This window comes from Felis catus, chromosome E2, assembly GCF_018350175.1.
Source record: "Felis catus isolate Fca126 chromosome E2, F.catus_Fca126_mat1.0, whole genome shotgun sequence".
Taxonomy (NCBI): domain Eukaryota; kingdom Metazoa; phylum Chordata; class Mammalia; order Carnivora; family Felidae; genus Felis; species Felis catus.
Genome location: NC_058382.1, coordinates 25,140,630 through 26,294,062, shown reverse-complemented (window position 1 = coordinate 26,294,062; position 1,153,433 = coordinate 25,140,630). Strand labels below are relative to the sequence as shown.

General features: G+C 38.2%; 7 protein-coding genes, 3 long non-coding RNA genes, 1 other non-coding gene and 1 pseudogene across 22 annotated transcripts in view; 6 read left to right on the top strand and 6 right to left on the bottom strand.

Annotated features, from left to right (window-relative positions):
- Positions 1-14,399, top strand: part of LOC123382325 — a 14,817-nt gene extending 418 nt beyond the window's left edge. Inside the window, exons 2-3 of one of the 2 annotated variants that reach the window (XR_006590544.1) lie at positions 3,709-3,846; positions 14,089-14,399. This is a non-coding gene — a long non-coding RNA (uncharacterized LOC123382325). Of the gene's footprint in view, positions 1-3,708; positions 3,847-13,990 lie in introns of both variants that reach the window. The other variant, XR_006590543.1, reaches the window with a different exon arrangement.
- Positions 14,400-61,605: 47,206 nt separating this feature from the next.
- Positions 61,606-62,867, top strand: LOC101089160 (dnaJ homolog subfamily A member 1-like). The gene is made up of 2 exons (XM_045046661.1): positions 61,606-61,985; positions 62,548-62,867. Exons 1-2 carry the CDS (start codon positions 61,679-61,681, stop codon positions 62,865-62,867), a joined length of 627 nt encoding a protein of 208 aa, XP_044902596.1. The 5' UTR covers positions 61,606-61,678.
- A 58,908-nt stretch (positions 62,868-121,775) lies between these two features.
- LOC101088896 lies at positions 121,776-122,950 on the bottom strand (annotated as a pseudogene).
- Positions 122,951-224,417: 101,467 nt separating this feature from the next.
- LOC109494837 lies at positions 224,418-227,882 on the bottom strand. Its single transcript, XR_002149927.3, has 2 exons — positions 227,709-227,882; positions 224,418-225,844 (listed from the first exon to the last, which is right to left on the bottom strand). It is a non-coding gene; the product is annotated as an uncharacterized LOC109494837 (long non-coding RNA).
- An 84,696-nt stretch (positions 227,883-312,578) lies between these two features.
- On the bottom strand, positions 312,579-582,037 carry PHKB (phosphorylase kinase regulatory subunit beta). Of its 7 annotated transcripts, none has more exons than XM_019819691.3 (32): positions 581,904-582,037; positions 579,618-579,707; positions 536,840-536,929; positions 534,927-535,065; positions 518,839-518,938; positions 514,060-514,167; positions 510,353-510,433; positions 468,021-468,136; positions 430,112-430,175; positions 421,205-421,300; positions 419,730-419,927; positions 416,042-416,099; positions 415,419-415,496; positions 413,248-413,406; positions 402,759-402,853; positions 362,484-362,539; positions 361,872-361,965; positions 354,934-355,017; positions 354,331-354,435; positions 352,808-352,890; positions 352,514-352,604; positions 346,927-346,988; positions 346,678-346,840; positions 345,419-345,500; positions 343,465-343,522; positions 341,018-341,108; positions 337,993-338,195; positions 325,715-325,849; positions 320,222-320,351; positions 316,821-316,928; positions 314,114-314,254; positions 312,579-313,468 (listed from the first exon to the last, which is right to left on the bottom strand). In XM_019819691.3, the coding sequence occupies exons 2-32, from the start codon at positions 579,670-579,672 to the stop codon at positions 313,331-313,333; spliced, it is 3,261 nt and encodes a 1,086-aa protein (XP_019675250.1). In that variant the 5' UTR covers positions 579,673-579,707; positions 581,904-582,037; the 3' UTR covers positions 312,579-313,330. The 7 variants fall into 7 exon arrangements, with proteins under 7 accessions (XP_019675250.1, XP_019675247.1, XP_019675248.1 ...); XM_019819688.2 differs by having other exon boundaries at positions 579,618-579,730; positions 581,904-582,033; XM_019819689.2 differs by having other exon boundaries at positions 579,618-579,712; positions 581,904-582,028.
- A 97-nt stretch (positions 582,038-582,134) lies between these two features.
- ITFG1 (integrin alpha FG-GAP repeat containing 1) lies at positions 582,135-930,120 on the top strand. 2 transcript variants are annotated; one of them, XM_023245671.2, is made up of 18 exons: positions 582,135-582,497; positions 584,202-584,274; positions 590,445-590,590; positions 592,654-592,711; positions 594,379-594,453; positions 618,826-618,920; positions 666,165-666,226; positions 681,702-681,783; positions 733,440-733,534; positions 736,003-736,175; positions 793,148-793,298; positions 796,067-796,175; positions 835,028-835,071; positions 864,505-864,583; positions 915,333-915,457; positions 921,994-922,076; positions 925,318-925,435; positions 928,702-930,120. In XM_023245671.2, the coding sequence occupies exons 1-18, from the start codon at positions 582,290-582,292 to the stop codon at positions 928,759-928,761; spliced, it is 1,836 nt and encodes a 611-aa protein (XP_023101439.2). In that variant the 5' UTR covers positions 582,135-582,289; the 3' UTR covers positions 928,762-930,120. The 2 variants fall into 2 exon arrangements, with proteins under 2 accessions (XP_023101439.2, XP_044903115.1); XM_045047180.1 differs by lacking the exon at positions 584,202-584,274 and having other exon boundaries at positions 582,365-582,497.
- LOC111558184 lies at positions 841,373-841,476 on the top strand. Its single transcript, XR_002738770.1, has one exon. It is a non-coding gene; the product is annotated as a U6 spliceosomal RNA (small nuclear RNA).
- LOC123382440 lies at positions 843,146-851,665 on the bottom strand. Of its 2 annotated transcripts, XR_006590812.1 has the most exons (3): positions 850,452-851,665; positions 849,785-849,913; positions 843,146-849,634 (listed from the first exon to the last, which is right to left on the bottom strand). It is a non-coding gene; the product is annotated as an uncharacterized LOC123382440 (long non-coding RNA). The 2 variants fall into 2 exon arrangements; XR_006590811.1 differs by having other exon boundaries at positions 849,785-851,665.
- A 10,456-nt stretch (positions 930,121-940,576) lies between the features above and the next one.
- On the top strand, positions 940,577-999,330 carry NETO2 (neuropilin and tolloid like 2). Of its 3 annotated transcripts, none has more exons than XM_023245021.2 (9): positions 940,577-940,734; positions 952,974-953,030; positions 955,777-955,917; positions 956,808-957,056; positions 960,890-960,913; positions 961,017-961,144; positions 977,691-977,919; positions 992,854-992,967; positions 994,763-999,330. In XM_023245021.2, the coding sequence occupies exons 1-9, from the start codon at positions 940,701-940,703 to the stop codon at positions 995,341-995,343; spliced, it is 1,557 nt and encodes a 518-aa protein (XP_023100789.1). In that variant the 5' UTR covers positions 940,577-940,700; the 3' UTR covers positions 995,344-999,330. The 3 variants fall into 3 exon arrangements, with proteins under 3 accessions (XP_023100789.1, XP_023100788.1, XP_023100790.1); XM_023245020.2 differs by having other exon boundaries at positions 960,890-960,934; XM_023245022.2 differs by lacking the exon at positions 952,974-953,030 and having other exon boundaries at positions 940,581-940,734; positions 960,890-960,934.
- Positions 999,331-1,066,318: 66,988 nt separating this feature from the next.
- On the top strand, positions 1,066,319-1,085,296 carry DNAJA2 (DnaJ heat shock protein family (Hsp40) member A2). The gene is made up of 9 exons (XM_023245082.2): positions 1,066,319-1,066,509; positions 1,068,229-1,068,288; positions 1,068,573-1,068,796; positions 1,071,764-1,071,844; positions 1,072,096-1,072,229; positions 1,073,945-1,074,141; positions 1,082,471-1,082,615; positions 1,082,746-1,082,873; positions 1,083,468-1,085,296. Exons 1-9 carry the CDS (start codon positions 1,066,432-1,066,434, stop codon positions 1,083,657-1,083,659), a joined length of 1,239 nt encoding a protein of 412 aa, XP_023100850.1. The 5' UTR covers positions 1,066,319-1,066,431; the 3' UTR covers positions 1,083,660-1,085,296.
- A 21,336-nt stretch (positions 1,085,297-1,106,632) lies between these two features.
- On the bottom strand, positions 1,106,633-1,140,300 carry GPT2 (glutamic--pyruvic transaminase 2). The gene is made up of 12 exons (XM_003998006.5): positions 1,140,154-1,140,300; positions 1,139,673-1,139,936; positions 1,132,100-1,132,189; positions 1,129,898-1,130,006; positions 1,125,400-1,125,533; positions 1,123,050-1,123,293; positions 1,119,140-1,119,219; positions 1,116,891-1,117,027; positions 1,113,503-1,113,677; positions 1,111,874-1,112,029; positions 1,110,673-1,110,785; positions 1,106,633-1,109,171 (listed from the first exon to the last, which is right to left on the bottom strand). Exons 2-12 carry the CDS (start codon positions 1,139,913-1,139,915, stop codon positions 1,109,081-1,109,083), a joined length of 1,572 nt encoding a protein of 523 aa, XP_003998055.1. The 5' UTR covers positions 1,139,916-1,139,936; positions 1,140,154-1,140,300; the 3' UTR covers positions 1,106,633-1,109,080.
- A 4,776-nt stretch (positions 1,140,301-1,145,076) lies between these two features.
- On the bottom strand, positions 1,145,077-1,150,362 carry LOC109494660 (60S ribosomal protein L30-like). Its single transcript, XM_019818943.1, has 2 exons — positions 1,150,355-1,150,362; positions 1,145,077-1,145,428 (listed from the first exon to the last, which is right to left on the bottom strand). Exons 1-2 carry the CDS (start codon positions 1,150,360-1,150,362, stop codon positions 1,145,077-1,145,079), a joined length of 360 nt encoding a protein of 119 aa, XP_019674502.1.
- Positions 1,150,363-1,153,433: the final 3,071 nt, after the last annotated feature.

Here is a 1,153,433-nt window from a genome sequence, read left to right as displayed (position 1 = left end):
TGCATAGCCCTTCTCTCTGTTTCACTAACATTCCAGCTCCTGGAATTACAAAACAGCATTTTGTAATACACCACCATCTTGTCTTCTTCTCCAGTGTGTTGGAACCTTGATGTCAGGTTCTGTCACTGTATTCCCAGAGCCCAACAGAGAGCTTACTCATCATACTCAAAAAAGGTTTTCTTTTTTTTTTTTGAAAAGTAAATAAAAACCGGAAAAGTGAACAATCCAATTAGAAACAACTCAAGGTTTCATCACAGGCCTAAGGAAATCTGGCTTCTCTCTGGCTACAAGCTCTAGGTATAATGAGGAGAAGGAGATTGGAAGGGAGGGGCTGCACAAGACAGGAGTCTAGGGACCCAGAGAAAGTATGGTCCAGCTGGGAAAAATCATCTGGGCCAGGAAAGGACTGACCTGGGAAAAATAATCTGGGCCAGGAAAGGGCCAACCTTTAAAAGCAAAGGGTGGGGGCAGCAATTCAGTGAGGTGAGGTCATGGAGGTGTCATGAGCTATTGACTTTGTTCAGTCATTAGTATGCATTGACTGTTGACCAAACAATAGCATCTCTGTTTCCTACGATTTCTAATTTCTACAGGAGCCTCTCTGGCTTTCTGGAGTTTCTGTTAGCACATGTAAGCATCTCAATGGTAAATTCCAAGTGTCACAGATGTTATTGGCAGGCTGAGGTCTAAAGATAATCCTGCATCTGGGAATCAACAGATATTTGATAAGCCCTTGCTCTGGATGAGGTGCAGGGATAGGAGTGGGGAAGACACCATGACACACTGGACCTGAGTTCTGGAGTAGTTACAGTCTTCTGGGGAAAGAGACATGTTCTACCCTGTCAATTGACTCCTCAGGGTGAGGGTGGGGTGCAGAACACCCCCAGCTAACATCAGACATCATAGTGGTCCAGGGACTAGAGCCAGGCTGGGCTGGTGCTCATGCTGGAGGCTTAGGATAGGAGAGAGCCAGAAGGGGGAAAAAGCTGTTTCCTATGGATAGCAATAATCAATACCAGGGAAGTCAACTTCTGTGCTCAAGTTCAAGAAAGAAAGACGGGACCAAAAATGGAAGAATTATTGAAAGTCAGAAGTCAAGAAAAGATTAAACAGTAAAAGACTAGAGGAACAGGATGAGAGGAGAAAGAAGATCCAAGACACTTAGCTGTGAACTAGGCTGAAGATCCCAATGTCCATTTTTATTGGTCTTTAGCCATAACTTTTGTGGGTGGATGGATTTATTTGTAGACTCAGTGTCTGGATGTACATCTATGTAGTGCTTTAAGCCAGGACCCACAAAACCCAGTCCCAGGGTGAGTTAGAGGTCAAGAGAAACCACAATTAAGAGTAATTTTCAGGAACACCTGCATGGCTCAGTTGGTTGGGCATCTGAGTCTTGATTTCAGCTCAGGTCATGGTCACAGGGTCATAGGATTGAGCCCCGCATCAAGCTCTGCTCTGAGCTTGGAGCCTGCTGAAGATTTTTTCTCTCTCTCTCTGTCCTTCACCTCCTGTTCAGACTCTCTCTCTCTCTCTCTCTCTCTCTCTCTGTCTCTTTCTCACTCTTTCTCTCTCCCCCCAAAATTAAAATAAAAATAAAAAAGAGTAATTTCAAAGCAAGTACTCCCATCTTTGATTTATAATTTTTCAGATGCAAAGGAGGGCATTGTTGACCTTTAACACATTTCTGGTTTTTTTCTCTCATCCACTTTGCTCGTGTGCTATAGCACTCCAAAATTATTATTTTCCAAACCACCCTGAAAATTTTCAGCCTCAGTCCTGCCTCCCCAAGACCTCTTGTATTTCCCTTCTTCTCCCTTTCTACAAATTCTGCACTACTGAGTCTAAAGACCTGGCCTGCTGAGAGGTGCCCTTCTCAGATAATAGAGAGTGGGCTCAGCCAGAATGCTCATTAGTAGGTAGAGGGTCAGGGAAGACTGGGAACATTCATCTTTTAAATGTTATATCCCATCGTATATGTAACAGACCACCAAATGCCAAATGTGAAGCAATGCTTGGCGGAGGCCTAAGGATCTATGTGCAGGCTCAGACAGCATTCCTAAGTCTTCTGTGGAACATCGTGGAGATTTCCTGGGAGAGTACTGTGAAGTGTCCCAGGGAGAACATTCCAGTCCTTCTAGGGAAAAATTAGATCTCCCAGTTCATGCTAAAATTTAGAGGAAGTCTCCCTGTGCCTCTGTGATGGTCCAGATTCTAGATGTAGGTTTGACGCAGCATTTCATGCTTGATTTCCCCCCTCATTGCTTCCACATTCTCAACCAACATTATTAAATGCTTGTGCTTTGATGGTAGGGCACACCTTAGATTTTCCAACTATAAAATGATCCTATTTTATAACACTGCAGGCACCGCATTGCTTGAATGCTTCTCAGTCCTGGAATCAATCCTGCTCAAGCCAAGTTGTTGAAAAAAAAAAACTCCCCAGCCATTTTCCATTCATCTCAAACGTTGAATTTCCTGACATAATTGCCCAATCCTGGGGTGTCTCTGCCTCTTCGTCTCACAGCTGGAGGAGATTGGTACCATTTCCTTGCAGATAGAAGCAGAGCAGGAGGGTTAGTTCCCTCACAGACAGTGAAAATATAATTTTTTCATGAATAGTGAATTTTCTAAGAATTAGCCTAATCCACAAAATGCACTTAAAGTATGAGAACAGGAATTCAAAGCAAGTCCTGTAACAACAGATGAACTTGTTTAACGACCACATCAGCCACTTTCCAGCAGACTGGGCCTTTGAGAGGGCTCTGTCCCTGAGGAGTCCTAATCTCAGATATTTCTAGGTAGCCAAATACTATTTCTTAGCCAGCATCTTTCCTCCCTCATGCTTGCATATCAACTTCTCTCCTTGCAACAACACTGTGACAGTTGTGTGTGCTGCGAGGAATTAGAACAGGGCTTTCCAAAGAGTATTCTCTGGAACCCTGGTCTCTAAGATGAACTGTGCAGACAGGTTCCTCAATTCAATACATTTGGGAAAGACCTCAGGCTATGGAGATTTACAGTGCAGATTGACTGTGTCTTAGTTTGAGCTCACCAAGAGCATTTACTAAGATAAAGATTCCCGATTCCTGGAAGATGCAGAACAGAATAGGAAAAGCAGTAAGGGTGAGTTAGAGAGCCAGCTACCACTGTGAACTGAAGTTAATCCCACTGGGGACCTTTGCAGCCAGACAGAACTCGGATCTGTCATCTCACCTGAGGGTGGTGCGGGAGAGCTGGGGTGGCTCCACACCACCTCCATCCCTCTTTATTTGAGGGCTCTTCCTCAGGAGTGTTCATTCCTTGGCATTTCTTACTTGCTTTGGCTGAGGAAAGTGGACTCCAAGGATTAAACAAGGGCTTCAGGAACAGAAATGTGTGCACTGACCATGGAAGTAGGGCTGGTAAGCACTGAAGGAGGGAGAGGGAAGGATATGGGTGGATGCTGATGGCGTCTGCCGAAGATTGTCAATTCATACACTGTGACAAATTTTTGACAAACCTAGCTCAAACACTTAGCAGGTAGACATATAAAACTGGAGCTGAATGTGGTGCTTCTGTTATGAGAATAGCAGAGTTTTCAACCAGGGGGAAAGAAGATACTGGAGGGGTGGGGGTAGGTCTATTTTTTTTCCTGACAAGTGCCTCAGCTCTTTTTTGTTATTAATCTTGGATTTTTCTTTCATGTTCTCCACACATCTTTGGAAGCCCTTCTTTTCTGGAAGCCAGTGGACAGATTTGGCTCAGTGAAAGGAAGAAGTGTAGCGGTTGGACCAGCCACCCAAAGGATGGATGAACAGTGAACTTCCCAGTCCTGGACATAGTCTAACAGTTTAAGGATTCCCTGTGTGTGTGATGGGGAGGAGGGGATATTAAGTGTGGGGATGTTTGTTAGAAGGCCAGACATTCAGACTCTTGAGTTTGTGTTGTTTTAAAGTCTTCATTTTGATTCTTCCTCGAGGATTGAAGGGCAGGGAGAGAGAGAGAGAGAAAGAGAGAGAGAGAGAGAGAGAGAGAGAGAGAGAGAGAGAGAAACCAGGACATTTACCCCCTATATCTTTGCTTACTTGGAATCTCTAGCATTAGCTGTGTCTCTCAGTGTCCCTTAGGCAGCCTCAGCCGTTATTTGGTTTTTACTGGAAGGCTCTAACTTCTGAACTTCAGACAAAAGATGGAAGACTCAATTCTGCTCCCCATTACACATTTACCTGCTCCCCATTACACATTGTCTGTGGGGAAATCTTCCCTTTTTACAGAACTAGGGTAGGAGGTGGGTCAGGGAGGGTAATGTCCTGAAGTCCTAAAGTCATGGCCTGCTGTGGCAAAGGCCATTATCTCTCTTCCCTTACCACCATGTTAGAAGTACCACAAGAAACTCAGCCTGTGCTGAGATTCTTAACCACGTCTCAAGCTTCCAGATTGCTGAGGAGGTGGGGAACTTTTTGCATTCTTAATTCAGAAAGTTGTGCTTGTCTATTGATAAGAAATAATAGTTGTCTTTTGTTCAAAGAGTCAGAAAAATGGATTAGCCCCTTGGGAATATACAGATTTGGTTTAAATTAATCTTCCAAAGATGTATGGAGAACATGAAAGAAAAATCCCAGATTAATAATAAAAAAGAGCTGAGGCACTTGTCAGAAAAAAAAAAAATTAAAGAAAACAAGGAAACCTAATTCCCCAAATCCCAGGAGCGATTGCCTTTCTGCTCTCTGTAGTATTCTGTATTCTAACAGAGCAGTCCTGGGTATACAGTGTGTTTCCAGGACCCTTCTAATTCAGTTTACCCAGTGCCTTCTGATACCTCCCAGGTAAGAGATGCCCTTTTGTATTTTAATTTACCCAATGAAACAAAGTTCTGTGCTGGCCCCAGGGGAAACAAGTGCATTAGGAACTGGGGAAGGAGGTTATGCTTGTCAACTATCTGTTTGCTCCCAGATCCACTTCCTGCATTCTCTATCCCATTTGCTGTCATTGGAAACTACATTTCCCAGACTCCCTTGCTCCCTATGTGGGGTGAGAGAAAAAGAAAAGCCAGGGTATTTCTTCCCATCTCCCTCTGCTTATTTTGGTGTCTCTGGTAGTGGCTGTGTCACCTCCACTGTTTCAGCTTCCACCAGGCAGTCCCTCCCAGATACTTCCCAGCAGCCCCTGTCAAGGTTTTAATTCCTGCCAGGAGGCCTGGCTTCTGGACTCTGTAGACCCATCTCTTCCCATTGTCCTTCCAGCCCTTAGGTGATGGTGACTTGCCACTGTTGCTAATTTTGGCTCACCATACTGTCCTCTGCTTGGCATCTTGGTTCTGGCATTATCTGTGCCACAGTTTCCCCAAATCAAATTGCCTCTGGTTTGGAAGACCTGGACTGACTTTTGCTTTTCTGACTAGACCATCATTATTATAGTGGTCTGTGCTGTGGGTGGGGGACAAAAATTCCCTATTACCCTCCATTGGCCAATGATATGAGAAGATGATTCTCCTAATTGAGGAGTGTGCTAAACAGAAGCTAGGTTACAGAGAACAAGGATGTGGGTCAACATTACTATCACATAATAGTCATAGAGGCCTCTCAATGCTGTAGTTCCCACAATTAGTTCCCTCTGCCCTGACCCAGAACATTCTGAGATTGTTACTATTACTTATTATTATTATCCTATTTTACGAGTATGTAAATTGAAGGCTAACATGAAAGGTCAGCATGGGGTTTGAACACAGGCAGTCTGACTCCGGAGCTTGTACTCCTGATCCCTACTTTGATGCCCTGATGTATTCTCCACATGGTCCCCAAAATAAGCACTGCCCAAGGCCCTCTGTTTCTGATCTTCTCAGACCTGTCTTGGTTTCTTTTGGCTTTAAATGGAAGTTGGGCTGAAGAAGAAATAAAAACATGTCCGATTTTTGCACCTTAGCTTTCATTTGACTTCTAACCAAGACAAGTCTTTAATCAACTCTGCCATAAAATGGTAGAAACAGCCCCTAGGTCCTGATGCTAAGGCTGTAACTATGGGAACCACTTCATAGATACCCACACTCTTTCCAATACAGCAGTAACAAGCCATCCTCCACACTCTCTTACCATCTATAGGAACATCTGAGGGCATTTTCAAGATGCTGAGTGAAGTTAGGGGTAGGCTCCACTCACAGAATGGACAAAGCTCATTACTCTATGAGGGGGCGGAACGATGACACCAGCCTCAGTAGCAAATTTCTCTAAACTGGTGACAACCATTGATGTAAACTTCTTTTTCTTCCAAGAGTGTTTCAGGCCATACACTAAAAGGCTGTGCACCTACCCATTCCCTGGGAGCCAGGCCTCATTAAGAAACGAACTTAGTTGTGTCCAAAAGTTCTTCAGAAAGACAAATTAACTAAGCTTTTTATAAACCGTGGCCTTGGGGATGAGGAGGAACTGGGTTATTCCCAGAGAGTCTGCTCCACTGATGCAGGAAGCCTGTTGTCTTGCAAAGAGCCCTTGAATGGAGTGACTGTGAAGGAACAAGGCACCTATTAGGGGAGAAAAGAATTTTCAGAGACTGAACCGGGGCTGACCTGGTTTCTTGTTGGGGAGCTGTTTGCCTGGTGCTGCAAGTAGAATGCAAGAGGGAATATGTTTCAGGTTTGTGTCATCATCACTATCATCATTGTCCCCATCAATGACATTATCATCCTCAACCCCAAACATTACTTATTGAGTCAGTTATTACTGCAGCCAAATAAACTTGGGATAATTATGAAATTTGGGTCCACATCTAGTCTCAAGCCACTCAGTCAAATATCTGTCAACCATTTTCCTACTATTTGTGTTGTGCTGAACCACTTGTTCCCCAGCCTGTCTGCACATTAGAATCATCTGAGCCTGGGCCTCCCAATAGACCAATAAAATCTAAATCTCTGGTTGTGGGACCTAGCATTTGTATTTTTTTTAACATTTACTTATTTATTTTGAGAGAGAGAGAGAGGGAGAGAAAGAGAGAATCCCAAACTAAAAGTGCAGAGCCTGATGTGGAGCTTGAACTCATGAACCATGAGATCATGACCTGAGCCAAAATTGAGTTGGACGCTTAACCAACTGAGCCACCCAGGCACCCCTGGATTTTTTAAAAAGTGCCCCTGGAGACTCTAACGTGCAACTAAAGTTGAGAAGAATTGTGCTAGGAACTATGAAAAGATAAAACAAAACAAAGAAACAAAACAAAACACCTGACCTCTGGGTACTTACTGCCCAGTTAGGGAAATGTATGCAGCTAAATAACAATGTATGTGTTAACTAATGAAATAAGACAACAACTCAAAGGGACAAACAAGTTAGGAAGATGTGGAGGGAAGAGTGGTTTTGAGAATTTGTGAGAGCTTTGTGGAAGAATTGGAAATTGAGAAGGGACGTAAGGACAGTCAGATAGCGGTTGGGTTATTCCAAGCTGAAGTGGCCCAATAGTCCTAGAAAAGGAGATTAAATGTGTTATATTCTGGAAGCAGTGGCTAGATCAAGAATACATTAAATGGTGGGTTACTACGAGAGAAGATTAAAAAGGTAGGTCACCAGCTGGATTGGAGTCAGCCTTGACTAAGCTGCACAGCAGATTTCTAGAACTTCTTCATCATGCATAACTGACATTTTGTATGAATTGAACATAGTACCTACAGTTAACAATACAGTTTGTGCACTTAAAAATGTTTAGAAGATAGATCTCATGCTAAACATTTTTACCACACACACAAAAAGAACACAAGGAAACAATTAGAAGTGATGGGTACATCTATTACCTTGATTGTGGTGATGGTTTCTTGTGTGTATGCATATGTTCAAACTCATCAAATTGTACACATCATATATATGCATTTTTTATATATCAATTATATCACAATAAAGCTGTTTTTTAAAAAGTTTATTTTTGAGAGAGAGAGAGCATGCAGAAGGAGCAGAGAGAGAGAGAGAGAGAGAGAGAATTCCAAGCAGGCTCTGCATTGTCAGCATAGAGCCTGACACAGGGCTTGAACTCATGAACTGTGAGATCATGACCTGAGCCAAAACCAAGAGTCAGATGTTCAACTGACTGAGCCACCCAGAAGTCCCGATAAAGTTGTTTTTAAAAAGAGAAAGGAAAGAAAATGGCCTTGACTTTAAGCTAAGGTGCTTGGGTAATGGAGGAATTATTGACTTCTGTGTAAGGGAGTTCAAGACACAGAGATTTTAAATTTCTGTTCATTGGGGGTTTGCGTTAATAATGTAATGAAATGTAATATGGACTGGAGTGGAACAGAACGACCTGCAAAGCTATTGCATTATCTCAGGAATGAGAAATTTGACCAAGACAAAGGCTATATATAGAGAGAAAGCTAGAGAAGAATCTCTGGAAGAAGAGTCACTGGGTCCTAGTGACCAATGGGATATTAGAGTTCCTGGCTTGGGTGACTGATTGTGTGGTGGTGATATTAACCAAACAGGAAGGCAGCCAGTCTGGTGTAGTAGAGGCTCAAACTTTGGGACAGCTGGCCTGAAGTTCAGCTGCAGCTCAGTCACTCACTGAACAAATGAGCTTAGACTCTGAGATTTACTTTCCTCGTCCATATAGAGGGTTTACAATATCTGCCTTTATGTTAGCTGGGAAGGTTAAAAATAGTGTATATGTAATGCCTACCATAAGGCCTTGCACAGAGTAGCAATGCAGTTGGTGTTATTATTTTTAGTATCATTTCAAAACATAGGGGAAGATGTTAGGATAAGTGGACATTCTATTGAGTTAAGCTTTAGACATGTTATACTTGCAGGATATCTCAGGAGAAAAGTCCAATAGGCAATAGGTAATATGGGCCTTGTGCTAAAGGGAGGGTCATCTACTTAGAGGTGACAGCAGAAATTCATGGAGGTGGATGAGATTTCCCAAGGAAAGTATATACAGAAAGGGGGGTAAAGAGTGGGTTTGGGTTTTATATCAGTCAGGACTCATTACAAGTGATAGAACCCTAACTCAAGTGGCTCAAGGAAAAGAATGGAGAAAGGAGGCAATTTATCGACTCTAGTTACTGAAGTTACAGGAGAAGTTTCACACATGGTTGCATGTCGAATGCAGGTGCTTGGAAGATGTCATGGATGTCGTGAGGATTCTTTTTTCTACTCTCCTGGATGGAATCATTCTCAAATTTGTTTTTGCTGTCTTAGGGCAAAAATGGCCCCAAGGCTTTATTCTATATCTTAGAAATACCAACAGAAAAAAGGCATGTCTTTCTCAGCAGTTCCAGGAAAGGAGCCAAGACTGATTCTCTTTAGCTCATTGCTCTTGTGCCCATTCCTGAGACAATCCCCCTGACTTTATCTGACTTTACCTGAGTCTGGGTTACATGACCCCTTCGAGCGGAGGAATGGGCTCAGGACCACCAAAACAACACGAACTGGGAGTAGAGAAGGTGTGTCTGCACAAAGGAAAACTGGAGGTGCTGTTAATCCACTAGAACAGGAGTCCACAAGTCAAATCCTCCTTCTTACAGTCCTTTTTTATAAATAAAGTTTATTTGGAACAGAGCCACATCCACATGTTTATGCATTATCTACAGTGGATTTTGAGCTCTAGCAACAGAGCTGTGTCATTACTACTGAGACCATCTGTCCTGCAAAGCCTAGAATATATACTATCCTACTGTCCTTATAGACTAACTCACATTTTCCTCCACTATCTAGAGCTCTGAGCTTCTCTCTGTGGGTATAACCTCTTCCGAGTCTTTGTAATAATCCCTGGGGGGAATTGTCTTGATTATGCTATTAAAATTTAAAGGATATCCTGGCCCTTTACAGAAAAGTTTACCAACCCCTGCACTAGAACCTAAGTCCATAAGAACCAGAACATTGTCTGTTAAATGTACTGCTGTATACCCAGTGCTGGCAGAATGCCTGATAGACGGTAGGTACTTAATGAGTATTTGTGGAATGAAAAGGGAAGTGGATGCTGGGTTCAAATAAAGATTGTATATCTACTACCAAACAATAGAGAGAATCAACACTTAATGAGGGTCAGCCTAAGGGACAGGAGGGAGAACAGAAGAGAGGGCATTGTAGCAGGAGCCATGTCTCTGGAGCTACATGAGGAGAATAGCTCAGAGAATCAGGCCAACTGCAGGAATGGGAGAGGAGGCTCGTGGGTCTGAATGGTAAGAGGGCTCTCAACATGCTGAGTTTCCCCAAAGCTGGGTCAGTGGATGTAGCATGTTGAAGGGTGGGTTGAAGAGGTGGAAACGGTTCAGGTTTGGGGACTTGAACAGATGCTGAGCAATGAAGGGTCATGTGGGAAGGGGACAATCTTTCACATTTAGGTTGATAGGAGGGGAGGCCAGCATTCTTAAAATGCCTGGGTCCTTCAGGAAGGTCTTTCTCTCCTGATCATGGCTTGGAAGTGAACTTCTGAGAACCCATCCTGTCTGCTCTGATATCCATCCTTCAAACAGCTAGGAAGCATGCCACACAAGTCCAATATCATACATGGTTAAAAGGATCTGCTGTCCCTTTACTGACTAAGGGACATTTTCCTCCAAGATCTAAAGCTCTAGGCTTTTCCCTGTTGGTTTAACATCTTCTGAGTCTTTGTAATAAGCCCTGGGGGAATTGCCCTGTATACAGTGTTAAAATGTAAAGCAGGAAGTATAAAGGCTGGGCTTTCTTCTTTTTTTCTTGACTTTAATTCAAAGACCCCTTCTACTAACTTTATTGGAGTCTATTAATCCATGTCAAAATCACCCATCTCACAGGTACAAACTTCCAGTTACGAAATAAATAAGTCACAGAGATGAAAAGTACAGCAGAGGGAATATAGTCAATAATATTGTAATAATGTTGCATGGTGACAGATGGTGACCACACTTAACATGGTGAGCAATGACTAATGTATAGAATTATTGAATCACTATGTTGCACACTTGAAACCAATACAACACTGTATGTCAACTATACTTCAATAACAAATTTTAAAAAATCATCTATCTCAGTTTCAGTTGTATTTAAATCAATTCAAACATTTGCAGAGTCGACTGAAGGCAGGATTCCCTCCCGAGGAATTCTTCATATGCTGGTTTCCTCTGTGTGAGTCTGAAGTGAAATAAGGCTGGTGAAAGAAGCATCCAGCAGGGTTTCAGGACTCAGTAGGCATTCACAAATCCATTTCCCCCTTCCAAAGTGGGCCTGGGATGAGGCTGGTGCTTCCCACTGGCCTTTGATCCTAGGAAGGGGAATTTCAGAGGGCTTTGACTATTTAGCCTCCCTTCAGGGAAAGTAGTCTTCACATTAATTCATTACCCAGGGTTAGACATCCAAGGATGCCCTTGGTATGCTGCTTCAAATAAGCTTTTGCATTTAGGTTTTCCTTGAGAAAAGTTGCTTAAGATGTCACCCAAGCTAGGTGAAACTCATTAAGTCATTCCCTGGGAAGAGAAGACATTCTGCTGCTAAGGCAGGGCCCTCTCTCAAGAGTGCCATTATGCCCTTCTTACCCTGGCTGGTGGTGGCCTCTCGTGTGGTTGTGAGGATAAAAACACAGATTGTGAGCCCCTGGGTGAGGCCTGGCCTGCCTACCCCTCATTCTTTGACAGCTGATTCTTCTGGACACAAATCAAGTCAGATGGGCCCCGGCTTCACAAGACACACTGGGCCAGTGAACATGGGGATTTGCTGAGAGTCACTCCCCGTCCTCACCAATGTCCAGCTCTGCACCCCCACTCCCCGGGCTTGTTGATCTGGATGCCTCCCGGCCTCCTCCCCCGGGACCTCACACAGTGTCAGTGTGAACCTAGGACCAACCTAGGCCCCAGGAAATAAAATTAATGAGGGTGAGCAGGGAGGGTGGGGTGAGGATATTTCAGGCTCCTACTAACGTCTGGAGACGTATTTAGAATTTCTTTTGGGGATCCTTTTGCAATCCTGTGTGTTCCAGCTTGCTGCCACTAGGGGCTGCTGTTGTCAGGGAGTAGAAACAAACCGAGAACTGTTTACAAAGGGAAAAAGAAAAAAGACAAAGCAATGATTATTTCAGTTCGTGAATATTTTTGTGGCTGGGGTGGTGTGCTTGCCCTCTGCCCCCATTTTGCAAGTATGTGACTCCTTTCTTACCGAGTGGCCCTGCCAGGACGGCCCCATTAGAAGGTCCCTTCCATTTGATCTGTAGGCTTTGTGTTGACAGGTGCAGGCTGCTATGGCTGATGCAGGGCCAGGCTGGACTCCGTGCTTCATCCAACAGAGTACCTAGACAGGAAAAGCTCTTCTGAAGACATGGAGTGGAGTTGGGTTTTCCATTATAAGTTGGGTAATGAATATGGAAGAGAGCAAACTAGATTGGGAGGCAGGCTGTGATCAGCCTATCTCCACAGATTCTGTAGTTCTCCACAGGGCTAACACCAAGATAAGGAACAGTCAATGCTTCAATTTAATCCTGCATGACTTTAATGGGCACCTACTATGTGCAGGATACCTTACTCTAGTTCAACAGCATTTATTTAAGCCCTCGGAAGAGCCAGGTTAGAAATTTGTAAGGTGGGGTAGGGGAAGAGTTGAGAGGCTTTTGAAGACAGCTCACAGGAGCAAGGAAAGTAAGGAAAACCTGTAAATTGTATTTATTTAATTCACCAGGAAACATAAACTAGAAGAGGCAAACAGTGAATTAAAGGGTAGGGTGTATGCTTTCTTTATTTCTTATGGCTAAAAAGCATGAAAGCTGGAAAAATGAATCCCTGCTGAGGAATGATTTCCTCCATATTGCTAAAAGGTCATGGTGGAATTGTTTTATTATTATTATTGTTATTGTTGTTGTTGTTATTCTTATCTTGGACATTTTTTGCCAGTGTAAGCAATTGTCTGCAAAGGACATGCATTGTTACTTGTCAATTTAGCCTCAAAAGAAAACAAAACAAATAAAAATCCATTCCTCCCTTATTGGAAATAGACCTGAAATTGACAGCATTAATAATGGGATCTTCCTGCTGCAGAATTTTGGTCTGGGCTTGAGCACTCTTATGGTTTGGCACTTTAGGCCCCAGGAAAGGATTTTTTATGAGGGCAGAATCCAGGCAGGACTTCTGCATTTGCTCTCTGCAGCCCTTAGCCGGGAGCAGACAGCACTGGAGGGAAACAATGACAGCCTACAGCCATCTGTACTAGATTTTCCTCATGCAGCCAGGCAGCCACAATCCAGGCATGCTTTGGTGTCTGCCCTGGCCCTCCAGACACAGTGGGAGATTTCTGGACATAGAGTCAGGACCTGTGTGTAGAGGGACAGGGGAGCAGTCAGGGAAATGTGTGCCTACTCCTGAAACCCATGAATATATGGAAACTTCTTTACCCTCTATTACCTTATAACAGTGTACAATGAGTATGTGGGAAAATGTGTGGAATGAGTCTGGTCCATTGTCTTGCATGTAGTAGGTGCTCACAAATGTCATTCCCTCTTCTTCTCCCTTCCCTATGGACTTGCTCCCCTGCATCAACCATTCCAAGGATTCTGTTGAGATTTCTGTTGGTGTTTCAGGAATGTCCAGTGTGGTCAGCTCAAGGGGGGAGGGCAATTTCCCCAGACTCTCCAGGGCCAAATAGGAGAACAGCATCCAGGTGGAGATCTGGATGGAAAACTAGTAAGTCAAAAACACACCTAATGGAGAGGCTGTTGGAGGGCGAAAGACCTCATTTTGCTGAGAGTAACAGCAAGGGGCTTTAAGTGTCTATGGATTCTGCGTGAGTTGTGTATTTTCTGCTTGTAAAGCATTTGACAGGTTTTTAAATGCATCAAACTGAGCAGATTTGTTGTGAAATGCAGCACACATGTGCTGAGCATTTTAGTAGAATCATAGCCACCAGGAATGCTTTTCTTCTGGTGTGAAAATACAAAGACAAATGCCTCCTCCTTCCTTTGATCACAGTTCCCAGCGCAGAGATCTCTGGATTTACATAAATAGAAAGATTAATTTGTATGTCTGAAAATCACACTCTACCAGATTTCTCAACTTTGTCTTTTTTTGTTGAAGGCTCAGCACTCAGGGACTCTTAGAGATGGAAGTGACCTACAGTCATTATTGACACTAACCTGTCTGAGAAGTTTCATCTATATCCTCTCTGTCTAAAGGGTGGTCCAGGAACAGCAAGCATCAGCATCACCTGGAAGCTCACTGACAATGGAGAATCTCAGCTGCACCTCGGACCTAAAGAACCAGAATCTGCATTTTAACAAGACTTCCACGTGATTCACCAACAACTGGAGTTTGTGAAGCGTTGTTCTCCTTCAGCTCTGACAGTTGCCACCCACTTCCCTGGAGGAGAGCCAGCTCTTCAAAATTTTTATACTCATTAGCCATCATGAGCTTTCTGAAGCATGAGCTATCTGAAGCAGCATGTAGTATGTCAGCCCCCTCTTCTCCACACAAAACACTTAATTGACTCACCCAACAAATATTTATGGTCTGCCGACTCTGTGCTAAGTGTTCGTGGGGGAGGAAAGAAATGTATGTGAAGAGAGTGGCTCTGCACCCCATTGCCCTTCCTTCTCCAGACTCCTGATGTATTCAGGTGGTTCTCAGATGATATGGCTCTCTGACCTCGTTGTTATTCTTCTTCAGTTCATCCCAGGTGTCAAAGTAATTCTTTTAGCATCAATTCATCAAAAAATATTTATTGAATCCCTCTTAAAATCAGACACATAAACAAGATCATGTATTTCTTTTTTTTTTCTTCTTTTGTCTAACCATATGATCCAGCAGTCCCACTTCTGGGTATTTATCTAAAATAACTGAAATCAGGATCTTGAAGAGATACGAGCACTCCCAAGTTCATTTCAGCATTATTCACAGTAGCCAAGATGTGGATACAACCACAATAGCTATCAGTGGATGCATGGATAAAGAAAATGAGGAAACGTTAGAAAATGGAACCTTAGAAAAGAGAGAAGTTCTACAATACGCAATGACAGAGATAAACCTCGAGGACATTATGCTGGGAGGAATAAGACAATCACAGAAGGACAAATACTGAATGATTTCACTTACATGAAGCATCTCAAATATTTAAATCCAAAGATTCAGAGTGGTATGGTGGTTTCCCAGGGTTGGGGGAAAAAAGAAATAGGGAGTTACTAATCCATAAGTACAAAGTTTCAGTTAAGAAAGATAAAGAAGTTCTAGAGATCTGCTGTACAAGATTGTACTTGTCATTAACAATACTGTATTTATACTTAAAAATTTGTTAGGGGTGTAGATCTCATGTTGAGTGTTATTCACCATAAAATTAAACTTAAAAATCACATATTTCCAATATAACAAATTAATAATTTAGGGGGACTTCTGTAGTCTGTACAGAGTTGTCTGGAGTCTCTAGTGTGAGTTCCATATCTACTACTAATTAGCTGTGTGACTCGGGGGCAAATTCTTTTATTTCTCTGGGCATCTTCATCCTCAAGTGTGGTTACTGGAATACATCACTAAGGTCCCTTCACATTCTACATTTTTTCAAGATACTATGAAAAAGAAGAAAAAGAGACACTCTATCACATCGCATTGCTTGGTGAGCACCACTTCCTATCCGCCATATTTGTTGAGCTCATCCCTCCCTCAGTGCCAGCACATTCCTAGGCCCTGGAGAGGTAGCAATGACTAGAGCAAACAGTCTCAGCCCTCATGAATCTTCCATCCTAGGAGGGAGAGACCAATGAGAGAGGGCCCATGAATGAGCCTCTTGTCTAGCAGCTCTAGCCCACGTACTGCAGCTCAGGCAGAGTGCTGCTGGAAAGGCAACAGGAGGAGAGTCAGGAGAGGATTTGCTTCTTCTATCACTATAGCCCTCTCAGTTTTTCATCTGTTTTGCAAGCAGACTTCTTAAGACAGAGGGAATGAATAAAGTAAAATAGAAACCCTTTGTTTTTTTGCCAAACTGACTCTTTCATTTAACACTGACTCCCACCACAAGAACTATGTTGCCTTTCCTGTGCAGCAAGAAGAGGGAAAGAGGAAAGAAGCAGAAACCTATAGCATTAGAGAAGCAGTAATCTTTCACTTCTCCGGCCGCATTTTTCACTTCTTGGGCCGCAGGAAAGAGCCCATGAAGTGGGCTCTGAGGTGTGATTTACAGAGGCTTGCTTGCCAGGCCACTCCACTGGGCGCTCTGGAAGCAAAGATCTGTTATAAAATGGAAAATGCATGTTTACAGGCTGCCCTGGTGCAGATCCGGGGGTGAGTGCTTAAGAGCTGACTCACTGACATTTCCCGGGAAGGTTCTTTCAAGCATCTCTGCTGCAAACAGTGAGAAACAGAGGATGGCCTTTCTATAGGATGCCTGCCATTCTGCTGGTGCAGGCAATCATTTGCAGGAGGAAATGATGCCTTGAACAAGCTTGGTGATGGAGAGGCATTTCCAGAATGTTCCCATACAAAGCCTGTGTCCTTTCCCTCAGGCAACTCCAGCTGAATGCAGACTTCAGTCCTAAAGTCTCCCAGAAGCTCCTCTGTTTGGCCATGAACCCACCATTCTGGAGGCTCCAGGAGCTTCTCACTGATTAGACAAAGACTGTTGGGTATCTGCCATACTCAGGATCTGCTCATCCTTAGCTGCATGGCCCAAAAAAGACCTAGTCCTCTTTGCTCCCTTCCCAATTCCTTGACTGGCCGTCCAGGGTCTCAGTGACCAAGTAGGGTACTGGAGCTTTGAAAAGATTATGAGCCCTGCTAACCCCTTTGCATCAGTTAGGGTTCTGGGATGCATATAACAGAAAGCAAATGGGAAAGATATAACAGGTCAGAGTTGTTCTGTCTCAAGTATGGACGCCAGGGCCACTACTACTTCCACTATTGCCATGATAAATGGCTTCATCGTGGGTCGTTTACTTTTAAATGGTTTTACTTTTCCTTTCAGCACTTTTTGAAGACTCAAGTTTTGAAGAGAGAGCATCTGCTCTAGCTATCCTGAGGTGGATCTGGCTCCTTTAGTTTTATAATGAAAAGTGATCATCTGGAATTGTTTTTCACCAAGACTATCCCCAATGGGGAGGAAAGGAAATAATTTCCCAATGGAAAAGCAGTGGGCCATTAGGGAAAAGAATGGATGGCAGGTAACCAAAGCTGATGGATATCCATGACACAGCTGGTCCAGTGTCCATTTTGCAAAAGACAACGAAAAGAAAATCCAGAGGAAGATGTCTAAACCTCTTCCAGTCTTATTCTCTTTGTCTTTTGAATATATCAGAGGTATCACATATGAACCCCCATCTGGATTGGCATGTAGGGACCTGGTCCCAGCCCCACGATGTCCCAGCTTGATGTCTTTGTCTGTAAAATGGGGCTAGTCTTGTCAGCTCTGCAGTGTTGCAGTGAACTGAATGAGGAAACGAGTGTAAATGTTTTTGAAGAGCAGAGCTCATCCTGTAATTGAGAGATATTAAGCTTGCTCTGAATAGGCCAGCTGTGCCTGATCACCAGCTTTTCATTTCCTCCTGTCCTCACTGCCCCTTTTAATTTGCGTTTGCTCTGATTTATTTAGTTGGTTAGTTTTACTCTGCTTTATTCCTCAGAGGGTTTGGCTTTCAGGTAGCAGAATTTCCTCCTTCATTCCCTGGCAGGCTGGTTTTTGCTCACATCTCTGCTTCTGTGATTTCATGAGGGTGTTTTTTCTCCTCCTTTGGGTATCACCTGCAGCCTAGGAAGAGCTGGAACAAGTGTGGAGCTTACCCTTCGATGGACAGCCTCTCCTCGGCACCCAAAAAGGACCAGGGTACATTTTTCTCATGCAGGCTCCCACAGAATTATTCCCAATCTCCTGCCCCAACACATTTTCCTATTCCTCCTCTTCTTCCTCCTTTACTTTTTTCTTCTGTTACTGCATTGGGACCACTTGGACCCAACAGGTTGAGTAAGATACTGTCAGGATCTGTCAGGTTTTTGGGGTCTTGGTGTAACACACCTTCCTAATCTGCTCTACTCCAACAGGATGTAATTTGGCTATAAATGCTGTAGACTGAAATTCTCACTGGAAAGAACCACAGAAAAACAACACTCCTGAGTCTTCTTGAAAAGAACACCCAACAAAATACAGCCAATTAAGAGAGAAGTCAAAATAAAGAAGCAGGGGTGGAGAAGTCATGGAAAGGGGCAGGTGCTGAACAATAGAGTCACTTAAATATCAACCAGAACTAAGTAAATTGTGAATCATAATTATAGAATAGACTAAAAATGTCATAAACCTTTAAAATTAAGAAAAAATAACTGACAAAAATAAGGGGTAGGCAGTGCTGATGTCCATATATTCCATAGAATGGAGTAAGTAAATATTATTTGAAATCGATATATATAAACAACACCTAAAAATTGATATACATAGCTAAAAAAAAGCTTACACATTTTTCAAATTTTAATTATCACTTTATTGTAATCCAAGGGGCTCTTTTAGGAATGAATACCTCTGATGGTACATTAACTTTTACTTGAAATTTATAAATTCTTTTAGTTTAATGCCATTTTTTTCCTCTAAATTCGAGTACAAGGAGGACACTCATTGGAATGAGCAATGGATGTTATATGTAAGTGATGAATCACTAAATTCTACTCCTGAAACAACCATTGCACTATGTTAACTAACTTGGATTTAAGTAAAATTAAAGAAAAAGAAATAGTACATGTAAGGTAAAATATCTGTATGCTGAAAATATAGAAACCATATGAAATAAATTAAAGAAGACACAAAGAAATGGAAAAACATTCCATGCTCATGATTGGTAGAACAAATATTGTTAAAATGTCTATACTACCCAATGTAATCTACACATTCAATGCAATCCCTATCAAAATAACATCAACATTATTCACAGACCTAGAACAAACAATTCTGAAATTTTTATGAAACCAGAAATGATCCCAAATAGCTAAAGTAATGTTGAAAAAGAAAACCAAAGTTGGAGGCATCATAATTCCAGACATCAAGCTGTATTACAAAGATGTAATCATCAAGACAGTATGGTACCAGCACAAAAACAGACACATAGATCAATGGAACAGAATAGAGAATCCAGAAATTGACCCACAAACATATGGCCAACTAATCTTTGAATATCCAAGGGAATAAAGACAGTGTCTTCAACAAATGGTGTTGGGAAAACTGGACAATGACATGAAGAATGAAACTGGACCACCTTCTTACACCATATACAAAAATAAACTCAAAATGGATGAAAGACCTAAATGTAACACAGAAAACCATCAAAATCCTAGAGGAGAAAACAAGCAACAACTTCTTTGAACTTGGCTGCAGCAACTCCTTCCTAGACATGTCTCTGGAGGCAAGGGAAACAAAAGCAAAAATGAACTATTGGGACCTCATCAAGATAAAAAGCTTCTGCACAGCAAAGGAAACAATTAACAAAACTAAAAGGCAACTGATAAAATGGGAGAAAATATTTGTAAATTACATATTGGATAAATGGTTGGTATCCAAAATCTATAAAAAACTTACCAAACTCAACACCCCAAAAACAAATAATCCAGTGAAGGAATGGGAAAAAGACATAAACAAACACTTTTCCAAAAAAGACATCCAGATGACTAACAGACACGTGAAAAGATGCGCAACATCACTCATCATCAAAGAAATACAAATCAAGACCACACTGAGATACCACCTCACACCTGTCAGAATGGCTAACATTAACAACTCAGGCAACAACAGATATTGGCAAGGACATGGAAAAAGGGGAACCCTTTGCCCTGTTGGTGGGAATGCAAACTCGTGCAGCTACTATGGAGAACAGTATGGAGGTTCCTCAGAAATTTAAAAATAGAACTGCCTTACAATCCAGCAATTGCACTACCAGGTATTTATCCAAAGGATACAAAAATGCTAATTCAAAGGGGCACATGCATCCCAAAGTTTACAGAAGGACTGTCAACAATAGCCAAATTATGGAAAGAGACCAAATGTCCATCAACACTGAATGGATAAAGAATATGTGGTGTGTATATATGTTCATACAATGGACTATTACTCGGTGATCAAAAAGAATGAAATTTTGCCATTTGCAACAACATGGGTGGAACTAGAATGTATTATGCTAAGTGAAATAAGTCAGTCAGAAAAAGACAAATGCCATATGATTTCACTAATATGTGAATTTAAGAAACAAGATGAACATAAGGGAAGGGAAGGAAAAATAATATAAAAACAGAGGGGGAGGCAAGCCATAAGAGACTCTTAAATACAGAGAACAAACTGAGGGTTGCCGGAGGGGTGTTGGGTGGGGGATGGGCTAGATGGGTGATGAGCATTAAGGAGGGTACTTGTTGGGATGAGAACTGGGTGTTATATGTAAGTAATGAATCACTAAATTCTACTCCTGAAATCATTATTACACTATATGTTAACTAACTTGGATTTAAGTAATATAAGATAAATTAAAAAAAAAGGAAATAGCATGTATTGGATCATTCACTTCGTAGAAATGTATTTTACTTGATTTATCTGTCTTCCCATCAGCATACATGCAAAAGAAAAAGAGGTATTTGGAATGATAATGCTATAATTTCAAAAATATTCACATTATTTTAATAATATCTATTTCTAGGGGTTAGATTTGGTATAATTTTTTATACCAAAAATTTTTATACCAAATTTCTTCTTTGTAGATTCGGCATTGCTTAAAATTTTAGAATAAACACAAACTATTTTTTTTAGCCAAATGCAATCATTACCCTCAAAAAAAAAAGCATCTTAAAGGAAAGGACTCTGTGTTCACTGAAAAATCTGCTGTATAGATGAATAATTTAAGATTAGATTCTTAGGATAGCATACATGGTTACTTATGTTTACATAAACTTAGTATATCTTTAAATCCCCCTAATTTATAGCTCAGATACATATTTATTAAGCTTAAAGTCTTCCCATTTAGACATTTTTCTGTATGTTAATATATGGCCATGACATTGTTGAAGTGTGACGCACCTTGCTGCGCATGTTGGGGTGCACAGCTGGAGATAAACCTGGGGCAGAGGGTGAAGAACTAGCTCCTGTTCTAAAGGCAAATGAATTTATTATGATAAGTACTACCAGAGCAAAGAAAAAGTGAATATACGATGAATTAATGGTGTGAGGGAAGAGCTGAAAGGAAAGACTCCTGTCAGAGTGACAGCAAGCTTAACATTGTGACTTAAGGCCCTCTTTTTATGCCTCCAGTTTGGGCTTGATATAGAGACAGTCCCATGCTTTAAGATTCTCTCTTGTTCAAGTTATTTTTCCCTGGGTGGCAATTTTTCTGCTCTCAATTCAGGGTGAGTGAGCTAAGAGCAAGTGTGTTGCTAGGAGAAGCCTAGCCTGTGGAAATCGGTGAGGATAGGCTGTTTTTCCTAATCTCTAGCCCCTACTAAGGAAAAGCCCTGGGGAGAGTGGATCATAGTGCCCTCTGTAAAAGTGGGTGGCTTTAAATTTGAACTGGTCTGGGAAAATTACATTTCTCCAAATTTATGCCAACATTTGGACCCAAGCTCAGATATTGCTGCCACCCAAAGCATTGATGTTTATCTAGGACCGTCCAAATTTTACCAAAAAGCAAGGAATAAATGATCCAAGTACTACTGAAACTGTGGGAAATTGTTGAAATTGCTTGCTATAAAAAGAAGAAATCAGACAATACATGCATATATTTTTACTCATGGAAAAATATGTGGCTTTCTTTCATATGTATTTTAATATACACTGCATCATATTGAATATTTATATAAATTCATCTAAAAAAGTCTGAAAATCTCATCTCAACAATGGTGGCCTTTAAGGGGAAGGGAGGAGGCCAAGTTTGGGCATGGGGAGCAGAGACCTTAGCCATGGGACACCTGTGATATTCTCACATCCCTCTTCTCTCTTCCTCTCTTTCTTTTCCTTCCTTTTGTTTATCTTTTTGAGAAATAGAGTTGTACTTTACTTTCACAACTAAAAATTACTTTTAAAGATTTGGGAATATTATTTTCCAGAAAAGTCTAGTTGTACATTTAATAATTTTCTAGTCAAATTGTTTTGTTGTTTTAAAAACCAATTTCTGCATAATAGCTATGTTTTGTGATGCAGCTGATTCCATATGGTCACTGGGATGAATAAATATATCAAAGATATGTTTTTGTCTTGTTTTTTATCTGAATAAAAATTCTTGTTGGATGGATGGATGATTGGATGGATGGATGAATTGGGAGTTGGATGGATGGGTAGATAGGTAGATGGTTGGATAAATGGTTGGTTGGATGAGTGGGTGGATGGAAAGATGGATAGATGAATGATAAATCTGGTATGAGAGATAATTACTTGTTAGATTAGGGATGACCTTGTGCACAGGTTATAAATTTGAAAAAAAAATGAGTTAAAATACATTCCTATTTACTTCTGGCCATAACTAAATTTGATAAAGGCAGTATTTCTTGTCTTTAAAAAACTCAGCAAAATAAGGGATTGGATGATGATGTAAGTCTAATACTAAGCTGAAGCTGAGACTTTGTAGAGATGCAGTAGGGAGTAATAAACTGTTTCTTCTCTCTCAGTGAAATGAGAAGAAAACATACAAATGAACACTGAAATCGTTTAAGAACATAGCAGGGTGATTACAGAAGTTATAGGGAGGACAGTAGTGCCCAGAGGTGTAGCAAAGCAGTCAGGAAAACTGAATCTGCCACACAAAGATGGGTTTTATTCCAAAAGAGAGAACAGAAGGAGACAGTCCCTGGCAGCCAAGTTTGCTCTCCACCCCAAATATGATACTGGCACTAATAATCTCATAGAAGGAAGCAAGAGACTCATCCTCTCATGGACCTTCAGTGAGAGGAGACTAGAAAAGTCCATTTTTGTTTGACCAGAGTGAGAACTATGCTTTTTTCTAAATGATCACCACCTATTCACTTTTCACTTCCCAGCTCAGGGTCACTGTCCACTCCCCCCACCCCCCAGCAGGGTCTCTATATTTTTGCAGATATGGATATGGAGAATAATGAAGACTGAATGTGAAGCATAAAACTTTATCCTGTTTCCATTACTAGCCTATTCTGCCCCAGCCTATCAGGGAAAACGAAATCTTTTCTCGAAGCTCTAGAAGGCTTTCAGCAGACATCTAGCCAGAAAATGCCTCCTGGCTCACACAGCAAAGAATATCCAGGGCCACAGCTTGAAAAGCTCAGTGTTGTACAATGGCCTGAGGCTGGTGGGTTTTCCTGGAGCTGCAGGCATTTTCAAAAAGGGAATGCCAAGGCAGAGAAACTGACCTGGAAATTAGAGGGAACAAGAAAGAAATGTTTGCCTATTTCATACAACCATCTAAAGAGGGCAGACTGAGGCTCTGGGTGCAAAGAAGAAGAAAAGAGAGAGAGAAAAAGTCCTCCTCCCTCCCTACTCCCACCCCACACAAAGGCTGGCAATGATTGACTTTGAAAGTGCCATATACACATCTCTGCTTAAAACACATGCTGTCAAACTTGTTTTTCTGCGCCTTGAAAAATTCTGTCAAATGCCATAAGCCATTCTGTCAAGAAATCTCTTGTTTTTAACTGCCAGATCCTTTGCCTTGCCTCTTTCTTCTTCAAAGCGTTAACCTTCTTCTTGGGCTTTTGGCCAAATATCATGGAAGAAATGGATGCTCTAGTTGGTCGTCCCAATGATGGAATGTACTATTTCACAATACACTAAGCCACAGACCTCAAACTCAAATACCTACAGGAGCTGGCCAGGTAACATAAATGAACAAAGCAAGCCTGATGGTAAAGTAGACTGTCTTCATCCTACCAAAAAGGGGAACCTTGTCCTGAGCTCTAGCTAACAGTTGACCTGCAAGTCTGATGTTGCCAGATCTGCAGATCCATTTCATCTGTTTTAGGAGCAATTATCTTACCTTTTCTATTTCTCTGATTTTTATGTTTCTTTGGGGGCTGCTCTTCAGCTTGTAGTAATGCTCCAGTGGCAAAGCTGTGCTACCTTCTTCCCACACCCCATCTTTTAAGGAATTGTTTTGTTTTCCTCTTATTCCATGACTCTAAAATGTGATTTACCAGAAGTTACTTCTGGTAGCTGCACAATAGCTGCACAATAACTACACAGTTATCTTCTCCAAAACTTTTCCAGGAATGGGCACCTAGCCCAAGCTAAAATGATTCTAGTTCCTCACCCTTCTGGCCACAGTGATTGGCCCAGGAGGCCTGGTCATGTGACCCAAGTTGGCCAGTTAGTATTTTTTCTCTCTTTCTCCCTATCCCCATTTCTTTCTTTCTTTTGTTGGATCTTGGGTGAAAGAGTATTCTTTTCATCGTGAATCTGGGAGGGTATTAGCTAGGAAATCTTTGGTGGCCCTCACTTCAACCTTGTGGAAGAATCTAGCCTTAGGCAATTATGCAAATACCAGAAATCAGAGAGAAAATCCTGAGGGCAGCCAGGTTCCCAGCCTCTGTTGTCTCAGAGAACAGCTCCCTTCCTATTATTTTCCAGGATTGATTCATAGAAGTAAATAAACTCTTTTTGCCTAGCCAATTTGAGTTGAGCTTCTGTCACTGGTAAGTCAAAAAACCCTGACAGTTATGTGGACTCTGTGGCTGGACTGCTTGGGTTCAATCTGCATCTGAGACTTGCTCTGTGATCTTGAGGAAGTTTGTTAAACTCTTCATCTCAGTTTCCACAGCTGTAAAATGGTATCAAAAATAGAACTTACATTGTAATGTTACTGTAAAGATTAAGAGAATCAATACATATAAAGCATCCAGAACATAAATGTTGTCATCAAAGTGTGATCAAATGGCAAAAAATTATTTTGAGAAAGAGAGGGACTCAATCAGTCTGTTTGCAACTGTACCCAAACTGTCTGCACTTCTGCTCAAAGAAAAATTTGAAACCTAAAAAGGTGATTCCTCTTCTATCAGGTTCTCACCCTTCAAAGAAATGGCCAAAGAAAGATGTTTCTCTTTTCCCTTCCCAAAGAGAAGGAAAAAAAAAAAGAGCTTTATAAAATCACATTTATGTTATATCAAGAAATTAGAAAACAAAGTAGACAAGAACTCTAGAACAAGGTGGAACTCATTAATATTCTGAGAGGGACAGAAAGTTGAAGAGAGAGTAGAGTCATTATAACACATTTAAACACCCACTACAAAGAGAAGTTACTAATGGGTGAGTGTAGGTATAATTTAATGCTTGCATTTATGAGAAAATCCAGGAAATGACAGGCCTGTAATTTTGACTTCAGAGAAGAGGTAATGGAAATGCTGCTCAGACTTAGAGCAGCAGAGTGCTGTGCAAGTTATTATTTAATTAGAAATTGTAAGCACAGATTCAAACAAGGGAAGTACTCTCATTTTGCATGCAGTAGGTTGCTTGGCACCCTGAAGAAATGAAGAGGCAGCAGAGAAGGGAGCTACTAACTTCTTCAAGAGGACCTATCTGAAATGCAGTCGAGGGTGAGAATCTGAGGTCATGAGTCCAAGAATACCTTGCAACCTGCCTTTACCCTCAAGGCCCTTGGTGTTTGTCTCAAAAGAAACAATGTCATCTTCAAGAACAGGAAAAAGAAAAATAAAGTTGGGTAGCAATTTCCATGTTTTAGGAGCTGAACTGAGACATGAAGGGATTAAAGGGCAAAGGAATTTCAGTTTTGATAGGAGAATCAGCTTTCTGAAGTCTAATGATAAAACATTAGGTTGAGGCTATGGAGTCAGAGTGTGGCGTCTCCCCTTTTAGAGATGGTCAGAAAGGGATGTCATAGCCATCTGAAGACAAGAAAAGTGAGTGAGACAGGTCCATTTAGGGTGACTTTATGGCTATTTTACTCACTTCCACTGTCTGCTCAACACAACATATCACCATGAGTTATACTGACATTAACAGATTGTCATGGAAAGTTTCAGCACTAAATCTTTTTTAAATATAAACAAAGATTTCATGAAAATTTCATGTTACCTGGGAAGCCCTCACTGTTAAAATGGTGGGAGAAGGCAGTTAGAGCACTGAAGAAACTCATGGCTCTGTTTGACATCACTGTTTTTTTCAAGGTTGAAGAGCAGCCTTTAAAAAAATTGGTTATTTCCCCCTAAATGGCCATCAGTGGACAAAAGGATAGAAAAGATGTGGTCCATATACACTGGAAAATGATTCAGCCATAAGAAAGAGTATATCCTGCCATTTGTGACAACAACATGGATGACCCTTGAGCACCTTAAACTAAGTGAGATAAGTGAGACAGAGAAAGGCAAGTACTGTATGATATCACTTATATGTGGCACTCAAAAAGTCATGAAGAAAAACGGAGAGTAAAATGGTAGCTACCAAGGGATGGAGAGGAGGATAAGAGTGATATTACTTAAGGGCACAAACTTGCAATGAGTAGTAAACAGGTACAGTATAATAAATACAGATAGTACTGTATTATAATTATGTAAGGTGATTGATATTGCTACAATGGCAATCCCATCACAATATATAAATGTATCGAAGTAACACACAATGTTATATGTCAAAATTATCCAATAATTTCACCCACTATGTCAAATTTTTCCAATAAAAATGATTATTTGTAGGTCAGACATTTCCTTCTAGAGGATCAGAAAAAGGGTGGATCATCATCCCCAACATTTATTTCATTCAGTCTTATTTAAAAAGGTTGAAAAAAGAAAGTAAATGAGAGATTGACCTGGAGAATCCATGGAGAATGCATTTTATGGGTCAGTTTAATTGGTCCTAAAACAACTTAGCCTGGTCACAAAGCCAAGGGCCCCATTACTAAAAGTATTTTTAAATTGTCTCAGAGGACACCACTCTTAATTCAGAGAATAGTTTTGTGTCTCTTAGGGTCTGAAGGCTCATCCCATCGCATAGTTGTCAGTTTAATCTCCAGGCTATACCCACAGGAGGCAGCCAAGTGCAGAGAAGCAATATTATTTCAACCAGATGACACACATTCTTTTCTCAACTCTGGTTCTGATTCTGGGGACCTTAGGCAAGTCACTTTTCCTATTTAAGACATTTTTCTTTACTATAAACTTGAAGAAATAAAGAGTGGTTGACTTCTAATTTCCCTTTCAGCATTAAAGATCTATAGAATAAGTCCTTTCTTTTTTTTTCTTTTTTTTTTTTAACGTTTATTTATTTTTGAGACAGAGAGAGGCAGAGCATGAACAGGGGAGGGGCAGAGAGAGAGGGAGACACAGAATTTGAAACAGGCTCCAGGCTCTGAGCTGTCAGCACAGAGCCTGACACAAGGCTTGAACCCACGGACCGTGAGATCATGACCTGAGCCTAAGTCAGATGCTTAACGGATGGAGCCACCCAGGCGCCCCTAGAATAAGTCCTTTCTAGAAAGAGAAACTGTAGTGTGAATTCTATGAAAATGTATTTTGGGAGAAGCAAATTTAATAATGAATAAAATGCTGACTGAGAAGGCTGGACAGAGCAAAGCCAGCACCAGGATTGCTTCAGACCAGGAAAGAAGAGTAGAGCATGTTATGGGGGAACACGATGGCAGGGAAAGGACATTACAAGCCTGGAAAGGCAAAGGCAAGAAAGAATTAAGGAAAACAGGGAGCAGAGTCAATGCAAATGGCATTGGGTTCTACCCCAATCTCTGCTCTGAGGTTCATCCTTCAGGCAAGTTTTAGATTTATCTCCTTGAAGCCTTCCCAGGCCAGTTTCATTTATAGTACTCTGTACAGGTCAGGTTTCTCTCAGAAACCATCAAGTAGCTCCTCATGGCCTGGAAAATAAAGTCTCCATATCCTGTCTCTAAAATTTGTCTTCTACCTATCTTTCTAGACCTCTCTTTAACCTGCCCCTGGCAAATGCTAAATACTTTATCCTTTCTGGACTGTTCCTGAATGTCCTTTCATTGTTTCCACTTTCTGGAAGGCCCTTCAGCTCCATCACTACTGGTGGAAATACACTCATATCTCAAGATTTACGGTACCATTCCTGACTTCAGGAGTATTTTATCCATCAGGCCCTCAGAGTTTTCAGGAGCCTGTTACAATGTTTGAGACCTGCAGTGGAGGTGAAAAAAATAATGAACCTCAAAATATGAAAAACAAAAAATTAAAATAATATTTTAAAAACAAATGTTGACAACAAAATATTGTATTTAATCTGAGAACTGGGTGCATTTTAATATGATTACCATGTCTTGGAGTGGAGTTTTCAAAGGAAAAAGTACTTGGGGCTTACAGATGCTTCACAAGAGAAGATTCCTGTTTAAACTAACACCTAGAGGGCTGTCCCCCACTCCTTCCTGCTTCTATAGTGCTTTGGAGATGTATTCATCACACCACTAATTCACTCTGCTGTATGTCCATGTGACCTGTGTTCAGCCAATGCTTCTTGAAGGCAGAAATCTCCACCTGGGGTCCCATGGGCCTATAGGTCAATAGATAAGTTTTTCAGATCAGGAGATTTCACCAAATGCCTGGGTTTTTTTTTTTTTTTTTGGCTTCTTTAAAAAATTTAGATGCCGAAGCCACACCAGTCTCACCTTTGTGCCAAGTTATAGGTGACCAGAGCAGAGTAGGCAGGGCATGCTATCTCTTGTTTGCCAAGCTCTCCTGTGCCCACTTCAGCAACTTACATCAGAACCTGGCAACTGTAGGCACTGAATCTGGGACCCCTTGTTTTATTCCTTTCTGGGTAACTCCTCTTAGCCCTCATCATACCAGCACAATGTCTTGCATAGTTCAGGGGGTTAATATGTATTTGTTGAACGAATAAGTGATTACAGGGTTTGGGGCTTGATGTCCTCAGATTTCACTGTCAGAATCAGACTTTGAGATGCACAAAGCAAACTTTAGCCATATACTAATAACATGAAACTATTTTCCCTTTTCCAGCTGGTTGAGGAGGGAAACTAATAACAAGCTATGTGGAGTATAATTGGATCATTTTACTGAAAATGATCACAGCAGTAGCAAATTATATCTGTATGATGGATCTCCAGCATTACTGATTTTTTTTGTCAAATTTTCAGGCAAATTATTGTCTTAATTCCAAAATGATGTATCCAAAGATTTGTTAATGCAAGAGTGTCAGATGCAATGGAAATTTATAATGAAATATCAACCGAAAGCAAGATAAATGTGTGCCATCTAGTGCTTCTATTTTTCTTTTATTAAACAAAATTAGCCTTCTCCCCTAAATTGAAAAATACCCTTTACAAGATGAGAAATTCAGCTGAAAAGAATGCTAGAGAAGCTTAAGCATTTAAAGAGATTTAAAGCCATCATTTCAGAAAACTGAATTTTTTTTTTCAAAATTTCAAGTTTGCTTCTGAGATCCAAACTACAGATGTCAGGCTTGAGAAACATGTTTAAAAACAGGCTATTCCATAGTCTCAGCTGGGGAATTTAAGGTGGTATTTTCAGTGGCAGTTTGACCTGACCCATACGTACACTCTAGTACTGACACAACTGGTCTATGTCAATATGAAAGAGCATCTCAAATTTCCAAACAGACACTAAGCTCCTTGAGTGTACGGACTGTCTCTCACCACTCTGCCTGTCTTCACTTCCCTGCTGCAATGCTCTGTGCATAACTAGTGCCTAAATATTTATGATTACTTGGCTAATAAACACGGCCAACCCATTTGCCATAAAATGCAACAAACCTTTATTCAATTCTCTTGGAAAAGTAGCAAGTTCTAAAACATGGGAGAGCTATAGAAAGTGAGTGGATCTATAAGGAGAGCTTTTGTATTAATAACTCATGCAGGGAGAAAACTGCAATTGAAGAACAGAACACTGCCAGGGCTCTGGGTAAGGTTCTATAGCACTGTAGTGGAAATGTTACCACCTTGGTAATAAGAAATGAGATTTATATGTTGGCCAGTTGCACCAAATCAGATGTAGTAGTTCAGTTTCAGATAGAATGTGACCTACAAAACACTGCAGTCAAGGAAGCAATGAGCTATTCAAATAGTAGAAATCTATTGTAACATTAATTCACATATCAAGAATATACCTGGTATTATCCTTTAAACATGATATGTGTTTCCATTCCTTGACCAAATGGTCATCGAAACCAATAGTAATTGAGGCTCAGATAGATAAAAGGAGATGGTAGATTCTATTATTCTTAAAAGAGATATTTTATCCCATCCACCTCGTCCAATCTCCACAGGGGGAGTAAACTCTTCAGCTTCTTTTCTTTTTTAAAGTTTATTTATTTTTGAGAGAGAGAGCATGCACATAAGAGGGGGAGAGGTGCTGGGAGAGAATCCCAAGCAGACTCCAAGCTGTCAGCATCAACTCAACATGGGGCTTGAACTCACAAACCATGAGATCATGCCCTGAGCTGAAATCAGGAGTCAGATGCTTAGCCAACTGAGCCACCCAGGCACCTCCTTCTTCCTGACTTTGAGCTAGGCCATGTGACTTGTTTCGGCCAATGAGATGTTAGTAGATGGGACTGCAAGCAGAGGCTTGAGGTATGCTTGAGTGCTTGGTATACCTGCTTGTGCTTCTGCTATTGACTGGAGAAGATCATGCCTGTTTGGCTAATGCCTCCTTAGTCTATGCCCTGAACTGAGATCTGTGAAGCAGCAGCACCCCATATGTCTGTGAACATTTAAGTGAGTGGCCATTTGGGTGAAGCAATAACTGTGCTGTGGTGCAGCAAAAACTAATCGATACAGGTGTAATCGATACAGGTCAAACAATTAGTGGGTGGTATTTTATGTAATTGTACCAGGAAACTTGAAGATACACGCATCTCACTTTTCCATCTTACAGAAAAAGAGAAAGAGCATACACTGCTGGGAAATATCATCTTGGGGACTCAGAAAGCCAGTGGTAGGACAGAGAGATAGAGGCAGGTATGGATGTCGATTCTAGATCTAGGCACCTTTCACACAGATGTGCTCTGAAGGAGAGTCTACATACACTGCTTTGAAAAATTCTATCATTGAAGGGTTACATGAGGAAAACAATGAATTACAGACCCCAAAACTCTGTCTCCCCCACTCTACCTCTTTCTCTCTCTTTCTCTCTTACCCTTTCTTTTCTCCTACTCTTTCTCTTTCTCTTTCTTTCAACTTGGGGATGGAGAGAATGTGGTACAGGTAACAGTACACTGGATAAAGAGTCAATAAAATTACCTTCTGAGGCTGTCTCTGCCACTGTATCTTTGAGACTTTGGCTAAGTTACTTCACCTCTTGGAGCTTTGTTTTCCTCATCAGTAAAGCACAGTTGGTAATACTACCTGCTTCTCAGAGGCATGGATGGGATTTATGAAATAACAATTCTAAAGTGCTCACGACAGTGTTTGGCTCAAGTTCTGCCTCTAGAGAGAGGCAGATATCTTTTCCTTTTATAACTTCCTGCAGCAAAAAAGGTTACATACTTCCCCCTTCTGTCAGGTAAAAATGTGCAGAGCCAGCAGATGCTAGCATCTTCCTGTCAAGAAAATTGGCACAGAACAACTTCCCTGGGTGAGCTAAACAGGTCAGCAGGGTCCTGTGCTTCTTCTTCTATAAGAATCCTGTGTTCTAAAACCCTCAAGTGAGTTATTCTTCATAGAAAAGTGATGCCACTCATTCTCTAATCTGGTCTTTTGACATTACTTCCTGATACACACATCGGGCCCCACTGTTTCATTCCTACAGCCTCAGTTATATTTGGACCTCCCTAATCACCTTTATTCAGCAAACATGTGTCAGAGGCAACTCTCACCTGTAAGGCAGACAGAAAAATCATTTCCTTGTCCTCGAGTAGCTCATGATTCTTCTGGGGAAAGGACTTCAAGTAGGAAGTGTTCATTTATTCAGCAGGTGTTTACTGAGCCCGTACTACATACCAGGCTCTGGGCCAGGCCCTGGGAATGCCGTAGTGAATAAAACAATGTTCCTGGAGACATGTAGTATGGGGCAGCTTTGTCCAACAGAAATGGAATGTGAGCCATATATATAATTTTAAGTTTTCGAGTTGCTATATTAAAAAAGTGAAAACAAATAGGTGAAGTTAATTTTAATAATATATTTTATTTAACCTAGTACACCCAAAATGTTACAATTTTGACACATAATCAAGATTTTTACTTTCTTACTGGATTATATGGTAATTCTGTTTTTAATTTTGTGAGAAACTCCCATACTGTTTTCCACCCAAAGAAAATGAAAACTCTAATTTGAAAAGATATATGCACCCCTGTGTTTATTGTAGCATTATTTACAATAGCAAAGATATAGAAATAATGCAAGTACCCATCCATAGATGAATGGCTAAAGAAGATGTGGCATACACACACACATACACACACACACATGCACACACACACACACACAGGAATATTACTCAACTATAAAAATAATGAAAACTTGCCATTTGCATCTACACGGATGGATCTAGAGGGTATTATGCTAAGTGGAATAAGTCAGTTAGAGAAAGACAAATACTGTATGATTTCACTCATATGTGGAATTTAAGAAACAAAAAAAGTAAACAAATGATGAAAAAAAGAGACAAAATCCACTGTTAAATACAGAGAACAAACTGATGGTTATCAGAAGGGAGGTTGGATGGATGGGTGAGATAGATAAAGGGGATCAAGAGCACACTTATCTTGATGAGCACTGAGTAATATACAGAAATGTTGAATCATTATATTGTTACCTGAAACTAATATAGCACTGGATGTTTATGACACTTCAATAAAAAAATAAAGAAGTTAAAAAAAGATTTTTACCTTCTTTATTCATACTCACTGTTTGAAGTCTGGTGTATGCTTTATACTTACAGCACATCTGGATTTGAACTGCCACATTTCAAGTGCTGGGTGGCCTTATGTGGCTGTTGGCTACTATATGTAGGACAGTGAGGGTATAAAGAAATAGGTGAGCAATGGGAGGCCATGGGCACTGGACTGGGAAGAGGAGTGAGGAGGGCAGGAAGGACTCAGAGAGCAAAGGTGCTTTCTGAGGAGGCAGGTGGAGTCAGGCTGCAGAGGTGGGAAGTAGAGAGAGAGATGTCCAAAGCAACAGCAGATGAGACATCACTGCTGTGCCAGGAGTCAGCTCAGCCAGGCTGATGGGGGAATATTGGAGAAGAGAGTGAATGAAAAGTGCTGGAGGAATTCCAACTCTGGAGTGGCAGAAATCATCCCAATCACAAGAAGCATTCTGAAGAGAGAAAAACTAGCTGGGAGTACAAAGAGCCTAAACATGTGTTTGGTCTCTGAACATTGACTCATTCTTTTCATTCATGAACAAATATTTATTGAATACCTACTATGTGCCAGCGACTATGAATTAGTGTTGAATAAGATGGTCCCTTCCCCATGGAAATCACATTTTGCTAGAGAGGTAGACAATAAACAATAAACAAGTGATAAATACATAATACAGTTTCAGATAATGGTAAATTCATGATGGGGTGGGGAAGAAACACATGAAATACCCACTGATAATGGACACAGTGCTATTTGGTGGTGAGCTGGATAGTCTCCATTTGCCCTGCAGATCCATTTTCCACCTTCTCTGCCTATCCCTGTGTCCTAGGAGGCTGACCTCTGTGGAGTGCAGCAGCAGACTTGTCCTCTGGTTCACTGTTGGGTCTGGCCAATAAGAAACATTGACAGGAGCTACAAGAAGGGGAGGGAAAGGTTAATGTCTCCCAGGATCCACCTCTGTTGCAGCTGGGACCACAGTTTGGGTAGTGGCTGAGTGCCTTTATCTATGACTCCAACTCTTGCCGGAACTGTTTACACCACTTTCTCCTCTCACCCATCCAAGCAAGGGATTGGTAATGGCTCTTGTCTGGCTCATTCTTGGGTGCTTCACTCTTCCATCTTGATTCCCATAACCCATCTGCACCTCTGCAAAACACACCTGAGTTAAAAAGTCTCTTCAATACCCACTCTGAGTGCTGCCACTTCATTCTTGACCAGGGAGGTTTAAGCTTTGGCTTGAAGGACAAAGGTCAGCCAAGGTGATATCTATGCAAGAGTGCTCCAGGCATAGTGGGTGCAGGAGCAAAGGGTGTGCAGAGAACAAACTAGGTGTGTCATAGGAACAGGAAGAAAGCCAGAGGGACTGACTCAGCAAGAGGCAAGAGAGGTAGGAGTGGGGATGGAGAGTGAGGTCAGAGGTACACAGGGTCTCTTGTGCAGGGCAGGGGATAAGGGAGGAACTCTGGGACTTACTCAAAGTACAGCGGAAATGTGAGGGAGGGTTGTGGACAGTAACATAATCTAATTGAGGCTTTTAAAAGACACAGCCTGTGCCAAGAAAAAGCAAACAAAACCAAAATTAAACCTCAAAAAGGCTGGGGACACATCAAAAAGTTACAGAAGCCAATCTGAAAAATCTCCCAATGGCCAATTGGAACAAAATAAATAATAATAGTGTTGGATTATCACCCAAAGATGAAAATATATATACATAAGTCTACACTGACACAAATAAATGATTGAATAAATAAATGGAGAAAATCTGACTCTTCCTTCCAGAAGAATTTTAATTAATAAGTGGAAAGGAGTGAGGGAAATAGAAAATCACCATTAGAGCATCACAGCAATCACTGCTGCAGGCAAGATCTACCAATAAATGCTAAAATTAATGAGGGAAAGTTTAAGGAGAAACAGGATATTTGCATAGCCTCAAAGTATCTCCCGTCAGATACATATTAATTACTGTGGTGGCTTTAATATATATCTACATGTTCTTTGACACTCCTTCCTCCAGCAGGCAGAGCTTAATTCCCTTCCCATTGAATGTGAGTTGATTCTCTGACTCACTTCTAATGTGGAGAGTACAGAAAGGGAAAATAGTAACTTTACAATGGACACCACTCTGTGTGTGCTAGTGATGCAAGTTAGCATCACCAGCAAAAAGACACGTTGCTCTCCCCTAGCCCCTGATGTCTCTGTGGTATACTTTCCCAAATCTACAACATCAAAGTCTAATCATGAGAAATCATCAGCCAAGTTCAAATTGAGGGACAGTCTGCAAACCACCTGACCAACTTTTGATAAGTTCCAAGGTCATACAGGACAAGACTGAGGAACTAATCACAGATCAGAGATTAAGGAAACATAATGACTAAGTGCCAAGTGGTGTCCCAGATTAGATCCAGGAACAGTAAAGGAAGTCTGAATAAAGTCTGCAGTTTAGTCACTATTATTGCATCAATATTAATTTCTTAGTTTTGATAATTGTACTATGTTCATGGAAGATATTAACATTTGGGGGAGGCTGGATGAAAGATATATGGAAACTTTATTCTCCTTGCAACTTTTCTATAGAAAAAAGTCTAAGCTTATTTCCAAATAAGCAGTTAAAAAAAATACATGGTTGTATTAGTTGTGGTTCTCCAGAGAAACAGAACCACTAGGATATATAGCTTTATGATCTATAACTATATCTATAGCTATTTCACCTCTATCACCTACATCCATATCATCTAAATTTATATCTGGCATTTATATCTTCTGTATCTATGTCTATATAGACAAGGTATTATGAGGCACTGGCTCACAGAAGAATGGAGACTAAGCAGTCCCACGATCTGCTGTCTGTATGCTGGAAAACCAAGAAAAGCTATTGGTATAATTCAGTCTGAGTCTGGAGGTCCCAGAGTCAGGCAAGCTGATGATATAGTTCTTAGTCCAAAGGCAGAAGACTGCTGTCTCAGCTCAAGCAGCCAGGCAGAGATGGACAAATTCTCCTTTCCTTCTCCTTTTGTTGTGTTCAGGCCCAGGACATCAGAGAATGCCCACCCACATTGTGGAGGGCAATCTACTTTACTGAATCCACTGATTCAAATGCTAATCTCATCTGGAAACTGCTCTCACAGACACACCCAGAAATAACAGTTAGCCAAATAGCTAGATACTCTGTAATCCACTCAAATTGGCACATAAAATTAACTGTGACAATGGTCCAAGATGAAAATTCATGTATCAGCAAGGAATTTATATTTAGTCATATCCACCAGAGGATCACCTGAGAAATGTTAGTAGCATCATTTTTACCCTGCAGACCCAACTTCCCTAGCACGTCTGCTTCAATTAAGAGATCATCCTCAGAGCTCTTTAACACGGGGACAGAGGGATGAATCCATCCCCACGCACCTTCCTCACTCTCCATAATCCCATTGAATTCAGGAGCTCAGGTTGTGCCCCTTTGGGCCTTGGTGGTTCCATCTATACAGTTTGGGCTGTAGGATCTCTAAGGCCTTCTGGGTTTAGGGGTTCAACTCTGAGAGCAGATTTGCTGTGTGGTAATCACATCTCAAGTCACTGCAGCCAGGTAAAAAGAATCAGAAAACATGTTCTCCTTCTTGAATAGTGGGTTTACCATGGTAGGAGGCAGTTGTAACAACTCTAAAAATAACTAACACTTGGGGTGCCTGGGTGCCTCAGCTGGTTTGGCTCAGGTCATGATCTCACAGTTCATGAGTTCAAGCCCTGCATCGGGTCCGAGGTGACAGTGAGGAGCCTGCTTGGAATTCTTTCTCTCCTTATCTCTCTGCCTCTCTCTTTCTCAAAATAAATGAAAACGTTTAAAAATAACTAACACTAGCTAAACTCTTACTGTGTGCTGGGTACTATTCTAAGTACTTTGCATGCATTTACATACTAAATCCTCAGCACAGCCACCACCACCATCATCATCATCATCATCTCCACTTTATAAGTAAGAAAGCGGAGGCACAGGGAGGCAAAGGCATAGCTAGACTTGAACTCTATAAGGGCATGAGCTGTTCTGTGTTGCACAGAGCAGGGATGGGGGCCCTAGGGGAAATGATGAAGTCCTGGTGAATGCAGGGACAGAGCCTGTCTCCTATCCCAAAATGGGGACGGCACCTGCCAGCTGGTGTCCACCTCCACTCTTTACCCAGGACTCTGAGGAGCTATGTTTACAGGCCTGGCCTGGATCCTAGCACAGAAACACAAGGGAAGAACACTTCAGCAACTTGCTGTCTCTAGAAGCAGCTTCCTTTCAGCTGTCTCCCCAGGCACCTGGGAAATATCTGTCTCTCACATGCACTACCCCTGCCTCCTCCTTATCTCCTCCCAGCCTGGCTTTTTATGGATGGTGTGTACTCATGCATGCACACAGTTCATTTATTTTCTTTCCTCTGTTGGTTTTATAAAAATTACAACTTGATAAATACTAATTGTGAAATATTCAAATAGCACAGACATACATAATGGAAGAAGTTAAAATGCTGTCCTCCTTCCCCCATGCCTCTGTGCCCATTTCCAAATCCCACTCTCTGGGGGTAGCCATGTAGTTGCTATGAGCAGGCATTTCTTAGGCACATTTTTTTTTTTTTTTTTTTTTTGCCAAAAATAGGGCCCATGAGAACCGGACTGTTTGTCTTGTTCACTGTTGCAATCCCAGGACAGGGTCCAGGTAGGTGGCCAATCATGTTTGTTGAATTCTGGGTGAATGAATGATTTATTCGTCAACTTACTTGTTTTTCTCTCCAAGAAACATAGCTATCTCCCTACGTCACTTTTCAGGGACTGTTGAGAATTCCACAATCCAGATGTACCTTAATGTATTTAGCCATGTCCTTTTGATAAACAGTTGGGTATTTTGCAGGGTTTCTACTACAAACATGGTGCAGTGAGCCCCTTTTTACAGGTTTCTTAGTATGCGTGAATGAATGCTTCAGTAAGGGAGAATCTCTGTAATGTAACTGCTTGGTCAAAGGGTATGTAGGGTTCAAATTATGCCCCAGAGATGTGGCAGGGGTGCAGAAGGTCCACAAGGGCTGCAGGCGCTGTGAGGCCACTGCTGCTTCCTGACAATGGGTTAAATCAACATCTCTCTGCTCAGGAGTGGGTTGCAGCTTAGGAGGAGAGCAAATTCCTCTTTCAGAGCCCTAGCCAAGGAAACTGGCAATCTGCAGGTGGCTGTGGGGCAGACAGGAGTCTCTCTACCTGGGCATTTAGGATTCTTTCTTATAACTCACAAGGTTTTATAAGTGCTTGCTGTTTTCAAAATACCCTCACTTGATTAGCTTCTTTGGAACTTATAATCCCCATGATGCATGCTGGATAGCCAACATCATCCTCATTTTATAGAAGAGGTGAATGATAGCCCAAGGTCACACACAGGTCAGCAGGAGTAAAAACAACTGCGTGCAGGGACCAGTAGGGCATTTGGAGCATATTATCTTCCTAAAGCAACTTTTTAAAGATGAAAATGTCCTCAGGTTATTTGATAATCACCTTGTCTTGGGAGGAATAGAAAGCGAAGCCTATATGATATCAAATCTGCAATAAACCCTGTTGGCCCATGAATGAGGGTCTACAAACAGCTCCACTGAAGGGACTCCACAGTTAGAGAAAAGTCTTCACAAAATAGAAATAAGGTCACAGAGACATCAATAAGAAATGAATGTCCTTTGGATTTTCTCAGTTTGAGTCTTAGGGAAGTTGAAGTATTGCTTCATATAAAGATACTTAAAAGGCTTAAAAATTATTTGATTTTGTCAGGGTTGACTCTCAATTCAATTCAATCAATTTATTTAATTTCCTTATCAGAGGGTTTAAGAACAAGATCAACAGCAACCACAAGAAAACATGGCCTAAAATGGACACCATTTTTGACTGAAATCTGAGGCATCCTCCCTCGTTCTTCATCCAAGAGAAACCCCAGAGTCAACCCCAGGGCTTCTGTAGGAGTAATTAGCCAAAAGGCCAGCCCCTTATGCTCAGGGTCTCCGTATTGGTAGTTGATAAGTGTGGAGCTGCTGAAGCCCTCTCAGGGATAGGCTCCCTGAGAATGAAGTTGGTGTGGTAGGCAGGAGGCTGAGAGAAGAAGAGACATAGCCCCTGAATCTAGCTGTTCCTGAAGTCAAACTGCTCCTAAACTTTCCAGCCAAGACAGTCAATAAATGCCATTTTTGTTTAATCTAGTTTTGTCCCCATCACTAAAAGACTCCTCATTAATATTTACAAAATGTTAAGCACAAGTAGAATAATAATTGTGATTTTTACCAGTAACTTTTTAATGAGGGTATAATTTATACACAGTTAAATCCAGATCTTAAGTATTCAGTTCAGTGAGTCTTGACAAATGCATGTATACTCCTATCAGACATGGAACAATGTCATCACCCCTGGAAAATAAATCCCTTGTGGTCCTTCCCTCTGTCCCCAACTCTCACCTTAGGGGAAACTACTCAGTAAAATCATACAGCATGTGCTCTTTTGTCTGTCTTCTTTCATGCAACAAAACAATTTAAGGTTCATCTACACTCTTGCAAATAACATCCAACATTTTCAAACCCTTCTGGTTCATCAGGCACTGTGTATGGCACTTCATATTCTTACAATCCTTGTAATAATCCCACGGTGTGTTATTATTTCCATTTTACAGCTGAGGAAACTAAGCTTAGAGAGGTTAAGTAACATGCTCAGAGCACATTGCTCTTCAGTGGGGCCATCAGAATTTAAGCTGCTGTGTCTGACTCCAGAGCTTGAGGCCTGAAGCACATGGCACTCTTTCCCCCGTGCTGGGGAGGTCAAATGCCAGGGCTCTGTCCCCCATGCTGTGCAGGTCAGAGGCCTGGACTCTGCCCCCAGTGCTGGGCAGGTCAAAGACAAGGGCTCTGTTTCCCACATTGGGCAAGTCAAAGGCCCAGGCTCTGTTCCCCCATGCTGAGCAGGTCATCACAGGTCATTAACCACCTTACACATGCCCCTTTAGGCCTCTGGACTGCTGCTTCATCCTGTTTTCAATCTCCTTGCTGCTGGCCTGGAATCTCAGCTCTCTTCCACTCCAGAGGGGGTCACCTTCACCAACCCTCCATGGGAGTGAACTTCAGGAAGAGAGAACCAGGTGAGTGAAGGTGGCACGGCTGTTCCAGTGAGTTACTGCTCCATCTCCGTCCTCTGAGTGATGATTGTGTGCAAAGCCTGACCCATAAATACAGTTACATTTCTGGGCCTGTCTACAAAAAGAAAGATTATCTATAGCTATAAAAAGGGTAAGGTGCAGTTAAAAAAAAAAAACAAGTGCCACCCAGATAACCCAAATTAAACAAAAGCCTTTTCTGTCTAAGGTGACACCTGATCAAAATGGAATTTGGGGCAGGTGGGGAGCGATTAGTCCTGACTCACAGATAAATTCTAGTGTGAGCCCATCAGACCCAGGGGGCACACCCCAGCCCAGGGGCTGGGAGCTGATTGGGTGACTAGACATTCAGCGTGATGAGGAAGGGGAGCAGCCAGGCTGCTGGGGAAGCTCTCTGTTCAGAAGAGCAAAGCCCCTGCTCTAGGTCCCATAGACTTCCTTCCCCACCTTTTCTAGACTCTTCAGCCTAACTTCCTTGAGATCAAGGCCAGGAAAAGATCATTTGGGTTTTCAGGGAAGGGTGGGGTAGAGAGAAGAGCAAGCAGCTGTGGGCACATGAAATTGGGAGGAAATCAGGCCAATTAAATTGAGAAAATGAAACAAAATGGGCAATGACCCTTTTTCCAGATCTTAAAGTACAGAGTATTTCCTTGCTGTGTGATCTTGAGCAAGTTGCTTAACCTCTCTGTGTCACTGTTTCCTTAGCTGTGGCTTGTGGATAATAGTAGTACATACCTTATCAGGTTGTTGTGAGGCACAACTGAGTTAATACATATAACATACAGAACATGGTTTTTGATGGAATAGTAGGCACTCGATATATGTGCATGGTATTGCTATTACTTCTGTTACTTGGACTGTGAAAAGAACATTCTGGACTGGGAGTCCATCAATGCAGATTCTCTCATAACTTGCTATGTGGCATTGAGCAAGTCACTTCACGTTTCTGGGTCTCAATTTCACCATCTGTAAAGCCAAAGGCCCATTCCAGCTCACATATTTTAGAGTTTACACTCCTTGGAAAGACAGCTTTCAAGCAAAGCCCTCCAGTTCTCCTTCCTGTCCCCCAAACCCCTATTCATCCCCAATATCTGAACCTGTCTGGAGATGTCAGCAGACCCCCTGTATCTCAAGATGGAAAGCCGGGACAGCTACAAACCTAGTATGGAACACTACCTTTTCCCAGAGGGCAAATGCATCTGTTGGCTGCTTCCCTAAGGATGATGCTTTAAGTCAAACTGCCCAAGTCCTTGCTTGGCCACTGACCAGCTGCTTGACATTCTTGATCCCCAGATTCCTCTTCTGTAAAGTGGGGGTAATAGTAACAGCAGTCTCACACACCTATTTTGAAGAGTAAATGTAACTTTACAATTGAAGAGCTTAGTACCATACCTATTGCAAAGTAAGTATTCAACAAATATCAGCCACTTTTCTAATACCGTGCTCATCACCGACTCCTCCTTTCCTATCCCGGTTCTCAGGTGCAGGGATCAAATAATCTGGGAACATAGCTTCCTCCTTCACTGCTCTTGGGAGCTGTCTGTTTTGGTACCCTCCATGTAGACACATGCCCACATACGTTCACACAAGCACACTCACATGTACACCCACCCACCCATCCCTCCCTTGGTCACCTGGCTCTAGGGGCACCTGGATTTGGCTGTCCTATAGGTGAGGGCAAAGGCAAGGAGCTGGCATGCAGCTTCTGGCCTGAGCACAATGACTTGTAGGCTAAACTGGGGTATTTCTGCAGGTTCACCAGCAGTTTAGACTGCTTAATAAACACAGCCTGCAAATCTGGAGTTGGGTAAACTGTGTGCTCAGACCCATATTTAAGATCATCCTTGGACGGCAGTTGGCAGTCAGAAAGCCAAGTGTATAATTTTCATTAGCGCACTGCAAGCTTCCAGGTTTGCCCAGGCTACAGCCTTCTGGAATGTGTTTTGTGACTGTTCATGGCCTAAAAACAAATGAGCCTTGGACTTTTGCAAGGAAGGAAAAATATTTCATATGTGAGGATCTCTGAGCACCCCACTCTGTGTTCTCAACATACATGGCCTCGTTGTGGGAATAATACCCTGGTCCAATCCACACTGGGGATTACTCACCCTGTTTCTCTCTGACTAGGGTGCCCCCTCTTGCTTCACTAGGGCACACCCTCATATTCCTTCAGACCTGGTTTTATTTACAACTCTATTTTGTCTTGCTTTGAACTCCCAAATGACCATCCTTTTGTACACATACTGATTTCTACATTCTTTAAAAGCAACAAACGCCACAATGGCAACAGCAATAATGATGATCCTTATCAGTAAGAGGCCACTTTCCACACACCAAGCACTGTGCTAGATGCCTTATGAGCATTTAATTCATGAGCAGTCCTTGGGGGCCAGGTACTACAAACAGTCCCACCGTGTTACTGAGGAAATGAGGATTAGAGAAATGAACTAACTTGGCTGAAATCTCCCCAGCAGTGACTGGTAATCTTGAACTTGAACCATGTGAGTCTGATGCCAGAATCCAAGTTCTTAACTTCCATGCATCACTGCCTTAAAGAGTAATGGGTGGTCTTCAGCAGTAATCTTCAAATCTTGGCTCATGACCCATGAAGTCGTTTTAGTGAATCACGCACCCTTTAAAACAGACTACACTAGGCTACACCAAGGAATATCAAAGTGTATCATCCACATTATAGACAAGTATTATTTCACAACATTTTTATTTTAATTTGATGTGCACAGGTGTACTTGTACCTGTTTGCCATGTGAAGTGTGTGTCCTAAGTTAAGTCACAACCAAAACCAGTTTGGAAGTCTCTGGTCTGTGGAGTTCCTCCGGGAAAATGCTGGATGTTTTGAGTTGAGGTCCTGCCCTCTCTCCTCCCTACCTTTCCTGATTATAATAATATTAACAACAATGATTTCTTGTGGCTCTGATGGATGTGAAATTGCTCAGCAAATCATAAAATCATAGGAAAGTTCCAGGTTGATTTTTACTGTTGCGGAGTGGTTTTGTTCACATCTCTGGCGGTGGATGGAGATGGATAGGTGTTCCGGGACCATCTTCATGGGCTCCAGGGAATCTCCCATTTCACTGCCCTGTGGCTGCTGCAGCCTGCCGGCCCTCCAGGTACCATTCCTTCCAATTAGAAGCTCAATGCCCGGAGGTTAGCTGCGTAGGCGGCAGGGATGGAAAAGCTTCCAGTCCTTTGGGAAGTGTTTCTACGAGGATTTAGTTTTTCAACCTTTTCCCAGACATTGGAGGGCTAGCCAGGGCCTAAGCTCACCCACCCAAAGCTGGCTGTCAGCTTCCCAGGGAGAGCTGGGCCAGGAATCTGCTAGTCCCACCCCCAAGGCCTTTGCTGGCTGTCCTTTCACAGGTTGATTGATTCCTAAGCAATCTCAGACTTCACCATCAGCGCCAAGAATCACACCAGTCCTATGGGTTTACACAGGGCCTTTCTTCTAACAAGTTCAAAGTAATTTCTTGGATGTTGGGCTCATTTTTTCCAAGGTCACTGTGGAAGGTGTGGTTTCACTGAGAGTTCTTAATACTGGGGTGGGGAAAAAGGCCTTGATTACCTGTGCAGACTGTGGGCTGGGGTTGGATTTGCCTGCAGCATAGCTTCCCAAATCTTCCCATCTGACTTTTGCTTTCTTAAACCCTGTTTTTATTAGCACATCCCTAAAGAGCCTTTTTAGACATTTTTCCCTACTTGTCTTCCACTCTCCCCAACACATACCATAGATACACTAAGCATCTATTTACACGTGCTGTGTGGATCTCTGTGTCCCTTGAGGGTAATTTTGCCCTGTTGGGAATGAATGCTGTAGAGAAATAGTGTTGGTAGTACCTAGCCTCTTTAGATCTCAGCTCCTTGTCTGTATACTAATACAGGATAACAAGAATACCTCCTTGTGGGGTTACTGTAAGGGTTGAAGGCCACTCTGCAAATAAAGTGCTTAGCACTATGCTTGGCACCAAGTAAGCACTCATAAGTGCTATCTCCTAATTATTAGTAATAATCCTAACAGTTAAGGTGTATTGGGGAATTACTGTCTGATAGGCTTTAGAGCTTTTCATAAATTCAGTGACTTAGTTCTCATAGCAACCCTGTGAAGTAGGGACTATTATTGTCATTTTGCAGATAAGAAAATTGAGGTCCAGACAAGTTGATTTACCCAAGGTCACAGAGCCAGTAAGTGACAAAGACAGCATTCGATTCCAGGGAGTCTGGCCCCTAAATTTACACTTTTAATCATGATGCTGTATATATTAGTAAGGTAAGCATAATGTTGGTAGAAACATCAGGATTGATCCTTTAACTTTTTCAACAGTGGCAAGTGGCCTCATTGGTACTATGGCTTCAAATAGGTTCTGGCCCATGTGGTCATCTTAGAATTTTGAAGTAAATTTTTCTGATTCTTCCATTCCAGGCAGAGCTGCCTGAATTACTGATAAGGATCAGTTACTTCAGTTGCCACTTCCCAGCCTAGGAAAACTACCCAGGTATCCCATACGATGATTACTCTCTCTTTGGAATCAAGATGGCACCAAGTGTGGGCTGCTGCTGTGGAGATGTGTGTTGCTATGGCAGCAGCTCATGCCTCCTTCCTACCCTCTCAGAGGTGCTCTGACACAGGCAGCAGTTTCTATGGTAACAAGCCAAACGGAGGGTCCATGAAGAAAGGACTGTGTGTGCTCTGACATGTAGGGAATTGAAAATGAATCCTGGGCACTTGGAGGGCTACCCTGCCACGTGTCAAAGGCAAACAGCATCAACACTGCAGAAATGGTCCCAACAAGTGGAGTATTAGAGATATCAGGGTTTCTTAGTTTATTCTCTTTACAATTTCACCTTTTGCCTTTCTATATAAGGACAATTTAAGACTTCAGAAAATAAGATGAAGAGGAGGAAATTGTGGCTGAGAGTGAATTCTCAGGGGTGCATAATTCAAGTACTATGCAGGCAACAGACCCACAAATAAACTTTTAAACATGGTTCTAAGCCTGTCAGTGAAGTTTCAAAGGATGAAGGGATCACTGCTCTGTCCTATTTGAAGCTGTTCAATGCCCTGCTGCAGAAAGCACTTCCCACTGATTGACAGCCCCCACCCTGCAGGCTGCCGAGCCCCTTTAGAGCCCACACCTTTCCTGCTGCCAATAAGGCAGGGCTACTCCACTCCCTTCCTGGGCCATGGCTACCTGCACCCTGAGATCAGGCCACATATCAACACTCTGTCCTTTGCATGCTTTCAAGGTAACAGGAGGTGTGGGAGGAAAGCCAAATTTGTGTCAGCCCAGTATTCTAAGAGCACGCTCAGCAAGGAGAGACCATTTGGCAATGGCAACTGTTTTGCATTTCTTCTTGGATCAGCTTATGAGATATGTGATGGGACAAGCTCCCTGATACTTATTAAGACCTTGCTATGTGTTAGGTATTGTTCGAAGCAATCGATGTCTACTGACTCATTTAATTTTCCCAACAACCTGATGAGATAAATAGTATTGTTATCCCCATTTTACAGATGAGGAAATAAGCACAGAGAGTGTGAGGAACTTACTCAAGTTCTCACACTTAGTAAATAGCAGATCTAGGATTCAAACCACTCATTAGGACCCAGAATTTAGGTGGTAGCCATGGGAAGAAGCCAAGTTAGTATACTCATAGAAAGCTGGGCAGAAAGTGAGCCTGCTGCCAGAAAAGGTGGGAACCAAAGTTGGGCCCTTTCGGTGACAGAAATCCATCTCAGGCAGTCTTAAGGAACAAAATAATTTTAGATGCTCAAAATACAAAGATGCCTGAGGATGCACAAACTGCAAGCACAATGAATCCAGCAGGTGCTCAGTCCCTCAGCCCAGCCCACCCTCTTCTCCATTGGCTCATTCTCAGACTCTCCCCAGGTGGTGGCAAGGATGGCTGTTGGCAGTTTCAGACTGATGTCCTGCCAGCTTAGTAGTCTTTGGATAAAAAGGTGACCTATCCCCCACCATTTCGACCAAGTGTTAGAATTGACATTGTTAATGTGATTGGTCACATGTCAACCCCAAACCAATCATTTGGTTGATACTGTGCTCACATTGATCAAACCTGGGTTATATGTCCAACTCTGTCACAATGTAAAGGTGGAAAGAAATGACATGTTCATAAGGAGAGATCCCAGTTGAAAACCAGGCTGCTGTGAGCAGGAGCAGAAGGGATGGATGCAAGACTGGCAAAAATAGCATCTGTCCTTAACCCTTGCTCTCTGGTATATACATAGACATGGTGAACAGACACCCAGCAACCAAATCCTGCATCCACTGCTTTATAAGGTGCTGATATGAACCAATCCCTCCCCAAGAAGACTGGCCAGACAGGAGCAGCTGTGCCTAGCTGGTCTCTGCCAGGCATTCCCTTTTTGCACCGAGAGGACACCCTGCTCTTCTGATACTCTCCCTCACCTGCACTTGTACTGCCTTATTACCTTTGCTTTCTGGGTCTCTCATCTCCCTCTTTGTACATTCACCTCACTGAGCTCTTTCATCAGAAATGCTTCAAATCTTTCAGCCTCCCCTCTCTTCCCATCCTTCTCCTGGCACTTTCCCACTGTCATTAGAAACCAAAGTCTCAGCTTCTCTACCACCTTCTGAGTTCTCCTTGTGGCCCCAACCCATGCACATAAGATCCAAGAACTTTTCTGGGTGGCTATCTGAAAATTTGGAACATGAGCTTCAAGGAACTGAGATTCTGTCAAATAGAGCATCTCTTGCCGGGGTTTCTGTTCCTGAGGGAGGGCAGTTGCTGTGAAGCCAAGTTTTTCCTCTTACACACAGGCACTTCCTTTAGGTTCAGCCCAAGCCATCCTCCAGTGTATATTTACTTCATCCTACGTTGATCCTTTGTTTCTCCAGATTCTCCCACAACCTCATGGTTACCTTGGCTCCTAAGACCTATCTCTTGCTGTGGCTCCTAGGGTCCCAAGGTAATGGAAATTAAGACACATTTGTTTGCCTGCAGAATCTTTGGTGATTTTATTGTCCTTCATTTTAGGGGAATGAGTGTACAGAAATAAAGCTGGCTTTGAAAGACCACATGACAGGAGAGAACTATGATGGACTAAATGTTTGGAACACCCTGACCCCTGACATGATGGGTATTTAGAGGTGGGTCCTTCAGAAGGTCACTAGGTTTAGATGAGGTCATGAGGTGGTGCTGTCATGATGTGATTAGTGCCTTTTGCAAGAAGACTGAGACACAAGAGCTCTTTCTCTCTCCATAAGTGTGCACTGAGGAAAGGCCATGTGAGTCACAGAGAGAAGGCAGCCATCAGAATCTTGAACTTACCAGCCTCTAGACTGGGAGAGATAAGTTTCTGTTGTTTAACCCATCTAGGATATTATATTTATGGCAGCCCGTGTAAACTAAGACAAGAGTGTTAGCAACAGAAGCTAGCCTTGCTCCTTTGTTCAGAGAGCTCACTTAGACTATGACCAAACTTCTTGCAACTCAGTAACAAACTTCCACAGCTTAAATTTTTGAGTTCATGTACCAGATAAGGAAGAAATATAAATTCATTACCTTTCCCATATAAGGTAGTCATTAGTGCTATTTACTAGACATTTCTCATTCTCCTGATACAATGTTGGATTCTACTGCATTATCCCCTTCGAGTTAGGTGTGCACATGTGACACCACTTGTTCAATAAAATGTGTATGGTCTCCTCCAGGTAAACACTGTAAGAGCCAGTGTGGGGTTGATCATGCTCTCTCTTTCTCTCTTTCTACCACAAGAACCAGCATTAAGATACAGGCTGCTCCTTCAGCTTGGGTCCCGGGATGAGGACCCATGAAGCAGAATGCCCTCCCCTCCAATCTGCCATGGACATGTGCCATGACTGTCAGTAAGCCTGTATCAATATACATCACTGAGATTGGAAGTTGCTTACTATTGTAACATAACCCGGTGTGCCCTGACTGATAGTTATGTCCTATTACAAGGGGCTATAAGTGGATCAAGGCCTGAAGGCACAGTTGTTTAGTGGGTATTTCCCAACTCTAAAATATCCTCTCTCTACCCATCAACTCTTCATATGGCTCTGTTTTTATCTTTTGAGTCTTAGTTCAAATGTCACCTTTTAAGGGCAACTTCCCTGACTAGAACATGTTAAGAGACTCTTCCCAGTAACTTAATACCTTCATCCTTCATGGGACTTGTCAAAAACTGATATAATCTTGCTTATTTGCCTCCTCACCAGAATAAAAGATCCTTAAAGTCAGGAACTTTATCTTGTGCACCACTGCATCCTCAGTCCTTAGAATCATGTCAGGCACCTGGGAATTCCATAAAGTTTGTTAAATGAATGAATAAATAAATGGGAAAGAAAGTGACCAAGAAAAATCTGTATGTATGTAGGTATGTACGTATGTATATGTCCTTAAGAGTTATTTTGGTTTGGGGCGCCTGCGTGGTTCAGTTGGTTAAGCATCTGACTTCAGCTCAGGTCATGATCTTATGGTTCATGAGTTTGAGCCCTGCGTTGGGCTCTTGCTGAAAGCTCAGAGCCTGGAGGCTGCTTCAGATTCTGTGTCTCCCTCTCTCTCTCTGCCCCTCCCCCACTCATGCTCTGTCTCCGTGTCTCTCTCTCTCAAAAATAAATAAACATTAAAAAACTTTTTAAAAAAGTTATTTTGGCTTAAGATGCATCTTAACAAATGGAGGCTTGACAAAGTTTGAAACTCTTCTCTTTCCTTCAACCTCACTGTTAGTAGTATTTTTATATCAGACCTCAACAGAATTGGAGTATCTCATGGTGTTTTTTTTTTTTTTTTTTTTTTTTTGCTTTTCCCATTGCATGCAGTAACAGGTGTTCACAGAAGGGAATGGTAAGCTTCCTGTATACCCCATGAACAGGGTTTCTGGGCTTCTTAGAGGAAAGATTAAGATTGGGGAAGGGAGATAGCTACCACAGATGTATAATACAGTGACTTTATTTACAAAATTTCTAAATCCCACATTACAACACTGAATAAAAATTTTTGTGTCGTGTTTAGGTGCATGAGATAATTTTAGAGTTAAAGTTCAGATGCCAGATAAACATTAACCAAATGAGTAAATGAACAAATGGCAAATCCTAAGATGGCATGCAAAATTAAAACCTTCTGTCTCATACACAAATGACATCAAGAAAATCAATTATACCTAGAAAGGAATATCTTAATTTTCTAAAACTCTTCTGTAACATCAAAATATTCTTCAAACAAAATCTGAAACAAATTGATTATATCCTTTAGTTTGAGATTTTGTTTGAAGTCCTTAGAAGTTCTTATAAGATGCTAGAATGATCCTGGTCACTTCTGTCATGATATTATAGTCAATCACTCAGTGCACACAAATGGTGCCCCACAGATGGTGCCTCAGTCAGTAACCATCCAGTGTTAGTGTTTTCTTCACAGATGAATACCTCTATGCTCTTCACATTGCATCACTTGTCTGATATAATCCCTGCTCTAACTGAGCCAGTGGGAAAGAAAAACATGCAAATGAATACTGATAACCAAAACATCAAGCTTCTGCCCATTTCTTCACTGGATTATTTGTTTTTCAGGTGTTGAGTTTGGTAAGTTCTTCATAGATTTTGGATACTAACCATTTATCTGATATGTCATTTGCAAATATCTTCTATTCTGTCAGTCGCCTTTTAGTTTTGTTGATGGTTTCCTTTGCAGTGCAGAAGGTTTTTTTTGTTTTGTTTTGTTTTGTTTTGTTTTGTTTTGTTATCTAGATGAGGTCCCAATAGTTCATTTTTGCTTTTATTTCCCTTGCCTTTGGAGATGTGTCAAGTAAGAAGTTGCTGTGGCTGAGGTCAAAGAGGTCATTCCCTGTTTTCTCCTCTAGGGTTTTGATGGTTTTCTGTCTCACATTTAGGTCTTTCATCCATTTTAAGTTTATTATTGTGTATGGTGTAGGAGAGTGGTCCAGTTTCATTCTTCCACATGTTGCTATCCAGTTCTCCCAGCACGTTTGCTAAATAGACTGTCTTTTTTTCCACTGGATACTCTTTCCTGCTTTGTCAAAAATTAGTTGGCCGTACATTTGTGGGTCCAATTTTGGGTTCTCTATTCTATTCCATTGGCCTATGTGTCTGTTTTGTGCCAGTACTATTTTGATGATTACAGCTTTGTAGTAGAGGCTAAAGTCTGGGATTGTGACACCTCCCACTTTGTTTTTTTTTTTTTTCAACATAATTTGGCTATTTGGGGTCTTTTGTGGTTCCACACAAATTTTAGGATTATTTGTTCTAGCTTTGAGAAGAAGGCCAGTGCAATTTTTATTGGGATTGCATTGAATGTGTAGACTGCTTTGGGTAGTATTGACATTTTAACAATATTTATTCTTCTAATCCATGAGCTTGGAATGTTTTTCCATTTCTTTGTGCCTTCTTCAATTTCCTTCATCAGTTTTCTATAGTTTTCAGCATACAGATCTTTTACATCTTTGGTTAGGTTTATCCCTAGGTATTTTATGGTTCTTGGTTCAATTGTAAATGAGATTGATTTCTTGATTTTTCTTTCTGTTGCTTCATTATTGGCTTATAGAAATGCAACCGATTTCTGTACATTGATTTTGTATCCTGTGACTTTGCTGAATTCATGTGTCAGTTCTAGCAGCTTTTTGGTATAGTTTTTTCAGCAGAAGACATGAATAGACACTTTTCCAAAGAAGGCATCCAGACGTCTAACAGACACATGAAAAGATGCTAAACATCACTCATCATCAGGTAAATACAAATCAAAACCAGACTGAGATACCACCTCACAGTGGTCAGAGTGGCTAAAATTAACAACTCAGGAAACAACAGATGTTGGCAAGGATGTGGAGAAATAGGAATCCTCTTGCACTATTGGTGGGAATACAAACTTGTGCAGCCGCTCTGGAAAACAGTGTGGAGGTTCCTCAAAAAGTTAAAAATAGAACTACTCTACAACCCAGCAATAGCACTACTAAGAATTTATCCAAAGGATACAGGAGTGCTGATTCGTAGGGGCATATGTACTCCAATGTTTATAGCAGCACCTTCAACATAGCTAAATTATGGAAAGAGCCCAAATGTCCATCAGCTGATGAATGGATAAAGAAGATGTGGTTTATATATACAATAGAATACTACTTGGCAATGAGGAAGAATGAAATCCTGCCATTTGCAAGAACATGGATGGAACTGGAGGGTATTATGCTCAGTGAAATAAGTCAGGCAGAGTAAGACACATACCATATGTTTTCACTTATATGTGGAACTTGAGAAACTTAACAGAAGACCATGGGGGAAGGGAAGGGGAAAAATAGTTTCAAACAGAGAGGGATGCATACCATAAGAGACTCTTAAATACAGAGAACAAACTGAGGATTGATGGTGGGGGGGCATGGGAGAGGGGAAGATGGGTGATGGGCATTGAGGGCACTGGTTGAGATGAGCTCTTGGTGTCGTATGTAAGTGATGAATCACAGTAATCTATTCCAGAAGCCAAGAACACACTGTACACACTGTATGTTAGCTAACTTGACAATAAATTATATTAAAAAAAACCAATAACATCAAGCTTGATGTTCTCCTCCAATCAGAGGAGGCTACAAGGTTCAGTGGGCACCAATGAAAAAATGGTTAATTGCCTTCTTATAGTCCAGGAAGGTTTTGAGAGATGATTAAGCTGAACCTTGAAAGACCAATAGGAGAGGACATTCTAGCTCATGAAGATGATTGCAAAAACAGAAGTATATGGAACAGCATGATGCCTTGGAGCCTTTCTGGGAACAGCAGAATGTTCAGGATTCCTGGGGAACAGAGCATTTCCATGCTGCCTTCAATCTGCTTTCTTCAAGTTTTTATAGTCTTGCCAGCATATAGCATCAAGAACACACACTCACATATGTGCACACACACACACCATCATGCACATACAAACACGCTTGATGACATTGACCTAAAATACACGTTGTGTGCTTCTTGTGGTCATGAAGTCTGTTTCAAAGGCTTAAGATAAATATAGCAGTCATAGAATTCCTTGAATAATCTTTTTGGTTTGGTTGTTGTTGTTGTTAAATTAACACTCTGCCCTCCTCCACATCTTTTTGTTTAATCAAGTAATGTAGCAATGTCAGTTGCTAGTATCAGAACTTCCCAGCTGCCTGAAGTCCAGACAAGAGCTAACTCCATCACCCTCTTCTTGGAAATAATGATTGCAAGAGCCATCGTAGCACACACTTCACCTGACCGATGATCAGGGGTCATTTTGAATGACAGTTTTATGTTTCTTCATATAAACTCATACGCTTTAAAAAGATAACAACTGTCAGGACCAGTGATACAGCTATGTCATCTCAGCATCCAAACAACAAGTTCTTAACTCCTTTTTCTCAGCTTTGTACTGGTAGGCTAGTGCCACAGAAGTCTAGAGATGTAAAATGGGAATATGGCAGTGAAACCCCACATGTTGAAAGCCATCTCTTGATGGGCATAATGTCCCTGCTACAGTACTATCATTTTGGTCATAGGTAATAATTCTTGCCTTGTTTATTTTTTTTTTAAATTTTTTTAACGTTTATTTATTTTTGAGACAGAGAGAGACAGAGCATGAGCGGGGGAGGGGCAGAGAGAGAGGGAGACACAGAATCCAAAGCAGGCTCCAGGCTCTGAGCTGTCAGCCCAGAGCCCATTGGGGGGCTCCAACTCACGGACTGTGAGATCGTGACCTGAGCTGAAGTCGGATGCTTAACCGACTGAGCCACCCAAGCGCCCCTTCTTGCCTTGTTTAAATACCAGGCACTTAATTTTGTTTTCAGCAAACCCATGAGCAGAAAGTGAACTGGCATGGTCGGGAGAAAAGGAAATTTGTCAAATACCAAGATTTAAAGCTTGTTGCAGGCAAAGGTCAAAAAGAATACCTTGACACAAACAGCCTCCCAATATCTCCATCTCACTGGATGCCTGTTGTGTTTTAAAGACCCTCCAATATGACCAACTGAACTACAAGGACTTCTTAAAAATATATACTCTAACTTCAGGCTCCTGGGTGGCTCAGTCGTTTGAGCATCCTACTTCAGCTCAGGTCATTATCTTGCTGTTTGTGGGTTCAAGCCCAGCATCGGGCTCTGTGCTGACAGCTCAGAGCCTGGAGCCTGCTTAGGGTTCTCTGTCTCCCTCTCTCTCTGCCCCTACCCCACTCACACTCTGTCCCTCCCTCTTTCTCTCTCAAAAGTAAATAAATATTAAAAAATGTATACTGTCATTAAATTACAGATTTATTCCCTTGAAAGTTAACTGAGTAGGGTTCATAGTCTGGTGACTAAACCATGGCATCAGTTATTCCCTAGAAAAGACAAGGATCTGAGGAATGGAATGCATGTTTGGGGGAACACCTAAAAGTCAAAGGGTGCCAGAATGGGCTTTGGGAAAACACACCAAGGTGGTTGTAGGAGGGTAATGCCAAAGGAAGTTATGGGCTCATGAATGAGACATACCTCATCTATTTTATAACTGTCCAAGTCCATTTCTAAGAATTTTGTGAAAAGCAGAATATATATTTCTATCATTTTTTCCCAAGCCTTAAAAAACTTCTTCCAGAGCAATTGGCCTTCTTGAAAAGGTGAATCACATTTTTTCTAGAAGTGCTTACAGATGAAATCCAGTGTACATACATGTCCTTTGAAATAGAAAAAAAAAATAAAAAAGAAAAAGAAAGGAACACAAGGCCAGAATAAGAGTTTGTCCAGACCTGTACAGCCCTGAGAAGAATGCTCAGCAAGTTGACATCAGCAGGGCAGTTCCTTCCAGCAGAGAGAGCTGGCGGTTTTACTATAGCACCCAGTCAGAACACTTTAATTGTTTTTCATGCTGTACAGTCTCACGAATCTTGCCTTCCCTCAAAGTCCAGCAGCCAGCATCCACACGATAGTGATTTATTTCAATTCTGCTTTTATTAATAACTTCTCATATTTGGTAAAATCAAGTAATTTTGCTGCCATCCAGAATGTTAATGCACTGCATGGGCAGCACAGCTAGCTTGTCAGGACGTTCTCATGGATACACACATGCACTTATTTAAAGCCAAAGGATTTTATAAAATTTCACTTTGCACTCTTAAAACACCTTCAACATTTAGCTCTGAAAAATAAATGTGTTTCCATATGCAGGTCTATTACTCCCCTGCCTTTGTTTCTGTTGCATCTTTCAAAGCTCAAATCACCTTCTCCACAGTATTTTACATATTCTTTTTTTCTATTTTCACCTCTTTGGGGGGGATTTTCATTTCAACAAGTCAATTCCCTTTAAATGGGTTTTGATGATTTTTATATTTTAATAGCATATTTTGAAAAGAAAGGGATTTCTCAGCTTGTGGATAAGAATATTAGACACACAAATACAAAATATTTGGGGATCTGAAGGACAAAGCTATCATTTGTGCTTGATAGGTTTTTTCTACATGGCAAAGAGAAATAGGCTCTTGAGTTTTCGTTATTGAAATCCTGTCTTTGTTGATTACTTTGTCTCTGCCTGAGCCCTTGATGAAAAGCTCCCCAAAGTGGGAAAATGTGCAGCCCTATCTCCATTATCATCCTCCTTCAGCTGACTTGCTCAGGAGCCTGAAGCTAGGAGAGAGTGTGTTGCATGGATTGGGGACCACACTGTGTCCATTAGAAGCCACTTCCCCCAATTTCAGCCACACAAAGGGATTTTAAGATACACCTGTGATCAAAGCCTTTTTCTCTTGTTCTTCATGAGACCTACATCTAGACAAAAGACCTCCCTCTCATACTTGTGCATCTGCTCAGGTTTCTCTGAGTTATCTGTGCTGATGGAGGGTGGCAGCAAGGCTGAGGGTCCCACATCATTTCTACAAGGCTTTGGAAGAAATTGAAGGAACTTGGTTCAGAGGATGCCAATGTATTTTCTGGATTACTTGGCCTAATAGACTCCATGTTATTAAATTAAGGTCACACAAAGCAGGAGTGGTCAGTGATGGGATCTGGAAGGGGCAGGGAAGAGTCAGCCTGGGGTTAAAAGAGTTTCAAGCTCAGTTGCAAAGCTGATATCCAGAAAATAATTGGTAGTCTGAATCCACAGCAGCGTTGACCTTTCACTCTGAGATTTTGCGGAGTTGTTTTTGTTTTGTACTTCTCAAGACCATTTTTAAAATTGTGGTAAGATATACATAACAAAATTTGCCTTTCTAAAGTTTTTTAAGTGTAGAGTTCAGTCGTGTTAAGTACATTCATAATGTTGTGCAACCAATCTCCAGAATTCTTTTATTCTTGCAAAATTGAAACTGTGCACACTGAACTACTACCCATTCTGCCTTCCCCAAACCCTGGCAACCACACTTCTACCTTCTGTCTTCTTGGGACCATTTTAAGTGCCTATGCTGTTAGAGCTCTTTTAGCCATAAGTAACAGAAGCCACTGGAAACTGCTAAAGCAATAAAAGAAATTTATAAGCTCAAGAGAGTCCAAGAAAGTGTTGGGCAGTCAGTCACAGAAAGTTAGGCATAGCCCTCAGGAGCAGATGGAGTGCAGCCCTCAAATGCCACCAAACTTCTGCATCCCTGCTTCCTTCTACACATCAGCTCCGTCACCCCCTCTCTGCAGAAGGGCTTTCTCTACATGTCAGAGAACATGGTTCCATGTTAACTACAACTACTAGAGATGCATTGGATTGACAACCTCTGTGTTTCCAATATAAATTCCCAGAAAAGAGGATTATTGAATCAAGTGGATCAGAGGCCCAATCTTGGACTGATCAGCCATGGCCAGGATGATTAGTCCAGATTAGGTCAGGTGCCCACCTTTTACCAATCAACTATCACTAAGGGAGGAGCACATAAGATCATGACAGAACCCATGGGTAAAAGGAGGCATTGAAGGAGTTCCCAGCAGAAAGTGCCAGTGGTGCTGGGCAGATAAAGCAGAAAGTATCCACTAGCATGCCCTTCACTTCTTTCTCCACCAAATGTCCATGTATGTCAAAGCCATTTATGCAATGTTTTCTCTGTCCCACTATGACAAGCCTTTCCTAGGATGTACCCCCTTCTCTACATCTTACTTCTTACTAGCAATAAGAGATAATGAGGTTATCATCTGCATCTCTGGCACATATGCAGAAATATTCTGTCTCTCTTTCCAACAAAAGATTACATGTTAGGGTCTTAAAATGTGATCCTTCTCAATGTATTCTTGTACTTTAAAAAGAATCTAAAGATCAAAATCTTCTAAAGACCCATTGCTCCAAATTCACACCTCATGGTGGAATCAAGGCATCTGGTCACCTAATCTCCCTTCCCTAAGCCCACCCAGTACTACTCCCTAGTTGGAACAGCCTCAAAGCTGTTGGCAAGAAGACAGAGAGGCTTTCTCCTCATTCTTGTTATTATCCTAATTCCTTTGTTTTGTGACATTTAACCAAGCAGTCTCCATCTGTGTTTTATGTTGGTCAGAATATCCTTGCTTGTAAAGAATTGTCTCTGCATTTGTTTTGAGCAGATTTACAGGCAGGCAAACATTTCCTCTTCATAGCATATTAGCTGAAAAGCAAAACCTACTGTGTCCTGGGAAACCTTCTTCCCAGCTGAGCAGGGCCATAAATCTGACACAGCAGTGTCCCCACAGGGATCCCCAGAGAAACTGCTCACTGTCCTCTCAGGGAGATCACAGACCCTGCACAGCGTCCACATTAAGGACTATTTAAAGTAACACTACTGAGCGTGGTCAGTGTATTTAAAAGACCATTAGTGGGGCATCTGGGTGGTTCAGTCAGTTAAGCATCCGACTTCGGATCAGGTCATGATCTCGCAGGTTTTTGAGTTCGAGCCCCACGTCAGGCTTTGTGCTGACAGCTCGGAGCCTGGAGCCTGCTTAGAATTCTGTGTCTCCTTCTCTCTCTGCCCCTCCCCCCCGCTTGTGCTCTCTCTCTCTCTATCAAAAAATAAATAAATGTAAAAAAATTTTTTTAAAAACCATTAGCCCCACCTGAGAGTCTTCAGAGACACTTTTGAGGTCTACTGCTCAGTCCGAGGCTGTTGAACACCATTCACAAATTTGAACAAAATCAGAGAAATGTTTTAAAAGTGTTTATTCTATATTTCTGGCCACAAGTATTGCCCCAGGCTTTTCTGCCTAAAAAAGCAAGATGGAATCATAGCATTAAGAGTCCAGGAGTTTTCAATAGAAATCATACTTGATGATAGCCAGGGTAAAGGGGAAATTATTTATTGATCACATGCAATGTACTCGCAGGGCCTGAGATTGTGCTCAGAAAGGCATAAGTTGTGATCTCTGCCCTCAGAAGGCTTGCAGTCCATTTCCCTTTATGCCACCCAAAGAAATCTGATTTTCTTTGAGGAACCATCCCTATTCCACTCTCAGATTGTGTGACTTTTTAGTACCTTTCTTCTCAAATTCATAGATAGTCACATGACTCAGGATTAACCATAAGGCTTTTCCATCCCTCTGATTGGAACATAATGGGACATATCACCCAAGGCTGGCTCATCAGACTCATTTTTGAGAATTTTACTGGAATTATTGGGAAAAAGATTTGGACTTTCTGTTTTTTCTTAGGATGATAAGATGGTGGTCTGGAGTGTCTGCTGGTTATATCCTTCCTCATTTTATGGATGAGATAACTACAACACAGAAAAAGTAAGTAATTTGTCTAAGGTTGTAGATTCAGCTTGAGGAAAAGCTGGGATTCAAATCCAGATAGAATGGTTCTAGAATCCATACTCTAATAGAGTGCCTTTCATGCAATCCACGTACCTGTCATTACCAGCCAGCAAGGAACTCTTCACACTCTCCATAGCTCTTTCTTCCAGGAAGATATCCTTTAAGGAAAATTTTCCCAGGTCTGCCAGAAGCGATGATCTCTGGCTTTGGAGCACACCATGGGATAGTAAGGCTGATATCTGGATGAAGAAATCAAGGACTATGAATGTAGTATACAGAAGACAAATATTTCACTAGAAAGCCTAGAATAAAGATTCTTGATCTTCTATGGGTCCTTGATCTCTTTGAGACTTTGATTTCCCAAAAAAAACTTGTAAGCACTTGAAAGGTTGATTATGACAAGGTTCTTCCTATTGCAAGTGACAGAAACCCAGTTTGAATCAACTTGGTTAAAAAGGCTCACATGACTGTGATAAGAGCAAAGATGCAACCAGGCTCAAGGGACAACTAGAACCAGGCTCAAGGCTTGTAACTTTTTCCCCCCACTGCTTCTATGTGTCGGTTTTATTCTCTCTGACCCATAGTAAACAACACGGTTGAAATTGAGTCTCATTTCACGTTGACAAGCCACATCTTTGCCCCAGCTTTAGTTCAAAAATATCCTAGTAAACTATTCTAATTGGCCACGGGTTATGGAAGCAAAGAACTGGGATCAGCAGCAGTTATCATCCAAAGAAAAAGGGTAGTATCTTCAGAAGAAGAGAGGATGTGGGCAGACAAAGCAAAGATAACCTCAGGAAAGAACCCAGTGGGACATTGAAACTAGAGCCCAAAACTGTGTCTAAAAAATAAAGTGGAAAACTGAGAATATATATGAATAATTCAGGGAAACACTCATCTCAGGCTGTTATCTTAATGGTGCAAGAGAAATGTTTTGACCAAGATTAATCAGTATGTGGTCTCCAAATTTCCTTTTTTTGGTAAAGAATTCATAGCATAACCCATATTACTGTGCCTCATCAAAGGGAAAATTAATTTAGAAAAAAAATATAGTTTCTTAGTGCTCTGTTAGCATGAAGTTTCTTCTGTTTCCACATTTTATTTATTTTTTTTTAAGTTTATATTGAGACAGAGAGAGAGAGAGAGCATATGCAAAGCTGGGGGAGGGGCAGAGGGAGAGAGAGAATCCCAAGCAAGTTCCATCAGTGCAGAGCTGATGTGAGGCTGATTCCCACAAACCATGAGATCATGATCTGAGTTGAAATCAGGAGTCGGATGCTTAATTGATGGAGCCACCCAGGAACCCATGTTTCCACATTTTAAAAGAGAAATAAGAGATGTTAAATCAGATTGGTCTTGTCCAGGCTGTCTATACCCAATATTAATTGTGCAAAATATTTAGGAAATGCTCAAGTAGGCTTTTAAACTCCAGTCTAAGCCCCTTTCAGTCTGTCCTCTGCACAGATGGGCAATGTTTTAGTGTTTAGTGTCTTAAAACACGAGTTTGTCATGATTCTCCATAAATTCCTAGTGCTCAAAACTACATACAGTGGGGATCCAATCTCCTAAACCAATCTCATCTCCAAGTACTGTATCTGGGGTTGTTTCCTCAGTCCTCTAAATCTTCATGGTTATTTTTACCTCTGACATCCATATCCTTCTTTCAACTTATCCCAAATCTCATCCATTGTTTAAAGCTTGGTTTGATTCCCACATTTGTGGAGAACTACCAAGTGTCACTTACCTTTCATTCTTCAATTCATTGCCACATTTTGCCTGTTCTGCTCTGTATGTAGGGAACTAATCCATGGAAACTCTGCTTCCTAGGCTCCCTTGCTAACTGTGCTAACTGGTTTCCAGGTACATTCATCCAATAGGAGGTAAGAAGCCAGAGGACATCTTTGAGGAGTGGCATTTCTGATAGTGACTCAGCTCCTCCATGGTCAACTCTAGCCTCTGCAGTTGCTAATCTCTGGGCTGCCTCACTAACCCTGTTTGTCTTCTCATATCTTCCAAGCAACTTTATATCCTGGTAATGAGTCCTCCATATTAAATTCTCTTTATTTGGATACCTGGAATAGATTCATTTTTCTTGGCTAGAAATTTTTTTTTCAAACAGAAAACCACCTCATAATCTCTCTCTTCTCTGCTTACCCATAATAAGCACTGCCATATCAATTGTTCAATAATGTTACTTAACTTTTAAATAGTAGTATAGCTTGAATTATTTAAAATAGTACAAAATAATAGACCATAAAGACCTCATCCTAGATGCCCAGTCTTCTGTTTAAGTATACACTAGTTAGAGCATGTTGCCAGACTAGGAAAATCCTGGTCCTCTGTCTTCCACAGAAACAATAAATTAACAACAATATATGGACCATGATACCCCTGTGAAAACTCTGGATACAGTTGAAGAGCTATGGCACTCAAGCCAATGTAAATTCAAGAAAGAATTCCAGAGTAAGAGGTAGAAAAATTTATGAGATTTTGCAAAACTATAACCTCTCTCTACCCAGCATAGCAAGTCACAACATTCATCCATACCAATACCAGAGATCTTTCCTAGGGTCTGAAACAAAATGGTGGACTGTGCATCCAACTTTCTGGGTTGTCTGGGGGATGACTGAGGTATTGGTTTCTGTATTGTCTGACTTACAACATTGATGGTACTGGTGCCAGAGTTTGGAAGCTGCTGAAAACAAAGGCAATCTTTTCAGGACATTACAGCTACAGTTCTGCATGCATACATAAAGGGTTACAAGACATCAGAAAAGGTTTGAATGGTCTTAGAACTTCTACTCAGGTTAATTATGAAATTCTTCCTCTGCACAAAGCCAGTACTTAAAGATTTGGAGAGGTAGCTGCTTGTTCAAATGCACAAATCTCAAAAAAAAAAAAAAAATCACAAGGCATACAAAGACACAGGGAAACAGGAACCAAAGGAACAAAATAAAACTTCAGACCTTAAATGAATGTAGATCTCTAAGCTGCTTGACAAAGAACTTAACTGTCATAAAGATGCTCATTGAGCTAAAAGAGAACACTGATAGAAAACTAAATGAAATTAGGAAAACATTGCACTAACAAAATGAGAATATCAACAAATAGAAACTATCAAGAAGACCCAAACAAATTATGGAGCTGAAAATTACAATAACCAAACTAAAAAAATTTTCTAGTGAGGCTCAATATCAAACTTGATCATGCAAAAGAAGGAACTAGTGAACTTGAAGATATGTCACTGGAGATCAGCTAGAGAAGCAAAAAGAAAAAAAGAATGGAGAAAAGTGAAGAAAGCCTAAAGGACTTATAGGATGCTAGAGAGTAGATCAATAGCTGTATGATGGGAATCTCAGAAGAAGAAAAAAAAGAGAGAAAGGGACAGGACAGAAAGTTTATTTGAAAAGATAATGGCTGAAAACTCCCAAATGTTGGGAAAGAAATTTTCATTCATATTCATGAGCTCATACATATTCAAGAAGCTCAAAAATTCCAAATAAGATAAACCCAAAGAAACAAAGAGAGAATCTTGAAAGCAGCAAGACAAAATTGACTCGTCATGTACAAGGGAGCCTCTGTAAGATTATCAGCAGACAACTTACAGGCAAGAAGGGATAATATATTCAGAGTGCTGAAAGGAAAAAAAAATGTCAATCAAGGATGCTGTATCTGACAAAACTGTCTTTCAAAATGGAGAAATTAAGATTTTCCCAGAAAAGCAAAAGCTGAGAGAGTTCTTTACCACTAGACCTGACCTGTCCTATAAGAAATGCTAAAGGGAGTCCTTCAAGTTAAAAAAAAAAAGATGGTAGAAAGCAGCTTGAAGCTGTATGAAAATATAAGGTTCTCCAATAAAGGTAAATATATGGACAATTATAGTAAACTGTACTGTTGTGATTTTTGGTGCATAAAATTAGAGGTGAAAATCCAGCAAAAAAGATATAAATCGATGTTAATAGGTATACAACAAATAAGACATAATTTTTGACATTAATGACATGAAGTGGGGGGATGGAGCTGTAGAGGATAGAATTTTTGTACATGATTGAAATTATCAGTTTAAAATAGAATGTTACGGGAACTTTCTAGAACGTTCAGTGAAAAACAGAGAAGCGGTGGCTGCCTGAGCTGCGCCCAGCAATGTGCTTCTTCCCGCTCCCCCACACTGACCTCAGCCCCCTCACCGGCTGTAGAAAATGGTGAAAGAAACTACTTACTACATTTTGGGGGTCAAACCCAATGCCACCCAGGAAGAATTGAAAAAGGCTTACAGGAAATTGTCTTTGAAGTACCACCCTGACAAGAATCCAAATGAAGGAGAGAAGTTTAAACAGATTTCTCAAGCTTATGAAGTGCTCTCTGATGCGAAGAAAAGGAAATTATATGACAAAGGAGGAGAACAGGCAATTAAAGAAGGTGGAGAAGGTGGTGGTTTTGGCTCCCCCATGGATATCTTTGATATGTTTTTTGGAGGAGGAGGAAGGATTCAGAGAGAAAGGAGAGGTAAAAATGCTGTACACCAGCTCTTTGTAACTTTAGCAGATTTGTATAATGGTACAACAAAAAAACTAGCTCTGCAAAAGAATGTGATTTGCGATGAATATGAAGGCCAGGGTGGTAAGAAAGGAGTGGTAGAATGTTGTTCCAATTGGTGAGGTACTGGAATGAAAATAAGAATTCATCAGATAGGACCTGGAATGGTTCAGCAAATTCAATCTGTGTGCATGGAGTGCCAGGGCCATGGGGAATGGATCAGTCCTAAAGGTAGATGTAAAAGCTGCAATGGAAGGAAAATAGTTCGAGAAAAGAAAATTCTAGAAGTTCATATTGACAAAGTCATGAAAGATGGCCAGAAGATAACATTCCATGGTGAAGGAGACCAAGAACCTGGATTGGAACCAGGAGATATTATCATTGTTTTAGATCAGAAGGACCATGCTGTTTTTACTAGGCGAGGAGAGGATCTTTTCATGTGTATCGACATACAGCTGGTTGAAGCACTGTGCAGCTTTCAAAACCAATGTCTACTTTTGACAGCAGAACAATTGCATTACCTCTCATCCAGGTCAGATTGTCAAACATGGAGATATCAAGTGTGTGCTGAATGAAGGCATACCAATTAATTGTAGACCATATGAAAAGGGTTGCCTAATCATCAAATTTAAGGTAAACTTTCCTGAGAATGGCTTTCTCTCTCCTGATAAACTCTCTTTGCTGGAAAAACTCCTACCTGAGAGGAAGGAAGTAGAAAAGACTGATGAAATGGACCAGGTAGAACTGGTGGACTTTGATCCAAATCAGGAAAGATGGCGCCATTACAATGGAGAAGTGTACGAGGATGATGAACATCACCCTAGGGGATGTGTTCAGTGTCAAACCTCTTAATGGGGCCAGTGAATAACACTGCTGGCATTTTATATGCAGTGATAAATGAGTGAAGGACTATAATCATAGCTCACTACTTGCTGTTGTTGTTGTTTTAATATTCAACTATAGAAGTGTTTTAAAAGTTAAATGAAGAGTAAAAAATATAAAAGCTCTGACTTTGCCCTGTATGTATGATGACTTCAGTGTGCAAGATACGTTTAATACTTGTAAAAACTACTTAAAAAAATCTTCCCATGAGGTCCCAATAGTTCATTTTTGCTTTTAATTCCCTTGCTTTTGGGGATGTGTCAAATAAGAAATTTCTGCGGCTGAGGTCAGAGAGGTATTTTCCTGCTTTCTCCTCTAGAGTTTTGATGGTTTCCTGTCTCCCATTCAGGTCCTTTATCCATTTTGAGTTTGCTTTTGTGAATGGTGTAAGAAAGTGGTCTAGTTTCATCCTTCTGCATGTTGCTGTCCAGTTCTCCCAGCACCATTTGTTAAAGAGACTGTCTTTTTTCCATTGGATATTCTTTCCTGCTTTGTCAAAAATTAGTTGGCCACACTTTTGTGGTCTAATTCTGGGGTTTCTATTCTATTTCATTGGTCTATGTGTCTGTTTTTGTGCCAATATCATGCTGTTTTGATGATACAGCTTCGTAGTAGAGGCTAAAGTCTGGGATTGTGATGCTTCCTGCTTTGGTCTTCTTCAAAATTACCTTGGCTATTCGGGGTCTTTTGTGGTTCCATACAACTTTTAGGATTGCTTGTTCTAGCCTCAAGAAGAATACTGGTGCAATTTTGATTGGGATTGCATTGAATGTGTAGATAGCTTTGGGTAGTATTGACATTTTAACAATATTTATTCTTCCAATCCATGAGCATGGAATTTTTTCCATTTCTTTATATCCTCTTCAATTTCCTTCATAAGCTTTCTATAGTTCTCAGCATACAGATGTTTTACATCTTTGGTTAGCTTTATTCCTAGGTATTTTATGATCCTTGGTGCAATTGTGAATGGGATCAGTTTCTTTATGTGTCTTTCTGTTGCTTCATTATGAGTGTATAAGAATGCAACTGATTTCTGTACATTGATTTTGTATCCTGCAACTTTGCTGAATTCATCAGTTCTAGCAGACTTCTGGTGGAATCTATCGGGTTTTCCATGTATAATATCATGTCATCTGCAAAAAAGTGAAAGCTTGACTTCATCTTTGCCAATTTTGATGCCTTTGATTTCCTTTTTGTTGTCTGATTGCTGATGCTAGCTAGCACTTCCAACACTATGTTAAACAACAGCAGTGAGAGTGGACATCCCTGTCCTGTTCCTGGTCTCAGGGGGAAAGCTCTCAGTTTTTCCCCATTGAGAATGATATTAGCTGTGGGCTTTTCATAAATGGCTTTGATGATGTTTAAGTATGTTCCTTCTATCCCTACTTTCTCGAGGGTTTTTATTAAGAAAGGATGCTGAATTTTGTCGAATGCTTTTTCTCCATCGATTGACAGGATCATATGGTTCTTATCTTTTCTTTTATTAATGTGATGTATCACATTGATTTGCGAATGTTGAGCCAGCCCTGCAGCCCAGGAATGAATCCAACTGAATGGGAAAAGATATTTGCAAATGACATATTGGACAAAAGGCTAGTATCCAAAATCTATAAAGAGCTTACCAAACTCCACACCCGAAAAACAAATAATCCAGTGAAGAAATGGGCAGAAGACATGACTAGACACTTCTCTAAAGAAGACATCCAGATGGCCAACAGGCACATGAAAAGATGCTCAACGTCGCTCCTCATCAGAGAAATACAAATCAAAACCACACTCAGATACCACCTCATGCCAGTCAGGGTGGCCAAAATGAACAAATCAGGAGAATATAGATGCTGGCGAGGATGTGAAGAAACAGGAACCCTCTTGAACTGTTGGTGAGAATGCAAACTGGTGCAGCTGCTCTGGAAAATAGTGTGGAGGTTCCTCAAAAAATTAAAAATAGATCTACCCTATGATCCAGCAATAGCACTGCTAGGAATTTACCCAAGGGATACAGGAGTGCTGATGAACAGGGGCACTTGTACCCCAATGTTTATAGTAGCACTTCAACAATAGCCAAACTATGGAAAGAGCCTAAATGTCCATTAACTGATGAATGGATAAAGAAAGTGTGGTTTATATACACAATAGAATACTACATGGCAATGAGAAAGAATGAAATATGGCTTTTTGTAGAAATGTGGATGGAACTGGAGAGTGTTATGCTAAGTGAAATAAGTCGTACTCAGAAAGACAGATACCATATGGTTTCACTCTTATGTGGATCCTGAGAAACTTAACAGAAGACCATTGGGGAGAGGAAGAAAAAAAAGAGGTTAGAGAGGGAGGGAGCCAAAACATAAGAGACTCTTAAAAACTGAGAACAAACTGAGGGTTGATGGGGGGTGGGTAGGAGGGAGAGAAGGGTGGGTGATGGGTATTGAGGAGGGCACCTGTTGGGATGAGCACTGGGTGTTGTATGGAAACCAGTTTGACAATAAATTTCATATTTAAAAAAATTTAAAAAAATAAAAATAAAAAACTCTCCCCTGGCATTTCTTAGAGGGCCTACCTTGTAATTGAATTCAGCTCTATGTACATGAAATAGTTTAGACTGAAAATGCTAGGTATATGTATTGACTTCAGTGTATGATCCTTAATTGTTAAGCTATGAAGTTAAAACTTGTGTTTAATTGGCAACCAGAAAAAGAAATTTTAGAGAAGTGTTGGCCTGTAGTTCTACTGAGATTCATTGTGATGCTTCTGCATTTATTCTATTGCCTCAACTGTTACTTGAAGATGGCATGCTGTGTAATTTGGCCTGTGGTATCAATGGTGGAAAGGCTAACTTTCTAAAGAAGGGGTTTATCATAATCTGCTGTTTGAGGGCTTGTACTTGTAGAATTGCATTCCCTTCTGCTGTGCCAATTTTTTTTTTAGTATATATATATCCTGGTTACACTTTTATTCCTTCTCTTTGGACCATGATAAGCTTCAGAGTAGTGACTTCGGGAGCAGGGTAACTTAGAGTAAAGAGATATTTACACGGAAAAGTGAATTTGCATGTATGAGCTAAGAAGGTGTTTTTTAGGTATGTTACAGGCTTACTTTAAACCATTTAACTTACACTCCAAAGTAACTGTAATTCAATGTTGGTAGTATAGCAAATTATGATGTATAGCTTTAATTGTATGTTTAAAAGTCATGCTCATAATCTTAAATCTGGATATCAGAATGAAGCAATTCTTAAAATGTATGAATGTCTCCTTAATATACTGATTACAAAGCAAAAAAAGAGTAGAATGTTACAACTTTAAGATGTTTTATGTGATTGCAATAATCACAATGAAAATATCTACAGAATATTTCTACAGAAATAGCTACAGAACATATCTGCAGAATATAAACAAAAGGAAATGAGAAGGAAATCAAATCATGTCACTACAAAAAATAAATAAAACACAAAGGCAAGGAATAAGAGAGGAGAGGAGGGACAAAAAAGTTAAAAGATATACAAAAAAAACCTAACAAAGTGGCAATAGTAAGTCCTTCCCTATCAGTACTTTAAATATAAATGGATAAACTTACCAATGAAAAGATATAGATTGGCTGAATGAATTAAAAAACAATATCCAAAAATATGATGCCTACAGGAGATTCATTTTAGATCTAAGTACCCATAGGTTGAAAATCAAAGAATGAAAAAAGATATTCCAGGCAAATACTAACCAAAAGAGAGTAGACAGACAAAATACACTTTAAGTAAAAAATTGTTATATGAGACAAAGAAGGATATTATATAATAATAAAGTGGTCAATTCACCAAGAAGGTATAGCAATTATAAATATATATGCCCTAAACCTCAGAGCTCTTGTAATAGAAAGCAAACTTTGAGAGAATTGAAGGGAGAACTAGACAGTGACACAATAAAAGTATGAGACTTCAATACCACACTTTCAATAATAGATAGAAAAAAAGACAGAAATATCAATAAGGAAAAGAGGATGTGTACAACACTATAGGCCAATTGGATATAAGAGACATGCAGAACACTCAACCAAACAATAGCAGAATATACATTCTTGCCAATGCACATGGAATATCCTCTAAGATAGATCACCTGTTAGAACACACAATCATTCAAGAAGTTTAAAATCATACAAAGTATCTTTTCTGATCCCAGTGGAATAGATTAGAAATCAGTGGCAAAAAGAAAGCTTAAAAATCCACAAATATGCAGGGGCACCTAGGTGGCTCAGTCAGTTAAGCATCTGACTTCAGCTTAGGTCATGACCTCATGGTTCATGGGTTAGAGCCCCACGTAGGGCTCTGTGCTGACAGCTCAGAGCCTGGAGCCTGCTTCGGATTCTGTGTCTCCCTCTCTCTCTGCCCCTACTCCTCTCTCTCTCTCTCTCTCTCTCTCTCTCTCTCTCTCTAAAAAATAAACAGTAAAAAAATTTTTTAAATTAAAAAATCTACAAATATGTGGAAAATACAACACATTCTTAAATAATCAAGGAGTCAAAAAAAAGTAACAAGGGAAGTTAAAAAATATTTTGAGACAAATAATAACAAAACAACATACTAAAACTTATGGAATAAGGTGAAAACATAAATAAATTTCATATTGTTTACACCCTTTTTGTGTTTTGTTTAATTAATCTGTCAAATTTCAAAAGATCTTGATCAAAGACTCCCAATACTAATATGGTTTTATCAAATTCTTTGTTACATTTCTAAATATATACATTATACTTATTTCCCTGTTCATTTGTTTGTTGTATAAAATACACATCTCTTACTTTCTTCTTTGTGTAATATAATTTTTATTAACAAAAATTATTATCCCTTTTAATACTTTTGGCCCTCTGAATTCTCTGTAATGACTATATAGCATAGGCTACTATATTTGTTTAATGAATATTCTATAGATAGACATTTGAATTGTTTCCAATAGTTTCTGTCTTCAATAATGCTCTTCATCCTCAACCTGTTTAGTCATACTACTTCCAACTATGTTCTGGGGAAGGAGATTAAGAAAAATATACATCAATGCATTTTAAAACATTATGAGATGTTTTTATTAGTCAGTATCTTAGGGATGTGTGTGATGCTTTTTAAGATCAAGCTTTCTCCCCAGTTGATCTACCTCTATAGTTCTAGACACTTGGGAATCAATTTTACTACAATATTATTAAAACTAGAGGCAGCAAAATAAATTATGTTGAAAATCTTCCTTTAAGTTAGAAATTTAATACTAGTGATAAATGTACAGAATGGCTCACCAGATAATTGAGAGCAAACTAAGAGTATTCAAAACAGAAGAAATCTTGCAGATGGTACAAAGACAACTTTGACATTTAATTCAATAGCATAAAACTGAATGAGATCAGAGGGACTTTGAAATTACAGTTCCATATGGCTGCTGTTATAGAAAATCACCAGGGAATGTTACTGAGTTTGTTGAACACTACTATAATAAAAAATTATTATCATCCCAGGAAAGAGGAAAAATCATTGGTTACAAAGGTAGACACTCCATTGCTGTAATTCAGATGAAATCACTGGCATATTTGTCACACTGCAGAGAACATCACCTCTAGCCTTTTCCCATCGAATTATTAATGGAGGATTGAAAATTATTTGATAAAAGGCTGAAAGGGAGCTACACTGAGCAAAACAAGTGCCAGTGACACTCAGAGAAGCAGGTGTTGATGAATAAAACATCGAGGTCATGGAATACGAGGTGTGTAGATGATTTGGACATACAGCTTGTGTGGACTGATTTGAGTGACACAGAGCATTCTGTGTAAATGCAAAGTAAAATAAACATAGGCTTCACAAAGGATATTTCCTGCCAGGGAATCTATAAATGATTTTTAAAAATATGACATTTCTTTTATAGTGATTCCTGTCTTTGAGGTGCAACTTGGGTCAATAAAGGATTCAAAATGTGAATAGAAATAATCCTGGAGGAAGTGTCTTCCATTCTTATATTCTAGAATAAAATTCAATTAGATCCTCCCCTTGAATCAGAGACCCCCCATGGGTCTCTATACTGAAAAGCTATCATGCCTGTAGCACATCTATCAGGTGGGAGGAACAGTCTTAAAGAGCTATTAGGACAACATGCTAAAACTCTCCTGCCAACCAAATTATTCAATGTTCAATGCCTTTGGTGGAAAGACATCTCTGATCTAGTGAAATCCATGTCATTTTCTCTTTAATGTCTCTTTTTCTTGGACGGTTGTGTTAGCAGTAGTTTATTTGCAAGGCTTGTGTGGTTGTGGTACCCCTTTAAATTGTGGACTATCATTGTGTAGGTACCAGCTCAATGCTAAGGCAGTCCCACCATCCCCTGAGGCCAAAGTCCCCCAAGTGCAAAGAATGGGTGAACTGGATGGACTGTAAGGGCTCTTGTGGCTTTTACAGTCAACATAAATAAGAGGCTCCACCCTGTATAAACATCCAATTCTTATTAAACTGAACATGTGAATAACAAGCTTTCTCCTGTATCCATTATCAATGTTGAAAACTCTTGAGATGCTTTGGTCAAAGGCTTTAGATTTAGTACAAATGTCCAGGTAACTAGTTCTTTTCAGCAATGTTAGCACTGCTGCATTTCTGAGCAAAAATAAAAACAGCATGGACAGTAGTTGACCATTCACTTTCCTGTGTGTAGTATCTCATTTAATTCCTACCAACTGCTATTACTCCCAATTTTTTGGTATTGACAACTTAAAGAACTTATTGATCGATTGAATCATTGTGATAAAAGAACTTAACATGAGATCTACTCTTTTAGCATATTTTAAGGGTATAATATAGTATTGTTACTTATGGGCACAAGGTCATGCAGTAGAGATTTAGAACTTATATATCTTGTATAACTGAAATTTTTTACCCATTGATTAGCAATTTTCCTTCTCTCCCTGCCCACAGTCCCTGAAAACCACCAATTCAATCCTTTGCTTCCATGAGTTTACCCCCATTTTATATATGAAGAAACCAAGGTTCTAAGTTGTAAGTAATTGTCCAGATCATATATAACCAACAGGTGGAGAAGCCACATTGACTCCAAAGACCAATATTTCCATGATGTCTCACTACTTATGAAAGGAGGTGGACTGTTTCTATGTGTCAGAAACTGTACTAATGGCTGTAATGCATCACTTCCTTACCAAAAACTTGTTAAGAAAGTAGTGTCATTGGCTACAGTTTACAGAGAACAAAGCACACTTGGAGAGCCAGAAACTCAGAGCTGGGGATCAAATCAAGGCAAGCTTTTCAATCATGAAATCACTGAGCATTCTGCCTCTTTCCCAAGGTGAAGAGAAAGGAGACAGTGCTACCTGTTCCCAAAGCCCCTGCAGGCATAGTATTTACATAACATTATCTCCCAAAGAAAATTGGTGTTGTTCTCTCTGACAGTGTCCTAAAGCAATGCTACTTTGGTACCCACCCTGAGGACACAAGGCTCCACTGAGGCTGAAATGCCTACCTTAAAAATTTTTTTTTATCTTTATTTTTTAGAGAGAGAGAGACAGACAGAGTGCAAGTGGTAGAGAAGCAGAAAGAGAGGGAGACACAGAATCCAAAGCAGACAACAGGCTCTCAGCTGTCAGCACAGAGACCGACACAAGGCTCGAACTCAGGAACTGTGAGATTATGACCTGAGCCAAAGTTGGACGCTTAACTGACTAAACCACCCAGGTGCCCTGAAATGCCCACCTTATAGCACTATGCCTATAGCTTTCCCTTCTGAATATAACAAATAGTCTATTATACCTCAAGGGGAAAAAACACAACAGAGTTTGAGAACTTGTAGGGAACAATAGAAATGGAAACACAAATGATCAAAGCTTATTGAAGAAGCCTGGTGTGTAAGAGGACTGTTCAGTCAGGAACAATGAAGACTGAGCTGGATGGTGGAGGTTGCCTTGGTAACCAAATCCTGCTACAAGATTTAGGGGGCTCCCCAAAGCCTTGAAAGAAAGCCTCATTGTACAGTCTCTTTACTTTTGAGGAGTGTGCCTTCCAGTTGCAACACTCTCCGTATCAGTTTGCTACACTCTATTTTTCAGTCATTTCCAGCCTCATTCATTGATGACTCTCGTATTTGGCTCAAATCAGCTATCATTTTGCCATAATCCACGCTGTCAAGATCCAAGGTCCAAATAGATCTTTCCATCTATGAAATTTTAAAATTTAAGTAGGGTCACTGAATAACCCCCCACCAGAACTGTTTTCCAACCTCATGGAAACCTCCAACCATTGACTCTTACTTTCTTTCTCCCTCTCCAGTCTCCTCCTCCTCTCCTTATGCCAGCTAGAATCTAAGGACCATAACTGGTACCTAAATTTCCCTTATCTTTTGTCCTTTCAAAGCACCTACTTGACTCTAGCCCTCAGTGAATTTGACCACAACTTTCTCCATGGCTGCCTCTGCCCATGGCATTTTCTCTATGGTTAACTACTGCTGGACACTAATGGAGAAAATTATACAAGTGGGCTCATGGTACCACTGAAAATTCATAGTCACAAATCTCAACTGTCCAGAAAGTCTACTACTATGTTTTCCTGTCAGTTCACACTCTTATTATTTTCAATATTGTTATTTATTTAATTTATTTTTTAAATTTACATCCAAGTTAGTTAGCATATAGGGAAACAATGATTTCAGGAGTAGATTCCTTAGTGCCCCTTACCTATTTAGCCTATCCCTCCTCCCCCACAACCCCTCCAGTAACCCTCTGTTCTCCATATTTAAGAGTCTCTTATGTTTTGTCCCTTCCCTATTTCTACATTATTTTTGCTTCCGTTCTCTTATGTTCATCTGTTTTGTATCTTAAAGTCCTCATATGAGTGAAGTCATATGATATTTGTCTTTCTCTGACTAATTTCACTTAGCATAATACCCTCTGGTTCCATCCACGCAGTTGCAAATGGCAAGATTTCATTCTTTTTGATTGCCAAATTCAACCTTTTTTTCATTTTCTTAAATCTGAGTCCTTTGCTTCCTCACTTACTGTATATCCTCAAAACCAAATATGCAAATGTTCCTGCACTAGCACTATAGCACCTGTCCTTGGGGTCCTACTGAGATCTTCTTTACAGGTAGGCACACCCATTCCCCAACTGCTGTGGAAGTTGGCAAACTAATGGCTTATGCCTGCACCCTTCTCTGGAAGATTGCCCTTGGACTGTGGAAGCTGCCTCACCCAGAGATACCTGGGAGGTTATGCACTCCATTCCACTTCCAAGATGGTAACCAAGGCTAATGACTGACTGATGCAGCCCTCAAAGACAAACTCGGTGGAAACAGTTCACATGCCAGAACTTCCTGAGGGGATCAGACTGAGGCTGGATTTCTGAATCCATACCTCTGTCTAGCTTTGGCCTTGCAAAATGCTGCTTCCCATACTCCCTTACACATTTTTCTTGAGAAAACTCCTTCAGTAAATCACTTGCACAGAAACCCCCATCTTGGGATCTGCTTCTAAGGAACTTGACCTAAGATACCCATCAACTTTTTTTCTCCTTTCCTCCTACTGGAACTGAGTGATCCCTGCTCTTGTTCAAGGCCAATGCTTCCTCCTGTGTTCTGGACCCCATGCTGTTCTGTCTTAGCAGGAAATTTCAGCAATCAATAATCCTTTTTCTTTTTCTTGGCTCCTTTCTATTAGGACAAAAACAAACTCAAGCCTCTCCCATCTTAAAAAATAAATTTTCCCTCAACCCCATCTCCTTTCCAGCTACTGCATCCCTCTCTTTTCTCTTTCATAGCCAAACTACAGCATTAAGTTGTTGGAGTTTTTAAATATTTTTTTCATAGTTACATTTCTTCCTCAAGTGTAGAAGATAAAGGGTCCACATTATGGAAAGATTAGAGATTTTGAAGGACTCAAGATATGGCCAGAAGGAAGCCCTTTAAGGATGCGCCTGCCATTCTACTTGTTATTTTGAGATTTTCTGGCATATGAGCTGGTGAATGCCCCATGGTGTTGTGTTTACATGTATCTCCTCCATTCCCTTACCTCCTACTCTTTTTGCAACCCACTCCAATCTGGTTTCTTCCCCCTGCCACTTTCCTTCTGACCTCCTTGTTGCTAAATCTAATGGACACCTTTCAGTTTCCATCTTACTTGATTTCTGTCCCTCATTCTTTTTCTCTCTCTTTGTATTGCTCCTGCCTGTCTGGCTGCTCCTTTGGTTCCTTTTTCAGGTCCTCTTTCCCTCAACACCCATTCAGTGATGGTATCTCTCAGAAATCTGTCTGGATCTTTTTATTTTTTCACTCTCCATGAGACCTAGGCAACGCTATGCAGTCCCAAAGTTTTAATCACCATCTCCATGCAATGCATATCCAAATATCCAGCCCAGGTCGTTCCTCTGAACTCCAGACATATATATTCAACAGACCTTCCACATCTCCGTGTGGATACTTGAAATATGCCTTAAACAGAATATGTCCAGAATTAAATGCACAGTTTTTCTACCCAAACTTGTCCATTGCAAGCTTGATAGCCTTAAGAAATGGCACCACCACCCACATAATTTCTCTAGTCAATAATTTATGAGTCAGTTGTTAGTCCTCTCCAACCTCATTTAAATCAATGAAATGAGTCCTATTAATTCACTATATTCAACCTTTCTCAAATGTATCCCCTTCTATGCATTCTCCCATGACAGTGTGTTACTTTAGCTATCATTTCTTGTCTGAAGTATTGCAATAATCTCTGTATCAATATCTATAATCTCTATATCAATTGGAGGTTAGTTGCAGGAAGTAGAAATCACTTTAGCTTTTAAGTATAAAAGGATTTAATGTAGAAAACAAGGAGCTTTCACAATCTTCAATGGACTGGAAGACTCTGGGTTAGGCTTCCAGAAATAACATCCATAACAACACAACAGAATGAACCCATCAGGGGAACTACTTCCCTACCAGTCAGGAAGGTGGAGAACTAGGGAACCATCACTGGCACTGTTGACCTTAGACGTGACCTAGGAATCACAAACCCAGTGAAGCTGCCTCTTGTCACCACTTTGCTAGTTTTTGACACTGGACTGCTGCTTCAGAGAAAGTCAATGTCCACAACTAATCTTGCCAGATGAGAGCACTTTCTGATGTATGTACATATAAGATGTATGTAATTGATGGAATCTTATTTGCTCCAGAACCTGAGCTATAACCTGGTCTTCTGCAGCCTCTGCAGTACAGGAAAGCATGTTTCATGAAACTGAATTGTCTGGCTTAAGAGAACTCCCGTATAGCTGTCACAATCTTCCCATTGCACCCCTCATATCTTATCTTCCCCTCCAGCCCCTTTTTCTCTCTGCTGCTATAACAGTGCTTTAAAGGCAAAAGACAGATCATGAAATACTTTTGAAAACTCACTGATGAAGGGGGAGGGCACCTGGGTGGCTCAGTCGGTTAAGTATCTGACTCTTGATTTAAGCTCAGGTCATGATCTCACTGTTCGTGAGATCGAGCCTCACATCAGGCTCTGCACTGTCAGTACAGATTCTCTCCCTCTTTCTATGCTCCACCCCTGCTCTCTCCCTTTCTCTCTCTCTCTCAAAATAAATAAATAAACTTAAAAAAAAACCTCATTAATGGTTTCCCATTGCTTGCAAAATATAATCCAAATTCCTCATTGTGGCCTACAAGCCATATATAGTTTTTATCCTGTTTATGTGCCAGGCTTAGCACTTATGAGCTAAGTGATTTTTGTGGATTATCTCATTTAATACTCAAAATAAGTCTATGACTCAGATGCATTAACCTTAGAGAGGTTAAGTAAATCCTCAAGGCCACACATTTGGGAATCAGACTTTCTGTGTAGTATTGTCTCCATCAACATAGGCTCTGGCAAAGTCTATAGCCTCATTATTGTTTACCACTTGTGGGAAATCAAATAGTTATGTCCTGAATTAGGAGATTATAGGGAATGCATTGCAAAGCAGAACACTGCTTTCTGGCCTTGCAGGGAAGGCTGAGAAAAACCACCATTTTTAGCCCATGGAAAACACTGGAAAAGTCTTACAAGGGGGAATTACCCAATTTTTTAATTTAGGTAGTTGGTAGAGGACATTGATAGAAAACAGTAGAGACAGAAATCTATCATGATCTAAGTAACATTCCAACACATATAGTCTTTACAGCCAACTTCTTAGGAAATCATCCCCAGGTGGGTTTTAATTCAATTGGGTACTGGTTTCTGCTGGCTCCCAGTGGAGATCCTGTGGCCAGAAATGGCTAGACCAGGGATTTGGAGGGCATCACATTAGACCAATGAGGAGGAAACCTCACACAGAAGCCTTAAGATTGGCAGCCGTGCTAGTCACTTAGGTGGCTGTCCCATGCCCAAGATAGACAGCTTTGTTTAAGGACAGGAATAAAGAGAGAGCATCAAGTTTCTGCATCCTATTGCCATTCTGGCCAGCATATTAACTTCCAGCCAAAAGGCAGGCTTTCTCTTCCCCATAGAGTAGCCACAGGCTAGAGGATTGCAGCCTGAGCAATCAACATGAAAGTGTTCCAATAAGACCATACTTCTCAAAAAGCCCCTGAAATGAGAGTAAAGGAAGAAAAGAGAAAGTATTTACCAAGTTTGCACTGGGCCAGAGTCCAGATGGAAAAGACTTGAAACCTCGTGGCAGTTTTACTCTTATTGGAATACCCCAAAATAGATTACAAATTGTCTGTGTAGTGCAACCCTCTTGATTTCTGAAGTCCACACAACATGATGAGTGGGGGAAAGTATTGTTTTTTTTTAATGGCTTCCAATCCCAAGGGGTCATTTCATATCCATTTCCTATTGCTTCCATTATCCCTTAGTAAAGGAGCTTTGGATACCATTCTCAGCAACACTTCATTTCGATTCCTTAAAGACAGTAAAAGGGAGGGACTCATGCCTAGGTTGATGTCCAGCAGTGGTAACGACAGGGATGTATGAAACTCCCCAGTAGCATATCCCTCTTGTAAACATTGCTGCATAATCAATGGTTTATGTCCCTCCCATATAGGTATTGGCTTTAAGCAATCGGAAGGAATAGGGACAAGAGGAGGCGGTGGAGGGAAGTCATCCATTGTAGGAGGTGCTGTAGGAGAGGTGGGTGTTAAGCTTTCTTTTTTAATTTGTTCCTTCTCTGGAGATATATGTAACTGACATAATACCATACAGACTAAACTCCAGGTCACTAAGATGGAAGCGGGAATTTTCTCTCCTTTTCATGTTTTCTTTTAAGATGTCTTCCTATTTGTTCCCATAGATCTAAATCAACTGTACCATGGTCAGGAAACCAGGGGCCGATGTCTTGCATTGTTTGTAACAATTTACTTAATTGCTCTTTTGTAACAGTACAACAGTACAACAGCCTTTAAAAGCTGCTGTAAGGTTTTTAAATATAATAGCTGTTCCTTTGTCATTTGTTGGCCCATAGTAAAGAAAGAGAAAAGAAATACTCTCACTGAATACTAGACACATTGGCAGCTATCCCAAGTAGGTACTGATGTCCCTTACTGGGATGTGTTCTGTTTGAAGTCCCAATGGTTTCATTTTCTTTTCCTGAATGTGGTAATTCTGCCACCTGAAAATCTTCATATGGAAGCGATCACTATCACGTCGGGGTCACCATTTGTGGGTTTGGCTTTTGGCTTTGTCCAGCAAAGCGGAGGGTGGCAGAAAGGATTACTCAAGACTTTATGCAAGTCAAGAGAGGTGAGAGGGAGGCTAAGGGAAGTCTCCCTAAGCTGCTCTCAAGCTCGCATATTTATTAAGTATACATTTAGGAAAACAATGCACAGTTCGTCAGAGGCCTATGTATCAGTAAGAACGTATTGAAAGCTTGCCAAAAAACAAGTTAAGGTATTCCCAAGACTACAAAAGAGCAGATATAGAAAACGGGGTGGAAAACAAGATACGATAACATGGTCTAAGGAATTTATGAGCACAGGCAGGACCCAACCCCTAGATATACATTAACTAGATAAGCGAAGTGAAGCCTGCTGTTTTCAGCAAGGCCAGAAAGCAGTGTTCTGCTTTGCAATGCATTTCCTATAATCTCCTAACCCAGGAGATAGCTATTTGATTTCCCATAACCACTGCCTTCCTCACTTCCTAAGATCAGCCCAGGCTGGCCATTTCCAGTCCTAGATGTTGCCTCCAAAATTTTGAACTTATTGGTCCTCTTTCTGGAACATTCTAGGTCTTCTTTTTCTCTAATTCATGTCTGCTCATCCTTCAGGACACAACTCAACCAAATGCCCTTTCCTCTGATGAGCTGCTCCCAAAACCTTGGAGGATACTGAGTCTGATGAGAGGTACCCCTTCACATTTCCTCTGTTGTAGCACTTCACACACATGGAATTATCCACTAAATTATCTAATATTCCTTTATTTAATGTTTGTCTTCCTCACAAAACTGCATGGTGTGCCATATGCCTGTTATTATAACTCTTTCCTGGGTACCTAGAACTTTGCCTCCTATAAAGTGGGTACTCAATAAATATTTACAAACTGACTGACTTATTAGTAAAGGGAAATGATATTTTTAATGATTATTTATTTTCAGAGAGAGAGGAAGAGAGCATGAATGGGGGAGAGAGAGAGAGGGAGGGAGGGAGAATCCAAAGCAGGCTCTGCACTGACATGGGGCTTGAGCTCACAAACTATGATATCATGACCTGAGCTGAAATCAAGAGTTAGACATTCAACCGACTAAGCTGCAACCCATGGGAAAGAATTGTTTAATTTTTTTCAACCCAAAACTTTCTTTCTTTCTTTCTTTCTTTCTTTCTTTCTTTCTTTCTTTCTTCTTTCTTTCTTTTTCTTCTTTCTTTTTATTTATTGTTTCAAGTTTTTATTTACATTCCAGTTAGTTAACATATAATGAAATGTTAATTTTAGGAGAATTTAGTGATTCATCACTTACATACAACACCCAGTGCTCATCACAAGTGCCCTCCTTAATACCTATCACTCATTTAACCCATCCCCCACCCAAATCCCCTCAGCAACTGTCAGTTTATTCTTTATGGTTAAGAGTCTGTTTTATGGTTTACCTCTCTCTCTATCTTTTTTTTTACCCCTATATTCATCTGTCTAGTTTCTTAAATTCCACATATGGGTGAAGTCATATGGTATTTGTCTTTCTCTGACTTATTTTGCTTAGCATAATACACTCTAGTTCCATTCATGTTATTGCAAATGGCAAGATATATAGATATATAGTTGTAGATATAGACACACACACACACACACACACACACACACACACCACATCTTCTTTATCCATTGATTAATCAATGGACATTTGGGCTATTTCCATAATTTGGTTATTGTTGATAATGTTACTATAAACATTAGGGTGCATGTATCCCTTTGAATCAGTATTTTTGTATACTTTGGGTAAATACCTAGTAGTGCAATTGCTGAATCATAGGGCAGCTCTATTTTTAACTTTTTAAGAAACACCCATATTATTTACCAGAGTGGCTGCACCACTCTGGAATTTGCATTCCAGAAATTTTTAAAATTTTAAAACTCATTATCTGAAATAAGGGTGACAAAAATAAAAACAAACAGCTCAACAAAAAGTATGGACAAACTCCCCTGTAAAAAATGAAGAGTGACTAAGGGAATTAAGAGATATCTGCAGACACCATTGATTTCCTGAGTCCATGTAGGTGCAGAATGCAGGAGAGATAGAAATGGGGCTACAATGTGATTGGGTCCTTGTATGCAGCCCTGGTTCTCACTCCATGCCTACCTTGAAACAGGGCTCTGCTGTCACACATTCCAGAATTAGATCTCAATGAAGGAGTATTATATTTCCAAGAGGTTGGGATGAGGAAAAGGGAGGTTAGATTTCACACCATGTGGCCAAACTTCATGAATATTTCTTTTAAACATTTCTTATCCGTCCCCAAAGTCCTCTCCAGCTACTAGCCTACTGATATACTCTTTTTTCTCCAGAATGGTCCTTCCCACAGCTTTCTCAACAATGCTAGTCCCTTTCTATCAGAGACTACCCACATTTTGTGTGTCATTGTCGTCCCTTCTTTGGGCAGGGCAGTAAGATTCACTCTCTCAGCTTCTCCTGGGAGCATCCTTACACTCAACCCCTGCTCAATAAGAAAGCCTACTCCTTGGGATCCACTTTCTCTAGAAAGCAGGGTGGATTGTAAATACAGTGAGGACATTTGGAGGAACAATAAAATAGTATAACTTTGTCCCCAATAATTCTTTGTTCCTAGTCATCGTGAGCACACACATCAAGAACCATGCCTGATAGGTTCAGATCATAGTTTCTTTTGTGGTGTAGCAAGAATGCTCCCTCTTCTGCTATTAAGTCTGAGCCATGAGACTCAATACCCTGGAGAATAGGGTAAGTTCTTTCCAAAGAGAAAGTGTGAAATAAAACACCCTTTTCACCATAGTGAAGTATGGGAAGAAGTAGGGAGAAGATGTTAGACACATGCCCCCACTACTCTCCTCATTGGGTAGAAGTTTTGCTGGAGTTATATGAATAACCTGATAGGCAAGGGAGAGCCAATATTATCATGAAGCTGTGGTTGGAAGGTAGCATACTTCAGTGGGCATTACCTGGAGGAAAACTACACATACATGGCCACACCCAATGTGGCACAGGAGGATACAGCATCTCAGTTTGAGAGGGTCAGATAGAACAGGTTCTCTCAAGCTTGTCTATGGGCTGCAGGGGACCCAGAGTTCCTACATATTCTTGTGAAGGAGACAAAGTTACAGAGAAGACTATTGGTATAGCAAAAGCTTGGGTCAGGAAAAGGAAGCTGTCAAGGGAGGGATTTCAGTGAGGCACAGTGATACCCAAGCAAACACCAGTTCAGCCATCAGACCAGCTCAGCCATCCTACAGCAAAGATCAGAGAAAGAGGACAGCATTGGACCAGGTGTCACAACCTTCATGCCAGGAGTTCTCAACACTTTCTCCATACCCAGAAGTAAGGAAGGAGAGAGAAAGAAGAAATGGCCCTGAATTAACCAAATATTTACCCAATAGAGACTGTTCTAAACTAAAAGAGATTCTTTAAATAACTCAAGTTGGAGAAACCATTATTTGGCAAGTTTAAAGTTTGTTATCTGCTTCCTACTCTTTCCCCACCTACCCTCAGTAAGGAAGTCTGGAGACCTAGGGGTTAGGCAGCACCAAGGGCAGCTGACAATACTTAGAGGGACCTCATCCTTCAGGACTGAGACATAAGTCATTGGGATAAATCCCAGAATCCACATGGTCTCCATAGGGATTGTAGGGGAAGCTATTACAGAGCACACCTCCTGACTTTACCTGAATAGTCTGGTTATTAATGAAATAGCATGGTCAGATTTCTTAGTGTAGTTGCTGTAGTAGCTGAAAGGTTGTAAAAAACAAAAACAAAAACAAAAAAAGTCCAATTACATTTTGAAACCCACTTTATTTCTAGAAGTGAGCCCCTGTCTCAGGAGAGGATGAGGGAGGTAGCTGGATACTATTTCACATGGAGAACACAGTCTGCCAAAGACACCCAACAGAAAAGGACAAACAGGTTGGAAAACCATCAGGCTACAGCCTGTCTGCACAGCAATGAGCGAAGACAAGTAAAGCAAGAATGACGATCCCAGATATGGGCTCAATTTGAATGCTATTGCTGTGGTCTTTTGTTGTGGTCTTTAAAAAATGGTGAGTGATGGGGCACCTGGGTGGCTCATTCAGTTGAGCATCAGTCCCTTGATTTTGGCTCATGTCATGATCTCACAGTTGTGAGATGGAGTCCCACATTGAGACTGTCAGCACAGAGCCTGCTTGGGATTCTTTCTCTCTCTCCTTCTCTCTGCTGCTCTCCTGCTGGTGTGCGCTTTCTCTCTCCCTCTCTCAAAATAAATAAATAAATATTGAAAAAAATTTTAAGTGGTGAGTGATGGTCAGGAAGGGAGAGAGGGTACAGTTATGAAGGGCTGAGCTGTTGGAAGGACAAAAGTGCCAGGAGCGGCAGCTTTGGAAGTGCCACTTCAGCTGTTTAAATGCTATGGTTGGTTGTACAGAATGATTGTTATCTTGAGGCCTAAATTCTGCTGATTCAATTGCTCTTATTTGGATTTTCGAATTATTCCTGACAAGATAATAAGTCTCTTTCAAAACATTAAATCGGATAAATCTCCCGGCTGGAGATCTCTAGTTCGATTTAATTTTCTGCAGATATTCTAAGGGTCTAATGAGAAATCAAAACGAAAGGGCTTAATTAGAATTCCTCTAATTCCCCAACACGAGGTTCTGAGTTAAAGAACTTGGAAGCAACGGCCACAGCCATGTGTTTCCTTTCTCTTGCTCTCTCTCTCTCTCTCTCTCTCTCTCTCTCTGGGTCTAGCTGAGTAAGTCCCATTCTTGACCTTTAGACCATCTTGTTAAACTTCACAGTCTATGGATGGCTGAACATTAATTACAGAGCTTGATTTTTGCTTGTTTTTGTGGCCAATTTTAATATACTCCCAGTTTTCTCTAGATCTATTTAAGGCTGCATGTTATGTCTTTTGCTGAGCTGCATGGACATAGCAAATCAGATGTGAATTTTCAGAGCTGTTATTCTGCAGAACTTGGAGATCTGTGAACTGAGCCTTAAAAGTCTTTTGAAAAATAGTTTGCCAACGTTTATTTCTTTGATTCTCAGGAGCTTCCCTGGATAAGTGTCTTTGGATGTTGCTACCCTCTATACTAAGTAGTGACCACCCCCTTTATTGAGCACTTGCTGTGTGCCAGGCACTTTGCTAGGCATGTCCATGTGTGTTTCACTTAATACATCTCCACACAACATCCCCATGAGGTAGATGCTATGATTATCTTCATTTTATATATGAGCAAGTAGGCTTTGTGAGAAGTCATTTATCCTAGGCCACACACTTAGTAAGGAGAATGTATGTGGAGACTGGGACACAGATAGGAATCTAGATCTGTGTGTTTCCCAAATTTATGCTCTCATTACCCCAAGAATAGACCAGCCAAGTTATAAAAAAAATCATTTTTAATGAAGTTTCAGGAGACCATGGTATGGCTTTAGATAACAGAGCACAATCCTTGTCCGCCATCCATGCATAGAGAATAATTCTTCAATTGCTTTTAGGGCCCTTTACATAGACAGACAATGAGGCAGGAGGAAGGAAAATGGGGTATAATTTCCTTACCAAAAAGTTGCTGTCACCCAGACTGGGAGAGAGATTGATGTGACAGTACCTATTTTCATGTTCCTAGGATTGCGAGAAAAGACAGAGAAGTCACATTAGTTGCTCTTGGCAACGTTCTTACTTCATTAAAGATGATATTGGCCATTTTAATAGTCCTGGGACAAATATATAGAGAGAGTGCTTCATAGAAAATCAAGTCAACAGACAAAAGAACACCTTTCCACTGGCTTTATTTTCTCCCCTGCTGCTACCTGGGCTGACAACTCCACCTCCCCAGATGGCAGATACTTCTGTAGCCTGATATTAATGGCCATCCCAGATTAATAGAACCAGGAAGGTAAAGACCATCCAGCAACTGCTTTGACTGGTAATTTGAAGTGTGGAGCTTGCTCTCGCCCTATTACTTCTTGACTTTTATCACCAGCCATGGTGATACTGCAAAAAAAGAATGCTCTGGTCTGGACACTCTTTCAGACTGGGCTTGCTCACAAGACTTCACTATAAATATAAAATGGCCTGTGCCCCTTGCTCTTAAATCCACAGGCAGGGAGCACATTGTGAATGGGTGGAAGGAGCTTACTTTGACTTAATCAGCACAAACATTTTCAAAATAAAGAAATCTGTCAGGAAATTTCATTTTAGGGGACAGTGGCTTTCTCATAAATGGGTGGCTAAGACCTTGAAGGACTCAGCACGAGTGTCCGGAGCTGTAAGAGCAGACTTTTCCCAGTACCTCTATTCATCTATGCTCCTTCCCCTCCACCATCTACCTTACAACCCAGTTTTCATCCTTAACTTGCTTTGAAGGCATTTGAGATGCAGTGAGTAAGTTAAGGAAAGTCACCTTTGAAAAGTTTGACCAAAAGGCCTAGAATTCAAGCTCTTTGGTGGAAAGAATAGCTTCCCCTTGTCTCCTGTATCTATCCAAGGAGCAGAGAATGAATACCTCAAATAGTAACATCACAGCAAGCAAGCAAGGACCTCTGAGGGAAGGCACTGTCATTTATGCAGGTGCCATGATGCTGTGAGTTGTGGTGTGATATTGTTGGCATTCAGATCATGGCTGGGTTAAACTCCTTATGAGCCATTTATTATTTATACTCCTGACTACTTTCCAAAAGATGTGAGGTAGCTTACAGCAAAAGACACATATCCTGTAAAAACAAGACTCAAATGATAAGACACTGATAAATATTAAAAGAGACAAAACAGAAAATATTATTATATAAGCCTAGAACCGTGACACTGTAACCTGTACCTAGAACTGTACACTGTACCTAGAACTGCAACACTGAAAGCTTCACTTTCACATCTGTACCATGAGAGGGTTGAAATAGTTCAGAGGTTCTCAACTCCGGCTGCACAGTAGCATCACCTGAGGGAGCTTTAAAACATGCATATGCATAGCTCCCTCTATATGTAAATTAATAACTTTTAATTTCCTAGTGGTAGATCCCAGGCACAAGTTGTTAAAAACACCTCAGGAGATTCCCACGTGCAGCCAGGACTGAGATCCCTAGATGAGATGATCTCTAAAAGACCTCTTCAGAGCCATGCTTCTGTAAAGACTTTCTTATTTTGAGGGATACCTCACTTAATGATTCCCTAGAGCATGAAGCTCTTTCTTGCAGTCAGCTAGGTTAAAAAGAACAAGCCAGAAAGGTCCTTATAAATCATGCAAAATGAGCTGCCTGCTTATGCAGCTGCACGACAAAAATACCTCAGTGCACAACGTCTATTTCTCCCATCTTGATGATAAACAGCACCCCTCTAATGCAGAGCATGAGCTGCATCATCTATGACCTCAGTCTACCTTTCTGGCTTCTTCCTCTTTCTACTGGTCCCTCTTACCTCACTTACACTCCAGATCCTTCCCTCAGTATATACTGAGAAGGAGCTGACAGCAGGTCTTAACCCATAAGTGTTGGCTGACTGAACATAGATAAAACACCAAATTGTTACTTCAGCTTGCATTTTGAGTAAACATTAGTGGAGCATGTATGTGGCAAAGGGTGGGTTAGGCATGTCCACTTCCTCATTTTAAATATTTTACCGGCATTTGTAGAAAAGAGAGGATATTACCGTTAAAAGAATGGCAAACATCAGCCCAGCAATAGGTTTGGGAGTAGACTAGGTATGATACCCCAGGGGGCCCACTCAACTAGCCTCTTCCAAGTGGCTTGGGGGAGGGGGTTGAAGATGAAGTCTAACAGATTGTCTTGTCCAGAGAATTTGCAGCCAATGGCTTCTCCCAGGACGTGGAGCCCAACTTCTCACAAGCTGTGGTTGACCAGTAGGCTTGTGCTCCAGCCCTTTGCCTACATTCCTCAAATAATTTGGTCAGATTACATCTTACCCTTCTGTCCATTGGCCCACAGATTTGTGTCAACATTTTGCATCTCTTGGACTACTTTAAAATAACATTATAATATCTATATCCTGACACTTCCATCCCAAACTGACTTCCAGTGAAATGGGATAAGTGCTATAAAATACTTCTGGTAAGGATAGAATAAACATTAAGTGATAGGGGATTGTGGTTTCAGTATGGAATGTAAGCATATAATGCCTGATAAACTAAAAATAATATAACCAACAAAAATTGTGTTGTGAAGAGAGGAAGGAGACAAAAATATAAGCAGGTTAATCAGTTCATCTACCACAGTAAAGACCAAAAGTCACTTCAAACAGTAGAATTAACAACAGAGTGAACTCTTAAAGTTTTTATATTTTCTTGACCATAGAGAATCTTTTGGGAATAAATGGTGCTTGTAATAAAAAAGTGTTTAATAGAAGTTGGGAAATTCTTTTAATTTGCATCAGTTTCTTTGCCTTGTATTAAATTCATACAAAATAAAATGCAAATGTTTTTATTTTTTTTAAAAAGCATGTATCTTCACAGATTTCTCTCTCTTGCTCCATATGTACATTCATACAGGGATTTCTGGAAACATGTTCACCAAGTGTTAATATTAGTCATTTCTAGGCAGTAGGAGTTTAGTTAATTTGTTGCTTCAATATTTGTTCTTTTCTGTCTTGTTTGCATTTTTTTTCTTTTTACCTTTTGACCCCCTTCATCCATTTGTCCCATCTCCTACACTTCACTTCTGACACCATCAATCTGTTCCTTTTATCTATGAGCTTGGGTGGGCTTGTTTTGTTTTGTTTTGTTTTGTTTAGATTCCACATATAAAAGAGATCATAGGGAATTTGTCTTTATTTCATTTAGCATGATGTTTACATTTTTGCCATGATCATGTACTATGTTTAAAAACAAAATCATGACTAGGGGATCCTGGGTGGATCTGTAGGTTAAGTGTTGGACTCTTGATTTTGGCTCAGGTCATGATCTCATAGTTTGTGAGTTCGAGCCTTGTGTCAGGCTCTGCACTGGCAGTGTGGAGCCTGCTTGGGATTCTCTCTTTGCCCCTCCCTTGCTTGTGCTCACTCTCTCTCTCTCTCTCTCTCTCTCTCTCTCCCTCTCTCAAAATAAATAAATAAACTTTTTAAAAAGTTAAAAAATCATGATTCAAAAAAAGGTCAATCACTATGCGTCCATGATGACTTCAAGATAATTCTGCAATTATATGCAATACTTTATGTATAATATGTATTTGAATTTTTTTTCTGAAAAGTGTGGTTATCAGAAGTGCTTATGACTCTAGAATGTAATTCTGTGCCTTCTAAATTCTTATACCTTCAGTTTTTAAACTTCTGGCCGATAATACAGTTGCCTTCGACTATCAACTAAATGCCGGGTACTGTACCAAATACTTTATATATACTGTCTAACTTTATATAGTGGGCATTATCAATTCCATGTTGATAAATGAGGATCAGGGATGCTCAGTAATTCACCCAAGGTCACACAACAATCAGAGATAGGACTTATTAATCTGAACTGAGTTCTATCTCGGTCTAAAGTCTATGCTTGCTTTACAGCATTCATCTACTTCATCAGATAAGTTACCAGAAGTCATTCATCTGCCATTATTTGAGAGTCTACAATGAGCTGGCAATGCCTCAGGTGCTGGGGACACAGCAGTGAACACTGGACAAAAATTTTCACTTTCTTGGAGCTGATATTTTAGCTCAACATAGTTTTAAAAATATGTTTTTATTGTTTCATTTGGTCATTAGAAGAATCCTGTAATTCAGGCAAAGGATTTCCAATTTTATAGACAAACTAACAAAATCTTAGAGAAATTAAAGAGTTAACCAAGTTAGGTAGCTATTGGGTGATGGACTCAAAATATCAAATCTGACAAGATACAAAGTTTCATCTTTAAGTTTAAAATATACATATATTTTATAATTTGACCATATCTTAATAGCAAATAGTGGTAGTGATAGAATACAAAAATTAGAGGTAAAGTTTGTCCTCATTAGTGGCCAGTCTCACCTGATAAAGGTTATTGGAATTGCAAAACAGATTTTTTTCTTATTTCACTCCCACTTTCCCTTTCAGGGTCCTTCTCTTGACTCCCATGTTCCTAATTTGTCACCCATGGTCCTCAGCTTATTCTCAATTGTTTAAATCCAACTATCTGTCCTAAGTGCTCTGCTCCAACCCCTAAAGTTAGGAGTCAGCTGATAATACTTAGCATGTCTTTTATATGCAGTCACTGAATACTAGGGGATGCTGAGCATGAGCAAGGATGGGAAAGTATGTATGTAAAGATATGAGACAGGTTCTCTCCCAACAGGGAGCGATGCCTGTACATGCATTTTAAACTGGGATTTGTTAAGCCTAAAGGACTTTAAGACCTAAAAAATAGATCTCAAAGGGTGAATTTTTAGCTTTAGTTAGTTAAACTATAACTGACATACAAATAGTTTCAGGTGTATGCTATAGTGATTTGACATGTTTACACATTACAAAATGATCCCCACAATAGTATAGTCACCATCTGTCACCATTTAAAGTTATTACAATATTGTTGACTATATTCTCTATGCTGTACATTACATCCTCATGACTTACTGTTTTTTTATAACTGGCAGTTTGTATCACTTTATCCCCTTCACCTATTTCACCTGCCCCCAACTCCTCCCACTCTGAGAATCAATACTTTTTTTCTGTATTTACAAGTTTATTTCTGTTTTGTTTGTTTGTTTTTTAGATTCCACATGAAAGGGAAATTATACAGATTTTTTCTTTCTCTGTAGGATTTACTTCACTTACCATAATACCTACTAGGTCCATCCATGTTGTCACAAATGGCAAGATTTCATTCTTTTTTATGGCTGAGTGATACTCCATTATATATATATATATATATATATATATATATATATATATATACCACGTCTTCTTTATCCATTCATGTATCGATGGATGCTTGGATTGCTTCCGTATCTTGGCTATTGTAAATGATGCTGCAATAAACATAGGGGTACATACATCTCTTTGAATTGGTGTTTTCATTTTCTTCATATATACTCCCAGAAGTGGAATTGCTGGAGTATATGGTAGTTCAGTTTTTAATTTCTTGAGGACCCTTTATAATGTTTTCCACAGTGGTTACACCAATTTACATTCCCACCAACAGTGAATGAAGTTTCCCTTTTTCCACATACTCACCAAATCTTTTTCTCTTTTATCTTTTTGATAATAGCCAATCTGACCATGTGAGGTGATACCTCACTGTAGTTTTGATTTGCATTCCATGATGATTAGTAATATTGAGGATCTTTTCATGTGCCTGTTGGCCATTTGTATGTATTTCTTGAGAAAAAGTCTATTCAAGTCTTCTGCTCATTGTTTAATTGATTTGTTGTTTGTTTGATATTAAGTCATATAAGGTCTTTACGTATCTTGGGTATTAACTCCTTATTAGATGTACGATTTGCAAATATCTCCTCCTATTTAGTAGGTTGCCTTTTCATTTTCCCGATGGTTTTGGCAGAAGCTTTCTGATTTCATGTAGTCCCATTTGTTTATGCTTGCTTTTGTTGCCTTTGCCTGAGGAGACTGGCCCAAAAAAATATTGTTAAGACAAATGTAATAGAGCTTACTGCCTATCTTTTCTTATAGGATTTTTATGGTTGTAGGTAGTATATCCATGTCTTTAATTATTTTTAATTTAGTTTTGTATTTGGTATAATATAGTGGTCCCATTTCATTCTTTTGCAATGTAGCTGTCCAGTTTTCCTAACACCAATTATTGAAAAGACTGTCTTTTTCTCATTACATATTCTTACCCCCTTTGCCATAGATTAATTGACCATATGCGGTGGGTTTATTTCTGAGCTCTCTATTCTATTCCATTGATCTATGTGTCTTTTCATGACAATACCATACTGTTTTGATTACTATAGATTTGTAGTACAGGTTGAAATCTGGGCAGTTTTGTTATTCTTTCTCAAGATTGCTTTGGCTATTCAGGGTATTTCTTATGATTCTTTGTTCTGTTTCTTTGAAAAAATTCCATTGGTATTTTGATGAGAATTGCATTGAATCTGTAGGTTGCTTTGAGTAGTATGGATAATTTAACACTATTAATTCTCCCAATCTATGAACCATGGTATATCTTTGTATTTATTTGTGTCATATTCAATTTCTTTCATCAGTGTCTTATAGTTTTCAGAGTACAAGTTGTTCACCTCCTTAGTTCAGTTTATTCCTAGGTATTTTATTCTGTTTGATGCCATTACATTTGGGATTGTTTTCTCAGTTTTTCTTTCTGAGAGTTTGTTATTAGTGTATAGAAATGCAACTGACTTCTGTATGTTAATTTTGTATCCTATTTTCAGATAGTTTAAATGCTATATTCCACTGAATCACTTATAAATTATCTGGGACCTTGCTATAAATTGTATATTCCCAGGTTCTACCTTTGATAACTCCACAGTTCTGGGGTTGTGGCTGGGAATCTACACATTCTCCAAGCTTCCCAGAGTTCATGCACCACATTTTTAAAAATCGTTGGTAATGGGAAGAGAGTGCCTTAAGCACCCACTCCAGAAATCTCTGCATCATAGCTTACCTATCATATTTCTGTCAAAGCACCTATCACATTCTATTGTGATTGTCTATGTCTGCCACCAGAGCATGGAGCTCATCCCTATTCATTTTTGCATCCCAAGTTCTTGGCTCATAGTACCCTACCTAGAGATACTCAGTAAATATTTACCAAAATGTGGCAATGGGCCCAATTCCACATTAGTCATGCACACACACACACACACACACACACACACACCCACTGTATTCCCATGTAAAAAGCTCGTCCTAACTCTGCACCACTACAGGGTGTCTGGGATGAGCACCTGCTTTTGCAATATGCTAAGAAGGAAGATTTAAAAAAAAAAAAGAAGGAAGATTTCATAAACCCATAGTTGACCTGGCAGCTGAAGAAAAGCAACAAGGCACATTACAAGAAGGAAGCTAAACTTGTGACACATTCCCATGCCTAACTATCAAATAAAGGCACAAAACCTCTAATAAATCAAGTATCTTGGTGAAGATCACATAGAAAGTTGCTTAGATTCAGGACTAAAACCATTACTGTTTTTCATTCCATATCAAGTCCTTACTGCTCTGATCAAACCAAGAAATCCAAACACCTTTTATCTTTTACCACTATCAGTAAACACATAATGATATATTAGTAAAACCCAATTTATCATATTGTAGATACAATAAATAGAACTAGAATTTCCACTTCTGCATAACAAAGGATCCTCTTGCAATTAATCCAGAACTTCTAGACTGTATCAGCACTCTTAATTAAAACAGAAAAATCTAGGGGCGCCTGGGTGGCTCAGTCGGTTAAGCGGCAGACTTTGGCTCAGGTCATGATCTTGCGGTCCGTGAGTTCGAGCCCCGCGTCGGGCTCTGTGCTGACAGCTCAGAGCCTGGAGCCTGTTTCAGATTCTGTGTCTCCCTCTCTCTGACCCTCCCCCATTCATGCTCCGTTTCTCTCTGTCTCAAAAATAAATACACGTAAAAAAAACACCCCAAAAAATCTAGCTAGGAGGATAAAGGTGAAGGAAGCCAAGAATAATATGCAGAAAGAAAAAAAGAAAGAGAGGAAAGAGAGAGGAATGGGGGGAGGGAGAAGGAGAGGACAGAGGTAAGGGAAGATGTATGGATGAAGGGAGGGAAACAAGGAAGAAAGAAAAGAAGGAGAGGAGGAGAGTGAAAGGGAGAGAATTCTAAAGCCACACAGATTTTTTTTTTTTTTTTTTTGGAAACCAACTGCATTATACACAGGATTATTTTATGATATTGTTATTTTAACTTGCAAGCAACAAGCTTGGCTTAGTCAAGGGAACATCAAGCTATTTCCCACATTTTCCTCATTCCAATTTACAATTTATTGACTTTGGTAAGACAGAGAGTAACAGCATCCCTCATTCATGGCTTCCCTGATTCTTGTGAGAGCCTATGAATGTTTTTATGGTCAATACCTCTCCATTCTGGAAAGCAGTCTAGCAGCACTGTTTATTTGTTTTTCACCATTCAGTTTCCAGGCTTTTGACTGAGATTCCGGCACAATGCAGCCCTGATAATAGAACAGTTAAGGTACTTATTATGTCTCAACTGAGACAATCCATTTGTGAACATGCCAGAATTTGTTTTAATAGAACTAAATAAGGTCAATGCTATTGTGAGTCCAGAGAATCCCTACAAGTGCTGAAACTCTCTAAAATACTTTGCTCTGTATTTCACATATTTGGAAAGAATTTTAAAGGTCATCTAGTCCAATCTCCAAACTATGAATTAAGTACTAAAAAACAAAATTATTTTATCTTTTAGGGGACCTTGGTTTCTTCATCTGTGAAATGAGAGGACAGGACAAGTTGAAGTCTAAGATTCATTCTGGTTCTAACATCTTGTAAATCAACAAGAATATCTAGCAGCAGTAAGCAGTCACAGACATCCTCAAACACGGAATATGGCAGATGATAGAGCATCATCAAACAAATTGAATAAGAAAGGAGAACTATGGCTCTCTTCTTAGCTTCCAAATATCAACTTATAAGTGCTAACTTTGAAGTGTTTAAAGGAAAAATTCTAGATCCTGAATTAGTACCACAATGAAATTTATGCTTGAATGTTTTTTTGGGTGCCTGGTTGGCTCAGTCAGTAGAGCATGCAACTCTTGATCTCAGGGTTGTGAGTCCAAGCCTCATATTGGACATAGAGCTTACTTTTTAAAAAAATCTAAAAATTTTAAAGGAAGTGTGGTCTAGCCTGGAAGATACATCTAGATACCTCTAGAAAAGTAAACCTTTTCACTTCTTTCAGTATGGTGAAGAGTTAATTATAGGCATTGAAGGATAACCTTTTATTCCCATGATTTTATCTAACCCCTTACCAAATGAGCAACCTCAATAGAAGTGTCAAAAGGGTAGTAAAGTTTCAAAAGCTAAGGAAAAAAAAGGGCATGTCTTCTGAGACTTCCACAAATGCTAATTACTCATAATGACAAGTCATTACCCAAATCCATTTCTGGAAAGTCACAAGGACTCTACAGGTCAAAACAAAAGTGTCATTTCAGGCTCCAGCAAGATACTCTGCCAAATTAACCCTCAGTATACTTATATGTGCTACCCTCTTTTTCCAAGGAGGGAGAAACAAATATAAAGGGAGGTTCAGTACCTTGGAGAGAGGAAACCAATTCGAGGTATACACATGGGAAAGCAAAGGCAGCTACTGTGTGCCAGGGGGATAGGAGCTTATATCAAGGATGTCCTGCAGCACAACTATAACTACAGGCACAACTGTGGGGTTCTATAGGGGACAGGACTCACACAACAGACAGAAACATAGCTATGTGGAATTCAGAGGTAAGGATCTGGGAAGGTCCGAGCTCTTTGGAAAAGGACAGGGAGGGGCTAAGAGACTTCGCTACCTATAGCAATGGATATTGTAAACAAGTGCTGGTTCCATCCAGATTCCTATTAATAAATTTATTAATTATCTAATTTATGTATTCAAGCATGTATTTGATCAACAGATATTTCCTGAGGATCTATTTCTTGTCAATCATTGTTCCAGGTTCTAGGGATACAGTGGTGAATAAGATGGATAGTGCTTGACCTCCTTGAGTTTCCAGAAATAAGATCAACAGTAACTAAATAAACACACAAATAAGTATATATAGTTGAGGCTCACACTTTATTGAGTATAAGGAAGAGAACAAATAGGGCAGGATGAGAGATTTGAACAGGATTACTTAATCTAGTCAGCAGAAGGTTATGGATAAGAAGGCAGGGTCATCCTAGCAAATAGGAGCTAACAAGATCAAGAATATGGAATAGTAGCATTCCAAATGGAAGGTACATTTTGTTCAAAGCCTTGATGATAATATAGAAAATAGAAAGAAGTGACAGTGTGGTTGGAACCCAAGACAAGTGTGAGAGTGGGGAGAGCAGAGCCTGGAGAGGTGGGCTGGGGGAGCCTCTGAATTATAGGCTAGTTATGGACAGGAGAGGGGGAGCAGAAGAAGATAGGAGATAGCATGTTTCAAAATTCACAGGCAACAATATTCAGCCATTCAAGACTCGCTGTACTCTCTTGCTAGAAATTCCCTAAAGTCTAAACCCTGACACCTGACACACAGTAGTTGATAAATAAATTTTCCTCTGCATTCCGGGACAGCAATTTCCAATTCATCTGATGTTAAGACACCTGATTTCTTCCTACAAGGGCCCTCAATCCCTTTCATAATCTTGTTAATTGTAAATCAGGATACAGTGTATCATCAAGAATATCAGAAATTTATGGCCAAGCAAGGGTGCAACTAAAATTCAGGATCTAGTTCTGATTCCAGAAGCAGAACCACAGAAATTATAATGCAGAAGGTTGCAGTGGGTGTATGTAAGGATTAAGCAGGGTCAGAAGCTTGACACATCAAGCCGAATTACCAAATCCATGTACAAGTCTGGAAGAAAAGCTGCCAGAAGAGTTGGGAAATGCCACATTACAAAGTTCACATGCTGAAACCAGCTAAGACTTAAGAAAGAAGCCAGTCCTTAAGGAAAAGGAATCTTTCTGACAACCTTGAACACCTACTGGGTTCCTTTTTGCAAGAATAAAAATGGTAATCTCTGCCAAGCATCATGTGCCTTGTACCACTGTAAACTCTGTGTGTACAGTCTCATTTAACCTGTACAAAAAATGATTTAACTTTATTTCCCCCTTTTGCAGATGAGGAAACTGAGGCTTAAGAAGATGAAGTGACTTGCCCAATATCACATAGCTTTTAGGAGAGAAAAGAACTAGGAGAGGAGAGACAGGAAGAAACAGAGAGAGGTTGGGCTGGATCAAATCTAGTCAGTGTTGCTCACGAGCCACCATCTTAGCAATCAATACTACTCTCAGATGAGTCTTTGCCTTCAAGTCCTTCTAAGATTTCCTGACAACATACATATACATTATAAAAATTAAAAGCAAGTTTATATTCATTTGGCTTTAAACTGAGTTGAGTATTTTTGATGCCCTTTGAGATGACTTGAGAGAACTCAGGATCGAGAACCAGAGCTAGGGGCTTAAAAGACCCCACAGATGGGGATGTCAGGATGCTTCACCCTTGAGCTCTCCTTGGAGAATTCAGTGTCTCCATTATAGCTCTGCATGGGGTCTTCAGCCTGCTGTCATGCCTTGGAGTGACAAAGGGAGGAGAGCAGGGCAAATTAGAATATACACAAGGACAAGTCTGACTTTTAATTCTGATAAAAAATCAAGACACCATAAAAATTCTATTTCTGAAGATTTATACTCCACTTAATGCTGTGAAGACTTGAGGTGGCTAAAAAAAATCTACTTGGAAAGCAAATAGAATTATTGGATTGTGAAATTGAGAGCTATAAAATTTAAAACAATTTTATATGAAACTTTAATATTTTTTGAATTTCAAAGTAAAAGAGTCAGATAGTATCAAGTGAATTTGAATCTCATAGGTTTACGGACACAAGGAAGAAGAGGAGCACAAGGTTTACCTTTGCTGGGTAGCAGAAAGCCTGCCATTAGCAAGAGGTGACTGAGGTTAAACACCTGCTCTGGGCTGGGGCCTACACTTGACCCTGATTTTTGCTGTATAAGATTTGTCCCCTGGAACTCTCCTAGTGTCTAGAGGATCCTCCCGTTTCTTTTTCCCTATGGAAAGTCTGTTATGAGTTCTGTGCCTACTTCAGCTTCTTGGTGAACACAGTACCTGAACTTCACATTTAATCACACCCTGTGAGGTATTATCTTCTCATATTTTTGCTTTGTGTTAAGTTTCTTTTCCCATTTGAAGAGTAAGCTCTTTTAGTTCAAGAACACTCTCTGATGCTTCTCATGTTTTTCCCCAATCTCAAGTGAGTGACAGCTTAGTTCAGTGACTAAGATTTGAGTTTAAATTCTGAATCTGTGTGATACTGAATAGGTTACTTACTCTTTTCTTCTTCCGTAAAATAGGGATTAAGTGGGCATAAATTGCTCGACCCAGCACCTAGCACATATTCATTACCCAGTAAGCTTTATTTATGATCATTATTCTTTATTGATTGGGAGGAATGGCTTCAGGCCCTGACACACAGCTGAGGCCCTCTTGCGAATGATCTCTGACTTCTTAGATACCATTCCTTCACTTTTCAAGATTAGGAGCTGAGCCCTCCTTTCACCATAATAAGGAACCGCCACCACCCCCACCACTACAGCTCCTCTTCCTCTGATTTGAGTGTCTATTATCATTTCATTGAGATGCCACTTAGACAAAGCCTTAAAATGTGGAGCTGTAGAGGGGGTCTGGGTGTAGTCTGGGGTAGAGTCCTGCTCCATTAACATTCAATCCACAATAGAGGCCATTATCTTGGCAGCAAAATACCCCAGCAGTAGTGATGTGAGGAAATGGGGGTGGGTTACCAAAGCAACAGAGAGACTTGCGCTGCTCTGTTTCTATGGCAACAGAGAGCAGGCATGAGCACTTTCCTAGTTGGAATGATGGTTAGTTAGACTCTCACCAACAGCATGGGTGACTTATCAGATGAATTGCATTGCAAAGGGTGGGTTAGTAAAATGTTTCTCTTAGAATTTGGGCCACAATGAAGCCCACAGCAGAAATCTTACCCTTCAAGTGGAACCCAGACATCTCTCTCATCAGACTCAGTGTTCTCTCCTTGGCTACTGACCAATTAATTACCTCCCAATATCATCAATTCTTATTTATGGCCTGCAATCTCCATGAGTGGCTTTCTTGAATAAAATCTATTTATGGAAATCCAACTCATCAGGCACATAAATTAAATAGTAGACATCTAAGTGCCCAAGCAATTTTCCCTTTTTCCCCTCAATTTTAATTTATCAAGAAATACACTTACATCATTAAAAAGTAATTAGTACTTAAAAGCTTATGAGAAAAAATAGCAGTCCCCACACGTATAATATCTCCTCTCTCACCCCAGTTTATAGAGGCAAGCACTTTTAACAATTTTAGCTGTATGCTCTTTATTTACCTTAATATTTGCAAATATTTTCATATTGAATACAATTTCCTATTAAAGTAAATAGATATAGCTCTCTAACATCCTACCTCTCTTAAATTCAACCTCCAATATGATTATCATAACTTTTGAATAAATCCATATGAAGTGTTTTCAACATCAAGGACACATTGGCTCCCTGCTGAGTCAGTCAGGTGACCACACAGCACCTGGGTAAGGGGCTAGAGGCCTCCGTATTTGAGGTGCAGACCTCCACCCAATCCCCTGGGTCTGGTCTGGCCCATCTGCCCTCCACTGTGCCTGTAGCTGGAGGCTTTCTATTTAATTTCTCTAGGGAATTACCTCCTGCTTCTTGGCAACATGAGTGGAGATCTGGGGGCTCTGCCTGTCCCTTATAGATTTTTACATAGCTCCCAGTTTGCAGCTGCTTTTTGCTCACCTTTTGCAGTAAGCTGGTGCCTTAGATTCCTGAGCTTTCCTTCTTTCTTTTCTTAAATTTATTTTTGAGAGGGAGAGAGGGAGTGGGGGAAGGACAGAAGAGAGGAGACAGAGGATCTGAAGCGGGCTCTGTGCTAACAACAGAGAGCCCAATGAGGATTTTGAACTCATGAACCTTGAGATCATGACCTGAGCCAAAGTCAGATGCTTAACCAAATGAACCATTCAGGCACCCTTCGTGAGCCTTTCTTTAGGCACTTAGGTTTCACCTTCCTCCCACACCTACTTACACAATGGGAGTTCTGAATTACAGATGTCTTCTGCAATTGTCCCAGATGCAGTTGTTTCTAGTTCTTATTTCCTTGTTGTTTAGTGGTGACTGTAATAGAAGAGGGCAGAAACACCTTTTTGCCATCAGAAATCTGGGAGTTTTGTCAAAGCACTTGGGTGCTTGGGAGGTAGCACTCGGAGTGATTTGGGGATGAGGCTGGATGGGGATGAGGGGGATGAGAAATACCTTCTAAATCTTACAGTACCATTATTTTAAATGTATGACCATCTAAACCCATCCAGAGAATGATTTGGTTTGAAAATATTTTGGTTAAAAAAAAAAACATTTTCTGTTCTGGTACATTGTAACCAAAGCCAGGCAATTTTACTTTTTGACCAATTGAGTCTCTATCCTAAGAAAATAATTTAAGATGAGCACTAAATGAAATCGATTATTGCTGTCTTAACTATAATGGTAAAAGATGGAAATTACCTAAATGTCCAATGAGAAAAAACTGATATGTGACTGCAATGGAATAATACATACAGCATAGAAAATATGTCATTGTATCAAGAAGCTGATTTTATGCTCTGGATACAAGTGTGTAAAATACCCATTATAATTTCTTTGTGTCACAAATTTCCCATCTGTAAAATGGGATAGTAAGGTGGCTACTTCATAGGGGTTTCATGGGGTTAGAAGGAAAGAATGCCCATCAAGTGTGAGTTCACACCTTAGAAATAATACACTTGTAATAGATGCTATCTCTGACAGCTGCTGCTGTTGTTTCACAATACAGTGGTCTGTGTGTAAAGGTTCTGGGATCTTGTGGGTTCCATTTCCATTTTTTTTCTAATATTACTCATTAAATCAAAAATCAAGACACCCAAAATTACCTCCATAATAATAAAGAAACACTTATATCATAATGAAATTGTTGCAAGCATTGAGATTCTCTGACTAAAGAAGTGTGGTCATGGGACCAGCAACATCAGTGTCACCTACAAAGTTGTTAGAAATGCAAATTATCAGACCCCACCCTACACCTTCTGGATAAATAACTGGGGTGGGGCTCAGCAATCTATGTTTTAACAAGCCCTGCAGGGGATTTGTATGTATTTTAAGTGGTTCTAAACATTGGCTGCACGCTAGAATCATTTTAGAAGCTTTAAAAATGAATGACTGGCCCCATCCAGATCAGTTAAATTAGATGCTTTACGCATGGTGCTCAGGCATTGGTAATTTTTAAAACCTACCAGGTGATTCTGATGTGCAGCCAAGACTAAGAACCACAGCTGTAGAGAGGTTACTATACAGGCTGGCCAAGATAGATGGAAGGGGCAAGTAGCCTTACTCAAAACATTTTAAAATTATTCCACTATTCTTTGTTTCCACAAGACCCTACCTATTCTTAATGGATTCTAAGTCCAGAGAGACTGGGGTGATTAAGAAGGCTCTTCCAAGCCTTCCAGACATATTGATAGATCTTGGAGATGAAATAGACATAGAATTGAGAAAGGTTTGATGTGGTAATGTGAACCAGTAGAACATAAGTCTCTTTACCTCTGAGAAAACTACCTCTTTATAAAGTCAGGTCTGGATGCACTGGTCTCAAGGTAAAACTGATATTTTCTTAGGAGCCATACCAGAGACAGCCCCACATTTCCTGAATTTGCCCACCCAAACTCCCCCTTTGAGATTCAAGTTGTGTCCCAACAGAATCCAAGCAAACACCCTCCAGGAATAAATTCCAATTCTTGGTTAAGTTTCTGGGTTTAATCTTGGAGATATACTGAAAAATTTCTATCAAGAAATGACAAAGAAATAAACATCCTTGATTATGTTTTCTTTTCCCTTTACCCCAATTTTCTCACTTGTTTGTTTTTATCCTGTTGAATCTTTCATATTTTTATAATTCTCCTCAAATTCTTTTTTAGAATTTGGTGGGGTATAATAAATAGAAGCTATAAAAGCCAATCAATCATATTTTGCATTTTATTTTTACTGAATACTTCATTTATTCAACCAGTAAGCATTTATTCTGCACATTTTAAGAAATTTGTACTGAGAACCTCTAGATACACCATGAAAGCTGCCAAAGAACCACAAGTTTTAATACCTTTCCTTTAAGAAATTTACTTACTATTGTTATTGGATGAAAAGAAAAACACCTGAACTAAATAAGAAATAGTATTGATAAATTACTGAACTAAATACAATCAAATGTGAGAGAACTAACTTGTATTGAGTGTTTAATACAAACCAGGCAGTGGGCTACATGTTTTCCATGTTCCAAATGCAACCCTATGAAGTGGTAATTAGGATGGTCCAGCCTCAGGGGTCAGAGAGCTCTGGAGTCTGCCAAAGCAATTTACTTAACCATTCTGTGCCTCCCAGGTAGAATGGGGATAGTAATAATCCTACCTCAATGGGTTGTCATGAGTTTCAAATTATGTAAAGCATGCAGAGCAGTGTTCAATGAATGTGTCTTAATTACTTAACAAATTTCAAAGCCTGACACATAGAAGCTATTTACCATTGTTAGATGGCATTTTAAATCCATTTAAAAGATGAGAAAACTGAGGTTGAGAGAGGTTAATGACATCATGTTATTGTTATATAGCTGGATATGAAAACCTGTGTGTATTCTTCTTTTTGCTTGTAAAATCAAGTGCCAAAATATTTACCCTAGATCCCAAGTGATTTACTATTCTGTTTGCATTATAAAAATACTTAACAAAGCCAAAACCAAACTCTATATGGTCAGCTTTATTTATTTATTCTTGATTTTTAATAAAGGGATATGTTGTAAGAAAGAGTAAGTGCTTCCTCTGGTAACAGAGCTGCCCAGGCTCACCACAGCATGACATCTAACCCTCTGTGGGTATGTTCACCTCCCACCCAAGGCAAGCTCACTTCCTTACTTCACTTTTCTCTCACTGAAACCTGCTTCTCTCTTCTCCCTCCTTTTCCTCTTCTTTCCTATCCTACATCTCCACATATTTCAAGGCCCTGCCCAGGTCCCTTCCTCTGTGACCCCATCTCCCCTCTGTTCCCTCCTTCCCCATTCTCAGAACCCATGTAGTCATGATCAGTTCTTATAACTATAGCAAGACTTTGCTCACAGCACAGAGCACCCCACCCATATTATCTCAATGAATTTTCAACCCCACCTTGATTTGGTGACCCTCACTCTACAGATGAAGAAACTGGGCTTAGAGGGATGGGTAAGAAACATGTTGGAGGTCTCACATCTAGAAAATGGAAGAGGTAACTCTAAACCCAATTCTCTCACCTTATGCTGCAATACTCACATTTCATGTTCATTTACCCTGGCCCTTCCACCAGACTGTGAGCTCTTTGAATTCAGTGAGCACAACAATGGGACACAGTAGAATTAAGCATTAGCAACTAACTGAGAAGTCAGATGGAACACTATGCTCTGATAGAGCATTCCTTCCCATCACACTCCCAGCTTGTGCCAGTGAAGAAGCCCCAGTGGACACTTACTGACACCAAGGACACTAAAAAAACCTTCATGATAAAGGGCTGAAGCCACAGAATCCCCCAGCCACAAACTATACTTTGAGTAACTCTTCCCTTTCCTCTCCATTTTTATCCAGAATCTGGACTTCTATTAGTCATTTATTAATTTGAAAATATTTATTTACTGAGCAGTTAGTATGTGTATGGCCACTGTGCTGGGAACTGCAACATAATGAGCAAAAAGAAATACAGTCCTTATTATAGTCCTTAAAGGAATAGAGCCAAGTAATCACAAAGAATCCCACAAATCCATTTGGTAAGTACTGTGACTGCTCTGAGAGCACTCCCTAGGGAGACCTGACCTGTCTGTGAGGTAAGGGGAAGCCTTTCTTGAGGGAATAATAATTGAACAGAGATATGAACAAGAGTAAGAGTAAGTGATCTAAAATAAGGGAAGGGGTGCAGAATGCAGGACAAACAGCATATACAAAGCCTAGATATGGTGACCTCATAAACAGGCAAAGGGAAGACAAAGCAGGAGGTGTGGGGAGAGGGGTCAGACCAAGAATGACCTTATGGATGTACTAAGGTTTTAAGTTCTTATCTTAATATCAACTGGAAAACCCTGAAGCTTTTTAAGCAGAGGGTTAACATGATTTAATTTATGTTTTGGAAAGCTTACAACATGGAAGTCCCTTTGGGGCCAGGCACAATGTAGAGCAGTAGGCCAGAAAGATGGTGTAGGACAGAGTGATGGTGGTTTGGTGCAAACAAATGGACTGATGTGCGATATTAAAATGATAGAATTGCAGTGATTAATGATAGAGTGGATAGGAGAGAGTGGTAAAAGACATGTCAAGGAAGATACTTTCATTTTGTGTTGAAGATTGGTGGATGGAGCTGCCATTCATGAAGATGGGAATCGTGGAAAAAGACAAACTTCTAAGGGGAATTACTGACTTTAGGTTTTAACAGGCCGAGTTTGAGAGGCCCTTGACACATCTATGTGAAGATGTCAGGAAGGTGGTAAGGCATGTGGGTCTGAGATTCACAGGACATGTTTAAGCTCTTCAAACTAGAGTTTGTGAGTCATCAGCCCATTGGAGATAATTGAAGTCGTGTGCAAAGACAACATTTATAAGAAGAGATTCAAGAATAAGGGAGCTTCCTCAATATTTCATGAGCCAAAATAAACTTGTAAAAAGACAGACATAAGGCTCAGAGTGATAGGAATAAAATCAGGATAAGGAAGGGAGCATTTTAAGCATAATTTCACAATGTAGAGGTCATTGGAGCCTTAACCTGAACTTTGCAGTGGAGTGATACCAAGAGCAATAGAAATGGAATCTGTTGTCATCAGTGATTTTCATGGATGTGAATGCCAGAAACCCCATGTTGCAGTCCCTGCCAAACACTAATAACCTTGGTCTTGGTATTTGAGTCCAAGCCAAGGTGTATGAAAGAAGGCTGGTTTCATCCAACCTATTTCTAGCATTCCAATCCAGCAGAAAAGAAAAAGACAGGAGAATTTGAATTTGCTGATAATCTTTGAACTAAAGGTCAGGACAAGAAAGGAAGTAATTATCTGCAGCTGAAATCAAATCTCTCAACTAAAGGTGGTGAATTCCCAGGTGAATGCAATGTGCACACCTAATGAAGAGTCCATCTGTTACAAGATGAATTGTGGCAAAGCTCTGGGAGCATCGCAGCATCCTATGACAAGACCACTTTGTCCCTTCAAGCATGTTATAAAGATTTGGGAAAAGCTTCATTTTGCACCTGACATTAAAGCACCATTAAAGGATTGTGAATACAATCTCAAAGACAGGCAATTCTGAGGATGTCAGGAGTCATGAACTCATCCTATTACTTTTAGAGGGACAGGAAACATAAAAAAAAAAAAAGAACAAAGCTCTGTTTAAAGAACAGAGAAGCCTAGGAATAAAAGAGGGGAAATTTAAGTGCATGTGGAATCACAGCTTAAAAATAGCACATAGTGTGTCTGGTGTCCTGTGAAGGAGCAAAAACCATGAGAGCATCTGTGCTCAAACATGCTGGCACATGATGTGAGAGTTGAGCCCTCTTTCCAAAATTCTGGGTGCTGGCAACTGCCACTATACTGAAGTGGGCAGAGGGCTCTCTGGCAGCCATGCTCCCTTCCTAGTGTGTTCTGAAGCTCCACACTTCACACCCAATTCATACAATGATTAGGCCTAAGAGTGCCTCTCCCCTTTAGATACCTGGTGAGTTCATCACCCAACATGGAGGAAGAACAGATGTCCCATGGTGGTGGTGGGAGGGAGACAAGGTTCGTTGCTGCTTCACAATGAAGAATGACACAATGGCTGCCATTTATTTTTTACTATTACTGTGGGCCAGAGGCTGTGAAAAGTACTTTGTGTAGGTTATCTCTAATCCTCACACGAACCCTGAAAATTAGGCACTATTCACCTCCATGTTACAGATAAGAAAACTGAGTCCAGGAAAGATTAAGTGATTGTCCATGCCTGGCTCCAAGGTCTATCCACCTTGGACTTTACCTCATATTTCTATCTGATTGTGGATACAGTGTGTAACATCTGTGTATCCATCCAGGAGGAGGCATTAGAAAGTAAACCCAGTGAAGGAGATAGCCATTACTGTCTGTTAATCCAGTATCCATGGTCCCTTTTGGGATATTGTCTTTCCCCTACTTGGATAGAGATCCAGACACCTGTCTTCCACCATAGAATCTGTAGGACTACACTACAGATAGGTCCTTCTGCCAGATCTCTCTTCCATTCCTCACAGACAAGGGTTTGGCTCATGACCTAAGCTTGTCCAACCAGTGTCTCTCTCCTGGGATAGTGACTCCTGAGCTGAGGAGCAAGGACAGACTCAGTCATAGAATTCTTTCATTCCAGCAACAGAACTCAAGAGAGACTGCTAAGCACTTCCTTCTTGTTCCAAGCTGATTCCTTAACCACTTCTTATTCAATAAATTCTCTACTCCTTGCAACCAATTTTTGTTTCTTACAGTCAAAGAACCCTAACTGAAAAAACTTAGCATATAAAAGAGTTCTAATATTTTATAAACAAGAAGGATAAATAATTTGGGAAAACATTTCAAAGAACGTATTAAGAGAGCATGGGGCACATGGGCCTTTGGTAGGAGGTTAGACTCAGTCAGTGTCTGCTATGACCAATAAAATATGGCAGAAGTGATGCTGTGCCAATTCTAGACATTGCCCTTAACTGGCCTGGAATCTTCCATTATTTACTTTTTGGAAAACTTACTGATAAGATAAGCCACCATGCTATGAAAGTCCAATTCACATGGAGAAGCCCTGTGAAATAATCCAGTCAATAGCCCCATTGGAGCTCTCATCTGCCAGCCAGAACCAACTGCCATCTTGGATGTCTAGTGCAGTTAAGCCTTCAGATGACCACAGCCCCAGTCTCCATCTGGTTGCAACCATGTAAGAGATCCTAAGTGAGATTCACCTGGTCAACCTGAAGAAGTGTGAGCAATAATAATAAATTGTTGTTTTAAGCTACTAAGTTTTGGGTTAGTTTGTTATGCAACAATAGATAACCAGAAAAGAATGCTTAGAATTAGGATTGCTGGATGGAAGGAAAGGTGCTCTTATGATTTTGAGAGATACTGTCAAATCTCCTCCTTGAAGGCAGTACCAGTTAACATATCCAACAGGGGTAGATGATAATAAAGATGGGATTCTGTAGCCAAGCTCCTTATGCTTTTCTTTTCATAGCTATAAGAAATCAAGAGCACTCATGTATCACCTACTAGCACTCATTATTTCAAAATTCTTGTCAAGAAAAATGAATGGAAGAAAAGATATTTGAAAAGAAGGGCAGGCTGTTCCAAATTCCTTTTAACACCTTGCAATATATTTTTGGTCCATCACTCAATTTACCTTGGGTCCTGACAGTAAATCATACTATCATTTGTGAGTAGGGTAACTAAGCAGTGGCTTTTAATTAAATTTTATTTGATATGACAAATGCTTACTGAAGCACTCCTCTGTGTAATGCACTGAGGGGCTGTAGAGATGGCTGCAATAGGAATGGAGCAGAGTTTGCGGCATCTCACATAAATAAATCAGGTCTCCTTCCTCTTTGCTGCAAAACTATAAGCCCAACATTGATTCTGCACCTTGATCCAAAAGCTGGGTGGTTCCTACATGTGGTTTTCCTTATTTACCAGCCTTTGTCTACTCCAGGAGACCACCTCCAGTCCTTTCTCCTTTCCTGTTAGCTTCAATTCTTACTCCTTTATGACTGCAGGAAGTAGGGTTTTTCCTCTTCCTTTTTTGCATCTCAATACATGTCCAAGATGGTTCCATTATCATAGTGTGTGTGTGTGTGTGTGTGTGTGTGTGTGTGTGTGTGTGTATGTGCATGTGTGTATGAGAGAGAGAGAGAGAGAGAGAGAGAGAGAGAGAGAGACAGAGACAGAGAGGAGTTTTCAGATGCTCAGATTCCTGGATCTCTAAAAGGAAACTGGAAATTGAAATAGTTGAGACAAGGAAGAAGATGAAGTCAGTGGGAGGAATGAAGAGAAGAGAGCTGGTCCCTGTATCAGAGAGCAGATGGTTCCTTCACCCTACACCAATGACTGGGACAGTGAAGGAGAGAAGTCTGTTTTACACATAATAATTAAACAATGTTGCAGGACCTGGATTATAACAGGCTCTCTCCTTGACCAAATATTTGGCAGACTCCTCTGATTCCACTTTTCCATGAGAATTCCACCTTGGCGTCTGTCCTATCTTTGGCCTGCTCGACCTGGCTGAACAAAAAATCCTGCTCTGTCATTCTTGACCTTTGATATCTGATCAAGTTCTTCATCTTCCACTTTTGATGCCTGCTTTTAGCAAGAATCCTAGGAAGTCAGTTTAGCAAGATCCACCCATCCCTTAATGTCTCCTCTTATTAATTTTCCATCCATTGACCCTCTCACCTTGATCCTTGGCCATAAATGCCCACTTGTCCTTGCAGTATTTGGAGCTGAGCCCAATCTCTCATCTCTATTGCAATACTCTTATTGCAAAAGTCTTGAACAGTCTTCCTTACCATTTTAATAAGTGTCAGAATAACCTTTTCTTTAACTATACATTAAGACTGTGGAAGGTCTTATGCCCCCTAATGTACCTGGCAAAGTTTCATTTATCCTTGAATTCCAGTGTCACCTTGTTTTCCATTTTTCTCTGAGGACCCCATACCTCCTCCAACAGAATGAAAGGTTCCTGCAGTTTTAACATGTGTCACATGGCATTATGGTTGATTTTTTTTTACATTTCTGTCTCCACTGCTATGAGCACCTAGAGAGAATACTGTATCTCTATGTTTTTGTGTCCCCAGAGTCCATCACAAGCTTCACCCAGAGAGGAACATCACTTCAAGATTGTTAACTGAATTGCTTCACTGTAGAGTCAAATCCTTAAGATTTGCTGTTGGCTGAATGTTTGCATCCACATAAATTTATATATTGAAACCTAATCCCCAGTGTGATGGCATTTGCAGGTGGGGTCCTTGGGAGATAGGTCACGAGGATGGAGCCCTTTTGAATGGGATTAGTGCCCTTATAAAAAGAGATACTAACTAGAGAAATTACCTCTTTCTCTGCCTTGTGAAGTCAGAGCAAGAAGGAAGCCATCTTGCAAACCAGAAAGAGAGCTCATCAAAAACAAAATTGGCCAGCACCTTAATCTTGGACTTCCCAACCTTCAGAACTACATGGATTTCTGTTGTTTAAGCCATGTAGTCTATGGTATTTCTGCTATAGTAGCCTGAACTAAAATAGGCTCACAGTACTAGGAGACTTTTCTGGGCTTAGAGAGGAATAAGTGCAGTTCAAGGAGGATGGAAAATATTCACTTAAGCACAGAGCAGTGAGAGGACACCACTGAAGCAGAGGCAGCATAAACAAATGCAGGACAGTGAAACAGTCATCATGTGGGGTAAATGGCATAATGTGGCATCTAGAAACAACAACTCACTCAAGATTTGAACAGTTTACTGTATATAAATTATAACTCAATCGAAAAGAGTATTTATTATAAGTTTATTTCCTGATAACAAGTTGAAGAAACATGGCCAGTTGTCAAGATGGACAGCAACAAGGACGTGGAATGCTGGCAAGATCACAGATCAAAGACATCTTACCTCTCCACACCTCACTTCCCTTGGATCAGCTTTATTCATTCCATCTGTACATGGTCCAGACTGGTCATCCCAACTCACCACCACAAATCCCTCTCCATGTCCATAAGATCTTCCAATCTAGCTCTACATCTAAGTAGAGTCTCCATGAGAGTCCCCAGACCCCCTCCAGGTCCAGTCAGGTGTGGTATGGGAAGGGGGACATCTAGGGCTGCAGGAATCTGCTCCCATGGTGGTGGAAGGGCAATTTTCAGAGAAGGGAGTCTAGGCAAAACAGGAACTCCACAAGTGTATCAACTATAGGGCAGCTGGACCAGAATAGAGGGTTTGTGTTGAAAAGAATTTGGGATGGGGTTGGATTACAGAAGTTGAGCAGCGAAGAGGCCATAGGGTTATGTACAGTATCTTTTAGGCAACGGCAAGCCTGTACTGTAGAAATACTTTAGTATTGGGCTCCAGTCTCCCTGGGGAGGGGCTGGGGTGGTGTATCCTACAACCCCTCCTAGAAATGCCTTCCCAGGGAAGACGACCAGAGAGAGGAAGCCTATGAGATCCAGGGCTCAGTTGCGGAACTCCATTCTATGCAAAGAAGAGCTATTGTGAGCAGTTTAATAACCTGCCTCCTCTCATTATAGAGGCTGCTCTTCCTCACCTGCCAGAGAAGTGGAGACCTCCACATTCCTGACTGCAGTGGCAGCTGCACATCAAGATTTTGGACCTCCAGATTGACCTGTACCAACTAGTCCTAATTGTCATTTTGAGAAGTGGAACAGACCTGTCTCATATTGAAGGTCCCATGCTGGGAGGTGGGGTGTATACCCCAGCTACCTCTCTTGGCAGAAGGGTATTAAAGCAATACCCAGAGGAGGGCACAAAGCTGGTGTAGGGAGCTGACAAAGACTACTGAGTACCTCTGTACAGGTTACAACTCTTCTGGTTACAATTACTGATCCTTCCTGGAGCTGGCATTGGCCAAGAGGAGAAAAAACAAGAATACAGAAGTGTCTTATGGAACCCACTGGGTTTTAGGGACTCAGTCAGTAATTGGATCCCTGTAGGGAGCTCAGGGTGTCCTATCTATTTTTTCAGCATGCCCACTTTATTCTTTTTCACCCTACTGAATAGCTAACTCCCCTTTCCTATCCACAAGGCAGAACAGCAGTCACCAACAGTCCCAAATTCACATGGCCTACTTTCAACAGAGCAATCAACTGAACCTGCCGTCTCTTAATTTCAGTCTGTGTTTATTGGGGAGGACCTGACCGGCCAGATAGAACTGGCCACTGTAGATCAACCACCAATGGTAGCCTTCAGTGTGTGGCCATGCTATATGAACATGATTTCTCTCACTGGAAAAAAACTGGGGTGCAGAGCAGACAGTTATCAGAGAAAGGGTAATTGCATGGCAAACTAGGAGGCACCCCAAGTTTGTTCCCTATGCCCTCACTGTGTTGGGACCTAGTACACAAAATCCTATTCTTTAATGTCACCTGATGATTATTCTGTGTTTCCCAAGCTTCAATCACTCACAAACCATCTTGATAACTCTTGCCATCTATTTAGTACCACCGCTCCTATTATCTACATAATTATTTATTTATTTATTAAAGTTCATTTATTTTTCAGAGAGAGAGAGAGGAAGAAAGCATGGGTGCACATATATGTGTATGAGTGGGGAAGTGGAAGGGACAGGGAGAGAGGGAGAGAGAGATTCCCAAGCAGGTTCTGCACTGTCAGCACAGCCTGATTCGTAGCTCAAACTTACACCATGAGATCATGATCACAGCTGAAGTTGGATTTTTTTAAAGTCAACTCACTTGTTTTATTTACTTAAGTAAATTTTGGCCTTGGCCTGAGAAATAATAGGCATAAAACTGGGTTTGGTGTGTTTCTAAAATATTTTTTCCTGCACATATCATAGTAAGTGCATACCATTAAAATCAAAAAGGTTTGCCCATAAAATTCTTGAAGTGATTTCACAACCCCCCAGTGATAAATGAACCTTACTTTGGGACTCTTGACCCAGAAGGTCCTAGAAAAGGGAATAGCAAAGGACGGTGGTTCTTGGAGCCAGACAGACCTGAGTTCAATTCCCTTTCTAGGTTATTCAATCTTTGGCAAGTCACAAAAACTCCGTAAGACTCAGCTTTTGCATTTAAATTTTTTCAGCTGATTTATAATTGACATATGACGTTGTGTAAGTCTAAGGTGTATAACATGTTGATTTGTTAGCTACCACCTCTATCACATTACATGATTATCTCATATGTCATGAAAAAATTTAAGTTCTAGTCTCTTAGCAACTTTGAAGCATAACAGATGGATGGATAAAGAAGATGTTGTGGGGGATGCCTGGGTGGCTCAGTCAGTTGATACCCGACTCTTGGTTTCAGCTTAGGTCATCATTGAACCCCCGAGTTGGGCTCTGTGCTGACAGTGTGGAGCCTGCTTGGGATTCTCTCTCTTCTTCTCTCTCTGCCCCTCCCTCACACATGCTCTCTCTCTCTCTCAAAAATAAATAAATATTTTTTTAAAGATGTTGTATACATATGCAATGGAATATTATTCAGCCATGAATAACCTTGCCATTTGTGACAACATGAATGGACCTTGAGGGCCTTATTCTAAGTGAGATAAGTCAGATAGAGAAAGATAAGTACTTTCACTTATATGTTGAACTTAAAAGAGCTAAACTCATAGAATCAGAGAAAAGAGTGGTGGTTACCAGGGGCAGGGATTGGGGAGGTGAGATTTGAGGTTACAAACTTGCAACCAGAAGATGAACAAATTCTAGAGATCTAATTCACATTCTGGAATCTCTATGCTGGAGATACTCAACATAGTGAGTATACATTTTTGCATTTGTAAAGCGGGGATAAACAATACCCACCTCAACGAAGTGCTAGAAGGCTTAACGGTAGTGAGGTTTAGGAAGTGCTCCAGTGCTCCCTGCATGCTGCAGGAGCTCAAATCCACTAACGCTTTCAGGGGTATGCATGGCTCCTGAAAGACCACCATGGCTAGTTCTTCTTGGCGCCATCTTGTACCCATACACCTCAGAAATCATCTCTCATCCCGCAAAGTAAACCAGGCTCCTGGATGAAATCCCCCCAAGAGAACACAGGAATGGTAGCCCGGTGTAGTGGTTAAAGTGCTGGAAGTCTGCAATGCCAGATTTCAATACCAGTTCTGCCATTTATTAGCTGGGTGACCTTGGAAAAGTGACTTAACTTCTCTGAGCTCCTGTTTCTTTGTCTATAAAAATGATGATAATAATACCTCCTCTGAAAAGATTTTTGTGAGGATCAAGGGAGAGAGAGCAGGCCTTTCATCTCCCTTTATTCTGTGTAACCACAGCAATCACCTGCCATTAGCCACCATGACTGTGACATTCCTATACATGCCTTGACAAGAGCTACTATTTCAGGGACGTGACAAGCTGAGCTGTCTGCCGGAGAGGGACTCCGTGGGAAAACAGGCCTGACCATCAGCTTCATGAGTTCTGACAGTAATGTGTCTAGCAATGAAAACAGTCATCATTTTCTACAGCAAAAAAAAAGAGAAAAAAAAGCATCTCCCAAACCTTTGTAAATGAGAAATAATTCATGCATGAAGAAAGTCATTCCAGGGAGATATTATTAAAATTCTACCCTTTCTTGCTATTAGAAGAACAAAATAGGCAGAAATAACTAGGGGAAAGGTGTGGGGGGGATTATTTTCCCATATCTGCAACTTCAAAATAAATATAAAATGGCTTCTCTTTCAATTTTGAAGTGATGTCCCTTCCACTTGGGACCAGATAGAAAGGGAAAGGAATGGGAAGACTCTGATGTACTCATGGGGGCCCTTTCAAAAATGTTATTCTTTATAAAGCCACAGGGGAGGTGGGATTCTTTTTCTGTTCACATGCAAAGCTGACCCTCAGGGGGTTGCCTGGGCCAGGTTGGGGGTAGAAAATGCAACAGGAAGGGGTCATGGTGGGGGGGAACCTTTAAAGAATTTGGGACTGGGACCCTACATTTAAATCAGGACTGCAAACATGCCAGCAGGGCTAGGCAGGTAATTTAGATAAATAAGTGAAGAACATAACCAACTGGAGAGTCCATTCTCTATCTAAAAGGGGACAGCTGTTGCTCAACTCAGCCAACTCCTTATGCTAGAAAATGGGCCCAGAATTGCCAGATCTTCTGTTTCCAGAAAAGCCAAAATTCTGGGTTTTTATTTTCAATTTCTTTTTAGTTCACAATTTAAATATTTTAGCCTGGGTGGCGCAGTCGGTTAAGCGTCCGACTTCAGCCAGGTCACGATCTCGTGATCCGTGAGTTCGAGCCCCGCGTCGGGCTCTGGGCTGATGGCTCAGAGCCTGGAGCCTGTTTCCGATTCTGTGTCTCCCTCTCTCTCTGCCCCTCCCCCGTTCATGCTCTGTCTCTCTCTGTCCCAAAAATAAATAAACGTTGAAAAAAAATATTTTGTTTAAATGCTAAATTGGCCCAATAAAAACTTCACCCCACACATTTGTGGGCCACATTTGATCTAGGGGGAAATGGGTTATGACCTCTGATTTAAATATGTTTTCCTTAGCCTACTCTCTCGATCACAAGGGTGTTTCTAGACTGTTTTGCTAGTGAACAGTCACAGGTGTCTTTTGAGAAGCTCTGTCTTGTGACCAACATGCACAGTTTTGAAGATGTCTGCCCCATGTCATTAATGGAGGAAAATTTACATCCACACCTGCCTACCAATCTTCTCCAGAACATTTGTTCCTCAAACTACTCCATCTTTTGAGTAGGATGTGTTTTCAGCCAGGATGTTCTCTTTGACACCAGCATAATCTACTGTGACATCGCCTGCTTGCTTGACAAACGACAAGACAGGGATTTGACTATTGGGATGGATTCCCAGCCACAGGCCAGGCCTATTGCTACCTGCACATCCTCTGGGGACCCCGGAGGGTGCTGGCCACCCCTCATGCCCCTCCCAGGTTGCCTGATACACGGCTCTGCCAGGATGTCATAAATACAAGAGCTATATTTTTCTGTTTTAGTCATTTAAACATGCAGTCTTGAGATGGCTGCAGCCTCCTCAGAGGGTGATATGTTTTGACATCCATATTTGGGGCTGACATTAAAAAGCTCCTGGAGGAATAGCCCCGATGTGAAAACCCTTCTGAATGGAAGGTACATGGTGTGCAAACTGCTTCCTGGCTCAGCTTTTCATAAAGACTATCTCACTGAGTGTGAGACACAGGCATCATACAGAATACAAGCTATTTGAGGGCCCCATGTGCATCCACAACCGTAACAGTAAAGGGGGTGGGGGGTAGGAATGCTTATTCTTAGGGTCCTTACTAGTGTTAACTGAGAAAATCTATGTAATACATATGGTTTTACAAAAGTAGATCAAACATCAGCTCCATTCAGTTTCTTATTTAGGAAACTAGATCCCCAAATCATTAGACAAATGGGGAGGGAAGAATTATATTGATTATATTTTAAATATCTTAAACATTTAAATATGAACACTTCAAAATGTATTATTAGATTTCACATAAGTATCTTTTCATAAAATCAGAATATCTTGGACTTGTCTAGCCTTATTCATTAGGAAGTTATCATGGTGTTATTTCAGTTGTTCTCATACAGTAACAGCTAAGCATACACCCTTGGGGGTGTCACTCACCTTGTCCAGGTTTCAGTTTGCTTATCTCTGAAGTGGGATAACTTAATGCTCCAATACGTGGGATCGGCCTAGAAAAAAATCTCTGGTAAACTATGTGAAAGCACTTTAGAGAATATGGAAGGCAATATATACAGTCAAGGTACCAGAGTGTGATCCCCCTAGTCCATCTGAGAGCCCCCCAGTACCCTGTTCTCTTACACCACTGGTGTGATTCCAGCCCTGCTCCTCACAAGCTAAGGTTGAATCCTTCCTGCTAACAAAGCAGATGGTGAGGCAGAGGGTGTGAGCCCTGCACCTCAGGGCTATAACAGGCCTGGCAAGGTGAGCACTCAGTGCCCCTCCGTTCCCTAACCCCCCTGGGTCCCTCTCTGTCTGTCACATCCCCATCCAGCCTCTCAGTGAACCTTCTCGGCTTCCCCTTCCAAATGAGTCCCACCATGGCCTTCTCACTAGTGTGAGTGAGAAAGCCATCCTTCACAAGTGTCTCCTCAGTGGTCCTGATTCCACCTTTGTCCCTACAGTCTACTCCCCACACAACAGTAAGACACATTTAAAAAAATTTAGTGGCATAAAGCAACCATTTTATTTTTTATTTATTTAATTTTTAAAGTTTATTTATTTTGGAAGAGACAGAGACAGCATAAGTGGGGGAGGGGCAGACAAATAGGGAGAGAATCTCAAGCAAGCTCTATGCTGACAGAGGCTTGAACCCATGAAACCATAAGATCATGACCTGAGCTGAAACCAAGAGTCAGATGCTTAACAACTGAGCCACCCATGCATCCCAGACACATCTTTTACAATGTAAGTCAGACCAAGGCCCCCTCTGTGTTCTACTGGCAATCTTCCAGTGGTCCCTTTCCTCCCTGAAGACAAAGCAGGTCTTACTTGGACCTCATGGGTTTGCCTGAGCTGACCTCTGCTCACACCAGGTGCATAGACCACCCAGCACCTTACATTTCACCTTCACACCAGCTGCACGAGGAGCAGACTCTGACATCATTTTACAGAGGAGGAAACTGAGGCTCAGAAAAGCAAAGTCATGGAGTACCTGGATGGCCCAGTCAGTTGAGTATCAGACTCTTGATTTCAGCTCAGGTCATGACCCCACAGTCTTGAGATGGAGCCCTTGCATCAGGTTCCACACTGGGTGTGGAGCCTGCTTAAGATTCTGTCTCTCCTTCCTTCCCTCTTCCCCTCACCAGCTATGCACTCTCTCTCTATCTCTCTCTCTCTTTCTGTCTCTCAAAAATAAAAAATAAAAATAAAAAAAAGAAAAGAAAAGTCACTTGTCTAAGGTCACACAATGAAGAAGTGATGGGGTCAGAATTTGAATTCAAACATCCCTTTATGCTGATCTTACTTATTTTTACCCTATTGTGTATGTTTTATAAATCACTTCAAATCCATATTGGAATAATCAGGGAAGGAAGGAAGGAAGGAAGGAAGGAAGGAAGGAAGGAAGGAAGGAAAAATTTGAGGCCTAGGACCAGCCATGTCTCTAAAGCAAGATCCTTTGGAGGCTTGGAGGCTAAAAAAACTATTAACTTGGTAAAAATCATTCCAAATATTATAACTTGGGTTTTTCCTCTGCTTCAGGAATTTCTGTAGACATACAGAAAGAGGGCATATTTCAACCAGCAGAAAAGTCCTGACTAACCAGGCTAGCATTTGAGTTAACTGCACAGAAAATGTAGTTGAGCCATCAGAAAATTGTTTTAATGTCTGGAGTTTCTTCTATTGTGCTGCCGTTAACATGATGCTAATGAAATGTAATAAAATGTGGCTTGAAAAGGAAACCCATCTGCTTTGAAACTTCAATTAATATGATTAAGATACAGCTTTTACGCAATAAACTTGCATCTGATGCACATTCTGCTCTTTATGGATTATTACAGCAGCACTATTGCAGTCATATAAAGTTAAGCTGTGCCCAATTAACATTTGCAGCCAGCTCTATAGCCCAGAGCCTTGCAGCAGGTTGGGGGAGGGGGAGAGGCAGTGCCTTGGACTTGACCACTTCCCAGAATGGTACACCACCTCTATTCTCAGTTCCTCTGGACAGAGCAGCACCTGCTCTTCTCTGTCTCCTGCTACTCTCCCTTCATGGTATCTGACAACATGGGTTGGGCAGGGAAAGTGGCCATGACAATAGTCTTGTCCTAGAACTCAGAGAGGTGACTACCCTGTTCCAACTACAAGGGGCTGGAAGTTGCTTGGTAGGGACTGCCCCCTTTGCTTTCTTCTCTCAATATTCTACCATCAAAGTCAACAAGTTTTTCTACTTTTCTACACATCTTTTCTAGTTTTTCTACACATCTATTATGTGTAAGTCACAGGGGGCAAAGAGAAGAGATACAAAAAAAAAAAAAAGGACAGACCTGATCCTCAGAACACATGGAGAGGTTTCTGGAGTGAAAAATGAGCCATTGCGCGCAATGACATGGGTGGGGCTAGAGTATAATGCTAAGTGAAATAAGTCAGTTAAAGAAAGACAGATACTGCATGACTTCACCCATATAGGGAATTTAAGAAACCAAGCAAGCAAACAAAGAAAAAAAAAGACAAACAAAAACCCCTCAGACTCTTAAATATGGAGAGCAAACTGATGATTACCAGAAGGGAGGTGGGGGTAGTTTAAATAGGTGATGGGAATTAAGGAGGACACTTCTTGTGATGAGCACCTGGTGTTGTTAGGAAGTGTTGAATCACTATATTGTACACTCGGAACTAATATTACACTGTATGTTAACTAAAATTAAAATTTAAAAAGATATTTCTGAGGAAATAAAGCCTCTGCACAGAGGAGAAAATTCCTCAGAGAAGAGAGAGAATAACACATCCATAAAACAAGAATAGTATGTCATTAATAAACAAATTAATAAAGGAGTATTTAGAGGGGGGAAAAACCACTTGGGGGGTGGAAGGGATCAAAAGGTACAAACTTACAGATGGAAAATAAATAAGTCATAAAGATATAATGTACAGCATGGTGACTATGGTTAATAATACTGTATTGCATATTTGAAAGTTGCTAAGAGAATAAATCTTAGAAGTTCTCATTACACACACACAAATTCCACAACTATGTATGGTGATGGATGTTAACTAGATTTATTGTGATCATTTTGCAATGTTTACAATATTGAATCATTATGTTGTATCTCTGAAACTAATATAATGTTTTATGTCAATTATAACTCAACTTAAAAAACAAGAAAAAAAATGGGCCACTGTGTAAAATCTTATATGGATCCTCTGCTCACCTCTGTCCCTCCAAATTCCAGCAGACTTCAGATAGAGGAAGTGGAGAGAAGCCCAGTCCTCTTTTTCCTTCAGTGGCAGAAAGGTACTGCTAGAAATAGTAATGAACATCTACCTCAGGTGGAGTTCCCACAGTCTGGGCAGGACTGACCCCATCCTGCTCCTCTTTTTCCCAGGAATGGACAACCAGGGCAGTCCATGCCACTTACCACAGTAGTCAGCTGCACTTGATCAAATCAGACTTGTAAGAATCAAGCCCAGGACTTTCTTTGGTGATGATAGGAAAAGTACTTTCCTTCACTGTGACTGCTAAGCTGGAGAAAGTGGGCCAGAAGCTGCTGGGGGCTATGTTTGCCATTAAGGGGAGTTGAGGGGAAAGAAGGCCCTCAGAGGAAGGCAAAGCCAAACTATAGGGAAAAGCAGTCTCGATGACACAACTTGAGCATTTACATCCAGTTGTGACTAATGGCAGCTGATCTCTTGTCCTGCCTAGTTGTCGGGAGCGTGAATTCATCTTTTATAATGTAGTTTTTAAAAGATTTTCTTAATGTTTATTATTTTTTAGAGAGAGCAAGTCAGGGAGGGGCAGAGAGAGAGGGAGACAGAGAATCCTAAGCAGGTTCCACACTGTCAGCACAAAGCCTGATGTAGAGCTCAAACTCACGAACCATGAGATCATGACCTGACTTAAAATCAAGAGTCGGATACTTAACCTCCTGAGCCAACCAGGCACCACTTAAAAGGTAGTTTTAAGTTGTCTGTTGCAGCTGAAGGAGTTCTAGCCAGTACAAAGGCAGATACCACAAAAGTACTAGAATTTCCAGGGCCCTGGTACTGCTGGAGGGATCCTAGGGATGTTGGAGAACTGAGCTGGGATATCTCAGAGGCCAGCTGACTTCTGTGGTTAGTGAGGTCTGCAGAGGCTGCAGACTCACAGAGCCCACCCTCTTCTTTATTCCCTCCCTTCCCCACTCCTTCCTCTTCCCCAGCTCTCTCCCATGGAAATGTCCCATCAACCTTCAAAACTGTTGCAGGGAACTTGCTCCAGTTGATCTACACTTTGTGAATCACTGTGACCTGTGTGCTCTCACCTGAGTTACATTTTCAAGAAGTTCATAACCTGTGAACCCAAAGTAGAATTGGCTGCCTTCCTGGGCTGAGTTTTGCCCCAGGATATATTTCAAGGAAGGACAATGAGGAAAGCACTATTCAGTGTATCAGAGGTGTTACTCTCCAAATTAATAGAGGTGGTGCCTGTGGGACCTTACGCTGAGGGCTGTGTCCTGGATTCATGGTTCCTACAACTACCTTAGATTTTACTTCCAAGCACACATTGATAGGCCTCAAAGCTGCGTTGGACAGGAGGATGTAGAAATGAGGAAGGAGAGTGGATACACATTTCTAATACTAGATAGACCTGGAAACAAATCCCAGTTTTGCATCTTATAACAGGGTGGCCTTAAAAAGTTACCTAACTTTCTCATGTCTCAGTTTCCACCTTGGCAAAACAGTAGTGTCTTCATGGGTTTGTTTTGAGGATGCTATGAGCTATATTGCTTCTCTCAGGGCTTAATAATACTAAGCTTTTTGTAAACTTAGCTTTTATATTCCAGGCACCAAGCTAGGAGTGTTGGCATACTTCCTCATTTAATCATCACAAAACCCTTGTTAGGTAGATATTATTTTTCTTGTTTTTCAGGCAGAGGCTGTGCCAATTGGACAGTTAGTTGCAAAAAAAAAAAAAAGATTGGCTTTCTTAGACAAAAATGGAACTTAATGAAAACATATTGGGGATTCAAAGAATCACTGGGAAGTCACAGAACCAGGCTTGGGGGTGACTGGGAACCAAGGTCATGCAGGGCCTGTCTGGCCCACACTCCTAATTGCATGGGCAAGGATAACACCTCCAGATGGTCCCTCTAGTTTTTACCAATTGGCAAGGTCATATAGAAAGGAGCAGCTGACTGAGCTTACATCAGTAAGCTGCCTGTCCCCTGGCTAGGATTGGAGGTAGAGGGAAATTAGAGAAAGGACTGGACACCTCTCTTTCCATGGCAGGAGGTGGGCAGAGGAACTATACTTCATCAAAAGTACACAATGGGATATTAGCCAAATAAGGCTATTAACAGGTTAAAGAGTGTTTGTTTCAGGACAACCTACAATTCTAGAGGATCACTGGAGAATATAGTTTTGGGACTATTAATGTCTTGGTCAAGTATTCTCTCTGTCTTTCTCTATTTCTCCCTCCCTCACCCCCCGCCCCCGCACACACACATGTACACACACACAGACACACACATTTTTAGTAGAGACTGAGGATTTGCACCCATGTCTTTTGACTCATGGTCCTCTTTTTCTACTCTTCTAGAACAGAATCTCGTAAGTGTGAGGGGAGATATGGTGGGCAGAAGCACCAAAAAGAAGTGGATATTGAATATGGAACTTAGATAAACCTCACAATTGTAGAGGGAGAACCAAGGTTCGTCATACTGGACTAGCTAAGAGGAGGTAGGGAAGCTGTGTGAGATGGGCTGGGAGGGGATGGTGTCTTCTCCAAAGAAGGGAGGAAAAAAGAGGAAATGCTGGGGATGAAGTAGGCAAGCATGAGAAGAAGATCACTCTTGGGGTTCCAGGTCTGGACAGTAATATACCCTCACGTGCTCCCCAGGAAGGGCTAGGATGCCAGGACAGGTTGCCCTTGGGGTGCTGAGTCAGCACGGCCTGGCTGAGCAGCTCCTCCAAACACAGGAGCTCATAAATCACAGCTGACAAGGCGGGGGCTCTCTGCTGTGCACACATTTTGTTTCAGGGACAGATGGTCACTGGAGCATGCATGTATATTTTTTGTAGTTGGGGAAGTGCATGTGTATCCTGGAGTGGTTATTAGTCTAGAGAGCTAAAGTAAACAAGGAGATTGTTTCTGCCCCCACCCACCATGGACCACAAAGCGTTTCCCAAACTAAAGCTATTAGAATATTAATTGTACTATTATTTAATAATGTCATTTTACTTGAAGTCGATTTTTTTAATCCTAAAAATATATTTTTAAAAGAACTTTTAGACTTTCATTTCTGGTCTAGTATGTAGACAGCTTGAAAACTGTTACTATGCTCCAGTAACAAGTAAAAAGCTAAACAGATTTAAAAAGCACTAGCTCCTTAGATCTGTCAGAAAAGTGAGGTCACATGGCAAACTGAAGTCCCTAAAGTTAGAGAGACGGACAGCGAATACAGAAAATCATAGTTTACTAGAGCAGAAACTTCCTTGGGAACCAGGACCCAGTCAGGAAAACCTGAACTATAACTGACATGTTGCTGGGAGCTCAGTGTGAAAAGTTCTTAAAAACTCCAGGAAGACCCAGTCATGGGGGCCTCAACACTTTTGTGAGTTTTACCTCTAATAGCTCAACCAAGTTCTCACAGTAAATATTGGGAAAAAAATGTCCTCATGCTCCCAGAAGAGGGAGACGGAAAAGAACCATTTTGAAATATGCCGGAGCACTTTGTTTTGTTTTGTTTTGTTTTGTTTTTAACAAGGTCTACCCTAAAAACAAAAACAAAAAAACAATAACAAAATTTTAACAAAGCCTAAACTATTGGGGTTTTATCAGAGCCCAATCAACCTGGGGGAAAGGAAATACTCAACTCCAGCCCGCTCTAGCCATCTTGTCCCACCTAAGGAGGAAGAAGGGACTGAGAAGCATTTGTAAAGTTTCAAGTTCAAAGGCACAAGCTCATCAAAAGACTGAAACCAAATCAGAAGAGTACAGAACACTTACTTTCTCTCCCCCTCACAATATTAAAGACCTATTTACAACTGCTCTTTTACAATGGACAGAGATTGTCAGAATGAACCAAAAAACAATACCCAATTATATGTTGTCTATAAGAATCCCACTTCAAATATAAAGACACATATAAATGAAAAGTCAATGGAAAAAGATATACCATGCTAACACTAATCGAAAGAAGGCTGGAATATCTATATTAATTTTAGACACAGCAGACCTCACAATAAAGAAAGTTATCAAGCATAAAGAGGGGAATTGCACAATAATAAAGGATCAATTCTCCAAGATTACATAACAATTTTTAATGTGCATGCATCTAACAACAGAGCATCAAAATGCATGAGGCAAAAACTGATAGAACTGAAAAAATAAGATGAATCCATAATTAGAGGTGGAGACTTTAACACCCCTCTATCAGAAACAGACAGATCCAGCAAGTAGAAAATCAGTAAGGGGATAGTGGGACTCAACAACACCATCAATCAACCAGATATAATTGACATCTATAGACTACTTCATTCCACAAGAGCAGAATACATATTCTTCTCCAGTTCAAATGGAACATTAACCAAACTACACCACATTCTGGGCATAAAGAACAGCTTAACAAATTTAAAAGAAGATAAATCATACCATGTCTGCTCTCAGTCCTCAACAGAATTAAACTAGAAACCAATAACAAAGAGATATCTGGAAAAATGAAAAGTACTTGGAGGTTAAGCAATACAATTCTAAATAACACATAAGAAATTAACACATAATAAATAACACAACAAATTAAACATATTTTGAACTACATGAAAATGAAAATATAACTTATTAAAATTTGTGAGATGCAGCAAAAGCAGCACCTGGAGGGAAATTATAGCATTGAATGTATAAAAAGAAAAGAAGAAAGATAAAAAATCAATAATCTAAGTTTCTTCTGTAGAAAATTAGAAAAAGGAGAGCAAATTAAGGCTCTTAACCAAGAAGAATAAAAGAAATAATAAAAATTAGAACAGAAATCAAAGACATTGAAAACAAGAAGTCAATAGAAAATAATCGACAAAACTAAAGCTGGTTTTTGGAAATATTAATAAAATCAATCTAACTAAAAATAAGAAAAAGAAGATACAAATTATGTATACCAGAAATTAAAGAGGAGGCATCAGTACAGATCTCATGGACATTAAAAGAATAATAAAAGAATATTATGAACAATTCTATGCCCACACATTCAATACCCTAGATGAAATGGACCACTTCCTTGAAAGACACAATCTTCCAAAACTGATATGAGAATAAATATACAATCTGAATAGCCTATATCTATTAAAGAAGTGGAAACAATGATTATTAATATTCCAACACAAAATACACCAGGCCCAGAAGAGTTCATTGGTGAATTCTACCAAAGATTTAAGGAAGAAATTATAGCAATTCTCTACAATCTCTTCCAGAAGATAGAAACAGAGGAAAGACTTCCTAATTTATTTGGTAATACCAAAACCAGACAAAGATATTACAAAAAAGAAAACTAGAGACCAATATCTCTCATGAACATAGATGCAAAAATCCTAGACAAAATATTACCAAGTGGATTCAACAATGTTAAAAAGAATTATATACCACAACCAAGTGGAATTTATCCTGGATATGCAAGCCTCGTTCAACATTGGAAATCAATTAATGTAACCCATCACATCAACAGCATAAAGAAGAAATAGCACATTATATTATGTATAAAAAGCATGACAAGGGGCGCCTGGGTGGCTCAGTCGGTTGAGCAGCTGACTTCAGCTCAGGTCATGATCTTGCAGTCAGTGAGTTCGAGCCCCGCGTCGGGCTCTGTGCTGACAGCTCAGAGCCTGGAGCCTGTTTCAGATTCTGTGTCTCCCTCTCTCTGACCCTCCCCTGTTCATGCTCTGTCTCTCCCTGTCTCAAAAATAAATAAAATGTTAAAAAAATATATTTAAAAAAAGGCATGACAAAATTCAGCACCTATTCATCATTTGAAAAATAACTCTTGGTAAATTAGGAATAGAGAGAAACTTCCTCAACTTGATAAAGGTCATCTACAAAACCTATAGCTAACATTATATTTAATGATGAGAAATAGAAGCTTTCCCACTAAAATCAAGAATAAGGCAAGGATGTCCCATCTTGCCGCATGTTTTCAAGATCATATTGGAAGTCCTAACACAGTAAAACAAGAAAACAAGATAAAAGTTATGCTGATTAGGAAGAGAGAAATAAAATTCTTTGCTCACAGATGACATGATCAGAAAATCCAAACTAATTGACAAAAAAGAAACTCTCCCAGAAGTAATAAGTAATTATAGCAAGGTTGCAAAATAGAAAGTTAATATTGATAAATATATTTAAAGATTGAAAAATGTTGAAAGTCAATTACTTTTCTATGTACTATTAATGAACAAGAGAAATTTACACATTACCATTTATATTAACACTCCCTCAAATAACTTATTTATTTATTTATTTTAGAAAAATGAAAGCTGATTTTTATTTTATCATCAGTAGCTATTCTTTAAATATGAACATACATATCTAGTATTCTACACATCACAGTTTTTAACATTAGTTAATGAAGGTTAAACATACAACATATATCCTTACAAAAAAAGTCAAATGCAAACTTAAAAATTTAAACAAAAGTCTTACTAATTTAAAAAAATTTTGTGTTGGGTACCATTTGTACAACACAATTAATTTAAACATTTTCATTTTGGCTGCACATGAAAAAAGTGGCAGTAGAAAATAAAATGACTGAGGATTTTCAAATAGCAGAATAAGCAATTTTGCCTTGAAGGAGAAGCAATATTAAATACCAGTTTTCAAAAAAAAATCCACATTTAAAAATATGTAGTTCAAGTCACAATATTTTTCTCAGTAGAGACCCCTGAGATGCATAATTAACTGCCTTAGATGGCCCATTTGAAAGGACAATGTCCCTTCAGAGTATAACGTTACTAATTTGGGCACAGAAAAGAAGTCTTGAGAATGAGAACATGATTAAAAAAGAGGGAAGAGGAATAGAAGAAAGAAATAAAAAGCAGGAGTAAAGTACATGAGATCAAAATTGCAATCACTAAAAACTGCATTCTCAGCCACTGCAGAATACTGTCTTCTATCCACAGCAGGCGCCTGCCCCAGAGCTGCTATTGCAGCATGGATCCGATTTGCTTGGAGATAGCCTCGTCATTCAAATGTTTTGTTGTTTACCTGAGAGCAATAGAAGACTTTCTACACTATTGGGATATTGGTCCTTAAGAACTTTGATACAACCTTTCATATCAATTTTTGAAGTTTTGGCAAATGCTCCCACTAAATTGTATGTGTCATAAAGTATTATGACACCCAACATTACCCTCAAGCAGAATGACACCGTCTCTTCGTTTGTAAATCTGCTTCTGTATTCCGGTGTTTCGAGCGTGACTCTGCATACACTAGCCGTGGTGCTTAGACAATCTGTGGTATTTTCTTTGGTAAATTTTTATTTTCTGATACAAATTTTGTTGTGGCATCACTTCAGGTTTTCAGCATTGAGACTGCCCCAGCATAAAACAAAGACAGTCGATTTGCCAATTTATTATTTACTTCATTTTCTCCTTTTGCTGCAACATTATTAATTCTCATAAGAGTCAATGTTCTTCTATAATACAGAAATCATTCTGTATGGAGGGATTTGTCATCTTGAGTTTGTCCAACTGGAGTGTGAAGAGTCTCCACAAACTGTTTAGGAAGAGCCTGCTCTCGCTCTAGATGCTGGGTGGAAGAGTATGGGGTACTTGTCAAGGCTCCCAGAAGATCTCTTAGTGCTTCTTCTAACCTCTAAGAAAATTCGTAAAATTTCTTTAAAAAAATTTTTTAATGTTTATTTTTGACAGAGAGAGACACAGAGCATGAGCAGCAGAGGGGCAAGAGAGAGCAGGAGACACAGAATCTGAAACAGGCTCCAGGCTCTGAACTGTCAGCACAGAGCCCGATGCAGGGCTCGAACTCACAGACCACGAGATCATGACCTGAGCCGAAGTTGGATGCTCAACCGACTGAGCCACCCAGGGGCCCCCAAATTTCTTTAATTTGCGTACTAGTGGAACAACTGCACCTCAAGCCTTCTCATCTGCTGGATGCTGGATTGCATCTCGTATTTCATGGCCACCTCCTCTATGTTATTGCAAATCTTCCAAGATACTTCTGCATCTTTTAATACTACATTCACCTGATTACAAATTTCCTTCTCAAACTCTTTAGGCTGGGCATTTTAAAACTCAAGGAAAAAATTTGACCCCTGCTCAACATCTGTGCATGTCAAAACTTTAAGATTCCTCATGTTAAGGTACCTCTTCTACTGAAAGAAATCTTCAGCCAGTGCTGGTGATTCTGTTTTTGTCAATCAACTTGGTAACCTTGAATGAATTATTCAAACTCCAGGCCTCAGTTTCTTGCCCAGCCACCAGCACTCGCATAAAAGGAGGACACTTGCCCACACCACCTCCCGCTGTGTCCCATCCCCCTCAAATAACATATTTAAAGATAAATCTAACAAAATATGTGCAAGATATATACAAAGAAACTACAAACTCTGATAGAAGAACTCAAAGAACTAAATAAATGGAGAGATATTCCATGTTCATGGATAAGAAGATATTGCCAAGGTGTCAGTTCTTCCCAACTTGAACCATAGAGTCAATACAATCCCGATAAAAACCCCACCAGTTTTTGGATATCAACAAACTGATTCTTTCTATATGGAAAGACAAAAACAAAATAAAAGAAAAATATCCAACCCAATATTCAAGGAGAAGAACAAAGTCAGAAAACTGATACTACTTGACCTCAAGACTTAGTATAAGGCTACATAATCAAGACAGTGTGGTATTAGTGAAAAAATAGACAAATAGATCAATGGAACAGAATGGAGAGTCCAGAAATAGACTCATATACATATTGTTAACTAATCTTTGACAAAAGTATAAAGGCATTGGAGAAAAGATGGTCTTTTCAACAAATGGTGCTGGAACAACTGGACCTTCACATACAAGGAACTGAATCTAAACACAGACCTTACATCCTTCACAAAAATTAATTCGAAATGGATCATATACCTAAATGCAAGATTCAAAACTATAAGACTTCTAGAGGATAGCATAGTTTTCTCCTAATCTAGATGACTTTGGCTTTGGCAATGACTTTTTAGTATAACACCAATGCACAATCTGTGAAAGAAACAAATAATAAGCTGGATTTCATTATAACTAAAAACTTCTGCTCTGCAAAAGACAATGTCAAGGAGAATGAGAATATAAGCCACAGAATGGAAGAAAATATTTGCAAAAGGATTATAAATACCTGTTAGTCAAATATAAAGAATTCTTCAAAACTCAATGATAAGAAAATGTGCTCAATTAAATAATGGGAAACAGACCCAAAGAAATACCTCACCAAAGAAAATACACAGATGCAGGTAAGCATAGGAAAAAATGCCCCACATCATATGTCATTAGGGAAATTCAAATTAAAACAATGAAATTCCACTATACACCTGTCAGAATAGCCAAATCTAGAACACTGATGACAACAAATACTGGTGAAGATGTGGATCAACAGGAACTCTCATTCTTTGTTGGTAGGAAAGCAAAATGGTACAGCCACTTTGGAAGACATTTTGGAAGTCTCCTATACTACTAAACATACACTTTCCATAAGATCCAGCAATCAAGTTCTTTGGTATTTACACAAATTACTTGAAAATGTATGTTTACATAACAACCTGCACATGGATGTTTATAGCAGATTGATTCATGATTGCCTATATTTGCAAGCAAGAAAGATGTCCTTTAGTAGGTGAATGAATAAACTGGTACATTCAAAAAATTGAATATTATTCAGTGCTAAAAAGAAATGATCTTATGAAGCCATGAAAAGATATTGAGGAAACTTCAATTCATATTATTAAGTGAAAGAAACCAATCTGGAAAGCTACATAGTGTATCATTCCAACTATATGGTACCCTGAAAAAGGCAAAACTATAGAGACACTAAAAAGATCAGTGGTTGCCAGGGGTTGGGGGAAAGGGAGGGATGAGCAAGTGGAACACAGAGGATTTCTAGGGAAGCAAAATTATTCTGGATGATACTATAGTGGTGAATACATGTCATTTTACTTTTGTCAAAGCCCAAGGAATGTACAACACCAATAAAAAGCTCTCACATAAACTATGAACTTTGGGTGATAATGCGCTAATGTAGGTTCATTGATTATAACAAATATACTATTACATCAAAGGATTTTAATATTAGGGGTGGTTATGTGTAGTGGGGCAGGGTATATATGGGAAATCTGTGTACCTTCCACTTAATTTTGCTGTGAGTCTAAAACTGCTCTTAATAAAGTCATTTAAAAAGAGAAAATTTATTATATATATTCTGTAAATGAAAAATAATTATTAGCCATGAACAGAAAATAACTCTAGCTTCCTTTATTCTTTGCTTCCTTTCCTGAAAAATTCAGTCCAAAAGTCAGCAGGTGGTTCCAAGCAGAGTAAGTCTGTGTGGATTGTGGAGCAGCCCACTGTGAAGTGTCACAAATATCAAGAGGATAACATCCCTGCAACATGGGATGGGATACCAGAGTCTATGCATGGAGGCAGTGGTGGTGATGACCCAATGCAATGTGTCAAAGCCTGGGAAGAGTGAAGAATTTATCCATACATGGTAAAGAGGTGCATGTAAGGTAAGATGGATAGGGTGTAGGGCAGCAAGTGGGATGAAGAAGACAACTGTGTAAGACAGTATGGAGTTTTAGAACTCTAGCTGGGTAAAGATGGCAACCATGGGGTAGGGTGTCAGGTCCAGGAAAGATGAAGAAGAAAACTGTGTATTGAGGGGTGATGGTAGCAGCAGCCAATGCAGGATGTTGGAGCCTGAGCAGGGTCAGAAGGATACATGTAATGGAGATACAAGAGGTATTAGTCAGTGTAAGATGCCAAAGCCCAAGTAGGGTGAAAGGGCATCTGTGCATGGGACAGTCATGATGATTGGAGACTGGCTATATATAAGAGGGTTGCTCCAAGAATTAAATAGATTGAAATAGATGGATGGTAATGGGAGCCAGTTTTCTCATTGTTGGAGAAGGGAGTTATAAATATAAAAGGGAAGAAAGTGGAATGAAACCTGAGGTGTTGGATTGAATTTAGTATGAACTTATGATAGTAGTGAGATAGAGAGATAGAAGAGTTAAAAATAAAGTAAACAAAAACAAACAGAGAGGGCTTGGGAACAATGACATCCCAATACCAATGAGCACACGTAATACCCAGACCTTGGTTTCTAAATACCATTCTCCACTAAAAGTAACCAGAACTCCTTAGGGAAATGGCTGATTCTAGGGCTATGGCTGAAGATCCTAGAGAACCTTGTGGAGGGAAGCAAGGAAGTGCTCAGAGAATGATTGGACATGTCAAAAGGAGAAAGGACATACCGGAGAGCTTCTTACTGACCAAACCTGAGACAATTTGAATACCAAAATAAATAATGATCTATAAGAGATTAGAGCCAATAGAATAAGATAGGATTTTATGAGTATACACAGACATAAATAATTTCATGGATAGAAAAAAAGTTTTTTTTTTCTCTCAGCAGAATGTTCATAGAATAACAGAATGAGAAATTCACTGTTTGATAACCATCAGAGTAATGATTAATTCATCCAAGAAACATCAATGGATGCTAAAATTAGTCCTTAAAATGTAACAAGGAACAGGATATTTACATAATATCAATGTATCTCCCTACAAAATACATTTATACAAAGTGTATAAATTACAAAAGATAAAAGAGTAGCTTTCTTTACAGTGGAAAAACTGGCAGACATCACCTTAATTAAGTAATCAGAGTTAACATTAGCAGTAATGGGACAAATCAACACATGTGCTCTCTGAGAGGATGCAGAGAGGAACGATATATCACCTCTGTGATATTTTGCCAAAGATGCATAATCTGGATCTAATCATGAAGAAATGTCAGACAAATGCAAATTGAAGGACACTTTACAAAATAACTCACCTGGGATCTTTGAAAGTGTTGAGATCATGAAAGTCAAGGAAAGACTGACAAACTGTTTCAGACTGAAAAAAAAAAACTAAAGAGATATGACAACTAAATACAGTGAACTTAAACTGGATTATTTTGCTAGAAAAGATGTCTATTTTTGGTGCAATTGGTGAAATCTAATTGAGGGCTGTGACTTATAGGATAATTGCATCTCGGCATTAGCTTCCCAATTTTAAGGGTTATATTTGTGGTCATGAAGAGAATGTGCTTGTTTGTAGGAATTATAGTCAAATATTCAGGGGTGATGAGCTTCATGTCAACAACTTACTCTTCAATAGGGAAAAAATATTATGTAAATTTCTTAAACTTATCTGTACATTTGAGGTTGGTTCATATTAAAGATTATTTTAGTTTAAAAAGAAAGTGACTATAAAATAAGTACAGTGAAAACAAAATGTTAAATACTACATTGGGTTGCCTGCTAAGGGCTGGGAGCCTGAAGTCTCCACTCTCTTTTTTAAATGGAGATTAACAAGTGTTTGGTATTAAGGACATGCTCATTAGGGGTGCCTTGGTGGCTCAATAAGAGCATAGGACTCTTCATTCCAGCTGAGGTGAGATCTCATGTGAGATCGAGCAGCCTGCTTGGGTTCTCTCCCTCTCTCTCTGCCCCTCCCCTGCTCACTCATGCATGTGTGCACTGTCTCTCAAAATAAATATTTTAAAAAGGACATAATCATAAACAGATACTTTATTCTGCCATAAAAGAGTGAAAGAAATTAGAAAGGAAAATAACTTTCTCTTGATAGGTTTGAATGTTATATAACCTTCTGTGTTTACTTAAAATCATTTCCTATGTCACTGTAAGTGTTTGGTCTATTCTTTAGGAAACACTGGAATGCAGTGACCCAAATATATACTTAATGCTGAGTAGATGTATAAGGGTAACCTGCTTCTTCTTTTTTTTTTAAAGAAACACTATTTCTTTAAAATAGAGGAATGTGGGCAAAAGAATATTGTTAAGAGAAAGCCCCAAATTATCTCTAGACTTCACCCTATTTGTCTCATATTCTTTCACACCCAACCAAGGTAATGTTTAGTCTCCTTTTGTTAATACTCAATCTCTGAAACCCAGAGTGTCCATAGAATGTTTTACAGAGCCCCAGTCCCCAGTATTCAGCAGCCTATTGACATGTTCACTTATATATCCTACCCATATCACAATGCTTAAATATTCAAAACTAAGCATTTCTTTTTCCTATCTCTATCCCAAGTCTCAAATATGTCCCCCTTCCCCTCATGTCTGCCTTAGTGAGTAACACTCTCATACAACAGTTTTTCAAACTAGGACACAGGGCATCGTTCTTGACACCTCTTTACTTCTTTTCACTACCCAGTAGACACTCTCCATAACTGAGTCCTATGAGCCTACCCTAGAATATATCATAGATGCACCCATGTTTCCCCAGAGTCACTGCCTCCATTCCAACCCAAACTCCTGACTGGCCATTCGACTTCCATTCCTGCCCTCTCCAATTTATTCTCCAGACTGCAGCCAGAGCTAATCTTTTTAAAAGATAAAACTGATCTTGTAACTCTCTTCCATAAAATCTTTCAAAGCTGCTCTAATGTAATAGCCAGCAGCCACATGTGATTATTAAATTTAAATTAATTAAAATTAAATAAAAGTAAACATTCAGTTCTGTGTTGCACCAACCACATTTTGTGTGTTCAATAGTCACCTGTGGCAAATGACTGCCATATTGAACAGCATAGACTATAGAACATAGGAACATTCAATTGGATAGTGCTGCTTCAAAGGTTTCCCACTGCTTTTGGACAAAGTTCAAACTTTTGTGAATATCTACAAGGCCCCTCTTGACTGGATTTTAGCTCCTTTTCCAACTTTTTAAAATGCTTCTCCCCCAACCAGCCACCATACTCCAGTCATGTGGGATTTCTTCTCATTTCCTCAAATGGACAAATGGCTTGAGAGGGAGAGATGAGCAGGAGAGAGGTGGAGAGAGAGGGAGAGAGAGAATCCCAAGCAGGCTCTGCACTGTCAGCACAAAGCCTAACGTGGGGCTCGAACTCATGAACCGTGAGATTATGACCTCAGCCGAAACCGAGAGACAGACACTTACCTGACTGAACCACCCAGGTGCCCCCCCACACATCAAGAAACATTTTTAAAGCAGTTTTAGGTTTACAACAAAATTTAAGAAGAAGGAACAGAGATTTCCCATATACCCATGCCTCCATATATGCATAGCCTCTCCCATTCTTAACATCACATGGTACAATTTTTTTACCAAGGATAAAGCTACAGTGACATGTCATAATCACCTAAAGTCCATAGTTTACCTTGGGATTCACTTTTGGTGATGCACATTCTATTGGTTTAAACAAATGTAAAATGTATAACGACATATCCACCATGATAATATCATACAGAGTATATTCACTGCCCTAAAACTCCTCTGTGCTCTATCTATTCATCTAACTCCCACTCCCTGGCACTGATCTTTTTACTGTCTCCATAGTTTTGCCTTTTCCAGAATGTCATATAATTGAAATCATACAGCATGTAGCCATTTCAGTTTGTCTTCTTCCACTTACTAAGATGCACTGAAGTTTCCTCCATGTCTATTCATAGCTTGATAGCTCAGTTCTTTTCAGTGCTGAATAAGATTCACTGTCTGGATGTGCCACAGTTTATGTATCCATTCACCTACTGAAGGACATCTTGGTTGCTTCCAAGTTTTGGCAAATACAAATAAAGCTGCTGTAAAAACATCCATATGCAGGTTTTTGTGTGGACATAAGTTTTCAACTCCTTTGCGTAAATACCAAGAAGCATGATTGTGGAATGTATGGCAAGAGTATATTTACTTTTGTGAGAAACTGCCAAACAGTCCTCTAATGTGACTGTATACCTGCTTTTCTTTCTCTATGTCATTACCATATTCACAATGGTGATACATTTAACTCTGTGTTTATGTAATGTCTACTTCCCTAATTCTGTAAAGAAAGACACCCTAATTTTTGCTTACCACTCTATTTCCATTGCACAACAGTGCCTGGCACATAAAATTTACTCATTATTTTCTGAACAAGAAGAAAGTAATTTTATAGCAATGTAATGCTATAATCTACAGGTCTCTTTGGGGAATTAGGCTAGGTATAGAGTAGGTAGTAGAAATCAGGAAAACAATTTTCCACACATTTTCCTACCTTACTACTTCTTAACCATGAGTTCTTGTTTCCAAGACTAGTTTTTTCTACTGAGGCAGTCCAAGAAAAGACTTTCTCTATTCTCGTGTCTTCATAATTCAGCATTAGTTCCTCATCTGTGAAATGGGGATACATTTTCTCTGCCTGATATCTGGGGCCACACTAGTAGATCTCTTTAGAGACATTTCTGCCCCAGCCTATAATTGTGTAATCTCTGTCTAGAAGGCTGGTTTCCCCCATAGGCAAATTTGTGACTAAGTATCTTACTGCAGAGGTTAATTGCACAGAAAATGTGGTTTGCGGACCATCAACTTTTTTCCCTCCCATGTTTCTGCTATTAGGCTGCAATAAATGCTTGACTTAAATAAACCCTAAAAATATCAAGAAGGAAAAGAAAACAAGGAGAAATCTAATACCTGAAACACCCATAATCTGGACCATTTGCTGTGTAAAAGGGAGAGTTGATATTGCCCTAGAGAGAGAGCATGCGCTAATTGGAGGCATTCCTACACAGCATGATGAGTGAAACAAACCATCTCTCTTATAGAAGTACCCACCCCCTGGCAGGAGAGAGATGGGAGATAGGTCTCCTTAACATCACAAAACAGCAGAGCTTGAGGGAATTTAGCAGACCTCAGGTTAAAGCACAAATGTTCACATTTGCAGAAGCAAGCCCTGAGGACTTGAACTCAGGTGTTTACACTTGCAATCCAGAGTCACTAAAAGGCAGCATTGCCACAGCACCAGATAATAGGGGGTTAAAGCTGATTGTGCATAAAGTCTCTTCACTGGCTCCTACACCAAGTTTTCTGCATTAGGAGTGACAGGAAAGGTATCATGATGCTGTCATCAGGATGTCAGGGGAAAGGTTCAATCCACACCCGCCCCGAGGCCTAACATCTGAATCTTGCTTTGGATGAAATCAGTGTCAGACGTGCTCCATTTTTAAACTATACACCTACACCATGTCCTGAGTCAGCAAGACCTTTCTCTTATTCCTTTCCAAATGAGTGAGGGACTTAGGATCCTCATTTGGTCACAAATTCCTTCCTCATTACATATTTAATGCAAGGACCAGTTCTTTCCCTCTATGCCTTGAGGACTCTTAATTTGATGCCGGGGCCCAGGGCAGGAAAGTGACTCTTTCCTATCACCATATCCATCCAACAGAATGATTGCAATTTACCTGATCTCCTACTTAGAAGCAGAGGATAGCCAAAGAAAAAACATTTCCTTCTCTTCCCTTCTCCCCTGGAATAATCAAGTTAGGCACTGGGGCTGGGGAAAGAAGGGGCTTGGGCATGGAGAAATAAATATCAAAATAACTTTTTTTCTTTTTAAAAAACATTCATCTATTTTTGAAAGAGAGAGGGAATGCATGCATGAGAGGGAGAGGGGCAGAGAGAGAGGGGGACAGAGGATCCAAAATGGGCTCTGTGGTGACAGCAGAGAGCCTGATGCGGGGCTCAAACTCACGAACCGTGAGATCATGACCTGAGTCCAAGTCAGATGCTTAACTGACTGAGATGCTCAGGCACCCCTCAAAATAACTTTTTTTTTTACTGAGATCTCATTCAGTCTGCAAATAATTCTGATACAAAGTGGAAAATTGTCACAGTTTCAAAAATATGGTTTGGGAATCATGGTCAAAAAAGTCCCTGATAAAAGGACCACACATGAAAAATCACTAATTAAACATCCTCTCTCTCTCTCTCTCTCTCTCTCTCTCTCTCTCTCACACACACACACACACACACACACACACACAGAGTTATTCTTACAATACATTGCAACCTAGGAAATGGCTTCTCCATTGAAGAAATCTAATGATTTTTCTCAAAAGAAATATACTAGAATACATGGGCCATGCTGAAGGAATAAAGATATCCTAAATTAAGCACATTGTGGTCATGAATTCAATTCTACCTGCCAGGGTCACTGGCTATAAACAGACAACTAGTATTCTTTATTTTGCTACATAAACAGTGGCTTTTCATTGGATTTCCTGCTGCTAGTCTCTGAAAACCATTGCCTAGGCCACCAGCAGGGCTGCTAATTGAAGAGCTGAGCAGGTTTTTCCCCAAAAGTCAGGATGACATGGTGAAACTGGGCACATTGCCTCTGCTCCCCAAGCATCCTTTTGGAAAGCATGCTCTTCTAAACAGAAATGAAACTTGCAAGGCGCAGCAGACAGAAGGCTGAAGGTCAAGTGATAAATTCCAAGTGTTAAGACATGCTTTACTAACTAATCTTCTGTTCCACCATGTCTCTGTGTATGTGAGGCAAAGCTGCCGGAGTGAAGAACAGAGATTCACAGGCTCAGGAAGAGCTAAAGAATTTGGGCCAGAACTGGAGGAAGGATGCTCTCTGACTAGGACCTACTTACTACTTGTTGAACACTTGCAATGTGCCAAGTAGATAGATAAATGATAGATAGATGGTACCAGATAGACATGTAATATTTAATTTCACAAAGTAATATATATTTATATATATATGCATATATGTACATATTGTGTGTGTGTGTGTGTGTATACTTATAAGAAAATCAGACTTCAGAAAAGTTGACTAAGTATATTGGTTTGTCCCCACATCAGAACTTGAGAAAAGATTTGAGTGTAGTTACTTTATTTTAAGGTGATCCCAGTAAACAGGAGTAAGGGAGTGTAATATGAGGAAGGGAGAAAGAGCCAACAGTGTTATTGAGCTAGTTCCTGCTGTGCAATGGGGCTCAATCCCACTACAGAGTCTTTGAAGAACTGTGTAGGAATGTGCCTCAGAATTGTGCCTTCAAAGAATAAGAGGCTGGGCATTAATCTCCTGGAATCTTCTGGCATTAAACTTCTGGAATGTTCCACATTTGAGCTGAAAGAGGTCCCCTAGCTTTGGAGGAGACCTTTGAGTCAGGAAAGCTGATAGGCTGATTCAGCTGGCCTTTGAGAGAAATGTGTTCTGTATGTGTGTGGATCTGTGTGTATGGCCATAATTACAGCTGAAATAAAAGCTGAGTGGAAATGATGCCAGTCACAAAAACCTGTTAGAGTTTCCAACCTGCCTGACTTCAAGACCCATGATCTTCGCACTCTATCATGGTATTTTTCTAGGACTGGGCATCAGCAGTGTCAGGACACCTTGTCTGTTCTAGGTATTCATCCTGTAGCCCATTCCTACAGTTCTTACTCTTAGGTAGAAGTCAAGCCTTAGTTGAAGACAATACATTTTCCCCATGCCAGGAGTTCTTAAGGTTTGAGAGAGGATGCTAGAACAGCTCTTTTGAGGTATGCTAAATACACAGGTAATGAACTCTCCATCAATAAGATGTTCCATAAGCCCAGGTGAATGACAGAAAGTCATAATGTGAATGTCTGCACCAGATGGTGAATTAGATGTTAAAGGAAATTTCAGGATTAAATTCCAGTTCCAGGATTCTACTCCACTTTTTCATGGGGAGATTCATATCTATGCTTATATATGTGCACATATGAATTATGTAAAATCATACTTATAAGGGAGCAAATTACAGTGTTTCACTTTTTTTTTTTTTTTATCCAACAATATACCTTATGGATTGTTTTAGTCAGTTTGGGCTTCTATAACAAAATGACATGGACTGGCAAGCTTAAAAAACAAACATTTATTTCTCACAGTTCTGGAGTTTGGGAAGTCCAAGAGCAAAGTGCCAGCAGATTTGGTGTCTAGTGAGAACCCACTTCCTGGTTTGAATATGGCTGTCTTCTCATTGTATCTTCACATGGCAGAGTGCAGAGAGAGAGGAAGCAAACTCTCTTCTGTCTTTTCTTATCAGGGCATTAATCTCATCATGTGGGCTCCATCCTCATGACCTAATTACCTCCCAAAGGCTCCACTTCCAAATACTATCACATTGGGGATTAGGCTCAATATATGAATTCAAGGTGGGGGAGGGGGGGTGGGCACATTCAGTCCATAACACAGCTTAATCACTCTATATCAGCTTGTATCTATCTTAATATTTGGATATTGGCTCACTGTATAAGTAGTGGATGACTTATTTAACCAGGTCCTTCTTACATTTACATGGTTTCCAGTGTTTTGCTTCAGTGAACATCTTTACACATATATCTTTTGTGAGGTATATCTTAGGATAAATTCCTAGTAATTTCTGGGAAAATTGGTATATGCATTTAAATTGATAGATATTGCCAAAATTATCCTCCAAAGGGTGTCATACCAATTGATAATGATGTAAATATATGGCAGTGTGATATGAGGAAGGAAATATGTCACCAAAAATATGTCTCATCAATCTTTTGAACTCTAGGGAGACTTCTTTTTATTCTGATTATTTTTTACTAAGTGAAAGATGTTAGGAATTGGCATGAAATCATTGCTAGTCTTGGCACTGAAAATCACACATATGACCTTCATTTAGTGTCTGAACACTATTTCAGTTGTCTCTATATCCACCATCTTACCAGTTCTCTTTCAGTGTGTAACAAACCACTCCTTAGTGGCTGGAAACAATAACTATTTATTTAACCCACAGTTCTGCAGGCTGACCATTTAAATATGGGCTCAACTGTTTGTTTCTTTTTTCCTGGATGAGCTCACTCATGTAGGTCATGCTAGGTCAGCTCATCTCTGCTCCACATTGTCTCTCATCTTCCTGGAGCCTAGTTCGAGCTTGTTCGCATGGAAGCTAGCAGGATTTTTAAAGTGAGAGTGGAAACATGCAAGATGTCTTGAGGCTTAGCCTTAGAACTGGAACAATGTCTCTTCCATCACATTCTCTTGGTAAAAGCAAATCCCAAGGCCAGCCCAGACTTTTCCCATTGACCTTTTTTGATGGAAGAAGCTACAAATTCTTAACTCTAGAATGAAGCCATGCATGATTATCTTGGGAACTTCTTTTGTTTTATAAATGAAGACATAAGATTCACAGTGGATAAGTGACTTTTTCAAGGTCACACAGCTTTTAGAGGATATACCCCATTACCTGTACTGGGTGAATACAAGTAGACAACACAGTAAAGGAATAAAATCAGTGAGTCAATCCAATGAGGGGGGCAAGATGAGTTATTGGTGCTGAGAATAATGAAAATTTCTGTTTCATTTCCTTGCCCAGGGAAAGTCATGAAAAACTGCCCAGTCCATACTTCAAGCCACATTACTGCAGCTTTCCCTCAATGAGCCTATTCTTTATTAAGAATTAAATGATTTATAGCACAAAACCTGTAATTATAGGCATATTTTAAAGACCTCTTCAAGACAAATGGGGCAGGTATTGAAATTCTCTGCTATGAGCCAATTTGGGTTTTTCAAAACAGAAAAAGGACACAAGGGATAGCAATTTTCAGTAAAGTTGTCATTTTTCATTAATATACCAAGAAGAATGTGGCAGTTCACTGCATGTAATTCGTCTTTGTTCTTTTGTATACATTTTGATGAGCTTTCTTAAATTCCCTTGGTAAATAGCAGATATTATGGGATCTTTATTAAAACTTGGGAGCAGCTAAGCATAAAATGAAATATGACTAGTTTCCAACAAGCCCAACATTACCATTAATAGAAATGTTTCACCAACTCAGGTTGCACTTGTAGATTTTGCTGTTATATTTTTATACTTTACAGTTCTGATTTGAGATTAAGAAAAACAAGCTACCCCCATTAGACAGAGTACATAATTCATAACAAGAAACAACAAAGATCTTTTATATTAACTATTATGCAGGAACTACAGCCTTCAGCCACTTTTGCATCTAACCTCAGTGTTGAAAAGGTGTGCGTGCCCAGTGTAGGCATGTTTTGCCTTTTTCTTTTAATTTAAAATTGTATCTGACACCTGAATTCTCATGGTAAAACTTAATATAACGTACAAGTAAGAATAATATTCAAAGTGACCTTCACCCCTACATTTCCAGCCCCATGCACTTCAAATACAACTCACCTCCTAAAAAGTAACCATGATTTGCAATTTATTTTTTTATTTTACTTTTTTATTTTATTTTATTTGTTTTTTTTTATTTGCAATTTAGTATATAACTTTCTAGATATTTTTCTATCTATGCCTTCACATTTGTAACATAAACATGCTTTTTTGTTTTACATAACAACACTCTTCTTGAAACTTTTGCACTTAAATTCACTTTTTCACATTTAATCATATGACATAGAGATCTTTTCATGCTATTATATATAATTGTACATTTCTTTTACTGCTACATAGTATTTCATAGCATGACAGGATCATAATTTGACCATCCTGCTATTGAGGACCCTATAGATAATTTCTGATCATTTTTTTACTACTATAAGTAGTGCTACAGTGAAAATTCATGTGCGTGTATACACATGCACCAACGCTTGAGTGTTTCTGTAGTATAACTCCTTGAAATGGGATTGCCTGGTAGAGGCATTAGGCATGTTAACGTCAATAGGTTTTTGTCAAATTGCATTCTGAAAAGGCTGTACAAATTCTGTTCTGAGTTCAGTGCAGACAAGATTGGGCTCAGAAAGCCCTGGAGTCAGATAGGCAGATTCACATCTAGCCACCACCACTTTCTAGGTGGATTCTTTGTGCCTCAGGTTCTTCGTGCCTCCATTTACCCACTGCAAACATAAGACTCATGCACATCTTTAAAGGGTATTTGGGAGTTTTAAATCATAACGAATTGAAATGGAAGTTGTGGTCTAGGATGGGTACTCAGCTTTCCAAAAAACTAGTAATGTAGTTTTGAATAAAATATGCTCCAGAAAGCCAAACTTTATAGTAAGCCTGCCAGGGGATTTTGATGTAGTCTTTGGACCGCATTTTAAGAATCAACTCATTACTAGGTACGTCCCAATTACGCTGATGAACCATTCCTGCTGAAAAGAATCTACTTCATATATTTAAATAGACAATTTCCCCTCCTTATTCCCAGCTGTTTGTCTTTATGCTTTATAGTAAGAGAGAGTGAGTAAGTCAGAAGCAGGGATTGGCATATCTGTATGTGTAATTTCTTAACCAGGCCTAGGAACCCCATAGACTTTGAGATATTTTTTGTTTTGAGACAGAGAAAATTTTATACCATAAGTTTATAATAATGATAATTGGTCTTGGAGAGAAATAGCCCTGCATTAAGCTGCTGAAAATGCCATATTTAATCAAATCTAAGATGCTAAGAAAGAAAAATGTTGTCATTTGTAATTGTAAGATGTCTTCTATTGTAAATAGCATCCTAATTTCAGAGATGTTAAAATATGAGAAAATCTTGGTCTTAGAATTGATGAAATATAGAGATTTGTATGGGCTATTTTACATGCAAGGAGAGAAACACCAAATTATGCACAAGTATAAAAGATGATCACCAAACCGTCTTCTGAAGGAAGGAGTCCAGTGGAGGCCCCTTGTTTGCCCAGCACCCAGGTAAGTCTGGGTATACACACTGGGGAGTAGGCAGAAATGCTTGATGGAAGATAGAGAAGTATAAAATTCTTGGAGGAATACCAGGAGATGGAGGAAAGGTGAGGATTCCGGGCACTGCATGAGGAAGAACAAGAAGCTTTAAACACACAGACACATGCACATGGGTACATACACACACATGCCAGCACACGCATATTCATACACACACTCAGATATATACAGAGTCCCTTTGTAATATTCCTTAGGTGTGGGAAGTTCAATAAAAATCCCTCTCTCATTCCCCTTTCCAGATCTTCAATAAAGTTAGTTTTGCTCATTTATACTCTTCAGGTGAGTGGGTTCTTTCAGGATATTTAGATTTTGTTTCCATCTTGGTGATAAGCAAAGACAAAGAAATTGCTGTCGGCTAGTTACCAGCATTGGGTTTTAACTTAATTCATAGGTGAGGAAACTTCATCAGAAGAGCTAAGCGGCTTGTCTGACATCATTTAATGTATCTGAATCCCTGTTAGACAGAGTATGGCACCCCTTGAATCTCCTCTGCTTTCAGATGTTGTCCTCCTTCCAAAGTTAGGAAGTTGACCCTTCTGTAGGCTATATCTAATGTTTTTTTCATTAAAATGACTGTTCATTAAAAGTGGGGCAGAAACTTCTGGACTCCAAGAGACCCAGGACATTCAGTAAGTTATTCTGCTGCTCTTTTTTTTTTTTTTGTGCTCATACAATATTACATAATTTTTAGTCAGTCACAGTGGCTGCAGTCCTCTGAGATTTCTCTCTCTTTTCTCCCTATTGTCCATACAGGTATGTCCCCCCTGACCCTGGATTAAAGGTATGGGTAGTGATGGAAACAGAGTTTTGCTCACAACTGACTATTGTGTGTGAAGAAGGAGCAGCATTTTGAGCACTCTTCTGAGCCTCCCTATGCTAGAGGACAAATGACTAGCCCTAGTGAGAGTCAAGTATCAGTACAGGCATGACTTCTCTGTGAATGGACATGGCACAGTAACTTAGATAGGCTGAAACTCCTGGTGCTTGGGTGCCCTCAGTTTAAGACTCCAACTGTCTTAATAGAGACCAGATCCATTGGTACTGATAGTGTGGTTCTCAGCATTCATCCCAAAGGAGCCAAGCCATCAAGAAAACCTGTTCTACCTTTGCAAATTAGAAGGAATATTTAATAGTTCACATGAGGCAAATACAAAATCTGTAAACAGCTCTCTCAGGTTTAACAAGCTGAAGACTTAGCTGAATGTTTTCTGCAACTTGACTATTAGAAGTGCCATCCACACAATAGAGTGTCACTCTTCTTAGCAGATCCTTTGTTTTCTCTGCTAATAAATGCAAGTGTCACATGGAATCCACTTTTTGTTTCATTTTCTGCAGCATAATGTAGAACTAAATCACCAGCACCCCAGTAGACTGCTAACATGCTCTCACAGGATGAATAGGGTCTCTGCAAAAGGACGCATTCCTCTGCGTACTGAATCCATTTTCTCACTGGGAAAATGGTGGAAGGAACGAGAAGAGTCATCTATAGACAGTCACACTAGTAGGTCTGTGCTGTTTGTTTTGATCAACATTATTGAGGTATAATGTACATTCAAAGGATTAGATCCATTTTAAGTGTTCAGGTTGGTAACTGACAAATATATGCACCCACATAACCATGCAATCAAAACATAGGGCATTAGCATAACCCTAGAAATTTCCCTTCTATCTCTTTGCAGCTAATCCTCACAAGACAGCCCCAGAAAATCACTGATCTGTTTCTCTTGCTGTAAATTAGATTTCCCTTTTTTTATAGTTTCATGTAAATGAAACCATGTCACACATATTCTTTTGTGTTTGTCTTTTTCCCTCAGCATAATGTCTGTAAAGTTTGTTCCTTTTTTTGCTAGCATTGCATGAATGTATCACAATTTGTTTATCTGTTCATTAGGTAATGGACATTTGGATTCTTTCCAGCTTGGATTATTATTATTAAAGCTGTTATGAGCTTTTGTGTACTACTGTTTGTGAGAAGTACGTTTTCATTTCTCTTGGGTAGTTATCTGAGTGGAATTGTTGGGTCACATTGTAAGAGCATGTTTAGCTTCACAAAATATTACCCACCTCATTTCCAAGATGCTTGCACTACTTTGTGGTTCTATATCAGTACTAACCCTTGGGATTTTCATTCTTTTTAACACCTCCTAGTGGGTGTGAAGAGGTATATCACTGTAGTTTTAATTTGCATTTCCTTGGAGACTAATGATATTGAACACATTTTCATGTGCTTTTTGGTCATTCTATATAGTATTAATTCAAATATTTTCTTTTTTTTTTTTTTGAGTTGTATCTCATTATTGAATTGTAAGAGTTCCTTATATATTCTGGATGCAGCTACTTTGCCAAATACATTTTACATATATTTTAGCCCAATCTGTGACTTGCCTTTTAAAATTCCTAAGGCTTTTTTTTTTGAAAAGCACAGATTTTTAATTTTGATTAAATAAATCCAAAGGTTTTTTAAAAAAAAATGTGTAAAAGCATAGCATGCCTAAGAAATCTTACCCCAGGGTTGTGAAAACTTTCTCCTATGTTTTCTTATAGAATTTTCATAGTCGTAGCTCTCATGTGTAAGTCTGTGATCCATTTGGAAAACACTTTGGAGTTTCTTATAAATTCAAACATATATTTTCCACATAACCCAGCAATTCCACTCCTATTATTCAAGAGCAATAAAAATATACACCACAGAAAGACTTGAATACAAATATTCACAGTAGCTTTATTCATCAGAACCAAAAGCTATCAACATGCCAAATGTCCAGCAGTAAGTGAATTGATAAATAAATTATTTGTTATATCCTCATGTATATATTCAGCAACAGAAAGGAACAAATTACTTGTAAATACAATACTGAAGAATCTCATAGTTGGACTTAGTGAAAGAAGCCAGACACAAAAGATTAAATACTATACTATTTCATTTATGTGAAATTCTAGAGAAGGTAAAAATAACCTATAGTGATAGAAATCAGATCTGTGGTGGTAGATAGGCAGTTAGGATTTTGGCAGAAGGAGATTAGGAAGAGGTATGAGGAAACTTTTGGGAAGATGGAAATGTTCCAAGTTTTATTTGGCATGATGGCTATATTTGTCAAATCATTGACTTGTATATTTAAAATATGTGAATTTTATTACATAAAATTTTATCTCAATAACACTGACTTAAATTTGACACTTACTAAATTTTGTAATTGTATTAGTCAGGGTTCTCCAGAGAAACAGAACCAATAGGATATATACAGAGAGATGTATATATGAGATTTAATACAGGAATTGTCTCATTTGGTTATGGAGACTGACAAGTTCCATTATCTGCCATCTGCAAACTGGAGAACCAGGAAAGCTCAAATCTGAAGTCTCGAGAATTGGGGAGCAGTTGGTATAAGTCCCAGTTTGAGTCTGAAAGCATAAGAACCACGTGCCCTGAAGTCCAAGGACAGGAGAAGATGAGTATCTCTGCTCAGGCAGAGAGAGCAAACTCACCCTTCCTCTACCTTTTTGTTCAATTCAGGCCATCAGTGGATAAGATAATGCCAACCCACATTGGGAAGGGCCTTCTGCTTTACTAAGTTCACCAATTCAAAAGCTAATGTCTTCTGGAAACACCTTCAGAGAGGTACCCAAAAATAGTGTTTCACCAGCTACATGGACAACTCTTAGACCAGCCAAGTTAACACATAAAATTAACCATCATACCTGTTTATTTGGAAGAATGCTATTTAACACATCTTCCTTTTTAGCCCTCAAGCTCTATTAAAGCCAAGAATCATGTGTATTTTGCTTACCACTGAAACTCCAATACAGTGACTAGCAAATGGAAGGTATTCAACAAAGATTTGTTAAAAGGAGGAAAGAGGAGGACCTTATCATCTTATTCAGGAGAAACAATACAAGTAGTTAAATAACTGAGTGCAGAGTTGAATTCAAGTAAAAGGGAATAGGAGATCTGGGACAAGAGAATAAATCTGTGTGTTCTAATGCAGTTGGAGAAGACACTTTGAAATAGGCGAGTTTGAAAAATTAATAGAATTTGGAAAATAGGAGTATAGGAGACATGGAATTCCTGGTGGAGAAAACATCATGAATAAAGACGTGGTGGTAAATGAGTGATAAATAAGAAGGGAGCAGAGCTTCATGAATTTTCATCTCTCTCCCAGAATTTGCAGAAGAGACTCATCCTGCTACCCTAGACCCACACCGCAAATCCAGACCACTATCCTTCTCTGTCAACCTGTGCTGTGCGACCCCCCAGGTTGCTGCTGTAACAGAACATCCCACCCATGCTGAGAGTAGGATGACTTTGAACCTTTGTGCTGATAGTATGTGAGGCATTGGTGCTTAATGGAAGTCCCAGGCCTGGGGCATGCAGTAAATGGGCTTCAGAGGGAGCATCTCGGGTCTTCTCCTCACTACACACACCGGAGACAGCAAATTACAAGCTGAAAATTCATTACATTTGTGAAAAACCTGAATTTATTTAGACAAAAGCAGATGGAGAGGATGGATAATCTCGTTACATTTCAGCACACTACACTTTATTCAGAAGAAATGAAACATAACGCATTATGCGTTCCTTTCTTTCCATCTGCTTTCCCTTCCCTAAGTTCAGGTTTATTATTAATATAATGAATTCATCTTGCCTCCCTCTCAATTCCATTAGCCCGTACTCCTAATTAAGTTTTGTTCACATTGTCCTTTTCAACAGCTCAGAAACTCTCTTTCAATGTAGCTATTTTCCCCAGACCTCAAATCATTTCTACAGATGAACTGCTGCTACCAGACATATGAAATGTCTTAATCAAATTATAATTTCTCTCAAATGTTAAGAAATTATCTAGGGCTTCTGTTTCCCAAAACAGATCTGACTGACTTGAAGGACAGATTCTTCAAAAGACTGGGACCAACTCTTGACTTGGGTTGACTACACTTGACCCAGGGAAGGGGAGAGGGGAGTCATCTTCCTTGGATTTCCAGGGTTTTGACCTTGGTCAGCTCACTATTAGCCAGAGCACTACTTTTCCCACTCTCCCCCAACCAATGCACTTTTTCCTCCAAATTTAATGGGTGCAGAAATTCTCTCAAGGAAAGTTCAAGCTTCAGGGACAGTAATGACAGATGAAAAGATTGTAAACCAGTGCTTAGAGGGACGTAGTGACTCAAAGACAAATCCCAGTTCTGCCACACCTACTAGGGTGAACCTAGTCAAGTTGGTTTGTGGCTCCATTTTCTCAAGTGTCCAACAGGACTAATGATTCAAACCTACTTTCTAGAATTACTGGGAAGAGTAGATGTAAGAAAGTATGAAAAGCACTTATCACAGTGTCTGGTACATGAGTGCTAAATAAATATTAGTTGTCACAACTATGGCAGTCATTAAGACCAGGTTACTATACAGGGAAAAGTTCAGGTCTCTGGCATTTGACCCCAGCTTGTGCCTGCACACTCACTTCTGCACCCAAAGATTTAGAAAGTCAACCTATAACTAAAGTCACAGCCACTTACACCAAACATTAAAGAGACCAGCATTTCTCTCTTGGGTCAGTGCCACAGTCCATCCAACTGAGGAGGTCCCTCTGATAGGTTTACTGAGGGAGATTCAAGTATTATGATGATCCTCCTCCCACAAGCCAAATCCCAGAGGAAGTTACTCTCTTCTACCTTATTTCAACCTCCCTCCAAAACTTTATGGTTTTGCTCAGAATCTCTATCTTGGGGCATTGTATTTCTCAGACTGATAACACTAGGTTAGGCTGGTCTTTCATTTCTTTTTGTATCAAAGCTTCAAACACAGGTCCAGGAAGTCTGCTACTGGCATTGTGAAAATAGGCAAATAAGATCTGTTCACCTCTCTTTATGGAACTAGTATATGGATCACAGAGAAGCCATCCCTGCCTCTGGTCTTTCATTCCAATTGACTCCGGGAGCTCCATCACTGACCTCTGAAGTTGCAACAGCCCCAACATTGCAGCCTTGATTAATGAGCTTTCTTGGAACTCTTTAGTCACTACCTGTCTTGTGCCTCAAGCAAGACACCTCTCTGACCAGGTGCTGTTCTTCCTCAAAGCAGGGGCAGAGCAAGCTGCCCACTGACCTGTGAGGCCAGTCGTCCCTGAAGTCAGGGAACAGGAGAGTCACTCTCAACTTTATTACACCATTGAAAGGTTCCAGAATGAACCCACACAAACCACTGCTTGCTGGACTGGCAAGTGAGTTTTTTATGACTCTGTTCTTGGGCTCCTAGGAGACAGCACATTTTCCCAAACTTAAATCTTCTAAATTGGAGTTGCCACCTTTAAAGGGTGAGCTGACCCAATGTCCTTGGTGGTCAAGGAAACTTCTAAGTGCAGAGGAAAAATTAACACCTTCCTTTTCACTCACTGGATGAAAAAGGCCATGTGTAGGTCAGAACATTGGCTCAAATCAAATTGTTGAAGTTGTTTGAGTTTATTTTTAGAGATAGAAAAATTGCAAAATGTCAGTCCCTTCTACTTCCTCCTGCTGCTGAGGTCTCTCACTCATCCATCAAGTAGCTGTGTGTTGGCCTCAGAAACCTCCAGGATGAGCCTGACTTCACCCCCACCCCCACCCCACCCCCACAGGAATTGTCTGGCCACATTGGTCCAGAAAAGCCATATGCCTGCAAAAACTTTAGCTCCAGAAGGCAGAGAGCATGGACTGACTAAGGCAGGACAAAACATCACAGTCACTTCCCACCAGCACCTGTTCCTCTCTGCCCCAGGATGTGCCCTCAGGCAGGCCAGCCCATTGCTCAGCAATAGCAGGCAAGAGCAGCACTGGGTGCTGTGGGAAGTAGAAAAAAGATGTAAGAATGTCTCTGACCTGGAAGAGGTGCTGTCAGGTGAGGATCCAGGGCACAGTCCTATGGAAATGACTTGAAGCTGCATAAAATGATACAGCATGAGATCTGGGTCTCTGGAGCCAGACTCCCTGGGTTTGGATCCTGTATGTGCATGAAAATTGTGTTACCTTGGGAAGTTGCTTCCCATCTAAAACCTCATGAGGTTCTTATAAGGACTAAAAATTAGAATATGTATAATGTTTGTTACACACTTGGCTAAAAGCTCTTATTGGAAAGCTTAATCATCTCACATCCTTCCTCCACCAGCTTCCTACCACAGAGGGAACAAGATCCAGTCATGCCTTACAAGTGCAGGCCCTGCACAGTCTCACTCCGCTATCTCTGTAGCCTCATGTCCCCCACTCTCCTACTGTTCACTCAGCCCCAGGCACACTGACCTTCTTGTTGTTCCAATACAGAGACTTCCTCCCACCTCAGGGCCCTTGCTTGGCTGTTCTTCATCCAGATTGCTCTCACCACCCCACCCATCCCCCGTGTTCTCTTGGCTTATTCCTTAACTTCATTCAGCTAAGCCACCTCTTCCATGATCACTTTATCTAAAATTAAAACATGCTGTCCCTGATGCTCTATCCCTTTACCCTCCTTTTACTTTTTTCATAGTACATCCCAACCTGAAATTATACTGTTTATTTATTTTGTACTATTCACTATAGTATCCTTAGAGTTGAGTCTAGAAGAGTATTTGACAAAAAGACTCTTGATGAGTGTTTGTTAATGAATGAGAAATAAATGATATGTAAGTACTCGATAAATGTTAGTTTCTTTTATTACTCCTGCAGCAGGTGCCTTGGCTATCCTGCTTCCCATTGCCCACTACATCTGGTTTCAGCCACAGGTGGTGGATGGTCTTATGGCAGCCCTGACTTGTCTCTTGCCGGCTCTCACCTCAAGCACTCACAGATTTTCATTCTCTCCCAGGGTCTTCTCCCATACTCTGGGATTTCACTAGATCAGAACACAAGTGTCGACCCTGGTAGGAGATTAGTGCCCCAGGGGCAAAATACAACTAACAGAGGCAGTAGCCTTCACTGCGCCCTTCACCCCACATGTCAGGCAGACATCCCTGGAAGGTGTTCTGCAGGTTATTTGGGAGGTTCTGGTGGAATCCACCCCACTGCACATAACAATGATCTCAGTCATACATTGTCATACTGTCTTTTCCTTATCTCCTGTCTTGCTCTCCCTAGTGCCTTACATGTGATCCCTGGGATCACCTCCCAAATGAAGCACCCACTCCCAAGTACTTGCCTCAGGCTCTGCTTTGGGGAGAATACCTGACATGGAGTCTAAAAGTGGCTTCAAGTGGGACACACAGAACATGACCAGGCTGTGGTAGATAAGCGGAGAGGGCTTCCTGGAGGAAGTGAGCTCTCAATTTAATTTCAGAGAAGAGGAATATGAATTGTCAAATCAAAACAACAACAACACAACAAGTGAACAAACAAACAAAAGAACCCTTTTGGGCTGTAGAGATTGAACTCCCAAAGACTTAATACCAAAGAGCAGACCACGGACCACGAGGATTTTTCCTCTGGGAAGATAGTAACCATGGCTGCCAGTTTTCATGCTTTTCCATCTTCAGCCCTTCTTCATAGAGACAGAATTTATAAGAATGCTTTTGCCTTCCTAATGAAAATTTAGCCTTTCAAGTCTTATTAACTATAATGGGGAAAAAATACCTCAATCTCTTTTTTTCTGGAGGTAAGAGCAATGATATTAAATGATCCAATTTACCCATTTCTAATACCACTCTGGTCACTAATGAAGATGCATCTGCAGCATAATGTGTGGTTCACACACAGGGCATCACTGCTCAGACAGAGAGCATATTCTATGGAATAAGGAAACCGTGGATGCAAATTAAATTTTTGTGAATCAAATATTGCTTTTCTCTTGATTCACAGGATTGTTTAAGAATCATAGTTTCTAACAAGCAGGGCCTACGTGGAGGGCTTCCCCCCCTACTCCACCTCTCCTCACTGCCAGGTGGCTGACGGCCCATAAAGGAAATGCGTGCACAAGGGGAGAGCACCTTTGTCAAGTTTGATACAGTAATCAAAGCAGTATGGTATTGGCATAAAAACAGACACACTGGCCAATGGAAAAGAAGAGAGAGACCATAAATAAACCTACACATATATAGTCAATTCATTTATGACAAAGGAGGCAAGAATATACAGTGGGAAAAGAACAGTGTCTTCAATAATTGTTCTTGGGAAACTGGGACTGCTAGCTACATGCAAAACAACAAATAGTGGTTCACTATCTTACACCATATATAAAAATTAACTCAAATGTATCAAAGATTTGTATATAAGACCTAAACCCATAAAACACATACAAAAAAAGTACAGGCAGTAAGCTCCTTGACATTGGTCTTAGTGGCATTTTTTTTCTTTTTGGATCTGACTCCAAAAGATAAGAGAAACAAAAGCAAAAATAAATAAGTGGGACTACGTCAAGCTTAAAAGCTCCTGCACAGTGAAGGAAATCATCAATAAAACAAAAAGGCAGCCTACTAAGTGGGAGAAGATATTGTCAAATCATATATCTGACAAGGGGTTAATATCCAAAATATATTTTAAAAACTCATGCAATTCAATGACAAAAACCCCCAGTAATCCTAGTTAAAAAATAGGCAGAGGGTCTGAATGAACATTTCTCCAAAGAAGACCTACAAATGGCCAACAGACACATGGAAAAATGCTCAACATTGCTAATCTTCAGGGAAATGTAAATCAAAAGCACAATAAGATATCACATTATGCCCATAATAATGGATATTATCAAAAATACAAGAAATAAGAAATGTTGGTGATAATGTGGAGAAAAAGGAACTTTTGTGCACTGTGGTAGAAATGCAAACTTGTGTAGCTACTCTGAAAACAGTATGGAGGTTGCTCAAAAAGTTAAAAATAGAACTACCCTATCATCCAGCAAGTTCACTACTGGATATCTATCTGAAGAAAATAAAAACACTAGTTCAAAAAGATATATGCACCTTTATGTTCATTGCAGCATTATTTATAATAGTCAAGATACAGAAAGAACCTCAGTGTCCATCTTTGGATGAATAAATATTTCTCGAACAACTATGCAATGCCAGGTACTGGTATATAATTGTCACCTTTGACTAGCATTCTGCAGTTGCCTCTTAATGTTACATGCCTTATTAATGTAATCGTCATAACAACCTTATTCCTATCCCCACTTTACAGATGAGGAAACAGATATAAAGAGGTTAAGTTCACAGGCAAAGTCACATAGCTACTAGCTGAGGAGATGAGATTCAGCCACGTAGACCCCAGAGCCACCTTTTTTGCCTAAACTCTATACTCCCTCCCAAGGAGAGCAACTAAAATTCAAACCTGAGTATTATGATTCCAAAACCTATGGTTTTGTTACTATGTCACCCGGTGACATAAGATTCACAAATGATATTATATACTTAGATCTGTTTATACTAAATATAGAGCTGTGGCTGCATTAGTAGATGCTCGGAACATAACTAAAATGGTAACCGTCATTTTCACAATTGAAGTCATCTGCCTGGTCTAAGGCCCATCACAAGTGAGAATTCTGACACCATGGTGTTTATGCCTCCTTGTTCCACTCACCCTAGAGGCATGCTGGATAAAAATTAAGACAAAATTCTGGGAGAAAAGCCCAATACATATGAGTCAAGAGTATATACCAAAACTTTGACCTGCTGGGAGACACTGGCTTGCCAGAGGGAGTCCAGTATCATAAGAGCAAGGCATGAGATATGAGGCAGCTTCTCAAACTCAGGCTGTATGCATTTGTCCCTGCCTCAGATGAATCTTGCTCTCATGAGACGTCCAGCTGCCTTTGTGGTTCTGGCTTTAGTGGGAGCTCTGCATATACTCCTCTTAAAATTAGCATCTATATAACAAACCCCAAATGAGTATCATTTCAAATGCTAATATGTGAGGTGAACAAAATAAAGGAGATGAAAAAATTCATCTGTATATATTTATTTGTAATGATACATGATGTCTGGTGTTTCAGGGAAGCCATTTTCTAAAAGGAAAGCTACCCATTATAACGTGAGTTGTCGGACAGCTGACTCAAAAGCTGAAGAGCATGGGATTTTTCTGCATATTAAATGCACAATCAAAGAGCCATCTGCCCCAGATGATAGTGATGGAAATTGACAGACAATTCCATTAAGTATAATCTTCAAATTGAGACTTTCAGGAACAGCATGCAAGAAAAGGGTATGTTAAAGATTTATTATGCTTATAAACTATTTTTGTATAATTCTTCAAAACAGACTGAGAGTAAATTATTTCATGAAATGTACTTGAAATGAGTGTGTACATTTAGGCCTTTAAAGTGTATGCATTTATTAAAGAGCTCTTAACATCCTGCTATTTTATTTGGCATGCAGTTTTTGTTTTTAAACATCAGTTAAGTATGTCTTTGTTTAGAGATATTTTTCAAACATTTTTATAGGAAATGGAAAACAAAATATGGCTGCTAATTTGGTAAAATTACATCTGGAAGGACAATGAACTCTGGGTGTGTGCTCTACCTATTTTATAAATGGTGCTATATCAAACAGTGGAGGCAGTCCGTATATTTTAAATATGATGGGAAATAAGTAAGACAGGAACTAGTATCTTTATATATTATTTATAATGCCCTAATCTCATGCTTTCAGGAACTTCTAGTCACATTCCTGTGCCATAATTCAAGCTACACTTCATTCACTTTCATATCTTCTTCTCCAGTGATCTTTCTCATCCCTTTGTGTCTCCAGGCAGATTCTGACACTTCTCATTACCTCATCCATTCCATCACTTTGATCTTGTAGGACTTGAGGGTACTGGAGCCTATTTCTCCTTCCTCTGAAGAGCCAGCTCTGAAATATTTGGATTTGATATATACAATTATACTCTTGAATCTGGTCCATTGTGTGCCTTCTGAGAGCACGTCCCTTTTCATGGAGGGAAGACCAGTGCCAAGGAAAGAGAAGTGCTGTGTGCTGTTCCTGTTCTATGGCCAAGCAATCCTTAAGAGTCTCTTATACCCTTCCTGTCTCCAGCTCTTGCATTCTCGAGGAAAGGAGACACAGTTCTCATGAATCTATCTTCTGGCAAACCTTTTGGAGGCTTACCACTAGCTATTAAAATAAATTCTCTTAGAATCAAATATCAGCTTAACTAAGAGAGAATGAAGAGGAAATGCGAATTAGGAGTTGTTGTACCACCAGAGTCAGCCACGAAGAGTGAGCCAGATTATTAATATTTTTTGTTTAATATTTAACAAACCAAGGTTCTCCACTTGCCAAAACTACTCCCTGGGTATAAATCTGGCCCAGATGGAATGAGAGGTTTCTTTTCCCTACTGCAGAATCTGATTTTTATTGTTCTCTTTGCAGTCCTATAAATTGTCCTATGCTCTAAATTTACTCTCTTCTCCATCCCAGTATACCAAACTCAACCTGTCCTTCACTTTGTCCTTGAGTTAAATAAATACCCAGTCATTTAAATAGTTAGGAGCATTTCCTACAGAGCCAGCAAGTCCTTTGCTGTTTTTTCCTCCTCTGTCTCATGGTGACTTCAGGCACAGGGAAAGAATAGGAGCTTGTGACCAAATCAGAAGGTTAGAGCTGATAGAATCTTTGTAGATATCAGCTGGGAAAACTGAAGCCCAGAGGGGAAGTGACTGAGCCAAGGTCACACGGCCAGCATGACCTGGGGCATATCTGCCAATATGGATGCATTAACTCTGGGATCTGGCTACCAGAGATCTAAGCTTGGTACTACCACTTGCTAGTTTAGTGTCTTCTTGGAGTCTCAGTTTCCCTACCCATAATTTAGGGATAATAACTGATACGTACCTGCTATGAGAGTTCTGTGGTATAATATAGGAATATAGGAAGAATCCAATCACAGTCCATGATTATTATTAAATGTAGAGTGACTATCCATTTCATTTAAAAAAAAAACTCTTTACCCAAATGTTGAACTCAATTTTCCTTTTTACCACCATGGGATTTAGCATACCCACTTACTATTCTGCCTATAAAATTTGAGAATAATTGCTAAAGCAGCAATCTGCCATTCCTTCTGCCCCAGGTATTCCCAAATACATTAAATAATGTTCTCTCTTGCCCTTGGCAACTTGACAAACATGCAAAAAATATGGGATACAGTCAAGGAAGAAAGGAAAAGGGAAATGAACTTCAAAGGGCAGTAGACAGAATGGGGAGGGAAGGAAAAAGAGAGCTCTACAGGAGCAGACAGAATTCCTTTCTGCCTAGAACTTAAGAAATCATCTAATCCATCCACTCACAATACACTTGGGGAAACTGAGTCACAGAAAGGGGATGCATCTCCCTGGGGCAAAGCTAGAATACAAACTCAGGATACAGTTTTCCAAATGCTCTTCCCTCTGCCTACAATGCTTCTCATTCTGCACCACTGTCCCCATACCACCCTCTTGCCTAGTCAATGCCTATAAATTTTAAAATCTCAGCTCAAACATCCCTTCTTCTGGCAAGTGTTCTCTGACTTTCCCCCACCGCTTGATCCAGGCCCCGCTATACACTCTCATAGCACCTGTCAACATGTTTCTTCCCCACCTCCCTATTCTCAACCCACCACACAGGACTGGTAATCTGCACTCCATAAACACATGAGTCAATTAGGGAGCAGGAAACACAGAGCATGTGCTCCACGTAGGATGCTTTTTACTACATCAGAGAAACATCTCCATATAATTCATTCATAAAGCAACAGACAGAAATAGTTTCCATTGATGCATCTTTCAATAGCAAAGTTCACATAGGATTCATTAAAGGAGAGTGTTAATTGTGATGTTCCCTCATGAGAGTCAATGTGACTCTTTTTCTCTACGCAGTTCCTTCTTTCAAGGCAAGCAGTGCTAAAGAGAACAAGAACTAATAAGCAAATCCATCAATTGTTCTAGAGCTTTATTTTTTTTTTCTAACACTTGCTCTTATCACCCCAGACATACTTTATGTGGAACAAATTGATTAAAACATAAAAAGAGGATTCACTTTCTGTTAGGCTCTGTGGTATGTAGTTATTGGGATGTAGAAAGATCCAAGTGGCTTAACTAAATCCAAAAAAATCCATCTCCTACTGTCTTATCTTCAGCTGTAAAGTTTAAGCTCTTTGCTGAGAAGAGCAGAGGAAGAGAACTGACATTTATTGAGTTTCTACTACATGCTAAGCACTGGGTAAGACCATGTTCATCATGATTATTCAGCTTGAATATTGCTCAACAAATATTTCAATATAGGCACTGTCATAGGGACTGGGGAGTCAGCAATGAAAAAACTAAAGTCCCTGCCATCGCTGAGTTTCCAGTCCAGTAAGGGGAGACAGTAAGCCAAGGAAAACATGATATCATGTCAGATAGGAATGATTTCTATGTAGAGAATTGAAGCAGGTTGAAGACACAAGAGTGATGGGAGATATTTTGAGTTGAGGGTGTCAGGAAGGGCTTTCTGAGGAGGAAGCCCTGAAACAGTGGCCTGAATAATGTGAGCAGCAAGTCTCATGACTATTGGGAGGAAGAGCATTCTAGTCAGAGGAAGCAGCCAACACAGAGAGGTCCTGAAGTGAGACTATGTTTGAGTGCTGGAGAAACAGGGAGCAGGGCAATGTATGCCCAAGAAGCAAGACAATAAAGATTTAGAGACGTGGATAAGGGCCAAATCACGTTGCCATGTTAAGGACTCTGGACTCTATTCCAAACTTCACAACAGTCTTTGGAAGGTTTTGAGTGAGGGCATGCCATGATCTGATTTACTTTTTACATGGTTGTGTGTCATTTAATCTTTGAAATAACCTTAAGAGAGAAGTAGCATTAACATCACTTTATAGAGGTAGGATTGCGGGATGGGGAGATTAAATATCTTACCCAAATTGGTACTGTTTGTTAATGGTAGATTTTTGACTCCACCTCACAGTCCTCAACTCAAGGTTTTTCACACCTTCCCATATAATCTGAGGACAGGACCTGTGTCCTGAAGGATTTCGAAACATGGTCACAGCACCCAGCACAAAGCCACTGCCTGGTGGGTATTTCCTAAATGAATGCAGAAGACTCAAACTACCAAATTCCTGAGAAAGCTGGGTGTTTGGGTCATTGAAGAGGTAGATAGGGAGAATAAAGGGATTTTTACGATCAAAAAAGAGAATGAAAAACATTAAGATGTGCTTATCTGTTCCCTATTTCAGGCAATACCGTTCCATGGAAGAACATGATTTTTTTTCAGGGCTTCAGTGTTTACTTCATTTGACATTTAAACTTCTGTCTTCTACATACAGTTCTGTGTATACACACACACACACACACACACACACACACCAGCTTTAAACAGACAATTGCTTGCTGTTCAATCCAAAGGTCTACTGGAAATGACATCATTAAGATTTGAGTTTGCTCCTGATGGCTATTCACACACATCTATCACGTCTAAATGAATAAACCATGACTGGATGGTGTGCCCTCCTTTTTCCATCTAACCCACCATAGAGTGACTCCTTTTCCATCCTTTTCCCAGGGTAACTGAAAGAGAAAAGACCATTTTCAGGTGAGTACACATTATACATCCCACCTCTGACTCAAACCCACCCTGAATACCCCAAGGCTAGTCCCTCATAGTTGTCCCTGCAATAAAGATGAAGAAAAATAACTCCTGGGGTTAGGAACTGTCCTTGGTGCAATGCTAGTAAGCTAGGCTGGCTGCCCTTGCTCCCAGGAGACCATGGGCTTGTCTGGGGCAGGAGGCCAAACACATTCTCACACAAACATTAAATGGAAATGTGGAAAGGCACCGAAGGAAACAAACGAGAAATTCTAAGAGCTTCCAGCAGGGCCCTCACCCAATCTGGAGTGAAGGCATGGAGTGTTCTCTGATGAATGGCTTACAGAGCACGGGAGGGCATTAAGAAGATGAAGAGAAGAAAGGGGGAACAGTTCAGGCTGGGGGCTTTCTTGGAGCTCTGAAAAGGGCAGCATCAAGGGATGCGGGAGGAAGTGAAGAGGTCTATTGTGACTGGGTACAGAGACAGCACAGGAAGACTTCCAAAAGGAGGCAGGGACTTTCAGGGTTTGATCTCAGCATTACCTTTGCCCAGACTGAGTGTTGACACAGCCTCCAGGTGAGACAGCACAATAAACAAGCAAAAACAGGTTAGGGGGGAAATCCCAAAAGCTCCTGGGGCATCTAGACACATTGGTTCTCCAATCCCGTAAGGAGACAGGGGTGGAGAGGAATTTGCAAAGAAAGCCATTAATAGCACCTCTCCAGGGAGAGGATCTCCAGGTGAGGCTCCCAGGGAACCTGGCCATGAATAGTCGTTTACATCCCAGGGCTCCTGGATGAAATGAGAAGCAGTCATTAGCACAGCAAGCAACCCTCATCCTTCCTTCTCCATAATAACACTGTCACCAGAGGATGGAAAATTACCCTGACGTCTCTATATCTCTAAATTGCACTTTGGAGACAGACTGCGTAAGGCAAACAGACCCCGAGTGAAAACCTCCTGGCTAGACTTCCAAGCCAAAGACTAATAAATAACCCTGAAATATACAATCTGACTGCAGCTTTGCTCTGTAGCTCGTGGCTTCTGCCCTAGGGAGCACCATGAATTGTGGGGCCTGACAGAAGAGTCAGAAATGTGGTGTCTGCCTGGTGGGTGGAGGACCTGCAAATTAACCCCAAGGTGGTGCTTTCAGAACAAATTGGCCCGTTTAGGCCAAGACTAACCTCTACTAGAGGAGCAGGCATGGAGGCAAGGCCCCCCGGGCATGAAAGGATCAACTCCAGCCCACAAAGTGCAGGATGAGACATCCTGCCTGAATGAGGGAGCTCTGTGAATCACAGAAGGGAAGATTTTTAGCAGTGATTGAAAATGCTCATTAGGGGAGAGCCTGTGCAGCATTAAGTGAGCCCAATTGAAAGGTGTGAAATTTTCATAGTCTGTGTTTTTCTTTCTCAGTCAAAAACACTCTCAATTTGCCAAAGCACTTTTGCAATCATTTGTAAATTGGTCTGCCAGGGTCTCCGTGAGAATGTTAAATGACAAGAAAAGAATCAATATCTCATCGCTGACTTGAGAGTAGGCATCCGTGTGAAAAACAAGATGCAAAGCACCATAGAAGGATACAAAGATGTCAGTCTTCTGGGATGAAAAATAGTTAAGCAAAAGGTGCCAAATGCCAGGCAAGAGAGAAGGATCTAAATAACTAATGCAAGTAAATCCAGCATAAGGCACCTATAAATGTTGAGGCTTTTTTTTTTAATTTGATTTTGTCAGGCACTACTGAGAAGAATTACATCAAATAAGGATATCAAGAATAAATTGACTCACTGCAAAAAATTGTGATGTAAATTATAGAGAAAACACATGAACAACTTTGGAAACAGGAAATTTACAGAGAGTTAGGACAAAATCTGTTTCCTGGAAGAGGCACTGCTTTTGGGGTGGGGGCTGCTATTTGGGAGTCAACAATTGTTAACATTTGTTGGGTGTTAAGTACATACCCTTGTGGGTTTTTTGTGAACATTCAACAAACCCTATGAAATATGCAGATTATTATCCCTGTTCTGTCAATGAAGAAACTGTGGCACAGACAGGCTAACTATCTTATCCAAGGTCACACAGCAAATCAGGCCTGGGATTCTAGTCTCAGTCCTAGACTTGTTGCTATTCAAATCTACTTTTCATAATTTCCTAACCATTTGGCTCAGAAGAAAGGGAATATTGGAGGGACTAGCCAATATTCCCACAAGAACAAGAAAGGAATAGTTAGATAGCTTTACCCAAGCAAACTGTTTTCTGAGGGGAAAAATGAAATGCCATTGTGAAGAGAAAAGACTGGCATTGTTTCAGGCACGGACATCACTGAGGCTTTTTCCTTCCCCTCCAGGCCAGTGTAGAGGCTTCAAGATTCTGGCTGGAACTTCAAAGATAATCCTTTGTTTTCTCTAAATGCAGTTATATTTAGCAAAATAAATATAAATTGGAAAGCAAGAGAGAGAAGTATTACTTATACATGTTCTTCTCAAGCTCCTTTAGGAAAAGGAAATTCAGCATAGTAATCATTTGAAATATTTTTAAATAATTGCACAATAACAAGGCAAGAAGCCAGAACATCCTCTTCTTTTTCAAGATACTATGACTCCTTCTGCATTTCTACTTCTTGGGATAACAAACCATTGTCTCTTTTTATTTCTTTTCTATTTTAGAAAAGCTGTACAAATGCCTCTCAAGTTCATGTCATACTCTTCTAGCAAATTATCAGTGTCTCCTGAAATATTTCCTCAAACACTGTGAAGGCTGGTAATCATATTCTTCAAAAATAAACAGAACTTTTTTTCTTTCTTTTTGGTTTATGGTTTTATAGCACTAGTGTCTTCTTTTTCCTCCAAACAAATTATGAATAAACTTCTCCATGACCATTTTCACGTTTTATATTAGAGGGAAGGTCTGGAGTGATTATTGACACAATTCAAGCCAACAGCCTCTACCAGTAGATGCCAATGATTCTGTTTTTCTATGTAGTTAGCAGCCACATTGCTTTTTTTAATGGCTCTTTTGTTATGCAGACCTGCTTGGCAGTAAAGAAGGGCATTAAGTCAATTAATTGTGTTTGGATGCTGTGGGTCTTGTATTCAGTGAGCCAGCAGAGGATTATAAACTTGGCTGGGAGAAAAGGGTCTTAGAGAGGGGGAAAGAGGATTAGGTGGTTTTCTGGGGAAGGTACTGAAAGACAGCCCACTGCCCAAGTGACCCAGGTGTGAATTGAATGGTGATGGGGAGAAGATAGGCCTGCCAGAAAGAGCAGCCCTGGCTCCATGGGGATTTTCCTTCCAGCCAGCAACTCACTCAGTGCCTCCTTCAGGAGATCATGGGACACTCTCTTTTCTGGGTCTATCTTTCTCTTTTGTTTCCTTAGCCATTCGGAAAACCTTCTCCTTCACTCCCTCCTCTCCTTTCCTCCCCTCCTCACCTCCTCTGTCTCTGTCTTCTTCTCTCTTACCTTTCTTTTATCACTAATGTTTTATAGGATATACTCCAATTGCCTGGCATTCCCTCCCTCCCCTAGGAGTTAATGTGCAATCTTTTGTTCTTCCAAACTGTTTTTGTTTCCAAGAGACAAAATACCTACCTTGTGTCATGTTCTCTTGTGTGTGACTAATGATAACAGAACAGTTATGAGCTGTATATATTTGTATTCTTGGAAAGCTTAAATTAGTACCATTTTTAATATAACAATTATATTAGCATAAATTGCTTCTAAAACAAAACATTTGAAAGCAAGTTAAATGGCTTAAATTATAGATGTCCAATGACTACTAAACCATTATAAAATAAAGTCTCAGTCCAAACTGTGGCACTATTTCTATTACTTAAATGTTTACAAGATGACTTCTTCTGCCTTCTAAGAACTAAAGAATATCTGAGTGGGAAGAAATAACAAATGTCATCAAGGCCAATCCGTGCACCTGTTCTCATTTCTAATATTTATTTTCTGTGTTTTCTCTCTTGATATTTTTGATACAGCAATTAATATTAGTCATAAGATAAAAGGCTTTTTTAAAGCTATAGATTATTGACATAATTGAACTAACTTTTAATAAACATTTACCTGGTGAATGAATGAATGGACGAAGTAGTTGGGTAGATGAATGGTGGCGGACAGATGGATGTATGGTGAGTAGATGGCTGGCTGGCTGGCTAGTAGATAGATAAAGGAGGATGGATGGGGGATGGATAGATGGATGATGGATATAAGCAGACTCTTCTAGTCAAATCAGATCAATTGACGAACACTACCATTGGGTTTGTTCGTTGTTCATCAAATGAGTCCCTGCTTTATGCAAGACAAAAAGATGGTGGGTGTTTTGACACAATATGTAGGAGATATCGTCTAAGCCCTTAAAAAAGCTGCACTCGAATTCAGAAATTAGACAATATATAAGTTACAATACAATTTTAATTAAATGCAAAATTAGGTGGTATAAATTGTTCAGAGAAAACTTAGGTGGAAAAAGCAAAAAAGAATTCCAAGTAAAGAATGAAGTATTCAGGGGAAGCCTTATAGAAGAGACCTAATCTGAGCAAGAGTTTAAAGGACAGATTAGGTTTGGACAAGTGGGGAGGAAAGGGTATTTCTAGGAAGTAACAAATGAAATTTGGTGGCACCAAGTCATTTCTCTTCTACCGATAGTTTTCCTGTTTATAGGCTTTATAACCTCCCTTTATAGGCTTTATACGAGGCTTTATAACCTCGTATTATAAGGAGGCATTATAACCTTGTATTTTCTTTAATTGTACACTCAGTCCCTAGCACAGTATCTTGCACACATTAGGATCTCAGCTGATATGGAGTGAATGAATGATGAAGAGATGAATGAAGAGCTATACCCAAAGTCCCCATCCAGGATATGATCCCTTGTTGGGATTCTTGACATAAAACAAAGTTCAGCTATACCCTAGCTAGCATGGATTATATTTGATTAGACTCTTCCTGCAAAGAAGAGCCCTGAAAGCAAGTTTACAATATGGATTGACAATAGATAGATTAAATAAAATTTGTTCTCAGTAATAATGGAAACAAATATTTTGTTTTACATTTTTCCAAGAGGAAACCTTTCATATTTTAGATGAATAGAAAAAGGCCAAAGGGAAAAATAGAGCCATGCTTTGACACAATCTTAATTAAATAGCCTCACTCCCAGCTTCTTAGAAAAATCAAATCTAGTAATATTTTGCTCACGGATTGTTCTTCAAGAGGATAATAACAAATCACTCCACTGGCTTTAGCCTTGCAACTGGCAATGTGCAGTAATTTAATTAGCTGATGTGCTGTATCAGCAATTTAGAGACTGCAATTGACTACTCAGACCTAAACAGGAAGCTTGACAGGGAAGTGGTAGGAAGTAATGTGGGGAATTTGTTAAAGACTTCAAGTGTTCTTAAGTAGTTGAACCTTGGATTCCCTAAAGTTTATCTCTTCTTGAAGTCCCTTTGAGAACCTTTAACTCCAAGACTGGAGAGAAAATTGAAAAAAGGAAAGAATATTATAGTCTCCAAGAAGATCCTGGCTGCCTCAGGTTCTTGGCATTGACCATACCTTCTGTTTAGAAGGTTCTTCCCACAGCAGCCGGACTTCCCTCACTTCTTCACTTCCCTCTGGCCCCTGCTCAAATGTCACACCAATAGAGAGATTTTACTAGGTCATCCTATTTATTTTAACATTCCCTCTCCTTTCTCTCCTTCCTGACCTCCTTTATTCTGCATACTCCTATACTGCCTTATGTTTTTTTCTACAGCACTTATTACCACATGATATAAAAATTTGTTTGTTGTGAGTTACTTCACATGAGAATAGATGGAGTAAAGACCTTGTCAGTTGATGGTTGTATTCAATACTTAACCTTCACTCAAGGCTAGAAGGCGCACAGAAAACACTAATAACTGTTTCAGGACTAAAACGAATAGGTGCCTCATTAGCGCAGTAGGTAGCGCTTCAGTCTCATAAGGACTAAAGGAGTGAATTCATTGCATTTTTGCCTTGCATAGTTAATCTCTTTACAGTGCTAAGTTGAAAGCAATGGCTCTAATAGGACTTGAAGTTAACATTTCTTGAATACCTACTGTAAGTGAGGCCCTGGGTTAGTCACCTCACATTCATTAGCTCATCCAATCTTCACAACAAATTTATACCCTTTTATAGGTGAGTTCACTCCTGCCACACAAGGGGAATTATATTTATGATCATCCTCTTAGTAGCCCATGTATGCTGAAAGTAAAGAAACTACTTGGACTGAGTGATGATGATAAGCTGACATATAAAGTACTCACTGTGTCTGGGCACTTTTCTGAGCACACTACATTATACTGTACATCGTTAATTCATTTAATGTTCACCAAAGCCATATGAAGTAGCTCCTGATATTATCTCCATTTTACAGATCAGGAAAATGAGCCAGACAGAAATAACTTGTTCAAGGTCACAAATTCAAACACAATGTCAGACTCCAGTACTGGAATCTGACTCAGCTCCACAGATTCACAAGGACTTAGCAGGTGCTGTCAGAAGGGGTTTACAAAGGATCCAGAGACCAGAGCATTACTTTTCCCTGAATAAGCTTATATGATATTTACAGAAAAGTGTTCATTGAAGAGACCAGTAAAGGTGGAATCTTTTACCAAAGGGGATTTTTATACCTAATAATCACTAGATAAGTGAAAAATTCATGCTCCATGGAGCTAAAAATTCTCTCCCAAGGGGAATGGAAAAAGCAGTCCCTAAAATAAATAAATAAAAACAAACATGTAAGATAATCTTTATGCTAAATAATGTACATGACATAAAACACAAGATCTCCCAGTCCCTTGCATTTAGCTCAACACTTTTTTTTAAATGAGCTTCTTTTACTTGCATCTAAGAAATTTCTTTTTCCACTTGAACTGCTGCAAAAAGCGCTAGTCAAAAAGAAAAGTTAGTGGGAATGAATTCAATAATATTTAGGGAGAAGTGAAATTAAATATTATTTGATGTCTCAATTCCTGGTTGGCCATACTAAGTAAGTTCCTGGCAGGGAGCTTACTTAGCTAAGCCTCAGGAAGCATGTTCAATGGGTTGTGATTTCACACACACACACACACACACACACACACACACACGATGAGGGAGGAGAGATAGAAGGGAAAAAATAAAAAGTCTGAGTTCTCTAGTAGCATCAAGCATGTGGCTCAGAGACTATAGCTCAGACTTTGTGTCTATATTCATGTCACTCAGCCTACTAGAATCTTAATAACTTAAATATTAATAGTTATTTGTTGAGCACTTTAAATGAGCCCAGAACTATGCTAGGTGCTTTCTGATTATTATATCATTTAAATTCTCACAAGCCCGTGAAAGAGATGAAAAAATTGGGGTCTAGAAAGGTGAACAAGATTAACCCCACCTTACAGCTGGTAACAGGTGCAGCTGAGATGTGCACTGTGGCAGATCTCACTCAAGAATCTAAGTTATCAGCAATGCCACAGTAGTGGTTAAGAATCCTTTTGGGGTAGCTTTAGCTCTCTTTAAATCCTACTCCCAAACCTCACAGAATGAGGTCAGATGAGAAACAGCTTTTCAAAATGAAGAAGTGGGCTCTTGTACCAGAATAGGTAATACTGGGAGAAGTGACAGATCCTTTCCAGCAGCTGTCAATTATGCAAGTCATAGATTTGTTTAGCAGGTCACTGGCCCTGAAATGATTGAAGAATAGTCAAGGGACACCATCCAGTTGTGATGACCTCCTGATAGTCCTAGGCATGGGTGTTCCATCTCAAGGTGCAACAACCCTAAAGACAAGCCTCATGCTGCTCAGTGATGCTCAAGGCCACTTCTGCAGTGAAAGGAATGGCTTGTCACTTGACTTCTTGAGCGTCACCAGAGATGTGATCTTGGAGGACACTGGAATAAGAAATACCTGCTACAGAGTCTGTCATTTCACTTTTGGGATAATTCAAGCATATTGTCTCAGGTTGAGCTTCTCCAGAAACAAATCCTGAGATGATTAATTTTTCTAAAGTTCATTTATTTATTTTGAGAGAGAGAGAGAGAGAGAGAGAGAGATTGAGAGAGAAGGAGAGGGACAGAGATAGAGGAAGAGAGAATCCTAAGCAGGCTCTGCACTGTCAGCATGGAGCCCGACATGGGGCTCAATCTCACAAACCACGAGATCATGACCTGAGCTGGAATCAAGAGTCAGATGCTTAATTCACCGAGCCACCCAGGTGCCTTGTGAGATGATTATTTAGTACAGTCACTTATTTGGGAGGTGATCCCAAGAAAACCAGGAGGAAAGCAAAGGGAAGGGAGCCAATGTGGAGTGTTTATGATCAGGTACCACTGGGGTCAGCTGGGATTCAATCCTGCTGAGGGCCTCAGGCATCGCTTAGATTGTGCCTCAGATTCAGGGTATTTATCCACCAATTTCTGTCCATCATATTTTGAGAGCTGCTCCCAGGGGAAGCCCCCTGACATTTCTGGCCCACCCTGTAGGTATGTGGAGAATGTTCAGGTGGCCAAAGAAACTCCAAGGAAAAGAAGGACAGGTCAGAACAGTCCCAAGTTGTCTGGCTGGGGTGTGTGAACACAGAACAGGCCCAGAGGAAGCAGGCCAGGTGCCAATGATGCCTGCCATAGATACGGAATACTAGTTCTCTGCTATGCAAAAGGCAACAGACCGCATGTCAGCGAGAAACTGTAAGAGCTACTTAGCTCCAACCAATTGTTGGCCATGCAAGAATATGGACCTAGTGTTTAAGAGAAACTACAAATCTAAGTTTTATTTGAAATCTTTTCATTTTCAAATATATCGCTAATTAAAAAATTTAAAAAACACTATGCAGGCTAAACAAAGCTCATCTGCTGGTCCCAGTTTATAGCTTCTGATACAATAGGTATCTGTCACCTTACAAGGTCTTTATCACATCCCAGGAAAAAGCCCATCTTGAGGGAGGTTCCTGTATAGAGCACATCTCAGAGTTGTCTGATCTATTGATACAAAGTTTTGTCTTTTTCCCCAAGCCAACTAATTGTTTTGTGACACTACCACCTCCTGCAGGTGAGCCCCCTCATCAGAGGGGTGGCAGCCTTAGATCAGGAGCTTCTGAAAGAATGAAGTTTTCCTATTCATTTTTCACCCACCACACAAAGATGGGAATTCTCAAGGGCAGTGACACCATCAATTGGTTTCTTCTAGCTCACATGCCAGGACATCTGCTTTCATAGCCTTTCAACACTGTTATTTTATTTAAGTAGGTGCCACTCCCAGTGTGGAGCCCAGTGCAGGGCTCAAACTCATGACCCTGAGATCTGATCTAAGCTGAGATCAAGAGTCAGACACTTGACTGACTGAGCCACCCAGACTTCCCAACACCATTCCAAAAAGAAGGGTTCAACAATCATCATGTGAATAATAAACATGACAGTGGTAATAAAAATTATTTTCCAGGCACCTACATACCACCATGCACCTCTTTAAATTTTCAGAGAGGGGCGCCTGGGTGGCGCAGTCGGTTAAGCGTCCGACTTCAGCCAGGTCACGATCTCGCGGTCCGTGAGTTCGAGCCCCGCGTCAGGCTCTGGGCTGATGGCTCAGAGCCTGGAGCCTGTTTCCGATTCTGTGTCTCCCTCTCTCTCTGCCCCTTCCCCGTTCAAGCTCTGTCTCTCTCTGTCCCAAAAATAAATAAAACGTTGAAAAAAAATTAAAAAAAAAATTTTTCAGAGAGGCCATGGTCAGGGAATGAAGGCCAGACTTATTCACTCATTCAACAGATAATTATTAGTGCCCACTGTGTTTCAACACTGTTCCGGGTGCAAGGCTGAACAAGACGGTTGAGCTCTCTTCTCTCATGACACTTACATCTTATTCAGAGGAACACACACCTACATTGGAGAAGTTGAGAAAGCATCCCTATTAACTACCTATGGGACCTCCTTGATCAGGAGAGAGTAACATCCCCTGACCTGTTCGCCCTACATATCTGTGTCTAGTTCAGGTGAGGTCATGGGTGTGGAAGGAGTTGGGAAACTGAGGACAATGGAAGTATGTTCATCACTTGCCTGGTCTATCTCCTCAGCCTCTCCCAGGTATACCTTCTGATCACACAGGAGGAAGCCTCTCCCAGGTATACCTTCCGATCACACACATTGGGTAATGTCTCCAGGGTTTACCCAGAAGTTACACCTGGGTTAGACAGCTGCTGTATCAGTGTTTAACATTCACAAGACAACTGACTCCCCTCCATAAAGATTCACTGTTTGACAGCAAATTAAGGTATTTTACCCTAAAAATTAGTTTTGGGGAAACTTCAGGCTTGGGTTTAGATTCTTATAAAAGTGAGTTTAGGAAATTTTAAAGGTATTCAAAGATGAGAGTCTGGAAGTGTCATCTTGGCCAATCCCCATTTTACACCTGGGAACATTGAGGTCTGGAGAGAGGACCTGACTTGTCAGAGGTTGCCCAGCTGGTGAGAGCAGAGAAGAATAGGACCAGGACTTAGTCCAAAGCACTCTCCCCCGCAAATGGAAAAAATGACCTTCTATGTGAATCATCTCACTCATTTAGTACATTCCTACTGAGCACCTTTTGATACACAGTCCTTAGGTAAGCACTCAGGACAAGAGATTTCTTAAAATAAGTTTCTCTGGTGCTTTTGCAGGGATTCTGATTCAGGAGCTCCAAAATGGGGCATGAGAACCTGTATTTATAAAAAAAATGCCCCTGAATTATTCTGGGAGCCAGGCAAGCTGCAATACCAGCCTATCTTAGGATGTGGTTCTTATCCAAGCTAAACATGACCATCTTAAAGCACACATCCCTGGGACCCTCTCAAGTGACACTTCATAATAATTTCATTTTATCTCGATTTTCTGGGTGAGCCTGATGCACACCATGTGCCCAGGAACTCCTGACATCATAGGTAAGACCACTGCTACAGAGGCCATACATCTGGATTCAAATCCCAGCTTCCCAATTACTGGCTGTGTCACCTGGGGTAAATGCACTCTTCTGCTGCAAACCACAAGGAGAAAGGCAATGGAACCTGTCTCTGAATGCTCTTGTGAGGATTAAATGAAATGATTCACGTTGAGCCCTTAGAGCAGCGTCTAGCACGTGGCACACAATGAATATTAGCTATTATTTTATTTTATGTAGTCTGACAAACCTACACTTAACCAATAGCTAAAAACTCCATGTGAAGCTACAGTTCCATGGCCAAATGAAGACAAGTGAGGTTGGAAGAGAGCATGTAACCAAATGTTTAGTACTAAGCCAGAAAACAAAAGAGCTCTATACATATGGACTTTCAATATTGAACAAAGAGAACCTATTCTGCATTGCGAAGACTTCCCTTCTCCACATCTAATTGCCAGTCTTTCTGTGTGTCCCCGCAACTTAGGGATGTGATCTACTACAAGCATTCCAGTAAAGGAAATGTTTGGAGTAACCTTTGCACTCAAGGCAAGGCACACATTATGGACTTCTCAGAAAATCCTCAAATCTTTCAAGGTTACCCACGAACACTGTTGAAGTGACAGGGATGCTCTGAATCAGGCCATTTTTTTTTTTTTAGCAACTGTCCTGATCAGGGGTTACTGAGAACCATCCATTTGGTATTCTGCAAAGAGACTATTCCATTTCAGGGAATAAAATTATTTCAAAGGAGCTAAGAAAATAAACACACTTTTCCTGTGTTAAAGCCTCTGCCTTCTTTGAACTTCTCATTTTTAGAATATCTCCACTGATAAGGACAAATGCAATTTTCACCATCAGTGGATCTGAACAGACAATTACATTAAGGCAAATAAGACAGGGTGAGGCCAATGATGTAAATCACATTGTGTGCATCTAATGTGCAAACAAACCCTCAGATAAAAATGAACCCTCAAAAAGCAGTCAACAATTATTATTCTTTTCTTCATCTAATCAGGATGCAATTTGCATAAACATTCCTCTACCTACCACCTCCAGAAAATCATTTGCTGGCATTGGAGGTCTGGGGAGAAGGTAGAATTCAGCCAATTTGCAAAAGATTTTTTTCTAAGGAAACTGCTCAACCCCCTGGGAAGGTCTTACACACAGCTAACAAAGAGAATGTCCTCGCTATTACAGCATTTCAGGCCCACAAGTCTTCCCCTTCGGTCCACCCCACAACCCAGTGAGCTTTATAAGAAAGATCTCTTATCTTTATAATGGAAATAAAGCCAAGGTCAGGAGTGGTCTCACAGTAAGTGGCAGGACCAGAATTAGAGTCTTACTTTCCACTGGACCAGGCTAGGGCTGTCTCTAAGTCCATGCCCAGGGGATGAGCATTAGCTCATCTAGTAGATTCTCCCAGGCCTGATGCTGCTCTGACCCCTCAGCACAGAACCAAACAATGCTATAGAGTTAAGCAAGGAACTTGGAAAGGGGCAGCAAAAACTGCACTCAGCGTTGCTAAGATTTACATTTTTGCAAGTGGCGTTTGAGCGAGCCAAGCGGGGGAAGCAAAAGGTCAAGCTCACAGAATAAACTCGTGTTGAGCTTTTGTGTGGCCAGAGAAATGGAAAGAAATGATATTCAGGAAAAAGAGTGTCAGGGAAACCACGGGGAGGATAAGATGGAGCAAAGCATGAATTCACAGGCAGAGAAAGGCAACTGCCTGCTCTTTAAAACTCCCCAGTGCCTGGCATGAGAGAACAGAGACCCAGGCTGATATGCTTCTGAAAGGAAGCTGGAAGCCCATGGGGTATTTTTTGCAGGGCTTGCAGGCATGGAAGTCAGTGTTTGATGAAGTTCTGAGGTTCCTAGCAAATGCTGGGGTGCACCAGTGTCACACAGAGTGTAGGCTCTCAGCCCATCCCACTGCTTGGCCTCCAACATGCTTCTGCATCTGCTTGGCTGCTGAGGACACTTTTGCTGCTTGTCTGTGGAAGGGCCAAACATGAGGGTGCGCATGGGACAGAGGGAGGAAGGAATTGGCTTTCCCAGAGAATCCATGAAAGGGGTCAGCCAGAGCAACCATGCTTTCTGCGGCTTTATGTATCATCCCCAGCTTTAAAGAAGAAGAAGAAGAAGAAGAAGAAGAAGAAGAAGAAGAAGAAGAAGAAGAAGAAGGAGGAGGAGGAGGAGGAGGAGGAGGAGGAGGAGGAGGATAAGGGGATGACAAAATGGTATCTATCATTTGTGGGGGAAAACAATAGCTTACAAACAACTGCCTATATTCTTACTAATGCCCTTTCCAGCTGTAAGATTCTCCCCTTTCCAGCAAAAATAGGTCTGCTTCATTCTTCAGGAGAAGTGGGAATTAACATATTATCTGGGATTTTACATGATACTTGGAAAACATTGTTTAAAAATTATGCATTTATTTTAAAGTGCTATCTCATGTTTATAGCAACTGATGCTGGTTCTGCATTTATGATAGTGATATGAAATGCCATTTAAAAGTGAGTCACTTTCATTATTCAGTAATTATTAAGTAACAGTATGCATTGGACATGGAGTTGGCAAAAAAGCATGCAGTCTGATTCCCAGCAGCTGGGGACTTGCTGTGCTCACCCTATCCATGGAGTGAGCTCAGCACTGGCATGGAAGCTAGCAGAGTGTCAGGCAGTCCACCCAGACCCACTGAGAGTCCTAGACCAAGTCACTGTGAAACAGTGGCTACCATGTGAGAATTCACAACTGGCCACTGCACAACTCCCATCCCAAGGACAGGGACAGGTTAAGACATGAGTCACAGGATGAGATAGCAAAGTCAAAGATCCTGCCCAGAAAGGGTGGAGTAGGGGACATTGTGAGAGAAAAGAACAGATACCAACCTTTTGTGAGCTTACGTCTAACATATATTCTGCCTTCTAGCCAGGCTGGTCTAGCACTGTCCCATAACCATGCTGTTTATTTGCATCCCCATACTTTCATTTACTGCCAGAAATGACCTCTGCTCTCCACTCTGTCTTTCAGAACTCACATTCTACATTCTCCCTGAAACCTTCCATGACCATTCTAATACTACAAATATTCTGGTGCCTCCCTTTGGCATTTTCCATGCACTTATGTGTATTGCTCAACCTGCTTTCCCCCAGCAAGAAATGCACACTATTAATGATATGTTAGATGACTTAAGGGTAAACTGACTGAACCTCAAATAACATTAAATCACAGAGTAAGAAAGTTGATTCCTTTTTGCTTCTATGTCAGTGCATCTGATTAAGTCAAAAAGAAAGTCTTGGTGATACTAATATGCTTTTAACAACACTTGCTAATCTTCCTTTTTAACAGAGAGGGAGCTCTGGATGAAAACCTTCATCTTGCATTAATATCCATCTAGAACTTAATAGCATTATTTTGTTTTTATTGTATCTGTTTTGTTTTTTACATTATGTCTGTGTTTAATTAAAGCAAAGTTATTCTGCTTTTTTTGCTTGGAATCATGATTTCTAAATCAATGTATTTAAATAAAATCTAATCAATTTGAAGAAAATATTGTGGTAGCACATAACAATGCATTTATACATAAGGTGCCATGTGGACATGGCAAATATTTGGGAGTGCTATATCAAAGACTGAAATTTGGAAAACACTGTCAAATTTTTCCTGTGAACATCTATTAATCTTCACATGGCAGGGGTCAACCAGAATGAGCATAAGTTAGAACTTGGCACCAGCCTGTCCTGGCCTCTTGATCCATTCCTTCATCACCTAGACACCATGGTCCACAGAATGTTCTCTTTCCAGTTCCAAAAACACCTCACTCATTCTTCTGTTAGGAATAATTAGGGTGCAGGTGACAGAAACAACCACCAACAACAAAACACAAACTGAGAGACAACAAATATACTGGAAGGAGAATAGGGACTTATAGAAACAAGAGATAGTTTCTAATTAAGGCAGCCCCTGAAGACCAAAAAGAGGAAGCACAAGAATTTCTGGAAGAATGAAGCCATCACTACCATGAAAGAGTCTTAATGGACCACACATCAGTGTGTCCCTCCCTCAAGATTCATAGCCTGGTGGTGGGTTCTAACTGGCTGAGCACAAGTCACAAGCAAGCCAGTGCACCATCTGCCAGAGGGAGGAAAGAAGAAAAACATTTCCCTCAGCTTCCACAGCCAGAGGCAGGGCACTGCCTCCTCCAAGACCATACTCAGTGGGGGAATTTCTCCAGCACAGGAGGATGGCTAGAGGCTGAACACCCCAAACATGGCAAATGTTCATTAAGACACACACCCTTGCCTGCACCCTTGAGATGCTCTGCATCTCATCCCTGTCCCACTTTGTAAAGTTCCTCTCTCTCTCAACCACCCTTTCTCTTGCAGGTATATTTAATTTCTCCCTCTGGTGGCCCTTTTCCTTTAGCCTATAAACATGTTTGAATCTCTCCCATCATTAAAAAAAACTCCTTTACCAATTAACTGCCTATAATCTATTATCACCTAATCTTTCCCTACCAAGAGTTGAAAAGCCATTCACTCAACACCTACACTTCCTCACTACCCACTCACTGCTCATGCCCTTGTAGTCTGACTTCTGCCTCTTTCACCCTGGAACTTCCCTGAAACTACTTTCCAGAGTCCATGATGAACTTCTAATTATTCAATCTAAAGAGCCATTTCCAGTCTTGATGTCTCCCAGGCATTGATCACTCTCTGCTTTCCTGAAACACTCTCCCACCTTGGCTCAGGGGCACCTTCATCCATTTCTGCATGGAGTAACTGTGCATTAGTCATCACTACACACCAGAACAGGCACCGAGGTCAGAACTGGGGACTCACTAATAAGCAGGATACCCAGAGTCCAGCCCTGAAGCCACTAAGAATTCAGTGGGAAGACCAGTAAACAGGCCAATGTCATAACACTTGACATTGAGGCGGCGGATTGGGTTGTTGTCCCCAACTTTTCACTCTCTTCCTATAATGGAATTGTATGTATGCCCATGTGCTCTGCCTTGTGAATATGTGCTGTGGGTATTCCCTGCCCTCTGACTTTGGGCTTGACCATGTGGTTTGGTTTGGCCAATGGAATATGAGCAGACATGAGGAGGTAGAGTCTTTAAATGTGCTCACACTGCTTGGCTTCTTGTACTTCTGCCACCTGCAGTGATAAAGAGGGTGTCTTCGAATGAGAGATATGAAGAACACATCTTGCCAACTTCAGCCTGTAGCAAAACTGCCCTAGATAACACCTCTACCCATGAGTAAGGAAATTAAATATTTCTGTGACTTGTTGAGGTTTGTCAGTTTGTTACACAACCTTATAGTAGAAACCTGGCCCTCTGTGTGAAATCACTGACCCAATGGGAGCACAGAGGTGGAACCCAACCTTCTTGTGGTTGATCAGGGAAGGAAGTGTTGATAACTATGATGAACATGTAAAAGCTGGTCAAGGGAAAGTTGAATGGGGGATGAAGGCAGCAAATGCACTGAGATGAGGGAATTCAGCAGGCTTGCAACATACCCATTGTTTGCTTTGGCTAGAGCACGGACTGCAGTCTTGTCATTTACTTCTCTGGGCAATCTTAGCTAGTCCTGTGGCTTCCTTTATCATTTTTGTGGTGACTTTTAAAATATATCTCCAACTCAGACTTCTCCAACTGCCACTTCAAATGGGGCTCTCAACAGACAAATGAAAGGTTGCTCAACATCACTCATCATCAGGGAAATACAAATCAAAGCTACACTGAGATACCACCTCATACCAGTTAGAGTGGCTATAAATAGACAAATCAGGAAACTACAGATGCTGGCAAGGATGTGGAGAAATGGGAACCCTCTTGCACTGTTGGTAGGAATGCAAACTGGTGCAGCCATTCTGGAAAACAGTGTGGAGGTTCCTCACAAAATAAAAATAGAACTACCCTTCGACCCAGCAATAGCACTACTAGGAATTTACCCCAGGGACACAGGAGTGCTGATGAATAAGGGGCACATGTACCCCAATGTTTATAGCAGCACTTTCAACAATAATCAAATTATGGAAAGAGCCTGAATGTCCATCAACTGATGAATGGATAAACAAGATGTGGTTTATATATTCAATGGAATACTACTTGGCAATGAGAAAGAATGAAATCATGCCATTTGCAGCAACATGGATAGAACTTGAAGGTATTACACTGAGTGAAATAAGTCAGTCAGAGGACAGATATAATATGTTTTCACTCATATGTAGATCTTGAGAAACTTAACAGACCATGGGAGAAGGGGAAGGGGGAAAATAGTTACAAACAGAGAGAAAGGGAGGCAAACCACAGGAATTCTTAAATACAAAGAACAAACTGAGCTTGGATGGTGGGCTGGGGGAGAGGGGAAAGTGGGTGATGGGCATTGAGGAAGGCACTTGTTGGGATGAGCACTGGGTGTTGTAAATAAGTCAATTTGACAATAAATTAAATAAACTAATAAATAAGTTTTTTAAAATGGGGCTTTCATAGATACCATGTCCTAAACTTTCTTTCTCAGCCCCCTTAGGCCTGCTATTACTATGCTCCTAATCTCATCAATAACCATCCCAGCCAGGGCCCCGGCCAGAAAGCGTAATCTCATCTCACAGTTACTTACCTCTCACCCAAGCCACATCCAATAGAGGATGAGGTTCTATTAAACATGGGTCTTTATCACCCACATTTGCTCCTCACTTTCCACACGTCTTTCCACTGCCAATATTCATAGCATTGGTGGACACTTTTACCTTGTTTCTGATTGTTAGAGGTGGCAAAACTATCAAATTGAGGGTTTTCCTTCTATTCTTAGCTTACTATGATTTTTTTTTATATAAAACACATAGGTGTTGGTTTTATAAATTGTTTTTTTCCCCCTGAATTGATTGAAATGATCACATAGTGTTTATTCTTTAATCAGTTACTGAAGTAGATGTCTTGGGGCATTCATCAACCATACTTGGTCATGATGTAGTATACCTTTAACTCAATGCTTAATTTCATGGAGGGGTGGGTTTTGTTATCATTCCTGCATTGATTTCTCCCAGCCAACAACTCCAGCTCAGACTTTTTACATGCATGTTCATGGCCCATATAGACTTATGTCATTCATTCTTTGTAAGATTGTATATCACATGAAATATTTTAATAATACTATGATAAATTCAGACAATAGGTTAGAACCTTTTATACCATTTTCTATAATCCTGAAAGTGTGTGTATATGGTTAATAGCCACTGCATATGAATAAAAATAATGACAGAAATTACCCATTCTGTAATGACTTAGTAGAACTCACTTATTACATTATACTAGTATACTTTTAGGGATATATCTCTCATTGCCTTCCCAATTTCTTGCATGATTATTTGTATTCTCAGGTATTTTTTTAAATCTCTACTCAATTTGATCTTATTAATCAAGTTTAGTTATTTTCTATCTCATTAATAGAAATTAATTTTTACTAATTTTATTTAGCCTTTTAACTTTATTGGTTTATTTATTGTTTTTTCTAACTTCCTATGTTAAATATGAGTTCATTAATTTTCAATATTTCTCAGTTTCTAGTGTATGCTCTTAAAGCTACACATTATCCTCTGAGTACCATACTGGCCATCTCCCATTGTTTTTTATTTGTAGTGCTTTCATTGTCATTCATTAGAAATGGCTTGTAAACAATTTGGCAAACCATTTCTCATTGTTTTTGGCTACTTTTGGGTATTGACATTATGCAACAGGTAAAACTTTTTAAGTTTCCTATTGTAATTTTAATTGAGATTTTATAATTGAGAGTTTTTAGTTTAATTGGGAAGAATTCATATTAGATTTCCTAACAGTATGGTATGTATTGGGGCTCCTGGGTGGCTCAGTCGGTTAAGCATCTGACTTCAGCTCAAGTCATGATCTCACAGTCCATGAGTTCAAGCCTCGTGCTGGGCTGTGTGCTGATGGCTGGGAGCCTGGAGCCTGCTTCAGATTCTGTGTCTCCCTCTCTCTCTGCCCGTCCCCTGCTCATGCTTTGTCTCTGTCTCAAAAATAAATAAAAATATTTAAAAAAATTTTAAACAGTATGGTATGTATCTCCATTTATCTAGGTCTTCTTTCATGTCCTCAGTAAATTTTAGTGTTTCTCTTATGTAGAAACACTAAATATTCGGTTTGTTCTTGCTTTTGTGAATGAGACCCTTTCCCCTTTATGTTTTTGAATTGGTTATTAATGATATAAGGATAACAATTTTTGTGGTGTTTGTATTTGACCATATTACCAAACACTTTTGAGAATTAATAGTTATTTGGCTTATTATCTTGCATTTTCTTCCAGGGAAAAGGAAATCAAACTATCTGCAAACTATTGTTCAAAGCAAGTGCTCAATAAATATTTGTGAAATTAACATTTGTTGACTTTCTGGGTTTGTCTTCCAGGCAGTATAGACAGTATAGACCATCTTACGCAATTTGGATGTCCTTTAAGAAACTTGCCCTACAGTAATCTTTCAACTTTTCTGAATACACTCTGAATTTTCTCCACAAATTCTTTGTACCTCTGTGATTTATTTTACCACATTACACAAACTATTCTCTGACTTTAAATAATTTAGAAGAATCAGAATGTAAGGAATTCATGGAGCATTCTCACAAACATTGAAGCCTCAATGATGAATACTCTCATATTTCTGAAAGACCTTCTATATCATATCTAAGCATCAAAAGTGGAAGTGTCTCTATTCTTCCTCATTGCAAAAGGGAATTGTGGGAAAATGCTGCATCTTCTCTCAGAAAGCACAGAATGACCTTTTGGCTCTACATGCTCTTTCACACACGGACTCTTTCCATAGAGAAGGAGCAGAAAAAAGAAATACTGAAATTTACTTTAGTGGGCAGCACCAGTCCAGGAAGACTTGAAAGAGTTGAGAAACACAAACTGTCCTCCAAGAGACAAATTTGCTTTTTCTATATTTGATTTAAGCAATCCAAACTTTAAAAAAAATCAATGAGGGCTAGGGAGGAGAAAGGAGGCAGGAAAATGAGTCCTTTGAAAATTCCTCTAGAGAGCCAGCTGAAGCCTATTAATATTAACAGGAGGCACCTCTACCCTTGGATGCATTTGGAGATTCATGGGCCGGCTCTAGGGAACCCTGCTGTGCATGGTTCTTTTTGAATGTTAGGAATGAAACCCAGAGCCTCTGAGTGAGACAGAAAAATGTCCATTTTCCTTTGTGTACACACGTTCTTAGGAAGCTGCCTGAGGCATAGAAAAGAAGAAGGAAAACAATGAGAATTTTTAACCACAGGTTGTTCCGTGGCAAGGAAAATCCTTATTTAAGAATCTTACAAGGTGAAGAATGAACAGGAGACAATTAAATAAAGTGCAAATTCATCTCAAAAAGTTATTTCTTTCTGAGATGGTCTCAATCACTGCTACTGTTTGGTGACTTGCAACCATTTGTACCCAAAGCAGTACAGTGAAAGCAGAATGGAACCTCGGGCTCTAGACAGAAAATGAGTGGAGGGAAGGAAGACTTTAAAAAATTGAAAGAAAGGAAAAATAAATGGTTCAGCCATTCTCTTAGATACCTAAGGTTGCTTAGTAAGAATTCAGACTTGACCTTGAACACAAACAGATTCCCACCACTAAGTGTCCAAACTCTTGGTCACACTGCTCTACTTTGAGTTCTCTGAAAAAGCCTGCTTGTTTGCATGTCTCTGTCTGCCATGATCTCCCATTGCCTCTTAGCCTGCTAACTCCTACCAGTCTTTTTTTTTTTTTAGAAAGAGAGAGAGCACGAGTAGGGGAGAGGAACAGAGGGAGAGAGAGAGAGAGAGAGAGAGAGAATCTTAAGCAGAGCTCCATTCTCAGCACGGAGCTACATGCAGGGATCTGGCTGGGATCATGACCTGAGCCAAAACCCTGGGGTCATGACCTAAGCCAAAGTCAAGAGTCAGATGCTTAACCTATGAGCCACCCAGGCACAGTCTTTAAGATCAGCTGAGATGTCACTTGCTCCAAAAATTCTCCTCTAATATTCAAGACCTCATGACTCCTTCTATTGTAGCATCTATCACACATGGTTATAATTGTCCACTTAGTTACCTGTCTTTTCTCCATAGACTCTGTGTCCATGGCACTGAATACTGCTCACCTGAAACAGTGCCTGGTACATGCTAAGAACTCAATAAATATTTCTTGAACGGAGTATAGACCAGCACAGCATTTCTGGAGGCAATAAGTCACCCTCTCACCCTGGGGCTGCATTTCTGTTTGAAATGAAAGCATTTTCAAGGTTAAATATATCCTGGACTCACATTTAATTGGCCAGCATCCCAAACACTAAATCATTTAGTTCCAGGAGGAAGATTTTTTTTCTCCCTCAGCAAACATTTCCTAAAGAAAAGTAGACGAGGTGACTGTTGGAAGAAAATGAAACATTACCATGGAGTGTGCAAAAACGTCCAAACACTGCCAAAGATGTCCCACGAGTTTGCCCACTCAGGGAATATCTATAAATATTTTCCTTGGTTAGGCTATTAAAACAAAATTATCTTGAAAACATCTTCTAAACATTAAGTCACAAATGTTTTCTAATAATTCGTTGCCCTTCTTAAAACTCCTTTTAACACTACTCGGTGTATCTCATTTCAGGACTGCATTGGAAATCTTTGGCCTTCCTTACCATCTCTCATAAGAAAACGCAAACTTGAACAGTTAAACTTTAGGGTTTGGTCAAAACAGCCTTTAACCCTTAAATGAGGTATATTACTTTGCTAAGGCTGCCATAACAAAGGGCCACAAAAAAGGGGGGGGCACAGACTAGGTGACAACAACAGAAATGTACTTCCTCACAATTGTGGATGCTCAAAGTCTGAGACCAAGGTGTCAGTAGGCTGGTTTCTTCTGAAGCCTCTCTCTTAGCTTGCAAGTGACCACCATTCCCCTGTGTCATCACATGGTCTTCCCTCTGCACATGTCTGCATCCAAATTTTCTCTTCTTATAAGGATATCAGTCCTATTGGAATATAAACCACCCTAATAATGTCATTTTAACTTAAATACCTTTTCAAGGTCTCTATGTTCAAATACAGTCACTTTTGGAGGTACTGGGGTTTAGAATCTCAACATAGGGATGGGGCTGAGGAGACACAATTCAGCTTCTACCTTCAGGATAGAGTTTATTTCTTCAGATATTTGTGGGCAGAAATGGAAGATACAGGAGCATAGATTCATTGGCTACATTTCTTCAAGAGTAAAAAAGGTAATGATCTCTGGTGGGAAGTCCCAAGAAGGGAAAAGCAGTGAGCTGATTCTTCCGTGATTTATCAAGAATAAGAATAACTCAGACATTGTTGACTTTTATTTCAGATTCCCCTTTTTTTCCCATTTCCAAAGTATTAAGACTCTGAGAACAAAGGGTAAGGTTGTCAGGGACAAATGAGGGATGACCTCTTCCGGTCTGTTCCCCGTGACTGAGATGCCCATTATTAGCCCATCACTTTCCTCCAGGATTCAGGGTGAGGGTGAGGGGCTGGCCCTCCCTAAGGAAGAGAATACAGAATGAAAAGTGACTTTTGGAAGTTGCAAATCACATCTGCCTTGACTTTGATTAAACACACTGCTGACTGTTTTTAGGAGATAAACAGTGTTTAATAAGATAGCCTAAACATGCCATCACTCTTCACCCAGACATGGAGATTTTTCTGAGCAGATGAGAAAGCAGGCTATCATGAACATCACTTAGCCTCATTTGACAATAACAGGAAGACTTGGCAAGAAATGTCATGATGCCCAGAATGTGGCCCTGCAGTGGACATCTCTGAGTGCTCCTTGTGCTCTGTCTACATGTTCAGAACACTGATTTTCCTTAGGGGAAAATCCCTGGTGTTCTTGCTCCTGAGAAATTGCCATAGATCCCGTCTTTTCTTTTTTTAAAAAAAATTTTTTTTAACATTTATTTTATTTTTGAGACAGAGAGAGACAGACAGAGCATGAACGGGGGAGGGTCAGAGAGAGGGAGACACAGAATCTGAAACAGGCTCCAGGCTCTGAGCTGTCAGCACAGAGCCCGACGCGGGGCTCGAACCCACAGACCGTGAGATCATGACCTGAGCCGAAGTCGGCCGCTTAACCGACTGAGCCACCCAGGTGCCCCAGATCCCGTCTTTTCAAAGTTTTTTCATAATTACTTAGATTTTTGTGAACTATTTACATCTCCCACCCAGACCTCTCTCAAACTCCACTCATATATCCAACATAAGCATTTAGATAATTAGCAGACACCCAAAACTCCAATCTAGCTCCTAATCTTCCCCCTAAACGTATTCTGGCCACAGCCTTCCCTATCTCATTGGTTAGCAATTTGATTCTTCCAGTCACTCAAGTCAATGACCTTGGAGCCATTTGTGTCTCCTGTCTTTCTCTCACCCTCCACATGCAACATATGAGGCCATCCTGAAGTATATTCAAAGCCTATTCAGAATCTAGCCCCTCACCACCTCCTGGCCACCATTATCTCTTGCAGGACTTATTGCAACTGCCTCATAATCGGCCTTCTTGCTTCTACAGCCTACTCTCCCAAAGTGTATCTTCCAAAGTGAAATTCAGAGCACATCACTCCTCTGTGCACACCTTCCAGGTTCACCATTTAACTCAGAGTGAAACCCAAAGTCCCTGCCATGGCTGGTAGGGGCCCAAATAGTTTGGGGACTCCTTTATCTCTCCAGCCTTCTCTATTGCCACCCTCCCCTCTCTCTGCTCCAGCACATGGCTCCGTTTGCTGCTCCTGGAACACACCAGGTATGTGTCTGCCTTCAAGAGCTCTGACTGGCATGGCTGATGCCTCACCAACTTCAAGCACCCCTTCTCAGTGTGGTCTGCCCTGGTCACCCTGCTAAAAGTGCAACCCCTGACACTTGCTTTGCTCTACTTTTGTTTGTTTTATTTAACATCACTTCTCGTATATCCTGTAACTTATTTTTCCTCATTGTTTACTGTCTGCCCAACAGCCCTTTCCCTTCCCCAGCAAGAGACTAAGCTATGTCTCAGCTATGTTCTATGAGCTCAGAGATCTTTGTCTGTTTTTTTTTCTTCTCTGAAGTACCCCAACACCTAGAATAATGCCTGCCATATATTAGGTGCTCAATAGTTTTTCAGTGAATAATAATAAAGCACATACCCTTCCAATGAATCCTTTTTAATTCAATCTAGCCCAAGTCTGTTACTGTTGCTTGCAGTTCAGCTAAGAGAGTACCCTGCTCTGAGCAACCTGGTCCAAAAAGAAAACCTGTTATATATGTCCATGTCTAAGAAAAATGATCAAAAACAGAAAGAAACAGAACAAATACATACTCTCTGCTTGTTTCTATATTGAATTCAGGTCTAACCTGAACAAGTGATCCTTTCTGCCTTCCATGTTGGTAAAAATCAGTGGAAAAATCACTGGACCTGGAAGCAGGAAGCTCAGCAGGGTGCCTTGACCCTGCTGTTTATAAATGGTGTGATCTTGGGCATCACCCAGCCTCCTTAGACCTTAGTTTTTTCTTCTGTAGGGCAGAGCTAATAATGTCTATGCCTCAGGGTTGTTGCAAAGATTAAATGAGATAATGCATGTAACTCACAGCACAGGTCCTGGGTCTGAGGAGGGACCCCTACTCTTTGCAGTCAAGCGTCCCAACATTGTAAGAGCATGAGCTCTGGGCCAGACAAGCCAGTTTAAATCCCACTTCCACCACTTATTGTGATGAACCCTGGACACATCACCTGGTCCTTCTGAGCCTCCATTGCTTCATCCATCAAATGGGATAATAGAGTAACCTGCCTCAGAGGATGAGCAGAAGGGTCACTGATTCATGCCCATCAAGGATTGAGCACAATTCCCAACACATGCTCAATAAATATTTGCTGTTGCTATGGCTGGGGCTCAGGAAAGGTTCCTTTTCCCTCCTGTGATGACAGCTTCAGCACGTGAGCCAGACCATTTATTTCTTTTCTATCCTTTGATGCCAACAATGACACAAAACTTGCCCCAAGAACTTGGCTCCCCTGGAATATTTTGATGGGATAACAAAAAAATGTGTTTCTTATGCTTTCTAAAGCTACAGTCCTATGACTCCTGGCCTGGAACTGTCAAAATAAAATCGAAACACAGGTTTCATGCCAAGTCATCTTTGAGAGGGAGAGAGTTAGCATGCAATCCTTTCTTTCCCCCTGCCCTGTCCCCCACCTCCACCCAACTCAGTTCTTTTGCCACAGCACACTGTGTCAGCCGTGCCTCAGAAGGCTGGTAAAACAATGGTTTATTTTAGCTCCCTTGTCAGAGCACAAAGTAGTGTGTGGAGAAGCCCCATGGATAGAGACACATGAGAACAGTTCAGAAATGCCTATGAGCTGCCATTTGGCCACATCAGGGCACTAGAGACAAAGGTTATGGATGCTGTGCCCTCGTGACTGACTTGGAGTCACAGCTTATGAAAGCCTGCATGTTAATGAGGAATCAGAGCAGCTAAGGACAGACAAGGATTCCTGTCCACCTTGGAGAAGGTCTTGCAGGGCGATAAGAGTTGCCAGGGGCAGCATTTGGCTGCCAAACCATGTTGCCACATCATCATAGCTCCTTTGTCACTTCTGATTATGACATGAGTCCTGTAAAACAGACACCTTCTTGCTTCCTAAGACCCCAGAGTCAGGAATTTGTAAAACCAATTTCACCTCAAGCTCATACAAACACACCATTCCCAAGGCCTTTGCCTACCCTGTTTTGACCAGGAAGCCTGGACAATCATAGATTAACCCTCCACATGAATAAACCGGACCCCTCTGAAAGCCACTGTGTTCTATCCATAAATTATCAGCTACACAAATGCAGACTTGTGGTTGACACAGAAACCACTCATTCAAATCTCCAGCAAGCATGTATATTTAGAAATAACTCACTGTCTTCCTGAGGTCCTCATTCTCACTTAGACAGATTTATACTGATCAGGACTCCTTGACTGCAGATGACAGAAACCCAGCTGGAATTGGGTTAATCAAGGAAGGGGACATAGTGTCCCTGTGATGGAGAAGCTTAGTGGTAGTCAGGCATCACTGAATCAAAATGTCCCAAAACTACTGCCAGACAGGCATGGGTTTCTCTGATTTATTCCATGCTACAAAGATGGATCCCAGCAGCTCCCCTTCCCAAGCTTGCATCATGCTGGTAGAGCCACCCTGAGACAGAGGTTTTCTTCGCTAATTTGTCAGCAAAAATCCCAGCAAAGAATGGCCATTTTTCTGATTGGCCCTACTTGGATGACATGCTAACCCATGAACCAAGCACTGTGGCTAGAGGCACATAATGTTCTCACACAAAGCCAAATCCCATTTTGAGAGCTACTATTAATTGTCTATGATGTGCCAGGACTTTAAGCACTTTATCTCTTTATCAGTCCAGTTTCAGATGATGAAACAGAATTAAGGAGGTTAAATAACTTACCCAATGTCTTATGCTGAAAATAGAGAAACCAAAATTTAGCCCTGTTCTTCTGAACTCCTTATCAGAGCACCAGTCTCCTTGCTGCTCTAGAGCAAGTGAACGTGCTCACAGAATATGCATCCACTCCACAATTATTAGGCACATACTGTGTGCTAGACACTGAGCCACGACATCAGTTACTACTGGAAGACCGTGGGGGCACTTTACACTCCAGGCACCAACACTAGCTTCCTTGAGCCTCACATGGGCCCTTTCTGGGAAGTAAGCTGGTAGTACTAGGGTGAGACTAGGCTTATCAGGTACTCCTGGGTAGTAGGAATTCCCCAAAGAGGACTAAGTCGCAGTTTGCCACTTCTGCTCTTCCTGTTTGATTCGCCCTTGAGAGGCTCACCATCTTAGGTGAGACAGAAGTGAAAAAAGGGTCACAAACTGTTTGTCCATATTTTCCTCATCCTATGTGGTTTTTTTTTTCTAAATTGATTTATTGCCAATATTAAAAAGACAGGATGTTTTACATTCAATGCCACATTTTTAGCTTCTAAACCTATGAGATGCGGCAATAACTGGCCATATTCACACATGGTGACATTCAGTGAGAACTGGCCACAGCACTGGCTGCTGCTTTGGGGTAGGGCATGTGCTCCCTAGTTTGCTCTGGTCCCCTCCATTCCCTGCTTCCCTCCACCCAGCCTGCTTTACTCATTTACCTGTTAAGTGAGCAGAATGAATTAAATGCCAAAGAGCACAAACAAGAGTCTGTGGGCATGCAGAGAATGAAGCAATGGGTTCTGCGTAGAGAAGAAATCAAAAAGAGGTTCCAGGAAGAGGTCAAGTTCAGGCCAGGCCTTAAAGGACCAGTAGGATTTTAAACACAAAAATCCTTGCCATATGTAAGGTAGGTTGTTATTATTAGCATGGAATGATGTGATGGTGTGGGGGAGGGGCATGGAGAAAGACACAGGCAGAATGCCCAGCTGAGATTTTGGGGAGTCCTGCCTACAGAAACAGTATTTTAGGAAATCAAACTATAGCATGCAAGCAAAGTGGAGACCAGCGGGACTGAATTCTGCAGCATGTCTACCCAAGCCTCGAAGGAGCATCAGAATAGTTGCGGGAGCTCATGGGTCCAGAGATGCAGTTGAGTCCAGCTGTCCAGCCCATCCTATGGGCCAGGTTAGGGAGCCATGCTCCAAACTCAGCACCACCCCATTAATCTGTATAAATGTGACTGTATCCTCAGCAGGCTTGACAAGTGTCTTGACCCACATTCTGTTAGGATCAGGATCTCTTGCCTCTCCTTCCAACTTCTTTTCTGGCCACCCTGGATGCTTCTAAACCCCTAAGGTTCAGACACCTCAGCCCCACCACAGTGTCTCTCAGAAGAGAGAGAAGTAACCTAGCTGAATGTGGATTCCCAGGGTTTTGCATGGCCAGGGCCCTGTGAGGTGGATGAAGGCAGGGAAACAGGTGATCCTGTGCCCAGAACAGCTGGGTGATTTCTTCCAGTGCCCTTAGAGGGTTGGTAGGATTATCCCAAGTTTACAAAAGAGGATACTAGAGCTTGGAATGGTTAATGACCGTGACCCTGGGCACAGCCTCTCAGCTTCCATTTCATCCTCCAGATAATGAGGATAATTTACAAACCTTCCAGGTGGTTTTTGTGTGTGTGTGAAATTTAGAAATAGCATGTAAAGTTCTATCTTGATGCATTCATTTGTTTCAAATAATTAGGAAATGTCTTATACCCCAGGCATAGTGCTGGGCACAGAGTTACAACACTCAACAAGATAGACACAGTTCCTGCCTGTAGGGAGTTACAGTCAGTGTGTGTGTGTGTGTGTGTGTGTGTGTGCTGGGGTGAGGAGAGTGAAGAAAATGAGTGACAACCTCTAATACAGTACTTAAGTGACCATTGAGGAGTATTCAGGGATGATAATCCTGAATTTGGGAGTTCAGGAAGAATGTGCCATTTCAACATGGGGTTTACAAAACATTGAAAATCAATATGACTGGAGCAAAGTTGTGCCTGGGAGAGAGGTAAGATGGGAGAATGGGAAGAAGCATGGGCCTGGGGGAGGTCAGGTGAGGCAGGACTTTGTAGATTGTGTTCAGGAGTTGTACTTTATCCTAGGAGAACTAGGCTGTTGTTTTAAGTGTGCTGGGGAAGGGAATGAGGAGAAATGGGTGTTCCATGTAATAATTTTCCAACTGGTCCTTTGCACCACTGTGGTTCGTTTCAATTTCACAGGCAAAACAATCCCATTAAAACGTCAGTAGGATCATGTCATGCTTCTGCTCAGTACTGTCCAAAAGCTCCCCCATTTTCCCCTGTGTAAAAGCCGAAGTCCTCACAAGGCCCCCTGTGGCCTGGCCTGGTACCTCCCCACTCACTTCAGAAGACCTTCCCTGTAGCACTTTGCCTCTGGAGGCTGACTACACCTGGGATGCCCTCTCCACTTCCCCTCATGACCCTTACTTTCTCTGCACAAATCTCACCTTCCAGGTGAAGCTCACCATGAACGCCTATTTAGTACTGCAATCTGCTCCCAGGGTACATCTAATGCCCCTCTTTATACCTTGCTTTGCTTTCTCTATAGCACTTCCCTCCTAATTGTCTATGCCTTTGAGCGAAAGACCAGAAGGCTGAAGTGGGACATGCTCAGCTTGTCACTGGTGCAATGACAGACATGATATACCAGGGGAGCCATGGGAATCTCCTTTGGTGCATAGCAATAAATCCAATGTGCCCAACTACACCTGTGTTCCCAGTGCCCTCTGCCTGTGGGACGCTGACAATATTACAGGAATTACTGGTTTGTTGTGTTTATTTTGTCTCTTCTAGTTTCACAAAGGTAAGGCTGTTCTGACTGTTCTGTTAACTGATATATCCAAGGGCCTAGAACAATGTCTAATACACAGTAGAAGCCGAATTTGTATTTGTTGAAGGAATTAACTAAGTAATCCAAGAACTGACATGAGTTGGTGATTGGTTGGGAAAGGAGGCAAAGAGAGGAGTTACAGATGGCACCAGACTACTGGCTATGGTAATGGGTTGGCAGGGGGGTGGGGGTAGGGGAGAGTGTCACTTGCTAAGATGGAGAAGACTGTAAGATGGGCAGGTTTTGTGGGTGGGTGTGGAGGCGGGGAGAAACTGACAAGCTTGAGCTATTTTCAGTCACGGAATCGTTAGCTCATCTTCCTGTGTCAGCCTCACCCACCTGCTTGCTGGGCTGCAATCGCACCCTTGTTCCTCCCAGGCATGCCTCAGTCCCCAGTGAGCTTCCCCAGCAGCACACATAATAACACAGTTGTAACATATGCCAGGCACCACTCTAAATGCTGGACACAGGGTATTTCATCTAGTTAACATACTTATGATTTTTAAAGATGAGGAAACCAAGGCACAAGGAGGATAAGGAAACTGTGAGTGGCCAAGTTAGGATTTGAACATGGATGCAGCAACTTGAGGCTAAAACACTGTGGGACATCCAGCAGCCATGAATTCAGATGCCAGGAAACAAGGCAGGATTGAGGAGATGACATGGCACCAAGGCAAACTTGATTTTGGGGTGCAGCAAAGGAGGCTATTCTTTGTCTGTTAGGAGGGGGCAGTTTGCAACAAACACTACTCTGTGTCCCACAGGGAACCCCAAAGGCTGCCCAAAGCCCTCACAGCTGCTGGGTCTCATTCAGGCCTATCCCGCCCCACTGAATGAGTGAGCCCTGCTGGTTATGTAATAGAAAGGGACCAGTGCCTCTGACCCCATGCACCAACTGGGAAATTCATAAAAATTTAAAAATGAACCAAGCCCAGTCCTCTCCCCACCAGAGGAGAGCAGCTGAGATCTGAAAAACAAGGCTATTAACTCCATCAGGCACCCGAGTTGCCATGGATACCACCAACCCAGAATGACGCTTCTGCCCCTTGGTCCTGAAACTGCTTTGTGCTTCAGCCCTGACTCATGCTGGCAGAGAGGATTTTTCTCCCTTCCTCCCCAAAACTGGTCCCAAAAGTGCAAAAAGGAATTGAAGACTCAGAGCTAGAAGAGCTTGTTCTATTCCATGTGATCTTTTAAATCACTGACTTCTTTCAAAGTCTGTTGTGCATGATGCTAGTTGCATTCACATTAACCCAAACTTGTGTGTGTGTGTACAACTCTGCTCTTACAAAGTATGCATCTATCTATATCTACTAGAGTTGAAGATTAAATGCCTTGGAGGTCTGAAGAGAGGGAACGAAGAAGCAAATTAACTAGTTCAAATGTCAGTGTGTTTGCCTATTACAAAGATGGTCATTGGTGATCCTGAGGCTAAATTAAAATCACAGATATCGACACAGGAAAATGAAGCCAAACTTTGTCCTGGTGGTGAAGACTCTAAGTTCCTCCAATGCAGAGACAGTGATTCATCTTTGTGCCCCCCAGGATCTCACACAAAACTATGCCTATCACTGACATTCTCAATAAATATTTATCAGACAAGCGTATTTGTTTTTTGTTTTTGTTTTTTCCTTAATTTGAGAGATAGAGAGAAAAACAACATGTGCAGGCATCAGTGGGGGAGGGGCAGAAAGAGAGAGGGAGAGAATCTTAGGCAGGCTCCATACTCAGTGCAGAGCCTGACGTGGAGCTCAATCCCACATCCCTGAGATCATGACCTAAGCCAAAATCAAGAGTCCTCCAACTCAACCGACTGAGCCACCCAGGTGCCCCCAGCTAAGCATATTTGAATGCTCTGTTAACTTATCAAAAATTCCTCATTTCAGTTGAACTTCACAACTACATGAACTCAACATGAAGTACTAGTGTCCGACCCCAGCCAAAATCAGTAATATAAATGATAATCATCTAAAAGTGTCAGAGTGGAACTTTACATGAAATGTGCCAGTCCTAAGTGGCTTGATGGATGCACAGAGGAATGATAGATTGAGAGACATCCGAACAAGCAAATATAGCAGAATATCAATGATAAAATGCCCGGATTGGACAAATCTCAAAGGTCCTTTCCTTCCCCTAAATTCTGGTTTTATATTGATTTCCTCAGCACCCATCAGATATTTACTATAAAATGAAGATAAGTTGACATTGGTCAGATAAGATCCATTTAAGATTGAGCTTTGCAGCTAATCAGAAAAAAGCCGAAGTGTATCAATCAGAGGCTAGCTTATGCTGTGCTAGTGAATAGCACTAAAATCTCAGGGCTTAAAACTACAAAGGTTTATCTCCCTCTCAGGCTCTGTGTTCCCTCCAGGTGAGCTGGGGGCTTTGCTTAGGCATCACCATCGACATTGTCATCTTTGTTGTTCTCACTCAGGGGTCAGTTGAGAGAGAACTTCTGTACTGGCCTGAGGGAAAGAAGGAAGTCCAGCAAAGCACAGATGCCTCTTAGGCTCCTTCACATTTCATCAGCTAAAGCAAGTCGTGTGGGGTTATGTGACCCAGGAGGGGTGCACATCTGCTGCACAGTCCCACAGTCCTTTTGGCAGAGTAATGAACATGTTTTTTGCCCTTTCTCTCCTTATAGATTGTAAGCTCCTTGAAGTCAGTCTCCATTTTTCCTCCTAATTATGCAAACTGTGTCTAAAGAATTCCCACCTCTTCGGACACCCACTAATTGGCCATCGACAGAGACTGAATTTCTAATAGCTTTACTCTCTGAGGAAAGAGGCACTTCTTTCTGTGAGATACCCTTATTTTGCCAGCTCCAGGATGAAATCCTGTGGACAGTGTTCCAGGTGGGTCTTAGAACCTGTGGAACAAAGGCATGGTCTGGCTTTCTTCACCTGGTTAATATTAGAGGCAGCTGTGGGACTGTCTCTCCTGGAAGCTCTCAACCTGACACTCTGCTATTGTGCCATTGCAGCAGGGAGCCGGGAAAGAGGGAACCATTTAAGGACCCCAGTGGCTCATGTGGAATTTCCACAAGACAAAGGTGATAATAAAAACTCAATGGAGTGGGACAACTGCAAGGAAGAATAGGATTAGCAGTCTGGAGGGGGGGGGTGGATAGGGATTAAAAGAAACCCTGAGGTTTGTTTCCAAGGCCAAGATGTCATCTCCCAACTTGTGCGGCCCTCTCACCCCCAGTGACCTTTCTCTGGGCAGATGTCTTTGAGTCTATCTCATTGCAGTGCTGTCCAAGGCCAGGCCCCTCCCCAGAGGCCACTGAGCCAGATGATTCATGCTGTACAACCTGGTACATTCTGACACAGGCTTCTGTGAAAGCCAGCTTGGCTCTAAAGCAGCAAAGTACAAAGCCCTTTACAGCAAAAAGCCAAACAGGTACATAAATGAATCAATACTCAACCACTCAGCACATTCACACATATTTACTACAGAAACACACTGGCCAAGGCCCAGTACCTAGGCCCCTAACTGTGCTAGTCAATATCACTCGTCAATTAAGAACTAAAGGAGTTTTATCCTTCCCCCCCAACACCCCAGACTCCTGGCTCATAAAATGGATTTCAAGTCAGTGTAAATAGCTTGCTTGCCCAGCAGCTGTGTTCCTGAAAAGTTTCTTGTAAATCAAATCCTCTTTTAAAATGCATGGAACTTTCTGTTTAAAAGGAACCCTGTGATTAATCCTTTTGTAAGGCAAAGAATCTTTCTGTAATATAAAAACAGCACTACCACCTGCCCCCATCTCACTCTTCCTCTCCCTGCCACTCCGCCCCTCCTGGTGGTCACCTGCCCCTACCCACTCTATTCTGTAAGGTCAGCTCTAGGCATAAAGAACATTTTTAAAAGAGGGCTTATGTCTTTGTGACTTGGAAGCAAACCAAAGAACCATCTTTTTAACATGTATCTTACAAACATCCTGATAGAGAAGCCTGCAGAATATATATCACTTGTTTGCAGATACCACAATGTACAATCACCAGAAATGCTAATGAGCTCGGCTATGAAAGGAACGAGCTGATGTTCTCTGCAAGAATGCCTCATCATTCCTCACTCAGGATAAAACCGAAGACAGCATCTAGGAGGACAGGTGGAGACATGGTGAAGTCGCCTTCATTTCCCCTCCCCAGCTCACCCCATACCTGCTCTTGAAGACTGAAAAACAGAATAAATCATGCAAAATATTGTGATCCAAATGTCGTTGGGGACATCAGTCTATAATTTTGCCCAAGGCTGGGGCCAAAGGGTTTGGCCCAGGGTTTCTCAATCTTTAGCTATTTGGGATTTTTACCATGGCCGTGTACCACCAGTCGCATGATTTACTAGATAATTTTAATTAAATTGACTCACTGCTTTTTACTTGGCCCCATGAGAAGCAATGAGATTCATGAATGCACAGGTTTAAGATGTAGGTATATTTTTTGGACACATTAAAATACATGTATAACTATTAAAAAAAAGCGTTCATCCTAGGTGCCACCTAAAAGTCACCCTGTGGGTCACTATTGATAAACACACCACACTTAGCCACTTTGCCAAGACTGGTCTAAGTCTGGTTGAGTCATGAGAGTCTCAATTCCCTTACCTCTGTTTACATGCCTACGCCTACATGTGTTCAACAGGCATTACTGAGTATCTACTATACGTGGGCTCTCTGCTAGGTGTAGGTGACAAGAGGAAGAGCCTTGTGCCTTTGGGAGTTTATAAGTAGTGGAGGGAACAGGCTGAAAAAAGAGAGTCAAAACACAGTGTGTTATACAAAGAACTGTTATAACTGTGTTATACAAAGAACAGACAAGGCGAAATGAACTCCCTGAGGATCAGGAGCCTTGAAGACAATATTTTGGGTGGGCATTGAAGAATGGATGAGACTCCCTCTAATGGGAGGAGTGAAGTAAAGGTATTCCAGGAGACAGAACAGACATGTGCAAAGGCCAAGGGGCATGTGACCGACAGTATATGGTTAGAAGGGATGAGTGTTCTGGGAGCAGGAGAGGGGGCAGGTTCTAAAATAAAATCATAGAGGTCTTTCATATAGGACATTAGGTGATAATGTCCTCAAGGTTCACCACATGGTAGCTTGTACCAGGATTTCCTCTCTTTTTAAGGCTGCATAGTATTTCCTTGTGGGCTGTTATGGACTGAATTGTGTCTCCCCAAAATTCTTATGTTGAAGCTCTAACTTCCATGTGACTACATTTGGATATTGGGCCTTAAAAGAGGTAGTTAGGGTTAAATGAGATCATGAGGGTGGAGTTCTGATTCACCCTTAGGTAAAGGGAAGAGACACCAGGGAGGCATGGGCACAGGGAAAAGGCATTGTGAGGACACAGCAAGCTGGCAGCCTTCTGCAAACTAGAGAAGCCTCAGTAGAAACCAACCTTGCTTGCACCTTCTTCTTAGACTTCCAGCCTCCAGAACTGTGAGACAATAAATTTCTGGGGGCACCTGGGGTGGCTCAGTCGGTTGAGCATTTGACTTCGGCTCAGGTCATGATCTCATGGTTGGCGAGTTTGAGCCTCGCATTGGGCTCTTTGCTGTCAGCACAGAGCCTGCTTCAGATCCTCTGTCTCCCTCTCTCTCTCTCTCAAAAGTAAATACTAAAAGAATCTTTAAAAAAAAGAAAATAAATTTCTGTTGTTTAAGCCACTCAGTTTGTGCTATTTTGTTATGGCAGCCCTAGAAAATTAATACATATGTATATACTACATTTTGTTTATTCAATCATTTGTCAGTGGACATTTGGGCTGTTTTCATCTCATGGCTATAGGAAATAATGTTGCTATGAACATAGGGTTACAAGTATCTCTTCAAGACCCTGCTTTCAATGCTATTGGATTTGTAGCTAAAAGTGGAATTATTGGATCGTGTGATAATTCTATTTTTAATTTTTTGAGAAAACTCCATACTGTTTTCCAAAGTGACTGCACCAAGAGTTCTAATTTCTCCACATCCTCACCAATATTTGTTATTTTGTGTTTTGTTTTGTTTTGTTTTGTTTTGTTCTTCTAATGTAGCCATACTAATGAGGGTGAGGAGATCACTCATTGTACTTTTGATTTGCATTTCACTAGTGATTAGTGATATTAAAAATCAGGGAACACCTGGGTGGCTCAGTCGCTTAAGTGGTGACTCTTAATCGGTTCTTGATCTCAGCTCAAGAACTGTGATCTCACGGTTCGTGGGATCGAGCCCTGCATCAGGCTCCATGCTGACAGCAAGTAGCCTGCTTGGGATTCTCTCTCTCTCTCAATCTCTCTCTCTCTCTCATTCTGCTCCTCCCCTGGTCACATGCTTTCTCTCAAAATAAATAAACATTTAAAAAAAATTCATGTTTTCATGTTAGACCATTTGTATATCAACTTTGGAGAAATGTCTACTCAAATCCTTTGCCAATTTTTAATCATGTTACTTGCTTTATGTTGTTGTTAAGTTGTAGCAATTCTTTATATATTCTGGATATTAGCCTCTTACCAGATACATGATTTGCAAATATTTTCTTCCATTCTGTATGTTGTCATTTCTGTTGATTGAGTCTTTTGATAAAGATAAGTTTGATGTAGTTCCATTTGTCCATTTTCGCTTTTGTTGCCTATGCTTTTGGTGTCATATCAAAAAAATCATTGCCAAATCCAATGTTATGAAAAATTTCCCCTGTGTTTTCTTCTGGGAATGTTATAGTTTTGGATCTATATTTAGGTCTTTAATCCATTTGAATTATTTTATTTTAATATGGTGTAAGGTAAGAATCCAATTTCATTCCATTGTATGTGCATATCAGGTTTTTCTAAAACTATTTTTCCTTTCCCTATTAAGTGGTCTTGGCACTCTTGTCCAAAAATCATTTGACTGTATGCACAGAGGTGTACTTCTGGGCTCTATTCTATTCAGTCATTCTATATGTCTGTCTTTCAGCTTTGTAGTATGTTTAGAAATCAGGAACCATGAGGCCTCCAACTTTATTCTTCTTTTTCAAGATTGTCTTGGCTTTTTGGGGTCCCTGGACATTCCACATGAATTTTAGCATGGATTTTTCTATTTCCATAAAAAGTGCCATTGAGATTTTGAGAGGGACTGCACTGAATCTACAGATTGCTTTGGGAAGTATTGACATCTTAAAAAATATGGAGTCTCTCAGTCCATAAGCAAAAGATATCTTTCCATTAATTTCTGTTTTCTTGCATCACTTTCAGTAATGTTTTGTAGTTTTTAGTGTATACATCTTTTATCTCCTTGGTTAGCTTTGAGTGTTTTATTCCTTTTCCATGCTATTGTAAATGGAACTGATTTCTTATTTTCCTTTTCTGATTGTTCATTGTTGATGTGTAGAAACATAGTTGACTTTTATGGGTTGATTTTGTATCCTATTATTTTGTTTAATTTATTATTAGTTCTAATACATGTTTTTGTAGAATCTTGAAGGTTTTCTACATATAATATCATGTCATCTTCAAACAGAGATAATTTTATGTCTTCCTTTCCAATTTGGATGACTTTATTTATTTTTCATGGAGAATTGCTCTGGCTAGTAATTCTAGTACTTTGTTGAATGAAAGTGATGAGAGTAGGCATTCTTATCTTATTCCTGATCTTAGAGGAAAAGTTTTGGGTCATTCACCATTGAGTATGATGTTAGTTGACATCTTTTCATACATATCCTTTATTATGTTGAAGTTATTTCACTTTATTCCTAATTTGTTGAGTGTTTTTATCATGAAGGGGTGTAGAATTTTATCACTGATTTTTTTGGATCAATTGAAATGGTCATGTGGGGTTTTCCCCTTCATTCTGGTAATGTGGTATATTAAATTGATTGTTTTTTTTATTTTGTTCAACCATTCTTGAATTTCAGGAATAAATCCAACTTGGTCACAGTGTATAATCATTTTAATATGGTGTTGATTTAAGCTTGCTAGTATTCTATTGGGGATTTTTGCAGCAGTAGTCATCAAAGACATTTTTATAAGCTTTTTGGATGTTCGGGGAAGTTTTATTTTTGTTTTTGCTTTTTGTTTGTTTTGTCTTATAGTATCTTTCTCTGGCCTTGATATCAGGGTAATCCTAGCCCCATGTGATGAATTTGGAAACTGCCTTCTTCTTCAGTTTTGTTTTGTTTTGTTTTGTTTTGTTTTGTTTTTGCAAGAGTTTGAGGAGAACTGGTATTAATTCCTCTTTAAATATTTGACAGAATTCTCCAGTGATGTCATGATTCTGGGTTTCTTTGTTGGGAGGTTTTTGATTACTGCCTCAGTCTCACTAGTTTTATGTCTATGTTGATTTTCTATTTCTACCTGATTCAATCTTGGTAGGTTATGTTTTTCTAGAAATTTATTCATTTCATTTAGATTATATAATTTGTTGCATTTAATTTTTCATGTTACTCTCATAATTATTTTTGTTTCTGTGGCATTGTTTGTAATGTCCTCTCATTAATTTTGATTTTATTCATTTGAGTCTTCTCTCTCTTGTATTAAACTAGCTAAAGATTTGTCATTTTTGTTGATATTTTTAAAAAACTCTAAGGGCACCTAGGTGGCTCAGTAAGTTGAGCACCTGACTTTGGCTCCAGTCATGATCTCACAGTTTGTGGGTTCGAGTCTCGCATTGGGCTCTGTGCTGACAGCTCAGAGCCAGGAGCCTGCTTCGAATTCTGTATCTCCCTCTCTCTCTGTCCCTCCCCTGCTTGCTCTCTGTCTCTCTGTCAAAATAAATAAACATTAAATAATTAAAAAGAAAACCTCTTAGCTTCATTGATTTTTTTGTCCTATTCTCTATTTATCCTTGCTCTAATCTTTCATATTTTCTCTCTTCCACTAGATCTGGGTTTAGTTTGTTCTTCTTTTTCTAATTCTTTGAGGTGTAAGGTTAGGCTGTTGATTTGAGAGCCATTTCTCTTTTTTAATGTAAGCATTTATAGCTACAAACTTCCCTTTCAACTTTGATTTCACTGAATCCATAAATCTATGTTGTGCTTTCATTTTCATTTGTCCTGAGATTTTATAATTTCCCCTGTCATTTCTTCTTTAACCCATTGGTTGTTTTAAAAGTGTGGTGTTTATTTTACACATATTTGTGAATTTTCTAGCTTTTCTTCTGCTACTGATTTCTAATTTCACTCCACTGTGGTTGGAAAAGATACTCCCCATGGTTTCAGTTGTTTTAAAAATTTTAAGATACTGCAACGTCAATTAAAATTTTAGGAGTTGTTTTGTGGCTTAACAGGTGCTTGATCTGGAGAATGTTCCATACACACTTGAGAAGAATGTGTATTTTGCTGATTTGGGGTAGAGTGTTCTGTATGTCCCTTAGGTCTAATTGGCTCATAATGTTATTCAAGTCCTCTGTTTCCTAACTGATCTTCTATCAGGTTATTCTATCTGTTATTGAAAGTTTTCTATTATTACTCTAGCACTGTGTATTTCTCACTTCAGTTGTGCCAAGTTTGCTTCATATCTGTAGGACCTCTGATATTTGGTGCATATAGATTTATAATTTTTATATATTCCTGGCAAATTGACCATTTTTGTTATTATATAATGCCCAACTTGTCTCTTATAACAATTTTTTTAATTTTTTTAACATTTATTTATCTTTTTTTAAATATATGAAATTTATTGTCAAATTGATTTCCATACAACACCCAGTGCTCATCCCAAAGGATGCCCTCTTCAATACCCATCACCTCCCCTCCCCTCCCTCCCACCCCCCATCAACCCTCAGTTTGTCCTCAGTTTTTAAGAGTCTCTTATGCTTTGTCTCTCTCCCACTCTAACCTTTTATAACAATTTTTTACTTAAATTCTGATATTAGGATAGATGCTCCTGCTCTCTTTTGGTTAATATTTGCAGGGAATATTTTTCTATCTTTTCACTTTCTGCTTATGTGTGTCTTTAGATCTAAAGTGAATCTCATATAAATGGCATTTAGTTGGAACTTGTTTAACTATCAGTTCAGCCTGTCATGTCTTTTGATTAGGAAGTTTAATCTATATATGTTTAAGGTAATCGCTGATAAGGAAGGACTTCTATTGCCATTTTAATTGTTTTCTGTGTATCTTCCAGCTTTCATGTCCCTTCTTTCCTTTCTTCCTTCCTTTGTATTTCATTGATCTTTTTGTGGTGACTCCCTTCTCATTTCCTCTTGTGTATATTTCATAGATATTTTCTTTGTGGTTACTATTGTAATTACATAAAACATCTTAAAATTATAGCAATCTACTTTAAGCTAACAACAACTTAACTTTAATGACATACAAAGACTGCTCTTCTACAACTCTACCCTCACCCCATTTCAAGTTACTGATGTCACAAATTACATCTTTATCTATTGTGTGCCCATTAATATAAATTTATAATTGTTTTTATGCTTTTTAAAACATATATAATAATTAGAAGCAGATTTATGCACCCAATTCAAATGCTACAGGCTGTCTATTTTTTCGAATATTTACCTTTACCAGGGAACTTTACAGTCTCATGTAGCTTCATGTTAATGTCTAGCATCTTTTCATTTCAGCTTGAAGGATTTCTTGTAGCATTTATTGTGGGACAAGCCTAGTGGCAATGAACTTCCTCACCTTTTGCTCATCTGGAAAAGTCTTAATTTCTCTTTCATTTTTGAAGGACAGTTTCTGGATATAGTATTCTTGGTTGACATATTTTTTTTCTTTCTTTCAGTACTCTGAATATATCATCCTACTGCCTTCTGGTTTATAAAATTTCTGCTGAGAAATCCACTAATAATCTTGTGGAGACTCTCTTGTATATGATAATTCACTTTTCTCTTGCCAATCTCGATTGTCTCTTTGTTGTTGAAATTGACAGTTTGATTGTAATATGTCTTGGTGTGGGAAATTTTGGATTTATCCTACTTGAAATTATTTCACCTCTTGAATTTATGTCCATTTATTTTCCTCAAATTTGGAGAGCTTTCAGACATTATATCTTCAAGTAAATTTTCTAGCCCTTTCTCTCTTCTCCTGCTGGGACCCGCATATTTATCTGTTTGATAGTGTTCCCTAAGTCCTTTAGACTCTCTTACTTTTTCCTGATTCTTTTCTTTTTTTGCTTCTCTGACTTGATAATTTCAAATGACTTGTCTTCAAGTTTATTGATTTTTTCTTTTTCCTGATCAAGTTTACTATTGAGCCCCTCTAGTAATTTTTTTAATTCAATTACTGTACCTTTGGGCTCCAGAAATTCTATTTGGTTCTCTTTTACAGTTTCTTTTTGTTAATATTCTCATTCTGCTCATGCACCTTTGTTCAGATTCATTTAGTTACCCATGTGTGTTCTCTTTTATCTCATGCAGCATTTTCAAGATAGTTGTTTTAAATTCTTTGTCAAGCAATTCAGAGATCTGTGTATCTCTAGGGCCAGTATCTGGTGATTTGTTTTATTCTTTTCATTTGTCTGAGTATCCCCAATTCTGTTTCCGTGTATCCTTTGTGATTTTTTGTTGAGGTTTGAGCATTTGACTAAACAGCCTCTTTATAGACTGATTTTGTACAAGGGAAGACCTTTACTAATCAGCCTACCTTGAGATCCTGGGAGCTCTCAAAACTTTTTGTGATATTCATAGTCTCTGTGCTTGTGTGTGTGCCTTTGTTTCTGTACATATGACTGCTTTTAACTATCTTAATTTCTCTAAGAGTTTCACTCTGGCTTCTTCTCAGGAGTTTTTGTTTCTGCTTCTATTGTATTCCTTTGCCTGTAATCTCTTGTTCCCCTGATGTCTGCCTGTGGAACTTGAGATTCCCTCCTGCTCTAACATGCTGCAGTGCTTGCCTTTGTTTTTCAGCATGATCTCCAACCTGGTATCTAAACAATGCTGCTATTGCCATCAGTGCTCCAAAGTATACAATAGAAATCAGTTCCTCAGGCAACCACCAGCCACGCCAGAATATTGGACACAAATTCAGCTCTTTCATTTCTGTTCCCAGGGAGGAGGTAAGACTTCAGAGGTTTCTTCCCAAATGGGATGCACTGCATTGGGTGGGGAAAGGGCTAGAGTACTCAAAGTGGCACAAACTTTCCTCACATTTTCAGTCATTTTTTTCTTGGCTACATGTTCTCCTGGGTTCTTCAGCTTCAAAGCTGATTTCTAGAATATCCATAATAGTATTTTGTCCAATATATTGCTATATTTGTCTCAGGAGGGGTGGGAAATGATGTCCTGAAGCTTCTTACGCCACCGTCTTGCTCACATGACCCTCATCTATTGTTTTTTACACAAAGGTGAAAAGGCAATTCAATGGAGAAATCATAGTCTTTTCATTAAATTGTCTGTACTAATTGGGTATACATATGCAACAAAATGAATCTTTACCCATCCTTCATACCATGTACACAAATGTACAAATTGAATTATAAGCAAAATCATAAAACATACAACGATAAAATTTCTAGAAGAAAGGAGGAAAATCTCTGTGACCATGGGTTAGACAAAGGTTTTTTGGTATGATACAAAAACGTGATCCATAAAGAAAAATCTGATAAATTGGACTTCATCAAAATTTAAAACTTCTACTCTTCAAAAGAAAAGACATTTAATATAGTAGATTTTATGTAAATTAGAATGAATAGACGATATTGGTGTGAACTTAAGGTTTTTAAATATATATAAATTAATATGGAAATAAATATAGATGCAAACGTGTAAATATAAATTCCCTAACTCATCACTGTGAAGGCCTAGGATAGTGACACCCTAGTATCAATAGTCACACCAGATCTTGGTTTCTAAATACCATTCTTCTATAAAAGGACCAGGGGTCCTTGAAGAAATGATTTATTTTAGGGCAGGATGAGGACAAGTACAAAATAAATCTAGGTGTTCAAATATTGATGGGGTCATGCCAAAGGGTCATGGAAGACATCTCAAAGGGGCTTCCACTCTTCAAATCTAAGATAATTAGTGCATCAAAATGAGCAATAGTAACAGGTTATAACTAATTTGCTAAATAAGAGATCAACTAACCCATATCAATGGACACAATAAATGAAAGTTTGAGGAGAAATAAAATATCAACCTAGTCTCAAAGTATCCACCAACCAAGAAAAATTTGTAAGTTACACAGGGAAAAAGAATAACTTTATAAATCCTAATAGGCAGCCCTTTATTAAACGATCAAAGCTGACATCACCAGTAATGAGACAAGTCATCATGTGCCACCTTAAGGTACAATAAGACACACATTATATCCCTTCTGTCATACATAACCTGTCTAATCATGAGGAAATCAAAGATACATAACCTGTCTAATCATGAGGAAACGTCAAACAAACCCAGATCAAGGGACGTTTTACAAAATAAGGGGTCTATAATCTTCAAAAGTGTCCAAATCTTAAAAATCAAGAAAGGACAGGCACTATTACAGTGTGAAGAAGACTAAATAGACATAACAACTAAACACATCATGCAATCCTGAGCTTCATCCTTTCACTAAAAAGGATGCTGAAACAAACTGGGAAAACTTGAAGTCTGAGGATTAAATTATAGTGATGTACCAATTTTAATTTCCTAAATTAGATGGTTGTATTATAGTTTTTGCAGTAACCAAAATATTAAAGGGTAATGGAGCATCATATTAACGACGTATTCTCAAATAATTTATATTGTTTTTACAACTTTATGAAAGTTTGAGGTTGTTTCAAAAAATGAAGGTTGACTGAATGTTAACAGTTGTTCAGTTAAGGCTCAATGAAAATATAAGCATGGAGTTATCAGAGCCTTTACCAGAAAGAGGACAGGTTGGGGAAGGTGAAAACTGGCAAGACTCAGAAACTGTTGAGATAAAGGGGCAGCAATAGAGGTTGAGACTAAGATGACTGTCAGTTTTCGGGCCTGGAAGATTGAGAAGATATTGGTGCCTTGTTAGAAAAGAGAAAAGTGGAAATGCTTAAGTCAGACAGAAGATTAGGGTTGAGTGAGGACAAGAATGAGTTTGCTTTTTGGATATTTTGGATATGTTGAGTTGAAAGAGTAGTTCACAGCCTGTTCAGACTCCAGGTTCCTCTGAGGATTTGGATAAGAACAGATGCTAAACACAATATGTGTGTATTGGAGGGGGTTAGATCAATGCTGGGCTTGGCTTGTTCTGGGTCCACCTCCAATAACTGTCTGAATGTGCTGCATTCCCACTTGAGTTATCCTCTTTCCCAGCACCCTGATTGTCCACACCTGTGGGGAATGAGCCTAAATATATAACTGATTATTCTTGGAAGGTTGCCAAGAGTAAAAGCTAAAGCCAGAAACTCCCCAAGCTGTCTCCAGAGCATAATGTATTTTCAGCTCACACAAATCCCCTGTTGCCAAATGATCCATCAATGGCCTGGATAGTTAAAGAGATGGAATGCATTTTGGTTACACAAATGTGTCCTTTGATAACCTTGCTGTTTAGTTTCCTGTATAAAGGCAACTTGTGGCCCCAATACCTTATCTTGGCATTTGAGAGTCTCTCTACAATTTTGTAGCCCCATTTCCTTTCCTTTTCTAAGTCCCTATTGCAACCAGCCTGTCTCCTTTTCATTGTCAAACTTGTCTTGCATTTTCCCACTTTTGAGAGTTTACTCATCTTGTGGGTTGAAATTCAACTCATCATGTCCATTGAAAACATTGTGCTAGGCACTCCAGAGGCACTGAGTCAATGAAACCATGACCTGTGTCCTCAAGGAATTTGTAGTTACAATAGAAATAGAAGATACTATATGAGGGAGAGGAAAATCTTCATGAAGGCAGATATGCCAGAGGACAGAAATATGGAATCAAGGATGGACAGATGCTTACTTTTACAATTTTATATGAAGACATCAAACCAACCTGTTCTGAAATCTCCCATTTACAACTGGCTGTTCCCACCGCCTGGAGAGTACACATCATGTGCACCATCCTCACCACCCCTCATTCTTCATGCCTCAACTAAAAATAAACACTTTCCTCAGGGTAGCCATTCCTGGTCCACTCCTACCACCAACTACACTATGATACACAAGATCTACATTCACGCTTCCTTTCTTTCTCATCAGGGAAAATGCCAGGTGCATTGTAAAGAATTGGAAGCAAGGGATTAAAAAAGTCTCAGAATCTCAGAGCCAGAATGGAGCTTAATCTTCCCAGCCCCTTGTGTGCAGATGAAGAAACTGAGGTTCAGATTGGGAAAGTAACTTACCATATTTGGCTTACCACATGGCAGTTCAAATGCTTTTGGTTGCAAGAAATATAAATCTCAACCCAAATTGGCTTACACAAAAAGAGAACCTATTGAATCATGTAGCCGAACCATCCAGGGGTATGTCTATCTTTAGATAAGACTTGATCTGGGACCCCAATGATGAGATTGATATCGGGATTAGTGTCTCTCTCTCTCTCTCTCTCTCTCTCTCTCTCTCACACACACACACACACACACACACACACACACACACATTCTCTCTCTCCCTCCCTCTCTCATTCTCCGGCTCTCCTATTGTGGTACCAAAATGGACCCTAAGACACCCCAGAACTACAACTACATATTTCCCCACTGGATTCCATTTCCCCAATAATTCAACCAATGCTCCAGAAGTTGGTTTTATTGGCCACAGCTTGGCCATCACCTGGCTTGGCATGTAGTATACCTCTGAAACCATCGCTGTGGCCACTGCAATGGGATATGCGGACTTGTTTGAGGAAAACAGGGCCTAGCCCAAGAGCTGGAGGTAGAATCAGTTCACCCAAACCTCATGGCTGAGAAATGTTGGATGCTATTGTGAAGAGGAGAGAAAATCAATACAATCACAGTTGTCCATGACAGAAAGTTACTGGCAGAGTTAGGCCTATGAGCCTGATTCCCCAGATCTGTTTAATGATGTCATCACATTCTGGAAAAGCCAGCTAAGTTTCTGTGGCACCAAGACATCGCTACATAGCCAATGGAGCTTTGCATTCAAACAATTCTATACTGACTCTGGAGTAGCAATGCTGAATTCACCATTCTTCAGGCAAAGAGAGTAACCCCAGGACCTGAGTCCAGACAGAGATGAGGTACAAGAAGAAAAGTGATTAAAATAAGCTACAGACCTAAATCAGGAATGAAAAGTAGAGAACCTGGTAATAATTGTCCCACATGTGCTGCCAATGGAATTGAATCAGCATAATTGATTTGATCTACACAAAGTGAGACAGGTCTTCTGGAAAACTGCCCATGAGTAGATCAGCAAGACCTGTATTTGGCATATTAAATGAAAATAAAGTGAGACTAAAGGTGGAGTTCTTCCAACCTGAAATACCCGGAGCAGAGACTGGCTTGTTGGAAGAGAGCAGGAAGGATGGCAGGTGTGATTTATTCCATGGAAGGAAGAGAGCAGGAAGGATGGCAGGGGCCATGGTTCCCAGCTGGCTCCTTTGCGAATCTTTGTATATTGTATTAATAGTGAAGTTCACACAGAATACATTTTATTAATAGTAACATGCAATTTAAGATGTGCTTATTTCTTGTTTTAATCACAAAAATATTGCATCTGCTAATCCTCTTGGGGATTTCCAAGTCCCATAATGATAACCGCTTTTGGCACAAATACTATCACCAGATAAGCAGGAATGGCCCAAGTCTTTTGATAATTTTCATTTTCGTCATTCTTCAGTGTTCCCCTGGAGAGGAGGGCTATAGAGTTACAGGATAATTTTACCTTATGAGGACCCTTTTTTCTGGCATATACTCAATAAGAAGGAAAATTCCAATTATTTGGCAGATTAGATTCCCTAATCTAGTCCTGGCCTACTTTTAAATTCAATCTCTTATTTCTTCTGTTCAGTCTCTATTGCAACAAATCCAGAGAAGAGTTTTATACAATTTTCATGTTTGTCTGATATGCTGTCTCATGCAGGCTGTATCCTTTACTGTTCCCACATCTATGGACTACATTCAGATGTTGGCCTCCAGTTTGTAATCTCTGGATTAAAATTCTACCTTTTTAGTAAAGACTCCTTTGGTTCCCAAGGAGAGGAGATGACCACTCTCTCCTTTGGAAACCTCATCATTTTGCCTCTCTCTCTCTCTCTCTCTCTCACCACTTGTTACATGTCCTGCCTGTGATTCACACATTCATCTTATTTTTTATGTTGATCTCTTGATTTCTAAGGCAGATATGACAGGTGATTCATGTCTGTAGTCCCATGATGCCTGGATGGATTTCTTGAAGATAATTCACAGGGCAGAAACTGTGTATATTTTATTAACTGCAGCATCTTGAACAAGTACAGTCAGATACCACATGAAGGATTTGAGGGTGAATAAATGGAGAGAGACCCTGGGTTCATTCTCTGATGGGACTCCATAAAACCTTCTTTTCATTGCCCCACCCCTGAGCCTTTCACTGTGAAGGCTATTTGTCATCTAAAACCCAGAAGAACCTTCACTTACTAAATTACCATGACCCTGGACAGTTACTAATCTGTGAGGCAATTTCAAGCCAACATTCTTGGTGGCACTAATCATCTAGAAAAGTTATTGTGCAGTGACATCCAGCTGGTAACATGCCCTGGAGTGGGATATTCCCAAGAAAGTTGTCTAGATTTAAAAAAAAGACTCTGAAGGCATCAGTTACAGAGTTAGATTCTGGTACTAGGGACCATTTGGGGGGTTTCATTTTGTTTCTTTCTCCTGTGCTCCTGCTACCAACTCACACCAGGACTCCAGCTACCCAAACTGTCCTACCCCTGTCCAAGGTGATAGTGCATCTCTCCAAAGCAAATGGCATACAGGAAGATCTGAAGACAAAAGACTCTTAGCTTCAGGCAAAACAAACCAGCAACCCATACGTGTCATTAAAATTAAAGTGGAAGAGCACCTGGGTGGTTCATTTGGTTAAGTGTCCAACTCTTGATTTTGGCTCAGGTCATGATTTCACGGTTTGTGGATTTGAGCCCCATATCGGGCTCTGTGATGACTGTATACCCTGCTCAGGATTCTTGCTCTCCCCCTCCCTCTGCCTCCCCCCCATTTCTCAAACTAAATAAATAAACATTAAAAAAATTAAATTAAATTAAAGTGGAGTTTAGTGTTGTGTTAACAACTAAAAATATGTATTCTAGAGTTAAGGTTTAAGGTTTAGAACTAGCTACCTTAATTGAAGGACCTTGAGAAAGTTATCTGACCTCTCTGAAGCTTCAGTGAACCTATCTGTAAGGTGATGACAGTGATAGTGTCTACCATATAGAATTGTTTTCAAAATTCAGTGACATCATGCAAGGAAAGCTTCTAGCACAGTGCCTGGCACATAATGGCATCAAAAATGTTAGCTGTTATTTTATCTGCTTTTATTCATCATTAGTAGTAAATTTCCTTGTGCTAAAATTCCTGACTGATAGCTAAGAAGAACCATGAGACAGGTTCTTAACCACCATCTTTCCTGAAACTGAAACACTCATAGGACATCAGGACCCCTCTTCTGCCTGCAGGAAGGTCTGTTCTCACACATCTTTGATAGAATGTCCCTTATCTTTTTGTCAGGCCCCCCTGATCTTTCATTCATAGATTCCAAGGATCAGAGCTAGAAATATCAGTTGGAAAATTGTGCCTCTGCATATTTTCAGGTATCATATACAGGATTGAACAAGAAGACCTTGAGAACTTTACTAACCCTAGGATTCAATGCTATCTCTTTTTTTTCACTCTTAATACTTTCTTACAGAAAAATTATTTGACAACATTGAAAAGCATCTAAAACACATTTCAGCTGGTGACTGCTTTGTGAAGCAGAGCATTCTGCAAAGCAAAAATCCCCAAAACTGTTATCTTTGGCTAATAGAAAAGGATTTCTAGTAAACACATTATCAACACCTATAAAACTCACACTTGAGAAGTCAAAGAAAATTCTATGTAGTAACTCTCATTTTAAAAAGGCTTTCATTGAATTGCTTAGCTATATGCACCTTGACCTGGATTAAGTTCGGAAGCAAAATATATTTTTTAAAAAAATACTTGCCTTCTGTCTTTTACTATAGCATGCCTTCTGGCTTTGGAATGTGTCTTTTATCTCCTGGGGAGGATAGAATCTCTCATCCTAATCAAAGAGTACTTATTAGATGCGGTGGTATAATAATTTGTGTGCTCCATGTCACAGTTTCCTGGAGAGAGCTTTCAAACCCTTAGGATTTCTTTTTTTTTTAACTTTATTTAAATCCAAGTTAGTTAACATATAGTGTAATAATGGTTTCGAGAGTAGAATTTAGTGATTCGTCACTTACATATAACACCCAGTGCTTATCACAAGTTCCCTCCTTAGTACCCATCACCCATCTAGCCCATACCCCACCCAACTCCCCTCCAGAAACCTGTGGTTTGTTCTCTGCATTCTTTTATGGTTTGCCTCTCTCTCTGTTTTTTTATCTTATTTTTCGTTCCCTTTCCCTATGTTCATCTGTTTTATTAAATTCCACATACGAGTGAAATCACATGGTATTTGTCTTTCTCTGACTTATTTCGCTTAGTATGATACATTATAGTTCCATCTACCCTTGGGATTTCTTAAGTGATAAGAGTGTCTTTGTTATGCTAATAAGGTGACTCCTGGTGGTTGCTTAAATAGCTTTAGGATGGAACTTGGTCACCATAAAAACCAGGAAGGTGATTAAAGGATAGTAACCTTGGGCCAGATCAATCTCTGGAGAAAAATATGGGCCTGGAGATTGAGTTCAATGACATGGGCCAAGAATTTAATCAATCCTTCCTATGTAATGAAACCAAATAAAAAGTCTGGATACCAAAAACAGCGTGGAGTTTCCTCAAAAAATTAAAAATAGAACTACTCTTCAACCCAGCAATAGAACTACTAGGAATTTACCCAAGGGATACAGGAGTGCTGATGCATAGGGGCATAAGTACCCCAATGTTTATAGCAGTGCTTTCAACAATAGCCAAATTATGGAAAGAGTTTAAAGGTCCATCAACTGATGAATGGATAAAGAAGATGTGGTATATATATATATATATATATAATGGAATACTACTTGGCAATGAGAAAGAATGAAATCCTGCCATTTGCAGCAACATGGATGGAACTGGAGGGTAGTATGCTAAGTGAAATAAGTCAGTCAGAGAAAGACAGATATCATATGTTTTCACTCATATGTGGATCTTGAGAAACTTAACAGAAGACCATGGGGGAAGGGAAAGGGGAAAAAATACTTACAAACAAAGAGGGAGGGAGGCAAACCACAAGAGACTCAAATACAGAGAACAAACTAAGGGTTGATGGGAGTGGGGGAGAGGGGAAAGTGGGTGATGGACATTGAAGAGGGCACTTGTTGGGATGAGCACTAGGTGTTGTATGGAAGCCAATTTGACAATAAATTATACTTAAAAAAAAAAAAAACTTCTGGATACCAAAGCTCAGTGGAGCTTCCTGGTTGGTGAACACATTGATGTGCCAGGAAAGTGACATGGCCTAACTCCAGAAGAGGGCATAGAAGCTCTGTGTTCAGGACCCCACCAGATCTCGCCCTGTATAATGAAGTTGTAATTGTAAGTATAACACTTTCCTGAGTTCTAGGAGTCATTCTAGTGAATTATCAAACCTGAGAGTGTTGTGAGCACCCTCAAACTTATAGCCAGTTGGTCATAAGTACAGCCTGAGGACTCCTGAAGTGTGGCTGGGACCTCAAGCTCTGCTTTTCAAGTATTGTAGTGTTAATCAGATGTATTCTGAATGTGTTACCCAGGGGCCAGCTAAGGACCTGGATGGTGATCCACCACCAAAGTTCATTTCTCAAAGTAGTCAGTACACTATTTAAAACCAAATCCACCCATATACATCTTGGAGGTTGGGCCCAGGAGCTCACCCACAACAACTTTGTGGGATCTCTTTCTCAAGCTTCCTGCTCTTTACAACTCCACACTCTCTCCCAGGAGCACATTTCTATCCTCTGACTAGAAATCTAGTGTTTTTGTCTCCCTAGAGTGCTGTGCACTTTTCACCATTGGGTTTGCTTCCAAGGACAAATGGTGGAAGGACATATATATAGAGAGAAGCAATGGATCCTCTCTTACTCTTCAGACACCAGTAGGGTTTGAGAGGAGGATTCATCTTCTTTAGAAGTTTAGATGCCTGCCTGGTCACTGATGCCACCATTGCCTCCACCAAATTTCACTTTCAGGATGGGAGAGAAAAGGAAAAAATACAGGAAGTTTCCCCCATTCTCTGTCTAATACGAACTCCTCTTCCTATGCCTCTGACAAGAAAGGACAGCTTCTCTTAGAGTGCTTTCTATCCATTCAATGAGCTGCTCCAGGATTCTGATGTGTTGGAACCAATACCAGAATATACGGAGGAGGGAAAAGGCAGGAAAATCACCAACATATCAATCTTACTTCAAGTTCATGTTTTCTTCCTCAGTCAGCCTGATATCATTTACTTTTTGGAGTCCTCAGATAGACATGCCATGAATTCTGTCCAGGGCTTTTACTTAACACTCAGTGGGAGAAACAGGATGGAGTGTGTTTACCCCATTGTAACTAGAAATACTGTGTGTATTTCTAAATTTTTGTGTAAATTGTACCAGACTGTATCATTCACTTAACTTAATATTTTATTTAATTGTATATTACCATATTATCTCATATACACACATGTGTTACTGCATTTCCTACCAATGAATGTTTGTTTCTAACTTTTTACTATTGCAGCATTGGAATGAACACTCTTGTACATATTTTCTTGTGTCCATTGTAAGAATTTTTCTAGAACATGTGCCTAGAAGTGTCATTGCTGAGTAAAGAGATATATTCTATGTATTATAAAATACTCTCTAAAGTAGTTGTATCTGTAAGCACTCCTATTGGCAATGGATAGTCATTCTCTATTCTTCCCCCACATCCTTGCAAACAAATGTTATTAGATTTTTAAAATGTTTTTCAGTCTGATGGGTGTGAAATGGTATCTTACGATTATTTTATTTTGTATTTCTCTTTTAAATCATTTTATGATTGCAAAAGTATATACATACATTATAAAAGTAATACAGTTAATGAAGAAATACAGAAAACTTGAGAGAAAATAAACAAGTATGAAGAAGGTTTTTTAAAAATCCGATACACCAAACTAATACAAGTGAAAATCTCAGAGGGGGAGGGCCAGTGCTTAGAACTGAGCACAGTGGTCAAAGGGGATTTAGCTCTTTTTTTTTTTTTAATAAAAAGTGGTGTCTCCTGGGTATCTCAGTCAGTTGAGTGTTGGACTCTTGATTTCAGCTCAGGTCATGATCCTAGGGTCATGGGATCAAGCTCTGTGTCAGGCTCCATGTTTAATGTGAAGCCTGCTTAGGACTCTCTCTCTCTTTCTCCCCCTCTGTCCATCCCCCACTTAAGCTCTCTCTAATTTTTTTTTTAAAATGTATTCATGTATTTCTTATAATCAAAAATGAATTTACTATGTGTGGTGACAGATGTTAACTAGATTTAGTGGTGATCATTTAGCAACATATACAAATATCAAATCATTATGTTGTACACCTGAAACTAACATAACTTTATATGTCAAATAGATCTCAATTTTTAAAATTAATTGAAAAATAAATTGTGATTATTTTGTTTGGCTATCTTTCCATTTTATATGTTATTATATGTTATGTTATTACATAGATATGAATAGACTATATTTGTAAACTGAAATCTTGAGTTTTAGTAATCATGCCATAATAATTTATTTTTTTAAACTTTATAAATGTTTTTAAAAGTCTGCTAACAGAAGCTTTAGTTTTTAAGTTGAGACATAATTGACATTTAATAGTGTGTAAGTTTAAGGTATACAATGTGTTGATTCGCTACATTTATATGTAACTTTATGAATTTATATGTAACTTTACGCTGCATTTATGCAACTTTAAAGAATATGCAACTTTAAAGAATATAATATACTGTGGTTGACTATAATCATAGTGCTAGGCATTAGATCTCCAGAACTTAGTCATCTTCTAACACTGTGACCAACATCTCCCCAATTTCACCATCTCCCATTCCTTCAGTTTCTATGATTCCCATGTAAATGAAATCATACAGCATTTGTCTTTCTCTCTAACTTATCTCACTGAGCGTAATGTCCTCAAGATCCATCTATGTTGTCCCAAATGGCAAAATTTCCTTCTTTCTCATGGCTGAATAATATTCCAGTGTGTGTGTGTGTGTGTGTGTGTGTGACATCTCCTTTATCTGTTTATCCATTGACAGACACTTAGATTGTTTCCATATCTTGTCAACTATGAAGAATGCTACAAAAAAAAAAAAACATGGGAGTTCAGATATCTCTTTGAGATACTGATTTCATTTCCTTGGGGTGTATACTCAGAAGTGCGATTGATGGATCATATGGCAGTTTTATTTTACATTTTTTGAGGAACCTCCATACTCAAAAGGTTTTAAGGAACCTTTCCTTAATGGCTATAACAATTCACATTCCTACCAACAGTTCACAAAAGTTTCTTTTCCTCCATGTCCTCACCAACACGTATTGCCTCTTGTCTTTTTGGTGATAACTATCCTCACAGGTATGAGGTGACATCTCATTGTGGTTTTGATTGACATTTTTCCTGATGATTAATGATGTTCAACATCTTTTCATGTATCTGTTGGCCATTTGTATGTCTTCTTTGGAAATGTGTGTATTCACTTTCTCTGCTCACTTTTAAATTGGATTTTTGGGGTTTGTTGTTACTGAGTTGTACAAATTCCTTATATATTTTGGTATTAACCTCTTATCCAATATAAGGTTTACAAGTATTTTCTCCTATTCCATAGGTTATCTTTTCATATTGTTGATAATTTCTTTTGCTATGCAAAACCTTTTTAATTTGATGTAGTCCCACTTCTTTATTTTTTCTTTGTGTGTACGTGTGTGTGTGTGTGTGTGTGTGTGTGTGTATGTGTGTGCTTTTGCTTCCTAACCCAAAAATTGTTGCCAAGACCTTACGTTTTCTTCTAGGAGTTTCATGGTTTCAGATCTTATGTTTAAATCTTTAATCCATTTTGTGTTAACTTTTGTGAGTGGTAGATAAGATTGGGGTCCAATTTCATTCTTCTGCATGTGATTGTCCAGTTTTCCCAACACCATTTATTTAAGAGACTATCATTTCTCCACTGAGTATACTTTGCTTCCTTGTTAAATATTAGTTGACCACTTATGCAAGAGTTTAATTCTGGGCTCTCTATTACATTCCACTAGTCTATGTGTCTATTTTTATGCCAGTACCATACTGTTTTAATTATTTTAGCTTTGAAGTATAGTTTGAAATCAAGGAAGTGTGATACTTCTGGCTTTGTTCTTCTTTCTCAGGATTGCCTTGACTATCAGTCTTTTATGGATCCATACAAATTTAGAATTTTTTTCTATATCTGTGAAAAATGCCATTGGAATTTTGATAGGGATTGCAATGGAGATAGCTTTGGATAGTACAAACATTTTAACAATATTAATTCTTCTGACCCATGAACATAGGATATTTTTCCATTTGTGTGTGTCTTCTTCAATTTCTTTCACCAAAGTCTTGTAGTTTTCATTGTATAGATCTTTTGCTTCCTTGGTTAAGTTTAAGTACTTTATTGTTTTTGTAAACATCTTTAATGATTGCACAAAGGCCCATCTGTGTATGTAAGTTATAATTTACTAACCATTCACTCCTAAAGAGCATTGGAATTAGTTTCAGTTTTACCTCCTTGACAGGGGAAATACCACTTCAAAGAACATCTTTGTCAACATTCTGGATAGTTTTCTTGAGTTAAATTCCCAGGACAGGAATTAACTTACTGAAGGCTAAGGCCTTTGATATATTCTGCCTTGTTGTTTTCAGAAAGATTGGGTCGCTTTAACCAGCAGTACATGAGAGCAGCTTATCAGGATTGGGAGGTTTTACTTTTTAACAATTCTCTAATTTCTTTTTTTAGGTTTCTCAGAAAGGAATTCTATAAAATAGTTCTTTAATTTGTCTAAGATATAGCTTCATTATAGAAAGAAGAAAGGTGTGTGTGTGTGTGTGTGTGTGTGTGTGTGTGTGACAGAGACAGAGAGAGACAAAGAGAGAGATAGACACAAGAGAAACAGCACTCTTCTCCCAGCTAAAATAATGGCAGTGGGCAAACATTGAGTGAATCATCTCCCAGGAAGGGCAGATAGAATAAAATCACTTCCTGGCAGAAAGCTTTGTTTTTCAACTACATATTATTTCAATTGTCATGTTACTCTCTTAATCTGAGACCACCCTCCAAGCCCCAGCCACGTGTAGGCACAGAAACAAATGTTGTTGGTGTTGGCATCTGAGCTAAGTCCACTTGCTCCATCCTGCAGGAGAGTGGAAGAACCCAGAACTCCGTCCTGTATGGGGAACTAACCTTTGCCCCAAACAACACAGAACGCTCATTTTATTTTACAAGACATTTTAAATACCTTGAGAAGTGCTTTTATCAAATGGTTGAATTAAAAACATTGTTTTATATTGTATAAACAAAAAACAGCTTTTTCCCCCCAGGAAACACACTCACAATTGGTTTTTGTGGTGGTTGTCATTGCTGGCACCTTGCCTTTTTCACATAATAATGCATGCTAGCGATTATTCCATGACAGTACAGAGATGGAGACCTCATTGCTTTATTTAGAAGCACATTTTTATATCGAGGTAAAGCACACAGAACATAAAACTAACCATCTAACCATTTTAACTGTATAGTACAGTAGTGTTAACTATCTACACATGGTTGTTCAACAGATCTCTAGGACTTATTTATCCTGCAAAACTGAAATTCTGTATCCATTGAACAACAGCTTCCCTCCCCCTCCCCCAGGCCCTAGTAACCACCATTCTACTTCACTACAGGTTATTTTTGAAACATTCAGATCATATGAAAATCAAGCATACCTAAAATGTAGTCACACAAAGCAATTCATCATTCTAGAAGCTAGTATAAACCACTGAACATAGACCCACTTTGCAAAGATGAAAATAATTTGTGAGTTTACTACTGAGAATCCTGTTCACAATAATACTTCCAGTTTTTCACTATGCATATTTTTAAGTTATTGAGATAATAACATTTAGATAATTTCTATCTTGCTTTTTTGCTTAACTTTTTAATGGAAGCATCTTACCTGCCTATCATCACTCATCATAGTGCTATTTTTAATAGCTGCACTATATATTTTAATTTATTCTTTGTCTTTTGTTATCTGGAGCGTTCCTATGAGGCAGGTACTTTGCTCATGTCCATTTTACAGATGAGACTGTTGCACAAAGTTTGGTATCCTATGTCAGGGATGAAAAAATTCATGATCTAAATAGTGATCCTTGACTGCAAACTGTGATTTCCATAGAAACTGAAGAGTCCAAATAATCATTGTTTTAAAACCTCAGTTACCTTGTTTTAGTGGAGCCCGTGTCCATTTCCATGGAAACAGAAGTGATAGCAGCAGAGGAGTGAGAATTGGCTTTAGTGAGCGTCAGAAACAATTGCTGCCTGAGAGCAAGACTGTCGCTTCCTAAATTGCACCTGCCCAGCCCGCGGCATAAGCCACACAGCTGGAGTTTATAGATTATTGACTTTGGAAAGTAAAAAGACTTCTGCCGTATTTGACACCCAACTCCCCAGCTGAGCCTCACCAGTCAGTCTAAATAATTTAGACAAAATTACATTTGTTTTTATCCCAAAGTTTGCAGAGAGACTATGTAGCTGTCACCAACATATTTAAGACAATTGATGACATTCTACTTCATTCATATGAAAAAAGCTTACTTTTAGCAAAATGTGCTTACTATTAGGTGACCTGTGTTCTGCATACAGCAACAGAGGGTAAGAATTTTGTTAACTATGGTTTCACTTTAAGAAATGATCACCTCTAACTTCAGGCACAAATATTTTCACGTTTTACCACAGAAGATTTAAAACGTCTACTAAGCTAGATGGAATAAAGCATGGATTGGCAAATTTTGTCTCACAGGCCAAATCTGGCCTGCCACCTGCTTTGGTAAAGTTTTATTGGAATGCAGCCACATTTACACACTGTCCATGATTGCTTCCCTGCTACAAGAGCAGTGCTGGGTAGTTGCAACCAAGACTGGAGTCCTGAAAGCCTGAAATATTTACTATCTGGCTTTTTAACAGGAAGTGTACAGGCCGCTGATCTAATGAACCCCATCTATCCATCACGCAGCTGGAGCAACTCTCAACACATGAGAGGTGCACATGAGCAGGCAAGCTCTTCTAAGTCTCCCATTGTGCCACTTAAAAGGCACTCATTGATTTATACAACATAAATACCAAGAGTTAAAAATAGTTGCAGCTACAAGGCATGATAATTAAATCAAGCAAATGTTGGGATAGCAACGTGGTCTTGCTGTCATCTCTCCCACCCTCTTGCCTCATATCCCTCTAGACTTGGCCTGAGGACAAAAGAGGGGATCAGAACCCAGGTCTGAGAGGATGTAAAGGTACTTCAGAGAGGTGCATTCAGCTCAGAAGGGCAGGAAGAACTGAAAGCGAACAAGGACATCTCCAGAATCCTCTTTGCCTCACTGTAAGCTCTAGGAACCTGCCCAGCACACACTGCCAGCTCTGATTTCAAAATTTCTTTATGCCAAAACTTAGTATAGGCACAATGAGCCTGGTGGTGTGTGAATAGAACACCCAGGCAGCAGAGGAGGGTTCCGCTCTGTCCCCAGCGCTGTGCAATGTTGGGCATATCATTCACCAGCTCTGGGCAAATCAGTCCATGGGAAACTTGCTTTATCAGAAATAAAGTGGCATCATCCCCGCTCTCAAAATTTGGAGGATCAGATGGGAAGGATGTGCATAAATGTGCTTTTTAGAACATTGCAGTTTGCCTCCATGGTAGATAGGAGGGACAGCTTGTTGAGACCATCCAAAAGATACTCAAGACTCTGGAAGGAAATAAACTAACAACAACAAGACAAAGGGAGAAAACCCTTCCTTTGTTTTCCCCATGTCTTTTAACTTTTTTCAATGTGCCTTTAGATTTATCCATTTATTTTACCCTCAGATCCTCCCTTTAAGGCATGTAGGCAATTTATCTAAACCCACATTTTATAGATGAGAAATATGAGACACTGAGAAGTAAGCGCCATTTCTCAAGGCCACTTGAAGGCATGATAATGTTCACAGCACAGACGGCAAGAGCTCACCAATCAGACCTAGATTTCTGGCTCTAATACATGCCATTTCTGTCTTCTGGAACAAATTTCTTAACCCCTTTTTACCTCTTTTGTCTATTCTGAAAAATGTGGATAATAGCTAACAGGTACTTAACAAATATTTTTTCCCAAAATGTGTATCTTGAGGGGAAAAAGCTTAACATGGTTTTTGTTTATGTGTTTGAGGCTTTTTATAGGAGAGGTATGTGGGGGAGACATGAAAGCAGAGTCCTGTCCTATCTCTGGGTGAGTTGTAAACATAGACTACTGTTTTGAATGGCAAAGAAATATTCAGCATTTAAGAAAATCCTCTGTTCTGTTCTTGTCAAAATAGCAGCTCTAAATTATTAGACTACTTAGCCTGAGCTACTAAATGGACTTGACTTTTGGAAACTTAATCTTCACCCAAAACTTGAGCCTGACTTTTGGATTGGCTGAGTAAGGTGATATTCCCATCCAAAAGTTACTGAGGCATCAGGAATTCAGGGATATTCCTGCTCACAGGCTATAGGCCTCCCCAGCCATGATACCCTCCTTTTGCGATGCAGAGATTCTACAAGTTCCATGACAAAGATACCCAATACAAACAGAGGCTAAGGTAGACCCACGACTGCTGTGGCACAAAACTAGCAGGACTGCAGGCTAGCACATAAATGGCCAAGCACACAAACCATCAAAATCTTTCTCATCAGCCTTCTGAGTCACATCTCTGCATTTTGTTTGCAACAGTGAGATTTTCTCCTCTTCAGCCTATTATCCTAGCATTCATTTGTCCTGTCAACACATCATAAATTGTTTATAATGCATCGCGCCAGAACAGCACTGAAGTAATGAGAATAAATAGATCCTGATAGACATATTGCTACCCACCAAAATTGAACTGTTAAATAGCTCATGAATATTTAGAAAGTGTTGACTTGCTTCTCACCTCACAAGGCATTTGGGAAATTTTGCCACAAATGGGGAGCTGCTGTTAGAAAGCCATGGAGAAGCGAGGAATAGAAAGAGTTGGGTGTGGGGCAGGTTCTAGGCTCTGTCACTAACTGGAACAACTGGTTGTGAGTTTATTTAGCAAGTCCCTTAAACTCTGTCTTTTAATTTCCTAATGGGAAAAGTACCTCTAAGGTTTATTCTAGTTTTGAAATTCTAATTCTGGGTGAAATAGAGTCTTCTCCTCTGGGCCTCATGTGCCACAGCGCCTTGGGCCACTTGTTCTAGGCCAAGCCAACCAACACTGTGATGACCAACTGAGCCAAACTCAGCCTCAGCCTCACATGGACAGTGCCTTGCCTCAGGACTACACTGCCTACCATCAGCCTCTTGTCCTGGGACTTCTCCACTTAGCACTGAGGTAAGAACACCCACACTGAAAGTACAAGGGCATTCAAGCCCTATTGGTCAAACATTGGACTGATGGGAGATGGGATCTGGCAGAAATTCTCCCTTACTCAGCCAGGTGGATTATTTTAAGAAGCATCTTTTTGTTTAGCATTGTAGAAGATGGCCCCATGAGATAGAGAAACCAGTTACACTTAGTAAGTGGTGGCCAGTTTTATCAAGACACCCTAATACTGGCTTTCTCTCCTCTGCCTCATTACCTTTGTCCCTCACTCCTGCTTCTTGGGATTTTATTCTCTAATAAAGAGTTAGTCCTTGAGCTTTGTCACAAGCTTTGCTCAGGGGAAACTGAGCTAAGATACTGAGAATATTCATGGATCAAATTAAGCAATGTGAAGTTTGGTACAATGGAAATACCCAATGTTCTCTACTTGATTTGTGACAGTGTTAGAACAGAGCATCATTGGGCAATTTTGTCTATCTACCTAGAGAAAGAGATAAAGTTCCTTTCAGAAATTATCTTTAAATGAGGCAAGAAAAAGACATGGACTTTGTCATCACTGAGATTTCTATCTGAGTGGGGGGAAATAGCCAATATTCTTTCTTTCACTGCTGCCTTGGTTGGCTTGAACCCAATAAAACAATGATTCTTACCACTAGTTACCTGAGGCTTTGCCTGTCCTTACCATCACCATTCACTGCTAGCAGATCTAAGGTTTTGATGTTGTCTATCTTTTGAAAATAATTCTGCCTGAAATTCTTATACATTTCTTTGTGGCCTCACTAGGTTCCAGATCATGAGAGAAAGTACAAGTTCCATTAGAAAACTGAATTCTAAGATCATACATAAAATGACCTCACTTCAGTGTACTTTGGGTTATGGCCTTGGGTCCTGAAGATGCTCCCTGAGTTTGCACAAATGCATATTTTGATGCTTTGGTGCTACTATTGTCCTCTCTCCCGTATGATTTCTCCTGTCTCAGACCCCACCTTCTTCTGGTTATAAACCTTGTTCCCTGCACAGGTTTGGGTATATGACTCAGGCCAGGCCAGTCTTAATGCTTTAACCTACTCCTTAAGCCAGAAATTGGTCCAGGGAAAGGTACTTGACCCAATCTAGGTCAATCAGAGTACTTCACTATTGTTTTTTTCTTTTTTAATTTTTTAAATGTTTATTTATTTTTGATAGAGAGAGAGAGAGAGGAAGGGGCAGAGAGAGAGGGAGACAGAGGATCCAAAGCAGGTTCTACACTGACAGTGGAGAGCCAAATGCGGGGCTTGATCTCACCAACTGCAAGATCATGACCTGAGCTGAAGTCAGACACTTAACCAACCACCACCCAGGTGCCCTTGTTTTTTCTTAATAGAACTGACATGAAAGACTCCCTTTTTCACTTTTATATAAGTTTCAGAGTTGTGATCCCAGAGTTTCCAGTAGTAGCATGATCACTGCCAAACTTTTCTGATAATGCAAGAGAATAAAGCCAAGACAGAGAGAAAAACAAAGAGATGAATAGAAGAAGGCAAAGTCTTGGTATCAAGTCTTCAGTTCCAGTCTGAGTTTTGTGTATTCCTGCAATGTTTTATTCCAGTATCATGTTACTAAATCCCTTGTTTGCAGCTGGCTGGAATTGGGTTTCTGTCACTTGCAATCAAAAGAATCTTGGTTAATACAGATGTGTACAAAAAGCAAAGCCCTTTCTCTACTTTAATACACCTTGCTATTTTTTTCTTCTTTGTGCAAAAGAATGAATTTGATGTAGAGATAGCAGGACCTTTCAGCTACCCTGTGAATTAGTTAAGCTGGATTTATGGGTCATCTTTGGAGTCTGATCTGTCACTCCTTTTTTCATGCCATGTACAAGTTTTATTTAGATGTCTACAAAAACCAGAATAGGAAGCCATAGCTTAAGATGACGAAGAAAAGTCAACCAAGCCAGTTTGTTCTGCTTTCTAATGCAAAATTTTGTCTGTGAGTATAGCAGATGGAGGAAAAACCGAAAATGTTCAAGTTTTATTTTTTTCTGATTCAGACACATTGTCAGGTAGATAGCCCATTCTTATTCTTTGGATGGAGGCTCTTCACTATGGACTTTCATGATCATTTATTCTCGTATCTTTCAGAGGCACAGATAACTGAGTAATTACGCAGCATGGAATATCTAATTGTATTCAATAATTACATGGGAAGCTGCAGTGTGGAAAATAAAGAGTTACCAAAATAACACTTTGTTTCTGACAAAATGAGAGGAAAGTATAGTTCTGGCTCCAGCAGGAACAGCTGCCTGCCATGAGGCTAGTGCCCTTTCTGCTCATGTGGGCAGCTCTGCCGCCCATGTGCACAGATGTGAAATCGCCCAAGACACTCTGAGAGCTGACTCTCGTGGCTGGGACATGTATTTCTCTGAAACAAATTATGTAGGCTCCTTTCATACTGAAAAAGGTTGTGTATCAAAAAATTGATTCTCAGACATCTGTCATTCAACTTCTGAAAAGTTTTCTTCAAAGATGTAAGCACTTCAGAATGGGGCCTTGCAGCTACCCTTCCTGATGTCTTAGTTATCCAGCTCTCGTGGACCTGCCGACCATATGCTCTGGATCCCTATGTGAGCCCTTTGCTCCAATAAACAGCAGGAAATCAAAATCCTTTACATTTGTATAGCACTGTCTTCTTGTCAAATTCCTTCCATTTTACTGTTGATTTCCACCCTATTTGGTTTATAAAGCAAGGATTATTATCACCATTTGATGGAGAAGAAACCTGTGGACCATGAAAAGGTCCAGGATGAGTTAAGATGGATCCTAACCCATACAGAGAGCATGATATCCCTATTGCTACACACACACACACACACACACACACACACACACGCACGCACATCAGTGGGAGGTATCAATTAGTAGTGATTATCTCCTGCCTGATTATTTCCCCCTGGAGATATGAGATTGTTCTCAGATCTTTCTTATCTTGACCATGGTTAATCTACCACTGAATAAAAAATTTAACTGTATTAAAGAGTGAATCTATCTGTGATCTTCTTCCTTCCTGTAATCACCAGCCAATTTATAGTTGACTATAAATTATGTCAAACTTCACATCTTCATAAGAAGAAAAAATTCATAATGCTAGGCTATACCAGTCTACTTTGAGCCTCAGGATTCCTAGCATTGGTGTGTTAATTGCACAAAACTTAAGTACCAAAAAGACCTTTAGAATATTCTTCTAAAGATGGTATAGAGTTAAGTAAGAAAATATAGATAAGGCACTAGATGGCCACTGAAAAAAGCAATTCTCTTCAATTATTATTAAATGAATACCAGCAAAATATTACCAAATATTTTGCAAAAAATACTGCCCCCAAATATTGCAAAGCCTCCTCTCATAAAATGTTTAAAGTCATTATGGTGAAACCTATCAAGGAGAAAACAAAGGCAGAGATGGCAATTGAAGGCCGACATCCAAAATGAGGGAGGACTAGACCCCTGAGGGGTCTTGATATATCTTTGTGGTTTTGCACAATGAGAAATGTCACCACACAATAATAGTACTAGAGGGGTGGTGTTCAGAGATATCCCCACCTGCTCTGATGAAGCTTGGTGTCCACTAAGGGCCTAAGGTGGGTCTACCACTTAATGTCTGTGGTCCAGGCAAGCTGTGAGAAACTAAAACCTGAATTCATCAGACAGTGGGTCAGCAGAGAGATGCTGTCCCTGCTGCTCAGTGTTCCATGACTTTCTAGCTAACTGGTTATTGTTCTTCTGGGTGCTTAGAGACCATTTCTGAGAGACACTTAGTAACTCACTAGCTTCAAAAGAAAAGGAAAAGAGGTGCTGAGTAAGGTTGTAAAGAAAATGGAAAGACAGTTTTCTGCTCAAAAAAGACAGTTTTAAAATGAGGGAACAGAGAGAGAGGGGTGAGAAAGAGAGAGAAACAGCCTTTATTTTCTTCATGTTTGGGGCATTATATTGTATATATTCAGATTGTCATTGTTGGTGTCTCAAGTCAACCCACATTGAGACAGAAGTGCCAGGACCATGCATAGATGCAGTAGGTGGATATCTACATAGTGTGATTTAAGGAGTGGGCAGGCTCCAGACCCTAAAATAGTTCTTCCTCTGGCTTCACAGGGCACATTAGTGATTGCTTCATGTTCCTCTCTGTTTAATGCAAATAACCCTGGGAAAGATAATATATTGTTAGTCATTAAGCATTCATGTGATTTGCTTATTTCACCTCCCCACTAGATTCCTAAGAGATCCTGGTTCAAGATTACCTTGATTGGGGCACCTTGGTGGCTCAGTCAGTTAAGTGTCCGACTTCGGCTCAGGTCATGATCTCGTGGTTCGTGAGTTCCAGCCCCGCGTCGGGCTTTGTGCTGACAGCTCAGAGCCTGGGGCCTGTTTCAGATTCTGTGTTTCCTTCTGTCTCTGCCCCTCCCCCACTCGCTCTCTCTCTCTCTCAAAAATAAAGATTAAAAAAAATTTTTTTTAATTAAAAAAAAGATTTACCTTGATTTAGGTACCTGTTTGTGATCTTGGGTAAGTCCATTAGCCTCAACGTGCCTCAGTTTCACCTGTTATACAGACACCATTGTTTGCCCCATCTGCCTCTTAGGACACTTGTAAGAATTGAAGGAAGTAATATATAAGTAATAAAGCAACATAGGTACTAGTGAGTCATCATAGCTGGAATTGGAACAGCACTGGAAGCCTGAAAGAGAAGAACCTAAAAGGCAAGAACCACTTTTACAACCGAAGGACGCTTCCTGGACACATACATATTGTCTTAATAGCTATACTTTGTAATTCGAAGAAAGAGCATTGAATTTAGAAACAGAAGGCCTAGATTTCAAAACTCTCAAACAGGAAAGTAATAAAAGATCATGAGAAGGAAGTAAAGAAAAGAAAGATTCAAATGGCCTCAAATACTTTAAACATATCCAATCTCACCAATAATGTAAGAAAGGCAATAAGAATGGCAAGATGTTATTTCCAACCATAAATTTTATTTATTTTATTTTATTATTATTTTTAAAATTTAAATCCAAGTTAGTTAACATATAGTGTAAGAATGATTTCAGGAATAGAATTTAGTGATTCATCACTTACATAAAACACCCAGTGCTCATTCCAACAAGTGTCTTCCTTAATGCCTATTGCCCATTTAGTTCATCCCCCACCCCAAAATCCTGCCAGCCACCCTCAGTTTGTTCTCTGTATTTAAGAGCCTTTTATGGTTTGTCTCCCTTTCTGTTTTTATATTATTTTTTCTTCCCTTCTCTTATCTTCATCTGTTGTGTTTCTTAAATTCCATATATGAGTGAAATCATGATGTTTGCCTTTCTCTGACTGACTTATTTTGCTTAGCATAATGCACTCTAGTTCCATCCACATCATTGCAAATGACAAGATTTCATTCTTTTCGACTGTCGAGTAATATTCCATTGTATATATATACCACATCTTATTAATCCATTTTTCACTCGATAGACATTTGGGCTCTTTCCATAATTTGGCTATTGTGGATAGTGCTGCTGTAAACATGGGGGTGCATGTGCCCCTTCGAATCAACATTTTTGTACCCTTTAATACCTAGTAGTGCAATTGATGGGTTGTATGGTAGTTCTATTTTTAAATTTTTGAGGAAACTCCATACTGTTTTCCAGAGTGACTGCACCAGTGCAAAAGTATTCCACTTTCTCCACATCCTTGCCAACATCTGATGTTGGCTGTGTTGTTAATGTTAGCCATTCTGACAGGTGTAAGGTGGTATTTCATTGTGGTTTTGATTTGTATTTCCCTGATGATGAGTGATGTGGAGCATTTTTTCATGTGTCAGTTGGCCATCTGGATGTCTTCTTTGGAGAAGTGTCTATTCATGTCTTTTGCCCATTTCTTCACTGGATTATTTGTTTTTTTGGGGTGTTGAGTTTGGCAAGTTCTTTATAGATTTTGGATACTAACCCTTTATCTGATATGTCATTTGCAAATATCTTCTCCCATTCTGTCAGTTGCCTTTTAGTTTTGCTGATTGTTTCCTTCCCTGTGGAAGCTTTTTATTTTGATGAGGTCCCAATAGTTCATTTTTGCTTTTGTTTCCCTCGCCTCCAGAGATGTGTTAAGAAGTTGCTGCAGCCAAGATCAAAGAGGTTTTAGCCTGCTTTCTCCTCGAGAATTTTGATGGCTTCCTGTCTTACATTTAGGTCTTTCATCCATTTTGAGTTCATTTTTGTGTACCCATAAATTAAAAAAATTTTTTTTGAATAGTAATACAGTGTATGAGTATTGAGGAAAATGAGGTGCCAATAGCTATACAAAGTGGACTATTGGATCAAAAGAACTTAAATTGTGTGACCCAGAAATTTTTCTTTCAGAAGTTTTCTTGAGGAAATAAATAGGAATATGTATAAACATTTAGCTATGAGAGTTCTTATTAAAATATTGCTTATAATCACAAAGACAAAAGAAATCATCTAAATGTGCAACAAAAATTGGTTATATAAAGTATGGTATAAACCCACAATCATATAGTATTCACCTCTTTTGAAAAGCTGTGAAAATATATTTACTAACATAGAAAAAGTATCTAATAATTTTCTAGGTGAAAAATATGGTTGTAAAACAGTGTACACAATATTAGATCATGTATCTTCTTTCCATCTATCTATGTATCTATATCAAGGAATATTAATCAAAATGCTAACAGTAGTTCTTTCTGGGTGTGGGAACTGTTTATCTGTCTTTTTGAAATTTCCACAATTAACTTTGTTTACATATGTAAAAAATAGTTGTTTTAAGGGACATCTGTCAAGATGAAAGAAATTCCAAAGTACAGGTTTGTAGATTCCAGCAAAGGATTCCAAGCGTATAAAATGTGGGGATAGCCACCTTCTTTACAAAGTTTACAAAACTCTCAGGAAGAAAACTAAGATATGTGTGAAAAGAGTTTTGAAACCCATAAATCTCTCTGTAGCATCAAAATGGATGATGGCAGAAATGTTATTTCCTATCAGTTGCCTGTTGAAAGAAAAATTGTTTCAGAACCACGAGCAGTGAAGCTACTCAGTTACATTGAAAAACTCGGCCATACCAAAGCAAGTGAAGGAAGTTTTAACCAGGTTTTAAGTGCAGGTGTGTGTCATTTAATGCAGGAACTTATTTCATTAAAGTGGCTGCCCAGAGTGATTTGTCAATCCACTCAGTCACTAAAATAACCCCTCTCGTCATAAGCATCTGCTACTCCTACCTCTGGTGTGAATAGGTAATGGCTGGCAAGAAATCCTATTATGCAGGGCTCTCTGGGAGCCTCATAATAGAGAGGACAGGATGCTCACAAGGAATTTGCTCAACAGCAACAACTACCTTTACCTCTTCAATAAAATGTAGTTCATTGCTTCATGTGAACACAATGAGTTCCATAGTACAATGTTGCCACTGGTGTTGTACAACACCACCCATGGAGGGGCCTCCAAGCACCTTGAAGGGAACAGCGACACACATTTGTCAGTTCTCAGACTGCAACTACAGCTCCAGATCAGCAACGTGTCTGGTACCAGAGCTAAGAAAGGGTCTGCACATCTAAAGATGAGGGAGAGGTGATGGACTCCCTTCAGAGATATTCTCTGACTTCCAAACTTCTCCTCCCTTTTCCTGCTTCTACAAAGATCTGGACTTCACTTTTGAAAATGTTCATTCATTTCAAAGATGTTTAATGAGCACCTACTATGTGCCAGGCAGTGTTCTGGGCATGAGAGATACCAGCAGTGAAGAAGAAAGATAAGGTCCCTGCAATCAGAGAGTCTTACATCCTAGTGGGAGTTGACAGGTAGCAAACAAATAACAAGATAATGATAAATGTTATAAATAAATGAAAAGAAGATCAGCAAATAGAGAATGGCTTGGAATGGAAGAGAGTTTGGAGTTAGGTGATAAAAGAAGACTTCTCAAAGTAGACCTGAAAAAAATGGGAAGGAGGCAGCCATGGAAAATATCCAAGGGAAAAGCATTCCAAGCAGTAGGAATGGTGGATGTGAGGCTCTGAGTTGTGAATGAGTCCACTGTGTTCAGGGAATCAGGTTAGCAACCTCACAGTAAGGAGACAGTGGGATGAGTTGGAACCAGGGAGGCTGGCAGAAGCCAGATCATGTAGACCCTTGTAGGCCATGGTGTAGAGTTGAAGTGTATTCCATATGCAATGGGAGGCCAGTTGGGAGGTTTTAAGATGGGGAATGACACTTGTGCTGTTGAGTGAACATATTTCAGTGACTTAAATCACACAAACATCCTTGATGGGTGTTAGCATCTTGATTGGAATCTATTGATCATATTCCTTTTCCCATTCCCATTGCAGTCCAGGAGGGGTGAAAGCACTGGATGTCTGAGGTTCTGAATGTAGGGAGAAGTCTTTCAAAAGGCAAAAACACATGTGCACCTGAGACCAAACAAAATTGCCAAGGACAGACCTTGAAAACAGATCCTCCAGCATGGTGAGAGAGAGAGAGACAGTAAGCCTTGGAATCAAACAGTACTGAATTCCAAATCTGATCCCTCAGCCCTCCTACCTACTAACCTTGGGCAAACTCCGTCCTTAAAAGTTGGTTACAAAAGCACACAATATAGGTATCACTAAAGTGTTAGAAACTGAGTGTGTTCCCTCAAAATTTATATGTTGAAAGCCCCACCCCCAATGAGATAGTATAAGAATGGGACCTTTGGGAGGTAATCAGAATTAGATGATGTCATGGGTTGGAGCCCTCATAATGGGATTAGTGCCCTTAGAAGGGTCACCAGAGAGCTTGCTTTCTTCCCCTCTCTGTTGTCCACCATGTGAGAATACAGTGAGAAGTTAGCAGCCTGCAATCCAGAAGAGTGCTCTCACAAGAACCTGATGGTGCTGGCACCTGGATCTGGGACTCTCAGCCTCCATAACTATAAGAAATACATTCTCATTGTTTATAAGCCACCCAGTCTATGGTATTCTGTTATAGCAGCCTAAAGTGGTGAACACTTGGAGTTGTACTGGAATTTATCTTGATTATCCTTGTGAATTCCTGAATTGGCTACTGCACTAGAGGAGTGCTCTATGATTTAATTCAATATAATAACAACTGAGTGTTTACAATATGCCCAGAACTGTGTTAGGTGAGGGGGTTTCAAAATGAATGAGGCAGCAATAACAGCCACATGCTTCCATACACACTATTTTTCTCAGAAAGTGATGAAATTTTGGAAGCAGGCTTTGGCAAAGAAATCTTAAGCTAAAAATAACAGAGTGGATATTCCAAGCATTTTTAAATGTCTGTGTCACTCTCCACCAGTATGAAAGAGTATTGCTTTTTGGGATATCTTCTTGTTCTGAATTAATTAGCAAGGTGAGTTGGAATCCACATTTAATTCTTAGGGCATTTGGCAAGATGGCAGGAGTTCTGCAGTGTAAATTGTTTACAACTGATGCTAATGCCTGCTCATTTGATTTAATGTGTGGTGTGCTATTCAATTGCTCCTGGGGAGGTGGGAAGGGGGAGGATTTCTCCTAATAGTCAATCTTGTCCATAATTGCAATGTCTGCCTGCCAAATGAATTCACAAATATTAAAAAACAATTCTATGAAACAATGAATTGAGGAACCTGGAGAAAATTTGTCACAACATGAACAGGAATGTGGATGAAGAGGCAGAAGCTATATAGACTGCTAGAGAGAAGAGGCCCTGCTGGAGTTGAGGGTCAAAAGTGAGGACCGAGTACCAGGAAGGATTAGAGACAAAGGAAGTTATGTTAATTATAAAGAAAAAAATTGAAGGGAAGGAAGGTGGAGAGAGACTGTCCTTCTAACAAGAACTCTCCCACAGCTTCTACCGGCCTTCCAGTGCCCCACCATAGCCATCCACATACTCAAAGCAAGGGAAATGCATTGTTGGGATGGAACATTCAGGGGCAAACACCACAATGATTGGATGTCTGACCAACTCCACATTTGCTACCTCAAGTAAACAATTGGCACCTAGGTCCATGAATTAAAAATCCCGAACATACTTTGGCCCCCACTCCCAACCACAGCCTTGTCCTCAGTGACTTCCACTGATCTAGAGTAAACAGACTCCCATCCTTCTAACTCAGCTAACTAGGACAAAAAATATGTCTGGCCATAGCCATCTTTCCTCCAAAAGTTGGAATTTTTCTTTAAAGTTTTTTAGTTATCCTTTAAAAGTTAGCTAATCATGCCATATGCATCAACATGGATGGAACTGGAAGGCATCATGCTAAGTGAAATAAGTCAGTTAGAGAAAGACAGATATATATTTTCACTCATATGTGGATCCTGAGACACTTAACAGCAAACCATGGGGGAAGGGAAGGGGAAAAAATAGACACCAACAGAGAGGGGAGGAAGGCAAACCATAAGAGACTCTTAAATACAGAGAACAAACTCAGGGTTGATGGAGCGGTGGGGGAGAGGGGAAAATGGGTGATGGGCATTGAGGCGGGCACTTGTTGGGATCAGCACTGGGTGTTGTATGTAAGTGATGAGTCGCGAGAATCTACCCCAAAACAAGGAGCACACTGTACACACTGTATGTTGGCCAATTTGACAATAAATTATATTAAATCAATCAGTAAATCAATAAAAAATTTAAAAGTAATAAAAATTTAAAAAATAAAAGTTAGCTAATAGAGGAGACCAAATGTTAATGTTTTCTGTCTGCTCCTAGTTTACCACTAACTATTTTAATTTCAGACTTCTGTCTGACAAAACAAATATGACTTTAAATAAGTGACACCTTAACAATCATTACAAAAATATCAATCAGGACATGGGTGAGGAGTTGTGACTATTTGGCAGTGGTCTTGGGGCTACTAACAAAATTCCAAAAATGACAAAAGAATCTTCAAGAATCTGTGGAGGTGATCTTGGCATCTGTGTCCAAGGAAGTATCTTCCGATCTAGTGAAAATATTGGGATGGAACTCTAAGCCCAAGAACATTTGTCTTAGATCATTTCTCTGGAAAATTGACTCTGGAGATGGAGATTTACATGCTGAAAATGTATTTATTAGACAGTGTCTTAGGAATGAATACCTGTTAGGAGTGAAGGAAGGAGGAATGAGCAAGGAGAGAAGCTGAACTTTGTTGTGGATACCAAAAAAAGGCCTCGGCTGGCTCCATGTGGAGCTCTGGTGCTGGGAGGGCCCTTTAGCATTGTTCAGTCTCGAGGTAAGTGGGCTGGACCTCATTAACTAGTCAGTGGATGAGGAATACCTTCAGGAAGGGGCATGAACTTGGAGGAGGGCTTTCTTCGGCTGGGGACAATTCTCAGAGAGTGACTCAACTTAGAGCCAATGGCTGCCACACTTTCAACAGCTGGGGGAATGGCTTAGTCCTAAAGTGCAGATCTGGGCTGCAAGCCAGGGCATTTGTTATATCACTGAGGGCCAGTAGCATGCCTGGTTAGTCTGGACTAGGAGTCTGTCCTCACAGATTGCCTTCAAACATTTGAAATTTCCATCCTGCCTTCTTTCCTTGGATGAGATTCTTTTCCAGACAGTAGTCTGATTACTGATCCAAACTATATCTCTTACACACATTTCTATCCTCACTTTCTCAAGTTTCTCTTGTGGAGAGAAAGGTTTCATGATCTAGTGCATGTTGGCTCTCTCCTTATCCTCATTCCTCCATTCTAACAGCACTCGAAGGGTTTCTGAAGTTCTTGGCATTACACTCAGTCTGGGGCTTGCAAAGATAAAGAGGACACCAGCCGTCTCCATGAAGAGCCCACAGTGTGTTGAAGAAACAGTGAAAAAAAAGATTTCAGAACAATGTGGTAAGAGCAGTGATAAATGCCATGAACAAATTTTTTTAGAAGGAATGACCAACTTCTGCTCAGAGAAAGCTTTCCTCTGGAACAGATGTTGAATCTTGGTTTTGAAAAGTGAGTTGAGGTCTTCCAGATGGGGAGATGGAGGTGGACATGTGAAGCAGGGCATGTACAGAGGTATGAGTAGGGTCTAGAGTCATTTAGGTTAGGGTTTGGGACCTATAAAATTTAGCATGGCTTGGGCATAGGGTGTCGAGTGTCTGTTGTGTCAAGCTAATAAATGCAGATTTTATTCTGTAAGAAATATGAAACTAATGTAATGGAGGTTTTCAAGTAGAGAATGACAAAATTTGATTTTTTATTCTTAAAATATTTAGTGGAATTGTGAAGTAGGGATATGAATGAAGGGGAACTTGCAAAAGGAGATCAGAAAAGAGACTTGTCACATTTTTATTACTAAATACTCAAAATAAAAAAAAATAGAGAATGTAATGAACATCTTATCCATACCAGATTCAACAAACCTCAACTTTTTAAGATATTTGCTTCAGGTCTTCTAAAAAGAAAAAAGAAAAAACTCAGAGACCCTGTTGGAGCCTCACTTGTAGCTCTTCCCTCAATATGGCCCTCCTCTCTTACTCAGCAGCCTCCAGGTGAATGGCCTGTGATAGGAGACTTGGAACAATTCAGGGTAAAAATATAAGGGGTAGCTTAAGACAATGGCAACTATATAGAAGATGAGAGAACGGATTCAAAAAGTGTCTATATTATATACCTGAAACTAATATAACACTGTATGTTAGCTATACTGGGAAGAAAATAAAATAACATATAAAAAATAAAATAAGGTAAAATAAAATAATAAAATAAAATAAAATAGAAAAAAAACAAAACAAAACACAAGCCTCCTGAAGTGGAACTGACAAAATTTGAGGTGAATAGAATAAATGAAGAAGAGGGTTTTCTGGGTCCTTTCAGGCTCCTATAACAGAATACCACAGACTACATGGCTTATAAACAACAGAATTTATTTCTCACAGTCTGGAGGCTGGAAGCCCAAGATGGTTGTGCCACCAGATTTGGTGTTTGGTAACCGCCCACTTTCTGGTTCATAAACAAAGCGGTCTCAACCTTATCCTTGTCCTTGTCCTCACATGGTGGAAGGGACTAGGGATTTCTATGGGGTCTCTTTCATAAGGCCCTAATCCCATTCATGAGGGCTCTACGCTATATTTAAACACTTCCAAAGGCCCCATCTCCTAATACTGTCATCTGTGGGAGTTAGGGTTTTTAACATATGAATTTGTGGTGTGGGGGTGGTAAAGGACACAAATATCTAGACCATAGCAAGGAAGAAAGGATAATTTCTAAGGTTTGGCTTGGATTACAATATAGCCTGTGATACCATTAATGAAACATGAAAATGAATGTGGCAAACCAGATTTGGAGAAAACAATAAAGAGTTCAGCTTGGGGTAGTTCTGGAACTCAAAAAAAGAAGTCAGGGCTAGAAAAATGTTTCTGGTGTCCACACGGAAGTGATGTTCTAAACTTTGGTCACCTGTACCTTCTGTCTCCTTGTTTCCAATTTTTTCTTTATTGCAAACAGTATATAAATGTAGCCTCAGAGAGAATTGATTACCAGAACTGGAATTACAGAATTATAGGGAAAGGAACATTTGGCATCCGGGATTCGAACATACTTATGTGCAGGGATTCCTTTTGCAGCTCATTCTTGCCAGAATCAGCTATTACCATTTTGACTAACATTTACTAATCTGATAGGCAAAGAATGGTTCTCTTACTGTTGTTTAAATTTGCATGTCTTTGATTATACAGGAAGTTGCACATTTTTCCATATGTTTGTTTACTGCTTTGCATTTCTTATTTTGTGAATCATCTGTTCATGTCCTTTGCCCATTTATCTAGTTCAGTTTAAATGTTTTCATAATCAGTTTTAGGAGTTCTTTATATAACAAAGCTATTAACCCAATGTCATATGGCTTGCAAATATTTTTTCTCAGTGTGTTTGCCTTTTCATTTGACTTGTGGGTTTCATTTTTGCTTTACATACATATATTTTTTCATACTTATTCTTTTAAGATCTTTATGCACTCAACTTCTGAGCATGGTATGTAAGACCCTTTAGGGTTTGGTCCTTCCGCTTCTTCCCTGGAAATTCATCCCACAAAAAAATGCATGCTGTAGATGTCCTCAACTGCCTCCCGCTGTGTAAATGCAAAAAGTTTTCTCATACTTCTAGTGCATAACACATATGCCCAGAACACATTTCCTGCCCCGTCAACCAAGATAACTTCTGGTCCTTCAGAATCCAGCTCTATCATCACCTTTAAGGCAGCGTCATGAAGTGGTTGGTGCATGAATTCTGGAGTGAGAGGTTCTTAGTGGGATTCCCAGCTCTACAATTTCTTTACCTGTTAAGTGAGAATAATAGTGGTTACTCAAAACATTAAACATGGAGTTACTGTATAATCCAGAAATTCCACTCCTAGGCATAAATCCAAGAGAATTAAAAATATGCCTTCAAACAAAAACTTGTATACGAATGGTCATAGCAGCATTATTTACAATAGCTAAAATATGGAAACAACTCAGATGTCCATCAATTGATGAATGGGTAAACCAAAATGTGGTATATCAACAAGATGGAATATTATTCAGGCACAGAAAAGGCTAAAATTACAGACATGCTACAACATGGGTGACTCAAAACATTAAACATGGAGTTACTGTATAACCCAGAAATTCCACTCCTAGGCATAAATCCAAGAGAATTAAAAATATGCCTTCAAACAAAAACTTGTATACGAATGGTCATAGCAGCATTATTTACAATAGCCAAAATATGGAAACAACTCAGATGTCCATCAATTGATGAATGGGTAAACCAAAATGTGGTATATCAACAAGATGGAATATTATTCAGGCACAGAAAGGGCTAAAATTACAGACATGCTACAACATGGGTGACCCTGGAAAACTTTATGTTAAGTGAAAGAAGTCAGACATTGAGAGCCACATATTGTATGATTGCACTTATATGAAATGTCCAGAATAGGCAAATTCATAGAGAAAGAAAGCAGAGATTACTGGTTTTTAGGAGGAATGGAGAGTGACAGGATTTCTTTTGGGGTGGTAAGAACATTTCGAATTAGATAGGGTGATGGTTGCACAACATTGTGAATGTACTAGAAGCTACTATATACCTTACTTAAAAATGCTTAAAATAGTGAATTTCTTGTTATATAAAATTTACCTCCATGAAAAGAGAGTGCCTATTCCATAGTGAGATCATGTGACTGAAGGAAATTGAGTATGTATGGAGCACACGGTATGGTTGGTCTGCTGTGCCAAGCTAATAGGGCACTTGGCATAGGAAATGGCACAGAGTGAGTGCCATCTCACTAAAAAGGGGACACACCTCTTGAAGCACTATTTACTCTCCTATAACCCAGCACCTATATGCATAGTAGCCTTTGCTTTATTTGTCTGGGGACTCCTTATGAGAAGGACTGGGTTGTGGTCAGCTATATGTCCCTGGTGCCCAACATGGGGTCTGGAGTATACATTTATTATTAGATAAGCTTAGAGAGTAACTGGGAATGAATCTGGATCTAAACCCCAAGAATATAGATGTCTGGTGACTATGAGTCTGAAGGGCCATCTGGAATCCCAGAATTGAGACAGATCAAAGATATCACTTTGTAATTCCAACTTTTATTACAGAAAGAAACCAAGACCTGAAAGGTTGTATAATATACTCACTCAGGTCACATGGGGGATGGAAAGGGAGGACTCCTTTCTGAGCACCACCCCCTCACACACACATACACTCAGCCCCTATAGGACTATGATTACTATAGTGGATTGAATTGTGTCTCTGAAAAATTCATATGTTGAAGCCCTAATCCCTAATGGGACTATATTTGGAGAGAAAGCCTTTAAAGAGGTCATTAAAGTTAAATGGGATCATAGGTGAAGCCCTAATTCAATATAATTTGTGTCTTTATAAGAAAAGGAAGAGATACAAGAATGTGTGTTCACAGAGAAAAGGCCAAGTAAGGACACAGTGAGAAGGTGCCATTTGCAAGCCACGGAGAGAGGCCTCAGGAGACATCCACCTGCTAACACTCAGGTCTTGGGCCTACAGCATCCAGGATTGTGAGAAATAAATGTTTGTTGGATAAGTCACCCAGTCTGTGGCATTTGTTATGGCAGCACAAGCAGATGAATATGGTCACCGAGAGGCTGTTGGATGCCTGCTCAGAAGTGTCTTACCCCAAGAAGAAGCCCCAAATGATGAATCAAGGTGAAGGCAAATGCAAAGGGAGTGGAGTCTCCAGATGTTCCCATTCTCTTCCTTTCCTCTCACCTCCTGTCTTAGCACACATCTGTGGCCTCTCCGACTGCAGGAACATTTCTCTGGCATTGCTTAATGAAAGGAGAGCTGGCTCTGTGAAAAGCCAGGAAGGAGTAAGGTGGGACATATCTGAAGGCCATAACCAACGTCCTGGCTTGTAATTCAGAGCAGCTTCCTCCTCCCACCCCTAGGGTGACCTTCTCCCTGTGAGTGGTTAATTAATCCCATGAATGGTTTAAGATACAGGCACTAAATTAAACAGATCATTTTCTATTGCAAATTCTCCTACTGTCTTAGTTACTTTTTATGCCTGAAATTAGTTTATTTTTAGTTAACACATTTAAAAAAAAAACAGAATTAAATGCAAATCCTTAACAGAGCTTGTCCGACTCCTGTAATGCTTAACTACATAAAATTTTCAATGTATTATTTATACCAGATACGCTGCAGCTGAATTTTACATGTAAATGTTCAGAATTCCAAGTTCCTTAACTGGAAAAAAAAAAGAAGAAGAAGAAGAACATTTTCACTGCCACTTGCTTTCTCTCATCTTTTATTAAAGAGTCTGTTAACACTTTAAAATGTGGCCCTTATACACACCAGAGACTCCAAACCAAGTTAACATCTTGCTTTAATTCACAAAAGAATGAAAATTCAACATCTGAAAAATGTTCAACCTGTATGTAAATGCTCTAAGTGGAGAAAAATCAGCAAGTAATGTCCTGGGTCCTGAATAAGTACTCTCCTTACATTTAGGAAGACAAGAAAAGCTTGGCTTCTTCTAATAGCATCTATAATCTGTGAATTTGTACACTTAAAGTCAATTATTTAAGTCCTAAGTATGTGGTGAGACTCAATGAGAAATCAAACAGACTGAGGCTCAAAATCTTCAGGCCAATTATAATCGTGGAAGCAGTGATGCCAGTGAGAGGCTAACCTGCCTCATAAAGAAGAACCAGGATGCGGGGAACAGCACCCACCATGCTGCAAGGAGAGGCAGAGCCAAGTTTCAGCAGTCAGTGAGCAGGGCTGGGTTGTGGGGGAGGAAGTCAAGAAATACCTCCCATCCCTATCCCCCACACCGAGAGAGAGAGAGAGAGAGAGAGAGAATGAAAGCCACACAGTTTCTGGAGAATGGGCTTGCTTGGGGTAGAGAATGGCTCTCCTAGCAATTCTTCTGATCAGGAGAAGGAAGACTCAATTCTAGGTCACCTTTTTGCTCCAGCCATGTGATCCTGTTGTGTCCACATGATCTCAACAACCATATGAGTTTGTCTTTAGTGAAAGTAGGTGATTGTTTGATGTTCCTTGAAATTCTGAGTTCTAGGAGTCTATGAGTTTGCATTAGGACCCTACAGCACTACAATAGGAGGATGCCAGGGAGCTTCCTCTCTCTCCCTCTGACAGGTGATGGTATCCCCGCAGGCCCCAGGAGTGACAGTCCTCAGAGGCAGTTTCTTCCCCAGCATGTGAAGACAAGAAGGACTTCTGAGTAGGCTGCATCCCTGGAGAAAATCGTCACTGTGCTGTCAGCTACTCAGACAGCATTTCCTGGAGGAGGTGGGTTGCAGGAGCAGGCAGCTAAAGAACTTTCAGTAAGAGTGAATGAAAAAGTCAAGAAGTCACAGAGAAGCCTGAAGCAAAAGGGATGGGACTTTCTCCATAGAGGTAGAGAGGCTAAGAGATCAGACACATGCTGTAGGGAGCAGCTCCTGAGGTCAGCATGCTCTACCAGTGCAAGGCTCAGAGGCACACAGATTCACATGGGGAGGTGTGTGTGCATGTGTGTGTGTGTGTGTGTGTGTGTGTGTGTGTGGCCAGGCTGAGTGCACTCAATGCAAAAGTGGTCAATTGTTCCCAAAGGGCGAAGACTTGAACATTTTACTCCCAAGAGTCACAGGAAGGAAGCCCAAAGGGCTAGAAAGGGACCTTCCTGAATCATCAAAGTTCATGAGCCTGGAGAAATGAAAAAACCCTATAATTACAAATACTAATCTAATAATAATAACAATCATTTAAAGCTCATGTTGAAGCACTTATATATGAAGAAATATACAAAGCACATTAGGTTTGTTTTGTCATTTGACCATCACAAAATTACTAAGATATAGATAATATTATACCATGTTTTAGATGACAACCTGGGGACATGGATGATTCAGTAATATGCCCATGACAACACAGTCAGGAAATTCCCAGACTGGGGTTTTATACCACAGAATCAAAGAGAATTTGAGTTTTAATCCTTATAAAAATTCTTTAAGCTTATTGTCGTTGTTACCTCCTGCTGAGTTCCTCCTATACTTGCATAATAATACAAGTATGTGGGTGTCTGTCTTAAGAAACAAGAAGGTGGGAGCTAGGGAGGTGTTGCCTTCAGGCAGCCAATTTTGGGTAAAGAAGTATTCCCTTCGTGGGGGGTAAGGAAAGCACTGGGCAGAGACTCAGGGGCAGGATAAATGGTTACACTATCCATAAGCTGTGTTCACAGCCTCCTTTCCTCAGATTAAGACTTCATTAAAATGGTAGAAACTGTTTACTACTGGGCTGCTATAGCATACGAAGTCCAGAAATTTGGGGGTTGGATCAGTCCTGGTCTGTTTGGAGCTGAATGTTTGTGTCTTCCCAAAATTCATATGGTAAAGCCCTAACTACCCCCGCACCATGGGGTGGTATTAGGAGGTGAGGTCTTTGGAGATAATTAGGTTTAGATTAGGTCACAAGAATGGAGCCCTCAGGATGGGATTGGCGCCCTTAGAAGAAGAGAAAAAGACAAGAGACCTCTCTCTCCACGTGCTTACAGAGAAGAGATCATGTGAACACACAGCAAGTACACAGTCATCTGCAAACCAGGAGAAGAGCTCTCACCAAGAATTGAATCATCCAGCGCCTTGACCTTGGACTTCCCAGCCTCCAGAACTGTGAGAAATAAATGTGTGTTGTTTAAACCACCCTGTCTGTGGTATTTTGTTATGGCAGCCCAAGCTGACTAAGACAGGGTTCTTGGCTGTGAGCAACAAAAACAGAGAATCTGTTGAGGATTCCAGGACAGTTGTAGAATCCGTGCAACAGTGAACTTGGTAAAGCAGGAAACGAGAGCGTGTCACAATGCCAGGAGATGGGCTTCAGGAAGCACAGCACCTTCTCACATCTGAAGAACCTACACAGGACAACAGTCACCCTCTCTGTGTGTTCTCTGCTCTGAGTCTGACTCCCAAGAAGTCATGTTCCATTGGCCAGTCCCCAGAAAACTAGGGTAGGGAGAGAAAGGCTCTGTCCTCAGTTTCTGCAATGGACACAGGACCTGAAACAGGCCTATCCCTAAGGCAGGAAATCCTGGGAAAGAGGAAACTTCCCGAGGAACCTGGGTGCTACTGGACAGGGAGATGAATTCTGGGAGGGCAGAAGTAAGAACACACAACTCAGATGTGAGATGTGAATGAACCTGAGCTGGGAGAGTCTGCTGCAAAGGCGAGCACCATCCTCCCTTGTCCACCCATCAGGGATGTAACCCCACCCACTTCCAGATGCTGGAGCCTCTGAGTCCACAGGAAATCCCACCATCCAGGGGTATGGTTGTCTGTCCAGGGGGCAGAAGCCTGGAAGTGATGGAAGTGAAAACCAGGGAGATTCTAATCCAAAGGAAGCAGTAGGCAGGTCAGAAGGAACCCCAAGGAAGGTTCACCAAGATGGAGTGAATAAACCTACTCCAGGGAAACGAGGTAAAAAGAAATCACTAAACTACACATTAAAATAAGACTTTTTAGCAGCATCTGGCAGGGTGCCAGGAACCCAAAGGCATCACCAGAGAGAAGCAAGCAGCACTCACCTGCCTCCTGAGGAGCCTCAGGAAGAGACAATCCCATCTTTCTCTATCTGTGTACCTTTCTATCCCTGCCTGTAGAAGCCACTAATGCTTTTCTAAAGCCCATTACATTTCTGTTTTCACTTCCACTTGCCCTCTCTTTGCATTATTTTTTTCTCTTTCTCTCCCCAAGGCTATTGAATTTAGAAAACAGGGTGGGAAGGTTGTAGGCAGAGACTGAAAATAACTGAAGGTGGATAGGGACAGAGGGAGTGGACAATGGGTATGATAAGTCAGCTTGCTGCAAGAGTTTGGAGACCTGGCCTCTCTTCCCAGTGATGGCCCTGACCCACCTCCCACCCTAGGCACTAGGCTGCATAAAGACTTCTGTTTCCTGCAAAACAGAAAAAGGTGTCCCTTCTCCCAGGTAGATGCAGCCTATGGACAGCCTGACTATCTAGTATAGATGATATTTCAGCTCTATTTACCTCTCTGCTATGTTCCTTATACAGTGAAAAATCTGCAAAACTGGATGCGGCAACTCTGTTTAGTCAAGTTATTAACTTATGTGCCTCTATTTCCCCATCTATAAAAAGGGAATAATACCAGCCACCCTACTTGAATTGTAGATATGCATTCTTTTACCTTTTTTATGTTTGAAATATAATATACAAACAGAAAAGCAAATGAAATAAATGTACAATGCCTGAGGGTTATTTCAGGGGAAAATGAAATAATGCCAGGGAAGAGATCTGGAGAGTTAAAAGTGCTAATTTAACTTTTATTGAGTCAGAGCCAGGGATTTTCACACTTTCAGAGTGAGAGTCTAGATTGAGTGTCTGCTTCCCATTCTTACTCAGTCCCTTCTGGGCTCTCCTAGGGGACTCCTGTCTCTCCTGAGTTAGGCCACAGTGGGGGCTCAGGGCTGAGGCAGTCAAGAGGGGTTGTCAAGGAGAATGATTAGCAGTAGTGGGGGACTCACCCCTTCCTCCTCCCAGCCTCAGTTGCTATTCTGTGGTGCTGGGTTTGTGGGCAGATGTTGCAGGAGTTGGCTGGCATAGCCTCCCTCCTCCTTTTCCTCCTCCCTACACAACCAAGTATGACTCACCATGGGGTGGGGAGCCTGAGTCACTCACCCACTCACACACCCAGCAACTCTCAACATCCCAGATAAGAACGTACAGGGCAGAGTCAGATTGGCCTAACCCACTGCCTCTGAGCTGTGTGACCTGGGGCAAGTCACCTTACCTCTCTGAAGCCTCCATGTCCACATCCACATGTCCTCCATGTCCACAGGAATAATAAGTCCTATTTCATAAGCTTATGACTGTTTTACATGAGATAAGCAGTAGTCAGAAGCCAGCTATCATTATGATTGTGCAGAATTAGAATTCAGATTTCTTGGCAAACAGGCTTGCTGCTCTTCGTGACTCCATGTTGCTCATTATCCACCCTCAGTGGAAGGTGTGGGGTACTTCCAATAAAAGCTAGCTATCCACCTTGCCCCTGGGAAGGAGCCACCAACAGAACTTCTTCTAGTCACCATGGCAATTTTTAATGAAAATAATCAACAGCTTGTAGGGGTAAGCAGCCATATGCTGATTCTGGCCTCTTTGAAAAACTCTCTTCTCCTTCTGACACTGAATGTGGTTGGAAAGAGGCTTTGCCCTTAGGAAATGTCTTTTTTCTTTACAGGAACAGGAAACAGCTCAATAGCAATATGTTCAGTGTTCATCCAGTATCTAGCAGAAGTCAATCCTTTCCTGGGTCTCTGGGAAGGAGTACCAGGACCTTCAACCCAACTCCCCTCATGCTTGCTCCGCATGGGCTGTGACAGCACAACAGCCACATTGGGTAGTTATCTGTGAACTATAGTTGAGTGCATTCCACCTCAGAGAAGCAGAAGATTATCAAGAATCTCCCATCTCTAGGCCATCAAGTGGCCTTCAAGATCATTTAAATGAAGGGCTTCATGCACTTCTGGGAGGACTCATCCATGGATGGATCCAGAGTGTTTGCTAAGTACCCTGAAATTATATGCAATATTTTATCTACGTGTGATATGTGAGTCATTTTAGGAAGAGAGTAGAAAGCTTTCACTGATTCTCAAGAGGCTCCGCATCCCCCAAAATCTCAAGAATAAATGACCAAGAATCAGGAGTCAAGAGCACATACCAATAAAGACCACAAAGACAGTCTAAATGTATCAAACAGGTTAGGTGGAGATATGAAAGGGATACAGTGATCTGGAAGGCACATTCACATTTCAAAACATACATAGTAAAAGCAATTTTTTCTTCTTAAATTTTGTTTAAATTCTAGTTAGTTAACAAACAGTGCAATACTGGTTTCAGAAATAGAATTCAGTGATTCATCACTTACACACAACACCCAGTGCTCATCACAATAAGTTCCCTCCTTAATGCCCATCACCCATCTAGCCCTTCCCCCACCTACCTTCCTTCATCAACCCTGTTTATTCTCCATCATTATGGTTTGTTTCTCTCCCTGTTCCACACCCTTCCCATATGTTCATCTGTTTTGTTTCTTAAATTCCACATATGAGTGAAATCATGTGATATTTGTCTTTCTCTGACTGACTTACTTTGTTTAGCATCATACATTCTAGCTCCATCCATATCATTGCAAATGGCAAGATTTCATTTTTTTTTTCATTTTTTTCAACATTTTTAATTTATTTTTGGGACAGAGAGAGACAGAGCATGAACGGGGGAGGGGCAGAGAGAGAGGGAGACACAGAATCGGAAACAGGGTCCAGGCTCCGAGCCATCAGCCCAGAGCCTGATGCGGGGCTCGAACTCACGGACCGTGAGATCGTGACCTGGCTGAAGTCGGACGCTTAACCGACTGCGCCACCCAGGCGCCCCAAGATTTCATTTTTTGATGGCTGAGTAATATTCCATTGTGTTTATATACCACATCTTATTTATCCATTCATCAGTCAATGGACATTTGGGCTCTTTCTATAGTTTGGTTATTGTTGGTAATGTCTCTATAAACATTGGGGTGCATGTATCTCTTCAAATCTATATTTTTGTATCCTTTGAATAATACTTAATAGTGCAATTGCTGGATCATAGAGTAGTTCTATTTTTAACGTTTGAGGAAAATCCATATTGTTTTCCAGAGTGGCTGGCCAGTTTGCACTCCCACCAAGAGTGCAAAAGTGTTCCCCTTTCTTTGCATCCTCACCAACATTGATTGTTTCCTGAGTTGTTAATTTTAACCATTCTGACAGGTGTGAGGCAGCAACTCATCATGGTTTTGATTTGTATTTCCCTAATAATGAGTGATGTTGAGCATCTTTTCCTGTGTTCATCAGCCATCTGGATCTCTTCTTTGGAAAAATACCTGTTCATCTCTTCTGCACATTTCTTTACTGCATTATTTGTTTTTTTGGTGTTGAGTTTGACATGTTCTTTATAGATTTTGGATACTAACCCTTTATCAGATATGTCATTTGAAAATATCTTTTCCCATTCCATAGGCTGCCTTTTAGTTTTGTTGATTGTTTCCTTTGCTATGCAGAAGTTTTTTTATCTTGATGAGGCCCCAATAGTTCATTTTTGCTTTTGTTTCCCTTGCCTCCTGAGACATGTCTAGTAAGAAGTTGCGGCAGCCATGGTCAAAGAGGTTTGTGCCTGTTTTCTCCTCTAGGATTTTGATGGTTTCCCATCTCACATTTAGGTCTTTCATCCATTTTGAATTTATTTTTGTGGATGGTGTAAGAAAGTGGTCCAGTTTCATTCTTTTTCACGTCACTGTCCAGTTTTCCCAACACCATTTGTTGAAGAGACTGTCTTTTTTTTTTCTATTGGACATTTTTATCTGCTTTGTCAAATATCAGCTGACCATAGAGTTGTAGGTCCACTTCTGGTTTTTCTATTCTGTTCCATCATTCAATGTGTCTGTTTTTGTGCCAGTACCATACTGTCTTGATGACTACAGCTTTGTAATATAACTTGAAGTCTGAAATCATGAGGCCTCCTGCTTTGTTTTGTTTTTTCAGGATTTCTTTGGCTGTTTGGGGTCTTTTGTGGTTCCATACAAATTTTAGGATTGTTTGTTCTAGCTCTGTGAAAAATGCTGTTGGTATTTTGATAAGGATTGCATTAAATGTGTAGATTGTTTTGGATAGTATAGATATTTTACAATGTTTAGCAGCACTTTTTAGGACAAACAGAATATCTGAAACCAGATCTGGTCCATTGGCCCAGTGTGCAGACCCCACCAATCAATAAGAGAAAAGATTTATCTAAAGTCTCAGAGCCATCTGGGGCCACACCACACCTGGACCCTCCCACACCCAGGTGGGGGTCTTTCTACAACACTTTTTGTCCACAACACTGCTCTTGTGTACTTAGAAGTGGAACAACAAAAGATTGGGCTTCAATATACCCTATCACCAAATTATGTTTGACCAAGAAAATATAACTGAAACAGAGACCTGCAAGGCATTAAGAGTAAAAGTAAAAAGGGCCATCCAAAGCTTTTACTGAAACCTGTTATTGCCTAATTAACACAGAATGTTTTTAAGGGGACAGAGGCTTTTCAGGACAATAGTGCTCTCATGGGCATTGGATAGAAAGTTTTGAGGCAAATTTGTTTTTGAAATGGTTCCACCCAAAGATGCCAATGCCTGACTCACACCCTGTGCCAGACAGCAGCCCAGCCAGAGTGTTAGTCTCTATGGTCTGAGTCAGGAAAATAAAGGTGGATTTTATCCATCTCACCAGCTGTTTACATCCTGCAGAGAATGAGAAGCCAGTTAAATCCTTCCACAGGAAATATGGCTTTTCCAGGACCTTCCAGGTGACTGAATTGGCTTGGGACAGAGGGAGGGGTGGCCAAGGAGCATGGAGTGGACAGCTGAGGGGTGTCATTGAAAAGATAACATTCATCTTAGCCCAGCCTTCAGGCAAAGGCAGGGATAGTGTACCTGATTCATGACTGCAAGGAGTAGATCACAGAACACTACAAGTATGGGGAAGCCCCACCCTCCCCTGCAGAAGTGGTAGTACAGGGGAATAACATGAAGATATTAATGCAGCTGCCCCATCAAACTACCCTGACCAAGCAGGAGTAAGTGATTGTGGGATCTATGCCATTTGTGACTACTCCTTACACAACGCTCACAAGTAATGTTCTCCTCTCCTGTCTTCTGTCTTTCTAGACTGAATTTTCTCCTTTGTCCCTCCAGGTCTCCTCTCCACACTGTGCTCTGTGCTGGGAGGCTGACCTGTGTCAGCCACATCAAGAGGCTTCCCTCTCAGCTGATGGGAGGCCCCAACAAATCAGTGACAGTGGGAAGGGAGGTCAAGGTGTTTACTCTCCCTCTCTGCAGGTCACCATACCTGGTTGCCAATTTAGTAGCATAATATTTATGAAAAAAGCTAGATATACACATATGTACAAATGCATAGGAAATTATTTGGAAGGGTTAAAAACACTGGTTAACTATGAAGAGGTTGGTAAGATTTGGTTGAAATAGGAAGCGAAGATAAACTTTTCTTCCTTAAGTATTCATGTTTGAAAATTTTTGATTAGCAGATATTTGACATTTTTTTTTTGTAACTCAAGCATTAAGTAATTTAATTGAACATTTGTTGCATTTTGTAATACCAAGGATCAACTCTCTTTCCAACAGCCCACAACTGCCTTTGGGGGCACTGTGGTTTGGCTCAAGCATTCCAACTGCATAAGACATACCTTTCTATACTGCAGAAGTTGGAGAGATCAAATCTACTCCTCACAGTCTGGGGTTCTAGACATGGCTTAGGTTCCATCAGTTAGATGCATTCATTTGAGACCCATTCAGAACAGTGTTTATGTGGACATGGAGTTTAAAGGAACAGGGTGTTCATTTTTTTTGGCATGGATTACTGCTGAGGAAGCTATAGCTTTGGTGGTAGCTTCCTGATTGGGCAGGGGCAGCAATTCCTTGGTTGGTCAGTGCTACAGTTTAGTTTTCTGATTTATTGCTGGAATATCAGCCTAGGCTTTTGTATTATTGTCTTAGTTAGGGCTCTTCAGAGAGGAGATCTCTTGAGAGATAGAGAGAGACAGACAGAGAGACAAAGAGAAACAGAAAGAGGAAAGGAGAGAGAGAGAGAGAAAGAAAGAGAGATTTTTAATAAAGAATTGGTTACGTGATTATAAAGACTGGCAATTTCCAAGATTTGCAGGCTAAGTTGTAAACTGGAAACCTAGGAGAGATGATAGTTTAGTTCAGTCCAAATCAAGAAGCTTGAGAACAAGGAGAGTTGATCATGTGGTTCTTAAGGCAAGCAGAATTAAGACCCAAGAATAGCCAATGTTTTACTTTGAGCCCAAACCCAGGAAAAAGCCAATATTCCAGCTTGAAAGCAATCAGGCAGGGAGCACTCTCTTTTACTTGGGGTCGGGGGTGCTGGCTTTTTGTTCTATTTGGGCTTTCAACTGATTGGATGAGGCCTACTCAGATTAGGGAGGGCAACCTGCTTTACTCAGTCTACCAGTTTAGATGTTAATCTCATCCAGAAGCACCCTCATGGCCCAGTCAAGTTAACACATAAAGTTAACAATCACAGTTCTGCTCATTAAGCCCTATAAATTATTCTGTGATATACCTATAGCTCTTAATCAATGTCTTTTCCTTAAACTAGCTTTGTGAGACTAAGAATTCCAACCATTAGAGTAAACCACAAGAGTGATTGCTTCAAGATCAAAAAAGTCCTCAAGGGGATGAAAATATGGAAGTATCTAAGTGATGTGATTGGGTTTGAAGACAGAAAATATCTAGTGACCTAGTGGCCCTTGGCTCCAAAGGTAAAAGTTATGAAGCCACTTGAAATCAAGAGTCTATTGACATCAGAACTTAGGTGGACAGAATGGCTGATGGGATATATCATCATGTACTCACAAAGAATGTAAGATATCTCTCACTGTATTAAAAACTTAAAGGGAAAAATTATAGGCTCCGAGCTATACACTTTTGGCTCAAAGCATGATAAGAGAGTTTTTATAACTACTACAAAAAAAATCCTTTTGTTATATATCCATAGGGTAGATATAAGCAAAAATGAAAAGCAAAGTCTGACCCTATGGGCTGCCAAATTCATACACTTTTCTAACCCTTATGTGAGTGCTAAGACATTGAATGGGGGGAAATGGCACCTTGAGAACTGGATTGGTAATATTTGGGAGGAGTTAGTTGTCTTTGAATATTATCACCCCGAAACCCCACTGATATCCCTTTTTCAGTAGATTCCATCTGAAGGTTGTGTTGCTTCAATTGAAGAGCCCATAATGACCTCACCTGAGGTGGTTACATTAGAAGGAGATCTTAATTCTCTTTAAATCCCACACCCAGAACTTCCCATTGTGTTTAGGCTGAACCCTAGACCTATTGGATCAAACTCAAAGTCAAACCCAGGTAAAGGCCAAAACACTAAAAATGAAGGCAGGATTTGCAAATTTATGAGCAAAAACTTGGGGGAAATGTAGGAAATAGATTCTGAAGGTGCTAAGCACAGAAGGCAGAAGTTTTAGTTCAGGCTATATCTATCAATGTGAATGTTCTTACCAGAGACTCTGGATTCAGTGTGTTAGCTAGAGCTAATTGTGGTTGTTAAGTGTTTGCTTGGTTGGGTAAAATTGGACTAATTGGTGACTGCACTGAATGTAGTATAAATGCCAGAAATTTCTTGGTATAATATAGCAGAAGAAATCCACAGACATAAGGATGGGAGTGTTGCTAAAGATTTATCATGTGTGACCAGCTCACACAATATTTTAGAATATTTTTTGAGGAGGCCCAGAGGAACCATCCTTCACTAAGGCATTGAGAAATACATTACAGCTCCACACACCCAGACTTTGAATCAAGCTCATCTCCTCTTTCTCTATCGCACACCTAATCCATCAGGAAACCATGTTGCCTTTGCCTTCAAAATACATCCATAATCCAAATATGTCTCATCATGGCCACTTTCTGTGTCTTTCCTGGATTATGATACTAGGTTCCTGATTGGTCTTCCTGCTTTTTCCACTGTTGGTACCCTTCATATTGTCCTCCAACAGCTAACGTCAAACCATTCTGAATCTTTTCCCCACAATAACCAACTCTCCAATTTTCCAACACCATTCAGTGTCCTACAATTCTATTCAACTCTGACACTAACCACCCAGAGTTATCACAGACCCCACAAGTTAAGCGCTCAGTCCGACCAGACTGCCTGCACTTCAGAAGCCATCTACAAACAGGATCCCTAGCCTACCCACATTTCTGCCCAGCAAACTACAAATTCAAGGGCTCCCATAACCTAGCCACCCTTCTCAAGTTTGACAATTGGAATTAGAATCAGAATTATACATAAAACTTAGGAAAGCACGGTACTTACTATTATAATTTTATTGTAAAGGATACAACTCAGGAGCAGCCACACAGAAGAGATGCACAGAGCAAGGTATGAGGGTGGGGGTACAGCACAGACCTTCCATGCTCTCTCCAGGCACTCTATCTTCTTAGCATATCAGAGTGATCACCAACCTGGATGCTCCTCTAGCTTAGAATTTTTAATGTAGGCCTCATTATGTAAGCATTATTGATTAAGTCATTGGCCATTGGTGAATGAACTTAATCTCCAGTCCCATTCCTTCCCCAGAGGTGGGGGACAGTGGTGAAGTGAGATTGGAAGTTTTTATCCACTCTCATAGTCTCTGTCTTTTAATTGTATATTTAGACTTTCACATTTAGAGTAATTGTTTATATCATTTATTTCCACTATATTTACAACTTTTCTATTTGTTACCCTTGCTCTTTTTTTTTCTTTTTCTGTCTTCCACTTATTTTTTCCTTTTGTGGTTTTAACTGAACATTTTATATGACTCCACTTTATCTCCTGTACTAGCATATTGGTTATACTTCTTTTTACATATTTTTAGTGGTTGCTCTAGAGGTTGCAGTATACACTTTTGTCTAATCTAAGTCCACTTTCAAATAAAACTATACTGCTTCATGGGTAGTGCAAATAACTTGTAACAGAGTATTTCCAAATTCTCTCTCTCATCCCTTGTAACACCATAGTTATTTATTTCACTTATCTATAACCATAATCACCAAATTCATTATTGTTATTATTATTTTGAATAAACTCTTATCAGATCAGTTAAGAATTATAAAAATAAAAGATTTTATTTTACCTTTATTTATTCCTTTTCTATTGCTTATCCTCTCTTTATGTAGATTTATATCATTCCTTCTCTCTAAAGAACCTCTTTTAACATTTTTTTATGCAAGGCAGGTCTATTGGCAACAAATTCCCTCAATTCCCTCAGTTTCTATTGTCCAAGATAATGTTTATTTCTCCTCAATTTTTTTTTTTAATTTTTTTTTTCAACGTTTATTTATTTTTGGGACAGAGAGAGACAGAGCATGAACGGGGGAGGGGCAGAGAGAGAGGGAGACACAGAATCGGAAACAGGCTCCAGGCTCCGAGCCATCAGCCCAGAGCCTGACGCGGGGCTCGAACTCACGGACCGCGAGATCGTGACCTGGCTGAAGTCGGACGCTTAACCGACTGCGCCACCCAGGCGCCCCTCTCCTCAATTTTTAAAGGGTAATTTTGCTTGTACAAAACTCTATATTGGTGGCTTTTTTTTTCTTTCAACACATTAAATATCTCACCCCACTCCTTATTTGCACAGCTTCTGAATCGAAGTTCAATGCAATTCTTATTCCTGTTTCTCTATAAGTTAAGTATTTTTGTCCCCTAGCCTTTTTCAAGATTTTCTCTTTATCTTTATTTTTCTGTAGTTTGTATATGATATGCCTGGGTAGATATATATAGATATATATAGATATATAGTATTTATCCTGCCTGAGTTTCCTGGATCTGTGGTTTGACATCTGTCATTAATTTTGGAAAATTCTCAAATATTATTGTTTCAAATATTTATCTCTTTCCCTACTAGTATTTACAATATGTATATGTTACACTGTTTGTAAATATTGCACAGTTCTTGGATAGTCTCCTGCATTTTATTTCTTCTTTCTTCTCTTTGCATCTCAGTTTTTGGAATTTCTATTGACATATCTTTAATTTGTCCTCCCTTCTTCTTGATTTGAGCTGATTTTTCTTTTTTTTTTTTTGAATCTTAAAGTGGGAGCTTAGATTATTGGTTTGAGATTTTTTCTGCTTTTCTAATGTATACATACAGTGCTAAATTTCCATTTCTTCACTTCTTTAGCTGTGTTACACAAATTTTGATATGTTATATTTTCATTTTCATTCAGTTCAATGTATTTTTTGATCTGCTTAAGAACTTCCAATTTAGCAAATGGATTGTTTAGAAATACATTGTTTAGTTGCCAAATGTCTGGAGATTTTCCTGTTATCTTTCTCTTATTGATTTCTAGTTTGATTCTTTTCTGGTTGTACTCATACTCTGTATGATTTCAATTAAAAAATTTTTTTGGGGATTTGTTTTATGGCTCAAATTTGATCTTTCTTGGCATATGTTACAGGCACTTGAAAAGAATGTGAATTCTTCTGTTGTGGGTAGAACCTTCTATAAATATCTATTTATTCCTGGTGGTTGATGATGCTGTTCAGTTCTTCTGTATGCTGACGTATTTTCTATCTAGTTGTTCTAGCACTTCTTGAGAGAGGTGTATTAAATCTCCAGTTATAACTGTGGATTTCTCTTTTAGTTCTATCAGTTTTTGTTTCACATATTTTGAAACTCTGCTGTTTGGATCATATACAGTAAATAGACACTTTTATCATTATATAGCATCCCTCTCTGTCTCTGGTAATTTTCTTTGCCCTCAAGTCTACTTTATCTCATATTCATATAGCTATTTCAGCTTTCTTTTTATTAATTTTTATGTAATATATCTTAATATTTTTTTCTTTCAACCTATCTATATCATTATATTAAAAGTGAGTTTCTAAAAGGAATCCTCATGCTTTGCTGGTGACAATGTAAATTGGTGAAGCCACTATGGAAAACAGTACAGAAGTTCCTCAAAAAATTAAAAATAGAACTATCACATGATCCAGCAATTCCTCTTCAAGTATATATCAGAAGGAAACAAAAACACTAACTCATAAAGTTATCTGCAACCCCTAAACATTATTTACATTAGCCAAGATATAGAAGCATCCTAAATGGCCACTGATAAATAAAGAAAATGTGGTCTATATCCATAAGGATATATATTATTCAGCCATAAAAAAGAAGGGAAGTCTGCCATTTGCAACAACATAGGTGGATCTTGAGGGTCCTATGCTAAATGGAGGAAGTCAAACAAAGACAAATGCCATATGATTTTACTTATATTTGGCATCTAAAAAATCCCCTTGAATGCATAGACACACAGAGAACAGATTAGTGGTTAACAGAAGGGATGAGGGGTGGAGAGAAGGAGCTGATGAAAGTGGTCAAAACGTACAAATATCCAGCTATAAAATAAAAAAGTCCTGAGAATTAATGTATAGCATGGTGACTATAGTTTACAATGCTGTATAGTATATTTGAAAGTTGCAAAGAAAATAAATCCTAAAATTATTCATCACAAGGAAAAGCATTTTTTTGTAACTATATGAAGTAAAGGATATTAACTTATTGTGGTGATCGTTTTGCAGACTACTTGCCTGTCAAGTCACTATGCTGCACCCCTTAAACTTAGTGTTGTATGTCAATCTCAATAAAACTGGAAAAGATGATTCAAAAAGAAGTGCTTTTCTAGTAAGCCTGCCAATCTCTTTTAATTGGATAATTAAGAACACCCTCCGGACGATGGCAGCATAGGAGGACGCTGGGGTCACCGTGTCCTGCTGACAACTTAGATTCCACCTACACCTGCCTAAATAACCCAGAAAACTGCCAGGAGACTAGCAGAACGGATTCTCTGGAGCCAAGCGCAGACGAGAGGCCCACGGAAGAGGGTAGGAAGGGCGGAGAGGCGGTGCGCGCTGCACGGACTGGCGGGAGGGAGCCGGGGCAGAGGGGCAGCCCACCGGCCAAGCAGAGGCCTAGAGTCTGGCTTGCAAAAGCGGAGGGGCCAGACAGAGTGTGTTCCGATGGCAAGCGGGACTCCACATCTGGGAGGTTATAAGTTAGCAGCTCTGCTCAGAGAGCAGGAAGGCTGGAGGACAACGGGAGGGAGAGTTGTTGAGCCCCAGACGACAGAGCTCAGCTTGGCGGGGAACAAAGGTTCTTGGCAGCACCATCTCCCTCACCCATCCCCCAGCCAAAATCCCAAAGGGAACCAGTTCCTGTCAGGGAACTTGCTTGCACCGAGCAAACACCCAACACTGCTTCTGCAGATCCATCCCTCCAGCGGCCGGGGGGTCTGACTCCCTCCAGGTGCCTCAGGGCCCCTCCCAAAGCGGATCACTGAAGCATAAGCAAGCTGAGCCTACCCCTCCCGCCCCTGTGCACCTTGCTGATCCACCCCAGCTAATACGCCAGATCCCCAGCACCACAAGTCTGGCAGTGTGCAAATAGCCCAGGTGGGCCACGCCACCCCACAGTGAATCCTGCCCCTATGAGAGGGGAAGAGAAGGTACACACCAGTCTGACTGTGGCCCTGCCCACCAATGCAAGGTATTCAAGACAGCACAGGGGAAGTGCCCTGCAGTTCTGCACCACTCCAGGGACTATCCAAAATGATGAAACAGAAGAATTCACCTCAAAAGAATCTCCAGGAAATAATGACAGCTAATGAACTGATCAAAAACTATTTAAACAATATAACAGAAAGTGAATTTAGCATAATAGTCATAAAATTAATCGCTGGGCTTGAAAACAGTATAGAGGACAGCAGAGAATCTATTGCTACAGAGATCAAGGGACTAAGGAACAGCCAGGAGGAGCTAAAAAATGCTATCCATGAGCTGCAAAATAAAATGGAGACAACCACGGCTCAGATTGAAGAGGCAGAGGAGAGAATAGGGGAACTAGAAGATAAAATTATGGAAAAAGAGGAAGCTGAGAAAAAGAGAGATAAAAAAAATCCAGGAATATGAGGGGAAAATTAGAGAACTAAGTGATGCACTAAAGAGAAATAATCTGAGTATAATTGGTATTCCAGAGGAGGAAAAGAGAGGAAAAGGTGCTGAAGGTGTACTTGAAGAAATAATAGCTGAGAACTTCCCGCATCTGGGGAAGGAAAAAGGCATTGGAATCCAGGAAGCACAGAGAACTCCCTTCAGACGTAACTTGAATCGATCTTCTCCATGACATATCATAGTGAAACTGGCAAAATACAAGGATAAAGAGAAAATTCTGAAAGCAGCTAGGGATAAACGTGCTCTAACATAAAAAGGGAGACTGATAAGACTCATGACCGATCTCTCTACTGAAACTTGGCAGGCCAGAAAGGAATGGCAGGAGAGCTTCAATGTGATGAACAGAAAAAATATGCAGCCGAGACTCCTTTATCCAGCAAGTCTGTCGTTTAGAATAGAAGGAGAGATAAAGGTAACAAACAAACAAACAAAAGAACAAACAAAAGATAAACAAACAAAAACTGAAGGAATTTGTCACCACTAAACCAGCCCTACAAGAGATCCTAAGGGGGATCCTGTGAGACAAAGTACCAGAGACATCGCTACAAGCATGAAACCTACAGACATCACAATGACTCTAAACCCATATCTTTCTATAATAACACTGAATGTAAATGGACTAAATGCACCAACCAAAAGACATAGGGTAGGAGAATGGATAAAAAACAAGACCCATCTATTTGCTGTCTACAGGAGACTCATTAAAATGAGGACACCTCCTGATTGACACCTGAGGACACCTTCAGATTGAAAATGAAGGGATGGAGAACTATTTATCATGCTACTGGAAGCCAAAAGAAAGCTGGAGTAGCCATACTTATATCAGGCAAGCCAGACTTTCAATCAAAGGCTGTAACAAGAGATGAAGACGAGCATTATATAATAATTACAGGGTCTATCCATCAGGAAGAGCTAAAAATTAGAAATGTCTATGCGCCGAATATGGGAGCCCCCAAATATATTAAACAATTACTCACAAACATAAGCAACCTTATTGATAACAATGTGGTAATTGCAAGGGACTTTAACACTCCACTTACAGAAATGGATAGATCATCTAGACACATGGTCAATAAAGAAACAAGGGCCCTGAAGATACATTGGATCAGATGGACTTGACAGATATATTTAGAACTCTACATCCCAAAGCAACAGAATATACTTTCTTCTCGAGTGCACATGGAACATTCTCCAAGATAGATCACATACTGGGTCACAAAACAGCCCTTCATAAGTATACAAGAATTGAGATCCTACCATGCACACTTTCAGACCACAATGCTAGGAAGCTTGAAATCAACCACAGGAAAAAGTATGGAAAACCTCCAAAAGCATGGAGGTTAAAGAACACCCTACTAAAGAATGAATGGGTCAACCAGGCAATTAGAGAAGAAATTAAAAGACATATGGAAACAAACGAAAATGAAAATACAACAATGCAAACGCTTTGGGATGCAGCGAAAGCAGTCTTGAGAGGAAAATACATTGCAATCCAGGCCTATCTCAAGAAACGAGAAAAATCCCCAATACAAAATCTAACAGCACACCTAAAGGAAATAGAAGCAGAACAGCAAAGACAGCCTAAACCCAGCAGAAGAAGAGAAATAATAAAGATCAGAGCACAAATAAACAATATAGAATCTAAAAAAAAACTATAGAGCAGATCAATGAAACCAAGAGTTAGTTTTTTGAAAAAATAAAGTTGATAAACCTCTAGCAGGCTTCTCAAAAAGAAAAGGGAGATGACCCAAATAGATAAAAACATGAATGAAAATGGAATTATTACAACCAATCCCTCAGAAATAAAAGCAATCATCAGGGAATACTATGAAATATTATATGCCAACAAACTGGACAACCTGGAAGAAATGGACAAATTCCTAAACACACACACACTTCCAAAACTCAATCAGGAGGAAATAGAAAGCTTGAACACACCCATAACCACCAAGGAAATTGAATCAGTTATCAAAAATCTCCCAACAAATAAGAGTCCAGGACCAGATGGCTTCCCTGGGGAGTTCTACCAGACATTTAAAGCAGAGATAATACCTATCCTTCTCAAGCTATTCCAAAAAATAGAAAGGGAAGGAAAACTTCCAGACTCATTCTATGAAGCCAATATTACTTTGATTCCTAAACCAGACAGAGACCCAGTAAAAAAAGCGAACTACAGGCCAATATCCCTGATGAATATGGATGCAAAAATTCTCAATAAGATACTAGCAAATCGAATTCAACAACATATAAAAAGAATTATTCACCATGATCAAGTGGGATTCATTCCTGGGATGCAGGGCTGGTTCAACATTTGCAAATCAATCAACATGATACATCACATTGATAAAAGAAAATATAAGAACCATATGATCCTGTCAATCGATGCAGAAAACGCCTTTGACAAAATCCAGCAACCTTTCTTAATAAAAACCCTCGAGAAAGTTGGGATAGAAGGAACATACTTAAACATCATAAAAGCCATTTCTAAAAAGCCCACAGCTAACATCATCCTCAATGGGGAAAAACAGAGCCTTTTCGCTGAGATCAGGAACACGACAGGGATGCCCACTCTCACCGCTGTTGTTTAACATAGTGTTGGAAGTTCTAGCATCAGCAATCAGACAACAAAAGGAAATTAAAGGCACCAAAATTGGCAAAGATGAAGTTAAGCTTTCACTTTTTGCAGATGACATGTATTATACATGGAAAATCCGATAGACTCCACCAAAAGTCTGCTAGAACTGATACATGAATTTACCAAAGTTGCAGGATACAAATTCAATGTACAGAAATCAGTTGCATTCTTATACACTTATAATGAAGTAACAGAAAGACAAACTGATCCCATTCACAATTGCACCAAGAAGCATAAAATACCTAGGAATAAATCTAACCAAAGATGTAAAAGATCTGTATGCTAAAAACTATAGCAAGCTTATGAAGGAAATTGAAGAAGACATAAAGAAATGGAAAAACATTCCAAGCTCATGGATTGGAAGAATAAATATTGTCAAAATGTCAATACTACCCAAAGCTATCTACACATTCAATGCAATCCCAATCAAAATTGCACCAGCATTCTTCTCGAAACTAGAACAAGCAATCCTAAAATCTGTATGGAACCACAAAAGGCCCTGAATAGCCAAAGTAATTTTGAAGAAGAAGACCAAAGCAGGAGGCATCACAATCCCAGACTTTAGCCTCTACTACAAAGCTGTCATCATCAAGACAGCATGGTATTGGCACAAAAGCAGGCACATAGACCAATGGAATAGAATAGAAACCCCACAACTAGACCCACAAATGTATGGCCAACTAATCTTTGACAAAGCAGGAAAGAACATCCAATGGAAAAAAGACAGTCTCTTTAACAAATGGTGCTGGGAGAACTGGACAGCAACATGCAGAAGGATGAAACTAGACCACTTTCTTACACCATTAACAAAAGCAAACTCAAAATGGATAAAGGACCCAAATGTGAGACAGGAAACCATCAAAACCCTATGGGAGAAAGCAGGAAAAGACCTCTCTGACCTCAGCCACAGCAATTTCTTACTTGACACATCCCCAAAGGCAAGGAAATTAAAAGAAAAATGAACTACTGGGACCTCATGAAGATAAAAAGCTTCCGCACAGCAAAGGAAACATTCAACAAAACTAAAAGGCAACAAACGGAATGGGAAAAGATATTTGCAAATGACATATCAGACAAAGGGCTAGTGTCCAAAATCTATAAAGAGCTCACCAAACTCCACACCCGAAAAACAAATAACCCAGTGAAGAAATGGGCAGAAAACATGAATAGACACTTCTCTAAAGAAGACATCTGGATGGCCAACAGGCACATGAAAAGATGCTCAACGTCGCTCCTTATCAGGGAAATACAAATCAAAACCACACTCAGATATCACTTCACGCCAGTCAGAGTGGCCAAAATGAACAAATCAGGAGACTATAGATGCTGGAGAGGATGTGGAGAAACCAGAACCCTCTTGCACTGTTGGTGGGAATGCAAATTGGTGCAGCCACTCTGGAAAACAGTGTGGAGGTTCCTCAGAAAATCAAAAATAGACCTACCCTATGACCCAGCAATAGCACTGCTAGGAATTTACCCAAGGGATACAGGAGTACTGATGTATAGGGGCACTTTACCCCAATGTTTATAGCAGCACTCTCAACAATAGCCAAATTCTGGAAAGAGCCTAAATGTCCATCTACTGATGAATGGATAAAGAAATTGTGGTTTATATACACAATGGAATACTACATGGCAATGAGAAAGAATGAAATATGGCCTTTTGTAGCAACGTGGATGGAACTGGAGAGCGTTATGCTAAGTGAAATAAGCCATACAGAGAAAGATACCATATGTTTTCACTCTTATGTGGATCCTGAGAAACTTAACAGAAGACCATGGGGGAGGGACAGAAAAAAAAAAGAGGTTAGAGAGAGAGGGAGCCAAAACATAAGAGACTTAAAAACTGAGAACAAACTGAGGGTTAATGGGGGGTGGGAGGGAGAGGAGGGTGGGTGATGGGTATTGAGGAGGGCACCTTTTGGGATGAGCACTGGGTGTTGTATGGAAACCAATTTAACAATAAATTTCATATATTGAAAAAAAATAAAGAAATAAATAAATTAAAAATAAAACTCAACACCCAAAAAACAAATAATCAAATTTAAAAATGGTCAGAGGACAGGAACAGACATTTTTCCAAAGAAGACATCCAGATGACACATGAAGATGCTTAACATTACTCATACTCATTGAAATGTATATCAAAACTACAATGAGATATCACCTCACACCTGTCAGAATGGCTGAAATCAACAACACAAGAAACAACAGATGCTGGTAAGGACATGGAGAAAAAGGAATTCTTGTGTACTCTTGTTAGAAATGCAAACTGGTGCAGCTGCTGTGGAAAACAGTGTGGAGATTCCTCAAACAGTAAAAATAACACCACCCTACAATCCAGCAATTGCACTATTGGGTATTTGCCCAAAGAATACAAAACTACTATTTCAAAGGGATACATGCAACTCAATGTTTATAGGAGCATTATTTACAATAGCCAATTATGGAAGGAGCTCAGCCCCATCAACTGAAGAATGGATAAAGAAGATAGATAGATGATAGATAGATAGATAGATAGATAGATAGATGTAATGAAATATTATTCAGCCATAAAAAAGAATGAAAGCTTGGCATTGCAACAACATGAATGGATCCAGAGAGTATAATACTAAGTGAAATAAGTCAGCTAAAGAAAGACAAATACAATATGATTTCACACATATGTGGATCTTAAGAAACAAAACAGTGAGCAAGGGGAAAAAAAGAGAGAGAAAAAAACAAATCAAGAAACACTTTTAATTATAGAGAACAAACTGATGGTTACCAGAGAAGAGGTATGTGGGGGCATGGGTGAAATAGGTGAGGGGGATTAAGGAGTACACTGGTCATAATAAGCACCAGATGATGTATGGTATTGTAGAATCACTATGTTGTACACCTGAAACTATTATAATATTGTATATTACCTAGAATTAAAATGAAAGTTTTTAAATTAAAAAATAAAAATTCAAAAAAATTGGATAATTAAAATTTAATTTGGATTATTCAGAACATTTATATTTAATGTAATTATTGATGTGTTAAGGTTTAAGTTGCTTTTTGTTTGTTTGTTTTCTGTTTGTTCTTTCCATTTTTTATTTCTCTAGTTTCTTTTCTCTGCCTTCCTGTGGGTTACTTCAACATTGTTTTAGAATTCCACTTTGATCTATAGTGATTTTAAATTTATAAGTGTATTAAGTTCTTAGTATGGCTTCTTTAGTGGTTGCCCTAGGTGTAACATTTTATATACATAATTTGTCATAGTCTACTGGTATCATCATTTTACCAGTTTGAAGAACATATGGAAATTTCACCTCCTTTTACTTACTTTAAGCCCCCCAATTTGTAATATAGTTATCTTAAATGTTTGTCTTATATACATTTAGATCCACACCAGATAGTGTTATAATTTTGCTTCAAAACTCAAGAGGAGAGGAAATTTTATTTTTTTCTACTCATATTTTTCCTTCCTGATGTGCCTAGATTTTTGCTTTTATTATTTTCTTTATATTTAAAGAATTTCCTTTGGTCATTCTTTTAGGGTAAGTCTCCAGGCAACAAATTCTTTTACGTACTTTATCTGAGAATCTATTGATTTCCCCTTCATTCCGGAAAAATATCTTCATGGGATATAGGAATCTGCATTGATAATTTCACCTCTTGGAAAATGTGCCACTTTTTTCTGACCTTCATTATATCCTTTTTTTTTTTAATTTTTTTAATGTTTACTTTTAAGAGAGAGAGAAGCAGAGCAGAGCATGAGCTGGGGAGGAACAGAGAGAGAGAGAAAAACAGAATCTGAAGCAGGCTCCAGGCTTTGAGGTGTCAGCATAGAGCCTGATGTGGGGTTCAAACCCATGAACCATGAGGTCATGACCTGAGCTGAAGTCGGACGCTTAACTGACTGAGCCAACCAGGTGCCCCAGACCTTCATTATTTCTTTTAGAAATCTGCTGTCATTCTAATTTTTTTTTTACATTTATTATCTTTGAGAGACAGAGAGAAATGGAGCATGAGTGGGGAAGGGGCAGAGAGAGGGAGACACAGAATCTGAAGCAGGCTCCAGGCTCTGAGCTGTCAGCACAGAGCCAGACGCTGGGCTCAACTGTGATCTCAACTGTGAGATCATGACCTGAGCTAAAGTCAGACGCTCAACTGACTGAGCCACCCAGGCGCCCCCTAATTTTTTTTTTTTATTCATGGTTAAGGCGTGATATTTTTCTGACTTTCAAGACTTTGTCTTTTTCAGTTTAATTGTGGTGTATCTTGACATTGATTTTTTTGAGATTATCCCATTTGGAGTTTGTTCAGCTTGTTGAATCTGTAGGTTTACCTCTCTTGTCAAATTTGGGGAGTTTCCAGTCATTATTTCTTTAGGCACTTTTTTTAGTCATGCTCTCTTTCTCCCTCCTTCAGAGACTCTGATGACACAAATGTTAGATCTTTTGTTATAGTCCCATAGATCCCTGAAGCTCTGTTCAATTGTTTTCACTCTATTTTCTCTCAAAATAGAGAGGTCTAAATCTGTTGTTTAGATTGGGTGTTTGTATTTTTCTGCTTTCACTTACTCTTTCTTCTGCTCTCTCCATTCCGCTGTTGATCTTATCAACTGATTTTTTTTTCTAATTATTGCATTTTTCAGTTCTAAAATTTGCATTTAATTGTTTTTTATAGTTCTATTTATTTACTGTTGCTTTTTATTTTTTCCCCTGTTACAAACATGTTCATAATTGCTCATTGAAGCATCCATATCATGGCTGCTTTCAAATCTTTGTCAGTTAATTCTAAAATTTCTGTCATTTTGGTGTTGACATGTATTGATGACATTTTCATTCAATTTGGAATCTTTCTGTTCTTCCTGGTATGACGAGTGACTTTTTAATTGAAAAATGGACATCTCCACATTTGTTATGAAACAGGATATTATTTACAATGTTTTTTGGTGGGATTTTTTTGACACTGCTCTGGCAGGGGAATGGGGGCACTGCTTTGTTAGTACCAGATGGGAGTAGCAGTCTAGGTTCCCCACTCAGTGTCTACTGACACCTGTGCATTGAGGGCTCCTCATTACTGCTGAGCAGCAGTGGGACTTCCACCGTCCTATGTGATCTCCACTGAAACTCTGGTGGGGGTAGCATCATTACCATTGGGCTACAGTGAAAGTCCTTACTCTCCACTAGTCCTGTTTTGACACCAATGAGTGTCTTTTAACTGCTGTGTGGAGTGGATATACAGGTGGTCCACTGATACCATAGGGGTTAAGCATCGTTAGCTGCCAGCAAGCCACATTCCTACTTGGCCTTCCCTGACAACACCTTATTGGGTGTTGGGGTGCCTCTTTACAGCCTCATGAGGGTGGAAGCCTAGGCTCCCCACTATCTGTCTTTAGGTTAGTACACACCATTTTGATTCCTGAAGCTTTATAATAAGTCTAGAAAACAGGTAATAATGTCCTCTCTTTTTGTTCTTTTTCTTCAAAATAATTTTGGTTATTTCAGTTTCTTTGCATTTTTCCATAAACTTGTAAGTAAGTTTGTTCATTTCTACAAATAATGCCTGTAGGTTTTTATTGGGATTTAATTGAATCTATAGATCAATTTGGGAAGAACTGATGATACCTAATATTGAGTCTTCCAATGTCTAAAATGATATATCATTCCATTAATTTCTGTCAGCAATGTTTTGCAGCTTTTGGTGCACAGGTCTTGCACATACTTTGTCAATTTTGTCCCTAATATTTTTCATATGTTTTGATATTATAAGTGGTATCATTTTTTTAAATTTCTAATTAGATTTTTTATTCTAAGTATGTAGAAATACAGTTGATTTTTCTATACTGGTCTTGTACCCTGCAATTTGACTGAACTCACTTATTTGTTCAAATAGTTTTTGGGTAGATTCCATAGGATTATTTTCATAAATGATCATGCCATCTGCCAATAAAAACAGTTAACCTCTTCTTTCTCAATATGGTTGCCTTTCATTTCTTTTTCTTGCCTTCTTGTGCTGGCTAAGACCTCCAACAAAATATTCAATAAAATTGGGGAGATTTTAGGAAGAAAGTACTCAGTTTTTCACTGTTAAATATGACATTTATATAAGGGTTTTTTGTAGGTGTCCTCTATCAGGTTAAGAAAATTCCCTTTATTACAAGTTTGCTTTATTTTTTATCATAACTAGATGATAGATTCTGTCAATTGATTTTTATGCATCTATTAAAATGTGGGGCTTTTTGTTTTCTGGTCTGTTCATAAATCATACATTGTTTATTTTCAAATGTCCAATGAGCTTTGCATTTCTGGCATAGGAATATATTTGTAAAGATACAGAAGCTATCTTTTGCAGGCAAGAGACTAAGATAGGAAAGCCCACCCTTCAAAGGAGATCTTCCTTTTTCCAGGAGGATGATGCTATCCAGGAGTGACAGAACAGAGTTGGCAGCAGTTAAATATTGCTGCTACCTGAGACTAGTAATAGACAGTGGAGTCCAAGTAGTAATTAGAAATATTTGAAATATTTGATGGAAGTCAATTGATCACTGGCGTCTCTAGGACCAAAACAGATGAACAGCTCTACAGTCCTTCTTGTTCAGTATGATTGAACATGCTATGTGTCTGGCAAAGAAGACTTACTTGAGTCAATATGAAGATAATCACAGCCCATTACTTAGTTCCAAGGATTGAATAAATTTATAGACCTAGAATCCCTGGAATAAAGGGGAAGCCAGGAAACATTGAATATGAATGTTGATATAGCACAACTATGTACAAGAAATCTCCCTCCTTGTCATGGCAAATGGGTTTAGTGGCCAGGGTAACTGATCATTAAAGAAATGAAAATACTGAGATCATTCAGAAATTACTGGATTCCAGCTGTGAGTCAGTTCTAATTCCTGAAGATGTGGAGAAATGGGAACCCTCTTGCACTGTTGGTGGGAAGGCAAACTGGTGCACTCACTCTGGAAAGCAGTATGGAGTTTCCTCAAAAAATTAACAATAGAACTACTCTATGACCCAGCAATTGCACTACTAGGTATTTACGCAAAGGATACAGGAGTGCTGATTCGAAGGGGCACATGCACCCCAATGTTTATAGCAGTGCTATTAACAGCCAAATTATGGAAAGAGCCCAAACATCTATCGACCAATGAATGGATGAAGAAGATGTGATACGCGCGCACGCACACACACACACACACACACACACACACACACACATATACATACATTGGACTACTACTTGGCAATCAAAAAGAATGACATCTTGCCATTTGCAACAATGTGGATGGAACTAGAGTATATTATGCTAAATGCAATAAGTCAGGCAGAGAAAGACAAATATCATATGATTTCCCTCATATGTGGAATTTAAGACACAACAGATGAACATAGGGGATGGGAAGAAAAAATAAGATAAAAACAGGGAGGCAAACCATAAGGTACTCTTAAATACAGTCAACAATCCAACTGGGGGTTGTTGGAAGGAAGCTGGTGGGGGTATGGGCTAAATGGGTGATGGGCATTAAGGAGGGAACTTGTTGGGATGAGCATTGAGTGTCATATATAAGAGATGAATCACTGAGTTCTACTCCTGAAGCCAAGACTACACTGTATGTTAACTAACTTGAATTTACATAAATAAATTCAAAATTTTTAAAAATTCTCTCTCTCATTTTTAAGTGAAAAGATACTTGGATGAAAGAAAGAAATTCCTGGAGCTCAGTCATTCCAGCTGTAGCACCCTATAAAGGAAACCACTAGTTGTCCATTAATATCTATGCAACCATCTTCCATAGTAATGGAGTTGAATATGGGATGCAGCAACCCAGCTTTCATGATGCCAAATGACTAAGCTCTCAGAAACAGAATGAGAAGAACAATTCCTGCCTCACACATAAAAAAAAACAAAAACAAAGAGACCCAACCCTGAACTGTTCTTCCTCCCCTCCTGAGACAGGATTGGCAATGAGCAGAGGGACCTTAGAAGCCATATGTTGAAAACGTAAGCACTATCGTAAACCTGAATCCTTGAATAGAGCACAGAACAAAGCTTCACCAACATTGGATCACACATCTTGGACTGTTGGGTGAAAAAGATATTTATTTGTTTTTACAGCTACTTAATTACAGGGTCTCTGTTGTAATCCTAATACATTTCTAATAGTCAATTAATTTGCCTTGATCTCAGGTCTGATGTCCAGTCTTTATCAATTTTGTGACCTCTATAAATAATATAGTAATTACTGTTTTAAATATCTTCAGGGAAATAAATACCATAATCAGTATCCAGCCATTACATTAAGTAAAAAGAAATTACTTGATAGCCCTCTGAAAACAACTCTGTTAGAGGAAACGCAAGTTCTGGCAGACACTACTAGTCATTGCCAGTATGTGTTCTCCTCTTTTCCCATAATAATTCACCCTCATTTAGCTGATCACATGGTTATAGAACTATAGGTACAGCTATAAGGCTAAATTATTGTCAATGAGATGTTAATAGAAGTGATATATGCAGCTTTCAGATTGTGCTCTTAAAATGTGGGGGGAATGTTCTCTCTTATTCTGACTGGAATGCAGTTCTGGTGTGTGACATGCTGTGCTAGTAGATGAGGTCAACTACTAGAGAGAGCAGAAAAATGACAGAAACAGCCTGGGTCCTTGACCACATGGTCCCTAACACCTGGGACTGGTCCCAAACACCTGCTTGGAAAGAGAGAAAAAAACTTCTACCTTGTTTAAAACACTTTGATTTGAGAGGGAATCTCATTAGAATGGCCAAAACAATGATGTAACTCATGTATAAATTATGCTCTCGAGTAAAACTGAGACATTAAAAAGGAAGTAAACTGTGTGGATTGGAAGTCAGGAGAAGGGCTCTGGCTTCAACAGATCTGCTAACAAAGAGGTCAGTTCCCTTCTCTGAGCCTCAACTTCTCCATCTGAGAATGCAACACCTGCCAAGATGAACAGCTAATGAATACGCTGAGAACATAATGTGCTAAGCACAACAATGAAAAAGAATAGGCAAAATCAAGTCCTGCCAGCGGTGAACAAATCCTTGGAAAACATTAAAAACAAACAAAAAAAGCCATGCATATTATAGGGACAACTCCACCCCCCCCCTTTCTGCTTTGATGTCATTCTCTAAGACATTTGTGTTTTTAAATAAATCTTACAGATTCAGTGCCAAAATTCCATCTGCCTCCTCCTGCTGAGAAGTCATAATGCCATGTTTATGACACCAGGCTCTGTTTCCATGGGGATGATTGTGTCAGTGTAATTCTAGCATTATGACTTCTGGGTATGTTTGAGAAGATGGTTGAAGGCAATGAAAAATCTTCGAATATACACATTTGTTGTTATTCTGATAACTCACAGCCACATGAATGATGATGCTGAAAATAGAGAGTAGGAACCAGACAGATGCTCACTGAAGACTGAGATCATTTTTCTGACTGCTGAAAAGGTCATTTAACCCCTCAGCCCTTTCTTCTTGAAGTTTTCGTTCTGCTAATTTTTAATTTTTTTGTTAAGTTTTTAATAAAACATAATTTGCATGAAGCAACTGTCAAGCTTTATGTGTTCCATTTCACTGCCTAAATCGTTTAGCTGGGTGGGAACTGCATTAAGCTCAACCTGAATAATGGCTTCTATTATTTAAATCTATTATTTAAATTCAATTTTGCCAAGAAGCTATCACTCCTACTCTATCTGCAAATATGGAAACTTAAATGTAGAAGTTCCTCCTGAAATTTTCCATAGGGAAAAAAAGTCATCTTTTTAAATGCATGCCTTGAGCACTGCAAAATCTGTGAGCAAACAACTTTAAACAACCTATTTCTTTTTCATATCAAAATTGGGATTTTTAAAAATTTTGCTGATTGTAAAAGTAATTTGTGCTTACTATAAAAAACACTGAAGAATCTAATATAGAAAGCAAAGTGTACTCAAAATTGCTATACCTCAGAGAAACATTGTTTTGTCTTCATATTTTTCTAGATTTTTAAATATAAAGAAAAATCAATATTTATATATATCGAATCACATGATATTGTGGCAGACTTTGTTTTCCAAAGACAGCCACAGCAATATACCCATCCTGCATGTTTTTCTGCAAGTATCCTTATCACTCTCTCATTAAGAAACACTATTTCTCAGGGCGCTTGGGTGGCTCAGTCGGTTGAGTGTCTGACTTCAGCTCAGGTCATGATCTCACTGTAGGAGAGTTCGAGCCCCACATGGGGCTCTGTGCTGACAGCTCAGAGCCTGGAGCCTGCTTCAGATTCTGTGTCTCTCTCTCTTTCTGCCCCTCCCCTACTGTGTTCTCAATCACTCTCTCTCTCTCTCTCTTTCTGTCTCTCTCTCAAAAATAAATAAACTTTTTAAAAACTGCTATTTTTCTACCCCCTGGAATCTGAGCAAGTCTTTGGACTACTTTGATCAATTGAATAAGGCTACTGTGTTATACTAGTTCTGTGCATAGCCCTTAACTGGACTGGCAACTTCCACTCTCTTCTTCTTGGAAGCTGGACATCTTGTAAAAACTAAGACTATCCTAAGACTGCCATGCTGTGAGGAAGCCCAAGGAGGCCTGGAGGATGAGATTCCTTGTTGAGAGATAAAGAAACCAAAGTTCACCAAGGCAGCAGTAAATTAAGTCATCTTGGAAGTCGAAACTTTCATCCCAGCTGACCCAGCTGAATACATGTAACAAACCTTCCAGCTGAGCCTTTTTTCATTCCATGTACAGAATCATTGCAGAGTAAAATCATTTTTTTAAACTCAGAAGTTTCAGGGTTGAGTGTAACAAAGCAATTAGATAACCAAAGCATATTCTTTGAATATTTTTTATGTTAAAACAAATTAAATCCACCTTGTCTCTTTTAGTGGCTCTTATGGTATTCTATTATATGCATTTACCATATGTTAACTCATTCCTAATAATTATACTTTTAGACTGTTTTCCCTTTTATTTTTAATTTTTTAATGTTTATTACTTTTTGAGAGATAGAAAAACAGCATGAGCAGGGGATGGGGCAGAGAGAGAGGGAGACACAGAATCTGAAACATGTTCCAGGCTCTGAGCTATCAGCACAGAGCCTGATATGAGGCTCAAACTCATGAGCCCCGAGATCATGACATGAGCTGAAGTTGGACCCTTAACCAACTGAGTCACGCAGGTACCCCTTCCCTTTTGTTAATCATAAATAATACTGCAGGGAACATTTCTTTACCTATGCACATGTCTGATCATTTTCAAGAGTCCATCCCCCCCCTTTTTTTTGAGAAAGAGAAAGAGTGGAGAAGGGGCAAAGTGGGGAGAGAGAGAATCTTGAGCAGACTCCACGCCTAGCACAGAGCCTGATGTGGGGATCAATCTCAGGACTATGAGATCATGACCTGAGCTGAGATTGAGAGCTCAATTGACGGAGCCACCCAGGTACCCCAAGGGTGAATTCTTTTAAGTCATATTACTGGGCCAAAAGATAATTCAAAACTTACACTTGATATCTAGCCTGATTATATTTCAGTACTGTACAAATTTATTCTCACACAAGGAACATATGAGAATTTCTCTTTTTCCCACACTTTCATCATCACTGGTCCCTATCAACATTTATAATCTTAATTAATTTGCATAAATTTATTTTTTGATAATTTTCTTATAGCTTATAAATTTCTTGTTCATAAAGTCATTTCAAAGACATCTTAAAACTTAGTTACTTACTAAAAATAGAACTACCTTACTATCAAGCAATTGCACTACTAGGTATTTACCCAAAGGGTACAAAAATACAGATTTGAAGGTGTACATGCATCTCAATGTTTATAGCACCATTATCAAAAAAATCATCATGATGGAGATAGCCCAAATGCCCATCAACTGACGAGTGGATAAAGAAGATGTGGTATGTACACACACACACACACACACACACACACACAATGGACTATTAATCAGCCATCAAAAATGAAATCTTTCCGTTTACATGACATGGATGGTGCTAGAATGTATTATGCTAATCAAAATAAGTCAATCAGAATAAAAAATTATATGATTTCACTTATATGTGGAATTTAAGAAAAAACAGATAAACACATGGGAGGTGGGGAGAGAAGAGAGGGAAACAAACCACAAGGGGCTCTTAACAATAGAAAACAAACAAAATTGATGGAGGAAGGTGAATGGGAGATGAGCTAGATGGGTGAGGAGTATTAAAAAGGGCACTTGTTGTGATGAGCACTGGGTGTTGTATGTAAGTGATAAATCACTGCATTCTACTCCTGAAACCAATATTGCACTGTATGTTAAATTAAAAAAAATTAGTTTCTTTATCCTGTATAAACAATTTCATAAATGTATATATAGTTAGACATTATTTCTTCTCACTAATATTTCCACTTCTTCTCCCCTTCCAGAGGAGCACAGGAGAAATAGATTTCCATAATTCCATGAATTTATATATGGCTATGTGCCCTGATTTGGAAAAAAAAAAAAAAGGAAATGACATGCATCAAATCCAGGCAAATTTTAATTGCTGGTACACAATTCTCCATTTTCTTTCTTCCTGAGCTGTAGCAATAATAAAAACACAAAGTTGATAGGAAGATTCCATAAAATCTAAATGGCCTGGAGGTTTAAGCTAACCTGTCGAGAAAATTGCTCTGGAAAGTCTCCCAGACCCTCAGACTTTGTGTGAGCAAGAAGTAAATATTTTTTTATATTAATGCACTGAGATGTTGGACCATTTACTACTGGAGAATAAACTAATCTATCCTAATACAATACACATCTGATTATATAGATGCTTTCCAAATGCAGACTTTGTTGTTTGGCTTGCTTGTTGCTTGGCTCTACCCCTACCTTCATATATATCCACACAAATGACTTGGGTCACCTTGGTAGAAGGATTTAAAAATCTAGTGTGTATCCTTTCATATTTTTCCTTCATGCTCATAATACTATACAAATACATGTGGGATTTTAGTGTTTGCTTTACACAAAAAGAAAGAGGTATATATCTTGCATTTCTTACTCAACAAAAAGTGGTGAAATAAAGTCACCTACTATAGCTCTAATTCACTCATTTTACTGACTGTTGAATAAAATGTAGTACACACGCAACAGAATTTATTCAACCAGTCCCTTCTTGACCAAGCATCCACTTTAATCTAGTTTTGTGCCATTAGGAACAATGCTTCAATAAACACTTTAGTGCCCATGCCCCTTAATACATCTGCTTTTATTTTTATTGGCATTCTTGGGAGAAGCCTAGTAAGGTTAAATGATGTATGTGTTTTTATTTTTAATAAACGTTGCTATTTACTTCTGCCAAAGGCTATAACACTGCACATTTCCACCAGGAATATGAGAGTATTATTTTCTTTAAATTGCCAGGAGTATTAAGTGTGTAGCTCTTTCTAATGAATGTAAACTGCTATCTCATTGCTCTTTAAATTTGCATTCTCCTGGTTACCAGGGAATTTAAGCATCTTTTCATATATCTGTGACCATTTACATTTGCTCTTCTATGACTTTTCCTTAGTCAATTATTTAACAGTGTTGTATTTTTCTTCTCAGTTTGGAGAAACACTTTGAATAATATGGACAGCTTACATCTTGTTTGCATTTGTATTACACTATTTTACCCCAATCAATTTTTCCATTGATTTTAATTGCTCTTTTAGCCACACAAGGTTATTACCATTTTTTATAGCACCCAAGTTTCTGCTCTTAAGTTCTCTTTGATCCCTACATTACAAGGTGTTCTTGCAAGAGTTGTTTTTTTTTTTTGGTTTTGATTTTTTATACTTGAGCATTTAAATCATGAGGAACCTATTTTTCCTTTTTTTGATTTTTAAAAGTTAAAGTATAATTTATATAAAATAAAATGCATTTAAGTGTACAATTTGATGAATTGTGGTTAATTGTATATGATAAAGTAATTGCTTTATAGATGTAAAATAGTTTCATCACTATAAAATGTTTTCTTATGTCTCTTTATACCCCCTACCCTAGTCCCAGGCAACCACTGATCTATTTTCTGTTTTGCTTTTTTCTAAAATTTAGTATCAATGGAAATCATCCAGTATAGATTTCTGTGTTTGACTTCTTTCACTCACCATAATGTTTTTGAGATTCAACGATGGTGCTGAATGCATTAATCTTTGGTTACTTTTTATTGTAGTGTAGAATTTCATAGTATAGATAAATCAAAATTTATTTATCCATTCACCAGTTTTTGTCTCTTATAGATTGTCCTGCTATAAACATTGCATACATGTCTCTGTGGATATAAATTTTTCTTTCTCTTGGGTAAATATCTAGAAGTGGAACTTCTGGGTCAAAAGATAAGTGTATGTCATACAGTTAGGGATATTACCAGACTGTTTTTCAAGTGACTAGAACATTTAGTATTTCAACCAGCAATTAATGAGACTTAACAATTATTCTATATCTTCACTAACATTTGTTATTGTCAATTTTTAATTCAGCCATTCTAGTATGCATGTCATTGTGGTTTTTAATTGACATTTCTGTAATAACTAATGATGTAGAGAATCTTTTCATATGCTTATGACTATTCATATATCTTCATTTGTAAAATATCTATTGACAATTTTGGTCCTTTCCTTTTGCTGGGATATTTGACTTGTTATTTTTGAGTTATAAGAGCTCTTTATGTATTCTAGATACAAGTCTTTTGTGTGATGTGTATTTTGCAAAAAAATGTTCCCAGTCTTTGGCTTGAACTTTTATTTTCTTAACTGTGTCTCTTAAAACCCAAAAGCTTTCATCTGATGAATTCTATGTTATCACTTTTTAAATTTAAATTTTATGCTTTTTGTGTACTATTTAAGAAACCTTAGTATAACCGAAGGTCACAAAGATTTCTCCTATGCTTCCTTCCAGAGCTTTATAGGGTTGTTTTTGTTTTTGTTTTTGCTTTTGATAAAGAGAGAGAAAGAGATAGAGGGAGAGTAGGCAGAGGTATAAAGAGAGAGATAAAGAATCCCAAACAGGTTCTGCACCATCAGTGCAGAACCTGATATGAGGCTCAAACTCACAAACTGTGAGATCATGACCTGAGCTGAAATCACGAGTCAGACACTTAACTGACTGAGCCACCCAGGTGCCCCAGAAGTTCTATACTTTTAATTCTTACACTTAGGTCTGTAATCCACTGGGAATAATTTTTGTATAATTTTAGGTAAGGGTTGAGTTCTTTTTTTATTTTTGCACATGAATATACAAGTATTCCAGGACATTTTTTAAAAGTTTATTTATTTTGAGAAAGAGAGACAGAGAGAGGGAGGGGCAGAGACAGAGGGGGAGAGAGAATCCCAAGCAGACTCCACACTGTCAGCACAGAGCCCAATGAAGGGCTCAATCCCACAACTATGAGATCAAGACCTGAGCCAAAATTAAGAGTTGGACACCACCCAGGTGCCCCTCCAGCACATTTGTTAAAAAGCCTATCCTATCTCCACTGACTTGCCTTAACACTCATATAGCCATTTAAATGTGGTTCTCATGTTGGCCTTTGTTCTGTTCCACTGGTCTATATGACTATCCTTATGCCAATCTTATTGCTATTGTTTTATAGTAAATTTTGAAATCAGGTAGTGTAAGTTTTCCAAATGGATTCTTCTTTTTCAAAATTATTTTAGCTTTTTATGTCTATTGCCTTTCTATATAAACTTTTAAATCTGTCACTTTCTTTAAAAAGTCTGTTGGTTTTTATCTTCTCAGATACTGGAGCATCCCAGATATAAAGCCCAGAACTGGGAAAGGTGGCTATTGATGGGGCCCAGAGTAGATGGAATAACAAGAAATTGATTTCTTTTTCTGCCTGAAACACTAACAAATTGGACAAAATATATGAAAGAAGGTTTTTCAAGACATTGTACATCAAGTAAAGAAGGACACTGATCCCTTAAAGATGAGAAACAAATGAAATAACTCTTACAGTTGCTCTAGCTATGGACTGGAGAGAATTTCTAGGTAGAAGCACAGGGAGGGGCAATTCACATGGAGCACAACTTCTTCCTAAGTTGAAAAGGATGGGGATCTAGGGATTCTAAGGCAGCTGGAATTAGCAGGGCAGGGTGTTGAAGAGGCAACAGCTACAAGGAAAAAAACTCTGAAGATCTTAGGAGAGTCCCAGTCTTCTTCACACATGCATGTGAGAAAAGAACTAAAAGGATTAGGGGAGCAAGTCCTTGAAAACTACCAAGGGCCAGAATAGTGCCTGTTCAGACCGTCCAGAGTGGAAAATCCTTATACTTTAGTACCAGTAGAATGCTGAAGAGTTTTGCTCAGTAGCAGGGAAAATTTTGTCCTTGGCTAAACACTGCTCTGTGCCCTCCTAACAAAGCTGAAAGCCAGACTCAAAAGTATCAAATTATTTCCAAGTAACTTAACTGCATCCCAAAATAAAGCTCAAGTATATTCATAGGAATACAATAATGTACATCATTCAACAAGGAAAAGTTCACAAAGCTATGGTATACATTCAAAACTTATGAAGCAAAGAGAGGGTCAAGAAGTTGGAGACAAAGGAGGGGAGCCTGATTGTCAGACCATGAGAGTACAGAGTTCTGAAACTACAGAATGGGTAGCTGGGTGATGCCATTTTCACCTCTCTGGTGCATGTGCATACATGCCTACACGCACCACAACAATCCACCCCAGTAAGCTAAGCAGTGCCATCTACTGGAGAATGGAAACATTACATGAAGCTCCACCCAAATGGGCCAACAGTGCTCTTGAGGAATACCACAAGTCTCTCCACCTGCTTAGTTTACAGATTATAAAGTGCTTCGTAATTTGACTTCTAGGGGAAACTGGATGTAATTTGAATTTATTTCATTCTGTTCACTGGTTCATCTATTTGATTTTTTCTTTTTTCTTTCTTTTTCTTGAATACGGAAAGAGAAAAAAATCATTTTTATTTTCCATTTAAAAAAATTTTTTAATGTTTTTATTTATTTTTGAGACAGAGAGAGACAGAGCATGAGCAGGGGAGGGGCAGAGAGAGAGGGAGACACAGAATCTGAAGCAGGCTCCAGGCTCTAAGCTGTCAGCACAGAGCCCAATGCGGGGCTTGAACTCACAGACTATGAGATCATGACCTGAACTGAAGTTGGACGCTTCACCAACTAAGCCACCCAGGCGCCCCTATTTTCCATTTTTTATATAAGAAAAATTTTTCTTTAATTGTTTCTACTATAATTTTCACTTCTTTGTAAATTTTTTATCTATATTACTTTCATCATCTCACTTTATTCTATTTTATAGTGTTCATTTTCAAAATTTCAAATGTTTTTCTCTTTTTTCTTTCCCTTTTTTCTCTACTCTATCAAGCTTCTTTCAATAACCAGAACAAAATAAACATAAGATATAGCATCCTTTATTTGATTACTTTGGTGCTGTTTTTAATTTTTAATTGTTAGTTTTGTTTTTTACTTTATTAATTCCTTCCTTCAAAATGATGAAATGAAGAAAAAGAAAAGAAAGAACAGGAGGAAATGACAGCCAGGGACTTAACACAGATGTTTGAACCAGAATTTAAAATCACGATAATAAGAACACTAGCTGGGGTTGAAAATAGATTAGAATCACTTTCTGCAGAGATAAAAGTAAAACTAGTCAGGACGAAATAAAAAATGTTGTAACTGAGCTGTAATCTTGAATGGATGTCACAGCAGCACGGATGGATGAAGCAGAGCAGCGAGTCAGTGATATAGAGGACAAACTTTTGGAGAATAATGAAGCAGAAAAAAAGAAGGAGACTAAGGCAAAAGAACACAATATCAGAATTGAAGAATTCAGTGACTCACTAAAAGCAATAACATCAGAATTATAGGGGTCCCAGAATATGAAAAGAGAGAGAAAAGGGGGTAGAAGTTTTATGTGAGCAAATCATAGCAGAAAACTTTCCTAACATGGGTAAAGACACAAACATCAAAATCCAGGCAGTACAGAGAACTCCCATTAAAATCAACAAAAACCAGCCATCGACAAGGCTTATCACAGTCAAATTCACAAAATACTCAGGCAAGGAAATAATCATGAAAGCAGCAAGGGGGAAAAAAGCCCTTAACCTACAAGCAAAGATAGATCAGGTTTGCAGCAGACCTATCCACAGAAACTTGGCAGGCCAGAAAGGAGTAGCAGGATATATTCAATGTGCTGAACTGGAAAAATATGCAACCAAGAATTCTTTATCCAGAAAGACTGTCATTCAAAATAGAAGAATAGAGAAATAATTTCCCAGACAAAAAAAAACTAGAGGAGTTTGTGACCACTAAACCAGCCCTGCAAAAAGTTTTAAGGGGGACTCTCCGAGGGGAGATAAGATTAAAAAAACAAAAACACAAACAAAAATACCAGCAGCAACAAAGACAAGCAAGGACCAAAGAACACCACCAGAAACTCCAGCTCTACAGGTAACATAATGGCAATAAATTCATATCTTTCAGCACTCACTCTAAACATCAATGGACTAAATGCTCCAATCAAAAGACATGAGGTAACAGAATAGATAAGAAAATAAGATACATTTATAGGCTGTTTACAAGAGACCCACTTTAGACCTAAAGACACCTTCAGATTGAAAGTAAGGAGATGGAGAACCATCTATCATGCTAATGGTCAACAAAAGAAAGCCGGAGTAGCCATACTTATATCAGACAATCTAGATTTTAAAATAGAGACTGTAACAAAAGATGAAGAAGGGCATCATATCATAATTAAGGGATCTATCTACCAAGAAAACCTAACAATTTTAAACATTTATGCTTCAAACATGGAAACACCCAAGTATATAAGTCAATCACAAGCATAAAGAACCTCATTGATAATAATACCATAAGAGTAGGGGGCTTCAACACCTCACTTACAGCATGGACAGATCATCTAAACAGAAAATCAAAAAGGAAACAATGGCTTTGAATGACACACTGCACCAGATGGACTTAACAGATATATTCAGAACATTTCATCCTAAAGCAGCAAAATATACATTCTTCTCAAGTGCACATGGAATGTTCTCCAGAATAGATCACATCCTGGGACATAAATCAGCCCTCAAAAACTACAAAAAGATTGAGATCATACTGTGCATATATTCTGACCACAACACTATGAAATTCGAAATCAACCACACGAAAAAATTTGGAAAGATAACAAATACTTGGAGAATAAAGAACATCCTACTAAAGAATGAATGGGCTAACCAAGAAGTTAAACAGGAAATTAAAAAGTACAAGAAAGCCAATGAAAATGATAACACCACAACCCCAAACCACTGGGACGCAGCAAAGGCAGTCATAAGAGGGAAGTATATAACAATCCAGGCGTTCCTAAAGAAGGAAGAAAGGTGTCAGATATACAACCTAACCTTACAACTTAAAGAGCTGGAAAAAGAACAGCAAATAAAACCCCAAACCAGCAGAATATGGGAAATAATAAAGATTAGAGCAGAAATCAGTGCTTTCAAAACCAAAAAAACCCAAAAAACAAAAACCAGTAGAACAGATTAATGAAACCAGGATCTGGTTCTTTGAAAGAATTAACAAAATTGATAAACCCCTAGCCAGTTTGATCAAAAAGAAAAAAGACCCAAATAAATAAAATCAAGAATGAAAGAAGAGAGAGCACAACCAACATAGCAGAAATACAAACAATAATAAGAGAATATTATGAGCAATTATATGCCAATAAAATGGGTAATATGGAAGAAATGGACAAATCACTAGAAACATATACACTACCGAAGCTGAAACAGGAAGAAATAGAAAATTTGAACAGACCCATAACAAGTAAAGAAAGGGAATTAGTAATCAAAACTCTCCCCAAAAAACAAGAGTCCAGGGCCACATGCCTTTCCAGGGGAATTCTACCAAACATTTAAAGAAGAGTTAACATCTATTCTTTTGAAGCTGTTCCAAAAAGTAGAAATAGAAGGAAAACTTCCAAACTCTTTCTATGAAGCCAGCATTACCTTGATTTCAAAACCAGACAAAGACCCCACTAAAAAGGAGAACAACAGACTAATTTTCCTGATGAACATGGATGCAAAATCCTCAACAAGATACTAACCAGATCCAACAATATATTAGAAGAATTATTCACCATGACCAAGTGGAATTTATACCTGAAATGCAAGGCTGGCTCAGTATCTGCAAAACAATCAATGTGATACATCACATCAATAAAGAAAGGACAAGAACCACATGATCCTCTGAATAGATGCAGAGAAAGCATTTGACAAAATACAGCATGCTTTCTGGATAAAAACCCTCAAGAAAGTAGGGATAAAAAGATCATACAAGATCCTAAAGCCATATATGAAAGGCCCACCACTAATATCATCCTCACTGGGGAAAAACTGAAAGCTTTCCCCCTAAGGTCAGGAACACAACAGGGATGCCCACTCTTACCACTGTTATTCAACATAGTATTGGAAGTGAGTCTCAGCAATCAGACAAAACAAAGGAATAAAAGACATCCAAATCATCTAGGAGGGGGTCAAACTTTCACTCTTAGCAGATGACATGATATTCTATATGTAGAACCCAAAAAATTCCAAGAAACGGCTAAAACTGATCCATGTATTCAGCAAAGTCACAGGATATAAAATCAATGAACAGAAATCAGTTGCATTCCTATACACACATAATGAAGTAACAGAAAGAGAAATCAAGGACTTGATCCCATTTACAATTGCACCAAAAAAACATAGAATACCTAGGAATAAATCTAACCAAAGAGATAAAAAATCTATACACTGAAAACTATAGAAAGCTTATGAAAGAAATTGAAGACACAGAAAAAAATGGAAAAATATTCCATGCTCCTGGATAGGAAGAAGAAATACTGTTAAAATGTCGATACTATCCAAAGCAATCTGCATATTCAATACAATTCCTATCAAAATAACAGCAGCATTCTTCACCAGCTAGAACAAAAAAAAATCTTAAAATTTATATGGAACCAGAAAAGATTCTGAATAGCCAAAGCAATCTTGAGAAAGAAAACCAAAGCTGGAGGCATCACAATTCCGGACTTCAAGCTATACTACAAAGCTGTAATCATCAAGACAGTATGATACTGGCACAAGAACAGACACTCAGATCAATGGAACGGAACAGAGAACCCAGAAATGGACCCACAAACGTATGGCCAACTAATCTTTGACAAAGCAGGAAAGAATATCCAATGGAATAAAGACAGTCTTTTCAGCAAGTGGTCCTGGGAAAACTGGAAAGCAATATGTAGAAGAATGAACCTGGACCACTTTTCTTACACCATACACAAAAATAAACTAAAAATGGATGGAAGACCTAAACCTAAGACAGGAAGCCATCAAAATACTAAAGGAGAAAGTGGCAAAAACTTCTTTCACCTTGGCTGCAGCAATTTCTTACTCAACACATCTCCAGAGGCAAGGGAAACAAAAGCAAAAATGAACCACTGGAACCTCATCAAAATAAAAGACTTCTGCACAGTGAGGAAACAGTGAAACTATAAGGCACCAACGGAATGGGGGAAGATATTTGCAGATGACATATCAGATAAAGGGTTAGTATCTGAAATCTATAAAGGCCTTATCATGCTCAACACCCAAAAAACAAATAATCCAGTGAAAAACTGGGAAAAAGACATGAATAGACACTTCTCTAAAGAAGACATCCAGATGACTAACAGATACATGAAAAAATCTCAATATCACTCATCATCAGAGAAATACAAATTAAAACCACAATGAGATATCACCTCACATTTAGTCAGAATGGCTAAAATTAACAATGCAGGCAACAATAGACGTTGGCGAGGATATGGAGAAAGAATCTCTTTTGCACTGTTGGTGGGAAAGCAAACGGGTGCAACCACTCTGGAAAATAGTATGAATATTCCTCAAAAAATTAAAAATAGAACTACCCTATGACCTAGCAATTGCGCTACTAGGTATTTATCCAAGGGATACAGGTGTGCTGTTTTGAAGGGGCGCATGCACCCCAATGTTTACAGTAGTGCTATTGGCAATAGCCAAAGTATGGAAAGAGCCCAAATGTCCATTGACAGATGAATGGATAAATAAGATGTGGTATATATGTATATACATATATATATGGATATGTATATATATATACATATATATATGGATATCCCTCAGCAATCAAAAAGAATGAAATCTTGCCATTTGCGCCTACATGAATGGAACTAGAGGGTATTATGCTAAGTGAAATTAGTCAGTCAGAGAAGTCAAATATCATATGACTTCACTCATATGAGGACTTTAAGATACAAAACAGATGGGGGGTGCCTGGGTGGCTCAGTCAGTTAAGCGGCCGACTTTGGCTCAGGTCATGATCTCGTGGTCCGTGAGTTCGAGCCCCGTGTCGGGCTATGTGCTGACAGCTCAGAACCTGGAGCCTGTTTCAGATTCTGTGTCTCCCTCTCTCTGACCCTACCCCATTCATGCTCTGTCTCTCTCTGTCTCAAAAATAAATAAACGTTTAAAAAAATTTAAAGATACAACACAGATGAACATAAGGGAAAGGAAGCAAAAATAACATAAAAACAGGGAGGGGGACAAAACATAAGAGACTCTTAAATATATAGAACAAACAGAGGGTTGCTGTAGGGGTTGTGTGTGTGGGGTGAGCTAAATGGGTAAGGGGCATGAAGGAAGACACTTGTTGGGATGAGCACTGGGTGTTATATAGGGGATCAATCACTGGAATCTACTCCTGAAATCATTGGTGCAATATATGCTAATTAAATTGGATGTAAATTAAAATACATACATACATACATAATTACAAAGCATGTGAAAAAGTAGAAAAAATATAACCCATTGTAAGGACAAAAGTCGATCAAATTTACCAGAAATGACACATATGATAGAGTTAGGAGATGAGGACATTAAAATAGTCATTATACCTGCATCCCATATGTTCAAAAAGCTAGAGGAAGATTGAACATGATAAGTAGAGAAATGAGAAGTATTTCAAAATAACAACATATCAAACTGTTTGTTTTTCAATCCTCTTTCTGTCCTTCTCCTTGGATAATTTTTTCAGTCTAACTTCAAATTCATCACATTTCCTTCTGTCATATCCATTTGGATTTTAAGGCCATCCAGTAAATTTTTAACTTCAGAAGGTGTATTTTTCATTTCTAGAATGTCTATTTGTTTCCTTTTACTGTGTCTATTTCCTCTCCTGAGATTTCCTTTTCCATGCTAAAGTTTTCACTAATTGAAAATGTTTTACTTTATCAAGGACAGTTATAATAGTCATTTAAATTACGTTGTCTGTTACAGCATCTGGTTCATCTTGAATATCATGCTTGTATGATTTTTCTTCTCTTGAGAATATGTTCCATTTTTTAAATTATTTTAGATAATTTGGGATTATATCCTGAACATTATGAATGTTAAATCGTGAAAATTCTGGATCCTGTTATTTTCCTCTTATGAGTGTTTTTAGCAGATAATGTTCTTGCCTAGTTATTAAACTTCAAATCTGTCCCTTGAGCAGTGACAGTAGTCTTGGTTCAGATCTTTTGTCTTTAGCTGAGCCGCTCTCAGTCTTCTGCATATGTGTAGTTTGAGAGCCAGAGATGTGGGTACATCACCACCCCCAACTCTCTTCAGTGTTCACAGGATTCCAGCTTCAACCTTCTGGTTCCTGAAAGAAGGCAAGTTTGTCCACGTGTACCCCCACAGCTGCTGTGTGCACCAGTGTGTGGAGCCACAGATAAGAATGTAGGAAGCATTTCATTTTCCCCACCCCAAGAAAATGTGCACTTCCCATTAGAATCTGTCAGCTTCTCTTCACTCACCCACACTTTCAGGTAATTGCTTTTTTTTTTTTTTAATGTTTATTTATTTTTGAGACAATGTGAGAGACAGAGTGCAAGCAGCAGAGGGGCAGACAGAGGGAGACACAATCCGAAGCAGGCTCCAGGTTCCAAGCTGTCAGCACAGAGCCCCATGTGGGGCTGTAGTGGAATGTGGACAGGTTACTTGGTATGGACTTAGTCCATAACAAACTTTTTTTTTTAACCTGTGACAAATTTATCATTGGATATGGTATCAGATAAGATAACCCACCTTTTCCCATAGAAGTTACCATTTTTGTCATATGTTAAATTCTCAAGCATTGGTATTTATTTTAGAGTCTGTTTTTAATTTCCCTGATCCGTTCATTCTCATACAAGTACCACATTGGTGTAAATACAGTGACTTTGTGGCATATTAAAAAGCAAATCCTCTTCATGGTTATTCTTTGGGGCTTTCTAGGATGATCCTAGGTATTTATTCTTTCATGTATTTTCTAGAATTTCTTACCCATATTTTTAAAAGTATCTATATTACTAATTGAAATTGCATGGAGTTTCTATATTCAATTGGAATGAACCAACACTAACAAGAAGTCTTTATATTCAAGAATAAGTTTCTTGGAGAGACCTTTCCATTATCAGTAAGATTTTATAATTATCTTCAAATGGGTCAGTTCCTTTCTTTTAAATATATTCCAAACACTGTATCATCTGTCACTTATTTGATGCAAAAAAAAGGTTTAAAAATAGCAAATAGAGTCTAGCAATGGTTCTACAACTCATAAGCAAAATTGGCTGTTGACATTTTATATGAGAATTATCATTATTAGGTGTTAAAATTATGCTGTTTTCATAAAAAAGGTTCACATTTTTCCAATGATAGAACTTGAACAAAAGTTTAGTTTTTCCTATGATCATTAGTTTATTCAAGTTTTCCAATTTCTGAGTCAAATTTAGTGATATCTATTTTGCTAGGAATGATCTATTTCCTTTAGGTCTTAAATTTGGATGTCATAGAGTTGCAGGCAAAATTCTTCTGTAAATTCTATTTTTATTTTGAGAGAGAAATCACATGCCAGTGGGGAAAGGGACAGAGAGAAAGAGAATTCCAAGCAGGCTCCACACTGTCAGCACAGAAGCTGATGCAGGGCTCAATCCCACAAACCATGAGATTATGTATGACCTGAGCTGAAGTCAGGAGTTAGACGCTTAACTGACAGCCACCCAGACATGTCTCTTCTGTAAATTTTAAATGGTGATAGCCCCTTTACTCTTTCCAGATCTTGCCTGTTTTTGCTCTCTGTCTCATCTTATTTATGCTTGCAAATGTTTCTGTTTTACATTTCCCCCCAGCCCCCAAGGAACCACTTTCTGGATTTATTTATCTTTTCTTTTTTCTGTTTCATTGTTTCAGACTTTATCTCTATTAATTCCTTATTCTTAATTACTAAGCTTATTTCCTTTCATAACTTTATATGATGAGTATTTTGTTACTTTATTTATTTTTATATGAAATTTATTGTCAAATTGGTTTCCATACAACACCCAGTACTTATCCCAACAGGGGCCCTCCTCAATGCCCATCACCTACTTCAATAGACTTGTCTTTCTTCTTTAAAAATTAAGACACTTAAAGCTCTAGAGAATTCTGTTGTATTGGGTCATTTTATTTTACTAGTAATTTAAAAAATTTTCTCTCTAATTCAGGTTTTCTAAAAGTATGTTTCTTAATTTCCAAGTAATTAAGATTTTTAAATCACTCTTTCATTATTATTTCCACATTTATTGGGTTATAATCAGAGAGTAAGGTAAAAAATTTTTAAGGTTTTCTTCATGGCCAAGTCCATTTTTTAAATACATACATGAACATAGAAAAACTCCATTTTGCATTTGAAAGATACAAAGTTCTATCTATAGTTATCAAATCAAGTTTGAGTGTGATCAATTTCCACTATATGATTTCTTTAAAAAAATCTTTCTCACAGACAGACTAGAGCCTACTGAAAGAATATCCAATTCCCAAAACTAGAACAAATTTGAGCAACAAAACAAATAGTAAGAAGTTATAACCTAAAATATAAAATAAAGCTTCATGAGTCCATACTAATATAAATAAATGATTGAATAAATAGGTAATTGGGGAAAGAATAGACAAATCTCCTGTGCAGAATTCCAAATAATTTATGTAACAACTTTACTCTCAAGGACATGGAGAATAACACCCACTTCTTAAGTGTGGGCTGTGCATGATGACTTTCTTCCCCAGAGTACAGTATGGAAGAAAGAGGGGGGAAATAACCTTACAGTGGAGAAACATGACAAACACTACTTTATCCAGGTAGCCAAAGTTGACATCTACATGCTAAGTCACTCTGATAGTATATCCACCTTTATTTTTTAATGTTTATTTATTTTGAGAGACAGAGAGAGACAGAGCATGAGTGGGGGAAGGGAAGAGAGAAAAGGAGACACAGAATCTGAAGTAGGCTCTAGGCTCTGAGCTGTCAGCACACAGCCCGACACAGGGCTTGGATCCACAAACCATGAGATCACGACCTGAGTTGAATTCGGATGCTTAATTGAGTCACCCAAGTGCCCTTATAGTATGTCCCCTTGACCTGATCTAATAGGACATCACACTTTACCACTGTGATATTTCTCTCCAAGAACCATAACTCCAGTCTAATCATGAGAAAAAAAATCAGGCAAATTCCACTTAAAGGACCCTTTACAAAATATCTGACTAGTACTCAAAACTGTCAAGATTGAGATATCAATAAAGAAGGCAGAATAAGGACTTACTACACCAAAGTTCTCCCTCCATAAAAGCCATGGGGAAAAACTGGCAAAAATGGTCTGAATCAACTTTCTTAAAACTCTGGAAACTAAAGGAACACTTGCTATAAATTTGAGAGCATTTAGCCAAAAAACAAAACAAAAAATGAAACAGAATCTCAGCAAAAGCAGCAAGTTTTGTCACATTTTAACTTCCCATTTCCCACTCTTCAGCACTGTGGAGGCCGTGAAAAATAGTAGCCTGTATTCCTAGTATAAGAGGGAGCAAAATGGAGCTGGAGCTCTATCTCAAAGCCTTGTGACCAAAAAGGAATCATTATTTGATCAATTTGGTGGCTCCCTGGAAGACCTCACTCCAAAGGCTTGCCTTTATTTGATGTCACTTAAATCTAAAATCAAGCGTTTTTAGCACTCAAGTGCTAAAATATTCTCCTTGGAAGACATTTGTCAAACATCTTTAAATGTTGGCTGCCTGAGGCAATGAATACTAGTTGGGGCAAACTATAGACTAATCAAAAAGTTTGAAAGAAAAAGCTGAGAAATAAGATGTCCATAAGGGCTAAAAGGTCATGTATATGTTTAGGGATATACACATGTTCAGGAAACACCAAACACTTGAGGAAAGTACTAAATTCTCACCACCGCTTGACTTTGAGGCAAGTGTAAGCAGCAAGTGAAGACCGAGACAAAGTTGGAACTCACTTTGGCTGAGTGTTGAAGACATTCCCAAACATGTACACAGACCCCCTTGGCAAATACCCATAGATTACAGGTTCTAGGCATTTAAGGAATCAGGAGAACAACTAGAAAATATCAATAAAAAGAAACTTTAGAAAGGAACCAAATAGAAAATCTGGATTAAAGCATACTATCTGAAATTAAAAATTCACTAGATGGGCTCAGTATAAGATAAAAGGCAGATATAAAGAAGAAAAAGAATCAGAACATGAACATAGATCAATTGAGTTTATTCTGTATGAAATTTTTTTTTAAAATGAAGCAAAATAAACAGAATCTCAAGGATATGTAAGGGTCTTTGATGGCACCATCAAGCATACCATCACAAGAATAATACAAATCCCAGAAAGAAAGAAGAGAAAGTAAGAGAAAAGGACAGAAAGAATATTCAAAGAAATAATGGGTGGAAACTTATCAAATATTGGTGAAAGAAATTAATATACACATAAAGAAGCTCAATAAACTCCAAGTAAAATATATATAAAGAGATCCACATCTAGACATCATAATCAACAGTTGAAAGCCAAAGACAAAAAGAGAATATGTAAAACAGCAAGTCGTTATTCATAAAAAGTGGTTGTCGATAAGATTAATGGTTGATTTCTCATCAGAAACCTTGGAGGCTAGAAGGCAATGGCATAACATGTTGAAAGTGCTAAAACAAAAAAAACTCATAAACCAAGAATTCTATATTCAGCAAAATTATTCTTCAAAAAATAAAAGGGAATTTTAGACATTCCCAGGAAAGCAAAAACTGTGAGTTTATTGCTTGCAGAATTAGAATTGTGCTACAAGAAGTATTGAAGAGAGTCCTTCAGGTTAAAATAAATGGACACAAGGCAGTACTTGAGTCCATATAAAGAAATAAAAAGCACTAGTAAAGTTAACTACATAGTTAAATATAAATCACATTACAAATGTATTTTTTATTTGTGACCCTTTTTTCTTGTCTTATTTAAAAAAAAAACTACATACAGCAAGAATTATAAACCTAGGTTGATGGGCACACTTTGTACAAAGATGTAATTTGTTACAATAACAGCATAAAGGAGTGAAGAAACAGAGCTTATATAGGAGGAAAATTTTACATAAATTTAAATTAAGTTGATGTCCAAGTTAGATTATTATCAATTAAGACTGTTCATGGTAATTTTCAGGTAAGTTACTATGAAAATAATTCAAGAATATATATCTTTTTAGATAAGTTTCAAATGATTAAAGTTGGGAATGAAAGAGAGCACATTACTACCAACCTTACAGAAATAAAAGGGTGATAATGGAATGCTATGAACAATTTATACCAACATATCATATAACTTAGGTGAAGTGGACACACTTCTAGAAAGAGGCAATTTAAAAACTGACTCAAGAAGAAATAGAAATTCTGAATGATAAGTTAAAGACTAAGTTACTAATCAAAATAATTCCCACAAAAAATTCTCAGAATCAGATCACTTCACTGGTTAATTCTACTAAACATTTAAAGAATATTTAATACTAATCCTTCTCAAACTCCTTTAAAAAGGAAAGGAAGAAATATTGATTACTTTGATACCAAAACCAGACAGATACCATTATAAAAGAAAACTACATGAAAATAAATGCAAAATCCTCAACAAAGTACTAGAAAACAGAATTCAGCAGCATATAGAAAGAATTATACATCATGAACAAATAGATTTTTATCCCAGGAATCTAAGATTGGCTTAACATCTGAACATAACATAATCAATATAACACACCATAACAATAGGATAATTTTTTAAAAACCACACAATCATCCTAATGGATGCAGAAAAACATTGAGAAAATTCAACATTCCTTCATGATTAACTAGGAAGAGACCTTCCTCAACCTTTCAAAGAGCATCTATGAAAAACACATAGCCAACATAATACTTAATGGTGAAAAAGTGAATGCTTTCCCAAAGATCAGGAGCAAAACATGGATGCCTGCTCTGATCACTTCTATTCAACATTGTACTAGAGGTTCTAGCCAGAGCAACTAGTCCAGAAAAAGAAATAAAAGGCATTCAGACAGGAAAAGAAGAAGTAAAACTATGTCTACACACAGATAATACGATCTTATAGAAAACTCTAAAAAATACATGCACACAAAAACTAGTAGACTAATAAATGTGTTCAGCAGGGTTGCAAGATAGAAGATCAATATGCAAAAACAATTGTATTTCTGTATACAGTTGACTCTTGAACAACACAGGTTTAAACTGTATGAGTCCACTTATATGTGGGTTTCATTTTTTATAAATACAGTATAGTACTGTAAGTGTGTTTTCTCTTCCTTATGATTTTCTTAATAATATTTTATTTTCTCAAGCTTACTTTATTATAAGAATATGGTATATAATACATATGCAAAATATGTGCTAATTGACTGTTTATGTCATTGGTAGGGCTTCCAGTCAACAGTAGGCTATTAGTAGTTAAATTTTGGGGGAGTCAAAATATATACATAGATTTTTGACTGTGTATGGCAGGGTTAGCATACCTAACTCCTATATGATTCAAAAGTCAACTGTACTTTCAATGAAAAATTAAAAATGACATCAAGAAAAACAATTCTATTTATAATAGTATAAAAACAAATAAGATGCTTAGAAATAATTTAACAAAAATATGCAAAACTTGTACACTGAAAACTATGCAATGTTGAAGGAAATTAGTAGCAGTATTCATAATACTCATGAAATAGAAACCACCCCAATGTCCATCAATTGATGTTTGGATAAACAAAATGTGGTAAATACATACAGTGGATTGTTACTTGGTCATAAAAAGGAATGAAGTGCTGATATACAACATATGTGAATCTTTGCTAAGTAAGGCCATATATTATATATTCCATCTTTGTGAAATGTCCAGATTAGACAAATCCATAGAGACAGAAAGTAAATTAGTGATTGCATGGGGCTGAAGGGATAATAAGTTTGCTCAGGGAGGGTTGGGAGGACTAAAAAAAGAACAATGTTTATTTTTAGGGTTATTTAAATGTGATGATTGATTGCAGTAATAGTTATACAACTCTATAGATATACTTAAAAATATCGAATTTTATACTTCAAATGGTATGTAAATTGTATAATATATAAATTTTTTTAACTTTAATTTTAATTTTAATTTTTAATTTTATTTTTTTAATTTACATCCAAATTAGTATTTAGTGCAACAATGATTTCAGGAGTAGATTCCTTAATGTCCCTTACCCATTTAGCCCATCCCCCTTCCCACAACCCCTACAGCAACCCTCTGTTCTCCATATTTAAAAGTCTCTTATGTTTTGTCTCCCCTCCCCTGTTTTTATATTATTTTTGATTCCCTTGCCTTGTGTTAATCTGTTCTGTGTCTTAAAGTCCTCTATGAGTGAAGTCATATGAGTTTTGTCTTTCTCTGACTGACTAATGTCACTTAGCATAATACCCTCTAGCTCCATCCACATAGTTGCAAATGGCAAGATTTCATTCTTTTTGATTGCTGAGTAATACTCCATTGTGTACCTATATACAACATCTTCTTTATCCATTCATTCATTGATGGACATTTGGGCTCTTTCCATACTTTGGCTATTGTTGATAGTGCTGCTATAAACACTGAGGTGCATGTGCCCCTTCGAAACAGCACATCTGTATCCCTTGGATAAATACCTAGTAGTGCAATTGATGGGTCGTAGAGTAGTTCTATTTTTAAGGTTCCTCTTTTTGAGGAACCTTCATACTGTTTTCCAGAGTGGCTGCACCAGCTTGCATTCCCACCAGCAATGCAAAAGACATCCTCTTTCTCCACATCCTCATCAACATCTATTGTTGCCTGAGTTGTTAATGTTAGCCATTCTGACAGGTGTGAGGTGGTAGCTCATTGTGGTTTTGATTTGTATTTCCCTAATGATGAGTGATGTGGGGCATTTTTTCATGTGTTGGTTGGCGATCTGGATGTCTTCTTTGGAGAAGTGTCTATTCATGTCTTTTGCCCATTTCTTCACTGGATTATTTGGTTTTTGGGTGTTGAGTTTGGTAAGTTCTTTACAGATTTTGGATACTAACCCTTTATCTGATATGTCATTTGCAAATATCTTCTCCCATTCTGTTGGTTGCCTTTTAGTTTTGCTGATTGTTTCCTTCACTGTGCAGAAGCTTTTTATTTTGATGAGGTCCCAATAGTTCATTTTTGCTTTTGTCTCCCTTGCCTCCAGAGACGTGATGAGTAAGACGTTGCTGCAGCCAAGATCAAAGAGGTTTTAGCCTGCTTTCTCCTCCAGGATTTTGATGGCTTCCTGTCTTACGTTTAGGTCTTTCATCCATTTTGAGTTTATTTTTGTGTATGGTGTAAGAAAGTGGTCCAGGTTCATTCTTCTGCATGTCGCTGTCCAGTTTTCCCAGGACCACTTACTGAAGAGACTGTCTTTATTCCATTGGATATTCTTTCCTGCTTTGTGAAAGATTAGTTGGCCATATGTTTGTGGGTCCATTTCTGAGTTCTCTATTCTGTTCCATTGATCTGAGTGTCTGTTTTATGCCATGTATGGTATATAAATTATATCTCAGTAAAGCTGTTACGAAAACAAAACAAGTAAGTAAACAATGGTCTAAGTCATCAAAAACAAAGAAATTCTGAGAAACTGTCATAGCTAAGAGGAGCCTGAAAACACATGATGAATAAATATAATCTGGTGTTCTGGATGGGATCCAGGTATAACTATACTCATATCAGATAAAATAGACTTTAAAGCAAAGACTGTGATAAAAGACAAAGAAGGGCATTCCATAATAATAAACGGATCAATCCACCAAGAAGACATAACATTTGTAAATATGTAAGCACCCAAGATAAGAGCACCAAAATATATAAAGCAGATTAACAGACCTAAAAGGAGAAATTGACAGTGATACAATAATAGTAGAGGACTTTAATACCCACTTACATCAATGGATAGATCATCCAGACAGAAAGTCAATAAGGAAATATCCACCTCAAATGACACATTAAGCCAGATGGACATAATTGAATTATACTGAACATTCCATCCAAAACAGCAGAATACACATTCTTCTCAAGTGCACATGCAGCATTCTCCAGGATAGATCATATATAAGGCCATAAAACAAGTCTCAGTAAATTCAAGAAGATAGAAATTTTATTTAAAAATGTTCTGTCTACAATGATATAAAACTAGAGATCAATTACAAGAAATAAACTAAAAAAAAAGTGGAGATTTAACAACATACTACTGAACATGTTCAATAGGTCATTGAAGAAATCAAAGAAGCAATCAGAAAATACCTACAGACAAATGAAAACAGAAATACGACAAACCAAAATCTATGGGATACAGCACAGGCAGTTTTTTTTAAATTTCTTTATTTTGAGAGAGAGAGAGAATATGCAGAAGGGGCAGAGAGAGAGAGGAAGAGAAAGAGAATCCCAAGCAGGCTCTACACTATCAGCGCAGAGCTGGGTGCAGGGTTTGAACTCACAAACCTCAAGATCATGACCCAAGCCAAAATCAAGATCAGATGTCTAATTGACAAAGTCACACAGGCACCACAGCAAAGGCAGTTCTAAGAGGGAATTTCATAATTATACAGGCCTACATGAATAAACAAGACAAATATCAAATAAACAATCTAACTTTACACCTAAACAAACTAGAAAAAGAAAAACAAATTAAACCCAAAATTAGTAGAAAGAAAGAAATAATAAAAATCAGAATGGAAATAAATGTAATAGAGACTTAAAAGACAATAGAAAAAAATCAATGAATCTGAGAGCTGGTTCTTTGAAAAGATAAATAAAACTGATAAGCCTTAAGCTAGACTCATCAAGAAAAAAAAGAGAGAAGGCACAAATAAAATTAGAAGTGAAAGAGAAGTTACAACTGATATCAAATAAATACAAAGGATTAAAATTGACTACTATGGGCAATAATGTGCCAGTAAATTGTACAACCTAGGAGAAACAGAAAAATTTCTAGAAACACAATCTTCCAAGACTGAATCATGAATAGAAAATTTGAATAAACTGATTGCTAACAAGGAGATTGAAACAGTTTAAAAAAAAAAAAACCTTCAACAAACAAAAGTCCAGGGCCAGATGGCTTTAGTGGTGAATTCTACCAAACATGCAAGATTGAATACCTATTCTTCTCAAGCATTTCCAAAAAACTGAAGTGAGGGAATGCTTCTAAACTCATTTTACAAGGCCAGCATTCCCCTGATACCAAAAACATCGCACACACACACAAAAAGAAAATTATTAGCCAGTATGCCTGATGAATACAGATGCAAAAATCCTAGCAACATATTAGCAAACCAAATTGTTAAAATTTCCTTCATACCCCAAGCAATATATAAATTCAGTGCAATTCCTATCAGAATTCCAATAGCATTGTTTCATAGAACTAGAGCAAATAATCCTAATATCTGTATGGAAACACAAAAGACCTGATGAGGCCAAAGTAATCTTGAGAAAGAAGAACAAAGCTGGAGGTATCATGCTCCCTGATTACAAACTATACCACAAAGCTATAGCAATCAAAACAGTATGATATTGCATAAAAACAGACATAGATCAGTAGAACAGAATAGAGAGCCCAGAAATAAACCAATGCATATATGGTTAGTTTACAGCAAAGGAGTCAAATATATAATGGGGGAAGGCCAGTTTCTTTGGTGGATGATGCTGGGAAAACTGGACAACTACATGCAAAAGAATGAAATTGGACACCTTTGTACACCACACACACACAAAAAAATAAGCCCAAAATGGATTAAAGACTGAAATGTAACTCCTGAAACCATGAAATTCCTAAAAGAATAGGCAGTAAACTCTTGGACATCAACCTCAGAAATATTTTTCTGTATCTGTCTCCCCAGGCAAGGGAAACAAAAGGAAAAATAAGCAATTGTGACTCATCAAACTAAAAAGATTTTGCATAGCGAAGGAAACCATCATCAAAAATGAAAAGGCAATGAATGGGAGAAGAGAGTTGCAAACGATTATATCCAAGAAAGGGTTAATATCCAAAATACATAAAGAATTCATAAAATTTAGCCTCAAAAATCATCGCCATCATCATCTGACTAAAAATGGGTAGAGAACTGAAGATACGTTTTTCCAAAGAAGATACTCAGATGGCCAACAGACATAAAAAGGTGTTCAACATCACTAATCATTAGGGAAATGCAAACCAAAAACACAATGAGATATTACCTCATACCTGTCACAATGGCTAGCATCAAAAAAATAAGAAATACCAAGTATTGGTGGGGATTAGGAGGAAGATGGACCCTTGTGCACTGTTGATAGGAATATAAATTGGTGCAGCCACTGTGGAAAACAGTATGGAGGTTCCTCAAAAGACTGAAAATAGAGATTCTACTTCTCAGTATTTATCTGAAGAAAGTAGGGGTGCCTGGGCGGCTCAGTTGGTTAAGTGTCCGACTTCGGCTCAGGTCATGATCTTGCAGTCCATGAGTTCAAGCCCTGCGTTGGGCTCTGTGCTGACAGCTCGGAGCCTGGAGTCTATTTCAGATTCTGAGTCTCCCTCTCTCTCTGACCCTCCCCCGTTCATGCTCTGCCTCTCTCTGTCTCAAAAATAAATAACCGTTAAAAAAAAATTAAAAAAAAAGAAAAGAAAAACCTTAATTGGAAAAGATATATGCATCCCTGTGTTTATTGCAGCATTATTTATAATAGCTAAGATATGAAAGCAACCCAAATATCCACTGATGGATGAATGGATAAAAAAGAAGTGGTATATATGTACAATGGAATATTACTTAGCCATAAAAAGGAATGAAATCTTGACATTTGCAACAATATGGATAAACTTAGATTGCATTATGCTAAGTAAAATAAGACAAAGACAAATATGTACAATTTCACCTATATGTAGAATCTAAAAAAAAATGAACAAACAAAAGAAAAACAGATTCATAAATACAAAGAGCAAATTGATAGTTGCCAGAGGGGAAGAAGAGGGGGATAAGAGGAATAGATGAAGGGTATTAGAGGTACAAAATTCCAGTTATAAAATAAATACATCACAGGGATAAGAAATACAGCATAAGGAATATAGACAATAATGTTGTAATAGCTTTGAATGGTGACAGAAGGTAACTGCACTTATTTTCTTGAGTATTTTTTAATGTATTTAATTGTCAAATCACTATATTGTACACCTGAAACTAATACAATATTGTATGTCAAGTTTACTTTTATTAAAACTAAATATAAAGGAGCACCTGGGTGGCTCAGTTGGTTAAACATCCAGCTTCGGCTCAGGTCATGATCTCCCAGTTCATGAATTCGAGCTCTGTGTTGGGCTCTGTGCTGACAGCTCAGAGTCTGGAGCCTGCTCCAGATTCTGTGTCTCCCTTTCTCTCTGCCCCTACCCCACTTGCTCTCTCTCTCTCTCTCTCTCTCTCTCTCTCTCTCTCTCTCAAAAACAAATAAACATTTAAACAATTTTTATAAAATTAAATATAAAAATTAAATTAAAAAAAGATGGAAATAATAAGTGTGGAAGAAAGAGCAGAAAAGAGAAGTCTTCTGTATTGTTTGTGGGAATGTAAATTGGTACAATCACTATGGAAAACATTATGGAGGTCTCTCAAAAAATTAAAACTAGAACTATCATATGCTTCAGCAATTCCATTTCTGGATATCTACCCAAAGGAACTCAAAATATTACTTTAAAAAGATATATGCACCCTGATGTTCATTGCAGCATTATTTACACAAGCCAAGATATGAAAACAACCTGAGTGTTCATCAATAGGTGAATGGATAAAAGAAGATGTGATATATATATATATATATATATATATATATATATATATATATGGAATACTACCCAGGGGATGCCAGGGAGAGGCAAAATGAATGAAGGAGACCAAGAGGTACAAACTTCACGTTATGAAATAAATCAGGTCATGGGGATGTAATGTAAGGCATAGGGAATACAGGCAATAATGTGGTGTTAATTTTGTGTGGTGACAGATGGTAACTAGACTTATTGTGGTGATTAGCTTGCAGCAGGCACAAATGTTGGGTCACTTTGTTGTACACATGAAATTAATGGAATATTATATGTCGATTATACTTCAGTTAAAAATGATTAAATATATTGGTTAATTAATAGTGACAAATGTACCATAATACTGTTAAGATGTTAATAATAGGAGAAACTGAATGTGGGGTATAGGGGAACTCTCTATACTACATGCACAGTGCTTCTTTTATCTAAAACTATGCTAAAACTATAATTTACTTTTAAAACTATCATTACCAGGCACCTCGGTGGCTCTGTCAGTTAAGTGGCCAACTCTTGGTTTTGTGAGGTCATGATCTCACAGTTTGTGAGTTTGAGCCCCCCAAGTCAGTCTCTGTGCTGACAATGCAGAGCCTGTTTGGGATTCTCTCTACCTCTCCCCTGCTCCTGCTCTCTCTCTCACTCTGTCTCAGAATAAATAAATAAACTTTAAAAAATAAAATAAAACTATCGTTAAGATTTTGAGAGAGATGGTTGAGTGCCCACTTTAAATTCTTTTCAGTTCTTCCTGACTATCTGTATTTAGTTACTATTATTTTTGGTACAAGCATATCTGATTTTATCATTGCATAATATTCCTGTTGTATCCTGTTTAGTGTTTTAACCCTTAAATTCCTCTTTGATTTTAACTGAGCTATTGTAGGGGACCCATGGCACACACGGTTTCTACATGACCATGGTGACGTGGGATCTTTGCTCTGCTTTTCCTTCATACCCTCACTCCCTCTTCTTCATAGTCTATTTCATACTCACCTCATTTAAGATTTCTGGAACTTTTCACTTCACCTGCATCTCTGCCTCCCAGCTCATCAATTTACTGAGCATTTATCAGAATCCCCACCACCACCACCATACACTTACTGTTTTCTCTTATTGCACAGCATCAATCCATCCATATATATTTATAGATATTCTGTCACTCACCTCATTTTCCTGGTTTTCCTCTATTCTTTTTTTGCATGTGTGTGGTTAGTCATTTCCTTATTCTTTTTCTTTAGATGAAGCATACAAAGCACAAAAAGAATATTTTTAGATCCGTTTTTGAAAGCATTCACTACTTCAGAAGTCACAAGTATCCTGAGTTTAAGGACAATTTAAGAAGTCACTAATGAAGAGAGTGATTCAAACTGTTGATTTCTTCAGAAGAGTGCAAAGACCTATTTCCTGTCAAGAAAAGGTAGATGTTTCGTCTTCCATGAAAGACTCTTAAAAATCACCATGTGTGAAGGCAGAAACTGGAGGTTGCTGGAATTTGCCTGCTTGGAGTAGCCAGAAAGTGTTTAGAGCAAATGTTAATGTAATCAGCATAAGTGAAAGGGCAGTTTGGCTTTTCTGAAAGGGAGTGTTTACGCACAATAGAGCAGAGTCCCACTCACTGGCTAAGGGAAGAGAGCCAGCTGTGCCAGCACAGGTAATAAGAGGCAGTTAGTCCTGCTCTCATTTCAGAGACCTCACCAAGCAGGATTTAGTTGTCTGCAGAGCCTTCCTTGTGGAAAGAAGCCATGCCTCAATGAAAATGTATTCTTATTCTGGTACCACTCGGATTTATTTGAATGCATTGTTAACGAGGGCCTGATTCTAAGTAAAGAAGGGAAGGAAGGGGAGGAGGAAAAAGGAGCCAGGGAGACATTTCCATGTCTGTCTCCATATGAATCCACTCGGCCTTTGTAGGAATCAAACCTAACCTGAGACTATTTGGGAGAAGGTACCACTTTTACTTTTCCAGAAAGAATGGCCAGTACCTATAGATTTAATACAAAGACAAATAGATAAGCTTTAGGACCCCTGACAAACTTAACTGAAGATTGTACCCCAGAACAAATGGGATTTCAATATTTCCTCACTACATGTGGATGTGCATTGTCTCAGGCTTGTAAGTCACTGGTCTGGGCCCAATGACTCATTATAATTATTAGTACAATCACATTTTTTCAGATCTCAAGAAAGAGCCTTGGGGTATATTTAAACTTATAAGGTAGACTCATCATTTGGCCCTGTGCATTATAAAACATCTTGATCAAAGTCAGACAGGTGAGTCCTAGGACCAGGTGGGAGTATTCATATAGTCTTGTATGAGGCACTTTAGTTCCTTCTATCCTCAAATCTGCTCTCACCACGTCATTTGAATATACAACATCTGTGCCTTTGTTCTCAATTGCACTCTCTGATGGGAAGCTATACGACTTGATCTCTTACATATTATAGGTGTTTCATTAGGATTATCATTTGAAATAAGGAAAAATGGCACACTCTAGGGTGACACATATTCAACATTTTATCTCTTCTCTTTAAAACAATCAGAGCTAAATGTTTTTACAGATAATCCCAGATCTCATTATAGGGGAGTAAACGCACACTCTTGTGAACCACTTTTCAGATTTCTCAATAACCTGGCTTATTAACATTTTCCTCTTCTCTTTTCCCATTTTCACATTTCACCTAGTTGCCTCACCTTTTGAAATTCAGCAGCAGCATCTCTGCCTTGTGTACTTTTGGCTGAGTTCCCTTGAATTCATTTCCAGAGATGATTTCTGTGGGTTATTTACTTAATGCTACCCACACAGTCACACTCATAACCAAAAGTTTGCCTGTAGTGGGTTGTCAGGAAATGACATCTTTATGTCATTTTCATGCTTTGCATTGTGTTTTGGAGAGGAGAGAAATCAATGAAGCTAGTACCTGCTCCCCTTGCTTCATCCTCAGGTATTATTGTTATTATTACAGTTAACTCTGCAATTGGACCTTCCTCCTGTAAAGGGCAAAGATGCCTCATGAGTGAAGGAGTCCATAGACCTTCATGTCTGTCCCCTGCCTCTAGGTTGGGCTGGGGTCACTCTAGACTTCCGGATCATTAGTTCTGCCTCTCTGGTGGGAGGGTTCAACTTCCTGCTCAACTGCAGTAAGTTTTCTGAGAGTAACAGAAGCCTCTCAGGTCATCCTCCATGCTGAGCCATTCATAATCCCTTCCTCAGGAATATGGAGTGGGACTCGTAGCAAGATCCTCAGCATGTAAACCCAGTTATTGCTGGTGGCCATATCTTACACCAGATGAACTATAGAACAGAGGAAGCAAGGACATGGAATAAAGGAAGATGTGCCGAGGGCAGCCAGGATGAAGTCAAAAAGAAGGTCTGCCTTGATGACATCCATGTCCTTGAGTTTATTCTTTTCTGAAACCCAGCTACATCGTGGATCCATGAGCTACCCATATATACTAAATTCCCCCTCAATTGTTTTCTCCCCTTAAAGAGATCCAGTAGGTTTCTGATGCAACCAATTAGGGCCCTTACTAATAAACATATCTAAGTTTTAAGGAATTATTCTTCTTTTCCTCTCCTTTCACCTTTTCCCACTTCATTGCTTGGCTTTTGCCTTTATGGTTTTTGCTGAGCATGCACGTGTGCACTCCTGTGTTGGTGCCAGTCCATATGGAAAAAGATACATTTATACTATTCATAAACAAACACAGGGAAAAGCACTTCAAAGCCTCCCTTGGTGAATCACTTGCACCCTCTTATCAGGGGCAGTCGCTCTTCAGCGCTAATCTATGTGGAAATGCAGAGCTGGTATCATGAGATCATTTGCTTTTTTCATGAGAAATCAGAAATATGAATTTTTATGAGAAATCTCTCAATTTTGAAATGTTGACTCAATTTGTGTTTAAATATGCAATAGACCAACCAAAAAAAAAAGCCCACAAAACTCTCTGTGGGCTGCTTGAGATCTTTAGATTCTTGTTTTTTGTAGTATGGTCTGAAAACCAACAGCATTGGCATCACTCAGGAACTCACTAAAAATGCAGAATCTCAGTCCCACCTTAAACCTGATGTATCTACATCTGAATCTCCAGGTCATTTGTCTGCACATCAAAGACTGAGACATCCTGGCTTAATCTATTTGTTCATAAATCGGGCTGTACGTTGAGATTACCCAAGGAGCTTTAAAAATATACTGATATCTGTTTTTTATTTCCAGGGATTCTGTTTTAATGAGTCTGGAACACAGCCTGGGCACTTTTTTAAAACTCCTCAGGTGATTTTAACATGTATCAAATGTCAGGAATTGCTAGTTTACCGCCGGATTCCCCCACTCTCTATTGCCTCTGAGATAACACACCCAGCAGTTCACTCAGACCTTACCTGCCTTGGTCAGTGAGTTGGCCACCTCTGGCCTGGAGTCTCAAGACACAACAACATGGATGGAGCTATAGAGTATATTGCTAAGTGAAATAAGTCAGTCAGAGAAAGACAAATACTATATGACTTCACTCATATATAGAATTTAAGAAAAAAATAAAGGAACAAAGGGAAAGAGAGAGAGAAACCAAGAAATAGACTCTTAACTTGGAGAACAGATGGTTACCAGAAGGAAGGTGGGTGGGGGGATGGGTGAATTAGGTGATAGGGATTAAGTGTACTTGTCATGATGAGAACAGGGTGATGTAAGGAAGTGTTGAATCACTATATTATACACCTGAAATTAATATTACACTGTATCTTAACTATCCTGGAATAAAAATATAAAATAAAATAAAATAAAATAAAATAAAATAAAATAAAATAAAATAAAATAAAATAAAAGACTTTCATGGTAGTTGCAAATTGAAGGTTCATGAATATTGCCAGATCTTTTTTTTTCACTCAGAACACTGTTTCAAAAACATTTTTAATTTAATGGCTAAATTAGAAGACAGGACTTTCTTAAACGTTGCAAAGAAACATTGAGTATAAACATCATAGAAAAACTAAACTATTATAGCCAAAGAAATCAATTACACAGAACAAAGATTCCAAACACACATTTAAGACCTGCATCTTAAATGATCTCAGGCATCTGAAAATCCTATTTTTTTGAAAATGTAGCCAAATGAGAAGAGAGAGCAACAATAGAAAAATAACTAAGGTCAACCCCTAAGAAAATGGACACCTAAAATTAGAATACAGGATAAACATTTTCTTTTAAATTATGACACCTAATTTTGCACTCTGATCATTGCTCCCACATTTCAGTAGCTAAAATATGATTTTTTGTTTGTATCTGTGTAAGATTTTCCCAGTGTGATAAACTGTAAACAAAAACCAAACCCATAATTCTTTACCTTCCTTGTATCCATGCTCTTTTCAATGTGACTTGCAGCCCCTCCCCTCCAGAGATAGAGTCTAATACTCCATCCTTTGAATCTGGGCTGGTGTGGTGAGTTCTTTTGCCCAACAGAGTAGGCAGAAGTGACACTGTGCATGTTCTGAACCTAAGCATCAAGAGACCCTGTTCACTGCTTCTCTGTCTTTGGACCCCTACTACTGCAGTGTGAGCAAGCTGGATTATCTGAACTTGGAGAAGACTCAAGGTCTTCCTAAACCAGCTGGCAGCCAGTTGACTCCCAACATTTAAGGAAGTCCAGCCAATATCTGCAGGTACCTATCTGACCCAGAGCTGACCAAAGGTGCATGAGCAAGCCCAGAGGAGAACAGAGAAATTACCCAACCAGTCCACAGAATCATGAGTTACATAAATGCTTGATTTTTTTTTTGGAGTGATTTGTTACATGGTAATATCTAAATGATATACTTAGCTCAGGGAATTGCCACTTAGATATTAAATTTCTAAAGAGGGGCACTGGATAGCTCAGACAGGGAATTTCCACTTAGATATTAAATTTCTTAGGAGGGGCGCTGAATAGCTCAGTCAGTTAAGCGATTGACTCCTGACTTGGGCTCAGGTCATGATCTCATGGCTCCTGAGCTTGAGCCCTGCATCAAGCTCTGTGCTGACAGCATGGAGCCTGCTTGGGATTCTCACTCCCTCTCTCTCTATCCCTCCCCCACTTGCTCTCTACCTCTCTCTCAAAATAAATAAACTTTAAAAATAAATTTCTAAAGAAATAGAGTCTATAGAAATAATTTTAAAAAATGGTTAAGCTAAACTAGAAAGACCAAGAAAAGAATGACAAGGCTTTATCATCAACTTTGTCCCTCCATTGGGCCATGTTGGTAATGCTGAATTACTTACCTAGGTCAAGGAGCTGAGCAAAAATGGAGCCAGCTCTTTGGAGGTGGTGCATATTCAGAGGATATCCCTAGTGACCAGCATCTGATAGTGATTTCTCTCTACTTCCTAATTCTACCATCACTACTACTTCTTTTATATTTCCAACCCCATGTTATTGAGCATCTTAATTTGGAGACTAAATTTAAATGTGAACAATGGCTCATATTCTGAATAACACTAAGTATATGGATTCATACTTAGATAATTTCTATGACTTAGTAAGAATTACCATCTGAACCATACCTCTTTGCAGTACTGATCTATGCATCATTGTTCTCAGGTATGTCCATCTTGTAAAATTGGTATGATTTCCCAAACAATGGTAGCATTACATATCTTAAGGTTTTCTATAAACTTCCTAAGAAAACTGAACTGTTTCAGAAAAAAACTACTTTCAATATTCTCACTAGCTCTGAAAATCAGTTTAAAATTGAGCTCAAATAGCAAAAGAATAGAAAAAAAAGTCAGCATTTAAAAGATGCCACATGCACAACAGACTTGATGCTCCCCTCGTCTAACAAATTATGAGTGGTGTTCAATCATTTAACAGTAGACAGCTTTGTGGAAAAGAACATTATTCTGCATGTAGCTTCCTGTCATACAGGATGAAAGCCAGATTTCTGAAAACTCTTAGCCTTCATAGCTAACTTGAGTTTGTTAAGAAAAGAACAAAACCAGCCACATAATCCCAATTTCAGGCCGTCCGTGGCTTTTGAGGCTTTTAAGAAGCAGCCCAAAGATTAGCAAGATTCATAGTGAAAAGCCAGGTCTACATCAGTCTTAATTCCAGGTAAATAGAAAGCTTTCTTGTCAACTTTGCTTGCCTTTTCCCTCCTAATAGCAAGGCTAGTAAGCTAAGTACATGACCATGTGTATAGGTATTATGAGGAGCAGAGAAGCCATTTCCTATATAGTTACTGCTGTGAAGGAGCTAATAGGCTGACTAAGGAGACAAGAAGGACATACCTGAGATCAGTAGTGTATAGATCAATTCTGCTAGGAGGTGTGGTTCAGAAGGAGAATGGTACCAGAGTTACCAGAGCTAGGGGACAGCAGAGCCACTGTGAACTGGGCAGGTCAAGGAAGGCCATAGGAGAAATCAAGTAGTCCTCAAAGGACCCTGCCTGTTTGTTTATAACAGCATGGTTGAGATATCATTAACAAATAAAAATGTATATATTTAAGGTGTATAACTTGATGCTTTGACATATAGTGTGAATACTGTGAAATGATCACCACAAACAATCAAAATTAACATGTCACCTCACATAGTCACCATTTTCTTTTGTGTATGTGGGAAGAACACTGAAGTCTTCCCTCACTGCAAATGTCAAATATACACTTCAGTATTGTTAATGATAGTCACCATGCTATACATTAGCTCTGCAGATTTTTTTTTCAACGTTTATTTATTTTTGGGGGGACAGAGAGAGACAGAGCATGAACGGGGGAGGGGCAGAGAGAGAGAGGGAGACACAGAATAGGAAACAGGCTCCAGGCTCTGAGCCATCAGCCCAGAGCCTGACGCGGGGCTCGAACTCACGGACCGCGAGATCGTGACCTGGCTGAAGTCGGACGCTTAACCGACTGCGCCACCCAGGCGCCCCAGCTCTGCGGATCTTATTCATCTCACATAACTGAAACTCTGCACTCCTTGAAAAGCCTCTCCCAATTTCCCCCTCCCCAAAAATTCCTGGCAATCACCATTCTTCTCTCAGCCTCTATGAGTCTCACTATTTTAGATTTCAAATATATGTGAGATCAAGAGGATTCTGTCCTTCTGTGTCTGGCTTATTTACTTAGCATAATGTCCTCCAGGTTTATCCACATGTTGTCACAAATGGGCAGATTTCCTTCTTTTTTAAGGCTAAGTAATATGCCAGTGTGCGTGTGTGTGTACACATATGCACACATATTTTCTTTATCCATTCATCTGTTGATGGATATTTAAGTCATTTCCATATCTTGGCTATTGTGAATAATGCTACACTGAACATGGAAGTGCAGATATCTCCTCAAGATACTGATTTCATTTCCTTCGGATATATACTCAGAAGTGGGATTACTGTATCACATGACAGTTCTAGTTTTAATTTTTTTAAGTATAATTAATGCACTATGGTTATAGCAGCATTATTATCTATAATAGCCAAGATACAGAGGCAACTTAAATGTCCATTGACAGATGAATGGATAAAGAAGATACTATATATATTATACATACACAACGGAATATTACTCAGACATTAAAAATGAGATGTTGCCATTTGTAACAACATGGATGGATCTAGAGGGTATAATGCTAAGTGAAATAAGTCAGAGAAACACAAATACCATATGAATTCACTGGTACGTGGAATGTAAAAAGAAAAAAAACAAATGAACGACAACAAAGAGACCAAAAAAATAGACTCTTAATTATAGAGAACAAACTCATGGTTTCCAAAGGGGAGGTGGGTGGAGGGATAGGTAAAAGAGGTGAAGGCGATTAAGAGTACAGTTATCACAATGAGTACTGAGTAATGTGTAGAATTACTGAATCATTATATTGTACACCTGAAACTAATATAACACTGTATGTTAATTATACTTGAATTTAAAAAACAAAGCAAACAAACAAAAAAAAACAGACTCTTAAATACAAAAAATATCTGGTTGTTGCCAGAGGGGAGGTGGAGGGGGATGGGCAAAACATATTAAGGGGATTAAGAGGTACTAACTTGTAATTATAAATAAGTCACAGAGATGAAAAGTACAGCATAGGGAATATAGTCAATAATATTATAATAACATTGTGTGGTGACTACACTTACCATGGTGAACATTGAGGTAATCTATAGAATTGTTGAATCATTATGTTGATAATTCTAGTTTTAATTTTTTTCAGAGCCTCCATATTGTTTTCTATATGCCTCTACCAATATATATTCCCACTGACAGTGTTCAAGTGTTCCCATTTCTCCATATCCTCCCTGACACTTGTTATCTTTTGTCTTTTTGATAAGAGGCATCCTAACACGTGTGAGGTGGTATCTTATTTTGTTGAACATCTTTTCATGTATCTGTTGGCCACTTGTATGCAGGATCCTTTTTATTAAATACATATCTTTAGAGGTATGTCCTGGATATCTGTTTATTTATCCTCTCTCACACACACATGCACACACACACAGTGACAATGCTATATTTGTCTCATTGAATCATCCCTATCTCCTGAGAGGTAGGTCACTGTTGTCATTTCTTCACATTATCTTGAGCTGACATAATCTGGGATAGGTGAGCCCCCAGAGAAAGAAATGGTCCCAAGTATAACCAATGAGACAAGAGCAACCCAGACATGTGAATCAGGATACACAACAAAAGCATTTTTTTATAAGTTCCTGTCAATACCAATTCTTAGAAAGCTTTCTATGGGATGCCATCTGGATGCATAAGTATCACCATGATAAAATAGTACTTACTTCCACCCTAGCCATGTACATATCTTATAATTATCTATACTCCCAAGTTTTCTGAGCATTTATTTTTAAAATTAAGGGAAACTTTATCTTTGCACATTTGGTTTTCAATACAATTGTAGCACATTTTCCAAAATACCAAGTAATCTAAAAGTAATTTACATCTGAGCTACGAATATGTTGAATTTTAAGGATACTTTCCTTCTTAACTTCCCAAATTGTGCTCTAATCTAGTAGTAAAATTAGTTAAATATTCAACTAGGCACAAACTGCATGATTAGAGAGGATAGCTGTGAGGGCTGGAAGGAAACCAGACTGATTTAAAATTTATCAAGAGATCATTTAATTCCATGCAATGACAATTTCCTGACTACCAGGGAACTGGTCATCATAATTCATTAAGACAGGACCCACATGGGGCTAGATTAAGGGGTGATCATTCAGAAGCCTCACTAGTTTTTACATACAAATGTAACCCCATAGTCTTAACAGCACAGACCAAACTACAGATGGCAATTTCACCTTGCAGTTTATTAAAATAAGCCTCTCTGAGCTTTATATAGCAGACAACTGCCTAGCCTTACTACAATCAACCTGAAATGTGCTGCACATTGCATTTTGCTGCCTTAATTAAAGGACACCAATCATCCAATTACACTGCATGATTTCTCAAGCCTCTCCTGAAACAAACCCCTAGAAAACCAGGAGGAAAAATCAAATTAAAGAAGGAAGCCCCAGGACTTCAATAGGCTTTAATCACAAAGGGTTCAATTTGTTCCTAGGTGTATGAGGGGTAGAAGTGAAACAAGGTTCTTCTTCTCCTGCATGGTCTTCAGCAAGCAGAGGATGCGGTTCAGCCAAAGAAGGTAAATGTGAAGCTGCCCATGAATGCCTCATTGTGAAATCACACCTGGCCTCTCATTGTTTCTTACCCTCTAGGCTGACCAAGCTGGGTGGACTCACCTTGGCTACTAGAACATAAATCTTCGAGAGGAAACAGCTTACTTCACTGACATCATTCATTAGCAAGACTAGTCTTTATATTGGATAAAGTGACTTGGAAAAGAAATCTTTCACAGAATGTGTACATCCAAATGTCTCTAAACCAAGAGACATTTTAACATCCAAATGTTTTAAATGTTTTGGTTTAAAAACGAAGTTTCCATGTAGAGGTTCCTCTTGAGAAATGTAAGTAGCATTTTCTGAATCTCTGCTCTGGCTGATACAACATTGACAAAGCACTCAGGGCATGTGATACCTTTACTTTTAACCACTCTATATGGGGACCTTGAAGTTCAGAATGGGTCAATAATTTGGGACAGACAGGCAAGAGCTAAGATGCAGAATAAGAAAATGCTGTTGGACAATTCGAGAAAACAAGTCTGGGGTTCAGTTCTTCCCAGAAAACTGAGACATGATCAAGAGCATGGACTCTGGAAGCAGACCAACTTGGGTTTGAATTCTAATTTTACCATTTATAGCTCTATGACCTTGACAAAGCTGCGGAACCTGTGGAACCCCTCAGCTGTAGAACTGAGATTTGGTTTCTTCATCACTAAGATGGAGATACTCCCCTCTACCTTACAAAGTTGCAAGGGGGATTCAATTAAGTAATAATTCATGCAAAGTACTTAGCACATTACCTGACACACAAAATATTCAGTCAATGCTGGCTATTATTATTTATTACATTATCTTCCTTGGTTTAATCTCCTTTCAATTCCTTACTGGAGTAGCTTGAGAGCTTTAGCTAAAGCAACTTCCAACAGATGGATGTGAAAAGCAACTGGAGATCATTTGCCATGTTGGTGATAAAGCAGTAATTAAATGGGAATTACCACCCAAACTCAACCAGGCAGGAGGGATCGGGTAGGAAGTCTGGTCTATTGGTTTTTTGTTTTGTTTTGTTTTGTTTGTTATTGTTTTTTATCAGAGGCAGAGCTGTGCTCTTGGTAATGCTGGAGCTGGAGGCAGAGGAATGTGGAGCTGGAGGAAGTGGAAGCCTTATCACCTATGGCTTTCACTTTGATTGAGACTCCGTTCTTTGCACTGTACCCTTGAACAAGATGAACCTTGAACACAGGGTGTGCTGTAAGAGACTCAATTTAGATCTGCTGGCTCCCTGGGCCAGCCATCTGCCACATCTGATTGGGGAGCAGAGATGAAATTAAATTGCTATGGCATTACTCCCCACTCCCTAAGAAACCCACTGAAGGATGGCAGCCTGGCCACTGCGGCCATTCATAGGGTAGACCATTCTGTGTTAATGGATCAGAAATAAGCAGGACAGCAAAACTTGGAGAGATGCATTTTTTGGTTTTTCGTGGAGAGGCCTTGAGGAAAGACATCCCATAGCAAAGTGAGTAAAAGACATCAGAATTGGGGCACCTGGGTGGCTCAGTCAGTTAAGCATCTCTTGATTTCAGCTCAGGTCATGATCTCCTGGTTCATGAGTTCAGTGTGGAACCTGCTTGGGATTCTCTCTCAGCTCTTCCCCCATCACGCTGTCTCTCACAGAGTACTAAGCTACTAATATGTGAGGCACCCTTCTAGGCACTGCAGAGCTTACAGAGTTGTAAGAGGGGGTGTGGAGGGGAATAAAATGAAGTGTTGGGACCAGATATGACAGAGTGTCACTTTCATGTACAAGCCACTGAACTAAGTGTTGTTTTTCCTATTTCACAGAGAGGAGCCTCAAACAGGGATAGAGAAAGAGTTGGTGTAATGTGTTTGTACATGCTCTCCCTTTGCCTCTTCAGAATTTATCTGGAAATGGGTAAATACATAGAGAAACCCAGATGTGTTCATGAAGTTGACATTTCAACAAATCTAAAGACTGCAACATAGAAAAGGAGATAAATATTTCCTATCATCTGTACCCATAGGCAAAGGGACGGGTGTGGTCTTGACAGTCCCTTCACTCTGCTTCTGGACCAAATGGGTTGCAGGACTCTCCCCTTAGCAGAGAGCTAGTCAGTTGCAGAGTACAGCTTTGCGACTTTTCCAACACACAATTTAGTAAGTCTGAACCCTATTCTGTAAACAGTGGGGATTCAAGAAATGTTTCTGAGCAGGAGGGGAACTGGTTGGATATGCTTGTAGGCAAGTTGGGCCTAAAAGATAAAACTCAGGTTTGCAAAGCTGGTGGGAAGAGGTAATTGGGAGGAGTGGAAATGAGAGGTTTTGAAGATGAAAATGCAAAGTGCAAATGGGTGGAAATTGCCTCTTGGCTCTGCCCTTAGGCAGCCTGCATGATGAATCCATGTCAATGAGGTTATATGGGTGAGAATGTCTGGAAAGGGGGCACTGAAGTTTCCCAAGCCCTGCTACAGCATGTCTTGCTTTCCTTGGCTGGAAGAGGCCATACCCAGAGAACACCTTCTCCACTCACATCGACCAAAGACTCCTAAGAAAGGCAGAGACAGATGTCTTTTGCTGTTCCATCATCTGAGTTCCTGTCCTTCCCTCTTGTGCCATCTTCTGACCCAGTGGTGGAGTTTAGCTACCAAAGCCTCCTTGCTGGTTCTTTGAAAATTTGGCAGAATCATGTCTTGCTTCTGAGGGACTATTATGAAAGCAATTTGATGATTAACTTTTTTTTAATGTGCAGAATAGATTTTAAAATTGTCAGACCTATTACCGGACCCTGTCCCTGGGCTTCACTCAAAGCTAACCACGTGCTCTACTTTCTCCATCTATCATAGACCATAAAAGCTGGTTAAAGATCCATTTCCTCCTCCTGCCTCCCATTATTATTACCTTAGTTCTAACTGTCAAGAGACCTTGCTAAAGAAAAGAATGCTGTAATTCAGTATTAGGTTACTGGAAAACACTAGTGGGAGTTGAAAATCACAAGTAGGCAGAGAATAAAGTGGAACCAAAATTCATCATGAAGCCATTTTCACCTCCCACACTCCACTCTGACCCAGACAGTACCTTTATTTGTGAAGAACATAAGGATTTGCTCCTTTACATCATAGGAAAAACATGATGGTTGGTTGCTGCAATTTTTAAGTGTAAAGATTTTTATTCCTCCCCTAGAAAAGAGCAATATGTTTTAAAATGCTTGGATCTCTTATCTGTAATCGGCAGAAAAAAATTATAATTTAGTGTATTTGAGGATATGATGTTTGAACTAGATTCTAAAAGCAGACTACATGGCTAATTGAGAATTCTCTGCTTCTAAGAACCATGACAAATGTCACAGAAGAGCCTTGTCCAGCACTTTAATAAGAGGTCCCCAGAAGCCCTTAGGTGTCTACTCATCTCCTGACAGGGAGGCATAGAGAAAAGCAGCTTTTGGAGGTGGCTGGCTGGCTTCAGGCACCCAGCAATTTGGTGACAGCGGTTTTAAAGGTAGAATGTTAACTCTGCAAATGTGGCCAAGTCATCTTAATTAAGGCCAGAGCCTCTTCATTAAAAGGAAATAGCACCTGAGTTTGGGAATCCAATATAAGTTTCCACAACAAATTGGAAAGGATGAAGGGCACTGATGAAATACACAGCTAAAGACACAAGATTTTTAGTTGGGTTTTCTTAAAGTTAGTCTCAACTTAAAGGCCCACTGGTTAACCAGTGCCAAAGGAGATGGTTTAGTGAGAGCTAGTATTTCTGGCCCTTGGCTTAGATGCTGGACAAACATCAACTGGCCTTGGCCTTACCAGGGGCTGTGCCTGTGTTTCCAACGCTGCAATGAGTCCTCCAAGTTCTTCTTCACTCCAAGGCATTCACATCATCCCCTACACTCACTGCTTAAAACTGTCCAATGTCTTCCCACAGCACTTAGACTAAACACAAAACCCCTAGCCGAGGGCTGCAGGGTCCCCACTTGATTTAGTTCCAACCCTGCTCAAAACTCACATCTACCCATTCCCCTTTGTTCACGCTGGTCCAGCCACTCTGGACTTCTTTCTGTTCTATGTACACAACTAACATGTTCCAGCCCCAACACCTTGGCATTTGAAGTTCCCTCCTCCTGAATTGCTCTTCTGTCTAATCAGGATGGCTGATGCCTTCCCATCATTTAGTTCAAATTCTACTTGCTCATAGAAGCCTTTCTGATGTTCCCTAAAATATTGTTTCTCCCTTCATAACTCTCTAATCACTGTCCTGGTTTTGTTTCATTTTATCCTTAATCTCTGACATTATTGTATTTCTTGCCTTATTGTTCTGTCTCTCCACACTAGAATGTAAGCTCCTTGAGGACAGAGACCTCCCTTGTCCTGCTTGCCCCCAGATCCCTAGTGCCTATAATGTGCTTAATCAATATTTTTGAATGAATGAATGACTGTGTTAGGAGACTCACAACAATTAAAAATCTAGAAATAAATCTTTAAAGATCTCAGCAATTGGGCAAGTGCATGTGGAAATATGCCAGTCTGGCAGTATTGTATGGAGACTCCTGCATGTGTCTTGACCAGAGTCATTAGTCCAGTTCCCCCAACCCTTGTGCTCCTGGATGGCATTTGATAGAAGACAGAAGTAGTTTGTAGGAAATTGTTGTATAGTAAAAAACCAGAAGTTCTAGCTTTCCCGCCCCAGAACTATTACATTCATTGGTGGGTATTTTTACCCAGAGATGCATCCTGCAATTAGCCCCATTAATATCCTACATAAACAAGCCACAAGGGGCTTCAGTTGGAAAGTCTTTTAGGTCTCAGGCAGTCTGCACAGGCAGTAATTTCAAAGTCAGAGTGATGCACTGCTTGGGAAAGGGATTTGTGATGAAAAGAAAAATTGCAATTGGAATCTCCTTCTGAAGTACACTTACCTACCTACTCTTCTTACACATCTATTTTGGTGTTGTCCCAGGCTGCCACATGCTCACCCAGGGAACACAAATAAGGCAGCTTTCCCAGCTATGATGCAAACCATGAGCATGCTCACTGGAGCATATTTTGTCTCATCTGGAGTCAGTGATAGAGAAAGGAGAGTAAAAAGAGATGGAAGCAAATGGGGTCAGACTCATTGTGTTTGGTTCCCTTTAGAATAATTCTAAAATAAATAAAGGTTAATGCTTTGTAGAAAGAAGGGTCTTTGATCAGTCGGAATTCTCTCTGATGGCTCCCTCTGTGATTGATTTATTGGTTATGGAATTTCCTCAGTGTTGACATGAATGTGTGTGGCACCTCTGTGGAGCCATACCAAACAACAAAGAAACCAGTCAGGAGATGTAAAACAGTAATGATAATGACAGTAATCAGCTGTGTTTCCCTAGGAACTGTAGGTAAGAACACTGTGTGGAGGACTGAGACACCTGACACCATTTCACTATATCTGCAGGTATATAGGGTTGGCCTGGTGCTACCAAGCGCAGACTTTCAGAGGGGAAATGCAAAAACTCCAGGTTCTGATGGGCTTGGAACCTCTAAACTCAGGGTCACGGCTTCCCCTTGCTGCATGACAGAGGTCTAAAGGCATTTACGTAAAAAGTACTAAAATAATTAGGGTGGAATAGATCAAAGCCAACCTTTCTTTCCCAAATTAAAGAAAACACAAAACATTTAGAAAGCCAGACCCATTCAGAAGAACAGCCCTGGTATCCACTCACACTATACACCACCATTCAACCAATATTTAGGCACACGCTATGTGCAAGGCACCCTGTTGTGTGCCAGGTTCTCAATGATAAACAAGATAGACGAGTTTCCTGCCTCCTCTAGAGCTTTCATTCTCATGTAAGGCTTTTTTTAAAGACTGCTTATTGAAATATAATTCACATACTGTACAATTCTCACATTTCAGGTGTACAATTTAATGGCTTTTCATATGTTCATGGAATTGTTCAACCATCACCACAATAGGTTTTTTTTAGGATAGTGTAAGGTTTTTAAGGAGCTAATCCCTTCATCAATTATTGAATTACAATTGTGATCATTGTTTCTACGTCCTTGAGAGAATGAAGCATGAAACATCAGGAGCTTTCTGGTCTTGGGGCTCCAAGAAGGCTTCCTGCACAGAATGACAATTGAATTGAGGGCTGATGGCTGAATAGGAGAAAGCCTGACAAAAGGAGTGAAGTGAGGAGGCAGCAGAGAAAACAGGAGAAAGGCTTTGTGGTGAATCTGAGAAACACAAAAAAGAATTTTGAATTTTATCTTAGAACAATTGGTTTTCTACTTTTTAAGAGTCTCAAGTCTCCCTGCTCTCCCCTCAATACCCAAGCCCCTTTTAAGATTTTCATTCCCAAAAGTACATCCCCTGCTGATGGCTAGAAAATAGACTGAGGAAGGCAAGAGAGAAAACAGGAAGACTCGTTAGGAGTGTATCACATTAGTTCAGCTACAAGATGATGGTGGCCTAACTCAAAGGAAACAAGAGCAGTGAGTTAATATAAGGTCTATTGAGACCTGAACTGCAAGACCTTAGTAACTGACTATGGGTGTGATGAGTTCCAAATATGATGCCTCCGTGGCTGGGTATATGGATTATGGAAGGAAAACTGGAAGAAATCAGGATTTTAGGAGTTGGGAGAGAGATCATTATAGGTTTGATATTGGATATACTGATGATGAAGTGTCCATAGACTGAGCTGTCAAGTAGGTAGTTGAATATGGGTCTGGTGTCAGAGGTGAGATCTGGGTTAAAGATATAAACACAGGAGTCATTGTCGTATAGTAGGTTCTGGACCATTGATGTCCTACAAGCAAGACCACCCAGGAGGAGACAACAGAGTAGAATAGGGGGTCTTGGGTGAAGCCAAAGGGGAATGCCAACATTCCCCTGGTGGATAGAAGAGGATGAGCTGGTTAAAGCAGCTGAGAAGGAGCTTCCAGGGAGGAGGAGGTAAACCAGGAGATGTAGTGACCTGGAAACCAAAGGAAGATAGTGCTTTCAGGCAGGAGAGGTTGTTTAAACACTGCTGAAGGGATGAAGCCTAAAAAAAATGTCCTTTAGACTTGGTCACATGAAAATTATTGGAGACCTTAGTAAGAGTCATTTCTGAGACAGGAGTGTGAAAAAATAGAATATGTGCAGATTGTCTTGAGAAATTTGTTTGTGGATGGGAAGTGAAGAGAAGAAAGGTTATGTGGATGAAGGGCCATGTGGGGTGACGGAGGAAGGTTTTTGTAAGCTGGGAGAATGTAAGCAAATGTTAATGTTAATAAGGATTCAGTAAAGAGTAGAACAGAAAGGAGATGACTGATGGGTAAAGTGCCTAAAAAGACCAGAGGGGTGAGATCGCAGCATAGCTGCAGGGGTTGGCTGGGGTTGAAAGAGAAACCTGCTTATGTCCTGAGAAGCCTGAGGCAAACCCTGCTTTCAGCTATAGCCAGAGATGGAGCCATGCTGCGCTGGCAGCAAAAACGACATTCTAAAAAAGCCTCATTGGGTATCAATTGCTCTTCACCATGCACTGGTTGTGGGATGAGATTTCTTCTTGCCTGTCACCCCCCTCCCTGCTGACACACATACACACACACACACACACACACACACACGCATGCATGAATGTGCACTCATTAATCATGTGTTTTGGAAACAGAAACCTCATAGGAGACCCTACTTCTGCTTCCTGCCCAAAGGCTTTCTCTTGCACAGCTGAGACCTCAGTATACACTTCACACGTCAAAGCACCTTTTTACCATTCTTTCTGCTCTCAGAGTTCAGATTGTCCATCCTTCACCTTCTCAGGATGATAACAAATGGCCAGGTCCCACGGGCAGACCAATTGACACGTAATAAGTGGTAAAAGGAGAGTTAGGAGCATAATATCACTCCAGAGAGGTGGTGTTTGTGTCAGTGTTGCCCGAAGGCAACAAGATAGGCACTAAATGGAACAGCGGCAACAGAGAAGAATAGCGGCTGCCCCTCAGATCTACAAAATTCATAAAACCTCAGGCCTAAACTATGATAGAGGCAGCTGCCCCCTTTCTCTAATCACAGAATTCAGGTGGAATGGCCTTTGGGGCAACTCCAGTGTGGTTGCGTGGTGGTGAGACCTGGGCTCCATGTTGGGCCACCACTTTAGGAGGAGGGGAACCACCCCAGAGCAGAGGCCAAGTGATTATGAGGGTAAAAGGAGATGGTGGCTGGGAAAGGTCCTTGAACATGTGGCTAATATTGTCATGAATCATTATGTTGGAAGCATCTGGCAAAGATTCATATGGACCTCCGGCCTGCATGGGAGTTTTGGGCCAAAGGCCTATGTAGTCACTATTCTAGTACCAAATGGGCATATTCAAGTCAGTCTCCCATGTGTGCAACAAAACAGTCTCCCTGTACATAGTTGAAACTTCATTTTATAAGTTGTGTAATGGAATAACTACTATGCAGACCTGTTGTTTTATATCCAGAAACTTCAATGACAATATGCTATATATTACAGTGTTATTTTTCAGTGCACTTTCTCATTTATCACCCCACTTTTTCCTCACAGTGGCCCTCTGAGGTTTCCCTCATGCATCTGATGAGGAGAGAGGAGCCAAGACCTATGGATGAACATGTGTTCCCTCCACTTCATAGTAAAGCAAGTGACAAAGGCAAGGGTTTGCTCCAGCTAATACTATGTGCTGCTGCCTTGGGTCTCTTTTTAGTTAAAGAATCTAAGGAAAAATTCACTGGCATAATGTATTTTAACCAAACGTTGCCAACTAAACTCTTGTCAAGGATACGGGGCACCGGGCCAAAAGTAGAAGGAATTGTGTTGAGATCATCCTCCACCTCCACAACAGAGAAAATTAATGGCCCTGCACTTGATGCATTTGGGAGAACCACTTAACTAACTGCTGACTCTGCTAGTTCTAGTTATTTACTTCCCTGCTCAATAGAAGTTGAAAAATCACTTGTATTATTAATTTGCGTAAAATCTTCCAGTTTCAGAATGTGAGTCTAAAGCTATTTTTACAAAGTTGGAATTCTCAGCTTTTTGCTTTCAGATGACTATAGTTATTCATCAGTAATTCTCATAAACACTGAGATTACATTTTTTTACTTTTAATTTTCTAGATGAGATAAACATGTACAGGTAAACTGAATTTCTCTCTTGCTGAACAGTCATATATAAAACTACAAAAACAGCCCTTAGTCCCTATTTTCAGACAGCCAGACAGTAACATTTCCCTTTGGAAAAAATCCCATTCATAATAAATTTATTATTACTTGGTAGTGGGTGGAGACACCCAATTTATTCAGCCTTTACTGAATGCTAGGATGCAGAAGGCTTATATTCCATCTAAAGAAAGCATTGGCTTCATGAAATAATAAATGCACCAGTGGAGAGTCTATATTCTATAACTGTGTGGAATCTGTGGCATCCTTGGGCATGCCGAGACAGAGACTATTAGGAGGAGGAGGGGTCATGAGGATGGAAGAAAGAAATAAGAGAGAAGGACGAGAAGTATATATCAGGCAAGGAGACCACATCTGTGTCTGTTTTGAAGACTGTAAGTAGCCTGGACAGACTCAAAAAGTCAGAAAATAGAGAGTCATTGAAGATTTATTTACAAGATGAACAAAGTGTGTACATTCAGTTTTGCAATGGCTAGAAGGGAATGGTAATTAGACTTGAGACCTCAAACTGCGTGAGTGGAGGATACAGTCCAAGTATTTGGCAGTGGTATAGTTCTAGGGTAAGAAAGTGATTCCCACATCCCCTGCCGGGGAGGAGCCCAGGAAGAACAAAAAAACCCAAAAGGACATATGGGAGTATGAGAACATTTAGCAGGAGTCTCAGCTCCAGGTCGGGCCTCACCAGGATCAGGGAAAGGGCACAGGTAGAAGCCAAAACATAAGAGATTCTTAAAAACTGAGAACAAACTGAGAGTTGATGGGGGGGGGTGGGAGGGAGGGTGGGTGATGTGTATTGAGGAGGGCACCTTTTGGAATGAGCACTGGGTGTTGTATGGAAACCAATTTGACAATAAATTTCATATTAAAAAAAAAAAAAGACTTCCATCTCATCACCTCCTGCTCATACCATATAAAAGCCATAGTTTAAATCAAAGCCATGTTTGGTTATGAGACCATGGATCTTAAAAGGTTTTAAGTTTTAGATAGGAAGAGATGTCAATCTCTGCTGTCCCTGTCAATCAAATGTACCAGTCCGTGGGAATTCTGGACTAGGGAAGTACGCCCCCCCAAGAGATAAGCTCCAGTCTCCTGGGTTCTAAAGAGAGCTAGTTACCCCTAATTGGCCTGGGGGCTCCATTAATGTGAGGAGGAGGGATGTAATGGAGCAGAAGCCAAATCAACAGAGGACACTGTTTCAACTTGCTTTTTCTTAGCCATTATTGTAAAAAAGATAGACAGATGGCTTAAAAAATAAAATAAACCAGCTGTATAAGAAAGTGAGGCAAATAAATGTAGTGAGATAAGAGCCCAGATCTGAAATTATGAAGTCTCCTCATCTGTAAAATAGGGGTAATAACAGTACCTTAGTTTGGGTTAAATGAGACAAATCATGCAACTCATATATATATATATATATATATATATATATATATATATATATATATATGAGAGAGACTTATGAGACTTATGAGGACTGAGGTGATATTTAAGGCAAGAGAATGGAGATGCTCTTTGAAAAACAGCACCTAGCAACACAGGGAGTGAAGATATAAAGGAAAGGGGATGCATACAGTTACACAAATATAAGATGATTTGATAAAATGGTAAAGTTGAAGGGGCCTTTGCAGAAATCTAGCCCAACTCAGTCACTTTAAAGAGAAGGAAACCGAAGTTCAGAGAGCATCAGTGATAAGTCAAGTGGTCCACAACATCCAGAAAATGAGACACCGGTGGCAGAAGACCAAGTTCTCAGATTCCCAGTTTTTGTCCTTTCTCACAGTGCTAAGCTGGAGACCAGGAAATGGCTGTGTGCAAGGTGAATGTTAATTAATATTGACCATGGGGATGAAATTGGCAATCGTGAACTTCTAAATTGGGGAAAAATAAACATGAGTCAAGGAATTTTGACTACTACTACTATACTTTGTCCTCTAACATAGGTCAATAAGAAACACCGACTAAAGCAAAACCAGAAAAATGTCTTTTAAATGAAACAGAGTCTCTTTAATTGAGGGTAGATTAATGATTTCAAAGGTTGGAAAGTCATTCTCCTATTTTTTTTTCAGGATAAGGAAGTAGTAGAAAAAATCAGATTCAAACATTTCTTTTCTGGTGGAATCATCTGCTTCTTTTCAGCCCAGACTTGTGCATGAAGTTGACCAGAAGGAAAACTTCATTGTGCTGCCAAATTTCTAAGGCGTGATCTGTGCTTTCATAATTTGCAGTATCTCCATCAAAAAACAATTGAATCTGAAGAGCTGGGAACGCGTGCCGCATGAAAGATTTCTGATTACAGCACCCACTCTCAGACTCAGAAAACATACACTTCTCTAAATGTTCCAAACCCCTTATGAACTTGTCATCTTTACTGGTGGCTCAGCCAGTATTTGAACCAAAATTGCCACTTAAACCTGCCCCTGTAGTTCACTGTACTGAGTGCACAAGTTGGGAGAATTAATTACCCACCTCATGTTGTATTTCTCTACCAAACACAGGAACATGGCAGGGTGGGCACTTGATGGTGAGTGACTGATGTTATTGAATTTCTTTGTTCTCATTTTATTGTGGGCTCAAAAAGAAAGTGAAATACGCTCATGCTGTGAACTTTTGTACTTATTTAGCACCCTTCAATGATTTCAGCAAGCTGTAACTAGGACCTGCCTTTTCTGTCACATGGATATGTCTCAGATGATCTTTTTGCAAGGAAGGAGGATTAAGCCAGATTCCAGTGTAAATGTACTTCTCTCAGAGCTGCAGGGTTTCCAGCAGTTTAGAAAAACTGCTCCCTTGTGTTCCCACTGTGTTGTTCAGTCGACACCTTACACATCACAGAGGAAGCAATGCTGTTGTAAAGTGGGCAGAGGCTAGGGGAAAAAAGTAGATGAGCTTGTTTCTTTATAAAGCATCTTTGAACCAGTCACATTACAAATTTGAGAATTTTCTAACGTTAATACGTATCATTAAAAAATTTTTAATTTCCTACACATTTGTGAAATAATTATTTCAATTTTCTAAATTCTAATTTTGTGATCTGGACTCTGACTGTTCAGTCACTTACAATTTGTGGGACCTTGGAAAAGATGCTTAATCTCTGTTCCTCAGTTTCCTCATATGTAAAATGAGGGTACTAATAGCTGCTACTTCATAATATACATATAGCACTACATGCTTATATGTTATATATGCATATTACATTTTAATATAAAGAACTAAGCCCAATGCATGGTAGATTACGTGCTCAGGAAATGTAAGCTATTATTAGCCCCTATTATTACTTGATTAGGCTAACTGGTGGTATAGTTATCTAAAGTTTTTTGTTTTTAAACCAGCTATTGCATTTATTCTTTTTTTCTGTTCTTGAATTAATTTCACTTGATCATTTTCTTTCTGTGCTTTCCTTATTTTGCTTTAATTTTAAGATTTCTTGTAGTATTTAACCCCCATTCAATCTTATTTAGTACTATGTTTAGAACCATGAATTTTTGTCTGAATATGGTCATAGCCATCTTATATGTAGTAATTTGATATTCTGAAATTTCAATTTGGTTTCAATTTAGAATTTCAAAATTTACAAGAGGTTGGCTTTATTCTTTTCTATTTTGGTTATTAAACTGTGGCTTTTTTTTTTCTTTTGTCAGACATAAGAATGCAGTCTTCACTATTTCTAATTTTGAAATGCATGGAGATTTTCTTTAGCACCTGGAATAAGGTCAGCTTCAAAATGTTTGAGGGAAACTAGAAGGTATAATCACAGTGGTTTGGATACAGATTAAGTATATATTAGTGATTATATTATTCCTATGCTATCATTATTTGTTTTCAGATTTCATTGGTCATAGGTAAGTTACTGATTATGTTTTTGTTTCTCCTTGCATTTTCAGACACTTTATGTATCTTGCCGTTGGTTAGAGTGAACTGCTAGAATAAATATAATGGCTCATACACATACCTGGTTTCATCATTTATATTTGGTTAAACAATTCTTTACATTACATTCTTTCTGTCTAAATAACTGGGATAGTAATGGCTACCACATTAACCTTGTTCAAAGTCATCCCAGCCCACAGGAATGGGCAAGGAGCACAGGGCCAGGGGGTGGAGGGTAGAGGGAGACTTATGGACCAGGCTTAGAAGTGGCACTACTTCTGCTCATATCTCATTAAAGAACATTCCACTAAAGTCACAAGGACATACCCTGTGGGGTAATAGAATGTGTGGTATATCTGAGCAGCCATATATGCACAGCTGTAATTCTGTTACTATGGAACTGGAGAATAGATTTTGATGGACAGCCAGAAATTTCTGCCATGATGTTGTTTAGTTTTGTATACAGATTTAGGTCATTTGAATTCTAGTACAAATGTAATGCTTTTTTACTTTTAATTAAAAGTGGTCTGACATTAAAGTGGAGAGCTGCAATGATAAGGGATCTGGACAGTGTCATTTTTGTTTTCTATCTTTTGCTAGATGGTTAATTTTCTTTTTTTTTTTTTAATTTTTTTTTTCAACGTTTATTTATTTTTGGGACAGAGAGAGACAGAGCATGAACGGGGGAGGGGCAGAGAGAGAGGGAGACACAGAATCAGAAACAGGCTCCAGGCTCTGAGCCATCAGCCCAGAGCCTGACGCGGGGCTCGAACTCACGGACCTCGAGATGGTGACCTGGCTGAAGTCGGACGCTCAACCGACTGCGCCACCCAGGCGCCCCAAGATGGTTAATTTTCTGAATGCTACCCACCCCTCCTACCAGGCACCTTCTGGTAATTTAAAACTGCTTGTATTTCAAATGGTAAACTTTAAAAAACTTTATTTCTTGATTATTAACTTTAAAAAATGAAGTGAATAATATGTCTTTCTGTGAAAAACAAGGAAATTGACTCACTTATACTTCCTTCTCAGCCCTTACCGAGTTTTGTTAGCCTTCTGTATGATTTTCATCCCAGTCCATTAATTACATCATTTTAAATTGCAAAGTTTTTCTTTCAGGTGACTCTTTTCTATAACTGTAAATTGCCTTGTTATTACTGTTAATTTTATATTTTAATGGATTAGCAATTTATGAGTACTTCTTATGTATTATGTTTTCTCCATTACTGCACTATTCACATTGATTCTCTTGGTTTATTGGATTTTGTCAAGTGTTATTTTCAAGAAAGATTCTCAGTGTTATGATTCCTGAGTTACTGTATATTTAAGAATTCTTTGCCTTTACAACTAGGTGGGAAAAAAAATCTTAGACCACCCTTATTGTGTGATGTTGAACTGGTGTGAAATTGAGCCCTAGAAGATGATTTTTTTTTTTATTTTAACTTCTCCAAGATGTGTCAGTGTTGTTCATTTTGCATCAAATTTTTCCAGAACAATGAAAGTTCTTCCTTATTTAGGAAAAACTTTTTGTCTTTGAATTTTTTTTTCCTTCTGTGTCAATCGTAGCTTTCTGTACCCATGGATACTAATTTTCTTTATGTTGGATCAACCTTCTCCACCCCGTGTAGATCCTTTTCCATCAGCAGTGACTGATTCTTTTTTTTTTTTTTAACGTTTATTTTTGAGAGACAGAGTGAGTGGGGGAGGGGTAGAGAGAGAAGGAGACACAGAATCTAAAACAGGCTCCAGGCTGAGCTGTCAGCACAGACCCCCGACGCGGGGCTCTAACCCCTGAACCGCGAGATCATGACCTGAACCAAAGTCAGTCACTTAACCAACTGAGCCCCCCAGGTACCCCTACTCTGATTATTTCTTATGAAGTAAGACCTTTCCACAGCCACAGGAAAACTAATAATGTCTGTCACTCTTTCTCTTCCCCTCCTGTCTTATTTTTCTTCATAGCATTTATTACTATGTGTTACTATGTCCCCAACACCAACTAGAACATAAACGCCACCAGGAGAGGAAATTTGTCCTTTTTTTCATTACCATGCCAGAACAGTGTCCAGCATACAGGTGATGCTCAATAAGTATTTGACTGAATTATCTCAAGCTCTCCCTGTATGTCAGCAATTCAGTTTTCAGTTATGTATATTTTGTTCTTTGCTGTTTCTAATTTATGGAACTTGTTTTGTCAGCTCTATTTTTCTATCTTATTGGTTGTCTTATTTTGTCTGTGTTTCTTCTTTCAATTCCTTTTCTCTTTAATTTCTTTGAGAGCATTGAGCATAGAGAATGAGTTCCGTATCTGTTCTTTTTTTTTTTTTTTCTATAGTATTTTTACATAGTTTATAGGTAGCTTCTTTCCATCTTTCTCATGATTGGCACAAGCAACTTTGTGGGCACCTGGATACAGTGTGGGCAGTATTCTGAACCTTTTCCCAATCTGAGCTCTTTTGTTCTCTCCTAGCTATTTCCAGCTGAGTCCCTCCTTCTCAGGCAGTAAGTGCCTAAGTTTACCCAGTTTAGAGGAAAAATTGCATACTATAAGGCACCATCTTTGGAAACGGGATATGCCCTTGATTAGGCAGAGTGAATTCAGGTCTCATAGTATTAAAACAAAATTTCAGGGGTGCCTGTGTGGCTCAGTCGGTTAAGCATCTGACTCAATTTCAGCTCAGGTCATGATCTCACACTCGTGAGATTGAGCCCCGTGTGGGACTCTGCACTGAGCATGGAGCCTGTTTGGGATTCTCTCTTTCTCCCTTTCTCTTTCTTCCCCTCCCCCACTCACTCTCTCTCAAAAGAAACATGTAAAAAAATAAAATACAATTTCAGAAAAAAAAAAGGGTAGTCATAAATCTAATCACCACTGCCCATAAGCTCCCTCTCAGGCAACAAAACATGGGTCTGTGGTACTAGTTCTCAACTATGTATTCTTATAGATAATTGGTTCTGGGGATTGTGGTCACCCTTGCTCTTCATCTACCACCCTCCCAGATGAAAAATCAAAATGGTCACTCCCAATAGCAATTTACTTCCTTGGGGAGCACAACTATGGCAGTCATGCAGTTCGTGCACTGCACAAAGGTGCTCAGTTGAGAGGGCAACAGGGGGACTGAAATCCAGTTTACACTTGGCTCTCTGACACACATGTCCTGGGATGGAGTTATATCTGTTAAGAGAAAGGACTTTTTCCTTTGCACAAAGGTGTTTAGCCCTGTGCCCACAGGGTTGAGTATGCCCCAAAAGGGTGCCTTTTTCTAACTCACACAGATACCACGTGGGTTGGCAGCAGCACTGTGGGAGATTAATGCCAGACGGTGATATGTGTAGTAGGGGAAGGACTTCCCCTGGAAGGACATTTTCTGTCTTTTTCCCATAGACACTGACTCCCTTATCTGATTCCCTCCAAATGCATTAGGTTTTTCATAATTTATCTACTTGCCTTATCCTCACCTTGTACAGCTTCTGCCAAGAGTATAGGAGCCAAATACAAATTCCAAGGAGTCTTTTGTCTTCCTGCTGCTTTTCAGAGTTTATGGTATGAGGTTGTATTGCTTCCTCTGTTTGAATGCTGCTGGTGTTGTTTTGTTGATTCTTCCTCCCTCATTTCTCATTCATGTTTTTAGTTTCTAAAATAGAGTAGTTTTATGATCTGGCTGCATACTAACATGCTACTTCCAGTCTCTCCTTGATTTAGATGTGGTCTCTCTGTGCTGCCATAACTGTGCTCTTTTATATGCCATCTATTTAATATGCATGTTCAAGAAGGGCTACAAGCATGTCTGAACCTACTCTTTAGAGTTCTGGTGAAAAGTTAAATTTATTCAGGTGTTCTAGAAATGTTATTTGGTGTCCATAAGGCACTGCAAGTTTATCACATATTGAGGATGACATCAAGATGATCCCACACTCTGATTTTTAAAATTGAAATACGACTTCTTCAGACTTAAATAAAATGGAAGGAAATCTGGAAAACACTATGTTTCTTAAAATGATAGCTCTGGAAATGTAGTTGAATTTGATATTCAGTCAGGAGTTTCCAACAGACGTTGCTAGTACAATAAACTTACACAGTGAATCTGCCATTGTGATAGAGGAAGCTTTAAATCAGATTTAAATCTTGTCATGCCTGGATAAATGTGCTAATATTTTCAGTCAGTCTCTCGTACAGCTGTTAAAACATTTTAGCTCTGTAGGTCAAATGGGACTTCTAAAATTCATAGGAGTTCTGTGTTCTAATTCTCACTATATTTTGCTTCTCTAGTTAGAAAACAGACATTGCACCTGTTGGGATGAGCACTGGGTGTTGTATGGAAACCAATTTGACAATAAATTTCATATATTAAAAAAAAAAAAGAAAACAGACATTGGCTTCTGTAGAGGTGTACATCAAGGATTACTGATCCCATCATATCTTTCAGTACAATAAATTTTGAGTTTCATCTAAATACAAAGTTGGTACATATGTCACAGATTCTGAATGCCTTCAGCAACATGGGAAAACTAGAATTCTGCATATGTAACATATAAGCAGGAAACTAAAACTCATTCAGGAAATATACATTTGCATTCGATGTTTGATTTCAATAAAGACAGTGACAGGTTTATGGCAACTTTGCTCAGCTTATCAGACTTTTTAAAAATTCTTAAAAATACAACACTTTCCTTCCATTAGGTTTCAGCAAATATTAAATATTCCAGGGTTTTTTTTTTTCTTATTTCCAGTTTCTCCAGCTATGAAGTGTCAGTCCTCAATTCTCCATGGGTTTCCAGTTTAAGGTTTTTTGTATGCTTGTTTTTATAAACAAGGTTCATTATTATCTTTTCATAAACTCTCTTAATTTATGAAGTAATTATCTTCTTTGTCATATCGCTCTCCTTAAGATGTTCTATAAGGTTAGATTTTACCTCATTCTTCTCAATTTTGCCAACCAGTGCATATATGATTTTTTATGCGAGATCCAGGCAGTACACTTCAAAGTTATGAGAAACGTGCCTGACTCTGCAATTTTTCCCATGTGCTGAAACATCCATTTATTTGATATCAATTTGACTTGTTGCTGAAGCTACTTGTCCTATCTTTCTTAGGCCCTTTCAAGACTCTAAAAATGGGCTGCATTCTTTGTGTAACAAGTTTTACTTCTCAGGTGATAGTTCCATAATAAGAATGGTCAGAAAAATGATTTTCCTTGGGTCCATGGCTCAAACTAATGGGCTGTACTATAACATTCAGTAAGGAAATAAATTGATAAAACTTAAATGTTTAATCTATTTTCTAGTTTTACTGAAGTTTGCTTAAGTAAATTTCATAGCAAAATATGTGTAATGGTAGGTACCATATATTCTCTTCCATTCTATCTCCAGATTAATTAAATGGAAATATTCAGGAGTAATAAACTTAATATCATGAACATGAGAACAAAAAGATATATCCAGATATATCCATTAATTCAGAAGTAAAATTTAATGATTTTCAATTTTTTTACTAGTACAAACTAGGTTAACAGTCCATACTTCTGAAAAATATTACATATGCCATATTTTTAGTAAGAGCTCAAAGAAAAATATCTAATCAGGTATAGATTACACTGTATTTTAGTCCAACCCCTAAAGTCAGCACAAATACACAACTATAGTCATGTTTATAAGGTAAAAGTTGTACAATAGTTCTGTATACTAAAATTTCATCAAGAATGCAGTTTTTGAGAATCAAAACATTAGCTGGCAGATTTGCTTTTATGATTTTTAATATCTTTTTTAGTATAACAATGATACTAAGTTAAGTTCATCATTCTTTCAATATCCAGTATGCATCACTAGCTGACAAATTCATTTTAATGGCAGTAAGGTGGGAATTTAGTCCAAAGAGCAAAGATTCATTTTGATGAGTTATTTGATCATAAAACATGCAGTAGTGAACTTTCAATTCATAAACTATTTCTATCATTCAGTAAAGATTATTATTGTAGTTGGCATAATAATCATCAGAACTTTTTTCCACCTAGTTACAGCATTTCTTACCATTAGATTGGCTATGGAGTGCAAGAGGTCCAGTGGCTCTGCCAAGGACGTGGCAACCACCTCACCAACATACTCAGTCCATACATTAATGGTGGCCTGAACTAAGCTTCAACACAAAACTTAACACACTACTAGACAACATGTCTCAACAGAGCCTTTTACACCTTTCTCACTAGCTAACCAGACATGGGTCATCATTGCTTGGTTTGACTTCTCCTTCTAGCAGCAAATTCATCACAACCTTTGTCAAATAGCTGCATGTTCCTCTTTTTCCCAGTGGGGGAGTGTTGTAAAAGGAAGTCATGTCATCCTACAAAGGAAAACAGTAAGCAAGTCGTTTGATTTTTTGTTTGTAAAGAGTTGACAGGTAGAATCAGTGTCAGCCTAGGGGGGAAAATAAATTCACAGAAAGATTTCCTTGTGGAAAACAGAATCTTGAGCTTTTCTTTCATTTTCCTAAGGCATCTTTTCAGCATATAAAACAAAGACAGATGTTTTCAGTATTCTCTTTGCTGATAATTTTTATTTACTTAAAGAACCTTTTTACAGATGAGCATAAAATATTAAACAGAGAGCCTGGAAGGGACTATATTAGTAGTATACACAGCACCAAGGTAGCCTGTTACGCATTCCCATCCTCCCCAGAATTTAATTTTATAGCCTTCTGGAATCTATGGCTCCTTTCTGGTAAAACAATTTTAACTGCTAACTATATAAAGGAAATTTATGTCTTCCTAGTTTTCTTTTTAGTCAAAGCTTCATAGCTGAACTGACTAGTAATTAACTAAAATGTACCACTAATTCCTCAAATAAGCCAGACTTCCTCCCTGCCCCTCGAGTACTACATTTTGCACTCTATAAATCTGTTTTGTAAGTTAAATGATAAGAGATTAGGGATATTTTGAAGAGTTGAGACAATGAAAAAACTCTATAAAAGGCTGTTTTATCCACTTACTTGTTTTTCAACTTCCTTTAGTCGACTCTCGTCTTTTTGAAATTCATGAAATGCTTCTTTCACCAGTTTGTCTAGATCTACTTTGTCTTGAAATTCTAGCTCAGGGTTTCTTTCCAGTACAATGGATACAACCATTAGTAACTAGAAGAGACAGACGTTGAAAGCCAATTATATGAACCATAAAAACAACACAGCCTAGACATGTTTTCATTCTTTAGTCAGACTAATGGATGATCCTCATATTCCATAATGTGTTCTGCACGATGACAGGTTTTTGGATCATTGTGAATGGAATCTTTCTAATCTTTAAAAAAAAATTTTTAATGTTTATTTATTTTTGAGAGAGAGAGAGAGTGACAGAGCTCGAGAGGGGAAGGGCCAGAGAGAGAGGGAGACACAGAACCTGAAGCAGGCTCCAGGCTCTGAGCTGTCAGCAGAGAGCCCAATGTGGGGCTCAAACTCAGGGACTGAGAGATCATGACCTGAGCTGAAGTGAGACGCTTAACCAAATGAGACACCCAGGAGCTCCTGGAATCTTTCTAATCTTAAAAACTAGTAGCATAAGTTCTGTTTGGAAACTGCACATTTTTTTTCATTGTATATATCTTTATAGCTGAGCAGAAATGTTTTTGAGTTACTTAAATGAAACTAAGAACTTTGAAAAATGATTTTCCTAATCTTGTCTGTAGTACATAGTGCCCTCTTCACCTAAAGTGCCTGAACATTCTTGCCTTTGGGCATTAATCCTTGTTGGCAAAACACTAAAACCAGTGTCCAGTGGAGCGGAGGCTGCCCTAGAAGAGGTGGTAGGCAGCAAAGCCAAAGAAGGCAGGTGAGAGTTCAGTGGAGCCTCTAATCAAATGACTTGGAGCCCAGCACCCTAAAATGAGTATAATACTGTGACATCACAGTAGTTTCTCAGGGTATGGTTATGTTTTAAAAAATACACCTAACTCTGACCTCTTTGATATGAATACTATTTGGTCTACATGTCTTAGTTTAATGCATCATCCTATTGTTTGTCTATCTCATACATTCATCCTAAGTACTAACATTCATTTTAATTTTTTTTTCTTTTTTAGGGTACCTGGGTGGCTCAGTCGGTTAAGCATCCAACTTCAGATCAGGTCATGATATATGGTTTGTAGATTCAAGCCCCACATCGGGTTCTGTGCTGACAGCTGAGAGCCTGGAGCCTGCTTCGGATTCTGTGTCTCCCTCTCTCTCTGCCCCTCTCCAACTTCCACTGTCTCTTTCTCTCAAACTCTCCCTGTCTCTCTTACTTACAGAGTGTAAGTGGGAGAGGGGCAGAGAGAGGGGGAGATGCAGAATTTGAAGTAGGCTCCAGGCTCTAAGCTGTCAGCACAGAGCCTGATGCAGGGCTGAAACTCACCGATCATGAGATCATGACCTGAGCCAAAATCAGACGCTTAACTGACTGAGCCACTCAGGTGCCCCACTGACATTTTTTTTAGATGACAAACCATTATACACAAAGACTGTGTCTGAGTACACAATGCTTGGTAAAGACTTTCTGATCTTTATTATGCCTCTACTTTGCATATGGAACAGGAAAAAAGACCTCATAATTCCAAATTTGGGATTCTTCCTGACTGTACTTCAACTAAATGCTTCCAAAAAAGAACCTGAAAGAACCAAAGGCAACACTTTCAGAAAAATTCAGGTGTCAAAATGTGGAAAATCTTGGGGCAGGGATTTAGCCAGGAGAATATGAAGTGTTGCTCTAGTTCTGAAGAAAAATTTCTTCTGCAAAGGGACCCTCATTTTGGTCAACAAGAAGGACCTCCATGTCCATTGTAGGTCCCAGATGCTGGGCACTAAACACTGAAACGCTAACAGCACAGGGAAGGCATTCACCTTTTCAATAACTCCATCTCTTTCTGACCCCAGTCTGCCTGACTTCCCACATGCTGCTGATACTGTTTCTGAATCCTGGCACATCTGAGATAGGATTGAATCTCACTCCACTCCGGCTGTAGGTCCAGACACGCTGCATTTCAGGTGCCACAACCAGTTTGGCATTTACTGAGATCTTCTGTATCACTAAGACATGTTACCTACCCACAAGAGACACAAAGTCTACCCAGAAAAAGACACAAAGTGAAGATGGACTATGTATTAAATCCATTCATTATGGGAATTCTCTATGTATTCAGCATAATGTTTTCAAATGGCAAAAGAGCACATGTATACACGTGCATGGATGTGTGTGTGTATTTGAGCATTTAACTTTATATAAAATAATGATACAGTACAAAATTACATGTATTCTCTGTTCACAGAGGATGTTTGGAAAGATGTCCCTCAAAATATCAACATCAGTGATCTATTGCTACTGGGTGTGGGGAATTTTTTTCTTTTCTGTAATTTTCTGAATTAAAACTTTATATAATAGTCATGTGCCATTTCTCTAAACAGAAAAAAAAACCCTGAAATTAAAGCAAACAGGATAAGGTTGCTTCCTCTGTTTTTTAGTGGCATTCATGCACTTGCCATTGAAGGGCACTGAATTGTTCACGTACTTTGACTTGAGTCAAGGATGGCTATATCCTCCAGGACTCAACTAGAGGAGATCGGGATAGGTAAGGAGTGGAATTCCTAGTCTCTTGGGCAGTTTCTTTTATGCTAGTTTTCAGGGAACAGATAGAAAGCATTTCTTCAGCAATCTACATTTCTAAATACAAACCTCCACAACAATCTGTCTGTACTTTGGCTGGTCAATATTCCCCAACATATCTTCAACAAGGAGAGAGAAATTCATCTCATACATGGTCATATCTGACAGGGTTGGTTGCTGAAAAACAATAACTCAATATTAACATGCATTCTTATACTGGTTTCCAGCTAACAGAGGAATTTCATTTTCCTTTTTTTAAATTTTTGTTAATGTTTTATTTATTTTTGAGACAGAGAGAGACAGAACATGAGCAGGGGAGGGGCAGAGAGAGAGGGAGACACAGAATCTGAAGCAGGCTCCAGGCTCTGAGCTGTTAGCACAGAGCCCGATGCGGGGCTCGAACTCACAGACTGTGAGATCATGACCGGAGCTGAAGTCAGATGCTTAACTGACTGAGCCACCCAGGCGCCCCTTTTTAAAAAAAATTTTTTTAATGGTTTTATTTATTTTTGACACAGAGAGAAACAGAGCATGAGCAGGGGAGGGGCAGAGAGAGAGGGAGACACAGAATCTGAAGCAAGGAATTTCATTTTCTAATCAACAATCTTTTTGAGTTTCTATAAAACCTTAGCATTTTCAGCTATATGACTGGATTTTATATATGTCAAACTACTGAAGCCAATCAGCTGACTATTGTGATAAATTAAACCTCCTGTTTTTAGTGGTTATCTTCACTATACAAGTGCTAAGAGAGAGGGGCTATCTTGGAAATCCACTTCAATACACAAAAGGAACAGCCAAAAATTGAGACAACAAATAGAGTACATATTGCTTTCAGAATTAACACAAGAAGTTATGCTTGCTGTCACACTTTACCATGTAAGTCACTTGCTACTGATTTACATCATTTCTGTGGCAGATCCTTTCTGAGCTGGCAGCATAGAAATGCATACAAATAAGCAAAAACAACATTACATGTAGAAATGGCAAGAAAACACAGAAAAAAAGCAAAACTAAAAGAATTTACTCTCTATATTTCATTTAAAATGAGAGTATTGCATAGTCTTCCACTCATTTTTTACAAACCAAATGAAAGCAGCAAATAAACTCAAATCCAAATCCAAATTTGGGCATGGTGGATAACTCTCAAAGGATTGAAGAGAAGGCTCTGAATGTTAGGTTTGTATGTTGGAAAGCAGATGTAGTCACCAGACTTATTACGAGAGATGCAGAAATGATGAGTCATACTTATTTGCTTCTACCTTGATGATTTACAGTGAACTTAATGGTAGCCTCAGAACAATGTGTATCTACTTACTACTCCAAATGGGACCTAGCAGGAAAGTTCCCTTGAAATCAAGTAACAGCAAAGTTGTTTGGTCTGGTATAATAATGCACCCGTCCTGTAATTCATTATGGTCCATCTACTGTATTCTGTATTCAATATAATCTAACATATTATTAATGTTTACAGGTAGTACCTAATTTGGGGAAAGTGAAGCCCATTTGTTGAACACAGTATTTATAATTGTTTATATATCTAGCAATGGGATTAGTAGGGCTACAGAAGTTGAGGAAAATCCTGTCATGGTTTTATATCAATTTCCTTTTAATATATCTCATTTGAAAAGTCGCCTAGCTATTGTGCAACTATGATAAATCTAGAGAAGAAACATCAAACTTGCTTTATTTCCCACTCTCTGGAAGAACTTAGGGTAGGCAGTATAGCAGAAAAGTTAAGACAAAAGGCTTAGAAGTCAGGGGATAGGGCAGGGGATAGGTGTCACACTCTGGGTCAGCTACTTCCTAGATGTATGACCTTGGGAAAATCACTTTGCTGGGCCTCATTTTCCTCATCTGTCAAGTGGGAATAATAAAGTACCTACACCAAAAGATTGTTGTGAGGATTTTAAAGGAGCACCTAAGAAAGTGTGTGTGCGTGTATATATATATATGTGTATATATATATATATATATATATATATATATATATATATATATAAAATATAAAAATACTTGACATGCACCTGCTGTTATTGATGTTAGGAAAGAGAGGAGACAAAATATAAGTGGCCTGGGCAATCAGACAATTAAATGAAAATCTAGTAGGTATTGGTGGGGGCTGGGAAAGCAGCTAACAAAAAGGTTGCCATAGTCCACTGTATGTAGACACAAAGCCTAACAGAAGAAGCAGAGCATGAATAATGGAAGCCTGTTCCCTGCTCATAGGAGATAGTACTGCTCCACCCAATGATCACAGAGCATCTGGGAAAGGAACAGGGCACCTATACTGGCAACCAAATACAACCACTCAGTAGTTTGTTAATAGTATAAAGAATACTTTTTAACAGGTTTCATTCATGAAAAAAAAAATAAGTCATAGATTCATAGTTCAAAATTTGAACAGTTAAAAAAGGTTTTCAGTGAAAAGCCCACCCTGTGTCCTGTAACCACAGTTCCCTTTCCCTAAGGCAAAGAAAAGAATGTTGCCAATTTCTTGTGGGTCCTTCCAGAAACACTCTGTGTATGTATGTATGTGTGTGTGTTTGTGTGTGTATAAATAAAATGAGTGTGGGTATGTGTATTTAAGAATACTATATTTGTATAAAGACCTTCATCAAAAATAATTTGATGTTTCAACACAAAGAACAAATACAGTACTCCATTTCCAAAAAGCCTAATTATTCGTGTTTGTGTATAAGCAGAATGAGTTAGATGTCAGTATTCAACAAAATAACTAAATCAAAGAAGCAGGCCAGTTCATATAACTTGGGAAACCATTTGAAGGAGGGGGCACTAATTCATTTGGACCAAAGGTAAATTATATCTTGAGTATATTAAATGATTATCTCCTGACCTAATGAGTTATTACACTTTTCACATTCACTGAAATTCACAGTCCTTTCCTTATCCATAGCATTACTAAGTCACCTTGCTTCTTAGTTCTGATTTGGTTCTGTATTCTGAATGTATGTTTTACCAATTGTGAGGTGCCCCTAGGCACTAGCCCACTATCACCTGGTGGTAAAGAAGTACCACCATTCATAGCAATGCCAACATAAGAAACCCTAAGTTCACTAATAAATAAGGGAAAGACAGTTGCTTGGCAAAAGGTTTGGGCACATGGTTCCTTTCAACACAGAGCTTCCCTGAAACATCTGAAATATAATAACACAAAATTGTTTTTGATTAAATACAAACTTTAAGCAAAATATCCATTTGGTAAAGCAAGGCTTTTGTATAGAGGGGCACTAAAATTAAAGTAACTCAGACTGGGAAAATATATTTCCAATTCAATTGATTAGGTATCTTACTTTCTAGTATTTCCTCCCTTCAGGTATCTGGATACCCTTCCTTTAAACACTCTTAAAAACCGGGATAAGCAGAAAGGTTATTTGCAATGCAGAGGGGGAAAGAATTCCCTATGCCCTTAGGTCCCTTTAAATGATACAAATATAATGGGGCTGTACCTGTGGCAAATGCTTCCCAGCTACAATGATACCATTGGGAGTTCGCTCCAGGATCTGCCATACTCGGTCATAGAACCCAGCAGGAGTTCTATTCAAAGACCCATCAATCTGACGCCTGTTCAGCCAACATCTGTAGACCAAAAGAAAATGCCTCAGAGTTGAAAAACAAGCTAGTTCTGGTAGAGAGCAGGGTTTTCAATATGGATTAATTGTTCCAATAGGGTAAGCAATAAAAGCCAAAATCCATCAATGATGCATATCTACCATGTGTTACAGAGGTTACTAAATATTTCATAGTGAAAACAGAGCTTGCAGGATAGGAGAAAATCCCCAAGATTTTAAAAAATTTAATAGGCAAAATGATATTCTCTAGTAAGTTATAAGGTTGCTCACTATGTGATCAAATAACTTCCTAATATGCGAAGAAGCTCCATTTAAAAACACAGAAGCAGCCAATTTTGAAATAACTTCATGTGGTCCTTATATGCAATAAAATATAAACTTCATGAAAGCATGGACATTATATGGCTTGATCACTCCTATATACCCCTCCCAGAAAGATGATTAATAAACATTTGATAAGTAATGAAGACTCAAAAAAGCATTATGTATCTAACGAAATATATCTTGTTTTAAACTTTAAACTTTACATTCATTTTCTATTTAAATATGGCCAAAGTACCAGTGCTGAAAAATCAGCTACAAAATCATATATGTCACAGTAATCACACCATAGTGATAAGCCAAAATTCTAGATCTCTTATTTCCATGGATTAAGTATTAAATCTTAAAGATATAATATTCACAAATTGCTAAAGATGCAGAACTTGCATAATTTGAAAAGAACATACAAATGACACAGTAGCATATTGTTCCAAAAGGTGAAGCTAGGAACAGATATATACTTTTTATACTTGGTATTAAAACAAGCATCAAATGAAATATACCATTAGCCACAAGGTAAGTATGTGACCAACAATATTTCTAGGTAGGAAAATGACTATGCAGGAGACAGTATACTGAAAAAGATTATTTTGGTTCTGATGGAAGAGGACCAATAAAAATTTAAAACTGCATAAATGAGTGAGGCATCTTTTCTGGATGCACAGATTTTTTTTTGGCAGGCCCAGACTTGTGTGGCTCGGTTCAGTGCTATGCCAAAGAGAAAAAGCCCAGAGGTGTAGGGGTTCCTTGGTGATGTTTTACTTTGGATAATGGGTGTGCAAACTGAATACCCAGTACTCTGCATTTGATTTTTTTTCCCTATCTCCTTTGTATGGCAACCAGAAAAAATGGTATTTTCAGAGTTCTATACAGTCACGATTAATATTATAAAAAGGAGATGTTTGCTTAGAACAACAAAATAGAAGTGTGTGAATACTCATAATGGAGATGAAGAATTATTTTTGAGGACCTCTCTTTTGTTTTTATTTTTTGGCTTTTTACTTTGAAAAAAGACTTACAGAAAAGTCAAAAAGTAATTCACAAAGTTCCTGTATACTCAGCTTCCCCTAGTCTGTTATAGTACATAACAACTATCAGAACCAGGAAATGAACATTGACACAATACTATTAGTTACGGATCTTATTCAAATTATGCCATTTTACCACTAAAGTCCTTGTTTTGGTCATGGGTCCAATCCAGGACCCCACACTGCATTTGATTTCCAAGTCCCCTTAGGTTCTTCCAATCTGTGACAGTTCCTCAATTTTCTTTCATCTTTCATGAATTTAACATTTTAGAAATGTCAGTTACTTTGTTGAATATTCCTCACTTTGGGTTTATCTGATGTTTTCTCATGATTAGAATTAGATTATGCATTTTTGGCAAGAATACCTGGAAGTAGTTGTGCCTTTTCAGTACATCATTGTCAGGGAATACATGATACTGATGTGTCTTATTCCTGGGATGCTATCCTTGATCATTTGACTAAGGTAGAGTCAACTGGGTTTCTTCATTTTAAAGTTAATATTTTTCTTTTGCAATTAAAAAGTATCTTGAGTGGAAATACTTTTAAATTATACAAATTTTTCATTTCTCATCCTACTTCCACCCACTAAATTTGAGCATCCATTGATGGTTCTTGCTTGCAACAATTATTACTATTGTATTTGTCTAATGATGAGTTTCTATTTTCATCATTCCATCTACACTTATTAATTGGAATTCTACTATCAAGAAGAATCCCTTCTATCCCATTTATCTATTTATATCAGCATGGACTCTTGGACATTTATCCTATGGGTTCTTATTCAATACTATTATTATTTCTTTTCTTGCTCAAATTATCCTAGCTTTGGCCATTGAGCCTCCTCCAGTATGTCTCCAGTATCCTTCTAACACATTTCTATAATTTTTTGGAGCATTATCTTACTTCTGGTACCATAAGATGCTCTAGGCTCATCCTGTATTTTTCTTAACCCAGCCCTGGAATCAAACATTTTTTCCATGGAATGTTGGTTCCTCTTAAAAAATATTATTTGGAAATCAGTATCTGGGCACTAGGTTTGCTCACTGTTGTGGGAGTTTCACTGCTTCTGGGTCCTCTCAGTGGACAGAGCCAAAAAAGATACGGACGTATACTCACATATACACACATATCCACGTTTATTTCTGTAGCTGTCCATCTGTGTGAAAACCATGAATTCATACTGACATTTTCAATTTCAATCCACCACTACAGGGTATATTCTAATCCTTCCCCTTCACTCATTTCTTTTTTTTAATTTTTTTTTTCAACGTTTATTTATTTTTCGGACAGAGAGAGACACAGCATGAACGGGGGAGGGGCAGAGAGAGAGAGGGAGACACAGAATCGGAAACAGGCTCCAGGCTCTGAGCCATCAGCCCAGAGCCTGACGCGGGGCTCGAACTCACGGACCGCGAGATCGTGACCTGGCTGAAGTCGGACGCTTAACCGACTGCGCCACCCAGGCGCCCCGCTTCACTCATTTCTAACTACATTCTCTGACAGAGAGAAATCCGGCTCTCATTACCCAAAATATATTTACACAATATATACAGCAATTTCAAAATTACCAATCCCTACCTCTGTGAGGAAAAAAAAAAAACCTTATTAACTAATAAGTCCAGTATTTGTGTATAGCTCTTTTTTTTTTCCTTTAGCTTTATAGTATCTAGAAATGTTTTCCAAAGGTACTTGGGTTAATTCTTTTCTTCTCCCCTAGCTTCAGGGTGGGAATATTATTCATTTGTAATACAGTTAGGTTCATTTGTTACTATTCGTATTGTTTTATTTTTTTTCCACATTTGGATTAATTTTAATTATTTACATTTTAGGCATATAAAATATACTAAAGTTTAAGAATCAGAGCTATTTAAAAAAGGCATATTCAGGGAATTACTACTCTCTCATTCAGCCCTATTACCCTGTACCCAGCTGTCCTTTCTTTCCACCCTGTTCCCACACACTCCCTGAAGGTAACCAGGGAGGTAACCAATCTCCTTAGTATCTGATTTAACCTTTCTGTATTTCTTCCATACAAATGAGGAGATAATCTCCTTCTTTCTTACATGAAGAGTAGCATACTACAGATGATCTTTGCATTTTGTTGTTTTCATATAACAATATAGCCTAGAAATGATTCTGTATCAGTTCAGAGACAACTCTCCTTGTTTTCACAGCTGCCTCATACCCTACTGTGTGCATGCGCCACAGCTTATTCAAATAATCTCCCATGTATGGGCATTTCGGTAACGGGTGTTCCAAAATTTATAATTATAAACAATGATGCAATGAATAACATTGCATACACATGTATTTTCATATGGTTGGAAGCATTTTCCGAATAGATTCCTGAAAGTCAAAGGGTAAATATACATGTAGACTTGTTTTAGATGTTGCCAAATTCCATACAGAAGGGCTGTACCCACCAGCTATGTATGAGAGTGTCTCTTTTCCTACAGCCTCAGCAAATGTCTGTCATGCTGTTTAACTTTTGCCAGTCTGATAGATGAGAAATGGTATCCAATAGATGTTTTAATTTACATTTCTCCAATTATGACTTAGTTCAAACATCTTTTCACATATCTAAGGTCCATTTTTTTTTTTTTATGTTTTAAAGGAATTGATTAATTGTATTTTTTTCCTGTTTATCTCTTGGGTTATTGGTTCTTTGTCCCACAGTTTTTAAGAATTCTTGGACATTAGCTCTTTATAGTCTATGTTTTGTTCCAGTTTCTCAGCTGTCTTCTGAAACTGTCTATTTTCTACCATGCAAAATGATGTTTTAAATTTTTATATAGTCTTATTAATCTTTTAATGCCCCTAGATTTGAGCCAGAGCTAGAAAGCCTTTCCCATATTGAGGTTAAAGCAGAATTTACCCATGTCTTCTTTTAGAACTGGTATGGTTTCATTTTTTACATTCAGATATCAGATCTATTTAGAGTTTATTCTTGTGTATAGTATAAAGTACGGATTTGATTTTATCTTTTCCTAAATGGCTATCCAGTTGTCCCATCACTATTTATTTAAAAAGTCCATCCTTGACCCAGTAATATGAGACATCACCTTTATCACCTGTTAAATTTCCATATGTGTTTAGGTCTATTTCTGGACTTTCCATTCTGTTCAGCTGGCCTCTTTATGCGTTCATGTGCCAGCTTCACACTGTTTTTATCACAGAGGCTCTATGGTATGTTTCCCTGTTAGGGCAAGTCCTCTGGTTATTCTTGCATGTTTGTTTCTCCATATGAAGTTTAGTATTAACTAGTCTAACTCCATAAACAGTTTGTTGGAATTTTTTTTGGAATTGCATTACATTTATAACTGGTATCTTTTTAATGTTGAGTGTGCCTCTCTAAGAACAAAGATGTCTGTCCATTTGCTCAAATCTACTTTTATGGAAGACTTGTTTTCTAGGCATATAACTATACCACCTTAGAAGATATCAGGCACACAAATAGTGCTAATAAATGCTTGCCTAAATAATTATATTAAACTTCTTTCTGTAATAAAATGTTCTTCAATTCAATACATTGCATAAGTACTTGTTTTGCTCTTATTCTAAGCTTAGTACAAGTTAAGTCTATCAAATGGTTTAGCCCATTTGAAGAAGTTTATAGTCTATTTAGAGAGACAGAGTCCCAGGCAACTTATTTAAATAATGTTACCAAACGCAAATCTTCATGCCAAAATGTTGGGAGGAGATGGTGAGTGCTACAAAGGTTCAGAAAGGGAACTGAGCAAAGTGGTATGGAGCATTACAGTTTGCACAAAATAATAATAATTAAGAAACACTGATAAACTATACCTGAAAAAAATACAAAATTAAAATCAACAGAAAATCACAACTGAAGATAGACATTTTAATTAGCATCTCTATGTACACTGTCTACCTAGTAAGGTGACCTCTGATACTCTGTTGCATTTTATTTCTTATTGCTATCTTATTAATTTTGTGTATATATCCAAGTATGATGTTACTGTAAATCCAGAATGTTCTATGGGTAATAAAAGGTTCTCATTACCCTCCATTCTGTTGAGGCTGAAGAATATCCAACAGAAGCTGTTTAACTTCACTAGGTGACAGCTGATACAAGTCTCTGGCTGGCTTGTCTCCACCACGGATCTGTAGTTCATACTCCATAGCATGGATGATCCACCTGAACAAAAGAGGAGAAGCATGAATCAATAACTCTTGAAATAAAATCATCTCATGCTTCTCATGGCAATGCTCCTGTTAACAGCACTGACCCATTCAAAGGGGAATGAAGAAAAGGCCATCTGAATTTTCTAAACTGCTGATATAATTACTTCCATCAAGATTATGTGACATGATCAGATTCCTAAAAAAGAGGCCTGCTCTTGCAGGTTAGGTAGTAAACATGAAAATAGGTAAGTACTTAAAGCATACTGTATACAATAGCTGCTACACTATTATTTTCATTATACTAGATCTATGCAAAAAACAAACAGGATAAAAACAATTGATTTTAAGAAATGGGCTGAGATATGCTATTATAGAAATGTTTCTTTCCCAGGAAGGACACTTTCACCTATTTCCTTTATTTTGCAGTCAATCCCTTGTGATTGGAGGGCACAGAGAAGAACCTGACTTTGAAATACATGGACGCAGTTAGTTATAACTCAATCATACTAATATATTAGAGAACACACTTTATTTAACAAATACATTTCAGAAAGTCTTCTTTATAGATATTTAAATATAGATATTTAAATGCTGTTCATGTACCTATTCTTAAAGAATGTATCCTTTAATAGATATTTAAATGTTGTTCATAAAATATATATATATATTTTTTTTATTGCAGAAGCTTTAATGTAATTACTTAGACAAGCATTTATGGAGTACTATTTGTGTGCCTTGTATTTTCCAAGGTCTAATATTTAATTATTTTATATGTAAGTTATTTTACTTTTTAATTCCAGAAGCTTTTAATAAGTACTTATACAGTTTCATCTCATTTCTTTCATTTACTGTATTGTGAGAAAAGAACTCAGATAAACTAGTTATGCAAACCAAAGAAAATCATGGAATAATACTGTGCCTTAGGGAACCAGAACTCTACACACCATTAGGAAGAGCTAGGGAATTAGTTTTACACAGCACATTCCTATGCTTTATCCTTAAATCCTTCGGCGAACACTTAATAACAAACAGAGACAGTGCAACTCAGCAGCTAGAAAGAATGTGCCTTCATTCGCCCATGCTACTTTGTCTCCCAAAGGGGGACTGTGTAGCCAACCCACTGGGAGAAACGTCTAGTTACAGCAGTAAAGATTTAAAGTGGCTAACTTATTGCACTCAAATATGTCATTATCTTTCCCCTGATACACTTCTCTGAAAGACAACCCACAAGGCTATTGCAGGTACAGAGATGAAAAAGTTGGGTGGAAATAATCAAAAGATAAAAGTCCTTCTTTCTGCCAAGGCTGCTTTGCAAAACAACAGTGATGCATCCTCATGGGATACCTTTAATGTCTCTCAGAAGGAAAAAACAGGAAAAACGTGAAGCCCTCCCAGTTGAGTCCAGGTGATATCAGCCAGGCATATATCCCTGCCTGCTGGGCCAGGCCACAAGGATCCCTGCTCTGTGACTGCTCCAATCTCACTGCCTTCTGCTGAAGCAACTCTCAGCTCTTTTCTCTACCCTCTCCCATATTCTTTGTTGGTGCCATTTTTGGAAGTTAGGAATTTAACTAGACTACCAGTTAATTGCATAGTATGTGTTGAAGACCACTGAGATGCATAAGAGATACACAAGGATGGAACATAATAATTTAAAATATATATTATTATTACTATTACTATTGATAGTACATAATAAATATTTAGTAGTTGCTCATTGGTAAGAACAATAAAGATGACAAAGCATTTGCAAACAATAAACAAAACAACAGAATGTGTGACAGAATTAAGATGTATGATTTATATTTCTCTAATCAGTTGAAAAGAAAAGCTGGACTAAAGCTATGTTATTGCGAAAGACTAGAATGTCTTCGACTGTTCATTATTATGAACTGTATTAGTAAAAATGTTATATCAGGATAAAAGCCACAAGGATATAGTTACTTTGGATGCTTTGATGTTAAAGTTGTTTATGAAATTACCCATTAAAGCAACATTTCAGTGATAATAACTGCTCCATGGACCTCTCTTTAAATAAAAATTATGTTTTTAATTTTATAGGTTATAATTATCCTCTATCATTTTGTTTATTTAACATTTACATTTGAGGCAACTTAGTATAAAAGAAAGAAAATCAAATTAAAAATCTAAAGACCTGACTTTTAGTCAATGGCATGAAAAGAAAGTGGGGTTTGGACATCTTGTTCTAGATTAAAAGTGATTTAAGAGACAACTAATGCCATGTGTGTGCCTTGTTTGGGATCCTGATTTTTTTTTTTTTTGAAGTTATTATGGGGACAACTAGAGAAATCTGAATAAGAACTGGATATTAGGTGATATTAAGGAATTACTGCTAATTTTGTTAGGTGTGATAATGGTATTGTGATTACTGAGAAAATGTTCTTTTTAAGAGACATATACTTATTAAAATATTAAGGAGTAAAAACAAAAATGTCTGGGATTTGCTTTATAAACTACAGCCCCCGCCTCCCCCAAAAAAGATGAAGCAAATACAGCAAATGTAAATTGCTAACAACTGCCTATATCCATTTTAAATAAAGGGCATATGGGACTATACCAAATTATTCTATTATTAAACATTTAAAAATTTTTATAATGAAAAGCAAAAACAATAAAGACAGGATTAAATACCAGTTCTGTCACTTACCAACTGTGCCCCACTAACAAATTATTTTTCAAATGGGAACATTATTATTACTTGTTCAGCTAATTTTATGGAATTATTTTGAGAAAAAAATGAGATAATGTATGTTAAAAACCTTTTGAAATTAGAGTCATAAAAAATGTTAGCAAACTCCTTTTATCTGACTCCTGAGAGGCTCAGGTTGGAGAAAGGTAATAAAACTTTTAAATATAAGTCTTAGAATTACTTAAGCAAGAGCCATATCCACTTAACTTCAGGAGGTGTCCTCTTCTCCTGAATATGAGACAGGAAACCATCAAAACCCTAGAGGAGAAAGCAGGAAAAAACCTCTCTGACCTCAGCCGCAGCAATTTCTTACTTGACACATCCCCAAAGGCAAGGAAATTAAAAGCAAAAATGAACTACTGGGACCTCATGAAGATAAAAAGCTTCTGCACTCCAAAGGAAACAATCAACAAAACTAAAAGCAACCAACGGAATGGGAAAAGATATTTGCAAATGACATATCGGACAAAGAGCTAGTATCCAAAATCTATAAAGAGCTCACCAAACTCCACACCCGAAAAACAAATAACCCAGTGAAGAAATGGGCAGAAGACATGAACAGACACTTCTCTAAAGAAGTGGCCAACAGGCACGTGAAAAGACCCTCAACGTCGTTCCTCATCAGGGAAATACAAATCAAAATCACACTCAGATACCACCTCACACCAGTCAGAGTGGCTAAAATGAACAAATCAGGAGACTATAGGTGCTGGCGAGGATGTGGAGAAACGGGAACCCTCTTGCACTGTTGGTGGGAATGCAAACTGGTGCAGCCACTCTGGAAAACAGTGTGGTGGTTCCTCAAAACATTAAAACTAGATCTACCCTATGACCCAGCAATAGCACTGCTAGGAATTTACCCAAGGGATACAGGAGTGCTGATGCATAGGGGCACTTGTACCCCAGTGTTTATAGCAGCATTTTCAACAATTGCCAAATTCTGGAAAGAGCCTAAATGTCCATCAACTGATGAATGGATAAAGAAATTATGGTTTATATACACAATGGAGTACTACATGGCAATGAGAAAGAACGAAATATGGCCTTTTGTAGCAACATGGATGGAACTGGAGAGTGTGATGCTAAGTGAAATAAGTCATACAGAGAAACACAGATACCATATGTTTTCACTCTTATGTGGATCCTGAGAAACTTAACAGAAGACTATGGGGAGGGAAAGGAAAAAGAAAAAGTTGAGAGAGGGAGGGAGCCAAAACATAAGAGACTCTTACAAACTGAGAACAAACTGAGGGTTGATGGGGGGTGGAAGGGAGGGGGGGATAGGTGATGTGTATTGAGGAGGGCACCTGTTGGGATGAGCACTGGGTGTTGTATGGAAACCAGTTTGACAATAAATTTCATATTAAAAAAATAAATAAATAAAAAATAAATACAATTGTTAAAAAAAAAAAGAAACCAAAAAAAGGAGGTGTCCTCTTCTAAAATAAGTAACTTAATTTTTAAATGCTACCATTCTAAAGTCCTCCAAAACTTGAGTTACTAAAACTGAGCATTACTTATCACATTTACCTTTTAAAATATTTAGTACCAGAAACAAAGCTAGTTGAGATATAAAAATTTCCCTCAGGCTTCTTCCTTCTGTTTACAAAATCTCAGCAGTTCTGTGAGCCAAATTATAGAAAACATTGCACTCAACAGTCACCAAAGAAACAAAGTGACTGTCTTTCATTCATTCCAGCACAAATGAATATAATTTATCTGTCAGATTATTAAAATACATTTATTCATTCAAAAATATTGTCCAAACTAATCTTCTTAGCTTGGAATTATTCAAAGGACCAAAACATAGCAAAAGTCTTAGACATAAACTACTATACAGCAGTCAGAGACAGAGAAAGTAAATTACCAAGTGAGTAACACAGTGCAAAAATTCAAAGACATTTAATCCATTTTTAGAACTACTAATACAAAAGGGCATCAATTCCTTTGCATGAGAATGTCTCACTTCTTACCCTCATTCCCACTAACAAAGTCATCAAATCTGATGTGACAATTCCAATGTAAAATCACTTAACGCAAGATGGGGAAAGCAAGCAAGCAAGCAAATGTGGAAGTTCAAATAAATGAAGGTTGTCCTTGGACCACATCCGTATAAATTCAGTCTGTCTAAAGAACAAGGGACATGCTTTACTTGCCAATAAGCAAATGAGAAAGTGGCAGATACACACGACTGACCAGATCAACCTTCATATGTATCAAGGTTTGATTTGAGAATAATGAATTCTTCAGCACTGCAGGAAAACTATGAAAAGGTGGAATAGTATTCCTATATAGTCCTAGGGATAACCTTATCCTTCTAAAAACTCTCTTGTTGTGAGGTTAGTAAGCATATTGTATATGTGTTTGTATTTTTCTTTCCAACATGCCCCAATCAAGGAGTGAAATATACAATGAAGTATATGGAAATCTGACATCATTGGTAAACCAGGACAGCTGACATTTTTTGAAAACATGCCATAAAGAATATAACTAATTCATAGCCAGAAACAATTTTAAAAATAATCATTTTAAGCCTATTTGAAGATACTCAGTGTTTGCCAAGTTTGCTGTTAAACAAGTGAATGAATAACTCTCTGCAAGCATTTACTAAGCCATATAAGAGGAGATGGGAAAATTGCAGGAAGGGACTTTTCTGCTTGATTCATATTAATACAGAGAGAGTGATGATTTCATAAGGCAAACTGAGCTTCCTATATAGAAGCTGGAGAACAATGACTCACTCACTCTACCCCTGAAATAATCAGAATAGAGGTAGGGGAGCTCCATCATCTCACTTCCTCACCTCATATCAAATGTCAAAAACAAAGACCAATGAATGAGTATCAAGCCATGCTAATGAACTCAGAGCTCTAATTACCTCCTCTTTCCTTTACTGCACAAGCAATGTTACAGTCTAGTACCTACGACATCAACGGCCTTCTCTAAGCACCACATGTATGATCTACAAACTCAGTTGTGGGCATCAGAAGACAAGACATGCCTAAATCATAATTACTTACAGAGGATGTCCTGGCAGTATGAAAAGCAGAGATGAAAAAGGCTTGATAACATATATCCTCAGGGGTTATCTCCCACTAAAGCCTGACTGACAGACCTAGAGCAGAAAGCAGTTGATTGGAGGTCTTTACAGTAATGGGCCTGTCAGGAACTTGATCTATTTCAACATGAAAGCTGGAGCACAAATCAATAATGAGACAGCAAATCAAATCATTATCAGACTAGAATACCGTTCCTGTGAGCAGGTTAATTTTGTTCACAGGAGTGCCTATCGCAGTAATGTTGAGAAATCGCACTGGCAGGATTAACCTTGGAAAAAAGAGAAAAGAAATACTGGTTTAAAGCAACTGAGGCAGTGGTGATGTAAATAAATAAATTAAAAAAAACAACAACCCAAAACCTCAGAGAGAAAGGTTAAAACAGAGAGATAAAAGTATACATAGGGCTGAGGAGTTCCAGGTATGTGTGCTGTGACTAACACAAATGTCCTTATATCTTATGTCCATTCAGCCTACTGAGTGTTGGCATCTTGGGAAGAATATGGTGTTAAAAGCTAACTGAACTATCAATCTCTTTATTCATAATCAATAAGAGAAACAATAGTAAAATTTTTTATGTGAATGAGTCTGAAACACTTTAATTAACTAAGGAAGTAAAACAAAGAATGTTTTCTATAACACTACCCCCTTTTTTTAAAAATCATGCTGCAATCACGATAATACACAAACGGGTGACTTAGAGGAGCAACAAGTTCAACAATTTATAAGAAACTTGACATTCAAGGACCCTAAACATAAATAATTTGCTCATCATTAAGCAAACTAAAACCTTCCAGGAACTAATTCAAGGTAAATTCTTGTAAAGAAACATGTGTTTGCTGCTGGTAGTAAACTAACACGCAAGGAAGCCATTCACTTAAGGGAGCTGAGGTCTGAGTAAAACTGATTAGGATAAAATGCAATAAAAAGATATTAAAAAGATACAAAAAGATCTTTCAGAGGGACACTATCAAAAGCTCCACAGACAGGATAACTGTGCTGCTCTAATGTTGTCTACATCCCTAGAATACAAACAAGGTTCCAAGGCCTTTCTCTCAATGTGGTAGAAGAGCACTATGGGCACAGGTGTTTGCCAAGTATTTCATGAGGGAAGATCAAGTGATGGAGGGGTAAGACCATGTCAGATGGCAGCAGAGAATCCAAAAGGGATTTTGACTTAAGGTTTCTGTGTGAAATGCTTGGGGATCATTTGCACTGGGTTCTCAAGGAGAAACAACCATGGCAGAAAGAGATACCTTGAGAGTGAATGTATCTTGTGGGATCAGAGGGTCTTTGCAAGCCTAGGACTGGAAGATATGAGAGGGAGGGAGGGAGGGAGGGAGAGAGAGAGAGAGAGAGAGAGAATATGAATGTGTGTTGGATGTGAGAGGTTCCTTCTTCTTGGGATTTATGGCATGTATAAAGATATCCCTAGAGTTACCTGTTCTCCAAAAGCCACATGATAGGGGACCTCAAATTACTCAATGTCACAGAAATAATGTTGAAGCTTTGCAAAACATTTTCACATTGCTTACCCAAAATCCCCACAATCCACTGAGGAAGCCAAAGCAGGGATAGCTTCCTTATTTTATAGACAAGAAAGCTGGAATAGGGGATGGGGAAACATGAACACCGGAGACATTCACTCTAGGTTCAATTCCTGGTTCATGGTCTTGTGACCTTGGGCAAGTTACTTTGCTAAATTTTCATTGCATCTTAATGCATTTCTTACAGTGTACAAAAGGCTAATTTAATCAATTCCAAATCATCCCCATTTGTTTGGTCTCATGATGAATAAAGGGGCAAAATCTCATTTCTCATATTAACTTCTAACTATTCAGGCTTTTTGGTGTGCCTCGCATTGTACAATGCTAAACTGTACTGATGCCAAATTAGAGGAGTGATAAACAAAAGACAAATACCATCCGGAGCCAAAGTACATCATAATTGCTACATGAATACTTGAACACAAAATGGGTCATAAGTGGAAATCATGTGGAAGACACCATAAAGACCATAAGGTTTTAGAAAAACATCAACGCCTGTTTCCTGAGAAAACAGCAACAGTATACATAAGTGAAAGCACACACGAAGTACTTAAGATCAAAGAACAAGAACTTTGGAGTCAGGCAGATCTGGGTATAAATCTCACTTTGACATACTGGTTTGACTAAGACAGGTTATCTAAGCTCTGAATCCCGGTTTGTTGATTTTAAAATGGTACTAGTGCCTGCCTCAAACTTGTTGAATGGATTAATCAGATAATATATGTGAGTATTTTAGCATATTGTGTAGTATATAATAGGCATTCAATAAATAATTTCTGTGGTTATGTTGGAAGAAGAGGAGGAAATAGTTTATCACAGTGAACTTCTGAGTGCACTAACCACATGTTTGTTATTTATATGGGTATCCCCTTAGATCCTTATTGGGAATTCTGTTTAGAGAGGTACCATTATAAGGCAACTCATACCATACTCTGATGTGATTAACTGTACCACTCAACTAATAAATGATGGTGAAAAGTGCTATATCCTTCTACCTTCTACATGTATGACTGCATTTTCATTTAACAAAGCCCTATTTAACTTGGTAATATCCTGAAGGACACAACTTGTACAAATCAAGGGTATTTATCAAAAGTAAAAGAGTCCTAGGGGCGCCTGGGTGGCGCAGTCGGTTAAGCGTCCGACTTCAGCCAGGTCACGATCTCGCGGTCCGTGAGTTCGAGCCCCACGTCAGGCTCTGGGCTGAGGGCTCAGAGCCTGGAGCCTGTTTCTGATTCTGTGTCTCCCTCTCTCTCTGCCCCTCCCCCGTTCATGCTCTGTCTCTCTCTGTCCCAAAAATAAATAAAAAAACGTTGAAAAAAAATTTAAAAAGTAAAAGAGTCCTTTATTTCTTTTTTTATTTTTATTTTTTATTTTTTTTATTATTTATCTAATAAGCACAGAGATATGCTATCTTTTATTTTTCCTAAAATCCCCATCACTGTCTATCTGAATCTGCTATCTGAATCTGCTTATAACCTATATATTAAACAATGCTCAAATTTTATTGAGCTAGACCTCTGAGCTAGACCTGATACATACAGGAAGATAAGATGTGGTCCAAATCCTCAGCAGAAGTAAATTTCTCAAATAAATTACACGTTTTTGAAAAAACAGACTTCTCTCCAACTGAAAATGTACCAGTATTTAGGGCTGACCCTGTGAGTCCCACGTGAGAGGGAAATACACATTAATGAGTTAGGCAGGGACACTATTAATACTCAAAATGGAAATATAATGCCATAATTAATTCCAGGATGAGTTTCAGGACAATGAATAATTAAAGTTTCATGGCAAATCTTCATTAGGAGGTTTTCTGCTATCATTAAATACTAAGTCACATGCTGCTGTCCTGACATTTTTATTTTGGGTGACACAGTTTAAGGAAAAAAGAGTATGTTATTTCTCATGGAAGGCACTAAACATATAGAGTAGCAGATACCAAAAAAACCCAAAAACAAACAAAAACAAAAACAAAACCAGGAAGAAAACTATTTTTAGAATAAATTAAACATATTTAATTTCCATGAAGAGAAAGAAGCTTCAGGTCAGATTTGAATTCAAGAAAGGAAATTCCAGTGGGTTTTTGGAAGAAAATAAATTAGCCTAAAATGCTGAATAAGCAGTAAAGGAAAAGCACTAAAGGCTGAAAAACACAGCACTGGAAGTAAAATCTTGGAAAACTGTTAACTTTTACTCCAAGGCTTTGTTTAGACCTCTGCCAGGATGACTATCACTTAAAGAGGCTTTCCTGAACAGAACATTTATTACAAAGAATGTGCTTTGGAAGAGTTATAACCTTTGCTTCTCAGCTTCAGAGCAATGCCTGAGTCTGGGACAATAGAGTACTTTTAATACCTTGTATGGATACAGAAAATCACATTTCCTTTCATTTACCGACAACACACAGACAACATACATGAAAGACTCATTTCTGTATCCTTATATGTAGTCAAGAGGTGGGAGTTAAAAATACTAGAGCAAACACACCGAACAAATCAGGGTATGACTCAAAGTCTTTATAATTTATTTGTAATACCTCTAAATCTTTGAAAAGAACAATTTTAAGAGATAAAAATTAAGGTCAAGTTCTATGCTGAGTAAACTCACTTCTTGATATCAAAAGAAAGGGGACCAAAGATTGGGAAATTCACCTGAAATATGTTATAACTGAAATCAGGCAAAAAGTTTAAAAATAATAATCTCAAATAAAAAACTTGAAATAAAACTGAAAAATATAACTTAAAAGTAGAAATCTAGAGAATATAACAGACACTAATTTTATTTCCATTTTTCAGATATTTCCCCATATATACATATATGTGCAGTATTATTATTTCTCTTTTATTAAAAAATGGAACAATACATTTGCAACTTACTGTTTCACTTAATTTATCTTGGACATTTATAAATGTCAGTATAGGCTTTCTCTTGTTACTTGTAATGGCTGCACAGCATTTTACTACATGCTATCACAATTTATTTAAACAATTTGCTAGTGATGGATATGCAGCTTGTTCCCAATGTTTCACTCTTTCAAACACTGTTGAATGAAGAGTCCTGTAAAACAGGTCTAAATTCCTAGAATGAGAATTGTTGAAACAAGAGGTAGGCAGATCCTGCCAAATAAGCAACTAGTTTTTTTATATGTAATTTTTTGAAGGAAAAACTAGGTAATCATTTCTCATAAAGTGCTTCATACTCATGTGCAAAACTAAAACCTTAGTTGTAATGGTAAACAGAAAAAAAAAAGGTAGGAATGAGTAAGTCAAAATAGAGAAGAAATGGCACAAATGAAATGAAATGAAAGGCACAAATGAAAAGATAATCTAAGATTGAATTAGAAATAAATACAGCATAAATCCTGAATATAAAAGATATATCTATACTAAATGAAAAAAGAACATTAAAGGTAAAAAGATAGAAGACAGTATACTAAGCTAATAATGACAGAAAAAGAAAGCAGGTATGGCAGTAATATCAGTCAAAAAATAATTTGTTATGCACACTCAAGTATTTACAGATTGAATGATATGATGGATTTGTTTTAACCTAGAGGGGGTGTTGGTAGGGTGGATCACAGGTAGGGCATAGGATGATATTGTTGAAACTGAGTGAAAGTATGGGCACATAAGATTTTATTACTAGTCTCTATACTTTTGTAGATGTTTGAAATTAAAATATTTTAAAAGAATTCAAGTAGAAAATAAATGGCACAAGGGAAGATATATTTTTAAAATTATAAAGTCCCACAAACAAACAAAAAAAAACCCTTTAAAATATACAAAACAAAACTGATAAAAATGCAAGGAGGAGATAAATCCATAACTAAAATGAGAAATTAATATGTTTCACCAAAAATCAAGTAGGATAGAAATAGTAAAGATACTAACGATACATTTATATAATTAGGAAGTGATACACTTATTCATACTCACACTCACATATATTTGTGTCTGACAGACTATATATTCTTTTTAAACACTTAAAGAACATCCCTCAATTGGCCATATATGAGATTACTCTATATGTGCAGTATTGTTTGATTCTTACAATTACAATATATTCATGTATGTTACAATAAAAATAAGTGAAATAAAAGCATTTATAATTTATTTGGTTGTGGTAGTGTTTTAAAACATATTCTCTCATTTCATCTCACATAAAACAATGAGCCTGGTATGAAAGTAAGGCTAGAGAGGCTCAGCATCATTTATCTCAGGTCACTAAAGTGGTAAGTGGTGGCCAGGACCCACACTCAATTCTGAATGCTGAAGCCTCGTCAACTGGCCCTACCACACTGCCTCATAAAATTCTTGATTAAGAGGATTCAAGGTCGTCAGATCCTTACTTTTAATTTCTCCTCCAAACAGAACATTTATGATTTTAATAATTAAAAATTAGATTCTGGTAGAAAATGGATGCAGCAGAATATTGTTAAAAGAACAAAAATTTTACCTGAGTGTATATCTTCCTCACACCCAATTTTACTGAAAATCATTCTTCTCTTAAGCCTTATCCATTTTATTTATAGAAAGTTTTACAAGTATTATGCTTATGTTTTGTTGTTGTTTTCTTTTTAAAACATGATGTAGCTGTTTAAATCCCTGGAGCTTGATTTTCCAGAGAACAGTTACGTCGTTATGTCTAACACGGGAGTTAAAAAAACAGGAAGATTCTTTCAGTTCATATGTATTTATTTCTTCAAACCACCAGATGTTGCCTCTATTACTTCAGAGAAAGATGTGCTTTCCTAGATACGCACCAGGCCTGGGGTAGGCCAAGTCTGTTGGAGGACACCTTGAACAATTCTGTTTACGCAAACACAAAGCACTTTACTCACCCAATTCGTATTTTCAGCATGCCACTGAATAACTCAGGGTTATTGGAGATGATCCAGCCAATATGGATGACCAGTTCTTGCTGAATGACCGCCTCCCTCTCATCATGGGTATTACACTTGTAATAGATGATGTTCTTAATCACTCTTGGAGACAAAGGATTAGAGATAACCTCTTCTTCATGCCCAAAGGCACCCAGAGTTACCTATAAGTGGCAGAATTTTATTGCAAAAACTTCCTAGCTACTAAAAGATAAAAGAAAAAAAAATCAAGGCTCAGGATGACTGGCAGGCTGAAATTACTCTATGCGAGCTAGGGAATTAGGTAGAATAACTGTTCCTGCTATTTATTAAAATGGCTTTCAAAGCGTGACTCCCACTGGAGTTCATGATGGTTCACAGTCTGGTCTAAAATATGAGGGCAGGTAAGGGTCCCAGTTAGGGGAGTGAAGGTGAGTGGATAAAAGCAGGGAAGGAATATAAATAACTATTAAGAGAAAATTATTCTGAATGACTTTAGTACTAGAAACTCCCCAGAGAAACCAAAATACATTGGATAGTTTTACTTTACTGCACAGTCTATACAATTTAGTACTTGAGAGTATATTTTTCACTTCTTTTATCGTTTCTCATGTGGAACTTTTGCTCTTTAACGCCACTATAACCTTTTCAAAGGCAGATGCAAGGTCATATGGTTCTAGTGTAGCCCCCACTTTTCTTGGCATAGTGTTAGGCACCTAGTGAGTATTAAAATACTTGTTGATGTATCTCTCACCTGTGGAGAGGGATAAATGAGGCTGCCCACAGGCCTAGGAAATGAGAAAGCACAGAGGGAAATGACAACAAATACTCAAAGCAGAGAGTGCTGCTGAAGCTGGCAAGAGGAATACTGGGTTTCTCTCTCTCCTTCTCCTTGGCATATTGTCTCCCAGAAGAGTCTGCCTTCCCCCTCATTACCCTTCTCCTTCTCTCTTCCATGGACAGTGCACGATTATAAGAGGCAGGAAAATGAAGAGCTTATCAAAGGGCCCTTGTATTTTCAGAGATGAGGGGAGAGAGCAGAACATGGGGTCTTTTGCCTCAACTCTGTGATGGAGTGAAAACTGAGAACTGCTGGTTTATTATATCACAAGTGGTACCAACCAGTTAGTCCAAGTGTGATTACTTTTATTAAAATGTCAGTGTGTAAAGAAGAAAACGAATAGAAGGCACATTACTGCCTCTGGCAGCATTGATGACTAAACCACTATTTCATTCTGGAGAGCTTGAGGTGATCTGAAAGTGCTTTGTTTAAACAGTATTAACTTTCAGCATTTCATGAATCAGCGAATGCAAACTTTGAATGCTCCATTCTCATTTCTTTTTTGTAAAGGGGTAAGATGCAGTCAGTGAATGGACTTCATGCACCTGAACTATCAGCCTCCCAGGCTTACTCAGCTCTTAAGTGACTATTTCCCTGGGACATGTGATGGTCTGATGGGCAATGGTCCAGCCACAGCCTCAGGACAGGTTCCAAGGCTTCCGGGATATGGGGAGCAGAGTCTCAGGATCACAAGCTGCAAGCCCCTCTATATAATGCAAAGAATGGACATGACTAACCTACCCTTCTCCAAATGTCAGGTGCCATTTGGAGACGACAAAGACCTCCAAAACCCTCTCATCTATTCATAGACAGTAGAATTAACTGTATTTTCAAATATACTACAGGGACCTAAAATCCAAGGAAAAGTAGCTTCCCAAAGCCCATTTACTTTCTTTCAGAGGTGGTTCAGTCCAGGGCAACAGTATGAGACTATGGCTGGAGGTGAGGACCGTGGTGAGGAAGGGCACTGGATAAGGTACTTCCTGTACCTTGGTCTATGTAGCTGACAAATGAGGATGAAAATTCTACCCCTTAATAATTTGGAGAAAATGGAGATAATAATATACATGAAAATGATTTAACTTTTTCTTAAGGGTTTTAATTAGTATTATTGCTTTGTCATTGTTATTAAATGCTACAGGATAAAATAACTTACTATTCTAACATTTCAAGCTGGATGTCAAGATGATATAATTTCAATGAATTAAGAGCCCTGAAATGTAAGCAATGGGCTGATTCTATTAAAGAAGGTTACAAGTATTTCATATTATTAAAGCTTATTATACCCCTAGGTTAACTGTCAGGAAAACACAATAAAGCACACAAATTCCCAAAGAAGAGAAAAAAAGCAAACAGGTTTTCATTCCAACCAAATGGTGGTTCAGCCAGGTAATTAGAGCTTATAGAAAACAAAACAAGAAATGAGCAGCCACATTCCACACTGCATACCCACATGCACAGGCTCAATTCAAGCCACATTCATCAAGTGCCTACTCCAAGCCAGACCCCATGCTGGGACAGGACCAGACCTGGGCCCTGACTTCCAGGGGTTCACAGCCTACCCTGGGGTAGAGAGACACACATTGAAATGAACTGGAATCCAGGGCAGATTGTGAGAAGTGTCATAGGCCTGTTTTGAGAACCCAGTGGAGAGAAGGGCTGCTGGTTCTGCGATGGTTCTGTGAGAAGGAGCTGCTGAGAGCTGTCCCTTGTGGGAGTGGAGGAGCTACAGGGAGACGTGGCTCAAAAGGTTAAGGATCTGGGGAGTCAGTGCATTTCTAAGGGTGAGAAGACTCTCATGTGGAGTAGAAGGAAAAACGTGCCCTTCACTATTCACCTGTCTTTGCCCTGCCTATTCTAAACCTGTCTGGAGTACCTCAGTAGGGATTAATCCATTTTCTGGGTCAGCATCTTCACTGATCTAAACACAGGAACTGAAAATCACAGCTCTAAGGTACAGCAGGAAAAAGGAGTGGTCTACTTAGTAACTGTGCATTTTTAAGACCAGGTTTTGCTTGGGGAAGGAGCCTTCTGTAGAAATGCCCGAGCCATTGTTAATATGGTTGAGAGGTCTAGGACACTGAGGCTTGCTAGATTTAAAAGCAAGAGTCCTATCCAGAAACTTGTGATTGTGACCAAGTGACAGTCTGAAAATCAGATACTTACCTGTTTTCCCTGCACTAAAACATTAGTAATGGATGGGGCCAGGCTGTCCACTACTTTACTTAAAAGACTTGCTGCACAGCGCACAACCGACCTGGGGGCAAAGAAGAGAGCACGCCAGAGGTTGACAAATCTAAAAGATGATGAATGAATGGGGTCCCTGATGGAAGAGACTGAAAAATGTGCAGTTAGGTCCTCACATAATAATTTGGAGGAAATACTTAGCCGACCCTGGACCTAAGAGCTGAAGTCTCCCAGACTGCAGACCATCCAGAATTAGGGAGGGATTCCTCATCCTCACCTCTGTTACCAGCACTGTTCATGCCATTATCAATTTAAAAAAAAGAAAAAGGGGGCCTAACCATGCCTTTGATGAGGAGTAGGAGGAGGAATTAAGTGAGTATTCTGACTTTGCATTAAAAAATTCATTGTTAAGTATGTCACTGGTAAATGTCATCTATTCCTATAACCACTTTAAATCATGTTTCTTTTGGTGCCTAGATAACCAAACCCCTGGATTGGGGACTCTCTTAGTACTCAATTTTAGGAAGTGACACAATGAAATACCAGCATTTTTTTCCTGATAAAGCCAGAATGTTGGAGGACGGAATTCACACTGCTATTTTTACATTTCTGGAAAAGTCTCAGACTGTAGAGAGAACAGATTTTTTTAATGCATGGCACATGCAATATATAAGACATTTTTTCCCTCAAAAGTAAAATTCATGTGGAACTTCTAGATGAAAAAAATAAAATGAAAATATAGGTTTAAAACTGTTTTCCTGTATTTCAGGATATCCATGGATGCTGTCCTATAAAAAGCATTTATATTCTTTAATCTCAACATAGATGGATGAGTAGAAAATTAAGTCAATAACTGATAAAGTTAGTGAAACAAACACTTCCTACTTTTAGAGAAGCTTTCGCCCACACACTTGAAGACCAAAAGACATACTTAACCCTCAGAATGCAAATAAGCCCACACGTTTCAAGCAGCTTGAGTTTTTCCACATTCTGTGTGTGTTACCTGTTTCCCATGTACCAGAAAAGTAGTAATGTGTGGGGCTATAGAGGAAGAAAATTTCTGGGTAAAGGCAGCCCCATAGCGTACCGCCAACCTGGATGTGTCAGTGGAAAGCCATAAAAGGGAAAATACAGTAAATAAACTTACAGGCATTTGTTCTTTTAAACATAACAGCACTCTAAATATGTGCTAGTTAATGCTTTATCTACAATCCAAGTATAATAACATAAAGCAAAAACAAGTCTGCTTAGCAAAAAATAAGACTATAGACCACATTTGAAACTTACTGGCTTAAAGAAACATCTATTGGCTTATATGCCTTACTGTGCTGAGAATTTACAGTGAAAATTTGAGATTTAGTGAGAGGATTATTATCTTATTTCTTCTGGGTTGGAATAATATATTTACTATAAATCATAGAGTTGAAATACTGCTAAGAAATTGTTTCGTCAAATCCCCTTAGTGATTAGAAATCTGAGGCTTATTGAGGTTATGAGAGTTTCTTATCACATTGCTTGAGATCTTTTTTTTTTCAAAATGAGATAATAATGGGTTGTTTAAAAAAATACATGTACTCTTACTTTCAAAATGTTAGATTCTTCTAGTAAAATGGCTACAATTGCTTCCAAATACAGAGGGCTATGCATTTAGGCATACCTACCCCCACTGTGAATTGAAACAATTTTATCTCAACTTACCTAATTTTTTTTTTTCAGTCCCTGGGAGACTACTTTTGCAGAACATATTAGTTATTTTACATGAAGCAACTGTAATCACTGGGATTCATTCTAACTTAAGTGGTAAGAGAACAGCCTTCTATTATTTTTGCTTATGATTAAATGAACCATTGGTCTCTTTTCATGGCCTTCTATGATCACAGAATAGATTTCCTGAATACAAAGTAGAACCTAAAGCACATTGCTGGGACAGAGCAGGTGTGGTGTAGGAAAGACTCATTAGCATATCACTCCAGTGAATATGCTCTCTAGTTTCTATTCCTATGGAGGTCTTTATTCTCAGACATTATTTTTAATATCTTGGGAGAGCCATGATACAATGGAATGTAAGCAGGTCCTTAGAAAGTAGAAAGAATCATGGCCATAACCTTGGAGTTTAAAAGTAAAAATTTGGGGCGCCTGGGTGGCTCAGTCAATTGAATGTCTGACTCTTGATTTCGGCTCAGGTGATGATCTCAGGGTCGTGGGATCAAGCCCCACGTTGGGCTCTGCACTCAGCGTGAACCTGCTTAGGTTTCTCTCTCTCTCCCTGTGCCCCTCTCCCTCGCTCACACTCTTTTTCTCTCTAAAATTAAAAAAGGGTAAAAATTTGGATAAATAACCATCTTTAGGATTGGTCTATTACCTTTATGCCTTTAAACATGACAACACAAAAAATAAAACATAATGACAAGGACACTAATACGAACCAAAGCTTTTTGCTGCCAGCTCTTCTATAGACTCTCTCAATGTGATCAGAAACGGTTCCTAGACATTAGATAATAAAGTCTTTGTTGAAAAAAAACCTTTTAATTAAATGCATAACATTTATTCTCCTTAAAAATATTACTCTTGAATTTCATTTTTATTCCACTAGAGTTAATACATGCACATCCATTAGTATTCTGAACTACTTGACATATTTAAATATGTAACCCAAATATATAGTGTGAATGTCCCAGCACTTGTTACTATTTACTTTGAGTATATGATTTTTGTGAGTACTTTATTTCTTGAAATTTATTGTCTTCTTAATTAATATGCAATCTAAATTTTTAACAATTAAAAATAAGTTATTTTAATTTACTAAAGAAAATAAACAGAATGCAGCAAATTGCACAAAATACTATAGACTCTGAATATATATGATTCTTCATTTATGTGTTTCAGAAAACTTTAATAGAGACTCTGTTATGTGTATGATCCTTCCAATATATACTAGTCCAAAAGACACCACTGGACTTCATTCTTTGGCAATTTACATGTGGTCTGGCCTCATGACTGGCTTGTCAACAATAAATTAATCATGGTGACAGGAGAGAGTAGCAAAAAGAAAACAAGGATAGAGAACAAGATCTTTATCATTTTACCATGAATATATTTTTTATAGCTTTATAACAAATTGGATAAAATTATATTCAGATTCTGTAGATGCTTATGATTTTCAATGTAAAAGATTTTATAGATTTAAAACTCAATCTTTCAAATATCTAAGCAAAATATGAGTATTATTCCTGCTTATAAAAATAGTTTAAAAAATAATTCTCTCAGCATTTTCATTATAAACAATTTTATATAAACTTTGTTTTATTTTAAAGCACTACTAAAATAGCCATTCTGAATTCTAGGTTCCTAATAAAATGTTTGCCTTTTAAAAATCCTATTGTTTTAGTTAAAGTATGAATTTCAATCAATGTCCTCAATATAACTGGGATTCTGCTTATAGTTTCAAGACTAATTAAAAACATGAAGTCTTCTGTCTGAAATTTGTTGAAAGTTTTTCTGCCTTTACTCAGTTAAGAAAATTAGGACTATTCAGTTGACATATATAATATTCAAGAAGTTTATCTCTTAGCTACAATAATGTAAAAACTAAGTAGACCTTATCTGAATACACAATTATGTTTGTTTACTACCAAAACTATAAGTCTTATTAATTACATTGTTGTTCAGAACACTGACTCAGTTTCTAATCCTAACCAAATCAACATGCCCCTTTAACAGAGGATTTTCAGATGAGCCAAAAACTTTGAGTATCTTGGAATGTATTCTATATTATTCTATATAATAAAATGACAGAAGCAGATCATGATATAGAATTCAAGACTCCCTTAGAGTGACTCAACATACAAGTGTGGGTTTCAGGGATAATTGGGTTACATCCTTAATGCAGAATGGACATGATTAGAAATGATTTATTTTTGTTAACAATGTTTAGAGCACAATTCTATTAAATATCATGTTCCATTTCAAATGGTTGCTGCAGACCATGAAGGAGCTAATTTTTATAGCTTTAATGATTCAATATTATTCTTAAAAACAAACAGAAAATAAAACTGGAAACAGAAACTGTCAATAAACAACTATGAAAGAAGTCATCAAAGGTTAACAGTCACAGGCAGAATGAGGCTCTAACACCATTCAGACAATCAGAGAAACAATCAAGCATCACTGCATGAAAGCAATTTAGGAGTTCATACATCAGTCTATTCTACTCTAGGGGGTATGAATAAACATTTTCCATTTAAAGGTTAAAAAAAAGCATTTAATGGAGGATAAAATAACATAACATTTTAGTATCTATTCATAAGGTATATTTGATATATACCCAAGAATAGAGAGATCTCATTATTTAAAAATTTTCTGTTAGGCATGTATATTTACCTTCCTTGGTGATGAAGTTGGGGCCTTCTCTTTTGAGCAGTATACCCAGCAGGATGACTTGGCTAGCCAGACAACTGCAGTCCTAAAAATACAAATCACTGTGAGTAACTGGAATAAAATGGGTACAAAATTTACCACAGAAATGTAACCACATGATGCAGAGAGGAAATCTGCCATGGAATTGTTACTGATCTGCCAGATCTGCCAGATCAATTGTTACTGATATATTACCAAGCATCAGATGACATTACACAACTATTTATCTAAGGTGTCTTGGAGACAGAGAGTAGACAAGTTGGCTTCCTCATGTGGTAGTATTTAATAATCAAATTTTCCAGTAAATAAGATAATCAAGGGATAGAAAATGTCTACAAGCACTAATACTTGATTAATACTTGATTCTGTCACTCTCTGAGAAATTTGGCCATGCCATTCAACCATTCCCTTTTGTACATTGCTTATTCATAAGTGAGAGACCATGTTGCTATCAACCTATTATGAGGAGAGGGATAAAAGAAGATGACATATATAGAGTGCTTTATATGTATTATGACACCATGCTATGTGTTTTATGCCTACCGTATCACACTCATGGTAATGGAGATCTATAGATAATGTCAATCAATAACAAGGACTAATAATGTCTGGAAAGATATATATTTAACCTACATGCTCAAATTTGTGGTATAGCCCAAAAAGATGTCATAGTATTTTAGTTCTATCATTAGAATTTCATTTCCTCGAATAACTACTATACTCCACTCTCGCACTACCTCTTTTAAAATGCAAATAATCTTAGGGAAGGTAAAAATTAAGTTGGTAACATAATATTCACATGGATGTGGTCATAGGATTGCTTTCCACAGTGACTGGAGAGACTTACAGCAAAAATTAAGACCTAAACACTAGGGCAGGAGAGGAGATCTAAGTTGGGAAAAAGAAGGGAAGTGTACTAAAAGAGAAGTCTGGAGATCCCAAAGGGAATTATTCCTGACATAACTTCTTTAATGGCTCATACAATACCTTCATACCCAAGGCAACCCAATTTATCCCTACTCCTTAAGCATGTTTAAGACATCCATGCTAATGTCTTAACAATGAGAACAATCTCTCTCATTACTGCCCCTAATATAGAGAGGCCATCTACCCAGGCACATTTATCTACCTTCTCTGAGAGGACAAAAGAAAGATGGCTTGCCCCTGAGAATTCCTGCCTGCCAACCTCACTCAGAGCCATGTGGGAAATACATCTTCCTCACATTCATTTTTTGAAGAATTTCATGGGTGGGCTTGTTCTTCCATTCGGTAATGGCGACATCTGGTTGCTGTTCTAGTTCAGGAGTACTCGGGGTACTGCTTTGTCGTTTGACTTTTGAATGTTTGGGAAGTTCTAGTTCCTCAAAACTCTTAAATTCTGGAAGCCTAGAAATTAAAAGAAAAAGTTTCAGGTTTCCTGTATTTCTAATTCTAATTTCCTGCTTTTCTAATAAAAACCCAAAAGGACTTACTCTTCTGTGTCACTGATTCGTAGGAAGTCAAGTTGTTCTACTACAGCTCCAGATATTAGTGTCTGAAATGTAGTTGAGAAAAATCACAACTCTTAAATTCATGAAGCCATACACTTATGATCTGTAGTATGTAATACTTCAAAAAAGTTTACTTAAAAAACTACACACAACTCTTTTAAGTAATTTCTTAAATGAGCACTCTAAAATCAGATGAGTTTTCATATACAACAAAACCCTCTTAAAAAGAGATCACATAGGGGCACCTGGGTGGCTCAGTCAGTTAAGTGTCCAATTTTGGCTTAGGTCATGATCTCATGGTTTGTGAGTTTGAGCCCTGCATCAGGCTATGTACTGGCAGTGCGGAGCCTGCTTGGGATTCTCTCTCTCTGCCCCCCCCCACCCCCTCAAAATAAATAAATAAACTTAAAAAAGAAAAGAACATACAAATCAAGCTACAAGTTCATGGGTCATAATAAATAGGAAAGTCAACATGAAAGGAACTGTATTTTTTCTCTATTCTTAGAAGTGTGGGCATTTACTTTTAAGCTAGAATTAAAATTCAGTACCTATTAAAATGTTTAAAAATAGTGTGAAATAAAAAAAAACAACTAGAAATGCTATAATTGTTTTTGGACAAATGATGTGAAATTGCACTATGAATTCTGTTACCATAATATTTCAGGGACATCCAATGATGGGATACTGCCAATCTCCATTTTCAGGAACATGAAGGTGTTGATTATAGAGGCCAGTGCTTCTCTACATTCTGGCAACCCATATTCAGATTTTATTTTTCATTAGTTCCTGATTATAGGTTAGCAAACTAAATAAGCCCAAACTCAAACACAGTTTTTGTTGGTCCATGGTTCATGGGTAAAGAACATAAATGAATGATAACCCACAATGGTGTTTTTAGCAATATGTGTCGTTTTTAATTATCTGATGAACTGTCAGATAAAATTGAGAAATGTACTGCATTAAAAAAAAGCCATAAGATTATTATTTTAAAAATAAGGTTATTCTTTAATCAAAACTGTCTTATATATACTACTTTTTTTGTTTTCACACTGTTCTTTTCAAATATGAAGCAACATGACACAGGAAATGTTTCACTTGTTGGCTAACCACCCAGAGTTGTGCTGCCTTCTCCTCTACTGGAAACTCATAAACAAAAGTAGATCATCAATCAACAAATACCCACTACAAATGTCAGGATGGACATATTACCAGCAATCATACTAAAGTCTCCTTGCAGAGTTTGAGTGAAGAAGGCCAAACATGCAACCGATCTGCACATTTTCATGTGGCCCAGCAATACTCAGGGTCTGAGAACAGTCTGTACCTGGGCAGATAGCAATGTTGAGCATAACAGAAGTCTGTTGAGTGATTATTTCCTAATATTCAGGCTTACATCTCCACATCTTACTCTCTGGTTTGTTAGACAAATATTTATTGAACACCTACCATGTTCCAGGCACTCAACTAGGTATTAAGAATATAGCAAGAATAAAATACACAAAATCCTTGCTTTCTTGAAATTGACCTTAGGTATGTGTAGGAAGTAGACAATATAAACAAAAAACTAAATATGTTCTATCTGATGATGTTAAGGGCAAAGTAGAAATAAGAAAAGTAGAGGATGGGAAGTGGGGTGGGGGAGTAGGAGGAGGAAGGTTTGTCATTTTATACAGGTGATCAGAAAAGGCTTCTCTAGTAGGGTGACATGTAAACGGAGACTGAAGGAAAGATGGTAGTCAACAATATCGATCTTAAGGAAGGATGTGTTGGGCTGAGGGAATAGCAAGTGCAAAGGTCCTGAGGTAGAAGCATGCTTGATGTGCTTTAGGAGCAGTAAAGAGGAGAGTGTGGATAAAGTACAGTAGACAGGGAAGATCATTAGGAGATGAGGTCAGAAAAAAAGGTCCAGATCATGGACAGCACAAAGACCACTGGAAGGACTTTGGTTTTCATTTTAAGTGAGAGAAAGTCATTGGAGGCTTAGGATATGTGACATAATCTAACTGTCTTATGACCAGGCAGAGTATGAAGATGCTAACTGTCTTATGGCCAGTAGGAATTTAGGAAACTGCTGTAAAAATATAGGTGAGGTATGATGGTAACTTGGGCCATGATATTAGTGTTAGAGGGATGGAAAGTGGTTAGATTCTGGATATAATCTGAGGGTAGAGAAAACCAGATTTGATAATGGATTGTAAAAGTGTAAAGTATGAAAAAAAGAGAAGAATCAAGAATTATTTGATGCTCAAAGCTAATAGTTAATTCTGAAAACATAAGAAAAATCATTTTAATATTTTCTATTTTTAATCTATCCACCCTATGTACTGATTAAGCCCATAAGGTAAATGTTAATAGGCAAATGTTAAATTCCATTAAGAGTCTCTAGAGCTTTACATTTTTTTAACATTTATTTATTATTGAGGGATGGAGAGACACAGAGTGTGAGCAGGAGAGGGGTAGAGAGAGGGGGGAGACACAGAATCTGAAGTAGGCTCCAGGCTCTGAGCTGTCAGCACAGAGCCCGAAGTGGGGCTCGAACTCATGATCCGTGAGATCATGACCTGAATTGAAGTCAGTTGCCTAACCAACTGAGCCACCCAGGCACCCCTCTAGAGCTTTAGATAAAAAAAAAAAAAATCAGTTTGTTAACAGAGGCTTCTAAATTAGTTTTATAAAAAAGCTTTACTAGGCATTAATACTTTAGTTCTGATGGTAATTAAATAACCTAATATTATTATATATATGTCAAATGAAATATAATATTCAAAAAGGTATCCTGCTCTGCAATACCTAATTCTATCCTATGAAGATCCTTTCTAGCTGAACATTCTACCAAAGACTGTACTCCATCCTGTCATCCTGCATCCCTACCTGGCTTTTTTCTTTTTCTTTTTTTTTTTTTTCCACTATTTTATCCCCAGTGCCTAGAGAGGGAGCTCAATCAATATCTGTTGAATCAGTGAACCAATATTTACACATTTCCTACAGAGAGAACAGTAGTGAGCAGATCACTCTGGGAATTCAGAGATGAATCAAACTTGGCCTGAAAGAGTTTTCAATCCGCAGAGAGAAGCAGACACAGGAAACTAGCTACACCTAAATTAAGAGCTATAGCAAAGGTTCAAGCAAAATGCCACAGAAACACACTGGAATGAGAAATTAATTCAACCTTGGAGACTTCACTAAAGAGGTGACATTGACCTAAATTATAAAATTAAAGTATTTAGAAGGAAAAGAAAAAAGAAAAAAAAACAACTCTAGAATAGAATAACAGCATGAGCAGGAAAAAATTCCAATTACATTTAGGGATTTTGAAAGTACCCAGTATACTTGGGCAGTGGAAAGCAGGGCAAGGAATGAGCTAGATGGAAAGATCCTGGGTGATGAAGCTATGAAGGGAGGCTGAGGCCCAGTGACAAGAGAACCCATGGATCACAGACTAAGGAAATTTGAAAGGACTTGATATGAAATCCAAGAGAAGCATATAGATGCTATTTTCATTTACTATATTAAAGAGAAGATGAAGGCTAGGGTGGGGGGTATGAGGGTTATTGTTTAATAAGTATAAAGTTTCCATTCTACAAAATGAAAAGAAGCCTATTCTTTGGTGAAAGACTCTGTTCTCAAGGGTATAAGGCACAACAGAGATCAGTGGACACAAATATTCAACAGTAGACTAAGGTGAAAGACTACACAGTACTGTGGGACCCCCTGGCTTCTTCCCTAACCCTGTTCTCAGCACATGAAAGCAAAATGCATGCCATTCAGACAAAAAGTTAGATGATTATTTTGGAAACTGAAGAGCCTAAGAGAAAAAAATCTCCAGATACTGGCAGCTGGGGTTTCCCCCAACAAAAAGAGCCCTTGCCACCAGACTACCTGATAAATGACTTCATCATGACAAGAATCTTTGTTCCTAAACACAGAGCTCCCAATAAACTTCTTATTCTTTCACTCTTAAAAATGAATGGATAGCTAAAGATTACCACATATCTGACAAATGCCTCCAACATGAAAATATTGAGTGCACACGTGTGCGCATACACACACACACACACACACACACACACACACACACAAAACAGAAAAAAGAAACCTGAAAGATATAAGGCAGAGAATAAAATTTCAAAAACTGTCTAGTTGATAATCTCAGGAAGATAAATTATAATATCTAGAAAATAAAAACATGATATTATGAAAATGGAAAATTAAAACCATGATAGTCAAAATACAAAACTTAACAGAGAAGCTGCATGATAAATATGAAAGAAATTTTTCCAGGAACCATGACAAAAAGACAATAGAATAGCAACAGAAAGTGACAGAAAATAACGAGGAAAGATATTTAAAAAACTAGATAAAAATCAATCAAATATGCAAAACACAAGCACTGGTGAATAAGTATGTAAACATGCCATTTGTAATATTACCTATATAGGTCCCTCTATAAATTTTCCTTTTTTCTTACTCAATATTGAGAACCTACTACATGAAAGACTCTACAAGATAATCACAATTCTTCACAGGAAATAAGTAAGGCACTTAAGTCCATGATGGACTACAATCCAAGTAGTTCATGTCAAAGGTCATAAAAGGATGTTCAAGAAGAGTACTGTTACTTTTGGCATAGGTGATTTTGCAGAACTGGCCCTAAAGTTTGGTAAGATTTTACTTTTATTTTATTTTTTTTACTTTATTTTATTTTATTTTATTTTTTAAGTTTATTTGAGAGAGAGAGAGTGAGAAAGAGAAATCACATGTGTGAGTGTGAGCAGGGAAGAGGGGCAGAGAGAGAGGTGAGAGAGAATCCCAACCAGGGTCTGTGTGCTGTCAACACAGAGCTCGATGTGGGGCTTGAAGCATGAACAGTGAGATCATGACCTGACCTGAAATCAAGAGTTGGACACTTAACCAACTGAGCCACCCAGGCGCTCCTAACATTTGTTAAGATTTTAAAGAGCAGACACCTTGAAAGAAGGAACTTTATTCCAGGCAGAGGAAATGGCATGAGCAGAGGGGCAGAACCTCACAAAGTCAGAACACAGTAATTCATCTGTATTGGCTGAAACACAAAGTGTTTAGTAGGAGATAACTGGGCAGGGAGGCTGTTCTGGCTAATAGGGAACCACAAGGGGCTTTGTTATTTAGGAGTTGAGAAACGGTGCTGTGAGGTCCTGAAATGAATGGAGATTATCTCCAGGTTGGATATTAGTGTGGAGCAGGGAAAAGAACACTGGACCAGGGAGTTAGGCAACTGGTACCTGTGCCTAAAGGCACAAGATTATATAGCAGGTCACTTCACTACTCTGGACACCAGCTTCCTCAACTGCAAAACAGAGGTTGGAGATGAGTTATTAAAGTCTAAAATTCAGGTTGGGAAACCACTCCAATTGTTCAAGCATCAGATTGGAGGAATAAGATAAACAGATGGTTACAACACGAATAGGAAGGTAGGCACAAAATAAAAGCTTAAGCAAAAGCCTTAAACAGAACATATATGAAGAAATACAGCTGCATCTGTGCCTTACTTGTCATGAAAACAGAAACACACTGAAATTCAGAAGACTACCTGTAGACGATCAACATGAACTTTGACTCCTCCAACCATTCCTTTTTTAAAGGCTGCCAACATATCTAATATGGGGTTGAATCGGCTACCTCTAAAAAATATAAACAGACAAACAAAAGGTGCATTATTAACAACAGAATGAGAAAAAAATCTAATACTAAGTATCCTTTACATATGCAAGTCTCTCTGACACATGCTGACAAAGATATAAAAATAGGAGGAAGCCCTGCTGCCAAAGGATTCACAGTCTTAAAGATGGAAGATGGGCATACCTCATTTCTTTCATCAACCTACCGTATATTGTCTTCCCGGATGAGAACAAGGAAAAGTGGGCGTCCATGCATTTTCCAGTATTGCTTAATGAACTGTAGTGCATTCTATCAAAACATAAGAGTGAGGTAGAATGTAATGGCACCATATCTAAGCTGATCAGGATGTTTAACCAGTTGTGGCAAAGAGCCAAAAAAACTCTCATATATCAAGACAATTCAGAGTCAAACTCTGGGTAGGATAGACTACATAGGTGTAGAAATGTTCTGATACATACATGTTACAAGTATGAATATATACAAGTTAAATTTGAAACTTTTTTGACTTTAAACTTTATTCTTAGAAGTAATCAGATTGCACATATTTTAAGGCTGCTTCTTTTTTGGTGGCCTAAAAAACACAATTCAAGAATGGTCCCAGAGGAAGAAAAAAAAAGGGAGAGACAAATCAAGAAATTTACTCTTAACTGTAGAGAACAAACTGGTGGTTACCAGAGGGGAGGTGGGTGGGAGGATGAAATGCGTGATGGAGATTAAGGAGTGCACTTGTTGTGATGAGCATCAGGTGATGTATGGAATTGCTGAATCACTATATTGTATACCTGAAACTAATATAACACTGTATGTTAACTATACTGGAATTACAATAAATACTTAAAAAAGAAAAAAACAAAGAATGGTCCCAGGGAGGAAAAATCAACCCAGGGGTTGTCTCTTAAAAGATTAATCCTCACTCCACATTACTGTGCATTTATTACAGCAGGTAGAAGAACCTAGACAGAATCTATACAGACCATCAGAAATGTGGAAAGAGTTCTTTTTTTGACTCAATTTCTACTGTCGTCGTCATCATAATATCAAAGACTTACATTATACTTCACTATATGTCAGGCACTATTCTGAGTGTTTTACATACTTATTTAATTCTCAGAATATCCTTATTATTATTCAGTTATACAGATGAGAAAAGAGACTTCTCTGTGTCTTGCCCAAGTAACTTGCCCAAGTAACTTGCCCAAGATCACACAGCTGGTAAATAAACAGTAGAGCCAATATCTTAACAAATGGAATCTGGGTCTAGACTTCATGCTCTGAACCATGACTCTAAGCTTCTCTACTCTGCAAATGGAAAAGGGAGTGGAGGAAACTTTTAACTGACTGTGTGTTATGAGTCAGTTGAGGTTTTACTTGACATTCTTCATAAATAAAATTATCTTGCTAACTCAACTTTTGTTCAAAAAGAGATAAACTACTGCTGTCGTATGAACATGGCTCCCCTTCTGCTTTATAAACTATATATTTTCATTCCATTTGTAGAATGGTCTATCAAGCAAAGTCATACAACTTAATATAAAACACACTCCATCTATTACTCTAATGCTGCAAGCAATTTAACTCTTTCTCCAAAGCCACGCAGACATTGTTTTACTTTCGTATTTTACACTGTGTTAACCCAGTGTCACAGACTCCAGGAGCACTCAATTTCATATGATAAAATCAGTAGAAACAAAGCCATTCAATTTCAATAAAAAGGGGCTCTGAAACTACCTTTATGTCATCTATCAGCAGTAAAACATCTTGAGACATGTAGAAATCACTTAAGTCGAAGATGATAGGGTAACAAACCACAGTCTTTCCTAGAATGCGATAAATCTGTAAGAGATAATTTAAAAAAAATATATATATATACACACACACACACACACATATATATATACATGTATATATATATGTTATATGTATATATATAACAGAACCAAAGACACAGGTACAGTAGCATAAGCCGTAATAAAAAATTAAAACTGATAATGAAATTTTAAAGTTTCTTGATTAGATCAGTAAGATCAGTATACTAATAGAGTAATCCATCTCTACTGTGATGGAAAAAGCCTGTTTGAATAAAAACTGTTATAATCAGGTATCCTACAATGTTCAGAAACAATATAGCAGTTAGATGCTTATTCATTCCTAGAAGCCCTCTGTGATATCATACAAAATAAACAGTAAGATTTACTCGTAGAAAATAATAATTCAGATAAGCAGCCTAAGTATGTAATGAAATGTGAGAATGGATGCATAGCAGATTAAACATCATTTCATTCTGTGGTTTTATAATCTGAACACTGCTCCACAAGGAAATTTCATAACCACCTTTGATGTACCGAGGCAGCCAATGGGTCTATCCGGTCTTCCGGAGAGCCCTAATTTTTCATTGATACCCAGGTGGAAATAAGCCTGTAAGACATAAGTTTATAAATTAGGCAAGAAGAATCCATGCTTTTCCTTTTTTGCCCCCTTTGTCCCCCTAATGCCCTAACTTCTGATCTTTCCAGAGGAAAAATGGCCAGGGAAACCTTATTCAATACATTTGTAGGAAAATAAGCCAGCCAATGATGTCAACTTAGATTTGGGGGCACTGAGAGATTTGAGAGCATATCTTTGCAGATCTGCAAAGCAACATTCTAAAAGTTGACATTTTTCTTGTGCTATCATAAACGTACAACTTGCAGGGTTCTGTCCAATTCATAAAAGAACACAAAGAGGCAAATGTTTCCTGTGTAATAAAAAATCTGATGAAAGTTTTAAAATTCAGGGACTCACATCTCCTACTAGATTCCAATTTTCAAGTATTTCCCACAAAAATGGAAATGTCTTTATTGATTTTTTTGATAATATGAATTTTATGAAAAATGTAAGCCATGTGCTCCAAGTGAATGCTGCTGTTTACTTTCACAACCCTGTAGGTGATAACTCTTGCACTTTGATGTATGTTGAAGGAAGTGTAATTCATTGTGTGAGCCCTAAAAAACATGTGAAGTATAGGCAGGGTTACAGATTTTTAAAAATACACAGATAAATATATATCCATATTACACACATAAATCAATATGTATATATGTTTACAGAAATGGGTTCATATACTATATATATCTCTTTGGTGTCCTACTTGTTAAAATTTAGTACTGTGGTGTTCCAGTTTCAAGATGGTAAACTGAGTATATGCATTTACTGTACATTTCAATATTGAAATAATGGAAGAAATATAAAGACCCAAAAAAATATCTGTAGCCCTCACTACTGGAAAACAGAAAAGGGTGCCACAGTGTAGAAGAAACTTCTAGAATTTCTACAAAGTAAAAACAGATGGACTTGGAATAATTCAGTTGTTAATCAGTGCCAGAGCTGAGCATTTAATCCAATTAGAAGCCTCCTTACCCAATCCTATTTAACACCCATCCCTTGATGAAGGTAGTTCCCAACTTTTTGTTATTTCAAACCAATTCAATAAACATCTCTGGATGGTGTACTATTGTTTCTATAGGATAATCTCCTAGACTTGCTGGATCAAAGAGAATATATGTTTTCTTTGCAATATAATGCCAGGTTGGTCACCGTGTAGAAATAATGGACCAATTTACATTGGCATTAACAGTGCATGGGCCTTTTTCTTGGGTCAAAATGATATTTCATCTTAAACTACTCAATTCAAATAATTTATGGTTGACCATTTTCCCATATATTTAATGGCTACTTGTATGTTCTATAAAGTTTTCCATTTGTTCCCTTTTCTATTGGGCACTTTTCATTCTTTTTTGATTTGTAAGAGGTCTCGGTATATTAAGAATATTACCTTTTGTATAAATATTTTACCCAATTCACTCATCTTCCATGTTGTGATGAAATGTGAGAATGATTGCATAGTAGGTCAAACATCATTTCAGCATGTGGTATTTTAATCTAAACATTTTTCTACTAGGAAATTTCACAAAGCACCTTTGATATGCCAGGTTCATCTTCAGCTATATTTAGTCAAATTTGTCAATCATTTCCTTAATGACTTTTTTAGCACTTGTATTATTCTAAGAATGGATTTTCACTCCAAACAGCTGTAAACTGCTCTTCAATTTTTTTCCTAGTGATTTTATCCTTAAATCATTTTTTAAAAAATAAGTAAAACTTTGGTTTGCAAGACTAATTCATTCCAGAAACATGCTTGTAATCCCAAGCACTTGTATATCAAAGCAAATTTCAAGAACCATTGGCTCAGTTGTGATCATGTGACATTCAGCATCATGTAATACTTGTACTACAAGATACTGCTCATTTATCAGTTAAAATTTATTAGAAATACTTGCTTGTCTTGCTGAGCACATGTAGAACAAGTTATTTGCAAGTCAAGGTTTTAAATACATTAAATCTTTAATCTGTCTGGAATTTATTTTTCTGTTTGATGAGGGGTAGAAATCTAACCTGTTTTCCTAAGTGGAAAATCAAACCAACTGTTTCTACATAATCTACTGATTATGATTTGAACTGACTTCAAATATCTACCTCACTATACACAAAATTAATGTCTCTTTGATTCTGCTATGGTGTACACTTCCGTGTCAGAGTTACGTCTGTGTCTCTTTCTCTTTCTGCATTGTTATCTCCCTACAGAATAGCATATCCTGGGTTGGCTGGCACTCTGCCCAGCATATAGCTGGTGCTCAGCAAACACCTGATGGATGAATGAGGGAGCATGTCCTCCAGAGCTACATGTGCTGTGGAATCTGATTCTTGAATAGCACTGGTTTTACTGCCAGGAAAAGTACTATATAAGCATTAGGATATATAGCTGTACTGAAACTATCACACATTATGCTAGATGGAAACTCCTTTCCCACAAATACTTTCAAATTTTCTGAAATAAATGTTCTAAACTATTTTAGATTTCTTCTTTTGGACAAGTGACTAATCAACCATTTACAAGTTAAAATTGACCAATCTAGATTTCCTTTAAATACTACTCTATCACAGTAAAAGAGTTTTCCTTAACTTTCTGAACCACAGTACAGCAAGTCTATGACAGGTAAGTAGACAGACCTGGAATGCTTTCTGCATTCCCCTGTGCATATTATACTGTCCCCACATTGTACATATTCACACCATTTAATCCACTGAAATAGGATATAGTAATGGCTAAATGACCCAGAAGTACAGAAGTACTTCATCCTAGGTCTGCACTATATTCATATCCCCCATAAAGCAAAAACCACACCAATCACCGCATCATGAAACGTTAACCACACACGGTAAAAGCCCTGTCCTCATATATTCTTAAGTTGGTTGAAGGAGGGTGCAGCTCCTCAGAACAGAAAGATTAGCCATTGGCATAAGAATATGTGTATTAACTAAGATTTGCGGGAACATTTTTACTTTTAAAAGGTGGAATTATTATTGAGTAATACATAGAACTGTGAAATCACTACAGTGTGCACTTGAAACTAATATAACACTGTATGTTAACTACACAGGAATTAAATTTTTTTAATTAATTTTTTTAAAATTTACATCCAAATTAGCATATAGTGCAACAATGATTTCAGGAGTAGATTCCTTAATGCCTGTTACACATTTAGCCCATTCCCCCTCCCACAACCCTTCCAGTAACCCTCTGTTTGTTCTCCATATTTAAGAGTCTCTTATGTTTTGTCCCCCTCCCTGTTTTTATATTATTTTTGTTTCCCTTCCCTTATGTTCATTTGTTCTGTCTCTTAAAGTCCTCATATGAGTGAAGTCATATGATATTTGTCCTCTAATTTCACTTACCATAATACTCTCTAGTTCTGTGCACATAGTTGCAAATGGCAAGATTTCATTCTTTCTGATCGCCAAGTAATATTCCATTGTGTACATATATACCACATATTCTTTTTCCATTCATCCATCGATGGACATTTGGGTTCTTTCCATACTTTGGCTATTGTTGATAGTGCTGCTATAAACATTGGGGTGCATGTGCCCCTTCGAAACAGCATACCTGTATCCCTTGGATAAATACCTAGTAGTGCAATTGTTGGGTCATAGGGTAGTTCTATTTTTAACTTTTTGAGGAACCTCCATACTGTTTTCCAGAGTGGCTGCACCAGCTTGCATTCCCACCAGCAATGCAAAAGATATCCTCTTTCTCCACATCCTCATCAACATCTGTTGTTGCCTGAGTTGTTAATGTTAGCCATTCTGACAGGTATAAGGTGGTATCTCATTGTGGTTTTGATATGTATTTCCCTGATGATGAATGATGTGGAGCATTTTTTCACGTGTCAATTGGCCATCTGGATGTCTTCTTTGGAGAAGTGTCTATTCATGTCTTTTGCCGATTTCTTCACTGGATTATGTTTTTGGGTGTTGAGTTTGATAAGTTATTTATAGATTTTAGATACTATCCCTTTATCTGATATGTTGTTTGCAAGTATCTTCTCCCATTCCATCAGTTGCCTTTTAGTTTTGCTGATTGTTTCCTTTGCTATGCAGAGACTTTTTATTTTGGTGAGGTTCCAGTAGTTCATTTTTGCTTTTGTTTCCCTTGCCTCTGGAGATGTGTTGAGTAAGACGTTGCTGCGGCCAAGATCAAAGAGGTTTTAGCCTGCTTTCTCCTTGAGGATTTTGATGGCTTCCTGTCTTCTGTTTAGGTCTTTCATCCATTTTGAGTTTATTTTTGTGTATGGTGTAAGAAAGTGGTCCAGGTTCATTCCTCTGCATGTCGCTGTCCAGTTTTCCCAGCACCACTTGCTGAAGAGACTGTCTTTATTCCACTGGATATTCTTTCCTGCTTTGTCAGAGATTAGTTGGCCATATGTTTGTGGGTCCATTTCTGGGTTCTCTATTCTGTTCCATTGATTTGAGTGTCTGTTCTTGTGCCAGTACCATACTGTCTTGATGATTACAGTTTTGTTGTATAGCTTAAAGTCCGGGATTGTGATGCCTCCTGTTTCAGTTTTCTTTTTTAAGCTTGCTTTGGCTATTTGGGGTCTTTTCTGGTTCCATACAAATTTTAGGATTATTTGTTCTAACTCTGTGAAGAAGGCTGGTATTATTTTGATAGGGATTGCATTGAATATGTAGATTGCCTTGGATAGTATCAACATTTTAACAATATTTGTTCTTCCTATCCAGGAGCATGGAATCTTTTTCTATTTTTTTGTGTTTTCTTCAATTTCTTTCATAAGCTTTCTATAGTTTTCAGTACATAGATTTTTCACTCTTTGGTTAGATTTATTCCTAGGTATTTTATGGTTTTTGATGCAACTGTAAATGGGATCGATTCTTTGATTACTCTTTCTGTTGCTTCATTGTTAGTGAATAGGAATGCAACTGATTTCTGTGCATTGATTTTATATCCTGCAACTTTGCTGAGGAATTAAAACTTTTTTAAAGTTGGGCTTATAAGAAGCAATATATTAGGCAGTATATCTTAGAGGACAAATCCCAAAGAGCAGCTAGCTTGGAACATAGAGGCTGTAGCCACAGAAAATCTTCCATCTTGATACATGCTTAGGGAAGTTAGGCCCTTGGTTCCAAATCTTGTTTTAACCATATCACATATCCAAACTCTAAACCATTTGATCATATCATCTTTAAAACAAAATATAAAATAAGTAAGGACCAGTTGTAAGTCTTCATCTTACCCTTAATGGAATGCTTTGTATCATCTCCACAGCACCCTGTATAAACTTATCAAAGTGGATTATAATTAGCTATTTTTCCTGTCATACTAATAGATTCAGAGTTCACTGAGAACAGGAACAGAGCATAGAGCCATTTTATCTGAGTGCCCAACACAAAACTCTGCACATAGCAGGTGTTCATTAATGAATGAATAAAATGCCACATTTAAGTCATTTGGAGCCATGCTGGCCTTTTAAATCCTGACTGCATGTTGTCTGGTAGAGTACAGACTCACCTAGCATAAAAAAGTTGCAATATAAATTAGGCCTGAAAAAAACAGATTCAGGTTAATTTGCTTTGAGCTCATGTTTATCAAAGAATAATAATCTTTGTAACTATTCTCTGGAGCTTTCAGTGAAGAACCATAAAAAGTTTATCAGCAAACATAGCCTATAACTGAATGATAAATGCAGTGTTACAGCCTTAGATTTTCTCCACTTCCATGCTGCCTCCTCTGCTTGTCTTGTGGATCCTCAGTTCCTCTCCTTTTCCACTCCAAACCCATTTACATCTTTGTGTGATTTTAAAGTGTTACCTACTCCAGGGATCCTTGCATTTCAGCGTTAGCTCTTTAATCAGGGTGGGAAGAGTTCTAAATTTGTTAAAGGAGGTTTAAGAGCTCTCAAAGATCTGGTGCTCTGGGTAATCTGACACCCAGATTCTGGTTTTGTTGCCAATGGATAGGGTCCTGTCTGATTAGCAGTGATGCTCTGAGGCCCTGCCTTCTCCCATGCAATGTGCACCTCACTTCTCTAAGTTTTCCTTCTTTGCTATAGCATCAAGGCTTTGACCACACACATGTATATCAATCTAAATGAGCTGACCTTGATCATTTGAGAGAGCTAATTCTAAATACTTACCCCAAACACTTCAGAGTTTGTTCCTGTAATGTTTTTAATAATTACTAAGTAAAAGTGATAGTTTATAAATAACTAGTGGAAGTCAACAATTTCCTGTCCCTAATAGGCAGGAATATTCCTAAACAGGCATTTCTGAATATATCGGCAGAGCAGTGCATGCAAAAGACCTCAAAAGTCACCTTTTAATCCAATTCAGATACGTATTTAACTGCATACAAGATAAACTCAGATGTTACTTTATAATTACTTTGAAACCCAGCAAACCAAAAGTGTAGAATTACTTCAGACCTCAAATGATAAGGCAAGAGAAAAAGGGAAGTAATTATTACCAATAAATATTTACAAGGTTTCTTTAATAGTTAATGTAAGGGAAAATTATCAAATCCAACGTAAAGATTAATTTTACACACAAGTACTAAAATTAAGGCTAATTCATTATTCAAGTGCTCAGTCTAGGTCAGTAATAGACTTTAGAAGGGAGTAAGAATCAACAAGACTTATGAATATAATGTATATACATACAATTTAGGTTTTTTGTTTGTGTGTGTGTGTGTGTGTGTGTGTGTGTTTAGTTAATAATGTCTGATAAAGTAGGTTTTTCAACTTAATTAGAAAGGCTTTTAGATTAATGACCCTATTTCAGAATCGGGCTTTAACTATGCCACCTGACTGTAAACTAAGTCTAATAATCATGCTCTAGCACCTCCACAAAGTCAACAAAGAAGCAGAATCACTTACTTTAACCAGCTCCTGCTGAGCCCAAATCTGAATGGGCTCTACCTGTTGAGGTGTTTGAGTCTGAATACCATACGTGTTGAGGAAAACTTGAAGGCTAAAGAAAATAGGGAAAAAAATGAGAGACATTTTTAGGCAATGCATGTAAAGTGTGGAGAATGGTGGAGGAGAAAGAGGAGGAGAGAGATGAGACTACACTAGCTTGGAGAACGTTTTCATTTATTAACATGAGCAATATGCCATCTGCCCTGGGTTCCAGAGGCCCTCTTGGGTTCTTCACAAGGTATTAGATGGGAGCTCTGAGGGCTGGAAGAAAGAGTAAGCACTGATTTTGGGAATCTCCATTATTTGTTGCACTAACTTCTCAAAACTACACCCTAGACAACACTGGCACAGGTCACAGTCTTTAATATTCACATCAACTAAAACAAAGTTATTTTTAAAAGATTGTCGTTCTGGCACTTAAAGTAACATTAATGACAGACATCCTTGAAACCCTGTCAAGGGGTTTGTGAAATTAATCTCTCCCAAGAGACTCAATATTGCAACATAAAGCAATAAGCCCCCCAACCTCCCACTTCCCAAAGGAACACACCACCCATCTGGGTTTCATACCGTTGACTTTCTGCTATGAGTGCTACGTGAACTACCAAATCATTTTCCAGTGGGCCCTGTAATACAGAATAAGGGGTGGGGGGGGGGACATTTTAAAAGATCCAGTCATCATCAGATACAATGAGAATCAAGGACAATATTAACCATCTCTAAGCAGTTCATTAAAATGATGAACACCTACTGGCTCCATGCAGTCACCTCTCTTTCCTTGCTCTCCACTACCTACTAATCAATTTGATGGTATAGACAGAGTAATGGAACACCAAGGAATGGAAAGCCATAAATCTCACCGCTACCAGAGGGGCTAACCTGTCAGGACTATTTTGAATGATGCATAAGGGTAGTCTGGGGACTGAGAGTCATTTTCCATCATTTAACTCTGGAGGAAAAGGGAGGAACTAAAAATAAAAACCCAGCTTACGTATTCTCTATTAAAAATGATCGTGAGTTAAAACTGTTCATTTGGTATCTTAATCACATATAAAGCTATTCTCTTTCTTGTTAGCCAATTTTCCTTTGGCACCTATAATCAAAATAGCTTTATTCTAATATATAATTCCTATACTAGAGAATGAAGTACCCAGTTGACTATGTAATTAACACTTTGTTCAATAAATACAAGCTGTTGGGCTTAATAGTTCTAATCAAAGATAGTGTTGGATATTTGCTACTCCTTCTTGTGTGTGTATGGAAAAGATTCACTATAGCATATATTATACACGGCTAAAATGAACCCAATTTTGAGCATGTATTAATTAACAGAGAACATTAAGAAGCATCAATAAATTACAGTATTAGGAAGCTCTGAAAATACTGATCAAATATAATTCCTTTATAGTAATGAATCCAACATTCCCAATAGTATGCTGTAAAATGTTTGATTTACCATCAGTCAGTTACCCTCTATAGTATTCAATATGTCACTAGAATTTATGTATGATGGAAAGCAAGAAATACCAGAATACATATATCAGCAGTAAATATCCTACAATCAAAAGGATGGTTCCCAGAATCATCGTGAAAATGCATTTCAGGCAGACTTCCATATGATTTAAAAGAATATATAGGAGAAAATGAGATATAACAACCCAACAAAAATAAATATACATTAAAAATGCCATAAGTTCTATTTTTATTTGATAAAGACCTTAAAAGTTAATGTTACTCAGAAGAATGAGAAAAAATTAATTATTCAGAATCTCATCAAGATTTCTAACACATTAAGTCTTATTTCTCTCAGATGAAATCTAGTATTTACTTCATCAAAAGGAGTAACCTTAGAGTGGGCAATTATCTACAATCTTCAAGACAATTAGAGATTCTTAAATAAAAAACAAATGAATACATATACAAGAATGCGGATGATATTTCAGTAACAATAAATATGGCAGCTTACAGATCCTAATTGGCAAATTGGTATCTTCTTTTTGAATCACAGACCTGTTTAGGATAATGTTGTTTCCATTCGTATGACAGAGTACTTAGATCTAAAATTCTCCCTACACACGTTGAATCATAATGAGTATTTGGTTAGGGGACTATATTTGGTTGAAGAATTTTTTCATTGTAAAAACTCAGCATTTCAGAAATTTCTAATTCACAAACCTTCTATGCTGATCTTAGGCCTTCAACCACAGCCCATGTGGGACCTTTCACCTCATTTCTACCCACAGACAGAATTCCGCATGTACAATCCCAACCCAGTAATTCTCTTCCTTTCATTGCCAAAGTTGGAACCATCTTTTCTGTTTTCACCATTTTCTTCAAAGCACCAGCATTGTTGTCTAAACTAATGAAGTCTCTCTGAAAACATCCTAATAGGAGTTGTTAAATTCTATTTCTGAATGGTATTTCCCTTAATATTACTATAATATTTTCTGCTTTTAGGTTTGTGAAGTGTACACATATACATATGCATACAGATACTGAAGGCCTGTATGGTACTGGTATTCAACATTTTACCTGTATTTATGTACTCATCAAAGCATTCTAATATACAAGGCCTCATGTTAGGGCCTGATGTTGCAAGAGGAAAACAACCCAGTGTCCCTCCATGAGGAGTTTAGAGTATACTGGGACATATGAACAGCAGGTATTTATTATCACATAAAAGTATTTCACTGATAGCTTCCTTTGGTAATATAGATCTACCTTATTTTTGAAAAAATGGCTGTAGGGCATTACGTTATATGGACATACCATTATTTATTTAAGGAATGTTTATTTTGGTGGACATTTAGGTGGTTTCCAATATTTCACTTCTGCAGAGAATAATACAATAATTGTCCTTATCTGGGAGAATTGCTAAGGATTTAGGGAGACAACAAACTGCTAAGCACAGTATTTGGCACATAACAAAAATAAAGGGCACTAATACTTGCTGCAGTTGTACTTATTATTTTCACAGCTATCCTAGGACAGCTGCTCCTCTCCTCCTTGTTGAGATTTGCTGTAATACCTGTGTCAACTTAAATCTCATTGGCTTCCATCATTCTAACACATTAGGACCATCCATTATCCCATTTTTGTACGGCTAGTTCTTCTCCAAAGAATTCCAAACATCTTTTAAAAGAAATCCTCAGGTGACTTACCACTTTCCAATTTTTTCTTTTATTTCTCAAACATAGACTACAGCTATTTTCTTACCTTTCTTCCCTCTATAATTCTGCACTTTGCCTTCCAACATACTTTGCCTTTAGAGACGGAAATCCTTACACTTAAGTCCTTGGTTTTCTACTCATTGCACTTCTCTTTCCTTGTCTCTCTCACCAAACTCAATCACTCTAGTTGCTTTAGTTACCACCTCTAAGCAGATGATTTCATATTTATATTTCTAGTCTTAAACTTTCTCTGAGTTCCAGTGCCCATATTTTTAAGTGCTTTCTGGACATTTTCTCTTGGCTATTTCCAAAGGTAAAAATTCTAAAATTCAACTCCTCACTAACCCTATCTCCACCCGAAACAAGCTCACTTCCAGCTCAGAATGTCAGAATCATCTTTGACTCCTGATTATTACCCTCCATATCCAATTTGTCACCAAAATCCTGTTAAATCTTTTCTTCATAAAGTGTCTTGAACATTCTTTTCTTTTCCTTTCTATAGCGATATTCAGGATTGGAAAGTACCAACAATAGCAACAAACACTTTATGTAACATTTGACATTCTATGTGCAGGGTATGATACTAACAAACCATTATTTTATAATAACAAACCATTATTTCCATTTTCCAGGTAATAAAACCGACACAAAGAAAGCTTAAGTAACCTATCCAGCAAAGAGCAAACAACAGGGCTAGAATTTAGATCCAAGATCTTATGGAGAAGATGGCGCCATAGGAGGACGTTAGGCTCACTGCGTCCTACTGATCACTTAAGATTCTACCCACATCTGCCTAAATAACCCAGAAAACTGCCAGAAGACTAGCAGAATGGACTTTCTGGAGCCAAGCGTAGACAAGAGGCCGATGGAAGAAGGTAGGAAGGGTGGAGAGGTGGTGCACACTAGATGGACTGGCAGGAGGGAGCCAGGGTGGTGGAGGGGCAGCCCCCGCCCGCAAAGCAGAGCCCCTGAGTCTGACTTGCAAAAGTGGACGGGCCGGATGGAGTGAGTTCTGACAGCCAGCGGGACTTAACATCTGGAATGTTATAAGTCAACAGTTCTGCTTGGACAGCAGGAGGGCAAGAGGACATCCGGAGGGAGAGGTGTTGAGCCCTGGAAGACAGAGCTCAGCTCGGCAGGGAACAAAGGGGCTGGCCAGGGCCATCTCCCTCTCCCATCCCATAGACGAAATCCCAGAAGGAACCAGCTCCCATCACCAAACTTACTTGCATAGCGCAAACACCCAATGCTGTGCTTCTCTGGACCCATCCCTCCGATGGGTCTGCCTGTCTGCCTCCCTCACGGTGCTGCAGGGCCTCTCCCGCAGGGGACTACTGATGGCAAAGCCAGCTAAACCTGCCCCTCCCACCCCTGTGCACCTTGCAGATCCACCCTGGCTAACATGCCAGATCCCATCAAAGCAGCACCATAAGCCTGGGAGTGTGCAAGTAGCCCAGACAGGGGCCACACCACTCCACAGTGAGTCCTGCCCCTGGGAGAGGGTAAGATAAGGTAAACACCAGTCTGACTGTGGCCTCAGTGGTGGGCAGGGGAGAGACATCAGGTCTGACTACAGCCCCGCCCACCAAAACAAGTTACTCCAGACAGCACAGGAAGTGCCCTGCAGTTCCATGCCACTCCAGGGACTATTCTAAATGATGAAATGGAAGAATTCTGCTGAAAAGAAACTCCAGGAAGTAGCGAGACCTAACGAATTGATCAAAACAATTTAAGCAATATAACAGAACAAGAATTGAGAGTAATAGTCATAAAATTAATCACTGGGCTTGAAAAAAGTATAGAGGACAACAGAGAATCTATTGCTACAGAGATCAGGGGAGTAAGAAACACTCATGAAGAGCTAAAAAATAAAAATGAGGTGCTATAAATGAGGTGCAAAATAAAATGGAGGCGACCACAACTCGGATTGAAGAGGCAGAGGAGAGAATAGGTGAATTAGAACATAAAATTATGGAAAAAAGAGGAAGCTGAGAAAAAGAGACATAAAAAAATCCAGAGTATGAGGGGAGAATTAGAGAACTAAGTGATGCAATCAAAAGGAAAAATATCCGTATAATAGGAATTCCAGAAGAGGAAGAGAGACAGAAAGGGGCTGAAGGTGTATTTGAACAAATCATGGCTGAAAACTTCCCTGATATGGGGAATGAAACAGGCATTGAAATCCAAGAGGCACAGAGAACTCCCTCAGACAGAACTTGAATCGATCTTCTGAACAACATATCATAGTGAAACTGGCAAAATACAAGGATAAAGAGAAAACTCTGAAAGCAGCTAGGGATAAACACGCTCTAACGTATAAAGGGAGAATGATAAGACTAGTGGCAGATCTATCTACTGAAACTTGGCAGGCCAGAAAGGAATGGCAGGAAATCTTCAATGTGATGAACAGAAAAAATGTGCACCCGAGAATCCTTTATCCAGCATGTCTGTCATTCAGAATAGAAGAAGAGATAAAGGTCTTCCCAAACAAACAAACACTGAAGGAATTCATCACTACTAAACCAGACCTACAAGAGATCCTAAGGGGGGTTCCGTGAGTGAAATGTTGCAAGGACCACAAAGGACCAGAGACATCACTACAAGCATGAAACCTACAGACATCACAATGACTCTAAACCCATATCTTTCTATAATAACATTGAATGTAAATGGACTAAATGCTCCAACCAAAAGACATAGGGTATCAGAATGGATAAAAAAACAAGACCCATCTATTTGCTGTCTGTCTAAAAAGAGACTCCTTTTAGACCTGAGGACACCTTCAGATTGAAAGTGAGGGGATGGAAAACTATCTATCATGCTACTGGAGGTCAAAAGAAAGCTGGAGTAGCCATACTTATATCAGACAAACTAGACTTTAAATTAAAGGCTGTAACAAGAGATGAAGAAGAGCATTATATAATAATTAGAGGGTCTATCCATCAGGAAGAGCTAACAATCATAAATGTCTATGCGCCGAATACAGGAGCCCCCAAATATATAAAACAATTAATCACAAACATAAGCAACCTTATTGATAAGAATGTGGTAATTGCAGGGGACTTTAATACACCACTTACAACAATGGATAGATCATCTAGACACAGGATCAATAAAGAAACAAGGGCCCTGAATGATACATTGGACCAGAAGGATTTGACAGACATATTTAGAACTCTGCATCCCAAAGCAACAGAATATACTTACATCTCGAGTGCATATGCAACATTCTCCAAGATAGATTACATACTGGGTCACAAAACAGCCCTTCATAAGTATACAAGAATTGAGATCCTACCATGCACACTTTCAGACCACAATGCTCAACCACAGGAAAAAGTCTGGAAAACCTCCAAAAACATAGAGGTTAAAGAACAACCTATTAAAGAATGAGTGGATCAACCAGGCAATTAGAGAAGAAATTAAAAAATATATGGAAACAAATGAAAATGAAAATACAACAATCCAAACTCTTTGGGATGCAGCGAAGACAGTCCTGAAAGGAAAATAATTGCAGTCCAGGCCTATCTTAAGAAACAAGAAAAATCCCAAACACAAAATCTAACAGCACACCTAAAGGAAATAGAAGCAGATCAACAAAGACACCCCAAACCCAGCAGAAGAAGAGAAATAATAAAGATCAGAGCAGAATTAAACAATATAGAATCTAAAAAAAAACTGTAGAGCAGATCAATGAAACCAAGAGTTGGCTTTTTGAAAAAATAAACAAAATTGATAAACCTCTAGCCAGGCTTCTCAAAAAGAAAAGGGAGATGACTCAAATTGATAAAATTGTGAATGAAAATGGAATTATTACAACCAATCCCTCAGAAACACAAGCAGTTATCAGGGAATACTATGAAAAATTATATACCAATAAACTGGACAACCTGGAAGAAATGGACAAATTCCTAAGCATCCACGCACTTCCAAAACTCAAACAGAAAGAAATAGAAAACTTGAACACACCCATAACCAGCAAAGAAATTAAATCAGTTATCAAAAATCTCCCAACAAATGAGTCCAGGACCAGAAGGCTTCCCGGGGGAATTCTACCAGACATTTAAAGCAGAGATAATACCTATCCTTCTCAAGCTCTTCCAAAAAATAGGAAGGGAAGGAAAACTTCCAGACTCATTCTATGAAGCCAGCATTACTTTGATTCCTAAACCAGACACAGACCCAGCAAAAAAAGAGAACTACAGGCCAATATCCCTGATGAATATAGATGCAAAAATTCTCAATAAGATACTAGCAAATTGAATTCAACAGCATATAAAAAGAATTATTCACCATGATCAAGTGGGATTCATTCCTGGGCTGCAGGGCTGGTTCAACATTCACAAATCAATGTGATACATCACATTAATAAAAGAAAAGATAAGAACCATATGACCCTGTCAATCGATGCAGAAAAAGCATTTGACAAAATTCAGCATCCTTTCTTAATAAAAACCCTTAAGAAAGTCGGGCTAGAAGGAACATACTTAAACATCATAAAAGCCATTTATGAAAAGCCCACAGCTAATATCATCCTCAATGGGGAAAAACTGAGAGCTTTTTCCCTGAGATCAGGAACACGACAGGGATGTCCACTCTCACCACTGTTGTTTAACATAGTGTTGGAAGTGCTAGCATCAGCAATCAGGCAACAAAAGGAAATCAAAGGCATCAAAATTGGCAATGCTGGAAGTCAAGCTTTCACTTTATGCAGATGACATGATATGATACATGGAAAACCCAACAGACTCCACTAAAAGTCTCCTAGAACTGATACATGAATTCAGCAAAGTCGCAGGATACAAAATAATGTAGAGAAATCAGTTGCATTCTTATACACTCATAATGAAGCAACAGAAAGACAAATAAACTGATCCCACTCACAACTGCACCAAGAAGCATAAAATACCTAGGAATAAACCTAACCAAAGATGTAAAGATCTGTATGCTGAAAACTATAGAAAGCTTATGAAGGAAATTGAAGAAGATATAAAGAAATGGAAAACATTTCGTGCTGATGGATTGGAAGAATAAATATTGTCAAAATGTCAATACTACCCAAAGCTATCTACACATTCAATGCAATCCCAATCAAAATTGCACCAGCATTCTTCTCGAAACTAGAACAAGCAATCCTAAAATCTGTATGGAACCACAAAAGGCCCTGAATAGCCAAAGTAATTTTGAAGAAGAAGACCAAAGCAGGAGGCATCACAATCCCAGACTTTAGCCTCTACTACAAAGCTGTCATCATCAAGACAGCATGGTATTGGCACAAAAGCAGGCACATAGACCAATGGAATAGAATAGAAACCCCACAACTAGACCCACACATGTATGGCCAACTAATCTTTGACAAAGCGGAAAGAATATCCAATGGAAAAAAGACAGTCTCTTTAACAAATGGTGCTGGGAGAACTGGACAGCAACATGCAGAAGGTTGAAACTAGACCACTTTCTTACACCATTCACAAAAACAAACTCAAAATGGATAAAGGACCTGAATGTGAGACAGGAAACCATCAAAACCCTAGAGGAGAAAGCAGGAAAAAATCTCTCTGATCTCAGCTGCAGCAATTTCTTACTTGACACATCCCCAAAGGCAAGGAAATTAAAAGCAAAAATGAACTATTGGGACCTCATGAAGATAAAAAGCTTCTGCGCAGCAAAGGAAACAACCAACAAAACTAAACGGCAACCAACGGAATGGGAAAAGATATTTGCAAATGACATATCAGACAAAGGGCTAGTATCCAAAATCTGTAAAGAGCTCACCAAACTCCACACCAGAAAAACAAATAATCCAGTGAAGAAATGGGCAGAAAACATGAATAGACACTTCTCTAAAGAAGATTTCCGGATGGCCAACAGGCACATGAAAAGATGTCAACATCGCTCCTCATCAGGGAAATACATATCAAAACCACACTCTGATACCACCTCATGCCAGTCAGAGTGGCAAAAATGAACAAATCAGGAGACTATAGATGCTGGCAAGGATGTGGAGAAACGGGAACCCTCTTGCACTGTTGGGTGGAATGCAAACTGATGCAGCTGTTCTGGAAAACAGTGTGGAGGTTCCTCAAAACATTAAAATTAGATCTACCCTATGACCCAGCAATAGCACTGCTAGGAATTTACCCAAGGGATACAGGAGTGCTGATGCATAGGGGCACTTGTACCCCAATGTTTACAGCGGCACTCTCAACAATTGCCATATTCTGGAAAGAGCCTAAATGTCCATCAACTGATGAATGGATAAAGAAATTGTGGTTCACATACACAATGGAATACAACGTGGCAATGAGAAAGAATGAAATCTGGCCTTTTGTAGCAACGTGGATGGAACTGGAGAGTGTTATGCTAAGTGAAATAAGTCATACAGAGAAAGATAGATACCATATGTTTTCACTCTTATGTGGATCCTGAGAAAGTTAATAGAAGACCATTGGGGAGGGGAAGGAAAAAAAAAAAAAGAGGTTAGAGAGGGAGGGAGCCAAACCATAAGAGACTCTTAAAAACTGAGAACAAACTGAGGGTTGATGGGGGGTGGAAGAGAGGGGGGGTGGGTGATGGGTATTGAGGAGGGCACCTGTTGGGATGAGCACTGGGTGTTTTATGGAAACCAATTTGACAATAAATTTCATATTTAAAAAAAATTTTTAAAAACAGATCCAACAAGTTTGCAGAATCTGTGCTCATATTCACTCACTTATTTTGTCTCTCAGAGAGTGGAAAAGGGTGGGTGTTAAGACTGGAAAGATCCACATACAAATCCTATTTTATTACTTTATCTTGGCACGATCTGGGTCATCTAATAGATGCCTTAAATTTGTTATGGACAAGACTGAGCCACTGAATTCCATCTTTAGAACGACTCATCCGCAAAGTATTTCTTGTGTCTTTAAGGCCCCACACTATGTACTCATTTGATCTGGCAAATAATATGTAAGTCATTCTCAATTCCTTTTTCCTTCAAACCTTCTAAACAACAACAACAACAACAACACAACAACAACAACATAACACTTATTGAGGACTATGTAACCATAGTAAATTACTCATTAAAACACCCATACTAGGTAGGTTCCTATTATTATTCTCATTTACTGATGAGACAACTGAAGCATGGAGTAGTTAAAAACTTAGCCAATATCACACAGATAATAAATGGAAAAGGGGGAATTCATATCTGGGCAATTTTATCTATCTCTTAAACATTACAGTGTCTGCCTATCTAATGTGTGAATTCACCAATCAGTTATATGGTTCCACTTGTAAAGCATGTCTCAAACACATCACTTCTGTCACAATCACCTCTGCTACCAACCTCTACTCAAAGTCACCATGATCTTTCAGTTGATCAATTAACTGTGTAACTACCTCAGTCTTATCTCACCATGCACAGTCCCCCATCCTGCAAACAGCAATGAGGAGATTTTTTTCAGGAAGTGGCATCTGATGGGATGGGCACTGGGTGTTATATGTAAGTGATGAATCTCTGGGTTCTACTCCTAAAACCAATACTACACTGTATGTTAACTAACAAAAATTTAACTAAATAATTTTTTTTAAGTGTAAATCATACCATCTCACCACCACCTCACCCCACCCCACCTCCAGGCATACATACATGGACACTCTGTTTATAACTCTCCAGTGGTTTCCTATTGCCCACAGAATAAGAACCAAACTGCTTACCATGACCTACCATGGCTTGTATGACCTAGCTCCAAGCATACCTCTTCTTACTCATTCTTCCTCCCTTCCTTCACCATGTTTAAGCCACAAGATGTTGTGTCTGTCGCTTGAACATGCCAGCTGTGTTCGTATCACTGGGCCTCTGCACTTGTTGAACTTCTGTTTGGAATGTTTTTCCTTCCAATTGTTTCGAGAATGCCTTTTTGTTATGCAGTCTCAGCCATTATCCCTTCCACAGAAAGGCCTTCTCTCTAAGACAGCCAGCCCCTCTATCATTTTACCTTACTTATTTTGTCTACATCATAGTACTTGCCAGCTCCAAAAATTATTACATTATTTACATAAATGCTCAGTGTTATTCATTCCCACCAGAAAGTAACTTCCTAAAGACAGGAACCTTGATCTATCTTATCCATTGTTATGCCCCAATTGCCTAGAAGAAAACCTGAGCATATAGTTGGTGCTTACTATTTGTTAAATGACTGCCCAAACAAGTACCTCAATTCTGTTTATCTCTAAAACAGGAATAATGATATGTAATATGCCTACTACACAGGGGGAGAATCAATAAAAAAATATTACTGATCTCCTAAACACATGATATTTACACTATTTGTTCTGTGATAATCTGTGTCAACTAACCTCGCTAAACCTGTTTCTTCACTGGTACACTGGAATAAAAGTATCTATTTCATAGGATTATGAAGATAATAGAGAGCACATATAAGCATTTAACACAGTATCTCACATATCCTCTTAAGTGTTCAAAAAACATTAGCCTTCTCATCAACTCCAGAAGTATAACCACAATCCTTGACTTTCTGTTTCATACTTGCCTCTGCCCATCTTCCGTACTTTATGGTCAGGCTAATTTTCTTATATCAGTGATTTGCACAAAGGAAGTGGTCAAAAAATATTTGTTGAATGAATGAAGAAAAGGGAGGAAATATGGGTGAGTAAACATATATCTACGTAATGTTTACGATATCACTTCCATACTCTAAAACCAGTGCTTCCGAAATAAAGCCCCAACTTCCAGAAGACCTTTTACAATGTCACTGCTACCTATGGTTCCCTTATTTCTCTCCCATCTGTTTGCCTGAGAGCACTCCACTAAAAACAGTTCATTCTTGTCCGTCTCAAGTTTCTGTCTACTGTTCTTCTGTTATTCTACATTTGAACTTCTCTTTTCTTCCTGTCTATACAGATCCTGACCCACTTTTTCAGTAGTGTTCTCTAAAAACTCCCCAAACATCAAGGTGCCCAGAAATCTTCTGTTCCTGTCAGCAAGAGCAGGTATTGTCTGTATGAGTCACTTGACAATATTCATACCATCTCATTGGAAGGCTTTTTGCATGGTTTTAAGTGGTCTATATAACTACAGAGTGAACCCCGTAAGGGGCCCATGTGTTCACTTTTCTTACCTAGCATGTATACACCACCTTATATTAAAAGAAAGACAGTGCTCACTTGGTGGTCTGAAAGAAGAATCTTGTTTTTTAAAGTATTGCTGTTTACATTTATTAATAATACACAAATCACTCCTTGAATACACACAAATATTTACAAATATTGCTATTTTTAACAAAGGGAAATAATCATAACATAGTGTACACATTTATATAAGCCATCAAGGAATGTACACAGGTCATTTTAATCACATGATCGAGGACCAACAACCTGTAGTTGGAAATATTCTGATTTAAAACTTTCACCTTTACAAATAAATCAAGTTAGGTTTAAAAGTTTTATTGTGATAAAAACCACATAACACAAAATTTACCATCTTAACCAGGTTTAAGTGTACAGTAGAAATTTTTATAGCACAACTTCCCCATAAGATAGGCACTACCTATATTAACACTAACTGATCTTGCTAAAAATTTAAACTATGATAATTAAAGCACTGCATGTACATCTGTCTAGATTCTAGTTTTTAAATTACCCAAATCAGGTCAAAGCAGCAAAGCTAGGAGATTTGCAGCTGGGAACTATAAATAAAACAGTGTAATACAACTTTCAAAGGGTATACAGAGAAACTTTAATGTGAATGTGCCCTAATGGTTTCCTTCCCCTTGTTCTGGTTTTAATTTAATTTTTCAACAGATAATTAATTTATATGGTTCAAAATTTCAAAATTATTTAAGTTTTCAGTGAAGTGTCTCTCCTTCCTACTTGTGGCCCCTGCAGATAATTAAGTTTTTTACAAATTGAAGTATTGTAACCCTATATAAAGCAAGGCTATCGGCACCATTTTTCCAACAGCATTTCCCCACTTTGTGTCTGTGTGTCACGCTTTGGTAATTCTCACAATATTTCAAATTTTCTCATTATTATTATAGTTGTTATGGTTATCTGTGATCAGTGATCTTTGATGTTATGATTGTAATTGTTTTGGGGTGCCACAAATTGTGTCCATAAAAGGCAGCAAATTTAACTGATAAATGTTGTGTGTGTTCTGACTGTTCCACTGACTGGCCTGTCTCTTTCCCTCTCCTCAGGCTTCCCTATTCCTTAAGATACAGCAATGTTGAAAGTAAGCCAATTAATAACCCTACAATTGCCTTTAAGTATGCAAGTAAAAGGAAGAGTCATATGTCTCTCATTTTAGACCAAAAGCTAGAAATGATTAAGTTCTGTGAGGAAGGCATATAAGACAGACTGAGAGCTGGGCCTCTTGTGCCAGTTAGTCAGGTTGTAAAAAAAAAAAAAAAGAAGGGAAAGTTATTGAAGGAAATGAAAAGTGCTATGCCACAAATGATCTGAAAGTGAAATAGCCTAATTGCTGATATGGAGAAAGTTTTAGTAGTCCTGATAGATCCAACCAGTCACAGCATTCTCTAAGCCAAAACCTAGTTCAGAACAAGGCCCTCAACTCTCTTCAATTCTAAGAAGGCAGAGAGAGATGAGGAAGCTGCAGAAAAGTTTGAAGCTAGCAGAGGTTATTTCACAAGGTTTAAGGAAAGAAGCCATCTTCATTACATCAAAGTGCAAAGTGAAGCAGCAAGTGCTGATGTAGAAACTGCAGTGAGTTTTCTGGAGGATCTAACTAACATAATTAATAAAGGTGGCTACAATAAACAAAAGGTTTTCAGTGTAGATAAAACCACCTTCTATGTTATCTAAAACTTTGAAAGTTACTTAGAAGAAGTCAATGCCTGTCTTTAAAGCTCCAAAGGACAGGCTGATTCTCTTATTAGAAGCTAATGCAGCTGGTGACTTTAAATTGAAGCCAATGTGCATTTACCATTCTGAAAATCTTAGGGCCCTTAAGAATTATGCTAAATCTACTCTGCCTGTGCACTATAAATGGAACAACAAAAGCTGGATGACAGCCCATATGTTTACAACATGGGTTACTGAATATTTCAAGCCCACTGTTGAGATCTACTGCACAGAGAAAAAAGATTCCTTTCAAAATATAACTGCTCATTGGCCATGCACCTGGTCATCCAAGAGCTCTGATGATGTACAATGAGATTAATGTTTTCATGTATGTTAACACAACATCCATGGATCAAAGAGTAATTTTGATTTTCAAGTCTTCTTATTTAAGAAATACATTTCTTAAGGCTATAGATGCCATAGATAGTAATTCCTCTGGTGGGCCTGGGCAAAGTAAATGGAAAACCCTCTGGAAAGATTCACCATTCTAGATGCCATCAAGAACATTCGTGATTCATGGGAAGGGGTCAAAATACAAACATGAAAAGGAGCTTGGGAGAAGTTTATTCCCACCCTCACAGATAACTTGGAGGGGTTCAAGACTTCAGTGGAGAAATATCTGCAGATGTGGTAGAAACAGCAAGAGAACTGAATGAGAAGTGGAGCCTGGAGATGGGACTGAATCTCTGCAATCTCATGATCAAACGTTAACAGATGACGAGTTGCTACTTATGATGATCAAAAAAGTGGTTTCTTGAGATGGAATCTATTCCTGGCAAAGATACTATAAAGATTGTTGAAATGACAACAAAGGATTTAGAATATTACATATACTAGTTGATAAAACAACAGCAGGGTTTGAGAGGATTGTTCCCAATTCTGAAAGAAGTCTTATGGTGGGTAAAATGCTACCAAACAGCATCACATGTTACAGAGAAATCATTATGAAAGAATCAATCAATGTGGCAAGCTTCATTATTGTCTTAGTTTAAGAAATAGCCACAGTCACCCCAACCTTCAGCAACCACCGCCCTGATCAGGCAGCAGCCATCATGATCAAGGCAAGACTCTTCATCAGCAAAAAGATTACGATTTGCTAAAAGCTCAGATGCTAATTATCATTTTTCAGCAATAAAGTATTTTTTAATTCAGGTATATTCAGTGTTGTTTTAGACATAATGCTATTGCACACTAAACAGACTACAGTATAGGTAAACATAACTTTTTATATGCACTGGGAAACCAAAATTTCATTTGACTTGCTTGCTGAGATATTTGGTTTATTGCAGTAGTCTGAAGCCAAACCCACAATATCTCTGAGGTATGCCTGCACAACTCATTCATGGAAATAACATGATTTATTAAAATTATTAATAATATTTATATTATTATTTTATTGGTTACATTTGTTTTGAAGTCCAGTTTAGAATGTCAAAAAACTAGTATACTTGATAGCCTGCTATGTATTATTTAAGAACTATGTTATATAGTGTCACAAGAATTCCCATATTTAAAGATCAGGAAATTGATATGGAGAAAGATGAAATAATTTGTCAAAGGTCATATGTCTAGCCAGTGGTAGAGCTTAAACCTGACTGCAGGTATGTCTATGTCCAAAGTCAATATGGTACATGTCATAGTATATATTTCATAGATTATATGCTAACTGCTATTGTGGTTTGCAGTAGTCTGGGTTCTCCAGAAAGCAGAAATGATAGAGTGTGTGTCTGTGTAAAGAGCAGAAAAAGATTCACTATTAAGAACTGGTTCAGGGGATGCCTGGGTGTATCCGACTTCGGCTCAGGCAATGATCTCACGGTTCGTGGGTTCGAGCCCTATGTCAGGCTCTGCGCTGACAGCTAAGAGCCTGGAGCCTGCTTCGGATTCTCTTTCTCCCTCTCTCTCTGTTCCTCCCCCACTTGCACGTGCTCTCTCTCTCTCAAAAAATAAAATAAATAAACACTTAAAAAATTCAAATAAAAAATTTTAAAAGAAAGTGTTGGGGGGCGCCTGGGTGGCTCAGTCGGTTAAGCCTCCGACTTCAGCTCAGGTCACGATCTTACGGTCCGTGAGTTCGAGCCCCGCGTCGGCTCTGGGCTGATGGCTCAGAGCCTGGAGCCTGCTTCTGATTCTGTGTCTCCCTCTCTCTCTGCCCCTCCCCCATTCATGCTCTGTCTTTCTCTGTCTCAAAAATAAATAAACGTTAAAAAAAAAAAAAGAAAGTGTTGGTTCAGGTAATTATGATGTCTGGTAAGTTCCCAGATTTGCAGTGCAAGTCCCAGGAGAATTGATAGTATAGTTCATCTGAAGGTCAGGAGGCTCAATACTGAGTTCAAATCCAGAGGTAGGAAAAAAGCTGATGTCCCAGTTTCAAGGCCATCAGGCAGGGAAATTCCTCTCTTACTCATGGAAGGGTCAGCCTCTGTGTTCTATTCAGGCTTACATGGATGAAGTCTGCCCACATTAGGGAAAGCAATCTGACTTTCTTAGTCTGAGTTAAATGTTAATCTTGTCCCCAAATACTCTGACCCTCATCCAGAATGTCTGACCAGATATTTGGCACAGTGTGTGTCAGTCAAGCTGACACATAAAATTAACCATCACGTGGTTGCAGGAATGTGTTACAATCATGGGGGGCAGAGTGGCAAGCAAAAGCCATTGTGACCCAACAGTCCACTCTTCATCCATTTGAGATCAGGTTTTAAGAAAACTCAATTCCAACTGTTGTTTAAAAAATACCTATTTTTAATTTGCTTTTTGATAGCATATAATTCTTTTTTTTAATATATGAAATTTATTGTCAAATTGGTTTCCATACAACACCCAGTGCTCATCCCAAAAGGTGCCCTCCTCAATACCCATCACCCACCCTCGCCTCTCTCCCACCCCCCATCAACCCTCAGTTTGTTCTCAGTTTTTAAGAGTCTCTTAAGATAGCATATAATTCTTACATTCTTGGCAATTAAATTTAAAAATTATCTTTTCTATTAAATAATGTATAACAGTATGTAGAATTCATAATTCTTACTTTTGGAACATTGTATTGAACCCTAGTCTAAGCTTTATTTTTTAAATGCCTTATGCTGCATAAAATCATCTATTGTGGTTGGCTTGAATGGGTCTTTTATTGAGAGAAGAGCAAGGGAGGAGGGAGAGAAGGAAAGAAAAAAGAAGCCAACAAATAAACGGGTCACACCTCATCCAAGGCTGGTCTTGCCTCCAGGGTAGTGCACTTGAAACATTCTATGCCTCTGCTTTTGGGGCCTTACAGAAACTCATTTATGCTCATTAGCCTTCCTCAGTAGGTCCTGCCAATAGCCAGCATTTTTTCATTACATTCATTTTTCAGCAAAACCTCATTAGCTGAAGAAACCAAGCAGATGCTTTATACATCTCAATTCCAACTGGAGACACTGCAACCGCAGTATTTTTCCTGTAGGAGCCAAGTAACAGGATACAGCAGTTTGAACACAGGCACATCCTGACTGGAACACATTGGCATCTTGTTCTGACATTTCCAACCAAGCCAAAGCAGCAACATGGAGAAAACTAATAGGGAAGCAGAGAAAAGATAAGTAGAAATACCTGAGGAATAACAACATCAAGCATGGTTAAAAAGCTAACCTCAGCTTAAGAGTAGAGCTGGCCAGGGGAAAAAAATGGCCCTGTAGGATCCTTGTATTTATATGCTGCATTACTGATAATATAAGCTTCCTATTTAAGAGGAAAACAAATGAATTTTAAAAAGTATTCCCAGACCTCAGACACATAGGTTCAAATGCTGGAATGAATAAATTAGACAATGTCTTTTGACAGCAGGACATTCAATGAGTGCAATTATCTTGGAAGAGAATACTGATCATCACTTTGTCACAATGAATTGATTTGTAAAACTGTTTTCACTCCTCTGTAAGCACTTGCTATAACAGGATGTTTCTATATTTTTATCTTAAAGAAATGACAGTGTGAAAGATCTTGCTACTTCTTGGAAACAACGCTAAAATGACTACTCGACCCAGGTGGAGAAAGGCTGACTCATGGTGTTCATACAGCTTTAATCACAACCAGAGGGAAGAACATATTATGAGAACTTCTAGAAACACAACATCAGGAAAGACTGGTAAGATGAAGTGAGACAGGGGAGGCAGAGGCAAAAGGGAGAAGCATAGTCTTCAAAACGCTACTCATTTTCCTCTCAGGGTTTCTGTTGTTTCAAAGGGCCTCAGGTCCCCAGTTGCCACCAATGAAAGGCCTCTATATGGTTGACAAAAGGAAACCCCCTATTTGGATTCATGGAGGGAAAGGAAGCAAGTATATAGCAAATGAACTTGCTTTGGTTTTTCCCTTTGGGTATACTGAGTAGATTAGTTACCTGTTGTGTGAGCTGAAAATGTCAGATTTTTATCACCTGGGACTTGGGAAGTGGGTAATGAAAAAGGTATGAGGATGTCTATGAGGAAGACTAGGTGTCAGGACTCCACTTCAGACAGAGCAGTACTATTTTTTTTGTTGCTGTTGTTTTTTGTTTTTTTAATTTTAATTCCAGTATAATTAACATAGAGCAGCATAACTTTGAACTACTGTATATGCTGAGATTCTGCCTAAGATTTTGTGTGAAAACAGGTTTCCTTGATAAAAATCAGTAATCCACTTGATGGATAGGCGCACTAGGGCCCAGACAGAGGAAATGGCAGACCCAGCAGCAGAATCCAGGTCTCTGGACTGATTTGGTCCAAAGTTCTCTCTACTATGTCAGACTGCTTCATCTTACCGTCTGTACAGTCAACATGTCAGTATGCTAGGGAAATGTCAAACACGCGATTCCACATAGGAGTGGAAATGAATGGACATATGCAGTTACTGCAATGTGAAAGCCACCTAAGAAGGGTGGTTTAAAGGGAGAGGAATATAAAAACCTGTGCTACTTTGTCTTTCGGCATTATATACTCATCCCAAGGACAAGAAGTTTGGGCTGGTAAGACAGTGCAAGGGAGAAAGTGTGGCAAGATTAATAGCCACTGCATTAGAGATCAAACAGCGACAGAGGAATCCAGCAAGCCTTTAACTATATACAGCTGCCTTCACTGGTTGAGGCCAAAATGTTTCTTGTGTGGATTCTCAGTAAGTACCTGACTATGGAGGAGACACTCAACGATCACTCTTAGCAGAGTAAACCTAAATGTCTTCCATTGCTATTTAGCACAATTCAGCAGTGTTGTGTACTAGAAATGCTCCTGCCTTAAAGGGTTTTCTCATTCGTTCATTCATCCAGACATCATGGCAGGCACCAGGGATGGCAGAAAGACGGATGAAGAAACACTAACCTTCATGAAGTTCCCATATAACAGAAAAGACAAACTATACATGGGGTTCAGTAGGATACTAAATACAGTGTGCTCTTAAAGGTTGCTCTGAGGGCAAAAGAGGGAGCATCTAATTTAGCCTTAGAGAAATGAGAAGAAATTTATAGTAAAGGTATCTGAGGTGTTTGTTCTTAAAAGATAAAAACTTACCATTGATGAATTTATTTAGTAAGTATTTATCTTCTATTATGTATCAGACAAATAAGACAAAGTCCTTCTCTCATGAAACTTACATTTCAGTGGTGGAGAAAAAATTAAAAAATAAATAAATGTATAAATTATTAAATAATAAAAAACGATGATAAATGCCAGGATAAATGTAAAGGGTAATATAATAGAGTGACTGAAGATAGGAGCTACTTTATTTTTTTTTTATACGAAATTTATTGACAAATTGGTTTCCATACAACACCCAGTGCTCATCCCAAAAGGTGCCCTCCTCAATACCCATCACCCACCCTCTCCTCCCTCCCACCCCCCATCAACCCTCAGTTTGTTCTCAGTTTTTAACAGTCTCTTATGCTTTGGCTCTCTCCCACTCTAACCTGTTTTTTTTTTTTTCCTTCCCCTCCCCCATGGGTTCCTGTTAAGTTTCTCAGGGTCCACATAAGAGTGAAACCATATGGTATCTGTCTTTCTCTGTATGGCTTATTTCACTTAGCATCACACTCTCCAGTTCCATCCACGTTGCTACAAAAGGCCATATTTCATTTTTTCTCATTGCCACGCAATATTCCATTGTGTATATAAACCACAATTTCTTTATCCATTCATCAGTTGATGGACATTTAGGCTCTTTCCATAATTTGGCTATTGTTGAGAGTGCTGCTATGAACATTGGGGTACAAGTGGCCCTATGCATCAGTACTCCTGTATCCCTTGGATAAATTCCTAGCAGTGCTATTGCTGGGTCATAGGGTAGGTCTATTTTTAATTTTCTAGGAGCTACTTTAGATTGATGATCAGAAAATAATCCTCTTAGGGGGTGTCATTAAATTTGAGACTGAATTCAGTAACAAAAAAGGAACAAGATGTGGTAATGAGCACTTCAGGCAGAAGGAATAGCATGTGCAAAGGCCTTGAGATGGAAACACTTGAAAGATTTGAGGAACTGCGAGGAGAATGGTTGGAACAAAGCAGGCAAGCAAAAGAATGATAAGAGATTAAGGTGGAAGTCAGGCCTAGCAGGGCTTACTGAGTCAACAACGTATTCAGTTTCCAACCAAGTGGAATGAAAAACTAGTGAAAGGGTTTCAAACAAAAAAAAAGGCAATGGAATTTACATTTTTAGGATAATAGTATTAAATACATATATTGAACATACTATATAGGCCAGATCCTGCCCAAGTATTTTATCTATATTAACTTATATTAGGATGGCTACCATATAGACATAGTTTGAAGATGGCAGGGTAGACACAAGGAGGTTAGCTGCAGGCTGTAGTTGAGAGATGATGGTGACATGGCTATAGCAATGGGAATGAAGGAGCAAATGGAAAGATTTCAAGAACATTTAGGAAATAGAATTGGCAGGACTGGATTTGGAAGGGGAGAAGTAGTCACATAAGCAGAGAGAAATCAAAAGCACTTCTATACTTTTATAGAGTTTAAAAGAAAGAGGGAGTATTCAATGGTGTTGAATGTCTTGGGGGCAAACACAGTTAAATCTGAAAAGAGATCATTGGATATATCAATTAGAAGGTAATTAGTAACCTTTTGCATGTGGTTTTAGTGTAGTGGTGGTATAAGCAGCCTGATCCTGTACAATGAGTGACTGGGAGTTGAGAAAACAGGAGATGGTGGCAAGTACTTTCCCACAATGCCTGAATGGAAGGAGACAAGGGAAGTCAGAGGCACAGTTCTCTCTCTGCCCCTCCCCTGCTCATACTCTGTCTCTTTCTCTCTCAAAAATAAATTAAAAACATAAAAAAGTGGGGGGGGGGGCGCCTGGCTGGCTCAGTTAACCATCTGGCTTTGGCTCAGGTCATGATATTGTGGTACATGAGTTTGAACCCTGCGTCGGGCTCTGTGCTGACAGCTTAGAGCCTGGAGCCTGCTTCATGGATTCTGAGTCTTCCTCTCTCTCTGCCCCACCCCCACTCACACTCTGTCTCTTTCTCTCTCAAAAACAAATAAAAAACATTAAAAAAAAAAGAGACATAGTTGAGGAAATATTTTTTTTAGGTCAAGAGACAATAAAACATGCTTATAGATTCAGAAGAAGAAATAAGTAGAAAAAGGTTGAAATATAGAAGAATGGATATCAACACAGAACAGGTTAAAGGTTGAGGGGGGAAAAGTTGGGTGACTTAATGCCTGGAATGGGGTTTTTTTCTTAGACTTCTGGGATTCAGAAGAATAGTTCACTTCAGAATTAGCAGCAAGGATCTCAGCATATACTAGAATCCATTAGTCTAGTTTTAATCTTTATGTTTATAAACGCTTCTTAGAACTTAAAACTCTTATCTCCCACTGTTAACAATTTTGACCTAGGGCAACAGGAAAGGATCATGCTCTACTATATAGGATTATTCACTCTTCATTCCCATATTTAACTCATATCTTGGGCTGACTTTATTAGTTTCTTTAGTCTCTAATTAATAATATGATTAGAAGAGTCATAATCAGTGTCAATTATCTGACCATGCTACAGTGTCCCTTAAAATTCATCTTCATAAAGCATCTGGCTCTCCTGACTGTAGGCTCTCACTATGGAAGATGTTTTAAATAAGACTGATGAAAATAATAAGATGGTCACAAAAATAAATAAGGAGAAAAATAAAATATAAAGACTTTCCCATTAAAGTTCATGACATTTATGAAAATTATTAAATTATATGAAAATTTTTATTTATACGAATATTGCCTTCTCCTAGCTTCTGAAAGTGATTTTCAAAATATACATTTCTGGGACGCCTGGGTGGCTCAGTCAGTTCAGTGTCAACTCTTGGTTTCAGCTCAGATTATGGTCTCATGGTTTTGTGTGTGCGAACCCTGCATCAGGCACTGTGCTGACAGTACAAAGCTTGCTTGGGATTTTGTCTCTCCTCTTTCTGCCCCTCCCCAACTTGTGCTGTCTCCATCTCTCTCAAAATAAATAAATAAATAAATAAATTTAAACTAAAAAAAGATACATTTCTTGGGCCTTATATTCTGACATTTCTAATTCAATTATTTTCTTAAAAAGTATGGTATGCAACAGGATAGTGCAATCTGAAACAGGCAATGGACAATTAAGTTGTATCTACACCAAATCAAAACTATCAATATATGGGGGTGCTTGGGTGTAGCTGTGAGATCAAGCCCCATGTCAGGCTCCATGCTGGGTGTGGAGCCTGCTTAAGATTCTCTCTGCCCCTCCCCTGCTCACTTACTAGCTTCTTCTCTTTCAAAAAAACCAAAAAACCCTACCTATATATGATTAATTTTTAAAATGGAACTATATTCCAAATTTAAAAAAGAACCGGTCCAAATTAAAACACTGGCTTGAATGTGTATAGGGATACTCTTAACTAGAGACATGCACAGAGATAAAAGGAATTTAACAGGTCAAATACTCAAATTTTAAGTTTTTCTAAGTTGAATATAATCTAAAAAATATATTCAAATTGTTCCTTACTTAATGAGGCCAATGCTTCCTTTATATCCTTTCTAATTCTTCACAAATTCGAATCGTATCTTCTGAAAAGTAGCCCAACTATAGTGTTTAATTAAGAGAAATTGTAAAAATTTATACAAGAAGTATTTTACTATATGATGATAGTAGTAAGGTCAAACTCTCTCTGACTACTCAAAAAACAAAAAAAATGAAAAATGTTCCAAATTAGGAGAAAGCAAAAGAATGGCAGAAACTACATTCTGATTTCACATTACTACTGCTAAGTAATTGGCTGATAAATGAATATTTGTTAGCCTAGCTATACGCTACTTGTTGGCATGGAAGATGCAATACTGTAAGAGATACTGCTTCCAACTAATCTAGCTAAGTCATAATTAAGGAATGATGAGAACACAAAAAATGTCATTAATAATAAATGATTAACAGTTAACAAACAATTAACAAATAGTACATGAATAACAATGATTCTCTGCTTAACCAAACTTTAGTCAGGCCCCTGAAACTTTTCCTAGGCTCATCCATGTGCTTCTTTGTAAAATAGTTTTTACAAGAAGCCTGCTAATGATATCTGATAATCCTTGATATCTGATCAGGCTCCTCATCTTCCACCATCCCTCAGGTGATGATGTCTGATAACACTGGCCTGTCTTCAGCAAGAACCCTGTTTGGTTGGTTTAGCCAGAATCTTTCTTATCTGTGATGTTTCCTCTTAGTAACTTCCATCCACTGACCCCCACACTGCTCCTTAGCTATAAATTCCCACTTGCTCAAGCTGTATTTAGAATTGAGCGCACTCTCTCTCTCCCAAAACACCATTGCAATGGTCCCCATACATACTGTGATGGTCTGGAATAAAGTTTGCCATATCTTTAATAAGCATCACCAAATAGTTTTATTTTTTAATACCATGCAGTAATGTATATTTTTTACCACACTGTATCCACCATGTTCACCACCATACAACCATGTACGCCATAATGTAAACATGGTGTACATGGCTCACCTGGCCACACTTCAATAACCCTGGGTTCCAGGTTTGGATCTGTAACTTTGTGACCTTAGACATGTCATTTCTCTTTGAATCCTTTCCTGTTCTATAAAATGAGGGAATTAAATAAGATACTCTTGATAATCTTAATATTCTCCTAATTCTCTTAATATTCTACCATGTATGTGAGGCACAGGCAATAAATATAAATATAAAACATAAAATCACAGATTTTGAGCTTTATCAGTGAAACAAGAAGAAATCAACTCCTCTTTGCTACAGAGTTATAGGTAGCTTCATGGCTTATCCAGACACATTTGATTAATAAATAAAACATTCTCAAACCTGAGCAAAGGTCTAAAACAATATGTTTGGATCATGTATGTCTTAGGGAAGGAACATTTTTGGAAAGTGATTTTTTATTTTATGATCTTTATTTACACTTGTAAACTTAAATTGCTTTACCTTATAGTCTGTTGTCTTATTTTCATTAGCTAATGAATACTACGGAACATAAAATATTTCATATAGCAACAGAAAAGTAGTAAGTAGAGACCTTTTAATGAATAGCAAGTTAGCCACACCACTAGTTTTAAAAATGCTATAATGCTGCACTAAACATTGAATCTTAATCAGCTTTTATTAGGATAAACATCTAGAATAGAAATTATTAGGTGTTAGGTAAAGGAAACCTTGGTATAGCCAAATGGACAAAAAAAAAAAAGCCCACCATAAAGGGATTTAAGATAATATTTTATAGAAATAGTATGAAAAGTAACATAGGATAAATGTTCGTGACTGCAAAACTGAATATCCAGTAAGGCTGTAAACACATAATAAAGAAAGCCTATGCACAGTTATAGCCAAAGTGTTGGAAATATAATGTTTTCCTCCAGACTTTTCAGGATTCATTTCAGGATTTTATTTTCATTAAAGATAAAGTAATATTGTTTACAAAATAAATTATTTGGAGTAAAATAAAAATAGCATAATATTCATTTAGTTCTTATAATATGTCAGGCATTTTGTTAAGAGCTCTATATACATTATTATTTTATCATATATGACCACCGTAAGTTAGAAATGGTTATCACTACTTAATACATGAGGAAAGTGAGGCTTAGAGAGATTAATTAAATTGTCCAAGGTCACACAGTTAATCAGTAGAAGAGACTGGTTTTATAGCTGGGCCTATATAATGCAAAGTCACTATACTATGTCACCTTCTTAAAAATTTATCATGTATATATGTGGTATTCTTTAATCTTCAGGAAGATAATTTGTGCAAAATTTTATGCACCTGCATTTTCAGAAAACAAAATATGAGTCCCCTCTTTTCTTCATTAATTTGAAAAATGAGAGACCACCAAGTGTACATGTTTGTAACTGAGATCTGTATAAATATATACATGATTTAGTAAGTAAGTACTGACTTCCACTCTAAATTTAGAACTTCTGCACCTTGGAAAATAAGCTCTTATTATGACTAAAAATCATTCCTTTCATATTGGCCTTTTCTCCAAAGACTGTCAAAGTAGATCAATCCATTTTAATTGGAATATTAAATGTGCCAGTCTACTTCTCAGATTCAAAGCTTGGGTGTCACTGAAAATGATAAATGTGAAACTGAGTTCTCTTAAGGGTGCTTCAACACACGATCTGCTTTCTCATGATAATTATGCCATAAATGTAAAATACTGCTTCAAGTACCTGACAAAAAATACTCCTATTTTATTCACCAGTATGATGGCAAAAATACCTGGAACTCTCCCAGGACCTCATGAGTGAACATCACTCCTTGGGAAAGTAGGGGCTCCTGAAGCCCAGTCCTCTGGCTTAGAATAGGGTGGCTTCTCAAAATATGGGTCATTATATAAGAGGTGGTTAGAATGGGACTAAAGGGTTAAGTTTTTATTCAAAAATCAATAGATGTTTAAAATTTTAATAGACTCAAAATAAGAAAAAAGGGGAGTAGGAAAGTCACAGGTAAGTTCATAAATTTATTTATATTTTTGAAAAAATAAGATTTTTTTTCTTAGAATAAAATACTAAGAATATTGCTAGGCTCAGCAGGTTGGACTAGAGCAGGGGCATAAATTGAGACCAGCAGTAGGCTCACTAAAACAATACTAGATCATAATATTCCTGTACATCTTTATTTTTGATCAAAAGCCTTGCTTTTTTACTTGGATCTGTTTTTCCTCTTTTACATTTCAGCCATAACATAAAGAAGTCTTCATCTTGTTGATGAAATATTTCATTATATCTCATGTCTATTATTGGAACTTTTAATTTTATTAAGTTCAGTGGGTTAATTAGAATGATGCTATTAAAAGTGTTTGAGCTTTTTTTTTTTTTTCCAATTTAACATTTTTCAGTTCTGGATATTTTTGATCAAGTCATTTGATTTTCATTGCCTCTGGTATAAATACCAGTTGATAGGAAACTCATTTACCTTAAAGACTACAGACAGTATTACCTGAAGAGAACCTTTGTGTAGCTGTGGCATATGCAAGCTAGGCTTTCATAAGCATTTTTGATGTCTTGACTATTTTATTCTGTTTTATTATGATAATCAAAGAACTTCTGTTCAGTACTCAAATTTATTCCCATGCTTGTAGATAAATTTGGCTTTTTGGTTCCACACAAATACTTTCTTTCTTTGCCAAGCTAATGAAGTAGAGTTTTGTTTCTTTTTTTTTTTTTTTAATCCTTTAAGTAGAAATTATGTCTAAATCTGGTTAAACTATTTGTGAGCATTAGAATGAACTGAACCAAATAAAACTGAGCCTCATGCAAAATTTCTTTAAATCACCTAAGATTAATAAATAAACCTCTAAAAACTGTGAACAGACATGAAACAAGAATAAAAAAGAGAAGCAGGTATAAGTCCATATTGTAGGAGTGCTGTACAATGAGTCTACTAAATTAAGAGAGGCTTATAACCTTTTGTGGATTGGAGCAAACTCAGTTCCTGAACAGATGGTCTTCTACCATTTAGTCACTCTTTAACTCCCTACAATCTGGCTTCTGGGCACACTATCCACTAAAATCACTCAACGGTTACCAACAACCTAGGATCATGGAAGCCAGCAACAGAAGTGCTAGAAGTAGATTTACGAATCAAACCCAGACAAATAATTCTATAGATTAGAGAACTATACCCCAGATATGTTAGTAGACCTTCCCCAGATCACACTGCTGGTGAAACATGCAAGGTCTGAAGACTCTCACCTGAATTTCTGCCAGTGTTGTGCCATACTTCTCAGCCAACTAGGTAGACTGCCTTCTTGAATCGTTGTCTCAGAGTCAAAATCCTCCACATTTTCTCATCCACTGACACTGTTTTACCTTCTTGCTGGATTCCTTTGTTCTGCCCTTTCTTTGAACATCCCTTTATTCCAATATCTGTACTCCCTATACCCTGGCAAAAAACTAAGCCTCACGTCTGGCTCTCCAAGAATTGTCTGCTCTCATAGTTTCACTTTCCACCATGAACCATGTTAATAGTAACATAACCTTGTACCTTTTCTTTTAATTAACTGCTGGGTACCTCAATTAACTACCATGTCTACATTGGTACTACCAAAATGCAAATAAAATAGCTAACATTTGTTGAGTTCTTAACTATAAACCAGGAACTGTTCTAAGCTCTTTATCTGTATTAACTCATCTAATCCTTACCATAACTCTATGAGGTACTATTCTGATTTTACATGTAATGAAACTAAGGTACACAGAGGTTAATCAGCTTGCCCAAGCTTGGATTCAAACTCACACATTGTGTTTCCAGAAGCTGTGCTCTTCATTGTTTTGCTAGGCAGAATGTCCAGCAATAAGAAATCTCCTATTTAGGGGTGGCTGGGTGACTCCACCAGTTAAGCGTCCGACTCTTGATTTCAGCTTAGGTTATGATCTCACAGTTTGTGAGTTTGAGCCCCGCGTTGGGCTCTGTGCTGACAGTGCAGAGCCTGCTTGGGATTCTCTCTCTGCCCCCCCTCTCTTTTTCTCTCTGTCCCTCCCCAGCTTGTGCGTACTTTCTCTCAAAATAAATAAACTTTTTTTTAAAAAGAAATCTATTTATATTCTTGAATATTAAAATAACATTTTCATATCAGAGTGCTGTTTTCTGTGACTCTTCCTTTGATATTAGAATGGCTTGCTTATATAAAAATTCTGTTTAATTCCACATCTATTTCAAGAAACAATTTTTCTCAAATTGGCTTAAAAAAAAAAGAATCTCTGCCCCCTCCAACTCCTGGCTAGTCTTATGCTATTACCTGTTACATATGTTAGTTTCAGATAGAATCCTGCAAATCCTGCCAAAAGGAATTAAGTGATTTTTCCTATTTAACCAGAAATATTTTGTATTCTGATTAGTATTAACACACATTTCAAAGTAAAATCCATTTGCTATACAACTCCAGAAACCTACCCCCCAGTTGCTATAAATGGATGTCCTCTAGTTACCTTATTCCCAGTGGACAACTATAATGCAGAATATATTGAATCAGTGAAATGTACATAGTCAGCTGCTTAGTTTCTGCAGTAATCAGACCTCTTCCAAATATGAAGGAGCAGCAAAGGCTGGAACCAAATGGTCATTATCTCACATTAATAGGGTAGAGGCACTGCAGTGTGAACAATGAAAGCTTGCTAGCCTCCTGAAAGTACTTTCCTTTAGATAAGGAAGAGGGAAATCCCTAGGAAAATTACTAATGGTTAGACTTGTGCACTTGGTCTCGTCCTAATGCTAGCAGGGAAGAAAAAAGTAACACTTAGGTCCCCTTAATAATTATAAACGTTAAATATAATGTATTCGAGCCCACATTTTGTACTTAATTTTCAGATCATTTCCACAGGCCTAGAGGGCCTAGAGGGGCAGATGCAACTATTTTTCTGTGATGTGATACTGAGGTAGGCTGCTGAGGAAACAAGCTATTTCCTCTATTAATTCCTTTACACCATTACCAAAATCATTGCTTCCAAATGCCTGACACCTCTTCCTCCTTTCCTTCTTCAGTTAACACCTTCATTTTGGTTCTGCTACTTGACAAAAGTGTGACCTCAGAAAAACACTAACCCTCTCTAAGACTCACATTATCTATCTATAAAACTGGTATGATAATATTTATTTCAAAACTATTGAAATAACACATAATACATATAAAATTATTTGAACAGTGCTTATAAACAGTAGGAGCACAAAGAATAGTGGTGATTTTCATTTCTCTCACTTCCTTTCTCTTGCCCTGTCAAAACCAAACTACAGTGATAGAAGACCAAGAAGAATATGATGTATCCTCTGTTCTGAGGACCACTGCCGACAGGAAGGCATGTAAATCAACAACTATAATAGTGTGGCAAGTGTTGTAACATGGAGTATGAAAAGCACCATAGGAAAGCAGGCTTAATGGCATAGTTTCCAAACCCATAAGACCTGTTTCCAGGGAGTAATTTATGGGATGACTGGATAATATGGTCTTTTGTATAATTTATCTTTTCCAAATCAAATGTGGCAGAGGAAAGCAAGGTAAGTGAAGTAGACAAGGTCACTCTATTTATAAGAATAAAGGACAGACTAACAGTTTGGTGTAAATTATTTTCTTTCAAATGTTTCTTTATCAGACAATTTGAATAATTTTCACATTTAATTTACTTGGTTTGCATCTACTTGGGGCATCACAACTGCTTAATGAACATCTACTCTACTCAAATCCCAGTGTTAGACTCATCAACCAAGATGGGAAGCAGCAATAGAATGTAGATGGAGAAAAACATATTTAACAAAAATGAGATAAGACTGAAGCATAGGAGGTGAAGTCTAGGCTTCTGGTTCTAGACAGCAAAAGTGAGAATTCTCATTCCTCCTCACCTCACAGAAATGACCATATAGATATTTAAAATGAACATAAAAGACTTAAATTACAGCAATGAAAAGAAAAAAGAAAGAGGGCCATCAAATAAGATACTTCACATTTCTAGTACAAAAGATGGCCAGTGGAAGTGTATTAATGAATAAAGCAGAGCAGAGAAAGTGTATATAACCTATATATACCACCATACCACCAGCTACCAGTATCACCAAATGCTACCACAGCTGTGGGAGCTGACCCACAAATAGAGGGGCTGCAGAGGGGCAGGTACAATGGAGGGCAGATAGGAGAAGTGGGACATGACACAGAACTAATACAAGGCCACAGGAACCAGCTCCACGTCCCTCACAGGAAACCACAGTCAGTAAAAAATCAGGGTTCTCTCTTAATAAACTAAATAAACTGGCTATGGTAAGGTAATGCTTCTAGTGTAAGCAATACCTTCCTTAAAGTAAAGTCCTTTACATTCTTGCATTTAGCAAAGGTGGTGAGGGTCTAGTTTGCTCCCCACCGGATTCTTGAGAAACAAAGCTCCCAATCCCATCTTCCTCACCTCTTGTTGAGGTGGTGGGGGGAGGAGACTACTTAATATACTGAGAATAACCAGACTATCATACAATATGTAATTAGATAAATGAAGATCATCAGGTTTGTGACAAAATAAATAGCAGGAAAAAAGAGAAACACCACATTAATGAAACACAAAAATAACCTTGGACATTATGCTTAGTGAAATAAACCAGACACAGGCAAATATTGTGATATTCCTCATATCTTATATGAAGTGCCAAGAATAGGTAAATTCATAGAGACAGAAAGTAGGATAGAGATTACCAGGGACTAGAGGGAGGGGAGAAGGGGGAATCATCATTTAAAGGTCACAGAGTTTTGTTAGGGATGATGAGAAAGTTTTGAATACAGATAGCAGTGATGGTTACACAACACTGAAATGTACTCAATGCCACTAAACTGTATACTTATTAATGGTTAAAATGAGAAATATTAGGTAATGTATATTGCACCACAGTAATAAAAGAGACTTTAAAAGTCAGTTTGGAAATTGAACAAATGGCACTATGACGACTGAATATCCACATGCAAAGAATGAAACTGGATGCCTACCTCACATGGTATACAAAAATTAACTCAAAATGTATCAGAGACCTAAATGTAAGAGCTAAACCAATAAAATTCTTAGAAGAAAACAGACATAAATCTTTTTTTTTAACGTTTATTTATTTTTGAGAGAGAGAGTTGAGAGCAAGGGAGGAGCAGCAAGAGAGATGGGAAAAGAGGATCTGCTCAGACAGCAGTGAGCCTGATGGGAGGCTTTTTTTTTTTGTGAACATAGGCATAAATCTTGATGACCCTGGATTAGGTGATGGTTTCTTAGATATGATACCAATAGCAAAACAAAACAAAACAAAACAAAACAAAAAAACAAAAACCAGATATATGAAATGAAAAACTTCTGTGCTTCAAATGACACAATCAAGAAATTAGACTGCTAGTCTATGGAATGGGAGAAAATATTTGCAAATCATATAAGGGACTCATATCTAGAATAAAGAACATTTACAACAGAATAATAAAAAGACAAATAACCTAAGTTAAAAATGACCATGGTATCTTAAGAGCCATTTCTCCAAAGAAGATATATATACAAATTGCCAAAAAACACATGAATAGATGCTCAACAACATTAATAACTAGATGAATTCACCAGATGAATAGGTAAATAAAATGCGGTACACCCATATAATGGAATATTATTCAACCATAAAAAGGAATGAAGTACAGACACATGCTACAAAATTGAAGAACTTTGGAAACATAATATGAAGTGAAAAAAGCCAGGCACAAAATACCACATATTATATGAAGCCACTTATATATCTCCAGAATAGGAAAATCCATACAGACAGAAAGTAGATTAGTAGTTGCCTAAGGTTGGTGTAGAGAGAGACAGAGACAGAGAGAGAGAGAGAGAGGAAAGTTGAGGAAAGTGGAGAATGACTATTAAAGGCTACAGAGTTTCCTTTGGGGATAATGAAAATGTGTAAAATTAATCATGGTGAATATACTAAGGTCCACTGAAGTATGCACTTTAAATTGGTGAATTGGATAGTATTAATTATATGTCAATAAAGCTTTAACTAAAAAAATAAATGCTCAATAAATTATAGTCATTATTGTTTTAAAAAATTACTCTGGAGGAAAAAAAGATGATTCAAGGAATAGAAGAAATCTTAACTCTGATTCCTACTCCTAGATAGACTTATGAAGACAGATTATCTACTAAAAGAAAGGGAGGTGGGAACATGATGGCTTAGACTCAATTTTCCCTCCTGCTCTTAATACAACTATTTACCCTACAAATAATTCGATAGATAACGATTAAAGGACTCTGGGAGCTGGGAAGAAGATAGACTGAACTGGCTAAGAACTTCAGAACTTGAGGCAATGCAGTCAGACTCCTGAGATCCCACATATGCTGGGCTAAGCACCACAGAGGCCTGAGGCCTAAAACAACCAACAGGTATAAACAAAAATAAATAAATAAATAAACACAAGAACAATAAAAGTCTAATTGTTCTGGCTACAGGACTCAGAAATAGGAAGCACAACAGAGACTGAGTTGGGAGATCCAACCCTAGCTCCTCAACTGAGCTCCCAACCAGTTAGTTGGCCAATTCACCTTTTTCAGCAGGAGATTCAAAGCTGTAGTGGACCCACCCAACCTCTGCTTCACACTGGGTCACTGGTGGGCCGGTATGACTGTACCATCAACAAAGAAGCCCCAGTGAACTGTCCTGATGTCTGCTCTGTAAATTGGGCTTCCATGGGCAGTCCAATTCACCTGCAGTAGCAGTAACAAAGCTCTGAGAGCCATCTCAAAACCCACTGCACAACCAGAGCACCAGCAGACAGTCTGATCTGCCTGCAGCAGCAGCTTCACAGCAGTGACAAGCCTACTCAACCCCTGTTCCACATCTGGGGAACCAGTAAGTAGGCTGATCCATCCACATCAGCTGAGCTTGGTGTCTCCTAGTCTTCAACTCAATGGCCAGGGAGAAATGGCATATTACCTATAAAACACAAATCTAAAGGATGTATCAACTGTAACTAGGAGGCCAAAGAAAGCACAATAATTCTCAGTGCTAAAAGAAAACAACTGTCAAACAAAAATTCTGGGTCTATCCTTTAGGAATGAGGGGGAAATAAAGACATTGTCAGACAAAAGAAAACTAAGAATTATGTTGCTAGCAGACCTACTCATAAATAATGTCTAACAAACAGCTATTAGGGGCACCTGTGTGGCTTAGTTGGTTGAGCATCTGACTTCAGTTTAGGTCATGATCTCACAGTTTTTGAGTTCAAGCCCCACATTGGACTCATTGCTATGAGCGTAGAGCCCACTTCAGATCCTCTTTCCCCCTCTCTCTGCCCCTCCCCTGCTTGCGCTCTCTCACAAAGAAATAAAATATTAAAAAAAATAAAATAAAAAATTAAAATAAAAAATTTTAAAAAGCTATTAAACAGAAAGAAAATAATAACAGAAAAAGGCTAAGACATTCAGAAAGGAAACAACAGTTGAATGGTAAAAGTTGAGATAAGCACAATAGACTTTTACCTCAGGAATATCTTCAATCAAATTTTATGGTTGAAGCAAAACTTTTGACACAATCTGATATGCTGCTCAATAAACACAGAGGAAATACTTTAAAAAGTAGAAAAAAAAGGAAAGAAAACTAAATGGATGTAAAGTTTCTACACTCAAACAAAAATATTGATATTAGTAGGACTTTCGATAACTATGTATATGGTAATTCCTGGAAGAACCACTAAGAAAATTTAAGAAATCAATATACTAAAAGTAATTATAAATAAATCAAAATGGAATTCTAAAAAAAGTTCAACTACCCACAAGATGTCCTTCAATGAGTGAATGGTTGAACAGTGGTATGGTCACACTGTGACATACTACTCAGCAATACACAGGACCAACTTGATATATTGCAACAGCTTGGACTTATCTCTTTGGAGTGAAGAAAGCCAATCTAAAAGGTTATATACCATACAGTTACATTTATATAACATTATGAAATGACAAAACTATAAAATGGAGAACGGATTAGTGATTGCCTAGGGTTAAGGAGGGCAGTGAGGGAGTGGGTGTGGTTATAAAAGGGTAACACAAGGAAGTCTTAGGATGATAAGGTAATGGTACATTTTAGTACCATTGATTCTGGTGGTGGTTACACAAAGTTACATATGTAATGAAAATGGATATAGCTATATACACACAGATACGAATGAGTGTACATATATAACAAAATGTGAATAAGCTCTATGAATTGTATTAATGTTAATTTCTGGTTTTCATGTTGCACTACAGTTACATAAGATGTTAACATTGTGGAACAGTAATGAAGGGTTCACAGGCCCTCTCTGGACATTTCTTTGCAATTTCTTGTGGATCTACACTTACTTCAAAATTAAAAGTTAAAAACATTTATTAAATTAACACCTCAAAATTTTTTGATTCTCTAAATTTTGAATAATTGTGGCAATAATTTTAAACAAAAAACAAGGAATCTATGAAATAATAATCAGAGAACAAAGATGAGCTATTAGAAATTTTAAAAAGACTTTGAAAAAAATTCAACAGAACAGCTGGAACAAAAAGTTGAGGAAGAGTCTCTGAAAAAAAAAAAAATCCAAAAACCAAACCAAACAAAAACCCAAAGAAATAGAAACCATTTGGATAAAAGGGAAGAGATTCAGGGGACCACTCCTATAGGACTAGGATCTGACTAATAAAAGAGCCCTAACAGAAAAAAAATAGAAAAAGTAAAGAAATAATTTAAGAAAATCTCCCACAGCTGAATAAAGTCACAAATTGAAAGGGCCCAAGTGCGAAGCAGAATAAATCCCCATATAACACACAGAAAAACAGGTTCTCATGAAACACCAAAAATAAAGACAAGTTTCCAAAAGGATATGATGCCAAAAATGTAGTTTTATTACAATGTTTAGGGTAACAAAGGTGATACATAAAATAACTAAAAATAACTAGTAAATATTAGGAGAGTAAGATGGAAAGGAGGTTGAGGTATGCAAATGACCTTTCAAAACAAAGAAACAACAGACACTGTGCAATGGTAAAATATCAAGCAAAAAGAGTTACAAATACATTATTCAGAAGTTTTGAGACAGAGGTGAAAATAGATATGGTTCTTAAATAAATGTTTTTCTGGAGATAAAGAAGTGGCAGAATGCCTGATATTCCCAATACAATGTTATGCAATTGCACTGTAATCTCAACTGCATTATTTCACTTTTCAAAGTATGCATTTATACAATTTTTATACATATTCAAAAAAAAGGCACTGTCTGGGTCTTGGATTTTAAGGATTCTGACTGAAAAGAGGCCATTTTCAGTTGGGATGAAGGTTGCACTGAGTGTAGAGACCTGGAAGTGGGTGAACCCCGAGTGTTATATTAGATCAGCAAGTCTGCTGAGACTGTAGAACAGGAAGGTTGGGAGAAATTTGGAGAAACTTCAAGATACAGGTGAAAAACAAGGTATTGAGTGCTGTGTAGGGCCTCAAATGTCAAGATATGGAGTTTACACTATATCCTGAGGAGAGTAGGGAGTCATGGAAGGTTTTATGCAGGAATCCACTAATAGACACAGGTGTTACAAGATCATGTGTTCTCAAGCACAGAGAATAAACAGAGAGACTGGAGACAGAGAGAGATTATAAAAACCATGCCACTGAGTAGTAATGAAGTCTAAGCAATACATGGCAGTGGGGATGAATAAGAAGAGACCAATATGAATGATACTGTGAAGGCAGAGACAATGTAAGAACCATCTGGACAGAAGAGCTACTGGCATGAGAAGGGACTACTGAAGGCAATGTCCTTATCCAAGACAATGACCATGGAAAGAATGGCAGATTTGAAGAGAGAAGGTAACACATTTGGCATTAGAAATATTGTGTTTTTGCTCATCATCACTTACCAGGGAAATGCAAATCAAAACTACAATGAGATACCACCTCATACCTGTCAGAATGGCTAAAATCAAAAACACAAGAAACAAGAGGTGTTGGGAAGGATGTGGAGAAAAAGGAACACTCATGTTCTATTGGTGGGATTGAAACTGGTATAGCCACAGTTTGGAGGTTCCTCAAAAAGTTAATAGTAGAACTACCTTATGATCCGGCAATCACACTACTGGGTAGTTACCCCAAAATACAAAAACACTAATTCAAAGGGATACATACATCCCTATAAAGCAGCATTATTTACAATAGCCAAATTATGGAAGCAGCCCAAGTGTCCATTGACTGATGAATGGATAAAGAAGATGTGTTATATATACACACAATGGAATATTATCTAGCAATAAAAAAGACATGGATGGAGCTAGAGAGTATAATGCTAAGCGAAATAAGTTAGACAAACACAAATACCATATTATTTCACTCATATGTGGAATATAAGAAACAAAAAACAAGCAAAGGAAAAAAAATGAGAGCAAGAGAGAGAGTAAAAGCAAGAAAGAGACTTGTAACTGTAGAGAACAATCTGATGGTTACCAGAGTGGAGGGTGGGCGGATGGGTTAAATTGGTGATGGATATTAATGAGGGCACTTGTGATAATACTGGGTGTTGTATGGAAGTGTTGAATCACTATATTGTACACCTGAAACTAATATAACATTGTATGTTAACTAACTAGAATTAAAACCTTAAAAAAGTTAATTCATAAAAAAAGAAATGTGTTTCATTAAAAAAAATTTTTTTTAATGTTTATTTATTTTTGACAGAGAGAGAGACAGAGCATGAGCAGGGGAGGGGCAGAGAGAGAGGGAGGCCCAGAATCTGAAGCAGGCTCCAGGCTCTGAGCTGTCAGCACTGAGCCCGACACGGGGCTCGAACTCACAGACCACGAGACCATGACCTGAGCCAAAGTCAGACGCTCAACTGACTGAGCCACCCAGGCGCCCCTAAAAGTGTTTCATTTTTAAACGACCTCATTGATATACGATTGACATCCAAAAAGATGTATATATTTAATGTATACAACTGGATGAGAAGAAACAAGTATACATCCAGAAATACTGGGTTTTAAATACTAGCTCTGTGTGGAGAGATGATCATTAAGTAGTTGGAAATTCAAGGTTACATATTAGGAATCTAAATTAGATTCTAATTAGATCTAATTAGAGATCTAAAATTAGAGACATCTGCATGAGAAGTCCACTATTTCCCATGACACACCTTCCTCCCACACATACCTGCAAGCACATTCAGTCAAGTTAAACATTGACTACCTTCTATATAACAGGTGTTATGATATTATGACGATACTGAAGCTACAAAAATAAATTAAACGTGGTCTCTGACCTGTGGGAACTTACATACTAAGATCTCCAAAAGGTGGGGTTTTGGGGGAGGGGCTGCCAAAAGCTCACAATACTATCAAGCATATATGCTATTGTTTACAATGCTTTTCTTTCTACTCCTCTAAACTTGCTTATAAAAGGGGATTTGTTTTATTCTCTAAGTAACAGCAAAAGAAAACAGCAATTTCTGACTAGTAAGCAAGTAGTGGGGAGGGTCATCCCAGATGATACCATGTTTTTCCAACCCAAGTTTTTGTTTTTGTTTTGAAGTTTATTTGTTTATTTTGAGAGAAAGAGTGAGAGCAGAGAAGGGGCAGAGAGACAGGGAGAGAGAGAGATTCCGAACCAGGCTCTGCACTGACAGTGCAGAGTCCGACACAGGGCTTGAACCCACAGACCATGAAATCATGACCTGAGCCAAAATCAAGACTAAGATGCTTAACCAATGGAGTCATCCAGGTGCCTTTCCAACCCCAGTCTTAAACACAGGTAGAAAAGTACTTCCCTTTTATGAAATTAGTTTGCTATTATGGTATTTCTACAAAAATCAACAGCTCTCAATTTAGTCCTCAATGTTTCAGGTTTGTAATTTGCCAATAGCCCTATGTATACTTGAAGGAGTAGACAATTCTACAGTTCTGGCACACTCCCTGCTTACTGGATTCTGGAAACTTCCTTCTGCCATAAACTTTCTGTGAAGGAATGAGTTGATTCAGTAGTCCTGAGCTGTTCAAACTCTGAACATTCCCAAGAAAGCTATATTTGAAAGCTGGCTTCTTGGAATGTCCTGTCAGAGAAGAGTGTTTTTGCATGCTTAATTATGGCACTGGGCCATCCTGTTCCAGTTTGTCCAGATGGTTTATGCTAACAATGTGATTTATGGTGAACACCTGTTTTTTTTCTCTGGGGAGCTAGAGCTTGAATAGCCAAGGTCAAACCTGCAGGTTCTACATGCCTACATGACTGACCCTCAATAAAAACTGGACAGTCAAGCTTAAGCAGTTGGTTGGCAACACTTTGCAACTTTTACACATTGTTGCTGGGTAACTGTGTCTCACATAACTCCACTGGGAATGAACACTGGGAAGCTTATGACTGGTTTCCTCAAGACTTGCCCTGTGTGCCTCTGCTGATTTTACCCTGCATCCTTTCACTGTAATAAACCATAAGTGTAAGTATCACAGCTTCTGAGTCCTGTGAGTTCATCTAGTGAATCACTGAGGCAAAGGATAAATGGGGACCCCTGATATATCTTCCTTCAAAGTCAGGGATTTCTCTCATTTTCAGAAATTGTCTGAACTCTACTACTCTCTAATTTTTTTCATCATTTGGCAGGGTTTGAAGCACCTGGTCAAAGTCCGACCTGGTCAATAATGACCAAGAGGTCTCTAACATCAACCTTCAAAGCAGAGGGCTATGTCTGACCTCTTTATTTCATCAGTCCATGCCATCCAGTCCCAGCAATGGACAAGGTCATGCCTGGTCTTGGCTACTGCTTAAATTGCTGAGAAAGTGGCAACGGCCCCTCACCATTTTATTTTATTAAAAAAAATTTTTTTAATGTTTATTTTTGAGAGAGAAAGAGAAAGCAGGAGAGGGAAAGGTCCAGAAAGAGGGAGACAGAGGATCTGAAGTAGGCTCTGTACAGTGAGCACAGAGTTCGATGCAGAGCTCAAACTCACAAACCATGAGATCATGACCTGAGCTGAAATCAAAAGTTGGTTGGTCACTTAACCAACTGAGCCACCCAGGTGCCCTGACACCTCACCATTTTATATATCACCAAGCTGCAACCAGGGTGGGGCATTATGGTTCCCAGCAATTTTCTGCTGTTAATCCTTGAATCATCTCCTTCTCAGGGACTGTACCCAACTCTGCACAGATGTGATCCCCATGAAGCTGCAGGAGAGAAGCCCTTGTCCTTACCCCATAGCAAGTCTAGTATGTAGGAATGTGCCTCCACCTGGGAGGCATGGCACAGATTATTTAGTAGCAACATTAGAAAATGTTTTCAGTATAAGAAATAGAGTGAATTCTCCATAAAATCCACTCTCACTCACTTGTACTCTGATAAGCTTCCTTGAGTAAGAAAGAGTTGGAGGTATACTGTATGTCAAAAATTACACATAACCCACAGCCTTCATTATATGTATCAAGCATGAAATAGCTGTTCAAATTGTTGATTTTGTTAGCTATGTGATTTTATGCTCTCTAGCTCCTGTCCCCACAACTCAAATCTGTGACCTATTACTTTATTTTCTAAGAAAAGTCTTTGAGATTTCATTACCCTAGAGAAGTGGGTCACACATGTGAAATGCTATGTAAATGATAAATACTAGTCTTCAAATGGCTCAGTCACAGCACTGTGTAATATGAAGTTAAATGTATTCTCTATTTTACCATTTCTTCAAGTGAAATTGTGTATCTCAAATCTGTACAGAATGTATACTTGTAGTGTACTGACATGAGTGGTAATGAGGCCAAATCCTCACCTTACACAGGAGTCAACAGGGCAGTGAAAAATTTCTAACACGTATTAACAGAAGGATTTTATGTTCTTGAGAAAATCTTAACATTTATTTATAAGTCTCCCAAATAGCTTCTCACCTATAAACCATTCAGAGTAATTACATATTTTGTTGAAGAGCAGCAAAAGAATTAGAGAAATAGTGTGATAGAATCTAACGGACCTGGCTGGCTTTCTCATTCTGTCATTAAAACAAGCATTTATGTGTGTGTGTGTGTGTGTGTGTGTGTGTGTGTGTGTGTGTGTGTGTTATATGCATATGCATGTTTTTTTTTAAATAAAAGGAGCATTTTTGATTTCATAAGCATATATTCCGGAAGTGCTGATGCTATTCTTGTTAAATAAATGTTAACTGCTTGGAATCCCAGGCACACACTCAGGTTCATTCCCTCTCTCCTCAGGCAGTTTCCATAATCTACAACATTTTCATTTTAACAGTCCTCATTACTGGTATCATTTAATACTTGAGGGTTTGCTCAAATCAACATCAATCTTGCTGATCCTGCAAACACTTATTTTGTTGACACAACACAGTCTGAATCCATAGCTACTAAATGTAAAAAAAAAATTTAAATTATTCCTTCACCAAACATGTCACCAAGTACTAAGAACAACTCTGTCAGTTACTCAGTGCTGTCATAGAGACACAGCAATGGAGAGACATTAAGCACAGGGCCTTTCATGGGACCCCACTTCCTTCAATAATAATGTCATCGCATCTGTCCCCTTGCCTACCCATACATACTGCATCCTCCCAAAGACATTTATCACCTTAAACTCAACCACTGTGAAGATGAAAGTGTTTGCCTGGAAGACATCTTGTTGGACACATTTGACTCATATTTCTTCATTAACAAATAATCCTTTGCCACAAGTAAATCTTAAATAACCAGAAAAGGGAAAAGCCTTGCCTTCAAAAAAAGCAGTAAAAACCCATTCAGAATAAAATTTCTTTTAAAATTAACTTTTAAATGTCTTTAGATGAGTCTAAATTAAGGAAAAAAAATATCTTTACTTGATTGGAAAACCTCATGCTCACGTTGCGTTGATCCTGTAGTGGGATAAAGCGCTGGACAGGATCAATGTCTTTAGGACTGATTAATTCATCAGCTGAAAAAAACAGAAGAGAAATGACATTATCAAAAATGCATCTACACACTTTATAAGCCAATTAGACCTAATGACCTAATAGACACTTCATCCAACAAGACCAGAATATATATACTCCTCGATGCACATAGAACATCTTCCATATATGAGGCCATATAGAACAATCCTCAATAAATTTAAAGAATTAAAATTCTATAAAGTATGATTCTGACCACAAAATAATGAAATTAGAATTCAATAAACAGGAGAAGTTTTAGAAATTCACAAATATGTGGAAACTAAATAATACACCATAACTAATGTGTCAAAGAAGAAAACAAATGGGAAATAAGAAGATACTTTCTAATACATGTTCTGATAAGATGATTGAAAATGAAGACAAAATATGCCAAAATTTATGGACGTAACTAAAGCAATGCTAGGAAGGAAATCTGGAGCTGTAAATGCCCATATTAAACAAGGGAGAAAAATTTCAAATCCACAACCTATCTTTCCATCTTCAGACAGTGGATAAAACTAAGAAAACTAAATCAAAAGCAAGCAGAAGGAAGGAAATATAAAGATTAGAGTGGAAATTAATGAAATAGAATGTGGAAAAACAAAAGAGAATAAATAAAACTAAAAGTAGATTCCTGAAAAACTCAAAAGCTGACAAACCTTTAGCTAGACTGACAAAGAAAAAAAGAAAAAAGACTCAAATTACTAAATCAGGAATGGAAACTAAGAATATCCTTAAGGATTACAAGAGAATACTATGAACAAATGTATGCCAATAATTTAGATAACCCAGATGGATAGGAACAAATTCCTAGAAATACACACATTACAAAAAGACTAACTCAAAAAAGAATAGGAAATATGAACAGATTTACAACAAGCAACTGAAACCTTCTGGGGCAAGGGGCGGGGGGGAAAGGGGGTGGGGGTGGGGGGTGGTGAAAAGCAAAAGACCAGGACCTGATGGCTTCATTGGTGAATTCTACCAAACAGTTAAAGAAGAAGTAAAACCAATCTTTTGGGGCGCCTGGGTGGCGCAGTCGGTTAAGCGTCCGACTTCAGCCAGGTCACGATCTCGCGGTCCGTGAGTTCGAGCCCCGCGTCGGGCTCTGGGCTGATGGCTCGGAGCTTGGAGCCTGTTTCCGATTCTGTGTCTCCCTCTCTCTCTGCCCCTCCCCCGTTCATGCTCTGTCTCTCTCTGTCCCAAAAATAAATAAACGTTGGAAAAAAAAAATTAAAAAAAAAAAAAAAAAGAAAAAAGAAGAAGTAAAACCAATCTTTCACAAACGTTTCCAAAACAGTAGGGGTAATACTTCCCAACTCATTCTAAGAGGCCAGTATTACCCTAATAAAAAAATTATATTCACCACAAGAAAATTACAAATCCAAATCTCTTCTGAATATAGATAGAAAAATCCTCAACAAAAAAATAGTAGCAAACTAAATCCATTAACATATAAAAAAGATTACACACAATGACCAAGTGGGATTTATCCCACAAGTGCAAGGATAACTTAACTTCCCCAAATCAATTATTGTAGTAATACAATATCAACAGAATAAAGGACAAAAAAAAAAAAAACCTACAAAATCATCTCAGTAGACACAGAAAATACATTTGACAAAATTCAACATTCTTTCATGATAAAAAGCATTCAACAAACTAGGATAGAATGAAACTTCCTTGACCTGATAAAGGGAATCTATGAAAACCCATAGCTAACATCATATTCAAAGGTAAGACTGAATGCTTTGCCCCAAAGATCAGGAGTAAGACAATGATGTCAACTCCTGTCACTTTTATTCAACAGTGTATTGGAGGTTACGGCCAGAAAAGTCAAGAAAGGCAAGAAAAAAATAACAAAAGTCATCCAGATTGAAAGGAAGAATCTAAAGTAACTAAGATAATGTGCTACTAGGGGCACCTGGGTGGCTCAGTTGGCTAAGTGACCTGACTCTTGATTTCAGCTCAGGTCATGATCTTGTGGCTGGTGAGACTGTGTTGGGCTCTGCATTGAGAGCACAGTGCCTACTTGGGATTCTCTCTCTTTCAATATAAATAAATAAACATTTAAATTATTATTATTTTGATTTGAGAGAGAGCATGAGTGGGGGAGAGGGGCAAAGGGAGGAAGCAAGGGAGCGAGGGCGAGAGAGAGAGAGAGAGAGAGAGAGAGAGAGAGAGAGAGAGAGAGAGAGAGAATCTTAAGCAGGTTCCACACTCAGTACATAGCCCAACGTGGGGTTCAATCTCACAACCCTGGGTTCATGACCTGAGCTGAAATCAGGAGTCATACGTTTAACTGACTGAGTCATCTAGATGCCCCATAAACAAATAAACATTTTTTTAAATTTTACAGAAAGGATAATGTGGTACTAGTATAAAGATAGATTAATGGAGTAGAAGTGAAAGTGTAGAAATAAATCCTTACATTTATGTTCCACTGAGTTTTGACAGCATGCCAAAACAATTCAATAGGGGAAAAGAATAGGTTTTTTTCACAAATAGTGCTGGGACAACTCGATATTTATAGACAAAAAAATAAAGTTGGACTCCTTCATCAAATCATCTATAAAACTCAAAATAGATCAAAAGTTAAATATAAGACCTAAAATTATAAAACTGTTAGAAGAAAATAAAAGAGTAAACTTTTGTGACTTTGGATTAGGCAAAACTAAAAATCAAAACATAAGTGACAAAAGAAAAAATGAGATAAACTGAATTTTGTCAAATTATAACCTTTTGGACCTCAAAAGACACCATCAAAAAAAGTGAAATGACAACTCACAGAATGGGAGAAAATATTTACAAACTGCGTATCTTGTAAGGGATTTCTGTCTTGAATATATATATTAAAAAAACTCTTATGATTCAATAATAAAAAGACAACACAATTTAAAAATGGCCACAGTATCTGAATAGACATTTCTCCAAAGGTATATAAATTACCAGTAAGCACGTAAAAAGATGCTCAACATTAGTCATTTGGGAAATGCTTATCAAAATCACAATGAGATACCACTTCATACCCATTAGGATGGCTATTGTCAAAAAAAGAAACAAGAACAAGGGTTGGAAAGGATGTAGGGAAATTGGAACCCTCACACATTGCTGGATGGAATGTATATTGGTACAGTTACTTTGGAAATCAGTCTGGAATTGCTCAAAATGTTAAACACAGAGTTACCATATGACTCAGCAATTCTACCCCTAGGTATATACCTAAGAGAAAGAAAAACATGTCAAACAATAACTTGTACATGAAAGTTCACAGCAGCATGATTATAAAAGCAAAAAAAAAAAAAAAAAAGTGGAAATAATCCAAATGTCCACCACCGGATGAACAGATAAATCAAATGTGGTATATACATACAGTGGAAGATTATTTGGCCAGAAAAAAGAATTAAGCTGTTGATACATGAATGAACCTTGAAAACAACACATTATACGATTCAAGGTATATGAAATGTCCAGAATAGGCAAATACACAAGGATAAAATGTACATTAGTGAGTGTCCGGTGTTGGGGGAAAGGGTGAAATGATTAGGGTTAAGTGGAGAGTGGGTAAGACATTTTTTGAGGGGTGATGTAAATATTCCAAAATTGATTGTGGTGATAGTTGTACAACTCTGAATGTATCAAAAAACCACTGAATTGTAAACCTTGAATAGGTTAAGATATAGTATGTAAGTTATACCTAAATAAAGCTGTTCTAAAAAGAATGTATTCGCATTCTCTCAAGAAAGGAAACCAGTTCACGAAGGGGAGACAAAGTGCTTCCTGATACTAAATTCTAACATTTCTGAGACAGGGCATTTTTCAAAGGGCACTAACCAGCATGAAAACAATGTCTCTACTGCTATTGTTCTATAAACACGGAAGCCCTTTTCATGTGGTAGTTCCTTGTGGCAACTTTTGATAAAGTCCAAGGACATAATAAGGAAGGCAATTTAGAGAGTTTGGAAGGGGAGGGTGTGGAGAAGGTACTCTGAGTCAGTGGTTCTCTGCTATCTTCTGTTGTAATGCACCTCAGAGAGATTCAGCACCAGAGGCTCAGTGTAGCAGGGATTCTCCACGGATGTGAAAAGGACTATGCTGATAAGGGGTGGTGGGAACAAAACCTTGAAATGAAATTCTGCCTAACCTCATTGGAGTATAAGTTGACAGTATCTATGCAAATTTATAGCAGGCATACTCTGTCCCAGCAATTGCAAATCTGTAAGGTTATCTTAGTTACATTCAGACATGTAAAAGTTAATTGAATAATAACATAAAAAAAAGAATTTAACTTCTCCCAAAGTGAATCAGAACATTTTATTTTTGCTGCACTCAAGTTATGAAAATGTGCTACTTCATATTCGATCTTCAGTTCTATACTGACTACATAAAAATGACACCATGTTGAGTTTTGTTTAAATTCACCCATGTTTAATATTTAATTCAAAAAGTACACCTCATTTTCCATAGCTTTTTAGATACTTCTTTTAGTCAGTGAATAATTCTGAAAAACAGAGCAGAGAGTCAACCACAAAAATGCTTGTAAATTTCTTTGCAGCTGTGGTAATGTTTCTCATTATACAGGTTTTTCTATTCTAGGGTAACTTTAGGGCACATATTCAATGTTATCACCAAAGGTGTTTTTAGTAACTCCTGAAAGATGCTTTTAATAATATTAAAAGTGATATTACTAGTAGCATGACAAGAAAAAGAAGGAGGAACAGCAATTGCAGCAGCCACAGAAGCCACCACAGCCACTGCCGCTTCTGCAACAGCAACCACAGCAACGTTTACACAGGGCTTCCTATGTTCCTGGCCCTGTTGGATTAATTAATTAATCAATTAATCATTAACCATCACAACATCCTTATCATTTTACACATGACAAAATGGAGGCGTTGAGCAGCTAAGCAACTTGCACATGGCAGGTAAGTGACAGAGCTTAGATTCAAACACAGGTGTCTCTCTCTGGGGTCTACGTTCTTAGCCCATACTAATCCTGCCCTGTAAGAACACTGACACTGTATACAACACAGATGGAGAAGATACCAGGAGGAGAAAACATTAAACAAATAATTTAGATCTTGATATGTTATATTTTTCCTATTCAAATCAGGGAGCATATCACAGAACATTCCTCTCTCTCTGAAAAAAAAATATACTTGTGCAAAATTTAAAACAAACCAATATAGGCTTAATTATGGCAAATATCGACATATAATTTCTATTTATTAATATCAGTGGAGCTCATGATGCAGGGTTGATTAGTACAGTGATATTCTAAATAGCACCAAATTATTTCCCTATCTCATTTGTCTGATCATTGAGATGTGAAAAAATCTCCACTACCAACAAGCATTTTACATAATTGTTTCACTGTTTCTACAAAAATGAAATTCTATCTTTATTATTTTGTTATTTATAAATGATGACAGAAAAATGAAGAAATCTTATATCCTTAGAAAGCATAAATGCTAATCTATTAAAATTGATATGAATCAAATAGTTAACAACATCTCTTGAAAAAGCTTATTTCTTGGCATTCCTTTCTCATTTCTCTATTTGTACTGTACCCGTGTATCTAGCTTAATGTTCCAATTTACACTATGTGCTCATCTATAACCCCACAGGTTGTATGCTTCTTATTCATGGATATACCCCACTTTCCAGCACAGCACCTTCCATATAGTAGGCACTTAAGAGACTTATTAAACAAAATAATAAATTGGTGGATTAACAAATTCAGAAACATAATTGCTGTAATCATTATTTTAATTTCCATAATGGTAAAAGTGACTAATGCCTTACAAAGGTCAGGTTAATAGACGTATTTTTTTTTACTGCATTGCTTTTTATCATTCAGGAGGCAAAACAAGAGTTCCTCACCGTGCTGATTCTATGGCACTGGCTTTTTGGTGAAAAAGGACAAGCCTGAAAGCACTTGTGCCTGACCAACTACAGAATATTTAAAATGAAAATAAGAGAACAAGGATAAAAGAGCAATGGCTTTCTACATTTCATTACAGTACGAAACCTCACAGATAACCAAGCATTTCTATAAATAGGGACAGCCATCTTTAAATCTTTATAAGACAGATTAGCTTCATTAATATTTGTATTTTTTATGCACAGAAATTTTATGAAATACACCTTGGGTTTACTTCAAACAATCATTATTAAGGACAAAAAGAGAATATCAAGAAGAATTTTTGTTTCTTTAATAAAATGACAATTCAAAGGAAATTTAACAGAGCAAGTAATTTTTTTTATCATGACACAAAAATTACATAGGACACACTAAAATAGGCTCAGCAGATAATTTATGGGGTAAAATTATGTGCTTCAAAGACTGATTCTCAGCTGCAGTGACACATATTAGTAACACATGTATTAAGAAATAAGCTAGAGAGAAAAAGAAAATGTAGATCCTCAACCTCATATGTTATACCAAAAAAATTCCAAAAATTACCAATGTTTTTAACTCAATTAACTAACAGGGATAGACTTCCTAAAATTAAATGTTAAATTCCATGGTCAGAATTAAATTGAAAAACAATGATAGATCTAATTATATAAAGATTTCAAATTTCGTTCATCAAGAAACAGTGCAAAGTTAATTGGCAAACAACCTAGGAAAATACCAGAGAGGATTAGTATACCTAATACGTAAAACATTCATGCAGACTGTGAAGACCATAAAATTAAGGTTAAACGGGCAAAGCAAACTGGACAATTCACAGAGGACAAGAAATGACTAAGAAATATGTCTTTAACAATAAGCATGTAAATGAAAACAGTATACAAATTAATATCTTATTAAGTTAGCAAGGTTTTTATTTTTAATGATCATATTTAGTGCCATAAAGGTTACAGGTGACACAATCATCCTGCAAGTAAATCAGTAAAGTCCCAGTTGTGGGCTATGTGACCTTGGGTGAGTTGCTAAACTCTTCTAAACCTCAGTTATGACATACAGTATCCATCTCATAGAGAAGCTAGGAATAATACTTGTAATAATAGTCAGGATAATACTTGTAAAGGGCAGAGCACAGAATCAGACACATTTTAAGGCAAGTATTATTAGTATTTCTGGGAAACAGCCTGACAGTATATATGTAGTCTTCTCAGACTCTAGGCATCACTGCTTTTACATTCAATTTTACTAATATATATTAGTATATATATTTACTAATATATTTTACATTCAATTTACTAATATATTTACATTCAATTTTACTAATATATACTAATTTACTAATATATTTAAGGGTGGGATCATAAATTTTTATACAAGTTTTCTAGCTCTAGTAGCAATTAAACTAAAAATTTTAGTTTTAAGAAAACTAGAGATTTATACAATAAGCTACAGGAAGAAAATTTCCTTGGGTGAAGCTATTAAAGTAATACTGTATTACACGTACTCTGAAGATGTTTTTAATGCATGCTGCACAGAAATCCCACATTAGGGCACTAGCAATCACACAGATAGCATGAAAAAGATAACAAAAGTGCTCAGAAATCCATGTCTTACTGCTTAAAGTTTCCTGAAGTGTAACAGCTGGGAAATCTCTTAGCAACCACAATGTAGAAATATATCTGTATACTCTTATCTGTTCGTTTTATCTTTAACTGATCAGTAACAAAACCATGTGCTATATTGAGTAAGGAGCCAACTGCATTTGAAGTCAAGAGACCAATGAAAATCAAGACCTCCTTTTCTTATGTCCTCATGCACACTAGGGGGCACTTGATCACTAACTTTAACTTTAAAAAAGCATTAGATTTCCAGACTTAATCAGTGGCTTTTACATCTGATGTCAATTGGACAAAAAAAATACCATGAATGAAATCAAATGCAAGTGTACTTACCTTAGTTACAAACACTGTAATTAGGTAATAGTATATCAGAGTAATTAGGCTGCCCTCAGAGAGACAGAAATATTTCCTAGGTTGTCACATTTGATTCTTGCTATAGAGCTACTGGATATCAGTGACTAACATACAGTAGTCCTCTACAAATACCAGCTAAATCATGGAAAAGATCAATGATGAAGTAGCAACTAGCATCACATTTTCTTCATATATATATATATATATATATATATATATATATGTACATGTGTATATATATATTCATTATATACACACACACATATATATTCATTATATATATATTCATTCATTCATTCTTCATATATATATATTCATTATACACACTATATATATATATACATTATATATATGTATATTCATTATACAATATATTCTATTATTTTCAAGTAACTCCAATTAACTGCCCACAAAATGCTGTCAAGCAGATATCTAACCAAACCTCATTTAATGAATACATAAGACTTTGTAAGTAAATGTGGTGACTGGAATCTTAATAACATCCATAGAAGTTTGATGTTCTTGAGGCAAGGATATAATAGTTAAGAGCAACTACATGACTGAATCTTCTGAGATATTATTCTTCTTAACCGGTGAGTTTGTTAACCAGATGACACACAGCTAGGTCAGAGTGATAATGAACACGAAGCATCTCCTTTTTTAAGTGGGAGAGAAAGTATGTGATCTCAGGGTTTGCAACACACCTTCTGTATGTTCTCTGCTGCCTTTTTAGTAGCTCAGCAGGGAAAAGAGAAATTGACTATTTCTTTGAAGTTTTTCTTCCTTTTGGTCATGAAACAGAGATGAGAAGGCATGGCCTAAACTATTTCTGTTCACACTGGTCTTAACATAAGAAAATGCTATCTACACTCAAAATCTGTCTACATTCAATACATTTATTTCAGAGTAAGGAAGATCTAATGCTTTTTTACTGATTGATACTACTTTCAACCTTTTCCTTTTTAAAAGCCCAATTTGCTTATGTAGAATATAGTCAATTCTGCACTCCCAATTCATCAGCCTTCTCAATTTTATCTACAGGCTTTTCTCAAATAGCATTCTTTCTAGCACTCAATCCCAGACCAGATATAGAGCAAAAATCAGGACGATAAACATTTAGATCTCAAATCCAATACCCCAAGTTCCAGTTTTCAACCTCAGAATCTGAAAAATTTCATCATGCTCATCTGCAATTTCCAAGCTGTAGTATATAGAAATTTATGATTCTAATATTAAAATTCTTTATCTTAGATAGGTTAACTACTTCTCTACTATAACATGTTTTATTTAGCTGTGAGTATCACCAGAAGGCTTCTTTGTATTCATGCTAGTGAGATGGAAATAACATTGTAACCAGAGATAACCTTGCCAACTTGGCTTGATTTTAAGAAATCTATTTCATGTATATATATTTTTTCTTTTGAAAAAATCGAAAAGCAAGACCTGTATAAATAATATCAACTCCTTATCAAAAAGTTGTCCCCTTAAAGAAGTAAATTTTTCTACAGGTTCTTAAATTAGCATTAAGTATATATGGAGACCCAGAATATATAGTTAGGAAACAAGCAAATTGAAAACAGCATTAACTTGATTTTCTCTTCTTTGGTTAGCTTCTGTCTGCTCCTTATATATCATTTGTGTAAAGTTTGAATTGGAAATCTGAAATATTCTTCCCTAATGGAATGTATAAAAAGAAACCAAAGATGATTACTCTTACGACAGAAACAAATTTACATTTATAGAATAATACTAGGAACAATAAAGACAATAACACTACTTCACACACTAAGCAGTTCTTTTAGTGCAGGTATATATACTATTTACAATCAGCCTGTTTCATAATTTATTTGCCATAAAGGAATTCTGACTCTAACATGATAGCCTTTTTGATGGGAATGCTAATAATATTCGAAATGTTAGCAAGCAATGATGCAGGAAGATGCATAATAATGCTTTTTTGTGTGTGTTCTTTAAATTAGCCTTCATCTCAATGTGTCCAAAGAGTACTCATATTTAGCAGAAGTTTTAGGATAAGCTGGAAAATAATTCTTAAAAAACTATGAGTAATGGTCTAAGCTAACTGAGTAAATTGTCAATGTGTATTTATGAGAAGGAAGAGAACTTTGAGATAACCAATTCCTTTTGGCAAGTGGTTTACTAAAGCTATGACCAAGCATAAAATCAGATTTTTTTTTACATTATATAAAAGTAACTCAAAGTTCCCATAAATGGGAAATAAAACATAAAAACATTAAAAAAACATAAAAATAAATGTTTATTTATTTATTTTGAGGGGGGAAGGACAGAGAGAGAGGGAGAAAAAAATCTCAATCCGGCACTATTATGTAGCCCAACATGGAGGTCGATCTCACAAACTATGAGATCATGACCTGAGCCAAAATCAAGAGTTGGATGCTTAACCAACTGAACCACCCAGGTGCCCTGAAACATACTTATTTCTAATAGCTTGATTACAAGGGAAAAAATCTTCCCAACCTTCTCCACTTACCCAGAAGTTTTGCAATGATATAAAGGGCTTGTCCCCAAAGAAAGAGTTTTCCGTCACGGCCACAGTTGCTAGGAAATCGCTTTTGACTACCAGGGTTTCTTTTCTCATATTCTACAAAATCTGCTGGCACATAATAGTACTTTGGTATGACAGGATAACCTGTGGAGTTTTAAAATAAATATTTGAAATATAAAAATCAGTGTCCTCCTCAAATTTTCCCTTCAAGAAATTGCAATGTTAGAAAGCAGAGAAATAGGTTGTAAAGGAGGTAACAGATTTGATAAGCTATACAAAATTGGTTATTTTGGCTTTCAGAAATTGCCAGTGAAAAATGTGGATAAAGCTCCTTGATTTTAAAACACTAATTTGACAGCATATGTTATGCTTTAGCCAATAATGTGTACATAATCTCCTTTAACAACATTTAATTTTAACACCTTTAAATGAATTGATAAAAATACAGTAGGCAAACATTTAGAGCCATAGAAGCTATCTTTAATAGGATTAGTATGTAGAAGCATTACAAATGAGATACTGTGTAATCCCAAATGAAGAATTATAACCCTGAGCCATTGCTTAAAGCAAAGGAATCCCCATTTTAAACATTAAGTCCATTATCTACCATTCAATATCATTGAAGGGAAAAAAAAAATCCATTCTCTCTTTGACCGACCCATTTAAAAACATTCCTTGATAGAAACTAAAATTTATTATTCAAAGACTAAAATCTTTGTGGATGACATAAAAGGAAAAAAAAATAACAATAACATTCTAATACAATGCTACAGAAGACTTTGCACTATCAGCCCACAGTACACTTAATTTTCCTAATAAAATTGCACACATTTCTCTAAAATTTGCTTCCTTCATACATCCATCAATAGTTATATTTGTATCTAAAACCAGTAAAAAGGTCTATGATACACAAAGAATAGTTTGAAAATCACTCTTTGAACATGATAAAGACTGAACTGCTGTACACTGAACTACCACCTCAATGCATCAATAATGTACCACTGAATACTAACAATCTGATTCAAGGGATTTCAAATAGTATATTCATTATAACATGCATTACATTATATCTCACATTGGACAAATTACTATTTGTAGCATAAAGATATAAGTAACTGGTTTTAAAATTTAATATTTATTTGGAATTCAATGTTTATCCACAAATATTTCACTATTTTAACATTACAAGAATTTTCAAGGGTGAGCACATACTGTGAAGTTTTTGTTCTAAGGTACTTGTGGAAAACCGTAAAGAATATCACAAACTTCGTGTGAGGTGAGAACGGGCCCAATGCTATAATTGCAAGTTTGTACACCATGTCCATAAGACCACCCACTTTTTACCCACACATAATTTTTTAAATTTTCAGATAAATATGTTTTCAAAGCTGTTCACATATATATTATTTATTTATTTATTTATTTATTTATTTATTTAGTACATATTCTTATTTTATTAATACTTCCAAACCCTGAAGTATTTGGAGCTTCTTCTTTGGAATTCTTTGAGAATTAGTTTTTTAGTCATACTGACTATGGGCCCCACTGGTGTTTAACTAAAACCAACTAAAGACTCCTAAGAGTCTTTAAGCCATTTCTAAAATATTAAATCTATGCTCAAAGGATGAGGCATTAGCACAAGGCAGACATTTAAAATAACATGCTAAAGATCAAAGAAACAACTCCAAAGAGGAGGCTGAATGTTTTTGGAAATGGTAGTACCTTTAGGCTAGGGCAGAGCCTCTTAAGGTAGCCCTCTGGAAGGGGCAGCATTTACCTGAACACAGCATTTCTGATGATCTGGACAAAAATCGGTCACTCTATATTATTGTCACACTACACAGAGTGAAGGAGTTTTCATAGTAGGTAATCAGAGTAAGAACCACTGCCCATCTGGCAAACTATTTTGCAACGATTATGGCCATAACCACCTAAATTTACTCCCCGTCCTTGTCTTGCCCAATGAACTCCTTTTATAAAGACAAACTTATAATAACCAATGAATAGATTATTCTTTATAATTCATTCAAGGCTCCATTCATTTTTTCACTTTAATATAAATAGCTTTATTTAAAATGGCATCATTTAATGCATTACAAAGGAACATTAAGGAAATATCAGCAGGAAGAATTTCTTAAAAAACAATCCAACTATACCTTCTGTGGTCTGATGAAGTACTGGAGTCAAAAGATCCTGATATTCCTTTACTTGTTTGGGATTGCCTCTAAAAACTCCTAAAATGTAAAATATTAATCCAATAGCATCTGAGGATAAGCACCACAGAAATTTTACCTTAAAAAAAATTCCAGTTATGATTATTTTGGTAATTTTGTATGTAAATGATAAAAATAAAATTGAAAAAAGGTAATGCAAATATGTATCACAGTATTCCAGGAAATTGATTTTAGAAGGTCATGTTAGCATTTAGAAGTGAAAATTGAATTTTAATTGAAATTTGTCTATTTTTAAGTATAAATGTTATAGATATTCACAATGTCACAGATTATAATATTCATTATTACTATTCATAAAAAATTTTTCTTTGCAAATAGGAAAATATATTTGTATCATTTCTTAATAACTCCAAAGTATATTTTTTAATTCTTTAAATGATTTAATATTCACTCAGAAAGGAGAAGAATAGCATATAAAAATGCAGAGCAGTTAACATCACTGAGGTATAGTCTATTTTACTAGCTGAAAGAGTCATATTTAATCTGCTTTTCTTTAAACCACTTATATTCTATACCTTAAATTTCAGGAAAAAAAGCGCACTTACCATCAATCATCATGTAAAGGAAAAATATGGGAAATTCACATTCAATGCCATCAAAGAGCTAAAACAGAAGACAAAATATTAAAAATTTCACTAAAATTAATTAGAACAATTATAACAATGATGGTAATTAGAACAAATATATTAATTATATATATTGAACAATTGTAGTTAGGGTATACATAGATGATTTATATAGTAATAACAAAACTGAGCTGATATAAGTAGCTTCATTGTTCTTTTAAAAAGAATTCTTAGAACTCTTATTATTCAAAACCACATCCATTTAATACATCACATACTAATCATTCATTCAATAAATATTTACTAAGTCCTTTGTAATGCCTGGCACCAACTAGAAAGGGGGCTATGAAGGCCAAAAAAGAGGGAACTTGCCCTCAAGGGCTCACAGCCTAGTGGGGAGTCAGGCATGTCAATAAACAACTGTAGTATCATATGAGATGTCTACACATGTTACATCAGGAACACAGGAAATGAAACACCTGAATCTGCCTAGGGTTGGAAGGGTTTATAAGAAAGGAGATGCTTCAATTAATGCTTGATGGATTTCTCTGGGGAGATGAACTAAGGGAACTCCATGCAGAGAAAACAATACTACAAACTACAGATCTATAAGAAGACAAAGTTTGTTAGACTACCAGCAAGTCAGTATTTCTGGAACAAACAAGAAAGAAATCATGAAAGCTAATACCCAAGAGGTGGGAGGACCAGGCTAGCCAGATTAGAAAGGGCCTGGCAAGTAAAGTAATTAAGGATATCCAGAAGGAGGCAGTTGGATACACAGTAAGGCACTAAGAGGGAGAAGTATAGGTTAGGGATAGAGATCTGGAGTTAAGAGTGATAGCTGAAGCTATGATTGCATGAAAAGAGAATAGGGCTAAGTAAGGATGGAACTCAGGAGAAGAGCAATGTTTAGGAGGCGGCAGAAGAAGAATCTGAAAAGGAACTAAGAAAGACAATGACAAAAGAGAATTAGGAAGAGCATAGGATCACAGAAAATGAAGAAAGTTCCAAGAAAGAGGTCTCCATTAAAGCATTCAAATGTCAAGGAGAGGTTCAGTGAAAATCATCCACTACCACCAGTGACCTAAACTAACTGAAACCAACACAGCTACTGGTAAATGCTGAAGAAGAGCTGGAGTGTAACATGAAGGAGTGAGTAGGAGGCAAACAAGGAGACACACCAAGAATAGACTATGCATTTCAAAAGTGTGGCTACAAAGAGACAGAGAGGATTGGAGGCAGACAGGAGTAAGGTTTTTTGGGTTTTTTTTTCTTCTAATTATGAACATCACTGTGTTTATGCTGAGGAAAAGAAGCTGATTGGAGTTGGGGGGAAAGCAAGACGAAGGAAAGGGAAAGTGAGGAAGATGAGGAGGATAAAAAGAAAAAGATAGAGACAGACATCCTTCTACCAGAGAAGAAAACAAATGATAGAGTAAGAGACCCAAGGAAGTAAAAGAGAACAGGTTAAGGTGTACATGTGGAGGGTTAGCCGTAGGATAAAGAACAGACAGCACCTTCTGTGAGACAAGAGAGATGAAGGTAGGTATGGATGAAGGACAGATGGAATGGAGGATGTCAAACAGAAATGAAAGGCTATGGGCTGCCTGGGTGGTAGTCAGTTGAGCGTCTGACTTTGACAAAGGTCATGATCTTGCTGCTGGTTGGTTTGAGCCCCATGTAGGGCTGTGTGCTGACCCCGTAGAGCCTGAAGCCTGCTTTGGATTCTGTGTCTCCCACTCTCTCTGCCCCTCCCCCATTGCGGTGTGTGTGTGTGTGTGTGTGTGTGTGTGTGTGTGTGTGTCTGTCTCCAAAATAAATAGGCATTAAAAAAACAGGTGGCTCAGTCGGTTAAGCGCCTGACTTTGGCTCAGGTCATGATCTTGCGGTGGGTGAGTTTGAGCCTTGCGTCAGGCTCTGTGCTGACAGCTCAAAGCCTAGAGTCTGTTTTGGATTCTGTGTCTCCCTCTCTCTGCCCTTCCCCCGCTCGCATTCTGTCTCTCTCTCTCTCTCTCTCTCTCAAAAATAAACAAATTAAAAAAAATTTTTTTAAATGAAAAAACAGAGAAAAAAAGAAATGAAAGGCTATGGAGTAAGAAGTAAAGTCTGAGAACTTGAACACAAATAGAAAAAAAAAAAAAAGCTGGAAAAGCTTGTAAGGGGAGTTCCTAGCAGAGTCACACAGCAGTACTGACAAGGAGTGAAATCAATGATGAGGACTGAACCAAGATGGGTGTTCTGAATCTGGGGTGGCATCTGTCCACGGTGCTGTGGCTTTCCGTGGTGGTGCTCAGCAGCAGGTACAGAAATAAGGAAACTCTGCTCGACTGACCCAAATTTGACAATATTCAGGGTAGTAGTTACAGCAAGTCCAATTCAAATGTAAGTGCTGTAAATCAGCTCAGAAATGTTATTAAATAGAGAAGAGATATCTGAAAGTGCTTAAGAAATAAATGGATCTTGTGATCCAACCTAGTACTGCTATAAAGTTTCAAATATAGGGGCGCCTGGGTGGCGCAGTCGGTTAAGCGTCCGACTTCAGCCAGGTCACGATCTCGCGGTCCGTGAGTTCGAGCCCCGCGTCAGGCTCTGGGCTGATGGCTCAGAGCCTGGAGCCTGCTTCCGATTCTGTGTCTCCCTCTCTCTCTGAGCCTCCCCCATTCATGCTCTGTCTCTCTCTGTCCCAAAAATAAATAAACGTTGAAAAAAAAATTTAAAATAAATAAATAAATAAATAAATAAAGTTTCAAATATGTACACAATAAAATGGCTCCTACTGCTTCTAGATGATAATTGTGAAATTAAGTAAAATGATAAATAGCTTGTCTAGTTGTCCAGCAAAACTATGTATTAAATATTAAAGAGTGGCACTTAATTGCCTAACAAATTACAAGGTACAATGTTGCCAAGACATTTTCTATATACAGATCCATGGGATCTTCCTTACCTATCTTCAAAGTTAGGACCATGCTTACAAAAATAGTTTTCAGTCTACACCACCAAAGGGAAGTGCTCCCTTCGGCAGCACATATACCACCAAAGGGAAGTCTTCAGCAATGTGGATGGATGCTTACCCTTTCTTTGGGGTGTTATAATTTTCTGGACAGCTTAAAAATAGCTACAGTAAACCTAGATAAAGTGGTATGTATGTGCACTTGAAATAACTGCTTTAAAACTAAATATTAAGAAGACTATATTTCAAAGGGAAATGTCTAAGTGAAACAGAAAAAAAAGAGCATTTGTTTAAAAGACTGAAAGCTGAATCACAAACAGATATTTCCTATTATATAAGGCAAACAATATGGAGCAGGCAGGCAAAGTACTGAAAGTGCAGTTAGAAAAATTATTCATCCAGTGAATCAACATGGCTCAATATTAGCAAATGGGCCTTACTACTAATAAGGCTAACACTTACTGAGTGCTTACTCTGTGTCAAGAACCATTTGAAGCACTTTTAGATATATGTTAACTCATTTAATCCTCATAAGAACTTCAATAATAGTATGATTATTTTACCAATGAAAAGTATTAAACACACAGAGGTTGATTAACTTGCCCAAGGCCAGATAGCTAGTAAGTGGCAGAGCCAGAATTCAAACCTAAGAAGCCTGTTTCCTGAATCAGTGCTTTTGACCACTCTGTTATGGTATGAAATATTTTTTGATACCTTAATTTCAGCTGGTTTGTAGTAGCGTCGGTTGGGATCTTCCAATGATGTTCTATAACCATCTCTCAAGAAACGCTTAAATCCATATTTTCCTTTTAATTTTCTAACTACTTTATCAAGTGTCTGGCTAAACAAAGCTTCATCATCCAGGGCAAATGCAGGATAACTGATGCAAGGTAGTAGGGCAGCATCTGTGTTCTGGGGGCAACAGGAAAAAGAAGGTAATGTAAGTGCCTGCAATGATATGATCAACACAGCCCAGTGAGAATCAGGGAGATGAAAAAGTCAATCAGGTTACATAACTGACAATAAGGACATGAATTAGCAAACCTTACAGAGAAGATAAAAATTTATCCATTAATAAGGAGTATTTTCAAGATTTGACTGGACTCAAACTCTAAGGAAGTGTGTAAAAATTTAACACCGATAATTAGTAATTATAACTTAGTCTATCATAACATTGGTTTATAATGGTGAAAACAGAAAACAATCTGAATGTCCCACGATTAGCTGAGTAAATTAGCAGTCATTAAAATTTATATTGTAGAAATGTTTATAGATGTGGAAATATGCCCATTCATAGAACTAGGTTATCAAGCATTTTAAATAATATTCTTCCAGTTTTATAAAATAAAATATTACATATGTACATAAAACTATGTGCAAACATACAGACCCAAATGTTGTCACCCTAAAAGTATAACTAAGTGGTAAAATGAGTGGATGTCACATTATTATATTTTTATTTGTGGGTTCTTTTTTTTTTTTTATCATAATCATATATTACTTCTATGAAATAGTTCTTTTTACATAATCACATTATTTTATTTGGGATGTTTTCTAAGAACAGAGCCAAAAAAACCCTAGAAAAATCTATAATCAGGTACTATAGGCATATAAAAGTTTAAAGATGAATCACATGATTGAAAAGAAACAGAGCAGGTAATTTTATTCAAAAGAAATATAAATCATGAAAAACATTTTTCTAATATTCTATGACCAAAAAATTCATTTGGGTATAATGTTGCTACCCTCTCCTCCTCCCCCTTCAAAATAGGTCTAGTTTTCTATAGTTCTACAAAGACTCAAGGACAAAATAGCTTTGTCCACAGCTCTGTTCACTTCCTAAACTAAACTTCCACAGGACAGCAGAGTGAGGGGCAACATTTAATCTCCTCACTTCCTCTCGCAACCTCTAACATTTTAAGCATTTTCTTGGGGGAAGCAATCATAAATGGTAGTTCATGTTAATTTATTATGACAATATCTTACGGCGCTTGGGTGACTCAGTTGGTTAAGCAACCAACTCCTGATATCAGCTCAGGTCATGATCTCACAATCATGAGATCAAGCCATGCATCAAGCTCCTCACTGAGCATGGAGCCTGCTTGGGATTCTCTCTCTTTCCCCCTCTCTCTGCCCCTCCCCCCTCAAAATAAATAAATAAACATTTAGAAAAAATAATAATATCTCACATGAGATCTTGATTCTCTGGGTAACAGTGAACACAAAGTTTGCCTATTGCGATTGTGAGCATCAAGATCCACAAATATAACCGACCAAGAACATCCCTGGAACAAGAGAGAAAAACATATTTCCTAAATCAAGAAAAAAGAACTTTTAGAATGATGGACATTTTGACTGCAAGAAATTTCACAAAAATTCTAACATTTGTTGCATTTTAGAGTGACCTTACAGAAGATTTAATTTTGTTTTAATATTTTCAGTATTTCCCAAATTTTTTGCAATAAACATATCAATTTTATATAAAAATAAATATTTTTACATTTTCCATATTTCTCCTTAGTTTTCTTATAAATCAAAACATAGTGATTACAACATAACTAATCAATTAAGGATATTTATTTTAATAAAGATAAAAATTGTTTAGCTAGCATTTTTGATAAGGAATAAAGCAAGAACTAATCAGAATTCATGAAATCTGAATTATACAGTCCTAAAAAGAACATTGATTATATGATCTAACTAAACAAAGTTAGATATAATCTATAATTAGAGACATAAAAAACTATTTGATTACAGTATAAAGGATAGGAGCATCTCTAATAATAATAATGCCACATAATGCTAGCTAATATTCATAATGTCAATCACTGTTCTTCACATGGATTATCTCACTTAATCTCCAATATGTAGATATTATTATGCTTCTTTTAATGAAGAGGATGCTGACTCCTAGTTTAACAGAGGAAGGGTTCAAAAATCAGGTCTTTGATGTAAAAGCTCATGTCTTAACATGAGTTACACAATTGCCCACATTAAAATGTATCTTTCAAGTAAGAACCAAAAACTTTAACAGAAAAATAGGTAACCAAAAAATGGCAATTGGTTTAATAACCAAGTTAAAAATAAATTACTGGGGCGCCCGGGTGGCTCAGTCCGTTGAGCATCCGACTTCAGCTCAGGTCATGATCTCACAGTTCGTGAGCTCGAGCCCCACATGGGGCTCTGTGCTGACAGCTTGGAACCTGGAGCCTGCTTCAGATTCTGTGTCTCCCTCTCTCTCTCTGCCCCATCCCCACTCATGCTCTGTCTCTCTCTGTCTTAAAAATAAATAAAACATTGGGGCGCCTGAGTGGCTCAGTCAGTTGAGCATCTGACTTCGGCTCAGGTCATGATCTCATGGTTTGTGAGCTCGAGCCCCACGTCGGGCTCTGTGCTGACAGCTCGGAGCCTGGAGCCTGCTTCAGATTCTGTGTCTCCCTCTCTCTCTGCCCCTCCCCTGCTCACGCTCTGTTTCTCTCTGTCTCAAAAATAAATAAAAACATCTAAAAAAATAAATTAATTAAAAAATAAATAAAACATTAAAAAAATTTTTTTAATTTACTATTAGCACTTTTCATATTCAAGAGAATCGTCATAAGCAAATATGGCTTTTTTAATTTTATTGGGGAGCTAAATATTTTCATAATGATAATAGGGTCAATTTATCAAGAAGATGAATCAATACTAAATTTTTATGTACCAAAAAAACAGAGCATCCAAATAAATGATGAAAACTGATAGACCTGAAAGGAGAAATAGACAAATCCACAATTGTAAGTTAGAGAATTTAATAACAATCTCTTAGTATTTGATAGAACAAATAGAAAGAAATTCTGTGAAAAAACAGTAGATATTAAACAAAACATTCAACTATCTTGACCTAATAGACAGGACATTCTACCAAACAACAGCAAAATACCCATTTTTTCTCATGTGTGCATGGAACATTTACAAAGACAAATCACATTTTGTGACATAAAATTAAAAGACATAACAAAATACAAGGTGTGGACCTTATTTGTATCCTGATTAGCATGTATCTACTGGAAAAAAAAAAAACACCAAGAAGCAAAGGGGGAAATTTAAAAAGGTATTAAATCAATAATGAGTGTTAAAAAAAGAAAATGCAGGGAATGAAATTGGTATACAGAGACTGCTTCCATAATAAGACAATACTCAGAAAAATACATGGGGAAAGGAAGAAGAGAACTCTATAACTTTCATGATACTTTAATATTACCCTCTAAATCTCATCCAAATTTACACCAGCCTCAAAGATGTATTCACCCTGAAACTGAAATATTTCAAATCAATCACCTAGACGGACTCAAAATCTAGTACTACTACACTCTATATCAAAATATCAGATTCACTATATGTATATTTTTCCTGTTAGCCTGTTCATACGTGAATATTATCTCTAAAAATAGAATAATTTTTCATTCATAGTATCATTTATTAAATCTCTCTTAACTCTGATAAATTAATAAATAAAAAATGAATGAGTAAAGCTCACTCTCAACAATGAGATTAATGCTAAACTGTCCTTTCTATGATTTTAAAGTCTCAGCTTCTCATCTCCACCCACAAAACTGAGCTCACAAAGTTTGATGCAGTAGCTGCCATTGTCAGAGTAAGTACTCTCTCCTTTGAGGAAAATAAACAAGAGAGAACTTGATCTCTCAAATAACTGACCCAGGTGACATATTCCTAAATAAGATAAATATTAAGCAAAACAAAAAGACTGCACATGGCAGTACAAAACTATATACCAAATGATTAGCTTAGATGAAAGAATACTAATGACAATAAACTTAAGTCAACAGGAGAAAAACAATAGGGAACCTAGGACACTTAATGGAGAAGGTAAACTAGGATATGAATTTTGGGGAAAAGGAAGCTAGTAGGGTGGTTAGAACAAAATAGAGAAATAAATGGGCATGTGATGTTGGGAATCTGTGAGTATAGAAAATAGGACTTACAGTTTACCCTTAGGCTGATAATTAATAAAGTTAGTTGTATGCCAAATCAGTCTGCCTTGAACTGAATTTTTAAAAGATGCAGTCTAAGTAGGGCAATCTTTTTAAGTAATAAAGTGAAATGACAAATCTGGCAATTCCTGTCCCTCTTTGATTAATATAAAGAGGAAACTTCTATTTTATGGGCACAAATAAATGGCTTATTTATCTAATTTCAAAGTATTGGTTGAGGTCTCTTCCTCTGCCAGCCTCTAAGAAATATGCACAAAAGGAAAAATAATCTCATAATGTTACCATATTTAAACACTGAGATCAAGGGTTGGTTAACTATACTGTTTAGCTACCTTCTTAAAAAATATAACATGCTTTAGATATATAACCCAGATTTACAGGAGAATAAAATTCATCCAAGGGCATGGGCTGCTATTCCTATTCAGAAACAACTTTATAAAAAAGCCATCAAGGAGAACATACATATGGAATTAATTATCACCTACTTTAAATTATCAGACATGTTAATTTTAGGACCATAAACTTCAAAGGAAGCTACATATGTCTCCATTACTTTCAACATTTTTCATAATATGAGCAATCTCTCTAGTCATCACCTTTTAGAGTTTGGCCTCAGTGCATCTGTCAGTATCTTGATTTCTCCAACTAGAGACACAAATCTGAAAGGATGTTTATTATGCATATGTCACTGCAAAATATCTGATTAGCTTTGGATATTTTATTTTCACCTTCCATTTCCTGAAATCATTACATCTCTGCCATAACATCCCAACTTCAGCTGAAGGACATATTTAAAGACAGATAGTTAAACTTTAATCCCCAAATTGAGTTTCTGCAATTGTGTCCTAGTAAATAATACACTAGAATTTTAGTCAACCTGACTACTGTCATGGGGACTTGAGCTTTAGTGGTGGGTAAGAGCTGTACTGAGACGTGTTCTCAAGGCTCCATGACCACAACAAACATTTCTGGGATGGTACCAAGGGTGATATCTATGACCATAAGACACTGATGATCTCTTTAGTCTCAATTCAAAGTGAAATGATTTGAAGGATTGTCTGAGCCTTTCTTTTCCCCATTAATCACTTCTCTGAACCTGAGTTAATGGGCTTGCTGCCCTCATCTAGCAGCAAAGAATTAAACAGTGAAACTGGTCAATATATCTACTATACATGATATCTTTTCTATTCTTCTGAAAACAAAACCACACCACTCTAATCACACCACATTCTTCCCTAGTTCAGCACCAGACTGTCCTCTAGTTTTGTGGCAGATCCTGGCTAGTGGCATTCTTACAGAAAGGATATTTGCTGGTGGGCATTACCCCTCTGCACCATGGCTGTGGGTGGCATGGGTGTGTAAATAGCCAACGTTTTTAAAATATTTTTTTAAAGTTTACTTATTTATTTTGAGAGACAGAAAGACAGAGTGAGAACAAGCAGAGGAGGCACAGAGAGAGAGAATCCCAAGCAGGGATTCAATTTCACAAACCAAGAGATCATGACCTGAGCCAAGATTAAGAGTTGGACACTTAACTGACTGAGCCACCCAGAAGCCCCTAACTTTTTTTTAAATGTTTATTTATTTATTTTGAGAGGGAAAGAGAAAGTACTAACAGGGAAGGGGCAGAGAGAGAGGGAGAGAAAGAATCCTAAGCAAGCTCCCCACTGTCAGCCCATAAGATCATGACCTGAGCCAAAATCAAGAGTCTGATGCTTAACCAACTGAACCACCCAGGTGCCAACTTTTATATACTGACCCAACAGGAACCTCCAGTAGCCCCTCCCACAAGCCAGGCTTCTTTTCTCTACCGAAAATCCTACTCACATACTGTTGAAGGAAATTTCAAACTACAGGGAAAGATGAGCCTGAGTGTTAATTTTCAGGGTTTCGGAAGAGCAGAGCTGAGACTTAGACTCAGGAATCACAACACTGTTGCTAACAATGCCTATGACATTTCCTGAGTATAAAGTATGATTTATTTAAATATTTCTAATAATTTTCTACATATTGCCACTATATTTTTATGGAATATATATTGAAACTATGATGAAACATATAATTCTTATATTTAGGGTTATATGAGTTATGCTTCTAAATGTTACAAATTAGCCTTTATTTTAAACTGATCAGTAAATAAACTGGGCCATTTTATCATATTTTCTTCTTAGATATTCTTTCGCAAAGGAAAATAAGTTTTGAAAATAGTTTCAGAGTGAATATTTAAATAATGGGTTTTTTCTTGAATAATAAAGCTAGTCTGATATCAAAAAAAGAAAAGAAGTAGAAAGATGATAATCATAATGAAAGCTAAAAGCTTATTCCACCTAATAATTTCCCATCAAAATAAAAGTTAACATCCATGTTATCTCTTACACCAAAGTACACTAAGGGTTAAAGGCAGGGCTTTCACATTGTTTGATAAGTGGATACTTCCTTCAAAAGTTCAATAATTAAGAAGAAAACAGTGTGGTCAAAAGGTATAAACTCTCAGTTATGAAATAAATATGGGAATGTGATATACAGCACGGTGACTCTAATTAATAACACTGTATTGTGTATTTGAGTATTACTAAGGGAATAGATCTTAAAAGTTCCCACCACAAGAAAAAAAAAATTGTAACTATGTGTGTTGATGGATGTTAAACTAGACTTTAATGTGGTGATCATTCTGTAACATGTACAAATATCTAATCCTTATGTCACACACCTGAAATTAATGTTTTATATTAATTCTCTCAATACAAAATTTAATTTAATTTAAAAAATTAAGAACTTTTTGACTCTTAAGTGCCTTAAGAGTTTTCCAAGAAAAAGCACAGCTGTCACTTCTACAGGTGGAAAGCATTCAAGATCCAAGGTTTCCTGTACTAATATCTGATATTCCAGATTCATTACCAAGTGTCTTTGGTTTAATTCCTTGGTTTGCCTCTCTGTTTCATAACCTGTGAAAAGCCATCTCAACTCTGATCACTCAGAGAGAAGGGCCCTTCCAACTCCAAAGATCAATGACTCTCTAAGTTGCCACCAATAGGAAAAGCATTTTTTGAAAGCTCTGAATTAAAGACACATGATCAGGTCTTCCAAAACACTGTGTCAATGGTTGTTAGAAATAACTGAGAATATACATGTGACCTGAAATCCCTCAAGTCTTGAAGAGGTTTCTTAGCGTTTTCACTTGAATAAAAACATTTTTTTGTTATATTAGTTATTTTTCTAACCACTGACTTTTAATTAGATCACAGCTCTTTAAAGTACACGAAGCAATATTATAAGATCATTAAACACTAAAAAGATTGCATGCACTTTTAAATGTGTTACTCTTTAGCAGGTACCTCTCTAATTTAATTGGTGTAGTGGTGGGAATTTGTAAAACTAGGATTCTCTCTGATACTATCCAAAAAAATGGAAGATGGAGAGGGATTTTACTTGCAATAGGTAACATCTATGTGGCCACAGGAATAAGATATTATTTGCCCATTTGAAATAATCAAGAAATACTCAAGTCAGTGAACATTTGGTGCATGGCTCTGCTGTAAACATACATGAGCTAAACAAGATCAAGAATGAACTCTGCTTAGAACAATGATTCTCATCCTTGGCTGCACATTAGAATTCCTGGGCAGTACAGGAAAACCTCAAAACCAATGCTTCCCCCAGACCAATTCAATCAGAATTTCTAGGGGTAGAGCCCAGGCATCACCATTGTTTTTAAGCTCCTCAAATAATTTCAGTGTGCAGCCAAGATTGAGAAATTATGGCTGGGTAACAATACCAGCAGTATATTTATAACTCAAAATCAGAATGCATAAAAAAGCAATTCAGTGCTTTTAGAATTATGGCTAAGCAATCTATTAAAGCTTCTTGGGAAAAGCAGCCTGAAGGCAGAGCTCTGAGAGATGGCGTATTAGAGATAGGGATGTGGGTATCTAAGTAGGTGGAGGAGGTATACATAGTAGATACAGAAGTAACATATGCTACAACTCAGGTACATCAAAGGAGATGGCACAACTGCAAAAAAGAGCTGATCACTACTTCTTAACATCCAACCTAGACACACAGCTCAGCCACTATTTGGTAGGCCATAGAGAACAGAAGAGCAAGACCTGCATCTTTCCAGACTTTAACACTACTTGTTTAGTCCATGACTCTTCTCAGTCCCCTTGAGATACTCTCTAGAGGTTTTTCAGTCCTTCTCTTCATTTCCTTTCTTTAGGATTACCAGTATTACCAGTAATTCATTAATAATAACAAGAGATTAACACTTATTGAGGGTTTAATCTTTGCCAAGCATTATGCTAATTAAGTTTTTTAATTGCATAAAAACCTTCTGAGTTAGGTCCTAGTATCATTTTCTCTATCTTTTTAGATGAGGAAGATGAGACATAGATAAATAACTAGCCAAAGTTACAGAGCTCACAGGTGGGAGTACAGAGCACACAGTGATCCTGTTTCCTGACTCCGAAAACGTCATTCCTTTATGCCATACTGCTCTCCCCTTCCTTCCTTCCTATCTACCCCTATTTATCTACCTATCTCTCTATATATGTATTCTCTACATATTTATATTTACACACATAAATTCACATGTGTATATATATGTATATATATATATATATATATATATATTTATATACACACACTTTTCAATACACACACACACACACACACACACACACACACACACACTCACGTATATATATATAGTGGGATTTTCTTGAGTATGTTGACTCTTCCAGAGAGACAGACATGTTGGTACAAGGCAAGGGATCCTACAGTGCCAGGGGAACCAAGAATCTCCAGGAGAGTCATAATATTAATACTCATGATTTTCAGTAGGCTCACACACTGCTAAGTACCCATGATCTCTGATCCCTCCATTTCTCCAGCCAGAAGTCTTGAGAGAGGAAGAAGAGTATGGGAGTGGGTGATTTAGAGTCACCTCTTGGGAACCCAGAATGGGGTGTTGCTCTCCTTTTCCCAATCCTTTCATGTCTGTGCTCATTCTTCATTCTTCATGGACTGGATATAATCAGAGTCCATCCTCCAGAGGAAATGGGAGTGAGAAGAAAAGAGACTGCATATATAGGAAGGGGCAGAAAGGCAGTTGTGCTACCATACTCCAACTTGAAACTTTCTTAAATTAAAGACTTGAGGTGAACAGTATTGTAACTGCTATAACAAAAACCATGTCACATTTTGCAATAACTTCCTAAAATGTATGTTCACTGACTTAGCATTTTAATAGCTTAGGGTTAATTATAGTATCAATTGGAAACTTCCTTTACCCTCCCATCTTAGAAATCTACAAAAATTGCTAACGAAATTTAGTTTACTCCTTGACCCAGAAAAGCAACCTGTATTCCTACATATTATTTCCTTCCATTTGACAACTCAGTCCATGGTCACTTGATTAGGTGCAGAAACTAGTTAAACATCTTATGAAAATTTAAGATAACAGTCAGGGTTTCCTTTTTATCCCAAAGAAAATGAGATATTGACATAAAATTACAGCCAGCTGAAGGTTAAGCTAGGATCAAAGTTTCCAAATCTTTGGTTGCACACATTACACAAACTCCCTTATCCATGATATATATTGATACACGTTAAGTTGAAATTAACATGGGAACTGACATGGAAAATATATTATTTATAACGTCAAGAATATTTTAAAATGTGAAAACTGGGGGTGTCTGGCTGATTCAGTTGGTACAGTATCAGACTCTTGATCTCGGGGTCTTGAGTTCAAGCCCCATGCTGGACGTAGAACTTACTTAAAAAAAGAAAGAGAAATAAAAATGTGAAAGTTCAACAAGAGATATGAGAGAAAACTTATTGAACAAAGAAAATGACAATTCTTTATCAAAAGATATTTTTAAATTAAGCAATGTTTTTTAGTTAGAAAATTAAATTTAAAATTTAACTGGCAAGTCAAATTCAAAGGAAAGGTTGTTCAACCATGAGCAACTACATAAATTCCAGACATTCTTTGATCATAAGGAATGACTGGGTAAATGAATGGCCACATTAATTAATCATACTATTCAACAAAATAATCAAAATTTATTGTTGATATTGCTGTTTTTGTTTTTTGTTTCTTTTTACCTGGTTGCCAAAGAGGTTGAATCCATTAATTGCTTCTAGAGCTGCTTTTGCTAAGCCAACAGAGCTAAAAGGAAAAAGGAAATACTGTATAATTCTGATGTATATGGCTACAAAATAACCATTATCTAATGAATATTCACAAGTAAGTTTCTTTATTATCACTTATAACAACTTCCATGAGAAAAATAATGTCTAAGAGACTTTAATCTGACATTTCACTATTTTAATTTTTCTTTTTTATGGTTAGTGATCTTCTGGGAAAAATATTTCTAAGTTCACCTTGATCTAGACAAATGGTCATACTGTTGGTGGGAGTAGTTTTAATCCCAGTATCATTTATATTCACTAACTCAAGAAAAAAAAAAAAAAGATGAACTTTAGAGGAAGGTGTATTATGATGACATGTACTCAGTAATAACCAGATTGGGCATCATTAGTTCAGATCAATTTAACAGAACTTTTCTGACATCAACTCTGAGCTTTAAAAAAGATCTTGCACGTCATACACTTACCAGAGTTTAATAGGAGTTTAATACAACCATTCAAATGCTCTTTGCTTAGGGTCCAATAAAATTGGCATTATTTTATGCTCAAAGAACAAATGATCACCACACCTCTCATTTCTTTGCTATACTCTTCTCTTTGTGTAAAATCTGTACCCTTTTGGCCTCTCAAATGTCATATACAATAGTGCTAAAAAGTGGGAAGACCCCAATTTCATTAAAAATGTGACACTGTCATCTTATAAATACCAACCTTTAAGTATTTTAGATCAAATACCTGGCTTATTTTACTTATTATAATTTCTTTTTTTTTTTTTTACTTAAAGCAACTGCGTATGCCATTAATATCATTTAGAAGTCATGACCTGTCATCATTTAAATATTTCTTTAAAGCAGTGATTACAGTGCAGTAATCCCCAGAGCAGTGCAGTGTGGTCCCCAGAGCAGCAGCATTCCCTGGGAACTTGTTAGAAATGCCAGTTCTCACTCCTCTCTGGGAGTGGGACCCAACAGTGTTAAAAAGCCCTCTACATTCTTGAATATACTTTAAATTTGAGAAGCACTGTTTTAAGCTAATCATGTCATTGCCATCCATATTTTCTATGAGTTGTTTACATGAAATGTTCTCAAGTAAGACTACTACTTTTATTACCAGATAGGGAAATCTATTTTGAAAGAATAGAAAGAAGTGGGAAACTTATTTTGAAATACATGGATGGAAAGGTGAAGCAGACATAACTTTCCCTATTCCTTTCACTAAATATAACTAAAAACCTTGGACATTATATAAGCAAACATAAAAAGGTTCAGAAAATGGGGGAAAAAGGCAGACTGGCTAAGAACCTCAGGATTTTAGGAACAACACTGTGGTAAACACCTTGAGTTTCCTTTTTGCCTCATATATAACAGACTTAACGAAGTCAACAACTAGGAAATGTCAGTAGGTACATTTAAAAAAGCCCCAACAAAAACCTGCTCTCTCTAGCCAAAGGACGAGGAATAGGGAAGCCCAATAAAACAGAAAACTTTAGACAATAACCATTCAGAAAAAGACCATGGTCCTTATCTCCACCCAGTCCTATAAAGGCTGAATGGGAAACCTAGACATCTACACTCCAGAGTCTATAATGAGGAACCATACCCAATCACCAACCCTCTCAGCTGTGGTGATATCAGAGAAGTCCAAGAAAGAAGCCAAGACTTTTTATTCCCAATGGGTGGTAAGAAGTTTCCCCTCCTCATACTGTGAGGATCACATGGAGAGCCTAGATTTCCACTCCTACCCATCAGTAATGAAATGAACCTCCCCGTCCTGCTGGAATGTCATCATAGGAGGTCCAATGGAGAGTTAGGTCTTTCACTAATGCCCAGCTCTAAGGCTACACCCTTTCCCTATCATATAAATGGAGGCCTGTTGGGAATAAGTAACGAAGCATTCCTATCCTTTCCAACCAGGAAGGTATCAGTGGAAGCCAACTGGGGAGCAATACATCCCACCCAGATCCAGAAGGAATGAAGACTCTATCTTGGGTGTCAACAAAAAACCTGGCAATACATTCTAAACTGGCAATAATAGAGTGATGCTCCTGTCCCCTTCCCCTACCAGAATGGTGTCAATAAAATACAGCTAAAGTAAAAGGTTAAAAAAAGATTCAGAGTTGTATAATATAATACCCAGATGTCCATGCCTTAATAAAAAAAAAATCACTCATCATATCTAAAAACAGAAAGATCTCAAACTGAATGAAAAAGATAATCAATAAATGCTAATGGAAGAGATGTTAGAATTATGGGACAAAATTTTAAAACAGCCATGATAAAAATGCTTCATTGAGCAATTATGAATATGAGTGAAACAAATGACAAGATAGAAAGCCTCAGCTAAGAAACAGGCAGTCTCAGCAAACCTCTTAGAACTGAAAAATACAATAATCAGAGCAAAAGGCTTAATGGACAGGATTTATGGCAGAATGGAGAAGACAGAAGAAAAAACAACTAGATTAAAAGATAAAACAATAGAAATTATCCAGTCTTAACAAAAGACTCTAAAAAACAATGAAAAGAGCCTCAGGGATCTATGGGACTTTAACAAAAAATCTAACATTCAAGTCACTGGACTCCCTGAAGGAGAGGAGAAAAAGGGCAGGGCTAAAAAAAAGTACTTGAAATTATGGCAGAAAACTTCCTAATTATCAAATGACAAAAGCTACAGATTCAAGCAGCTAACTCAAACAGAATAAAATAAAAATATCTATGCTAGGACACACCATAGTTTTGAAAACTAATACAAATTAAAAATCTTGAAAGGGGGCACGTGGCTGGCTCAGTCAGTGGAGCTTGCCATTCTTTTTTTTTTTTTTTTTTTTAATTTTTTTTTTCAACATTTATTTATTTTTGGGACAGAGAGAGACAGAGCATGAACGGGGGAGGGGCAGAGAGAGAGGGAGACACAGAATCGGAAACAGGCTCCAGGCTCTGAGCCATCAGCCCAGAGCCTGACGCGGGGCTCGAACTCGCGGACCGCGAGATCATGACCTGGCTGAAGTCGGACGCTTAACCGACTGCGCCACCCAGGCGCCCCGGAGCTTGCCATTCTTGATCTCGGGTTAGTGAGTCTGAGCTACATGTTGGGTGTGGAGATTACTTAAAAACAAAAAAATCTTTAAAAGAAAAAAAAGTCTTGAAAGAAGCCTGAGAAAACACCTTACCTATAGGAGGAAAACTAACTGAATAGCAGTGACTTGTTTATGAGAAACCATGAAGGCTAAAAGGATGCGGCACAAAAGTTTTTAAGCACGGAAAGAAAAGGACTGTCAACCCAGAATCTTATACCAGTAAATATATTATTTTGTCTGTCTGTCTGTCTATCTATCTATCTATCTATCTAGGCAAGACATTCTCAGATAAAAGAAAAAGAAGAGTTCTGTCACCTGCAGATCTACTCCAAAACTGTGATTAAAATAAGTTCTCAAAACAGAAAGGAAATGACAGAAAGAGAGAGGGAAAGAAATCAACCATCTTGGAACAATCAAAAAGGGAAAGGGAAGATGGTAAGCAAAAATATGTGTAAATACAATAGGCTTTTGTTCTGTGTGATGGTTACAGCAAAAGTTGTAAAATTGTGGTTCTAAATGTATGGGGAGGAAATGTTTAGGATATTTATATTATAAATGGGAGAGGGTAATATCACATAAAGGGAGGTAAGATTTCTGTATTTCCCTCCAACTGGTAAAACGGTGATATCAATAAGATGCATTGTTGTAAATGTAAATGTATCTGTATCTGTATATGTGTAATACCTACAACAAGCACTTAAAAGCTATACACAAAGATCCATTCAAATCTAATATATATAAGTCAAAATGGAATTCTAAAAAATGTTCAAGAACTCACACGAAGGTAAGAAAAGAGAAATGAAAACAAGAGAAACACAAAACAAATAAAATAAAATGCCAGAATTAACTCCAAACATATCAGTAATTACATTAAATGTAAAAGGTCTAAATATGTCAATTAAAAGAAAGATTGGCAGTGTTTATTTAAAAACATGACCCAATTATATATTGTCTATTGGACACTCACTTCAAATATAACAATATAGGCAGATTGAAAGTAAAAGGATAAAAAAGAAATCTCATGCAAACATTACTTTACAACAAGAAAGAGTGACTATATTAATATCAGACAAAGTAGATATCAGAGCAAAGAAAATTACTACAAAGAGGGATATAATATAATGATGAAAAAAGTCAATTCACCAAGAAAATATAGCAATATTCAATGTACAAGCAGCAAATAAAAGAGCTGCACAACATGTGAAGCAAAACTGATAGAACTAAAAGGATAGACAAAATCATAATTATAGGTGGCGACTTTAACACTTCTTTTTCAACAATGAGTAAAACAACTATATATAAAATCAGTGAGGATACAGAAGGACGATTATACAGCAGAATCCAGTCAATATTTTTATAACATTCTTGCTATGGGCTGAATTATGTTCCCCTCCAATATACATACATTAAAGCCTTAACCTCCAATGTTATATATTTGAATATGGAGCCTTTAGAAGGTAATCACATTTAGATTAGATCATGAAGGGTCGCCCTAATGATGGCATTGGTATCCCTACGAGATATCAGAGATAACCATCAGCAAACCAGAAAGAGAGTCTTCAACACAGAATCAAATTAGCTGGCACTTTGGTCTTGCCTTTGGACTTTCTAGTCTCTAGAACTATACAAAATAAATTTATATTATTTAAGCTATCCAGTCTATGGTATTTTATGATAGCCCAAGCTGACTAATAAAAATCTACATAACGAGAGTTGAGTATACCTTGTTTTTTTCAAGTGCCCACTAACATATACCAAGATAGACAATATCTTGGCCATAAATAAAACCTCAAAAATATAAAGCTACTAAAATCACAATGTGTTCTCTGACTACAATGGCATCAAATTAGAATCAATAACAGAAGGCAATAGGAAAATCTCCCAACACTTGTAAACAAAACAATACCTGTCCATCAACACAATCCACATGGGTGAAAGAGAAAGTCTCAAGTGAAATTAAAAAAAAAAAAATACTGAACATGACCAGCAAAGAAATTGAATCAGTTATCAAAAATCTCCCAACAAATAAGAGTCCTGGGCCAGATGGCTTCCCAGGGGAATTCTACCAGACATTTAAAGAAGAGTTACTACCTATTCCTCTCAAACTGTTCCAAAAGTAGAAATGGAAGGAAAGCTTCCCAACTCATTCTAAGAAGCCAGCATTACCTTGATTCCAAAATCTGACAAAGACCCCACTAAAAAGGGGAATTACAGACCAATATCCCTGATGAACCTGGATGCAAAAATTCTCAACAAGATACTAGTAAATTGAATTTGAGAGTACATTAAGAGATGACTCACCATTATCAAGTGGGATTTATTCCTGCGCTGCAGAACTGTTTCAATATTCACAAATCAATCAACATGATACACCACATTAGCAAAAGAAAGGATAAGAACTACAAGGTCCTTTCATTGGATGCAGAAAAAGCATTTGACAAAATACAGCATCCTTTTTTGATTACAACCCTCAAGAAAGTAGGGGAAAAAAGAACATAGCATTATACAGGCCAGATATGAAAGGCCCACAGTTAATATCATCCTCAATGGGGGAAAACTGAGAGCTCTCCCCCTAGTCAGTAACATGAAGTGATGACCACTCTCACCACTGTTGTCCAACACAGTATTGGAAGTCCTACTGTCAGTAATCAGACAACAAAAAGAAATAAAAGGCATCCAAACTGGCAAAGAAGAAGTCAAACTTTCACTCTTTGCAGATGACATGATACTTTACTTGGAATAACTGAAAGACACCACTAAAAATCTGCTAGCACTGATATGTGATTTCATCAAAGTCACGGGATATAAATCAATGAACAGAAATCAGTTGCATTTCTATACACCAATAATGAAGCACAAAAACAGAAATCAAGGAATTGATCCAATTTATAATTGCAACAAAAAACATAAGATACCTAGGAACAAATGTAACCAGAGCAGTATAAGATCTATATGCTGAAAACTACAAAAAGCTTATGACAGAAATTGAGGAAGACACAAAAAAATGGGAAAACATTCTGTGCTCATGTATTGGTAGAAAAATATTGTTAAGATGTCTATACTAGCCAAAGCAATCTACATATTCAATGCATTCCCTGTCAAAACTCCACCAGCATTCTGCACAAAACTAGAAGAAACAATCCTAAAATTTGTGTGGAACCAGAGAAGACCCCAGACAGCCAAAGTAATGTTGAAAAAGAAAACCAAAGCTGGAGGCATCACAATTCTGGATATTAAGCTGTATTACAAAGCTGTAATCATCAAGACAGTATGGCACTGGAAAAAAAAAAACCCAACAAACAAACAAACAAAAAAACAAACCAGACATAGATCAATGAAACGGAATATAAAACCAATAAATGGACCCACAAATGGATGTCCAAATAATGTTCAACAAAGCAGGAAAGAGTATCCAGTGGAAAAAAGATTATCTCCTTAGTAAATGGTGTTGGGAAAACTGGACAGTGATGTGCAGAAAAATGAATGTGCACCACTTTCTTACACCATGCACAAAAATAAATTCAAAATGGATGAAAGACCGAAATGTAACACTGGAAACCAAAAAATCATAGAAGAGAAAACAGACAAAAGCCTCTCCGACCTCAGCCACAGCAACATTATACTGAGACGTGTCTCAGGAAGCAAGGGTAATTAAAGCAAAAATGAGGAGAGGGGCCAAAATGGCGGGACAGAATGAAAAATTTTTCTTGGCGTCTCTCATCGCTGAAATGCAGCCAGATCAACACTAAACTATTTTGGATACCTAGAAAACTGCTTTCAGGATTAGCACAACAATCTGGACAACTTGAACCACAGAATTTGGCAGGTACACAGCATGGAGAGGTAAACTGGGGGAGAGAAAAGCCACAGAGGGCAAGGAACATTCTTATTTCAGAGACAAGATGGAGATGGGGAGTAGAGTACAGGAAAAGTACTCCCACCCAAAAAGCAGCTGGAGAGAAAAAGAAAAAGTCATAGGGGAAACATTGCAAGGTACTGAACAAAAAAAGGAGAAAGGAAAAGGAGAGGGTTTAAATTACATTAAGACTGTGTAAACAGGGGAAGTTCAGAGTCTAAAACTCCACAGCTCAACTTGTGGTGCTCTAGTGGGAAGGGTGAATCCTCGGGAGCAGACTGCGAGGTCCTCGGGGTCCTCAGGCCACACAGGGAGAGGTGGCTCCCCTGCTAGGAGGACATTTGGTAGAGGCAGTGCAGCACCCACCCCATAGGCAAAGGTACTAGTGGAACCCAGAAAAAGGCCACATTTGCTGGTATTGGAACAAGGACGTTAAGGGTGAAGCCTCTTGCCAGATGTGTGTTGTGATTTGTGATAATCCCTGAAACACTGCTGCTACACGATGGCATGAACATTTTATGGAGCGGGCTGGTGCCCAGATGCAGTCACTGGGCCTTTGCAAGGACATGGTCTTGCAAATGTTTCTGGGGACAGGCCTGTACCTGGGCATTGATCAGCAAAACCCTCCTTCAGGGAACCAAAATGGGTCAAAGCTCCAGTCACACAGAAGTGAGGGGTTGGGAAACACAGCCCCATCTGAAATAAAACACAAGAGGATGCAGCCTGGCAACCTGACGACTTGGTCATGGACAGTGTAGAAGCAGGGAGTGGACAGAAGCCGGAGACAAAGTACGGGTGCTTAAATGCTGGTGCGGGAGAGCACAGAGTTCTGAGACTAGAGACTGGGTAGTTGGGTGATGGCGCATACACGCCTAGACATAGGACAGTAATCTACCCCAGTAAGCTAAGGAGTGCCATCTAGTGGTGAATGGAGCCATTACACTAAGCCCCACCCAAGTAGACCAACCACACTCTTGAAGAACAACACCATAAGTCTCACTGCATGCTTAGTTTATGGACTATAAAGTGTTTCACAATTTGACTTCTGTGGGAAACCAGATATAATTACAATCATATTTGATTCAGTTCAATGGCCCATCTATTCAATTTGTTTTCCTTTCTTATTCTTGAACACAGAAAGAAAAAAAACTATTTTTAATTTCTATTTTTGTTAAAAATATTTTTCTTTAGATTTTTCCTACTATATTTTTCACTTTTTTGGAAATTTAAATTCTATTTTACTGACATCATTTCATTTTATTCTAATTTATTGTATCCATTTTTTAAATTTTCAAACGTTTTCCTTTTTTTGTCTTTTTTCCTTTTCCTTTTATTTTCTTTCCTTTTCTTTTCTATCTTCCCCTTTTTTCTCTAATCTATCAGGTCTTTTTCAACAACCTGACCAAAACACACCTAGGATCTAGCATTCTTTTTTTTTTTTTAATTTTTTTTAACGTTTATTTTTAAGACATAGAGCATGAATTGGGGAGGGTCAAAGAGAGAGGGAGACACAGAATCTGAAGGAGGCTCCAGGCTCCAAGCTGTCAGCACAGAGCCTAATGCGGGGCTTGAACTCATGGACCACGAGATCATGACCTGAGCTGAAGTCAGACGCTTAACCGACTGAGCCACCAAGGCACCCCTCTAGCATTCTTTATCTGATATTTTGTGCTGTTTTTAATTTTTTAATTTGTATTTTTTAGTTTTTTAATACCTTTTCTTCCTTCAGAATGATGAAACAAAGGTATTCACCCTAAAAGAAAGACCAGGAAGAAATGACAGTCATGGTCTTAACACAGATACAACCAAAATGTCTGAACCAGAATTTACAATCACGATAATAAGAACACTGGCTGGGTTGAAAATAGATTAGAATCCCTTTCTGTAGAGATAAAAGAAGTAAACAGATGAAATTAAAAATGCTATACCTAAACTGCAATCAAGAATAGTTGTCACAGCGGCAACTATGGATTAAGCAGAGCAGCGAATCAGCAATATAGAGGACAAACTTACGACAATAATGAAGCAGAAAAAAAGAGAAAGCCTAAGACAAATGAGCACGATATAAGAATTAGAGAACTCGGAGCACCTGAGTGGCTCAGTCACTTCAGTGACCGACTTCAGCTCAGGTCATGATCTCACCATTTGTGAGTTTGAGCCCCGCATCAGGCTCTGTGCTGACAGCTCAGAGCCTGGAGCTGCTTTGGATTCTGCATCTCCCTCTCTCTCTGCCCCTCCCCTGCTCACATTATGTCTATCTCTGTCTCTCAATAACAAATAAATGTTTAAAAAAAAATTTTTTTTTAATTAGCGAACTCAGTGACTCATTAAAAACTAATAACATTAGAATCATAGAGTTCCCAGAAGATGAAGAGAGAGGAAAAAGGGGTAGAAGGGTTATGTGAGCAAATCATAGTGGAAAACTTTCCTAACCTGGGGAAAGACACAGATCACAATTCAGAAAGCACTGAGGGCTCCCATTAGGTTAAAAAAAACCTGACCATCCAATAGACATCTCATAGTCAAATTCACAAAATACTCAGGCAAAGAAAGAATCATGAAAGCAGCAAAGGAAAAAAGTCCTTAACCTACAAGGGAAGACAGATCAGGTTTGTGGCAGACCTATCCACAGACACTTGGCAGGCCAGAAAGGAGTGGCAGGATATATTCAATGTGATGAATAAGAAAAAATAGGTAGCCAAGAAATCTTTATCCAGCAAGGCTGTCATTCAAAATAGAAGGAGAGAGGGGCGCCTGGGTGGCGCAGTCGGTTAAGCGTCCGACTTCAGCCAGGTCACGATCTCGCGGTCCGGGAGTTTGAGCCCCGCGTCAGGTTCTGGCTCTGGCTCAGAGCCTGGAGCCTGTTTCCGATTCTGTGTCTCCCTCTCTCTCTGCACCTCCCCCGTTCATGCTCTGTCTCTCTCTGTCCCAAAAATAAATAAACGTTGAAAAAAAAATTAAAAAAAAAAAACAAAATAGAAGGAGAGAAAAAAGTTTCCCAGACAAAAAAAAAAAAAAAAAAATTAAAGGAGTTCATGACCACTAAACCAGCCCTGCAAGAAACTTTAAGGGGGCTCTCCGAGGGGACACAATACCAAACAACAACAACAACAACAACAACAAAACAAACAAGCAAAAAAAAACCAAAAAGACCAAAAGCAGCAAAGACTACACAGGACCAGAGAACATCAACAGAAACTTCAATTCTACAGGCAACATAATGGCAATAAATTCATATGTTTCAATACTCACTCTAAACATTCCAATCAAAACTATAGGGTAACAGAAGGATAAGAAAACAAGAGCCATCTATAGGCTGTTTACAAGAGACCAATTTAAGACCTAAAGACACTTTCAGATTGAAAGAAGGAAATGGAGAACCATCTATCATGCAAATGGTCACCAAAAGAAATCTGGAGAAGCCACAGTTATATCAGACAATAAAGATTTTAAAATAAAGACTGGAACAAGAGATGAAGAAGGGCATCATATCATAATTAAGGGGTATGTCCACCAAGAAGATGTAACTATTGTAAACACTTATGCTCCAAACATAGAAGGTAAACATTTATGCTCCAAACATGGTACCACCCAAATATATAAATCAATGAATCACCAACATAAAGAAACTCATTGATAATAATACCAAAATTGTAGGAGATTTCAACACCCCACTTACAGCAATGGATATATCATATAAACAGAAAATCACCAAGAAGACAATGGCTTTGAATGACACACTGGGCCGGATGCACTTAACAGATATACACAGAACATTTCATCCTAAAGCAGCAGAACACACATTCTTCTTCAGTGCACATGGAACGTTCTCTAGAATAGATCACATTTTGAGACACAAATCAGCCCTCAACTAGTACAAAAAGATCAAGATCGTACCGTTCATATTTTCAGACCACAAAACTATGAAATTTGAAATCAACCACAAGAAAAAATTTGGAAAGATAACAAATATTTGGAGACTAAAGAACATCCTACTGAAGAATGAATGGGCTAACCAAGAAGTTAAAGAGGAAATTAAAAAGTACATGGAAGCCAATGAAGATGATAACATATATCCCAAAACTTCTGGGATGTAGCAAAGGTAGTCATAAGAGGGAAGAATGTAGCAATCCAGGTGTTCCTAAAGAAGAAAAAAGGTCTCAGATATACAACCTAACCTTATACCTTAAAGAGCTGGAAAAAGAACAGCAAATAAAACCCCAAACCAGTAAAAGACAGGGAATATTAAGATTAGAGCAGAAATCAATGCTATCGAAACCAAAAAAAAAAAAAAAAAAAAAAACAAAACCAAAACCAAAACAAAACAAAACAAAACAAAAACAAAAACAAACCCAAAAAAAACAGTAGAACAGATCCATGAAACCAGAAGCTGGTTCTTTGAAAGAATTAACAAAATTGATAAACCCCTAGCTAGTTTGATAAAAAAAAAAAAAAAGGAAAGGAAAGCAACCAAATAAATAAAATCAAGAATGAAAGAAGAGAGACCACAATCAACATAGCAGAAATACAAACAATAATAAGAGAATATTATGAGCAATTACATGCCAATAAAATAGGCAATATAAAAGAAATGGACAGATTCCTAGAAACATATAAATTATCAAAATTGAAACAGGAAGAAACAGAAAATTTGAAGAGGCCCATAACCAGTAAGGAAATAGAATTAGTAATCAAAAATCTCCCAAAACAACAAGAGTCCAGGGCCAGATGGCTTTCCAGGGGAATTCTACCAAACATTTGAAGAAGAGTTAACACCTGTTCTTTTGAAAAGTAGAAATGGAAGGAAAACTTCCAAACTCTTTCGATGAAGCCAGCGTTACCTTGATTCCAAAACCAGACACAGACCCCACTAAAAAGGGGAACTACACACCAATTTTCCTGATGAACACAGATGCAAAAATCCTAAACAAGATATTAGCCAACCGGATCCAACAATCCATTAAAAGAATTATTCACCATGACCATGTGGGATTTACACCTGGGATACAGGCTTGGTTCAATATCTGCAAAACAATCAATGTGATACATCACATCAATAAAAGAAAGGACAAGAAGCACATGATCCTCTCAATAGATACAGAGAATACATTTGACAAAATACAGGATCCTTCCTTGATAAAAACCCTCAAGAAAGTAGGGATAGAAGGATCATGCCTCGAGACCATAAAAGCCATATATGAAAGACCCATTGCTAATATCCTCCTCAATGAGGAAAACCCGAGAGCTCAGAAACACAACAGGGATGTCCACTCTCACCACTATTATTCAACATAGTATTGGAAGTCTTAGCCTCAGCAATCCGAAAACAGAATGGAATAAAAGGCATTCAAATTGGTGAAGAGGAAGTCAAAATTTCGCTTCACAGATGATATGGTACTCTATATGGAAAACCCAAAAGATTCCACCAAAAAACTGATAGAACTGATCCATGAATTTAGCAAAGGCACAGGTATAAAATCAATGCACAGAAATGGGTTTCATTCCTACACACCAATAATGAAGCAGCAGAAAGAGAAATCAAGGAATTAATTATATTTAAAATTGCACCGAAAACTATAAAATACCTAGGAATAAATCTAACCAAAGAGGTGAAAAATCTGTACACTGAAAACTATAGAAAGCTTAGGAAACAAACTGAAGAGACGCACAAAAAAAAAAAAAAAAAAAAGAAAAGAAAAGAAAAAGAAAAAAAAGAAAAAGGAAAAAGAAAAAGAAAAAAAAATATTCGATGCTCCTGGATACGAAGAACAAATATTGTCAAAATGTCGATACTACCCAAAGCAATCAACATATTGAATGCAATCCCTATCAAAATAACACCAGCATTCTTCACAGAAGAAACAGAGCTAAAACATACAATCCTAAAATTTGTATGTAACCACAGAAGACCCAAATAGCCAAAGCAATCTTGAAAAAACACCAAAGCTGGAAGCATCATACTCCCAGACTTCAAGACATATTACAAAGGTGTAACCATCAAGATAGTACACTACAGGCACAAAAACAGACACTGATCAGTGAAATTGTTCTAATGATCAATGGAACAGAATAGAGAACCCAGAAATGGACCCACAAACGTATCGCGAATTGATCTTTGACAAAGGAGGAAAGAATAGCCAGTGGAATAAAGACAGTCTCTTCAGCAAGTGGTGTTGGGAAAACTGGACAGTGACATGCAGAAGAACGAACCTGGACCACTTTCTTACACCGTACACAAAAATAAACTCAAAATGGATGAAAGACCTAAACAGAAGACAGGAAGCCATCAAACTCCTAGATGAGAAAACAGACAAAATCTCTATGACCTTGGCTGTAGCAACTTCTTACTCATCACGACTCCAGAGGCAAAGTAAACAAAAGCAAAAATGAACTATTGGGACCTCATCAAAATAAAAGCCTTCTGCACAGTGAAGGAAACAGTCAACTGATGGAAAGGGAGAAAATATTTGCAAATGATATCAGATAAGGTTTAGTATCCAAAATCTATAAAAAACTTATCACACTCAACACCCCAGAAAACAAATAATCCAATAAAGAAATGGGCAAAAGACATAAATAGAAACTTTTCCAAAGAAGACATTCAGATGGCCAACCGACACATGAAAAAATGCTCAACATCACTCATCAGGAAAATACAAATCAAAACCACAATGAGACACCACCTCACACCTGTCTGAATGGCTAACATTAACAACTCAGACAACAACAGATATTGGTGAAGATAAGGAGAAAGAGGATCTCTTTTGCACTGCTAGTGGGAATGCAAGCTGGTGCAGCCATGCTGGAAAACAGTATGGAGGTTCCTCAAAAAATTAAAAACAGAACTACCCTATGACTCAGCAATTGCACTACTAGGTATTTATCCAAAGATAGAAAAATGCTGATGAAGGGTCACATTCACTCCAATTTTTTATAGGAGTGCTATAAACAATAGCCAAATTATAGAAAAGCCCCAAATGTCCATCAACTGATGAATGGATAAAGAGTATGTGGCAAACAGGGGGCCAACAGGGCAGAGAAGTAGGGGCATCTGAAGTTTCCTTGTCTCCCAAACGCAGCAGTGTTGAAGCCAAAGGACTTTGAACTCCAAGAGTCTGGGCAGCAAAGTGACAGAAACGCATCCAAGGACCCACCAGGATAACCTGACAGGCCATAGGTTGCAAACTGGGAGAGATAAAACTGGCAGCAGAGGAACAGAGGGGAGGGATCCCCTTCTGTGGAGAGACAAAGGGAAGAGAAAGAGAGGCTGGGGAAGCATAGGACTGTATCTGGACAAGAGAAAACCACGGACTGGGACAGAGAAAGATCAAATCTTTAACTGTGGGACTTTCTGTGGACTGGGGTGGGCTGCCCTGTCAACGCACCTGGGGAGGAGGGGAGGCTGACTCAGGCTTGGTAACTAGTTCAGAGGCGCAGTTCACAGTTGGAGAAAGCAACCCCTTCCCTGTAGTGCTGTGGGAAGAAGGTATATATCCATTCAAAGGACAAAGACTGCCTGTGCTCACCAGTCAGAGACCATATATCGGGCAGCACGGAACAGCACTTTCCCGAAACCAGAGCACACAGAGTGTGAACCTTAAAGATATCAGGATTTTAATCCCAGCTGAGCACCAGGGAGGTATGGGAGGCAGCAGAGCGAGACAACAGCCTCCTTGGTGCCTGAAGAACAGTGAGCATGTTCTACACCTCCTTCTTTATTTTCCTTTCTTTTTGTAAAAGTTTTATTGTTTCAAATTTATTTACTTGAGAGAGACAGAGAGAAAAAGAGAGAGAGACAGCACAAGCAGGGGAGGGGCAGAGAGAGAGAGAGAGAGAGAGAGAGAGAGAGAGAGAGAGAGACAGAACCCAAAACGGACTCCATGCTCTGAGCTGTGAGCACAGAGCCCGACGCAGGGCTTGAACCCATGAACCATGACATCATGACCCAAGCCAAAGTTGAATGCTAAACCAATTGAGCCACCCAGGTGCCCCTATTTTCCTATCTCAGGATTAGGCCGTACAGTTTCTCTGGTCAGTTTTCTTTTCTTTATCCCCACCTCCTTCTTTATTTTACTTTCTCACTCTCTCTCTGGATTAAGCTGTATAGTTTCTCTCTCTGGTCAATTTTTCTTTTCTTTTCCTTTCTTTTTCCATTCACCTGTCATTTCATTCCTTGTATGGGATAAGGGTTGTTCCATCAACACCACTTCTACCCTGTTGTTTACTTACACCTGGTGTTTCTGGTTTCTTGCGGTTTTTTTGTTTGCGTGTTTTTCTTTTCTGTTTATTTTTTGATGGCCTGTTTCCTTTCCAGGGCAACTTCAATGAACAAACCAAAGCACATCTCATGGGGGGTCCAAAACATCACTACGATTAAAGAGATAAAGTAACCAAAGTCACAAAAACAGACAGCAAGCAACACTCTCCAAAAAACAACTCCTGAAGGGCCAAGTCCTGGATAGTGTGTGACCCCTCTTTAATATAGTAGTGCTCACAGGTGCAGCACATGAACAAGCTTTCATGAACAAACACATGAACAAACACATAAGGGACAGAAAACTAGCCAAAATGACAAAACAGAAGAATTCTCCCCAAAAGAAATTCCAGGAAGAATAACAGCTGAAGAAATGATCAAACCAGATATAAACAATATAGCTGAACAAGAATTTAGAAAAATAGTCATAAAATTAATCGCTGAACTTGAACAAAAGCATAGAAGACAGCAGAAAATATACTGCTGCAGAAATCAAGGAACTAAAAAATAGTCATGATGAATTTTAAAATGCTGTAACTGAGGTGCAAAATAAACTAGAGGAAGTGACAGAGAGGATTGAAGAGGCAGAGGGGAGATTAAGTGAAATAGAAGATAAAATTATGGAAAAAGAGGAAGCTGAGAAAAAGAGAGGTAAAAAAATTCTGTACCAGGAGGGAAGAATTAGAGAACTAAGTGATTCAATGAAATGGAACAATATCCATATAATAGGAGTTCCAGAAGAATTAGAAGAAGAAGAAGAAGAAGAAGAAGAAGAAGAAGAAGAAGAAGAAGAAGAAGACGACGACGACGACGAAGAAGAAGAAAAAGAGAGAAAGGGGCCAACATGTACTTAACAAAGCATAGCTGAGAACTTCCCCAATCTGGGGAAGGAAACACACATTGAAACTCAGGAGGCATAGAACACTCCCTTCAGACATAACTTGAATCAATCTGTACAACATATCATAGTGAAACTAGCGAAATACAAAGATAAAGAGAGAATTCTGAAAGCAGCTATGGACAAATGGGCCTTAACCTATAAGGGTAGACACATAAGGGTAGTAGCAGACCTATCCACTGAAACTTGTCAGGCCAGAAAGGAGTGGCAGGAAATTTTCAGTGTGTTGAATAGGAAAAATATGCAGTCAAGAATCCTTTATCCAGCAAGCCTGTCATTCAGAATAGAAGGAGGGATCAAGGTTTTCCTAGACAAGCAAAAACTGAAGGAATTCATCACCACTAAACCAGCCCTACAACAGATCCTAAGGGGGACTCTGTGAGTGGAATGTTGCAAAGACCAAAAAGGACCAGAGACAGAACTACAAGCATGAAACCTACAGACATCAAAATGACTCTAAAACCATACCTTTCTATAATAACACTTAATGTAAATGGACTAAATGCTCCAACCAAAAGACATAGGGTATCAGAATGGATAAAAAATACAAGACCCATCTATTTGCTGTCTACAAGAGATAAATTTTAGACCCGAGGACACCTTCAGATTGAAAGTGAGGGGATGGAGAACAATCTATCATGCTACTGGAAGTCAAAAGAAAGCTGGGATAGCCATACTTATATCAGACAAACTATATTTTAATCTAAAGGCTATAACAAGAGATGAAGAAGGAAATTATATCATAATTACAGGGTCTATCCATCAAGAAGAGCTAACAATTGTAAATGTTTATGCACCCAATTTGGTATCACCAAAATATATAAAACAATTATTCACAATCATAAGCAATCTTATTGGTAAGAATGTGGCAATTGCAGGGGACTTTAATACTCCACTTACAACAGTGGACAGATCATCTAGACAAGATCAATAAAGAAACAACGGCCCTGAAGGACGCACTGGACCAGATGGATTTGACAGATATATTTGGAACTTTTCATCATGAAGCAGCAGAATACTCATTCTTCTCGAGTGCACATGGAACACTCTTCGAGATAGATAACATACTGGGTCACAAAACAGCTCTCAATAAATATCAAAGAATTGAGATCATACCATGCACACTTTCATATCAAAATGCTTTGAATTTTGAAATCAACCACAGGAAACAGTCTGGAAAACCTCCAAATGCATGGAGGTTAAAGAACATCCTACTAAAGATTGAATGGTTCAACCAGACAATTAAACAAGAAATTTAAAAATATATGGAAAGAAATGAAAACACAAAATTTAACACAAGAAAAATTAAAACACACAATCCAAACGGTTTGGGATGCAGCAAAGGCAGTCCTAGGAGGAAAATACATTGCAATCCAGGTCTATGTAAAGAAACAACAAAAAAATCCCAAATACAAAATCTAACAGCCTACCTAAAGGAAGCAGAACAACAAAGAAACCCCAAACCCAGTAGAAGAAGAGAAATAATAAAGATCAGAGAAGAAATAAATACAGAATCCAAAAAAAAAAAACAAAAAAAAAACAGAACAAATGAATGAAAGAGCTGTTTTTTTTAAATAAACCAAATTGATAAATCCCTAGCCAGACTGCTCATAAAGAAAAGAGAGAGGACCTAAATAGAAAAAAATTACGAATGAAAATGGACTTATCACAATCAATCCCTCAGAAATACAGGCAATTATTAGAGAATACTATGAAAAATTATATGCTAACCAACTAGACACTCTGGAAGATAGGGACAAATTCCTAGCCACCCACACACTAACAAAACTCAAATAAGAATAGAAAATTTGAACAGACCCATAACGGTGAAGAAATTGAATCAGTTATCAAAAATCTCCCAACAAATAAGAGTCCTGGCCAGATGGCTTCCCAGAGGATTCCTACCAGACAATTAAAGCAGAGGTAATACCTATCCCTCGCAAGCTGTTCCAAAAAATGGAAAAGGAAGGAAAACTTCCAGACTCATTCTATGAAGCCAGCATTACCTTGATTCCCAAACCAGACAGAGACCCACAAAAAAGGAGAATTACAGGCCAATATCACTGATGAACATGGAGACAAAAATTCTCAACAAGATACTAGCAAATCGAATTCAACAGCATATAAAAAGAATTATTCACCATGATCAAGTGGGATTCATTCCTGGGCTGCAGGGTTGGTTCCATATTCGCAAATCAACCAATGTGATACATCACATTACTAAAAGAAAGGATAAGAACCATATGATCCTGTCAATAGATACAGAAAGATCATTTGACAAAATACAGCATCCTTTCTTAACAAAAACCCTCAAGAAAGTCGGGATAGAAAGAACATACTTAAACATCATAAAAGCCATATATGAAAAGCCCACAGCTAATACCATCCTCAATGGAGAAAAACTGAGAGTTTTCTCACTGAGATCAGGAACATGACAGCGATGTCCATTTTCACCACTGCTGGTTAACATAGTGTTGGAAATACTAGCATCAGCAATTAGACAAAAAAAGGAACTAAAAGGCATCCAAACTGTCAAAGAAGTCAAACTCTCACTTTTTGCAGATGGCATGGAAAACCCGAAAGACTCCACCAAAAAGCTGCTAGATCTGATACATAAATTCAGCAAAGTTGCAGGATATAAAATCAATGTACAGAAACCGTTTGCATTTTTATACACCAATAATGAGGCAACAGAAAGACAAATAAAGAAACTGATCCCATTCACAATTGCACCAAGAACCATAATATACCTAGGGAATAAACCTAACCAAAGTTATAAAAGATCTATGTGCTGAAAACTATAGAAAACTTATGAGTAAAATTGACAAAGACACATAGAAATGGAAAAACATTCCATGCTCATGGATTGGAAGAATAAATATTGTTCAAATGTCAATACTACCCAAAGCAATCTACACATTCAATGCAATCCTAATCAAAATTGCACCAGGATTCTTCTCAAAGCTAGAACAAATAATCCTAAAATCTGTATGGAACGACAAAAGACCCAAAATAATTAAAGTAATATTGAGGAAGAAAACAAAAGTGGGAGGCCTCACAATCCCAGACTTTAGCCTCTACTACAAAGCACAATCATCAAGACAGTGTAGTATTGGCACAAAAACAGACACAAAGATCAATGGAATAGAGAACCCAGAAATAGACCCACAAATGTATGGTCACCTAATCTTTGACAAAGCAGGAAAGAGTATCCAGTGGGGGGGGGGGAACTGTCTCTTTAGCAAAAGTTGCTGGGAGAACAGCAATATGCAGAAGAATGAAACTAGACCACTTTCTTACACCATACAGAAAAATAAACTCAAAATGGGTGAAAGACCTAAATGTGTGACAGGAAACCATCAAAACCCAAGAGTAGAAAGCAGGCAACACCCTGTTTGACCTCAGCTGCAGCAATTTCTTGCTCAACATGTCCAAAGGCAAGGGACTTAAAAGCAAAAATGAACTGTTAAGACCTATCAAGATAAAAAGCTTCCTCACAGCAAAGGAAACAATCAACAAAACTAAGAGTCAACCAAGATGGAATGCGAAAAGATATTTGCAAATGACACATTGGATAAAGGGTTAGTATCCAAAATCTATAAAGAATTTAACCAAACTTAACACCCCAAAACAAATAATCTAGTGAAGAAATGGAAAGAAGACATTAATAGACGCTTTTCAAAACATCCAGATGGCGAACAGACACATGAAAAGATGCTCAACATCACTCATCATCAGGGAAATACAAATCAACACCACACCTAGATACCACCTCACACTGGTCAGAATGGCTAAAATTAACAACTTAGGAAACAACAGATGCTGGTGAGGAAGTGGAGAAATGGGAAACCTTTTGCACTGTTGGTGGGAATGCAAACTGTTGCAGCTGCTCTGGAAAACAGTGTAGAGATTCGTCAAAAAATTAAACATACAACTACCCTATGGCCCAGCAATAGCACTGCTAGCAATTTATCTAAGGGATACAGGGATACAGTTCAAGTGTCCTCAGTAAGCCTTGTTCAGTGACGGTAGCCAATGAGACAAGGAAGAAGAAAGTGGATATTATTGACTTTAGAAAGCTCTTCTGATATAGAGGAAGACCCTCCTGCCAAAAGGAAATGCATCTTTATGTCAGAAGCACAAAGCAGCCCAATCAAAGGGGTTCTCATGTATCAGCCATCTTCTGTAAGGGTGCCCAGTGTGACTTCGGTTGATCCGGCTGCTATTCCACCTTCATTAGCAGACTACTCAGTACCATTCCACCACATGCCAATATCAAGCATGTCATCAGAATTGCCAGGAGAACAAAGAAGAAATGATATTAATAATGAACTGCAGCTTGGATCATCTTCTGATACTGTGCAACAATGAATTACAAAATAAAACAAAAAATTTGTATTTAAAAAAAAATCAGGAGTGCTGATTCATAGGGGCACATGTACCCCAATGTATATAGCAGCTCTATCGACAATAGCCAAATTATGGAAAGAGCCTAAATGTCTATCAACTGATGAATGGATAAAGAAGATGTGGTTTTTATATACAATGGAATACTACCTGGCAATGACAAAGGATGAAATCATGCTACTTGCAGCGTCATGGATGGAACTGGAAGGTGTTATGCTGAGTGAAATAAGTCAGTCAGAGAAGGACAGATATCATATGTTTTTACTCATATGTGGATCTTGAGAAACTGAACAGAAGACCATGGGGGTAGGGAAGGGAAAAAAATAGTTACAAACAGAGAGGAAGGGAGGCAAAGCATAAGAGACACTTAAATAAAGAGAACAAACAGAGTGGATGGGAGGGTGGGGGAGAGGGGGAAATGGGTAATGGGCACTGAGGAGGGCACTTGCTGGGATGAGCACTGGGTGTGGTATGTAAGTGATGAACGACGGGAATCGAATTCAAAAACCAAGAGCACACTTTACACACTGTATGTTAACCAATCTGACAATAAATTATATTAAAATAAATAAATAATAAATAAATAATAAATAAATAAATGTGTTATTTCCCGTAAAAGGAAAAAAGAATATGGTAAATGGGATATGACTCAGCAGTCAAAAACAATGAAATCTTACCACTTCCAACAACGTGGATTGAACTAGAGGGTATTATGCTAAGTAAAATAAGTCAGGCAGAGAAAGACAAATGTATGATTTCACGCATACACTGAATTCAAGAAGCACAACAGATGAACATAGGGGAAGTGAAGGAAAAATAAGATAAAAACAGAGATGGAGGTAAAATCATAAGAAACTTTTAAATACAGAGAAGAAACTGAGGGTGGCTGGAGGGGAGGTGTGTAGGGGGATGGGCTAAATGGGTGATGGGCATTTAAGGAGGGTACTTGGGATGAGCACTGTGTGTTATATGTAAGTGATTAATTGCAGGGTTCTAATCCTGAAAGCAACACTATACTGTATGCTAACTAACCTGAGTTTAAACAAATAAATTTTTTAAAAACTGGAAAAAAAGAAAATGAATATATAACATCAAAATTTGAGTAGAACAGCTAAAGGAGTGCTGAGAGGGAAATTTTTAACACTAAATGCATATCCTAGAAAGAGAAAAAGCCTCAAATCAATTACCTATCTCCATCATAAAGAACTTAGAAAAAGAACAAAATAAACCCAAATCAAAAAGAAAAAATATATAGATAAGAACAGAAATCAATGAAATTCAAAACAGGAAAATAATAGAAAAAAATCAGTGAAACAACTCATTCTTTGAAAAGCTAGTGAAAATTGACAAACCTCTAGCAGATCTGACAAAGAAATAAGATAAAAGATAGAAATGACCAATGTGAGGAATAAAAGGAAATATCATAAAAGACACAGTATATAGCAAAAATATAATAAAACACTGTAAATAATTCTATATACATGAATTTGACAACTTAGAAAAAAATAATGAATTCTTAGAAAAAAATTACCACTACTCACCCATATGAAATAAATCATTTGAATAGTCCTATAACTTTTAAGGATATTTAATCCATAATTTCAAAATGGCCAAAAAAAAAGTTAATACCAAAATTCTATATACTCTCTGCCAGAAAACAGGAGAGAACTTTGGAGTTTATTTTATGAAGCTGGCATTACACCGATACCAAAACCAGACAAAGACAGTACCCAAAAAGACAACTATACACCAATATCCCTCACCTATATAGATATTAATATCCTTTTCAACAAATGACTAAACAATTTAGCAACATATGAAATGAATTATCACATAACTGACCACGTAGACTTGATTCCAGAGACACAAGCCTGCTTCAGTAATCAAAATGCAATCAATATAAGCCATCATAATATTAACAGCCTAAAGAAGAAAAATCTCATGATTATATCAAATCTGTATAGTATTGGTGGAGGCACAGACATATAGAACCCCAAAATATAGTGATACAAATGTGCCCACTTTATTTTTAATAGCTCAAAGGCATTTCAGTGGAGGAATGATAGTCTTTTTAACGAACACAGATGATTCTAGAACAACTGGACATTCTTAGATAAAAAAAAAGAACTTCAACCTTAGTCTCATCGAACCTTATAGATTATTAACTTAAAATGGATCATGAACTTAAATATAAGACATAAAATTATACAACTCTTGGAAAACAAATTGTTGGAGAAAATCTTAAGGATCAAGGGTCAGGCAAGTAGTTATCAGACTATACCAATGTACAACCCATAAAAGGAAAACTTGATAAGTTGAATTTTGTTAAAATTAAAAATTTTTGCTCTGTGAAAGACTCTGTTAAGAGGATGCAAAGACACGATATACATTGGGAGAATATATTTGCAAAACACTTATCTGACAAAGGACTAGTATCTGGAATTACATGAAAAACTATCAAGAAATCTGGGTGCCTGGGTGGCTCAGTCGGTTGTGTCAGACTTCAACTCAGGTCATGATCTCACAGTTCATCAGTTCGAGCCCTGCGTTGAGCTCTGTGCTGACAACTCAGATCCTGGACCCTGCTTTGTATTCTGTGTCTCCCTCTCTCTTTGCCCCTCCCCAGCTCTATCTCTCTCAAAAATAAAGAAACATGAAAAAAATTTAAAAAGCAAAACTATCAAGAAATCAATATTAAAAAAACAACCCAAGCAGAAAATGAACAAAAAACCTGAATGAAGAGACATGTCACTGAAGAGAATCTACAGATGGCAAATAAGCACATGAAAAGATCCAACATCATTATCCACTAGGAAATGCAAATTAAAGCCACAAGGAGATAGCACTATAAACCAATCTGAGTAACTAAAATAAAAAATAGGGATAACACCAAATGCTGGCAAAGATGCAAACAAATTGTATCATTTATACATTGCTTGTAGGAAAGTAAAATAGGACTCTGAAAAAAGTCTTACAGTTTCTTTGAAATCTAAATACGCAACTACCTACCGTCTGTATTATTGGGCATTCATCCCAGAAAACCGAAATCTTTTGTTCACACAAAAACCTGTAGAGAATCTTTCTGTTGTAGCTGCCTGCTTGTACCTTAGGTGTTATATCTAAAGTGTGACCTTGTCTAACCCAAGGTCACGATGATTTACAACTATGTTTTCTTCTAACAGTTTTACAGTTTTATCTCTTACATATAGGTCTTTGATCCATTTCCAATTAATTTTTGTATATGGTGTGAAGTAGGGATCCAAATTCACTCTTTTGCATGCAGATACCCAGTTGCCCCATCACCATTTGTTGAAAAGACTAGTGAATTGTCTGCACCTTCATCAAAATCAACTGACCACAAATATATGGATTTATTTTTGAACTGTCAATTCTATTCTATTGATCTCTATATCCGTTCTCAAGCCATCATCACATTATTTAATTATTATAGCATATTATTGTATATATAATAAGCATAGTACAGTAGTAAACTTTGAAAATGAAAAGTGTGAGCCAACTTTGTTATTTCTCAAGATGGCTTTAGCTATTCTGGGTTCCTTGCATTTCCACATGAATTTTAGGATAAGTTTGTGAATTTCTGCAAAAAGACAGTTGGATTTTGGTATAGATTACACAGAACACAGCATATCTTTCCATTTTTGTATGTTGTCTTTAATTTCTTTCAACATTTTTTTTTGTAGTTTTCAATGTACAAGTCTTATATTTCTTTCATTAACTCCTACTTCTAAAATGAGGACACATACTAAAGTCCCAAGAGATTAAATGTAAGTAGCTTTCAAATGCATCCTCACTCTGTCTTTGGTGAAATCTCTGTTCCCTACTAGAATTTATGCTGACCACTTTACCCTGGTTTTCAAGAACAAATGAGCCAATAATCTGGGTTTAAGATACTGTCCCACTGACTCAAATCTGCAGTCTAACATTTCACACAGGTTAAACAAATTTACATAACATTTCACATGGTACTGCTAGTATACTCAAGACAAGGAGAGTGGTCTGTTTTCATATCCAAAGACATTTTAGAGCAATGACAAGACCTGGAACCTAAAGGAATTAAGTCCAAGTAAAGTATATGTGGTGGTTTATGTACAAACACATGCATCTAACCTAGTAAAACCAGAAAACTTCCCCCTACACTGTGAGGTATGTGTTATTAAGATTGTTTGCAGTATTTTGAGAAGTGAGAAAAAAAGTAACTTATTCAAAAGGCAAATACATAAGAAAGTCTGTGCTAAAAGAAATACATAATGTAGCCAGCCCAAGGTTCTGTTTTTTTTTTTAATTTTTTTTTTCAACGTTTATTTATTTTTTGGGACAGAGAGAGACAGAGCATGAACGGGGGAGGGGCAGAGAGAGAGGGAGACACAGAATCAGAAACAGGCTCCAGGCTCTGAGCCATCAGCCCAGAGCCCGAAGCGGGGCTCGAACTCCCGGACCGCGAGATTGTGACCTGGCTGAAGTCGGACGCTTAACCGACTGCGCCACCCAGGCGCCCCAGGTTCTGTCTTTAATAATGGTATAAAAAGATGGCTAAGAGATGAATTTAGAAATAGTCTTCCAAATAAACCATTACAAAAGAAATAAACGTTGTACTGGAATATAGTAAATGTTGAAATCTTCCCATTTTAACTTTCTTTCCCAATGTAACTGGTTAAATAATTGGACTTAATTGAAATTCACAAATATGTTAATTTACTATTCAATGCTTATTTAAATCAAGTTATTCAGATATTCAAACATACTCCTAATGTGATTTACATTTTACTCGCAAATATAATACATTATGTTGTAAGAATTAAAAATACTTTACTGGCATAAGACACTCAGAAAATTAAGTTATTCTATGATTAGCAATTGAATATATTAATATTGGGGCACTATTATCAATAGAACGTACACCAATTTGATTCTTGCAAGGTGTTACCTCAACATTCATTTAAAAGAAATAAAAGTGACATTTCTTGGGATATAGCTTGTAATAATGTGATTTGTTACATAAATCAAGTTTTACTAGACAAAGGATGGGTTTGGACAAAGTGATTTATAACTCACTATGGAATCCAAAAAATGAACTGGCAAGCATGGGAACTAAATTCAGTCTCCTGCTTATTAACACTATGTTTTAACTCCCTGAGTTACCCAATCATACTAAAAGAACAAGGACTTTACAGTACTATGGTTTTAATGGATGTTCATGAATTGTTCAGTGTGGTAAAAATTCATAAAATGAAGCAAAACAGATCGATAGTTGCTTGTATCATAACTCAATGACTAGAAAATGATGTAAAAAATAACTGAAAAAGACTAAGTAGTTACTTTAAATAACAGTGTATGGGAAAAAATGGTCACTAAAGGCATCTTAAATGGAGTAAAGTATCGTTATGATGGTTACTTATTTGAGATTTTAATCATAACATTCTTTATTGGAAAAGCCAAGAGAACAGAACATAAAACCATTAAAAAATAAAAAGCTTGAAAAATCACATTTAAATTCCTTGCTTCTAAGGTCTTCTTCATACTGCAAATACAAGATTTCACAAAGTGAAAAAAGGTAATTATGCTGTTAAATGTAAAGTTCTATTTAGGAGTCAACCTTTCAAAAACTTATCTTTCCATTTGGGTATATATCTGCATTACTAAGTTATTAAATACAGGTTTCCTTTTTGCTTCCCAATAACCAAAACAGTTCAAAGTTAGGTTTGAGATTAAATTCTTATTTTATAGAAGACTCCTTTCTTCTCCAAAACAAAGAGTTTTGGTTTAGTTTAAAGATAGCCCTGAGGAATAGGAATATCCTTACATAAATGAAGAGGGGAAAATATTAAGATTAAAATACCTAAATTAAACTTGAGCGGTTGAGAAGACTACTTGGATACTTAACTCCAGGGGCTAAGAAGACTTATGCTACATTAAATATGTACCAAGATTATATTTGGAGGAAAATGCAATTAAATAAAAAAATAGGATTTTTAAGTGTATAGGAACTTACTAGAAGACTTAGAGATTGAACAGAAGAAGAGAGAATTATCTGATATAGTTCTAACCACACTAGTAGCAACTGAAAGGAGCATGCTGCTTGAGGAAAGTAGGGTCAACAGTAAAACCAGAAGAAATGGGAACAGTTCCGTAGGAAACATTTTAAGAGAATCACTATAAGCTTAGGGCAATAGGTCCTTTTACTAAAGCCCTGGAAAGGGTAGTTTCTACTAGAATGACATTCAGATAAATGTAATGAAATCACTTTTTACAAAAGAAACTTCTGGGATCTATCTAAGAAATACAAAATAATTAAGGAACTTGAACTAAAAGAGATAGATACCAGCAAACTTGGGACTGAAAAGGGCAGATTGGGAAGGGACTGACCAAAGCATTGAGCTAAATCAAACTTTAATGATTGAAGATATCTTTACTTACTTACTTACTTACTTACTTACTTACTTACTTATTTATTTATTTATTTATTTATTTATTTATTTATTTATTTGAAATGTATTGACAAATTGGTTTCCATACAACACCCAGGGCTCATCCCAAAAGGTGCCCTCCTCAGTACCCACCACCCACCCTTTCTTCCCTCCCACCCCCATCAACCCTCAGTTTGTTCTCAATTTTTAACAGTCTCTTATGCTTTGGCTCTCTCCCACTCTAACCTCTTTTTTTTTTTTTCCTTCCCCTCCCCCATGGGTTCCTGTTAAGTTTCTCAGGATCCACATAAGAGTGAAACCATATGGTATCTGTCTTTCTCTGTATGGATTATTTCACTTAGCATCACACTCTCCAGTTCCATCCACGTTGCTACAAAAGGCCATATTTCATTTTTTCTCATTGCCACGTAATATTCCATTGTGTATATAAACCACAATTTCTTTACCCATTCATCAGTTGATGGACATTTAGGCTCTTTCCATACTTTGGCTATTGTTGAGAGTGCTGCTATGAACATTGGGGTACAAGTGGCCCTATGCATCAGTACTCCTGTATCCCTTGGATAAATTCCTAGCAGTGCTATTGCTGGGTCATAGGGTAGGTCTATTTTTAATTTTCTGAGGAACCTCCACACTGCTTTCCAGAGCGGCTGCACCAATTTGCATTCCCACCAACAGTGCAAGAGGGTTCCCGTTTCTCCACATCCTCTCCAGCATCTAGAGTCTCCTGATTTGTTCATTTTGGCCACTCTGACTGGCGTGAGGTGATACCTGAGTGTGGTTTTGATTTGTATTTCCCTGATAAGGAGCGACGCTGAACATCTTTTCATGTGCCTGTTGGCCATCCGGATGTCTTCTTTAGAGAAGTGTCTATTCATGTTTTCTGCCCATTTCTTCACTGGGTTATTTGTTTTTCGGGTGTGGAGTTTGGTGAGCTCTTTATAGATTTTGGATACTAGCCCTTTGTCCGATATGTCATTTGCGAATATCTTTTCCCATTCCATTGGTTGCCTTTTACTTTTGTTGGTTGTTTCCTTTGCTGTGCAGAAGCTTTTTATCTTCATAAGATCCCAGTAATTCACTTTTGCTTTTAATTCCCTTGCCTTTGGGGATGTGTCGAGTAAGAGATTGCTACGGCTGAGGTCAGAGAGGTCTTTTCCTGCTTTCTCCTCTAAGGTTTTGATGGTTTCCTGTCTCACATTTAGGTCCTTTATCCATTTTTTTATTTTTGTGAATGGTATGAGAAAGTGGTGTAGTTTCAACCTTCTGCATGTTGCTGTCCAGTTCTCCCAGCACCATTTGTTAAAGAGGCTGTCTTTTTTCCATTGGATGTTCTTTCCTGTTTTGTCAAAGATGAGTTGGCCATACGTTTGTGGGTCTAGTTCTGGGGTTTCTATTCTATTCCATTGGTCTATGTGTCTGTTTTTGTGCCAATACCATGCTGTCTTGATGATGACAGCTTTGTAGTAGAGGCTAAAGTCTGGGATTGTGATGCCTCCTGCTTTGGTCTTCTTCTTCAAAATTCCTTTGGCTATTTGGGGCCTTCTGTGGTTCCATATGAATTTTAGGATTGCTTGTTCTAGTTTCGAGAAGAATGCTGGTGCAATTTTGATTGGGATTGCATTGAATGTGTAGATAGCTTGGGTAGTATTGACATTTTGACAATATTTATTTTTCCAATCCATGAGCAGGGAATGTCTTTCCATTTCTTTAAATCGTCTTCAATTTCCTTCATAAGCTTTCTATAGTTTTCAGCATACAGATCCTTTACATCTTTGGTTAGATTTATTCCTAGGTATTTTATGCTTCTTGGTGCAATTGTGAATGGGATCAGTTCCTTTATTTGTCTTTCTGTTGCTTCATTGTTAGTGTATAAGAATGCAACTGATTTCTGTACATTGATTTTGTATCCTACAACTTTGCTGAATTCCTGTATCAGTTCTAGCAGACTTTTGGTGGAGTCTTTCGGATTTTCCATGTATAATATCATGTCATCTGCAAAAAGCGAAAGCTTGACTTCATCTTTGCCAATTTTGATGCCTTTGATTTCCTTTTGTTGTCTGATTGCTGATGCTAGAACTTCCAGCACTATGTTAAACAGCAGCGGTGAGAGTGGGCATCCTTGTCGTGTTCCTGATTTCAGGGAGAAAGCTCTCAGTTTTTCCCCGTTGAGGATGATGTTAGCTGTGGGCTTTTCATAAATAGCTTTTATGATCTTTAAGTATGTTCCTTCTATCCCGACTTTCTCAAGGGTTTTTATTAAGAAAGGGTACTGGATTTTGTCAAAGGCCTTTTCTGCACCGATTGACAGGATCATATGGTTCTTCTCTTTTTTTTTTGTTAATGTGATGTATCACGTTGATTGATTTGCGAATGTTGAACCAGCCCTGCATCCCAGGAATGAATCCCACTTGATCATGGTGAATAATTCTTTTTATATGCCGTTGAATTCGATTTGCTAGCATCTTATTGAGAATTTTTGCATCCATATTCATCAGGGATATTGGCCTGTAGTTCTCTTTTTTTACTGGGTCTCTGTCTGGTTTGGGAATCAAAGTAATACTGGCTTCATAGAATGAGTCTGGAAGTTTTCCTTCCCTTTCTATTTCTTGGAATAGCTTGAGAAGGATAGGTATTATCTCTGCTTTAAACGTCTGGTAGAACTCCCCTGGGAAGCCATCTGGTCCTGGACTCTTATTTGTTGGGAGATTTTTGATAACCGATTCAATTTCTTCGCTGGTTATGGGTCTGTTCAAGCTTTCTATTTCCTCCTGATTGAGTTTTGGAAGAGTGTGGGTGTTCAGGAATTTGTCCATTTCTTCCAGGTTGTCCAATTTGTTGGCATATAATTTTTCATAGTATTCCCTGATAACTGCTTGTATCTCTGAGGGATTGGTTGTAATAATTCCATTTTCAATCATGATTTTATCTATTTGGGTCATCTCCCTTTTCTTTTTGAGAAGCCTGGCTAGAGGTTTGTCAATTTTGTTTATTTTTTCAAAAAACCAACTCTTGGTTTCGTTGATCTGCTCTACAGTTTTTTTAGATTCTATATTGTTTATTTCTGCTCTGATCTTTATTATTTCTCTTCTTCTGCTGGGTTTAGGCTGCCTTTGCTGTTCTGCTTCTAGTTCCTTTAGGTGTGCTGTTAGATTTTGTATTTGGGATTTTTCTTGTTTCTTGAGATAGGCCTGGATTGCAATGTATTTTCCTCTCAGGACTGCCTTCGCTGCGTCCCAAAGCGTTTGGATTGTTGTATTTTCATTTTCGTTTGTTTCCATATATTTTTTAATTTCTTCTCTAATTGCCTGGTTGACCCACTCATTCGTTAGTAGGGTGTTCTTTAACCTCCATGCTTTTGGAGGTTTTCCAGACTTTTTTCTGTGGTTGATTTCAAGCTTCATAGCATTGTGGTCTGAAAGTATGCATGGTATAATTTCAATTCTTGTAAACTTATGAAGGGCTGTTTTGTGACCCAGTATATGATCTATCTTGGAGAATGTTCCATGTGCACTCGAGAAGAAAGTATATTCTGTTGCTTTGGGATGCAGCGTTCTAAATATATCTGTCAAGTCCATCTGATCCAATGTCTCATTCAGGGCCCTTGTTTCTTTATTGACCGTGTGTCTAGATGATCTGTCCATTTCTGTAAGTGCGGTGTTAAACTCCCCTGCAATTACTACATTCTTATCAATAAGGTTGCTTATGTTTATGAGTAATTGTTTTATATATTTGGGGGCTCCTGTATTCGGCGCGTAGACATTTATAATTGTTAGCTCTTCCTGATGGATAGACCCTGTAACTATTATATAATGTCCTTCTTCATCTCTTGTTACAGCCTTTAATTTAAAGTCTAGTTTGTCTGATATAAGTATGGCTACTCCAGCTTTCTTTTGGCTTCCAGTAGCATGATAAATAGTTGTCCATCCCCTCACTCTCAATCTAAAGGTGTCCTCAGGTCTAAAATGAGTCTCTTGTAGACAGCAAATAGATGGGTCTTGTTTTTTTTATCCATTCTGATACCCTATGTCTTTTGGTTGGCGCATTTAATCCATTTACATTCAGTGTTATTATAGAAAGATATGGGTTTAGAGTCATTGTGATGTCTGTATGTTTTATGCTTGTAGTGATGTCTCTGGGACTTTGTTTCACAGGGTCCCCCTTAGGATCTCTTGTAGGGCTGGTTTAGTGGTGACAAATTCCTTCAGTTTTTGTTTGTTTGGGAAGACCTTTATCTCTCCTTCTATTCTAAATGACAGACTTGCTGGATAAAGGATTCTCGGCTGCATATTTTTTCTGTCTAGCACCCTGAAAATCTCGTGCCAATTCTTCCTGGCCTGCCAAGTTTCAAAAGAGAGATCAGTCACGAGTCTTATAGGTCTCCCTTTATATGTGAGGGCACGTTTACCCCTTGCTGCTTTCAGAATTTTCTCTTTATTCTTGTATTTTGCCAGTTTCACTATGATATGTCGTGCAGAAGATCGATTCAAGTTAAGTCTGAAGGGAGTTCTCTGTGCCTCTTGGATTTCAATGCCTTTTTACTTCCCCAGTTCAGGGAAGTTCTCAGCTATTATTTCTTCAAGTACCCCTTCAGCACCTTTCCCTCTCTCTTTCTCTTCTGGGATACCAATTATGCGTATATTATTTCTTTTTAGTGTATCACTTAGTTCTCTAATTTTCCCCTCATACTCCTGGATTTTTTAATCTCTCTTTTTCTCAGCTTCCTCTTTTTCCATAATTTTATCATCTAGTTCACCTATTCTCTCCTCTGCCTCTTCAAGCCGAGCTGTGGTGGTTTCCATTTTGTTATGCATTTTGTTTAAAGCGTTTTTCAGCTCCTCGTGACTGTTCCTTAGTCCCTTGATCTCTGTAGCAAGAGATTCTCTGCTGTCCTGTATACTGTTTTCAAGCCCAGCGATTAATTTTATGACTATTATTCTAAATTCACTTTCTGTTATATTATTTAAATCCTTTTTGATCAGCTCATTAGCTGTTGTTATTTCCTGGAGATTCTTTGAGGGGAATTCTTCCGCTTGGTCATTTTGGATAGTCCCTGGAGTGGTGAGGACCTGCAGGGCACTTCCCCTGTGCTGTGGTGTAGAACTGGAGTTGGTGGGCGGGGCCGCAGTCAGACCTGATGTCTGCCCCCAGCCCACCGCTGGGGCCACAGTCAGACTGGTGTGTGCCTTCTCTTCCCCTCTCCTAGGGGTGGGATTCACTGTGGGGTGGTGTGGCCCGTCTGGGCTACTTGCACACTGCCAGGCTTGTGATGCTGGGGATCTGGCGTATTAGCTGGGGTGGGTAGGCAAGGTGCACAGGGGCAGGAGGGGCAGGCTTAGATCGCTTCTCCTTAGGTGATCCACTTCAGGAGGGGCCCTGTGGCAGCGGGAGGGAGTCAGATCCGCTGCTGGAGGTTTGGCTACGCAGAAGCACAGAGTTGGGTGTTTGCGCGGAGCGAGCAAGTTCCCTGGCAGGAACTGGTTCTCTTTGGGATTTTGGCTGGGGGATGGGCGGGGGAGATGGCGCTGGCGAGTGCCTTTGTTCCCCACCAAACTGAGCTCTGTCATCAGGGGGCTCAGCAGCTCTCCCTCCCTTTGTCCTCCAGCCTTCCCGCTTTCCGAGCAGAGCTGTTAACTTATGACCTCCCAGACGCTAAGTCGCGCTTGTTGTCGGAACACAGTCCGTCAGGCCCCTCCACTTTTGCCAGCCAGACTCGGGGGCTCTGCTTGGCCGGCGAGCTGCCCCTCTGCCCCGGCTCCCTCCCGCCAGTCCGTGGAGCGCGCACCGCCTCGCCACCCTTCCTACCCTCTTCCATGGGGTGGGCCTCTCGTCTGCGTTTGGCTCCGGCGACTCCGTTCTGCTAATCCTCTGGCGGTTTTCTGGGTTATTTAGGCAGGTGTAGGTGGAATCTAAGTGATCAGCAGGACGTGCGGTGAGTCCAGAGTCCTCCTAAGCCGCCATCTTGCCGAGTTCTCCAAGATATCTTTAAAACTTATCAAAATTTCACCAAGATTGCACACATATGTTATTTCAAACTTTAGAAAACTTTTTAAGACTTTAAATTACAACATGATCCAGTAGAAACAACTTTCATTTGAAGGCCAACCACCTGGAATCCAGTTCCAGCTGTACCACACAGTGATTTGCACTATTTAAGGTATGTGGGAGGAGAATCACAAAACTTTCTAAACTTTAGCTTCCTCCCATAAAAGACAGTAATATGTTCCCTGTGTGGACTAAATAAAAAACATACTATAACAGTACAGAGACACAGATTGCAATGATTAAAGAACACCTGAGTATGGATGCTGAAGAGGGAGCCTCTGACCTCAGAATACTATGTGAATGTGTAGTGGGGGCCCAGAGGTGGTAATCTTTTTTGCACAAGGTGCAGCTTAGAAGGGATTTGTGCAGTGTGGCAAGGAAAGGAAGAAACATTTCTCAAGCCAGTCACTTTGGCCAAGGCCTTGGTGAGCACCGGAACTAGCAGATTGTGCTCTTTCTCTGACTCCTGCCAAGGAGACTGAATGGCCTAGAGACGAAGAGAGGCAAAGAAAGTCAGAAGACAGAGAAGTATGAGTTCTTATAGCAAGAATTATCATATACTATTTCAGGATGTCTGAAATTATGGAACAGCTTAATGATATAAAAAGGATATTGTATTAAGTAGTAAAAAACACATACAAGTAGGAAGAGATATTTCTGGGATGTCTCAGCAACAAGAGACAGAGTCCCCGGTTAGTAGCAGCTCTACATTCCACTACCCACGTGTAAGCAGAGGCTACCAGCCTCCTACCACCACTGCCATCACTGAGTCCACGAGGGCCATGAGGCTCAATTCTGTGATTTTACAACAGACTCTTTTGGCACCAGACATGACACAGCCAAAACACACATGTGGAGACCTGAGTTCAGTAATGTTTGGGGGAAAATAAAAATGCTTAAAGTTCTTTTTTGGGGAATTGTAAAGTGATACACCATAGAAAAGTTAGGAGAGAAATGTTAAATGTGTAAAACCCATCATCCAAATCCAAATGGCAAACTTCATTTCCCATCCATTTAAATAAAACTAACATGCCACAAATTAAGATTGATTTTGCAAGCAAAAGATAGCAAAGAACATTACATAATGATCTTCGGAGCCTTGAAATAAAATCCTTAATGATTCAATTTAAAGGTTGGCACTTCAGTTACACATGTTGGAGTTTCTGTTTTTTTTCACTGGGGACATTCCAATACCCTCACTTTCTAGGGGTAATGTTAACTTTAACTCAAGGTACTTTCTGACTTTACATTTTTTTTTTTTTTTTTGTAAACAGAAAATCCCAAACTCTAAATATTTTATACTGAAAATGTCACTGGGTTCACATTGGAATATACAAAATAGTTAACAACAACAAAAAAAAAAAAAAAGCAGAGAAGGGGCTGATAAATCATAAATACTGTAAAGGTACATTTTAAAATATCATCTTTTCTAATTAGATCCACTTTTTCTTACAATTTGAATGATAATCTGGAGTGTTAAGAACTTAATTTGAATGACAGCTGAAACATAACTTCCTATTTATTTTCCTATTTTTAGTATTTTCCAGAATTTGTTTAATGTCTGAACTGAACTTTCCCACAAATCATTTCTCTACTTCACTGACTTCTTTTCTGATTGCTAGTATTCTGCTCTATACTTCAAAATGCCTCATATAAATCATAAAACTTATAGAAAAATGTGTGTATATTACTTTCCCAGAGTTAATAGGAAAAACCTCTTTGTTTCAATATTTGTTATTAACATATTCTGAAATGTGTGAGTACACCTGCATTCTAGTGCTTACTTCTGCTAGGTATTCAAATTATTTGTATATATTAACTTAATCATTATAGCAACTTCATAAAGTAGAAACTATTATCATCTTCATTTTGTAGAGAAGGAAACTGAGGCATAGGGATAGTATACAGCTAATGACCTGGACCCAAATTTTAGTTTACTAAGTATCTTATATCAGCTTAATTTTTGTGTGTGTGATTAGTCCTTGTATTCAAAAAAGTATATCCTCTTAACCAGTGTTTCCCACACTGTTAATCTAGTTCATTTAAGTCTCACTGACCTAAATTGACCTATAGCTGATAACCATTAAGCTCTTAATAAGTTTTTTAGTGTGAATTGGATTGAGCTAATTAATTGAACTATACTTTTCTTTTTTTAATTCCAGTATAATTAACACAGTGTTATATTAGTTTAAGGTGCACAATATAATGACTCAATTCTATACATTAGTCAGTGCTCATTAAGATATGTATACTCTTGGGGCATCTGACTGGCTCAGTCAGTAAAGGATGTGACTCTTAATGTCACAGTCATAAATTCAAGGCCTACATTGGGCATGAGGCCTCCTTAAAAAATAATTTTTAAAGGTATGTGTATTCTAAATTCTCTTTATTTGACCCATCCCCCCAGCCACCTCTCCTCTAGCAACCACAAGTTTGTTCTCTGCATTTAAGAGTTGGTTTTTTGTTTTTCTTTCTTTTTTTTTTTTTTTAAATTTTTTTTTCCAACGTTTATTTATTTTTGGGACAGAGAGAGACAGAGCATGAACAGTGGAGGGGCAGAGAGAGAGGGAGACACAGAATCGGAAACAGGCTCCAGGCTCTGAGCCATCAGCCCAGAGCCTGACGCGGGGCTCGAACTCACGGACCGCAAGATCGTGACCTGGCTGAAGTCGGACGCTTAACCAACTGCGCCACCCAGGCGCCCCTGTTTTTCTCTTTTTATCTTTGTTTTGTTTTGTAAATTCCATATATGAGTAATATCATATGGAATTTGTCTTTCTCTGACTTATTTCACTTAGCATGATACCTTCTGGGTCCATCCATGTTGTTGTGGATGGGAATATCTCATTCTTTTTTATGGCTGAATAACATCCCTGTGTGTGTGTGTGTGTGTGTGTGTGCGCGCGCGCGCGCCACATCATCTTTATTTATTCCTCTATCAATGGGCATTTGGGGTTTACATATCTTTACAAATTAGTGTTTTCATTTTTTTGGGTAAATACTCAATAGTGGAGTTACTGGATCATATGGTAATTCTATTTTTAATTTTTTGAGGAACTCTATACTATTCTCCACAGAGGCTATACCAATTTGCATTCCGACCAACAGTACACAAGGATTCCTTTTTCTCCACATTTTTGTCAACGCTTGTGGTTTATGTTTTTTCTTTTAGCTATTCTGACAGGTGTAGAATGGTATCTTATTGTGCTTTCAATTACCATTTCCCTGATAATTAGTGATGTTGACCATCTTATCATGTGACTGTTGGCCACATGTATGTCTTCTTTGAAAAACGTCTATTCTGGTCCTCTGCCCATTTTTAAATCAAATTCTTTGTTTCTTTGGTGTTAAACTGTATAATTTATTTATATATTTTGGATATTAACCCCTCATCAGACATGCCGTTTGCAAATATCTTCTCCCATTGAGTACACTGCCTTTTTGTTGGTGGTTTCCTTCACTGGGCAAAAGCTTTTTATTTTGGTGTAGTCCCAATAGTTTAACTTTGTTTTTGTTTCCCTTACCTCTAGAGACATATCTAGAAAAATGTTTCTATGGCTAATGTCAAAAAAAACACTGTCCAGTTTTCCTTCTAGGACTCAGAGTTTCAGGCCTCACCATTTAGGTCTTTAATCCATTTTGAGATTATTTTTGTGTATAATGTAAGAAACTGATCCAGTTTCATTCTTTTCCAATGTGGCTTTCCATTTTTTCCAGTACCATTCGTATAACATTGTATATCCTTTCCCCCTCTGATGCAGGTTAATTGACCATATAAGTATGGATTTATTTCTGGGCTCTGTGTTCTGTTCCATTGATCTTTGTGTCTATTTTTGTGTCACTAGTATGCTGTTTTGGTTTTACAGCATTGTAGTATATCTTTAAATATGAAATTGTGATACCACTAGCTTTGTTCTTCTTTCTCAATATTTGGGGTATTTTGTAATTCCATAAAATTTTAGGATTATTTGTTTTAGTTCTGTGAAAAATGTCACTGGAATTTTGATAGGAATTACATCTGTAATTGTATCTGTAGATTTCTGTGAGTAATATGGACACTATAACAATATTGGTTCTTCTAATCCATGAACATACAATATCTTTTCTTTTTTGTATCATTTTTAATTTCTTTCATCAGTGTTTTATACTTTTTGGAGTACAGGTCTTTCACTTCCTTGGTTAAGTTTATTCCTAGTTGAGCTATACTCAACCAGGTGTGCAATTGAGCTATACTTTTCAGTTAAAAGATAACCTACCAGGCAAAAAATTTGGATATCTGAAAGGTACAGTCAGTTACTAAATCTATTTCTCTCACCATAAGGAGTAAAGGAAATTAATACACCACTAACATCAGTCATCAGTCATCAGTTATCATTGTTTATCAAGCCCACTAAACCAGAACTCAAGATGTTGATCGCACCACCTACAGAAAAAAAAAAAATGTTAAGTTTTATATGAAAGGTGTGAGTATCTGATTAGGATAAAAAAAAATCAGCTCTACAATATGGAAGGGAATTTTACATGAAATGTGTATACATTTGGTGTTTGACAATCCTAATATATTTGATCTTTCAAATGGCGTCATTTCAAAAAGGAAAAAGAAAGATTTGGTTTAGCACAAAGGCCAAGACTTGGATTGGAGGCAGATATGCATATACTGACATCATGACAGGTTGGGAAAGATACCGTACTTTTTCTTGGACCTGTTTATGGGCACTGAGAGTAATTTCTTGCTTTAATTTTAAGTGAATTTCATCTGTTATCATATGTAGAAAAATAAGAGATGAAAAGACAAATAATACAGTTGCAATCTAGTACTTTGATTTTTATTCAAATTCTACACATTTAAATAACAAAAAAAACCCCACTCAAATCAGCAAATTACCTTGAATGTAGTTCTGTGCTGCCATTATTATATTTGCTGCCTCTTTCCCAGACACCAAAGTCGGGTACACGGTAAACTCTTTCTACACAAAATACCAGGTTTTGAATAAAAGATACCTAAAAGAAAAGAAAAGAAAAGAAACATAAGGTCACATGGAGCAACAGGCTCTTTAGATACTGTAAGAATATTAGATACCATTTGAAATCCAATTAGACACTTGCCTACCAACACTCTTTTAACACGTTCAGGGGAGTTCTGGGAAGATGGTGGCGTAGGACGACACTGGGCTCATCGCACATAGATTCCACCCACATATGCCTAAATAACCCAGAAAACTGCCAGAAGACTAGCAGAGCAGACTCTCCAGAGCCAAGGATAGACAAGAGGCCCATGGAAGAGGTTATGCGGACAGAGAGGTGATGCAGACTAAAAGAATTGGCAGGAGGGAGCCAGAGCGGGAGAGGGGCAGCCCGCCTAGCAAGGTAGAGCCCCTGAAGTCTGGACTGCAAAAGCTGAGGGGCCAGACTCCATGAGTTCTGACAGCCAGCAGGACTTAATACCTGGAATGTTAAAAGTTAACAGCTTTGCTCTCAGAGAGCAGGGAAGGAGAGAGGACGCCAGGAGGGAGAGTTGTTGAGCCCTGGAAGGACAGAGCCCAGCGGGGGGACAAAGGCACTGGCAAGCACCATTTCCCTCTCCTATCCCCCAGCCAAAATTCCAAAGGGAACCAGTTCCCATCACTGAATTTCCTTGCACCGCACAAATACCCAACGCTGCACTTCTGTGATTCCATCCCTCCCACGGGTCTGCCTCCCTCCTGGTGCAGCAGGGCCCCTCCCGCAGCAGACCAGCTAAGGCAAAGCAAGCTGAGCCTGCCCCTCCTGCCCCTGTGCACCTTGCGGATCCACCCCTGCTAATACGTCCTTGGTCAGATCCCATTGAAGGAGCACCACAAGCCTGGCAGTGTGCAAGCAGGCCAGACAGGGGCTACACCACTCCAAAGTGAGCCCTACCCCTGGGAGAGGGGAAGATAAGGTACACACCAGTCTGACTGTGGCCCAGTGGTGGGCAAGGGGCAGACATGTAGTCTGAGTGTGGCCCCGCCCACCAACACAAGTTTTTCCAGACACCACAAGGGAAGTGCCCTGCAGTTTGGAGCTAATGCAGGGCCTAGCCAAAATAACGAAACGGAAGAATTCTCCTCAAAAGAAACTCCAGAAGTAGCGACAGCTAACAAAATGATCAAACCGATTTAAACAATATAACGGAAAAAGAATTTAGAATAATAGTCATAAAATTAATCGCTGAGGTTAAAAAAAGCATAGAGGACAGCAGAGAATCTACTGCTACAGAGATCAAGGGACTAAAAAATAGTCATGAGAAATTACAAAATGCTATAAATGAGGTGCAAAACAAAATGGAGGCGGCCACAGAACGGATTGAAGAGGCAGAGAGAATAAGTGAATTAGAAGATAAAATTACGGAAAAAGAGGAAGCAGAGAAAAAGAGATAAAAAAAAATCCAGAGGTATGAGGGGAGAATTAGAGAACTAAGTGATGCAATCAAAAGGAACAATATCTGTATCATAGGAATTCCACAAGAAGAAGACAGAAATGGGCTGAAGGTGTACTTGAACAAATCATAGCTGAGACCTTCCCTGATCTGGGGAAGGAAACAGGCATTGAAATCCAAGAGGCACAGAGACGCCCTTCAGTGTAACTTCAATCGATCTTCTGCCGGACATATCACAGTGAAACCAACAAAAAAACAAGGATAAAGAGAATTCTGAAAGCAGCTAGGGATAAACAGGCCCTAACATACTAAGGTAGATACAAAAGGGCAGTAGCAGACCTATCTACTGAAACTTGGCAGGCCAGAAAGGAATGGCGGGAAATCTTCAATGTGATGAACAGAAAAAATATGCACCTGAGAATCCTTTATCCAGCAAGTCTGTCATTCAGAATAGAAGGAGAGATAAAGGTCTTCCCAAACAAACAAAAAATGAAGGAATTCATCACCACTAAACCAGCCTTACAAGAGATCCTAAGGGGGATTCTGAGAGTTAAATGTTACAAGGACCACAAAGGACCAGAGACATCACTACAAGCATGAAACCTACAGACATCATAATGACTCTAAACCCATATCTTTCCATAACACTGAACGTAAATGGACTAAATGCTCCAACGAAAAGACATAGGGTATCAGAATGGATAAAAAAACAAGACCCACGTATTTGCTGTCTACAAGAGACTCCTTTTAGACCTGAGGACACCTTTAGATTGAAAGTAAAGGGATGGAGAACCATCTATCATGCTACTGGAAGTCAAAAGAAAGCTGGAGTAGCCATACTTATATCAGACAAACTAGACTTTACATTAAAAGTTGTAACAAGAGATGAAGAAGGGCATTATATAATAATCACAGGGACTATCCATCAGGAAGAGCTAACAATTATAAATGTCTATGTGCCGAATACAGGAGCCCCCAAATATATAAAACAATTAATCACAAACATAAGCAACCTTATTGATAAGAATGTGGTAATTGCAGGGGACTTTAATACTCCACTTACAACAATGGATAGACCATCTAGACACAGGATCAATAAAGAAACAAGGTCCCTGAATGATACATTGGATCAGATGGACTTGACAGATATATTTAGAACTCTGTATGCCAAAGTAACAGAATGTACTTTCTTCTTGAGTGCACATGAAACATTCTCCAAGATAGACCACATACTTGGTCACAAAACAGCCCTTCATAAGTATACAAGAATTGAGATCCTACCATGCACACTTTCAGACCACAATGCTATGAAGCTTGAAATCAGCCATAGGAAAAAGTCTGGAAAACCTCCAAAAGCATGGAGGTTAAAGAACACCCTACTAAAGAATGAATGGGTCAACCAGGCAATTAGAGAAGAAATTAAAAAATATATGGAAACAAATGAAAATGAAAATACAACAGTCCAAAACCTTTGGGATGTAACGAAGGCAGCCCTGAGAGGAAAATACATTGCAGTCCAGGCCTATCTCAAGACACAAGAAAAATCCCAAATACAAAATCTAACAGCACACCTAAAGGAAATAGAAGCAGAACAACAAAGACACCCCAAACCCAGCAGAAGAAGAGAAATAATAAAGATCAGAGCAGAAATAAACAACATAGAATCTAAAAGAACTGTAGAGCAGATCAATGAAACCAAGAGTTGGCTTTCTGAAAAAATAAACAAAATTGATAAACCTCTAGCCAGGCTTCTCAAAAAGAAAAGGGAGATGACCCAAATAGATAAAATCATGAATGAAAATGGAATTATTACAACCAATCCCTCAGAAATACAAGCAATTATCAGGGAATACTATAAAAAATTATATGCCAGTAACCTGGACAACCTGGAAGAAATGGACAAATTCCTAAGCACCCACGCACTTCCAAAACTCAAACAGGAAGAAATAGAAAACTTGAACACACCCATAACCAGCGAAGAAACTAAATCAGTTATCAAAAATCTCCCAACAAATAAGAGTCCACGACCAGATGGCTTCCCTGGGGAGTTCTACTAGACATTTAAAGCAGAGATAATACCTATCCTTCTCAAGCTGTTCCAAAAAATAGGAAGGGAAGGAAAACTTCCAGACTCATTCTATGAAGCCAGCATTACTTTGATTCCTAAACCAGACAGAGACCCAGCAAAAAAAGAGAACTACAGGCCAATATCCCTGATGAATATAGATGCAAAAATTCTCAATAAGATACTAGCAAATAGAATTCAATAGCATAAAAAGAATTATTCACCAGGATCAAGTGGGATTCATTCCTGGGATGCAGGGCTGGTTCAACATTCGCAAATCAATGTAATACATCACATTAATGAAAGAAAAGATAAGAACCATATGACCCTGTCAATCCATGCAGAAAAACCATTTGACAAAATTCAGCATCCTTCTTAATAAAAACCCTCAAGAAAGTCGGGATAGAAGGAACATACTTAAACATCATAAAACCATTTACGAAAAAGCCCACAGCTAACATCATCCTCAATGGGGAAAAACTGAGAGCTTTTTCCCTGAGATCAGGAACACGACAGGGATGTCTACTTTCACCGCTGTGGTTCAACATAGTATTGGAAGTGCTTGCTAGCATCAGAAGACAACAGAAGGAAATCAAAGACATCAAAATTGGCAAAGATGAAGTCAAGCTTTCACTTTTTGCAGATGACATGATATTATACATGGAAAACCCGACAGACTGCACCAAAAGTCTACTAGAACTGATACATGAATTCAGCAAAGTCGCAGGATACAAAATCAATGTAGAGAAATCAATTGCATTCTTATACACTAATAATGAAGCAACAGAAAGACAAATAAAGGAACTGATCCCATTCACAATTGCACCAGGAAACATCAAACACCTAGAAATAAACCTAACGAAAGATGCATAAGATCTCTATGCTGAAAACTATAGAAAACTTATGAAGGAAATTGAAGAAGGTATAAAGAAATGGAAAAACATTCCATGCTCATGGATTGGAACAATAAATACTGTTAAAATGTCAATACTACCCAAAGCTATCTACACATTCAATGCAATTCCAATCAAAATTGCACCAGCATTCTTCTCGAAACTAGAACAAGCAATCCTAAAATTCATATGGAACCACAAAAGGTCCCGAATAGCCAAAGGAATTTTGAAGAAGACCAAAGCAGGAGGCATCACAATCCCAGACTTCTCTAGAGAACTAACTCTAGAACTTCTCTAAAGAACTAACCCAGATGGACAACAGGCACATGGAAAGATGCTCAACGTTGCTCCTTATCAGGGAAATACAAATCAAAACGACACTCAGATACCACCTCATGCCAGTCAGAATGGCCAAAATGAACAAATCAGGAGACTAAAGATGCTGGAGAGGATGTGGAAAAACGGGAACCCTCTTGCACTGTTGGTGGGAATGCAAACAGGTGCAGCCGCTCTGGAAAAGTGTGGATGTTCCTCAAAAAATCAAAAATAGATCTACCCTATGACCCAGCAATAGCACTGCTAGGAATTTACCCAAGGGATACAGGAGTGCTGATGCATAGGGGCACTTGTACCCCAATGTTTATAGCAGACTTTCTCTCTTTTTTTTAAATGTTCATTTATTTATTTTTTTCAATATATGAAGTTTATTGTCAAATTGGTTTTCATAGAACCCCCAGTGCTCATCCCAAAAGGTGCCGTCCTCAATACCCATCACCCACCACCCCCTCCCTCCCACCCCCCATCAACCCTCAGTTTGTTCTCAGTTTTTAAGAGTCTCTTATGCTTTGGTTCTCTTCCACTCCAACCTCTTTTTTTTTTCCTTCCCCTCCCCCATGGTTTTCTGTTAAGTTTCTCAGGATCCACATAAGAGTGAAAACATATGGTATCTGTCTTTCTCTGTATGGATTATTTCACTTAGCATCACACTCTCCAGTTCCTTCCACGTTGCTACAAAATGCCATATTTCATTCTTTCTCATTGCCACGTAGTACTCCATTGTGTATATAAAACACAATTTCTTTATCCATTCATCAGTTGATGGACATTTAGGCTCTTTCCCTAATTTGGCTACTGTTGAGAGTGCTGCTATAAACATTGGGGTACAAGTGCCCCTATTCATCAGCACTCCTGTATCCCTTGGGTAAATTCCTAGCAGTGCTATTGCTGGGTCATAGGGTAGGTCTATTTTTAATTTTCTGAGGAACCTCCACACTGTTTTCCAGAGTGGCTGCACCAGTTTGCATTCCAACCAACAGTGCAAGAGGGTTCCCGTTTCTCCACATCCTCTCCAGCATCTTTAGTCTCCTGATTTGTTCATATTGGCCACTCTGACTGGCGTGAGGTGATATCTGCGTGAGGTTTTTATTTGTATTTCCCTAATAAAGAGCGACGTTGAGCATCTTTTCATGTACCTGTTGGCCATCCGGATGTCTTCTTTAGAGAAGTGTCTATTCATGTTTTCTGCCCATTTCTTCACTGGATTATTCATTTTTCGGGTGTGGAGTTTGGTGAGCTCTTTATAGATTTTGGATACTAGCCCTTTGTCCTTTGTCATTTGCAAATATCTTTTCCCATTCCGTTGGTTGCCTTTTAGTTTTGTTGGTGGTTTCCTTTGCTGTGCAGAAGCTTTTTATCTTCATGAGGTTCCAGTAGTTCATTTTTGCTTTTAATTCCCTTGCCTTTGGGGATGTGTCGAGTAAGAGATTGCTATGGCTGAGGTCAGAGAGGTCTTTTCCTGCTTTCTCCTCTAGGGTTTTGATGGTTTCCTGTCTCACATTCAGGTCCTTTATCCATTTTGAGTTTGTTTTTGTGAATGGTGTGAGAAAGTGGTCTAGTTTCAATCTTCTGCATGTTGCTGTCCAGTTCTCCCAGCACCATTTGTTAAAGAGGCTGTCTTTTTTCCATTGGATTTTCTTTCCTGCTTTGTCAAAGATTAGTTGGCCATACTTTTGTGGGTCTAGTTCTAGGGTTTCTATTCTATTCCATTGGTCTATGTGCCTGCTTTTGTGCCAATACCATGCTGTCTTGATGACGACAGCTTTGTAGTAGAGGTTAAAGTCTGGGATTGTGATGCCTCCTGCTTTGGTCTTCTTCAAAATTCCTTTGGCTATTCGGGGCCTTTTGTGGTTTCATATGAATTTTAGGATTGCTTGTTCTAGTTTCGAGAAGAATGCTGGTGCAATTTTGATTGGAATTGCATTGAATGTGTAGATAGCTTTAGGTAGTATTGACATTTTGACAATATTTATTGTTCCAATCCATGAGCACGGAATGTTTTTCCATTTCTTTATACCTTCTTCAATTTCCTTCATAAGCTTTGTATAGTTTTCAGCATACAGATCTTTTACATCTTTGGTTAGATTTATCCCTAGGAATTTTATGCTTCTTGGTGCAATTGTGAATGGGATCAGTTTCTTTATTTGTCTTTCTGTTGCTTCATTATTAGTGTATAAGAATGCAACTGATTTCTGTACATTGATTTTGTATCCTATAGCAGCACTTTCAACAATAGCCAAATTATGCAAAGAGGCTAAATGTCAATCAACTGATGAATGGATAAAAAATTGTGGTTTATATACATAATGGAATACTATGTGGCAATGAGAAAGAATGAAATATGGCCTTTTGTAGCAATGTGGATGGAACTGGAAAGTGGTATGCTAAGTGAAATACGTCACAGAGAAAGACAGATACCATATGTTTTCACTCTTATGTGGATCCTAAGAAACTTACCAGAAGACCATGGGGGAGGGGATGGAAAAAGAAAAAAAGTTTGGAGAGGGAGCGAACCAAAATGTAAGAGACTCTTAAAAACTGAGAACTGAGGGTTGATGGGGGGTGGGAGGGAGGGAAAGGTGGGTGATGCGTATTGAGGAGGGCACCTGTTGGGATGAGCACTGGGTGTTGTATGGAAACAAATTTGACAATAAATTTCATATTAAAAAATTAAAAAAAGAAATTGAATCAATAATAAATGAGTTTATAAGACAGAAAGTATCAGATCTAAACAGTTTACTAGTGAAGTCTATCAAACATTTAAAGAATAAATTATATCAATTCTCCACAATCTCTTTCAGAGGATAGGAACAGAAGGAATACTTCCTACTTCATTATATGAGCAATACCCTAATACCAAAAACAAGACAAATACGTTATTAAAAAACTAAAGACCAGTCTCTTATGAAGAGAGATGCAAGAATCCTCAACAAAATTTTAGCAAATTGATTCCAAGAAAGTATAAAAAGTATTACACAACACAACCAATTGGGCTTTATCTTAGGCATGAAAGCTGGTTCCCTATTAGAAAACCAATTAACATAGAAATTACATAAACACTGTAAAAGTGAAAAATCATTTGATCATCAGATGCAGAAAAGCATTTGAGAAAATCCAACATCATTCATCATAAAAAATCTCAATAAAATAGGAATAGAGGGGAACTTTCACAGCTTGACAAAGATTGTCTATGAAAAACCTAAAATCATACTTAATGGTGAGAAACTTAATCCTTCTCACTAAAATCAGATGCAAGGCAAATATGTCCCTTCTTACCACTTGTTTCAACATTGTACCTCAAGTCCTTGTTAATGCAATAAGGCAAGAAAAGGAAATAAAAGGTACATGGATTGGGAAAGAAGGCACATAACTGTTTTTCACCACAGGAGACATAATTGTCTATTTAGAAAAACCAAAGGAATCAACAAAGAAACTGGAACTAATAAGTGAATATAACAAGTTTTAGGATATAAGTGTAACATACAAAAGTCAATTGCTCTCCTATAAACCAACAACAAACAAATAGAATTTGAAAGTAAAAACAGCACATCCACAAATGAAATACTTAGGCATACAGCTAACAAAATTTATAAGAACAAGATTTATATGAAGAAAACTACAAACTGATGAATGAAATCAAAGATGACTAAATAAATAGAGATGTTCCACGTTGGGTCAGGAAGACTCAATATTGTGAAGATATCACTTCTTCCTAAATCTATAGACTCTATAAATCCCAATCCCAATACCAGCAAGTTATTTTATGGACATCAACAGATTCTTAAGTTGTATAATGAAGCAAAAGGCCCAAATAGCCAACTCTATGTTGAAAAACAACAACAAAATTGGAGAACTCATACTACCCAACTTCAAAAGCTATGGTAAAAAAAAAAGCTGTGTAAAGCTGTGGTGATCAAGATTGTGTGGTATAGGCAAAAGAATAAACAAATAAATCAATAAAACAAAATATATATCCCCAAAACAGACCCCCATAAATACAGTCAATTGATCTGTAAGAAAGGAACAAAGGCAACATAATGGAACAAAGATAAGCTCTTCAAATAATGGTGCTGGAATAAGTAGACATCCACACACACACACACAAAATAATAATAATCTAGAGGTAGACCTTACACCCTTTAAAAAAAACTTAAAAATGGATTATAAATCTAAATATAAAAGCTAAACCACAAAATTCCTAGAAAACAACATGGGAGAAAGTCTAGATGACCCTAGGTATAGTGCTGCCTTTTTATTTTTTATTTTTAATGTTTATTTATTTTGAGAGAGAGACAACAGGGGAGGAGCAGAGAGAGGGAGACAGAGGATCCCAAGCAGGCTCCACATTGTCAGCGTGGAGCCTGATGCAGGGCTCGAATTCATGAACAGTGAGATCATGATCTGAGTGGAAACCGAGTCAGTCGCTTAACTAACTGAGCCACCCAGGCACCCCATTGACGCCTTTTTAGATACAACACCAAAGAAATCATTCATGAAATAAATAATTGATAATCTGGACTTGAATACAGTTTACAACTTCTGCTCTGTTAAAGACACTACCAAGAGAATGAGAACACAAGCCACAGATTGGGAGAAAATATTTGCAAAAGACACATCTGATAGAGCACTGCTAGTCCGAATTCTATAAAGAACACTTAAAACTCAATAATAAGAAAACAACCAATCCAGGGGCGCCTGGGTGACTCAGTCAGTTGAGGGTCCCACTCTTGATTTTGGCTCAGGTATTGATCCCAGGATCATGGGACTGAGCCCTGCATTGGGCTCTGCATGGAGTGTGGGGTCTACTTAAGATTCTTATTCTCTCTCCCCCTCTGCCCCTTGGTCACTCTCTCTCTCTCCTAAATTAAACTTAATTAATTAAAAAAGTAGAATTAAAAAAAATAAAAACAACCAACTCAATTTTTTAAATGGGCCAAAACCTTAACAAACATTGTATGTTTACAATGCATGCTTACAATTCTGTAATTTTTGGGATTCTAGCCCAGAATACTTATAACCCATACCTTCCTTTCTATATCCAAATACAAATATTTCCATTTGGCTTTCCCATTAAACACTATGTTCCACAGTTTGTAAGCCCTTCTCAATTGTTTTTCTCTATAACACAACTGATTTTTCCTACTCTTGGTCTAGAAACATATTTTTGCTACTATGTCTTCTTAATCACCCATATCATTCTGACACCAAGTCGTGATATTTTTCACATCAGTTCTTTGGTCATAAAGATTTTGTGAATCTTGTGAATCATGTCTGACATTCAAACCTTCCATAATCTTCCCACCCTATCCGCATGTGCCTCTGTATATATACTCTACTGTCTGACAGGAACATTAGATTCCAGTTGAGCTTGGTTTTGCTCATTTTCAAGTGAAACAGTTTTCTATGAATCTTTCTTCAGTCCCATATCAAACCTTTCCTCCCTGGTGAAGCCTTTGACTTCTTTCTCTTAAATCAAATTGCACTTAGAGTCAAGACCAGAGTTATTAATTTTCCTTTGTTTTATGTGATCTTCCCCCAACCTCTACTTACTATCCAGGTCTACCACCCTTTATTTGCAATACAAAAATCCCACAAACTCTGAAACCAGTTGTTTTTGTTTAACTCATTTGTCAAAATTCAGAAATGATGAGGTTATCTACCTTATTCATCTCACTTTATGTGAATATGTGTATGTCTTATGCAAAAATATTAATGTGTGATGATGAGATTTTGCCCTAAACTGTGCTGGGGCCATTACATAAATAAGGTATCTTTTTTTTTTTTAAGTTTTCATTTAAATTCCAGTTAATATAAAATGTAGTATTAGTTTCAGGTGTACAATATAGTGATTCACCACCTCCATACAACACTCATTGCTCATCACAACAAATGCCCTCCTTAATCTCCATCACCTATGTAACCCATCCCCCTATGCACCTCCCCTCTGGTAACCATCAGTTTGTTCTCTATAATTAAGACTCAGAAAAAGACATATGCCATATATTTTTATTCATTTGTGGAATTTAAGAAACAAATGAGCAAAGGGAAAAATACAGAGAGAGGCAAACCAAGATTAAGGTACCTGATTTAAACGGTATTTCATTTTTTAAAACCCAAATTCTGATATCTAAAACATATTTGGTCCCAAATGTTTTTTCATATAAGGAATTAAGGACCTGTATAACTTTTTTTTTAATGTTTATTTATTTTTGAGAGAGACAGAGACAGAATGTGAGTGGGGGGCAGAGAGAGAGGGAGACACGGAATCCGAAGCAGGCTCCAGGCTCCAAGTGGTCAGCACAAAGCCTGACCCGGGGCTCAAACTCATGAACCGTGAGATCATGACCTGAGCCGAAGTCAGAAGCTCAACCGACTGAGCCACCCAGGTGCCCCGAACCTGTATAACTTCTTTAAACTAAGAAACTGAGAACAAACTGAGGGTTGATTGGTGGTGGGAGATGGGTATTGAGGAGGGCACCGTTTGGGATGAGCACTGGGTGTTGTATGGAAACCAATTTGACAATAAATTTCATATTTAAACAAACAAACAAACAAACAAACAAACTCAGAAACACACGTATGTTGTCTTCCACACAAAATGCTGTGCTTTCATAAGAAGGACTGGGCATTTGGAGGGATTGCTAGGATATGAAAATCAAGATCATAACCATTTATAAGGTCAGGGTATTTTGTGTACAAACTTCAATTCTGAACCCAGTTTATGTACCCAATGTTGTTAGCCCTTTGCTTCACCTTCATACCAATTTCTAGTTTGTGTTGCCTTACTTTGAAGATGTATCTTTGAAAGCCACTTTTGGAAAAAAGACTATAGAGAAAGATTTCTCATCTGAAAGAGCTGTAACAGTCATAATCAAATGTTTCCAGTGACTTTTTCTGGATATGTTTAGCTTACCTATAAATAACTCAAATATCAGATATCATTTCAAAACAGTTAAATGTCAATGAAATGATCACAATTTTGGAGATGGTGAATTGGTATAACACTGTGCTTAAAAACAAAATCTTAATGGACTTAATAAAATTAAGGTATGTGTAATAAAAAAACAATGACAATTAGAGATTAAGGCCTCACATTTAATAAGCAAATACAATTTTAATTAGTTTACCATAAATTCCAAAGGCAAAGAACAATTTAACTCTCTATGTCTATATATTATCAAACATAATATATATATGTGTATATAAATATATAAACATTTATAAGAGAATAATTTGTGAATAAAAAAGTTAAGACACTATAGAGAAATCAGATAAGGAGGACTAATATTGCAAATAACTTAATTAAAAATCCTTATAAATGAGGCTTTTGACAAATATTCACTAAAATAAAACAATTCAGATCATATGCCAAATGTAAGTTTAAATGATTTATTATACATGCTAAGTTAGCAATGAGTACTATGAAACTGATTTCTATTTACTGTTCCTTTCCTACTAGAAATATGTTAGAAGCCCCCTTTCCATAGTTTCAAAAAGATATTTATTTGTAAATTAAGTTTGCCTAAATACAAGTGCATATTGAAAGGGTTTTTCCATCCTGTATCTTGTAGTCATCTAAAGGTTTAAGGCTTTCATGATTTTACATACTCTTTGGAATGATTGAGCCCCTACCTTCAGGCAGTGGTTGCTAGGGAAGGAAAATGATGTAGGTGGCCTTAATTTATTTCACATATACCATCCTTGAAACCCAAGGTAAAGTGGTTTTAGTTCTGGCACAATACCTACCTACCAAAGCATATGCTACCAAAGTGCGTGCAGAGCAACCTCCTCAGCAATTGGTGTGTGAAAGTGAGTTCCACCTGGTTTTCTTTTCCTCTTATGGTACTTTCAAAGCAAAAGCCTCCATTCTTGCTTTGCCCTGTTTTCTCTTCCCATTTTTTCTTTTTTTCTTTTACATTTTTTTTCAACGTTTTTTATTTATTTTTGGGACAGAGAGAGACAGAGCATGAACGGGGGAGGGGCAGAGAGAGAGGGAGACACAGAATCTGAAACAGGCTCCAGGGTCCGAGCCATCAGCCCAGAGCCTGACGCGGGGCTCGAACTCACAGACCGCGAGATCGTGACCTGGCTGAAGTCGGACGCTTAACCGACTGCGCCACCCAGGCGCCCCTCTTCCCATTTTCTCTAATCCTTAATTCTTTCTGTTGCTAAATATCCTCAACAAAAATGATTCACAGTTCATGTAAATAGAACTCAATATTCTCACAGCAGGGGGACAAAAGGTTTTGAGACTAAATTCAAGTGTACTAGAATTTTCCATTAGAGTAACTTTCTACTAGGTAGGAGAAGCTTGAAAACTGAAGTCGATTTTCTTTTTTCAAGAGACTCCTAAATATGTTAATATACAAATAACACTGTTTTCTTTAATTTGCCTAGGCTCTACATACTGTGTGCAAACTTAACCAAAAAGTTAAGGTTCAGAAGATGAAAAAAATTTTACTTTAGGGCATAGATTTTTCTATTCAAATTCTCATTTCTCAAAATGTTCACTCTTTAAAGTACTGCATAGGGATAATTTACCTATCAGAAATGTCTTGATCCTCCAAAGAACTCAGTTAAAGGACTATATTTTTTAAGTTACACAACATTACACACATGCATAAAAAGCACAAAAAATAAATAACAGACACCCATGGAATCATTAAATAAATTTAACAAATGTTAACATGCTGCCTTCTCTGCTTTAGATCTTACTTTTAAGCACATGAAACAGAAACAGTTGAAGCTCTTATTCTATAGCCAAGTCCCTCCCACTTCTCCCAGAAGTAACTAGTAACCTGAAATTGGTGTAAATAATTCTTCATAATGTTTTCAAGCTTTTATCACATACATATGAAGAACAGTTGTTTTTACATCTTGAAATTTTGTATAAATGGCATCACGCTATATATATGTATCCTTTTACAGTTTGACTTTTTTTAACGTTATTTTTTACATTAATCCATGTTGATATATGTGAATCTAATTGGTTTTAACACCTATATAATAGTCCAATCATTTGACAATGCCACAATTCACTCATTTGTATGCCTAAATATGGATATTTAGGTTAACAAATGTTTAAATTTTGGACTAATTTTAGACTTACACAGAAGTTAAAAATAGTTCAGTTTCCATATATCCCTCATCTAGCTTTCTCTAATGTTAACATCTTATTATCTGTGATTAAATGATCAGAATCAAGAAATTAACATTAGTACAATACTATTAACTAAAGAATGTATTAGAATTTCATCTGTTTTTACTCATGTCATTCTGTTCCAGTATCCTAACCAGCATACTTCCTCGTTGTATTTAGTTTGTAATTAGGGGAGTCTTAGTTTATTTTACCCTCACTCCTGGTTTTTTATGACCTTGACAGTTTTAAAGACTATTAACCAGTTATTTTATCACAATTTTAGTTTACCTAATATTTTCTTAAAACTGGACTGAGGTTATGTACATTTGGCAACAGGTTATGCATTTTTGGCAAAAATGTGATAGAAATAATGTTGTGACTTTCTTAGTTCATCATAGCAGGGGGATGGTGACAATGTCTTCTTACAGGTGGTGATAACCCTGGTCACTTAGTTACAGTGGTTCCTACTGGGGTTCTCCTCTATAATGTTACTATCTTTCCCTCTGTAGTTAATAAATATATTAAGGGAAATGCTTTAAGACTTATATAGATTGTTTTTCTTCATGTTTTCACCCGATAATTTTAGCATTTATCAGTAAATCTTCCATATAATAATTATTACTGTAGTTCTTGCCTAAAGGTGATTTTCTATTTCCCTGTTCACTTTTATTTATTATTTAGAATTCTACTGTAATAAATGTTTTATGTAACATTATTGCAATGAACATCTTAGTATGCTTCTAGGAAAGAGTTTCCTAACCATTGTGACAACATAGAAATGTTATTTGTACAACACACTGAAGTAACTGAACAAGACTCTTGGCAGCCAGAAGTTACTATCCTGGGAGGTGACACAAATAGCTTTAGGATGAAGGACTCAGTTCTTTGGCCTATCTTAACCTGTTTGTGGTATCCTAGTAGGAAAGTTCTGACCTAAGGTACATATCTGAAAGTTGAATCGCTGAAAGTTGAAGTGCTAAGTGCACTTTCAACTTTACTAGATGTTGTCAAAATGTCCTCCATAGTTTAAAAAAACCTATGACCAGGGCACCAGGGTGGTTCATTGGTTAAGCATCCAGCTCTTGACTCTGGTTCAGGTAATGATCTCATGGTTCCGGAGTTCAAGCCCAGCACTGGGGTCTCCATTGGCAGTACAGGGCCTGCTTGGGATTCTCTTTCTGCCCCTCCCCCACTCACATGCTCTGTCTCCCTCTCTCAAAATAAATAAACTTAATAAACACACAAATAATACCCCTTAAAAAGGGGGGAAAGGTGCCTGGGTGGCTCAGTTGGTTAAGCATCTGACTGCAGCTCAGGTCATGATCTCATGGCTTGTGGGTTTGAGACCCCATCAGGCTTTGTGCTGACAGCTCACAGCCTGGAGCCTGCTTAGGATTCTGTCTCCCTATCTTTCTGTCGCTCCCGTGCTTGTACTGTCTCTTGCTCTCTCTTTCTCTCTCTCTCAAAAAAAAAAAAAAGTTAAAAAATTTAAGAACAGGGGCGCCTGGGTGGCTCAGTCCATTAAGCGTCCGACTTCGGCTCAGGTCATGATCTCACCGTCTGTGAGTTCCAGCCCCACGCCGGGCTCTGTGGTGACCGCTCAGAGCCTGGAGCCTGTTCCAGATTCTGTGTCTCCCTCTCTCTCTGCCCCTCCCCTGTTCATGCTCTGTGTCTCTCTGTCTCAAAAATAAATAAACGTTAAACAAAAATTTTTTTTTTTTAAATTTAAGAACAAAACAAACAAAAAAACTTGTGACCAAGTTCTGACCAATAAGATTAAGCTAAAGTCCCTGGGTCAGGCGTCTAGATACTTTTTTTAAAGCCCATTCTTCTTTCCCAATTCTTATCTACTAGTGTATACATGATACCTGGAAGAATAGCACCTTTTGTACAATTATTTGGATAAATATCCAAATGCTAAAGATGGCAGAATAGGAGAAAAAGTAGGTCTATATCCTTATTGACATTGATCAGCTACTGTTAAAGCCCAGGACTTCCAACCTCCAAAACTGTTGGTTGGTGCATGAAATAAAATTTGTACCTGTTGAAACCATCTTTGTTGGGTTTTCTATTCCTTATTGCCAAATTATACATTATCCATGACTCATTTCACATTCTCATTTCTCCACCTTTCCTCTTTCTCCTCTCTCCCCTTGACTGCTGGAGTTAGTTTGCAACTTAGAATCTTAAAACTTCCCTGCCCACTCAATCAAAAGTAGTATATTTGTCATTCTTTATCAGATCATGCCATTTGAATTTGCTACATTGAATCTTATCTTTTATCTATTTTAGTAAGATTTTGCTAACTTTCCCATCTAAAATTCAATTTCTGCAAGGCAGGGACCTTGTCTATCTTCATCGTTCTGTATCCCTAGTGTCTAAAACAGTAATTTCTACATGATAGCAACTCAATCAATTTGTTGAATGGTTAAATGACCTAAAAACATTTTTTTAATGGGGAAAAAGTAAGATTGGCCTAGAATTTTATTTTTCATACTACCTCTGTCAAATTTTATAAAATTATACCAACTTCATGCATTCCTCAGAGGGTGAAAACTGGTTCTCAGAAGCAAAAAAATCTTAGATATTACAATAGGGTGTGGCCATGGAATGCTCAACTCTACCTTGACAAAACTCATTCCCTAATGTTTACATTAGAGAAAACTTAGTTTTTCCCCCTATTGAGGGCAATAACAACAAAAAGGTTAAGAAACACCATAATAGGTCTATTCTATTTTTCCCTTTCTTAAGTTAGTTTTAGTAACTGTATTAGTTTTCTAGGGCTTCAACAGCAACATGTCAGAGACTGGCAGGCTTAAACAATTTAGTTTCTCATAGTTATGGAGGCCATAAACCAAGAGCAGGGTATCAGCTGGTTTGGATTCTTCTAAGGCCTCTCTCCTTGACTTATAGGTGGGCCACCCTCTTGCTGCTTTGTCTCACATGGTTGTCCCTCTGATCACACATGTCCCTGTGTATGGTGTCTCTTTGTATGTTCCAATTTCCTCCTCTTTTTTTTTTTTAATTTTTTTTTAACATTTATTCATTTTTGTGAGACAGAGAGAGACAGAGCATGAGCGGGGAAGGGGCAGAGAGATGGAGACACAGAATCCGAAGCAGGTTCCAGGCTCTGAGCTGTCAGCACAAAGCCCGACACAGGGCTTGAACTCTCGAACTGCAAAACCATGATCTGAGCTGAAGTTGGACGCTCAACAGACTGAGCCACCTAGGTGCCCCTCCAATTTCCTCTTCTTATAAAGACACCAGTCAGATTGTATTAGGGCTCATTCTGTGGGCCAGATTTAAACTTTCTTCTTTTGAGGCCTTATCTCCAAATACATCTACAATAATCCTATTTCCATATAAGACTACATTTTGAGATACTGGGGGTTAGGGTTTTAACATATGAATTTGGGGAGGGGTCGCAAATCAGCTTGTAAAAGTAACCTATGGTTTTCCTAGAACACATTCCATTTGGGATAATTTGGATATTTATTGGCAAATAATTTTTTATGGTATATTCTCTCTCTTTAAATGTCTACTTATTTATTGGGGCACCTGGGTGGCTCAGTTGGTTAAGTGTCTGACTCTTGCTTTTGGCTCAAGTCATGATCTCACCATCCTGGGATCAAGCCCCATTACTGGTTCTGCACTGAGTATGGAGCCAGCTTGGGATTCTGTCTCCTCCCCTCTCTCTTCCCCTCAGCCCCCCATTGCATGCATGTACTTTCTCTCAAACATTAAAAAAAAAAATTCTACTTATTTGTAGTTATACTCTCCTTTTCATTCCTAATATTACTCATCTGCTTGAGTATTCCTTTTCTGCTTGGCAAATTTTTAAGAGGTTGGTTTAAGTTATTAACCTTAAAAAAATAGTTTGTGGTTTGGCTGAAAATCTCTATTCCAACTTCATATTTTATACCATTATTTCTATCCTTCTCACTTGCTTCCTTCTACTTTGTGTTTACTACAGTATTCTTTTTCTGAATTTAAAAGCAGGATACTTAACTTGCTAGCTTTTCATCATAACTCTTTACTAATATGTGTGTTCAAAGCTAAAAATTGCTTTGAATATTTAGTGGGCATCTTTACCTATTGACTTCTAAATGTAATGTGGTCAGAGAATATATCTACTTATTCTTTGGTATTCATTTGGTCTTTGTAGAGTTTTGTTGAGAATAACTGTGCTATTCAAATAATCTATATCATAACTTTTATTTTTTATCTCCTTTATCACTTTCTAAGTAAATGTGTTAAAAATCTCCTTCCTACCTGTTCTCTTAAATTTTTGCTTTATATATTTTGAGGATATACTATTAGGTTTGTACAGTACTATTTTATCCTTTAATCATTAAGTAATGCCAATCTTTATATCTGTACCTTAGATACACAGGGTAAAATAGACTGCTGTAAAAAGAAAACCCCCAAATACAATGGCATTTTAAGATATAACTGATTTCTTGTACAGTATCATATGTCCATGTGTGATATAGTTTTGGTTACTTCTTTGTTTTAATGTTGTCTTATCTCAATTTTGACGTGCTGGTTGGAGACTGGTCACTTCCAGTTCCTGTATAAGATACAGGATTAAGTACTGATTAATAAGTTCATATCCTAACCACTTCTCTTATTGGGTTCTTACACTTTGTGCATTATACACCCACCCTAATTACTTCAGGACTAGATACCATAAAAATAGAGACAGACCCTACAGCTCCAGAAGTATTCAAATTAGCCAGTACACAGAGAGACTACAAAACCTACTAAATTCCACCCTGCTTGCTATACATATGCTGTCCCCTATAGTTGCAGCTTGTTACCCTGTCCTCAGCTATAACCCCCAGTGTGGCACTACATAGGGGCTTTCTCTCATTTAGTGCTGTAAACAAGAGTTGTGCCTTTCATCTGAGCATCACTATGTTGTTTCCAGCCATCAAAAACATTTTTCCCCATCAAAAAAACCTTTAAATTTTATAAAACACAGGTTAATGGGGCAGCTTAGTTCCACAATGTCATTTAGAGATCTAGATTTCCTCTATCACTTGTTTTATAATTCCCTAGGAGTTTTCTGGGTGGGGGAAGAGGGGCGGCAGGAGGGGAGAATTTATTTTTATCTACTTTGTGCAAGACAAAGTTTTGCACATGTTTTCCTCAATTCACATGATCAGTCGCCACTTCTTCAAATATTGCCTTTCCCCAATTCTCTCTATTCTTTAATCTTATGAAGCATAATTTGGACATTCTCATTCAATCCTCAATTACTCTTAAACCTTCTTTCATATTTTCTATCTTTTCACTCCTCTCTTCTCCCAGTACATACCTTCTAGTTCATAGATTCTATCTTCAGCAATGTCTAATCTACTCTTTAACATGTCCACTAACCTTTTAGTTATTCATAATTCTTATTTCTAATAATCACTTTTGGTTCTTTTTCATACATTCTTTTAGACTATTTTGTCTCTAGAATATTAATATTTAACAATTTAAATATTTTTATTTTAGAGTTTCTTTCAAATATTTCTATTATCTAAAATTCAGAGTACAAGCTTTCCTATTTGTTGTACCTGGTTGTTTTGAATCATTTCTTCATGTAATTTGTAATCATCTGTAATTATTATTTGTATTATTTAACTCATTTCAGTGGATATGTACCTAGAAAGCAATTTTATCTTGTTTCAGACCCCATATCAGCACATGGCACAATCTACAGTCTTAGACAACAGTACCTTCCTATTCTCTGGGCCAATGAGCAGAGGTTTTTTTGTTCTCCTTCCAGAGAAGACAGTTCTTTTCATGCATAGAATTCATATGTGACATCTCATCTTGAATTCGCCCAAGCCAGCATCTCTTGTTCCAGTGTAACTTTTTAAAAACTCAAGCCCTGGGCCCATAGGATCTATGATACAGTGGGAAGCCTGGGTGGCTCAGTCAGTTAAGGGTCCAGCTCTTGATTTCAGTTCAGGTCGTGATCTCATGATTTGTGAGCTTGAGCCCTGTGTCAGGCTCTGCAATGACAGCATGGAGCCTGCTTGGGGTTTCTGTCTCCCTCTCTCTCTGTCCCTTCCTTGCTTGTGTGCACATGTACTTTTTTTCTCTCTCTCTCAATATAAATAAACATTAAAAAAATCTATGTATAATGATCACAAAAATGGACTCAATCCTCCACCCTTCTTATCTAGACCCTTTGAAATATGATCTTATAGTTCCTTCCAACAAGAGGTCAGACACATGATTTACTTTGGCCACCAGAATGTGGCAGAAGTGAGAGTGTACCAATTCTGAGCCTAGGTCAAGAAGCCTAACATGCATCTACTCTTTCAGATCTCTTACTTTGCCTTGAGAATAATCCTAACTCCTTTCTGGGGGATGAAAGACCATGTGGAGCACAGATCGCTTACATCAGTCAATGCCATCTTAAATCAGCTATCTACCTGTCAACTAGCCACAACCTACATGAGTGAGCTCAGCCAAGACCAGCTGAGCCTGGTCACAACCAGCAGAATTGGCCAGCCAGTTGTGGGAAAAAGTTGTAGATAAGACACTAAATTTGGGAGTGCTTTGTTAAGAAATTATAATAGTTAAGTGACACAATATATCTGGATCTATTAGGTTTCTGAGCTTACCCCTATCATCAGATCAAATGCTAATTTCCTAATTTTGCCTGCATTTCTGGCATCTAGGGATTTTCTTTATTTCATTTGTGCTTGGTAACTTAGTTTTTGAAAATACATTTTGTTATAGTTTAATCATATGTATTTTTGGAGTGAAAGAGGCTAAAAAATCAGCTTAGTCAGTTGATTGTGACATTTACAGAAACATGACCAAATATCTCTTCTGATAGGTACCCTATCTTTCTGGTTGCCCCCAGAATTTACAAGTGAAACTTCTAGTTTTTCCTAGAGTAATCTATGTTCTTTCCCAAGTTTGGTGATTTCTAAATATTATTGCCTCTCCCTACTATATTCTTATTCCACTGCTTCACCCACATATAATTCCTACACTGCCTTCAGATATCAACCTGAATGAGAAACTTCCTAGAAGAGAAAAACCTCCCTGATTTCCCAAGTTTGGATGAGCTGTGTATCTTATTCACCATTTTATCCCAATATAGGTAATACATGAAAGGTCCACAAGAAATATTTGTTGAAAAAAATTGGCATATATTTAACATATCTATAAACACCAACAGAAAAGCCAATTACCTTTTCAATGCTTTGGCATTACTGAAGAAAAAGCCCTCCTTACCCTTAAACAGTGATCATTTGTGTGCATAAACATCAGGAATATTAAAATTAATAAATTAGTCTTTTCTCAACTGAAATACACCCTTCTTTCTTCCCAAAATATTAAAATAATTTGTCTTTGATGAGGACTTAATCCTCTGTTATGCTGTTATAGGTGACAAGTACAGGTGCATTCAACTGTACAGAACTTTCATCCAGGAATTTCAGAAAACAAAATTTTTGTCATCCTAACAAAAATTCTACTGGAAAGAAATCAGAACCCTTTTCCAGATTCAGGATACTGTACCCAAATAATATACCATTAAATATCAAATAATATAACTTGATCTAAAATTCCCATAAAAGGCCTTTACAAATTTTTAAGTGAGCCAAATAGAATTTTGAAATAGTAAAAAGAAAAATACTAAAGTCTCAAGATTTCCCAGTAAGGCATCCCAGGACATTAGATAACAATAAGTAATTTCAGAACTGAAAGACAATACCCTCAAAGAGTATAATTCACAAATCAAGTATTTACATCCTAACTTTAGCATCTCATCTTATCATCAGCATTTCATTACCATAGTAGTTGAGAACATGCAACTAATAGTAAGGAAATCAAAATGCACTGATGCTGCAAAGAAATGGCTAAGAAACAATTAAAAAGAGGTAAGTCATTGAAAAGGTTTTTCTGTCACACTATAGGTTACTAAGGACTCTTTTCTTTTAATTCTTAATAAAAAATATAGGAAGAATATATATCCTAAATGCTGCTTAATTATGTGGAAAGAGAATGGTTCAAAATTTCAATAACTTGCCTTCCTCTTACAGTAATTTGGAATAATTCTGAAAATTCAATTTTATGCTATGATTCAAGAATGATTATTCAGAATTTGCTTTGTAGCTAACCATGATATATTTTAGTTTGGCCAATGCAAGTGAATTCTAGTTCACAAGAAGTCATTTTATTGTACAAATAGAAATAATTGTCACAAATGATACTTTCCCAGGAAACAAGAAATTCCTTATATCTGATTCTAAAGTAAACGTCATACCACACAACAGATTAAAAACTTTTAGACAAGTAATTCAGCCATTCACTAAACTATCAGCGTTTCCTGATGAAAGAGAAGACTGACTATATGTATATTTAACTTGTCTATAATGGTAAAGGTTACAACTCTTTACTTATTAAGTGTAAACATATTTGAAAAAATGATTATGAACAATTACTAATACTATATTTTTTTCCTATAACATGTCATATATAAAGTAAATCTATATTAACCAATGACCATTTTATATGGTTAATTTGTATAAATTTCTGCAACGAGAGAAGTGGCTATTCCAGCTTACTATGTCTCATGAAATTACCAATATTTTTTCATCTATCTGTTTTATTTCAGTAATAACATTTGGGAATACATCTTTTGGCAACACTATTCTTTAATTAAGAAATCTATACCAACATACTGTAGTCCTAATTTTTTTAAGTTCCCCAAATTATAACATTATCTTGAAATGAGAAGCTATTGTAATAACAATTAAAAATCCATTTTAATCCTATTGAACATTGTTTAAATTTCCCCATCTCTCTTATCTCCTACGAACAGTACACACACACTGAAATAAAATTCAATTTCTAAATTTCAAAGCATGTATAGGAAACTAGGAACACATTTTTATGTTTGGGAAATATTTTTATTTGGCTAACAAAAACAGAATATAATTGTTATTTTTAAATATTTGGAGACTGGATTGGGAAAGAGCTCAAGAGATCAGCTATACCAACCATATCTTTTTAGGTGTGTCCACTTCTAGCATCTATTCTACATAATTTAAAATGATGTAAGCACTACAAGGTGCTATTTTTCTAACAGTAACAAACCTGAATCCTCTCCCATGTCTGATAATTCCACTTAGATTAGAGCACTCCAACCTAGATGTAATATTGTAAAAAATACCTGTACTATGGATGATGACAATTTGTGTTTAATTCTTTCTATAATACGTCATAATCAAAATATCTCTTAAATAACACTATAATACAGTCTGAATTATGTGTACAAGTATCACCACAAGAAAAGGACAAATTTCCATTTGAGATATGAGGAAAGGTTTCAGGAATGTGAACATTTCAAGAGACAAAATATGGGGCTGGAAGGCCATGGGGACACAGAACGGTAGCAATGGTTAGACAATGAATCTGATGACTGGAATAGTGCTCTAAAGAACAAACTTTTTGTAATAAGTTAACATTTTATCTATTAAAAAACAGGTTAAGATTATATCCATATATAGTGGGATGTACAGTTGGCTTATGAGACACTAAATCTTTTATGAGTCACTACCAGAACAATTAAAAAAATGAGGTAGAATAACCTTTCTTTCATCAAGAAAAGCTGGGTTTTGGAGTAGAGGACAGGGGATGGGAAAATATCTCAAGGAAAATAATTTTATGATTCTTGTACAAAATCATTTTATTACATTACAAAAATTCAATATACTTTAAACAAGCAAAGATAGGAAACAACCATGTGCAGTAACTAGGGTAGCCATTAGCCACATGTGTCTACTTGCGATGTAGTTAGTCTAAAATAAAATGAACTTTCAGTGTAAAATACGTACCACTTTTGGAGACTTAACAAAAATTTAAGAATAGCTCCTTAATAATTGTTTACATTTATTACACATTGAAATAAAGATATTTAAGTATATTGTGTTAAGTAAAATACATTATAAAAACTAATTTTGTCTGCTGTTTTTAATGTAGCTACTGGAAATTTTAAATTACACACACAAGTGACTCACATTATATTACTATTAAACAGACCAACTGTAGAGGCTGGAAAACAAACAAACAAATATAATTTCCCAGCCTGCCTCCTTAGCTAGAAGTAGCCTTATATAAGGCATAAGCAGGAGTGTGCTAGAAATTTTTGGGAAAGCTTTTGAGGTTTCTGATACAAAAGGCTATTTCAGATGAAAAATACCTAACATACCACTTTTATCAACCTTCTCCCTTCTTTTTTGTCATGATGCCAGTAATTATAGTAGCCATTCTGAGATAATAAAGAGAAACTAACCGACCAAGCAGCTAACTATCTCCAGGCATCATATTATACAAGAAAAACTAAGCACCTTTTCATTTAAGCCACCGTAGTAAAGATACAGGATGAATTAGTCTAACATTTCATGTTGAGCTATAATTTTAGAAAGGCCAAAATGAAAGATAAATTTCAATTATTCATAAGACAAACTTTATTAAGTATGACAACCCTAAATTTATTCAATAACAGCCACATACCCAGCAAAAATTACAAAAGAATTTCTACATAATTACTTGAGAGTTCCATTTTAGTTTTCTAAAAATTCAAAGATACTAGTTTGGGCAGAAGTAAAAAGTGACTGCCTAATAATGAAATCAGTGAAGTGATAAAAAAAATCTCAAGGTAATAGTTAAATTTTAACAACTCCTCAAATATACTGCACCAAATAGGTACATATATTCAGCAAAAAAATCATTTATAACAGTACTACTGTTATAAAAGAAACATAATGTCCAGCAAACAACAGGTGCCACTACCACTGTCAAAACACACAACAGGTGTTCACTATACATTTGAGAATGAATGGACAGTAGGCACTTGTAGTTGCATATTTCTGACAGAGGGTATAGAATCTCAGATAGCTATTAAATGTGTTGTTATTCAGAAGTTTAAATGAGACAAAATGGTTGCAGAATATTAAAATTTTTTCTTAAATACAGTTAAAAATACATTAGGACTCCTGGGTTAACTGATCTTATGGAATGGCTAAACTGCAGGATAAAAAGCTGTTGGGAAAAAATGTATAAATAGAAAGTTACATTAAAAATAATTACAATGGGAATTCAACTCATGGAATTGCAATGGTAAAGAACTCAGAAAATCTAGTCTTCCATAAAAGCAATAAGAGTATGACAAAAATGAAAATCAACTTTTCAGAACTCTAGAAATTAAACAAGACCTTACAACAATGTAAAGAACATTTAATCAAGAAAAATGAGTGAAATCTCAGTTGAGCGAGCTTTGGAACATATTAAATTGTCCTATTCCTACTGTCTATCCCAGCTCTTTTGCAGCCTGTGCCACACAATCATAGTAGTCATGAAAATCAGCAAACTAACAGCCACCAGAAAGGATATAACAAGTTTGAAACTCTTCCAAATCACCATCTCAGTGAACTGTCATTATTGAATTGTCTGGCAGCTTCTTAAAAATTGGCATCACAGAGCTTATCTTTAAATGACCTGAATCAGAGATTGCACAATGTGCACAGCTTTTGCCCTAGGCATATAACAAAAACAATCAGAGGCAATGATTAAGCACTGCAGCTTCCTGAAACAAACAAACAGAAAAAACCTTTCTTAAGATGGAAAATGAGCTGTACATAGAGGTTTTGAAAATCTCCAACATATTCCTAGAAAGCCAAGAGGCAGTGCACATTTTTAGGGTTATGCCTATAACCAGAAAAGATCTGAGATATAATTAATATCATTACTCTGGCTGAACTTGAGGCTCTGCAAAAGGATAAAATGTAGGCCAAAGGAGATATACTCTCTGTGAAAGCTCTCATGCTGTGCTGCAAACACCACACAGAAGACCTTGGGAAAGGCTAGGAGACTTATTTGTTCAAAGCCTTTAAGGATATTCTTGTCTTCAACTGACCCTTAGCTAACTGAGCAAAAATATCAATATCCACCTATGACGAAGAATACAAAGTTCACAGAAATTTTTTGGGAAAGACACTAAACAATCAAATAACAGAAACACAACACCATCAACACACCTTAGAGGAGGAGGATAAGATTACCAGAATTGATACATTGTCCATATCTTAAATGTCCAGTTTAAAAAAAAAAAAAAAAAAAAAAAAAAAAAAAAATATATATATATATATATATATATATATATATGAGGCATACAAAGAAACAAAACATTATGGCCCATATACCTGAATAGGAGAAATTTTAAGTGTCCCTGATAGGGGTGTCTGGGTGACTCAGTCACTTAAGTGTCTAACTTTTGATTTCAGCTCAGGTCATGATCTCACAGTTTTAACATCAAGCCCCACAATGGGCTCCATGCTGGGCATGTAACCTTCTTAAGATTCTCTCTCTTCCTCTCTCCCTCTGCCCCTCTCCTGCTTGTGTGGACACTCACTCTCTCTCTCAAAAAAAAAAAAAAATTAAATAAAAAAAAGTATCCCTGATAAAACCCAGACATTGGACATACTAGACAAAGACTTTAAATCAATTATTTTTAATTATTTAAAAAAAAAAAGAAAAAAAATTGAATTAAAAAAAAAAGTATCCCAGATAAAACCCAGACATTGGAATTACTAGACAAAGACTTTATATCAATTTATTTTAATTAATTATTTTAAATCAATTATAATCAATTTATTTTAAGATATAAATCAATTATGCTCAAAGGGCTGAAGAAAAGTATGCACAAAGAACCAAAGATAATTTGGTAAGAACAGTATCTCACACTTTGGGGCGCCTGGGTGGCGCAGTCGGTTAAGCGTCCGACTTCAGCCAGGTCACGATCTCGCGGTCCGTGAGTTCGAGCCCCGCGTCAGGCTCTGGGCTGATGGCTCAGAGCCTGGAGCCTGTTTCGATTCTGTGTCTCCCTCTCTCTCTGCCCCTCCCCCGTTCATGCTCTGTCTCTCTCTGTCCCAAAAATAAATAAACGTTGAAAAAAAAAATTAAAAAAAAAAAAAAAAAAGAACAGTATCTCACAAATAGAGTCAATAAAGAGAAAGAAATTACTAACAGGAACCAAAATTAAAATTTGGGTAGAAAGGATAAAAATGAAAAAAAAAGACAAAAATGAGAATAATGGTATTCAATAATTTTACTACAATCACTCCAAGTAGTTCTCCAGTAACCAGGGAATGGAATTATAGATCAATAACAGAGAAAATTGGTACATTCACAAATACATGAAAATGAAAAAATACACTACTAAATAACCAATGAATCAAAGAAGAAATCACAAGGGAAATTAGATGAATGAACAGAATATAACAACATATCAAAAATAATGACATGCAGCAGAGGAGGCTATAGAAAGAAATTTATAACTGAAAATGCCTATATTTGAAAAGCAGAACAAATCTCAACTCAATAATCTAACCTTCTATCTTATGAAACTAGAATAAGAGCAAACAATTCCATACAAAGCAAATGGAAGTAAACAATTCCAACTAGAGGAGAAACAAATAAAATAGAGAATAGAAAAATAGGAGACAAAATAAATGAAACCAAAAAATTGGTCCTTTGAAAATATTAATAAAACCCAATAAACCTTTAGCTAGACTGATGAAAAAAAGAGGAAATATGATATACAATACTACAATAAAGAATGAAAGAGAGAATACACCAAAACCAACTCAAGAATAAATAGAAAATCCAAATAGACATATAATAAGTAGACTGACTAAAAGCATAATAAAAAATTTTCCCATAAAGAATAGCCCAGCCCCATCTAGCTTCAGTGGTGAATTAGACCACATGTTTAAAGAATTAAAACCAACCCTTCATAAACTCTTCAAGGAAAGAGGAGGACACACTTCCTAACCCATTCTGTGAGGGCATTATTACACTAATACCAAATCCAGACAGAGATATCACAATAAAAAACAAATACAAAACAACAACAACAAAGTACACATCAATATTCATTAAGAGTATTGATGTAGAAAATACACAAACAATACTAGAAAATGGAATACAACAATACATAAAAAAGGATCATATACCATGACCGAATACTTTTTATCCCAATTTTAGATTGGTTTGAAATAAAAAAATCAATTGCTACAATACACCACATCAATAGAATAAAATACAAACCACATGATCATCTCAACAGATGCCAAAACAGCATATGAGAAATGAATGCTTTTTCATGATAGAAGCACCCAAGAAATTAGGAAGAGAAGAAAACTTGCTCAGCCTAATAAAGGGTATCTACAAAAAAGTCCTCAGGTAACAGCATATGTCCCCCTAAAATCAGAAATAAAACAAGGATGTACACTCTTGTCACTTACATTTAACATTGTATTCGAGGATGTAGCCAGAGAAATTAGGTAAGTTAAAGGTTGAAAAAACATTTGTTATTAGAAATTAATAAGTAAACAATCACTATTTGCAAATGACATGGTATTCTATACAAAAAATCCTCAGCAATCAATATACATTCCTTTCAGGTACACATGGAACATTCTTCAGAATGGGTCACATATTAGGTGACCAAACAGGCCTCAACAAATACAAGAAGACTGAAATCATACCATCCACCTTTTCTCACCACAATACTATGAAACTAGAAATCAACCACAAGAAAAACTCTGGAAAGACCACAAATACATGGAAGTTAGACAACATGCTTACTAAACAATGAATGGATCAACCAGGAAATCAAAGAAGAAATTTTAAAAAAATACGTGGGAAAAAATGAAAATACGCAATGGTCCAAAATCTTCGGGATGCAGCAAAAACAATCCTAAGAGGTGAGTGGATAGCAATACAGGCCTATCTCAAGGAGCAAGAAAAATCTCAAATAAACAACCTAACCTTATACCTAAAGGATATAGAAAAAGAACAACAAATGAAGCCTAAAGCCAGCAGGAGGAAGGAAATAATAAAGATCAGAGTAGAAATAAGTGATCTACAAACCAAAAGAATAGATCAGTGAAACAAGGAGCTAGTTCTTAAAAAAAAAAAAAAATGATACAATTGATAAACCACTAGCCAGACTTATTATAAAAACTATTAAAATGTACACAAGTTCAGCAAGGTTGCAGGATATAAGGTCAATTTAAAAAAATAAAGTATATGCTGAGAAACTTAACAGAAGACCATGGGGGAGGGGAAGGAAAAAAAAAAAGTTAGAGAGGGAGGGAACCAAACCATAAGAGACTCTTAGAAACTGAGAATAAACTGAGGGTTGATGGGGGGTGGGAGGGAGGGGAAAGTGGGTGATGGGCATTGAGGAGGGCACCTGTTGGGATGAGCACTGGGTGTTGTATGGAAACCAATTTGACAATAAATTTCATATTAAAAATATAATAAAATAAAATGAAAAAATCAATTATATTTCTATACACTTGGAATAAACAGTTTGAAAAGGAAATTAAGAAATTCCAATTATAATAGCATACAAAAAAATTCAGGAATAAATTTTAAAAAGATAGGAAAACATATACTGAAAAATACAAAACCTCATTGGAAAAATTAAGGAAGATTTATGACACCTAAAGTACAGGTGGTGAGGAAAATTAGATAAACTGGATTTCACAAAAAGTTTTTTTAAATTTTATGCTTCAGAGGACACTATAAATGAAAAAAATAAAATGAAAAGAAAACCCACAGAATAGAAGAAATGTTTGCAAATTATATATTTGATAAGGGTCTAGTATCCAGGATATATTTAAAAAATCCTTATAAGTCAACAATTAAAAGACAAGCAACTCAATTAAAAAGGGGTAAATTATATGAGTAGATAATTCCCACAGATAAGCAAATGACCAAAAACAATATAAAGGATGCTGAACACCAGTAGTAAGAAAAGAAATGCAAATCAAAACTACGAGATATCACTTCACACCCAACAGAATAGCTATAAAACAAAACAAAACAAAACACAAGAAAAACAAACATTAGGAAGGACGCAGAGAAAATAGATGCTCATACATTCCTGATGGGAATATAAAATGATGCATTGACTTTGGCAAACAGTGGCAATTCCTCATAAACATTAACTTCACTTATATGATCTAGCAATTCTACTTCTAGATATATATACCTAGGAGTACTGAAAACATACCTACACACAAACACTGCAACACAAATATCCATAGCAGCATTTATTTGTAATAGTCAAAAAGTAGAAATCACCCAAATTTCTAGCAACTGATGGATGGTTAAACAAAATGTGGAATATACATACAATCTAACATATTTAGTCATGAAAATAAAGAATGGATACATGCTATAACAAGGATATATCTTGAAAATAGTCTAGATGAAAAAGCGATACACACAGTCAGGTGTTATATGAGTCCCTAAATGTCAAATGTCCAAATGAACAAATCCATAGAGAGAAAAAGTAGATCAGTGGTTGACAGGGGGACAGGAGTAAAGGGAAATGGGGAATGACTGGTAATAAGTACCAGTTTTTCTTTAGTTTCACAATTCAGTGAATACAGTAAAACAAAAAAAAAATGTTAAAACAATCAGTTATGAAGCACAATAGCCATGGAAGAAAACAAAAAGAAATTACAAAACTGATGAAAGAAAATAGATCATAAAAATAAAACCATAGGTAATCCATACATTGCAGCTATATCAGTTATATCAAACATGGAAGTTAATACAACAATAAAGGACAAAAAAGAAATTTTAAAAATGAGAATTTAAGTAGAAGACATTAATCTAAAGAAAAAAAAATCTGGGGTGCCTGGGTGGCTCAGTCTTTTGAGTGTCCAACTTCGGCTCAGGTCATGATCTCGCGGTTCATGAGTTCAAGCCCTGTGTCAGGCTCTGTGCTGACAGTGAAGAGCCTGGAGCCTGCTTCAGATTCTGTGTCCCCCTATCTCTCCGCCCCACCCCTGCTTGTGCTCTGTCTCTCCCTGTCTTTCAAAAATGAATAAACATAAAAAACAATTTTTTAATTAAAAATTAAAAAAAATCGAATGCAAATTCTAGCATGAAAAAGTATGATACCTAAAATTAAAAATTCAATTAATAGGCTTTAGTAACCAATTAGATGTATAAAGCATGTAAATAATGAATATGAAGCTAAACCAGCAAAAAGAAAAAAAAAAGTCCAAATCAAAGTAGAGATAGCAAAAAGGATAGGGAGAAGAATAGAAAAAAGGAGATGAAAGGATATGGGACAAGGTGTAACACACATATATTTGATGTTTCAAAGAAGGAAAATGGAAAAAAGAATGGAGCACAAGCAATATTTGAGTAGACACTAGCTGAGACTTTTCCAAATCTTATGAAAGACATTGAGCTTATTAGACTTGAAGACTTCTATAAGTACCAAGAAAGATTATAAATACAAAGAATAGCACAACTAGCACATCTTAATAAAACTAATAAAAATCAAAAAGAAAAACATATCAAAGCTGCTCGAGAAGACAATGTTTTCATAGAAGCAACAAGAGGATTGCAGTTGATCTATATAAGAAAATGGGAGACAGAAGATAATGTAATGACATATTTAAAGTATTCAAAAAAAATAACCTAAAATACATTTCAAAAATTAAATAAAAACAAAGATATTTTCAGAAAAATAATAAGTAAGGAATAGAGAATGATTCCAGACAGAATATCCTAGGAAAGAAAGATGATCATCATAACGGTACATATGAAGGTATATGTATATAAATGGATATACAGTTCTTTACTGTGGTATAGAGCAAAAGTGCTAATGTTTTATGCACTTTAAAATATATGTAGAATTAAAATAAATGCCAACAATAATATGGAATGCTAAAATATGCTAAGGGTTTTGAATGGTCTGAAAGGATAGTATGATTTCTACAGTTACCACTAAAACAATAACAAAAGAAAGTCTAATGAATTAATGGAAGTAGGGATGCTACACTAATGAATACTCAATAAATGCAAAAGAATGTAAGAAAAGAGAAAAAAAGTACAAAGAATAGATGGAACCAACAACAAATAGAAATATGAAAAGACTGAAAACAAAATTTACATTAAATTATAAATGAACTAAGCACTCCAATTAAAAGGAAAAGATTACAGACTGGATTTTAAAAACAGCAATAATTATATGATGCTTACAAAGGATACACTATGCAAATACTAATCAAAACAAACTGGTCTAGGTACAAAAAGTAGACTGTAAGAAAGAAATTTTATGAGTTGAAACAGGACAGTCCCAACTCAACAAAAAAGTATAACAATTTAAAATCATATGCATGTAATTTTAAATATACATACATACACATATGTGCATATACATATATAAGTCAAAACGTTTCAGAATTAAATGGAGAAAAACATTCACAATCATAGTAGGAGACTGAATGAACATAACAGAAAATTGCACAACACATAAAAGTTATAAATAGCCTGATTAACAGAGTATAGCCAGAAGTATCTTTGTCATGTTTCCAGGAAATACTAACCAATAATGACCATATGCTGGATCAGAAGCAAATCATAAAAAAATTTAAAGGATTGTAACTATATAGAATATGTTCTCTGACCACTGTAGATTTATACTAGAAGTCATATTAAAAAGACAGAAAATCTCCAAGTGTCTGGAAATTAAGAAATACATTTTTAAATAGCTCACTGGGAAACTGTGTATCATAATGGTGACTGGAAAATATTTTTAATGAATGATAATACGAGTATAACTAACTTTTAGAATACAACAGAGGGAATATTTAAAGTATTAAACATATACATTAGGCAGAAGAAAATCTAAAAATCAATGATCTGAACTTCCATATAAAGAATAACCTTGAAAGGAGATAAATTAAATATAAGGAAAGAAGAAAGGAAATAAAGATATGAGTAGAAATGTATGAAACAAAAACATACAGTAGAGAAACTCAACAAGGCTAAAAAACTGGTTCTTTAAAAAGACTAATAAAACTGAAAAAACTGTAAGTAAAACCAATCAGAAAAGAGAGATATCACAAATTATCAAATTTAGGAACTAAAAATAGGACATCATTACAGAACCAACAATTGTTAAAATGATAAAAGGATATTATGAAAAAAATTATGCCAATGTATTTGAGGATTTAGATTGAAAGAAAATTTTCTTGTAAAACATAATTCACTGCACCTAAAAACCCCCCACATAATGGGTCAGTAATAAGTGGGAGCTGAGATCAGTAAAAGTACTAAATTATATTTGAAACTTTTTATTTCTTCAAGTCACCATATATTAAGAACTGTAATTTAATACTTGTTTTCTTAAATATGTTTAATAAAGGTCAAAGAAACAAAGTAAAAAAAATATACTTGATTATTTTAATATATTTTTTTTAATTTTAAAATGTGAAGTTCAGTAAACTGGCATCACTAAAATTTGGTTAATAACACCCAGGAAGACTATAAGACGCCAAGACACCTCAGAAAAAGAGTACCTAAGAAGAAATAAAAGCATCTGGAAAACTAGGCTGCATCACGGCAAACATGACACAGCTATATTTTCTCATTTAACATTCACAACAAAAGAATATTGGAGTATGCTCAAATCTCTAAAATTTCTCATATACAAGGGGCTACTGGGTTCAATTTTCACATATAATTTTCCCATTTGGGTTAAAATAAACAAAAAGTGATAATATACACTCTGATTTGTTAGAAACGATTATGCTTGCTCATTAGTCTAACACAAAAAGCTCTAAATATTCTGACATCCAAAATAGTTTTTATCATTTATATATAAGCTATAAATTCCTGTAATTAAGATGACTAATACGTGATGAAATATTCTTTCATAGATAGGCAGGATTAAGGAATAATTTATTAAGTCACAATTGTGGTTTGCTATACCTAAACAGTTAATGCAAACAAAATTTTTTACCTAAACAGATGTCATGCTGAATACCTGCTTTCCTGAGAGTTAGAAATTTGGTACTTGCTAGGTAGAAGGTGTTCACGTTACTAGACCCCAGTAAACACCTTCGGCAGTAACTCCCTAATGAGCTTACATGGTAGAGACAAAGTTTCAGATATGTTGTCACAATTTGATGCTGGAGGAATTAAGCATGTTCTGTATGACTGCATCACGAAAGGACTATTAAAAGCTTGAACCTGTTTTTTCCCAGGCTTTGCTTCATGTGCCTTTTCCTTTGGCTGAGTTTGCTTTATATTCTTTGTCTATAATAAATCTCATCCACGACTATGACAACATGACAAGTCCTGCCAGTTCTTCCAGGACTCTCTCATCAACTTAGGGGTGGCCTTTGGGACCCCTGACACAGCACTACTTATTTATTTTCAAGTTACATTGAAGTAAAATTACAAGAGGGCTAAGAATCTATAATCCAGTATGACTGACTTGGTTCAAAGTCTATCCCATTTCCATGATCTCTTTTCAAGAAAACTTCTCAGTAAAGTGATTTTCTTTTCTCCCCTTCTCCTCCAATCAGGGTTACTGTTCCCACTGAAACTTTTCCTATCAAGTTCACCAGTGACTTCAGTAATGTTTGCATCATTCTTACTTATGCCTGTTGTCGTGGAATAATTATTAATGGTGTCCTCTTTCACTATCAAAAATGTCCTGGTTAAAAAAGAAATTATGTGGTCACCCCATGAATGACTACAGTGCTAAAAACAATGATCAATTCTTAGTCCTCACTTTATTTGACCTCTGGACATTACTGGATAGTTGATTATTTCCTCCTTCTAGAAGCACTTTCTTTGGTTAGCTTCTAGGATACCCCATTCCCTTGTTTACCAGTGAGCTCTCCTCCTCAAACTGCTTTGCTGGATACTATTGTTATTTCCCATATCCAGTGTGCCCAGGGTTTACTCCTTCCCTCTTCTAGCTATACTCATACTCCAAGTAATCTCATTTAGTCCCTTGGATTTAAACATCTGAGTAATGACTCCCAAATTCATATTGCCACCCCTGACTTCTCTCTTCGACTTCTAAGTAGGCTATCCACCTGCCCATGTGATCTCTCTTTTAGTGTCTAATAGGCACCTAAAATTCAACATATCTAAAACCAAGCTCCCAATTCCTACCCATATCACCACTACACAGCCAAACCTCTTCTCCCATCTACTATGTCAGTTAAATAATATTATCCAGTTTTTTAGACCCATAAATGTTGTGTGATCTTTAACTTTTTCTCTCATACTACTTATCTAGCCCATAAGCTAATTTTGTTGGTACTACCTTTATTTTATATCAAAAATGAAATATCTTCCACTGCCATCATGCTAGTCCAAGCTATAAATATTCTTCCCCCTGGCTATTAAAATAACTGAACTGGTCTCCCTTATTCCAATCTTGCCCTCTTATATATAGTCTATTCTCCACATGGAAACCAAAGTAAACCCTTTAAAACATAACTCTAATCATACCACTAACTTAAAAGCTCCCATGGCATCCTACCACACTTGAAATAAAATCCTAAGTTCTCATCACAGCATCTGACTACTCAGAAGTAATCTCTGCTACTCTCTGACCATCTACTCACTCCAATTATAAAACCTTCTAGCTATTCCTCAATCACAGCAAGCACATTCAATCTTGAAGGCTTAACACTTTTCTTTTCCTCTCCCTGAAGTGTTCTTCCTCTTTTATTTGCACAACTTGTTACCTTATTTCATGAAGGTATTTGCTCAAGTGTTCTTTTTCAGAAAAGCCTAAAACTCAGTAGGGTCCTGATAACTCTACTTAAAAAAGTTTTATAATTTTATTTCTATTTTCCCCTTACACTCAAATAATTTATATGTCACTACCTGATACTGTATATTTAATCATTTATTAATTCTATTTTCCTCACTAGAATGTGGACTTCATGACGTTAGAGACTAATCTCTTTTTTCACTGCCATTTTATCAATGTTTAGTCCATTGTAGAAACTCAGTAAATATTTGTCAAATAATTGCATTATTCATGGAAGGGTACATAAATGAATACAGGCATCTGTACATATATAAATCTGTAAGCCCTGAGTCTTACCAACTGCCCTCATTACTTGAACATGATGATGTCACTTGACATGTGTCATACATATCTGCTCAAGGTAAACAAAGATATAAGACTTACTGTCAGTATAGAAAATGACTCTATTGCCAGACCACACAGTTTAAATCCCAGCCCTGCCACTGACTGCAGAAAAGACCTTGGACAAGCCACTTACTGTCTCTTTGCATTACCTTTGTCATTCAAATGAAGATAGAAACTATATATGCCTGATAGTGTTGAAAAGATTAAATGAATTTATATATATGCAAATCTCTTTGAACAGTGACAACATATAATAAATGCTATACAAATGTTAGCTGTTATTATTGCTATGTATAATTTTGAGAAATAAGAATAATAGTATCTTTCTATTTTTAGAGAAAAGTATCTGTAAATAGTTTGAGTAACATTCATTTTTCTGTGGACATTGCTGACATTCAGGAACTAAGCATATCTTGTAACATCTCTAAAATTACTCAAAGAGATTTACTCTTTTAAAAGACAGAGACCCCTCAAATTCAGCCTGTAAACCACTTCATACCAAAAAACAGCATCTATAACATAAAAGTAACTGTACAATAAACAGAAGCAAAAAAACTGCTAGTATTATAATAAAACATGCACACAAAGCAAAAGTCAAAAAACTCAGTAAATAATAGGAGTAGGAAAAATAATGAGTATTTTTAAAATTAAAAATAAGTTTTAGTGTGTGAGGAAAAAAAAATTGTATCATAAAAAAGTCTCTAACAAAGTTCAACTAAAACTATTGCTTAGAATGCTGGCTCCCAATCTTCTCCAAATCCCACTATTTATGCTCCCCTCCCACACTGACTTGTATAATAAATAAGATATTATAAACTGGTGGAGGGTGACTTCTGAGGCTAGGTCATAAAAAACACTGTACTACCATCATGCTTTGTTGAATCATTTCCTGTGGAGGAAGCTACTCGCCATATTGTAAAGACACTCAAGCAACTCTTTGGAGAGGCCTCTTGCCAACAGCCATGTGAGTGAGTCACCTTACAGGTGGGTCCTCTAGCCTCAGGAAAACCTTCAACAACCTGACTGACAGCTTCAGTGCAACAAATGAGAGACTGCATCTCAGCACCACCCTGCATAGCTGCTCTCAAATTCCTAACCTACAAAACCTATCAGATAATAAATGTTTATTAATTTTAAGCCACTAAATTCTGAGATAATTTCTCATACGTCAGTAGAGACTTAATAGATTAAGAAAGAAATTCCATGAGTCATTCAATCTGAAAACATCTGAAAAAAGCTTCTAGGTCAGATGGTAGAAGGTATATTTGCAAAACAAAAAGTAAATGACATGAGAGGCAGTCCTAAAGGAGACTCATCCAGGTCTCACGTTCAATAAGCACATGCCTTTTGAACAGCATTTTTATTAGAAGACTTACAATCTGAAGAAGTAACTGACCATTCCTGAATAAACAAGTTTTCATTCATGGAAGTAATATTCAAATATATTTGTCTAAATCATGGAAAGAGCCCAAATGTCCATCAACTGATAAATGGATAAAGAAGATGTGGTTTATATATACAATGAACTACTACTTGGCAACAAGACACAGTGAAATCCTGCCATTTGCAACAATGTGGATGGAACTGGAGGGTTTTTTTTTGCTAAGTGAAATATATGTCAAAGAAAGACAGACATCATATTTTTTCGCTGATAAGTGGAACTTGAGAAACTTAACAGAAGACTATGGGGGACAGTTTCAAACAGAGAGGGAGGCAAACCCATAAGAGTCTCTTAAATTCAGAGAACAAACTGAGGGTTAATGACAGGTGCAGGGAGAAGGAAAAATGGGTAATGGGCATTGAGGAGGACAACTGTTAGGATGAGCACTGGGTGTTGTATGTAAGTGATGAATCACAGGACTCTGTATCCCTGAAACCAAGAGCACACTGTGTACACTGTATGTTAGCTAACTTGACAATAAATTATATTAAAATATAATATAAGAGAACTGGAGTATGCAGGACTATTTCACAAACTTCTGTCAATTCAATTGGTTTGATAGACCATTCCAAGTATTACCCCCAATTAATTCTTATTTCTCCTTAAATTTTAAGATTGTAAGAAGACTATCCGAGGTTATTTTCTAAAATGATAGGACATTATGACTTGTGACCCCCTGGTGGGCACCAGGGTGGCTCATCGTTTAAGTGTCCAACTTGGGCTCAGGTCATGATCTCACGGTCCCTGAGTTCGAGCCCCGCATCGGGCTCTGTGCTGACAGCTCAGAGCCTGGAGCCTGTTTCAGATTCTGTGTCTCACTCTCTCTCTGCCCCTCCCCTGCTCATAGTCTATCTCTCTCTCCATTTCTCAAAAAATTAAAAAAATTTATTTAATAAATAATGTTTAATAATAAACATTAAGATAAAAATTTAATAATAATAAAAATTTAATAATAATAAATTAGTCATATAACAGCATGACACTGGAAAAGGGATATTAGAATCTATACGGGTAGTTTTTTCCACTTCCATGTATAAAGATTTATCCAATATAACATAACACTGAGACATATAATTAACAGATTTAATATCTTAATTAAAAACAAAAGCAAATCTAGGGGAGCATGGGTGGCTCAGTGGGTTAAGCATCTGACTTTGGCTCAGGTCATGATCTTGTGGTTTGTGAGTTCAAGTCCCACATCAGGCTGTGTGCTGACAATTCAGAGCCTGGAAGCCGCTTCAGATTCTGTGTCTCCCTCTCTCTGCCCCTCCCCTGCTCATGCTCTCTCTCTTTCTCTCACTCAAAGAATAAATAAACATTAAAAAAAGTTAAAAAATAAATAAAAGCAAATCTAAAACTTAAGAAGGGGAACAAAATTTTAACCTTGTATATCTTCACTTTCAAAGTCCTCCTTAATATTTACAGTTGTGGGGTTGCCAAACTGTGGTTTTCAACCAAAAAGCAAGAGAAAATTATCTTAAACATAAAGCAAGAAATCATTTGTTATACAAATTGGGGGGTGGGTCCTTGATTTTTTAAATAAAGTAAGTTTCTCTGGACCTATTTTTGAATGATTCTTGTTTCTTTTAATCTACTTTTAGGAAATTTATTTGTGGAAAATGTCATGAAACAAGACATTGAATTACATGTGGTAGTTCATTACATTTCTCCACTCCAACAAATGTGAGTTATCCCCATTAATAGAGGGAAGGCCAGACTTAGGTGAACTTTACGGTGTATATATATATATATATATATATATATATATATATATATATACGGTATATATACACACACATACACAGACATATATATATATGTGTATATATATATATGTATATATATATGTGTATATATATATATATAAAAGACATAAACTTTTATTAAAATATGTAATTTTAACATACATTATGGGTTTCTGTCCAGATAAAGAAGAGAAAGCAAGTAAGAATGCCAGGAAAGAACTATAGAAGTTTGCCTCTTTCACAGTTTTTTATTTATTTGTTTATTTTATTTAATTTTTTTTAAAAGTTTATTTATTTTGTGACAGAGAGACAGCGTGAGGAGGGGAGGAGCGGTGAGAGAGGGAGACACAGAATCTGAAGTAGGCTCCAGGCTCTGAGCTGTCAGCACACAGCCCATGCGGGACTCGAACTGACAGACCACGAGATCATGACCTGAGCCGAAGTCCTACGCTCAACCGACTGAGCCACTCAAGCACCCTCACGGTTTTTTTTCTTTTTTCTTTAAATAAAAATCCAATTTGCAAAAGTTCACGGCAATACTTCTATAGACACCAATTTATACTGGGTAACCACAAGACATAGCACATGAAAATACGCTAATGTTCCTGCCTTTAGGAAATAAGTTCCCCAGCAAGATTCATGAGCTCAAACACTGGCACTCACTATTTTACACACCACCTTAAGAAGCATACCCTTAAGACAATGGCCTTGGGGCACCTGGGTGGCTCAATTGGTTAAGCGTCCAACTTAGGCTTAAGTCATGATCTCCCAGTTTGTGAGTTCGAGTCCCTCACCGGGCTCTGTGCTGACAGCTCGGAACCTGGAGCCTGCTTCGGATTCTGTGTCTCCCCCTCTCTCTCTGCCCTTCCTATGCTTGTTCTGTGTCTCTCTGTCTCTCTGTCTTAAAAATAAATAAATAAACGTTAAAAAAAAAAAAGACAATGACCTTTTCCTTAAGGAAATACAATATGGGTACAAAGTGTATAAAAACAAGAGAATCGGGAAAGATATGATGATAAGCTGTTAAATTAAGGAAAATGATTCATTGAAAAATAGGGGCGCCTGGGTAGCTCAGTCAGTTAAGCATCTGACTTCAGCTCAGGTCATGATCTCACAGTCTGCAAGTTCGAATCCCATGTCTGGCTCTGTGCTGACAGCTCAGAGATTGGAGACTGCTTCAGATTGTGTCTCCCTCTCACTCTGCCCCTCATCTGCTCACACTCTCTCTCTTTCTCAAAAATGAACACACAAAAAAATTTTTTAAAATAAACCAAAGTGTCAACAGTATGTATATCACGTGTCTGTGTGTGTGTGTTGGGTATGTATGTAAACTCTGTAGTCTTCAATCCTAAAAAAATAAAGATTTGGGTAAATTAAAAATTTGACAGTAAATAGAGAAAGGTCTATAGGTTGTCCTGAGATATGATGTGGTTGGGAATGAAGAAAAGAGGCAGGGCTACAAACCTGCCATTCGGGGTATAGGTTATAATTAAAAAGAAATGGTTCCAAGTTGTACTATCTTACAAAGGATTCACTTCTCTGAAATAATTAGATAGAAGGAATTTCATTCTCTGAAAGATTCTATGCAGGACCATTTATTGCTTCTTGATATAATTTCTGACACAGTACATACAAACTCAAGGAAAAAGATGGTGAGCCTCAATAACATGTTTTGTTATTCTAGGATTTTAAGTATACATGTTAAAGGCCTATTGAAATTTGTTACATAAAAATTTTGTATCTACTGAATAAAAACTGTAAGGGTAAGGAAAAAAATAAGAAAAAAAAGACAAAAGAAAACTTAAGAAGAAGATATCAAAATTGCTTAAGTATATTCAAATCATATAAAAAAGAATGGAAAGGGTAAAGCAGTATCACATTTTTGAAAACTGTCAGTTGATAACTGAAGATTTAAAATGAACTATGGTAGTTATGGAGAAAGCAAAAAATAAAATGTTAAAAATTAAAAATTAAGACAAACTGCCAAACAAAACAATGTTACCACTAACTAAGGCAATCTTACCACTACTATCAGTGACATTACTGGGAAGCCACTTGTAATTTTCGATGTTAGTTGTTGCTTCTAATAATGGATATCTTGGAATTTCTTAGAAAAACTCTATGCGCTGGTTCTGGGATCCCTTCTGTCCTTAGAATTAAGCTTCTTCCATTTGTTTTGTGTTTTAGGATGCTGCTTAAATTGGTCTGAAAAAGGACTCTTCCGCACCTTCCCCAACCCAAAATCTCTGAATACCACTATTTCACAATACTATAAAAACTGAGAACTATTTGGATGAAATAAAACATGTAATTCTTTGATAGATCAAACAGAAGAAACCGTAAGTGGGTACTATTAATTACTTCTTTACTATTTATCTGAGCATCTAAATAGACTCTCCTTACTATTAAAAAAGCACAACTGGAAGGATGTAAAAGACTATACACTACTGGAGGACAGGACTACATATACCATTTCACAGCACCCTCACTGCAGTCCCATGATGACTGGGGTGTTAATTTTATAATACATTTGTTCTCCCTGAATGGATCATTGCACAGAAATAATAACAAGTATATATAGCATACCTGCTCTTTGATGGAGTCTTACTCTATGTACCATTTCAACAATAAAAACGTTTTGCTCCCACTGTGGCATATTTCAAAATGTGTCAGCATGTGCATCTGTTCAAGCATTAGTGCCTATGAAAGGGATGCTTTTCATCTTTTCAAATTTTCTAATAAGAACATTGTATTGATTTTTTAAAAAAACATCAAGAAACCTACCGAGGTTCCCACAAAAAAAATATATAGGTATCTTTTTACTTTTAAAAAGATGGATTACAAAAAGCAGCAATATGAAAAAAAAAAGACAAAAAATCTCTAAGAAAATTTGCAAATGCTATTTTACCTTCACTGTTACTAAAATTTTCTGAAAGTTAACAAGTTAATATTTCATTCAGATCACCTGAAGCAGAGACTTCATAGGTGTAAAGCTTTGCAATCTTCATATATTTCATTCATTTTTAGAGTGCTTCGCATTGAAAATATAAACATTCTTGATCCCACATCCAAAATCCAATATCTGATTATATGAATAAGTCATTTATAAAATAAGTTTTAAAAAGGAAAAGGAAAAAAGATATTTTCAGAGATGAAATTTACCACTAGAATTTGGGAAATTCATACCTCATCAGTGTTATAGATAATCTGGAGTCCTGAGGAAATCATTTCCACAAGGTAAAGGAGATAGAGTGACACTGTATTTATCTGAAAAACAATATTAAAAGGTTAAAGGAAATAACAGAAAGACTATGTTATGAAGGAGCTAAAATTACAAGTCATTTGCTCTAATAGTGGCAAACAAAAACTATTTCTTTTTTTAGTTCCTAATAAAATCCCAGCTTTGAATATAAAACTCTAAAATCCTCAAATTCCCTGTGATGGTTAATATCTAATTAGGAAAATGGCCACAAATAGAACTGTTAGCAACTGTTTCTGTAACATTTGTTTTAGAAGATTTATTTTCAAATTCTGAATCTAATGTACCCTACTTTGAAGTAGTTTTGCCCCACAGGCAGCTATGTAATGTCAATTCATCTCAAATGTATGTAAATTAAAAAGTTATTTGGCATGTAAGACATTAGGACTTTGCCAGTACACCATAAATAATAGGCAGCAAATCTTGAAAACAGTCTTATTCTCAGAGAATGCACAATTGATGTAAGCAACTGCAGGGACATACTGATTTTAATCAATAGTATAGCATAGAATTTAAAATATATTTATGAACAAATGAGTTTTATAAACAAATGACTTACTTTTTTCTTTTAGTCTGCCTACTAAAGATAGACATTATATGATAGAAAAGAAAATAAAGACAATAATGTCCACTTTAACAAAAAAAGATTCTCACAAAAATCCTGAAGGGGATGTGTAAATTGTCTTAAGTAAACAAGTAGTGAAAGATAAACACTACAACAAAGACAAACCTTGAAAATATGCTAAAGAAGCCAGTCACAAAAGACCATATATTGTATGATTCCATGTATATGAAATTTACAGAATAGGAGTATTTATAGAAATAGAAAGACTGGTGATTGCCTAGGGCGGGGGGCTTTGGGGGAGATGGGGAATGACTGCTAATGAGCACAGATTTCTTTATGAGATAATGAGAATATTCTGAAATTGACTATGATAGTGGTTGTACAACTCTGTATTATAAAAACCAATGAATTGTACACTTTAAATAGGTGAATTGTATGTTACATGAATTGTTTCTTAATAAAGCTGTTATATAATAAACAAATACATACATAGGAAACAGTAAAAAATTAGCTAGGAAAATGATTATTTAAAAACAAAGAGAAAGCACAATGTAATTTTGTCCTTATGTGATTCTAACCCAGAAGATTATGACCCTCCCACAGCTTTGGTGTCTTGTACCTTCCTCGACTTTCCTCCAATCCTTACCAAGGAACTGACAGAAAGCTGGGGCAGAAAATTATTTGTGTCTGAGACGCCTTGGACAGAGCATGCCTGTGCTATCAGGTGTGTTGGGTATCTTTGCCCAATCATCTTTGCCTTAGACATCTTTGTCACAAGCATTTTACTGCAAACATTTTCAGTGTGTATATTTTCTCCACTAAACTAAATGGCCATGAGGCAATTTGGCTGTAAAAGATAAAAAAATAACTGGTTGACAGTTTGATTTGACAGTTTGGTTTTATTTCTCCATTGATGTGAAACTCCCACTTTTATAGTATATGTCTTACATTTTCATAATCATCTTTTTGTATTCCATACTTTTTATATCATATAAATCTTAGACCTCATAATGGTCTATGTAATGACACAGAGTTTTGAACCCACATTTCCCAGAGAACCATGAAATGTCTAGGAATAAACATGTGACAAGATGCCAAGAACAAACAACAGGGTAGATGTCTTTCACAACGCAATGCAAAGACCAATTACAAATATGCACCCTAGTATTTGGAAACTGATATCCCTCTCAGTGAAGGAAGAAATTTTAGTGAATAATGAAAAAAATTAATGCCAAATGAGGAGAAAATCAACAAGTAAGGAAGATGTATTAACTCTGAACCAAAGATTTTGAAAACAAATGCTCAGGTACATCCAAAAAATAAAACCAGTTATTTGCACAATGTTCCCATGAATCTATACATATTTTAAATGCATTTAGCGTTTGGTATTTCACAAAAAAGACTTTTTAATTTTGTCATTCATTTTTCATGTTATATTATGTCCTTTTTAATGTCCCTCTTTTATTTTTGTGATCTTATCTTTCAAAGTAAAATTGCCTTACAGCCAATTAGTTATGCGGTGAAAATACATGCAGTGAAAATTCTTGCAGCAAAGATGCTCACTGAAACTACCTAAAACCACCACCAGGTCCTGGCAGAGTAGGTGGCTCTCTCAGGAAGCAGAACTATCCTAGATGTTTCCTGACTTCTCAGCATTCAAAGTCCAGTGGGTGTAAGGGTCTTGTCAAGGTCCAAGTAAGCCAGACAGAAAGATACAAGATTCTGGGTTTAGGTTTTTTAGACTGACATAAACTTTTGAGTGGCCCTTCTCAGAACATGGTGGAAAAGAGCTTCAAACCACTGCCAGGTTTACCCAAATATTTTCTTACGTGTAAACACTGATACTGGCCTATTAGAAATGACTTCAAAGGAATTTCATCACTATGGATAACCATTTACAAACTACACTTCCAAGAGCTCTTTGCTCTCATTTCTGGGATGCTTCTGTGAGAAAATATCATCAAGTGGCAAACTGTACAGAAACAGCCAAATAACAGGTTGACCAGCATTTATTTAAAATCTGCTATGAGCCAGGCACTAAGCTTAAATTCTGGGATACAAAAATAAATGAACCATTATCTTCTGGAAATCCTATTTCAAACAGTAAACATATTTGTCAAAGCAAAAGGTACATAAAACCTAATTATGTTATAATTATAAGGAGAAGGTTGAGCAACATATAATACTAATAATTCCCCAAGGAATTGGTTAGAAATAAGTGTAAGAGTTTCTGCCACATAGAAATGGGGACACTGTGCTTTCTATGTCTACAGAAGTCATACTAAAGTAAGACATTTCAGATCTCTAGAGAGAGAGGGACTATAAAAAGGACATACTCTTATTTTAGTAAGGAATATATGAATAATAAGTATTCTGTCCTAAAGACAGCAGAATCAAATGATGAGCAGGAAGAAAACTCATTAAAGATAAATAGCATATATAATACTTATAACCTAAAAACAAGGCAACAGGATGTCCAGCTAAAAGGAGTACACAGATATGAGAAAAAAAAAGTGAAAACAAAACAAAATCCTACAGTGCATGGTTAGCCTAGGTATAAAATTTAATATAATATATAAGACAAAATTTATAGACTCCAGCAATGCCTTTTGGAATTACATTTTAGGGGTATGTTTATAGCTTTGTTGAAGGTTGATATATCAAAAATGAGCTGTCATGTAACAAAAATTTCTGATTTGCTGTTATATCACTGTCAACTGTCTTTTATTCCCTAGTTCCTACGTGTTGAAGTACTTCTAAATTTTATAAGTGCAAGCTTTTGTCATGGAAAGAATTGTGAGAGCCCTTCTTTTAGACAGTAATAATATTATAAACCATCCACTTGCCCTTTTTTGCTTGCAGACCAAGACCTCAGTCTGACTTAATGCTCAATCACAATAACTAACTCAGCCCTGGCAGTTTTCATTTCACTTCTCCATTTTATGGTTGGTTTTCTTTTATTTTAAACAATTTATGAAATCTACTTTATGAAATTTATAAATACCCTAAAATCTTCTACAACCTGAGTGCACACAGAGAAGAAGAAAACCTGTAGTCTTCTCCTTTTACCTGAAGATGGCCATATTCCTCATGGGAGAGGATCTCATCTCCCGTATGCACATTGAAAACAGAGTGAAGACAGGTTGCTGGGCGTGGGTCCTGCTTAAACTGCTGGACCTAGAATCAAACACAAAATTCAAATAGTACTCATAACTCACATTTTCATCCAACTTTGGAAGTTATAAATTATTTTTCATGAAACTTTTTAATGACGAAAGCTATAGCTTAAAAGCAGAGGACAGAGCAAAGCAGAAATGTTATTTTTTTCTAAAGAAAGCAAACAGAAAAAAACTCATAACTACTAATTTTAATAGTTAACATGATTGTTGAATATTTAATTATTTCACAAATAGCAAATAAAGTGTAGTAGGGACCTTGTTAACGTGGTAGCAATGGCTTTTGCAACCGTTTTGTATCATTTTACTTTAGAGTCAAATAATGGTTTAGTCTGTGGGACAGGATTTCAGTGATTACAACCCACTGTATTGCTATTTGAAAATGCTTCTATGATACTCAATGAAAAAGTGCTTCAAATCTCATTCTAATTCAGTTGGTGTTCAAAACTTCAAATGCTATTTCCTTCTCTAAGGATCACAAATTGTAACCTATGCTCCTTTCTTTTCATTTCCTTTGCCACATATACTCTCCTTACAAGGCACCAATTCCAAGAGAACATAGATCATACCTGTACTTATCAACTGCATATAAAATCTAACCATTTTAGAATACTAAGTAAATGCTAAATGACCTAACAAACTCCAAGGGAAAAAAAAATCTATCTACTTTTTTAGGGCTGTTCAATTCAATTTGGCAAACATTTTCTGATACCAATCATATGCCAAGTACTATGCCAGCCCCTGAAATTATGAGATGAATAAAAACAGAGAATGGATAGAATAACACAAAGCTATATGTGAAGCTTTTCCTCCTTGAAAAGATATGTGATGATAATATCTGCATGGTTATGACTTTGTCTTGTTTCACTTGGCTAAGAAAGCACATGGAGCTATATTCTCTTCCTCACCTTCAAATTTCTTCTCATATTTAAAACTCTATCTCCAAAAAACACCATCTTTTATAAAGTCCCTTCTGAACTGTACCTCCAATTCCTTTCCCTGGACTCCTACATCAGGGTGCTTATTCTTCAAAATTTCTTCTTTTTATACACTCTTACTATCTTTAAGCTTCTACAAGTTACACTATCCGATATGGAGCTACTAGCTACAGGCAACTAATTAAATTACAATTAAACAAAGTTTAGAAATTCAGTCCCTCATTTACACTGACTACATATCAAATAGCCGTATGTGCTTAGTGGCTTCTTCAAAGTTCAACACAGTAATACAGAGCATGTCTACCATCACAGAAAGTTCACTGGACACTACTGTGCTAAAGGGCTAATATATTTTTGCACACCCTCAAGAGCCCTGCAAATACCCCATAAACAAATGCATAGCCTTCCTTATGACTGAAGTCAAGAAAATGAAAGCAAGGCCCTACCATTAGATAGTTAGGAATGAGAGGATGAGGATGAAGGTAGAGATGTATATCTTCTATCTATAAAATGACCAAGACATCCAGTATTAACAGAAGAAGATGAGAAGGCTATCCATTCTCAGTATCTGAAACTGCTGGCAACAGTCTTAGGCTACACAAATAGAAATCAATGCGGTCACCCCTTTTACACTACCATGATTATTATCTCAAAGTGATGAACATTACTTTGGGCTCTCAGACAAAAATATGCTTAAATTAAAATAAAATACATTTTGCCTATTGATAAAGATCTAAAAGAATAAGGTTTTTATCAGTTTAAGAAAGTTATTACGACAGGGCACCAGGGTGGGTAAGTCATTTAATTGTCCAAACCTTGATTTCAGTTCAGGTCATGGTCTTAACAGTTCATGAGATTGAGCCCTGTGAAGGACTCTGCGCTGACAGCTTGGAGACTGTTTGGGATTCTCTCTCTCTCCGTCTGTCTCTACCCATCTCATGCTTGTATGAGCTCTCTCTCTCTCTCAAAATAAGTAAATAAACATTTAAAAAAAAAAGTTACTGCTACAGTTGATAACATAGTGTTTGTCATTTGTCTTCAAGATACACAAGTACCCAGTATGAGAATTTATATTCAATCACTGTGCCAGGGGAAAAAAAGAAGACCCAGACTATAGAAGCTTTGAAAATTAATGAGGCATTATTATATGTGAATTGTAGAGAACAACTATTCTTGAAATCAGTAAAAAAACAAAACAAAAACAAACAAACAAACAAAAAAAACAAGGGACATTAATCAGTATTTTATATGTTGGGCACCTGGAAAGGAAAATAAAAATAAAGAATAATTAAGGCAAAATTTTCTAAACCAAAAAAATCTAAAATAATGTTTTCTCAACTTGTATTTTTAGATTTTTCCTGGAAACTTAAATAATTGTGAATAAACAGCTTATCATTTATGAAAAGGTGAGTAATTTGTCATCCATTCTTAATTTATAGACCTAACACAGAGTTTAGGTGGGAATATCATCTCATAAGGGAATCCCAGAAGAATAAATTTTATAAAATTTTAATGACTTTTAATAAACTAGAAACTACTCAGTAACATTTTAGACAAATTTTTTATATAGATAGCTAGGGACAGAAACATTCATAGCCCATTATAAAGGAAATCTTTGCCTTCCAAACTACTCAAAGCAAATTGAATTTATTTTGAAAAATTCTGAATACTTCTCCCAGGGGTGGGGGTGGGGGTGGGGATGGTATTAGAAAATAGAGTAAATGAGAGAATATGAACATTTAAAGGTAAAAAACAATTCCTAATATGACTAAGTAGGCATTAAGATAAGTGGAAAGATAATAATAGAAATCAGATTGCTCTACATTCTGCAAATCAAGGACAACTCTATTCATTCAAATGCATAATGAATTAAAATCTTTTCAGTAGTATTTTTAGAAAATGTGTCAGGAAGCATGTCATGATTTTACTTCAGAAGACAAAGAAAATAAACCTTAAAGTCAAATAAAAAATTATTGCTATAAATACACTTCACGTTAGTTTTACAAAAAAGGCAAAAAATATATATTTCACATTTTAAAATATGCAAACATATTTTAAATATTCTACTACATATTTCTACAGCTGCAGAATCATGAAGAAAATGGTGGGCATCAATGAGGTGAAGGTTTGGTAGCAGGCAGTGAGCCGGGCATGTGTGGTTAAATCTCTGAGTCAGTCCTTCACAGTCACATGTGAATTATGAAAATATCCTTCATTCCTACTCTAGAAGGTTATGGGGATCAGAAAAGATTACAACAATAAAAATGCTTTAAAATATGTAAAACCCTGTATTTTGTGGTATGCATACATACCTAATCCTAATACGATCTACACCTTCTTACAACTCACATTTACTTTGTCTAACATCATAACTACATAAAGGAAAGAAATGTTAATTCTTTATAATTTAAGAAATTCAAGGCAGTTTAAGCTGTATTCAAAAGAACACATAATTGTGAAGATTGGTTAGTAAGGTTGAGTAATATTCAGAAAGGGATATTAACAATTGGTTAAGCCACAAAGACCCTTTTTTATCATCATTTCCTTCCTTTTGATAAACATTACTTATTTAAGTCTGTCAGCTTGCTTAATAAACATATGAAATTCACTGGTCTCACAATGTTTCCTCGAGAAAAAAGTTAACTCACAGACATTAGGCATTCATGAGATGATAAATGTGAAATAAACAGTAAACTTCCCACACTTAGGAAAAAAAAATTAATCACAATTACTTCAATATATATGACATACTAGTTTAAGTCAAGTATGACAATATGATTTATTTCAAGCACTGAAAAACCTTTATAATAATGATTTGCAAAGTCAAATCTCAGTAGACAATTACAGGTTTGTTACATATCTCTATTATGAGCTGGTGAATAAATTTACTTTTTCTGCCAACTAACATTTTCTTGTTGCCACATTCTGATAGAGTATAATTTTTTTTCAGTTTTGACTTCAGATACAGATCTTAAAAAAATATACAATCACAAAAACTTAATGTAATATTTACATAAAAACAAAATATTAAGTGATAAAAACATAAAATATTCATAATTACTAATGTACATCTTTGCTAATGAATCATCAAACCTGGGGATGATCTTGGAGACTCACATACTCACTGATGTATATGGACCCAGGGACACAGATATGTAGGTAAGTAGGAGAATTATCATCTTATATTTGCATAGAATCTTAGACTTTTTATTATGTATATTATTTTAATAATTATTATAATTACTGATTTTTATGTATATTATTTTACTTTCCACAATATCCCTGTAAAATCTGCTATTTTCTCAGCCAAAAATTCCTGTCCTCTTTACATGTAAATAATGAAGTATTTTTAAAGTTCAATTAAGCCAGGGCAAGCACATGTGCAAAAGGATTTGGATAAGAATTTTCTTAAGTGATATATTGGTTACAATTATGGATATTGTAACGTTCCTGAGAAACTGAGTCTTTATCAAGCAAACACCAGATCCAACATACAAACAAATTAAAGCCTAAATAACAATTCTCAGTCACTTCTTGCTTACGGTGTTTCTTTAATTTCAGTATTTCAAACCCTGGGCTGGGAAGGCAGGGCTGTTTTAAGGTATCTAGACTGCTCTAGGATGTGAATTTACCTTTTGAAAGTACATTCTTCTTTAGAAGATGCTATTGCTATACTGGTTAAATTAATCCTTCAGAACGATGTGAGAATTCCAGTCCACACTACAGTGTTTTACCTTATCGGCCTGACGCATATAGCAGTAGAGAATTCCTCTCATACATTTTATGGCCGAGTGCTCCAGCTCATGGGTCCTTCCCTTGTCATCATCAATGCGCCTGGGTAAGAGAGATAACTCATGAAACAAATTGGAAATGCATTTGAAAAGGAGGCAGAGCTTCCAGTAATTAAGTATTTAACAATCTGACTAATCCTATGTTCTGGCCACATCTACTAATTCTGTAACAGTGAAACTCCATTTTCCCAGCAGATGTAGAAATGCTGCAATAAAAAAAAAAAAAAAAAAAAAAAAAAAAAAAAAAGTCCTATGATGAAACTTGTGTTGATTTCTCCTTCTTTTAAGGAAGTTAGCCAATTGCTTCAAAATAGCATACAATATTTCTACACTGACTCGGCTAAAACTTTAAAGGATATTCTAAATTGGAAAAACCAACCAAAAGATTTTTTTTTTAATATGCTGTTACAGAGTAGAGGCGATTTTTAACACCAATCCCTTTAAGTTATGCAATGGTTGGATTCAAGGCAACACAGATTAATGTAGGCACATGCGTTCTTTGGTCTACCATGTGTTTAATAATGTCAAGGTGGGCACTTTAGTCAAAGATTCCTTTAAAAAAACACACATCCAGTATGACACATGATGTATTTGGGCAGTTTTATACTCTTGGGTCTTAGTTTAAAATCAATCGACCATTGTTTATATCTCTTGCTTTTAAAAAGAAAAAAAGTCAGTTAAAATGTAACTATTTAGCAAGGTGAAGATACTCTTCTAACTTTAGGTTCCTTTTTTACCATGGATCAAAAGGTAGATGACACTTAACCATGACTGAAAAATGAAAGTAACTTATTCATTGTTTCACTGAATCTTAACTAAAATATCTGGCACTCATCCTCCCTTGATAAAAAGTATCACCCATCTCCTTAAAAAGTAGACTACAATTTCTTCCTATTCTAACTGTGAATCTCATATACCACTATGAGAAACAATAATGATCATTTTAACATAGCACTGTCAATGTCAGACAAAAGTAAGTTGCTATTAGAATATCATTCCTTCCTCAAATGCAGGTACTGTAGTAAAACTACCATGACTTTGCTCTATGATCTATTTTTCTGTCTAATGTCCAACACAAGTGTTTTAATAGAGGCAAATTATAGCACAGGTAACAGTGGACCATACAAGAGAAAGAGCATACTTCGGGTAGAATAAACTCAATGAAATCTGTGTCCAATTCCAACCTCATCTAAAAATAAAACAAAATAAAATTAAAGTTTTTCTAAAATTGTCTTTTTTAAGTTTATTTATTTATTTTGAGAGAGAGAGAGAGACCCAGGCAAAGAAAGAATCCCAAGGAGATTCCACCCTGACAGCCCCATTCAATGCAAGGCTCGAACTCACAAACTCTGAGCCAAAGTCAAGAGTCAGACACTTAACTGACAGAACCACCAGGCACCCCATTAAATTGTCTTTAAAATAATTTTCTGCCCCTAATTTTAATAAGCATTTAACCAAAACTAAAATATTCCAGAATAAATCAGCCACTATGAAGAGTTCTTCTCTTTTAATGAAGTTCCCCTATTTCTCCTTTCTTCACCAAATAAAGTAGAAACCAGAAGAATATTTCACTTCTGACTGAGAAAGTAAAACAAACAAACAAACAAACAAACAAACAAACAAACAAACAAAAAAACAGGTGCATTTGAGTAAAAACATTTAGGCTGCCAGGATATATTTATTACCTTTTCACAGATTTAAGGTGAATATGATGACCTGAAATAATTCCTTTATTTTCTACCAGGATCTAGCAATATTCCACTCTCCTTAATAAGCTCTGTGGAGGTAAACTCAAGTTTTAATATGATCTGATGAATACTTTTAATTCTAAAAAATGAATAAATGGAAGAATAATAATCCGTGAATTTACTTACCACACACTTCAAAAACATGTCCTAAAAACAAGGACATTTGCCTTCATAACCATAATATTATCACCACACCCAAGGAATTTAATATTGTTACTAAATTATCTAATATATATACTATATCAAATTCACCCAAATATACCCAAGATATACCTTTTAGGATTTATTTCTAATGTGGGATACAATAAAAGATTGCATTTGAGTGCCATGTTTATTTTGTTGACTAATTTAACATTTTATTGCCTTTTTCTTTTTTTAAATGAAGTATGATTAACATACAGTGTTATATTAGTTTCAGGTGTATAATATAATGAGTCAACAATATGGTACTCAATATTCCTGAAGATAAGTGTATTCTTGATCTCCTTTATCTATTTCGCCTATCCCCCCCATCCAACTACCTACACTCTGGCAACTACCAGTTTGTTACCTGCATTTAAGAGTATGGTTTTGGGGCGCCTGGGTGGCGCAGTCGGTTAAGCGTCCGACTTCAGCCAGGTCACGATCTCGCGATCCGTGAGTTCGAGCCCCGCGTCAGGCTCTGGGCTGATGGCTCGGAGCCTGGAGCCTGTTTCCGATTCTGTGTCTCCCTCTCTCTCTGCCCCTCCCCCGTTCATGCACTGTCTCTCTCTGTCCCAAAAATAAATAAAAAACGTTGAAAAAAATTAAAAAAAAAAAGAGTATGGTTTTTTGTTTGCCTCTTTTTTGTTTGTTCATTTATTTATTTGGTTTCTTAAATTCCACATATGAATAAATAAACCCACACTTATATGGTTGATTAATATACAACAAAGGAAGTAATAATGTGTAATTGGGAAAAGGCAGTCTCTTCAATAAATGGTGCCAGGAAAACTAAAGAGTTACATGCAAAAGAATAAAACTGGACCAGTTCCTTACACTGCACACAAAAATAAACTCCAAATGAATTACTGTGAGACACAAAACCATAAACCTTTTTTTTAATTAATTAATTATATTTTAAAAATATGAAATTTATTGTCAAGTTGGTTTCCATACAACACACAGTACTCATTCCAACTGGTGCCCCCCTCAATACCCATCACCGACACTCCCATCCCTCCCAACCCCCATCAACCCTGTTTGTTCTCAGTTTTTAAGAGTCTCTTATATTTTGGCTCCCTCCCTCTATAACTGCTTTTTTTCCCCCCTACCCTATGGTCTTCTGTTAAGTTTCTCAGGATCCAAAGAGTGAAAACATATGGTATCTGTATTTCCCTGTATAACTTACTTCACTTAGCATAACACTCTCCAGTTCCATCCACGTTGCTACAAAAGGCCATATTTCATTCTTTCTCATTGCAACATAGTATTCCATTATGTACACAAACCACAATTTCTTTATGCATTCATCAACTGATGGACATTTAGCCTCTTTGCATTAATTAGGCTATTGTTGAAAGTGCTGCTATAAACAATGGTGTACAAGTGCCCCTATGCATCAGCACTCCTGTATCCCTTGGGTAAATTCCTAGCAGTGCTATTGCTAGGTCAGAGGGTATATCTATTTTTACTGTTTTGAGGAACATCCACACTGTTTTGAGAGCGACTGCACCGGTTTGCATTCCCACCAACAGTGCAAGAGAGTTCCCATTTCTCTACATCCTCGCCAGCATCTATAGTCTCCTGATTTGTTCATTTTGGCCATTCTGACTGGTGTGCAGTGATAACTGAGTGTGGTTTTGACTTGTATTTCCCTGATGAGGAGCGACATTGAGCATGATTTCATGTGCCTGTTGGCCATCTGGATGTCCTCTTTAGAGAAGTGTCTACTCATGTATTCTGCCCATTTCTTCACTGGATTATTTGTCTTTTGGGTGTGCAGTTTGGTAAGCTCTTTATAGATTTTGGATACTAGCCCTTTGTCTGATATGTCATTTGCAAATATCTTTTCCCATTCTGTTGCTTGGCTTTTAGTACTGTTGATTGTTTCCTTGGCAGTGCACAAGCTTGTCATCTTCATGAGGTCCCAACATTTCATTTTTGCTTTTAATTCCCTTGCCTTTGGGGATATGTCATGTAAGAAATTACTGCAGCGGAGGTCAGAGAGGTTTTCTCCTATTTCTCCTCTAGGGTTTTGATGGGTTCCTGTCTCACATTCAGGTCCTTTATCCATTTTGAGTTTACTTTTGTGAATGGTGTGAGAAGGTGGTCTAGATTCATCCTTCTGCATGTTGCTGTCCGGTTCTCCCAACACCATTTGTTAAAGAGACTGTCTTTTTTCCATTGGATATCTTTCCTGCTTTGTCAAAGATTAGTTGGCCATACTTTCATGGGTCTAATTCTGGGGTTTCTATTCTACTCCACTGGTCTATGTGTCTGTTTTTGTGCCAATACCATGCTGTCTTGATGATAACGGCTTTGTAGTAGAGGCTAAAGTCTGGGATTGTGATGCCTCCCGCTTTGGTCTTCTTCTTCAAAATTACTTTGGCTATTGGGGGCCTTTTGTGGTTCCATATGAATTTTAGGATTGCTTGTTCTAGTTTTGAGAAGAATGCTGGTGCAATTTTGATTGGGATTGCACTGAATGTGTAGATAGCTTTGGGTAGTATTGACATTTTAACAATATTTATTTTTCCAATTATTGAGCAAGGAATGGTTTCCATTTCTTTATGTCTTCTTCAATTTTCCTCATAACCATTCTACAGTTTTCAGCATACATATCTTTTACATCTTTGGTTAGGTTTATTCCTAGGTATTTTATGCTTCTTGGTGCAATTGTGAATGGAATCAGTTTCTTTGTCTTTCTGTTGCTTCATTATTATTGTTAAAAATACAACTGATGAAGACATCCTGGGAAGATGATGGCATAAGAGGATGCTAGGCTCACCATGTGTCCTGCTGATCACTTAGATTCCACCCACAGCCCAGAAAACCGCCAGAAGACTAGCAGAATGGAGTCTCTGGAGCCAAGCGCAGACGAGAGGCCCACGGAAGAAGGTAGGAAGGGCGGCGAGGCAGTGTGCGCTCCACGGACTGGCGGGAGGGAGCCTGGGCGGAGGGGCGGCCCCACAGCCAAGCAGAGCCCCCAAGTCAGGCTTCCAAAAACGGAGGGGCTGAACAGAGTGTGTTCCGACAGCAAGCAGGACTTGACATCTGAAAGGTTATAAGCTAACAGCTCTACTCGGAGAGCGGGAGGGCTGGAGGACAATGGGAGGGAGAGTCATTGAGCCCAAGACGAAAGAACTCAGTTTGGCAGGGAACAAAGTGCTCGCCAGCGCCATCTCCAATGCCCATTCCCCAGCCAAAATCCCAAAGAGAACCAGTTCCTGCCAGGGAACTTGCTTGCACCCTGCAAACACCATCAAAACCCTAGAGGAGAAAGCAGGAAAAGACCTCTCTGACCTCAGCCGTTGCAATTTCTTACTTTACACATCCCCAAAGGCAAGGGAATTAAAAGCAAAATTGAACTCCTGGGACCTCATGAAGATAAAAAGCTTCTGCACAGCAAAGGAAACAACCAACAAAACTAAAAGGCAACCAACGGAATGGGAAAAGGTATTTGCAAATAACATATCAGACAAAGGGCTAGTATCCAAAATCTATAAAGAGCTCCACACCCGAAAAACAAATAATCCAGTGAAGAAATGGGCAGAAAACATGAATAGACACTTCTCTAAAGAAGACATCTGGATGGCCAACAGGCACATGAAAAGATATTCAGCGTCGCTCCTTATCAGGGAAATACAAATCAAAACCATACTCAGGTATCACCTCACGCCAGTCAGAGTGGCCAAAATGAACAAATCAGGAGACTACAGAGCTGAACAGGATGTGGAGAAATGGGAACCCTTTTGCACTGTTGGTGCGAATGCAAATTTGTGCAGCCACTCTGGAAAACAGTGTGGAGGTTCCTCAAAAAATTAAAAATAGACCTACCCTATAACCCAGCAATAGCACTGCTAGGAATTTACCCAAGGGATACAGGAGTACTGATGCATACGGGCACTTGTACCCCAATGGATACAGCAGCACTGTCAACAATAGCCAAATTATGGAAAGAGCCTAAATGTCCATCCACTGATGAATGGATAAAGAAATTGTGGTTTATATACACAATGGAATACTACATGGCAATGAGAAAGAATGAAATATGGCCTTTTGTAGCCACGTGGATGGAACTGGAGAGTGTTATGCTAAGTGAAATAAGCCATACAGAGAAAGACAGATACCATATGGTTTCACTCTTATGTGGATCCTGAGAAACTTAACAGAAACCCATGGGGGAGGGGAAGGAAAGAAAAATAAAGAGGTTACAGTGGAAGAGAGCCAGAGCATAAGAGAGTCTTAAAAACGGAGAACAAACTCTGGGTTGATGGGGGGTGGGAGTGAGGGGAGGGTGGGTGATGGGTATTGAGGAGGGCACCTTTTGGGATGAGCACTGGGTGTTGTATGGAAACTAATTTGACAATGAACTTCATATATTCAAAAAAAAATGCAACTGATTTCTGTACAATGATTTTGTATCCTGAGACATTGCTGAATTCATGTTATTAGTTCTAGCAGACTATTGGCGGAGCCTATCGTGTTTTCCATTAATAATATCATGTCATCGGCAAAAAGTGAAATCTTGACATCATCATTATCAATTTTGATGCCTTTGATTTCCTATTGCTGTCTGATTTCTGATGCTAGAACTTCCAACACTATGTTAAACAACAGCGATGAAAGTGGACATCCCTGTCCTGTTCCTGACCTCAGGGGAAAAACTCTCAGTTTTTCCCCACTGAGGATGATATTAGCTGTGGGCTTTTCATAAATGGCTTTTATGATGTTTATGTATGTTCCTTCTATCCCGACTCTCTCGAGCGTTTTTATTAAGAAAGGATGCTGGATTTTGTAAAATGCTTTTTCTGCATCGATAGAGAGGATCATATGGTTCTTTTCTTTTATTAATGTGATGTATCACATTGGTTTGCGATTGTTGAACCAGCCCTGCATCCCAGGAATGAATCCCACTTGATCATCGTGAATAATTCTTTTTATATGGTGTTGAATTTGATTTGCTAGTATCTTATTGAGAATTTTTGCATCCATATTCATCAGGGATTTTGGCCTGTAGTTCTCTTTTTTTGCTGGGTGTCTTTCTGGTTTAGGAATCAAAGTAATACTGGCTTCATAGAATGAGTCTGGAAGTTTCCCTTCCCTTTTGATTTTTTGGAACAGCTGAGAAGAATAGGTATTATCTCTGCTTTAAATGTCTGGTAGAATTCCCTTGTGAAGTCGTCTGGTCCTGGACTCGTATTTGTTAGGAGATTTTTGATAACTGATTCAATTTCTTCGCTGGTTATGGGTCTGTTCAAGCTTTCTATTTCCTCCTGATTGAGTTTTGGAAGTGTGTGGGTGCTTAGGAATTTGTCCATTTCTTCCAGGTTGTCCAGTTTGTTGGCATATAATTTTTCATAGTATTCCCTGATAATTGCTTGTATTTCTGAGGAATTGGTTGTAATAATTCCATTTTCATTCATGATTTTATCTATTTGGGTCATCTCCCTTTTCTTTTTGAGAAGCCTGGCTAGAGGTTTGTCAATTTTATTTTTTCAAAAAACCAACTCTTGGTTTCATTGATCTGCTCTACAGTTTTTTTAGATTCTGTGTTGTTTATTTCTGTTCTGGTCTTTATTATTTCTCTTCATCTGCTGGGTTTAGGCTGCCTTTACTGTTCTGCTTCTATTTCCTTTAGGTGTGCTGTTAGATTTTGTATTTGGGATTTTTCTTGTTTCTTGAGATAGTCCTGGACTGCAATTATTTTCCTCTCAGGACTGTCTTTGCTGCATCCCAAAGCGTTTGGATTGTTGTATTTTCATTTTCATTTGTTTCCATACATTTTTAAATTTCTTTTCTAATTGCCTGTTTGACCTATTCATTATTAGTAGGGTGTTCTTTAACCTCCATACTTTTGGAGGTTTTCCAGACTTTTTCCTGTGGTTGATTTCAAGCTTCACAGCATTGTGGTCTGAAAGTATGCAAGATATTATTTCAATTCTTGTATACTTGTGAAGGTCTGTTTTGTGACCCAGTATGTGATCTATCTTGGAGAATGTTCCATGTGCACTCGAGAAGAAAGTATATTCTGTTGCTTTGGGATACAGAGTTCTAAATATATCTGTGAAGTCCTCTGATCCAATGTATCATTCAGGGCCCTCGTTTCTTTATTGACCGTGTGTCTAGATGATCTATCCATTTCTGTAAGTGGAGTGTTAAAGTCCCCTGCAATTCCCACATTCTTATCAATAAGGTTGCTTATGTTTGTGAGTAATTGTTTTATTATTTTTTTTTAATTTTTTTTTCAACGTTTATGTATTTTTGGGACAGAGAGAGACAGAGCATGAACGGGCAAGGGGCAGAGAGAGAGGGAGACACAGAATCGGAAACAGGCTCCAGGCTCCGAGCCATCAGCCCAGAGCCCGACGCGGGGCTCGAACTCACAGACCGCGAGATCGTGACCTGGCTGAAGTCAGACGCTTAACCAACTGCGCCACCCAGGCGCCCCTTGAGTAATTGTTTTATATATTTGGGGGCTCCCGTATTTGGCACATAGACACTTATAGTTGTTAGCTCTTCCTGATGGATAGACCCTGTAATTATTATATAATGCCCTTCTTCATCTCTTGTTACAGCCTTTAATTTAACGTCAGTTTGTCTGATATAAGTATGTCTACTCCAGCTTTCTTTTGACTTCCAGTAGCATGATAGATAGTTCGCCATCCCCTCACTTTCAATCTGAAGGTGTCCTCAAGTCTAAAAGGAGTCTCTTTTTGTAGACAGCAAATAGATGGGTCTTGTTTTTTTGGCCATTCTGATACCGTATGTCTTTTGGTTGGAACATTTAGTCCATTTACATACAGTGTTATAGAATGATATGGGTTTAGAGTCATTGTGATGTCTGTAGGTTTCATGCTTGTAGTGATGTCTCTGGTCCTTTGTGGTCCTTGTAACATTTCACTCACAGAATCCCCCTTAGGATCTGTTGTAGGGCTTGTTTAGTGGTGATGAATTCCTTCATTTTTTTTTTTTTTTGAGAAGACCTTTAACTCTCCTTCTATTCTGAATGGCAGACTTGCTGGATAAAGGATTCTCGGCTGCATATTTTTTCTGTTCATCACATTGAAGATTTCCTGCCATTCCTTTCTGACCTGCCAAGTTTCATTAGATAGATGCGTCACTAGTCTTATCAGTCTCCCTTTATATGTTAGAGGGTGCTTATCCCCAGCTGCTTTCAGAATTTTCTCTTTATCCTGGTAGTTTGCCAGTTTTGTTATGATATGTCACGCAGAAGATCAATTCAAGTTACGTCTGAAGAGAGTTCTCTGTGCCTCTTGGATTTTAATGCCTGTTTCCTTCCCCAGATCATGGAATTTCTCAACTATGATTTGATGAAGTACCCCTTCAGCACCTTTTTCTCTCTCTTCCTCTTCTGGAATCCGTATTATATAGATATTGTTGTGCTTGATTGCATCACTTAGTTCTCTAATTCCCCGCTCATACTCCTGGATTTTTTTATCTCTCTTTTTCTCAGCTTCCTCTTTCCATAATTTTATCTTCTAGTTCACCTATTCTCTCCTCTGCCTCTTCAATCCAAGCTGCGGTCTCCTCCATTTTATTTTGCACCTTGTTTATAGCATTTTTTAGCTCCTCCTGACAGTTTCTTAGTCCCCTGATCTATGTAGCAATAGATTTGCTCTCCTCTATACTTTTTCAAGCTCAGTGATTAATTTTATGATTATTATTCTATATTCATGGTCCGTTATATTGCTTAAATCGTTTTTAATCAGTTCGTTAGCTGTCGCTACTTCCTGGAGTTTCTTTTGAGGAGAATTCTTCCGTTTCATCACTTTGGATAGTCCCTGGAGGGGCGCGGAACTGTGGGGCATGTCCATTGTGCTGTCTGGAATAACTTGTGTTGGTTGGCAGGGCTGCAATCAGACCTGATGTCTGTCCCCAGCCCACAGCTAGGGCCACAGTCAGACTGGTGTGTACCTTTTCTTCCCCTCTCCCAGGGGCAGGTCACACTGGAGTGGTGTGGCCCCTGTCTGGGCTACTTGCACACTCCCAGGCTTCGGTGCTGCTTTGATGGGATCTGGCATATTATCCGGGGTGGATCCGCAAGGTGTACAGGGGCGGGAGGGGCAGGCTTAGCTTTTTTGCCCTGGGTGGTCCCCTGTGGGCGGGGCCCTGCAGCACCAGGAGGCAGGCAGAACAGTCAGAGGGATGGATCCACAGAAGCACAGCATTGGGTGTTTGCACGGTGCAAGCAAGTTCGGTGACAGGGACTGGTTCCCTTTGAGATTTCAGCTGGGGGATGGGAGAGGGAGATGGCATTGGCCAGACCCTTTCTTCCCCACTGAGGTGAGCTCTGTCTTCCAGGGCTCAAATACTCTCCCTCCTGGTGTCCTCTTGCCCTCCTGCTCTCTAAGCCGAGCTGCTGACTTAACATTCCAGATGTTAAGTCCTGCTTGCTGTCAGAACTCACACATTCCGGCCCCTCCCCTTTTGCAAGTCAGACTGGGGCTCTGCCTTGCCAGGCGGGCTGCCCCTCCACCGCCCTGGCTCCTTCCCACCAGTCCGTGTAACATGCACTGCCTCTCCGCCTTTCCTACGCTCTTCTGTGGGCCTGCCTCTTGTCTACGCTTTGCTCCAGAGAGTCCGTTCTGCTAGTCTTCTGGCAGTTTTCTGGGTTATTTAGGCAGATGTGGGTGGTATCTAAGTGATCAGCAAGACGCCGTGAGCCCAGCGTCCTCATACACCGCCATCTTCTTCTATTCCATCTTGAAACCATAAAACTCTTAGAAAAAAACCATGGGCAACAAAGTTTTCAACAATGGCCATAAGAACATTTTTCTAAATGTTTCCTCAGGCAAGGGAACCAAAAGCAAGATTAAACCATTGGGAATGCCAAAATGAAAAGCTTTTGCACAGCAAAGGAAACCAGCAATGAGGCATAAAGGCAACCTACTGAGTGGGACAATATATTTGCAGGTGATACCTTTGAGAGGGAGTTAATATCCAACATATATAAAGAACTTAACACAATTCAACACACAAAAACCAAATAGTTCAATTAAGAAATGGGCAGAGGACTGGAATGGATATTTTTCTAGAGAAGACCTACACACAGCCAACAGACACATGAAAAGGTCACCGTCACCAATCATCAGAGAGTGCAAATTAAAACACAATGAGATATCATTTACATCTCAGAATGGATAAAATCAAAATCACAAGAAATAACAAATGTTGGAGAGGATGTGGACACTTTGTGTGTCAGTGGAGGAAATGCAAATTGGTGCAGCTACTGTGAAAAACATTGTGGAGGTTCCTCAAAAATGTAAAAATAGAATTACCATATCATCCAGTAATTCTTCTACTTGGTATTTACCCAAAGAAAATGAAAAAAACTTACTCAGCAAGATATATGCACTCAACGTTTTTTGTAGCATTATTTACAATAGTAGCCTAGGTATAGAAAGAATCCAAGTGTCCAATCATTGATGAATGGTTAAAGAAGATGTAATATATGTACACACACACACATACACACACACACACACACACACACATTACTCAGGCAGAAAAAGAATGAAATCTTGCTATTCACATGTAAATTTTCTATTTCTTCCTGCTTCAGTTTTGTTAGGTTATATGCATCTAAGAAATTTATACATTTCTTCTAGGTAGCCCATGTGTTGGGAAATAGTCTTTCAAAATATTCTCTTATAATCCTTTGTATTACTGTGGTATTGGTTGTTATTTCTTCATTGCTGATTTTGAGTCCTTTTTTTTTTTTTGAATCTGGCAAAAGGTCTACCTTTTTTGTTCATCTTTTCAAAGAACCACTTCCTGGTTTCATTAATTATTCTGCTTTGTTTTTAGTCTCTGTTTCATTTATTTCTACTCTAATCTTTATTATTTCCTTTCTTCTACTAGCTTTGTTCACTCTTCTTCTTCAAGCTCCATTCGTTGTAATATTAGGTTGTTTAGCTGAAATTTTTCTTAAGACAGACCTGCATTGTTTAAGATAGACTGTAATCACTCCTTTTCGAACAGGTTTTGCTTTATCCCCCAAATTTTGGACCATTCTGTTTTCATTTTCATTTGTCTGCATGTATTTTTTATTCTGTTTGTCCGTTGACCCATTTCTTATTTGTTAGAATGTTATTTAGTTTCCATGTATTTGTGCCCTTTCCAGATTTTTTCTTGTGATTACTTTCTATTTTCATATCGTTTTGGTCAGAAAAGATGCATAACATTATTTCAGTCTTTTTGAATTTATTGAGACTTCTTTGGTGACCTAACATGTGATATCTTTTGGAGACATTCCATGTGCACTTGAAAAGAATACGTATTCCACTGCTTTTGAATGGAATGTTCTGAATGTATCTGTTAGGCCCAATTGACCCAATGTGTCTTTCAAGGCCACTGTTTCCTTGTTGATTTTCTGGCCAAATGATCTATCCATTGATATAAGCAGAGTGTTAAAGTCACCCACTATTATTGTATTCCTGTCAGTTTCTTCATTTATGTCCATTAATAGTTACTTTATGTATTTAGGTGGTAGCATGGTGGGTGCATAAATAGTTACAATTGTTATACCATCCTGTTGGACTGTTCCTTTTATCATTATGTAGTGTCCTTTATCTCTTATTATAGTCTTTGTTTTAAAGTCTATTTTGTCTGATAAAAGTATCGCTACCCTATCTTTCTTTTAGCTTCCATTTGTATTATAAATGTTTCTCCATCTCTGTACATTCAAGTTTTCACTGAAAAATCAGCAGATAGCATTATGAGGTTTCCCTTATTTGTAACTGTTTTTTCTCTTGCTGCCTTTGAGATGTTTTGTTACTACTTTTTGCCATTTTAATATTATGTTTCTTGGTGTGAACCTCCTTAGGTTAATTTCACTGCGGGCTCTCTGTTATCCCTGAATCTGGATATGTTTACTTCCCCAGATTTGGAAAGTTTTTGGTTTTATTTCTTTCTTTGATTTTATTTCTTCAAATACATCCTCCTGGGATCCCTATAATGTGAACGTTATTACATGTGATGGTGTTACTGAATTCCCTTAACCTATTCTCATTTTTTATTATATTTTTTTCTCTTATTAGTCAGCCCAGTTGCTTTCCTTTACCCAGTCTTCCAGGTCGCTGATCCACTCTTCTGCCTCCTCTGATCTTCTATTGATTCCCTCTAGTGTATTTTTTATTTCAATTACGGACTTTTATATCTCTGACAGGTTCTTTTTTATATTTTATCTTCTTGAAGGTCTCACTGATATCCTCCCCTCTTTTCTCAAATCCAGTGAGTATCTTTATGACCATTACTTTGAATTCTTAATTAGACATACTGCTTACTTCTATTTCAGTTAGATCTTTTGTTGTGGTTTTGTCTTGTTCTTTCATTTGGGATATATTTCTCTGTCTCATTTTGTCTAACAATCTATTGGTTTTCATGTATTAGAAAAGTCAGCTGCATCTCCTGATCTCGAAAGTCATGGCCTTATGAAGAAGAGGTCCTGTAATGCCCTATAGCACAATGCTCTCTCTTTACCAGAACCAGGTACTTCAGGGGTATCTCCTATGCAGGTTGCATGTGCCCCACTGTTGTTAAGCCACATTTGCCTTCAGTTCTTTAGGCTGCAATGGCTCACTTTGCCTGTTGTGGTTTCAGCAGGTAGGGTTTTGCTACCTGTTAAGAACCCAATCTGTGGATGCATCAGGCTTCTATTTGGGTAGTGTCACCAATTAGACCAGATGTCTGCCCTCAGCCCATCTGCTGGGGCTGGTTGCACTGACCTTAGGGGCAGTTTTCATTAGTGGTTGGGGCTAGCAGTCAAGCCAGATGGCTGTCCCCAGTCTGTCATCTGGAAATGCAGTCACACTGACCTGCAGGACACTCTCCCTGCTTTGTCCCCTGAGAGGCTTTCATTTGTGGGCAGGACCATCAGTCAGCACAGATGCCTGCACCCCGTCTATCTGCCAGGACCACAGTCACACTGATTGGCAAGGCACTGTCTCTGTGCTGCTAGCTATAAATTTCAGCTGCTGGGGCTGTGGACTTGCTAGTGTGGATGGTTATCTTCCCCACTGCTCAGGGCAGGAGTCACTGTAAAATGGTGCCAGTCCCAGCCAGGGTGGCTTGCAGGGCGTGTTGGGGCAGGAGGTGCTTTGGAGACACGCCTACCAAATGGGGCTGATCCCCAGGAGAACGCAGGGCAGGGTGCTTAGTACTAGCAGGATAAGTAGAAAGTGTTTGTGCTGGTTCTGCAAGTGTCCTGCTTTCTAGGCTACACAGGGGGAAAGAAATGGCACCTGACACCTCTTTTGTTCTCAGAAGAAGTCTCCTAAAGATCCTCAAGATCCTTGTCCCTCCAGCACTTGTTCTTACAAGATTTACTAATGTAAATAAATTTACATTACATTACATTAGTAAATAATGTAATTTACATTACATTACATTAGTAAATAAATCTTTTTTATGAACACCCCACATGCTTTTCAAACTGTGTGACCACATTACTTCTTATGCTGGCTCTTTAAAGGCAGGTGTTCGGTTTCCTATCACCCTCCAGCTCTGCCAGAGCTAAACCTGCTAATTTTTAAAGGAAGAATTAAGCCTTGCTGATTGTAAAAACTCCAGAATTCAAGCCCCACTAGCTTTCAAAGTTTAATGTTATAGATAGCCATCTTCCCAGTGTGGGTCCCCTGTGCCTGGAGTGCCATGTGGAGCCTAATCCTCTCACTCCTCTGTGCTGGTGGTGTGCATCCCCTTTGTGGTTAGTCTCCCAGGGGATCTGGCTCCCAGCCATGTCTCTGCCCTTCCTACTCTTTTTGATGTGGCCTCCTCTCTACAGTTAACTGTGTAAAGTCTGTTCTGTCAGTCTTTTGGTCATTTTCAGAGTTAGTTACACTAATGTGGCTGTTATCTTGGGTGTTTGTGGGACAAAGTTACCTCAGGATCCTTCTGCTCTACCATCTTCCTGAATCATTTCTTTAGTCTTTCTTACTCTAAGTTATATTCATAACTACTTTCTAATCTTCTCTGATAGCTACATTTTTTAAGAGTCCAAGCAAGTTGACTTATAAGTAGCCACAATTTGGCTTTGTCTGATTGTTTATTCATAGGTAGATCTATTTAATCATTTTGGTAAGAAGTCAACATGGGCAATGTGCACTTAGCACTGTGTCACAGTGAAGCAACTCCTGTCCTTACTAGCCTGACCACTTGGTTAAGGTATTGCTGGCATTCTCTGTACTTATAGGACCAGTATTAGCTTGACATTCAAGGAAACTGTACTGTGCTCACATAGAATGTTAGGAAATGCTTGTAGTGACATTAGCAAACAAGTGTGCTAAAGGCCATTACTTCATATTATCTCAGTATTTGATTTTCTAAATGCAACACATCAATAATTTTCAACAGAGGACTCATGTTCACGTGAAAGATACAATTTTCAAATCAGAAGTACATGCATATGTTTCGCCTTCAGAAAATTAGTATTCAGAAACCGAATCTTAACAATGGTTAAAATGTTTATCTCTGATGGTGAGTCAGGACACACACACTGAATGTTTTCCATATATTACAAAATAAGAAGATATTTTGTATTGTAAAGGGATTTTTTTAACTTTATAAAATAATTATTTGATTTACAACCAGATTTAACAAGTGATAAATATCTCCATGAATTGCATTGGGAAAAAATACTAAACTAGAGTGGGATGGGGTGCAGTGGGGGTGTCCTGGCCCTGGCTCTATCATTAACAAGTTGTGTATTTTTGGAAAAATCTGCTAACTACCTGGGCCCCAGTTTTATCATCTACAAAATTCAATCAACAATTAATCCTGATTGAAAGCAAAGAGAATGAACAACTCAAAGAGAATGAACAGATAATTCTGCCAAAAATTAATGATGATTTAAAAACCTACAGTTGAAAAAAATTTTGGTCACAAGGTCATTAAACTGTTAGAACTAGTCTGGTGTAAATCCTTAGGAAAATTTAAAATTTGTTTAGAGGCCTTGAGCAGTCACAGATCACACACAATGAGTCATCAGCAGAGCCAAAAGATAGATGCTCAGTTCAACGTGGGCCAACAAAACCCTATTATCCAGACTTACAGTTACTAGAAGAGTACACACCAGCTTACCTGTATGCAAGAGCCAAAGCCCAGGCCCCAGCAGCACAGTAAAGACTGTCATGGATTTTTGCCTTCTGATCATCACCACAAGTTTTAGTGGGAAAGAGACCTGTGGTTGGACTTTGATATAGCAGCAACGTTGACTTCACTGGAATGGAAGACAAGAAAAAGAATGAACTGTACAGCCATCCATTTCCCTTGGGCTGAAGATCTCAATCTTCTTTCGTTTCCTCATCCTACTGCTGATAATTCTGTTGTTCCTAAACCTACCAATAGTATACAACTTTTTAGAATGCAGAAATTACTTCATGTAAGTCACTCCAGCACAAGTGGGAATCCACTCTGCAGGAAGGATATTTCTACTTTTGAGGATAGGACTCAGCTAATTAGCAATTAAAAAGCTTTTAGCATATCATACTTAATGTCGGTAAGTGTTGTAACATCAGATACAGAAAAAAAAAGATCAATATCTTTTTATTATTGTTTTCAACAGAAGTTCAATAGGGAAACAAAACAAATGTACAACATAGAGTGGCATTAATGGCTAAATCCAAAGCCAGTTCCACTGCTAAATAAACCAGAATCCTATTTTCCATGATGACTAATTTGTGCCTAGACTTCTGAGGAATATATTCATTTTACATATTATACTATACAGGCTAGAGATATGTTTATCATTTCAAAACCAAATCCCATTCTCCTATGACATGAAAACAAGTAAATAATTATTTTGAGAACATTTTACTTTAAAAAAAAAGTCTGAAATTAATGTTTTATTACCTTTTATAAGAATCCTAAAATATAAAAATACACACACTAAAACTATATTTCCTAAAAGTGATTTTATTCCTAAATATAAATGATTTTCACTAAAATGCATTAAATTACTCTAATCTAGATTGACGTATGTCAACTACTTTTAGGACAGTTTTTCAAAGGTCTAAAGCATTCTTCTCCTTCACAGAGATTAAAGAATTAACTTTCTTCTTTTTCTCAGACAAACCTGACATTATCATTACCATTTCTTTTAGAATGTCAGGGTATTTATCATTTTTCCCAGAGGAAAGAATTGGTCCTTAAAGTCTCAAGTAAACAACTGACATTTCTTTAAAAAGGTATTTACATTTCTTCATCTAGTTATGGCTACAATGATAATAAAAGGGCCACATAAGAACATATTCTAGAATTTTGACTAAAATAAGATGAATTAAGGTTTTATATGAGGTTAACACAAACAGCAACAACAAAAAAAAATCCTTATCTTAGGGAAATAAATAAATTAAATTTTATATTATTTGCCATACAAGGCCACATAAATGGCACAAGAAGCAAACTGGCAAAAATTAATAGGCTTTTCTAACTTACAGTCTGATGAACCAAGAGTAGTCCCATGCATACATATCTCAAAATTGCTTACTCACATTAAAAAGCAAAATTTGCCAGGCTGTTCTTGGCAAAACAAAACAACAACAAATATAACAGGTACTTAATATTAGTAATAGTAACCTGAGATTATCTTTTGTATCCCAAAGAATTAGTAATAGATACAAAAGGTTTAGGACTACTTAGAAACCATGTATGGGTAAATGAGTAAGCAAGGAATACTTTTACAAAATCTTTATGTAGGTAGTAATGAAGAAACAGCCTCCAGTTCTCAAATCTAGTAATGTTTAAGAGAGTAAAAAGACACAGAGGACACTGGTGACAGTTTTAAAATTACTCAAGGGACAGATATGATGTGCTGAAAATCTTTTATAGTCCCAGGGTCAAGATCCAATTGGAATATATAGCTGCCTAAGCAATGAAACTATCCCCACATCCAAATGAGAGATCATCATCATGCACGTAACATATGCAATATAAGGTAGAGTAAATACTAATCATAACTACCTAAGGACATGTTTTCCTCAAGTATTCCTTACCAATTCTGTAATAATGATCCAATTTATCCCACAGAGTTTCATTATCAGGTCTTGGAAGATTAATGCTTTTCAGAGGTTCATAAACTGAGCCTAAAAGAAAAATGGAAACCCACCAAATTCAGTCATTTTCACCAAGATAAACAAAACTTCTAAATAAATGAAAAAGCACTACTTAGCAATCTAATTTTCATTTTTATATGTGAACTAACACATTATATTACCGGTCAAATGTTTGGTAGGGGGAGAGAGAAGAAATTGCCCTTGAAACAAGTACAGAAGGGTTCCAAATGTTATGGGAACACCGCCAATCCCCCAACACCTGGCAGTTACTATAGCTAATTCATATATATACTGTTCCCAACAACCCGAATACCACTAATACTTAGGTGATAGTCCCTAGGTCAATAATTTCAGTTCCCTTTGAGAAATATCTACTTAAATGCCCTAAAATCCAAACCTTATTCTTCATGCTCATGATCAAGCAATTTTCTGCCAAATGATCATACCCCAAAAATCTCAAGAAAAAAGATAATACTGACATGCTCCAAAGTCATCCACTCCATGAATATTCAGAGAGTTTTCATACTAAAATTCTGAAGACTCTACTTACTCCTCGTTAGATAAAACTCATGCCATATTATCTGTACTAAAGCAGAAACCATTTCTACTTCTCATCCATGAAAACTACTCCAAGGTATTAACAGAGCATACTGCTCAGAAGCTGCAGAATACCCAATAATTATGATAATTTGCCACAAAATAGATACAGCAAATTGTTCACTTGACTGGTGCACATTCTCAACTGCTCACTGAAAGGAAGACCTCTGAACCTTCAGCCATCAGACTAAGTACTATCTCTCATTCTTTGTTAAAAGCACTCAAATTATAAACATCTCAAGGTCACAACGAATCCACAACTGGATTCAGGTAACGAACATCATATAATCCAACCACACAGCACAAGAGTGGCCCTAAAATTTACCTGGGGGTGGGGGATGTGTTGGCATGCATTAAGAATCTTTTTTTTTTAAAGAAAATTAAAATTGCAATGTCCAGTATGCTAGTATAAAGCCAAGGTATTTGGAATCCCTTTATGTTTAGGAAGATAATAACAAGGAAGTAATGAAAGGATCTATATATTAAGGCAATAATCTCATTAACTTATGTTGGAAAGAACAATGATTTGTGCATAAAATCAGCAATATAAAATGACTTCCTCTGAGTGAAGAGATTTTCTAAAAAAGAATCTTCACAATGACACCAACCAGAATTGCCCCATAGGTAAGAATGGGAAGGCCTATAAACACAGACAAGAAAGCTTCGGGACTCCTGCACAAGAGGTCAGGGCTTGGCCATGCCCTCTGCCTCCCTGCATTCAATAGCTCTGGGTAGGTGTTAAGTATACAGGCAGCCTGGCAACTGGGGAAAAAAATAATATGGCTACTGCTTACACATTAGGTGCTAAGCTCTAGGAGTTTACACACTCTCAGTGAAGTTCATACAACAATTAATAAAATAAAATCAGGTACAAATCATCACAAGTTGTAAATTGGGGTACATACATAAAAAGATTAAAGAAGACACATTTGCTGGGTGGAAGGATTGCGGATGAATGATATTTCCATTTTTTTTTAGAGCTCTATTATTAGAAGAGCTAATATTTTGCTTTATATAAGAAAAATAACATCACCAGAAGTTACATATACTTTCATTACATAGATAAACAATACCTGTGCATGTGAATAAAAATTTAAATAGAATATGCAAAATTGAAATCCACCTTGTATCTACCATAATACTTGTGAGTTTATTTTGAAAGATTGTTTTAATGACATTGTATCTTGGATTTTAGGGTAAAAAATACTTATTTTTAAAAGTGCTATTACATTTAAGGTGCCCCTCAAATCCTAAAAAAGACTAAAATGATTCTATCATCTAATGTTTCTCAATAAAATCACTGAAGGGAGCTTCTTAAAAACAACAAAAATAAACAAAAGGAAAACCAGACTTTTCAGGAAAATAAATACCAATGCAGTAAGAGCTAAAAGAGAAGATGTTTAAAGTATAGCAGAAAAATATAAAAGTAAAATCACTAAGAATCAATATTTTCTTATACGTTCTTATATCTTCAAGAAAGCCCATGGTGACTTAAGAACAGCTTACCTAAATAAATGTTAACATTTTAATAATCACCATTGTATTGCTTATGAAGTAAATGCATAAAATTAAACAAGGATGTTCCACACAATTTATGGCAAACAGTACCATAAATCTCAAGTCAAAGGAAAAGTAATCAATGGTAACATTTTAAACAAGAATTAGCCTGAAAAGGTTCAATGCAAATAAAAATGTGGAGAAAGCAATCAATAGAGCATGAATTCCCAAAGACAATGAGAAAGATGCAAAATAACAGAAAACACTATTAAATGTTTAGAGTTCAAAACGAAATGAAGCGTTTCAATATAAATTTTTCCTTTTCATGTTTTTCCCATTTGTATTATGCCTATATTTAAACATCACAAAGTAAAATAAAAATTATCATTTCTCCAATTTGTAAAATGAGTTTAAACATGTCAATCTGATTTTTTAGCTGTCAATTCTCTTGGTATTAGGAAAATACAATCTAGTCTCATTTCAGAGCACATTACTACCAAAGATATTCACTGACAAAGAACAATAATACAAGAGGCAGAGTAATATTCCAGTTTTATCACGTAAGAGGAAGGGTTATTTTATTTAAGAGATTAAACAAGGAATTTCTTAAGAAATTTCCATGAGACAAAAACAATACCAAGAATGCGCATAACCTTAACAAAGCTACAAACTTTCTGAATTGGGCACTATAAAAAACCAACAAGGTTTCTAAGTGTTATGGGGGAGGCTCTTAAGCAATCACAAGACAGAACTGGTAATTCAAGTAGCAAACACTAAAAGAATAAAAATAAGGACTCAAAAGGGAAGTCAAGGTGGAAAGGAGATAAGCAAACCAAAACAATTTCAATACTCTATTATTTGGGCATACAATCTTTCATTATATGATTGAAAGCCCTTTAATACTGTACATACAAAAATGTTATTAATCAAGGCTTTGGTGAACCCTTCACTAACTTTATCATTTTTCCATGTATGGTGATAGATGAAGATAAATACCATTATTTGTTCTCAACTAATATACGCATTGTATGCATAAAACTCTGGACCATATATCCAGTAGGCCACCAGGACCCACAGATTAGTAGGAAAGGTAAGATCAAGTTTTGAAGAAGAGTAATATGAGTTAGAGTGTGAGTTCCTTAAAAAACAAAGGATAGGAAAATTCAGCATCCCTGTGGGGCTGAGGGAACAGGAAACTTCTACCTTGCAATCTTTGAAAATAAAAGCAATTTCAAACAATGCACTGCCATCTGAAAATGAAGAAAACAACTAAACATGAAGTCATAAACATATATACAAACTTGCAGATATACTATCACAGCTCTAAAGCTGATGCAAGGTCTTATGAAATAAGATACTACATACCAAGGGGTTTGTTTCTTTCAAGTGATGCACGTGAAAAGATATATAACTAACAGGGTAAATTTTATTGAACACTGATCCAAGTATGATCTTTCACGAGAGAGAATTTTATTATAAACCTAAATCTTTAGAAAGCCTACAGGATTCTGATTTTCTCCCTCAATTAAAATAATTTCTTTTCAGATTAAAAAAATATCTAACATTCCTCACCCTAAAACAAGCATCATTAACATTTTGGTACATTCCTTTCAGGCATTTCTTTAAGCAATATATATAAACATACACAAAATTTACACATGGACTCGTAACATACATGCTCTTTTTATCATGGACGCTAACCCTTTGCTCCCTTACCTCACCTCTTGCCCTCTTCTGTCCTCATTCCCATGTAAACATACTTTTTCCATATTTATCTAAAAATATATATATGCATCAATGAAGGAAGTCTTTTGTCGCTTGTTTTATAAAAATGGGGTCATGAAATAGACCCTTCCTTGCTTCCTGCTCCTCCCATTTGACAACACACATGGAAATCAAAAAAGGCAATGACTGTTTCTTTGACTGCTATATATTCCAGGGTATTGACACAGTATAATTTACTCAGTTATTCCCCTATCAAGAAGTAAATACTTTTCTATTTTTGCCATCATAAACAATCCTGCAAAACATCCTTATGTGTACACAGATACAGCCAGTAGTATGCTAGAACCAATTAATACTGGCTGAAAAGAGTTAACTGTTAAATTTTCAGGAATTTTGGGAGCTGGTTATGAAACACATAAATGAAAATTAAATTATAAAAGCTTATACATGAACACTTATTAAAAACAAAGGTAATAAGTATTCAAAATTCATCACTTCCTAGTTTTACATTTTACTATTATATATGTTCTTGAATTGACTGATACCTATAGATCTGTACCTTGGAAATACCATATAATAGCATGTTACAACACATGTCTTTCCAACTCCGCATTCAGCGAAGTCATGTAGATTTGAGTAGTTGTGACAAAAAACAAATGGTCTGCGAAGGCCTAAAATTTTTACCATCTTGCCCTTTATAAAAGAAGTTTACTCACCTCTAAATTCCTAGAAGTACTAAATTAAGCAATAAGTGTACTTTTTACAAAATAATGGCAAATTGCATTTTTTTAAAGGCTAAAACAATTCACATGTCTACTAGATATAAGTGCTCCTTACTTTTAAAAGTTTTCCCAATCTGATAAAAACATAGTTATCTCACTTTTGTTTTTCATTTCTCATACAATTAGTGAGTTTGAAAAATCTTTACAGATTGGCCATTTGGATTTGCTCTTCTAGGAATTGCATACATCCTATTGCCATTTGCTATTGCTTTATTTGTGTTTTTGTCATCAATTTCTAAAAGCTATTTAATATTTTGCTACTTTGCTATTTCATTTCAAATATTTTCCCCTGAGTTTTCGTTAGTATACCAATACTACAATATAAAAAACTTTCAATAGTTAAATATATCTATCTTTCCTCACTTGGTTCTAGTTTTCCTTTCTGTTTAGAAAGGTTTTTGACAAAATGAGCGAAAGAGAAAAAAGAGAGAGAGAGAGAGAGAGAGAGAGAGAGAGAGAGAAAGGCAAACCAAGAAACAGGCTCTTAACTATGGAGAACAAACTGGTGGTTACCAGAGGGAGAAGGGTGGGAGGATGGGTTAAACAGATAATGGGGATTAAGGAGTACACTTGTGATGAGCACCAGCTGTTCTATAGAAATGTTGAATATTATTGTACTAAACTATTGTATTGAACTATACTGTACACCTGAAATTAATATTACACTACATGTTAACAGAAATTTAAATAAGAAATTAAAAATAATAAATTAAAAATGGTTTTTACAATCTCTAGGTTACATAGTTGCCTCAATGTTCTTCTAAGCTTTTCATAATAAATTCTCCCATTTAGGGAAATTTTGATCCACTGGGAATTGGTTTTCTAAAGGGCTTTTAAAGTAAATAGTGAGGCCCAGAATTTTAAAAGGATCAAATTGGTCCACTTTTTTTTTTTTTTTTTTTTTTTTTTGGTTACAGAATACTGAATAGAAAGGTCCATTCATCCCAAATTATAAGCAGAGACCATCTCAAGTTATGGGATTCAAACAGACCATTTCTTCTTGAAATAATATAACTTAATTTTCAAAAGCTATATAAAAACTCTAGTGTCTGATAATGTAGCATATGGCCTACTTATATTTTCTCAAAGTTACAATTTTATGCAAGATTTCAAACCTAACATGAACAAACAATATTTGCAAATAGCTTAAACAAGTCAGCTTTTTGTGTAATTGCATTCATGTCTCTAAAAATATCACTGCCCCAGGGAACATATACTGATTTTTTTAAGTATTTTACGTAGCATTCGGTACTGAATATTGACAGAAACTTAAAACATAAAGTAAACAGCATACTTTCATTTTTCTTTGGGTCTTGGATTCTAGCAGAAGAATACACAAATTTGTGAGTAGAATCCTAGCCCAAGGAAAGAATCAATCAGTATCTTCTTTCTGGATTTTATCATTGATTGATTGTCTACTTTGGAAATAGAGCAAGCTGAAATGCACCTGTTCTAATGATTCCAACTTTAGAATCTGCTCCTGCCTTAGCTAATTTACCATAAGCAACTAATTTTATAGATAGAGGACATGTTAAGAGTTGTGATTTTTCAGTTAGTAACAGGTATCTGAAAGCGTAAGGAGTAGTTTTTGAAGCCTGTGAGGTAGAGGCTAATAAACTAATAAGAAAGTATGTACAAAGAAGCAGTAAAAAACCAAAATCCCTGAGGTTCTGACGTCCAAGGTTGGTGAGTTTGAGCCCTGCATTGGGCTCTGTGCTCGCAGCACAGAGCCTGCTTGGGATTGTCTCTTCTCTCCTTTCTTTCTCTCAAAAATAAATAAACTTTTAAAATAGTAATATTTGGGGGGACCGGCAGAAGATGGCGGCATAGGAGGACTCTGGGATCACCGCGTGTCCTGCTGATCACTTAGATTCCACCTACACCTGCCTAAATAACCCAGAAAACCACCAGAAGACTAGCAGAATGGAGTCTCTGGAGAAAAGCACAGACAAGAGGCCCACGGAAGGGGGTAGGAAGGGCGGAGAGGCAGTGCGCCCTACACGGACTGGCGGGAGGGAGCCGGGGCAGAGGGGCAGCCCAGCGGCCAAGCAGAGGCCCCGAGTCTGGCTTGTAAAAGCGGAGAGGCTGGACAGAGTGTGTTCCAACAGCAAGAGTGACTTAGCATCTGGGAGGTCATAACTTAACAGCTCTGCTCGGAAAGCGGAAAGGCTGGAGGACAAATGGAGGGAGAGTTGCTGAGCCCCAGGACGACAGAGCTCAGTTTGGCAGGGAACAAAGGCACTGCTAGCGCCATCTCCCTCGCCCATCCCCCAGCCAAAATCCCAAAGGGAACCAGTTCCTGCCAGGGAACTTGCTTGCTCTGGGCAAACACCCAACGCTGTACTTCTGCAGAGCCACCCCTCCGGCAGCGGGTCTGACTCCCTCCCACTGCCACAGGGCCCCTCCTGAAGTGGATCACCTAAGGAGAAGTGAGCTAAGCCTGCCCCTCCTGCCCCCGTGCACCTTGCCTACCCACCCCAGCTAATACGCCAGATCCCCAGCATCACAAGCCTGGCAGTGTGCAAGTAGCCCAGACGGGCCACGAAACCCCACAGTGAATCCCGCCCCTAGGAGAGGGGAAGAGAAGGCACACACCAGTCTGACTGTGGCCCCAGCGGTGGGCTGGGGGCAGACATCAGGTCTGATGATGGGCTGCCCACCAACTCCAGTTATACACCACAACACAGGGGAAGTGCCCTGCAGGTCCGCACCACTCCAGGGACTATCCAAAATGACCAAATGGAAGAATTCGCCTCAAAAGAATCTCTAGGAAATAACAACGGCTAATGAACTGATCAAAAAGGATTTAAATAATATAACAGAAAGTGAATTTAGAGTAATAGTCATAAATTAATTGCTGGGCTTGAAAACAGTATACAGGACAGCAGAGAATCTCTTGCTACAGAGATCAAGGGACTAAGGAACAGTCACGAGGAGCTGAAACACACTTTAAACGAGATGCAAAATAAAATGGAAACGACCACGGCTCGGATTGAAGAGGCAGAGGAGAGAATAGGTGAACTAGAAGATAAAATTATGGAAAAAGAGAGAGCTGAGAAAAAGAGAGATAAAAAAATCCACGAGTTTGAGGGGAAAATTAGAGAACTAAGTGATACACTAAAAAGACATAATATACACATAATTGGTATCCCAGAGGAGGAAGAGAGAGGGAAAGGTGCTGAAGGAGTACTTGAAGAAATAATAGCTGAGAACTTCCTGGATGTGGGGAAGGAAAAAGGCATTGAAATCCAAGAGGCACAGAGAACTCCCTTCAGACAGAACTTGAATCGATCTTCTGCACGACATATCATAGTGAAACTGGCAAAATACAAGGATAAAGAGAAAATTCTGAAAGCAGAAAGAGATAAACGTTGCCTAACATATAAAGGGAGACCTATAAGACTCGTGATTGATCTCTCTTTTGAAACTTGGAAGGCCAGAAAGGATTGGCAGGAGATCTTCAATGTGTTGAACAGAAAATATGCAGCCGAGAATCCTTTATCCAGCAAGTCTGTCATTTAGAATAGAAGGAGAGATAAAGGTCTTCCCAAACAAACAAAAACTGAAGGAATTCGTCACCACTAAATCAGCCCTAAAGAGATCCTAAGGGGGATCCTGGGAGACAAAGTACCAGAGACATTGCTACAAGCATAAAACAAACAGACAACACAATGACTCTAAACCCATATCTTTCTATAATAACACTGAATGTAAATGGATTAAATGCGCCAACCAAAAGACATAGGGTATCAGAATGGATAAAAAAATAAGACCCATCTATTTGCTGTCTACAAGAGACTCATTTTAGACCTGAGGACACCTTTAGATTGAGAGTGAGGGGATGGAGAACTATTTATCATTCTACTGGAAGCCAAAAGAAAGCTGGAGTAGACATACTTATATCAAACAAACTACACTTTAAATAAAAGGCTGTAACAAGAGATGAAGAAGGGCATTATATGATAATTACAGGGTCAATCCATCAGGAAGAGCTAACAATTATAAATGTCTATGCGCCAAAGACGTGAGCCCCCAAATATACAAAACAATTACTCATAAACATAAGCAACCTTATTGATAACAATGTGGTAATTGCAGGGGACTTTAACACTCCACTTACAGAAATGGATAGATCATCTAGACACACGGTCAATAAAGAAACAAGGGCCCTGAATGATACATTGGATCAGATGGACTTCACAGATATATTTAGAACTCTGCATCCCAAAGCAACAGAATATACTTACATCTCGAGTGCACATTGAACATTCTCCAAGATAGATCATATACTGGGTCACAAAACAGCCCTTCATAAGTATACAAGAATTGAAATCATACCATGCATACTTTTCAGACCACAATGCTGTGAAGCTTGAAATCAACCACAGGAAAAAGTCTGGAAAACCTCCAAAAGCATGGCCGTTAAAGAATACCCTACTAAAGAATGAATGGGTCAACCAGGCAATTAGAGAAGAAATTGAAAAATATATGGAAACAAATGAAAATGAAAATACAACAATCCAAACGTTTTGGGATGCAGCGAAGGCAGTCTTGAGAGGAAAATACATTGCAATCCAGGCCTATCTCAAGAAACAAGAAAAATCCCAAATACAAAATCTAACAGCACACCTAAAGGAAATAGAAGCAGAACAGCATAGGCAGCCTAAACCCAGCAGAAGAAGAGAAATAATAAAGATCAGAGCAGAAATAAACAATATAGAATCTAAAAAAACTGTAGAGCAGATCAATGAAACCAAGAGTTGATTTTTTGAAAAAATAAACAAAATTGACAAACCTCTGCCAGGTTTCTCAAAAAGGAAAGGGATATGACCCAAATAGATAAAATCATGAATGAAAATGGAATTATTACAACCAATCCCTCAGAGATACAAGCAATTATCAGGGAACACTATGAAAAATTATATGCCAACAAATTGGACATCCTGGAAGAAATGGACAAATTCCTGAACACCCACACTCTTCAAAAACTCAATCAGGAGGAAATAGAAAGCTTGAACACACCCATAACCAGCGAAGAAATTGAATCGGTTATCAAAAAATCACCCAACAAATAAAAGTCCAGGACCAGATGGCTTCCCAGGGGAGTTCTACCAGACGTTTAAAGCAGAGATAATACCTATCCTTCTCAAGCTATTCCAAAAAATAGAAAGGGAAGAAAAACTTCCAGACTCATTCTATGAAGCCAGTATTACTTTGATTCCTACACCAGACAGAGACCCAGTAAAAAAAGAGAATTACAGGCCAAAATCCCTGATGAATATGGATGCAAAAATTCTCAATAAGATGCTAGCAAATCGAATTCAACGGCATATAAAAAGAATTATTCACCATGATCAAGTGGGACTCATTCCTGGGATGCAGGGCTGGTTCAACATTAGCAAATCAATCAACGTGATACATCACATTAATAAAAGAAAAGATAAGAACTGGATGATCCTGTCCATTGATGCAGAAAACGCCTTTGACAAAATTCAGCACCCTTTCTTAACAAAAACCCTTGAGAAAGTCGGGACAGAAGGAACATACTTACACATCATAAAAGCCATTTATGAAAAGCCCGCAGCTAATATCATCCTCAATGGGGAAAAACTGAGAGCTTTTTCCCTGAGATCAGGAACATGACAGGGATGTCCACTCTCACCACTGTTGTTTAAGATAGTTTTGGAAGTTCTAGCATCAGCAATCAGACAACAAAAGGATTTCAAAGGCATCAAAATTGGCCAAGATGAAGTCAAGCTTTCGCTTTTTGCAGATGACATGATACTATACATGGAAAATCCGATAGACTCCACCAAAAGTCTGCTAGAACTGATACATGAATTTACCAAAGTTGCAGGATACAAAATCAATGTACAGAAATCAGTTGCATTCTTATACACTAACAATGAAGCAACAGAAAGACAAATAAAGAAACTGATCCCATTCACAATTGCATCAAGAAGCATAAAACACCTAGGAATAAATCTAACCAAAGATGTAAAAGATCTGTATGCTGAAAACTATAGAAAGCTTATGCAGGTAATTGAAGAAGATATAAAGAAATGGAAAGACATTCCCTGCTCATGGATTAGAAGAATAAATATTGTCAAAATGTCAATACTACCCAAAGCTATCTACACATTCAATGCAATCCCAATCAAAATTGCACCAGCATTCTTCTCGAAACTAGAACAAGCAATCCTAAAATTCATATGGAACCACAAAAGGCCCCGAATAGCCAAAGTAATTTTGAAGAAGACCAAAGCAGGAGGCATCACAATCCCAGACTTTAACCTCCACTACAAAGCTGTAATCATCAAGACAGCATGGTATTGGCACAAAAACAGACACATAGACCAATGGAATAGAATAGAAACCCCAGAACTGGACCCACAAACATATGGCCAACTCATCTTTGACAAAGCAGGAAAGAACATCCAATGGAAAAAAGACAGTCTCTTTAACAAATGGTGCTGGGAGAACTGGACAGCAACATGCAGAAGATTGAAACTAGACCAGTTTCTCACACAATTCACAAAAATAAACTCAAAATGGATAAAGGACCTGAAGGTGAGACAGGAAACCATCAAAACCCTAGAGGAGAAAGCAGGAAAAGACCTCTCTGACCTCAGCTGTAGCAATCTCTTACTCGACACATCCCCAAAGGCAAGGGAATTAAAAGCAAAAATGAATTACTGGGACCTTATGAAGATAAAAAGCTTCTGCACAGCAAAGGAAACAACCAACAAAACTAAAAGGCAACCAACGGAATGGGAAAAGATATCTGCAAATGACATATCGGACAAAGGGGTAGTATCCAAAATCTATAAAGAGCTCACCAAACTCCACACCCGAAAAACAAATAACCCAGTGAAGAAATGGGCAGAAAACATGAATAGACACTTCTCTAAAGACATCCGGATGGCCAACAGGCACATGAAAAGATGCTCAACGTCGCTCTTTATTAGGGAAATACAAATAAAAACCACACTCAGATATCACCTCACGCCAGTCAGAGTGGCCAAAATGAACAAATCAGGAGACTAAAGATGCTGGCAAGGATGTGGAGAAACGGGAACCCTCTTGCACTGTTGGTGGGAATGCTAATTGGTGCAGCCACTCTGGAAAACAGTGTGGAGGTTCCTCAGAAAATTAAAAATAGACCTACCCTATGACCCAGCAATAGCACTGCTAGGAATTTACCCAAGGGATACAGGAGTACTGATGCATAGGGGCACTTGTACCCCAATGTTTATAGCAGCACTCTCAACAATAGCCAAATTATGGAAAGAGCCTAAATGTGCATCCACTGATGAATGTATAAAGAAATTGTGGTTTATATACACAATGGAATACTACATGGCAATGAGAAAGAATGAAATCTGGCCCTTTGTAGCAACGTGGATGGAACTGGAGAGTATGATGCTAAGTGAAATAAGCCATACAGAGAAAGACAGATACCATATGTTTTCACTCTCATGTGGATTTGAGAAACTTAACAGAAACCCATGGGGGAGGGGAAGAAAAAAAAAAAAAGAGGTTAGAGTGGGAGAGAACCAAAGCATAAGAGACTCTTAAAAACAGAACAAACTCAGGGTTGATGGGGGATGGGAGGGGGGAGGGGAGGTGATGGGTATTGAGGAGGGCACCTTTTGGGATGAGCACTGGGTGTTGTATGAAAACCAATTTGACAATAAATTTCATATATTGAATAAATAAGTAAATAAATACTTTTATACACTGATGTAGTGCAAAAAAATAATTAAAATAAAATAGTAAAAAAAAAAAAAAAAAACCCAAAATCCCTGAGTTAAAATGTTACACAAATTAAGAACTAAGCAGAATCTGAAGACCCTGCATTTTTAGACGGTCAAATAGTTCCATAGTTTCCATAAGATTTATATATTCTTTGTACTCAGATATGCATAAGTATATGCAAACCATTGTGTTTTATCAGTGAATTACTGATAAAAATCTGTGGTTTATCAGTAAATTACTAAAACATTAATTTTTGAGCTCCTAAGATAGCAAGAGTTCTCAGAGTACAACAATCTATACATTTATCCTATATAAATCTATATGAGATACAATATATTTTCAAGAAACTTTGAAATTTAAGTTACATCATTAACTTCAGATGATGATTTCTTCATCTTTAAATTATTTTACTCCTCCAGTGATAAAAGCTAGAAGTATACTATATACTACTACAGAAGGGACAAGTTACTCCAATACATTCTCAACTCTATATCCCTGATAATAGTACTAAGAGGTACTCAATTGAACTAGGTGAATCACGTGATCAGAAAGAGGCCTTCTTGAATTCCCACAGAGTTAATTGTTCCATCTTCTACATTCTTATAACACATTGAAAATACTTTAATCATAGCTCTTCCTTTTCACAATACATTTTACTTACACTATTTGATTAATGTGTTATACTATACTGGAAGCAGATCAATGACAGAGACCACACCTAGTTAGTAGTAGATGGCAGTAAGGTTTGGTAGGAAGGAAGGAAAAGGAGAAGCTGACAAAAATGTGTTTCAGGAAATTTTTGATGACTACTTTTACAACTTTATTCTCACAAGCTACCCTATCTCCTGTTACTGCCCCATCCACATCCTCTCATTTAATGATTATGTCCCACTTCTTCAGACTTCCATAATTAGACAAATTGGAAAACTTGTCTTACTAACTTTAGAATGAATACTAACTTTTACAGTTAAAAGATTTAAATATACTACGTGGCTACACATTTCAAGCACCTTCAAGATGACCAATATCTCCTTACAAAACAAAGAAACAAAACTTCAACCATGATTTTCTTTACTGTTAAGTTCCATCATGTGCAGAAATTTAAAATATTAAGGAATAAACGTACCCCATGGATGGGAATGAATAAATTATGACACTTCAATGAAGTACCTTGAAACAGTTAAAGGAATGAGGTAGAATCTATTGACATATCATGAAACACTAAACAAATAGTGGGAAAAAGTAACATCACAGGATAAGGTTTACAGTATGATACTACCTGTTGCAAAACTAGCTAAAAATAACTATACATGTGTGATGTTTACAAATGTAAATACACATAAAGATAACTAAGAACTTTTAAATGCCTAAAATGCCTACACACCGAACTGTTAAAAATGTTACTACTGGGTAGGGGACAGTGATTTTTACTCTGTATTTTTGATTGTCTAAATACTACATAAAATGGTATTCATTTACTACCTGCATAATTTTTTAAAATGAGAAATGTATGGGGTGCCTGGGTAGCTCAGTCAGTTAAGTGTCTGACTTCAGCTCAGGTCATGATCTCATGGTTTGTGAGTTCAAGCCCCGCGCTGGGCTCTGTGCTGACAGCTCAGAGCTTGGAGACTGCCTTGGATTCTGTGTCTCCCTCTCTCTCTGCCCCTCCCCCTGCTCACACTCTCTCTTTTCTCCCTCAAAGATAAATAAACATTAAAAAAATTTTAAATGAGAAATTTTGAACGCTTACTACTCTGCATTATACAAGATACTTTATATACATTGTCCTATTTCATCATCTGACAAAGCTCCGAGGTTGGCATGAAATTGAGTCACAAAGAAATCATTAATTGGCAGTGTGAATCTGAACACAGGGCTCTCTGAAGACAAACTGTATGTGTACTCTTCTCCCTATACAATGAAACCTCAAAATTATGAGCTTGCTCCAAAATAATATGTACATATACATACATATATATTTTTACTTAACCCCAATTTACGATCACAGTTCATTTGGACCCTCAACTTTTTATGTCTGTATGTTTCTCATGGTGAGTTAGATAAGAAACATTTTAAATGTAAAATATGAAATGGCAAATATGAAATAACACAACTTTATAAAAACGAAATAAAATTTGCCTGTTCAACTTTTCCAAATAAGATGCGAAAAGGCCATTCTACTATTCCCATTTTATTTTTAATAAAAAGGTATTAAGTTCTTCCAGTGACCTTTATAAAAGGAGCACAACCTATAAAATCTATTTAAGGATATTAAATCCAGTTGATGTTTCATGTGTTGACCTTATGAATACCAATCACTCAATTAGCCATTTCATTTTCCTTTCTTATTTATAGTCTAGAATATCTTGCCATAATGTACCATGAACTTGTATAATTTCTGTGAGGTTATAGCTATATTCCAACAATTCTTATCTTTTTAAAAGTTTTTGGAACTCCTCTCTATGGAAAATGATGCATTCAGAAGTGCACAAGTTGTAAAGTTTTCTCAACAGTGGTTGTTTCTTTTACTGTTATAACCCCAGTGCCAACAGTGCTCGGCATACAGTAAGCACTCAATAAATATTTAATGAACAATGAAATTAATATCTTCTGATATCTAATATTTGCCAAAATTTACTCATAATCAACTGTAATGAATGAGATGATGTGTCAGGGTAGAAGAAGTCAGGTAAGACCCACTTATCAATAACCTAAGGTGTGACCATAAAGTAATTCAACTTGTTCTACTCTTCTATTCTGTTCTTCTATTGCTCATAAAGGAGGATCTGAATGAAATCATAAAAGGATACGACTAAAAAATGGTTTGGTCACTAGAATAAATGTATATAGCCTTACAAGTGGGTCACTTTATAAAAGATAATGCCAATCTGGATATATAAGATTTCTCAAGAGAAACCCAGAGGCATTATTTCATACTTATACTACAAGTAAAAATAATAAATTCCAAACTTCTAAGACTTAAATAATAGAGCTTTAGTTCAACATTAATTGAATTATACAGAGAAGGAAAAAGAACTTCACTATACACCATTCCCAATCTTCACAAGAAATATTTAGCTTTATTATGTCTTCTGTTACCATAGTGATAAAAGCATGTGATACTAGACATTATGCTACATCATAAGTTATTATACACAAGTCTGAAAGACATTATACTTTCAAGCCATTCAGCACTTAGAAAAGTGGGGCTAAACCAATTCCCTTTATCATTTACATTTTGATGAAGCCTGGTCTGTATTTCTAGTCTTGGCAAAGTTCAGAAATGCATTTAATATGAATGTTATTACCACTAAGTAAAAACTGCCCTGATAACACTTTGTACAACAGGCATGAATAGAGAAGTCTGGAATGTTAATTTAAAAAAATCATTATAAACTATGAATTAGCCAAGTAAGCTTACCATAGTAACAAAAACATTCACAACCAGAATAAAAGTAGAAGTACTACTAAAAGACAGTATAGAGTTGTAGATAATGAAAGCTAGTTAATTTGAAGTTTAGATAACTGGCCAAGTAAAGCAGCACAGAGATAGCACTGTTACTTCCTACAGTATATCCTCAGTCTTTGGTGATTTGTTCCAAGGCTGTCCAAAGAGTCTGTGTCAATGAACTGCCTTCTGTTAAGACCCACCTGCAATAAAATCACTAACTGACTGAACATTCTTGTATGGAATCCAAGCCAAATCTTTTACAAGCCAACTTTTACTCTTTAGGGAATAAAGTTAAACCCCAAAGTTCAGTCAAGTAAAAGAGAGGTCTCTCTTGATTGCATCTTGATTGATGCAAGGATGAATGCTCCATACAGTGATTCTAAATCATCAATTTACATAACAAATAACCCTTAAGAAATGGCAAAAAGATAACTGAGTGGAATTTGAACTGTAAATGTGATATTAAAGTACCCTTGGGGTGCTATATGTAGTTTAGTACCTATGTATTTATGCAGGAACTATAGAAAACCAAGATATCACTTTCACTAAATCAGAGGAAAAAGCATTACTTAGCGTACAAGAGGGAGAAATGCCCCACTGAAACATTACCCTCTGCTACATAGGAGTGATGCTAACAGGTATTCAATAAAATTTTATAACCAAAATGAATAATTATTTCTGAAGCATGACTATTGAGCTCATCTTAATTTCAATAATAAGTCACTACCAACCTCCAAGTCTAATTCAGGGCCAAGTGTCAAACATCCAAGAAAGCATGCTTTCCATGGGGAGACAAAGCAAACTTAAGACCTTTGGGAGCCAAATCGAATCTCTCATTAAGAAGTGTAGGATGAGTATTAAGCTGCCACACCCATGCTATAATGAAGATATTAAAATGTAAATAAATCTTTCTAATATACATTTAACATTATAGAACTAGGATGCCTAGAAAAGATAAAAACCTCTAAAGCTAGTGTTAACTGACATTCTGCTTTAAATGATAAGCTTCCTGAGATATGAAGAAGCCAGATCCTTCTCACTCCCCACCCCTGCCTGCAAAATGACCACCACCATCAGGGGCTTCCACAAAGATCTTCAAACAGTCAGCACTTCGGTTTCTCAAACAAATACTTTTAGAAAATAAACTGGACTGTGGGGGAAAAAATCAGCCTAACTTCCAGTGCTGACCAATTATCCCTCTCATTTCCATTCAATTGGCTAGACAACTCTCTAAAAATGGAGGGGGTCATTACATCCTGAACAGAGTTGTCTTTTGAAACAGAGACTACATGAACCCCTGGATATAGAAAGGATCACAAAATATGATCACTGAAATCATGTGTGATAAAGAAACTAGAAGGAAATGTGAGTAATACCCATTTTTAATAATATCTGTTAGAAAATTTGGCTTATGGTTTAATGTATAGAAATAGCCTCAAAATGAGAGCCCTGAACTAGCAACTCAAATGCTCCAGCTCAGCTTAGTAAAAGGATTTGGTCCAGGTAAATCCAGGCAGAGGTCAGAGCCTGAAGTAGACCATAAAACTGGTAGAGGCAGAGAGCAATAGTAGTGAAAGTTGGCTACAGAAGCAAGCCCTGGTCACACATAGGAACTATGGAGTTGTGCCCATTGGGAATCAGGGATGCTGATAATGACATATTTATCCAAAGACAAAGTTCAAGATTGGGAACACGAGGATGCCTAATTCAGAGCCCACAATCTAGAGTCTACAATGCAAGGCAGAGAAGAGATGAAGATGCTACAAAGAACTCTGCTCAGCAAGTATGGTCCTTTGTAGACTTTTGCTCCTCAAATGGTAATCTAACCACCAGCAACAGGACCTTGCCTGGAAACACGTTAGAATCGCAGACTCTCAGGCTCCATCTTAGACCTGCTGAATGAGAGTCTCCATTTTAAAGAGACCCAAGGCTCTAAGGAAGTAGTAACTCCATCTTGTAAAAAACAAGATAGGGGAGGGAAAGAGGGGATCAAAACCAAATGGCAGCTTTGTTGTCTTAGGAAAATCCAGCTCTACAGAAAAATACAACCTTTAGGAAAATACAATCTCTAGAAGGTAAGACTATGAACCAATTAATATATCTTGCTCACTGAGGTTTGCTTCAAGACTTTGAATCACTGTAATAACCAATCCAAAGTTATAATGCCATCAACTCTGCTCAATCCCAACCAATTCCTCATCTTGTAAGATCTGCCTTAAAATCACCCAGCCTAAGTTCTGAAACCCTATAAATATCCTCCCTTAACTATCCTGAAGTTAATGGTCAAGAGCCATTATATTCTGAAACTGGATGGAATACGAACAAGCATCTGGTCTAAGCCCTTTATTTCCTGGAAAAAAATCACAATTTGCTCAAAACTGCAGAACTAGTTAAGAACAGAATAACACAAGAAACAAGATCTTCTGACTCTCTCTTCAGAGTCTGATTTTTTTTTTAAATCTACATTATTTTCACCTCTATGTCCAGGGGAAGGATACTGTTTAATGTTAATATAATTTACCAGTATACCCAAACACCATACTTAAAGTGAGCTGTCAATAGGCAACATGCCAGACTGAATACAAATACACAAATCCACTTTTAACCCAAAGAGATCAAAAAGGTAAAGAATATAATCTCATTATTACCAGCACCATAATAAAAACAGCAAATATTATTAGAGCATTTGCCATGTGCAAAGTACTGTTAAGAGGTTTATATTCTTGATTTCATTCAATCCTCACAACCCTATTACATAGGGACTATTACTATTTCCATTTTAAAGATTAAAAAATACCGAGGTAAGTGACTCTTCCAAAGTCTTACTGCTAGCAAGTGAGACAGCTAGGTCTTAAACACTGAAGTATGTTTTGGTTTTTTATTTCTTTCAGGTAAAACAAAACAAAGATGACTATATACTTATTATTTAAGGTCTTCTCTAGAAAATTTCATTTCTATGAAATAACACAGATTCACAGAAATATATAAACTGCTTCCAAAAAACATTTAAATCAGAAATACTGCTTTAACAATAATTTTGTCCAGGGGCGCCTGGGTGGCTCAGTCGGTTGAGCGTCTGACTTCGGCTCAGGTCATGATCTCACAGTTCGTGGGTTCCAGCCCCACATCAAGCTCTGTGCTGACCACTTGCTCAGAGCCTGGAGCCTGCTTCAGATTCTGTGTCTCCTTCTCTCTCTGCCCCTCCCCCTTGCTCATGCTTTGTCTCACTCTGTTTCTCAAAAATAAATAAATGTAAAAAAAAAAAATTAAAAAAAAACACAATAATCTTGTCCAAAGCACTAAGTTGTTTTCCAAACAATTCTAGTGTTGATCATTGTACTTTGTCCATGTTAATCATGTAAATAATCTATACCACTCATTATACCTGACACACCTGTCCTTTACCTAGATTTCATTTCCCTTTACTTCTATTAGTTTAAGACAACTGCAGTGCACAAGAATAAAAAGGGCTCTCTTCTATGAATTACATACATAACAACTGATAGGCTTGATCTGAAGAGGTCTAACATGAAAACAGATTTTTCTCTAGTGTATTATGTAGCACTGCATTTAAGATCTTTATAGAAATATAGTTTGTATCATTTTTTATTCTGAAAAATTTTGTACTTACTTTAAATGCCAACATTTAAGAGGCTAATTTCTTCCCAGTTCATTTAAAAGGGTATCATTTTATTGTGCTTCCATATTCCTAAAATTTAAATGCCAAGTTCAAAATTTTTGGTATCTTAGGTAAAGCTAATTAAATAGCACTTATCTCTCTTTGAGTGAAAAACTTAACATGCTACTGATGACTGACATTTTGATAACAATACTGTATAGATGCAAAACTATAAAATTTTACATTTTCCTTTCAAGGAAAGCAATATTCAGCACATAGAGACTGCTCGAGGTTTTTAAGCAAGGGACAAATGTTGTTCAAACCATGCAGTTGGGTCCTGGAGAAGCTGTCTACAAGTGAAGAAAACAATCAAAAATGCCCAACTCAGGAAGTTATTACACTCTAAGGTTACTATTTTGTTTCACTTATTATATTTCTTTTTTGAATTTGAACTTTGAAACTTTTCAGATTTGACCAGTAAGGGAAATATATTTAGCACAAAATGTTATTACTCAAAAAGAGCTAGAAAATCAATTCATCAAATTTTATTTACCAAACATAAAGGTGAAATCAGACAAAACAGACTGCTGACAAGTTCATTCTGTACCAAAATTGAACCATTTCTTTTTAGTATGATTCATTCAACTTAAGTCCCCAGCACCAAGCCTATATCAAGGGGCTACTGACACAAAACAACAAATAGTTCAGTCTGTTCTAAAGGAATTCATAACCCAGAAAGGAGATGGATATATAATTAATTACCTAATAGGAATTCAGTGGCATCAAAGCTAAAAGAAGCATGGACAAGATGCCAAAGAACAAGTAGAGCAATTCACTGAAAACTCGGCTGCAGAGGAAAGGGGGAGTCAGAAAATATGTAAAGAAGAGATGATTGGAACAGAATAAAAGATTACAGGGGTAGACCAAGTTTATAGAGAAAGGCTATTTAACATAGAGGGGAATTCACTAGAAAGGTGCAGAAGCCAGAATGTGCCGCATTTGAGAGCTACAGATTAGTAGCACTACAGAGGAGAATGCAAGAGGGAGAGGAGAATGGAAAGTATCTGGAAATCTACCAGTGGAAGATGCTGAACAGTAGGTTCTAGGTTAGCATTTTATCTTTTGGATAATGGAGAGCTATTAAAGAGGTTTAGACAAGACCACCATATGATCAAACCTTCAGAAAGATAACTCTGTTGGCACTGTGAAGGACTGCAAGGTCAGTGGTGAGCCCTTGGCCCAAGAGTCCACTTTTAGTTAAAACATTCATTCTAGAGTGTTGAATTAAAATAGTCACAGCAGGAAGGCAGAGGGGAGGAAAAATTCAAGAAATATTTAGTAAACAGAATAAATAAGACTATGGAAAGGCTTAAATTTGATATAGGTGTTAAGTAAAATATTAATACTGCATAGTGTGATACACAGGAGAAACAGTCCAGTGATAATTCCTAATCCCCAAATAGTTTTCATTTATTTAAATTATGATAATTAACTTTACATCCTGCTAAGATTTTTTTATCCTTATGGTTATTGTGCAAATGATTATTATCAAAGCTACAAGCCTATTGAGAATTGGGATTAAGTGGGTATAACAAATTAATTGAGCTTCATTATGTATTTCCATGAAAACAAGATAACATGACCAAACAAAAGGATCTCTGAACTGACAGAAATGATAACTGATAGATTCCACATGGTGGGGGTATTAAAAGATGGCAGCATAGGAAGATCCTGAACTCACCTCCAACCATGGACACACCAAATCTGCAAGTGCATATGGAATACTTTCCCAGAAAACTAGCTGAACAACTCCTTAAAAATAAAGAATAAAAGGTCCACATCAAGGTAGGTGGGAGAGGCAGAGACATGGTCTCACCAAAAACCCCACCACCAGTGCAATAACCCAAAACCAGAGGGATCTCAAAAATACAGAGCTTCTCCCTGAGGAACAAAAGCATTTGTACTCCATATCAGGACTCCAACCCTTAGGACATAACACCAGAGAGATAAGCACTCCAAATGTCTTCCTTTGAAAACCAAGAGAGTTTGTGTCCTGGAGACCCAAAGAGATGTAGGGAAATGAGATTCCAGTCATACAGGACTGCCTCAGACTTACTCACCCTATGACCCAGCACAAAACCAAGTTTGAAAAGTACCTACACTGTATGTAGAGATTCATTTGTTTATCTTAAAATGTCTGACAAAGGAGTGGAGCCTGTTGGGCCCTCTGGGGATGGGGGTCATTTCAGGACTCCCCCTTTACCTTGCTAGTGCCAGTGCTATCATGCACCATTCCTAAGCTCTCCCTCCATCTTGATAGAGCTGGTAGACATGCACAGTAACAGCACTGTCTCATTGCTGCAGTTAAGTTGCCACGGTGCCCCACACCCAAGGCAACTCCCAGGGAGCAGGTGCACCCTGGCCCTGTATTCTCACACTGCCTCACTAGAGCTACCAGATGTGTGCTGGCCCTATGGTCTCCTGCTGCCTTGCCTCAACTTGCAGGAACACTCTCCTGCTGTCTCACTAGTTGGAAAACACATCTCAGCCCTGGACTATTCTGCTACCTTACCAAAGCCAGCAGGCACACACAGTCCACATAGGAGATGCAAGTAGATCACTTGGTTCTGGAGGCCAGGGAGTCTTGCATATCTGGGCCCCATGGGACTGAAACTATTGGAAAGATAGTTCTCATCATGATGATACCCAAAGGGCACTGCACAGACAGCAGACTAAAGCACATCCCAAGTGTTTCCCTGAAAAGGGCCTATTTACTGGTCTTGGAACTTAAGCCTGAGGGGCAAGTGTCAGGTTTCCAACACATACAGAGGCTATGGAGGTGATCTCAGGAAACACAGGCTGGGGAAAACTATCTTTTCTTATTTCCTTGGCTTCACTACAGATCACTGATACCTAGCAGAAAGGGCTCATACATTTGTCCAAGGCCCCAAATTTTGCACTTTTGCCCAGGGACTCCTCTGAATCCCCAGGACAAGTAGCTAGCTAGGTCTGCAGCTCCACAAGACTGTACATATTTACATACTTTAAAGGTTGCTGCCTGAGGGTCTACCACCCATTAAGCCTGAAACTAGTACTGACATTCAGCCTGAACCCAGGTGCTGACTGAGATCTCTCCCTTTGGAATACTGACAAGTCTTGGCATACCCCAACAACAGCAACCTATCAAGAATAAATTCGACAGCTTAGACAATCACACTGCCCAAGAGCTAGGGCAAGATTGAACCATAAGGTTCATCTACATGAGATAACTAGTCCAAGGCTGGGAGAAATAGCTACTTCACCTAACACAAACAAGAAACGAACAGAGACAGTCAAGAAAAATGAGAAAATAAAGGTATATGTTCCACACAGAACAAGAGGAAAAAAAACCTCAGGAAAAAAAACCTTAATGAAACAAAGATAAGTAACTTACCTCATAAAGAGTGCAAAGTAATGATCTCAAGAGAAGAATGGATGTATATAGAGAGAAGTTCAACAGATAGGAAATATAAAAACTACTAAACAAACAAACAAACAAAAGTACCAAACAGCAGTGACAAAGTCGAAGAATATAGTAAATGAACTAAAAATACTCTAGACGGGTTCAAAGCCAGACTAGATAATGTACAAGAAAGGATTAGTAAACTAGAATAGAGGCAGTGGAGCCACCCAAACAAAGCAGGAAAAAAAAAAAAAAAGAAGTACAGATAGCTTAAGGGATCTATGGGACAACATCAAATGGAATAATATTCACATTATAGGAGTCCCAGAAAGAGAAGAAAGAGATAAGGGATGAAAACTTATTTGAAGAAATAATGGCAGAAAACTTGCCTAAAATTGGGGAAGGAAACAAACATCAAGATCCAGTTAAGCCTAGAAAGCTAAATTAAGATGAATCAAAAGAGAGCCACATTAAGACATTATAATTAAAATGCCAAAAGTTAGACAGAGAATCTTAAAACCAGCAAAAGAAAATCAATTTCTTACATACAACGCAACCCCTATGAAACTATCAACAGAAACCCTGTAGGCCAGAAGTGAATGGATGACATATACAAAGGACTGAAAGGGAAAAATTTGCAATGAAAAATACTCTACCTAGAAGGTTAACATTCAGAATTGAAAGAGAGATAAAAGACTCTTCCAGACGAGAGAAAAAAAAAAAAAAAAAAGCTAAAGGAGTTCATCACCTCCATACCGGCCTTTCAAGAAATCTTAAAGGGACTTCCTTAACCTTAAAAGAAAGGTCACTAATTAGGAAAAGGAAAACATACGAAAGTAAAAAATTTCACTGGTAAAATAAACATACAAGTAAAAATAGTGGACATTTATAAACCTAGTATGAAGGTTAAAAGTCAAAAGTAGTCAAAATGGCAATAACTACAATAATAATGACATACACACAAAAAAATGTAAAATATATCAAAACTATTAGAAAGTGTGGGGGAGTAAATACGTAGTTTTAGAATACATTTAATTTTATTTATGTATTTATTTTTTAATTTATATCCCAGTTAGTTAGCATATACAGAATGATTTCAGGACTAGATTCCAGTGATTCACTCACTATGTGTAACACCCAGTGCTCATCCCAACAAGTCTCTTCCTTAATGCCTCTTGCCCATAGAGTCCTTCCCACCACCAAAACCCCTCCAGCAACCCTCACTCTGTTCTCTGTGTTTAAGAGTGTCTTATGTTTAATACCCCTCCTTGTTTTTATATTGTTTTTGTGTCCCATCCCTTATGTTCACCTGTTTTGTATCTTAGATTCCTCATATAAGTAAAGCCATATATTTGTCTTTCTCTGAGTGAATAATTTTGCTTAGCGTAATACTCTCTACTTCCATCCATGTCATTGAAAATGGCAAGATTTCATTCTTTTGCTGAATAATAATCCATTGTGTATATATACCACATCTTCTTTACCCATTTATCTATCAGTGGATACTTGGGATGCTTCTGTAATTCGACTACTATAGTTAATGCTGCTATAAACATCAGGGTGCAAGTATCTGAATGAGTGTTTTCATATTCTTTGGGTAAATACCCAGTAGTACAATTACTGGGTCATAAGGCAGTTCTATTTTTAATTTTTTGAGGAACCTGCATACTGTTTTCCAGAGTGGCTGCACCAGTTTGCATTCCCAACAATAGTGCAAAAGAGATGCTCTTTGTCCACATCCTCACCAACATCTGTTGTTGCCTGAGTTGTTCATGTTAGTTATTCTGACAGGTGTGAGGTGGTATACCTTGAGGATTTTGAGGATTTTTTTCTTAATTATTTATTTTTAATTTTTTTATTTCTTAAATTATTTTATTATTTTTTTATACTTTACATTCAAATTAGTTAGCATGTAGTGAAACAATGATTTCAGGAGTAGATTCCTTAGTGCCCCTTACCCATTTGGCCCATACCCCTCCAACAACCCCTCAGTAACCCTCAATTGGTTCTCCATATTTATGAATCTCAATGTTTTTCCCCCTCCCTGTTTTTATATTATTTTTGTTTCCCTTCCCTTACGTTCATCTGTTTTGTATCTTAAAGTCCTCATATGAGTGAAGTCATATGATATTTGTCTTTCTCTAATTTTGCTTACCATAATACCCTCCAGTTCCATCCACATAGTTGCAAATGGCAAGATTTCATTCTTTTTGATTGCTGAGTAATACTCCATTGTGTGTATATATGTGTGTGTGTGTGTATATATATATATATATATATATATATATATATATACACACACATATACACACACCACTTCTTTATCCATTCATCCATCGATGGACATTTGGGCTCTTTCCATACTTTGGCTATTGTTGATAATGCTGCTATAAACATTGGGGTGCATGTGCCCCTTTGAAACAGCACAACTATCTCCCTTGGATAAATGCTTAGTAGTGCAATTGCTGGGTCATAGGGTAGTTCTATTTTTAGTTTTTTGAGGAACCTCCATACTTTTTTCCAGAGTAGCTGCACCACCTTGCATTCCCACCAGCAATGCAACAGAGATCCTCTTTCTCCACATCCTCACCAACATCTGGTGTTGCCTGAGTTGTTAATGTTAGCCATTCTGACAGGTATAAGGTGGTATCTCATTATGGTTTTGATTTGTATTTCCCTGATGAGTGAAGTTCAGTACTTTTTCATGTGTCAGTTGCGAATCTGGATGTCTTCTTTGGAGAAGTGTCTATTCATGTCCTTTGCCCATTTCTTCACTGGATTATGTTTTTCGGTGTTGAGTTTGATAAGTTCTTTATAGATTTTGGATACTAACCCTTTATCTGATATATCATTTGCAAATATCTTCTCCCATACTGTCAGTTGCCTTTTAGTTTTGCTGATTGTTTCCTTTGCCATGGAAACTTTTTATTTTGATGAGGTCCCAATAGTTCATTTTTGCTTTTGTTTCCCTTGCCTCCAGAGAAGTATTGAGTAAGAAGTTGCAGTGGCTAAGAACAAAGAGGTTTTTGCCTGCTTTCTCCTCAAGGATTTTGGTGGCTTCCTGTCTTCCATTTAGGTCTTTCATCCATTTTCAGTTTATTTCTGTGTATGGTGTAAGAAAGTGGTCCAGGTTCATTCCTCTGCATGTTGCTGTCCAGTTTTCCCAGCACCACTTGCTGAAAAGACTGCCTTTATTCCATTGGATATTCTTTCCTGCTTTGTCAAAGATTAGTTGGCCATACATTTGTGGGTCCATTTCTGGGTTCTGTATTCTGGTCCATTGATCTGAGTGTTTGTTCTTTTGCCAGTACCATACTGTCTTGATGGTTACAGCCTTGTAGTATAGCTATACATATTGTGATGCTTCCTGCATGGGTTTTCATTTTCAAGATTGCTTTGGCTAATCGGGGTCTTTTCTGGTTCCATACAAGTTTTAGGATTACTTGTTCTAGCTCTGTGAAGAATGCTGGTGTTATTTTGATAGGGATTGCATTGAATATGTAGAGTGCTTTGGGTAGTATTGACATTTTAACAATATTTGTTCTTCCTATCCAGGAGCATGGAATATTTTTCCATTTTCTTGTGTCTTCTTCAATTTCTTACATAAGCTTTCTAAGGTTTTCAGTGTATAGATTTTTTGCCTATTTGCTTAGATTTATTGCTAGCTATTTTATGGTTTTTGGTGCAATTGTAAATGGGACTGACTCCTTGATTTCTCTTTCTGTTGCTTCATTGTAGGTGTATAGGAATATGCAACGGATTTCTGTGCATTGATTTTATATCCTGCCACTTTGCTGAATTCATGAATCAGTTCCAGCAGTTTTTTGGTGGAATCTTTAGGGTTTTCTATATAGAGTATCGTATCATCTGCAAAGACTGAAAGTTTGACCTCCTCCTGGCTGATTTGCATGCCTTTTATTTCTCTGTGTTGTCTGATTGGTGAGGCTATAACTTCCAACACTATGTTAAATAACAATAGCGAGAGTGGACATCCCTGTCTTGTTCCTAACCTTAGGGGAAAAGCTCTCAGTTTTTTCCCATTAAGGATGATATTAGTGTTGGGTCATTCATATAAGGCTTTTATGATCTCGAGGTATGCTCCTTCTAGGCCTCCATTCATGAGGGTTTTTATCAAGAAAGGATGTTGTATTTGTCAAGTGCTTTCTCTGCATCTATTGAGATGATCATATGGTTCTTGTCCTTTCTTTTATTGATATGATGAATCACATTAATTGTTTTGCAGATATTGAACCAGCCTAGCATCCCAGGTATAAATCCCACATGGTCGTGGTGAATAATTTTTTTAATGCATTGTTGGATCTGGTTGGCTAATATCTTGTTGAGGATTTTTGCATCCATGTTCATAAGGGAAATTGGTCTATAGTTGTCCTTTTTAGTGGGGTCTCTGTCTGGTTTTGGAATCAAGGCTGGCTTCATAGAAAGAGTTTGGAAGTTTCCCTTCCATTTCTATTTTTTGGAACAGCTTCAAGAGAATAGGTGTTAACTCTTCCTTAAATGTTTGGTAGAATTCCCCTGCAAAGCCATCTGGCCCTGGATCTTTATTTTTGGGAGATTTTTGATTGCTAATGCAATTTCCTTACTGGTTATGGATCTGTTCAAATTTTCTATTTCTTCCTGTTTCAGTTTTGGTAGTGTATGTTTCTAGGAATTTGTCCATTTCTTCCAGATTGCCCATTTTATTGGCATATAATTGCTCTTGTATTTTCTTATTATTGTGTTTACTTCTGCAGTGTTGGTTGTGATCTCTCCTCTTTCATTCTTGATTTTATTCATTTGGGCCCTTTCCATTTTCTTTTTGATCAAACTGACTAGTGGTTTATCAATTTTGTTAATTCTTTCAAAGAACCAGCTTCTGGTTTCATTGATCTGTTCTACTGTCTTTTTGGTTTTGATAGCATTAATTTCTGCTCTAATCTTTATTATTTCCTGTTTTCTGCTGGTTCTGGGTTTTATTTGCTGTTCTTTTTCCAGCTCTTTAAAGCATAAGGTTAGGTTGTGTATCTGAGATATTTCTTTCTTCTTTAGGAAGGCCTGAATTGCTGTATACTTTCCTATGACAGCCTTTGCTGTGTCCAAGACGTTTTTGGCTGTGTGTTATCGTTTTCATTGGGTTCCATGGACTTTTTACTTTCCTCTTTAATTTCTTGGTTACCCCATTCATTCTTTAGTAGGATGTTCCAAGTATGTTACCTTTCCAAATTTTTTCTTGTGGTTGATTTCGAATTTCATAGTGTTGTGGTCTGAAAATATGCACGGACGATCTTGATCTTTTTGTACCTGATGAGGGCTGATTTGTGTACTAGTAAACGGTCTATTCTGGAGAAGGTTCCATGTGCACTGGAGAAGAATGTATATTCTGCTGCTTTAGGATAAAATGTTCTGAATATATCTGTTAAGTCCATCTGGTCCAGTGTGTCATTCAAAGCCATTGTTTCCTTGTTGATTTTTTGATTAGATGATCTGTCCACTGCTGTGAGTGAGTAGGGTGTTGAAGTCTTCTACTATTAAGGTATTACTATCGATGAGTTTCTTTATGTTTGTGATTAATTGATTTATATATTTGGGTGCTCCCACATTTGGCGCATAAATGTTTACAATTGTTAGGTCTTCTTGGTGGATAGACCCCTTGATTATGATATAATGCCCTTCTGCATCTCTTGATACAGTTTTTATTTAGAAGTTTAGATTGTCTGATATATGTATGGCTATTCTGACATTCTTTTGTTGACAATTAGCATGATAGATAGTTCTCCATACACTTACATTCAATCTGAAGGTGTCTTTAGGTCTAAAGTGGGTCTCTTGTAAACAGCATATAGATGGATCTTGTTTTCTTATTCATTCTGTTACCCAATGTCTTTTGATTGGCGCATTGAGTCCATTGACATTAAGAGTACTGAAAGATGTGAATTTATTGCCATTATGATGCTTGTAGAGTTGGGAGTTTCTGATGGTGTTCTCTGTTCCTTTCTATTCTTTGTCACCTTTAGTATTTATTTTTATATACTTTTTTTCATCTTTTCTCCCTTCAGAGAGTCCCCATTAAAATTTCTTGCAGGGCTGATTTAGTGCTCACAAACTCGTTTAATTTTTGTTTTTCTGGGAAACTTTTTCTCTCTCCTATTTTGAACGACAGCCTTGCTGGATAAAGAATTCTTGGCTGCATATTTTTATGATTCAGCACATTGAATATATCCTGCCACTCCTTTCTGGCCTGCCAGGTTTCTATGGATAGGTCTGCTGCAAACCTCATCTGGCTTCCTTTGTAGGTTAGGGACTTTTTTTCCCTTGATGCTCTCATGACTCTCTTCTTTCTGGATTATTTTGTGAATTTGACTATGATGTACCTTGTTGATGGTCGGTTTTTGTTGAATCTAATGGGGGTTCTCTGTTCTTCCTGGATTTTGATGTCTGTGTCTTTCCCCAGGTTAGGAAAGGTTTCCGCCATGATTTGCTCACATAACCCTTCTACCCCTATTTCTCTCTCTTCCTCTTTTGGGACCCCTATGATTCTGATGTTACTTTTAAATGAGTCACTGATTTCCCTAATTCTTAAATCATGCTCTTTTGCCTTAATCTCCCTCTTTTTTTTCTGTTTCATTATTCTCCATAAGTTTGTCCTCTATATTGCTGATTCCCTGTTCTGCCTCATCCATCCTTGCCACTGTGGCATCCGTCCTTGATTGCAGCTCAGTTATGGCATTTTTTATTTCATCCTGACTAGTTTTTACTTCTTTTAACTCCACAGAAAAGGATTCTAGTCTATTTTCCACTCCAGCTAGTATTCTTTTTACCGTGATCCTAAATTCTGGATTAGACATTTTGCTTGTATCTGTGTTGGTTAAATCCCTGGCTGTCGTTTCTTCGTGCTCTTTCTTTTGGGGTGAATTCCTTCATTTTGTCATTTTGAAGGGACAAAAGGAATTGGTGAGGGAGAAAAATTAAAATTAAAAAAAAATTAAAATTAAAAAATTAAAAACACACACAAAATTGAATCAATGATGCTAGATCCTAGTTGTGTTTCGGTCTGGGTGTTGAATGTGGTTTGATAGATTAGAGAGAAAAAAAAGGAAATCATTTGAGAATTTTAAAAAAGTGAATACACTGATTTAGACTAACATAAAATGATGAAATATAGAATGTTAAAAAAGTTACACAAAAGAATATAGTAGAAAAAATTAAAGAAAATATTTTTAATAAAAACTGAAAATAAAAATGAATTTTTTCTTTCTGTATTCAAGAAAAATAAATGAAAAAGAAAAAAAACCAGAATCATTCAAAAATTTGAAAAAGCGAATACACTGTAGTAGACTAAAATAAAATGATGAAAGTAAAATAGAATTTGAAGAAAATTATATAAAAGTAAAAAATATAGTAAAAAAATTAAAGAAAAATATTTTTAATAAAAATTGAAAATAATGAATTTTTTCTTTTGGAATTCAAGAAAGAGAAAAGAAGTGAAAAAGAGAAACAAAAGAAAAGAAAAATAAATAAATGAACCCGCTAACAGATTGAAATATGACTAAAATTACTTCCTTTTCTCCTAGAAATCAGACTATGAAGCACTTTCTAGTCCATAAACTAAGCAGGCAGTGAGACTTGTGTTCTTGAAGAACGAGGTTGGCCCAGTTGGGAGGGGCTTACCCAGTTGGGTAATGGCTCCGTTCTCCACTAGATGGCACTGCTAGCCTACTGGGGTGGATTGCTGTGGTGCTTGTAGGTGCGTGTGTGCATGCGCAGAAGCAGTGAAAATGGCGTCACCCAGCTACCCAGTTTCCAGTGTCAGAACTCTGTTCTCACTGATCAGCCATTGCACACCCACCCTCTGTCTTTAGCTTTGGTCCACTCCCCACTTTGTCACTGTCCGTGACCAAGCCCCAGTAAGTACCTCTCTTCCAAATTTTGTTTCAGATGCCACTGTTTTCCCCACCACCTTACATCTGAAGGACTGCAGCTTTGACCTGTTCCGCCCCTCTGCGGGAGGGTCTCACCGAGCAATGGCCGAATGTCGGATACACCCAAGAAAGCTGCCTCGACCCTGCTGCTGCCGGTGCACCAAGACTGTGGCCAGGTGCCAGCCAGCCCCAGAAAAAGTTCAGGAGATAGTGTAAGCAGTAGCGTTTCAGGGATTATGGACAATCACAACACACATCTGGCACCAGGCTTCACCCTTAATGACCTTGTTCCAGCACCAGCGAATGTGGGCATTTCCTGGGGTCTACTGGGACCAGGGGTCCTCAACAATCTCTACCAAACGTACTTCCAGCAGTGGAACTGCTTTTCCCTGTGTGGTCCAAGAACGTACCAGATCCCACACTGCTCCTGGGGATTCGCCCTTCCCACCAGTGCACCACCAACTATCGAGCTGTGGAGTTGCAGACTCTGCAATCCCCTTGTTTACAGGCTTAATGGAATTTAAACCCTCTTCTTTCTCCTTTCTCCCTTTTTAGTTTAGCCCCTGCGACTGTTTCCAATTTTCCACTTTCTCTCTAGCTGCTCTTTGGGGAGGGGTACTTTTCCCAAATCACCAACCCCCCCCCCCCCACCGTCTCTGTCCTCTCTCTGCCCACAAAAGTGGCTCCCTGCCTGCAGCTGCTTCTTGCTCCCCAAGTTTACCTCTCCATGCCGGGTACCTGCTTAATTCTGTGGTTCAGGTTGTGCAGATTGTTGTGTTAATCCTCCAGTCAGTGTTTTAGGTGTGCAGGATGGTTTAGTGTTGGTATGGATGTATTTCATGGATGCGAGACACACAAAAAACTTCCATGCTGTTCCGCCATGTTGGCTCCCCTCGGTTTCCCCTTGAGGTTTTAATTTGTATTTCCCTGATGTTGAGTGATACTGAGGATTTATTCATGTGTCTGCTAGCCATCTGGATGTCTTCTTTGGAAAAGTGTCTATTCATTTCTTTTGCCTATTTCTTCACTGGATTGTTTGTTTTTTGGGTGTTGAGTGTGATAAGTTCTCTATAGATCTTGGATACTAACCCTTTATTTGATATGTCATTTGCAAATATCTTCTCCCACTCCACTGGTTGTCTTTTAGTTTTGCTGACTGTTTTCTTTGCAGTGCAGAAGCTTTGTATTTTGATGAGGTCCCAATAGTTCATTCCCTTGCGTCTGGAGACATGTTGAGTAACAAGATGCTGCAGCTGAGGTCAAAGAGGTTTCTGCCTGCTTTCTCCCTGAGGATTTTGATGGCTTCCTGTCTTAGGTTTAGCACAGAAATTGGTTGCATTTCTATACATCAATAATGAAGCAAGAGAAAGTGAAATCAAGGAGTCGATCCTATTTACAATTGTACCAAAACCCACAAAAGTAAATAGGAATAAACCTAACCAAAGAGGTGAAAAAACTATGCACTGAAAGCCATTAGAAAGCTTATGAAAGAAATTGAAGACATAAAAAAATGGAAAAATATTCCATGCTCCTGGATTGGAACAACAAATATTGTTAAAATGTGAATACTACCCAAAGCACTCTACACATTCAATGCAATCCCTATCAAAATACATCAGCATTCTTCACAGAGCTAGAAAAAAACAATCCTAAAATTTTTATGGAACCAGAAAAGACCCTGAATAGCAAAAGCAATCCTGAAAGAAAACCAAAGCTGGAGGCATCACAATCCTGGACATCAAGATGTATTAAAAGCTGTAATCATGAAGACAGTATGGTACTGGCACAAAAACAGACACATAGATCAATGGAACAGAATAAAGAACCCACAAATGGACCCACAAAGGTTATGGCCAACAAATCTTTGACAAAGCAGGAAAGAATATCCAATGGAATAAAGACAGTCTCCTTAGCAAATGGTGCTTGGAAAACTGGACAACACGCAGTTGTATTTTGATTGATACTCCAATCAAAAGACACAAATATGAATGAATGGATTAAAACAAAAAACAAACAAACAAAAAAACAAGACCCATCTATCAATATGACTTGTACAAGGGATTAACCTCTTATGTAAGGACATACACAGACCAGAAGTGAAGGGATGGAACAAGATGTTTCATGCAAATGGAAAACAAAGAAAGCTGAGTGGTGCCTGGGTGGCTCAGTGAGTTAAGCATCCAACTTCAGCTCAGGTCATGATCTCACAGCTTGTGGGTTCGAGCTCTGCATTGGGCTCTGTGCTGAATGACATTTCAGAGCCTGGGGCCTGATTTGGAGTCTATATCTCCCTCTGTCTCTGCCCTTTCCCAGTTCGTGCTCCGTCTTTATCTCAAAATAAATAAACATTAAAAAAAAAAAAAACCAAAAAACAAAGCTGAGGCAGTTACACTTATATATGACAAAATACTTTATAACAAATCCATAATAAAAGATAAAGATGGGTATTACATAATGCTAAGGCAATAAGACAATAAAACATTTGTAAATATGTACCTAACACAGAAATACCTAAATATATAAAGCAGATGTTATCACACCTAAACCAAGAAATTGACAGCAATACAATATCAGGGAACATCACTACCTCCACTTATATCAATGGACAGTTCCTCCAAATCACATGGGACATTTTCCAAAATAAATCATATGCTGGGTCACAAACATAAGTTTCAATAAATTAAAACTGTGATCATATCAAGCATGTTTTCTAAACATAATGATATCAAACAACTCCATTACAAGAAGAAAACTAAAAAAAAAAAAATCACAAATATATGAAGATAAATAACACACTATAAAACCACAAATGGGTCAACACAGAAATCAAAGGAGAAATAAAAAAATACCTTGAACAAAATAAAAATGTAAATACAGCATGCTGAAGTCAACAGAAGTTGCAAAAGCAGTTCTCAGTAAGAAGTTCAAAATGATTAAGGCTTGCCTCAAAAAACAAGAAAAATCTCAATTAACAATCTAACTTTACACCTAAAGGAATTAGAAAAAGAACAAGCAAAGCCAAAGTTAGTAGAAGGAAGGTCATAATTAAGAGCAGAAATAAATGAAATAAAGATTTAAAAAGACAATAGAAAAGACCAATGAAACTAAGAGCTGTTTCTTGGAAAAAATAAAATTAACCAACTTTTAGCTAGACTCAATAAGGAAAAAAGAGGGCTCAAATAAAATCAGAAATGAAAGAAGTTACAACTGTTATCAGACAAATACAAAAGATTGTAAGAGACTATTACTAATTACATGGCTACAATTGGGATAACCTAGAAGAAATGGATAATTCCTAGAAACAAAATCTTCCAACATAGAATCATGAATAGAAAATGAAAATAGAACAATGACTACTATGGAGACTGAATAAATAATCAAAAACCTCCCAACAAACAAATGTCCAGGACCAGATGGCTTCACAGGTAAATTCTACCAAACGTTTAAAAAGTTAAAGAGTTAATACCTCTTCTTCTCAAACTATTCCAAAAAATAGAAGATGAAGGAAAACTTCAAAATTCATTCTATGAGGCCAGCATTATCCTGATACCTACACCAGACAAAGACACTACAAAAAAACTACAGGCCAATATCTCTGACGAACATAGATATAAAAATCCTCAACAATTTCATGATGAAGTCACCTAACCAAATCTATACACCAAAATAGTCAAAACCTAACAGTGCTGACTACTTTGAAATCACTTAGCCATAGGATGTCCTGTTGTTCAAAACTTATTAAATACATTGTTTTTACTTAAAGAAAGAGAACATAGTAAGGCCACTACATTAAGACAACAAGGTCTATGGTCAAATTACACACATACATACACACACACACACACACACACACGAGTTAGTTGGGGCTTGTGGTTCCATAGTGTAGTGATTATGACGTCTGCTTTACACATACACGAGTTAGTTGAGACATGCCAAAACTTCATCATAACGTATCAGTAAATACATCAGTGAATTGTAATATATCATAATACATTAGTAAAGTATATAAAAACATTTAAAATCAAAGATCATAGTACATTTAGAGGTTTATTTCTTCACCCTTAATTTCTGAAGAATTAGATACATTTGCACAACTGCTATTAGGTTACAGACAAAAATTCACGAAAGAAATATATTCAGAAGACAGAAAAGAAAAAAAAAGATGTGACTGAAATCCTTGTAAATCAAGAGCTGTTAAAAGTTCAGATGTAAATTACATAAACAATTAAGTGTCCTATAAGCTGAAAAGTTCATGGAAAAAATAGTCCACTGATTACAACCACAGCAAGCCAAAGTCATATTTTTGACAAACTGATTTTTTATAACTATAAGCAACCATTGGATGTTTATGACCAAGCTTTAAAAATTAATGCGAACACATAAAGAAAAAGATTTTAAATACATAGAAAATTCTTCACTGATTCAAGTTCAAAAGGAAGACTGACATGCAAAAGGAACATCAGAAACACCTGATATGAGTATGTTTTCAAAACATACCAGGAAAGAACACATATATGATAAAATACAGTCCAAAACTCAACTGTCCAATTCTGAACCCTGTGCCTGTCCTCGTCAGAATACTTTCACAACTTTAGCAGTAAGACACAGTCTACTATCCAAAAACTTCATGGCCGTTCATCTCCATGAGTGGGACCTATGTATTTCTAAACATTCAGTCCTGAGCCATAAGACCTGAATCTTAAAGGACCAAAAAGGAAGGCCATGGAAATGGTGTGAGGTTACTGATTTATTATTGCTTTATTAGCAAATACAACAATAAGCTTTTAAAATTTTTATATAACAAAGTAAAACTTAACGATGTGTATTTTGAAAGACAAGAACATATAAGACATACACCAGAACCTATAAAAATAGCCAATTTCAATTAAACACTTAGAATTCCCACTGTGGTTTATGGAAATCACTTAATATGCCATATCTGTGCACCTGTAAAAAGGAACTTCCTCAAGAAATTGGTGAAATATGAACTGGAAGGGAAGAAAGCTATGAAATCAAGAACTGAAAAATGAAGAATAATTCTTTTTAAAGGACTTACTATGTAGTCATATCATTGTTGGTAAAAAGTAACTAATAAAATCCATAGGGAAAAAAAGGAACAAAACAGAAAACAGGAACAATTTTTTTCATCTTTTAAAAACCACCTCCGGGGCGCCTGGGTGGCTCAGTCAGTTAAACATCTGACTTCGGCTCAGGTCATGATCTTACAGTTCTTGAATTCTAGCCCTGCATCCAGCTCTGTGCTGACAGCTCAGAGCCTGGAGCCTGCTTCAGATTCTGTGTCTCCCGCTCTCTCTCTCTCTCAGCAATAAATAAACATTTAAAAAAACATTAAGAAACCACTGTAATCAAGGCATCCAAGGCCTAATGTGACAAAAATGAGAATAAGTGTGAATTTATTAAAAACAGAAAACTACAATGAACCATCAAAAAGCATTTACCAATTTTTCAAGACCACGTATATAACATACACTTACAATTTTCCGTTATTTGTTTTCTGCTCAAGGATTTGAAAATAAGCCCCCCTCCAAATACATAACAGACATCTCCTGTGTTTAAGTGCTTACCAGTAAAGGGGCACCTGGGTGGCTCAGTCAGTTAAGCGTCTGACTTCGGCTCAGGTCATGATCTCACGGTTCGTGGGTTTGAGTACAAGATCAGGCTCCATGCTGATATCTCAGAGCCTGGAGCCTGCTTTGGATTTTGTATCTCCCTCTCTCTCTCTGCCTTTCCCTGCCTCATCCTCTGTGTCTCTCTCTCAAAAATTAATACACATTCAAAAACATTAAAAAGTAAATAAAAATAAAAGTCAGTCTGTTGAGTCAAAAATTATGTAATAAATGATAAATGGATTCTAATCAAGGGGGCCACATTTTCTGAATCTAGACTGATGACAGAGTCTATATATGTGTTTTCATGACCTAAAATGGACTGAGTGACCCACACACCTGGCACTGTGTCCTGTGCTAAGTGTCAAACAGAGATAGACATATAATACATGGTTTCTGCATCAGCTGCTCCCTACCTTTGCCCACTCTCCGATTTATTTTTTACTTAGTAGCCAGAGGATCTTCATAAAATGTTACTCAGTCTTATCACTGTATTACTTCAAATTTTCAATAGCTTTCCCTCTCATTTATAATAAAATCCAAGTATCTTCAAGGCTTCCAGTGCTCTGCCCATCCCAGCCATCTTCTCTCTCCTATTCCTGTCATTCACAATGCTTTGTCCTTTGGTCTTCTCAGTGCTCCTCAAATGTCCATCTCTATCAACCCCCAAGTTCCTAGCCTAGAACCCTCCTCACCCTAACTTCTTACTTGACTCCTATTTTCTCCTTCAGCTCAAATGTCACTTCCATAGAAGCATTCACTAATGTCCCACATTAATGCTGCAGGAGATGAGGAACTGGTAAGTGGTATAAAGCAAAGGAGTAATGGTTAATTCCTTATTTTAGAAAAATCATCCAGACAGGAACTTGTACAATGGACTGGCTAGAGGTGATATGAGGGAGATGACAGCTATAGGCAGCGAAGTTAAGTAGGAAACAACTATAAGAGTCTCAGAGAGAAACAGAGATCGTATGTATATAAGAACACTAAAGTCATCTTTGGCTCTGCATAAAGTTCCATTGGGCTATGAGCTCTCTAAGATCACTATTATATATTACAAACTTCCTATGACATTAGAGAGACACCATAAACATTAGTTAATTTGAAATGAGTGTGAGAACATCAGTGAACATAACCAAGATGCAAACAATAATCACTGTCATTCATTTATTGAACACTTAGGCACTATGCATAATGAAGAAGGGGAAGGCAGCGGTGGTGAGGAGCAGTGGCTCTGCCAGAGTTTGTACTTTATGAGTTTACATCTCTGTGTTTTGGTTTTTTTCAAGAGCTAGTATCTATGTCAAAGGATTGTTGTGAGATTTAAATGTAAAGCACTGAAAAGAACACTGCTTGCCATATGTCAAGTACTTAATAAAAATTAGCTACTAATAAAAATTAGTCACTGCTGTCGTCAACATCATAATCATTATTTTTATTATTAGTACCACTACTACAATCACCAAGTACTTCAGAGACATTTCATCTTCACAAAAGAACTTAGGAAGGATATACTATTATCTCTACTACACAATGAGGGAAAGTAGGTACAAAACCAGTTTGCACAGTTTTTAAGCATCATACTGGGATCTGAGCCTAGTACTATGAGTCTAAAGTTTATATATTAAACACATTATGACACTGTCTCTCAAAAGGGGCAGGAGGGACTCAGTGTGATAAGTAATATAATTTTCTAAGCCATATGATTTACTGAACATTTACTATGCTCTAAGAGTTCTTCTAGGCTCTGAAGCATACAAGAGAAACAAAACAGGTTAAGTCTCTTCTCTCATGAGACAGGCAAGATAAGAGAAAAATATCAAACAGCGAGAAGTCCACCACAGAGATTCAGAATTAAGAGTGATGTGTCTGGGGGTCACTTAGATTAGATAGGCAGAAAAGGCCTTTCTAAGGAGATTTAAATTTAAGATGAGAACCTAAAAGACAATCAAAAGGGACAAGCACAAGGTACCAAACAACAGGATAGAGAGCTTTCCAGACAGAGGAAATAGCTACTACAGAGAGTCTAAGTGAAACAAAATTGTGTCTTAAGCAAACAAAGCAAGTCAGCATGGCCAAACAGCAGTGGGGGAGGAATGGAGTATTCCATGAGATGACAGAGGCAGGCAACAGCCAGGTGCCTTGGGGTCACTCAAAGGAAAGGAATGTGGATTTTATGCTTAAAGGTAATAAAGGATGATGGGAAAGTGACATGATCTGAATTATGTTTAAAAGAAGCTACTCAGTGCTGGATGGAAAACAGATTGTAGTAAGACAAAAATGTGAATTCTTTCCAGGCTATCTCAGTAGTTTAGACCAGAGATGAAAGTGCTTTAACTAGAGAGGCAGGAATACAGCTGGAGAAAAACAGACAGATTCTGGTGTACATTTCAGGAGATGGAGTACAAAGGATTTACAAATGAACTGAATAAAAAAGATGAAGGAAAAAGGGTTAACCTCTGTATTATAATGGTTTAGTTTACTGAGGTGACGAAAATAGGGGAGGCACATGTTTGGGGTAGGAACAGGAGTTAGAAATAAGAGTACAGTTTTAGCCAGGTTTCATTTGAGATCCCCATCATATACCCATCTGGAAATGTTCAGTAGGCACTTGGATCAGAATCAGGAATCCTGGAAGTTCCTCTTATCCTTTCTCTTGCTTCATAGAAGACTGAAGATACAGAAAACATCAAGAGGAACATAGATTTTAGAATGCATAATGTGAGTATTCTGTAACAATCTACAACAGTGAGACAAGACCTTGTACTCCTCATGAAACTATTTCACTTATAGAAAATAAAGCATCATCTCTGCTGAGGATAATAATACAGAAAGAAAGTAAGCTTTAAGGTCAATGAGATTCATGCCAAGAGAGTTAACCCATATCATGTGGCCTCTATTTCTTAAATCTTACAAGATTATAGGGCAGGACCTACTAAGAAGAGATCGGAGCTCCCAGCAGGATACAATTTATAAGTGTTTCTGAAAATTCCATCCTATCTGAAGGGAATCCATTGCATACCCAATACAAGACAAAAGTAAACCCTAACTGTACATAAAATAATGACTTCTCCCTGCTGTCAGACAGGAGTTTCCATGGAAACTATCTATCACAAAGAATTTCCTTAGATTTGTGATTATTGACAAAAACAAAATAGGCTTGGAGTCAAATGAGAACTAGAATCTGGGTAATCTGATTCAAGCTAATTGTCTTTTAGTGTGACAAGTTTTCTTAATCAAATGGCTACTTAGAGGGTAGATATCAAAATGAGAGAAACAGACAAGCAACGTTATCTGTTTTTGTGTAAGTCTTACTCTTAAATAGCTATCAGCAATATTGTAAAAGACCGTGTTAGGAAAGATAAGAACTAAAATTTATTGGGCAGCTATTAAATATCAACTGTTTTGCACAATAATCCTTCCAGGCAAGTTTTATTACCCTTAAGTTTTATAGAGGAAGAAGCCAGTTCTCAAAGATGTAGAGTAACTTGCTCAAGATCAAACAGATAGTAAGCAACAGAGCCAGGAGGAGATTCAGGTTTAGCTGAACACAAAACATGTACACTTGCCTTAGGCTTTTTTAAAAGGGGCTAAAACCCACAATGGTCCAGGAGCCCAAGCCTATGGTCTCTTTAAGCTATAAGAATCTTACTGATTAACTACTGAATTAGGCTGAAAACAAGGCTATAATGTATAAAAAGAAGAGACATGTAAAATAAGGAAAGAGACATGTAAAAACCAAAAGAACCAAAAAAGAAATAAGTAAAGGAAAAAAGTAAAGTCATGCTGATAAACTCACTTAGATGTTAATAAATTTAGGGAGCCAAGACAGAGTTGTGATACTTCATTTTAAGGAGTAACTTTTAAAATTATCATTTAAGAATAAAAGTAAAAATGCCAAGACATTTCTTAGCTCATAACAGTTACCTCAAATAATTTAACTGCAATACCAAAGTGACTGCTATTGCTGCCTAACTCTGTCAACCTAACATATTGTGTAACTGTAGTAGTCACATGGAAAATGAAAGCAATCTGAGGTACTGCATGCTACACTCCTTCCCTAATTAGTTAATTATTTTCATTATGGAATTTGCCTATAAATTCATTGTCTTGTACATTTTACTCCAAGGTTCTTTAGATTCTTTAAAGAGAAACCTGGACCTCCACATTATCTCTTTGGATTTAAGCAGTCAAAACAAAAGAAATTCAACCAAAGCACACACTGACACATCAGCAGTCAGAGCACTACTTAACAAGCATGCACACACATAAACGCAGGACACACACTAAATTCAGTGAAGAGTAGAAACAAAGACAAAATAGTAGAAATAAATCCAAAAGGAATAAAGAGGGTTACAATGCATAAACCAATCTAGGTAACACCGGAAGTTAATTTTCCAAAATCAAGGTACTAGCTTCCATTTTTGCTAACACCGAATAGTGTCTAGCCAAAAGTACCAGGGAAAAGCTCCGCTGTCAACTGAGAACATACTTTTAAATAACTGTAAAATGAAATTATTCCTTAAAACACTCTCCTACAATAGTAATGTCCAAAGAACCATAATAGAAGAAAACAAATCAATTCCAATGCAATATTTCTCAATTAGTAAATAAACTATAAATGCAAACCACTCTAAGTATTTATTTTAACAGATGAAAGATTTAAGGATTTTTTTTAGAGCCATTACTAAGTTTTGGTTAGGGGGACCCCCCCCCAAAAAAAGGTGTAAATGTTGAAAGTAATTTATAAGAAATCAGTTCCTTTAAATGGCTTAAAACTATGAAGTTTAGTATATTTCTATTTTGTTTCTTGGTGCATTCTATTTCAATTTAATAATATGGTACTGGAAATGCTTCTTGTGTATGCCTTCAAACACTCAAAATAATGTTAAAGTACAGTTCTTAGGTTTTGAAATTTTCAGAACTGTTGATGCATAAAAGCATATCTTTAGTATTCTGTTTCCCTATAACTGCTGAATGACTTTGCTAAGTGCTGGAAACCCACCAAGCCCTTATTAGGAAAGCCTAGATAGAAAAAGAGTCCAGTGCTTAAAATACAGAAAACACAGTCCAAAGATATATGTCCTCTTATTCTTAGTTCAAAGATTAAATCAGTAATCAACTGGCAATGTTACATATACCATTTTGTTATTTAGCAGATGACAAATGAAGATAAGGGTCATTTTTGGGCCTTAATAAAAGCTTTCCTTTATATCTGATTGTGATTCTTCTTTAAGCTCCTTCCTTTTTCATGATTTTCCTCCTCAATCTTGCCAAAACAGGATTTAAAATCTAAATGGAAATAAAAGGGGAACCACTGTCAGGATTTAGGCAGGCTCATCTCACATTTACCTGTTAATGAGTCCTGAGGCTCTGCTTAAGGCATATTTGAGACAAAAACCAGCCTCTTGACATTAGGCTTCTGCAGAGTGTTCCCTTAATGAACAGGTTTTAAATGGCCAAAATGAAACACAACCTACAGAAAAAAGCCCTAAAGACTTTAGTTGTCATTTTAGCTCTATGGCCATTAAACAAAGGCCTTTTCTTCCTCTGTAAAGGTAGACTAGATACATCAAAAGACCTGAGTTCCTAATGGGAATACAAAGGTGGTCTCTCTTGGATGCATGAACTTCCTTGAAATTGTTTTCAAAATCCTGGGCACTCATCAGGGGAGCAATCAGCTTTCATCAAGCTTGCTAAGGGTCTCATCAACATGACTGTCCATGTTCTCCTAAGAGCCATTATGCAAATGCCTCCTCCAGCCCTTATACCAAAAAGCCATGGGCTGGAAGGCAGAGCAATGGCCTTGAAACATGATAGTCTGGAGACCTGGGGCAAATTGCTTCACCTTTGTGGGCTTCCATTTCTTGTCTATGAAATTGTAATGTAAAACTACCTCTCTCACAAGAAGTTGATAAAGAGTAAATAATTGTAACCCTTACCAAAAACTGCTGATTTATAAAAGTTATCTCCATTATGCAATAAGACAATAATCACTGAAGAACCTTTTTAAGTACCCATTTTACAATTGAGTGTCCCAGTTACTGAGGAACTAACCCTGGTCAAACAGAGCTGATGTAAAGACAGGTTTCCAGTCTGCACTTCTCATGCCCTACACAGCTCCACTACAGGCCACATTCAACACACAGTACAAACCTGAGCCTAATAACAGCAGAATTGGTACTCGGGCTTGGGACCACCAAAGAGGAAATAAAACCGAAATGACATTATGTGGTGACATCAACCTTCAGAATCAAAGATATCTAAAATTACCAAGTGACCCTTTTGGGGTCTACACACTTACCAGACCTTAAGAAAGCGGGTGGAGAAGAGGCGAGGGCATCAGGTGAGTTGGCCATTTCAAATTGTTGACTCTAATCATAAGCGTCGCAGGCTAAACTAGAGCAATTTTCAAAACTGTTTAGTGAAGGTTAGAAGCAATCAGCGTTAGATTAATTGAAAGCAGTGTGAGCAGTTATTAACATGATGCAGTGTGCAACAAAGGCAATAATTGAGGTTCATTTTAATTTTATTTTCTTTTTAATGACTTGAAAATTTGATTTTCTTTGCTTTGATAAATTACATTTGCTTATATGGATGAGGCAGGAAATACATAATATCCACTTATTAACATTACATAAGAGTGGCATCCTCTATTGAACAGTGCAGTGATTATGCTACTATGTAACAATGCTCAGAACTTTGCAGTGACATCTATATCAGAGCCAGGTTAGCCCAAGTTTCAAACTAAGCTGAGTTTATATATTCTTCTAAAAGTAACAAACAGAATCAGATTGGTTGTTTTCAATGACATAGGAAGTCAAGGATTCATTCAAGAAACTATATACTCAATATCTTACAGAGTGAGAACCAGAAACCTCAATGAATTTGAATGACTTCAAATGGTATCTATCTCTTACTACAATGATATAAACAATATAGGAACATCCAACTTTTATACTATGCATTTAACTACTTTGCACATGAAACTGGACTTAAGTGACTGCATTCAAGAAAAGTTAAATAAAATTTGAGTTTTTTTCTCACTTAAGAAAGAGAAGGTAGATTTTCAAAGCTCACTGTTATGACATGCAATTCAGAGAAAATAAAAACTGGAAAAGAAAATAAATCCTATATATGCTTACTAAGAGGAAAGAGAAATGCTGTAAAATAGATGTGGAGGGCAGAGCTCAGTTCCCTGTTAAGAAAATTCAGGTTACTCTCTTTGACCAGATATTATCAATCCAATTCCCTTTATAGCCCAAATAAACACATTGCTGGCAGTCAATCAATACTTCAATATGACACAAAAATTTTAAGTGTGAAACACAAATATATGACTATACCAACTAACTATATTTACTCTTAAATGTACTAAGGACTGTTAAAAAATTCTCTCATATTTCTGTGGTAGTTTTGCTATAATCTAAGTAAATAAGTGCAGAACTTTATAAATAAAGTTTAAAAACATAATGGATATTAGCAACAAAGATTGGATGAATTTCTCCTGTATTATTTATGAAATTAGATACTTTATTCAAATTTAAAAAAGGAAAACTACAGAAGGGACAACCAAGAACTTCATAAATTGGGTAAAACCCCAAACATAATGGGGACATATTAGCTGAGAAAAAAAAAAAAAACCCTCTAGGGATCAATGCAAATGCAGACTTAGTTTTCTAGGGCTATGCCTTTCCTTAACAGTAGCATCGTTCAACACTGAAAAATAGTAATGTCAATCCTTTAAAAGGGAAGATTAAATGAACACTTGTCATCCCACCATCTTTTGTTTTGTAAGCACACTTTTAGCTCAAGATTACATACAGCCAGCCAGAAACAAGGGAAGTTTCAATCCTGTCTCTCAGAGGACTGATGGGCCCTCAGTGCTAACTTCAAAGACGTGACTTTGCAATTTGAACAAGTCAGTTCAGGACACTTCCAACTGTAGTAACTGCCTGCGCAGCGTCTTCTGACCTCGGTGGCTTTGGATTTGGGAGGCACAGCTGGGAACTATGTGTCCTGAGGCCACTTGCCCAGGGAAGGAACCCGCTTCCTCCAGAGCCCTTAAGCACACTCAACGTGACCCCCTTCATAGCCTAAGGCCCTGTCTCCACTCAATTTCTGCCACATAGTAATCGGCTAGGGCTCAGAACTTGTGAAGAACATAAAAGGGAGATATGAAATAAAGCAAAACTTTTTTGCTGGCAGTTTTCTAGGACCAGATCATAATCACATCTAAGAATGAAGCTATTTGATTTTTGAGGGACGACCCACTGTCTTTCCCAGGAACCTGGCAGCCGCCTTATTTCTAAAGAGTAAAACTCCAGGTTTGGTGGACACCACCACCTAATTTCTGAGCGAAACACACACGAAATAGCGTTGGGGAAAAACACATGTAGTCGGGGGCACCACCAATTTGGGAGGTGGGGGTAAACATGAAGAGGAAGGCCGGGACCGCAGTCTGCTTTCTAAGGGGAAACACGCGGGCACAGGTTCAACTCCAGGACCCCGACCAGCCTCCCGCCCAAGGCGCTTGAGGGGGAACACCACCCTGGTGCAGGGGAGGGGGTGTCGCCCCAGCCAGCCAAACCTGAGCGCTTGGCCCGGGCTCTTCGCTCCAACACCTTCCAGTTCCCTTCAGCCATGAGCCCCGCCGCCCCCACCATCTCTCTCAGGCCGCCGCCTTTGCCACCGCCCCAAAGGCCTACTGTCAGCTCCGCCCGGCCGGCCCCGCCCCCACGCACGACACTGTCGGGAGGCGCGCCGGCCGGAAGTGAGCGCAGGGGCGATTTTCGACCCAGCTTCACGGCCTCCCAAGAGTCAGAGGTGTAGTTCTAAGGGAAAGTGAGAGGGGAGCCGGTGGCGGCTCGTACGGGCGGGGAGGCCGTGCGCTTTCTCTCTTGGTCGGCAGCACGGTGCTTTCCGGCTGCCGTCAAGCGCGGCACTGGGCCGGAGGGCGGGGGCCGAGGGGCTGCCATGGCGGCGGCGGGCCGGCTGCCGAGCTCCTGGGCACTGCTGGCGCTGCTGCTTGGGGGGCTCGCACTGCTGGGAGTCGGGCCGGTCCCGGCGCGGGCGCTGCACAACGTCACAGCCGAGCTCTTTGGGGCCGAGGCCTGGGGCACCCTGGCGGCCTTCGGAGACCTCAACTCCGACAAGCAGACGGACCTCTTCGTGCTGCGGGAAAGTCAGTGCTTGCCTGGCCCTCCCTCTGTCCGCTGTCCCTGTGCCCCTCCCGGTGTATCCCACACCCTTAGCCCGGATGGCCAGTCTTCCTGCATTTCCCAACCCTTCTCTCCCGACCCTGTCTCTCCCTTTATCTCCAGCATCCTTTGCAGTTTGCCCGTTCTCTCCATGTTTTCCAGCCCCTTGTCCTGACACCCCACAGTTTTATTTACCCACATAAGTCCTGGAAGCACCCCAGTTTTGTTTTTTTTTTTCCTGAGAAGCCGTAGGCCTTCACCCATGTACCCCCTCCTCCCCATGGAATCACCTGCCTTTCAAAGTCCTTCCTGATTCCCAGGAGTCTTTGTAGCTTGCCTCTGCGTTCCCTCCTAAAGTCCTTTCGTTCCTTCCTGCTTTACTTCTTCAATTCTCCTTCCCCTTTCATAAACTGGAAAAGATGCAACTTGACAGTGTCTTCTCATAGGTGACTTTTACCTACCTCATTTGCCTTATTCACCTGCCCCTCCTCTTTTTCATGGTCCCAGCTTTCTTTGAACCTACTCCCCACACCCCAACGCCCTAAACACTCCACAGCTCACACAAGCATTTTGCAGGGACCACTGATAAACTCAGTGTCTCCTTGGGAAAAGATTCTCAAACTGTAGATTCTTCTCCCTCCTGAGCTGTCTAGTCTTTCATATGCACCTGACCTTTTCCTCACTTTGGTCACCACCGTTGTCTTCCAAATCTCTGCTTTCCTTGTCAACTCGAGGTTCTTAGGAGTTCTTTGCTTCAACTAAACGTCACTAAACAAACTTTACTGTAAATTTTGATGCTGACCACGGGTATTAGAGGGTCTTAGCATTCTTTTGAGTACCCACAAAACTGGGTAGGTCAAGGCCTTGAAGGAAGGAGGTGAAGCGGGTTTATACAGAACTCAACTAACAGGATCTTGGCCTAGGTTTCTTGGACTCTTGCCACAATACCAGAACCCCCTGGGGACCCTGTATATTTTTCCTGTCTTTGTATGACTATGTATCTATTGCAAGAAAGGTGCACACTATCAAACCCCTAGCTACTCCATCCAAACTGGATGCAGAGACTCTCCTCTTAACGTTAAAGATGGCTTGGGTTTAATTAAACCATTTCAAAAGTCTGTTCAGTGAGTCCTCCTGAATGCATCCAATGAGTTCCAAAGATGCACCATCCTGGGGAATGGTTCCATAGGAGCCACAAGAGGAGGGTCTTGGAGGATTCATCTTTTTCTTCTTAAGTATGTAGTCATGTCCTTGTTACTAGTCAGATACCTACAGTAGGAGTTCCTGTGTCCTTGGTGTGATGCATCTGCGTGATGAACTAAACAGCTTATAAGGGGTCATGTTCTTGGGGAAACAAGGCTTGACATATACTATAATTAAAAGGTATGTTCTTTACATGGTTAAGTCAGCTGATCTGATTCCTGGCAAAAAGCCATTGGTTTCAGTTTGTTTTGACCAACTGTTCATCCTTCCTATTTCTCTGCTACTTTTTTAACATTGAATTTGTGATATACTATTAAGTATCTCCATTCCATTAGACACGTAGGACTCACCTTGAAAGGGCATAGTAACTAGAGTAAAATAAAAGTGTTTTTGTTAAGAACAGCACCCAGAAAGCTTTTTGTAACTACTGATTGGAGGTGTTACCTAGAAACTTTTCTCTAATATCATATATTCGCTTCTTTTAGGAAATGATTTAATCGTCTTTTTGGCAGACCAGAATGCACCCTATTTTAAACCCAAAGTAAAAGTATCCTTGAAGTAAGTACAAATGTATCTGTTCCTATAAAAAACAATCATTACTGTAATGATTGATATGTAATAGCTAGTTGGGTCTTTGAAATCAATTTTATTTAACTGTGTTGACACAAAACCACTAGTTATGAGGTGTGAGTAGCAAGTAATTAGTTAGGAAAAATAGTGAATATACCAAAGTTTACAAGTCATTTACTTTTGAAAACAAATTAATAAATTTGAGTAGCTCACATCTGTTCCTGCATAAACACCCTTCATTCTCTAGCAATATATTACCCCTTCATGAATGTGTTGGGGATTGTCCCTCATCCTGAGTGTGCCCGTGGGAACACAGGCTTGTCAGGTCAACTATGTATTGAGGGTGAGAGGGGGGTTCATTTGCACTGGGAAAGAGGTGTTCTAATTTCTTTTTGTTTGTTGACTTGTAAGTGATGAGTTTTTTAAGGTTTATTTTGAAGGAATTTAAATCAAGCAGAAGTCTTTAAATGTTCAAATAATAGTTCTTTCATTTATATGACTGGCATTGCCTGAAACTCAGTGATCTTCAGTAGTGAGCCAGCACAGTTTTGAAACATAGAAGCAAGGATTGATTGCTGGATGGTTCAAGGAAGAAGAAATGAGTTAGTGCATACTAAGGTGGAAGCTTCCAGAAAGTTACAAAATTTCAGTGACCTTCAGTACAATTTAGGTAGGAGCTTTCAAGTTTGGCGACACAGCATTAACAAGATGGCAGTAAGCATATTGTGAAGAGGAGGTGGAAAGATTTACCTAACAGAAGTGTAGGGTGTACTTTGGAGAGTTTTGGACCAAGAAGATGAGATTAGGGCAGACTAGGAGCCTTCGTAAATATCAGAAAGAGTTTGAACCCAATCCCATGAGAAGTGGAGAATGATAGGTTGTTGTTTAAAGGAGAGATGAAAAAACAACAACAGTATTTTAAGTTTATTTACTTGTTAACCATGTGCAGGATGAATTGGTTTACAGAAAGATCAGAGGTTACTTAGGAAATGGTTTAAAAAAAATTTAAATTCCTTTGTGGGTTAATAACTGCCCAGAGTCTACAATATTTAAACTCACACTTATGTTTTAAAAAATGGCCTTAAGTTAGAACATTGAAAGGAAAGTTTTAAATGGACAAACAGAAACTTACCCTAGTGAGAAATTTTCCTACATACTGGATATCAGCATGCTTGGAGTGGGAACAGAAAGATAAATATTATATACAAGAAATGACTTGCTTACAAATGATTTTTCTTGGAAAGAAATGTTTGAACTACAAAGGACTATGGTTCCACTAAGTTAAAAAAAAAATCCCTATTCATTTCATTTTTCTTGATTAACAAATGCAGTGTTGTTTTCTATACTATTACAATTTAGAAACTTGTTTTTATTTTATTTATTTAGAATATCTTTCAAAGCATATGGAGCTTCTGGGTGGCTCAGTCAGTTAAGCATCCGATTCTTTGTTTCAGCTCAGGTCATAATCTCACGGGTTCACGGGTTCAAGCCCTGCTTTGGGCTCGGTGCTGACAGCACAGAGCCTGCATGGGATTCTTTCCCTCTCGCTCCCTGCCCCTCCCCCCTCAAAAAAAAAACCCAAAAACCAAAAAGAATATTTTTCAAAGTATAAATAACTCTCCTTCATTCTTTACTTCCCCCGCTCCCTTGTTCCTTTCTCAGATGCAACCACTTTTAAAAACATAAGCTATTTTTTTCTGGTGCTTATTTCCGTATTTTTTTTTTTAATTTTTTTTTTCAACGTTTATTTATTTATTTGGGACAGAGAGAGACAGAGTATGAACGGGGGAGGGGCAGAGAGAGAGGGAGACACAGAATCGGAAACAGGCTCCAGGCTCTGAGCCATCAGCCCAGAGCCCGACGTGGGGCTCGAACTCACGGACCGCGAGATCGTGACCTGGCTGAAGTCAGACGCTTAACCGACTGCGCCACCCAGGCGCCCCTATTTCCGTATTTTAAAATAAGCTTTTACACTGTAATCTCTTTAGTAATTATCTTTATCTCTTGGATTTTTGTTAGCATAGATGAGGGTTTACCATCTTTAAATTATATCATCTCAATTATCATTATATCATATTTTTAGTTAAATCAGTAAACATTGTTTACATTTTGACCATGTAGATTCTGTGCACTTCAGAACCAAGAAGCATACAGTATTTCATTTTTTTTTAATTTTTTTTTAATGTTTATTTATTTTTGAGAGAGAGAGAGAGAGCACAAGCAGGGGAGGTGTAGACAGAGAGAGAGAGACACAGAATCCGAAGCAGGCTCCAGGCTCTGAGCTGTCAGCACAGAGCCCAGCGTGCTCGAACTCATAGACCACAAGATCATGACCCAAGTCAAAGTCAGACGCCCAACCAGCTGAGCCACCCAGGCACCCCCGTATTTCATTTCTGTATCGTTTTTCCTCCTGCCGTAAATCGTTGCTTTTTAAAATCAATTGCGGGGGCGCCTGGTGGCTCAGTTGGTCGAGCTTCCGACTCTTGATTTCAGCTCAGCTCATTATCTCACTGTTCCTGGGATGGAGGCCTGAGTTGGGCTGCATGCTGACAGGAGGAGCCTGCTTAGGCTTCTCTCTCTCCTTTTCTTTCTGCCCCTCTCCCGCTCATGTGCACACTCACACTCCTTTTTTCTCCCTCTCAAAATAAATAAACTTGAAAACAATCAATTGCATAGTTTTCTGTGTACATATCCTTAATTTCTTGGTAGATGTTGCATCATATCGGCCAAATATCTATTGTACATTTTGTTTTCCCCTTTGAGTCCTATACACTTCTGCCCAATCAGTTCATTTTTAAGCCTTCTGCAAGGTTAGTATTTGGAGACTTTCCCTTTGCTGTTCTTTGTTGGATCCCTCTTTCTTGGATCCTGTGCCATTTTATTCTTAGCTTCTTCATTTACTTCACTGGAATGCATCCTTTAGGAAATTCCTGAGATAGAATGTATGGTATGTTCAATGTCCCCCAATTTTTTTACTCTTAATAATTTCATTGGCCTATAGTCTTCTAGCTTCATGGGTTGCTATTTTAAAATCCAATGCTTTACTTTCTTCTAATCCTTCTAATGTGACTTGTTTTATTTTTAATTTTGGAAGCTATTAGGGTCTCTCTATCCCTTTTGTTTTGGTATTTCATGATGTTGTACCTTGATATAGATTATTTTTTATTTATTATACTGGGTATTAAGTGGATCCCTTCAAACTAGAAGCTTCTATCCTTGGGGGCTTTTTGAAATGTTCTTATTTCTTTAGTAATTTATTTGTTCTATCAAGATTCTTATCACTTTGTTATTGGACTGCTGAGTCCAACCTTTATTCCTTCATTTTATCTGTGTTTTTGTCATTTCATTTTGTTTCCCTTTCTAGGAAGTGTTCTCACTTTTATTTTAAGCCTTCTATTGAATTTTTTATTTTAGGTGTCATATTTTTTATCTCCAAGAAGTTTTCTTTGTTCTCTTATTATCCTTTTGTAAGCAGGCTGTTTCTTTTTGTTTTATGGACATACGTTCTTCTCTTATGTCTTCAAGTGTAATTTGAAGTTTCTTTATTCATCTTACTATCTGTTTTGTTCAGATTCTTTATTGCTATTTTTTGGTTCTCTTTGATATTCATAGTTTTCTTCAAAAAGCAGGGGTATCGTATTTAAGAGTAAGGCAATAAAGAGCTAATTGGAAAGTCTTTGCATGGTTGAACATGTCGCCTGTCTCTTGCCCTGTGGTCATGTTCCTGGCTGACTAGCAGTCCAGGAATAGGGTATAGCTGGAGGAAGGGTCAAACTGTTCCTTCTGTAGACTTTCCATTAACCCCCTGTTTTTAGCTTATGGCTAAAACCTTACCCTCTGCTGTAATTTAACTCTCTAATGCATGATTAATAAACTCTGTGGTCCTTCTCTTGTTAAGAGAGAGAGACAGAGAAGGGACCGTCACTCACAATACAGACTTTCAGTTTAACCTGTATTCAGCCTTCTGCATCACTCTTGTATTTCACAATTTCTGATGACTGCAAATTCTGAGCCTCTCACGTGTTCTGGGCCAAAAGCTTTTCTTCTTAAGACTTTACCTTCAGACACTTTAGCTTACAGTTTCCTTGCCATTGTAAGTCCGCTATCAATATCTTCCTTCGTGATCTCTTTGTTTCTGAGGGGCTATACCTTTTTTGTTTTTAAAGTTCATTCCATATAATTTTAGTGGATTCTTTGAAAGAAGAAAAGATAAACACATGAGTTAATCTCATATCTTTAAATGCTTCTACTTTGTATTTTTACAATCATAAAGAAGCTGGGTATTTATGGCAATAAAACCTTGATTAGGTTGGGGCGCCTGGGTGGCTCAGTCCGTTAAGCTTCCGACTTCAGCTCAGGTCATGATCTCATGGTTGGTGAGTTTGAGCCCCGGGTTGGGCTCTGTGCTGATAGATAGCTCAGAGCTTGGAGCCTGCTTCAGATTCTGTATCTCCCTCTCTGTCTGCCCCTACCCCGCTTGCACTCTGTCTCTCAAAAATAAGCAAACATTAAAAAATTTAAAAAGAAAAAGAAAAAAACCCATTGATTAGGTTAAATTTCCATCTAATCCTTTGTAATATATTTCTATCTATTCCAGAATATTTTTAGCCCCAAATTATGAATATATATAGACAGGTATTACTGCCAAGTATGTGCAGTATGTGTTATTGTGGATACATATGTACACATGCACATGAAGAGGCCTCCACAATTAGATATAGTTTGCTACTGTATCTCATAGTAGCGTGTATGGTTGCTATATCATCATTTTTAAACACCAGGTATTTTTCATGGAAAAGTTAAAGTTTTATTGGAATTATTTGAGAAAATTGGCATTACCAAAATGATTTTATCATAATGAAAATCAATTTTAGAGACTGACACAACTTGAATTTCTAGCTACTAGTAGTTCGCTATTAGCTTTTAGGTTTAGCTACTTAATTGCTACAAACTTCAGTTTCCTAGTCCATTCAGTGAGAATGACAGTACCTATTTCAGGTTTGGAAACTTATCAATTAATAGCTATTAAGCATTGATGTAATGTGTGGGACACAGTAGGTAGATGCATCATGATAAATCTATAGTATTTTCTTCACCCTATTTAACCTTTTCAGTATTTTTCTCATTTTCATCTTAAATAAAATCTGATATATATATTTTTAGAACTTTGATGGTATTTTCAAAATAATTATATATTTGAAAACTTGCTGCCTTGCTATTTGCTCTAAATGGAATTAAATATAAATTGAACACAAGGCCTATTTTTTTGGTTGGGTTATTCAAACTGCGTTATGACAAGACATGCTTTACGTTTTCAATGTTAATATAAATAAATTCAGAATTACTTCATTATTAATAATGTAGTATTAGGTATATGTGTTTTGATAGTATATTGCCAGGTTTAGTAAAAAGAACTTATTTTCCATTGTGAATATAGAATATCTTTCAGAAATAAAATGATTAATTTTCACTGTAAAATTTAAATCTGCATTAAAATCCAAAATTAAATATTTCACAAATAATACCTTTTAACTGATAAAGTGACAGTGCTTTAACAATTGATTATGAGCTTCCATTTCTTTTTTTTTTTTTAAGTTTTTTTTAAAGTTTATTTATTTTTGAGAGAGAGACAGAGCACGAGCCGGGGAGGGACAGAGAGAGGGAGACACAGAATCTGAAGCAGGCTCCAGGCTCTGAGCTGTCAGCACAGAGCCTGATGCGAGGCTTAAACCCTTGAGCCGTGAGATCATGAACTGAGGTGAAGTCGGATGCTTAACCAACTGAGCCACCCAGGCACCCCGAGCCTCTATTTCTTATAAGCCAGCCAAATGCACTGGTGTCCTTGACAAAAGAACTAAGTAAAAGGACTATATTAAGCAGTGCATGAATGTAAAACTGTGCTTTTTTTTTTAAACTGTGCTTTCTTTTGAAATATTTTAGATTTTTTATTTAAGATAGCTCTACCTTCATCCTGAATTATTTTGTAGACCAAGGAGCCTTACATACATGAAGGATAATAAGATATTAAAGATGAGAGTAAAATTAATGTGAAATTTTAAATTTTGCATTGAAAATATTTGTATGTAGTACAGATATAGAGATGTTGTCCTTTTCTATTATAGACTGACTAGATACCTTAAAATGTGTGTTTCTTATAGGAATCACAGTGCATTGATAACAAGTGTAGTCCCGGGGGATTATGATGGAGATTCACAAATGGATGTCCTCCTCACGTATCTACCCAAAGATCATGCCAGCAGTGAATTGGGAGCTGTTATCTTCTGGGGACAAAATCAAACATTAGGTGAATTTGTTTTAAGAGTTCTTAATATGTGTCTTTGGATATTAAAGGAAGAATATGCCTTTTATTCTTAGGTAAATGTAACAAAAATATTGTTCTGAAATCAGTTCAGTAATGCAGTTCTTAAGAGTCAGTAATTGTAGGGGCATCTAGGTGGCTCAGTTGGTTGAGCATCTGACTTCAGCTCAGGTCATTTTCTCTCAATTGTGAGTTCGAGCCCCACATCGGGCTCACTACTGGTCTGCTTCTGATCCTCTGTCCCCCTTTCTCTCTGCCCCTCCTCTGCTCCCTCCCTCTCTCTCACTCTTCAAAAATAAACATTTAAACTTAACAAAAAAAAAAAATCAGTAATTGTAAAACTGTTTTAAAAGTCAATTTTTTTATTTTTCTTTTGTAACCCAGGACTAGTCTGGGGTTGAACAAACTCTGCTCTTGCTAGCTTAAGGAAGAGAGAGAATTATTAAAGGATTTTTATGGCCTGTGGAATTATTGGGATGGCTAAAGAACACATTCTAGGTTGACCTTTCAGGAACGATCCCCAAAGCCTTCAAGGAAGGCTTTTTACTGTCAGAACGTGGCCAATTACACAATAACTATTAGGATGACATTGTGTCTGCTGTGACCCTCACCAGCCAGATGGTTACCCTGCACCCTGCCTCTTGATACTCACAAATTCAATGATCAGACAATGAGGTAGAAATAGCAGAGACACAGCTTTCACTTCATTCCTAGCTTCCAAAACTCAGAGTGTATCTGATTGTCAAGGCTTACATCTTATTCAGAATCTCAGATGCAAAGATACGTGAGAATAGCTATTTTGGTTTCTAGTCCCTCCCAGTACAGAAAAGCACAAAAAGGTTGTAGCGGAGGTTGAGAGTCAGTCTACTATATCCACCCCTAAACTTTCAGAACTTATCTGAAAAACGAATTAATTATAACTAAATAGATGATTTTGTTCATGGGGCCAGTTTTCAGGGTGGGGTGGAAGGGATGCAGTTGTGTTTTTGGTAACATTTGAACTTAAGCAGTAGTTTCAATACTTCAAATTAATTCAGTCAATAAATATCTGAAGAAATAGTACCATGTGTAAAGCATTTTGTGTACATAAGCATGGATATTTTAGAATCAAGTAGTTTTGTGCATATTGCCAACTGCTAAATTTGTATTTAAAGAAAACTCACCTAAGATTTTTAGATTGCAGCCTCTAAAAAAAAGTTCTTGTGGGGCGCCTGGGTGGCGCAGTCGGTTAAGCGTCCGACTTCAGCCAGGTCACGATCTCACAGTCTGTGAGTTCGAGCCCCGCGTCGGGCTCTAGGCTGATGGCTCAGAGCCTGGAGCCTGTTTCTGATTCTGTGTCTCCCTCTCTCTCTGCCCCTCCCCTGTTCATGCTCTGTCTCTCTCTGTCCCAAAAATAAATAAACATTGAAAAAAAAAATTAAAAAAAAAAAGTTCTTGTAATGGTTTTAACTATAGAATGAACCCCGTTGGTGTCTGGGTGGCTCACTGCTGCCGTTGCAGTGCCTGCTTGTGATTCTGTCTCTGCTCCTGCTCCACATATTCTCTCTCTCTCTCTCTCTCTCTCTCTCTCTCTCTCTCTCTCTCTCAAAATAAACTTAAAAAAAAGAATGAACCCCAGGATTTTGTCTTTACAAACTTGGATGTCTGTTTAAGTTAGATTTATAGTGTCTTGTTAATAGTAATTGTTGGAATTAATTAGAGATGAACGTTGAAAAGAATGCAGATATTTTACCCCAAGTGTAGATATCAAAAATCAGGGGCTCCAGGGTGGCTCAGACAGTTAAGTGTCCAACTTCAGCTCAGGTCATGATCTCACAGTTCATGGGTTCAAGCCCTGCATTGGACTCTGTGCTGATGACTTGGAGACTGCAGCCTAGTTTGGATTCTTTGTGTCCCTCTCTCTCTGCCCCTCCCCCACTCATGCTCTGTCTCTCTCTCTCTCTCCTCTCTCTGTCTCAAAAATGAATAACATTTTTTTAAAAAAATTTAAAATAATAGAAAGTGCCTTATATATATATATATATATGTATATTTTTTTTTCTATACAGATCCTAACAATATGACTGTACTCAATAGGACTTTTCAAGATGAACCACTAATTATGGAGTAAGTATATGCTTGCTACCGTTTGAATGATTTTAAACTTAAAAACATAAAATTTTCTCACCTAAGAGACTATTTTGCTACATGGCATTGACACTAAATTCATTCTCCCTTTGAAGGTGATAGAGGCTGGTACTTGATTAAATGATATTTATCTGTCATGACGGAGGGAAAAGAAAAATGAAATTCAGTATTTTGGAAAGAGGAAGAATTTTGTGTTTTTGTTTTTGCTTCAGTAGCTTTGAATATCTTCATTATGGATCTGTGTTGATTATAGCCATGTCATTACTCAAAGAATTAAGGTAACTGTTTCAGGGTAAAACTATTAGTGCTTGATTGATGGATACGAATGGTATGGGATTTCTTCCAGAAATTTAGACAGATGTCTATATTAAGGAGAAACTTATCCTTTTTTAATTTATTAAAACAATTTTTTTAATGTTTATTTTTGAGAGAGAGCTGAGTGGGGAAGTGCAGAGAGAGTGAGACACAGAATCCAAAGCAGGCTCCAGGCTCTGAGCTGTCAGCACATAGCCTGACACAAGGCTCAAATTCAGGGACCGCAAGACCATGACCTGAGCCAAAGTCCGACGTTCAACCAACTGAGCCACCCAGGCGCCCCAGCTTATCCTTTTTATAAAGCTCTTCCTTAGTGTTACTATTCCTCAAAGTACACTCATGTACCAGGATAAATGTAATCCAAATTCCTGTCAGAATTTTTGGTAATGACACAGAGATCACTTCGAGAACTAAAGTAATGTACAGCCACATTCTTGTTTTCATTGTTGCCTTTCATACAGTTCTTAAAATAATAATCATATACCAATAGGTCAGTGGCAGTCAGCAGTCTGAACTGTAAATCCATAAAGACCCTCAGCTTGATTTCATTTATAGTTGTGTATATTTTCATTGTTGTTGAAATAATCAATGGCCAGTATGAATTTTTATACCAGCTGGGAATTACTTTTGTGGGTTATTTCTCCTCAACCCATCTAAACTAAACAGTTTGGGTCATGATTCTGAAACACATACTGTTTTCTTACCACTCAAGAATAGGGTAGGTTATGCAGAAACTACAGACAACCCTAAGATTCCACAACAAAAGTTTATTTCTTTTTTTTTTTTTTTTAATTTTTTTTTTTTCAACATTTATTTATTTTTGGGACAGAGAGAGACAGAGCGTGAACAGGGGAGGGGCAGAGAGAGAGGGAGACACAGAATCGGAAACAGGCTCCAGGCTCTGAGCCATCAGCCCAGAGCCCGACGCGGGGCTCGAACTCCCGGACCGCGAGATCGTGACCTGGCTGAAGTCGGACGCTTAACCAACTGCGCCACCCAGGCGCCCCCAAAAAAAGTTTATTTCTTATATCTTGTGTCTGTCCACTGTGGGTCAGTGGTAGGTTCTGCTCTGTGCCATCACTCAGCATATATCAGAGGTCTCATTGCTGCTACCAGCTTAAAGAGGGCTGGAGGTCCAGTAATAAATAACAAACACTTTGGCCTAGAAATAACACATGTCTGACACTTTTGCTGACATTTTATTGACTGTAGCAGAAACTGGTGAGCATTACGATTTCTACCACACCTCCCAAAGGTTATTTTCCTTTTAAAGCTGGAACATGAGAATTTTATGAAATAGCTGCTTAATGTTTTTATTGTTTTCTTTTCAGCTTCAATGGTGATTTAATTCCTGATGTATTTGGTGTTACAAATGAATCCAGCCAGCCACAGATATTATTGGGAGGGTGAGTAAACATGATTATAACCATGTAATTAATTGTACTTATTGCTGCTACAGGAACTATGTGTCTATGTAAACTGATTGCTTTAACCATTAGGGAAAAACGTAGCTCATTGGAAATCCATGCTCTTAGAGATTTTTAAAAGGGCATTTGGTCGACATAGAAGCTTTCTCACACAGTTTTGGATTTGATCTGCAACTGCTCTCTTTGTAGAGCCAGCTTAATCCATTTATCCTTCTGGAAATTAGAGATACAAACTTTACAGGTCCCAATTTGAATGTTCATTCGTTGTTTTTTAGGAAAGATTTAATTTGAACAGAATGGATACCTGCCGTCTTGATTGGATTCTCCACATGAGTCATTTTATCTCTGAGCCTTTTACTGATAAGCCTGTTCCTTCTTCCTTTTATTTGTTCACTGAGCAATCAATAATTGCCTAAGAATGTAAACACTCCTCTGAGCTCTGGAAATTTTTCCAAGTATACTTTATCCTTGACTGACATGTATGCTGGGATTCTCTCACTATCCTTGTGTGCCATTCTTTGGAAAATCTGTTAGGAATTTTGCAGTTCAAAGATATAATTTCTCTAGACTTAAATAGAAGTGGCCTCTTAACATTTATAGCAAGATACTTTTCATGAGATACCTTCAGCTTGGTTAATTTTTTCTGTATCTGATAAGCCAAAAATTTAGTTTAAGAATACAGAACACATTTACTTTTTTAACTTTCCAGTGAATGTGGAGAACTACCTTTATCATTCTGTCTTTCCCAAGTGTTTGGAAATCTAACAAATTTCCTTTCTGTGTTTTGGAAAAGTTGTATATTTTTATATGTACCTTTTGAATTGTGGTTGATAAGCCCATAGATGAGTAAACTGTCAAAATTTAAGGTATTATGAGAAGAAAATGTTACATTTCCTATCACTTTTTCTGAAGGTTTTCTTTTTAAATTTCTTTTTAACGTTTATTTATTTTTGAGACAGAGAAAGACAGAGCATGAACGGGGGAGGGTCAGAGAGAGAGGGGGAGACAGAATCTGAAACAGGCTCCAGGCTCTGAGCGGTCAGCACAGAGCCCAACGCGGGGCTCGAACTCATGGACCGCGAGATCATGACCTGAGCCAAAGTTGGACGCTTAACCGACTGAGCCACCCAGGCGCCCCTTTCTGAAGGTTTTCAATGAAGAATATGGGTGTTTTGATGCTAGGGAGAATGACCTTTGAAGGACTTACTGTGAATCATGAATGAGAAACCTGTTTTTTCCCCCAAACTTTGAATAAGTTAGAAGAGAGCCCTGCTCTAGAGACCAATTGGATGGAGATCTTGCTTGTTCTGTTGTGGCCCTGTCTAGGGGAACTGTGTGTGGGTGGGGTTGGAGGAAGGCACAGGCCACCCCTACCATGGCAAGCCCAGCTTATTTGCCTTGGGCTGGGACTATTCAGGAAGTTGTCTTTTTCATTTCCTCTCTTTAAAGGCATACATGTGGGGGGCGCCTGGCTAGCTCAGTCAGAAGAGTGTGCAATTCCAGTGTTGTGAGTTTGAGCCCCACATAGGTATAGAGATTACTTAAATAAAAACTTAAAAACACAAGTAAATAAAGGCATACATGTGATTGAGAACATGATGGTAACTTCTGGCCTGCTTTGTTTCATGGTAATTTCTATTTTACTCAAAGAAATACTTGGAATACCTTTAATATGTCATTTGATCTTTAGAAATTGAAAATTGTTAACAGCTGTTGTTATTAATTCAGAAAGGAAAGCTAATAATGTCTTTATGGATTTTCCACTTAATCCACAAGAAAACTATTTAGAGTGTCATGTGATAGTGTCATAGCTTATTTACTTGTTCCGAATTCTGCATTCATTTTTTCTCTGTCGCTTCCTGAAAAACGATAGCTTTTAAAACTTATTCTGCCTGGAGAATTCACTTTCACTTTTATTCACTTTTATTTTTTAGACATTATATTCTGACATACTTTAGTACACTGGAGTAATATAGTAATATCCTGGTATTTTATGATATTTCTCATTTAAACTTTCATACAGATTAAACAATAATAGCTAACTGTATTATAAGTAACAAGTTTGTATCCAAGATATTTTAATCCCAGTTTAGAGAATGAAATTATATAACTTGGCAGAAAAGAATTCCTGTCAGTAGCATTTTAGGATAACTATAGCCTGGCAATATCATGATTCAGATAACAGAAAGCTGAATATGTCCCTTTGGGAGCAAGCATTAATGTGTGACTAAAATAAGAAAGTTATATTTAGGCCATACCACTTTTACAAATACAGACATACGTACAGGTACATAAGTGAAAAAGCCACAGTATTGACATTTGGGACTTTTCATGTGACCTCTGATTGGAAACCCAATCTTGTTTATCAAGAAATCTAACCTAATTTTTGCAACTTAAATATTGTGTTTTATAGGCACAGTAGACCCAAGATTATCTTAAATTTAATTAAATTTTGCCAACACCTTAATTTTGTGGGAAATTTGCAATGATCTTTAAATAGAGTGCTAAATGCTCCCATAGGATTGTGCTGAAAAGCCCACAGCTTGTAACCTGGTCCAGTTAGGAATAAGAATAGGAGATTGCCCACAAGTAAAATTAGCATTACTGATTTGGCTAGAGTAAAAGTACATATGGTCAGTCTAAGAAGACAGTGGTAATAGGCAAAAGAATCCCTTTTCATTGGCACAGTGGGGGCTATCTAACAGGGACAGGAAGGATGCTGAATCTACTGAGGTGCCAGAGATAACTGTGTTAAATGGGCAAAGGTGAGGCTTTGGTTTGTGTCTCAACCCCACTTTATAATGACTTGAAATAACGTAGTCATGTGTCATATTACTTAAAAATAACACCTACCCATTAAGTGTTATGGTGGCTTTTGCAATGATGTGAGGTTATGATCAATGAGCATTTTCTATAAAAGGGAGTTTGAAACTGATGTTGCAAAAACATTCAGAATATTAAGTATTGAAGTGAAAACATTTGTACTTGTAATTTTAATCAAAGTCAAATGTAATATTAGTCTTTTCAAATTCTGTGACTCCTGTACTGAGTTCAAACACATTTCTGGGTCAGGCCCAAGTTGTATACTTGGGAATATTAATGTAGGTATGTGATAAATACTTTGCCATACTCTGTTTACTTCACAAGTGATTGCATAAAAATTTTGAATGAATATTAGTGGCACTGAAAGCAGCCATTTTTAACTGTTATGTAGATGAGTAATTTTCCTCCAATGCCAAAAAATATATATATATTTTCTATTTAAATATAGTTAGCTGGTCTCAATCCAAGAGGTATAAATCCCTATTTTTCCACGTAATCTTTTCTCACTTTATACCAATTACTGACTTATTTAATCCCCTTCATTTTTACTGCTGCTCCTTTTGTTGGCTTGCTGATGCATTATGGAAAATATTGCAAATAATTGTCTTTAATGAAATGAAATGATATTGTGTTACAAATCTATTTTTTGAAAAAATATGAAAGTTAAAGATTTATAACACAAAAGGAACCAAATGATCATCAAGGCAGCTTTTAACTTCGTAATTAGCATTAGTATTCATAATCTTGACAATAAAAGGTAGCTTGAGATGATTCATATTTTCAGATATGAAAATACTCTTATTCCCCGAGTAGCCTTCACCCCTTCTCACCTTATACACCGTTTATATTTGGAACATTGTTTTTGAATGGAATGTATTAGAACTTGAGAAATTAGTTTAATATTGGTATTTCCTTAGAATCAGTACAACAGTTTTCTAACTTTCCTCTTTTCCTAAAGAAGCTTTTTTATTGGGGATAAATTCATTTATTTTCCTACTGTTTCTCATCTAAATCTTTTTCCTTTCAAAATTAAGCCACAGAAATAGTGAAAAGCTTTATGAGATGACAGAATTTTATATGGTGTGATTATTTCAAATGGCATGTTACTTAAGGATCCCTAATGTTATTTTTCTGGAGTCCCACCAGGAACTTTTTGAAAGAGAGAAAGCAGGGGAGAAGGGGAGAGGGAAAGAGAGAAAGAATCTTAAGCAGGCTCCATGTTCAGCGCGGAGCCCAACATACGGCTGAAAATCACGACCTTGGGATCATGACCTGAGCCAAAATCAAGATTGGGGCTTTATTTTCAGAGACCTTTTCAGGGATCAAATGACCCACAATTCTCTGGTGATTAATGATACTGCTTTGTTTGAGGTATTGGTTGGCAGTATTGTATATAAGTGAATTTTTGTTTGTAAATGTATGATTTAAGATGTTTTGGGGTTTGTTTCTTTTTTTATTATTTTTAATTTATATCCAAGTTAGTTAACATATAGTGTAGTGATTTCAGGAATAGAATTTAGTGATACATCACTTACCTGTAACACCCAGTGCCCAACCCAGCAAGTGTCGTCAATGCCCCTTGCCCATTTAACCCATCCCCCCACCCACCACCCCTCCAGCAACCCTCAGTTTGTTCTCTGTATTTAAGAGTCTTACAGTTTTTCTTCCTTCCAGTTTTTGTTATTTTTGCTTCCCTCCCCTTATGTTCATCTCTTCCGTATCTTAAATTCCACATATGAATGAAGTCATAAGATATTTGCCTTTGACTTACTTCGCTTAGCATAATACACTCAAGTTCCATCTATGTTGTTTTAAAAGGCAAGATTTCATTCTTTTTGATCACCAAGTAATATTCCATTATATATATACACATATATAATGTCACGTTTCATATGCAAAGTATATGCATTATGTGTATATGTGATCTATATATGTGTATATACATATATCACCTCTTCTTTATTCATCAATCAGTGAACATCTGGGCCCTTTCCATACTTTGGCTATTGTCAATAGTGCTGCTGTAAATATTGGGGTGCATGTGCCCCTTCAAAACAGCACTCCTGTATCCTTTGGATAAATACCTAGAAATGCAATTGCTGGTTCATAGAGTAGTTCTATTTTCAATTTTTTGAAGAGCCTCCACACTGTTTTCCAGAGTGGCTGCACCACTTTGCATTCCCACCAGCAGTGCAAAAGGGTTCCCCTTTCTCCTCATCCTCACCAAAATCTGTTGTTGCCCAAGTTGTTAATTTTAGCTGTTCTGACAGGTGTGAGGTGGTATCTCATTGTGGTTCTGATTTGTATATAACTGATGATGACTGTTGTTGAGCATCTTTTCATGTGTCTGTTAGTCATCTGGATGTCTTCTTTGGAAAAGTATTTGTTCATGTCTTTTGCCCATTTCTTCACTGGATAATTTTTTTATTAGGTATTGTGATAAGTTCTTCATAGATTTTGGATAGTAACTCTTTATCTAATATTTCATTTGTAAATATCTTCTCCCATTCCATCGGTGGCCTTTTAGTTTTGCTAATTGTTTCCTTTGCCCTACAGAAGCTTTTTATCTTGATTAGGTCCCAATAGTTCATTTTTTCTTTTGTTTCCCTTGTCTCCTGAGACATGTCAAGTAAGAAGTTGCTGCAGCTGAGGTCAAAGACATTGTTGCCTATTTTTCCTCTAGGATTTTAATGGCTTCCTGGGTCACATTTAGTTCTTTTCAACCATTTTGAGTTTTTTTGTATGTATGGTGTAAGAAAGTGGTCCAGTTTCATTCTTCTGCATGTCACTGTTCAGTTTTCCCCACACCATTTGCTGGACAGTCTGTCTTTTTGCCACTGGATACTCTTTCCTGCTTTGTCAAAGATTAATTGTCCATACGTTTGTGGGTCCATTTCTGGGTTCTCTATTCTGTTCCATTGGTCTGTGTGTCTGTTTTTGTGCTAGTACCATTCAAGATGTAATACATCTTGAAATCTGGGATTGTGATGCCTCCAGCTTTGGTATTCTTTTTCAACATTACTTTGGCTATTTGGGGTCTTTTCTAGTTCCATACAAATGTTAGGATTGTATGTTCTAGCTCTGTGAAGAATGCTGGTGTTATTTTGATAGGGATTGCATTGGATGGGTAGATTGCTTTGGGAGCCTTGTAGAATGAGTTTGAAAGTTTTTCTTCCATTTCTATTTTTGGGAACATTTCCAGAAGAATAGGTGTTAACTCTTCTTTAAATGTTTGGTAGAATACCCCTGGAAAGCCATCCAGCCCTGGGCTGTTGTTTGTTGGGACATTTTTGATTACTGATTTAATCTCTTTACTGGTTATAATGGGTCTGTTCAGTTTTTCTCTTTCTTCCTATTACAGTTTTGGGAGTTTATATGTTTCTAGGAATTTGTCTATTTCTTCTATATTGCCCATTTTATTGGCATATATTTGCTCATAATGTTCCCTTATTATTGTTTGTATTTCTGCAGTGTTGTTTGTTTGTGATCTCTCGTCTTTCATTCATGATTTTATTTGGGTCCTTTCATTTTTCTTTTTGATCATTCTGGCTAGTTGTTTATCAATTTTGTTAATTTTTTCAAAGAATCGGCTCCTGTTCTGGTTTATTTATTTATTTATTTTTATTTTGATATCATTGAGTTCTGCTCCAATCTTTATTATTTCCCATCTTCTGCTGGTTTTGGGCTTTCTTTGCTGTTTTTTTCCATCTCTTTAAGGTGTAGTGATTGTATATTTGAAACCTTTCTTCCTTCTTTAAGAACGCCTGGATTGCTATATACTTCCCTCTTATGACTACCTTTGCTACATCCCAGAGTTTTTGGGCTGTCTTGTTTTCATTTTCATTGGCTTCCATGTACTTTTTAATTTCCTCTTTAATTTCTTGGTTAACCCATTCATTCTTTAGTAGGATGTTCTTTAATCTCCCAAGTATTCATGGTCTTTCCAAATTTTTTCTTGTGGTTGATTTTGAGTTTCATAGTGTTGTGGTCTGAAAATATGCAAGGTATGATTTTGATCTTTTTGTACTTGTCAAGGGCTGATTTGTGTCCCAGTATGTGATCTATTCTGGAGAACATTCCATGTGCATTCGAGAAGAATGTGTATTCTGTTGCTTTAGGATGAAATGTTCTGAATGTACCTGTTAAGTCCATCTGGTCCAGTGTATCATTGAAAGCCATTGTTTCCTTGTTGATTTTCTCCTTAGAGTATCCATCCTTTGCTGTAAGTGGGATATTGAAGTCCCCTACTATTACATTATTATTATCAGTGGGTCTATTTATGTTTGTGATTTAAGATATTATTCTTCAGGTTTACTCACTTTGCTTTCAGTTAAATCTTACAATTTTTAGATATGTATTTGTAGTAATCATTCAGAAAGATAATCAACTTCTTTTGAGAAAGCATAGTTTTATAGTTTCTGTGCAAATTTTGATAGTAACAAGTCATTATGAATACTGATGATATTTTTAAATGTCTTGGCTTCAGCCTCTTTCCATTAGTATACATCAAAGTTTTGTTTCCTTCTTTGAGGGTAAACTATTTTTATATTTCATTATTTCTTGCATATGTATTGAAAAAAGTCCACTTTAAAACAAGCATAGAATACACTAAACTGTATACTTAAAAATGATTGAGATGCTAAATTTGATGTCATGTACATTTCACGTAGTAAAAAAAATTGGAAAAAGAAAAACATAGAGAAACTGTGGATACACAGACTTTGAGTAAGATTAGTAATACTATTCTAATTTAGTGTAAAATGAGTCAAAATAGTTTATTATTTCTGAAAATACAGGTTAAATCTCTTTCATTAGATTTCTATTACACTTTTAAAAAATGTATTTGCTATTCAAAATGCCCTACAAATACATGATTTTTACCAGTATGCAGGCCTAGGCTCTAAGCTGTAGTTCCTGAGTTCCACAGTGGTCCTGAGTCACTTCAGCTGTGCAGGCCTATGCTTCTCTTCAGACTTCCTATCCTGTTGTTGTATCTCCCTGCCCTAGGAACTGTAACAACTTGCCATGTCTCCTAGATATAATATTATGATGCATACTGTATGGAGGTAGGAATACTGGGACAAAATAAGAATATGGCTGAAAAAAATCTCCATATTTTTTCCTATGGACGTGTTATTTCTATGAGGTCCTTAAGATTTACCTGGTCCATCCCACACCTCTGAGTTCTAACACAGACCCAGCGTGTGTGAATGGCCCATCACATGTTGCCAGGGTAATGTTGTTCTCCAGTGATGCTTCTTGATCCACCTTCCCTAGATTCTGCTCCTCACTGTGCCCCTCCAGGAGAGGCATACCATGGGGTTGCACAGCTTATCTGAGACTTGGGGCTTGGGGTTGGATGAGCAAGGAAGAGAAAAAAGAAAACCTTAAACAGGCCTTTTGGTAACTCTGGGCTTGGTACTTTACCTCACTTGTCTTATATTTTTTTCTCACAGCAGATAATTTGTGAGGCTAAAGAGGCTCTTTCAGGGAGGCTGCTTAAAGAGGCTAATTCAGAGGTGAAGTGACCATTACAAGCTTAGAATATAAAAATAAGTGGTAGATCTGGGATTTGAATCTTGGTCTTCCAAATTCTAAAGCCTGTACTCTTGCCTTTATTTCTGTACAGCCATTACCATTGCTGTAGTCACAGAGGGCCTTTGGTGGTGCTCCTACATGGCTGGCTTGGACTTCCTCATAGCATAGTGTCTGTTTTCTAAGAAGGAGCATTCCGAGAGGTGTAGGTAAAAGCTATAGATCTCTTCCAGATCCAGTCCTAGAAGTTAAACAGCATCACTTGTGCTGCATTCTATTAGTCAAAATAGATCAAGGAACTAGCTAAGATTCAAGGGGATTGGAGGATTATAGACTACCTGTATGTGTGGGCATGGCAGAATTGAAATAATGTGATCATCTTTAGAAATACAACATAGTAGACTGTATTTACCATAAGTGAAGACCTACCAACAAACATGCAAACAAATCATTTAAGTAAATCACTTTCTAGATCCTCAGGTTCAAAGGTACTCTTACCCAAAATTGATGTGCCTGAGAATGTACCTGTTTTCATTATAACTTTCTCTTCCTTCATATGAGAATGCCATATTCCTTACCCTTCCTAAATTTTACTGATGCATTTCCTGGAGAGTAAAAACCCATAGGGCACCAAACACAGCTATACTAAACTGTTTCCTGTATTTCTGTTTCATGATACCTATGTCACTTAAGATGAAGCTTGGCTGCAGAAGGGAACATTTTGATCGACAGTGAGATATTCTGAATTCAGATGTGGTAGAATAGGGTTGTGGGAGTAATGACAGTTTTTGTTTTAATGACTTTGCCTCTTCCATTCCATGGCTATTGTCAAAAATCTGTTACTGTTGAGAGAGCCCTGGGAGAGCAAAGCAAAAAGCATCCATAATAAATACTGAATTCCACAAAGCAGACCTTTCAGCTTTTCTTAGTACTCTGTCCCTAGGATACAACATTAACTGGAAGAAAGGTAGTTTCATCCCAATGTAGTTTTAGATGATGACAGTGATTATGTTATATGTGACTGGAATGTTCTCTTGGACTACCAAATGTACGGATAAAACTTTTATATAATTTCCTTCATATTTGGTATGCATTTTTCTGTCATGTAGCTGAAACCTATTTTATCAAATCATATCAAGAAAATTCCATTTAAAGTCAAGCATCTCATGTCTTTTTGGGATGTTTATTATTTTCTTTCTCTTAATAAAAATTAAATTTACATGCTGGCTCCTGAGCCAGGTAGTTTTTTGCAGTATATACCTTTCTCATTTATTAAAGTCAATAGGAAACATTTCTTCTATCGAAAGAAATGAGGAAAAACAGTGTTGTTTCTCATTTTTATACTCAATTTTTTTTATTTTTTTATATTCAACTTTTATTGAATTATTCCAGACCAGAGGTCAATATTCATGCACATTTAATGAAGAACTAACTTCTTTTACCATGCTTCTTGTATTATAAATTATTTTAGCTATATTGCATTGCTGTGTTAATTGAAAAACAGCGTGTTGCCTTACTGCCTTGTTTTTATTACCTATTTTATAAAAATAGGTCAGTTTTATAAGAACTATATTATTTTAATCTTGACTGCTTATACTTTTCTCAGCTTTTTTAATCATATTCCTTGAAAGATGTGTTAACACACACACACATATGTGTGTGTGTATATATATATTTTTTTTTTTAAAGGGGGGGGTACAGTGAGAGAAAGAGGGAGAGCGGGAGAAATCCAAGAGGGTCAGAGAGAGAAAGAGAGAGGGAAAGGGAAAGGGACGCGGGACTCACCTGACATGGCACTTGTGCTCACCCAACTTGGGCTCGAGTTCACCCGACATGGGCTCAAACTCACAAACCATGAGGTCATGACCTGAACCGAAGTCAAATGCTTAAGTGACTGAACCACTCAGACGCCCCATATGTATTTGAATTGAAAAACTGAAGTCAGACTCTGATGGAAAATGACATTCATTTGGCAGTGAGAACTGGCTTTGCTGATTGGATTATACGGCAGACATTCTCCATAAATAGAATGAATTAATTCAGCAGTTCTAATTTGTTTTTTACTTTTATTATGGAAAATTTTAAAGGTATGCAAGGTACAGAGAATGGGACACTTAATTTGCTTATAATGTACCTGTCAGGCAGTTACACTTATTTATCAACACTTGGTCTGTCTTTTTTCTTTCACATCTTCCCCTCATTTCTCTCTTCTAACCCACAGCCAAGATATTTTTAATCTATAAATATTTCAATATCTATTTATAAAGTATGTCTAATATTTTAAAAATATATAGTCTCAATATTTTTACCATACCTAAATAAGAATCATCTTCGGGGAGATGTTTTAAAACTTTATGAACGAGATTTCTTAGCATTTATATCTATAAAGATGAAGAGTAGGAATAGACTTTATACTGACCACTGTCTCATTCTAGTAACGTCATGTTATTATAAGGATGAATAATGTATTCTAAAGTCCTGGTCATCTCTTCAAAAAATGCATTTCTAATAAAATTTTACATTTTGTTTAATAAATTATCAAACTACATAATAGGTGTTTTCATCAGTTGTACACTAATAGTTAAAATAATTCAACTGCAAAGAGATCTCTTTTAACACTTGGATATATAAACAAAACCAACTTAAATACCAATTTTGTTTATCAATTTGTAGACATACATTTCTTCATAGATGTATGATAGATATAGTGACCACTAAAATTGCTTCAGATATGAAAACATTCTGGTTCATGATAAAGTTCTCTAAGAGATGGAATAGAATGACAAAGTCAAGGATTAAGGGAAAGATGTATAATTAAAGAAGACCTCATTCTCATATACTTTTTTTAAGTCTACTATAGTTAACACACAGTGTTTTATTAGTTTCAAGTACATAATATAATGATTCGACAATTCTATATTCAGAGCTCATCAAGATAATTGTAATCAGGGTGCCTAGGTGGCTCAGTGGGTTAAGCATCCGACTTCGGCTCAAGTCATGATCTTGCGGTTCATGGGTTTGAGCCCCACTTCGGGCTCTATGCTGACAGCTCAGAGCCTGGAGCCTGCTTCAGATTCTGTGTCTTACTCTCTCTCTCTGCCCCTCCCTCACTCGGGCGCGCTCTCTCTCTCTCTCTCTCTCTCTCTCTCTCTCTCTCTCTCTCTCAAAAATAAACATTTAAAAAAAATGTAATCTCTTTTCACCTGTTTTACCCATCCTCCATCCCCCTCTGGTAACCATCAGTTTATTTTTTATGTTTAAGACTCTGGATTTTTTAATTTATTCTTTCCTTTTTTCTTTGGTTTGTTTCTTAAATTCCACATGTAACTGAAATCATGTATTTGTCTTTCTCTGACTGACTTAATTTTGTTTAGTATTACACTCTAGTTTCATCCATGTTGTTGCAGTAGGCAAGATTTCATTCTTTTTTAAGGCTGAATAATATTCTATTATATAAATATACCACATCTTTATCTGTTCATCTATCAATGGGCACACTGGCTGCTTCCATAATTTCACCATTATAAATAATTCTGCAACAAATCTGGAGGTGTCTATATCTTTTCAAATTAGTGGTTTTGTATTCTTTGAGTAAATACCCACTAGTGCGATTACGGGTAGTTCTATTTTAATTTTTTGAGGAACCCCCATACTCTTTTCCATAGTGGCTGCGCCTGTTGCATTCTTAGCAACAGTACACAATGGTTCCTTTTTCTCCACATTTTTGTCAATACTTCTGTGAAAAATGCTGTTGGTATTTTCATAGGGATTGCCTGAAGTGCGTAGGTTGCTTTGGGTAGTATGGACTTTATAATCATATTGGACCTTCCAATCCATTAACATGAACTATCTTTTATTTGTGTTGTCTTTAATTTCTTTCATCATGTTTTATAGTTTTCAGAGTACAGATCTTTCACGTCCTTGATTAAGTTTTTTCCTAGGTATTTTATTATTTTTGGTGCAATTGTAATTTGGATTGTTTTCCTAATTTCCCAATTTATCTTTCTGCTGCTCCATTATTAGTATATAGACATGCAACAGATTTCTGTGTATTGATTTTGTATCCGTGACCTTACTGAGTTGATTTATCAATTCTAGTCTAGGCATTTTTTTCTATGTATAGTATCACGTCATTTGCAGATAGAGAAAGTTTTACTTCTTCCCTACTGATTTGGATGCCTTTTATTCATAAACATAGTCTGATTGCTGTGGCTAGGACTACTATTGCTATGTTGAATAAAAGTGGTGAACAGCTTGTCTTGTTCCTCATCTTAGGGGAAAAGCTGTCATTTTTTCACCATTGAATAGGATGTTAGCTGTGGGTTTTTCATATATGGCCTTTATTATGTTAAAGTATGTTCCCTCTAAACCTACTCAGTTGAGGTTTTTTATCATGAATAAATGTACCTTATCAAATGCTTTTTCCACAGCTATTGAAATGATCATATAGTTTTTATCCTTTCTCTTATTGTGATATTGCCAATGTTGAACCCCTCTTGCATCCCACACTTGATTGTGGTAGATGATTTTTTTAATATGTTCTTGGGTTCAGTTTGCTAATATTTTGTTGAAGATGTTTGCATCTATGTTCATCAGAGAATATTGATCTGTAGTTCTCTCACTCATTTTAAGTTTTTATTTAAATTCCAGTTAGTTACCATAAAGTATAATATTAATTTTAGGTATACAATATAGTGACTCAGTGATTCCATACATCACCCAGTGCTCATCACAAGTGCACTCCTTATTCCCCATCATCTGTTTAACCCATTCCCTCACCCAGCTCCCTTCTGGTGACCATCAGTTTGTTCTGTGTACTTAAGAGTCTGTTTCTTGGTTTGCCTCCTTCTCTTTTTTTTTCTCCTTTGCTTTTTTGTTGTTTCTTAAATGCCACTTCTGAGTGAAATCATATGGTACTTGTCTTTCTCTGACTTACTTCACTTAGCCTAATACTCTCTAGCTCCATCCATATTATTTCAAATGACAAGATTCTGCTCTTTTTATGGGTAATATTCTATTGTATATACATACCACATCTTCTTTATCCATTCATCAGTTGATAGACATTTGGGCTGTTCCTATAATTTGCTACTGTACATAATGCTACTATACATGGGGATGTATGTATCCCTTTGAATTAATATTTGTATATACATTGGGTAAATAGCTAGTAGTGCAATTGCTGGATCATGGGGTAGTTGTATTTTTAACTTTTTGAGGAACTTTCGTAGTGTTTTCCCAAGATGCACTGGCTTGCATTCCCACCAACAGTGCAAGAGGGTCCCCCTTTTTCCACATCTTTGCCAACACCTGTTGTTTCTTGTGTTGTTGATTTTGCCATTCTGACAGGTTTGAGGTGATATCTCATTGTAGCTTTGATTTTATTTCCCTGGTAATCAGTGATGTAGAGCACTTTTTCATGTGTATGTTGTTGGAAATATGTGTACTCATGTCTTTTGTCCATTTTTAGTTGGATTATTATTTGAGTATTGAGTTGTATAAATTCTGTATATATTTTGGATAGTAACCATTTAACAAATATGTCATTTGCAAATATCTTCTCCCATTCCATAGGTATGTTGGTTTTGTTGATTGTTTCCTTCACTGTGTAGAAGCTTTTTATTTTGATGAAGTCCCAATAGTTTACTTTTGCTTTTGCTTCCCTTGACTCAGGAGATGTATCTAGAAAGAAGTTTGTATGGCTGATATCAAAGAAGTTATCTCTAGGATTTTTATAGTTTCAGGTTTCACATTTAGGTCTTTAATCCTTTGAATTTATTTTTGTGTATGGTGTAAGTAAGTGGTCCAGTTTCATTCTTTTGCATGTTGCTTTCCAGTTTTCCTAACATCATTTGTTGAAGAGACTTGGATATTCCTTTTTGCTTTGGTGAAGATTAATTGACCATATAGTTGTGGGTTCATTTCTGTGTTTTTTTCTTCTGTTCTACTGACCTGTGTCTGTTTTTGTGCCAGTACAGACTGTTTTGATTACCACAGCTTTGTAATATAACTCGAAGTGCAGAATTGTGATGCCTCCTCCAGCTTTGCTTTTGCTTTGGTTATTTAGGGTCTTTTGTGGTTCCATACAAATTTTAGGATTGTTTGCTCTAGCTCTGTGAAAAATGTTGTTGCTATTTTGATAGGGATTACATTAAATGTGTAGATTGTTCTGGGTAGTATAGACATTTTAACAGTATTTGTTCTTCTGATCCATAAGCATAGAATGTCTCTTTTCATTTCTTTGTGTTACCTTCAGTTTCTTTCATGAATGTTGTGTAGACAGTACAGGTCTTTAACTCTTTGTGTAGGTTTATTCCTAGGTATCTTAGGGTTTTTGGTGCTGTTGTAAATGGGATAGATTCATTCATTTCTCTTTCTGCTGCTTCATTATTGGTATGTAGAAATGCAAAGATTTCTGTGTGTAGATTTTGTATCCTGCAACTATACTGAATTTGTGTTACAGTTCTGGCAGTTTTTTGGTGGAGTTTTTTGGTGGATTTTTTCATGTATTGTCTTGACTCAATTTGCTTGTATTTTATTGAGAATTTTTGCATCTGTGTTCATCAGGAATATTGGCTTTTTAAATTATTTTTAACATTTATTATTGAGAGACAGAGAAAGACAGAGGATGAACAGGGGAGGGACAGAGAGAGAAGGAGACACAGAATCCGAAGCAGGCTTCAGGCTCCAAGCTGTCAGGACAGAGCCCGATGCGGGGCTCAAACTCATGAACCTTGAGATCATGACCTGAGCCAAAGTCAGACGTTTAACTGACTGAACCACCCAGGCACCCCTCACCCTATGTCTTTTGATTGGAGTGTCAAGTCCACTTACATTCAAAGTAATTATTGATAGTTATGTACTTAGTTGCCATTTTATTCCTTGTTTTATGGTTGTTTTTGTAGTTATCTCCTTTCCTCTCTTGCTCTTTTCTCTCATGGCTAGTTGGCTTTCTTTAGTGGTATGCTTAGATTCCTTTCCCTTTATTTTTTGTAAATCTTTTTTCTGGTTTTTGATTTGTGGTTACCATTTGCTTTGTATGTAACATCTTCTGCATATAGCAGTCTATATTAAGCTGGTGCTCACTTAAGTTTGAACCATTGTTTGCTCCTCGCCCCCCCCCCCCCACATTTTAGGTATGTGGTAAAGTATGCTTTACTTCCTTTTATTTTGTGAATCCCTTGACTGATTTTTACAATATACTTATTTTTCTGCTTTTGTGCTTCCTACTTTTCTTGCTATTACTTATATTCTATCCTTTCTATTCAAAGAGTCCCCTTAAAGATTTCTTGTGGGGCTGGTTTAATGGTCATGAATTCCTTAACTTTGAGAAACTTTTTATCTGTCCTTCTATCCTGAATGGTAGTCTTGTTGCGTTCTTGGCTGAAGATTTTTCCATTCAGTACTTTGAATATATCATGCCATTCCCTGTGGCCTGCAAAGTTTCTGTTGAAAAATGAGCTGATAGCTTTATGGGGTTTCCTCTGTAACTGTTTTCTTTTTCTCGTTCTGCTTTTAAAATTCTCCCTAACTACTTTTTGTCATTTTAATATTATGTCATGGTGTGGACCTCTTTGGGTTTGTTTATTGGGAGATCTCTGTGCCTTCTGAGTCTGAATATGTTTTCTTCCCCCACATTTGGGAAGTTTTCAGCTATTTATTCAGATAAAATTTCTGCCCCCTATTCTCTCTTTTCTTCTTCTGGGATCCCTATAATGGGAATGTTAGTACATTTGATGGTTGTTGCTGAGTTCCCTAAGTCTATTCTCATTTTGTATTATCTTTTTTCCTCTCTCCTGTTCAGTTTGCTTGCTTTCCATTACTCAGTCCTCCAAGTTGCTGATCTGGTCTTCTGCTTCCTCTACTCTACTATTGATTACTTCTAGTATATTTTTAATTTCAGTTATTGAGTCTGATTGGTTCTTTTTCATGGTTTCTGTCTCTTTGTTTAGGTTCTCATTGAGGTCCTACACTCTTAAACCCAATGAGTATCTTTATGATCATTAGTTTAAATTCTCTATCAGTCATATTACTTATCTCTGTTTTGCTTAGGTGTCTTGCTGTGATTTGTCCTGTTCTTTCATTCAGGGCATATTCCTCTCTCTTCTCATTTTGCCTAAATCTCCAGTCTGTTTCTATATGTTAGCAAAGTTAGCTACATCTCTTGCTCTTGAAAGTTGTGTCCTTATGAGGAAGAGGTCATGTAGTGTCCCCTGTTCACCAGAACCTAGCACTTCAGGAATTTCTCCTATTTGTGTTGCCTTTGCCCTGCTTTTGTGGCTGAGCCAGTTTTGCCTTCAGTCCAGGCAATGGCTCTGTTGGTCTGTTGTGGGCAGTGTTTGGTCCCTGTGTTACTAGTTTAGTCAGACCAGGCATTTGTCAGAGGTGCAGTAACACCAAACTGCAGGATCCCATCCCTGTGTCCTGAAGCTTTGATTGGTGGGCTGGGACTGCACACAGACCAGCTGTCTGTCTCCAGCCCACTGCTGGGTCCCTAATCTGACTGGTGTGTGTGGGATTATCTTTCCCCCTTTCTGAGGCAGAAGTTACTTTGGAGTTGTTCTGACTTTGGGCAGGACTGCTTGCACACTACCAGGCCTTTGGTTGTTTTGGATGTGCACTGGCCAAGAGAGTATCTGAGGGTGTGGATCTGCAAAGTGTGTTGGAGTAGAACCTGAAGTTTTTGAGAGGTTTGCAGGCAGGTCCTTTGCAGGAGGGAAGCTGCAGTCACCAGTACTGAGGCCACCTGGTTTGGAGGGAACAGATCCACAAAGTATGTGGGGGCAGGTGTGCAGTGTTAGCAAGGTTTGTGTGGGTCCTCTGGGAGAAGGGACCTGTGGGAGCAGGACTTGTGGTATAAGCAAGTTAGATCGAGAGTGTTGGCACTGCACCAGTCCCCGCAGGTGGACATGTATTTATGCTGGGAAGTAGGAGAGGGAAATGGCACCTGCCATCCTCTTTGCTCCCAGAGAAGTCTCCCACCGAGGCCTGCCCCTCCAGCACACACTCTGAAATTAGTATAAACAAATTTCCCTTCTATATGACCCTGGCACTTTTCAAACTGCTGCTTCTGTGTTGTATCTCCTCAGGCTGTTTATTGTGCCGTGTTTTTAAGGGCAGTGACTCAGTTTTCTCTTGCCTTCCAGCTCCCCCAGAGTAGACTCTAATTTTTGAGGTTTCAAGTTTTAATCCTGCTGGTTGTAAGAACTCATGAAATTTGGCCCTTCTGGTTTTCAAAGCCAAATGTTAGGGAGATTCTTCTTCTCTGTGGGAACTTCCTGTTGTGAGAGTCTGTTTGTCTCCCTACAGTATCTCTCCCTCCTGTGAACAGTCTTGTGGGTCCTTTTGGCTCCCCACAGTGTCTCTGCATTTCCTATCTTCTTAGAAGTGGCCACTTCTCTATATTTAGTTTTGGAGTTCTGCCAATCTTTGGATTGTTTCCTGGGTTATTTACACTAATGTGAGTGTTATCTAGTTGTGTATGTGGGATGAGGTGAGTTTAGGGTCCTCCTCCCCCAGTTTTTCACGCCATCTTTCTCATGTGATTTTTGTGTGTGTGGATGATGGTGAACAAAAATTCAGTATGGTATTTATATTCCACAGATATACTTTTAAGAATAATTATTTTAGGAGCTCCTGAGTGGCTTAGTCGATTGAGCGTCCAACTCCTATTTTCAGCTCGGGTCATGATCTCATGGTTCGTAAATTCGGGCCCCACATCAGGGCTCCGCACTGACAGTGTGGAGTCTACTTGGGATTCTCTCTCTCCACCTCCCCTGCTCATACTCTCTCTCTCTCTCTCTCTCTCTCTCTCTCTCTCTCAAAATAAATATATAAAACTTAAAAAAAATTTTTAAGTATATTTTAAAATCTCAATAATTCTAATGGATTTGAAAGTTACGTATTTATAGCTATTTAAACTGATGAAAATATTTAGATTACATTTTTAAAAAATGCACTTGAATGTGTGAAGGCATACATGGTTTTTAAAAATTACTTTGGAGCCTATCTTAGCAAAAATGTTTGAAGACCACTGGACTAAAGAACTAGGGAGCTTGGTGAGGCATGCTAAGACCCATTTCCTGGTAACTGCTTCTATCTGGTTATCTAAAATAATGATAATTCAGTATAGACTGATCATTGAAAAGTGGGTGGATTACCAGTCATTTCAAAGAGCAGTTACCATAGGCAACCAAAAGCTACAGCTGACATTAATTACATTTAAATTCATCTTTTGATAAATGCTATTCTTTGTTATTAAGGGTAATGGTGCCCACAAATTAGAACACCTTGACATAATTATGTTTCCTGTGGGGTTGGTAGGGAGCTAATAATTGGAATTTTCTACAGAGGTCAAGAAATGTCAACAAATAGACTCAACATGGTTCAGAACTGCCCATTTTATCATCTCTGCTGTTTCTTCCTTTGTAATCAGAACAGTTTGTATTTGTGACCTTTGCTTTCAAATGAAGTTGAGCACGTATATGAGAAGATTATAGTTTATATGAACATAGTTGCTTCTAAAGATGGTATCTGTTGCTTATTGAAAAAGTGATACACACAAAGAACAACAGTAAAAGTAGGGAGAGATTAGTTTTATTTTCAACTGTAAATTTTTAAACAATTGAATTCTGATATACAACTGTATGTACATTAAATTTTCAGCCATCTTACAGTGCTCCACAAAAAGAAATAATAGCTCTTCCTTTCTCCCCCCACAATAAACTATAAAGTATAAGGATCAAGTTAACTGCCTTTTAAGAGACATTACTGTAAATTAACAGAGTATAGGCAACAAGTATAAAACTTAAAATACTATGAAGACCTTGACTATTGATTTGAAATGTTCCAGAAAGCAAGATTATAATTAGTATTTTGTTAAGAGTTGCAACTCAAATGTCTAAGGGGACCCAGAAGGAAACCAAAGTGAGCGAAGCAGTTTGAGAAGGTTGGGACTTCACCTGCCCATAAACACTATAGATCTGTCTAAAAAGAGCTAGTTGGTTACCTGACCAGGTATTTCAAGAGAACCTGGAAATCCAGATTTTTATGTGAAATCTGATTTTTTAAATTTAAGCTTTACCAGTGAATTCAGAATATTTAAAACAATGTGTGAGCTAAATAAAACACATTTTCATGTTGAATTGGGCCTATAGTCTGCCACTTCATAATTTTTGCTTTATCACTCTTCTGGAATCTTTATTTGAAATGTACATTTTTGTCAAGTAGTTTCTAGGAGTTAGTTGAAGTTTTCCAAAATTCTAATGGTAATTAATTTCAAAGCATACCTATAAAAAATTCTTTAGGGAATGAGATCGATAATTTCTCAGGTAGTAATTAAAAACAACCACATGATTAACTTTATTGAGCTCAATTCTATAGAAGCTTGTGTTTTTTAATTTACTTTTGGCCTGTAATTACAAACTTGTTGAGAACATTAGGAAACTCTTCTGAAATGACTTTGGGTTAAACTTGTAGAATTTCTCTAACCTGCATCTGATTATTTTGTTAGTAATTGAAAATACTTCAATGCTTAGAATTTAAAGAACTTATGAATAAATGGTCTATCTTAAAAAGAAATGAACCAGCCATTATTAAATTGGACTTGATTGAAATTATTTTAGGCATTTCTCATGTTGTGTAGTGTGAAAAAAGAACATGACATGAATGCTAATGCTGAATATGATTTCTCACTTTATTTTAATATTTTATTGCCATAACCTTTTATTATGGGATTTGGGTTAAAAAATAAAATCAAGGTATATGAACATTGCTTAGTTTTGTTTTTACTGTCTTGTTTAGTTAACAGATGAGGCCTACTGTATGCTAAAAAATGTGGAAGAAGGCTATAGGGAAGAGGTTACTGTTTGTAGAACTTAGACCCTTTGTGCAGGGAGAATATTCTCCTGATGATTGTTATTCTTTCTCCCAGATTCCACCTGCCAAGAGCAAATTAGTCAATTTTTTCTCTCTGCTTTCCCAATACATCAAAACCAAATTCAAATAAACCTTGTTTGCTCTCCAGTCAATTGGATGCTATGTTGACAATTAATTTGGAGTTACTTAGCCTTAAATTTATCTTTGGAGATGACATCTGTGCTTCCATATTTCACTGGAACATATTATTTTCTTTAAAAAGTAGCATGGGGGCGCCTGGGTGGCTCAGTCGGTTAAGCGGCCGACTTCGGCTCAGGTCACGATCTCACAGTCCGTGAGTTCGAGCCCCGCGTCAGGCTCTGGGCTGATGGCTCAGAGCCTGGAGCCTGCTTCCGATTCTGTGTCTCCCTCTCTCTCTGCCCCTCCCCCATTCATGCTGTGTCTCTCTCTGTCTCAAAAATAAAACGTTAAAAAAAAAATTTTTTTTTTAAATAAATAAAAAAATAAAAAGTAGCATGTTCTTACTAGAGGTAGAGAAGAATAGGTGATGCTACTTGAAAGTATAATGTAGTCCAGCAAGTTATTTGCTATTTGGACCATGATTCATTTCAGCCACTACTTGGGAGCCATGTCCTGGTTAGGTGATATAGATAGAAATATTTCTGAATCAGGATATCCAGAGGAGCTTGCATCTTAAAACGTGCTATTAATAGAGAAAAGTGTACACAGATACCACTAAGAAAAGTAAAGTGGGGCCTTCATAAATGGGAATCCCTTTGACACTGGAGTGTGTTCTACTGATGAGGAATAGAGAAATTATTTTATTTAAACTTCTTCTATAGTTCATAACAGTCTACTAGTGTAACCTTCATGGTTTTATAATTCTATGGTTGTATTAGGGGAAACTAGATGAGGAATATATGAAAAGTATGTACTATTTTTTTATAATGAAATAAAATTATATAACCTATAATTAGCTATATGAAGTATACAATTTAATGATATTTAGTATATTTACAATGTTTTACAACCATCACCTACTTCCAGTAGCTTTTCATCATTCTTAAAGGGAACCCTGTACCAATTAAGCAATCATTTTCCCTCCCCCCCCCCCCCACCTCTAGTCCTTGGCAACCATGAATCTACTTTCTCTCTATCTAAGTGAAATCATACAGGATGTGACCTTTTGTGTCTGGCTTCTTTCACATAGCATAATGTGTTAACGGTTTATTCATGTTGTACCATGTATCAGTACTTTAGTTTTTTTATCACTGAATAATATTTTTTTAATGTTTATTTTTGAGAGAGCAGAGGAAGGACAGAGAGAGAGGAAGACAGAAGATCAGAAGCAGGCTCTGTGCTGATAGCAGAGAGCCCAATGCAGGGCTCAAACTCATGAACCGTGAGATCATGACCTGAGCCCAAGTCAAACACTTAACCGACTGAGCCACCCACATGCCTCTGACTGAATAATATTTCTATTGTATGAATAGATGGTATTTTGTTTATTCATTCATCCATTGGTGGACATTTAGGTTATTTACAGGTTTTTGTGAATAGGCATTCATGTACTAGTATTTGTTTGAATACCTGTCTTCCATTGTTTTGGGTATATACCCAAGTGTAGAAATGCGATTATGTGTTAACTCTGTGTTCCACTTTTTGAAAGAACTTTTTGAAGAACTGTTTTCCACACTGTTTCCAAACTGTTTTCCACAACTAATGCACCATTTTATATTCCCACCAACAGTATATGAGATTTCCTATTTCTTCAACTCATCCCCAACACTTAACTTGGCTTTTGATTCTTGGCGATCATAGTGATTGTGAAGTGGTTTCTCATTATGGTCTTCTTTTACAATTTCTTAATGACTAATGATGGTGAGCATCTTTTGACATGCTTAGTAGCTATTTGTGTGTATTCTTAGGAGAAATATCTAGTCCTTTGCCCATTTTTTAATCAGGTTTTTATTATTGAGTTGTAAAAGTTTTGAATATAGTCTAGATATTAGATCTTTATCAGAGGTAAGATATTTGCAAGTATTTTTTCCCATTCTATGAAATTGTCTTTTCAGTTCCCTGATAGTATCCTCTGATGTACAAAGGTTTTTAATTTTGATTAACTTAAGTCATCTATTTCTTCTTTTGTGGCATATTCTTTTGGTGTTATATTTGAAGATGAGTTTTTTTTTTTTTTAATATTTATTGGGAGAGTGCACATGGGGGAGGGGCAGAGAGAGGGTGACAGAGGATCTGAAGTGGGCTGTGCACTGACTTGCAGACAGCAGCAAGCCTGATGTGAGGCTCAAACTCACAAACCATGAGATCATGACCTGACCTGAAGTTGGTGCTTAACCAGCTGAGCCACCCAGGTGCCCCTTTTTTGGTGTTACATTTAAAAAATCATTTCCAAATCCAAGGTCATGAATATTTTCCCATGCTTTCATTCACGAGTTTTATAGTTTCAGCCCTTTGGTGCATTTTTAGTTAATTTTTGATATATGGTGTGAGGTAAGGTTTTAAATTTATTCTTTTGCTTGGCTCAAAATGTTGGGATTAATATTCATAAAAGGTAATCATTATCATTCTAAAGTCTCTTGAAAAAAGATCCATGATAATATTAAACCACTTTTTTATAATTACAAGGATCAAAGACAAATGTAAGAGTTAAATTATAAAATTATCAGGAGAAAGCATGGAGCTAAATCTTTATGAACTTGGATTTTGAAATGGATTCTTAGATATGACAGCATAAGAACAATAAAAAGAAAAAATAGGATGAACTGGATTCATGAAAATTAAAACTTCTGTGTATCACAGGACACTATCAAGAAAGTAAGAAGACAATGTGCAGAGTGTGAGAACTCTTACAACTCAAAAATAAAACATTATATTTAATAATCTAATTTGAAAATAGGCAAAGGATTTGAATAGACCTTTCTCCAAAGAAGAGGATCAAATGGCCAATAAACACATAAAAACATGCTCAACATCATTAACCACCAGGAAAATACAAATCAAAACCATGAGATACACACCGTCTAGCATAGCTATAATAAAACAAAAGGACAATAAATAATAAATGTTGATAAAGAGATGTAGATGTTGGAACCCTCTGACATTGCTAGTTAAAAACATAATATGGTGAAGCCACTTGGTAAGAAAACAGTTTGATAGTTCTTCAAACAGTTAAACATACAATTACCATGTGATCCAGCAATTCTTATATACCCAAAAAAACTTAAAACATATGTCCACATAAAAACTTGTACATGAAATATTCATTACCCCATTATTTGTAATAGCCAAGAGTGGAAACAAGTCAAATGTCCATCAACAGAAAAATGGATAAACAAAAAAATGTAGCCATACAGTGAAATATTATTCAGCCATTAAAGTACTGAAGTACTGACACATGCTACAACACGGATGAACCTGAAATTAGCATACTAAGTGAAAGAAACCAGACATAAAAGGTCACATTTTCTATGATTCCATTTATGTGTAATATCCAGAATAGGGAAATCCAAGGTGATAGAAAGCAAATTACTGGTTGCCAAGGGTAGGAAGGAAAAGAGAATGGGAAGCAACTAATGGATACAGGGTTTCTTTTTGAGGTGATGAAATGTTTTCAAAGTCATTAGTGGTGATGGTTGCAAACTGTACTAAAAACTGCTGAATTGGATACTCTAAAAGAGTGAATTTTATGGTGTGAGAAATATCTCAACAAAAATGAATAAATTTTAAAAATATCTTACAGGCAAAGATTTTTCTGTATTTATTTATTTATTTATTTATTTATTTATTTATTTATTTATTTATTTATTTATTTTTAATGTTTATTTACTTTTGAGAGAGACAGAGAGACAGAGTGTGAGCAGGAGAGGGTCACAGAGAGAGAGAGAGGGAGACACACAATCTGAAGCAGGTTCCAGGCTCTGAGCTATCAGCACAGAGCCTGATGCGGGGCTTACACTCACCAACAGTGACATCAGACCTGAGCCGAAATCAGACGCTTAACCGACTGAGCCACCCAGGCCTCCCGGAGATTTTTCTGTTTTAAAACAATGCTTATTTGACGTTTGCCTTAAGAAAATTATTATTTTTTTTTTTTAGGAATTTGTCATGGCATCCTGCGTTGACCACTAAAAGTAAAATGCGAATTCCACATTCTCATTCATTTATTGATCTGACTGCAGATTTTACAGCAGGTAAGTTGCACATCAATGTAAAATATTTCTTTAGAACTGCCAAAGAATTATGAGATTTTATTTACTCTTTTCTTAGTAATAATTTCCTATTGAGGGCGCCTGGGTGGCTCAGTCGTTAAACTTCTGGGTTCAGCTCAGGTCATGATCTCACAGTTCGTGAGTTCAAGTCCCACACTGGTTGAGCTCAAGCCCTGCTTTGGGTAAAATGAGCCCCAGGTGACCCTGACTTCTCTCTCTCTCCCCCCTCTCTCTGCCCCTTGTGGGATTCTCCCTCTGTCTCTCGCTGCCCCTAGCTCACTTGCACCCTCTCTTTCTCTCAAAAAAAAAAAAAAAAAAAAAAAATCCTGTTGAATTGAATGTAAAAACCAAAATGTTACAAGGTTATAAGGAAGTTAATGATACTGAATACACATTAAAAGTACTAAATATAATAAATGAATCTTTACTTGTTATTTTTGGATTCTCCACTTATAACGAATTCGTAAGTTAGACACCTGTTGCACGATGTTTCTTTCCCTTTAATTGAAAAATTATTGACTAGGGGTACTACCTGGTGGCTCAGTTGGTTAAACATCTGCCTCTTGATTTCAACTCAGGTTATGATCTCACTGTTGTGAGATTGAGCCCCACTTCAGGCTCCATGCTGAGCGTGGAACTGCTTAAGATTCTGTCTCTCCCTCTCACTTTACCCCTTCCCCATGCACATGTGCCCTCTCAAAAAAAGTAAAAATAAATAAAAATTAAAAATTAAAAAAATTATTGATAAATGCTCTAAATTTAATCATAAGAAAATACTTAGCTTATGAATTTAAAATTTTCAAAGGCTTTTTACAACTTTTTATTATGCAAAATTCTTTTTTTTTTTTTAAGTTTATTTTGAGAGAGAGAGAGAGAGAGAGAGCACGTGTGCACAAGCAAGTAGGGGAGGGGCAGATCGAGGGAGGGAGAGAGAGTATCCTAAGCAGGCTCTGCACTGTCAGCATAGAGCCCAACGTGGGGCTCAAACCCAGACTGTGAGATCATGACCAGAGCTGAAACCAAAAGTCACTTAACTAACCGAGCCACCCAGGTGCCCTGTGGAAAATTCTAAACATACAAAAGTAGAATAATATGATATAAGCAATTATCTCTTAGCTTCAATAATTATCAGTGTGTGGCTATACTTAATTCATTATTACAACCATCCACAAGCCCCTGCTACCCAGATAATTTCAAAGGGAATCCCGAATGTTGTTTCATTTCATTTGTAAATATTTTAATCTGTATCTCTAAATGGTAAGGACTTCTTTATTTTTAACAAGATCATTTTCAGACCTAAAAAAATTAATAATTTCTTAATATCATCAAATACTCACTATTCAGAATGCCCCAGTTATCTCCTAAATGTTTTTGTCAAATTGGGAGCTAAGCAAGGTACATAAAAACATTATTTGTATTGTAGGATGTCTCAAACTCTGGATTTTGCCAGTTCTTATCCCCATGGGGTTAGCATGTGACTCTGTCCCCTGTATTTCTTCAAAACCAGTAACCAGTAGTTAAATTTGGAGTCTTGATCAGAATTGGGTGCTTTTTTTTTTTTTGTGGTTGTTGTTATCAAGAATACTTCCTAGGTAGTATTGCTATTTCTTTCAGTTCATTAAGAGGTAGGTGATTTACCTTCTGTCTCTTTTGTGATGTTAAGGTTGATCAGTGGCTTCAGTTTTCCTCAGCATGGACCATTCATTATAATGCTCTCCTAATAGTGTCAGCAGCTATTGATATTTATGGTCATGTCCATTATTTCAATAGGAGTTAACAAAATTGTGGCACCCTATCATTCATATGTATATTATCTGGAATTTTCTATTTTATAAAAAAGGCAACTTCCATCATTAGCTCTTTAGTCACCTGAGGTACAGTTGAGACAGGCAGGTTAAATGCTGGATTTTTCCCCCTTCTCCCCATTTTTTTTCCAAATATTTTTAATGTGTTCTAATACTCATAAAATTTGCCATCTTAACCATTTTTAAATATACAGTTCAGAAGTATTAAATACACTCATAATGTTGACCTACAACGTAACTCTTTTCATTTTATAAAAGTGAAACTGTGCACTCATTAAGCAATGCTCATTCCCTTTCTTCACCCTCTAGCAACACCTATTCTATGTCCTGGCTCTGATTTTGACTACTCCTAAGTACATCAAATGAGTGAAATCATACAGTATTATTTTGTGACTGACTTAACTTCACTTAGCATAATGTCCTCAAGGTTCATCCATGTTATGGCATATGTCACAATTTCCTTCTTCTTTAAAGCTGAATACTTCATTATTACTCATAACGGATAATTATGAATAATGTGTATATTATATCCCACATTTTGCTGATTCGTTCATCCATTCATGGACATTTGGGTTACTTCCATGTTTTAGCTGTTGTGAATAATACTGTTATAAACATGAATGCACAAAAACGTCTCTTAGAAAACCTTTCAGTTGCTTTGGAAGTAGAATTGCTGGACCATATGGTAATTCTTATTTTTTTAGATTTTGAGGAACCACCATCACAGCAGCTACACCATTTTGCATTCCCACCAAGAGTGCACAAGGATTCCAATTTCTCTACATACTTGGCAACATTTGTTACTTTCTGTTTCTCATAGTAGCTATCCTAATGGGTGCAAGGTGGTATCTCATGATAGTTTTGATATGAATTTCCCTAATGATTAATAATGTTGAACATTCACATGTCCTTATTGGCCATTTGCATATCTCCTTTGTAGGAATGTTTATTCAAGTCCTTTGCCCATTTTTTAATTGGATTTTTTTTTTTTTTGGTGTTGTCAAGTGTGAATTATTTTCTATTCAGAATATTTCTTCCTCACAGTTAATGAGTTGCAAATAGTTTCTCTTATTTTGGGGGATGCCTTTTTTACTCCATTGATGGTGTCAATTTTCATTAAGTTCATCTTGTCTGTTATTTCTTTGTTGTCTTGCCTTTGGTGTCTATCCAAGAAATCATTGCTAAGTCCAGTGTCATGAAGCTTTTGCCCTATATTTTCTCATAAGAGTTTTATACTTTTATCTCTTACTTTTAGAGCTTTTATCTATTTTGTCTTAACTTTTGTGTATGGTGTTAGATAAGGGTCCAGCCTCATTCTTTTGCATGGATATCCAGTTTTCCCAGCACCATTTATTGAAAAGATTTGGCATTTCCCCATTGAATGATCTTGGCACCCCTGTTAAAAGTCATTTGATGATGTATAGAAGGATTTCTTTTCAAAAAAAAAAAAAGAAGGATTTCTTTTCTTTCTTTCTTTCTTTCTTTCTTTTTTTTTTTTTTTTTTTTTTTTTTTTTTTTTTTTTTGTAACGTTTATTTATTTTGGGAGAGAGAGAATCTCAAGTAGTCTCCACATTCAGCACGGAGCCTGACGTGGGGCTCTATCGCACAAACTGTGAGATCATGACCTGAGCCAAAATTAAGACTTGGACACTTAATCAGCTGAGCCACCCAGGTACCCCTAGTAGAATTTATTTCTGGGCTCTTTATTCTATTCCAGTGGTCTATATGTACATTTGTCTTTATGATAATACCACACTATTTTGATTATTATAGCTATGTAGTAAATTTTGAAATCAGGAAGTGTGAGTTCTTCAACTTTGTTGTTTTTCGGAATTGTTTTGGCTATTTGGTGTCCTTTGAGATTCCATATGAATTTTAGGATAGGTTTTCCTGTTTTTGAAAAAAAATCCCCTTGCGAATTTGATAAGGATTATTCTGAATCTGTATCACTTTGGAGAATATTAACATCTTTTTTTTATTTTTTAAAGTTTATTTACTTAGAGAGCATGCATTGGGGAGGGGCAGAGGGGCGGGGGGAAAGAGAATCCCAAGCAGTCTCTGTGCTGTCAGTGGGGCTCAAACCCACGAACCATGAGATCATGATTTTAGCCACAGTCAAGAGTTGGATGTTCAACTGACTGAGCCATCCAGGCACCTGGGGTGATATTGACATCTTAACAATATTGTCTTCCAATCGATGAACATGGATTATGTTTCCATTTATTTATGTCTTTTAATGATTTATTTCAGCAGTGTTTATAATTTTCATACTTTATGTCTTTCACCTCCTTGGTTAATCCCTAAGTATTTTATTCTTTTAATACTGCTATAAATGAAGTGGTTTTCTTAATTTACTTTTTGGATTTTTTTATTGTCATTGTGTAGAAATGCAACCAATTTTTGTGTGTTAATTTTGCATCTTGCGATTTTCTGAATTCATTTATTAGTTCTGACACTTTTTGGTGAAATCTTTAAGGTTTTCTACAAATAAAATCATGTCATCTGTGAGCAGAGATAATTTTATTCCTCCTTTCTAATTGGATACCTTCTTAAAATTTTCACCTTCATCCCATTTTTACCAGTTTTCAAACACCTATTCTGCTCTTCCAACATTGTTATACAGTTTTGCTAGAGCATTTTCATTATGAAGATAATATTTGCAAAGCCAAGAACATTTTACTGCTCAGATACTTTGGATTTTAACTGATTTAACAAACATAACCACAAATTAAGCCATTTGCCCAGTAAGTTTTTTATAGTTTTCTAAGAGTTTAGGTTCCTGTGTGTGTGTGTGTGTGTGTGTGTGTGTGTGTGTGTGTATTCTGATTAGAAAGAGAAGAGAGAGTTTAAGAAAAGAGTGGGAGCTGGCACCTGGGTGGCTCTGTCGGTTAAGCATCCAACTTCGGCTCAGGTCATGATCTCATGGTTCCTGAGTTCAAGCCCTATGTCGGGCTCTGTGCTGACAGCTCAGAGCCTGGAGCCTGCTATGGTTTCTGCCTCCTGTTTCTGCTCTTCCCCCTCTCACATGCTCGCTCGCTCTCTCTCCCACTCTCTCCCTCCCTCAAAAATAAATAAACTTAAAAAAATTAATAAACAAAGAAGAAGATAAAAGAGAGGTTGTTTTTAGTGTGGCTTACCTGGTATGCTAAACCATGTAAAAGCACAGTAATAAGGTTTGAGTATACTGCCATGCAAGTTTTTGTAAAAGCTTGTTTTTCAAGATAAGGAAAATCAATAGTTCTGGGCTCATTTTCTGTTCTCTCATTCTACACACACACTTTTTTCTTTTTTACAATTCCTTTTGCAGGAAGGATCTATCTTATTTAGGAGGTTTTAGAATTTAGGGTTTTTTTTAGTAAAGTAATGTTAGACTTCCTTAAACAACATTGACTTTGCATTTAAGTAATTTTTAAAGAATTTTTGGCTATTACACGGTCAGCAAAATCTACCTTAGAAATTTTGTGGTGAAACACATCAGAGCCGTTTGTTCACAGGAGGTCTTATTTTGAGCTAAGCAATCTATTATATAAAAAGTAAAGAAATTCTATTTGAGTAATCTTTCCAAAGTTAACTTAAAATATATGGGGAAATATTAAAAATTGTCATTGTTAGTCTTCTGTTATTCAAAACATTATCTCTGTCTTTAAAATCATTTCAGCAAAGTTATTGAGTACCTGCTCCTCTACTCTTTGTTATGTGAAATACAAAGATGACAAGAAATGCTTTCAGTCATTAAAGAGCATTTAGTTTACTGGAAGAGACTTTACAAGTCTAGCCATGATATGTGGCAGAATAAAGTAAGTGCATAGTAGTTGCAAACTGTTATTAATAAGAGGGGTAGTAGGAAGAGATAGTCCCACTGCTTTTGGGACTGTTAGCTAAGAATTTGGCCAAAGGAAGAAGTGAGTTATATGCATCTCGTTGTCCATCATATGTTCTATGTTCATTCCTTAGAAAATATAAAGCTTTTCCAAACAATTATCTCTAAAAGAAATTCTTGTTCTAAGTGAGACTTCCTATGGGAGACAAGACAAAATATGTAATATACTGAGTTCTCCATAACAAACATGTTTTAAACATTTTTGTTTATTAATTTTTTTGATAATTACCAAAACAGTGGCTTTTAATGACTCTTATCCATTGTATGGTTGTAACATATAGTTTATTTAATCCTTTTCTCTGAACAGTAGTTTCTAGGTTTTGTTTTGTTTTTAATTCTAAATAGACATATGGTGCCTTATTTTGTATACATCTCTCATAAGTTCCTCAAGGAGAGTTCCTAGAAGTGAAATACCTGGTTAAACAAGAATAAAGATTTCTACAGTGAAACATTGCCACATTGCCCTTCTGAAGGCTTTAAGTGTGGTCTGGGTATCCCTCAGGATTCCCGAGACCCTTTTGGAGGGTCAATGAGGTCAAAAGAATTTTTATAAAAACCATAAGACATTTTTGTTTTTCGCCCTCATTCTCTCTCATTCTTTTCCCTGTCATTCTCTTTGATCTCCTTCTTTCTTAAGTAGATCGTTTCCCAGAAACTTTAAAAAACATGTGTTCAGGGGCGCCTGGGTGGCGCAGTCGGTTAAGCATCCGACTTCAGCCAGGTCACGATCTCGCGGTCCGCGAGTTCAAGCCCCGCGTCAGGCTCTGGGCTGATGGCTCGGAGCCTGGAGCCTGTTTCCGATTCTGTGTCTCCCTCTCTCTCTGCCCCTCCCCCGTTCATGCTCTGTCTCTCTCTGTCCCAAAAATAAATAAAAACGTGAAAAAAAAATTAAAAAAAAAAAAAACATGTGTTCATTGTTCTCACATCCTGTGTGTGTGTTTATGTATTGTTAATGTTTTTAGCATATCTGCTTAAATGGTGTGTGGCCAAATACCTAAGTTCAATAAATGTTGAATAAATCTCCAACACAAATTTGGCAGAGTCTGCCCTGGACTTTTGACCATGTAAAATATGTTTTTCACATAATTGTAACTTCAGTAATCATGTATTTTAAATGCTAATTATTTTAATTAAGACCTTCCTATTTAAAAAAAAAGGTGCTTCAATTTTTAATTTGGTAGATTATATCAATGTTTTATCTATTATATGATAGATACAGCTCACACAAACAAAAGCTCTTTGGGGTCCTCAGTAATTTTTTTTTGTATTTTTTATTTATTTTTAATTTATTTTCTTTTAATATGAAACTTATTGTCAAATTGGTTTCCATACAACACCCAGTGCTCATCCCAACTGGTGCCCTCCTCAATCCTCATCACCCACCCTCCCCTCCCTCGCACCCCCCATCAACCTTCAGTTTGTTCTCAGTTTTTAAGAGTCTCTTATGTTTTGGCTACCTCCCTCTCTAACCTTTTTTTTCCCCCCCCTTCCCCTCCCCAATGGGTTTCTGTTAAGTTTCTCAGGATCCACATAAGAGTGAAAACATATGGTATCTGTGTTTCTCTGTATGACTTATTTCACTTAGCATCACACTCTCCAGTTCCATCCATGTTGCTACAAAAGGCCAGATTTCATTCTTTCTCATTGCCACGTAGTATTCCATTGTGTATATAAACCACAATTTCTTTATCCATTCATCAGTTGAGGGACATTTAGGATCTTTCCAGAATTTGGCAATTGTTGAAAGTGCTGCTGTAAACATTGGAGTACAAGTGCCCCTAGCATCAGCACTCCTGTATCCCTTGGGTAAATTCCTAGCAGTGCTATTGCTGGGTCATAGGGTAGATCTATTTTTGATTTTTTGAGGAACCTCCACACTGTTTTCCAGAGCGGCTATACCAGTTTGCATTCCCACCAGCAGTGCAGAAGAGATCCTCTTTCTCTGCATCCTCGCCAACATCTGTTGTTGCCTGAGTTGTTAATGTTAGCCATTCTGACAGGTGTGAGGTGGTATCTCAGTGTGGTTTTGATTTGTATTTCCCTGATGATGAGTGATGTGGAGGATTTTTTCACGTGTTGGTTGGCCATCTGGATGTCTTCTTTAGAGAAGTGTCTATTCATGTCTTCTGCCCATTTCTTCACTGGATTATTTGTTTTTCGGGTGAGGAGTTTGGTGAGCTCTTTATAGATTTTGGATACTAGCCCTTTGTCCGATATGTCATTTGCAAATATTTTTTCCCATTCCATTGGTTGCCTTTTAGTTTTGTTGATTGTTTCCTTTGGAGTGCAGAAGTTTTTTATCTTCATGAGGTCCCAGTAGTTCATTTTTGCTTCTAATTCCCTTGCCTTTGGGGATGTGTCAAGTAAGAAATTGCTGCGGCTGAGGTCAGAGAGGCTTTTTTCCTGCTTTCTCCTCAGTAATTTTTTAAGAGTGTAAAATCCAGAGGCCAAAAAGCTTGAGAACTGCTGCCCTAGTCAAATATTTTTTTTTCTCATTCATCAGTCACAATAATTACTGATTTTTCTTCTATACAAGGCATTATGCTAGATACCGGGGGTTTAAAGATGAAAGACAAGATCACTAGACTCAAATGCAACAATAAGCATGAACCTCAAGGACGTTATTATAGCAAGTCAGCACTTTATTTATGCTGGATTCAGAAGTTTAAATTTGATTTTTAAATACACTGATTTACATCTTAAATGTTTTAAAATGCAGCACAATTTCAGACCCAGGTGTTTGTCAGTGCTAAAGAGCATTTGCTTGTAGTGCATTTGGTGGAGCTATACAAGATTCTTTTTATCTTTCTTTCCTTGCAAATTCTTGGTGATCTCATGGTTTTAAGCATTACCCACATGCTAATGACTCCCAAATTTATATATTTCGAAGATAGATCTCCCTCTGAGCTCCAGTCACATATCCAACTGCATGCCAACCATCTCCACATCTATGTCTCTGTCTGATAAGACATCAGACAGTGTTTCCTAAACTGTATCCGCAATCTTTCCCTTCAGAAGTTCTCAACCCCTAATCTTCCATCTCAGTGGTAGCCCCATCTTTCTTTACTCTGTCATAATGTTGAGAGTCATCCTTACTGCCTCTTTCTGTCACACCCAACATCAGATCTGTCAGGAAATACTGCTCATTCTGCCTTAAAAATAAATCCACAACCTGACCACTTCTCACCACCTGCACTGTAGTAGACCTAGTTCAATACAATATCATTTCTTATTTGAATTATTCCAGTTACTGTTCCTTTCCTTCTGCCTTTATCCCCCTACAGTCTGTTTTTAACACATGAGTTGTTGTGATTCTTTAAAAATATACATCAGGTCATGTCACTCTTCTCAAAGTTTTTCGGTGGCTTCTTCATTAGATTTAGAGATCCAGCCAAAGTCTGTAAAGTGAACATAATTTTACCCACCATCACCTCTTCACCCTTCTGTTCTCTTTGCCCTTTGATACTTTGCATTAGCCACACTAACTTCCTTGATGTTCCTTAAACACTACAAAGCAAGGTCCAATTGCAGGGCTTCAGTCAAGTAACTATTTTCTCTGCCTGGAATATTATTCTTCCAGAAACCTATATCACCTCCTTCAACTTATTTCTCCAAATATACTTCACTTCCTTCACATCTTCATTCGGATGTCATCTTCTTTCTCATTGAGTCCTGCTGTATTCAGAATTGCAACTCAAAAGCACTCCCCTTACCTTTGCTCTCCTTTAGTGTTTCCCCAAAGCCCTTTCCTTTGCTAAAATACTGTCTACTTATTTTCTTATTATATCTTCTCATACTACAACATAAAGTATATGAGGGTGGGGATTATTGTTTGTTCTGTTCACTAGAACAATGCCTGGCACCAAATAGAAAGGTAAGGGTATCTGTTGAATATATAGTCACAGGTTTAGCAACAGAACACAACCTGAAGACAGGTAACATATTAAAAATATGTGGTCAAACTGGCCCTAATTGGTAGGCCTCTTTCAGCTAAAGATTTAATGGCTAAAAAGGAAGCTCTTGAGGAAAATGTTATTTGTTTACAGAAGTTCAAACATAGATTGTTAAGTGGGTTCTCTTTTAAAACTCCATAAGGGTTTTCTAAGAACTATATACAAAGCTTTGGAACTTTGGCCATGGAAATTTTATCTAAGCAGATGTAGAAAATAATGGAGACATTTTCCTAAGAACTCTGTCCATTTTTTAAAAAATACAAATTAAGCCATTTCAACTCTTAAGATATCATAAGGTTATCTTATAAATCCCTTCTAAATGCATTCAGTTTGAACTGATTCAAATTCTGTCCTAAATAATAGTTGATCTTTATCAGCAAAGATGAAGAGACCTGTTTACTAAAAATTGCAGTTGTTTCTGATGTTATCATCCTGGTCTCTGATAAGAATAGGGCACCAGGGAGACAAAATAATAGGAAATGTCTTTTGTAAGCATCCTATAACTTGTTTGATACTTACACAGTTTGTTCTTAAACACTTCTGAGAGAGATTTTATAGAGATATTAGTCTGTTGTAGCAATATTACACTTGTTTATTTCATAACTATTAGTACCTATTTTTAGTAGGTGGGCTTAATCAGGACTGTCTGCCCCTTACCCAAAAAAAGTCTATTAAAGTACTGAATCTGTCATAACTTTTTTTAGTTTTCATCTGAAATAGTCAGGAATTAAGAATCATGACCATTTATTGAACACTTAAATGAATGTGGCCCTATTCTAAGCAGCTTAAGTATTATTTATTTAGTAAGTATTCACTTATTTGAACCTTACAACAACCTAATGGATCAAATTCTATTAATAAACTCACTATTATGAAACCAACATAGAGAAGTTAAGTAATTTCCCCAAAGTCACACCATGGAACCCGAGGAAGACTCTCTGCCTCTAAACATTATACATTTATATAACCATGTAGAGGTGTATTCTTAGCATTGTTGTGATCCTAAAACCCCTTTGAGAATCTAGGGAAAGTTATGGAACCTCTGTGAAGAAAAATGCACACAAAAATAAAAGGTTTTGCTCATGAGCACCCTGACCCTATCTGTAAACTCCCTAGAAGGACCCCAGTGAAGAAGGAAATAATACACCTCATTTTACATAGTGACATTTAAACATTACAGACATATAATGCAGAAAACAAAGTCCCATATTACCTGAACCCTTAGATATTAACATTGTTATTGCTTTGGTCTGTGTTCACCACATTGTTTTTCTAAGCATATTTTATGCACAAAAGTGACTATATGAGATTTCTTTTGTGTTGTTTTTTTTAATGATGTAAGAACTATATTAAAATGTAAATTCTCTATTCATCAGAAAATATCATTAAAATAAAATGAAGATATTTCCAACATATGTGACCAAGCATGAATGAGTTCCAAACTAAAGAATTTCTATAAATCAAGAAAAAAGACAGCTTACTAGAAAAATAGGCAAAAATACTGAGAGGCATATCACAAAAGAACAAAAAGACTAGCAAACGTACATATTGGATGTCTGTAGAAATCAGAGAGGGGGACCTGAGTGGCTCAGTTGGTTGAGCATCCGACTCTTGGTTTTGGCTCAGGTCATGATATCACGGTTTGTGGGTTTGAGCCCTGCATCAGGCTTTTTGCTGACAGTGGTGCAGAGCCTGCTTGGGATTCTCTCTCTCCTTCTCTGTCTGCCCTTCCCCCGCACACGTGTGTTCTTTCTCTCAAATAAACTTCTAAACAATCAGAGAAATTAAAATGAAAACAGTAACATTTTACACCCATCTGATCTGCAAAAATTATTGAGATTTCCCTCACTGCATAGTGAAAAAATTGCTATACACATTAACATGAATAAATCTCAGAATTAGTTCAGCAAAAAAAATGTCCAAGGAGAGATTTTAGGTAGATTTCAAAACTATGCAAAACCTTTATGGAGAAGGAGGAAGAAAAGATTCAGCAGAGATTTGCTGGATTTGAGTGGCAAAAGAGTCATCATTTTGTTGAGGGAGCAGAAGATATTTGAGTGTTTATTATGTATATTTGATTGTTTATTATCTCACGAACTGTAAGATCATGACCTGAGCCTAAATCAAGAGTTGGATGCTTAACTGCTTGAGCCACACAGGTGCCCCAAGTGTTTATTATTCATTCTATCTTTGGTAGATTTTATTTGTATGACTTATTTCACAGTTTTAAAAATAATTGCCAAAAATGAGGGTCCAACTATATATACCATTTTCACAATTCTTTTTTTCACTTAATTTCTTAGAAACCTTTCTTCTATCTCAGTACTTTAGATTACTTCATCTACATCATAGCTGAATTATTTTTGTGTGAATATGTAATTCTTTTAACATATTAAGTCTTGCCACTAAACATAGATTGGAAAGAATGCCAGTAATAAATGCTGCTTACTAAACCTTCTGGTTTGTGAAGGGATTCTCTGTGTTCATGTGGATTTTGCATATTGTCTGTAAATACCACTACCATCAATGGATTTAAGGCTTTTACTTTGTTGATTTAAAATTTAAATTTTATGTAGTCATGAAGACAGTATGATACTGACACAAGAACAGACACTCAGATCAATGGAACAGAATAGAGAACCCAGAAATGGACCCACAAACATATGGCCAACTAATCTTTGGCAAAGCAGGAAAAAATAGCTAATGAATAAAGACAGCCTCTTCAGCAAATGGTACTAGGAAAACTGGACAGCAACATGCAGAAAAATGAACCTAGACCACTATCTTACACCATACACAAAAATAAATTCAAAATGGATGAAAGATCTCTACATAAGACAGGAAACCAAACTCCTAGAGGAGAAATCAGGCAAAAACCTGGTCAACGGACCTCGGCCGCAGCAACTTCTTACTCAACACATCTCCGGAGGCAAAGGAAACAAAAGCAAAAATGAACTATTGGGACCTCATCAAAATAAAAAGCTTCTGCACAGCGAAGGAAACAATCAGCAAAACTAAAAGGCAGCCTACGGAATGGGAGAAGATACTTGCAAATGACATATCAGATAAAGTTTAGTATCCGAAATCTAGAAAGAACTTACCAAACTCAACACCCAAAAAGCAAATAATCCAGTGAAGAAATGGGCAAAGACATGAATAGACACTTTTCCAAAGAAGACATCCAGATGGCTAACAGACACATGAACAAATGCTTCACATCACTCATCATCAGGGAAATACAAATCAAAACTACAATGAGCTACCACCTGTCAGAATGAACTCAGGCAACAATAGATGTTGGCAAGGATGCAGAGAAAGAGGATCTCTTTTGCACTGCTGGTGGGAATGCACATTGGTACAGCCACTGTGGAAAACAGTGTGGAGGTTCCTCAAAAAATTAAAAAGAACTACCCTACAGACCCAGCAATTGCACTACTAGATATTTATCCAAGGGATACAGGTGTGCTGTTTCAAAGGGGCACATGTACCCCAATGTTTATAGCAGCACTATCAACAATAGCCAAAGTATGGAAAGAACCCAAATGTCCATCAATGGATAAGTGGATAAAGAAGATGTGGTATATATGTATACGATGGAGTATTACTCGGCAATCAAAAAGAATGAAATCTTGCAATTTGCAACTACGTGGATGGAGCTAGAGGGTATTATGCTAAGTGAAATTAGTCAGAGAAAGACAAAAATCATATGACTTCACTCATATGAGGACTTCAAGATACAAAACAGATGAACATAAAGGAAGGGAAGCAAAAATAATATAAAAACAGGGAGAGGGACAAAACATAAGAGACTCTTAAATATAGAGAACAAACAGAGGGTTGCTGGAGGGGGGGAGGGGAGATGGGCTAAGTGGGTCAGGGGCATTAAGGAATCTACTCCTGAAATCATAATTGCATCATATGCTAACTAACTTGGGTGTAAATTAAACAGTAAATAATTTTTTTTAAATGCTTGATAAGTAAAACAAAAAAAGTATTAAATTTTAATAAAGTAAAAAAATAATATAAATTTTGTTGGTTTAAAGTTTACTTTTAAAAAAATTTTTAATGTATATTTTTGAGAGAGAGAGAGGGAGAGGGAGGATGAGTGGGGGAGGGGCAGAGAGAGAGGGAGACACAGAATCCAAAGCAGGCTCCAGGCTCTGAACTGTCAGCACAGAGCCCAACGTGGGGCTCCAACTCATGAACCGCGAGATCATGACCTGAGCTGAAGTCGGATTCTTAACCAACTGAGCCACCCAGGTGCCCCTAAAGTTTATTTAAACTTCAAGTAAACACATGCTATAATGCCAGTGTACTGTTGTATGTAGCACTAAATCTTCTTTTGGCTTACTTAATAGAGCATTCTACATTTAGCACTGACTTCTTGTTTTCTTTTCCCAAATTTTTATTCTGGAAGTTTTCAAGCACGTAGAACATATTTAGAAGACTATTAGAGTTAGAATACTCTTAGCCTAGATTGAACAATATTGAACATTTTGCTATATTAACATATATATGCTCATTCATATATACGTAAAGTTTTCCTGAACTAATTGAAAGTGAGTTGATGTTCTCATATACAACCATGATACTGTTATTACATCTAAGAAAATTAGTAGTTATTCCATGATGTCATTTAATAATCCATCTATATTCACATTTTACAGTTGTTTCAAAAACACCTTCATGGGGCGCCTGGGTGGCTCAGTTGGTTAAGCGTCTGACTTCAGCTCAGGTCACAATCTCGCAGTCTGTGAGTTCAAGCCCCGCCTTGGACTCTGGGCTGATGGCTCAGAGCCTGGAGCCTGCTTCCGATTCTGTGTCCCCCTCTCTCTCTGCCCCTCCCCCGTTCATGCTGTGTCTCTCTCTGTCTCAAAAATAAATAAACTTAAAAACAATAACACCTTCATAACTACCTTTCTTTCTTTCCTATTTAGGATCCAATCAAAACTCACATATGTAGTTATTTTACTTTGTCTTAATCTAGCTACCACCTTGCCCCTCCCCTTTTTTTAATGATACTAACTTTCTAAATAGTCCAAACCACTTGTATTACAGTATGCCCCACATTCTGTATTTATCTGGTTGCTTCCACATGGTGTTTAACTTTTGTACACCAACTTCTTATTGTAAAAAAATGGAAGGTACTCCAGTAAGCTCAGTGTGCTTTGACAAAGATGAACTTTTTTTGTAATTATGAAGAGAAAAGTAAAAATGCTATCAATACCACAAATGTTATCTTTAAAAAAAAAAGAAAGCAAGAAAGAAAAAGAAGGATCACATGTAATGAGTGCTTATTATATTAGTTGTATTTCCATAGAGGGAGCAGTGTATTGGCCATAACCACTTTAACCACTATAACCATTTATTATATGGAAATAGCAACATGGAATTTCTTCCTTTGATTCAAATGGTTCTTGGTATTTGTTGCATGAAGTATGATTTTTTTCCTGTGCATTAAAAACACAATTATATTTCAGTATGTGAGATATGTTGTACATCTGTTCTTTGATCCTGTGCAAAGGTGTTTGATACTCATGTTTTATGGTTCTATAAATAAAAACATAATCTCCTTATATCCATGATCAATTGAGTCATTTAAATCATTTACCGATAAATTTAGCCTATAAAAGCTGTTAAGATTAGACAAGATAATTGAAGTCATTTCTCCATTTGATACTATATTTCAGACATTTATAATCATAGGTTAAGTGAACGTTATTAAACAACCATGCACAATGGCTATGAGTGGCCAGAGCCAGGGTTCTGTAGGGAGCGGTGTCTTGGCATCCAATGAGGTTGATCTTTGGGTTTTTCCCCTCACAGCCTTGGTTTTGGTCAAGTCTTTGTTGGTCTTTGAGACTGTCTCCCATTTGTAAAACTAGGGATTGTATCACCTAGCTTGAGGCAGTGGCTTTAGAGTGTTTCTGACTGAGAACAATAGTAAGAAAACATTTTACATCATAACCTGTATACACATAGTTGTACCATGTATATTTATAGGTATATACCTATACACGTAATAAACATTTTTACATAACAGATTTCACCCATACCGTGTGTGGTACACTTTATTTTAAAATGTTAATGAAATTGATTTCATGACCCAATAAAAGGTAATGGTCCTTGGTTGAAAACACTAAAGATTCAATCAGTTTCAGATTCTACTACCAAAATGATTCTGCCATTTTGGTCATTCAGTTAGCAAACGTATCTTGAACAGTTATCACATACCTGTGTGAACAGAACTGGCAGTCCCTAGCTTTTTGTTGTTTCCTGTAGCCCCTTGGGGAAGAGAGAAAATACACAAGAAAAGGGGTCATTGTGAACTATCAACTAAACCACAAAGAAACACCTGGGCATGGTGTTTCATGTGGGTATGTGAAAGAATACCAGGGAGGATCAGCTTTATAATGGGCATAGGGGGCTGCAGAATGAGGGTGTGGCTCAAACTGGAGAGAAAGGACAAAGGAAACCAGAGCAAGAGTGAGGGAAGGCTTCAGTGAGGCTCTTGAAACTTGTCTTGACTAGACAAATTTGAAAACTGTGCTTTCAATCGTGTCTCCTGAGGTCACTGATTTTTTGTAAATGATCCTCTTGTAATTAAGCACATAAATAATTACTTCACAAAACACTTTCCCAAATGATTTTAATCTTTAACTGTCTGTTCTATTTAATAACCATCCCCGTGGGTCAACACCCCCCCCCTCATTTCAGGCACCAGTCCCCGAGTCATACCTACTGCTTATCTCCCAGAATTCCTACCACAATCCCCTGTCCTTTTGATTCTGATTTAATCTCTAGGCACTATCTGACACAACTTTTCTATCTTTATAATATTTGCTTTCTTAAATGGGCTTGCTTTCCTTTTAGAACCCACTATAGGCTCCTCTTTGTCTCTCTGACTCATAGATGTTGGATAAGGCTCAGGATTTTGTCCTCAGCCCTCTTCCCTTTTTACACTAAACACTCTTCTTGGGCACTTTATTGATTGTTAGTTCACTTCCTTGGCTTAAATCAGTTACATTAGTTATGCCCCCAACTCCCAGATTTATGTCTCCTATCCTGATCTCTTTTACAGATTTTACCATTCCTGTAATTCACAGGCATTTCAAACTCCACATGCCCCAAATAGAACATGTTATGTTACCTTCCAAACCTCCTCATTCTGCTTTGCTTTCTATCTTGTCTCCCTGGTGGTCAAGCTATTTACAAGAATCATTCTTATTCCCTCTCTTTCTCACTCTTACTTCCAGTTACCAAATCCTCATGACTTTGCCTCCTAACAGACTTTTGAAGCCACTATTTCACCTACCCAGGTTTACACCATATTATATTATATCTTACTTACTATACCTTAACAGCCTTCTAACTTGGTCTCATAGTCACCAGTGTCCTTCTCTCAAGTCCAGTGTTCAGATAAAATCCTAAAGTAGAGATTTGATCTTATCACACCCTTAGTGACTCTTAGTGACATCTCATAACCATCAGGAAGAATTTTGTGCTCCTGATCACAGCACCCAAGGCCCTCCCTAGTCTAGTCCCTGCTGTGTGTTACCGCCATCTGAGCTCTCTCTAAACCCCCTTTGTGTTCCTGCCACATGGAATTTACCTGCTATTTCTTCTGCCCAAGACACTCTGAACTCCCATGCCTCTGTTCAACTGGCTGACTTTTACATATCCTTCAGCTCTCAACTGAGCGCTCTCTTTTTTGGGGGGAAGCTGTCTCTGACCCCCAGTGTAACAGCTAATACTCTGTCATAATTGCTTGTTTACTTGTCCTTTTCCTGTAGGAGATTGTCAGCTCTTAAGAAGAGTTGTCTGTCTGCTCTGTTTATCATTTTAGCCCCAGCTCCTGACACAGGGCTTGTGCCTAGCAATTGCCTATTTGAATGACGAAGGAAAGAATGAAAGTGAGAAAAAGCCATAAAGGCAGACAGTGTACCATTGTGTTTAAGAATACAGGCTTTGGAGTCCAGTAGGTCTGGGGTTTAATCCTGCCTTTACCACTGACCACCTGAACAAATTATTTCACATAAGCTTCAAACCCCCCAAATGAGGATGTTAACATTTCCTACATTGTAGGGTAAGGGATAAAATTAGAGAACACACAAAGAGTATCTACCATAGTGCCTGTAGCATAACAAATACAGGATAAGGTAGACTTCAACCTGCATTACAAAACTGTAACATCAAGATGGTATGGTACTGGCACAAAAACAGACACTCAGATAAGTGGAACAGGATAGAGAACCCAGAAATGGACCCTTAAATGTATGGCCAACTGATCTTTGGCAAAGCAGGAAAGAATATCCAATAGAATAAAGACCGTCTCTTCAGCAAATGGTGCTGGGAAAACTGGACAGCGATATGCAGAAGAATGAACCTGGACCACTTTATTACACCATACACAAAAATAAATTCAAAATGGATGAAAGACCTAAATGTAAGACAGGAAGCCATCAAAATCCCCAAGGAGAAAGCAGGCAAAAACCTCTTTGATCTTAGCCACAGCAACTGCTTACTCAACACATCTGCGGAGGCAAGGGGAACAAAAGCAAAAATGAACTATTGGGACCTCATCAAAGTAAAAAGCTTCTGCACAGCAAAGGAAACAATCAACAAAACTAAAAGGCAACCAACAGAATGGGAGAAGATATTTGCAAATGATACATCAGATAAAGGGTTAGTATCCAAAATCTATAAAGAACTTACCAAACTCAACACCCAAAAAGCAAATAATCCAGTGAAGAAATGGGCAAAATACATGAATAGACACTTCTCCAAAGAAGACATCCACATGGCCAACTGACACATGAAAAAATGCTCTACATCACTCATCATCAGGGAAACACAAGTCAAAACCACACTGAGCTACCACCTCCCACCTGTCAGAATGGCTAACGCTAACAACTCAGGCAACAACAGATGTTGGCGAGGATGCGGAGAAAGAGGATCTCTTTTAAATTGTTGGTGGGAAAACAGTATGGAGGTTTCTCAAAAAACTAAAAATAGAACTACCCTACAACCCAGCAATTGCACTACTAGGTATTTATCCACAGGATACAGGTGTGCTATTTTGAAGGGACATATGCACCCTAATGTTATAGCAGCACTATCAACAATAGCCAAAGTATGGAAGTATGGAAATAGCCCAAATGTCCATCGATGGATGAATGGATAAAGAAGATGTGGGGTGTGTGTGTGTGTGTGTGTGTGTGTGTGTGTGTGTGTGTGTGTGTGTGATGGAGTATTACTCAGTAATCAAAAAGAATGAAATCTTGCCATTTGCAACTATGTGGATGGAACTGGAGGATATTACTGTAAGTGAAATTCGTCAGTCAGAGAAAGACAAATATCATGGCTTCACTCATATGAGGACTTTAAGAGACAAAACAGATGAACATAAGGGAAGGGAAACAAAAATAATGTAAAAACAGGGAGGGGGACAAAACATCAGAGACTCTTAAATATGGAGAACAGAGGGTTACTGGAGGGGTTGTGGGAGGGGGGATGGGCTAAACGGGTAAGGGGCATTAAGGAATCTACTCCTGAAATCATTGTTGCATTATATGCTAACTAATTTGGATGTAAATTTTTAAAAAATAAAATAAAATACAGTGTTTTTCTTACAGAAGAAAAGTGAATTGTAGCTCTCTGTTAAAATCCACCTACCAGTATTATTGCATTTAATTTTTATTTCATGTTCACTGGACTTATTATCTATAATTGGTTATACAGATTAATTTACTTGTACTTTGGTAACATGTCTTATATTCTTTGCAATGTCAGAGTAGCCCTAGCCCTCAAAATTTGATCTGTGCATAGGAAAACTCTTATCTGAGCTATGAAAATTATAGGGAGAATAGCTCTCTTTCCTTCCTGATATGGAAAGTTCCATTGTAAATTTTATTTAGTCTGATGCATACATACAGTTTGAAAAATTGGGCTTCTCTTTCTGATTAATGTTCACCAAAACATTGTCTGGTAAACAAGCTCTCCATAAGTATGGAAAGAGCACCATTGAAATCATATTAGCTCTTAAATGTCACCAAGGCTCCATTTGGTGCACTGAGAAGGAATAAGTGACACTTTGGCATTATGGCTATCATTCTGCCAGCAGATTAAATTCTTTACCTGTCAGAAAGGATCTGATTTATTTGGGGGCATTATTGCCTTAGTAACCTTATTTGGTGTCTAGTTTATTTTCAGGGAGAGGAATAGAAACGGCAACCTGAATCAAGGTAATATTTTGTTCTTAGAAACAGATTGCCTTGGTTATGTTCAGCCTTTTATAAATTACCATCATTATAGAACGTAACTGAAGTGAGCCAAACAGCTTACCGAAGAGCTAAAAAATTTAGGAAGCTTGAGTTAGTGATTTTCTTCTTGAAGAGAAGGAATTAAAATGAAGAATAGTGACCCATGTTTTAGCTTTCGTGAGTATTTCCAAAATTGAGCAGTACAGTTTTTCAGGAAGTATTTGCATATTTCTTATATTAATTAAGACTTTTTTTTCTTTTCCCTCGTCATGCTTCCTGCCATTTTTTGTTCCTCAGCACCTCTAATTAAACATTGGAAATGACGAAAGAGGAAATAAAGCTTTTTCACGTTTTCTCTATTTTTAGTAGGTATAGGTGGTGGGGTGGTGGTTTAAAGTTTGAGCTTCAGGCTAGCCTGCTGTGTGTGCCTGGTCAACTGTGGGACATAGTGTCTCTCCTGTCAAGGATGTGAGACCTCACTGAAGTGTTACGGTTAGAGTCATGCTTACAAAGTGCTTGTAAACTGAAAAGAAATTGCTGTCAAGGCCCCAATCATGCAAACCTCCCAAGTCAGTGATACTATGTCATTGTTTTTTCTCAGAGACCTGGAGTAGCTCCTCTTTGTCCTCTAAGTTAGACGCTGGTTCCCTAGGGTGCATGCTGTGTAGCCCTCGCCTCAGATCCAGCTTTAATCCCGGAGTTCCCCTGCTGCTGTCCTGCACTGAGCATGCACTAGTTTTCCTCATTGCCATGCCTTTGCTTATGCTCTTTCTCCTACCTCACAGTTTCTCAACCATAGTGTTATTGACATATGGAGCTGGATAATCCTCTGTTGTGAGGAGCCGTCATGTGCACTGTAGGAGGTTTAGCAGTATTCCTGGTCTCTACCTCTAAATACCAGTAGTAATAAAATATATATATATATATCTCCAGACTTCACCATACATCCCCTGGGAAGCAAATGACATGCACAAATTATGTCTGCCCTAAATTTCTGCACATTTATTCCTTTGAGGCTTCTGCCACCTAGCTATACCAACCATCTTCCATTTTTCATGGCTAACACCTACCAGTTTGCAGTTTACTGGAGGTATAATGCCTCCCAGACAGTTACCTAAGTGCTGCCATAATTTCAGATGATTTCATGGTCCACAGAGATGACCCCAACCCAGCATCATAACCTTCCCACCTCAGCTACTTCAGTTAACTCCCTGTACCTTGCAGGTACCAGAAAATATACTGTCCCAAGAGTCACTAATCATATGTCCCACTCTCCCACTACCACCTCCTGCCCTTCTAGGCTGCCTTCCTAAGTGCCCTCCCTTCAACATTTCTTGTACCTTACTGAGATCTCTGCTGCTTTATATCCACCCATCCCCCTCTCACTTCCACCTCCCTCCCTGTCCATGATACATCGATACAGTCTTTTGCAAATACCCTTAATTTATATCATTCTCTAATATTCCAACACTGTAATCCTGGCCAAACCCAGTTATTTCTCCAAGAAAAACATTAAATCATTGAGTTGGGGGTCTGTTCTTGATCTCAATCAGACATTCTAAAGTCAAGCCCTCATTTTATTCTCTCATATTTCCTGAACTTTTTCTTCACTCTGTCACAGTTTAAAATTGGTCTCTTGTCATCCTGATACATGGCAGGTGATCTGTCCTGTTCCTCTCCCCTTCCTCCTCCCTGCCTCCAACTACCTTGGGAGAAGAAAGCCATGCACACATTTCAACAACCGCCAACAGCTGTACCTGTTCCATTTTAGCAATGTATTTGCTCTGAATGGCTTCAGTGACAAATATAGACCTCCCCCCACAGACACCCATATTCTTAAGAAAATAAAAAGAGACTGTTGGGCGTTTTCTGCTACTATCAAGCAGGGTGAACAAAATATTCTTTGGATAACTGAGTAGATGTAAATTGGGTCATCAGATATCTAAAACATTAGGCAGTCTTTTACCAGGAGATGGATATGACATTTAGTAGCAGATTATGTTCCATGGTTTGATGTTTCTTCACACCTGCTTTCTGAATATAGATGTGTTGTTAATCTGATATCCAGGATCGCATACTGCTGACGATAGACACAACGCAATAATATTGTATTTTCTACATAAATGGAAGGAAGTTTATGAAACTCAGGTTTTTTGGACAACATTATGAAATTGGGTATTATATTATTAATAGAACTTTAGAAATTTAATTTTAAAGCAGTGTTTGGTACCCTTAGATACTCAGCTCTTACTGACTATACAATAATGAAAATAAAATTACATGTTTTGCTCTATTATACAGTGCTTGCAAAGTAGTCAGGTACCCTAAACAGTGATTCTTAATTATCTGAAGATGTCTTTCAATCTTTGTCTGTAATTGACAGAATTGCGCTGCCATTTTAACTTTTCCTAGTGACCTTTTCATTGGTTTAGATTGTAACATAGACTTTTTTTTTTTTAAGATTATTTCTCTGTTTTGGGAGAGAGAAGGAGAGAGAGAATCCCAAGTGGGCTCTGCATAAGCAGCTCAGAGCCCCACGTGGGTCTCGAACTTGCAAACCATGAGACCTGAGCTGAAACCAAGAGTCAGACACTCAATTGACTGAGCCACCCACACACCCCTGTAGTATAGACTTTTAAAACAAGTTTGTTCAGGGTGCCTGGGTGGCTTAGTCAGTCGAGCGACCTACTTAGGCTCAGGTCATGATCTCACGGTTTGTGAGTTCAAGTCCCCCATCGGGCTCTGTGCTGACCGCTCAGAGCCTAGAGCCTGCTTCTGATTCTGTGTCTCCCTCTCTCTCTTCCCCTCCCCCACTCATGCTCTCTCTCTGTCTCAGAAATAAAACATTTAAAAAATTTAAAGAAATAAATAAAATAAAACAAGTTTCTTTACTTGGGCACTTCACTGGTGTCTTTTACACTTCATGGCATCTCCAAGCCTCACATATTATGCCAAAAAACTTAAATGATTGTGGTAGTTCATCATGTTTTAATACCCTGTGTAGTAATGTACATTAAGTACCTAAAATTTTTTGAACTGTCATCTACTTATATTCAACATGAACTAAGTCAGTTTCTATCCATTATAGTTGGTGTACTATGAACTTAAAGGCTATTAATTAACATTGGGGTGCCTGAGTGGCTCAGTCAGTTAAGCGTCCAACTTCGACTCAGGTCATGATCTCATGGTTCATGAGTTTGAGCCCTGCATCTGTCTCTGGGCTGGCAGCTCGGAGCCTGGAGTCGGCTTCGGATTCTGTCTCTCCCTCTGTCCGCCCCTCCTCTTCTTGCAGTCTGTCTCTCACATTGTCTCTAAAATAAATAAACATTAAAAAAAACGTTTTTAAAAAAGGCTATTAACGTTAAATGTCATGGGCCTTGAAACTGTTACATTGGTACAGTTAAGAAGATTTTAAAATTAACATTTAAATTAAGTCATTTAAAAATGTTTTGGCCAAGAAGTATACATTTATCTTCATAGAAATTGTCTATACTCATAACAGATTCTGCATATTGTATATTAACAAGTAAAACAGAAATGCCCAAAAGGAAATATTTAGTTGCACCATGGCTGCCTTTTCCCCAAAATGAAGACAGCCAGTTTTCCGTTGATGTTTTGTGGAAAGCTACCCGAAATTATGGAGTAAGAAGAAACTGTAATTTTTATTGACTGAAGAATCCATTGCACTCTTTTAGCACAAAGATCTTGGTATCATTCATGCCAGTTGGGTGCTTTGAAAATACTTGAGAATGCTTTTAGTATCCATGTTTAGAAATACAAAGTAATTAAAATGTATGGTGAAATAAAGTATATATAGCATTACTTTTTACAAATTAAGAGGCCATCCTTTTTTTCTTTTTTAATATGACTTTTGAAAGAACTTAAATTGCAGTGCTTCTGGAAAATAATAGGACCTAGCCCTTCCACTCTAGGAAAACACATAGTGCCTGGGACACAGCATCTGGTCAGCATTCTCAAAGACAGTGTTTTTTGGTTTTCTCCTTCCATCCCACCCCCATGGCCTAAGACACAAAAAAATTTTGTTTCTGAAATAAACTCTAGAATCAGTCTTTGCAGGTGAGTCATAACAAATTTAAAACAAAGCAGTCAGGAGAGCAGAGCATGCTGAGATAGTACTGTTGACTCTGGAGAGTTTTGCAAGCTATCAGCTGATGTAAAAGTATTTATTAATTCCAAACAATTTTTAAATGGGGATCTGTTGAAAGGATCAATAGATGCAGAAAAGCTTTTGACAAAATACAGCATCCTTTCTTGATAAAGCCCTCAAACAGTAGGGATAGAAGGAATATACCTCAACATTATAAAAGCCACATATATGAAAAGCCCATGGCTAATATCATCTTCAGTGGGGAAAAACTGAAAGCTTTCCCCTGAAGGTCAGGAACACAACAGGGATGTCCACCCTTACCACTGTCGTTCAACATAGTACTGGAGGTCCTAACTTCAGCAGTCACACAACAAAAAGAAATAAATGGCATACAAATTGCAAAGAAGTCCAACTTCTACTCTTCACAGATGTCATGATATTCAACCTGGAAAACCCGAAACCACCAAAAAACTGCTAGAACTGGTACGTGAATTCAGCAAAGTTGCAGGATATAAAATCAACATCAGTTGCATCAGTTGCATTTCTATACACCAATAATTTCTGTATACCAATAATGAAGCAGAGAAACAAATCAAGGAATTGATCCCCATATACAATTGCACCAGAAACCATAAGATACCTAGGAATAAATCTAACCAAAGATGCAAAAGATCTGTATGCTGAAAACTATAGAAAGCTTATGAAAGAAATTGAAGAAGCCACAAAAAAATGTAGAAACATTCCATGCTCATGGATTGGAAGAACAAATATTGTTAAAATGTAAATACTACCCAAAGCAATCTACATATTCAGTGCAATCCCTATCAAAATCACACCAGCATTCTTCACAGAGATAGAACAAACAATCCTAAAATTTGCATGGAACCAGAAAAGACCCTGAATAGCCAGATTAATGTTGATAAAGAAAACTCAAGCGGGAGGGATCACAATTCTGGACTTTAAGCTGTATTACAAAGCTGTAATCATCAAGACAGTATGGTACTGGCACAAAAACAGATATATAGATCAATGGAACAGAATAGAGAACTCAGAAATGGACCCACAAATGTATGGCCATTTAATCTTTGACAAACTAGGAAAGAATATCCACTGGAAAAAAGACAGTCTCTTCAACAAATGGTGTTGGGAGAACTGGACAGTGAGAAGAATGTACCTGGACCACTTTCTAACACCATACACAAAAATAAACTCAAAATGGATGAAAGACCTAAATGTCAGGCAGGAAACCTTCAAAATCCTAGAGGAGAAAGAAGGCAACAACCTTTTTGACCTCAGCCACAGCAACTTCTTAGTAGACATGTCCCAGATGACAAGGGAAACAAAAGCAAAAATGAACTATTAGGACCTCATCAAGATAAAAAGCTTCTACACAGCGTAGATCAACAAAACTTGAAGGCAAGTGATGGAATGGGAGAAGATATTTGCAAATGACATATCAGATAAAGGGTTAGTATCCAAAATCTATAAAAAACTTATCAAACTCAACACCCAAAAAAACAATCCAGTGAAGAAATGGGCAAAAGTCATGAACAGACACTTCTCCAAAGAAGACACCCAGATGGCCAACCAACACATGAAAAAATGCTCCACATCACTCATCATCAGGGAAATACAAATCAAAACCACAATGAACTACCACTTCACACCTGTCAGAATGGCTAAAATGAACAACCCAGGAACCAACAGATATTGGTGAAGATGCGGAGAAAGAGGATCTCTTTTGCACTGTTGGTGGGAATGCAAACTGGTACAACCACTCTGGAAAAGAGTATGATGGTTCCTCAAAAACTTAAAAATAGAACTACTCTGTGACCCAGCAATTGCACTACTAAATATTTATCCAAAGGATACAAAACTCCTGATTCAAAGGGACACATGCACCCAATGTTTATAGCAGTGCTATGAACAATAGCCAAATTATTGAAAGAGCCCAAACATCCATCGACTGATGAATGGATAAAGAAGATTTGGTGAGTACACACATGTATACACACACACACACACACACACACACACACAAACACACACACACACGCTCACTCACACACAAACAATGGAATACTACTTGGCATTCAAATAGAATGAAATTGTGCTATTTGCAGCAACATGGATGGAACTAAAATATGATGGAACTAAAAATAATCAGACATAGAAAGACAACATGATTTCACTCATCTGTGGAATTTAAGAAACACAACACATGAACATAGGGGAAGGGAAAGAAAAATAAGATAAAACCAGAGAGAGAGGCAAACCATGAGTGAACATAGGGGAAGGGAAAGAAAAATAAGATAAAACCAGAGAGAGAGGCAAACCATGAGTGACTCTTAAATATAGAGAACAAACTAGGGGTTGCTAGAGGGGAGGTTTGTTGGGGGGAGGGGTGCTAAATGGGTGATGGGCATTAAGGAGAGCACTTGTTGGGATGAGTACTGGGAGTTATATGTAAGGGATGAGTCACTGGGTTCTACTCCTGAAATCAATACTATACTGTATGTTAACTAAATTAAATTGAAAGAAATAAATTTAAAATAAAAAAATAAAAATAAATAAAATGATGACCTGAATGCCAAACTCATGCATACTGTTTTTTCCTTAAAAACAGCATGGAATATATCTGCAAGACAGCACATTTGTATCTTACTTTTAAATATATCTGTCCTCTTAAGCCAAAGTTAATTTTTGTGTGGTCATTATAAATATATTGCAGATGAAAGAAATGAATGGGTTCTCTTACAAAAACATTTAGTGTATGAATTGCTAAACATAAAATAATGAGGTTTTAAAGCCTGCTCCTAGTGAGTAAATTCCTCCCTATTGCTCACAGAAGCATTACTAGTATTTGTACTAGAATAAATGGTAATTCCAGCTTGCATACCAAAGTATATAAAATGTTTAATCAGCCAAAGGATGAATCCTATTCCTTTTGGTAATTGAGAACTCCACCTACCTAAAGGGATTTAAATTAAAAGCTATATATTTTAAGTGACACTGAACCATTAATGTGTTATGGTTGCCCATGGTTTTGTTAATCCCCAAAACATAAAACAGCCAAATATTTGATGAAGTTTGTTGTAATTCCACGGTCTTGTATTTAATAACTAGCTTTATATTTATCGTGACATGAAGTTACTCTTTTTTTCCAAAAATTTTAAATCTTTGTATTTTATTTATACACATAAGATAAAATTTACCACCTATTTTTAGTTGTTTTTAGTTATTATATACAAGCTATTTTATTTTATTTTATTTTATTTTATCTAATAATTTATATTTTATAAAATACATCCAAGTTAGCACGTGGTGCAACAATGATTTCAGGAGTAGATTCTTTAATGCCCCTTACCCATTTAGCCCATCCCCCCTCCCACAACCCCTCCAGCAAAGCTCTGTTTGTTCTCTATGTTTAAAAGTCTCATGTTTTATCTCCCACCCTGTTTTTATATTATTTTTGCTTCCCTTCCCTTATATTCATCTTTTTTGTATCTTAGTGTTCTCATATGAGTGAAGTCATATGGAATTTGTCTTCCATAATACCCTCCAGTTCTATGTAGTTGCAAATGGCAAGATTTCATTCTTTTTGATTGCCGAGTAATACTCCGTCGTATGTGTATGTATATATATATATATATATATATATATATATATATATATATATATATATATATATATATACATACACACACGACACATCTTCCTTATCCATTCATCCATTGATGGACATTTGGGCTCTTTCCATACTTTGGCTTTGGCAAATGGCAAGATTTCATTCTTTTTGATTGCCGAGTAATACTCCGTCGTATGTGTATGTATATATATATATATATATATATATATATATATATATATATATACATACACACGACACATCTTCCTTATCCATTCATCCATTGATGGACATTTGGGCTCTTTCCATACTTTGGCTATTGTTGATAGTGCTGCTATAAACATTGGGGTGCATGTGCCCCTTCAAAACAGCATACCTGTATCCCTTGGACAAATAACTGCTAGTGCAATTGCTGGGTCCTAGGGTAGTTCTATTTTTAATTTTTTGAGGAACCTCCATACTGTTTTCCAGAGTGGCTGCACCAGCTTGCATTCCCACCAGCAGTGCAAAGGAGATCCTCTTTCTCCACATCCTCACCAACATCTGGTGTTGTCTGAGTTGTTCATTTTAGCCATTCTGACAGGTGTGAGGTGGTAGCTCATTGTGGTTTTGATTTGTATTCCCGATGATGAGCAATGTTGAGTACTTTTTCATGTATCGGGTGGCCATCTGGATGTCTTCTTTGGAGAAGTGTCTGTTCATGTCTTTTGCCTATTTCTTCACTGGATTATTTGTGTTTTGGGTGTTGAGTTTGATAAGTTCTTTATAGATTTGGATACTAACCCTTTATCTGATATGTCGATTGCAAATATCTTCTCCCATTCCATCGGTTGCCTTTTAGTTTTGCTAATTGTTTCCTTTGCTGTGCAGAAGCTTTTTGTTTTGATGAGGTCCCAATAGTTCATTTTTGCTTTGGTTTCCCTTGCCTCCAGAGACATGTTGAGCAAGAAGTTGCTGCGACCAAGTTCAGAAAGGTTTTTGCCTGCTTTTTCCTCAAGGATTTTGATGGCTTCCTGTCTTACGTTTAGGGCTTTCATCCATTTTGAGTTTATTTGTGTATATACCACCTATTTGTAATTTACTTTTCATTGATATTAAATCCATTCATAATCTGGACCTACCATCACTGCAGTCCTCCCATAATTCTAATCATCTTGTAAAACTGAAACTCTAGGGGTACCTGGATGGCTCAGTTGATTAAGCACCTGACTTCACTTCAGGTCATGATTTCATGGTTCATGGGTTCAGGCCCCATATCAGGCTCCACACTGGTGCAGACCCTGTTAGGATTCTTGCTCTGTCCTCTCTCTTTACTGCTCCCCCATTTGCTCTTTCTCTCTCAAAATAAATAAACTGAAGAAAAAAAAAACCTGAAACTCTATATACATCAAACACTAACTTATTCTCCTCTTATTCCAGCCCCTAGCAACTACCATTCTACTTTATGACTCTATGATTTTGACTATTCTAAGTCCCTCATTAACTGGAATCATGAAGTATTTGCCTTTTTATGACCAGCTTATTTTACTTACCATTATATTCTCAAGATTCATCCATGTTGTAGCATATGTCAGAATTCCCTTTCTTTTTAAGGCTTTATAATATTCAGTTGTAGGTAGATACCACATTTTGCTTACCCCCCGCCCCCTTTGATGATGGACAATACTTGGGTACTTAACATGTTTTGGCTTGTGAATAATGCTGTTATGAACGTGGGTATACAAACATACCCTGGTGACCTTGTTTTTAATTCTTTTAGGTATATACCCAGAAGTGCAATTGCTGGATACTGTGGTAATTCTATTTTTAGATTTTTTTTTTAATTTTTTTTTTCAATGTTTATTTATTTTTGGGACAGAGAAAGACAGAGCATGAACAGGGGAGGGGCAGAGAGAGAGGGAGACACAGAATCGGAAACAGGCTCCAGGCTCTGAGCCATCAGCCCAGAGCCCGACGCGGGGCTCGAACTCACGGACCGCGAGATCGTGACCTGGCTGAAGTCGGACGCTTAACCGACTGCGCCACCCAGGCGCCCCTCTATTTTTAGATTTTTGAGGAACTTGCCATCACAGCAGCTTTGTCATTTTACATTCCCACCAACAGTGCACAAGGGTTCCAGTTTTTCCACCTACTTGCTGACACTTGTTATTTTCTGTTTCTTTCCACAGTAGCCATCCTAATGGTGCAAAGTGATATTTCGTTCTAGTTTTGATTTGCATTTCTGTAATGTTTAGTGGTGTTAAGCATATTTTTATGTACTTATTGACCATTTGCATATTTTCTTTGAAGAAGTATTTATTCAAATCCTTTGCACATTGCTTAATCAGGCTGTTTTTCTTCTATTGTTAAGCTTTGAGAGCTTTTTATGTACTTGAAATATTACTCCCTCATCAGATACCTGATTTGCAAACATATTCTCCCCTTCTGTAGGATGCCTTTATAGTCTATTAGTATTATCAATGCAAAAATGTTTTTTAAATTTTTATGAAGTCCAGTATATCTGTTGTTTCTTTTGTTGTAATATTATTTTCCAATCCAGGAACATGGCATGTTTTTCCATTTGTTTGTCTTCTTAATGATTTCTTTAAGCATTATTTTATAGTTTTCATTTCACAGGTTGTTTACCTCCTTGGTTAAGTTAAATCCTGATTATTATATTTTTTTGATTCTATTGTAAATGAAACTGCATTCTTAATTTTCTTGTTCGATTGTTCATTGTTAGTGTATACTAATACTATTGACTTTGGCATGTTTTTTTGTATACTGCTACTTTGCTAAGTTCAATATTTTTTGTGGCATATTTATGGTTTTCAACAAGTAAGATCTTACATCTGTGAACATAGACAGTTTTACTTCTTCTTTTCTAATTGGATGCCTCTCATTTCTTTTTCTTGCCTAATTGCTCTGGGTAGAACATCTAGGACTCTGTGGAACAGAAGTGGTGATAGTGATCATCCTTACTTTGATCCTTCAGCTTAGAGAAATGCTTTCAGTCTTTTACGAATATAATGTTGACTGTGAGCTTTTCATGTTTAGCTTTTATTTATGTTGAAGTAGTTTCTGTCTATTTCTAGGTTAGATGTTTATCATAAAATGGTATTGAATTTTGTGAAAGGCTTTTTCAGCATCAATTGAGTTGACCATGTATCTTTTTTTTTCATTCTGTTAATATGGTATATTATATTGATCAGTTTTTGTATGTTGAGCCATCCTTGTGTTATAGGAATAAATCCCACTTGATCATGGTTTATAGTCTGTTTAGTATGCTACTGAATTTGATTTGCTGAATTTTCTGAAGACTTTTCCATCAGTGTTCATAAAGGATATTGGCTTGCAGTTTTTTTTTATTTTTATTTTTTTCTTGTAGTGTCTTTTTGTCCAGCCTTCGTATCAGATAATGCCAGCCTCATAGAATGAATTAGAAAATGCTCCCTTCCCTGCATCCCAGGAATGAATCCCACTTGATCATGGTGAATAATTCTTTTTATATGCTGTTGAATTCGATTTGCTAGTATCTTATTGAGAATTTTTGCATCCATATTCATCAGGGATTTTGGCCTGTAGTTCTCTTTTTTTACTGGGTCTCTGTCTGGTTTAGGAATCAAAGTCATACTAGCTTCATAGAATGAGTCTGGAAGTTTTCCTTCCCTTTCTATTTTTTGGAATAGCTTGAGAAGGATAGGTATTATCTCTGCTTTAAACGTCTGGTAGAACTCCCCTGGGAAGCCATCTGGTCCTGGACTCTTATTTGTTGGGAGATTTTTGATGACTGATTCAATTTCTTCACTGGTTATGGGTCTGTTCAAGCTTTCTATTTCCTCCTGATTGAGTTTTGGAAGCGTGTGGGTGTTTAGGAATTTGTCCATTTCTTCCAGGTTGTCCAGTTTGTTGGCATATAATTTTTCATAGTATTCCCTGATAATTGTTTGTATCTCTGAGGGATTGGTTGTAAAAATTCCATTTTCATTCATGATTTTATCTATTTGGGTCATCTCCCTTTTCTTTTTGAGAAGCCTGGCTAGAGGTTTGTCAATTTTGTTTATTTTTTCAAAAAACCAACTCTTGGTTTCGTTGATCTGCTCTACAGTTTTTTTTAGATTCTATATTGTTTATGTCTGCTCTGATCTTTATTATTTCTCTTCTTCTGCTGGGTTTAAGCTGCCTTTGCTGTTCTGCTTCTAGTTCCTTTAGGTGTGCTGTTAGATTTTGTATTTGGGATTTTTCTTGTTTCTTGAGATAGGCCTGGATTGCAATGTATTTTCCTCTCAGGACTGCCTTCGCTGCATCCCAAAGCGTTTGGATTGTTGTATTTTCATTTTCATTTGTTTCCATATATTTTTCAATTTCTTCTCTAATTGCCTGGTTGACTCATTCGTTCTTTAGTAGGGTGTTCTTTAACCTCCATGCTTTTGGAGGTTTTCCAGACTTTTTCCTGTGGTTGATTTCAAGCTTCATAGCATTGTGGTCTGAAAGTATGCATGGTATGATTTCAATTCTTGTATACTTATGAAGGGCTGTTTGTGACCAAGTATGCGATGTATCTTGGAGAATGTTCCCTGTGCACTCGAGAAGAAAGTATATTCTGTTGCTTTGGGATGCAGAGTTCTAAATATATCTGTCAAGTCCATCTGACCCAATGTATCATTCAGGGCCCTTGTTTCTTTATTGACCGTGTGTCTAGATGATCTATCCATTGTTGTAAGTGGAGTATTAAAGTCCCCTGCAATACCACATTGTTATCAGTAAGGTTGCTTATGTTTGTGAGTAATTGTTTTATATATTTGGGGGCTCCCGTATTTGGCGCATAGACATTTATAATTGTTAGCTCTTCCTGATGGGTAGATCCTGTGATTATTATATAATGCCCTTCTTCGTCTCTTGTTACAGCCTTTAATTTAAAGTCTAGTTTGTCTGATATAAGTATGGCTACTCCAGCTTTCTTTTGACTTCCAGTGGCATGATAAATAGTTCTCCATCCCCTCACTCTCAATATGAAGGGGTCCTCAAGTCTAAAATGAGTCTCTTGTAGACAGCAAATAGATGGGTCTTGTTTTTTTTATCCATTCTGATACCCTATGTCTTTTGGTTGGCACATTTAGTCCATTTACATTCAGTGTTATTATAGAAAGATATGGGTTTAGAGTCATTGTGATGTCCGTAGGTTTCATGCTTGTAGCGATGTCTCTGGTACTTTGTCTCACAGGATCCCCCTTAGGATCTCTTGTAGGGCTGATTTAGTGGTGACGAATTCCTTCAGTTTTTGTTTATTTGGGAAGACCTTTATCTCTCCTTCTATTCTAAATGACAGACTTGCTGGATAAAGGAGTCTCGGCTGCATATTTTTTCTGTTCATCACATGGAAGATCTCCTGCCATTCCTTTCTGGCCTGCCAAGTTTCAGTAGAGAGATCAGTCACAAGTCTTATAGGTCTCCCTTTATATGTTACAGCACGTTTGTCTCTAGCTGCTTTCAGAATTTTCTCTTTATCCTTGTATTTTGCCAGTTTCACTATGATATGTCATGCAGAAGATCGATTCAAGTTCCGTCTGAAGGGAGTTCTCTGTGCCTCTTGGATTTCAATGCCTTTTTCCTTCCCCAGATCCGCGAAGTTCTCAGTTGTTATTTCTTCAAGTACACCTTCAGCACCTTTCCCTCTCTCTTCCTCCTGTGGAATACCAATTATGCGTATATTATTTCTCTTTAGTGCATCACTTAGTTCTCTAATTTTCCCCTCATACTCCTGGATTTTTTTCTCTCTCTTTTTCTCAGCTTCTTCTTTTTCCATAATTTTATCTTCTAGTTCCCCTATTCTCTCCTCTGCCTCTTCAATCCGAGCTGTAGTTGTCTCAATTTTATTTTGCAGTTCATCAATAGCATTTTTTAGCTCCTCCTGGCTGTTCCTTATTCCCTTGATCTCTGTAGCAAGAGATTCTCTGCTGCCCTTTATATGTTTTCAAGCCCAGCGATTAATTTTATGACTATTATTCTAAATTCACTTTCTGTTATATTGTTTAAATCATTTTTGATCAGTTCGTTAGCTGTTGTTATTTCCTGGACGTTTTTCTGAGGGGAATTCTTCTGTTTGGTCATTTTGGATAGTCCCTGGAGTGGTGCGGGACTGCGGGCACTTCCCCTGTGCTGTCTTGAATAACTTGCGTTGGTGGGTGGGGCTACAGTCAGACCTGATGTCTGCCCCCAGCCCACCGCTGGGGCCACAGTCAGACTGGTGTGTGCCTTCTCTTCCCCTTTCCTAGGGGCGGGAATCACTGTGGGGTGGCGTGGCCCGTCTGGGCTACTTGCACATTGCCAGGCTTGTGGTTCTGGGGATCTGGCGTATTAGCTGGGGTGGATCGGCAAGGTGCAAGGGGGCGGGAGGGGCAGGCTCAGCTCGCTTTTTCTTCAGAGATCCACTTCTTTTTTTTTTTTTTTTTAATTTTTTTTTTCAACATTTATTTATTTTTGGGACAGAGGGAGACAGAGCATGAACAGGGGAGGGTCAGAGAGAGAGGGAGACACAGAATCGGAAACAGGCTCCAGGCTCTGAGCCATCAACCCAGAGCCTGACGCGGGGCTCGAACTCACTTCAGAGATCCACTTCTAGAGGGGCCCTGCGGCGCCGGGCGGGAGTCAGACCTGCCGGAGGGACGGATCTGCAGAAGCACAGCGTTGGGTGTTTGCGTGGTGCAAGCAAGTTCCCTGGCAGGAACTGGTTCCCTTTGGGATTTTGGCTGGGGGGGGGGGGCAAGGGAGATGGCGCTGGCGAGCACCTTTATTCCCTGCCAAGCTGAGCTCTGTGGTCCGGGGCTCAACAACTCTCCCTCCCGTTGTCCTCCAGCCTTCCCGTTCTCCGAGCAGAGCGGTTAGCTTATAACCTTCCAGATGTCTAGTCCCGCTTGCTGTCGGAACACACTCCATCCGGCCCCTCCGCTTTTGCCAGCCAGACTCGGTGTCTCTGCTTGGCTGGCGGGCCGCCCATCCAACCCAGCTCCCTCCCGCCAGTCTGCAGAGCGCGCACTGCCTCTCTGCCCTTCCTACCCTCTTCCATGGGCCTCTCGTCTGCGCTTGGCTCCGGAGACTCCGTTCTGCTAGTCTTCTGGCGGTTTTCTGGGTTATTTAGGCAGGTGTAGGTGGAATCTAAGTGATCAGCAGGACGCGCGGTGAGCCCAGCGTCCTCCTATGCCGCCATCTTCCCAGGATCCATTTAGCATTTTGAATGTATTGGTGCACTGCCTTCTGGCATCCCAGTATTTCTGATTAGAAATCTGCTTTTAATCTTACTTAGGATGTCTTGTGTGTGATTAATTGCTTTCAAGATTCGCTCTTTGACTTTGTCTTTTGAAAGTTTTGATTATAATGTCTTGGTGTGGCTCCTTTTGAATTCATCTCTTTTTTTAGAGTTCATTGGACATCTTGGATGTTTATATTCATGTCTTTCATCAAATTAAGGATTTTTTTAACCATTCTTTAAATTTTCTCTTTGCCCCTTCCTCTCTTCTTCTCCTTTAGAGACTTCCACAGTGTCCCACAGACCCCTTAGAGATTATGCCTTTTTCTTCAATCTTTTATCTCTCTGTTCTTCAGACTTAGTAATTTCCACTATCCTTTCTTCAAGTTCAATGCCTTTTTTTTTTTTTCCTTCTGCCTGCTCAGATCTGCTTTTGATTCCCTCTGGTGGATGTTTTATCAGTTACTGTACTTTTTACCTCTAAAATTTTATGGAAGTTTATTTTTAGGTTTTCTCTTTATTGATATTTCCATTTTGTTCAGATATTGTTTTATTGACATTCTGAACATCTTCCTATAGTTCTTTGAACATCTTTAAGATGGTTGTTTTAAAGTCTTTGTTTACTAGATCTGCCAAGAGGTCTTTTTCAGGGACAGTTTCTGTTTTTTGGGTTTTTTTCTTTCCTTTGAATGGGCTATACTTTACTTTTTCTTTGTATGCATTGTGAATTCTTACTAAACACTGGATTTGAATCTAATAATGTTTTAACCCTTGAAACCAGATTCTTCCCCTTACCCAGGCTAACCGGTTTTTGTTGTTGTTATTGTTTATTGTTTTTGATTGTTGTAGGCTCTCTCAGTGCCAAGTGTCAACCTGAGGTGTAAACTTAAAGTCTTTTCAGGTTTCTTCTGGGCCTGAGCCTTTCCCTGAGCATGCATGGTCACTTTTTAATTTTTCCCGTATATTCAGTTGTTTTTTAATGTCCTAGTCTTTAATGTATGGTTCCTAAATTGGGGACAAAAAGAGAAAAATGCGGGTGGGGGAACTAACCATTTAGATCCCCTGAAGTCACTGTAGCTGAAAGTGGGGGGGATGCATCAGTGAGGGCAGGTGCAACAACAATGGCTACCCTCTTCTTTGCCTTAACCTCTGTGATCAGATACAGCAATAAGTGATCAGAGAATAGATTCCCGGTATTTGGAGGACAGGATCCTCTTCACCATCCCCAGCTTCTGCCAACTGTTGATGTTGCTTCAGGAACAGGTGCACACTACCTTCCATGGAGCTGGGAATGAGAGATGAATGGCTGATACTGGGCTGGGAGCTGAAATAGACCAAACTTAACTGCAGTTTACCATCCATGCATTCCTCTGGAAATTGTAAGCCTTTGATAGACTACAGAATTCCAAAATAATTACATGAGACAGATTCTGCCAGTGTAGTTGTTGTCTTGGTGGCGAGACAGGTTCTTGGTGCTTCCTACTTTGCCATCTTCCCAGAATCATTTCCCCTATAGTCACTCTTAACTGAATAAACTTGAAAAGATCAATTCTGTAAGCAATTATAGAAAATGAAATTTGCCTGCTGCCTCTTTGCCATTCTTTCTTGTAGGATCTTTCTAATCTACCACAGACCTTCTCTTGAACTCCCAGAATACTTGAACACCAGCACAGCCCTTTGGATTGTGTGTATTGTGTGTGCAGCGTATCATTACATTACCGATTATTTAATTATACTGGAGGCTCAGGCCTCCAGGCTCAGGCATCCTGAAGTATGACATAGTCAGAAAAGGAGCAGATACATTAGGTGGATGTGTCCTTGGCTGCTGTTAGAGATCCAGGAAACTCTGGGGACCAGGTGACCTTCCTTATTTCATCCTGAGCATCTAAGCTCCACTTGTCCTAAAATCACAGTGACACCACTTTTCTACTAGCTCTGCTTCTGTGTATTGTTTTACTTTTCCCTCTACTGGTTAGCTGGTTTTGCTCCTCAGAGGCTACAGCTTTGGACGTGTACACAGTGACCCTGGGATGATAGTAGTTTTAGTGGGGCTATCTTTGTCTCTCTCCCTGATCACACTCAACTGTTAGGCTAATTGCCAGCTGATTGCTCTGTTATTATTTTTTTAATCTTTATGTTTGAGAGAGAGAATGAATGAATGAATGAATGAATGAATGAATGAATGAATGAATGAATGAATGCAAGTAGGGGCAGAGCAGAGAGAGAGGGTGATACAGAATCTGAAGCAGGCTCCAGGTTCTGAGCTGTCATCACAGAACCCAACAGGGCTCAAACTCACAAACCGTAAGTTCATGAACTGAGTCGAAGTCAGACACTTAACCGACTGAGCCATGCAGGTGCCCCTACCTTGGGCATAAATTGCTCCATAGTCTCATGTAATTAACTTTGGACTTCCTTGCAGGTTAGTTTTTTTATGTCAGTGTTTTAGGTTGTTTACACCCCAGAAAGGCTCTTATTTCTTCTTTCCGTAATTCTCTCTGCTAAGTTATCCTGTGTGTGGTTTAGGATGTTTCTTTCTTGAAGACTGATAGCCTACTCTTAATTGCTTTTTTTCATTGGTTTTGAGTGTGCCCTTAGGCTTGAACTTCCCAACTTTCTGTTTCAGATAAAGTCAGTTTTTTAGACAAGAGCTTGGGAGCTCTCTGTGTGCCTCCTGCCTCTCCTCCTAGGTAAAATCTTTGAGCCATGGCTCCAGAGTTGGGAGCCAAGACAGTGATTCTGCAAGTGACATACCTGCTTTAGGAGCAGAGCACAGGTTGAGGATGGTAGCTTCTGATCCTCTTGGCTTACCTCTCTAGCATAGAACCAACACCCTACAAATGAGCTGTGGTGCAGGTGATCAGAGCACCACTATTTTAAATGTGCTCTGCCTTGGGAAGATTCTCCTAAGGAGGAGGCCAAGTTGAAAAGAGATCCCCTGACATCTCAGCTATTCTCACTTGAAATTTAGCCTCTGGAACAATTGCTGGGAGAGGTAAAAAAAAAAAAAAAAATACTGGCACCTGCCCCTCCCAAGAACATACCACAATCCTTGATTACTCTAGAAGAATAAATTGGTATAGAGGAATAGATTGTTTGGTAGCTGGGGAGAAAGGGAACCCTCTGTTTTGGCTCCATACCTGCCTAGAGCAGAGTTTTCTGTCACACTGACCTAGGATGGGAAGGGAAAGAGCTGGTTGTGGTTCAGATGCCACAGATCTCACTATTCTTATTGAGTTTGAGTATATTTTTTTTTATGAGATGTTTCTCCATCTGCTAATGGCTTTTTATAACAGTGTCCAGAGACTTTCAGCAGCTGTGGGTTTTTTTAATGATTTTTACTCCTGGGTTTTTTTCCCTGCTTGTTTTGCTGGGGAGCAGGTCTGTGACACCACCTCCTCATGCTGTGATCCAGAGATGGAACTTTCACATTTAGTAGGCATTTGCCAACCTTAAGGAGTCCATCATAATGCCAGACCGTGGTTTTTGTTTAAGCCTATGGCCTTGAATTTTGTTGTTTGCTTTTTCTGGTGGGGCTTTTTCAGGATAAGGTTTATAATGATGTTATATGGGATTCTGTCATGTTAGAGATTATTCTGTAAGTAAATATGATAAATTTACAAAACATCATTAGAACTTTCCTATCTGGCTTAACAAGCCTTTCCTTTTCTTAATTTTGACAGTGTTTTAATTAGGTTTTCAGTTTTAAATAATGAAGTTCTGATTCTCATGTAAGGCCCTTTAACATTAAAAAAGAAAGGTTAACTCTCTCCTTACTGATGTGAACACTCTTAACATGACCTATAAATAACATTCTGCTATTACAATGGGCAGAGAAGACATACTTAAAAGAAGGTTAATTAGAGGTTTAATAGACACCGTAAAGTTTACTATTTGCATTACAACTGTCCACTTTCCATATCACTAAATATGTACTTTTGGAGCTAACATAAAGTTTTTAAAATTATTTCATGTAGCTATTTGAAAGGAAGCTTTAATGCATTTAATATACATTTAATTTTTATGTTTACTCCCTACAGTGCTTGTTTTTACTTCACAAATACATTTGTAATGTCACATGTGAGATTTGGGTACTATTTTAATCAAATTCCATAATCTTGAGGAAATTATTTACTTCTCAGAATTACCATTAACTTCAGATTTTGTATAGCTGGAATGGGTATATAAGCAATTTTTGTAATTATCAAGCATACTTAGTATGTATGTTATATCAGTAATATAAGCTTTACCTAATACTTGTTTCTGAATAAGAGAGGGTTGTATGTCTCATTATTTTAATTGCTTTAACTTGAATTTTTTTAATTATCTGATTGTTTGGTTTTAACTTATCCCATATATGAGGAGTTTTAATACAATAAAACATCATGTGTTGGTAATGTTAGCACTTCACTGATGTGAGTATTGTAACTTCTAAAAGTAATTACCTGTTAAGTTTCTGACCATACAAATGTCACCTTCTCAGTGAAGCCCTCCCCAAATTCATCTAAGCAGTCAGTGAGTATCTCTGTCAACTCAGTTCCCATGGTACACATGTATAATTCAAGCACAGCCATCACCAGACGTTATTTGTCTTTCTACATCTGTCTCCCCCACAGACAAGTTCCTCAAAAGTAAGGAGTACGCCCCCTTTGTGTTTATCTAATACCTAATTAAGTCCCAAGTGTATCAGAGGTGCTCAAAAGATGTTGAACAAGTGGGTGGATATGATATGAAAGAAATCTTAAAGATCATTTAGTTTAACCACATCATTTTATAGGCAAGGAAATGAAGCCCAGAGAGGTTAATGCTTTACTTTACTTTTTCCAACTTACTGGAATTTATTACACTTTAAGCATTATATCACCACACTGCTCTATAGTTAGCAAAAGTATTCCCATCTAATATGTTCCAGAAATGTTATGCATAGAAAACATATAAATGAATTCTCTCATGAGGGTCACTGTTATTCTAGTTTGCAGAAAGTTCAGGATTTTGGAATAAAAGGACTAATGGAAGTAGATTGCCTTATTGTATAAGTCAGGTGAATGCAGGTTGATGTTATAGCCCTGAGAAAAAACATCAGGCCAAATGCAGTTCTAAGATTTGTGTTATAAAACATTCGTTTCAAATTTACTTTAATGACAGTTGATGGAAAGTCTGAAAATCTTAGTGGTGATTAATGCCAGGTTCTTGTTCTCCAGTTCTTTCCATCATTAAGTATTATCATCTCTAATGAATTCTTTACCTTCTGAAAGATAGAGAACTCTTCTAGAAGATGAAGTGTCTTCTCATATTGGAATTTTGAATCATCATGTCTGTTCACCCATAGAAACATAAAATTTAAAACATTAAAACTGCACACTCTCTTGGATTCTTTTAAGACCCTGACCTCTTAGGAGTAGAGGAAATACGTGACTTCAATTGAAATATATGTATAAAACACTAAAATTCAGAACATTGCTAAGACTTATTATTAACTTATCATAATTACCTTGAGCACATTTCTCTTAAATATTCAGCATGCAAGTTCTGAAAAACAAATATCCTGTGGTAAAAAATGTAAGTAAAATATATCTTCATTTGTTAATAATCCTCGTCAAAGGCAAATTATAATCCCCTTAAACATTCAATTTCAGGGTGCTTACTGGGCCTCTCTCATCATTTGTTGCCAGCAGCCTATTACTTCAAGTTTATTTTTTTCACCTGAGATTTTTGTGTTCCTACACAATCTGAAATAAATAAATTCAAGGTTTTTTTTCTTTCTTTCTTTCCTTACAACAAAAGTACTCCTGGTAAAGATTTCACTGATGAGGGAAGGTGGGCAGGAGTTGTTTATTGTTTACCCATGATTTTGGGCTTCCACTCTTATAATGTGTTGCTATGTTCCAGAGTGTGCTAAGTCTTTCTGTTATCTTGTGTACATACTCTTAAGTTGGAGGTAGTCAGAGCTCTCTGCTAAGTATAGTGAATCTTCATATGGGGCCCAGTGTTTCAGGATAGGAAAAAGAAAGGGAAGTCTAGATAAAAGGTTATGAACTTAAAAAATTGAGAAATGATTCCTAGAAATGTATACTTTTTCCTAAGAACATTGTCTTGTGAATGGACACCCATTTAAACAGCTTCCTCATGTCTTATTAAATTATTGCATCTGTACAGAATATGATTTGGCAGTATTATTTGATATAGGGAAATATAGGAAGGAGGGTTGCTTCTGTGTAAACAGATATATAAGCAAAGCAGTCATCTATCAAAGGTTTCAATCTAGTACCCGTGGCTGAAACTGGAGTCTGCAGACATGTTTCTGATTTTGTGCCTCTACTGCTTAAAATATTTTGAATTAGATCAATATTTTTAAAATATACTTTTTCATATTTAAGAAAACCATATTTCCATACCTGCCATTGCCTGGAGCTAATTTAGTTGCTGTCCTCTTTGGTCAGTGATAGGCGCTTGTTACTTCTTTTAGGTCTCCTACTTCCCACTGTATCATACATCCTGAGACCAATATAGTCTCAGGTGTTAAAAGTGGGGCATTTGATCATCTTGGTTGTACTAGGGCCTGCTAACTTATTTAATTTGGGGCATCGTGCCTAACTGTGTAAGTTGATGACCTCGGAACCGCAGAGTGCAAACTGCTGCTGGGAAGGGGAAGAGCTCATTTGTCTTCACAATTTCAGCTGTCATGTGGCTTTCAGTGTGCTTTTCTTTGAACAAGTGGAAGCAGGGGAAATCTGTTTTTATTCTACACTCTTATGTTGATCTTTGCTATAACCAGGCCTGAGAAATACTGGACAGTATTACAGAACAGATGTAAACATGAGCTTAGCATGTTCTCCTGGCTCAAGCATTGAAACAGCAGAAACTATGATATTGCTTTGAACCATTCTTTGTGGAAATATCTGATGTGATGCTTCCAGGAAATACTAAAAATGTTTTATTAACTATATTTTTCCAAATGAACCATAATATATACTCCTTTGGAAATATGGTGACTTTCACTATTCAAGGAGAGTTTCTTCATGCAGGAAGTCTAAATGACATTATGAATACTTTTTAAACATTTCCACCAAAATATGTTTTTAAACCATCAAGACTTAACACTGAAAGGGTACAGTGCCAGAAATTACAGTTTTTAACCTCTTCCTTCATATCATACATAGTATATCAAAAGGGTGTTAGGTGTCCATTACCATCTAACTTTAAACTTTAATCACAGTCATAAAAGTTCGGAATTTTCCTAACATGGTTTAGTTTGCATAGTCAAACTTCCAATTTAAGTTTTTAAAACTCCTAAGTGGGCTTCCTTTTGATGCCAACTTTAACCAGAAGCCTTTTCATTTGAAAAGAAGACTGCACTGCACTTGGCAATGTTTAAAAATGCAGTAGCTTACTCCTTTCAAGCTGTGAATGGAGATAATTGAAGCAATACCATTTGATGTTTTTGTACACACTTACTTGACTATGAGTCTGTGTTTTCTGGAGAAGAATGCATGTGCATTGAATAGTTTCACTATTTTACTTGTTACAAGATTCTAATGAAAAAGGATTTAATTGAGTTTGGGGTTTATGTCCTGAATTTTTCACTAACTCATGATGTGATCTTTTGTTAAAGATTATTTCTTCAAGTGAGTACCAGTGATGTCAGCTATCATCATACTGTTTCTATTAGCATTTTAAAAATTAGCTTCCAAGACAGGAAAGGCAAATCCAGATCCAAAGTATGGTCTACTCCTATAAAGTGAATTGCTGCCTCTTCTAGGATGGAAGGGATCCAATGTCCCCAACTCTTTATTCTGCTGCACCCCATACTCCACTCCCTGCCCCACCCTTTACCCCGTCTTGATCAAGCACTCTCAGAGTATAGTCTCATGCATACTGTCCTGGCTCCTACCACTAAATGTTAGCTAGGTCCTGGACTTAATTCAGGCTATAGTTCTTTTTCCTTTTCATGTCTATCCCATTCCTGGCCAGATTATTTTGTAATTTAACCCCACTTTTTGGCATAGTGTCCAGGAGAGAAGATGAGACAGACTGTAGGATGTGGGAAGCATGTTGCCCAATGGCAGCAGAATCTTCTCCATCATCTTTAAACAAGGGAGAACACTAGCATTTAGGAGAAACTTCATCATTTTCAAATAGGAGCCTTTAACAGTTGCTAATCCATGAAACAAGTATCATTCTTTCCTAAGTAGGGCCCTAATCTTGCTTAAGGTTAAGACCTGCTTAGGTTGAGAATTTAACCTTCTTGGGAGCTCTTTTACTCTTACCATTAAATCCTGGTCTTGGTCTTCAGCCCATGTTTGCCCTCCTACTGCAGGAGATGAGAACCTCTTTAGATGCTACCCAAGAGGCCCTCTGGCTTTCACACATAGCTTTTAATTTGTGAGCAGTCATTGTTAGCCTTTGGTCTCTCCTGTATTTCCTCAGGTAAGCTTAGCAACACCTATCTAATTCCACTGTCCTTCTGGTTAGTATTTACCCCTTTTCCTCAAAAAGCCTGAATGATCACACCCGCTAGTGCATTTCTTTCCACTAGAATACCATCCCAATAATACCAGTAAAAGATAGTATGGCCATCTGTGCACTGCTTACCCCTGTGAAAGAATCCTTATTGGCAGTCCCTTGTTAGGTGATCCAACTCCAAAATCTTAGTATCTGCTTTCTCAGATCTCTTGGTATCAGTTGTTGTAGATTGCATTTCCTAGGATGTAGGCTCTGAGATGGAAACTAGTGTGCAAGAAGTTTAATTTTAGGGACTGCTCTGGTAGTTGGTACTGCTGGAGGAAAAGGGAAGGAAGCAGAGTTGGGCCATGATTTAGTGTCAATAAAAACCTCAACTGACCTTGGGCTTCTGAATGTGCAGTGGCCCTGAAGAGTTGTCCTGAGTTATGGTGAGAGGGTCTAGCCTTTATTTCTCTGAACTGATTAGTTATTGGATGCAGGTCAGGCTACAACGTTTGGCAGAGTAGCTCTTTTCACCCAGAGGTGTTTCAGAAAGGGCGACTACAAAGGGCTGTCTTCCAGTAGCATTTCCAGCAGCTGAAGTAATAAGTCCTTCATCCTAAGAGGGGACCTGGGTGGCATGTCACAGCACCCACTACTGTTTCATTGGGAACATTACCTTTCATTATATTGTGTGGATTACTCTCAACCATGTAGGAGGGTGAGAACTTTGTTGCTTTGTTGACTAAAATTTTTTTCTAGCTATTATTTCGTTCTCATTTCATTCAGAGTCAGAGGTGATTCTTCATATTGAATTGTTAATAATTGTCTCTTTTTCTCCACCTAATGAATCATTTATTTTTCCTATAACCTTTTTTATACAATTGAATAGGGAAAGGATTTTTTTAATCTGTTTTACAAGGTACTTCTAATCCTTCATCTCACTTTACTGTATCCCAAAATCTTAATAAATACCCCATGAAGCTATGAAAATAGAATCAGCAAAAATTGTGGTTATAGTTGTTCAATTTTCTAACTATGAATGAAAGAGCAAAAAGCTCTTAAGTTATAACCTTTTATACAAATATATTGAGACAAGTGCAACACCAACGGAAAAAAAAAACCAAACACATTTTGTGTTATTTTTCCAGGAATGATGAGAGGTTGCTGGTAACCATCCACCCCTCCCTTCTAAATATCCCTGCATGGCCATTCATGGTAATGAAATAGCTCTTCCAATCCAACAAAGCTAACTGGTTTATCAAAGCCACAAGTCTATGATCCCTCATCAGAAAGATGATTTCTCATCTATTCTCAAATGCATTAAGAATTTCAACAGTGTAATGCTTTGTGTTTGAACAAATTCACCTCTGTTATATAATAATAGCATAATTATCCCTTTTTTTATGTCTTTCAAATAGCTCAGAGCTTGCACTGACATGGCTCTAAATGATTCTTAGAAATCTCTGTGGCTGTTAATCCCTAATCACTTCCTTAACCTGATCACCCACCTTTTCAGATAATATAAAAATTAACAGCTTTTAAACATTTTTAAGACTGTAGTCACTATAATCAGTCATACTTAATTTTAATGAAATGCTTTAACAGAAGACCATTCTTTTCCCAAGACTCTTTAAAAAGGCAATAGAGTAACTATTTCTAGTTTAGTTTTTGTATTTGCAAGAACCACTATATATATTGAATAACTAAATGATTCAATATATATATATATAACTATATATGTATACACACACACACACACACACTGTATACAGTGGTATATGTACAGATATATATGGTGTCATTTAATTATTAAACAGTCATTTGAGCACATATTATTTCCAAGCGTATAGGAACCACAAAGATAAAAACCAGTTAGGCATGACTCCTCCTTCAAGCAGCTCAGGAAAGACAGATGTGAAATCGAAATATCATGGTATCTTGTAATAACCCTTGACGGATATCATAGTGAAATAACAATGGAGGGAAAGCTGTGCCTAGAGAGAGGAATGGCCTCAGGAATGGTGGGGATACCAGATGGCTATGATGTAAAAGGGTACTACAGAGAGTCAGTTTCATGTAAGGGAGTAGCAGGACATGAGCATGGAAGCTTAGGTAAGTAGGCCGTTTTCACAGGGGGAGAAGAGATCCTGGAGAAGGAATGAGATGAAATTTGCACTTCTGATTTTTCATCATGCTGATGGTAATGTGGAGGGTATATGGAAGGAAGAGAGCATGTTGGCTGTAGGTATATCATCTCACAAATCTCAGGTATTCTATGGGATTTTTCCTAAATGAGTCTGGAAATAGACACTCACTGGGAGTGTATGTTTGATGGAGTAATGAAATTACCTTCATTAAAGACTACATTTGTATGTCCACAGGCAAAGCATCTTAGTGTAAAAATAAACACAGAGAAAAACATTGACATAAAGAATAGTTTTCCACTTACTTGGAATCAGGAGTTTGAGTATAACAAATTCTCACAGTGAAGAATATTCCTTAGTTTTTTGGGGATTCTATGAAAATTATTATTATAACTATTATATAAATTAGCTTCATGAAATTCATATGAAAGCTGTACAGAAAACACATTAAAATGTGAAGGATATTTCTCTTAAACGTATTTAATGGTGCAAAAAAAAGAAAAAAACGTTTCTTTAAAATAGTCATGGTCTGCGTATCACTGAGTTAATTCCCATTTTTAAAGCATAGAAGAATAATGTTATTTTAATATTCCTGAGTCAACTCATCATTTTGAAATTTTGTATATTCACTAAGTAAAATTGTCATTATGCAAATATAATAAATACTGCACTAGAATAGATTTGCAGTTCACCTGACCTTTGTTAATAGGATGTTAGATTTGACTGTCAACCTATTCTTCAATAAATTTTATTAAAATCTTGCACTTTCCAATAAAACAGTTTTGTTTAGTTGGACTATATAAGGACAATTCTGTTCAAAATTTGAATATAATTTGTTGTTCATCTAACATGAGTACTAAAGATTTTTGTGCTAAAATACTGTTATTTAAAATAATTCTGAAACCCAGCTATGACATATAAGGAAACATAGCTTTTAAGTTGAGAAAGCACAATGTGATTCTGACTAGAATATTTTTTTTAATATAGTCTACCTTAACCTAAAAATGTGTGTCATAAAAAGGTTAGTATGAATGGCTACTCTTATTTTTTTTAATTCAAAAATGAAAATTTTCATTATTTTTTAACTTTAAAAAAAATTTAATATAATTTATTGTCAAATTGGCTTCCATACAACACTCAGTGCTCATCCTAAGTGCCCTCCTCAATGCCCATCACCCACTTTTCCTGCTCCCACCCCCCATCAACCCTCAGTTTGTTCTCTGTATTTAAGAGCCTCTTATGGCATAACCACTCTTAAAAATAAAGAATGCTTGGGGCACCTGGATGGCTCAGTCGATTAAGCATCTGACTTCAGCTCAGGTAATGATCTCATGGTTCGTGAGTTCAAAGTTTGAGCCCGGCATCGGGCTTCTACCATTAGCGCAGAGCCTGCTTCAGATCCTCTGTCCCCCTCACTCTCTGCCCCTCTCCTGTCCATTTTCTCTCCCTCTCTCTCTCTCTCTCTCTCTCTCTCTCTCTCTCTCTCTCTCTCTCTCTCTCTCTCTCTCTCTCCCAAAATATAAATAAATATTTTAAAAAGAAAGAAAGAATGCTTTTGAAGGATTAACACCAAATTCACCCTTTAAATACATTTTCCTTAATTTACAAGTACAGGATCATCTGCTTGCTTTCTTTGATGGGATCAAGCTCCTTAAAATATAGTTTAAAATATGTTTAAGTACAACTGTATTAACTATTTTTATGTATTGCATTTCTTCCTGTTTTAAATGTACACATCAGTAACAACACTTACAATTCTATTATTTTCCTTCTAGATTTGTTCCTCACGACATTGTCTGCCTCTAGTACCTTCCAGTTTGAGATATGGGAAAATGTGGTAAGAAGTCTTTTCTTTGAAGCATTTTTAAATGATGGCTTTCAGTAAAAGCACACAATTTTAGAAAATAAAATGAAAGTAATCACTTGGTTGGTTTCAACAATAAATAGAACAACTTTAAGAGCCTTTGGTTGCATTGCTGCATTCAAACTGCTGAATATTGCTGAAGGAAATGATTCATTCAGCATCAATTCCTCTGCAGGTTTTTAGGCATGACTGCCAATTAAACCAATCAGTCTGCCCTAATGTGAATGTTAACAGGGCCCCTGCTAGGCTGTCAGCTGTTGAGAGAGGTTACTATCATTTAATTTGTCAGCATGATGGTTTATTGAAAAAAAACCCTTTTTTAAAAGACTAATTTTTCCTCCTTGCCTTCAGGCTTATATAAAATAATAAGAACAACACACACTAAACTGACTGCCAACTTGACCAGGATTAAGGAGTCTTTCCCAATATATATATATTTTTAATTGCAAGTAGAAGACTCCCAAACTGATGATTTTATTTTATTTTACTTTTAGCTTGATGTAGATTGTATGAAATATTAATTAATGAAGAATAGAACACTCTAAGTCTTAAAATTGAATTTCATGCTATGTAACAGAAGACAGGATTTGAGGATGGGCCAAATTGGCCAACTGACTTTCATCAAGTAATGGTCAAGTATTGAACCTGACTTTCCTCATATGCAAAACGAGAATAAGAGTGTCTGCTTCATGTAATGTGAAAGTGAAGATTAAATGAAACAATGTGTGTGAAGTGCCAGGTACCCAGTAGACACTTAACAAATTGTAATTTTAGATCTCTCAATTTCTCATCTATTTACTGATGATTGTGTTTTATTCAATTCAAATTAAACCCATAACATTTTACATTTTTTATTAAATATGGATGGAAAATAAGCATATCTCAAAAAATGTACAGTACAAGTTTGTGGAAGGAAGTTCATTATTAGCCTTCAAGTAAAGCATAGTAATTGATGTTGGTCATGACTCAAATTTCTTCATAGAAGGAAACTAGGATGAGTGGAGAAGCTATGTGTAGATAAGAGCAGGACTTCTAAATGCTACTTCTACAGTAAACAACTTGATCCTTCTTTTTTCTTAACATGGGGAAAGTGAGAAATATAACTAAACCAGAACAATTTATTTTTCTTTACTTTTTAAAAAATTAATTATATTTCTTCTACTGGTATTAGAAATATGATTGTTATATACTTAATTATTACTATAAATTAAATCTCCCACTGCTGGGGGATATTTGTTTTTTAGGTGGCCTTGAAAACAATACCTAAAGTGAATCTTGAGGTATTAGATATGAGAAAATCAATCATTTTGATTAATTTATATCCATATGGAGGACAAAAAGCCTCATTGCACATAAATATAAGGTGTAATAAAATTATGAAATACTTTTAACTGTTTGATATCCTCTCAGCCTAGGCTGATTTTCTTTTGCCCTAGGTTAGATTTTTTTTTAATTTAAGTATAATTAACATTCAGTGTTATGTTCATTTCAGGTGTACAGTATGATGATTCAGCAACTCTATACACTTCTAAGTGCTTATCAGGATAATTGTACTGTTAATCCCCTTTATCTATGTCAGGCATCCCCTCACCCACCTCCCCTCTGGCAACTAGTTTGTTCTCTATATTAAAGAGGCTATTTTTTAATTTCTCTCATTTTCTTTATGCGTTTGTTTCTTAAATTCCATGTATGAGTAAAATCATATGATATTTGTCTTTCTCTAATGTTTTTTATCATTATACCCTCCAGAGTCATCCATATTATTGCAAATGGCAAGATCTCATTTGTATTTATGGATGAATAATATTCCATTGCATATATACAACACCTCTTCTTTATCTGTGAATGGATACTTGGGTTGCTTCCATATCTTGGCTATTGTAAATACTGATGCAATAAACATAGGGGTGCATATATCTTTTCAAATTAGTACTTTTATTTTCTTTGGGTTGATACCTAGAGTGGAATCCTTGGGCCATATGGTAATTCTATTTTTAACTTTTTGAAGAACTTCTATGCTGTTTTCCACAGTAGCTGCATCTATTTGTATTACAGTCAATACACAGAGCGTTCCTTTTTTTCCCACATCCTTGCCAACACTTGTTATTTCTTACGTTTTTTATTTTAACCATTCTAACAGGTGTAAAATGATCTAATGATCATTTTAATTTCCATGATGATTAGTGATGTTGAACATCTTTTAAGTGTCTGTTGGCCATTTATTTCTTCTTTGGAAAAATGTTCATTCAGTTCCTCTGCCCATTTTTAAATCAAATTATTGGATTTTTTGATGTTGAGTTATATAAGGTATTTATATATTTTGGATATCAACCCCTTTTTGGATATCATTTCCTATTATATCCCGTTGGATAACTTCTCCCATTCAGTAAGTTGCCTGTTTGATTTGGTGATGGTTTCCTTTACTGTGCAAAAGCTTTTGATTTTTGGTATAGTCCCAATAGTTTAATTTCGCTTTTGTCTATCTTGCTTGAGGAGAGATATCTAGAAAAATATTGCTACAGCCAATGTCAAAGCAGTTACCACATGTTTTCTTCCAAGGAATTTTATGGTTTCAGGTCTCACATTTAGGGCTTTAAACTGTTTTGAATTTAATTTTTCTGTATGGTGTAAGAAGGTGGTCAGTTTCACTCTTTTGCATTTAGCTGTCCAGTTTTCACAATACCATTTGTTGAAGAGACTTTCTTTTTCCCATTATATATTCTTACTTGAACATATAGGTGTGGGTTTATATCTGGACTATATTCTGTTCCATTAATCTATGTGTTTATTTTTGTGCCAGTGCCACACTGCTTTGATTACTATAGCTTTGTACTCTATTTTGAAATCTGCGATTGTGATATCTCTAGCTTTCTTCTTCTTTCTCAAGATTGCTTTGGCTATTTGGGGTCTTTTTTTCATTCCATACAAATTTAGGATTGTTTGTTCTAGTTCTGTGATAAATGTTATTTGTATTTTGATAGGGATTGCATTAAATCTGTAGACTGTATAATGGAAATTATAACAATAGTGGGTCTTCCAATCCACAAGCATGGAATACCTTTCCATTTGTTTGTGTCATCATCAGTTTGTTTCATCAGAGTTTTATAGTTTTTGGAGTACATGTCGTTCACCTTCTTGGATATGTATATTTGTAAGTATTTTATTATTTTTGGTGCAGTTGTAAAAGAGATTGTTTTCTTAACTTCTCCTGCTGCTACTCCATTATTAGGGATGTAAATGCAACAGATGTCTGTATATTAATTTTATATCCTGTGACTTTACTGAATTCATTTATAAGTTCTAGTAGATTTTTGGTACATATTTTAGTAGGTTTTTTTTTTCTATACGTATCATCTGCAAATAGTGAAAATTTTACTTCTTACCAGTTTGGATGATTTGGATGTCTTAGTGCCATGGCTAGGATTTCCAGTACTATGTTGAATAAAAGTGATGACTGGATATTCTTGTCTTCTTCCTGATCTTAGAGAAAAGCTCAGCATTTCATCATTGCATATATTACCCATGAGTTTTTCGTATATGACCTGTATTTTGTTGAGGTAGGTTTCCTCTAAAACTACTTTGTTAAGAGTTTTTATCTTGCATAGATGTTGTACATTCTCAAATGCTTGCTGTGTATTTGCTGATATGATCACATGGTTTTCATCCTTTCTCTTGTTAATGTGACATATCGTATTAACTGCTTTGAAGATATTAAACCACCCTTGCATCTCTGGAGTAAATCTTCTTAATCATGGTGAATGATTTTATATGTATATTGGATTTGGTTTGCTAATATTTTGTTGAGGACCTTTCCATCTATGTTCATCAGAGTTAGTGTCCTATAACTTTCATTGTTTGTAGTGTCTTTTTCTGGTTTTGGTATCAGGGTAATGCTGGCCTCATAGAATGAGTTGGATGGCTTTCCTTTCTCATCTGTTTTTTGGAATAGTTTGAGAAGATTAGGTATTAACTCTTCTTTTAATGTTTGGTAGAATTCATCTGTGAAGCCATCTGGTTCTGGACTTCTGTTTGTTGGGAGTTTTTTGGATATTGATTCAATTTCACTGCTAGTAATCAGTATGGTCAAATTTTCTATTTCTTCCCGATTCAGTTTTAAGAAGTTATACTTTCTAGGAATTTAGCCATTTCTTCTAGGTTGTCCAATTTGTTGACATATAATTTTTCACACACTCTTCTCTTATAATCCTTTGTATTTCTGTGGCATCACTTGTTATTTCTCCTCTTTCATTTCTTTTTATTATTTAAATTTTAGTTAGCATACATTGCAATATTGATTTCAGTAGCAGAATTCAGTGATTTATCACTTATATATAACACCCAGTGGTCATCACAACAAGTGCCCTCCTTTTAATACATATAGCCCATGTCCCCCCCAGTTCCCTCCCTCAACCCACAGTTTGTTCTCTATCATTAAGATAGTGTTTGTTGCGGGGCGCCTGGGTGGCGCAGTCGGTTAAGCGCCCAACTTCAGCCAGGTCACGATCTCGCGGTCTGTGAGTTCGAGCCCCGCGTCAGGCTCTGGGCTGATGGCTCAGAGCCTGGAGCCTGTTTCCGATTCTGTGTCTCCCTCTCTCTCTGCCCCTCCCCCGTTCATGCTCTGTCTCTCTCTGTCCCAAAAATAAATAAAACGTTGAAAAAAAAATTAAAAAAAAAAAAGATATTGTTTGTTGTATTGTCTCATGCGGTTTGTTTCCCTCTCCTTTTTCTGCTTCCTGTTTGTTCATCTGTTTGGTTTCTTAAATTCCACATACGAGTAAAATCATATGGTATTTGTCTTTCTCTGATTAACTTATTTCACTTAGCATTTTACTTCCTAGCTCCATCCACATTGTTGCAAGATTTCATTCTTTTTGATGGTTGAGTTCTATTCCATTGTATATATATACTACATCCTCTTTATGTATTCATTAGTCAATAGACATTTGGGCTCTTTCATAGTTTGGCTATTGTTGATACTGCTGCTGTAAAAACATTGGGGTGCATGCATCTACTCAAATCTGTATTTTTGTATCCTTTGGGTAAATACCTAATAGTACACTTGCTAGATCATAGGTAGTTCTATTTTTAGTTCTTTGAGAAACCTCCCATACTGTTTTGCACAATGGCTACACCAGTTTGTGCTCCCACCAGCAGTGCAAGAGGGTTCCCCTTTCTCTGCATCCTTGTCAACACCTGTTGTCTCTTGTGTTGTTAATTTTAGCCATTCTGACAAGTGTGTGGTGATAATCTCATCATGGTTTTGATTTGCATTTCTCTGATGGTAAGTGATGCTGAGCATCTTTTCATGTGTCAGCCATCTGAATGTCTTCTTTGGGATAATGTCTATTCATGGCTTCTGCCCATTTCATACCTGAGTTGTTTGTTTTTTGGAATGTTCAGTTTGATAAGTTCTTTGTAGATTTTAATAGTAACCCTTCATCAGATACGTTGTTTGCAAATATAGTCTCCCATTCTGTTGGCTGCCTTTTCGTTTTGTTTCCTTTGCTGTCCTTTTTATCTTGATGAAGTCCTAATAGTTCATGTTTTCTTTTTTTTCCCTTTCCTTTGGTGACATGTCTGATAAGTTCATGTGTTCGAAGTCAAAGAGGTGGCTACTTGTGTTCTCTTCTAGGATTTTGATGATTTCCTGTCTCGCATTTAGGTCTTTCATCCATTTTTGTGTATGGTTTAAGAAAGTGGTTTAGTTTCACTCTTCTGCATGTCGCCATGCACTCCTCTTTCATTTCTGATTTTTTTATGACTCTGGCTAAGGATTTATCAATATTTGTTGATCTTTTTAATATATCAGCTTCTGGTTTCATTGATCTCTTGTTTTTTAATCTCTATTTCATTTACTTCTGCTCTAATCTTTATTAATTCCTTCTACTGGTTTGGGATTTTATTTGTTTTTATTTTCTAGCTCCTTTAGGTGTAAGGTTAGGTTGCTTATTTGAGATTTTTCTTGTTTCTCGAGGCATCTATTACTGTAAACTTCCTGCTTAGAACCGCTTTTGCTACATCCCCAACATTTTGGATTCTTGTGTTTTCATGGTCATTTGTCTGCAGTATTTTTTTATTTTCTCTTTGATTTCTTCCTTGACCCATTCATTGTTTAGTAGCATATCACTTAGCTTCCATGTATTTGTGTCCTTTCCAGATTCTTTCTTGTGATTTATTTCTAGTTTCATGATGTTGTAGTCAGAAAAGATACATGATGTGCTTCCAGTCTATTTGAATTTATTGAGACCCAGTATGTAATCTAATCTGGAGAATGGTCCACGTGCACTTGAAAAGAATGAGTATTCCACTGCTGTAGGTCCATCCAGTATGTCATTCAACGCTATTGCTTCTTTGTTGATTTTCTGTCTGGATGATCTATCCATTGATGTAGGTGGGGTGTTAAAGCTCCCTATTATTGTATTCCTGTTGATTTTTCCTGTATGTCTGTAAGTATTTGCTTTATGTATTTAGGTACTACCATGTGGGGTACATAAATATTTACAATTAGCTGTATCATACTCTTGTTGGATTGTTCGCTTTATCATTATGTAGTGCCCTTCTTTGTCTCTTGTTGCAGTCTTTGTGTTTTGGGTTTTTTTTTTAAAGTTTATTTAATGGGGGGTGGAGGGAAGAGGAAAGTGGGTGATGGGCATTGAGGAGGGCACTTTTTGGGATGAGCACTGGGTGTTGTATGGAAACCAATTTGACAATTTCATATAAAAAATAAAATAAGTTTATTCATTTATTTTGAGAGAAACTGACACAGTGCTGGTGGGGGAGGGTCAGAGAGAGAATGAGAGAGAATCCCAAGCAAGCCCCATGCTGCCAGTGCAGAGCCTGATGCAGGACTCAAACCCATGAAACAGTGAGATCGTGACCTGAGCCTAAATCAAGAGTCTGACACTTAACCCACTGAGGCACCCAGGCACCCCTACAGTCTTTTATTTAATGTCTCTTTTCTTTGATATAAGTTTTACTACCCCAGTTTTCTTTTCACTTGCATTTGCATGGTAAATTGTTTTCCTCACTTTACTTTCAATCTGCATGTGTTTTTAGGTCTGAAATGAGTCTCTTATAGGCAACAGATAGCTGCGTCTTGCCTTTCTACACATTCTGTCATCCTGTGTCTTTTAGTTGCAGTAGTCAGTCCATTTACATTCAGTGTAATTATTGATAGGTATGTACTTACTGCCATTTTGTTACTTGTTTTATGTCTGTTTCTGTAGTTCTTCTCTGTTCCTTTATTCTTTTGTTGTCTTCCCTGGTGGTTTGATGGGTTTCTTTAGTGATATGCTTGGATTACTTATTCTTTATTTTTTGTGTATATTTTTTGTGTAATTTTTTGATTACATGGTTACCTTTAGGCTTATATATAACATCTTATGCATACAATACTGTGTATTGAATTGATGGTCACTTAAATTTAAACCATTCTAAAAGCACTAAGTTTTTACTCCCCACCCCCCACTATGTTTTACGTACATGACATAATACGTTTCATCCTATTTTATTTTTTTTTAATGTTTATTTGTTTTTGAGAGAGAGAGACAAACAGTGTGAGCAGGAGAGGGACAGAGAGAGGGAGACACAGAATCTGAAGCAGACTCCAGGCTCAGAGCTGTCAGCACAGAACCCAACATGGGACTCAAACTCACGAACAGTGAGATCATGACCTCAGTTGAAGTGGACATTCACCGACTGAGCCACCCAGGTGCCCCATCATCCTTTTATTTTATGAGTCCCTTGACTGGTTTTTACGGATATAATTCATTTTACTGCTTTTTGTCCCCTTTAACTTTTGTACTGGTGTTATAAGTGATTAATCTGCTTTCCTTATGTTTATATTTACCTGTGAAATTTTTTCCTTTCATAATTTTCTTACTCCTAATTATTATGGCCTTCTCTCTCCATTCATAGATTGCCTTTAACATTTCTCAGAAGGCTCAGTGTTGATGAACTCCTTTAACTTTTGTGTGTCTAGGAAACATTTTATCTCTCTTTCTCTTCTGAATGTTAACTTTGTTGGGTAGAATATTCTTGGTTGCAGGTTTTTCCTTTCAGTACTTTGAATATATCATTCCACTCCCTTTTGACCTGCAAACTTTCTGCTGGCAAATAAGCTTATAAGCCTTATGTGGTTTCCCTTGAATGTAACTGTTTTCTCTTACGTTTTTAAAATTCTCTCTTTATCAGTACTTTATGCCATTTTAATTATTATGTGTATCATTTTGAACCTGCTTGGGTTGATTTTGTTGGGGGCTTTCTGTGCCTCCCGAATCTGGATGTCTGTTTTCTTCACCAAATGTTTTTCACCAAGGGATGTTTTCAGCTATTATTTTTTCAAATAAATTTTCTGCCCCTTTGTCTCTTCTCCATTTGGGATACCTATAATGCAAATATTATTACACTTGAGGATGTCACTGACTTCCATAAGTCTATTCTCATTTTTTATTATTCTTCTTCCTCTCTGCTGTTCAGCTTGGTTGCTTTCCATTACTCTGTCTTCCGGGTCACTAATTTGTTCTTCTCTCTCCTCTGATCTTCTATTAATTCCCTCTAGTGCTTTTTTAATTTCAGTTATTATCTTCTTGTTCTCTAATTGGTTCTTTTTTATATTTTCAATCTCTTTTTGAATGTCTCACTAAGGTTCTACACTCTTTTCTCAAGTCCAGTGAGTGTCTTTATGACCATTACTTTGAATTCTTTATGAGGCATATTGTTTATCTCCATTTCATTTAGATCTTTTGCTGTGGTTTTATATCTTTCATTTAAGAAATATTCCTATGTTTCTTCATTTTGTCTGACTCTCTGTTATATATTAGAGAAGTCGGGTATATTAGGGAAGTTTCCTGGTCTTGCAAATCATGGCAGCCTTTGGAATTAAACCTAGTAAAGCAATGTAGTAGGGGAAAACCTTCAAGAAGAGACCAGATATTTATTTGGTCTCTTCTATTATTTTCTTTTAAAGAAAGTTAATAACGTAAGTGATGGGCAGTAGAGACTAAGGGCTGTTCTTACAGTAAAACAGCTGGATCAGTAATATACCCATGTTGACAGTAAGTCACTGGTACAGTTAAGGGAAATGTAGACTTAGTATTAACTAGTTTAAATAAAGTGTAGATTTTGTTAAATGGAAGATTATTTTCAGTTAGAGATTGGACAAACAATTTGTAGGATACACTAGTTGACCAAAAAAAACCCTCCAAATATCTATAAAGCCATATTAGGTAGTAGAGCTAGAGCTTTAGCAAATCTCATTAGAATGTGAATTGTGTACACAGTCCCATGCAGGTGCTCTGGGAGGCACAGAAATGAATGGAGCTTATAGGCCAAGAAGGCTAAGTATGGGCAGCTCTGGCTGGTATAATGAGGTATACAAACCTCATGCTACAAGTAGCTCAGAGACAGAGCAGTTGCTTCTGTTTGGTCTACCAAGGATCATCAGGGAAGACTCCATAAAGATGTGGTATTTGAAATGGCCAGTACAAATGAGCAGGATGTTAGTGGTTGGAAGTGAGAGAAAGAAATGGGGAAGGAAGTACACAGGAACCCAGGACATATTCAGAGAGTTGAACATGGCTGGTTTGGCCCAGAGCATGAAAAGATACTGGAAGGTAAGATAAGAAGAATTGGTTTAGACAAGATCAGCAGAAGCTTTGACTTCTAAACTAAGTAATTTAATCTTTTAAATATTTATTGAGAAGCTTCTAAACCTTTTAGGACTGAAGGTGAGATGAACAGAGTTCTCACTGTTGCCATTATCTTACTACTGCATATCAGATAAGTTTGCATGGAAAATCTGGAAGCAGGGAGATAACTTAGGTGGAATTTACTATAACCTGGGAAAGAGGTGAATGATTAAAGGAATAAAGTATTGGGAATGGCCTAGAAGGGATAAATGTGAAAAATATTTATCAATGCAAGGGTAATTTGTGTTTTGTACTAGTGACCAGAGAAAAGACAAATGAAATATCTAATTTGAGGTAGGAAAAAAAAATTATTTCAGATAAGAGACATATCAAGAAGGCAATTAGTAATGTAGGAGTAGACAGAGAAAGACAAATATCATATGACTTCACTCATATGAGGGCTTTAAGAGACAAAACAGATGAACATAAGGGAAGGGAAACAAAAATAATATAAAAACAGGGAGGGAAACAAAACATCAGAGACTCTTAAATATGGAGAACAAACAGAGGGTTACTGGAGGGATTGTGGGAGGGGGCATGGGCTAAATGCGTAAGGGGCATTAAGGAATCTACTCCTGAAATCATTGTTGCACCATATGCTACCTAACTTGGAACTAAATTTTAAAAAAAAATTTTTAATTAAAAAAAAAAAAGAAATATAGGACTAGAGTTCAAGGAACAGATTAGGTAAGTGTCACAAAGGAAAAGACTAAGGACAAAAATGGCAAAGCCAGACCCTTGGGCAATACCTACCACCCTTTATGTTAGAAACTTATAGTCTTGACACTATTATCATTTGGTGCCAGATAATTCTTTATCATAGAGTTCCATCTTATGCATTGTAGGTTGTATATCAGTATCTCTGACTTCTGCTCACTTACATGCTAGTAGCTACCTCCGATTTTGACAATCAAAAAGATCTCCAGACATTGCCCAGTGTCCTTGGAGAACAAAATCACCCCCCGTTGAGAATCATTACTTTATATGAATAAAGATGTAAACACAAAATAGTCATCAGATATTACTTCTTGGTCATTTTCTCAAACATTGTAAATATAACAATTTTAACATTAAATATTAAAACATATAGGCCAATGCATGGGTAGCCATCTATAAAAAAAGATACTTGTTATAACATTGCACCTGTGGTTGGAATTTAAGCAGAAACTGGCAGGTAGTGTCCTCTGTCACTGGCAGTGGGTTAGCTGCTTCAATGGCAGATGGTAGTGTTTGTAGCAGGAATAGTGGTGTTATTATTAGTGTTCCTACTAGTGATAATAGTTAATGTTTACTAAATCCATACTGTCTGCATATATTCTACTAAGCACTTTATATGGACTATCTCACTAATCTTCACAAAACTTTGTAAAAATACATTTTCAAGATAAGTAAACAGATGCTTTTAGAGTAGAGCTAACTTATTTGGACCTGAAAGCTAGCAAACAGTGGAGCCAGAAGTTCAACTAGGAAATCTGTTTCTCAAATTTCTACCTGTAAGTCATTCGTTGTACAGACAAAAGGAAAGGCAAAAGACATAGCTGCAGCAGAACCCCTAATGGCTTCAACAGTGAAGACCAGTGAGAACAGCATGGTAAAGAATGAGACCAAGTATAGTGCATTCATGTCAAATAGCAGTCCATGAAAAAGGTACTCTCAGCTCCCAAGCACAGGACTGCCATTATAAAAATACTATATAAGTGCCTAATAACTTTACATTTTGTAGAATACTTTCTAATCTGTCATTGCATTGATACCATATAGAATCCTCAAGTAGACCATGTTTATCCCCTTCTAAGGGCTTAGAGCTGAGACCCACAACAGTAAGTGGCTGTTCCAAAGTGATACAACTTACCAATGAAAGCGGAACTAGAACCCCTGTCATCTAACTCTACATCTAGTGCCCTTTCCACTAGTCTGTTCTGCTCTCTAGGTATGAAAGAGTCTTGATTATATGCTAGTATTTCCTACGTTAGATAGGTACAAGCAATTTCATGTTTGAAAATAAGTATGGACAAAGCAGGAAAGAATATCCAATGGAATAAAGACAGTCTCTTCAGCAAGTGCTGCTGGGAAAACTGGACAGCAACATGCGGAAGAATGAACATGGACCACTTTCTTATACCATACACAAAAATAAACTCAAAATGAATGAAAGATCTAAATGTAAGACAGGAAGCCATCAAAATCCTCGAGGAGAAAGCAGGCAAAAACCTCTTTGATCTTGGCCGCAGCAACTTCTTACTCAACATGTCTCTGGAGGCAAGGGAAACAAAAGCAAAAATGAACTTTTGGGACCTCATCAAAATAAAAAGCTTCTGCACAGCAAAGGAAACAATCAGTAAAACTAAAAGGCAACCAATGGAATGGGAGAAGATAGTTGCAAACGACATATCAGATAAAGGGTTAGTATCCAAAATCTATAAAGAACTTATCAAACTCAACACCCAAAAAACAAGTAATCCAGTGAAGAAATGGGCAAAAGACATGAATAGACACTTCTCCAAAGAAGACATCCAGATAGCCAACCGACACATGAAAAAAGGCTGCACATCACTCATCATCAGGGAAATACAAATCAAAACCACAATGAGCTACCCACCTCACACCTGTTAGAATGGCTAACATTAACAACTCAGGCAACAACAGATGTTGTCAAGGATGTGGAGAAAGAGGATGTCTTTTGCATTGTTGGTGGGAATGCAAGCTGGTGCAGCCACTCTGGAAAATAGTATGGAGATTCCTCAAAAGATTAAAAATAGAACTACTCTATGACCCAGCAATTGCACTACTAGGTATTTATCCAAGGAATACAGATGTGCTGTTTCGAAGGGACACATGCACCCCCATGTTTATAGCAGCACTATCAACCATAGCCAAAGTAAGGAAAGAGCCCAAATGTCCATCAATGGGTGAATGGATAAAGAAGATGTGGTATATATATATACAATGAAGTATTACTTGGAATCAAAAAGAATGAAGTCTTGCTATTTGCAACTATGTGAATGGAACTGAAGGGTATTATGCTAAGCAAAATTAGTCAGAGAAAGGCAAATATATGACTTCACTCATATGAGGACTTTAAGAGACAAAACAGATGAGCACAAGGGAAGGGAAACAAAAATAATATAAAAACAGGGAGGGGGACAAAACATAAGAGACTCTTAAATATGGAGAACAAGCAGAAGGTTACTGGAGGGGTTGTGAGAGGGGGGTTGGGCTAAATGGGTGAGGGGCATTAAGGAATCTACTCCTGAAATCACTGTTGCACTATCTGCTAACTAATTTGGATTTAAATTAAAAAAAAATAAAGTTAAAAGTGAAAATAAGTATGGTCATACTTCACTTTAAAATGTGTTATCTAATAAGAGTAATAACATGTTGATAAAGTTTATAGAATCATTTTTATCAAATATTAAATATGTAAATGATACTAATCTGAATTGAGATTGAGTTATATACTTTTCTATTACCAATTAGAGCAAAGAATAAGTAATGACAATAAAGGGAAGTTAAATTTGATAAAGTATTATCTTCCCCTAATTATGTCATATATATAATGTATTCTGCATGCTCTCGCTGTAGCAAGAATATGTTCTTTTTCCCCAGTGACTGAAAGGAACTATTGCTTTTGTTCTACTGAGGTTCGGGGTTAATATGGCATCTTAAACATGGGAGACCATCACCTGGGAAGTACTCAGTGTTTCTTGATGGAAATGCACCATGAGGTTATATCCAGAAACACTTCTACATATATTTATTAAGTTTAACAGAACTTCACTGGAGTGATTTTTTCACTTGAATCAGTATAATGAGTTGACATTCCTCTTTATGTTAACGTGAAGCTGATGTAGTTTAAAAGAGATTTTCCATTTATCCTAGAACCATTATGTCCACTCTACAGAGTGAACATATGCTATGATGTTTCTAAAGCGCAAAGGCAGTGGGAACTTCAGTCAGAGATTTGGCACCTTTGATATATCTCTAATGTAACTTCAGGTACTCCATAAGACTGGAGGGGAATCATAAGTTTAAGACACTATGTAAATAAGATTTCTATAGAAGCATCATTCAAAAAGTATATCAGATACTTTAGTAATCGTAGGGGAAACATGTTTCTGCATGCAGATAACACTGTTAAAATGATTGGAAAATACTTGATTTGTCACAAGACAAATCTTACCCACTTACTCATGTTCCTCGAGCATTTGGTCTTCATGTTTTCAATGCAGCAGTGCCTTTCTCTAAAATAGCAGAAGTGACTCCTTATAAAATTAACTTGCAAATCTGCAGTATCCTTAGAAAATTTTTTAATTTTTATAATATTTTCAACATATAGTTATCTATATAAAGTATATAGTAATCAAAGTCAGTATGTCAAATAGTGAGTAGAAATGTCAATGATAAAAAGAATGCTCTGTATAGAACTAATTGCTCCAAATTCAGTTTTTTGGTTGATTTTTCTGGTGTTGTAATCTAAAATTGTAGAAAAGGAGGCCACCTGGGTGCCCAAGTCTTGATTTTGGCTCAGGTCAAATCCCACGGTCATGGATTCGGGGTCCATGTTGGGCTCTGCAGTTAACGTAGAGCCTGCTTAAGATTCTCTCTCTCTCTCTCTCTCTCTCTCTCTCTCTCTCTCTGTCTCTCTCTCTCTCTCTCTCTGTCTCTCTCTCTCTTTCTCTCTCTGTCTCTCTCCCCTGCTTGTGCTGTATAAATGAATGAATGAATAAATAAAATTATAGGAAGGAAAGGCAATTCTCCATTTGGAAAGAGTAACTGAAACAAAGGATCTCTAATGGGTTTTCTTTCTTGTTTAGCTTAGCCTCCTCTCCTTAGCACCTACCAGTTGTTGTAATCCTTTGTTCCCTTTTCACAATGATACACAAACTTGAGTTGAGTTGCTAATGAATGGCCCTTTAAGGATCCATGGAATTATCATCTCATTTGAATCTTTTTTTTTTTTTTTTTTTTTTTTTTTTTTTTTTTTTTTTGAGAGAGAGAGAGAAAGAGATCGCACACAAGCCAGGGAGAGGGTCATGAGTTGGGGGAGAGATAGGGAGAGAGACAGAGACAGAGAAAGAGAAAGAATGAATCATAAGAAGAAGGTTCCATGCTCAGTGCAGACCCTGACATAGGGCTCTGTCTCACAACCCTGGGATCATGATCTGAGCCAAAATCAAAAGTCAGATGCTCAACCAATTGAGCCACCCAGTCACCCCTCATCTCATTTGAATCTTGATATTTTTTCTTAATTGTACCCAATAGAAGTCTTCTTCCTTTGAAATCTATAAAACAGTGTCTTTGCTACTTACTTGTACCACTTATGTGTTACCTTCAGAAGTTCTATTTTCTTGACATATCTTATCTCCCAATTGAACTGGAAGCTCCCTGAAGGTAGGATCTATTTTTTATACTTCTTTATATTTCCAAATATAAAGAATATACCAAGTACACTCCTATTTCCACAGTACTTGAAAGGAGAAGACACTCATTATGTCTGAAATTATAATGAAGATTTAGTAAAGAATGTAACACCAGAAGGCAAGGAAAGCACTCCAGGCAATTTTTATCAACTCACAGCAGTTGCTTTTTCTTTCTTTTTTTTTTATGGTAAAAGTAGAACAGGAAAGTGAATAGTTTTTTTGTAGTACAACAAAAGCCTTAAATTATTTATTTCCCTGCCTCAGTTAAAATGCTTTGTTTCACACTTGACAGATGAATGGATTATAATAGGCTAATCCAAACTTTTCTGCCATTAACAGGATGGAAATTTCTCTGTCAATACTGTATTTGAAAAACCTCAAAATATGGTGGTGATTGGACAGTCAGCATTTGCAGACTTTGGTAAGATTCTTTTCATCTTTCAAATTCTACCCCTCTCTCTAACCTAGTCATATTAATTTCCCATACCTGAATATAATTGTATTGTCTTCAGAACTATTAAAGATTTAAAAGGTGTCTTTTCCAGTATTATACATGGCATGTTTTCAATTCCTTAACACAAGAAGGGGCCATTTATGACATTTATGTTTAAAGTATAATTTGAACTTAAGGGACTCCTGTTTGCAGGAGTAACATGCAAAACAAGAAGTCTGTTGAGGCTTTTCTAAAGGATACCAACTAGTGATTATCGTGAAGTCTTCATACATTTCTAAATGATGGAACAAAAAAAATTGGGAGTTAACCTGACCTCTTGAAACTTGAATACTAAAAACCATTTCTATTTACATAATTTCAAAGAAGAGTAACATCTATTGTGAATTTGCCAGATGAGGACACATGAATCTCTGTTTTCCTTAAGATTCTACACTGTAAATCAAGTTCACTTTGGTTAGGAACTTCCAAAGCATGTATGCCTCTTTCATCATTTGTCAGTTATTATTAAAAAGGATTTTGTATTAGATAGTAAAGTAGTCTAGATGACCACTACCTAGGAGTTTAAAGCCCACTCTCCTCCTACTTTTCCTTCATTCTGCCAATAAATACCTCAGCTTCTTCCTCAGAATCCAGATGACATGTCACCATGTCCAGAGGCCTCAGCTCCCTCATTTGTCAAATTTCAATGACAATTGTATCTACCTCCCAAGACTATAGTGAGGAACACAATGTGAATAAAGCACACTATTGGGCACATAGTAATATGACAATAAATTACTGTATAACATCTTTTCATTGGACTTACCTGTTTTTTTGTTGTCATTACTGCTCTTTGCTCAGTTGGCTCAATCAGCTCTTTGTTCAGTGTCATAGAAATGAATCCGAAGGCAGCTATAACATGTTTAATAGTGTTATTTGAGGGGTACCTGGCTGGCTCAGTCAGTTAAGCGCTGGTCTCTTCATTTCGGGTCAGGTCATGATCTCGTGGTTCGTGAGATTAAGCTTCATGTCAGGTTCTGCAACAGTGCAGAGCCTGCTTGGGATTCTCTCCCTCCTTCTCTCTCTGCCCCTTCGTATGTGTGCATGTGTGCGTGCACACTCTCTCAAAAATAAATAAATAAACTTTAAAAAAATAGTGTTATTTGATAGAAATATCAACATCTCTATGTTGTACTGTATTTTAGTTCGGTTATGTTGCATGTTACTTTGATTTTGAGCTCATTTCTGGTTCCTGATTTACATATAGTCTCTAATAAGCAAATAGTGAAGTTATACATGAAAAATTTTTTAAATTTTCTGACTGACTTGATAAGTTGGATTGACAACAAATCCTTTTGCAAGTCTTCCTCTAGAAAAAAAAATTATATAATTTTCAAGGGTACACATACCTCCCTTAACTCTAGTTAAGAACTTCTATTTGTGTTATGATCGTGTGTTTTATATAAGTGCCTTGACTTTAACAACATTATTGGTAGCTTTTCTTAAAATTTATTTAAATTTGACTAACCATAGACTTTTACATGCAGGTATTGTTCAAATGTGCAGAATATAGGATATAGCCCATTAAGAAACATAACTATATTTCCCCACTATTTTTAATGACTTTAGGTAGCATATCAGTAAACACTTTTATTCATTTTCTTTTAATATGAAATTTATTTTCAAATTGGTTTCCATACAACACCCAGTGCTCATCCCAAAAGATGCCCTCTTCAATGCCCATCACCTACCCTCCCCTCCCTCCCACCCCCCATCAACTCTCAGTTTGTTCTCAGTTTTCAAGTCTCTTATGCTTTGCCTCTCTCCTTCTCTAACCTGTTTTTTTTTCTTCCCCTCCCCCATGGTCTTCTGTTAAGTTTCTCAGGATCCACATAAGAGTGAAAACATATGGTATCTGTCTTTCTCTGTATGACTTATTTCACTTAGCGTAACACTCTCCAGTTCTATCCACGTTACTAAAAAAGGCCATGTTTCATTCTTTCTCATTGCCACGTAGTATTCCATTGTGTATATAAACCACAATTTCTTTATCCATTCATCAGTTGATGGACATTTAGGCTCTTTCCATAATTTGGCTATTGTTGAAAGTTCTGCTCTAAACATTGGGGTACAAGTGCCCCTATGCATCAGTACTCCTGTATCCCTTGGGTAAATTCCTAGCAGTGCTACTGCTGGGTCATAGGGTAGGTCTATTTTTAATTTTTTGAGGAACCTCCACACTATTTTCCAGAGCGGCTGCACCAGTTTGTATTCCCACCAACAGTGCAAGAGGGTTCCCATTTCTCCACATCCTTGCCAGCATCTATAGTCTCCTGATTTGTTCATTTGACCACTTTGCATGGCATGAGGTGATATCTGAGTGTGCTTTTGATTTGCATTTCCCTGATGAGGAGCGACGTTGAGCATGTTTTCATGTGCCTGTTGGCCATCTGGATGTCTTCTTTAGAGAAGTGTCTCTTCATGTTTTCTGCCCATTTCTTCACTGGATTATTTGTTTTTCAGGTGTGGAATTGGTGAGCTCTTTATAGATTTTGGATACTAGCCCTTTGTCTGATATGTCATTTGCAAATATCTTTTCCCATTCTGTTGGTTGCCTTTTAGTTTTGTTGATTGTTTCCTTTGCTGCGTAGAAGCCTTTTATCTCATGAGATCCCAATAGTTCATTTTTGCTTTTAATTCCCTTGTCTTTGGGGATGTGTCAAGTAAGAAATTGCTGTGGCTGAGGTCAGAGAGGTTTTTTCCTGCTTTCTCCTTTAGGGTTTTGATGGTTTCCTGTCTCACATTCGGGTTCTTTATCCATTTTGAGTTTGTTTTTGTGAATGGTGTAAGAAAGTGGTCTAGTTTCATCCTTCTGCATTTTGCTGTCCAGTTCTCCCAGCACCATTTGTTAAAGAGACTGTCTTTTTTCCATTGGATATTCTTTCCTGCTTTGTCAAAGATTAGTTGGCCGTACTTTTGTGGATCTAATTCTGGGGTTCTATTCTATTCTATTGGTCTGTGTGTCTGTTTTTGTGCCAATACCATACTGTCTTGATGATGACAGCTTTGTAGTAGAGGCTAAAGTCTGGAACTGTGATGGCTCCAGCTTTGATCTTCTTCTTCAATATTACTTTGGCTATTCAAGGTCTTCTGTGGTTCCATATGAATTTTAGGATTGGTTGTTCTAGCTTCGAGAAGAATGCTGGTGCAATTTTGATTGGAATTGCATTGAATGTGTAGATAGCTTTGGGTAGTATTGACATTTTAACAATATTTACTCTTCCAATCCATGAGCATGGAATGTTATTCCATTTCTTTGTATCTTCTTCGATTTCCTTCATAAGCTTTCTATAGCTTTCAGCATACAGATCTTTTACATCTTTGGTTAGATTTATTCCTAGGTATTTTATGCTTCTTGGTGCAATTGTCAATGGGATCAGTTTCTTTATTTGTCTTTCTTTTGCTCATTATTAGTGTATAAGAATGCAACTGATTTCTGTACATTGATTTTGTATCCTGCGACTTTGCTGAATTCATGTGTCAGTTCTAGCAGACCTTTGGTGGAGTCTATCAGGTTTTCCATGTATAATATGTCATCTTCAAAAAGTGAAAGCTTGACTTCATCCTTGCCAGTTTTGATGCCTTTGATTTCATTTTGTTGTCTGATTGCTGATGCTAACACTTCCAACACTATGTTAAACAACAGCGGTGAGAGTGGACATCCCTGTTGTGTTCCTGATCTCAGGGGGAAAGCTCTCAATTTTCCCCCATTGAGGATGATATTAGCTGTGGGTTTTTAATGAATGGCTTTGATGATGTTTAAGTATGTTCCTTCCATCCTGACTTTCTCAAGCGTTTTTATTAAGAAGGGATGCTGAATTTTATCAGATGCTTTTTCTGCATCGATTGACAGGATCATATGGTTCTTCTCTTTTCTTTTATTAATGTGATGTATCACATTGATTGATTTGCAAATATTGAACCAGCCCTGCAGCCCAGGCATGAATCCCACTTGATCTCATTTACTCATGGTGAATAATTCTTTTTATATGCTGTTGAATTTGATTTGCTAGTATCTTACTGAGAATTTTTGCATCCATATTCATCAGGGATATTGGCCTGTACTTCTTTTTTTTTTTTTTTTTTTTTTTTCTGCTGGGTGTCTGTCTGGTTTAGGAATCAAAGTAATACTGGCCTTATAGCATGAGTCTGGAAGTTTCCCTTCCCTTTCTATTTTTAGGAACAGCTTGAGAAGAGTAGGTATTATCTCTGCTTTAAATGTCTAGTAGAATTCCCCTAGGAAGCCATCTGGTCCTAGACTCTTATTTGTTGGGAGAGTTTTAATAACTGATTCATTTTCTTTGCTGATTATGGGTCTGTTCAAGCTTTCTATTTCTTCCTGTTTGAGTTTTGAATGTGTGTGGGTGCTTGGGATTTTGTCCATTTCTTCCAGGTTGTCCAGTTTGTTGGCATATAATATTTCATAGTATTCCCTGATAATTGCTTGTATTTCTGAGGGATTGGTTGTAAAAATTCCATTTGATTCATGATTTTATCAATTTGGGTCGTCTCCCTTTTCTTTTTGAGAAGCCTGCCTAGAGGTTTATCAATTTTGTTTATTTTTTCAAACAACCAACTCTTCGTTTCATTGGTCTGCTCTACAGTTTTCTACATTGAACTGCAATACAGTTTTCTATATTGTTTATTTCTGTTCTGATCTTTATTATTTCTCTTCTTCTGCTGGGTTTGGGGTGTTGCTGTTCTGCTTCTATTTCCTTTAGGTGTGCTGTTAGATTTTGTATTTGGGATTTTTCTTGTTTCTTGAGATAGGCCTGGATTGCAATGTATTTTCCTCTCAGGACTGACTTCACTGCATCCCAAAGTGTGTGGATTGTTGTATTTTCATTTCCATTTGTTTCTGTATATTTTTTAATTTCTTCTCTAATTGCCTGGTTGACCCATTCATTCTTTAGTAGGGTGTTTTTGACCTCCATGCTTTTGGAGGTTTTCCAGACTTTTTCCTGTGGTTGATTTCAAGCTTCATAGCATTGTGGTCTGAAAGTGTGCATGGTAGGATCTCAATTCTTTTATACTTATGCTGTGATTTGTCTTGGAGAATGTTCCATGTGCACTCGAGAAGAAAGTATATTCTGTTGCTTTGGGATGCAGAGTTCTAAATATATCTGTCAAGTCCATCTGATCCAATGTATCATTCAGGGCCCTTGTTTCTTTATTGATCCTGTGTCTAGATGATCTATCCATTGTTGTAAGTGGAGTATTAAAGTCCCCTGCAATTACCACATTCTTATCAATAAGCTTGCTTATGTTTGTGAGTAATTATTTTATATATTTGGGGGCTCCCGTATTCGGCGCATAGACATTTATAATTGTTAGCTCTTCCTGATGGATAGACCCTGTAATTCTTATATAATGCCCTTCTTCCTCTCTTGTTACAGCCTTTAATTTAAAGTCTAGTTTGTCTGATATAAGTATGGCTACTCCAGCTTTCTTTTTACTTCCAGTAGCATGATAAATGGTTCTCCATCCCTTCACTTTCAATCTAAAGGTGTCCTCAAGTCTAAAATGAGTGTCTTTTAGACAGCAAATAGATCGGTCTTGTTTTTTTTTCCACTCTGATACCCTATGTCTTTTGGTTGGAGCATTTAGTCCATATACATTCAGTGTTATTATAGAATGATATGGGTTTAGAGTCATTGTGATGTCTGTAGGTTTCATGCTTGTAGTGATGTCTCTGGTCCTTTGTGGTCCTTGCAACATTTCACTCACAGAATCCCCCTTAGGATCTCTTGTAGGGCTGGCTTAGTGATGATGAATTCCTTCAGTTTTTGTTTGTTTGGGAAGACCTTTATCTCTCCTTCTATTCTAAATGACAGACTTGCTGGATAAAGGATTCTCGGCTGCATATTTTTTTTTCTGTTAATCACATTGAAGATTTCCTGCCATTCCTTTCTGGCCTTCCAAGTTTCAGTAAATAAGTCTGCTACTAGCCTTATGGGTCTCCCTTTATATGTTAGAGTGTGTTTATCCCTAGCTGCTTTCAGAATTTTCTCTCTATCCTTGTATTTTGCCAGTTTCACTATGATATGTTTTGCAGAAGATCCATTCAAGTTACGTCTGAAGGGAGTTCTCTCTGCCTCTTGGATTTCACTGCCTTTTTCCTTCCCCAGATCAGGGAAGTTCTCAGCTATGATATGTTCAAGTACACCTTCAGCCCCTTTCTCTCTCTCCCTCTTCTTCTGGAATTCCCATGATATGGATATTGTTCCGCATGGTTGCATCACTTAGTTCTCAAATTCTTCCCTCATACTCCTGGATTTTTTTATCTCTCTTTTTCTCAGCTTCCTCTTTTTCCATAATTTTATCTTCTTCTTCACCTGTTCTCTCCTATGCCTCTTCAATCTGAGCTGTGGTCATCTCCGTTTTATTTTGCACCTTGTTTATAGCATTTTTTAGCTTCTCATGACTATTTCTTAGTCCCTTAATCTCTGTAGCAATAGATTCTCTGCTGTCATCTATATTTTTTTCAAACCCATTGTTTAATTTTATGACTATTATTCTAAATTCTCGTTCCGTTATATTGCTTAAATCGTTTTTGATCAGTTTGTTAGGTCTCACTACTTCCTGGAGTTTCTTTTGAGCAGAATTCTTCCATTTCATCATTTTGGTTAGTCCCTGGGGTGGCCCGGAACTGCAGGGCACTTCCCCTGTGCTGTCTGGAGTAATTTGTGTTAGTGGGCGGGGCCACAGTCAGACCTGATGTCTGTCCCCAGCCCACCGCTGAGGCCACAGTCAGACTGGTGTGTACCTTATCTTCCCCTCTCCCAGGGGCAGGACTCACTGTGGAGTGGTGTGGCCCCTGTCTGGGCTACTTGCACACTCCCAGCCTTGTGATGCTGCTTTGATGGGATCTGGTGTATTAGCTGGGGTGGATCCGCATGGTGTTCAGGGGTGGGAGGGGCAGGTTTAGCTTGCTTTGCCCTTTGTGGTCCCCTGCGGGAGGGGCCCTTTAGCACTGGGAGGGAGGCAGGCAGGCAGACCCATCTGAGGGATGGGTCCAGAGAAGCACAGCGTTGGGTGTTTGCACTGTGCAAGCAAGTTCAGTGATGGGAACTGGTTCCCTTTGGGATTTTGTGTGGGATGGGAGAGGGAGATGGCCCTGGCCAGCGCCTTTGTTCCCTGCCGAGCTGAGCTCTGTCTTCCAGGGCTCAACACCTTTCCCTCTGGATGTCCTCTCGCCCTCCCGCTCTCCGAGCAGAGCTGTTGACTTATAACATTCCAGATGGTAAGTCCTGCTGGCTCTCAGAACTCACGAAGTCCAACCCCTCTGCTTTTGCAAGCCAGATTCGGGGATTCCGCCTTGCTGGGCAGGCTGCCCTTCCACCACCCCGTCTCCCTCCCGCCAGTCCATGTAGCACGCACCGCCTCTCTGCCCTTCCTACCCTCTTCTGTGAGCCTCTTGTCTACACTTGGCTCCAGAGAGTCTGTTCTGCTAGTCTTCTGGCAGCTTTCTGGGTTATTTAGGCAGATATGGGTGGAATCTAACTGATCAGCAGGATGAGGTGAGTCCAGTGTCTTCCTGCGCCACCATCTTCCAAACCTTTCCCTGCTAAACACTTTTAATATATCAGTAAACCCTAAGTAAATATCCATAGTGTCTTTTAAAGAATCCATGTATTTTTAGTTGAGTATTATTAAAAAACAAGACTGCTAATGCGTGCAGAAAAGCAGATGGCATTGAATAAGGTTATGAATATTAATATAAACAAAATATACATTTTCTAAACATTAGAATACATCTGTGAATTGCATCCTGCCCTCCATCCTCAACTCCTTCTCCACCCGCACTCTCTTAGAACCAAGTCAAGTGTGACTGACAGCCAGGAAGTCAGCATGATTTCAGAAATTCACCATTTACCAAATAGATAAAAAAAAATAAAAGCACATGCTGGAATAAATGATGGAGCTCACAGGAAGGATCCTGTACCAGAAAAGAGGGTTTAAATGGCTCCCAGTTCACTTAAGTTGTCTAGGAACAGAAGGTTTTTTTACAGCTATGATGAAGTTTTTAGCTGCTAATAAAAAATATTTTGTTAAAGATTAAAAAAATCTACTTTAAAGTTAGGCTCTTCTGGTATAGAATAAGGGTAGGGTGATTTGAAATCACACAAATCAAGAGTCTTTACCAAAAAATCAACAGAATAACTGTTCAGACTAATTGTGTTGTTTATTTCCTTTATAAGACAAATTCTATACCAGAAATTAGCTAAATAAAACACCATAGAGTATTATGCAGCTGATGAAAATGATGGTTATGAAGATTCTGTTCAAAGTAAAGAACAGAACAGTGTTACACAATGTAATCATCTGAAACAAAATCAGACTAGAAAGAATATTTCAGACTGATAGTCATGGTTATGTGAAAGCAGGTTAATAGGTTATCTTATTCCCTGTGTTTCATATTTTGTTATGTAGTCAGATTGATTTAATATATGAGCTTAATTATGAAAAAGTAAATTATGGAAGGGTAATAATTAGCAATGGCAAGAAAGACAGCAAAGTATGTGCTTAAAGTGTTGTTAGATATTTTTGTCATACTATTTCTAACTAAGTTCATATATAAGTGATCCTATCCTCTGAGTTGCATGAAATCTTCTTTAGAGTGGTCATATACTTTAACAAGATCTTTAACTCCTACAAATAAAATACAAAACTTAGACCTTTGTTATGTTTCAAATATTATACTGAATGCCATGTAAGAATGCAGAGATTTTTAAGATAAGGTCCTTGCCTTTAAGTAATTTGTAGTCTTGGGACGCCTGGGTGGCTCAGTCAGTTGGGCATCTGACTTACACTCAGGTCATGATCTCTCAGTTCACGAGCTCAAGCCCTGCATTGGGCTCTGTGCTGACGGCTCAGAGCCTGGAGCCTGCTTCGAATTCTGTCTCCCACTTTCTCTGCCCTTCCCCCGTTCATTCTCTCTCTCTCTCTCTCTCTCTCTCTCTCTCTCTCTCTCTCTCTCTCGATAATGATTAAACATAAAAAAAAATTTAATAAAAAAATAAATTTGTGGCTCAGTCTTGTGGCTCAGTCGGTTAAGCATCCAACTTTGGCACAGGTCCTGATTTCGCAGTTCGTAAGTTTAAGCCCTGTGTCAAGCTCTGTGCTGACAGCTCACCCTGGAGCCTGCATTGGATTCTGTGTCTCCTCTCTTTGCCCCTCCCCCACTCATGCTCTTTCTCTCTCAAAAATAAATAAACATTAAGAAGAAAGAACAAAATTTGTAATCTTGGGCACCTGGGTGGCTCAGTCAGTTGGGCACCTGGTTCTTAGTTTTGGCTTAGGTCACAATCTCATGGGTTCGTGGAATTGAGCCTTGCACGGGGCTCTGCACTGGCAGTGCAGAGACTGCTTGGGATTCTCTCCCTCGCTCATGCATGCATACTCACATGCTCTGTCTCTAAATAAATAAACTTAAAATATATTTTTTTCAAATATATATGTGTGTGTGTGTGTGTGTGTATATACATATATATATACACATATGTATACATATATATATAGTCTAATTTGGAAAACAAAAGACAAATTTGAAAAAGCACAGGAATAAAGAAACAACTACCATAATATAAGAGACACTAGACTGTATTTCACTGTTAATTACAGAATTAATGCCATAGACAAGATGTAAAGTCTTATGGCAAATTGTATCACTTTAGGCTAAGAAAGGGTAGGAAGGTTCATGGAAGATATGAGACTTTGGACTGGACTTTGAAACAACTCTGATGTTTGGTTAAAAATATACAGAGGTACAAAAACAGGGTGTGGTTAGAGACTAGTGAATACACCACTTAGGCTTGAATAGAGTTTCTGTAAAAATGTCAAAACATAAAAATGGACTGGGAACACATTGAATTACCAAATGAGTAGCAGGTGAACAAATGTTAATTTTGTGCAGTGAAAGCAGTGGGAAGTAGTAGAGCAGTTTTGGACATCTCTGTGTTAATACCTTTTTTAAATTAACTTCAGAAAGTAAAGTTAAAATCTTCTGGTCTTTTAGGGCATGCAGAAGGTATTGCTCCTTAGACATAGAATAGGAATTCAAGTGGAAATTACTAGAATCTCTAAGATGCTTGAGATTTTTATATCAAAAGGGAGGCACATTTAAAGTTTAAAATACAGGTTTTAATAGGGATAAAAACCAGTCAGGAGACAGGTCAAGGCATGAGGTGTTAAGAGCATGCACTTAACTACATCAATTAATGGAGGAACAAGTGTGAGAAACATAAAGAAACAATCAGTCAATTTAGTGATTGATTTGACTGTAGTGAATTAAAAAAAAAATCCCTGAATGACTAAAAGAATTATTTTCTATAGCATCCTTCATAGAGATAGGTAATTAGGAGAGAAAGCTTGTTTGGATACTTAGAGATACTTTAGAGTCATCACATTAATTATACTAATAAGACAACAAAGCGGGAACATTTAAGAAACCTAGTTTCAGGAATACAGCAAGGCAAGTTTAAAAGTCCTCCAAGAGCTAAGAAGTCAAGACCTGAAGGGGGTATAAACAACTTTACAGAGGAATAAGGAGGGAGAAAAACAAGCACTACAAGGTGGTCAGAAACCATTGACAATATTATGACCAAGAAAAGGCCTTTTCATTTACAGGTCACAAGGGCACTAATGGCCTAAAAGATATTGTCTGCAGAACTCTTTAGCAGTCTCTGAGCCTTAGAGATCAGCTCATAAATAGTGGCTGCCACTGGTTAGTGTCAGATGAGATACTTGGGGAATCTGCAACCCATAGATGCATCTAATAAGCAGTCATCTTGTAGAAAGCATGTTTTATATCTTATCCTACTATGTAACACTTTTAAACTATATGTTAGAGTTGGGTCAGAATATTATATTCTAGAATTTCTGTAAATAAGATGGTACCTCTTTATTAAATTATATAGGACAAAAAAGTCAAGAAACATAAGGTACATTTTTTCTATCAAATAGAATTATATAAACCAGGCTTAGAGAAAACATTAATTTTGTATACAATGCCAGATACAGTAGAAATCAATAAAGAGGTACAAAACTAAAGGGAAAGTAGAAAGCTTAATAGGGTGGCTCAGTCATTTGAGTGTCCAACTTCAGCTCAGGTCATGATCTCACAGTTCTTGGGTTTGAGCCCCACTTTGCACTTTGCAATGACAGCGTGAAGCCTGCTTTGAATTCTCTATCTCCCTCTCTCTCTGCCCCTACCCTGCTCATGCACTCTTTCTCTCAAAAATAAGTAAACATTAAAAAATATTTTTAAAAAGGAAACCTTCATAGAATGTTAGCATATTCTATAGATTGAATCATTTTAAATCTCATAATAAATAAATTTATATATCCAAATCTGATGCTAACTTGTGTATATCAGATCATCATAAGGAGATCACATTTTATTCTGTAAGCGAAGGGAGGATATCTAGCATGTTGTTGGTAAAGCCTGGAAATGGTCAATCAGATCATCTAAATAATTTTATAAGAAATAAAAGGGCTAATGAAAATTAAAAACTTGGTCACCCTTGATATTTCAAGATATCAAACCCTTTAAATATTGTGCTGGTTGAGACCAAATATTCAATTGAGTATTCCCTTGCCTAGCCCAGGAAATAATCATTGATAATCTTAAAGTGAAAGAGAAAAAGCAAGAAACTTCAAAATCAAATTATTTTACGATGTCTAGATGCTACAAGATAAAAATTAGATTTTAATCCAAATTAACCGTGGTAGAACTGAAATGCTGAGTTCAAAGTAACGTGACAGTTATATTTTCTCTTGTTTTACAGTTAGATATATATTTAATTACAAGCTGTTAAATTAAAATTATTTCTTGTTAGTGCTTGATTTGGTAATAAAAGTAAATCAGATGAGCCATGTATGGAAATTTAAGTTTATTATTTAGCCTGAATGCTAATGGAGAGCTGAATGTTCATATTCTCTTTTACAAAAGAATTTTGAAAATTAAATGCCTTCAAGTAGATGATGATCATACTATAAAAGAGGTTGTATAGGGGAAAGTTCTAGGTGTTATGTTTCCTGGGCCTATTTTCAGTATGAGTCATTTAAGACTACCTTTTATTTCAAAGACTTAATAGTGGAGTCTGTTTGTTTGTTTCACACACTTGTAAACTGGCTGCTCTTTTGTTAAGTAGCTTTATTTGTTTTTTCATCAAAAAGTGACACTGAATTCCAATTGAGAATAATCAGTAAAAGAAAAAAAATGCTTGAGGTTTCAGATACTCTCTCTTAAATGTACTACCATAGCTCCTTCATTGCCAATCAGAATTTATTAAGTAGATTCAAATACAGAATATTTTCATATATGGAGTATGGACAAATTAGATATAATTCTTAGATTGAAGGAATTTGAAATATAATACTTGTATTCCTTTGAATGAATTTATGATACAAACATATCAATCAAATAGTTTATTCTTTAAAATTGTATGGTGATCACTTATTTTTCCATTCAGTTTTCTTCCTGTTTTATACCAAAAGATATATAAGATGTTAATGTATTCAAAAAATATTTTTTGAGTGCCTACTGTTTGGACTGCTCTATTCTAGCTGCTTGGCATATACCACAAGTGAAGCATATGAGAACCCTATCCTTATGAAGTTTAAATTCATTTGAGGGGAGAAAGTCAAGAAGAATTCATTAAATTAGTAAGGTGTTTTTAGAAAGTGGTAAGAGCTTTGAAGAAATAAAGTATTGTAATGGGAAGTGAGAGGGGCTATGTTCTGTAGCTGATTAGAGGTCATATTTGACCCAAGATGAAGTCACGTGAGGTTTTGGGAAACTGTTCCATGTAGAGATAACACCGAAGCAAATGTTGAAGGAACAAAAAGAAGTCAGGCACTTGGCCAGGTCTTTAGAGCCTTGTAGACCAGAGTAAAGACTTTGGATTTTATTCAAAATGTAATTGGAAGCTTCAAGAAGACTTGTTAGTAGGATATGCAATTAACCAGGCAAAAGATATGATGACTTGGACCTGTGTAATCATTAGGAGATAAGAGAAGGGGTCATACTTAGGAGATGTTGGAGACAAAGTTGATGGGACTTACTGATTGATATTGGAGGGAAGAGAAGAAGAAAAGATGACTTACAGGTTTGGGGCTTGAACAACTGTCTGGATATTGATACCATTCACCAAGGTAGAAAAGGAGTAGAAAGAGGAAGTTCTATTAATAGTTCTGTTTTGGACATGTTAAGTTTGAGATGTCTGTTCCACACTAAAACAAGATACAAATGGGAGATACAAGCTCTGGAGAGGCACAGAGTTGGGTATCATTGTATCCTTGTTAAAATGCCTTTTAGATGATGGATGAGGGGTAAATGAAAGAGTACCTGCCCAAAGTATCCCACCTTTCTTCCTAATTGTATAAAAATGTAACTGTATTCCAGCCACATTGGCCTCTTTGTATCCTTCAGACAGGCCAGGCATGGTTTCCCCTGAGGGCTTCTGCACTTGCTCATTCCTCTCTGTAGAATGTTCTTTCTCCAGATATTTCTCATGGGTCACTCCCTCACAACCTTCTAGTCTTGCTAAAATAATGCCCATTGCAGGCTACCTTCTCTGATCACTGTATTTAAATTCTACCCCTCCCCCCCCAGCACTCCTATGTCCTTTCCCTCTTTATTTTTCTCCGTAGCATTGAACAGTGGCATATACTGCATTTTACTCTTGTACTCACTAGAATATACTCCATTGTTGTGTTTTGTCCACTGCTATATATCATGCCTGGAGCAGTGCCAGTCACTTTGTAAATTCTCAATGAATAATTTTGAATGAATAATTTAATTAAATGAAAATATATTCTAGTTTATTTAACTAATTGGTTTTTAAGAATTGGGCCCAGGGGCGCCTGGGTGGCGCAGTCGGTTAAGCGTCTGACTTCAGCCAGGTCACGATCTCGCGGTCCGGGAGTTCGAGCCCCGCGTCAGGCTCTGGGCTGATGGCTCAGAGCCTGGAGCCTGTTTCCGATTCTGTGTCTCCCTCTCTCTTTGCCCCTCCTCCGTTCATGCTCTGTCTCTCTCTGTCCCAAAAATAAATAAACGTTGAAAAAAAAATTAAAAAAAAAAAAAGAATTGGGCCCAAATTTAGGATATATTTTAAGTATCTTTAACCCTAATCCTACTAAACCAGAACTTCTAAGTGTCATTTACATGATGAGGACTGATCTAACATTATTTTTGCTCATTTTGATTAAAGCTAAGTGCTTGAACTAAAAAGTGTTCTGAATCTTTAAAATAGATGGGTGCTGGGGCGTAGTCGGTTAAGCATCCAGCTCTTGATTTTGACTCAGGTCATGATCTCATGGTTCATGGGTTTGAGCCCTGCATCGGGCTCTGTGCTGATGGTGTGGAGCCTTCTTAGGATTCTCTCTCTCTCCCTCTCTCTCTGCACCCCCTGCTCACTCACTCCCTTCTCTCAAAAATAAATAAATAAACTTTAAAAAATAAAATGAAATAGATAAGTGCTGATTTCACTGGGAGACATCCTGGGTTCTTACAGATTTTTATTCTTGGTCCTCGTATTTCTGTTTTTCTAATTCGTGAATTCTGACAACATGTATTATCTATAGTATTTATATTATTTAACACTGAAACAAGTGTATTTGGACAGCTTCTCACTATTTTTTTTTTATCTTTCTAGACATGATTAAAGTAAAAGCAACCAATTTCAACATTTTTCTCTCTAACCTGCTAGACTTGGTTTCCCTCCACCTGACCTGTCCCTATCACAGCAAAGATAATACTGTTATAAATTTTTGATAAAACTAAAATATTTTATATGCACACATTGCCATTTGGAGCCTAAAGTGAATAGATGTTTTTGGAATATTCTAAGTCCAGTTTGTTCCATTCCATGTCACTATGGTGATTGCACTGCAATGGTTGCCATAGCAAAAGTGATTATTCTCTGAGTTTCTACTTTCTAGCAAAGACTCAGGCATCTATCTTGGTGAGTCATGGATGCCAGATGTGATTCTGATAAAATATTTTGAATGCTTTTTGATTGGAATGGTAATTTATATACAAATTATAAAATTGCTGCTTCAGAGTCCTGATTTTATACATACTCAGCATTTAAAGCAGAGTTAAAGCTGTATTCATTTCTTTTAAGATACACAAGCATGAGGAAAAACCAGGACCCTAAATCCCTAAAGCCTTTATGTACAGGTTTGTGTATGTAATATAAATTTTTGCCTTTGTAGGTAAGAAGGTTTTTAGTAAAACTATACCTCTGAAGACATTCTATATTCTCAAAACTACACTCTTTTTATTTTTTTAATTATGCAAGGTATTAGAGTGTATAATTCACCCTTTGAATATTAAAAATTCTGTAGGATAATTATTTTACATTATTACATTTCTATTTGTAATTGAACGGGTGATATTCTTGCTACTTTCTGATATAACCCACAACTTAATTGGGACACTTGTCTCTCTAAGCCTGTCTCAATTAGTAGAATGAATCTTTGCTAAGTAGAGCAATCCATGTGACTGCCCTATGAACTTCAGCAGGCATTTTTTTCCTTATTTGATTGCCACAGTACTAGGAAAGTGATCATTGCAAGGTCTGGCCTATTCTTAGATCTTGTAGTTACATACCACCTGGGAAAGATGAAAGACAGTGAAATTTATTCCTCTTTGGTATATTACACCGGAGGGGAATTCTCTGCTATCAGAGCAATAAAGAAGGCTGAGAATAAATTATGAAGGTCCCAGTGCCACCCGCTTGCTAAATGTCCTGTTCCATTTTCAAACAACTTAGGCTTTCATTTCAAACCCGTTTTCATCCATCAAAATGCTGCTTTTTCATTCTGTGTAAATGCCCCATCCATTCATAAGCAAAAGCAAAGATGTAATTCTTTGATGTAGGTAGGTACACAGCTCTTCTGTGCTTAACCCTCACCCACTAAAGAGTTGAGTGATGGATTGGATGGATGGATGGATAGTTAGCTAGATAGTGGATGAGTAGTGGATGGATGGATGGGTGAAAGTCCTTTTGTGACAATCCTTGGTCCAGAGCAATCCATTCCCATAGCAGCTCTCACAAAGCAATGCCATCTTCCTATTCTGTCCAGCAGTAGCAAGTCATTCCTTTTTATTCCCTATCACATACAGAGATGAATGGTATTATCTGTACTTAAACTGCTCCTTCCTTATCATTTTACCTCAATAATTAATTTATTTATTTTTGAATTTACATCCAAGTTAGCATATACTGCAACAATGATTCCAGGAGTAGATTCCTTACTCCCCCTAGCCCATTTAGCCCATCCCCCCTCCAACAACCACTCCAGCAACCCTCTGTTTGTTCTCCGTATTTAAGAGTCTCTTATATTTTGTCCACCTCCCTGCTTTTATATTATTTTTGCTTCCCTTCCCTTATGTTCATCTGTTTTGAATCTTAAAACCGTCATATGAGTGAAGTCATATTTGTTTTTCTCTGACTAATTTTGCTTAGCAAAAAACCCTCTAGTTCCATCCATATAATTGTGAATGGCAAGATTTCATTCTTTTTGATTGCCAAGTAATATTCCATTGTGTATGTGTATGTGTGTGTGTGTGTGTATATATATGTGTGTGTATATATATATATGTATATGTATGTATATATACATATGTATATATGTATATACACACATACATACATACCATATCTTCATTATGCATTCACCCATCGATGGACAATTGGACTCTTTGCATACTTTGGCTATTGTTGATAGTGCTGCTATAAACATTGGGGTGCATGTGCCCCTTCAAAACAGCATACCTGTATCCCTTGGATAAATAACTACTAGTGCAATTGCTGGGTCATAGGGTAGTTCTATTTTTAATCTTTTGAGGAACCTCCATACTGTTTTCCAGAGTGGCTGCACCAGCTTGCATTCCCACCAACAATGCAAAAGACATCCTCTTTCTCCACATCCTTGCCAACATCTGTTGTTGTCTGAGTTGTTAATGTTAGCCATTCTGATAGGTGTGAGGTGATAGCTCATTGTGGTTTTGATTTGTATTTCCCTGATGATGAGTGATGTGCAGCATTTTTTCATGTGTCGGTTGGCCATCTGGGTGTCTTCTTTGGAGAAGTGTCTGTTCATGACTTTTGCCCATTTCTTCACTGGATTATTTGTTTTTTGGGTGTTGAGTTTGATAAGTTCTTTATAGATTTTGGATACTAACCCTTTATCTGATATGTCGTTTGCAAATATCTTCTCCCATTTTGTTGGTTGTTGATTGTTTCCTTCACTGTGCAGAAGCTTTTTATTTTGATGAGGTCCCAATAGTTCACTTTTGCTTTTGTTTACCTTGCTTCCAGAAACGCGTTGAGTAAAAAGTTGCTGTGGCCAAGGTCAAGAGGTTTTTACCTGCTTTCTCCTTGAGGATTTTGATGGCTTCCTGTCTTACATTTAGGTCTTTCATCCATTTGAGTTTATTTTTGTGTATGGTGTAAGAAAGTGGTCCAGGTTCATTTTTCTACTTGTCGTTGTCCAGTTTTCCCAGCACCACTTGCTGAAGAAACTGTCTTTATTCCATTGGATATTCTTTTCTGCTTTGTCAAAGATCAGTTGGCCATACGTTTGTGAGTCCATTTCTGGGTTCTCTATTCTGTTTCATTGATCTGAGTGTCTTGTTTTTGTGCCTGTACCATACTGTCTTTATGATTACAGCTTTTTAATACAGCTTGAAGTCCAGGATCGTGCTGCCTCCAGCTTTGGTTTTCTTTTTCAAGATTGCTTTGGCTATTCAGGGTCTTTTCTGGTTCCATACAAATTTTAGGATTGTGTGTTCTAGCTCTGTGAAGAGTGCTGGTGTTATTGAATATGTATGTTATATGAATATGTATGGTGTTGAATATGTAGATTGCTTTGGGTAGTATTGACATTTTAACAATATTTGTTCTTCCTATCCAGGAGCATGGAATATTTTTCCATTTTCTTGTGTCTTCAATTTCTTTCATAAGCTTTCTATAGTTTTCAGTTACAGATTTCTCACCTCTTCACCTAGATTTATTCCTAGGTATTTTATGATTTTTGATGCAATTGTAAATGGGATCGATTCCTTGATTTCTTTCTGTTGCTTCATTATTGGTGTATAGGAATGCATTGATTGCTGTGCATTGATTTTATATCCTGCAACTTTGCTGAATTCATGCATCAGCTCTAGCAGTTTTTTGGTGGAATCTTTTGGGTTTTCATGTAGAGTGTCATGTCATCTGCAAAGAGTGAAAGTTTGATCTCCACCTGGCCAATTTCGATGCTTTTTATTCCTTTGTGTTGTCTGATTGGTGAGGCTAAGACTTCCAATACTATGTTGAATAACTGTGGTGAGAGTGGACATCCCTGTCTTTTCCTGACCTTAGGGGGAAAGCTCTCAGTTATTCCTCATTGAGGATGATATTAGACATGGGTCTTTCATAAATAACTTTTATGATCTCGAGGTATGAGCCTTCTATCCCTACTTTCTTGAGAGTTTTTATCAAGAAAGGATGCTGTATTTTGTCAAATGCTTTCTCTGCATCTATTGAGAGGATCGTGCAGTTCCTGTCATTTCTTTTATTGATGCAATGAATCACATTAGTTGTTTTGCAGATATTGAACCAGCCCTGCATCCCAGGTATAAATCCCACTTGGCTGTGGTGAATAATTTTTTTAATGTATTGTTGGATCTGGTTGGCGAATATCTTGTTGAGGAGTTTTGCATCCTTGTTCATCAGCGAAATTGGTCTATAGTTCTCCTTTTTAGTGGGCTCTCTGTCTGGTTTTGGAATCAAGGTAATACTGGCTTCATAGGAAGAGTTTGGAAGTTTTCTTTCCATTTCTATTTTTTGGAACAGCTTCAAGAGAATAGGTGTTAACTCTTCCTTAAATGTTTGGTAGAATTCCCCTTGGAAAGCCATCTGGCTTTGGACTCTTGTTTTTTGAGAGACTTTTGATTACTAATTCAATTTCTTTACTGGTTATGAGGCCGTTCAAATTTTCTGTTTCTTCCTTTTTCAGTTTTGGTAGTTTATATGTTTTCGAATTTGTCCATTTCTTCCAGATTACCCATTTTATTGGCATATAATTGCATATAATTTCATATTAGTTTGTATTTCTGCTGTGTTGTGATCTCTCCACTTTCATTCTTGATTTTATTTCTTTAGGTGCTTTCCTTGTTTTTGATCAAACTGGCTAGGGGGTTATCAATTTGTTAATTCTTTCAAAGAACCAGCTTCTGGTTTCATTGATAAGTTCTACTGTTTTTTTTATTTCAATAGCATTAATTTCTGCTCTGATCTTTATTATTTCCTGTCTTCTGCTGGTTTTTGGTTTTATTTGCTGTTCTTTTTCCAGCTCTTTAAGGTGTAAGGTTAGGTTGTGTATCTGAGACCTTTCTTCCTTCTTTAGGAACGCCTGGATTACTATATACTTCCCTCTTATGCCTTTCTTTGCTGTGTCCCAGAGGTTTTGGGCTGTGTTATCATTTTCATTGGCTTCCATGTTCTTTTTAATTTCCTCTTTAACTTCTTGGCTAGCCTATTCATTCTTTAGTAAGATGTTCTTTAGTCTCCCAAGTATTTGTTATCTTTCCAAATTTTTTCTTGTGGTTAATTTCGAGTTTCATACCCTTGTGGTCTGAAAATATGCACGGTATGATCTCAGTTTTTTCGTACTTGTTGAGGGCTGATTTGTGTCCCAGTATGTGATCTCTTCTGGAGAACGTTCCATGTGCACTGGAGAAGAATGCATATTCCACTGCTTTAGGATGAAATGTTCTAATATATCTGTTAAGTCCATCTGGTCCAGTGTGTCATTCAAAGCCTTTGTTTCCTTGTTGATTTTATGTTTAGAAAATCTACCCATTGTTTTCAGTGGGGTGTTTAAGTCCCGTACTATTCTTGTATTCTATCAATGAGGTGGGTTTTTTTGTTTTTTGTTTTTTGTTTTTTGTTTTTATGTTTGTGATTAATTCATTGTATATTTGAGTGCTCTCACATTTGGAGCATATATGTTTACAATTGTTAGGTCTTCTTGGTGGATAGACCCCTTAATTTTGATATAATGTCCTTCTTCATCTCTTGTTACATTTTTTATTTTGAAGTCTAGATTGTCTGATATATGTATGGCTACTCCAGCTTTCTTTTGTCAACCATTAGCATGATAGATCGTTCTCCATCCCCTTACTTTCAATCTGAAGGTGTCTTTAGGTCTAAAGTGGGTCTTTTGTAAGCAGCATATAGATGGATTTTGTTTTCTTATCCATTCTGTTACCCTGTGTCTTTTGATAGGAGCATTTAGTCCAATGACGTTTAGAGTGAGTACTAAAAGATATGAATTTATTGCCATTATGTTGCCTGTAGAGTTAGAGTTTCTGGTGTTCTCTGGTCCTTTTCTAGTTAGTCTTTGTTGCTTTTGGTCTTTTTTTTTTTTTTTTTTTGTCTTTTCTCCCCTCAGAGAGTCCCCCTTAAAATTTTTTGCAGGGCTGGTTTAGTGGTCACAAACTCCTTTAATTTTTGTTTGTTTGGGAAACTTTTTATCTCTCCTATTTTGAATGACAGCCTTGCTGGATAAAGAATTCTTGGCTCCATAGTTTTCCAATTCAGCACATTGAATATATCCTGCCAGTCCTTTCTGGCCTGCCAGGTTTCTGTGGGTAGGTCTGCTGCAAACCTGATCTGTCTTCCTTTGTGGGTTAAGGACTGTTTTTCCCTTGCTGCTTTCATGATTCTTTCCTTGCCTGAGTATTTTGTGAATTTGACTATGATTTGCCTTGTTGATGATCAGTTTTTGTAATATCTAATGGGAGTCCTTTGTCCTTCCTGGATTTTGATGTCTGTGTCTTTCCCTAGATTAGGAAAATTTTCTGCTATGATCTCCTCACATTACCCTTCTACCCCATTTTCTCTCTCCATTCCTCTTCTGGGACCCCTATGATTCTGATGTTGTTCCTTTTTAATGAGGCAATGATTTCCCTAATTCTTAAATTGTGCTCTTTTGCCTTAGTCTCCCTCTTTTTTCTGCTTCATTATTCTCCATAAGTTTATCCTCTATATCCCTGATTCACTGCTCTGCCTCATCTATCCTTGCCACATCCATTCGAGATAGCAGCTCAGTTATAGCATTTTTTATTTCCTCCTCACTAGGTTTTACTTCTTTTATCTCCTCAGAAAGGTCTTCTAATCTATTTTCAATCCCAGCTAGTATTCTTATTATCGATTGTAAATTCTGGTTCATACATCTTGCTTATATCTCTGTTGATTAAGTCCCTGGCTGTCATTTCTTCCTGCTCTTTCTTTTGGGGTGAATTCCTTCATTTTGTCATTTTGAAGGAAGCAAAGGAAATAATAAGGTTAAAAAAATTAACAACAACACAAAAAAATCAATGATACTAGAACCTACGTGTGTTTTGGTCTGGTTGTTGAAAGGGCCTTGATAGATTAGAGAAAAAAGGGAAAGATAAGAAAAGGGAAAGAAAGAAAAAAAAGGAAAAGGTTTGAAAAACATGAATACAATGAAATAAAATAAAATAAAATTATGGAAGTAATATAAAATTTGAAAAATTTATGAAAACAAAAAATATAGTAGAAAATTTAAAGAAAAATATTTTTAATAAAAATTGGAAATGAAAATAAATTTTTTCTCTTTCTGTATTCAAGAATATGAAAAGAAAAGAAAAATTAAAAAAACTGAATAGATAGACCTGTGAACAGACTGAAATACAATTGAAATTACATCGGTTTCCCCTAGAAGTCAAACTATGAAGCACTTTTATTATTTACAATAAATTTTTTTTATTCTTTATTGATTTTTGAGAGAGAGAGAGACAGAGTACAAGTGGGGAAGGAACAGATAGAAAGGGAGACACAGAATCTGAAGCAGGATCCAAGCTCTTAGCACAGAGTCCAACACGGGGCTTAAACTCACAAACTGTAAGATCATGACCTGAGCCGAAGTCAGACGCTTAACTGACTGAGCCACCCAGGTACCCCAAACTGTGAAGCAACTTATAGTCTGTAAACTCAGCAGGTGGAGAGAGTTGTGGTCTCTGAAGAGCAAGGTTGGCCAGTTGGGCAGGGCTTAGTGTAATTGCTCCGTTCTCCACTAGATGGCACTGCTTAGCTTACTGGGGTGGATTGTGGCACTAGTAGGTGTGTATGCGCATGCGTGGGAGGGGTAAAAATGGGGTTACCCAGCTACCCAGTCTGTTGTATCAGAAGTCTGTTCTCCTCGAGCAACAGTTACGCACCTTCCCTTTGTCTCCAATTTCTGTCTACTCCCTGCTTTTATAGTCTGTGTCCAAGCCATCAGGTTGCCAGGCAGCACCTCCCTCCTGAGTTTTATCTCAGATGTGGCTGTTTCCCAACCCCTCACTTCTGAGGGACTGCAGATTTGACCTGTTCTGACCCTCTGGGGGAGGGTGTCACTGAGCAATGACCAGGTGTCCACCTGACCCCAGAAATGTTCATGGGACCATGCTGCTGCAATGCCCCAAGACTGAGGCTGGGTCCCATCCCGCCCCAGAAAAAGTTCACACAATAGTGTAGCAGCAGCGTTTGAGGGATTATGGAAAATCAGAACACACATCTAGCACTAGGCTTCCCCCTTAATGTCCTTGTTCCAGCACCAGTGAATGTGGTTGTTCTCCAAAGTCCGCTGGGACCTTTGCCTGTAGAGTGACTGCACAGCCTCTACCAAATGTCCTCCCTGCAGAGAAACCGTCTCTCCCTGTGTGGCCCAAGAACCCCTCAGACCTCACTCTCTGCTCCTGGGGATTTGCCCTTCCCACCAGAGCTCCTCCAGGTAAAGAGCTGCAGAGTTTCAGACTCTGCACTCCCCCTGTTTAGAGTCTTAATGGAATTTATACCCTCTTCTTTCTCCTTTCTCCCTTTTTTTTTTCCAGTCCCACTGGCTGTTTCCACTTTTCCACTTTCTGTCCAGCTGCTTTTGGGGCGGGGGGGGGGCGGGGAGAGGAGGGGGAGGTGCTTTTCCCATACTCTTCCCCCGTCCCCGTACTCTCTCCACAAGCAAAAACAGCTCCTTGTCCTCCTCCACTGCTTCTCACTCCCCCAGTTCACCTCTCCATGCTGCCTACCTGCTGTGTTCTGTGGTTCAGGTTGTGCAGATTGTTGTGTTAATCCTCAAATTAGTTTTCTAGGTGTGCAGGATGGTTTAGTGTTGTTTTGACTGTATTTCATGGACTTCAGACACAGAAAAAACTTCCATGCTGCTCTGCCATCTTGGCTCCTCCCCCTTGTATTCTTAATTTAATCATAGGAAAGTTTCAAGTTCTTGTTACTTAGTGACATTTAAGGATTTAACAGTTTAGTATTTTCCAAATGTTTGTTTACTTCTTTTCATAATACTTAACAGTACTTAACTTATTTGGCAGGAACTTTTACATTTGTCTCAGTTAATCCTCCCAGACTTTACTGAGGTAAGCAGTATTATTTATCCTCATTATACAGATGTAGTAACGGGGGTTCAGAGAAGTTATAAAACTTGCCCAAGGGCACAGAGCTGGTAAGTGGCAGAGCTGGGACATCATTCTTTTCTTTGTCTCACAAGCTATGCTCTTAAACACTATATAACTCTTCTTTTGCATTACATATTAAAATATGGGACCATCCTTGTTCATGGCCACCAACAATGACCTCCTCGTATGTGCTGTTTCAGTTTTATAAAATTGTATAGTATGTTAATGGTGAATCTCTTCATTATCTGACAATTTTCCCAAGTAATTATCCATCTAAAAAATATGATTATGTGTATCAATGATTCTAACACATATAATGCTTATGGATTCCAGAAAAAAAAAATCAACACAAGAATTGGTGATTTTGGTTTAAAAACTCACTATATATATTAGTATCACTTGAATTAACAACTTTTCAGAATATCTCTATCAAGTATAATAAATTTTTAGTTATTATTAGTGCAAAGCTGTTAATTTTCTGAGTACTTTTGGGAGGTCATTTCCTAGAAATGAGCTCCTTGATCTCCCTTTGATTTTTATTGTTCCCCGTACTACAGTTGTTTATGGTTTTCAGCCACATGTCTATATTATTTAGTCACTTCTAAATTGTAACTCATCCTTTGAAAGCAGGATTTCTCTAAATGTATTCAAATACATTCTTTCATAAATAAATTCTTAGTTTGTATTTTTTAAATCAAGAATGTTTTGCTTCGTATTATACAAATGACTTTTGTTTTCTTTCCTTCTCCTTTGATTTAGTAGTCTTCATTTGAAACTTCGGTTATCTGTCACGTATTAAGGATGTCCTTAAGTCTACATCTCATATAATCTTTTCAAAATAAGCTGTCATTATGTAAATTTTAATTCATTACTTATTTATTTTAATAATTCATTTTTATAGATGCAGGTCCCTGTTGACATATGCTTCTTTTGATTTTATTGAAGCATAATTGACATACAATGTTATATTAGTTTCAGGTGTACAACATATTGATTCAAAAATTCTGTACATTATTGGGGACACCTGGGTGACTCAGTCAGTTGGGCATCCGACTTCAGCTCAGGTCATGATCTCACTGTGGGTTCGAGTCCCATGTCGGGTTCTGTGCTGACAGCTCGGAGCCTAGAGCCTGCTTCAGATTCTGTGCCTCCCTCTCTGTCTGCTCCTCCCCCACTCGTGCTGTCTCTGTCTCACAAAAATAAAATAAAACATTAAAAAAAATTTTTTTTAATTCTATACATTATTGAATGCTTGCTGTACTTTCCATCTCCATAGTTTATTTACATTATAACTTGGGATTTGTACATCTTAATCCCCATTATCTGTTTCATCATCTTCCCACTCACCTCCCCTCTGGCAACCAATTTGTTCTCTACATTTAAGAGTCTGGGTTTTCTGTTGGGTTTTTTTGTTTTTTTAATTCAACACAAAAGTAAAATCCTACATTATTTATCTTTCTCTCTCTGACTTAACTTCACTTAGCATAGTTCCCTCTAGGTCCATATATATTGTCACAAATGGCAAGATTTCATTCTTTTTTGTGGATGAGTAATACTGCCCTGTGGATGAGTGTGTGTGTGTGTGTGTGTGTGTGTACCACATCTCTTCATGTATTCATGTATCATGGACGCCTGGCTTGCTTCCGTATCTTGGCTATTATAATAATGCTGCGGTAAACATAGGGGTATACATCTCCTTTTTGAATCAGCGTTTTGTTTTCTTTGGGTAAATAACCAGTAGTGTAGTTAATGGATCATATGGTATTTCTGTTTTTAATTTTTTGTGGAACTCCTGTACTGTTTTCCACATGATTGTACCAGTTTACATTCCTACCAACAGGACAAGAGTTCTTTTTTCTCCATATCCTTGCCAACATTTGTTATTTCTTATTTTTTTAATACTAGCCTTTCTGACTGGTGTAAGATGATACCTGTTGTGGTTTGGATTTGCTTGATAGTGATGTTGAGCATCTTTTCATGTGTCTGTTGGTCATCTGAATGTCTTCTTAGGGAAAATGTCCATTCAAGTCCTCTGCCCATTTCTAATTGGATTATGTATTTATATGGTGTTGAGTTGTATAAATTATATAGAATCCCTTATTGGATTTATCATTTATAAATATCTTCTCCCATTCAATTAGTTGCCCTTTTGTTGGGTTGGTCATTTCCTTTGTTGTGCAAAAGTTTACTATTTTGCTATAGTCCCAATAGTTTATGTTTTCCTTTGTTTCCCTACCTGAAGAGACATATCCATAAATATGTAGCTAAGGCCAGTATCCAAGAGATTACTGCCTATGTTTTAGGAGATTTATGGTTTCAAGTCACATTTAGGTCTTTCATCCATTTTGAGTTTATTCTTTGTGTGTACATATGTTGTAAGAAAGTGGTCCAGTTTAATTTACTGATATGTACGTATCAGATTTTCCCAACACCATTTATTGAAAAGGCTGTCTTTTTTCCATTATATATTCTTGTCTCCTTTATCATAGATTAATTGACAATCTAGGTATGGTTTTATTTCTGGGCTCTCTGTCCTGTTTCATTGATTTGTGTCTATTTTTGTGCCAGTACCATACTGTTTTGATTACTGTAGCTTGTAGTATATCTTGAAATCTGAGATTGTGATACCTCCAACTTTCTTCTTCTTTCTCAACATTGCTTTGGCTATTTCAAGTCTTTTCTGGTTCCATACACATTTTAGGATTGTTTGAGTTCTGTGAAAAATTTCATTTGTATTTTGATGGGAATTGCACTGAATCTATAGGTTACTTTGGGTATGGTTGACACGTTAATGATATCAATTCTTCCAATACATGAGTATGGAATATCTTCCCATTTCTTTCTTCTGTCTTTGATTTCTTTCATCAGGTTCCTAGAGTTTTCACAGTATAGGTCTTTCACTTCCTTGGTTAACTTTGATCCTGTGTATTTTATTCCTGGAGCGTTTGTAATGGAATTGATTTCTTAATAGCTCTTTTTGCTACTTCATTATTAGTGTATAGAAATATTAACATATTTCTATATTTTCATTTTTATCCTGCAACTTTGCCAAATGGATTTATCAGTTCTGATAGCTTTTTGGTGGACTCATTAGAGTTTTCTATATATAGTATAATGTCATCTGCAAATAGTAGCAGTTTTACTTCTTCCTTACCAATCTGGATGTCTTCTCTATCTTATCTAATTGCTGTAGCTAGGACTTCCAGCACTGTGTTGAGTAAAAGTGTTGAGAGTACACATCCTTGTCTTCCTGATCTTAGGGGAAAAGCTTTCAGTTTTCACCACTGAATATGATGTTAGCTGTGGGGTTTTCATATATGGCCTTTATTATGTTGAGTTATGTTCCCTATAAACCCATTTTGTGAGAGTTTTTATCATGAATGTGTGTTACACTTTGTCACATACATTTTCTATATATATTGAGTTAATCATAATGGTTTTTATTTGTCCTTTTGTTAATGTTATATATCACATTGATTGATTTGCAAATATTGAACCAGCCCTGCATCCCTGAAATATATCCCACCTGATTGTGGTGAATGATTTTTTTTAAATGTATTGCTGAATTCAATTTGCTAATATTTTGTTGAGGATCTTTGCGTCTGTGTTCATCAGAGATACTGGACTGTAGTTTTCTTTTTTTTCTAGTGTCTTTGTCTAGTTTTGGTACCAGAGTAATACTGGACTTGTAAGTTTTCCTTTTTTATTTTTTGGAATAGTTTTTAAAAAAAAGAGGTATAATTTTTCTTTAAATGTTTGGTACAATTCACCTGGACTTTTGTTTGTTGGAAGTTTTGTTATTAGTGATTCAGTTTCATTACTAGTAATCCATCTGTTCAGATTTTCTATTTCTCCCTGATTCAATTTTGGAAGTTTCCAGGAATTTATCTATTTCTTCTTGGTTGTCCATTTTGTTTGTCATATAATTTTTCATAATATTCTCTTATAATTCTTTGTATTTATATAGTGTCAGTTTTACTTCTTCTCCTTCATTCTTACTTTATTTGAGCCCTTTTTTTTTCTTGGTGAGTGTGACTAAAGGTTTATCAATTTTATCTTTTTAAAGAGCCATCTCTTGATTTCATTGATCTTATCTATTGATTTTCTAGTCTCTGTTTCATTTATTTCTGATCTAATCCTTATTATTTCCTTCTACTAGTTTTGGCTTTATTGTTCTTTTTCTAGCTCCTTTAGGTATAATGTTAGGTGGTTTATTTGAGATTTTTCTTGTTTCTTGATGTAACCCTACATTGCTATAAGCATCCCTGTTAGAATACTTTTACTGAGTCCCAGAGACTATAGACTATTGTGTTTTTATTTTCATTTGTCTCCATGCGTTTTTTTATTTCCTCTTTGATTTCATCTCTGACCCATTCATTGTTTAGAGGCATGCATTTAGTCTCTGGTGTTTGTGTTTTTTATTTTTCTTTTTTAATTTTTTCATGTTTATTTACTTATTTTTTGAGAGAGAGAGAGAGAAAGAGCAAACTGGGAAGGGCAGAGAGAGAGGGAGAGAGAAATCCCAAGCAGGCTCTGTGCTTTCAGTGTAGAGCCCAGTGAGGGGCTTGAACTCACAAACCATGAGATCATGACCTGAGCTGAAACCACCAGTCAGACCCTTAACCAACTGAGCCACCCAAGCGCCCCATGTTTTTCTAGATTTTTTTCTTGTGATTAATTTCTAGTTTCATACTGTCATGGTCAGAAAAGAAGCTTGGCATGATGTCAGTCTTAAATTTATTGAGGCTTGTTTTGTGGTCTCACATGATCTGTGTTGGAGAATGTTCCACATGTATTTTAAAAGAATGTATTCTGCTGGTTTTGGATGGAGTGTTCTATTAGGTCCACCTGGTCTAATGTGTCATTCAAATCCACTGTTTCCTCATTGATTTTCTGTCTGTCTAGATGATCTATCCATTGGTGTAAATGGGGTTTTAAAGTCTCCGATTATTATTGCATTATGTATTTGCTTTATCTATGTACTCCAGTATTGGGTGTGTAATACTTCTAACTGTTCTGTCCTCTTGTTGGATTGTTCTCTTTGTCATTATGTAGTGCCATTTGTCTCTTGCTACTGTCTTTGACTTAGTTTGTTTTGTCTGATATAAATATTGCTACCCTTGCTTTTTTTTTTTCTGCTTCCATTTGTGTGGAATATCTTTTTCTATCCCTTCCCTTTGAGTCTTTGTGTCTTTAGGACTGAAATGAGTCTATTGTAGGCAATATAAACTGCAAATTTTGAAACAATAGCATATTGTATGATAAATGAAAGCAGCAGAGAATAGGACTGTAGTAAATTGTATATAAGACTTTTTTTTAAATCAGTCATGAACCTATTAAAGGTGATTGAGGACTTATAAAGAAAATACATAATTTGTATTTTATTTTAACTCCTTCACAAATCACTTATAATGGTACTATTTTGTTATTAAAGATTTGTCTTAGGCTTTCTTTTTTTTTTATTAAAAAAAATTTTTTTTTAATGTTTATTTTTGAGACAGAAAGAGATAGAGCCTGACCAGGGGAGGGACAGAGAGAAGGAGACACAGAGTCTGAAGCAGGCTCCAGGCTCTGAGCTGTAAACACAGAGCCTGATGCGGGCTCACCAACTCACACACCACAAGATCGTGACCTGAGTCGAAGTCAGACACTTAACCAACTGTCACCCAGGTGCCCCTTTGTTTTCATTTTTTTTAACGTTTATTTATTTTTGAAAGAAAGAGTGCAAGCAAGGGAGGGGCAGAGAGAGAGAGAGACAGAATCTGAAGCAGACTTCAGTCTCTGAGCTGTCACCACAGAGCCCTACACAGGTTTCAACCTCACAAACTGCAAGATCATGACCAGAGCCGAAATCAGATGCTTAACCGACTGAGCCATCCAGGTGCCCCTTAGGCTTTCAATTCATATAGGTCTAGATTCAAAGTTCAGTTCTGGGTAAGTTATTCAAACTCTAACCAACTACTTTCTCATGTATAATATGGGATTATAACTAGGTCTATGAGAAACATAAAATAAAATGATATTTTAGTTGCTTTAGTGCCTTCCACATGATTCATTCTGAACAAATATGAGCTGCAATAATACTATTTTAGACCATTTACTTATAGTTTAATATCCTCTTTATTCAGTATATTCTTCAAAAGATAAAGAGAGGAGTTCCTAGTACAAAATCATTCTTTAAAACTTTTCTCTTTTTTCCTCTACTGCTCCCAGAATATCTACCTAAAATTTTACTGCCTCTTCACTGCCCTGTATTCCTCAAATCACCAAAATGCATGTGTCTTACTCCCTTCATATTACTTTAAAACTGTCCTTTTCAGGGGCGCCTGGGTGGCTCGGTCGGTTAAGCGTCCGACTCCGGCTCAGGTCATGATCTCACGGTCTGTGAGTTCGAGCCCCGTGTCAGGCTCTGTGCTGACAGCTCAGAGCCTGGAGCCTGTTTCAGATTCTGTGTCTCCCTCTCTCTCTGCCCCTCCCCTGTTCACGCTCTGTCTCTCTCTGTCTCAAAAATAAATAAACGTTAAAAAAAATTTTTTAAACTGTCCTTTTCAGTGGATACTTACTGAAAGATTACCGATCTTCCAGTTCTATTCTTGTGCCTCTCCAAACCATTCTCCACTGTGTAGTGCTCCTTCTACACAAAATAAATCTGAAATCCTTGAATAAAGAAAATAAATACATTTTATAAAATAAAATAAATAAAACTAAAATTCTTGAAAAACTCCCTATGCCCTTAGGATAAGGTCCAGTGTTCACTATGGCACACCAGGCAGGCTCTTTTAGATCAGGCTTCTCTTTACTTAACTACAGCAAGACTTTACAGACACAGTGATGTGTGTGCACTCCCCCAAATATAGCATACTCCTTTTCCTATTTCATTTCCAAGCCTTTGTATGTGGGATTTCCTTCCCTGGAATCCCCTTCCTCCTCTTTCATACTTGATCCCTACTTACTTTTCAGGTCTTAATTAATAGTTACACTTAGCAAACTAACCACAGTACCTATAATAGGCTCTCTGAAAGTGTTTGCTGGATAGATAAATAAGCTGCTTACTTATACCTGATCGAGTAAGTGATTATATGAGATAGAGTTTCAAGTTAGAGGGACTTGCCAATTTCTGTTTGCTCCTGCTGTACCTTCTCTGTTTTAACACCTGCTGTACTCATGCAATGATTAATTTACTTGTGTTTCCCCCACTTACCGAGAAGGTTTTTTGGAGACAGAGAATGACTTTTCATATTTATAATTTAGTGTCTAGAATAGTGTTACCACACAATAAACACTTAGTAAATGTTTGATGAATAATTCCTTTGAGAGGGGTTTGCTTAAATAAATCCTTTAAAAGTTTTAACACCTTTATTTTGGTATAACTTGCATGCCATGAAAGTCTTCCATTTTAATTAAAAGTGTAGAGTTCAGTGGGTTTTAGTAAAGTGTGATACAGTTGTGCAAGCATGACCTCAATCCCAATTCTGGAATACTTTTATCACCCAAAAAGTTTCCTCATGCACATAGGTAGTCTACACTCACCCCTAGCCCCAGACAACCACTAATCTGTTTTTTTAGTTGTGGTTAAATATGACTTAACAAATATTTTTCTTTTATTCTGTAGACTGTGTTTTAATTTTGGTAATGGTTTCCTTTGCTGTACAGATGCTTCTTAATTTGATGTAATCCAACTTGCTTATTTCTGCTTTTGTTGCCTTTGCTTTTGGTGTCAAAAAATTATTGATTGATTGATTGATTGATTGATTGATTGATTGTTGGTACATAGAAACACAACCAGTCTTTTTCTTAGTTGATCTTGTGCTCTGCCACTTCCCTACTACATCCATTATTCATACATTGTTACATCCTATAGCTTTTTTGTGGGTCCTTTGGGTGTTTCTCCATGTAGCATCATATCTGGAAATAGAGTTTTATTTCTTACTTTTGATTTTGAAAGCCATTTATTTCTTGTCTTATCTAATTGTTCTGGCTAGAACTTCCAGTAGTGTTGAATAGCAGTGGTGAAAGTGGGCATCCTTATCTTCTTCCTGAACTTAGGGGAAAAGTTTTCACCATTGAGTATGATGTTAGCTGTGGGTTTTCCTAAATGCTCTTTATCAAGTTAAGAAAGTTCCCTTCTAGGCACTGGGTGGACTCAGGTCACAACCTCACCATTCATGAGCTCGAGCCCTGCATTGGACTCCATGTGCTGACAGCACAAAGCCTGCTTGGGATTCTCTTTCTCTCCCTCTCTGCCCCTCCTCTGCTCATGCTGCTGTCTCTCTTTCTCTCAACATAAATAAATTTTAAAAAAAGAAAGAAAGTTCCCTTCTCTTCATAGTTTTTGAGAAATTTTATCAAGAATGTTAGATTTTATCAGATGCCTTTCCTGTGTCACGTGAGATGGTCATGTGGGTGTTCATTCTTTATTCTACTACTATTATGTATTACCTTAATTCATTTTCTTATGTTGTGTCACCCCTTGCCTTCCTGGCATAAATACCACTTACTCATGGTATATAATCATTTTAATATATTGTTGGATTTTGTTTCTTGGTATTTTATTGAATTCTGCACCAAAAATCATAAGGAATATTGATCTGTAATGTTCATTGATATCTTTGTCTGACTTTGGTATCAGGGTAATTCTAGTCTCATACAATGAGTTAGAAAGTGTTCCTTCTTTTATTATTTGTATGAGTTTGAGAATTTGGTGTTAATTCTATAAATATTAACACAATTCACCAGAGAGGCCATCTGCTTTAATTTTGTTTAGATGGAAAGTTTTTGGTTAGTGATTCAGTCTTTTTACCTGTTACAGGTTTGCTGCGATTTTCTATTTCTTCTTGACTCAGTTTAGGTAATTTGTCTGTTTCTCAGAATTTGTTCATTTCATCTAGATTATCTGTTTTGGGGTTTTTTTGCCATAAAATTGTTCAAAATATTCTCTTACACTGCTTTTTATTTCTCACTTTCATAACTGATTTTATTGATTTGCATCTTCTCTCTTTTCAGTCTCACTAAAGTTTTGTCAATTCTTTTGATCTTTTCAAAAAGCAACTTTTAGTTTCATTGATCTTATATTCTGTCTTCTGTTTTCTTTACACTGTACCCTTTATTTTCTTTCTTTTTCTTGCTTTTGGAGTAGTTTGCTTTTTTTCTTGTTCCTCCAAGTATGTACTTAGGCTATTGATTTGAGATCTTTATTCTTTTTTAGGGTAGACATTATATCTATAGCTATAAATTACCTCTGAGCACTGCCTTCACTGTATCCCATAAGTTTGGGTATGCTGTGTTTTCATTTTCATTCATCTCGTACGTACTTTCTAATTTCCCTAGTGATTCTCCTTTGATCCACTGGTAGTTTAAAAATATGTTGTTTAATTTTCACATATTTGTGAATACTTCTGTATTCCATCAGTATTGATTTCTAGCTTCATTCTGTTGTGCTCAGAGAAGATAATCTGTATGATTTCAATGTTTTTAAATTGAGATTTGTTTTGTGGGCCAACATGTGATCTATCCTGGACAATGTTCCATGTGCACTTGAGGAGAATATATATTCTCCTATTGTTGGTTAGCTTGTTTTATACATTTCTGTTAGGTCTGTTTTTTTTAGTGTTGTATAACTCCTCCTTTTCCTTTTTAATCTTCTGTCTAGATGTTGTGTTCATTACAGAAAGTGCAGTACTGAAGCCTCCAACTACTATAGAATTATCTCTTTTCTCAGTTCTGTCAAAGATTGCTCCATTTGTTTTGGGGCTATATATTTATTATATGTTTATATTTATTTTCTTTGTGAACTTATCCTTTCTTCATTATATAACATCTTTTGTCTCTTTCAACCATTTTCGACTTACAGGCTATTTTCTCTTATATGAATATAGTCTCTCCAGCTCACTCTGGTTATTCTTCCACTTGGGTGGAATATCTTTCTCAGTCCTTTCACTTTCAACTTATTTGTGTCTTTAGATGTATGCTGTCTCTTACAGATAACATATAGGTAGACCATGTTTTTTGTTATTGTTTCTTGTCGTTCGCTTTGTTTTTTAATCCATTTTGCCAGTCTCTGCGTTTTGATTGGAGAGTTTAATTCAAGTACACTTAAAGTGATTGATAAAGAAGGTCTTTCTTCTACCATTATGCTATTTGTTTATTTGTTTATTTAACTGTATTGTCCCCATATCTTTTCTTTTGTGTTTAGTTGACTTGCAGTGAACTTTTTTGATTCCCTTCTTATTTCAATCTATATAGATTCTGAAGATTTTTGTGTGTTTATATTACCATGGGGATTACAATTAAGAACCAAAAATTATATTATCTAGTTTGAATTGAAACCAACCTAACATTATAACGTACAAAAACTCTTGCCCATATACAGCTCTGTCCCTCCCTTTATTTTGCTGTCCCAGATTACACGTATATATAATGCATGCCAAATAACATAGTTGTTTAAGTATTTTAATGTATTTGCCTTTTAAATCATGTAGGCAATAAAAAGTAGAGTCAAAAAAGATTCGGTAATACTGGTTTGTATATTTGCCCAGGTATTTATGTTTACCAAAAATCTTTTTCCTTCATATAGCTTTGAATTATTATCTAGTGTTCCCTCATTTATCTCCTAAGTCAGATCTAATGATAACAAACTCAGCCTCTGGTTATCTGGGAGTATCTTAATTTGTCCCTCAATTTTGAAGGACTGTTTTGCCAAATATAGAATTCATGAGTAACAGTGTTTTTTTTTCCCGCTAGTGTTTTAAATATGTTGTCCCACTACCCTGTGACCTCCGTGGTTTCTGATGAGAAAGATTGCTAATTTTATTAAGTCTCCCTTCTTCATCATGAGTTGCTTTTCTCTTACTGCTTTTAAGGTTTTCCCTTTATTATTGGCTTTTGACAATTTTATTATAGTGGGTCTCCTTGAGAGTATCCTACTCGGAATTTGCTAAGGTTCAGATTCATGTCTTTCCTCAAATTTGAGAAGTATTTGGCCATTATTTCTTCAAATGTTTCTTCTGTTACTCCCCCTCTGTACCCTGTCTTCTATAATGCCTGTGTTGATCCACAGATTAAATCCCACTTGTCGCTTAGGCTCTATTCACTTTTCTTCATCTTTTATTTTTCTATTTTTCAGACTTATTAATGTCAATTGTCCTATCTTCAAGTTGACTATTCTCCTTCCTACTCACATCTGATGTTGAACTTCTCTAGTGAACCTTTCATTTCAATTATTGTATTTTTCAGTTCCAAATATCTGTTTGGTTCCTTTCTGTAATGTCTTTAGATACTCTCAACTTGTTTATACATCATTTTTCTGATTTCTTTTAGTTCTGTGTTGTTGTTGTTGTTGTTTTTTCTTTTTTCTTTTTGTTTTTTACCCCTTTGAGAATATAAAGGCATTTGTTTTAAAGTGTTTGTCTACTGAGTCTGTCTGGGTTTCCTTCAGGACGGTTTCCATTAGTTACTTTGGTTTCTTTGAATGGGCTGTCCTTTTCTGTTTCTTTGAATCCTGTGTGGGTTTTTGTTGTTGTTTAAACTGGATACTTGATTATTATTATGTGATAACTCTGAAAATCAGATTCTTAACCCTTTCCCAGAGTTCTAGTGTGAAGCAGTCCATTTGTTTAGGTACTTTTCCAGACTTTTCACAAAAACTGTGCTCTTTGTCATGTACACTCACTAAAGTCTCTATACCTTTAACTCATGTTCTTCTGGTATTTGACAGATGTCCTTGAATACCAGGAGCTTAAAAAAAAAATAACAGAAACAAACAAACAAAAAAAACCCACTTGTAGTCTTCACATATTAGCTCTATGCTAAGTCATTCCTTCAAATCTTAGCCAGGCTTCCACTGAGTCTATGGAGCAACCCAGAGTGAAAACTTTGGGTTACTTTTATTTTGGGTCTTTTCTAAGCATGTGTCTTGCTCTAGCTATGTAGCTTTCTGAATCAATCACATCTATCCCTCACCCAAGTACTTTTAAATTTCACAAAGAATCTCTTTCATATTTTCCTCCCATGACTTAGGCAGCCAACTGTATCTTACCCACACATCTGTGGGCCTTGCAGTGTTTTTAAACAGTGCCTGCTGCTTTTCTGGCCTGAGTTTCAAGTTAGCCAAAAATACCAGAAGCATCTTGCATATGTCTTTCAAGGAGCCCTTAGGTTAAAATAGACACATACAGTAATTTGCAGATAAGGTCTGTCCTTGACGCTGGATCCAGGGTCTCATGCTGGGAATGCAAGCCATCACTATTTCATCACTGCTGTCACACTGAGAGGGATAGGGCAGAGACAGGTAGAAGTGCCACAAACTTTATCAACCATTTTTAACTTGTCTTTTTTATAAATCAGTCTTCTTGGTTGCTGTCAACATTTGACTGTTTTTAGCATTCTGACAAAGTTGTTTCTGTAAGTTCTGTTTGTGATTATTTTATTTGGTTGGTTGGTTGGTTGTTTATTTGGAGTTTTTTGTTTGTTTTTAAGTATGTCTATGAGGGAACAGAGCCTAGATAGAGCTGCCTAGCCTGCCATCTTGCTGATGTCACTTTATTTACTTAGTCTTTATAGTTTTGCCTATTTTAGAAATTGTATATAAATGGAATCATACAATATTTCTGGATTTTTACAGTTAGCATCATGTTTCCGAAGTTCATTCATGTTGTAGTGTGTATTAGTAATTTGATCCTTTTTATTGCTTAGTGGGATTCCATTCCCTGAGTGTACCATATTTCATTTGTCACCTATTGACAAATATTTTAGAATGTTTTCAGTTTGGAGCTGTTAGAATAATACTATGAAAATTTGGTTAAAAGACTGTGTAGATATGTGGCTTCATTTTTCTATGGTTAAAACTAGGAGTAAAATCACTAGCTCTCTATAATAAGTATATGCTTAACTTTTATGAAGTTGCCAAACTGTTCTATAAAGTGGCTATATCTTTTTTAAGTTATTACCCACAGTGTATAAGGGTTACAATTTCTCTTGTAACACTTAGTGTTGTGATTCTTTTTTCTTATAATAATACTGTTGAGTGCATAGTGATTTCTTATTATGCCTTTTATTTGCATTTCCAATATGACTAATGATGCTGAGCATTTTTATATGTTTATTTGCCATTTATATATTTTATTTAGTGAAATATCTATTCCAGTCTTTTGTCCATTTTTTAAAAATTGGTTGTCTGTCTTACTAAGTTGTAGGACTTCTTTGTATATTCTCAACACAAATCGTATTTCAGATATATGATTTGATGGTCTTTTCTCTCAGTCTGTGGCTTATCTTTCTCTTCATTTTCCTAATAGAGTCTTTAGAAGAGCAAAAGTTTTACATTTTTCTAATGTCTAATTTGTCAGATTTTGCTTTTATTCATCATGCTTTTAGTGTCATATCTAAGAAATCTTTGTCCAACCCAAGAACAGAAACATTTTCTCCTAGGTTTTCTTCTATAAGTTTTCTATTTTTACCTGTTTCATTTAGGTCTATGGTTCATTTCTTTTTTTTTTTTAATATGAAATTTATTGTCAAATTGGTTTCCATACAACACCCAGTGCTCATCCCAACAGGTGCCCTCCTCAATGCCCATCACTCACCCTCCCTTCCCTCCCACCCCTCATCAACCCTCAGATTATTCTGTTTTTTAAGAGTCACTTATGGTTTGGCCCCCTCTATCTCTATGATTCATTTCAAAATAAGGTCTTGAATGTTATGTTTATCAACAACATGTATTTTTTATCATCTCAGAACGTTGTATTATTTAGAGTATTTTCTAATCATAGTATTTGTGTGTAAGGAAAGTAGTATCATAGTATCATAAAATGGAGTCTTTTAGAGAGATTATACTAACTAATGTTGACTGATGATTATTTGCTATGGCTCAGAATGAGGAAGAAGCTGCAGAAATTTCTTGGGTGTCAGAGTTGAAATTACCTAGACCCAATGTCAGCATTGCAATTTAGCTGACAGTTCTTCACCCACATAGAGATACATAATTTGCCTGGAAACATGGTTTTAAGAAATGAGTCATACATACACACACACACACACACACACACACACACATACATACCCCTCTGTAATTACTTGGTCTGGGATTTTTTTAACGTTCATTGCACCTACACTTAAGTATTAATATAGAATGAAAGGTATTTCCTATAGCCATAACTCATCAGACAGGGAAATGACATCATTTATCAAGGAAACAAGAAAAAATATACTCCTATGTTAAGAAGAGGGTCTTTGGATGGGAGTAACATTAGTGCATTTCATTGTCTTAGCAAAATCAGTGATTAACCACATGAAATGGAACACAATTGAAATCCTCTTCACATGCTAACACTTCTATCACAATACCTAGTAGTGGGCCAATGTAGCAATATGGTGAATGCTGTGTCTTAAATGTTACTGTAAATATTTAATAAAGTACTATTTAATCTACAGTGAAGTCATGTAAGATGTGGGTTTCACAATTGTTGACTTTTGAAATCTTAATTAGAGCCATTGGGGTTTTCAAAGTTTAATATTGCTTAGTAAATGCCCAGTCAGTGAGGAAGAATACATTTATTTTCCTGTTCCCAGGACAAAGTAAAGTGGACCAATTCCTTAAAGCATTAATGAGGTCTCATGTCCACACTTGTTGAGATGAGCACTGGGTATTATTTGTAAATGATGAATTACTAAATTCTAGTCCTGAAACCAATACTACACTATATATTAACTAACTTGAATTTGAATTTAAAAATTTAATTTAATTTAATTTTTAAAAAGGTCTCATGTCCACTTGGCTTGTTTTGTGGATTAGAAAATTGAATATATGAACTAAAGTAACTTACCTGTGGCCTTAAAATCAGACAGTTTTTGGTATGAATCCCTGCTCCTCTCCTAACTAACTGTATGAACTTATCAAAGTTACTTGACCATTTACTATTGTGGTTAATAAATACAGTGTTAATATATTTTGCTAAATCAAATATTTTAGAACAAGTGTTCACATTTCTTACACCTGAACTGATCAACTCAGAATAAGATGTAAAGTTATATTTGAGAATGTATTCATTACTGTCCACTCCGTTAAAATCCAGAGAAAACAGTATTCCCTACCTGTTTGCTAGATCTCTAAATATGGTTGAACTTTTGAAAGTGTCAGTTTCAGTGAAGGAAGGAGACAATCTTGGATAATAAACTTACACTTGATTTCAAATCCCAAGTTTACCTCCTACTTTTTCCTGGCTTTTTCCCTGGGTGATTAACATAGCCAATCATCATTATCCCATCTATAAAATAAGAATAATATTGTTTACTTTATTGTTTTTTTTTTCAGAAAAATGTGATAGTGTGTATAAAAAAAAAAAAAACCTCCACTAGGACTTAGCATATGTTAAGAAATTATCTGTTCTCTTCTCCTGTCCACTCCAAGACATACCCTTCCTTTGTATCAGAGTGGGGTAAAAAAGTTGAGAACTGCAGCTTTAGGCATGGTGTTTTTATTTTTTTCAGTGTTTATGAACACAACTGAAATAATTGTTTATAAATGTGATAGTAAATGATGTTTCAATTATTTCATAGGTGAATAACCCTTTAAATCACTCTGGTACCTTTAAATAAATGCTGTTCTAATGGAGAAGGTAGTTGGAAAGATGATGTCAATATTCTGATGTTATACAGTGACTTATGCCTAACAAATTGAATAATTATCTGGTTCTGACCATTTCTAAATAGAGCCTGCATGGTTGAAGGAACATGTGACTGGAGTCAAGTCTTGGCTCTCCCTCTCCATGTAATGCAAGAAAAATAATTTAATCTTTCTGAGACTTAGTATTCCCATCCTTAAATGTAGAGATAAAGGACATAATTTCTATGACCCTTTATATTTCTATTATATAATTTATCAATATATATCAATATATATTATCAATATATTATCAATATAATAATTTATCAATATAATTTATCAGTATATAAATCAATAAGAAATTAATCTAGTCAGGGGCGCCTGGGTGGCTCAGTAGGTTAAGCATCCGACTTCGGCTCAGGTCATAATCTCACCCTTTTTGAATTCGAGCCCCGTCGGGCTCTGTGCTGATAGCTCAGAGCCTGGAGCCTGCTTTGGATTCTGTGTCTCCCTCTCTCTCTGCCCCTCCCCCACGTTGCTCTGTCTCTCTCTGTCTCAAAAATAAAACATTAAAAAAAAAAGAAATTGATCTAGTCAAGTTGATTGCTATATTCTGTTGACTAAAAAAAAGGAATTAATAATTAGGAAAATATGTGTATAAATCACTGGTGTTATGAGGGATCTTTATACTTCTTAATAGGTAAATATTTTACTTTTAATTAATGCCCATGAAATAATTACAGGGATCACAGCTTGCTGTAGAATTCATTGTTCAGTTCACTTTGCTTATGTACTTAGCAACTTCATAGAGTTTGATTCCCTGTTTCTCATTTGCAAGGATGGGTAATAAAGATTTTAATCTTGAAAATGAGTATCTTGTGAGAGTAATGGTATTATCACTGTTGCCAGTGTTTATTTCATCTATCCCCATCCTTCTGACAGGAAGTTCACAGCCAATCAGTGAAACAGAATTCAGCCAAAGCTAGAAAAAGCAGTCTTTCAGACATTCCATACAGAAGAATCTATTATGAATATTATTAGGTGGAAAATCGTACTTCTTAAAGATAAGGAGCCAGGACTTGAGAGCTTGATGTCCTAATAACTTGTTGGGTATTAATAAAGATGCATATTTGGTTGTTTAATAGCCGTCCTAAATAAATTGTGGCCTCAGTGGAAATTATAACTACTCTATAGTTGTGAAGGGGATTAAAGATGTTTATCTTCTGAGAAAAGTGCTAATTAGCTCATTGATTGTACAACCAAATGACTAAAATCCTCTAAAGTATTTTTTCATGAAAATTTCAAAATTAGCATGACTAGAGCATTTATTTTTTAAAGAATATTTCATATTCATCTACATATTTCTGAAATTTGTCCTTTTTTAGTACTTCTAAACTAGTCCACGTTTATTTAAAATATTGCCAGTTATAAAAGTGTCTCAAAGGTGAATCTTCCAAAGATATATATTTCAATGAAGGGTGAGTGTAGCAAAAGTTGTCAGAAAACCCTAATTAGTGGTTATTATTGATGCCCATGTTAATGGGAGCCATCTCCCATTAAGCTTGTATGTGCCAAGCATTATGCAAATGACAGTGGCTAAGAATAGTGGTTCCAGAGTCAGTCTGCCTCGGTTTTAACTATTCTGGCTCTGCCTCTCACTACTCTTACTCAGTGTTTTTGAGGAAGTTACTTTATCTTTGTTGTTTTTTTTTTTCCAATTTAAATTAGGGTTTTTTTTTTTCTTTTTGAGAGAGCATGAGCACAATGGGGCAGTGGGGGGGGGAGTGGAGGGACAGAGAGAGGGGTAGATCCCAAGCAGGCTCCACACTGTCAGCACGGAGCCGGATGCAGGACTCGACCTCAGAAACTGAGATCATGACTGAGCTGAAACCAAGTGTCGGATGCTTAATCGACTGAACCACCCAGGTGCCCCAATCTTCTTTTTTTTTTAATGTTTACTTATTTTGAGAGAGAGAGAAAGCATGTGCATGCATGCACAAGCAGAGAAAGGGCAGAGAGAGAAGGAGAGAGAGAGAATCCTAAGCAGGCTCCACACTCAGCATGGAGCCAAACATGGGGCTCAATCTCACAGCTGTGAGATTGTGACCTAAGCCAAAATCAAGCTGGACACATAACTCACTGAGTCACCCGGGCACCCAAAAAATTAAAATGTCCTATTTTTTAATTTGTCTTAGTTCTTGCTTTCAAAACCATGTATAATTTCATATAATTATGTAATCATGAATATTATGGAAAAATTTTACTGTGCACATACGTAGCTAAATGCACAATGTTCAGTTTTGGTAAGAAATGGTAAAAGAAATATAATTTTACAGAATATTTAATAATTAGCATAAAATAATAGAGTTTTAGATTTAATTCTAAGAATCTTAAAAATAACCTGGTTGAACCTCCCTCTCTTCACTCTCTTCCCAACTTCAGAAAGTAAAATAAGGCCATTGCCATCTAGAATATTAGAGAGACATTTCCACTACCTACTGGTAACTGGGCTTGAATTAGTCCTCTTTACCCTGTTACCTCCTACTCACCAAAACAGTTGGTTTTTATGTCTATTCACATAATAGAGCAGGGGAAACTCAGAACAGGAGGTGGAATAGGTCATGACTTCTATAAAATTCTTAATAAGAAAAAAAATCATGAAGACATGGTAGTTAAAGAATCAGTGTATTCAGCAAATCAGAAAGCATCAGCAGATAAGTATCCTGCAGATATTATTGAAGCCTAATAGATATTTAGGTATTGAAATAACAACAAAAAATATTTTATCGTTTCAATAAGAATAATAGAATTGAGAAGAGAAAACTAAGTCATTATGAAAGTCCTATTTGAGACTAGCTACTCACAAAGCCTATATTTTAAAGCAAATTTGATTAACTTTGTATATTGTTGGTCCCACTTCATGCTTTCAAGCATAACCATGTCTGATAGTAACCAGCAGCATCTTAAAGAATTATAATTTTTCTGCTTTGATCATTTTCATATTCTTTGACAATATGTGTTTAACAGTGAAATTTTGTTAAGTCCCTGGTACTTTCTAGACTCATATTCAATCACATAAGTATATTAATACTAGGTTTATATGAACATAGTTAAAAATCAACCTGTATGCTATTTAACATGTAAAATAAAATTTAGTAAACTGATGTATGTATTCATAATTCTGTCATTTTGTCATTTAAAAATGATTATTTTGAAGAAATTAAGTTTATTCCTTTTACATATGTGATAATATTCTTTTTTTTCCTCTTGTTTTTTTAAGTAATATAGTGGCTGTTTCTCACTGTCATAGTTTGGTTTATGAGTATTTTTTTAAGCTAAAGAAATTAAGTATTTTAATTCATGCCCTCTTATACAATTCATCATTTGTTTTTTTAATATTTATTTATTTTGAGAGAGAGAGAGAGAGAGCAAGGGAGAGGGAGAGAGAGAGTCCCAAGCAGGTTCCACACTGTCAGCAGAGAGCTGGATATGGGGCTCAATCCTATGAACCATGAGATCATGACCTGAACCAAAATCAGAAGTCAGATGTTTAACCAACTAAGCCACCCAGGCACCCCATCATTTATTTTAAAAATCTGAATTTTGTTTCCTTAAAATAATCTAATCTGGCTATTACAGATTTTGTATCAGATTCAATTTATTTCTGTGTCAGTAATTTCTCTAATGTTAATGATGTGTTCTGAAAAATATAAAATCATAAGCTTCATATATTACAATGGAAGTAAAAAGGAAATGATTTTTGGTAAATGGTTTTTACTTTAGCATGCATATTTCCAGCTTTTTATAATAATCACAAAAAATGTAGTTTAATATGTGAATACATTATCTGTCATATGTCTTACAAGTCTCTTGACAAATGTGATAGAAAAGCTGTTACTTCTACTTATATTCTTTGTCTATTTTAGCAAGAAATAAATTTTAAAAACCCTGTGCAGAAATCTTTCAGCCTTGGGTCGCCCATGTTAGAAGTTAAAGCCTTGAATTCCATTTAGAACCTTCTACCATTAATTAGTCATATGACTTGTGGTATTTATATCCTCTGCATGGTATAGCCATCCATGAGTAAATTTTCCACATGGTGGAGTCATTTTGACTTATTCTCCATTTGAGCTGTCGTGACATGTTCTACTCTGTAACTCAGAAATTTCTGATTTATTTTTGTTATTGAACTCAGAGTTCCAGGTTATAAATCTGAATATTCAATGATTCTACTTATGATTATTTTCTCCATCTATGGAATAATATCCTAAATTGTTACTTTCATTTTTCATGACCTGATGTTTCAGTGTGTCCTACTGTGGAAGAATTAAGTGGTTCCCAGAAATGAGAACTCTGAAGGAAAAAGTAGTCCTACTAGGAGTTATGCCTTTTTTTTTTTTTTTTTTTTTTTTACTGTGTTGCCTACCAGCACAGTATACCACTGTCCTAAGTAGGTACAGCATATCACTGTGATAGAGGGGATATATAGGTATAATATACTACTTTATGGTGGTTTACTGTTTTACAATATTTCCCAAATTCTTTCACCCACATTTAATCCTCACAATGACCCCAGATGGTAGATAAATAATACAGAGATAATGAGTTTCCTGAAAACTGGATTATTCAGTAAGTGGTGTGGGAAACTGGATATATCTCTTAAAAAAGTACAGTGGGATCATAACTCACAGCTTAAGCCAGAATAAATTCTAGGTGAATCAAAGACCTAAAAACAAAAAGTGTCCCTAAGTACTGTGAATTTAAAAGCAAACTTCTAACTTATAAGCAAACATAGATGCTACAAAGAAAAATATTAATAAATCATAGACAAATAATTTTCTAATGTAGAATGGACTCCTGCAAATTGGCAAGAACAGGCCAACAACATTATTAATAAGAAAACTAAAAATTGGGGCACCTGGGTGGCTCAGTTGGTTAAGCATCCGACTGCAGCTCATGATCTCACGGTTCATGAATTAAAGCCCCAGTCCAGGGTCTGTGCTGACAGCTCAGAGCCTGGAGCCTGCTTTGGATTCTGTGTCTCCCTCTCTCTCTGCCCCTCCTCTCTCTCTCTCTCTCTCTCTCTCTCTCTCTCTCTCTCTCTCTCTCTCTCTCTCTCAAATAAATGTTAATTAAAAATTTTAAAGAATGTTTTTGATGAAGCAAGCAAAAAAATCATAGTTTTATTACATCTTGACTCTTGAGTACACATCTTTTTAATAGTCTTTGTTGGAAAATAAATCCATAAAACTTTTTTGCTATACAGAATATGGTGGTTGTCTTGATGAAAAGCATTGGAGATATTGAATTGTAAGCTGAATTAACCACCCCCCCCCCTTTGTTTTAACATAACACTTGAAACAAATGATAAACTATGGTTATTCACATTTGGGGTTTGGTAGACATTTTCTCTAAAATGAACAAAATGAACTCATCACTTTGAGGTAACAACTGACAGGAAGGTACCAATGATAAAATTTAATATTTCAAGCAAAAATTGGGATTTTAGAAAATTGTTATATATCATGAACTGACAGCTTCCCAATTCCTAAAGACTTTGAGGAGATTTATGGTGATATTAACAGATGAGAATGTTTGATATTATGTAATGAAATGTTTCAACATTTGGAAAATCTCCATAACTCAGTGAATCAGTATTTTCTAAATGTTTGATAGTGGTTTTACAAAGTCATGCAATGGTAAAATATCCATTCAAAATGCAAAATAAATTGTTGGATTTTAATTAGCAGTAGGAAAACTTCATTGCTATGGCTCTAGATTCTTCATTGCAACTAACCTTTAAGAAAATATTACTTGTTGAATTTTTGTGGTAATATGAAAGAATATCCAGAGTTTTCTGAAAAAACTATTGAAATACTTCTTCCAGGTATATATTTTTACATTTGTCAACCAAAACAACAGATTGAGTACAAAAGTAGTATGAAAATCCAGCTTTTTTCTAATAAGCCGAATAATGCTACTCTTCTTGCAAAATGGTTTTTTTTTTTTTTTTTGGAAAATACAGTAGTTATTTTTCATGAAATGTTATTTGTGCTCACATGTAGATTTATGGTTGTTATTTTTAACTTAATATTTAAATTCCTCAGTCTTAATTTCTAATGTGATTAATAACCCATGGATATAATCCACATAAACAGAGCTTGTTGGGGGCCACAGCTTTTGAGTTTTTAAGAATTTTGAGACTAAAAAGTTTGAGAACTACTCCTTTATGGAGATTGAAATAAAAACTTTAAGTTCATTATAACCACTGAAATAGTAATTTCCATTTTAGGAATTTATATTACAGATATAATCTCAAAAGATGAGGTAATAAATGTACAAAGTTATTCATTGTTATATTCTGATCAAAAGATCAGAAACAACCTAGTGTTTGCCCATCAATAGAGGTTATGTTGAGGTATATCCATATAATGTAATGCTGTGTCACAGATGAGGCACATACAGATTTATCAATGTGCAAAGATCTCAACGATACATTAAATCAAAAATTCAAGGTGCCGGGGCGCCTGGGTGGCTCAGTCGGTTAAGCGGCCCACTTCGGCTCAGGTCATGATCTCGCGGTCCGTGAGTTCGAGCCCTGCGTCGGGCTCTATGCTGACAGCTCAGAGCCTGGAGCCTGTTTCAGATTCTGTATCTCCCTCTCTCTGACCCTCCCCCATTCATGCTCTGTCTGTCTGTCTCAAAAATAAATAAACGTTAAAAAAAAAAATTCAAGGTGCCAAAAACTATGTAGACTACACTGCCTTTTGTACAAAATTATATGTAGTATATGTATATGCATATGTTATCTGTTAAAAGGATACACAAGGGCACCTGTGTGGCTCAGTTGGTTGAGCGTCCGACTTCGGCTCAAGTCACGATCTCATGGTTTGTGGGTTCAAGCCCCACATCAGGCTTTGTGAGGACAGCTCGGAGACTGGAGCCTGCTTCAGATTCTGTGTCTCCCTCTCTCTCTCTGCCCTTCCCCCACTCATGCTGCGCCTCTCTCTTTGAAAAGTAAATAAACATTAATTTTTTTTTTTAAAGGATAAACAAGAAACTGCTTGTGGCTGCCACTCTGGAGGGGACCTAGCAACAAAAATAGGAGGAAGACATTTCAAAAACAACTGAATACTCTTTGAACAGTTATAAAAATATTAAAGAAAAGAAAAGAAAAGAAATGCTGCACTTGTTCCTAAAAAGTCCTAATATTTTAAGATTATTTTTCAGTTTCTTTCCCAAAACCACATGACAAATTACTTATTAGGAGCTAAGTCAGGTTAAGAATCCAAATCTGTCTAATCCTGGTTCTACTATCTTTATTATATTAAAATTTACACACACTCTCATGGAGTGGGAAGACATTCACAGAAAACAGTTATTTTATGTAGTAGTAATTGTTTTGTTGCCATAATGAGTTGACCTGCACAAGAGAAACAAGAATTTGTAGAAGATTAGATGGACTCAGTCCCAAGAGGCTAGATGGAACAAAGCTCCTGAGGAAGGAAGGGATACATACTAAAGGGTTAATGGAGGGGCTCCTGGGTGGCTTAGTTGGTTGAGGGTCTGACTTGGCTCAGGTCATGATTGATCCCACAGTTCGTGGGTTTGAGCCTATGTCAGGCTCTGTGCTGACAGCTCAGAACCTGGAACCTGTTTCTAATTCTGTGTCTCCCTCTCTCTCTGCCCCTCCCCTGTTCACGTTCTTTCTCTCTCTCAAAATCAAATAAACATCAAAAAATGGGGGGAGGCAGCTAATGGAATTTGATTAGCAAGAGGAGTTTATTCAGGACAGAAGTAGGGATCCATGTAGCACCCCCTGGTACCCCTGGGAGACCATTGTAAATACCTTGGTGCCGTGGTTCCCATACCTTCCCATGCATCAAGATCAACCAGAAAGCGTATGAAAACACAGATTGCTTGGCCCCGCTCTCCAAGGTTCTGATTCATTAGATCTGGACAGGGGCTTAAGATTTCACATTTCTAACAAGTTCCCAGGTGATACTTAGGCTATGGGGACTGAGACTCCACTTTGAGAATCACTGCATTAGAGAAACTGTGCTGTTCGAAGTTGGTTAGGTAATATGTGATCTGGGGCCAGAACAATGAATTGTAATTTTTTTAAATGATACCAAAGGTCACTTAACTTCAGGAGACTGAAATATTATAAATTTTTAAGACAAGTAATATATATGTTACCCTTTCTTATGTATATCTTCTTAATCCCCTGCTAATTAAAAATAAAAATTATTATATAAAAGTTCATTATACATTTTTATGAAAACAGTAACTTAATTTTAGTGTCTTCTTGGTTTTAAAGTTAAAATGTCTTAGAAAAATCTGTTTGAATCATTACATTTATTTCAGTAAGTTACTTATCTGTTTTTAAGGGAGAATTTCATTTGAAAATTGGCTAAAGTCAGCATCAAATGGAAATTAACATGTGTTCAATGTGCACTGTAGTCTCTAGTGGTCAGCCATTCCAAAGGTCAATTTTTACACTGCAGTTTATAAAATAATCAAAATACCATTCCTTCTGTTATATTTTCTGTTGAGTCTTTGAGAAGTGATGTTAGCCTTCAAGAAAACTTGAGATATGCAGTGTACTGAAGTCCTGGGGAAGGGGAATACAAAGTTACCAATTCCTGGGACTTCTTTAAAGAATGTATCCAAGTTTGGGCACCTGGGTGGCTTAGTTGGTTAAGTGGCTGGCTTAGGCTCAGGTCATGATTTCATGGTTCAGGCCCCATATTGGGCTCTGTGCTGACAGCTCAGAACCTAGAGCCTGCTTCTGATTCTGTGTCTTCCTCTCTCTCTACCCCTCCCCGGCTCACACTCTGTCTCTCTCTGTTTCTCAAAAACTGAATAAACGTTAAAAAGAATTTTTTTTTTAAAGAATGTGTCCAACCTCACAGACTGGAACCTCTTTCAGCATGATTTCTTCATAGTCTACTCAAAATCACATTATTCTTAGAGAATTTGCTTAAATCAATATTATTTCCTAGTCTTGGGCCTTTGATTCATGTAAAATTTATTTTTCTGAAACTATTTCCTTCCCTAGGTACAAAAGTTAAAGTATTATTAAAGTTTTGTTTTGTTTTTGTTTTGTTTTATTTTTTTATATTTTATTTTATTTATTTTTTTAAAACATTTATTTTTTTAATATGAAATTTATTGTCAAAATGGTTTCCATACAACCCCCAGTGTTCATCCCAACAGGTGCCCTCCTCAATACTCATCAAAAACGATTTAAACAATATAATGAAACAAGAATTTAGAATAATAATCATAAAATTAATTGCTGGGTTTGAAAAAGCATAGAGGACAGAAGAGAATCTATTGCTACAGAGATCAGGGGACTAAGAAATAGTCATGAGGAGCTAAAAAATGCTATAAATGAGGTGCAAAATAAAATGGAGGCAGCCATAGCACGGATTGAAGAGGCAGAGGAGAGAATAGGTGAATTAGAAGATAAAATTATGGAAAAGAGGAAGTTGGTTTTTTTTTTTTTTTTTTTGAGTAAAAGGCTACTGTAGTCTGAGATAAAAAGATTATGCAGATTATAAGACAGTGGTTGTGGAAATAGTCTAGATTAAAGAAGGCTAAAAATTAAAAACTAAATGCAGGGGTGCCTGGGTGGCTCAGTTGGTTAAGCATCTGACTCTTGATCCTTAGGTCACAATCTCACATTTGGTGAGTTCTAGCCCCACATCAGGCTCTTCACTGATAGCACAGAGCCTGCATGGGATTTTTGCTCCCTCTCTCTCTGCCCCTCCCTCGCTAGTGTGTGTTCTTTCTCTTTCTCTCTCTCTCTCAAAATAAATAAATAAACTTAAAAAAAAAACTAAATGCAATTCCTACCCCTATATTAGATAGGTAAGAGGCAAAAATGCTATAAAGGACATTGTTAAGTCAATGGATAAAATTGGAATATAGATAGTACATTAGGTAAAAGTATTTGTGTGAATTGATGAACTGATAACTACTGTGGTTATGTCAGAAAATATCCCTTTTCCTAGGAAACAAACACTCAATTATTTAGGGGTAAAGGGCCATAATGTATGTAATTATGTATGTAGTTCAGCAGAAGATTGATTTCATAGAGCATACAAATGTTAAAACAAATGGGGTGAAATGGTAACAATAGGAATATCTGGATAAAGGGTTTACAGGCATTCCATCCACTATTTTTATTATTATAATTTTAAGTTTAAATTATTTTCAAATAAAATGTAACAGACAACCTGCAGAAAAGTGAAACGTGTGATTTAAATGTTCGTTTTCTTTAAGAAAGAAAACTTTCCTCTGGATGTGAAGTTGAACTCTCAGAAAGCTTCTCTATTTCCCTAAATATCAAAAAATAGCACCTAGAGAGGGTACAAGGAGCATTCTCAATGATTAAGTTCTCAATTTCTAAGACCATATCTATAAAATATTGCTGATAATTTATACTAAAAGATATGTTATCACTTGAGTTTATTTTATGTTTATTAGATGGTTACTTGTCAGCATTAAGTATCAGCTAAGTCATGGTTGAAATACTTGTAGGAAATAGGAAACTACTTGGAAGAAAGACCAACTAGGGGGAAATCAAAGTGTAAATCAGAATCTAAGCTGAGTATTTTGCCATTGGGTAAAAATGAAGGGCAGAGACTTGGTAATGGTCTTCTAATTGGTCCCCCATTAATTTGCGATAAAATGGTTTGGCTTTTAATGATGTAGATGATATTACTAGAACCTACTTATAAATCACATTTTTCACTTAACTCATTCTTACTTAGCTGGCTCTTTTTTATTCTTTTTTTTAACCATGACAGATGTTTATGCCCTTGGAAAGTCTTCTCCTTTCCAAGTATTTGTCTAGAGTTGTACCTCTTTCTCTCAGCTTCTTTCTCAGTAATCCAAATCTATACATTGTCAAATCACAGATGTTCTCTATACTTTCCGTTGTCAATTCATCTATTTTATTTGATGTTTTACTCCTCTGTGTAAGGGTATATTATCACAAATGATATTAATCATAAGGATCATAAGTAATTAAACCATGAAATTAAATGAAAGAAATTTATTTTTCACTATGCTGTGCCTTTTTCTTTGCTGAGGTCAGCTTCCATTGGCTAGATTTTCAACCCACTCAGCCTAAAATTCTTTTTTCCTTTGTGAATACATTACTGAAGACTTGATAGGCTTGTTTAAATTCTGTATTTCTCTTAATATGTAAGTGTACACAAGGATGAATATTTCTTTATTGTTAATCCTTATTATCGCCTTCCATCTGAAGGTACTTACCTCAGACACACACTGTATATTAAACCATAGCAAATAAGTCAGTGAATAAAGCAACACAAAATTTAAAATCCAAATGACTATTCCACTGTGCATGTCACTGTAGAGATTTAGCTCTAGGACATCAAAATCTATAAACTGCAGTAAACTCTATCAGGTAAGGGGCAGTAGATAGGAGAGAGGTTCCTCAGTAACCTCATTTCTATTTTTTTTAATTTTCTTTAATATTTATTTTTGAGAGAGAGAGACAGAACACAAGTGGGGGAGGGTCAGAGAGAGAGGGAGACACAGAATCTGAAGCATCTTCCAGGCTCTGGGCTGTAAGCACAGAGCCCATCATGGGGCTTGAACCCCCAAACTGCGAGACCATGAACTGAGCTGAAGTCAGATGCTCAAGTGACTGATCCACCCAGGTGCCTCAGTAACCTCATTTCTGAAGGTCTTCGCAAAGCACTATGCAGTTTTTTAACCAGTCAGCCAGAAATGACATCTGTATTCTCTTCATTTGCCTTTTTATTGATAAAAATTAATTGGTGCTTTTTAGAAGCCAGGGGGCTGAGAGCTTTATAACTCTTAAATTGAAGTTCATACTATATAAAAGACACTTTTAAAATAAGCCATATAATAACGAGTTACTATTGACATGCTTGTTTTTCTCCTGTGGCAGCTATGATAATTATGTAAATAAATCAAAACCCATGTTGTTTAAAAATTGATGATTTTAACATTGAAGCCTGAAAATGGGGTCTTTTTCCAACATTGGATAAATTTTTAACTACATAAAAGTGAGCAATTTAAAACAAGATAAATCTAGGAGCACCTGGATGGCTTAGTCTGTTGAGTCTGACTCTTGATTTTAGCTCAGGTCATGATTTCTCAGTTTGTAGGTTTGAGCCCTGCGTCACACTCTGAGCTGACAGTGCAGAGTCTGCTTGGGATTCTCTCTCTCCCTCTTTCTCTCTGCCCCTTTCCCACTTATGCTCGCACTCTTTCTGTCAAGAATAAATAAAATTTTTTAAAATAAAAATAAAACAAGATACAATCCAGGTAATAGGTAGCAAGGGGCAGAGTAATTGTTTTAATTGAATCACATTTATTACAAAGTCATCCGTCACATTCTTCCATTTATGCAGATTGACACAGACTTTGACCAAATAGGAAATGTAACCTGCTGTACAAGCACACTTTATTTTGTAGCTGTTAATGGACTCTCAAAGTTTCTTTTGGCAGATGGAGATGGACACATGGATCACTTACTGCCAGGCTGTGAAGATAAAAACTGCCAGAAAAGCATCATTTACTTAGCAAGATCTGGAACAAAGCAGGTATACCAGCTTGTTTTTTAATGTCAGTAGAGTTACCTTCTTGAAGAAAATCTTCAGAGATTTGAAAAAGTATCTGAAGAATCACACACAGAGAAACCAAATGTAAATCATTGACTTCCTCATTTTAATTTAATGAAAGGCATATAAATCTTGTGTTTGTTTATTGAGGGGGGAAAGCACTGTTACAATCATTTCTGGTGAAGAAAACCTATTATTGTTCCTATAATTAAATGATCCATTAGCATTTTATAGGCCAGGAATATGATAAAATGCACTGCAACTATAATAAAAGGTTATGGAAAATAACATCACATCTATTGTCAAGGCTAATCTTGTCTTTATTTGTGGCATATAAATCAGTTTCATTCTCTCATGCTGACTTTTTACCTGTGGCTTATAGGTAAACAATTTAGAATCTGATAGTCATAGCAGAAGATTAATGTGGGAATGATAGTTTGTAACACTGAGAATTCTGCCATATTGATAGCACTAGAAAAAGAAAGCCAGTAATATAGTAGTAGAATTAATCAGCTTTGTTTTTTATCTTAGGGTGATAAATGATAGAATAACATATTGACTTTTATCGCCCTTATACGTAAGAAACCACATTTTATACTAAGACACTAAAGAAAAATCTTCAGTCAACAGTCTATAAACATTTACTATACCCATAAGTTTTATTATCCTAAAGTTTTTAAAGTTTTGAATTACTGAAAACATGAGGTCAAGTAACACCTAATAATTGGTTCATATGTATAAGTAAACACAGTAATTATAGCCTGGCTTCAAGTGACAGACTACTATGAGAATATTTTCAAATTATACAGTAATCTCTCCCTGGGAAAATAAATGCCACAGTTCTTTAGTGACTCATAAGGATGTCATATTAATAAAAAATCTTTTTACTTTTTAGACCTTAATATGTTTACCTTAATAGGAATATTTTATCCTCATTAATAATCTGTCAACCTCTTCAGAAATTTGTGATAACTTGGCACTTTGTGAAATTTCCCATCTTCTTCCAAAATAAACTATTTTTTTCAAAGTCAAGTGAATCATTAAAACATGTTGATGTTACATAATACTTTTTTCCTTCTAGGGAAGACTGAAAAGTTGATTAAAGATGTAAATAAGTTTTTTTAAACAGCTTGTTTTCTATAAATATGTTTTCTATTAGCTATTTTTTTTCTTTTTCCTTGACAAAATATGCTTTCTTTGGAAAACCTAGAAAATGTTTGGGATACCCTATGTACTAAACCCTTTCCAAGAAGCCATTTTTAGTATAGTTTGACTTGGAGACACATAAAGAGTCACCTGCTTAAAAAAAATATATTTAGTCATGTTTGTCCTACTGTCACTTCAAGCCAGCTGCACCTATTTGCATATCTTCAGAGTGTATGCCAGTATTCATGCTCTTAACTAATTATGGGCATAGTTATAATTTTAATGGTATGATTTCCACTCTTCAGATTTTAGTTTGCATTAGGTTATCAAAAGTAAAGATTAGGGCATTCAAAAAAGAAATGGATTCCCGAAAGCTGTTTTTGAAATCAACCCTATTCTCTCTGTTCTCTTCATTATAATCAATATAGAAATAAAAAATTTACTAAAAATGTAGCTTCCAGCTATTTTGGTGACAAAGCTCATCCCCCTGGGCAGGCAGAGCTTCTTCAGGGCTGGTGCTGGTGTTATTAGGAAAGCCTCAGAACTCTTGGCTCTGAAGATGGTAACTGAAGTCATCATCATGTATAAGAGGCAAAGCAGGGGAACAAGGGAGACTCCGTCATCTTCTAACTTTCTTCCTAAGCTGGTCCTCCTAAAAGGACATCAGTATTAGATGATATTACAGTTTGCTGTAATTTTTAAAAAATACTCACTTGAGATTACATTTCCACTCAACACAGGTTTAAAATAGGGGATTCAACTATCAGAATCATCATCAGTTCAAACGTCAGAGTCTGTGATTTTGTGAAAAACCTTCAAAGGCTCTATGTGCCAGTTTAAGGAAAAAATTACTAGTAATGAATTTTAAAGGGGACTTTAGTTTTCCAGAGTGTCAATTACTGTTCTTAAAAGTAAATTATAGGGGCGCCTGGGTGGTGCAGTCGGTTAAGCGTCCGACTTCAGCCAGGTCACGATCTCGCAGTCTGTGAGTTCGAGCCCCGCATCAGGCTCTGGGCTGATGGCTCGGAGCCTGGAGCCTGCTTCCGATTCTGTGTCTCCTCTCTCTCTGCCCCTCCCCTGTTCATGCTCTCTCTCTCTCTGTCCCAAAAATAAATAAAAGTTGAAAAAAAATTTTTTTTAAAAAAAAGTAAATTATAATACTCTAGCATATTGTAGAGATAAAGAAATTGAAGTAAGATGACGCTTATCTTGAGGACTTTTAATGGATCATTTGTTTTGCAAATGGTGAATTTTTTTTTCTCAAGTAACTATAAAATCTGACCTTTTCCCTCTTGATTCCATAGTGGGTTCCAGTCCTACGGGAGTTCAGCAACAAGGGCACACTCTGGGGCTTTGTGCCATTTGTGCATGAACAACGACCAACGGAAATACCAATTCCAATTACCCTTCATATTGGAGACTACAACATGGATGGCTATCCAGATGCTCTTGCCATACTGAAGAATACATCCGGAAGGTATGGAAATTAAGTGAAAAATATTGTAAAAATATCTGCACTTTGATACTTCGCTAACTGAATAGCACCTAAATATGGTAGAGTGCCTTAAATAAGGAACATGTTGAGCTTAGTTCCTGTTTCTTTACCCTGTACCTGAATTACCAATTGTTTAGAATACCTGTTGTCTTCCATAGATTTAATTTCTGTAGAACAGAGGTGAACATCTAATCTAAAATACAAAGCTCATTTTTGATTCAACAAAACTTTATTGTTAAAAGGCCAAAATTTTTTTCTTTTAATGACTGCAATTTAATAATCAATTCATTAAATATTAACTGAGCCTTATTTATGTGCAATTACACATGATCCTTACAGTTAAGAAGTTTTCCATTCTGGAGGTAGAGACAGGCTTATAAGCAAGTAATTGCAGTACAATGTATTACATTCAATAATAGAGGCATATACAAAGGACAGAATGATTGGTACCCTTTCTTTTTTGTGTTTTTTTCCTGGAAATAGTTGAATTTATTTTTTATTTTATTTCTGTATTTGAGTATAGTTGACACACAATGTTATGGTAATTTCAGGTGTACAACATAGTGATTTGACAAGTTTGTACCTTATGTTATTCTCACAATGTAGCTACCATCTGTCACAACACTATTACAAAACCACTGGCGGTATTCCTTATGCTGTGCCTTTTATTCCCATGACTTATTCATTCCATAACTAGAAGCCTTTATCTCCCAGAACCCTCCACTCATAGGCCAAAATTTTTGAAAAACAAATAACCCAGTTACATTTTCAGACTAAAAACCCTCATGATTAAGAGCTGAGCCTAGGATGAGAGTACTAATTGTATCTGTGTTGTGTAGTTGTAGTGAAGATTAAATGAGATAAAAATAAATGAAGCAGTTAGTACCTAGCACATGCAGACTTTCAGTGAGTTACCTTACTGTTGCTTGTTTATAATTGCAATGAAAATTCAAACATGATTTTATATATATATGTGTATATTTATATATATATATAATAATAGTGTATTTATCACATTATCAGTGACTTTGAGTACTGCAGCTCCTTTTTGTTTCCTTAAGTAGAGGTACCAGTAGGTAAACCAAAATAGTTAAATTTATAATTAGCCTGAGTCTTTGCAGATTCTATAAATATGATCCTTCCTAAATTTTAATACCTTATTGTTTTCTTTCTATCACAATTAATTCTCTTTCTTGGCCCTTATTGTTTCTTATCTCCTACATCATATCTATCCATAATTTTTCCTCTGTGCATTAATTCTTTTGTTGACTCTGCAATTAGTGATAATTCAGCTTCACATTTTCTACCAGGCTTATGATGCAATACTGCTTCCCTGGAAAAAATCAGATTTATTGTTGCTTTTAGCACCAAACAGTGTCATCTAGAGATCTGATTCTTAGAGAAACATATATTATTAGTGAATGTCCCTAAATATTTATAGACAATTATGGAGAATCTATACTTAAACTTTCTAAGAATTTGATTTGAAATTATAATTGCTCTAAGTTATGTTTACAGAATTTTCCAGTCATGATCATCATGCTTCATAATGCAGAGTATGTACATTCAGAACCTATGTGTGTGAGACAGATTTAATGTAACCAAATGAATCTCTGAACTCAATGTGATTATTATTCCTTTTAAAGGTATAGTGGCACGTAAAAACAAAGAAATGTAAAATTGCTTTATTCTGGACATTAATCTTATTCAAAAGAATAAGAAATTCCATCCCAAATTGATTAAGTCTGTGATTACTCATCCTTAGAGGAATATCCAAACAATTTTTGTTTTTGTCATAAAGGATTTTTTTTTATTTTTAAACTAGTGAGTTGTATTTTGTTGTTGTTTTTTTTTTTTTAACCCAGTATAGTTAAATACAGTGTTATATTAGTTTCAGGTATGCAATTCAACACTTCTATACAACACCTGGTGCTCATCACAAGTGTTCTCCTTAATCTATGTCACCTATTTCACCCACCCCCCCACCCCCCCTCCCCCCCCCACCCCCCAGTAACCATCCATTTGTTCTCTTACTTAAGAGTCTGTAGCTTGGTTTGTCTCTCTCTCTTTTATTTTCTTTGGTCATTTGTTCCATTTCTTAAATACCACTTATGAGTGAAATCATACGGTATTTGTCTTTCTCTGACTGACTTATTTCATTTAGCATTATACTCTCTAGTTCCATCCATGTTTTTGCAAATGGCAAGATTTCATTCTTTTTATGGCTGAATATTCATGTGTATATATATATTGCTATAAAAGTTTTTATTAATATTTTCTCTTTTAAACCATCAAATATTTATTTAACTTAAGTTCCTTTACCATTCAGAAATAATGATGGATGGCTAATTCAGCAGGGAACAGTATAATTCCACAGAAGACATTATGTAAGAGGCAGTCAGTCATAGACACTTGATGCTTTTATAAAGGCAACTGTTTAAAACTGGGATTTCTCTTTGGTTCTTTTGGGGTAGATGAGAATTGAAGGTTAGGTTTTAGTAAGATAGATTTTAACATCTCATTTTTCATTAAATCACTAAATGAAAAATAGCCTTATCCTTGAAAGGGAGAGTGTGTCCAGGAGAATTCAGCATAATATATTCCTTAAAACAGAAGAAGGGAAAAAGGCACCTGGGTGGCTCAGTCAGTTAAGCATTCAACTCTTGATTTCGGCTCAGGTCATGATCTCATGCTTTGTGTGATCAAGCCCTGTGTTGGGCTCTGTGCTGACAGCATGGAGCCTGCTTGGAATTCTCTCTCTCCTTCTTTCTCTGCCTCTGCTTCCCACTCTCAAATTAAATAAACAGACTTTTAAAAAAGGGGTTGGGGAGATATATTGTGCATGATAATTCTTTCCTGTGTGAATTTACTTTTATCTAAAAAGCATTTTATAATTTTTAACTGCCATCAAGATTGGTGTGTTGCTGAAAATTAGTGCAGGGTGATGGTTCTAATTTGAAGGGTTGCTACCTGGAGAATTCGGTCTCTTTTTTTTTTTTTTTTTTTTTTTGCAGTTTTTAAAAATGAGGTAGACATTATGCAGAAAGAATAAAATCCACAACATGTAATTCATGAAGAGAAATTCTGAAACCATAGTTTGTTAACTTGTGTGTTTTTGTTTTGAGAAGAAAGTTGTTTAGATTTGTTTTTTTCTCTTATACAAAAGGCCTAATTTATCATGAGTTAATCTTTAAAATCATGGCACATGAAAAACTTCTCTATTAGTGACATTTTATAGAAGCAGCCTGGTCTGAGATCAGTCATTTTACATGTATGCCACCACTGACTGAAAACCCTGTTTTTTTCCGTTGTCTATCCCATTGATACTCAGTTGCCCTTAGTTTGTCATATTCTATGTATAGTCATGTCGTAATTCTCTGAATTTTCATTTTATTGAGAGAAGAAAGGAAAACTTAAAATGACATTGTTGTGCCAGAGACAGAGGCACTGCTGGGCACCATTGCTGCATTGCTTACTAAACCCCAGGTTACACATGCCCCAGCCAGAAACATCCCCATAGCTCCACCCTGCTAAGCCTGGCCAGCAGGCATGCCCCAGCCTAGCACTCCTTCAGCCCAACCTACTAAACCCAACTGGTACTCTTACACAGCCTGCCCCCACTAAATCTGATTAGCAGATATGCCTGGCCTGACATAACTCCTGGGACCACCCCACCAAAGTTGGCGAGTAGGCTTACCTCCGTCTGCACTTTCACACAGTCCCACCAAAGCCAGGGCATGTGCATAGTCCATATAGGTAATGCCTCTTGAACACCTGACTCTGGTAGCCAGGGAAGCTTGCCTCATGGGACTAAAACAATGGGAGAGACAGTTTTTGGCAGGCTGCCACCTCCAGGGCTCTGCACAGACAGTAGACTGAAACACACTACTACTCTTCCTACCACTTAGTAGCTGTTTCTCCTAATACATAGAAACAAGCACAGGGATTCAAGCAAATGAGGAAACAGATGAGTGGAAAAATAAAATAAAACCCAAAAAAAAACCTTATTAAAATGGAGATAAGTAATTTGCCTGATAAAGTAATGTTTACATAGATGTTCACCAATCTCAGAAGAATGGATGAACACAAAGAGAACTTCAACAAAGAGACAGAGAAAATATGAGGAAGTACCAAACAAATCAAAATAGTCAATGAAAGCAACTTTTAAGCAAAAAATAAAAATAAGCCTAAAACAAAATAGAGCTTAAATATAAAAACAAAATATTTCTAGTAAGTGTTTAATAAATTATTTAAATGTTTATTCATTTTTTGAGAGTGAGAGGCACACACAGAGTGCAAGCGGGGAGGGACAGAGAGGGAGACATAGAATCCCAAGCAGTCTCCAGGCTCTGAGCTTTTAGCACAGAGCTGGAAGTAGGGCTTGAACTCAAGAACTTCAAGATCATGACCTGAGCTGAAGCCGAACGCTTAACCTACTGAGCCACACAGGTGATCCTCTAATAATAAGTGTTTTTTAAGACTAAATATTTCCTATGTACTTGACTTCAGACCACATATTTTGATAATTGGTGCTTTCACCGTTCTTTTGTTTGTTTAATTATAAGTTTCCACTAACCTAAGAGTTATTTTTAAAAGCTTTCCTGAATGTTCACATAAATATGTTTGGGGAGTTGTTTTGTATTGTTTTGAGGTTTGGATCTATATTTTTATTGTTTCTTCTTAAAGTTGCTGCATTGCATACAGAATTGTGTCTTGTGCAACACGTTTTAAAATTTGTTAAGATTTTCTAGTACTTTGATAGCCTGATGAATGATTATTTGAAATATCATTCATGTTAAGAACGTTATTTAAATCGGGGCGCCTGGGTGGCTAGTAGGTTAAATGTCCAACTTCAGCTCAGGTCATGATCTCACGGTTTGCGAGTTCGAGCCCCGCGTTGGGCTCTGTGCTGACAGCTCAGAGCCTGGAGCCTGCTTCAGATTCTGTATCTCCCTCTCTCTCTCTCTGCCCCTCCCCCACTCATGCTCTGTCTCTCTCTCTCTCTCTCTCTCTCTCTCTCTCTCTCTCTCTCTCAAAAATAAACATTTAAAAAAATTTTTAAAAAAATAATGTTATTTAAATCTTCTATATACTCTTACATATTTTTCTTTACTTTTAAAAGTACGTTAATCCTTCACTAGGATTAACAATCTTTTTTGTTTTTTTTTTTGGTTTTTTTTTTTATTTTTTTAAACTTACATACAAATTAGTTAGCATATAGTGCAACAGTGATTTCAGGAGTAGATTCCTTAGTGCCCCTTACCCATTTCACCCATCCCCCCTCCCACAACCCCTCCAGTAGCCCTCAGTTTGTTCTCCATATTTATGAGTCTCTTCTGTATAGTCCCCCTCCCTGTTTTTATATTATTTTTGTTTTCCTTCCCTTATGTTCATCTGTTTTGTCTCTTAAAGGCCTCATATGAGTGAAGTCATGTGATTTTGTCTTTCTCTGACTAATTTCGCTTAGCATAATACCCTCCAGTTCATCCACGTAGTTGCAAATGGCACGGTTTCATTCTTTTTGATTGCCGAGTAATACTCCATCGTATACATATATACCACATCTTCTTTATCCATTCATCCATCGATGGACATTTGGGCTCTTTCCATACTTTGGCTGTCGTTGATAGTGCTGCTATAAACATGGAGGTGCACGTGTCCCTTCAAAACAGCACACCTGTATCCTGTGGATAAATGCCTAGTAGTACAATTGCTGGGTCTAGGGTAGTTCTATTTTTAGTTTTTTGAGGAACCTCCATACTGTTTTCCAGAGTGGCTGCACCAGCTTGCATTCCCACCAACAATGCAAAAGACATCCTCTTTCTCCGCATCCTCGCCAACATCTGTTGTTGCCTGAGTTGTTAATGTTAGCCATTCTGACACGTATATGGTGGTATCTCATTGTGGTTTGGCTTGTATTTCCTGATGATGACTGATGTGGAGCATTTTTTCATGTTTTGGTTGGCCATCTGAATGTCTTCTTTGGAAAATTGTCTATTCATGTCTTTTGCCCTTTTCTTCACTGGATTATTTGTTTTTTGGGTGTGGAGTTTGGTAAGCTCTTTATAGATTTTGGATGCTAATCCTTTATCTGATATGTCGTTTGCAAATATCTTCTCCCATTCTGTCAGTTGCCTTTTAGTTTTGCTGATTGTTTCCTTCACTGTGCAGAAGCTTTTTATTTTGATGAGGTCCCAGTAGTTCATTTTTGGGATTAACAATCTTAACAATCATAATTAACAGTTGTCAGCTTCTCAGTTTTTCATTTGAAAAATGCAGCTTTGATTATTAGGTGCATAAGGCTTTTTGCATATTTTGTCTTCCTCACTTCTTATATAATCATGAAATACAGGGATATTTCCTTTTAATTTCTTTTTACTTTGATTTCTTTTTTGTAATATCAAATTTACATTCTATTTCTTTTCCTAAGCATTTACCACGCATATATTTCTATCCCTTTATTTTCAATTTTTATGTGCCAAAATATCACATAAGGAAAAAATTTACATTTGATAAAATGCAAAAACCTTAAATGTATAATTGGATGAGTTTTGATAACATTTGATAACTAGTACTCCAATTAAAATACAAAAACATTTTCATCACCCCAGAAAATCTCTCATGCTTCCCTTCTGGTTAATCCCCAGCCTCATAGGTAACCAGTGTTTTGATTTCCAGCAAGATAAGTTGGCTTTGCCTGTTCTTGAACCACAGAATACTGCAGAGAGTGTTTACAAATGACCTAAGAAAAAATGTAGAGAGAAAATATTCATGCATCATAGTACTCAATATTGCTAGAAAGTCAGTTCTTTTCACCTAGATCTATAGATTGAATGCAATTCTCATCAAATTCCCGACAAGCTTTTTTAAAAAATGTATACACTCATTCTAATAGTTATGTGAAAAAAAATAGATTAGCTAGATTAAAAAATTAAAATTAAAAGCTAGATTAGCCAAAATTTTCTTGACAATAATAACAAAGATGGAGGACTCATGCCACTTTTAAGACTTGCTATGAAGCTCTGGTAATCAAGACCTTGTGTGTTTACATAATAGATACTTACAGAGATCAGTGGAACATAAAAGAGAGTCTAGAAATAGAGCTATACATATTATAATAAACTGACTTTTTTGCATAGATGCCAAGGCAGTTCATTGAGGAATGTACATGAAAGGCCAATAAATATATGAGAAAATGTTCTACAAGTTACCAATGGGTAATTAGAGAAATAAAATTAAACCCATTATATATTTTTCACACCCATTAGAATGGTTGCAGTTAAAACTACCAATAACATGGGGGTGCTTGGGTGGCTCAGTCACTTCAGCATCTGGCTCTTGATTTTGGCTCAGGTCATGATCCCAGAGTCATGGAATCAAGCCCTACCTTGGGCTTTGTGCTGGGTGTGGAGTCTTTTTAAGATTCTCACTCTCTCTTTCCTTCCCCTCCCCTGCCCCTCTCCCCTGTTAGTGGGCACACTCTCTTTCTCTGTCTCTCTAAAATAAAAACAAAAAACAAAAACTACCAATAACACCAAATGTTGGTGAGAATATAGAACATCTGAAACTCTCATATATTTTTTGATAGGAATGCAAAATTGAACATTAATTTTGAAAACCTCTGACAGTTTCTAATGACCTTAAACACCTATCTTTCCTACAATACAGTAATTCTATTCCTAGGTACTTATGCAAGAGAAATGAAAACTTAAGTTTACCAAAAGACTTACAAAAATTGTTCATGGTATATTTATTTATAATAGCATCAAATTGGAAGCAAATCAAAAATACATTAACAAGAAAATAGATAAATAATTGATGGCATACTTATACAACTTAATGATATCTATAATAAAAAAGAATAAATTACTGAAGAAGCAACATGAATGAATCTTAAAAATCTTAGGTGAAATAAAAAAGGGAATATATGATGGAATGGGAATTTTTTAAAACTATTATTCTCTGTCTTTTAATAGTAGAATATAATCCATTTCAAGAAATACAATTTAGTGGATAAAACCTAGATTTAGTTTCTGGCTCTACTGTTTATTGGCTGTGTGATCATGGCAGCTACCGACCTGTGTTTTAATTTTAATATGTGTTAACGAGAATAATAATAGTACCTATGTCATGAGGTTACTGTGAGGATCAAATGAGTTAACATATGCAAAGGACTTAAGAACACTTCATGGTACAATGTAAGTTCTATGTGTATCTGTTATTTTAATTATTTAATAATATTATGTGGTCACACATGTTTGCTTTATTTCTGCCATTTTATGTTTTGTATTCATTATGGTTTTTCTTGTTTTTTTCCCCTTCTTTTCTCTCTTCTGCTGGATCATTTAAATATTTCTTCTTTTATAGTTCCTAACATGGTTTATATATTATAAATTTTATTTCTGTTGTAGTGGTTATACTTTAATGTTTAGTATATATTTTTAAATTTTATTTTTAAATGAACTACTAAAGACACATTAATACTTACAGAACTTATAGCACACATTCAGTTCTCTCTTTCCCCACTCCACTCACTCCCCATTCAGTGATATCATCACCATTTATTTACTTATTTTAACATTTGTTGCTATAATTATTTACACTTGGCTGTAAAGTTTAGTAGTTTCTTTGAGCACCATTGAACATGGTGTGGTCCATTCTTTCTATGATTCATGTATTATTTTTCTAGATATGTTATCAAATAATTCTATCAAAAGAGTATACAGAGTCTTTCTGACTTTCCATGTCTGAAAACTTATTTTCCTCTAGCTGGAATGCTAACTTAGAAGAGTATAGGATTCTGGCGTTAAAATCATTTTATTTTATATAAATAAACAACATTTATTTAATTTAACAATTAAATTCCAGTTCTTAATTTTGCTAGTGAAAAGTCTGTTGTTAATCTGATTGTTGTCAAATTGACTAACATACAGTGTGTAAAGTGTGCTCTTGGTTTTTGGGATAGATTCCGGTGGTTCATCACTTACATATAATACCCAGTGCTCATCCCAAAGTGCCCTCCTCAATGTCCAAAACCCATTTTGCCCTCTCCCCAATCCCCACATCCACCCTCAGTTTGTTCTCTTTATTTAAGTGTCTCTTATGGTTTGCCTCCCTCCCTCTCTGTAACTATTTTTCCCCTACCATTCCCCCATAATCTTCTGTTAAGTTTCTCAAGATCCATATGAGTGAAGACATATCTGTCTTTTTCTGCCTGATTTATTTCAATTAGCATAATACCTTCCAGTTCCCTCCAAGTTGCTGCAAATGTCAGTATTTCATTCTTTCTCATTGCCAAGTAGTATTCCATTGTATATATAAACCACATCTTTATCCATTCATCAGTTGATAGACATTTGGGCTCTTTCAATTTGGCTATTGTTGAAAGTGCTGCTGTAAACACTGGGGTACATGTGCCTCTGTGAATCAGCACTCCTGTATCCTTTGCATAAATTGCTAGTAGTGCTATGGCTTGGTCTAGAGTAGTTCTATTTTTAATTTTTTTAGGAACCTCCACACTGTTCTCTAGAGCAGCTGTACCAGTTTGCATTCCCACCAAAAGTGCAAGAGGGTTCCCGTTTCTCCACATCCACGCCAGCATCTGTTGTTTCCTCAGTTGTTAATTTTCACCACTTTGACCAGTGTGAGGTGGTATCTCAGTTTTGATTTGGTTTTGATTTGTATTTTCTTGACGATGAGTGACGTTGAGCATCATTCATGTGTCTGTTGGCCATCTGGATGTCTTCTTTGGAAAAGTTTCTTTTCATGTCTTCTTCCCATTTCTTCACTGGATTATTCGTTTTTCGGGTGTGGAGTTGGTGAGTTCTTTCTAGATTTTGGATACTAATCCTTTATCCGATAGGACATTTGCAAATATCTTTTCCCATTCTGTCGGTTGCCTTTTAGTTTTGTTGATTGTTTCCTTTGCAGTGCAGAAGGTTTTTATCTTGATGAGGTCCCAATAGTTCATTTTTGCTTTTAATTCCCTTGCCTTTGGAGATGTGTCGAGCAAGAAATTGCTGCAGCTGAGGTCAAAGAGATTGTTCCCTGCTTTCTCCTCTAGGGTTTTCGTGGTTTCCTGTCTCACATTTAGGTCTTTCCTCCAGTTTGAGTTTATTTTTTGTGTATGGTATAAAAAAGTGGTCTAGCTTCATTTTTCAGCATGTTGCTATCCAGTTGTCTCAGCACCATTTGCTAAAGAGACTTTTTTCCATTGGATGCTCTTTCCTGCTTTATCAAAGATTAGTTGGCCATACATTTGTGGGTCCATTTCTGTGTTCTTTGTGCTGTTCCTTGATCTCTGTGTCTGTTTTCGTGCCAGTACTGTATGGTCTTGGTGATTAGCCTTTGTAGTAGAGGCAAAAGTCTGGGATTGTGATGCCTCCCACTTTGGTTTTCTTTTTCAATATTACTTTGGCTATTTAGGGACTTTTGTGGTTCCATACAAATTTTAGGATTTTTCTTCTAGCTTTGGGACAATTTTGATTGGGATTGCATTTAATGTGTAGATTGCTTTGGGTAGTATTGACATTTTAACAATATTTATTCTTCCAACCCATAAGCATAGAATGTTTTTTTCCATTTCTTTGTTTCGTCTTCAATTTCCTTCATAAGTTTTCTATACTTTTCAACATATACATCTTTTATATCTTTGGTTAGGTTTATTGCTAGGTATTTTATGCTTCTTGGTACAATTGTAAATGGAATCGGTTTCTTTTTTAATTTTTTTTAATGTTTATTTATTTTTGAGAGAGACACACACAGAGTGTGAGCAGGGGAGTTGCAGAGAGAGAGGGAAACACAGAATCTGAAGCAGGCTTCAGACTCTGAGCTGTCAGCACAGAGCCCGATGTGGGGCTCAAACCCACGAGCTGTGAGATCATGACCTCAACCAACAGCCACCTAGCCGCCCTGGGATCAGTTTCTTGATTTCTCTTTCTGTTGCCTCATTTTTGGTGTATAAAAATGCAACCAATTTCTGTACATTGATTTTGTACCCTGTGACATTGCTGAATTCAGGTAGTAGTTCTAGCAGCCTTTTGGTGGAGTCTTATGGGTTTTCCAGGAGTATCATGTCATCTGCAAAAAGTGAAAGTTTTACTTCTTCTTTGCCAATTTTGATACCTTTTATTTCATTTTGTTCTCTGATTGCTGATGCTAGGACTTCCAACACTATGTTAAATAACAGTGGTGAGAGTGGACATCCCTGTCATGTTCCTGATCTCAGGGGGAAAGCTCTCAGTTTTTCCCCATTGAAGATGATATTAACTGTGGACTTTTCATATATGGCTTTTATGGTGTTTAGATATGTTCCTTCTATCCTAGCATTCTTGAGGGCTTTTATTAAGAAATGATGCTGTGTTTTGTCAGATGCTTTTTCTGCATCTGTTGACAGGATCATATGGTCCTTATCCTTTCTTTTAGTAATGTGTTGTATCACACTGATGGATTTGTGAATATTGAACCAGCCCTGCAGCCCAGGAATGAATCCAACTTGATCATAGTGAATAATTCTTTTTATATGCTGTTCAATTTGATTTGCCTAGTATCTTGTTAAGAATTATTACATCCATGTTCATCAGGGATATTGGCCTGTAATTCTCCTTTTTTGTGGGTCTCTGTCTGGTTTGGGAACCAAGGTAATGCTGGTTTCATAGGATGAGTCCAGTAGTTTTCCTTCCATTTCTATTTTTTGGAACAGCTTGAGAAGGATAGGTATTATCTCTGCTTTAAATGTCTGGTAGAATTTCCCAGGGAAGCCATCTGACTCAGGACTCTTATTTGTTGGGAGATTTTTGATAACTGATTCAATTTCTTCTGTGGTTATGGGTCTCTTCAAATTTTCTATTTCTTCCCATTTAAGTTTTGGTAGTGTGTGGGTATCTAGGAATTTGTCCATTTCTTCCAGATTTTCCAGCTTGTTGGCACATAATTTTTCATAGTATTCTGATAATTGCTTATATGTCATAGTGATTGGTTGTGATAAGTCCATTTTCATTCGTGATCTTATCTATTTGGGTCCTCTGTCTTTTCTTTTTAAGAAGTCGGCTAGGAGTTCATCAATTTTGTTTATTTCTTAAAAAAAAAAAACAGCTCTTAGTTTCATTGATCTGTTCTGTTTTTGTTTTGTTTTGTATTGTTTGGATTCTATATTGTTTATTTCTGCTCTGATCTTATTATTTCTCTTCTGCTGGCCTTGCAGTTTCTTTGCTGTTGTACTTTTAGTTCCTTTAGTTGTGCTGTTAGATTTTGTACTTGGGATTTTTCTTGTTTCTTGAGATAGGCCTGAATTGCAATGTATTTTCCTCTTAGGACTGCTTTTGCTGCATCCCAAAGGGTTTGGACTGTTGTGTTTTCATTTTCATTTGTTTCCATACATTTTTTTATTTCTCCTCTAATTGCCTGGTTGACCCTTTCATTCTTTAGTAGGATGTTCTTTAAACTCCATGCGTTTGGAGGTTTTCTAAACTTTTTCCTGTGGTTGATTTCAAGTTTCATAGTATTATGATCTGAAAATGTGCATGGTATGATCTCAATTCTTTTACATTTATTGAGGGCTGTTTTATGACCCAGTATGTGATCTATCTTGGAGAATTTTCCATGCGCACTTGAGAAGAATGTGTATTCTGCTTTAGGATGAAAAGTTCTGAATATACCTGTCAAGTCCATCTGGTCCACTGTATTATTCAGGGCCATTGTTTCTTTATTCGTTGTCTGTCTAGATGATCTGTCCATTGTTGTAAGTGGAGTATTAAAGTCCCCTGCAGTTACCACATTCTTACCAATAAGATTGCTTATGTTTGTGATTGTTTTATATATTTGGGTGCTGCTGAATTAGGTGCATAAACATTTATAATTGTGAGCTTTTCTTGATGGATAGACCCCGTAATTATGGTATAATGTCCTTCTTCGTCTCTTGTTACAACCTTCGGTTTAAAATCTAGTTTGTCTGATATAAGTATGGCTATTTCAGCTTTCTTTTGACTTTCATTAACATGATAGATGGTTCTTCATCCCCTCACTTTCAATCTGAAGGTATCCTCAGGTCTAAAATGAGTCCCTTGTAGACAACAAATAGATAGGTCTTGTTTTTTTTATCCATTTTGGTACCCTGTGTCTTTTGATTGGAGCATTTAGTCCATTTACATTCAGTGTTATTATTGAAAGACATGGATTTAGAGTCATTGTGTTATCTGTAGGTTTCATGCTTATAGTGATGTCTGTGGTCCTTTGTGGTCTTTGCAACATTCCACTCACAGAGTCCCCCTTAGGATCTCTTGTAAGGCTGGTTTAGTGGAGATGAACTCCTTCAGTTTTTGTTTGGGAAAACCTTTATCTCTCCTTCTATTCTGAATGAGAGGCTTGCTGGATAAAGGATTCTTGGCTGCATATTTTTCCTGTTTATCACATTGAATATTTCCTGCCACTCCCTTCTGGCCTGCCAAGTTTCAGTAGATAGGTCTGCTACTACCCGTATGTGTCTGTTCTTGTAGGTTAAGGCCCATTTGTTCCTAGCTGCTTCCAGAATTCTCTCTTTATCTTTGTAATGTGCCAGTTTCACTATGATGTGTCGATTCAGGTTACATCTGAAGGGAGTTCTCTGTGCCTCCTGGATTTCAAGGTCTGTTTCCTTCCCTAGATCAGGGAAGTTCTCAGCTATGATTTGTTCAAGCACACCCTCCACCCCTTTCTTCTTCTGGAACTCCTATGATATGGATATTATTACGTTTCATTGAATCACTTAGTTCTCTATTTCTCCCCTTGTAATCCAAAATTTTTTTTCTCACTTTTTCTCAGCTTCATCTTTTTCCATGATTTTATCTTGTATTTCACTTACTCTCTCCTCTGCCTCTTCAGTCCTAGCTGTCACCACCTCTAGTTTATTTTGCACTCATTTACAGCATTTTTTTAATTCATCATGACTATTTTTTAGTCCCTTGATCTCTGCAGCAATAGATTATCTGCTGTCTTCTATGCTTTTTTCAAGCCCAGTGATTAATCTCATGACTATTATTCTAAATTCTTGTTCAGTTATATAGTTTATATCTGTTTCGGTCAATTCTTTGGTTGTCATTTTTTCCTGGAATTTCTTTTGAGAATTCTTCTGCTTCATCATTTTAGCTAGTTTTCTGTTCCTTATGTGTTTTGAAAGCTTGTTATGTGTCCTGCACCTGTGAGCACTACTATATTAAAGAGGGGTCATGTACTGTCCAGGGCTAGGCCCTTCAGGAGGTAGTTTTCTTGGAAGGTATTACTTGCTCTCTGTTGTTGTTACTCTGGTTGGTTTGTCTCCCTACTCATAGTGATGTTTTGGACCCTCCACCAGGTGTGCTTTGATTTGTTGGCTAAAGTAGCCCTGGAAAAGAAAAAAAAAAAACCAAAAACACACCAGCTACAGCAAAACAACAGGGTGGGGGCGTTGTTGATGGAAGAGGCCTTATCCCATACAAAGAGAGAAATGACGGGGGGGGGGGGGGGGGGGATTGACCAGGCAGAGAGGCACAGAAACTACATGGCTTAATCCTGAGTATGAGAGAGAGAGAGAGGGGAAAATAAGGAAGGAGATACGGAACAGGTATAAACAGAATAAATAAGTCTGCCTTAACAAACCAACAACCAGAATAACTAGACTAGAGGAGGGAAGAAATAAGGAGAAAAGGAAGAAAATATAAATATAAATATAAATATATAAAATAAGAATTGTCCAAGAATTAAATCAGGCAGTGCAAAACCACTGGGTGCCTTGGAACCGGTGACAGCGCTGGTCTGGAGGAGGGTTTATCTGGTTCATCACTGTCAATCCTGCTGCAGTTACCAGGCGTGGAGGGGCGTGGTTTGGTGTAAGCAGATCCCGCCTCCCCTGTGGGCCTGCTCTGTTCCATGAAGCCCCACCTTGGTGATAAGGAGAAAAATGGCGACACCTCAGTCTCCTCCATGGACCCGGTGTCCCAAACCACTTTGTTCAGGAAGTCCTCATAGTGTGGCAGGTGCGAACGAGGTGATTTGTCCTGCTCCCGCTGACTCCCAGCCTCCCTGGCACTTGGCTGGGATTTAAACCTCCATGTCTTACAGAGTCCCACTCCATGCGCCCCGGTTCTAGGGAAGAGCCGCCCTGTGCCGCCTCACAGTGCGGCATGCACGGTTTGTCCCGCTCCGCCGACTCCCAACTCGCCTCTCTGGTGCTCAGCTGGGATTTAAATCCCAGTGTCTTAAAGGGTCCCACTCTGTGTACCCCAGTTCTGTGTAAGTGCCACTCCGCATCTCTGGGTTATGGCCTCTGGCTGGCGGGCATAGGCAGTCTTTGTCCTTTGAACAGTTATATACCTTCTTCCCATAGCACTCCAGGGAGGGGCTTGTTTTTTCCCACTTCAGACTGTGCCTCTGAACTACTTACCAAGCCTGGGGCTGGCTCCCTTCTTCTCCAGGTGCATGAACAGGGCAGCCGGCCCCAGTGTGGAGAAAGCCCGGCAGTTAGAGATTGGATCTTTGTCCATCCTGGTTCATGGTTTTTCTCTTGTCCAGATACAGTCCTACGCTTCCACAGCCTCTCATTCTCTTCCCGTTGTCTCTCCGCAGAAGGGGATCCTTCCCATCCATGCCTACACGGCCCGTTTTAGCTCTCCCAATTCAGAATCATGCACCTATGGTCTGCCAGGTTGTCCCCGTGGGCCCCTGGAGATGTGTTTGCCATTCTGTAGCCCAGACTCTTGGAATTCAACGTCTTTTTGGCCTCAACACTGCTGTGTTTGAGGTACTTGGGAACTTCAGTTCCCTGTGCTTATCCGCCATGTTGGATTTGTCTCCGTGTTAAATTTCTTTTTGTGACTTGTATCTTTTCTTTGAATCTCTTGACTCTTTCTTGTTTGCGTGTTCATTTTTTTCTTAAGCATTTGTTAGAACAAATGCACGAACTTCTAGATCCGTCTTTTGTTGTTCATCTCATCCCCTCACATTTTCATGTGCTGAGTTCTAGAAAAATATCTGGCTCAATTCACTACCTTCATTACAGAAATGAATGGGACAGAATTTTAGTTTTCATTAATACAGATTATTAATCACCACTATGAAAATAACTCAAAGTATGACTGACAGTGGATAAGGAGCATCATTTTTATAAGTTTTTTATATGAATAGGGCAACACGGATCATTAATTTCAAAGAGTAGTAGATAATGTATGAATGTATATAGTAGTCTTTCAAGACAGACTGTGTTGATAATTTTATTATTTACACAGGATTACTACCAAGATAAATTCAATAAGTAATTCAATATAACTGATGAGTACATTGCTAACTTTGTTTTTGCATAAAATTATACTGTTATAGAGTAAGTTAAGCTTTCTAACTATTGAATCAGCATATATACAATTAACTTTTATAAATGGTCGGGAGGTGCTAGGAATAATGTACTTAAATCCATTTTATTTCATTTAAATCAGCTTGCTTACTAGAAAAGTAGCCACAGTTTCATGACCTCTAAGGAACAGTTACAGTGTCCTTCAAAAGAGCAGTAACATGGAAGATTTTTATCTCCTATTTTTGTAATTCTTACCAGCTATATCAGTTAGACTCATGGCAGTAGAAACTGGCAGTACGGAATCCATTTCTCAGGATGACAGAACGGAAAATGCCTCTCCTATTAGTCCATGAATAAGACAGGTCTTACATTCAGACTTCTCTGTTATGTATGTACTTGCAGTCAGATATATTAATAAAAGAAGAAATAAAATATACACTTCTTTCACTACATTATATATCACATAAGCTTAAAAGAAAAGTTTAATTCTAAATGCAGCTTACAAGAGAAAGACAAAATCATAGACTTTGGATTCCAGTTTAAATGTTAGTGGTGCCACTTAGGAGTTCTGTTTCCATCAGCAAGGTATTTATCTTATCTATCTCCAAATCTATAAAATAAGTATGGTTTTACCTCCCTTACAAATTTCTTGTGAGGATTGTATGAAATACCACTCCATCCCCCCTTCCCTCTCAAGCTTACCTTACTAAGAAGCCTGTATTTAAATTAGACTGTTTAAAGCACCATCAGGCACTTTGGTGGCTCAGTTGGTGAAGTGTCCGACTCTTGATTTCGGCTCAGGGCATGATCTCACAGTTCATGAGTTCAAGCCCTGCCTCAGTCTCCATGCTGACAGGGCAGAGCCTGCCTGGGATTTTCACTCTCTCTCCCTCTCCTTCTCCTCCACTGCACGTGCACTTTCTCTCTCTCTCTCTCTCTCTCTCTCTCTCTCTCTCAAAATGAATGAATAAATAAGCCTTTAAATATATATATATATGTGTGTATATATGTTTGTTTGTTTTTAACTAGACTGTCAATAACATGAATGTTGACTTTAGTTCCACAAGGCCTATAACAGCTAAGTAACCTCTGATCTATAAACCCCACAGGGATTTATATTGTCAGGCAAAGAACTGATGGCTAATTTTGAATGATAACAACTCCTAAACCCAAATTTATGTGTTAGAAATTTAAAATATGTAAGTTAAAACATATCAATCTAAGCATATAATGTAATATTATTTTCAAATCTAAGTGGTTTAGTCAGAATCTTTCAAAAGACGGCATATTTATGTAGAAAACAGCAGTCTCAAAATTATCTCTCACAAGTTGAATGTTTTAACTAAAGGTAGAATTGTTTCTTCTATTGACTTTAAAAAGTAACTTAAAAATTTCCAAGTCTTTCCAGATCTTCCATATGCAGGCTTTTTTCCACAAGGCTGATAGATTAAATGCTACAGTGGGTCACTGTTTTCAGTATTATTACACATTAATTAAAACAAAAAAAAAGTCTATGGTAGCAAGATCCTTTTTGTGTAAATCTATCACCCTTTCTCATTTTCTTCATGAACAAATAGAAAGGGACAGTCATAAAGAATATGTAACAAAAATATATATTAGCACTGCTACCCATTGTCTTTGTATCTTTGACATTAAATTAAATCTAAATAGAATTTTTTAAAGCTGGGCTGTTTTTATTTACAGAGGGGAGGCTTGATTCAGACTTTTCATCCTCAGTATCCACAATATGCAAACATACCAAATGTAGACCAGGCAGCAAAGCAGCAGGGCACACAGGATGAGAATTAGATGTGATGAAAACATTTATCTTAGCATCCGGACTTTGGGTCATCATTTCCTCATCTGTGAAATGAAGCAAATACTTGTGCTGTGTTACAGAGAAGTTGTCTAAACAAGATAATATGTGGGGCGCCTGGGTGGCTTGGTCGGTTAAGCGTCCGACTTCGGCTCAGGTCATGATCTCACGGTCCCTGAGTTCGAGCCCCGCGTCGGGCTCTGTGCTGACAGCTCAGAGCCTGGAGCCTGTTTCAGATTCTGTGTCTCCCTCTCTCTCTGCCCCTCCCCTGCTCATGCTCTGTCTCTCTGTGTCTCAAGAATAAATAAACGTTAAAAAAATTTAAAAAAAATAAATAAATAAACAAGATAATATGTATGCAAAAGAAAACTACAAAATGCTTTATTAAGTTAAATCTTTATTTTAATGTTTAATTTCTTGGTAACGGTTTTTTTCTACTCTAAGCAAGTATTTACAGTGCTTTAATTCATAACATTTAGAGATTGCAGTCTTGAACATTGGGGTATAATCTCCTTTAGTTATATATTAGGCATTCACATTGCTAAAAAAATAATAATAATAATAATAAAACCAAATAAGATAGATCATGGCTAAAGAAGAGGTCTATTCCTTGGTAATACTTCTATTAATTGAAATATTTGGGAGATATGCAGACTTTTTACAAGAAAAATTCAGATTTCTTTACTCTTGTAAATATGAACACAAGTTTTGACTCTAATGTTTCTGTTAATAAAAAAAACTAATACAAATTTTGACTCTAACACTTCTGTTAATAGTAAAATTCCTATGTGTGTGTGTGTGTGTGTGTGTGTATTTACTTATTTATTTACATTTATTTATTTTTGAGAGAGCACGAGCAGGGGAGGGACAGAGAGAGAAGGAGACACAGAATCTGAAGCAGGCTTCAGGCTCTTGAGCAAGAGTTCAGCACAGAGCCCGACGCAGGGCTCAAACCCACAAACCGTGAGATCATGACCTGAGCCAAAGTTGGACACTTAACCGACTGAGCCACCCAGGCATTCCTGTTAATAGTAAAATTCTAATACAACTTCCTGGCAAGTAGGATTCATAAAGGACAGAATAATAGCCAATATATTTTAATAGAGGTTGCCTTTTATCTTATTTATTCTTATGCTTCTTTTCAAATATTCTGCATGACAGCATTACATTTTTAATGAGACACAGTTTTTCATTGTGAAAAGTCACTTGGAGAAACTAGATATGGTCACATTCATAAGGTTGGCTTCCTCCTCAGTACCTTTCATCCACGTAAAAATAACCTAATGGAGTGAGTTGAGAGGGCAGTTCTGAGCTTGTCAAATACTATAATCTGGTAATAAAAAATCTGACTGGTTCTGGTCAACCAATAAAGCGAGACCTGTTAATATTTGAACTGGGATCTTTGAAAAGTTTGTTCGAGGTATGCATCACTTAAAGATGAGATTGTTCTCAAATTGATACTCTGTCACATCACTCAGCCATTCTCTATATTCTTGTCATTTATCATTTGTCAGTGATATAAAATATTTAGCTAAAAGAAATTAGAAATATTACTAGTCTGTAATAGAAGTTACTTATTTTCACTCTAAATCAAAACAGATAGAAGTTAATACTCAACTTTTCATCTTAAAAACAAACTGGGAATCTTATACAAAGATCTACAAATAGCCAATACACATGAAAACATGCTCGACATCATTTTTCATTAGCAAAATAGAAATCAAAGCCATAATGAAATACCACTGAAAGAAGTACTGATACTACTACATGGATGAATCTTGAAAACATTATGCTAAGCTAATGAAGCCAAACACAGAGGCCCATATATATGATTCAACTTATTTAAAATTTCCAGAATAGGTACATCTATGATACAGAAAAAGGATTAGTGGTTATCAGGAGGTAGGGGCAGAGAGGAATTGGGACTGACTGCGAATAGGTATGGAGTTTCTTTTTGGGGTGATGGAAATATGTTGGAATTAGATAGTGGTGATGATTGCACGCCTAAGTGAATATATTAAAAACCCCACTTACTTATACACTTTAAAATGTTATCATATGTGAATTATATCCATGGATTATGCCATGCACATGAATTTTTTTCAAAGATATGTACAAAAATACTATATTTCTCTTGTGCCTCTAAGGAACACAAAGAATAATTCTAATTAGAGTGGATGTGGGGATGGTGGGCATAGTTTACCTGCCTCCTTCTGAAATGATCTGACTGGTGGTTGAAGATGAAAGAGGTAGCAAAAATTATTATGAAAACATCTGTCACCTGTTTACATGATGGCTATATTATACATTGCAACTGAAAAATATATCAGAAAAATTAAAATTGAGTTTTTTCTATCAGCATTAAAACATTTGTGAGTGTGAAGAAACAATACTATTTCTAAAGCTACTATGTAATGAACACAGTGTCTGCTTAAATAAGTTGCATACAACTGTGACTAGAGAAACGTGGTATATTTTATAGGTTCTGTATTTATAGGTTTTTGCTAGGATGTTAGGATACTTTCGTACCACTTTATCATTTATTTTTTATAGATGTATAATTGTTTCATACCCTTATTAATACACATACCATAAAACTGACCCATTTGAAGTATACAGTTTGATAGCTTTAGCTAAATCCATAGAGTTCTGTGTCCATCACCACAATCAATTTTAGAAAGTATTTATTTCCCCACAGAGAAACCCATATAACTGTAAGCTATTACCACTCCCCAGACCTCCAACCCAAGGCAACAATAGGCAACTACTAATCTACTTTCCGTCTCTATAGATTTGCCTATTCTGGGCATTTGACATAAATGGAATCACACAATGTGTTTCTTTCTGGTTTCTTTCACTTACCATGGTGTTTTCAGGGCTTACCCATGTTATAGCATGTATCAGTACTTCTTTCTTTTTACTGCCAAATGATATTCCACAGTATAAATATAACACATTTTATTTATCCAAGCTTCAAGTCATGGCTGACATAATATTGTAGAAGGATACCAAGAATGACACTGTATTGTGTATTAGCGTATTACCACAGAGTATTTTATGAAAACATTTATTCCGTTATAATTCTAGAGGTCAGAAATCTAAAATTAGTTTCACTGGGATAGCATCAGAGTGTTAGCAATGCTAGCTCTCTCTGGAAACTGTAGGGAAGAATTCTCAAGACTGCCAACATTCTTTGGTTCATGGCCCCTTCCTCCATTGTCAGAGCCAACAGTGTAGTAACTTTGTATTAGTGTTCTCCAGAGAAATGGACCAAGTAGGATATGTATAGATAGATGTGAGAGAGAGAGAGATTTATCATAAAGTAATTGGCTCACATGATAATAGAGTCCCAAGATAAGCAGTTAGCAAGCTCAAGGCCCAGAGGGCCTTGTGTAGTTTCAGTCTTAGTCTGAAGGCCTGAATACCATGAAAGTTGATTGTATAAGTTCCGGTCCAAATTCCAGCATGCTCAAGACCCAAGAGGAGCCAGTGTTTCAGTCCAGATCCAAAGGCCAAAAAAGACCAATGTCTTAGCTCAAGGAGGAGTTCCCTTTAACTCAGCCTTTTTTAATTCAGATCTTCAGTTGATGGGATGAGGCCCACACACATTAGAGATGGCAATCTACTTTATGCAGTCTACCAATTTGAATGTTAATCTCATCCAGAAACATTCTTACACAGCAAGAATAATGTTCAACCAAATATCTGGGGACCCCATGGCCCAGTCAGGTTGATAACTCACATTTAACTATCATGTCTTCTCTCCTTTCTGGTCTACTTCTATTTTTATATCGTCTCCTCACATTCCCTCCCTCCTCCTTCCCTTTTATAAGGAAAGAATGTTGTATTCTTTGGAGGGCCATTATTCATTCTACCAATCTGCCTTCTGGCCTACCAAATATTCACCCTCATCCTGTGTGCAAAATATATTCACTGCATTTCAACATCCCCAAAAGTCTCAATTCATTACAGCATCAAATCAAGTTCAGAATGTCATCTAAGTCTCAGCTCAAAAGTCCCAAATCTCATATAAATTAGGTACATGTAAGGCTGTCGCTGTAAGTGAACCTTAGGGCACAATTGTTCTCCATCTGAGAACCTGTGAAACTAGAAAACAAATAATTTGTTATCAAAATACAATGGTAGGACAATCATGGGATAATAATTTTAGACATTCCCATTTTTTAAAGGAATTTTTCTCCTTTTTAAGGGAGAAAACTAAAGGGGAAAAGGAATGGTTTGGTCTCAAGCAACTACAAAATCCAATCCAGCATACTACTAGGTTTCAGGGCCTAGGACCAATCCTCCATGGCCCTCAGCTCCATCCACTGGGCTCACGGGTTCATTCATCCTTGGAGTCATCCCTTGTTTTCACAAAGAGTACCACATGTTTGTGGCTGAGTAATTTCATTGACCTGTTTCCTGGCTGTAGGATTTTAAGAGTCTGACACCCCTCTTTCACTTAATCTTCTCGCTCTTCCTTTCCATCCCCCCTGACAGTGTTTCTGTTGGTATAACATTCTCAGTAACCCTGTGCATCTCCTGCATGTGTCTAAGGGATTCTCTCCATTAGACAAAAGACTTCTCCACAAATCTTTCTTGTGCAAGCCCACCCATTTTTGGCTTCTGAGAAGACTAAAGAAACAAGTCACACACCTGATCTCTGCAGAGAGCCCTATTTGTGATTGAATGCTTTGATCTTTGATCCTTCCAAGATACCAGCAAAATATTGCTCAGGCACTTTTTTGACATTCTTTCTAAAGCATGCTTTCCTGACAGTGAATCTTAATTTAAGTGTCTTTTGCAACCTGCATTGGCTGAAAATTTCCCAAATCACCAAGTTCTGGGGTTTAACCGTTCTCTCCTCACTTTATCTTTCATCTCCCATCTTACTATGAACAGTAGGGCCAAGTTTTACCTTCAAAACTCTTCAAAATCTCCTCAGTTAAATGTCCACATTCATCACTTGCTATTCTGCTTTCCATATAATACTAAGACACAACTAAGCTTCCCTCCCAATAGTATGGTCCTCACCTCTTTCTGAGCCCTTACCAGTAAGTAGAGCTTTTAATGTCCATGTTCCTGCCAATAATCTGTTCATGATGATTTAGATATTCTGTAAAAAGATACAGATGTTCTTGATTATGTTTCTCACATCCTTCTCAGCCTTCACTACCAATCTTTAACAAACAGCCATCTGTTCAAGGCAACGTAGGCTTTTTCTATCATGTTCCAGCCTCTACCAATTACCCAATTTTAAAGCCACTTTCACATCTTTAGATATTTGTTACAGCACCATCCCCCTTCTGGTACCAAAATATTTATTAATTTCCTATTGCCACTAATTCACTGATATAGTACTGATATGTTACCACAAACATACCAGCCTAAAACAACACAGTTTTAAACACAATTTATTCTGCAACAATTCTGGAAGTCAGAATTTCTATGTGAGTCTTTTTAAGCTAAAGACAAGTGTTACCAGGGCTAGTTCCTTCTGGAGGCTTGAGTGGAGAATTTATTCTTTCCATTAGAGCTTCTGGAAGCTATCCTCATTCTACGAACGTCCACATCAGCAGTTCTCCGAGCCCCTCATCACATCACCTTCTTCCTCTCTGCTTCTGACCTCACCATGGCCTTCTAGCTCTAACTTTGATCTCCCTCCCTCTCATGAGTGCCATTGTGATTACAATGGGCCCACCCAGATAACACAAGATAATCTCCACACCTCAAGATCCTTAACTTGATCACTTCTGAAAGTTCTTTCTGCCATATGAGCTAACATATACAGAGGTCCTGGGGATTACAGTGTGAGCATCTTTGGGTGGCCATTATTCTGTCTTCCTCAGGTTGTATATTGGTACATTTTTCTCAAGATAACTGCTAATTTTACTGAGCACTGATGATGTGTCCTGGTGCTTTGATAAGAAGTTTATTTTTTTTTATAACAGGTTTAAATATGGTATTTCATTTAACCCTCACTGCTATCCCAAAAAGCTGGTACTGTTGTTACCCCATTTTATCAATGAGCAAAACAAGGTTGTCACAGAATGAAGTGAATACAAATGACAGCATATATGAGATGGTGGATGGTATTTAAAATACTAAGTTTTCAAAACCTAGTGGAATAGCCAAACCAGTCGTAAAAGAAGAACAAAGTTGGTGGTCTCAAACTTCCTGATTTCAAAACTTACAAACCATAGTAATCAGAACAGTATGTTACTGGCATAATGGCAGACAATAAGATAGAAAGTCTAGAAATAAACCTTCATATATATGGCCAAATTATTTTTAACAAAGATGGCAGTACCGTTCAAGAGAAAGGACAGTTTTTTTTCAATAAATAGTGTTGGGAAAACAATATCCACATGCAAAAAGAAAAAATTGGCCCCTTACTTTATACTGTATTCAAAACTAACTCAAAATTAATCAAAATCTAAAGATAAGAGCTAAAACTATAGAACATTTAGATAAAAACAGGAAAAAATATTCACAACTTTGGATTTGGCAATTACTTCTTGGATATGACTGTGCCAAAAGCACAGGCAACAAAGGCAAAAAACAGACTAATGGAACTACATCAGAATGATAAATTTTTGTGCATTAAAGGCCACTGTCAACAGAGTGAGAAGGCAACCCAAAGAATGTGAGAAAATGCTTAATAAATAAGGGGTTAATATCTATAATATATGAAGAACTCCCAACAGATCAACACAACACAAAAACATGAAACAGACAAGGGACTTGGACAGACATTTCTCCAAAGAAAATATACAGATGGCCAATAACCACATGAAAAGATGCCTAACATCATGAAGCACTAAGGAAAATCAAATCAAAGCCTTAATAATATACCACTTCACATGAGTTAGGATGGCTATTATTTTAAAAAGAAAGGAACAAATTTTGGTGAAGAGGTGGAAAAATCGGAACACTTGTGCATTTCTGGTGAGAATGTAAACTGTAGCTGTTATGAAAAACAGTATGATGGTTCCTTAGAAAATTAAAAATAAAATTACCATATGATCCAGCAATTCCATTTCTGGGTATACAAAGGTATTGGACTCCAGCAAATATTTGTATACCACTTTCACAGCAGCACAACAGCCAAGGAGAAAGCAATCCATGAAACCATCAACAGATGAATGAATAACAAAACGTGGTGGGTAACAGTGGAATATTATCAGCCTTAAAAAAAAGGAAATTTTCTCACACGTTACAATATGCATGAGTCCTGAAGACATGCTAAGTGAAATGCCAGTCACCAAAGGACAAATACTATATGATTCTACTTATATGAAATACCTACATAGTCAAATTCATAGAAAAAGAAAGTAGAATTGTGGTTACCAGGAGCTGAGAGGAGTGAAGAAACCGTGTTTAATGCATACAGTTTCAGTTTTTGAAGATGAAAAAAGTTCTGGAGATGGATAATGATGATGATTGCATACCACTGTGAATGTACATGAAGCTACTGAACTGTATACTTTAAAATTGTTAAAATGATCAATTATTTATATTTTCCTCAACATATAGTAGAATATAAAGAATGTTATCTACATCTGCAAAACTGGAGGCATTTTAATGTATATAATATAGGAGAGGGAAAAAAAAACTCAGTCTTCTAATAACCTTGAAAATACCTAAAATATTCTTGTAATCAACTAAACTGATATATATGGGTTTTTTCTTCTAAATCTTTGTATTATTTTAGTTTGTGAAGGTATCTTGTCTCTTATGCAAGTTATATTTGTTCACGTATTCATTCACTTAGAAAATAAGTAGTGCTGGGAATTTTTTTCAGGTGTTAGAGAAAGAACAAAAAAAGACAAAGCTCTTGTCTCTCATTGGGCTTTACCTTCTAGTGGTTGGGGCTGAGGCCAAGATGTCTACTTTAATTTAGGTTTGTCAAATAAGGAATTGCCAAAGTAATAACATTTGAGATTAAGCTCAAATTATAATAAGGAGATATTCACATGAGAACTACTTAACATCATAAAACCTGATCAGTAATTTACGTATTGAACAAATTTTGTTGAGGATGTACCATATTCTTGGCCCTCTTGTATACTTGGAAAATAACAGCATGAAATTAATAGAATCCCTAATTTCCTAGGATTGACATTATAATGGAAAGAGCAGATTACAAATATATGTAAATATAAAATGTGCAAAATAAATGCCAAGAAAAACAAAATTAAGCAAGGTAATATGTCACAGAGTAGAAGGAGAGGACAGTGAAAACATGGTAGATAATTTTGGACATAGAAATCAGGTGATGCCTTCTTGTGGAGGTGACATTTGAGCAGAAACCTGAATTCAATGAGCAAGAAGTCATGGGACTATCTAGTTAAAGAACACTGTGAGTAGAGGAAAAAGGTCCTGAAATACCATGTTAGAATATTCTGCGAAAGTGAGTGTGGCTGGAGTGAGTAATCCAGAAAACTATAGGAAATGAGGCCAGAGAAATAGAAAGAAGCCTCATGATTTATAGCTTTATGGGCAATAGTCAGGCTTTGGATTTTACTTGAAGTATCATAGGACCACTTTAGAGGATTTGAAAAGATACAGGATTTAAGTTTTAAAAGAATCATTTCTGATTATTCTTGCTACTGTTTGGAGAATGGGCTTAGGTGAGGTTGAGCAAGATTTGAATAAGGGAGACCAATTAGGAGGCTGCTGCACAACTATAGATAAGAGATAGTGGTGACTAAAATTGATAGCAGTGAAGGTATGGGACAGTGATAAGTTTTGCTAATATATTTCAAGGTAGAACCAACATGTGTCTTATGAATTGTATGTAAAGTCTAAGAGAATGAGAGGAGCCCTGACTAGCTGGTTGAATGGGGTACCATTTCCTGATATGGGGAGCAGTAGGGGGAAGCAGTTTGGGGCACTGAAGAAAGGATTATGTAGATCTGTTTTGGATATGCTTTGGTTGGAATGTTCATTAACCACCCCAGAAGAGTTGTTGTATAGATAGCTAGATATGTAAAAAGAAGCTCAGGAGAGATAATTCAAAGCTGTGTTTGAAAAAAAAAAAAAAATGAAGGATCAGCTTATATATAATATTTAAAACTTTAAGATTGAATGAGATAATTTAGGGAATTGGTATAGCTAGAGAAGTAGTATCATAACTGAGTTATAGAGCCCTCAACATTTACAAGTTACAAACAAGAAGTAGCTAGCAAGAGACTGAGGAGGTGTGGCCAGTGGAGAAAACCATCAGTACTACTCTTCCAATGAGAAGAACCACTAAACAAAAAATCAGCAAGATATAAAAGAATTGGGCAGTGCTACTACCCAAGATCTAATTCCCATTTACAGAGGGCTTCATGCAACAGTGGAAGAATACACATTCTTTTCATGTGACCACATGGAACATTTACCAAGATAAAACATACCTAAATAGATTTACCTGTACAACATATGACCATGATGGAATTAAACTAAAAGTCAATTAAAGATAACAGGAAAGTCTCTGAACACTTGGAAATTAAACAACACATTTCTAAATAGTATGTTGGTCAAAGAGGAAGTCTGAAGGAAAATTTTTAAATGTAGTGAACTAAATGAAAATGAAAATACAACATATTAAAATCTGTGGGATGCAAACAAAGCAATTCTTATGAGAAAATTTACAGCACTAAATACATTAGAAAAGAATAGAAAAAGAAAGCAAAATAAACTCAAAGCAGACAGAAGGAAGGAAATAATACAGATAAAGAAGAATTCAATAAAATTTAAAACAGTAAAACAGTAGATATAGTCAAATCAAAAGCTGGTTCTTTGAGGGATGTCTGGGTGGCCCAGTCAGTTAACATCTGATGTTTGATTTCAGCTCAGGTCATGATTCCAGGGTAGTGGGATCAAGCACCATGTTGGGCTCCCACTGAGCGTGGAGTCTGCTTAAGATTCTCTCCCTCCCAGGGGCAACTGGTTGGCTCAGTCAGTTAAGCGTCCAACTTTGGCTCAGGTCATGATCTCATGGTTCATGGGTTCCAGCCCGCATCCGGCTCTGTGCTGCCCCTCCCCCACTTGTGCTTTGTCTCTGTCTCAAAAATAAATACACATTAAAAAAAAATTTTTTTAAGATTCTCTCCCTCCTTCCCTTTCTCCCCCTCCCTCATTTGCATGCACACACGCTTGCTCTCTCTCTAAAAAAATTTTCAAAAAAATTGTTTTAAAAATTTCTTAAAACTGGTTATTTGAAAAGATTAGTAATCTAAACAAAACGGATTTAAAAAAAAAGAGAGAAGTGATAGAAAATACCAATAATAAAAAAGAGGCTGTCACTACAGGCCTCACAGACTTTTATAGGATAATAAGAGATGACTGAACAACTCAACATGCACAAATTGACCTTGCATATAATGGATCAATTCTTTGAAAACTGCAAACTACCAAAACTCACCCAAAGTGAAGTAGATATTAACCATTGTATAACTGTTTTTAAAATCCATCTTTTTTGTAGAAGCCTTCTGAAAAAGGAACCTCCAGATCAAGATGGTTTCACTGACAGAGTCAACTCATTTTAAGAGATCTACATTACCTTGATACCAAATTACAGAATCCAAAAAGTAAAACTACAAATATCTTTCATGAAGAATGCAAAATTACCAAGCAAAGTATTAGCAAATTAAATCTTTTTGATTCTCAATATCAGTTGAGTGTCCCCAATAATTCAGTCCTGTTCTGACACAAACTACCAGGGGTTAGTTTAGACTGCACAGGTTTAAGGGTTCAGTCTCATGGGAATGCTCTTACTTCAGATGCCAGTTGTAAGTCCCAGTCTCTAGACGCTTCCGCCTGACTTGGCTACAAATTCGAGGATTCCTACCACACCCATGACTTTCAGGATTGATAATTTGTTAGAACCACTTACAGAACTCGTGAAAATGTTATACATACTATTGGTTTATTACTAATACAAATTAATAGCCAGATACAGAGGTATGTAAGTCAAAGTCCAAGCACAGGAGCCTCTGACCCCAAGGAGTTGAGGTGAACCACCCTAATGGTATGTGGTTATATTAACCAATTTGGATGTCCTCTGAACCCTGTTGCTTAGGGGTTTTATGGAGTTTTCCTTGTTTAGGCATGATTAAGTCATTGGCCATTGTTGATTTACCCTAGTTTCTGTCCCTCTCCTTCCTGGAGGTTCCAAGGCTTATTCTTTCTGGCATCTAACCCCATCCTGAAGGCATAGAAGGCCCCACCAAGAGTCATTTCATTAGGATAGACTAAGAGGTTTGTGTTGAATAGCAAAAAATGCTTCTGTCAACAGGAAATTCCAAAGGTTTTAGGCACTCTGTGCAAAGAACAGGACATATATTTTCTGTTATGTCACACAATTCCAGCATTGTATCAAAAAATAATATCACAATCAATACAAATTAAAACCACAATGAGATACCACCTCACAACAGTCAGAATGGCTGAATTAACAACTCGGGCAACAACAGATGTTGGCAAGGATGCAGATAAAGAGGATCTCTTTTGCACTGCTAGTGAGAATGTAAACTGGTGCAGCCACTCTGGAAAACAATGGAGGTTTCTCAAAAAATTAAAAATAGAACTACCCTACAACCCAGCAATTGCACTACTAGGTATTTATCCAAGGGATACAAGTGTTCTGTTTTAGAGGGACACATGCACCCAATGTTTATAGCAGCACTGTCAACAATAGCTAAAGTATGGAAAGAGCCCAAATGTCCATCAGCAGATGAATGGATAAAGAAGATGTGGTATATATACATACACACACACACACACACACACACAATGGAGTATTACTTGGCAATCAAAAAGAATGAATCTTGCCATTTGCAACAATGTGTATGGAACTAGAGTGTATTGTGCTAAGTGAAATTAGAGAAAGACAAATACTATATGACTTCACACATGAGGAATTTAAGATACAAAACAGATGAGCGTAAGGGAAGGGAAGCAAAAATAATATGAAAAAAAGGAGGAGGACAAAACGTAAGAGACTCTTAAATACAGAGAACAAACTGACGGTTGCTGGAGGGGTTATGGGTGGGGGGGTGGGGTAAATAAGTAAGGGGCATTAAGGACGACACGTTGGGATGAGCACTGAGTGTTATACATAGGGGATGAATCAATGGAGCCTGCTCCTGAAATCATTATTGCACTATATGCTAACTAACTTGGATGTTAATTAATTAATTAATTAATAATAAATAAACTTTGAAAAAAAACTTTAAATAATAAACTATCCCCAAAGTGATTGCTTAAAAAAAAAAAAAGAATGTCATGACCAACTAGAGTTTATTCTATGAATGCAGGGTTGGTTTCATATTCAAAAATTGTTATAGTCTTCCATTTACTACTCTAAATGAGGAAAAATCATGTCAATTAACATAGAAAGGTCATTTTACAAAATCCAGCAATCATTCATGATATGAACTCACAGAAATAAGGGAACACAGGGAATTTTGTCAACTTGATAAAGAACTAGAAAAAATCTGCAGTTAATCCTATACTTAATGGTGAAAGGCAGACTAATGGTTTCTCCTTAAATTGGAAAAAAAGCAAATATATGTACTCTTAACAATCAATCTCATTAAACACATTACTGGAAATCTTTCCCTGTGCAATAAGGCAAGAAAAGGAAATTGGAAAGGAAGAAATTAAAATTCCTTTATTGTAGATGACATGATTGTGTAGAAAATTTAGAAGCATGAAGGAAAAAAAACCTCATGTAATAAAGAGTTTTGGAAACTTGCAGGATATAGGATCGATATTTTTTTGTTAAATGTATATACTGGCAACTACCAGTTGGAAACAGCAATGAACAATAGAATGCAGTTTAAACTAGAAAAACCAGAGACACCTGTGTGGCTCAGTTGGTTAAGTATCCAACTCTTGATTTCAGCTCAGGTCATGATATCCAACTCTTGATTTCAGCTCAGATCATGATCTCATGGTTCGTGAGATCAAGCCCCACATTGGGTTCTGCACTGACAGAACAGAGCATGCTTTGGATTCTCTTTCTCCCTCTCTCTGCCCCTCCCTCTCTCACTCTCTCAAAATAAAAGAAATAAATTAAAATTAAATAAAATAGAAGAACAAGATTCTTAAATATAAATAAAAGTAAGTATCTATATGCCAGTAACTCCAAAATGCTAATGAAAGAAATCAAAGAAGACTGAATGAAGAGACATGACATTGTTGTTTTGGAAAACTTAACAGAGCAAAGATATTGTTTCTCTCCATCTCCCCAAAGATTTAATGTCATTCCTATCAAAATCCAATAGGATTTTTTTAGAAAAACTGACTATAACTTATGTGGAAAGACAAAAGAGCAAGAATAGCCAAATCTGTTTTGAAAAAGAAGAAAATTGTTGGAATCACAGTACCTAAGTAGAAGATTTTACTGTATAGTAACAGTAGTATTGGCAAAGCAATAGATAGGTCAAAGATCACATAGATAAGTGAAACTAGTTATAAAGTCAGACTAGTACACCAAACTGCTTTTGACAAAAAGTGCAGTAGCATTTCAGTGATGAAATCATTGTCTTTTCAACAAAAGGTATTGAATCAATTGGACATCCATAGGCAAAAATGAAGAGTCACCATGACCCCAAATTTCACACATTATATGAAAATTAATTCAAAATGACCATAAATATAAGTGTAAAATGTAAAACTTTTAGAAGAGTACAGAGAAAATTTTTGTGACCTAGAGTTAATTGAAGAGCTCTTACACATAACATCAAAAAAAAAAAAAAAAGAGTTAATAAAAGAACAAAACTGGAGCACCTGTGTGGCTCAGTTGGCTAAACATCTGACTCTTGATTACAGCTCAGGTCATGATCTCATGAATCATGAGATCGAGCCCCCCATACAGCTCTGTGCTGACAGTGCAGAGCCTGTTTTTCCTCTCTCTCTGCCCCTCCCCTGCTCACTCTCTCTCTCAATAAATAAGCATTAGGAGGGGCGCCTGGGTGGCTCAGTCAGTTGAGCATCCGACTTCTGCTCAGGTCATGATCTCGCAGTCTGTGAGTTCAAGCCCAACATCGGGCTCTGTGCTGACAGCTCAGAGCCTGGAGCCTGCTTCCGATTCTGTGTCTCCCTCTCTCTGCCCCTCCCCCGTTCATGCTCTGTCTCTCTCTGTCCCAAAAATAAATAAACGTTAAAAAAAAAAAATTAGGAAAAAAAGAACAAAACTGGGAAGTTGATCTTTATCAAAATTCAAAAATTTTGCTTCACAAAAGATATTGTTAAAGGGATTTTTTTTTAAGCCACAGACTAGGAGAAAATATTTGCATATCTCATACTCAAAAAGGACTTGTGTTCATAATATATGAAGAACTCTAAAGTCAATAGTAAGCAAAGAGTAAGATTCAGAATATAGCCTGGTTCCTAAAATTTTTATGTGGGCTAAACCTGGAATAAAGAAATTTCCAGGTTTTCATAAGTACTCACCATTTGTTAAGTTATCCTCTTAGCTGTGCTGTCAGTGAGTATTTAGTGTGATGTTGATTTCTATTAGCTGATAGTCATCACTGTTTCAACTCTAGTTGCTGGGTTATTTTCCCCTCATGTATTGTATCACTCTCCCTTCCTCCCCATTACCACTACTGGTTTTTGCCTGCAGTAGCAGCATCAGAAATTCCAGAATATTACTTCCACAATTTTTTCCTATGCAGAAATATTTTTTATCTAAGCCTGAGTGTGACAGGTCTGTTTCAGAATAGCAGCCAAATTTCTGTTCAGGCAGGGATATAGAAAGAAGGCTCCTTGCCTCCTTTACCTTCTCTTCTCTTTTAGTCTTTCTCCCATTCCACCTGGACTCTGGGCACTTATGCATAATCTTCCATTTAGAGTATGGAATGAGGTAGCAATACTTGCCTGGTCTGTTTCTGAATGAGACTGACTAAACCAATCCTTATGTCTGGTAAGAAATTTGTAAATGACTTCTTCCATTCATCTGGCAAATCTGCTACTCTACGAAATCGTAGCTTTTTGTCACATTTGCTTCACATCATTCAAATACAGCTGACTCCTCTGTGAATGTTGTGTTCTCTCTCATGATTTGTGTATCTTTTATTTACATGTATTAATGCACTGACACTTTTATACATATAATCTCCCATTTGTAATCTATTATTTACTTTAAACAAACCCTACAAACAGTACTCTGGACCCACAAATGAATGGATATAAATGTTAGCTCTTCTTTAGACAGTGGCAGTATCAAGAAACAAGGAGAGGAAGGTATTTGAATAAATATTTGATATAAAGTTGAAACATATTTCTTCTGCCTTTTTCTTGTATATAATTTTGGGACCCTTTCACCTAAGATATACATTCTTATTGATTATAGGCAATTCTGAGCTTGAACTGGAAATGTTAGCTCCCTCCCAAATCTAAGAGCTAAAATAAACGTGTGCACATCACGCAGCCATCTCCTCACAGAATAATAAATGTAAATAATATACTCTTCAAAACACAGCTTTGTTATTGTAGTGTGTGTTTTGTGTATGTACTAATTCTTCCAAATTCACTATGTATTTTACATTACAGCACACCTGAATTTGGTCTAGCCACAGTTCAATTGCTCAGTAGCCATCTGTGGCCTACTTGCTGCCATATGAGACAGCACAGTTTTGAACTAAATCATCTCATTCCTAACAGCCTGGAAATTCAAATTTGTAGCTACAAGTCTAATTTCATTTTTTTTACCACTTAATATTGGATATTAAAATGGTCATACCTTTAAGTTCCCAGGTGTTGGACTCATTGTAAATATATATTTTATGTTTAATTTTTATAACTGAGAAATAAAAATGCATGGATTGTATTTCTAATAAATAAGCAAACTGGTTTTAATATAATTTTGTGTCCTTTATGACCTATGTGGTTCAATTAAATACAAAATCTACAATGTTTTTATATTTTATTGTGTATAAACTACCATAATATTAATGATAAACACTGGCACTCAATAGACCCTTCCTATGGGACAAAATATTACAGAGTGGGGTAATTATATCCAGTTTAATATTAGAAATGTTTATGTAATATAAATAGATTATATGTAGTCTAAGCTTACTTGATCTTATTCAATAATACTGATACATCCAATGGCCATAAAGGTATTTTCCTATATTTATCATAAAACTTTAACATTTTTTCCATATCACATGTAGGCTTTTAATCTACCAAAAATGTATTTTTGTGTATTGCATACATTAAAGGGATCTAATTATATTCTTCTTAGATAACTAATTGTCCCCATATTTATTTAGTCTCTTTTACCCCACTGATTTTAATGCCACGTTTGTCATATATCAAGTTGCTTTATATGCATGGTTCTATTTCTGTGCCTTCTATTTTTGTGCCTTATCTTGTTTGTCACTCTCTGTGCTGATTACACATTGTGTTAATTATTGTAGCTATAAGATAAGTTTTGATATCTGATAGAGAAAATGTTCCTGTGTGATTTCTTCCTTCAGAATTATCTTGATTATTCTTGTCCCTTTGTTTATCCACAGAAATTTAAAAACTAATTTTTCTTATCTGACTAAAAACTTATGTTGGGACTTGGATTGATATGATTACATTGTATTTACTGATCAATTTGTGATGAGTTGACATATTTGTGATTTTCAGTCTTTCAGTTCATAACCTTTATTCATATATTCCTTAAATATTCTGTAGGAATATTTTGAAATTACCTTCATAAAACTGCTATACATCTCTCATTAAATTGCCCCTTAATAGCTTAGAGATTTTGTTGTTACTGTGAATAAGATTTTTCTAGTAATTTTCTAATGATTATCATTGGTATATGACAAGACTTGAATTTGATGTGTAGATCTTCTGTTCACCAATCTTGCCTTATTCTTTTATTCTTATAGTTTATATATTCTGTTGGATTTCCCATGTATATAATCATTTCACTTGAAAATAAGGATAGTTAGTTCTCTTGCTATAGAATTGTTTTAACTCTTCTTTCTTTTGTTGGTCTTACTGCATTGGCCACGATTCTCATTACATTGTTGAGTAGTAATGGTGTTGTCTGGCATCATTTCTTTGTTCATGATGATACATTATGTTTCTATTCAGAAGAATAGAAACTTATTAATATGAAACAGAAACTGGCATTATTTAGTAGAGTAAATGTAAGTACAGTATAGTATTCTTTTATTTTAAGTATTTTTCAAGTTACAGAAATTTAGAAAGTACAAATGAAAAATAAAAGGAGGAGTTAAGATGGCGGAGAATTAGGGAGATCCTAGGCTTGCCTCATCCCTTGAACATGGCTCGATAAATATCAAATCATTTTGAATACCCAAGAAATCCATCTGAGGACTGAGAGAGCAAATATGCACAACTAAAGATGAAAAAACCACCACGCCATGGAAGGTAGGAACTGCAGAGAGTTGATTTGAGGCATGGAAGACATGCAATTGCTGCAATGGGAAGGGAGCCATGATCACAGAAAGAGAAGCAAGAAAGAAATAGAAAGTAGAATTGCACACAGAGAATTGCACAAGAAAAACTCTTCTCCAAAACTGTCAACTAAGGAAAAGAGAGAGGAGGACTATATCAAGTTGTTATGAACAGTGAAACACAGAGTCTGAAATTTTGGAGGTCTGTGACATTGCCAGGGTGGTGCCTGGCAGCCTTACCACTGCTCTAATGAGGAAGGAGGGCATAGTCCAAGGATCCCCTGGGTACCATGGGGAGAGGAAGTTCCCCTGCTTGGAGTGCATTTGGGAGAGGGAGCATGACCTCTCCAGGGGTGAGGGACCCGGTGGGCACCATTGAGCTACCCTCTTTGCTAGCATAGGATTACAGGCTATGGCTGAGGGCTGCAAGTCTTGGTGCCAGCCAGCTCTCTGCTGTGCTTTGCCATAAACTCCAGGCTGCTGCATAGTCTCGCAACTGATTTCTGAAACAAACTGGTAGGCGGCCACATGGCAGCAAGACCCTCCCCCATGGGGTAGACATGGGACCAAAGTGTACAGATCTCTACAATTTGGAGTTTCAGAACCCAGCTGTGCAATCTGAGATAAAGTACAGGAGTGCTTCACCACCTAGCAGGCAGACAAATCAGACACAGGCAGCATGAAGGCACATATCTTGACAGAGGCCAGGGACACAGGAGAAGTCCTTGTTTGCTCTTCTATGAAGGCTTCCTGAGGGGTGGCACAGGTGAGCTCCCCACTCCAGGGATGACAGAGCATGGCCATGCCATTTTCACCACCACCCCTCCCCCATCAGCACTGACCATATCTCACTTCAGTGAGAAAAATAGCACCACCAAGTGGAAGCTGGAGCCCTTTACACCAAGCCCTACCCACCTGCACCCTGCAGGCTCATATACTCTAAGGCAAGCCCACCTGAGAATCAGGTCAACAGGCCCTGCCCCCAGAACAGCAGCACAAACCTTTCACAGGAGCCAAGTCTACTGAGCATAGAGTGCTGTGAAACTTCTACTCTAGGGAAAATAGGATCTAGTTTCCTTTTTATTTTTATTTTTTAAGTTTCTTTTAATTTTTCTTATTTTTTTATTATATATATTTGATTTTATTTTTTGGATCTAGCTTTTCATAAGCATAACAAAACATACCTACGATCTAGCTTTTTTTTTTTTTCCTGGACAAAATGACAAGGTGAAGGAATTCACCCCAAAAGAAAGAACAGGAAGTAGGAGTAACAACCAGGGATTTAATCAATACAGATATAAGTAGAATGTCTGAATTACAATTTAAAACAACAATTATAAGCATACTAACTAGGCTTGAAAAAAGTGTAGAAGACGCTAGAGACTCCCTTACTACAAAGATAAAAGAACTAAAATCTAGTCAGGCCAAAATTAAAAATGCTGTAACTGAGATGCAAACCCAAATAGATGCCATGACAACAAGCGTGGATGAAGCAGAGGAATGAATCAGTAATATAGAAGATAAAATTATGGGAAATAAGCTTAAAAGGAGAGGGAAAGAAAGGTATTGGATCACAAAGGTAGATTTAGGGAACTCACTGACTTCTTAAAACAGAATAACATTTGTATTCTAGGAGTCCAGAAGATGAAAAGAGAGGAAAAGGAGCAGAAGTTTATTTTAGCATATTGTAGATGAAAACTTCCCTAATCTGGGGAAGGATACACACATCAAAATCCAAGAAGCACCAAGAACTCACATTAGATTCAACAAAAGCTGGCCATTGCCAAGACACAGACAAGGAAAGAATCCTGAAATCAGCAAGGGAAAAACACCCTTAACCTAGGGGGAAGGACAGATCAGGTTCACAGCAGATCTACAGAAACATAGGAGGCCAGAGTGAATGGCAGGATATGTTCACTATGCTGAATTGGAAAAATATGCAGCCAAGATTGGTTTATCCAGCAAGGCTGTCATTCAGAATGAGAGATAAAGAGTTTCCCAGACAATCAAAAACAAAAGGGGTTCATGACCACTAAACCAGCCTTGTAAGAAATAAAAGGTGATTCTTTAAGTGGAGGGAAGAAAAGACAAAAAGCAACAAAGACTAAAAACAGAGAAGATCTCCAGAAACAGTGACTCTACAACTAACACAATGGCACTAAATTCATACCTTTCAGTAATCATTTTGAATATAAATGGACTAAATGCTCCAATCAAAAGACATAGGATATCAGAATGGATTAAAAAAACAAGACTCATTTATATGCTGCCTACACAGGAACTCATTTTAGACCTAGACACCTGCATACTGAAAGTGAGGGGTTGGAAAAGCATCTGTCATGCAAAGGATGTCAAAAAAACGCCAGAGGGGTGCCTGGGTGGCTTACTGGGTTGAGCGTCCAACTCTTTATAGCAGCTCAGGTCAATGATCCCAGGGTCATGGGATCAAGCCAGGCATCAGATTCTGCACTGATCATGGAGCCTGCTCATAATTGTCTCCATCTCTCTCTCATTCTCCCTCCCTCCCTCTCTCTCTCTGGTAAAAAAAAAAAAAAGAAAAAGTAAAGTTAAAAAAAGAAAGAAAGAAAGAAAGAAAAAGAAAACCAGAGTACCCATACTTTATCATACAAACTAAATTTTAAAACAAAGACCCTAGGAGCAGCTGGATAGCTCAGTAGGTTGAACATCCAACTTCAGCTCAGGTCATGATCTCGCAGTTCGTGATTTGAAGCCCCATGTGGGGCTTTGTGTTGACAGCTCAGAGCCTGGAACCTGCTTTGGATTCTGCATCTCCCTCTCTCTGCCCCTCCCCTGTTCGCACACTGTCTGTCTGTCTGTCTCTCTCTCTCTCTCTCTCTCTCTCAAAAAATAAACACTAAAAAAAAAAAAAAAGATTGTAACAAGGGATGAAGGTGGGCATTACATCGTAATTAAGGGGTCTATCCATCAAGAAGATCTAACCATTGTAAATAATTATGCCCCTAACAGGAAGTACCCAGATTTATAGATCAATTAATAATAAACATAAAGAAACTCATTCATAATAATACAATAATAGTAGGGGCTTTATCACCCTACTTACAGCAACGGACAGAACATCAACAAGGAAATAATGGCTTTGAGTGACACATTGCACCAGATGGACCTAACAGGTATATTCAGAACATTTCATCCGATAGCCACGTTCTTTTCAAGTGCGCATGAAATATGCTCCAGAACAGATCACATACTGGGTCACAAATCAGTCCTTAACAAGCACAAAAAGATCGAGATCATACCATGCATATTTTCTGACCACAATGCTATGAAACTTGAAGTCAACCACAATAAAAATTTTGAAAAGACCACACATACACAGAGGTTAAAGAACTAAAAACTGAATGGGATAACCAGGGAATTAATGGATGAAATTAAAAAGTACATGGAAACAAATGAAAATGAAAACACAACAGTCTAAAACCTTTGGAATGCAGCAAAACCAGTCCTAAGAAGGAAGTATTTTACAATATAGGTCTACATCAAGAAGCAAGAAAAGTCTCAAACACACAACCTAACCTTACACCTAAAGGAGGTAGAAAAGGAACAGCAAATAAAGCCTAAAGTCAGCAGAAGAAGGAAAATAATAAAGATTAGAGCAGAAATAAATGATATAGAAACAAACAAAAAACAGATCAGGTCAACACAATGAGCTGATTCTTTGAAATAATAACATTGATAACCTCTTAGCCAAACTTACCAAAAAGAAAAGAGAAAGGACACCAATAAATAAAATCACAAATGAAGGAGAGATCACAGTCAACACCACAGAAATACAAACAATTATAGAGAATATTATGAAAAACTATATACCAACAAACTGGGTAATCTGGAAGAAATGGACAAATTCCTGGAATCATACAAACCACCAAAACTGAAACAGGAAGAAATAGAAAATCTGAACATAACCAGCAAAGGAATTGAATTCATAATCAAAGATCTCCCAACAAACTAAAGCCCAGAGCCAGATGGCTTCCCAGGGGACTTCTACCAGACATTTAAAGAAGAGTTAATACCTATTCCTCTCAAACCGTTCCAAAAAAATAGATACGGAAGGAAAGCTTCCAAACTCCTATGAGGCCAGCATTACCTTGATTCCAAAACCAAAGACCCCACTAAAAAGGAGAATTACAGGACAATCTCCCTGATGGACAGGTATACAAAAATTCCTAAAAAGGTACTAGCAAGTCAAATCCAAAAGTACATTAAAAAAATTACTCACCATGATCAAATGGGATTTATTCCTGGGCTACAGAGCTGGTTCAACATTCACAAATAAATCACATTAATAAAAAAATTAAAAGAACCATATGATCCTCTGAATAGATGCGGCAAAAGCATTTGACAAAATACAGCATCCATTCTTGATAACAGCCCTCAACAAAGTATGGATAGTTGGAACATACCTCCACATCATAAAGGCCATATACTAAAGACCTACCATTAATATCCTCAATGGGGATAAACTGACAGCTTTTCCTCCTCAGTCAGGAACAAGACAGGGATGTCCACTCTTACCACTGCTGTTTAATATAGTACTAGAAGTCTTGACTCACTAATCAGACAACAAAAAGAAATAAAGACATCCAAACTGGCAAGGAAGAGTTAAACTTTCACTATTTGAAGACAACATGATACTCTATGTAGAAAACCCAAAAGACTGCCAAATAATTGCTAGAAAGAATCCGCCAAATAATTGCTAGAACTAGTACATGAATTCAACAATGTCCCAGGATATAAAATCAATGTACAGGGGCACCTGGTGGCTCAGTTGATTAGGCGTCCAACTTCAGCTCAGGTCATGATCTTGCAGTTCGTGAGTTTGAGCCCCATGTCGTGCTCTGTGCTGACAGCTCAGAGCCTGGATCCTGCTTTGGATTCTGTGTCTCCTTCTATCTCTGCCCCTCCCCCACTTGTGCTCTATCTCTCTCTATCAAAAATAAATAAATATTTAAAAAATTTTAAATCAATGTACAGAAATCTGTTGTGTTTCTAAACACCAATAATGAAGCAGCAGAAAATGAAATCATGGAAATGATCTCATTTACAATTGCACCAAAAACAATTAGATACCCAAAGAGGTAAAAGATCTGTCCTCTGGAAACTACAGAACTCTTATGAAAGAAATTGAAGAGGACATAAATGCAAAAACATTCAATGCTCGTAGGTTGAAAGAGCAAGCATTATTAAAATGTCTGTACCACCCAAGGCAATCTACACATTTAATGCAATCCCCATCAAAGTACCACCAGTAAATTTCACAGATCTAGAACAAACAATCCCAAAATTTGTATGGGATCACAAAACACCCCAAATAGCCAAAGCAATCCTGAAAAAGAAAAGCAAATCTGGATATATCACGATTCCAGATGTCAAAATACATGACAAAGCTGTAGTCAAGACAGTATGTAGTCATCAAGACATAGATAAAATGGAACAGATTAGAGAACCCAAAAATGGACCCACAACTATAATCTACTAATCTTCAACAATGCATGAAAGAATATCCAATGGAAAAAGGTCTCTTCAGAAAATGGAGCTGGGGAAACTGGACAGCAACACACAGGAGAATGAAATTGGCCAACTTACTTATACCATACACAAAAACAAATTCGAAGTGGATGAAAGACCTAAATGTGATACAGGAGACCATCAAAATCCTGGAAGAGAAAAAAGGCAGCAACCTGTCTGACCTCGGCCAGAGCAACTTCTTATTTGACATGTCTCCAGAGGCCAGGGAAACAAAAGCAAAAAATGAACTATTGGGACTTCATCAAGATAAAAAAAACTTCTGCACAGCAAAGGCAACAATCAACAAAACTAAAAGGCAGCCAACAGAATGGGAGGAGATATTTGCAAATGCCATACCAGATACAGGGTTATTATCCAAAATCTATAATGAACTTATCAAACTCAGCACCCAAAAACAAATAATCCAGTGAAGAAATGGGCAGAAGACATGAATAGACACTTTTCCAAAGAAGACATCCAGATGGCTAATAGACACATGAAAGGATGCTCCACATCACTCATCATCAGGGAAATACAAATCAAAACCACAATGCAGCACCACCTCACACCCGTCAGAATGGCCAAAATTAACAACACAAGACACAACAGATGTTGATGAGGATGCAGAGAAAGGGGAACCCTCTTGCACTGTTGGTAGGAATGCAAATTGGTGCAGCCACTCTGGAAAACTCTATGGAGGTTTTCAAAAAGTTAAAAATAAAACTACTCCATGACCCAGCAATTGTACTATTAGGTATTACCTAAAGATACAAAAATACAGATTTAAAGGGGTACATGCATCCCAGTGTTTATAGCAATATTATACAAATGGCCAAACTACGGACAGAGCCCAAGTGTCCATCAACTGATGAATGGATAAAGGTACGGGATATATATACAATGGAATATTATTCAGCCATCAAAACGAATGAAGTCTTGCCATTTGCAACAGCATGGATGGAGCTAGAGTGCATTATGCTAAGTGAAATAAATCAGTCAGAGACAGACAAATACCATATTAGTTCACTCATATGTGGGATTTAAGAAACAAAACAGATGAACATATTGGAGGGGGGAGAAAAGCGAAGAGGGAGACAAACCATAGAGACTCTTAATAATAGAGAACAAACAATGATAGAGGGTGATGGAGGGGTGTGGGTGGGGGATGGACTAGACGGATGATTGATATTTAGGAGGGCACTTGTTATGATGAGCACTGAGTATTGTACATAAGTGATGAATCACAGAATGCTACTCCTGAAACCAATATTGCACTGTATGTTAACTAACTAGAATTTAAAGAAAATTTTGAAAAAGAAAAAAAAACTAAATTAAAAGCACCCATAATGACATCGTCCACAGATGATCACTATTTGCATTTTGGTCTATGGCAGAATCATAATTTAGGCTTGGAAATCAGTCTGAAAAAGGCAAAATTACTCTTGAAAATTCATTAAATCACCTATAAATGTATGTATGTGTATGTGTGTGTATTTGTATATGGATTTGTGTAATCCATGTTAACACATAATATATATTGTGAAGTGAAATAGAAAATGCATATGAAAATGCATTTCTCTAGCCTTTTTACTATATTTCTGGAATTATTGGACAGCATATATATTAATCTCTCAGTCTGTGAAGCATTATACATATAGTAGAATTTAGGACCTTAAGTGTGTGTGTGTGTGTGTGTGTGTGTGTGTGTGTGTGTGTGTGTGTGTGTGTGTATCAACCCCAGTATGTAAATGATGTTCACTCCACTGACTTGAGCACTTGTGCTTGTTTAAGGTACAACTCCATCATATGAAAAGGTACCATATTTTATAAATATCTATTTTTGTATATTTGCTTGCATTTTGGTTTAGATTCATGATTGGCATTTCACAGAAGATGCCCTTTATAATGCAAAAGCAGCAATTTAAGAAATATAATAGCAAACAAGAGGCCTCAGATTTTCACATTCCAAGAATGTATAGTATTCATTCTTAGTCCTTTCAGGAAGTGGACAACTAATGTCAACTAAACAAAGGAGAATAACATCAAAAGATTTAGGAACATGAATCCATGCAAGGGAAACTATTAAAATAACAGAAATCTGGTATATAAAACCCATGTTAACTTTTAAAATGCTTTTTAAATGTTTTTAGGTCTTAGAAACTCCTTCCCTCCCTTCCGAATAAGTGAACATCAGAAGCCAAGCAGATCACCAGAGTGAGAATAGAACATATTTGTCATTTTTCATATGCTTTAGACTTTGAAATAGAGTTCTAAAGGGCAAAGGAGAAACCATGGACTGACCAAATCCAGGCTCCTTTTTTATCATAACTGAGGTATTTAAATACACTTCCTCAGGTTTTTTCCCATTGAACATAAAGTGAACTCATGGTCTTTTCCACAGTCGTTCAAGACTCTACATTTTCAACCACTTATTATTTGTTAGCATGATTAGCCTAACACGGGAGTCATAGTTAATATTTTCTATAAAGTTTCATTATCATCGGTATGCCATTACCTGGCAGTTTTAAAGCCATCATTATCCCAAGAACAGAGAATTTTATCTTACTTTTGAGTAATGGTAAAAAGTAACTTAAGATGATGAACTTAAATCTTAAGTTTGGTCACTTAGGGTCACTCAGGGCCAAGAAAGACCTGACTAGGAAAAAGTTTTCAGTTTTATAGAAGCACTAATTGTGTTACATCTGCTTTTTCTTTCAAAGTTTTAGTTAATTATCTAAATGTTTTGTCCTCTGCTTAATAAAGGGTTTAATAGGTGATTATATACACAGTCCTGGTTTAATCTTATTTTAATGTATTCTCATTGATGGGACAATGCCCTTTTTTAAAGATACATAATTATCTTAACTCAGCATGTTATCAGACTGTTCCCAAGAAGATAAAATTGAGCTTAAATGTGATTAGTTCTTTTGTCTCACAGGTAATCAAGTACTTTGGATTTCTTATCTTTCATGAAGTAATGGACATTTCACAGTTGGTTTCAGAATGTGAAGTTAAAAGAAAATATGCCTGGTGCCAATACAGTTTGTTTTCCTTGATTGAATTTCATTGGTATCCCCAAATACAAATGAATATGACTGATACTTATCTAAAAACAATACATACAGATGAATCAGTTGTCCAAAGAAGCCATCTTCATAGAATAGGCATGTCTTTACTGATGTTTAAAACACTTCAAAAATTCTTCTGTAATAATTGCCTATATGGGAAGTGACTACTAATGGGTATGGGATTTTATGTGAGCATGATGAAAATAATCTCAAATTTGATAATGCCAATGGTTGTATAACCTTATGAATATACTACACTACTAAATTGAACACTTTAAAATAGTGAATTTTATGATGTATGAATTATATTTCAATAAAAATAAGTCCATTAAAGAGTCAGGTTTACATAAGTCTCACTGCTTCATATATACTTTGATTTTGTACAAATATTATACTAACGAACCTATTTACTGACCTTAATAATAATACCTAAGTTCACATTTACTGCTCACATTGAAGATTTACCATCACTGAAGATCACAGAAGACTCAGCAGTTTCTGACGGCATCCTCAAAGAGGAATCACATAGCTGTAAGCAATGACATTGAAATAAGTGTAGAGCATTACTAGGAGCTTACCTGGAGGATGCAAGATTTGTGTGTTCTGAGATTGCTTTTTTATAAAAATGAGTCATATCAACTTGTCACTTTCAGTCTTTTCTTGTGCAACAATCCAAGGCTAGTCTGGGCTTTGTCAGGTATCTCAGTAGGCAGACCAGAGAAATATTTGACTGTCTTCAGATTCAGAGTGTTATTGGGGGTAAAGTCCATTAGGGGTAAAGTAAGCTACATCTCCACCATTTTCCTTTGTTTCTAACTTATTTGGTCACTTCTAAAATAGAGAAAATTAGGAGAAACAGGCTTAATAAATTAAGTTTTAGTGTTTATTTTTCTTATTACAAAAGCATTACTTATAAACTTTTACTTAAATATTTATTGAGTGCCTATTGTATTGAAGCAGACTTTGGATGCTGAAGATACAAGTATGAATAAGAGAGATAAATTTGCGAAAGGTAGGCAATAAACAAACAAATCAAAAATAGGAAAAATATAAAGTAGTGCTAAGACTATGCAGTGAATTAAAATAGGTGATGTGAGAATGACTGGGGACTATAAGAAAATACTGTTTTCTGCTTACTACAGAAATATAAGTACATATCAAAAGAAATAAAGTAAAACATGCCTAAAACCCTGCCTACCAAGAGACAACCACCATTAATCTTGGGTATGTATCCATCTTGGGTATGTATCCTTCCAAAACCTGCTCTAAGTCTCTGTGTGCTCACGAGTGTGTATATGAGTATGTGCATGGTGTTCCATTTGTATTACAAAACAAGATCATACCATTAATACTGTTTTGTGACATGTTTTCTCACTTAATGTATTATGAACAATTTTATGTCAATAATAATTACTTTTGTAATATTTTAATTGTAAAATATTCCATTGGGTTGATTTAACCAATCTTTAGTAATTGAATGCTTGCACTGTCATGCAGCATAATTCAAAAAAAAAAATCACATGAGATGTATTTAGCTAAAGTTCACATATTCAAAGAAATCATTTCTAATGTTGAATGACATGTTCTCTCAATCACAGGGTTTTGGTGTTTTTTTTTGTTTTACCGTTTATCTGCCCCCAAGGACATTCTACAAGGTGGAATCTTCAGCTGTTGACACTTCTTAACTGTATTTCTCTCCTGGGCTATTCCATTCAGATTTATAGCACAAGTTATCTTAACCTCTAAGTGAATAACTCCCAGATCTGTATCTCACACCTTGTCTTGTCTGTCATGTAGATATCCAACCATAATCATAGTTCCCCTTCTCTTTACATCCAACCCTTGCTCATAATTCCCAGTTTACTACAAAGATATTATCATGGCCCCTATCATTTTAGCCTAGAAAAGTTAAATTACCTTTCTTTTCCATCATCACTGCCACCTCCCTGGATCAAGTCACTTTGTCCCTACCTAGAATTACTGTAACAGTTTCCTCATCGATCTCTCTGTCCCTCTGTGATACCATCTCCATTTCAATTCTGTCTGGATCCTCTGGATCTTTGCATCCTTTGTCTTCAAAATCTTCTCATTCCACCCTCTTTCCTTCATTCTTTAAGTAATTGCAAGTCTCTCCAGAATTTAAAAAAAAAAAATTTGTGACTCTGGACAATCTCTACTAGAATCACTTCAGATTCACCTGTCATTTTAGCGTCAATCCACTCCACTCTACTAAATATCTCATTCAGCCCCAATGACTTCTAATGTCACCAGATTCTTGCCTACTGTTGGTTGTTGATGATTTACTCCTAAAATTCTTCTGGTCTTCTCTGTACCCTCTCTAACTGCTCCTATACCATCTCTTCTGAGAACCCCTTTTCATCTGGGCCACTGTAACTACTGGTGTTTCTTGGGGTTGCATTCTCAGCCCTTTGTTCTCCTGCCTGTTCATCACCTACTTTGGCTATTCTAAAATGCCACTTATAAGCTTAAGACTTTTAAATCCCTTTATCTAGGCCTTATACCTGTGTATATTAGTGCCTAATAGATCTTCCCCTGAAAGCTGTACCTATGGCACCCCAAACCTGAAAGTATCTTCTCTCCCCGAAACCTGTTCATAGTGTACTGTTTATCTCAGGTGGTGGTACCATCACTTACATGATTCAAACCAGAAATGTGGAGGTCGTCCTTCATTTCCCTCTTTCCTCATTTCCTCTTTCCCTTTCCCCTACATCTAAACCAGAACTGGTATAATTTCCTAACATATCCTTGTTCCTTTTGCATGTGTACTTTATAAATTGTGTTATATCCATGAATTTCTCATTCTTAAAGTCTGAATATCCTGTTTTTGGTCTCACCCAACTAACAAATAAAATGATCACATTTTATATTTCATTTTTCATAATAAAAAATTACATATAATAACTAGAAAGAAGATGCTGTAGCGGCTACCAAGTTGGCCAGTATAAAGTACATCTTTGAATAAAGATATATTAAAACATGGCAAAATCTTTTCTAACCAATAATTTAACAGGAACGGTTAGCAGTAAGTTTTATATCCTGTTAAGTTTTGCCTTTCAGTTGGCCTTGCTCTACAAAAACATGCTTGCTTCCTCCTTTCATTCAAGAAACATTTTCTGTGCCCACTGAATCTTACATCCTAGATGCTGTTTGGGGAATAAATGTATTGCTTTTACCCAGAGCCCACGTGAACTTTGTTCTGGATATCAAATTTATCATCTCTTTTGAATATCTCCAGTTGTAAGTCTGTATTACAGAAAGACTTCAATAATTTTTAGTATTTCAAAGTGGAAGTTTTACTTTGTTATATTAGCGTAGCCAAGGATTCTGCATTTACCAGTAGCTGGCAGCATGGTTTCAGAGCAGCAATTCAAAAATAAAAGAATTATTTTATTTTTAGAGTATGCCTAATGGACATATTTGTGTTTCTTAATTTGTATTTCTTCTGTGTGTAAAGCTGCCTTTCTTAAGGTTTACACAGAAAGATAGACATACCCTCAAATTGAAGGTCTTTTCCTTCCATATGAGCCTAGGCTGATAATGAAATTGGGGAATTAAGAGGAAGAGAGTTAAGGACAATCTAGAAGAGCAGAACTCACTGGAGATAGAAATGACTAAAGTGGACACACAAGCTCTAAGAGCAGCCAGGGAGAAAATCAAACTTCAAGTTAAATGATCCATCAGCTACCTTTCTTAATGAGAAATAAGACAGATGCACACAGCATATTAACAACCTAGAATAAACCAAACTTTGTCAAGTGGTAATGTATCAAGAAACACCACCAATTTTATAGACTTGAAAGAGAAATTAAAACCAGACTCAAAAGGCTGCATGCTAGATGTGCAAATACCAGCCTATTCAGAGAAAAGGCATTTGATATGTGCATTTTACATGTTTATGTCTTTTAAACGTTTCCCATGGATTTTTTAATGGGTTAAAATTTTCTGCTATTCTGGGTTTTTTTATTAACATAAATTTTATTGAGATAGAATTCACACACTATACAATTCACCCATTACCTCTATATTCAGTGGCTTTTAGTATATTTAGAGTTGCGTATCCATCACCACAATCACTATTAGAACATTTTCATTACCCTGAAAAGAAGCCCCACGTACCTTAGTCAGTCTCCAATCTCACCAGCCCTAGGAAACCACTCATCTACTCTCTTTCTCTCTCTCTCTCTCTCTCTCTCTCTCTCTCTCTCTCTCTCTCTCTCTCTCTCTCTAGTTTTACCTATTCTGGTCATTTCATATAAATGCAATCAAATAATACATGATATTCTATGACTGGCTTGTTTGACTTGGAGTAATGGTTCCAGGTTCATCCATTCGGTAGCATGTTTTTCATACCAGTATTTCATTTCTTTCTGTTGTTGAATATATTCCATTGTATGGATTTACCACATTTTATTCATTCATCTAGTGAATGTGACATATGAGTTGTCTCTACTTTTTGGCTATTATGAATAATAACTACTATCAACATTCATATGTAAGTTTTTGTGCAGACATGTTTTCATTTCTCTTGAGACATACCTGGAAGTGGAATGGAGCTCTGTGTTTAACCATTTGAGGAACTACCAGAATGTTTTCCAAAGCAGCAGCACCATTTTACTTTTCCCCCAGCTGTGTATGAGGGTTCCAGCTTCTCCACAGCCTCACCAGCATTTGTCTTTTTTATTATAGCTATCCTAATGAGTATGAAATATCATGTCATTGTGGTTTGCAGTTTCCTGATGACTAATGATTTTGAGCTTTTCATGTGCTTCTTGGCCGTTTGTATATAACTTCCTTTGATAGTTGTCCATTTATTTATTTATTTTAATATTTATTTATTTTATGAGAGAGGGAAGAGAGAAAGAATCCCTACCTGGGCTCCACACTGTCAGCCCAGAGACCTACAAGAGGCACAGTCTCACAAACCATAAGATCATGACCTGAGCTGAAATCAAAGCCACCCAGACAATAATTGTCCATTTAGATCCTTTGCCCACATTTACAATATAGGTATTTGCTTTTGTATCATTGAGATACAAGAATTCTTGGGGCACCTGGTGGCTCAGTCACTTAAGCATCCAACTGTATCAAACCCTATGCTGGGCTCTGCACTGACAGCACAGAGTCTGCTCAGGATTATCTCTATCCTACTCTCTTTGCCCCTCCCTCACTCATGCTTTCTCTCTCTCTTTCTCGCTCCAAATAAATAAAATAAAATTAAATAAATAAATAAATAAATAAATAAATAAATAAATAAATAAATAAATTTTAAAAATTCTTTGTATCTTCTACATACAAGTCCCTTTTGTTAGATACGTGATTTGCAAAAATTGGCTCTCGGCCTGTGAATCATCTTTTCACTTTCTTGACGGTATCATTTGAGTCACAAATGTTTTTCGTTTGAATGACGCCAAGATTAGTTTTTCTTTTCTTGCTTGTGTTTCGTTTTTTGTCATGAAGGAGTAACATTTTTTAAAAGCTTCATTGAGGTTTAATTGACAAAGTAAAGTGCATGTCTTTAAAGTGTGTACATTGGTAAGTTTTGACATATACCACCTATGAAAATAATACTACAGTCAAGATGAAGAACATATACACAACCCATATGTTTCTTTTTAACCCTTGGTAAGCTACCCTTCCACTCCTTCTACCCTTCCCTCATCCCACAGGCAGCCACCAATCTTCTTTTCATCTCTGTAGATTAGATTGCATTTTCTACTATTTTGTATCAGTGAAATCGTGGATTTTATGCTCTTTTATGTCTGGGTTCTCTCACTCTGCATTATAATATTGAGATTCATCCATGCTGTTACATGTATCTTAGTTCATTGTTGCTTATAGCTGAGGAGTATTCCATTGTACAGGTATATCACAATTTGCTTATTATATCCATTTACATGTTGCTGGACATTGGGTTCTTACCAGGTCTGTTTGTTAAAAATAGTCTACTATGATCACTCTTATAAAAGTCATGCAAGCTTTTATTTGTCTTGGGCAAATGTCAAGGAATGGAATGTTTGGTCTTTTGGAAGGTGCACATTTAATTTTTTGGTTCACATTTTCAACATTGGTATGGTCAGTCTTTTTAATTTCAGCTATTTTGTAGTGTAGTTCTTTGTAGTATTAATTTCAGTTCCTCTAATAACTGATGATTATTTAACATATTTTCATGTAATTATTTGCTTTTCATAGATCTTTGGTAAAGTGTCTGTTCAGGTCTTTTGCCTTTTATTTGAGACATTTGTTCGTTCTCTCTCTCTCTCTCTCTCTCTCTCTCTGTCTCTCTTTTATAGACAAAAAATGTATGCATGAGAGCTGGGGAGAGGGGCAGAGGGAGAGAGAGAGAATCTTAAGCAGGCTCCACACTGATCATGGAGCTTAATCCCACAATCTTAGGATCATGAGCTGAGCCAAAATCAGGAGTCGGACCCTTAACCAACAAGCCATACAGGTGCCCCAGGATATTTATTTTCTCAGCTGAGTTTTGAAAGCTCTTTGTATACAAATCCTTTATTACTATTATTTGCAAATATTTTCTTTCATCTCTAGCTTATCCCTTTGTTCTCTGAACAGTGTCTTTTAAAGGGCAAGAAGTGCTTAACTTTTTAAAAATTCATACATGGGCTCTGGTTTTTAGTGTCATATCTAAGAAAGAAATCTTTACCTAACTCAGTCACAAAGATTTTCTCGTGTGCCTTCTTGTAGTATTTTTTTATAGTCCTACATTTTATATTTAGGTCTGTGATCCATTTTGAGTTAATATTTCTGTATGGATCCAAGTTTCTTTTTTTGTAAACTGTTCCAGCACCATTTATTGAAAAGAATTCCAAAAAAAAAGAAAAGAAAGAAAGGAAAGGAAAAGAAAAGAAAACAAAGAAGAGGAGCATCTGGGTGGCTCAGTTGGTTAAGCATCCGACTTCGGCTCAGGTCATGATCCCAGGTCATGATCCCATGATCCATGGGTTCGAGCCCTATGTCGCGCTCTGGAACCTGGAGCCTGCTTCAGATTCTGTGTCTCCCTCTTTCTGTGCCCCTCCCCCACTCGTACTCTGTCTCTCTCTTGAAACTAAAAAGAAAGAAAGAAGAAAGAATTCCTTTTTCTACTCAATTGCTTTTGTAATTCGATGAAAGCCAGTTGGCCATGTGTATATCAGTGGGTATATTTCTTCATTCTATTCTGTTCTGATGTTCCTCTTTGCAACAGAACCACAGCTCTTTCACTGTCGTTTTATATGAGTAGTAAATTCAGACAGTGTAAGTCCTCCAACTTTACTCTTTTTCAAACTTATTTTAGCTATTTTAGATCCTTGGCATTTTCTATTGTATTTTAGGCTGTTTTTCAATTTTTGCAAAAAAAAAAAAAAGTCTGCCCAATTTTGTTTGATATTACAGTACCTCTCACCCCTTCTCCATGAGAAGTATGTTCCAAGACCCCCCAATGGATACCTGAAACTGCTGATAGTACTGAGCCCTATATATACTATTTTTTCCTATATATATAGAACTATGAGAAAGTTTAATTTGTAAATTAAGCATAGTCGATTAACAATAATAACTAATAATAAAATAGAATTATAATGTACTATAATGTTTAAGTTTGGTGAATATGGTCTCTGTCTCTCAAAATATCTTATTGTACTGTAGTCACCCTTGTGATAATCATCTGATTTGTCAATTATATTGGTGCAAGTTTTTCATAACATTTCTTTATTATCTTTTAATACCAGTAAACTCTGTACTGGTGTTATCTCTCTTGTTCAGGATAGTTGTATTTTGTGTCTTCTTCCATTTCATTTGGAGGTTTATCAAGTTATCAAGTTTATCAAAGTTATTCTTCACAAAAAACCGTCTTTTGGTTTCATTGATTTTCTGTACTGTTTTTGTTTTCTACTTAATTGCTTTTCTCTGTGTCATTATTTCCTGTCTTATTTCACTATTCATTTGCTCTTCTAGTTCCACTGTCTTGAGAAAGAAACTGAGGTCATTCATTTGAGACTTTCCTTCTTTCCTAGTGAAGTATCTAATGTTATAAATTTCCCTCTAAATACTGTTTTAGTGACATACTACAAATCTTGATATGTGTGTCTTCATTTTTGTCCAATTCAAAGTACTTTGTAATTTCCCTTTTGATCCCTTCTTTTACCAATAGATTTTTAGTAGCATTTAACTTCCAAATATTTTTGAATGTCACTGTTGCTGATTGCTCTTTTCTTTTTTGTCCAGCCTTATGACATATAGTTTACATATTACATTGTATAAATTTAAGATGTGCAAACATGATGATAAACATACATGTATATTGCAAAATGTTTACTACATTAAGATTAGTTAACATTCTTCATCTCAGGTAATTACCATTTTCTTATCCTTGTTGTTATAGTGAGAACATTAAAGCTTTACTCTCATAACAGTTTTCAGTATACAGTACAGTACTGTTAACTATCATCACCATGCTGTACATTAGATCCCCTGAACTTAATCATCCTATAACTGAAAATTTATATTCTTTGACCAACATCTCCCATTTCCCCCTACTCCTTGGCTGCTGGCAACTACCATGCTGCTTTCTGTTTCTAAGAGTTCAGTATTTTTAGATTCTACATGTGAAATCATACAGTATTTGTCTTCCTGTGCCTGGCTTATTTCACTTAGTGTAATGTCCCCCAGGTTCACCCATGTTGTTTCAAATGTCAGGATTTCTTTCTTTTTTGTCTGAGTAATTTTCCAGCACACACACACACCACCCCATTCTCTCTATTCATCAACTGATGGACATTCAGATTGTTTCCATATTTTAGCTACTGTAAATACTGCTGTGGCAAACATGGGAGTTCAGATATCTCTTTGAGCTTCTGATTTTAGATCCTTTCAGTATGTAAGTGGGATTGCTGCATCATATGGTAGTTCTGTGTTTAGTTTTTCGAGGAGCCTCCATACCATTTGTCATAGCGGCTGTACCATTTTCCACGCCCACCAACAGTGTTGCCTTTTCCCTTTTCTGCCTTCATTTGAATTAGATGAGCATTTTTTATGAGTCCATTTTGTCTTTTTTGTTAAATTATTAACTTTATCTTGTCATTTTAGTGGATGCATCTTTAACTTATCCCAGTCTCTCTCCAAACAATATCATACCACTTCTCATACAGTTGAAAAACCACACACTATAGCACATTTTCATTTCTCCCCTTCTGACCTTGGTGCTGTTGTTTCACATGTTTTACATCTACTTACATCATTCATGTCACACTGTGTTGTTTAATTATCTGTTTTTAAAGAGATTTAAATAATAAAAAATATTTATTTGCCTATATATTTAACATTTTCACTGCTTTGTATAAATGTAATATTCATCTGGTTTCATTTTCCATCTGCACAATGGACTTTAACATTTCTTACAGTGCCATGAAGAAAAATATTGACATAAATGACTGTAATATTATAAACCTTTCAGTGAAGAACACCATAAATTTTTAAAACAAAATAAAAGGCTGGGGCAAAACGTTTATAACATATCAGTAATAATTACAGCACGTATAGCAATAATAATAACAGCATATGTTGAATGTGTGCTGTGCTGTGTTCCAGGTACTACACTGAACTATTTATTCTGTACTTTTTAATTTAATCCTTAAAACCTTTTGAATTAATATACTGTTTTTACCCTTACGTTACAAACAAGGATGTCAGAGTAACAGGTAAGTTGTTAGGGTCCCTAACATTGACAGATGTCCTGAAAATCAATAATTAAAAAAAAATATATTAAAGTGCCAGTTCCCAGAAGAAGCACAAATAGCTGATATATATGAAAGTAATACTCAGCTTCTCTTATAATCTGGAGAATGAGATTTTTAAGCTACCCACCTGGCAAGCATAGGAAGCAATACGCAAAATATGAAGAGTGATATACCCATACACTAGAAGTACAAATTGGTCCATTTTTTTAGAGGATCATTTCACTTAACCTATGGATATTTAAAATATGCATATTGTTTGGCCATATAACTATCATTTGGAAATTTATGTACAAATTCCCAAGGGAGAATAACATATTTATAGGTGTGTGAATGAGTGGTATGCTGTAACGGAAAACAATTGAAGACTACTTATCAATAGCAGGGTGTTAAAATGAATGAATGATGGCTTAGCCATATTGTGGAGTAGCCATTGGAAAGAATGCACATGTGGAAAAACAGGCAATTTGATGGGCTACTGCTGGGAGATATAAACTAGTACAACTTCTCTGAGGGGTCTTTTCAAAATAGATATCAGAAGTCCTCATTCAGAGTATATCCCTTTCTCCCTGTGTATGCTGTATTATGGGACATAAAGAAATCAGTTGCATAAAGAATCTGTATAGTAGAACCTAAATAGGTTTTTTTAAGGATATATATACTTACATATTTGTACGTTCCTAGAAGGTTTGGAAACATGCATACCAAATTAGTAACAATGGTTATCCCTAGAAAGGAAGAATTTTGTTTTTTAAATGTCTCTGTTACTTGAATTTAGCAATAACTTTGTAATAGTTTTGAAAAAAACAGTTTTTAAAAAGATACATGTGTTGTAATTGACAAGAACACATCAAGAGACAGACTCTAAATAAGCAAGATCATTTCTTCTCATAGATTTCAAACCCAAATGGATCAAGGTTTTTCCTTCCTGTGCTTAAATGAAATTTTATTTATAAAAGTGAGATGTTGGACTGTGCCTGTAGGTTCAGTAAAACTTTAAAGGACTGAAATTTTACAGACCCCAAGTTCAATACTGCAAAACCAAGGTAGTTAGCATTGAGACAAGAACCATGGTACATGGCATTTATACTTTTCACAAACTCATAACAAAAATTAAAATGACATTTTAAATTGTACAATGTTGTAGATTATGTTGTGTATTTGAAGTTGCAGCCAGAGTTATAATAATGAAATCCATGCATTCACTTTGAAACAGGAAATTTGTGCAGCACAGTCACTCAAAAGGTTGACCAGTATGATACTTTGGTTACAGAAGATTGTAGAAATGCTACCTTTATCACATGTCCTCATGTTTTAATATGATCCCTTAATAACAAAATAGAATAGTCTTCATTTCCGTGAAATATCTAGTAAAATTGCATGGCTAAAAAGGTACGATGGATAAATTACCTGGGGAGAATATTACAAATTATAATTTAAAAATCACTTACTACACAGGAGACAAAGAAGAAATGATTATTCTTTCTGTTATATGTTAGGTCTTGAGCAAAGTCACCTCATTACTTTCCAGGTAATTGTTACAACCTGGGAGGGTTTTTTTCCTTTGTTAAAGAATTATTCTAAACTATTTGTGTTGGAATTTTTTATCTAGAATAATTTGAAGTCAATTATATATTTAGTACAGTATACAAATTGAATATTTTGTACATAGGTTCCCTTACTGTGTTGAACAGAAAGAAATTTTCCTCATTTTTTTTTCTTTTCCAAAGTGTCCAGATTCAGGCTAATACCCAAAGTTGTATTTTCATATGGAAAAAAGGAAATATCTTTTTAGTTTTATTGAAAATAACTATTAGAGAAAATTGAGCACTAGTAAAATTTAATACCTTTAGCCTATTACTGTTTGTATAAGTAGAGGGAAGTAAAGAACTATATACATTGGGAAATGCCTGTAATAGGAACCATCACATAAAATCACACTACAAAAGTTACTTCTATTTCTAAAGGAAATATTTTTGCATGGCATGGTATTGCACTATAGAAATAAGAATGGTGATAACATAAACACTTTCACTGAGATCTAACTGGATAACAAGAATTGTTCTAAGTATTTTGCATTCAGTATTTCATTTTATTTTTATAACAATCCTATAATATAACAACTCTTTTTATAATTCTTGACTCTTTTAAAGTTTATTTATTTTTGAGAGAGAGGGAGAGAGTGTGAGCAGGGGAGCAGCAGAGAGAGAGGGAGAGAAAGACAGAATCCCAAGCAGGCTTCATGCTATTAGCAGAGTCTGACATGAGGCTCAGTCTCATGAACCATGAGATCATGACCTGAGCTGAAACCAAGAGTCAGATGCTTAACCTACTGAGCCACCCAGGCACCCCTAATATAAGTACTCATTGCTCAGTTTACAAATAAGGATAGGAGTCTTCAGGAGATTAACTAATTTACTCAAGGTTAGTAACAGCTAAATGACAGTCAGAATTTGAATCCACATAATCTGGCTCCAGAATCTAAGCTCAAAACCACTTCACCTATAGAGTCACATATAAAAGGGAAGATTTCATAACCATACAAAGTACAGTGCTTCTTTTGTCTGAAAGGACCTAAGCAATATCCACCCTACTCCCTGTCTGGAAGTGGAAATTCTATCATTGTAGATTCACTGCTTTGGATTTTACAAGACTTGGGGATATCAGGTGGTTCCATTTAAAATGCAAATATTCATTTGGGGAGTTATACACATCAGAAGGGATAATGGCAGTGTCCAGGAACTCAGAAATGGAACCACATGGTCAATGGCTATGGATTAGCAAGGGAAGAAAGAGGGATGGACCTGGAAACTCCACATAAGAGGAGAGAGGCTTGCAACCAATTAGCCTCAGGATTTTTGTCAAAGGCTCACAAAGTATAGCCAACAATTTCAGTTTTTTATGACACAGTAAAATAATAAAATGTGGAGCTTTTTTCATATCATTTCACTATATACCATTTATCATATCTTTGATTCTGGGACATACAGCACAGCTGATGCGACACAGCAATGGTGTGTTATATTAACTAAATGCCTTTCCTTTATCTTACAGCAATCAGCAGGCCTTTTTACTGGAGAATGTTCCATGTAATAATGCAAGCTGTGAAGGGGCACATCGTATGTTTAAAGTCTACTGGGAGCTGATGGACCTAAATCAAATCAGAGATGCCATGGTTGCCACCTTCTTTGACATTTATGAAGATGTGAGTTCAGAAGTCTCCTGCATGTTTGGAGTCTAATTGCCATCCACTTCATCTCACTTTCACTTCACCATGTTTGACCAGAAAATGTAGATGAGATAATGAAAGCTAATGAGTTAAAGAAAGCCCCTTTTAATGTTAGATGGCACAGGGAACAAATTTATCGACACCGCTAGCTGATCAGTACAGTGAAATATGAAAACGCCTTTATCTCATTTTGTGCCTATTTAGATTAAGCCACTAGAGAATCATGCTCTGAGACGGGCAAATGTGTATATGCACCAGTAGACAAAAGCACAGCCAACAGATAACAGGGTCTTAAACCTGTACAAGATCACAGAAGAGTGAATGAAGTACTACTCCCTTTTAACTTTGTGAACTATTGCCAAGGATTCCTATGATTCTGTCTGTAGTTGCCAGGTGACAATGAAAGGCCCTCAGGACACTGGTTTCCTCCAGTCTAATTTGAAAAGCCAGTTTACCATGCAGAAAAATAATAAACTCTGATACCAAATGTATTAAATTCCAGAGTTAATATATCACAGTATATCCTTGTAAAATAATGTGATTATTTAAAAAATTCATCCCATGTCTTTTTAAGAGAGTCTTAAATACAGAGAACCAACTGAGGGTACATGGGGGAGTGGGGATAGGGGAAAATGGGTGATGGGCGTTGAGGAGGCCACTTGTTGGGATGAGCACTGGGTGTTGTATGCAAGCCAATTTGACCATAAATTATATTAAAAAAAAAATTCAGTGCCCATCAGGACATTTATGTCTCCTAACCCCATTTTTGGTTTGGTTTGGTTTGGTTTGGTTTAGTTTGGTTTGTAAATAAATAACTAAATAACTACATAAGGGGGAAAAACTCAAGAGAATTGGCTACAAATAAATTTTTAATTTTTGCACATAAAAAACATCATAAATGAAATTTAAATTGTTTTTAAATCTGGGGAAAAAATATTTATGAAAGACTCAAATAACTAATATCATTAATATAAGAAGGATTTATGCAAACTGATACAAGTCACCAAAAACTCCCACTGGAAAAACAGAACATAGTGAATTTACAGAAAAAACATATGTGGCTAACATATGAAAAAATATGATAAATGATCAGTTTGATTAAGAATCAGTGGAATGAACTGCACTTGTGGCAAGCATAACATAAGGTGTACAGTGTCTGAGTCACTGTGTTGTACCCCTGAAACTAATGTAACATTGTGTGTCAGGTATACTCAGAAAAAGTTTAATAAATAAATAAATAATAGTGAAATGGAATTTAAATGAGCACACCTTTTCCCCCCAGTATAATCAGCAAAGCCTCCCTCTTTTTTACAGAAAAGTAATGTTAATATGCCGTGGTTACCAGGACAGTTAAAAAGGTGCTCTCTTTCTCTGACGGTTGAAAACAATTTGGCCTTCCGTTTCATAGGCCTTTAAAAATTCATGTAAATATGACTAGAAAGAAATTTACTAAAATGTTAACAGCTATCTCCAGGGATTAAAATTACAGATTTTTTTCATTTTGTTTATATTTTACTATTTCCAAGGTTTTGTTTTGGTTTTTTTAACACGGGGATTTTTTTTTTTTTTTTTTTTTTTTTTTTTTATAATTTATTGTCAAGTTAGCTAGCATACAGTGTAAACAATGTGCTCTTGGCTTTGGGAGTAGAGTCCCATGATTCATCACTTACATACGACACCAAGTGCTCATCCCAACAAGTGTCCTCCTCAATGCCCATCACCCATTTTCCCCTCTCCCCTACCCCTACCCCTACCCCCTACCCCCTCAGTTTGTTCTCTGTATTTAAGAGTCTCTTAAGGTTTGCCTTCCTCTCTGTTTGGAACTAGTTTTTTCCCCTTCCCTTCCTCCATGGTCTTCTGTTACATTTCTCAAATTCTGCATATGAGTGAAAACAGATGTTATCTGGCTTTCTCTGACTGACTTATTTTACTTAACCACATCGAGATATCACCTCACACTGGTCAGAGTGGCTAAAATTAACAACTCAGGAAAAAACAGATGCTGGCAAGGATGTCGAGGAACGGGAACCCTCTTGCACTCTTGGTGGGAAAGCAAACTGATGCAGCCACTCTGGAAAACAGTGTGAAGGTTCCTCAAAATATTAAAAATAGAATTACCCTACAACCCAGCAATAGCACTACTAGGAATTTATCTAAAGAATACAGGAGTACTGATTCATAGGGGCACATGGACCCCAATGAGCAAAAGCCAAATATGGAAAGAGCACAAATGCCCATCAACTGATGAATGGATAAAGAAGATGTGGTTTATATATACAATAGAATACTACTTGGCAATGAGAAGGAATGAAATCTTGCCATTAGCAACAATGTGGATTGAACTGGAGGGTATTGTGCCAAGGTCTTTCTTTTTTTAAGTTTTTATTTAAATTCCAGTTAGTTAACAAAGAGTATAATATTAATTTCAAATGTACCCTATAGTAATTCAGCACTTCCATATATCACCTGGTGCTCATCACAAGTGCCCTCCTTAATCCCCATCACCTATTTCCCCCATTACCCCACCAACCTCCCCTCTGGTAACCATCAGTTTGTCCTCTATAGTTAAGAGTATGTTTCTTGGTTTGCCCCTCTCTAAGGTTTTATACTTTTAATAATATTTTTATTTTAAACATCAAGTTGAATAAATAAGGTTTAAACTTACATGATAAACATGCATGTATTTTCATTAGTTTTTCAGTCTGCTGGTTTGTTCTTATGACTTTTGTTTATGTTTTTTCCAGGGAATCTTGGACATTGTAGTACTAAGTAAAGGATATACAAAGAATGATTTTTCCATCCATACACTAAAAAATAACTTTGAAGCAGATGCTTATTTTGTTAAAGTCATTGGTGAGTATTTGTTTCATATGTTTTATTATTAATTATTAACATTTATTTTTGTATTCTGTCTGTCAACTCAAATTTTCCAAAGAATAAGGACACACCCCTATGTGTGTTACACATACAACTCTCCAAATCAGGAAATCAACTTTATTACAACACTAGCATCCTATACACAGACTCTTCAAATTTTTCCAGTTGTCCTAACAATGATTTTTTTTTCTGTTTCAGGATTCTATAAAGGAATTCCTCTTTAATTGTCACATCTTTGCAGACTTCTTCAATATGGAATAATTCCTTTTTTAGGTCCTTATCAGTTTTAAAGAATATAGGCCTTCTTCTGTACCATAACCCTGTTTCTTCTCTTTCCACTCAGGTTATACATTCTTTGCAGAAATTCCACTGCATAGAATTGCATAACCAGTGCTGTGCATTTCTCAGTGCATTATATCAGGAAGCACATGATGTTGGTCTATCTCACCACCAAAATGTTTACCTTGAGCTTCTGATCATCTTAGTGACCACCAGGACTCTCCACCTTAAATTCACTCTTTTCCCTCTTTGTGATTGCCTTCTCTAAGATAGTTGTCAAAGAGTAATTCTCTATTTCCAACATTCTTTCCACATTTATACTTGGCATTCTACTATAAGGAAGATCTTTTGCTTCTCTCCCATGTATTTATGTATTCATTTATCAGTATAGATCTATGTATTCATATTACATTCAATAAATAAAATCATTTCCTTTAATGTTCAAAGTATTCCCAGTAGAAACAGTAGGAGCTCCTTCAGGCTGGCTCCTATATCTATTTTACATGTTCTCTGGGATAGACAGATATTCCAGACTCATCTTATTCTTCCCTTGCCCTAAGTCTAGAATCTTCTCTCTCCCCAAGGATCCCCATTTCCTTTTCTAAAAGATGGTATTTAAAAGCCATGTTCTAAATTTTCAGTGTGCTGGTTGTTTCTGAGTTGTCATTTCTTCTAGCTTCTCTCAATGGACAGAGCAGGAAATACATATATGGCTTTATATACTCAACACACAAATATACATATCTATAACTATATGTGTGTATGTATATATGTGTATACATCACCTTCACTTACTATAAAACCATGAACTTATGCCATTACTTCCATTTCTGATCCAACACAGCATGTCAAGACTTCTTTCTAATCTTTTCTGTCTGTATATATCTTCTCTAGCAGTGAGAAACCCGGCTCCCACTTTCCTCTGTATATTTATTTATTTGTTCATTGTTACCTGTTCCCAACCATGCTAACCATCTCCTCCAGCTGACACGTATGTTCACCAGAGATCTTTTACATTTTTTAGGTGATTATAAATGTTGTGTTTTTAAGTTTGGTTTCCACATGTTTGTTTTTAGTAATTAGAAATACAATTGATTTTTTTGTGTGTTAATCTTGTATACTGCAATCTTGCTCAACTTCTTTATTGACTCTAGGAGGTTTTTTTAAGATTCAATAGGATTTTCTACATAGACAATTATGTTATCTACAAAGAGAGTCTTTTTTTTTTTTTTTTTTTTTTTTTAGTGTTTATTTTTTGAGACAGAGAGACAGATGCAAGCAGGGGAGGGGCAGAGAGAGGGAAACACAGAATTGGATGCAGGCTCCGGGCTCTGAGCTGTCAGCACAGAGCCTAACCTGGGGCTCAAACTCATAAACCACAAGATCATCATGTGAGCCGAAGTTGGATGCTTAGCCAACTGAGCCATCCAGGCACCCCAGAGAGAGACAGTTCTATTTATTCTTTCCAATCTATGCCTTTTTTGTTTTTCTTTTCCCGGCTAAAATTTCCATTACTATGTTGAAAAGATTGCCTTGCTTCTGATCTTGGGGGAAAGCATTCCTTCTTTCACCATTAATTATGATATTATTAGCTATTGGGTTTTATAGATGCTCTCTATTGTGTTAAGGAAGTTTACCCTATTTCTAGTTTTCTGAGAGTTTTATCATGAATTGCTATTGGAAATTACTGTTTTTGTGTTACTATTATAGTCAACACTAAGATAGCCATCAAGAGCAGTCATTTGTTAATGAAGTGACACATACTTCATATAAATATTTATTACAGTTTTAAAATGGGCATAAGTAGCTGAACACAGAAAAGCAACAGAATAATGAATGAATATTGGGAAATTTGAGAAATGAAAATGACAGAAAATATAATTTTCCTTTTTAATCAGCAAATTCATTCTTATTTGAATGAACTAAGAGTGACTCCCGTCTTCATTACTACTGCAGTCTCAGAATGTGGATATATGAGTCTACCCATTTCTATACTTTTTATCCATGTGACTGTATGCTCTCATTTGCCATTTTGAAGGGAATATTATTTGGCTATCTTAGAGCTAAAAAAATTTAAATTATGTTGTATGTTGTCATGTTATTAACTTACATAGTTTAAAGTGGTTTTTTTTCAGCGATTTTCCTTCAACTTTAATCCTCTAGATAAAAAGGCAAGGAATCCTTAAAATTTTTGCTGACACTAAATGTATATGTAATTAGAATAACTCGTTTTCAATCAATTAAATTGAAACAAGCACTGTTAAAGTAAGAGTTTAGAATTTGGTCCCCTACAGATACATAACTAAGTCTAGTACAGCCATCAACTAATGCAGACTCTGGTTGCCAAGGGGAGATTCAACAAAAGCATACATCTTAAAATATCTGTTCTGTGCCCTAGATTATCATTTGTCAATGACAGCATACTCCTAGTCCCCATTTATTTTTTTTTTAATTTTTTTAACGTTTATTTATTTTTGAGACAGAGAGAGACAGAGCATGAACGGGGGAGGGGCAGAGAGAGAGGGAGACACAGAATCGGAAGCAGGCTCCAGGCTCTGAGCCATCAGCCCAGAGCCTGACGCAGGGCTTGAACTTGCCGACCGCGAGATCGTGACCTGAGCTGAAGTCGGACGCTTAACCGACTGAGCCACCCAGGCGCCCCCCCATTTATTTTAATATAACATAATCTCACTCCACCCCCAACTCCCATCTATTCCAGGCTATTTGAGAAGCACTCTGAAATCTAAATTTATTTAGGTCACTTGCTTACCATCTTTTTCTCATAGTATGCTATGGTAGTCAAAACGACTTGAAAGTAGTATCTGTGTCTTATTTGTCTTTGATTCCCCAGTGCCTTACACAGGGCCTGGCTTATAGGAGGCATTTAAGAAATTTATGTTAAACAATTGGCCAGCTACTTTTCAAGGCATGAATTGGCTATCTGAATTATTTTTTTAATTTTTTTTTTGAGAGAGAGAAAGTACGAATGGGGGAGGGGAAAAGAGAGGATGAGAGAGAGAATCCCAAGCAGGCTCCAAATTGTCAATGAAGAGCCGGAGGCAGAGCCTGAACTCACAAACCATGAGATCATAATCTGAGCCAAAACTTAGAGTTGGACATCTGAGCCACCCAGACGTCCCTGGCTATCTTAATTTAAAAGTATTCCCTCTTGGCACAAAAACAGACATTCAGATCAATGGAACAGAATAGAGAACCCAGAAATGGACCCACAAACTTATGGCCAACTAATCTTTGACAAAGCACGAAAGAATATCCAATGGAATAAAGACAGTCTCTTCAGAAGTGGTGCTGGGAAAACTGGACAGCAACATGCAGAAGAATGAACCTGGACCACTTTCTTACACCATACACAAAAATAAACTCAAAAAGGATGAAAGACCTAAACAGAAGACAGGAAGCCATCAAAATCCTCAAGGAGAAAGCAGGCAAAAACCTCTTTGATCTTGGCCACAGCAACTTCTTACTCAACACATCTCCAGAGGCAAGGGAAACAAAAGCAAAAACAAACTACTGGGACCTCATCAAACTAAAAAGCTTCTGCACAGAGAAGGAAACAAGCAGCAAAACTAAAAGGCAACCAGAAGAATGGGAGAAGATATTTGCAAACAACATACCAGATAAAGGGTTAGTATCCAAAATCTATAAAGAAATTACCAAACTCCACACCCAAAAAACAAATAATCCAGTGAAGAAATGGGCAAAAGACATGAATAGACACTTTTCCAAAGAAGACATCCAGATGGCTAATAGACACATAAAAAGATGCTCAACATCACTCATCATCAGGGAAATATAAATCAAAAGCACAATGAAATACCACCTCACACATGTCAGAATGGCTAACATTAACAACTCAGGCAACAACAGATGTTGGCAAAGATGTGGAGAAAGAGGATCTTCTTTGCATTGCTGGTGGGAATGCAAACTGGTGCAGCCACTCTGGAAAACAGTATGGAGGTTCCTCAAAAAATTAAAGAACTACCCTATGACCCAGCAATTGCACTACCAGTTATTTATCCAAGGGATATAGGTATGCTGTTTTGAAGGGGCACATGCACCTCAGTGTTTATAGCAGCACTATCAACAATAGCCAAAGTATGGAAAGAGCCCAAATGTCCATCGATGGATGAATGGATAAGGAAGATGTATTGTATATATATGCGATGGAGTATTACTCAGCAATCAAAAAGAATGAAATCTTGCTATTTGCAACTATGTGGATGAACTAAAGGGTATTATGCTAAGCAAAATTAGTCAGAGAAAGACAAATATCATATGACTTCACTCATATGAGGACTTTAAGACACAGAACAGATGAACATAAAGGAAAGGGAACAAAAACAATATAAAAATAGGGAGGGGGACAAAACATAAGAGACAAATATGGAGAACAAACAGAGGGTTACTGGAGGGGTTGTGGGATGTTGGATGGGCTAAATGGTTAAGGGGCATTAAGGAATCTACTCCTGAGATTCTTGTTATACTATATGCTAACTAATTTGGATGTAAATTTAAAAAATATTAAAAATAAAATTAACATAACATAACATAACATAACATAAAAGTATACCCTCTTGGGGCACCTGAGTGGCTCAGAGGGACAACTGGGTGGCTCAGTTGGCTAAGCGTCCAACTTTGGCTCAGGTCATGATCTCACAGCTTGTGGGTTTGCCATGGGCTCTGTGCTGACAGCTCAGAGCCTAGAGATGCTTTGAATTCTGTGTCTTCCCCTCTCTCTGCTCCTTCCCCACTCAAGTGCGCTCTCTCACTCTCTCTCTCTCTCTCAAAAATAAATAAACGTGAAAAAAAAATTTTAAGACAATAAAAGTATTCCCCCTAGTACCCAATGGTGCTAGGGCCTAATGCCTGATGCCTCAGGCCCATGTTCTGTCTCTAGGAAGCATTCTACCAAAAGATGAAACTCCATTTCAAGGACATATTTGCACCTTTACCTGTTCTCTGATGTCAGAGCTATAGCTAGTCAATAGTTCATTTCTTGAAAAGAGAATATTTAATCTTAGTGAGCTAGTTACTCTGCCCTGGCTTAAGTTCTCACATCTACCTATCTTTTAGGATTCTCTGTGACTAGAAATACTTAATTTCCCAGGCTTATAAACGAAAAATGTACAGAAAGAACATCATGCAATGAGTAAGAGAGAGGTTCTCTCTCATGACCTTAATGGGATGCTGTGAAAATCATCTTTTTATTCCAACCTAGAATAAATGTTATTTGTCTCAAAACTTTATATTGAAACTCACAGTAATAATTCTTTTTTTTTCTGTGTAATGAGATAGCTGTACTATTTGTGTCCTTGATTTGAGTTTTGCCAGTGTACTTTGAAGAAACTATTTTCTCAAGTTTAAAGTTTCCAAAAAACCACAGATTTATTGCTTAGTTCATCTGAATTTGAAGTGTTTTTGTGTGTCTGTATGGATTGAAAATTAATGGTTTCTACAATAGATGTTACTCATTGAGTAGTAAGGAAAAATTCCAGTGAAAGGGGTATTAATTTGTATATGGTTAGGACAAATCAAGTTCACCCTTGCATTCAGCAGGTTGTTTTATTCAAGCCTTAAAACTACTTTTCGGGGCACCTGGGTGGCGCAGTCGGTTAAGCGTCTGACTTCAGCCAGGTCACGATCTCGCGGCCCGTGAGTTCGAGCCCCGCATCAGGCTCTGGGCTGATGGCTCAGAGCCTGGAGCCTGTTTCCGATTCTGTGTCTCCCTCTCTCTCTGCCCCTCCCCCGTTCATGCTCTGTCTCTCTGTCCCAAAAATAAATAAACGTTGAAAAAAAAAATTTTTTTTTAATAAAAAAAAAACTACTTTTCTACTAAAAATTACTTGTTTTGTGCTCTTGAAAAAATATGATTGAGTTTTTGTGATATACTCCCAAATCTGAGTTAGTTGAGGGCATGTGATGCTGTTGCTTCCCTTGCTGATGCCTGTAGACTCTTTCCTAGAGCAGAGGTTGTCAGTGAAATAAAGTTAAATCAGAGCATAAGATTTTCCTACAGTGATTAGGGATCCAGATCCCTACTCATAATAATAATAATGATAATAATAATGCTAAAGAAAGAAGGCAGTTTCTCATATGAAGCAAAAACCAGTCTCACATTTTTTTTTATATTGATCATTTGGAAATTGTCCATGTGGAAAATACATACATATAATGTAGGATCTTCAGTCCTTCCTTTGTATTTGTTTATTTACATTTTTAGAAATTACAGAACAATCAGAATCTTAGATATGGGAAAGGCCTTAGAAGGCATCTTGCCCAAGTCCACCCTAACGCAACACCTCAGCCAGCATCTGCTTGAATGCCTTGCAGTAAAGCTCACCTCCTCATGAAGGAACATACACTTCTTTTATGAGTCAATATAGTTGCCAGAATATTTATTCTGTATGAAGTCGAATGTGCATAGTTTACTTCTGTTGATACTAATGTCTGATGTATAGCAGGCCCTGGAGAAATATCTGTTGAATAACAAAACAATTAGTCCTGATGAAATCTTTGCAGTTTTTATCTTTAGAGTAGACCACAAATACAGTAACAGAATACATGAATACATGATGGTACTGCTTAGGAAAAAGTAAACTTATTTAAACAATTAAATAATGAAACAAACTACATGAAAATGGAATGACGTGGTTAAGGTGTTTCTTTAAAGTAATCCAGGGAAGTAGGAAATGGAGGGTAGATTTAACAAGATTGGCTATGTGTTGTTGACCACTGAACTTGTGTGAAGTGTGAGTGGGGTCCTTCGTATATTTCTAATTTTGTATAATTTGAAAAATTCCATGTAAACAGTTTAAATACCTAAAAGTCTCTTGAGAATCTGTGGCCTGTGACTTCCTAGCCTGAGTCGGGATGGGGGGACCACTGGATAGCACTGGCATCTAATTAACAGTATCCTGAAGAAAGTTTTCTCCACACATCTCTAAGCTCAGACCCAGAGCCAAGTTGGTGCAGGAGGTTTTAGTTTTAGAAAACAAGGTAACTTTACATGAAAGATATTAACATAAATATTAATAACATACTTTACAAAAAGGTCATGGGAAATGAGGTACCAATTTGAAGCAATCATTTGGGAAAAATAACCTTCTAGTTGTTTTGGAATGCCCTTCCACTCTTTCCTTTGATTATTAGTTTTTGGCCTTAAGTCAGACACTTACTAGTATATAATTATCCTTTCAAAGCCGTCTACAATGTCCACCATTGATTTTGCTCTAAAATTGTACTGTTACTCTAATGTTCAAACTAGCCTGTGCTAAAAGTCACTGTTTTTCAGTTAAGGACATTCAAGAAATTGGCAAAAGAAAGGTAAAACTCCCTTGAATCAGAATTGATTCCTAGCTCTTTTTCCTCTTTTGTCAGCTGCACTGGAAAGTTCTGCATTCTAATTCAGTGCTACCAGGACTTAACTCCAATTTCTAACAAATATCTGACCCTGTTTCCCTCACACTTTTATAATTGTAACAGTGTGTTTACTTTTACTTCCCAAGTGAGATGACACATTTAGAAAGGTTTTACTTCCCTGCTTGTTTCAAGATTCTGTTGAAATAATATGGAAGTATTTTTCTGGTGATTAATTCAGTTTTAATTTTGTGCCTTCTGTTTAGCAAATTCTTTCTTGATAATTCAAAACCATGTTATCAATGATTATTTAAACTTAACAAGTTTTACCAGCTTTATTGCTACCATTTTACTTATATGCCACCCCTTGCCCTTACTTTTTTTGAATTCCTATCCCTTTTTTTTTTATTTTTTTTTTTAATGTTTATTTATCTTTGAGAGACAGAGCATGAGCGGGGAAGGGGCAGAGAGAGGGAGACACAGAATCTGAAGCAGGCTCCAGGCTCCGAGCTGTCAGCACAGAGCCCAACGCGGGGCTCGAACTCATGAACCGTGAGATCATGACCTTAACTAAAGTCGGACGCTCAACCAACTGAGCCACCCAGGCACCCCATGAATTCCTATCTCTTTTGATAGAGTACTTCCTCGGATGATTTTCAGAAAGTTGTACATAGGTTAATATATTTTCTGAGTACTATTATGTCTTAAAATATTTTTTCTCTTGCTTTTACATATCAACACTAATTTTGCTAATATAGAATTTTATAAACATTGTGCTGTTTACTTCTTGCAGATAGTATGGTAATCTTTGAATTCTCTCCTTTTCCTTGCTTAGGTAGGGATCATTTATATCATGTATATGATCATTTACATGATTTCTCACTTTGGCTTTCCTTCTCTTAAGCTGTTGTTTTTCTTCTTGTGTCTGATAACTTTTCTATGCCTTTGCCTATATTTCTAGAAAGAATTAGTGTTGGTAGGTAATATGGTAGGAAAAGCACATGTGTCACATACAATTCTGGCCAGCAGACGATCGCCACTACTCCCTTTCTCCTCTCCCCATGCAGGAGCTCCTTGGGGCTCTAAAGCTGGGAGCAGGCACCTGAAGTGGAACAAATATTTTGAACAAGATGGTGTCTTCAGGGTCCTCAAATAACATAGCACAAGTGATGCATTGGTGGTGAACTGCACCCACCTCTGTGAGAATCACTAGCAAGGGACACTATAAGAGTCTCTGACTTACTCATTCCTCTGTCCTCAACCTGGGAGATCATCAGATTCTTTGAGTCTGAACAGAGTTGTGCTTTCCAGTGGGAAGAAAAGAAGGGGAGTTACAGGGAGGCACAGCTGCTTTCCTGAGCCTTTTGTGTCATTTCACCAAATGGTTTCAGAGGTTTCTTTTTTTTGGCAACACTCTAAAATTATTTAGAACGCTGTCTAGAAGAACCAGCAAATCCCCCACTTTCATTAGCTAGTAGGAACCTCCCGGTGACAGATACACTTATTCCCTGTGTGAGCCACACAGTTCCAGGGGTCCTTTGTCTCCTTCTGAATACCCGGCCCCATCATGGCTTGCCCTTGTTCTCTTTCACAGTTCTGAGTCAAGATCTCTCATTGATCTACTAGAGAGTCCATCCTCTAGTGCCCTATTGACTCTCTGACCTGGTCAGTATTAATTGCCTATTTTCTCAATATTATTTACCTATTTAAAACCCTTTAGAAATTCCTCAAAATAGCTGCCATTGATCACTGAACACTTTTATTTTCAGATTTATTTAATCATGGTAGTGATATTTAGGGAATTAAGGAAGGTAAATATATGTTTTGCATATTAAATTATTTGCTAAAAGTTTTTCAGACATATTTACCTAGAACCAAATATGTTTTTAAATGTCAGACCTCTCCTGAATTTAGCATAAATTTTAATAATTTTATATGTGTATAAAAATATGTGTATAAAGTTATATGTGTATAAAACATATGCCTACCACATTTAACAACTGTTTGCACATGTAGAGAACAAGATCAAAATTACTTGAAAGATTAGTCATTTTTTACTTTCTGTATCTAAATTCTTTACAATGAGCATATGACTTTTTAATTAAAATGAAAGATAGGTAATTAAACATAATTAAACATTTTTCCACAAAATGTCTCAAATAATGTCTAAATAACAGGAATAGCTGGGAGGGGAGCCTTTATTTCACACATGATATTTGATTATGATATTTGCTTTGTATTCACATGTCTTAAAGAAACAAAAATGAAAGACCTTTTCAGAGAATAAATATGAGGAGTCATCTATAATCCAGGCAAGGATTTTTCATTTTAAATGCTACTAAAACCATTATACAGTATCGACCTTTATAGCTTTGACTTTTTGCTACTCATCCTTCTCCCAGCCTACACAGTGGTTTAGTGTTACAGTATTTGTGCATGATTATTGCTGCTTTTTGGTTTTGACATTTGTGTGAAGCAGCTAACATAAACTTTAAATAAGCTATACTGTCACTGTACTACCACTAGATTCACTAAGCTATACTTTGAATATAAATTCTTTAAATATACATTCTTTTTTTTATTTTTTTATTAAAAAAAATTTTTAACGTTTATTTTTGAGACAGAGAGAGGCAGAGCATGAACAGGGGAGGGGCAGAGAGAGAGAGGGAGACACAGAATCGGAAGCAGGCCCCAGGCTCTGAGCCATCAGCCGAGAGCCCGACGCGGGGCTCGAACTCAATCGTGACCTGAGCTGAAGTCGGAGGCTTAACCTACTGAGCCACCCAGGCGCCCCTAAATATACATTCTTAAATATACTTTAAGAATATATGACTTGTAACATATAATGTGTTTTAACATGAAATCTTTTTCTTAATATAATTTTCAAATTGGTTTCCATACAACACCCATGCTCATCCCAACAAGTACCCTCCTCAATGCCCATCACCCACTTTTCCTTTCCCCCACCCCTCCCATCAACCCTCAGTTTGTTCTCAGTACTTAACAGTCTCTTATGGTTGGCCTCCCTCCCTCTCTGTGACTCTTTTTTTTTTCTCCTTCCCTACCCCCGTGGTCTTCTGTTAAATTTCTCAAGATCCACATATGAGTGAAAACATATGGTATCTTTCTCTGACTTATTTCACTTAGCATAATACCTCCAGTTCCATCCACATTGCTGCAAATGGCCAGATTTCATTCTTTCTCATTACCAAGTAGTATTCCATTCTGCATATAAACCACATCTTCTTTATCCATTCATCAGTCAATGGACATTTAGGGTCTTTCCAAAATTTGGCTATTGTTGAAACTGCTACTCTAAACATTGCAGTATATGTGCCCCTATGCATCAGCACTCCTGTATCCCTTGGGTAAATTCCTAGCAATGCTATTGCTGGGTCATAGGGTACATCTATTTTTAATTTTTTGAGGAACCTCCACACTGTTTTCCAGAATGGCTGCACCAGTTTGCGTTCCCACCAATAGTGCAAGAGGGTTCCTGTTTCTCCACATCCTCATCAGCATCTGCAGTCTCCTGATTTGTTCATTTTAGCCACTCTGACCAGTGTGAGGTAGTATCTCAGTGTGGTTGTATTTCCCTGATGATGAGTGACGTTGAGCATCTTTTTATTTGTCTGTTGGCCATCTGGATGTCTTCTTTGGAAAAGTGTCTCTTCATGTCTTCTGCCCATTTCTTCACTGGATTCTTTGTTTTTTGGGTGTGGAGTTTGGTGAGTTCTTTATAGATGTTAGATACTAGCCCTTTATCTGATTTGCAAATACCTTTTCCCATTCTGTTGGTTGCCTTTTAGTTTTGTTAATTGTTTCCTTTGCAGTACAGAAGCTTTTTATCTTCATGAGGTCCCAATAGTTCATTTTTCCTCTTAATTCTCTTCCTTTGGAGATACGTCGAGGAAGAAATTGCTGTGGCTGAGGTCAAAGAGGTTTTTTCCTGTTTTCTCCTCTAGGGTTTTGATGGTGTTCTGTCTCACATTCAGGTCCTTCATCCACTTTGAGTTTATTTTTGTGAATGGTGTAAGAAAGTGGTCTAATTTCATTCTTCTGCATGTCACTGTCCCGTTCTCCCAGCACCATTTGTTAAAGAGACTGTCTTTTTTTCCATTGGATACTCTTTCCTGCTTTGTCAAAGATTAGTTGGCCATACATTTCTGGGTCCAATTCTGGGTTCTCTCTTCTATTCCATTGGTCTATGTGTCTGTTTTTGTGCCAATACCATCCTGTCTTTATGATTACAGCTTTGTAGTAGAGGCTAAAGTCTGGGATTGTGATGCCTCCCACTTTGGTTTCTCTTTCAATATTACTTTGGCTATTCAGGGTCTTCTGTGATTCCAAACAAATTTTAGGATTGTTTGTTCTAGCTTTGAGAAGAATGCTGGTACAATTTTGATTGGGTTCGCATCGAATGTGTAGATTGCTTTGGGTAGTATTGACATTTTAACATATTTATTCTTCCAATCCATGAGCATGGAAGGTTTTTCCATTTCATTGTGTCTTCTTCAGTTTCCTTCATAAGGTTTCTATAGTTTTCAACATACAGATCTTTTACATCTTTGGTTAGGCTTATTCCTAGGTATTTTATAGTTCTTGGTGCAATTGTGAATGGGATCAGTTTCTTTATTTCTTTTTCTGTTGCTTCACTATTGGTGTATAAAATGCAACCAATTTCTGTACATTGATTTTGTACCCTGTGACCTTGCTGAGTTCATGTCTCAGTTCTAGCAGACTTTTAGTGGAGTCTTTTGGGTTTTCCGTGTAGAGTATCATGTCATCCGCAAAAAGTGAAAGTTTGACTTCTTCTTTGCCAATTTGGATGCCTTTGATTTCATTTTGTTGTCTGATTGCTGATGCTAGGACTTCCAACACTATGTTAAATAACAGTGGTGAGAGTGGACATCCCTGTCGTGTTCCTGATCTCAGGGAAAGCTCTCAGTTTTTCCCCACTGAGGATGACATTAGCTGTGATTAGCTTTTCATAAAAGGCTTTTATGATGTTTAACTATGTTCCTTCTATTCTGACTTTCCTGACGGTTTTTATTAAGAAAGGATGTTGTGTTTCGTCAGATGCTTTTTCTGCATCTATTGACAGGATCATATGGTTCTTATCCTTTCTGTTAGTAATGTGATGTATCACATTGATGGATTTGTGACTGTTGAACCAGCCCTGCAGCCCAGTAATGAATCCTACTTGATCATGGTAAATAATTCTTTTGAATTATTTATGCTGTTGAATTTTATTTGGTAGTGTCTTGTTGAGAATTTTTGCATCCATATTCATCAGGGATATTGGCCTGTAGTTCTCTTTTTTGCTGAGTCTCTGTCTGGTTTGAGAATCAAAGTAATGTTGGCTTCATAGAATGAGTTTGGAAGTTTTCCTTCCATTTCTATTTTTGGAACAACTTGAGAAGGATAGGTATTAACTCTGCTTGAAATGTCTGGTAGAATTCCCCACAGAAGCCATCTGGTCCAGGCTCTTATTTGTTGGGAGATTTTTGATAACTGATTCAATTTCTTCACCGTTATGGTCTGTTCAAATTTTCTATTTCTTCCCGTTTGAGTTTTCTTAGTGTGTGGATGTTTAGGAATTTGTCCATTTCTTCCAGCTTTCCAGCTTGTTGGCATGTAACTTTTCATAGTATTCCCTGTAATTTCTTGTGTTTCTGAGGGATGAGTTGTGATAAGTCCATTTTCATTCATGATTTTATCTATTTGAGTCCTCTGTCTTTTCTCTTTGAGAAGCCTGGCTAGAAGTGTATCAATTTTGTTTATTTTTTCAAAAAACCAACTCTTGGTTTCATTGATCTGTTCTACTGTTTTTTTTATATTGTTTATTTCCGCTCTGATCTTTCTTATTTCTCTTCTGCTGGGTTTGGGGTGTCTTTGCTGTTTTACTTCTAGTTCCTTTGGGTGTGCTGTTAGATTTTGTATTTGGGATTTTTCTTGTTTCTTGAGATCAGCCTGTATTGCAATGTATTTTCCTCTCAGGATTGCCTTAGCTGCACCCCAAAGGGTTTGGACTGTTGTGTTTTCATTTTCATTTGTTTCCATATATTTTTTAATTTCTCCTCTAATTGACTGGTTGACCCATTCATTCTTTAGTAGGGTGTTCTTTAAACTCCATGCGTTTGGAGGTTTTCCAGACTTTTTCCTGTGGTTGATTTCAAGTTTCATAGCATTGTGATGTGCAAGTGTGCATGGTATGATCTCAATCCTTTTATACTTATTGAGGGCTGTTTTGTGACCCCGTATGTGATCTATCTTGGAGAATGTTCCATGTGCACTCGAGAAGAAGGTTTATTCTGCTGCTTTAGGATGAAAACTTCTAAATATATCTGTCAAGTCCATCTGGTCCAATGTATCATTCAGGGTCATTGTTTCTTTATTGATCCTGTGTCTAGGTGATCTGTCCATTGTTGTAAATGGAGTATTAAAGTCCCCTACAGTTACCACATTCTTACCAATAAGATTGCTTATGTTTGTGATTAATTGTTTTGTATATTTGGGTGCTGACGAATTCAGTGCATAGACATTTATAATTGTTAGCTCTTCCTGATGGATAGACCCTGTAAACATTATATGATGCCCTTCTTCATCTCTTGTTACGGCCTTTAATTTAAAGTCAGTTTGTCTAAGTATGGCTACTCCAGCTTTGTTTTGACTTCCAGTAGCATGATACATAGTTCTCCATCTCCTCACTTTCAGTCTGAAGGTGGACTCAGGTCTGAAATGAGGACTTGTTTTTTTTTTATCCATTCTGATAACCTATTTCTTTTGATTGGAGCATTTAGTATTTACATTCAGTGTTATTATTGAAAGAATTGGATTTAGAGTCATTGTGTTATCTGTAGGTTTCATGCTTGTAGTGATATCTCTGGTCCTTCATGGTCTTTGCAACATTTCACTCACAGAGTCCCCCTTAGGATCTCTTGTAGGACTGGTTTAGTGGTGATGAACTTCAGTTTTTGTTTGTTTGGGAAAACCTTATCTCTCCTTCTATTCTGAATGACAGGCTTGCTGGATAAAGGATTCTTGGCTGCTTTTTTTTTTTTTTTTTTTTTTTTTCTGTTCATCATATTGAAGATTTCCTGCCATTCCTTTCTGGCCTGCCAAGTTTCAGTAGATAGGTCTGCTACTACTATTATGTGTCTACCTTTGTAAGTTAGAGCCTGTTTATCCCCAGCTGCTTTAAGAATTTTGTCTTTATCATTGTATTTTGCCAGTTTCACTCTGATATGTCGTGCAGAAGATCAATTCAAGTTACGTCTGAAGGGAGTTCTCTGTGCCTCTTGGATTTCAATGCCTGTTTCCTTCCCCGGATCAGGGAAGTTCTCAGCTATGATTTGTTCAATTACACCTTCAGCCTTCTCTCTCTTTGTCTTCTGGAATTCCTATGATATGGATATTGTTCCATTTTATTGAATCACTTAATTCTCTAATTCTCCCCTCGTGATCCTGGATTTTTTTATCTCTCTTTTTCTCAGCTTCCTCTTTTTTCCATAATTTTATCATCTAAAATACCTATTCTCCCCTCTGCCTCTTCAGTCCACTCTGTGGCTATCTCCATTTTATTTTGCACCTCATTTACAGCATTTTTAATTCATCATGACTATTTTTTAGTCCCTTGATCGCTGCAGGAATATATTCTCTGCTGTCTCCCATGCTTTTTTTCAAGCCCAGTGATTAATGTTATGACTGTTATTCTAAATTCTTGTTCAGTTATGTTGCTTATATCTGTTTTAATCAATTCTTTAGCTGTCACTTCTTCCTGGAATTTCTTTTGAGGAGAATTCTTCCGTTTCATCATTTTAGCTAGTTTTCTGTCTCTTAGGAGTTTTAAAAGCTTGTTAAGTGCTCTGCACCTGCGAGTCTGCTATATTAAAGGGGGGGATCATACACTATCCAGGGCCTGGCTCTTCAGGAGGTGTTTTTTGGAGAGTGTTACTTGCTCTCTGTTGTTGTGAATTTGGTTATTTTATTTCCCTACTCATAGTGATGTTTTGGACTCTCTACCAGGTATGCTTTGATTTGTTCCTTGGAGTAGCCCTGGAAAGGAAAACAGACAGACAGACCATCAGGAAACAAAAACACGCAAACACACAAAACAAACAAACAAACAAACAAAAACTAAAAACAATCCAAAAGCTAAAACCAGAAACACCAGCTACAAGTAAAGAACAGGGTGGTGGCGGTGCTGATGGAAGAGCACATACAAAGAGAGAGAAATGAGAGGGATGGGGCTAGGGGGGTGGGGGGGAGAAAAAAATAAACATTGACCAGGCAGAGAGTCTAAAAGGCTTAATCCTGAGAAAAGGGAAATAAGGATGGAGGCAGGGAAAAAGGAAGATAAAATTACCCAGACAAAGAAACTATATTACTTGGCTTGATTATTCCAGAGAGAGAGAAAGGAAAGGAAAGAAAGGAGGTGTAGAACATGTATCAAAAGAATGGATTAAATATGTCTGTTTAAACAAACCAATAACCAGAGTACCCAGCCTAGAGGAGGGAAGAGATAAGAAAGAGAAATGGAAGGGTGAATGTATCTATATAACAAGAATTGTCCTAGAATTAATCCAGGCAATGCAGCAGCACTAGTCTGGAGGAGGGGTCCGTCTGGTTCCACATCATGTATCCCGCTCCAGTAGATATGCAGTTACCTGGCTTGGAGGGACGTGGTTTGGTGTAGGCTGGTCCTGCCTCCACTCTGGGCCCCATGGTGGATCCCTGAGGCCCTGCCTTGGTGGTGGTGAGTAGAAAAATGACAACCCCCACCCCACCCCAGTCTCTTCTCCACCACCTGGCGTCCCAAGTCACTCCTTTGGAAATGCCCTCACAGTGCCACGAGTGCAAAAGAGGCTGTCTGTCTCTCTCCACCCATTCCTGTGCTCCATTGCTTGGCTGGGATTTCAATTCCTTCTCTGTGAGCCCCAGCAGTGGGGAAACATCTCCCAATATGTGGTCCTGGCTGGTTTTGTCCTGTGCCACAGCACTTCAGGGTAGGGTACTGGTTTCTCCTGCTGCAGACTGCGCCCCTGACCTACTACCAAACCCAGAGGTGGCTCCCCTCCCACCAGGTGCACGAACAGGGCAGCCAGCCCCAGTCTGAAGAAAGCCTTGCAGTTAGAGATGGGATCCCTCTCTGTCCTGGTCCGAGGTTTTTTTCTCTTGTCCAGATACAGTCCTACACTTCCCCAGCCAGTCTTTCTCTTCCCTTTGTCTCTCTGCAGAAGGGGATCCCTCCCTTCCATTCCTTTGTGGCCCATTTTATCTCCCCCAGTTCACAGTCACCCACCTAATGGCCCGTCAGTTTGTCCTGGTTTCTCCCTGGTGGACTCAGTCTCTTTTCCTCCCAGACTCTCAGTGTTCAAAGTCCTTTGGCTTCAGCCCTTCTTTGTTTGAGACACAGGAAGTATGATACCCCTACTTCTCCACCATGTTGGCCTCTCCTGTTTAACATGAAATCTTAAGATCCTAAGCATTGTCGAAGCACCTGGCTGGTTCAGCCCACAGAGCATGCAACTCTTGATCTCAGGGTTGTGAGGTTGAGCCCCATGTTGGGTGTAGAAATTACTTAAAAATAAAAAATCTTTAAAAACTAAAAAAGATCCTGGGGCACCTGGGTGGCTCAGTCGGTTAACCATCCAACTTCAGCTCAGGTCATGATCTGGCTGCTTGTGAGTTCGAGCCCCACATTGGGCTCTGTGCTGACAGCTCAGAGCCTGGAGCCTGCTTCAGATTCTGTGTCCCTCTCTCACTCTGCTCCTCCCTGACTCATGCTCTATCAAGAATAAATAAAACATTAAAAAAAAAAAGATCCTAAGCATTATCATTTTAAAGAAAAGTTATGAATTATACATCCCATTAGTCATGTTTTAAACTAATTTAATCACTAATAACCAGCACTTCAAATAGCTCATTAAGCATTTTAATTACAAGTTTTCATGTAATTCTGTGAATAGACTGTCATCTATATTCCATTAATCTTTTTAAAACAGTTTATTTAAAAGGGTATTATAAAATGTTACAATAAATCTAAATAGTATTTCACAATATGGTCACAAATACATACTAATAATTTACAAAAGCTTATGAAACAATTAGACCATGGTTAGCCAAGTTCAGCTAGTTAGTAGGAAAACATTCACTGACATCTGAAATGGGAAACAGAGACACTTAAAAACCAGTAAACAGGGGGCAACCGGGTGGCTCAGTCAGTTAAGTGACCAACTCTTGATTTCTGCTCATGTCATGATCCCACAGTTTGTGAGTTCAAGTTCTGCTTCTAATTCTCTCTCTTCCTTTATCCCTGCCCCTCCCCCCATTCTCAAAATAAATAAATAAACTTAAAACAAATTAAAAAAAAAAAAAAACAAAACAGTCCTTGCCTTCAAGAAGCTCACAGTGGTGAAAAACACAAGTAGTAGAAGGCTGGAATTGTGTACCTGTAATTTCATTTTCCATTTGGTCTCTTATTTTAGCACATCTTCCCAGTTGTTGTTGCAGCTGCTTAAGATAAATGTTTTACTTCACTTAAAACCATATGCTGTTATATAAAAAGTAAAACTGTCTCACTTCTGGGAAGTGAGCTTTTGCTGTAATAATAATAAATTCTGCCTTGGAGCGTTCAGGACTAGTTGGTGTTTTTTTTCTTTTCTTCTTTTTCTTCTTTTTTTTTTTTTTTCCTCACTAAAAGCATAAAGGATGGAATTTTTATTCTGATGTCACTGTGGAAATTACATTGTTGCAATGGTTTAATAGACTACTGGTACTTTTTACCTCTTAAGCTTGACATTATAGAGTCTTAAAATTGTAATTTCAGGGTGACATTTGTAAAAATGCCATCAGATTCTACCCTTTTACTTTCTTGATTATGCAAGAGAATTTTAAAGCATTGTTCCTTTTTATATTGGTAAAGTTTTGGTTTAGCACTTGTTTCTTTTTCTGATTACAAAATAAGGCAGCCTATTATAAAACATTTGGAATATCTGGAGAAGTATTTTTTAAAAGCTATGCCCTTTGCCACTTATTAGATATAAATACTATCAGCACTGACCATTCTGCTTGCTTTTGGTGGTTCCCAAAGTCTCAAGCACATAAAAAAGAAGCTGTGGCAGTGAAAACTGATACTTTTATTTTAATTGTATTTATTTATTTACTTACTTACCTATGTTTTATTTATTTGTTTGTTTGTTTGTTTGTTTGTTTATATCCAAGTTAGTTAGCATATACTGCAGTGGTTTCAGGAGTAGATTCCAGTGATTCATCTCCTATGTATAACACCCAGTGCTCATCCAAACAAGTGTCTCCCTTAATGCTGCTTACCCATTTAGCCCATCCCCCTACCCACAACCTCTCCAGCAACCCTCAGTTTGTTCTCTGTATTTGAGTCTCTTATGTTTTGTCCCCCTCCTTGTTTTTGTATTATTTTTTCTTAAATATTAGAAATATATTCTTTTTTCTTCCCTTCCCTTATGTTCATCTGTTTTGTATCTTAAAGTCCTCATATGAGTGAAGTCATATGATATTTTTCTCTGATTGACTAATTTCACATAACATAATACCCTCCAGTTCCACATAGTTGCAAATGGCAAAGAATTCATTATTTTTGATTGTCAAGTAATACTCCAGTGTATGTATGTATGTATATATATATATATATATATATATATATATATATATGCCACATCTTCTTTATCCATTCATCTGTCAATGGACATTTGGGCTCTTTCCATACTTTGGCTAGTGTCAATAGAATTGCTATAAACATTGGGGTGCATATGCCCCTTCGAAACAGCATATCTGTATCCCTTGGATAAATACCTAGTAGTGCAATTGCTGGGTGTAGGGTAGTTTATTTTTAACATTCTGAGGAACCTCCATACTGTTTTCCAGAGTGGCTGCACCACCTTGCATTGCCACCAACAGTGCAAAAGAGATCCTCTTTCTCTGCAACCTCACCAACATCTGTTGTTGCCTGTGTTGTTCACTTTAGCCATCCTGACTGGTGTGAGGTGGTATCTCCTTGTGGTTTTAATTTGTATTTCAGTGATGATGAGTGATGTTGAGCATTTTTTCATGTGTCTGTTAGCCATCTGAGTGTCTTCTCTGGAGAAGTGTCTATTCATGTCTTTTGCCCATTTCTTCACTGGATTCTTTGTTTTTTGGTGTGGAGTTTGATAAGTTCTTTATAGATTTTGGATACTACCCTTTATCTGATATCTTATTTGCAACTATCTTCTCCCATTCTTCCGGTTGCCTTTTGGTTCCTTCTCTGTGCTTGTTTCCGGTTGCTTGTTTCCTTCTCTGTGCAGAAGCTTTTTAGTTTGATGAGGTCCCAATAGTTCATTTTTGCTTTTGTTTCCCTTGCCTCTGGAGATGTGTTGAGTAAGAAGTTGCTGTGGCCAAGATCAAAGAGGTTTTTGCCTGCTTTCTCCTTGAGGATTTTGGTAGCTTCCTGTCTTACATTTAAGTATTTCATCCATTTTGAGTTCATTTTTGTGTATGGTGTAAGAAGTCATCCAGGTTCATTTTACTGCATGTCACTGTCTAGTTTTCCCAATACCATTTGCTGAAGAGACAGTCTTTACTCCATTTGGATATTCTTTCCTGCTTTGTCAAAGATTAGTTGACCATAAGTTTGTGGGTCCATTTCTGGATTCTCTATTCTATACCATTGGTCTGTGTGTCTCTTTTGTACCAGTACCATACTGTCTTGATGATTAAAGCTTTGTAATACAACTTGAAGTCTGGGATAGTGATCCCTCCAGCTTTGGTTTTCTTTTTCAGGATTACTGAAATTCAGAATTCTCAGCAGCATTTAATACACTTCTTCCTTTCTTTTGGAGAAGTTGTATGTAATTTTAATAAGCTATGATTTAAACTGTACTGATGAGCCTATCACATAAATATACAGAAAAATGTAGTAGAGAAATAAAAATATTCCTAATATAGCCTGTACATTTGAAGAAACCTAATACTTTTCAGAATTTTTTAATGCTTTATTTATTTTTGAGAGAGAAAGTGTGAGCAGGGGAGGGGCAGAGAGAGGGGGGGACAGAGAATCTGAAGCAGGCTCTGTGCTGACAGTAGTGAGCTGAATGCAGGGCTCAAACTCAAGAGAACCATGAGATCATGACTATTAACTCAAGAGAGGAAGAAAATAGAAGTGTATATGTGAGTATGTGTGTCCCTTTCTGATGGGAAACCTAAAGGGGAAATGGATTTAGTGATAAAGCCAAAGCTACAAGTAAAATTCCACTCTTCTATAATATTCTTTGAAAAAGCAGTGTAATTGCTGAACATAGCTAAAGGCATTTCTTTTTTACTGCCTCATGTCAAACATACAGAGGTAGTAAAGCCCAGAACCATACACTCTAACTAAGTCTGCCTTCCCTCCTTCAGTAACCAGGTAGATGTCACTAGAAATGGTCAGGCTGTTCTGTAGATGAAATAATTCATTCAGGCTAAGAACAGGTTAACTTTTATAATAGTATTTAGGAGTTCTGAATTCCTAATTAAGCAGTATTTTCAACCAGAATATTAATTAGGCCCAAGGATTGTTACCATTCCTTCTTGTAACTGTGCTTATAGAAAACAAGGAAATGCATATTTGTATTATGTAGACATTTCCTTTTATAAGACATATATATGTATAATATGTAGATATATATTTATGATATGTATATAGGTATGATACATTTAAATCTTATTTTGATCCTATTGCTATAATATGAAACTTCAAATTTGACAGAGGAAGACTTGTAAAGAAACAAAAACAGATACAGGAGCCCAATTTTTAGCTTGCTATATACAAAATAAAAGAGACTATTATATAATTTTGAGTAAATACTGTCAACTATGCTAAACAAGACACAGACAGGATATCTCGTACAGAAAATAAAATAATCCACCGGTTCATCGATTTTTCCATCTCCCATAAACGTAGGATAATGTGTTTTTTAAATGAGTTAGTGTCTAGTGGCCACGTGTTCTTTCATAAAAGCTCCCTTCGTTTTGTGACCTTGAGTGGTGTACTGGCCCAAGCTTCAGTTTCCTTTTCTGAAAAAAAGAAGGTGGTGGGGGCCAACTAAATTCATCTCACAGTCTTGCTGTGAGGATACAGGAAGAGCATATATGAAAGCAAATTTCTGTTCAGAGTTTGGCACTTTCCAGATCAGTGAATGTTTACTAAAAAGATGCTTGATAACCTTTATGAAGGATAATTCCAGTATATACTCCAAAAGCTTTAGGATTAAACCTGAAAATAGTTTTAATTCTATACAATTATCCCAGGAAAATTATCAGAGATATGCCAAAGATTTGTGTATAATTCCCCATGTCTGTAAAGATGATCATCCCAGTGGTGTTTTTAAGAGGAAAAGAGTTGGATTATAGAGTGGAGGAGAACCTAAATGTCCTAATAAGAATGGATGTGTGTTTTTATGCATATACCTGTCTATACTACAGTGATATACAATACAGTTGTGTGGGTAGAAGCATATTTAATACTATGGGAAAAGTTTATATTATATTAACCAAAAAGAAGATTACAAAATTATGTATAGCATGATTTCATATGTGTACATTTTTTAAAGTATGTATATTGTCCACTCAGGCTGCTATAACAAAGGACCATACACAGGTTGGGCAGGTTGAACAAGACAAATTTCCTTCTCACAGTTCTAGAGGCTGGAAATTCCAAGATCAAGGTGCCAGCAAAATAGGTTTTACTCCAGTGCCTCTTCTCTTGGCTTGTATGTGGCCTCCATCTCCTTGTGTGCTCACATGACCTCCTCTGTGTGCGTACAGCAAGAGAGAGAGCAAGAGAGCAAGTTCTTTCATATCTCTTCTTATAAGGACACTAAACCCATCAGATCTGTACTGCACCCTTATGACTTCATTTAAACTTAATTTTTCCTTAGAAGCCCCATCACCAAATATGGCAACAATAGAGGTTAGAACTTCAACATATGAACTTTGTGGGGAACACATTCAGTCTGTAATAGTGACAAATTGGTAATAATATCTGAGTGGTTGGATCACAATTGATTTTTACTTTCTTCTTCTTGTCTACATTTTTAATTTTTTTTCTATAATGTACTCAAAATATTCAGAAAAGTGTGTAGACAATGGATGATTAGTAGATTAGTGGTTGCTTTGGGCTGGAGGTGGAAATAGGAGGACTAGGGCATGATCACTAAAGGGTACAGGGTTTCTTTTTAGAAGTGATAAAAAGTGATTATGATGGTGGTCACACAACTCTGGGAATATACTAAAGACCACTGAATAGGACACTGTAAGTGGGTTACTGCTATGGTGTGTGAATTATATCTCAAGGCTTTTACAAAATGTGTGTGTGTGTGTGTGTGTGTGTGTGTGTGTGTGCACATGCACACATGTAAGGGGTTTTGATAATAGATCTGTTTATTAGCACTTCCAGTCACCATACACAGTATGTTCACCCACATGGCACATTATTGTCTTGGCTTTTGACTACTAAGTTTTTTTCAGTGAAAAAACTACCATTTATATAACAAACATTTATTGTTAACAGGAATTTCTCTATTTGAAAGAGGAAGATGTATACCTGTAATATAGCTAAAAAACAGTGAAAAGTACTTTATACTCAAATTAGATGTGCTATAAGATTAATATCAACGAAGGTTTCTGTGAAGATGATAGGTGAGAACCTAGTTCCAGAAAGATGGAATGGAATAACCAAAATGGGAAATAACACAACATTCCAGGTGGAAGGCTATGATAAGAAAGTAAGAAATAGAAATTAACTCACCTTCTTGCATGGTGTTAAAGATCAATAAGGGAAAATATTGATGATATCCACTGATGAATGGGCATGTATGGCAAAGAGAATATTGTTAGTGACCCAATAACTGCAGAAACGTACTGTATTACTCACTGTTCTCCAGAGAAACAGGACCAATAGACTATGAGAGAGAGAGAGAGAGAGAGATTATCCCACCAGCATAATGAATTGATTCATGCAATGTTGGAAGCTGCCATGTCTTCCATAATTTGGAATCTGGACACTCTGTAAACTGTCCTAGTTTGAGTCACAAAGCCAGCAGGCAGCTATAGAATTAGGAAAAACCAGTGTCCCAGTTTGTCAGGCAGGAAAACCTCATGTTCTTTTTTTTTTCTTAAATGTTAATTTTTTACAAAGAGAGAGACAGAATGTGAATGGGGGAGGGGCAAAGAGAGAGGAAGACACAGAGTCTGAAGCAGGTTCCAAGCTCGGAGCCATCAGCACAGATAACTCAGATGTGGGGCTCCAACCCACGAACCGTGAGATCATGACCTGAGCTGAAGTTGGATGCTTAACTGACTGAGCCACCCAGGGTTCCCTGGAAAACCTCATGTTCTAGTGTATAGGCTGTCTGTTGGGAGACTTGTTACTTAGGAGAGGGTCAGACTTTTGTTCTATTCAGGCCTTCAACTGATTGGATGGAGCCCATCCACAGTATGAAGAACAATCTCTTTCACTAATTTTTTTTCAATATATGAAATTTATTGTCAAATTGGTTTCCATACAACACCCGGTGCTCATCCCAAAAGGTGCCCTCCTCAATACCCATCACCCACCCTCCCCTCCCTCCCACCCCCCATCAACCCTCAGTTTGTTCTCAGTTTTTAAGAGTCTCTTATGCTTTGGCTCTCTTCCACTCTAACCTCTTTTTTTTTTCCCCCTTCCCCTCCCCTATGGGTTTCTGTTAAGTTTCTCAGGATCCACATAAGAGTGAAAACATATGATATCTGTCTTTCTCTGTATGGCTTATTTCACTTAGCATAACACTCTCCAGTTCCATCCATGTTGCTACAAAGGGCCATATTTCATTCTTTCTCATTGCCATGTAGTACTCCATTGTGTATATAAACCACAATTTCTTTATCCATTCATCAGTTGATGGACATTTGGACTCTTTCCATCATTTGGCTATTGTTGAGAGTGCTGCTATAAACATTGGGGTACAAGTGCCCCTATACATCAGTACTCCTGTATCCCTTGGGTAAATCCCTAGCAGTGCTACTGCTGGGTCATAGGGTAGGTCTATTTTTAATTTTTTGAGGAACCTCCACACTGTTTTCCAGAGTGGCTGTACCAATTTTCATTCCCACCAACAGTGCAAGAGGGTTCCCATTTCTCCACATCCTCTCCAGCATCTATAGTCTCCTGATTTGTTCATTTTGGCCACTCTGACTGGTGTGAGGTGATATCTGAGTATGGTTTTTATTTGTATTTCCCTAATAAAGAGCGACGTTGAGCATCTTTTCATGTGCCTGTTGGCCATCCGGATGTCTTCTTTAGAGAAGTGTCTATTCATGTTTTCTGCCCACTTCTGGATTATTTGTTTTTCGGGTGTGGAGTTTGGTGAGCTCTTTATAGATTTTGGATACTAGCCCTTTATCCCATATGTCATTTGCAAATATCTTTTCCCATTCCGTTGGTTGCCTTTTATTTTGTTGATTGTTTCCTTTGCTGTGCAGAAGCTTTTTATCTTCATGAGGTCCCAGTAGTTCATTTTTGCTTTTAATTCCCTTGCCTTTGGGGATATGTCAAGTAAGAAATTGCTGCGGCTGAGATCAGAGAGGTCTTTTCCTGCTTTCTTCTCTAGGGTTTTGATGGTTTCCTGTCTCACCTTCAGGTCCTTTATCCATTTTGAGTTTATTTTTGTGAATGGTGTGAGAAAGTGGTCTAGTTTCATCCTTCTGCATGTTGCTGTCCAGTTCTCCCAGCACCATTTGTTAAAGAGACTGTCTTTTTTCCATTGGATAGTCTTTCCTGCTTTGTCAAAGATTAGTTGGCCATACGTTTGTGGGTCTAGTTCTGGGGTTTCTATGTTATTCCATTGGTCTATGTGTCTGTTTTTGTGCCAATACCATGCTGTCTTGATGATGACAGCTTTGTAGTAGAGGCTAAAGTCTGGGATTGTGATGCCTCCTGCTTTGGTCTTCTTCTTCAAAATTACTTTGGCTATTCAGGGTCTTTTGTGGTTCCATACAAATTGTAGGATTGCTTGTTCTAGCTTCGAGAAGAATGCTGGTGCAATTTTGATTGGGATTGCATTGAATGTGTAGATAGCTTTGGGTAGTATTAACATTTGACAATATTTATTCTTCCAATCCATGAGCATGGAATGTTTTCCCATTTCTTTATGTCTTCTTCAATTTCCTTCATTAGCTTTCTACAGTTTTCAACATACAGATCTTTTACATCTTTGGTTAGATTTATCCCTAGGTATTTTATTCTTCTTGGTGCAATTGTGAATGGGATCAGTTTCTTTATTTGTCTTTCTGTTGCTTCATTATGAGTGTATAAGAATGCAACTGATTTCTGTACATTGATTTTGTATCCTGCAACTTTGCTGAATTCATGTATCCGTTCTAGCAGACTTTTGGTGGAGTCTATCGGATTTTCCATGTATAATATCATGTCATCTGCAAAAAGTGAAAGCTTAACTTCATCTTTGCCAATTTTGATGCCTTTGATTTCCTTTTGTTGTCTGATTGCTGATGCTAGAACTTCCAACACTATGTTAAACAACAGCGGTGAGAGAAGATATCTCTGTCGTGTTCCTGATCTCAGGGGGAAAGCTCTCAGTTTTTCCCCATTGAGGGTGATGTTAGCTGTGGACTTTTCATAAATGGCTTCATGATGTTTAAGTATGTTCCTTCTATCCCGACTTTCTCGAGGGTTTTTATTAAGAAAGAATGCTGAATTTTGTCAAATGCTTTTTCTGCATCGATTGACAGGATCACATGGTTCTTTTCTTTTATTAATGTGATGTATCACGTTGATTGATTTGCGAATGTTGAACCTGCAACATGTTGAGCCCTGCATCCCAGGAATGAATCCTACTTGATCATCGTAAATAATTCTTTTTATATGCTGTTGAATTCGATTTGCTAGTATCTTATTGAGGATTTTTGCATTCATATTCATCAGGGATATTGGCCTGTAGTTCTCTTTTTTGCTGAGTCTCTGTCTGGTTTGGGAATCAAAGGAATGCTGGATTCATAGAGTGAGTCTGGAAATTTTCCTTCCCTTTTGATTTTTTGGAACAGCTTGAGAAGAATAGGTATTATCTCTGCTTTAACTGTCTGTTAGAATTTCCCAGGGAAGACATCTGGCCCTGGACTCTTCTTTGTTGGGAGAGTTTTAATAACTGATTTCATTTCCTCACTGGTTATGGGTCTGTTCAAGCTTTCTATGTCCTCCTGATTGAGTTTTGGAAGTGTGTGGGTGCTTAGGAATTTGTCCATTTCTTCCAGGTTGTCCAGTTTGTTGGCATATAATTTTTCATAGTATTCCCTGATAATTGCTTGTATTTCTGAGGGATTGGTTGTAATAATTCCATTTTCATTCATGATTTTATCTATTTGGCTCATCTCCCTTTTCTTTTTGAGAAGCCTGGCTAGAGGTTTATCAATTTTGTTTATTTTTTCAAAAAGCCAACTCTTGGTTTCCTTGATCTGCTCTACAGTTTTTTTAGATTCTATATTGTTTATTTCTGCTCTGATCTTTATTATTTCTCTTCTTCTGCTGGGTTTAAGCTGTCTTTGCTGTTCTGCTTCTATTTCCTTTAGGTGTGCTGTTAGATTTTGTATTGGGGATTTTTCTTGTTTCTTGAGATAGGCCTGGATTGCAATGTATTTTCCTCCCAGGACTGCCTTTTCTGCATCCCAAAGCGTTTGGATTGTTGTATTTTCATTTTCATTTGTTTCCATGTATTTTTAAATTTCTTTTCTAATTGCCTGGTTGACCCATTCATTCTTTAGTAGGGTATTCTTTAACGGCCATGCTTTTGGAGGTTTTCCAGACTTTTTCCTGTGGTTGATTTCAAGCTTCATAGCATTGTTGTCTGAAAGTATACATGGTATGATCTCAATTCTTGTATACTTATGAAGGGCTGTTTTGTGACCCCATATGTGATCTATCTTGGAGAATGTTCCATGTGCACTCGAGAAGAAAGTATATTCTGTTGCTTTGGGATGCAGAGTTCTAAATATATCTGTCAAGTCCATCTGATCCAATGTATCATTCAGGGCCCTTCTTCTTTATTGACCATGTGTCTACATGATCTATCCATTGCTGTGAGTGGGGTATTAAGGTCCCCTGCAATTCCCACATTCTTATCAATAAGGTTGCTTATGTATGTGAGTAATTGTTTTATATATTTGGGGGCTCCTGTATTCGGCGCATAGACATTTATAATTGTTAGCTCTTCCTGATGGATAGACCCTGTAATTATTATATAATGCCCTTCTCCATCTCTTGTTACAGCCTTTAATTTAAAGTCTAGTTTGTCTGATATAAGTATGGCTACTCCAGCTTTCTTTTGACTTCCAGTAGCATGATAAATAGTTCTCCATCCCCTCACTTTCAATCTGAAGGTGCCCTCAGGTCTAAAATGAGTCTCTTGTAGACAGCAAATAAATGGGTGTTGTTGTTTTTTTTATCAATTCTGATAACCTATGTCTTTGGTTGGCTCATTTAGTCCATTTATGTTCAGTGTTATTATAGAAAGATATGGGTTTAGAGTCATTGTGATGTCTGTAGGTTTCATGCTTGTAGCGATGTCTCTGGTACTTTGTCTCACAGGATCCCCCTTAGGATCTCTTGTAGGGCTGGTTTAGTGGTGACGAATTCCTTCAGTTTTTGTTTGTTTGGGAAGACCTTTATCTCCTTCTATTCTAAATGACAGACTTGCTGGATAAAGGATTCTCGGCTGCATATTTTTTTCTGTTAATCACATTGAAGATTTCCTGCCATTCCTTTCTGGCCTGCCAAGTTTCAGTAGAGAGATCGGTCATGAGTCTTATCAGTCTCCCTTTATATGTTAGAACACATTTATCCCTTTCTGCTTTCAGAATTTTCTCTTCATCCTTGTATTTTGCCAGTTTCACTATGATATGTCGTGCAGAAGATCGATTCAAGTTCCATCTGAAGGGAGTTCTCTGTGCCTCTTGGATTTCAATGCCTTTTTCCTTCCCCACATCAGGGACGTTCTCAGCTATTATTTCTTCAAGTATACCTTCAGCACCTTTCCCTCTCTCTTCCTCCTGTGGAATACCAATTATGCGTATATTATTTCTCTTTAGTGTATCACTTAGTTCTCTAATTTTCCCCTCATACTCCTGGATTTTTTTATCTCTCTTTTTCTCAGCTTCTACTTTTTCCATAATTTTATCTTCTAGTTCACCTATTCTCTCCTCTGCCTCTTCAATCCGAGCTGTGGTCATCTCCATTTTATTTTGCAGCTCATTGATAACATTTTTTAGCTCCTCCTGGCTGTTCCTTAGTCCCTTGATCTCTGTAGCAAGAGATTCTCTGCTGTCCTCTATACTGTTTTCAAGCCCAGCAATTAATTTTATGAGTATTATTCTAAATTCACTTTCTGTTATATTGTTATATCCTTTTTGATCAGCTCATTAGCTGTCGTTATTTCCTGGAGATTCTTTTGAGGTGAATTCTTCTGTTTCATCATTTTGGATAGTCCCTGGAGTGGCGCAGACTTGCAGGGCACTTCCCATGTGCTGTCTTGAATAACTTGTGTTGGTGGGTGGGGCTGCATTCAGACCTGATGTCTGCCCCCAACCCACTGCTGGGGCCACAGTCAGACTGGTGTGTACCTTCTCTTCCCCTCTCATAGGGGCGGGATTCACTGTGGGGTGGCGTGGCCCGTCTGGGCTACTTGCACACTGCCAGACTTGTGGTGCTGGGGATCTGGCATATTAGCTGGGGTAGTTCAGCAAGGTGCACAGGGGTGGGGGGGGGGGGTAGGCTCAGTTCGCTTATGCTTCAGTGATCCACTTTGGGAGGGGCCCTGAGGCACCGGGAGGGAGTCAGACCCGCCGCCACTGGAGGGATGGATCCACAGAAGCACAGCGTTGGGTGTTTGCTCAGTGCAAGCAAGTTCCCTGACAGGAACTGGTTCCCTTTGGGATTTTGGCTGGGGCATGGGCGAGGGAGATGGTGCTGGCAAGCACCTTTGTTCCCTGCCAAGCTGAGCTCTGGTGGTCTGGGGCTCAACAGCTCTCCGTCCTGTTGTCTCCAGCCTTTCCGCTCTCCAAGCAAAGCTGTTAACTTATAATCTCCCAGATGTTAAGTCCCGCTTGCTGTCAGAACACACTTCACCCGGCCCCTCCGCTTTTGCAAGCCAGACTTGGGGCCTCTGCTTGGCCGGCAGGCTGCCCCACCACCCTGGCTCCCTCCCCCCAGTCCTTGTAGCGTGCACCACTTCTGCGCCCTTCCTACCCTCTTCCGTGGGCCTCTCCTCTGTGCTTGGCTCTGGAGAATCCGTTCTGCTAGTCTTCTGGCGGTTTTCTGGGTTATTTAGGCATATGTGGGTGGAATCTAAGTGATCAGCAGGACACGGTAAGCCCAGTGTCCTCCTGCGCCACCATCTTCCTTTTTCTTGTCTCTCTCTTTCACTCATTTTACCAATTAAATGTTAATCTCATCCAAAACTTCTCTCACAGAAACATCTAGAATAATTTTTGGCCAGTCATCTAGGCACCCCATGGCCTGGTCAAGTTTACACAAAAAACTATCACACTCTTTACATTTTTCATCAAAGAGAGCCTTTGTTCACACAATTGTGTGAATTAAGAAGACAGATTTTGCAGCAGTGTTCAGAGGAAAAAAAATAGATGTGCATAATGAAAAATTCAGACCCAGGGTAACCACCTTGGCATACAGTCAGGTAGGTGTGAAGTGATAAGAAAGGTAATAGTGATGGGGTTACAAAGGAAATGTGGTGAAAGTCTACAGCTTGGTGAAATTTTACATAGGTATACCCCCTTCTACCACACCTAGATCAAGATAAAATATTTGCCATACCCTAGAAGGTCCTCCAAGCCAGTCAGTACTCCCCTGCAAAAGTATAACCACTGTCCTGATCTCTGTCACCGTAGAATCATTTTCCCTTTTCTGAATGTCACGTAAAAGCAAGAATACAGGATTGTACCCTTTGCATCTGGCTTCTTTTGCTCAGCATTATGTCTGTGAGATTTATCCAACACATATGTTTGCAAATAGAATCTTACTAAACATGTTTCCCTGCATCTTGTTTTTTTTTTTACCTCAGCAAGAGAGTATAAACACCCTTTCGAGTTAGGACTTAACAGGTCTTTTTTCACTCTTTTAATAACTCCATGCCATTCCATAATACTATGGATATTCCACAGTTTACCCAATGTTTCCTCTCAGCAGACACATAGGTGGTTTCCAGGCATGAAATCGATAAGCTGAGGGGCTGTGTTTTTAATGTTAATAGATAATACCAAATTATCATTCCCACAAGATACACACATTTATATTCCCACCAGCATATGACACTGTCCAGCATATATTCATCTGAGAGCTCTAAGTTTTTATTTCATTAATAAATTTGGTTTTTAAAATAAGTAATACATGATAACAAAAAAATACAAGAGTATATAGTGAAAAATTAGTCTCCCTTTAACCTGTCTCCCAATGATCCAATTCCTATTCCCAAAGACAAGTTCTTTGTATCGCTCCAAGATATTTTATGTGTATATGAGCTTATGTGTATATATACTTTTATTGTACATAAATGGTTGTTCTAGGCTTTACTTTCTCCACTTAACAACATATCTTAAAGATTATACCACAGTGATATAATCTAGAGCTGCCTCATTATTTTAACTGATAGCATCAGTTATTCATTCATTATTTCTACTGAATAGCATCACATAGTATGGATAGGACATAATTTAATGAGTTCTTTTAAAGTAGATATCAAGGCTATTTCAATCTCTTATTGTTATTATAAATAATGCCACAGAGAATATCCTGTAGGATAAATTTCTAAAAATGGAATTATTAAAAAATAGCATGTGCATCTTTTAAATAAACATATTATTGAAATATACATACAGAAAAATATATCTAAGTACACAGGTCTGTAAATTTTCACAAAATAAATGTACTCATGTAATTACACCTAATCAAGAAACACATAACCAGTAATCAGAAGCTTCCTCATGCCACCTTATTAGTTACTAACCCTCTTCACCTAAAAGTATCCACTATTTTAATTTCCAACACCATAGATTAATTCTGCCCAGTTTCGAACTTTGTAGCTTGAATGTGTATGTGTATATATATATACATACATACACATACACGTACACACACACACACACACACACACACACACACTACAGTATAGTATAGGATGTCCCTTCATAGAAATTGTATCAGCTTATACTTTCACCTGCAGTATATAAGAATGCATATTTCCTAATACCTTCACCAACCCAACGGGTTATTAACTTTTTTAGTTTTGCCAGTCATGTAAGTGAAAGTATTGTCTCTTTTATTTTGTGTCTTTCTTATACTGAGTAAATTTCAGCATCTTTTCATATGTGTAAGAGCCATCTGTATTTTTATTTTTACAAACAGTCCTTACCCTTTTTCATTGTCTTATTTATAAATGCACCATAGTATATATTAGGGAAGTTAATCCTTTGTGACATGTGTTGCAGGTATTTTTCCTAGTTTGTCATTTGTCTTTGATTTTATTGTTTTCCTGCAGACATTTTTCTCAGCCTTTTATTTTGTGCCTGTTAGGTATAAAATTGATTTTTTTTTTCCCCTGACTAGTAAGGTTGAGTGTTTTCATGGCTTTTGATTATTTGCATTTTCTTTCTGGATATTGCTTCTTGATATCCTTTGTTTCTATTGGATTATGATCTTTGAACTCATACCTAGAAGATCTTTGTATATGAGCAACAGTATGCCTTTGTAATGTATGTTTAAAAGAAAGTTTACCCCTTCATTAGTTTTTAAATTTTTATGGTCTTTTTTATTTTGTAACAGCTTTGAGATATAATTCATGTACCATACTATTCACCCATTTGAAGTGTACACTTAAGTGGCTTTGAGCTTATTCACAGAATTATGCAGCCATCACCACAATACATTTTAAAAATGTTTATTACCACAGAAGCCCTTTAGTAATCACTCTCAATCCCCTATCCCCACCCCATCCTACCCCAGCCCTAGGCAGCCACTACTTTCTGTGTCCATAAATTTGCCTATCCCAGACATTTCATATAAATGGAATCATATAAAGCGTAGTCTTTTGTGACTGACTTCGTTCACTTACCATACATAATGTTTTTAAGATCCAGCTATATTGTAGCATTATCAGTACTTTATTCCTTTTAATTGCCAAATAATATTTCATTATATGAATATACCACATCTTATTTATTCATCAGCTGATGACTTTGGGCAATTATGAATAATACTACTGTGAACATTCATGTCAATTTTTCATGTGGACATATGTTTTCATTTCTCTACTTTAATACCTCTTGAGATATACCTAGGAATGGAATTGCTGGGTTAAATGGGAACTCTGTGTTTATCCGTTTAAGGAATTGCCAGGTTGTTTTCCAAAGCAGCTCAACCATTTTACATTCCTACCGGAAATGTTTGAGGGACCTATTTCTCTACATCCTTACCAACATTATTACCTGACTTTTTTATTGTACCCATCCTAATTAGTATGAAATGGTATCTTGGGAGTTTATTTCATTTTGTTTTGTTACCATCTTAACCATTTTTTTTATTGTGGTAAAAAACAAAAAACAACATAAAATTTACTATCTTACCTTTTTTTAACGTACAGTTTGGTAGTGTTAAGTATATTCATGTTGTTGAACAGATCTCCAGAACTTTTGCATCTTGCACAAATGAAACTCTATACCCATTTATCAACTGCCCCTCTTCTCCTCACCCTTAGCCACCATTCTGCTTTTTGTTTCTGTGAATTTCACTGTTAGATACCTTGCATAATGGAATCATACAGTATTTGTCTTTTTGTGACTGGCTTGTTTCACTTAGCATAATGTCTTCAAGGTTCATTCATGTTGTAACATGTGACAGGATTTCTTCTTAAAGCTGAATAAGGTTCCATTGTGTATATATACCACATTTTATTTATTTCCACTTATTTGTCAGACATTTATTGGGTTACTTCCACCTCTTGGATATTGCAAGTATGCGTTGCATTGTGGATGTGATTTGGTTTCCCTGATTGCTAATGATGCCGAGCATCTTTTCCTGAGCTTTGTATATCTCCGTATCTACTTTGGAAAAGTGCCTATTCAGATGCTTTGCCCAATTTTTAATTGGCCTGTCTTTCTATTAAAATATAAGAGTTCTCTAAAATCTATAAAGAACTTATCAAACTCAACACCCAAAAATCAAACAATCCAGTGAAGAAATGGGCAAAAAACATGAATAGACACTTCTCCAAAGAAAACATCCAGATGGCTAACCGACACATGAAAAAAATGCTCAACTTCACTCATCATCAGGGAAATACAAATCAAAACCACAATGAGATACCACCTCACACCTGTCAGAATGGCTAACATGAACAACTCAGGCAACAACAGATGTTGGCGAGGATGTGGAGAAAGAGGATCTCTTTTGCATTGTTGCTGGCAATGCAAGCTGGTGTGGCTACTCTGGAAAACAGTATGGAGGTTCCTCAAAAAACTAAAAATAGGGGTGCCTGGGTGGCGCAGTCGGTTAAGCGTCCGACTTCAGCCAGGTCACGATCTCGCGGTCTGTGAGTTCGAGCCCCGCGTCAGGCTCTGGGCTGATGGCTCAGAGCCTGGAGCCTGTTTCCGATTCTGTGTCTCCCTCTCTCTCTGCCCCTCCCCCATTCATGCTCTCTCTCTGTCCCAAAAAATAAATAAACGTTGAAAAAAAAAATTAAAAAAAAAAAAAAAAACTAAAAATAGAACTACCCTAGGACCCAGCAACTGCACTACTAGTTATTTATCCAAGGGATAAAGGTGTGCTGTTTCAAAGGGACACGTGCACCCCAATGTTTATAGCAGCACTATCAACAATAGCCAAATTATGGAAAAAGCCCAAATGTCCATCGATGGATGAATGGATAAAGAAGATGTGGTGTGTGTGTGTGTGTGTGTGTGTGTGTGTGTGTGTGTGTGTGTATGCACGTACATACAATGGAGTATTACTCAGCAATCAAAAAGAATGAAATCTTGCCATTTGCAACTACGTGGATGGAACTGGAGAGTATTATGCTAAGTGAAATTAGTCAATCAGAGAAACACAAACATCATACGACTTCACTCATATGAGGACTTTAAGAGACAAAACAGATGTACATAAGGGAAGGGAAACAAAATAATATAAAAACAGGGAGGGGGACAAAACATAAGAGACTGATAAATATGGAGAACAAACTGAGGGTTACTGGAGGGGTTGTGGGAGGGGGGATGGGCTAAATGGGTAAAGGGCACTAAGGAATCTACTCCTGAAATCATTGCTGCACTATATGCTAACTAATTTGGGTGTAATTTTTTTAAAAAATTAAAATTAAAAAAATAAAATATGAGTTCTTTATATTATTTGTGTCTTTGCCAGATATAATTTTTATGTTATGAGTTAAAATCTATGTTTATTTTCCACCAAGTAGCCAACTATCCAGGACCATTTATTGAATAATCCATATTTTTCCTCCTTCAACAGGTACTTATTGAGCAAATATGTTGGGTTAGACCCTGAGAAAATAAGGAGAAAATGATGCAGAGCTTACATACTAGTTCAAAGACAGACTTGTGAGAAAATAATTACTATTCAGCAAGATAATGATTTTAATGAAGTTTATGAAAATCATTTTGTGACAAGAAGAAAAGAATGACCAGTATCTGCCTGGAGTTGAGGGAAGAGAGGAACAAAGAAAAAGTTAGGTCGTGGAAAGTTTGAGAATAAAAGAGAACCAGGCACTGTGCTATGATAAGAAACTTAAATAATGAAAACTGTTTTCCAAATATAAAACGTTTAGTTTACTGTCTCCTCAGATTGTAGTTCACGTAAGTGCACTATAGTCAACAAACAGGTATCTTCTTTGTGGTGAAGTATGCCATGCTTATTTTCTGGTGTCCTGTATATACTGTATAGACCTTGTATATACTTTATATACCTAACCTAAGTAACATACCTTTTTCCTATGGATATGTGTGAATGAAAAATTTACAGTTTTTATTGAAATAATTCATGTTTACCAAGCACAACTGTATGCCATCCCTCTTTAATGCATAACATATAGAATATTTAATGGCACATAATGGCCACTTTCTTTTCTTTTTTTTTTTTTAAGTTAAATCCAAGTTAGTTAACATATAGTGTAATAATGATTTCAGGAATAAATTTAGTGATTTATCACTTACATATAACATCCAATGCTCAACCCAACAAGTGCCCTCCTTAGTACCCATCACTCATTTAGCCCATACCCCACCCAGCACCCCAGCAGCAACCCTCAGTTTGCTCTCTGTATTTAAGAGTCTCTTATGGTTTGTCTCCCTCTCTGTTTTTATATTATTTTTGCTTCCCTTCCCCTGTGTTCATCTGTTTTGTTTCTTATATTGCACATATGAGTGAAATCCTGTGATATTTGTCTTCCTCTAACTTATTTTGGTTAGCATAATACACTCTAGTTCCATCCATGTTGTTGCAAATTGCAAGATTTCATTCTTTTTGATTGCCGCGTAACATTCCATTGTATATATATATACCACATCTTCTTTATCCATTTGTCACTCAGTAGACATTTGGGCTCTTTCCATAATTTGGCTATTGTCGATAGTGCTGCTATAAACATTGGGGGCATGTACCCCTTCAAATCAGTGTTTTTGTATCCTTTAATACCTAGTAGTGCAATTGCTGAGTCATAGGGTAGTCCTATTTTTAGAATTTTGAGGACCCTCCATATTGCTTTCCAGAGTGGCTACACCAGTTTGTATTCCCACCAGCAGTGCAAAAGCACTTCATCTTTCTCCACGTCCTTGCCAACATCTGTTGTTGCCTGAGTTGTTAATGTTAGCCATTCTGACATGTGTGAGGTGGTATTTCATTGTGCTTTTGATTTATATTTCCCTGATGATGAGTGATGTTGAGCATCTTTTTATGTGTCTATTAGCCATCTGGATGTCTTCTTTGGAAAAGTGTCTATTCATGTCTTTTGCCCATTTCTTCACTGGATTATTTGTGTTTTGGGTGTTGAGTTTGATAAATTCTTTATAGATTTTGGATACTAACCCTGTATCTGATATGTCATTTGCAAATATCTTCTCCTATTCCATCGGTTGCCTTTTAGTTTTGCTGATTGTTTCCTTCACTGTGCAGAAGCTTTTTATTTTGATGAGGTCCCAGTAGTTCATTTTTGCTTTTGTTTCCCTTGCCTCTGGACACATGTCAAGTGAGAAGTTGCTGCAACTGAGGACAAAGAGATTGTTGCCTATTTCCTCCTCTAGGATTTTGATGGTTTCCTCTCTTACATTTAGGTCTTTCATCCATTTTGAGTTTATTTTTGTGCATGGTGTAAGAAAGTGGTCCAGGTTCATTCTTCTGCATGTTGCTGTCCAGTTTTCCCAGCACCATTTGCTGAAGAGACTGTCTTTTTTCCATTGGATACACCTTCCTGCTTTGTCAAAGTTTAGTTGACCATGTTTGTGAGTCTATTTCTGGGTTCTCTTTTCTGTTCCATTGATCTGTGTGTCTGTTTTCGTGCCAGTACCATACTGTCTTGATGATTACAGCTTTGTAAAACAGCTTGAAGTCCGGAAATGTGATGCCTCCAGCTTTGGTTTTCTTTTTCAACATTGCTTTGGCTATTCAGGGTCTTCTGTGGTTCCATACAAATTTTAGGATTGTTTGTTCTAACTCTGTAAAGAATGCTGGTGTTATTTTGATAGGGATTGCATTGAATATGTAGATTGCTTTGGGTGCTATCGACATTTTAACTGCATTTGTTCTTCAGTCCATGAGCATGGAATGTTTTTCCATTTCTTTGCGTCTTCAATTTCTTTCATAAGCTTTCTATAGTTTTCAATGTATAGATTTTTCACCTCTTTAGTTAGGTTTATTCCTAGGTATTTTATAGGTTTTGGTGCAATTGTAAATGGGATAAACTCCTTGATTTCTGTTTCTGCTGCTTCTTTTGGTGTATAGAAATGCAGCTGATTTCTGTGCATTGATTTTATGTCCTGTGACTTTGCTGAATTCATGTATCAGTTCTAGCAGTTTTTTGTGGAATCCTTTGGGTTTTCCACAAAGAATATCCTGTCATCTGTGAAGAGTGAAAGTTTGACTTCTTCCTTGCCAATTTGGATGTCTTTTATTTCTGTTTCTTTTTTTTAATTTTTTTAACATTTATTCATTTTTTTGAGAGACAGAGAGCAGGGGAGGGGGAGGAGCTGAGAGAGAGGGAGACACAGAATCCTCTGCAAGCTCCAGGCTCTGAACTGACAGCACAGAGCCTGACATGGGGCTCGAACTCACGGACCATGAGATCATGACCTGAGCCAAAGTTGGATACTTAACGACTGAGCCACCCCTGATGTCTTTTATTTCTTTTTGTTATCTGATTGCTGAGGTTAGGACTTTCAACACTGTGTTGAATAAAGTTACAGGAGTGGTAATGTCCACTTTCTTATAGAGGTATCACTTCACATGAAGAGGTGGTAATATAATTATATTTCAAAACTCATGTTACTTATATAAAGAATATGCAGATACTCTAACCTTTTCTTTTTTGGTGATCATAGAATAAATGTGTCATTAAATTATTTTTGTGTATTTGTTATAGACCCGTCAATTCTTTATAGTTGTGTTCTCCATAATAGTTACCAAGGGTGCCCAAAATCTTTGACCCAACAACTTTGACTAGATAAGTGGGAAAAAGTCTAATATGAGATATAAAATGTTTTTCTCAGCATACATTTTAATTGGTCTGCATTTAGCACTTCTGTCAGATTCTAAGTCTTATACTTGGAAAATAGAACCAACAGTAGGTATAGTATGATATAAATATAATTAATTATTTCACCTGTATATTTCACAAAACAGCAACATCTTAACTGTTTAATAAAGGCTTTTAAAATATCAGTATAAAATAAACAATAGAAACTTGATTTACTCAGATCTAAAGGAATTGATTTGGTTTCTGCCTGTGATTATGATTCAGTAGAGCATGTTAATAGATTATAGGGGAAAAATTAGAGTTAACTTTAAATATAAGCTAAAGTAATAATATAGTAGTAATAGCCTTTTCTTTATTTTTCCACAGTTCTTAGTGGTCTGTGTTCTAATGACTGTCCTCGTAAGATAACAGTAAGTAAACAAATCTCAGTTGTAAAATTTTCAGTGAAAATATCTGCATAATAGATACTCACAAAATACTTATAAGTTACATTCAAGTTGTTATTATTTAGAAGTGATTAAAGTATCCTTTAGTGCTCAAAAAACTTTACTGATAATAAAATACCTTGTCTAAAAGATTCTCACCTCAAGATTCACCTCCTTTATGAAGGCTTTTCTGATACCTTCCCATAATTTCTTGGCATAAGGCATACTACCGCCATTTTAGCATATATAATACTTGAGCTCACGTCTCTATATTAAATGCCTCTCTATACTAGACTGGCATCCCTTAAGGTCAAGAGCCCTCTCATCATGTATACCTGGTACATAACTGAAGGTCAAGCATATAGTAAATAATTAATGATTTTTTTTTTGGTATAGTCTTAATATTGACTTTCTGTGCTTCAGTGAAATAACAAAGTGTAAAAATAATTAGGCTTAGTTTTTTAAATTGCCAGTTCATATAAGTTATAAGAAGAATATTATATTGTGTATGGGTGTGGGCGTATCCCTGCTTGGGTCCTCATAATAACCTTGTTTCATGAGGAATTACCCCCCATGTAAAGATGAGGAAACTAAAGCTTAGTGAAATTAAATTATCTAATCATAGAGCTATGAAGTACTGGAATAGCACAAAGCTAGGTGTTCTGGTTATAGTCTCATACTTTTACTACCCCAGTTAAGCACTGCAAGACCAACATTTTGTGTATGGTTAGGAAACTTCACATATTTGAGACATGTGGAAACAGACCCTAACCCAGAGATTTGCATGCAGAGATTTAATTTAGACTCAACACCAAAGCAACAGCTATTGGCCCTTCAGAAATGGCTCAAATAGAGGCAGAGAAGCCAGGCGTTTGTATTCCTGCTTTAATCAGACTTTGCCTGCAGGCAGTCTCCAGGAAAGGCTTATAGCTAGTAGGAGCCAGCTCCCTTTGGCTGAAAACTGTCCAGGTAGGAACCCGGCTGTGAGCTATCAGCAGCCAACACTGAGGAGCTCAGGGAATAAGTGCCTCAGTCCTGAAGAAAATATCTGGACAATGCATCACATCTATTATGAATGTATATGAGTGCCTGATCAAGTCCATCTGCTTTCATATCATTATAAAAATGTAGATGTATATAGTAGGGGAGGCTATGGGGAGGGGAATGCAGAAGATGTATGAGAACTCTCTGTACTTTCTACTTAATTTGGCTATGAATCTAAAACTGCTCTAATCAAGAAAGTCTGTTTTTTAAAAATTTTAAAGTATAGATGTAATTAATCAGAGGCTTAAGATTAACATGTGATTTAGGTATTGTCTACCTAATCTGTGAATTATTCAATTCCTCTTGCTTCCTGTCATTGACCATATTCATTACATGGTCAAGCAAAGAACTGTAAAACATTGAAATGAAACCCACTCATTTTACCTATAAGTTCTGGCAGAAAAGTGGATAGGAAAGGCTATATGATTAAAGCAGCTGCAGGTAATACTTCTGAGATCAATAATGTTCCCATTCTCTTTATCTTAAAATAAAAGCAACTTTAATTGTATGGAGAACTTTCATTTAGAAAGTCACATAAGTTGGGGTGCCTGGGTGGCTCAGTCGATTAAGTGTCCAACTTCAGCTCAGGTCATGATCCCCCGGTTTGTGGGTTCGAGCCCTGCATCGGGCTCTGTGCTGACAGCCTGGAGCCTGCTTCAGATTCTGTGTCTCCTCCTCTCTCTTCCCCTTTCCTACTCACACTCTGTGTCTCTCTGTCTCTCAATAATAAACTTTTAAAAAAAAATTTTTTTAGAAAGTCACATAAGTAAAATTCACCATGCAGAGAGATGTTCTTACGATGATTTCTCCAACAGTCCTGCACCTTTGGGCTTTTTTTTGGTGACAGATCTGCCTCCCATTCGTCCATTTATTATTTTCTTTGAAATTCAGATCCTGCTGAACTGCCTTCACATATATCATTTTCCTGCCCCACTGATATCACAAATCACAATTTTATGGCAACCTAAAAGAATCAAATGCACACTATACTTCCCCAGTTTTCCATATATCAAATGTATGCCCTCTTGTATTTTATGAAGAAGTAGGCCTTCTTCATATTGCTTTGTACTGAACATAGTATAAAGTTTTACATCAGGTATATGACCCTATGTGAAACTAAGAGGGAAAATGTACCGGGGCGCCTGGGTGGCGCAGTCGGTTAAGCGTCCGACTTCAGCCAGGTCACGATCTCGCGGTCCGTGAGTTCGAGCCCCGCGTCGGGCTCTGGGCTGAGGGCTCAGAGCCTGGAGCCTGTTTCCGATTCTGTGTCTCCCTCTCTCTCTGCCCCTCCCCCGTTCATGCTCTGTCTCTCTCTGTCCCAAAAATAAATAAACATTGAAAAAAAAATTAAAAAAAAAAGAGGGAAAATGTACCTACCACATGATATTCTTTACCACTTGAGTTAATTTATGAGTTGGATAGCTCTTGTGCTACTAATATGTTCCCACCTGATACAGGCAACCTATTTGATAACATGAAGAAAGGAAAGAGTTACTCAAATCAGAAACCAATCCCACCCAAATTCCTTCATCTCCATGTTGAAAACCCCTGGTCATACTCTGGACCTTATCTACCAGAACTATTTTACTTTAGAAATTTTTTTATTGTTTGTTTATTTATTTATTTTGAGAGAGAGGCATGCAGGCGAGCAGGGGAGGGGCAGAGAGAAAGTAAGAGAGAAACTCCCAGCAGGCTTCATGCTGTCAGCCCAGAGCCCAACTCAGGGCTTCATCTCACAAAGTGTGAGATCATGACCTGACCTAAAATCAAGAGTCAGAGGCTTAACCTACTGAGCTACCCAGGTACCCTACTTTTGAAATTTTAATGCCATCCATTCAGCTATTTGACTACAAACTATTTTCCAGCCTTCTCTTTCCCATTACTACACCTGTTCAACTTTAAGGCTGTTAGTCTCTTGACCTGTAATCAGCCCACTCCTGCCTTTACCTTCCTCGTGTAGCTACCATACATCAACCTCACTCCTGCCATTACTTTTAACTCCCATTAAGCACTCTCCTTCTACTGTATCTGCCTAGCAAAATTATAGCCCTGGGTTAGTCCAAGCTATTTACCTTCTTCAGTCCTAGACCTAGGCTCCTGGGCATTTCTAAAAAAAATAATAAACATACTTGCATATTGGTACCACCACCAGTTCATAGTCTTTACCTGAAATGAGCATTCTTAATTGTATCATAGTCTTATATGGATTCCTAGTCATCTTTTTGCCCATTCCTTTTCTCTGATTACTTTCAGGATTTTCTTTTTGTCTTGGGTTTTCTGCTGATTGAATATGATATGCATAGATAAATATAGGTTTTTAGTATTTTTCCTGTTTGGTGTTCTCTAAGCTTCCTGGATCTGTGGTTTGATATCTGTCACTAATTTTGGAAAATTGTCATGTTATTTCAAACATTTCTTTCTATTCCTTTCTCTCCTTCTCCTTCCAGTAATCCAGTGACACATATGTTACACCTTTGTCCCACAGTTCTGTTCAATTTTTTCATTAGTTTTTCTCTGTGTGTTTCAGTTTTGGAAGTTTCTATTGCTAGATCTTCAAGCTCACTGATCCTTTGTTCAGCCGTATCCAGGCTTTCCTCATTTTTATTATTTCTATCATTTCTGTTTGATTCTTAAGAGTTTCCATCTCTCTGCTTGTATTAACAGTCTGTTTTTGCATGCTGTCTACTTTTTCCAGTAGAGCCCTTAATGTATTAATCATAGTTCTTTTAAATTTCTGGTCTGCTAATTCTAACATTCTGCTATATCTGAATCTGGTACCAATGCTTGCTTTGTCCATTCAAACTTTGTTTTCTGCCTTTTGGCATGCCTTGAAGTTTTTTGTTGAAAATCGGATATTATATATTGGGTGAAAGGAACTAAGGTAGATGGACCTTTAGCATGAGGTTTTATGTTTATCCAGCTAGGATAACTCTAACAACTGTGTTTACTGTTTGCAGTAGCTATGCTGTCAGAGGAAGCAGTTTTCTCCAGTGTCTTTTTTCTTCCCTATTGTCTTTGTGTTTTTCTCCCACTTCTTAAACAGGGTCTGAGGCTTGCAGTGCTTTTAGCTATAATCCCATTATAAGACAGAAGCCCAGTTGATGTGGTGGTAACGAGCAGGAGTTAGAAAATGCATCCTATACTCCTATGATTAGGTCTTGGGCTTTTAGTGAGCCTGTGTCCCTGGGATGTGGCATACACATGTGCTTCTTCTTTGCTTCCCCTCCCCCATGGGCAAGACAGGAAGGCCAGAAAGAGCTAAAGTTAGGCATTTCCTTTCCCCCAGGTTAAACCCAGGTCACTTAAGATCTGGTAAAATAGTTTTCCTTGAGGGTAAGGTGTTAACCAAGGGCTCTGGGCCTTTGTCAGAATGCTTTCTTCCCCTCCCTGTGCTAGAAGCATGAGAGTTCTGACCCAATCTTACCCCTGAGAATCTGGTGGAACTTCTGGAGGTAAAACTCACAAAAGTGTGGGGCTCCTCTAAGACTGTTTACCTCCCTCTTCCAGAGTTTGAATTCTCAAACTAGTTCCTATTGAGCTTCCAGCAATGTTTCCATTACAGTTTAAGTGTCCTACCAGTACTAGCTCCAGTTTCAGTCATCTGCTTCTAGGCCTCTGCTCCCAGTAAGCTGTGATTCTGTATCCACCCCTCTCTCCAGTGTCAGGGTAGCAGTTTGCCCTGTGACCTGAGTTCTCTGAATCTAAGGAGAATTGCTTTTTTACTTCAGCTTTTTTGTTCTTTTTCTGAGGAGTTAGGACTTCCAAGCTCTTTACAGGTCAGACCAGAAACTCTCCTCATATTTTTTCTTTAAAGATTTTTTTTAAGTAAATTTATTTTGAGAGAGCAGGAGAAGGGGAGAGAGAGAGGGAGAGAGAGAATCCCAAGCAGGCTTCATACTGTCAGCGTAGAGCCTGACGTGGGGCTCAATGTCATGAACTATTAAAGCATGACCTGAGCTAAAATCAAAAGTCGGATGCTTAACTGTCTGAGGCACCCAAGAGCCCCTCTCCTTGCATTTTTATCAGTATTGCTTTATTTTTCCTTGTTATAGCTTTATTACAACATAACTGACATGCAATAAGCTGTACATAATGAATATATTCAATTTGATGTTATGATGTATATATTATATATATATATACACTATATATATTTATTTGGATATATATATCCATTACATATGGATATATCATGCCAATATAATGAAACACATACTATATCTAAAAGTTTTATTGTGCCCCTTGGCTATCCCTCCTTCTCACCTTCCCTGACCCTCCTCCCTATGCTACTTACTTTTCCTCAGTCACCACTGATAGCTTCTCTGTGAGTGCTGCTTTACTTTAAAAGTTGTCCTTGTTACTTCATGGCTTTTATCAATATGTCTTCCTCTGTGTCATTTATTGTTCTTTTCCTTGAAATTTGTTTAACTTCTTTTAAAATTTGAACATCTATAGAAGTATAGGTTAATATAATAAAACTCCTTGTGTCCATACTACCATCCAGCTTCAGCACTATCATCATATACCACCACCTACTAATTCCATTCACAGCCCCTCTTAAGCTATTTTAAGGAAAATCCATTATGTCTTATATTCTGTAAATACTTCCATGTATATCTCTCTAAGATAAGGACTTTTTACATGTTAGACCAGAAACTCCCATTTTTTCATAAAAACTGTTTTATATCCTTTCCAACATCTTCTTAAATCCATCCCCACGTTCATTTCTCAGTCATTGACCTAGATGCCTACTTCAAAGGGAAAATAAGAATGTAAAATCAGAATTTCTTCAACTGTGTTCAGTAACTTTGGGGAAGTTATATAACTCCTATTAAGCCTTATTCTCCACATCTGTATAATGGGGAACTAATTGTATGCATTTATGTTAGCTTCCTATTCCTGCTGTAACAAATTACTGTACATTTAGTGGCCTCAAACAGCACAAATATATCCTTTTACAGTTGTGGAAGTCAAAAATACAAATACGCTTCACAGAGCAGGACTCCATTCCTTTGGAGGCTTTAAGGAGAATCCATTCCCTTGCCCTTAACTTCTCAAGGCCACCTATATTCCTTGGCTTATGGCCCTTCTATCCATCTCTAAATCCAACCATGTAGCATCTTCATACCACTGACCCTAACCCAATCCTGCCTTCCTCTTTCACTTATAAGGACTGTAGAGATTATATTGGATCCATCTGGACAATCCAAGATAATCTCTCCATCTCAAGACCTTTAATCATGTGTTTGCTTCAGCAACACATATACTAAAATTGGAGTGATACAGAGATTAGCATCGCTCCTGGGTAAGAGTGACATGCAAATTCATGAAGCATTCCACATTCTTAAGGGAAAAAAATCCTTAATCACATTGGCAAATTCCCTTTTGCAATATAAGATTATCAACAGGTTTTGGGAGCTAGGATGTGAACATCTTTAGGGGACCATTATTCTGCCTACGACACTACCTCCTAAGGTTTTTATTAGGATTAGAAGAATTAATGTAGGCAAATCAGAGCAGAGGTCTAATACACAATAAATACTCAAAAAGTGTATCTGCTATTCTTTGTCAATGGTAATGGTTATTTTCCTGCCTCTATAACATCCCTGTATTAGCAAGGATAATGAGTTCCAAATTTTTGAGAAATTCTGGTGTTCTGTTTGCCTTCAAGATAAGACTAGAGGTCTATTTGACTTCATGACTTTTTTCTTATAATGTAAATCTTTTTTGGTATATATCACAAATTTATGAAATATGGATATCAATATTTTTAGTGAGAGCTACCATAAACATCTGTGAATCTAAAGAGTATTTTTATTCCTACTTCCTGATTTTTCTCTTTAAATACCAGACTAATTTTTTTAATCTTTTATTCACAATATAACATATATTGTGGGGACGCCTGGGTGGTTCAGTAGGTTAAGCGTCCGACTCCAGCTCAGGTCATGATCTCACGGTCTGTGAGTTTGAGCCCCAGGTCAGGCTCTGTGCTGACACCTCAGAGCCTGGAGCCTGCTTCAGATTCTGTGTCTCCCTCTCTCTCTGCCCCTCCCCTGCTCATGCTCTGTCTCTGTCTCAAAAATAAATAAAAACATTTTAAAAATAATAACATATACTGTGTTAGTAGAGATTATAGCTTCTTTCTCTGTCAATTGGTAATTCTTTTAACCAAAGCCTGCTGACTTTTCCCACTTTATGGATTATGAGTCTATAAGCAGGCATATGAGTATTCTCATTGAACAAAGGGTTGGAAATAGTCCTTTAATCTGCTATATACAAAAAGAATCCATGCATATTCCTTTTAAGTAGTTTCATGAGGACAGAGGAAGGATCTGTTTTGCCTGTATGTCCTAGAACATAGTACAGGGCCCGTGCTTACCAGTTTCAGTTATCTTCTATAGCACTAAATATAATCTCTTCATCCACACCCATCCCGCTTGCTATTTTTTTTATTAATCAGTGTGCTAATTATGCTGTGAGTCCCACATCCTTCTCAGAGACCTCATTCCATTGTTTATTCTACCTAGCCTGTGTATTCAACCTCCGCCTCTCTGTTGCTGCCTCCCCTTCAGCATTTAAGGAGTACCCAAATCTCTCTTATCTGCAAGAGCAAATATGCATATTTTCCAGAACCTCACATCCTCTCCAGCTATCACCTAATCTTGGTTTTCTCTGCTCAAATTTATTAAGTTGTCCACCATTGGATCTCTCCCAATTAGTTACTTCCATATCCTGAACCGACTGTCGTAATCTAGCATTTGACCTGAGGCCTGGTTCTCCTGACCACTCCTAGGAACACTCTCCTTTCCTTGGTTTCCTTTATTTTCATGCTTTCTGGCTCCCTTCCACTTCTCTGGCCATTCTCCCTTTTCCTTTATGGACATTTACTCTGCCCACCTGGAAATGCAGGTGCTCCTCAGGCTCTCACTCTAGGTTCTCTTCTCACTCTACTCTCTCAGTTATCTCAGTCTCTCCCCTATTTGTTTGGTGGGTGTTTTGTTTTGTTTTGTTTTGGGGTGCTTGTTTTTGCCATTTGTATACTGATCACTCCCAAACCTGTTTTCCAGCCATCTCTCCTGAGCTTCAGACCTTTATATCTGAGTGTCTTACAGGGACTGATAAAACTGAAATCCAGTGTTTCCCCACAAAAACTCAGTCCACTTCTTATGTTCCCTTTCTCAGTTACTTTTTCCTTTCCCTTACCCCCCAGATCTACTAGGTTATTGGTCTCAACCCTTAAATATCCTTCCTCTATCCAATCATCATTTAGTCCAGGTTATCATTGTTCTTGCTTTTCATGCCTGACTGTTGGGAGTTATCTGAGCCATCCTTCAAAAAGGTACCCCAGTGATCTTTCTAAAATACAAACCTTCAGTGGCTTCTCTTTGTCCTTGAAAAATGGTCCAAATCTAGTTAGACCTAGTTTGACCTAGCTTGAGCTTTTGTTTACCTCTTCAGCCATATTCCTTGCCATTTCTCCTCACACCCACTCCCAGCTCTCTCAGCCACACATAACTACTTGTTCTGACATTCTGTCTCATCTCCAGCCTCTTGCATGTTTTTTCTCTGTCCTGAAGCCTCCTCTTCTCCACCTTCTCCTAGAGTCCTTCATGTGACCTTCAGGTCAGCTTTCAGACAGTATTTCCTCTGAGAATCATTCCTGGGCTCCCCACTGACATAGGTCTGGATATACCGTCTGTTGTTTCTTAGCACCATATGCATAGTCCTGCTACTTACCACTTCTGTATTTGGTGAGTTATCTGTGTTCAGCCCTTGAAGGAGACTGGGTCTTGTTTATTATTCTGTACTTACTCCCTAACACAGTGGTCTGACACATAGTAGCACAATAAATATTTATGTATGAATAAATGAGCTTTTCCTAAAATTTGGTTTCCTTTTTTTTTATGGGCCTTCATTGATAAATTTACCATACCACCTCTTAACCACAATCACAATCCACATACCACCTCTTAACCACAATCACTTAACATATTCATTGTGAAGTTTGAACATTTGCAGAATAAATTACAAGCTATTCACAAGAGAAATGCATTCTGCAAAGCCCTGATATAAAGGGAAAACATCCCTTATTTATGTTCTCAGAGATACCTCATTATGAGACAGATGTTTCAGTTGTTACTACAAACAGATTTTTAATATATGTAGCAGAACAAGATGTATCTTTAACATTTTTTTTCATCTTTTCAATCAGAAATATTCTCAGGCTTGTAATTGTTCTGTGTAGGAATAATATCAGAAAGTATAAGCCAAGTAAGTTTCTCTTTGTCTTTATTTTAAGGAAAATAATCTGATTTAGTACTTTTACCTTCCCATCTTTAAAAGACACTAGTCTTTGCTACAACAAATATTTATTGATCAAAACAGATTTATGTATTTGATATCTTTTTAAAATATTATTCTACCTTTAATTCTAAGTATTTGCCTTTTTATCACACCTGACAGTGGCAATATCATCTTTCCTCTACCAAGGATAGAAAAAAATTGAAATTTTTCTACATTTAATGCCCTTTTATAGTCCTTTACAAAGGGAAAAATTCCTTGCATTTTTAACAGGAAAATAACCAAAATTAAATAAATAATTTACTGAATTTAATGTCTTGAAGAAATAAGAAATAATAGAAAAAATTCAATATTGAACTAAATTAGGCAATACAGTTAACACTAATGAAAATAAGGAAAAATATCCACGAGTGTTTATAAAAACATGAACAAGATAAAAAAAATTACCTGTGAGAAAAATAAATCCATATGTAAGTCACCTATTTTTCTAACATTTTAGAATCATAAACTTTATATTGCATAGTTAAACCTAATATTGATTTTAGCTAACACAATGTGTCTTACAAGTTCTTCCAGTTTAGTTTTACCATCCAGAGCCAATGATGTAAAATGTACTGTAGTCTCCAAGTAGGAGCCCAAGACCTTAAAACAAATCCTTAGATAATCAGGCACTTAACAGTGACATAAAAACCCCAAGATTTGTCTAGGCTACTTAAAAAGATAGTCTAATGAAGAAATGAAATGTATTCCAACCCTGATTTTCTATAATTCAACAGGCATACAGAGGACAGTTAGTTTAAAACAATCTGTATAATACAGCACCCAAACAGTATTGCATCAATATGACACATCCTAGAACAAGAAAAATGAGCCAAATATAGTCCTTGTTTACTTCTAGAATGGAAAATTTGAGAGATCACTAATATTTTTTCATTTAACTTCTCTGAATTCTCTCAAACGAATATCAGACATGGCATTTAAAAGGAAAGTTGGGACAATGTGAGAGATTTGTACTGATTTTCACACAGAAAGTGAACTTACTAGATGATGGGGTATAGGGCTCAGCATTCCAGAGGAATAGCTAATGTCTTAATTTTTTCTTACCAAAATTTATGAAACCAATTTATGAAATGTTTTCAACAAATATGTTTCTGCCTTGAAAATAAAAACTGAAACTACTGTAAAATTGTATGTTAACTATACTTCAATTTAAAAACGAAAATAGGCAATTACAACATGACTTCTTCTAATGACAGAAGGAGGCTTCGTCTCCTAAGTCAGAAGTTGGCAAACTGTAAAAGACCAGAGAGTAAATAGTTTCAGCTTTGTGTGGGTCACATGGTCTCCATCTCAACTACTCAACTCTAAAGTAAAAGCAGCCATAGACAATATGTAAACAATGAGCAAAAATCTGTGTTCCAATAAAAATTTATAAAAACAGGATGCAGGCCAGGTTTGCCACAGGGGCCATTGTTTGGCAATGCTTACCCAGGGTTATACACTCAATGATTGACTGCTTTACCACTTACTCAGCCTGATACAAAACATCATTGTACAAATGTCATGTTAAGTGAGGTGTGTCCAGGAAAGTGTGAGTAAATCCTTGGGCTTTGCAGTGAATCCAAGAGAAAAAATGCTCCTGTATGATCTGAGACCCCAAAATACCGAGAATATTAAATCACAATATACTAGATATCATTGCTGAAAACATGAGGTTTGGTCACCTACACGTATGACACAGTCCCTCCCTTCCCCCAACTCTTGAGAACATGGGACACCACTCTTTTATACAATTCAAGCCATCAATGCCTGGTTGTGTACCTTATGTTTGGGCTGGCACCTGTGAGTATAACTGCCATCCATTAAGGCTTATTTGTGCTTCCTATCTAAGTTTCTAGAGCCTTCACTCTCAAACAGCACTTCTCAAAAACCATGGTTTGTGACCCAAACTGTATGTACCACACCCTGATGTGAAATTTTCAGGCCACATTAAAACATGGTTGTGCACAATTTCCAGAAATTTCTGTGGAGAGTTGATCTGCCTGTGTGTAGATATGGCATCATGCCTTCCATCTTACTATTACAGGCTCTCTAAAACCCTCACATTCCAGTATAAAAAAGAAGATTCAGAATCACTGGGAACTGGGTCATAATCGTGAGGCACTTACAAACATCATTCCACACAAAAAAAGTTGCCAAACCAGAAGCAAGGACAAGATGTAAGACATAAAGGACCAGTGATTTTTTTATGACTGAGGAGGTCATTCATGTATTCAGTCAATATTTATTTATTCACTTCCTGCTATGTTCTAGGTGCTACATGAGACAAAAATCACTGCCCTCATGGAGATCACAGTCTAGTACACTAGTACAGCATACTAGTAGAATGAGATATTTGAGCTGGGAGTGGCCTTTATATTGCACAGCTCCAGGGTTTCACCATTCATGTCACAGTCTATGTCAGTGGCACCCCCTAGAGTGGTAAAATGGACAACCTGTAGAGTCTTCCATGGTGACCATGACTTGATTCTTGAAGGACTAGGATTTTAGTAGGTACAGAAGCAGAAGGAGGGCAGTCCAGGTAGAGGAAAATAGTATATGCGAAGGCATCATTTATTTAGTGCCTAAGGTTGACGTGGCTGTAGGCCCTGGGGCTACTAAGAGTAAATTCTTGTGACCTGAATTATAAAACCACATCATTCCTTCAGTCATTGAAAAAAAATAGTTGTTAAGCACTTACCATGATCCAGGCTCCACTATAAAACATTGGGATACAGCAGTGAACAAATCCAAAATTGTACCCAACCTCATGGAATTCACAATCTAAGACCATATGAAGAATTACAAGAATGATGAGCACTTCAGTAGTAAAGTACCCAGCGTTAGGAGTGCTTATAACTGGGCGAACATACCCAATTCAGGTAGTTAAAAATTGGAGGGATGGGAGAGGATAGGGTAAAAGCATAAAAGAGGGGAATGGTCTTGGATTGTTTAGGAAATCAAATGTCCACAGCAAAAACAATTCAAGAGTGTCTTCAAAGACACTCTTTGGGCAGCTCGAAAAAAAAAGACGTTTAATACACTTCTTGCTAATCCTGGATGTTAGGTCTCCATAGGAATGTGTAGGGGGGAACGTTGACCTCAGTGTGAATTCTGTAGGGGGGAGGAATTTCAAAGAGAAAACAGTTCATTTTATAGAAACTAGTATGCATTTGTTTCATTAAGCAAGAACTCTTAACACTTAGACAACCAAGATTACTGTACCACTTACTACAGGTTACATCCTCAAAAGTGTGTCTGTAAACTTCAGATGAAACTCAGGACCTCCAAAGCAGCACCAGGTCCATTCCTAGACCCTGACTCAGCCTTCTCCCCCCACTTACAAACCAGGGACAAAAAAAAAAAAAAAAAAAAAAAAACCCTGTGTCTTTTTCTGTTCAATTCAGGAACTTAGATGTCTTACTGTAAAAAGGAAGAAACTCTCGTGAAATGGTGAAGAACTCAATAATTACTCACTTAATATAGGAAGTGATAAAAAAGAGATTGTTTATGTATTGTTACAAGTCTTCCCATTTATAGTAAGTGCCTTTTCCTTATCCCATGTATGTGGAAAACATTTCTAAACGTTAAAACACATCATTGGTACATATAAACCTTATGCTAGAGTGATCATCCATATCAGACAAACTACTTAGAATTTTATAATTTCTGCCTTATTGTTCTTTCTGTTGAATAGAACAGGGGCAAGAAAACACCATCCAGTGGACAAATCCAGCTTCCTGACTGTTTTTGTGAATTAAGTATTATTGGGACACAGCCGCACTCATTTATTTACATATTATCTATGGCTACTTTAATGCTATATCAAAGTAACTGGCAATGCAAGACCTTATGGTCCACAAAGCCTAAAATATTTACTGTCTATCTGGCTCTATAGAGAAAATGTTTGCAGACATCTGGGCAGAATAACAACAATAGAAAGTAAAAGTTACTCTCATCTTTCTCTGATTAACTAAACTTTTTAAGCTAGCACCCTAAATATCCATTCAGTCAAATATTTGCTGTTTCAGAGATGTTCCCTCCAAATCATTTTAAACTATCTCTTGTGAAACTGTACAAGCTATAAGATTCTCTCATTTGAAATACTCTGATTTATTGCTCAAGATAGGAGTGCTTCCGTCTACATGATTGTTCTTTCTCTCAATTTAAATCACTTGCAAATTAGAATTTGCTTGCAAATTTAATAAAGGTTATTTAATGCTGAAATATCCATATTTTCTTATGTATACTACTTGCTTCCTTGCTTGTCAAGGGAATTCTACTCCCACACATATTCCAACAAGACCCTACACTTCACTTATATACCTATCTGATAGCCTTAAGTTTGCCCTTAAGAGGAAAAGGTCACACTATTTTGTAGTTACAGATGAAAATTGAGTATGCTCAAGTCATAATAGTATAGGCCACATGAAAGCACTTACACAATAAATACTTTCAGATCATGCCTTTTAAGAGCTAAATAATTTAAAGTAAATAAACATTTCATATTATATCACAGAATTCAGAAAGCTTAATGATTCCCATCTTGAATCTCTTTGCCTTTCAAATCTGCGAAATTTCAATTCTGTGAACTCTCATTTTACTGCTTTGCAAAATTTGTGTTGGTTAAGAAAGGTGCATTGCTACTATAAAAAAAAAAAAAAATCCGCACCACTACAAGCAATTGAAAAGAATGAGAAGTGTCTCAGTGTTTTCTGTGTACCCAACTGAATCAATGGTTTTATTCTCTTGTATTCAATCAAATCCAATCATTAAACAAAAACTTAGGGTATGCTAAATACTCTCATAAGCTGATAATTTTTATAAAGTATACAAAATGTAGTCCTAGTAGATAAGTGGGGTCCCCAAACAACCAGCATCAGCATCTCTGGAAAGTGTAAGAAATGCACATTCCCAAGGGCTCACCCAGACATGTGAAATAAGAACATCTGAGGATGCACTCAATCCATCTGTATTTTAACAGTCACTCCAGGTGTTCAGTGCTTTCTAAAGTTTGAAAGTCCAGTCCACAGCCCTGGACATTAGGGAAAGGGATTTACTATAGGCCATCTTTGTCTTACACAGCAATTATGTATACTTGGAAGTGGAATTTTATTCCAAAGATAAATTCTTGCAAAGAAATTATTCATGTAGTTTTAGAATCCTACAATAAAAAAAAACAAGAAGGTGAACTTGATAAATGTTTCTGGTTATAATCAAAATAATTTTGCTCACTTAATAGTTCAACATAATTGAAAAGGAGATTTAATTACCAAAATTAAAAAACAATAATGCATACATATTGAATACTTACTGTGTGCCAGGCACTGTTCTAATTATTTTACACATATTTGCTCAGTCTTCACTATAATCCTATGAGAGAGGTACTGTGATTATCCTTAATTTAAGATGAGGGAACTGAAACAGGGAGGAGTTAAGTAACCTGCCGAAGATCACACAGAAAATAAAGAGGAGAAATTTGAATCCATATTGTGACTCTAAAAACTACATTGTTATTCTCAGGATTTGAAAAGCTAATACCTAAAATACTCTCAATATATGAAATATGTGGAATAACTCACAGGCCTAAAATTATTGTATTAATCAGCTCTAACTACCATTACAAAATACAATAGAAATTTATGTTCTCACAGTTATGGAACCTGGAAGTCTAAGATCAGGGTACCAGTATGGTCACGTTTTGATGGAGGCTCTCTTCCTGGCTTGCCAAGGGTCACCTTCTTGCTTTGTGTTAATATGGCCTTTCTAGGTTTGAGCACATGGAGAGAGAGAGAGCAAGCTCTGTGGTGTCTCGAGGGTTGCACTCTCATGACCTCTCTAACCCTAATTACCTTCCAGATATCAGCACATTAGGAGTTGTGGCTTCAACATATAAATTTGGGGTGGAGACAAACATTCAGTCCATAACAGAACAAAAATCCATTTCAGAGGAAGTGTGAAGAAATTAATGTGAAACTCACAGATGTGTTATCATCATTCCTGATTGACATTCCCATAGTTTGGGCCTCTGGCATATTACCTTTTCAGGTTTCACCTAAAGGAATTTAAGATGTGTGCATAAATACTTACATGAACTAGAGGAATTATTTCAGAAATTCTTAATACAGATATGTAAAAGATACTAAAGATATAGCAATACTCCTAGCACTTCTACTGTATTAGAAGAGACACAGGGTAAAAATTATTCCAAGTATCTTGGCACTCAGTGTAAGCATGATCATTTTTTAGTATATTCTGTAGTGAGTATTCATATAAATGCCAAGTGGCACTATCTCGGGGAAGAAAAAAAAACAACTCTGAAACATGTGTAATGCTAGGACATATAGAGTAAGAGACCAAAAAGATTTATAGGCAGAGGTATCAGTCATATCATTTCAAATGGGGAAGGCAAAGCAGGATTTATTACTCATTATGTACACAGTGGTTTTAAAACTTCTTGGTCTAAGGACCCCAAAGAGTTTTCTTTGAGTTATGTCTATCACTATTACTCTATTTGAAATTAAAAACAAATAATTGCTAATGTTTCTATTAATTCATTTAAAAATAACAATAAACCCATTGCATGTTAACATAACCTATATTTTATGAAAAAATTAACTATACCTTCCAAATTTAAAAATTAGTGGAGTGGCATTGCTTTACATTTTTTTTTTAAATCTCTTTAATGTCTGGCATAATAGAAGACAGAAGATTCTTCTATCTCTTTTTGCATTCAGTTTTTTGTTGTTTTCGTTGAAATACATGAAAAAAATTTTACTTCTCACACATGTATAGTAGAAAATGGGGAAGTTTGATTTTCTGTTCAGATTAATACTATACTGAGGCTGAACTAGTGGCAGTTATTGACAGGTTGCTTGTAGTGAGGAATTTTAAACCATATCAATGGATTTTTCTTGCTCTGTTACATTACCCACTGGTTATTTACAAGTCTGTTGAATAATTTTCCATACATTTGTGAATTTACATTTATTGAGGCTTGTTTTATGGTCTACTACTTGGTTCCCCCTGGAGAATGTTCTATGTGTGCTTGATAAGAATATGCATTCTGGGTGATCAAAAAGGATTTAAATAATATAACAGAAAGTGAATTTAGAATAATAGTCATAAAATTAATCGCTGGGCTGGAAAACAGTATACAGGACAGCAGAGAATCTCTTGCTACAGAGATCAAGGGACTAAGGAACAGTCACGAGGAGCTGAAAAACGCTTTAAACGAAATGCATAACAAAATGGAAACCACCACAGCTCGGCTTGAAGAGGCAGAGGAGAGAATAGGTGAACTAGAGGATAAAGTTATGGAAAAAGAGGAAGCTGAGAAAAAGAGAGATAAAAAAATCCAGGAGTATGAGGGGAAAATTAGAGAACTAAGTGATACACTAAAAAGAAATAATATACGCATAATTGGTATCCCAGAGGAGGAAGAGAGAGGGAAAGGTGCCGAAGGGGTACTTGAAGAAATAATAGCTGAGAACTTCCCTGAACTGGGGAAGGAAAAAGGCATTGAAATCCAAGAGGCACAGAGAACTCCCTTCAGACGTAACTTGAATCGATCTTCTGCACGACATATCATAGTGAAACTGGCAAAATACAGGGATAAAGAGAAAATTCTGAAAGCAGCAAGGGGTAAACGTGCCCTCACATATAAAGGGAGACCTATAAGACTCGTGACTGATCTCTCTTTTGAAACTTGGCAGGCCAGAAAGAATTGGCACGTGATTTTCAGGGTGCTAGACAGAAAAAATATGCAGCCGAGAATCCTTTACCCAGCAAGTCTGTCATTTAGAATAGAAGGAGAGATAAAGGTCTTCCCAAACAAGCAAAAACTGAAGGAATTTGTCACCACTAAACCAGCCCTACAAGAGATCCTAAGGGGGACCCTGTGAGACAAAGTCCCAGAGACATCACTACAAGCATAAAACATACAGACATCACAATGACTCTCAACCCGTATCTTTCTATAATAACACTGAATGTAAATGGATTAAATGCACCAACCAAAAGACATAGGGTATCAGAATGGATAAAAAAACAAGACCCATCTATTTGCTGTCTACAAGAGACTCATTTTAGACCTGAGGACACCTTTAGATCGAGAGTGAGGGGATGGAGAACTATTTATCATGCGACTGGAAGCCAAAAGAAAGCTGGAGTAGCCATACTTATATCAGACAAACTAGACTTTAAATTAAAGGCTGTAACAAGAGATGAAGAAGGACATTATATAATAGTTACAGGGTCTATCCATCAGGAAGAGCTAACAATTATAAATGTCTATGCGCCGAATACCGGAGCCCCCAAATATATAAAACAATTACTCATAAACATAAGCAACCTTATTGATAAGAATGTGGTAATTGCAGGGGACTTTAACACCCCACTTACAGAAATGGACAGATCATCTAGACACACGGTCAATAAAGAAACAAGGGCCCTGAATGAGACATTGGATCAGATGGACTTGACAGATATATTTAGAACGCTGCATCCCAAAGCAACAGAATATACTTTCTTCTCGAGTGCACATGGAACATTCTCCAAGATAGATCATATACTGGGTCACAAAACAGCCCTTCATAAGTTTACAAGAATTGAAATTATACCATGCATACTTTCAGACCACAATGCTATGAAGCTTGAAATCAACCACAGGAAAAAGTCTGGAAAACCTCCAAAGGCATGGAGGTTAAAGAACACCCTACTAACGAATGAGTGGGTCAACCAGGCAATTAGAGAAGAAATTAAAAAATATATGGAAACAAATGAAAATGAAAATACAACAATCCAAACGCTTTGGGACGCAGCGAAGGCAGTCCTGAGAGGAAAATACATTGCAATCCAGGCCTATCTCAAGAAACAAGAAAAATCCCAAATACAAAATCTAACAGCACACCTAAAGGAACTAGAAGCAGAACAGCAAAGGCAGCCTAAACCCAGCAGAAGAAGAGAAATAATAAAGATCAGAGCAGAAATAAACAATATAGAATCTAAAAAAACTGTAGAGCAGATCAACGAAACCAAGAGTTGGTTTTTTGAAAAAATAAACAAAATTGACAAACCTCTAGCCAGGCTTCTCAAAAAGAAAAGGGAAATGACCCAAATAGATAAAATCATGAATGAAAATGGAATGATTACAACCAATCCCTCAGAGATACAAACAATTATCAGGGAATACTATGAAAAATTATATGCCAACAAATTGGACAACCTGGAAGAAATGGACAAATTCCTGAACACCCACACTCTTCCAAAACTCAATCAGGAGGAAATAGAAAGCTTGAACAGACCCATAACCAGAGAAGAAATTGAATCGGTTATCAAAAATCTCCCAACAAATAAGAGTCCAGGACCAGATGGCTTCCCAGGGGAGTTCTACCAGACGTTTAAAGCAGAGATAATACCTATCCTTCTCAAGCTATTCCAAAAAATAGAAAGGGAAGGAAAACTTCCAGACTCATTCTATGAAGCCAGTATTACTTTGATTCCTAAACCAGACAGAGACCCAGTAAAAAAAGAGAACTACAGGCCAATATCCCTGATGAATATGGATGCAAAAATTCTCAATAAGATACTAGCAAATCGAATTCAACGCCATATAAAAAGAATTATTCACCATGATCAAGTGGGATTCATTCCTGGGATGCAGGGCTGGTTCAACATTCGCAAATCAATCAATGTGATACATCACATTAACAAAAAAAGAGAGAAGAACCATATGATCCTGTCAATCGATGCAGAAAAGGCCTTTGACAAAATCCAGCACCCTTTCTTAATAAAAACCCTTGAGAAAGTCGGGATAGAAGGAACATACTTAAACATCATAAAAGCCATTTATGAAAAGCCCACAGCTAACATCATCCTCAACGGGGAAAAACTGAGAGCTTTTTCCCTGAGATCAGGAACACGACAAGGATGCCCACTCTCACCACTGCTGTTTAACATAGTGCTGGAAGTTCTAGCATCAGCAATCAGACAACAAAAGGAAATCAAAGGCATCAAAATTGGCAAAGACGAAGTCAAGCTTTCGCTTTTTGCAGATGACATGATATTATACATGGAAAATCCGATAGACTCCACCAAAAGTCTACTAGAACGGATACATGAATTCAGCAAAGTTGCAGGATACAAAATCAATGTACAGAAATCAGTTGCATTCTTATACACTAACAATGAAGCAACAGAAAGACAAATAAAGAAACTGATCCCATTCACAATTGCACCAAGAAGCATAAAATACCTAGGAATAAATCTAACCAAAGATGTAAAGGATCTGTATGCTGAAAACTATAGAAAGCTTATGAAGGAAATTGAAGAAGATTTAAAGAAATGGAAAGACATTCCTGCTCATGGATTGGAAAAATAAATATTGTCAAAATGTCAATACTACCCAAAGCTATCTACACATTCAATGCAATCCCAATCAAAATTGCACCAGCATTCTTCTCGAAACTAGAACAAGCAATCCTAAAATTCATATGGAACCACAGAAGGCCCCGAATAGCCAAAGGAATTTTGAAGAAGAAGACCAAAGCAGGAGGCATCACAATCCCAGACTTTAGCCTCTACTACAAAGCTGTCATCATCAAGACAGCATGGTATTGGCACAGAAACAGACACATAGACCAATGGAATAGAATAGAAACCCCAGAACTAGACCCACAAACGTATGGCCAACTCATCTTTGACAAAGCAGGAAAGAACATCCAATGGAAAAAAGACAGCCTCTTTAACAAATGGTGCTGGGAGAACTGGACAGCAACATGCAGAAGGTTGAAACTAGACCACTTTCTCACACCATTCACAAAAATAAACTCCAAATGGATAAAGGACCTGAATGTGAGACAGGAAACCATCAAAACCTTAGAGGAGAAAGCAGGAAAAGACCTCTCTGACCTCAGCCGTAGCAATCTCTTACTCGACACATCCCCAAAGGCAAGGGAATTAAAAGCAAAAGTGAATTACTGGGACCTTATGAAGATAAAAAGCTTCTGCACAGCAAAGGAAACAACCAACAAAACTAAAAGGCAACCAACGGAATGGGAAAAGATATTCGCAAATGACATATCGGACAAAGGGCTAGTATCCAAAATCTATAAAGAGCTCACCAAACTCCACACCCGAAAAACAAATAACCCAGTGAAGAAATGGGCAGAAAACATGAATAGACACTTCTCTAAAGAAGACATCCGGATGGCCAACAGGCACATGAAAAGATGTTCAGCGTTGCTCCTTATCAGGGAAATACAAATCAAAACCACACTCAGGCATCACCTCACGCCAGTCAGAGTGGCCAAAATGAACAAATCAGGAGACTCTAGATGCTGGAGAGGATGTGGAGAAACGGGAACCCTCTTGCACTGTTGGTGGGAATGCAAATTGGTGCAGCCGCTCTGGAAAGCAGTGTGGAGGTTCCTCAGAAAATTAAAAATAGACCTACCCTATGACCCAGCAATAGCACTGCTAGGAATTTATCCAAGGGATACAGGAGTACTGATGCATAGGGCCACTTGTACCCCAATGTTCATAGCAGCACTCTCAACAATAGCCAAATTATGGAAAGAGCCTAAATGTCCATCAACTGATGAATGGATAAAGAAATTGTGGTTTATATACCCAATGGAATATTACGTGGCAATGAGAAAAAATGAAATATGGCCTTTTGTAGCAACGTGGATGGAACTGGAGAGTGTGATGCTAAGTGAAATAAGCCATACAGAGAAAGACAGATACCATATGGTTTCACTCTTATGTGGACCCTGAGAAATTAACAGGAACCCATGGGGGAGGGGAAGGAAAAAAAAAAAAAAACAGGTTAGAGTGGGAGAGAGCCAAAGCATAAGAGACTCTTAAAAACTGAGAACAAACTGAGGGTTGATGGGGGGTGGGAGGGAGGAGAGGGTGGGTGATGGGTATTGAGGAGGGCACCTTTTGGGATGAGCACTGGGTGTTGTATGGAAACTAATTTGTCAATAAATTTCATATAAAAAAAAGAATGACAAAAAAAAATAAAAAATAAAAGAGGTGAAACTGAAAAGAAAAAAAAAAAAAAAGAATATGCATTCTGCTGGACATGAGTGCAGTTTTCTTTCCACATCTGCTACATCTAAATGATTTATAGTATTAAGTCATCTATTTCCTTGTTGATCTTCTGCCTCATTGTACTATACATTAATAAAACTGGTTTTTTGATAATTATAATAGTATCCAGCCATTATTGTTGAATTATTTATTTCTCCCATCAATTCTTTATGTATTTTGGAACTCTGTTGTTAGGTGCATTTATGTCTCCTTTTGGGGTGCCTGTCTGGCTCAGTCGGTTGAGTGTCCATCTTCGGCTCAGGTCATGATCTCATGGTCTGTGAGTTCGAGCCCCATGTCAGGCTCTGTGCTGGCAGCTCAGAGCCTGGAGCCTGCTTCAGATTCTGTGTCTCCCTCTCTCTCTGCCCCTCCTGCTCATGCTCTGTCTCTCTCTCTCTGTCAAAAATAAATGAACATTAAAAAAATGTATAATTATATCTCCTTTTATCATTATAAAATGTCCTTTTTGTCTCTAGTAACAAATTTCCTCTTAAAGTGTATTTTGTCTTAAAGTGTCGTATGGCCACTCCAGCTCTAATTGGGTTACCATCTAGATGGGATTTTAAATCCCTTGTTTCTTATACTCTATTTTTTTAACTTATTTTCTTAGTAGTTTCTCTCAGAATTAGTTTGCATCTTAGAAACAATCTATTTAATTCATATTAATGCCAACTTAATTTCAATAGCATAAAAAAAACTTTGCTCCAGTATACCTCAGTTTACTCCCCCCTCTTTTGTTCTTTTGTTGTCATACAAATTACATCTTCATGCATTATGTGCCAACAACATGGTTTTTTAATTAATTACTTGCTAAGTGAAATAAGTCAGAGAAAGAGACTCATATGTTTTCACTCATGTGGAATTTGAGAAACTTAACAGAAGACCATGGGGGGAAAGGAAGGGAAAAAAATAGTTTCAAAAGAGAGGGAGGCAACCATAAGAGACTCTTAAATACGGAGAACAAATTGAGGGTTAATGGGGACAAGGGAGAGGGGAAAATGGGTGATGGGCATTGAGGATGGCACTTGTTGGGATGAGCACTGGGTGTTACATGTAAGTGATGAGTCATGGGAATCTACTTCCAAAGCCAAGGGCACACTGTATCATACTGTGTGTTAGCTAACTTAACAATAAATTATATTTAAAAAAAAATAAAAATAAAGTAAAAAATAAAGACGTGTTTTTTATACTATATTGCCCCACATTCAAGCTAACTCAAATAAACTTTTATTTGCCCCCCCTCCCAAAAAAAACCACAATGAACCACAATGACATACCTCCTCACACCTGTTAGAATGACTAAAATTAACAACTCAGGCAACAACAGATGTTGGCAAGGATGCGAAGAGGATCTCCTTTGCACTGCTGGTGGGAATGCAAACTGGTGCAGTCATTTTGGAAAACATGGATTTTCCTGAAAAAATTAAAAATAGAACTACCCTATGACCCAGCAGTTGCACTACTAGGTATACAGGAGTGCTGATTCGAAGGGATTCATGCACGTCAATGTTTATAGCAGCAGTATCAACAATGGCGAAAGTATGGAAAGAGCCCAAATGTCCATCAACAGATGAATGGATAAAGAAGTTGTGTGTGTGTATACACACACACACACGCGCGCGCACGCACACACACACACACAATGGAATATTGATAAAAAAAAATGAAATCTTGCTATTTGCAACAATGTGGAAGGAACTAGAGTGTATTACGCTAAGCGAAATAAGTCAGAGAAAGACAAATATATGATTTCACTCATCTGTGAAATGTAAGAAACAAAACAGATGAACATAGTGAAGGAAAGCAAAAGTAATAAAAATTTAAAAAAAACAGAAGGAGACAAACCATAAGAGACTCATAAATACAGAGAACAAACTGAGGGTTGATGGTGGGGTGTTGGGTAGGAGGATGGGCTAACATGGGCGATGAGCATTACAAAGGGCACTTGTTGGGTTGAGCACTGGGTGTTATATGTAAGTGATGAATCACTAAAGTCTATTCCTGAAATAATTATTACACTATATGTTAAGAAACTTGAATTTAAATTTTTTTAAAATAAACTTTTAATGTTTATTTTTATTTTTGAGACAGAGAGAGACAGAGCATGGATGGGGAGGGTCAGAGAGAGAGGGAGACACAGAATCTGAAACAGGCTCCAGGCTCTGAGCAGTCAGCACACAGCCCAACGCGGGGCTCAAACTCACGGACCGCAAGATCGTGACCTGAGCCGAAGTCGGACGCTTAACCGACTGAGCCACCCAGGCGCCCCTAAATTTTAAAAAATAATAAAAAAATAAAAATAAAATCTCTGCTTAGTAAGTCAAACATCTAGGCTGCCTTGGGGGCAATTTCTACTGACTGCTTTTCTTCCCTCTATGTATGAACCAAACTCTATTTGTGTCATAATTTTCTGTTAAAAACCAGACATTTTATATAATGGAGATCTCTCCCCTGGGTTTGTTGTTTTTGGTGTTTGTTGTTGTTGCTCCTGTTTTTTCAGTGATTTTCCTGGGCTAATACTTTAAAGTCTCTATTGTGTTTAGCCACTGAATTCCCTACTCAGCCTAAGAGTCAGATATAATTGGATAGACATTTCCTTAAATGAGATATTAGATGAGAGATTAGGGCCTTTGTGGTCTTTTGTCTGGAAACAGTGTTACACATGTGTGGCCTGCTAGTCTCCAGAAATATGTCAGAGCTTTTCAAAGCCCGTCTTTGAACATCTTATTCACATTTTGCCTTTTAAGATTTGGTCAACCTCTTATTAGCCCAAACTGATATCAAAGAAGCAATTGCTAATGACTGTTTTTAATAAATGTCCCAGTGTGATAGGGCTATCCACCCAGAGCAAGTTCTCAGTCTTTCCAAATAAAGGTAGTTAGAATAGAGCTTTGGTGAAAACTGCCAGACACAGCAAATAGTGACATTTCTCTGTGGATGAGGCTTTGGGAGCTCCCAACCTGTTCTGCCCCTCTATTAGCTGCTATGCTTTCATTTTCACGCTAATGTAGTTGCAGAGCTGCTGATTTCAAAGCCTACTTCAGAGCTAGGGAAAGGGTTATAGGAATAGGACAAATTAAAATGCAGCAAAGTGCACTATTCTTAACAATATTCAGTTCTTTTCTTGAAGTTCTTTTCTTTTCAGATGCTTGCAAAACTTTGATTTCCAGAGTCCTGAAAGGATTTGACAATTTTTTTTTTTTACCAGTGTTCTCATTGCTTTTATGAAGGAGATTTTTGAGGTCCTTACTATACCATTCTAGAAGTGATTCTCCTCTATTATTTTAAAATCCATTGGTCTGTCTTGTACTTTGAATCTTCTTTTATCCATGAATGATTTAATAACATCATGCATTGGTCATTTGGAAAATACTGGTTTACCAAGTTATGCAGATCTTCCCAATATTAACATATTTCATTATATAATATTTTAAAATCGCACTTGTTAGGGGTGCCTGGGAGGCTGAGTCAGTTAAGTGTCCAACTCTTGATCTCAGCTCAAGTCTTGATCTCAGGGTCATGAGTTTAAGCCCAGCGTTGAGCTCCACACTGGACCTGAAGCCTACTAAAAAATTTAACTAATTAAATAAACAAAATAAAATCACACTTGTTATATCACCACTGATCACATCGGAAAAGTTGTTAAGTTTTTAATATTTCAGGCTCACAGTGGTGTATACAAGTCTTCTAAAATTCCAATTTTCAGGGCACCTAGGTGGCTCGCTCAGTCCATTGAGTGTCCATCTCTTGATTTCAGCTCAGGTCATGATCCCAGGTTGTGGAATTGAGCCTCACATCAGGCTCCATGCTAAGCATGGAACCTGCTTAAGATATTTCTCTCTCTCTCCCTCTCTCTCTCTCTCTCTCTTCCCCCCCTTCCCCCCCCACCCCTGCCCCCTCCCTTACTTACGCTCATTCTCTAAAATTTAAAAAATAAATAAAATTCCAATTTTCATTGAGAAGCTCAAATTTTATCATTAGCCACGAATACTGCCAGTCATTTTCCTACAAATGACAGACTTGCCTTGTCATTTTCAAGAAAATGTTGGCTAAATTGAAATACCTAATGAACAACCATAGTTTAGTGCTACTGCTGATTATTCACCCTTTTTACAGTGGGACCTTGGGATATCCCAGGGACCCAGGGACCTTCCACCATACTCAGAACTATTGTATGGAGGAATTGAATCTGGATTTCAATATTAAAGTGACTGACCCATGGTGAGAAGTGAAATTCAGCTTTAAGACTCATAATAGTGACTTGCTGACCTTATTTTTTAAATGAATATAGAACAAGAGAGAAAAACATGCCTAAGTAAATCTGTAAAATAATGTACTGTGGATAATAGTATGAAATTTTTCAAGTGTGAAGTACAAAAAATAGTCTAGAATACATTTGGGGAAGTTCACTGAAAACACTGCTTATATTCAAGATACCAATATTCCAGCACATAGACGAGACCATGGGTAATGAAGTAAATTTGAGGTTGTAACACAGTGATAAATGTAGCCTCATAAATATTATTTCAAACTTCGGTGGGATGAGACAAGAGTAAACTATGAAAGGGCATACCCTATTCCAAAGAAATAAACCTAGGAGAGATGAAATAATTCATATTAAGAAGTGTATACCACATTAGCAATGTTTGTTGCTAAGCATGTGAAGCAACATTCAGCTAGTAGGAGTGTAAACCTGTATTACCACTTCAGAAGAGAGAGAGAGAGAGAAAGGGAAAGAAATGGCACTACTTGTGTTGAGCACCTGGTGTTGTATGGAATCGTTGAATCACTATATTGTACACCTGAAACTAATATTACACTGTACATTAACTAACTGGAATTTAAATTAAAACTTAACAACAACAGTAATAATAATAATAATATTGCTACCTACCAACATAATGGAAAAAACAGAAGGAAATATTGAATATCTATTCAAAGAGTGTTTAGAGCCCCAAATCCTCTCCTTGCCTCAGCTTTGTAGATGGCTTCCATGTCTATTCTCACCCCAGCAGAAGTTTGGGCTTTTGTTCTCTGAGGAGGTTGTTCAACTGCAGCATGCCAGGCACATAGCATAACCCAAACCTTACCCCTAACCTAACACTTAGCCCCTAACCCCTAAACCTAACTCTATGGAAAGGTCTCTGAACTGCAGGATGCCAGGCACATACCTTTACCCTGGCTCTAATCCTAACCCTAACCCTGGCCCTAACTCTAACCCTATATTTGAGAGGATAAAAAGTAGATGTGGTATCTATGTAATGGAATATTAGTCATAAAAAATAATGAAATCTTGCTATTTGCAATGACATGGATGGAACTAGAGGTTATTATGGTAAGCAAAATAAGTCAGAGAAAGACAAATACCATATGATTTCACTGATGTGGAATTTAAGAAACAAAGGAGAAAGGGCAGGGTGGGGGAGAGGGGGGTAGGAGAAATGAGAAAGGCATACTAAGAATCAAACTTTTAACGATAGAGAATAAACTGGTTACCAGATGGGAAGTGGGTAGGGCAATGGGTAAAATAGGAGATGGGGATTAAGGAGTGCACTTGTTGTGATGAACAACAGGTGTTGTATGGAAGTGTTGGATAACTATATTGTACACCTGAAACTAATATCACACTGTATGTTAACTGGAATTTAAATAAAAACTTTTTTTAAAAAACTGGCACTACCTAGTACACTTGAAGATGCACACATATCCTCTGACTTTACAATTCTGCTCTGGGTACATAACCCCTGATAAATGTTATTAGCACTTGTGCATCAGGTAACATACGTAAGAATGCCATGTTTATCATGGCAAAAAAAAAGGAAACAAGTGCCAATCAACAATAGAATGAAAAATATACCCTAATCATAGAATGGCATATTCCAAAGCAGTGAAAATGAACTATACAGCTACATGCTTAATCATGAATACATCTCAAAATAATATATTTTAAAAAGCAAGTTTTAAAAAAACAGAAAGATACATACAGTATTGTTCTATTTACATAAAAATTTAAAACAAGCATAACCAAATATATTTTAACACATTTGCATAAATGATAAAACTATAAAGTAAAAAGGAATAATTGCATGAAGATAATTCCATAGTGTAACTTATATAAAACTACCTGTAGTTGCTTTAAAATTGTGCATATCTAAAGAACAATGCATTCTCTTGCAAGAGTCTTGGTCATTCTTTCATTGAAGTAATATATGTTGTACAAAGTGTACAAATATTTTTTTTTTCCTCCGGAAAAGGACTTCACTGGGGCTCCTGGGTGGCTCAGTCAGTTGAGCACCCAACTTCAGCTCAGGTCATGATTTCATGGCTTGTGGGTTCAAGCCCCACCTCGGGCTCTGTGCTGATGGCTCAGAGCCCAGAGCCTGCTTCGGATTCTGTGTCTCCCTCTCTCTTTGCCCCTCCCCTGCTCACGCTCTCACTCTTTCTCTCTCAAAATAAATACATATTAAAAAAATATTTTAAGAAAAAAAAGGACTTCATTGATAAGTTTGTTGTTAGTAGTTGTATTACTCATGAATCTTTTACTCAGTTATATCTTATGAATAATTCCATTCTTAGAGCAACCTGTTTTCTCATGACCATTGAAAGTCCATAGACTTCTAACACTCTTAAAATTCAATCAGGTAATTGTCATATCAATTAAATCCATTATTTCTGGCCTGTCATCCTGGAGGAAAATCATTTCTAGCACATCATTAGACCATCTACATGTCTTAGTTAACTTTTCTCTACTTTAGTGGGAAGAACAGTAGAATTTTGAATTCTGTGAAGTGTTCAAAGAATTTCTTAATCATTTTGTCATCTCCTCTTAGGATACCCATTAAAGACATTGGTTTCTTTGTACTCTATTTAATTAGTGTTGATATATAGAGAGAATAAATCATTGTATCAAGGTGTGAGGAATGTTCCCGAAGTAAGGAACAATAAATACACAAATGGGAGCCAAACATCGTGACTGTAACTAGGCTCTGCCAGTTGTGTTTTCCTAAACTGGAAAATAATGTATTCTCTTAAGTCTAGCATAAGAGAAGAAATGTGGTGGAACTATTCATTAATATTTTCCAGTCTTTTATAATTATTATGGATGGATTTTATTCATTTTGATATTTATTTTGGGAAAATGTAAACTATGTCCAATCCATCCCAGAAGGGAAAAGGAATTCTATACTCAACAGAAATGTCATAATAAGACTCTCCTAACTCTATTCTAGGTGGAATCAAAAGTAGTAAATTTTGCTTAAAATATTCACATTAATATAATAAAGAATAATATTAGATGTTAGAAATATACAATAAAATAACTATAAATGCAACTATGAAATCATTTAAAGTGTTGAGAATTTTCTACTAACAGAGGTTTTCTTTTTTTTTATTTAAAAAAAAAATTTTTAACGTTTATTTTTGAGACAGAGAGAGACAAAGCATGAACGGGGGAGGGTCAGGGAGAGGGAGACACAGAATCTGAAACAGGCTCCAGGCTCTGAGCTGTCAGCACAGAGCCCGACGCGGGGCTCGAACTCATGGACCCCGAGATCATGACCTGAGCCGAAGTCGGCCGCTTAACTGACTGAGCCACCCAGGCGCCCCACAGAGGTTTTCTTTTGAATACTTAACAGGTTGTCTACTTAAGGAAATGTTCTCTAACTGCCATATATGTATGTATGTGTGTGTGTGTGTGTGTGTGTGTGTATATATATATGTATGTGTATATATATATATATATATATATACACATACATATATATATACACACATATATATGTATATATGTATATATATAATATACATAATATATAACATATATTCTATATAATAATTATTGTAAAACTGTTTTAATTTATTTGTAAGAGATTTGTCTGAAACTTCTAATGACTTACTTACTTTTGTAGGCTTAACTATTTATTCCTTTTTTTATTGCAGCCCTTTGGAGTAAATCAGCCTGGACCTTATATCATGTATACAACTGTAGATGCAAATGGATATCTGAAAAATGGTTCAGGTAAGACTTGATACAATATCCATAATACACAAAAACACCTTCAATCAATATATTGGCAAGGTAAGCTGGATGACAAAAATTATCATCATGTTTTCACACCAGAAACTGTGCCCATCAGATTACAAAAAGATCCTTATGATAAATATACTAACGTTCATTCCTCATATATCCCGATTATGAGCCATATTGGAGCCAAATCGTTATCCTCACTTTTCAGTTGAAGTAACAGAGAAATTGGGAGACATTACCTGAGTTATTTTGACCAAAATGTGAAGTGGTAACTTAGTTAACAAAGCTATTCTTAGAAGAATTAAAATTAGGAATCCAGTCTACAACCTAGACTAATTCTAGTTTTCTCATATGTGAAATAGAAGCTACAATGTTATATATATGTGATTTATAATATGTGATTTTTTAATATGTGATTATAAATAAAAACTTCTAGTTGTATATTTGAATAAATAATAAAGGGAAATGCAATCAAAACAAAAAAGAAATAAAACTAAGCAAAGGATGTCCGTTTTTGACAGATGGCTAGCTGACTGAGAGGAGGTCCAAATCATAGTAAATACAACTGTTCTAATTTCAATTCCCTAAATAAGAAAAGGAACCCTAACATATTAATGGGCTTCTTTGAGATTCCTAGAGTCCTAACCATGAAGAACTATAAAAAGAGTTGCTGTTACTCGTCCATTTTTATGCACCAAAAAAAGGAAGAATCCGTATATGACCATTCTCTTTTTATATAATGGCTTAACAATAAATGAAATATAAAAGAATGAGTTTCCTTTTTAGCTAATTATACACACTTAAGACTCTCAATTATAATACTGCTTCAGCATAGAAACATTCCATAAAACAAAAGCTGTTTAATAAAATTCACGGAGAAATTGACAAACACGACTAAAAACAAATACTTTAATACATCATTGTTAGTCAAGAAGATTTATATAAGGATATAGACAATTTGAACAAATTACTTATCTATGTTTTAGTTCAGATACATATCAAACTGTACAAAAAAGTTCCTGGGACCAGTTGGTTTTATCTTTTATCAGTTAATTCTGTTTGAGTTTTAACATGTAGATAATTTAATTGCTAGGTAAGCTGTTCCAGAACACACGAAAAAAAGATGTACTTATTTCATTTAATGAAGTAAGTATAACTTAGGCAATCAGTCTTTCACTAACCCTCCTTCAAAAACTGGAAATAAACTCTCTTCCCACCAAACGTCAGTAGAACTTGATGGTGTACCTCTCTTATAACACCTACCACACTCTACCTTGTGTCAATAGTTATATATCTGTCTTATCTCCCGTTAGACTATAGACTCATTAAAGACTGGTTCTATACCTAATTTTGTCTTTATGTGCTTTGCCCTTTCTAGGACACCCAAGTATTGGTTGAAATGCTAACATAAAACCAGTTCAAGGATTTATATTTCTTTAAAATAAGATTTGAGACAGAAAACTTGAACAGAAAGCTTAACCAAAATAGATTATACTGACAGTTCATAACTGGTTGCAAAAACAATTTCTTCATCTAACATAAAGTAGTATAAACTATTGAAAAAACTGAATTAAAATTAATAGATCTGTGTTTATTATTATAAAGCCTCTACTTTGTGCTGGCCACTATTGCAGACTCACTCTATGGTATCTCATTGAATTTCACAGCACCCTTGCATGGCAGCCCTCAGTCTACACCTGAGGATGCTGAGGCTCCGGGAGCTCAAGTAATTTAGCTGTTTCAGTCAGCTCTTAACTAGTAGAGCTGGACTTAAACTCAGCACTAACTACAAAACATACACATTCTTTTATTTTTCTTTCTTATAATGTATTTATAAAGTCAAGTTAATTAACATTCAGTGTAGTATTGGTTTCAGGAGTAGAACCCAGTGATTCATCACTTACATATAACACCCAGTGCTCATCCCAACAAGTGCCCTCCTTAATGCCCATCAATCCTTCCACCCACCTCCTCTCCAGGAACCCGCAGTTTGTTCTCTGTATTTTACAGTCTCTTATGGTTTGCCTCCCTCTCTATTGTTAACATATTTTTCCTTCCCTTCCCCTACGTTCATCTGTTGTGTTTCTCAGATTCCACATATGAGTGAAATTGTACATTTGTCTTTCCCTGCCTTACTTACTTCTCTTAGCATAATACACTCCAGTTCTATCCATGTGGTTGCAAATGGAAAGATTGCATTCTTTTTGCTTGCTGAGTAGTATTCCATTATATATACACACACACACACACACACACACACACACACACACACACACACATATTTGGGCTTTTTTCGTAATTAGGCTATTGTTGGTACTGCTGCCATAAACATTGGGATGCATGTATCCCTTCAAATCAGCATTTTTGTATGCTTTGGATAAATACCTAGTAGTACAGTTGCTGGATCATAGGGTAGTACTATTTTTAATTTTTTGAGGAACTTTCATAGTGTTTTCCAGAATGGCTGCACCAGTTTGCATTCCCCCCAATAGTGCAGAAGGGTTCCCCTTTCTCTCAATCCTTACCAACATCTGTTGTTTCCTGAGTTGTTAATTTTAGCCATTCTGACAGGTGTGAGGTGGTTTCTCAGTGTGGTTTTGATTTGTATTTCCCTGTTGATGAGTGATATTGAACTGGAAGTCCTAGCCTCGGCAATCAGACAACAAAAAGAAATAAAAGGCATCCAAATTGGGAAAAAAGAAGTCAAACTATCACTCCTTGCAGATGACATGATACTCTACATGGAAAACCTGAAAGACTCCACCAAAAAACTGCTAGAACTGATACATGAATTCAGCAAAGTCACAGGCTATAAAATCAATGTACAGAAATCGGTTGCATTTCTATACATCAATAATGAAGCAGCAGAAACAGAAAGTAAGGAATCGATCCCGTTTACAATTGCACCAAAAAACATAAATGACCTAGGAATAAACCTATCCAAAGAGGTAAAAGATGTGTATGCTGAAAACTATAGAAAGCTTACGAAAGAAACTGAAGAACACATGAAGAAATGGAAAAACATTCCATGCTCATGGATTGAAAGAACAAATATTGTTAAAATGTCAATACTACCCAAAGCAATCTACATATTCAATACAATCTCTATCAAAATAACACCAGCATTCTTCACAGACTAGAACAAACAATCCTAAAATCTGTTTGAAACCAGAAAAGACCCTGAATAGACAAAGCAATCCTGGAAAAGAAAACCAAATCTGGAAGCATCACAATTCTGGACTTTAAGCTGTATTACAAAGCTGTAATCATAAAGACAGTATGGTACTGGCACAAAAACGGACACATAGATCAATGGAACAGAATAGAGAACCCAGTAATGGACATATATAGATGACCAACTAATCTTTAACAAAGCAGGAAAGAGTATCCAGTAGAAAAAAGACAGTCTCTTCAGCAAATTGTGTTGGGAAAACTGGACAGTGACATGCAGAAGAATGAACTTGGACCACTTTCTTACACCATGCACAAAAATAAACTCAAAATGGATGAAAGACCTAAATGTAAGACAGGAAACCACCAAAATCCTAGAGGAGAAAACAGGCAGCAACCTTTTTGACCTTGGCTGCAGCAGCTTCTTACCTGACATGTCTCCAGAGGCAAGGGAAATAAAAGCAAAAATAAACTATTGGGACTTCATCAAGATAAAAACTTCTACACAGCAAAGGAAACAATCAACAAAGCTAAAAGGCAACTGACAGAATGAGAGAAGGTATTTACGAATGACATATCAGATAAAGGGTTAGTATCCAAAATCTATAAGGAACTTCTCAAACTCAACACCTCAAAAACAAGTAATCCAATGAAGAAATGGCCAGCAGACATGAATTGACACTTTTCCAAAGAAGACATCCAGATGACTACCAGACATGAAAAGATGCTACAAAACCTGTACATTCTTAATACTACTACAATATTTTTAAGTGTCATCTTGTAAAAAGCTTAGGGTATCCTAAAAAGAGGAAATTATCCCTAATAATCTTTGTTTCATTTCTATTTTAACCATGGTAACTGTGTAAAGTGAAAATGACTAAATTTAATAACATAAACTGTTGTTTTATGATGTTTTGGTTTTGGTTTAGGCTTAAGACTTTGTACTTAATGATTTGTGTTTTGTAGTGATTTCAGAAACAGCATTTAAATAATGGGTACATCCTTTGACTTTCTAGGAGGTTGCTGATCCTACTGTATTTAGTAGTTAAGTGACAGGAGGAGTCAATTTACCAGTGATGCTTTTTTGTTTGTTTGTTTTGTGTTTTGATCAGGATACATTGAATTTTATTGTGCTTTCCAAGTCTTGGTTTTATTTTAAAGAACATTCTGAAAGGCTCTTTATATAGGAGCTCCCAGCAGCATTAAAGTGAATGTAAAATAGTAAAGTTAATGCTAGTTCATATCAGTGAGCAAGTATTGCTTCAGCTTTGATTCTTCCCACAATTTATATATATATGTATGTCAAGTTACCTAACATACAGTGTATACAGTATGCTCTTGATTTTAGGCGTAGATTCCTATGATTCATCACTTACATACAACACCCAGTGCTCATCCCAACAAGTGCCCTCCTCAATACCTATCACCCGTTTTCACCCTGCCCCTCTACCCCCCACCATCAGCCCTCACTTTGTTCTCTGTATCTAAGAGTCCCTTGTGGTTTGCCTCCCTCTCTGTTTGAAGCTATTTTTCCCCTTCCCCTCTCCCATGGTCTTCTGTTAAGTTTCTACAATTCCACATAGGAGTGAAAACATATATCTGCCTTTTTCTGACTTATTTCACTTAGCATAATACCCTCCAGTTCCATCCATGTTGTTGCAAATGTCAGGATTTCATTCTTTCTCATTGCCAAGAGTATTCCATTGTATATATAAGCCACATCTTCTTTATCCATTCATCAGTTGATGGACATTTAGGCTCTTTCCATAATTTTGCTATTGTTGAGAGCACTGCTATAAACATTGAGGTACATGTGCCCCTATGCATCAGCACTCCTGTATCCCTTGGATATTCTATTTTTAATTTTTTGAGGACCCTCTGTACTGCTTTCCAGACTGGCTGCACTAGTTTGCATTCCCACCAGTTCCTGTTTCTCCACATCCTTGCCAGCATCTGTTGTTGCCTGAGTTGTTAATTTTAGCCATGAGGTCGTATCTCAATGTGGTTTTGATTTGTATTTCCCTGATGATGAGTGATGTTGAGCATCTTTTCATGTGTCTGTTGGCCATCTGGATGTCTTCTTTAGAAAAGTGTCTATTCATGTCTTCTGCCCATTTCTACACTGGTTATTTGTTTTTCGGGTGTTGAGTTTGGGTAAGTTCTTTATAGATTTTGGACATGAACCCTTTATCCAATATGTCATTTGCAAATATCTTCTCCCATTCCATTGGTTGCCTTTTCCTTTGCTGTGCAGAAGCTTTTTATCTTGATGAGGTTACAGTAGTTCATTTTTGCTTTTATGTCCCTTCCCTTCAGAGATGTGTCAAATTGACCAGTGATTCTAACAAACTGCTTGATGTTGTTTCTAAGGGACATTGTTACTATCTTTTATGTCCTTAGGACTTGAGGATACTCTTCAGTAATAATAATAGCCAACAGTGATTAGTACTTACTCTGACCAGGCATTGTACAAAGCATTGTACATGGATGTTCTGATTTGTAATACTGGGCATAAAATTTCCTTTCAGCTATATATAGTGCATAAAGCTTTTAAAATGTAAATACATAAGAATTAAAAAAGCACTCTAGTGGGGTGCCTGGGTGGCTCAGTTGGTTAAGCATCCGACTTGGGCTCAGGTCATGATCTCCTGGTTCGTGAGTTCGAGCCCTGCATCAGGCTCTGTGCTGACAGCTCGGAGCCTGGAGCCTGCTTCAGATTCTGTGTCTCCCTCTCTCTCTGCCCTTCGCCTGCTCATGCTCTGTCTCTTTCTCAAAAATAAATAAACATTTTTTAAAAAATTTTAAAAAGCACTCTAGTATCATAATAGTACATATATTGGTACATAAGGAAGAAGAGAAAAATTCTCAGTAAAACAAGGAAATGTTATGATTCTGGTATTCTGCTTTTGCATTTCTTTTTTCCTTGATTTAATGAACATAGATTTCCATTTTCCTAATACATTCTGAAGAAGATAATAGATGTACCTTAAAATTTCTAATATTTCTAACATTCTTCATTTAAGACAAAGAAATTACATTTTCAACAGTTAAGACTATAGTAAATTCAGGTATTTTAACCAAAGAATTAAAATAATTAAATTAAAATGTATGACCAGATTGTTTTATTAAATGTGTTTTTACTATATTAATTTTGGTATCCTTAAACTTTTTCCATGTAAGCAAAAATACTTTTGAAAGTTTTTCAATAATACATAGAACAGGCATTCTATGTAAAAAAACAAAAAGAATGGTTTAGTTACATTCGTAGGTTGGAAAACCCAATATTCATAGGCTAAACACTAGGAACCAAATAGTACACTCTGCCAAATATTATGTGACTATTGTTATTCCTTTATATTAAAGTAGGTAGTAAGAAGTACTTATTCTTTAATCTGTAAATATTTTAGAATTTATTTTAGTGATATATGAATAATTTAGTAGATGAGATGGAATAGGTGTTTGTTATTAAGAGTTAAATTATCTTGGGATGCCTGGGTGGCTCAGGCAGTTGAGCGTCCGACTTTGGCTCAGGTCATGATCTCACAGTTTGTGAGTTCAAGCCCTGCATCAGGCTCTGTGCTGACAGCTCAGGGCCTGGAGCCTGCTTCAGATTCTGTGTCTCCCTCTCTCTACCCCTCTTCTGCTCGCACTCTGTCTCTCTCAAAAATAAACATTTAAAAAAAATTTTTTAAAGAGTTAAATTATCTTTCTCACCTAGGAAGATATCATTTAATACACTCAAGTAGTTTAAGAAAGGAGACACTAGTGTTCTAAAGACTTATTAAAATGGAAAACAGAAAAAAATTATTCCATAACATTGGCCAACTCAGGCTTAGTTCTCAGATTCAAAAACTAAATGTTAAGAACAAAAATATACACATTCAAGCCTTGTAATCAATTTTTTAAATGTCTGCTATGTTTCACAAGCTAATTGATATTCTTTAAGGTTCTCCTAGCATTAATTCTTCTCACACTCTACCCTGTGAATGGATAGTTATTTCAAAGGCTGCTATGCAGTTGTAACTATTAAATGAAATATAATAGGAAAGCACTTAGAATCAGTTATTACCTCAGACAGAAATCTTAAATCTGTGGCAGTGCTCAACAACAAAAACAAAAACAATTCAAAAATGGACAAAACTTGGGTAGATAACTCTCCATAAAAGATATACCAATGATTAATAATACTTGAAAAGATGTTCAATAAAACTGATCATTGGAGAAATACAAATCAAAACCATAATGAGATTCTACCTCACACTTATTAGGATGACTACTAACCAAACAAAAAAGCAGAAAGTAACAAGCATTGGTAAGGATGCAGAGAAATAGAACCCTGTATACTAGTCATATGCTATAGGCAGAAATTTATATTCCCCCAAAATTCCTGTGGAAATCCTAATATCCAGGGTATTAGAAGATGGGGCCTTTGGAAAGTGATTAATGCCCTTATAAAAGAAGCCCTGGAGAATTGCCTCCCCCTTCCCATCATGTGAGGACACAGCAAGAAGGCTATGACTATGAACCAGGAAGCAGACTCTCACCAGAATACAATCATGCTAGTTTCTTGATCTCTTACTTCCCAACCTCCAGAACAGTGCAAAATATATTACTGTTGTTTATAAGCTACGTAGCCTATGGCATTTTTTTTATAGCGGTCTGAACAGACAGACATGACAATAATGTAAATGGTGCAGCCGCTATGTAAAACAGAATGACAGTTCTCACAAAATTAAACAGAATTTACTATATGATCCAGCAGTCTCACTTCTGGGTACTTACCCAAAAGAATTTTAAACAAGGTCTCCAAAATATATTTGTAAACCCATGTTCATAGCAGCTTGATTCACAATAGCCAAAAGGTGAAAGCAACCCAAGTGTAGATTAACAGACGAATGGATAGAGAACTTGTAGGGAAAATGGCAGAATAGGATGATCCTGGGCTCAGCTTGTCCCAAGGATACAAGTAGATAATCCCCACATCAATGTAAATAATCCAGAAGATAACCCAAAGACTGGCAGAACAGATTCTCCACAGCTAAATGTACGGAAGAGGTCACATCCAAGAGGGTAGGAAGGACAGAGATGTGGTCTGGAGCTAAATGGACCTGCAGGACTGGCTTTAGGAAGGAGGGACCCAGCAGCTCAGAGAAGGGAAAGAAACATTCACTCACACCAAGCACCCCAGGCACAGAAGACTAATCCCCATAACGTGGCTTTGAAAAACAGAGGGACGTAATTTCACAAACTCTTGCAGTCATTGGGGCTTCACATCTGGCAGTTTAAAAATCAGCAGATTCGGGGACCTATAACTTTCATCAAATTCTAACTATTTGTTGAACATAACTATCTGTTGTGTTAAAAGTGGTTAATAATAGGAGAGTTTAAGAGACAGTGCATTTGAGGCACCTGGGTGGCTCAGTCAGTTAAACATCTGATTCCTGATTTCGGTTCAGGTTGTGCTGTCACAGTCATGAGATCAAGCCCCATGTCAAGCCCTGTCTGGCTCTGTGCTGAGTGTGGAGCCTGCTTGGGATGTTCTCTCTCTCTCTCTGCCTCTGCCTCTCCCTCACTTGCTCTCTCTCTCTCTCTCTCTCTCTCTCTCTCTCTCTCTCAAAAAAAAAAAAATAAATAAATAAATAACAACAAAAACAAAAAACACAGCACATTGAGCTCTAGAAGAGACAGCAGGGCAGTGGGAAATTGAGTCCCCCACCCTTGAGGAGAGAGCACAAACAGCCCAAGGGGATACGGCATAGAAGCAAGTTTCAAAATGTATTGGCTATATGGGAGAAAGATTTGTTACTAATCTCAGAGTATAACCTGGAGGGGCAGGAATCATTGGGAGACTTCTCCAGGAACAGTGAAGCTGGTGTACACCATTTCCCTCAATTTCCCCAACCTAGATACACAGATACCCATGCAAAACAGGAAAGCACCAACATACCCCACCTAGCTTGCTAACAGTGTGCTCCACCCCCGCGTTCTCCTGTGAATCCACCCCACCTTGTCCAGAATCCATCCAAAGTGGTGCCACAAGCCTGACAGTATGCAAGCAGCCTCGACAGGCCAGCACTACTCTATAAAGTGACTCCTGCCCCTGGTAGAAAGAAAGATAACCACACATACCAGTCCAGCTATGGCCCCAGCAGTAAGCTAAGGACAGATAGCTGGTCTGGCTGCAGGCCCCACCCACCACCCAAAGCTTCTCAGGGGACAACACAGGGAAAGTGCTGGGTAGTTTGCTGCTACTCCGTCTCTGGCAAACACCAGCTATGACTCAACTCAAGGCCAAGGCAACCCCAAACTGGCCAGCTAACAACACAGGACCAAAACCTGCCCACAACAGGCAAAAAAAAAAAAAAAAAACTATTTCAGACAACTGGATTGAAAGCAAATGCAGCTTAGCCACAACAGTAGGTGCACACAGCACATACAGAAGACACCCCTGAAGTGCCAGGTTCTGGTGAACAGGAGACATTGCAATGCAAGACCCTACAGGATCTCTTCTTCCTACGGCCACTACTTTCAAGGCAGGAGCTATAGCTGACTTTGCTAACACATAGAAACAGACTCAGATATTTAGACAAAATAAGAAGACAGGAGAACATATCCCAGATAAAAGAACAGGACAAAATCATAGCAAGAAAACTGAACCAAACAGAGATAAGTTATATGCCTGACAGGTCATTTAAAGTAGTGGTCATGAAGGTATTCACTGAACTGGAGAAAAGCCTGGAGGTTCTCAGTGAGACACTTAACAAAGAGGCTTTAAAAATATGAAAAAGAACCAATCAGACATGAAGAACTCAATAACTGAAATGAAAAATACACTAGAGGGAATGAAGCAGAAGAATGTATCAGTGACCTAAAGGACATGGTAATGGAAAGCATGCTGAACACAAGAGAGAAAAAATAACAATAATAAATGAAAAGAGACTTAGGGAACCTTAGGACATCATTAAGAATAATAACATTCGCAAAGGGAGGAGAGAGAAAAGGGGGCAGAAAATGTATTTGAAGAAATAACATCTGAAAACTTCAGAAATCTAGGGAAATGCACATCCATGAGGCACAGAGTGCCCTCAACCCATGGAGGTCCACACTAAGACATATGGTAGTTACAATGGCAAAGAGTAGCAATAAAGATAATTTTTAAAGCAGAAAGGGGAAATAAAACAGTTATATACAAGGTAAACCCCATAAGGCTATCAGCTGATTTTACAGCAGAAACATTATAGGCCAGGAGGGAGTGGCATGATATATTCAAACTGCTGAAAGAAAAGTCCAGCAAGGCTCTCATTCAGAATAGAAGGAGAGATACTTTCCCGAGACAAACATAAATTAAAGGAATTCATGACACTAAAACAGCTCTATAAGAAATGTTAAAGGGGATTCTTTGAGTGGAAAGGAAAGACCATAAGTAAGAGTAAGAAAAGAAGGAAGCATAAAGGCAGTAAAATTAAGAATATCTATAAAAATCAGTCAAAGGATTCAGAAAATAAAAGGATTTGAAATATGATACCATATACCTAAAATGTGAAGGGAAAAGAATAAAGAATGGATTCAAACTTAAGTGACCATCAACTTAATGTAGCCTGCTATATACCTAAAATGTTATATATGAAACTAATGGTAACTACAAATCAAAAACCAGTAATAGATATGCAAAAAAAAATAAAGAGAAAGGTTTCCAAATATATCACTAAAGAAAGCCAACAAACCATGAGAGAAGAGGGCAAGCAAAAAAAAGAACAGAGAAGAACTACCAGAACAACCATAAAACAAGTAACAAAATGACAAAAAGTACATACTTATCAATAATTACTTCGAATGTAAATGGACTAAGCACTCCAATCAAAAGACATAAGGTGACCGAATGGATAAAAAAGCAAGACCCACCTATATGATGCCTAGAAGAGACTCAGTACAAACACCAAAATAGACTTCAAAACAAAGACAGTTAATAGGAGACAAAGAAGGACAGTATATAATCATAAAGGGAACAATCCAACAAGACGTTGAAACAATTATAAATATTAGTGCACTCAAAATGAGAGCACCTAAATACATAAATCAGCTAATAACAAACATAAAGCAAGTAATTGATAGTAATACAATAATTTTAGGGGACTTGAACACCCCACTTAAAACATTGGACAGATCATCCAAACAAAATCAACAAGGAAACAGTGGCTTTGAATGATACACTGGATCAAATGGATCTAACAGATATATTTAGAACAATCCATCCTAAAACAGCAGAATACACATTCCTTCAAGTGCACATGGAACATTCTCCAGAATAGATCACATATTAGGCCCCAAAACAAGTCTCAACAAATTTAGAAAGATTGAAGTCATACAATGTATCTTTTCTAACCACAGCACTATGAAACTAGAAATCAACCAAAAGAAAAAATCTGAAAGAACACAAACCCATGGAAGTTAAATAACATGCTACTAAACAATGAATGAATGGGTCAACCAAGAAATAAAAGAGGAAATCCAAATACATGGGGAAAAAAAATGAAAATGAAAACACAACCCAATCAGGGAGGTTTATAGCAATACAGTTCTACCTCAAGAAACAAGACAAATCTTAAACCTATCAACACCTAAAGTTGCCAGAAAAAAAATAACAAACAAAACCCAAAACTAGTTGAAGGAAATAATAGATTAGAGCAGAAACAAATGAAATAGAAACTAAAAGTGAAATACAACATGTCAATGAAATTCAGGAGCTGGTACTCTGAAAAAATCAACAGAATTGATGAACATTTAGCCATACTAATCAAGAAAAAGAGAACTCAAATAAACAAAATAAGAAATAAAAAAGAAGAAATAATAACCAGCATCACAGAAATACAAAGGATTGTAATAGAATATTATGAAAAATTATATCACAAACTGGACAACCTTGAAGAAATTGATAAATTCCTAGAAACCTATAATCTCCCAAATCTGAAGCAGGAAGAAACAGAAAATTTGAACAGACCAATTACCAGCAATGAAATTGAATCAGGATTCAAAACTCCCAACAAACAGAAGTCTAGGAACAGAAAGCTTCACAGGTGAATTCTACCAAACATTTAAAGAAGAGTTAATTCCTATTCTTCTCAATCTATTCCAAAAAATAGAAGAGGAGGGAAAGCTAGGATTACCCTGACACCAAAACCAGGCGAAGGCACTACAAAAAAAAGAGAACTACTGTCCAATATCTCTAATGAGCATATATGCAAAAATCCTCAACAAAATATTGATGAACTGAATCCAACAATACATTAAAAAATCATTCGCCACAATCAACTGGGATTTATTCCTGTATAGCATGTTTTACTATTTGCAAATCAATCAGTGTGACACATCACATCAACATGAGAAAGGATAACATATGGTCATTTCAGTAGATACATGAAAAGCATTTAACAAAGTACAACATCCATTCATTATTAAAAAAAAAAACCCTCAACAAAGTAGGGTTAAAGGGAACATACCTCAACATAATAAAGGCCATGTATGAAAAACCCACAGAGAACATCATAATCAATGGGGGGAAACTGAGAGCTATTCCCCTAAGATAAGGAACAAGAAAAGGATTCCACTCTCTCCACTTGTATTCAACATAGTACTGGAAATCCTAGCCACAGCAATAAGACAAGAAAAAGAAGTAAGAGGCATCTCAATTGGTAAAGAATAAGTAAAATATTCACTGTTTGCAGATGATTTGATAATATATGTAGAAAATCCTAAAGACTCCACAACTAGAACTAATAAATATCAATTCAATAATGTCAAACAATACAAAATCAATGTACATAAATCTGTTGCATTTCTATACAACAGAAAGAGAAATTAAGAAAACAATTCCATTTACAATTACACCAAAAACAATAAAATAGCTAGGAATAAACTTAAGGGGGTGAAAGCATCTTTTTTTCCTCTAAAGTGCTACTTCAGATAGTAAATTCAATAACTTCGCTAAAAGAAATACTTTTATACTTTGATAGCTTCTAGTTTCTTCACATTTGTTTATAACTCTATTACAGCTTTTTTTGTTTAATTATTTCCTTCCTTGCTTGTTCTTAAAGGAGGTATGCACACACTCATCACTTGTACCAAGTAGTGTAAAAGTGCAATGAGGTTTAATGATAACTGACAGGGAGAGAAACAGCAGAATACATGGCCCTCTGTCCTCTCACTATATTACAGCAAGGCACACCTTAATCAACTGTAGTGGGATGCACCATGGAGAATGCTCCAGTAGAAGATAAAATGTCCAGAGAATGTATTTTTTACAGATCTTGGAAGAAAATGAGGAATGTCTAGATGAAAAGAGAAATTCCTGATTGAGGAAAATGGCCTTCTTAGAAAGGAAAAAATCTCTGGAACTAAGCTTCAGTTATTAGCTTGTTCTTTTATTGATCAAACTCAGACCTGCTGAGCCAACTTCTTACTAGGTTGTCAAAAGGTAGGAGAAAATGAACCCAGGGCCATCTAGATTTGCCTCTCCTCTTTTGCCCTTAAATTATAAGCTCCTCAATTTTCAAATATTTTCCCTTTTTTTATATTTATTTTTGTTTTTTAATTTACATCCAAGTTAGTATATAGTGCAATAATGATTTCAGAAGTAGAATCCGGTGATGTATCCCCTACATATAATACCAAGTGCTCATCCCAATAAGTGTACTCCTTAATGCCCCTTGCCCACTTAGCCCATCCCCCTACTCCAAACCCCTCCAGCAACCCTCAGTTTGTTCTCTATATCAAATCTTGTCCCAATTCATCTTCTTGTTTGCAGTGCCATAAAGTGTCTGGCAGATTATATTATTTAGGCAAGTAGATAGAAAGGGGGAATCCTAACTAAATATTCATAAAGTTTATATTATTTGTGTATTTTATAATCTATGGCAGGATTTCTCAAATTAGCACTATTGACATTTTGGGCCAGATAATTTTTTGTTGTGGGTGTTGTTCTGTTTATTATAGGTTGTTTAGCAGCCTTTCTGGCCTCAACCCATTAGGTTCCACTAACACCCTCTGGTCATGACAAACAAAAATGTCTCCAAAGAAGGACAAAGTGAGAGGAATCACACTTTTTGACTTAAAGCTATATTATAAAATTATAGTAACCAAAACAGTATGGAACTGACATAAAAATAGACACATAGACCAGTGGAACAGAATGGAAAGCCCAGAAATAAAGCCCCACATACATGGTCAACTAACATTTGACAAGGGAGCCAAGAATACTTAGCAGAGGAAATAATAATCTTTTCAATAAATGATGTTGGGAACACTGGTTATTCACTTGTGAAAGAATGGAACTATACTCCTGTCTTATAACACTCACCAAAATTAACTCAAAATGGACTAAAACTTAAATATAAGACTGGAAACCATAAAACTAGAAGAAAACACAGGAAAAAATCTCTTTGACATGGGTCTTGGCAATGGCTTTTTGGGTCTGATACCTAAAGTACAAACAAAAAAAAAAATCAAAATTAAACAAAGTAAATATAGGACTACATCAAACTAAAAAGCTTCAAAAGAAGTGATCAACAAAATGAAAAGATAGTCTCAGAATGGGAAAAAAATATTTGCAAATCATATATAAGGGGTTAATATCCAATATATATAGAGAACTCATACAACTCAATAGCAAAATAACAAGTAATCCAATTTAAAAATGGACAATGGAGCTGAATAGACACTTTTCCAAAAAAAGGTATACTAATGACCAACAGGTACATGAAAAGGTGCTCAGCGTAATTAATCATCAGGAAATGCAAATCAAAAGCATAATGAGACATCACCTCATGCCTGTTAGAATGGCCATCATCAAAATGATGAGAGATAACAAATGCTGGTAAGGATATAGAGAAGAAGGAACCCTCTTGCCCTGTTGATAGCACTGTACATTGGTGCAGCCACTATAGAAAACAGTATGGAGTTTCCTGAAAATAATTAAAAATAGAACTACCAGATGATCCAGCAATTCCACTTCTGAGAATATGTCTGAAGGAAATTAAAATACTATGTCAAAGACATATTTGCTCCCTATGTATACAGCAGCATTATGTGCAGTACCCAAGATATGAAAACAACCTAAGTGTCCATCAACAGAGAATGGATAAAGAAGTTGTGGCATGTGTGTGTACACACACACACACACACACACACACACACACACACAAATTGACTATTATTCAGCCATAAAAAAAGAAGGAAAGCCTGACATTTGTGGCAACATGGATGGACCTTGAGGGCATTATGCTAAATGAAATAAGTAAGACAGAAAGATAAATACTCCATGATCTGGGGCACCTGGGTGACTCAGTCAGTTGAGTGTTCGACTTAGCTCAGGTCATGATCTCACAATTTGTGAGTTGGAGACCCACATCGGGCTTGCTGCTGTCAGCCTGTCAGCTGCTTCAGATCCTTTGTCCCCCTCTCTCTGCCCCTCCCCTGCTTGTGCCCTCCCCAGAATAAATGAATATTTTTTTTAATTTTTTAACATTTATTTATGGTTGAGAGACAGAGAGAGAGCATGAGCAGGGAAGGGGCAGAGAGAGAGGGAGACACAGAATCTGAAGCAAGTTCCAGGCTCTGGGCTGTCAGCACAGAGCCTGATGTGGGGCTCGAACTCACAAACTGTGAGATCATGACCTGAGCTGAAGTCAGACACTTAACCAACTGAGCTACCCAGGTGCCCCTAAATGAATATATTTTTTTAAAAAAACACTGTATGATCTCACATATAAGTTATAAGTGCTAGAGATGTAAGATACAACATGATGGCTATAATTAACACTGTTGTATGGTATATTTGAAAGTTACAAGATTAGATCCTAAGAGTTCGTATCACAAGAAAAGAACTTTTTCTTTATGTATCTATTTGAGATTATAGATGTTAACTGAATTTATTGTGGTAATCATTTTACAGTTTAAGTCAAATTATTATGCTATATACCTTGAACTCTGTGTCAATTATATCTCAGTAAAACTGGGGGAAAAATGTCTCCAGACATGATCTTTCTACCTAGTTCCAGGATTTTAGTTATACTTAGCAGGAGGAATTAGGAAACATGAATCCACTATTAGTATCTTCACAGAAGGGAAAGTTTAGCCTGAGTGATTTTAATCCAGAAGGAATGGGAAAAAAAAAACTTTCTGATCTATACGTTGCCAGTTCCTCTTGCCACAATTGAGGTTTAGTTTCTCAAATGAGAGAATGACAGTGGTAGATCTAGGGGGTGGGGGCAGTGGCAAAGGCATACAACAACCTAAAACTTGTGTGTCTTAACCTCACTTTCATGACACAGCTGACTTGGTTTCTACATCTGTCACTTTTTAAGCTTCTAGAATAAAAATATATACAGGGGTGCGTGGGTGGCTCACTCAGTTGAGCGTCTGTAACTCTTGATACTCTTGATTTTGGCTCAGGTCATGATCCCAGGGTCATGGGTTGAGCCCTGCATTGAGCTCCACACTGAGCATGGAGCCTGCTTAGGATTCTCTCTCACTCTTGCTTTCGCTCTCACTCTCCCTCTGGTCCTCTCCTATACTTGTTCTCACTTTCTAATAAAAAAAAATAGTTATCTATCTAATAAAACTTCATTTATACAATACTACCAAGCAATTTGTTTATTGATTCATTTGTCTCATTCATGTATGTGAGAAGGGGAACATTATATAAGAATAATATATCATGGAACCAAAAATGAAGGAATTTCTGATTAATGAGCTATGGTACTCAGATGTTAACAGTATTTGACAGTCTCATTTGAAATCTACCAGTTGTGTAGTGGACTGTTTGGCATTGCAATTAATTAGACTCATTTTATGAAGAGCACTATTTAAAAATGTTTATTTTCTAGGATATACTTTGTTTTAACATCATCATTCTTATATAAGTATTTTAACTTAGTACGGTAGAAAAGATCAATATGAGCATAGTACAATTTCCAGGTAATTACCAAGGATGAAAAACAAGTACCTTTATGTGTGTACCTCTATCCATTGATACTTATGACAATTAATATACTATATTATTAATAATAGAAATTATTTTAGCAGTTAAAATGGAAAAATGGAATGTCTGTGTGGAAAACACCTAGGGAAAGATATTTACTCTTATTGTTAAGCATGTTTCAGGCATAAAAGTCTTACTCTGTTTACATTAACTAAAGTTTTCTCATTAGTCATATTGTTTTAAGTTGAAATAAAATAGTTGACTGTAAGGCATATTGCTAATATATAAATGGCACCTCTGTTTCTTTTGGTTTTTAGCATAGTGACTGCAACTCTGCTGTAGCTTACCCAACAGATCAGAACTGTACCATAAAACCATAAATCTTAGCTACAGCAGAAAAGTACAAAATCCTTAAAATTCAAGTGCCCAGCAAGAAAAATGTCACCACCAACAAGCTGTACACATTAAAAGGATCAAGAAATCTGAAATAATTTTACTTAGTTCTGCATATATTTTTTGATTAGTATATTTTAACTCATATTCTACAACTGAATCTACATTCATATATGATTAAATTGCCACAGGACTAACAAAAATTAAAAAGCAGGATCATGACACATATATTTGACCCTACTAGAAAAGAAATGAGCTCTAAAATAGATTTCTAATTCATCTAGAAAAAGGTTTAAGCATATCTTTTATGAAATACATACATTAATGGATTTGTTAATAAAATATCCATTTTTAAGATGGGACAATGAAGAGAAATATTCAATTCAGAATTGGAGAAAAAAATTTCTTTTGGCAAACCAAAACCAGTGATTTTCTTTACTATGATAGTAGTGTGTGGCTCATTGTAATCATAAACTGAAAACTAGTTTCGTAAATTTTAAAAGTCAATTAGAATGTTCTTTGGGTTCTATGAAATGTTGGGTACATAAATATTTACAGTTGTTAGGTCTTCCTATTAGATTGTCCCCTTTATGACTATATAATAATGCCCTTCATTGTCTCTTTTTACAGTCTTTGTTTTAAAGTCTAGTTTGTCCAATATAGGTATTGCTACTCTGGCTTTCTTTTGACATCTATTTGCATGATAAATGTTTCTCTATTCCCTCACTTTCAATCTGCAGGTATCTTTAGATGTAAAATGAGTCTCTTGTAGGCAGCGTATAGATAGGTCTTGTCTTTTTAGTCCATTCTGACACCCTTTGTCTTTTGATGAGAGCATTAAGTCCATTTATATTCAAAGATAGATATGTATTTATTGCATTTTATTTGTTTTGTTGTTTCTGGAGATTTTCTCTGATCCTTTCTTGTCTGTCACTTTTGGTCTCTCCTTTGCATTCAAGGAGTTTCCTTTAATATTTTCTTGCAGAGCTGGTTTAGTGTTCAGAACTCCTTTAGTTTTTGTTTGTCTGAGAAACTCTTTATCTCTCCTGCTATTCTGAATGATAGCCTTGCTGGATAGATAGAGTATTCTTGGCTGCAGATGATTCCTATTCAGCACTTTGAATATATCGTGACACTCCTTTCTAGCTTGCCACGTTTCTGTTGAAAAATCTCCAGCTAGCCTTATGGGTTTTTCCTTGTGAGTTAACTTCTTTTGTCTTGCTGCTTTTAAGATTTTTTCTTTATCACTATATTTTGCAAATTTAATTACAATATGTCATGGTGTTGGCCTGATTTTACTGATTTTGATGGTAGTTTCTGTGCCTCCTAGATCTGGATATTTTTTTCCTTTCCCAGATTAGGGAATTTTTCAGTCAGTAGTGCATGCGATGCTTGATCTCAGGTTTGTGAATTCAAGCCCCACATTAGGTATAGAGAGTACTTTAAAAAAATAAAATCTTTAAAAAAAAAAAAGAAGTATGAAATATATTCATTATCCTCAAAAAGTCTACAGTTTATTTGGACAGATAACAAGAAAAAATAACCTGATTTTTTTTTTAGTTTTTATTTAAATTCCAGTTAGTTAACATAATCTACAATGTGTTAGTTTCAGGTGTACAATTTAGTGATTCAACACTTACAACACCCAGTGCTTATCACTCACAAGTGTCCTCCTTAATCCCCACCACCCATTCAACCCATCCCCCCACCCACCATCCCTCTGCTAACCATCAGTTTGTTCTCTATAGTTAAGAGTCTGCTTCTTGGTTTGCCTCTCTCTTTTTTCCCCCTATGATCGTTTGTTCTGTTTTCTTAAATTCCACATATGAGTGAAAGTATATCAAATTTATTTTTCTCTAATTTATTTCACTTATTAGCATAATACTCTCTAGCTCTATTCCTGTCTTTGCAAATGGCAAAATTTCATTCTTTTTGATGGCTGAGAATATTCCATTGTGTATATACATACCACATCTTCTTTATCCATTCATCAGTCAATGGACACTGGGGCTCTTTCCATAATTTGACTATTGTTGATAATGCTGCTATAACATGATAACCAACTAATAAAGGATTTGTCAGAAGACAAATAACTTTCTGGAAGATGATGACTTCACTATTCACTGGCCCTTTCTTCTATGAGATTTATGTATCTAGAGTGGAGTCATAAGAAAGACAAGGATTCCATATCATTACTTATAAGACTTCCTAGAAATTTGATGCCCTTGACCTTATTTGCCTGGATAACTGAGCAGGACAGTTTGCCAGTTGCTATGTGCAAAAATATTAAGATGCAGTTGCTACCATGAGGAACTTTGTATTTCATATAAAGCTAAACATAAATATTTTCAAATATCTTCATAGGTAGTAATTACAAAGCAATAAGTGTCAAATTAATGGCAAACAGTAAGTGCTATAGAAGTTCAAAGAAAAAGGGGTGCCTGGGTGGCTCAGTCAGTTAAGCATCCGTCTTCGCCTCAGGTCATGATCTCACAGTTCGTGAGTTCAAGCCCCATGTCAGCCTCTGTGCTGACAGCTCAGAGCCTGGAGCCTGCTTCAGATTCTGTCTCCCTGTCTCTCTGCCCCTGCCCGTTCATGCTCACTCTCGCTCTCTCAAAAATAAACATAAAAAAAAAAAAGTTCAAAGAAAGAAAAGATCATTGTGGACTGATTGACAGGTAACACTTTGTGGAGGAAGTCTTCATTTGAAGGATTGGTACAACATGTATCAGGAAAAATGAAGAAGAAGAAAGGTAAAGGGGGCGCCTGAGTGGCTCAGTTGGTTGAGTTTCCTACTCTTGATCTCAGCTCAGGTCACGATCTCACAGTTGGGGAGTTTGAGCTCATGTCCGGCTTGTGCTGACAGTGGCGCAGAGCCTGCTTCGGATTCTGTGTCTTCTTCTCTCTCTGCCCCTCCCCTGCTCATGCGTTCTCTCTCTCTCTCTCTCTCTCTCTCTCTCTCTCTCTCTCTCTCTCTCTCTCAAAAACAAACATTACAAAGAAGGTTGAAGTATTATCAAAGTCAAAATATGAAAAATGTGACCTTATTAGGAAAGTACAAAAACACAAAAAGAAAATAATTTAACAATTAATAAAATCTTGTTCTGTTTTTTGAAATCTATACCACACACAAAAGCTATAATATCTTTGAATATTTCCTTTTACTTTCTTAAGTGCATTGAGGAAAATCTCTACTATCCCAGACAGATGTTCCCATTGATTTCATTTAGTTGTTCTAGTATCTTTGTATAACTTGGAAAAATAGCCAGGAATTTAGTATAGTTATTGTTTTTTTTTTTAATATTTTTTAATGTTTATTTATCTTAGAGAGAGAGACAGAGTCAGAGAATGAATTGGGGAGGGGCAGAGAGAGAGGGAGACACAGAATCTGAAGCAGGCTCCAGGCTCTGAGCTGTCAGCACAGAGCCCAATGCAGGGCTCGAACTCATGAACCGTGAGATCATGACCTGAGCCTAAGTCAGATGCTTAACCGACTGAACCACCCAGGCACCCCTGAAATTTAGTATGGTTATTGTTCTTTACACAAAATATTTGTTATTTCTAAGTTTAAGTTAGAGAGTTTACTAACCATTACAATATATGTTACTTAATTAGCCATATTCACAGTATGTAGTAACTGGGAATATGAGTCGTATTTAATTTTTTCAAGGATTTTATATTTTTTAAAAATCAATAAACAATCTTAGAATATGCCTGGTTGCCCAGTTCTTGAAATAAATTTTTAAAGAAAGAAAGAATGAATGAATGATGAACAAATGAATGAAAAATCTTTTAACAAGTTCAGTGTTGGGGACTTTCTGTTTCTAGTCCAACAGGTAAAGGGCTTGGAATTCATACTCCCACCCTCACTCCAAAAAAAGGTGAAAATGGAAATCAACAAGTCCTCTTAGACTCATAAGAAAATTGAGAACACAAAGCAAACCACTGCCCCCAAAACTGGAAAGGAGGCAAATACATAGAATCACAGCGTAATAGAGCAGATGTCACAGTGAGGCCAGCAAGAACAATTAAAGGGTAATTGACTAATTGCTGGAGATGGAGTTTGAGACTAGTTTAAGAGATTAAAAAGTCCTGGAGGTCCAGACTTAGGGGACCTCGCACTTTCATGAGTTTCACATCTAGGAGCCATACCAGTTTCTTGGGGTCAAAATCTGGAAAAAAAAAATCTCCTTGTGCTGCTGTTGGCAGAGGGGGAAATTAAACATTTTTAAAGACTCCCAGAGCTACTGTTCATGTTAACAAAGCCCTGATCTCAGGGGAAATTTTTATACAACAACCTAATCAACTTAGGTTTTTAGATCTTACTTAACTGGTTTAAGAGAAGTGAAATACCCACCTCTAGCCCCATCTTGTCTTCCTGTCTCACCATTGGGAATGGATGAAGGTTGAGGGGAAGGGACCTGAGAAACACATGTAAAGGGTCATAGACTTTCTAAAAGAGTGAGACCTAATTGTAGACGTATAGAACACTTAACCTTTCCCCCAACATCTTACCACAACATTAACCAGGCTCCTGTATAACAGGGGATTACAGGTGAGCAAGGATCAAGCCCTTTTAAAAAAGAGTCTCTGAGGAAGTCTAAAGATAACAAAGAAGACGAAAACAGGACACTAAAGGAAATTTTAGCCTCTGATACCCACAGCTACAGCAACCAAGAATTGCAGCCTAACTCATACCTTGATAAACATAAAGCCTCATACTATACATGACCAGTTTTCAACAAAAATCAAAAGGCATGCTAAGCGGCAAAAAACAAACAAAAACGGCAATTTGAATACGCAAAGCAAGCATCAGAACCAGAATCAGTTATGACAGAGAATTTGGAATTCTAAGACTGGGAATTTAAAATAACTGTGATTAATATCCTAAGGGCTCAAACAGAAAAAAAGGAAATGCTAGAAACCAAAAGCACCATAACAGAAGTTAAGAATGCCATGGTTGAAGAAAGAATCGGTAAGCTTGAAGAAGTCAATAGAAACTTCCCAAACTAAAAATCAGAGAGAAAAAGAAAAAACTATCATTTAGCTTAATGACCACCGAGGTGTAAACTGCTACACCAATGGCCCCCAATAACTCATAATATAGGCCCTTCCCATATTGACTTTGCTTAACCAAAAAGATATGAGCAAACATGACACAAGTAGAACCTTGATAACTCTTACACTAGATACTTGCCCTTTTGTAATGCTGTCCCGAGATTGCATGTAAAGAAGCCAGTCTAGTCTCCTAGAGAATTTAAGCCTAAAAGGAGAGAGACCTACTCAGCCATCCCAGCCAACCTACCAGCTGAATGCAGCCATAAGAGTGAGCCCAGTCAAAACCAGCAGAAACTGTTCAGCCATAAGAAATAAAATGGTTATAGTTGTAAGCCACCAAACTTTTGGTCGGTTTGTTATAAAACAATAAATACTAAAAGAAGTGTATTCTGCTTTCCTTAAGAGCCAAATATGAAAGAATTTACAGAGGTGGACCTGTCAACATTAAAAAAAAAAAAGAAAGGTGGTTTGGTAATTGCAGACTTAAGGAGACAGGAAAGGGAAAGAAATATACAGAAGGAGAAGGTGAGAACTTAAGAGTTTAAGAGAACACGCTTCTTGACAGTCACAACTTTCATCACATTCTCCAGAAAGAAGCTGCATGTGAAAGAAAGGACTTTGGTAAAGGAAAAACTATAAGGTACTTTTGTTTTATGTATATTATAGCCAGGTGATTGTCTCCAGGTCTCTCCAAGTTGATTAACATATGATACCTACACTAGAGTTTTGAGGAAGATGGCATAGGAGGACGCTGTGCTTACTGTGTCCTGCTGATCACTTAGATTCCACACACATCTGCATAAATAACCCAGAAAACTGCCAGAAGACTAGCAGAATGGACTCTCTGGAGCCAAGCATAGACAAGAGGCCCATGGAAGAGGGTAGGAAGGGCAGAGAGGCTGTGTGCAATACAGGGACTGGTGGGAGGGAGCCAGGGCAGTGGAGGAGCAGCCCGCCGGGCAAGGCAGAGCCCCCGAGTCTGACTTGCAAAAGCGGAGGAGCGGGATGGAGTGTGTTCTGACAGCCAGCAGGACCTAACATCTAGAATGTTATAAGTCAACAGCTCTGCTCGGAGAGCGGGACGGCTAGAGGACAATGGGAGGGAGAGGTGTTGAGCCCCAGAGGACCGAGCTCAGCTCGGCAGGGAACAATGGCGCTGGGAAGCGCCATCACCCTCGCCCATCCCACAGCCAAAATCCCAAAAGGAACCAGTTCCTGTCACGGAACTTACTTGCACCATGCAAACACCCAAAGGCTGTGCTTCTGTGGATCCATTCTTCCGACGGGTCTACCTCCCTCCCAGTGCAGCACGGCCCCTCCCACAGCAGATGACCAAAGGCAAAGTAAGCTGAGCCTGCCCCTCCCACCCCTGTGCACCTTGTGGATCCAACCCGGCTAATAGCCAGATCCCACAGAAGCAGCACCACAAGCCTGAGAGTGTGCAAGAAGCCCAGACAGGAGCCACACCAGTCCACAGTGAGTCCTGACCCCGGGAGAGGGGAAGATAAGATACACACCAGTCTGACTGTGGCCCCAGCGGTGGGCTGGGGGCAGACATCAGGTCTGACTGTGGCCCTGCCCACCAACACAAGTTACTCTAGACAGCACAGGGGAAGAGCCCTGCAGTTCCGCACCACTCCAGGTACTATCCAAAATGACGAAATGGAAGAATTCTCCTCAACAGAAACTGCAGGAAGTAGTGACAGCTAACGAACTGATCAAAAACGATTTAAGCAATATAACAGAAAATGAATGTAAAATAATAGACATAAGATTAATCACTGGGCTTAAAAAAAAGTATAGAGGACAGCAAAGAATCTATTGCTACAGAGATCAAGGGACTAAGAAACAGTCAGAAGGGGCTAAAAAATGCTATAAATTAGGTGCAAAATAAAATGGAGGTGACCACAGCTCGGATTGAAGAGGCAGAGGGGAGAATAGGTGAATAAGAAGATAAAATTATGGAAAAAGAGGAAGCTGAGAAAAAGAAAAAAAATCCAGGAGTACGAGGGGAGAATTAGAGAACTAAGTGATGCTATGAAACACAATAATATATGTATAATAGGGATTCCAGAGGAGGAACAGAGAGAGAAAGTTGCTGAAGGTGTACTTGAAGAAATAATAGCTGAGAACTTCCCTGATCTGGGGAAGGAAAAAGGCATTGAAAGCCAAGAGGCACAGAGAACCCCCTTCAGACATAACTTGAATCGACCTTCGGCACGACATATCAGAGTGAAACTGGCAAAATACAAGGATAAAGAGAAAATTCTGAAAGCAGCTACGGATAAACATGCTCTAACATATAAAGGGAGATCAATAAGACTAGTGACATATCGATCTACTGAAACTTGGCAGGCCAGAAAGGAATGGCAGGAAATCTTCAATATGATGAACAGAAAAAAAAAAAAAAAGCAGCCAAGAATCCTTTATCTAGCAAGTCTGTCATTCAGAATAGAAGGAGAGGTAAAGATTTTCCCAAACAAAAACTGAAGGAATTCATCACCACTAAACCAGCCCCACAAGAGATCCTAAGGGGGATTCTGTGAGTGAAATGTTGCAAGGACCACAAAGGACCAGAGATCACTATAAGCATGAAACCTACAGACATCACAATGACTCTAAACCCATATCTTTCTATAATAACACTGAATGTAAATGGACTAAATGCTCCAACCAAAAGATATAGGGTATCAGAGTGGATAAAAAAACAAGACCCATCTATTTGCTGTCTACAAGAGACTCATTTTAGACCTGAGGACACCTTCAGACTGAAAGTGAGGGGATGGAGAATTATCTATCATGCTAGTGGAAGTCAAAAGAAAGCTGGAGTAGCCATACTTATATCAGACAAACTAGACTTTAAATTAAAGGCTGTAACAAGAGATGAAGAAAGGCATTATATAATAACAGGGTCTATCCATCAGGAAGAGCTAACAATTATAAATGTCTATGCGCCAAATACGGGAGCCCCCAAATATATAAAACAATTACTCACATACATAAGCAACCTTATTGATAAGAATGTGGTAATTGCAGGGGACTTTAATACTCCACTTACAACAATGGATATATCATCTAGACACAGGATCAATAAAGAAACAAAGGCCCTGAATGATACATTGGATCAGATGGACTTGACAAATATATCTAGAACTCTGCATCCCAAAGCAACAGAATATACTTTCTTCTCGAGTGCACATGGAACATTCTCCAAGATAGATCACATACAGGGTCACAAAACAGCCCTTCATAAGTATACAAGAATTGAGATCATACCATGTACATTTTCAGACCACAATGCTATGAAGCTTGAAATCAACCACAGGAAAAAGTCTGGAAAACCTCCAAAAGCATGGAGGTTAAAGAACACCCTACTAAAGAATGAATGGGTCAACCAGGCAATTAGAGAAGAAATTAAAAAATATATGGAAACAAACAAAAATGAAAATACAGCAATCCAAATGCTTTGGGATGCAGTGAAGGCAGTCCTGAGAGGAAAATACATTGCAATCCAGGCCTATCTCAAGAAACAAGAAAAATCCCAAATACAAAATCTAACAGCACACCTAAAGGAACTAGAAGCAGAACAGCAAAGGCAGCCTAAACCCAGCAGAAGAAGAGAAATAATAAAGATCAGAGCAGAAATAAACAATATAGAATCTAAAAAAACTGTAGAGCAGATCAAGGAAACCAAGAGTTGGCTTTTTGAAAAAATAAACAAAATTGATAAACCTCTAGGCAGGCTTCTCAAAAAGGGAGATGACCCAAATTGATAAAATCACAAATGAAAATGGAATTATTACAACCAATCCCTCAGAAATACAAGCAATTATCAAGGAATACTATGAAAAATTATATGCCAACAAACTGGACAACCTGGAAGAAATGGACAAATTCCTAAGCACCCACACACTTCCAAAACTCAAACAGGAAGAAATAGAAAACTTGAACAGACCCATAACCAGTGAAGAAATGGAATCAGTTATCAAAACTCTCCCAACAAAGAAGAGTCCAGGACCAGATGGCTTCCCTGGGAAATTCTAACAGACAGTTAAAGCAGAGATAATACCTATTCTTCTCAAGCTGTTCCAAAAAATAGCAAGGGAAGAAAACTTCCAGACTCATTCTATGAATCCAGCATTCCTTTGATTCCCAAACCAGACAGAGACTCAGCAAAAAAGAGAACTACAGGCCAATATCCCCGATGAATATGGATGCAAAAATTCTCAACAAGATACTAGCAAATCGAATTCAACAGCATATAAAAAGAATTATTCACCATGATCAAGTGGGATTTATTCCTAGGATGCAGGGCTGGTTCAACATTCACAAATCAATCAATGTGATACATCACATTAATAAAAGAAAAGATAAGAACCATATGATCCTGTCAATCGATGGAGAAAAAGCATTCGACAAAATTCAGCATCCTTTCTTAATAAAAACCCTCGAGAAAGTCGGGATAGAAGGAACATACTTAAACATCATAAAGCCATTTATGAAAGCCCACAGCTTAAATCATCCTCACTGGGGAAAAACTGAGAGCTTTCTCCCTGAGATCAGGAACACAATAGGGATGTCCACTCTCACCGCTGTTGTTTCACACAGTGTTGGAAGTGCTAGCATCAGCAATCAGACAACAAAAGGTAATCAAAGGCATCAAATTTGGCAAAGATGAAGTTAAGCTTTCACTTTTTGCAGATGACATGATATTATACATGGAAAATCTGATAGACTCCACCAAAAGTCTGCTAGAACTGGTACATGAATTTAGCAAAGTTGCAGGATACAAATCAATGTACAGAAATCAGTTGCATTCTTATACACTCATAATGAAGCAACAGAAAGACAAATAAAGAAACTGATCCCATTCACAATTGCACCAAGAAGCATAAAATACCTAGGAATAAACCTAACCAAAGATGTAAAAGATCTGTATGCTGAAAACTGTAGAAAGCTTATGAAGGAAATTGAAGACAGAAAGAAATGGAAAAACATTCCATGCTCATGGATTGAAAGAATATTGTTAAAATGTCAATACTCCCCAAAGCAATCTACATATTCAATGCAATCCCAATCAAAATTGCACCAGCATTCTTCTCAAAGCTAGAACAAGCAATCCTAAAATTCATATGGAACCACAAAAGACCCCGAATAGCCAAAGTAATATTGAGGAAGAAGACCAAAGCAGGAGGCATCACAATCCCAGACTTTAGCCTTTACTACAAAGCTGTCATCATCAAGACAGCATGGTATTGGCACAAAAACAGACACATAGACCAATGGAATAGAATAGAAACCCCAGAATTAGACCCGCAAATGTATGGCCAACTAATCTTTGACAAAGCAGGAAAGAATATCCAATGGAAAAAAGACAGTCTCTTTAACAAATGGTGCTGGGAGAACTGGACAACAACATATAGAAAGATGAAACTAGACAACTTTCTCACACCATTCACAAAAATAAACTCAAAATGGATGAAGGACCTGAAGGTGAGACAGGAAACCATCAAAACCCTAGAGGAGAAAGCAGGAAAAGACCTCTCTGACCTCAGCCGTAGCAATTTCTTACTTGACACAGACCACAAAGGCAAGGGAAATAAAAGCAAAAATGAACTGTTGGGACCTCATGAAGATAAAAGGCTTCTGCGCAGCAAAGGAAACAACCAACAAAACTAAAGCAACCAACGGAATGGGAAAAGATATTTGCAAATGACATATTGGACAAAGGTCTAGTATCCAAAATCTATAAAGAGCTCACCAAACTCCTCACCCAAAAAACAAATAATCCAGTAAAGAAATGGGCAGAAAACATGAATCGACACTTCTCTAAAGAAGACATCCGGATGGCCAGCAGGTACATGAAAAGATGCTCAATCTCACTCTTCATCAGGGAAATACAAATGAAAACCACACTCAAATATCACCTCACACCAGTCAGAGTGTCTAAAATGAACAAATAAGGAGACTATAGATGCTGGCGAGGATGTGGAGAAACGGGAACCCTCTTGCACTGTTGGTGGGAATGCAAACTGGTACAGCCACTCTGGAAAACAGTGTGGAGGTTCCTCAAAAAATTAAAAATAGATGTACCCTATGACCCAGAAGTAGCACTGCTAGGAATTTACCCAAGGGATACAGGAGTGCTGATGCATAGGAGCACTTGTACCCCAATGTTTATAGCAGCACTTTCAACAATAGCCAAATTATGGAAAGAGCCTAAATGTCCATCAAGTGATGAGTGGATAAAGAAAGTGTGGTTTATATACACAATGGAATACTACGTGACAATGAGAAAGAATGAAATATGGCCTTTTGTAGCAACGTGGTTGGAAATGGAGATCTTGAGTTATGCTAAGTGAAATAAGTCATACAGAGAAAGACAGGTACCATATGTTTTCACTTTTATGTGGATCCTGGGAAACTTAACAGAAGTCCAAGGGGGAGGGGAAGAAAAAAAAAAAAAGAGGTTAGAGAGGGAGAGAGCCAAAGCTTAAGAGACTCTTAAAACTGAGAACAAACTGAGGGTTGGTGGAGGGAGAGAAGGGTGGGTGATGGGTATTGAGGAGGGCACCAGTTGGAATGAGCACTGGGTGTTGTATGGAAACCAATTTGACAATAAATTTCATATTTAAAAAAATATGATACCTACCTAGTCTAATAAACACTTTTAAATCACATGTTTCAGTGAAACACCTAACTTGCAAATAAAAAAACCTCTCCCCTTTGGTTTATTAAGTAGCTTTGCATCTTCTATCCCTATTTTAGAACTAAGCAGTTTTACTCTATTGTGCTTTTTTATTTACTCTACCAAGAAACCACAGTTTTTACTAATATGCCACGGCCAAATGATTTGCCTCTCAGAGAGAGGTCTCCAACATGAAAAATAATATGCGCTAAAGCATAAGCCAGGCTTTCCCATTTAGCTCATTTATACCACTTTGTCCACTTTGGAAACCAGAGTTGATCTTTCTAATCCAGAGAATGACAGCTGAAACATAATTGTACATAACCTCAGAAAAGTTTACCTCCCTAATGCAACTTTGTAGGAGCACTGATCATTACATTAGACATTCACAGTCACACCTAATGCAGTTTGGCTTTATGAGACTTGTGGATATATTTTATTGTTTCCCTTCACGTTATTTTTTACATGCATTGGCTGTGGTTTTTATCATTCCTTCATTAGATGCTATGAGCATTAAACTGTAGAAAAACAGTTATCAAAGTCAAACTACTCAGTTCCTAAAAAAGTTAAGTACAGACTTATCATATGAACCATTAATTCCACTCCTCGGAATAACATTCCCAAGAGAATAGAAAATGTAAGTCATGCAAAAACTTGTATATGAATGTATCATTGATATTATTCATAATAGCTAAAAAGTATAAATGAACCAAATGCCCTTTAATAAATGGGTGAACAAAATGTGGCATATCAATACAGTGGAACATTATCCAGCCATAAAAACATGATTCATACTGTAACATGGATGAACCTTGTAAAACATTCTCAGTGAAAGAAGTCACTTTTGTGAATGCAGTCACAAAAGACTGCATATTATACAATTCCATTTATAAAAGATCTAGAATAGGGAAATCCATAGAGATAGAAAGGGACCAAGGCTTACTAGAGACTCGGGGAAGGAAAAAATGGGAAATGACTGCAAATAGTTACAGGGTTCCTTTTTTGTAGTGATGAAAATGTCCTGGAATTAGTGGTGACAGTTATGTAACCTTGTGACTATACTGGAAACCACTGAATTGTACACGTTAAAGTGGTGGACATTGGGGCATGTGAATTATATATCAATTTAACAAAAAGGAAATTTAAAACGATATTCTCAATTTATAACTGGGAAGCAGGTTGACTCGAAGTTTGAACCAGAGTTCCAAGCTTCCTGATTTATTACAAAAGACAAATTAAAAGAACTTCCAAGAAAAATTGGTGTTACACTATTTTTCAGGACTAGGAAGTTGAATTTAACCTAAGAAAAACAAAAACTAGGAAGAATGATTATATAATAAATAACAGCTAACATGTGTATAGTGCTTTACAGTTTCCAAAGCACTTTTATCTACCATTAAAAATTACGGGGCGCCCGGGTGGCTCAGTCGGTTGAGCATCCGACTTCAGCTCAGGTCATGATCTCGCAGTCCATGGGTTCGAGCCCCGCATCAGGCTCTGTGCTGACAGCTCAGAGCCTGGAGCCTGTTTCAGATTCTGTGTCTCCCTCTCTCTCTGACCCTCCCCCGTTCATGCTGTCTCTCCCTGTCTCAAAAATAAATAAATGTTAAAAAAAAAAAACATACCAGTGTGGTAATTACTTCACCAAGTCCATGAATAAGTGGTATTGTAATTCTAATTTTAAGAATGAAGAAACATTCAAGTTATATTTTTCAGTTATATCTTTAAGGATTTCCAGGTCAGGGTTTGTCTCTTTTTCATCTCTGTGTAAAAGGCATATATAGTATGCATTCAATATATGTTTTGGGAATAAATAGACACATTAAGTCTTAGAGAAGTCCAGGAACTTTCTAAAAATCAAACAAAGCAGTGTTAAAACACCATCTTTGGTCTTCAAATCCTATGTGCTTTCCATAATACCACATCACAAGCCTCCTGTGTTAAGGAATACATTCGTTCAAGTGCCACTTGTTAAGCTGATGTCAGGTTATTATTAAAATGAATGTCTTTTTTTAATATAATGTATTGTCAAGTTAGCTATCATACAGTATAAACAGTGTGCCCTTGGCTTTGGGAATACATTCCCATGATTCATCGCTTACATACAATACACAGTGCTCATCCCAACAAGTGCCCTCCTCACTGCCCATCACCCATTTTGCCTACCCCCCCAATGCCCTTTTTTTGTTCTCTGCAAAATGAATGTCTTCAACAGTAATCATTGATATGGCGTATTGTGTAAGACCTCAGAAAAACCTGAAGTTAAACAATTATACAAATTAGACTTTATTATTTACTACCAGATCTTCCGGTCAGTACAACAGATATTTACCAAGTGCCTGTTAGGTGTCAGCCTCTATGCTATACCCTAGAAATAGGGCATAAAAAGGAATACATCACTAGACTGAAAACACCTCAGCACCTCTTTTCATGGAGCTATTTTCAATCTAGTAGGAGGTTCTCCCACGTATTTTATCACTTTATCCTTGTCGGTTATCTAGAAGCTGAGTTCAGATATAATTCAAAATACTCCAAAGGAATAACAGTCAAATGTCAGTGGATTCCATTATAAGTCACCCATCAACTACCAGGAAAAGAGGCCAACAGTTCTTTAAAGAATCTTTCCATAGCTGTACTCCTTTAACTTCTGAAATCCAGGAATTTAGCATTTGAGCATGTAACCTCACAAATGTCCATACACTATTCACTTAAGATAATGCAGGATGTTTCTTCTACATCCACATTCTAGAGCACCTTAGTAACATCACATACTTTTTAAAAGGTATTAACAATTTACTCTGCTTGGATTTATGCCTTCCTATGAAGACAGGCTATTTCTTATTCTTAAACTGATTACTAAATTGGACTATTAAAAAACAGGAATATGCATATAGTGACATTAAATTAACACGTCTCAGATTTGTAATTTGACCATAGATTGGTTAAGTTGCTTCTCCAGGCAGTCACAAACTTGGTGATTAGTGAACATCCACTTACTGGAAACTAGATTTTTCCCAAAGTTCAATAAAATGATGTGCTTTAGTCATATAATCCAGTAGGAGGTTTTACCATCAAGAAAAAAAAAACTGCTTCATTTCTTTTTTTCTGTGTGGGTAGCCATCCATTTAATTAAAATCAATGAATTTTAAGACAAAAATAAGAAGTTAAGATCCAATTTGGTAAATGTTTTAAATGTCAAGTGACTAAGGCTGAAATGTACCCAATTTTTAAAATGAAATATCAATACTTTATTATTCTCTCCAAAATTTCTCTCCAAAATTTCTCCTTACCTTCCAAATCTATGGTGTCTTCTTTTTATACAACTTCAAATTCTGGTGTCAGATTATAGTATGGTATTGAGAAATACAGGTAAGTGTAGACTGTTGACAACAAGTAGCTTTTTCATAATTAACTGTGTTCTGTATTTAGGAATTAGCTATCTCTCCCCATAGCTGGCTAAACACTTCAGCAATGAATTTAAATGTTAAAAATCATCACTGTTTTGACTCTTAACTATAGAGAACAAACTAGTGGTTACCAGAGGGTTAGCGGTGGTGGGGGGTGGGGAGGACCGGGGAAATAGGTGATGGGGATTAAAAGTACACTTATCATGATGAGTACCAGGTGTTGTATGGAAGTGTTGAATCATTATATTGTACACCTGAAACTACTATAGCACTGTATGTTAATTATACTGGAATTTAAAAAAAAAAAAAGAATAAAAGAGGGACGCCTGAGTGACTCAGTCAGTTAAGCATCCAACTTCAGCTCAGGTCATGATCTCATGGTTCTGTGAGTTCAAACCCCGCATTGGGTTTTGTGCAGACAGAGCCGACTTTGAGCCTGGAGCCAACTTCAAATTCTGTGTCTCCCTGTCTCTCCCTCTGCCCTACCTGCCTTGTGCTCTGTCTATATCTCTCAAAAAAAAAAAAAAAACACACATTTTTTAAAAAAATTTTTAAAGAATAAAAGATTCAAACAAGTATTTTAAAAATCATCACTGTTTTAATCCATTTTAGCACTTGTTTTCTTAACTGCTAGACTTTCTTTTTTAAAATTTTTTTTTTCAACGTTTATTTATTTTTGGGACAGGGAGAAACAGAGCATGAACGGGGGAGGGGCAGAGAGAGAGGGAGACACAGAATCAGAAACAGGCTCCAGGCTCTGAGCTATCAGCCCAGAGTCCGACGCGGGGCTCGAACTCACGGACCGCGAGATCGTGACCTGGCTGAAGTCGGACGCTTAACCGACTGCGCCACCCAGGCGCCCCCTTAACTGCTAGACTTTCTGGCTAGGATATCTGATTTGGTAAATTTTACAACGAAACTTATCATATGAAATAATACAAATTTTTACCTCTGGTTGTCATTTACATACCAGGGACTGTGATAACTATTTTAGCCAGTAATATTTTATTACCTATATCAGAAACTTATTCTGTTAGCTATTAAAATATACCAGCAGCAAGGGAAAGCAAGTGATAATGTATTTTTTAATTTTTAATTTTACCATTTATCAAGACTTTAAATCCATTGATTTTTATAGAATCCTAATCATTCTTGACAACTTTGTTATGAGGGGGGGGGGAAAAAACATCAGTACCTGGAACAGTCCCTTTCTCCATCTCTTTGCCCTGCCAGGAAGAGATGGTATATCTACATCACCTAATGAACAGAGAACATATTGATTAAAGGAACATCTCTTACTTAACAGTGGAAAGACTCAAGATAGAGTGACATTATACCAAAAGCATGATTCTCTTAGGCAGCTAGACAATTGGAAACAGGCCATTAAAGAGTACATACCAGGGGCGCCTGGGTGGCGCAGTCGGTTAAGCGTCCGACTTCAGCCAGGTCACGATCTCGCGGTCCGTGAGTTCGAGCCCCGCGTCGGGCTCTGGGCTGATGGCTCAGAGCCTGGAGCCTGTTTCGGATTCTGTGTCTCCCTCTCTGCCCCTCCCCCGTTCATGCTCTGTCTCTCTCTGTCCCAAAAATAAATAAACGTTGAAAAAAAAATAAAAAGAGTACATACCAATGAGTAAGAGGAAACACTGCTGGCCAAATAATTTATAGAAGAGTTCCTATATAATGAAATAGAGTTAATATTAAATCTATTGGGGCGCCTAGGTGGCTTAGTCGGTTGAGCGTCCGACTTCGGCTCAGGTCATGATCTCATAGTCTGTGAGTTCCAGCCCCGCATCGGGCTCCGTGCTGACAGCTTAGAGCCTGGAGCCTGTTTCGGATTCTGTGTCTCCCTTTCTCTCTGACCCTCCCCCGTTCATGCTCTGTCTCTCTCTGTCTCAAAAATAAGTAAACGTTAATTAAAAAAATAAAAAAATATTAAATCTATTTAGGAGCATATTTTTCTTTATAAATCTTACCTTCATTTTTCTTAACCTTGACCATTCATGTTATTATCCAATTTCTCAAAATTACAGGTTTTCCTTGTAGAGAAACATTGTCCCCTACCTGATATTCTCATAATTGTTATAGGAAATAGAATTTACTAATTCTTAGAATCTCCATAATTCTTATAGGAAAATAGAATTTATCATGCATACCACATGACCAAAAATATGATGATATTTCTTTTTATAATCCCCCTATAAGCAATGAAACTAGTCCTAAAATTTTCACTCTGCCCTTTTAACTGTCTTGAATGAGCCAGAGAACCTGAGTTTATTCTAGTGTATATCAAGGGCTAGTCCATATCCAGAGCACAGTCTTTTTCATAATCGAATCCTGCATGGATATAATTGGATTAAACTCTTGAGCAAGTTGGTGCCTGTTGTAGAAGATCAACAAAATACACCAGCCTCATCTCCCAGAATTCCTTAAAAAGCCAGAACATCACAAAGCCCACATGCCACAACCATTAAATATGGCCTTACAGCCTGGGTTTACAAAATTTAACAAATGTCATGTTAACTGGAACAACAAACAGATTCCCAGGCCATATCCTGGGATATCACAAATACTATACAGATCCAAACAGTAAAAGATCAAATGTCATTGGAGGGGGTTATTCTGTGTCATTAGAAACCCTTTTTATAGAGCAGTAAGACAAACATCACACTTCTTTTTCAACTGAAAATAAGATCACAGGTGATGATGAAGGGTGTGGGATTTGGAATTAGGCTGCCAAAAATAAAGCCCTACCTCCACCATTTAGTCAAATTGCTTAACCTCTTGATTTCCTCACGATAAAGTAGAGATAATAATAGTACCTATTCACATGCAATTATTGTTAACAAATAACATACAAGAAGCACTTGCCACGGTTTTTGGCATATTGGACACATTTTTTTAATGTCTATTTATTTTTGAGAGAGAGAGACAGAGACAGACAGAGAGTGGAGGGGTGGGGGCAGAGAGAGAAGGAGACACAGAATCTGAAGGAGGCTCCAGGCTCTGAGCTGTCAGCACAGAGCCCGACGCAAGGCTTGAACTCACAGACCATGAGATCATGACCTGAGCCGAAGTCAGGCGCTCAACCGACCAAGCCACCCAGGTGCCCCAAATCATTTAATAGCTGTTAATTCTTATTGCTTACAGAGTGTATTTAATTTTCATAATTTGTCCTTTCTTGGTGTTCTTCGTCTCCATTTTAATTGATGTCAATATACTATTGTTTCAGAGCCATCCATCTGAGATAATGAATACTTCTCAGAACAATTTTCTCTCCCAAGAAGAGGCATATTTTTCTCCAAAGTTGCATAAAAATTTGGGTGTTTGAATGTGTTCTTTTATCTCATTTTTATAGAGATGCTATTTTTCCTCAAGCCAGGGCAGTGCCGGAGGAGTTACACACATTACTGTTAGATGCAAATTCCCTGTGGCTTAAACCCTTGCAGGGAGATAGAATTCAATGTCCTTTTGACTGAGAATCGCACACACACACACACACACACACACACACACACACACACACGCACACACACACACACACCAAGAAAGATAAAATTTCAGTGGTTTTTCCCCCCTTCAGCTAGTGATTTTTCCCTTCCACTCTTCCCACCTCTTATGTCAGCATATATACATTATTTAAGATATCAGAGCTACAGTTATGATAAAAGTTAGTATCTAGTACTCTTAAACAATGAAGTTGGCTTCAATATTTTACCTCAAAACCAAGTGAAATTTATCTCCTGTCCTACCTTCTTACTTAATTCAGAATTTTAAATTGCAGCATAATCTATTTTACAGTGGCATTCAGAATTGCCAGTCAGAATTGCATGTCAGTATAATATTCTCCTGGAGAATAAGAACGAACCAACTTTAAAAACTTAATTTTTTAATTACATAAATGTCTGTTTGAACTGTTTTTTGAAAGTCCAATTATGATGCAGGCATAAAAGAACCTGCAGGCATTTGAATCTGGTGGCTGGAGTATCACAAATGCATTTTATGTATTTACCTTTAGGTAGACAATCTTTCTGTACTGGTGATCTATGTGATATAAACTGACATAGTATTTTTGAGCAGGGAGTATATTACAAGACTCAGGTCTGATGCATTTGGAGGGTAAAATTTCCTTCATGTATTCATTCACTTGTTGAGCACATATGTACTGAGTGCCTAATGTATGCCTAGCCTGTTCTAGTCTCTTCTAATATGGAAATAAATAAAACAGACCTAAAATTTACCCCTCATGGAGATTACATCCTAGTAGGGGGAGAGAGGTAATAAACATAAGTAAGTAATATATTTAACACTATTTAGTTGTTAGGAAGTGATAAGAACTGTGGGGCAGGAGAAAATAAAGCCAGGATCAATTTTGTGTAGAGTGGCCAAAGTGGGCCTCTCTGAGAAAGTGTCAATTTGAACAAAGATTTGAAGGAGATAAGAGAGTTAGACATAAAGTTATGTTATTCTTTTGAATAAGAATATTTTCTTTTTGAAAATAGAATTTTGAATATTTGAATTTTGAATATTATTATTTTGAATATTATTATTCTTTTGAAAAGTTATTATTCTTTTTTTTTTTATAATTTTTTTTCAACGTTTATTTATTTTTGGGACAGAGAGAGACAGAGCATGAACGGGGGAGGGGCAGAGAGAGAGGGAGACACAGAATTGGAAACAGGCTCCAGGCTCTGAGCCATCAGCCCAGAGCCCGACGCGGGGCTCGAACTCACGGACCGCGAGATCGTGACCTGGCTGAAGTCGGACGCTCAACCGACTGCGCCACCCAGGCGCCCCGAAAAGTTATTATTCTTTTGAAGAATATTCTTGACAAAGGAGAAAGCCAGTGTCAAGCCTGGAAGGTATAAGCATTCCTGTAATTTCCAAGAAACAGTGAAAAGACCAGTGTCTTAGAAAAGAAGGGAGGTTAAGGAGTAGAAGGTGAAATGGAGTTAAATGAGGAGTGGGGAATGTAAACTAGGTAGGACAAATCTTTATTCTGAGTGAAGTAGTAACAATAGGAAGAACAACAGCTAAAGCAAAGAAACCAAATAGAAAACAATTAAAATAATTCAGGCCAGAGATGATATGTAGCTTGGATCAAGGTGATAGCAATGAAGTTAGAAATGTGTTTGCATTGTGGACATACATATATTTGACTTCTTGGCAGACTGTGTATATATGAGGGAGGGAAAGTACTGTAACTACAGGGTTACCAGTCCAAGTAAGTAGAAATACAGACTTACATAACTGAGGAGTTCTAGTTCTGAGTATGTACCCCAAAAGAACTGAAAGCTGGGTGTCAAAGTGATATTTGTACATTAATGTACATATTAATCCAAATGTCTATCAGTGGATGAATGGCTAAATAAAGTATATACATACAAGGAATATTATTCAGCCATTAAAAGGAGTAAAGTACTGATAATTGCTACAATTTATATAGGTCTTGAAAACATTAAACTACGTGCAAGAAGCCAGACACAAATGGTAACGTGTTGTATGATTCCTTTTATATGATACATGAGACTGAGAGCAGATTAGAGGTTACGAGAGGAGAAGGGAATGGGGAGTTTTTACTTAATGAGTATGGTTATATTTATGGGGTGATGAAATGTTTGGAGACTAGAGAAAGCTGGTGGTTGCACAACATTGTGAATATACTAAAGACCACCTAATTTTTATACTTTAAAGTAGTTAATTGTACATTATGTGAATTTCACCCTAAAAAAAAATAATAATGAAATGGAGTGTAATAGGTGCTTTCATTGAAAACTAGTAGATACAACCTCATTTTAGAAATCGGGTTTTCTTTTTTGTATCATTATCCAGGTGTACCACTGCACTTTGTTGAAGAGACTGTTCTTTTATCTAATGAATGTTCTACTCCATGATCCAGTATTCCACATATAGGAATATAAAAAACTAATCTACATGCAGACAAATATTGATGTGCAGAGATATTCACTAAAGAATTATTTACAATGGTGAAAGACTAATCACTTCTTGGTCTTTTGGCTCTATTCTTATCAGTTTAATGTAATAGTGAAAAATAAGGAGAAATCCATCATCTCCAACAATAGATTTTTTTAATTTTTTTTTTAAATTTACATCCAAGTCAGTTAGCATAAAGAGCGACAATGATTTCAGGAATAGATTCCTTAATGCCCCTTACCCATTTAGCCCATCCCCCTTCCCACAACCCCTCCAGCAACCCTCTGTTTCTTCTCCATGTTTAAGAGTCTCCTATGTTTTGTCTCCCTCCCTGTTTTTATATTATTTTTGCTTCCCTTCCCTTATGTTCATCTGTTTTTTATCTTAAAGTCCTCATATGAGTGAAGTCATATGATGTTTGTCTTTCTCTGACTAATTTCACTTAGTATAATACCCTCTAGTTCCACCCACATAGTTGCAAATGGCAAGATTTCATTCTTTTTGATTGTCAAGTAATACTCCATAGTATATATGTATGTGTGCCTGTAGAGTTGGGAGTTTCTGATGGTGTTCTCTGGTCCTTTCTAGTCTTTGTTGCTTTTGGTCTGTTTTTGTTTTTCTGTCTTTTCTCCCCTGAGAGAGTCCCCCATAAAATTTCTTGCAGGGCTGGTTTAGTGGTCAAAAACTCCTGTAATTTTTCTTTGTCTGAAAAACTTTTAATCTCTCCTTCTATTTTGAATTATAAAGAATTCTTGGATAAAATATTCTTGGCTCTATAGTTTCCGATTCAGCACATAGAATATATCCTGCTACTCCTTTCTGGCCTACCAGGTTTCTCTGAATAGGTCTGGTTCAAACCTGATCTGTCTTCCCTTGTAGGTTAAGCACTATTTTTCCCTTGCTGCTTTCATGATTCTTTCCTTGCTTGAGTATTTTGTGAATTTGACTATGATATGCCTTGTTGATGATAAGTTTTTGTAATATTTAATGGGAGTCCCTTGTGCATCCTGGATTTTGATGTCTGTGTCTTTTCCCAGGTTAGGAAAGTTTTCTGCTATGATTTCCTCACATTACCCTTCTACCCTGTTTTCTCTCTCATCCTCTTCTGGAACCCCTATGATTCTGATGTTGTTCCTTTTTAATGAGTCACTGATTTCTCTAATTCTTAAATTGTGATCTTTTGCCTTAGTCTACCTTTTTTTTCTGCTTCATTATTCTCCATAAGTTTGTCCTCTATATCGCTGATTTGCTGCTCTGTCTCATCCATCCTTGCCACCATGGCATGCATTTGAGATTGCAGTTCAGTTATAGCATTTTTTATTTCATCCTGACTAGCTTTAGCTTCTTTTATCTCCACAGAGAGGGATTCTAATCTATTTTTGACCCCAGTTAGTATTCTTATTATCGTGATTCTAAATTCTGGTTCAGACATCTTGTTTCTATCTGTGTTAAGTCCCTGGTTGTCATTTCTACCTGCTCTTTCTTTTTTGGGTAAATTCCTTCATTTCATCATTTCAAAGGAAGAAAAGAATTAATAAAGCAAAAAAATTAAAATTAAAAGATGAAAACCAACACATACACATAAAAGAATCAAATAAATGATGCTAGATCCTAGGTGTGTTTTGGTCTGGTTGTTGAAAGGAGCTTGACAGATTAGAGAAAAAAGGGAAAAAGAAAAAAAGGAAAACATTTGAAAATTTGAAAAACTGAATACATTGAAATAGAATAAAATGAAATGATGGAAGGAAAATAGAATTTGAAAAATTTACAAAAAAGTGAAAAATACAGGAGAAAAAAATATTTTTAATAAAAATTGAAAATGAAAATAATTTTTTTCTTTCTGTATTCAAGAAACAAAAAAGAAAAACAAAAGAAAAGTAAAATTAAATAGATAGACCAGTGAACAGACTGAAATACGATTGAAATTACATCATTTTACCCTAGAAGTGAAACTATGAAGCAAGTATAGTCTGTAAACTGAGCAGGCAGAGAGACTTGTGTTCCTAAAAGCGAGATTGGCCCAGTTGGGCATGACTTAGTCTAAGGGGTCTGTTCTCCACTAGATGGCGCTGCATAGCTTACTGGAATGGATTGCTGTGGTGCTTGTAGATGTGTATGCGCATGCGCGGGAGGGGTGAAAATGGTGTCACCCAGATATCCAGTTTCTAGTATGGGAACTCTGTTCTCCCAGATCAGCAATCACACACCCATCCTTTGTCTCTGGCTTCCATCCACTCCCTGATTCTACACTGTCTGTGACCAAGCCATCATTTTGCCAGGTGGTGCCTCCCTCCTGAGTTTTATTTCAGATGTGACTGTGTTTCCCAACCCCTCACTTCTGAGGGACTGTGGCTTTGTCCTGCGCAGACCTTCTGGGGAGGATCTCACCAAGCAATGGCCAGGTGCCAGCCACACCCAGGAATGTTCCTGGGACCGTGCTGTTTGTTGCCAATGCCCAGAGACTACGGCTGATTGCCAGCCCGTCCCAGAATATGTTCACACGATCGTGTAGCAGCAGTGTTTCAGGGATTATGTAAAATCTCAACACACATCTGGCACCAGTCTTTACCCTCAACGATCTTGTTCCAGTACCAGCAAATGTGGTTGTTCTCCAGGGTCTACTGGCACATTTGCCTGTGGGGGGCCACACAGCCTATACCAGATTTCCTCCCCACTGGGGAACCACCTCTCTCCTGTGGCTCGAGGACCCCTGGACCTCACTCTGCTCCTGGGGATTCTCCCTTCCCAGCAGAGCACCACCAGGTATCAAGCTGTGGAGTTTCAGACGCTGTGCTCCCCCTGTTTATAGAGTCTCAGTGGATTTTAAACACTCTCCTTTCTCTTTTGTCCCTTTTTGTTTCAGTCCCTGTAACTCTTTCCACTTTTTCACTTTCTCTCCAGCTGCTTTTTTTTTGGGGGGGGGGTGTTTTTCCAATACTTTCCCCCTGTTTCTATCCTCTCTCCACAAGCAAAAATAGCTCCCTGCCCTCCGTGGTTTCTCTCTCACCCAGTTCACCTCTCTGTGCCGCATACCTGCCGAGTTCTGTGGTTCAGGTTGTGCAGATTGTTGTGTTAATCCTCAAATCAGTTTTCTAGGTGTGCAGGATGGTTTAATGTTGATCTGGCCATATTTCATGGACTTGAGACACAAAAAAAACCTCCATGCTGTTCCACCATCTTAGCTCCTCCCTCTCCAACAGTAGATTTTTAAAATGATGATATTAGAGGATTAATGTAGGGAATAAAATTATGGTCTTTTTTAACATTCCTCTTTTTTCTTTTTTTAAAGTATACATATGGTAACATAGCATTGTTTTATAAGTCTCTAAGTTTATAAGTTGACACATCATGTCACAGCAATGTATTTTCTATCTTTGTTAAGGCAATGGAAAGCAAATACAAAGTTACATCCACAGTTCATGTTCTTATCCTCCATTAGCTCTTCACATAGCTTTTAAGAATTTTTTACAAGATTTACAAACTGGCAGAGAGGACACTTAAACAAAAGCAGTAATCATACATGTCATTAAGTTAGTTTTGAAGGAAAATGAATTGGATTTTTGTGTAATGCAATGGTCTTGAATTCATCACCAAGGCAATCTCATGTAGTGAAGAGAACACTGATAGGAAGTTAAAAGTATACTCAGTCGGTTAAGCATCCGACTTCAGCTCAGGTAATAATCTCAGAGCCCCACATTAGGCTCTATGCTGACAGCTCAGAGCCTGGAGCCTGCTTTGGATTCTGTATCTCCCTCTCTCTCTGCCCCGCCCCTGCTCACATTCTCTCTCTCTCTCTCTCTCTCTCTCAAAAATAATAAATAAACATTAAACAAAAATTTTTTTAAATGCATTTTTTTTCAACGTTTATTTATTTTTGGGACAGAGACAGAGCATGAACGGGGGAGGGGCAGAGAGAGAGGGAGACACAGAATCAGAAACAGGCTCCAGGCTCCGAGCCATCAGCCCAGAGCCTGACGCGGGGCTCGAACTCACGGACTGCGAGATCGTGACCTGACTGAAGTCGGACGCTTAACCGACTGCGCCACCCAGGCGCCCCCCAAAATTTTTAAGTATATTCGTGGGCTGACTCTAACACAGACTACCAGTGAAATCTTGAGAAATTAACTTTGGAGTGTCTTAAGATTTTCATCTTTCCCTTTCTTGCTAGTTTCACTGAGTAATGTAATCCCAAAGAGAAACATATATGAAAGAAATTATAAAGTTATTACAAGATGTCATTCTGTTTACTTCAAAAGAGAGTCTTCATGTGATGAGTCTTAATCATTGTCTTTTTCACTCTTCATGAAAAAAGTTGACTTCTATATGTCGATAAAGATTTTCAAGATACTGCTTTACTAAGATTTTTTTTAAGTAGAGTGACTAATATTACACTGTATGTTAACTGGAATTTTTTTTATTTTATTTTTTATTTTTAAAAATTTACATCCAAATTAGTTACCATATAGTGCAACAGTGATTTCAGGAGTAGATTCCTTAGTGCCCCTTACCCATTTAGCCCAACCCCCCTCCCATAACTCCTCCAGTAACCCTCAGTTTTTTTCTCCATATTTGTAAGTCTCTTCTGTTTTGTCCCTCTCCCTGTTTTTGTATTAGTTTCCCTTCCCTTATGTTCATCTATTTTGTCTCTTAAAGTCCTCATATGAATGAAGTCATATGATTTTTGTCTTTCTCTGACTAACTTCACTTAGCATAATACCCTCCAGTTCCATCCACATAGTTGCAAATGGCAAGGTTTCATTATTTTTGATTGCCGAGTAATACTCCATTGTATATATATACCACATCTTCTTTATCCATTCATCCATTGATGGGCATTTGGGCTCTTTCCATACTTTGACTATTGTTGATAGTGCTGCCATAAACGTGGGGGTGCATGTGTCCCTTCAAAACAGCATACCTGTATACCTTGGATAAATGCCTAGTAGTGCAATTGCTGGGTCATGGGGTAGTTCTATTTTTAGCTTTTTGAGGAACCTCCATAGTGTTTTCCAGAGTGGCTGCACCAGCTTGCATTCCCACCAACAATGTAAAAGAGATCCTTTTTCTCCACATCCTCACCAACATCTGTTTTTGCCTGAGTTGTTAATGTTAGCCATTCTGACAGGTATAAAGTAGTATCTCATTGTGGTTTTAATTTGTATGTCGCTGATGATGAGTGATGTTGAGCATTTTTTCATGTGTCTGTTAGCCATCTGGGTGTCTTCTCTGGAGAAGTGTCTATTCATGTCTTTTGCCCGTTTCTTCACTGGATTATGTTTTTTAGGTGTTGAGTTTGATAAGTTCTTTACAGATTTTGGATACTAACCCTTTATCTGATATGTCATTTGCAAATATCTTCTCCCATTCTGTTGGTTGCCTTTTAGTTTTGCTGATTGTTTCCTTCTCTGTGCAGAAGTTTAGTTTAGTTTAGTTTAGTTTAGTTTAGTTTAGTTTAGTTTTATGAGGTCCCAGTAGTTCATTTTTGCTTAAAATTATGTTTTTGATCATGTCTGTGTAGATTTTAGAAAAAATAATTTTTAAAGGCATTTATAATAATAAATGTCTTTTAACTGTTACTTTGGTTTTCTCTTAATGGGATTTCAGTTTTACAATGATCTTTCTGCTTACCTATTTTTAAAGAATTTTAATAACATGAAAAAATATTCATAAAATAATACTGAGTGAAAAGCAACAATACCAAACTATGCTAATGTGTTTGTGCATGCATATACCTAGTGAAAAAAATTACATGATTGAAAGTATGCTAAAATATAATATTTATGTCTTCATTTTGAGATTTTGGATAATTTTATGCTAATTATTTTTAATAGTTTTAAGTTTCCTTATTTTTTTTAACAATTTTTTATTGCTTTATTTTTGAGAGTGAGAGTGTTGGGGGGGGAGGGGCAGAGAGTGAGGGAGACACAGAATCTGAAGCAGGCTCCAGTCTCTGAGCTGTCAGCACAGAGCCCAATGCAGGTCTCAAATTCATGAACCGCGAGATCATGACATGATCCAAAGTCAGCTGCTTAACCAACTGACCCATCCACATGCCACATGTTTTCTTACTTAAACATACTCTTTTCATTTGAAATTTATGTTCTTAACAGAGTACTCGATAAATGTTCTTATTTTTAGTTCTTTACAGCAAGGTAATTATAGGAAAATAATTTATATGAATAGTTTGATGTCTATTAAGTCAGTCTTTGCTGGTACTGTAGCAAAATCCATACGTATTTGATTTTTACTTCAACCATGTAATAGTAAATTTTATCTTAAATACAGCTAACCTGTATTTAGTGTTTACCAGGCAGGACAAGATACTTTTAAGCATTCTCATTCAATAAGCATAACTCCATAAGGCAGACTAATTCTTCTAATTTGCAATTCATTATATTGCTTTACAATTTTATATACATTAACGTTTTTTAAATGCCTATACGTAAGTTCACTCTTTCCATTATACATTTCTATTTCTAACATAAGAACTATATAATAAATCATGTATACTTTCAAATTATTTCATATTTCTAGGTAATGTTAGTAATATTAAAATTTTTAGGGGCGCATGGGTGGCGCAGTCGGTTAAGCGTCCGACTTCAGCCAGGTCACGATCTCGCGGTCCCTGAGTTCGAGCCCCGCATCAGGCTCTGGGCTGATGGCTGGGAGCCTGGAGCCTGTTTCCGATTCTGTGTCTCCCTCTCTCTCTGCCCCTCCCCCGTTCATGCTCTGTCTCTCTCTGTCCCAAAAATAAATAAACGTTGAAAAAAAAATTTTTTTTAAATAAAATAAAATTTTTAGATATTAGTCTTATCCTTTATTTTTTTTTAATTTTCATATTTTTAGAGATAGACAACACGAGTGGAGGAGGGGTAGAGAGAGAGGGAAACATAGAATTCGAAGCAGGCTCCAAGCTCTGAGCTGTCTGCACAGAGCCCAACGTGGGGCTTGACATGGGAACCACGAGATCAGACCTCAGCTAAAGTCAGCCATTTAACATACTGAGCCACACAGGCACCCCAGTCTTAGTGTTTAAATGTTCAGCTTAATTATGTAACAAACACCTAGCAAATATATATACTCATAGGGAGAGATTGACTTTTGGAATGCCAGTGTGAGGACTACACGAACCTGCTCTCCCCAAAAAGGGAAATAAAAATACTGGCCAAACAACTAGTATCAACCATTTCAGAATTTAAGAAATTAACCAAAGCTATAGAATGGAGTGTGTCTGTATGTATCCAAGAAGAACTACTAATCCTCACTAAGACAGCAGGATCTGTGGCACTTTTACTTCAGGCTATTCCCATCTGAACTACCTTCTCTACTGAGCAGTACAGCAGCGAGGAAAAGCTAGCAGCCTCACAGTCAGTGGACAGGACTGACCTTTGGAGCTCCATTAAAATTCCGATCCCCATAGCACTGTCAATATTTTATCTAAACTAGCAACTCCTTGGAAAATCCCCATTCTCAGGATTTGGGGGCTGTTTGATTTGACTCAGAGTTCAGCCCAGCAGTAAAAAATAAAATTTATTTTAAAAATTTTAAAAAGCCCTATCCCTGGGGCATTACCAAAAAGAACAATCATCTGCTGGCAAAATCTAAGCTACCTAGGCCTATGATTTCAGATATAGTGAAACAAGAACCTGTTCAACGTATAAAAGGAAATCTCAAGGAACAAAATGACTTTGAAAAACTCCAATATATTCATAGGGATCTATACGGCTGTGAACATGCCTAGAAATGAAACTACCTCATTCAAATACTCCCTTGTGGCCCTGCTTAAGCAATACATGAAAGCTAAAATTAATCTGTAAACTGCCTGAAGTTTGAAGGAATACTTCCACACACAAATCCCCCAAAGTGTGGAAGACATATAGACAAGATATTTAAAGAAATCTTGTGACCAGTCATTGCTGACTCAAGTATATCCCCTAGGAAGTCAGGCTTAAGATAAAAACTTTAAAAATAAGAAAATAAAATAACTTTGTGGCAGGGAATGAAGGATCTATGGAATTCATCCAGGAAACTCACTGAACAAATGAGTGCCACCAACAAAGAAAAACCAACAAATCCTTGAAAGGAGATGGTTGATACCACAGTCATTATATTATCTAAGAAATCCACTTTCAACCAAAAATTATATGACATGCAAAGAAACAGGAAATTATGCCACAAACACATTTTTAAAAAAATAAAATAAAATAACAGAAAATGTACCCAAAGATATTGGACATAGTTGGCAGAATCTATAAAGTTGGTATTATAAATATGTTGAAAGAACTAAAAGAAGCCAGGATTGAAGAATTAGGGGTAAATATGACAACTATGTCTCACTAAATAGAAAATGAAAATAAGGAGATAAAGATCATCTTAAAAATCAAATAGAAATTCTGGAAATGGAAATTGAAGAGAAAAATTCAGCAGAGGTCTCAACAGATTTGAGTTGACAAAAGAATAAGCAAACTTGAATAGGATCAAACTTGAATACTAATTTCTGTATACAGGAAGTATATACAGCCTGAGTTATAGAAGAAAAAAAAAACTCAGAGACCTATGGACCCACCATCAAGCATACCAACATATGTATAAGGGGATTCATAAAAGGAAAAGAGAAAAAGAAAGGGGCAAAATAAGTATCTGAAGCAATAATGGCCAAAAGCACCTAAATTTGATGAAAAGCATTAATATGCACATCTAAGAAGCCCAGCAAATTCTAAGAAGAGATCCACGCGTAGTCAAATTGTCAAAAAACAAAGACAAAAATTCTATTGATAGCAGCAAGAGAGATGCTACTTATCACATATATGAGAGCCTCAATAAGATCAACAGCTGACTTATCAACAAACACCATAGAGGCCAGAGGAGGAGGATATATGCTAAAGGTGGCGGGGTGGGCGGGGGGGGGGGGGACTGTCAGTGAAGAATTCTATATGTGGCAAAACGATTCGTCAAAAATGAAGAAATTTAGACATTCCTAGATAAACAAAACAGACAATTCAGGGCCACCTGGGTGGCTCAGTCAGTTGAGTGTCCAACTTTTGTTTTCTGCTCAAGTCTTGATCCCACGACTGTGGGATCAAGCCCTGCATTGGTCTCTGTACTGAATGTGGAGCCTGCTTGAGATTCTCTCTCTCTCTCTCTCTCTCTCTCTCTCTCTCTCTCTCTCTCTCCCTCTCTCCCTCTCTCCCTCTCTCCCTCTCTCTCCCTCTCTCCCTCTCTCTCCCTCTCTCTCCCTCTCTCCCTCTCTCTCTCTCTCTCTCTCTCTCTTTCTCTCTTTCTCTCTCTCTCTCTCTCCCTCTTAATCTCTCTAAAATAAAGATTAAAAAAAATTTTTTTTAAACAGATAATTCATCTCTACCAGGCCAGCCCTAAAAGAAATGCTAAAGGGAGCCCTTCAGGCTGAGCTTAGAGGACAACTAGACAGTAATTAAAGTCCACACAATTAAGTAAAAACACCAGTAAGACTATAGATAAATAGAAAATATGGTAATGTCTCTTATTTCCTATCTGACTTAAAAGTGCATAAAGTAATCATGTAAATCTGTGTTGATGAGCTGGTTATGTATAAAAATATAACATATAATAAGAGCACAAAAGAAAGGGGAAGACAATAGCTATATTGGAGCAAAGTTGTTATATGCACTAGGAATTAAGTTAGTTAATATGCTAATTGTAATCTCTATGGCAACCATGAAGAAAATAATTCAAAAACTATAAAAGAAATAACTAGGGAATTAAAATAGTATACTAAAATAATTTAACAAAGTAGTAGTGCCTTTAATTCAAAAGACATAAAACATGTACAAAACTAATAGTAAATGGGAGACATAAATCCTGCCTTATCAGCAATCAAACTAAGTGTAATTGGAATAAACACTCCTATCAAAAGGCAGAGATTGGTAGAATGGATAATATATGACTCAATTATGTGCCATCTACAAAAGACACTTTAGGTTCAAAGATACAAATAAGTTTGGGGGGGGGGGTGCCTGTCTGGCTCAGTGACTCTCAATCTCAGGATTGTAAGCTTGAGCCCCACACTGGGTATACAGATTACTTTAAAAAATAATATCTTTTTTAAAAAAGATACAAATAACTTGAAAGTAAAAAGATGGGGGAAATTATGCCATGCAAAAAGTAACCAAAAGAGAGCTGGAGTGGCCATTCTAGTATCAGACTAAACTGGACTTTAAGACAAAAAATTGTTACTAGAGACAAAGAAGGACGTTTTATAATGACCATAAAAAGGGTAATCCATAAGGAAGCTATAAGAACTATAAAGACATAGGCACCTAACTACAGAGCACCCCAAATACATGAAGAATTGAGGACAGAAATTGATAATTCAAAATAAATTATTGGAGACTTTAATACTGCACTTTCAATAATGGATCAAATCAGGCATAAGACTGTTAAGGAAAGAGAAAATGACACTACAAACCAACAAAACCTAACAGAACTGTACAGAACACTCCACCCAACAACAGCAGAATATGCATTCTTCCCAAACACACATGGAACATTCTCCAAAATAGACTGACCATATGCTAGGTCATAAAACAAGCCTCAATAAAGTTAAAAGAATTGAAATCATCCTAGGTATGTTCCCTAACTACAATGGGATGCTATTAGAAATCAATAATAATTTGAAAATTCACAAATATGTGGAAATTAAACAACGGACTCCTAAAAAACCAATAGGTCAAATAAATCACAAGGGAAACTAGAAAATACTTAGGTGCATGAAAACAAAAACACAACATACCAAAATATATAGGCTGCAGCTAAACCAGTTCGTAGAGGAAAATTTATTGATGTAAGTGCCTATATCAAGGAATAGGAAAAATCTGAAACTGATAACCACCTTAAGAAACTACCTGGGGCACCTGGGGTGGCTCAGTCTGTTACGCATCTGACTTTTGGTTTCAGCTCAGGTCATGACCTCACACAGTTCATGAGTTCGAGCCCCACACGAGGCTCCGTGCTGGTGGTGCAGAGCCTGCTTGGGGTTCTCTCTCTCTCTGCTCCTCCCCTGCTTGTGCGTTATCTCTCTCTCTCTCTCTCTCTCTCTCTCTCTCTCTCTCTTTCTCTCTCTCTTTCTCAAAATAAATAAATAAACTGGAAGGAAGGAAGGAAGGAAGGAAGGAAGGAAGGAAGGAAGGAAGGAAGGAAGGAAGGAATTAGCCAAGGAAAAGGAAAGTAAGCCCAAAGCAAGCAGAAGCCAAGAAATGAAAGAAAATAAGAAGGGAAGAAAAACATAAAGAAAACCAATTAAAAGATTTTTTTTAAGATTAACAAAATTTACAAACCTTTAGCTAGACTGACAAAAAAAAAAAAAAAAAAGAGAAGACTCAAATTGCTAAAGTCCATAATGAAAGAGGATACTATTACCAACCTTAACAGAAAAGGAAGCTACATAAAGCCAATAACACTTGAAAAGCAGCTCAGCATCATTAGGCATTAGGTAAATGCAAAAAAAGCCACAATGAGAAATACCACTTCACAACCACTGGGATGGCTATGATCAAAAAGACAGAGGAAGCATTAGCAAGGATGTGGAAAACTTGGAACCTTCATACATTATTGGTGGGAATACAGAATATAGAATGCTGTGGCCATTTTGGAAAACAAGCTGACACAAAGACTTGTATGTGAATGTTCACACAGCAGCATTATTCATAAAAAGACCACACATTGTATGATTGTATTTATATGAATCTCTAGAAGAGGCAAATCTATAGAGAAACTGATTAGTGATTACCCATAGCTGAAAGAGTAAAGGTTAGAAATAGGAGTAACTTCTAATGGGTATGGGATTTCTTTTTGGGTGACGAAAATGTTCTAAAATTTGTGGTTATAGTTCAACAACGTTTTTCATATACTCAAAAACACTACAGATTTTAAGTTGGTGATGTTTATGGTATGTGAATTATATCTCAATAAACCTGCTTTCTTTGAAAAGTGAATCATTAATGTTAATAATCGAGACATTTCATTTCACATTTTTATCCTTAAAGAATTAAGTTCTGGCACCAAATTGTTAACATTTTTATCATTTTAATGTTTGATAAGAGCAATGTTTACAAAGATGCCTTTTTTTTTTAATAAATGTAGCTGGACAACTCAGCCAGTCAGCACATTTAGCTCTCCAACTACCATACAATGTACTTGGTTTAGGTCGAAGTGCAAATTTTCTTGATCATCTTTATGTTGGCATTCCCCGTCCATCTGGAGAGAAGGTGAGTAAAAATTTATTTTGTTTACAATGAATCTGTCTTTTAACATTCACTATTTAGTATTTGAATTCAACAATTTGAATATTTGAATTCAAATACTTCAAACTTTTTTAATCTCTTTAAAGAGATGTAAAAAAATAGACATAATGACTTAAGAAAAAGAAATAGTGATCTATCTAAACTTGCCTTACATAGAACATGTCATAATTTGAAGATATAGTTTTCTAGCACCTCTCTCATAAACCTCATGACCTCCTATCCCTCTTTTCTCCTTTTTTTCTTCATCTTGAATATCTAACATAATATGTATTTTATTTTGTTTGTCGTACTCCATCCACCTCCACTCGAATTTTAGCTTCAAGCAGCATTTGTACATAGCACTTTGAACAATGCCTGCTACACTGTTGAATATTTGTTGAATTAATAAATCTGTGAGACAGAAATATAATCCTTCAAAAGATAAAAAAAAAAATTGCCACCAGGGCACAGGAGCCCTATTTGGTGCTTATTATATATCAACTTAGCTTAATCCATACATAGGATTTCAATTAACCAAGGAGTACTTAAGCTTTTTCCTTATTTATTTAAAATAATAATTGGGGTTTTTTGGTTTTTGGGTTTTTTTAATATGAAATTTATTGTCAAATTGGTTTCCATACAATAGCCAGTGCTAATCCCAACAGGTACCCCCCAATGCCCATCACTCACTTTCCCCTCCCTTCCACCCCCCATCAACCCTCAGTTTATTCTATTTTTAAAAGTCTCTTATGGTTTGGCTCCCTACCTCTCTAACTTTTTTTTTCCCCTTCCCCTCCCCCATGGGCTTCTGTTAAGTTTCTCAGGATCCACATAAGAGTGAAAATATATGGTATCTACTTTCTCTGTATGACTTATTTCATTTAACGTAACACTTTCCAGTTGCATCCACATTGTACAAAAGGCCGTATTTCATTTTTCTTATTGCCAAATATTATTCCATTGCATATATAAACTAACATTTCTTAATCATTAATGAGTTGATGGACATTTAGGCTCTTTCCATAATTTGGCTATTGCTGAAAGTGCTGCTATAAACATTGGGGTACAAGTGCACCTCTGCATCAGCACTCCTGTATCCCTTGGGTAAATCCCTAGCAGTGCTATTGCTGGGTCATAGGGTACATCTATTTTTAATTTTTTGAGGAACCTCCACACTTTTCCAGAGCAGCTGCACCAGTTTGCATTCCCACCAACAGTGCAAGAGGGTTCCCATTTCTCCACATCCTCGCCAGCATCTATAGTCTCCTTATTTGTTGATTTTAGCCACTCTGACTGGCGTGAGGTGGTGTCTGAGTGTGGTTTTGATTTGTATTTCCCTGATGAGGAGCGACATTGAGCATCTTTTCATGTGCCTGTTGGCCATCTGGATGTCTTCTTTAGAGAAGTGTCTATTCATGTCTTCCGCCCATTTCTTCACTGGATTATTTGTTTTTTGGCTGAGGAGTTTGGTGAGTTCTTTATAGATTTTGGATACTAGCCCTTTGTCCGATATGTCATTTGCAAATATCTTTTCCCATTCCGTTGGTTGCCTTTTAGTTTTGTTGATTGTTTCCTTTGCGGTGCAAAAGCCTTTTATCTCATGAGGTCCCAATAGTTCATTTTTGCTTTTAATTCCCTTGCCTTTGGAGATGTGTCAAGTAAGAAATTGCTATGGCTGAGGTCAGAGAGGTTTTTTTCCTGCTTTCTCCTCTAGGGTTTTGATGGTTTCCTGTCTCACATTCAGGTCCTTCATCCATTTTGAGTTTATTTTTGTGAATGGTGTAAGAAAGTGGTCTAGTTTAATTCTACTGCATGTTGCTGTCCACTTCTCCCAGCACCATTTGTTAAAGAGACTGTCTTTTTTCCATTGGATACTCTTTCCTGCTTTGTCAAATATTACTTGGTCGTACTTTTGTGGGCCCAATTCTGGAGTCTCTATTCTATTCCATTGGTCTGTGTGTCTGTTTTTGTGCCAATACCATGCTGCCTTGATGATTACAGCTTTGTAGTAGAGGCTAAAGTCTGGGATTGGGATGCCTCCCACTTTGGTCTTTTTCAATATTACTTTGGCTATTCAGGGTCTTTTGTGGTTCCATACAAATTGTAGGATTGCTTGTTCTAGCTTCGATAAGAATGCTGGTGCAATTTTGATTGGGATTGCATTGAATGTGTAGATTGCTTTGGGTAGTATTGACATTCAAACAATATTTATTCTTCTAATCCATGAGCATGGAATATTTTTCCATTTCATTGTATCTTCTTCGATTTCCTTCATAAGTTTTCTATACTTTTCAGCATACAGATCTTTGTGATTCTTAGTTCAGTTGTAAATGGGATCGGTTTCTTTGTCTTTCTGTTGCTTTGTTGTTAGTGTAAAGGAATGCAACTGATTTCTGTACATTAATTTTGTATCCTGTGACTTTGCTGAATTCATGTATCACTTCTAGCAGACTTTCGGTGGAATCTGTTAGGTTTTCCATATATAGTATCATGTCATCTGCAAAACGTGAAAGCTTGACTTCATCTTTGCCAATTTTGATGCCTTTGATTTCCTTTTGCTGATTGCTGATGCTAGCACTTCCAACACTATGTGAAACAACAGCGGTGAGAGTGGACATCCCTGTTGTGTTCCTGATCTCAGGGAGAAAGCTCTCAGTTTTTCCCCATTGAGGATGATTTAAGCTGTGGGCTTTCATAAATGGCTCTATGATGTTTAAGTATGTTCCTTCTATCCCGACTTTCTCGAGGGTTTTTATTAAGAAAGGATGCTGAATTTTGTCAAATGCTTTTTCTCCATCGATTGACAGGATCATATGGTTCTTATCTTTTCTTTTATTAATGTGATGTATCACATTGATTTGTGATGTTGAACTAGCCCTGCATCCCAGGAATGAATCCCACTTGATCATGGTGAATAATTCTTTTTATATGCTGTTGAATTCGATTTGCTAGTATCTTATTGAGAATTTTTGCATCCATATTCATCAGGGATATTGGCCTGTAGTTCTCTTTTTTGCTGAGTCTCTGTCTGGTTTGGGAATCAAAGGAATGCTGGCTTCATGGAGTGAGTCTGGAAGTTTTCTTCCCTTTCCATTTTTTGGAACAGCTTGAGAAGGATAGGTATTATCTCTGCTTTAAATGTCTGTTAGAATTTCCCAGGGAAGCCATCTGGTCCTGGACTCTTCTTTGTTGGGAGAGTTTTGATAACTGATTCCATTTCTTCGCTGGTTATGGGTCTGTTCAAGTTTTCTATTTCTTCCTGTTTGAGTTTTGGAAGTGTGTGGGTGCTTAGGAATTTGTCCATTTCTTCCAGGTTGTCCAGTTTGTTGGCATATAATTTTTCATAGTATTCCCTGATAATTGCTTTTATTTCTGAGGGATTGGTTGTAATAATTCCATTTTCATTTGTGATTTTATCAATTTGGGTCATCTCCCTTTTTGAGAAGCCTGCCTAGAGGTTTATCAATTTTGTTTATTTTTTCAAAAAGCCAACTCTTGGTTTCCTTGATCTGCTCTACAGTTTTTTTAGATTCTATATTGTTTATTTCTGCTCTGATCTTTATTATTTCTCTTCTTCTGCTGATTTAGGCTGCCTTTGCTGTTCTGCTTCTATTTCCTTTAGGTGTGCTGTTAGATTTTGTATTTGGGATTTTTCTTGTTTCTTGAGATAGGCCTGGATTGCAATGTATTTTCCTCTCAGGACTGCCTTCGCTGCATCCCAGAGCGTTTGGATTGTTGTATTTTCATTTTTGTTTGTTTCCATATATTTTTTAATTTCTTCTCTAATTGCCTGGTTGACCCATTCGTTCTTTAGTAGGGTGTTCTTTAACCTCCATGCTTTTGGAGGTTTTCCAGACTTTTTCCTGTGGTTGATTTCAAGCTTCATAGCATTGTGGTCTGAAAATGTACATGGTATGATCTCAATTCTTGTATACTTATGAAGGGCTGTTTTGTGACCCAGTATGTGATCTATCTTGGAGAATGTTCCATGTGCACTCAAGAAGAAAGTATATTCTGTTGCTTTGGGATGCAGAGTTCTAGATATATTTGTCAAGTCCATCTGATCCAATGTATCATTCAGGGCCATTGTTTCTTTATTGATCCTGTGTCTAGATGATCTATCCATTGCTGTAAGTGGGGTATTAAAGTCCCCTGCAATTACCACATTGTTATCAATAAGGTTGCTCTTGTTTGTGATTAATTGTTTTACACATTTGGGGCCTCCTTATTCGGAACATAGATATACAATTGTTAGCTCTTCCTGATGGATAGACCCTGTGATTATTATAAAATGTCCTTCTTCATCTTTTGTTACAACTTTTAATTTAAAGTCTAGTTTGTCTGATATAAGTATGGCTACTCCAGCTTTCTTTTGACTTCCACTAGCATGATAGATAGTTCTCCATCCCCTCACTTTCAATCTGAAGGTGTCCTCAGGTCTAAAATGAATCTCTTACCGACAGCAAATAGATGGGTCTTGTTTTTTTTTATCCATTCTGACACCCTATATCTTTTGGTTGGAGCATTCAGTCCATTTACATTCAGTTTTATTATAGAAAGATATGGGTTTAGAGTCATTGTGATGTCTGTAGGTTTCATGCTTGTAGTGATGTCTCTGGTCCTTTGTGGTCCTTGCAACATTTCACTCACAGAATCCCCCTTAGGATCTCTTGTGGGGCTGGTTTAGTGGTGATGAATTCCTTCAGTTTTTGTTTGTTTGGGGAAATCTTTATCTCTCCTTCTATTCTGAATGACAGGCTTGCTGGATAAAGGATTCTTGGCTGCTTTTTTTTTTTTTTCCTGTTCATCATATTGAAGATTTCCTGCCATTCCTTTCTGGCCTGCCAAGTTTCAGTAGATAGGTCTACTACTACTATTATGTGTCTTCCTTTGTAAGTTAGAGCCTGTTTATCCCTAGCTGCTTTCAGAATTTTCTCTTTATCCTTGTATTTTGCCAGTTTCACTCTGATATTTCGTGCAGATGATCAATTCAAGTTACGTCTGAAGGGGGTTCTCTGTGCCTCTTGGATTTCAATGCCTTTTTCCTTCCCCAGATTAGAGAAGGTCTCAGCTATGATTTATTCAAGTACACCTTCAGCCCCTTTTTCTCCTTCCTCCTTCTGGAATTCCCATGATATGGATATTGTTCCGTTTCATTGCATCACTTAGTTCTCTAATTCTCCCCTCATACTCCTGGATTTTTTTATCTCTCTTTTTCTCAGCTTCCTCTTTTTCCATAATTTTATCTTCTAATTCACCTATTCTCTCCTCTGCCTCTTCAATCCGTGCTATGGCCGCCTCCATTTATTTTTCACCTCATTTATAGCATTTTTTAATTCATCTCTGTTGCAATACATTCTCTGATGGCCTCTGTGCTTTCTTCAAGCCCAGTGATTAATTTTATGACCATTATTATAAATTCTTATTCCATTATATTGTTTAAATCGGTTTTGATTAATTCATTAGCTGTCGCTACTTCCTGGAGCTTCTTTTGAGGAGAGTTCTTCCGTTTTGTTATTTTGGGTAGTCCCTGTGGTAACTCCAAACTGTAGGCCACTTCTTGTGTTATCAAGAGTAACTTGTGTGGTGGGCGAGGCCGCAGTCAGACCCGATGTCTGTCCCCAGCCCACCGCTGGGGCCACAGTCATACTGGTATGTACCTTATCTTCCCTTCTTCCAAGGGCAGGACTCACTGTGGAGTGTGGTGTGTCCCCTGTCTGGGCTACTTGCACACTGCCAGGCTTGTGCTGCTGCTTCAATGGGATATGGCCAAGGGCGTATTAGCCGGGGTGGATCTGCAAGGTGCACAGGGGTGGGAGGGGCAGGCTTAGCTAGGTTTGCCATGGGTGGTCCCCTGTGGGAGAAACCCTGCAGCACGGGGAGGGAGGCAGGCCCGTCAGAGGCGTGGATCCACAGAAGAACAGCGTTGGGCATTTGCACGGTGCAAGCAAGTTTGGTGAGGGGAACTGGTTCCCTTTGGAATTTCAGCTGGGAGATGGGAGAGGGAAATGGCACTTCCCAGCGCCTTTGTTCTCCTGCCAAGCTGAGCTCTGTGTTCTGGGGCTCAACAACTCTCCCTCCCAGTGTCCTCTCGCCCTCCCCGCTCTCTGAGAGCAGAGCTGTTGACTTTTAACATTCCAGATGGTAAGTCCCACTGGCTGTCAGAACTCATAGGGTCCGGCCCCTCTGCTTTTGCAAGCCAGACTTCGGGGGCTCTGCCTTGCCAGGTGGGCTGCCCCTCCACCGCCCCAGCTCCCTCCTACCAGTCTGTGTAGCACGCACTGCCTCTCTGCCCTTCCTACCCTCCTCCATGGGCCTCTTGTCTACGCTTGGCTCTGGAGAGTCCGTTCGACTAGTCTTCTGGCAGTTTTCTGGGTTATTTAGGCAGATGTGGGTGGAATCGAAGTGATCAGCAGGATGAGGTGAGCCCACTGTCCTCCTATGCTGCCACCTTCAATTTAATCTAATAATTGTTTTTAAAGTATACTAGATGTTAAATGTTCTTAACATTCTTTTTCCAGTCTATACGAAAACAAGAGTGGACTGCAATCATTCCAAATTCCCAGCTAATTGTCATTCCATATCCTCACAATGTTCCTCGAAGGTAATGCCCTTGCTTGAACTGATTTTGGTAAAAATACTGTCAATTCAGAATCATAGAAACAGTTACATCTTTTAAAAACTCTGTCTCTATTCCTGCTGTGTTCCCATGAGTGCCATCATTTAATTTGCTTACAGCAAACCTTAAATGACTAGACATTCCTACACAAAAGGTCCCTGACTTTTTTTATGGAAAACAAATTAAACCCTATTAGAAAAACAGCAGGTTAACTAATTAGGGATTTATACATATTCTGATTAAATAAACTGATCTTCAGTTCACTAGCTATAAATTCTAATATTTCAGAGTGCTGAATTTTTCAATAAGCATTGATCTTTTTAATAAATGCTTAGAGAAGTGGTATATATCCCACAGTGGTTAGGCACACGTTTTGGAGTCAAACAGACCTAAGCTAGAAACTAAGACCCACTGCTGATGGTCAATTTCTGCATTTGTGAAGTGGGAAGTAGAACACCTACCTTAAAAAGATGAAGATGAAATATGTTTAAGACAGTGCCCAGCATAGAGTAAATTTTCAGTGAAAGGTAGATGTTTTTTATCTTTAGCAGAATATATTCCTCCTGTAATAATAGCATTTAAATCTAACTCCTTATCTTTGTTCATTTTTCTTTAAAATACTAGATTCATTCCATCATTTTTAAAAAGTAGGTAATGAAAGTATTCACTAACACTTGTTTCATTGGAAAGAATACAAGTTGTCCTTAAAGTTAGTCTGATATCAGTTATGGAAAATAACCAAAGAGGAAGGGTGTAATTTATCTATGAATATGTAACCAGCAGGGTGCTGTTTTGTTACATTTCTTCTCAAAATCCAGGCTGTATTGTTCTTTATTAAATTTTTCAATGGAATATATTCGATGGTTTGCTAGAACCAGCTCATGCCATCTCATGAGCTGATGGTATGCGTCTTTTTCTCACTCTGTTCAGTGAGGTAACATTAAAATCAGCTATGATGGGAGTATTTACAACATGAAAATTGGCAACTGCCAATAAGGTCTTTTTTCCCCACCCCAGAGAGCCACTTTACCAGCTCACTACAGGATATATTTTATGGTAGATTTAAGGGCTTTAGAAGCAAACTACTTAAGAAAACAACTTTATCACAACATTAGGCATGAAATAAGATAACATCAGTAGAGGGGCACTTGGCTAGCTCCGTCAGTGGACCACATGACTGGATTTTGGGGTTGTGGGTCAAGCCCCATGTTGGGTGTAGAGATTACTTAAAAATAAAATCTTTTAAAAAGAGAGAACATCTCTAGAAACAGTTATAGTCTGAGTTCAGATATTTTTTAATGAGTCTATATTATGTGTTTGTTACTTTTTTATACATGAAACATAACAAAACTAAAAAATCTGCACTATGCATAGGAAACTATATAAATTATGGTACTTCTATATGGTCTAATATCGTGACACAGAACAATCTCTTAAAATGGAGTGGTAAGCAAAAGACAATAAAAGGGAAATGCATTTAGAGTATGTACAATAAGCAACCATTTGTGATTTGAAGAAGATATTTGTGCATATATGTCTATGTATGTATAGAATATCTCTGGAAGGATATGCAGGAAATTGGTAAGAACTGATTGCTTCTGAGTAAGAAACTAAACGTTGGCCTTTTGTCCATATTTTTTCTTACCAAGATTTTTTTCTTACGTCTTTTCATTTTTTTGTTGTTTATTTTAAAAGAACTACCAAAAAAAATCTCATGAAAGAACTTTTTTTTTTTTTTAAGTATGAAGTAAGGTACTGAGAATAACTAACCTCAACTAACAGTATTCATTTTCTTGGTTTTCTTACTTTTGAATTTTGGAAAATTCTGTTACAGTTTTCTTTTATAATCTCAACATTTTTCATGTTTCTCTTGCTCTTTCTGAAGAAATGTTCTTTTCAAATTTATGTACATAATAAAAACGTAATTGATTTTAGTTTGAGGTGTATTTTGAGATTTATTGACTAGAGGCTAACTTACAGATCAATAAATTTTAATTATCCCAAAATAAGTCAATTACTACTTGCTATTCATCGGAATGATCTTACTTTTATTAAACTTTTAAAATAAAAATAGGCTAAATATATTTTTTAAAAATCCATGTGTATGCTTCCTATAAGAGACTCCCCTCAGATGTAAAGTCACACATACTGAAAGTCAAAGGAAGGAAAAAAGATGTTTCATGCAAATGGAAACAAAAAGAAGCTGGGTAGCTATATATATGTACATATGTAACCATATGTACATATATATATATATATATATATATCAGACAAAATATTTTAAAACAAAGACTTTAATAAAAGACAAAGAAGGGCATTACATAATAACACAAGAGTCAAAAAAAAACCCAGAGGATATAATAATTGTAAATATTTACGCACCCAGCATAGGAGCACCTAAATATATAAAGCAACCATTAACAGACCTAAAGGGAGAAATTGACAGTAATACAATAATAGTAGGTGACTTTAAAATGAAAATATATCCATCATCTATTTTCAGGGAGAATAAAATTCTTTGTATATAACCACCTGCAGTGTTGGTGATATAGAGCTTAAGCTTTTCAAGGTTTGCAAGTGCCATATTACGTAGTAGGGAAAGAGCTAGTTCTATTTATGCTAAAGTCTGTATATTGTCATTAACACTGAGGGACTAAAAGTGATTTTGTAAGAAGTCTCAATGTCATTGTGGTAATGTAAACCCTCCAACATGGCTCAGAAATGGTAGAAGTGTTTTTACACAAGCCATCTATACCCACTTAGTTATATGGCTGTTTTAGTTGGCCATAGTACATATATGAACAAGGATCAGAAAATAAGGTGACATGATATCAAAATTATGTAGTCTTGAAGTTCAAGTTTGCAAATTCAGCAAGTAAATCAAGACATAAACACAGTCTCTAAGATTGTCCTAAGTACCCTTAATAAGTTCACTTAAGAATAATTCTCACAGGATCAAAGAAAAATAATGAAGCATCTCATCAAAAATTCTATTCTGTTTCAGTTCTCTGAGTGAAATCTGAACTCTGTAGGATCATTAGTATTCTTAGCCCTATCTAAATTTAAGTGCTGTTGTTTTATTTATAGTGAATGGATAGTTGGGAGAATGAATTAATTGATGAATCAACTGTTTCATTAATTAATAGCTATTTGCTTTTGGGTCTCAGTAGAATTTTGTGATTTTTCATTTAAATGTGTAATTTTAATGATTCTGTTTTATCTACAGCTGGAGTGCCAAGCTGTACCTTACACCAAGTAACATCGTCCTACTTACTGCTATAGCTCTCATCGGTGTCTGTGTTTTCATCTTGGCAATAATTGGCATTTTACATTGGCAGGAAAAGGTTTGTTCATTTAAATGAAACATTAACTTTTGTTAACTTAGAATAGTAATACATTGCTCTCTAAAAACATTATATTTTAAACTTTTTTCAAGTAACTAAGATTTTCTGATTTTTCACATTCTGTCCATAATGTCATCTTACTGATAATTTCTTTCATCCTCTCAACTTACAAATGTCTCTTAACAATTCATACAAATCACAGAAAATTATTTTAAAACTTCAATGCTGTATAATAGTAATAAAATGATCACCCAAAAATTACCAGAAATATAGAAAAACTTAATTAGAAACAATTTCATAAAGTCCTGAAAAATAATTTTTTTAACAAGCCTATGTTTATGATCTACTTAGAGCCATGAACCCTTTTTTCCAGGAATAACAGCTATCTCTATATAAAGAATTGAAACACAGACAAGTTAAATGATTTTCTCAAGGTTTGGGTGGGAAGTAACAACTAAAGTGATAAACATCTTTTCTATTTGTAAAGTATTCTTTGCACTAAACATATTTCTATTCTTTAGTATAACTCCTAAATAATTAAAAACAACACTCCAAAAACATAGTTTTTCTTTATACAGTGTTTATGAGGAGGAAAGAAGAGGCTATCACATAAATTTGCTAGCAGTTGAGATATAAATTGAAAAACCAATTTCTATGAAAATGTGAATATGAATTAAATACATGTGTTAATAGGAATATATATTAAAGTATATAACTAGCAGGTTCCAACAATGTTCCCCAAAAAAGTCTTCTTTGTGTCATACAACTGTTTTCTTTTCTTTTTTTTTTTTTTTTTTTTTGTAACTACTCTCTTTGAATTGTCATGCCCATTATAATTATTTTTTATTAACTAAATTTACCATGTGTTTTAGCTGTTTTAACTTATGAAAAAGAGAAAAATTTAACTGTTCTGATAAATTTTCATAGGTTTGTCTCTCCCCAAAAATTACTCCTTTCCATCAAAAATCATAACAGAAACTTACATATTCAGTTAATTTTAAGATTGCAACTTAAGAAGTAAAATAAAGGGCGATCCTACATATTTTTTTTCCAGAAGTATCAGAACACAGTCTGAAGTATTAAATAGCTCTAGACCTATAAAGGAAGGGAAATTAATTTCATTAATTCCTCAGATCATCTGATTACAGGATAAACATTGTGGACTTATAATAATAATGATTCAGTGACTGAAAATTGAAGTTTTAAATACAGATGTGGATTTAACCATATATACTCCACTCTGGTACTGTGGTTCTTCTACCTTTCTGACCACTTCTCTTTCACCTATGCTGGGTGCTCCCTTCTAACATTTCCTAACCATAGTGTCTGCCTTAGGGTGTCTTCTTTGTACAGTTTTCCTGCCAATTTTATCCAAAGGCATAACTTCACACTATTACTTCAAATACCCCTAACACTCATCTCTCCCTAAAAGTCTCTTCCCCCATTTCTAGCCGTCTCCATGACATCTCTACCTAGATCACTTACAAGCACCATAAAACCAGTATTGTAGGGGCACCTGGGTGGCTCAGTTGGTTAAGCCCTTTGACTCTGGATTTCAACTCAGGTCATGATCTCACAGTTTGTGGGATCAAGCCCCAGTGGAGGGCTCTGCACTGGATGTGGAGCCTGCTTAGGATTCTCTCTCCCTCTCTCTCTCTGGCCCTTCTCTGTTTGTACACTTTCTCTGTCTCAAAAGGAATAAACTTAAAAAACAAACAATATTGTAAAGCTTTGTCTGTCTTCTTTCCTACTTAAGTATAAAATTTGATCAGTTGCCCCACTGATTCTGATTCCATAGCAATCCCTGCAGCTGACCCCACATCTGCATTCTTACTCCCAGGGGCTTTAGGTTCAGCTCCTTGTTAGGTCCTGCCTGGTCTCCCGGAGTTCATTCTTTCCCTTTCCACTTCATTGATTGCACTGCTGCCATATTATTCATCATCAAGTTTAGCCTTAATCATGTCACTCCTCTGTTCAAAAATCTCTGCCTAAAATCTGTAAACTCCTTAGCCTATCATTCTTAGAACTTCCATAGGACTCCACCATATACCTTTCCAACCTTATTTGTTACCAGTTGCTTTCCAGTATTCCATGCTTCTGCCCCACTTGGCATGATTATACCTATTTCATGCCCAGTTTGGAATGAATGCCCCTCCCCCTCATTTCCATGACTACTATCTTTTCAAAGCTTTCCCTTTCCTCACTCCAACCTAGATGTAATCTCTCTCCCAGAATATTAGTGACATTTTTCACTTTTTTTTCCTGAAATACAGTTAATTCAATATGGTTTGCTTTTTTCTCTCTAGGCTTTAAGTTCCTTGAGAACAAGATACAAAACTGAGGATTTTTCTAATCCCTCAAAATACCAAGCACAGTACTTTGCTGGGAGTGGAAGGTCAATGAATATATGCTAAATCAATAGGTTAATGCAAAAATAATTAATGTACTTTGCTTAGATTTGCTTATAGTGTTAAGAATGGGAAAAATAGTTGGGATGCCTGGGTGGTTCAGTTGGTTAAGCTTCCAACTCTTGGCTTTGGCTCAGGTCATGATCTCACAGTTGATGAGTTCAAGCCCCACATCAGGCTCTGCACTGATAGTGTAGAGCCTGTTTGGGATTCCCTCTCTTTCCCTTTCTCTGCCCCTACCCCGCTGGCACTGTCTCTGTCTCTCTCAAAATAAATAAACTTTATTAAAAAATAAAATAAGAAAGAATGGGAAAAATAGTTAATTCCATCCTTGTAGAATTAAATGTTTACTACTACTTTCAAATAAATAATAAATGATAACCAACTCAGTATTTAAGGAAAAGGAACATTTCTTGTTGGGTTTTTTTGTTTCTTTTTTAGTTTTTGTTTGTTTGTTTGTTTTGTTTTGTTTTCTTGAGTTTATTATCCCTTTAAAAGAAAATCTATCTTCCCCCTGGACAGTACTTTGCTTGTTTTTTTTAATTGTATTTTTTACTTTTTAAAATTTACATCCAAATTAGCTAACATACAGTGCAACAATGATTTCAGGAGTAGATTCCTTAGTGCTCCTTACCCATTTAGCCCATTCTTGTTGGTTTTTCAATTCAGTTAGTGGGTTCTTAATTATAAAATAGCTACTGTAAACTACAAAAATTTCATAACATTATTACATAATAAAATCACATCGTTTACCTACTACTGGCTTAGAGGTTTAAGATTTTTTTAATTAACATTTCAGAAATGGCTTTTATTGACATTTTCCTATCATTTATAACCTAGTCTAAAATTCTTTTTCAGAAAGCAGATGATAGAGAAAAACGACAAGAAGCCCATCGGTTTCATTTTGATGCTATGTGACTTGCCTTTAATATTATGTAATGGAACAGCTATTCACTTGATTAATTGAAATACTAAATTTGGCTGATAGAAAAAAATAGGGGATTTTGAATATTATTTATAAATGATGTATCCTTTGGTAATTATTGAAAAGTATTCAAATAAATATGGTCTGAATGTGTCACAAGGTCTTTTTTTAAAGCACTTTGTATACAAAGATTTGGGTTATTTAAATGTGCTGTATGTTTTTGTTCCTTTGTGGAATGCGTTGCATGTACTCAGGTGTTTATGTATTTATAATCTTATTAGAATAATGATGATGGAAAAAGACATGTATAAATAAAAATAAATGAGCAGGGATTTTTGTGTTCCACTTGAATTGGTCTTGCTTTTTCTTCTAACTGCAAATTATACTTTTGTGAATGTATCACAGATAAAGTTATTTCACCTTTGCCACAGTGGGCCAGGAATCACTCACTGAGGGCACACAGGGTAGTGATTGGGTACTCTGGCTTTGGAATTGCAGTCCAACAGGCTTGCCTTAAATTTCCAGTTTCACCAGTCACAAGGTGATTGAATTTGGCTAATTGCTTAATCTGTGAGCCTCAGTTTTCTTGTTTACAAATGGGGCTAAGAATACTACTTACTTGAGTTTGTAAACATCAAATGGGATGATGTATGTGAAGTGCTTAGCTTGGTGCCTAGCACAGAGTTAGTGCTCAATTAAGTGGTAGTTGTCATTGTTACTATTTTTAGACTTGCTTTTTACAGACTTCCACAACTAATTATCAAAATATATAGACTCAATAGAATTTTATTTTCAGGCATGAAGAAATCATATTCTTTGGAAAGCCTAAATTCTTAGGGTGGTTGACATCTTACATAACAATTTATTACTTGCTCGTATTAACTACAAATGATAGTACCCTCCAAGAATTAACGTGCACTAAAAATTTTCTTTTGAACACTGATCCTAATCATGTGATAATGAAGAGTATTTGATTTCTTGAAAGTAAACTGCTGTAGATAGCATCTGAGAATGCAAATCTTCAACCACATTTTTATTCTCAAAAGCATTCTCTAATTTACACTCACACTTCAATGCAAATTTTTGTGAACTTCACCTCACCAAAAAGTTACCCTAAGATTTAAACCTAAGACTGGGAAAAGTTTATATGTCAGTGCTAATGATTGTCTAATGTGCAAATGGACATATGATACCTATAAAACACAAAAACTTACCCCCCAAAATTTAATTTTGTTCTTTGTGTTATTTTTTTCTTTACAATTCACTGGGAATGGCATGTGTATAAGTGGTTTACTTTGTGTATCTATGCATGTTAATATGTCTCCTTAATAAATACTGTGTATTGAAACAAAGTATTTTGGTGAATTTGTAAATATTTTGTAAGTAATTATAAAGTCTAAATCACCTCTGGACCATGAGACAGAGGAAAATTGATTCACCCATTGCCTCCTTGTGACTTCATGCAAGATAAGAATCCCCTGACTACAGTACTCAGTTAAATTCAGTACTCAGTTAAAATTGATTCACCCATTGCCTCCTTGTGACTTCATGCAAGATAAGAATCCCCTGACTACAGTACTCAGTTAAATTCACTAAACAGTTATCAACAGCAATACTGTGCCAGGCACTATTCCACACTGTCCCTAAAGACTGTTAGGCTGAGTATCTATAAATTGATACAGCATGAGGTTTAAAATTCACTTGGGAGTCAGGATATATGGAGGAGTAGTGTTATAAGCAAACCAAATGTTAAAAAGAAAAAAAGAAGAGAAAGGAATACTTCACAATTCCTTTAATAAGGTCAACATTTCCCTAACACTAAAACCAAGTACATTACAAGAAAATAAAACTACAGGCCAATATAGATGCAAAACTCAACAGAACATTAGTTAATTGTATCCAGAAATATGTAGACAGATAACATGTAATAATCAAATGGGCTTCCTCCAGAATGCAAAACTAATTTCACTATTTGAGGTAAAAAAAAAAAAAAAAAAAAAAAAAAAGCAGTGTAACTCACCATACTAATAAATCAGAAAAACCATCTTTTATCCTCTCAATAGACACAGAAGGAAAATTTAACAAATTTAACATCATTCCTGATTAAAAAAAAAAATCTAGGCAAACTATGAATAGAACTTCCTTCACCTTAAGGGGCATTTTTTTTTTAATCTGCAGCTAATGATGTTTTTTAAATCTAAACTAATCTGCTCACATACTTAATGGTGAGAGACCAAATGCTTTCTCCCAATGACTAGGAACAAGGCAAGGATGTCCTCTCCCACTGATAGCTTTCCACATAGTCCTGGAAATTAATAATCCAAGAAAATGAAACAAAAGGCATACAGATTGAAAAGGAAGAAATAAAACTGTCCCTATTAGATGACATGAGTGCCTAGAAAATTCCCAAGAATCTATACACCCACACAACCTCCTAGAACTAAGTGAATTCAACAAATTCGTGGTCAACACAATCATTTTTTTTTAAGTTTATTTATCTTTGAGAGAGAGAGAGAGTGTGTAAGTGGAGAGAGGGCAGAGAGAGAGAGGTAGACAATCTGAAGCAGCCTCCAGGCTCTGAGCTGTCAGCACAGAGCCCAATGTGGGGCTTGAACCCATGAACCATGAGATCATGACCTGAGCTGAAGTCAGACGCTTAAATGAGCCACCTAGGTGCCCCAACACAATCATTTCTATATAAACACAATGAAACTTATGTGGAACTATTAACAAAGCATGCATGGGATCTGTATGCAGAAAACTATAAAATGCTGATGAAAGAAATCAAGGAAGACTTGAATGTAAAGACTGTGTTCATGGGTTGGAAGATTCAATCAAGCAAAGATGTAACACTCCCCAAAGTGATCTATAGATTTAATCCTTATCAAAATCCCAGCAGTTGTTGTTGTTTTTGTAGAAATAGACAAGATTATTGTAAAATTTATATAAAAGAGTAAAAGAACTAAAGTAGCTTAAAATAATTTTGAAAAAGAAGGCAAAGTTGGAGGAATCAAACTATCTGATTTTAATACAATGTCTTAGAATAAAGTTATAGAAATCAAGATAGGGTGGTATTGACAAATAAATAGAAGAGCAATGGAACAAAGTAGAGGGTCCAGAAAGAAACCCACACAAATATAGCTATTTGATCTTTGACAAAAGTGTAAAAGTGATTAGGTGGAAGACAGTCTTTTCAACAGATAGTGCTTGAATAATTGGTCAGATATATGCAAAGAGAAAAAAGGGACCTTGACCTAAACTTTCATACCTTATATGATAAATAACAAAAATACCTCATATGATAATATCATAAACTTAAGTGTAAAGCATAAAACTATAAGACTGTTAGAAGAAAACATAGAAGAATATCTTCATGAACTGGGGTTAGGCAAAGTGTTGTTAAAAATGACACCAAAAGTATGAACCATAAAAGAAAATATTGACAAATTTGACTTCATCTAAATTAAAAACATTTTCTTTGCCAAACACTTTCAAGAGTATGAATAGACAAGCTGCATATGGGAAGAAAATATTTACGAATCATATATCCGAAAATGGGCTTGTATCCAGAATGTATAGTAAACTCTCAAAAGTCAACAATAAATTAAAATATATACAATTTAAAAGTGGGCAAGACACATTACTAAAAAAGATATGCAAATGGCAACTAATCAGATGAAAAGATTTCCCACATTAGCTGTTAGGTAAAAGAATATTAAGAATCATGAAAAGATACCATTACACACCTATTATAACAGCTAAAACAAAAAATACTGAAAATTCCAAGTGCTGACATGGATGAGGAACAACTGGAGCAAACTGGAATTCTCACATATTCCTGGCAGGAATATAAAAGAATAAAGCAACTCTGGAGAACACTTTGGTAGTTTCTAAAATCAAACACATTTTTATATATGCATTGAATATATAATTTATACCAGATACAAAATAGATTTTAAAACAGGTAACATTTATAAGAGCATCAAATAAAGTCAACTATACAGGAATCAATAACACAAGTTGCATCACATCTCAGTGGGGTTTATAAAACTTTCTTGAGGAAAATTAAAGAAATCTTCAATAAATGTACATCTGTACCATATTTGTGGACAGGATGACAAAGTATTGTAAAGATGTCAAATCATCTCCAACTCCACTCAATATCCCAACAGATTTTTTTTGTTGTTGTTGCTGCTAAACTTGATAACCTGTTTATAAAATGCATATGGCAATACAAAGGGCCAAGAATAGCCAAGACTATCTCGAAAAAGAACAAGAACTTACTCTATCAGATATCAAAACTTAATATAAAGTTATAATGATTAATACAGTGTAGTATTAGCAAAGAGACCGGTGGATTCAAGACCTAAATGTGAAATGCAAGTTTATAAGCTTTTAGTATTTTTAACATACATAAATAAGTTCATGATCCTGGGGTAGGGATGAGTTTCTTATTCAAGTCACTCAGAATACTATAAAGTAAAATTTTATATGTATAGAGCATATTAAAATTAATATCTTCCATTCACCACAGACACTATTAAAAAGGGAAGAAAAGCCATAAAATTAAAGAAAATATTTCAACACATATAAGTGATTAGTATCCAAAATAAAGAAATTCTACAAAATGATTTTAAAAGCCCAGTAAAAAAATTGGGCAAAAGTTTTGAACAGGTCATTCACCAAAAAAAGAAATCCAAGTAGCCAATAAACATATAAAAAGGTGTTCAAATTAAGGGAATGCAAATTAAGCAAACAAACAAAGCATCAGAAACAGGAACAAATTGGTGGCTGCCACAGAAGAGGGAGTGAGGGGATGGGCAAAATAGGTAAAGGGGATTAAGAGGTACAAACTTCCAGTTCCACAATAACTGTTATGGGATGAAATGTACATCAGAGAGACTAAGGTCCATAAGATTATAATAATGGTGACAGATGGTATCTACATTTATCATGGTGAACATTTTGTAACGTATACAATGATCAAATCACTATGTTGTACATCTTAAACTAATATTGTATGTCAGCTATACTTCAATTTAAAAAAAGGAGAGGGGCAACTGAGTGGCTCCGTCAGTTAGGCGTCTGACTTTGGCTCAGGTAATGATCTCACGATTCGTGAGTTCGAGCCCCACATCCGGCTCTGTGCTGACCGCTTGGAGCCTGGAGCCTGCTTCAGATTCTGTGTCTCCCTCTCTCTCTGCCCCTCCCCCGCTCACACTCTGTTCCTCTCTCTCTCTCTCTCTCTCTCTCTCTCTCTCTCTCTCTCTCAAAAATAAAACGTTTAAAAAATTTTTAAAAAGAAAAATAGTTATGTTCCATGAGAAAAAAAAAAGGAAGGAAATGATGAAGAATAGTAATAAACTCTGGGGAAATAAGAGAAGATTATAATCAGGCACAAGCACATGGGGAGCTTCAGGGTACAAGTGAAGCTTTATTTCTTGATCTAGGTTGTGTTTACATGGCACTTAGCTTTATAATTAACAAACATACATGTTTGTTTCAGACAGTTCTCTGAATAAGTATTATATTTCACAATTTTTTTTCCTTTTCAAATTTTTATTTCAATTCTAGTTAGTTAACATACATTGCAATATTGGTTTCCGGAGTAGAATTCAGTGATTCATCACTTACATACAATACCCAGTGCTCATCACAAGTGCCCTCCTTAGTATCCATCACCCATCTAGCTCATCTCCCACCTACCTCTCTTTGTCAATCCTGTTTGTTCTTTTTTTAATGTTTATTTTGGAGAGAGAGGGGGAAAGCATGAGCAGGGGAGGGGCAGAAAGAGGGGGGACAGAGGATCTGAAGCGGGCTCCATGCTGATAGCAGTGAGCCCAACATGGGGCTCAAACTCATGAACAAACCCACAGATCATTACCTGAGCTGAAGTAGGATGTTCAACCGACTGAGCTACCCAGGTGCCCCTGTTCTCTGTCTTTAAGAGACAGAGAACTGTCTTTCTCTGTCTTTAAGAGACAGAGAACTGTCTTTCTCTCTCTTCTTTCGCCCACACCCCCTTTCCCATATGTTCATGTGTTTGTTTCTTAAATTCCACATATGAGTGAAATCATAGGGTATTCGTCTTTCTCTGACTGGCTTATTTCACTTAGCATAACACACTCTAGCTCCATCCACGTTGTTGCAAATGGCAAGATTTCATTCTTTTTAATGGCTGAGTAATATTTACTGCATATATACTATATATACTATATATATATATATATATATATATATATATATATATATATATACTACATCTTCTTTATGCATTCATCAGTCAATGGGCATTTAGGTTGTTTCCATAGTTCGCTATTGTTGATAATGCTGCTATAAACATCAAGGTTCATGTACCCCTTTGAATCTGTATTTTTGTATCCTTTGGGTAAATATCTAATAGTGCAGTTGCTGCATTGTAGGGTAGTTCTATTTTTAACTTCTTGAGAAACCTCCATACTGTCTTCCAAGTAGCTGCACCAGTTTGCATTCCCACTACCAGTGCAAGAGTGTTCCCCTTTCTCCCCATCCTCGCCATCATCTGTTGTTTCTTGTGTTAATTTTAACCATTTTGACAGGTGTGAGTTGGTATCTCATCGTGGTTTTGATTTGTATTTTCCTGATGATGAGCAATGTTGAGCATCTTTCCATGTGTCTATTAGCCATTTGGATGTCTTCTTTGGAATAATGTCCATTCATGTCTTCTGCCCATTTCTTAACTGGATTATTTGGTTTTGGGGTGTTGAGTTTAGGTTCTTTATAAATTTTGGATACTAACCCTTTATCAGATATGTAATTTTATTTCACAACTTTTAAGAAACTCTTACAAAAGTTTCCCAAAGATCCTTTTGTAGATCACATATCTATAAATATAAGTTTCATTATAAATCTTATGTATTTTATAGCATAAAAATAGTTTTGAGATTTTTGTTAATAAAAAATAATTTAGATACTTCCTTACAAGAATTAAAATTGAAGAACACCAATATATAGTTGAATATATACACATTCTAATCACACTAGCATTAATAGCATAGGATATAAAGCAGCACAAATATTATTCAGTCCTTAAGCTGAACATATAGGAAAGTTCTATTATCAAACATTACCAAATAACTATATAAAGAATTTTACAGTTTAATTATGGTTTCATGTTGTACAAATAATCCAGCATTCATTTCAGCTTGTTATAAACAGGTTTAAGCATAAGGTAAATAGATACTCCAAAATGGGATTTTGGCTTTTAAGAAAATGATACCATATATGTTAGCAATGTTATTCTAAGGACTATCATTAGGACCTTTTTTAGTTTTTCACAATCAAATGAAAGTAAATGGTTGATCAGAAATTCTCCTGATAAAGTTGAAATACTTTTGTACTGGTGGTAGGCAGTATTTCTTAAAAACTTCCTTGCTTTGGAATTACAAAAGTAGAAATTTGGAAACAAGTGTAGTGTAGGTGACAGTGTTACTGAAAGAACTGGTTTTGACTCCCTGGAAGCAGCTCTTCTTCAAAATCGGTAACAAAGGAATAATTTTGGTTCATGAAGGTATAAGTATATGGACTGAATTGTGCCTAATATGAGTATATGGACTGAATTGTGTCCCCCAAATCCATATGTTGAAGTTTTAACCCTCAGTGTGATACAGGTGGAGAAGGGCTTTTGAGAATGTAATTAAAGTTATATGAGGTCATAAGGGTGGGACCTTAATGCAGTCTGAGGTGTCTTTATAACTGGAAGAAACATTTACAGTGCACAGAGAAAGGGCCATGTGAAGCCACAGCAAGAAGTCTGCAGTCTGCAGGCCAGGAAGAGAAGACTTACCAGAAACCAACCCTATGTGCACATTTATCTTAGACTTCCAGTCTCCAGAACTGTGAGAAAATATATTTCTATTTTTTAAGCTACCCAGTACGTGGTATTTTGTTATGGCAGCCCAAGCAGACTAATACAATGGGTTAAAATTTTTTTTAAGTTCCTCTTTTCTGTCCCTACAGTTGTATAATTACAATGAAATCTTCATCTATATGATATTGTTTTTCACTAAATTTCACCATCATTGTTGCCATATCCACACATTATATGAAAAGCAGTGTAAGACCCCTATGCTACTTTAGTATGAAAAAATGTTTCTGTACATCACCTTGGTTATGTGTAAATTCCTGTCTTCCTGAATCATATCTCTGTATTAGTCTGCTCAGGCTTCCCTAACAAAATGCCATACACTGAGTAGCTTTAGCAGCATTTATTTTCTCCTGGTTCTGGAGGCAGAAGTCCCATTTCAAGGCTCTAGCCATTTGGGTTTCTGGTGAGAACTCTTCCTGGCTGGTAGCCTGCCACCTTGTCACTTTGTCCTCCCAGGTCATTTCCTCTGTGTTGGAGTGTAAAGGAGAAGGGATCACTCCCTGGTGTCTCTTCTTTAAGGATACTAATCTGATCAGATAGAGCCCCCTCCTCATTTAACCTTAGAGGTCCCATCTCCAAATATAGTCATACTGGGGAGTAGGACTTCAACATATGAATTCTAAGGGAAACAAACATTCAGTCCATAAAAATCTCTAAACAGAACCACCAACCTTCCTAGGCTATCATTTAATAAGATGTTAGAGCTCCCAAACTCTAGTGAAAAAGAGAGACAACAAAAAGCTGTTCAGGGCGTGCCTGGGTGGCTCAATCAGTTAAGGGTCCAAATTTGGTTCAGGTCATGATCTCACCATTCATGAATTCAAGCCCCGCATCAGGCTCTGTACTGACAGCAGGGCCTGGAGCCTGCTTCAGATTCTGTGTGTCCCCGCCCCTGCTCTCTCTCTCTCATTCTCTAAAAAAAAAAAAAAAAAAAAAAAAAAAAAGCTGTTCAGTATACACTGAGATAAAATGATGTATTTGTTATGACTCATTTTCATAGTAAGTCAGTGCTACATACTATTCAAGTGCAACAGGGAACCTGGTCAGAGAAAAGCCAACTCAAACCATAGGAATGAGTGGTGCCTGGGTGGCCCAGGTGGTTAAACATCTGACTTCGGCTCAGGTCACGATCTCACGGGTTCGTGAGTTCCATGCACTGGCAGCGTGGAGCCTGCTTTGGATCCTTTGTCTCCCTTCCTCTCTGCCCCTCCCCTGCTCACACACTCTCTCTCTCAAAAACAAGTAAACATTTTTTTAAAAAATAATATATAAACTAGGAATGATTCTGTGAGGAGTTGGGAGAAGTTATATCTACGCCTTGGAAGATCGGGCAGGATGCAATGAAGGCAGAGTCCCCAGTCACCTGGGAATTGGCAGGTAACCTAGAAACAGACTTGAGTGCTACTGGGTGGTCTTCTGAGAGAAACTAATTCAAATACAGAAGTCTCCAACTGAGACATATGCAAAGTGCTTTCCTTTTGATTAACATATGGCCACACAGTAGTCCCAACTATGATTGTGCTTTATCACATTCCTTGAAAAATGTATTACAGACAATTATACTAGTACAGCCAAAAGATAGGTGTCTTAAAGGGAGCCAAAAATGAACATCCCCAATCTATAGCCAATATCCTAGAGGAAAAAACTTTTTTAGGTTTCATCAAAATGATACTACCAGTAAGAGCTACTAGGCCAAATGTGAGTACTATGTATACACTTTTTAAATCACTACAGTTGCTCTAATACCCTCCCTGCTTTCACTATATCCTCAGTGAACTGCCAGATTAATCTTTCCAGAACTATATTACTCCACTATTAAAAACTATGCCTCTGGCCCCTGAATCAAGCACAAACCCCTCTGCCTAGCATTCAAGCAAGAATTTCATATTCTATCTTTACTACCAGACACAGCACTTGCCCCAAATGCAATGCTAACACTTGCTCCTTGCCTGACTTGAAAGCTCTTCTGCCTTCTCTCCTCTCCACTTGCCATCCACACACAGCCTTTCCATTCTTTGTGTGTCATCTCCTTCATGAAGTATTCTCTGAGGACATCACACACACTGATTCTTTCTTCAGTCAACAACTATGCATTAAGAAACCTATTCTGTTCCAGAAGTTGAGAGGACTCCTTCCTCCTAATTCTTTTTGTCCACATTTGTCTGTGACTTAAATTTAACACTTACTACTGTCCTAGTCTTCCAATATGTCACTTTATACTTGTGGGAAAGGATCTTGAATGTTTTATTTACTAGTTGGTTCACAAGTGATTTGTGATTTGTAGGTGATTTGTCTTGGGAACCCAAACATACACATCTTTTATACCTCCCATAGCACATGGCAAAAGACCAAATATCTTGCTATTAATTTCTCTTAAATATGTTTTTACTTGCAAACCTTGTGAATACTTACTTTTGTGCCTTTCTTGGAGGGACAGAAGGAAAAAGAGCTTGGCATCCTGGAAGAGTTTTTTTCGGTTGCCTAACATTGTCCTTAACTATAATTTGTTAGACAAGTATTTGTGGAGTTCCTACTGGAGGTCACATACAGGGACAAATACTCTATTATGGTAAGTAGAGTCTTAATCACAGCCTTAAGTCCCCAGCACCTATTATTGTTTTCTGCATAGTTAACTCAGTAAGCATGTGTTGAGCGTCTCTATGAATGTAGCCTCCTGCCCTCAAGCAGTTCATATTTTAGTGGTGTAGGGGTAAATGGGAAATAGGTGATGAACAAAAAAAACAAGTAGAAGAGCTAGGTAATTTCAGAGCATAACAATTACTATGGAGAAAATAAAACAAGATATATTAATACAGTTTGCTAATTTGGATTTTTTTAGCAGCAGAGTAGAGCAACCCCATCAACATGGCTTAGTGGACAATACCGCAGCTTTTCCAGGTTCACAACCCTGTCTTTCTCCCTTGCTGTGTGGCTCTGGACAAATTACTTAACCTTTCTGGCCTCGTTATTCCCACTCTCTAACAGTACCTACCGCATGAGTTGGGTGTAAGGATTAAAAAGAGTTGATATGCATAGTGTTTGGCATTCTGCCTGGCAACCTGGGAAGTGCTCAGGAAATGTTAATAATCCCCAAGGCCTTCAGGTTAATTTACCTGACGCTAAGGGAAGGTGAGAGCCTCAAGCGCCCCTTGCCCCCGAGCCCCGCCCAGATCCACGCCCCCTGCCCAAAGCAGATAGTCCAGCAGGGGCAAACTGGGGTAGAGTTTTGACCTTGAGCTGAGTCCTAAGAGGCCGAGGGGTCGGCTCCCCTTTCTATCTGAGAGGGCGCGCGGAGATGGCCAGGTGGGGAAAGGCTGCGGAGCTCCCCGTTCCCTCCCTGGGGCCAGAGGCCTCGAGGGCTCGGACCTGCTTACCCCGGACGCCCTGCGGCGGCGGGGAATGGGCCGGGCTTTCGCTCAGCGCCGGCCTCTCTGGATCAGCGGTTCGCAGCCGAAGGGGTCGAGACGGCGGCGCCCCGCACCCCCTCGCCCCGCCCCCAGCTCAACGGTCGCCGGCGCTCAGCCCTCCCAGGGCGCGAGGCCGCGGGCGGGCCCGCCAGGCGATTGGCCGGGAGGGTGCGAGGGGCACGCGGGCGGAGGCGGGGGGCGGGCACATGCGCGCAGGCGGCGCGGCCGGCACGCGGCGCTCGCGCTCCCCGCTTAAATGAGCCTGGGCTCCCCGCGCCCGCCACTTCGGAGGGGTCCGCGCCGCGGCCGCAGGCAGGGCGGTCAGCGTCGGTGCCGTCCCTCTCGCCAGCGCGCCTCGCCTCCGGGGCGGTCAATGGGACGGAGCGTCACGGAGCAGAAGGTGCCGCCCGTCGGGGGGCTCGGGCAGCGCGTGAGCCCGCCGGGGTGCTCGAGCATGGCGGGCCGCAGGACCTGAGCCGTGCCCCGCGGGGAGGTATCCTGGTGGCCGGCGATGGGGACCGAGCGGGACTGCCGCCGCACCGGGCCGTGAGGGCCGCCGCCGCCGCCTCCTCCTAGCCGCCGCCTCGGCGCCTCGCGAAGCGCCGGGCCGCTCGGGAATATGGCCCTGGAGCAGCTCTGCGCGGTCCTCAAAGGTAAGCGCCCGGGGCCGCGGACGGCGCCCCCTGCGGGCCGAGACCGGCGTCTTCGCGTCCCTCCCTGGAGCCGGGCGCCCGACGCGCCTCTTTGTCTGGTCCGCGCGGACCGCCAAGCCCTCGCGCCCGCCCGGGATCGATTTGCTCTCCGAGCGCCTCTCCCCTACGCTCTGTGTGTCTGACAGGCTCCGGGGGCACTGGTAGGAACAAACGGGAGATCAGGAAGCGGCGGCCCGGCGGGGCCCTCCGAGCTGTGTCCTCGCGCCTCTTTCTTAAAATTCCTCGCATCGCTTTGCAAAGTTGTGGGGTTCGTGTAAGTGGGGCGAAGACTGGTCTGTTTGCAGCATTTAATGACAGAAAGTCGTCCCACACAAACAATAAAAGCCCCAGCCGAGGAGTCGCGGAGCGGCTCTCCAAAAGCCCCACGATGGCGGGTGGCGGAACGGCCTGCGGGCCGGCCCGGGTCCCACCTGCTGCGGCCGTGGAGGCTGCGGCACCACTGCGGGCGCCGCGACCCGAGTCTGCCCGGCCCGGAGCTCTCTGCTCGTGGCCGCGCCCGGGCGCTTCCCAGGACCTCGGAATACCGTGCTGCTGTCGTGTAGTTCTTTCTGATTTGTTGTGCCGGGAATTAAAACAGTGGACTTGCCAAGTGCACAAAGCTCTCAAACGTGCTGTAGCTGCTTTGCATTTTCCTGAAGGTGTTATTTTAGATTAAAATTTATATACATAGGTAATTAAGATTGTGATACAAAGTTGCTTCCGAAACTCGGACTGAATAAGTCCTTTTTTCAGTCGTCAGAGGAAAACACCACACACAAAAAAGGGCTTCCCTTTTTCTCTACCGATTTAAATTAAAAACTGAATAGCTGTAACGTTCGTAATGTTATGAAATATTCTCTTTTTCATACTGGGTAAGGAGTTAAGGTATTGTATTAGCAGTGTCATATATAGCTTATTGTATGCTGATTTTTGTACAGTGACAGATGTTGGGTGTTTTTTCCCATTCCATATTAATACTTTTCTCAAATTTGTTTATTAGAAAATTCAGTCTAATTTTGCTTTAAATTTTAATTGGACAAATTACCTGCTCTCCAGACATACCTAAATTCATAATTGAGATTTGAGCAGTTTAATTTAAAATGCTTAACTAGCCAACTGTATGCTTACAGATACAGTTTGTACTAAGGTAACCTAGGACTTTCTACCTTGTGACTATTTCATGTCACCCCATAAATTCTTAGTGATTCCTTTATTATGTTACAATTTAAAACTCTGAGGTTAATTTCATGTAGTTTTCCTATCTGTAAATCCTAATTTACATAGCCATTCCTTGGAAATTAAGATTCTCTTTTACTCTTTCAAAATAAATCACATATGCACAGTAAGATTTCTGATAGTCCTCATGATCCAAATTTGCTTCATTGTTCTGATTGCTCTAAAGTTATCAACATCATGACAGTCCATCTGGGTAGCCTCCTTGGGGAGAAATCAGTTAGCCCTGTTATACAGCTCTTCCTGCTGAACTTGAGGGAACTGAGCTGGAGAGGAGAGAATCTCTGGTCCTCCTGAATGGTGAAGGGATTCGCAGCTTTTCTGCCTATGCCTTTGTGGTTGGTACACAGTGCCCTCTCTGGCCACTGTGATGAAGCATTTAGTTGTTGCACCTTTGAGGAAAGGATTCTGTGGTGATGACAGAGCTAACAGTGAAAACAATGTAGTATCTGGCTTTTCTTTTTTAAAGTACACTAAAACCTACACTAGTTTTACATGCTGAAGTATTTTTAAAATTCAAATTAAGTTGTTGTAGGCTTACTAGAGATGAAACAAGCTATTTTTAAGTCTGCTAAAGTGTATGTGTGTGTGCACGCGCTCTTGTAAATATGGGAAATTGGTCTGGAAAGATTAAAGAAATTAACAAAAGTTGATTCTGAGAAAGGAATCTGGGAGACAGAGACCAAAGTGAGGGGAACACTTCTATTTCACTGTATGCCCATTTGTACCACTTGATTTTTTTTTTTTAACCAAGTAAGTGTGTTACCTACACAAAAATTGGCATTTTTAATTAAAAAAATTATCAGGGGCGCCTGGGTGGCTCAGTCGGTTAAGTGTCCGACTTCAGCTCAGGTCATGATCTCACAGCTTGTGAGTTCGAGCCCCGTGTAGGGCTCTGTGCTGACAGTTCAGAGCCTGGAGCCTCTTCAGATTCTGTGTCTTTCTCTCTCTGCCCCTCCCCCACTCACACTCTGTGTCTCTCTGTCTCTCAAAAATAAATGAACGTTAAAAAAATTTTTTTAATTATCTTTTGGAAAAATATTGGAATCCTGCCATTCACTGTGTTCATGAAGGCATAAAAAGCAGCCTTTAAGTGTTCTGTGAGGTGAATTGTTTCAATGCTGAAGAGGTTCTTATCAGAGGCAGTTCTTTAGTATTTGCATAATTACAGATATTACCTACCTAAAGCCTTGTTTGGAATATTATGGTCAATTTCTACTAAAACAAATCATCCATAATGAGTGTGTGAGATTTTAAATGGAAGGTAATTTTCTTTAAGATGCCATTGATTCTTTTTGTTTTACTCTCAGCAGTGAGAACAAAAGGATAACTTGTACTAGGCTTTTTAAATCTTTCACATGGTATTACTGAATAGTTCACTTTTAACTGTTTGCGATCACTCCAGGTCTTATAAAATTTAACTTTCTGCCAAAGTTAAGTAAACATCATAGTCACATGAAAATACTGCGTTAGTATTATAAACCATTTTTTTACTGTTTTATTCACTCTGCACACTTCTGGAGAAACCTATTAGACTCCGTTATATTTAAATCTGTATAAACTGAGGTTAAATTTATTGTGTAATAGCATAAATATCCCTCTATGCTATATTTTTAAAATCATAAATATCCCTCAACACTGTATTTTTAAAATCTTAGACTGGCAAAAATTAACTCCTGTCTTTCATTCTTACACCTCATCCAAAAATGTAAACCATACCAAAATAAGTACAGTACTGGAAACCTGTCCCTTTAATAGTGAAGTCTTTAAGCACAGTCTTGTTAAAAATTAGCTTTTCAGCTTTTCCCCCCAGGAGTTGAAGAAAATGTTTTAATGCTGAAAACTGAAAAGTATGAGTAAACACTGGTTTTATTGTAGTAAATCCTCAAACTAGAATCCAGTGTATTTGTGTTTTGAAACCATGATCACCTGTTAGAGAAAACATGCAGCCCTGTAATACAGACACACGTGCATTATAAAACAAATTCAAACCAAAACCACCTTTGGTCCTTTTTGGAATAAGATAGAAAAAGATAAACTGTAAGTAAAATTCATATCTAAAGTTTTAAAACAATCCCAAGTTCTCCTCTTGGTTATTACCTATTCAGAGTCTCCTGCAGTTTTTTTTTCCAGTCTCATTTTTGAATTATGCTCCTGCACAGTAATTGTTGACATTTAAAAAAATGTATCCCTGAATCACTTTGAGATCCCAGTTATTATGGTCTTCAAGTTGGAAAGGGGAACCAAAGATGTTATCCAGCCCACTGGTTTCCAAACTTAGGTTAACAGGAGAGCTACCTCAAAGGAACCCTTATGAGGAGGTACTTAAAAACTAAACAAAGACAATAGATAAGAGCAAGGTTGCTCTAATTGGTGAGGGACCTCACCCTCTCAAAGGCTCATCAGAGTGGCCCCCCAAAACTGATACTTTTTAATGTGTTTGTTATATTACTCACAAAATTGCAGTTTACTAATCTGAAAGTTCAGTTCTTCCTAGGCAAAATGATATTAAAACATGTTGGTTTAGGGGCGCCTGCGTGGCGCAGTCGGTTAAGCGTCCGACTTCAGCCAGGTCACGATCTCGCGGTCCGGGAGTTCGAGCCCTGCGTCGGGCTCTGGGCTGATGGCTCAGAGCCTGGAGCCTGTTTCCGATTCTGTGTCTCCCTCTCTCTCTGCCCCTCCCCCGTTCATGCTCTGTCTCTCTCTGTCCCAAAAATAAATAAACGTTGAAAAAAAAATTATAAAAAAAAACATGTTGGTTTAAATATGCCTAGAGTAGCATGTTGGAAATTACAGCACTAGTGTGTGAGAAGACTCACTCTTTAAAATGTGATCTGGTCACGTTAAAATTTGATGGTAGTTGCTGTGGATGTCTAAAGAAGGCTCCTGTAAAATGAGAAGATACAAAACTGCTGTCTGCAGAGCATTTGGCCAGCAAAGAGGTTGTCACATTCTGCAGGAAAGAAAGTACTGCTACAGTTAATCTTTGTTAAAGTGGTTGGCAGTGGGATTAGCATATGTAGGCTGGAGTGATCCCAGAGTTTGCCAAGACCCATCTTCTTTGTGTCTTTTTTTTTTTTTTTGGAAAAAATGTTTTAATGTTTACTAATTTTTGAGAGTGAGAGCGAGACACAGAATCCGAAGCAAGCTCCAGGCTCTGAGCTGTCAGCATGGAGTCCAATGTGGGGCTCGAACTCAGGAACTGTGAGGTTATGACCTGAGCCAAAGTCAGACACTTAACCAATTGAGCCACCCAGGCACCCAAATCCGTCTTCTTCCTTAACTAATAATAATAAGTAAAATTGAGTTTGATTACATTTGGGTACTCCATCCTGTGGAACACAGTTTATTGAAAACAAGTTACTGCTACCTCAAGTAGCATTTGGACTCTCATCAAACTCCATTCTGCTCTCATTATAGAGCAGTAAAGAGTTAGGTGGTTTTTACATCATGGCATCTCATGATAGATTCTACAAACCTTAAGTGCTTAAAACAAGAAGGCTTATTTGAAAGAGGCACACTCAATTACTAACAAGTAAATTGAGCCAGCTTGAGCAAAGTAAGAGTAGTGACTAGATATCTGAAAAGAAAAAAAAATCAATTCTTTTCCTGTCCCTGACGTATGCTCAAATAAAAGAAGCTGGGTCATCTGTGTGATTACTGTTAACCAAGATGTGTGCTGCTTAATTTGTTAATGCAGGGCTCTCTGTACTATGTTGTAGTCAACAGAAAAGACATAATCAGGATCATGCTTAGTCATTTCATGTATTCATCTAATTTTTATTGAATGCTATTGTGGGCCAGTCTTCTAGTCACTAGAGAGGCATCAGTGAATCAGACAATGCTCCTCTTTCTAGTAAGAAGAGACAAATAATAAGCAAGAAAATACCAAGTCATATAAATAGTAATTAAAATATTTATATAATAAAGTAGGATGAAGGAGAAAATGTAGAGTTTCTTTAGAAGTCAGTCACAAAACCTGAATGACCAGAAGAACCCAGCCATGCAGAGAGATTCCAGGCAAAAGGAATAAACTAGTCCCTAAAGCAAGAATTAGCTTGGTGTATAGAAGTAATGAGAAGAAGGCCTGTGTAGCCATTGGTAGCAATCGGGAGGTCAGATGCTAGATCATGTAGGACCTCTGAAGTCAGAGTAAAGAGTATTGGATTTATTCTAAATGTAATGGGACTGTATTGGAAGATTTTATGAAAGGCTGTGATATGATCTGGTTTATGTCTTGAAAGGATCACTGGCTGCTGAGTACAGAATAGATTATAGGGAACTGTGGCAGGAATAACCAGTTGTCTCCCAATATCCATTTTATAATTCAGTAATTCTCTGAATTTTAATTAAGCCCGTGAACACCCAACAGAAAGACTAGATTTTCCAGCTTTCCATAGGGTTAGGTGTGGTCATGTGACTAAGTTTGGCCAATTACATGTGTGTGCAACTTTGGAAAAGTGGTGGTGTTTTTGTTCAGTTAAAAATTTTATTTTGAGGGGCGCCTGGGTGGCGCAGTCGGTTAAGCGTCCGACTTCAGCCAGGTCACGATCTCGCGGTCCGGGAGTTCGAGCCCCGCGTCAGGCTCTGGGCTGATGGCTCAGAGCCTGGAGCCTGTTTCCAATTCTGTGTCTCCCTCTCTCTCTGCCCCTCCCCCATTCATGCTCTGTCTCTCTCTGTCCCAAAAATAAATAAACGTTGAAAAAAAAAATTAAAAAAAAAATTTTTTTTTATTTTGAAATCACTGTAGATTCTGGGCAAATGTCTTTTAAAGGAAGGAGGAATGTCCTGTGTCATTTCTTCATTTTTGCTGACACAGGAGTGAGTAGCTATAATGAAGATATACTGACTGGCACTCTGGCGTACATATTGGACCATAAGATGAACTTGGAATTAAAATCAGCTACAACTGGGGCACCTGGGTGGCTCAGTCGGTTGAGCATCCGACTTGGGCTCAGGTCATGATCTCGCAGTTCGTGAGTTTGAGCCCCTTGTTGGGCTCAGAGCCTGGAGCCTGCTTCAGATTCTGTGTTCCCCCCCCCTCCCTCCCTGCCCCACCCCTGCTTGTGCTCTTTCTCTTTCAAAAATGAATAAACATTTTAAAAATTAAAAAAAAATTTTTTTAATCATCTACAACTGAATAAGATAGAAGATCCCTAGTAATGATATAACCTTCACTCTAGCCCTTGACTACTTACCTCCACAGTTTGTATACTTGGCAGAAATATATTCTATGTTGTGTAAACTGTGCAAAATCAGTAAAAGAAAACCAGGCAGAGATTGAGAACTGTTAAATAGTCACAGAAGTGAAAAATCTGAATGCTATCAGATAAAATTAATTTTGAAAGTGCATGTCTTAAACAGTGCAAAGGTACTCTAGTGGAAGCAAAGGGTGATCCATGGCAAGTGCAGATGCCCAGAAATAAGAAGTATTTATAGGAACATTATAAGAATAGGTAGCAGAGCATTCAGCAACATTTCCAAAACCAACTCATCAACTCTTTTTTGCTAGTCCCCTACCCTGCCACATCCATTTTGGCCCAAACTTGCCCCTGCCATCACCAATGGAGAAAATGGGCAGCCTCTTTCCATTTCTTACAGTCTACCATCATTCTCTTATTGTAGTAGTTGGTTTGCAAAGTATGTTCCCAGGGCCAGAAGCTTTTAGCATCAATGGGGGACTTCCTTGTTAAAATGCAAATTCTCAAGCCCCAACCCAGACCTACTGGGTCAAAATCTCTGGAGGCACCCACCCCCGCCACCCCACTCCAAAATCTGTGTTTTAATAAGTTCTCTGGGTGATTATCTTTTACATTGCACGCTACTGTCCCGATGATTGATTCAGTTCTCACACCTGGAAGTAGACTTGCTGGGTGGGATTTGTGCATTTTTAAACTGGTATATATTACCAGATTAACCTCCAAAAAGGCATGCCAGTTTACAGTCCAGTGACAGTGTATGTCAGTTTTCTATATCCTGACCAACAATAGAATCTGCCTTTTTTTATATTAGGCTAAATTTTTGCATTTTTAAAAAATTTATTTGAGAAGCATGCATGCAAGCTGGGGAGAGGGACAGGAGGAGAGAGAGAGACTGAGACAGAGAGAATCTTAGGCAGGCTCTACTCCATGGGCTCAATCCCATGACCCTAGGATCATGACCTGAGCCCAAATCAAGAATCAGACAGTCAACTGACTGAGCCACCCAGGTGTCCTTCATTGTTTTTGGTTTTGACACATTTTTCTTATGGCATAATCTTTTTTTCTCAGTTATTTGTAATTTTTATTTGTTTGTCTTTAGTAAATGAAGGTGTTCTCCACCCAAAAATATACATAGATAATTCAACTTTTTGTTTTTTCAATATGGTGTTTATTTTTCTATTTAGCTTGAAGGAACAGACCTACTTTTTTTTTTTAATAATTAACAAGTTATCCCAGAATCATTTCACCAAGAGTTTCAAATACCATACATATAATAAATTGTGGTGTGTGTGTGTATGTATATATACATTTATTTATTTATTTATTTATTTTATTTATTTATTTTATTTCATATCTTCAGCTTTTTCTTCCATCTTCTTATCTTTAAGCTTGAGAATAAGGACCAGGGCTGCTTGCTTCATTGCTGTAGCCTCAAGGACTGACCACTGCCTGTAATACAGTGGGGGCTAGTTATGTTTGTTGACAGATCATCTGTTTCTTCCTATACCATTACTACATTTTGAATTACTATAGCTTTGTAATAAGTATATATTATTTTTATGTATTTTATGTCTTTTATTTTTTAATTTTTCTTGGGCCGTATGAAAAAGCTTTTAAGATGAGTTATCAGCAACATTTTAAGTCCTCCAGAAAACTAAGATTTTGATTAAAACATTAAATATGTAACTTATTGGGAAGAATTGTTACCTTCACATTGTTTTATTATCCAAAACCTATCGTCACTCCGTTGTATTAAATTTGTTTACTTGTTTGTTTGTTTTAGTCTTTCTTCTTTTAATAGGTGTAATAATTTCCTAGTAATTCTCTTGGGACTTCTAGGTTTTAAGTAACATTATCTATAAATAATAATTTTGTCTCCTTTCCAGTATTGCATTGGCCAGAGTTTCCACTGTTAAGTAACAGTGGAAAGAATAAACTTGATCTTGATTTTTATAGTTCAGGGTAAGGCCTGAACTTTAAACTGAAAGCCCTGGGGAGAAGACTCTGCATAGAGCTAATAGGACAGTGTTTCAAGGTAAAAGGAGTAGCATTGAGGACTGGTTTTTAACACCTTGAATAGCATCTGTCTTTATCATTTAAGTCTTCATTTTTAAGTCAGGTCTGTACACACATTACAAGGCCTCGCCTAAACTCCAGAACTAGAGGTATGGGCATAAATAATGAGCATTCCCTCTTTTAAGCATCAAATCACAAACCCTTCTTTATGTAATTAAACTGTATGGTTAAGGAGTTTAGAATTTTTATTTTGGCATGGATTTCTACCTTAATGAATTAGTGCCTTCTTGGGTACATTATCTTTTAATTTGAAGTGTGTGGTATGTCTGGATTTGAGAAATTATTGATCCTTTTGGTAAGAGGAAGAAGGGAACAGTGGCACATAGTTGGGGCTAAAGACAGAACAAAGCAGCATGGCACTGCTTCTTATAGTTAAATAATTCCAGTGTTTGGCATTAATGGAGTTTGTTTTAATATCCCAGCCTTGTTATAATAAGCAATTTGCAAAGATCCTATTATACAACTGGGAGGAAACTATGTTTATTATGATATGGAATTTAGAATGATTAGTAGTCACAACTGTGTCACTAAATATTTCTATCCCTGATTGTTATGCAGATTCACCGTATTCTTTATATATCATTTCTATATTCAGTAGCATAGCTTATTTCGTTTATTGAGTTGTGAATATTTTTTTTTAAAGATTTTGAGGAAAAAAATTGTGAGCCACCCTCTGAATAGAGTAGAAAAGAATAATAGGTTTATTTGGGCTTATAATTTTATTTTTAAAATGATCTGCCTTAGTTGCACACTCTGTAAAATTCTTAAGTCCATATTTTATGTAGCCAAATTATTGATCATTATGTAATAATGAACTAGCATAGTTCATCCCTTATGCCATAGCTTTACTCTTGCTCTCCTGGATTCAGTTTGTTGATTCCTTACTTGCCCTTTCTGCCTGGCTTTGTGTTACTTACATACCATGAATTATAAATGTGAGGACTAGTAAATTGTTATGTCTGTGATTCAGGAGGAAAGGTATACTGAGCACAAAATTTTGATCAGTTGTGTATCATCTGAATGATAGCCTTGGGAAGTAGTGTCCTCTAACAAGATACAAATTGATACAAATGGATGTGTTATTTGCTGAATTGTCAGATACCTAATATTACCCTAGGTTTTTCTTTTTGATTACACATATTCTGTTTTTAAAAAAACACGTTTCAATTCTCTGTTCTTCAAACTCTGATCCAGTGAAGAGTTGTGAAGAGTTTGAAGGGAGGATTGATTGTCCTACATAACAGGAGGTCTTCAACACTACTAGCCACCAAAGAAAAGGAAGAGGAAATTAAAGGTGCTGACAGAAGACAGAGGAGACAAAGGTCAGCAAGGATACAGGAAACTAAAGATGAAGATGCCAAGCAATTAGATTTTAAGATGTAAACAACTGAATGGCAAGAATTATCTTTTTACTTTGGTGACTTGGGAAGTAGATACTCAATACATGGTATTGCGTGACTGTCTACCAGTCACTTAACTAGCAACCTATTCAATGCCCCCATCTCTCTCCCTGCTCTCATCCTGTAAGTCACCAATTACAATTAACTCGACATCTGAATCATGTTATAAATTCTTTCCTCCTTTCCATTTCCACTACCACTGCTCTGCTTAGAGATCTCATCATCTTTGCTTCCATTTTGAATATCCTTCTCCCTTCTCTTTTTTAAAATTTTTTTTAATGTTTATTATTTTTGAGAGAGAGACAGAGACCAAGCAGGAAAGGGGCAGAGAGAGAGGGAGGCACAGAATCGGAAGCAGGCTCTAGGCTCTGAGCTGTCAGTACAGAGCCCGATGCGGGGCTCCAGCTCACAGACCGTGAGATCATGACCTGAGCCGTAGTCGGCCACCCAACCGACTGAGCCACCCAGGCACCCCCTTCTCCCCTCTCTTTAAAAGTTTACCCTTCACACAACCATCAGGATCATTGGTCAAAAACACAGATATGATAACGTCACACTCTACTTTAAAAACTCACAATGACTTCTCATTATAGTCAAAAGTCCAAACTCTTCAGCATGCTTGTCAAGATTTTTAACATCAGACTTCATTCTGTTTGTCACTTGATACACCACTGGTCCTCCACATGCTCATCCTGCTGTATAGAACTCAGAGTTTGCTGACCTGCCATAAGCAAGTGCTCACTCGTGGTTTTGTCTAAGCTGTTTCTTTCTCTGTATCCTGGGTTGAGGTACTGTAAGGTACAAATAGAATATACGATCTGTTTCTGAAATTTTCCTCATTTTATTCTTCACCCTCAGCAAAATGAATGGTTCCCATCCCTGCTTCCATTATGCTTTCTGTATAAATCCTGTTAAACTTCTTTTCACCTTGTATTGTAAACTGTCATTGACAATAGACTAACTCAAGGATGGTAGTTTCCTGTCTATCATTTATGTAACAGAGTGCCTAGCATGTAACCAGTGCTACACCAGTGCTATCATCTCATTTAATCTTCACAACAGCCTTTTGAGGTTAGTGCTACTAGTACAACATCCCCATTTTACGAATAAGTAAACTGAGTTAAAAAGGCCTCACAGGAAAAAAAAAAAAAAAAGGCCTCACAGCTGGTATACAGCAAAACTTGAACTTCAGCCTGTATCCACCGAACTCGTAATGTCCATACTCTTAAATATTTTGCTGTATTTCTCCCCCAACATCTGTGCATCCTCAGTGCCTGCTATCCTTGACAGTAGGTACTCTGTAAGTGCTTATTGACTGAATGAATAATAAAAATTCCAGTTCACAAGATTTTGAGGCAAGTGAACTTTACATTGAAAGGGACAGAGAAAGCTATCCATGCACCATTCATAAAAATAAAATGTTTAAAAGAATCATCAAAATACATACATACACAAAACAATTCAACGTGACTGGGTCTCAGAAATGTTCAACTCGGGGGGAAAGCTTCATTTTCTTTTTTTTTTTTTTTAATTTTTTTTTTAACGTTTATTTATTTTTGAGACAGAGAGAGACAGAGCATGAATGGGGGAGGGTCAGAGAGAGGGAGACACAGAATCTGAAACAGGCTCCAGGCTCTGAGCTGTCAGCACAGAGCCCGACGTGGGGCTCGAACTCACGAACCGCGAGATCATGACCTGAGCCGAAGTTGGCCTAAAGCTTCATTTTCTAAATATGCCGGCTTTTGTAACACAGGACACAGCATAGTTATGTGCAGCTATAAAACATCTTGAATTGATTTCTGGGAGACTGCTGCCCTCTTACTTCCATCTTAATTATAAGTGCTCTCACAATCACTAATTGAACTTTGGTATAATACGTTGCAGAGCCAGCCATAGAATGCATGTAAACCCTTTGAGATGGAGTACAACAAATGTATACAATATAGTCTATATTTACTTTACAGTACTTACATAGTAAATATAAATTAGGGCAAACAAAGTTTGTTGCAAAACTGTGTTTTTAATCTATCACAAATTGAAAAATGCTGTAAATGCCATACACTATTAGTGTTTGTGTAAATGAGTACAGTATCAACCGTGTTTTTTCTTGGGTTAACTGTGAAATAGTAAATCAGAACACAACATTTAGACCTTAAAAATCTTGAGAATGAATGTTAGCAAGAAAGAGAGGGCTTGATTAATCTTTTTTTTATCATCTGATTTTCCTTAAAAATTTAGTAAGATAATATGGATTCACTTTTTTAACTTTTCTTTTCTGTCATTTCTCTAGTGTTGTTAATAACAATACTTGTAGTCGAAGGGATTGCTGTGGCCCAAAAGACCCAAGGTAAAGTACTTACAGTGATAACTTACCACTTATCCAGGACAGTGGGATGGCTTATAGGAAGGGATTGCAACTTTTGAATACTATTTCCATAGTCCCTCTGGGGTGTTACAATGACCTAAGGCTTTCTGTCAACCTATCAGCCTCAATTTAACTGGGTTCAGCTGCAGTTAACTAAATTGTCAACATAAAGTCTTGCCCTGATTGATAAATTTTTTAAGTTGGCATTACTAGTGGTTCCTAGCACACTATGGATTATATCCAGAAATTAAATGAGATTTGTGCTTATCACTCAGCAAAAATAAAAATCCCTTTTTTCAGGGTAGACAAGTGAAATATTCTCATCAGTATCTTATTCAAAGCCCTGTAACCTGTTCTGATTGTCCTTGTTTATGAAAGAAGATAAGCTAGTGTGATTTTTGAACCAGATTTTCATGCAGGGTTTAATACACTTTCTGATTTACTTTTTATTTTCCTCTAAGTTGTACACACATGTGACAAAAATCAAAGCATTCAAAAGTTAAGGATGAAAAGGCAGTCCTCCATCCTATGCTACTCTACTTCCTTCTCCATGGAGATAACCAGTATTTTAGCTGAATCTTTTGGAATTTTGCTGCATATTACTAAATAATATGTTATACTGTTAATTCTTAATTATTTCAGTCTTAGGTATTAGATAATGATTTTCTACCACAGAAGATGAGAATTTAGCTCTTTCATGCATTTTCTACCCCCTAGTATATACAAATGTTCTATTACTTTCCTTCCATACCACCTGTCTCAGTGTAATTGTGTTATAATTCTGGTCACCTCTGTATTCAGAATTTACATTAAGTCACTCATGAAACTTTATCCATATGAAAATTTTGTCTTTTAATTTAGGAAATTTTTATTTCCTTTTTTCCTTGTTTAAATTTTTTTTAAGATTTTGTTTTTTTAAGTAATCTCTGTACCCCCCATGAGACTCAAACTCCCAACCCCAGGATCAAGAATCACATGCTGTACTGCCTGAGCCAGTTTGGTGCCCTTTAATTTCTTAAATTATCTTTCTCTATTTTTTTCTATTCTATCTTTAAGAAACTTCTATTTAGTTATGGGGTATTTTTGTTATTATTTTCTATTTTCCACCTGTCTTTCTACTCTGTTTTCTTCTCAGTAGTCTCTATTGAGACTTCAACTTCATCCTCTAAACCGGGAACTGGAAAACTTTTTCTTTAAAGAGCCAGATAGTTAATATTTAAAACTTTACAGCCTTACAGTCTCAGAAGCAACTATACACTTTTGCTCTTGTAGTGTGAAAGTAGCTATGGATGGTAGGCATGTGAGTGGAAAAGGATGTCTTCCATTGTGATCTTTATTTACAGAAACAGGGCACAGGCCATTTATAGCTCTCTTCATTAAACTTTCTATTAATTTTTCATTTCTTTTATTTTTAGAAGCTTTTTGTTTTCCAAATATTCTTAAAGTATTCTTGTTCTTATAGATATACTCTCTTTCTCTAAGGAGATTAAATGTGTGTGTGTGTGTGTGTGTGTGTGTGTGTGTTTTTGTTTTTTGTTTTTTTTTACATCTTTGTTTCCTCAGCTTTGCTTTCTTTTTTTTTTATTCATTTTTCATATTAGAGGATTTCCTCAAATATGGTGATCCCTGAATGTCTGCTTATTTATGAGAAGAGCACTAAAATCTGATCATTAGCTGTCTGCAAGTGTAGGAAACACTTGTTAACTGTGGCCCTCACTGGTGAGTGACCCAACACTGGGGAATTCCTGAGTCTGCATTCTTGCTTGGGTCTCGATTTCTTTGGAGTGTTTAGAGTCCCTAGAGAGGAAGCTTTCCATTTCCTGCTTAGAAGCTTTAAGGGAGTTGAGCAGGGGAAGAGGCTGGGAATGCCATCCACTGTGTTAACATTCCTGAGTCTCTTTGTTTGCAGGTTGGTCTTGTCACCATCAGCTGTTCCTGATGCTTCCTAATGTAGTAACCCTGCTTTTATCTTCAGCAAAGGAATAACCTCATTTTCTGATGTGATAGAGTAGCAGCTACCTGGTTTTGTGAAGTAGGGGAGAGTATTAGAAATCAGATTGATTCTAAATAGACCTTTACCCAAGCCTCATATTTTTAAAAAGCACAATTTTACCACCACCTGTCAACCCCTGTCCTGCTTCCAGAGATATCAGGTACTGCCAGTTGTTATTGCACCTACGTTTAGACCTCTTTAAAGGTTTATTTATGCCCTTAAAACATCCTTTACTGTTAAGTGGAGTTTGAGGATAGAGAACTAAATGCATGTGTTTAATCTACAGTTTTCAACCAAAATCCTTTGTAATCTTTGGATCCTATTTGGCTTTTGTGTTAAACTAAATATAGAGGCACCATAGTAGAGATAAACCCCTGGGATCCTTTTTATTTTTATTTTTATGTCAGAACTGAATTTTATAGAGTTGTACTGATTTATCAGATTCTCCCACACGGTTTTGCCCTTGTAAAATCTAAGCATTTTATTTCCCTGCTCTCCTACAGGGTAAACTTGTCCTCTAGCAGCAAGTTCTTCTCACCAGCACAGCATACGATCTTACCTTTCTCTCACTTCACTGTGTTGTTTTTTGTGCTAAACTTAGTGGTGGTTCTTGCAAAACTATATACAGTATATGTGTAACATTTAGTGAGCAAATGTGTAGTTAAATTGTGGGGAAAAGAGAATACTATTCTCTTTTGCTGTAATTCATGTTTTAAATGTGATTTTTTCCCTAAGATGGACAAAATATTGGAATCAAGCATGTTCCTGCAACCCAGTGTGGCATTTGGGTTCGAACCAGCAATGGAGGTCATTTTGCTTCACCAAATTATCCTGACTCTTATCCACCAAACAAGGAGTGTATCTACATTTTGGAAGGTATCTGACCAATTTCTATCTTTTAATGGATGAATTTTTACTTTTTTGTAAAACTAAGTTACATAGATAAGATGCCCAGTTTGAGCCAGTTTGAACAAAATCTAAAAACATGTATTTGAATTAAACTCTAGTAATTATAAATATTTCTGAGTACTGAACACATTAACAAACACATTAACAATTAAAAAATTGAAATTTATAGGAATTTTGAATCTTTTTTTTTTTTAATTTTTTTTTCAACGTTTATTTATTTTTGGGACAGAGAGAGACAGAGCATGAACAGGGGAGGGGCAGAGAGAGAGGGAGACACAGAATCGGAAACAGGCTCCAGGCTTTGAGCCATCAGCCCAGAGCCCGACGCGGGGCTCGAACTCACGGACCGTGAGATCGTGACCTGACTGAAGTCGGACGCTTAACCGACTGCGCCACCCAGGTGCCCCTGAATCTCTTAAAATATAATTCAACCAGATGTGTTGGTATATATGAGAAACTTCTCTGTTAAGACTTAAATTTACTGGCATCTCTTATCATGCTTTATGCAAACTTATGTCCATAGTTACATTAGTTCATTTCTTCTGTTTTTCTATTCATTGTATATTGTATCTCATGAACTCAGCATTAGTTTTTCTACTGTAATTTTAATTAAATACATTTAACTAATTTAATGAACAGCATATGCCAAAGGGAAAGATTGCTACAGTTCTACAAAGTAGCATTGCTACTATTGATATAAAATATAAGATCAATTATGAATTTTATACATAACAATCCTTATTATGATGCTCCTCTGTGAAATAGTAGGTAGTTGTTTTGCTTTCCCCACTTTTGTCAGGACATTTATTACTTTTCTTTGTTTGTGTTGCCCTGATTTGTTTGCTCTTATTTTCTAGCTGCTCCACGTCAAAGAATAGAGTTGACCTTTGATGAACATTATTATATAGAACCATCATTTGAATGTCGGTTTGACCACTTGGAAGTTCGAGATGGGCCATTTGGTTTCTCTCCACTTATAGATCGATATTGTGGTGTGAAAAGCCCTCCACTAATTAGATCAACGGGGAGGTTTATGTGGATTAAGTTTAGTTCTGATGAAGAACTTGAAGGACTGGGATTTCGAGCAAAATATTCATTTATTCCAGGTAATGAAGTTATCTTTTCAGTGGGTCTCACTCTGGTTTTAGAATCTTATGTATATAAAAGAGAATTTAGTCAAGTTAATCAAATTAAGGTTTTAAAAAAATTAACAAGGCCAGAGGGAAATCACTCTGTGAATAAATAAACCCAAAAATTGGAAATAGAACTATATCACTTGAATTTGAAGCATTTCATAGATGGTAACACATTTTTCTTAGATTTATTTATGTTTTATAGTGTTTATCAAGGGTGAAAAATCAAGATAAATACACTTTAAAAATAATACAGCAAATTGTCTTAATTTCATAATCCTTACCAAAAATTATTTTGGCAGCTTTTTGCATTGGAATGATTGAATTAACCCCTCATTTGAATAAGTAGTCTCTAAGAAGTATTGAGCAATAGAAAAAATATTGCTCTGCACTTGGAGGTGAAAAGATCTGGGTTTGAATCCTTTCTCTGCTACCTAATAGCTGTAAGACTTTAGGCACAGTTGTGCCTGACGGTTGCTATTTGTCAAATGGGAGTACCTGATGTATTAGTTCCCTAAGGCTGCCTTAACTAATTAACTACAAATTTAGCAGCTGAAAACAGTGGAATTTTATTCTCTTGAGTTCTGGAGGGCAGAAAACCCAGGAGCGCCACCTTTTTTCCGGAACCTCTAGGGGAGAATCCATTCCTTACCTCTTATAGCTTCTGGGGGCTGCCCCAGCGTTCCTGGATTTGTGGCCACATCGCTCCAGTCCCTGCCTCCATGTTCACATCACCCTCTGTTCTCAAAATCCTTAACTTAGTCACATCTTTTGTAATATTCAACTTTTTTTTTTAACCACATAAAGTAATATTATCAGGTTCTGAGGATTCAAATTAGGGTCTCCATTCAGCCCACTCCACCAGTCTTCCCTATCCTGTGGTATGTATAAACACTGTGAGAATTGTAAAGCCTCTCTGGTGTAAAACCATGCATATCCCTAATACGGAAACACAAAGATCTACAAGTTATTGCTCCTGTCTTCAAACAACTTAGAGATTGAAACAATGAAAAAGTAACTTATCAATTATATAATCTTTTTGCTTTTATGTTTTTGTAAGAAATTTGTTAATTAAAAAACACATATATCTAAATGAAAAAATATCCATAATCTTACCATCTTCTATATAAAAAACCACTGTTAACAATTTGGTATGTATCCCTTTAGATATTTTTCTGTATCTCTTTTTGTCTTACATAACTGAGACCATGTATCTATATTACCTGCTTTTTTTGCCTAAACAACATAATCAACTTTTTTTTTTCTTGTCAGTAAACATTATGGGAATTTTTAAGCATTGTTTCAGTATTTATGTTCTCAATACCAAAAGGATAACATTTTTAGAAAGTAAAATTTACCTCTAGACTTTTATTTTTTAGGACAGTTTTAGGTTCCCAGCAAAACTAAGCAGGAAGTACAGAGTTACCATATACCTCCAACCCCGCACAAACACAGCTGCCTCCATAATCAATATCCTGCTCCTTGAGTGGTCCATTTGTTATAGTCAGTGAACCCACACTGACACAACATCACCCAAAGTTCATAGTTTACATTGATTAGGTTCACTCTTGGTGTTGGGTGTTCTGTGTGTTTAGACAAATGTATGACAATGTGTATCTACCATTTCAGTATCATACCAAGTATTCCCACTGCCCTAAAAATCCTCTGTGCTCCGCCTATTCATTCCTCACCCTAGCTCTTGGCAAGCACTGATCTTTACTGTCTCCATAGTTTTGTCCTTTCCAGAATTTAAAATAATTTTAAATAATTACAGAGTTATCAAATTTAATTTGAAAGATCATATAGGACCTATATACACCAAACTGCCAGAATGAAAAAACTGCTAGTTTAAAACATCTCAGAATCTTTAAATAGCCTGCAAAACCTATTTCAATCACAGTTTATTATATTTAGCTGGATGCTCAATTCTTGTTAAAATTGTTTTTTATTACAGATACTTTATGCATGGTTACCATATTGGAAAAAAAAAAGTAGGGGAGAAACTTTTAGCTTGAGTATATACATCTCAGACTTTTCTTTTTTAACTTAATAAACTAAATCAACCTTGCTCAAAGGGGTCAGTGACATTTCAGCTCTTTTGCAGAGAAATATCAAAGACAAATTTAATTAAACAGCATTGGAGTAAAAAGTCATAGGTACAACCTGCCAGATGAGTCAGAGTTTCTTCATGTGTAGGCAAGAATTCTAGAATTTTGTCATTATTGCATTAAAATTTCCAGAATTATCCCAGTTGCTACTTCCAGGAAGTAGCAATACATTAAGAGTCCTCTGCCTCAACAAATATCACCAATAGCTTAAAAGAATTCCATTTAAAACATACTAATTTCTCATTAGTAGTAGTAGTCATCTTCTTGATTTTATTGACCCCTATTGAAAAATTTATTTTATAAATATGATTTTAAATACCTAGACACAACCATAATTAGCCAATTATGCATTACCTATTTATTTTGATATTTTTTTCTTCAGTGGTAAAACTGGCATCCTTACCCACATTATAAAGGCAACATGGTGGTAGGGTAAGAAAAATTGTCTGGAGAATTGCAATCTAGTCCTGACTTTGCCATTATATATATGGTCTAAGAAAATCATTATCTCTCTCATTCAGTTTCCTCATCTATAAAATAGAATATTACATAGTTTTCCTGATGTTGCTATAATTAGCATAGTGGGTGTAGAAATTCTGAAGTACTATAAAATGCAAACATAAGGTAATACACTCTAGAAATCCTACACATTTTCTTCTAATTTGTCTATATTTTAGCCATAATCCATATAAAATTGCTCTCATGATACATAAACTAATAGAAAAAGAGCTACTTTTATTTAAAGTGAGAATCTTTACATATTAAAAAGCCTGATTTTTAATATTTAAAAACAGTATTAAGAGCATTGTTTTTGATTTTTTTTTTGTTTCAGTTTGTAAAGATTTGATTCATATTTAAGATTTTTTAAGCCTTTTTGACACCAAAATATCGTTACTTCAGTTAATTGGTTTAGTTCATAAAAACAAATACCCGACCAGTTAACTTTAATCAGTTATTTGATATATGCTGTTGGTTCTCAGTCTCCTGTGAACTACTTCATAGGGCAGAATACCCTGTATATCAGCTAGTCATTTTTTCCCTGCCATTTTGAAAACACAGCTCACTAGCTACTTCTTTGTATATGTGTTGAATTACCAATAACTTATAAAATTCACAATTTTAATCCTTTTTAAGTGTACAAGTACATGTCAAGTACATTTATTACAATGTTGTGCAGTGGTCACCACTATCCATTTCCAGAACTGTTTTGTTAACCCACGCTGGAACTCTGTATCCATTAAAAACTAACTGTCCATTCCCCCTTTCCTCCAGCTTCTGGTACTTACTGTCTCTATGAATTTGACTAATCTAGGATTCTCACGGTTCATCCATGTTGTAGTTTGTGTCAGAATTTCATTTCTTTGTTAGGCTGAATAATACTCCACTGTGTTGTATATACATTCATTCATCCCTCAGTGGACTAGCTATCACAATTGACAGAGAGTTCTGAGTTTTCAGGTGGCATAAATAAGTTATTCATGATGGGATCAGAAGTATAAACATTAGCATTTTAAAAAACATTGCTCCTATAAACAAACACCTAAGCATGCCCAGAAACAGTGATCTGTAATCTATACCAATGAAAGCTTTCTCTTGCTTTGTTACTAAATTAGCATTAGATAGAACTTAAGACATTAAGCCTTAAAGTAACTCTAAACTATCTCAATGCCAATGACTTTCTTCTTTTTTCTGTTACAGATCCAGACTTTACTTACCTAGGAGGTATTTTAAATCCCATCCCAGGTTTAGTATATCACCTCTTTTTCCTCATGGCATTTTGATCAGTCTTATTTTCCTTTGAACATCATTCAACTTTTCTTTCTAGATTGCCAGTTTGAGCTCTCGGGAGCTGATGGAATAGTGCGTTCTAGTCAGGTAGAACAAGAAGAGAAAACAAAACCTGGCCAAGCAGTTGATTGTATATGGACAATTAAAGCTACTCCAAAAGCCAAGGTATTATTATGTACTGAGTCACTTTAGAAAAGAACGTAACAAGACATTGAATTGCATAATATATTTTTTTGATTCCTGCAAATACTTACTATTGTATAAACTGATACTACAAGTTTTTAAAAATTGATTTTATTGCAATCAGATTGGGCATCACAGCATTATTATAGTTAAGTAAACTACAATATAAATTCAGGAATATCACACAAATTTTGAGATTCTTAAAATCTGTGTATTCCTAAGTGGAAAGTACAAGTGTTGATCCATACGATCATAGATTCTTTAAAAAAATGTTATAAGGAGGAAAAATAGACCTCAAGAGGTTGAAGTGTCTTATCAAGGTTCTCAGAGTTGGTCATAGTGTCAAAACCAAAACACAAATATAGTGAGTCTCAGTTCTGTGTTCTTTCTTTCCATACTGTCTTGTGCTAATGATGTAGCACTATGATTGGAAAGTACCACAGGGAAGGATGTTTTTAAATAACTCTGACAGATTGAGATTGGTTGCTAACTACTTTTGCAAAAATGCTTTTAATTTATACTTCTAGGAATATTCACAGTTAAAATTATATTTAATGTGGATACATGTGAAAAGAGAGGGTGAGGATAAGAGAACAAACCTTTAAAGAATTATGAAAATCAAATTTAGAGTTAAGGTAATATGATGGATTAGGTTATATGAAAACTTACCTGTTACAAAACACCTAGAAATATTGGGTAAAATATAACAGATACTCTTTTAAAAGCATAGGTAAGATTTCCAAAGATAATTCTTAATGGACTAGAAATGAAGAGAGATAAGTATAAACCAGAGTAATAAACTGAAGACTGAAATCGATGGTACAAATGCCTCTTGCTGATTTCAGTACATGACTATTCACCGGAAGACATGCCAGGAGCTTGGTGTTAACGGCCACGGTGAGACAGAAAAGGCCTGGGGTTTGTGTTTGTGAGATCCCTCACATAAAGCTGGAACTCTCAAAGAGAGATAATTGCTGTGAAGTGGTAGATTAGAAAAAAAACTTCCACTAACATAGGTTGATAATGAAGAAGCTTATCTTTCCAGGCTCAGTCTCAGGGATAAGGCTGGGGTCTCCCCTAAAATTTTTACCTAGAAACTTGTTTATATTAGAGGTTGGGATGTATATAATTTACATTCCATGCCCAATCCAGGAACCAATTAGTCTAAAAATTAACAAAATGGTCCTGACCTCAAATAACCTTTTTATAGACACCGGGCAAAAATAAATACAAAATAACCATGGGGGCTACAGGATTGCCACCAGTAAAATACCGCTGAAGGTATGCTCACAACCCAGAATTAGAAAACAAGTAGAGCTTGGGTGGTGCAGTTGGTTAAGCATCCAACTTCTGCGGAGGTCATGATCTCATTGTTCATGAGTTTGAGCCCTGCATTGGGCTCCATGCTCACAGCTCAGAGCCTGGAGCCTGCTTGGGATTCTGTGTCTCCCTCTCTCTCTGCCCCTCCCCTGCCTGTATTCTGTCTCTCTCTCAAAAATAAACATTTAAAAAAAAAAACAAAACAAAACACATAAGCAGACAACTCACCACAAGTGAATTAGCAGGCATAACATCAAGGAGTTTCTTAGATCCCTAAGAACATAAGTGTTTTAAGTATCTTATAAGAAGGAATCAAAAAGATGAGAAAGAAAAATGACCAAGTACACTTTTAAAATAACCAAGTAAAACTTCTTGAAGTAAAAGGTATAGTTATTAAAGGACAGATCTGAGAAAATTGCCCAGGGGGTGGGGTAGTGGCAGTTTATCAAGAAAATGTTAAAGCTGGGGCACCTGGGTGGTTCAGTAAGTTCATCCGACTTTGGCTCAGTTCATGATCTCATGGTTCATGAGTTCAAGCCCCATGCCAGGCTGTAGCTTGAAACCTACTTCCAGTTCTCTATCTCCCTCTCTTTCTGCCCTCCCCTGCTCATTCTCTCTCTCTCTCTCTCTCTCTCTCTCTCTCTCTCTCTCTCTCTCTCTCTCTCTCTCTCTCTCTCTCAAAAATAAATAAACCAAAGAAAGAAAAAGAAAAGAAGATGTTCAAGCTGACAAAAAACATTGACACAAAGTGATGCCCAAAGCAAGAAAAAAGTTTTAATTGACACCTACCTACATTGGCCACCATAGACAATGAGACATCTTTATTTATTTTTTTTTTCAACGTTTATTTATTTTTGGGACAGAGAGAGACAGAGCATGAACGGGGGAGGGGCAGAGAGAGAGGGAGACACAGAATCGGAAACAGGCTCCAGGCTCTGAGCCATCAGCCCAGAGCCTGACACGGGGCTCGAACTCACGGACCACGAGATCGTGACCTGGCTGAAGTCGGACTCTTAACCGACTGCGCCACCCAGGCACCCCGACAGTGAGACATCTTTAAAACAACTAGAGATAAAAGAGAGATATCAGAATCCTTAACAGCAAAATAGAAGCCAGAAGATACTAATGTCCTTAAAGTGCTAAGAAAAAAATAACTGCCAAGCTAAAATTCTAAAATTCAGTACTCAACTATCATTTAAGAATATGGGCAAAATTAAAATATCTCTGAGCACAAATAATAAATGGACCAAATACTACAGTTAAAATCCAAGTGTATCCTGCTTTAGGATAACTATGGAAAATTTTGAAATAACAAAAATAGAAAAGAAATAGCACAAATACCAAAAGATATCTGATATAGCTATTAAAATACAAATCAAGAATGTCACCAATTTGCAAGGAAGGGAATAATTTTAAATTTTATCTATTAATATGGCCTCAAAATGTACAAAACATGAATTGATAGTTGCTGAGCAAAACTGACAGATCCACAATTATAGTGGGTAATTAATTTCACCTCTCAGTAATTAAGCATACAAAAAAATTAGTAAGGCTCAGAAGATTTAAATAATGCAGTATGCCTGATAAGACATGGTACTTTACTTTCAACATCCAGAAAATAAGCATTTTCTACAAGCATGCGTGAGACATTTATAAAATCTGATCCATACGCTAAAACTAAAAACAGAAGTCTGAAATATGTACCAGTGCTTAGTTTCATGCAGAGCATCCTCTGACAAAAATACACATAAATGGGGAACCAGTAACCAAAAGATACCTTTAAAACCCTTATGTTTAGAAATTTAATAATATACCAGCTAGTATTTAATAGGTCACAGAAGAAATCAGGACATAAATTTAAACAGATTTAAAACTCAGTAATATTGAAAATACTACATATCAAAATGTGTGGTATGCAGCTAAAAGTACTTTAAGGGAGTTTTATAAATGCTTATTTTAGAAGAAGAAAAAGATTTAAATTTAATAAGCTAAGATTCAACTCAAGAAGTTAGAAGAATGACCAGAGGAATCCAAAGAAACAGTAATAATGAAAGCAGAAATAAACAGTATTTTAAAACAAAGTTATAAAAAGAATCAACAAAACCAAAAGCTGGCCATTTGTAAAAGATTACTATAGACACAACTCTGCCAAGATTGATTTAGAAAAAAAGACCTAAATAATATTTAGAAATGGAAACAGTCATGAATCAACTACAGCAGAGATTAAAAACCATCATAAGACAAACTATGAAGAAGACCTGCTAAACAACAACAACAAAAAACCTGAGTGTTTCTTAAATAAATGACAAGGCAGGTAAAACACAGCAGTAGAATCTACACATTCAAAGAGATATAAAAGTCAAATGAACTTGTGTATTCAAGCAAACTGTAAAAGAAGGAAACATTAAAAGACATAAGTCTGAACACTGGTATTTGGTAATGAAGAATTTGGTTTGATAATAGTACTGAGATTATTTTTTAAGTGGTCAATAGCAATACACCTAGAACTGTTGACCTGTGAATCTCTCTGGGATTTGTCTCAGTATATGAGAGGCAGAAGTGGTAGGGGTATTACAGTTCAAGCAAGACTGGCTGAATTAACAATTTAGGAGATGGGGCATGAGTTTAGGATACTATTTTGTCTGCTTTTGCACATTTGAAATTTTCCATAATCAAACTGTTTTAGACTAGAAGATGATACTAAGAGTAATTCTTTGCTGATAAATTTGCAAACCGTCTAAATGGACAGTTTCCTGAAACATATGTGTGTACATACGTATTTACATACATATATATGTTTACCAAAATTAATTAAATAGAAAACCTGAATAAATCTTACCAAATTATCAAAATTGATTTTTTACTTAAAATAGGTAAACAGAAAAATTGGTCGGGGTGCCTGGGTGGCTTAGTTGGTTAAGTGTCCAACTTCAGCTCAGGTCATGATCTCACAGTTTGTGAGTTTGAGCCCCACTTTGGGCTCTGCGCTGACAGCACGGGGCCTGCTTGGGATTTCTCTCCCTTTCTCTCTAAATAAATAAATAAACCAAAAGAAAAAAGAAAAATTGGTCACGTTAGATTTTACCAAATAGTCAAGGAACATGTTACATAATAAAAATTGAAGAAAAAAGAACATTCCCCCAGCCTGTTCTATCAGAGCTAAATAGCATGATAGAATTATACACCAGGATTATTTATAATGGTTTTGTTTTAAAAGTCATGACCTAGAAATTGTTGGACAGTTTAATATTAGAAAATCAAATGATATAGTTTCCCATATTAACAGATTAAAGGAGAAAATCCAGTTATATCAATGGATGCAGAGGAAATATTCAGTGAAACTTAAAACCTATCGATAAAAAAACCGTTGGTAAGTCCAGCATAGAAGAATGTCTTCAGCATGATGAAGGGTATCTACCAAAACCCTAATTCAAACGTTGTAATTAATGGTGAAACCTTAGAAGTATTTCCTTTAAAGTCAGGAATAAGTCAGGGATGTCTGTTGTCATTGTTTTATTTGCTAGTGTTCTGAAATCCTGGTTGGGGCATCAAAATGAGAGAATAAAAGTTCATCAGTTATAAAGATCAACTGCTTTTCTCTACTAAAGCCAAAAGCAGTTAGAAAATCAAACTTTTTAAAGCACTATTTACAATAAGAACAAATCATAAGGTACTAGGAAGCAAATTTTTCAGTTGAAATGCATTAAAGAAGGCCTACAAAAATGGGGGAGAGAGGGAGATCATTTTCATGGATGGGAAGATTCAGTATCACAAAAATGTTCATTGTTCTCTAATTTATCAATTTAAAGTAATTCCATTCCAAATCCCAGGAGGGCTTTCTAGGGAAGTTGGCAAGCTAATTCTAGAATTCACATAGAAGAGGAAAGCATTCAGAAGAACCGTAACAGTTTTGAATAAAAACAAGTGGAGATACTTACCCTTCAAGATAAAGTTGTGGCAGTTGGATAGAATGCATTTGTCAGTGGAATATACAAACTAATAAAATTGAATTAAGTATCTAAAGGTAAAACTACACATATATGGTGGTTGCCAGAGGGGAGGTGGGTGAGAATAGGTGAAGTAGACAAAGGAAATTAAGAGGTACAGACTTCCAGTTATAAAATAAATAAGTCACAGGCATGAAAGGTATAGCATAGGGAATATAGTAATACTGTAATAATGTTTGGTGACTACACTTACTGTGTTGAGCACTGAGTAATGTATAGAATTGTTGAATCACTGTATTGTACTCCTGAAAATATTATAATAAAGTGAGTCAAATGAATTTTTTAGTTTCCCAGTGCATCTAAAAGTTGTTTTACACTATACTTTGATCTGTTAAGTGTGCAATAGTATTATGTCTAGAACAACAGTGTATGTGCCTTAATTCAAAAATACTGTATTGCTAAAAAATGCTAATAACCAGGATATGAGCTTTCAGTGAATCATAGTCTTTTTGCTGCCTCGATATTGACGGCTGCTGACTGATCAGGGTGGTGGCTGCTGAAGGCTGCGGTGACTGTGACAATTTCTTAAAATAAGACAACAATGAATTTGCTGTGATTGACTCTCCTTTCAAAAATGATTTCTCTGCAGCATGCGATGCTGTTTGGGAGCATTTTACCCACAGTAGAACTTCTTTTAAAATGGAGTCAATCCTCTCAAGCCCTCCCGCTGCTTTATCAACTAAATTCATGTAATATTCTGAATTCTCTGTTCTCATTCCAATAGTCTTCACAGCATCTTCACCAGGAGTACACTCCATCTGAAGAAATCACTTTCTTTGCTCATCCATGAGAAACTTCATCTGTTAGAGTTTTATCATGAGATGGTTGCAATTCAAATATAATAATACCAAAGTTTGAAATAGTGTGAGAATTACCAGTGTGATCCAGAGAGACAAAAATGAGCAAATGCTGTTGGAAAAATGGCACTGATAGACTTGCTTGATGCAGGGTTGCCAAAAACTTTGAATATGTAAAAAAAAAAAAAAAAATGCAGTATCTGTGAAGCAAGATGAAATAAGGTATGCCTCTCTTTTTGTGGAAAGGCCACTGAGAACAATGGACTGGAACACTACTTGCACACTTCTTTTGTATATATTTTTATAAGTGGATTTTTCTGAAACATCACCCATTAACTAGTTTACTCCATATTGAGTATTCATGGGTTAGGGTGGTCTTTAGCATGTTTTCCTTTAACTTTCTTATATCATCTGTTTAGTCATTTAGTTTAACAATTTTATTTATTATTTCTTTTAGTGTTTATTTTTGAGAGAGAGAGGGACACAGTGTGAGCAGGGGAGGGGCAAAAAGAGAGAGACACAGAATCTGAAGCAGGCTTCAGGCTCTGAGCTGTCAGCACAGAGCCCGACACAGGGCTTGAACCCACAGAACAGTGAGAGCATGACCTGAGCTGAAGTCCGACACTTAACTACCTGAGCCACCCTGCTGCCTCAGGAGGTTGAGTGTCGGACTTCAGCTCAGGTCATGCTCTCACCGTTCGTGAGTTCAGGCTCCACATCAGGCTTTGCGTTGACAGCATGGAGCCTGCTTCAGATTTCTCTGTTTACCTCTCTGTCTGCCCCTCCCCTCCTTGCTCACTCTCTCTCAAAAATAAACATTAGGGGCACCTGGGTGGCTCAGTCGGTTAAGCGTCCGACTTCGGCTCAGGTCATGATCTCGTGGTCCGTGAGTTCGAGCCCCGCGTCGGGCTCTGTGCTGACAGCTCAGAGCCTGGAGCCTGTTTCAGATTCTATGTCTCCCTCTCTCTGACCCTCCCCTGTTCATGCTCTGTCTCTCCCTGTCTCAAAAATAAATAAAACGTTAAAAAAATAAATAAATAAACATTAAAAAATTGTTTTGAAAAAGTAACATTCTCCAATATTCAGTATTCCAAATAACACTCCTAAAAATTTATGAATCTCGAATTATTTCTTCATGAAGTACTTCAAAGACAAGGTCTAAGAAATATTAATTTCTTAAACATTTATTTTTTACCTTTTTAAAAGAGTACATGTGCAAGACCGGGAGAGGGGCAAAGGGAGAAAGAATCTTAAGCAGGCTCCACACTCAGTGCGGAGCCTGATACGGGGCTCAATCCCACAACCCTGGGATCATGACCTGAGCCGAAATTAAGGGTCAGACACTCAACTGAGCCACCCAGGCAACCCTAATTTCTTAAACATTTAAATAATTATTAAATATTGTCACATTAAAAAATAAAAACTATTACAGGTATAGAGGAAGCCTCATATGTTCCCTTTAGCTATCCTACATACCCTGAGTTCGAGTTTTATAATTTCTATACAATTTTGTATTTTCATATTTATGTACTATAAAAATATATACTATTCTGTATATTTTTAAATTTTTTATCAATTGTAGAAATAAATCACCGTTCTCTTTTTAGACATTTAATTTGCTTTCACGTTTTAATATATTAAATAATACTGCTATAAACATTTTTGTATTTTCATTATGCCCATGTATGATGACTTCATTTGGTTATATAGCTAGAAGTGTAGTTTTGTGTTGTAGGACATGACCATCTTTAGCTTTACCAGAGCATGCCAAAGGCTGCCAAAGTGTTAGTGGCAATTTATTCTTTTAAGAGTATTTTCATTACTCAATCCTTGCTGACACTTGGTCATATCAAGTAACATACAGTCAAATTTTTTGACAGATGCTTAGAGTCATTTGACAGCCACCATAATCAAGAACCATTCCATTACCCCAATGAAATTATCTTGGTCTCTTCCTTTGCAGTCAAAACCCGTCTTTAATCTTGATCCCTGGCAACTAATTATCTTTTACTGTTCTATAGTTTTACCATTTCCAAACATCCTATAATTAGAATCACACAGTATGTATGTCTGAATTCTTTTGTTTAGACATACAAAACAGTGTCTTTCACAGAGAAAAAGTTTAATGCAGTCAAATTATTCATTTTTTAATGAATTTTCCTTTAATGTATCTAAGAACTCTTTGCCTGACCCAAAGTCATAATTTTTTTCCTATATTTACTTCTGAAAGTTATATAATTTTATATTTTTATGACCCATTTTGAGTTAATTTTTGTATAAGGTATTGTGTATAGCCCAAGGTTTGTTTTCTTTTTCTTTCTTTCTTTCTTTCTTTCTTTCTTTCTTTCTTTCTTTCTTTCTTTCTTTCTTTCTTTCTTCTTTCTTTCTTTCTTTCTTTCTTTCTTTCTTTCTTTCTTTCTTTCTTTCTTTCTTTCTTTCTTTCTTCTTTCTTTCTTTCTTTCTCTCTCTCTCTCTTCTTTCGCTTATGGATGTCTGACTTTTCCAGCACCATTTGTTGAAGACTATCCTTTCTCCATTATTGCTTTTGTACCTCCATTAAAAGAATAATAATAACTTCATTTGTAAGAATCTATTTCTGGGCTCTGTTCTGTTTCATGGATCTGTGTGTCTGTCCTTTTGTCAGTTCCACACTGTTTTGATTAATTGGAGCTTTAAAGTCTACACTCTGGCACTCTACAGCTTCCAGTATGGTGCTGAATGGGAGTTACCTTGTTATTGATTTTGAGGGGGAAAGCATTCAGGTTTTCACCATTAAGTATGCTGTGAGCTCTGGGTTTTTGTAGATACCCTTTACCAGATTACAGAAGTTCTGCTGTTTTTCTAAGATTTTCATCATGAATGGATGTTAACAGATTAAAGTGATCATGTATCTTCTCTCTTTTAGTCTGTTTATAATGGAGACTTATATTGATTCTTCATAATTTAAACCAGCCTTGGATACCTGGGATGAACCATATTTGGTTGTGATTATGTAAAAGTATTACCATTTTTCTATGTTGCTGGATTAAATTAGCTAATATTTTATTGAGGATTTTTGCTTCTATTTTCTGGAGTGATGGTTCTGATACCATTTCCAACTGTGGGCTTTTTTCCCTTATACCACCAAGCAATTCTCAGACACCAACTGGGTGTCCAGTGATTCAACTCAGTTCTGACAGTATCTACCCTGAGATGGCATCAGATTCCTAAGGTTAGGGGCTCAGTCCCACAAGTCTGGCCTCCACTTCAGATGCCATTCTTATATCCAGGTTGTCACCTGTGCTTCTGACCAACTGGTTATAAATCAGAGGTTTCTATGAGCCCCTTCTTGAGTTTGATTAATTTGCTAGAGCCACATAGAAAACTCAGGAAACCAGTTTGCTTACTTAAGTTGCCAGTTAATTACAGAGCATATTAAAGGATAAGAATCAACAGCTAGATGAAAAAATACAGGTGAGGTCCTGAACAAAGGAGCTTCTGTACCCATGGAGTATGGGGTTTAGCACAATGGCATATGGAAACATTCTGGTTCACCAACTTGAAAGTTCTTGAAACCTTTTCCTTTTGAGTTTTTTATGGAGGCCTTATTACATAAGCATGGCTAATTAAATCATCAGCTGTCAGCCCTGGCCCTCTCTTCTCCCTAGAAGTTGGGGTGGAACTGAAAGTGTAAACCCTCAATTCATGGTTATTTACCCCAGTGACCAGCCCCCATCTTTAGGGGATTTCCAAAAGTTACCTCACTAACATAAATAATTGTTGAAAGAGCCACAAGACACCCATTTCAACTTTATGGCTCTAGAACATTTTCAGGAACTGAGGACAAGAGACCAAATACAACAAAAGATCCTCCCATTGCTCCTATTGCTCAGGAAATTCCAAGGGTTTTGGGAGCTCTGAGCCAGAAACAGAGATGAAGATGAAATATATATATTTTATTATAAAACACAGTATGACAGCAGAAATACTGATCAGTAGTTTCCTTATGTCTTTGGTAAAAGAATTGGCATAACTTTTTCCTTGCATGGTTAGTATAATTTAACTGTGAATTCACCTAGGCCTGGAGCTTTTTTTGTAAGGTTTTTAACTATGAATTCATTATTTTTGATAAATGATATGGCCATTCAGGTTACATATTTTTCTTAGAAGTGTTTGGGCAGTTTGTTCCTTTTAAGGAATTTGTCCATTTCATCTGAGTCATCTGATTTGGGGGCATGGAACTGTTTACTGTATTTTTTTTTATTGTTTTGTTTGAAAGATTTTATTTCTAAGTAATCTCTACACTCAACATGGGGTCGAACTTACAACCCCAACATCAAGAGATGTATGCCCCACCAACTAAGCCAGTGAGGCACCCCCTTTTTTCAGTCTTCTTAATGTTGGTAGGGTCTGTAGTGATACTCTCTTTTTTTCTTTCTTTTTCTTTTTAAGCTTATTTATTTTGAGAGGGAGTGAGAGAATCCCAAGGAGGCTCTGCACTGTCAGCACAGAGGCTGATGCAGGGCTTAAATCCATGCATGAACCATGAGATCATGACCTGAGCCAATATCCAGAGTCAGATTCTTAGCCAGCTGAGCCACTCAGGCGCCCCATCCTCTTTTTTTTTATTCTTGATGGTTTATATTTATCCAGATATTTTACCATATCTGCTTCCTTTCATTCATAAAGTTCTAGGATTCATTCTAGTAGCCTTTCTCTTTTACCTAAGAACTTCCTTTAGGGGTGCCTGGGTGGCTTGGTCCGTTGCATGTCCAACTTCTGGCTCAGGTCATGATTTCAAGGTTCATGAGTTCCTTCTTGTGAGTTTGAGCCCTGCACCTGCTGACAGTAGAAAGTCCACTTCCGATCTTCTGTCCCCCTCTATCTCTGCCCCTCTCCTGCTTGTTCGTTCTGTGTCTCAAATAAATAAATAAATAAATAAATAAATAAATAAATAAATAAATAAATAAATAAATAAATAAATAAATAAATAAATAAATAGCGAGCTAGCTTCCTTCCTTTAGCATTTCTTTTATAGCAGGTCTGTATACAGCAAACTCTGAGTCTCTTACATCTTCACCCGGGTGTGTTATTTGCCCTCGTTCCTGAAAGAACATGTTTGCTGTATATAAAATTCTAAAGTTTACAGGTTCTCTTTTTCAACATTTAAAAATTTTGATGGACTGCCTTTGGCACTGATTTCTGAAGAGCAATCCACAGCCATTCAAATTGTTCCCTTCTACAAAATGCGTCATTTTTCTCTGTCAGTTCTCAAGTCTTTGATTTTGATTTTTGATGTGTGTAGGCCTTGGTTTTTGTTTGCTTTTATCCTGTTTTATGTTTGCTGAGCTTTTTGAATCTAAATTTTTGTCTTTCACTAAACTTGGGACAGTTTTAGCAATTATTTCTTCAAATATTTTTTTCTGTAAGAATCTCTTCTCCTGAGACTTAAGGGACATGAATTTTAAGCCTTTTAAAATTGTTCCACAAGTCCCTGAGGCTCTGTTCATATGTTCTCAACCCTTTTTACTCAGTATCTCAGATTCTCAGGAGTCCTCTTCCAGTTTACTGACTTCACTCTGCCATCCCCATTCTCCTATTGGGCCCATACAGTGGATTCTTTTTTTTTAGTTTCAGACATTATATTTTTCAATTTCAGTTCTAAGGTTTCCACTTGGTTCTTTAACAATTTCTATTTCTCTCCTATAATCTGTCTACTCCTTTAGCGTTTGCCTTTACCTCATGGAGCATGTTTATATTGTTGCTTTAAAGGCGTTGACAAAAAAAATTTTTTTTAATTAAAAAAAAAAAAGGCGCCTGGGTGGCTTGGTCGGTTAAACGTCCGACTTCGGCTCAGGTCATGATCTCGCGGTCCGTGAGTTCGAGCCCCGCGTCAGGCTCTGTGCTGACAGCTCAGAGCCTGGAGCCTGTTTCAGATTCTGTGTCTCCCTCTCTATCTGCCCCTCCCCTGTTCATGCTCTGTCTCTCTCTGTCTCAAAAATAAATAAACGTTAAAAAAAAAATTTTTTTTAAAGTGTTGACAGTTCCAGTATCTGGATCCTGTTAGGATTGAGATCTGTTGACTATTTTTTCATTTCAAAATTAATCCCATTTCCTGGGTCTTTATATGTAATTTTTTATTATGTCTTGGATATTTTCAATATAACATTGTGAGACTCTGGGTCCTGTTAAAAATACCTGGAAAATGTTGGCTTTTGTTATTTATTTTATTTTTGTCAGACAGTCTACCCAGTTAGATTCAGATTGCATGTACCATGTCATTTCGTGTGGGTGGTGGTTCCAGCATTTGTTGAGTTTTGGGGGCCTTTGCTGTGCTGTGGAGGCTTACCCAGGGGATGTCCTGCTCAGGTACTTGAATTTGGTTTCTCAACATCTTTGTCATGTTTCTTTAGTTCTGTTTCATGAATGTGCAGGTAAGCCAGACAGGTATGCCATGAATATGTAGGGAAGCCAGAATTAGTGCTTTTTCTTTAGTTCTTTGCTCTCCAAGACTCCTTCACATTCTCCAGATAACGTTTCCTTTTCTCATTTCCTCTGGTGGCCGAAAAGAAGTTTCTTCAGTGTTTCTGCCTCCTGACCTGTGAGTTTTGAGTGACTAAGAGAGAGAGGGGGGAAAAAATGGGGTGGGGGAACTCCCTCCACACTCTTGACATCATCATATCCTTTTCTTAGTTCTGCTAGTTCAGGAGATGGGATTTCTCTTGGGGTTTCAGTTGCTGCTGTAGCTGCTGCATGCAAATCTGTGACTGGTGCTGACCCTGGGCAGAGCTGGTAGAATGGGAAAAACAAACCAGACACACACACACACACACACACACACACCCCTCGTCCCAATTTCTCAGTCTTCTGGCTGGAGTGCTTTCTCTGAGTTCATTGTCTGTTTTTTGCTGTGAGTTCCATGAATCCGCCCAGGACACAAAGGAGAAAGAAAAAACTGAATCTCACCTCCTTTATGGGTCATTCAAGTTTGACTTCCTTCAAGGCCCATCTTTTACTTTCCAGAATCTTCGTGTAGTTGCTTTTCACGTTTTATTCTGAGTTTTTAGTTAAGCCATACTGTTTCATCTTGAGTGGTTCTGGAAGTCCATTTATTTAATGTAGTAAAATTGATTATTTTTATCTTTATGGTTTATACTTTGTGTCTTCTATGTTTGTTTTTAATAAACTTTCCTAACCATAGGTTGTAGAACTACACTTATGTATTTTGATCTGTGTGCTTTGGTTTTAACATTTAAGGATTGATTTTATGTCAACTATAAGATAAGGATCTAATGTCAGTAGTTGTACTGCCTATTATCAAGGATCTCCTTTTGATCTGGAATGCTATACAGGCACACTTCATTTTACTGCATTTTTTACAAATTAAAGATCCAAGACTTCAGGGAAGAAGTATCTACAAATGTGGTGGAAACAGCAAGAGAACTAGAATTAGAAGTGGAACCTAGAGGTGGGACTGAATCTCTGCAACTCATGATAGAACTTTAACAGATGAGTTGCTTCTTATGATGAGCAAGAAAGTGGTTTCTTGAGATGGAATCTCTTCCTGGTGAAGATACAGTGTAGATTCTTGAAACGGCAACAGAGGATTCACAATATTACATGACTTAGTTGATAAAGTAGTGGCAGGGTTTGAGAGGATTGACTCCATTTTAAAAGAAGTTCTGCTGTGGGTAAAATGCTACCAAACAGTATTGCATCCTACAGAGAAATCATTTGTGTGAGAAGAGTCAAATTGATGGAGCAAACTTCATTGTTGCCTTATTTTAAGATATCACGGTCACCCCAGCCTTCAGCAGCCATCAACATTGAGGCAGGATCCTCCACCAGCAAAAAGATAATGACTTGCTGAAAGCTCAAATGCTGGTTAGCATTTTTTTTAGCAATAAGGTATTTTTGAATTAAGGAATGTACATTTTTTTAGACTTAATGTTATTGCATGCTTAACAGACTACTGTGCAAGCCAACTTTTATATGCCAGTTTTGGGAACCAAAAAATGCATTTGACTCACTTTATTGTAGTATTCACTTGATTGTGGTCTGGAACCAAACATGCAGTACCTTCAAGATATGTCCATAGTTGCTTTCTGAGGATGTCATTGCATTTCTTTTGGAGTCTTCAGGAGTTCCAGTAGACTGCATCCCCTTTTCCCTCCACACTGAGAATGTGGAGATTCAAAATAGCTCCTTTATTACAACAAAGGCTAGAGGAAGCAGCTTAGTGAGAGAGTCATATTAGACTTGCTAGTTCCTTACCCACCAGTTGTACTTCCCACCTAAATCTAGCCTGGACCATCCCAGCCCAAGGAAAGTTTGCATCTGCAGAGGAAACCCACTAAGGTCACTGCTTCCTACTTGGTGGTCCAGGGAAAGAGAGACCAGACTCCCCACCATCAAAGTAACTCCACCTCCCTGGGGAAGGTGTGGGATTTAGTAGATTTGTTGTCATGCAGTCTGGGTGAGAGAAGAGGTATATGTGCCCCCCTCCCACCTATTTCAATTTGTTAGGTTCATACTGTTAGAAATATTTTCTGAAAATTAGTTGTACTAAACTTATTTCAGTATTTTGCTACACTCAGAAAAGAATGTCATTATCATAAGACTTAAAACTTTTGGCTTAAAAAGTTAAAGAGCATTTACTGTGGTCTTGTGTAGTACCATGTTTCTTTGGATTACAGAAAAGATTAAATACTTCAGACTTCCTTATTGTTTTTCTTATATTTAGCTCTACCAGTTCATAGTTTTATAAGCCTAGCCATGTATTCATTACTTGCTATGAGCAAGAATTACACTAGATATAACTAGCACATGATTCTCTCATTGGAAGACCTTACAGTATAATAGGGAAGGCAAATAATTACTGTATTGATGAATCTTGCTCACTACCACAGAACCATGGACAGAATGCTTTGGTTATGTAAACAATGGAATTAATGAGAATAAATGATATATTTAAGGAAACCTATTGCTTATATGTAATACATTTATAAAGGTTTTATGAGGTTTTGAAATGGTGATCCTATTTAGTTACCAATTTTCCACCATTCTCTTGGAAGTAGCAAACTGGTCATTTCAAATAAGCTAAAGTTATTTGGTCGAAATTTAACCCTTTGAGCTATATTTTTTTGTTTGCTCAGTTTTGTGCCATCAAGATATTTTAGAGAGAAGAGATCTATGACATTACGTTTTTGTTATATGAAGTCTTTTATTTTTTTTAAGTTTATTTATTTATTTTAAGAGCGAGAGAGAGCTGGGAGGGGCAGAGAGAGAGGAAGAGAGAATCCCAAGCAGGCTCTGTGCTGTCAGTGCATAGCCCAACACAGGGCTCAAACCCATGAACTGTGAGATTGTGATCTGAGCCGAAACCAAGAGTCAGATGCTTAACTGATTTAGCCACCCAGGTGCCCCAAGTCTTTTGAACTGTGCTTGTGCCTGCATGAAGGGCATCCCAGAGAGTGGGAAGAACACAAATGTTAGAGTCAGTCCAGCCTAGGTCAGATCTTCACCCTGAGTAACTTTGGATAAATTCCTTAATCTATCTGAGTCTTCATTTTCTCCTTGCCTGTAAAGAATAATAGTTACTTCATTCAGTTATTTTATAGATAAGCACAATGTCCTTCTAAACCCGCAACCTGAACATTAATGCGCACAGTCCTTCTAAGCCTACAATCTAAAGGAAATCTTTAAACAAGAGTGGACCAAGCATATTTTAAGAACTTAGTGCCAGGTGGCAAGCTGCCTATAAAATTTCAAGAAAAAGAGTGCTAATCAAATTAGAATACTAATAGTGCTTATTTTGGTACTACAGTTTACATCTTCCTGACAGAAACCTTAGATATTGTCATTTATGGGGTGAAATTTTAAAGCCACTTAAATATGCAGTATAGAATAAGGGTAAATAAATGACAGGACATCATGGGAATGTTTATGGTTATGAAGAGTATAGGTAATATAAAAATGGTTTTGATGTGTTACATGAAAAACCAGGTTGTATATACCTTACTATTAAACTTGAGCTTTAAAAACGTGAAGAAAAACTTTTAAAAAACTACATTTGTTATGAGGGATTCTTTTATTTTCCCAATCTGTCAGTACCACAAGATTGCTTTCATAATAAGGAAACTAAGACAACCAGTAAGCCTCATGGAACAAAAAGTTTCTTCTCTTTATAGATCAAACACAAACTTAAGATTCTTTAAATGCTTAGTTCCATTAAGACAAAGAAAGAGGCCAAAGAGTGTCTTAGTCTTTTAACTGCTTAGGCCCCAGCCTTTTGTCTGTTGTTAGATTTATCTGTTTATCTGTCAGCTACTGTAATCTAGTCTACCATGTTGATTGGATAGCAGAACTAGAAAATTCAAATTTATATTTTCAAAAGCAGTGTTTTTCTCTGTTTTAATGTTACAGATTTATTTGAGGTTCCTAGATTATCAAATGGAGCACTCAAATGAATGCAAGAGAAATTTCGTTGCAGTTTATGATGGAAGCAGTTCTATTGAAAACCTGAAGGCCAAGTTTTGCAGCACTGTGGCCAATGATGTCATGCTGAAAACAGGAGTTGGAGTGATCCGAATGTGGGCAGATGAAGGTAGTCGGCTAAGCAGGTTCAGAATGCTCTTTACTTCCTTTGTGGAGCGTAAGTAAATCCTATAGCATTGAGATCTTTTACATAATTTTCATTTATTCAGAATTCAGTTCTATTTTCTTTTGGCAAAGACTAGTAACAGGATGTAGAAATAACTAAGTCTTAGCCCCTATTCTCAAGGAATTAACTGTCCTGGGTGAAAAACCATGTTAATACATTAAATTGGAGCACTACCTTAGTATAAAGGTGTAAATGTGATAGGGAATGCAGAATGTGGAGACTTCTTTCAAGATTTAAAAAATTACTGGTAGTAGTAATTCAGCGTGGTGAATAATTATGAATCTACCAAACCATGCTCATCAAAGATCTAGATAGGCTGTTTTTTTCTAACTTTTTATTTTTAAATAATTTTAAGCATATAGAACGTTATGAAAATAGTAGAGTTTTCATATGCCTTTCACTCAGGTTCCCCTAATAATGTAGTAAAACTGAAAAATAACACTGACTCAGTATTATTGACCAGTATATAGACCTTATCTACATGTCACTAGTTTTCCCATTAATGTCCACATCGCATTTACTTTCATCTGTCCTTTAGTGTCCTCCATCTGTGACAGTTCCTCAGTCTTTAATGACCTTAATACTTTTGAAGGGCATTGGCCATTTATTTAGTCGATTGTCAGTGTAGGTTTGTCTGATGTTTTCTCATGGATTCATTTGAAATTACGTATTTCTGTCAGTACCCCAGAAATCACATTATATCTTTCTCAGTGTATCACACCAGTGAGGCAGGGGTACATAATGTGGATTTGTCTGACATTAACTTCAGTCACTTGCTTAACGTGCTGTCAGGTTCCTCCACTATAAAGTTACTAATTTTTTCATCTTAATTAATAATTCTCTTTGAGACTATGTAATATCCTTTTGCTCACTGTTGTTAGTTTCTCATGTAATAGGTATTCCTGTAGTGTTTACCTAATGGGAGTTTTCTGTTTCCATTATTCCTTCTACCCTTATTAATTGTAATTAAACTGTGAGAAAGAGCTGTTTTTTCCCCCTCATTTATCTATTCAGTTATTTATATCAGTATGAGTTTATGGATTTTTATTTTATGCCATTATTATATATATAATTATATATGATATATAATTATTATAGTACTAACATTATTTTGTTGCTCAGAATCCCAGCTTTGGCCACTGGGAGCTCCTTCAAGTTGTCTCCTTTATCCTTTTGATGTGCCTTTAAAAAAAAAAATCACTTTCTTACTTTCTGTTACCACAAGATGGCCCAGGCTCAACTGTGTTTTCCCTGGTCCAGCCCTAGAACCAACCATATTTCCAAGAAGCTCTTTCCTTCTCTTAAAGAAAACATTCAGAAAACACTTTTGTTTTTTTGTTTTTTAATAGAAATCATAATGAATCTGTGGATTGCTTTTGAGTAGTATTGTCATCTTAATATTAAGTCTTCAGTCCATGAACCCAAGATGTCTTCCCATTTATTTGTTGTCTTTAATTTCTTTCAACAGTGCTTTGTACTCTTTAGTATACAGGTCTTGCATCTCCTTGGTTACATTTATTCCTAAGAATTTTTTTGTTTAATGCTGTTATAAAGGAATTATTTTCTTTTCCAGTTTTTCATTGTTAGTGTGTAGAAATGCTCCTTACTTTTGTCTTTTGTATGCTGTTTTTTGTATCCTACAACTTTACTGGATTAGCTCTGTGTGTGTCTGTGTGTAATCTTGTTAGGGTTTTCTACATATAAGATCATGTTATCTGCAAACAGATAATTTTACATTTTCCTGTCCCATTCGGATGCTTTTTATTGCCTTTTCTCGCCTAATTGCTCTCGCTAGAACGTCTAGTACTATGTTGAATAGAAGTGAAAGGAGACATCCTTGTCTTGTTTCTGATCTTAAGAGAAAAGCTTTCAACCTTTCACCATTGAGTATGGTGTTAGCTGTGGGGTTTTCATATATGGCCTTTATCACATTGAGGAAATTTTCTTCTGGCCCTAGTTTATTAAGTGTTTTCATCATGAAATTTTGTCAAATGCTTTTTCTGATTCAGTTGAGATGATCATGTCATTTTTTCCCTCTTCATTCTGTTAATGTGGGGTGTTACATTGATTTTTGTATGTGGAACTGTTTTTGTGTTCCAGGAATAAGTCCCACTTGGTCATGGTGTATAATCCTTTTAATATGTTGTTGAATTCAGTGCTAGTATTTTGTTGAGAATTTTTGCATCAATATGCATAAAGAGGTATTGGTCTGTAGTTTAATTTCTTGTAGTATCTTTGTCTGGCTGTGGTATCAGGGTTATGCTGATCCATAGAATAAGTAAGAAGTGATCCTTTCTCTTCAGCTTTTTGAAAGAGTTTGAGAATTGACATTCTGTAAACATTTGGTAGAATTCATCAGTGAGGCCATCCAGTGCAGGGCTTTTCTTTGTTGGGAAATAGTTTGATTACTGATTCAATATTCTTGCTAGTTAGAGATCTGTTCAGATTTCCTGTTTGGTTTTTATTCAATTTTGGTAGAATGTATGTTTCTAGGAATTTGTCTATTTCGTCTAGATTAGTAGTTTATTGGTGTAGAATTGTTGTTAGTATTCTCTTCTAATCCTTTTTATATCTATAAGATCTGTAATAATGTCTCCACTTGCATTTCTGATTTTAGTAATTTGAGTCATTTTATCTCTGTTTCTTTTTTTCCTTAATCATTGTAACTAAAGTTTGCCAATTTTGTTGATCTTGTCAAAGAACCATTTTTTGGTTTTTTCTTTAGTTTTTCTATTCTCTCTCTTTATAATTTCAGTACTACTGACAAAGGCATAGAACTTTGAGTTTAGTTTGCTCTTCCTTTTCTGGCTCCTTAAGGTTAATGGTTCCAGATCTTTCTCCTTTTTTAATGTAGGCATTTATAGCTATAAATTTCTTCCTTAGCACTATTTCATTGCTTCTCATAAGTTTTGGTATGTTGTGTTTTCATTTTCTTTGGTCTCAGGTATTATCTAATTTCCCCTTGTAATTTCTTCTTTGACCAGTTGGTTAAGAGGGTGTAGTTTAACTCCCACATATTTACAAATTTTCTAGTTTTTATTTTGTGACTGATACCTAGTTTTACTTCATTGTGATTGGAAAAGAAACTTTGTATGATATCAGTCTTTTAAGATTTTTGTGTGTATATGGCTGGCCTAACATATGGTCCATTCTGGACAAAATTCCTTATACATGAGAAAAATGTATATTTTGCTGTTGCTAGGTGGAATTTTCTTTATATATCTATTAGGTCCTCCAGTTGACTTATAGTGTTATTCTTTCATTTGGTTATTTATCTTCTGTTTGGTTGTTGTATCCATTACTAAAAGTGGGATATTGAAGTTTCCAGCCATTATTGTAGAATATCTAATTCTCCCTTAAAATTCTGATAGTGTTTCCTTCTTATAATTTAGGGCTCTGATATTTTATTTATTTATATATTTTTATAATTGTATTTTCTTGATGAATCCCTTTTACCAATCTACATTGTCCCTTTTTATCATTTGCAACAGTCAATACCCTGACATTAAAGTCTACTTTTGTCTGATATTTGTATAGCCACCCCAGCTCTCTTTGGTTAACTGTTTGCATGGAATATCTTTCCCCATTTTTTTTTTATTTTCAACCAATTTGTATCTTTAAATCTAAAGTGAGTCTTTTGTAGAACAGTATATAGTTGGATCTAGGGGGGGGGTTGTTATCTATTCTGCCAATCTCTGCTGTTTGAATAGAGGGTTTAACTCATTTACATTAACAGTAATTACTAAGGTGGAAGAACTTCTACACTTTTGCTATTTGTTTTCTAAATGTCTTAAAGCTTTTTCTCCCTCATTTTCTTCATTACAACCTCCTTTTGTGGTTAATTGATTTTTTGTGGCAACACAGTTGAATTTACTTTTGTGTATATTCAGAAATTTTCTTTGTAGTTATAATGGGGTTTTCTCTTTATCTTAGTTAAGTCTTTAAAAGTCATCTTTACTAATTTGTGAGCATGTGAGAATTTTTTTCATCTTAAAGGATGTTGTAGCTCACTGTAGATACTAATCCAGTTTAAAAGTGGAAGAACTCTGAGGACAGATTTTAGGATTCTTCCCTTAAATTCCTGATAATTCACATGAACAAATCCCAAGGAAAAATTGGTTCTATTGCCTTTCTATCTCCTGTAAAAGTCCAAGTGACTTGTCAGTACTTTTGATAATTATTTTGATTTTGCTTATTATAAGTGTAAATCATATTACATCACCTTTGATTTAAAAAAGAAAACTGTCTTCAAGGGGTGCCTAGGTGGCTCAGTTGGTTAAGCATCTGGCTTTACCTCAGGTCATGATCTCATGGCTTGTGAGTTCGAATCCCACATCAGGTTCTGTGCTGACAGCTCAGAACCTGGAGCCTGCTTCAGATTCTGTGTCTCCTTCTTTCTCCTTCTGCCCCTCCCCGCTCACTCTTGCTCTCTCTCTCTCTCAAAAGTAAACATTAAAAAAGTTTTTTTTAACTGATTTCAAAAATACCTTCATGTTTTTTGGCTTGGTTTTAAGTGGCCTTTAACTTTAATCTACATTTGAAGAGAGCTGATTAGCCTCTCTGACTAATCCCTTTCCTCACAGTCACCTCTGTATGAAGAAAATCACCATTTAAAGATTTATCCAGACTGCCCCAAGATAGTTTAGTGTGTATGTTCACATCATATATATTTTTTAAATAACTGGTATATATTGTCCTCGTAAGAGAAGGAAATATTTTCGCCTTTATATCCTAAGTGAATAGAGTAAAATGGTAAACTATATGATTTTTGCAAGTCAAAATTTGTAAATATAAAGGTGTAAGAGTAAGATACTATCAGATATTTTCCTTCAGAAATTTAGGAATTAGTACTTTTTCCCTTTACTTATAATTTCAAAATATTGTTCCACGGATTCTATATTAATATCATGATTGTATGTGACCTACACAAGCTTTATTATAGCTGAACTCTTCTGTCTGTAATTTTACAAGACTTGATGAATTGCCAGATGGGCAGTTGGGTTATGAAGCCAATTTAGCCAACCAGCCTCCCTACCTGCCTTCCATTCATTTATTTAACATTTATCATACAAGATGCTATTTGCTATGAAGATACAGAAATGGATGAAACATTCCCTGCTCTAAAGGATCTTATTATAGTCACTTAGGTGAGGTGACATAGATGCAGATGAGGCAGTTACAGGATTGACTATGACAATGACTGTTTGAGACAGAAAACAAAGTGCTTCCTGATTAAATATCCAGGTTACTTCTAGCAGACAGCATTGATTATGGAGCAAGTAGTCCTTGAAGGTAGGACCTTGGAGTTTATCCTTGAGATTTTAGAAGGTAGAAATGTTGGATAATTGAGGTTGCTATTCCAAACAGAGGCCACAGAATGAGCAAAAGCATGGAGCCAATTTGGACCACAAGAAGTAGTAGAAGAAAGAAGAGAGAAAAATGAGGCAAAAGGTAGATTAGAGGGGCACCTGGGTGGCCCATTCAGTTAAGCATTTGACTCTTGATCTTGGCTCAGGTCATGATATCACAGTTCATGAGTTTGAGCCCCATACTGGGCTCTGCACTGTCAGTGTGGAGCCTTCTTGGGATTCTCTTTCCTTCTTTCTCTGCCCCTCCCCTGCTCATGCTCTCTCTTTCAAAATTAATAAATAAACTTAAAAAAAATTTTTTTATGAAGGCTAAAATTAGAGCTCATGGAGCACCTGTATAGCTCAGTCAGTTGAGCATCAACTTGATTTCTGTCCCTACCTTACTTGTGCTCTTGCTTTTTCTCACTCTATCTCAAAACAAAGAAATAAACTTAAAGAAAATTAAAAACAGAAAAAAAAAAAGGTAGATTAGGGTTGCCTGGGTGGGCTCAGTTGGTTGAGCGTCCGACTCTTGCTCTCAGCTCAGGTCTTGATCTCCAGGCCATGAGTTCAGTCCTTGCTTTAGGCTCCGCACTGGGCATGGAGCCTAGCTAGAGTTAGAAAGCCTTTAAATTAAAGGGTAAAAGTAGGGGCACCTGAGTAGCCCAGGCAGTTGAGCACCTGACTCTTGGTTTTGGCTCAGGTCATGATCTCATGGTTTGTGGCATCAAGCCCCACATCGGGCTCTGTGCTGACAGTGTGGAGCCTGCTTAGGATTCTCTCCTTCCCTCTCTCTGCCCCTCCTCTACTCATGCTCTTTATTTCAAAATGAAAAAATGAACTTAAAAAAATTTTTTTTTAGGAAGACAAAAACTAGAGTTCATGATGTAGCTCAGTCTGTTGAGCGTCCGCCTCTTAATTTCTGCTGAGGTCAAGATCCCAGGGTCGTGGGATTGAGCTTTGTGTTGGGCTCTACACTGAGCATAGAGTCTGCTAAGATTTCATTCATTCTCTCTCTCCCCCTTCCTCCCTCCCTTTGCCTGTCTCCCCAGCTTGTGTGTGCGTGAATACACACTCTCTAGAATAAAATAAAATAAAATTAGAATTCATGTTATAAGCTCTGGGGAGTTTTGAAGGGTCTTGTACTATAAGATGATGTAATCAGAGCTGTGCTTTAATTGGGGCGTGGAGGTCATAGGAGGCTAACTTCCATATAGTCAGAGGGGGAGACCAGGAAGGTCTGAACCAGAGCAGTGACAGAAGAAAGAAGAGTTGTGGAGGTAGAATACACAAGATTTGGGGACTGATCAAAATGAGTCAAAGATACCTACAGTTAGGGTCTGATTGACTTAGACAGTGAAAATTGGACAGATGAAGGGAAAAAGCTTTGAGTTATTTTGGATTTAGTGAGTTTCTCAATTAGTGGGAAATGTTGAGCTCAGCAGTAATACTTGCATGGAGTATACTGCTGCTGCTGCTTGTTGCCCTATTGATGGATATCAACTGTGTCCAGAAAATTTTTATCAACTTTTCAAACTTGAAAAAAACAGCTATGTAAAGGCTGCTTCACTATTTCAAGTGACTACAAAGCAGTGCTTGATACAAAGATACAGTTAAAGTTAGCAAGAAAGCCTTTCAGCCGTTTTCCTTTCTCCTCGTCTTATTTATTCCCAACATCTTGTACCTGTGTTTTCCAACAGTACCCATCAGCCACATGTAGCTATTGAGCACTCATAATGTGGCCCATCTAAATTGAAATGTGCTATAATTATGAAGATTTATTCTGAATTTCAAAGACTTGATGAGAAATAATGTAAAATATCTCCTTATATTTTATATACGTGTTAAATGAGAATATTTTGGATATTGTTTCAGGGCTCCCTAACACCACCCACATGGTAGGTGATTTGCTAGAAGGACTCACAGGACTCAGCATACATTTGAATACTCACAGCTAAAATTTATTACAGTGAAAGGATATAGGATCAACAAAGGAAAAATACTGTCTGAGTCTGGAGAAATCCTTTCACAGACTTCCTTATCCTCTCTCCCTCCCATGAAGGGCACACTAAGCATGTGCATTTCTTAAGCAACAAAAAATGCAGTAACATGTATGTTTCTGCCCAGAGAACCCACTTAGAGCTCAGCACCCAAGTTTTTGTTGGGGGCTAGGCACATAGGCACCATCTATCTGCCTTGCCTGTACCAAAATTGTAGACTCACTAAAGGAAAGAAGGTATATGGCATAAATGATGTTGTTCACACCAACTCTAGGCACCATGAACCTTACCAGTCAGGGAATGGAGGAAAGTCAAGTTCTCAGTTGCCAAAACTAAGGGCCAAACTTGCACACAGACCCTTCTAAAGGTAGCAGCCTTAGTCCTTCTATATTTCTCTTTTCTGCAAAGATATATGGGGTTAAATAAGCTACTAGTGAAATTAATTCCATTTGTTTCTTTCTAAATATCTTTTTTATTGTGGCTACTTGTTCATATTTTGCCTTATTTTGCCTTATGTTATTTTGGGTAACACTGGTCTAAATCTTAAATGCAAAATTATTCTCTGATGTGTTTTAGTTAAGGTATTTCTGTATCTGCACTAGTGATGTCTCCATCAGTACAAATCTGATAAGTAAACAGGTGAAAAGCCTCCCTCAAGTGATGTCTTTACAATAATTAAATATAAAACTAAGTTAAAGGTTGCAATAGACTTAGCTCCATATCCTAAATTTAGCTTTATTATCCATGAAGAACAAGAAAACCACCCCTCCAAAAAACAAATGTCATATGTATGTGATCAAAGTAAAGGATTTTATAAGTTTTCTAAAACAAAAGTCCTGGTTTGGAAATCTCCTTTTTTTATTTAATGTTTATTTATTTTGAGAGAGGGAGGGAGGGAGGGAGTGGGGGAGGGGTAGAGAGAAAGGACAGGGAGAGAATCCTAAGCAAGCTCCATGTTGTCAGCTTGGAGCCTGACATGGAGCTTGAACCCATGAACCGTGAGGTGATGACCTGAGCCGAAATCAAGAGTCAAATGCTTAACCAACTGAGCCACCCAGGTGCCCAGGAAATCTCCTTTTAATCACATTAGAGAGCTCCAAACCATACATTTTTATATGTTCATCATTCAAATTGTTAAACTTTTTTGTTTTTCTCTAAACTGTTAATAATTTGTAACTGTTATGAATCCATCCATGAAAACAATCAATATTTCAGAAAAGGTTTACATAAATGGACTAAATCTGCATGAGATATTCACTTCATACCTACCCATTGTGGATTACAGATATGACTAAAATAATATAACTTGGCTAAAGTGAAAGATACAGAATAACAGTCAGTCAATATGTTTGACCTCTTCACAAGCACTGAATACTAATATACACCTCACTCTTTCAGACAGGATATGGTTTTAGGAAGATAATTTTAGGACTACAACCATGAAAGCAACAGAAGTTATTTTTGTCAAAATAAATCCATAATGTGATTTTCAGTGACATACTGCCTATAGGTCCCTGCGGGCCTAGTTGAAGGACAGACCATCTTTCAGCATCATTGCCACATCTCATGGGAAGGGAAGGGGGGCTGAAACCATAACCCTTCTTCTTTCTCATGCCATGATCCAGTAGTGAGTAAAAGGGAAAAGAGAAAGTCCTCAGGCTAGAAGTAGAAAATAGTTCATAACTGGCACTATTTTTGCTATTCTCTTTGCCCTTTACTTATAAATTGCTATAATTCAGCCATTTTTTATAGTTTTTAATTGAAGCATGTCGTTAGCATCCCAGGTCAGTAACTGATACTTTGATTCTCATCATAAACAGCTATGCTTACCCACTGAAAATCCATAGAGCTTAATACATCTGTAATTATGAATATAATGTATTTCTACAAAACAAAACCTGATATCACTGCTGCTTTCTAATTGCTTTAAATCATGTGGGGAGCAATTGTAAAGAATTCTATAAAATAAAAACCTCATGAGGGTGTTTTCTACTTACTGTTTAGTCAGTGAGAAACTCTGAGCAGAAAACCTGTCTTTTTTTTTTGCCACTTTTGAACCATAAAGAGAATCCAAATGTGGTCACACAATGTTCTATGGATAAACTTAAAGAGCTAATGATAGTTTGACTCAAAATCAGCATGCCTAGAAGCCACAGTACTTACAACCTCACTCAGCTTGTCTTGAAAATAGCTTCTGTTCCCTGTATTCTCATTTGTGAGTTGGATAAGATAGGTAAAATTAGAGGTCAGCAGGTAATATGATATAGTATGTATTAGGATTGTGGTATGATACATAAACAAAAAGCCAGAAAACTCCAGTTTTTAGAAGTGAGAAATTCAAAAATACTGTGTGTTCTCTAGGTCATTTGTTATGTTAAACTGCACACATGGGTGTAATATAATTTTATAATATACATGACACAACTGAAGTGGGTTACCAGCTAAGTTTGTACTTAAATAAAATACCACCATACTGGGTTTTTTTCAATTTATTCATTTTAAGAGAGAGAGCACGCAAGCAGAGGAGGGGCAGAGGAGAGAATCCCAAGCAGGTTCTGCATTGTCAGTTCAGAGCCCAAAGTGGGGCTCGATCCCACAAACCATGAGATCATGACCTGAGCCAAACTCAAGGGCCCAACACTTACCTGACTGAGCCACCCAAGCACCCCATCATCATATGTTTTCTTTGGCTTTTCTGCCCTCAACCTAATGGCTTATTCATGTAACTCATATGTAAGTTTTGAAACCATCAAACATTTTTTTAAGAATCATAAAATATTACTTAATAGTTTAAATGATACATGTGATGGGTTCAGTCTCTGAGTAAATTACTTGTTATATACATGATACTTCTAAGAATAGAATTATCCACATGATTGAAACCACTATAATTTCATAGTCTCATTGATTTTAGAACCAGAAGTCTGAGATAACAGTCTATCCCATTCATTTAAAAAGAGGAAACAGGGGCGCCTGGGTGGCGCAGTCGGTTAAGCCTCCGACTTCAGCCAGGTCATGATCTCGCGGTCCGTGAGTTCGAGCCCCGCGTCGGGCTCTGGGCTGATGGCTCAGAGCCTGGAGCCTGTTTCCGATTCTGTGTCTCCCTCTCTCTCTGCCCCTCCCCCGTTCATGCTCTGTCTCTCTCTGTCCCAAAAATAAATAAACGTTGAAAAAAAAAAATTAAAAAAATAAATAAATAAAAAGAGGAAACAGCGACCCAAGGAGTTAGTTAAAATCTCAAAGTAGACAGGTTAACTAATAACAGAAACAATTTTTCTTAATTACTAATCCATTTTTTTTCCATTCTCTGCTTCATAGCATGATTTCCCAAGCTATTCACAGTTCTTAGCTATTTTAGATTCTTTAGTTATCAGAGCCACCTAAGGGTTATTATACTTAAACTGGAGTGGGTAAGTACCCAGCAAATAAGCAAGCCTAAAAGTTTAGTGCATTGAATAATTAACTGTATATAAACGTCATGCCTACATTCCGTTTAATTTATAGTAGGGAGGGAGGAAAGATAAATCCTAGTTCATAATGATTAACTATAGATAAGCCTGCTGAACTAGAACTTGGGTGAATATTACTTTTGGGGGATTCTTCCTTAAAAAGATATTTTAGGGGTGCCTGAGTGACTCAGTTGGTAAGGCATCTGACTCTTGATTTTGACTCGGGTCATGATCTCACATTTGTGAGATCGAGCCCTGGGTTGTGCTCTGCACTGACAGTGCAGGGCCTGCTTGGGATTCTTCCTCTATCTCTCTCTGTCTCTGTCTCTGTCTGTCTCTCTCTCTCTCTCTCTCTCTCTCTCTCTCTCTCTCTGCCCTCCCCGCCCTCCCCTCTATCTCAATAAATAAATAAATAGTCTTTTAAAAAAAGAGAGCTTATATTTGCTCTCTAATAGCAAAGCAATTTTGGATGTTATTTTAATTGAAGAATAATTGACATTCAGTGGATGATATTCTATTCAGTGATTTGATATTTACATACATTATGAAATGATCACCACCATAAGTCTAGGTTCCATCTGTCACATACAAAATTGTTATAATATTATTGACTGTATTCCCTAAGCTGTACATTATATTCCCATGACTTACTTGTTTTATAACTTGAAGACTGTTCCTCTTAATCCCCTTCCCCTATTTCATCCTATCTCACCCCCGCACCCCTACTTCCTTCTGGCAACCATTAGTTCTGTTTCTGAGTCTTTCTGTTTTGTTTGTACATTTGTTTTTTTAGATTCCACGTATAAATGAAATCATCAGTATTTGTTTTTCTCTGACTTATTTCACTTAGCATAATACCCTTTAGGTCCATCCGTGTTGTTACACATGACAAGATTTCATTCCTTTTTATGGTTCAGTAATACTCCATTGTATGTATGTGTGTGTGTACACATATACACACACACATTTTTATTGATTCATCCATGGATGGGCACTTAGGTTGCTTATATATCTTAGCTATTATAAATAATGATGTAATGAACAGAGGGGTGCATACATCTTTTTGAATTAGTATTTTGATTTTCTTCAGATATATACCCAAAAGTGGAATTGCTGGATTATATGGTAATTCTATTTTTAACTTTTTGAGGGACCTTTATACTGTTTGGAGAAACTTTATACTGGTGCAGGGGCTGCACCAATATACATTCTCACCAACAGTGCATGAAGGTTCCCTTTTTTCCACATCTCCACTGACACTTATTTGTCTTTTTCACGACAGCCATTCTGACAGGTGTGAAGTGATATCTCATTGTGGTTTTGATTTGCATTTCCCTAATGATTAGTGATGCAATGGATGTTGTCTATTGACCTACATTATAAGTCTAATAAATATTTGATAGATATCAGATGATGTTTTAGGGTTTCCTGGGGACCCAGTAAATACCTGTTTCTATAGTCCATTTTCAGAGCCAAACTGAGAAATAGACAAAGGGGTCAGGCAGGTGGATACCAAACTGTCAGGTTTTTGTTTTCTATGTGTGTGTTGGTTTTTTGTTTGTTTGTTTTTTATCAGACTGTCAGTTTTATTACTGATGATGCAATTGGACAATGTGGTTAGGTATTCCAAAGCTTCCTATGATTGTAACCTAAAGATAGGGCCTTCTCTTTAGAGGGAAAGAAATACTAACTTCATTATTGTTTTAATAAGGTTCATTGTATATTTATTTTTAAAAAGATACTTTTAGGGAAGAAATTCAGTTATTAATCTCATAAAATTTTAGATATTTCTTTTCATCTTGAAAAGAAACTTTTTTTTTAATATTGATGTATTTTCAGAGAGAGAAAGCATGTGTGCTCACACGTGAGATGGGAGGGGCAGAAAAAGAGCAAGAGAATCCCAAGCAGGCTCCTCACTGTCAGCCCAGAGCCCACGAACTGTGAGATCATGACCTGAGCCAAAATCAAGAGTCAGGTGCTTAACCAACTGAGCCACTCAGGCACACCTTGAAAAGAAACTTTTAAAAAGAAAATATAAAAAATATTTTCACTCTTACGTGGATCCTGAGAAACTTAACAGAAACCCATGGGGGAGGGGAGGGAAAAAAAAAGAGGTTAGAGTGGGAGAGAGAGCCAAAGCATAAGAGACTCTTAAAAACTGAGAATAAACTGAGGGTTGATGGGGGGTGGGAGGGAGGGGAGGGGAGGTGATGGGCATTGAAGAGGGCATCTTTTGGGATGAGTACTGGGTGTTGTATGAAAACTAATTTGACAATAAATTTCATATAATAAAAAATAAAATAAAAAAAATATTTGAAGCCTGTCAGTATAATAGAGAGTGGTACTCAGTTTTCCTCCCTTGATGTGACATGTATCTTCTCAAAATAAATGTAGAATTTTTTAGACAGGAAATACATTGTGTTTGAGTATATTTTTGGAAATCAAAATGGTTAGTTGATTTTTAGGAGCTTCTGTCATAATTCTGCAGTCTTTTTGAGTGGAAGAAAAAATAAGCTATCCTTCTTGACTTTCAGATTTGTGTGTGTGTGTGTCTTTACACTGAAATACACGTTATTACTATGCTGGTACTTTTGTCTCTGATCTAAGACTTTATTTCCTAACTAAAGTAAACACACTGAGTCATAATCTAGTGTAACAAATTTTTACACAAACAAGGAGAAGTGTTAGATGGAAGCACATGTACAGTATGACCGGAACACAGGGGTCCCTAGCTGCCTAGGAGAATTGAGGGAATCTTCACAGACAAGGCAACATTTTGGATGATCTTGAAAGATGAGTAGATGGTCACCAGGAAGGGAAAGGAGGAAGGAGACATTTCAGGCTGAAAGAACAGTTTATACAAAATACAAAATTACATGGTATATGTTCCAAAATCTTTGTTGTTTTAAAAAATTTTAATGTTAAAATTCTAAAGAGTTATTTTTTTGTGTGGTAAAATGTATATAACATAAAATTCACCATTTTAACCATTTTTGAGTATATAGTTTGGTGGCATTAGGTACATTCACATTTTTCTGCAACCATCCCCACCATCCATCTCCAGAACTTTTTTATCATTCCCAACTGAAACTCTCCCATTAAACACTCCCCATTTCCCTCTTCCTCCAGGTTCTGGTAGCTATTGCGCTTTTTTTCTGTCAATGAGTTGACTGCTCCAGGTACCATGTATATACCCGGAATCCTACAATATTTGTTCTTTTGTGTCTAGCTTCCTTCAAGCATAATGAATGTCAAGATTTATCTATGTTGTAGCATTTGCCAGAATTTCCTTCTGAGTTTTAACACTGAATAATATTTCATTAGATATGTGTACACCACATTGTGGTTATCCATTCATCCATCAACAGATATTCAGATTATTTCTACCTTTTGGTGGAATGATGCTGCTGTGTGCTTGTCAATAATGCTGCCATGAACATGGCTGTACATTACGTGTTTGAATCTTTGCTTTTAGTTGTTTGAGATATGTACCTAGAAATAGAATTGCTGCAGCACATGGTAATCTGTGTAAATTTCTGAGGAAACTCCATACTATTTGCACAGCAACTGTACCATTTTACATTTCCCTCAGCAATGCACCAAGGGTTCCAGTGTCTCCACATCCTCACCAACATTTTCTTCTAACAGTTTGGAATGCTACCAGGCTATGTACTCCTTCCTTGAGAACCATGGCAAATATATTCATATTCTCATTACATTAAAAATGACACTTGGGGGGGCGCCTGGGTGGCTCAGTCGGTCAAGCGTCCGACTTCGGCTCAGGTCATGATCTCTCGGTCTGTGAGTTCGAGCCCCGCGTCGGGCTCTGTGCTGCCGGCTCAGAGCCTGGAGCCTGCTTCGGATTCTGTGTCTCCCTCTCTCTGACCCTCACCCGCTCATGCTCTGTCTCTCTCTCTCTCTTTGTCAAAAATAAATAAAACGTTAAAAAAAAATTTTTTTTTTTAATGACACTTGGGCACCCTTAAGTAAAAGTTTAGGTGAGACCATATCAGAGAGTATTGGCCTTTGTCTTATTGTTTATATAGTAGGAGTGTATTCATGAAACAAGTTTAAGTGTAAATAAACCAAAATGAGTTCTTAGCAACAAATTGTTTTTCTTTCCTGCAGCTCCCTGCACAGGTAGCACTTTCTTTTGCCACAGCAACATGTGCATCAATAATTCTTTAGTCTGTAATGGTGTTCAGAACTGTGCATACCCTTGGGATGAAAATCATTGTAAAGGTGAGTGCAATGGCAAAGGCCAACCTTTTTGAGAGAAAAGTGACCATTGCCCTTCATTAAGAAAGACTTAAAATGCCCTTTTCTACCACTGTACTTAGCAATAGCTGCTTTGGCAGAAATGGAAACATAAAATGTAAATGTTTGTTTTAAATAGAGTGTAGACCTCTGTTATGTGGTGAAAGTAAAGAAAAATACTTATTCTCAACAAAAGCATTCATTTTTATGTACTGTGTTTTTTAAGTTGTTCAAAAGTCTGCTCTAATATTTCTTTCATTATTTTCTTATTCATATTGTAAAGATACCTTATTCTCAGAATAATTTATAAAGTTACCTAAAATAGTAGTATTTTTTAAATTATATACAAATGCTGTTTAATAAATATTGATGCATTCAGTCTTAAAAAGCAGCAAAAACAGGGGCGCCTGGGTGGCTCAGTCGGTTGAGCGTCCGACTTCAGCTCAGGTCATGATCTCACAGTTTGTAAGTTTGAGCCCCGCATCAGGCTCTGTGCTGACCGCTTGCTCAGAGCCTGGAGCCTGCTTCAGATTCTGTGTCTCCTTCTCTCTCTGCCCCTCCCCTGCTCACACTTTGTCTCACTCTGTTTCTCAAAAATAAATCAATGTAAAAAAAAAAATTTAAAAAGCAAAAACAGACTTGTAAGAACCGCTTTTTTTCATTTTATAAAATTTCCTATGTTCTATTTCTAGTGTATATCTAAGGTAAATGTGACTTGTGGTAATAGTTGAATATCTACAGACATTATCAACTCACTGTCTCAGTCCTAAAGTTTACCTCCCTTTTATTCTCCAAAAGCTCAATAAATATCTTACTGTGAAAAGTTAATGTGATCTGATACAGCTGTCTTAAGTACTTGAAGTAATTTAAGGTAATCATTCAAATGTAGATTGTGATAATAACATGCCTAAGTGGGTTAGCCTGATCACTTTAGTTCTCTCTTGCTGATGGTGGTTAGTGGAGATACTGTGGATATACCTCAACATGGCAGTTTGTCAGAAATACCATAGGGGGCCCCGGGTGGCTCAGTCAGTTAAATATCCAGCTCTTGATTTCAGCATAGGTCATGATCTCATGGTTTGTTCATGAGATCAAGCCCCACGATGGGCTCTGCCCTGAGAGTACAGAGCCTGCTTGGGTTTTTCTGTCTTCCTCTCTCTCTACCCCTCCTCTGCTCATGAACACTCTCTCCCTCTCAAAATAAGTAAGCATTAAAAAAAAAAAAAAAAAAAAAAAAAAAGATATACCATAGAACAGAAAGCTAAACTTGATAGAATAAGAGTATTTGGTATTTTCCTTTTTTGTTTATTTATTTTGAGAGAGAGAGCACATGTGCGTGCATGAGCTGGGGGAGGGGAGGGGACAGAGAAAGAGAGAGAATCCCAAGCAAGCTTCCTTCCTGTCAGCACAGAGCCCAACATGGGGCTGGACCCCACAAACTGCGATCATGACCTGAGCCAAAATCAAGAATCAGACACTTAACCAACTGAGCCACCCAGGCGCCCCTGGCATTTTCTTTATGTTCATGTATTTAATTTAATTTGCAACAACCAAGTCCTTTTAATTTTATGTAATCTATCTAGCCATATTATGATTGGCTAATTTAACCAGAAATCATAATGGTATTGTTTTATTTGTTCAAAAACCCAATTTTAGGTGGCATCATCTGTGGTCTGTTTGACCCACGTGTTCTGCTTTACCTAAAAATACCTTACCAGTTTGGGACAGGGCTCATTAATGAATTTTGAAAGCCTCATTGTTTCTCTTTCTCTTTCTGCAGAAAAGAAAAAAGCAGGACTATTTGAACAAATCACTAAAACTCATGGAACAATTATTGGCATTACATCAGGGATCGTCTTGGTCCTTCTCATTATTTCTATTTTAGTACAAGTGAAACAGCCTCGAAAAAAGGTCATGGCTTGCAAAACTGCTTTTAATAAAACTGGATTTCAGGAAGTGTTTGATCCTCCTCATTATGAACTGTTTTCACTAAGGGACAAAGAGATTTCTGCAGACCTAGCCGACCTGTCAGAAGAACTGGACAACTACCAGAAGATGCGGCGCTCCTCCACCGCCTCCCGGTGCATTCATGACCATCACTGCGGATCGCAAGCATCCAGTGTCAAACAAAGCAGGACCAACCTGAGTTCCATGGAACTGCCTTTCCGAAATGATTTTGCACAACCACAGCCAATGAAAACATTTAATAGCACCTTCAAAAAGAGTAGCTACACTTTCAAACAGGCACATGAGTGCCCTGAACAGGCCCTAGAAGACAGAGTAATGGAGGAGATTCCTTGTGAAATTTATGTCAGGGGGCGAGATGATTCTGCACAAGCATCCATATCCATCGATTTTTAATCTTCTACAAAAGGGGACATTAGTTATCAAGTATGTACGTATGCAGCCTACAGAGCACCCATTCTCTCCAGCAGCCAACCCTTTTCTCCTGTCGAAACTAGGAAGACCTTCATTTCCCATTAATCTATTGTAATGGTGAAGTTTTTATTATCTCAGGCAGTCTATATGTTAAGCCAACCAAGGAACTTACTCCATTCAGTGAAAAAAATAATAATCATTTATTGCTTGGTGTCACATAAACAAAGTACCAGTTAAATAGCATTTAAAGAGTGAAGTAGTTCTGCTGAGCCAGGCTCAGGCTGCTTCAGGAATACTGCTCTTGATTGATACAGTTTGTCAATATTGTGATCCCACAATAAGTTTAAAAATAAGGTTTTTCTTTACATTCCTTTTGTTTTTCTTTTCTCTAAATTTAATTTGTTTTATAAGTTTGTGATTTTACCATTTTGGTTTCTTGCTAAATATAAGTGGTTATCATACCACACATATTTCAATACAGGCATTTGTTCTAGAATTTGTCAAAATATAACTAGTTACTGTGGTAAGTGCCAATTAAGACCCGGAGTTCTGTTTCACCCATCTGTTTCTTGACTAATTTCTATACTGCTGCCTTTTAGTTACTGGATTTTTAGTCTTTATTTTTTGTGAATGGTAAATGATATGATTTATCGCCTTTAGGTCCTATCTTGTCTTACTTATACTAAAAGAATGCATAATCCTAGGATGTATGCACCCTTGCCAGTTATGACTAAAAACTTAAGGATTAAAATTTCTGAAAATCCTTTGAAATTTCCCAAATTTGGTCACATTCAGTGATAGCCCATTCATTCCTGTGAGCAAAGTCATTTAATTCATTTTGGAAGAAGCCTGTAATTATGTTTATTTCCAGCATTTCTCACCACCAGATTTGTGTTCCCTGTTATTTTTATAAGAAGATGATTTTGCTCCCTTTATATTGGTTTATCTTATAGCGTATGGTAACCAAGGTTGTGTGAGAGTAAAAGGAGAATTCCTAAGAAACTGTAAAAGCCCTCAGATGGCTTCGTACTTGGGATAGTACATTTTTCTAGTTCTTACCAAGAATAACAACTTCCACTTTTTTTTAAACTGCACTTTTGACCTTATGTTTTTTATGGTATATAAACAATAATTTATAAACATGATATAAAAACTCATTGTGTTTTTTTAGACTTTTGATATTATTTGATACTGTACAAAACTTTATTAAATCAAGATTAAAGACCTACATGACAGATTTATTTCAGTGTTCACATTAGTGGCTTTGTATACAAGTATGCTGTGATGGAGCTCCACGTTATAACTCATTGTAAAGACCTTGGTAATGTGTACATAGCTTTGGTTTTTTTTTTTTTGTTATTGCATTTAGTTTATGATAAATTTTTCACTGTGTGTTATTTATTCCAAATCACTACACAAATCTTATATTAAAATATACATTGTTACATGATTCTTCAATCATGTTATTACACTGAGATTTTGGATCTTAAAAAATATATGAAAAGGAACCATTTATCAAATTATAACTAATACAGACATGCCGTTTAAAAGAGATAAATTCTCATTTTTGATATATTTTGTAGTAAATTCTTAGTGAAATGAGAAATTGAAGTTTCATGGAATTTCATTGATTTTTTAAGATATCACATCCATGCATTTTCTCAGATAAGTGAAAACTGGGACCTTAAATATTATACATGTATGATACCCCTTCAAACATGTTTCTTATATCACATTTTTTATTTTTTTAAATATAATATCCAGGAGATACGAAAACCTATACATAGTATATTTATGATTTGTTTTTTAAGTCAGCATAATTTCCTGTTCTAAAAATAGAATTTGGGAAGGTAGAAAGACTTAATGAATGTAGTATTCATTGAACTAATGAACAAGAGCCAGATTAGATAGAAATTCTTTCAGTAGCTATGTTGAATAGTCATTCTAGTATTAGTAGCCAGCTAACATTTGAACTGCATAGTAATTATTTAGTATAATAATAACTGTGATCTCATTCTTCATGATGAAGGAAAGCTAGCATATTTTCTGTGTAAAATCACCTGCATTATAAAAATAGCTGTTAAATTCATCTTTAACACCTACCTTATAGTAGAAAATAATACAGTATGCTTCATGAGAGTCACTTGTAACTATATTTTTATTTTTATTTTTAAAATTTGTATCCTATTTTCTTTTAAAAGGTCGTGAAGAGGCCTACAAAATAGAGCCTTTAAAGAAGACATTTAACATTAAAAGAGCACAGAAGTACATAGTTTCAGGCAACTCAGCAAGTAAATCTTGGACAACAGAGTTTGTTCTAAATTTTCTGGCTACTGAAACAAAAGAAATAGTTTTTGTTTTCCACAGTAGACAACCCAAACTTACTTGCAGTTTTCTCTTCAACTAAAGAAAGAGAGGGTCTCTATACAGAACAACATTTCCTCTGAATTGAAAGAAAAAAAAATGCAGAGAGAAGTCTAAATAGTAAATCTTTATGTAGTGAAGGCACCTCTTAATTTGGTCCAGGATCAGGGGTTTCTGATGAGTTAGTCTGTCTGCAGGGGTAGAACTGAAGAGCCAGATGATCAAATTAGCTAAGCCAGCCTTAAACTGCCATGTGTTGTATGCCTTCATTGAACTATAGATGGGGACTAGGCCTCATTTATTTTTTAGTCAGACATTTATTTTGGCAGTACACTATAGGAAGGGAAGAGAATGGAACTAATTTTTAGGCATTATTACCAGCATAATGCTAATTGCTGCATATGTAGTCTATCATTTTTGAGGTCAGTGAGAAAACTTGACAAATTGTTTACTAAAGTAAAAGCCATAAATTTTAGTAATGGAGATGAACTTCAGCCATCTTGTGGAAGTTATTACACCCTTCATAAAGAATGTAGTAGCCAGTTGTTAAAACATACAGTGGAAAATACAAATCTGGAGGGGAGAATAGCTTCAATTCAGGAGCAGCATTAAGGACACCTCTACTATACTGTTGTTACCTTTCATCTGTGATTCTGAGTTTAGCACAAGATACCAACCCTCAAGTGCCCAGAAATTGCAGGAAACCTACGAATCCCAACATCTAAAGTATGTATGAATGAAGTGTGATATACCTTTTGTGGGGGGAAATGTTCAACCTAAAGGTTTAACAAAAAGCAAAGGATTTTCCACATTTCACATCACAAAAGAGATTAAAAAGGCTTTGTTAACTCTGGATGACAGGTTTTATGTCTTTGTCATGTTTCATGCAATTATTAGGCATTAAAAGGACCTCCTAAGTGTCTACTTCTGAACATTTTTATAGTTGTGCAATTGTCAGATGAGCAGGATGCTTTCTGGCTTCAGGAGTGTGTCAACTGAGGAGAACAGAATAGGAAAAAAGTCAGTTGTGATTCCAGGAGTGATTCTCAAAGGGGATTATGCCCTCTTACAAAATGGTGTGTGCTATGTTGTTCATGATTAGAAGGAATCTAGTTTGGGGTTTTTTTAAGATCCCAAGAAAGATGATCTGCTCCAGCTTTATTAATGAGAATTCTGAGGCCCAGAAAAGAGGAGAGAGTACCCACATCTCAGAACTAGTCCCATGGTCTTTCCTTGCCTTTGCTGTTTTTCCCTGCTTTAGCTGGCTGGAAGTTTTAAAGGTCAAACAGTTCTAAACAGCAGCCCAGATGTTCCATGTAAGCTTGTCTACCACTCTGATTTAAAATGTAATTTATTCTATAATTTTTTCAAAGCATTATATTTTACCTTTTTTTAATCTATGTAACACTATTCTACAATTTTGTTGCCATGACTTCTTGGCATCTGCAAACTGCAAGACAATTACTGTGAATTCTTAATAAACAATGTTAACAATTTATAGGCTTGGCACTAGATAAAAACAGCTTCAGTGTTTTGCTTTTGTGATTTTTTTTAATCTAAAGGAAATAATGTATACTCCAGAAATTAAAGATTTATGTGCTATTATCTCTTGAGTTTGTAGAATGATTTGAGTTCTGAGCCATTATGACAAGTTGACCTCAGATATCTTTTTAGGTCCCTGCAAAATCAGTTTTCCATGTTTTATATACCTCTACTAATAACAAAAATTCTGAATTTTTTTGAGTAACTTTTTCATATATTTCTGTGATTGGTTTAATGACTACAAAAGCCCAAAAAGCTAATTGGTTTTTTTAAAGCAATTAATTTTTTTAGAGTTGAACTTCCAGACCATATAAGAATTCTTCTATGTTTAATCCTGGATTTGACACTTCACAGTAGGGAATATGACCCTTGAGCTGGAAACAAAACTTGTGTTTTGTTTTCCTTGCTTGTCTCAATTTGCAAAGTCTCCAGAAGTGGCAAAGAAGCCTTATTTCCTTATAGGGCGAAGTTGGCATTTCGTATCCAGTAGCTTTCCTATCCAGTACCAAAGCTTTACTTTGATAAAGTAATCTTAGTTATGATAAAAAAAAAAAATAAAAAGAGCATCCTCAGGCTGTTACACCATTTAAGTTTCCAGGTTAATCTTAAGCTAAAAGAAAAAGAAAAGAACTTTTTAAAGGAGAATATGTGTTCGATTGCCTGCAAATACAGTCTGCTACACTCAGTCACTAAAGTGGCAGCGAGGACTTCCAGAGTGGGCTATCAGAACACACCGTCCTTTTGAGGTGTGGAACATAACCGTCACAGCCACTGCTCAGCAGGAATGGATGAGTGGATTTCACTGAGGAGAAAGCAACGGAAGGCAAAAAAAGTCGTTTGAGTTTTACAATCATATAGACAAAGATCAAGGAGCAAAGAAAGACAAGAAAAAGCAGTTACCACTGGTCTGTCTCTGCAAATAGTTACAGAGCAATTTTACTTTCTGTGTTATTTAGGATCAAGAAACAGCATTTATCTGAAAGTGCTCTCACCTGCCAAGCTTTGTCATACTCTGTAACATCTGGTGCCAGCAGGCCACTCAGCGGTTACATACTTTATTGAAACATTTTGAGTAACGGCTGATTGCTAGAAGGAATTTTCATCAGAAATCTAGGTATTGAACCATGCTTTGATGACTGTCCTATTGTATTAAACAGTGTTTCAGAGAAATAACAACTTTTGAGCCAAAATATAGGCACATGAATTGTAGGGGAGTTCTTTCTAGACCCTCAGAAGACAGTTTAGCTCTGAAAATGCATCCAACTAACAATAGTAAACTTGCTGTAACTGCCCGTTTTTCACGTTCATAGTCTAAAGGCAATCTTACTTCCTCATTCATTTTTAATATAAAAAAGATGAATAAAGCTTGTGGTAGGAGGCTTCTAGGTTGACTCCCAGGGATTCTGCCTCCTGGTGTTCACAATCTTTTGTCATCCCCTGCCTTTGCATGTGAGCTGGATCTGGGGACCTGCTTCTAATGAATAGAATGTGCCAAAAGTGACCTCTCACTTCTGAGATTAGGTGACAGACTGGCTTCTGTCTTGCTCACACGCTAGTAGTTTTGTGATTTTCTGCCCAGATGGAAGTCAATGGGATGTGCTGAGATGCTCTTTGGAGAGGTCCATGTGACAAGAAACGGGGATTTCCAGCCAACAGTTAACATGGTACAGAGGTCCTCAATCCAACCACCTGTAAAGAATTGAAATTCTGCCAGCAACACATCTAGAAGAAGGTGCTCTCCACACTGGAGCCTTGAGATGACCACAGACAACACCTTGATTGCAACCTGTGAAAGACCTTGAATGCCACCAAGATAGCTGATGCAGATATCCAAGATAACAGGTGTTGCTTTAAGCTGAATTTTGGAGTAACTTGTTATGCAGCCATAGATAACTAATACAAAGCTAGAAAAGGACAATGGCATATCCCAATTCGATCCCGGGGGAAAAATAGTTGATGAAAATTTAACATGATGTTTTAGGTTTGCAAAAGAACCTGAAAGCAATGGGCATATCATCTTGCATCTGGCAGCATGGAATAAGAAGAGTTGGTCTTCTTCCAACATGAGTACCTGTCAGCTATCTTAGCCTCCCTAGCCACAGATAAAAACACTTAACTAGATCCATTGTCTCCCAAGTATGGCAAAACACTGAAATTTGATTCTACATTTGAAATGTAGGTTAGATTAAATGAAATCCTAACCCTTGAATAGTGCCCCTTTTAAGTGACTCATCAAGTTTCTGAGGAAAATGAATTTATCTAGAAATGTATAAAGAATAAAGTTCTATTCAGATTCTGTATCATGCTCCCGTAATTCAGTCAACATCTTCCACATTTCCATCACAGTTTCTAGACTGCAGGGCTGGTTACAACTCTATCATTACATGAAAAGGTGACTCTTGGAACAACTGGTTTTCCCAAAAGCAATGGAACCCCCCTCCAAAAAAAAAGGTGGAGGGGACTGTCACTGAGAAAAGAAATACAAGCATTTCATGTCCAGAACCACCCTATTCTCAAATGAGAAATGTGGCCAAAAACACTTCTATATAGAGATTTTTCTGTTGTGATAAAAAGATTTCCTGAGAAAACGCTTTTTTTTTTTTTACTCTGCTTTATTTTGGCCAAAATATGATTGAAAGACCAACCCTGGAAAGTTTTTCTTTCTAAAATTGTTTTCAATAACTGGCTGACAGCCACCAGCTACCTGCTATGAAGATAAAGTTCTATCTTTAATTGTATCTGTGTTTAAATTTTTCCTTTGAGTTTGAAGCTGACTTTGCTGACATTGTTTTGCCCTGTGGGTATAATTGTTGTCCCAGATCCTTTTCTAATATGAATCCATCAAACCTTAGCCTCTAGACATAGGATAGTACCTGTTCCTTGTACTCTGATCTCTGCAAAAGCATCAAAAGGATCTCTGGTTGGGGACCTGGGTAGTTCAGTTGGTTAATAATCTGACTCTTGGTTTCAGCTTAGGTCATGACCTCACAGTTCGTGAGTTAGAGCCCCACATCAGACTCTGTGCTGACAGTGTGGAGACTGCTTTGGATCCTCTTTTCCTCTCCCTCTCTCAAAAAAAAAAAAAAAAAAAAAAGAATCTCTGGTCTTCCCCATCCTGCCATTTTTAATTGCTAAATAGCAGTCAGTGAGTGTGCTGCTTGAAACTTCATTTTCTGTGGGATTAGAAGTGCCTGCCTTTCTACTAGGGGCCTCGTAGCTCTTGTTTTGTTTTGTTTTCCTATTACCACAAATGCTCACAGATTTTTTTAAGAAAATACTAAACCACCAAACCAGTTCCCTGAAGAAACTCCCAAGTCTGTCAGTGAAAAAGAAAGGAACTTCCCTAAACAGTACAGGTAGTAGTAGGCTAAGAGGTATGCAGAAAAACTGCCTTTATCAAAAGCCATGTCTTAAAGGATGTGCTGGAGAATGCTTCTATTCTAAGCTGGCATTCTCACCCCTTCACCCTGGAAAAACAGCTTGCTTTTCTTCCCCTCATCAGGTAGGCATAGAAAGTGATTGCACACTGTTTATAATTGCAGGTTTACATAAACTCACAATTCAAGAGCATTGATTTGTTGGACTGTAATCTACACTTTAACACACTGAGCTACATTTAGGCAGCATGCCAGATGTGTAAAGTCAGAATTTAATGATGACATTTCAGTAGCAGCTCCAGAATTTAGTACAGTATCACTGTCGAATACTAATGTGCCACTAACAAGAAAACAAGAGAACAAACAGCTTCTTTCTCAGTTACCTTTTTGTCCCTTCTTGGAGATGGAGAAAATGAAAGTGATTATTTCATAGAAACTTCGCATATAAATTCCAGTCAAACTCATCCCATAGTAGTTGTTGCTCTGCTCATGGCGCTTTATCAATCAACCAAAGGTAAATTAATTTTTAACACTACCTATTTACAAAGTTCATGTTTTTCCTGAAGACTTTATCAAGCTTTTTTACTTTCTGAAAATAATTATGTACATGAAAAGTACTGAGGATGAAGTCACCATCTGATATCATTTCTGCTCCTCATGATTTACAAAATGGAGTTTCATTTTCTTTTAAATGGAAAGGAGAGGGAGAAAAATCTATTTTGAAAAAAATAATTTGCTTATTCTAAAAGAATGGGATATCTCAAACTTATCACCATTAACATTTACAGCCAGATAATTCTCTGTTATGGGCGGAATGTTTTGCATACAGTGAAATGTTTACCAGCATTCCTGCCCTCTACCCACTAGGTCCCAATAGCATCACCCCCATTTGTGACAGCCAAAAATGTCTCCAGTTATGGCCACATGTCCCCTGGAGAGAGGGCTCAAATAAACCTTGATTGAGAATCACTGCTGTAGAGAGATTAAAGGGTTTGAAAAATAATAACCAGAAGCTGTTGAATTCTATTTTGAAGAAATACTTCAGACTTCTGAAAAGGTATAAAAAATAAAGGGCACCCAACATTTAAAAAAAAAAAAAAAAACAGGGGAGGTAGAGGTGCCTGGGTGGCTCTCGGTTAAATGTCTGACTTCGGCTTAGCTTGTGCTCTCGTAGTCCCTAAATTCAAGCCCTGCATCAGGCTCTCTGCTGTCAGCACGGAGCCCAGATCAGATCCTCTGTCTCCCTCTCTCTCTGCGCCTCCTGGTCATGCTCCTGTTCTCATTCTCTCTCTCTCTCTCTCTCTCTCTCTCTCTCTCTCTCTCTCTCTCTCAAAAATAAACATTAAAAAAAAAAGAATAAAAAAAAAGTGAGCACCCCATACCCAGAGCCCTGCTTAATACTTTCCAGTTTCACCTCCCTCTCTCCAGCCCTATCCCTCAGAGTTCCTGAATTTGGTTTTTATCATTCCCATGTCTATATTGTTTAGAAGTTAAATACCTATGTCTTACTTTTGTGACTGACCTTCACATTATCTCATGTATGCATCAAGTCTGAAATTAATATATCTACTATCTTTCTGAACAGAACAAGAATCATATAATACCTTATTTCCAGTTACCACCTTCCATCTTACAGGTATTTTAATTCTAATTTGTTTTTTATATATCCCCAAAATGGTCAATATTTTTATGTTTATATTGAATATTTAAACTTTGCTCTATGGTTTTCAATTCATTTGCTCTTCATATCTTCTTGCATCCCAGACCTTACATCTGGCTCACTTTCCTTCTGCTTTCCTTTGGAAGTTATTTATAGACACTCTGCCTCGTGATCTGTCCAATTTTTGCTTTTCTGAAAATTTATCTGGGTATAAAAGTCTACATTGACAGTTATTTTCTCTCAGTGTTTAGATGATCTGGCTTTTTTCTTTTAAGTTTATGTATTTATTTTGAGGGAGAGAGAGAGAGAGAGGAGAGAGAGAGAGAGAGAGAGAGAGAGAGAGAGAGAGAGAGAATGAGCAGGGGAGGGGCAGAGAGAAAGGGAGAGAGAGAATCCCAAGCAAGTTCTGCACTATCAGTGTGGAGCCTGGCACAGGGCTCAAATTCATGATCCAGGAGATCATGACCTGAACCAAAACCAAGAGTTGGATGCTTAACCAACTGAGTCATCCAGGCACCCCTGGCTTCTTTTATAAATCTAAATTCTTTTATTTATAACCTCTTTTCCCTCTTAATAATTGTACAATATTCTTTTCTATTCTGTCACTTCCTATAGTATATCTACATATGGACATATTATTCTTGTGGTTCCACATGATTCCATTGTAGAAAATTTTATCTTTCATGTCTCTTAATCTCTCAGTATTGCAATCCGTTCATATTTTCCATGTGCTACATATTCTGTTTTGTTGTATCTAACTTCTATTTAACTCACAATAGTTGGTTTTCTTGGGTTCCAATGAGTGTTTAACTTGAGCTATTATATTGACTATTTCTAGAAATTCCATTTAGTTCTTTTCTAAAACTATCTGCTCCTTCTTATGGTATCCTTTTCTTTTCTTGTGTTTTTATTCTCTTTTCTCCTTTAAACAATTTTATATTCTGTATTCCATAATTTCATTACCAAACTTTCTTGAGAGTTTTAGTTATTTATTCTTTCTGTTGACTTATGTACATGGTACTTGGTTTTCATGGGTGGCTTGGCTGTTAACTTTCTTTTTATTGTGAATACATCTGTGAAAAGGCTTTATAACTGTGGGAATCTGATGAAGACAGGTGTGAGTATATTGCATCCACAAAGGATTTGCATTTGCTTCTGTGAGATGTCTCCAGGGTTCTTTCAACCTATGATGACTTTAGATTAGTTTCTCATATTGGGATTTTCAAAACCCACAGATACTATGAAATTCTTTGTTAATTCTATTAAAGTATAATTGCCATTCAACAAAATGCATATAATTAAGTGCCTAGTTGGATGAGTTTTAATAAATATGCACACCTCTGTAGGCACATACAAATGAAGATATAAAACCCCAAAAGATTCCCTGAGCACCTTCTCCTAACCCCTCACATCACTGATTTGCTTTCTGTCACTATAGTGTAGATTTATATTTCCAAGAGTTTTCTAAAAATGGAATTGTATGTTATGTATTCTTTTATGTCTGGCTTTTTTACTCAAGATAATGTTCCCATTGATCTATGTTGCTGTGTGTATCAATAGTGCATAGCTTTTTATTGCTGAGTGTATTCCATAGTTGAGTATACCCCAATCTATTTATTCTTTTGTTGAACATATGGATTGTTTTCCATTTTGGCTATAATAATGCCTCTGTGTACATTCACATTCAAGTCTTGGTGTGGACATATATGTTTACATCTCATATCAATATCAAAGAGTAGGATTGCTAGATTATGTCTACGTACATGTTGAACATTTTAAGAAATTGCCAAATTGTTTTCCCAAAATTGTTGTACCATTTTACAACCTCACCAACAATGTATGAAATTTCCATCTGCTCTACTGCATACTAATCTACTTAGTATGATTAGTCTTTTTAATTTTAACCATGCTAATGAGTATGATACCACATTGTTTTAATTTCTATTTCCCTGATGACTAGTGATGTTGTGCTTTTTTACATGTGCTTACATATCTTCTTTGGTTAGGCTTTTATACAAATATTTTGGCAAAATTTTTTAGATTGACTTGTGTTCTTTTCATGGTGCAATAGTTATATATATACTGAATACAAGTCTTATATCAGATATATGCATTGTGAAATTTTCCTGGTTTTTATTCTCCTTCTTTTCTTTAAACATTTAAACATAATTATATTCTGTATTCAGTAATTCATTGTTTAAATTTCTAATTGTTACTGATAAATTGAAATGCAATTGATTTTTTTGTATACTGACTTTATTCACAAGATGGCAAAACTCACTTATTCTATTAGCATTTTATAGATTCCTTTAGATTTTCTATACATACAAACATAACATCTGTGAGTAAAAGCAGTTTTACATGATGCATGCATTTTATTTCTTTTTCTTGCCTTCTACACTGGCTAAGGCTCTCAGTAAGATTTTGGATAGAAATGTGGGAGTAGATATCCTTTTATTGTTCTTGATCTTGGAGGGAAAGCATTCTGTCTTTCACCATTTAATATTACTTTGATATACATTTTTCATTGATGCTTTTTATCAGGTTGATGAAGTTCTCTTCTATTTACACTTTACTAAGGGATTTTATTACATAGAATTTTATCCAGTGCTATTTTGGCATCTATTGAGATGATCTTATGGTTTTTCTCTTTTTTATACAGTAAATTACATTGGTTGATTTTCCAAATGATTAACAAATTTTGCATTCCTTGGATAAATTCACTTGTAATAGTGTATATTATACTTTGTATATACTGCTAGATTTGATTTCTTATAGTTTGTTAATGATTTTTTGCATCTATGTTGATGAGAAATATTGGTTTATAAAGTTTCTTGTGATGTCTTTGACTTCAGTGTAAGGGCAATTCTGGCCCATGAAATGAGTTGGGAAGTATTTTACTTCCTCCTGCATTTTCTGATTTTGCATAGAATTAGTATTATTTCAGCCTTAAATGTTTGATAAAATTTACCAGTGAAGCTATGACTAAACATGTTTAAAGACTTTTAATAGGAAATTCACTTTAAAGATTGATACCGGGCTATTTTGTTTTTCTGTTTCCTTTTGGGGTTGTTCTGGAATTCAAAGAATTTGGGCATTTCATTTAGGTTGATTTTATTGGAATAAAATTAGTATAAAATCTCCTTTTTATCCTTTAGATTTCTGTGGATCTCTTGTGATGTCCCCTCCTTTGTTCTTAGTATATGTGTTGCCAAAGCAATCCTCCTATGGTTTTTTTTTTTTCATTTCAGTATAGTTAACATACAGTGTTATATTAGTTTCAGGTGTTCAATATAGTGATTCAACAATTCCATACATCACCCAGTGCTCATCATGACAAGTGCTCTTCTTAATCCCCATCACCTATTTCACACACAGCCCCACTCACCTCCCCTCTGGTAACCATCAGTTTGTTCTCTATAGTTAAAAGTCTGTTTCTTGATTTGTCTCTGTCTCTCTTTATTTTCCTTTGTTCATTTGTTTTGTTTCTTAAATGCCACATATGAGTCAAATTGTATGGTATTTATCTTTGTCTAAATGACTTATTTTGCTTAGCATTATACTCTCTTGCAACATCTGTGTCATTTCAAATGGCAAGATTTCATTCTTTTTATGGCTAAAAAATATTCCATTGTTTATAAATATCACATCTTCTTTATCCATTCATCTATCAATGGACACTGGGCTGCTTCCATAATTTAGCTATTATAAATATTGCTGCCATAAATATAGGGGTGCATATATCCCTTTAGATTACTGTTTTTGTGTTTTTTGAGTAGATATCCAGTAATGTGATTACTGGATTGTAGGGTAGTTCTATTTTTAATTTTTTGAGGAAGTTCCATACTGTTTTTCACAGTGGCTGCACCAGTTTGCATTCCCACCAATAGTGCAAGGAGGTTTCCTTTTTCTCCCTTGAGAGCCAACAGTTGTTGTTTCTTGCGTTTTTTATTTTAGCCATTCTGACAGGTGTGAAGTGACACCTTATTGTAGTTTTGATTTGCATTTCCCTGATGATGAGTGGTGTTGAGCATCTTTCCATGTGTCTGTTGTCCATCTGGATGTCTTCTTTGGAGAAATATCTGTTCATGTCTTCTGCCCATTTTGTAATTGGATTATTTGCTCTTTGTGTTGAATTGTATACGTTTTTATATATTTTGGATACTAACCCTTTATCAGATATGTCATCTGCAAATATCTTCTCCTATTCAGTATTGCTTTTTAATTTTGTTGATTCCTCCTTTGTTCTCAATATTAGAAATTCCTCATTTTCCCTTTATCAGTCCAGGTAGATTGCAACTTTATTGATTTTTACCAAGGTCCAGCCTTTGATTTAATTGATTTTCTCTATTGTTTGTCTATTTTCTATTTATTGACTTCACTTCTATAGTTTTATTTTCTCCTTTCTACTTGATTTCAGCTTGATTTGTTATTTTTCTAGCTTCTTAAGGTGGAAGCTTTGATCATTGGCTTTACACTTTTCTATTATTAGCAATATTTCCATTACTGATTTCTAGTTTAATTCTTGTGTGGTTAAAAATACACCCCTTGTGGGGCGCCTGGGTGGCGCAGTCGGTTAAGCGTCCGACTTCAGCCAGGTCACGATCTCGCAGTCCGTGAGTTCAAGCCCCGCGTCGGGCTCTGGGCTGATGGCTCAGAGCCTGGAGCCTGTTTCCGATTCTGTGTCTCCCTCTCTCTCTGCCCCTCGCCTGTTCATGCTCTGTCTCTCTCTGTCCCAAAAATAAATAAACGTTGAAAAAAAAAATTTTTTTTTAAAAAAAATACACCCCTTGTGTGATCTTTGTCATTTTAATTTATTAAAATTCATTTTATGGCCCAGAATATGGTTTCTCTTGGTAAATATTTTATTTGAAAGTTAAAAGAATTTGTGTTGTGTAGTTACTGACTGTAGTGTTCTATAAATATCATTTGGCACAGTTGGTTGAAAGTCTTCATTGCATTATTGAAGTCTTCTATATATCTATTGCTTTTTAATCAATTATTTTTTTTAATGTTTTTTAATGTTTTTTTTTTATTCTTGAGAGAGACAGAAAGAGAGAGAGAGAGAGAGCATGAGCAGGGGAGAGGCAGAGCCAGAGGGACACAGAATTGAAAGCAAGCTCCAGGCTTTGAGCTGCAGAGCCCAATGTGGGGCTCAAACTCACAAGCCATGAGATCATGGCTTGAACTCACAAGCCATGAGATTATGACCTGAGCTGAAGTCAGACACTTTACTGACTGAGCCACCCAGGTGCCCCTTTAATCAATTATTAAGGGAAGTGTTTTGAAATCTCAAACTATAACTGTAGATTTGCCTATTTCTTCTTTCACTTCTGTCATTTTCTGTTTCAAGAATTTTGAAGTTCTTTTATATGCATAACTCATATAAGATTGTCTTCTTGTTGGGAATGTAAGCTGGTACAGCCAGTCTGGAAAACAGTATGGAGGTTCCTCAAAAAACTAAAAATAGAACTACCCTATGGCCCAGAAATTGCACTACTAGGCATTTATCCATGGGATACAGGTGTGCTGTTTCAAAGGGACACATGCACCCCCATGTTTATAACAGCACTATCAACAATAGCCAAAGTATGGAAAGAGCCCAAATGTCTGTCCATCGATGGATGAATGGATAAAAAAGATGTAGTATATATATACAATGGAGTATTATTCGGCAATCAAAAAGAATGAAATCTTGTCATTTGCAACTACGTGGATGGAACTGGAGGGTATTATGCTAAGTGAAATTAGTCAGAGGAAGACAAAAATCATATGACTTCACTCATATGAGGACTTTAAGAGACAAAACAGATGAACATAAGGGAAGGGAAACAAAAATAATATAAAAACAGGGAGGGGGACAAAACAGAAGAGACTCATAAATATGGAGAACAAACTAAGGGTTACTGGAGGGGTTGTGGGAGGGGGCATGGGCTAAATTGGTAAGGGGCACTAAGGAATCTACTCCTGAAATCACTGTTGCACTGTATGGTAACTAATTTGGATGTAAATTTTTGAAAATAAATAAATAAAATTAATTAAAAAAAGATTATCTTCTTGTTGAATTGACCCCTTTATCATTATGAAATTATCCACTTTATCCTTGACAATGTAATGATTATAGACCTGCAAGTTAAATCCTTGATAATGCAGACCATTTACATTTAATGTAATTATTGATATAATCAGGTTTTAATTTACCATCTTGCTATCCATTTTCTATGTGTACCATCTGTCCCATCCACTCTTTTTTTTTAATGTTTATTTTTTGAGTGAAAGACAGAGACAGAGCATGAGAGGGGCGGGGAGCAGAGAGAGAGGGAGTCACAGAATCTGAAGCAGGCTCCAGGCTCTGAGCTATCAGCACAGAGCCTGACATGGGGCTCGACCTCACAAACCATGAGATCATGACCTGAGCCAAAATCAGATGCTTAACCGACTGAGCCACCCAGATGCTCCCTGTCCCATCCACTCTTTATTCTTTTTTCTTTTCCTGGTTTCTTTTGTGTTAGACTGGTTTTTTTTCTTTATTTTTACATTTTGTTTTTACTTAAGGGCTTATTAGCTATTATAGCTTTGCTTCTTTTTAAGTGGTTGCTCTAGGGTTTTCAATACACATTTTTAACTTATACAGTCTACCTTCAAATAATTTTATTTCCCTTCACATGTAATATATGAGCCTTATACCAGCAGCATTCCTTTTTTCCCTTCCATCCTTTCCACTTTTGTTGTTATATATTTTACTAAAACCCCACAATACATTGTTACTACTTTTGCTTTAAGTATTCAATTATCTTTTTAATTCTCTATTCTATTCTATTCTATTCTATTTTTGTGTGAGAGCACGGATGGAGGAATGGCAGAGGGAGAGGGAGAGAGAGAGAAAGAGAGAGAGAGAAAGAGAGAGAGAGAGAGAGAGAGAGAGAGAGAGAATCTTAAGTAGGCTCCACACTAGGTGTGAAGCCCCCACACAGGGCTTGATCTCACAACTGGTGAGATCATGGCCTGAGAGGTAATCAAGAGTTAAAATCTTAACTGGCTGAGCCACACAGGCACCCCTCAATTATCTTTTCTTTTTTAAATATGTTAGTTATTGAAAGGAGATCTCTTACATTTAGCCACATATTTACTATTTCTTACACTCTTTCTTTGTGAAGATTCAAGTGTCTATTTGGTATCATTTTCTTCCTGCTTGAAGAACTCCTGTACAATTTGTAGTATAGGTCTCATGGGGTTTGTCTGAAAAAGTATTTTTGGAACACATGTTTGCTGGTTATATAATTCTAAGGTGACAGATTTTTCTTGTCTTTCAGCATTTTAAAGATGGATTATTATTGTCTTCTGGCTTGCATCATTTCTGGCAGGAAGTCTGTGGCCATTTGTTGTTTCTATATATACTAAGTCTCTTTTTCTGACTGCTTTTACAATTTTCTCTTTGTCACCTGATCACTTCATCCTGGTGGGATTCACAACTTCTGCTGACCCCTTAGAACACTCGAGAGGCCCAGTAGAACATTGGTTAGAAGTCTTAATTTTGTTGTTGTTGTTGCTCAGATATGACCGGTTGGCTGGTTTGCAATGAAATTATCACAGTAGCATTTATATTTGCAAATGCCAACAAATCAAGACAAAAGTCACTTGCACATTTATATCTGTGGGAATATTCAGAAAATCCTCCTTCCAATGTTAAGGAAAAACAAGAGCTACCAGTGGTTAAAGTGGTAAAAACAGAAACAAAAACAAATTTTACTCAGGAACTATTGCAATCAAGAAAAAGAGATTTCAATATTGAACTGGGTTCAACTCCAAATACAACATGGATAATTGAATATTTGTAGCCAAGGAGCAGAGTGGGGTTAGTGGATGGAAAATTACTAACAGGAAATATCAAAGGGAAGGACAAATTCTAGTAAATACACTTGAACAGGATTCTTGCTGAGGGCAGACCAAAATGATCAGACATCACTTGGGGGGATGGAAGCAGGTGAAGAATTTGATCTGAGATTGAGAGTGACCAGATGTCAAGTGTGGGGGGATTCTCTGTAAGATAATTTAGCAAGTTTATTGCTACAACTGGGTGAGGCAGCCCCAGTGAGGACAGACACTAAGGCAGAGGCCTCATTACCTTACAGAAGTTGACTACAGGTTAGTTGAGGAGGGAGACTTTGTTGCCTAGAGCAGCAGAATACACCTCTTTTCAAGTGCAATGAGTCATTCCCCAGGGTAGACCACATGATAGACACAAAACAATTCTTAACAAATTTAAGAAGACTGAAATCATACAAACAACTTTTTTCAACCATGATAAAGTGAAACTAAAATGAATAGCAGAAGGAAAACTGGAAAATCCATAGAAATGTGGAAATTAAACAACATAGTCTTAAACAACTGTGGGTCAAAGAAGAACTCACAAAGGAAATTATAAAGTAGCTTGAGACACATGAAAATAAAAACACAACCTATTAAAATCTTAGGGAATGCAGTGAAAGCAGTGCCAAGAGAAAAGTTTATGGCCATAAATGCTTACATCAAAAAAGATCTCAAATCAACTACCTAACTTCACATCTCAAGAAACTAGAAAAATAACAAACCAAACCCAAAGTTAGCAAACAGTATTACTAATGATTAGAGCAGAGATAAACCAAATAGAGAGTAGCAAAAACATCCTCTTTCATTTCTTCTTATGAATTTTATGCAACTGAAAGCTCTAAGTTGGTCATAGCCCTCTCAGCATTTCTATCCTAGAAAGTACACACCACAAAGCCTATTCCCCCAGTTCTATATCCTCACCTTGATGATGAAATCTAGACATATCCCAGAACCCATTAAACTGGCCTTGAGCCCCTTATCTCTTGCTTTTTCTATGATGTTCTTAAAGGAAATCTAAGGACACACTGTTCTTGCCCCCAATAAGTACCAAGGCTCAAAGAAATTAAAAAAAAAAAAGCACATGTAAGAAACAACAAATGCTGGATTTATTGGCACTGAAAGGAATCAAGCCAGAAGGCTTTCTGAAGTGTTCTGTGCACTTTCCTGAAAGAGGAGAATGACAACCTGATGAGAAGGTGGGCAGGCTTCCCAGACAATGGGAAGACAGTCTCTGACTGCAGGGGAATCCTCAAGCTGGCAACAAACTGGAAGCCTGTTGCATCCCTGACTACATGGGACCAGCTCTCTTCCTGCACCTCTACCAGACAGAGGACTGCACAAGCCTTCCCTGGGATGTCCCATTCATCCGGGCATGCTTTAAAAAAAAAAGAAAAGAAAAAAAGAAGCCTGAGATAATAAAGCAAGTAGGACATGGATGCCACATTATTAATTCTGATTGCTCAGAATATGCTTATATACCTTCATACACATCGAGACTCCAGGATCTCATGCCATTATACGTTTTCATAGTGCTGAGCAGGAGATGAAAGGGAATAGAACAAGCTCCAAGGAAACCAGAAGAGATGAAAGGATCACAGTTTCTTCAAATAACTCCAAAGGCTTGAGAGACTCAAATTCTGCTTGATGGAGTGAATGCTTCAGAGTATATCAGCAATCAATAAGACAGAGAGCAACTCCAGAGAGCCTTGAATAAGTAATCAGCAAGACCTAGTCCCAAAAGATTGGGGTTCTCTTGATCTTGGTCAGTGTGCTGGGAATGCTACATACTTGGGGAGAATGTTCCTGCTCATCAGAGACAGAATGGAAAAAATTACAGAATGATTACACAACTGTCTTCCCACATTTACAAACAAAGCATTTGTATTAGTCAGAACTCTTTGACTTGGAAATAACAGCCTAATACAATTCAGTTAAGAAAAAAAATTCAGTTAAGCAAAAAAAAAAAAAAAAAAAGGAAAATTACATGGCTCACATGGCTGGGAAGAATACTGGGAAAACCCACATAATTCAGAAGTCCTGTAAGAACCAGAGCTTCAGGGACTGGAACCCAGAACTTGACACTTGCAGGTTCATCTGTGCATCTCTTGATATTGATCTCATTCTCTCTCCCTGCAAGCAGGCTTCCTCCATATGGCAAGCACACATTTACATCCTTCCAGCCTTGATTCCAAAGACAAAGCCCCAAGAAGAATCTAATGGGCCCAGCTGAGATCACTTGCCAATTACTGAACCAACAAAGGCAGTGGGTTGGAATACCTAGGGAGAAGACTTTCCTGAAGGAAAAGGGAGTAAGGGCACTATTACCGGAAGGGGAGAGCAGTCAGAGCCTACCTGCTGTGGGCCAACATAATGCTCAGTTGGCTCTTCCATGCACTTCGTCTTCATCCTCGCCACACTTCCTGCCCCAATCGCTCCATGTAATCTCCTGGATGCTAGCTTTGCTTTTAGGGCATGGAGTGGATCCAATAAAGAAAATTATTCCCTGGGGCGCCTGGGTGGCTCAGTCAGTTAAGCATCCACCTTCGGCTCAGGTCATGATCTCATGGTCCCTGGGTTCGAGCCCTGTGTCGGGCTCTGTGCTGACAGCTGGGAGCCTGGAGCCTGCTTCGGATTCTGTGTCTCTGTCTCTCTCTGCCCTTCCCCTGCTCGTGCTCTGTCTCTCTCTCTCTCTCTGTCAAAAATAAATAAACATTTTTAAAAATGGCTTAAAAAAAATTTATTCCCCAAGACAAATGGATGGTACCCCAGAAGGCCAGGATTGAGATAAGTTGCCTAAATAATTCAGGGAAAGAATTGGGCCAGGCAGTGTGGCAGCATAGACAGGACATAAAATGTTAATATAATTAAATGTTTATTGAGCACTTACCAAGATTTGTTAAGTACTTACTATATAACAAACATCTCTCAGCTTTTTCTTTACATTAGGTGATAACTGAAGTTTAGAGAAGCTAATGAACATTAAAAGGTCATATAACCACTAACTGGCAGGGCTGGAGCTCCAGAGCCCATTCTCTCTCAACCAGTTTGCTATATTGCCTCCCCAGCTAAACTAGGTAGACGTCAAAAGATTTGGGTCTAAAATATAAATGGGTGGGTGTATTGGGGTGGGTACTTGTCACTTTCACATACTTTCTAGATTTTCTTTCATGAACATATGTTACTTCTATAATTAAAAGCAAAAATGTATTGTCCAGGAAACAGAGAAGCCTAGGCTATGGCTGTGAATCTACCCTTAACTCACGCACCAATAGTGACAACATATCTATCCCCTCTTGGCCTCCGATTTCCAACTCACATCTATGATTGCTGATGGTTCAAATTTCCTGGGAACTTATCTGACCTCCCCTCCCAGGCAAGGGAGGGGATCAGCTTCTGGAACTAAGGGTAGGAAGGCTGGACCTGTGGATGCAAAATGCAAAACAAGGGGAATCAGATCAGGGTAGCCCAGAAAGCCAAAAAGTTTCAGGCATATAGCCCAAGGCTTAGGGAAAGGACAACAACTCTATGTGAAGGACAAATTACTAGACAAGGCAAGACATCCCAGCCAGTGCCAGGAGAGACTCTCACTGAGTCAACACAGGGGCTGGGAGTGTGAACATCTATACCTCTTTCATTTGGGGAACCCCTTCCTGCTGCATGCAGACTTGATGGGACTGTCAAGGAGCCTATCCCTCCTGGGCTGGGTGTGAGAAGGACTAAGGATGGGTGAAGGAAATTCTTCCTTATCGAGACACCTCACTGTTTCTGATATCATATTCCCAGAGCTGCACTCATCCTGTCAGTCTCAAAGACTGCTTCTTCCACTTCTCTTCTAGTTAAGTGTTTGTGTAAGTTAGCCAGAGTCAGTTTCTCTTGCTTGTAACCAGAGAACCCTAATAAATACAGCTGCCTTTCTTTCTTTGGCTAATATAACTTTGCTCTGTCAATTTAGCATCAGTAAGTGCTAAGTGCCAAGACTTCCACACACATCAAGAGAGAAAATCCATGGATGCAGAGTCAGTCATCTGAGATCCAGTGTTCAGTAACTTCTGGGTTCCTGAAGAAAGCTTAACAACAGGGACTAAAACAATCAGCTTACCATGAGATTTGTCCCTTCTGTGGTCAGATCCCAGCATCCTGCCTGGGCCACAGTTTATGTCCCAAACCATAGTTTTCTTACCCAACCTCCCAGCCGATACCTGAGTGTAACTTCATATCCCTCATTTTCTCTCTGGCTTTTGATCTCAAACCTGTGCTTGAGGCTGCTGCTCTTCCTGGACTGGCTTCTGTCTTCCGTATCCAACTGTGACTTGAATTTTCACTCTGTCATTCATTCAGCAAATGTTGAGTTAGACAGACATGGTCCCTGTCCTCACGAATGTAGAAGCTCTTAGAGCAGGCTGATTTAAACAAGCAATTTTTTTTTTAATGTGATGAGTGATGTAGAGGAATTAGAAGGACCAGCAGGAGCAGAGGGCAAGGTCCTAAGCCTGGCCTAGAGCTTGGGAAAGGCCTCCACGAATAGAAGTGAGTTTGAACATATGATTTCAAAGCAGAAAATTTTGAGTTCGCAGCATCTGGGAGACATCCAGGTGACTGTCTTGCATTTTGGGTTGTGTCTCCCACCCAGACCCAATTCAGTGCCCAGGATCCCAGCAACACAGATCTCTCTCAAAAATAATAAATAAATATTTTTTAAAAATTAAAAAAAATAAAGATAAAAAATAAAAAGGTTACAAAAATATCAGAACTGATAGTTGCACAATGACACCTGAGAGAGGTGCAAATATTCAATTTTAAATGTAATGCAAAGAATACTCATGTTATCTCCACACCAACACACAGCTGGAAAACAGAAATAACATGTGTCTGGTGTCCGTAGACAGAACTCTGGGCGGCCTGAAGTAGCCAGCAGCCCACACTCTCCACCAGTGGGCCAGCCTCAGCTGTTACTGGTGATCTCCTATTCAATAATTTCATATTCTCAAGTCAGCGCCATGTCAGCCTGAGGCTGGAACAGCCAGTAGAAGCAGTGACATTATTGGAATTTTAATCTCACATGTTGGAGGGTAGGAAGTGAAGGAGTTGTCCCCCTTTTCCAGCCCACTGCCCTCCTGGGTCACAGGGAGGCCCACATTTCCCCTGCTGTTGGCCTTGATGAATTATTTTAGTAATTTTTCATTACATGTGAATTTCAGCAAAGGAGAAAATGCTGACAAGTGAAATGAAAATAACACATTTCCAACCACTCGGAGATTACCACTGTGGCTCTTTAGTGTACATCCTTCCAGACCTTTTCTGCACATAGACATATACGTGTATTGTTTTTACCAAAATGAAGTCAAACTATAGCTATTGATTTTTTCTCCCAGCTGTTATTTGGAAAAATTTCAAACTTACAAGAAGTTGAAGAACTAATATAATGAGCATTTGTAAGCATTTCACCTAGATTCATGAATTGGTACCATTTTGCAGCAATTGTTTTGTCTCTGTCTCTATTTCTAGTATATATGAGTTTCTATGTAGTTACATATGTATCTACATCCGGGTATCTGGATATCTATAGAGGGAGATCTGTATAGATAATATAGCAACACAGATATGTAGATATATGTGAACCATTTGAGACTAAGTTGACCTCTCTCTATGAAATACTTTAACCTGTTTCCCAAGAACAAGGACAGTCTGCTTATACCACCACCCAGCAATTGCCATATTCAACAATGTTAACACAGAAACAATACTACTAAGTAATATACAGCCCTTAGTCAAAATTCCCTAATTGTCCAATGCAGTCCTTTAGAGTTGGTGTCACAGGTTGAGTTCTTTGGATGGACACATCGAGATGGAGTATGGGTTGCAAGATGTTCATCTGGGATCAACTCCTGTGAAAGGAAGCAGTAGGAAGCATGATTGGGTAGAGGAAGACATGAAGTGTTGCATGAGAGCTGATGAAGCCTCAGTCTACCCAATGGAGATTCTCTGGAGTTAGAACTGCCCATCAGAAAGTCCTGTGTGGAGCCAGAGTGGGCTTTGTGGTCCCTCTTGGATCAGTCACTCCCTGGGATCACCCTGGGAAGGGCATGAGCTGGAACAGATCCGAAGGAGCTGTCTGCTGACTACTCTTCCTCCAGTTGGGCAGCAAGTCTTGAGGGGACATCTGGGTAGCACAAAGCTAGACTTTCTTTTCTTTTTTTTTTTTTCTTTAAAATCTGGGTCTAATCAAGGGTCACTAGTTGGACTAAGTTGTCCATCTTCTTTATTTTTTTTATTTTTATTTTTTTAATGTTTATTTACTTTTGAGAGAGAGACAGAGACAGAGACAGAGCTCAAGAGGGGAAGGGCCCAAGAGAGAGGGAGACACAGAATCCGAAGCAGGCTCCAGGCTCTGAGATGTCAGCACAGAGCCTGACACGAGGCTCGAACTCACCAACCACGAGATCATGACCTGAGCTGAAGCTGGATGCTTAACCAACTGAGCCACCCAGGCACCCCTTCTTTATCTTTTTTAAAATATTTATTTTAGGGGCGCCTGGGTGGCGCAGTCGGTTAAGCGTCCGACTTCAGCCAGGTCACGATCTCGCGGTCCGTGAGTTCGAGCCCCGCGTCAGGCTCTGGGCTGATGGCTCGGAGCCTGGAGCCTGTTTCCGATTCTGTCTCCCTCTCTCTCTGCCCCTCCCCCATTCATGCTCTGTCTCTCTCTGTCCCAAAAATAAATAAAAAACGTTGAAAAAAATTAAAATATTTATTTTAAGAGAGAGAGAGCTACAGTGAGGGAGAGGGGCAGGGAGAGATGGGGAGAGAGAACCTCAAGCAGGCTCCACACTGTCAGTGCAGAGCTTGATGAGGAGCTCGAACTCATGAACCATGAGATCTTGACCTGAGCCAAGATTAAGAGTCAGATGCTTAACTGACAGAACCACCCAGATGCCTCTGTCCATCTTCTTTAAATTATATTTCCCGTTTTTTTTTTTTTTTGTCCTTGATGATATTAACATTTTGAATGGCCCAGTCAATTGTTCTATGGAATGTCTTTCAATCTGGATATGTCTGATACAAACCTATTTTGTTTCCTAACCTGTTTTGTTCAGTTAACAGTCTCCCTTCCATTTTAGTAAATGTTCATATCATGTGAACATTGCTCATGTGAACAAACAACAATCAGATTTTCCCACCTGCTTACAGCCACTTCACCAAACCAGTGTCCAATCCAGGACCACCAATTGCACTTGGTACATTCCTTAGGTCTCCTGTAATCTAGCACAGTATTCCTTTTATGTGATTAAACTTGGTGGAGAGACTGGACCACTTGCCCTGCAGAGTTCCATGTCCTCTTGGTTGTCTGGTTGCTTTAGCGCAATGTCCTTTAGTTGGGTCCTCCACTTGAGGAATTCAAGTGAAACATTTGGGGCTCTAAAATATCATAGATGATGTTGTATACTTTGTGAGACACACATAATCTGATAAATGTCCACAATGGGCCTTGAAACATGGGTTTTAACTGGGTTTTAAATGCCCACTGTTCCCCTCTCCTCTGTTCACATCTCACTGTCCCTCTCTAGCTGTTTAATAGAAGGGAGTGTGTCCATTCACACCCCATGCTCCCCAACAGGGGGTAGCAGATGTGGGAAAGAGAGGTAGAGGGTGGTGAGGAAAGCCCCTGGAGGCAGGTCTGTGCTTTTATCCAATCCAGACACTATCCTCGATTTTCTGTTTGATTTTAGGTAAGCCCCTTGACCTCTCATCTTCTATCAAAACCATAAATACATCATTCCCTGTCCTGCCTAGATTAGCGGCAGTGAACAGGCTCCCAGGGAGTGTAGATGTAGAAGTGCTTTTCAAACTGGAACACATAAGGTGTGAGGGACTCTTCACACCAGGAGGGCTGGACAGGGACCAGATAATCCCCATGATGTGATCATTGGAGCTGGATCAGTCACCAGTCACAGGGCATTCCTGACCTGCAGTAGGTGGGCCAGAGGAAATATAAGCCATACATATACCCTTGTACCTGACCTTCATGATTTCCACCGTCCCAAGCAAATTGGCATCTTATTCAGCCCACCCTTGGGATGCAGGAAGCCAAGTCTCAGAGAAGATTATAAACCAGTCTGCACAACTCATTCTCCCATCAGTAAGAGGCTCAGAAGTCAAGAATAAAGAGGCTTCAGATCCCCAAAGACTGAGCTCTAGAAACCTGAGCTACAAACCACCACAGGCAGAGTGGCCTGGATTTGCAGTTAGGCCAGGCCATCTTGGGTGGCAGGGCCCCTCAGGGTCAGCAGAAGCAGCCTACACATGCTAAGGACTCCACACAGCTTGGAAGCAAGCATTGCCCAGCAGCTCTGACCCCAGGCAAGGAGGCCCAGAAAAAGGTTGAGCCAGAGCCCAGGAGGACAGTGACTCCTTATAGACTGGGTGTAAAATGAGGACAGGAAGCTGCAGCTCGGGCCTTGGGGACCCAGGTGGGAGGTTCATTCTTCCCTCCACCCAGAGTTTTAGGGGATGGAGAGGTTTGAAATGGGGAGCTGCTTGTGTCTCATAACCAGCCTTCTAGTCATTAAATATTGTGACTATAATTCCTGCCTGCTTTGACAGGTTGTAAACTAGCAGTGCCCAGGGTTTTTTTTTAATTTTGTTTCTTTTTTTTCTCATTCATTTCATATCTAGAAGCTTGTACCTCCCACTCTCCTTCACTCCTTTTTGCCCATTCCCTCTGGCAGCCATCAATTTGTTCTCTGCATTTATGGGTCTGTTTCTGCTTTTGTTTTGTCAAACCTGTTTCATTTAGCCAATAAAGTGTTGTTGCTTTCCCATGAACCTGAGTGCCATCAGGCTTTCTCCAGCGTGCCGTCAGCACTGCCACCCGCACAGGTGCCATCCTGGGCTCAGTGTTACTACAAGCCCAGTCTCTGGATGACTTGAGATTGCGATCCCACTTTAAGTCTTGCCTCCCAGGCCAGCAGTAGTGATGGCCCCAGGGTGAAATCTGAGACCTTGGTGCCCACCAGGGAGCTGCTACTCAGCCTAAATGCCTCTCTGCTGTACTGCTACTGCCTGTGATCCTTGAGACTCATCCTTGAGGGTATATGCAAAAACTCCCTTGGGAAAGGGGGAGGCACATTATCTCACTAACAGCTTGGTACAGATTGATTAATCAAATACCAGAAGAGAGAAAGGAAGGGAATTGGCATCTATTAAGAGTTTGCCCTATACTAAGTACTGGATATACTATCCCATTTGGCCTCCCAACACTACTACAAGATAGAGGTTATCCCTGTTACATGGACTAGAAGATCAAAATAAATTAGCTTCCCCTGAATTGGATACAAAATAAAGCACAAGCTGTTTTTTTTTAAATTTTTTTAATGTTTATTTATTTTTGAGAGAAAGAGACAGATGCAGGCTCCAGGCTCTGAGCTGTCAGCACAGAGCCTGACTCAAACTCACAAGTGGTGAGATCATGACCTGAGCTGAAGTCAGATGCTTAACTGACTGAGTCACCCAGGCACCTAGTTTTTGAACGCAGATCTGAATGCAAAGCTGTGTTCTTTCCTGTACCCACACCATGCTACTTACTATGTGTTCCGTCCTCCTTACTACAGCCTCCAACCTCACCCAGCTCCTAGCCTAGAAAGAGGGATTTTAGCAAGTGCACATGGCATGAACTCTTACCCCTTTTCCCTTAGCCAAAACTCAAGCTAAGATGTTTTCATAGAGTGGCAGCTACCACTGGCGGGACATGGGGATGATTTTAGGTAAAATGTAACATGAACTATTTTGTTGAAATTGTTATATATTTAATATAAAAATATAGCTAGTTCATAAAATACATGGTTTCACAGACTTGTTTCAGATGAGACTACAACAGCTGGCCATATGAGGGCTGAGTGAAGGCCAGGAGACAGGAGGGGAAATTGCTCTGTTGAACCCAGATGTGCCACTGTGGCCCTTCTGGGCATCCCAGGGGCAGAGCATACCCACTCTGTCTTCCAAGCCCATGTCTCAGGTCAGCTGATGTGGCTCAAGGAGAGTAGTCAGGTCACTCAGGCACCACTTCAGACACAGCACAAAGTCCAAGAGGGAAAGAAGAGTCAGGAGGGACCTATTTCTACCCTGTACACTGCCCAGAAGGAATCAACAGGAGCTCCCCACTTCCAGTTTCTGGAACCTCCTCCAGCAAATACACACACACACACACACACACACACACACACACACCAGCCCCTACCATTATCACCTCCTCAGCAGCCACAATACAATTAGGGCAGCATTCCAGGAATTAGACACTCATTGGAAAGGAAAATAGCTATAAACTATGAAGAACAATTTTCTTGACAAGAATTAATCAGGAGGCAGAGATTTTAGTTAATTAAAAGAAGAAAGTGGGGCTTTCTCTGGGCTGGGGTGTTGCTACCCAAGTCAACCCCAATACCCCACAAAGTGAGATTCCCAAAGCCCTCTGCAGGCACTTCCTTTCTGGAGTGCCACACTTCCTGAGGAATGGGCCAGGGCTAAGGAGGGGAAAAAAATGAAAGATAGGACAGCCAGAGGGACAGAGAAGCAAAGAGAGATACCCTTTACACAGCCAACTCAGAGAGGCCATGCCACCAGAAAAAGAAGAGTTGATGTTTTTTGAATCCTTGCCTCACAAGCACTAAGACCAAGTGTTAAGCCCTGTACACATATCACCTCAATGAACCCTCACAACAGCCCTGTGGGTGGGTTCTGATATTTTCCATTCCTGTTTTACAGACAAAGGAACTGATCTTCAAATAAGATAAACGATCTGCCCCAGGTCCCACCAGTAAGAGAGAAGGTCTACATCCTGTTAAGATTCTGGAAGCTCTAAGGAGGCTTAAGTGTGCCCAATTTTGCCTGAAATTGCACTATTAAGAACTCAGTTTCTTCACTTTAAAACCAAATTCATCAGGGCGTCTGAGTGGCTCAGTCAGTTAAGCATCTGACTCTTGATTTTGTCTAAGGTAATGATTTCACAGTTCATGAGTTTGAGCCTCATGTTGGGCTCTGTGCTGACAGTGCAGAGTCTGCTTGGGATTCTCTCTCCCTCTCTCTCTCTGCCCCTCCCCTGATCTCTCTCTCTCTCAAAATAAATAAACAAACATTTAAAAAAATACCAAACTCATCAAACATAGCCTACTAAAATGCACATAGTAACCTCATTTTCAGTCCTTAAGATCTCCAGGCTGAGTGTAGATGGAGTTAGGACACAAAAGAGATTGGGGCTCACACTACCCAGGGAAACCACATAATCCTGGGACTTCACATTACCTAGGAAGGGCAGCCTGAGAATGGGGGATACCAGGAAAGTTGTGGAGGGCACATAAGAGAAGATGAGCCAGAGGCCCTGCACCCTGGGATGCCATAGTTACAGCCCTCACTAATCTCCCAGCATTTGCAGGAATGTTCACCAACCAGGAAAGTTCATGGCTTCAACTGGATGCCTGCATCCCTGCAAGCAAAAAATATGCCTCCAGTGGATGGGGGAGTGATCATCCAGTGGATGAGTCTTTTCCTAAAGACTCCCAGGAATGTAGTTCATTGTTCATGAGCATGCCTTTTGTTCCCTCCCAACTGTAAGGAAGGCAGAGACTGTGTGCTATTCATCTCTGCATGCCTTGTGCCAAGTGGAGGTGTGCTTCAGGTGCACTCAAAGACTTGAAAACAAGGAGGAAGATCACTCTCTGAGAGTTAAACTATGAAATTTTCCCAGAGAAAAGCAGAATCACACATTGTCACTCTAGAGAGATGGGCCCTCAATCAGCAAGACCAACCATAACCTGATTACAAGTACTAATAACATGTCTAAAGACAGAATGTCTCTGTCACAGGGGGTTGGCTGGCTCTGAAAGTATGAAAGAAGGGAAATCAGCAACAGAGACAGACCATACCCTCCCAAGCAGTTCCCAAGAGAATGGTGGCCTCATTTCAGTTCTTTAAAAGAAGAAATGCCTGACCTGAGAGGTTCTGGAGGAAGGCAGGGCCACACTGGGAATGGGGGCTGCCTCAGACAACCATTTCCCAACGCACAAGTCATTGGCTTTGCAGCGTGCCCACCATGACCTCTTCTGATAACCAGGCCTTCTGCATCACTGGTCAGCAGGGAGGAAAGGTATTGGTCAGGCCATACGGACCTCTGCCTGCCAGTTGTAATTCTCACTGGTGACTAATCAGTGAATATATATTTCTACCTCCATCTCCCAGGACTCTGGGTTGTGGGTTAGTTTCCCTTTATCCTGTGTGCTCAGAAGGGCTGGCCAGATACAGACTCTGAGCCCAGGGAACTGGGGTTGGACTAAGGACTAGTGAATCCACCCAGGGAAGAACCGCCTATTTCAGCCTCTCCCCTCAGTGCACTAGATAATAGGTGCTTTGTGTTGAGTGGGTGTGTGGACAGGACAGACAAGTGAGGAGAAGAGTCACTGTAAGACTAGTATCTTGGCCTCAAGAGCTAAACTTTGCCCACCACGATGGACCATCTTTTTCGCTGGATCTCCATTCTTCCCTCTCCCCACTGTGCCTGGTCCAAGTTCTTGCCAACATTTAGCTCTGGGGTCCAGCAGCAGTGATGGGTCCCGTGAACTCTGTGCAGTGGAAGAGGGCTCTGTCCTCCCCACTGGAGGACCCTGTCCAGCTATAGAAAATAGGAGGGATTGGGATAGAGGACACCTTCCTCAGGACAGTGACCAATTGAAAGCCACATCCATAAGCAATCCTCTTCTGGTTGCTGTATGTGGCTTCTGACACCAGGAGATGGGTTTGCTTTTTTTTTTAGAATTTGTTTCTTTGTTGTTTCATAAATAGCATAAAGAAGTTTCCACCAAGTTCTGAATATCGGTTGGTCAGTCAGGATGGGCACATGGCCTACAAGTCACTTCTCACCAGGGTAGTTCTTAGTGTGTGCCCTCTGACTTCACCTAGAGCGATGGTACCACAGGACCAGATGCAGAGGATCAAATTTCTCAAACCACATCCACCTTCATGTCCCGTCATAGTATCCTGATCCTTCCTACTGCCCCCTCACTGTTCCTAGCTGGTCTATGCAGCGGGGCAGGGATGGAAGGAACTGGGCTTTGGAGTCAGAGACCATGGCTCAATTCCAGTCAGGGCTGCTGGATTTTTGTTACAGATTTAGAAACTGGAAGCATGGAGGGGTCAAAGAATGTCCCTACAGATGACAGGACTAGCAATGGCAGAGCCTCCGCAGTTTAACGGCAGCCCCTGTATGCCAACCACCTGTGGCACACGTCTCAGGCTGTCTACTCAGGAGGCCCGGACTGTGGGAATTCCATAGGAGCCTGGGGCCAACTTTTCTCAAAAGACTTGTAAAATGGGGAGGAGAGAGATCCTGAAAAGCACTTGCTAGATTCCTGACATTCAGGGAAACCCAGGAGTGGGACGAGAAGGCAGGGAAACTCTCCATGGTAATTCATGGATTGGGAGCCCCCAGAGGCATGGCCACAGGCTGGGTCTAGAGCAAAGGTCAGGACCAGATTCATGGCCATCTTCACCTACCCCTTCCCTCTAGACCCAAGATGGCTGTGGCTTCCTTTCTCAGAAATTCCAAGGCCCCAAATGGTCAGCATTGCCAGTCCTACCAGAGCATAGGGGTTGAGCCATGCACCACACTAGTGACTGAGGGTTCAGCTGAAGACTCAGCTTCAGTGCACTTTGCCTTCACTATGGTTCCTCTGCAGGGCACAGGACTTACAGACCCCACTGCCAGGGGGCCATCAAAGCTAGAGGTCTGCCCTGCTGTCCCCCATGCCCCCAGATATGGCTAGACAGGAGAGGCTCAGGAGACCCTGGACACTGTGGTGAAAGGGAATAAGACTGCCATCCCTGCCACACCACATGCTTCCTTGGGGGACACCAAGCAAGGTCCTAGCTTATGACTCATGGTTTGAAGAGACAGAAACTTGGGGCACCTGGGTAGCTCAGTTGGTTAAGTGTCCAACTCTTGGTTTGTGCTCGGGTCATGATCTCACAGTTCATGAGTTCAAGCCCCACATCATGCTCTATGTTGACAACACAGAGCCTGCTTGGGATTCTCTCTCCCTCCTCTCTGACCCTCCTCCACTTGTGTACACACGCACTTTTTTTTCTATCTCTCAAAATAAATAAATAAACATTAAAAAAAGAGAGACAGAAACCAGAAAAGTGGGGGACACTGGGGCTTCTCACCACCCATGTGCCTCAGGGACAATTAGAACAAAGGACTCAAATACCACAGGGTGTTGCCCGCCCCTCCCTGCCCCATCACTGCATCTGCCTTCCTGACTTCTTCCATGTCAGCCATCACCAGAAGGGGACTGCTCCCCTGCTTTAGCTCCCTGACAAGTCCCAGAGAGGGACTTTAATTGGCCAAGCTCAAGTCAGTTGCCCATTCCTGGCCCAGTCAGGTTTGTCAAGGGCCACATGACAAAGGCAGAGCCACTGGCCACCTGTGTGTCTACATCACTCCTAGAGAAAAAGATTCACTAGGAACCAGGAAGCCACTCCAGTCAGTGTCTGTTACACTTCTCTGAGACAATTTCCTCACGAATGAATGAGGCTAATGTCAATGCCTACTTCATGGCTGTTATTTTTGAGATAGTCTGTATGTAAAGCGTTTGGTGCCTGGAAGTACTCAACAAAGGTTAGTTTTATGATTGTTGCTGTTGCTGTTAATAGGATTTGCTCTGGCTGAGGGAGAATTGAGGCTCCCACTGAGAAGGCCATTAGTCCTGCCTGAGCCTGGTTCTCCTGAGACCACATACTGGCCCTGAGTTCGAGCACACGGACATGCCTGAGGCAGGCAGTGAGGCCCTCCTTACCTGCATATGCCTCCCGGGCCTCAGTTTCACTGTCCATTAAATAGGACAATGATCCAGATTTGCTTTCCTCTGCTACAGTTGTGAGGAAAAGCAGGACAATGCGAGTGGAAGGGAAAATTGCAAAGTCTTATTAGCAGTTTATTATTGCTGTTATTAATTATCATCTCCAGAAAACTGTTGGGATTATGAGCCTGTGTTTTCTTCTTGTTTTCTCTAATGACCATTACAATGAAGAAAGCCAAAAAGACTTAATTTGCTAATGCCAACTACTAAATTATGCAAAACCAGATCTGCTAATGAATTTCTCCCCTCTGGCTACTGATGCTGATTAGTTTTTTCTGTTGCCTTGTTGGAAGGAGAAGGAAAGAAGGGGCCCTGGAGTTCATTGTCCCTCCTCCACACCAGTCAGCCGTCTGCCTGCACACGCACCCTGGCAAGGGCCTCATAACATGTGACTCCCCATCCTGAGGGGCATCAAGGGGGCAGAATAGACTTTTTGAATCAAGTAGTTTTTATCTTTTTCAGTTTGAATAGAATCAAATAGCTCGTCTAATAAGGAAGAAAAAGGCCACTATTGAATTAATGTAAGCCCACAAATGACTTCTCTCTCTGCTCTATTTCTGAAGACTATTTATAGATCCAAATCCCATCACTGAAAATGAGGGACACGTCCCCCCTCCCCCATCTTCCCCTACTCCTGCCCCAGCTCCTGGAGGATGACGGTCTTTGGGGAAGTTCAGGTGAGGCTTTGGGTGATGGGTAGCGCACACGACCCTCTCATCAGCTTCCTTCTGACAATGGCAGCTTCTTCCCTCCTGACTATGAGCCCCTCCAGGGCAGAGGCTGGGCCTACATGCCCAGGGCCAGGCCAAGGCTGGGCACTGGGCAGGCCTCACATCCATCTGTTAGTTGTACTTTATCGCAAGTGAAGAAACACCTTTGGCTTTCCTAGGCCAAAGAAGGTAATTTACTTGAAAGATCCAGGCAGCTTATAGATGAAGAGAAAGGGTTACATGAACTTTTCCAGCTTTGGAACAGCCTGGGGACCCAGGTGACAGGAACTGTATTCTTAGGGCACAAATCTTCTCTAGATATTTTTTAAGACAGGTAGTTCAAACCCCATGTCACTGTGTGACCTTGGACAAGTTTCTTCATCTCTCTGGGTTATTCTTATTCTGTGAAATGGAGATCACAGAGCCTTCCTATAACCCAGATGACAGTTATAGCATATATATATGCTGTTCTTTGAAATTTAAATTGAGCTTGTGGGGGCCTCAGATCACTTGTCAATGAGAAATCCAATATTTGTCCCCAAGATCTGCGACTCCTTGGGGATGGTTGCACTCAGGGTCCCCTCCTGCCCCTGCTGGTGTCTGCAATTTGAGTAAGACTCTTGTCTCACTCCCATGTCTGTTCTTGTGTCTCTGCTAATGCTGATGCCAACATGCAACTCAGTGCTTCCCCAGACACTCCAACCAGACAATCTCTACTGAAATGGAGGTGGGGGGAAAGAAGATTTACACGGCCACTCACAAATGACATATAATGACATATGAGACTGTTTTCAAAGACACCTGGGCAGTGTAGCCTAGCAGTTAAGAGTTCAGACTGAGCCAGATGGTGTTGGCTCAAATACCAGCACTACCACTTACTGAGCATGTGATGTGCTCAGTAATCCCTGCAGAATGGAGGATTAAATCATTTTGTAAGGTACATGTGTATACTTGAGAAAGAACTTAGGACGGTGCCCAGTACAGAATAAGTCTGTGTAAGGGTTACTAATTATTACTAAGAATCAGCTTCCTGCCATTTTGTCCCTCATTTCCCACCCTACCTCCTGTCTTCTCTTCACTACCCCACCCCAACCCAAAATCTCCTTGCATTTCTTTCTTCTTTTTTTTTTTTTTAATATTTATTCATTTGGGAGAGAGAACAAGTGGGGGAGGGGGCAGAGAAAGGGGAACAGAGGATCTGAAGTGGGCTCTATGCTGACAGACAATTTGGGGCTTGAACTCATGAACCATGAGACCATGATCTGAGCCAAAGTTGTATGCTCAACCCACTGAGCCACCCAGGTGCCCCTCCTTGCATTTCTTATATAGAGCAATGGACGATCTCTTTGCTTCATTGTCACCTTCCAAACCAGGATATTGCCTTCCACCTTCAAACTGTTTTATGAAAGAATCTCCTCACACAGCTAACTACATCCTCAGTGGTGAAAAGCTGAAAGTTCTTCCTCTAAGATCAAGAAAAAGAAAAGAATGGCCACTCTTGCCACTCTTTTTTCCATATAGTATTAGAAGTCCTAGACACAGCAATTAGGCAAGAAAAGGAAACAAAAAGCATCCAAATTAGAAAGGAATTTTTACTTAAAAACTGTCACTATTTGCAGATAACATGATATTATACAGAGAAAACCCTAAAGATTCCACCAAAAACCACTAGAACTAATAAATGAATTCAGTAAAGTTGCAGGATACAAAATCAATATGCAAAAATCTGTTAGTTTCTGTAAACTAATAACCAACTATCAGAAGAAGAAATTGAGAAATCCATCCGATTTCCAATTGCATCAAAAACAACAAAATACCTAGGAATAAATTTAACCAAGGAGGTAAAAGCCCTGTAATCTGAAAACTATAAGACATTGATGAAAAAATTAAAGACAACACAAATAAAAGAAAGCTATACTGTGCTCATGGATTAGAAGAATTAACATTGTTAAAATGTCCATACTATCCAAAGCAATCTACAGATTCAATGCAATCCCCAACAAAATACCAATGGCATTTTTCACCGAAATAGAACAAATAATCCTAAATTTGTATGGATCCACAAAAGATCCCAAATAGCCAAAGAAATCTTGAGAAAGAAGAGCAAAGCTGGAGATACCACACTCTCAGATTTCAAATCATAATACAAAGCAATAGTGATCAAAAGAGTATGGCACTGGCACAAAAACAGACAATGGAACAGAATAGGGTCTGGAAGTATACACACACTTATATGGTCATTAATATGTGACAAGAGGCAAGAATATACAATGGGGAAAAGACAGTATCTCCAACAAATGGTGCTGGGAAAACAGGATAGCTACATGCAAAAGAATGAGACTGGACTACTTTTTCCAGTGTCTTGCTTGGGAGATGTGCAGAAATACGAGAGACCCATTTGAGGATTGTCTCCTAACACTCAACTGCTCTGGCTGCTTCCAGCACCTGCTGCTTCCATCACCAGCAGAGATGCCAGGCTGCCCAAAGTGCCAGAGGACCTGAGGTGTGGCCTGAGAGGGAGACCATGGTGCTGCCAGGAGTTCAGCCCACCACCAGTTCTCCTCTGCTCTTTGCTTCCCAGTCTTATTCTCTGCTCCCCTATACCCTCTCTCATTTTATTTCATTCTCTCTTCATTGCTTCTTCTTTGATTCTTCTTGCTTTTTGTGTATCTCTTCTACTTCTTTTCTCTTTCTTCCTCTCTGGATGATTTTTTTCTCTGGAGCTGTGAGCAAACTTTAAAAATTAAATAAATACAAGCCACAAATGTGAGAAAAGGAACAAGTGAGGCTCATCCACAATCCCTTACCCAGAGGTAACCACAGTGAACATTTTGGGCAACACCTCCCAAAATTTTCTCTACATATATGTGCATGTGTATCAACATGCTTACTACCACCTGGGATCCTGTGTAGATAGAGCTCACTCTGCCTAGGTATTCTAGACAAGGGAAGGCCTGTGGAGGGGCTGGGAGGAGAAAGAGTTTCTCTCCTTTGAAAAGGGGAACAAGAAGGTAACCTGGAATCATTGCTGACTGCCCAAGGCCTTGATCTTCCAGGACACTAGAGGATCCTGGGTCTCCTTTCCTAGGCCCATTGCTGTCAGAGTTATCAGGTATAGAGGCAAGTCAGGGAGAGAGCTTAGCCATGAGAGTCCTCAGGGATGGGGCCTGTGGCAGAGAACACATGTGCATCTCCAGCCCTGAGCAGGCTTCCAGGAGGAGGCAAGGCCTGAAGGCACAGAGAAGCCTCTGAATTATGGAGAAGAGGTCAGATTATAGGGTATGTGTAGGGGGGAGGTGTAATATGTCTGTGTATGTGTATATGTGTGTGCACACACTCCCACAGACTTTCAGTTCCAGTCCCAGCAGCCACTGCGGGGGGAGGGAGGCTGCCACAGCCACACAACTGCCTTTCCTTTTACTCCAATCTGAGCTGACTCCCATTCTCAGATGGGGAGACCTTCAATCCCACCCTAGGTTGAACTGGGAGGGCAGCCAGGCCAGATGCACTGGGAGAACCTATGGTGTTGGTGAGAGGCATTTATGTTGTTCATAAATTTTCACAATACAAACAATAGATTTCCAAGGTCTTTAAAGTACAAGAATTTCAATTTTTTAAAGTTTATTTATTTTGAGAGAGAGAGAGGAGGGAAGGGGAGAGAGAGAGAGAGGGAGAGAATCTAAGAGTGCAGAGCCTGACACAGGGATCGATCAAACCCATACACCATGAGATTATGACCTGAGCTGAAACCAACAGTCAGATGCTTAGCTGACTGAGCCACCCTGGTGCGCTAAGAACTTTTTTTAATGTTTATTTTTGGGAGAAAGAGAGAAAGAGTAGGGGAGAGGGGTAGAGAGACAGGGGGACAAAGGATCTGAAGTGGGATCTGTGCAGACAGCAGAGAACCCAATGTTCATGAACTCATGAACCATGAAGTCATGACCTGAGCAGAAACCAAGAGTTAGATACTTAACCAAGAGAGACACCCAGGCACTACTAAAGTATAAAGTTTCAGACAGTAGCCACGATCATAGAATAATGTCAGACATTCTCCCTTATTCTGCCCCCACTCTAATTCCATTCACTGCATAGGTGACCGTTGAAAATAGTTTAGTTAGTGTCCTCTCAGAGGATTATTCTTCCCATAAACAAAAATATATGCCCACATGAAATCTTGTTTTTCAACACACCAGTCTGGGGTGTTCTGTAACTTCCTTTGTTTACCTCCCCACTCAACAAGTCAGTGGAATATGACTAGGTGACATTAGGACATGACAAACTTTCTACAAACATCCATGAACATGCCCGAGAGCTAGGCACTCACACTGCTGTGATCCAGAGAAGGGAGTTTCCTGAGTGGACACCTGGGCTTGGAACCACCCTCACCATTCCCAGCTGCGTGACCTTGAAGGGTCAGTCAACCTCCCTGAGTACCTACCTGTGACGCTGTTGTGAGGGTTATGTGATAATCTATGTGGAAAGTTTGGCAGAGTTCCCAGCACACTGAGAGCCCTAAATTATGGAAAAACACTGTGATGATCTCAAAACCCACAAAGCCATGAGAACAGTGGTACAGCCTTCCGTGGTCCAGAGGTGCTGAGCCTCTTTGCCCCTTCAAACATCAGCTTGTTTCCAGTTTTTCCTCAGCTCATTAATTCATTCCTCAAACAAGATCACTTTCTCCTGTTACGTTTCTCAAATCACTACATTTGAAGCATTTGCTTGAAAAAGAGGCCAAATGGATGCACTCACTACTGAGTCACCTTGGGCAGCACTTGGGATCTCCGACCTTGCTTCCTGTCTCTAAATCAAAGAAAAAAATAATCTTGCCTCTGCCTCTGCCCTCGGTTGCCTAGAGGACAAATACAAAAGCTCCTGTAAAAATGCTTTATTAACTCTGAAGCCCTATAGAGACCCTTGAGGGAATCTTGTGGCATACATGCTGTGGCCCTACTAGAATGTTCCTCCTGGGATGGCAGAGACTGTGGGCTCAGTAAATGCCTGTTGAATAATGAATGAAACTTCTCTCCTGCAAATAAGAAAATTATGGCCCTAGGGTTTCTAGAATGTTTAACAGGGGAAAGAGGGTAGAGGAAATGCTGATTACACCCAGAGTGTGTGTCCTCTCTTGTATTCTCACCTCTTTCCTCCCTCCCTCCCTCCCTCCCTCCCTCCATCTGTTCTACCCTCCTTCCTTCCTTCCTTCCTCTCTCCCTCCCTCCCTTCCTTTCTTCCTTCTTTTCATCCCTCCTTCTTTCCTTCCTTTCTTTCTTCCTTCTTTCCTTCCTCCATCCCTCCCTTCCTTGCTCCCTTCCTTCCTTTCTTCCTTTCTTCTCCCTTCCTTCCTTCTTCTCTACCCCCCTCCTTCTTCCTCCCTCTCTTCCCACATTTCCTGGGCACCCTCAGAAAGGCGGGCCTTGTACTATGTGCTGGGGGTTCTCTTCTGACCTGAGAAGGTGCTGTCTTGGCTCTCATGAGACTTTCAGCAAGACCCTTCATTGACAAGGAGGAGGGGATGTACCCTTGGTTTTCTCTCCTCTTTGACATGGTTTCAGAGCAAAAAAAAATGGGAAGCTCTGCTGGGTGAGGCTCAGTCGGTTTTCCCTCCCCTCGGTGGAGGAAAATCATTTCACAAGCCAGCCCGCCCTCTGGTGGCCAGAGTTAGGAACCAGCAGTGTTGATTTCTATTCACCAGACTTTCCAACAGAGGATACGCTCTGGAATATGCTCTGGAGGCTGTGGTAACTAGCCTGAACCCAGCTCCATGGCAGCCCCTGCCCTCATTCTCCTTGATTGCCGGGTACAGCCCTTCCTTCAAAGTGCCCCTGCAAGACCACCTCCTCCTAGAACCTTCTACCCAGCCCACAATCAAGTCATTGTACTTGGCCCTTCCCCTTGTGACAATGCTGCAAATGCATGTATCCCCTCTGTCCCACTGAGAGGTTCTCCAGGGCCCACCCTGCCAGCTCATCTCACCCCCAAAGAGTCTAGCATGGGGCTCTCCTTCATGTGAGTGCTCAGGCCATTTCTAAAAACTAAATGAATGAGTTTCAAGTAGACCAGAGAAGGGCCACTGGGAGGGTCTGGGTTCAAGGCCAGGGCCACAGGCCTGAAGGGGCTGAGGGTGATCTCCCAGAGGCTGGATATTAGGTTGTCAGATGAAAACATTGGACAGCCCAGTTCAATCTGAATGTCAGATAAACAACAAAAGGAAAATTCTTTTAGTATAAGTATGTCCCAAATATTGCATGGACATAATTAAACTAAAAATTTGTTTTGCTGTGTATCTGAAATTAGAATTTAACAAATAGCCTGTATTTTTATTTGCTAAATCTGGCAACCCTCCTGACCCTCTAGCAAAGGCCCTAAGGGGGTGGGGTGGGGAAGGCTGGGCAAGCAGGTCCCAGAGAAGCTGGGACAGGCAGAGGGGCTGATCTAAATCCAGTTTGGGGCCAGAGATAAAATAGCAATACAAACTTCACATTTTTACCTGGAATTTACATTCACACCATGGGGATATGAGCTGTTGAAAACAAGGAGAACCTTACCTATTCTCAAGGCTCTGCTCAAATATCCCCAGTCCCCAGTCTTCCCTGGGACCCCTCCAACCACAAGGGGCCTTCCCTCCATTGTCTTCAAACTTGTGTCTGCAGGACACAGGGAGCAGACCCTTAAGGGCTGAAGTTGGGTCTTCTGTGTTTCCCCCAAGGCACCTGGAGGTGTCACTATCTGTATGAAATGGATTAAAGAAAGTTGTAACCAGGTAGTTAGTACCTGCCTGTGTCACTTGCCAGCTATTTCCTCACTGTAAAATGGGAATAATAACCACGCCTACCTTATAAGTTAGTTAATTGATGTAAAGTCCCTTGAATGAAACCTGGAAACAAAGCCAATGCTTGAGTAATGTTAGCTCTTACCTTTATAGTTATTGCTGGAACACTGCCTACCGAGAGGTGACCACTGACTTTTCTCCTGAAATAGTGCGACATTCCAGTTCTCTCCCACATTTGATGGCACCTGTAATAGTCACAAAGCATTTTGGGGACATCTCCTTCACTTCTTGAGCAAGGGTTCAAGCTAGTCTCATGAACACAATGTGATATCACATTCCCTCAGCAAAACAATCTCTTGGCCCCATTTCCCCGTGACCATGGCTGTGCATCTATGTTTCTAGCAATATTAGAACCCATTTATAATGATTTATGGTAATTACACTGGACAAGAGTTTGATGGCTATTAGTCCTCTCTATTTGGCTGAAAACATTTGAAGCATGAAGCTACAGGAGACAATCAGCACCAGCAGCATTATGAAACATCTTTGTATTTGGAACCAATTTAGAGTGTCATTTTTTATACCACAGATTATCCATCTTTGGAGTCCAAGTCCTTGGTATCTGTGTTCTCACCCACTCTGGTATCAAGCGGACAGATAGAAGCAGCAGGTCTGCCCTGGGGGAGGGCAGCCAGGCAGCCACCAGCCCCCCCAGAACTGAGTTCCCAGGAACACCAGGGCAACCTAATGCTCCACCTTTTCCCCAGCATTGCACCATCTCCAGTTTACAGCAAGATACCAGGACAAATGGAAATGCCACCTAAAGTCTTGCCTCGATGCCCCTTCTTCCTCCCTTCACTTCCAGAGTGAACAGGACAGCAGGACTGTTATTAGGCCAATGCATACCAACACCATATACTGGCTATTTTGGGGTGGTGTTCATGTCAAACCTAATGCTCAAGATTTAAATATCACTGAGTAAAACAGGCATCAAATTAAATAAGAGGCTCTCAGGCTGTATTTTCTGCCATGTCAAAATAGCTGGATTAAAAAAAAATAAGATTGGGTGCCTGGGTGGCATCATTAGGCATATGACTTCAGTTCAGGTCGTGATCTCACACTTCATGAGTTCAAGTCCCACATCGGGTAAGCTTATACCCCGCTTCAAGTAAAACATGAGCCCTGCTTCCAATGAGCCCTGCTTCTCCCTCTCTCCCTGTCTTCCTCTCTCTCTCTGTCCCTTGTGTGATTCTCTCTCTCTCTCTCTCTCTCTGCTTCTTGCTCACTTGTGCCCTCTCTCTCAAAAAAAAAAAAAAAAAAGGTAAAAAAATTAGGGACACCTGAGTGGTTCAGTCAGTTAAGAGTCCAGAGCTTGGTTTGGGCTCAGGTGAGTTCCAGCCCTTTGTTGGGCTCAGCATTGAGTGTGGAACCTGCGTAAGATTCTCTCTCTGCCCTTCTCCTGCTCATACTAATGTGTGTGTATGTGCACGAGCACTGTCTCTCTCCCCCACACCCTCTTTCTCTCATTCTCTCTCTGTCTCTCAAAAACATAAAAAAAGAAAAAAGAAAAAAAGTAAAAAAATTAATGAACAGGCTAGATGTGTAATTTTCCACAATGACAAATAGAATACATTCATCATTTTTGCCACTTTCCAAAAGTTCTAATGGAGATGTGCACTCTGGCCTTTTTTCAAATTGCTTCAACTGGCCCACACCAAAACCTGGGAGGTAGTTTCATGTGTGTATGGTCTTTCAAGCACAAGAAAAGTAGAAAGACTCTGCCCAAGAAGACCTGAAGTAAAGCCATAAGCATGCAAGATGGAGGCCCTAGCCTGTGCCTGGACTCCCCCTGTGGTGGGCTCCTGGGGCCCCCCCATTGCCCCTTGGGAAGATTTCTCACCCTAAAAGGGAGAGCAGTGAGTGTTTGAAGAGAAAGAACAATAAGGAAGCAATTACTGGGCCAAGGAGCCCAGGGTTGCCTGGGACTGGCAGGTCCGACTCATTTATCTTCCTCTTTATTTGGAAACTCAGACTGACTTTAATGGTCAGAAATACAGTGACTTCCAGGAGCCTCTCTTGACACAAATGGAGCCTGGGTGCCCTGTCTTTAAATAGGCATTAAAGTATGCAGAAGTATCCGTGTCATCTGGACACCCACACACTAAGTTTTGAACACTTTCATTGCTCCTGGTAATGAGATTCTGTAAAACTCTAGCCATTTCAATGTCCCCATTTGGGGAGAAAATTCATTGTTTTAATATTTACTGGTAAACTTAGGGTTTTATTTGCACAGAGAAAATCCATGAAACAGAAACTGGAGATAAGGATGGAAAATGATTTCAGTATTGGTACAGGTGATTTTATAACTTCCTTTTGCCTCTGTCCACCCCTGGCCTGGCTTGGGGAGTGTTCAGGGGGGCACGGCAAGAGGTCATCCTGACTTTGATGGTTTTAGAGGATCTGCTCTCTGCTCCCACCAAGGCTGGGACAAGAAGACACTTACAGGAGCCTGGGCAGGACGATGGCTCTAGCTGCCTCCCTGGCGAGGCCATCAGTGCAGGTGGCCACATGACTGCCCTGGCTCAGAGACCAGGGCCTGAGGAGCAGGGGCTGAGGGAGCAGATTTTAGTTGTAGTTAACTAAGTGCCCCCAGTGCCAGCCTGTGGCCTGGCCTCAGCCTGTGGACTGCAGATATCAGGCGTCTCACAGCCCTCTGTCCACCCTCCCCAGGCACTTTTGCCCACGCCCATAGCCAGTATTGTCTCTAAGCCTAAGAGCCAAAACTCCAAATGCCTTCTTGACAGCTCCATGTGAATGAGTCAAGCTCAACACATTCAGACCAAAGTAAGTTGCTTCCCTGACCTGTCCCCACCTGCTCCCCTTTGGTGTTCCCTGTCTCAAGTTTCCTCTGACCTTCCAATGCCTAAGCTAGAGACCTAGAAGTCACCTCATGTCTCTTTGGACCACCCCCATCCTCAGCGCCTACAGCAGATGCTGCTGGTATCCAGCCAACAGAACTGAGCACCTCTGGTCATTGGCAATGGTTCTCATCTTCTAACTGCCAGGATCTGCATGAAGAAGTCAGGGAAAGCCATTCTTCCTAGGCAAGGCAGGCTGGAAGTGCCAGGAAGTTCGACCTCTCCAGGAGCAGCCTTCAAATAATGACCAATGGCTCCCTCATCTCTCATCTATCTCAACCCTCATCTCTCTGATGAAATTTATACTATTTCCCCAAGGTTCCCACAGGATCAAGTCCAAAGGCAGGACAGGTTTCATGGGTATGCAACATAACTGCCTAAGTCACCAGTGCCAAAAGGCCCTATGCTTGGCCAAACACTCTGCTGCCATTATTTTTAAATTCTTAATAAATTGTAAGCAACAGGCCTCACATTTTCATGTTGCACTAGGCCCTGCAAATAATGCAGCTGGTCCTGCCCATGGGGTAGCTGGCTTGGGAAAGCACTAGCTGTCTTCCCTCCTCCCTTCCCTATCTCTCTTCCCCTCTTTCCCATCAGTATTTGCTGACCCCCAAATACTCCACTTGAACTCAAATAGTTGTATCAGAGTTTACTTCTGGGGAAAGCCAACCCATGACTCTCCTGAATTTTCATTTCCTCTTTTTTTTTTTTTTTTTCATTTTCATTTCTCCTCAATCTGTCTGCTGCCCTGTGTTTGTTCTCACCTTGCCAGGATACTACTTGTTGCCTGGAGCACTGCAGTGGCCTCTCAACATTCTCTCCATGTCCTCTTTGCTCCCTCCAATTCCTTTTCCACAGTAGCCAGAAGGTTGGTTGGTTGGTTGGTTGAACATAAAGCTAGCTAATCATGTCACTTTCCTGTTTGAAATGCTTAAATGGTTAATTGTTGAATCTGGATGATGGTGCATAGGGGTCTGTTATTTTCTTCTGCTACCGTATATATTTTTAAATTTCAATAATAAAAGGGAAATTAAAAACAAAAATCTCAACTGCTTCCCATTGCTTTTATGATAACAAACAAAATCATTGTTGGTCTGAGAAGCCCTGTATGATCTGGTGATTCTTGCTTTCTTGTTCTCTGCACAGCAGCTATGCTGGCCTTTCTTTTTCTCAGTGTTTCTTTTTGCCCCAGGGCTTTTGCACGTGCCCTGTGCCCTCTACCAAGAATGCTTTTTCTCTTCAAATTCCTCACTCCCCTTCAATACTCCTTTGTCTAGTTATTTAACCTTTCTGTTTCTCAGTTTTTCCTCATCTTTAAAACAAGAATAATAATAGTACCTACCTCACAGGGTTTCCTCATAAGATTGTTATTAGGATGAAAGTGCCTGGCACAAAGCAAACACTCAATAAACACCAGCTATTATTAGTGTAAAATCAATGCTGCTTCCTCTAGCATTTGAATAAAATGGACAATCCAGGAAGCCATGTTTATTCTGTGGCTACAAATGCCCCTGAGTTCCTTTAATTTCTGCACCCTGAGGAAGATCCTGGGCCAGCAAGGTGCTGTCAGGGGGATCCTGCAGGCCATCCTCCACCCAATTCTGGTGAGAATGAAGTGAACCTTGAAGATATCCAGGGTGAGCATGAAGCATGATTATCAAGTGCTTGGAGGACACCAGACAACAGATGTCCCTCAATGAATCAGAAGCCCTGAGGCTTAAGCCAGCTTGCTCAACTGGTTCCATCCAACTGCTATTGGCCTTGGATTGGGCAGCCACATACTTAATCAGGTTCACTGTGAGGTTATCATAACTCACCAGGATGTCAAGTACTTCCTCTTTGTGATTTAGCCAGCTTCTTGACCTGCCATGTTGCCATCTAATTATGGTTTAAGTATCACCATGTCCACGGAAATCCCAAAGGCCATCGTGTGCTGGAATTAGGAAGGAGATGGCAGCCCACAGTTACTGCTATATATTAAATGTTTGTATCCCCACAAAATTCATATGTTGATATACTAAGACCCAAAGTGATAGTATTAGGAAATGGGGCCTTTGGGAGGTGATTAAGGTATGAGGGTGGTGCCCTCATGAATGGAATTAGTGCCCTCATAAAAGAGGCTCCAGAGAGCACCCATGCCCCTTTGGCCAATGTGAGGTTGCAGCAAGAAGACTGTCAGCTATGAACCAGGAAGAGGACTGTCCCCAGAAACCAAATCTGCTGGCACCTTGACCTTAGACTTCCCAGCCCCAGAACTGTGAGAAGTAAATATTTGTTAATTCACTCAGTCTATGGTATTTTTATTATGGTAGCCCAAGTGGACTAATACAGTTACCAAATACCCAATAATGTCCAGCCTCTGCACCAAGCCTCCGAGATCTTTAGCATCTCATTGATTCACCCCAAAGTTGCTCTTCTTAGAGGTTCTGAGGCTAAGAAAGCTCGAAACATGCTCAGAGTCACAAAACAAGATCTGCCTAGTCTTTTTTTTTTTTTTTAATGTTTATTTATTTTTGAGACAGAGAGAGACAGAGCATGAATGGGGGAGGGTCAGAGAGAGAGGGAGACACAGAATCTGAAGCAGGCTCCAGGCTCTGAGCTATCAGCACAGAGCCTGATGTGGGGCTCGAACTCACGGACCATGAGATCCTGACCCAAGCCGAAGTCAGACACTTAACCGACTGAGCCACCCAGGTGCCCCAAGATCTGCCTAGTCTTAAGCTTGAACTCTTTCTCTAAGGTCCAGTGTATCCCAAACTCAAGATTCCTGGGCCCCACCCTCCCACCCCTAATTCAGTAAATCTAGGGGAAAGCCTAAGCATTTGTATTTTAAAAGTTCCCAGGGTGACTGAAGATCAGCTAGGTTTGAGGACCATGTGTGAGGAGCCACTGTATTTCCCCAAATCCGAACAAAATGGCCCCCAAAGCCTCAGTTTGTAGACTTGGCCCAATTTTACCACTTACTTTGAGCAAATGAGTTAACTAGTTTCATGCCTGCATATTCCAAATCAAGCCTTTTACCATCTCCATCTAGAAAGTCCTTTGTTTATTGACTAAATCTCTGTTCCAAGATAGCATTTATTCTGTAACCACATGCACCTCTAGCCCTGTGCCCCTCTCTTGCCATAGCATCCTAGAAGCGGAAATGGAGCACCTATCACCTCATCTGCACAGAGAGACACTGAATGTGTGCCTCAGCCCAGCACACATGGCTTGATAGGAAAAAACCGCTTTTTTGTTCTCCAATTTTACAGCAACAATTTTGGCTCCTGGAGATTTGTAGGCTCCCTTCTGGCAGGAAGATTAGACCAAGAGCTGCATTAAAGATACAGTTCTGTGTCCTTCAAGGCATTAATACTGGAATCATGTTGGCACTTTCTAGAGCAGAACCATCTCTGCAGTAAGAGCTGTGAGTCTGAACCAATTCAGGAGAGAAGTTGCTGCTTGTGAAAAGGAGAGTTGCTGAGCTTATAAATGGATTTTTTATGAATTTGTTGCCCTACTTCTGATTTCAGCACTGGAGCATGCTTCTAACAAATGCCTTTACCAATTCAAAACTTGGGCTTATAAGAACCACTTTTAATAAGTCAAGGAATCTATTTAAATCATGGTTTATTTCATACAGACTGTATTTCTCTCTATTCAAAGAATATAACCCACTTTGAGTTCCACCAGCATCCACATAAAGCCTTAAGGAACAATAACTAACAATAGCTAAAATAAATATTTAAATCTTCTGGTAAAAAAATAATAATATAGCTGTACTTAAACATTTAAAAATAGATTGTTGGCTCTCCTGATTTTTCTCATTCCTTCAGAGTTGGACAGAAAATATATTAAAAAAATGTTCCACGGAATTAAAAATTTTTTTAAACTGTTGGGAAAGGCAGATAAAATTATTACTACCATGTAAATGATGCCAAAACATATCAATGAAGAGCACAACATAGTCCATTAACTCTTTTCTATACCATGTCAAGAAACCTGTTTGGTCTCTCCCCACTGAATTGTGATTTTTCTTAATAAATGGATTCTATTTGCCTGATTAGCATCAAGACTGTATTTGTATCAACTTCTATTAGCGCAGTTGACTTAACTCCTTACCTGTATGGCACCAATTGAATAATGCGTGGAGTGTGGGAGATTGTCTGGACATCCCATCATTTGGCTCCATGATCCAAAATCATGCCAGGTCACTGCCCTAGGATTTAGCCACTGTGGTCTTTTTGTTAGGGTTACTAGACAGATACCATATGGACGTGAACCAAAGGTACACTGAGGAGGGGGCAGAACCAAAGCTGGGATAGAGACAGGCAGAGAGGGTTCTCCAAGAGGGGACTTTGTAGCCATGTCTTGAAGGAGGAATAAGAAAACAAGTGGCAGATCATATTGTCTCATGGACCAAATTAACCAGCTAACTGATGCACAGTAACTTCATTAGATGCTGCAGAGCCTGTGTAGTATTGAGTCCTCTCTCCTTACAAACATCCTCTCTTCTTGAGGAAAGTATTTCTGGCAGATTTCCCCTGGCTCACATCCTCAACTTCCTGTTCTCAGTTTCTGACATTGTCTTTGCTAACCCTGTGGACTGCTCCACGTAGCACAGGACTAAGTGGGCAGCTAGCTGGTCAGCTCACTGTGTGACTCTGCCCAGTAGTCATTTTTAGCTCTTCTAATCTTTCTTCCTATGTCAACCCACAACCGTTTAATCCAATGTCCTGTGCAGACATCCAGTGGTCTGCCAAGCCCTGGGGGACAGAGTGCTATGGAAGAATCTTCCAGGTAATAAGAGTTTCTGTGGTTTGAGCCTTTCTTTGTCCAGGCATCTAAAAAGGGCTGGCTTCTTTTGTTGGGGCTGCCCAAAGCATTCCTAAATCCTTCCTGATGGCCCTCTGTGTATGGTGAGCTCTCCTTTAAGAACGCTAAATTTATGAAAACCTGAACTGACAAAGCAAACACCTCAAGGGCACATTAGGTTTGTCCATCCTGCTCAGCATCCTGGGTGCTTCCTGAGTCCAGAGATTTATGAATTTTATCAAGTCTATTATTTTTCCACAGGGTAATTTCTCACATTACTTAATTATCTCAACTTTCTCTCTCTCTCTCTCTCTCTCTCTCTGTATATATATATATATATATATATATATATACACATATACATATACATATATATATATTTAAGAAAAAAGAAATTTGGATGTTTAAGTGCTCAATTTGTTCTTTTTTTTTTTTTTTCATCCAGAGCCCTGACAAGATAAACCCCCATGCTTGGGTAGATGAGCAATGTTTTTGGTCCCCTAATCACAGAGATGCAGCCATTCCAGACCCCAGGTTTATGCAGTGGTTAAGTTCAACCCCTCACCACTTGTGGCTGGAGGCCCACTGTGGCCAATAAAATGTTTGGGCAATATCCAGATCCACTGTCTCCTGGGCTATCATGTCACTAACTTGCATGGGTACCACTCTGGTATGAGTTTCCCTTTATTGTTTGGCACTTGGGGAAATTCTCTTTCTTTATGTTCAGTTTAGCCTTGGATTTGAACTTCTTAAAAATATACATATATGTTTTTTAATGTTTATTTATTTATTTTGAGAGAGAGAGCACAAACAGGGGAGGGACAGAAAGAGAGGGAGACAGAGAGAATCCCAAATAGGCTCTGCACTGTCAGCACAGAGACCAATCCTGGGCTTGAACCCATGAACCTTGAGATCATGACCTGAGCTGAAGTTGGATGCTTAACCTCTGAGCCACCCAGGCACCTCTGATTTAATTTTTTTAATTATTTCTGAAGGAGAGAGAGAGAGACAGAGCATGAGTGGGGGAGGAGCAGAGAGAGAGGGAGACACAGAATTCAAAGCAGGCTCCAGGCTCTATGCTGTCAGCACAGAGTCCAATGTGAGGCTCGAACCCATGAACTGTGAGATCATAACCTGAGCTGAAGTCGGATGCTCAACCGACTGAGCTACCCAAGCACCCCTGATTTAATATTTTTAAAAGTGAATTAAATTACAACCAAGAAAATCTTTGAGTCAGCCATAAGGACCTGTGCAGTTGTTATGTTGAGCTTTCTTACAGGCAAAGGGAAATGGGAAATGTATAAGGTTTTTTTTTTTTTTAATTTCATTTATTTTTTTTAAATTTACATCCAAATTAGTTAGCATATAGTGAAACAATGATTTCAAGAGTAGATTCCTTAATGCCCCTTACCCATTTAGCCCATCCCCCCTCCCACAACCCTTCCAGTAACCCTCTGTTCTCCATATTGAAGAGCCTCTTATGTTTTGTCCCCTCCCTGTTTTTATATTTTTTTGATTACAGCTTTGTAATACATCTTGAAGTCCAGGATTGTGATGCCTTCCAGGAGGCAATTTCTGTTAGTGATAACAGTTTCTTCTGCATCATCTCAGACATTTCCTATGCACATATAAATACATATGTCCCCATTTTATACACAGATTTCCCATTTTCACCAAATTTTAATAAAAGTTGTACCAAGAAGCAGATTGCTTTACTAATTTACCTTGTTTGGCTAAAGCAAATTTTATGTTAGAAAAATTTCATTAAAACACTTTCTGCTTCTTCTGTATTCTTATTTGTTCTTCAGTTTTGCTTCTTACATTTCCAAGTCGTTCCCCCACCCCCACCCTGGGATCGCATATTAAGGGGTTTAAACTTTAGATCACAAAATAAATCACTCATTACCAATAAGCAATACAACTCCACACATTATTCACTTCAGACTCTGACCATAGCTGTGTGTAGGCAGGGATGTTTTAGGATTTCAGCTTCACAGTGCTGTAGGCTTTGGTAAAAACCAGATCAATTTACATTTTGTATTGGGCACACAATTGGAGTGTGCAAGAAAAAGAACTTTTTCTGTTCTATAACTCAATTTCCATCAAGACCCCTATTTGACTGAGGTTGTGGAAATGTGGAATTCCTCCCTTTCCTGTGGTTGTATCTAAGCTCTAGAGGCTTTTGTCATGCCAGGAAGTTGGAGTTTGTTGCCTACTAGTTGTCCAAGGAGCCGTCCCTCCCCCCATCTGCCTGATCCTGGTGGTGGCATAGCGCGGTCCACACTATAGTGAATGGCACCTGGGCCATTCTGCCGCTGCTTCCTTTGCTGTGTCTGGGCTTGGGAAGTAACTGTGTCTCTCCATACCCACATCCGCCCAGACTATGTGACCATTTCCTCTCTAGGGTTTTGCAGCTTTCCCAAGAAGCATGGCACAAATCTATTGCTCTCAGATTCTTGGGATTTAGTATGTTTCTTTCTGCACTTCCCACTGGTGAACATTGGACCCCCTTTATCCAGATTTCACTTGGGTCTAAACCTTCATCACTTTCCCTGCCCCTCTTATCCCTTTCCCCCAATCTATCAGCCCTCAGTCTTTGTCTTAGTCTGGGATAGATGGACATGGGGAGGGGGTGAATAGCAAACAGGTAGAAGGAGCCATTATCCTGCTGCAGTGCTACTGCTCTGTTAGCATTGCTTTTAGGTTTCTGTCACTGCCCAGCTGGCCCTCCCTTCCACCTACATTTGACCCCAGCTGGCCCCAGCACATCAGCCCCCTCCTGTTACATCATATAAAGGAAAATCCATAGGATGTGCTCTACTTTGCATTATTTTCCAGGGGGCTCTTTTCACTAAAATTTGGTGTTCTTTTTTCAATCTCACTTCCTAGGGTTAAAAGGGACTTGGTAAGCCCTAACCAGAGGGTCATAGAATCTGTTCTTAGTCTGCTCCTGAGGACAGAAGCCCTAATGAGAATAGCTGAGAAGACTCAGGCAGGAGGCTGAGCTGCCAGGCCCAGGAAGTGGTCTGGATCAACTCTTTGATACCAGGAAATGAACAATTTCAGGGTGGGAGCAGTGTCCGCCTATGTCTCCCCAAGTCATACTGGTCCTCTTTACTTTCTGGACAATTGGTCTTCGTGATTTCTTGCCTTCAAACCAACTTTCCAGATCTCCACTAATTCCTGCTGACTTTAGACACAAGGATATAAAAAAGTCATTAGGCTAATCGACAGCATATATGACTCTTTTTTATTATTTATTTATTTATTTATTTTGAGAGAGAGAGTGAGCATGAGCAGGGGAGGAGCAGAGAGAAAGGGAAAGAAAGAGAATCCCAAGCAGGCTCCACATTATTAATCCAGAGGTCTACATGGGGCTCTCGGGGTTCATGAGATCATTACCTGACCCAAAATCAAGAATCAGACGCTTAACCAGCTGAGCCACACACAGATGTCCCTGTATATGACTTTTGATTCAGGGCTCTAAGACGCATCAGCAGATAATTTTAGAAATACTGAAGACAAAATTAATTTCTTATAATAAGTAGAGAAAAAGTAAGATATATATGCTATTAAGCTGAAAACAATCCGTTCTTTTTTTGTTGTTATATAGTATTATCATAGATTAACCTTTTTAGGAAAATGTGAAAATATGTACAGTTTTGTTCACCATGGCATAAACATTAAAATTTCAATGTCCAATATAGTCCAGGAAGTTGGGCTGAGAATCTACATCTCTGTCATGTTGGGTAGGCTCTGTCTTCTTAGCAGCAAAGTCTCACATCTAACTGTGCTGTCATTGTGATAAAGGATGCAGAAAGGCCACTTTACTTCTTTCAATACCATTGATCATACTGCATCATCTGAGAACTGATGTTCAGTCACAATTACGCTTCAAATTGAGAAGGCGTTCGGCATGTAATCTAAAGTCACTAGGGCTGTGTAGTATCCCAACAGCAAAGGTAGGTGCTGGTTAGGAAGTGACTGTACTTCTTGCCATAAGTACCAACAACCCCAAATTTTGGTTGGCACCTTCAAGAGTATTATTCCAAAGGTAGCACACTTACGGTAAAACGTTAATTTCTTTATCACTTTTTCTAAATATGTGTAGAGTGATCACTTTAAATTCATTTTATGGAAGGTTTGTACAAAGTTCATTTTGCTACATAGCTTTAGTTATTTTTTCTTTCTCTTTATGACACTTCAAAGAAAATCATTTAGACCAGGAAAGTATTTTATATTCTACATCAGGACTTGGAAATTCAATTAGCTGCAGAGAGGCATGAATGGGGGTAAACTGAGTGTCTTACAATTTAGATTGATAAGGATTGTGGCATTGTGGAGTATTTGTACAACTAGATGAACGAAGATGCTTTTCAGGTATGGCTAATTGCAGCCAGGTGGAAATGTGAGACTCATATTGTCAGAACTGTTTTAAGAGAATATGGAAATCTAGACTTTCATGTGAAAAAGTTCTAAGTTATATGGGACCTACCAAAACAATCTTTGTGTTATATTTGGCCTATGGGTCACCAGGTTGCAACTTCTATTTTAGACTTTATCGTTTATGCTCCTTTTGTTATAAAAATGAACCCATAAGACTCTATAGGCAAGTATAGGCAAATCAAGACACACAATAAAGAATTTATTTTTAAAACAGGAAAAAGAGTAAGAAATTAAAACTCCTTCCAAATGATGGCAATATTGACACCTTTTTTCAGAGAATAAGAATAGAGGAAAATTTTTCACTAAAAAAACTTACACATCTTTTAGAAAAGGACATAACAAAAGCTGCTTGAGGTACCCTTGGAAAATCTGAATACATTCTAGCCACTAATTGCAGAGAAAATACCTTTGAGGATACTAATGGGATTTAAAAGTTATTTTTATAATTTCCATTTAATTAAAATAATCCACTCCAAATCTTGGCAGATTAACAAATGTAGTATTGATTTATTATTAGTCTTTCCATCAGACTTCAGTCTTAAAGTTGTAATCATTTCTATTCTTTAAGAACTGATAAATGAGGGATTATGGATTCCACCTTCTGGGTTTTTAAAAAATTAAATAATAAATCAAGTGCCAAAGTCTAGAAGACAATGGGATCGTAAATAACAAATATTAAGACTATATGGTCTCAAACCACTTGAGAAGAATGATATGGCATTATAAAATAAATGTATGAAGGAAAAAGGTTTTGGTACCTAAGCACATGATAGATGTTTCAAAGTTATTTTATGAATTATTTTAATATAACTTGGATAAAAATACTCACAGGATGAAAAGTGGCTGAAAGGGCATAAATGGAAGGACACTGATAAATGGCAAGTAGGACTAATCAGTCCTACCATAGTGTTTGTTAAAGGCCCAGATACCCAAATAAGGAACAGACTAAGTAGAGTCTCTAATGGAGCACACACCCAGAAGGAACAAATATTTGGCTATCCTTTTTTGGGAAAAAGGTGGGGTTAATAAACTGTTTATTTTAGAATAGATTTAGATTTAGAGAAAAGTTGTAAAGATAGCACAGAGATGGCACAAAAACAGACACATAGACCGATGGAATAGAATAGAAACCCCAGAACTAGACCCACAAACGTATGGCCAACTAATCTTTGACAAAGCAGGAAAGAACATCCAATGGAAAAAAGACAGTCTCTTTAACAAATGGTGCTGGGAGAACTGGACAGCAACATGCAGAAGGTTGAAACTAGACCACTTTCTCACACCATTCACAAAAATAAACTCAAAATGGATAAAGGACCTGAATGTGAGACAGGAAACCATCAAAACCCTAGAGGAGAAAGCAGGAAAAGACCTCTCTGACCTCAGCCGTAGCAATCTCTTACTCGACACATCCCCAAAGGCAAGGGAATTAAAAGCAAAAGTGAATTACTGGGACCTTAAGAAGATAAAAAGCTTCTGCACAGCAAAGGAAACAACCAACAAAACTAAAAGGCAACCAACGGAATGGGAAAAGATATTCGCAAATGACATATCGGACAAGGGCTAGTATCCAAAATCTATAAAGAGCTCACCAAACTCCACACCCGAAAAACAAATAACCCAGTGAAGAAATGGGCAGAAAACATGAATAGACACTTCTCTAAAGAAGACATCCGGATGGCCAACAGGCACATGAAAAGATGTTCAGCGTCGCTCCTCAGCAGGGAAATACAAATCAAAACCACACTCACGTATCACCTCACGCCAGTCAGAGTGGCCAAAATGAACAAATCAGGAGACTATAGATGCTGGAGAGGATGTGGAGAAATGGGAACCCTCTTGCACTGTTGGTGGGAATGCAAACTGGTGCAGCCGCTCTGGAAAGCAGTGTGGAGGTTCCTCAGAAGATTAAAAATAGACCTACCCCATGACCCAGCAATAGCACTGCTAGGAATTTATCCAAGGGATACAGGAGTACTAATGCATAGGGCCACTTGTACCCCAATGTTTATAGCAGCACTCTCAACAATAGCCAAATTAGGGAAAGAGCCTAAATGTCCATCAACTGATGAATGGATAAAGAAATTGTGGTTTATATACCCAATGGAATACTACGTGGCAATGAGAAAAAATGAAATATGGCCTTTTGTAGCAATGTGGATGGAACTGGAAAGTGTGATGCTAAGTGAAATAAGCCATACAGAGAAAGACAGATACCATATGGTTTCACTCTTATGTGGATCCTGAGAAACTTAACAGGAACCCATGGGGGAGGGGAAGAAAAAAAAAAAGAGGTTAGAGTGGAAGAGAGCCAAAGCATAAGAGACTGTTAAAAACTGAGAACAAACTGAGGGTTGATGGGGGGTGGGAGGGAGGAGAGAGTGGGTGATGGGTATGGAGGAGGGCACCTTTTGGGATGAGCACTGGGTGTTGTATGGAAACCAATTTGACAATAAATTTCATACATTAAAAAAAAAAAAGATAGTACAGAGAGTTCACATAAACCCCTCAACCAATTTCCCCATTGCTAGCATCCTAAGTTGCCATGGTATATCTGTCATAGCTAAGAAACCAACTTGGTACGATTGACTAAACTCCAGACTTTATTCTGATTTCACTTATTCTACTAATGTCTTTTTTCTGTTCCAAAGTAACACCCAGAATATCATGTTACATTAGTTGTCCAGCTTCCTTACCCTTGTCTGGTCTATGACAGTTTCTCAATCTTTCCTTGTTTTTCCTGACTGGGACAGTTTTGAGAATTACTGATCATGTACTTTGCCCCTCAATTTGGATTTGTCTGATTATTTTCTTAGATATGGAATTATGCATTTTTAGGAAGAACATCACAGAGGTGAAATAACCTTTTCATCACATGCTATCAGGGTACATGCTATCAACATGACTTATTGGTGATGTTAACCTTGATTACCAGGCTCAGGTAGTGTTTCCACATTTCTCCACTGTAAAGTTACTCTCCTGTGCCCCCGTACTCTACTCTTGGAAGAAAATCACTAAATGCAGCCCACTCTGGTGCTGGGGTGGAGGTTATGCTCCATTTCCCAAGGAGGGGTGCTTATCAATATAAATTCTTTGACAAGGAAGATTTGTCTCTTCTCTACTTATTTATTTATTCAATTGTGTATTTATATCACTATGGACTCCTATATATTTATTTTATATTTTGGGTTTTTTTTAGTTTTTGAAAAATTTTTAATGTTTATTTTTGAGAGAGAGAGAGAGAGAGAGAGAGAGAGAGAGAGAGAGAATTAGCGGGGGAAGGGCAGAGAGAGAGACACATACAGAATCCAAAGTAGGCTCCAGGCTCTGAGCTGTCATCACAGAGCCTGACGCAGGGCTTGAACTCACCAGCTGAGAGATCATGACCTGAGCCAAAGCTGGATGCTCAACTGATACACCCAGGTAGCCCAAGACCTGATTTCTTTTATTAGAGAATGGTGTTTAGAAAACAAGATCTCAGTATTGGATGTGCTCATTGCTACTAAGGCTCTCTCTGTGGGCAAAGCTAGGAAAAATATAGATGTGTACCAGATCATGTATGCACACATTCTGTAATTACTTCTGTATCTATCACTCTGTGACTATATTAAGCTACCCATGATGATAACCATTCTTTCGAATATATACTTCTACAACACCAAATACAATACATTTCCTGTTATCTGACATGGTCAAGGAAAGCAGTGCCCTGATTAACCAATTCCTCTAGATAAATAAGAGCTATTAAATGAGACCTACATGTGTTCTCAATTTTCCAAGAATTGGGCTAAAACATTAAAATGATTTCTATGGTAATAACACATTTGTATTGCACTTACAGTGTGCCTGGCACTTTACAGCTATTACACATTTAGTCTTCCTAACTCTTCAAGTAGGTACTGTTACCATCCCAGTTCTATAGATGAAGAAACTGAAGTGCAGAGCAGTGAATTTGCCTCATGCTACACAGTAAGCGGCCAAGCAACCATCAGAATCAACTATGCTATACCTCCTTAGCAAGTTTTAGTCTTTGAGGTTTCAGGAGACAATGTAGAGTTGTGATTCTGTGCATCAGTGCCACATGTTTTGCAGATGCACAGATATGCCACAAAACAAGGTTATGATTTATTGAACACCAAGTAATGAAGAGTTTTGTTTTATTTTTGGTTATCTTGAATTGCCAAATTTTCTACAATTAAGTATATTAAGTAAAAGCTGTAAGCATCATACACATAAGTAGAATAACAGTAGCTGGCTATACTTCCTCATCAGAGACTCTCCCTCCATATCCAATACTGGAAGATCAGTGTTTAATTTCAATAAGATAAAAGTTTTTATTATACTTTATACATTTCCATTTTTTTAATAAGAAGAACCTTGGGGAAAAACTGAGAGCTTTCTTCCTAAGGTCAGGAACAAGGCAAGGATGTCCACTCTCACCATTGTTATTCAACAGAGGATTGGAAGTCTTAGCCTCAGCAATCAGACAAAGAAATAAAGGCATCCAAATCGGCCAGGAGGAGGTCAAACTTTCACTCTTCACAGATGACATGATACTCTGTATGAAAAACCCAAAAGATTCCACCAAAAAACCTGCTAGAACTGATCCATGAATTCAGCAAAGTTGCAGAATATAAAACCAATACACAGAAATCGGTTGCATTCCTGTACACCAATAATGAAGCAACAGAAAGAGAAATCACGGAATTGATCCCATTTACAATTGCACCAAAAACCATAAAATACATAGGAATAAATCTAACCAAAGAGGTAAAAAATCTATACACTGAAAACTATAGAAAGATTATGAAAGAAATTGAAGAAGATACAAAAAATGGAAAAATATTCCATGCTTCTGGATTAGAAGAACAAATATTGTTAAAATGTCAATAGTACCCAAAGCAATCTACATATTCAGTGAAATACCTATCAAAATAACAGCAGCATTCTTCACAGAGCTAGAACAAGCAATCCTAAAATTTGTATGGAACCAGAAGAGACCCTGAATAGCCAAAGCAATCTTGAAAAAGAAAACCAAAGCTGGAGGCATCACAATCAGACTTCAAGGTGTATTATAAAGCTGTAATCATCAAGACAGTATGGTACTGGCACAAAAACAGACACTCAGATCAATGGAACAGAATAGAGAACCCAGAAATGGACCCACAAACATATGGCCAACTAATCTTTGACAAAGCAGGAAAGAATATCCAGTGAAATAAAGACAGTCTCTTCAGCAAGTGGTATTGGGAAAACTGGACAGCTACATGCAGAAAAATGAACTTGGACCACTTTCTTACACCATACACAAAAATAAACTCAAAATAGGTGAAAGACCTAAACAGAAGACAGGAAGCCATCAAAATCCTCAAGGAGAAAGCAGGCAAAAACCTCTTTGACCTTGGCTGCAGCAACTTCTTACTCATCACGTCTCCGGAGGCAAGGGAAACAAAAGCAAAAATAAACTATTGGGACCTCATGAAGATAAAAAGTTCTGCACAGCAAAGGAAACAATCAGCAAAACTAAAAGGCAACCAATGGAGTGGGAGAAGATATTTGCAAATGACATATCAGATAAAGGGTTAGTATCTGAAATCTATAAAGAACTTCTCAAACTCCACACCCAAAAAACAAATAATCCAGTGAAGAAATAAGCAAAAGACATGAATAGACACTTCTCCAAAGAAGACATCCAGATGACCAACCGACACATGAAAAGATGCTCCACAACACTCATCATCAGGGAAATACAAATCAAAACCACAATGAGATACCACCTCACACCTGTCAGAATGGCTAACATTAACAACTCAGGCAACAACAGATGTTGGTGAAGATGAGGAGAAAGAGGATCTCTTTTGCATTGTTGGTGGCAATGTAAGGTGGTACAGCCACTCTGGAAAACAGTATGGAGTTTCCTGAAAAAGTTAAAAATAGAACTACCCTATGACCCAGCAATTGCACTACTAGGTATTTATCCAAGAGATACAAGTATGCTGTTTCAAAGGGGCACATGCACCCCAAAGTATACAGCAGTGCTATCAACAATAGCCAAAGTATGGAAAGAGCCCAAATGTCCATCGACAGATGAATGGATAAAGAAGATGTGGTATATACATACAAGGAGTATTACTTGGCAATCAAAAAGAATGAAATCTTAAGAGACTCAAATACTGAGAACAAACTGAGGGTTGATGGGGGTTAGGGGAGAGGGAAAGTGGGTGATGGGCATTGAGGAGGGCACCTGTTGGGATGAGCACTGGGTGTTGTATGGAAACCAATTTGACAATAGATTTCATATAATAAATAAATAAATAAATAGGAATTACATTCCCACCCCTCCCTCCCTATTTTGGTTTCAGTTTTAACACTAGGCCAGGATGTCATTTTAATACACAGTCTTTCTACCATGTGAAATAAATATATATTTAAAAAAATTTTTTTTTACATTTATTCATTTTTGAGAGACAGAGAGAGGCAGAGCACAAGCAAGGAAAGGGCAGAGAGAGAGGCACACACAGAATCTAAAGCAGGCTCCAGGCTCCCAGCTATCAGCATAGAGCCTGACACAGGGCTCGAACTCACAAACCGTGAGATCATGACCTGAGCCAAAGTCACCCAGGTGCCCCAAATATACATTACATTTTAAAAAAAGAATGAAATCTTGCCATTTTCAACAACGTGGACAGAACTAGAGTGTATTATGCCAAGCGAAATTAGTTCATCAGAGAAAGACAAATATCATATGACTTCACGCATATGTGGAATTTAAGATACAAAACAGATGAACATAAGGGAAGGGAAGCAAAAATAATATGAAAACAGGGAGGGGGACAAAACATAAAAGACTCTTAAATATAGAGAACAAACTGAGGGTAGCTGGAGAGGTTCTGGGTGGGGGGATGGGCTAAATGGGCAAGTAACATTAAGGAAGACACTTGTTGGGATAAGCACTGGGTATTACACATAGGGAATGAATCACTGGAATCTACTCCTGAAATCATTATTGCACAATGTGCTAACAACTTGGATGTAAATAAAAATTATAATAATAATAAATAAACAAAAAAGAAAGAAAGAAAGAAAGAAGAAAGAAGGAAAGAAATTGCCTCCTGGAGGACAAGGCTAAGGGTCTGGAGTGAGAGAGAAATAATTCGTTACTCATGGATGTATTAATTTATTTTTCAAAGTTTATTTATTTTGAGAGTGTATGCACACATGTGAGTGGGGGGCGGGGGGGTGGAATGGGCAGAGAGAGAGGGAAAGAGAGAATCCCAAGCAGGCTCTGCACTATCAGTGCAGAGCCCAACGTGGGGCTCGATCTGCTGAACCGTGAGATCATGACCCAAGCCGAGAGTCTGTCACTTAACCACTGAGCCACACAGACGCCCCTGTATTACTTTAATATTAAAAGGAAAATCAGCAATTAGTCAAAACAAAAGCCAAAGCCAGTGGTAACTCAACAGCTATTAGAGAATAGGTAAAGGAAACTAGTGAACAGAGTAGGACAGAGTAGGACACCAGAATTGGGGGCATGCAGCTCCCACAGCTGCACAGTTCCTGGTCCCAGGTTCCTGGAAAGTGGTTCCTGGTCTGGGAACTCAAGGGTCAAACCTTGTAAATCCTTGTAATAAAACTTGCTTTACTTAAATAAGTTCAGGGGGACCTCTGTTCCTTGCCACCCAAAGAACCCTAACTGAAATCACCAATCCCTTGGGAAGAAAGGCTAATTTGAAAACAAAATGTCTAAATCAGGTACTCCCAGCTCATCTACTTTCATTATTAGCAATGGTAAGGAGCCTAACTCACATTTTTACTCTGCATTTTTCACCCTTTACGGCTAGGCAAGAGAGTTGTCTCTTTTCTGCTATATCTTGGCCATGATTCTAACAGATGGACTGAATTCTGTATCATATCACTAATAGGCTCTATTCTGTCTTTATAGTTATTGATATGATGATGCATTTCATTTAGTAATGTATTTCAGTTGGAAATGGATTTTGTGATCTTCATGATCCATTTAAACCCTTCAAAAGTTAAAAGAAGGTAGAATGTATATGGTAATTGGATGGGAATGACCTGCTGAAATAGAAAAATATTTTCTTTCAATGAGACTGTTACAAGAAGCTTTCTTGGGGCGCCTGGGTGGCGCAGTCGGTTAAGCGTCTGACTTCAGCCAGGTCACGATCTCGCGGTCCGTGAGTTCGAGCCCCCCGTCAGGCTCTGGGCTGATGGCTCGGAGCCTGGAGCCTGTTTCTGATTCTGTGTCTTCCTCTCTCTCTGCCCCTCCCCTGTTCATGCTCTGTCTCTCTCTGTCCCAAAAATAAATAAAAACTTTGAAGAAGCTTTCTTGAAGGAAACAAAAACAAAAACTAATCAACCAAGCCCACTGAATACATTCTTCCCTCAAAGAGCAGTATGGCAGTATGGCCAGTTCCCTAACCTTCCTTCTGGCCTCAGCTCAATTGTTTTCTAGTGAGGTCCTCCCTGGCTACCCTATTTAAGATAGCTTCTCCCACCCCTAGTCTCATGCTTTCCCAGCACTCTGTAGCCCCATTCTGTCTTTTTCCCTTAGCTTTTGACACTATCAGATATTCTCTTTTGTATTTCTTCCCCCCACCCCAATTCTAACTGAAATACGAGCTCTATGAAAGCAAGAAATTTGCTGTTTTATTCATGAATGTATCTCTAGTCTCTAGCACTGTGTCTAACAGAGTAAGTGCTCAACAAAAATTTGTGGAAAGATTGAAATCACAATGGCTGGATGTTGAAAAGAAGATACACATGGGTTATAAAAACCTGCATACATACTACCTTCTGTGCATCTGACATAAATACTCGTGCTGTATAGATGACACAAACAGAAATCAAGTGACTGTACTTTAGGAGGAATACTAGGTTTGGCAGGCATAGATTTTACCTTTACAATCACCATGTCTACAGGTTTCACTGGGATTGTTAATGCCACGAAATCTTTTAGACCAAATTTGAATCTTCTACATGTTGAGTGATTTGGGCACATGTCTTATTTAGTCTTTTAAGATAAAGGTGGTTGATATTCTTTATAGTATGGCTGATGTGGTAAAGATTTATATAAAATTTTATAAATAGGTCTTCCCAAAGTGACTGCTTTTTAAATACTCCACATATTTCCTGAGGTGAAAATTCAAAAGACTTAAGGCTATTTGGGAAGAAAAATGTCTGCTGGGCAGAGTTCAGTACTTTCAGTAGGAGAATGTGAATAATTGCTGGGGATGGAAAGACAATGAAAGGTTTCCACTGTGTTTCCATTATCAGGTGTTGTAGGGGAGGTGGGAAATGAAAGAGGTCCAAAAAGAGTTAGTTTTATTTTCAAAATTGATATAACTCTGATAGCCAGTCACCAAATTGAATTTGACAAGTACTTTAGAAGCCACTTCATTGCTGGTTTAAGAGTAGAGAGGCATGAAATAACATGAGTGGATAGAAATGGAAAACGAGTTCAGGGTGAAATAAGGGGGAGTGTGTTTGTGATGGGAGCAACTGGAAGGATGAGGGCATTAGGATAGAAAGTGGAAGTGCTAGGACAATGGGGAGGTGGAGGCTTGTGTGTGTTCAGGGCCACTTTTGTGATTTACAAACTGTTTTTTAAAATTTATTTTTAACATTTATTTGCGGGACAGAGAGAGAGACAGAGCATGAGAAGGGGAGGGGCAGAGAGAGAGGGAGACAAAGAATCTGAAGCAGGCTCCAGGCTCCACACTGTCAGCACAGAACCCGACGAGGGGCTTGAACTCACGAACCATGAGGAAGTCAGATGCTTAACTGACTGAGCCACCCAGGTATCCCTATGCTTTACAAACTTCTTAAAACAAACAGAACATGGAAACTTAGAAGAAATCAAACTTATTATAAAACAAATCCTCAAATGCATGTCTTATAATTGATAGGGAACATATTAATAATACAAGGTCAATAGGAATCTAAAGGAATTTTTATTGAATTACAACATACACAATAAAAGCACAAGAGCAGATGTTTCTGAGCAACACAGAACCCCGGTCTCATTTGTAATGTGTATATTTTTTAACACAAAAAAACTTTGTGTTTATATTATAAACAAAAAGATTTAAATGGAAACTCATATGGAAAATGCCTGGAAACACAATACATTCAAAATTCATAATACAAAATTCATTCACTCCGCAAACATGTACTGTCTAGACCAGGTACTCGGATAGGAAATAAAGACAAAAGCCATAAATCCTACTCATTAAGAGCCTAAAGTCTACTGGGTTAGACACTCAAGTTGCACATAATCCAGTGTGGTAAATGCCAGCATGCACATGTCCCAAAGTTAAGAAATTCAGTGGGGCATGCATTACTTTTTTTCAGGGAGTTTTATATTTTTGCTTTACACACATGTGAACAGTATTTCAATGCAAACGCAGACTCCCCTGAACTCTTTTTCAATGAGGTCTAACTTTTTGACTTCTTAATTTACCTCTGCTTTGTCCAATTTAAATAAGAATCCTGATAAATCAGTTAACCAGAACCCCCCCCCCCATCCTTCATATTTGATCACCCTCAATATGTAATCAGGTTCCTCATCCTCCACCATCCCCTGCCTGCCTATGATCATCCTGGCCTGCCTTCAGCAGGAATCTTGTTAGGTCAGTTTAGCTGGAATCTCCCCTTACCTCAAATGTGTCCTCTTAGTAATGTTCATTCCACTGACCCCACCCTATTCCTTGGCTATAAATTCCCACTTGTCCATGTTCTATTCAGAGTTGAGCCCAATGTCTCTGTCAAACTGCAACATTCTATCCAAGTGGTTACTATACCTATCACACAATAGTGCTCCCCCCCACCATGAATAAAGTCTTCCTTATCATGCTTTGACAAGAGAGATGTAGTTACTGCTCCCATGAGACATATAGAAAAATGGGAAGGAATTTTTAAATTACTTTCACACTCAGAATACTTACTACAAAACATAAGAACCACAGTCTTTGGCCTGCACATATCTACAGATGACATTTCCCTTACCCTTATAGAGCATTCTGGAACCTAACAATTACTGTTTATCTCCCATCTTCAAAGAGCAATGGAACCACATTCACTTCTCAATATCCATCCAGTTCAGGAATCTAATTGCTGGAGAACAGGCAGTGTTGAAATTTCATGGTGCATGGTCTTTGAGGAAAAAGGTCATGCCCATTCTATAGCACCTAGCAAGAATGAGCATTCAATAACTGTTATTGTTGTTATTTGATGACAACTTGCAGCAATTCCCAGAGCAACTTTTAGGGGAGTGGTCACAACTAACATTTAGGACTTCATTAATCCTGTCGGGAAAAGAGACAAAAGAACTCAAGAAATTCTTGTAGGAGCTAGGTGGCACTTCACCTTAGGCCACCATTGAAATGATGGCTTTCTAGATAAGGTAGGCCATTCATTTATGACCCTTCTCAGTCTGCCAGTCCACTAATCTGCCAGATAAAAAGCATCTAAATGGACTATCTTTGGTTTCCCTAAATAAAATTTCAGAATGGGATCTTCTTTCCAAGAAGACACAGTATTTTGACATGGTTTCTTTTGGAGGAAAAGAGGTCTTCCATCACTGAGACCAAAATTCCTCTGGATTCCTTCTATGTATTTTTCCAGTTTGACCTGAGTAGCTTGTTTCTTACCAGGAAAGATCTGCTAGCCAAGTCCGCAGCTAAACCACAGCTAAAGTAGTCTCCATTACGTTGACCTAGAAACTGTAATTCAAAGCTACTGTTCTTTCAGTTTCAAGGTATCCTTCCCTGAATCATAGGAGAAAGCTAATAACTTCAAGCTCAAATGGCAAATGTTGATGCTGATGGCTGTTGGCTTTGTATAGCCCCCCGGGAGCTCTTTAATTCCATGATATTTAAAAGTAATGCCTTCTGTTCCAAAGAAAATTTGAAAATTTCTTTTGATTAAAGCAACTTCCTTTACAAATTAAACTACTAAAAATAAATTCAAAACTTGACTCAGCCTTATAGATGTCCCTTAAGAAATGGATCTTGTTTTCTAAAAGTTGGGAAATAATAACTTCTAAGGCACTTTCATCTTTGGCACAGATACATAACCTTAATTACCAGATAACAAGTGCCTATCAATAAAGAATTAATCATGGTATAGTCTCACAAAGTATGTTCCTATAAAAAAATTAGAAAAAAAAATGAAATGTCTATATACTGATATAGAATTTTCAGGATTCATTAGGTGATCAAAGCCAATGCTGAGAAGTACATATAGTATTCTAATTTTCATATTAACAAAAAGTGGAGATAGAATATAAATATTTGTTTGACTTGTATAAAGAAACAATAGAAGGGGGTGTCTGGATGGCTCCGTCAGTTGAGCTTCTGACTCTTGATATGGGCTCAGGTTGTGATCTCACAGTCATGGGATGGAGCCCAGCATCAGGCTCCATGCTGAGAGGAGCCTGCTTATGATTCTCTTTCCCTCTCTCTCTGCCCCTCCCTCCCCCCTTTCCTTTCCTCTCTGTCCCTCCTCTGCTCAAGGTGCTTGTGTGCTTTCTCTCTCAAAATAAATATAAACTTAAAAGAAAAATGGAAGGATAAGTTAAGAAATATAGGCAATGGGGTGAGGTAATCTTGTTAGCAAGATGTCTACATTTATGGACTTATATGTGTAGGAACCATTCAAGTTGAGATAGATAATCCTAGAAAACAGTTGATCCCAAAAGTCATTTAATGAAATTTTTCTATTGTAGATTAAATCAAGTACTTTTTTTTCCTTTTTCATTTGAGAACTTGGTTAATCCTTCTGACCCAGATATTTAGAAAGAAAGCATTAGGACTCTTGATTAGGCTAGAATTGAAAAAATATCTGATACCCTTTAATATAATTAAAGTTCTGTAATAAATCATCTTGGGTTTATGAAGCATATCACACCAGATCTGAAAAGGTTTCAAAGCAATACTGGCTGATACTAGAAATTTAAATTCTTGTGGATTGGGTCCCAAATTATCATAAGGCTAAAATTCTTCCTCTAGAATTCACCATCCATCAAATTTCCTATAGTTCCATCCCCTTTTCTGAACTTACCTTTGCCTTCTTGTTCAAAGAAAAACCTGTAGGCCACTCAAACTGTGCCTGTTTTTCCTCCTTATCCCTGGGCTTCCTGCCCTCTAATCCCTAGACTTTGAATGCTACCACAGGATAACTGCTACAAGTGTATCCCAGCCCTGACTTATTCCCTGAGTTCCAAGTGATTCAGTCTGATTCCTTAGCCTACGGCTCTAGTTAAATATTAGAATTTCAAATTTAACTAGATAGAATATAATTCATATAACCAGCAAATCTGTGTTTTGTTTTTTGTTTTTTGTTTTTTTTTTTATCTCTTAGGCTCTTTTTTTATCCCCTTAGTCTTTTTTATCCATGTAAATGACTCTATCAGCAGCTTAGCCTCAAGTTAAAACCCTAGACATCATCTTCTCTTCTTTTCGATATCCACATTAAAACAATCAGTGGGGGGCGCCTGGGTGGCGCAGTTGGTTAAGCGTCCGACGTCAGCCAGGTCACGATCTCGCGGTCCGTGAGTTCCAGCCCCGCGTCAGGCTCTGGGCTGATGGCTGGGAGCCTGGAGTCTGTTTCTGATTCTGTGTCTCCCTCTCTCTCTGCCCCTCCCCCGTTCATGCTCTGTCTCTCTCTGTCCCAAAAATAAATAAAAAACGTTGAAAAAAAAATTAAAAAAAAAAAAAAAACAATCAGTGAGTCATATAGGGCCATGACCCATAATCTATTTAACAATGTCAATTTACCACATTCTTGTTAAAATCTCACTGTCAAAAATTATCATTTCTCCCCTGCGAAGTCTCAAAGTCCTACTATTCTCACTAATGGTCTCCACTTTGCTAAATCCAATCCTGGTGTGGACAGATTGTTAGAATCAAGAGTCTTAGAGGGAATGGAAAGCTAGTCAGTAAATGGGACTAAGGATAGTTTGGCAATGATCGAGTCCTAAAACTATGACAGTAAGTAGTTCCAAGGCAGTGTAGGACAAGATCATTGGATTTGAGTTGTAATAACTGAGAGGTCAGGGTGTTGGAAGGATCATTTACACATATATTTCAGGCCAAGAATTAAGACAGTAGTAGAGTTGGAGAGAGTGAGCCAAGAGCTAAAATTTTTGAGAAATATGGGGGAATGACTCTAAGGGTTAATAAATTGACGATGCATTATGGAGTAGTAGGTGATATAGTCTGGTGACTAGATAGTAAAAGCTTTGTTTTTAGGAATGCAGGAGGGAGAAATATATGGAAACAGCTTTGAGGATCATCCATCCTACCTCCAAGCCTTACTTCTGAGATATATACCAAATCCATTCATTCCTCTCCATTTTCACTTTTGTCATCCTACTCCAGATTGTCTACCTTTCTCTCTCCTGGGTCCCTGCAATTAAGCTTCCTAATTGGTTTCCTTAATCCTTATTTAACAACACTTTATTTTGTGTATCTTTGATACCGTGATTTTACTTTGATGAAATTCACCAAGAAAGAAGGTGCTTGATAAAAAAAACTGAATCCAAGATTGTGACTACTTTAATGACTAAATCAGAATTGAATAAGCTTTATGTACGCTATTCATTTTTTTGTTTTTTGTAAACTATGATTTTTTTTTCTGATTAAACAATCACGAGACCTCTTAGCACTATGTGTAGGAGAAAGATTTGACACTTAAATGTCACTATAGATTTTGGATGTTTTTCCTAATCTATATTATCAATTGTTTAATAACAATTATTGTAATGCTTAAGGCATGGAAATTTTATTAAGCAAATTCATAGCTTTGGAGTATTTTAAGAACTGTACTCCAGAACAAAATTATATGTTCTTCATGTTTGAAACTGACAGAAATACTATCAATATTCTAGAAATGTATCCTACAGGAGCAACAAAAAGTATACACAAAAATTAGACTATATGCTCATATAAGTATTGTTTACAACGTTTTTAAAAAAGGGTAAACAATCTAAGTGTTCAAAAACAGCATCACCTTAGACTTAAAAAAAAAAAAATACAATGCCCTACGCTGTTTCTGATCAATTCAGTCAGGACATCTGGGAGGAGAGACTTAGGCACTGCCATTTTTAAAAAGCTTCTCTAGGGGGTTCTAACATGCAGTTATTCAATGCACCATCCTAGATAAATTTACCCAGCCTTATCTCTCTATACACCACCAATACATTGAAGGGGTTCCAAATTTACATCTTTAACCTGAAACACTCCCCATTCAAATTCCATTCTTATAAACCCAACTATTTAACATTGCTCCATGAATATCTAATAAACATCTCTAATTTAACATGAACTTTTATTTTTACCACACTCCCATTTCCAACAAACATTTAGTTCTGTCAGCTCCAAGTTCAAAATACATCTAGAATCCAACCAATCCTCACCAACCCCACCTCTTCTATCCTGCCCACTTCATGTCTCAGCCTGGGTTTTATTGCAATAGCTTCTCAGCACAGCTATCAGAGTGGTACATTTAAAATGGTAACTTAGGTCTTTCCTCTGCTCACAACCTTTTAATGGTTTCTCATCACAGAATAAAAGCCAAGTCTTTAAAATGGACCTAATTAGGGGCGCCTGGGTGGCTTGGTCGGTTGGGCATCCGACTTTGGCTCAGGTCATGATCTCACGGTCCGTGAGTTCGAGCCCCGCGTCAGGCTCTGTGCTGACAGCTCAGAGCCTGGAGCCTGTTTCAGATTCTGTGTCTCCCTCTCTCTCTGCTCCTCCCCAGTTCATGCTCTGTCTCTGTCTCAAAAATAAATAAAAGTTAAAAAAAAATTAAAAATAAAATAAAATAAAATGGACCTAATTGGGTCTCTCACAACTTGTGATTTTACCACCTCTCTTTCCACTATCTCCCTAACATGCTGTCCCCAGCCATATTTGCCTCCTTCCTGTAAGTAAGACAGGCCTGTTTTGCCTTAGGGCCTTGGCAGGCCCACTGCCTGGGAGGTCGCTCAAATATCCTCACTTCTTTTAGACTGAAATGCAAATGTAACCTTATCAATTAAGTCTTCCCCATATACCCTAAATAAAAATAGTATCCAATCCCAATACTCTTTATCCCTTTTCCTTTTCTCCAGAGTACATACTACCATGTGATATACCATATATTTGTTTACTGTCTTCCCCCCTAGATAGAAGTTGAGGGCAGGGATTTTATTTATGACTATATCCCTAACCCTGATAATGTCTGATACATTATGGGCCCTAATATATATCTGATGATGAATGAATATGTAGAGATATTTTCTCCACTATTTTTTCCCAGTTAGATAGCTAAACATCCATTCTTATGCTTACTATACCATTGTAATTTATAAGCAAATTGAACCTTTACAGTGTGCTAATTGATATGGAAAAGTTTGACATGACATGGTTTCACAGGTTAGCAGTGGGGCTATACACCATATACAATCATATACACATATGTGTATATATATTTGTGTGTGTATATGTATATAAATATTTGTATATAAATATTTGTATGTATACACCATATACAACCATGTTGCTCCATCACTGAACAATCTAGTTGAGGAACTGCAAAGAATTTAGTGATCCGAACCCCACAATTTTTTCTCCCCAGAGTACCAACAATCATCAATTCTGTAGTCTTAATATCTTCGTGACAAGAGCCATTAGCACTTTCTTTTGTATCCCCTGAAAAATATTTTAACTGGCATCACCTGCCCTGTACATTCAAAACTAATTAGATAAAAAGCTGAAAGCAAAACTGTCTGAACTGCCTAAATCATATATACAGGGCTATCTGCAAAGTAATGGATTACATAGTCTGTATTGTATTAGTTGTGAACAGTATGAATGGCCTTAAAACTCTTACAGTTCATACACTTCGTCCCTAGTCCTTACCCACCACCTCCTCCCCACCCCAACCCTGCACAATTACACCAAATTATTAAAAATTTTAAAAAGGAATTGAATATAAGCCTGGCATAAATCTGAAATCACTAGAGCCTCCAACTTTAAATCATTTGCCTACTGAGAGCAGCCCTCAGATGACTGTGACTCAGCATTTTATGGTGCCTGACACATGAAATGAGATAAAGGTCTTGTTCCCTTCATGGCATTAGTTAAATATGGAGCTAAAATAAAAGAGCTACCTTAAAAACACAAAGCCAGTGGCTGAAATATTATAGTGCTCACAATGACACAGGTTTGACTCAGTATGTGATGACAGGGAGGAGAGCATGTGTCAGCTGAAACACACAGAACTGTTCTGAAATAACTTGTTGACCTATAAAATTAGCAAATAACCATACTGACTACAATGAACACTCAGCAATGGAGAAAATATAAGTAAATGAAAACAAAATTAAAATATGAACTATGGTGCTGGCTTAGAGACAGGTAAAAAAATAATAATAATAATAACTTTGAGCTAAGGAGGGAATTTACCCAGCTACTCTTCAATAGAATATCAGAAACTAAAATTGAACTAAATGAGGATTTTTTTCCTTCTTCTAAAAAAAAAAAAAAAAGTTTGAGTAAAACTGAAACAGAAAAGTCCAGCTCTTTTTGACTCTTTATGGGCAAAAAAAAAAAAAAAAAAAGGATGAAAATAAGGTAAACTACATGAAGGTTGCAATAATGACCAAGTTTTCAGTTCATATTCTCAGGTGGAGCAGGAACTGTTGAATGAAGAAGAAAGTATGGTAATTGGTAAGCTGGGAGATCTGGAGAGGTGAGATCATGAAAAAGGACTGAGGGGCATTCCACATAGGCAAGGAGGAAGCTGGGGAATCCCGCTCAGGAAGCCAGGTATTTAAACGAATAAAGACAAAACGAATAGACAGATATGGAAACAGCCTACAGGCAAATGGGTAAAAACCAACTGCTAATATAGTTGGTTTTAGCTCCTGTTCTAAGTATGCTACTCTGTTAATCCTGAAAATAAGCCAATGACATAAATACTATTAAATCTAACTTGACACGTGAGGCAATAGCCTCAGAAAAATTAAGTAACTTGCTCAAGGTCACATTGTAATAAATGGCAGAATCAGGCCACCAACCCACATAATCTAACTTCACTACAACTTTACACTGCTTTTTATGAATGTCTCAAAATGTGAAAAGGAAGTGGGGAAACTGAAATTACTGAGGCCTTTACTGCATTCAAAACCAGACCCTGTGGGGTACAGAAGAATGAATTTCCCCTGAGTAACCTACAGCCTATTAATGGAGTTCAGACTCACACCAAAATACTATTTAAATTGCACAAACTTAAGGCAGTGGAAACTCAGATGAGACAGTGGTATTCACCGGATTGGGGAATCAAAGAAGACTTCACTGAAAGAACAGCATTTGGGGTAGGATTTGAAGAAAAGGGAAGAGTTAGGCCGAAACAGTACCATGACTTCCCATCAATTACTCCCCAGGGTTTTCAGGATAAATTTTAAACTCCTGGGCATGGTACTCCAGGCCCTCCACAACTAGGTCTGGAGGAATGCCGAGGAAGAGAGCTTAGCCTGAGTGAGATAATTATGTTGGAGTCTTTACCACCAGTTCAGGTTGCAAAGGATCAGAACATTTTATTTTCCGGTCCATAAATCGTTAGTGAGTTGAAGGCAGACACTAGGGCTTATTCTCTTGTAACACCCCTCCCCCAGTCCGTGTCTGTACCATCGCAGCACGTGGTAGGTGCACTGCAAACATTTTGAAAAGCGAATATAAATCTCAACGGGCATCAATCACCAGGTGATTTTGAGTCCTGTCAGGCTGCCTTATACCATCTAGAATTCTGGTGTTTGCTAATTTTAAAGCTATCAAGTTAGAGACTTAAACACATGACCCAGACCCAACGGGTCGGCCTTAATTTGGATCCCGAAGCCACAAATTGTGAAAAAACAATTTGTGATTAAGGCAATTGTGAAAATCTGAACATGGGCTAAATGTGATGACGTGATTATGCCTTAAAAACTCATGTTAGAGACATATATATTTATGTTTATGAATAAAATGGTTTCCCTTAAAACACTTAAGATTAAGGAGTATGAGGCTGGAGGAGATGAAACAAAATCGGTAAAATGTAGCTAACTGTAGTACTCGGTGTAACATACTACCTTTGGTGTTTAATAATTCCTTAATACAAAACAAACACGCAGACAGAAAGACACGCACACCCACCCCCCAGGGGCTGTTTTTCTCGTAGCCCCGAGGGAACTAGACGCAGAGAGTCCACCTGCGGCATCTCGGATTCAGAGGACGACCTCAACGGGGCCTCCCGCGGGGGCCCGGCCCGGTTTTCTCGCCCGCCGGATTCGAAGCTGACCAAAGGGACAGCCTCTTCATCCCCTCAGTACCCTCCATAAACGCCTTTCGCAGGGAGCTGAATCCTTGGAAAGCGCAGATCACTGTTGTCTCAGTTTCCCAGGGCTTGGACGCTGAGCAAAAGCGAGCCCACCGCAAGCTCGGTCACCACCACCACAAGCTCGGTCACCACCACGACCCTCAACAGTCGCTGCCAAGCGCTCGGGGCGGACTCCGCGTAGCGACGTCACGGCGCGCCGTGCGCCGGGTCAAAGTTCAGCTCCGCCCCTCTTCCCCCTCGCTGTCTTCCTCGGCCTGCGCTGCCGCCGACGCCGCTGTGGGCCTGGCTGCGCTCCGTCGCCTTCTCCTCTGAGCGCTTCCCAGCCGGCCGCCATGGCGAACGTGGCCGACACTAAGCTGTACGACATTCTGGGCGTCCCACCCGGTGCCAGCGAGAACGAGCTGAAGAAGGTAGTGGGGAGCGGGACGGGCCAGGCAGGGTGTGAGGGGCGCGGGCCTGCGTGGCTGGGGCGGCCAGGCCGCGCTACGGGGCTGCCCACGAGCCGGCGCCGGACGCGGCGGGCCCAGGCTGGGGGGCGGTGGCGGCGAGACCGGCCTCGGCTGACCTTGGGCTGTCGGCCCCGCCCGCCCGCAAATGCAGCAAATAAAACCCACCCCTGCGCAAACACCAGAAGAACGCTTCCTTCCTGTCTCCCCCGGCGGGCGCCGGAGGTTGGGCGCTCCCGGGAGGCTGCAGCCTGCTTGGCCCTCCCCGCGCGGAGGTCACCACCCTGGAAAAACAGGTTGGACAGAGGCGCGCAGCGCATCTCGCCCCGGGAGAGAAGTTGTCCACGTCGTGGTAGTCGGCGTCGGAGCCGAGTCGGGGCTGGGTCTAGGGTCTGGCGGGAGGGTTGAGGCCGCCCCCGTCGGTGCCTCCGGGCAGTGGGGGATGTTTCCTGGGTGCCGCGGCCGCAGGAGCACCTCGCTCTTTTCCTCCTCCGCTCACAGACCCTTGGGTCTGTGTTCGGATGTATTGTTCTGTGGGCAGGTAACCTAGATGTTCTGTATCCGCTTCGGGAATAAGCCGTGGGTCTCGGCCAAACACCTGAGTACACACTAAAAATAAATATAAGACCTTATTGTTGTTTGTAGTGCTGCGAATCTTTGATCTAAGGATTTCAAGGCACTTGCGGCATTTGATTAAACCCTGTACCGTCTTCCCCGATTTTAGAGTATCCAGATTTGTAAGCTGAGAAAAAATGAGAATGCTCCTTAGGCACTGGGACCAATACAGTTGAGAGTAAAATGGACTTCCTGTTACCTTACCGGAAATGCTAGTCTGTATTATATAATTTCATGTGTCTGTGAATAAAGACTTAAGTGCTGTATATCCCAGCCACCTAAAATGTATGCAACTTCGCGAAGACTGAGGTCACTCCAATTAATTAAGACCCTTATAAATCCACCACATGAAATATTAAAAGCTTCTCCTGGCTTTTTCCTGGTATTTCAACTAGAGGAAAGGCAGGAGCTATCCTGAGCAGAGATTCTTAGTTTAATTTTTAGTAGTAATGTTTTGCAGTTTGCTAAGCTTGACAGTCATTTCTTTTTTTTTTTTTTTAATTTTTTTTTTAACGTTTATTTATTTTTGAGACAGGGAGAGACAGAGCGTGAACAGGGGAGGGTCAGAGAGAGGGAGACACAGAATCTGAAACAGGCTCCAGGCTCTGAGCTGTCAGCACAGAGCCCGACGCGGGGCTCGAACCCACGGACTGCGAGATCATGACCTGAGCCGAAGTCGGCCTCAACCGACTGAGCCACCCAGGCACCCCTTGACAGTCATTTCTTACGAGTTCATTGGAGTCATCTTGGTCTGGTTACTGGCCATCAAAGTCATTTGACGATAGTGAAGATGCAGAATTTTCCAGTATTTTGGTTTTTCTCTGGCATTGTTCAAGTATAGCTGCTGTCTGCTTTTTTGGATCAAGTTAGTGAGTAAACGGTATTGGGATGGATAAATTAGTAATTATGAATCTAGATGCCAAACAGTCTTAGTGAATAAAAGATAATTTTTGGAAGGTTTTGATTTTAGAACAATTGCTTCTCAGAAAAATGGATATTTAGTACTCACAAATCTTTAAAGCAGATTTTGTATGTAACCTTTTTTAAAAATTCTCTTTTTTATTGAAGGCATACAGAAAGTTAGCCAAGGAATATCATCCTGATAAGAATCCAAATGCTGGTGACAAAGTAAGTTGACACTTTTCCCCATGAGGTTTCAGTTTTAAATTGCCCTCCTTAAAAACAGGAACGTTGTAAGAAAAGTCCCATCTATGCCTGTAGAGCCAAATCTTTACGTTAAGAATATTTTGGTTTTGTAATGGGAATGCCCGCATTCCGGGCAGAGGGAGGTAGGACCAGAATCAAACCAAATGTAATTTGTAGCTTTTCTTTTAGATTCCAGATTCCCTTAACCTTTCCCCCACTCTTCTTCCTGAGAACCCAGTTGTTTTCCTTGTTACTTTTCTTTATAGTTCAAAGAAATAAGTTTTGCATATGAAGTACTGTCAAATCCTGAGAAACGTGAATTATATGACAGATATGGAGAACAAGGTCTTCGGGAAGGTAGCGGCGGAGGTGGTGGCATGGATGATATTTTCTCTCACATTTTTGGTGGGGGATTGTTCGGCTTTATGGGCAATCAGAGTAGAAGTCGAAATGGCAGAAGAAGAGGAGAAGACATGATGCATCCACTTAAGTAAATATCTTTTTTCTTTCTTAAACAAATATTAAGTACTATTTTTTCATGTAGTAATGCTCAGTAAAGAGAAATGTATTAAAAATGTTCATCCTTTGTCAGAAAAAAAAAATCTTCCATGTCCTTGCTATCTTCTTTGGGTGACTAAATTGAATTTGGTAACCTAGGTGTTTGTACTTTGCTACAGATCTGAAAGGATGGTGTTTTTAGTGAGTAGGTAGGTGGTTTTGTTATATGCGTCTGAAGCTGCTTTTACTAAATCATGTAAAATTTCAATTATGAAGATTATTTGCTTTTTAAGTATTTAAACTTTACAAGTTACTTTTTGTTTAAAAACTTACAAAGTGAGTGACTCTCTGACTAGTTTGTTTACACTGTTACAGTCACTCATTACTTGATCCTCAGTGTGAACTCTCCTAAATTGGTTTCCATGGAGCTTGCTGGCTTCAAGCCTGACATTAACCTGCCAACATGTGAATGGTGTCTGACCTTGATCTTAGACTGCTAACCACCGATGGCCCTCTACAGTATGAAAATAGCTATTTTACTTTGCAAAGTTTGTGAGGTTTTTTATCCTCTTCATGAACCAATAATGGTTTTACTAGCAAATGCCAGAGACTTGACTTTCATCGTTTATTTAAAATATTTCAATTACCTAATTTATATATTTGAGTAGATTAGAGGAAGTGTAAACTGTTACATTGTTTGAATCTCATTCTCAAATTTGTTTGTATTTTAAAAGAATTTAACCTCAGAAATTATCATTAGGATATTATTCGAAGAGTAATAATTGTATGGTGTGTGTTCTTTTTTCTTTGATACAGAAGTGATCTAAGAAGTAAATAGGATCAAGAGAGTGCTTGCTGTACCTTAATAAATTCTTAATATTCTCCTTAAAATTTTTTTCAAATTATATAGTAAATGCCTGTTTTAATATTATTTAGAATTTACCTGTTGTTACATTTCATTTTGGGTGGCTTTATAATATTCCATTCCATGATTTATTTAATCATTCACCTTTTCTATAAGCTGTTGCTAATATTTTTCTGTAATGAGTAACTGCTTTGAGTATCTTTATATACAGCTTTGTCTCTTCTTGGCAGAGATTCCCAGGCAGGCATCAGTGTTTTGAGGCTGATAAATACAACTAAATTGCCTTGTAAAGGATTGTGCCAGTTTAGCACCATTGGTGGATAGTGCCAGCTTGGCCAGACTATTACCCACATTTTTTGTCCATTGGCCATGTTGAAGTGCGTATTTTTCTGGCCTCTTAGATAGTGGTTTTGCATACTGATTGCAGTTTAATATACAAGGAGGAAAAGACATACCTATTTTTTTTTTCTGTAAATGATTTGGTTAAAGATTGTTATGAGTACTAAAAGAAAGATGCAGCCAATTGCTTTTGTCTAAGATTAAGCTGTAGCTATGTCATTATTTGCAAGTGTTGATAATGTTTTGTCCCTAAGTGTCTTATTCTTATACTGCCTAGAATGTGTACAAATATTAGCTTGAAATAATGATTTTGGGAAAGTTTGAATACCACAAAATAAATATTATGGGTGCTTTGCAAATTACTTTTAACTATTGTTGCTCTATTTTAAAGTAAATCTTTACTGCTGAAATTTAAAAACACAATGAGATGGGTAAAAAAAAGCACATTAAAAGCATTGCTTTCAGATCCTAAATGAATAGTGCTAAAAAAAAATTTTTTTTTAATTTAAAAATTAAATTAGGAAAGACCCACCCCCACCCCATGCAGGGCTTTGAACTCATGAACCTTGAGATCATGACCTGAGCCGAAGGTGAACACTTAACTGACTGAGCCTGCCAGGCGCCCCTGAATAGTGTTTTTGAGACTTGATATACATAGATTTTTTTTGAGGTTGGTTTGGAAATGAATGCTCCTATAATTCATCTGCTGTATAAAGGTAGTTGGGTTTTATCAGTTGTGTATTTTTAATAGGCTTATAAGCTCTGCCTTTTTTATAAATGTCTATTTATTTTGAGAGAGAGACCATGCATATGAGCAGGGGAGGGGCAGAAAGGGAGGGAGGGAGGGAGAGAGAGAGAGAAAGAGAGAGAGAGAGAATGAATGAATGAATGAATATGAATATCCCAAGCAGGCTTCATGTTCAGTGTGGAGCCTGATGCTGGGGCTTGATTTCACAAACCGTGAGATCATGACCTGAGCCATAATGAAAAGTTGGAAGCTTAGCCGACTGAGCCACTCAAGCGCCCCTAAACCTCCCTACTTTGATCATAGACCCCTTTGAAAGTTTGGTAAAAGTTAATTCAAATATATAATTTTGCTTATAAGTCAGTAGTTTCTTAAGACCTCTAAAACTTCTCTCTTGAAAACCTGTTCTTTTCCTCCTCTCTGTCACACTGTTGACAAGGTCACTTTTTTTTTGTTTGTTTTGTTTTTGAGACATATACAATCTAAGTTGCATATAACTCCCATAAGTTGTAATGTAACTTTGTAGCTTTTCTAAAATTTGTCCTTGAGGGGAACAGAGTCTTTAGTAGAGCATGGATTCTGGAGCCAAACTGCCTGTGTGATCAAGTAAGGCAAGTTAACCTCTCTAGGGTCAGTTTTGTCTTGTAAGATGAGGATAATAATTGTACCACATTCACAGGGTTGGATTAGATGGAGGGGCTCCTGCTTGAGGCCAGAAGAAGGTTGATCCTTGAGTTTGTGCAGTTATCAACTTTATCAGAAAATGCAGCATAGTAAATTGTTGGCCTGATCCTGTAGGTTCTGGTTTTGACACCATATATACTGTCCATAACCATAAAATCCTGTTAATTTGAGCCACAAAATAAAACCTTAGTTGACTTAGTGTAAGATGTTTTTTAATTCTTTGTTTTAAAAGGCTATAGTGGAATTTGCTGTGTCAGCTGTCATGTATATCTTGTATTTAGGAGAACTTGGCAAAATTTGATTGAATCTAATTCTTTTCTCCCCAGAGTATCTTTAGAAGATCTGTATAATGGCAAGACAACCAAACTACAACTTAGCAAGAATGTACTCTGTAGTGCATGCAGTGGGTAAGTGTGTGTTCTAGTTTATAAAATGCATTTCATCTGATCTTTCAGTGGTACATTTAGTCTCTACCAGGTAAAAATTGTTCATGATTTAAACTACCCAACTCAACATTTTCTGATACTTCTGAAAGTCCATTTAAATACTGGTCATTGGGTGTTGAGAAGATGAAGTTGAAAAGCACAATTCTTTTTTTCCATGACCTATTGGAATGGTCTATGGGCAAAAATCTAATTTACACGTTTGCTTGCTTTAGCCAAGGTGGAAAGTCTGGAGCTGTTCAGAAGTGTAGTGCTTGTCGGGGTCGAGGTGTACGCATTATGATAAGACAGCTGGCTCCGGGAATGGTACAACAGATGCAGTCTGTGTGTTCTGACTGTAATGGAGAAGGTATGCATGCCAGTACTTCTCTGCTTTTATGTTGAAATGGATTGGGAATGCAGGAATTGGAGAGACTTATGTTTTTTCTTTTTAACATGTGTATTCATACAGTTCCAAAAGAAAAAATGAAAATAATTATTATGTATAGGCCCGATGAACACAAATAGTAAGTTTACGTTACGTTCAGTGAAATGTTAGTCTTTTTTAGTTCCAAAAGGATGGGCAAAGTTTTTTGTTCCTTTGTATTTTTAAAGGTTATATTTGAGAAAGAGGGAGATAGCAACAGATTGTACTGTAAGCTGCTAGCTTTTAAGGGTAGTTACAGGGATTGAAGTCCTTCTCACAGAAGTAAATACTTTAGGCTTTGAATGTCTTTGAAATACTTAGGCTCAGAATGGTTTTTGAAACTACTACTCACCCCTATCCTTGTAATGCTTTTATAGCCACAGACAATATATAACTAAATGGGCATGACTGACTTCCAGCTAAACATTTCTTAGAAAAACATGGGCATACCCAATTTGGCCTGTGGGTTTTAGTTTGCCAGACCCTGTTGTAGAGCAGTGCTATCTAATAAAATTTTTCTACAATAACAGAAAAATACTGTATATGCAATGTCTGGTATGGTAACCATTAGCCACCTGTGGCTATTGAGTACTTGAAATTTAGCTAGTGTAACTGAGTAACTGAATTTTTAATTTTAATTTAAACTTTAAATAGCCACAAATGGTTGGTGGCTACCACACTGAAAACAGTTCTAGAGCATGTTTTTCCAAATTGCTCCAGGAAGTGATGAGACAATGGAGAAACTACATATTATATTCCCTTCCTGTAAAGTCTCAGTGCACTTTCCCTTATTAAAATTTCTAACAGTTTCTGCCATCAAGAACCAAGTTTACTGAAATCTTTTCCTGTGTACCACTACCATTGTGAGGAACTGGTGTTCTACAGAACATACTTTTTGAAAGCAGTGTTCTAGAAACAGTCCCTGAGGTCATTAATTATATGTGTCATCTAAGCATTAATGTGTGCCAATAATCAGCCATCAAAAATCAATGATATTTTTTCATAATAAGTTATGTACAACTTCATGTTTACTTCATTATACCACTAATTAAATGTTTCAGAAGAATGCATAGAAAAGCTGTGTTGTTCTGAACATGGTATGGAGATACTCAGTGTCAGATAAAATTCAGCTATCTCTTCTTTGGTTTTGGAAATTGTCAATGATAGTGCACCTAAATAAAAGGAAGATCCATAATAGGACACCTGAGCAGGGGTTAGTCTATGAAATAAATAAAATCTAGTACCGATTATGCAGTGTAATAATGATCCATAAAGGGTATTTAAATTTTTATTTGGGTTGTCTCTGACAGAGTTAAACCTATATGAAACTAAGACTGAAAACAAAAAATGAAGTAGCACTTGTAGAAGCTTTAGCATTTGACCACGCATTTTGTTTCCTTGTTGATCCTTGGACTTTGTTTTAAATTTAGGAGATGAGTCAGCCAAGAAAGTGTATTTTAAAATACATTATACTCTGAAATAGAGGAGACTGGGTAGTAAGATGCAAGTTTCTGTTACTAAGAAAGATAGTTTAAACAAAACTTTAGATAGCAGTTAGATTCGGAACGTTTATTTAATGAACAAAAGCATTATCAAGATGTATCTTAAGAGTGCGGTATGGTTCTCTTGCTGGAAGTTTGAATGACCTCTCTTTCTAGGAGAGGTAATTAATGAAAAGGACCGCTGTAAAAAATGTGAAGGCAAGAAGGTGATTAAAGAAGTGAAGATTCTTGAAGTCCACGTAGACAAAGGCATGAAACATGGACAGAGAATTACATTCACTGGGGAAGCAGATCAGGCCCCAGGAGTGGAACCAGGAGACATTGTTCTTTTGCTCCAAGAGAAGGAACATGAGGTAATTTCCTTTTTGTTTGTTTGATTTTTGTTTTATGCAGAAATGAGTCTTTTGCTCAAGGTACGGGTTAGATCTTTTTGGGTTCTTTGGAACAACTTTGAACTTAAATGAAGTTGTTAAGTGCTTGGGCTGAGTTCATAAGAACTGACTAGTAGACCAACAAGCCAGGTGCAGTCAGAAGCACTGAAAAGGAGTCAGTTTTGGTTGCAGCTCAGCCATTGATTACACTGTAATCGTAAGTAATCCTGTTGTTTCTGTACCCCAGTTTCCTTATTTATGAAAATAAGGGCATTGGACCAGATGATCTAAGGTAGCTTATTTTTCATTGTGAAACTCCTTTGACTGGTGTTGAATGGTGGATAGATAGGGCTTCAGTCCTCAGTGCTTTTCTGTTGAATTGTTTTACATGTTGGGTTAACCAAGTGACCTTTTCTTGATAGAAAAAGTACTACAGTTTAAAAAAAATTTATTCTGTTCTTCTGTTGTATTTTAGGTTCAAGGCATAATTAACTGGTCCAGCGATGTGGTCTAGTGTATATTCTTTTGATTATACCATTGCACCTCTATTTTCTGATGTGCCATATAGTATAGTATGAGCCTTTATTTTTTTTACGAGCCTATTGTTATTTTTCTTTGTTTAATGTTTATTAATTTTTGAGAGAGGGCATGCTAGCAGGGGAGGGACAGAGAGAGAGGGAGACACAGAATCCGAAGCAGGTTCCAGGCTCTGAGCTGTCAGCACAGAGCCTGACGTGGGGCTTGAACCCACAAACCGTTGAGATCATGACCTGGGCCAAAGTCGGACACTTAACTGACTGAGCCACCCAGGTGCCCCTGAGAACCTTTATTCTTTTTTTTTTTTTTTTTAATAACTTATTGTCACATTAGCTAACATATAGTGTATACAGTGTAGTCTTGGCTTTGGGAGTAGATTCTCATGATTCATCACTTACATGAAACACCCAGTGCTCATCCCAACAAGTGCCCTCCTCAGTGCCCATCTTCCATTTTCCCCAACTCCCCAGCCCCATCAACCCTCAGTTCTCTGTATAATACCCTCCAGGGGTGCCTGGGTGGTTCAGTGGGTTAAGTGTCCGACTTCAACTCAGGTCATCATCTCGCCGTTTGTGAGTTCGAGCCCCACATCAGGCTCTGTACTGACAGCTCAGAGCCTGGAGCCTGCTTCAGATCCTGTGTCTTCCTCTCTGTCTCTGTCCCTCCCCCACTCACTCTCTGTCTCTCTCCAAAATAAATAAACATTAAAAAAAATTAAACATGATTATAAAAATAAAAATAATACCCTCCAGTTCCATCCATGTTGCAAATGGCAAGATTTCATTCTTTTCCATCACTGAGTAGTATTCCATTGCGTGTGTGTGTGTGTGTGTGTGTGTATGTATGTATGTAGATACATACACACACACCTCACATCTTCTTTATCCATTCATCAGTTGATGGACATTTGGGCTCTTTCCATACTTTGGCTACTGTTGATAGCTCTGCTATAATAGCACATGCTCTTCACATGTGCCCCTGTGAGTCAGTACTCCTGTACCTTTTGGATAAATTTCTAGTAGCGCTATTGCTGGGTTATAGGGCAATTCTATTTTTTAACTTTTTGAGGCACCTCCACACTGTATTCCAGAGTGACTGCACCAGTTTGTATTCCCACCAAAAGTGCAAGAGGGTCCCCTTTTCTCCACATCCTCGCCAACATCTGTTTCCTCAGTTGTTAATTTTAGCCACTCTGACTGGTGTGAGGTGATATCTCAGTGTGGTTTTGATTTGTATTTCCCTGATAATGAGTGATGTTGAGCATCTTTTCATGTGTCTGTTAGCCATCTGTATATCTTCTTTGGAAAAGTGTCTATTCATGTCTTTCATTTTTTGATGGGATTATTTGGTTTTCAGGTGTTGAGTTTTATAAATTCTTTATAGATTTTTGATACTAACCCTTTACCTTATATGTCATTTGCAAATATCTTGTCCCGTTCCATTGGTTGCCTTTTAGTTTTGTTGATTGTTTCCTTTGCTGTGCAGAAGCTTTTTATCTTTATCTTGATGAGGTCTCAATAGTTCATTTTTGCTTTCGTTTCCCTTGCCTCTGGAAACCTGTCAATTAAGAAGTTGCTGCGGCTGAGGTCAAAGAGGTTGCTGCCTGTTTTCTCTTCTAGGATTTTGATGGTTTCCTGTCTCATGTTTAGGTCTTCCATCCATTTTGAATTTATTTTTGTGTATGGTGTAAAAAAGTGGTCCAGGTTCATTCTTCTGCATGTTGCCATCCAGTTCTCCCAGCACCATTTGCTAAAGAGACTGTCTTTTTTCCATTGGATATTCTTTCCTGCTTTGTCAAAAATTAGTTGGTCATACATTTGTGGGTACATTTCTGGGTTCTCTATTCTATTCCATTGGTTTATGTGCCTGTTTTTGTGCCAGTACCATCCTGTCTTGATGATTATAGCTTTGTAGTATAGGCTAAAGTCCAGGATTGTGATGCCTTCTGCTTTGGTTTTCTTTTTCAACATTACTTTGGCTATTTCGGGTCTTTTGTGGTTCCATACAAATTTTAGGATTGTTTGCTCTAGCTCTGAGAAGAATGCTGGTGCTATTTCAATTGGGATTGCATTGACTGTGTAGACTGCTTTGGGTGGTATTGACATTTTAACAATAATTTGTTCTTCCAATCCATGAGCGTGGAATGTTTTTCCATTTCTTTGTGTCTTCATTTTCTTTCCTAAGCTTTCTATAGTTTTCAGTGTGCAGATCTTTTACCTCTTTGGTTAGGTTTATTCCTAGGTACTTTATGGTTCTTGGTGCAGTTGTAAAAAGCCTTTATTCTTGAAAGCTGAATCTGGAGCTATTCAGGAAACTTGTTTAGTAATCACCCAGATTCTTGACTAATTAAAAGCCTTTGACGGGGTTCTGGCATTACTTGATCTCATTGACTTGAGTTTCTCTGAAGGTCTTTATATCACAAGTCACCACTTTATTAGTTTACACTAAAAATTTCTCCCATTTGATGGTGATTTCTACAAATAAATTTTGAAAATCACGGGTGCCTGGGTGGCTCAGTTGGTTGAGTGTCTGGCTCTTAATTTGGGGTCAGATTATAATCTCATGGTCGTGAGATCGAGGCCTGTGTTGACACAGAGACTGCTTGGGATTCTCTCCCTCCCTCTCCCTATCCTCACTCTCTCTCTCAAAGTAAATAAATAAAACTTAAAGAATCGAATCTAATAGAGAATAAAGCCATATTGAGACGCAGATTCTGGGAATTTGATTAGATCAATTCCCATGCTAGGTTGTGGCTTGCTCTCCTTTGTTTTTCTCAGGGCAAATTTCTTGCCTTGGCAAAACTATAAATTACTATCTACATCTAGGCCCTTTGTGGATATTGCGAATCCTGCAAATAGCAAGGGCTTCTTGATTGCTAAAAAAACAGTAATTCCTATAATTCTGTCTTAAGGTCTTATAGGTTGAAATATTTGTAACTCTAGATTCTCTGTTAATTGGTATTTTAGCTACTTCCTCATTTGTTCAGTCATGCCTTTTCATGCACACCACCATACAAAGGATGAAGGCAGAAAGATAGCCAAGTAATTGAGATGTTTATAAGCTTTATAGTATGCTTGGGTATAAACTGTATTTTGAGATGGTTCAGACAACACGTGGGTATTTTCGTGGCTATATCCTTGGAACAGTTACCAAATGATGTGTGGCACTGTAGTAGCGGGAGAGTAATGGGGAAGTTAAGTAATGCTTATTTGGCGGAGAGTTTTTGGTATGTCAGACTAATGGTGAAATCTTTTTTTTTTTTTTAACCCCTGTATTCATTCTTTAATGTTGCTACATAATTAAAAAAAAAAATGTTTATTTTGAGAGAGAGCACAGGCGGGGGAGGGACAGAAAGAGAGAGGGAATGAGAATCCTCCAAGCAGGCCCTGTACTAACAGCATGGAGCTCCATCTCAGGAACTGTGAGATCATGATCTGAGCCAAAATCAGGAGTCTAATGCCTAACTGATGTTTCTAATGTTGCTACATAATTAAATGGAAAATTTTTAAATGAAGATTACTGGATTTGGAGACAAGGACTTAAGTTCTGACTCCCCACTTACTAGCTTTGGGATCCTTGGGCTTGGCTTAGCTTTACTAAATACAAAGATAGGCCTCCCTTAGAAGGATATTGTAGAATCAAATGAGATCATGAATAAGCTACTTTTCTTACTTAGGGCTATGGGGAGGTATTTGGAAGAAGGTCACCTCTTAAAATTGTTGGAAGGTGTGGATTGCATGGAATTTCCAACAGACAGCAGATGTAACTGTGTAAAGTAGAAAATAAAAGATGGTAGAGGTTAGAGTGGAAGTTCAGCTAGAAAGAGGTCAAAGATTTGGTTTTATTATGACCAATAAAGTAAATTTGAGCCCGGGGTGGGATTTAGGCATCTTGTTTCATTTATACCACTGAAAATGTTAACCTCCTTTTTTTTTTTTTTTTTTTTAATGTTTATTCATTTTTGAGACACAGAGTGCAGGCAGGGAAGGGGCAGAGAGGGAGGGAGACACAGAATCCAAAGCAGGCTCCAGGCTCTGAGCTGTCAGCACAGAGCCCGACGTGGGGCTGAAACCCATGAACTGTGAGATTATGACCTGAGCTGAAGTTGGACACAACCGAATGAGCCACCCAGATGCCCCAAAAATATTAACCCTCTAAGAAAAGTTGGGTAGTCTCAACTAGTTCATGAAAAAGCTTGTAGTTCTTTTGTTAGGGGCTTTTTTTTTCTTTTATTTTCTCCCCCCCCACTCCCAACACTTGTGCTGAAGGAATTATGAGGCCATGAGATTAGGGTGGGTGCTGTTAGCTGAAACAGTATAAATCTTCTGATCAAAAAACATTTGATTTTGAGAGTGCAGTAAATCATGTGTATTCATCTTTCAGTACAGGTGTGTATCTGTTCTGGTGTTATGGCTACCATTGTGCATTTGCATAGCAAAAAATCACCATATCTGGTGATGTTAGTCCCTTCTCTGTTCTCTGTACCTTTGTTTTCCAGAAATTCTTACTGCTTTTAAGTCTTTTACTATCTGGTTCTTGGTTTTCAATTAGTTGTTTTTTATTTATTTTTGAGAGAGTATGCATAAGCGGGTGAGGGACAGAGAGAGGAAGATAGAATCTGAAGCAGGTTCCAGGCTCCAAAGTTATCAGCACAGAACCTGATGTGGGGCTCGAACTCATGAACTCTGATATCATGACCTGAGCTGAAGTCAAACACAACCGACACTAAACAAAAGGACACTCAACTGACTGAGCCACCCAGGGGCCTCTAATTAACATGGTTTTTAAAAATTCCCTGAGTGTCCTTGCTTGTTTATTCTGTTTGAATTTTAGCACCAGGTTTTCTAATCTACTCACCTGTCCACTAGTCCCTGCCGCCACCCCCCTTCACCTTGATATCATTTTTAATTGGAATCACTTTAAGTTGAGCTCTTCTATCCAGGAGCATGGTGTCCCTTCTTACTCCTTTTTTTTAAGTTTATTTTGAGAGAGAGTCGGAGGGGGGGGGAGGGGAGGGAGAATCCCAAGCACCTCATTGTTAGTGCTCGCACTCACAAACCATGAGATCATGGCCTGAGCCAAAATCTAGAGTCAGATGCTTAACTGACTGAGCCACCCAGGTGCCCCTTGTTCCCTACTTCTTTTTAAAAAAAATTTTTTTTTCAACGTTTATTTATTTTTGGGACAGAGAGAGACAGAGCATGAATGGGGGAGGCGCAGAGAGAGAGGGAGACACAGAATCCGAAACAGGCTCCAGGCTCTGAGCCATCAGCCCAGAGCCTGACGCGGGGCTCGAACTCGCGGACCGCGAGATCGTGACCTGGCTGAAGTCGGACGCTTAACCGACTGCGCCACCCAGACGCCCCTCTTGTTCCCTATTTCTTTTTTTTTTAATTTTTTTTTTCAACGTTTTTTATTTATTTTGGGACAGAGAGAGACAGAGCATGAACGGGGGAGGGGCAGAGAGAGAGGGAGACACAGAGTCGGAAACAGGCTCCAGGCTCCCAGCCATCAGCCCAGAGCCTGACGCGGGGCTCGAACTCGCGGACCGCGAGATCATGACCTGGCTGAAGTCGGACGCTTAACCGACTGCGCCACCCAGGCGCCCCATCTTGTTCCCTATTTCTAATGTTTTAACCAAAGGATATTTGGTTATAGATGGTTCTTGGAACAATAATATTATAAGATGTTTAGAAACACTAACATTTTATAGATATTAAAGCATTAAAACATTCTGCATTGAAGAATCCTTATTGAACTTAATTTTTTCACCCATTGTGAGAAATACTTAAAGAAATGCACATAGGTAATATACATTCAGTGGTTCTCAACTTTTACATACATTAGAATCACCTGGTGTTTCTTTTTTTTAATTTTTTTTTAACGTTTATTTATTTATTTTTTTTTTTCGTTTTTATTTTTTTTACTTTTTTTTATTTTTGGGACAGAGAGAGACAGAGCATGAACGGGGGAGGGGCAGAGAGAGAGGGAGACACAGAATCGGAAACAGGCTCCAGGCTCCGAGCCATCAGCCCAGAGCCCGACGCGGGGCTCGAACTCACGGACGGCGAGATCGTGACCTGGCTGAAGTCGGACGCTTAACTGACTGCGCCACCCAGGCACCCCTACGTTTATTTATTTTTGAGACAGAGACAGAGCATGAATGCGGGAGGGTCAGAGAGAGAGAGGGAGACACAGAATCTGAAACAGGCTCCAGGCTCTGCACTGTCAGCACAGAGCCCAAAGAGGGGCTCGAACTCACGGACCTGGGCGAAGTCGGACGCTTAACCGACTGAGCCACCCAGGCGCCCCTGAATCACCTGGTGTTAAAACTACGGATTACTAGGCCCTACCTCCATAGTTTCTGATGCAGTAGGTATGGGGTGTGGCCCAAGAATGTGCATTCCTAACAAGTTTCCTGGTGCTGCTGAGGCTGCTGGTTCAGGACCACTGATCCAAGATAATGGTTTGAGATTAACTTTTCTTCATGGGTAAATTTAGGAGGATAATTTAGGAAAAGAGGATATCTTTTAGATTTCCACTTTTTCCTGAATTAGCCAGCATTGTTTTTTTGGAAGAGACTATTTTGTATTGAAAAAAATCTTAGTGACCTTTCATTGTAAATTTTGTTTCATCCTAAATCTCAAAGGCTAAGTATAGATATTTGTAAATTTTTTTTTTTTGAAAAAGAGTGTATGCGAGCAGGGGAGGAGCAGAGAGAGGTAGAGAATTTTAAGCAGGCTCCACACTCCTCACAGAACCTGAAGTAGGGCTTGATCTCAACCATGAGAAGGACCTGAGCCGAAATCAAAAGTTAGACACTTGGGGCGCCTGGGTGGCGTAGTCGGTTAAGCGTCCGACTTCAGCCAGGTCACAATCTCGCGGTCCGTGAGTTCGAGCCCCGCGTCAGGCTCTGGGCTGATGGCTCAGAGCCTGGAGCCTGCTTCCGATTCTGTGTCTCCCTCTCTCTCTGCCCCTCCCCCGTTCATGCTCTGTCTCTCTCTGTCCCAAAAATAAATAAGCGTTGAAAAAAAAAATTAAAAAAAAAAAATCAGACACTTAACTGACTGAGCCACCCAGGTGCCCTGATATTTGTAAATTCTAATAAGCAAAAATTGTAAGTCAGGTGTGTGTGAAGTTGGATATATTTTTCCTATACGTTAAAAGCTCAGAAACATATTTGATGTTTCTTGAATAATCATTGCATTACCTAGTCAATAGGCTTATAGTGTAATTAGTCACCCTTAGCATTTGCTGTTTGATTTACATTCACCTAAGCAAATTTTGAATTTTAGATGAGATAAAACTTTGTACATGTGTGTGAGCCCGTTTACTGGCTAAACATTACTGGTTGGACTTTATGTTGAATTTGGACTCTCCCCTTTACCTGTTAGGATCACGTCTGGGGAACAGTCCTAAGGTGAACCTGTTCTACAGAATCTTACTGGACTGTCTGCACCATTTTTTTTTGCTCAGAGGCAGAGTCAGGAAATGGGCCACAATTGCAGAATATACCTGGTTCTGTTTTTTGGAGCCTCAGCCTGCCTTATGAGCCATTGTTTTCTCGATTCCAGTGCTTTTCTGACAGAATTTTCTAGCATATTAAGTGAAAATAGCTAGGTTTCCTTATGCAAATTTAGGGAATTAGGGATGACGACAGTTTGGCTTTTACTGTGAATGGTAGAATTAAGGTTTTGAAATTATTTCAAGGAGCACAGCACAACAGGTCATGGCTCCGTACTTTTTTAAAATGTTTTGTGTGGTTTATTTGTAGGTGTTCCAGAGAGACGGGAATGATTTGCACATGACATACAAGATAGGACTTGTTGAAGCTTTGTGTGGATTTCAGTTCACATTTAAACACCTTGATGGACGTCAGATTGTGGTGAAATACCCCCCTGGAAAAGTAATTGAACCAGGTAGATCTTGATTTTTGTTTGACCCAGGATTCCATGTGTTCTTTTGTGATTTTTATAGCTAGTGACTCTCAAAAGAATTATGGAGTACCTTCTTGAATAAATTCTAAATAGTTTCCTTTTTACTCAATAGGATGTGTCCGTGTAGTTCGAGGTGAAGGAATGCCACAGTATCGTAATCCCTTTGAAAAAGGTGATCTATACATAAAATTTGATGTGCAGTTTCCTGAAAACAACTGGATCAACCCAGACAAGCTTTCTGTAAGTGTTCTCTAAGCAGCAGATAACTTAAAGTTTAATAATAGTTGCTTTTCTTTGTCACCGTTCATTTGTTTTTAGTGCTAAGATTAGAACACATAATTTATAAAATATTACTTTTTTAACATTTGAGTGATTGTTGGGCCGTTCTGGTGGTTATTAAATGCGAGGCTTGCTGGTGTAAATGTTGACAGGGCCAAGCAGGGAATAGTAAAGAAGTAAAGCAGACTGGGTATGAGTTGGTGTTGGGAGGATTGGGGCTCTCTGGAGACCAGATCCCTCACCTGAAAAGGCATCCAACATATCATAGTATGCCAGCTTAGCGTCTTTTAGCTGTTCTATGCGGGAAGGCACGTCTCATGTGAAATCTTTCAGTGTTTTAATGTTGGGAACTGATTCTGGCTTTTTATTTTCTAAGTAGTAGTTGGGTTGTACAAAAGATTTGTGCAGATTTGGCCTGTGTGTCATCAGTTTGTGATCTCTGGCTTAAAGTGCACATAGGTTGACCTGTCTTAACTCTCAAGCATATATCTTGGATTGTATCCAAAGGAAAGTTGAAGATATTTCCCAGCTAATCTGTGTTTTGTTTTAATGAAGGAACTAGAAGACCTTCTGCCATCTAGACCAGAAGTTCCAAACATCATTGGAGATACAGAGGAGGTAGAGCTTCAAGAATTTGATAGCACTCGGGGCTCAGGAGGTGGTCAGAGGCGTGAAGCCTATAATGATAGCTCTGATGAAGAAAGCAGCAGCCATCATGGACCAGGAGTGCAATGTGCCCATCAGTAAACTCTGCAAACAAATTGCACAGGTGGATTTTCTTTCCACATTTGCTCGGTTTGCTTTCAGCTATCCAGCTGGAGTGTCTGGTCAATCCAGATGAACTGATGGACATCTGTTGGTCTATGTGTAACTTTTAAAATTGGTATAGTATCTACAGAGTGTATAATTTAAACTAACCACAAAGCTTTACATCTTCATTTTGACTGTTCTGTAGCAGAATAAAGCACTTGAAAGGAAACAAGACTCCCTTTCACACATGGGTTATAAGTTTCAGTCCTGGTATCTGTGCTTGATTTTTATCAGTTTTGTGTAGATTTTATGTTCATATTTTAAATCCAAATCCCACATTGTAAAGTTTGTGTACAATTTGTCCTGAAGCTTTGTGTTTGGCTGCACCTGCGTAAGCTGCTACAAATAGAATAAAGAATTTCATAGCCTGTATCTATCATTTAGATGCATGGAAAAATGGGCTTTGCACACAATGGGTTTGGAGCTGACTGGGAACAATGGAGAAAATAACATTAGCTGTGGTTGTAAAGTTTTTTTTTTGTTTTGTTTTTCTTTCCCCCCTCTTTTTTTTTTTAACCATCTTGTGAAAGGTTTCTGAGACTCAATAATAAAAAGCAGTTGGTATAAATTATTCTTTGTGTCACATTTTTAGAAGGAAAAACATACTTTGAACTGTAAAATGTATCTTTAAGCTGGAGAATGTATCCTTCATTCTGGTTCTTAAGCAGCCCTTAAAAGCCCATTGGCCTGAAGCTTATGTTTCAGGTACATGCCCATTTTATAGTTTTAAAAGGCAAAAAGAAAGTTTGACATGTTGGTAAAAACAGGCTTTATTGGCTTCAACTGATGCTTTGTACAGTCAAGGACATCTGAGTTCTGTAACTCATAAGTTAATCCTGAGCATTGGGGCCAGGTTAACCTAGCCTCTGTATTTCCCCACCACCTCCCCCTTTTAAAAATAAGGTAACAGCAAATCAATATTAGAACCATGTCTGCATAGAACCTGTTAAAATGCTCTGTTTTCATTAAATGTTAAGTTAAAGATTCTCTGTCTCCATTAAGTTGAATATTTGAAATTGGGGGAAGCATCGATTACTAATGTTTTATAGAAAATTAAGACTCTTAGGCTGGTATGAGAAAAATCAGGTAAAACTATGAAAAGGATGTTGTGTTGCTCTTTCCATCTTCTACTACCTTTTCATTCCCAGAGTAGATATTTTTAGAACACACTTTAATTTTAGGGAAAAGAGACATCAGTTATACATTTTACATTTGTAAAAGAACAAATGGGGAAAACTGAAAACTAAAAAATGTATTATGCCATCCCTGAGCCTAAATACAGTACTTGTAGTTTATTTCTAGGCCTACTAGATAACCTGAATGGTGGGGGGGTGGGGGTGGGGGTGGGATGTCAGGAAGTATCCTGGCATTAATCAAGGCCTGTGAGGATTAAATTATTGCCCTATCCACTCTACCTCCATTGTACAAAAAATATTTTACAACCAGCCTGGGCAAGATTCAACAGCATAGTAGTTTTGTATCCAAGGTTACTTCCCCACAACCACTTTAAGGTTAAGAAATGCAGTGACAATATGAAGTTTGTAGCCTTTCCAATAAAGGTTTATAAAACATTAGAGTTGTTCAGTGTAGTCTTTCTTTTAATTCTACTCAGGTTTTTTGGCCATAGCAAAGAAAACCATATGGAAGGAGAATAAAACCTTGTTGAGATCTGTTATTTCACTCAGTTGTGCTCTGCTTTTGTAGAGCACCTGTTTACAGAATAAGCATGTATCAATAGCACAAAGAGTCTTTTCAGTAACTTTATTGAAATAACAATTCATAAGCCATTAAATCTACCTTTTTATAAAAGGTGTACGTTTCCAGTATATTTCTAGAGTTTGCAACCACCACCATAGTCTAATTCCAGAACATTTTCATTGCCCTAGAAAAGAAACTCCAAGGGGTGCCTGGGGGGCTCAGTAGGTGAAGTGTCCAACTTCTCACATCATGATCATGGCTCGTGAGTTCGAACTCCACATCTGGCTCTGTGCTGACAGCTCAGAGTCTGGAAACTGGGTTTCTGTGTCTCCCTCCCTGCCCCTCCCCTGCTTGCATTCTGTCTCTCTCTCAGAAGTGAATAAACATTTAAAAGAATTAAGAGACCCCAAATCCATTAGCAGTCACTCCCCATTCCATTCCCCACCTCCCATTTCTAAGGATTTGTCTGTTGGACATTTTATATAAAATGGAGTCAACAATATGTGGCCTTTTGTAACCTGTTCATTATGTTTTCAAGGTTTATCCCTGTCCTAGTATGTATCAGTTCATTTTTATTGCCAGTCTATTATATAGCTAGCAATACCACACATTTGTTTTCACATCTATCAGTTGGTGGACATACGTTTTTTATTTCCACTTGAATAATGAATTATTTTGATCTATACCCAGGAGTGGAATTGCTGGGTCACAGGGTGTTTAATCTTTAGAAAAACTGCCAGATTTTTCCAAAAAGCCTGCACCATCTTATAGTCCTACCAGCAATATATGAGATTTCAATGTTTCCACATTAACTGCCAACACTTGTTAGTATCTGGCTTTATTATAGCCACCTTAGTGGGTAATGAAGCGGTTTTTGCCTTTGTCTAATGTCTAATGATGTTAGGCATCTTTTCATGTGCTTACTAGCTATTTGTATATCTTTAGAGAAATGTATTCAAACCCTTTGCACCATACTTTATTCAGATTTTCTTAGTTTTTGTCTTTTTCTGTTCCAGGATATATTACATTTAGTCATGCCTTCGTAGGCTCCTCTTTGCTGTGACACTTATCAGACTTGCTTTGTTTTTGATGACCAACACAATTTTGAGGAATCCTGATTAAGTTTTCTACAGAATGTCCCTTGGTTACACGTGTAAAGTTGTTTCTTACATCACTAGCTGTAGGAAAAAATTAGTATAAAGAAAAACCTGTTTCCTCTGCTCATAACACTTCTGACAGTACCTGGGGTTGGTGTGGACCCCCCAGGTTAAAGTCTCAGTCCCACAAGACTGCCCTGACCTCAGTGTCCATCATCAGTCCCAGGTTGTTGCCTGTACTTCTAACTGGTAATAAATTGGGTTACCCACAACTGCCACTTCAGGTTTGATAATTTGCTACACTCATAGAAAACACTAAACTGTCAGTTATAAAGGATACAACTCAGGAGCTCCCAAAGGGAAGAGATGAATAGGGCAAGGGATGTGGAGTTTCCATGTCCTTTCTGAGCACATCACTCTCCCAGAACCTTGATGTGCTGTTCACCATTTGAAGCTATCCGGAACCTGTCCTTTAGGATTTTTGTGGAGGTTCCATTACATAGGCATAATTGATTAAGTTCATTGGCCATTTATGGGTTTATTTTTGTTGTCTCAACTTTTGTTTTAATGGGTCTCAAGATTGACAGATTTTTGGCTAAATTGTTTCCATTAAGAAGTACTTATTTTAAAAATTAATAACCTAAAACTGCCACGCACACACAAAACACGGTTCACAAAACATTCTCCTTTTCTTCTGAACATTTTATGATGCATTGTTATAATTAACCAGTCTTATACAATTAAACTTGAATGGTGTCATCAAAGTAGTGGACCAGGAGGCAGCTGGGCAGCTGGAGCTGGCAAGGTCACAACTATGCCCAGAGAGCTCACAAGGCTAAAAGAATATTATCCCTGATACCTGCCACCCTTATCTTAGTGGTGGAAGAATGGTCTCAGAACTGTGTCATCGGCCATTTGTGATCGGACTTAATCTTCAGCCTCTCTCTCAGGCTGGAAGTGGGACTGAAAGTTCCACCCCTGTAATCATGTGGTTGTTTCCTCTGGTAACCAGCTCCCAGCGTGTCCTACAAGAGTCATCTTATTAGCATAAACTCAGGTATGGTTGAAAGGATCTTGTTATGAATAAAAAACACACTCCTCCCACTCCTAGGCACTCCTCCCACTCCTATCAGGAAATTCCAAGGGTTTTAAGAGCTCTATGCCAGGAACCAAGAATAAAGACCAAATGCGTGTATTTTTATTCTACCACAATCTCACAGTATTATCTCAGTGAAACACTTCAGCACACACTGCTGCCTGTTAAAACTCTGTAAAGGCACATGTATAAAACTTGCTTCTAACAGACCTGCTTGCATGAATGAATCAGTCTAGTGTTCTTTCAGTGAAACATTGAGAAAGCTCGCTCCTACCATCTGCATACCATTTGCTTAGTTGTTGAATTCCAGTATACGTGTATAGTGGTAGCAGAACTATAAACACATGCCCACATGGGAAACAACTTTATCAACTAGCGTGGAGTACTAAGAATAGTTCCTTTTACCTTTAATTTTATAGATATCATTTCCAAAGTGACTTAGGTCAGTAACCTCACCCTCTTCAGGGAGACTATTTATTATGTTTGTAACATACTTAGGTTTTGTTGTGCTCTGCATTTCATCCTATGAACAACCCCCACCACCTCCTAGATGAGTTTTTTAAATCCGCATACATTAAACATCATTGAACTATGAAGTTCAGTGTTTTGATAAGTGCATTGTCATGTATCTACTATTACAATGTCATACGGAGTAGTGTGGCCACCCTAAAATAAATCCTGTGCTTCACCTATTCAACTGCCCCTCCCTGCTCCTGAACCCATGGCAACCACTTCTTACTGTTTGCTTTTCCAGAATTTCATATAATTGGAGTGAGCCAATTATAACCTTTCCAGACTGAATTTCACTTAGCAATATCCATTTAAGATTCATGCAATATCTTTTTGTGGCTTGATAACTCATTTCTTATAATTGCCGAATAAGATTCTATTGTATGGATGTACCACAGTTTATCTTTTTTTTTCATTTTTTAATGTTTTATTTTATTTACTTTTGAGAGAGAGAGAGGCAGAGTACAAGCGGGGGAAGGACAGAGAGGGAGACAAGGAATCCAAAGGCTCCAGGCTCCGAGCTATCAGCACAGAACCTGACGCGGGGCTTGAACCTACAAACTGTGAGATCATGACCTGAGCTGAAGTCGGACGCTTAAGTGACTGAGCCACCCAGGTGCCCCCAACAGTTTATCTTTTATTAAGACACTTGATTTGCAAAATCTTTTTCCCATTACATGGGCTGTCTTCATTTTTTTAATAGTGTCCTTTGAAGCACAAAGATTCTTAATTTTTAAGCCCAATTTATTTTTTTTTCCTTTTGTTACTTGTCCTTCTGGGTCGTATAAAGAATTTTAACTAAAATATATAACACTGGAGTTGAAACCTTCAGTGTTTATTTTGGTATAGTAGCTACTGTTTTGCATACAACAGTCATCTGGTTCTGGTGAGTAGGAAGGACATTGCAGATACTACCTGGTAACTGATATTTTACTTGGGAAGCCCACATGAAGTTACTGTTAACAATTGTATCAATTAGGGGCACCTGGGTGGCTCAGTGGGTTAAGCATCCGCTTTCCACTCAGGTCATGATCTCACGGCTTGTGAGTTTGAGCCCCACCTTGGGCTCTGTGCTGACAGCTCGGAGCCTGGAGCCTGCTTCAGATTCTGTGTCTCCCTCTCTCTCTCTCTGCCCCTCCCCCACTCATGCTCTATCTCTCTCTGTCTCTCAAGAATAAACATTAAAAAAAATTTTAAAAACAATTGTATCAACTAGGTCTTGTGTATTTTTCCTCAAGTACTACTTATAGTACTCATTTTTTTGTCTCTCCTTGCCAACCCATTTACTTTGTCCATACAGAGTAAGTTAGATCTATAAACCTGGACTTTTTTGGCTTGCTACTTTGTAATTCTTATGTTCTTTCAGTGTCAAGTAAACACATTTTATATTAATATAAATAGCTGGAGTTTGATTACAAAGAGATACATGTAATCCAATAATTACTCCAAAAGTCTTGTGATTAATTCATCTCCGTTGCAAGCGATTTGATAAAATTCTGAAGCAGACTTAGTCTGGCACAGCCTTCTAGAGAACGTTGTATGATTCTTGTTTGTTTTTAATTTCTGAAAGTTCAGTTAAATCTCTGGCCAAAGTGAACCTATTGCCAGTACCCCCAATGAGTCAGGCTAAAGAGAAGGAACTGAGGAAGCTCTTCAGCAGTGGAAGGTTGAGGACCTTCAATTAGTGGTGTATTTTACCAGTCTATGTGTGACCAGCTAATCCCCTCTTGTGATCTAAAAATTATTGGGGCGCCTGGGTGGCTCAGTTGGTTAAGCGTCCAGCTTCGGCTCAGGTCATGATCACGCGGTCTGTGGGTTCGAGCCCCGTGTCAGGCTCTGTGCTGACAGCTCAGACCCTGGAGCCTGTTTCAGATTCTATGCCTCCCTCTTCCTCTGACCCTCCCCTGTTCATGCTCTCTTTCTCTCTCTCTCAAAAATAAATAAATGTTAAAAAAAAATTAAAAAAATATGTTTTCTGTTAGGAAGGAAGCACATGATCATTAAAAAATGAGATGTGAAAAAATGAATAAACTGCTTTCCTCAAATACCATACTAATGAGACTATCAATACAAACAGATCAGTCTTTATTCTTCAAGACTTTTTTTTTAATACACATAGTACCAAACGTCCCATCTTTAGTCCTCTTCTCAGATACAGTCACTTTTACCATTTTTCATGTGTGTGTTCGTGCAAATGGGATACAACTTCTTTAACAACTTTTCTTTGGTCTTTTTATTCCTTTGCTATATTTGCATACTAATACATAATGGTCTATGTCTTCTTTTAACGACCTCACAGTTCTGATGTTTGAATGAACCATCATCCAATTCTCTATTGTTGTTGACCTTAAAAATAGCCAGTTAAAATGAGTTTATTTGTGAAATAGCAGAAGAATGGCAATTCAGGACATGCAAGCTATGGCAAAACATAGGCAAGTCTGGAGAATAAAGGAGGAAAATTATTTTATAGAGAAAATGAGGAAGCTAGGAGGGGCTGCTTTGAACAAGTCTATTGGAGGAAAGCAAGACTTTAGGGTGGTGATGGCTTCTCATTGGCTGAGTTGTGGTTAGTTTCTCACTAGCTGGGCTGTTGCTGGGCAAGGAGAAAATCCTCGCTCTTGCTGGGGGCAGTAATGTGAACCTCTTGCTCAGGAATGTGAAGTAAGCTGTGACAGAAAGTTTCTGTATGAGAGGTCCCCATTCAGATTTCCTGACTCCATTTTTTTTTTTAAGTAGGCTTCACACCCAACATAGAGCCCAACAGGGGGGCTTGAACTCAAGGACCCTGAGATCTAGACCTGAGCTGAGATCAAGAGTCAGCCACTTAACCAACTGTACCACTTAGGTGCCTCTCTTGACTTCATTCTAAATGAGATTTTCCCTCATTACTTTTCACAATAGATATTTGGATTGCTTCCAATTATGTCTTATTGAAAGCAGTAATATGGATAATAACACCATAAATATGCCTTTGTGCATTTTTTTTACATTTATTTATTTATTTAGAGAGTGTGCACAAGTGAAAGAGGTGCAGAGAGAGATGGGGAGAGAGTCCCAAGCAGACTCCATGCTGCCAGCACAGAGCCTGATGTGGAGCTTGATCTCATGCACCAAGAGATGATAACCTGAGCCGAAATCAAGAGTCAGACGCTTAACTGACTGAGCCACCCAGGTGCTCATCTTTGTGCATTTGTACACAAACCACTGATTATAAAGTTAAGCTTCTAATGCATTGAATGCTGGCTCATAGTAGAACCTAAATAAATACTTATTTTTAAAAAGTTTGTTTGTTTGTTTATTTTGAGAGTGAGAGAGCATTAGGAGGGGAAGGGTAGAGAGAGATGGGGGGAGAAAATCAGTCTCTGCACCATGAGCACAGAGCCCGATGTGGTGCTCAAACTGATGAACTGTAAGATCATGACCTGAGCTGAAATCAAGAGTCAAATGCTTAACTGACTGAGCTACCCAGGCGCCCTTAAATAAATACTTATTGAATGAAAGGAGTGCCTCTTGACTTTCTGAATCTAATCTGGAAGATATGAAATAATGACCTAAAATCTCTGAAAAAGGACTCTAGAGAATAATATATCCCTCTTAGAACACTAGATTTGGAGGACAGAACTAAAATGAGTCTCTCAACCTCTTCAGTACCAAAGACCTCATGCTGAAATATTTTCCTTGCCAAACAAATTATGGTTACTTACATTTTTACTTTATTAAGGCACAATTTTCAGTCCTGAAAGGTATGATGTAACTCACAGTAGAACCAAAACCATAAAATGGGGATCTATATTTCAAGTGGTCTACTTAACTTTAGAAGTCACAAGATTCAGTCAAGGAGAATGCCTGAGAATGCCACTTCCTGAGACACTATAGACAATCCTTCAGTGAAATACCCAACTAAAGATGGCTCAGTACCAAGCCTTATGAACTAATACTGATATCGTTGAGAATTGGGCTTCCCTTATGCGCAATTGATTTCAGCTAGACTAAAGTCTCCAAGGCTTTGGCCTTGCTTAGGTACCTAAAGGCAAAATGGGGGTTGAGCTCTTTCTTTGAAGACATAGTTGATCTCTTGTTCCCAATGCTCTTAACGAGCAGGCTCTACAAACATGACTCTATATGGGTAGCAGTGACATGATAGACATGGTGACACTTCATCTCATTCTCTTTCTCACCATGTTGATCCAGGGATGTCTTATAGCTAAAGCTCCTTAAGTTCTAGGTCCTCTCTGGCTTGGTCCTAGACATTAGTCAGTAGCTAGATACCCAGAATTATTATCCTAGGAAAGACAGTATTGCATCTTCCCAATGTATCCCAATAATCCAGACATGTCCATTGTAGTGGTCCCATTACAGGAATTTATGCTTTGAATGTTTCGTTTTTTGCTATCGAAGAGATTCAACTATAGGTGAACCTATGTAGCTATAGGTTAGGCTCTTGTCACAGCTTATGTTGATGCAAAGTTCTAATACTTCAAGGATGGAGAAGCAGTAATCCACTGGACAGCTATGCCTTCTCCTTTAGAAACTTTGACTCCTTATGATTAAAATGGCTTTGGTCTCAAAGAGTTTGTCCACAGAGTTTCCTTGTCATTCCTCATATTTACTCAAAGAAGACTAATGACTACATTTCTTCAACACAAGATTCAGCAAACTAATATCTAGCCCACATAAAGTTCTTAGAATGCCTTTGCCAATGGTATACATATTTATCTGACCAAGACACTTCAAAACATAAGTACATAATGGTTGATTAACATTCTGCTAACACTGATCAGTACATACTTACATCTAAAACATTTTGTGATTGTAATTAACAAAGACACACCAGTCGTAAGAAGCAGTGAGACCCATCTTGTGTACAATATGTATACACTATCTTGTATCATCGAAAGTCCAAGAGTCTTGATCCATGGACAATCATGGCTCCAGATGTCTGCCTAAGAAATTAGAGCTGGCACAAAAGAAATCAGCTTATAAAGAAGTAAAATCTCAGCACACAGGCTCCCCAGCATTCAGTATCCCCTCCTTTAAGGTCCTGAATTTGAACTCCCGATATAGTAGATCCACAGAAAGAACCTCCCTTTGTTATATCCACATAGACTAGATCCCTAGCCCAGCTAGTCAACATTATTTTGTTTGTTTGAAGAGGACAGAAAATGTAGAGTATGTCAGGAGCATTAAAGGCTTATAAGCCTTTTCTATATTATAGCATTTTCTATATTTTGGCTACTTTCTTTCAATCTCCTCTCTTTAGGTTTTTATAAATAAAGTTTTATTGGAACACAGGCATACTCATTTTTCTTTTACGTATTTTATATCGTACCTTTATGCTACAATGGCAGGGTTGACTAGTCACAACAGAGACCATATAGTCTATAAGGCCTAAAATATTTACTATCTGATCCTATACAAGAAAAGTTTGCCCAGTTCTGCCCCAAGAGACCTTCCTCACTCTCAGTTCTTGTGATTAGACCCAGTTTGAGTTAGGTTTTCTGTCATTTGACAACTGACTGAAGCCTGCCTGATACAAATCTATCTCCTGGCAGGGCCTAAAATACATGACCAGAACAGCAGCAATGGTCCTTTCCTATCAATGATGGATGGGACTGTATGTTCCTTTGACCAGAAGCTGCTACTTGTTTTTTGCCAACAGGATCAAATACTTGATATTGGGAGTTCCCCCCCAAATCCCAGGTGTATGGTCACAATCTGATTAAGATAATATATATATATATATATATATATATATATATATATATATATAGTATATACAGTATACTTATAGTATTAAGATACTATACACACACACACACACAGTATAAAAGAATATACACATATATTTGGTGAGAGAGCAATAGTGCTGTGGATTAACAGGCTTAACAAGATGGAAGCTTGCTGCCTTCATATGCCAGGTTGAGGATGGTGTCATAATAACCAACCAACTTCATGGAATGATTGATATGTGCCAGTAGTTTACATGTGTTACATCATATGAAACCCACATCAACCCTGTAAAGTAGAAAATTATCTTGCCCCAGTTTACAGATAAGGAAAACACATCTCAGAGATATTAAGGGATTTCATAAAGGTTACATAGCCAATAGGTAATGAAGAGGGGATGCTACTTCAAGTCCAAACTTCAAGGACTTGCTCTTCTACCTGATGCTATACAACCAAGTCAGTAACCCTGTAAAAGCAGCAATTCTTTCTCCATAATTTGAGCAAAAGTCCCGAGTGGGGCTCTCGTTGGCTTGTGTGGGACATATGCCATCCTTAAACCTGTCACTGGGGTCAGGGTTGCTGGTCTTGGGTTACATCCCCAACCGTGATCCTGGGCCAGGGGCGGGGGGGCATGTTCATCTAAACTACATGACCCAGGCAATGCCAGTGCATGTCCATATAGAAAGGGCTTGGGAATGGAAGGTGATGGCATTTTATGTGTTTGAGAAACATCAGTTGTCCTCATTTGTTGGGGGTGGGCAGGGAGGTAGTGTTGCCTCTACTCTTGGCCTTGGTGCTTCTGTCCTTCTCCACTGTCATCTTTGACCAGTTGAATTGTTGGGAGGTCATCCCTAGAGTACCTTTTTTTTTTTTTTAATGTTTATTTATTTATTTATTTTTTGAGAGAGAGAGAGAGAGAGAGCAGCAGGGGACGGGCAGAGAAAGAGGGAGACAGAAGAAGACATAGAACCCAAAGCAGGCTACATGTTCTGAGCTCTCAGCACAGAGCTGGACGTGGGCCTCATCGAACTCATGATCCACGAGATCATGACCTGAGGCAAAGTCAGACACTTAACTGACTAAGCCACCCCGGCACCCCAATAGAGCACCTTTTCTGACAGACCAATGTGTATCTATTCAGGGATGGGAGTTGGAGGCAGCATCTGGACCCGAGGCACTCTGAATTAGGATCTCCACAATCTCTGAGGAAAGTCAGTTGTTAAACATCTCAGTTTCCTTTATTTTTTTATTTGTTTTTAGATTTTATTTTTAAGCAATCCCTACACTCATTGTGGGGCTGGAATCCAGAAACCCGAGATCAAGAGTGACATGTTCCAGTGACTGAGCCAGCCAGGCATCCCTCAGTTTCCTTCTGATCAAGTCCTCAAAGCCAATCAAAATGTCAAAATAACCCCAAGGCTTATGAGGATGTACAGGAATGCACCAGAAAGAATCATCTGTAGGCTAAGAAACTTGTCCAGTGAGTAATAAAGAAAGAATGTCTACCACCCATCTCACCTCCCTCTATGCACAGGATCTCTAAATTGATAGAGTCATATAACTGGCATATGTCCAGGGGATCTGTTAAGTGTTACTGGGTACCAGACACTGTTTAGGAGCTGTATGGCCAAGTGTTTGACACTTTCATCTTATGAAGCTGAAATAGGAAGTTCAAGATGGGCTCGGCTGCTAATTTTGTGAGGGCTTGCTTTAAAACAAAACAAAAACTGCCTGTGGGGATCCTGTAGGTGACCAGCTCCCCCTGGTGCTTAAACATGTTTTTATCTGGAAATCCCCGTTGAGGTCTTTATATTAGGGAAAGATTGCTGTGCTACAAGATTCAATACAAGATTGTTCCCTGAAAGATCATTCATGTTTGTGAGAAATTAGAAATTACCCGAAAATGCCCCATTAAATTTTGTTACATCCACTCAATGCATCATATGTACTTGTTAAAACACAATGTTTTAAAGAATGCTTCATGACATAATGTTAAATATATAATAGCAAATGAATTCAATATGATACTATTTAAAAAAAAATATGTGCTTTCAAAAGTGTTCTGACAGGAGGTACACAAAGTTGAAAATAATGGTTTTCTCTGTTTCACATTTATATATGTTTAAAGACATTTTTATTATGAAAATACACACCTGAGTAGAATTATATAATGAACTGCCCTACATCCATTGCCCCAATTCATTATCAATATTTGGCCATCCTTGCTTCACCTGTTTTGTTTTTAAAAACTGACCTCTCGGGGCGCCTGGGTGGCTCAGTCGGTTAAGTGGCCGACTTCGGCTCAGGTCATGATCTCGCGGTCCGTGAGTTCGAGCCCCGCGTCGGGCTCTGTGCTGACCGCTCAGAGCCTGGAGCCTGTTTCGGATTCTTTGTCTCCCTCTCTCTGACCCTCCCCCGTTCATGCTTTGTCTCTCTGTATCTCAAAAATAAATAAATAAAACGTTAAAAATAAATGAATAAATAAATAAATAAAAACTGACCTCTCAGGGCACCTGGGTGGCTCAGTCGGTTGACTGTCAGACTCTTACTCAAGTCATGATCCCATGGCTCATGAGTTCAAGCCCCACATTCATGCTTTCTGCTGTCAGCCTGGAGCCTGATTTGGAACCTCTGTCTCCTTCCCTTGCCCCTCCCTTGCTTGTGCGCTCTTTGAAAAATATTTAAAAAATGAACTTTCTCTTGAAGTATTTTATCTTACTTAAAAAAATGTTTTTAATGTTTTTATTTATTTTTGAGAGAGACAGAGACAGAATGTGAGGGGGTTAGGGGCAGAGAGAGAGGGAGACATGGAATCCAAAGCAGGCTCCAGGCTCCTAGCTGTCAGCACAGAGTCCGACACAGGGCTCGAACTCATGAGCCATGAGATCATGTCCTGAGCCGAAGTCGGACGCTTAACTGACTGATCCACCCAGGAGCCCCACTTTTTAATATTTATTTATTTTTGAGAGAGAGAGAGAGAGAGAGAGAGAGAGAGAGCGAGCAGGGGAGAGGCAGAGGCAGGGGGGACAGAGGATCTGAAGTGGGCTCTGTGCTGACAGCAGAGAGCCCAATGTGGAGCTTGAACTCACAAACCATGAGTTCACAGAGCCACCATCTCCTAAAAGCAAATATCAGATATCACTGGGTTTTATCCCTACATACTTCAACCTGCACCTTTATTTTATTTTTTTAATGTTTATTTATTTTTGAGAAAGAAGGGGTGGGGAGGGGTGGGGGGAGAGGGAGACACAAAATCTGAAGCAGGCTCCAGTCTCAGAGCTGTCAGCACAGAGCCTGACACAGGGCTTGAACCCACAAACAATGAGATCATGACCTGTGCCAAAGTTGGACTTCCAACTGACTGAGCCACCCAGGCACCCCAAGATGCATCTTTAAAAAGGACATTTCTTGTGTGTTCACAATGCCATTATCACACTTAACAAAATGTCCACTAAACCCTTTGCATTCTGCACTACCCAGATTATAGTCATACTGTCATGAATGATTTTCTCTTCTTTTTTCTTCTCTGTGTCTTCTAATTTTTTATGATAAACACAACATCTATTATTTAAAAGAAAAAATTTTTAAAAATGAAAAATTCTGGGGTGCCTGGGTGGCTCAGTTGGTTGAGCGTCCGACTTTGGCTCAGGTCATGATCTCACAGTTTGTGGGTTTGAACCCCATGTCAGGCTCTGTGCTGACAGCTCGGAGCCTGGAGCCTGCTTCAGATTCTGAGTCTCCCTCTCTCTCTGCCCCTCCCCTGCTTGCACTGTGTCTCTCTCAAAATTAAATAAACATTAAAAAAAATTTTTTTTTAAAAATTCTGGGGTACCTGTGTGGCTCTGTTGGTTAAGCGTTCAACTTCGGTTCAGGTCATGATCTCACAGTTTGTGAGTTCGAGCCTGCATTAGGCTCAGTGATGACAACTTGGAACGTGCCTCAGATTCTGTCTCCCTCTCTCTCTGCCCCTGCCCTCCCTCTCAAAAATAAATAAATATTTAAAAAAAAAAAAGAAAAATTCTTTGGTTTACACATTTTCCCCCCTCAGAAACACACTGATTACATTAAGCAATTAAATACTAAATCTGATGGATACAGCAGTGCTGTAAAGACAAATAAAGGCTTGCAACTTTTTAGCAGTGTAATGATGCTTCAGACTACTTAAGAATTTTCTCCTTAAGTATTTAGGACAGAATAATAGCATTATAGGGGAAAATCCCTTGTCTGTAAGAGAGATGCAGAGCCTGAGAGATGGAAATCAAGAGAGACAGTGAGGGAGAAAGTGAGAGAGACTGATTCCCATAACAGATACTGTGTAGGTACAGTTCTATCTCAAGGTTACCCAGTAGGTTCCTGTTCTCTGCTCAAAATACAAGCCAGTAATTCCACTTCTGGGTATTTACCCAATGAAAACAAAAACACTAATTTGAAAAGATGTATGCACTCCTATGTTTACTGCAGCATTATTTACAACAACCAAGATTTGGAAGCAACCTAAGTGTCCATCCACATATGAATGGATAAAGAAGATGTGATAAATACACACACACACACACACATACACACACACACACACACACAGTAAAACTATGTATTGTTAGTAACTTGTTCTGTGAGTGTTCTGCAAGACAAGCAAATATTTCTAATAAATTTTAACTTGATAAATGAGCTATGTCTTGGAATATGAATAGTACATGATGCTGACCATTACATGATCACAACTGAGCCAATGGTTCTTGAAATTCGCTTTGATATATAAATGCTTTGGATTACAACATGTTTCCAGAAAGAATTATGCTTGCAAACCAAGGTTTTACTGTGTGTGTGCGTGTGTATATGTGGAATATCACATATATGGAATATATATATATATATATATATATATATATATATATATATATAATGGAATATCACTCAGCTACAGTAAACGATGAGATCTTACCATTCACAAAAACATAGATGGACCAAGAGGGTATTATGCTAAGTGAACTAAGTCAGACAGAGAAAGACAAATACCATATGATTTCACTTATATGTGGAATCTAAAAAAACAGAACAAATGAACAAACAAAAAGCAGAAATAGACTCATATGCAGAGAACAAACTGGTGTTGTCAGAGGAGAGAGGATAGTGGAATAAGTGAAATAGGTGAAGGGATTAAGAAGCATAAACTTCCAGTTATAAATTAAATAAATCATGAGGATGAAAAGTACTGCATAGGGAATATCATTAATAATATTATAATAACTTTATGTGTTACTGGTAACTACAAATAGTAACTGATAACTATGTTGATTGCAGTGAGCAATGTGTAATGTATAGAACTGTCAAATCACTGTTGAACATCTGAAACTCATAATATGGTATGTCAACTATACTTCAATAATAAAAAAAATCCACACAATCTACTTTTAAACAGCCGAAACCAGACCCAGCTTCACTTCCGACAAAACTGGCAACAGTTGTGGATGGCTTTAGTCACACCATTTCCTTCTCCCAGCTCTCTTTGCTGAAAATCAGGCTGAGTAGTTTGAGTATCTATAGTCCACATATATATAATCCCTCTGTATATACTGAGATGTAGTTTGTCTGAAAGTTGTAGAAACAACTCCAGCTAATTTTGACAAAAGGGAGGGTTTACTGACCCTTAAAATATAAGAAATCAGAAGTTCAGGGATGTTGCTAAGCTTTTGGGCCATAGACTCTCATCTCTGGTTTTCTACGAATGTCAGTTTGGCTGAAAATCCCTTTTCCTCCATGAAACAAGATCCATGTTGTCTTTGGAGTTCGAGTTTCATGGGTTGTTTTTGTTTTTATTTATTTGTTTTAATAATTTCAGTTTTTGGAGAGTTAGACTCTGTTTCAAGTTAGAAAATCCTGGGAATGGACTTACTGCTCATCCAAAGACCAAGGGTTTGGCAGGTTTACCTAAGAGCAGCTCGCTTACTTGGGGGAGGGAAGAATATTTCCAGGAAATAGATGGGGTGAGTCTGATCAGACAATACTGCAGATGTCCATCACTATACTACATGTGGCAAGTGCAATTGCTAATCCTAGTTAATAGTGTATCTTGAGGTACCTGGGTGGCTCAGTCAGTTGAACGTCTTGATTTCAGCTGACTCTTGATTTCAGCTCAGGGGTGTAGGATCAAGCCCTGCATCAGCCTCTGCATTGAGCTTGGAGCCTGCTTGGAATTCTCTCTCTCCCTCTACCCCTCCCCTGCTCGTGCTCTCGGTCTAAAAAAAAAAAAAAATAGCGTATCTTGAATGACTTTTCATGTCAGTAGATATAGATGTTTAACAGTTTAAACTGGTTTAACAGTTACATGGTATTCCTTTGAAGAGATACACAAATTCGTTATTAATGGATACTTAGGTCTTCCCACCCCTTTTGCTATGGCCAACAATGCTGCCTAGAACATCCCTGTACATGTATCTTTCACATGTGGGAAATGTTCTAGGATACATTCCTACAGGTAGAATTTTTAGATCAAGGAACACATGCATTCCCCCTGCCCCAATTAAGTCTGTTGGGTTATAATTTACATACAGTGGAATACACAGGTCGTAAGTGGACAGTTCTATATGTTTTGACAAATGAATACAGTGGTGTAACCCACAGCTCTATGAAGACATGGAACAGAACTTTGTTCCAGGCCACGATGGAGAACAGGGACTGGACTTACCCGACTACCTTAATCAACTAAAAAATTGGAGAAAAAACCCCTACAAAACAATAGGCGAGGTATTAAACAACAGGCAGCACAAGATAGTGTTCTTTGAGAGATGAGAAACAAATGGAGCAAGTTGCAGGGTGCCCCAGCTTTCTGCCTAGCAAAAGGTTTTAGGCCACAGTGTAGGGAGGAGAATCCCAAACAAAGCCTTTTCATACAGTGCTTTCGAGGACATGTGTTTTTATTTCTCTTGGATGAATTCCCATCTAGGAGTGGCATTGCTGGGTCATAGAGTAGATGTAGGTTTAACTTTGTTAGGAAGCTACCAGTTTTCCAAAGTGATTGGATTATTTTTCACTCCCATGATCAAGATTTTGATCACTTCACCTCCCTGACATTTGATACTGTCATTCTTTTTCATTTTAGCCATTCCAGTGGTATCTTAGTACTTTTAATTTGCATTCTTTTTGAGCACCAATGATATTGAACATTTTTCCATGTGCTTATTGGCCATTTGTATATTACCTTTTGTTAAATGTCTGTTCAAGTCTTTCCTTTGGTTTTTAATAGGGTTGTTTGTCTTGTTACTGACGTTTTAAAGTTCTTTATATATTCTTGATACAAGTCCTTTATGAGATTTATGTTCTGAGAATGTCTTTTCTCTCTCTCTGAGCCTTGCTTTTTCATTTCTTAATGGTGTTCTTTAAAAAACAGAAGTTTTTATTTTGATGTGGTTCAATTTATCAATTTTTTCTTTTATAATTTGTGCCTTTCTGTCCTAAGAAATATTTATCTACCTCAAAGTGGCAAAGATGTTCTCTTATGTTTTCTTCTAGAAGATTTATAGTTTAGCTCACATTTTAGGTCTGTACCATTTGTTGAAGAGACTTTTCTTTCCCATTGTATTGCTTTGTCTTCTTTTTTTTTTTAATTTTTCTTTTTAACATTTTATTTATTTTTGAGACAGGGAGAGACAGAGCATGAACAGGGGAGGGTCAGAGAGAGAGGGAGACACAGAATCTGAAGCAGGCTCCAGGCTCTGAGCTGTCAGCACAGAGCCCGACGCGGGGCTCGAACTCACGGACCGTGAGATCATGACCTGAGCCGAAGTCGGACGCTTAACCGACTGAGCCACCCAGGCGCCCCAGCTTTGTCTTCTTTTAATGTTTACTCATTTTTGAGAGACAGCATGCATGTGCAAGTTGGGGGGGGGGCAGGCAGACAGAGAGGGAGACAGAGGATCTTCCATGCTGACAGCAGAGAGCCTGATGCGGGGCTTGAACTCATGAACCGTGAGATCATGACCTGAGCTGAAGCTGAATGCTTAACCAACTGAGCCACCCAGGAACCTCTCCTTGTATTGCTTTGTATCAAGAGTTATTTTGTCAATACAAGTGTATCAAAGATATATATGTACATATGTGAGTGTGTGGTCTTTTTTTATGCTACAGTGACAAATGTATGAGTCTATATCTAGACTCTATTCTGTTCTTTTGTCTGTCCTTTCAGTAACACCATACTGTCTTGGTTCCTATAGTAGGCATATATATGTTTACCATTGACAGTGCCACGTTGCCCTTCCAAAAGGTTGTACAAATTCACACTCCTACCAATATGCATCCCCACTCTTACTAGCATGGGTCATTATTAAGCTTATAAATCATGGGACCATGTCTTATTCACTGCTGTGTTCCCATTACTGAGCACTGTACCCAGCATGAATGACAAGAAGCTCTAACATATCTGTGAATGTTGCTAACGCTTCTTAAGCTGCCCTAGTGGGTAACAAGATGGGACAATCAAGCTAAACTCCAGGCAGATGTTTCTGAAAGCCCAATAGATTGTGTCTTTAGATTAGGGTGGAGTAATACAACAGCAGAAATAATAGCTAAGTCTCACAGTGCTCACTATGTACATACATGTTGTCCTTGTTGTCATGGCTCAGATGCCACCCATTACAGCTAGATTCCAAGCAGCTAGAGGAGAGCACAAGGAAGAAAAGGGACAAAGGGGAGGTAGCCTTCTGCTAAGGGAAGTTCCCAGCAGTTACCACGTGACGCTATTTATGTCCCATTGAATTTGTAGTTCAAATCCCATTGAATTTGAAGAAAGGGAAGCTGAGAAATGTACCTTTCTCTTACCTTTGTACCAGTTCTTAACTTGTCAGGTCTGTTCTTCTGTCATGTGCGACCAGAAAAACCCTAACTTACATACTCTGTACCCTTGAGTGGGGTTTTGGCACCCAATGTATGTCCTATGATGCTGACTCAAAAGATTGGGGGCACCCTGTTTTGAAGTTTTAAGTCAGCACAGGCAAACAGCAGTTTACCTTAACCACAAAGGAATAAAGGCCCACAGAGGTCCTTTGAGATGCCAGAGGTCCATTTGTAAATGCCAAGGAGCCCAGTAATTTCAGTTCTTAACTGGCACCAGCCAGTCAAGATGGACCCACACCAAAAACAAATGTCCAGTTACAATGTCCAGTTGTGAAAAGTGATTTTTAAATTGGACTTACCTTATAAAGACTCCAGTGTAACTGGACTCAAGGCATTTTTATTTCAGAAACCATGACTAAAAAAAAAAAAAAAGTTACCACAGACAAAAAAATAACTAACCAGTGTACTCTGCCTCATAGAATATGTTCAGAAGTTTCGGCAAATGGTCCTCACTGATTCTGTCATTTTCATATTGTATCTGGCATATTGTTCCATTCAATTTCAACATTATCAAACATAGGTCATATCAGCACCACTCTAAACTGGAGATAATCATGGAAAATGCTCAATAAGTGAGGCTACTTGCCAGGAAATATGCTAAATCACACACATACACACAATTTCCCCCCATTTAATCCTCATAATTATCCTATTACTCCATGAGTTGGTATTATTAGCTCTACTTTACAGATGGGAACAGGGGCACAATGATCCCACAACTGGTAAGAGCTAGAGCCTAGGTGTGCACCATAGTCTACCCTACTCTGGACTCTGCCCTTGGGAGGAAACCCTTGAAACTCATGGCAAACACTGAATCCTAAGAATGTTCCACAAGAAGCCTAAATACAAGGGCAAGGGAGGTGTGATACCCTCTTAATGTGAGGATGCTAGTTATGCAGCATTATTTTTAAAAACCAAGAACAATATACAATCTAAATGCTTAAGAGTACAGTTAACTAAATGATGGGATCCTCCACAGAATTGGTAAGGTGACCATCCAAATTGCTCATCAGGCACCTTTATTAGCATGTTGTGATGCTGAGGGAGTAAACAGGATTCAAACCACACACACACATACACACCTCAACCACATTAAAAATATTCTCAGGAACCACCTCACACCTGTCAGAATGGCTAACATTAACAACTCAGGCAACAACAGAAGTTGGCGTGGATGCAGAGAAAGAGGATCTCTTTTGCACTGCTGGTGGGAATGCAAGCTGGTGCAGCCACTCTGAAAAACAGTATGGATGTTCCTGAAAAAATTAAAAATAGAACTACCTTATGACCCAGTAATAGCACTACTAGGTATTTATCCACGGGATACAGGTGTGCTGTTTCGAAGGGACACATGCACCCCAATGTTTATAACAGCACTATCAACAATAGCCAAAGTATGGAAGAGCCCAAATGTCCATTGATGGATGAATGGATAAGGAAGATGTGGTATATATACAGTGGAGTATTACTTGGCAATCAAAAAGAATGAAATCTTGCCATTTGCAACTATGTGGATGGAGCTACAGGGTATTATGCTAAGCGAAGTTAGTCAGAGAAAGACATATGACTTCACTCATATGAGGACTTTAAGACACAGAACAGATGAACACAAGAGAAGGGAAACAAAAATAATATAAAAACAGGGAGGAGGACAAAACATAAGAGACTCTTCAATATGGAGAACAAACTGAGGGTAGCTGGAGGGGTTGTGTGTGTGGGGATGGGCTAAATGGGTAAGGGGCATTAAGGAATCTACTCCTGAAATCATTGTTGCACTATATGCTAACTTGGATGTAAATTTTAAAATGAATATATATATATATATATATATATATATATATATATATATATATATATATATTCTCTCAAGAAAAGGACAGTAAGGAAATCTCCCAGAATGTTAGGCTTCTAATTAACTTTGGTTAGGGGATTTCAAGTTTTCTGAACTTTTCTTTCTTTTCTAACTTTTCCACACAAACATGTTTACTTTGCTAATCAGATTATTTTTTGAGTTTTACACTTTTGTGGAATGCATACTTTTGTGGTCTGAACTTGTCAGTTATCACTAGGATTCTGGATGTTTAAATATCTTCAAAATCTTTAATATCTTTAAAATCTTCAACATTTCAGATCTTCAAAAGGACTTCAAGGGGATGCTGCATTATGTGCATTCAGAACAAAGGCAGATGAAATTGGGGAGACAAAAAACATCAGTATGGTTTTTTAAGTGGGAGAATGAAATTTTAATAAGAAACTCTAGATGACCTGTGCCTCTTAAGGAAGAGAGCTGAGCAGTGGCAGTAAATTCCATCTTCTTTGTTTCTTAGGGAGAGGGCTGTCTCCTGGCTTGGGGGCAGGATGAAAGCCAAAGATATCTGGTTCTCAGAAAGTACCAATCCTTAAATTGGTAGAGAACAGCATCATCCCCTTCTCCTATGCCTGACCCACATGCTTCTTTTAAGCCCAGCACACTAGGTGGATTGAATTTGAGTACTCAACTGTCTGGTGGCCATTGCACGTATGGCTTTTTGAGGACGGTGATATTTTATTAGCTTTGACTCCCTGTTTCCTAGAAGTCCATGGCTCATGGTACTTATCAAACATTTGCTGACAGCTTTCTAGGTGTGTTACAGCAAACCATACCAAAAATAATGTTGAATAATAAGTCTTTTCTAACCCCTATTTAATAAACTCTCTGTATAATAGCTACACAAATTTTAGTCTCCAGGCAAGTTGTATATGTTTCCATGTAAATGAATGATGAGGGAAGATGCAGAGAACGTCTCTAGTTCCCTTGGTTATCAACCAGTAAGGACCCTCAACACACCCTAAACACAGCATTCTCTCCCCCAGTCCTCTCTAAAGAGCCACATATAGTAAATGACGTGTCCTATCCTACAGAGAGCAGCTCCTCCAATGGCTCTGATGGGGCTGGTGACTCTAAGCCCCTCTTTGCCTCACCAGCAAGCACAGGGCCAGCCAAATCACTCTGGACCACAGAGACTGATTCAGGGAAGGACACGGACAAAGGTAGCCAATCAAAGCCCTTCCTTGGAATTTTTCAACGTGGAGCTGGACAAGACAGGCTTTGCATTTAACAAAGTGAACAGGAGAACCTAAGCCAGCTTCCCTCCAGGACTTCAATAAATTCCTCTTTCCTACTTCAGGCTATTCTGAGTAGGTTTCCATTTCTTCCAACTGAAAGAATCCTACTTTTTTCCATTTTCCAATTCTTTTATGTTTATTTAAATAGATAAATAAGGGGGTGAGGGGCAGAGACGGAGCAAGAGAATCCCAAGCAGGCTCCATACTCTCAGCTTGGGACCCGATCCCACGAACTGGGAGATCATGACCTGAGCTGAAACTGAGAGTCGGATGCTCAACTGACTGAGCCACCCTGAGCCACCCAGGCACCCCTCCAATTCTTTTTTAATAAAAACATAGAAATTTTAGCTTTGAGTGAAAAATAGTTTTGAATTCAAAACCACACATCAAAACTGATGTAGATCTGGGAAAGCCTAGGGAAAAGGAATGAAATCCCTTGTATCAATGACTCCTTTCCTCCACTGACCTTGCTGTGCTTCTCGAGCTTCTCCTGACCACTGTGAAGAGGATGTTCATTCTGATTCCCCCAGACAGCCAAGGTCTGTATTCATTTTAACAACATCCCATTTCAAGAATCTATGTTTTCCCACCTCAAGCAACAAAAAGCAGCTCAGGGTCCTGAGGATTGACACCTAAAAAGAAACAGAAGCTGAGAAATTGTGAGAGAAGTTTGTAGTATTTGAGGAAAATGTTCATTCTAGTGCTAGGACCATTAAATTACAAAGAGTGAAGATGTATAATTAGTGATATCTGTTTGACTTTTAAACTACAAGGAAAGTTAAACACCATCACCATTTTGGACATGTATTTTATTGTTTAGAAATTTCCAGCAGAGCTATCATTAAGTACCTTTGTCAGGAGATGCCTATGAGAATCTAAATTGGGAAACAGGGACAGGCAGGCCTGTCAGCTCTTCCTGCAAAATCACACAACACTGGGACAGCAACATGCTGGGCCTCAGGGTATGAAGTGATCAACCACCAGAGGTACAGTCTGGCATTCCTCATGTGCAGACCTAGATGAACAACAAAAAACTTTGCAGGTGTAGATTTAAGTGTGACCCCAAATGACAAATGACTTTCTCTGGCGGTACCCAAACAAGATGCCAGAATAAAGTCTGTAAAAAATCAAATCTATCATGATCAGCAATCCTACCCTGAATGAAGTTAACCTCCTAAACCAGCTGACCTATTACATTTTTATTTTAAAAGCAAACCAAGTGCATACAGCATCTTTTAAAAAATCATGTAAACGTTGCAAAGTTTTTATGTTATTTATAATCTGAAGAGATTTATAAAAAACTACTAGACTCGTTAAGACTACAAATACTAACCCCCTCGTCCCCTCATGAAAAAAGCAATTGTTACAAAAATATAAAAAATAGACTAGCTTCTACTATGTAACCTCTCCACCAGAAACCTCACAACTCTGGGACACATTCTGGTTGATGTGCCATCCAACAAGCACAAGTGCAATTTTCTCAATTTTTAAGGAAGGAAAAGTTCCCAAACATTCCCTTTGTTACTGTAGATTGTGGCTACTTTCTTCACAGGAACTGTAATGTTAGCAAGTAGGGGCAGTCTGTAGTGTTCTATCATATTCCCCTGCACGGGCCCAAGCGTGGAAATTACAGCATAGGAGGCTGCCTTCAAAGTTCACTTCTCTTCATTTTTGTCTCTCCAGCTCCTTTGATTCCAATTTGGGACTTGCTGGGCCCCCAGGCTCTATAGCTGGCCTTGGCTTCCCTCACTGCCCACTGGGGAAGGCCAATGGTAGGAAGGGTCTCTTAATGAAGGGGCTCTCAGATAAGCCTGCTGCTCCCATGGCACCCACTTGTTTTCAAAGTGTGGGTCAGGCCCTGACCCAGGTTTGCTAATGCCAGGGAAGCAGCAGGCCTGGTGGAGGATACTCCCCCTGGCTGGAGACATGACTGATGCTACAGCACAGTCTGCAGAGTCTGGGAGGGGAGCCAGCAGCAAACGTGAGGCAAAATGCTTGGCATTAAGTTAAAATACTTTTATAAACTTCGAATCCAATTACATGTACTCGCCCACAGCAGCCAAGCTACCAGGCACTTTGACCAGTTATCAGCTAGGAAATGGACTGAATTTGATTTGAAACAACAGACACTACAGGAGGGGATTGTTTGGGGGAGGGGGAGGGGGCTTGATTGGTCAAGTCCTTGAGGATGTCCCTCCCTCATTTGTGGACATCTTCAGTGTTTCCTTGTCCCTGCTGTCACCAACAGAGGGCGATGTGTGGAAATCAAGCCCTTGGTAGAAAACAGCTATTGGCTAAGGGCAGGATGGATCCACATATCAGCAGGCAGAATGCCTCCATGCAACTGGGACAGGCTGTACCCTGTGTCCCTGAAGTCCAGGGAGACCTCCCAGATGGGGGTCCCAACCTAAGCATGCTTAAGGGAACGTTTCACCCCCAAAGCCCTCATTACCTGTTGCTCAATTACCTGTTGCAGAGTCCTCACTACCTGATGTGCACTCCCAAGTGGAGACCTGGTTCAACTTGGAGCCTGGCTTGCACCCACTCTTCCCCTGCAGAACGCTTTGACTTGGCCATTGCCCCCAGTACCTGTCACAACCTAGCCTGGCATCTAGTCCAACCCACATGCTACTGCTTTCACCATTCTTGTCTGAGAGATAGGCTGTCTGCCTACAAGCCAGAATGGTGGGCCCTCTCTGAGCCTCTAGTGGACTTCCAGGCTCTCCTGTTTGAAGAACTAGATTTTCACACCGCTAATGGTTTTATTTCACAGATCACGGTGGTGAGTTTAGGATTTCCACTTCTTGCCATGGTTATCATACATTTCCCAGCACCTTCTTGTTTCTTCAGATCTGAAACATGTCACCCAACATACATACCCTGGTTGTTTTAAACCCCAAATAGCCTCTCCAATAGCACAATAATGGATTCAGAGAACACCGGCCACATGTGCTGAGCAAGTCCCCTCTACTTTGGTTGCTTAAAAAAACAAAAAACAAACAAACAAAAACAGGGCTTCTGAGATATCCCCAATTCACATTTGCTCAGAACAGAAGTGCTCCCAACATCAAGGCACAAAGAAAGAAGTCTCTTGGGGCAAAATGACAACAAAAGCCACCAGTGGCCTTTGTGAGGCCTGAGGCAGAGTCGCTGGGGAAGGCAAGTTCAGTCTGGTGTGGGCGGGCCATCAGGAGGAAGGCCTGACAACTGGGTCTCCCTTTGGGCCCGAACAATCCTCATGCGTACTTCTCCAGAAACTTTATGTGAAAGTCCTTCACCTTCTGTAGAACTGTTTTCAGCTTCTCCACCGGAGGGAGGATGGTCATTCTGTCAGGAAAGAAGATAGCATCAGCCTGGACATAAGTTGTTTTGGAAAAGGGGAGAGGAATGAACCTGGCAGCTCTTTCCTTCAGTTGCAGTTGTGACAATGTGGGCAAACAGTATGGGAGGCGGAAGGCTTGTCTTGTCCACTGCGATAACACCAGCCCCTGGACAAAACCTGGAACTTGTTGACTTGTTGAACCACCTCCTGCCCGAATTTGTACATTTACTTTTAACTCAAGTAACATGTATGACCAAAAGCAGTAAGATGCCGGCAGCATTTAATCTCACTAACACGTCCACCCATTATCACAGAAGGCCCATGCAACATTCTGACCGGTGTATACAACTTCCTCTAGAGCATGACTTGGTGTTTCCTGCAGATACAGAGCAAGATGTTCTTCCTGGTAGGTGGGCCTTTTTAAAATTTCTCTTTTGGGGTGCCTGGGTGGCTCAGTAGGTTAAGCATCTGACTCTTGATTTTGGCTCAGGTTAGTGAATTCAAGCCCCATATTGGGCTCTGTGCTGACAGTGTGGAGTCTGCTTGGGATTCTCTTGTCTCCCTCTCTCTGCTCCTCCCCTGCTTGCTCTCTCTCTCTCTCTCAAAAAAAAAAAAAAAAAAAAAATCTCTCTTACAGTGAGAACCTCCAGTTACAACCCTCCCTCCAAAAGAACTCCCAAGTTGCCATAGTAACTAATACTTCCTCTAATACTGTTGGTTTGCTTCACCACCTTAAAGTCAGCCCTCTCGATTTAACCTTTTTTTTGAATGAGCCGTGAACTGCCAAGGTGGACCTCACTAGGGTAGAAAGGCCAACCAGACACGTTTGTCCATCCAGGGCACACTGCCCACAACCTGAGTCAGGACTTGGCTCCAGGTGCTAACTAAGCTCATGACATTTCTTTTTTTAGCATCTGCTGCAGGAGACATCTGAGAGCACTAAGCGTGGAGAAGATGCTGTTCTGTTAGAACTGGCTTCAGTGGGGAAACCTGGGCTGAGCTGCTCCAGCCTGCTCTGCTCCTGGGGTTGCCATCCACACAGGGGCAGAGTTGGCACACCCTGTGAAATGTGTCGTAGTAAGTGAAACCAATTCCATTGTTTTAGATGTGGCGTCTCTGCAGACTTTTGGATAAGCTACTGAGCACCTGGGTACTGCAAGCTGCTATCATGGAGTTGGAAAAGGACATGGAAATAAAGAAGAAAACACCCCACTGGGGACACTTCGGATAGTATGTGACAGATGGAGGCAATGGAAGGGGGGACAGAGTGGTCAAGGAGATGACCTTGGAATCTACCCATAGTTTTCCTTAATCCCCAGACCCAGGTCTTGGCTTGGCTCTGCAACAGGACAGAATGGGAGTGGGCAGGGCGGGTGGTTTGCCACAGTGAGTTTGGGGCTGCACACACCTCAGTGTCTGAAGCCAGCCTGTGTTCTATGATAACACAGGTTGTCTTTTCCAAGACAAACTTGGGACCAGTCCCCTGGCACAGAGAGGCAGCAGTACCTGAAGTGGTAGGTGCCTTCCCTCTGCCCGAAGCCGCTGCCAGGTACAACACAGATGCCAGTCTCCTCAAGGAGCTTCATGCAGTAGAACATGTCGGGGGCCATTTTATGGGCCTGTGGGAGCAGGGCAGGACTGAGAGTTCATTTACGGCTTTGCACTGCACAAACACACCACTGAACACTCAAAGTCAAATACAATGGAAACGGTAGGTTCTTTCCCGTGACAGGGCTCATCCACCCTCCCTGCAAGGACCAGGGTGGGACACTGGAAACTGCTAGAAGCTGGGGCCTGCGGGCTACTTGAGGATGGCCATGGGCTGTGGTACTTCGCTCTCTGCCCAGGACTGAGAGTCTCTTTCCTTTGTGCCCCACAGCCAGGCAGTATCTCCACAAGCTTTGATGGTGGTCCCCTATATATATGCCAAGCTGCATCACCTCTGACAACATGGCCCTGAGGTCTGTGCCCAGCGGGACTTTTAGGGAACAGCAGCTTGGGGGCTCTGTTCATAGTGCTTCTTGCACCTTGGTTTTTACAACCTGGGGTACCTGTCAAATGGCTTCTCGGGCACCAGGGATTCTGACTCAGCAGGTCTGAGTGAGTGGGGGAGGGCCCAGATTCTGAATGTTTAACAAGGTATTGAGGAGGTTTAAGGGACACAAGGACAACACTTTCAGAAACACTGCTCTGGCTTCTGATCCTTACAGTAGGCAGATGTCTATGGCATGGCCTGAAAACTTGTTGCAAACACAGAATCTCGGCCCCTTCACAGACTTCCTGAACCATCACTGGCATTTTAACAAGGTCCCTAGGTGATTTTGTGTTGACATTCAAGGACTGAGAAGTGCTGCTCTAGGGCAGTCACTGCGCAGAAGGGACGGCTGTCACTGCTTCCCCAGCGTGGGTTCAGTTTTAAATGCATCATGTCACGCTTGGGCACCTGCCTTCAGAACACTGGAAGTAACAGAGCCCAGATCAGCACCACTCGCCTGGGGCTGACCTCATCTCTGCCCCTTCACCACAGCATGCTGCAGGGCTGGGCCTCCGGGGGCCCATCATCTTTATGCTATAAGCACCATCTGGCCAAGGGGTCCGAAAAATTCCGAACCTCCAGAACCAGCACTTTTGCTCCCCAAGGCAAGAGCCAACCCCCAACCCAGCAATTCCAAGCGAACCCAGTGAGCCCCGGCCCAGCACCCCAAACCTGAGCTGCTTCCACGGCTTTGCTGGGGATGAAGATCCGAGGAAAGGCATACATAGCTCCCTGCAAGGGGTTGCAGTGAATTCCTGGGACTTGGTTAAACAGGTCTTCTGTCAGCTTAGCCTTTTTGGCCAGATTACCCAGGACAGACTCTTTCTCCTGATGAGACACAGAAAACAACAGTCAGCACCTCTGGGCATCATGGAATGGCTCTAGCTACTGGAAACTGTCCCTTCAACACGGGGGCGGGGGGGAATGGGGTGGCCTGGTAAAAAGCGAGCCTGTGTGTGCAGGAACACAGCAAATCAAGGAGGTGGGTGACACATTCCTCTGCAGGAACTTCTCTGGGTGCTCAGCCCAAAAGGCTATTGTGGGCCCTGAGGCCCATAAGTGCGGGGAGTTCTGGGAAAAAGGTAGGTCCTGGGTAACTTGTGTCATGGCTTCTATTCTCTTACCAGGAGGGAGGTTATTTCTCAAAATGAGAAAACCTCGTCCCTGCCCAGTGGTCTGAGTGGACCTGGCCCTGGATAGAGAGCCCTAGAACATGCTTCTAGGAGATGGCCCAACCAATTCATTTTGGGGGGCCACTTTCAATCCATGTGGTATGCATAGGGCATGTGACTCAGGCAAAGCAAATCACTGGCTGGCTCAGAGGTGCACATGTGTCAGTCCAGGACTTCTGCAAGTACTGTTGGAACAGGGGATGGAAGCTGTGGCCTGATAATGAAGGAAACATGGTCTATACACACAGTGGAATATTACTCAGCCTTCCAAAGGAAGCCCAGTCTAACACATGCTACAACACAGATGTACCTTGAGGACATTATGCTGAGTGAAATAAACCAGTCACAAAAGACAAATACTGTATGGTTCCACTTAGATGAAGTACCTAGAGTCGTCATGTTCATAGAGACAGAAAGTAGAACAGAGGTTAGTCACCAGGGGCTGGGGGGGGGGACGGAGAAATGGGGAGTTAGTGTTTAACAGGTATAGAGTTTCAGTTTGGGATGAGGAAAAGGTTCTGGAGATCGATGGTGGTGATGGGTGCACAACAATGTGAGTGTATTTTATGTTCAGTGAAAAATGATTAAAATGGTAAATTTTATGTTCTGTGTATTTTACCACAATTTTTAAAAAAATGTGAGCCTAGAATGGCTAGGGACTGTTTGGTTACATGCCCCATAAATTCCTTTGTGTGTAGACTAGTTAAAGTTGGGTTTTTGTCACTTGCAATGAATGGAAAGGGTCTAACTGGATTACTTTGAGCTGTGAGAACATCTGGTTGGGCCAAAGGCAGGCCTATGGTCTAGAACCAATGCCACGCCCGTCCTTTTCTCCTTTTTAGTTTAGTAACAGAATCCTCCAGGGATGCCTGCCCATCTATGGTGCTCACAGGGGATGAAGGGGTAGGGGTCCCCCACCCACATGCATGGACAGTCCTCCACTTCAGAACACAGCCCAACTACATTTTCACACTGAACCTCATGGGGTGGTTTAGGCATCAAGAGGAACCACGAGCACCCATCAGAGGTGTGGAGAGAGGCTAGCCATGGTGATCCTGAATACACCGTGAATACCCATGACCCTTGTTGTGGCAGGGATGCAGATGGGCTACAGAACACAGCAACTCACCCTGTGGAACAGCTCAAAGGACTCCTCTCCAGGCACTGGGGGGTTCACAACGATGTCCATGGCAGCCTGCCCGGACACTGGCGGGCACAGTCGCACAGAGAGCAGCTTCACCAGCTGGCCTTTGATCTCAGGGTGCAGGTTGATCACCTCCATGTAGCCTCCTCGGTAGCCACACCTGCAGGTTGAAGATGGGGAGAGGACCCACCAGTCACAGAGAGGCCTCAACTAAATGCAATCTGGTCAGCCAGAATATTCTGTAATCATCCCCATTCCTAATGCTGAGTGGTCAGATGTGGCCAAGTTCTTCCCAATGGAAGGTGAATGGAAGTGACACGAGCAAATTCCACATCACTTCCTTACAAGAAAAAAGTACGCTCTCTTCTTTTGCCTTCTTTTCCCCCATTTCCTGAGAAATGAGACACTGGAACAGCAGCCTCAGTGCCAGAGATGGATGCCACATGTTGATATGGCAGAGCCGTCCTACCAGCCTAGTCCTTGAATGACCTCATGGAGCACAGCCTGTCCTGGACTTCCCCTACCTTTGGTCTGTTATGTCAAAGAGAGATCCACTTGTTTTAGCCACTATATTTTTGGGCCTCTTTGTTAAAGCCACTTAGTCTGAGTCCTAACTAATACACTAGCCCCTGTTCTAAAGGGGCACATGATTCAAGCCTGCACAGGCTCCAGGGGTAGGTACCTGATTCACTGGAGCTTATGAACATAGTCTGAGGACTTTTGCTGGAACTTTCTGCTTTCTGAAAACAAAGCTAACCTACAGGAGAGCAGAGCTGAGAAAGACAATGAGACAAAGCAAGAAATCAGGGACAGAGTCCTACTGACATCTTTAAGATTCCTAGACTTTTTACTGATATTAATTTTTTTTAAAAAACCTCTTTGGTGAAAGTCAGTTCAAGTTTAGTTTCCATTACTCATCACCACTAGGATCCTGATATAGATATTTGATATAGACTGAAATCACAGGAAAGTAAGATGAAATCTGCAATGAGTTAAAACAAAACAACAACAAAAAAAAAAACACAAAAACTTTCGAACCTGAATCTGCCCCAGCAGTCACACTTTCTGGAGCTGTACCTCCTTCTCTGGACTGTGATAGATAACGTTCAGACTAAGACTGCAGAAATGCAGACTCCCTGAGGTGGGTACCTAGTCTTACCTTCCTCTGTATACTCCACACCCTCAACCTCAGAAGACCTGACACAGTGAAACACTCAATAAAATGCCACTGGAATTAGTCTGCAGAACTGAACTGGCAAAGGCCAGTTCCCATCTCATCTCTTGACTGGACTTTCCAAGGCAAGAAGATAAATTCTAGTATTGCAGAAAGGTTTCCCATAACAAAGGCTGAAAGAAACAACTTTCTGCTTAATCCTCTGCTGATGAGCAGAAAACCAAGTTGAGAAGAACAGTCTAATCCCAGGTAATCAGGATCTGAAGACTACAGGTCATAACCCAGGATACCAACATCCAGCAGACTGTTAAAAACAATAATCAATAACACAGATGGAGACACGACTAAATATGTGATACAAACACCTGAGTTTGAAAAAAGACTTAATAGAGAACAGACTTGTTTAGGAAAAGAGCTACATAGCACACAAAAGTCTAGCAGAGATAAAGCACTGCTATTGGTATAGACCAGAAAGACCAGCATAAATTAACCCCTGCCTACATCAAATAAAGCCAGCTGGGTAATCATCCCCATGATGCAGCTCCATCGACCTGGCCAAAATATTCCTCCAAGCTTCATGGTTCCATCAGCCTTCAGCTTAACAAGGGAGAACCTGACAGCTGGCACATAAAAGAACCCCCACAAAGTTGGTGGATGAATGCCCTTAGCTGTAAACTCACTAGTCTTTCCTTCTCATTCTCTTCTGCAGGTTCCTCCTCTTCTCTCCCAGCTTCTGAGCAGTGAGGGCCTAAACCAGTCCCTGGTCTACCTAGGGTCTACCTCGCTCCTTGTGAGATGTCCAGGTTCAGAGATCTAACAACTCATTCACTGAACCTCCCAAACTTAAATCAGCTGGCTATCAGCCCTGAGCTGGGGACTCACACATCCATCTCCATCTGGACATGCAATGAGCATTTGCAAATTCAACACGTTAAAAACCCAACTCCCAATCTTTCCCCCAAACCTACTTCACCCACAGCCTTCCTCATCCATTAGATGGCTAGCTACTTCATCCTTCCTGTTGTTTGAATAAAAAGCCTGGGAATCATTCTTGATTCCTCTGTCTCACAATCATCTTCTCCATCAAGCCACTCCTGGCCACTCTACCTTCAAATATATCCAGGATTCAGCGTCTTCTCCCCATCTCGATCCTGGCCCACGGTCATATATATACCTTGCCTGGCTATAACAGCCTCTTGACTGGTCTCTGTTCCTGCCCTCACCAGACAGCAACCAGACAGCAACCAGACAGTGTCCAGTAAAACTTAAGTCAGGTGAGTTCATGCCTCTGCTATAATCCTCCAACAGATCCCATCTCACTCTGAGTAAAAGTAAAAAATAACCTAAGTAGCCCAGATGATCTGGTCTCTTATGACTTCTTTGGCCTCCATGTCTGCTACTTTCCCCCTCACTTACTCTTTTCCAGTTTCCTTGCTACTCCTTGAATATTCCAGGCATGCCTCAGGGCCTTCACACATGCTATTCTCTCATCTTAGAATGTTCCTCCCTCAGATACCTGCATAGCTCCCTCTTTCCTCCTCAATGACTCTACCCCCACCACCCGCATTCCCATTTCTTTTCTATTTTTGTCCACTTGACACATGATTTTATTCATTTGTCTACTGCCTCTCTCTTCACTAGAACATAAGCTGTTAGGGCAGGGACTGCTGTGGTTTGCTCACTGCTGTATCCTCAGTGCCGAGATCAGTATTGGACTCAGAGCAGGTCATCAACAAGTATTAGCTGAATGAACAAATACAGGATTGAAGTGGACTCTCTGGCCCCAGTGCTAGGGTGAGGTACACATACAGCTTGGCCCTGACGCCATCTGTCCACTCAACCTGCCTTCTCCAGCCCCTCAGATTTCAGTCAATGTTGGAGCAACAGTAACCGGGCTGGCAGAAAACACTAGTGTTGGAAGCTGCTGTAGGTCCTGCTTTCATTTGCATTGTTTATTGCAGTCAGGTTTCTTTCAAGCATGACCTTATTTTATATGAGCCTCTGCACAAGGCTGTCCTGGTGTCCTCACATCACAGGGCTTCCCCTTGGGGAGATGTGGCCTGTCTCCTGATTCTAAGGTCAGCAGAGGCCATAGATAAAGGCGGCCTTCTCTGTCCAGGTTGAGTGTGGGGCAGGGCAGAGGGGATCTGGTATGGGGCAGGCCCAGAGGCAGTGGGAGGAAGGTGGGGGCCAACATACTCGCCCATGTAGCCCTTGGAGGTAGAATGGAAGGAGGCGAGCTCCACGTTGCTGGAGTACTCAGGCCCCATCTCATAAAGCACCTTCTTAAAGGAGTGGAATTTGCAGTCCGGAGAGTACACATTGTCCTGGTACACCTGGGGGAACAGGGACACATGGACAGTCACCCATATTCCCCGAGAGGCCTGAGCCCATGTAGGAAGGGCACAGGTGCTCAGGGTCAACCTGCAGTCAGGCTGTGTGCTACAAAGCCCATTCCAGGAATAAGGCAGATGTGCCCAAAGGAACCTTGCAGAACACGCAAGGAGAAAAGCTTTGAGTTGTATGCCCACTTGATTTCTCCCATTCACCCACACTCACCTCCACCCAACTTTCAGATCTCCTTTCTACCTCATCTGACCAGTGACAATGTCAGGACTCCTACTTGCCCAAGCAAGTTTCCTCCCTGAATGTTTACTTCTTTCCATAAGATTAATAATGAAAGCAGTTCAGGGGCACCTCTGTGGCTCAGTCGGTGAAGCGTCTGACTGGCTCAGGTCATGATCTTACTGTTCAGGAGTTCGAGCCCCATGTCAGGCTCTGTGCTGACAGCTCAGAGCCTGGAGACTGCTTCAGATTCTGTGTCTCCCTCTCTCTTCCCTTCCCCTGCTCTCTCTCTCTCTCTCTCTCAAAAATAAAAATTTAAAAAGTTTAAAAAAAATAATTGAAGCAGTTCATGGAGCTATCCTCTGACCTCCATACTTGAAGAGCTGAACATGTTGCTCTCCTGGCTTTTTACGACAACAACCCCCTTTGGAACTACTGTTTTTCTATTCATTTCACTGCCAGCTTTCCCACTAGACTGTAGACATGAATGGCACCCACACATGCTTTGTTTTTCCCTGTCCACATAGTCCACACTCAGCAGGCAAGCACCTTCCTCTGCCCTTGGAGATGAACTTCCTCATGCCCTCCTCTTCCTGGACCTCAAGGGGAGGAGTTTAGTGCATGAAGTCACTCTGCTGCCCCTTCTCTCCTTTAGAAATGAAGATTTTTAACACCTGACACAAATATAACCCTGTATGTTAACTCTACTGGAATTTAAGAGAGAGAGAGAGAAAGGAAGATTTTTAGCCCATCTACTAATCATGGCAACAATTTAGTGGGTAAGTTATGTGTGTGTGTGTGGGGGGGGGGGTGCTAATGAGCAAAGAAACGAAACCAGGGTGCTAGAAGCTACCACTAACCAGAATCGTGCAGAAATGAAGAAGTGAAATAGAATCTGACAGGCCTTGAGTTTCTTCCTTGCAAAGCAAGAAAAAAATGGGGAGCCTCGGCTCCAGAACTGGGGTTCAAGGAGTGGCAACCATGAAATTAATTAAAATTTCCCCACCTCCCTTCACAGGCTGCAGTGAGGACTAAATGAGATGGTAGATATGGAAGCACAGGAGGCACAGGAACACAGCATTATGTCCACCCAGCATCCACTCTCCCTTCCTGAGAGAGAGTCCCCTGATTTCCCCTCGGGGAACACTGCTCCCTGCTCTTAGGGAAGACAGCTTGCCCCTTGTATGGGGCCTGGTCAATGTGCATATTGCAACCATCAGCCACAGTGATTGGTTCAGCAGTGGGTGTGTGACCCAAGCTGTGTGATTCAGGCTCAACTCTGCGACTTTTGCTAGAATCACCAGGAAGAAATTCTCTTTCTAGGCTGGGAAGATAACAATGTTGTGAGGAGAGTGAATCTGAGGGATATGGTTTGTGTCCCTGAACTTAGCCCCACACCTTTACCCCACTGTTGTTTTTCAAGTTTATTTATTTATTCTGAGAGAGAGAGAGAGCATGACCAGGCAGGAAGGTGAGGGGCAGGGGGGAGCGGTGGCAGAGAGGGAGGGAAAGAATCCAAAGCAGGCTCCACTATCAGCATAAAGCCCAATGCAGGGGTCTATCTCACAAACCCTGAGATCATGACCTGAGCCAAAATCAAGAGTCACATGTTTAACCTACTGAGCCACCCAGATGCCCCTCTTTTAAAGTTTAAAGTGGTTTGGGTTAACTTTCTGAAATTTATAATCAAGAATCCAACCAAATAGAGGGATGATTTAGGTCACAGTTTCACAGGTTGTTAACATCCTCCTCCTTGGTTAGAATCACTCCTCCAACACCTAGAAATTTCCCTGTGGTACAGAACAGTCAGGCCTGGCTCCCTCCCCCTGGAAGAGAAAGCTCAGCCTCACTCCTCACGGAGGAGAGAGCTGGGCAACTCTTACCTCATCAGCCATAAGAAAGAGCTTCTCTTCCCAGGCAAAGTGAATCACATCTTCTATGCACTTTCTGCTTTGGACCTGACCTAAAAAATCCCCAACAAAACCAGAATGCAGTTTGTAATGCTGTTTAAATTGTCCCTAGGACAAGAATCCCACCCAGAATCACTCAGGTGTCCTGTGTTCCTGCATGACCCTTAGGGACGACCCTAGTTGCTGTGCCTAATAGGGTGTAGTCAACCTCTAGGGACTCCCAAGTCTCAGCCCCATCTGTCTGACTCACTTATGCCAGGTATGTGGAGGGAGAAGTGTTTCACACTCAACTTTCTTGTTATTCTTATGAGAGGTGTGTGTGGGTGGGTGGTGGGGTATGTTTGTGTTGGAGGATAGTGTCTTAAGGAGCAGGAAGGGGTTAAATCAATCATCTCTGAGCCCCCCTTACCACACACCAACAGCAACCGACAAAGAGAATCACACTGGCTGATGGACAGTTACCACAACTTCCCAGAGAGGCACACACAAGTTCCATGAGGCAGGGACATGGTCTGTATGGCTCATCGGGTATCCTCAAAGCCCATACTCAGCAGGTGCTCAGTAAATATTTGCAAAGTAAGCACAAAATGAACGAGCCTGTGTGCCAGCTCTGGTGTCTCCTGTTCGTGGCCATGTGGGAGTTATGTATGTATCACTGATGATGATGGAGAACACTCAGCAGTCTTTCCTTTTAAGGTCTACCCTTGAGCACTTGACTCAACACAAACAGTGGAAATAATCAGCACCCATTTAACAGAAATGAGCACAAATAGCAAAATATTACTCTACCAGTTCACCAGAAATGCCATGGGCTTAGATGGGGAAGAAACAAATGCAGCAAGATGGAAATGGAAACTTTCCCCAGTGTTTCCTGAGACCTGCTATGGGTGTGGCACTGGGGGTATCAGCGGTGCTCACATACCTTCCGGAAAAACACCCAGAATCCCAGTAAGTCAGAATACTTACTGACTTAGTAAAGAAACAGCATTTTTAAAGACATATATGTATGTGTCTCTATGCATATCACATATAACTCTGTACGTATGTGTATATGTATGCACAGGTACTATTTATATACATAGAATACGTTACCTTTTTGTTAAAAATAAAAATACCTATAGTCTTCTCTGTGTGAAAATATCAAGGACATGTATGGAAAAAAATAGATATATCTTATAAGAGCACAGTATGATTCAGCCAGGATCTCGGCTTTGAACTATCTAAGCAATGAACCAATTATTTTACTAAAGCTCAATTCCTTTGTGAAAGGTCCAGCTTTTTCTTGCCAAGCAAGCACCAAACCAGGCTTTCTCTGAAGTTCAGGGTTCTGGGATTCTGGAAAGGAGACAGCCCGGGATTCTACAAGGAACCAACTACTCTTCCCACTGACAGCCAGGTGCTGGCTCCCCAGGGGGCTGAGTCTGCCTGCAAACGCTACTGGGCTTGCCCTTCCATGCCTCTGATCCCACAAACTATCCTGTTAGAATGCAAGCAAAGATTTGAGCAGCAAGAATATCAAAACCATGTGCATATAATGCCAAGGAGAGTGCAAAAAGGAAGTAAACAAGGACCAGGGCCTCAGAAAGCCTGCAGCTCAATAGAGGGAACGGACACACTATATGTAAATAATTCCACTGATGTGTGCAACGCAACCCTGAGGATAAGGACAGAGCTTATTTCTCTCCATTGTCTGGGAGGCACTCAGAACATGCCTCTAAGCCAATGGGTGGACAAATACATACAGTGTTGTAGAAGGGACAGTCATAAATGGCTTTAGAGGGCCAAGGCACAGCTGTGACCAGCAGGGGGAGATATGAGACCACCTCATAGAAGAGATGGCTTTGACACAGAAGGCTGGAGAGGGGTCTTCCAAGTGCCTCTCACCAGAGGCCAGGCCAAAGGAAATTTCCCACAACCCAAAGAGAAAATCTGTTGCTTTGTTTGCCCAGTGTCCTTCCCTCCTTTGAGTGACAGAGCTCAGCTATTCTATGGGAAACTGCTTCTTTTTGCACTCCAGCAAGGCCAAGGGACACAGACCTGGCCACAGTCTTGGTGATTTGACTGGTGCAGGAATGGGCAGATGACCTAAGCTGGGCCAAAGAGAGTCTGGCCTGGAATTTTTGTTAAAACTATGGGTGAGGCTCTCTGCTGAGGTTGCTCAGCTGGTGGGCCATGGCTGGAGCTGCTGAAGGTCACACCAAGGACAGATCCTTCCTGAGAAGGACTCCAACTGAGACCTGGGAAATGGATCGAGGTTCCTATGACAATGATGCTGATTCAGGTGTGCTCCTTCACCCCTGGACTTTACAGTTCTATGACCCAATTGCAATCTTGAGCTGGGTTTCTATCTTAGAACCCAGAGGCCTGGTTTAATATCCCAGTCCATTTTGACACCTTTCAGCCCAAGTGGTCAGTGTGTGATCCAGACAAGATATATGGCCATCACAGGGAGTTTCTATTTTTCATCCCCCATCTTCCAAGAGCTCACCAATTTTCACACATTTCAGACCCCAGAAAGCAACACCAGCCTCTGCCCACTTACAGTTATTCTAAAAATTACTCATATTAATATACACTCCCATGATCCCTTTACCTAAAATAGTAAAGTCTCTGATGCAATTATTTCTTCCCAGAGAACCAGGTGAAAAGATATGCATAAACACCTGGCCTTAAAAGTTACCAACCCTCTAATATAAACTAGGTATACAGAGTATTTCCCAAGATGTAGGAACTGTTACTTCAAGTTAGGACCAGCAGCAACAGCATCACCTGGGAGCTCATTAGAAATACAAACTCTCATGCCCCAACTTAGCCTAATTACATCAGAATCTCTTGGAGCGGGGTCCAGCAGTATGCTTTTTAACAAGCTTAAGTCTGAGAACCACTGTCCTAACGTGGTGGTTCTCATCATCAGCTGTGGGGAATATTGATGTCTGGGCCCGATCCCCAGAGATTCTGGGATGCAGCCATGACTTTGGCATTTTTAAAAGCTCCTTTTGTGATTCTAATGTGCAACCAGGATTGAGAACCCAGCTGTAGTCATTTTCCTATTGCATTAGAGCTAGAATCTGCATTCCTACCCCCAGGGAGCTGATGTAAATAAATGAGTGTTACAGCCAGGCGCACCCATTTTCTGCACTCAGGAATTCAAGTGGTGCTTTCAGCTGATTGAAGCATCATTTAATGTTCCAAAGAAGCAGATTCCACAATCAACTCCAACGCATTTTGGCCCTGACCCAATTTATCTCAACAAAGGAGGAAAGAGGAGCCCTTGTTCCCAGCATCCAAATAGCACTGGGGGCAAATGAAGCCAGCAGCCCAGAAAGATCCAAACATGCAGGGCTGGACTTTTTTTGTTTTTTTTAAAGAAAAATATGCAAAATTAGGCGTGCTTTTCAAATTCTGGAAACAGGTTTTTTCAGTTTGTTTGCTTTTGTTTTTAATATGGCATTTCCTTTCCAGGTCTCAAAGTACACAGTAACGCTGTGTTAAAGAAAAAAACGCACACACCAGCATTCTGAAAACTGGTTCAGAAAAACAACTAGGAGTAAAGGTAAAATGAGGCCTATGATTAATGGTGATGGGTTGTAAGTAACCTCAAGGAGATTCTTTGCAAATGTAAGAATGGGAGAAAGAAAAAAAAAAACCCAAAAAACTGGTCTTAATAATAATGCAACCCTGTCCAAAAAATATGCCCGCATTTGCTCATCTCCTAAGGTGGCCTGTGGCAGATTTTATGGCTTTATGTTAACAAATCTGGAACTAGATTGGGAAAGGGGAGCAAAGAGAACGTCACATTATTTAACTCTTTCGTGTCCAGACCTGTAGTACACTGGCTGCCCTGCCCCTACTCCCCAATAAAGTGGCGAAGCGAAGCACAGACCTGTGGGGTTCCCGGGGTTGATGATGCACAGCACCTTGGGGTCACAATGGTCTTTGGCCTCCTGCACAGCCCGCCGGAGCTCATTCACATTTAGGGCCCAGCAGTTCTCCTCATCCAGGTAATAGTTCACCTGGATGGCATCGAGTTCAGAAATGACAGCTGAGTAGAGGGGGTACTGTGGGATGGGGATCATGACGCCGGTCCGTGACTTGCCGCCCCCGGAGACCAGGATCTTCAGGATTGTCTGCAATAGAGAAGCCATGTCTTCCAAGAATACTGCCACCCTGCACCCTTTGGGGACTGCCAGGCAGATACTCCGGGAGGCCCCACCTGTAGCCTTTCACCAGCCACCCTGCTGCCTGCCTGCAGTGCAGCCCACATGAGCCCCTTGGCTTCCCTGAGCCTCACTTTCTCTATGTGTAAAATGAGGTCTGCTATGAGGAATAAGCAAAATGAAATGCTTTAACGTTCTCAGCACAGTAGTTAAAAGACTCAATGCTTCTACTTTTTAAAGAGGTCTTCTAAAGCAGTGGTCTACAAACTGGCCGTCTCAGAATAATATTCTGACCTCAGCCCTTAAGCTCATTCCGTCTGTCCTGGTGGGGATGGGCAGTGGAAATCTGTCTTGTTAGTAACTACCATTGTCCAAGGTTGGACAGACCCCTGAACAAGGAAAGGATTGTCAAACTGGGAGAAAATACCCATCTACTATCAGCAGGTGGTGCTTCAACCTGGTTGTCTCCACCGCTGTGTGGGCTCAAGGTTTGCAGGACTCCTGAGAAACCAGGTCATGTGAGTCCTGTGGGCTACTGGTGGACATGGCAGTAGTTCATAAGAAACCCTCTTCTGTCAGAGCCCCCACCTTACACACAGGCTCAGTTCCTTGCTGCAAGAACACCACCAAATTAAGAAGCTCAACAACTTGATTCTTTTCCCTAAATCTTGAAGACACCTCCCTCCTCTGCTCCAGGACTTCTGCATGTATGTGGGTTTCTCTGGGAATTACAAGGGGCTCTGACAACAGAACACAACGGAATATGCTACGGTTGAAGACCTGAGCCTCAACACTCGAATCCCAAATTCCACAAGAGGCTGACTTAAAGCCTGCAGACCACTTAACATTACTGGGCCTGTTTCCTCACGGTCTCCAGTAAGAGTTTAAAGTATCTGAAAGCTTTTGGGAAAGGATGAAAGCACTCAGTAAACATTAGAAACAAGAGCCTTGGAGGTCAAAAGACAAAGATAACCATTTAAAAGAAAGATCAGCACACACTCCCTGAGGAGGGAAAATAAGTGAATTGAAGGCGCCTAGCACTGATTAGGCACAGGAAGAGGCATACTACATGGGAATGGACCACAGGTCCCTCAGACCCAGGACTTCAGGCCCCTTCTAAGCACACTTTAATACCAGCCCCTCTTCACTCCATCCACAGCTGACCCGCAGCCCAAGTCACCTCTTCCCCCTCCTAGTCCTCCTCATCCCGCTCATGCCCCTTCCCTGCCAAAGTTAAAACTTAACACAAATCTAATTATCTCCATGTCCTTATATCACTCCCCTCACCTTCAAATCCTTCAATGGACATTGTTATTAGGACAATGACCTAAATCCTCACATGGCCACAAAAGCCCTATAGGACTCGGGCTCCAGTTGCCTCCCTAGCCCATTTCTGGAAACTGGCCCTTGCTACAGGTGCTCATTCACTTCATCTCTCCATTTCCAAACACAAAGCCTCCTTTCAGCTCACAGCCTCTGCACATGTTGACCTTCTGTCCCAAACACACCCTGACCCCTGCCTCCCCTGTTCACACCTACATATCCTCCAGATCTCTGCTCAGCCATCCTTGTAGAAACATTTCTGACCCCTGACAGCCACCCCTGCCACCTGCTGCCCCTCCTGTAGCATTTTGTCCTGTTCACTCAGAAGAGAAACTGAAAGCGTGTGATGAGACATTTATTTGATATGAAGGCTAGTCTGATCCAACACAAGTATGTAAACAGAGGCCAAACGTGTTTGGTTGCCACCATCTCCCCAGCACCTGGTACAGTGCTTGGCAGAGAAGGAACACCAGTATGTACTAAGTGAGAGAAAGGCCAATGCACCCTTGAGTGCCCATGGCTCTTCTCCAGCTGGATCTGCAGGTGTGCACTCTGGAGGGAAACCAAGGCTGCAGGAATATCCAGCTTCAAGATGACTGAATGGGGTAAGGACAGCAGGATGGGGGACACAGCAGGAACCAGAGGGTAGCCAACCCCTCCCTCCCAGGCCCATCCCCCTGCTGGTAGGCTCACACGCTTGGCCCTAGCATGCAAGGCTATTCTTCACATGGGTGAACATTAGATAACACGTACAGAAATGCCGTCACTGGCACCAGTGGTCAGGTAAATGTTGTCTGGGTCTGCAGGCACACCACCATCTCTCCTGGTAATGTAGGCAGCCACGTCTTCACGGATGCAATTGACGCCCTGGCTAGCACTGTAAGAGCCTGCAAGACAGCAAACAAGACAGTGACTAGAGAGGCATGGTAACTGGTGCTATGGAGTCAGTGAAATCTATATAATTAGCTAGGGTGGGGTTGGGAAGGTCTTGGAAGGGACCCAACTCCCACTACTCTAGGCTGTGGAATGGTGGCAAGCTGTTTAATCACCTATCCGGGCTTCATCCACCCACCCTCTCATCCAACCATCCACCTGCCATCCATCCATCTGCATATTTGTTCATCTACCCCCCCCCCCCCATTCATCCACTCAGTATTCACTGAGAACCCATTATATGTCAAGCATTATTCTAGGCCCTGGCTTCCAATCAGTTAAATGTGCCCATACCTGTTTTATCCACCCTTGTGGGATTTATATACATTCTACAATAGTATAAATCATTACAGCTGGGCTTGCTATGTCTTTATCACCTCTGCCTACACACAGTTCCACAGAACCTGGAAGAATGGGTCAACCCAAAATGGCACCAGCTGCCAGCCCCAGGAGTCCAGAGCCCTGATCGGTACTAACCACAGATCCCTGGGGCTGCTGGGCATGACTCCCCTACCCCCACCCATGTCAACAATATCCTTAGGCTATCATTTGGATTAAAATCCAGACTACCATTTACATTTAGTTCAAAAACAGGCAAAACTAATTTCCGGTGCTGGAAGGTAGAAGAACAGTGGTGACCATTCTGCGCGGGGGGGGGGGGGGGGGGGGGAGTATGACTGCCAAGGGGGCACAAAGGAGCCTTCTGCAGCACTGGAAATGTTCAATGTCTTGATCTGGGTGGGGGTTACACAGGTGTGTACATGTGCAAAAACTATTTGAGCTGTACATTAATATTTGTGCATTTTACTATAGGTTTGCTATGCTTCAAATAAAGAGTTTGTTGGTTTTTTTTTTTGTTTTTTTTTTTTTTTAGGTCAAGCCACTATGTTTTTAGAATGAATTTGGAAATAGGTAGCTGCACATGCACAAGATCTGGTAGGAGTCTCAAAATGGTGAGCTGAACTCTCTGGGGAAGTGAAGAGGAGGCTAGGGGTCAGAGGTGGGAGGCAGAGTTTTCATTCTATATCCTTTGATACCATTTACATTTTATACCACATTTAAAAAGAACCAGCCTACTCCTTCTAAGTCTACTGCAAAACCACCACCAGGAGGCAGGATGGGGCTTCTTTGGGCCTCAGTGGATATCAGTCCAGGCCCTGCACCCTGGAGGCTCTGCAGAAGAAGGCCAGGCAGGCTCTGCCTCAGCCTCTGTGTGAAACTGGCTCACACTTCCCCTCTGACAAGCTATAAAATGGAGGGGGAAAAGAGGGGAGGCTGGGCCAATTCTCTAAAGTTCACAAGGCAAACATTAACATGTATCAAATCTGGGTGGTAGGTATAAAGTCTTTTGTTACATTACTTTGGGTATTCTGTTGCATTTGAAATATTTTGTAAATTAAAACAGTGGGGAAGTACAAATGCTGGTGTTAGAGAATTCTCCCTCTACTGAGTGACTTACTTATTGATGAACTCCCATCCTCAGAAACTTGCTAGGGCTCCCTATTTTCCTAAGCCTTCTCTCAATGCTCTCTTCACTCCATAGGCCATTCGCCATGGGATGAAGTCTCCCCTTCCTTCTTGCCTCTAGTTCATCCACTTCCTTGAATTCCCAGGCTTTCTGCCATCCGCAAATGCCCTGTTCTAGTAGGCCATGACCTTCCAACCCTTTTCCGTTAACTTTTCTGTTATGCTCCAAACCACACTAGTCCTTCAAAGCTCTAATCTAGTCTCTCTCCAGGGGGCCTGTCATAAAGATACTGCCCCACCCCCAGCCTCTCTCCTGACCTGCAATTTCTCCAGTTATTTACGAAGCCCTGCCTCCCCGTCTTGAATATAAGTTCCCTGAGGGCAGGGGCCGGATTCTTCTGTGCATCTCTGCTACAGCACCTATCCCCCTGCCTGGTCTACCCCAGCTTGGGACCCACTGCCCTCAGGCTGATGGCAATCTGCCTCCCATGGCCTACAAACTGGCACCATCACCACTACCAAACTTCCCAGCCCCATCACATACCGCCCCATCCAGACCTCTTCACTTGATCACCCAGTTCTTAAACCTCAGGGCCTTTGCACACACCATTTCTTCTGATGCATTGCAGGTTCTCTATTACTCACCCTCCACATGAATTTGAGAGGTATTTTCTCCTTAAACCCTCCCTGGACATTAGAATCCCTTGTTAAAGCCCCATAACTCTCTGCCCTTTCTCCAAGAGCTCATGAAAACTAGAACATTTTTTGTTGTCAATTCTTTTTAATGTTTGTTTCTCCCAAATTTGACAGTGAGCTTTGTGAGCATGGAAATTCCATTCACCTGGTTCACCAGTGTCCCTCAACGCCTAGAGCGTGCTCAGGGAGGACTAGATAAGGGCTAGATTCCACCTTAATCCTACCTAAGATCCAAGATACAACTTGAGAGCGGAATTACTTGTCAAACAGATAATAAAGGAAACTCTAGTAAGAAGTCATTTTAAAGGGCATGATAAAAACATATCCGGGTGGGGCGCCTGGGTGGCGCAGTCGGTTAAGCGTCCGACTTCAGCCAGGTCACGATCTCGCGGTCCGTGAGTTCGAGCCCCGCGTCGGGCTCTGGGCTGATGGCTCAGAGCCTGGAGCCTGTTTCTGATTCTGTGTCTCCCTCTCTCTCTGCCCCTCCCCCATTCATGCTCTGTCTCTCTCTGTCCCAAAAATAAATAAAACGTTGAAAAAAAAAATTAAAAAAAAAAAAAACATATCCGGGTGAGCTTTAAGACCTTGTATGTGTATTTAATAATCCCCACTTGGGTCAGTGTAGCCCTGGGTACTGACATTTTCTATTTCCTTTACCCTTATGGGCAGGCAGGTTGTTAGGCTGCCCAAGGCTTAGGTGACAGAGCACCATCCCCTGATGATACTGCCCTGCCCTCAGCAATGGACAGGAACTGGTAGCAACCTCCAGAGACAGGGCTTCTCCATACCTGACAAGGGGGGTTAGCTCATATCTCAACCTTCTTCACAAGCCTAGGAGATGAGTACAAAGTATTTCCTAGTTCAAGGATGAGGAGAGGGGCTCAGAGAGCACCTACCTCACCTATCCTCATAAGGTCCTCAGAAAAAACTCAGTGCAGGTCCCCAAAACCCCAGAGGCCAACTTTCTTCTTGCTACAATAGCCCAAGAGAAGACTCACAGGAACATGGCTTCTCAAACTCCTTTCCATAGCCTGGCTGACAGAGTTGCAAAACTTGATGAAGTTTCCTACATGAAACAAAGAACTCCTCCCCCTTCCCCAGACATTCCCACCAGACACACAGAAGGCAAACACTCCCTCCTCCTCTCTCTCCTTGCAGCTTCCAAGAGTCTTAGGCCCATGGCCAAGGGGTCTTTGAGAAGCGCCTTTGTCCTCTGGGCTGGGCAGAGGGTGCAGAAGGAAAAGAGCTTGGAGGCCGGGCCTCTGGGCTTATTGGGCAGCTCTCTACCGGCTTGTGGTTTAGGCCTTGCCACACAAGGTGCTGGCCCACACCCTAAAAAAGCTCTAAGAACAACTGTTTTTCCTGTAGTGAGGAAAGCTGGATCTCCTGTGTAGGTGCTGGGCAAAGGAATGGGGCAAAAACAAACAGAACAAAGAACATAAGATGAGAACAAAGAGCCAGAGGGCCAGAGGCTGGAAATCCATCTCAGCAGCAAAGGGAGAGAGAATATCATTTTCACATGTACAGGGGCCAACTTCTGGGGCCTCCCTCCATGGAGCCCTCTGGTGCCTGGTGTGCCCCCTCAATAAGGAGGCAAATGGCTGGACACAGGCTTCCGGCAGAGAGGACCAGAGGCTGGGGTGGCGGAAGCACAGCCAGAAGGAAGGAAGCCACCAAACAGGGGTCACAGGCATCTCACAGTACTTCCCTTCCCCCGTAACTGACTGCCACTTGCTGGATGCTGGGCAGGGGCCACAGACAGGCAAGAAGGCTAGACAAAGCCACACACTGCATCCAACTGCCTGTCAGTGAGGCCAGTCACTGGGTTAAACTCTCTCCTCTGACAGAGGGCTCAGCTATCCAAGCTGGCTCCCAGGTGTAACACCAAAACCCAGGCAAATGTAGGCTCTTGTACCTGATGTGCCCCGACTTACCAAAGAGGGCATTGACCTCACTGCCTAGCTAACAGGAGGTTAGCAGAGCACAGACAAGAAGAGGAACACTATTTTTCCCTTTACTCTGCAGGTCACCATCCCATGCACATTCACACACTCACTCACATGAATAACTCTCCATTCAGGGTCAGGCCCAAGCCCACGCTCAGAGCACACTTTCATTTCACACCCTCTGGGACCTGGCCAGTTGGGGGCCTCACCCAGGCTGTTTCCGCCACAAGCCTGTAGGAGTCTCCGGGCTCGTTTCTTAGCATCTTCTGGGAAGCTGGGGCTGTCCAACAGGTTTGGGTAGGTACAGAGTGCCATCACCTGGGGGAAAAGAGGCATGGCTGGGCTCCCAGCACCCCCCCCACCCCCACCCCAGAGCCCCAGGAGGGGTACGAAGATGACAACTCAGGGATGTGTGGCAGATGTGCTCCACAAGGGTTCCAGCTGGCAGGAGCTTGGGGGCGGGTGGGGGAGGAGCACACTGGGCTCTCATGCTGAAAGGTGGGGTACATCAGGACCTGGGCTTGGGGCCCATACGGGGTCTTCCAGAAGAGGATCCATGGGACAGAATGAGCCTGTTACTCAGTCCCTGGCACCAACTCTTCCAAAGAGGACAGTAGTCCACACACCAGGGGGCTCCTGAGAAGGGGCGAGAACTGAGCAAGCAGGTAAGCCCCAACTGACAGGAATATAGACCTCTTCCTAACTCACAGACTGACTGGCCCTGATCCCCGTGCCCCAGGCCCCCTCCCCCTTTCTCACCATCATCCCCTTTCCTGGCCAGAATTGAAAGCCGGTCAGCTTTCTCATCTCTATAACAGAGAAAATCACCCTAACTTCACAAATTAAGAGGATTAATCAAGGAAATGTTTGCAAAAGTGCTGGTAAACCCCAGCTCACTGGGCAAGTCTAAGCTGGCAGCTTAGGAACTGTGCCAGGACCACTAAGGGGAGGAGGGTGCTCATAGCTCTGACCCCAGCTGGGTGACTTCAGGCAGGTGCTGGCTTCTTGGAGCCTCATTCTTCTTCATTTGTACAAGGGCAGTGACCCAGCCCTCCTCCCAGGGGCACTTGTGAAGAAGAAAGGAGATGCGTGAAGGCTGCAGGAGGCCAGCATCAGGTAGGAGAGGCTGGGCTTGCCAAGGCAGAGCAGGATTTGGGAGCATGTCAGCCAGACAGAAAGGCTGAGGCAACAGGAGCCTCTTCATGCCCAGAGTCCCAGACATGTGTGGGGAACATCTTTTGCCTCTCCCCTTCAAAGCTGCATGATTCCAGGACAACCAGGGCCCCCCAGCCTCCTCCTGCCTCCACTTCCCTGGCTGAGCTGCTCTATTTGGTCTGACCCATTTCTCCATCTTGGGCCCAGTTTGGGGTCTCTTATATTCACAGTCAGCTGGCATGCTCCTGAGGTTAACAGCAGTGGGGACAGCAGGGGAGGCCAATGGATGTCCTTCAGGTCAGTGTCAGCCTCAGTTCTTTTCCTCATACCCTATGTGTGCTCCCTGAGCTAAGGTCCCCCAGCACCCCCACACCCCTCCACCAAGAGCTGGGCAGGGTCGCCCCTCCCTGTATCGCCCCCTGCAGCAGGAGACACAGGCTGAGAAAAGAACTGGGGACTTCAGTGCTCAGCTTCCCTGCCTGCCTGACCCTGTGAACCTTAACCACACAAGGACCATATTTTGCTCCAAAAAGGGCCCCAATTCTCCTCTAGGAAACAGCTTTCATCACAGCTGGTCTCCAGTATCCGTTCAGGAGGCCCTATGGCATTCTCACACCCTATTTTTACCCCTCCAGCCCATCAATCCCACAATTTGAGCTCATGCAGCATCCTTGTGGTTGGTGCTCAAACTGAAACATTAAAACCTGTCTTCCGGAGACCTCAGGAGCAAGCTGGGTCACATCAGCAAGGCAGCCAGGAGAGCAGCAGCTGACAGTGATCACCAACCCCACACTCTCCTGCTGGGCTAGGGATGAGCGTTTTACACTCATCATTGCACTGAGACCCCCAGCTGTGCTCCAAGGCAATGCTCTGGTGATCTCCACTTGCTCAAAGCCACACAGCTGGTAAATGGCAGAGTTAACACTTAAACTCGGGGTGTCTCACTTGGGAAGCTGTATCTGGACTCCCACATACCACCTCCCAGCCCATTGGGACTCTACCTCTCCAGGCTGCCTCTCTGATGTCCTCATCAACCAAGCTCCAAATTCAGTATCCAAGACCATGGACCGTGGAAAGGCATGCCTGGGAGCCTTGTACACTAGAGTAACCCCAAAATGAGTCTAGGAATTCTAGACAACTTTGGAAGGAGAAGAGGTTGAAGGAGAGACCCAGGGGACATCAGAGAAATGGGCTGGCTCTACCAGTCTCTAGTTCCTTGCTCTCCCAGCAGCTTCTGCTCCTGAGGGCCAGCTTACCTGTCGGAGGAAGGTTATTGGCTGCTGGCCCATGGCCTGGGCATCCCCAATGTTGGCACGGATGACCTCAGTGAATGGTTTCTTGATACCCTGAATAGAGAGAAGGCAACAGGTGGTTACTTGGAGACTCTCAGATCCTGGATTCCAGAGGCCAAGCAATGCCCCCACAGGATATTAATAAACACTCCTAATTTGAGCCTTAGCAGGTGTCCGGCATAGTGCCAAGCCCTTGACATGGCTAGCCCCATTTAACCTTAACCACCACCCCCATGAAGAAGAACTAGTATTAATCTCATTTTACAAATGAGGAAAATGAGGCTTCAAAGGTTAAGAAACTTGCCTGAGGTCACTCCAAGATCACTCTTCTTAACCACTATGCTCACTGCGCATATGCTCAGAAGCCCCTCCTTCTGAGAAGGCTGAAAGAGCTCTCCAGGGCCGCCACAGCACCCTGAGGCAGCTGCAGGTCCAGGGCCAACCAGCTGTGGCCTGGGAGGGATGCCTAAAAGAGGGCCTTGGGGCAAAAGTGGTGGAAGGCAGGGGTCTGCAGCAGAGGCTGCCAAACATCAGGGAGAGGTTCCCACTACTCGTCCCCAAGTGCAGCTCCACCTTGACAGCCTAAATAGCAGGGGCACTAAGGCCACCCTCCCCTCCAGAAGACCCCAATCAGCAGGGACCTCTCAGGTTGTTCCCCTGCAACCTGACTTTGCAGAATAAAAAATGTGGGTTGATTTTTACTTTAACAACAACAACAAAAAAAAAGCATCAGGGATGGAAAGACTGGCTGATGAGAAAACTCAGGGCCACTGCCTGAACAATGTGTTCAGCACAGGAAGGAGGTCCCAGAGAGGAGGAACTCAGAGACCTCACCAACGGCAACGTCACTGGGGGTGACTGAAGGGGTCAGTCCTGGCTGATGTAAAGGGGAAAATGCACTTTGGATGGAGCACTGTGGGGATCTAGAAATGTGGGGATTCCACAGAGCTCCTTGATAAGTCCAGAATTAGCCATTGGAAGAGTAAGAATCAGTAGCAGTTTCCAGGACCTCCCAGAGCGGCTGAAGGATTATCCGAGACAAACAGTACGAAAGCACTTGGCAGAGTACAAACATCATCATCTTACAAAGCCGGACCAAGGACGAGGCTGAGAGGGTCGTGGTGGAGGAAGAAGGAGGTGGGGCAAGGAGGTGGCAGGACCGAGGGGTGGCCTGGGTAGAAGGCCTGGCCACCTTCCCATCTCCAGCTGCCCTTTCCTCAAGGGCATGCTAAACACAAATTTTAAACATACAATTCTATGGCTTTGACGCTTCTCTCCATTTCACACAATGTGTGAATAAAAGCACCTTTAGAAAACTTCCCCTTTTTTAAAATCAGTAATGTATACTTTAGGTAAAAAACAGTGGCACACAAGTTTTCCTGACCCTCATCTGCCACCCCTAAGACCCTCCTCTATAGAAATTCTCTGGCTGCTCTGGAGCAAAGAGGCATGGGTGGCTGAGGAGGGTGTCCCATAAATGGCCCTAGACCTTCATAAACAGGGCTTGATAAGTCTCCAAAAGCTTCTGTGTGGGAAAGCTCCCTTTTAATTCCCTTGTGTTCCTTCTGCGGAGCTCTTTGGAGGTGGCCAATATGGAAAGAGGTCCCAGGGTGAATGGGAGAAGCAGCCAAAGGGTCCTGAGGGCCAAGGCATGGGGTGACACCACCCTCTGCTCCAGGGATAGGACTGGAGTGAGAGCACGCACCTTAGAGACAGGCAGTGAGACATGCAGCCTCAGGGTTTGCCCCACAGATGGGAGGCAAGAGGCTGGGGATGGGGGAGGGACCCAGGCCATTGTGTGCAAAGGGGCAGGCCTGACTCAGCCCTTGGCACTGGCCTGGGCTCCTGGCAGAGGTCCCTCTATCAGCCGGACTGAATTGCATAGTTCTCAAGGCTCAGCAAGCTGAACACAGGTGATTTCCATGGTATGGGCATAGTCCATTCTTTGGTAGGGAGTAACTCGGTCACAGTCGAGGGCCAAGAACAAACATGCAGCTGTGGGCCCTCAGCCAACCCAATGCAGGGAGGGAATGATGCCTGGAACAGAGCGCTGGATGTCCCTTTCCCGTGCCCTCCCTCTGCACTGCTCAACCAATTCAGGGCCTGCTGACAAGGAGCCTGGGAACACTGAACATCCTTCTTGGGTCTGGGTACCCACAGACCCCAGACACTTTGCTGTGATGGATGTTTTGGGGGGTGGGGTGGAAAACTGGCTCCCGTGAATGGGCCTGCCCAAAAGGCCACCATATAGAGGAAACTTCTGGGCAGACTTCTGTATCTGGACACTCAAGATCTACATAGAATGGGAAATACCAAGGAGCAAGGGACAGACTCCTGCTCACAGTGACTCATCCAGGTCTGACAGGCACACCCAATGCTAACCTTGCTTCAGCCCTGCCAAGGAGCCTGCCAGGTCAGCACTAGCAACCTAGTTTCCTCTCACAGTATCCTAGAGCCCATCTAGATAATCCACCTGCATATATTCAGCCCAGAGCTGCCTCCCTGTGCAGCAATGAGATGAAGGTCCCACCCAGGGGAGCTCCTTTCCCAACATTCAGCTTAGGTAAGGATCAGGGGAGTAGGCCCCTGGGTTCTTAGGGATGCATATTTCAGCAGGTGTTAGCAGGGAGAAAGAAAGATTATCATTGTCTTCCCTGCTTACAGGCCCAGCATCACCATGAGGGCTGAGGGGATGCCAGATGATTTTTTTTTTTTTAAGTTTATTTTGAGAGAGAGAACAGGCAAAGAGAGAGAGAGAGAGAGAGAGAGAGAGAGAGAGAGAGAGAGAATCCCAAGGAGGCTACAGAGCCTGATGCACAGCACAGAGCCTGATGCGGGGCTCAAATTTACAAACTGTGAGAAACCTCAGCTGAAATCAAGAGTCGGACGCTTAACTGACTGAGCCACCCAGGCACCCTGGATGACAGATGATTCAAACAGGCACATGGCAGTTTCCTTGAGTGAGTGATGGCTCTTGTCATTTCATGTGACATGTGGGTGGAAAGGCTTGGTAGGACAGTTTTTCCCCAGATAATTTCCTTCTCATTCAACAAATACTTATGGATTGCCCATGCCCAGTGACAGGAATGAGCAAAACAGGAGATACTACCACCCTTCAGAGCCCAGGCTGGTAACGAATAACACGTGGGTGCAGGAAAGGGAGAGAAGGCACAGCAAGTACCAGGCCAGGAACACCATGTGAAAAGACCTTCAGGCGGTGGACAGGACTAGGGCAGGCAGGAAGTCCTACAGACAGCCCCAGAAGGAGGCCCCAGAGACAAACTCAAACCAGTCCCCACTGTCCCTGAAAACAGGTGCATTTCACAAGTGAGGAAACTGAGGCTCAGCACTGGGTCTGGTCCCAACCATTGTGGAAAGACAAACAAAGCTAGAAGAAACCCAGCTGAAGCTATAAATGCCCACAATTAAGAGACTAGATGGGAGCTCCAACGGCTGAGTTTCCTAACCACGAAAGCAGGGAAGGCTGGGTGTAGGCTTCTGAACTCTGGGGGTCTGTGGGAGGGTCAACCATAGAAACTGAGACTCACAGGGCAGAAGCAGGGATGAAAGATGAACGAGCTCCAAATAGGATAATTCATGACAGCAAGGCTAAGGCCCAGGAAAGACAGAGCAAACCCCACAGAATGCACATTCCCAGACCCAAAGAGGTTCAGCACGAAGGCAAGGACAGAGGTCCATTGGTGCCTCTCCTCAAGCAACTCTCATTAGTTTGAGAAAACGGCTCTTAAGAGTTCTAACTGGCTTCTAGGTGTTTTCAAAGCACTGTTACGGACATTGCAAACTAGGCTTTAGGAGAAATATTTTGCAAAGGAATAAACTGAGGCCAAGGTAGTCTGAAAGACCTGTCTGAGGCCCACAGCACATAAAAGCAAAGCCCAGGGTGTAGGTCTATGATGACTTGAGCAGGGTGGGTGGTAGAGGGTTCATCCTATTATAAGCCCACACTACACATTTATTTATCTTTATTTTTTGGTTTTTATTTTTGAGAGAGAGAGAGCATGTGTGCATGCCCATGCACAGTGGGGGAGAGGCAGAGAGAGAGAGAGAGACACAGAATCCAAAGCAGGCTCCAGGGCTTGAGCTATCAGCACAGAGCTTGACACAGGGCTCAAACCAATGAACTGTGGGATCATGACCTGAGCTGAAATCAGATGCTTAACCTACTGAGCCATGCAGGTGCCCCATCTTTATTTTAGAGAGAGAGAGAACATGCACGCAAGTGGGGGAGAGAGAGAATCCCAAGCAGGTTCCACGCTCAGCATGGAGCCCAATGCAGGGCTCAATCCCATGACTCTGGCTGGGATCATGGCTTGAGCTGAAATCAGGCATTGGACACTCAGGCGCCCCTACCTACACATTTATTTTAAAGTAGCATCTAAACTCTGAAGAAAATGACCAATTAGATTTTACCACCTGTGCTTGGAATAGCCAGGGTTTTCAATCTTAGTTCTTAGCTGACTATAACCATGTGTTATAGCACCCCCCATTTTTTACCAGGGTTTATTTGAGCACACACTGATGTTAACAGTCATAACCAGTTTTTCCCTCTATTTATGAATGTTTTGCCTCAACTGTATGTATTTTACAAATAGAAGTAAAGCCATTCCTCTGTCTCTACTTGTGCCAACTTCCTCCCCTCCTGCAGTAAAGGAAAAAAGAAGTAGGTTGAGGAAGAACTGACAGATCTTTTCAAAACTCCTGCTAATTGCAGCTTATTTTTAAGTGCCGCTCCCAGCTAACAGCACAATCTGAAAAGCTAACAGTGTCCCCCCCTTGGAGCTGCTGTCAGGGAGAAACAAGGCCTCCCTGAGAGCACACAGACTGGACTGGAGAATGGCGCCTTTCATACCCTCTTAGCCAACCTCCCCCCTCCTTCAGGCTTTCCTGAGGATTCTCCCCTCTATCACAGAAGGAAGAAGGATGGGACTCACCCATGAAGCCACCCCAAAGTCAAACACCAGAACCATGTGTCCAGCCAAACAGTGGGTAGTGTTTGCAGAGCACATGGTGAAATAATTCCATAAGGTAGCATAATGGCCAGGACACCTTCAGATGGACAAGATGGTACAAAAGTCAGGGCGGGGGACTTTGGGCCCACAAGCCACCTCTTTCCTCTTATAGACCAGGGAAACCAAAGCCCAGAGAGCATAGGAGATTCACCCCAAGTCACCCTACTCCCTGCAAACCCTTGCTCATCCCATCTCTACCCAATCAAACCCTTTATAACATCAGTCCTGTTTCAGTCACTGCAATACAAAACAGAGGTAGAAAAAAAAAATGAAGCTGTGCCAAGCCCAGCCCTCTCCCCACCCCCCCCCCCACCCCCACCCTGCATGCCAAAAAAGACTGGGAAAATATGGCTCTCTCAGAAGGCGCCCTGTGTAAGCTAGTAAAGTGGACAGAGGTGGTCTCCCAAAATGAAAGGTTTAGGTGAGGCTATGCCAGCTTGGTCGAGCTACGTCTCCAGCACCTAGACTGGGAAACAGAGACTCGGATGAAGTAAGAATAAAACACGAAGAGATGGGCTTGAATGAAAACACCAGACGATGCAAAGTGGACAGAAAACACCTCAACTCACTCAGGAGTAGGCCATGGGAGTGTAGGGTGTCTATACCAGAAATCACAGGTGTTTCTGGCTTAAATGACCAATAAATTTGTCCACCTCAATCATGGAACCATACCCTACTGGAAACCTTTGATAGTTCTCCCACTTCACACCACAAAACTTTGCACCATAAAGTCCTGAGCCCAGCACCCAAGACTCTAGTCCTCCTTTTCTGTTTCATTCATCTCTCATATGCCCCTGCCATAGCGCTCTTCCAACAGCACCATCCCCTTCCACAAATGCCCAGAATTTCCCAACCTTCTGTCTTTGCTCACAGCCCTGCTCCCACATGGAATGCTCTTACATTTTTCTCTGCTAAAAAATCCCACCAATCTTTAAAAAATTGGGGGAGGAGAGGCTCGGACCCAGAGAACCGTATGGCAGTCAACCTCCTGAAGGCAAAGACAGGGCCCCTTTCTGTCCTAATCATCCTCCTACTTCATGAAGCCCACAACCAAGCTGTTATTTAGCAAAAGATAGATAGGGATAATCCCTGGAACCCCTACCAGCTCTGGAATCCGAGAAATTAGCTGTAAAGTGATAAACCAGGAACAATCTAATCTCAGCTTTGTTTTAACAGGAAGACTGTTGTCTCCAGAACCGTCACCTCCAGTCAGCCAGATATCAACAAGAAGCAGAGCAGCAAAACTCATGTTTTCTGCCCCTGGCCCATAGAAACTGAGCCAGCCTCCTTTAAGCTAAACCCCAGTCAAACCCCTGCCCAAGGAGTCAGAGGGAGACACTGGACTCTGATTTGTCCAGCTCATTAATTTCAGTCAGGAGAACTGGGCATTCCACCATAGCTTTTTCCCATGCATTCAAGGGACAGTAAGTAATCAACTTGCCCCCCAGTCATCCAGTTCTAGTGCCTCTGAGAGCAAGATCAAGGAACCCACCCCCACCCCCCCGCTGGGTTAGAACTATCTTAAGCAAGCAGCTATTTCATCAGATCTTACAAATCTTAGCAGTGTTTACATTTTTTTTTTTTTTTTTTTACATTGCCCCTCTTGACATGGCCTCCTAAATTCCACTCAGATTAGAACTGGTGTCCTACAGGGGCATCTCTCACAAACACCCAGTCACCTGGTTGGAAGGAGGGAGAAATCACCCCTGGGGATGTGGTCACTTTACAGCAACTATGAACTAAAGCCATGATCCTAGCCAGCCAGCCACTGAGATGAAAAAAGTCCCAGAGCCATCCTACCAAGGCCCCAAGGCCCAAGATTTTGACTACTCACTAGGGACGAATGTGTCGTCAGAAAACAAAATGTGGTGGCTAATCAAGGTTCCAGTGAGGGGCCTAAAGGAAGGAATTGTTCAGGATCCTCCTCCACATCTCCACTCTTGTCATGAAATCATTACTGGCAGAATGACCCAAAAGGTCTCAGATGGAAAGGAAAAGGCTTTGGGAACAAACCCAAGTCTTAGAGCCTTCCTCCTTCTCCAACCTAACTGGATATCCTTCCCACCACTCTCATCCAGCACCTCCTTACACCGCTCCTCCCTTTTACTTTCTTCAAAGCACTATTCACTATCTGAAATTCTCGTCTATTTTTCTACTGCTTGTTGTTGCCCTCCCCCCATGGATCTTGGTTTCACTCGGGTAGGACAGTCACATAACGTGCAGTGCCTGGCACTACAGTCGCTCAATTACAACTGATGAATTCAGTTCAACAAGTGAACGGTATCTAAGGGCCTTACTTTGTGCCAGGTGCCCGGCACTACTGGATGAAGGGATGGGAGATGGACATTCTTCTTTTAGCCAACTAAGGAGCTGGCCACTGGGGTGGGAGTAAGTCAAGCGGGTGGACCCCAGGCGCCGGCAGCTACTGCTCTCCCCCTACCCCACGTCAGCTCCCCTTGGGCCCTACTAGGGCCCTCCCACCCCGCTAGCCCGGCGCCCGCACTCACCCGCTGCAGCTCGAGCTCTATCTCACCGGCCTTGAGCACGATGGGTCCCCGCACCGCGTACTCCACAGCCTTCACCTGCGGGTTCATGGACTCGAGAGTAAGGATGCGCTCGCGTCGGCTCCGCTCTGGCCGCACCTTGAGCACCGCGGAGGCCTCGGCGGCCGCGCTGCTCTGACTACGGCCCCACGGGCCTGGAGTCCGAGGGCAACAGCCCAGCCGGACCAGTGCCGCTGCCCGCTGCATCGCGCGCCCGCCCAGGAAAACCTTGGCACAAAAAGAAAAAGAACGAACACGTCGTGCACAATCCAAGGCAAGCACCAGTGCCCCCGCCCCCAAACCCAGCCAAGGGCCTTTTCAGCGAGCAGTGCCAGCCTGGCTCCGGGGCTGGGTGCCCATCCCCCGGCGACTCGGACCCTCCACCGCGCCACTGCAGAGCCTAGCAGTTTTGCAAAAGCTGCACCTAACGCATGCATCAACGTGCCTGTCGCCACCGCCTGGCCACCCCTCGCCGCGCCCCGCTAGCGCGCGCGCTTAAAACTGGTCCCGGGCTCCGGCACCAGCAGCCGCATCTCAGCGCCCCAAGCCCGCACAGCCCGGCCCCCAGCGATCGCACACCCACAGCCGGCGAATCCGCCCCGGGCCTGCCCACTGACTCCTGGGCCTTGTAGTTCCCCAGTCTGCTTCCGGAGCTGGTGTGGCGGACTGGATCAACTACAAGTCCCAAAGTGCCCTGCGCCGGCCCGATTCGGGGCCGGACAAGAGGCGGGAACGGTCTTCGGAAGCTGCCCGAGTGGGAGGGGGCAGCCTCTTTGTCCTCGCTGAGGGTGCTGAGAGTTGGGCTGCGGCCAGAGTTGGGCTGGGGCCAGCCAGGGGCTGTTCTTTCAGCCTTCTGCGAATTTAGAGCTATTTGCAGCGTCTCCTTGGAGGGCATCCCGCCTTCCCACAGCCCCTCCCCCCACTACCCAATACCTGCGAGGAGGCAGGCTGAGAGATGGTGCAGTCCTCGTCCGGAGTTTCATCATCCAGGGCCCTACAGTGGCTGGTAGGTTAGGAGTTTGGGACTTCACTGCCGCTCTTACCCCTTCTGAATGTGGGTTTCCTTGTTAGAAAAGCGCAGGTCTGAACCTAGATTTTAAGAGTTATTGTGAGAATTAAAGGATCAGCACCTGGCAGGTACCAGGTGGTCAGGCTTTTCCTGACTACTCCATCTGGAGTCTTTCCCTACCGTCATTGCCTCTTTATTTCCTTGCAAACATCTGAAATTATCGTATTTATATACTTCTTACTGACTTGTTAAGCTCCATTCACCATGTAAGTTCAAGAAGGGCAGTTTTCTTTGTTCATCCTATTCATATGGCACCTGTAAAGTTTCCTGGCACGTAGTAGGCACTAGTAAATATTTGAAGAATGACTGCTCAGCATAGGATAGCTATTATTTTTGGCAAAGATATTAACAGGCAGAGGCACCCTGGCTCCCTGAGGGTGGGCAAGAATAGGACTGGAAGACACCAGGTCTGAGACCCCAAAATCCAGGGAGTATGTGAGAAAAGTCACTGTCCCTCTCTGGGCCTCAGGTTCTCTATCTGCAAAGTAAATTGGATTAAGTAACCCGTAAGGTCCCTTCCCATCTTGGAAACACCGCCTAGGTGTTTTTCAGGTAGAAAAACAGCCCAAAGCTTCCTCACCCCAATAAACACACACACTCACAGTAGATGTGTGAAAGTAGGAAGGGGGGGAGGAGAACTTAAAAAACACGGCAGTGTAGGGGCACCTGGGTGGCTCAGTTAAGCAACCAGCTCTTGGTTTCTGTTCAGGTCATGATCTCACTATTGTGAGTGTGGGTGTCCTCACTCAGCGTGGAGCCTGCCTGGGATTCTCTCCCTCCCTCCCTCCCTCCCTCTCTCTGTGCCCCTCTTCCCCTTGTGCTTTCTCTCTCTCTTTCTCTCAAAATAAATTAGCAAACTTTAAAAACAAAAAACCCTCCATAGCAGTGTAGGGGAGAAGGTACTGGAAAATCCAGGTTTAAATGTAGCTACATATAGTCCCTTACCTCTTGATTGACTTTGAGCATGTTACGTAGCCTTTGTAAGCTTAGTTTTACGTCATGGGGCTGTGAAGAAAGTTCAGTGAGGTAACTGAAAAAGCCAAAAGTTTGGAACCTAGTGCTGTGGGTCAGTCTTATTCATCCTTGTCAAGAGAATGCCATATACCTGGATTAAATAAATTGATTACCAATAAAAGGGTAAATGGGATGGAGAGAGCAGCAGAAACCAAAAATCTCTCTGAATATTCCTATTAGCAAACTGGCTTGCCCACCAAAGACCCTGGAAGTTTATTTGGGCGTCTCATCAATGGTTCCACCTCCAGCACCTATGTCTATACTGTCTTCTTCCTGGCTTCGGTCTCAGTGGCCAGGTATTCAGTTTCCAGGTAAAAGATTTCCCCCCAGGGAGTTTGGCTTCCCTAAGGACTACACTGCCTTCAACGTCATGTTCTCACCTGCTCTGCCCAGTTGTGGAGAAACACACCCACACACCCCTCCACCTCTAAACACACTTAACCTTGACCTGCATCTGATGTCAACACAGTCCCTCACCCAAGGGTTGGTGCACTTCCTGTTGTCTCCACCCCTGATCAGAAGGGGCAGAGGAGGTAGAAGGAAGGGCAGGCATAGAGGGGAACACAAATCTATTTGCACAACTGGGAAAAACAATGCGTAGCACACAGTCCATCTACGTGGGCTCCCACGTCATCATGGTAGAAAACAAGTTAGTGTCCCAATTATGTCCTTTGCCAACCTGTCACGATTACATGAAAAGAAAGCTCCCTTTCTTTCCTGTGAACCATGCTTTACAATCTGCAAAGCACTTTCCTATCTATCACTGCATTTGAACCTGATTGACATCAATGAAGTGAAAAAGGCAGGCATTATCCCCATCTTACAGGTGAAGCTCAAAGAGATTAAGTGACTTATTCAGATGGCACAGCTAAGTGTAGAGCAGGGACTGTGATTTCTAACCCAGTGATGTAGCCCATACCTGCAGGGACCAGGCTCGTATAGCTCTCTGGGTTTGGAAATTTGCACTGACATTGCAATGCACTGGGCCCTTAAAAGGCTTATGGGTGGTAGTTGTGGTGATGTTGATGGTGGTAATAGTTTGAACTTTGCCTTTACTTTGCCCTTTAGACCAGATTGGTGTGGGGCAGCAGCAGGCTCCTAAATATTAAAGATAAAACCTGAAATAGTCATGAATGTCCTCCCTGTGATCTGGATGAGAACTCCAAATACACAGCAAGCTCTTGACGATCCACATAATTGGGAAAGTCATTTGTTCGCAAGACATGGTACGAGTCTTCATTTCTTAACAAGTTTTTACTTCATTCCTTACCATGTACCAGGTACTGGCCTGAGCTCTGGGACTATAGTGAGTCACACAGATGGTCCTTGCCTGCACAAACATATAGTGTCTTAGGAAAGACAGACATCTGTTAGATAATCACACACACACAAGCATGTGATTACAAACTGTGATAACTACTGGGGAGAAAAAGGACAGAGTTTTATGAGCACTTATAGCCCAGAGGTCTGAGTGAAGGTTTCCCAGAGGACGAAGCCTATGAACTACCCAGAAGCCTGTCAGGATGATAAGGGATAGCAGTACTGACCCATGTGGTAGACATAGGGATGTGCCCTCACCCATCAAGGAAAAACTTGCCTAAAAAATAGGAGGGGAGAACTTGCCTTCAACCAAGGGGTGTGGTTAGCAGACAGCCTCTACCTGTCAGTGCCATCAGTGTCAGCCTCACTTGCACAGAACTGCCTTGCCTGAGGTTGCCATCACACCCTAACTGGAGAAGCCTAAACTTAGTGACAGAGCAAGACTCCGCAAGTGCTGGAGCAATATTTGCTCCAAGCCTTCCCCAGGAGGTTGGCTGAGGCTTTGGCAAGCCTGCTTCATGGCTTTTCTTTCTCTGCCCAATCCTGCTTCCTCCCACTTCCACTTACAGAAGTAGATCCCTAATATCCATCTTGCAGTTCACACTCCATCTCTGTCAGTGATGAGGCAGACAACATCCCAGGCCAGGGACTGGTGAGGAGCTCCAAGGAGGCTAGGGTGACTGTAGAGCAGACAGTGAGGAAGAGGGGCAGAGCTAGAAGACAAGGGTCAGAGGTGAGTGGTGTTGGACAGGTGGCCTAGGTCCTAAATGTAAGAATTTCAGTTTTCATCCTAAGAACAATTAGAAGCCTCTGGAAAGCTTAAAGTAGGGGAGTGACACAATCCTATTTATGTTTAAATTCTGCTGCATGAAGATGGATTGTAGAGGGTGCGAGAGGATGGATTGTGGTACCAGCAAGGTCCACTGTTGGCCTGGACTGAAGAATGGATGATGAGAAATAGGCTCTTCTGCATCTTCTGGTCTAAAGGGCAAAGTAAAGGCATATTACCTTTTACACAGAAGTTCTCTGTCGAATCAATGAATGGAGTAGACTCTACAAGGTCCAAGCTCTCTACAAGGTCCATGCTCTCAAGGTCCTTGCAGTCCAGCAGAAGATGGGCAGTGCATAGTAAGTGTTAAGAGTAGCCCCCAAGAGTGCAGAGCAGCCAGTCCTTGTAGTCAGTGAGGGCCAGAATAGAAAGTGAGAGGATCTTCCAAGAGCAGATGCGCATTATGGTGCTGGAGTGAGAGATGGATGACATTCCAGAATGTCAAATCATGCTCAAGTTGGGTGCTCGGGTGACTTAAGGGTAACTCTTGGTCTCTTGCTCCCAAGGACACTTGGGGAGCTCAGTAGAAGTTAGTGCCCTTAATAATCAAATGCCTTGATCCAGGGCAGTGATTCTAAAGTGTTATTGAGGAGCCCCTGATTGTTTCCTTAAAATGCAGATTCAGAGTTGTTCTTGGATTTGTTGGTTCTGAAACTCCAGGGGTGGGTTTACCCAGGGTTTTCCTATAATCAGTATTTTGATGTGCACTAAAGTTTGAGAACCACAGGTGCAAGGCAAGGCTTGGCAGTATCATAGTGGAAAAAGCATAGATCAGAGAGTTCTGAATTCTGGTTCCAAATTTGTCTCTAACCTGTTGTATGTATGACCTTGAACCAGCACTGTCCTCTTCTTGGGCCTTAGCCTCCTCATCTGCAGAACAACCTGCATTTCTACCTGATTTCTAAGTTACTGGCTCTAGCTTGAAGATATTTCAGCCTCCTCTTCAAGCCCAACTGACTCCCTCAGTCACAGCTGCAGCCTCTGCTCACTGAGCCTCAGTTTCCTTACCCGTCAGTAAGGTGATGACAGTGTTTAATCCTTCCTGAGAGGATTAAACAGTGTTAAAAAAATTTTTTTTAACAGTGTTTTTAAAACAAGCTCTGGTCAGTTTTATTAAAGAAAAGTTTTTGCATGATTTACTTTTCACCAATCTGTTCTGGCATGCTTCTAATGACATCAGAATCACCTGGATCAATGCTAGTCAGAGTGCTTACTCTGTAATATTTCTTCCATGCTGTGCTCAAATTAATATTATTGCCACTGTAGTGATGGGCGCCAGTTTTAGCCAACATGCCACAGTATTCTATCTCAAATTTCCTCAAGGCTGGGCAGTTGTTGGCAGGGACAACCAGTTTCACTTTGCCATATCTGATTATTTTCAGAGTCTGCTTGTACCCCAGCATGTACTTTCCACTTGTCATAACGAGTTGGAAACTAGAATTGACCAACTCCAGCGACTTTTTCTTCTTTGCTGCCACTATCTTCCTGCTTTAGGTGTGAATCAGCCCCAACCAAGATGCCCGGGAATGACAAGACTAAAATGATATTTTTCTTTTTTTCTTTCTTTCTTCCTTCCTTCCTTCTTTCCTTCCTTCCTCCCTCTTTCTTTCTTTTCTTTTCTTTCTTTCTTTCTTTCTTTCTTTCTTTCTTTCTTTCTTTCTTTCTTTCTTTCTTTCTTTCTTTCTTTCTTTCTTTCTTTCAAGTAGGCTCTATGCCCAACATGGAGCTTGAATTCATGATCCCTGGATTAAGAGTTGCATGCTCTATAGACTGAGCCAGCCAGATGCCCCTAAAATGATATTTTTTAACTTCTTTTTTAATGGATATTAGGATAGATTTGAAAATCTGAAAGAATAAACAGTCCATTGTTAATGGTGGTTATCTTTGAGTGGTGGGCTTATTGATGACTCATTTTTCCTTTTGCTTAACATACTGTCAATGTTTTAAAAAATAATGATAAGGGGCACCTGGGTGGCTTAGTTGGTTAAGCGGCCAACTCTTGATTTTGGTTCAGGCTATGGTCTCACAGTTTATGGATTGGAGCCCTGTGTGGGCCTCTGTACTGACAGCATGGATCCTGCTTGGGATTCTCTTTCCCCCTCTCTCTGCACTCCCCTACTCGTGCTCTCTCTCTCTTTCTCTCTCTCAAAATAAATAAATTTTAAAAAGCTTAAAAAGGTCATGACCTCACTGTTTGTAGGTTCAAGCCCTGTGTCCAGCTCCATGCTGACAGTGAGGAGCCAGCTTTGGATCCTCTGTCTCCCTCTCTCTGCCCCTCCCCTGCTCTCTATGTCTCTCCAAATAATAATAATAATAATAATAATAATAATAATAATAAATAAATAAAATAAAATTTAAAAATGCTCAAAATAGTAAATTTTATGTATATTTTACCATAATAAAAAGTAATCACACGGATTTCCTGTATGTTGCAAGAAAATTTTTTTTTTACTTATTTAGAGAGAGAGACAGCAAGAATGAAAGGGGATGGGGCAGAGACAGAGGTGAGAGAGAAGATGCAGGGCTCAAAGTCACCAACTGTGAGATCATGACCTGAGTGGAAATCGGAAGCTATTGACTGAGGCACCCAGGTGCCCCACAGGAAAGTTTAAAAAGGGAAACAATGTAACTCTTAGACTGTTGTGGTGTTATTTCAGAGATGGCTACTGTGAGTGGATCTGGGAGCATTTGCTCAGGCTTCTCCATCTCTCTCTGTCTCTGCCACAAACCAGTCAGCTTCTATCCTTGCTCCTCATGGTTCCCTTTCTAAATAAAGGTCATTTTTTTAAAAAGTCAGTCTTGAGATTTGAGGAGAAAATTAGCAGGGAATTTCATTGAGATCCATCTGCTCTGAGTCAATTTGAGGCAAATTATTGCCTCCCTAACAAGCAAATATTAGTTGAGTTGAGCTAATAGCCAGGACACACGTATCAGTAAAGCTTTTGAAATGACCTGCAAAGTGGGTTAAAGATAAACTTGTAAAGATACAAAGCCAAGCTAGACAAGGCAACTGGCATGTTCAACATAAGTGTAATTTACAGAGATTGAGACAGAATAAAGACATTTCACAAAAGCAGTATTTACAGTTCAGTATTGCATTGACAACATGTCAAAGCAGAGGAAGAATGTTGTGGTCTTAGCAGCCAAATCAAAAAAATCCAGAAAGTACTGAACATGAGGAGAGGAAAGGGTAGAAAAGCAAAGGAGAAAGAGCAATTGTATAAGCTTCAGGAGCAAATACAGCCTCTTTCATTCAGTGTATTTGTTGTTCCACATTCCTTGATTTCTTGCTTCCTGGTCCTGCAGGGGTATGAGGACTCTGACTTTACTTTTTCCATGAAGGACATTGGGGAGACTTCAGAAACAGTCCAAGAGACCAATATAAAGAAAACCCTTAGCAGCAAACTCAGTGATTTTAGCTATTCAGTGCCTTAAAGCACAGACAAAATATTAAGCAATGGCTTGAATCAGTATCTCCAGCTGGTTTATTCTCCAACTTTTCCCAGATATTTTCTTCATGAAGCCACATAATCTTTCACCTAGAGAGGCTTGCAAAATAGTTTCAGGACCTAGGAACTTAGGAGAAAAAAAATATTTATGCAAGGTCTTATGCTTTGAAAAAAAATTTTTTAATGTTTATTTTTTTATTAAAAAAATTTTTTTTGCATTTATTTATTTTTGAGAGACAAAGCACAAGTGGGGGAGGGCAGAGAGAGAAAGAGACACAGAATCCGAAGCAGGCTTCAGGCTCTGAGCTGTCAGCAAGAGCCCAATGTGGGGCTCAAACTCACAAACCATGAGATCATGACCTGAGCCAAAGTCAGAAGCTTAAACGACTTAGCCACCCAGGTGCCCTGCAAGGCCTTGTTTTGTAGTTCTTATTTATTCTTTTAGATTAAAAAAAAAAAAGTTTACTTTCAACTTTACGTGTTTTTTTTGTTGTTGTTTTTTTGTTTTCTTTTGGGGGGGTTTTGTTGTTGGGTTTTTGTTTTTGTTTTTTTTTTTTTTTTGAGAGAGAGTGCATGCAGGGCAGAGGGGCAGAGAGAGAGAATCCCAAGCAGGCTTCGTCCTGTGAGCACAAGCTTGTTGGGGGCTTGAACTCGGTAACTGTGAGATCATGACCTGAGCTAAAACCAAGAGTCGGAGGCTTAACCAACTGAGCCACCCAGGCACCCCTCTTTTAGCTTTTAAATTCTAGCTCTTGTTCATTCTTCAGACTCTTCTGTGTTTTAAGAAATTTTAAGAAAGGAAATCTGTTTCTTATTTTATGCCTGGGGACACAGGCACAGATATTTACCTAGAACATTATCTGTGGTTTGGCACAAAGCTTTCTTTATTAATAATATTTTTTAATTATAGCTAATATTTATTAAGCATTTTAAATGTGTCAGGTTCTGTATTAAGCACTCTACTGCATTGTCTCATACAAGCTTCAGAACAACCCAATGACATACTTACTACTATGATCCCCATTACATAGACAGGAATACTGATGTTCAGAAAGATTGGGCTACTTGTGACAATCACATAGCTAATAAGTGGCAGAGCTGAAATTTGAACCTAAGACCTCAAAGGCTCAGTCCCACAAGACTGCTCCCACTTTGACACTAGTCACAAGTGTCACAAGTAGAGTCTCCAAGCTACCTGCACTCTGCCTAAACAACTACAAACTCAAGCGTTCCTGAGACACTCCACTCAGGCTCAATAATTCTCTAGAATGACTCACAGAACTCAGGAAAGCACTATACTTATGATTACAATTGTATGATAAAGAATACAACTCAGGAGCAGCTAAATGGAAGAGATGAACAGGGCAAAGTATGGGCGGGTGGGGGAAGTGCGACGGCACAGAGCTTCCATGCCCTCTTTGGGCGAGCCAGCTATGATAGGAAAAGATAGGATTTAGTAGGCAGAGAGGGAAAGATTATGACCTGAGGTCCCTGGGTGGGGAAAAACACATGTTTTGGAACAATGCTGGGAGCATCTGACCACAGCAAAGCTCGTTGGGCATAAAGTTCCTCTTAAGAATGTGACAGATATCATCTACTCCCCCTCAGGTTTCCCTCAATAATTTGACAAAAGACCTGACTAAAAATAAGTAGTAGATCATAAGACATCTATAAGTAGACCTACAAGGAATGATGTGGCCATAGGCCACCCCTCATACAATGGAAATGAGCCAATCAGGAATGGACAACCCAGCACCTAGAGCTATCAAGCCAATAAGGGAAGAACCCGAGAAGGAACAAGGGGGAAGGGATGGGGAGCGACCAGAACCTTATAAAACATGGACCCTTGCCTGTAGCCAAAGGCATTCACTTTCAAATACCCGCTCTCTGCAAAAAGAGCTTTCCTACTATTCCTTTCTGACCTTATACTCTAATAAGCTTTTTCCTGCTTCTCATCCTGTGTCTGCCTCTTCATTCTTCAAAGTGGTGAGACAACAAAACCTGGGTATTGAGGTAAAAAATCCTACAGCATTTCTTTGGGGGCTTGTCTGGGATATCAATGTCTTCCAACCATAAGTTAAGAGTAGCCAGCACCACCCCCCCTTTTCTTTCTATCATAAATAAAACTCTCAAACTAAATAATGGGCACCTGATCTCCCAATATAATTGGGAATGTCAGTGTGGTGGAGCCCCAATTTCCTTTTGAGAAAAACTTCTGGATGCATGGGCTCAGGGGAGGCCAAACAGCAACTGATGGGTCCTGACCAAGGCGACTTTTTGATGGATGCTTGAAGGCCTTTGGCAGGACCTGATCCCTGATCATCCATTTGGGTAACCAGTGGAATTCTCTTTCTGTCTTGGCCAGCCTCTCCCTTTGGGAAATGGGTAGAAGAGCCCAGGACTGATCCCTTGGATATTCTCCAGGAGTTATCTGGATGACTTCCAAGGGGTCTTACTCACAAGTTTCCTAACTACAGTGGAAGGCAGTCCTGTGCTTGCTTCCATTTTTGACACTCTGGCATGGCTCACCTCCCAGGTCCCCATTTTTTGGATCTTTGATTTTCAAATGTCTCTTCCAGAGCAGAGAGCAGCACTGACTTCCATGCCACCTGGGCTCACCACTCTCCTCCTGCTCCTGATGTCCATGGAGTGGATGGGAGAGAAGACATTTGGCAGGCTCCCTCAAGATGCAGATGATAATTAGAGCCAACTGTCTCTGGTTAGTCTACCTTGGGATGGGGACTTTAAGTAAGGAATATTCCCAAGCAGGTGCCAAAACTCCTTTTGTTTCTAGGAACTTCCCCATCTTTTCTGGCCTGACATGGACTGCCCATTTCCACTTGGTGGGAGAAAAAAAATGTCTGCATCTGCTCATCTGTCTGAGCTGACAGGCTGCAGGACCAGGAGACCTCTCTCTCAGCCCTCTGGGCTTTTATCTGTGTCCAGGCTTCTTTATGAACCTCACCTCTTCATCTTCCCCTCTCTATTCCTGTTTCTGCCCCACCTTGGGTGCGGCCTACAAACTGGTTCTTATACAATCCTTGGTGCCTCAGGGACCACTGGCTCTAACTCCTCCTTTGCTGTCCAGGGGCAAAAAACACCCCCTTACTTGTACCGCTTACTTCAGATTTCCCCACTGGTGCCCCAGATAAAAATTGACAATGGTGAACAAATTGATTGACTTTTAAATGGACACAGGTGGAACATATTCAGTATTTAAACAGATTTTAGTTTATTGGTTTAATTAAGATAGACATGTCTTTAGAGTTAACTCTAATCAGCACTAAATCCAAAAAACTTTTTCTACCTAGGTTTACTGAAGGTCAAATAAGCTCATGTTATGTCTGTCGCAGTTTGCAAGCAAAAAGATGACTTAAAATGATAGTTAATTTGGTCTGTCTCAAAGTTTTCATGGGTAATCATTTTTTTTTTTCAACGTTTATTTATTTTTGGGACAGAGAGAGACAGAGCATGAACGGGGGAGGGGCAGAGAGAGAGGGAAACACAGAATCGGAAACAGGCTCCAGGCTCTGAGCCATCAGCCCAGAGCCCGACGCGGGGCTCGAATTCACGGACCGCGAGATCGTGACCTGGCTGAAGTCGGACGCTTAACCGACTGCGCCACCCAGGCGCCCCTCATGGGTAATCATTAAGATAGCTTTCAGGTCTTTGATAACCTGAAACTATAAAGTTTTTGTTGGATGATAAACTGGATTAAATTCATTGGACATTTAGGCCTCTTCCAAATTGGATGGAATGCTGAAACATTATTTACTAAACATAGGTTTGTGCTTTTGACTTATTGCAGAAAAACTAAGGATATTTGGGTCTGTTGGAAAACATGCTTTGTGCTTTATTGATTCATAAGTTTGCCATTTAAGGAATTCTGATGTAACAGTTCACTGGTTACTACTGAGTTTTCACTGGAGACTAAGGTTTCTAAGAGTTAAAATTCTATAGATGTGGTTAAGACTGATGGATATAAGGAAGGCAACTCTGTATATAGAAAAGTAGATGTGTAAGAACAACATAAGGAATGGAAATACATTTTTGTTGAAGTAAAAGGAAGAAATTTTGTCCTAAAGTGAAACTGGTTCTTTGGAGAGAGATGGCTTGGGACAAAATTTGGATGCAAAGAAAAGTTGTAGAAGGTTCATGAAGGGAAATCTTTGGAAAGGAATTTTATGTGTGGTCAGGATGGACTAAGGTTAAAATGATATACACTGATATAAGATTATAATTGCCCCTCCTTTGATCCAAAAACTGGGGAAATGACAGCGATACCCTCACTGCTGGCCTCCAAATGCTCCACATTTGTGTTGTTTCTGCAAAGCAGAGGAATGGATGCACCCCATGCCTGAAGGATGGATGACTATGACATGAAGGGCTTTTACCGGGACACATGGGAGCCATTTTGTTACACTTAGCTCAGTGTATGCTGACTTGTACCAATCTAGTGACTTTAAAATGGACACCCACATAGCTGGAACATATGTATGTGGGCATTACTGAAAGAGGCAGGGGACTAGACCTTGACTTTGGCCCTTACAGCACCCCCCTTCAACAGCTGATAATCGATATGTAAATTGCTGTTGGGCCAAAATAAAATTAGTGCATCCTTCTACAACCAAGGGAGTCTTGCTTATAGTAGATACCCCCAAAGTCCTGCAGGTGGGAAATGGAGGGGTAGGAAAAAGTGAGGAAGACAGGCCAGCTCTTAGAGGTAGGGTCAAGCCTGGGTAAAAGTACCTCCCAACACCTCACAAGACTGACAGGGCTTTTGGCTGCCATTCACATAGCCAGCCAAAATGCAGGGCCAGGAGATGAAGCTTCTTCTGGCCAACAATTGGGGTCAGGAGATGAGTTTTCTCCTGGCCAGTCATAGGAAATTGAGATAAGGGATGCCTTTTCCCCTTTTTTCTATAGCTGAGCAATTCCCCAACCAATGCCAAACTCCTTTGGGATGCATTCTGAAAAAGCAACTCACTTTCTTTTGCATGGAGGCTTGGCCTGAGTACAAATTGGAGGAGGAAACCTGGCCAACAGGGGGAAATACCAATTATAGTACTATCCTACAATTGGACTTGTTTTGTAAACATGAGGGGAAATGGGGAGAAGTCCCCTATGTTTGATGTTTTGGGGCTTTAAGAGAAAAATTGCGACATGTGTATGCAATGCAAGGTCAACCCTGGCTTATTGGCAGCCCTTTCCAAGGTCCAGAAATCAGGAGAAGAAACAATTAAGGGCCCATTACCTGTACCCAAAGCAGACCTAGAGAAGGAGGAAGGGAAATCTTCCACCTCAACTTCCTCCTCCTTGGGTCCTCGATCTATATATCCAGACTTAAAAGAAAAAAAAACCACAAATGTGCACTTCTGCTCCCTGCTGCCCACCTTACTCAGGCCCTCCCCATAATGTAACAGGTGTGTTTCCTTTACAAGAAGTTAGAGTGCCAGGAGAAGGGACACAAAGAGGCACCACTATGATAAGATTACAAGTACCTTTTTCATTACAAGATTCAAGACAGATAAAAGGAGATCTAGGTAAATTTTCTGATGATCCAAGTAAGTATATAGAGGCCTTTCAGACTATCACGTATGTTTTTGAGTTGACCTGGAAAGATACAATGCTTTTGTTGAATCAGACTCTTAATGCTGAAACATGGGGTTCTGGTAGCGGTTGAGAGATATGGGGATGAGCAACTCATTAATTATCATGGGCCAATTATGTGGCCTTTCAGGGCACTGGAAATGAGAATGTCCTCAGAGGGAACAATTGAAGTCGAAACCCATAAGCCATGCCCCTTGTGTGGAGACAGTCACTGGAGATCTGAATGCCTTCAGGGACCTCAATCTGCAAGGGCTCAGATAACCAATGTCCCTGAAAGGGACTGATGCTGCCCAGGGTTCTTTACAGTGGCTCCCCCCAACCAATTACTTATTGGAAATCCAGAACCTCAGGTAACTCTAGATATAGAAGGAAAAATGGTTGATTTCCTTCTTGACACTGGAGCCACATTTTTTTGTCCTTTCCACCTCCTGGCC

Coding starts and splice junctions, on each gene's coding strand:
- LOC101089160 (XM_045046661.1), top strand. CDS start 61,679: ATGGTGAAAGAAACTACTTACTACATTTTGGGGGTCAAACCCAATGCC. Junction 61,986..62,547: donor GATTCAGAGAGAAAGGAGAG/GTAAAAATGCTG, acceptor CCTCTCATCCAG/GTCAGATTGTCAAACATGGA.
- PHKB (XM_011290177.3), bottom strand. CDS start 581,979: ATGGTGGGGGCGGCGGGGCTCATGGCTGAAGGGAACTGGAAGGTGTTG. Junction 430,176..468,020: donor AGCACAGAACTACATTCAAG/GTAATTTGCTGA, acceptor TTTTCCTTTTAG/CTCTGTTGGCTTAGCAAAAG. Junction 355,018..361,871: donor CTCAGCAGGAGCTGGTTAAA/GTAAGTGATTCT, acceptor TATGTCTTACAG/GCTTATTTCCACCTGGGTAT.
- ITFG1 (XM_023245671.2), top strand. CDS start 582,290: ATGGCGGCGGCGGGCCGGCTGCCGAGCTCCTGGGCACTGCTGGCGCTG. Junction 584,275..590,444: donor AAAGTAAAAGTATCCTTGAA/GTAAGTACAAAT, acceptor TGTTTCTTATAG/GAATCACAGTGCATTGATAA. Junction 666,227..681,701: donor TTGAGATATGGGAAAATGTG/GTAAGAAGTCTT, acceptor TGCCATTAACAG/GATGGAAATTTCTCTGTCAA.
- NETO2 (XM_023245020.2), top strand. CDS start 940,701: ATGGCCCTGGAGCAGCTCTGCGCGGTCCTCAAAG. Junction 940,735..952,973: donor GCTCTGCGCGGTCCTCAAAG/GTAAGCGCCCGG, acceptor TCATTTCTCTAG/TGTTGTTAATAACAATACTT. Junction 953,031..955,776: donor TGTGGCCCAAAAGACCCAAG/GTAAAGTACTTA, acceptor TTTTTCCCTAAG/ATGGACAAAATATTGGAATC.
- DNAJA2 (XM_023245082.2), top strand. CDS start 1,066,432: ATGGCGAACGTGGCCGACACTAAGCTGTACGACATTCTGGGCGTCCCA. Junction 1,074,142..1,082,470: donor TCCAAGAGAAGGAACATGAG/GTAATTTCCTTT, acceptor GTTTATTTGTAG/GTGTTCCAGAGAGACGGGAA. Junction 1,082,874..1,083,467: donor TCAACCCAGACAAGCTTTCT/GTAAGTGTTCTC, acceptor GTTTTAATGAAG/GAACTAGAAGACCTTCTGCC.
- GPT2 (XM_003998006.5), bottom strand. CDS start 1,139,915: ATGCAGCGGGCAGCGGCACTGGTCCGGCTGGGCTGTTGCCCTCGGACT. Junction 1,119,220..1,123,049: donor CAACCCCGGGAACCCCACAG/GTCTGTGCTTCG, acceptor GGGATTTTTTAG/GTCAGGTCCAAAGCAGAAAG. Junction 1,117,028..1,119,139: donor TCTTTCTTATGGCTGATGAG/GTAAGAGTTGCC, acceptor CTGTTCCCCCAG/GTGTACCAGGACAATGTGTA.